Here is a 939168-nt window from a genome sequence, read left to right as displayed (position 1 = left end):
TGTAGTTCCATATCTGTCTCTCTCGATAACAAGAGCTTTATGGTAACTCTTAAAAATTAGATGGTGTAAGAGCTTTAGATTTTTTCTTCTTTAGAATTATCTTTATTATTCTAGATCCCTTGCAGATCTATAAACAGCTTAGAATCAGCTTGTCAATTTCTACAACAAAGTCTGCTGGGAATTTGGTTGGGATTGCGCTGAACCTATAGATGCATTTGGGGAGAATTGTCATTTTAACAACATTGAGGCTTTCAAACCATGAATATGGTATATGTTCCCATTTATTTAGATAGTTTTAAATTTCTCTCATCAACTTCTTGTAGTTTTCAGTGTACAGATATTGCACATGTTTTATTAAATTTATGTCTAAGTATTTGCATTTTCTGATGTTACTATAAATGGTACTTACATTTTTACTTTCCATTCATTATTAGTATGTAGAAATGCAACCTTTTTTTTTTGTATATTATTTTGTATTCTAGGATGTTGCTAAATTCATTAGTTTTATAGCGTTTTGGGATTATGTAAAGTTTTCTATGAACATAATCATGTTTTCTACAAATAAAGACAGTTTCTCTTTGTTTCCAGTCAGTATTCTTTTTTGTTCATAATTACTATACTTGTACTGGCCAGGAATTTCGGTACAATGTTAAATTGAAGTGGTGAGAGCACATCTCTGCCTTGTTGTTGATGTTAGGGAGAACCTTTCATCATGAAGTATGATGTTAGCTGTAGGATGTTCATAGATGCCTTTTATTGGGTTGAGGAAGTTCCCTTTTATTTCTTGTTTGCTAAGAGATTTTAATCATGCATGTATATTGAATTTCATTGATTCTTTTTTGCATGTATTGAAATAATCATCTGTTCTTTCTCGTATTTTGTTAGCATGATCAATCAGTTTGATTTTCAAATGTTAAACCAATTTTGCATTTTTTTGGGGTAAACCCTACTTTATCATATTGTCATTTTAATGTATTTCTATGTTCTTGAATTAGACTTACTGATATTTTCTTAAAGATTTTCACAACTATATTTATGAGGTTTATTGTTCTGTAGTTTTCTTGTATTATATTTCTCTGGTTTTTGTGTTAAGATTTTGCCAGCCTCATAAGCTGAATTCTCTATTTCCTGAAATACTTTGTGTAGAATTGATATTATTTCTTCCTTAAATATTTAATATAATTTGCCAGTAAAGCTATCTAAAATTATACTTTTTCTTGTGTGAAGGTTTTTTTTATAACAATTTTTTATTATGTTATGTTAGTCACCATACAGTATGTGTGAAGGTTTTTAAATAGATATAAGGCTATTCAGTTTTTCTGTTTTATCTTGTGTCACTTTTTATAATTTGTGTCTTTGAAAAATTCATGTATTTCATATAAGTTGTTGAATTAATTGACATAAAATTGTTCAAAACATTCTTATCCTACCCCAAAAATTGATAAGATCTGAACAAATGTTTTCTATTTCATTCTGGATATTGGTAATTTGAATATTTTCTCTTTTTTTCTTATTTTATTTTATTTTATTTCATTTTATTTTATTTATTTGTCAGAGAGAGAGAGAGAGAGACAGGCAGAAGGAGGCATAGGCTCCCCGCTGAGCAAGGAGCCCGATGCAGGACTCAATCCCAGGACCTTGGGATCATGACCTGAGCCGAAGGCAGACGCTTAACCGACTGAGCCACCCAGGTGCCCCTCTCCTTTTTTTCTTTATGAGAGTCTAGCTAGGAGTTTATCAACAAAATTTTATTGATATTTCTCAAGAACCAGCTCTTTATTTCTTTAATTATTCTCTAAAATCAGTTTTTTATTCCATTGACTTCTGGTCTAATACTTAGTATTTTCTTCCACTTATTTTGGGTTTAATTTTCTCTTGTTTTTATAGCTTCTTAGAGTAATTGATTTTAGCCCTTTCTTTTTTTTTTTTTTAATAGCCTTTAAGGCTACACATTTTCTTCTAAACTCTGCTTTAAATGCATCCCACTCATTTTAATATGTTGTGATTTCATTATTATTCAGTTTAATTAGTTTCTACCTTCTTTTATGACTATTTCTTTTACTCATGGGGTGTTTAGAATCATGTTTTTAAATTTGCAAACATTTAGGTACTTTTCTAGATAGATTTTGTTACTGATTTTTAACTTAATTCTGTAGTCATCAAAGAACATGTTCTGTATACTTTATTTCACTATACTATTTTATCTTATTTTACTTTAATTCTTATATAGTTAATACACAGTGTTATATTAATTTCAGGTGTACAACATAGTGATTCAACAATTCCATACATCACCCAGTGCTCATCATGACAAGTGCACTCCTTAATCCCCGTGATCTATTTCACCATTCCCTCACTGTCCTGAGTACTTCGAATCATTTCAAATTTATGGACCAGAATACAGGTTATCTTATTTCTTGTTCTATGTGCACTTGAAAAAAGATATGTATTTTTTGCTTCTGTTGGGTGGAGTGTTGTATAAATGTCAGTTAGGTAAAGTTGTTGCTAGTCTAAATTTTTGCTGATTTTCTTGTTTTATTGATTACTGAGAGTGGAGTGTCAAATCTGCAAATGCGATTGTGGCTTTGTCTATCCTCTCACTGTTAGTTTTCACTGTGTGTACTTTGAAGCTTTAAATAGTACATAAATATTTAAGATTATGTCTTCTTGATAACTTGACCTTTTTTATTATGAATTATCTCTATTTCTGGTAATACTGCTTGTCTAGAAGTCTACCTTGTGTAACATTAATATAGTCACTCCAACGTTATTATTTGTAGTGTCTTCATATATCTTTTCATATCCTTTTACTTTTTTTTTTTTAAGATTTATTTATTTACTTTAGAGAGAGAGAGCACAAACAGGAGGGGCAGAGCAAGAGGGAGAGAGAATCTCAAGCAGACTCCACTCTGAGCATGGAGCCTGATGCAGGGCTTGATATCACGACACTGAGATTATGACCTGAGCAGAAACCAAGAGTCAGATGCTCAACTGACTGCGCCACCCAGGTGCCCCCATATCCTTTTACTTTTAAGGTATTGGTATCCTTATATTAAAATATGCTCATTGTAGATAGAATATAGTGGAATATTGCTTTTTTCCCCCCAAGTTCAGTGTGGCAATGTTGTCTTTTTAATTGGAGGTATTAGACCCATTACATTTAATGCAATTATCAATATTGTTTAGGTCTACCATCTTACTATTTTTTTGTATTTGTCCCATCTATTTATTGTTTCTTTTTTCCTGTTTGCTTTGTATTGAGTTTTCTTTTCAGTTTTCTTGAGGTATAATTGACAAATAAAATTGTAAGATATTTAAAGTATATGTGATGATTTGACATGTATACATTGTGAAAGGATTCCTCCCATTGAGTTAATCAAGAAATCCATCACCTCATATATTTACCTTTTGTGTGTGTGTGTGTGTGTGTGGAGGGGATGACAACATTTAAGTTCTAGTCTTAGTAAATTTCAATTATACAATGCAGGGTTGTCAATTACAATCACCATGTTATACATTAGATTCTTAGACCTTATTACCTTATAACTGAAAGTTTGTATCCTTTTGCCCACTTCTCCCTTTGCTTGTTGTTATATTGTTTTCTGGTTTGTATTAGACTGCAGATATTCTTACCTTTGTTCCCCTGAATGTAATTTGTCTTTTGCTTTATAAAATTTGTCTTTATAATTGATTTTTAGGATTTGATTATGATATGCTTTGGTGTGGTTTTCTTTGTGTTTATCCTGCTTGGGGGTTATTGAGATTCTTGGATCTATAGGTTATAGTTTTCATAAAATTGGGAAAAATTTGGCCGTGATTTCTCAGATTTTTTTTTTTTTGTGCACACTCTTTCTGAGATTATTATTATTTTTACGTTAGACAGTTTGGTAGGATTGAGTTGGCATTTTGTTATTCATGTTGGATTGTTTCTTTTGCAATGTCTTAAAGTTTTCCTAATATTTCCTTGGGCAGTGCATACTCTGTGGTTAAACCACATTTCTTATTTTAGATATTATGTTTTTCAGCTTTAGAAGTTTTATTTGGTTGTTTTTATATCTTTCCTCTCTCTCTTTATGTTCATGCTTCCTTTACATCCATGAACATATTTATCATAGTTGTTTTGAAATTCTACTAATGTCTGCTATCATATCATCTCTGTAATTTATGATTATTTCTATTGACTAAATTTTCTCCTGGTCTTGGTCACATTTTCCTGCATCTTTGCATGTCTGGTAACTTTTTATTAGATGCTAGGTAATATGAGTGTTATGCCATTGAGTGTCTAGAGTTTGTTGTATTCCTTTAAAAAGTGGGCAAGTTTATTTTGGTAGATAAATTGCTTAAGAATTACCTTAAAGGGTTATCCAAACAATTTTTTAAAAAAGATTTTATTTATTTCTTTTTGTGTGAGAGAGAGAGAAAGAGAGAGAACACACACGAGCTGGGGGGAGGGGCCAAGGGAGAGGCAGGCTCCTGCTGAGCAGTCAGCCCAATGTGGGACATGATCTCAGGACCCTGGGATCATGACCTGAGCCAAAGCCAGATGCTTAACCAACTGAGTCACCCAGGTACCCCCAAATGATTTTTTATTCTGGCTTATTTTTAGACTTAAAGGAAAGTTGCAAGAATAGTTCAAAGAATTCATTGATATCATTCACCCAGATTATCTAATTTTTATCATTTTATTATATTTGCTTTGTTCACTTATCTATTTATGTTTTTTTCTAAACCATTTAAGAGTAAATTGTAGAAATGATATGTCTTTATTTCTAAATATGTCAGAGTGTATTTCCTAAAAATGAGGAAATCTGTTACATAACTCCAATAAAAATCAACCTCAAAAAATGAACACTGATATAACACTGTTTAAATCCATAGAATTTATTGAGATTTTTACAAGTTGTCCCATTTATGTTCTTTATAGCAAATGAAAATTCAATATCGTATCTCTTTAAATTCCTTTAATCTAGAAGAGATCTTTAGTCTTTCTTTGTATTTCATGGCACTGAAGTTTATTTTTCAAACTTAATTTGATTTCGTTTAATGTTTTCTTTTTTTTTTTTAAGATTTATTTATTTATTTGAGTTGGGGGAGGAGCAGAGGGAGAGGAAGAGAGAAACTCAAGCAGACTCTGCACTGAGTGTGGAGCCCAAAGCAGGGCTCTATCTCACTGCCCTGAGATCATGACCTGAGCTGAAATCAAGAGTTGGATGCCCAACCGACTATGCTACCCAGGTGCCCCATGTTTCACATTTTCTTATGGCTACATTTAGGTCATATACTCTTGGCCAGAATATCACAGAAGTGATGCTGAGTTCTTTTCAATGCATCATATCAGGAGGCAGATGACTGGTCTCCTTACTGACCATGTTACGTTTGACAGTTTACTTGAGAAGGTATCACCGTGTTTCTCTACTATAAATTTACTCTTCAACTCTTGTGACTAATAAATATCTAGTAGGTAAATAATCTGAGACTATGTTAATATTCTCCTCCTCCTTAAACTGTACCTAGTAGTTTTAGCACCATTGATGAATCTTTCCTTAATCAACCACAATTATAATATTTTGTCAAATGGTGATATTCTATCATTCCTTTTCTACTTATTAGCTGGCTTTTGACTGGGAAGAAGAATGATTCCTTCCTTCTTTCCTCCCTTCTCCCCTTTCCTCCCTCCTTTCTCCCTCCCTCCCCCTCCCTCCCTCCCTTTCTTCCCTTATATTTTCTAAGCTACTTGTATAAACAATATGATTGCAATAAATATGAGAATTTTTAAGATGAACAAAAGCTTTCAGAATGTGAGCCCTTTGGCAAATCAACTATTTCCATTAAGATTTCTCATTTAATGATATGATGACAATTGAAAGAATATTCAGTCAACAGTATGTTTTGAGCTTCTATTGTATATAACTTATTGTGCTAAGTGCTTTAGGAAATGTAAAGGTGTCCTTGTAAATTTTAGAATTTTTGAGTTTTCTCTTCACTTCCAAATTCTTTTATATCCTTTTCCCCAGAACTGTTCTCTACTTTATTCTATCAAGCAAGAGACCATGTGTCTACTTTTTCTCTAAGGCTGATTCCTCCATTTGTGCCCACAACCCTGTTCCCTTTTATGTCTTACAGAATCTTGTAAGCAGACAAGATGGCATAGTGGTTAAAAGCACACAGATTCTGAGACCAGACTAACTTTTTAATTTGAATCCATATTCTTCCAAGTATAGCTTTTTGATCTCAGGCAGGTTAAGTAAGTCCCCAGTCTTTGGACTCTCATTTGCAACATGGGGATAATAACCCATCTCAGAATTACTATGAGGATTACAGGAGATCACATGTGATATTTGCACAGTGCCTGGCACATAGTAAGTGCTCAATAAATGTCAACTTTAATTATTATGATCTAAAAGTCATCTCCTTGCCCTAATAATAGCCTGGAAAGTTTTAAAATATTGTTCTATGTGGTCAGGTGAATGGCTAATAATCGTGAAAACTGCTTAACTGCTGTCTGAATGGATATGGTCAAGAATCCTCCCTGGATTGTGAAGTCTTCTATTGTGCCCTTTAAATAGGTATTAGAAGATTGAATGGTTATTAAAGTATATTGTGCCAATTCTGTCTCTTTCACATAAGTGATTAGTCTTTCTTACACTTAATCTGAGACAGAATGCCAGGAACTCTTTCCTCCAGTTCCATAATAACACCGTTCTTTTCTATTTAAACAAAGACAATGTCTTTTCCTCCTTCCCATTGTGATGATGCATGGGAACTTATTGAATGTAACAATAATTGTAATAGCTGCCATCCCAAAGGCTTTTAAGAACCCTAATGCTGAGGCCACACCCTGACTCTTTGGGAGAGTAACCCATATTCTTAAACCTGGTTGCACATGGGAATCACTTGGGGAACTTACAAAAATACTGATATCTGGGTCCTTCCCCAGAGACTGATTCCACTGGCCCAGGGATACTGTGGACATTCAGATTTTTTAAAGCTCCAAGGTGGTTCTGATGCACAGCCAGACTTGACAACGGCTGCTTTACGTACGGCATTTCCTCCTGGAGAGAAGCCCGTCTTCAGACCCAGGTAGCAACCTCCTGGATCATGGCACTTGATTTCAGAGGCAAGACTTGAACTGCTAAGTTTGACTAATCCTATCACGTCCCACATCATGACACGGAGGTTTTCCTCAGTCTCTAATGAAAACACAGCTCCTGGCCATTCCATTCTCATTCTGCTCAAACTGACCCAATCCCCTATCCCTTCTCTCCTTCATCGTGCCCTCTAAACTCTGACCTGTGATCTGCAAACGTCCTGCATCCTCAACATTTTATTCTGAATGGAAGTTCTCTTCTTGCCCTTGTCCTGACACGCCCCTGCTTCCCTGGCAGCCCTCTTAGGGGGAAATCTTGTTCTTAAATCTCTCAGAAGTCATGTTCTTCAGGTTACGGATTTGGAGTAGGTATTATCTTTGCTCTCCATTTCTACTTTAATTCCTATTTTTTTTTCTCCTTCAAAATATCAGTGCATTTGAAGTTAGGCCATCATACTATATCACCTACCAACCCTCAAAATTTAATTCCCTACCTGCCCACCTTCTGGGCACTCTTTTTGTGCCCCAAAGGCCTTAGCTTGAGACTCATTGTGTGGTTTTTAATGCCTACTCCTCCCATTGATTCTGGTGACTTCGGCAGCCATGTGCATGACTGACACAATGCCTTGGGACCTCAGTTCCTTGAGTTCCTCACTTGCAGCAACTTTTCTTCCCTTCCACCTCAGGTCACTGTCCAATTATTTCACCAGTCTTGAAATCTTGATTTCAAATATTCTGTCCTCTGACAGCAGCTTCCTATTCTTCCTGATAATATGTTCGAGAATAACCGATGCAATAGTTTCCCAACATCATTGACCCCTTTCAAACTTAGACTCCACTGCTTTGTCATTATTCATCTCTTTTCTTCCTTTCCCTCCATATGTGGCTTAGATTTTATTGCCCACAGTTACCATTGCTTCCTTGCAAATATTTTCAGCTCCCTTGGCCCTCTCTGTTGCAATGGCCTGGCAAGGCTCCTAGTGCATGTGTGCACCCATTGCCTTCTTTTTACTATTCTTCCTCGCCTTATCTTCTTACTTTCAACTCATGGATTGCTTCATACTTATATGAGACTACAGAAGCCATAATCTTTCCACCAACAAATCTGGATATCTACTTGGACTTTTGCTTGTCTTCAATTCTCTCCTGTTAAGAGGTGAGAAGTGACTCCACTCCAACCAAGGCCAACCTCTCTTTTTGTGTTCTGGATCCCATCTTCTTGCTTCCTCAAGGACGTGCTGTTTCAGGAAGTTTTATTACCTCTCTCCTGCATCATTGGTCTGTCCTACTCTATAGGATCATTCTCAATAACATAGGTATTTACCCACATGGCCCATTAAAAACCAATAAACAATTCTACTTGACTTTACATCTCCCTTTAGTTGTATCCCAATTTCTCCTCTTTCTTTTCCAGAACATCTTCTAGAACCCATTATCTATCCTTGGTTCCAGTCACTCTTCAACCCTTCAATGCTTAAATCCAATCTAGTTTCAGTCTCCAGCCACACCTCTGGAGACACTCAAGTCAGCAAACCTTTCCCATCCTAATCTTAAACAGTCCCCTCAGCAACATTTGACCCAACCGACTACTTCCTCCTCCTTAAACACAATTCCACAGATGTTCTCCAATATGAAATTGTCTGATATTTTTCTCATGATTAGATGGGAATTATGGTTTTTGAAGAAGAGGACCATAGAGGTGCAGTGCCCTTCTAACCCCCTCATACCAGCTGGTGCATGAGAGCCACATGGCATCACAGACAAAGTTCACCTTTATTATTTGGTTAAGGTAGTGTTTGCCAGGCTTCTCCACTTTAAAATTACCAAATTTTAAATTTAGTAAAATTAATTTAAAAAAATTAAAATTTTCCCTTTCCACACAGTGATCTTTGGAAGAGAGTCACTAATTCTTATGCAACCTCAACCCGTGAAGGGATGGTAATAAATAAGTTCCACCAAGAAAAATACATTTATCCCAGTTTTCGGATGAGGAAATTGAGGCATAGGGAGGTTAAATGAATGTCCTAAGGCCACACATGAATGGATGATGAATGATGTAGGCTAATTATCTAAATAACTTAGAGCTACCCGACTTGCATTTATTCAGACAGGCTTGTGTGAAGGATTAGTTTGGTTGAAATGGCTTAAAAAAACCCCCACAAACCTTCAGGTAATTGCAAACAAATGTGCTCAGCAAGACACTTAATCATTTCCGCAGGCCGGTGTGTACACCAAAAATAACAAGGGATACCAAACAACATTAGCCATTGTCATCTAAACCTCCATATGCCTACTTCAGAGAAGAGAACATTTGAGAGAAGTGATTGCAACTTGTGTGGTTTGGAGCTGGCTGGCATATGTGTTTCATTTGGCCTGCATGGTATTTAAAACTATTTTTTCTCTCAGTTGTCAACTTTCGAAAATTGGGAAAACTGGGAAATTTCACATACAAATACAGCTTTCACACTTTGCTCGGAAATTTGAAAGATTTGGCAGCATTGGCTCTTCCTTTACGTATGACAAGGGTCATGTGGTGCCCAGTCACTGCCAGTCCTCTTGGATGATTCTCTCTCTGGTTCTACAGGGTCCCATGTAGCCACCTCTTGTGACTTTTGGCTTTTGCAGCTGTCTGAGTCCAACACCCCTGCTAAGAGAGACCAAATCACGGTCTGTAGTTGATTGAGGGGTTACCGAGATAGAAGGGGAGTTGACGTCTTCTGTGGAGCTCCTGAGAAGGGAAGCGGAGTCAACCACCCCGGCTTGGCCGACAGTCTCCAGTGAATGTAAAGCAGAATGGTCTGCAGGTGTCTGTGATCTGGCAATGTAGCAGGTGGCCCCAAATATGCTGACTGCCTTTTCACCTGAAGTGTTTAAGCAAAGGCAAGAAGATCATGACTCAGCAGAGACAGGATCTGCACACTGGAGAAAGGCTGGAGCAGGCCCACTGGAAGAAGCACAACTCAGATACAATGCAGCCCTGTTTTCCTGAAGAATTAAATGAAAAGGTTGATGGAATGGCAATTCTACTCATAAAGAAGTATTATACCTTATAACTAATTATCCAGGGAAGACCACATTAAAGCTCCCAGTTATTAAAAAAAATATGGAGCACCTGGCTGGCTCAGTCCGCAGAGCATGTGACTCTTGATCTCAGGGTACAAAGCTTGCTTTAAAACATACGGGAAGCAAAGGCTACAGCGATCGGCCTCACGTATATAAGCTACAGGAGACGGTGAGCAGGACAGAGATGTAGGGAGAGAATTGGGCAGTGGCACAAGGTAAAGGGACCGGCAGCAGATTGTGTCTTGTTGTAGATGGAAAAAGAAGGTTGAGGACGTGATGGAGTGATGCAGTTAAAGGAGCAGCGTGCTTCTCACCGGGCAAGCTGTATGCTGGATTTTATCTTCTGACTGAGCAGCTTTGGCTTCCTTGAAATAAAAGGAAAGCCAGATGTAGTATAAATAATTTGCACAACCGCATCTAAACACAGCCTGCCAAAGATCGTGTTTCAGTCTTTTTTTGTTGTATGGTCTTCTGCAGACTGATGGCAGAGCGGGTTTTGGTTTAGGTGGTTAAAAGGGGTGCTCCCTATCTGGTTTGTTACCATTAGAGATTGTTCCAGCTTTACCCTGAGTTGCAGTCACCCATGTTTACGTGGCTTGTTCTAAGGCTGTTTATGTTTACAGATGTGAAGATTTGCCTGAGGAAGCATTTTGCTTCTGTGACTCTTTTCATCTATAAAGAAATCACTCAGAAATTAATCTGGGGCGTGGTGTTACCGAGTCAAGACAAGCGGAGCGCGCCTATCCATCAGGTGGGCTTATTACCCTAACGGTGATACAGACATTAATCTCCTTGGCGTCAGTGGCGTTTGAGACGAGAAAGAAATGCTTGCGGCAGCTAATTATACCTCCCTGTATTAATTACCATGTTAAGTGACAGTTTTGTTCACACCTTGTTGTTTGGCTAAGGAAAAAGGAAAAGAACAATTCTGCGTCGTTCTCTGAAGATTTAGAACAGGAATCTTGGCCCTTGTTCTTAACAGAATTCAGGTCGAAATAAGGGAAGGAGAGAACTATTCCACTTGTGTTTGGTGGCTTAATAGAAAAAAAAATTAATGACTTTCATCTTGTTTTGACTCAGACGCCTACCTGAGATATGATTTGAAATGAGTTTCCTATTCCTGACTCCCCTTATTGAGGACCCAGGGATTTATCAATACCTCACAACAACAAGGAACATTGCTCAGTGCAATTTGACACAGATGCTGCTTCCTGCTCCGTGGAGCCAACCACATGTCTTCTTAACTTCTATAGATTTAAGCAGGATTTATACTTCATGAACCCAAGTGTGTATCCAAATCCTCTTGTTATTATAAAGAATGACAACAAAAAAGTCATCCTCTGAATAAGCCAGTCTTGTTTTCTATAAACCTCTAAAGAAAGATTTGTACTTTCGCCAGTCCTAGCTTTAGAAGAAATAAACCCAGTTTGGCCAGCACCCCTCCTGGAAAGCAGCATCTGAGAACAGCCCCTGGGGCCCCGTAACTTTGCAGGCACTAATAGCAAGGACTCTGCAAAGGAGCTAAAGTGAATTTGTCACTGGCTTTTCTTTTTTTAAAGTAGGAAGCAACTTATGTTTATGTTTGTCTTTCTGGAACATTGGCGTGTCGTGCTGTTATCTAGTCAGAGACATTTTTATTATTTCTTTATGGGATTTATGACCAGTAGGGTTATTTCCCTGCTGACGTTTAGCATTGCATTTTAGAATTATGCCCACCTGACACTTCAGGAAATTTCCTTTGAAGAGGTTGTATTTAAGCCAGAAATGGCCAAGCTCGTCCAGAACCCACTTTTCAGCCGCTACTATCTATGCAGTGGAAGAAGGAGTCTTTAAGTTAAATTGATTTTACTCGTTCGGAGTTAACTCTACCATCTATTTTCCTTTTTCATTTGAGTTATTCTCAGCTGGCATCCTTGCCTGCATATTGATATGTAGCCACTGCAGAAAATGTGGCACCTGAGCATTGCACGAGTGTCTCATACGCGTGACGCCCACGGTGCGGACGCTGTGTGCGGGGATAGTTGGGGTTGCTGGGAAGGTCACGTAGGCGTCATGGAAAGAAGAGCACAGGACAGAGTTGAGAGAGACTTGGATTAAATTCTGGTTCTTCCAGTGACTAGTATTCATTGATTTCCCACCTTCCAAACCCTGGAGGGTGGTTGTAAGGGACTTCTTGAAATATACGTATAAATCATAGGAGATGAATAGTAAATATTAGTTTATTTCCGACTGATAGTTGTTTCCCTTGGGAATTATATCAGATTCAGAGTCCGCGTGAATATTACATATGTAGCTTGGTGTTCAATCACTCAGTGGTTTCACATCTGAGAAGCACCAACATACTCTAAAAATTGTATTTCTTATTTGATCAGCAATCCTACTTCTTCCAAGATGGGTCTGGGAATAAAAGTTTAAACTTTTATTAAAGTTTGACTGGCACGTATGTATGTTTCTATACCTGGGTGACAAAGCACTCCATGAAAAGTACTATACTGTACCAAGACACTTTGATCCTATTCAAAACATTAAGATCTAAGTTTAAGCTATTTCAAAGGTCTGATAATTTCCACTTTCATTCCCAACACAGAAATGACTCTTTATGGAGCCCCCAACCCCAGCGGGAACATTTCTGCTGCTGTTCGCAGGAAGGGAGCACCCTTTCATGCTTAGTGTGGACAATCGCTGATTGCATCAAAAGGCTACCCCCTCGTGTAGATGATAGAAAACACAGTGTCTTTTACTTAGCTGCTAATGAGTAATGGCTCCATGACCAGCAGCACATGTGGCTGGCCTCTGCAGGGCTATTGTGAGAAGGCAAACACTTTTTATCCTCCATGGTCTTGGGTGCTGCCTCAGGCTTTGCCAAGAAGAGGCCGGGTATTGGGCCATCATCTTGTGAGCAGTCTGAGGCCCAGGAAAGGCTTGAGCAATAAGCATGGCTGAGTACCATCATTATGGAGAGACATAGCTACTGTGTGCTCTGGCTGGTCACACTGTTCTCTCTCTCTCTTTTTTTTTTTTAAATTTTAATAATGTATCTTATTTAACCCAGTCTATCAAAATATTATCATTTCAGCATGTAATGCATATAGTTAATGAGATATTTTATATTTTTAATACTAATCTTTGAAATCCACTGTTTATTTTACACTTACAGCATATCTTATTTTATTTTTAATAATATTTTTTATTATATTATGTTAGTCACCATACAGTACATCCCTAGTTTTTGATGTAAAGTTCCATGATGCATTACTTGCGTATAACACCCAGTGCTCCATGCAATACGTGCCCTCCTTAATACCCATCACCGGCCTATCCCATTCCCCCGCCCCCCTCCCCTCTGAAGCCCTCAGTTTGTTTCCCAGAGTCCATAGTCTCTCTCACACTGTGCTCTCTTTTGTAGCAAAGTTGACTTGGGAAACTAGTCTAAGCCTCAAAGGGGTGCTTGGTGCGTGTAGAATCAGAGGAATGAGACTGAGAGGTTTTTAGCATTACTTTTTCCTTTTTAAAATTATGTAAGCAATAAATTTTCATCACAGAAAGATTGGAAAACATGATATACAACAAAGAAAAAAAAAGCCACACACACCACTTAGAGATAACCGATGTTAACATTCTGTTGTGTAGTTTTCTACACTTTTTTGTGCACCCTTATCGAGTTTTGCACACTCTAGGGCTTGAGGATACTTCATCCTTTTGGAGACTTAGGCCCTGGAAATAGCAATTGTTTTTTTAGATTTTATTTTGAGCAGGGGCAAGAAGGAAAAGATCTCGGTCCTGTAAAACCAACTCTTTTGCCAGATAAATGGATGGATGGGCTGGAGAAAGGAGGGAGGAATAGAGTAATGGAATATTTGGAATGAAGACACCTTAAATTAACTGGTCAAGGTTGGGTAGCTTTCTTAGGGTGGGCAGGATTTTGTCCGCCAGCATCCTGCCCTTGGGGGAGCCTCCTTTCTCTCTACTTGATGTGATCTGGTTAATTGTCAAATATGTTGTTACGCCCTCTGTCTAGATCACCTGGCCACAGGGGGAGCGTGTGACCCAATCTGAGAAATCATATTCTTGCCAACCTCATGGATGCAGTGTTCAGGGGTGGGCAGGTGATCCAAACAGGGCTAACCAGAGTTTCGTTGTGTTTTCCTGGAATTGATTTGTGAACATTAGGCGAAAAAGTCTCTTTATAGTGAAGTGGCTCACTGGGGAAAATGGGCAACAAGGGCTGCCTGATGCCTTCTTGCCACCACGTGGCAGAGAGCTTGTCCAAGAGCTGGGAGCAACAGTGCAGAGATAGACAGGGAAAGATCATAGATAGACAGATAATAGATGGACAGATGATTGGTAGATAGATGAGAGAGAGAGAGAGAGAATAATGAGAACTTTCGGTCATTAGTGAGTTGACGTTCTTTGAGCCCTTAGATCCAGCCAGCCTTAAAATTCTGTTATGGAAGCTAGCTAAATTTTCACTTCTACTTAAGCTAGTTTTAGTTGGTTTTGGTTAAATATAACTAAGAGTCAAGACTATCATATTTCTCCAGCTCCTTGGGGACAGGGGCCTTATTTCTAAGCACACTGCCTGGCACACACCTGCCCAACTCGCTATCTCTTCTCTTTTGTCTTCAAGGTATAGTTTTTCCTCCCTCGAAGACTTCAGCTTCCAGCTCTGCTTTCATGGTGGTGATGGGCCAGTCTCTTCTGGGGAAAAGAGGAGCCCAAAGCATCCTTTTGGCAATCAGCATAAGGTGGGACCTGTGACTTCTCTGACAGCTGATGGGGTCAGATGGGGAGGGCAGGCCCAGTTTTGATTAATAGGCCTGTAAAATGGAATTCTGGGACTGACCTCCACTCAACTCAAGCAACACAAAGATAATTGACCTTTGGAAACTGCCTTTGTCAGTCTTTTTATTATTTTTATAGGAAAGTCCCGCAAACCAATTACATCTCACAATGGGCCTTTTATGGTGCTATTAGTTTAATGCAGCTTTCAGAGAAATTAGTCCTCAGGGAGCCTGAAATTCTAGAAAAAAAAAAAAAAGCCCTCCATAGACTTATTTGACTTTTGGATTAGCAGGAAAGATGGATTGGTAGCATGATATCCCCTATAGTAACTTTTGACATTTGAGCCACCTGACCGAGGTACCAAATTCCCATTTTGGGCCCCTGGCGACTGCCCCAAGCAAAAGGAAAAAATAAATTTAAAAGAGGACAAGCTGGCTCTTTAAAGAATTCAGTCTACAAATCAAAAAGGGTTTATTCCCCCTCAGTCTAAGGTTAAGGAAGCCCAAAGTGAGAAAATTGAAATAGAGCTTCTGCTCAAAGGTTTGCGTTTTTCCAAATGTGTGAGACAGATGCCTGTCTCAGATCCTCACATGTTGGCTCTGCCCCTCTGGCCCTGGCCACAGTGATTTGCAGAGTGACAGTCCTAGGGCCACTGTCACAGAGTCAGGCTGTGGGTCTGGGCGGACAGAGAGGAGGTGCCATCTCGGCAAACGCACTTTGCCCTGGCCCAGGGATCAAGTGCATGGGGGGACGGAGGCCCTGAAGCGTGGCGGGGGGGTGGTGGTATAGAGAGAGCTAGATGGTGGCAAGGGGACCAAGGACTTGCAACGGGTCCTTTCATTGCTCAGAGTCTGATCTGCACGTTGGCTGCCCAGCTCATCCCTAGGATGGGGGTGGGGGTGGGAGTGGGGGGCAGGTCCACAAGGGCCAGAGGGCGTTCCCATCAGCCCAGCCCTCACCCTTGAAACCCCAGCCCTGCCTGTCTCTGTGTTGTGTGGTCATTAGCCAGGCTGCCCTCAGGAGCTCACGGTCCTTCTGTCCCCTATAGCTTGAGGACTTTCGCTGTGTTCTTATTCTCTTTCCCTCCCAGTTCCTGCTTGTTCTGGCTCTGGTCTTGTCATATGCTCCCTGCGGACCCAACCAGGGCTTTTCTCTGCGAGCGTCTGCAGCCATCTGCCTGTGGGCTTCCTCTGGCTGTCGGAGGATCTTGCTTAGCCTGAGCAGGTGGGGCAGGCTGAAACGCAGGGGTCATGTCACGTGGGAGCGGCCCTCCACTGTTCATGTGAGGGTGTTGGTGGACTAAGACCCAGCTCCCTAGCCTCTGAGGTGGGACCATTTTGAGGTATGTTCCACATCTCCTGGAATTCCCCGGTGCAACCAAGCCCCAATTGCCCAAATGGTAAACTTCTTTTTTTTTTTTTAAAGATTTATTATTATTATTTTTTTTATTTATTCGACAGAGATAGAGACAGCCAGCGAGAGAGGGAACACAAGCAGGGGGAGTGGGAGAGGAAGAAGCAGGCTCACAGCGGAGGAGCCTGATGTGGGGCTTGATCCCAGAACTCTGGGATCACGCCCTGAGCCGAAGGCAGATGCTTAACCGCTCTGCCACCCAGGCGCCCCCCAAATGGTAAACTTCTTATGAAGCCCCTGTGTTTGCTTCCTTCCTCTCCTTGCCTCAGCCCTCACTCCCCTCCTGCTGCTCCTCAGAGTCAGCTCCCAAATAACACTCCAATTCAGCCTTGTCTCCGAGCCTAGCACCGGGGCTCACCCCCTAAGCCAGACCTCATACCTCGTTTCCTATCTGCTCTGACTCCCGCCCTCTGCCTCCAAGATCTGAGGTGACTTGTCCCATACTGTCCTGGGCCCTTCTTCCCCTCCTTACCTTGAACTCATAAGACTTCTCAGATCATATCTGTCTCCCCCCACACCATGACCTGGCTCGACTGCCAGGAAGCTCCCTCGTTCACGCGGCCAGTATTTCTGCTGGGTTTGACCCAATCCTTGAGTGGAAAGAATGGAATCTCTAAGGGAGAAAAGAATAGAGAGAAAGAAGGAAATCCTGAAAGGACCACACCCTCAGTATGAAATGTAGGGCTGTGTCTCTAGAGAAGAACGGGGTGGCTGGAGAGCTGTGTTCACCACCCACGGGCCGCGCCCGTCTCTGGTCCTAACACTGGAAATGGCAGATGGGTTGGCTTTATTAGAAATGGGGCTGTGCCCTCTCTTTCCTTTCTCATAACTGCTCCCTTTGGAAGCAGAAGCGTCCTGCTCGCCGGGCAGCAAGCTCGGGCTGCACCCACTGCTTGGGTGTCGGTGGGCAAGTTATTTAATGTCACCATCGCTCAGTGTCTTCATCTGAAAAATGAGACTTATCATGTACATCTCATAGGGTAGTTGCAGGGAAACTAAGAAAACGTGATGAAGGGCTTAGCCGAATGCCTGGCACGTAGTAAGAGCTCCGTAAGTGCTAGCTGTCCTTATTAACCTGGTGGGTACTGCCTGGTTCTGTTCATTATCTTTTGATATTTTGTCTCCGTGCAGGCAGGAGGCATGCGGGAGCATCTTTCTTCCTCTAGGTGTCTATAGGTTGTGTATGTAGTAAATATGTACAAAGATGCATGTGTTGGGACCAGGTAGGGTCACATCCTAACTGTCCGATCCTTGCTTTTTCCTCCTGACCTTGTAGGCATGCCGCAGCTTTATCTACTGCAGAAAGTTCCAGTTGCATAGAAGACACGTTGGCGCTAGTGGATTGGTAGAGTCCCGGCCTCTGCCATGAGGCCACCCGGGGGTTAGGGAGCGTGGAGAAGCAGTTCTAGCTGTGACCAGGGGCTCAGTCCCATCCCTGTGCTCCTCAGGATGCAGCCCGGTTAGGATGAAACGCTTCTGTCCGCAGCCTCTCTCTATTGTGCGTAAAACCTACAGTCAGTGCGGGGGGTCTCCCAGGGAAAGGCCAGTGGGTAGTGCAGCAGGGGGGGTATTTCACCCTCGGAGGTGCAAAAGTAAGCTGAAGAAGTCACTTAAATAGTGGTGTTATCTGCTGCTTCCTTGTCAGTGTTCCGGACAGATAAAGATAAAACAGCCGAGGTAATTGTGGAGATGGAGTGTCGCTGGCAAATGAGCTAAGCACAAAGACCATTTCCAGAGACAGATGGAATGGAGGCTCTGGTAATTTTTCTTGAATCATGTTTAAAGTGGCACAATCCGAAAACCAATTCGGCAGGAGGGCCACTCCGGGGGTCCCGGGCCACCTGAACTTTGAAAATATTAAAGTCCAGTGAGGTTGACCAGTAACAAAGAAAGCACACTTTGCCCAAGTAGCCTGGAATAGGGGTGGGTTGAGGAGGGGAACTTGATGGTCACTCCCTGGAGAATTCCACCCCCACAGTGCTGGGGGCCAAGTGCCGACGTGTGATCACTGGTGGATCTGGCGACACGGCCATCTGGGCTTGGCTTGGCTCCAGGGCCAGGAGAAACGATTGCACAGATAGGGGTGGGCTCAGCTGAGTACCCTGGGAGATTTCCTCCCTCCGAATTTGGTTTGTTTGGGGGCATGGGGGCAATGGATTCGAGGAACCGGGCTCTGTGGATCGAATGTGCCGGCAGCGTCCTTGGGCCCAATGCCAGTACTGCAGTGGGGAGGAAGCAGGTAGGGGACTTCCCTCGACTCACTCTCAACCTGCTAATGAAGGAAGTAATGGGCTCTGAAGGTAAAATGACAACTTCTTTTTTTTTTTTTTTAAAGATTTTATTTATTTATTCGACAGAGATAGAGACAGCCAGCGAGAGAGGGAACACAAGCAGGGGGAGTGGGAGAGGAAGAAGCAGGCTCATAGCAGAAGAGCCTGACGTGGGGCTCGATCCCAGGTCGCCGGGATCACGCCCTGAGCCGAAGGCAGACGCTTAACCGCTGTGCCACCCAGGCGCCCCTAAAATGACAACTTCTTATGGAGCACTTTGCAGCCGTTGAAAACCATGTCGTAGAAAACTGTCTAATGACTCGGGGGGAATGTTCGTGATATATTACTAGGGGAGAAAAGTAGACTACGAAACAGCATGCAGGTATCCTCTAGGTGTTTGCTTTAAAAATTACAGTTACGCACCCATATGCAAAGAAAAATGACTGAAGAGACAGCTAAGATAATACGTTATTTACAGATTTTTTTTGGCTTTGAATCTTTCTACATTTTCCACTTTTTCTGCAATGGGCGTGTATTTCTCCTGGAATGAGCCAAAGAGATACTAAAATTATACCTTATGTTCCTATTGTATTTATAGTTTTCAAAGTTTTCTACATACAGACTTTCATTTGGCCCTCCTAACAGTTCTGTGAATTAGGTAGAACAATTGTTCCTGTTTCACAGATGAGGAAACTGAGGCTCAGAGCAAATGGAGGGCTTGAATACCGCAGTGCCCAGCATGTGTGTCCCTGAGCCGGGGCTAGAACCCAGATCTCGTGTATTTGGGCTGTCAAGTTCTTTGCACCATGTCTTAGGGGTTTTGAGACAGGACCGTCAACATCATCTGCTACCCCATGTCACACCCCCAGGAATGCTCACCCCGAGCCCCTGCCGCAGACCAGCTCCTTTGTTACGTATGCGCTCTCAGATCTGAGTTCATTTTTCTCTGTGTCGTCCGATACAGTAGCTGCTAGCCACCTATGGTTATTTAAATTTGGATTTAAGGTAACAAAAATTAAATAAAACGACACATTTGGTTTTTCAGTTATATTAGTGACATCTTCAGTGCACACTAGCCATCTGTGGCCATGCTGCCTTTGCAGATATCCGTCACCGCAGGAAGGGCTGGCAGGCGATTTTGGTTGTTTATCTCCCTTCATGATTACACATTGGTTTATCCAGTTATTTTTGGATTCATGTCTGTTCCCTGCACTAAACTGAAGTCCACCAGGGCAAGGATCACCACTGATTTGCTTCCTTCCATATCCCCAATGCCTAGACCAGTCTTTTTTCAAAGATTTTATGTATTTATTTGACAAGGAGAGAGAGAGAGCGCGTGCGCGAGCACAAGCAGGGGGAGCAGCGGGCAGAGGGAGAGGGAGAAGCAGACTCCCCGCTGAGCAGGAAGCCTTTTACGGGACTTGATCCCAGGACCCCAGGATCATGAGCTGAGTTGAAGGCAGACGCGTAACTGACTGAGCCACCTAGGCGCCCCTGAAGATCAGTCTGACACATACAGGGCGCTTATTAAATGTGTGTTGAATGCTCTCTGCGGCTTTAGGATGAAGTCTGCCTGCCTCAGTGTGGCTTCTCAGGTGCTGTGCCAAAGGGTCTGCTCCCCCTCACCAGGCTCCCTCCAAACATTCACCTCCTTGTCTCCAGCCATCTGGTTGCCTAGGTCTCTTTCTGTTCCTTAGATGTCCCATTCCGCCTTGTCACCGAGACTTCACAACACTCTTCCCTCTGCCTGCAGTCCCCTCCACCCCCCGCCACTTCTCCTGGATGACTCTTTTTTATCCTTTGGTTCTAAGGATTAAAGCTTGAAGGTCCCTGCCTCCGGGAAGCCTTCCCTGTCTCCCTGAGTCTGGGTCACATGCTCCTCCTGTGTGCACTCAGAGCACTCTGAACTTCCCCACCCCCCCACTTCACACGCTGTAGTGTAATGGTCTCTTAAGGTCTTTCTCTCCAGTCAGATTGTAAGCCCCGTGGGACAGAGGCTATGCCTCTTTTACTCCATCATGTCCCCTTGTGCCTAGATCAGTGCCTGGCACAAAGTAATCGTCTGGCCAACAAATGCTCATTAGGAACCCACTATGTGCCAGGACCATGTTGGGCGCTGGCAGAGAGTAGTGGACAAAAGAGACATAGTTCTGACCTTGAGAGGCTCCCCCAGTCTTTAGAGCCCTGCAAATGTGTGTTGAATGACTACAAGACTGAGGCTGTGTCTCATGGGACTGGCCTAAGGCTCCAGCTGTAGAGACAGCACGGCAGGCCGGGGCTGTTTGGTGGGTATTGGTCACAGGGGAGGTTCTGGCTGTGGGCACTCATTTTCCCAGGTGAGATTTCAGGTGAGGTATGGGTTTGAGAAGACTCTTCAAAACCGACTTCTCCGTGCCGCTGTCTCTCTCTCTCTCTCTCTCTCTCTCTCTGGCGGTCCTATTTTGTTTCAAATCGATGTGAAAGTACTCTTATTACCCCACCCGCTAGCCTATTAAAACCGCCTGGGCTTGGTTGCTTTTTCAAAGCATCTCAGGTCTTTTCTCTTGCTTGGTGAAATGAAAACAAAATTATTCTAGTGGAACATTTTATGTGAGATGCAATCTAAGAAAACAGCTTACAGAACTGAGGGCTCATTGGGAAGCAGCCCGGCATGGAGGGGCGGGAGGGGTGAGGGTGCAGACAGCACTTTCTCCAGGAGCAGGGAGGGCGGAGCCAAGGGTGTAACTGTCTCTAGGCGCTGGGGTGGCACCCAAGCAAGTCACCACACAAATTGATGACCCTTTTTAGTGTTTTTATCCCCCTGGGATTGAATTCTTATTTTAGTCCAGAATTATGCAGCCCTTCAGCCAGGAGCCTCTGTCCCTCTCCCCCTCCTTATATCTTCCCATTCTCTTGCTTCTAATGTTTTTTTTCCCCTCTACTTCGAGTTTTTACTGTGCGCCTAGCCCCAGCCAGAGCCTCCACTTCCTCTGACACCCACCCACCATGCGTCTTTGGTGGTAAATGAACCGCCCCAGCAGGAGATGAAGATTTCTAGCTCCTCTCCTCCTTCCTGCTGAGGCTCCGTGGCTGGGAGTTTTCAGCTCAGCCTGTTTCTTTAAGTTTTTGTTTAAATTCCGGTTAGTAACACACAGCATAGTACGAGTTTCAGGTGAACTACAACTTAGCACCTCCATACAACACGGGGTGCACGTCAGAGCAAGCGCACCCTTTAATCCCCACCCGCCCGTGCCCGCACCTCCCCTCGGCTCACCATCAGTCTGTTCTCTGTGCTTGAGAGTCTGTGTCTTGGTTTGCCTCCGTCTCTCTTTTTTCCCCTTTTGCTCCTTTGTTTTGTTTCTTAGATTCCGCATATGAGTGAAATCATACGGTATTTGTCGTTCCCTGACTGACTTATCTCATTTAGCAGAAATGTCATCGCACACGGCGAGATTGCACTCTTAGTGATGGCTGAGTAATATTTCACTGGGTATGTATGCCTCTTCCTTATCCACTCCTCGGCTGGTGGACACTCGGGCTGCTCCCATAGCTGGCTATTACAGATAATGGTGCTGCACACACGGGGTGCGTGTATCCCGTTGAATTAGTATTTTTGTATTCTTTGGGTAAATACCCAGTGGTACAATTGCTGATCATAGGGTAGTTCCGTTTTTAACTTTTTGAGGAACCTCCGGACTGTTTTCCAGAGCAGCTGCCCGAGTCCGCCCTGTCCCTGTTGCTCAGCCTCTTTCTGATGGGATGAGCTCTGACTATGAGCCAGGTGATCAGGGTCATCGTGCGGCTCTACCCAGCTGACAGTCAGTGACTCTGCATTAGGACAAGGCAGCATCAACGCGAATCTCTGAGTCCCACTCCTCCAGGTGCCCAAGTTGCGGGAGGAGAGACTGAAGTCCAGAGAGGTGAGAGGGGAGGATGAATTCACATGCAGCTCAGGTGCCAGACTCCCCATCCAGTGCTCTCTTCCTACTGGGAAAGTCTGGAGGGTGAAACACTGTCCTTTTTCTTGTGGCGCCATGCTAGGGACTCTGGAATCCCATCTGTTTGTCTTCTTCCAGAACATAATAAGGCTGAGGGAGGGTTAAGTACGTGGCTCTGGACCTGATGTGACAGATGCCCTGGGGCCAGGCTAGCGATGGGAAGCAACAGGGAGTGGTGAGGACTGTGGTAGACTGGAAACTGCCTGCCTCAATTAAAAGAGGAAGGAGAGCCCAGTGTGGCCTGATGTCTAACTTCTCAAGAGGCACCAGAATTCTGGACTTTTTAAAATAGACAATCTGATTGGCTGCATTAAAATGGGAAACCCAGAGTCGGTCAGACAAAAATTCTCCTGTGACCTGAGTTCAGGCTGCTCTTATGTGGACTGAGTGTAGCCCGAGCTCTAGGCACAGTGACGGACCTGGGGGATCTGACAGGGACCGGGGGGTAGAGGCAAAGGCTGCCAAGTGTTGAGATAACATCGATGAACATTGGCCCACTGCCCGGCACTTCCTTTCCTGCCGCTTTCCTTGAACAACTTCCTCAGACAGGGAAAGAAATTGTAGCAGAAGAACGCTGTGGAGTTTGTGTTTTAAGAGTAGATGGTTAAGGTTAATGCGGGTGGAACTTTCTATCCTATGCAGACAGTGAGGAGTTGCGGGGGGCGGGGCGGATCTTGTTGTAGGAACCGACAGAATTCCCAAGTCTAGCTGAATTAAAAAAAAAAAAAAAGCTGCCAGTGAGCGCTTACGATGTACCAGGCATTACATGTTAGGTAATTTATTTAAGCCTCACGATGACCCTGTGGGGTGATTTAGCTCTCTTTTTTTTTAAATGGGTGAAGAAATTGAAGCTCAAAGAGTGTAAGTAACTTGCTCAAGGACACACGTAAGTGGCGTTCTCTAGCACTATGCTTTCCCTTCCAGAGTTCTCCCCGCCCCCACAAGGCCCAGGCACGTGTGCCCGTAAGCACCCCCACTCTAGATATAGACACAATTTGGAAAGTCATCCTGAGGCTCCTATTAAAAAGTGACTTTCATATCTTGCAGTTTTTCATTAGTGAAAACTGTCTTTGGATGAGCTTACCTTTCCCACGAACTGCGGTTTATTGGCTTAGCAAAGGTATCAGCGAGGGTTCGGTTGTGGTTTATTTCCCAGCTCCGGGAGAAGTGCTCAGCCCGGGAAACAACCCAGCCCGTCCTTGTGGCAGCCAGCAAGCTGGCAGCAGGCGAGGAGCGAGCACTGAGCGAAAGTCGGCTCCTTGTCCTTTCTTCCCGTTCCCTTTGGGACTCAGCCAGGCTTTCTTCTCTCACTCCTGGCCCTTCCCTCCACAATAGAATAGGACCAGCCTGCTGCCCCCCAGCTCTCTGTCCCTTGTTCAGCCTCGGCCACGGCGTCAGGTGCATGGTGGGAACTCGGCACCCACCTGCCTGGGAGTTTGAGTATGGTCAGTGTATGATCTGAAGCTCAGATTCATTCCTGTGAATGACGTGCATTTTATTTTTTTAAGCAAAATCAATGTATCTTAGAGATCCTATACTTGCTAGGAATAGAAGTCCCTGGAGTTAGCTTAAGGAAGGGCTATGGGCCTGCTGGAATCCAAGTAAAATCTGGGGCCGCAGGAGAGGTGGGAACCAGGCTATTCCCAGGCCAGCAGGGGCAGCAGAATGCCCTGACCTCGCATTAGCGCTTCACCATTAGTGTGACTCAGCTAAGCTCCACTTCTGACCTGCTCCCGTCTGTGGCTCAATCTCAAAGTTTCCATTTCAAATTCCCAGAAGTGACAGGCCAAAGGCCATCACATGGGCAAGATGGCCATCAGTGATGGAATCAGCTGTGGACAGGGCATCTCCAAAATGTTTTGTGCCTCCATCATTTTACTGCAATATTATTATTGCAGCGAAGATGAGATCAGAATGCCCAGAAGGGGTGATGTCATCCTTTTCAATACTCATCCTCAAATGCCTCTGCTGTAAATTTTTAAAATTAAAAAAACATTTAATTAAAAAAATTACAATATGCACTTGCTGGTGTTAAAGCCAAGTGATCCTTCCTCCATGGGGAAAAGAAAGGGTGGAAATCAGAGGGCAGGAAGTCAGGGCTCTAACCCATCAAGAACAGGTGGCATTTGGGTTTAGATGTCAACTCAGACCCTGGGCTGTCCTAATTTTTGATGAAAACAATGTAGAATGAGGGACATTTTTGCAGCCAATCCCCAGAACTGGAACAGTAATGCCCCATACTGAAGTAGTCAAGAACATCCGGGACAGTGACTGGCACATAAGAGATGTTCAGTAAATGGTAACCGTGATCACCAGCTCCCAAAGGCAGAGCTCAGCAACGACATGGGACTGAGTTATTAACGGAGTAACTCATAACCCACCGTGGCCCACAGAGAGCAGTGACTTGTGTGGAATGGACTTGGTGAAGAAGAGAGAGAGTCTGGATCGGCAGAAAGAAAGCTGGAAAGGAACGACCATGGTAGTTTTACAAAAACACTAGTGAGTATAATTGATATGCTAAGAAAGAAGAGAAAATGGAATCGTATTAAATGCTCATTTAACACCATAAGAGACCAAAAAAAAAAAAAGAGTGGAAAACAAAAACAGGAACAAAGAACAAGGGCAACAAACAGGAAACAGGAACAAATGCAATATTTATCCACCCAGATCAATAATTACCTTGGACATCCATGGTCTAAAAGAACCAATGAAAAGACAGAGATTGTCACAGTGAATGAAAAAATAACACCTGAATACATGTTGTCTACAAGAAACTCACTGTAACAAAAAAGACACATATTGATTAAAAATGGATAGAGGAAAATATACCAGGCTAACACTAATCAAAAGAAAGTAGGAGTAGCTACGTTATCTCAGAGCATATTTCAAACTAAAGATGGTTATCAGGGCTTATGATGGGTAATGATGATTGTGAGTTTGAAAATCCTCAATGTGTCTCCAAATGCAGAGCTTCAAAAGAGCCCTCTCAAAAAGTCCAAAAGAGCCATTTTACAAAAATCTGAAATCACAGAGAGCATCCTCGGGAGGCTGTCGGGCCAACTTGACTGTCTCTTGGGGCGAGAGGACAGGTGGGTGTGGGGACCGACCAGGCTGGACAGGTTTCCAAAAGAAGACTCAGGAGTGTTTCACGCCAGGAGGATCAGATCCCTCCAGGCACCTGCCTGCTCTCCTAGGAGCTTGGAGAGGACAGATACCTTCAGGAAGACATGCTGCTGGGAACCCCAGCTCCCTGGTGGAGAAGGGCCGCGCTGGCAGGAGTTAGCGGCTGAGCCCAAGTTCTGCTTTATTCCCAGAGGGAGCCAAGGGAGCCAAAGGTGGGCTCGATGGGGACAAGGGCCAAGTTTAGCTCTTCTGGCCCAGAGGTTTCTGTAGCACAGAGCAGGGGTTGGGGGAGAGGTCCTCCCACTCCTGATTGGCCCCTGTACCTGAATGAGTGTTGCCTTTTTGACCAGCACAGGGAAGGACAAGCATACCTCCTTTGGAGACAGACCGAGCTACACTCCAATTTCAGCTCCACCTCGAATTATCTGCATGACCTTGTGCATCTTCCCCTCTGTGTCTCAGTTTCCCTCATCTGTAAAATGGAAATAGTAACATAAGGTTGGGGTGCTGGTAAGTGCGCAACAAACATCAGCCATTATTATTAACCAGTAAACCTGGTCAGAGCAGAAACCACTTCTCTTTCCTCAGCTGATCTCTCGAGGGCAGCTTGGCTCATATGGGCTCTCTGGCCCGATGGGCTGAATGACATCCATCTGTTTGTCTTCAGACCTCAAATACGTTCACCCGTCTCTGTTCGCTGGTGAGCTCACCCACCAGGCTTCTAGTGTCACGGTGAGGGACGCAGATTCTAGAGCTGGAATGCCTGGGGTGTTTTTTTTCCCCTTAAGATTTTTATATTTTATTTTATTAATTAATTTGAGAGCTAGAGGGAGCCCAAGAGAGTGGTAGAGGGAGAGGGAGAAGCAGACTCCCCGCTGAGCAGGGGAAGGGGGGGGCCCCACCACAGGCGGGGCTCGATCCTAGGACCCTGAGATCATGGCCTGAGCTTAACCGACTGAGCCACCCCGGTGCCCCTGGAATGCCTGGGTCTTAATCCCAGTTCTGCTACTCAGTAGCTGTATGACCTGAGGCATATAATTTAATCTCTTTGTGCATTTGTTCTTCAGCAGTTAAAGTGACCTCCTCACTTTTTAGCTTTCTTGCCAGGAGTGAACGAACTCCTACACGTAAGGAGCTGAGAAAGTCTCGCGGTGCCTTGGGATCCTGCTCCTCCCCTCCGAGGGACGGCGTGGGGCGGGGGCTGCGGGGTCTGCTGGGAAGTAAGGGCCTGCCTCAGGAGCCCGCTTCCGTTCAGACCTGCCTGCACTCAGTCCGGGGGCCCGCTACAGCCCCGCGTCCTCGTCCTTGGAGAGGCGGCTGGCTCTTGGGGCTCAGATGGAGCCTGGAGGGTGGAGAGGGTACGGACTGCCCTTCAGCGGCCCCGCGGGTGTTTGCTCAGCCTTCCAGTTGCCCATCCAGAAGCCCATCCAGATTCCCATCCAGGTGTGAGGGGAGCACAGTTGGCTAATTAAGCTGAAAGCAGCGTGGAGGTGCCAGGCAGGAAGTGGAGACATCTGTTCTCTGATCGTCCACGGGCTCCTTTGCTGCTGCTTCGTAAGAATGGGCCCCCTCCTCCCAGCCCAGCTGAAGGCGGTGGGAGGCACAGAGGGAGGGCGGTCAGGGGGAGCTGTGATGGGGGGTTTTCTCCGCCTTCTGTGCGTGCTTTCCGGGCCTGGCCTGTTCACGCAACATCTACCTTTGCTGGAGTTGGTTTCCGTTTCCGTCTGAAGATAGCCTGCCCAGCTGAGCTTCTTTTAACTCCGTGGACTCAATTCTGTATCCCTTCTCTTCTCCTGGCTCCATTTATTTATTTTTATCATGTAATGAGAGCTCCGTCTACTGCCCCATCCAGTGAGGAATTCAGGGCCGCAGTCTGGATTATTAAGGGTGAGAAGCCCTACAAAATTTGAACAAAACCCCTCATGGGCCTGGGTGCCTGAGGCCAGCGTGGTTCCTTCGGATGCAAGCACCTCTCAGCTCTTCTTAGGGACAACAGGTCCCCAAACCAAAGGGAGTGCGAAGTCATCTCTTTCTTTGGTCTGTTGTGAAGTCAGAGACTGGACACACACATTCATCAACGTTTAGTATGTCCCCAGTCCCCAACGTTTAGTACTTCCCCAGGACGGAAAGGGGGTGAGAGGAAAGGTAACTGAGGTTGCTTAGGAAGTACTACTCAGTGAGCGGTCAGTTCTGGATCTTCCCGTGTGTATCATTGTTCATGATAAAATATTGATGGAGTGGTTCTATGTGCCAGACGTTGTTTTAAGTACCTTTCTCTGCAATTCCCAGGACAACTGAGTTCAGAGTCATATCCTGAACCCAGGTCGCTGATCCAAGCCCACATCATTATCACATGCTACACTGTGTTTTCTATTTTATGTGTTTTATGTATTTTTAAATTTTTTGGATTTTAATCCCATTCGTTGTCCTTGCCCTCATAGTTAAGGCTGTTACCACCATCTTCGTTTACAGGCTAGGACACTCCGGAAGGCCCGGGATGGTGAACTAAATCAGTAGCCGGTGAAGAATACAGTTACGGGGCTCCTGGAGCAATTACTCAGGTAATATCAATACTCATTGGAGAGTGTGAGTTTGCCTCAGTTTCAGCTACTCATTGAAAGTGACATTGTGACTGTTGGGTTCGCTGTTCTGTCCCCAGTGCCGAGAGCTGTTGGCCTGCTAACTGCCTGTTGAGTGTGTGGATTCCACAGCAACCTATGTTCCAGTCGTCCCCATGACTATGCCTTGTGGGCAGGGCTGTGCGGGCAGGAAGGCTCTGGTCCTCCAGGGACGCCGGCCCCAGCACCCCGGCAAGGTCCTCCTCACGGGGCAGCCTGCACACCGGCCTTTTGCTGCCTGTGGCGTATCGTTCAGTCTGGAAGACTAGCGAAGGAATAAGTGAAATAAAGATATGCTGACAAAATAAAAACTCACCCCAGTTTTATGAATTTTAACCTTCAGAAATACTTGGAAACCACTGTAATTTAATGTTTCCACCAAGGTCCAGAAAGTGTGCCAGTATATCAAATTGAAATCAGGTTTTCACAACTGGTGGGCTTCTGTGATGTCTGCAGTCACAACACATCAAAAGAAAGGTGTATTACACGAAATGAAGAAGAAACATTTTGTTCTCGGAATCACCCACGGTCCACCACCCCCCACCTGTAAGGGAAGGGCAATCGTTGCTTGTTTTAGGGTTTCCCACGGCTCTGTCAGTGGTTGGTTGGACATCGGGGGACGGGCTCGCTCTGGTTGTGTCCAGGTCTTTTTCCAGATAGCCGTCTCTCCCTACCTGCCAGGGTATTCTCTCTGCTCTTGGCGAAGCTGGGAAATCGTTGACGAGCCTCAGTGCTCTCCTTGTGGTCTGAATAGGGTTTTGGGTTCTCCCAGCTCTTCTCAAATCAGGTGGTGGAATCAGACACACTTAGCTTACGTTTCTAGCTCAGTCATGAGCTGGGTGAGCTTGGGCAAGTCATTAAGCCATTATTACTATTACTTAAATTTGAGAAGATCATGAATAACCCTTAGAATTGCTAGATAAAGACAAAGAATAAAGATATATTCTACTCTTCCACTGATGACCCCCAACTCCAGACGACACTGAGCGTGTGCCCTGTGGTGTGGTGTCTGGGAGCGCAGCTCTAATCCTATAGCCTTCTGCTCTGTTTTAAACGTTCCCGGGGTGCCTGGATGGCTTTGTCGATTAAGCATCTGACTCTTGATCTCAGCTCAGGTCTTGATCTCAGGGTCATGAGTGTGAGCCCTCCACTGGGTTCCACAGTGGGCATGGAGCCTATTAAAAAAAAAAAAAGAATCGAAAACATTCCTGCGGAGTTTGCGTTGTATTCCATAATATGCCCATGCTTGTTTTGATAGAAAATGGTGCTCTCTGCTCCCACATCATCAGATAGAGAATCAACATTCCATGGTTAATAGCATGTGTGTGCATCCTGCAGCCCTCTAGGACCTTTGGCATCATCTGCCTGCAACCACTCCTCCTCCATTTCAAAGGCACCGATGTCTGAGAAAGCATGACCACAGTGCCTGGTGCTTGGTAAGACCTCTTTATTTTTCAATTTGTTTTTAAATCATATAATTCAAGTTTTTAAGCTGTGCTTTAAAATTGAAGTATAGTTGACCCACGTGTTGCATTAGTTTCAGGTGTACAGCATAGTGATTGGACAATTCTGTATGTTATAGAATGCTGCACTCACCACAGGGTAGTTCCCATCTGTCACCATACACCGTTATTCCAGTACCATTGACTCTATTCCCCATGCTGTACCTTTCATCCCCCTGACTTTATTCATTCCTAACTGGAAGCCTGCACCTCCCACTTCCCTTCACTCCTTTTCCCCCTTCCCACCACTCCCTCCCCTTTGGCAACCACCAGTGTGTTCTCCGTATTTATGGGTCTGTTTCTGGGTAAGACCTCTTTAATGTTGCTTGAAAATAATCTCTGGAATAAAGGCTGAAGGGTAGTAGGTAAGGGACTCCTTGGAGAACACCTCTTTGGCCTTCCCTCACCCCCAGACCTGCTGCCCCTCTGTTTTGATGTGGTTCCACCCCCACCCCTGGGGGCCAGGCGCTTGCTGCTTCTTGAATTTGTCAGCATTTCCCCCATGGATCTCAGACTGACTAATTAGCCTACCCTGCCTGATTGCCGAAGCCACGGGGCCTTTCCAGGCCAGCACTTTTCCACATGGCATCTGCTGAGAAAAAGCAGGGCTGAGCCTTTAACCCTGTCTTGTCTACAATGTGTGGGTATGCATGAGCTCGCTCGCAGGTGGTTGTGGGTGATACCCCCGTGGCTTGAGGGAGAGGGGCTGTGGCTTCTGCTCCTAGAGCCAGTAGATATTTCCCTGCATGGTCAGAGATGGTCAGAACACTTGGAAAGACTTAAGGCAAAGATTCTCATCAATGTTGAGGATGATTTAGGGGGAGAGAGGCATTGGGTAACTGAAACTACTACCCTCATTTTGATGCACATTTTATTAATATTTTTTTTGCCATCTAACTTGGCCTTTTAGTTTGAAAGAAATCAGGATCAGTCAAAAAAAGGTCAGGCTGAGGATCGGATAGTTCTCTCTTCCTCTCTCTTGGATTTACTATATGTTAAAAGTGGGTCATGTCACCAGTGATCTCTTATGCTTTCTTGGCTCACATACCCTCTTGCTAATGCAGGACCCCAATCCTGACCAGTGCCCCTCAGGTGTTCCCGGGTGTACCCAGGAAGTTTCCCATGAAGCAAGTCTGGTCAGCTGCTGCAGGTTTCCGCTCGGCACCTGCCTCTGGGCCAACTGTGTATGTCTACCTCGGCTGGACATGGCCATGGCCACAGGGCACTCTGCCTTCTCCCCACCTCCACCACCTTCCGCCACAAAGCAGCACAGTCTCCCTCCATGAACACCTGCCCGTCCACGGAGGCATCAGTAATGCCCCAGAACTTTTGAGGTGCTAAAGCATGGCAGTCTGTGGCACGGTTGGAGGGAATAGCTGTCTTTACTTTGTGCTTCCCGAAGCAGCCCTGCCTGCAGCTGCTGCCTTAAAGAGCAGTCAGGCGTAGGTCTCTTTCATTTTTTCTTGAGGGTCCTCTCTCCCTGGGGGATCGGGACAGTGTGAGGTTAGAATCTGCATAATGGGTTCAGACTGTTTAGGGTTTGAAGCCTGGTTCTCCCACTCAGTAGCTGTCTGTGTTGGACAAAGTTCTTTACTTCTTTAAGCTTTAACACCTTTATTTGTGAAATAGGACTAAAACAGTGGTATCTGATTCAGGATTGTTTAGGGGCTAAATGAGCTGATGCACACGAAACTGCATGGATGCCATGACGCTCCGTAATGCTAGCTGATACCGGCTAATAGGGCCCAAGTGATACAGCTCAGGGGCTGGGCAAGGACAGGGCCAAGCGGCAGATTCTGCACTATCAGCAGGGTCATGCCTCCCCTCTCACCTTGAGGACTTGACATTGGGTCAAGCTTTTCCTTATCTCCCTCTTCCCTCAGGAAGTTCACTGCTGGAAACTCCTCAGTCCTCCTAATGACCAATTTGTCAGATATTCCGAAGCATGCGTGAGTCCCACAGGTGATACAGCATAGGCTCAACATGGGACCGCGTTCTCCATTCATCTGATTGTATCTTTTTATCTACACATCTAAGCAAATGGGTATTTATATATTGCCATTTGCTGTATTTGTGTGTGTGTGTGTGTGTGTGTGTGTGTAGACACTTGCTGCACACACACACAGACACACACACATATTTGATTACAGCTACTCAGTTCTTTGATGTTGTGGTTTAAAAATCTCCCCTGTGAGCAGACTTGCTTAGTAGGCTCCGTGAGAAGATGCCAGTGGAGGTGGAAGGAACTTGCCATGGTTCCCCATGCTCAAGAAGACTTATCTGAATGGGGCATCAGAGGATGTGGACTTGCCTCCTGGAAGGCCTAGTCTGATAACAAAGGCATGATATTGCATCTTGGAAGAGAGAGGTTTTCCAGAAAAATCTGCGAGAGCCACTGTGAATACACTGATGTTCTCTGAAAGCAGGAGTCTCCAGCAGACCCACTTGGCTCTGACTTTCCTGGCAATGAGTACATATTCTGTTTTCTTGCATCCCCCACCTCCTCTCGCATATGACAGAATTTTCTACCATCTTAATGTGCTGTGATACTATGGAAGGAAGTCTGCTCAGGTTAATAATGAACCCAGATGGGATTGAACTTGGCTTGGGGTGTGGGATTTGTTTTCTCCTGGGGTTACTTGTGTTTCACAGTCTTTGGCAGGACTCGGGTATGGGAAGTAAACACTCGCTTGAATCTCTTCCTACACTTTCTGCTCAACCCTTGCCTCAAGTCCAGATGCATTCTACCTGCCGGGGCTGACAGTCTGGGTGAGGTTAGATCTGAGTCAGGACTGGTCCGCAGAAGCGAGCGTGTCTTCTGAAACACATTTCCAGGCCCCTTTCCGCACGTGGTTGGTGAAGTATGGGTGCTCGATACTCCCCTACAGGCATCCTGGATTTGATGGGCTCTGGCATATACCCAGTTCCTTTGACACTACATGCACTGCTCTTCCTTCTCTCCCACTCGAGGAAGCACGTGGGTAGGTGTTATGAAGGATCCTTGGGAAAATCCTATAAAGGATTTGAGATCCCTGGCAATGGCCATGTGATGGATTTTTCCCTTTCTAAAGGGTACAGCATATACTAATAAATTATGGCCACTGTTCTTAAGGTAGCCCGAGGCCCCTGCATCCTCTCAGTTACACGCATACCTGCTGTGAGGGAGAAGGTAGAACTTCTACACACCCTGTGCTTGGGGCCTCATGTTTAGGCGAATTTTTACACAAGTTCACACGTGAGCATGCACACACATCTTCAAAGAATTAAAGGAAAGTGGTCCCTTTGTATTTTTTAAATAAAGCAGAATGTTGTAATGTAAATTCACCACGGGGTTGAATTTTATCTGGGGGCCCATAATCTTTCTCCAGGATCCCCATTCGGCAGGAGTTGAGCAAATGACTGTTGTATGAATCAGACTGTGATCAGACACCAGGGATGGTTCCCGTTCCGCATGTAAAGGCAGTCAGAATCAAATTTGAAAAACTGCTGGCCTGATGTGTATGGGTTCCTCTCAGCAGAAAACAGCCATGTTCTTGGACCCCCACCTCACCCCACTGCAGGGCACCCCTGCCTTCTCCCGCCCGGGATCTCTCCCTCCTTTTCTCCACTTGTGCTGGTGTCTGCATGGTCTGGTTCTTTCGTCCTATTATCCAGCACCGTCGCCTCATTGTTCAGTTAGGTTCTGAGCCCAGGCAGCTGCGGCCTCAGTTTCAGCTCCACCAATCCCTATATGCCACATGGCCTGGCTGTTTAAATTCTCTGAACTTCAGTTTCCTAATCTGTAAAACTGGAATAATAATGCCTTCTTCATGGGCTAAGGACAAAATGGTAATATACACCACTTAGCACAGAGCCTAGCATCTGACATGGGTTTAGCAAATGCTGGTTAATATTAGTGTTACTATTAATATTTAGCATTCATTCATTCATCTGACATTATCCTCTGCGTCTGTACCTCCCTGTTGGCTGACACAGAGTAGGAACACAGCATGTGTTAGCTGAAAGAATCAAGTCAAAGGGATTGAATTCCTTCTTAGGTCATGGGTCACGGCAGGAGTCAGTGCTGTCCCTACTCAAAGGCAGGACCCAGGAGAACTTGGAGAGACCAAGGAGCTGGGACTTGGGGAGCAGGCGTCAGCTAGGGATGGCTGCCTGGAATCTGGGCTCATCTGGGTCCCTGACTCCATTCTGAGTCTCGCCTTGACTACTGCTCCGATCATGGAGGACCCCTCATGTCCATGGATGGCATGGAGATGGTCAGGGTCACCTCTGCAGACCTCTGTGCCTGCCAGGAGTGCTGTCATACAATCCTGAGCATAGCTATGGAAGACAGAGACTGTGGCCATTTAAATGCCCTGAACGTTCCAACCTCTTGCCTTATTTTTGTGGAAAACCACGGATGGATGCAGGAGATGACCCACTCTCTGCTCCTCTCTTGGGACCTGACCCACAGAACCTACTCCAGCTTTGATCTCCATCTCCAGAATAGCCTTCCCTTGGCAGCTCAATACCTCTACTTTCAGCCCTCCCCTTTCCTTCTTTCTTTGCTAATGATTTTTGTAGTTAATGAGGATCCCCCCCTTCGCCGTTCTCCACTTACTGACTTTGCCATCAACTCTAGTAACCATCCAGCTATTTATAGACCACTGGGCTTCTCAGCTCTTCCACCCCAAATTCTTCCATGACCCCTTTATTTTTTCACAACTGTAGCAAACAAGGTATGTCTTGGCGAAGGTGGTTATTTCTCTAATAAGGAATCTCAGTATGTGAAGAGACACTGCTGTCGAATAATTAACAACTTTGTTGGGACCCTTGGCTTAAGACCGAGTGTTGGGCAGCTCAGTTAATGCTCATCTGGAGGCATCTAATATTCTATGGAGTTTTCTCTTGATTAAAATGGAACCTAATAATAACGATGCCTGCAAGGAATAGTCCCCTCCCTGTCAATCATATCGTCACAGAACTCTGCATCTCCATCAGTTGATTAAGTCCTTCTCGAACATTTGTTGAACTCCGTGTTGTGCTGTTCGCTCCAGGGAAGTGGCTGAGGGAGCTTTAGAAGAATAGATACCCGAGCCTCACTCCAGGATCTCTGGGCATCCGAAGCTGTCCACCAGACTCTCCTGTGTAGCCAAGCTTGAGAACCAGGTGCCGGGGCGGGGGTGAGGGGTGGGGGGAACAGGTGCTCCTCAGCGTCTGGAAGCTCAGTAGTGTGTTCAGTAGCTGCCATGTGCCTGAATAGGGCTGAGCACTCTCGCAGCCATGGTAGCTCACCTTCTCAGTTCTGTACCTTAACTGCTTAAGTTTCTTAAATTCTAAGCATAGATGCTGATTCCAAGACTCAGGATCAAAGTTATACAGCCTGCAGGTGCAGGGCGCATCTCCAACCCCGAAGCTCTCTGGCTACAAAACCCACCCTTTTGCACCCTGTCAAGTGATTTATGCCAGGAAAAGACTCAAGGCCATGTATAATTGAGTGCCAGCTCCTTGATTTGGTTGGTCCAGTAGGCATTTAGGAGGGAGAGGGCAAGAGGCGTGGTGTTTGGAGAACTCAACCGTTATTCTGCTGAGGAGGTGAGATTAAAGTGGGACCTGGCAGATCCCCTCGATGAGCTTGGAAAGCGTAAGTAGACAACGCTTCCTCCATTCCTGGGCAAAATGAGAGTAAACAGGTGTGTGTTGGGGGAAGGAGGTGGATGCCATTGACGATTTACTTGCCAGGCTGGGGCCTCCTGGAATTTGTGATCCTCTAGGGGGTCATTGGCATCTTCCGCTCTGCGAGTTTAGAACTTCAGCTTTTTCAATTGGCTTGGCATTGAGGTTCTGAGGAACAGATCTGCTGTGGCCAAATAGGACTCTGCTCCCACGGGAATGGGGCACGTAGCGGAGTGTGGAGTGCTGGTGTGGAAATTTACAACAGAAGCCCTCCCAGCCATATGCACCTGCGGGAAACATGGCCTCCTTGTGGGGGGTGCGGTGAAGGGTGGTTCTTGAGAAAGCCCCCACCGTACATCAGAATACTGTCTGAGAGCCTGGAAAAGAAGCGAAGGGTGTTGGATATTTACCAGGAATATTGCTTCTTATTTATCCTGAAGATCTTTTTGCCTTATTCAGAAGTATGTGTTATTACAATCAGACCACCCACACAATTAGGCAGAGATAACCGCAGAACATTCTCTTTTGTCTTTCTGTGCTCCATCCAATACTTTTTGACAACTTTATGAAGGTAATTTGTAACTAATCAGATACAACTTATCTCACCGATTGCACGTTTATCTTCTTGATTTTTAAAATTGTGGTCAAGTATATATAACAGGAAATGTACCATTTTCACCATCTTCACGGGTACAGATCTGTGGCGTGAAGTACATTCCCATTGTTCTGCATTCATCACCCGCCCCCATCTCCAGAACTTCTTCATCTTCCCAAACTTCCCGGTCTGTCCTCACGAAACACTAACTGCCCACTTGCCCTTTCCCTGGCCCTTGCGTCCTTAAGGACACTCGAGTCTCCCCAAGAAGGAACTCATCAAGTGCGTAGTAGTCTGACCTGGGATTGTGCGTAACCTGAGTCATAGAGCAGGTCTGGAGGGAGGTCTGGGGGCCTGAGCCTGCTGTGGTTGTGAGACACGGATACACGGATACACGGTTCATGGATCGTAGAGCTGGAGGAAGAGGTTCTTTCGAGGCTGGTACACTAACACCCCCCCCCAGCCCCCAAAGCCCACCTCCACCTCAAATTCCTCCCTGGCTAATGGATTCAGGAGATGCGTGATGCCTCTTCCTTTTCTCCAGACACTCTCCAGCTTCTTTCTGGACATATGAGGAACACCAGTTTCTGAGCCTTCGGAATATTTATATATGTGTGTATGTATATGTGTATATATATATAAATATGAATATTTATATATATATATAATATGTATATATATATATATGTGCTTCCTTTACAGTCACTCTGTTGCAAGGCTGCTTTTTTGACAGCCCCTTGAGGGCTGTAGTAGGGACAGTTTAAAATGATTTATATATTTCCATTGGCTAAAAATTGGGACAATTCCAGAAAAATCTGAGCTCCGTGTGTGTGTGTGTGTGTGTGTGTGTGTGTGTAGATGTTCGTATTTATGTTTCTCCTATGTTAAGTGAATGGTTCTCAAGGTGTGGTCCCTGGGCCAGCAGCATCAGTATCACCTGGGAACTTGTTAGAAGTGGAAATTTCGGGGGTTCATTCTTGACCTACTGAAACTCTGGGATGAACCCTAGAAATCTGTGATTTAGCAAGTCCTCCACATGATTCTGATTGCAACAAGGTGTGAGAACCACTACGTGACATACATTACCTAATGTAGCTTTCACAAAAGTGCTGAGAGAATCCCCATAAAGAGAAGACAAGGGAACTTAGAAAAATTCAAGATAAGGGGGTGGACCAGGTCTCCCCCCAAATCCCATTGTCAAGGATTTAGGGATTCTGAAGATCCTGGCAGGTGGCACTCTGGTGCTTTCCCCTTGCTTTCCTGGCAGCCAGTTGCTGCTTAGATAGCCTCAGGCCCTCGCCAACATAGGGAGGGAAAGACAGAGAGACCAGGAGAGAATGCAAATGGGAGTAAGGGGCTTGGGGTCAGGGGGCCATTTGTGCAAAAAGCAGTCAGGAAGCCTCTTTCCGCCCCAGTTCCCTTTGTCCTGTGTGTAGCCAGCTTGCCTACCTCGGAGGGGCCCCCTGGCTTCCTCTGGCATCGGCAGCTGGCTGGGCTCTGCAGGAGGTGGCCGCTGAGGTCTGCTGGGGAAATGTCATTACTCAGGGTGGGCAATCTTGGAGCACGGAGCACTGGAAGGGAGCGCAGGAGGCCAGCTTGTGGCTCTGGGACTGTGCAGAGATGGGCGCCAGGGCCATGTGGTCCTGGCTGCTGCGTCCTGTGACCCCCGGGGAGCTGTAGCTCTCACTGCTCACTAGCCAGCTGTTTCTGGTGCCTCTGAACGAGCATAAAATTCCTAACTATTTTTCTTTAGCCTTTAAAGTTGGCTCTAATGAGTGTGAAGTTCGTTAATGGAAAATCAACATGTCTTTCTGACTCTCGCTCTGACAGCCTCAGAGGCTCCTGGGCATTGGATTCTTAGCTTGTATTTTGCCGCTGGTCCGACCTGAGGTTCAGATGAGCCGTGGTGAATTCGTTCAACCAACACTGGGGAGCTCTTGCTCTGTGCCAGGCCAGGCGCAGGTGGTGGGGATGCAGCATTGAGCAAACAGCCGCTCCCCGGAGCTTACCTTCTAGACGAGGCAGTCAGAGACTTTTGTTTCTTTGTAGTAATAGTACGAAGAAGGTGAAACAGTGTGATACAGTGTCAGGGATCAGTTGGTGCATAAGACACCGTCCTGAAGCTCAGGGGTTTCAGATACCGCACCTGGGGCGGCTCCGTCGGTTAAGCGTCTGCCTTCGGCTCAGGTCATGATCCTGGGGTCCTGGGTTTGAGCCCCTGCATCAGGCTCCCCGCTGAGCTTCTCCCTCTGCCCCCCTCCCCTCGTGCTTTCTCTCTCTCTCTCTTTCTCTCTCAAATAAATAAAATCTTTAAAAAAAAAAAACCACACCTATTCAATTTGCTTACAATTCTACGATCAGGCTTGGAGTCAGCAGGATGGGTTCTTTTCAAATCTTGCTGATGGTCACCTGTGTGGGCTGCATGGCTGGCGGGTTCGCAGAGTCTCTCTCTCTCTTTCCGTGTGGTCTTGGGGCCTCTCACTCTCCCTGGGGCGCCTGCACTTACTCTGTCCAGGAGGGGAGCTGGACTTCCTAAATCAGGGCCCCAGGCTTCCAAAAGCACAGAAGGGGAAGCTGCCAGAGCTTCCTAAGGCACAGCGTCACCTCTCCCATGGTCTGTGGTTAAAGCGGGTCTCAGGAGCAGCCTAGAACCAAGGGGGTAAGACTTTGTGAGGCGTGAGGACCTGGAGGCATGACGGATCGGGGATCACCATTTAAGGGCCATCCCAGATACGCCAGAGGAGGCTAGACTGACGAGGTGTTAGGTGGGCTGGTCGGGGAGGGGGGCCTCTCGGAAGAAATGACATCTGAGCTGAGGCCTGCCTGACCGTGTGGAGCCAGGCAGGTGCAGATCTGGGGTGAGCATTCTGTTCAGGACAGTGTGGCTTTCTCTACCATTAGGCCCTCCGTGCCCTCTGCTTCCCAGGCGGGTGCTGGATACAGTCTGCTGTGACAGGGGTGGCAGAGTTAGGAAGCTGGAGAAGACAGGGGCCTCCAGCGCAGGGGCCGGTCAGCAGTCAGCAGGGACGGACCAGGTGAACGGCTTGGGGACATTTTCCCAGACTGCTTTGGGGGCAGCTGTGGACAGATGCTGCATCCCTGGCCCTTTGCCCAAGGAACGAATGGAATATGGGCTCCAAGTCTGAAGAAGCTCTTTGTACGCTCTTGGTGGCATCACTGCTGCCAGTAGCGGTTAGTTTGCTTCTTGGGAGGGGACAACCGTGTGGAGGTTTCGGGAGTTGTCAAGTGTCAAGTGTCTTGTCAAGTATCTGAAAACAGCCCTTAGGATTTTTTTTTTTTTTTTTTAACAATACACATAGAATCAAGAAGGATTGCAGCAGTCCTTTCTCAGAATGTGGTCCGCAGACCCACTGCCCCAGAGTCACTCGTGAGTTTGCTCCAATGCAGATCTCAGTCCCATTTCCAGAGGGACTGATGGGACTCTGTGAGAGATGGGCCCCAAGAATGGACATTTTATAGGTGTTTCCCAATGAGTCATGTGTTCATAAAAGCTCAGGGAGCACTGCCTTAAAACCTTCTATGGCCCCAGATGCAGTTACGACTGAATTGCTTGGAAATGAAGGTCCAGCCCATATGTCACCTCCTCCAAGAAGCCATCCAGATTCCCTTGGAATGAACCCTTTCATATGTATCCTGGGGTACTTAAAATACATTGTTAAGATGATCTGGTCGAGGCCCGTGGGTGGCTCAGTTGGTTGGGCATCTGCCTTTGGCTCAGGCTGTGATCTCAGGATCCTGGGATCCAACCCTGCGTGGGACTCGCTGCTCAGCAGGGAGCCTCTTTCTCCCTCTCCCTCTGCCCCTCCCCCCTGCTTGTGTGCACGCTCTCTCTCTGTCAAATAAATAAAATCTTTTAAAAAAAGATGATCTTGTTACACATTCTTTGTTCTTGGCAAACTGAGAGCTCCCGATGGTGGGAACAAGTTTTATGTGGGTTTCTGTCCGTAGTGCTTGGCACAGTGCCTGACACACGGTAGATAGGGTAAGTGCTCATAGTGAATGAATAAATGAACGGAGGGAACCCTAAGGAACACCTAGTCCAATCCTCTCTTCTTACAAGTACCTACGAGGTGAGGCGACTGGCTCCCAGCCGCAGGGCTGAAGTGCAGAGCCGGGACTGGTGCTTAGGCTCCCAGGCTTCTCATCCAGTGCTCGTTTCTCCCACCCAGGCCAACTTCTTCCTTAAAGGGGCAGACAGATCAGTTCCACTCAGAAATTAACCCTGACCGTTTCCCCACCTTTCCCCCAATCTCGCTGTATGTCTGATCCAGATTCTTCTTTGCTCTCCCCACTCAGGCCCGACCTGGGGACAGGGGCAGGACTATTGATAGAAGAGCTCTGAGGAGCCCCCTCAGGCCTGGGCCCCAACTCCAGCAAGACATAGATTTACTTTGCTCCCCTCCAGTTTCCTTCAGTTCACAGCCTGCAAACCCCATTTGGGGTGCACCCATCTGGGCCTCCTCCAGATGAATGCAAATGACTGCTCAGAGCACCTCCCCCTTCATTGTGGGCAGCAAAGGGCTCAGGGTGGGATTTGCATATTGCTAATTACTGTTGATTCCAACTCTAGAGAAAATCATTGATCCATTTATAACTTACAGTAATTTGGAAAGCAATTACCTTCTGGCATCTCCTTTCTTGCTAAAAATGTGTCATTATTTTTTTCTATGCTGTTTTCAAAGAAAAATGATCTGGGCATTATCCATGAAGGACCACCCTCTCTGTGTGCCTGAAAGAGGTACATACATGCAATCTTGAAGGCCTAGAACTGCAACCAGAGTATCTAAATCTTATCCAGTGCCCATGCGCAAGGTGCGTGTGCAATCAGGCTTTGGCGGAATTGGAAACATCTTTGTGTGGCATATGTAATTAATACAGACGCTGAATCTGGGACCTTTCTCCTCTCGTGTATGTATTGGGGTGATGGTGGGTACAGCCTCTGGAAGCAGGCTGTCCAACTTGGAATCCGGGATCTCTCCTTTACTACCTTTGAGACTTCAGACAGATATGCCTTTTTGTGCCTGGTGTTTCTTATGTGTGAAATAAAAAGGCTAGCAATACCTCCATCCCCAGATTTGATATAAAGATCAAATGAGACGATGTGGGTAGGGTGTGCTTAGCAAATGATAAATGTTAATGTTAGCGATTACCTTTCCTTGGTTCTAGGAGTTGTTTGTTGTGATACGTCAACTTCTTCCAAACTCCTGTTAATGTTGATATTTTGACCTCTTCCTATACATCATGGCATATAGAATGGTAAATCCTTTCCAGAAGGTTTTCAATCGACTTTGCCCAGATCCATCAGGGGAATCGCTACAGATGGGAGCTATAGTCTTACAAAATACATTTCTTAAATAATAAAACTGGAAAGTCCAAATGACTCCTTGATCCACGGGCTGCAGAATGGATGCTGTGTTGGCAGGCGTGAAATCAACATTAATTTTGTGGTGTATCTTCATCAGAACTCTTGGGTGACCAGGCGCATTGTCAATGAGCAGTAACACTTTGAAATAAATCTTTTCTGAGCAGTAATTCTCAGCAGTGGACTTAAACTATTCAGTAAACCGTGTGGTAAGTAGATGTGCTGTCATCCAGGCTTTGTTGTTCCGTTTCTAGTGCACGGGCAGAATAGATCGAGCGTAATTGTTAAGGGCCCTAGGATTTTCAGAATGGTCAGTGAGCATTGGCTTCAGCTTAAAGCTTCCAGTTGCTTTAGTCCCTAACAAGAGAGTCAGCCTGTCCTTTGGAGCTTTGAAACCAGGCACTGACTTCTCCTCTCCGGCTATGAAAGTCCTGTATGGCATCTTCTCTAATAGAAGGCTGTTTGGTCTCCATGGAAAATCTGCTGTTGAGTGTAGCCCCCTTCGAGAATGATCTTAGCTGGATCTTCTGGATGCCTTCCTGCGGCATCTCCAGCAGCACCTGCTCCTTCACCATGCACGTTTATGTTGTGGCGAGGCCTTCTCTCCTCAAGCCTCACGAGCCCACCTCTGCTGGCTTCAAGCTCTTCTTCTCCAGCTTCCTCACCTCTCTTGGCCTTCACAGAATTGAAGAGAGTCAGGGCCTTGCTCTGCATGAGGCTTTGGTTTAAGGGAATGTTGTGGCTGGTTTGATCATCTATCCAGACCAGCCAAACTGTCTCCATATCAGCAATAAGACTGTTCTGCTTTCTTATCATTTGTGTGTTCACTGGGGTGGCACTTGTCATTTCCTTCAAGACCTTTTCTTTTCTGTGCACAACTCGGCCAACTGTTTGGTCCAAGAGGCCTTGCTTCCAGCCCGTCTCAGCTTTTGACAGGCCTTCCCCGCTGAGCCTAATCATTTCTAGCTTTTTGATTTAAAGTGAGAGACCTGTGGGGCGCCTGGGTGGCACAGTGGTTAAGCGTCTGCCTTCGGCTCAGGGCGTAATCCCGGCGTTATGGGATCGAGCCCCACATCGGGCTCCTCCGCTATGAGCCTGCTTCTTCCTCTCCTGCTCCCCCTGCTTGTGTTCCCTCTCTCGCTGGCTGTCTCTATCTCTGTCAAATAAATAAATAAAATCTTAAAAAAAAAAAAATAAAGTGAGAGACCTGTGACTCTTCGTTTCACGTGAACACTTAGAGGCCGTCGTAGGGTTATTAACCGACCTAATTTCAATACTGTTGTATCTCAGGGCTTAGGGAGGCCTGAGGAGAGGGAGAGACGGGAGTGGCTGGAGTCAGAATGCATACTTTATTGATTAAGGAAGTTCTCCATCTTACATGGGCGCGGTTCGTGGTACCCAGAATGATTACAACAGTAACATCAGAGATCACGGATCACAGATCACCATGGCCAATATAATAATAATGACAGGTTTGAAGTATTTCTAGAGGTGATACAGAGACACGAAGTGAACAAATGCTTTTGGAAAAAGAGCGCTGAAAGACTTGCTCGATGCATGGTGGCCACAAACCTTCACTTGCTAAAAAATGCGACGTCTGCGAAGCACGCTCAGGTGAAATGCAGTAAGACGAGGCACGCTGGCAGCGCACCGAGCGTTCTCTGCCAGCCGCAGTCTCCGATGGCCCCTGGGCGGCATCCTCTGTGGATAAGGGGGGACTGCTGGAGGTTCTGAATGAACCGGAAATAGAGCTGTTTCTTGCTAGCGAGAAGCTGCGGCAAGAGAAGGTACAAGGCAAAGAAGTGTCTCCGTTTCTCCAGGCTTAGCGCCGTGCTCAGTTGTCTTTAATTTTCTTGTCAGGGCAGACAGTTTAAATATCCTGTCTCGTTCGCCCAGCATGCCTGGCCTGCTAACTTGTGCTGTAGTTAGATACGTTTTAGCGGGTGCGCTTTTGTTTCTTTTCTTTTCTTAAAAGAACCAAGTAAAGAGTAAACATGTTATATCTTCTTTTTTCCATTTAAGTAAATATCTCTCTTTCCTTTCTAAAAAGCTCCTCACTCCGTGGGTTTGCATCCTGGCATTTATCCTATCAGCTCTCAATTCATGCATCTGCGGAAGAGGCTTTGGAAAATCATCTCTGCCTCTTCCTCCCAGCCCGAAGCCTCCGCTGGCACAACTAAAAGCCCTTTCTGCATAAAAATGCCATCTTCTTTTGGTCACACATGTAGCTGGAGAATGTTTGGTGGTTAAAGTGCAATTGGTTAATTTGTATCATGCGGTTCCATTTCTTTCTCTGTTGACAAAGGCACTTTAATCCACCGATAGCCCTGTCCCAAACGCGGGAATGTTCTATGTCTACGCTAACACAGCAGCCTCGAGCCACAGGTGAGCACTTGAAATACGGCTTGTGCAATGGAAGGGTTACATAACGGAGTTATGTTTTGTCATGATAACCCTTCCATGATAAATAAATAAACTTTATTTAATTTTAATTAGCTTGAATTAAAATGAGAAAAAGCCACGTGTGGCTACTGGTCACCACTGTGGACAGTGCAGGTCTGTGAGCAAGATCACTCCTGATTAGAAGGGAATGGTCCCCAAACGCTGCACCTGATAAGGGTTTGTGTGTTTCCGCCGGGGGCGGGCTGAGAACAGGGGGGTCATTGGCATCTCCCCAGACCTCCCTGAACTGCTTCAGACCCTTTCTTCCACCAAAGGTACCCCTCTGTTCTCTGCTCAGTGGTTTTAACACATCTGGCCATTGGGTACCCAAACATATCTGAAAGCGTGTGGTAGGTCCCCTGAGCAATAGATGGGGAGCTCTAGAGCTGGCCGTTCAGATCCCTGCGATCACAGGATGTTTGAGCACCTTCCTTAGTCTTCTGCAGCACAAGCCCGTTGATGAGTTGTGTGGAAAGTAATAGACCAAAGGGGTCTTTGCCTTTGCCTTCCAGGCTCAACACTCTTCCATAACCAGGGAGCTGGTATCATGAGGCAGAGCCCAACCGGGAAAGTAGACAGCACTGTGAATTTTCACAATGTTGGGCATCTAATACAACGTGATGGAGGAGTTTCAAGCCAAAAAGGATAGTGAGGCAACTCAGAGCTTAGCTACAGCAGAAAGTAGCTGTTCCCTCTAGGCTGGAGGGTCAGAGGGAAGACGTGGTCTTACCAGAGCCCAGGGGTGGGGACAGGTCTGTCATCTGGTGGAAACTGGAGCCGTGGGGCAGGTGTTTCCGATGGGAGAAGGAGCCGGTTAGGAGAAGCGTCTGTTGCCATAGACACTTCCTGGGAGACAGAGAGATTCTGACTTCTCCCTTTTTCCCACCCTCCAGTCTCCTACTAATGCTTCCCATTGGGTCAACGCAGCCAGAAGCCAGCTGATAGAGGAACCCAGGAAGGGCTCCTCCAAGGTCTCCTGTTATAGAGAACGGAGCCGGGGAGGGACGAGGACTGGTCTGGAGTCTCTGTGTGTGTGTTTAAAATAATGCGAGCCTCTGTTTCCCCAGCACCCAGTTACAGAGGGCAAGAACCACACATGTCTGTGTTTCCCTTGCTCCTTTCCCCACTGTTCCCTTCCCTAGTGCCACCCATCTCATCTCAATGCCCGGGTCAGAGCACAGCTGGAGCGAGTGTCAGTGGTGTTGCTGGGGTATGGACGTCTTAGAAAGGATGCTGTGGAGTGAAGTTCACTCATGCATGGTATTAATGGTTTGAACGGAGTTATGTTTTTGTCATGAACTATTATTTGTTAATTTCAATTAAATTGAAAAACTGTTGCCACAACTTAAGGAGCACAACAGACATTTTAACCATTTTACAGCTCAGGGCCATTAAGTACATTTGCACTGTTGTGCAGCTCATCTCCAGAGCTCTTTTCATCTTGCAAAACTCTGCTCCCTGTTCCCAGCCCCTGACCACCTCTGTTCTTGTCCGTTGCCATGAGTCTGACTGTTCTAGATAGCTCTGAACTGAATGATTTTTGAAGTGACTGCCATCCTGGAGATTCTGTGATTTAATCTTAAAAAAATCTGTAGTAGAATGTCCTCCCGATTTAAAACAAAACAAAGAAGACCATCTGGGTAGGATTGCTGTGGCTGGCCTATTTCCCTTCCAGCACGGAAGGACAGAAGTTCGGGAAAGCCTGTGCTGGGGGCTGGGTCACTGCCGAGATCCTGGCCCTAGAGGAGAGATGGCAGGACGGGGCTTTGAGGAATTTAGCTGGGAGTATTTGGAGTGAAAAGTCAGAGGCAAGGCTGTCTCTCCAGGCGCTCGTCTCTCGGGTCCACGGCAGGGCTCTGATGCAGGCGGGCCAGCCCCTCGGGGGCCCCATCGTGTCTGAAGAGCCCGGTACTGTTTGGGTTGGAAAGGGCCTCAGAGGTCCGCTGATGCAGTCCTATCATTGCACAGGCAGGAAACTGAGTGGACCCAGCCACCCGATGGCAGAGGCAGGACCAGAACCAAGCATGTAGCAGCAGAAGGAAGACAGGCCATCTGCCTTGGAGGACAGGCTGCTGTTATGGAAGTCTGGGCAACATCTCTCTGTTAGTCTGGATGGACACTTTCAGTTACCCTTGTTAATTTTGATCTATTTATTGGGAATTTGCAGTCATGTGGACATGGAACCCATAGACCTCGTTGAAAAACAGGTTGAAATAAGTAGCACAGGTTGGTAGGTAGTTGGCCCACTTACCATCTCTTCCCGCCTCCATAGCTTTCTGAGGTCCTGAGGTATTTTAAACAATCATCAGGCGTTTATTAAGTGCCTGTTACATGCTTGGCCCTATGTTGAGAATCTATCCATGAAGTAAGAGGAAGGGAAGACTTGGCTCTTGTCTTGAAGGAACTTGAACTTCCTGGGGCACCAAATGGCAGTGAGACAGTATGTGAACATGTTCTGCCCTGGGGGCATATATGTTATTGTTCAGGGCGGGTGGGGTTGGGGGCCCAGATCCTTCCATTCACTTTTAAAAAAATAATCTGATTTTACAACAGTTTCAGATTAACAAAAAACTGCAGAGATAGTAGGAAGAGTCCCTGTAGACCCCACACAATTTTTCTGTTGGTACATCTCGCATTAGTGGTGGGTGTGTCCTGAGCAATGAACCAGTGTTGACTCCCAGCCTTTGTTCAGATTTCCTTATTTTTTGCCTAATGTCCTTGTTCTGATCCAGGATCCCATTCAGGATACCTCATCCCATTTAGTCATTGTGTCTCCTTAGCTCCTCTTGGTTGTGACAATTTTTCAGACTTTTGTTGTTTTTGATAACTTTGACAGTTTTAAGGAGTACCCTTCAGGTGTTTCGTAAAATGCCCTTTGGGGGAGAAACTAGGGAAAGATGCCCTCTCTGATGGGCTGGGGTTGAGATAGGAATGGAGGAAAGAGACAGGTTTGCCTTCCCCACAGAGTAGTCAGGAGGTTGTGAAGGCCGGAGCGGGGTGCACTCTGAGGAATCAGGGAAGGCTTACTGGGGGATGGGCTGTGGGTTGGGCAGCATTAAGGCGGTGGAAGGAAGCTCTGAAAGGACCATATGCCAGCATTTCCTCAAAGACAGAGCCTGTTCTCCTACGTGATCTTGGAACCATGTCCTTGGGCATGTGATGGCATTGGGCTCCTCACACTGAACTTGGCAGAAGTGTCCGTGTCTCCAGGGTGGGCAGGAGAGGAGGTCGCTGGCTGGGGCTCAATGCAGGCTGCACTGGGCCTGGCATGACCTGTTGGGGGTTCAGAGGGAGCTCAGGGGGACAGGCTGCCCGGTGTCTGCCAAGCAATGGTATTAGTTAGGAGGCCGATAGCCCTGGCAGAAATGTTTGGGACATGACAATGATTTGTTTTTATATTATTTAATTACATGACGTAAGCAAGTGAGAAAATGAACCAACCTTCCCCTTGACACTTAGGGTGCAGCTTGGGAGGAATAACTGAGCCTGTGGAGAAGGAAAGGAGGTAAAGATTCAGGGTAAACTTGAAGGGACCAAGAGGCCCGAGAGATCTCCCCAGAGAAAGGTCATTCTGTCTGTGCGTCCATGTGTCCATGCATCCAGCCATCATTCCAGCCGTCCTTCCAGCCATCCACCTATCACCTCCTGTAAGTGTCGGCAATGGCAGGCCGCATCCTCAGTACACACTGAGCCAGCCCTCCCATGGCCCATCCAGTGGATTGACTTTTCTGACCCACAGGCCCCTCCCGCTTAAACACCTCTTGCTGGAGTTCCCACCCGGTGCCGGTCCTGTACCAGATCCCAGAGGGAATCAACAGCAAGCATAAAGGCAGCTCCGCCTTCCAGACACTGTCCCCGTAATGAAGGCGGCAGCACATCCCCTCTGAAAGGAAGATGGAAACGTCTGACGGCGTGACAGAGGCTTGTGGACAGCAAGCAGCAGCAGCAGAGCACAGGAAGTGCAGGGGCAGACAGCTCAGATCTCCGAGCAGAAGTGAGCCGTGAAGGATGCACGGGGTGGAATGAGGGCGATATAAGAAGGGAGAGAAATAACGTCCTGCTGCGGCTGTTAGTACCAGCATTTTACAGATGAGGAAGCCGGGGTGAGAGGCGAACAACATGTCTCATGCCACAGGGGCAGGTTTGGGGCCCAGACACTCAGACTGCAGTTCTGTCCGACACTCTGGCTCTCTGGCCACGGGCGGCAGGGAGGGCCTTGCCACCACGCCCCCCAGCACTTCCCTCCCTCTCCGTGCCCATCGGAGGGCCCTACGGCCACGCACCAGGTGCTGGGTAAGAGTTTGTTCCACTGTGGACTAAGTTGCCATCTGAGTTGTTTGAGATCCAGCCGATCTCTAATATCCATTTCCTAACACCCACGCTTTTGCAGCAAAGAGGAAATGGGGTGGGGTGGGAATATTGGGGAGAGCATTCTTTCTTTTTTTTTTTTCTGATGTAAAGTTCGATGATTCATTAGTTGCGTATAACACCCAGTGCACCATGCAATACGTGTCCTCCTTACTACCCATCACCGGTCTATCCCATTCCTCCACCCCCCTCCCCTCTGAGGCCCTCAGTTTGTTTCTCATAGTCCATAGTCTCTCATGTTTCATTCCCCCTTCTGATTACCCCCCTTTCTTTATCCCTTTCTTCCCCTACCGATCTTCCTAGTTCTTATGTTCCATAGATGAGAGAAATCATATGATAATTGTCTTTCTCTGCTTGACTTATTTCACTTAGCATTATCTCCTCCAGTGCCGTCCATGTTGCAGCAAATGTTGGGAACTCATTCTTTCTGATAGCTGAGTAATATTCCATTGTATATATGGACCACAACTTCTTAATCCAGTCATCTGTTGAAGGGCATCTCGGCTCCTTCCACGATTTAGCTATTGTGGACATTGCTGCTATGAACACTGGGGTGCATATGGCCCTTCTCCTCACTACATCTGTATCTTTGGGGTAAATACCCAGTAGTGCAATGGCTGGATCATAGGGTAGCTCAATTTTTAACTTTTTAAGGGACCTCCACACTGTTTTCCAGAGTGGCTGTACCAACTTACATTCCCACCAACAATGTAGGAGGGATCCCCTTTCTCCACATCCTCTCCAACAATTGTTGTTTCTTGCCTTGTCAATTTTTGCCATTCTAACTGGCGTATGGTGGTATCTTAGTGTGGTTTTGATTTGAATTTCCCTGATGGCTAATGATTTTGAACATTTTTTCATGTGTCTGTTAGCCATTTGTATGTCTTCATTGGAAACGTGTCTGTTCATATCTTCTGCCCATTTTATGATTTGTTTATTTGTTTCTCGTGTATTGAGTTTGAGAAGTTCTTTGTAGATCTTGGATACCAGTCTTTTATCTGTAGCATCATTTGCAAATATATTCTCCCATTCTGTGGGCTGCCTCTTAGTTTGTTTTGACTGTTTCCTTGGCTGTGCAGAAGCTTTTTATCTTGATGAAGTCCCACGAGTTCATTTTATCTTTTGTTTCTCTTGCCTTTGGAGATGTGTCATGAAAAAGGTTGCTTTGGCCGATGTCGTAGAGGTTGCTGCCTATGTTCTCCTCTAGAATTTTGATGGATTCCTGTCTCACATCGAGGTCTTTCATCCATTTGGAGTTTATTTTTGTGTATGGTGTGAGAGAGTGGTCAAGTTTCATTCTTTTGCATGTAGCTGTCCAATTTTCCCAGCACCATTTATTGAAGAGACTGTCTTTTTTCCACCGGATGTTTTTTCCTGCTTTATCAAAGATTAGTTGCCCAAAGAGCCGAGGGTCCATTTCTGGGTTCTCTATTCTGTTCCATTGGTCTATGTGTCTGTTTTTGTGCCAGTACCATGCTGTCTTTGTGATCACAGCTTTGTAGTACAGCCCAAAATCCGGCATTGTGATGCCCCCAGGTTTGTTTTTCCTTTTCAACAATTCCTTGGCGATTCGGGGCCTTTTCTGGTTCCATACAAATTTAAGGACTATTTGTTCCAGTTCTTTGAAAAATGTCCTTGGTATTTTGATCGGGATAGCATTGAAAGTGTAGATTGCTCTGGGTAGCATGGACATTTAACTATGTTAATTCTTCCGGTCCATGAACATGGAATATTTTTCCATCTTTCTGTGTCTTCTTCAATGTCTTTCAAGAGTGATTTATAGTTTCTAGAATATAGATCCTTTACGTCTCTGGTTAAGTTAATTCCAAGGTAACGTATGGTTTTTGGTGCTATTGTAAATGGGATGGATTCCCTAATTTCTCTTTCTTCAGTCTCATTATTCGTGTATAGAAATGCAACTGATTTCTGAGCATTGATTTTGTATCCCGCCACATTACTGAATTGCTCTATAACTTCTAATAGTTTGGGTGTGGATTCTTTTGGGTTTTCCATATAGAGTATCATGTCATCTGTGAAGAGAGACATTTTGACTTCTTTGCCGATTTGGATACCTTTTATCCCTCTTTGTTGTCTGATTGCTGTTGCAAGGACTTCTAGTACTATGTTGAATAATAGTGGCAAGAGTGGGCATCCTTGTCGTGTTCCTGATCTTAAGGGAAAGGCTTCCAGCTTTTCCCCATTGAGAATGATATTTGCTGTAGGCTTTTCATAGATGGTTTTTATGAGATTGAGGAATGTACCCTCTATTCCTACACTCTGAAGGGTTTTAATCAGGAAAGGATGCTGTATTTTGTCAAATGCTTTTTCTGCATCCATTGAGAGAATCATATGATTTTTGAATTTTTCTTTCTGGATAAAATCTAAGACACTGATAGATTTGCGAATGTTGAACCACCCTTGCATCCCAGGGATGAATCCCACTTGGTCATGATGGATAATCCTTTTAATGTACTGTTGGATTCTATTAGCCAGGATCTTGTTGAGGATTTTGGCGTCCATATTCATTAGGGAAATCAGTCTGTAATTCTCCTTTTTGATGGGGTCTTTGCCTGGTTTGGGGATCAGGGTAATATTGGCCTCATAGAATGAGTTTGGTAGCTTTCCTTCTGTTTCTATTTTTTGAAATAGCTTTAGGAGAATAGGTATTATTTCTTCTTTGATTGTTTGGTAGAATTCCCCAGGAAAACCATCCGGGCCTGGAGTTTTTTTTTTTTTTGAAAGTTGTTTATCACCGACTCAATCTCTTCATAATTAATTGGCCTGTTTAAAAAATCAATTTCTTCCTGTTTCAGTCTTGGTAGTTTATAGGTTTCCAGGAAGGCCTCCATCTCTTCCAGATTGCTTAATTTATTGGCATAAAGCTGTTGATAAAAGTTTCTAATAATCCTTCCAATTTCATTGGTGTTGGTTGTGACCTCTCCTTTTTCATTCATAATTTTATTAATTTGGGTCCTTTCTCTATTCTTTTGGATAAGCCTTGCCAGTGGTCTGTCAATTTTATTAATTCTCTCAAAGAACCAGCTTCTAGTTCTGTTGATCTGCTTTACTGTACTCCTGGTTTCTAATTCATTGATTTCTGCTCTAATCTTGGTCAACTGCTTCCTTGTGCATGAGATCATTATTTCTGTTGCACTCCGAGAGAAAACAGCATCCTTTAAGTACATGACTGTCATCCTGTCCACAGCTGAGTCCCCTGGGGAACCTGAGAGAGCTCCTCTAGGATGTCTGCCATAACCCACGTGCCCTGGTTTCATAGGTAGGTAAACTGAGTCTTCTAGAAGTTATTTTACTGGCCAGTCCAGATTTTCTCTCCTTCTAGCCCCTCCTGGCCCAGTCCCTGCCCACTGGGGTGTAAGTGGCCCTGCCAAGTGATGCTTCTCTGGGGCCAGGGGCCCCCGGAGACCACTCTGAGCCTTCTCTGGCCTCTGTGGCAAGCCCAGTCTGACCCCAGAGGGAGAGAGTGTCTCTGCTACATGCGTGACTTAAAATAATGGCAGTTGTCTTAGCGAGAAGAGACAAATAAATCACTAGGAAGGGTTTTTCACAGGTCAGGTTTGGGACTCAGATACATTAATATGGAAAATTGCTTTTCCTTCTGAGTGGGGGCTGGGAGTGGGTGGGGCACGAGGGCTCGGGCTTCCTGGTCCGAGGGGCGGGACATGTGCTCGTGCCCGCAGCCACTCTGGGGGCCCTGAAGTCCCTCCTACACTCAACACGGAGACCCCACCACTCCTCCTGGCCCACTGGAGGGGGAGTGCCCTCACTGGCATCTCAGAGTGCCCACCCTGCGGGACTTGCCCTCCTCCCTCTGCCTTTGCTTGGGCCGGTCCCCTCTGCTGTGGCCAGGCTGTCCTGCAGCTCACCCCTCCCATGTGTCCAGCCGGGAGCCCTCAGGGATATCTCTTTCTGTGAGCGTCTACACCTCCTGCACCAACCCTCACTAGTGGACACTCATAGGGGCTGCTTAGCGGGTTTGGTAGCTGCCCTGTCCTCCCACTTGTTTGCGTTTCCTCGAGGAGAGGGAAGGTATCCTAGGGGCTGCGGGCATGGGCTCTGGGTTTAGACGGACCTGCCTTGTGCTTCTGTGAGAGTCTTTGGCCCTTGAGGAGGGATTCAGTGCACACAGAGCACGGGCTTTGTATTCTGAATTGGGACAGCTCGGAGTTTAAATTTTGGTTCTGCCACTTTGCACTTTGGGAACGCGGAGAGGGTACTTAACCTCTCTGAGACTCCTTTTCCTTCCGTATAATGGGAATAACTCTAGTAATTATCGAATCAGGTAGTTGTGAGGGGCACTTACTACCACGTCGGGCCCCGAGTATGAAGCCCGGGGGGAAAAGGCAGACCTCTGATTCCCCAGGCCCCGCTCCGACTGATTCGCACAACCAACTAACACACCCACACGCTCCCTGGGAAAAGGAATCTCCCCTCGTGAATGAAAGTCTCCTTCTTCCAGGGCTACGTCTGGGGGAAGGGTCTCTGTGTGGGTGTGGGATGGGGCTGCTGGGCCTCACGCTCACACAGCTGCCCTTTGCCCTCCAAATTCTCCTTCCTGGTTTCTGTGAAGTGGAGGCCCTTGGATTTTCAAGTTATACTTTACTAAGTTTTCAGGTGTGTCCATAAGACCACGGGGAATGGAAGTGTGATAAGAAAGAGCAAAAGGTTTGGGGTCCGAGGCCCATAGCACTTTCTGTGCAGGCCACAGACCTTTTCCTCGTGGGCTCATGTTTGGAAACTGCGTAGAGAGGCTGAGGGTCAGGCCCCAATGATCCCAGTGTCAAAGCTGGGCTCGGCCACAGGGGAGCTGTACGAGGTCGGGCAGGGTGCCGCGTGTGATAGTGTGTGCTTCCGAGGATTGCTCTGGGACTGTGGCAAGGTGGGGCAGGGACAGTGCTTGCTTAACATGGTGCTTGCCCCAGGGAGCGCAGGTGGTAAGGAACGCATCCATTGTTGGTAACAAACGCAATCTCGTTACTCCCTTCACTGTGGCTCCCTGCACTGGGACCCCGTCAGTTAGCTCCCACTTTACCGCTCCGAGAAGCTCCACCCAAAGACGTCTGAGTCTCCAGGAGCTTGGAGTGCAGAAGTCCAGGCCGACTGCTCTGTCACGGACAGCGGTGGAGCCCTCCCTCAGGCCCCTGAAGGTGCTCTCAGGCTGAGCCCCCCATCTGTGGGGTCTTTCAGAGGGAGGGGACGGGGAGTGGAAGAAGGCGAAGAAAGATGGGTGCAAAATCATTCTATTAGAATGCCAACAGCTTCGTCTGCCACCTTGTTAAGAAATGTATTAGTTTCTGAGCTTTCGGAAAGGAAGGAGACTCAAAGGTTGTGGCCACAGGGATGACAGGGCCCATTTGTCAGGCATCGCACGTTAACCCCACTTCTTAGAAACTCCATGTCTATCCCCACAGCTCCATGCGGTGTGCTCTTGTCATCCTGTGTGTCAGGGTCGGGGACTGAAGCACAGAGAGGTTGAGCACCTTGCCGGATTCACACCACTAGCCAGCCGGAGAGTCAGGATTTGGACCCAGGCACCCTGCTTTGCTTTCAGGATTCTTACCGATGCCCTCGTCTTTGAGGAAGGGAAATCATAGTTCAGAGAGGCAAAGACACCTTCCCAGGGACACAGAGCTGCCTCAGGACCCTGGTTGCCCGTTTCTAGCTTGGCCTGGTTCTGTTTCAGAGTCAGCATGGTCCCCTGGAGTCCACCAGCCCCCAGGGAGGTGGAGCGGGGTCCTGGCGGGTGGTGCTGGGCTGTTCAGGCAAGGCCTATGGGGAGGAGCCGACCCTGGCAGCAGGGGCTGCTGCAGCTGCAGATGGAGGGGCTGAGATGAGGGGCCAGCACCGAGCCCGGGCTTCCTGCCAGAGCCGCTGACACCGAGTTGCATTTTGTCGTCTGCTCCCTTCTCCTGATTTAATACAACCTTAAATAATAACAGGCAAGGGGTCGGGGGGATGAGGAAGAAAGAGCCCAGCCAAGAGTCTGCGTAACAATCTCATCAAGCCTGGTGTTTTCCCTTTGCTGTTTGAGAAGCAATTTCTCCTCCTATGTAAACATTTTATTTTTTATTTTTTATGATGATTCCGGGCTGAGCGGCGCCAGGAGCCGCTGCTCGGTGCTTTCCTCCGGTTCCCTCTGGTCCTCAGATGCAGGCAGAATGGGGCCTGTAACCATGGCAATTCTCTAATGTTCTCTTTCCATAAACCATAGACAGAGGGGGAGTCTCCATTATGGCTTCTTCAAGGAGAAAACAAAGCTTTCCCCGACTGGGGCAGGGCAGGGTGGCAGGGAGGGGTGGAGGGGAGATGATGAGAGGCTTAAAATTTTTTTTTTCTTGTCATAGAGATGAATTGCCTCAAAATTAGCTCAGTCCAAACCATGGTTTCAGTAATTAAACAAGACACAGCCCGGGCCAGGCATAAAACTTGTGCTCCTTAAATATTGGTTGAAGGCACGAAGGGAGGGAGGGAGGGTTGGGGGAGCAAGGATTTGGGGAACAGTGAGGAACGGTGTTGGGAAGTGCTGCCGACCTGTCTAACGGACTTCTTGCAAGAGGTAGATGATGTATGGATCGTCCTACCTGAAGGCTGGGGGGATGTCTCGCTTCCTTGCCTCCCTAGTGCTGGGCACATGGTCTCTGGATGGTCAGCATCAATACGTATTTGTTGAAGAAATGAAGGGAAAGAGTGGATCAAGTTTTTAACTTCTTGGGGGTGGTCCTAATTGTACTGAGGATGTAAATATAATGAGAGATATGAATTCTTGCTGTAAAATCCTACTCCTTGAAAACATACATCTCATACGTCATCTCAGGGTGCTTACAGACTCACTCCTGGCCATCCCCAGACTCCACAGGGAGAATTCCTGGCCACATCAACCTCTAGGTGCCCTTCAGAATTTCTTAGGTTGGATCATCAGTGAGTGGTTTACTGGGCTGCCTTGGTTTCCCCAGTGTAACTGAGATTAGGTGGATCCGAAGAGGCAATTTTACTCTTTATTTTTGTTAAAGATCTTATTTATTTGAGAGAGAGAGAGACAGAGCATGCACACGGACAAGAGAGAGCGAGCACTGGTGGGGAGAGAGGCAGAGAGAGAGAGGAAGAAGCAGGCTCCCCACTAAGCAGGGAGCCGGACACAGGGTTGCATCCCAGGACCCCGGGATCATGACCTGAGCCGAAGGCAGATGCTTAACCAACTGAGCCACCCAGGTGTCCTGCTCTTAATTTCTAAGTTCTGGGAAGATGAACAGGGTTCACCTAAATACTTTGGAGCCCAGGGGCCTCAAGAGAAATTCCACTCCAGACACCTGCACGCAGAGAGAGAATTCCTCTTCCAGGAAAAGTCTCAAGAGTGTGGACCTTGACCAGAAGTCCGTTGGCATTTCTCTTGTCCTCAGGGCTGCCACATTCATCGTCTCCCTGTGTGGTTGGGTGCCACAAACTGGTGGTTTCGATTTCTCACAATCACAAGCCACGCACCTGTTCCCCTCTGTGCTGAGGGGAGAACTGCCGAATCTGAAGGCTGGGAACTGACTCTTGTTCATCTTGGTGTCCTCAGGGCTTCACAGCGTGGGGGTCCTGCTTAGGGGACCTCGTGAATCTTCCAGAGCATTACCATGCTGGCAGTCTAGTACCCTCTGTGTCTTCGTTATCCAGTATTATGAAAGTGGTTTACAATACAAAAGGATATAACCTTAGGCATCATTGCTGATCTTGAATTTCTTGCCCTTGGCTTGAGAGCTCAGGGTTCTTTCCTGTTTTACTCATCAAAAGCATTCTTGTACCTAAAGTGTTCCCTCCCCCGCAAAGCATTCCTTGACTTTCACAAGCAGAATGTGTTACTTCCTTCCCTGTTCCCCAGCTCTTCTCTTAGCATTCAAATGTCACCTTTTTATGGACTCACTTGTTTCCTTTATTGTAAATTCCTGGAGGGTGGAGACTGGATCCAATTCAACTTGGTGTCCCACAGTGCTTTGCATGTAGCAGAAACTCAGCAAATGGGGGACCTGGTGAATAGCAGGAAAGCAGATGGTTCCTTATGACGAGGGATGGGCTTCCCCCCTCTCTAGATCCGTGCCCTGGGCTGTGTCACTTTGCCATTCCTTTCACAAAGGTGGATTGCCTGCCCCTGCCCTTGGATGTGAGGTCTGGCCATGGGACGTGCTTTGCCAGCGGGCTTTGAGCAGACGCGATGCGAGCAGAGGCTTGGGATGCGCTGCGGCAGTTGCGTTGCCCTCTCGTGTTTGACCAGCACCTGCCTTGCGCAGGGCCCCGCGATGAGGATGGGAAACTCGCGGAGCAGAGCTGCCCGCCAGCCTGCCAACCTGTGAGTGAAAGACCCGTGTTGTTGTTGCCACTGGGGTTTGCAGGGGGTTTGTTACGCAGCAACAGTTTTTTAAGACAATTGCTAACCTAAAATACGGGCTGAGAAACAGAGAAGGCCTTGATGTGTGAGTTGTTTTTAAGGGATGGCATGGACTTTTTAGAAAAAAAAAAAAAAAAAAGGAACATTGAGTAGTGACTTGAAGAACCCGGTGGTCGTTGCCCCGGTGAAAGACTCGAAGGGACGTGGAGGAGGGGTAAGATTTCCCCCAAACATCTTCCTTTCTAAGCCGGGCCTGTTGCTGTTAAAACCTGAATGATGACAGCTTTTGTGGGTGAAAAAAAAGAAACTGGGCTTCTTTGAAAAGTGGCGCATTTCCCCCATAGTTACAAAAGGTGTTGTTTACCGTTGCTGACTTCTGTGAGTGACTCTGCAGCCTGAAGTGATGTCCACGTGTGTGCACGAGGGTGTGTGGATTGCAGACAGAGTCTGACTTCGATGCCTTTTAGAAAATTGGACTGCTCCATCATTCTGTCATGGGGTTCCCTGGCTGGCTTGTTGCATTACCAGCGGCATAAGGGATGGGACACGAGAGGTGAGGGAGCCTCATCTGGTTTCCGCCCTCGCCTGTGGCTTGATGGTTGTCACACGAGGAGTGGTCTTCAAAATCTGGAGGTGCCGGAGCATAGCGGTGGGCAAACTTCTCATCCACTTCTGATCCACAGCAGGTCTCCAAGGAACTGGAGCCCAGTGATGGAGAAAGGGTTGGGGGCCAAAAGTCACCCTGCAGAGCTTTGTGGTGACCGACAGCTGGAACAGTAGTTCTCACTTAATAAACCTTGACTGACCATTTACTAGGTGGCAAGCACAGCTAGGCACCAAAGCAACCCCTTGCTCCCTGCTTTCTTGGAGATTATGATCCGGAGGGAAGGTAGACATTGATAAATATTCATACAAATAGATGTGAATTTGTAAATGTGACAGGTGCTACACATGGGAGCTACTTGGGCTATGACAGCTAATAATAGAAGTATTTGACTTTCGAACATCAGAGATGGGAGATGACTTCTGAAGCAGCTTAAAAATCTTTGTCTTCTCAGGGTCCTAGCTACTCCATATGAAGCCATTGTGCAAATTAGGAAAGGACTTCCCAGCTCTCAGAAGCCCTTGGCCTTGTGGTGCACGACCCGTAGGGTTGTGCACAGTGGTCCTGCTGCTCAGTCCCATCCTCCGTTTGTCCTCGATCCACAGCCATGCTCCCACAGCTCTGAGATGCGGGTCTGGACCTGCCTCCCTACCTCGCGTGGCCAGGGCATACCGAGCCCCATGTGTTAGGCACCTGGGGCGGGGTTCTGCTCCAAGTGCAGGGGCTAAAAGATAACATTGTAAGAGCATGACCTTCTCTGGTACAGAACTTGAAGATTTTCCATTATTTTCCATAATAGATCTGGCGTTTTGATGGGTGGAAAACATACTTTATGTAGTCTGATCTGGGCTCTTGCTCATTTCTCTTCTTCCTACCCTGTCCATATTGATGCTGGGAAATACGGGGGCTTCTCTCAGGATCGGGGTACAGGAGTTTTCAGACCGTCCTGGTCTCCCCAGTGATGTCACTAGCCCACCTGATCATAGCTCATCTTGCTGGCACGCGATGGTGGGTGGGGCAGAGGCTGGTAGATTTCCCGGCTTCTGGAGTCAGTAGAGATCCTGACTTGGCTTCCCCTTAGCTCTTCCTACCAGGGCATCCCGTGTCTCTGCCATGCCCTCCATCTGCCCCATCCCAGCTGGTCTATATCTAGCCTTTGCAGCCTTTCGCCTCTGCCTCAGTGGACCCCACAGAGAGCCAAACAATTCTTGACTTGAAGTCAGTGCTGCATGCAAACGGAGAGGCTTGGGAGGGCCGCACCCAGCTGGTTCCCTCGCTCAGAGAGAGTGAGCCTGCGTTCTGCAGGGTTCCTGGCACAGCGCTCTCTTACCCGCATCCCCCACACAAACGCACTCTGTCCGCTGCATTGCTTTCAAAGTCCTAACATGGTGTGTGTCCAACTTGCCATGGCCTCGTAACCTGCTTCTAATCTCCTCCCTCCTAATCCAGCCTTCCACACGGCTGTCGCTTTCTTTATCATAAAACAAAGCTCTGGTTAGAAACATCTGCTCAGGGGCGCCTGGGTGGCACAGCGGTTGAGCATCTGCCTTCGGCTCAGGGCGTGATCCCGGCATTGTGGGATCGAGCCCCACATCAGGCTCCTCCACTATGAGCCTGCTTCTTCCTCTCCCACTCCCCCTGCTTGTGTTCCCTCTCTCGCTGGCTGTCTCTATCTCTTTCAAATAAATAAATAAAAAATATTTAAAAAAAAAAAAAGAAACATCTGCTCAGAAACCTTCAGCAACTCTTCACTGCTCCTAATTAAGCCCAAACTTTTCAACACGGTGGCTAACAAGGTCTTCGCTCCTGGCACCAACTCACCTCACTGACTTCGCCTCTCATTTCACTGCCCCTGTGTTCTTGGTGTCGGACCCCGGAACTCCTGGTATTCCCCAAACACACCAGCAGCTTTCATACCGCTGTGCCTCTGCTCTCCCTGTGTCTCTCACAGCTTCCCTTTCTCTGTGCTGGCTGGAGAGTTACTCCTTTCCTTGCACGGCCCGATCCAAATGCCGTCTTCACTAGGAAGCCTTCCTTAAATCCCCTGATGGGAATTAGCATGTTGCTACTGTGTGACAGCCGATGTCTCTGCATTTCTTTTCCTGGCTGTTTTTCTTTCTAGGTTTCTTGATTCCTCGAGCTCTAGGAAAGGCTCTTGGCCATCTTTGTTAATGTGCTCGGTGATTGGCAGGGTCTCTCTACGGTGGGTCCTCCAGGAACAGTGATCGCTGTCAGATCAGTAGGCCACAGAAGATGTTGTCCTTGCCTTGATTGTCCGGATGAGGAAACATCGCAGGAACATGAAATGTTGTGAATGCAGTGCTAACAAATGAGTCAGCGATGGTGGAATGTCAAAGGGTGTAGTCGCTATGGAAAACAGTCTGGCAATTCCTCAAAAAATTAAACAGAATTATCATACAGCCCAGCGATCCCACTTCTGGGCACATACCCAAAAGAATTGAAAGCAGAGGCTTGAACTATGTTCTATACCCTTGTTCATAGCACCATCATTCCCCATAGCCAAAGGGTGAAAGCGACCGAGGTGTCCATCTATGGATGAATGCAAAGACAAAGTGTGGTTTATACGTACAGTGAAATATAGTCAGTCTTGAAAATAAAGGAAATTCTGATATGCACTGCAAGCTACATGCATTGAAGACTTTATGCTAAGTGAAATAAGCCAGTCCCAAAAGGATAAATATTCTATGATTCCACTTATATGAGGTACCTGGAGTTGTCCAACTACTAGAAACAGAAAGTAGGCTGGTGGTTGCCAGGGTCTGGAGGGAGGAGATGTGGGGGAGGGGCTGGAGGGAGAAGTGGGGGAGGGGCTGGAGGGAGTGTTAGTGTTTAATGGGGGCAGAATTTCATTTTGAGATGATGAAAAATTTCTGAAGCTGGGTAGCACTGGAGATGGTTACATAACAATGTAAATATACCTAGTGCCCCTGAACTGTACGCATAAAAATGGTTAAATTGATAAATTTTATATTATGCATATTTCACCACAATAAAAAAAGGAAACAGCAACAACAAAAAGAATCAGCAAGTACAAATACTAGCCTGTATACTAGCCTATATATGTACTGGCTGCAGGTTCACTAGTCTTTGGTTGCGAGTGCCAAGGTGGGTTTCAAAGGCAAAGGGGGGGTGTTTTAGCAGAAATGTTATGAACTATTTGGAACCTGCCTAAGAAAGAAGTGGGTGAGGGGTCTTCTGGAGTCATGGCTGCCTTGGTGGGAGGTTCCATATCTGAGTCCCAGAGGTTGACTACTAAGGACCACTCAGGTCAAGTCTTCTCTCTTCCAGGTGCGTCCGGCCAATGGGAGAGATGAGCAGGTGGTAGGCAGGCAAGAGAAAAATGAGGTCAGGGACCCTCCCCCCGCCTGTCTGGCAGTGGCTCTGGTCCTCTACTGCCAGCATACCCAAGTACTGGGCAGTGAATGGGAAGAAGAGAAGGAAAAGAAGGCTTCCTGGAAGTTTCCCACCACTCTTCTGCTGCACTTCCTGTGGTCAGAACCCAGCTGCGTAAGGAGTCTTTACTCCTGGAGATAGTATGGGAATAAATGTCAGGCTTCTATTTCTAGGGAAGAAGGAGGAATGGATACAAGTTGTCCACTGGCTGGCTTTGCCACGAGGTTGTTAAAGCACCTTCGGGACTGGGGTGGACAGAGTCAACTGTGTCTTCTTTCTTCTCCCAGTATCAGATGTCTAGGCTTTGGTCTTCTTTGGCTGACTTGGCCCCTTCCCTGGGCTGAGTATAGAGCAGGGGATCATGTGCCCAGTCTCACAGGGAGATGGTAAAAAACCAGAATGGAACCAAGCACAGACATCTTAGATCAGGAAGCTAAAAGTGCTATTTCAAACTTGCTCCTCCCACCTGTCCTCTTCGTTATGATGGGATATAGGTTGCTATAGTGATGGGAAGATGAGGGAGGGGATTGTGGGTGCTGAAGCTGCTTTCACCTACACATAAAACTTTGTAAAAGTTTCCTCCAAGGAGCTGGACTTGGCATAAGGCAAAGCCTGCCTCTAGATTCCAGAGGGCTTGAAAAGATTTCCCAGGTTTCTGTCCACCAAAACAGGGCTTGCAAGAGGCCAGTACTGTTAACTGGGGAGTCCGGCAACATTCCAGGAGGGGGAATGATTCTGTGCAAATCCTAAAGCACTGGGATGAGCTGAGAAAGCTCTCCTGCTTTGGCCTTGGGAGTGGGGGCACGAAGAGGGGTGGTCAGGAACGCAATCCAGGAAATGGCCCTGTCTTCTCAGTGCAAATGGACAGCGGTGGCGTGGAGCCCAGCTCTGGCATTTCCGGGGATTGGAGCCTTGCTCTACCACTTTTTCGTTGTATGACCTTGGAATAATTTCATTTCTTGAGCCTCTGCTTCCCTACTTGTACAATGTGGATAATACCAGCTCCTGAGAGAATCGCATTAGGGAAAGCATACAGCATGCTTAGCCCCGTGTCAGGCACATGGTGTGGGTTCTACTGGTGGTTATCTTAACTGGCATTTCCAGGTGACGAGATCCTGGGTACTTCAGTGTGTAGAGAGTTACAGTCTTTTTTTTTTTTTTTGAAATTAAGAAGTGCTTCAGGAGCGAGGAAAGGGTGGGAGTGGAGGAGGGGTGCTGTGGCACACAGGTAAGGAGCCCCAGCTTCTTTGCTCCTGAATTATTCATAGAAACAGGCTTTGAATATTGAAATTGGAGGCCATTTTTCATTATCATTATTACCCAGAGAAATGACTCCGTAGCTAAATTTTGAGGCTGGGAAGTACACTTGATTCCGTTTAGATTGCTTCCTTAAAAACTGCTTAGGGATAGCCCCAAACCAGCACCTCATTTTGGGACGTGTGAATGCAAGGGCATAATCCCACCTTGTCAATTACTTCCCAAAATGAAATCAGGAAGGGGGGGATTGAGGGGAATGGGGGGGAGGGAGAAGGGCTGTGGGGCTGTAGAAGGACCTTGGGCCTGATGGATGTGGGGCCAGCCTGGACAGAGAAGAAGTTTTCTGTGTCTGTGCCGGGAGGGGCTCTGAGGAGCCTATCTGGCCATATGTCCCCATCCCCACTCCCGTGTTCTGTCCCCATCGAGGCATAGAGTATTGAAAAATTCCTCCGCTCCACCACCGGGTCACCTGGGGCAAGCCCTGTTCCTGTCTCCATGCCTCAGTTTCTCTTTCTGAGAAATCAGGCTGAGAATATGTCTTTTGGAATTGGGGTGCCGCCCACTGATGTGTTTTGAACCCGGCTGAGCTTTAATTCTTTTTTTTAAAGATTTTATTTATTTACTTGACAGAGAAAGAGACAGCCAGCGAGAGAGGGAACACAAGCAGGGGGAGTGGGAGAGGAAGAAGCAGGCTCCTAGCAGAGGAGCCTGATGTGGGGCTCGATCCCAGAACGCTGGGATCACGCCCTGAGCTTAACGACTGAGCCACCCAGGCACCCCTGAGCTTTAATTCTGGGACCCTTTCAGTGAAGAGAACCCCGGCACAGAGAACAATTGGATCAGATTTGACAAAGCAAGCAGGGGCCCGCCCTCACCCCACTCCCAGAGAGAGCCCTACCCTGGCGATCCTTTTCTCTGCCAATTCTCTCCGTTCCACTCTGTGTGAGGACTTCCTTTCTGGGTTCTCCAGCCCTCCCCTCCCCACTCCCGTCCCCACCCAGGAAGAAGGGGAAGAAGCTGTGGTGTACTGAGTTGCACAGGTGTGGGCCACTGGTCATTCCCAGAGGCCTGCAGAAGGCAATGCCTTAACCCAGCAAAATAGACACTGGGGGGCCTCTCAGCACTTGACGGTCCTTTCCAGAGCCCCTGCTCTAGAAAACCACGCAGGGGCTACATCTTCACGATAAAGCAAGGCCTTTGGGGTCTGTGGATTGTGCGTGTCTGGATGCTCTTTGCTCCGGGCAAAGGTTGTGGTATTTTCCCTTCCCTCTGTCAGGCAACCGAGCAGTCACATGTCACACCGGGGCAGACCCGAGCTTGAATCCCAGCTCTGCTGCTTCTGAGATGTCACAGAGTCCCCATGGGGGAGCATTTTGTCCATTCATGAAACCAGGGTCGCAGGAGAGACTTCTTCCTGGATGCTCCGTCTTGCCAAAGGAATCCTTTCCTCTGCCACTCTCTCGGACCAGCCTAGCCTCTTTGTGGCCAGCTGTGCATAGCCCGAGACGATGCTTGGCAAGTGTAAGGGCTCTAATTAAACTTCTTGTAACTCATGGCAGAGGGGACAGGTCGTCCTCTAATACGTATTTTTTCTGTCTTCTATAGAACATCTGATTTTCCTCTGGGCATGTGGCCAACCACATAAAGATCGTATTTCCCAGTCTTCTTTGTCGATAGGTGTGACCACGTGACAAAGTTCTGGTCAATAAGGTATAAGTGCTATTTGTTAGTGTAGGAACACCTTCGTTAAGGCAGTGGGCACACACTCATTGTCCCTTCTTTTTTCTTTCTCTTTCTTGCTGCCTGGAAGACATAGATGTGATGGCTGGAGCTTTAGCTGCCACATTGGACCATGAGAATGAGGACAACACTCTAGGGATGATAGAGCAGTGAGATGGCAGGAGCTTTAGTGTGTGAGGGTTTTATGGAGCAGAACCACCTTACCAGCCTTAGATTACTTACCTTTAAACTTTCATGTAAGGGAGAAGTAAGCTCTTATTTAAGCCATCTCATAGCTGAACCTAGTGAAAACCAATCCATTAAGAAACTCAACACATTCTGACCCCTAGCTACATATTTTAATCACCTGGAGGTCAGTTAAAAAAAAAAACAAACAAACCATCCCAGACCAAAAGACCTAGAACTTCTGGAGGCTAGTAGAGTCTGGGCAGAAGTACATTTTTAAAGCTCCCCAGGCAATTCTGATGGGTAGCCAAGGAAGAAAAATCACTGCTCTCCATCAAGCAATGCATTTGTTTCAAATCTCTGTTCCCAGCCCCCCAGAGGGAGGGGAGGGGCACAGAGGGGGGTGAGGAGCTACCCACTCTGTGCTGGTATTCAGAGGGGTTTGGGATGGCAGTTCTTAATATTTCTGTGCACCACTGAGAAGCTCTGTGAAAAGCATTCTGTGGTCAAATAGGCCCAGTAACACATTAGCATATTAAAGACTCTGAGAAGTACTAAAGCAAAGAAACAGGATTAACTTTGTTAAATTCACTGTTTTCCAAACCTATGTCCCAAAGTACACACCCCTTTTTTCTTTTCTTTCTTGCAAAGTCCATATTAAAATCCTACAGAAGGATTTTCATATGTTGGTTTGGGCAAAGGCCAGAGATTCAGCAAAGCAAAGATTTGCTTTGGGGGTACTTCTGTGATTTTCAGAGCTGGGATTTTCCTAAGACTCCTCCATTGGAATCTCTGGTTGTAGATTTGAAAAAGTAGGTCTGGGTTCTAGGAAGTGTGGAGAGAAAAGGAAAGAACCTTCTGCCTCAGGGATAGGGCAGGAGAAGCTGTCTTAGAGGGTTTCCAGGTGTCCAAGGCCTGCTCTCGCATCGCAAGTGGGGGCTTAGGGCAGGGTGTCCAAAGCTGCGTGGGAAGGGGATATCTATAGGTGGGTTGAGGGAGCCCATAAATCCTGTGGAATGATGACACATTTGCTTGTGGGCTTACCTTCTAATGGAGAGTAGAACCCTCCAGAGGGTCTAACACTCAAAAATTTAAGACCGCTGGCTCAGAGAAAGCCAAGCTTCAAAGAAATTCAGAAAGCTAAGCTGATGACATTCAGCACAAATTACCAGCATGCTGCTCGGAGGCCGCACCGCGGCAGGTGAGTTAGTCCGCGGAGCAGACTGGCCCCTGGCCTTGCTTTTGGCTGGGCTACTATAGGAGTATCACTTTGGATTGAGTCCCCCGTGCAGTGGTAGGGGGACAAACTCTGGGCTTCCCAAGGGGTGGTCAGGCCAGGATGGTGGGGGATTGAAGAGCAGGTCAGGAACCGGGGAAACTTTGTCCAGAAGACGGGCTCGGTCATTCCCATCCTTATCTGGAACCGTGCTCTCTCTCACTCTGGATTTGCTTTAATTCCCAGAAAAGAATTCCTCCAACAAATCTCATCTGTGCTTGCTCAATCACAGAACTCAAAGAGGTTTCCAGAAATAAAGTTGGAGCCGGTGGTGCCCCATGTGCCCCTAATGGCCAGGTGTGCTTATAAGATGGGGGTTTTTGAGGCTTGGTTCCGGCTTGAGGAAGGGGCTATGTAGGTGAGGGAAAAAAAGGGAAATGGAAAGTCAGGACAAGGGCAGATGTCTCTCAACTGGGCCAGTTTTATGAATGGGTGTGTCTGTGGAGAGGGTTCCATACTCGGGAAGTTGGGCTTTGAGGTGTTTCTGCAGGACCCTGCCCGCCTTCCCTCCGCTTGCATGGTAAGGCACAGACCCTCTGCCTGACTAGCAAACCCCCACAGCGTCTGGTGGCTGAGTCCCCTCCCGTCTCATCGCGCTCCTCCTGTCCCTGGCGTCCTCTGATTCCGCCACAGTGGTCTTCCTTCTGGTCCTGTAAGACACCTTTCTTCCTCCTGCCTCAGGGCCATGGCACAGGCTGCAATATTCTCTTCTGTCCCTTTTACCGGACGACTCCTACTCATTCTGTTGCTCTCAGCCCAGGGCGCCTCCTTCCAGAAGCCTTTCTCAGGCTCCTGCTTTGCTCAGTTCTGGTGGGAAGCATCATTTGAATGGTCTTTTACATGAGGGACAACCCTTGGGGTACAATCCCAGAGGAAGTGCTCCAAAGAAGGGCCTCTGAGCTGTGTACCGCTCCTTGCTTGCCCTTCCCAGAGAAGCCAGTTGCTCTCATGGCTTCTGTCATAGTTATAATTTTACAGCTCTTTGAGTTAATCGTTAAGGTCCATCTTCTCTGCTAGATTCAAGCACCATGAGGCCAGGACGATGCCTGTCTTGCCTTGGCACCTAGCCCAGTGCCTGGTGCAGAGGGAGTGTTGACTGACTCAATGAGCGAAATAACGGAATGATGAGAAGAACCAGTTGCAGTGCTCCATGCAGCGTGTATCCAGAAAAGTAGCCTTGGCCGGCCTCCCCAGAGGCTTATTTCTGCCCTCCTTCTATGAGTAAGACATCCGATGTGCCTAGACTGTGTATCTATGTGAGGGGATGTGGGGGGAGGCGTGTGTGAATGTGTGTAAAGAAGGGCCAATAGGAAAAGGAGTTACAATATTAATTAATCCAAGCAGAAAAGCCAGGCCTATGCAATTTGTTCTTTTTTTTTTTTTTTTTGCTTGTTCATTCGTTTATCAACTAATAAGTGCATACCGCGTGCCAGAAAATACACTGTGCAGTGAGAGGGATTCTAGTAGGAGCAAGACAGTGTCCCATCCTGAAGGAACTCACAGCACAGTAAGAGAAATAGAATATTTACAGTAATGACTACCCTAGCAGCCATAACACACCTGCTGGTTTTTAAACAGTCACTGTATGCCACATGCTGCCATTCGTGCTTTAAGATATTGGCCCATTTTTCTCCACAACCCTCTGAGGTAGGAATACCATTCCTATGGATTAGGAAATCCAGGCACAGAGAGGTTAAGTCATTTTCTCAGGACCATACAGCATACTTTACATTCTAAACTCCATGCCGTGCTGTTGCCATACAAAGTAGAACAGGGGGAGTGTCCACGAATGCCCAAACAGTGCCGCAGGGCTTCAGGGGAAGGGCTCCCAGGTGAGCTTGGGAACCTGGGAAGGCTTTGTGGAAGAATGATGTTTGAGCTTACAAGCTAGGGAGAATCTCGGGAGCTGGCTGTTCTCAGTGGGGTGCGGTTGCCAGGTGAGCGGCCTGATGGAGGAGTCCGGGAGAGCAAAGGCAGAGGGATGAGGAAGGGCAGGGGGTGTCTGGGGAAACAGGGCAGTTCAGTGTGGCTGGAAGTGAGGGTATGTGGAGAGGAGGGCAGAGGAGGCTGAAAAGGAGGGTCCAGCCTGGGTAGGATCTCAGGCGCCACTGAAGGCCTCATCGCGGGCTATGAGTAGGGGACAGATAGGAAGACCGTGAGGACCGTGAGGACCTGGTGTGCCCTGTGCTTGTGGTTCCTCTGGTGTGAGGGATACGGAGGCAGCTCTCACTCAGCCAGGTGAGTGCGGGCTCTGTGAGTCCCAGGTAAAGTTGCTCACTGGGGGAGGGGCCACACTGACTCCAGTGATGCTCCTGTTACCCCCAGGAAACCCTTGACAAGGTTCTCCGCTGCTCAGGGGCCCCACCTGGATGGCCGGCAAAGGTCACTCATAAACTGAGCTGTTCCCTGAGCCTCCTGGACCAATCGCTGGCGGAGCGGGCAAATCCCGATAAGGATCCTTGAGTATCCATGGATTTACCCCTGCCCAGGATTTACCCCTGCCAAGTGATTTCCTTGCTTATTTTGACCAAGATTTTCCAGCATGCCTCAGTTAGAGCTGTGGGTGGCGGGCGGGGGGAAAGAGGAGATGGTGAACATAACCCACTGTGCAAGTGACGGCAGGAGAGGTCTAGGGAAGGAGGCTCGGTGGGGGCTGCCGAGAGCAGCTGAGAGAACATATGAATTCTGTCGTTGTAAGTGAAGATTAAACAGTGGAGAGAATGGGGCTTTGCTGGCAGCCACTGGATTAACAGCTTGTAGATTTCAATAGTTGAAAGCTGAGTTTATCACGCAGGCCGTGAAACCTGGCTCTTTAAGATGAGCTATGCCGTTGTCGCTGGAAGTGGTTGAAAGTCAGAGGGAGGGCGATTTGCAGCCTGAAGAGGCTGCCCCTCAGAGAGGAATCATGGCTCCTGCAGCAGCAGCCAGGGAGGAGAGATCCTGCCGATTTCCTAACACCGTGAATTTGAGTTGCTACGCCCCAAGAAAAGGAGATGCTATTTTCAGGATAGTGACTGAGAGGAACTGGTTGAAGCAGTAACAGCAATGCCCCACGGCCAACAGGGTAAAGCTCTAAATCCTTGGCCCAGAAGCCTCAGCCTTCCCCCCAGCTCCCCAGGGGCCTCCTGAGCCCATTTACAGTCCCGCTTCCTGGGGGCCCCTCACAGGCCTGGCCTCGAAGGACCTACCCTCCCCACCCGCGGTGTAGTGTTTCTGCCTAAAGGGCTTGTCCTTGTTTTCACCTGTCTAAACTCTTCCCACTCACCAACACACACTCCTCTCGTGAAATATTTCTGACGCCCTACTTCTCCCCAGGTGGGAAGGCATCTCTGCTCCTGCAGGAGCATCTCCCTTGTGCCATAACATGTGGAGACTTGGGACAAGACTCCTACTGGGTTGTAAGCTCCGGGAGGCAGACGGTGCATCTGGGCTTCTCCATGTGTCCTGTAGCATGTAGACCAGTTGGCCAAGTACCTTGCCCGTGGCTGCCACATCACACGCTATCTGTTCATTCTTGGCTTTCCCATCACATTCTTTGACCCACAGTAGCCAAGTCACTGATTCCCAACGTACGGTGAACTTTCACATCTCTGGGCCACTCATTCATTCATGCATTTGACATACATTTTTGGAGTGCCTCCTGTATGCCAGACTCTTCCACTTCCAAGACTCAGGGGTGAGCCCATGACCCAGACCTGGCCAATTGGAACATTCCATTCTAGCCAAAGAGGTTGGTTACATACAGTTGGGCTGGTGACACAAGCCACACCCTTGAAACTCAAATCTAACACTGCTGAGGACACTGTTGGGGAAGGAGCTTGTGTGTTCCTCTGGAGTTATTTAATTACAGGTATCAGCCTGGCTCTTCTGGGGGCCACCCATGGGTAGTGAGAATCAAGTCCCACCAAGGAAAGCAGATCTGAAAGGCAGAGAGCTGGAGCCTCCTGGTGACATCCAGTAACTGCCTAGATCCAGCTATGCCTGAAACACCCCTAGACTTCTCAGTTCTATGAGCCAATCAGTCCTGCCTCAGCCGGTTTAACCTGGACTTCTACAACAGATGGCCAGTGTTCTCATTCAGATAAATGTTAACATGTTGGCCTTCATGGAAGTAAAAACCAGTCCTTTATTCTCCTGGGTGTTCTAAACCTGGGTCTAGAACATCCTTTGCTTTCTTGCTGCCACGAGAGCAGTGGGTACAGGTGGAGGGGTTGTTTCCTTGTGTGTCACCATCCTTCAGGCCTCACTTGGTTGGAGCCTCCTGCTTTGTCTAGGCGCCCTCTCACATCTCTTGGAGAGCATGGGATTAGTAGCACACACAGGATGCAAGATGGGCTCTGGACAGTAGAAGGAAGCTGATTCAGAGGCCATTGCTCATTCTGATCAATAATTGGGTGTTAGTATCCCATAGGATTTGAATGGGAACAGTTTCGGGTTACTTTTGTATTGGGTGTATATTTTTGTCATTACTGCGATTGTTTTTACCCTGGGTTTTACTTGAGTTGCCATCCCTCTTCTGCCTCTTGAGATCCTGAGGTCCCATCATTGCCCCAGGGACTGAGAATGTTCCTGCACATTTAACGAAGTCTGCAACGGGTGTATTTTTAGTTGGCTTGTTTGCATCTGTTCTCTCCCTGTTCCCGGCCTGATTGACACCCGCTGGGTGAGAGGCACAGGAGCAGAACTTTGCTCTGGGAGAGATTTGGCTACAGTGGCTGGCTTCACAGCACCCCTGTTTCTAGCTTGTGAGGGGGCATGGAGATTTCGATCTCTTTTAGCTCGCCTACATTCTTTTGTTCAAATGGACTGACAGGAGGTAAACTGGGCTTATTTACCACCTGTCCATGACTAGTGCATCAGAGAAATGAGAGGCTTCACTGTCAGAAACCCCCCTAGGTTCAGGACAGTCTGCTGGAGAGAGGAGTTTTCAAGGCATATGTGTCTCTGGCATGGAGAAGCTTCTCACAGCAGAGACCGGGTTTGCAGACAGCCCTTGCTCTGTGTTGGAGCACCCCACAGCCCTTTGCTAGCGACAGAGAGCCGGAAAGCTGCTCAGGGTCCAGGCAGGAAGCAGACGGCCCATCCATGATGGGCGGATGGAAGAGAATATAGTGAAAGGACAGTTCATAAGGGCACAGGTTTAAAGGAACCAGCAAGGGGTGTAAAGCGCCTTGGGATGAAGAACAGCAGGAAATTGTTCCCGTCATTGTCCCCCACCCAATATGAGGCACAAACCACACCCTGGGAAAGTGACAGCTGCCGAAGGACCTGGGGTTTTCAGTAGAGCAATACAACTGTTGTCCATCTGGGGCTGGGCTGCTCTGTCCTCTTGCCCTCTGGTCTCCTGTTGGCTGAGCCCAACCCAGTGGGTGAGGGAGTCTTATTGATGCAGTCCGTGGATGCCAGCCTCTGGGGCACTGACCAAACTGAGGGGGTGGGGAGTGCACCGGCAAAGAAAAGCAGCCAGCTCTCAAGGGCTAGCTTCCGTTTCACACAGGGCTCTCTGGATGCAAGAACCAGATCCGCTCATGGTCACCCTGGGGGAGGAGTGCATGATGGGATGGAACCTCCAAGGCAGGAGTGCAGGGGGCTGTGGAGTTTTTGAGAAGATCTCTTCTTAAGCTCCCTAGGGTGACTGTGTGTGGATGCCGCACGAGGTGGCGGGAGGCGCACATGATCTGCCTGGCCCCTCTGTACCCCGGCCTTGGCCTTTGGCCTCATGGAAAAGAGGCAGTGCTGGGAGGGTTAGTGCAAAGTGTGACGTGGCTGGACTTCGCACTATTTGTACTGCTTACGGACTCCCCGTCAGAGTAGAAAGTAATGGATGCTCGTTTCAACACACCAAACAGCACAGAGCCCTGCAAAGGGAACGGCTGACTCCTTCCTCCGTCCCCCAAACCGAGAAAACAAACATTAATGGTTTGGTGTCTATCCTCTTCTCTGCACTCAAATACATTTAAATGTTTACAAAATACCCAGGCAAGTATTTTTCTCCAAACGTGGGATCACACAATGTGCATAACCCTACAATCAATGTTTTCCCATTAAAACTGAAATGGATATCTTTCCAGATAAGTCGATAAATATAGCCCCCACTCACCTTTTTAAATTGCTTCCGAATATTTCATAATACCCATATATAAAGATTTTGCTAGAAAATTGCACTTCTCTTTCAATTAGCCAACATAGAGTTCTTGGTGACCGAATGGGTCAAATCGCCATAAATACGACTGGGTTTTGGTCTTTGTGTACTTCTGGTCTAGTCAGGGCTGTAAGAGTGGGTGTGGGACAGAACTCATAGATCAAGGGAGCCTGTGCATGGCACACACTGGCCCAGGCTCTTGATGCTTGAGGGGAAGATGTGTGTGCTAAGAAGTCCTGGAAGGCCCCATGCAGGGGGAGGAGGTGGTGGTTTGGGCTGGACCTTGGAAGGAGGGAGAGTCACCATTGCTATTTTAAGCACGTGCAACAGCACTGATTAGCCACCAACAACGCATTAGGAGGCGGAGGGTCTGCTGGGTCTGTGCTGAGTGAGACAGCAAGCATTTGTTAGTGACATTGTTTGGATGCAAAGAGAGAAGAGCTAATGTCATTCCAAGTTCTTGAAATCGGTGGGTTTTTTCCAAGTAGGTTAATTACCCCCCTTGCCCATCACCCTTTCACACTCTCCATTCGCGTAACAAACTCTATTTTCATTGAAAGCTCATATGTCAACTCGACTCTCGTCTGTGTCCAAATGATCACAAATTTGAAATCAGGCATGTTTCTGTTAATGAGGTTTGACATGATGCCCATTAGCCAGTGAATACCCCTGGCCCCACTGGGCTGGGGCTCATCCCAAGGGCATCACAGCACAAGCTACCATCAGCTCCCCGCAGAGCAAAAATAGCCCTTGCTCTCTGGGTGGTGTGGGAGAGCGGAGACCACGATCCCTCCTGGTCACACAGTGGGTACACCTGCCTTTGGCCTGGCCTCCCTCCTGCTGTCCCCTTGCCTTGGCCTCCACCCCTCTGCTGCCCCCTCTCCAGCATCTCAGAATGCATTCCCTCTGCTTCTAGGCAGCCAGCCATTTTCTCGGGCTGCCTGTTTGTACCCTCTTCCCGGTAGAGAGACAAGAGACAAGACACTCTCTTGTCTACACTTCCTCTTATGTTTCTAACCAGCTCACCAAAACCCCACCTCTTAGAGTCCTTATCGAGGGCAGCAACAATCTGATCCAGGCCCGATGTATTTCTCAAGGTCTACGCCCTGGGGACACACACTTTCTCCTCATGCCCCCGCCCCCAGCTCTGAACTCCTGGAACACTCCAGAATTTCTCACCTCCTTACCTCTCTGTTGCTGTAACTCTTGACTCTTCCAAGGTTTGTGGGCATAAAAATTCACCACCCATCTCCAGTGCAAAGTTACACTTTATGACTCTTTATTCAGAAGCCTGAGGAATCATTACAAGCTCTGATGAGGAATGAAAGAGACATGGAACTTGATGCAATCCCTTTAAATGGGAAAAACTCCCAGTTATGAACCATGTGGGGGAGGCAGATTCTTGCCTTAAAGAGGTGGTGCCAGGAATTGCTTTTCCTCTCACGGCGTTCTCCGAGCTGCTGAAATATCTCCCTTCATTATTGGGAGCCTATATAAAAGCCGGTAAACTTTTATTGCAGGCATATTATAGCTTTACTTCAAAACACTGCCTCCCCCCCCACTTGGCAGCACTGAAGGATGGATCTCATAGGCAATTTGCAGCTGCCATCCAGGCCCCCTTTGAGCAAGAAAGGTGGTGGGAAGTCTCTCTGGGAGCCCCTCAGACAGACTCAACTGCTCCAGGCTCACTCACCCCAGACTGCCCACTTGGCCTCGCCTTGCCTCATCCAGGGCCCTGCATGAAGGTCGTGGGGCCACTTGCACAGAAGGAAGAAAGAGCGTCATCAGGATGGGAGAGTCACTCCTAATAGTTCCCAATTTGGGTGGCTGCAAGCAGAAGATTCTAGAGAGAGTTGGAGACTGGCCAGAGTGACCCCAGTTGAAATGGAGATTGTTGGGAACAGAGGAGCTGCTCTCTTTGCTCGACTCTCACAGGAACAAGCCCCCAGCCCCACTAAGTACTTCAGGCCTTAGAATATGATGGCAGCTGGGGAGCTGGGTGGGGAGCCCTGGCTCTGACATTCAACTCTTCTCTATTTTCATCTTGATTTCCCCACTCATTGGCTTCATGTCCACAGGCAAGGACTTCATTTCTCTGCTTCTTGGATCTCTCCTGTTTTAGGAGGGAGAGGTGAGGAGTAAGCGAGTAACGTAGGTGGGTCTCCCAGTGCTGGTCCGAGCGTGAAGTGGGTGCCTGATTGATGTGGGCCCGGGGCCTTCTCCTCCTGGACTCAAGCTGCTTCTGGGGCGGTCATAGATTCCCCTCGCATTCAGTCCTTAGTGGTCTGCTCTTATTCATGACTGTAGGAAATACTTCTAACGGTAGACCCTCTAGGTCTCTTGCAAGGCCAACTCTAAGACACCATGTGTCCATCGTCCTCTTTTCCATATAGATTTTGGAACCATTAAAAAAAGTTTCTTTTTTTTGGTCTTCTCTTGATCTTTTCTACATTCTCCATTTGTTGGCTTGGACTACCTGAGCTCTCCCAAATGGATATCTGGCATAAAGGCCAAAGTCGAGGTTCGGGATAATGAAACGATGGTTCATACTTTTTAAACATCCCTTATATACAACCAAACGAGGTCATGTGTTGGGTATATAATAGTGAAGCATTGCCCAGTCCTGCCTAAAATGATTTGCAACTGACCCTTTAGATCAGGGGTCGGTAAACAACAGCCTATGGGACAAATCCACTCCACCATCTGTTTTTGTAAATAAAATGTTATTGGAATACAGCCATGATCATTTGTTTACAGACTATGGATGTTTTTGCGTTGCAACGACAGCACTGAGCCCACGAATCCTAAAATATTTACTTGAGGACACATTTTGCCGACCCCTACTCTAGATCATCCGCTGGTGTGTTTCGAGGCTCCTGCCTCAGCTCCAAGGGCACACTGAGGAATTCACTCCACGCAATCCGCTAGGCAAGCTCTCCAGCTGAGCCAGTCATTTACTGGGAAAACTTTGCTTACGTGCAGTACATATATGTGGCCTGGGTGTCACATGACCTATATGTTCACTGTGCGTTTTAGGCAATTTGGACCTATCCTGACAAATTCTTTAAATCTCAAGATTCATTTCCAGGGCAAGGCCTATCCTGGAAGACCCTACCTGCTGAAGGAAGACCCGGAACGCAGTTAGCTCAGCTGCAGGTGTCCTTGATGCTGCTCTCAAGCACTGAGAGTCCAGCACCTTAACAAGTAGCATCTTATGTTTTTTAGACAGTTAATGGTCTTCAAAGGACTCTAAAATGTGTTTTCGCTCAATTCTGCTATCGTTCCTGGGAGATACACAAAACAGAGTATTGTGTATGCGAATGGTAGGACCTGGAAGAGTTCAGACTCTTTCTACACCATGCCTTAGCTATATTTTCACAATTACTGCTTGATTTTCAGCCTCTCACTAAGCCTCCTTCTGCCTTGCCTGCCGATCTTGACACATAGGCTTTGCTGGAATGACAAGATCTCTGGCTTTTATTTTGGTATTCATCTTGCCCAGACCTACTCTTGACTCCTTGAACTCCTAAAGTCCCAGGCCAGGCCCCTCCACAACCTCTCCCCGTCTGCCCTCTCCTCAAGAATTTGCCTTCTTGTGCTTCCTGCTCAAGTTCCTGCCATTCGCTCAGTATCAGACAACTTGCCCCCTTGTAATACATTCTCTGGACACAAATTGAAGCCTTCAGGCAGTTGGTAAGTGTTCATCTTGTTTCATAATGGGTAGTCCTGAGGTTAAGGATATTTACTTCTAAAGAGCAATGATGTGGTCCTTAAAATCCCATGAAACTCCAGCTCCTGACTTCCTGAAAGCCCACTTCAGGGACTTGGCGCTAAGGTAGGTATGTCACTTTTTGCTTCTTTCACCCTCTGACCAAAGCCACGGATTCATTCCCAGGACCCTAGGGAATGACTGATTCGTGGCATGTGCCATTCTGCCGCATGCAAGGACCCCGATGTGGTCCAGGGCAGCACATGATGATACCACTTCGTGTAATAGAAGCAACTGCATCCTAGTGGCGGGGTTATAATGACTTCATGGAGTACCGCTGAATAGTCATTCAGCGATTTGATCGATTGGGGTTGGCATGGAGAAAAGACAGGAAAACCAATAATCAGATCCAGTAACGAGAGTTTTCCTTGAGTTAGAGAAGTCAGAGCGTCATTAGTGGTCACACACCCCAAGCTCCTCAATGTAACCATGAGAGAGCTGAGACTCAGAGTGTGGAGTAGCTGGTCCGGGGTCTTCCTGGGAAGTAGTGGCGAGACAGACATTAGAACTAGGGTCTTCCGATTTATCCTGCACCAGTAGGTCCCTCAGGGTTCGGAGGCAGTCAGGAGACCCTTCAGGAGAAAAGGGGATGATGGGACTCATTTTATCTTTGTGATTTATTTTGAGGAAAATATTTTGCTCCCTAAAAAGATATGAAAGTCACTGCAGCAAAACATGCTGACTCTTGGTTTGGCAAATTAGAAACCCTTAAAGGAAAACTGAAAAGTCATTATACAATTGACTTCCGTTTATTGAATGTCTGTTGTGTACCAGGTACTTGACACTCAGTGGCTCATTGAAGCTTAATAACATTCCCGTGAGGTAAATATTATGATCTTATTTTAAGTGGGGAGACTGAGTACTGTACAATTTAAGACCCTTGTCTAAGATACACAGCAAGTAAGGCGGAGGAATTTTATTTCAGACTGAGGTCTCTCTGATTTTGAGCTATATTCTTCCTCATCACCCCCAGCTTTCGTGTCATCTGGTCTCTTCCACAGCCGGCTCCCTGGGGAGATTCCAGTCTTCCTCTGCATCTCATGTCCCTCTAAGCTGACGAAGATCCTCCTTTTGTTTCTTTGGTAGCATTTAAAAACTGGACTGCAGCAGTTCCTTCTGGCTCGCTCTCTCAACCCTACCCTCTCCATCCTCATCTCCCCACCTCCCCCAGTACAAGACTCTCCTGTTCTGTAGAAAAGAAAATGAGCAGCACATAGAAGTGACACATTCATCAAGAATGTTGCTGGTGCTAATAGAGGATATGAATGAGACACTATTTTGAGATAAGAATCAATTGTTTGTCTTCCAACATCCCTGATTCTTTCCCCTGAACAGTCTTGCATTTTTGTAGTGTGGAGAGGGAATGAGTTGTAAGCTTGGGGAGACGGAGGGGTTTCTGGCTGCTAGTTGTAGATAGGCTGGTGGCCTAGAGAGCTGTCTCCTCCCCTAGATGCCATCTCTTCTCTGAAGGTAGTTATGACTGCATTGAGGGTCTTCCCTGAGAAATGCTAGCCGTGTGCTGGCCGGAGGGTTCAGATGGTACTGGTATTGGAATAGAGGCTCTTCAACCAGGAACATCTCCAAATGGCAAATAAGCCTTTGCTTCTGGGGAGAGGATGTAGCCGTGAGAACATGCCCATTGTCAGAGGAGGGGACAAAGGCTGCAGGAACCATACTGGTAACGGTATCCAGACAGATGGGGAACGTGCACGTAACCAAGGCGTCATGGCTCCAGAGGCTCAGCATAAAGTCAGGAAGGGGGAAAAGAACCCTCAGTGTATGCTTACCTATTCTTCCAGTTCCTATTGTCAGCCACCACCAGAAATGACCCGTGTGAGGTCACACAGTAGAGGAATTCTCAGCAGGAGCGAGTAAAAAAGAATTGGGGTCTGGTCCTAACTCAGCTGCAGGCTCACTGTGATGTAGGGCAAGAGAGGTCCTGTTACTGAGACTCGGTGGCTTTTTACTTTGTAAAACAAGAGAGTTGGGTCAGCTGGTCCTTTCCTGCTCACGCCTTTCCACCACAAAGGTGACATCCATACCACTCGGGCCAGAGCTGCGTCTGCTGCCCTCTGGTGTATTTGCCATGTCTGCTGTGGTTGTCTTGGCTGTGTATAGCACGTGTGTGTGCAGTCATGGGACACGAGGGCAGGGAGATGGGGGCAGAATTCTAGGAAGCCAAGTGAGCAGGGAGAGATAGGAAATAAAATTTTGCCTCTTCTTTCTGGACTCCTGAACCACCCTTGAGTGGGGCCTGAGATACTGCTTAGAGGGAGCTCCCATTGTCCCAGCCATCTCCGGATCACTGTCTCTCCCCCAAAGCATTCCTCCCCTACACATGTGGTCTGCCCTAGAGAAAGCAGGGCTAACGCTGTTAAGCCTTCCTGCTGTTAGTACCATGTTCCCCTGCACACGAAGGGAGCATGTTTTCCTCGGATAGAGGTGAGAAAATGGTGGAGATTTTGGCTTGAAGAGTTCCGGGGAAGGTCAGCTCGTGGAGCTCACTATGCCAATGGGGATTTCACCCTTAGTGGCAGAGGTGGTACCTGCAGTCTATAACTGTAGGAGGACTACTTGTCGGTGGGATGACCGAGACAGAGATGCTCCTTTATGTTGTTACCCAAAGGTGAACTCTAAGTTCAGGAATAGGGAACCAACCAAATGGTACATCTGCCTTGAAATTCCTTCTGGAGCCTCCTTGTCCTCTGGTATTTCAGGACGAGGGTCGTCCCCAAGTTGGACATTTAGGTTTCTCCCCTCATTTATTTTAAAAACACCTACCTGCCTGATCTTGGACTGTGCCAGAAATTCCAGTGCTAATGCTTAGTCCCTTTTTGTTGAGGCATTGCTATCTTTAGGTTCCTTTTTTAAGAGCAGATATTCTGTGCCTTTAAAAGAATATAGACATCTATAAGTCTGTAACACCTCTGTATAAGTTACATTATCAAATAGTCTCCTTCCAGTTTACTGGGAATATACCCAAAGAGAATGGTGGATGTAAAGAGTAAAATGTCAGAGGGCACTGTTTTCTTTGAAGCATGAGACGCTGCCTTACGGCAGGCCTGGGTGAGGTACATGGGAGGATCTGGGCGACCAGGGGCCGCATGCATAGAGTGGGCATAGAATGAGATGCGTATAGCTGGGCGGGCTCTGGAAGGTAAGGTGGGCAGGAGCCAAAAGCAGATACTAATCGCTAACATCTCTTGAACATGTAGTGTGTTCTAGGAACTCACATATGCATTAGCTCATTTACCCCTGGAGCGCTCTTGTGAAATAGGTGTTATTATCACGGGCTTCCTTTTATTGATGAGGTTCCCGAGGCATAGAGAAGTTAAATAATCTGCTCAAGGTCACAACTAAAATGTACCAGAGCCAGGATCTGAAAACAGTACCACCCCAGTGCCCATACTCTCTCTCTCTCTGTCTCTCGCTCTCTTTTTTTTTTTTTTTGGCAAAGTTCACAAATGTAAGGCTGTGAAATGTACAGAAAATATGTATGACTCTTAAGATTCTATTTGAGGTTTTCTCATCATACAGCAATGATGATTCTTTACACTGCACGTCTCTTTACTCTCTACAAAGTACTTCCACATATATTCATCTTGTGGGATGGGCTGGAGGTGGGGAGGGTCTGCAGACTGGCTAGTCAGGGCCTTTGAGTGCTGCTGTATAAGAGGGAACATCTTGACTAGGGGAGAACTGACTGTCTGGAGTGACTGTTACCTCTGTCCTATAAAATTTTAGGCAGGGCTTCCACACCTTCTCTTCAAGCCTTATTCTCTGCTACTCTTCCTGGGATTCATTGGGGCCACAGAGCATGGGGTTCTCTTCAGAATAAAGGGACCCCAACTGGTTAGCAGCCAATAAGACTTGGGTGAATTTTGGGGTAATAGATTAAGTTTTCTTTTTCTGAAGTCATGGCCTGATAATTATGGGCACAAACCTAAATTTCATTGGGTCAGTTTGGGGTGGTGGTGATGAAGAGGGGCAGAAAGGACCTGGACTCTGTGGTTTTACAGGTCTGGCTTTAGTCCTTCCTTGTTCATTCAGTCACTCATTTATTCATTCAAAAATGTTTTGAGTGGTCATTCTGGCCTGGTCCTGTGTTGATTTGTGAAGGAGACAGTGCAGGGAGAGGAAACCATCCCTGGCATCGAGGCATTCCCAAGCCCATTGGGGAGAGAAGACTCCCACTAGAGGAGTTTAGCACCTAACCCAAAGGCCTCCTTCTCTCCGAAGCTTCTGGGCTCTTGCATTTACATGGCTCTCCCTCCTTTCTGGGACCAAACAACATTTCTGTTCTCTTACGCTCCTTGACATTGTTCTTTTCTTGAGTTTTCCTTGTGTTTCGCATCTGGACCATGGCAGACCCTGCTGTGATTTCCATCTTCTGTTCCATCTTCTCTCCAGTGGGACTTTTCAAAACTCATTGTCAAGGGGAGTCACCTGGGGAACTTGTTAAACTATATATTTGGATCTAGTAAGTCTTGTGTGGAGCCTGAGAGCCTCCATTTCTAACAAGTTCCCAGCTTCTACAGTATTAGACACGGACCGAACCTTTCAAGCCAACTTGTTGATTTACTGAACTGGCTAATGGCCGTGTCACTTCTTTTCTCTGGCTCTCTTTTTCCCATAAGCCAGATGAGGAAATTTTTTGAAGCTTGACAAATGCCCAGTTTCAGTACCACCATTTCTCTCTCCTGTTTCTTGGCTGGCAGTGATCACGGAAGATGGTATTTTTCCCCCACACGTCCTGTTGAGAATTTTCTCTATATAGTGTCCTAGAGAATGACTTCTGGTCCAACAAAGTTGGCTTGAGGATGAATCCCATTCACAACCCTGGATGAGATGTGCCTTAAGGTCTTTTCTAATGGAATGATTTGGGGTGTGTGGGGAAGCTGTCCTGGGGACCACACACAGATGCCTCAGGACCTGGTGCCCACGCTGAGAGATGAAGGCATTGCTGCCTCTGGAGTCTCTCATCCTACAAAAGCCCCCCAGCGCAGGTCTGGGAAGTGAGAGGAGGGGCAGGAAGACAGAGAACAGGTGCTGGAAGGGTATGATTAAGTTGGTGGTTCTCAACCATGACTGCACATTAGAATCACTAGAAAGCTTGAACCAATAGCGATGCCTGGAGCGACTCCTAGATACTCCATTTAATCGGTCTGGGATGTGACCTGGGCAGCAACATGGAAAAGTCTCCCAGATGAATCTAATGTGCAGTCAGAGCTGAGAACCGCTGATGAAGCCCACGTGGTGGAGCTCAGCAAGTGGCAAGAGCTTGAGGAGCTGAGTTCAACCTTCCATCGTGGCCTCGAGAGAAGGAGAGCCCTGACCTCCTTCCCCCAACTGGCCATTTTCAGGGCTGCGCTAAGATAAGCTCTTGGAAGTAGCTTTGGTTCAAGGGCTTTTCTGGTTAGAACGGACCCCATCTCAGAGGCCAAGTCAAAGGTAAAGGATTGGAGGAAAAAGCAGCAACTCCTAGTTTTTGTTTTTTTGTTTTTTTGCTTCAAATGCATCCATCCTCCAGAAAACAAGGTAAGGGAATCCCTTCTGAGATGATTCTCTCTTGGCGGGATGTCGTTATTATTGGCCCTGTTGATCTAGATTGGCCTTTCTTGTTGCTGTGTGTTGTGAGGGGACCTCTTCTTCCTGGCTGGGGCTTGGCACTGGGAGGGAGTTTTATTCCCATCCCCCTCACCTCCAGGCTGCCCTTCTCCTCTCATTTTCCTCCGTGATATGCATGTCCATCTCCTCCCCCCGCAGTCCTGCAGAGCTCAGCTATTTGTTCAAGTGCAAGGACTGGATTAGACTGACTCCGACTAAGGTGTAGGGGACTGAGCTCTGCCCATACCCCAGCCCTTGAATTTGAAAAGAGGATGCTTGCTGTCCTAGAATACCTTTAGTTTCTAGAATTCTAGGCAATAGATGAAGAAAGCTGAAGCACTTTCCCCATCACCATGGGGGAGATTGGCTGGGCTTTTTAGAGGGGAAGGGATAGTGTCCCATGCTCTTCCCTGTCTCCTCTAATGGTGAGAACAAGGCATTGTTTGGAATGAGCCAGACACCTGAAGAAGAGCAGTGCCTCTTCCGTCTTAAAAAAAAAAAAAAAAAAAAAGACAAAAGGGGGTCTGCTTTAGGCCATTTCAGCATTGTTCTAATTATAGTGTCCATTTGTAACCAAGACTTTGGCCTTCCAAGAAGGCTTGATTACGACATTCATAATTCATTGGCAGTCAGTCTATTACCGATTCAATGATTTCTCCAGCCAGGGAGAGAATTTTGATCCTTTAAAAACTGATTTTTCACATTAGAATAGCAAAAGCAATTAGATTTTATTTTTAGCTTGGTTAAGCAAGAGCTGTAATGAAGCTGAAAGAAGGTTTATTCCCTTCTTTCTTTCTTCTGTTATTTCCCCTGAGCTACTTTGGGAGAATTCAACCCAGAAGTTTGCCCCCTGCTGCTGCAGGGTCTTTGCGGGATGCCTCTGGCTGCTTTAGAAAACCTGCAGATGACGAGTTTGTGAAGGTGGGGGGTGGCTTCTAGACTTTGGTATGTAGCCCTGTATTTCCTGAGGCCTAGACCCCACCTCCCCTCGTTGTGAAGGTGGGGGGTGGAAATGTGTGTAGGGGTGCGCTTGGCAGCCTTAGTCCCTAAACCCCACGTCTTATCTGGAGTTGGTGGCATGAACAGCTGAGAATAATAGTACTTGGCATTCAGGGCCCTTGTTCCAACAGGATGAGCTCAACTTACCACTCCCGGCTTGACTCCCCTGGCTCCCCTGCACTGGCAAAAATGGTTTACACGTGGACTGCAAGTAGGACCACACACATTTCTAACTCCGTTCCTTGACCCCTGCCCTTGCCCTTCCTTATACCCTGGAGATTCCTTTCCTCTGAATTCGGGGGGGGGGGGGCCAGCTCTACCTGTCAGTGTAAATTCCTAGCCGGGGGTGGTCAGATGCTGCCGAGGACCACTAGGCGATCTGGCCAGACTTTTTACCCACTCAGCCACCTACAGGGCCCAGGGAGGTGGCTTAAAAGAGGAAAGCTGATGGTAGTGAGAAGTGTGGTGACCTGCAAAGGCCAGACTCGGTCTAAAGGACACAAACCACTCTTCAGTCTTATGGAAGACTATTTTCAGGTTGAGCTTCTGCTCTGGTGTTATCAGATTTTCTATTTTTTAAGAGCAGCTGAAAATCCAGATTTTAAAATGTAAGATCTCCTTATTTTAAAATGCTCAACGAATTCAATTTTCTTTAAAACCCTGTGTGGGCCCCAAACCCACATCTGGGAGCCACCATTTTTGTTTCCTCAGCTTTGAGAGCACACCCCACAGATCCCAGGTCAGAACCTCTGTGTTTAAAGCATCTTTGAGCTCCTGCTGCCTCTGGTAATCCTGATAGATGGGGTGGAAGAGCCAGCCCTACACGCACCAGGTTCAGAGCCATAGGGGCTCCACAGTCACACAGGGACCTGAGGGCAGAGCCAGCATTAACTGATGGCCTTCAGGGCAGAATCCCCTCTGCTGGTACCACACAAACCCGTGCTGATGTCGTCTGATGTGTGGTGTCAATTTTTGTAACATCTTTACTGTTTCCCAATTTTAATGAAAAATGAGGAAAACACTTCCCTGGAATGGATTAGATAAAAAAAGAAGACTTTGCTCCTGGGAAAGGCACTATTGAAATTTAGCACTGAAGAGGCACTACAGAGTCCCTACTGTGGGCCAGAGACTGGGGAAGCCACAGGGCAGAGTGAGCCACCCAGACCTGGTTCCTGCTGCTGGTAGGCAGGCTTCCAGGCACAGGACTCGGCCACACTCCTCACTGCATGTCTCCCAGCCCTTAGCCCATAATAGGGACTTAGCAAATTGAACTAAAGACAGGGCAACCCAAGTCAGACACAAAATGGAGGAGAGGCAAAACAAAGCTTCAAACTAAACTAGTCAAACTGTTTCATCTCGATTCGGGGATTTTATTTCTCATGAATCTGATCTTGTATGTCATGGCATTATTTTCTCTTGGTGAGAAGTAGTCTCTTGTGAAGGACTAGTACCTCGAACTGATATGGAATAATACACCATTATTCAAAGTGATATTGCCTGAAAAACCTGAGATGGGGCTGGGGGAGGGGGGCAGTAATGGCAGACAACAGGCAAAAATCCATGGTTAGTAACATTGCTTCTGAATCCTCCCCTCCTTTTCCCTCTTCTTAACTTATCCTGACCCCAGCCCCTAAGCTATTCCCAGGAAAAATGGAGCATTGCTGTGTGTCTCCCTCCTGTAGGCCCTGAAAAATGGCCTGCCATTCTCAGGGAGAGAGTATACAAATTGGACTCCAGTGGAAGCCAGCTCGAAGTGTTGGATGAGCCTCTGACAGAGGACATGAATCTTGGCCCCAGGTGCCGGTGAAGGATGGCGGTGCTGACAAGTGTACCTCAAACACCTCCTTTCGGGGGGAGCCGTCACTCAGCCCTCTGAACTCTCGCAGCTCATGCTAATGAGGACCCAGCTCCTGTACCATCCCGGCCTGAAAGCTGGGGTGGGGAGGGGGCCCGGCCTCTTGGCAGACCTAGAAAGGGCAGCCCTTGTGGAACTGTGAAGGAGACAGCACCTCGCTCTACCGCTCCTACTTTCTAGGTGGTCTCTCCACCTGTAGGGGCCTTTTTCATCTCTGCCTCTGCTTCACCTTCTCATTTGTCCTTCCTCGGTGTGGACTCCCCTCTCAAATGACTAAGCGAATGCTATTAAGGATTGTGTGTGTTATTCAGTCCTGTTGGTGGCTTTGCTGTTCACACGGAGATCCCAGGCACAGGACAAATACTTAACCTTAGGAACAAATGGCTGATTGTCGCATTTCAGGGAGGTGCTAGGATGCTCTTGAGAGCCCTGGTGAAAACAGGGGCTCCCTTTTTACCAACAGGTGGCCCTGTCAGCTGCGGGGCAACTGAACCCCCACGGTGACTGTGGTGACGACACGGTGACGGCAGACGAACATCTGTGACGTGCTTGCCACATGCCAGGTGCTATTAAGAGCTTCACATCCACGAGCGCACTCACTCCTTCTGTCAGCTCCACGGTGGGCACTATAATTATTCAGAAACAAAGAAACCAGGGCTCGGAGAGTTTAAAAAAACTCGCCCATGTAGCTAAGAAGCCTTACTGGGAGATTCTCCAGAAATCCTGCCTTTCCATAATAAAAATGTGGAGGCTTAGTCTGCTCAAATGCCACTTCCTTTGTGAGGCGTTCCCCAAATCCCACGCGATCCCCGGTGATGTGGAGTTTAAGAGCGAGGGACTTAAGACTTGAGTTTGCATCCCGTCTTTGACATGTAGAAGCTGTGTGATCTAAGGCAAATGACTTAACTTCTCTGCTTCCTACCGGATCCAGTGGGATCAAGCGGACCAGCTGGTTGTGAGGGGTAGATGGGAGGGTGCAGGCAGAGCCGGGGCGCAGTGCCACACCTGCCTCTGTTACAGGGCACGCGCCAGGCGGCCTCCCTCCCCCACACCCCCAAATGTTTCATGCATGCGTTTGTCTTCCTCGTAAGACTGAGTATCTGGGGGCAAATTCCATGTGTTACTCAGCTTTGGAAAATATTTCCCGTGGATCTTCGGAGAGAGCGCATCGAGTCGGTGACTAGAATTGGGATAATAAGAGCCACTAACACTAATGCCTACCTCACGCTGCGCTCGGCTCGGTGCTTCCGGCCACCCCGCTAAGTAGGTACCATCGTGCTGCTTCTGCAAGTGAGGGGATTGTGGTGTGGGCCGGTTAAGTCATTTACTTAGGATCCCACTGCTGGCAGGGGAAGAAGTCCGGGTGGACTCAGGGCGTCGGGACCCCGAGTCTCTGCTCTTAGTCCCCCTGCCGGCGGGCGAGCCACTTCCCGCACATCACGCAGCTCATTTAGCAGCTGGCGCCGAGCGCTGGGGACTGCCAGCCCTGCGCTCCTGGCTGGAGGTGTGCCCTGTCATATGACGCTGTGATTAATTGGGAGAGAAGCTGTAGGAGGTTGACATTTCCCAGCCTCATCTGTGTTTCCTGCCCACACACCGGGCCCTGAATGTCAAAGCCCCCCACGCTACTATGCTGGAGGGGAGGAGGGAAGCCCACTCACTATTATTAAGCAATTAAAAATACGGGCTAAGCAGATGTGGGACAGCCACGCTTCCCTGGTATGTTGGGCAACAAGGTAGCTGGCTGTATGTCACTCAGGCAGAGAGACGCTGAAGGGACTGAATGAAAAATGGCTCCTCTCAGCATTCAGGGCAGGTGGCTCCGAGCATCTCACTCATCACCTTGCCAGCTCAGCGACCCGAACAGCCTGGACACGATGAGGAGTGGGGGCTAAAGGGTGTACTCAGTGGCCTCTGAAATCCATGGTTATATCATTATATGCACAAAAGTGAGGTAGAGTCTAAAATCTTTCTCTGGATCCTTGGGTCTGTTCCCAAAATGAATGTGCTCCTCATTCCACTTCCCTACAATTGTCCAGAACCTCAGAAGTCAAGTTCATGTCAGGTTGGACCCAAATCATTCCTATTTTTCATTTCCACCTATAAAGATGAGTCCAGGATTTAATCTATTACAGGAAGAAATAGGGACAGGAGCTGTTGGTGCTATGGTCTGAATGCTTCAGAATTCATAAATGGAAATCCTGACTCCAAGGTGATAGTATTAGGAGGTAGGGGTCTTTGTGAACTGATTAGGTCATGAGTGCAGAGCCTCATGAATGGGATTAGTACCCTTGTAAGAAATGCCTGCGAGGGGCGCCTGGGTGGCTCAGTCGTTAAGCATCTGCCTTCTGCTCAGGGTGTGATCCCAGAGTCCTGGGATCGAGCCCCACATCAGGCTCCTCCGCTGGGAGCCTGCTTCTTCCTCTCCCACTCCCCCTGCCTGTGTTCCCTCTCTCGCTGGTTGTCTCTCTCTCTGTCAAATAAATAAATAAAATATTTAAAAAAGAAATGCCTGCAAAAGCTCCCACCAGGAGCAACCACTTTTAAAAATCTTTTATTTTGAATTAATTTTACACTTGCGGAAATAGTTGCAAAGTAGTCCAGTTTCCCCGTACCCTTCTCTGAACATCCCCTCATGTTAACAACGTCCATAGCCATAGAGCAATTATCAAGATGAGGAAATTAACCTTGGTCCAGTCTATTAACTAAACTACAGGCTCTGGATGGTCTTCTACTTCTGTCCCTTGTCTATCCCAGGACCTTTTACAGCATCCCACATGGCATTTAGTTGCTATTTCTCTTTCATCTTCTGCAGCCTCTAACAATTCCTTAGAATGTCCTTGCCTTTTATGACCTTGACCCTTTCAAAGAGTATAGCACTGAGGGCACAGCTTCACTTCCATGGAAAAACACCACTTCTATGGTATTTTTGCCCAAAATATATAACCTCAGTCCAATCAAGAGAAAACATCAGACAAACCCAAGTTGAGGGGCGTTTAACAAAATAGCTGGTCAACTGATACTTTTTTGAAATAAACCTGAGCCTCTGCTTTTATACTCTGTTGATCTCGAAATAGGTTTGGGGACATTGCTCACTGGGGTAGAAAAATAGGACACTCGGTTGGAGTTTTAACATGCAACCTTGTGAGGGAGCAGTGGATCTTCTCGTGGGTGATGGAGATCATCCCGGAGAAGTGGTTGGAGCCATGGATTCTGGTCTCAGCTCTCCCCTGACAGTCAGATGCCTCCCAGATGTCTTTATATGAAATGGTGATAAAGTACAGCCTTAGAATCCAATGAGGTCACGTGGAGGGGCTTTTTGATTCTCAAGGGACAATGCGAGCTTGAGCTTTCTCAGCCAGCCAACTTCCCCACCTTCCTTGTTAGCTGTAATGTTTGAGGGAAACCAGGGAGGAGAGAAGAGGAAATGTTCCAGATGTCTATATCCCCCAACTTTTTCTAGAGGACTGTAACCTTTGTAAGAGGAGATGTAGCATTTCTTTCGACGAATATTTTTGATCATCCACTGTGTGCCAGGCAGGTATGCTAGGTGCTGGGTGTATGGCCCTGAACAAAGCAGACCGAAATCTCTGCCCCGTGCAGGTAACATGCTAGTGGGGGAGGCAGACAGTAAGCCCAATGAATAAGTAAATATTAGATGGTGATGAAAATCCGTCTTTGAATTGGTGAAAGTTGAAATACTTTTGGATAAAATCCACGCTGGGAGGCTAACAAATGGGAATGGTTATAAAATAACAGATAGCTTCTATTAGGGGTGGGAGAATGGGTGTTGCCAAATGTCTCACCCACTTAAGCTTTCTCACTTCAAGTTTCAAATCAAACTCTTACTTTGTGTAATTAGACAATCCACGTAGCAGTGGAAGTGTCAGTCCTCTGACCTGGGAAAATGCCTCCTGCTCATTCCCTCTTAGCCCCCAGCATCTCGGAAGAGAAGATGAAGGAATAAAAAGCACCAGGAGGAATTCATCCTTGGAATACTAATACCGGCATAATCACTGAGAGACGGATTGCACGCTTCATTCGGGGATATTCGAATGAGCATGAAGAAAACGGTGGAAAGATACATCCCAGACTGTCAATCCTGTTAATATCAGAAACCTGGTGTTTTTGAAGAGTGCAGCGTGGCAGTGCTGGGGGGTGAGGTGGGCAGGTGGCAGGAATACTCAGTATCCTTCTCTGTTTGGCTTGTAGTAACAAGTGAGTACTGCTTTTATAGTTGAAAAGAGAAAATCTAACGGAGCATTTTAACAGACAAATAAACAGGGTGAATGAAAGGTTAGAAAGATCTTATGAGACTTCTGAGTCTCTGAGTTTATAGCTTTTCTTCAAATTATTCCTTCATCCAAGCAGACACTGTTCATGTGTGCCTGCCGGTGCTAGAGGTCGCGGGGATGAGGGCCTGTAAAGATGAATGCACTCGATTTCTACTTTCGGTAGCTTTGTTTTTTAATACACTGTTTTTTTATTGGTTTACCTGATTTATTTCCTCTTTAATTGAGGTGAAATTCACATCACATAAAATTAGCATTTTAAAGTGAGTAATTCAGCGACATTAAGGACATTTACAATAGCGTGCAACCACCACCTCCAAAACATTTCCGTCATCCCCCAAAGAAGGCAGTTACCTCCCATTTTCTTCTCCCCTTTGGCAGAAGCCCCTGGCAGCCACCAATCGACTTTCTGTTTCTGTGGATTTATCACCTCTTCTGACTATTTCACATAAATGAAATTTATACAATATTATCTTCTGTGTCTGGCTTCTTTCATTTAGTGTATTTTCAAGGTTCTTCCTGGTTGTAGCATGTGTCAGGACTCCATTCCTTTATTTGGAATTCCTAATTTTCCAATATATATATATTCATTCATTTAATCCACTCATCTGTGGAAGAACATTTGGGGTTCCACCTTTTGGATATTGTGCTGCTATGAACATGTATGTCCATATATTTGTTTCAGTACCTGTTTTCAATTATTTTGGGTATGTACCTAGGATGGAATTGCTGGTAAATACTGTAGCTATATTTAGTGGTTTGAGGAACCACAGCAGCTGGATATTTTACATTTCTGTCAGCAATGTATGAAGGTTCCAGTTTCTCCACATCTTCACCAGCACTTGTAATTTTTTTAAATAGTCATCCTAAGTGGATATGAAGTAGTATCTCTTTGTGGTTTTTATTTGTATTTCTCTAAAGACTAAGGACGTTGCTCACCCTTTCATATGCTTCTTGGCCATTTGTACATCTTTAGAGAAATGTCTGTTCATGTCCTTTGCCCATTTTTATTTATTTTTTATTTTGGAAGATTTTGTTTATTTGAGATAGAGAGTGAGAGAGGCAGGCAAAAGGAGAAGCAGGCTCCCTGGGGAGCCCAACGCGGGGCTCAATCCCAGGACCCTGGGATCACAACATGAGCCAAAGGCAGACACTTAACCGACTGAGCCACCCATGTGCCCCATCTGCCTGTTTTTAAATCGGGTTGTTCATCTTTCTTTTATGGAGCTCAACAGTTCTTTTTCTTTTCTGGCCACCACACTGCTATCAGATACATGATGTGCAAATATTTTTTCCCCACCATTCAGCTTGTCTTTATACTATCTTGACGATGTTCTTTGAAGTAAAAAGATCTTTAATTTTGATGAAGTCTGATCTATTTTTTCTTTGGTTGATTGTGCTCTTGTCATCATTAAGAATCCATTTCTCAATCCAAGGTCATGAAGATTTGCTTCTAAGTTTTCTTCTAAGAGTTTTATGCTTCCGGCTAAGTTTATTTTTCTTCATTCTTGTTTTCCCCTGTTTCTTTAGACTGAATAATTTCAATGGACTTATCTTTAAGATCACTAATTTTTCCTTTTTCCTGCTAAAATATGCTGTTGAAACCCTCCAGTAAGTTTTTCATTTGCTAGATTTTTTAGCTCCAGAATTTGCTTGGTTCTTTTTTATAACTCCTGTCTCTTTATGGATATTCTCTACTTATTCATACATTATTCTCCTGGTTTCCTTTAGCTCTTTGAACGTATTTAAAACCATTTATTTAAAGTCTTTGTCTAGTAAGTCCAATGTCTATGCTTCCTCAGGGACAGTGTCTGTTAATGTTGTGTGTGTATGTGTGTGTGTGAATGGAACATGCTTCTTTCTTTTTTTTTCCTAAATTTTTGTTGAAAAATGGACACTGAGCATTATAATGTGGTAACTCTGTACATCATGTTCATCTTCAGACTTTATTTTTATTGCTTGCTGTAGACTTTAGCTATTTGCTTAGAAATTTTTCTTTCTTTCTTTTTTTTTTTTTTAAAGATTTTATTTATTTATTTGACAGAGATAGAGATAGCCAGCGAGAGAGGGAACACAAGCAGGGGGAGTGGGAGAGGAAGAAGCAGGCTCCCAGTGTAGGAGCCTGATGTGGGGCTCAATCGCAGAACGCCAGGATCACGCCCTGAGCTGAAGGCGGACACTTAACGACTGAGCCACCCAGGCGCCCCTGCTTAGAAATTTTTCTAAACTATTTTTACATTCTTTTAATGTATGGTCTCTGGAGTTTCTATTCCTTTTGAGTTCAGCTAGTGTTTTGACAAAGTTTTTCCTGGATTCTAGGAGCCAAAGGAGAGGGAGTGGAAGGAGGGAGAGAGGGGTGGGAGGGAGAGAGAGAGAGGAAAAAGGAAAAAGCCCTTAAAGGATCACATATTAAAAATGTGCCCCAGTCTGTGGAGATTTGCTATGTACAGGAGTAGTCCTTCAATGCTCAATTAGACCATTAAAAAATTTGCCTTAGCCCTCATTTCCTACCTGCACTGAGCTTGAGGTCAGCCACAGGTGAAAGTGTAAGGTCTTCTCAGGTCTCTTCTGGGCGTGCATTTACCCTGAGCATTTATACGCATGGCTTTCTTAAATCTCCAGTAGACAAGGGGACTTTTGAATGCCCCAGTTTCTCAAAGAGACTTCCTCCCTGCTTTAGTTCCCTGGCTTTAGCTACATTGTCGCATGCCTCAGCTATAACCTTTTGCCTTAGGTGGCTTCAGGTTTTTTCCTTTGCTTCACAGTAGCTCTAAGGAATGCCCACTGCCTTTTCCGCCCCGAGTGGGTTCCGTGTTAGGCCAGCCAGGGACACGCGGCTTGCAGCAGCTGCTGTGTTTGAACAGACAGACACGGCTGCATGTGAACAAACCCTGCTCCCCTCCCTCGGAACCAGGGACCCCTGTGGGTAACACAGGCTAATGTCTTCAAGACCACTGTCAAGTTGGAAAGGGGCTGGGTCAAAGGGTAACTAAAAAGTCACAAAGCTTTCTTGTCATTTTAAAGTTGCCTTTTTATTGCTTCAGAATTCACTTGATTGCTATAAACTTTGGCTGGTTTTCCAAAGTTTTGATAAAGTTGATTCTGACAGCCTTTCCTTGGTGTGTGTGTGTGTGTGTGTGTGTGTGTGTGTGTGTGTTTATTTATTTATTTATTTATTTATTTATTTATTTATTTATTTATTTATTATTTCTGTGGAAAGATGGGCTCTTAGAACTACTGATTCCACCATTCTGCTTTTTCTTTTTTTTTTAAAGATTTTATTTATTTATTCGACAGAGATAGAGACAGCCAGCGAGAGAGGGAACACAAGCAGGGGGAGTGGGAGAGGAAGAAGCAGGCTCCTAGCGGAGGAGCCTGATATGGGGCTCGATCCCCGAATGCCGGCCGGGTTCACGCCCTGAGCTGAAGGCAGACGTTTAACCGCTGTGCCACCCAGGCGCCCCCACCATTCTGCTTCTTAATAAACAAATTCATAGTATACAGCTGGATGAAGTTTTGAATTTTCACAAGACATACACATCTCTATATTCACCCTCTAGATCTTTTTGTGTTTTAAAACATATTTATATCTCCTCCTATTTCAAAAATTGCTTACGGTAACTTATAAAGATGCACATAGTGTCAATGATGGAAAAAATAATCTTAAGTGAGGAAAGTGGAGGCAGGAGAAGTAATGAAAGAAGAAGGAAAACAAAACCAGGAGTAAAACATTACCCCCAAGTACATGGAATCATGTCTCACACACTTAAGAGAGGCAGGATAGAAATCGGTCCCTGAGTTCCTAGCTGGGGACGCAAAAAGTAAAACGCATCACGTGTAGATTTTGCAGTGTCCGAGGATAGAAGCGAACTAGTGGTTCAGTAGACATGCAGCTGTATCAGGTCCTGAGGCTGGAAGAAATTTCTCCTGGAGTTACTATTAAGAAGACCTTGATGGAATTAGTCAGATGTGTGACCTTTAATATCTCCAGTAGTAAATAAACCCCACAGCCCAGATCCCAGGCCTTCCTATATATGCACAGCACGGAATGCCAACAACACAGTGACCCATTGAAGAGTCATGACAGCAAGCCTATAAGGGGCCCAAATGCTGCTGATTGGATGGGTGGCGGAGAGAGCTATGGAAATAAGGGGGAGTCGTGAATTAACTGCCCTAAGCCTCAGTTTCCCTAGTTGTAAAATGAGAATAATAATAGTTTCCAAGTATATACCAGAAAAAGAGAAATTATGTATGTCTCTGGTGTGTAGTATGAGCTTGCTAGATCTAGTGACAATTATTGTAATTTTAAAGACTTGTTTAGAGACTACTGATGACCTTTAGTCCCTTGGTTGAGTCACTCCATTTCTTTTCACCTGTTCCTCTATTTCTAAGCCCTGGACCATGCCACCGAGGCTTTCAAATGGTTAAACTGTACTCAGAGCATTTGATACTATGGACCTAAGGGGTGGTGAGGGTGTGCAAGTCAGGATGTGCAAGTCAGGATGTTCCTAGTTCTGGAGCTCCTGGTCCTGCCGTGGATCAGTCCCAGGACTCAGTGGAGGCAATTGTCACTCTTACTGGGGGAGGAGGAGGAAGTGACTATGTCTGCCCCGCTCCCCCCTATATCCCAAGACCAGCTGCTTGAGGTATGCATCCCTCCTTGTATACAAATCGGGCTCAGAGAGGAACAGAATGACCATGTCTCCTTGCCATGGATAATAAGAATACAATTCCTTATGTCAGCAGCACAGCCCATGGTCGCTCTCAGGTTGGGATAAATGCACATGGCATTTGTCCTTTTCCTTGGATGATGACCACAGCCCAGATGGGTGTGACTTCCACGGCTCTGGTGTGGAACTGCCTGAAGGGCAGCAAGGCGCCCTCTGACCTCTGGTAGGATGAGCATCCATCTACAATTACAGCCAGGCCTCTGCTAGTGTCTCAGGAAGAAGCACCTCTTTATAGCTGGTCACGAGCCTTTAATATATGACCCTTAAATCATTTAAAACTGGGCCAGTCCGAGCAGCAGTGAATATGCCAGTGCAGCCGGGAGCAGTCTCGGGCGGGCCCAGTGGAGTGGCCGGGATGATCTGATAGATTTGCTTCATCTCCAAAAGTCTATCACCCTGCCTCTCTCCTCCTTATTAAACCAAGCTCCCCACTCACAGGAAATAAAACTGCTACCTGATGTTTATATATCTTCAGAGAGTAGTGTAATTCAGAAACCAGGGAGAATGGTTTAAAACTCTTTATTGAAAAGAAGACTGTTTCTTGCATGAAGTAATCTTATTGGAAAAGTTACCTTATTTCTTCTACTGCACTTGGAAAATCTAGACCATCTGTAAAGCAAAGGGCAAAACAGAAATTGATTTTTGTTGGCATGAGGTTGGTTTTTATACTTTGATTAGTGGCTTGAAGCTGATGAGTCATGTGATGGCTCTGGTATTTGGGGGGAGGGTATTCAGACTGAGATCATAATAGCTATTTCTAACCTTGACTTGGGGCAGAATATTGCGGGAAGTCTTATGTCACCCCAGGTCTCCAGCTATTTGAAACCTTATGATATCTTTGTGATTGGTCTTTTGCTTCAAGCAGACCCTTCCTTTCCCTCGCTGTGACATTCCTAGACTTTAAAGTTCTGAATGGATTTACATCTATGGGTAAATTTTACACTCATTGTTCTAGCCTCCATGTTCCTCTGAGATCTGACCCAATCTGACTACTTCTAGACTGAGCTCCCCCTGCCTCCATCGTGTGAGCCCTCTGCCAGCCCCAGTCCCTCTCGCTGCTCGGCACACATCTGCATACATCCAGACCACTCCAGCATTCATGCTTCCCTGTGCTCTGCTCCCCCTGTTAGAGTGTTTACTCCTTTCCTGGGTGTCTGTCCAAAGGTACTCTCAGAAGTCACGACCCCCATCTTGCCCACCAGTGGACCTTCTCAGTTCTCCATGAGCTCTCTATCCTCTCAGCTTGATGTATTTACTCGGCTTGCCATCCACTCAGCGTGGATCTTGAACCTAGAAACCTCTCATGCTGATGGCATCTGCATGGATCTTAAGAAAATTCAACTCTACCTGTTGGAGAGGGAGAAGGAAGAAGAAAGAGGGAGAGAGAGATGTCATCTATTCCCCCCAAATTTCATATGTTGAAGTCCTAACCTCCAGTAATGCAGAATGTGACTCTATTTGGAGTGTTAAAAAGAAAACCACAGGCCCAAAACGGTGTCAGTTAGGTCAAGGCCCCTTAGTCAGCAAACCACGACTTGATACCTAACCTAATTGCAGTTTCAACCCCCATGAATGTAACCTTCAACCAGACAACATGGGATTTCCTGGTCAACACTAGGAAATTCATCGATGGACCCTTTCCGCTCCCTTTCCGGGGGGGGCAACCTTGCCTAAACAATAAATGTCGCACTAATGAATTCTTTTCTTGCTTTCTTTTTAACACCCTCTCTCTGTCTTTAAAAACCTTTCTTTTGTTTAGGACAGCAGATCTCCCCTCTACTTGCTAGGAAGGATGCTGCCAGATTCATGAATTGTTTCATAAAGTCAATTAGATCTTCACATTTACTTGGTTAAATTTTGCTTTTTAACAGGAGATGGGGACCTTAAAGAGGTGATTAAGTTAAAATGAGGCCGTCAAGGTGGGCTGTAATCCAGTCTGACTGGGGTCTTTGTAGGGAGAGGACATTAAGATCCATAAAGGGACACACACACACACACACATACACACAGACACACACACACACACACACACACACACAGGAAAGACCATGTGAGGACGCAGCCAGAAGACAGCATCTGTAAGCCAAGGACAGAGGCCTCAGGCTTCTGCCCACACCGTGATTTTGGACTACCCGCTTCCAGAACTTTGAGAAAGTAGATTCCTGTGAAGTCCCCCGATCTGCGGCATTTTGTTAGAGCGGCCTGAGCAGCCTCCGACGCTCGCTGGGAGCGTGTCCTGGAGGGAGTGTGAGGTCCGAGGAGTGGCTGCAGGCTCGGTTCCTCAGGCTCCCGGGAACGTGAGCGTCTCCTTATGCTGGATGTGCAGTATTTGAAGATTGTCTATGTCTGTCTGTCTATTTTCTACCATCTCTCTCTCTCTCTTTAGCCATATCTTATCACATTCCCCCCAATCATATGTAACTACGTAATCTGAGGCTCCACGAGAGAGCTTCCCAAACTGGCTTGGACCCGGGAAACATCACCTCACCAAGGCGGGGCACGCCGGCTGGAGTGGCTCCAGTGGGAACCTACAAGCTTAAAGGAGCAGGGAGGTGGTATTGGCTGTGTCCTGACCTGTTTCCCTGGGGGTGGTGCCATGCACGGGGCACTGGCGGGGGAGCGCAAAGACCCAGTTCTTGGCACATTCCATGCAACACGCTGTTCTGTGATCCACCAGACACCACTTATCGAAAGCTTTGTGTGTGTAGGTCTCCGTAATTCTCTGCCTTTCCAGTCCGTCTTCCACCAGAGAACAGAGTTCATATAAGAAATCTGAGACTCCTCCTAGCAACACCTTCTGTGACCTTCTGTTCACATTTTAGGGAGTGAAAAAAGCCCCATCAAGACAGTGATGTTTCAGATCATGAGCTCGTAATGAAGGAGAGTCCTGAACAAAAATTCTGTGCAAGAGGAGGGTCTGTCCTAGATTTCCTTCGCTCTCGTCTCACAGGCTAGGTCTTGAATGGAGGATTGCTTATTTGGTATTTGGGAATTTTATTACAAATATTTGCTGAATGTTTTTTTCTGTGGCAAGCACATTTTGAGGACAGGGTGGGGAGTGAGGATGAGGAGGCAGGGGGAACTCAGGCTTTTAAAAGACATAGACTAGTTTCCTGCAGATGCCAGGGGATGAGCCCTCTGAAAACTAAAATTAGCGGTTCTAACTCATTTTCCATGGAAGGGCCAAGGGTGGGTCGCTCCAAAATGTGCCACTTTAGCATATTGATTCTTTTAAATGAAAGTCACTTCTAATTATTTTAATAGAAGTTACAGTCTGTGCAAGAGGGGCACTCAAACCCTCCTCTGTCCCCCCGAAGGCAGGAAATAAATCTCTCCTGTGAACGGTCCCCTCCCTGTAGCAGGAGATAAAGACCTCCCTGTCACCAGTGATGGGAAATTCAGGGCCCAGGATGCTGTATAATCACTCGTTACTTTTTACTAATTCACTACCACAGCCCAAATTCTGTTTAAAATTTCTTACTAATTGAAGCTCCCAAAGTTAAGCTTTCTTCGTCAATTCCTCCAAGATTTATTGCCTCTTTATCTAGAAAATATAAAAACCGCCTGCCTCGGTCACTTGTTCAGGTGTTATTGGGCCTCCTTGTGCGCTTAATAACTTCGGGTGTTCTTCTGTTCATCTGCACGTGTAAATTTAATTCTTAGTCTAGCTAGAAGACCTTCAAGAGTAGAGGAAAAGTTTTTCTTTCCGCATATCCACTATGGGCAAAGTGCCTCTTAGAAGACCGCTGCCCTGTGCAGGACGCCCCGGGGGGGCAAGCTCGGAGTACCCGCTTGGAGCCAGCTGATGCCGTCTGGATGAATGCCAGTCTGCCTTCTGCCCTTTGAGCCCGCACCTCCCCAGTCAGCGCTGCCTGCAGAGAGCCCTAAAATGCGGCCCTCTCCCCCGTGTTTCCCTCCAGACACAAAGGGCCCTTCTGGCGATGCTCCCGTCCATCACGACAGTTGGTTGGTACCCTGTGTCCGGGCTGGGACTTCTGATCTCAGCTTGGAGCTTGTTGATGGGCTGATGACTGCTGTTCTCGCTGAGAGCCGGCAGGACATGGTCAAATCACTGTTTGAATGTGGCAAAGTGAAGAACCGCGCTTGTATTTACTCCGTGCTTTCAAAGGCGGCCGTCTAATGTGTAAGACCATGGAGACATTAGATGAACAAACAGTTTGGTGGAGAGTAGAAGAAGTGGACACAGCCATGATTGGCTCCTTCATAGACAAACTTTACTTTATATGGCTCAGGTGCAAGAGCTTAAAAGAACTCCAACGCGTAGGTAAGATCTGGGAAGTCTCAATTATGCTGCAGATGTGGGGAGCAGTGCCTTATGCTAATGACAGTTTTTGTCAGAAGATGGTCTCCTTTTTGTCACCAGCTTGTCCCTTCAATTAGTTGAAGCCTGAGGCCATAAATTAAAAGCCAGAAAATACAATGCAGCAGATTGAATTTAGGTTCATGTGCCGGGTTTGAAATATATGAGTGGCTGCTAGAGACCAAATTTAAAATGAACGGTGGGTTCCTAATGCCGAATCCACTTGACTGTCTGGTTATTTGCATTGGAAACTCAGTCTCCACTCAACACCATAAAAGGGAGAGCTCCCTCCCCACCACCTTCACCATGACCATGGCTTGCTCTCCAGGCTTCCTTGAGGGGGCAGGACCACCCTAGAGTCCGCTGATGCCATTACACCTGTGGAAACCTGCTCCTGGATTGCTGTCCCTGACCAACCTGGAGGAGGCAGATCTCTCTTGGGGTCCCCCTCCCCCTCTGCCATCAACAAGAGAGGTGCCCAAGAAGGAGTGAAGGCTGGAGCGCTTTACCAGCCCTGGGCTTAAGATCCTTTCTTCCTGGCCTGGGTCTCAGGGTGTGTGGAAGGCAACATTACAGCCTGCTTTTGCCTCATGCATAATTGGTGAATCTCTGCTTTCTGGGGAAAGGCCGGCTCATTCACAGTGGTTGTTAACCCTGGATGTGTGTTAGAACAAGCTGGGAGCTTTGGAAAAACACTGATCCCCAGGCCCTGACTCCTAGAGATTTTAATTTAATTGGTCTGGGATGGGGTCTGGGTATCGGATATGGGGTGTGTGTATGCACACTCTTCTCAGCTTATTCTAATGTTCAGCCAGAGTTAAGAACTGCTGGTTTGGAAGAAAAAGTGATCCATTTTCACTGTTCGAATTAGGCAGATTTTTAAAAAAAATCAGTCCAAGACAATGTGATAGGCAGACAATGCAGAATTAGCTATGCAGAGAGAGGGAATTAGAGACTCTAGGCATTCATGACAAAATTAACCATGTACCCTTTACACTGTACTCAAAATAGGAGATATGAGAAGGCTCTGAAAAGGCTCCTCGGGGCTCGGATAGGACTAGAAAGTAAGCGGCTTCAAAGCTAGACCTATCCATGTTGCAGATACTTCTTCAATCAAGTTATTCCATTCCTGCATTCCTGCATGCATGCATGTGTGTGCTGCCTCCTTGTTAGGCACTATTTGGTGTCAAACACTTTAATAGGCTCCAGGCTGCAAAGATGAATATCTTTAAGATGGGAACTCTGAAAGGGTTGGAAACACAACAGACTAGGGTTAGTTTCCTTAATCATAGATACTGGGCTTTTCACCTGGGCTCCCGTTCCTTTGCAAACGCCGGAACCCAACATTCTGCCCTTGGGTCTTCCTGGGGGAGATCCCACCACCACCCTCCCCCCTTGCTGCTTCACCGCTTGGGAAATCTTCCCACTGGCATTTTCTGCAGGACATTTTTGTATGATGATGAGTGGCATATGGGCACTTCTTTGTCAGACACACATTATCTTAAGTACATCCTCATTCCCATTCTGCCTGATTCCTTTGGTGATTAGAGAAAGTATCACAGGAATGAATAGGCGAGCGAGCGGGCGCAGGAGGAGTGGTTTAGAATTGATCAAGGTTGAGTACTGGAGTATATAGGTATGCATAATATCTGTATCTATGGCTTTTTAAGTAACGAAAAAGTACAGATGATCTCATGGTAACTTCACAACACACTTAGTAGAATGTTGGGCAGGAATTACACCTATTTTAACAAACAGGAATCTGAGATGCAGAGAAATTGACTGGCAAACACCTTCTTCTGGATTCCTCTCCTTGTGGGTGGTGGACGCACATCTTTAGGCTTTACGCATATCTGGAAGTACTTCCCTTTCCAGCTTCAGGCTCCCCTTTGCAAAGTTCCCAGCCCAGCCTTCTCCACCTCCAGACCTGCGCGAGGAGCCGCATTCCAAGGGGCACTCCTCAGCCGGCTGACTAGACATGACCACAAGGGGGCACCAAAGAGTTTCTATTACTTCTGCGTGCCTGCCTTTCCAGAGTTTTCTGCTGTGTAGGGACTAGGGAATAGTGCGAACTGAGAAGAAGGGATGATGTTGGAAGGTAAAGCCTAAGCCCCAGCTAGAAAACAGGCTAGACAGCTGAGGTGATGCCTCTGGTCTTTACTGTGGTTGGAGAGATAGGGAATGCTCCCGGGTAGGGTGAGGTTCCAGTGTTCTCAGGACCAGGGAGATGGCCCTATGGATGTTTTAATTTCCCTTTCAGAAGCAAAGGAAGATAAGGTCAGTGCAGCAGGTGTTTGTTCAGTCGGTCATTCCCTGAGTGTGGGTGGGACATGAAGTCTGAAAGGTAGGCTGTGGATTAGTAGGACCACGTGGGTCATGGAAGGGAGTCTGGATTTTATTCCAAGTGCCAAGGGGTCTGTGGAGACTTCCAAGCAGGGGGGTGCTTTACCTCCGGCTGCTCTGTGAGGAACAGACGGCAGAGAGCACAGCATGGACACCTGGGAGGCAGCAGGGCGGCACTGGTGAAGATGGAGAAAAGCAGGGACCCAGGATAGCTGTTGGAGTTAGGACTGCTAGGATTTCTTGGCGGGTGGCCACCAGAGGTGTGAGAGAGAAAGGTCTGGGCCCTGGGTGGGTGGTGGTGAGATTTATGGAGGAGAAGGGCTTTGGGAGGGCCAGGAGGGGAGGGACCAAAGTTCTCTTTGGTCATGGCGAGTGAGTAATGCTACCACATTCCCACATAGACATGCCCAGGGGGCAGTTGGATTTATAGGTCAGAGCTCCGGTGAGAGGTGCTTGATTAACGGGATAATTGGCACATTCAAGGGGAGGAGCTAAATGCTTGGATGCCAGGTGGGATCTTCACCAGGTAAGAGAAAGCAGGAGGTAGACGCCTGGCCCCTGGGATTCCAGAGATGGCTGCCATGTTTCCTGGTTGGAGGGTTCAGGGTGGTGGAGGTGCAGGGGTCTGGGTTGGGGTGTCCATAAAGGCAGGACAGGCCTGGTCAGAGGGACTCATTCAGTGTTAAATCTCGTTAAGGGCTGACAATAGGGAGACTGAGTCAGGGGTTTTACTGAGAGGAAAGAGCTGGCTGGAAGGAGAAGTGTAGACTTACAGAGAAGCCACCCAGGGAAGGAAAGTACAGAGAGTGGGATGTAGGGAAAGCCTCCCGGGCCCTTTCTGTGTGCACACTCCCTTCTCTGTCTGCTTCAGAAACTGGCTGTCTGGGGCAGAATAATGTAACGTGTGAGCACTTGTTGGGGAACGAGGAAGCCAAGCCTTGGACAGCCACCCAGCCAACTTCTGAAGGATGAGGGAGCCTCTTTGCTGGCGGGAGTTGTGATGATGGAGCTGACTGGGAAGCCCAGGGAGGTGCTGAGAGCACAGACCTGCGAACGCTCCAGAAGAACAGGACGCGACAGCATCTGAGGCCTGAAAGCTGGAAGCCAGAGTTATTTCAGGGCCTTGAGCTTTGCAGAGTGGCTTCAGAAAACCCTGGCCCAGGACTGGTCTGTTCAGAGAAAAACTGTGACAAGAACATGGGCAGGTCAGGGCATCTTTAAACCAAGCTCCACTAAAACCTCTCCAATCAGCACGGAGGACACGTCCACTGGCTGCACTGAGCTCATCCTCTGTGTCTGTGGCCTTGTCCTCCGTGGATTCCCTGCTGCTCTCCACTTCTGGGGAAGGCTGCTGCCCTCTGAGCACTTGGCTGGCTTGGTCAGCCCCGTTGGTGGCGCTGGTCCCAGGGGGCCTGACGGCAGCAAGGGCAGTTACCGTCTGCCTATCTTAGCCCTTCTCCTGGGGTGGCCGTGGGGATTCTCACTGGTGTTTTTCCTTTGCCTTACGTTATTGCTGAGAGGCTGCTGGAAAACCCACAGCCGGGACCTGTACTTGGTTTATCTGGAGAACGCTCAGTAGGATGGAAGCAAGGAACAGAGCCGTTGGGAGATGGGAAGCAGAGGCCAGGCGAAGAGGGACTGGAGGAGGCGGTCCCGAACAGAGAGCAGAGCCACCGGCAGCTTCTGAAGAGATGGACAAGCTGGTGTGTCCTCTGTGGGCACGTGGGAGGGCTGTCCCCTCCCTCCTCTCAGGGTCCCATCGAGGCAAGCTGGGTTGCGCCCCCCCCCCCCCCCCCGCCGGGACAGAGATGGAGAAGGAAAGCAAGCACCTGATAGATGCCCTGGGGACCCTAACTAGCTATCCTGCAGCCCCTCCAGACGTCTTCCTCTCTCCAGATAACAGAGCGCACACAGCACAGCGAGAGGCGTTTTTCAGGAGAATGCCATCTCCCTTACAGCCAGCTAGGGCCCATTGTGTACCCAGAGAGGAAGCATGAGAGAGAAATATTTGGGGGAATAAGTGTGTGGGAGAGATGTGCTGTCGGCGAGTGAATGTTAGGTGGAATGGATCTTGTTGTCTTGGTAGCTTTCCCTGAGCTCAGTAACGAGATCGCTCTGGGGTCTGGGCTCCTTGGCGGCCTGCCCCTCCCTGTGCCATTCATATTCATTGAGTTCCTTGCGACAGTGTCACCTGGGGAAGGAAAGGGGAGCACAGAGCAGGGGCGGGTGGTGCCGATTTCCTCCAGGGAGGGGAGCAGGCACCCCTGTCTTCAGGGCTCACAATCAGCTGTCCCCACCTTGGGACACAGAGCAGAGGGGTGAAGTGGGTTAGGCGGGCTTCTTTACTGAAGGAATGGAGAGGAGGAGTCAGGTGTGTGTTTGGCCCAGACCCTAGCTCTCAGGCATTCGGGAGGTTCCAGCCCATGTGTGAATCCTTGTCAACCAGCCTTTTAGAACCTTGGTAACTTTCCTGTCTTGGTTATTTATTTGTATTGAAGTATGAATTCCCATACTGTAAAATTCCCTCACCGGCCACGTCCGATGGGTTTTAGTAAATGTGTGGGTTGTACCACCATCACCACGATCCCATTTTAGGACGATGTTTGTTTTTATTATCCTGTTTCTCTGAGAATGATTAGCCTGGATGCTTATGGGAGGGGATGCCAACAAGAGCCGTAGTTCTTACTGTGTAGGTCCAGGGAGCCAGGGGCCATGATAACATCGTCGTGTGAGTTATCACATTTGCTTTTCACAGGAGTCCAGGGAGATGGGCAACCCTCTTATTCCCATTTTGCAGATGGAGAAACAAAGCTAACAGAGGTCGAGTCACTTGGACCAGGTCTCACTGCCACAAGGTGGCTGAGCTGGGATTTGAGTGCATACCTCTCTGCGTGCCGAGCCGGCAGCGTGCTCCCACCAGTATCGTGTGGGGCATCTGGAGGCTCTGATCTGGCTATACATCAGACTACAGTCGAATGACTTCATTTTTTAATTTTTATTTTTTAAGATTTCATTTATTTATTTGAGAGAGAGAGAGAGGCACAAGGTGGGGACAGAGGCAAAGGGAGAAGCAGACTTGCTGCTGAGCAAGGAGCCTGATGTGGGACTCGATCTCAGGACCCTGGGATCATGACCCAAGCCGAAGGCAGACGCTTAACCGACTGAACCACCCAGGTGCCCCAGTCAGATGGCTTTAAATGCGACAGATCCTGACAGCATGCTGCAGCCCTCTAATTTTGTGACTCATAACCAATTTGAGTTTATGGAAAATGGAAAATGAACCCCTACCCCTGATTGATTCTGATTCTCACCCAGTCCTGGGTTCACCGTCCTTTTGGCTTTGACTGCACCTGGGAAAATAACCACTGACGGCGGGTCTCCTGCTCTGGCCCTCAGACAGCAGGAGGCAGCCTACGCCGGGGGCCTTCCCGTGTGCCGCAGGGTAAAGGCACTTGCACACGCGGCCGTTCCACAAACAGCCTGCCGGCCTCTAAAGTAATGGTGTTTGCTGAAGCCCTGCATCTCTCCCTTTCAAAATCAATCTTCTGATTGTAGGCCTGAAAACCAGACGCACTGTCTTCTAACGGCATGCCAGGGGTTAGAACCGATTGCTCCACACCACGTAACATGTGAAATATGATCTTTCTGTCGGGGCATATCTGAAAAGAAAGAAAGAAGCACCCAACAACAACCCTCTGTTGAATTTTGAAATGTAAATGTTTGCTAATGCTTTGCTGAAGACAGCTTCACTTGGGCTGAGAGCTATGTGTAAAGAAACATTAAAATGCATCATTTGCTCAGGGCTAAAAGTCATCAGCTTGTGATATTAATGCCCTTTAAAAAATAATTTGTCGGCATGAAATCAGAGCATGCCTCGCGCAAAGGATTGGCTCTTGTCAATTTTCTCATGGATCTCCTCAGTTAGAATTGCATTTAGATCTTGCCAAAAATGAGAGTTTTTCTTCCCCCAGTCTCTCTCCCCCTCCCCCTCCCTCTCCCTCTCCCTCTCTTTCTCTCTCTCTGCTAGAAGAGAGGTAAGGGGGTTAACTTTGACTTCATGGAGTGTGAAGGGCCCCAGCCCCACAGGCTAGAACCATGTTGGTCAGCTAGAAGGTCATGGGTTGTTATGTTGGCTGCTTCTCCATCCTCGACCTATGGGTTTCAATTGGGGCTCGTCTGGGCAAATGCTGGGAAAAACAAAGGCTTAGGGACACCTCGGAGAGAGCGCCCACAACAGGTCACCTAGAATTATTAAGGCCACTATAGCCTCCAGTGACCAACACCTTCCTCAAACTGGCTTATGCAACAAAGAGGGAAATCTTGCCGGGTATGGGAGTGTGGTTCGCAGAGCCCAGGGCTGGGAAGGGCTGGGGCTTTTGTCCATCTGTGCTCCTGACACCCCCTCTCCTGGGCGTGCAGGGTGGGGCCGTGTGAGGAGTGTGGTTGGAGGAGAGCTGAAGAGGTTGACCAGGGAGCTCTGGTCTTCCCTTCCTGCCTCATCTGGAGCAACCCCGCTTTCTCTGGCAACTTGTGGTGGAAGATTCCATTTGGAATAATGATTCCATTGTGAAGGAAGAAATTGGAAATGACTGGACTACATAATTCCTTGGCTTCCACACACGTTCTGCTGCCAGGAGATTCCTGTCTGTGATTTATCACCTAAGGCATCTAGGCTTTCCTTTTTAATTTCTTCGTTTGAAAAAGTTTCAAGCATTTTAAATAGATTCTTTAAAATATATGTGTGCATACATGCCTTTTATTCATTTAGTCATTCACACGTTTATTGAGTGCTCGTAGGGGTTCTAGGATCTGGGGACAGAGCAGTGAACACAGGAGAAGGCACAGGGGAGGTGGGGACAGGTGGGGAGGTGGGCACATGCGTGTCTGCTCTTGGTGCAGCTGGGGGGCCGCTGCCCGTCCTGCTCCTCCCCACCTGTGCGGGGGGCTGCCGTTCTGGGTGTTCTTATGTTCCCAGCTCCTGGTGAGGTCTAGGGCGCGTGTGTCTCACGGCTGCCGCCTCGGAGTCCAGGGAGCGCAGAGGATGGCTTGGGCTCCTCGAGGAGGCGGCATTATCTCACACCCAAGAGTCCGGAGTGGGAAGTGATGGGCAGCCAGAACTCCTGACCAGTTCCAGAGTGTTTCAGAGAAATTCCTGGGGCCTGAGGTGCCCTCTTGCAACCTCCCTTGAGGAGTTCCAGGAGTGCAGAGAAGGGCAGTCATGTGTTAGTACTTCGGGCTCCATGTCCTGGGCACTTTTGTTTCTAAGCCGTGGAGGCTAGGGATCTTTTGTGGCTGGTTGCTGGGCAAGGGGCACGGAACACAGAAAGGGGAGAGGAGAGCCTACGACACTTCTGGGGCTGCCTCCTTTCCCAGGTACAGGGCAGGGAACGAACCTAACAGCATAGTACAGTGATTAAGAGCTCAGTTTCTGGAAACAGACCAGGGTCCCAACTGGGACCTGTGCTCTGCTTCCCTGGATATGGCTACTTCTGTAAAGGAGCCAGGTGGCCGTGTCAGGGAGACCCGAGAGAGAGAAGCAGAAGGAAACAGGCAGGGAGAGCAGAGCTAGCTGGACCGGGGCTGCTCCACTTAACAAGACAGGCATGTCCCACACAACCATCTCTGAGATCTCCTCTCTCGTCTGGTTTCCCACCCGCATCCCCAACTCGGAGCAACAGGCAGGCCCAGTGAGGGGTGGGGAGAAGTTGGATGAGGCTGGAGATGAAATGAGTGGAAGACTCTCTCCCTTTGCTGCCACCTGCCACAGCTCCCAGGCCACTGCAGAGCTCCTTCCCGTGGTCTGTGAGCCCGGGATGACCTGCTGGTTAGAGCTGGGGACTATGCTGGCTGGAGGTACCCGGGAATGTGCCAGCCCAAGCGTCAGAGACCCATCCCGCTTTCCCTCTGGGAAAAGGCAATGAGATGCCAGAGAAGAAAATCCTGGAGGAGGGGGTGGGACCCTGGGACAGCAGCTCTCTGTGAGAGCCAGCGAGGCTGTGAGCTTCTGGAGGGCGGGCCCCATAGATGGCTTGTTTCCCTGGCACTGGGTAGAGGGCCTTGCGGGACCAATGACGTTTGGGTGGAGGGACAAATGGCCAAAGCTTGCGGGGATTGCGGTCAGGCTCCCGGTGCCTGCTTCCCTGCTCACCTGCCGTGCGCGCCTGCTGAGCCCCGGTTCTCCCGCCTGCAGAGAGCTGTCTGCTAACCCACGTCCCAGGAAGACATCCTGCTGAGTGTGCTGCCTTTCTCGAGAGTTTTAAAAGGAAGCAACGAGAGGGCAGTGCTTTATCCAGACTGGTAATTCTCAGATGCGATCTCCTCTACCTGTTTCCTCAAGATTTTAATTGGCGTTCTGTAAAACTTTTTATTAAATCCCTTGTCAAGTGAATTTGCCAAACCTTGAACATTTGAGCTCCATCTTGAAGATTTAAAATGTACATCAACATATCCGGGCTCTGAACAGTCTTGTGGTTTAAAACAACCTGTTTGATTTTCTTAAAAGCAATAATTAGTCTTTCTGACGGATGGCTTACAAACAATAGAATTCACTCGTTTTACGGGTGCAGTTCAACGAGTTTTGACAAACATATACACTTAGGTAACTAACTCCACAATCAAGATACAGGACATTTCCCACTGCCCGGAAAGTTCACTCATGACCCTTCGTGGCCATTCTCCCCCAACCCCCGAGCCTTGGCAACAGCGATCCGTTTTCCATAGTTCGAGTTTTGCCTTTTCTAGAGGTTCCCATAAATGGAATCCTACAGCAAGTAGTCCTCTGTGTCTCTGGTTTCTTCCCCTTTGCACAGTGTTTCCTGAGGTTCAGTCATGCTGTGTGTCTTAGCAGTTGGTTCCTTTTCACTGCCAAGTAGTAGCCCCTTGTCTGCAGCACCCCCAGGTGCTGCCCCAGCCACCAGCCAATGGAAACTGCTCGGCTCTTTGTGCATTAGTGCTTCCGGGGACATAGACTGTCATTTCTCGTGGGTAAACAGCTGCGTGTGAACTCGTGTCATTGTATTTGATCAAGGGACATTTAAATTGAACATCTGTGAATAAATGTCTGAAGAACTGTTTCAGAAACACAGCTCACCTCGCTCGAAGGCTGGGCCTGTCAGCGCCACCGAGGTGGCCCCCCTCACGTCCGCAGGCAGAGCCCAGGTCCCTAGCCCCAGGTCCCTAGCGGACATTCAGGAGGGAGAATGGGTGACCCTCGTGAATCAGCGTTAGAAGGGCAGCAGCTTCTCTCCCGTGGTAGTAAACTCAGCCCCTGGCTGGGCTCTCTGCTGTCTCTGCTGTCTCCTGGGTGGGGAGACTGCGACTCCGGTCTGGGGGCCAGGCCCTGTGTCGCTTCTCCCTGGTTCTAAGAGGGACAAGGAGCCGCAGTCGTTGCCACCATGAATACCATCACCCTCGCCGGCAGATGGTGGAGGAGAGGCTAAGTGAGAACTCCCGGAGCATATAAAACGAAAGCCAGCCAGAGGGACCCGCAAGGTAAATGATATCATTACCAGGCGCGTAAAGGCAACAGCATCTGTCCCCTGCCATGGCGGGAACGGAGCTGGGGTGCTGGGGAGCGGGCTGCTCAGCACATGCTCCTACCCATCTCACCTGAACAGAAGAGCAGTTTGGGAGGGCCGGGTGGTCTGGATTTTAACTGTTTAACGAGCAGCCTGACTTCATTTTGTTTGTTGTCAGGCGCTCTTGACAGACTCTCGTGATTTTCCCATTCTGTTGATCAGTTCAAGTTGGAAATGGCACGTTGCTCATCCCACTTTGCGTGGGGTGTCATATGTCGTAGGGGATAGGCTTGCCTGGGTGGCCAGCCTCTCTGATGTGGGGGCCGAGACACGGGGCCGAGGCACAGGGCACGTGCAGTCAGAACCAAGAATTTAGAAACTCCTTTTCTTCTCTTTAGCTCCTCTCAGCTCTCAGGCCCCACTGCTATCTGGAAATATTCCCTAGGTATTCTGTGGTTTTATAGAGAGAGCACAAGATTCTGGAATCCGACAGACCCGGTTTCCAATCCGGCTCTGTTACGGACCAGCTAACCAGCTAAGGCCAGGCCTTCATCTCGTCTGTCAAATGAAGGAGTGTACCCCTTCAGTGGTGTTAAGAGGAGAGTATGAGACACAGTGTCTTTTGCGCATAGACCCCCAAGCCTGGTGTGTATCAGATGTATAATACTTAGGCGTTCATGACCCCAAACTCCTGGACCCACCCTACACGTCCCCCAGCCACGGTGCGTGCCTGCCCACGATGGGGAGGAGGAAGGTGGGAGTGTGTCCTGGGGGGGAAGGCACAGTGTTGAGACACTCGTCTACCAGAACTGCTCACTCAGCGTCCTAGAACCCTAAAATCCCAGGCCTGGGGGTTTCCTGAAAGGTCTTTCATCCAGCTGCCCTCCCCATGCTGGAGAAGGCTTCCCAAAGCCTATGCTGAGTGGCCATACAACTTTTCCGGAACGTCAGTGGCTGATTACATGGTCTCTGTCACTTCTGAGCCACAACCTTAGGGCTAGTTCCTTACCCTCTCCCTGCCTCAGTTTCCTCATCTGTAAAGTGGGACAGTGATAGTACCAACCAAGTGGGTTTGCTGCTAGGACGAGGTGATAGATGTAAAGTGCTTAAAGCAGTCCTTGGCAAGAGAATCCCCTCAATGAATGCCAACTTCAGAGATTTCCATGGGGTGCCTATCTGGTTCGGTTGGAAGAACCTGCAACTTGATCTCAGGGTAGTGAGTTCAAGCCCCACGTGGGGCGTAGAGATTACTTAAAAATAAAAAACCAAAAGCTTTCCTTGTTGCGCATAACTTCTCTGTGATGAGGAACTTGCTATGGCGAGTTATGCCCCGTATCCTTCCTGACACCTCAGGCAGCTTTGTGTCCAGGAAAGGGGGCTCTCCCTGTATGCATGAAATTTCCACTTGGGAGTCTATTTACTATCTTTCTCAGGTTTCCTTCTTTCCTTCCTTCCTTCCTTTCTTTTTTTTCAGAGAGCTCTCATTTCTTCTCTGCGTCTTTCCCCCTGTTACCCTTAACCCTTTCACTCAAGAAAATATCATTAGGTTGAACCATATGAAATTGCCAGTTTGTGTATCAAAAGCTGCTGAATGCCAGCGATCTCATATGGTTCAACCTAACAGCGGGTTACTCAAGCAGCACTATCTTTGGGCCCCCAGAACCACAATCATCACTGCCATGTTGAACACCTGCTGCTGGGGCCTGTCCCAGGTCTGGTGGAGGGGGGTGCCCAGGAGTCTGTATTTCTAATAAGGTCTCCACTGACGCAGTGGAAAGAATACTGGCCTTGGAAACAGGATACAGATTGGGGAGCATCCTATGTCTGGCTGGCCATGCAACCTTGGGCAAGGCACTTTCTGTCTCTAGGCCTCTGCTCTCTAACCTCCATGATGGGATTTTCCAGAAGGTGATCTCTCAGATCACTTCCAACCCTGAACTCTTATGATTTACGAAATATTTGTTAGGTGCCCACTAGGAGCTGAAGGTTACAAAAAATAAAGCCCACGCCTGCAAGGAGATTACTCTAGTGAGGGAGATCCAACCCAGGGCAGTGGGGCCGAGCAATATCATATGGAGGATAATGCAGTATAGCCGCTGAAGTGCTTTCACTGAGGAACGAAGGGTTGACCGCAGCTGTAAATGATGGCTGCAAGTTCAGAGGAGGGTGAAGACATGGCGGACGGGGTAGGCTTCCTACTGGCAAGGGGGACTTTGAGGAGGGTCTTGGGGTGAGAGAAGGAAGATGTACCTTGCCTTTATTTCTCTTTGGTGTTCCCAGCACACTGGCTCCTAACATTTCAGCAGCCTTAAGGTACTTCCTTCGTCCACTTGCTCATTCATTCACCCGTCTATCCATTCATTATATCCATCAACAGATATTGGGTGCTGACATAGAGTAAACAAGATAAAATTAGTCTCTGTCCTTATGGAGCTTCACAATGTACTGGAAAGATCAGATAAGCAATGAACACACAAATCAATCAAAATATGAGATGTAGTGTTTTGCAGAGAATTAAAACAGGATGACCCATTAGTGACCACATGGTGTCTTGGATCGGGACAGGGGTCAGGAAAGGCCTCTCCGAGGACATGACATGTAAGTGGAGATCTGAAAGTCAACAAGGAACCAACCAGGACTAGACCCGCACAGAGGACTCTAGGCAGAGGGAGCTGTTGGTGCAAAGGATGTGAGGTGGGAATTAACAGGAACAGAAGAAAGGCACAGCGGGAGGAGTGAGGTGAGAGATGGGAGGGTGGTACACAATATATCTGGTGCAGTAGGCAGGGGTCAGAATGTAAAGGGTTTTGTAAACCAGGATAAGGATTTCATGCTTTATTCTAAGTGCAACAGAGGACCATTGAATGGCTTTAAGCAGAGGAGCCTAATTTGACTTATGCTTCTGAGAGATCTCTCTGGCTTCAGAATGAAGAATGGTTCTGAGGAGGCAGAGTGGAAACAGGAAGCCTGGTGAGGTTATTGTCACGGTCCAGAGGGGCAGCGGCGATGGTGTAGACTGGAGGAGTAGTTGACAAACAGTACACGGATATTTAAATACCCAGGGTGGAGGTGGTGGGGTAGAGAGACACAAGGAGGTAGGGCACGTTCTCAATAGTTAAAGCAATGTTTCTCAGACATCTTTTTCCTGCCCTTGTGGGGGAATGTTGTACACTGGCATCAGAAACAGTGCACCTGGGGCACCTGGCTGGCTCAGCCAGGAGAGAGTGCAACTCTTGATCTCAAGGTTGTGAGCTCAAGCCCCACGTTGGCATGGAGCCTACTTAAAAAGAACAAAACCAAAACCCAAAGAACAATGTGTCAATTCGGCAGTGATTGTCAGCTGGGATTCCCCTAGAGCTGGTAAGAGCACAGCGTTGGGGGAGGCCATGGGGGGCACGCCCTACTCCAGTATCCCACCAACTGCCACATGGTTTTATGTCTGACTACTACACAAATCCCAACTGGGAGTGAGGGCCTAGGGTAGCTGCCCAAGTGATAGGAAACATTTATAAATACAGCCCAGTGTGACCTCCTGAAAGCTTGTTCCTTGCCGTGTTGACCGCCTGAGGACATTTTGATTCCTTGTGGATAAATAAAGTCATGTTAACATTAATTTTTGTCAAAAAATGATTTTCGAGAGCAAACTCTAGTAAGTACATTTAATTTCTTGATCATCTTCTGCTATGTGATGAACCTAAAAATTTCTAATCATTTTGGTTTTCATTTCCATTTTTATTAGGAGAAATTCTATTCCATATCTACTGTACAATGAATATTTGGTTTGTCACTCAGGGTTTTTATTTTTCACTTTTTTGGACCGTTAAAGCTTTTGCCATGATGACTGATTTTACTTTTTACAGGTCCAGTTTTCTCGGGCTCGATTTTGCAAATCTAAATTGTGTCGAGGAGATAAGATTCTTTAGTTACATTCTCATTATAATGAATTTATTATGTACAGTTTTAGCTACTGTCAGTTCTATTTTCTATTCTGTATTTTCTACCAGCAGTATTCATTATAAACTGAGAGAAGCAGCGGCGCCTGGGTGGCTCAGTCAGTTGAGCGTCTGACCCTTGATTTCGACTCAGGTCATGATCTCAGGGTCCTGAGATGGAGCGCCGTGTCAGGATGTGGGCTCAGCAGGGAGTCTGCTTGGGATTCTCTCTCCTTCTCCCTCTTGCCCCTCCCCACCCACTCTGCCCTGCTCATATGCTCCCTCTTAAAGATAAATAAATGAATAAAAATAAAAAACTGAGAAAAGCTGATGGTTGTATTTATAGTCTAGCTGATTCGCGAGGGTAATATGAGCTATCATCTCAGGTATATCAGAATTGTTCTCGAACAGGGCAGCCCAGGCTGGTGCTGAGTGCTCAGGCTCTGGAGTCAGGGTGGCTGGTTTCAAGTCCTGGTTTTACCGCCTTCAAGCTGTGTGGTGTTGGCCCCAGTTTCTTCACCTAAAATTGGGTGTCCACCTTCCGGTGGACTGAGTGCACACTGAGCACTTGTTACTCTGCAGCAATAAACGGACCTGATTCATTACTCTGATGAAGGCAGCAGCCGCCCCCCCCTCCGTGAAGAAAGCCAGAGTGGGTGGAGTTTATGTCCATTACTCCATGTCCCTACTGCACTGTCTTCATCCATTTTACTATCTGCTTCTATCTCCCCAGAAGCCTCTTGGGTTCTCATCCCCACCGACTAAAGTTTCTCAAAATGAGATCCATAACCTGCAACAGAGTCTGTTTGGAAAGTTGTTAAAATGCAGATTTCTGCTGAACTCGAATCTTTGAGGTCCGCCCCCTGAGTCCTTTTTAATACGCTCCCAGTGATGCACCCTAGATATGAGAGACTTAGGTCCTTGGCCCCAGAAGTCCTTCAAGGGTAGATAGCGATCTGCCCCGCCCGCCAGGCCAGGTGTCCAACAGCAAGGTAACCCTGAACTGCCCTCTGCCCAAGGTTTTGAGCAATACCTTCTAATTAATGAGCGCCCCAGAAGGGCCAGGAGAACTCGACCACCTTCTGTGATTCCTAGGGTCTGAAAGCCACCATCTGTGTCAGACTAATAGGCTTGCCCCCATTCATAATTTTAATTGAAGCTGAGTAGAAGCAAGTCTGTCATTTTTAGCTGTCCAAGGTTAACGCCAGCAAAATGGCATCATGACCAAGGAGTGCTCTGGTTTCACGTCAACAGGTCACAGACAATGCAGAACACATCAGCGTAACCACATCCAGTGTGAATGTGTCTGCGGTGCACGCTCTCGACTTTGTCTTCATACCCCGTCAAAACTGACAGCGCCCACCACAGATGAGCCACCGAGGAAAACGCAGATTTGTTGGGTCAAGTCTGCAGGCAGGGAGAGAAAACGCTTAACATGATGCTGTACTCTCCTTTGTCTCCGTGTAAGGCTGACGAGGCTAACCCATCATTGCCCACTTCCCATGAGCCTGCGGGACAGACGGAGCTGACAGGCTACCTGGAATCAGGTGGTTTAAACGTCTTCTGCAGCCATTGGTCGATAGCTCTGCCTGCAGAGCTCCCCTTGCTCCTCTCCGCACTGGGCTCACAACCAAAGAGTGAACATCCAGATTGGGGGAGTGCCTGGAAGGGCCCAGAAGCCTTAGGGTTAGGGTCAGGTTGGGCTGGGAGAGCTAGCTCCAGCTCTGCAGCGGAGGTCTGTGCTGATTGGTGGGTTGTTAAATCTTTTGAATATCACCCTGGGGAACAGCTTAAAAATTTTTTCTCAGTACAATGCTCCAGGCAGTCATTACCAATTGATAACTGTTGGTAGTTTAGATGAAACTTATTTACCATCTGTGGATTAAGGTCTTGCCTCCCCCAAGGGTATTTGGTTTTAAACAGTGTGCTCTGGAAGTTAAAGAAAAGGCTCCCAGGACTGGACCTCTAAGGCTGTAACTTCTGGTACTGGACTTGGAAGGAAGTCGGGGAGGGGCGCGGGTTTCCAAATCTCATGCCCTGACTGGCTCTGACCCTTGAACACAAGACAGGGTAACGGGGGCAGACAACAGAAAATCCCCCCAAGCCCTCAGCACCGTGTAGGCTTCCAGCAGAGCAGAAGCAGCTCGTCAAGGTCTGCATTCAGTCTCAGCATCCTCCAGGTTAGAAGATGGAGTTGTCAGTGGTTTCTCTGCCACACATTTTCTTTTTTGCTGCCTATAGAAGGCAAAAGTCACTTAGCATCTAAACAGCATGACTTGTGCCCTAGGTAGAAATAATTTTGCCATATTCATATGCTTTTCCTTTGTCATAAGTAGCAACATGCCCCTGATTTTAAAACGATTATGGTCATGCTATCCCCAGCGACAACCTGGGCAAACATGGAATTGCTGTGAAGTAGGGCTTCTGGGGAACCGGAGCAGAGAGGGAGCGGCAAGGGAGCATCTTGGAATAAAGGTCTAGATGTGGGTGGATGGTCCAACGGGAGAACATGGCCGCCCTCCACAAGGGCTGGTGACACTGTGGCATGCTGGAATAATTTCTCTCTTCAGGATTCCTTTGTTTGCGTCTAGACTTGGCTTTTCTGACTTTCAGAGTTGCCATAACCCTCATTTCACCAGGGAGAGGACTGAGGTCCAGAAGAGTTAACTAACTTTTCCGAGATCACACAGCTAGCTCAAGACCGAGGCAAAGGTAATGGAATCCTAACTGCAGCTTCTATTCACTTTAGACAACACGTCAATGTCATTTATTCATTTCTGGCGAACCCAGGGTGATCCTTAGGAACACGAATTACCATATAACATTGCAGTGCAGGGCTGGCTGAGGTGTGTGGGTCCTTTCGCCCCTAAGCTCGGTCGGCTCATTGAATGTTATTTTGTTGTTTGCTCCTGGCGCCCCTTAGGTCTGTCTTTGTCATCGTCAATCTCTTAGTGTGCCTGCTTGAAACAAATCTTCTAAAATCTATTTCCCCACACACTGTTGACTACGAAAGTACATTAGTAATTTAATTTTGCATAATGATTCTCCCAGCATGGCTGGTGGAAATCTCAGCAATGCAGTCTTGTCTCCTCTCTCTTTCTCCTCTCCATTTCCTGGGCCCTCTGCACCCTCTTGGGCAATGCATGGTTCCAGGAGCAGGAAAGAGCAGGATCCATATCCTGAACAAACAGTGTGACTGTAGGCAAGTTTCTCAGCCTCTCTGAGCCTGGGTTATCCTTCGGGTCTCTCAGGCAGAATGTGAGGCCTAAATGCCCACATCGAGTTGTCTTTTAACCAAATCTAGTTTCATCCCTGCACTTAGAGGCACATTCCACCTTCACCATAGATTATGGCTGGTTAAGGGCATGTCCGTGCTCTTCGGTAGGATTCAGAGTCCTTGAGGTTGGTGACTGCGTTTGCTGAGTCTGGGTCCCCCTGCCGAGCACAGACTTGCTGCAGGCTCTCCGTTCACGCCTGCAGAGGGAGACTGTTTAAAGTCACTGAGTGCTGTTGAGGCAGCTTGCAATGGCTGTGTTGTCACCTGCAGGCTCAGGGACACAGGCCTTTTCCTCTTCTCCGTGCCCTAGAAGAGGCAGTTGCTGAAGCCCGGACATCCACGGGGGTGGAACATCTCTGTAAGTCACGACCCCTCTTTGGAACGTGGCCCCATGGCGGAGAGTCCTTCTCCCAAAACAGAATCAGATTCCGGGAGCCAGCTTCGAAGCCCATGTGTGATGAGCCGGCCCGCTCCTTCCCCGTGGGCACAGAGTCCCCTCGGAAGCCGTGATTTTGAGTGGCTCTGAGTGTTTCTCTCGAGCAGTCTCCTGACGCCCTCACGGCTGGGTTTGGTTGTCCCATCAACCACTCTCCACACGCCTGGCCATGTGGAGGCAGAGCGGCTGGTGGGAAAAGAGGAGGTGAGAGGAGCCTTGAGAATGGAGACGAGAGAGTGAACCAGGGAGGAGAAAGGGACGGGAGCCGGCTCCCTGCACCTGCTTCCTCATGAAGCTGCTATTCCTGCCAACAAATCTCCCTTTTTAACTTGGGTCATTTCCGTGGGTCACTTGGGTTTTGATCCCCCTCAACAAATAACCCCCAACTAATTTCTTCTTTAAATAAGCCATGGGGGTCACATGGTAGGTGTCTTGAGGGCATTTCTATTCTTCTTCTTTTTTTTTATTTAAGAGAGAGAGTCAGGGGGAGCTGAGGGAGAGAGAGAGAGAGAGAGAATCCCAAGCAGGTTCCACACCCACACCCAGCTCAGAGATGATCCCAGGACCCTGAGATGATCTGAGCCAAAGTCAATGGTCAGAAACCTAACCTCAACTGACTGAGCCACCCAGGTGCCCTGGGGCGTGTCTATTCTTATCTTTCCCCCAATGCACAATATAAGGCTGGGCAAGCAAGAGATGCCGGCGGCATAGTAGTTGTTGGTTTAATGAATGATGAGCCTGGGTAGCACGAGGCTGGGCACAGGGAGTGTGTTTGCCCCTGGATGTGTCAACAGTTGTCCAAACATTTCAGGCAGAAAGGGATCACCTCTGTTCCCCCATAGAGTGTGTGTGTGTGTGTGTGTGTGTGTGTGTGTGTGTGTATCCATGGGTCTGGTCCTCTAAACCTGTCATAAACCCCGTTTATGGAGTGTTCTGCAGTGTTTTTGAACACTTGAATGCAATATTCTTAGATTGCCTGGTTCATTTAGTAATTAGAATATGTCACTCTCACAGGTTACTTGAACCTTTACTTCCGTGGTTTTCAGCCCTGTCTAGCCTCCTCCAGACCACTGCTAGTGAGCCATTTCGATAAAGTTGTAAATGCATTTGCTGTATTTTTCTACCTAAGTTATTTGCAGCAGGTTTTATGAAGCTTGTAAATATGAACTGATTTTCTTTTACATATGTGAGTCAGCCTTATTTTGGTCTTAAGTGGACTTTATGAACCTGCGCGGATTAGAATAAACACTGAAGCCAGCAATCAGTTCTATATTTAGCTCTTAAACAGCTAGGATTTTCGTGTGTGTGTGTGTGTGTGTGTGTGTGTGTGCTGAATATTAAGAAAAAAGATTATGTGTGAGTACTGACTGCTGCTGTGTGTGAGGCCAGTTGACTTGGAGATGGGTCTAGCAGAATTCCTGGTCAGCTGGGGCCAGAGTCGGTAGCTGAGAAGACTCTTTCTCTCCCAAAGGCCACTGTTTGCTTACCTGCAAAGTGGGGAAGAAGAATACTCCCCCATTATTAGGTTGTATCTGCAAGGGGGGTAGCCCATATTGGGCTGGTTGTGCAAAGGAAGCAGGGGATGCAAAAGGACCCACCACAGGGCTAGTGTCTAGTTGGTACTCAGTAAATACTTACTACTTCCAGAATCTCAGCCTTGAGTGAACTTTAACATTCCAAAGGACAAATGTATGTGTCTTCTGCTGTGTCCCTGACAGTTCCTAAGAAGCTCGGGGCCAAATAAATAAGAGTATAATACAGATTTATTACATTGGATGCAAGTGTCTGCCTGGGTCTTTATTTTATCAGAGTCCTGCCAGAGAAAAGTTTCCACTCAAACAATGTTGTCTTGGATCATGGTGAGTAATAGGGCAGCAAGGTGGGGGAAGAGCAGAGGGGTGCTCAGGGTCTTTCAAGCTTGATTGCTTGGGTTTATGTCTCAGCTCAGGCCATTTAAGAGCTGTGTGACTTTGGATGTGTTATTTAGCCTCTCTGTGCTTCAATCTCTTCACCCGTTAGAAGGGCACAATACTACTAACATTCTAGTGATCATATATATATATATACACATATACATAATATACACATATACATACACATATACACATATACATAATACGAATGCACATTAAGTACTGAGCGTGCCTGGCCCACAGTGTTTGTCAGCATTATCACTACCTTTGTTATTGTCACTAGTAGTTAGAAGAATGGATTGTGGTGGCAGAAAGATTGGGGTTTGAGTCTTGGCTCTGACACTTACCAGCTCTGTGACCTTGGATAATTGTTCAACCTTCCCAAGCCTCTGTGTCCTCCTCTCTTATTTCGGGGTATCTTTTATCTCCCGGGGTTATTACTACCATCAAATAAGACAAAACGTGTAAAGCACTTAACATCGTGCCTGTTGTCGAGAAAGCACAACCAGTGTTTTCTATTTTATTATGTGGAGAACTCCCCAATTTAACACCATTCATTCAGCAAATATTAGTAAAGCCTGTGCTAAGTGTGGGCTCGGGCATGGAATAAAGTTTTTCCCTTCTTTAATGAGGAAGCTCGCACATCTCTTCTGTTTCAGAGGAATATTTACTTCCTTGACCCTAGTCAGAACACTGTAATCTTGGATAAAAGAACTCTGGAGGAAAAACTTCCCCCCAAGGGAAGACTTGGCTCTGGCAGTTGGGGTTCTCATGAGGAGATCCCAGCTACAAAGCGGTTGCACCCTTGGGACCTGGGATGGGAACTGATGACGGAAGTAGATGTGGGCATTAGTGGGGCGGCCGCTCAGCCCAGTCTCTGCCTACCTTCCCGATGTTGTTGTTAACTGCGCCCCGTTCCACCTGCACACTGTCCTGAGCTAGATAGCACATGAGTATTTCTCCATTCCTGATCTAATTAAGAAATACATCTCCTTCCAGCTCAAAGGAGTGTGGTTGGAAGTACCACTTGGCCACCTCTGGCATTCGGGAAGGATCGAAAAGGCGAGTCTAGTGTTAGGGAGGCCACAGGAGCAGAGAACCATGGACAAGACCTCTCCTTTCCTCTCCTGGAAAAGTGATGGATGTTTATTTTTTCCTCTCTTTTTCCAAGACAGTACACATGGTAGGAACTTCGTCGTCCTCCTAGACTGTGCAGGGGAGTGGCTACTTGCCGGAGAGAGACAAGGCAGAGAGGGAGGCCAAATTAAAATGACAACTGCACAGCAACACTCAAGTGAAAGGAACTGGCAGCGGGCCTGGAGGAAGACCCTTCTGGCCTTAATTTGAATCCTGTTGTTTCTCGGTTGTTCCTTGTTGTCACTGGGGGAGGGGGACAGTGTGCAGCTGGGCCTGTGTTCTCACCCCTGTGTCCTTGCTGTTACTGGGACCGCCCAGACGGAGGACAGGTACCACGGGGAGGAGGCGTTGGCTGAATATTTTGGAGCAGTGTTCACCAAGACTCTTATTAAAAAATAATTAAGTATAAATAGCAAAGTAGAGCTGTCCCAGGGTTTCTACAATGCTGATGTGTTACTTTTAGTAGCAGGAAAAAATATATTTGTAAAGAATAATAAGACTAATAGTAAAGTTCACAGAGTGATTATTGCATGTCAGGCTTTTTTTCCCCAAGTGTGTCACATGTACTTTGATGTGGGCAACAAAGGCAGAAGAAAAATTATTAAATTTCCTTACTATCTACAGCCCATTGACAAGTCCTTGAAACAGGCAGAGTGACATTCCCCTAGGAACTCAACTGCTTTGATATTGATTCTTTGCAGAGGGCAAAAGGGCAATCTTAGCCCAACCCCCAGGACCCTGGAAGTCTACTTTAATATATAAAAATTCCTTTGGAAACTTCCTTTATCACTGCACCCCCCCCCCCAGATACATATTGACCATCATCCTCCAAGCATATGACCCACTGATACACGTCTGAAGGGTCTCATAACTAAGGGTTTACTAAACAATAATAAATGACTTTTCCCAACAATAGCTAGGCCCTCCTCCGGGTCCTGGAAACCTTGTTTCCAAAATACCTGGGAGGCTTATGCTATCTCTAACCCCCTCCTAACTTGAAAGTATATAATGGGCCACTCCTCATGGCCCAGTGCAGCTTTTTCTGCCTACCGGTCCTGTCTCTGTGCTTTACTAAAACCTCTTTTTGCACCGAAGTTGACTCACGAATTCCTTCTCGGCCATTGCGTCAAACCCTAACATCTTTTCCTACATCATACTTATTTGCTTAATCCTCACAGCCTCTGAGGTGGAGAGATTCTCATTATCCCCCGTTTCCAGATGGGGCAACTGAGGCTCAGAAATGTTAAGTAACTTGCCCAAGGTCAAATGGCCAACCAGTGGCAGAAATTCTACCTAGGCAGTCAGGCTCCAGAGTCTGAGCTCTTAACCCAACTCAGTATCACCTTCCAAGCGGAAAGTCAGCCTGGGATTAGGGAACTAAGGCACAGAAAGGTTAGGTAACTTGCTGAAGTCACACAGCTAGGAAGTGAGAGCAGGACTCAAACTCAGTCGGCTTCATCTAGCTCTAGAGACTGTACCCTCAGCAGTTACTCTGCTTTTCCTCTTTCCGAGTTGGGCTCCTTAAAAGGATTGTCACGAAGCTCAAGGTAGACGAGGTAGGCGGCTGTGTGTAGACAACTGTAAAGCACCACATGAGCCATTCGTCTACTAGGTCTGGGGGCTAGAGCGCAACTGGAGAAACTCACCTTGTGTTCAAGGAGCCTCAGGGAGAGGCTGCAGAAAAGAGACCCCCACATTTGCAGTGAGGAGGCTGAGCGGTACAGGTGTGAGGGGATCTTAAGACCAGATGGGGTGGAAGAGCGGAGCCTTTCTCTTCTGGTGCTAAGTGTGAAGGCCAACAGTCTGGCCCTTGTTACCTGGGACCCTGGCGCAGAGAGCCCCATGCTAATATAGCATCCTTACCAGTGACAACAAAAATGTCCTTTTAGCCAAAGACTTTCTATCTCCTTCCTCCCACCCCACTTTTCCTTTCTCCAAGCTGCTTCCGAGCATTTCCCGAGGGAGGTTATTGGCTCTTTTCAGACACCTCTGCAGCCAGGCCCTAATTTGCATCACCACGTGGAAATCTGTACCTGGAGCTGTGCCCCGCCCCCCAGCCGGAAGATACCTACAGAGCTGCACTTACCAGCGACTGGAAGTGGCACAGAGACTGCAGCTCCTTCCCTCCAGTCGTGTCCCCCCCAACACCACCCCCTCCATCCTGGCATCTGCTGAAGGCCAAGTTGTCTTCCACGGGGGCACATGCTCTTGTCTTTCTCCTCAAGTCCACTTATGGCACATTTCCTTGCATCTGCTCCGAATTGACTTAAATGTGAATCCACGGAACACAACCGCGCACCACCCCCCCCCCCCCCCAGAACTGTAACTTTGTTAAATTTTGCTCCGTCACAACAGTTGTCTTCTTCTTCTTCTTTTCTGCTTGCGGATGTCCTGTCAACAACAGAGACTAAATGACAGTGTTTGGAAAGATAGCAACATGAATCACATGGAAGTGATTTGTTTTTAATCCACCACGCTGCAGGCTGGCCCCTAGTTATTTGTGAATATGTATCAAGCCCGAACTTTGAAATTTTGATAATTGGTTTCTTACAGTTCCATTATTTCTCCTTTTCCTCTGTGTCTGATGCGTGTGGAAAGTTTCCCAAGTATGCATCCAGTAAATGAAACCTATATATAAAGATAGGCACGGTGACATAAAGTAAAATACAGCCTTAGTTACTCACGTATTTAGTGACTATTTATGGCATCTTCCTTGTGTCAGGTACTGTATGTGGAGCTGGGGACAGTCATGAACAAGGTCAGTGTCTGTCCTCACGAACTTACTGGCTAGCGGAACACAAGTCAATGAAAGAGCAAATAGACATTTTACACATTGCGATGAATTCTCAGAGTGAGACAAGTATGGGTATTGTGAAAGAAAACCATGGAAGGAAAAATTCAGGAAGGGAATGCTTTCTGATCACCCAACCCAAAGACCTCATTTAGCCGATGAGAAAAGACAGGGATGAGTCATTTCCCCCCATCCTATACAAACGACTTCTGGTAGACCCGCGGCTAAAGCAAGCTGCTGTCTCTCGGAAGAGAGACCGTTAGATGTGTGGTGAAGCGCTCCATCTTCTTGCGATGAGTTTTCTAGAAGGATTTATCTCAAGGACATGTGAGTATATATAGTTAACACATTTCTGGGGAAATGCTAGAAAGCATTCTGGTATTCCTCTTTTTCGCATTGCTAAGGGCAGGAAGCTGTGGAAGAGGGAGTTCTTCCCTCTCCTTCCAGACTAACTAAGTCGTCTTAGGGTAAAGTTCACTTCCATGCATTGAGCAGAAGAGGCCCCTAAACTCTGGACCCAAGATCTGTTAGATCCAAAATCCAGGTGGCTCATGCTGAGAAGGAATTGGAAGGAAAAGCAGGGCCTGTGAGAAAAGGGGTAGAGAGGTGGAGAAAAGAGAAATGAAGGTGGTACCAAGAGAAGAAGAGAAACCAGGACAACAAGCTACTGACAAAGTAGGGGCAGGAGCCCCATTACTTGGCTCGGTGTGTGTACCAGCCCAAGGGACGATAATCCCAGTTCACTAGTAAACACCACCCCCATTTTGCTTGTGCCCGCTATCTCTGCCTGTGGTCCCCTTTCCACATGGGAATACTTTTTTTTTTTTTTTAGATTTATTTATTTGATAGAAGGAGTGAGCACAGGTGGGGGGAGGGGCAGAGGGAGAGGGAAAAGCAGGCTCCCCCCCCTCCCCCAGCAGGGACCCGGACATGGGGCTCGACCCCAGGACCCTGAGATCACAGTCTGAACCAAAATCAAGAGTAGGTTCGCTTACCCCACTGGCGCCCCTCCAGTGGAACCTACTTTGGTTATCTTTGTGGTCAGGTCTTCCTGACGGGTGCGAGTTACCTAGCAGCTTATTACAGAGCTGGAGGTGTCACCCCTGCGCTTGTCTCTGGGGCCACACACACCTCCATCCTACACTGTGTCAGCAGAGCACTTACCATGAAGGGCAAGGTAACTTCTCTTGCTCAAAAATCCTGAATCTTTCCCTATTGCATGTTATACTAAGATCAAGCTAGACATCACAAGCATTCTGATTTTCTACTGCTTTGTAACAAACCATCCCCAAACACAGTAACTTCAAATAACTATTGTTACCTTTCATGATTCTGGGATTGATGGGCTCAGCGGGGCGATTCCTGCTTGTCATCCCTCATATGGTTGCAGCCAGAAGTTGTCCACAGGCTTCTTCACTCGAATGTCTGGGGCCTGGGCTGGGATGGCTGGATCAGCTGGGGTCTGTTTAGACATCTCTCCCTCTACATGGCCTCTCCACGTGCTAGCTTGGGCTTCCTCATGCCTGGTGGTCATAGTGTAGGCATACTTCTCACAAGGCTACTGGCTTCGCCGGAATACAGGAAGAGGAAGTTGCCAATCCCTTAGGGTCTAGGCCTGGAAACTGGCATAGTGTCACTCTCATTTTCTGTTGATCAAAGCAGTCACAGAGACCATCTCCATTTAAAGGGAGGGGACATTGATTCCCATCTCTCAATGGCACAAGTATGGAAGAATTCATGGCCATCTTTAATCTGCCACAAATCTGCTCCTTCCATATGGGAACACTTCATATTTATAATGAAAGCAAACATATCTCCATTCACTTTTTTCTTTATAGGCCATACTTGCAAGGTTCTTCAACCTTCAGATCACTTACACCCTTTCCAAACCCCCTATGAGTCCAAATTGTCAAAGTGCCCCTTTAAGACATGATGTCCAGGACTTGATTCATGATCCCAGATATGGCTGTCCCCGTACAGAGCGCAGGGAACTGATCAATATCTCTCTTCTGGGAAATGTAATTCTATGTGTGCAGCTTAAGTCTGCATTCCTTTTTGTTTTTTATCAGCCATGTTACATCGTTGATCCATATTGAACAAAAATGACATTTTTATTATAAAAAGTAATTGCAGCAAATGTATAAAATATGAAACAACACAAAGAAGAAAATAAGCTCACCTGTATTTTCACCACTGAGAGTTAACTGCTGCTACCTTTTGAGTCCTTTTTCTATTAGTGTGTGTGTGTGTGTGTGTGTGTGTGTGTGTGTGTCTTTTCGGTAAACTGGCTTTTATCCACTGAAGAAAACGGCGTGAGGATCTTCCCCACGTCAGGGAATTCCTTCTACGTGGTCACCTGCAGTGGCGACGACATACTGTACTTTGTGCATCACCATCATTTTTTTAATGAAATGCAGCTCAGCCAGGTCTTCTCCATTCTGTATTTGAGTAATTCTGTTTTGTTTTTTTTTAAACTTAAGTGTAGGACTACCTTTTTCACTTAAAGTTATCTTTTTGCTTTTAGGGTAAATTACTGTAGCCTGTTATGATCTTTTAAGTCCTGATTTCATCAACCAGTCTCTCCCCGGTTTATATGATTTTAAAATCAATAATATGAAAATCACTGATATATCATTTTAAATAGGATAGATCCTCATAGCATTCCCTTGGAGGCCAGTCTCTACATTTCATTACTCCATTGATCACTCTTTGGCTTTGATAATTAATCATTTCATCTGTACTATCAGATGGCTTGTTTCCTCATTTGAAAATGAGAATTTTCAAAAACAGAAAAAAAACAAACACCTGCCAACCACTTTACCATTTGGATTATGTCTGCTATGGTCCTGTTCATGCCCATATTATCATTTTATTAAAGAAAGGAGTTTGGAGTGGTTTGGTGTAACTTGTTCATAGAACCCATGCTGTTGTTCTAGAAGAAAAGAAATTCATCAATTACTAATATCTAATTCAATTCGCTTACACTTCATGAATGTATGGGTTGGACCTAAAGGTCTCATCTTGAGATATCTCTCCATTTGGAGATTAAAAATAATTTCTTTTTCAGATTAAGTTTTTTTGTTACTATTGTTTCTCTCTGTCATATGCAGTTGCTGGTGGGAAACAATGGGACTAATTAGTTCCTTCAAAAAATATTTAATTGAAAAATGAACACATTTTTCTGTGTTCAAAAACCAACTATTTAATTTTCCAAGGATTAAATACAACTCATTAGACTGTAAATAATAAAATCCATTTTTAAAAATCCAGATTACTTCGCAGTTCCCCACAGTCCTTCAGAGAGTACCCCCAGTGGCTCAGCATTCTCATCTTTAAGTCCTGGAAGCACACTTCACCATATCTCAGTTGGGAAAAGCGATTTGGACTCATCAAAGCAGTGATGAGCTTTCTTCTTTCTTCTCATTTATCTCAGATTTCTGAACCCTGAAAAAACATTTGTTCTACCCTCTCCGTATGAAGATTAGTTTTCCTGAAATAATGGAGGCAGAAGAGAAGTGGACCAGTTGTGCTTTCTATCTGCTGTTCTCATTGCATCAGCTGCTTCAGGTAATGGCTCCATTTCTTTCCTTTGTAAACTACCCGAGCGCTTGCTCATCTGAAGTGCCTCCGTAGTGCCTAACGCAACGCTTTACTGTTGTAGGTGTATTAATCAGAACTCTCGGTTGCCAGGGATAGAAATCAAAGTCAAATGTCCTTAAACCAAAAAACATAAAATGTATATAGACGATCCAACAGCAGGCAAACTTCAGATACAGCTGGATAAAAGGATCCAAATCATGCCGTCAGGACCTGGATTCTCGCTCTCATCTCTCCTCAGTGCGTTTGTCTCCGATTTCACTCTGAGAATGAAATTTCCCTCGGTGTGGGGAGCTCAAGGTCTGCATCTTCACGCCCTGAACTGTGAGAAAAAGGACATTCCCTTCTTGGTTGCTCAAGCCAAAGTCTCAGGGTTATCTCTGTTTAACCTGATTGGCTTGGATTCGGTCATGTGTCTACTCTGGAACCAATCAGTCACCACGGCCGTGAACACGTGGTGCTCCAATTGGACTTACCTGAGTCACGTGATTACCCACAGTGCTGGGGGTGTAATCAGCTCTATTGAAGGGGCAGTTGGGAGAGTGCGGCACTTGTACTTCCGCCAGAGGAAAGTCAGAGTTTCATTATCAGGAGAATTAAGGATGGATGTTGGATAAACAGAAAAACACATAATCATGACAAGTTTTGAATATTTTAATTAATTAGTCCATTTTTTCCCACCAGCGGTTGACAAAGGGAAACAACAATAATAAAAAACTTAGTCTGAAAAAATTTATTTTTAATCTCCAAAATGAGAGAGACCTCAGGATGAAGACCTTTAGGTCCAACCTGTACCTTCATGCCAGGTAAGGGATTGGAATTGGGTTTTAATATTTGACCAATTTCTTTTCCTCCAGAACATGTGAGTTATTTTTCGTCTTGTGAATTTCCTGGAAGCAAATACAACACTTCTATCATCTATCCTTTAAACAAAAGGAGATTTCTCACTTTCAACTAAAATAACATTTGTTACAATAGTATTAGAAAAGATAGGCTCCTAGATTGTGGTGGCCTTGGCAGAGTGGGGATCTTAAGGATGAAGTCCCGCTAATGCATTGTAGTCCTTCTATCAGTGGTTTGATTCTGCCCTCCTAAAGTGCAACCAAGAATAGGAGTCCAGAGGCTGGTGCTCTGATGATGATATGGCCTATTTGAAACAGTATCCAGTCAGAAAAACAGAGCACATGCTAGGTAGCCCAGTAGAAGGAATTTAACATGAGGAATTGATTACAAAGGCATTGGGAAAACTCGAGAGCCAGATGGGACCACAAGGCAACCCAGATATTAACTAAGCAGGAAGCCTCTAGGAGCTCTAAGGTGCAGGGAATAGAGGGAGGAGATGGAGTGATCAGACTCAGGATGCTGGGGCCATCTAGCAGGACTTACAGCACGAGGGGCTGCCCAGCAGGAACTGAATATATGAAAAAGACTGCCCGATGTGAGTTGGAACCAGAGAGGGGATGCCAATCAAAGCAGAAAGAAGGGGAGAAACACCTTAATTTCTCCTCTCTTTTGCCCTCCGATCTCCCAACACGATCTCTCACTGGCTAAACCAGAAGGCAGCTAGCAAGGCGGTCAGGGAAGTGTAGCTTTCAGGGCAAAGGAAAGGAATGTATCTGAGACCAAAGCAGCAATGAGTGACACACTGCTTGTAGCAAGATGTGAAGACTGGGGCTGTTTTCGCGTGACAAATTAACAGCTTTCTTACTAGTCCTTTTCTTTGTTGCAGTTAAGAGGATTTGAAAGCTTTCTGCTTTGAGGAAAAGGAAACTCATATTTGCTGATTCTGATCATGGGTCTACTAGACTACCAGGGACCAGGGACCAAAGAAAGGCGGGGAGGGAGGAGCAGCAGGAGTTTGCAGAGGAGGGAATGAAAAGAAAAAGGGCTGATTCGTGGCGTGACGTATCTTGGAGAAGCAGTGGGGAGTGTCGGGATTTCCCTCCAAACTGGAGAGGTAGGGAGAGAAAGAGAGTATTGTCAGTGGTTCCTTAATCCTTTGAGTCCTTCCCAGCCCTTCTTCCTGGAGAGTGAAGAGCTGGGGGATGTATCTGTCCTGTTGGGACCACAGAGTGCCTTACAAAAGGCCCCTGAGCCCCAAGCGTGGAATGAGATCAACAGAAGACAACCAAGAGGGGAATCTTGGGAGGGGTTGAAGTCATTCTCTGTAAACTCCAGGGCAGATCATAGTAGCTGACCCTTCTATTACTCTGTTGAGGATCCTACTGTATTTGCCTCTCACCAGGGCTCCCCTATGGGGGAGCTGCTTCACGGTATCCCCAGACCTTGCTCTCTTTTCTACTCACCGTGTGTGGGCGTTGCCACCTGATGGGTAAGCCCAAGAAAATAAAGCTCAAAGCTGCAGCTCTGAGTACTTGGTTTAGGTACAGAGTTTGAACAGTGTGCATTAGGTAGTAAGTTCAGATAACGAGAACTGAATTTTCTGAATGTGGCTTCAGAGCTTTGGATAGTGAGGGTTTGGACGAGACAGTGAATCCTGTATTTCAATATTTTAACAGCTGGCACAATCAAACTACTGTGTTCTAATTGAATATCAGCGCTGGCCATAACCCTCCCTCCTCCAGGAAGCCTTGGGAGGTGATGGCCACCCACAGGCATTTTACCAGGTCTGTGGGTGCTCTGGAAAGGCAGTTGTGATGGGAATCCATATTGAGATTTCAACTCGTGCTTTATGTTGTCGTTATAAGCTACAACATTGGTTCAAAAGCTTGTCCAAGAATATAGAACACAGACAAACCTCTGAACTCCTTTGCCTCAGGAACTTCTGTGTTGCCAGGCTACAGCAGACTTTCCCTTTGCTTTTAAAAGCCCAGGCTTTGTGAAAGGGGAACGCCAGGCCAGTTGTGCCTCACGGAGGCACAGCCCAGGGCCAACGTCGGTGAAGAGATGTGTCTGGTAGAGTCTGAACAGGATTAGTCAGTACAGAGTTTTAAGTTTGATGGTTGTTAAAATTTTTAAATGGAGAGATTCTACATCTAAACCCAGAGTTCAGGCATTTTCCAGAAAATTGAGTGCTTAGTCAATATTAGCTCCACATTTGCAGTGCCGGCAACGGGTGCATCCCCTTCAGAAGGTGTGCGTGTCTGGTTCGCCACAGTCCCTACCACTCCTTCTTGTCTTCCTGACCCAGGCTTGTGTTCTTTGCCATCTTGTCATCTTCCGTCTGCTAGTTACCATTAATTTGCACTACCTGTTGGGCTTCCTAGGTAGTTGAGTCTCTGACTCCTGGGCTAGATCAGGGCTTTTGGAGGGGAGAGGCAGAGGCAGCTGGAGGGGGAAGCAGAGTTGAGATTCTCTGAGCCTTGGAGAAGACTGGCTCCTGTGGGTCTTGTGAAGGGAAGAGGCCAACTCCCCATGTTAGGACTGCTGTGAGGTAGCTTGGGAAGGCCTGGGAAACCGGAGACTGCGCCCTTGGTTATCGTGTTGGAAGAGCTCTGGGCTCAGGCTTGGATCTGTCACCTCAGGTGACCAGACTAGCTTAGACCAGGATCACCCAGTGGTAATTGTGAGGACTGAAGATGAGGGGATTTTCATCTGAAAATTTAAGATGTACCAGAACCCTGGAACTTCTGAACAGCACTTAAAGGAAGGCCCCCAGGATTATAGAACTGAATACCCTCTGGTGATATGGGAGAGAGTTCAGAACAGAGTATTGATTAAGAGAGGAGACATAGACTGTTATATATTAGCCTTGGGGATGTCTGGCTGTGTCTTCATGTCTCCCTGTATCGAGAGCTGGGATGAATCCCATTCTTCTACCTGCAGGGCTGGATTTATGTGGTTTGCTTATGCACTGTCACCAAGGAGCACTTTCTCTTTGTTTTGTCATTGTGTGAAGTTGCATGCCTGAAATGATCTGGTGATGATTTTTCAAAAAGCCCCAAGCACAGAGCTCAGTAATTTTTTTCTTAACAGCAGATGTTCTAATAGTCTGTCTCCTTTGCACGGAGAAATATAAAGAAAATTATGGAGCCACCACATATATCCGAGCATCGGCTGATGTTCCTATGGGATTTTGTGGTAACTTCCTAAGTGACTTCCCATATTTTACTTTTCCAGTACATTCCATACACTAGTCTCAGAGTTCTTTTCCCAACTCCTAAGACTAACTCGTTCATACTCAGTCTTTTACAGTCCATCTCTGGATCCCTACACCTTCATATAAAGCCCAGTGTCTTTAATAGGCTTTCTAGACCCCTTCTGCATCACCAGCTTCATCTCTCCACCATCATGTGCTCCACTCAACTTCCCGAATACTCCATTCCCTGCTTCTCTCGAGGCTTCAGCTCAACCTGCTCCTTCAGCCTGAGGTGTCCTTTTCTTCACCTCTTCTGGTTGAACTCCTGTCAAACTCCTATTCTACCTTCAAAACCCACCTTGAATGCTACCTTTCTCAAAGACATTTCTGTTATTCCCAGTAGGCATCAGAATGCTTTGGGTCTCTATCCTAGCCCCTTCCCTAAATTACTGTGTGTGTATCCCCTATCCCCTGCTCCCCCATCCCATATCCAGAACTCTTTAAGAGTAGCAGAGTAACAGCCCTCAAGAGAATTTGGACAAAAGGCAAATGAGAAGAATCTTCTGATAATTAAATTACAAAATCAACCTAATGGGCCAGCAAAGTCATATATAAAGACTACTTACATGGTGAGAATGATTCCTGGTTCAGAGCATAACTTGATTGAAGCTGTTTTTAAAATAGCGTCAATAAAACTATAATCTGGGGCTGGTGGGAGGCATGTGTGCATGGGAGAATCTGTCTTATTATATCTTCCTCTGGATGGTTAGCATCATGAATTAGCATATTTGTTAAGGTTCTGAAAAGTCCTGTACTAATGAACCCTTTTTTTCACTTTATTGGATATAGTATTTCTTGGATTTATGTGACTTATATTTTTCATACAACATTATGGAACAATTTTTCATAGAATGCTAATACTATCTGTTGGACTAAAGAAAGGATATATCACTCAGAAGGAGAACTGGTCTATATTGAAGCTGGAAAAAAGAAAAACAGAAGGACCAATGGTGTCAGTGTCCATCCAAGGGCATTTGAAGGAGATGGTGTCTTGGCCTAAAGTCTGGGCTGTTGATTCCTGCAGCTGGTGGGTTCTTTCCAGGGAGATAACACCATGTATCCCCTAGACCTGATCCTGTAGGATCATTTGAGTTGGACAACAAATTTCCCTTATTCTCACTTTATGCTCGCCAGACAATCTGATTATTTAGCTTCCAAAGTAAATGTCTTACATGAAAGAAATAGTCTAGCCTGAGGGCAGAGCATTTAACCCCCTTGCAGTTCTGTTATGGTAGTAAATTGGCATTCTGGGCTGTACATCAGTCCCTTGTGACCTTGGTTAGTGACAGTCCATCCCTGAGATGGTGATTCACTCTCTCTGGAATAAAACAAAATCACATTTCAGAACCTGCAAGGCTGTGGATGATATCCTAGTGCTGTAGTGAAGGACAATGTCAATACCTAACATTTACGAGGCACCATTTCAGTTATCTGTTGCTGTGTAACAAATAACCACTTAGTGGCTTAAATAAAAAACAATCATTTCGATCCCCCCGCCCCCACTATTTCTGTGGATCAGGAATTTGGGAAGATTTAGCTGAGCAGTTCTGGCTCGGGTTGTGGTCAATGGCTACAGCAGCTGGGGGTCGACTGGCATCTCTCTGTCTTCATGTAGACTCAGGACTTCCCTGTTTGTTCTCTCCATGTGAGCTGTTTGGAGCTTCCTCACAATACGGCATCCTCAAGGCTCCAAGAGCAAGATTCTCCGTGAACCAGGTGGAAGTGCTATCAATTTCTCTGATCTTGCCTCAGAAATCACGTCAGTTCCACTTATCTGCTGTTTGTCACAGGAGAGTTACAGGCCCAGTTTCAGAGTGAAGGGAACTAAAATCCCCCTTGGGAAGTTCAGTTGGGAAAGTCTAGATGGGAAAATGGCATGGTTTTAAAGAGCATGTGGAATGGGAGGTAATATTGTGCTCTCCTTTGGAAAAGGAAAGGTTTCCTTTGATGCAAGGATTTACTATATTCAATTGCTTTGCTAAATCAATCTCTCTCTCTCTCTCTCTCTCTCTCTCACACACACACCCATTATACCCACCCCTCATTTATTCCTCACAACAAATCCACGAGATAATTCTTATCATTCCCCATTTTTACACAGGTTAAGTACTTGTCCAGGGCCCTGTAGTTGGTCAGTCATAGGGCTGGGCGTTGAAACCAGTGTGCGTTCTTAAACAGTATGCTCCACCACCTCCTGGTGAGCCAAGGTAAATGGCACCTGAGGAAGTTCCTTGCAGTCTGTCGGCCAGCCTTCCTAGTGACTCCCACCTGACTGTGCGCGCTAAGTGTGGTGGGAGGATATTTCAAGGTGTTGAGCAGAATGCCCTCCTCCTTAAACCACCACACTCCTTTACTTGTGCCTGTTCCTCACCACCTCTGGTCCAAATAACTACATACAAGTCCCCCCTTCATGGAACCAGGCCACATTATTAAGTTTCTGAGTTTTTGTTGATGGAATAAAAATGTCCCAGTACTACTGACAATGTTGGTGCTCTGCGCAGGTCCCCCCATTAGTGTTCCTGAGCTTCTAACAGTCAGCACCTGTGACTTCTTTTCAGAGGCCTGCCCTTGGCCACCGGGAGCTTCCTCTGCCCAACCATATGAGGAAAGAGAAGAGAACTTATGTTCCCCCAAGTTGGTCCTTGGCCAGTGCCTAAAGTATTGGGATCGTGAGGGCCAAACCGTCTGTTCCTTGGTTGGGACAAACCTGAGGGGTAACTCACGCTCCAGAGCACCCCGAGGGGTCAGGGTGAAGGTGTCCTCCATGGGACTTCCATGAAATTGCACCCTTGGCTTCTTCCCCCTTTTCTCTTGTTTTCCCCACTTCCCTGGAAACGCCACCTTTGAAAAACACGCCGTCTGCTTCTGGGGAACCTGGCACCTCAAATGGGAAAGGAGAAGGGGAAGGAGCTAGAGGAACTCCTTCAGGACAAGCCCGGTCCTTTGCCAGATCAGAGAGTTACAGGGAAGTTAGGCCAGCCTGGCCTGTCTCTTGTCCTTCAGAGTAGACCCCCGCTCCCCCTTAGCCAAATGACAGAAGCTGTGCAGTCTGACAGCCACAAGCATAATGCTCTGGACCAGGACGCCCCCTCCCCCACCTTCTAACCTGCCTTCTTATGCCCCTTTCAATGGGACAAGCCTCCTAGAATGAAGTTTAAAGGGGTGGTGGTCGCTTAAGGAAGGCCCCCCCCCTTTCCATTATATCTGACCAGGGTGATGCTGGATGGAAGTGACGTGCCACTGAGCTGGGGGGGGTTGGAACCCACATGGAACTAGGAGTTAGACTTCTTGAACCTAGCTCAGCCCCCAGGTAGCTCTGTGATCTGTTTTTTCATGTGCAGTGTAGTTTCTGAGATCCCTCCAGCTCTAAATGTCTGTGCTTTCAAATGACATGTTTGGTGCCTCCTGAGAGCTTATGATCTTGTTAGGGAAACACGACACAATTAGAGGACTGTATATGACAGACTATAGTACAAAGCTGAAATCAGTCCAATTAAGAGGAAAAAGGAATGGTGCAGAAAACAAGTAAGGGCTGATTAGGATGAGTGGATCTCTGTGGGACAGTCTTCAGCAAAGGATTCAAGGAAGAATTTGAGAGGGGCCTTGGAAGTTGACTATTGCTTGGATGAAGGAAGGGAAAAGCCACCCTAGTCTTATTACCTGTGTGCACAATGAGGGAGAGGCAAGGGAATGGAATCCTGGTTATCATTTAATTGCTGTTCCAGCTCTAAGTGAATAGAACACACACACAGCTCCAGTTATAATATGCTAGTTATTTACAGGGCTGTATTTCTATTCTCCCTGGCTTAACACACATCACTGGAAATCTGACATTCAGAATTGGCTTTTCCAACCCCCTAAATTTTAATTAAAGTAATTATGTTACTAACAGAAGCTGTAATTTATCTTCTCCCTGTGTTTACAAAGAGGAAAAAAAGGCAACTTTGGCCAAGCACATTTTCCCTGCATCCTATTGCTGGTTTGGTGGTGGGGAAGGGAGGATGTCTTTGTTTTGGGGGGGTCCAGAGACCATATCGCTCACTGGTCTCTTCTCTCTGAGACGCAGAGGGCCCTGTTACAGCTGTCTGGAATGACTGGGCTGGTAGTCTCAAAGTGGGCTGCGCTGTGTCATTCAGAAGCAGCATCTGAGCTAACGGGCAAGTCCATGTTCTAGCAAAGTCCTTTTGGCACCAGGCACGCTGTGTGTGTGCATGTGCATTTCTGGCATCGGTGGGAATAAGGAACTCAGTGATTTAGATGAGAACTTTCCATGCAATTAACTTTTTGCATCTTAAAGCAGGTGCTGAAGGGAACCATTGGGCCAGTCTGCTTTGTAAATACCCATCCCCAGATGCAGGGCAATTCAATGGAAATAATTATACTGGGTCAATTAAGCAGAACTCAGACCTCCTCCTGTTAGTCTGTCTGAATTTTTTTATTTCCATGAGTCAGGTTTGCTCAGGATTTAAAAGCCTTTACCTCTGGGAGAGGGAGCCTCTAGGGAAACATCACTGATTTGTGCGGTGGTGGTTGCTGGAGAAGGTGGCTGTGCTTCCCAGGCAAGAGCACTTGGGCTGAGCCTCAGGCAGGGCTGGGCTGGAGTGCTGGCTCCAGCACTTAGCAGCCCTCTAAACTTAGATAAGTTACTTAACTCTCTAAGCCTCAGTTTTCTCATTTTAGTCGTGGGGATGGGAAGACAGCTTCTATCCTCATTCTTTCTTGAGGATGAATTGAGAAAATGCTGGTAAAGCTTTGAAAAAAAGGTCCTGGGATATAATCAATGCTCCATAAGCAGCAGCTATTGTTATTATTGTTCTCAACAGAAAAACTGGGTATTATTATAACTGGGCCACCTATGATGACCCAATGGAAACATTGAGAAAGGCTGACATGTGAAGAGCTAATTATGCTCAACTCCAAACATGCAGAATTTAAGGACACCAATAGGTGAGGTTATGAAATGAAACAATTAGGGGGTGATGTAAGGGCTGGACACAAGAAGGAACACCAGAATTCAATGAATTCTGAAGACCCTTGGCTGCAGAGACGCTCAGTCCATTTGTAGATTACCGATGGCATGCCACAAAGGCTGGGAGGGAGGCTGGGAAACTAAGCATTGGGGACCATTGTCAGGTTGAAAATGAATCAGAAATGAAATGACATCACCTCTAAAACGATAAGGGAAATCAATAAAAAAATGCACTCTGACAAAAATTTAGTTTTTCACACAATAATAGTATTTATTGAGAACTTACAGTTTGACAGAGGCATTTATGTGGGTTCCTTATTTAATCCTTACCATAACCTATAAGGTTGGTTCTATGATCATCTCAGTTTTACAGACACATAACCCTTCAGAGACGTGCTTACTACAGAAAATGAAAGGTCACTTACTTCTTAAAGAGGTTCCTTTAGAGCCTGCGAGAGTGTAAACCCACTAGAAGCTTATGCGTGGGAGGGGCTCACGTAAACTCTGGAGAATGTGGATTTAGTTGTATTCATACAATCATTAAACAACCATTTATATAGCTTCTACTACAAGGTGCTAGGAACTGAGTTTGGTGTTGAAGATACAATGATGAACAAAAAAGTAGGTGTGATCAGCTTCTGAGAAGATGGAACAGATGTACTTTTCCTCATACCTCCTGCAGCTACGAAGAACAAAACCCCTAAACATTGTATGTGAAACAAACATAAGACCGAATGATGGGAAGAAGATGGCAGATCAGTTAGAGACCTTGGGACCCAAGGAATAACATGTGAATTCTCTGTTTTTGTTTCTGGTTCTTGGTTTCATTCATTCATTCATTCATTCATTCATTCATTCATTCATTCATTCATTTTGCCTCAAGTATTCCAGGCTTGGAGATGAAGAAGCCATCAACTTGGAAATGCCCATGCACACAGATAATACAAATCCCGCTCTCCCTAGCCAAAGGACTAGAAAAGCGGCAGATTGGCAAGACAAAGAACTTTTAGACTATAACAGCTTTACTCCAGCCAAATACCACAGAAGCAACTCTGGCCTCACTTCTACCCATACCTGCAAAGGCTGAATGGGGACCGTAGACTCCTACCTTCTTGCAGATGTAACAAGGTGCTCCAACCCCTGCAGGTGTAGTGTCAGAAAAGGCCATGGAGGAAGCCAAGACTTTCATGTGCTCTAAGTGGTAATGGGGCTCCCCCTTTCCCTGCCCGTGATGTCAGTGGAAGCCACTTCTACCACCACACAGCAGTAATGACGCATCCCTACTGCTCCCTGCTAGAGTGGTATCAGGAGAGGCCTACTGGAGAGTCAGGATTTTTACCTCTGCCCATGGTAATGAAGCCAGCCCCTCCCCCATGCTTTTGTATCAGTGGAGACCACATGGGAAGCAGTAATGAGACAAACTCTAAGCTTTCCAGCTAGAGTGGTATCAGTGAAGGTTTGGGGGGAACAGGAAGCTCCCACCCTTGCCCAGCACCACCCCTCAGGTACCAATGGAGGCCAAGTAGGGAATATGAACTTATACCTCTACCTGGCAGCACCAAGTTACCACCCCCACCTTTTCCCCCACCAGGGCTCTGTCAGAAGACAGCTAAAACAGGTTCAGATGAGATCCAGAGTCCTAAAACATAATACTCCCAATATCCAGGTTTCAGTAAAAAACCACCTGTCATACCAAGAACCAGGAAATTTCATACTGAATATAAAAAGACAATAGATGCCAGCATAGAGATGACAGATAAATTAGAATTATCTGATAAAAATCTTAGAGCAGTTATTGTAAAAATACTTCAACAAGCACTTAAAAACAAGCTGGAAACAAACGGAAATATAGAAAGTTTCAGCAAGGAATTAAAAGATATAAAGAAGAACCGAATGGACATTTTAGAACTGAAAAACATAGTAACTAAAAATAAAAATCTCAAAGGACCAATTCAACAGCAGAATAGAGGGAACAGAAAAAAGTAATTTAACTTGAAGATGGAAAAGTAGAAATCATCCAATCTGAACAACAGAAAATAGACTGAAAAAATAAAAAAGAACAAAGTCTCTGGGGTTTGTGGGACTGTAACAAAGGACCTAACATTCACATCCTGGGACTTAAAGAAGGACAGGAGAAAAAAGATTGGGAAAGAAAAGTGCTAAAAGAGATAATGGCTGAAAACTTCTCAAATTTGTCAAAAGACATGCCTACATATTCAAGAAGCTGAGTGAACCTCAAACAAACAAAACAAAGAAATCCACAGCAAGACACATTACAATCAAACTTCTGAACACTAGACAAAAAGAAGAATCTTGAAAGCAGCAAGAGAGAAGTGACACATTACCTACAGGGGAAGATAATTCACATGACAATGTATTTCTCATCAGAAACCATAGAGGTCAGAAAGAAGTGACACAACATTTTTCAAGTGCTGAAAATAAAGGAATACCAACTCAGAATCCCATAGCCGGTGAAAATATCCTTCAAGAATGAAGGGGAAATGAAGACATTCTCAGGTGAAGAAAAACTAACAGGATTTGTCACCAGCAGACCTACCGTAAATGAATGACTACAGGAAGTATCCTAAAAAAGGAAGAAAGGAAATGATAAAAGAAGGAACTTTGAAACTTCAGGATGGAAGAAAGAATGTGGTAAGCCAAAATATTGGTAAATAAAATAGATTTTCCTTTTCCTTTTGAGTTTTCTAAAAATTTTTTATGGTTGAAGCCAAAATTATAACACTGTCTCATATGGTTCTAAATGTATGTATAGGAAATTTAAGGCAATTATAAATAAAAATTATAAAGAAAAATAAGGTATTTATACTTCACTCAAACTGGTAAAAGGAAAAACCGACAGGCTATGATAAATTGTGTATGTTTAATGCAATACCTAGAGTGAGCACTAAAAATTTGTACAGAGATATATTCAAAAATGTTATGGATGAAATAAAATAAGACTGGAATTTAAACGATGTTCAAGTAACTGACAGGAAGGCAGGAAAAACCAAACAGATAAATTAAAAACAGAGAAAACAAACAGAAAACAAAAAATAAAATGGCAGAGTTAAGCACTAATGTATCACTAATCACATTAACTGTAAATGGTCTAAATATACAAAATAGAAGACAGATAAGCAGAGTGAATTAACAAACATGACCCACATATATGCTATCTACAAGAAGTGTACTTCAAATATAACTATGAAAGCATGGAAAAGATATATCAGGAAGACATTAATTAAAAGAAAGCAGGACTAGCTATATTAATGACAGATAAAGTAGACTTCAGGACAAAAAAATTACCAGAGACAGAGACATTCTATAAGGACAAAAGGGTCAGTCTAACAAGAAGATAGAGCAATCTTAAATGTGTAAGTATCAAACGATAAAGCTGCAAAATGTGTGGAGCACAAACTGACAGAACTCAAGGGAGAAGAAATAGACTAATGCACAATTACAGTTAGAGAATTCAACACCTTTTCAATTGTCCAATTGATAAAGCTAGATAGAAAATCAGCAAGGACATAGAAAAACTCAACAACGCTGTCAACCAGCATGATCTAGTCCATATTTATAAAGCACTCCACAGTAGAATATACTTTGTTTTCAAGTACGTACAGAACATAACTAAGATAGAGCATATCCTGGGCTATAAAACAAACCTCAGTATTTTCATATTTTAATAAAATTATTTACTATTTTAATATTCAAAAATTGAAATAATGTAGAAGGTGTCTTCCTACCACAATGGAATCACAATGGAAATCAATAATCGAAAGATAGGAGGAAAATCTCCATAAAACATGAAAATAAAAGAATATACTCCTACATAATCCAGGGATCAAAGAAGTCTCAAGAGAAATGAAAAAAAATGAACTTAACGAAAATAAAAACAACATATCAAGCTTTGTGGGATACAGGTAAAGTAATGCTGAGAGGGCCATTTGTAGCGCTAAGTGCATATATTGGAGAAGTAGAAAAGCCTCAAGTCAATAATTTGACCTCCCATTGCAAGAACCTTGGAGAAGATAAAGTAAAAAGAAAGAAGTTAGTAGTCAGGAGTGGCGGATATCACTACTTATTCTGCAGACATCAAAGGATAATAAAAGAATACTACTAATAATTCTAGACACACAAATTTGTCAACTCAAACAAAACAGAGCAAGTTTTTGAGAAACACCAACTACCACAACTTATTCAGTATGAAATAGATCGTTTGAATAGCTCTGTAACTATTGAGGAAATTGAATTCATAATTTTAAAAACTCCCCCGAATAAATTTCCAAGCCCAGATGATTTTACTGGAGAATTCTATCAAGCTTAAAGAAGAATTAAAAGCAATTCTACATACTGTCTTCCAAATAATAGAAGAGGAGGGAACACTTCCTAATTCATTTTATGAAGTTAATATTATCCTGATACCAAAACCAGATAGATAATACAAAAAAGCACCACAGTCCAACATCATTCATAATTATAGACACAAAATTCTGTAACAAAATATGAGCAAATAAAATCCAGCAACATATAAAATAAATTTTATACCATGGCCAAGTGGGGTTTATTGCAGGGATGCAAGATTGGTTTAATGTAAGAACATCAATCCATATTAATAGGCTAAAGAAGAAAAATTAACTGATCATATCAATTGATGCAGAAAAAGCATTTGAAATTTAATACCTATTTATGATAAAAACAATAATAGGAATGAGGGAAACTTTCTGGTTAAAGAGTACTATAAAAAACAAATAGGGAACATTGTACTTAATGGTGAAATACTGAATGCTCTTTCCCCAAGGATGGACAGTCTTATTGTTTTTCTTCAACATAGTTGAATTCAACTGGAAGTTCCAGCTAGTGCAGTAAGGCAAGAAAAACAAACAAAAGGCATGTGGACTGAAAAGGAAGAAATAAAACTGTCTCTGTTTGCATATGACATAATTGTTTACATAGAAAATGCCAAGAAATTTACAAAAATAATCCTAGAATAAGTGAGTTCACAGAATACAAGATAAACATACAAACATCAATTGTATTTCTATGTGCCAGTAATTAATTCATAATACCAAAATTTTAAATATAATACTATTTATAATCACTTAAAAAATGCAATGTGGGAATCTAACAAAGCATGTATGGGAATTATGTGCTAAAAACTATAAAATACTGATAAAAGAAATCAAAGAAGGTATAAATAATCAAAGAGACATACTGTGTTCATGGATTGGAAGACTCAATATTGTAAAAAAGTTAGTTCTCCCCAAATTAATGTGTGGGTTAATATAATTTCTATCAAAATCCTAGGGAGATTTTTTTTTTTTTAAGAGAGAGAGAGTGGGGGTGGGGGCAGAGGGAGAGGGAGAGAGAGAATCTTAAGCAGGCTTCATGTTCAGCATGAATTTCAATCTGTGGCTCCATCACGTGACCCTGAGATCATGACCTGAGCCGAAATCAAGAGTTGGACGCTTAACTGAGCCGCCAAGGCAGCCCCCCAGCAAGATTTTTTAAACATAGATAAGATTTTTCTAAAATTTATACCAAAAGACTAAAGCTTTTTATCAAAAGTATTAAAATAGCTAAAACAATTTTGAAAAAAGGAATAAAGTAGAAGAAATCAATCAACCTGATTTCAAGACTTAATATATAGCAGAAATAATGAAGTCGGTATGGTACTGGCACATTTGATGGATCAATGGAACAGAACAGAGACCTCAGACACAGACCAATAATATGCCCAACTTATTTTTGATGAAGGTACAGAAGCAATTCATTGGAGGAAAGTTAGCTTTTCAACAAATGGTGCTGGAGCAACTGGACATCTATAACCATAAAGGTGAACCTCAACTTGTTTCATACTTTATACAAAAATGAAATCAAAATGGATCATCAGCTAAAATGTAAAATGTAAACCATAAAACTTATAGAAAAAACCATAGGAAGAAATCTTCAAGACCCAGGGCTAGGCAAAAAGTGTTACTGACACCAAAAACATGATTCATAAAACAATTGATAAACTGGACTTCATCACAATTTAAAAATTCTGCTCTGTGAAAGATCCTGTTAAGAGGATTAAAAGACATACTATAGACCGAGAGAAAATATTTTTTTTTTTTTTTAAAGATTTTATTTATTTATTTGACAGAGATACAGACAGCCAGCGAGAGAGGGAACACAAGCAGGGGGAGTGGAAGAGGAAGAAGCAGGCTCCCAGCGGAGGAGCCCGATGTGGGACTCGATCCCAGAACGCCGGGATCACGCCCTGAGCCGAAGGCAGACGCTTAACCGCCGTGCCACCCAGGCGCCCCGAGAGAAAATATTTTTAAACCACATGTTTAACAAGCACCAGTATCTAGAATATGAAAAGAACACTCAAAACTCAACAGAAAAACAAATCAACCCAAGTAGAAAATGAGTCTAAGACATGAAAAGATAGTTTACCTATGTGGACGTATGGTTGGCAAATAGTACATAAAAAGATGTTCAGTTTCTGGGCATTCATACTCCTCATCTTGGGGACCTGGGCTGTGGGGTTTTGTGTACTATCCAACAGAAAGGGTTGACAATGCTGCTAGGATGAAGCTAGTGAGATTTTTGATGAAATTGAGTCACAGAACTGTAACCGTTGAATTAAAGAGTGGAACTCAGATCCATGCTGTAATCAGGTGTAGACGTCAGCATGAGCACGCATCTCAAAGCTGTGAAAGTGACCTTGAAGAACAGAGAACCGGGACAACTGGAAACAGAGTATTCGAAGAAGTAACATTCAATATTTTATTCTGCCAGACAGCTTACCTCTGGATGCACTACTCGTGGATATTGAACCGAAGGTGAATTCTAAGAAAAGGGAAGCTGTTGCAGGAAGAGGCCGAGGCCGAGGAAGAAGAGCACGTCCTAGGCGATCATGTCTCTCAAGATTACTTTTTCAGAGTGATATGTACTTTTTGTACAGGTTTGGTTTGTGCCAGTTTTTAATAAACAAAAATGTAGGAAAAAATAGAAAAAGATGTTCCACACCCTTCACCTTAGGGAAGTGCGAATTAAAGCCACAACGAGATTTTATTATGTATCAACCAGATCGACTGAAATAAAAAGTAGTGATAACACTAAATGCTGGAGGGGATTCAGAGAAACTGGATCACTCACACATTGCTGGCAGGAATGTGAAACAGTACAGCCACTCCGGAAGACAGTGTAGCAGTTTGTTAAAACACTAAATACATGCCTACCATGGAACCAAGCAATGGTGCTCCTAGGCATTTATCCCAGAAAGATGAAGCCTTATATTCACAGAAAAACCTGGATGTGAATGTTTGTGACAGTTTGATTCATTATAGTCCCAAAATGGAAACAACTCACATGTCCTTCAATGGATTAAACGAACTTTGATACCTCCATTCTATGGAATATTATGCAACAATAAGAAAGAATAATTACTGATACAAGTAACAACCTGGATAAATCTCCAGAGAAGCAGGCTGAGTGAGAAAAGCCAATCCCAAAAGGTTATATGCTATATGATTCCAGGGAGAACATTCTTGAAATGACAGTTACAGTGCTGGAGAACAGATTAGTGGTTGCTAGGGTTTAAGGGGAGGTTGGAGACAGAGCGAAAGTGGGTGTGGCTATAATATAGCAACATGAGGATCCTTGAGTGATGGACTTGTCCTGTAGCTTGGCTGTTTTCAGAGTCAAGATACTGTTGATATTGTAATTTTGTAAGATGTTACCATTGGGGGGAACTGGGTAAAGGGTACATGGAATGTCTTTGTGTTATTTCTTATAACTGCATGTGAATCTACAATTACTTCAAAATTAAAAGTTTAATTAAAAAATAGGTATGACCCCTTTGCTGATGGGGTTTATAGTACTCTGGAAGAGAGAGTCATTAATTAAATCTCTATGTAAATACATAACAATTCAACTGTAATAATGCTTTAAAAAAGAGGTGTCTAGTCCCAGGAGAACATGTGATAGGTAGGATGGGTGACCACATAATTTAGTACTCAAACTGGGACACTTTTGGGAGTGAAAGGAGGTGCTATTATTAATGAGGCTGGGAAAGTAAGCCTACGTTGGGGCTCATAGTCACCCTAATAATAGGTGGGGGGGGGGCTGAGGTCAGGGAAGGCTCCCTGAGGGAGGTGAAACTAGACCTACGATCTGAAGGAAGATTGAGAGTGAATTAGGCAGGTGGGGAGGAGAAAGGCAACACAGGCAAAGACCCCACAGCAGGAGAGCCTGCACCTGTGGGAGCAGGGGCACCCAGGGTGCTCCCAGGAGTACTGGCAAATAATCCCTGCCGGGTTTTCGGCAGGAGAGGCCTCATCTGGACTCTGGTTCTTGTGACCTGAGCAGCACCCCCCATTCCTTCTGCCTTTCTGATGCTGAACTTGGGTGTAAACCACGTTTGTTTTCAGGCTATATTTAGTTCCCTGCTTTGCTCTCTGCTGCGCTTGAACAATTTTCCAAGAACTGCCAGCTCTCTTAGGTCCCCTGTGATGCTCCTGATTCTGAGTGTGGATGGGTGAAAAGAGTCATGGCCCAAGCTCAGGGGTGGGAGGGCTGCAGGGCATCCATGATACATCATCTCCTTCTCCTTTGACTGCAGCTACATGGCCTCAGGCCGTTCTTGAGGGTGTCCATCCTTTTCCCCAGTGGGTGCTTCTTCTGAGCTTCAGTACGCTCTTTACTTGGCTCTCTTGCTCCTCTGGAAGCTAATCCCTGCCCTCTCTTTCTCTACCCAGGCTCCTCATTCTTGCTTCTCTTGTATCCAAACTTGCACTCAGGAGATACCACCATCCATGGGTTGCTCTCCTACTGCTCAAGCTGCCCCTTCCCAGGCTCATCTGTGTGTCCTCCTGGCTCACCCTCTTACCAACGTCAAGGGTCTCAGTCAGATGCTTTCATTTCCCATGCTGTCTTAAGAGACCTCCTTTTCTCTAGAAATGTAGCATTGCTTTTAGAGTCACTGGGGAGAAAAGTAAAATAAGAACTGTTTCCTCCAACCTTCTTTCTCATTGCACCCACCTCATTGGATTGATGCCCTTCTCTTCTTTTGGAGACATGGGTAGGGGGCAAGGGTTGACAAAGTTGTTGATGACTTTCAGCAGCTTAATGCGTGTGTTCTTCCCTGGAGGTTGTTATGTTTCCATTGTTGACGTTACTTCTTCAGCCTGAACTTGTTACTTGAACACAGGCCTGGAATTCATGGACCACAATTTTCTCTTCCTTACTAGGGGTGTCATTCAAAGATAAGGATGTCACCAACCAAATCATCACCCTCTTCTTAATTGCTAGGCATGTTGCAGGAACCATGTGCCCCATCAGTAACAGCTACCAGCACCAGTTCTCATTGTGTGTCCTTGTGTGGGGACAGCAGAAAGAACCCTGGCTTTAGAGCCAAAGAAACCTGAATATAAATATTGCCTAGGTTATGTTGTATGACCTAGAGCAGGAAGATAATCTAAACCACTGTGTAAGAACTTAGCTCTGACGTCAGACAGATCTGGATTCAAACCCCTAGTTCTGTCACTCACAAGCTGTGCAACCCAATCTCTCTGCATCAAGGTTTCCTCATCTGTTAAATGGGGACAAAGTACTGACCTCCACAGGACCGTTAAGAAGAGTAAGACCATTTATAGCCAAATTTACCTAGCATTTTATCTGTGCCACACTTTGTTCGACTGTGCATTAAATTAATCTTTACTATGACTCTGTACTGTAAGTATTTTCACCATCCCCATATACATATGAGGAATGGAAGCACAGAGATGTTAAGTAATTTGTCCAAGGTCACACAGCTGGAGTTGGGATGCTTGGCATGGGAACACAGGTAATTTAGTTCCACAGTTTGGACTCTTAAAATCAACATTACTACACATCTGGTCTAGAGTTAGTGCTCAGGGTATGTTAACACTCATCATTAACATCAGTGTGATGGCCTTTATCATCACAGCTCCACCTGCATGCATTTCTGTTTCTCAGTCTATGGACTGGACCCAAGGAACACTACTTTGGCAGAATTAAGTAAAGCAATGGCATAGAAGCCACAGAGGGGGACTTAAAGTCTTATTAAATGTCAGTGTTGATGTTGTTCTTTCCTGCTCCTCCCTTCTTTCCTCTTTCTTTTCTGCTTTTCCTAGTCATAAAGTCTTTGGTGCCTTTATGGCCAAGCTTCTTTTTTTGTTTTTTCAATTTTTAATTAAAAAAAAATTTTTTTTTTTTAACAATGGCCAAGCTTCTTAATGTTACTTCCTATACTGGGGCATCTGGGTGGCTCAGTCAGTTAAGTATCTGACTTTGGCTCTGGTCATGATCTCAGGGTCCTGGGATCCAGCCCCTCATCCAGTCCCTTGTGGAGCTTCATGCTCAGTGGGGAGTCTGCTTGTCCCTCTCCCTCTGCCCCTCTCCCCGCTTGTGTGCTCTTTCTCTGTCTTAATAAATAAATAAATAAATAAATAAATAAATAAATAAATAAATAAATAAATAAAATCTTAAAAAAAATGTTACTACCTATACCTATGACCACTGGGCATATGGTCACCTGTGGTAGGGAAGAGCACCAATCAAATCGTAGAGCATTTGCTTCTTTAGAAAGTGCACACGTGCTAAAAAGAACAGATGACTAAAAGCTGCAAGCAGAAGTGTTATTATTTACACTCATCTGTGTCACCTATGTTTGCACATTTATCGCGGGCCAGTGCTGTGCCCGTGACTGGGCAGTTGCGGAGATTATAGTGTGGAGCAAAACGGACACTTCCTGCCTTCATGGACACTCAGTGGTAGGAAGTCCTGATCCCAGTGGTCTTCTGACTGCTTTCATCTGCATTTCAGGGTTTGTTTTATAATCATTTCCCTCTGTAGAAATTCGGAGACTTACAATGTGAACTGCTGTTTTGATGTTAATCAATTAATTAATTTCCTATTTAGTTCCAAAAAGGATGTGAAGTGGCTTATCAACACTGCACAGATATAGTAAGACCGAAGAGTATCAAACAATAAAAGCAAACAGTATTTAGTAAAAGGGGAACAGAGGATAAAGATCTTGTTCTGAAGACAGTTAGAGCAAGTGAACCTGGGACTCAGCTTGACTGTAGAGACAAGAGGAAGACAAAGTGAGAAGACAAAGCCACTTTAAGAAAGTCTTTAGAAAAGGATGTCAGTTTCACAGGAGACATCCACTTTTTCCTGGCTCTAGCTTTTATGAGGAATTTGTCTTTAGATCCTAATATAAGGAGTGCTGAACATGTTATAAAATATGAGAAACAGGCATAATTGGAATGCTTCTCTGTATGTGATGGCCCTGGGTGCTGATGGCAAGATCTATTACAATATTAAAGGTTTTGGAGGGGGGGGGAGAGAGAAAATGAATATGAATGAGAATGTATTTATGATGTCAGGAAGAAGAACAGTTTCCCAAAGTGTTATTTCACTGTGATGGTTAAAAAAAACAAACAATCCTGAAAGAAGTCATATTAGGGTGGCAGTAGTGTAATCTCATGGGTAACTTACAGGATACTGTTTGCTTTCTCCAGTTGTTTGTAACAGGGACAGGAGCCTGGAGGGAAAATGTATTCTCAGTAGGGCCTTCTTTGCTCTCCCCATCGGACCTGGGTGAGAGGGTTAATCCGGCTCCCAACATGCCTTTCCTAGCCGAAGTAGGCATTATACCGGCAAGGGAAATGACAGTCCGTTCTAAGCCTAGCCTCTCTTTTAAATTCCAAATAAATATTGGACGGCTCCCATCTTACAGCAATAAAATTTGGTGATGGTGATGAAAGTGATGGTGGTGACAATAATGGATTCAGTGTCAGGTACCATGGGATAGTGGGGGTGGACTTCACGGAAGAGCTGGCATTTAGAGCAGACCATGACGGAAACTGTGCCAGACGGCAGAGTACAGACTTAAGGAATATGGTAAGAAAGTTCATGGAGGTAAAGCAGTGTGCGGAGCCTTCCTGCCATTCTGAGAAGCTTGGACTTTATGGACAATGGTTGGTCATGAAGAATTTTAAGGAAGGCGATCCATGACATAATCTTCCTAAAGATTTTTTTTTTTTAAAGGCATCTTTGGGGACACCTGGGTAGCTCATTTGGTTAAGTGTCTGCCTTCGGCTCAGGTTATGATCCCAGGGTCCTGGGATCCAGTTCCGCATCAGGCTCCTTGCTTAGTGGGGACCCTGCTTTCCCCTCTGCCTGCTGCTCCCCTGCTTGTGCTTTCTCTCTCTGACAAACAAATAAAATCTTAAAAAAAAAGGCATCTATGGAACTGTGCTGTCTAAAGCAGTAGTCACTAGTCACATGTGGTTATTGAGCTTTTGAAATGTAGCTAGTAGTTGAAATGTTAAGTAAGTATAAAATATACATCGGATTTGGAAGACCTAGTATAAAATACGTAAAAATGCTTCAATAATTTTTATGTTGATTATGAGTTGGAATGAAAATATTTTGGATATATTCAACTCAAGAAAGTATATTATTAAAATTAATTTCATTAATTTTTAATTTTTAATGAAGCTACTAGAAAATTTAAAATTAACTATGTGGCTGACTTGATTCTTTTATTGGACTGTGCTGGTGTGGAGGCTGGCTTGAGGAAAGAAGAACTGAAGACCAGGAGAAGACAGGAAGTCATAGTAAAACCCTAAGACAAGGGGGGATGAGGGTCAGATCTAAGGCAGTGACTCTGGGAATAAACAGGAGACAACAGGTAAAAAGGCTTTTAAAATAGGACTTGGCAATGAGTATTCTGGATATGGGGATTAGAAGGAGGGAGGAGACAAGGTTGCATGTTAAGTGTCTCGTCAGGGTGATGGAGAAGAGGAGGAGGATGGTTTTTAGAACTTGATGCCTATGGGTTTCAGTGTGGACCTGCAGATGTAGGAAGCAGTGGGAAATTCAGATGAAAAGCTCCAGAGAGAGAAGAGAGTAGATTCAGGAGTCAACAGGCAGGAGGTGACAGGTGAAGCACAGAAATGGGTGAGATCTTTGAGCTCACTCAGAGGGAGAGAATGAAGCACAGAGAACTGGGGTCATGCTGGAGGTTAGGGCTCGGAATGTAAGACTTGGCCGGAGAAGGGGGGTTGGCTGAGCTTGACGGGGGCTGGTCAGGGAGGACCTAAGAAATCCTGGTACCACATAGACCAAAGGAGATCTTTCCAGATTACAAAAGCAAGAAGTGGAGGCTGTTGGCCACGCTGTCTCAAGGAAGCCACCAGGTGGTGTTTGTTGGGAGTAAGGCTTTGATGAGTCACCTGAAGGCAAATGTTAGCTTGCCAAATGTCCAGCAGGGAGTGGTAGGTGAGGAAGGGGAGACTACTGGTGGAGGAGAGAACTCTTTGAAGAGGTTTGCACACTAGCAAAGGCTGGTGGGGACTGGGAGCCTGCGGAGGGAGAGGCAGCACAGGGCTGAGGACAAGAATTGTTAGGCAAAGGGTGAAGGAGGGAGAACGTGAAGGTAAGAGGGGCGATAATCGATAGAGCAAGGCTAAGAGGATGACTTGGAGGCAGATGTGTGAGAATAGGACATTTGTTATTCTTTCATCCATTTTTTCCAAATAAATAATAGCCACATCTCCAAAAGCCCACCTGGAGGATCCGACCTTTCCGCAGGCTCGGTCTAGGTCCAGGTTAGGTCCAGGTCAGATGGGAGAGGGAGCAGGGTGTTGCCAGCATTACTCTTGCAGACAACTGTTCCCCATGGGATTGGACAGCACACCTTCGCTGTGGGCCTGCGGCTTGGGAGGCGTCCCGCTCCCGGGCTCTGTGAATGTCCGCTCCGGAAGGCCTGCCTGAAAGCCCAGACCACTTCTACTCTGACACCTAGCACCTCTGCCCAGAGCCCACGCAGAAGAGAGGCCTCGCGTCGCTCCCAAATCCCGAGCTCGAGCTCGGGCTGTAGCTCCCGGCCTTCCCCGGCAGGGGCGCTGGGAACCCGCGGATGACCGGCTCTCGTCCAGCGCCCGATCCCGCGCCCACCTCAGCCTACGGTGCCGCAACTTTTCTTGGGGCGTTCCGCCGCCCGCGGTCCTTGGAAAGCTCGACTCCAAGATCCGCCTCACTCTGGGCTGGCTCCGGCTGGGCTCTCTGGCGCAGCCTCCTCGGTTCCCAATTTCCGAGTTCAGCACCGGCTGGAAAAACATGTTCGCCAGGGTGGGGGCTCCCGGGACCCGCTGGTTGCCGCCCTCCGTGGCCGGCGCCGAGTCCCAGGCCTCCTCGGCCTCCTCCATCCCTCCTGGCCCTCCCCTGGCGCTCTTTCGCCTCTTGTTTTCTCTGGCCTTCCCCCTTCGCACCATTATCTCGCCTTTCCTCCTCCACCTCATTTCTCCTCTCTTCTCCCTTTCCCCTTTCTCTCTTCCCCTCCGTTCCCCTCTCTTACCTTCGCCCCGCCTTTCTCCTCTCCCTTCTCCCCCAGTTTCCCTCCCTCTGGCTATGCTTTAACCATCACCCACAAAGGAACTCTTCCGCTAAGAGGAGGGGAAGGGCCTTCAGGCCGTCACGCTCTCCAAGCCCCCTCTCTCCATCCTACTTCTTTCTTAACAACCCCTCCTCCAGCTCCGCGCATCTCGCCTTTCCGGCCACTAGATATCACGGAGCTTCTCGGAGGCGGCGGGCGGCACTACGTGCCGGGGCCTCTAAACCACATCTCCTCCTCGTCCTCGAGTTTAGCTTCCCTCTCTCCGAAGTCTCTTTTCCTACAGGGCTCCAAGGGTCCTAGCCCAGATTGCATCCCACGCGCCCAGGCTGCGCTCTGCAGCGGGGTACGGGGGGCCTGATAAACCCTCGCTGCTCCGCGCCGGGGGCCCTCTCATTGGCAGTCGACGCTTTGAAGGAACAACTGAGCCCGCTCAGAAACGTATCTGGAAGAGTGAGGGCGCGACCTCAATCCCAGGCTAGAAGACAGGGGCTGGACTCCGCTCCCCCCCCCATCACTGTCTTCCTAAGCCCTGAACAGGGGTCCCAGGAAGGAGAGCGGTGGATCGGGGGAGAGCCGGCAAACCCCTGACCCTGCCGCCGGCGCCTCCCTTTTCTCTTCCCTCGCCCTCCAGGGCGTTTAAGGAATAACCAGGTTCCATCCGCGGGCGATGGGGGAGCATGTGTGAACGGGGCGCCAGGAGGAGGGGGCTATCCAGGGCGGCCTGCCTTGCTCTCAATATTGCCTGAGGACTCGCAGGCTCAGGAAATGCAAACACAGCCCGTGCGTGATCCGAGCGCGCCCACGGCCCGAGCGGACCCCTCCCCGCCCCACACCCCATGGCTCACACTAGCACGCACACATACGCGTGCAAACGCGCACGCACGGAGCCGCGCGCCCCGCACACCGAACCAGCCCCGGGCTCCACCAGGTGCCCCCAGCCCGCGGCGCCCGCCCACCCGCCAGCCCCTGGCGCACCTCTCACTTCACCCTCTCCCGCCTGCGCGCACGCACGCGCACGCACGCAGTCCCCGTGCGGGGGCGCAGGCCTTGAGGGGCGGGGGGCGGTGGGAGGGGCGGGCCCTGGAGCCGCGAGCGGAGTCCCGGGTCCATCCCGCGCTCTGCTTCCGCGCGCTGCCTCCTCACGCGAAGGCTCTGGTCTTCCCTTCGGCTTCCGAACCCGAACAGTTGGCGCTGAAAACACTTTACTCCTCCTCCTCCTCCTCCTCCCTCGAGACCCCCCTACCTTCCCCGCGCGCCATCTCCCGTTCCCCACAACAGGCCCGAAGAGTAACCCCCCAAACGCAGCCAGAAGCGGCTCTCAACTCTTCGGCGGGAGCAGGTTGGAGGCTGGATTTCGGAGAGACTCCGGATTGGGGTCCGTCGCTAGCCCCTCCTCCTGGATCCGGCTTGATTTTCATGTTTTAAAAGAGGATTTTCTCATTACCTTTGAACACTCCTTTTAACAAAATTTCTGGAGGAGCTCGGTGAGGAAGATTTGGGGGGGATCTTATTTTAAGGGGGAAAAAGCACCGAGGGGCATTTATTAATTTTTCTTGGGTTTTGGAATCACCCTTTGGACGAGAGAGCGAGAGATCGAGAGCGAGGAGGGAAGAGTGGAGAGGACCCGCGAGGCGCGCCAGCCCGAGCCGCCTCCTTCCCGGCCGCCCCCTCCCCACTCCCCCCGACACACACTCGCTCGCTGGCTCGCCGGCGCGCGCACACCCCCCGCGCCGGACCCGCACCTCGGCGGGCGCCACACTCTCGGCAGCCCGAGCCGCGGCAGCCGCAGCGGGATGGAGGCAGCGCGCACCGAGCGCCCCGCAGGCTGGCCCGGGGCGCCTCTCGCCCGGACTGGGCTCCTGCTCCTGTCGACGTGGGTTCTGGCCGGCGCCGAGATCACTTGGGGCGCGACGGGCGGTCCTGGGCGCCCTGCGGCCCCGGCTTCGCGGCCGCCGGCGCTGCTTCCTCTCTTTCCGCGGGCAGTGGTAAGCCAGTGGCCGGAGCAGCTGGCGGCGGCGCGGAGAGGCGCCGCACTGGGGCGCCGGCCCGGACCAGAGCCGCTGCCCCAGCCAGGAGGCGGCAGCGGCAGCGGCAGCGTTGGAAAGAAGCAGGGAGAAGCCGGGGGACCGTCGCCGGAAGGCGCGCGGTGGGAACAAGGCACCCCGGCTCAGGGCAAGCCTGGCGGCGCGAGGAGGAGTCGCCGGGCGCAGCCCCCTAGTGCCCTGGAACGCGGGGACGCCCGGGCCACTGCCTTGGCCGATGGTTCCAAAGGAAGCCGCCCTCTGGCCAAGGGTCTTCGGGAGGAGAAGGCGCCGCGGGCCGGGGGAGCGGCGGCCGAAGAGCTCCGGCTGCCTAGCACCTCGTTCGCGCTGACCGGGGACTCAGCCCACAATCAAGCCATGGTGCACTGGTCGGGACACAACAGCAGCGTGAGTACCCGCCCGGCGGCGAATCTGTCTCCTGACAGCGGGGCAGAATGGTGGGCGGGAACGGAGGACAGATAGTTGCTCGAGGGTCGAGGCAGAGGCTGGGGCGCCCTGACTTGTAGAGAGAACAGGTTTATCCGGCTTCCCCCACGCCCCCAACAGGTTAGCGGAGTTTGTTGTAAGATGGTGTGTGCGTTTGTTTGCTGGAGACCCTCGGTTTGGGGCTGCCGGGAAGGGAGGGGGGAAGAAGTGTCTTAAAGACGAACAGGGAAGGGATCTGCGGTCCCTTTCCCTGGTACTCGGCTTGGAGAGTCCGTTTTCCCGTCGGGCGCTTGAATTCGTGGGTGAGGACGCGGCCTGAATTGGCGAACTGACGGATTCCTGCGACTGCCGAGCCTCCCCCTTGCTCCCCTCCAATCACGCGAAAGGGAACCCGGGAGCTGGAGGCCACTCGGACTCCCAGACTCCTGCCGGCCTTAGGGTCGCTGCTCTTTGCTCCAGGCGCACTTTCTCCCAGCCCCGGCGGGAGGTTGCGCCTTGTCCGCCCGAGCCCCGGCCTTCAGGTCACAATGAGCACCCCTTCAAAACCCAGGCAGCTGCCTGGAAAGCTATAGGAGAGGCAGTTAAAAAAAAAAAGTTTAAAGCGTGAAGTGAAATTCAGCACCCATTTCGCACCCCTCACCGTTACGCACGCACAAGCACACCTAAGTCTCTGAGCAAAAAAACTCTCCTCGCCGGCTGCGTCCCGCATCACAAAGGGTTCCCAGAGTGGAGTTGGGTCCCTGTGCTTTCTGCGTACCTTTCCACCCTCTTTCTCTCCGCGGCCAGGTTCCCCTGAGAGCAGCTACCGACAGGTGGCGCCCTTGAGTCCACTCCAGCGGCCGCGGCGCTGGTGGCCCGGCGTCGGGCTCGGAGCACAGGCGGCCCGGGCAGCTACCGCAGCCGGCAGAGCGTCCTCGCAGAGGCTCCCCCACCCCGCCGCCTGCCGGGACCCAGCGCCTTGTGGCCACGCCAAGAAACGCCTGGGAACGCGATCTCCGGCGGAGGTGGGGGGGGGCCTCCCGCGATCTACCCCACTCCCCTCCCGTCCGCGGCCCCCCACTTTCAGCCAGTCTTGCAAAAATCCTTTCCGCTTCGCTGGCTCTCCGGATCAAATCAGAACCCGGCGCTGGGCAGAGTCGGGAGGATGATGGATGTCTGTACAGGCAGCTTTGGGGAAGTCATTTGATCGGAAAGCACCGCCCCTCCCCTTTGTGTTTCTCTTTATGACTGGCATTAAAGATTTCCCTCGAAAATTCTGGCCTTTTTTAAAAGGGGCTCGGGGGTGTCTCAGAGGCGAGGAGTGAATAACAGGAAAGCCAGGAGTCCGCAGAGTGTAGCACATGGGAGCTGCCGAGTACAGATTTCGTGTTTTTTAATGATACACAGCACAGAGCGGGCAGCCCAGCCCGGGTACAGATGCTGGGCTGGAAGGATTTGTGCGGTCTGGCTCCGCAGCGGCGCGGTGGCTGGCTTCATCTGGCTCCAGTGAAGACTCCATCGCTTCGGAGTGCCCAACTCTGGGCATGGGGGTGTGGGTATGGTGTGCCTTGGCGGGGATGGGCGATTGAAGACTTTCAAGTCCCCAGAGGAAAGAGGGAGAGAGGGAGAGGTAATTCTCTGACAGCAGGGGGTGTGAATCAACTTCGTTTTAGTTTGATAATGAGGAAGTGTGTGTGTGTGTGTGTGTGTGTGTGTGTGTGTGTGGTTTTGTTCACATTCATACTGGGTGAGGAGGATGAAGAGGATGTGTGGAAGTGAATGTATCCCTAGGAGGAGGAGGTGCTGTCCTCACATATCTATGACTTTATTACTGTCACATTTGGACAATATAAATTCACTCTGACTAAAGAGTTTCCTTATGTCTGTGCTTTTATTTTAAGGATCATTTTTTGTGTGTTGACTTATCGATGGGACTTTAGAGAGGATGCTTTTTGCAAACAGTAACATGTGCATGGCCTTCTCTGCCCAGGTTCAATGCAGATGTGCAGCAGAGGAAGTGAGGGGGCAAGTCTAGTCCCAGGCCCCCTGGGGAAATGGTTTGTATTTGAAAGAGAGGCAGAAGTGCCTGGGGAGTGGACCAGTTGGCCTTGGAGCCCTTAGTGACAGCAGTGAGATTTGGGCAATCCAGGAACAGCCCTCGGGATGCTTCTTGGTTGTGTTCTTGGCCAGTCTTAACTGTGGCAACTCACGTGGGTGCAGGGACCCTCTCCTGTTGTCCTGTCCTTTCTTTCTGGTGGAAAAGAACTGCCTCTTGAGCACCTGGGCTGGATCTGCCTCTTCTGACCACACTGTGCAGGCAGTATCAGCTGGAAAGTCTTCATTGGGTATCAGATCTGTGCAGCTCTGAGGGAAGAGGGGGAAACATGTTCACGTGGCCCTATCTTTGAGAGACTTTAAGGAAACACCCCTATGAGAGGAACGGGGAAACCAGTGTCTGCAACATGACTAGGTTGGTTTTGTTCCCCATCCCCCTTCCCTGAAGACAGCAAAAGAAGATGCTGTAAATAAAAGCCAGGGTGAAGAGTGATGGGGATGATGAACTTTCTGGAAGCTTCCGTCATCATTGGTTTCAAAGTGGGGGGAGATGTTCTAGCATCAGGCTCTTTTGGCATGAAAAGAGAGTTCCATCTTCTCTTCTGACTTCCAAAGTACTAAACACATCCTTTTCTGGGAAGGCCACTAGTTTAATTTTGATCACATTGGGGTTTCCTGGCCTCCTTCCAGGTGCCGTTGGTGGACCTCATTATTTGACGTGAATTCCCTTTGGAAGGGAGGGTTTTCAGTCAGCCCATATAACTGAAATGAAAGTCCACTCCGACAATTTGCAGTCAGGCACTCAGAGCTGGACATGCTCGGCTCCATTTGTCCAACTGTGCCCCGGGGGCATCAGAGGGAAATTCTTGTGCAAGGCTGGGGTCATGGATTCACTTTGGTTCAAAGACTGTGGTCAGATAGCTTGGGGGGGAAAGGAGAAAGTGCCCGGAAGGCTTAAACCGGAAGCTGTCAAGAAAGGACTGGAGACTGGGTCCCTCTCTGACTGCTAGTTACTACGCTGCCAGGTGTTCTGGGGGAGAGGTGCGTGCACTTGGGCTCAGAGCCTTTACTCCTCTACTCAGGAGGGGCATTTGCCACCCTTTCTCTCTGGCAGTCTCCAGCTGGGCACCTGGTGATTAATGGGCAAGAGAGTGTTTCACAAACACCCCAAGGGAGCTCCATCCCCAGCGCTTGCAGGGAAACAGAAAAACACATCATTCTGCCCTTCTCCTTCAAATAAAGGAAGATGCCTTCTGCTTGCTCAGTGAATTGGCAAAGCAAATGGTTCTGGAGACGGGAAAGTTGTAAAAGTGATGGTCCTCTTCTCCATGCCCCCTCCTCCTTGGAGTAACCCTGGCTGGGGATCCCCCTTCCTGGTGCTGAGTTGAGAATGCTGCATTCTCCCTTGGATGACCCCCATCCCTTTCCAGCAGCTCACTGGCAGGGGAGAGCGATTTGCAGGCTGCTACCCCTGCAGTGTGTGTCTGGTTGGAGTGACTTGCCAGATAGTTTTCAATTAATGTGCCCAACAATGCACCTTGGTGAAGAGAAGCAGGGAATGCTGATAATTCCGGGTCCCCTCCAGATCACCCTTCCCTAGCACGCGAGGACACGCAGATGCTCCCAGGCGGGATTTCATACCTTTAACTAATTCAGCTGGACCGTGTTCTAAAATATTTACTCCTAATGTGCAAAATAGTGACAGCTTTGATCAGATTAATTGTATTTCACTCACTGGAGCAGCTAATTGTGGCTCTCAAACAGATTTTTCAAATAGCTTTTGGCTGGATTGTCTCGCCTTCATCCTCCCTGCTCACAATCCTCGTGTCACAATATCTTAATGCATTTTGCCTTCTCAGAGGCTTAATAAAGAAGCCTGCCACCGAAACTGTTCTTCAGGGGTTTGCCAAAAAGAATCTGTTTTTAATTAATATTACAAGGGGAGCCTCTCCTTTGAGATGGAGCTGGGAAATGCAGTGGGACAGAACGGGCACTAATTGCTCCTGGTCACTGTCGGCCTGGGGTTGGGGGTGGAGTGGGGAGAGGAGGGGGCTGGACACGAGGCTATTTGTCTCTATTTGTCTGCTCTGCGTTTCTTCTGATGGCTGGGTTATAGGGTGTGATTTGCTTCTCAGATCCTGCAGTGATTTCCAAGGTGAGCAGAATTTGCAAACTCCTTAATTGGGAGGCCTGATTTAATGATTGCAGAAATGCAGTGGTTGGAACTTGCTTCGTAGTTGGCAAAGAAGGAGTGCTGGGAAGTGGCTTCCCCAGTTGTGTTGGATTTAAGGAAAGGGGGGATTGTGGCTCCAGAGGCAAGAAGGCTCAGGGGGCGCAAGGGAGAACTGCTTTTTCATTGGGCTGTGGAAATCGTGTTATTGGCACTGGGGAATTTTGGAACTGGATGATAGGCGAGACCTGAATCATCTGGGAAGGAGCAGAGAGGTGTGACAAAGCCAGACCAGCTGAGATAGGAAGATGTGCCAGGGGTTTCTCCAAGGGTAGGTACACCTGAGGCCTGGTGGCTTGACTCACCTGTTGATTTCCTGCTTTCTTTGGCCTCTTGGCGGGCTTGAGATACTTCCCTTACAGAGGGAAAATGTCAAAGGATGATTTTTCAGCAAGTTTGGGAGAAAAGGGGTCTTATGGAGTTGGAGGTGGAAAATAGGGGCTTTGAGCATCAGCCAGCCACCCTCGGTGGGCGGAACCAGCATGGGGGGAGGGGATGGCTGGAGGCTGGCTAGCCATGCTCACCCCCTGGTGTGGGGAGTGATGGAGAGAAGGGTCTGCATGGTGCTCTGGTTTCACTGGCAGTGAGTGAAGATGAGAGAGCTCTAGCTCATATGCAGGGAGGGACTCAGCCATGTTCCACGAAGTGCGTGAAGAGTGACAGCCTCAAGTCTTCTTGAGAAGAAGCTATGAAGGAATTAGAAGTCCTTGTCCCTTGGAATGCCAGTGATTTCTTTCTTGGGTTCTTCATCGTTTGACAGTTACTATGACCAGGCATGGTTCAGCAAGGTATCTACCTTCTGGCTCGAGTGCCTTCACCTTCTTGGATTCAAATCCAAAGTCCTTTAGCCTGGCGTTCAGGGCCCTTCACTGCATATGTCCTGGGTCTACTTCTCTACCTGTCTGTTTGACTCTTCCCTGATGGGTTCCTTCCCTCTAACCAAGGGAGCTGCTTCATTGTCCCAAGCCCCATTGCTTCTGAGCCTTTGCACCTGAGGTCTTCTCCACTTAGATTACCCTTCTTCCTTCATTGAGACGCACCTGTTCTTCACAGCTCTGCTCAAGATTCAAATGCAGTGTCTCTCTAGAACTTTCCTTAAGCGCATTTGTTTCTCTTTTTCCTGATTGTAGAATTTAAAGACTGCATCACACATGTGATCATGATTTAGTTCAGTATATGTTCATTTTAACTTTGTATTATTTCATAAGTGTTTTCAAGGGGAAGCATGAGGGGCGATGGATGAAATACTTACGACCTCCCCCACCCCACAGTGTGAGGTTTGGTCTTCTCCTTGTGGCATGTGGCACAGAGCTTGTCCCATGGCTCAGTACATACTCACTGACCTGACCTCGGGGAGCTGGGCAGTGCCTTAGCTGCGTGGGGAGGACAGCCTAACACTGGCTCTTAATAGCTTTGAGTTTATATAGCTGGTTGATTACTTCATATATGAATTTTAGCATAAGGTTTGGAGGCATCTCTACACCACTTAGTAAGAATATAGAAATAGGCACTAGGCAATAAACCTGGCTTCTTCCTCTTGGACTTCAGAGAGCAGACGGACTTCCAGAAGGTACTCAGCCATTTGCTGAGTGTTTCCTACACGTGCAGGAGTGTTCTGGGCACTGTGGGGTCGGTAGGGATGTGAGGAGGGAGAGACAAACAAGGATAAGACACCACTTGCCTCAAGGTCCTTCCAATATGCTTTGGATATGAGACCGCTATCTGTAGAGTTAAATAACACATGACACCAAGATAGAAGCCAGGGGTGATGTGTGGTTAATTGTCAAGCAGTCATTTCAGGCTATGAGCTCAGAGGAGAGAGGGTCCCTGGGGGAGATACTATGGCATTGAGACTCACAGAATGTCAAGGTTGAACGTGCACCGGGGTAATTGTCTTCGACAACTCACTCCACGTAGAGAGGAGGGGTTTGAGACTCAGACAGAAACATGGCATCCTATGGTCTGGACTCTGTACTGTTCCTTTTCTTTGTGTAGCCACCCCTTACTGGGAGTCTGGGTTTTCTTCTTTCTCCTCGGGTTTACAGACCATTTTTCTTCCAAGAGGACTTATGCGTTTTCACTCAGGGGAGGTAGGATGCTGCCCATTTGGTAGGTAGGATAGACTGAGGCCTAGGACAAATATACATGAGGCTAACCAAAGAGGCTTAGGATTAGGTTCACCGCTAGTTCCCTGGCCATGGCCTACATCCACCCTGCCCACCCGCTGAGGTGTCTACACACATAAATACCAAGCTCCTCCATGTTGGACAAGCTGTATCTTACTAACTGTTGTTAGGGGGGGCCTCTTGTGAGTCACCTCCTTATTCGAGTTGGTGAGTGAATCGAGCCTGGTTGCATCACCAGGCATATTTTGCTCATTTATTTTGATCAGTGTAGTTGGGGTTTAATTATTTATGGAAATGCTTTTCTTTAGAGTACACTAATAAATGCGCTGTAGTAAATTCGGAAAAAGTAATGGAGTCTAAGAACTTCGGGATTGCACAAATAGCTTTCTGCTATTAACTCCTTCCATCCCTGCTGGGTTGAGGTGAGAGGGACCTGGAGCACAGTGGGGCTAGCCACACAGGACTGTTGGCCAGTAAAACTACCCGCTGCTATGCGGGGGCCTGTTACCTGGCACCCACTGGATGAGAACCTAGTTTAGGGGGAAAACTGGAAATAGAGCTAGATAGGGTAATCAAGGATCCTGCTCGGTTGTGGATCGTGGGGTTACTTGGTCTGGGTGTGAATTCTTACTTGTGGAGTATATTCATCATGAATGAAATCTTCTTCAGAACTTATTGGGAGCAATCGTATAGTAAATAGGAGCTTGGGTTCTGGAACCAGATGACTGGGTTCAAATCCTGCCTCTGTCTCTTAATAGCTGTGTAACATTGGGCAAGTTGTTATTCTTTCTTTGCTGTTTGTTGATCAATAAAAAGAGTGGTAATAATAGTACCTCTCACACTGGGCTGTTGGAAGGATTCAGTGAGATCGTGTACATGGCAAAGTGCTTAAGAGAAGTGCCGGACTGGTAAGCCCTCCGGGTACTCTAGTTTGCTTTAGTTGTTATTTTTGTATTAGAAAGGGCTTTCCCTTCATTTTCAGATAGAAACATTGAAGCAGAGGAAGGAAGTTCGTGCTCCAGGTTTTCCAGTGAGCTGATGGCAAAGCCTTGGCCAGAACCCTCAGGGTGATGCTCGCTTCAGGCACCTCCCGTCCTCAGTCCTCGGCCAGATGAGTCTCTGTGATGTCCCTCATATGTGCTGTGTGGAGATAGACAGTGGAAGAGAGAGAGAAGCGAATGACTGGGGCCTTTGAAATTCATATTCAGAATTTGTAATAGAAATGGTTAGAATTGCATAGTTAGAACAAGAGTAATGATCATACTAACGAACAGCTTATATGGTGGACATTTTTGGGGGATTTCACTGAACGGTTAAGGAAGGTACCCAGGAAGGTGAAGAGTAGCTTATCTCGATTTGGGCGTCTATAATTAGACCTCACAGCTAATGTCGGAAGACTTCTTGAAGGAGGTGAGTGAGATGTGTAGCTTCAGGAAAGTAGGAGAACAGTGGGCTGCTGGGGCTGGGTGGCAAATAGACTCATCTACATGGAAGCCATAGGATGGAGCTTGATGTTCCAGCTTTACTCGCCCTCTTGATCTCCCAGATCTCTCTGCTTCGTGCCTGGTGTAAAATGGGAATATCCATGACTAGGACTATCTGCAGAATATCTGCAGCCTCTTTCCCAGAAATATCACACTCACCAAACCCACTAGTTATTTTGTAGTGATCACTACTCATCAGGATACAGGCCTGTATTCCCTTTTTGCCTGTACCCTATTGTACCAAGACTGGAACCCGAGATCCCTACACAGACACTAGAGGGAGTGTTACCCTGGGAAAGAAGTGAAAATAAATAGGATGAAATAATAAAAAAAAAATGCTGCACAAGGAATTGTTCCAAAGGAGAGAAGAAGAGAAACAGTGTCCTGCAGGTGCATGGTGGGAGGGGTGGTTTGGTGACCCAAAGATGCATATTGATTGACAACAGGGTAGTTCAGTCCCTGGGGGGTCGATCATTCAGCCTCTTCCTGCAGAAAAAAGGAAATGGGTGTTTTGTTCAAATCTGTCCTTTCTGCAGTCCATTCGACCCACTAATGGCCCAATTAAGACTCTAGAAGTAAATTTGGCAGGAGTGATGCTCAGGCTTGGTTCCCCTGTCTCTTGTGCATTTTCTCCCTTTCTGCCCCTTCACTTCCTGCGTGCGCATGGCCATCAGTCAATAGAAGCCTACTGAGTTGAATGGATAAGTACTTTCTTAAATACTTAAAGCTGCCTGAGTAAAGAATGAGTGTCCTGAAGGTAGAGGAGGACCTCTTCTTGCTGCCCCCCAGGCCTAGGCTCTGCACCCCTGGCCCTCTCCGTTCTCTCTCACCGGTGCTCAGGTCCCACATCCTGGATTTAGTACTTCCCCAGTCTTTTTGGTGTCTATGATGAGGTGGACAGTTTCTCTTCCAGATGGTTAGAGTCAGGTTAAAGATTACACTGCTGCATCAGAAATGAACTTTTTCTTTTTCAAATCTGTTCTCAGTGGGAGATGGAGAACAATTACTGAGTTGAACATTTTTTTCAGGGCTAGAAAAGTAGCTCAAGCTGCCATATCTGAATGTGATTACATGTAGCGGAGGAACTTGTTACAATAAGAGTTTTGAGACCATAAAACTGGAGATGCAGAGAAATTTGTTTTCCAGGGTGGTGGTAGGTAGAGGAAGCTATTTTTAGAGGCAAAAGAGTTGCTCATATCACTGTGTTATTGTCAGTGTTACTCATCCTTGAAAGCAAACTTTTGACTGGAAGATTTCTCAAAATGCTGAAATGTCTTTTGGGTTATGAGAAGGTCCCCAAGCAACAGTGACTTTGAACAGATCTCTGAGCCTCAGTTTCACTGGCTGTAAAATTGGGATAATGGTGAACTATTGGATTGTTGGTAAGCCTAGAGACGATGCGTGTAAAGGGTCTAGCATCATAGGCCGTTTTGTTGGTAAGGAGTGTTCTCATTATTTGTCTGGGCAGGAAATGGGGTAGACTGACAGTCTATCCTTTTCATAGCGGATCTCTTGGTCCTCTGCCCTATTCCCTTGGCACTTGGTGTTTCTCCGCATGCTGGCCTGACTTCTGTCCACCAGCACCAGGGGCTGTTTGCCCATTGGAACTCACTTGATCACACAAGGCGCAGGCTGGAAGTGTCAGTGCAAGAATCAAGTTCTTTTTTTTTTTTTTTTTTTAAAGATTTTATTTATTTATTTGACAGAGATAGAGACAGCCAGCGAGAGAGGGAACACAAGCAGGGGGAGTGGGAGAGGAAGAAGCAGGCTCATAGCGGAGGAGCCTGATGTGGGGCTCGATCCCATAACGCTGGGATCACGCCCTGAGCCGAAGGCAGACGCTTAACCGCTGTGCCACCCAGGCGCCCCAAGAATCAAGTTCTTGATTCCCATCAAGGACTAGGGAGCAGCCACTTACCAATGGCCAGTGGAAGTTGGTGGATAAGTACCCCAGCTCCCTTACCCTTTAGGGTGGAGTAAATCAGAGACTTGTTTTCCACACTCTCTCCCAGAGTCATTGGGATTAAGCCCCACTTGCCTACTGTGGTAACTTGTTTGCTTTATCAGCTCCCTTCCCATCCCTCCCTCATGTCCCCACTCCCCTGACAGTATTTCTTGAGATCACCTCCCAGATAATCTTCTTGAATTCAAGTCTTTGTTTCAGGGTATGTTTCTGGAGGAACGGAAACTAAGATACCTTGGTTATTTCCAAGTGTGTTAGTCTGGGCTTTCTAGAGAAAGAGAAGCAATAGGTGTGTGTGTGTGTGTGTGTGTGTGTGTGTGTGTGTGTGTATACATGTACATATATATACATATATGTATATGTAGGACATGGAGCAGTAGGATATGAGATTTATATATATATATATATAGTGTATATATGTAAAGGAAGTTACTATAAGGATTTAGGAGACAGTATAATAGGGGCTAAGAAGTCCTAAATCTGTGGTTGGGAAGCCGGAGTTGATGTTGCAGTTCCAGTCTGAGTCTGAGTCGGAGGGCAGGAGACCAGTGTCCCAACTTGAAGATGGTCAAGCAGAGAGAAAGAATTATTTCTCACTCAGCCTTTTTGTTCTCATCAGTCCCTCATGGCTTGGACGAGGGCACTCCCATTGGGAGGGCAATGTGTTTTACTCAGTATACTGATTCAAATATTAATCTCATCCAGAAACACCCTCACAGATACACCCAGAGTCATGTTTGGCCAAATCTCTGGGTACCCCACTGCTCAGTCAAATTGACACATACAATGAACCATCACGCCAAGCCAGGAATTTTGCTCGGACTCTTTTAAAAGCCTGCTCAGGGCTCTCCTGTAGTAAGGATTGGATGTGGGGAAGGAGATGAAGTCACTGACCCTACTTCTGAGACGGTCTTCCTTTTGAGTTGGCCCCTACCAGAAGAAAGGAGCCTGCTCCGGGCTTATACTGAGTGGCAGGAATGTGGTGCTGGGGCTTTGAGGAGGGGATGACACCTCCAAATTAGTGTTCCCTGCCATGTGACAAGGCTGAGGAGCCTCGCCTCACTCCAGGGTCTGTGCGGGGTCTTCATAATACACAGAGGCTCCCTCTAACTGTTGACAGATGATCTCCTGCCTGGGAATGGGTGCAATTCCTCTTTTTCTTAGACATTGTCAGGATTTGCGCAGGGAGCAGCTGAGCTTGTGTTGGTATGTTCCTTTCTAAGATCTCATCAGCGAGGGGCATCATAGTATTTTAGAAAGAATATTGGCTTGGGAGCTGACACCCCTAGATTGGGGTTTCTGATGTACACTAACTGTCTTCAGCAGGTCACCATTTCTTAGGTGTAAGAGAATGAAGACTCTTCAGTATATGTCTATAAATAAAAGTTTTTTTTAATGGGTGCATCAGTAAAGAAAGGGTCTAGAATGATGATAAAAATACCAGAAAATGCTTCTTTCAAGCACGCATAAATTTGGTCTTACTCAAGCAGATGTGCATTCATTCATTCATTCCTTTGCATAGTGTGATGCTAAATCAAGTCCCTGAATTTTCTGGGATTCAGTTTCTTTATCTATAAAATGGAAGCGTTGCATAAATTGATGCAGGCCCGTCTCAGCACAACCTAGATGTGATATTAGGTCAATCATTTCTTTATGTGTGAAATGGGGACAATCCTATTTGCTCCCTTTATGTCACCGTTAAATAATGACATAATGCACCTGGAAGCATTTTAAAAAGAACTCTTCTCAAAGCAATATGAATGGGGGTGATATGAATCCAAGGTGTTAGTTCACCTTACCTCTCCTTTATTAAGCAGCTAGAGGTCCTTCCACAACAGATTTGAGACCATGTCCAGCCACCACCCTGTTTTACCTTCTCCCAGCAGAAGTGAAACGCTTCCATTAGCACACATACCATGGTGTTAAAAACCTCAGGCTTTCTTATTCTAGGCACGATGTACAATTTATTTCAAGTCACATCTGATATAATAAAATTCTCAGATGGGAGTGTAATAATTTGGATGTTTAAAAAAACATTTGTTCCAGGACTTGACCTGCATTGATTGCTCAGCCTTATTCCTTTCAGATAATATGAAGTATTTGGGGAGCATCTGCTGTAATGGCTACTGATGCAGACCGGACACCCAAAAAGCATATAGTCTTGTGTGTGGGAAACACATATTGGGAACATATTAGAGAACAGAGAACAGCGTGAGATACTTAGGAAGTGCATCAGATATCATCTGGGCCACGGTGAAGGAAGGCCAATACGATGTGGAGAATAGCATGCTTGTTTGATTATCTACAACAGAATCCGGTAACCTGGTTGACAATCCTCACAACTAAATCTGTGTGACGTGATGAGAAGTGTCCGAGCTTTGAGATCAGGTAGTTTGTTTTGTGCTCTGACAGTTGCTCAGGATTCTGCCACATGAGTTTGGGCTGTAGCTTTCTCATACAGCTTTTTGTTTTTGTCTTGAGTTTCTAATTGTTTTATCTTCCTCCTAGACAGAAGAAACGTCTGTTTCTTTTCCATTGTACTAAGATATTCCAGCTTCTTAGTTGTGTTATTAGAGGTTCTAATTTGTGCTGATTTCTTTCTCAGTCTGCCTTCCTGTTGTCATCTTACTCCTTCTATTTGTTCTACTCCTGGGTTAGTGCTTCTGTTCCTTGGGCTCCGTTCCTCTTCTTTGGGGGCTGATTTTCACTTTCCTGAGGTTTATCCTCAAGTATTCTTTTGTAGAGAGGGCACAGGAATGTCCTGGCTTATTCCTGTGTCCTGATATAAGTATTAATAGATTGCTTTTAATTCTCAAAAGATCCTGGCTGATAAATTATATGGCCACCCAGTGCTTGAGCCATAGTTTTTTTTTTTTGCCTCATTCTTGACATGTCAAATATTTACTTGGCTCTCACATTGGCTTGATGGTTTATCTGGACATAGAAATCTAGGGTCAAAAAAATTTCTCTTGGGGGGCGCCTGGGTGGCATAGCAGTTAAGCATCTGCCTTCGGCTCAGGGCATGATCCCGGCGATCCGGGATTGAGCCCCACATCAGGCTCTTCCGCTATGAGACTGCTTCTTCCTCTCCCACTCCCCCTGCTTGTGTTCCCTCTCTCGCTGGCTGTCTCTATCTCTGTTGAATAAATAAATAAAATCTTTAAAAAAAAATTTCTCTTGGATCTTTGAAGAACTTAGATTACTGCTGGTTTTGCATCATCTGCTAATTTTGTATTATATGTGTCCCTCTCCTGCTCAGGACGGATGAGGGTAGGGAAAGGAGGTGTCTAGTGTGGGCCACCTGTGGCTTTGTTCAGGTTAGGGATGCACAACCCTTTAAGGAGACCTGATGCATTACAATCAGATTTATATAGAATCAGCAACATGTGTGGGGGATGAAACACTATGGAGCAATTTGCCATAGACACTTACTGTCTGAATACCTTTAATATAAAACTTAGCCCAAAAAAGAGTAGTTTTAGTCACTTTACATTTTAAAAATGTAAGACAGCTTTTAAAAAGTTCATCAATATTCAACAGGTATTTGTGGAGTACCTGCTGTGTGCCAGGTGCTGCTGGGCTCTGAGTATATTATGGTGATCAGTGCTCTGAAGGAGAGGTTCATGACATTATCAAAGATTACACTGGGCACATTTCACTTGGAGAGGGCAGAGAGGCAAAAGCAGATGAGCTGAGATCTCAAAAATGCACTGGGTTAATTAGGTGAAGAGGAGAGGGCAGAATGTTCTGGGCACAGAGATTCTGGAACATGAGGGAAGAAGGTATATGAAAGGGACAGAGAGAAGGACATTGTGGCTGGAGCAGAGGGTTTGTGGGCTGGAGGCTGGTGAGAGATGAAGCTAGGTAGGCAGGCATCGGTAGGGCCTTTTGGGTCCAGGGGAAGGAGTTTATTCTGTAGCCTAAGAGCAAAGGGGTAAGCCATTGGGAGGATTGAAAGTAGGAGGGTCATATCATTAAGTTTGCATTAAATAAAACGCCTCTGATCATTCTGTGGGTTAGATGGGAAAAGGAGGCCAGACTGTCGCTGCAGCTAGAGAGGGTGATGGCTAGTGTGGTAGCCATGGAGGTGGGCAAGGAGAAGCCAAAGGAAGAAGTACTTAGCAGGTGTAGTTGATTGTATTGTTGGCTTCTCTATATAATTCTTCACTCCTCCATATAACCCCCTTTGCATTGGGCCCTGGGAGTGCCCTTTCTCTGGGGTTGGGCCTTCCTTCCCTTCTTCCTAACTTTGGGTTTGGCCTTGTGTCTCACTTTGGTCAGTGGAAGAAGTGCCAGTTCTAAGCTTAGTTAGCAAGAGACATCATGTGTCCACCCACTGTCTTGTGCCTCTGCAGTAGCCATGAGGAAACATGCCCAGGCTAGTTTGCTGGTCCTGAAGGAGAATGACACAAGTCATATATAGCCACTCCCAGACAAGCCTAGCCTACATTAGCCCAGTCCAGAGCAGCAGAACTGCCCAGCTGGGCCTAGCTGTGTCAGCCAACCTCCAGCTGCCCTATATAGTTACGAGCATACGTGATTTTTATGAGAATAAGTGGTTGAGATTTGAGTGGTTTGTTCCACAGCATTTGTGCAGCCAAAGTTAACTGATACAGCCGGTAAAATCAACAGAACTTGCTAGATTGGGTAGAGCAAATCTGTGGGAACATAACTAGAGTATAAAGTAAGGTTCACCTATATTTCAAGGTCATTAGCCTCATATGTGCTCGGGGCTATACTTAGGTGTGTCTTTGGTGGTTTCCCGCCCCTTACCTCTCTTTATAATTCATGGCTTTTCCCAGAGCTGAATGAGGTAGGTCAGAATTCATGGTCCAAAAGAATTAATCTTCCCCCCTTTTCCCTTCTCTCTCTTTCCAGCAGCCTACTCGGATTCCAGCAGAGCGTTGGAGCCCAGCGATTCTTAGGTCCCTCAACGGGGGCCTTCAAGCCCTAACACTCGGTGTATTCTTGTTCCTTGAAGTCAGTTTCTGCTCTAACTGTGAAGATGGGATTTCACTTCAAGTGGGGCAAGATGAAGGGCCGGGGATTTTTCTTGGTCTTGACTGATTATTTAAAATATATTAGTTCTGATAAAAGATTTAGCTTTTAAACAACACATTTAATATAGGGAATTGTGTTTTATTTATTAATTGCAGTTGCAGAGAGATTGGTAGGAGTTGCACTAACGTGCACTGTTGTGATTTTGCGAAGTATAGTAATTACTGTAATATTTTGTTGAATTATTAATATCTACTATGCCTGCAGGAACATAAGCTTCTGCAGTCAAATTCATTTCACGATTGCCTTTCCCCCCTCTGGTTCTGTTTTGTGTTTTCTTCTCTTTCTTGTACACTTATGAATTTTTTAAGAAATGGAGTTGGAGGGGCAGGGTTGGTTATATGGTGTGAAACACCATTGTCACCCCGTAACTAATGTAGGCAGGCAGAGGAGAAAGCCTGTGGTTTCCTGTTGGTCTCTGGCCCCAGCCAAGCCTGTCGGCAGTACCAGACTGAGGGATGCTGAAAGGGCCATGTCTGGGAAGAAAGGACTCATCAATGTGCCTTTTCAGGAGCTGAGATGCAGAGAGGAGATAGCAGGGAGGCCAGTGTGTGTGTGCACACGTGTTATGTGTGCACGTCTCCACGCAGGGCTGCTCTTTCTTGTAGGTGGAGTTGGCAGGTGTTTGGGTGTAAGTGTGGAAATAGCGCTAGCTTCCTTTATTAATTGTTTTAGCAACTACTGCTAAGTGTCTGTTATGTTCTCCAGTAAGATCACTGTGGATGATGATGGTAATGATGATGATGATGGTGATAGCTTAGGTGTGTGGATGGGCTCATGGTGCGGTAGGACTCCAGATCCAAGCACAAGGCACATGTAGGAGTATCCCTTTGGTTGTGATTATACTGAAGTTGGAAGACCAGCCTTCACGTCACCATCTCCCAGCTTTACAAAATGGCCCAAGTCAGTCAATAACCCAGACTCAAGTTTCCTTATCTGTTTCATAGTGCAGGAAGCAAGATGCAATCATATTGGAAAGGGTGTTATAGACTACACATTTCCAGACATATTTAAGGGAATGCCTTTGTTATTAAATCATAGGAGAAGTGGCCTGTATTTGTGGTGTGATTTCTGAGGGGCAGCAGGAAGTGTTCCCTGCTCGATATCTGTTTTTATTTTGCTAGAAACTTCACAATGCAGGAATCATTCTTTCGGGTTAACGTTAGCCTCTGCAAGATCCTCTTAAAATACCAATATTCGAGAGACAATATTTAAGAGCTGGAAAGAACAAATAATGACCTAACCGCATCCTTTTCCAGATATGGAAAGTGTGACCAAGCGAGGTTGTGGAGTGATCAGATTCACCAAGATGGCGGAAGCTCCCATCCCCATGTCCATCTCCCTGATCCCTCATCCAGTGCTCTTCCTACAACACCCTGATGCTCTTCCATTTTCCATGAAGTTCTCAATACAGTCTAGGGCTTTTTCTCCCAGAAGGGAGCCTTGGGCAGAACGAACACATTCAGTGACTTTGGGGAGACACAGGGGAAGGGATGTTCTAGGTGGTATAGTCATGCTTGGGTCAGGTGGGCCTCACTCCACCTCTGACTGGCTCTGTCACATTGGGCAGGTCACTTCTCTGCAACCTGCTTCTCTCCTTTATAAAACTGGGATTATAATCCCTATTTTATACAGCTTTTGTGAGGGATTAGTGAACTTGGAAGACTTGGCATGGTTCCTGCCCTGTGGTGGAGGATACTGGAAGGTGATCGTAGGTGGTAAGAGGCCCTGAAGATTAGTGTGGTCTACCTCATAGTCGGTCTCTTCCTGAGAGCCTTGTTGCCCACTGTGAGGGTGTGTGTGAAGATGAAAGGGAAGTTGTACTTTCCAACACTGCCACTGCCCTTCCCCGGGGTGGGGGAGAAGGAGAGGCCCGTGAGGTGTCCGGGGGAGGAAAGCCTGTCATGGCCAGAGGGATGAGCCGAGACTTACCAACCGCCCTCCTTTTCTCCTCATCTCAGACAGTACAGATCCAGCCCCACTGGGGATGGCAAGAGGTGAGGCTGAGCAGCTCCAAAGATCAGCAGGTGACTCTGAAGAAGAGACAAAAGGCCTTGCATCCACAGTCTGCATGGTTCTGGGTCATATGGGGCTCTTCTCCTTGACTTAACTTACTAATGTGGTTTCCTGAAAATGGTTTCAATTTTTTTTTTTTTTAAACTGAGAGTTTATCTTGCTTCTAACAAGTCCATCCTGAATCCCTCGTGAGATGGGTAGGACCTGTTGTTTCTTGGTGAATTTATGGCAAGTGAAACAGGGCCACCCGTGCGTTAGAACTTGGGCAGAGGATGGAATTTCTAGAGAGACAGAAGGACATCTGAAACACCCCAGAGACTGTGTCTGCTCTGAGGTCCTGGGGCTGGTCTGGCATTTGCATCAAGTGAAATAAGAAAAGAAAGGGACCAGGGAAGTGTGTTCCGTTTCCCTTCTTGGCTCTTTTCCTCCCCTCTGTCCAGCACCATCCACTGTCTTCCTTCTCCCTGCACCGGGAAACGGTTCTAACATCAGTCCTGCACTGTCTCAGTTCCCTTTCCTGAGGCCTTTGTGTTTTATTAGACTTTTTTTCCAGCTTTACTGAGGTATAATCGAAGAATAAAAATTGCATATATTTAAGGTATACAATGTGATATTTTGACATATGTATACATTGTGAAATGATCAGCAAAATCAAGCTAATGTATCCTCACCTTGTATAGTTACCTTTTCTTTTTTCTGGTGAGAACATTTAAGACCTATTCTCTTAGCAAATTCCGAGTATGTAATATAGTATTAATTACAGTCCTGGAGCTGTACTTTAGCTATCCAGAATTTATTCATCCTGCATCATTGAAACTTTGTACTCTTTGACCAAGCCCTCCCGATTTCTCCTACCTTCTAGCCCCTGGCAGCCCCCTTTCTACTCTCTGCTCCTATGAGTTTGACGTTTTGAGATTCTGCGTGTGAGATCACACAGTCCTTGTCCTTCTGCGCCTGCCTTATTTACCTAGCGTCACGTTCTCCAGGCTCACCCACATTCTCACCAATGACAGCGTTTCCTTCCTTTTTAAGGCCGAACAATATTTCATTGTGTGTGTACACACACACACACACACACACACACATACACCACATTTCCTTTATCCAGTCATCCATTGATGGACACTTAGGTTGACTCTATATCATAGATATTGTGGATAATACTGCGATGAGCATAGGAGTGCAGATCTCTCTTTGAGATACTGATTTCATTTCCTTTGGTATACCCAGGAGGCATTTTAGGGATAGGGACTCTTAAAAATCTTAGCCTGTACTATTTGTCTACCTTTTCCACCTTCAGGGCTGGCCTCAGGGAGAGGGAGGCTGGTGCCATTTCTGGCCAGAGATGCTTGTTTCCTTTCTGACTCCCCTGAACCTCAGAGCACCACTAGGAGCTGAGAGGGAGGGCTGTGACCAAGGGCTGGCTTTCATCTCTCTGTCAGTTACTTGCTGCCTTTTTTTTTTTTTTTTAAGATTTTATTTATTTATTTGAGAGAGAGAGGAGAGAGCCTGAGCGGGGGGCGGCGAGGGAGAGGGAGAAGCAGACTCCCCACTGATTAGGGAGCCCGAAGCAGGGCTGGATCCCAGGACCCTGAGATGATGATCTGAGCCAAAGGCAGACACTTAACCAACTGAGCCACCCAGGTGCCCCCTGGTCACATGCTTCTAAAACTGTGTTTTCTTTGGCTACGGAGGCAGGGAATTGAGATCTCTACTGTCTCCCCCGCCCCTCCTCCAATCTTATTTATTTATTTAAAAATATCTATGTAACATAACAATTGTCGTTTGAACCGTTTTGAAGCGGCGTTGATGATACTCCCATGGCTGAGTACCCGTCACCACGATCCGCTTCCCAAGCTCTCTCACTGCCCAGCAGAGACTCTGTAAATATGGATCAGTGACTTCTCATTGCTCTGAAATTCTCTTCGTCATTATCTGAGCAGGTGTGGGGGCTTCTAGCTCTTTCCTGGATTCTGCCTTCTCCTACCCCATCCCTAATCTCTCCCCCTCTTCTCCTTTTCTCTACCACAGGGGCCCGTGTTGTTGGGGATGAGGACAAGGCTTGTAGTACTCAGGGCTGAGAGGTGGGCAAGATTTCCATCTCCTCCCCTTCATGTTCCATGTTCTTTATTTATGTGATGATTTTCACCCAGAGATCTGTGCCGCCTTCTGCCTTCCGCTTGTTCTTGGCATGGGGCATTATGCCACATCACTGACAGGCTGGCCGCTATGTCCAGGGTAGTCTTGTACTTGGGACTTTGTCTCAGCGGAGCCTTTTTTATGGGAGACTTGTTTCTCTAGAGCTGAGATCGGAAACAACCACACTCCATAGTTGAGCTGTTATCGCCTGTATTCGTTACTATCTTTGTCATTATAAGTAGTGAATGATGATGATGAGCACTGTGTTGTAGTTTGGGCACTTTTATGTGTTTACGAGTAACGTATATCGTCCTGCAACAGTTCAGAACCCATTGTGAGCAAATTCCGAATTGTGCTTCTGTGCTGTGGCTGATGCTGAGCAGAGAACAATGCGGCTTTGGTCTGGTCTTCTGGGAACTTGAAACCTAAGATACGTGTATGTAAGTAGAGGCAGATGGAAACATTAAATCCACACTGACACCCAAAGTGAAGCCTTTGGGGAGGCAACCTAACATTTACCGAGGACCTCCTAGGCGTCAGGGGTCTGTCTTGGGTCCTTTGTATGCGCCGTCGCCTTTCCCTGTGCCGGTGAACAACCAGCTGGGGCTGCTGTTACACGGGTCCCTTACAGATGAGGAAACCGTGATGAAGACAGGTTGCCTGGATTGCCAGGGTCACACAGCTGATATGCTACAGAGTAGGTAGTGAAATAGAAGAACAGGTCCCTGAGTCTGCTATATTGTTGACATAGAAACCAGGGGGTTGCAGAGTTTGGGTGTGGGGATGGGCTGAGAGAACCAGAGCGAATAGTCGGGTAGAGAGGAGGGCATGAACTTTTATTTCATTCTAGAATGACACAACTTTGTAAAAACCACAGACAACACGTAGTGTACTCTTCCTGTGCCAGACGTTGAACCGTGAGCTCCGCATTCAGCATCTCACTTAATCCTCGCCTTTCCGAGCGGCTACGATTATGAGCCTCCTTGTAAGGATGAGGAAATAAAGGCACAGAGGGGTTACATTCCTGGCCCAGGTCACACAGCTGCTGAGTGACCGAGCCACAAGTCCCGCGTGGGCCCGGCTGACTTGAGAGCTCCTTACAGGCGGGGCCAGAGAGCCTCCTCTAGACCCTTCTCTGCCTGCTCCCAGAAAGGAGGGCGAGGCTTTAGGACTGTGGGGTTCAACTACGGATCCCACCAGGGCTAAGATGCATCTCCAACTCCTGAACCTTTCCCCACTTAGACCATCTTATTCTTCTCTAAGGTGAGCATTTTTTCTTAAGTTCTGGTGTTTCTAGGTCAGGAGCAGGAGGAATAAAGACTCAGAGGTAAGAAGTAACAGGGTGTGTGTGGGAACCAGGAGAGAAAGGGATGAGGTGAAGTTAGATCATGGAGGCATTGCACATCCTGCCGGCTTTTTCGGCTTCATTTTTGTTGGCAATAGGCAACCCTTAGTCACTATGAGCAAGGGCGAGATGCAATTAGCAGAGGCATCAATCCTTCTCATTCCATCTCAAAACCCATCCTCCCTCCTTGGTGGGAGGGAAAACAAAGGCTCAGAGAGGCGTGGCAGCTTGCCTGGAGGCTCCCAGGAAATTGTTTCAGGCAGTGAAACCACAAGCCCACAGTGCTTTCTCTCCTTCCTGGAGACCCGGCTCTGGCAGCTGCTGGTTGGTCCCCTTTCCTCCGCTTGCTCAGCCTCCTCCCTTCCCACCAGCTGTGCCCCTGGCCTGCTCCCTCCTCTCCACCATGAGCTCTGCACAGTGGCGCCCGGCCCTCAGCCCTCTCCATCATTAGAGCAACCAGTGGGGTTCTGCTGTAATTAAAGGAAGCCAACAGGAGGAAGCAAAGCAGAGCAAGGAAAAAAAACAATCACCAACAAAACATCTTATTTCCCACGCAAACTCCCCACAACTAGCGTCTATTGGCTTTCGTGGGAACCTGCTTGCTTTAAATACAGCAAAGGGAAACCCCACAGGATGATGTGGGAAAGCAGGTTGTTAAGATACCTTCAGGCTGCCAGACTGGGGATTTACTCCTTTTTTTCTGCCCTCCCTACCCTGCAGGGCAAAACCGATCAAAGGTTGGTATTGCAAGAGACCTCGAAGGTCCATTAGTGCAACTTCACTCCCAGGGCGACCTTCCCTCCAACCCCTGCCTCTCCCAGGACAGCATCTCTGACACATTGTTACCTGGCTCCCACTCTCCCCGGGTTCCCCAAATTTGCTGGACCAAAGCTCAGGTAGGGAGAGGAAGACACTTTAGCTAGCAAAAAAACTGGCCACCCACGCCTGTTGTCATTTACGGCCTGACTCCAGAAATGTCTAATTAATTCATTTATCCAATTAGCCCCTTGCTCTCTGAAATGCTTTTTCTTGGTTGCTGAGCAACCAGGATAGACTTTGAACACATGCATGCTGCTGGTGAATGAACCACTGGTTCCTTCTTCACCCTGGCAACCCCCTGCCCCTCTGTTACTTTTCTGATGCACAGTAATGAAGACCATCTCCACCAGTCTCCAGCCTTCTCACCTTCCTCAGGCCTCTGGATGTGTTTGCTGCCCGACTTAACACATTTCTGAAGGTAATTTTTATACCAGGCATTTGTCACAGACAAGGAGAATGACAGAATATACAGGTACACAGAGATGCATTTGCAAAATAATGGAATTAGCCTGGCTCAGGCAGGACCCAGGAAAAGCTCAGCTTGTGCCTGGGGACTGGGGGGGGGGGGGGGGGGCGGGGACCCTGGACAATGTGAGGCTCGGAGGTGTTCAGGAAGAGGAGGGGCTGCCTGTCTTTGGGGGACCAGGCATAAACAAGGCTAGCTTGACTAGGCAGCCATTCAGTTTGTGTTGCAGGCTACCTTTCATGGGGTATTGTCATCCCTTCCCAGTCGGGAATGCATGGTGAGCAGTAAACAGGAGGGGGGTCCGTTAAAGGAGGCCAAAAGGGACAATCTCAACCTAGGAAGACAGTGACGTGCCTTGGGGAATCATCCTGAAAGTAGAACATGCTTCTGTTTCAGGCTGTGAAAATGCCACGTACGGCCCCAGTGAGTTAGAATGTCAGAGCTGGACTTGGGGCCCAAACGTTCACCCTTCCCTGTTTCTATAGATGAGAACATTGAAGCTTCGAAGGAGAAACTTTTTGCTCAGAGCTAGCGTTTGGGTCTCCTGAGTCCCAGACCTTCTCAGTTGACTGCATGGCTTCTTGTCCATCTTATTAAGGGACCCTTGTCCATAATATTACTCACTGGAGTCACTGAAACTTACTTTTCAATATCCACTTTTATTTTGGAAGTGCTGAAGATTTGCAGGGCGCAAGGATCTTGGCATGTGTCCCACCATGCACTTTGACCTGTGTCTACAGCAGATGCTGGGCACGTGATCCAGCCCAGTATTCAATATGAAGAGGACTGGTCCTCGCCCTCAGAGAGCCCCTACCGTAGTGGAGGGGATGGACAGGAGAGGGAGGAGGGACTTCTTAGAAGGAAGCATTTAGAGAGGAGGATCTGGGCCATTTGATCTGATGCAGATCCTACGGTTGAAGGGGCTGGGGGGGGGGAGGATGGGGGTGGGGCTGTTCTCCACCAAGAGGGAGCATGGGCCAAGGTCAGGAGGTGTGAGAGATTGTGACATGTGTAGGGGCTGGAGAGTGGCTTAGGAATGAAGCCTCTGGGCCGTTTGACTTTTCTGGGATACACAGTAGATGGCTTGGTGCTGCCCATAACAGCATCCGGAAAACATCACCTCCTGCTTGCCAGAATAGGGAGAAAGCACAGCTTTCTTATCTTTATGCATGGGTGGGGATGGAAAAGCATATGTCAGGTTTTCTGGATGGAAATGACTTCCCCTCAAAGTTAGTTCATAAATAATGATGAAGGCCATAAAAGTACACGCACGCTGCACACGTATTCAGCTACCGCTGTGGACCCAACTCGCCAGGAGCAGCTGCCTAGAGAAAGAAAGAACTATGCATTGTCTCAAGTGCTGGCTCCCAGAGCCTCCTGCAGGACCAAGGGAAACTTTTTATTGAGAAGGACCCGTTCCTTGGCACTCACAATTGTGGCAATCACTCAGTCTGCAAGTTCAAGAGATAGCGAAGGAACCGGCTGTGGACGATGGTCGCCTCGATCAGGTTCCTCCCGTTCAACCAGTGCTTCTGTGCTTCCAAGCATTGCTCCTCAGGGTGAAGTTCTCCTTCCTTCAGCCATCCAACCAAATTCCCCTGGTGTCAGGCACTCCTTTTCTCCCCCCGCCCCAAGGCTGGGCTTGTTTTTAGAGAACCTAAAGATGGCAGACAGCATTATGGGATATTCTTTTATATAAAATCTCCCCTGGGAATTTTCTTAACAAGGTGGGTTGAATTCCTCTAGGAATTAAGCTGGGGGTGACTGCTATTTTTCTGGGAAGACTTGTTATCATAAAAGGCATGCTGGGCTGAAAATCACATTGGTTTGTCTTTGGAGCAATCAGACACACATGGCAATCTAAGGCTTTGGTAGGAAAGAGTCTGTGGCTTTTTACTCAATAAATATTTGATTCACTGGGGCTTTGCTGGATGAAGCCACCGTCTGCTTGGATCTTCCTAGACCAGAAGGTGGAGTCTCCGGTAGTCACTGCCTCTTGTTCGTTCCTTTGATTTTCTTTGGTGAAAAATGACTCTTGTCCTGGTGAGGTCTGTGGAATCCGTTCTTTTCCAGATGGGGCTGCTAGTGTGTGGAAGGGATTGGAACTTTCTCTCCCTCTGGTCACCCCTCGCCATCCCTTGGGTGATTCGGTTGCCCATTTTCTGGGACGTGTCCACAGGGTTTGTCTCCCGCCCCCCCTTATATAAGGAGGCGGTGTGCATCTGTGCCAGATTTCATTCAACCGTGTAACAATCACCCCTTTATGACATCACTGCTCATCACCATGGAAACATCCCTCGAGTCACAGAGACTGGATTGTGGCATCATAGCATCAGGCAGGAGGAGGGGGAGAGGAGAGAAGAGGATTGAGACTGCCCAGTGGGATGAAATTCCAATAAAATACCGTGCGATGGCAGGAATGTAGGCCTTTCCTGTTTGGATTCTTGAATGGAGAGTCTGACCATGGCTTGCCAGAGTAAACCTCTTCTAACAGAAGGAGGAGGAGCTGTTAGGGAATCTGGCCCCTGGACTCTTCGTTCTTGCTTAGGGAAAATTAAATAAATTTAATGAGAGCTATCCTAGATTTTATATGTATTTCTCATTTGATCCTCATAAAATATTCATGAACACTTGGACCGGAGAGGTTAAATAACTTGTCTAAGGTCACACAGCTAGAAAAGGCAGAGCCGAAAGTTGGAGGTAGAAGCTGTAGTCTGTGCTCTCACATGGCTTGCAGTTTTTTGCGTCTGTGCACGTAGACAATTATTAAGTAAATAAAATATAGTTAAAACCGTGTGGTAGATGTGGAGAGACTAGACATGGTGCTTCCATGAGGAGGTATTGGAGAGTGAGTGGGAAGGAACTCTTGTATATTGTTAAATTTGGAGCATGGCTCTGCATCTAGTAGGTGTGCCTTGAAACACACAAGGCACTGTGCTGTCTGAGGCTCTGACCTGCCTGAGCTTGTCTGCTGGGCCCTGTGGCTATTACCCTTCTCCCTGGCTGCTTTCCTCTGCCTGGACCCTGCTTCTCCATTTGTCTCCTCCCTTTACCTGAAATATGCCTGCCAGCCCTCTTCCCTTGATCCTGTGTTCCCCTACCAATTCCCCCACCTTCCCTTTCTCTAGACTGTAAACTAGAGAGAGAAGATATTCTCATCTGATATAAAAGATCCTTGGTTTACCCAAGGATCAACCTAGAAGATCTGTTGCAAAAATGAATGAGCAGTGGCTCTTTTTATAGGAAAAAAAATATGGCTAGGTTTTACAGGGTTAAAAAATATTCTTAGAGACTTATCTAATTTTGGTACTAAATGAACGGGTAAGTAACAAATGAGCATTAAAAGGGAACTCCCTCCCCCCAGGGAAGGGGTCAGTCATGTTTATTTCAAGATTTATTTACTTGAGAGAGAGAGAGAGAGAGAGAGAGAGCAAGCACACAAGAGCAGAGGGAGAGAAAGAATCCTCAAGCAGACTACCCACTGAGCTCGGAGCCCACCACGGGGATCGATCCAGGACCCTGAGATCATGACGTGAGCCGAAACCAAAAGCCCAACCAACTGATCCAGCCAGGCACCCCCAGTCCTGTTTAGTTCAATAGAGTGTTTGCTGTTGTTTGCATGGTTCAGGCCGATTGTGATTTCATATTGTGTTCAAGTGGTCCAGCAACATTTTCTGTTAGTAAAATTGCTGCTAGTCTGTAAGATGGTGGCAGGTAACTTAGTGTTCTCCAGGTTTCTATGAGCCGTAGGTGCTTTGCCATGGGCCACCTCTGGGCCCCCCTATCCTTGTGCCCCACTTGGGCAGTAGATGCGTTTAAGGAGGTCCACTGCTCTCCATTTGTGCTACCTTGCTGGGCTTTTTGGAGTATTTGCTGCTTGAGTTCAAGTCCTCATCATTGCTTTCCTAGGACTTAGGGTAGACCGGTCTGTGTTTGGTTTCCGAAGTCCAGGCTACCCATCTCAGCTGAGCATCTTACTGATTGAAGCTCTGCTGTTATACGTTATTGCAACAGGTGTGTGTGCGTGCGTAGCTGTGTGTGCGTGCGTGCGTGTGTGCGCGCACATGCACGCACACATGTACAGTTTTTAATTAGTAAACCATATTAAATGCACTCACAATCTACATTTGTTCTTTCTAGGACCTAGAGTATCTCAGTCTGACTGATCAGGGGGCCCTTTATCGATTCTATCAGAACCATTTATGACTGGTGCGTAACAGAATTAGTAAGTGGCTTATTTTTTTAAGTGATGCATGAAGATTCATATCATGAATTAGTTAAAACCCCACGCTTGGGAGTGAGATAGACATGGTTTTGGATCTTGGTTGGACTTCTTACTTGCTAAGTGATCTTGGGCAATTCACTAAGATTCTCTTGGTGCAAATGTCTTCATTTACAAAATGGGTATGAATCTTAGTACCTACCTCATGGAGTTGATGTTCTGATTCCGTGAGACACACCTGTAAACTTGCTGCATTTTTGTCTTGTCTAAGTTAACTATAATTAAGTGGGTTAAGTGTACTATCTGTGTTTTCTCCAATAATCTGTGAACACTTTTGAACTCAGTGCACAACTTTGACTATAATCTAGATCACATCTAGATTTTTCAAATTTTGATGTAGAAGGATCAGAATAATTGGCTTTTTTTTTTTTCATCATTAACAGGCTCCATAGGTGAAAGGGGCCCAGAAAGTATAACTCCTGGTATGGAACTGATTTCTGAGAACTGAGTCATATATTGGAGATGGTTTCCCAAGTGTGACCCTGACCTTAGGGCTGTAAGAGCAAATTAAACAGGTGTAGTCCTCTGCCTCCAAGAGGAAATGGTTCTCTTCACATGGTGCTGCTAGAGGGGAAATTCAGCCAAATTTGTGTATGGATCGACACGCACACCCTGACCACGTGAGAGAGGTTACTCTGGCCTTCAGGAATTCTTTTCATCTTTCCATATCCTCAGATATAGAAGTGGAGAAGGTAGGGGCTACTAGATCCTTTCCCCCCCCATACCTTTATTGATGTGTAACGTACATGTACTGAGTGCACAGATTTTAACCATACATCTCAATCTTTCTACATATGATTACACTGATGTTACCCCACTAGGTAAATGAGATCAAGCTATAGAACTTTACATTTATAGCACCCCAGAAATCTCCTTCATTACCCCTTCACATCGATAAGCCTTTCTCCCTAGAAGTAATCAATATTTTGATTTCTATCAAATTTTGCCTGCTTTTGAAATTCACGTAAATGGAATAACATAGTGTTATAGGCAGCTTCGGAGATGGCTTCCAGCAATCTCTGCCTCCTCATATTCATGCCCTTGTGTAATATCCTCCCCTTGGGTGTGGACTGGCCTGTGAAACCTGCTTCTAATGAATAAGGTATGGCAAACGTGATGGGATATCACTTCCAAGATTAGGTTACCAAAGACTCTGACGTGAATGCTGCTTGTGTGCTCTCCTTCTCTGGCTCTCATTCTGATGAACCTAGCTGCCATGCTTGGAGCTGCCTTCTGGGTAACAGCTGGTGAACTGAGGCCCTTGGCCCAACAGCCCTATGGGTGATCCTGGAAGCAAATCTCCGCCTGGCTAAGCCTTGAGATCACCAGAGTCTGGCTGACACCTTGATCAGAGCCTTGTGAGCAGCCCTGAGCTGGAGGATTCTGCTAAGTTGCACCAGGATTCCTGACCCACAGAAATGGTTGAGACAAGAAATGTCTCTTGTTTTAAGCCACTAAGTATTGGTGTAATTCATTAGTAATAGATAACTAATATGTATACTATGTTCTGTTTCATGTCTGGCCTTTTTCACTGAACTTTGTGTCAGTGAGGTCTAGCCTTCTTGATATATATAGCTTCAATTTGTTCTTTCCTATTTCTGTAAAATATTACAGTGTAGGAATATACCCCAATTTTTTATCCATTCTTTAATTGATGAACATCTGGGTTGCTTCAATTTTTTGGCTAGATGAACACTGTGTGTGTGTGTGTGTGTGTGTGTGTGTGTGTGTGCACTACTTTATCTTGATATATATATCCAAGAGTAGAATAACTAGATCATAGAATAGACTTTAGTAAATACTACCAACTTTTCAAAATGGTTACACTGATTATACTCCCTCTAGCAATGCATGATATTTCCAACTTTGCTACTTCCTTGCCAAGGTCTGATATTTGCAATGTTCTATTTGAAATTTTTATTTTAGCCATTCTGGTGGATGTGTAGTGGTATATCCCATGTGGTTTTTAATTTGATGACTATGGATGTTGACCATTTTCCATATGCTTAATGGTCATTTGGATATCCTCTTTATTGAAACACCTGTTCAAATATTTTGCCCATTTTATATTAAATTGTTTTTTAAAAATGGATTTGTAGGAGTTCTTTATAGTCTGGATTTAAGTTCTTTGTCTGATATATTTATTATAGATACCTTCTTCTGGTCTGTGGCTTGCTTTATTATTCTATTAATGGTATATTTTTATAAAGGGGTGCTCTTAATTTTAATGAAGTTAAATTTGTTAGTTTTTTCTTATGAGGTTATAAAATCTTTACTTCTTCCTGTGTCAGGAAGATATTTTCCTTTGTTTTCTTCCAGACATGCTTTGTTTTAATTTTTATATTTAGGCCAGTGACCCACCTTAATTTCTTTTTTTATATGCTGAGTGTCTGATTTGAAGAAGGGGGTCAAATTTATTTCCTTTTTTCATATGTAACTCCTAATGACCCAATGTCATTCATTGAAAGGGTATCGTTGTTGCAAATTAGGCATCTTTACTTGTGTATGTCAGTTTTTGAGTTCTTTATTTGGTTCCATTGCCCCCCACCCTCTTTTTTTCTTTTTTGCTATTGTAACACCAGTGTTACCTGTCTTAATACTATAGTTTTATAATCCATTTTATTATTTGGTAATTTAAGCTCATTAACTTTTTGTGTTTCCTTCATGACTGTCTTGGCTCTTGGCCCTTTACATTATATATGTAAATTCCATATTCGTTTTAGAATCAACTTGCCAATTTCCATAAAAAAAGCCTGGTAGGATTTTTTGGCTAGGATTACATTATACCAATTGGTCAATTTGGGGAAAATTGACACTATTTGGTTTTTCTTAATTTCTTTCAGCAGTGTTCCACAGATTTTAGTGGAAAGGTCTTGGAAATTTTTCAATAGGTTTATTCCAAAGAATTTCAAGTTTTTTTATGCCATTTTAAGTATAATTAAAAAAATTATTTTCTAATTGTTTGTTACTTGTATTATATTAGGTTCTTTTAAATTTTCTTTGCATACCATCATGTCATCTGTGAATAATAGAATGGTCTTTTCTTTGTACCTTTTATTTCATTTTCTTGCCTTATTACACAGCTTATAGCCTTCCTCCAGTGTGGAGTGGAAGCAGTGATGGCAGACATCTTTCTCTTGTTCCTGAGTTCAGTGGAAAACATTGAATATTTCACAGTGAATCATCATGTTTGCTGTAGCTGGTTATAGATACCTTTATCAGGTTAGGGATAAAAGCCTCTATTTCAAGTCTACATTTGATGATGATCTCTGACTATTCGAGAAAAGTAAAAGCTAATCTATAGGAGGGAATAATAATGATAACATGAATAAGAATCAGAGAGGCAAGAGAGAAAAGAAGGAGATGACATATGCTGACAAGAAGAGTAAAAGAATTTCCTAGATGCCTCCTGTGTTTCAGGCACCGCGAGAGCTAAGGTGAGCTGTGATCGATAGGTCCCCTGGCCAATGAGGGCTGAGGTTGGGTGAGAACTCAGGTCTTCTGGGAACCAGGGAGTATTCTTTCTGCTGCACCCAGAGTGAAAGTAAACCAAAGGAAGACCTGTAAGCAAGAGAGCAGCTATTGCAAGGTCCTACTATGGGTTTAGGACATTGGTCTTCCTTGCATCTCCCCATCTCTGTTTCTTCCTGTCTCTTTCTCAATCTGTGTCTCTGTCTCAGTCATGATATTAATCGTGGACTCCAGCTCAATCTCATGCTCTCTACAGTGAGGAATGGTGGTATGTGTCTTCTTTCCCCTTCCATCCAGATCATATGAGGCTCCTCTGCTCTGGGCTACCTCTTATTTTAATTCAGCTTTTACATCATGCCAGTTGACCTGTCACTCAGATCACGGTGGCTGGAGCATGAGATTAATGTGCGTGGTTGGTGGCTCCTTGGTGTCTCGGTGTCCATGCTTTGCAAGTATGGCCATCCAACATTTGCTGGTACACATGGAATAAGAGGGATGAGCAAGCTCAGCCTGGAGTGAAGGCTGCACCCACCATTCCACACCCCAGGCAAGCCCAGCCTTTCGTGGTGACAAGCCAAGATTATCTGTGGTGGCTAAGACCTCTGTCTTAGACCCGACCTAGCTGTGTTTGCAAGCCAGGCTGCTGCTGTGCTACCGGAGCTTTCTGTAGCTGGCCCAGTTCTCCTGTCGGTTTTGCTTTCTCTTTTGCAAAGTCTATCCTGAGGCTATTGTTTGGTTTTCTAGTCCTGACTGAATTAGGATGGTTCCATTTAAGGTGAAAACAATATAAAACCACCACAAAAATGCACCAAAGAAGAAACAGAATAAAGAAGTGTTTTTTACTCTTTGAAAGACGAATGCAAATGTGTTCTTGCAGTGGTTTAATATATTCGAAATGCTCCCTTAACATTAGCCAATCTATCATAGCTGCTTGGGAATCTGGTGCATTTATTTATTATGTTGCAGAAAAGTTTGTTGAGGAAGAGGCTGAGGGTTGGGCTGAGAAGGTGCCTGCCTGAAGGCTCCTGAGTCATCATTTTCATTGCTGAAACATTAAATACCTGATGGTCCCCAGGACTGACTATTGGAGGGGAGGTTCAGGGGGCAAAGTATGGTGGGAATGAGGCCATTATCTGACATTATCCTGTTGTTCTATGCAGGCAGTAACCTTTATCCCATCCCAGGGCTACAGCCAATATCCTCTGAGTACGACCTTCTGGAGAAAGTGTGGATAATGCAGAGCTATTCGTTTCCCATTCCTGGAGTCAAAGAATTCAGTGTGTGTGTGTGTGAGTGTGTGAGTGTGAGTGCGTGCGCACATGTGCGTGTGTGTGCGCGTGCACGCATGTGCATGCTTAGTGAAGAGGACCATTGAAATTGCTTCCAGATCTGAGATTTTTCTAACTTTTTCTCTTAAGTGCAACGTTTTGAAGTAGGAGGGATGGTGCGTGACCAGTCATTTGTTTATAGCAGTAGGCAGTCCTACTTCCTAGGAACCTTCTAGTAGTGATATAATTGATGTCAGTTGTAGACAAACGTGCATGGTCTTAGAACAGAAAAATGTGAGTTTGTCAAAATTAAATTTCTTACCTGGGCATTGATAGACCCCTGGAGTGTACTTTTAGAACAAACAAGGATGGGCTTCAACATTTCACACCTTCCTACTTTCTGCCCTCAGGGTGTTGAGTTCGGGATGGTGATGTGTGACAATGGCACGAGGCTTTAGGAGTAGTGAACCCTATTGAAACGAGGTGACTCTGTCATGTGGGGTTGCCTGGTTGGGTGGACTAGACCTAGTCCGCTCCAGGGACTTCCAGAAGCAGAGTCCAGACCTATAGAGGCTGCTGTTGAGTGAGTTCATACGTGTAAAGCTCTTGGCTGTATCTGGCACAGAGTAAGCCCTCCATCAATATTAGTGAACATGAATGTTATTGCTAAAAGGGAGGTGATGCTTAACAGCTATCTGGACCTGGTAAAAGGCAGGGAGAGTCAGGGTTTGGGGGCAAGACTGCCATTTATGATGAAGGCTCAAGTCTGGAGGCTTAAGACAAATCAGAGCATCATTCACTGAGAGATCAGGACAGGGAAGGATGTGGAAACCCTACTGTAAAATAAACTATTAAAAAGTTAGGCTCGGGGCGCCTGGGTGGCACAGCGATTAAGCATCTGCCTTCGGCTCAGGGCGTGATCCCCGCATTGTGGGATCGAGCCCCACATTAGGCTCCTCCGCTAGGAGCCTGCTTCTTCTCCCACTCCCCCTGCTTGTGTTCCCTCTCTCGCTGGCTGTCTCTATCTCTGTCGAATAAATAAATAAAATCTTAAAAAAAAAAAAAGTTAGGCTCATTTAGCCTGGAGAAGAGAAGACCTAGGGGTTCGGAGCTCTTAATATTTGAAGGGCTTCTGGGCAGGAGGAGGAGAATTGTTCTTTATAGCCTTATGGATAAAAGTTAGGCAAGAGATGAGGCATCGCAAGGAAGCTGTTTCCGTTGCCCTGTAAAGAGGAACTTTGCCCTGAGGAGAAGTGGTTAGCAGAGTCTCGGGAGCTTTTCAGATAGCTGTCCTGGGGTGTGTGGAGGACATTGGAATCTACCTTCAAATTTCCTTCCAAAGTAGAAATTAAATGGGATGAGAACTGGCTTCTCTTACTTGTGGAGAAGTGAAAGCTGTTGGGCTGGCTCATTTGAGCCAATCAGGGTTGGTGAGAACCTCGTCCATCTTGAAGGAGAAATGAGGGGACCCACCATTTACTGAGCACTTCCTGGGCATCAGGAGCATTGCCATGGGCTTTCTTTACATGACTTGCCTGTCTGGGAACAGAGGTGAGCAGTGCAGAAGGAAGCACGTAGGTAGAATACGTTGGCCAAGGCTCACATTTTCCTTTCCTAATCATCCCCTGGAACCCCGGGCCGTTAACTCGATTCTTTCTTTATGCTAAGTCCACTTTTTTCTCATCTAAATAAATGATTTGCAGGTAGAATAGACCTGCTTCTAACCCTTCTGGAACTTTCTTCAGAGGCTTGGATGGCCCTCTAAGCATGGATTTTTGCCTTGTCAGCCAAGACTTTCTTTTTCCTGCAGAGTCCTTGCCCAGGGCTCTCGATCGCAGTGTCCCATTTCTCCCCCTTTCCCTTGGTGGAGAGTTCCAGAAAGCCTTCTGTTGACCTTCTTTTAATTGCTAATAATTATTCAATTTTATATAGCCCAGAGTGATAAATATTCATGAATAGCACAGTGCATCAGGATCCAACACTTTAAGCTATTGTGTTTTTTTAATTAAACTGAAACATGGAATTAAATGCAATAAAAGGAGAAAAAGAGAGAGCATATGTATGGATCTATTTCAGTCCTGCTGTGGGACTGTGTGGGCGGCAGCTAGGAGGCTTTGACCTGGATGTTGTGATGTTCTGTCTTAGAGTTTCTAGAGGAGACACCTAAAATATCTGGACGTGGTCAAGTCCATTCCTTCATTCACACATTGTTTCATTAATTCACTCAGCACATATTTACTGCTATGAGCCCTCACAGCGGTGCTCAGTGGGATGCCGACAGACTAGAACAGGGACCTCAAGGAGTTCATGGTCTAGTCCTGGAAGAGAGAGGCCCACAAGCCAACCACACTGGAGCTTCTTGGTAAGTGTAAAGGGGAAGCATGAACTAGAACATTCCCAGAGGAGCAGAGGGCAGCTGCCTGGGGTGGTTGATGAAGCAGCATAGAGGTGGTTGATCCCCATCAGGGCTTATTAGTTGGTCCTGCGTTCAGTGCTTCTCTTCTCAGCCTCCTGAGTCTCATCTCCGGCCGTGTCCCAGAAGAGGGCGGCCCACCTGCCTTTCTCTAGAGAAGCTCTGCAGGGTACGGACTTGGAAGTTGGACTGCATGAGTTCTCATCGTTGCTCTGGCACTTCCAGTGGGTGAATATGACCCTGGGTGGGTCATTTCCCCTCCCAGAGCCTCAGTTGTCTTGTTTGTAACATGGGGATTATCATAGAACCTACCTCACAGGGCTGTTGTAAGGGCTACACTGGTTGATGCATGTGAGGTGCCCAGAATGGTGCTTGGCGCACAGAATGCTGAGCTCACCACATGCCAACTACTACTGCTCGTTGCTCTGAGGCCTTGGTCCATGAATTTCTGGGGCTTCTCTCCTGCCGTAGGGCTTTGAGATTCTCTAGAGGTCCCTTGGAAGGTTCGACTCCTTGAGGAAGCAGGAAAACCACAGTTGAGCCATTGTTGAGAGTTCTGAAAGGCTCCTGAGAGCCCACCTTGGGAGCCAGCGCCAGGAAGGCAAAGGCAGGGCCTTCACAAATACCTTCCAGAATGCCCCTCAGAGACGCAGCAGGAGCCCCGGTGGGCACCTTGGGGATCAGAGAGCAGGGGGGAGTGCAGGGGGAAAGTAGCACACCTTCCTGTGGAACCTTCTCTCTCTGGGGAGGAAGACATGCTCACGAGTGGGAGTAACACATGCTGCACTCCGTGGGTCGTGTTTTCCTGCTTTAAAATGGGAAATGTGAGTTATTTATTTGTAGCACACGCATGGAGAGATGCTCATGAACCAGCCTGGGGATTTTCTCCAAGTAAACAAACCCACTTTCTGGAGAGGCGGTTTCTTTTTACAGCCGGATAGTTAAAGGAGCCCAGGAAAGCTCACCATCACCAGAGAGTTTCCAGCACCTTGGTGCCCCTTCCTTTGCTCTGGGAGGCCCATCCCTGCCATCCTCGCCTGCCCCTGACTGCATGGGCAGCCCTCCCACTGAATACCACCCAGCTTGCCTTTTTGCCTCAATTCATCCTGTGGCTGTTTAAAATCAGGTGGGGTTGCCAGGTCAAAGAGGTTGTAGGCATGAGGAAAAGGCCCTGGGGTCTCTGTCTGATGGGATGACCTGTTAGAGTTGATTTTGTTTCAGAGCCTTGGTTTACACACTAGCTCTGTGTGTTTTTTTAACAAATCACCAGCCTTCTCTGAGCCTTATTTCTTCATCCATCACAATGAGATTGATCACAGTCAAAGCCAGAGCTCTTACTAGAACCTTCCAGGCTGCATGATTATGATTGGGCCTCGTCAGTACCCTCACCTTACCTTTTTCTTGTTCCCCTGGTTCACTCGGTCTGGCTGTATTGGCCTCTCTGTTCCTCAAGAGACCCTCAGTGCTCCTGCCTCAGGACCTTTGCACTGACTCTTCTCTCTGTCCTTGGCTAGCTGCATGGTTCATTCTCTCGTGTCCTTCTGGTTTTTACTGAAAACTACTTTCTCTGTGAGGCCTGCCCTTGCCCCCCAATTTAAAATTGTGTATCTCTCCTCACATTCACCTTTGTTCCCTGCTTTAGTTTTCCTCAGTAACCATCTTGCATATTACACATTTCACTGATTATCTGTCCCTCCCATGGGAATGCAAGCTCCATGAAGACAGAGAATTTGTCTCTTTTGTTTCCAGCTCCCATGTACTATAGCCTGCAGGGGGCGTGGGTAATGACAGAGATGGGGAAACTCAACAAAGCAAGGTGGTAGAAACACTTTGTGATTGCAAGCTTTCTGGCTCTTTTTTATCTCCTGAGCTGTGGAAAGAAATGGCCTCTCCAGAAAGCAGTTTGTTTACTTGGAAAACACAATCTTCGTGCTGATTCAATTCCTGATTCTATTCGGTGCCTAATAGATATTTGCTGAATGAGTGACTATGAGGCCAAGTCTGGGGCCGCGTGGCCTGGATTCCTCCACTTACCGGCTCTGTGAACTTGGGCCAGTTCCTTAGGCTCACTGACTTTGGTTTCCTTTCTTGTGAAAAAGGGGATAATGATGTAACTACCTTGAGGGGTTGTTGGGAGTGGTCCATGCAAGTCTGAAGAATACCTGGTTATCTGTGCTTAGCAGGTCAGCTATTACTTTTTAAAGTACTTCCAGCTCTCCCATTCCAGTTCCAGGCAGAGGGATGCCTTCTTTCGGGTTAAGGATCTTGGTTCAGGCCTCAGGAATGGACTCCTGTAGGCACTGATATGGTGAGCGCACCCTGCCTCTCATGCCGCCTGAGAAGAGAGAGGGTTGGGCATATAGCTAATGCTGGGCATATAGCAGATCGGGCGAAACTTCATCCAATGCTTTTATGTTGCTGAAGTCTTCGGAGAATGGACGTCCAGGCAGAAGAGAAGAACTCTAAAGTGACACCTGGTTAAGAAACTCGGATGCCCTAAGTTCAGTACCTGGGGCGAGGTTGGGATGGAGGAACCAGGTTCTGGGTCCTGGAGCAAAGCTGGGAGCCGCTCTTGAGAGTGGATGCGGGCAGCCTCTGGTCTTCTGCTTTCTTCTCCAGGAGCTTGGCCAGTCTTCCTGCAGGATCTTACCTATTCAGATCCTCCCTGGCATCACCGCCAGTCTGGGGGTCACTGGCTTTTAGCCCGTGTTCTAGGGGCTCTGCTTACCCATGACATCTAAGCGTGCTTTGGCTCACGTCCTTACAGAGCTCAGAGGAAGACCCTGAATGTGCCGGTTCTAGAGATAGTTACGCTCTCCCTGTCCACCATATTCCTCGCAAGGGACCATTCAATCAAGGTGACCTTGGAGCTGGGTCTTGATGGGTCCAGAAAGCTGAGGAAGACTTGGAAAAAGAAAGCCTTTTTTCTTTGGGGACAGTGATCAAACAGGAAGCTTGAGCATGGGCTTGTGCCTTGGCCCCTTAGTCTTAGAGAAGTATTTCTTAGGGCCAGAATGCCCAAGAGTCTCAGAGCCCTTGATTCAGAAATAGCAGATGCTTGGAAGGGAGCCCTAACTCTCTGACCCTTGCTGGTGCTCTTGCTTGCTTGTTTATGGAGAGGTGGAAGAAGGGGCCTCCCAAGACCTACCTGGTATGTCAGGGAAATGTCCAGGGTGATTTTGTTGTCAGCATGAAGCCCTGAGGGAGGGATGACTGAAAATGGGAGAGAAAGGGCTTTTTACTCTTTCTCCTTGGTGCTATTGTGATGGCTCATTATATTGTTGCTGTGGGTAACTTTTGGTGCCAGCTGGTGTCTATCACCTGACTCTTATCCCAACCAAACAGCAACTTGGAGAGGGATGGGGCAGCCAGTTATATAGGTCTGGTAATTCTGGGGCGGCTCCGCATCACCAGTGGCTTGCAAGACCTGGAATGGGCCTGCCTTAGTCCGCTTGGGTGGCCCGATGGACACCTTAGTCTGGCCCTTAGATGCCGGCGTGGTCTGCCGTGTGGCAGCGTGCCACGGTCCTCCCTCCCTAGACTTCTGTGCTGGCCAGCCATGCTCCACACCGACCACCCGTGGGACCCGTGGACAGTTTTTAACTCACTTGATAGCATATCTGTAGAATGGGGATGACAGGAATACCTATCTTATGAGGGTTTTGTGGGGACACGCACAGTGCCAGGCATTTCTTTAGAAAGTGCTCAGGAAACGTTGGTGTGGATTATGAGTTTGAGAGAAGGGCAGGATACGTAATGGCTGTGGAGGAGGCCCAGATGGTGTCTGCGAGTCACAGAGAAAGGGCGCCACCCCTCACGTCCAAGCATGAGCTCGCTGCCCATCCCTGGTATCACCTCTTAGACCGAGTCTGCTGCTTCCCGGCCCCTTTTAGTGGGCAGAGGCTGCTAGGGCCGGCCACCATTGTCCTTCTAGAGTGAGATCACAGGGCCACGGGCCTCACTCGGCCCTCCCTGCCCAGCCAGGAGCAGGGGGCAGCGGCAGCGAGGGTCACCTGTACACCGTACCCCACACATCCAGACCCATGTGACATCTTCCCTCTGTTTGATCCTCAGCTCCAAAGCCTGAAGCCCAGCATGGCTTCCTGCAGTTTATTGGAATTCCTTACCCTGCTGACTCCAGCCCTGGCCCACCTTCCACACCTCTGAGACCTTACAAAAACTTGCTTTGCCTAGAAATAAGGCATGACTCCATGCAATATTTTTTAATAGGGTGCACCTTGACATTTTGGGCAGAGAAAACATTCTTTCTGGTGCTGACCGTCCTGTGCATTGAAGGACTTAACATCCCCCCTCCCCGCACCCCCCCCAGCTGTCACGGGCATCCCCCCCCCCCCCCAACATGTGTCCTCGGACGCTGGCACCTAGCCCACTGAGACCCACTAGCATGGAGGTGGGATAGGTGTTTGCTGCTCCTCTTGTGGGTTTCTTTGCTGATTTTCCTTCCTCTTTGGCGTTGGCTTACCCCCTCCTGACCCTTTGTCTGCTCCTCATTGCCTGGTGGCAGTGATGTCCTGCAGCTCTGGGGTGGGAGGGAGGCAGCGCCAGGGAGAAGCCCAGCTTGGGCAGCTCAGTGAATGCAAACGGAATGGAAGTAGGCAAGCGCAGGGGGGCCACAGCATGGGGCATCCCTGGAGGGGCGTCTGGGTCTGATTTCTCTTGCAGACCGCACTTGTCAGCTTCCCTGTGGCAAGAGGAGGTCAGGGAGGAGGGCACTGGGTTTCTGGAAGTGAAGCTCTGACAGGGGTCTGGCTTTCCCAGAGGCCACAGGGGCTCTGTAGGGGTGCTCTCCAGGTCTCAGTTCTGGGGGGTGGTAGACAGTGGGGCACAGGCGCCTGGAGCAGTGGTGACCAGCTTGGGGCTGGGGGTGGGGTTGCAGGAACTGCCAACTGCTACAGACTCAGGCTGTAGAGACGTCCGCCTTACACACCCCTACAGCCAGCCTCCTGGGCAAATAAACTGACAAAAAGCTGATCATCGTGAGCTCTATAATACCCACACTTAGTAGATTGCTGAGATGAAAAGCTGGGGTCCCCATGGGGCTGGCTCTGTCCTGGTGTAATAAGCCTGGAAGGTTCAGGAGCCTTGGGAAGGAACCAGATGAATTCAGAATGACACACAGTTTTTTCTTCTGGCCTGTTTTCCTGCCTTGCTTTCTCCCTTGCTACCCTTTCCTAGCTATGCTGTTCCCATCCCTTCTTCCTTTCTCCTTGCATTTAAAAACTTTCACTGTACCTGATGGAGAAGACCCAGGCTCCTATGTAGTCAGTGGTCTTTCTCAGATCCACAAACCCATCCCTCTCAGGCTCTGCATTCATCCATCCATCCACCCACCCACCCTTCTGTCCACCTGTCTGTCCGTCCGTCCATCCATCCATCAGTCCATCCCAGCCCTGCTTAAAATCATCCCTCCACCAAGTGGCCTCTCTTTCCCAACTGGACAATAAGCTCCGTTAATCAGAGCACACAACTCACGCTTCTTTTTTTTCCCAAGATTTTATTTATTTGAGAGGGAGAGCGCATGAGCAGGGAGAGGGGAAGGGAGCGGGGCAGAGGCAGAGGGAGAAGCAGGCTCCCTGCCAAGCAAGGAGCCCAACCGACCGGGGGCTCAGTCCCAGGACCCTGAGATCATGACCTGAGCCGAAGTCATGCGCCTAACTGACTGAGCCACCCAGGTGCCCCCATGACTCACACTTAAAAAAAAATCACCCAACCTGACAGGCCTGGGGAATGAAGTGCTGTTTGAGACACTTGGGTGCTCCCTGGCTGTCTTGCCTCTTCGGTTGCCTCCAGGTAAGGAGTGGCTGAGTGAGTAGAAAAGCCCTTTCCTGAAACCAACTGTCACCAGTGACTGAGCTTTTTTTTGATGGTGCACACCTTTATTCTCTAATGTGAGACAACCCCAAGATCAAATGTCTGGGAGAAGTCACAGTAAACAGAAATTCACATTAAGGTGTAAATGACTGATGGGAAGTTCTCCTTGGAGTGTGCGTGGGGAGCAGGCGCTCAGAGAGAGAGAAAGAGCGTGGAGCGTGGGTGGGAGGGACCTATGCAGGGGTGAGGCAGGGGTGGAGAAGCCCTTCAGGATTCTTCTGGGACAGTGGTTTCAAACTGAGAGGTAGTAATTTCGGCAGATCAGTGCTTAGGCTCCGGATGTTTCCGGATCCACTGTGTGTCTGCGGAGGGAGGTGGGGAGCTCAAGGCTGGAAGTCATAGGCTTTGGAGCCTGATTTTCCTGGTTCCAATCTTAGTTCCCACTTCCTAGCTGGGTGCTTTCACACAAGTTCAAGGCTGAGGTTCTTCATCTGTACGATGGGGATAATACTGAGCTCATAGGGTCGTCATGAGGATTTGGTGAAATAAGGCGTGTTCTTACTTCACTTTGCACAGCGCCTGGCACATAGCATCTCACAACATGAGTCCCCACCATCATCATCATCCTCTGTAGCTTTGGGAGAGGCACTTGGAGCAAAAGGAAGAGGAACTCACATCCCTGAACCATCAGTCATAGATAGCATTGCTAGGTTTAGCAAGTAAAAGCACAAATAGATTTATTTGTTATTTATCTGAAATTCCAATTCCACTGAATGTCCCATATTTTATCGGGGAACCCTAACCAATCAAGCCTCTCAGAAGCTGGGTCTGGATCTCCTCCCCCATCTTGGTCCCAACTAGGATTAGCCACAGAAGTGGTCCGGGAGGAAGTGGGGGGCAGCGCTGTGAGGGGCTGCCGGGCAGAGGCTGTGTGTGTGGGGGGAGGGGCGGGGGAGACTCAGCCGTGACGCAGCGCTGCGTGCTCGGTGGATGCGGAGGGCGTTGTGAATCAGAGCGCGTAGACTCCAGCGCCTGCCAGCAGGCCGTGGGCAGAGGGAGTAGCAGCGTGCATGGAGGTGCTCCAAGCGGATCCCAGAGGCAGCAGCACGGCGGTGGGGACTGCTCCTGTTTTCTTCTTAGAAGAAGCAGCTAGCGGAGCTCTGAGTTTTCCCACCCCAGTGGGTGTGTAGCGCACCTCACTCTACTTTTCTCCTGTTCCTGCTCTTTTTCTTCTTCTCTGTCCTCTTTTCTTCCCCCTTCGCCCTCCCCCTTCCCCCCCTTCCCTCCCATAGCAGCCTTTTTGAGAGAGCTGGTGTGGGTGGGATTCTGACGCATTCTTGGTTACCTGCTGTTCCACACCCACAGGCTTCTGCCCCTCCACGTGCTGACTCCCGGAACCTCCCTTGGCAGCACGGCCTGAGCCCCCAGCAACAAGGGAACACCCAAGGGCAGGTTCTGTGTGATCTGGGTAGGGGGATGAGCCCCGGCCCCACCACACCAGGTGGGCAGGCATGGCCCGGATGCGAGGATGTGACATGCAGAGCTGCCATCATTTTTCGTGTAACTGGGGGTGTCCTTTTATTGGGTTAACATTCTGTTCCATCTGTTTAGGGGGCTCAAAACTCCGGCCCCCATTCTTTTTGCCTTGGCATGAAAGACCTTTCATGACTTGCCCACTTTATCTCTTTCTTGTTGTTTCTCCCATCACTCCTCTCATCTGAATTTCCAAGTAAATGGAAGTGCTTTTAGTTTTAAGAAAGCTCTGTGCCCCTCATACTTTGAGGCCTTTATCACTCCGTGTTTTTTTCCTGTCTCGGCGAGATCTCATCCTTCAAAATTCAACCCAGGTACCTCTTCCTCTGAGAAGCCCTCCTGACCAGCCTCTGTCCGACTTCACCTTCAGGGCTGTTTCTTTGGTCTGCTTTGTCCGTAGTGCCAGTGAAGCCCTTGTTACCTTGTGAAATTGTGATTGTTTTCATATCCGTCTCTTATCCACATTGAAAGTTCTTTGAATCATGTCTTTTAATTATTCCCGCCTCAGGGCCTTTGCGTGTGCTATTGGATCTTCATGGAACACCCTCATTCTGTCACTGTTCATGCAGCAGTCCATATCAACCCTCAGGTCTCAGCTTAAATGTCACCTTGTCAGACAGGTCTGCCCTGACTCACCTTACCTCTAGATAATTATTTTGTCAGTCTTCACTACTAGAGGATAGCACCTAGGAGGGCAAGGCCCTGTTAGCTGGTTCACCAGTGTGTCCCCATGTCTTAACCCAGCGCCATTTACTGATGGGCTGGAGAGTGAGAGGCATGTGGAGCCGAAGCACTGAAGGCCAGGAGAAAAGGAATTCCAGGTCAGGATTCTCTAGATGTGGTTAATGGAGAGGGGACATGGGGGCTGATTCCTCTGCCACCGCCCATTCCATCTTGTGTGTCATTACTTTAGTTTGGAGCAGCTACGTCCAGTGGGTGCCATTATCGTTGCTTTCCCTTTGCACATTTTAAGTTTAATATATATGTCTTTGAAATTCTTCTGTTTGGTTACTATTCACCAACAGAAGGGTTCTTTTTCTGAAAATATGAGGATGTTTAATGAGGAGCGCTACAGTGCCTCAGTCAGCCCTGGGTTTTGGCCCACCGAGGGGCTGGGTCCTCTGTCCTTGCCTGCAGGTGGGAGACTCCCTTATAAATATATCTGGCCCTGGGTGGCAGCATTCACAAAGGCCCGTTCTTGGTGGTGAAGCCGATCTCTGGACCCTGGAAATCCTCCAGGCAAGGGGATGGGGAGTGGATCTGGGGATCCAGAAGTCCAGTTCCTGGAGCCCCTGCTAAGAGTGAAGCCTGGCCACCTGGGAAGGGATCTGAGAGATTCTCGGCTCAGAGCCCCACGCTATGTGCAGGAGGAAACCAGAACTCAAGGAGAAGAAATGCTTTGCCCAGAGTCACAGAGCTGAGGCAGGACTGGAACCCAGGTTTTATGTCACCTCATCTGGGGCTCCTCACCCTCTTCTAGCTGGACCCTCCTATGACACGGGTTAATTCAGAGGTGTGCATTTCTGTGCAGCAGGGAGCTTTACATTTATTTTCATTGTATAAACATATATTTTCCTTCTTTTGCGTTCCTCCTCTCCCTTCCGTTCAGCAGTGTGAACACACTGAGCAGATGAAGGCACAGTCTTGGGTTCGAGGGTAGTGGGCGGGCAACAGGTGTTTCCCTGTGACCCCTGATCCAAACAGGCTCTGCTGAACCCTGGCTGTGCCTCTTGGGACCAGACAGACTGTGGTGAGGGCTCCCCTCTCTTAGCCACGATCTGATGGTTTCTTGATGGAAGAGAGCACCTACGTGTGTTCAGAGTACTTCGTTTTTCAGATACAGATTATAAAAGCCTGTTTCTATGCAGCTAACCTTCCGAAGGGTCTGCTGGAAAACTCTTCTGCAGACTGCTTTGGTTCAGGTGTGTGGTTGCAGCTGGCTCTGACCACTGCATCCTTCTAGGCCACTGTCCAGGGGATGGGCTTGGCCAGCAGCCCACAGGCAGCTTGCTGGCAGTGTCGTTGCCCTCCTGACATGCGGTAAGGGATGGGGAAGGGAGGATTCCATGGTAACGAGGCTGGAGAGCCCTAGCGCCATGGTGTCATGGCAACCAAAGAGAGGAATTCCATCCACATAGTGACAGAGGGACCCTGGGACCTCTCCCACTCGGCTGGCCCACTGCATTAGCAACCAGGCTGCGGCCTCCTATGATGGGAGCTGGGTGGGAGGAGGGTGAGAACCACTCGGGTGGGAAGGTTGGAAGAAGTTGTTTTGTGTGTGGGCTTAGAAAACTAAAAAAGAAAATATTAAGAGAAACAAATAAAGAAGGCTCTGCTGGATAAGTACCAGTAAAACAGAGAGAAATCAGGCCTGTATTTACAGGACATATTCTGGAAAGTGTGTCCTGATTCATCTCCTCACTCAGGCCATTTTGTTTTTCTATTTCATGCCTGGTCTGAGCATCTGACCCTGGTCTTGGAGACAACACTCATTTCCGGTTTTCCTCTCTCTCGTGACGTTGTTTTCCTCTGTTGCTTTTGCTTACTCAGGATGTGGCGTAGGTGCTGCAGTAACCCTCGTTGGCTGTTGTGTCCCTCACCGCGTGGCTTGTGGTGTTTCCATGTGTATCTGTTTTGGCTAATTGCATGGATTGTGGTACTTGACCCCCGACACCGGACAAGTGTCTGCATTCTTACTGGGCAGTGTGGACACAGGCAGATAATTGCGGGTTGATCAGGATCTGATTTGGGGTCTGGTGATTGGGTGCAGCCTCCGGTGCTGGAGTCTTCTAGCAGCCTGGCAGTCTTTTTGAGCTGGGACCAGCTCAGTATGGATCCAAGGAAGGATTTGAGCCTTCATTCTCCTTCCTCATCAGTTGCAGAAGGGTAGGGACATTGGAGGATATGGGAAGCCTTGGAAAGAAAAAACAGAGGGAAGCATGGACTACAGCAGGGAGGTCTGTTCCTGTAGCAGTAGAGAAAGGACATGGGGTCTGTGACCTCTAGCTGTAGTCTGGATTACACGTGCCTTGGTGGTCAAGATGCAAAGTGTCTTTGAGGCCTTTGGCTGTGATGGGTCGAATTTTCTGTGTAGACACAATAAACTCCCGTTAAGGTTAGGCCATGGCTTAGACTTCTCTATCCCCCATGCCACCTGCACAGGGATGGGCCCCCGTATTTGGATACCTCATATTTGTTGAATGAGCTCTTGTTCTTGTCCTTGTCAAACTTATACTCTACCTGAGAAAATGGAACATCTCTCTATGAATTACCAAATCCAGGGACATTAATAGGCTACCCGTTTTCAAGTGTAAAATAAGGATTTGCTGACCACTGAGTGAATGTTTAGAACATATGGGGGCAAGGGTTAGAGATCTAGAGATTGGAGAAGTTCAAAAAAAGAGCGTGATCACCAAGGCTGGTGATTTAGGCTGTGAAGGAAAACATGCCTGTATCCCAGGGGGCCTCAAACTTTAGTTGAATCAGAATCATCCGGAAATCTGTTTGAATAAGCAGCTTCCAGGGCCCTGCTCCAAAGACTGTGGTTCAGGAGTCCTGGGCATCTGCATTTTTAACGAGGTACTTCGGTGACTCTGTTGGAGGTCAGCTGGGGACCACACACTTAGAAACCCTGGTCTAGTTCAAAGGCAATCCTTGTACAGCAAAGCCTCTTTGAGCCACATGAGTTTTGAGGCTTACTCTTCTTAGGGGATTTGCAAATAGGTTTAACAACAGTAAGATAACTGCAGGTCTGGCAGATCTGGGAACCTTGCCTTCTCCAGAGAAAGCATCGATTCAGTCTTTATCTTTAACTGGTGAAGTGAGGAGGCAAAGGCAGGGGGCTGAGCTCCAGTGTATGGGTTGGGAAGTGGTGCAGCCCTCGCTGGGTGTGTGAGCTTCACACACAGGCAGCGAGGGTGAGCGCCTGTCGTTTCATGGGCCGCACCGTGGGAGCTGTGAAATGCAGGAGAGGATAGAGAGTTTCGGGGGAGGACTTGCTGTTTTAGGGGGTATCTCTAAATAGGAAAGCAAAGCCATTTATAAGTCAACCTACTTCACAGAAGGTTCAGAAGAACCCAGTCCATCTACCACACTTTCATTCATTCTGACTTTTCCCGCGGCAGTTGGTTATTGGGAGGGTGCCGATGATTATGTTAACAACCCTGACAGTGATACGCAAGAGCTAACATTTGCTAAGCGCTTTCTGTACATGCACAGTGCTAAGCACTTAATAGTCATCATCCCATTCAGTCTTCACATTGACCCTGTGAGGTCTGTGCATCTTCAGTTTCCACTTAACGGTGGAGGAAACTGAGGCTGCCAGAATAACTTGCCTCACGATTCACAGCTCGCGATGGATGGAGCTGAGGTTTGATGCTTGTCCCTCAGTTGGAAGCCATATGCAAGGACAGTCATTTTTTTTTAAAAAGATTTATTTATTTTTTTGAGAGATAGAGTGTGTGCGCGCATGCACACAGTGCGGGGGGGGGGGAGGGGCAGAGCGAGAGAATCCCCAAGCTGAGCATGGAGCCCGCCATGGGGCTTGATCTTGCGATCCATGAGTTCATGACCTGAGCCGAAACCAAGAATCAGACACTCAACCGACTGAGCCACCCCAGGCACCCCTCTTCTCTCTTCTCCCATTACCTCCTTTTCTCATGTGTCAAAACGTGCATTCTCCGCTCATCCAGTTTATCCCGTATAGCTTCTAGTCTTGGTGGTTTATTATGGAACATGGAGACTGGAAATGGAATAGAATAAATAGGTTTTTTTAAGCGTGCGTTTGGAACAAAACCTTTCAGTAAGACTCACGGTGCAGGTGGGACGAGCACGGATTCTGTGGGAGCTGCTGCGGAGCTGGTGATTACAGAGCAACAGGGCCTTGATTATCTGTGTGGCTGTGAGCAAAACCCCTCTTCTGTGCTTGCGACAGGCATGCACGGCTTGATAGATTCAAGACATTTTCCCTCCTGTCCTCTCGGTGGGCAGATGGGTATGCTTATCAGGATGTGTCCAAATACAGATACAGAACCCCAAACTACCCTTCCCTGGGGTAGGTGCCCCAAGGGGGTACTTGGTTTGGGGAGGCAGCAGGGCATTAGGGAAGGAGTTTTGGAAGTAGATGGTTTAAATCCTGCCTTTCTCTTTGCCTTGGGCTACTTAATTTCTCTTGGTTGCTGTGAACACGGTTATTATAAGTGAATGCAGTGGCTGCTGTGATGTGTCGCCAAGATTCCCCCCTTCTGGATCAGCCTCTGTTTCCCTGTGTTCCCCCACTTCTGCCATTAGTGTGGGCAGCTGAGTCCTCCCCAGGAATCACCCTCAGCCTAAGAGAGCTGCCTAGCCCAAGGGCACACCTGTTCCTGCGGGCAGCCTGCGTCCATGTCAAAGGTATAATGGCCTGGCATCTTGACCCGAGGCTGGATGACTCCAGACTCCTGTGGATAGACTGGGGCCTCTGTTGGGGCTGCATCATCCCTCCGCCTTCGCAAAGAGGGAGACTTCATGTCCTTCTGCCCAGTCCTCAGACTTCACTTCTCCCTGGGCTTTTGTCTTGAGACTCTCCCCTGAAAAAACCCTCCTGTATGCAGACCTCTGTTTCAGAGCTCCAAGTACCCAACCTAAGACCCTTCTGTTTTGTGATAATTAAATGAGATCGTTGATCTAAGTGCCTAGTGTGGTGCTTGAAAAGCAGTAGGTCCTCTGTAAATGTACCTTTTTGTTATTAGCTTTAACATTTCATAAAATTTATAGCTATACAATTTCAAGCCACTTTTCTGTATTTTGGAAAGAATATTGAATATGCAGTTGTGATCAGGGCTTAATAAATTTCAGAGAAAGTAGGAATTCTTTGGAGCCATGAAGGAAGACTTCCTATTGATTCATGTCAAACTTCATTATAAGAAGTGGTTTGGGACATTTGGATCAGGTCTGTGTAATGGAATTTTATCATTTTTAAAAAAAATTTTACTAGAAGTCTTATGCTCTCTAAAGGATCTTCCCAAAGATATTTTCACTTTTAGGAAGAGCTTAACCAAACTCAATCTTTTAGTGGGGAATTAATGAGGAAAAGAAGTGCTACAAATCCCATAGGGGAAGAGGGAGTGTGTTATCATCCACATCTGCTCTTTCAGTCTTCCTGTGTGTGTCTGTGTCTGTGTCCTTAAGAGGGTATATGTGGTTCCTTATTTGCTGGAGCATTAGGGAACTTAGCTGATGGTCATCAGTGGGAGTGGTTATTAGGATACTCCATTGAGGGAAGAGTGTCTAGTATATTGCTTTGAAATAACCTTTTGCAGATGATTATAACAGAAGTAGAAAGGGACTGGAAAGGAGTGGAAAGAAATTCATGCATTACTGAAATGTGTAACATAAACAGTGAAAGGCCTTTTTCCATCCTTGTCTCTCTACACAAATTCTATTCCCTAGAAGTAACCACTGTCATAAATTTAGCACGTCTCCCTTGAATTTTCTCTATATGTGCATGATCATATTCATATATATTTATAATGATACAGGTGCATACGTCTATATATATATATGTATATATATATGCATATATGTATTTTTTGATGAGGTGCCATCATAGATTCTCCTGTGTAACATACTTTTCCGCTTCCTCTAATTGGGTGTCTTTCCAGATCTGTATATATAAACCTCCGCCATTCTTTCTGATGTTTGTGCACAATACTCCATGGAATGATTGCACTAACATTTATTTAAGACTACCATTGGTAGGTATTGAGGTTCGTATTGAGGTTCTTTCCATATTTTCAATATAGTGAACCAAGCTGCAGTGAATATCCTTGCTCATACATCCATTCTACCATTTAAATAAATGACCTTCAGCTCTCATAGGGTTGGATGCACAACAGTGGCTGAATCAATAATTGTTGAATTGATTTCCAGGCTTGGTGCAGCTTGAGGAGAGATTAAAAGGCCGAGCTCTCTTTAGTGCACAACCAGGCACTGATTTTTGGGGAGACATTGACTATCTGATATAGATTTGGACAAGAAAGAGTGTGGTGCACCGAAGGCTTCCTTGGTGAAAATTTGTTTTGATCTGATTGTCCAGCCCCTGGTCCTGCCAGCCCTTCGTTTTTATGTCACAGAGAACCTTTCCTGTACGGTGGGCTTTGCCTGTATGCTGATGTCAGGATAACTGGTGTTTCCTTCCTTTGCAGTTATAGGGTATGGGCTTTGATCCGAGCACATATGTTGATGATCACAGGGCTGTCACCCAAGCCAGTTAAAACGTTCACAGGTGTTTTAGGTTTTACATGAAGTGAGGGCTGTTCAAAGGGAACAGGTGCGTCGTGCGGGTGTTGAGCCTCCAACATGTAAATACACTTCGAAAATGATCCCCTATGAATAGTTAATTTTAAAATGCATCCAGAACACACTCTGTGACATAATAGTTGATCTATAGCCCCATTAATGCTTCTAAGTGAAGGGTCTAAGTTTAATGAAGCCATTCAGTATATTCATGGTCCTGTCTAATTCTATCACCCAGGAGCCCACGCAAGCCCAGTGCACCTGATGCTGCCTGGCCCTTTCTGCTTTAGCAAAGGGCGACTTTTTAAGGGGCTTTTCTACTGTATTACTGCAAGTTCAGCAAAGGAGGTTTTCATGAGGGCCGCTAACTGGAGCATCTCCCCAGGAAATCATGGACCGTGCACATCCAGTAAGCAGCGCCGTCATTTTGTCAAAGCATTCCCTCATTTCCTTCACACAACACTCTTGTGGAGCAGGGCGCACGTTAGCAGCCCCATTTTACAGGTGTGAAACCTGCGGGTCAGAGTTCACTGGCTCATGCAAGGTCCCACGGGATCAGTGATAGGGCCAGGACCTAAGACCAGGTTTCCTGTTTGGAAGTCCTTGGACTCCTTCTGCAAACACCAGCCCATTATCTAAGTTGTGTACACAGACTGTATACACAGATACGCATCACTCTGAGCACAAAATGGATTCAATGTGTTTGCTTTCCTCGGTGAGCATTTTTAGGGTTTTCATTTACTTTTGCTACTCAGCAGGCCTTTTAGTGCCAGTCTCATGGTTCACTGTACTGCTGACCTTCAGCCCAGCTGCCTACGCACACGTGTATCAGCTCTTGCAAATTAAATAATAAAGCCATTTAGGAGGAAAGACGTGTGATGTCATTATAAGGAAACTTAATTAGACCCCTCACGGAACAAATGGCTATTGAATGCCCACCCTGAGTAATTCTGGCCTTGACACAGAGAAGGAAACCAAGCTGTGAAAACAATGGTCCCTACCCCCAGGAGCTTGCAATCCAGGTGAGGAGAAGAGAAGACAATTAAATGACGCAGGGAAGCGTGTAACCAGTTGTCCATCATAAGCCATGGGATTCCTCCGGTCCCTGGGATTTTTGAGGAAGTGGGGTCCCTGCGGGGTGGGGGAGTCCGGGAAGCAGCATGGGTCCCTATAGTCTCACCACAGAAGGGTCTTAGAGGCTGAGTCGCACTTAGATGAAGGGAATGGGAAAAGGAAGGACATTCTAGGATGCTGTGAGCTCCCAGAGTTTGAGGGTCAGTGAGGAAATGTCAGATCCTAGTAAGCAGAGCTGATGCATCTTGGATCACGTCCGTTAGCCCCCAGGGCAGCTCACACAGGTGCCTGAATCACTGACTCCCAGGACTTCTTTGCACAGAAAAGGCCCGGGGTGTATGTGTAACAGAATCAATATTTTGGCCTACCAAAATATCTTGCAGACTGAATACTTTGGGCTTTAGCTTTGGTGTCCCTGATGACTGGGTCATCACCCCTACGTCCTCACCTGATCACTATCATCCCTGGATGTGGGGGCAGAGCTCTCGAAGGGGGCTCATGCTGGTGTAGGGAAGACTTGTCCTCAGGCTGCCTCCTCAAGAATATAAAACCAATCCTGCATAGAGATCACTGTTCTACCGAGTGTATGCCCAGGAGCAAACAGGTCCAAACTCTGAGAAAAGAGAGTTAGCTTTAGGCTAAGAAGTCTAGTCTTGTTTCAAAGAGGTGGTGGGAATTGGCCCTCGAAGAAGGACTGGGATTGGGGTGGGTGGGAAGACCTTTCGGGGCCAGAAGAGCCACCTGCATAAACACGGGGGCAGCAGTGTGATGGTCTGTTTGGGAAAGGGTGGGTCTGTTTTTCTGGAGGGTGGGGTACTTGTGGGATATGAGGAGAAGGAGAAGGCCACTCTCGTGTGGGAATCTTTAATATCAGCTTAAAAGATTTAAGAATTTGGTACACAGCATTTAAAGTTATAATCAGGAAAAATAGATACAGAGATAATCAGGAAATTCTTGATTGTCAGAACATAACAGGAGCTAATAGATTTTTAAAAGTACGCAAGATTTTAGAAGATGGATGATTTACAGTTACTCATTAGGATAATTGCATCTGGGTGCAGTGTGAGCTTTCCTCTAGAAATAATATATTCCAAGATTCTTAGAAATTATTTTCTCACCCAGCACTAAATAAAAATGTAATAAATAACCATTCAAGAGGCTGTTGACATATTGCAAACATAACATGCCATGGAACAGAGCGACGTCAAAGCACCGCCTAAGGCTGTACCTCAAATGTCTGAGTGTGTGGGCAGGCGTCGAGCTGGGATTTCAGGGCTGGGATGGTTTGCCCTGAGCCATCCGCCTTCTGTCCCTTGATCACTTCGTGAAGGTAAATGAGATGTGCATTCAGTGTACTGGTCAGGAAGCTTTGGGTGGCAAGTGACGGAAACTCAGCTCAACGTGTTTAACCAAATGTACAAAATTAACTGAAGCTCCACTGAGAAGTCTGGGGTGGATGTAGCTTCAGTTGTGGTGGGACCCAGAGGCTCAGTTGGGTGAGTCTGCCTTTTTTCTGTCTCTACTTCTAACTCTGCTTTCCTCATTGTCAGCCTTCATTTTCCAGCAGGCACTCTTTGTGTGGTAGGTAAGGTGGCAGTTCACAGCTTGCGTTGACAAAAAGAGAGGCAGTCTCTCTCCTTGCTGTCCTCCTCATCCTCCTTGCCCTTTCTTTATTTTTGTTTCTGAAAAAGTTGTTCCTGCTTGATTCATGGGTCCACCGTACCACTGGACCAATCACTGGTCAGCTCGAGGAGACGGCTCTCTCTGATTGGCAGCCTCATCAGAATAAAATGGGGTGGGGAGAAGCAGTTTCCCCAAGTTAGGTATATGGACCATACCAGAGAGAGAGAGAGAGATTGAGAAAGAGAGGGAGTTTGAGAAAGAAAGAAAGAAAGAGAGAGGAGAGAGAAGCTCAGATAGAGGTAATACCAGCTGATGCTTGATGTCATGGGGTGGGGCCCTATGGTCCTATGGCCTTAGGTGTTCTCTGCTCCATACTGTTAACCCCATACCTGGGGACTTTGCCTTAGGTCTGAATTGCAACAAAGGAAGTGGCTATCAGAATTAGGGACCTAGGGGCACCTGGGTGGCTCAGTTGTTACGCCTCTGCCTTTGGCTCAGGTCATGATCCCGGAGTCCTGGGATTGAGCCCCGCATTGGGCTCCCTGCTCGGTGGGAAACCTGCTTCTCCCTCTCCCTCTCCCCCTGCTTGTGTTCCCTCTCTCACTGCCTCTCTCTCTGTCAAATAAATAAATAAAATCTTAAAAAAAAAAAAAAGAATCAGGGACCTCTCACAACCAACTGCAACGCAAGCTCTTTGTCTGGAGAAGGTGACTTAACTCTTTGAATTTCCACCCCAAATGCCAGAAAAAGCTATTCATACTGATCGAAAGCAATACTTGCTTAGAGGATGAAGATGTTGAAGTTCTTCTCTTAGAAGTTACCAGGATGTAATCCATAGAGAGTTTTCCATTGTGCATTGCCATACTTGGAATAAGGCTCTTGGAGGAGATGAGTTAATAGGTCATTTGCTTTTGACTCCCAGGCTTTTGTGCTACTGTGTCATGTTCCTATTTACTGAGCTCCACCTCCCTGGAGAACAGTCTGAGCTTAGAGAATGTACATATAATGTTTAGCCTTTCTCTGTGAGGGCCTCTTAAAAAGCTCACAGCAAACAGTTTTGTGCCTGCTTTCCACATCACTGTTGGGAGGAGGGAGATAAGGGGTAGAAGATGGATAAGATTTTCTCCTTTTGGTAGGTTAGGAAAGTAAGACATAGGGTGGGCTAAGAGATTTGCAAGGGAGTATCAGTGGCAAAGCCTAAAGATGGAAAATGGCACTCCTCATTTGAAATCCGTTTTCCTAACAATCGGTCGTCGTCTTTTCTGATTTCAATATGCTGTTTCCTTTCAAAAGAATAGCACCTTGAGCATTCACTCTCACTGGAGAGCCCATTCAGATCCATTGGTAAGCCCAAAGGGTAATAGCCAAGAAATCATTTAATGAGATCTAGACCATTTTACAAGGCATGCTGAGTTTCCATTTATTTGTAGCACTGCATTCAATGTGCCCTTCTCTGATTTTTCTCTTAAAATAAAGTAAAAAGTTTGTTTTCTGTAGCTTTTCCAATGAGTGCTAATCCTCAATGGAGTGGTAATGAAGGGAGTGGATGTCTAGTTCAAAAGTTCAGGCAAGAGTAGATATTATTGACAAGAGGTTTCTAAGCAGGTATCAAGTGCTGAAGTAATTGGTTTGTGATTTTTTTTTTTTTTTTTTTTTTTAGTATTGGGTGGAAAATGATCTTTCCCAGCTCATTGAACATGGTAGTAGTACATTTGTAGTATTGTGTTTCCTTTCTGCAGCAGCACCTGCTGCTGCTGCTGCTGGGGGGTGTTGCTAAGTGAGTGTAGTACCCAGGAGTTGGCAGACTGTTTCTGAAAAGGGGCAGACAGTCAATATTTTTGGGTTTGTGGGCCACAGGGTGAACTACCTGTCTTTGCTGTTGTCGTGTAAAGCTGCCGTGCGCAATATGTACAGGAATGGGGGAGCCTATGCTCTAGTAAAACTTTATTTACAAGAACAGACGGAGGGCCATATTTGGTCCACGGATAGTAGCTTGCAGATCGCTGGTGTGCACTGTCTGCTGGAGTCTATGTGGACTCCTCTGCCTGAGCGCACCTGAAGGACATGGTGTTCTCCCAGCGTTTCTGCACCCTCCATCCCACTCCCTTTCCGTTTCTTGTGCAAGTATGTTATAGGATTCGTTTTAAATGGTGTTTCATAAAACCCCTTTTCTAGTCTCTGCATTTCCATCTTAAGAGCTGTGGACCTTGGACTGGATTCAGGGGCCTGATCTTAGCTCTGTAGAAGCAGAGAACAGTCTTCCGGTTCTAATGCTGGTGTTCAGGTACATGGTCTAGTAAAATGGCTCTAGACAAACGTTGATGAGTCCTAGGCTGTGTGACCCTGAGCAAACTACCTAACCTTCATGAGTCTGTTGTGAACTGCAAGAATATCCACCTTGCTAACCCCATGGGGCTGTTGTAGGGATTACTCATTCATTCTGTTTCTCTTTACTGAGCACCTACTTTCTGCTATCGCTTTTGCTAGGCATTGGGGATATATTGGTGAACAGAACACTTATCAAGGTTAACTTCAGGTGATCAAATTCATTAATGTTAGAGGAGACAAGACTTAAAATTGATTGATTATACAAGAGTTTAAAATTTCCTGATCCTTTTAAACAAAAATCATCCCAAAGACCAAAGGAGATTTTGGGCTCCTTGTTTAGAAGCTGAACTCTAAAGAAAGCCAGTGGGAGGGTGGTTGAGATAAAATGATAAGTGTTGGGGGTGAGGGCAGGGAGAAAATGAAAGCAAAATGTGTTAGAGTGGCCTGATGGAGCTGCTTCCTACCAAAGTTCCCTTCTGAAAGAAATCAAAGAGATTTTCAACTCCATCTGGGCTCTCAACCTAAGGAGATTACCATTAAAGTCAGCTAGTCGAGGGTAAAAATAAGAGTGTAGGAGGATTCATTCTGAAACGTTGTCAGCAACCAGCTGGAAAAGATAGCAGTTGCTGTGATTACTAGGAAATTTCTTGGAGGGTGTAGAGGTGTTTATCAGGTAATCTAATCTATCACCCATTTCAGTGGCATTTGGGTAGTTGGGTAAGCATTTCAGTTTAGAAGGAAATAGCACCCAACAGGAGAGAAAATGACACGGTTATTTCCAACTCTGGGTCATCTTGGGCCGTGTGGATTTCTTGTCAATCAGAACTGATAGCCTGTTCCAGTTCACTTCTGTGATATTTTCTGAGAAATAACTCTGGGCCCTGCGTGGGTTTGGAAACCGAGGGTGGGGTGGAGGTGGGGGTGGGTATCTAAGCACAAGCAGACCCCAATTCCAGCTCTCTGAGGATCAGCTTTCTGGAGAGCGTATGTGAAGAGGCTTTGTAAGGTGTGATGGAACACTTCCCTAGAGCAGCAAGGAAGTAGACCTCATGAGCGCAGATCCCAGGACGGCGCCTGGCAAAACCAAAAGTGTGCAAATCATTGTGGAAAGAATGCCGGCGTATGTTTGGTCTTCCAGTCATGCCAGCTCATTTGGAGATTCACAGACGCACCATGTGCCTGTATAGATTTGGCTCTGTGTGTCTGGGCTTTGCCAGGCCAGCTCTTCTTCTTCTTCAACACTCTGCCCCGCGTTTTTTCTCCCTAAAGGTTTTTTCTCTTCCCGTTTCCCGCCTCCTCCACCACAAGTCTGGTTCAGATGCTGCACCTTACCCCCTGCTTCCATTCTCCCATTCCACATGCCTCCGGTACTTCCCTGAGTCTCATGGGACTGCAGTTGTTTGTATTCTACAATGGAGACCGGGTGCTGGGAATTAAAAAACGTGTGTGAAATTTTGGGGAATCATAACATATACACATAGCCTGAACATATTATTTTGGTGTGAAACTGAGATACGTATATTTATTTACCCATTTTTTAAAATACAGGCAAGCGTAGGTCTTGCACATTGGTCTGCTGATTAGCATTCTAGGTCTTCATTTTTGTTTAAATCACGCCTATAACACATCATCTCTAATTTCCTATGCCTGATTTTTTTATTTTATTTTTTAAAATTTTTTTATGGAGTAAGAAGACAGTGGGAAAACAATTCAAAGGTTCTGGAGTCTTCCCACACCCAGTTTTTTGTTTTTTTTTGTTTTTGTTTTTTTTTTTGATGGGCAGCAAAGCGAAGTTTATTGAGTGATAGTGCAAAGCTCCCAAGAGGGAAGGGACTGGAGAGGGTGGCCACCAGGGTTTCTAAGTCTAGCGGTTTTTATGGGCTTGTCGGCAGGCTGTTTTAACCTGATTAACCCTCCAGGAGCCAGTCGCCCAATCAGGTTTTTGTCATGTGGGAAAGGGTGGAGGGCTCCTTCCAGGGAGGTGTAAAATCCTTTTAGGGTGGTTTCCTCTTAGGACCCGCGGGCCCCTTTTCCCTGCCTGCCTTTCTTCCAACTATCCTACGTTAATACTTCTAAGAAGATGACATTTGTGCAGAGACATGAATGAGACAGAGTTAGTCATGAGAAGATTAGGGGAAGAGCATTTCAGGCAGAGGGAATTGGACATGCAAAGGCTGTGAGGCAGGACTATGCTTGGCGTATTGAGGAGCACGAAGGAGGCAAATTTGTCTGAGAAGCGAGCAAGGAGGGAGCCCTAAAGTATGAGGTAGACTCATGGGAGGGGTCCGGAGGCTGTGGCAAGTAGGATACCTCTTATTTTGAGTGTAATGGTGAGCCAGTAGAGGGTTTTTAGCTGGGGAAGAAAGTGGTATGACATTACTTAAAATCACGTTGGGTGTTTTATAGAGAATAGACTGTAGGAGGGCAGAGCTAGAAGCAGGGAGACTAGTTAAGGAGGCTGTTGAGAGATGATGATAATTCGGACTAGTGCATAAAAACAGTATTACCAGTTTTTCTAGAAACATTGAAACAGAATCAGCTTTTTTCCTTCTGTTTTTGGTAAGTCTTAAATGAAGTTTGGGGCTAGAAATAGTTTGTAAAGTGAGTGCAGTGACATGGTTTTGAATATTTAAGTAAGTGGCGATCTATGTGAAGGGCTGCCTGGGCTGCTCCAACACCAGGTCCAAGGAGGACGCAGGGGAGGGGGGTTTGCCTTTTCATTGTCTGTAGCTCCCTTCCTGTAGTGCTGGGGCTTGTAAAACAGGTGAAGCCACACCCAGTATTTTATACTTTTCCTGTTCACAGCTGATTCAACCACATTTTTAAATGACTTACATTTTATCAAGTCTTTGCAAAACATCCAAATAAGCTTTTATAGGAACATGGATTTTTTTTGTATTCATTTTCTGTTGATTTACACACTGTTTAATAATCTAGTTATAATAATAAGTATGACAGCTATACATAGTTTTGAGAATAAACGCAATTAGCTCCCGTGAACACATGATGCAGCTGGTGGGAGAAGTAACGCCTGGGTACACGAGAAAGGTGTAACATGTAAATCAGGTGGCAGGACTGGAATGAGGTGGGCATCAGAAACAACGAGAGCATCAGTTAATCAGCAGGGCGGGTAAGCAAAGTTCGGTTTAGGGAGCATGTTCTTGATTGAGCTGGTATGGCGCCTGTTCAAGTAGGTGTTCAATAATTTGTTAAATGAATGCGTGAATGATCCGGTAAGTGAAGGAGAGAACTTTTGGGGATAAACTTTTATAGGGCCGATGGTATTTGAACTCATAATTGGACATCTCTATCTATAAGAATGCTGAATCCATATCAAAAGGCTAGAACTTTCCCCACCGTCTTTGAAATGAAGAGGTGAACAGAAATCTATCTCCAATGAACAGGGCGCAGATTTGTGGGTGAGCCTACCAGCTGGCTCCCCAAACCCCTGCCCCACCTTCCAACACAGCTGCCATCTTGCTGATGACTGAAGTGTCTCCTTTGCTCCCTGGATACTCCTTCTGCTATTACTTCTTATTCCAGCCCCTTCTACTTTGGCTCTGAAACCTGTGAAATGTTCAGGGACCAGAGTTTCTAGAGAGATATACCACTGAAGGAAGGCTTTGTATTAAAATTCTGTGTTGTAAACCCTTTTAATGAATCTGGTTTCACTGCAGCATATGGAACATCAGCTGTTGAGGGAGGTTTCATACACATCAGGGTCCTATTTCTGATAGAGCCCCACTTCCTGTGGATAATTTTACCTTACCTGTAAGGAGACACTGACGAGAAGCTAATGTATATGTGTGATACACACACATACCCACCACATATATATGCATTATGGACACACACACACACACACACACACACACATCTATGTAAAATGATTTTTCCCTTAAACATGAAACATATAAGTATGGGTACACGGAAGATTGCTATGGAGATAGGGTTCACCTCTTGCAAACCAGGGATCATGGAGAGACACAGACTAAAGATTTTAGAGTGTATGTGTGTGTGTGTGTAGTGGTTAACGGAAGCAACATCTGTCTGAGCCACTGTCTAGAGATAACGACACTCCAGGGCTTATCCACAAAATGGGAGTAGTATGAAGTTAGATCCAAGAAGCAGAAAAATGTGGTGATGTGGTGGCTAAGAGCATATATGCTAGCTTCAGATAGTTCTGGGTTCAAGTTCTAGCTCTGCTACTTGCTATGTGGCTGGGTCACTTTAGCTTATTGCTTTGTGTTTTTGTCTATCAAAAGGAGAGTGATGGCACCATCTTCACAGAGCTGGTGGGATGATTAGATTTTTTTATATGGGAAGTAATTCACACAGTGTCTGCTCCACGGTAAAACACTTAAAATTGTGATATTCTTGTAAATATTAGTTGTATCTGGAGACAGCACAATTAGGTCCTGCTATCAGGGCACTTTTTTGGGCTGCTTGGGATCAGGAGACCTTCACTGAACTAGACTCTGATTAACACTGTGTGGTACGAAGGGTAGCGCTGGGTATTTTGGAGGTGGGGGATCAAAGAATGCATGATATAGATTTGCAAAATAATAGGAGAGGGGGCTCATATCCATACAGAAGGACAGAACTGCATTCAAAGAAAATGTATAAATGAGTATCTCTGATGAGCTCCCATCCCATGAAGGGGTCAAGATATCGTGGGCATTTTGTTTCCTCTGCTTTTAATCTCCGATATTAACACTCAGGGACTGAGAGCTGGCAAGGACGCATCTGCTTCATGTCTATTTCAGAAACCAGAATAGAATGCCTGTTGCTTCCCCTCCCCCTCCCCAGTCCAATCCAAGCCTGTTCTTCTTTATCTCTTATATTGGGAAAGATTCGCCTATGACAGTCTTGAGACCTAATGTCAGATACACTCGGGATGCAGTTCTTTTATTACTGAGAAGGTTGGGACTTTACACGTGAGAGAGGTTGAGATGAATGAGTTTCCATTGTATTTATAGAAACTCAGTGCAATATCTCCCAAGGTATAAATAGAACAATGGAGTGTTGACAAAGGCGCTGGTTTTCTGTAACTGTGAAAAACCTGCAATTATTCCTGGAACTATACTCATTGTTTATCTGCATCTGAATTTTAATAAACAGGGCTCTTGCTGCTTATTCATGAATTTTCAAATGGAAATATATCTCCCATTATTATCCCCTTCTTGTGAGTCAGGCCCCATCTTGCAAATTTGCAGCTGAGTAAATATACGGAACATTAGCAGCAATTAGATAATTGGTGCCCTGGATGAACCCACCCGCAGCTGTGAATGAATACGGACTGCACCAGTGTCACCTGGTGCAGCTTCCCGATGGCGCTGCATGCCACCACAGGCTTGCAATTAAGTATAGAAGTTTACCAGCCCGTGTCCTGGCCATCCTTCCTCCTAAGAGACCCAAGTAGCAAAGTGAGGGAGGTTCCTTGTTGTCCATGTGAATCCTTGTACATTGAAAGAGTAGACGCTAGAGAATTTAGTTTAAAAAAAAAAAAAAGTAGGTCCATTTTTCTTTGCTTGACTGTTTGGTAAATTGCTTATGGTAACTTATTTGGTGCATACAGACAGCAAAAATTCATGCTTGTACTCTGGGTTGGGGAGAAAGGAGGTTGGGTTATAACTCTTGTTTTTCTGGAAATCTCCCCAAACTTGCTGGCTTTGGGTTGTTCCCCCCCCCCCCCCATCATTGTTTGGACTCTGGCAATGATTTGAGTTCCCTTTCCACTGTCATATTTTCATCTTTCTTCCCTTGGGATTCTATTGCTCCCATGTTGAGTAGGATGCCTTTTCCAGATCATTCTTTACTCCTGTCCCTCGGGCAATCACATTTGAGGTAGCTAAACTGTTTTTTTTTTTTTTTTTTAAATTGCTAGTGACTCCAGTCATGTTACAAAGGGGAGAGTGGCAAGAGGGCTTCTCCATCCCATCATATCACTATGATGGAGGCTCATTATGTCACAGTGGAGTTCACCCCTTTGTCCTCCTCTGTCCCCCTCTTGTCTTGCCTTGTCCCTTCACTCTTGCATTTGGTTTGAGAGCAATTCCCTATAGACCCCCAGTCTCTCGTTCTCATTCTCATTCTGCAGGCTAGCAGCCCTACCCAGCCCCTCGCTTTCCCAAGTCACTGCTTTCATTTTGTATTGCATATACCTTCTGCGTGTTTGGAAGGATGTGGCTGCAGTGGGATTTGGATGTAGCAGGGTAGTGGGGAGATTTGGGCTGGGTGTTTGGGTCTATGAATGAATCACATGGAATTCATTCATCTCCGGGGGATCATTTCAGGCCATCTCACTCTGTCCCTGCTTAGAACAGGAATACCATATGGGTCTGGAACAGAAGGGCTGTGAGGAAAACTCCAGGAGAGGCAGCAATCCTGGTGGGATTTGTTGCCAGTCCTACTCTGTGTTTTAATATGTACCATCCCCCTTTATAAACTTGGGGTACATTATCTTTTATGCTCCTTATTGCCATTGTTTTCTTAACATGGCTAATATCTGATGTCATTCATATAATAATGAAAGTATATTTCCCATATGGAGCACCCACTCTGCCTTATGTATAATTATACATTATTTCAACAGTCTGTGAGATTAATTTTATTATCCTTATTTTATAGATGAGGAACTCAAAGTTCAGGGAAGTTAGTAAATATCTCAAGGTCACACAGCTAGTAAGTGGCAGGGATGGAGTCCAAACCCAGGCTTGTCTAATTTCAAAGCCACTGTTCTTAAGCACTGTGCTAGATAGCAGGACTCTAGTCATTGGGGGCTACAGTTGACGTCTGAATTTGCCTCTGCTTGAGAGTGAGATGTTAACTGTATAGCCTACATTTTAGTTCCTTAAATCATTTGTCCATTTTGGAAGACATTAAAAACACAGGCAGCAAGGCTGGGTGATGTGTGTGTGTGTGTGTGTGTGTTTTCATACCTTTGCTGAATTTTCCCTTCCAGCTAGAAACTAGTTTTCCCAATACTCTCCTCTTGGTTCTCACTGCTGCCAACACATCAGTTGTATCAACCACCTGAAACTGAGCTGGAGGGGTAGAATTTATTTGCAGACATTTTAATTTCCCTGGTGATAAGCAAATTAATTTTGTTGCGACTCTTTACTGTTCTAATTGAATGATGGAATGTCTCTGAATGTGTTTTCTAAGATAAAAGGCAGTCAAAGTCTTACCATCCACCAGAAAGAACAGGATTTGGACCCAGGTTTGCAGTTTCCCTTTGCCCTACAGCCCAGTCCAGCCCATCCTCCCAGGGTTGAGAAAAGTCATTTGGCAGAAGGGTGTCAACTCTGTAATCTAGCCAGACGGCTGTTGGTCACCTCTGCCGGGGAAGACCTTTACTTTGTTCGTTCATTTATCAGCTATTTCTTGAGTGCCAACTAATATATGTAAGAGGCACTGTTCGAGGCCCAGTAGTGAACAGAAAAGGCAAATCTCTGCTGGTTTTTGGAAGCAGATGATAAACTAATGAATAAACGTCACATAAAATCCTATGAAGAAAAAGCAAAGCAGGATAACAGATACATAATGTTGAGGGAGCTCTTCCAGAGGGCATCTCCCAGAAGGCGGTAATTGAGGAAAGCCGGAATGAAGGGAGGAACAGCATTGCAGCCAGAGGGAACAGCAAATCCATGAGGTGTATGCTCACCATGAGACCAGCTGACCCCACCACCACTCTGTGCAGAGCAATGAATTGACCCGAACTGGATCTTCTGTAGCAGCCCTTGCCTGTGGCTCCTCGTGGCTTCCTCCAGACCAGCTCCTTCAGAGAAGGCTTGTAACATCTGTGTCTCTCACTCATTAAGAAATCTGTTGGAGAAGTAAGCAGCACCCCCACCAAAAGGCAGTGGGGGAAGCATCAGGCCAAGGTGATGGTAGCACGGGTTCATGCTTTCTGCCTTTCTTGGCTAAGAAACACAACTTATGAGTAGATGGAACATAGCAGTGATGGGAGATTAGATGAAAATCACCAGGATCATTCACTGGACGTGTTTGTCCATTTTCTATTATGTGCAAGAGGCAATGGGATGGGGTGGGGCTGCTTTGGTTTTCAAGCTCCTTCAGCAATAATTTCCTACTATTATTATTTGTTTTTTTAAACAAATATTTGCTCTCATTCTTGGGCATTTACAATATGGTAGATACTTTTTAAAAAACACTTTACAGGGATTAATTAATTTAATCCTCACAATAAGTCTAAGAAATAGGTTCTTTTATTGTCCACGTTTTAGGATTGAGAAAACAGAAGCACAGAGAAGTTGGTCATTTGCCCAGAGTTGCACATTAGCTAAGTATCTCATCCAGGTTTCAAACCTGGGAACCTGGGTAGTCCGAGTGGACATCTCTACTTACCATGGGCTGGACACCGTGGTCAGAGCTATAAGCTAAGTTCTCCTATCATCCTTATATAAGAAAACTGAGGCTCAGAGAGGTCAAGCATCTTACTCAAGGTTACGTAGTTGGGTAGTTGTGCAGAGGCGAGACTCTAGCTGTGCCCCCTCCCCAGCCCAGCATTTCTTCAGGAATTAGGATCCAGGTGAGGAATTTTCCAGCCTCTGGGCATGATGGTGGAGTTGTACTGGAAGGATTTTTGGAAGCCTTATGGGCTACTGAGTTCTTTTCAGTCTGGGCCTCGAGGTTTGGCTCTGGGATACCTTGAGGATAGTTCAGAGATGGGGATGTTTGAGCTACGGTGGTACCCTGTGAGTTCTGTCACCAGCAGAGACGCGAAGGGAGGCAGGAGGTGGCCAGCCACCCCTGGCTTTCCTGCTTTCCCATGCTTCCTGTGATGTGCCTGTAGTGCAGTTCAAACAGCCAAGTCCCCATTCATTGTTAGGTTTTCATTCTCCCTGAAATGCATCTCCAGCACCTGGAAGACCCTCCACTTTTCCTTCTCTTGTGATTCTTCCAGTAGTAACAATAATAAAATGAGAGTAACAAATACATTTCAGTAGTACTTCCCACTTAACAAAGAGGAAGAAGCGGACGTTCAGAGAGGGTCTCGTCCTGCCAGAAGCCACACAGCGAGTAAATGGGCCAGAACCCGATCCTCGTTGCTTGACTCTTCCCCCCCGCCCCTGCCATGCCGGCTCTCCGGATCATTTCCTAATTAGTCTATTTAATGGTTCTCTGTCAGGCTGGCTCCAGTTGCCCTTGCAGAGACAGGCTTGAATGAAATCAAACGATTTTGCTGTTGAATGAAAACATTCACACGATGCTGTTTTCTAGGCCATCCTCACATATGGTTCTCTTGGCTCAGGGAGCCACTCCAGGTTTGGGGAGGGCTGCAGAGGCTGAGAAGGATGGGATGTCCTTGTTACAGGTGAGCCCGTTAGCGATTGCAGAGCCCAACAGCCATCTCCCTGCAGGGTGGGTGGGTCCGGGGAGGAGGAGACGGGGAGGCTTCCGTGGTGTGGTGCCCCTCTCTCTAAGAAGATGCCCACGGCGGCAGGATGGCTGTTGCCCTTTCTGTCCCAACCCTGTGACCCTCTTTCTCAGTGTTCTTGGCCCCTGAATAACCTAAAAGATCACAGAGGCCTGAACTGGGTCATTCACCACCACTCACACTGTGTGGGGGTGAGATGGCGGTTAGTAAAGCAGCAAAGGCTCCTGCCACCCATTCTAGCAGGTGAGAGTCAAGAAAATAGATCACACAGCACAGTAGCAGGTGCTCAGTGCTGTGGCCAGCACACAGAGCATAGAGGTGCTGTAGGTCGGCATCAGGGGCGCTGATCTGTCACCTTGTGTCATCTTAGCCGCCTCCCCACACAGCGAGGTCATCGTCCCAATTGCAAGTGGGGTGATGGGAACAAGGAATGAGCCCCAGCCCCCCTCAGCCGGCCCTAAACCTCAGGAGGAACGTCCACTTTCACTGTTTGTCCTTTTCCATGGGATTCTCTCTTTTCTCCTTAGCTTATGACACCCTATTAGCAGGTGTTTTTTTTGGGTAGAGACGCTTCATCAAAGTGTGGAAATTTCCCTATTTCCAGTTTGCTGAGATTTTTTTTATTGTGAATGGGTGTTGGGTTTTCTGCACCAGTTGATATTATCATACAGTTTGTCTTCTTAAGTCCACTATTTTTATTTTTTCTCTTTCAAGTAGGCTCCTTGCTGGGTGGGGCTGGAACTCATGACCCTGAGATTGAGACCTGAGCTGAGGATCAAGAGTGGGAGGCTTAACCAACAGAGCCACCCAGGCGCCCCTCTTCTTAAGTCTGTTAATGTGATGACTTTAAGTTGATTGGTTTTCAAATGTTGAACCAGCCTTGCATACCTGAGATAATCTCATTTGTTTGTGTTGTAGAATTCTTTTTATACATTGTTGGGCTTGATTTGCTAATATCGGTTGAGGATTTTTACATCTGTGTTCATGAGAGATATTTGTCTGTATTTTTCTTGTAATTTTTTTTTCCTTCCTGGTTTTGGCATTAGGGTAATTTTGGCCCCATTGAATGAGTTAGGAAGTGCACTCTCTCCTTCTGTTTTCTGAAAGAGGTTGCCAAGAATTGGTATACTTTCTATCTTAAATAATTGGTAGGATTCTCAGGTGAAACGATCTGGACCTTGTGATTTTTTTTGAAGATCGTTAATTATTGATTCTGTTTCTTTAATAGATACAAGGCTCTTTAGGTTATCTCTTTATCCTTGTGTGAATTTTGGTAGCTTGTGACTTTCAAGGAACTGGTCCATTTTATCTAAGTATCAAATTTATGGATATTTATTTATTATATTTTTTATAAAGATTTTACTTGTTTATTTTAGAGGAGTGAGCAGGGGAGGAGCAGAGGGAGAGAGACAAGCAGACTCTGCCCTGAGTGCAGAGCCCCTCTCCGGGCTGGCTCCCACGACCTTGAGATCATGACCTGAGCTGAAATCAACAGTTGGACACTTAAACAGCTGAGCCACCCAGGCAGCCCAATTATTTATTATCTTTTTAATATCAGTGGGATCACTAGTGATGACTACTCTTTCATTTCCGATATGGGTATTTTGTGTCTTTTTTTTTTTCTTGGCTGTCCTCCCTAGAAGTTTGTCAATGGTACAGATCTTTTCCAAGAACCAGCATTAGGTTTAGTTAATTTTTCTCTATTATTTTCCTGGCTTCAAGTTCTTTGACTACTGTTCTTCTTTTTCTTTTTTTTTTTTTATTACATATTTTATTTATTTATTCGACAGAGATAGAGACAGGCAGCGAGAGAGGGAACACAAGCAGGGGGAGTGGGAGAGGAAGAAGCAGGCTCATAGCAGAGGAGCCTGATGTGGGGCTCGATCCCAGAACGCCGGGATCACGCCCTGAGCTGAAGGCAGACGCTTAACCACTGTGCCACCCAGGCGCCCCTGTTCTTATTTTTCTTATTTCCTCACTTCTGGTTGGAATTGCCCTTCTTCCTCTAGTTTCCTAAGGTGGAAGCTTAGGTTATTGATTTCAGATCTTTCTTGTTTTTTAACATATGTATTTAACGTGCTGTAAATGTTATAAACTTACCTCTGAGCACTGATTTTGCTATAGCCGATGAATTTTGATCACCTGTATTTTAATTTAGTTCAAAATATTTAAAAATTTCTCTTGAAACTTCATTTTTATCCAGTGTTATTTAGAATAGAAATGTGGGGAATTCCAAATATTGGGGTAGAATTGGGGTATTTCACCACTATATGTTATTGATGTCTCGGCTGATTCCACTGTGGTCTAAGAACACACTTTGTATGATTTCTTTTCTTTTAAACTTGATAAGGTGTGTTTGTTTGCTCAGAATGTGGTCCCTCTTTGGTGAAAATTCCGTGCTTTCCTGGGAAGGCTGGGCATTGTGCTGTTGGATAGAGTATGATGTCAATTTTAGACTTAGGCTAAAACTCCAGGGTTCCTCACCTTTTCCTCCTAGCCCAGAAAACGGTACTTTTCCAGGAGGGAAGCTTTGGGATAGCTGAGAGTTACACTTAGGCAAGTGGCCAGGTCATAGACAGCATCAGGAGGGCCAGAGGCTAGAGGACAGTAGGGCAGGGAGTCATAGGCTAAGTCAACTAGGGGTCGGGGCAGGAGGGACCAGTATAATTAAGCTTGTCCTGTGTTCTTACATCTGTGCTTGGTACTTTACATACATTATTTTGCACCTACACTGGTGCTTTCTAAAGGGGGGTATATCCAGGGAGTGGACAAGGTATTCTTTTGAGTGGTTGGAACAAAATAGTAGATCTTCTGTTTTTAATTTTGAACATTTTCATTTTTCTATTTTGGGGTGTATTATTAAATGTATGTCACACATTAGTGCAGAGCTACAAAGTAGATAAAGTCTGCTGCTCACCACCGCCAGAGCTAAAACCCTGCTCTGAGCCATCATGATCTCGCTTTAGGATCATGGCCATAGCCCCAGGTCTCAAATCCAGTTTCCTTGTTTCTGCCCTTCTCCCCGTGTGTTCACACCAGGTGATCCTGTTCCACAGAGATAAGTACCCCTTCCTCCCCACACCTCTGAGCGCCGCCTGATCTAGTTCTTGTCTCATTTCAAGCAACTCCAAAGTCCTTACCACTTACCTTCTCTCCTGCCTCTCATCTCACTCACAGCCACCCAAGTACAAGGCCCCTTGCTGCTCTGGCCTCATGGTTTTGCCACACTGTGTGCTCAGCCTGGGTGCTCTTCCCCAAGCCCGCTTCAGGTCCTTTAAATTTCCACCCACTGCATTTCCTATTCTTCCTCCCTGCTTCATTTTTTCTTCACAAAATTTATAACTGTCAGACTCACAATTTACTTTTTCATATGTTTCCTGATAATCTTCTTCCAACTAGAATTCAAAATGCACAAGGTCAGGATTTTGGTCAGTTTGGGTAATGCTCTGTCTTCCACATTCAACACAAACATGGAAGGTTCTCAGGAAATACCTGTTGAATGCATGAAAGAATGAATATTTCAGGGGGTGTTATATTTTGTTGACTGTTGGGGTAGAGAGTAGAAACCTATATCCTCAGAGAAGGGAGGCTGAGCCATGCCACTAGAAAGAAGCAGAGCCGAGTGTCAAATCCAGGAGTTTCTGATACCAAAGCCCGCACTTCCCCAAGTTGCTTTTCAGGAAGAGAGTGGGGGGTTGCAGAGAGAAGGGGAGTGGGGAATGGAGGAAGGGAAAGAGGTAAGGAGGGAGGGGAGAGAGAATGAGAATTAAACAAAGAAGAGAAATGATCAGAACCAAGGAGAGCAAACATTAGCCGTGTCAAGTCAGTTCTTTTGGGGCAAGAAATCATGTTCATTCCTCCACGCCCTTGACATCTGGCCTCTGGAATCTTTTTGGAGTGGGAATGTGGTTCTTTTATTTTACCTGAATCCTCTGAAATTGAGTCTCAGGTCAGTGGAGCCAGATCCTCTGGTTCCTCTCTGCCCCCCCACCATGGTAGACCATTGTCATCCTTATTTGGAGGGCTGTCCTTAGTGAGTTAGATGCCAATTGACAGTGCAGTTCTGCCTGACTAGGGAAGGGAGAAAGCACTCGAAGGGCTTCTCTGTCATTGGAAGAGGAGCCATCCTCCCGCTCCCCTTTCCCACCAAAAAGGAAGTATGTTCTGCCCTTAAAAATGGCAGCACACAGTACAACGAAAGGAAATAGAGGTCTGTTTCCATCTGTTCTCTAGTCCCTTTCTCTTACCCAGAGCATCATTTCTTCCCTTCCAGCCTGTCACCGACACTGCTTTGTTGCCTGCGGTCTGTGATCTGGTCCTTTCCACTGAGTGAAAAGGACCAGGTGTCTTTCTCTCTCTTCCTCCCTTTTGGTTGCTGCCTTTGCTTATGAGCTTCTTCTCTTTGATGATCACGTATAAAACCCAGGGACAGTGACAATTAGGAGGCCCTTGAGGGCACCACCTGCATATTATGCTTGTGAGATGGTCACATTATCAACTGGAAGCAATTTCAGTGGGAAAAGAGGAGGCCAGGGCTGGGCAGCGTGATGAGGTGTAAGGCACACGGTGCCTTGGGACGGTGAATTTTGTTACTATAGAAAAAAAAGTTCAGGATGTGACTCTAAAGTACAATTAGAGTCTCCCAAATCTGGTCGTGCCCTGATGCTGTCCCGGTGATTTCTACTCTGGGAAAGAAATATGGAGGCCAGCAAGGGAGGGGCTCTCCAGCCGCGGGCTGCTGCTCTGAGGAATCTGGTGTGTTGAGTGTGGCAGTTTTATCAAGACCGTAACACAGAACACTCTGATTGTTCCTGAGAAGTGAGTCAACATGATGGACAAACTAGGCCAGCGGCGCTGGGAGAAGTCCAGGAAAGTGGGACAAGCGTCAGGAATATGGCATTATGGAACATCTGTTTACCTGCTATGAAGAATGTTGGAAAAGCAGGACATTCTGGTTTTATTCCATAAAAATAAAGAAGAAAACTTTCTAGACAAATGCTGCCCCATAGAAATTTAATGTGAGCCACACATATAATTTAAGATTTTCTTTCTTTCTTTCTTTCTTTCTTTCTTTCTTTCTTTCTTTCTTTCTTTCTTTCTTTCTTTCAGGAGGCTCCACATCCAGCATGGGGTTCGAACTCATGACCCTGAGATCAGGAGTCACGTGCACTATCATCTGAGCCAGCCAGGTGCCCCATATAATTAAAAATTTTCTAATAGCCAGGTTAAAAAAAAAAAGTAAAAAAGAGGTGAAATTGCTTTTAGTAATATATTTTATTTTACCTACTATCTCCAAAAAGTGTAATTTCAACAGGTAATCAATCTAAAATATTAATAATGTTTTATTATTTTTCCACGTGAAGTCTTGGAAATCAGGTATGTATTATACACCTGCAGTCCATCTCCGTTCCAACAAGCCTCATTTCCAGTGCTCAGTTGTTACACCTGGCTGATGGCTACTGTATTAGTCCACGCGGATCTAGAAAATCCTTTTTCTTTCTCTAACATCTCTGTTCTTTTATTTCTTCATCATCATAAACATTCCCTGTCTTGCTTGCCCTTTGGTACAAGAGTGTCTACTGCATATGTGCTCACGAGTGGGTTGGGTTAATTCAGGTCTTTAGGTTTCATGAGCGTAATTGAACGTAAGGATGGAATGTAAGGAGGATGAACTGTCTCCCTTCACGTCTGTATTTCTTGGCTCAGGCCCTAAGGGAATGGGGAGTTTGTGGAGAATGGATGGTGGAAGCAGTGCAGAGAGAGACATGATTGTGGGTCACTGTCTGATCTTAGGCTAAACCATGTCACCTCTCCATTTCTCTGTTTCCTTCCCCATTAGATGGGGATGGTGGGTCATGTATACCTGCCTGCAGGACTGTGGAGAGGATAAAGGAACACCAGATTAGAGGATACTTGAAAAGGTACAAACATCACATGCTCATAAGACAGAGTTATTATTATTATTATTATTATTATTATTATTATTATTATTATTATTATTATTATTTTAAGGTGATTGAAATTAGCCGGGTCCTCTCTGTCTTTGCATGAAGGTAACCTTGTTGGCAGCAAGAAACCGTGGGAATTATGCTCATGTTGATCTGGAGCGGTTTCTTTGTGCATGTGTTGGGGTGAAGGAAATAAATAGGAGTGGGTTTTAGGATTGAGGCACGCGTGCCTCCCTCTCCTTCCGCTTGTATGTAAGACCACGTCAGGAAGCTAATCAGCCAGCTGAGCTTTCTGCTCGGGGAGCTCTCTAAAGTAAACAAGTTGGGCAATTTAAGCCACCAGAGGCAAATTTACCTTAATGTTCAGCGGCTCTGAATTCCAGGGACCCCCTGCATCGGGTTACCATCCCGTGCTTAAGAGAGCTGTGCACATCTGGTCGCAGGAGATGCTGTGCACATCTGGTCGCAGCCTCTCGGAAGCTCTGGAGCCTGGCGTTTCTTCATCGCTGTGAAGGCACTCACTTGCAGGAGGTGTTTTACTTTGTTAGACAGCCTGTTTTTGCTTGGAGTTAACACTGTGCTTATTCATTTGAGCTCTTGCTTTAGGCAAACAAAATGGCAGCTGAGGTGGCGGGTGGAGCCCAGAGCCAGGGTGTAAACCTGAGGAGCCTCTCCCCCCTCATCTGTTTTGTAAATGGCATTAGTGCCATCCTGCCACGCTGCCTCCCCAGAGGGAGTCTCTCGGGTACCTTTCTGGGATCTCAGCTTTATTCCTCGTCTCCTCCTCTAGTTTGCCAGGTAGACTGCTTCCAGGTTATTCTTCCGAAGTTGCTCTTCCTCTAAAATCTTCAATAGCACTCCATGGTCAGGTTAAATCCATTCCCTGGGGCTACACTTCAGAACCATTTGCGGTTTGGGTCCTAGTTATGCTTTTCAAGGTGGACTGCCTTCCTTCCAGGGAACAAGCCTTGCCTGATCCTATCTTAATGCCTTCACATTTGCTCAGTCAGAGTGAACCTCCCAAAGAGGGTGACCAGTAGTCTCCGTTGACCCGGGACTTGGGGATTCCTGGGGTTTGGGACTTTCGGTGCTCAAGCGGGTACAGTCACGGGTGAACCAGGACCAGTGGGTCACCCCCTTCCCACACTGTCTCTACCTATTGAAATTGCACCCACTTCCAGTGTGCTAATCAGTTCCTTGCTGGGCCTCTGAGCTTGGGCACTCGTTGTCTGCACATTCACATGAAACAGGCTGTTTCTGTTGTCTCTTGTCATAGGTGTTTGTGCTCCCCGATTGTCTCCCCATCTATGTGTAAGTAATTTGAGGACAACATCACGTCTCATTCTTTGCATCCTTTGGAGTGCCTGGCACAGGCTCTTTCACGTGGTAGGTGTTTAGATCTTATTTGATGCAGGAATGAGAGAATGAATTCTATCCTTGAAGTGAAAGGATGTATCATAAATACATTGATTTTTAGTTTTATCAATTACAAAATACATATTCATTGTGTTTTTACAGAAAACACGGAATAGAAAAGCACACGTATATTGCTTGAAAGCCCACTATCCAGAAATAACTACTGTTAATATCTTTCTATCTCTCTAATATCTTCTCTCCCTCCTTTTCATCCATTTATCGAATCACCATCTATCTGTTTATATATCTTTTAAAAAAATACTTGTATCTTATGGTACATATTACTTAGGATTGTTTCAGAAATTTTGCTCTTGGTCTTTTTATCATTCCTGATTATTTCTTAAGGATAGGTTCCTAGAGGTAGAATTTCTAGGTCAGAGCCTTCTGAGTGATTTTAAAATTTAGGCAGGGTGCAGCTTGTTGTTTGCAGGTTACCCCTGATAGAGGAAACGACCTCTAGAGGTTAAACCTTGCTTAGATCTCAACGTTGGTCACACCCTTGCCCTTCTGTGCTCTTCGAAGACCTGAGCGGTGGAGGTTCGAGGAGATGGAGTTCTGTGGCAGGGCTGAGAGAACCCAGGCAAGGCTGAAAATGAACCGTGTTCTCAGTAGTCTGGATTCTGGGAGTCTGAGTGTGCCCAAGACCATAATAGGAGGGTGGTGGAAGCCAGGAAAGGGTTTGGGAATTGGGTTAGGGCAGTGCACTTGGTCAGATTAGGTCAAATCAGGTCAGAGACCCTTGACTTTGGGGATGTAGTACAGTGAACCAGAGGACCTGGCTACTGCAGTGAGTCTTGCCTCAGGCAGGAAGCCTTTTTCACCCGTCCTGCTGGAAATAAAGGACTAATTTCTGTGATGGGGCTCTCCCGGGGCTTGCAGGCTCAAATAGCATCTCAGTATAAGCCCTGGAAAATACTATCTGGCTGATCTTTCCCAGCCTCAGCTTGTGCAAGCTTAGCAAGTGACAGTGGGAGTCCAGGCTCCCCGGGAAGCTAGTCCGGTAGGTCATAAGCCTGGGGTAGATCAGCGCTAACAAGTGTGGATGACCAGCTCTGGTGATCCAGTTAGTAGAGAACTCCCTCTGCCTTGAATGGGCTCAAGCCTCTTGATCTCAACAATTACATCCCAGGTTAGATGTCAGACTTTGGTGTGATATCATATTGCTGGTGATACTTAAGGAAAACGTTGCAGAGTGGGCATGTTTTAGAAGGTTGGAGACAGGCAGTTATTCTTGCTTTCAAAGTGGTCTGTATGAGCTAGTTTATAGATTCATGAGCTGGTTTAAAATCCTCAGCAAGATTCTATGATAGAGTATTCAAAAGATGGTTTGTGTAACCTTGGAAAAGCAAATAGTAATCGCTAGGAATCATTGTGTGCTGAACAAGAAGCAAGTCTTGTTCAGCAAACCTCATTCCCTTCTTTGCAGTAGGGGTGTGTATCCTAATTTGAGCAAGGTATTGGAAAAGCCTCTCAGATAACCTTGGGCTCAAGGCAGAGGTCTTTGGGCTGGGTCCGTTATTCATGGAATATACTCCGAGTAGTTTTTAACGAAGCATTCTTCAGCCAGAGACAGGTTTCTAGAGCTACAAGGTTCTACTCTTGATTTTGCATTGTTAACATTTCCTTTAATCAATGACAGAGAAAGAAATATGTAGGTGACACGAAGATGGGAGAGATAATGGATATGTTGGATAAAAAGATTCAGATCCAAAATGATTAGTTCAGGCTTGAAAAAACGAACTTAATTTATCAAAATGATGGTTAATAGGGTCATATGTTAGGTCTTATCCTTGCATTAAAAAAGTAAAACAACTGCCCAAGTACAGGATGGAGAGGCTTGGCAGACTCATATGTCAGAAGATATGAAGTGTCAAGTTCAGTATGTGTCAGCTTACGTGAGTGCAAGTGCCGAACCTGCGGTGAGGCTGGAGAAAGTCCTGCTCCCTTGGCCCTGCTTCTGCTACACTGGAATGAGGTGACTTGTTTGGGCACAGCACTTTGAGAGGGATGCAACAGAAGGCAGATGGTGTGCCAGAGAGAAAACATGGCAACCTCCACATCTGCCAGTGACAGGCCGTGTGTCCCTCAAGGCAGGTGCGCAAACTCTTTGAGCCTCAGTTTCCTTGTCCATCAAATGGAGCAATTAATAGTTACCTTATTAAGTTGTGTGAGGATTATATAATTAGTGAACATCCCTTAGAACAGGCCTTTGTTCAGACTTGGTGCTCAGCAAATCCTGGATTTATTTTTGCTGTCCCTGCTAACAGAGTGAACACGATTCTAGGAAGAGTTGAAAGTCGTGTCAAGTGAAGATACGTAGTCTGGAGAAGAGTCGACTTGGAGGCATGCGAGACGGATGTGTATTATCTGCCAGACATCGTTCACTCAGGAGTGTTTCGTTTGGATTATTTCATTTGCCTTTCTGGTAGGCCTGTGAAGTACGTACTGTTCTGTTGGCATTTTATAGATCAGGAAAGTGAAGATCAGGCAAGATGTGTTTAAACCAAGGCTCTGTAGCTAGTTATGGACCGAACTGGTCCCTTTGCCTCCCTGTCTAAACTACTGTGTCACGTCTCTTGCATTCTAGAATACTGAAAACGGGCAAAGGATTAAGGGAATGTATTTCGGGGTGAATGGAGAGATCCATCTAGATTGGGCACCATGGAAGAGCAGCTACAGTCTCCCCCCACCCCCCTGACCCCCAGCCTCCCCCACCTGCCTCTCACTTTTCCACCATGTTTTCCTCAGTTGGGTCCTTCAGGCATTTTGTTGGATGATCAGCAATATCCCTCCTGGAGTGAAAAACATAGGGAGTCCAGGCTTGCCATTCTACCTGCGGATGACCCGGGGCCGTGACTGGGAGGGCAGGGACTCATGGGATTTGACCGTGGGTGAATGAATTCCCAAGACAGCCAAAAGCTGTCCTTATCTGGTCTCACCCCCTACCCTGGCTCCTGCTGAGCCGACTGCCTGGTGAGGAGGCCTGGAGGGGCCTTTGAGAAACACCATCACCCTGCATACATTCACGTCTGCGACAGATAGCTACTTCTCTGGGAGAAAGCGCGACAAATGATCCATGGGAATATCGTGGTGACCTTTTCAGAGGGTTTTCTTGGGTCCCAGCCAGAGGCAGAGATGCAAATTGATGTGGCTTCTTCGTCTGCATCTTCATTTACTGAGTCATGTTCCTTCTGTGACAAAGAGTCAGGCTTGGGGACTAACTGTAAATCATCTCCCTCCCAGGAGTCACTGCTCAGGATTCTTCCAGAAAGGGCTGACTGATTCCTGACTCTTCTTCCACTCTGATTGTGGGAGCCTCAGTTTCCCTGTCACCTTGACTCCAAATGCCAGGCTGTAGGACTTGGCTCCCATTCTTTCTCTCACTGTGATGAGTCCCTTATGCCCCATGTATTTTTCCAAGTTTTTCTCTACAGTCTGCCCCCTCCATGGTTTGGCCCAGGTTATTAAGCCCATGTAGATTGACTGGACTGAGTAACTGAAGGGCAGGGACCCTGATCCCTATACCTAGAGTGTGCCTGGCCCTCTGAAGATGCTCAGGAGACCCACTGATAGAATGAGAAGGAAGGAAGGGAGGAACACAGGTGGGCACCATTTGGCCCTTCAGGATTCTCTGGTTGTTTCACGTGGGTGATCAATTAACACTGTCTTCAAGCTACGGTCTCAGAAGTCAGAGGCCTGCGTTCAAATCTCAGCCTTTCCACTAACTTGGGCACCTTAGTTCAATTCTCTAAGCCTCACTTTCTGTAATACAGGGAGATATCTCATAGGTTTTTTTGGGAGGTTGAAATGAGATTATGGACACAGTCTTTTTTTTTTTTTTTTAAAGATTTTATTTATTTATTTGAGAGAGAGAGGGAGAGAGAGAGAGCATGAGCAGGGGGAGCAGCGGGGGGGGGGGGAGAAGTGGACTCCCCACTGAGCAAGTAGCTCAAAGTGGGGCTGGATCCCAGGACCCTGGATCATGACCTGAGCTGAAGGCAGACACTTAACCGACTGAGCCACCCAGGTGCCCCTGGACGTAATATTCTTAGTCACAGCAAGTGCTCAAAAAATCGTTGCTGGCTCCAGTGCACGTGTCAGGAGGGCAGGACTCCACCTTATGTTACTACTATTGATTTGGTGTTTAATTGGCCCTCAATAAATCCATCTTGAGTGCGTATTGGATAAGGACCCCAACATACAAAGAAAACAAGAAAGGACTCAGCAAAGGAATCTGACACATTTATAATAAAACATGGTATCGTTTTACTTTCATAGAATTGTGCTAGCTCAGAGGCTTAATAGCAGACATTATGGGAACAAAGAGAGGAACAGAGAACCATGAGGTCAGGGCCATTGTTACGTCAGTGTTTTCTGTTGGCTCCGGACACAATGTTCCTGAACTGTGGTGCTCGTACTTGAGAGGCGAGCCTCTCCAGCACGACACTGCTTTTAGAGATTATGATGGATCCTGGCGAGAGAGGAACACTCAGAGCCAGGCTCTGCTGCAGGAAGTTAAAAATGCCAAATGCCTTTGCCGTTCGGTCCCCCAAGGGGGCGGGTGGGGGTGTCGGTATGAAATTATTAGAGGGATGAACTCCGATCTCAGTCTCCTTAGCTTGGAGCCACCTCTGCGTCTGCCCACGGCTGCCAGCCCTGTTCCGATGCCTTGGTCTTGGGCTCACGTGCACATTGTGGAGCAGAGATGTCTCACCACTTCCCTGGAAAGAAACAGCCATGCTAACAAGCAGGATTGGCAAGAGGGTGGGATGGGGTCATAGCAGTGCTTTGTCATCTAGAGGGGCTGTTTAGCTGGGGGAGCTTGGTGTAGGGGTTCTGGTGCAGCTGGGAATACCCAGAATGATGGTGGGCATAAGGGTAGGAGTGACCAGACCCCATGCAGGCAGGGGCTGCTGGAGAAGGAGGGCCTCCTCCAGGCCCTGTTCCTAGCCCTGGTACCTGAAAGTTAAGGGTCTGAGCAGCAAACATTGGAGGAGGGAGCTCCAGAGCCAGAGTGGGGCAAGTCAGGCTACAGTCAGCCTGCAGTAAACAGGCTGATTAATCAGGGATGGATCCAATTTCCCTACAAGAACGGCTGTGGATTGTCATGGGTGTCTACAAAAGAATAATGACAACCCTTGAACTCGCAGAATGCTTTATGCTTCTGAAAGTGCTCTGGAGTTCATGAGCTTCTCTGATGCTCCCAGGAGCCCTAAGAGGTGGGGAAGGGAGGGCTGGCACCACTCTCCCCTGGGCAGAGATGAAGAGGGGCCAAAGGACCTGTACAAGGCTGCCACCTAAACCCAAATGTGGTGGACCTGATGCCTACCCTAATTGCTGTTCGTTCCTTCTTTCATTTATTCACCAACTCTGTGGGTGCATTTTTTGTGTCAGGCGTTGAGTTCGGTTTAAGATATAAGGAGATCTGGAGACTTGCCTTCAGATAATCCCAATAGTTTATGTGTTTAAACAAAGCAGCTTTGCAGTGTTTCCCCTTCAGTTTCTCTTGGGAAGCACCAGGTTTGGTACTTTGCTGCAGTGTCCAAAGGTTTCCCTTTTTAAAAATTTCCTCAATCCCTATTTTTGTGGTGGGGGAGGAAGATGGGAACCCCCGTGTTGAGCTGGCTTGCAAACCTAACCCTGCTGACATGGGGCTGCTCTTTGTTCAACAACTGAGGTCGTCATAGTCCCCAGAAATGTCTTTAGATGCATGTCTGTCCCCAGACAAATGATAAGCTTCTTAAGGGTCCTGGTGTCCTGTTTATCTTGCCAGTCTGCCCTCATTCTCTCACCACAATAGGAAGCACTCAGCAATAATAATTGGATTGAGTTGGTGGAGTTATTACTATTTTTAAGTTGTCTGTGTGCCTAATTGCATGTTTGTGTGTTGTGAGTATGTATATGTTAGGTTGCTTTAATCTAAAATGTGAGAAAATTGTCTGCTTTTGTGATTTGTTTTCAGGGATGCAAGAAAAATCTCTTCCCTAGAAATAAGCCCTATTTCCCACTCTAGTGTGCAATGCTAATTTTTATCATGAGAAACGTACTTCTTTATTAGAAGGATAAACATCTATAGTCCTGTACGCTTTAGTATGAATTAGTCAGTGACTTTTTCTTTTAGTTGTAGGAGAAATGATAGTAGTGAGAGGTAGCCTGGAGCTCCTGGAGATGAAGAGGAGACAAACGCAGGTATGGGCAGAGAAGGTAGCCAGAGCCCCGGCACCAGACTCAAACTGCTGCTTTTGTAATCTAGCTGAGAGCTCCCCTTGGCCCGATCTTCCCAAGTAGATTGAAAGGGCTTCAGGGGCAGAGTTTGCACTTCTCCCTAAGAAGCATTTACTAAGCAGTCAGATCATAGACGCCGCTGTGCCTGTGCACAGGACGGCAGGAAAGCTGGGTTGCCGCATAATGGATCACACGGGTGTGATGGCCTTAGCCACTGTCACCGTAGGAAGGAATCGTGGGGGGTCCACTTGTGGGCAGAGAGGCGTACCTCTGATATCCTCCTCTGTAGCCTGTGCTGGTAATGCTCAGGACCACTTGACAGGAGAGACTTTTCTGCAGGCTTTTGATGGAGCTGGCCAGACCTGGGTTTGACCCCACCTCGGGCACATCATACCTTTGTGACCTTGACTGAATGATTTAACCTCTCTGATCACTAGAGATAAAAACAACGCTGACCTTGTGTATGCGATGGGAATATAAATGACGTGACATGTATGTATGCAGGGCTGGTTACTGACTTAGTGTTAATAGGCCTGGCAAGTGAGGTCTCTTTTCCTTAAAAAAAAAATTCTTTTTTATAGTTTATAAAAGAATGTACACTTTTAGGTGTTCAGTTTAGAAATTCTTTTCCTGGAAGGGGTGGAGTACACATCCAAGAGTCAGTGAAGAACATCAAGAAGGAGAAGGGCTCCCGGAGGGTGCTGTTCCCCCGCAGCTCATCTTTCAAGTGGTTCTCCTGCCTGGTGAATGTCTGCGGGCAGGGGGCCGGGCTGCTCCTCCTCGGGAGCCGTGCCGCTGCATTGTTCCTGGCACTTACGCCAGCCATTCGGGCTCTCCAAAAATTGGCTTAGGAAATAGTTTGAAAGTTATTACTTGGGATTCAGGAAACTCCAGGTGGCTTTTGAGAGCTGTCCCCAAATGCAGCCAGAGATGCACCCTCAGCTGTTCACTTTCAGGACTTTCATTATTTTTCATGTTTGTTTCTGGCTGGAGCCAGAGCTGGGGTATTCATGAGCTCTCACCGTCTGTTTTTCACCAATCCCTTTGTTTCTTTGGGAGAAAGAAGCTTGCTCCCCAATCCCCTGTGCCCCATAGTAGGGTTCAAGGAAACTGGCCGTTGTAATTGTAAATTACCTATGAAAAAGACAAAGCCCTTGGCTCCCTTCCTGGCTGAAGCTTCAAGATCAGCGGTGATAGCAGAAATTAATGAAAGCTGCCGCTGAGCCGCTGGCCCGTTGGAGGCTTCAGAGATGAAAAGGCCGCCGTGGAAGGTGGCTTTGGGGATGAGCATTCTGATAAGGATTTCTGTTTGGGATACGGTTATTACACATGCCATGGGCTCCAGCCAGGCCTCAGCTTTCTTGGAACTAGTTCCGATTTGCTCTCTAATAACCAGTTTTCTTTTCTTTCAAAATGTGACCTTTCCCCCCCCTCTCATCTGACCACCACCTCCCCCAGAAACAAATGCAGCCCTCCAAACACAAGACGGTAGTCACTCAAGGTGAAGCCAGCGTCTGCATCTCTCTTTTCTTCTTCTTTTTCTTCCTTTTGATTCCAGAATGAGTCTTGGTGGAACTCCGTCCCTTTCATCTTGGCACATCCCCTTCGGGCCAGTGTTAAACAGCTGTCATACCTGGGCTGCCCAGGAACCCACTTATGAAACAGACCATGCAGGCTTCTTAATTGTCCTCCTGCGACTCGACTAAATTTGTCATCCTAATTTTTGAACGCTTTAGTTCCGGGTATCATCACTGAACGCAGCCCATCATTTGTCCTCAGCCAGACCCTCTTGTGAGTTGATTGGATGGAGTGCAGAAGCCTAGTGGTTGGGGTCTGACTTCAAACAAGGACAGGTTGGAAAGGAATAGGCCATGGAAAGGGTGTGAGCTTGTTAAAAACAAAGTGATTTTTTGTTCATGAGCAAGGGATACTTTGTTCTCACTGTTCTATTATCTTCCCCAGAGATATAAACACTTGAGTGGAAGGGAGCCTCTGGGGGAACATGTGTGCCCCGAATCATGGTGTGTCATGCACACATACATGTGTGTTTTGTTGCATGGCAGGGCTGTGTTTTAGAGAGCACAGTGACGTTTCGTTATTTTGTCAATTTAGAAATCTATTTTAGGGGCGCCTGGGTGGCTCAGTTGGTTAAGCATCTAACTCTTAATTTCGGCTCAGTTCCCATCTCAGGGTTGTGAGATTGAGCCCCGTGTCAGGCTCTGCAGCTGGACATGGAGCCTGCTTAAGGTTCTCTCTCCCCCCCCTGCCTTTCCCCCCTTCCTCTTGTTTAAAAAAAAAATACATATATATATATAAATAAAATGTATATATATACATTTTATTTATTTTTTTAAATTTTTTATTATGTTAGTCACCATACAATACATCATTAGTTTTTGATGTAGTGTTCCATGATTCATTGTTTGCGTATAACACCCAGTGCTCCATGCAATATGTGCCCTCCTTAATACCCATCACTGGCCTTTCCCAATCCCCCACCCCCCTTCCCTCTGAAGCCCTCAGTTTGTTTCCCAGAGTCCATAGTCTTTCATGGTTCATTCCCCCTTCTGTTTACCCCCTCTTCATTCTTCCCTTCCTTCTCCTACCGATCTCCGTGCTATTTCTTATGTTCCATAAATGAGTGAAACCATATGATAATTGTCTTTCTCTGCTTGACTTATTTCACTTAGCATAATCTCCTCCAGTCCCGTCCATGCTGCTGCAAATGTGGAATCGTTCTTTCTAATGGCTGAGTAACATTCCATTGTATATATGGACCACATCTTCTTAATCCAGTCATCTGTTGAAGGGCATCTCGGCTCCTTCCACAATTTAGCTCTTGTGGACAATGCTGCTATGAACATTTTAAATTGACATTGATGAATTTAACAGTTATGGTTTTGGATATTATTGTTGGCATTCCCAAAGAGCTATGTGTAGTGTGGGTCCTGACAGTTTTGTTTTTGTTTTTTGTAATGTGAATGCCTCACTTAAGTTTGGATCACGGGGTATCCATTTAAAGAGGCATCTGCTTCGAAGATCACTATCTCGAATAAGCACGTTGCCAGTCATGGGCCACCTCCCCCCACTGAGGGGGCTTTGTTTTAGAGATAGTGGTTGATTTCTATAACTGACCATTTTGGGCCACTTGCTTTTCTCTTCCTGCTCTTAATGTTTTAAATTTACCAAGAAAGGGTGAGCCCCCAACAACCTAGGCTCCCACCTCCAACCCCAATGAAAGCAGCACGCCTGGTCAGTGTGCGTGTGCTCTCTCTCTCTCTCTCTCTCTCTCTCCCTGCGATCTCACTCCATGGCCCCAGGTGTGTTGTATCATCTCCAGGAAAAAATTTTTTTGCTTTTTCCAAGTTTCCTGATGGTTGTTGCTGAAGGTCATCTTGCAGTCTTAAGAACCAGAAGGGCTGGCCCAACCACAGCATTCCTAATTGATAGGCTGAGACCTGCACACAACACTGTGGCATTATAGTCATTTTTAATGACTTTGATAGTTGTGCATATTATTCGATGAAGCAGTTGTTATATTCTCTGGAGAATGAGCCCTTCCGAAGTCTGTTTCCCTTGCACCCTTTGCAAGTGAACCTATTCTTTTCTTTTCAAAATGTTTCTGCGTCTGAGTCCTCCTTTGACTTTTTCAATTGGAAACTTGATTCAATTATTTGTCATCTTTCCTGCTTGGTGTTCAGACTTTTAATGTGATGACTTTTTCTTTGTTCACAACTCACCCACTCGTCATGACATTTTACACCGATCCAACCCAGGCAATTGCCTGAGACAGGTTCTCGATGCATTTAGAAGCAGCAATTCACAGATGTAGCCTCTTATAAACACGTGGTAATATTAGAAGAACTTGGGAATATTTGAACTAGGGGTTTTCTCCCGCTTGCTCTTCCTTTCTGGACGGAGGTAACATATCTCCTTGAGGGGCCTCTGGCCAAATTGCAATATTTGCTTCCCAGTGACAGATTTTCATGGGTTTCATCTCTCTCTCTCTCTCTCTCTCTCTCTCTCTCTCTCTCGGGATCCCAAGGCAGAAGCGTAGATGTAAAGACTCTGAGGCAGACACATTTGTGATTGCACGTAAATGGAAACTATCAGAGGCATTGAAAAATGAAATGGCTTTTAGGTCGTAGTCCAGGAAAACGCTCACTTTGTGTGAATTTTGATTCATGAGGACAACAGCGTACAGTTCAGAATGGACAGCAACTTGAAGTCTTCCCCCGGAGACTCACAACCCAGCACCCACGGTCTGAAGATACACAGGGAGTTCCCCGACGGCACGTGGATGCCCTGCAAACGCCCACAGCCTAGTCAGCGGACTCTCCCCGCTTCTGCCTCGCAGTAGTGGCGGCCGCAAGTAAAGCCAGCGGAACCCAAGCCACGTGCTGCCCACCCCTGCTGGGTGTCTTGGGGTTGCCTGGTGGAGGTGGACTCCGCCGGGCATTCCCAAATCTGACCCGCTGAAAGTTATTAGCTACTGGCCATGACTGGATCCAGGCTTATATTCGCGGAGAAGTTGAGCATCCAGCCGCGCATGCTCAGTGCAGGCATAATCTTAGTTACCGGCTGCGGCGGCCGTGTTGACCCGGATTGTCTGTATCTGAGAGATGTCAGAACACGGGGGACAACTGAAAAGACCATCTTGGTTCTCTGTCCGAATGCCTGAGACAGGTGAAGCAGAGGCTGTGTTTGCAGAACAGCCAGCAGGCGTCTTCAGAATTGTTCAGGTAAATGGATGCAGTCTCTTTTGAGTTTCGCTGCCATGGCCCCAGGGAAGGTCAGCATCCCAGGGTGAATTCTCAGGCTTGGGCTTATTATTGGCTCCACTCTGATGAGGCTGACCAAATTGCCCAGTGCCAGGTTTGCCCGAATTTTTCTTCTTCTAGGAGGACTGAAAGCACTCCAGGCAGATGAAAAGCCTTTTTTATCAGTGTCCATTACCAAAAAAAGGCAAGGCACCTTGGACATACACGGTGTCTATACTTCATAGAGAAGGGCTCTCAGAGTTGTCTCCGAAACAGGGGCAGGTCAGTGCTTTCTGGAGTCACAGCCATAGGTGCTCTTCAATGAGGTCCTCTCCTCAGGCTTCAATGCTGAAGGCTCCCAGTGCATCTGGAGGGATCTGGAGTCATGGCTGCCCATTTATTGGGACAGGTGAGATCACACCTTCCTCCCCCACTCTGCCACACCTATTTCTCTCCTTTGATTGCATTTCCACTAAAAGCCAATCAGAATAAAACATGGAGTTCGGGCACCTCTGTAGGACTCCAGGATTCCTGGATGGTAATGTAGGTTTTGTGTTTATTCAGCTATCAAACAGCGTTCCACTTGGTACCTCCTTTGTGTAGGAAGTATGTGAGGAGATGCAGTGTGTATAATGGTGAAGAGGAAAAACTTGGGCCACAAAATGGCAGTTAGTATTACTTTTGACATGATGGAAAATATTTCCTTTCACTTGTATATAGAATTTCTTTGTTGGCATGATTAAAAAATATAAAAATGTACATATTTAAAATTTTGCAATATAGTCTAACAAAGACACACTGAGTAGTATTTTCATTATATAAAACTGAAATAATCAACATTAATTCTAGCAGATTCCTTAAAAAATATCTGCCTGTACCAAATAGTCCTTCTATTTTTCAAATCTGTGAGACCTTCTTTCCTCACTCATATATCACTGAATCAAATACTTGATTCATAAGTTTGTGTCCCTTGATATAATGAAGGCTTCGTAAGAGCAGGTAATTCCCTAGATCAGACAGTGATCAAAATACATTGAATACCAACCCTCTGCTTTGTCTCACCTCCTTGTTCTGCCTCGATGCCACCTGCCTTGATGCCACCTGGGAAGCCTTAGCTGATCTCCTAGATTAAGGGTCCCCTTGTTTATGTTCTCAGAGCCTTAACCTGATTTTCTACAGCCTGCTCCTCTTGTTACCTGCTTAGCGTTTCTCTCCCAGGTAACTTTCATAATGATATGGACCCCCGTTTCCTTGTCAGGAGTGGATGCCTGCATCAGGGTCACATGGGTGCATTGTTCCCTGGAAAATCAGTGGATCAATGTGCATCACACAGAGCGTTTATAAAGGAAGGATACCTGCTGGTTTTTAGTTCATTGTTTCTGTGTGGGAAAGTGGTTTGTATGGAGAAATCACATAAAAAGGGTGAGGTTCTTTGATTTGAGGCTAAACTTTCTTCCAGGATCTTGCCAACTGCTTGGCCTCATTAAATCAGGAAAAAGTTTACCTTTCCATCCACGTGATAATATTAGCTTCTCATCTTGACAGTCTTGGTTTCAAAAAATAAAGCCTTTCCTTTGTTTAATTATTAGAAGGCAGTGCCAATATTCACCATCCAGCCATCATAGTAGTGCACTTGCCCTCTAGGGTCCTGGTGGCCATATTCATCTTGTTATGTATCCAGACTTTTGATTTTTATTTATTTTTTAACTAAGCATCCACCATATGCTAATACCATGTTGGGGATGCAAAAATCTTTGTTCAAATGGTCTCCCTAAGTCTCATGGTCCAGTGTTAGGCTTTACGGAAGCTCCTGGGAGGTTAAGTTTAATGCTGGAATGGTGTAGTGGAGGGCGAAGTGGGAGGGGTGCTGTGACAGGCATTCACCCTGTGCTAGAGGTCCTTGACTGGATGGATCATCGTGGCATTGAGGGGTGTTAGGAGTTGGGTGCCCCAGAACTGTGCCCAGTTATAGAAATTTTCTCTAGTAGTCAGTGTTCCGGAGAGTGGGCTGTCAGGACAGCCTGTGGACTGAGTTCTTTCTCCTGGGGAGCAGATGCGTTTGTTCTGAGCCGTCCGCATGCCCTCCTAAGCCCCTCTGTGTGCATGAGTATGACTGTGTGAGATAGACGGCCCGGGCCAGAAAACACAGGCCATCTGCCTGGTCTGTACTGATGTGGACGTGGAATCTTGAAAGAGAGGTTCAGAACAAGAAAATGAAAAGCGCCCTTTTCAGGCATACATGGAAAAGCCAGGGCTCCAAGAAAAGGATTTCAGAGTGAGTTTCCCTAAACCTTCGATCATTAATAATGACACTGCTGCTGCTAATTATGCTAATAATATCCGCCGTAAGCTCCCATAATGATGCTTTCAACTTCACCCAGTAGTTCATCACCTCTGCTGCCCCTCACAGTGCCATGACATGGACCCTCTCATCTTCATATTGTAAATGGAGAAACCGACACTTAAAAGCATCATGGGCCTGTGCATGGGGTCTGGCTGTCACTCCAGAGCTCTCCGTGGCCCCACCATCACTCTGCCCTTTATACGCCATCCTCTGAAACCGTTGTTTCAACAAAACAGAACAAAACAAAAAACTGAAAATGAAGAGACCATCAGAGGTGTCTTTGCCCTCCCTCCTCTCCTCCCTGCTGGGACCCCTTGACACACTGGGCCTTCTTGGGTGATATTTATGCAGTATTTCCTGTTGGATGAGAGTCCTAGCTTGTAATAGTTAATTTTTCTATTGCAGTAATGATGATGATGATTAATTATGGTGATGCGGTTTTTTTTATTAAGACACAAAACATGTGCCGAGAATAGTGCAGCATTTGCTTTTTCTTCTGTAATCCTCTCACAAGTCCTGTGAGGAGCACATTGTTATCTCTGCTGTTCCAGATGGAGGAACTGAAGTTTAGAGAAGTGGAGTGACTTGCCTAAAACAGGATAGCTAATGAGGAGCAGAGCCAGCATTTGAGACCAGGTCTGTCTGATTCCAAAGCCCATGCTGGCTTCCAAACCTGATTTTCTCCCTCATGAATATTTTCTAATGCTGGGTTTGCAGAATCTGGACTCCACCTGCAGCTCCAGGATGCATCATGATCTCCGCAAAGTGAAGGACAAGCAGAATCTTCTCCCTGCTCTTTCTCTCTTGCCTTTTGCCTCTCTGCAGGGTGCTGGTGTGGTGTCGCGTGCCTGGGACCCATTTTAAGGCTGTGCTGCCCAAGACGTGAGTGGCGTATTAAAACTGGAGACTCATTGTTCACTTCACGGGCGTTAATCAATGGCAAATTAGAATGGAATTGATATATGCATATGACATGCACATTAATTCCAAATGTGTTTATCGTAATTAATGCTATTACAATGAATACCAAAGGAATCAGGGAATGATTAGCTACACTTAGTATTTGTTACGGTTTGTTTAAAAAAGTTAAACATAAAATTAGTTGAGGTTTGAGGAGTGATGTTTCATTTTCACGGTGAACATGGCTGCGAGCCTTGGGTTTTTGTGAGATGGGAGGTTTCAGGGGGGCTCCCCATGCAAGATTTTACAGAAAACTGAGTTAATGAGTTTATCATCCTCAATTAATGCTGTGGTTTTCCTTTCGAATCATTTGTATCTCACAGCTGCTCCCTGTTGTTGTACCTATATTTAAAAAAACTACCAACACAGAAAGATGCAAATGGAGGAGATAGAAAAGTAGCCTATAAAACATTGAAAAGGATCAGTGTATACTTTTAAAAGACATAGGCTGTGTTGGCTGGGTGGGCTATTCGTATTTGCTGACGTCTATGATGTTCTCGCACCTTCCTTTGTGTGATTCCCCATCTCATCCTCAGAATGACTCTGAGGCAGATATTAAAATGAGAAGACTAAGCCTCAGAGAAGTTGACTTTCTCCAGGTTACATGACTGCTGGGTGGGGAAGCAGGGATTTGACGTCAAGTCTGCGTGAGTTCAAATTGTGGCTTGTTTCACTGAGAGTGGCGTACTTCCTCCCAAGTGGCAGGCTTCCTCCGTCTGTACCCCTCGTCTGGTGGGTCACCTCCCCAATGGGTAGATCTGGTTGTAAAGAAGACAGGAGGAAAGGGAATGGTTGGTTCAGGAGGAAAGAGAATGGTCGGCTCAGGAGGAAAGAGAATGGTTGGTTTAGGACAAACCCAACTCTGTCAATGGACCAGCTGCTCAGTGTTTGTCCTACCACCGGTGACTTTTATTTTCAAAGGATGGGTTTTTGAAGAAGAAATAGGTCCTATGGAGGAATCTGTTTAACAAACATTTGTTGAGCACCTACATATGCTGGGAATTCTTCCCAGCCCTAGTGAGACAGTTGGACAGCACGGTCACACACACAAATAGCTTATGTTATAGGGGAGTAAACAGACACACAGATACTTCCAAAGTGCGGTGACAAGTCTGCGATAGGTACATGAGGTTCCTGGAGAATCAGCGAGGAGTGCTATCACCTAACCTGTAGATTGTAGGGAGACAAGAAATACTTCCCATATGTGGTGTGTAGGTTGAGCCTTGAAGATGATCAAATGCCTTCTTGGTCTAAACTACTGTGCTACCCTCTGTATGGATCCTGTAAGCCTGGGGATTCATGGTCTGCAAGAAGGGCACTGCTGGGACTGTTCTCAGTGCCTAGCACAGTGCCTGACAGTAGGAGGCTTCAGGAAGTGTCTGTTGAATGGATAAGTGCACATAGAAATTGCAGAATAATTCCCCCAAGACGGTTTCCTCTCTTCACCTTTTCACTTCTGCACTGAATATACCAGCGTCTGGAGGAACACAGCTTACCCTACATTGTTAGGAGTCATGGGTTTGAAGCCTGGATCTGCTGCCTGTGAGCCATGAGACCTTGGGGAAGTAGCGCACCCCTTGTCTCTGAGTTTCCTCATCTTTAAATGGGACTGATAATAGCTCCACATCACACGTTTATTGTGAAGCTTAAATGAGCTAATGCCTGAAAAAGCCCGGAGAGCAGTAGCCAGCACACAGCACGCCAGCATCGGCTCTTCCCTTTGCCATGACGTCGTGATTCCTCTTCTCAGACAAACCTCTCTTTTGGCAAATTCTGGCTCTTTTCTGATATCCTGTGGTCTGATTCCAAAGTCTGTAATCTGATGGAGTTTGATGATACTTTTGAGGACATGATTCCATGATTTCTTTTTTAGATAACTTAGTGAGTCCCGTTGAGTCTGATTTTACACATAGTCAACCATGAGATCTTGTTTTGGTTGTTTGTATCAGCCAGAGTGTGTGCAGCCATGGGGAGGGCCGGGCTGTTGAAACCAGTGGTCTCTCTCCTCTTTTTTCTCAATGTATTAGTTCAGGTGTTTTTGTTTTTTTAATATTTATTTCTTTGAAAGACAGAGAGTGCATGAGCTCACAGGAGGGAAGGGCAGAGGGAGAGGGAGACAAAGTCTTAAGCAGATTCCTGCGGAACTCAGAGCCCAGCGTGGGGTTGGATCTCAAGACCCTGAATTCAAGATCTGAACCAAAAGCAAGAGTCGGACACTTAATGCTACCCAGGTGCCCCCCCCCCCACGCTTTTGGAGTTAAAGGCAACAGAAACCAGCTGGAATTCACTTAAGCAAGAAAAGGAAATTTGTTGGAAAGATACTGTAGTACTGTAGGCATTTTGGGGAATAACCAGGCCTCAGAAAAGGGTGGGGCCCAGGGAAATTCCACAGCCTCAGGGGCAGGAGTCTGCAGACCTTTCTTATGGATCTCTACCAATAGTGTAACTAGATTCTTAATAGATCCGCAGGAGAAAGAATCCAGTTTTCCGAGCTATGGCCAGGTGTCCCCCATTAAACCATCTGCTGTTGCCGGGGCGGGGTGGGGGGGCTAGGATCGTGAAGCAAACACAGGAGTGTGTGGAGGCCACCACTTACGTGGGCCAGGCGGTTCCCAGGGAAAGGTAGACAGTGTATTTACTGCAGCTAATTTCTGTGTAGCCTGGAGAATGATGAATTTACTTCTTGTTTTCCAATTCTGGGAAGATCACTGCTCAGTCAGGTGTGGTTACTGAGCACCTACCATGTATCTCACTCAGCAAGGAGTGGTGTAAGTGTGAGTGTGTGCACATGTGTGTGCACGCCCATGCGCCTGGTGGTCACAAAGAAGCCTACTTAGGGGACCTTGTCTCTAAGGAGGTTACAGCACAAGGCCAGAACCAGGCTGAGATGGTTTTATCAATTTGGACATGATTGTGACCAGTTGTTTTCCTGGTTCCTTTTTTCCTAAGCTATTTATAACTACCCCATATTTTGTGCTCCTTACAAATTGGGGCATTTTTGGCCCAGGGGGTCTGTATTAAGGGTGGATTTCAAATGAGAGCATACAAAATACCATAGAGTTTAGTGAGTGCTTCTTGTATGTCAATAACTGTACAAATTCATTATTTCTCTTTTCTTACAGAATTCGGTCAGCCCCCTAAGCAGCAGGCACTAGGAGTATGCATGTCTCACAAGTGAGGAGGATGAGGCCTCCCAGTAGGTAGCCTTCTCAAGGTGATGTACCTAGTGTGAGCTGAAAGAAGGGACTTGAACAAGTTTCAGCTTTGTAAAACACAGAGCCAGCACTCCTCACTACTATACTCTGCTAGCTTTTACTTTTTGTAGGATTTAGTCAGTTGTTTTGTTTGCTTTTCACATGTTTGATATTTTCCATTGTTTTCCCTTACATTTCCACATGAAAGATTTCCCTTTTTTTGAAAACCATAATCTCGTTGGTGTTTCTTGAGCCTAATTATAGGTCCCTTGCAAAATAATGGAATTGAATATTGTGCTTTGAAAATCAACACATGAAAAAATTATTAAATTTATTTTGCCTTAGTCAGCATCAGATATAATTTTATTTTGTCTTAATCTGCATCAGACACAGTTTTTAAGCAGTCTGTTTGAAAATATGTTCAAAGGCAAGGTGCGTATAGTATAAACTAGTAGGTGGCATTGACCTAAAAGAAAACTTTGGAAGGGAAAAACTTAGAATATTTTGTGTTAAAAAAAAAAAAAAAAAGAAACCCAGGGACAAGAATGAGATTTTTGTAAATATTTGGAACACGGATATTGGGGAAGGTCCTTTATTTATATATTTATTTGAGATTTACTTATTTGAGATTTATTTGTTTGAGATTTATTTATTTATTTATTCATTTGAAAGAGAGCACGCATGTGCAAGAGCACAAGCTGGGGGGAAGGGCAGAGGGTGAGGGAGAAGCAGACTCCCCTCTGAGCAGGGAGCCTGACACAGGGTTTGATCCCAGGACCCTGAGATCATGACCTGAGTCACAGGTAGAGGCTTAACCAACTGAGCCACCCAGGCGGCCCCCCTGGGGAAAGGTCCTTTAGAATGATGGATTATAGGGAGGAAGCAGAGCACTTTAGTTCCCACTTTAATTTTGTCTTCTGTGTCAAGGAAAATGATCTCTGGACTGAATGAACAATGTGAAATGAATACGTGTAGATGAACATGGATACAAGAGGAAAGCCACAAAGGTGTGCGAAGAGACTTACAGAAGGGGCATCTGGGTGGCTCAGTTGATTGAGTGTCTGACTCTTGATTTTGGCTCAGGTCATGATCTCAGGGTCCTGAGATCAAGCCCTGCGTTGGTTTCTGCACTGGGTGTGGAGCCTGCTTGGGATTCCCCCTCTCCCCCGCCGTCTCCCTCATATTTTTTCTTTCAAAAAAAAAAGAGACTTACAGAATAGCATATTGCTCTAAATAAATTCAAATCCTCTATCATGGAGGAGATTTATGCCAAGGCTCTGGAAGATATGACACAGGGGATCACTGTTAAAGACTGAGGAATCTCAAGAATGAGGTAGACAGATGTCAGATGATGGGTGTCATAACCCTGAAGCAGTCCGTGGGCTTAATGAGGAGGTGGTGATGATCACTGGGATGCTGTGAGGATTTGATGCGAGCAATTCATGTTAGCATAAATCTTTCCTTCTTTGTAAGGGTCACTGATCTATTAAGTGAGAAAAAAAATAACACAAGCAAAAAAATCTCGGCAACATATCTGAACAACGTCCTTGTGAAATCTTTGTGATCAATATGGATATGTATTTGTATGTAAGGGAAACTGGATGGATGAGTAACTGGTCATAAATCATTCTCAAAGGATCCTGACCTATGTTTTGAAAGTTAATCTGGAGATAGTCTCCTAGTAGCCTGCTGTAAGGGGCTGTCCTTGGCTCTACCCTCCTCTCTACCTAAGAGATATTGGCATTGTTTCCCTCGGTTTGGGGAAGATATTTCCCAATTCATCCAGTGTGCAAATAATACAAAGACAGGAGGGACAGTGAATACTAAGACAGAAACAGGATATAAAATGATATTTATAGACCAGAGATCTGGGCCAAGTCTAACAGAACAAAATGTAGCAGGGATAAATGTAAAGTTCTACAAATCCCAAAATTAAACTGCACAAAATCGGATGAGCTCCCTCCTGTTTCAGAGAATTAGTATCATGAGTGAAATATTATTAAATGGCTGGGGAAACAGTAAGCTCAAGGATCCCTATGAGTCAACTCTGATATAATAAGCCAAAAAAGATCACAAAACCATAACCTATGTTGATACATGCATGGTGTAGAATGAGAGTGGGGATGACTTCTTTGTGCTCTGCTCTTTTGAGTTTAGACTACTGTGTTTGTAATGTTTTAGCGTGCACTAGTTTTTCTGTTTGGGTAAATACTTGGTAGGATATGGACACATTGGAAGACATGTAGGAGAGAGAGAATCTGATGATGAGAAGACTTCAAGCCATGTCCTGCGTGGGATGCTTGAAGAAACAGGGACTTACTAATATGAAAAGAGAAAGGGAAGGCAGAGAAGAGACATGATAACAACCTGTAGACACAGGAAGGGGCGTCAAGTACAAGAAATATTAGGACTGCTTAATATAGTCTCAAATTGCAGAACCGGTGCTCATCTATGGCAGCTGCAGGGAGACAGAGTGGGGTTCAAAATAAGGAATAAATTCCTAATAGGAATGCCTGGTCATGAGATGAGTTTTCTTAAGAAGAGGTATTTAAGTTTCTATTATGGGAGGTTAATGCTCAGTTGGAACACCAAGTAGGGGGAATCTCAACAGATATTCCTGTAGATTGCTGGTGTACCTGCAATGGGGGGACTAAGCTTTTGAGTGACCTGGGTTCTCACTGTTCTGCAAGAGGTAAGCTAGCCTGCAGTCAGGGAGACTAGTTAGGAGGACCTTGCTACTGTCAAGGTGAAATGAAGCTTGGCAGCTGTTTGGATGTAAAGGTTAAGTAGATGCGGAAGAGTCTAGGATATATCCATTTTTCCAAACCCCTTATAAAGCACAGTGAGTGAATCCAATGTGGCTGTAGCTTGCTGTATGATCTGGGCCAACTCATTAAATGGGTGAGGTCTTTAGCTTCCTCACCTGTGAAATGAGAGGCTAGAATCAGGATCCCTTTCATTCATGACATTCTGGGATGAAAACAAGCTATAAGGATCACATTTTCGGAAAAGTGCATTAATGGCTGAGAGGCTGCCCACTTATTTAATATGATAGGAGGAAGGAAGTGAAGGTGGCTCCTACCCAGATATATTTTCTCATATTTTCCTGCAGTGACTTTATATAGTGACTAGAATTTCACTATTTAGGTTTTATTCAATTGAATTAAGACCTCGTCTTCTCTCTTAAAAGCTGAAGAAATGCTAATGGAAGGACCACATGTTAAACCATAGTTAATGGTTTAATTCTAGCAGGAATTAGGTTTTTGGTTCATTTTCTCTAAAAGCTCCAGCTAAACACAGGCTCTTAAGGAACTTTTGGTGTTAAGGAAAGGAAGGACCATGGTGGAGCAGAGGACAGGGCACAGATTGCAGAGTTGAGTGATAGACGTAGAGTGGTGGGGAATCACCATTGGGGGTAAAAGTGGAAGGACTTCAAGGGCACACCTAAATCATTTGAGTTTTGCTGTGGGTTTGCCGGCTCTCTGGCTGGGTCACAGATTCATTTAGCTCCTTCCATTTTCTTGAGAATAAGCTCTCAAGGTTAGGTGTGTTCCATTGTGATGGCTGTTCTGTCTGCTCAGTCACTGAAATATCACCTCCTCTCACCAGCGCTTGAGTCTGTGACATGAAATTAATTACTCTCATCTGAATATTTCCTGCTAAAAAATCAAAGTTTACCAGGGACACCTGGATGGCTCAGTTGGTTAAATGTCCAACTTCAGCTCAGGTCATGGTCTCACGGTCCTGGGATTGAGCCCCATGTCAGGTTCCCTGCTCAGTGGGGAGTCTGCTTCTCCCTCTCCCTCTGCCTCTCCCCTTGCTCATGCTCTCTCTTTCTCAAATAAATTAAAAAAATCTTAAAATCAACGGTCAAAGAATGGTCTGAGGCAGTATATAATACAGAAGTTACTGTTGGGTTTCAGATGATTACTCTGGACTTAAAATAGAAAGTTTAAATATTTTCCATGTATTTTGAATGCCTGTAGATAGATGTTTGTTTTTGTCTCTTTAGCAACCTTGGAAAGAGTTTGCTGGTGGAATTCAGTGAGAGTTTTAAGAAAAAATAAAAAATCTTCATGGAAACAGGGACTTTGGCTTCAAAAATAATTTATTAAACTCTTTCTAACAATTAACTACTCAAGTAGGAGTATGTCTACTCTATTGACTGACCTTCTTTTAATTAAATGCTGTACCTGGCTAGGTATCTTTTAAGAATCTGGCATTGACTTTAGACAACCATGGGGAATCTGTCCAAATAAGATTTGCGTGGGTCTCCCCCACAGAAAAAGGTCTAGGGCATCTTCTAATATTTTAAATTAAGAGTGAGGAATCCATTTGATGGATGGAACCGGGGCCACCTTCACTGTTTGAGAAAGGTTAAATGATATTTACTAGCAAATTTTCGTGCCAAGAAATATAAAAGGAAAAGTGATCTACATCCATGTAGAATGATGGGCCAGGTCATGTCAGGAGGACTTGTGTGCTGACGTCTTGCCTCGGCTTCCATTAAGGCTGGCTTCTGAAGGATGCTCGGATTATAAGATGGGTGTAAAAACAAGAACAGAAAGAACGCAAGTTTTTGTTGATAGCAACACTTAACTTTAACCCAAAGCCCATTTCCTAATACTATACGAATGATTAACTTTGGTAATAGAAGTATAAGAAGGATCCTAATGTGTGACTTTGTTGATAGTTTACCCTCTGTTCCCTGTAAATGTGATTTTAAAAGATACTTTCATTATTCTAGGGTAGTGTTTTCAAAGGACTTCCTCGTCCATGATCTTATCTTCTAATATGACATTGTCCTTGGGCTTTATATGGTGGCACCATATTATGACTGAGGCAGCATTATCATGATATTCTTTAGGGATCAGTGACCTAAAAGTTCAAGGCCGACTTAGAACTAGGGAATTCTGTGCCACCATTATGGTGACCATATTTTCAGAAGCCCCAGGTATACTTTTTCCTAATTATTTATGTATGTGCAATGACTAAATCATATTTACATCCTGAAACAGAGGCTTAATTTGATAGATATGATAGACCTGATATGATTTAGTGAAATGTGGACTGGGCCAGGCCGTCTGGGAGATAGGACTTCAATTTGTGGGCAGTTTTGTTTACTAAACTTCTACCACGTGCCAGGCCCCACGCTACTTATTTTGGGTTATGTGCTTAAATTCCTACAATAGCTTTTTGCAAAAGCTATTCTTACCCAAAGGTGAGGTGACTTGCCCCAGTTTGCTGTAAATAATGGTGCTGGGATTTCCACCAAGGCCTTCCTCAGTGAAGAGCACATGTGGTTATTTTTATTTTTTTGTACAGAAACCATCTTTATTTTTTTAAATTTATTTTTAAAATTCAAATTTGGTTGATATGACATAGTGCTTCTATCAGTCTGTCATATGGGCTGGCTACCTCCGAATCATCTGGGGCCCATGTTAAAAATCAGACCATCAGATCAGACCCCCCCCCCCCCCAGGACCTGCTAAGTCATAATCTCTCCAGCTGTTGTGGGCCAGCTCTGCAGGTGATTTGGATGGTTCTTCTGCCTTTGACCGTAACCTTGTAGAGGGCGAGACTTTTTCTGTGCTCTTACTCCTACCAGCAGATCTTAGAGACAAAGTCCAAAACAGTGGGGAAAAACCCGTTATCCACTGGCGTTTCTGGTTTTAGGTGCTGTAATGGGAGATGTCAAGAGAGACACTGAAATATAAGCTTCCCTGGGCTTGGTGGTTGAGCACAATGTTAGGGCTCATGGCCTTGCTTGCGGTGCTATGACGTGGAAATTTACTCAGGAAATGATTCCCATCCAGCCCGTTTGTAGCTTGGGATATTCATAGAGGAATGAAAACCGATTATAGAAGTCAGTCCCTGCTGGGGCCCCACCAGGCTGGGCCCTGACCTCCATGCCCATGCATCGGCATCTCGTTTATTAGCACCAATAAAGAGTTATTCCACTCATTAGTGGATGGCAGTTTGAACCGCAGAATTATACCCCATTCCTGCCAGCTCGCTTTACTCATTTTCTCCTTTTCCCCAAGCACTAAAAAAGTCCAGATGGAGTCAGGGTGGGTTGGAGGGGGGATGCCAGAGAAAAAATTAAATTAGAAAAGGTGCTATTGAAGTAACCTAGCTAATCTTAGCAGAGATCTGTGGCTAATGCATTGCAGGTGAACTCATTCTGTTTCACTGAAAATAGTATCATGTGTCTGTGTGTGTTAGTGTATAATGGGGAAGAGAAGAGACACCCAGAGGACAGATTTATCTGGAATTGTTGAACAACAACTGAAACCTGACTACTGATAGGGCACATTCATTCATTCACTCATTCATGCAGTCCTTCTGCAAGGAGCTATATTCACCACCTGCTGTGCTCCTGAGACTTGTCCATGTGTGAATTTTCTAGGTAAGAGAACTCGGGACCCACCATTAAGGAATTTAACAATTTAGACCAATAACAAGAATGCATGAAAGTTAAGTAAGGGCATAAGAATTTGACGAGAAATATCATAAGAGACCAAGTGAATGTTGCAGAAAGCAAGTGATAAAGTAGTTAAGGAAGAGCCTGGGTTAAAGGAATAATCATAAATGATTTAGAATTAAACTTGAAACTTGAGTTGCAAAGATGAGTGAGATTTACATGGAGATGAAGACATTTTTGGGCAGGGAGAGTGTGTGTGGAGGTGTGTTTGGGGCTTTGGCAAATAGTCAAGCCAGTCATGGTGTGTTCATGGGGAACATGTTGGTGAGTCAAGAGAGAGAGGTGGAGTTTCCTTTAATGATCGAGAATGATACTACTATGCCTTTTCTCTGTCATCACACTTGTCACACAGAGTCATCGTGTTCTGTGATCCTATCTTTCTGTCCCATTAGATTGAAACTCCTCAAGAGCAAGGACTATCTTTTTTTAACCCTCAAGTGCCATCCCTTACACAAATCCGGCAAATAATGTGCACCCAGTTAGTGTGTGGGGACTGAACTGTGATATATCTGGATAAGGGTGAAGGACCAGTCCCTTCACCTGCTACGTGCAGGACACCAGCCAGAGTCGTGTGCTCGTCTATAAAATTATTAGGTTATTATGTGGCTCCTCATCAGTGTAGTTAGAGGAAGCCAAAGTTATTCTGAGCTCCACAGTACTATTATTGGATTAGGTAATTAATAAACCACAGAGGAAAGTGTCCAATAATGGACAGATATTTATTAAGGATCTACTTCTGTCTGGTCCTGTGTTAACTACTATGGAGGTATATAGAAGATTAACATATGGAGAAATAGAGAAGCTCTGTCTTTTGGAAACATACAGCCTATTGGACAGATGAGAGTCCGTTACATGAAACCGAAATTAGCCAAAGAATGTCTGGATAAGCCAAGTTACCTGCCTGGGCCTTGGTGTATTTTTATCTATAACATTGGACTGGATGATCTCTAGTGCAGCAGGGGTAGATAACTGTGCAGGGCAGGTCATGCTCACTCAGCACCTTCTTCATAAACAGCCTTTCTTGGTAGGGTAAGGGTGGGGTCAGGTGGAGCTTGGAAGGTACCAGGTGGGGTTTGAGTGGCAGAGGAGAAATCATCCAGAAGTGGAAGAAGCCAGAGTGACGGGTCTGAGGCTGGAGTGAGCACGCAGACTGGAGGCTGCCTGTGGAATTAGAGTGGACCTCACAGGGCATCGACCCTCTGGCACCGGGCAGGGTGATGTTTTCATGCAAATCCCTTAGGAGGTTAAGTACCTCCCTTCACCAGGGGCTGGCAGCTCATTGGCTGGGATCCTGAGTGTTCATGCTTGGTGCTGGCGCATGGGGAAATCTTCCCGATTTTCAGATGAGTGATTCTGGGACTGAGTGCTAAGGACGTGACGTCTTAACAGTTCTGCCTGCTTTTAGGACCCCCCTGGGGTAGTCGCTTGGCTTTTCCTGAGACTGGAAGGTCTGTAGCCACGTTCAAGATCAACCATTATCTTCAGACACCTCACCCACTCCAGCACTGAACAGCTGCGGTTGTCCAAGTTAAAGGTTGTTTTTTTTTTTGTTTGTTTGTTTTTTGGCCCAGTTACAGCTCACAAAAGTTTGTGCCTGCTTTGTCCAGGTGGGTCTGCCAGAGGCCCCCTGACCCAAATGGTCTGTCCCCACATCATGTGGCAGCACAGCCCAATTACAAGTGACCAGGGCAACAGCCCACTTAATTTTATGCAGTTAACACCTAACCCTTGGTTTCCTTGGCAAAGCAAAGGCATTGGCCTTTTGGCCTCTTCTGGTCTGGTCAGCAATTACCCAGTTATTAAAACTAAATAATTGCCATTAGCGCCTGTCCTCAGTGCATCCCAGGTCTCACTGCAAGCTCATTTCCATCTCATTTGCAAAGCTCTCAGAGGCAGAGCTAGGAAGGCTCGTCCTTCAGACGCCAGGCAGGTGCAGCAGCAGAGCAGGCTCCCGGGCACCCCTTCCTCAGGCTGTCTTTTGCTCTTAGAGATGGCGCCCCGAGTTTTGTGCTCTCCTTCACGCTTCTGCTCCAGGTCCCCCACCTGTGTGTCTGTTCCTGTTTGTCCGGTGGGCTGGGGTTCTGTTGTCGGGGGAGTAGGTTTTCCTCTTGCCTTTTCTCAGCTGGGTAGTGCCCCGTGGTGGTGGTTTGAAATTCAGTTTGGGGGCGTGAACTTTCTCGCCCCATTGCTTTCTCTTTCCCTTTCTTTCTTTTGAGTTCTCCTTTCTGAAGAGATTTCTCTTCTTAAACTCTGGCATTACAGGGAGGCGTTCTCGTTTTCTCCGGGAGACGGCTCCGCGAGCAGGTGTGTGCTTGATTCCTGCACTTGCGGCTTTCTCCCCCCGCCGCCCCCCGCTGCCGTCGCGCTGGTCGCCGTCGTCTGAAGTACAAAGGGAAAGTCGGGATTGCAGGTTGTCCTTCTCTTGATTGTATTCTTGGCTGTAGCTTCTCAGCCCTTTGCGGGAAGAACTCCCATCAGGCTGGGATGTGGAAACAGGAGAATTCGCAGCCCCCCAAATAAATGCTTCTCAGTGCAGGTTGCTGGGGAACCCTCACACCGAAGAATGGATTTAGGCCGAACCCCAGCAACTGCTAGGTTCTGGCAGGGGAGAAAAGGTCTGAGATCTGTGTTGGAGGCAGAGAAAATTCTGACAGGGCCTGTGTACATATGTATTCGGGAGTCTAATTAGGCCCTCAGTGTGTTTGCACTATGTTGCAGTGGCTACAGTATTATTCGATTTTAACTACTTCCAGAGGGCAATGATCTTTAACCCAGATTTATTCCTGGTCTTTTTTTTTTTTTTCTTTTTAGGAATGTTAACTAGAATGAGGGTTGCTGCATTTTATCCTCTGGTCATGGGCTCATTCATTTATTCCTTCCTTTCTTCAGCTGTCTGATGATGACTACTGGATATGAGCCGTGCCACAGCTGGGAACTGATGGTGTAGATCATGATGATGGGAATGGTCCATAGGTGCCATGGTCCAGGCTCTCATTTTGCAGACAAGAAGCTTAATCTCTCATTTCCCCATCTGTCTAGTCTCTCTTTAAGGCCCAGGCTCCAGGATATCCTGTTTTCCAAATGTCCTGTGCCTCATCACTTTACAATGACAGCAAGGACTTTATGGGATTTGTGAGCTGATCATGTGATCTAGCTGGCACTCCTGGTCATGTGGCCCTCCAGGTTTACAAGTAGAGCTCCCATCCCTCTTGTGGTTCTTCTTCCAGGTTGCTTCTTACACCCAGGGCAGGAGGGAGGGGGTGTGCTGTTCTTTTTGTAGTTCCCCCTTAGTGGCCTGACAAGGCCAGTCTGCCTCCACGGGTTTCCCAGGATGACCCCTCACATGTCTTCGCCCTGCTGAGGCAGCCAGCCCCTGCTAGGGAAACTGATTTTAGCTTATTTTTATTTTTTTTTAAATTTATTTATTTTTAAATAATCTCTACACCTGATGTGGGGCTTGAACTCATAGCCCCGAGATCAAGAGTCGCATGCTCCTCCGACTGACCCAGCCAGGCGCCCCAGGGGAAACTGATTTTAAATCTGAGGCTCTGTTATGGATTGAGTTGTGTCCCCCTCAAATTCATATGTTGAAGTCCTAATGCCCAGGACCTCAGAATGTGGCCTTATTTGGAAATACGGTCATTGCAGTTATGATTGGTTGAGTTCATATTGGAGTCGAGTGGGCCCCTAAAACAATGTGACTAGGGTCCCTATTCAGGAGAAATTTACACGCACACACAGAGGACACCATGTGAAGATAAAGTCAGAGATCAGGGTGATGCGTCTACCAGCCAAGGGACACCAAAGATTGCCAGCAAACACCAGACACTATGGGAGAGGCATGGAGCCTTCTCTCTCTCAGAGCCCTCAGAAGGAGCCAACCTGTCCACACCTTGATCTTGGATTCCAACCCCCAGAACTCTGATACAGACATTTTCTGTTGTTGAAGCCACCCAGTTTACGGTACTTGGTTACAGGAGCTGTAGAAACTAACACAGGCTCCACACACAGTGAGAGTGCTCTCCCAGATTTGTGGAGGGGAAGATCATTGCCTGGGGAGGGTGAGGACAATGGAGGGGCTTCTGTCGTCTTACTGCCATCCCTACAGTGCAGGGATTCTTGGCCAATAAATCATTGGGCCGAGATTTTGTGTAGTGGTTATTCTCATAGATGTTTTTGGTCCGTTACATGTGACCTTTTTTCCAGGATACGATTGGACTTTCCTCGCCCATGTGAGAGCCAGCTCAGAGCTCACTTTCTTGAGATCTTTCTCTGTTCCCAGGCTGGGGTGCATGTTCTCTGCCCTCCCTCCCTGTAACTTGTCTTGTATTCTAACCATTTGTGCTGCTTTGCCAGTTCAGTGGGTGTTCCGCAGAGGACCTGGTGCTGTCCTGGGGAGTGGGGGCTGCTGGCTGACACGGAGGAGGCCCTGTGCTCAGGGAATTGATCAGCAGTGGGGCAAGTAGACGATAAGTATGTGAGTGGATCTGAGTAATGTCAGATCATGGCGAGTTGTATAAAGAAAATAAATCGAAGTAATGCAATAGAAGGGAGTGGGAGGCTTGGACATAGGGAAGTTAGGGAGGCTTCTCAGAGCGGGGATAGCTGAGTTGAGACCTGAAAGAGCAGAAGGAGCCAGCCAAGCAAAGATCTGCAGGGAATGTCCTGGGGTGGGGAGAGTGCCAAGTGCACAGAACCAGAGGGGGCAGTGGGCCCAGCACACTCTTGCCCGAGTGGTTGGAGAATGGCAGCTCAGCAGGAGATGGGGGATGGGGTTGAAGCGATGAGCAGGATCGGGGTTGTGTGAGCTGTGCCTCCTGCCAGAGCAAGCTGATTGTGTAAGGACCTCATAACCTTTGTCACTGCAGCACCTAGCACATGGTCAGTGTTACATTATGTACACATGTATGTGTGTGTTTACAAATAGCCATAAACACCTGTGTGGACACATGCTAGTTAAAAATCACTAAATGCCAGACGTCACTGGACATTTATTAAGGATTCCTTGTCACGCAAACTCTGCTGTCCAGGGTGTATCAAGAGACAATAAGTAAATAAATACGGTTTAGAGATGCGAAGGCAAGATGTTGAGAGTTTTAATGCGCTCAAGGTCACACGGTTTCTTTAGCCAGCACTGCCTTCGGCCTTTGTTCAGAGCCTATTAATTCTCTTTCTACGTACTGTTATAATGATGTTGGTTGTTAAAGTTTCCTGAGTCCTAGCACATTTAGAGCAACAGATTAGAAATTGGGAAGCAAGTAGGGTGGGGAATGGACACTGGAGGCAAGCAGCATGATGTGGTCATGACGTGATGGCGGGCAGACTGGCTGCGAGAAAATGGATAGGTGTAAAAGGAGAAAGCAGAACCGCAAATCCAGAATGCTCATTCGTGAGAGGCTATTAATTCAGGGCAAGCAGGCCTAAGCATCGCAATAAGCTGAGACACCCTGTATTCCAGCGTGGTAAAAGTGCAGGCTGTTCACAGTGAGGGTTCTGAAATACTACAAAAAAGGTTACATTTTGCTCCATGTATTTTGTCTAAGAAAATAGGGAAGTGAGGACCATTCTAGAATAATTTCCATTTGAAATGGTTCAAATTAAAAAACAAATCTGGTGCTTAAGGGTAAGCTTCGTTTATCTGGAAAACATATGTCTATGGAATTCTATCTGCTTGAAGGGTGCCAAATAAATGAAAATGCGATTGTTTAGCCTTCTGATCTTCAAAAACCTTCGTACAAGTGGTAGATGATTTTCTGTGACCTCCCAATCAGAGGAAGGAATTATTATTTCTGGTTTTTTCCTCCCGAAGAGCCAGGTAGAAAATGATGAGGAAACAATGACATTATTATAGTGGCACTTTAATGGGTGTTCAGGGAGCTAAAAAGTCAGCAGAGGCACTGCATGAAATATTCATGGGTATTTTTCCTTTTCTCGCCTCTTCCCTCCCCAAACACAGGAGTGGAAAGCTTCCAGGGCGAGAGTTCTGAGTCCAGGAAAGCCTGCGGAAGTGGCTCCTGCAGGCCTGTCTTTGACCTCTCGGGGGAGGGAGGGAGAGACAAAGCTCTTCCTCTCTGAAGTCAACTTTCTTTTTCTCATTCTGACATCTTGGTTCTCCAATAAACTGAGCTGCACCTGTTTGTTACAGAGGCTCCAGGATCCTGAATGGATATTGACAGTTCCAGCTCCCCTTGGGAATGAGCACAGGATTTTGAAGATGCAGATTTTTCCCCTAAAGGCTTCTGGGAGGAGGTGCATGGGATCAAATAGACTGGTATCATCAATGGGAGAATATGGAGGGTGCTTCTCAATAACTGCCTGCAAGCTGTTGACTGATACAAAGTCAGGAGGTCCCCAGGACCTCTGTGGCCTGCTTTTGTCCTAACGATCCTTGCAGAAAGTGTGGCCAATCTATGGTCCTATATTGCCGGTGTGCACTTTTCTGTGGAAACCCATTCTATGAAATTCTAAACCTCTGAAGTCAGATTTTCAGAAAAACACTTTTCTACAACAAGAATCCTCACTCTGCCCAGAGGCATCTTGCCCTGTCCCACCTTCAAACATACACTTCTCTTTTCCTCCCCAGGCAGATGGCCTTCTTTCCACACAGATCCTATTCATCTTTTATGGTCTACCCTTCGCCTCACCACCTCCATGAAGTTCTCCATGACCACTCCAGCCCAATGGCATTTCTTCTTCTTCTCATCTTTCTGGTATTTGTTGCCTGACTGTTCATTTGGTACCTGTCACACCTATCTTCTCTTCAGTGGTGTGCTGGTAGATGTTTAAGAACTGGCTCTCTAGAAGAGGGGGGAGAGCCCTGATTTGTAGCACTTGCCAATTTCTGCAGTGTAAATACCCCTGCAAAGGTCAGTTTCAAGCCAATGACGTGATGTGACTCAATTCAGAGCTGGGAAGAGGTGTGCCTGTTTGGCTTTCTCCAGCTGGTACCAGCTGCTTCTGGCGCCCAGTGCTCTGGGAGCCCCCCCCCCCATATCTTTCTTACCTTCCCAGCTAAATTCTAAGGCTCAAGGGTGCACAACTCTGACTTTGCATTAGAAACACCTGGGGAATCTATGAAACATTCCAGTGCCCAGGCTCCACCCCCAGAGATTCTGATTTGCCTGGTTCTTAGAAGGAACCAGGCATCAGTAGATTTAAAAGCTTCCCAGGTGATTCAGATGTATAACTGAGGTGAGAACCACTGCTCCAGATACAGGGAGGATACTTTAGGTCAGTTCTTCTCAAGTGTGATCCTTGGACACATCATCCTGGGACTTGTTAGAAATGCTAAATTTTGGTTCATACTCCAGACCTACTGGATGAGAGACTTGGGGAAGGAGGGTTGGACCTGAAATCTGTAGTTTCGTAAACCTTCCAGGTGATTCTGGTGTATGCTAAATATGAAAGCTACTATCTTATGTCTCCTGAATCCTTATTAGAACTAAAAACAGTTATAGGCACACAGCTGTGCCCAATCAACACTTGTTGATTAAAATCTGTCAAGGAGAGTACATTTTCATGAAGCAAGCTTTTTTTTCTCCTCTCTTTGTGATTTAGTGCAGAGTACCTTAAAATAGAGATTTCTTCTTGCACACTGAATCATGTGGTTCACAAATATTCAAGGATCTAAAATTTAATGTTCATTCAGCTCTGCAGAAACAAACTTCTTACATAAAACTAAATACAATGGCATTCATCCGTTCATTCACCAAATGTGTGTTGATGGTGGGAACAAAGTACAGTGAAATTCATTCATTCATTTATTCAATCATTCATCAAATATGTGTTGGCTGGGAGCCTCATGCCAGGCACGAACAATTTGTTATCAGTTCATCTTCACCTGTGGTGGCCGGCCAGCATGAGGGCAGCACAAGCATGGATTTTGTGCTTGATCTGTTACTTACAAGCTGGGTGATCTCATGGCAGACACTTACTTAACTTCCCTAGACCTTTAATTTTTTTCATAGTTATTAGTATTCACATAGGATTTTCTGCCTTAACTGACATAGGATATCTGTCAAAAACTTATAATAAGCATCATAAATGATGTCGAAAAAAGAGACACTTTCTCATTATAATCAGAACAAGAACCAGGGTACTTTTTACTATTTTTACTTCTCAACAGGTAGTAGAGCAGTGTTTCTCAAACTTTAACACGCATGCGAATAACCTGGGGATCCTGTTACAATGCAGATTCAGGGCAGTCTGAGGTGGGGCCTGAGAGTCTGCATTTTCAGCCAGCTTCTGGTGATGCCAGGGCTGCTGTGTCATGGACCATACACTGAGCAGCAAGGCTCTGAGGTCCTGGCTGATGCAACAATAGGAAAAAGAAATGAGGGGGATGAGAATTACAAAGGAAATTATTTACAAAGGTGATTGCCTACTTTAAAAATTGACAAACCACTAAAACTAATAAGGGATTTATGCTTTACACATTACAAGGCACCTGCCTGCCTGGTGAGGTGGTTGTGAGAGTCAAGTGATGGTAATTTGTAAATCATAAGGTGTTCTAGAAGTTTCAGCTAAGAAAGTAATGAATTATTAGTGTCTGAAAGCATAGTTAATTGTACAGCATTGCCTAGTCCATTGATTTTTTTTTCCAAAATCTTAACTAAGATTCACCCAGCAAGCTCTAAGAATATATAGTATCACTTGTTTCCTATGTCCCAATCATTTCCTTAAGTAGATTTCCCCATCCTTTGAAGACTGGGGGCTTCTTAATCTCCTTTTGACAGCATGGTGAAGAGAAAGGATGGCAAATAGATTTTATCTAGTAGTCACCTCTGGTTGATTGGCAGGGCTTCCTGGAGTGTGAAGGCTGGGACTGCTTCCAGACCTGAAGGCATGAGTGCTATGATCGATTATTGATGTCTGCCTTTGACAGAAGACAGGAGAAGTGATGGGCTGGTCGTTAAAACCGGACTGACTTAGGTTGGGGTGTCTACCAAGAATCAGACACTGCCAGAAACTCCTCTCATTAAGCTCTAGGACCTCCTTCTTGGTCCATCTCAGCCCCCCAGCTTTACCTTTCTTCTGGTCCCATGGAACCTCATTTTTTCCTCTACCTCACACATACATACACACACACATGCACACGTACCCTCTGTTCCCTGTGATTTCTCTCTCCACGGATCTGAACAGAGTGGAGGGATGTCTCCCCAGCTCCACTCTTCTTCATAACCCCCATTCCCTTTTGGGCTCAATTCCTGATCTTTCTGTGGAAACAGACAAATACCAACATGAAGAATTTAGGAGGTTTATGGACCCTTCCAAAGCTTTATAGTCAGGGAGCTGGTCTCTAGTTTCTAACCAGGTCAGAGGAGTTTCTGAAGCTCTGTTTCCTTATCTGTAAAATTAGAGATAATGATTTTGACATCCCAGAGTTGCTGAGAGATTAAGTGATGTATAATGTATGTGAAAATACTCACACCAGTGTCTGGTCTACAGTAGGCAAGCAGTCAGGGTTGGTTCCCTCTTCCAGCTGGTCCTCTGCACATGGTGTGCAGTGTTTCAACAATGTGACATCGGGTGGGCGTTGTGACCTGACTTAGTGTAGAAGCTAGATGACCTTCATATATGCTGTTGGATGGGAAGAAAGAAGAACAATTATTTTATTTAACAAAAAGTTCCAAGGCTCTTGCTCTGTTTCAGGTATAATTTGGAGTGCATTATAAATATTAACTTATTTAATCTTTATAGTAACATTGTGAGTCAGGTACTGTTTCACAGATGAGACCACGCCCCTGGGAAGTTAAGTACTCCTTTTGTCCAAGGTCACCCAGCTAGTCAGTGTCAAAGCTGGGGTTCTCACCCAGGAAGTCTGGCTGCAGAGTCTGCACGTTCAACCACTGCACGTGCTACCTCATCCAGCTCAGGGTTGGGGACAGCTTGGTGCCTACACACACCAGCTTGCCTTTTGGAGTCAGAGATGGTGGAGATTTGTTTTGTTTCCTGGAGAATTCCTTCTCTTCTAGAGTATCTGGAAGCAGCTCTTCTCTTTGACTCTGGTATGATCCTGCTGCTTTCAGGAGAAATGACCCAGGAGAAAGTCAGCATGGGAGAGAGGGGAGTGAAACAAAGTCTGGGACAGACCCACTGAAGCTATAAAATCAGGCTAGAGAGAACCTAGAGAGTAAGGCTGTGGTCTGACTTCGGCGATATCCATGAGAAGAGTGGAGAAGGTGGGTCACAGAGAGCTGGTGGAACAGAAGCCTTCACCAGATCTGGTTGATATTTGTTTCCTTGTCCCAGTGCTGGAGCCGCACCCTGACTCCCATGCGTTCAGTGAGGGGAGCACTGTGGGACGTGAGTCAAGTGGCATTCTCCTAGTACATTATAGGGCTTGTTTGCTTCTCTGTGTCCAGTGTGGGCTCTGTGGGAGGAGCAGGAGTTGTGTTTGCATCTTAAGCACAGACACAGTGCTGGGCATGCAGTGGGTAGATGAAGTGTGGATACATGACTTATTAAAGGAAGGCCCCTTCATACTGCTGATGGCTGGAGGAGGCTGGCTTCCAACCTGGTGCCAAGTTGGGCCTTCACCTTGGTTTTCTCTTGCTGCTGGTATAGGGACCATGACAAAGACAGGATTTGGGGAAGTCATAAGTGGAAGGAGAGCAAATGCTACCCCCTGGGCTCAAGGAGATGTGGGGCCATAATACATGAAGGGTATAACTCTGCATTATAACTTGAATGATACCTCCTTCCCATCCCCTCCCCTCCCCAGATGTCCATATTGGCCTTCTGTGACATGTTCTTCCATCATTCTCTCCACCATGACTGCCTGTGGGGATTAATTTAACATAAATATTACCTGTACTCCATTGTGGTGGGTGATACTCATTATTGCTTAGGTGACAGATGTCAGATTTCTAGTTTTTCTGGGTTTAGAGGAAGGATAGAAAAGTAGTCATTCTTTGGGTTCACATTCCTCCTTTTTAGTTTAGTTTAGTTTTGTTTTGTGGATAGCTTCACGTCCAGTCCTCCTCACCACCCATAAAATGTGGTTCTGATTCTCAAGGTCTTATTTTCCCAGCTCAAGTATAAGCCTTCCAAGAGCTGGTTCTGTGACTTGTTCTGATACAACCCATGATTTCCATAGAGAAGATGATCAGTATTGGTACAGCTACTCTGTGCTGGAGCAGCTGAGAAAAAGACCTCCCCAAGAAAGTAGGCAAGGTCTGCTTTCTGAATCACTGATTAAATGAAAAGCTCTAAGGAGCCCTGGGCTCTCTGGCCTATATGCTAAAAGAAATTTCACCTTAAGATATAGGTGCAACCCTAGCTCCCAGGCCTGTAGAAACAACACCTTTTTGTAATGCTGATTCCAAAGGACTGGATTGTGGCAACCTCTGAGGTTCTACTCTGAAAGCTAAGGGTCACTGCTTTCTTTACAACGGAGGCCCTCCCCTCTTTCCTTTGATTCTTGGGGATTTACAAGTCTTTTAGAGCCTGGCGTAATATCAAAGATGGGCAGTAGGTGTGGCTCATTAAATTGTTTTACTGCAGGTGAAGCTCAAGGTGGTCTCCGGCCGGACAGATGCAGGGAAGGAGAACCCAGGGCTTTCACTAGATAAAGCAGAGTTAACACTTGAGTCAAATATTTTCTGAAAAGAAACCTCTACGTACATTCTCGTGACCTGGGTCGTTTAAAACTGTTGGAGCAGAGCTTTTCAAGGTGTGCCTGACTTGTTACCGGGATGGTTGTCTGAGCTCCAAAGACGACTCAGAGTCATAGGGGAGGCGCCGGGAATCCGCAGTTTTGTAAGCTCTCAGCTGACTCTCGTGTGCACGGAAGTTTGAGAATCTTTTGGCGAAAGCACTCTCCCTCCTTCAGGGGGAGATAAGTAGGCACATCGATTGGCGTTTAGTAGCGAGGAGGTGGTGAACAGGCATCTTTTTGAGAAATCTGAGAACTTGTTAGATTAAAAAAACACCGGAACCCTACTTTTTCTATCTGTAAATTGCGTTCTTTAATGCAACGAATAGTTGATGAGAGGTTGTGCTCAAGATGGGGCCACGGGAAGTGGGTGGAGGAGAGGGAACTCTTGATACGCAGGAAAGAAAAAAAGCCGTCATTTTGCTAATCTGAGTTTTTGTTTTCCTCGACAGTGTGGTATCCATGGCCACCACACAGAGCGCCTATAATAAGCCACTGAGGCCCTTGAAGGCGATGGTGAAGTTTCGCTCTCCGTGGTGCTTATTAGTCATTCAGTGCTTGTTGAGATTCTCCTGTTGGAGAATTTGCTCTTCCGGGGCTTCACAAGTCACCCTTTGCTCCCTCCAGCCCAATTTTCTATGCAAGAAGCATCTGCTTCTCTGCCTAATTGGAGGCCTTCCTCCTCCTGAGTGACACTGGAGTGACCTGACGTTGGAGGCACACTGCGAGTGCACATTGCACGTGGACACGTGTGTAAAGGCCTGGACGTGGAAAGGAGGTACCGGGGCAAGGGCGGCAGGCGGAGTCCTCCTCCCTACGCAGGTGGCATCCGAATGGCTGGAGGGACTAGCTCCACCTTGGAGCATCCTCTCTGCAGAGACTGACGTCGGGCTTCACTCTGGTCTCTCTCCACTGCCATGTCTCCTCACCCGGCCCTCCGTCTCCCAAACCTCCCACCTTCCTTGTGCTCGTGAAAGTCAGGAGAGAGGGTCAAAGAACCACCAGTTTACTTACACGTAAAGAAGTGGATGTGTGTGTGAGGCTCCTCACAACTCCCCTGGGGGAACGCAGAGAGGGAGAAATGCACCCCCAGGGAGCTTCTAAACTGCTGTGCATTGGGCCTCTGTTAGCTTATAGCCAGAGGGAAAGCCAGGGTGAAGCCAATTCACAGAGGTTGGGTCTGGAGGCCACCCCAGGCACTGTGCCCACAGGGGTGCTGCTGGCTGTTTCCATTTCTGGGAGCAGTTTTATTTATTTATTTATTTATTTTTTTTAGCATTTCTTTTATTATTTTATTTACTTATTTGAGAGAGAGAGAGTACAAGTAGGGGGGAGGGGCAAAGGGAGAAGCAGACTCCCCGCTGAGGGGGAAGCCAGACGCAGGGCTCGATCCTGGGACTCTGGGATCATAACCTGAGCCAAAGGCAGACGCCCAACCTACAGAGCCACTCAGGCACCCCTCAGTAGCATTTCTATAACACAAACAACAAAATTTCTGAAAAATAAAAAGTAGACTGATTCCATTTATAATAGCATGAACACAATAAAATACTTAGGAATAAATTTAACTGAAGAAGTGAAAGACCTCTATGCTGAAAACTATAAGAAAATGATAAAAGAAATAACAGACACAAAAAATAGAAAGGTATCCTGCATTCATGGATTAGAAGAAGTAATATTGTTAAAATGTCACTACTACCAAAAGCCATCTATAGATTCAATGCAATCCTTTTTTTTTTTTCTGTGTTGTGCTTTTTTTTTTTAATTTTTTTTATTTATTAATAATGATTTTTTATTATATTATGTTAGTCACCATACAGTACATCCCCGGTTTTCGATGTAAGGCTCGATGATTCATTAGTTGTGTATAACATCTGGGAGCAGTTTTAGAACCTAAGTACCTGGTCAGGTATTTGGCATGGCGCAGTGGACATTCCCACCCCTTGGGGGTGAGATCACCTGCTGTCCTAGCTCTGGAGAATGTGCCCAGGTGGGTGAGATGCTTGCTAGGAGCTGGGGGCCCAGGTGCAAGATTCAGTGTCAGGTGGAAGAGACTGGCAGGCGTTACCAGACTACTTAGAGGGGGTGGAAGGGGTCTTCAAGATGTCTTGTTAGAGCTAATGGAGGCCCACCAGGAATTGGCACCTGGCTTCTGGGTGATCTAGGACGTCTGGTCAGAGCCAGAGGGGCATTTTGCTGCCAATTTCTAAGGCAGGGCTGTCGGGGGTGAGCACTGACTTGGAGTCTGACGTCTACTTCTGTCTGCATGTGTGACCTTGAATACGACTTGCCGTTCTGTGTGTCTTAGCTCCTTAGCTGTAAAACAAAGGATTTGGCTTGGCAAGCCCTAAATCCTGACTTGATCTTATAAGTTATGACTTTTGGTCAGATGACTCTTCTTTTGGGGGCCATTTAGGGTAATGATGCTGGTGATATCATATCACCAATGGGTAATAGCTGTTACAACAGTGTTAGCTGCCCAGTATTGAAACAGGCTGCCTTGAGAGGTGATGAGCTCCTTGTTAAAGGAGTATTCAAGCAACATCAAAGAATGCTTTTGAGCGGTTCCAAGAAAACTTCATCAGAATCATTTGGTCATTTAAAAAATTAGATTCCTGGACCCCAACCCCAGAAACTCCAATTTGGCAAGCTTGAGATGGAACATGGGAATTTGCCTGAAAAGCGAGTCTGGAACAGTTTGCTGCAATAGAGAGGTCAAAGCAGTTTGAGAAACCCCAAACTACACTGTAGCCTTTGTTGGAAGTTCACAAGGGGCAGGAGCCAGATAAAGGTTCTGAGAAATCTGATAGAGAAGGAATCTATTTGATTTTGATGAACTCAGCGTTTCCAGAGTTGAGTGTGGGTCCTCATTGTGTATAAGAGGAGCAGGGACTCCTATGATGAGGCTTCGGTACAGTTCCATGGGACTCTGTGGGGTGCTGCTTCTGTGGGGTTTACTGTTTCACGGGAAGATCTGTGACAGCACTGTCCGGTAGAAATACAACATGAACTCCATAGGAAATTTAAAATTTTCTAGTAACCATATTTTAAAAAGTAAAAACCAAACAAAAAACAAAAAACCCATGAAATATTTTTCATGATTTATTTTATTTAACCTGGTATATTCAGAATATTGTTATTTCTTTTTTAAAATTTTATTCAAAGATGTTATTTTTTATTTGAGAGAAAGAGAGAATGTGCATGAGCAGGGGTAAGGGGCAGAAGGAGAGGGAGAAGCGGACTCCCTGCTCAACAGGGAGCCTGATGCTGGGCTTGGTCCCAGGACACTGGGACCATGACCTGAGCTGAAGGCAGACACTTCATGGACTGAGCCATCCAGGTGCCTCCAAAATATTGTTATTTCAATACATAAAATTATTAATGCTGTATTTTGTATCCTTTTTCCTACTAAGCCTTTCACATCTGGTGCAGTTTGTACTTGTAGCCCATCCGACTTGGGACTGGCCATGAGCCAAGTGCTTAGTAGCCACAGTGCTTGGATAGGCATCGTACTGGACAGAGCAGAGCTCTGAGATCTTTGCTATTCACCGTGTGGTCCAAAGGTCAGCATCACCTGGGAGCTTGATGGAAATGCAGATTCTCAGGCCCCACCCCTCATCTCCTGAACTGGAATTTGCATTTAACACTACTTGGGATTCTGTGCACCTCCAAGTGTGAGAAGGTGGGTTAGATGACCTGCCTTCCTATTCTAGGATTTCCTGTTCCTCAGATTCTGAGTGGATGCAGTTAACTGATAGGTACCCCTCACATGGGAAATGGGAGCCCCTGTGTGCAAAAGTAGGTGGGTTTGATTCATGGAATGGCTGCTTGACCCCCAACCCTGTAAAAGGCCCCTGGGGCTCTCTGGACAGAGGATGGACACATTACATAATACTGAATTGTTGTACTTTCAGTCCCAGTTGTGGTAGGAGTGTCTTACAGAGAGACCTAACCTCAGAGAAGACTTCCCTAGAGAAGCAATGTTTAGGATGAGAAATGAAGGAATAGATATCTAGGCAGTGGAACAGCATTCGTGTGAGCCCTGAGGCTTCCAGAGGAGGTCAGGAGACTGGAGAAGTTGCTGGCAGGGGGTCAGATCCCTCAGGGTGACTGAGGCCTGGCCCTTCATCCCAGCATGGCATTCTTTCTCAGGGCATCGTCGGGCTGTGAGCTCCTGGCAGGCAGGCAGGCAGGCAGTGCCCTGAGAAACCTGTGTCTCCCCAGCAGCGGTGGGCTGATGCCTAGTGACTTTGAGGACTGATTGATACATTTTCAGGAATTTTTTGAACTGGGTAATGCACGCGAGTTGTTTGAAATTGGCCGTGATGACAATATTTACACTATGGAAATCGGTGAATGCTATAAATCAGGGCTCTTTTATTTTTTCTTTCAGCGAGCTGGTGTTTACACATTTTCCAGCGCATCCCTGCCAGCTGATAACAGTGCTGGTCGGCAGAGCCCGAGCCAGAGGTGGGGAGCAGGAACTCAGAACGGGGAGCTAGGCACTAGCCGTGTACTGCTGGTCAAGGTCTTTCGCCCCTCGGAGCTTCGGGTTCCTTATTTTTCACGTGGGGATATTGAGACAGATTTGAGAAATCAGTGAGAAGAGCTGCTCAAACTGTAAGCCTCAGCTCAGGTCCACACAAACCAGATTTCCTCCATCCCTCAATGCTCTGAGCGTCCTCAAGAACTGGGATTACCAGTTCTCTGCTCCTTTTGAATTGTTTTTTGATTATAGTTTTAAGTTTGACCTTATAAAAGATGATATTCTATGTCATGTTTAATTCTGCAAGCTAGTTCCCATCCGTTTTGGGAGAAGGTGGGATGTGCCTCCCGGTAAAGCAGGAACTCCACGAATAATTGTTCGGTGCCCTTACATTCTCCATTCCCCCTGCCAGCCCCTCTGCTACCCCTCTTGCCACCCCTGTGTTCACAGCTTTCAGTGGGAGATCCGGCTTTACTTTGGACTGAATGGACTGTCCCAGCCCTTCCTGTGACAGCAGGAGGGAGGCTCCCCTCGTCCTCCTCCGAGGCTCTCTGGAGTTTATGACTCGATTTTTTGAGGCTGCGTTGTTAAACCCCATGCCTCAAAGGCTGAGCAGTCTCCCCATCTCTTTCTGAGCCTGTGCTGATTTCACCATTTCCCCAGGAAAAGGGAAGACAGTGTTGTCCCTTGCAGGGTGTCTGCCGTGTATTGATTATTTAAGGATAATATTTCTGGCAGTGGAGCAAACGAGGCGGGAAATGGCTTTTGCGGGTGATTAAATGCTGAGATGATGTGGCAGCTTCCGTCTGTGGCCATGAGTCCCAATTACCTGACAAGAAAGAGAGATTTGGCCAGCAGTCCTCCTGCGAGCCTGGGTTCAGGGCTGTGGGCAGTGAGAAATAATAGCCAGGGCATTCTGTGCTGGCATCCTGGAACGTAGAGGGAGCAAGGAGGGACCATCATGGATTCTGGTCCCGTCATGGCTGCAACTTGATGGGTGACCTTGAACAAGTCGTTGCCCATCTGTGCCCGAGTTGCCCTCTCTCTGCATCATGGACGGGAACTCCATGATCTCCAGCATCCCTCTCAGCACGGAGATCGTATGATTTTACGAACTTCACCAGCCAGCAGAGACATTCCTATTTAGCCTTGTTTTATGTTCTAATTCCCAAGGACATATTTCTAGTGGACTGTACTCCAGAGACTCTAATTATTTCTTGTTAGCTGAGAATAATTTTAACAAGCAGCAATAAGCTATGAGGATCCTGGTCTGGGTGTGCATTCAATTTTAGAGTGTTCTGGGTATTCAGTTTAACTCAACCAACATTTATTGAGTGTCCACTCTGGAGATGAAGTATGGTGCCTTGGAAGCAACGTAGGATTTAGGACTGAACGCCTGGGTCTTGATCTGTGATTTGCTCTTTGTTTAACGGTGGCCTTGAGCAGACACTTAAACTCTCTGAGTCTCAGTTTCTCCATCTGTAAAATGGGGATAGCTAGAGCCCCTTCGTCACTGAGGAATAAATGAGAGAATGTGTTGGAAGCACCTAGCACAAGGCTTGAGGCATGAATATGCTTGATAAAGGTTTCCCCTTTCCCTGTTAGGTGCAAGGTCTTGATTTGGTGTCAGAGATACAAAGATGCATGTAAGTCAGGGGATTCTGCAAGATTCCCCACTGAACTTCAGGCAGACGGACACCCAGTCCATGTGAGGCCCACATCAGCACTTGATGTGGGAGTGTACTGATCGGGGGCTCAGAGATGTCCAGCTTATAGAGTTGTGACCTAGCAAGCCAGTGGTCAGCGTGCACCTGACAACAATGATGAAATGCAGCCCCAGTGCAGAGGGACCAGTTCTGTAAAGACGGAATGACAGACTGCAGTGCTGCCTTGGCCTTGGGCATGGCATTTAGACTGCCTCCCTCCCGGCGCCACTGTCTTCCGGACAGAAGGGCACTGGCATTTATGTTTCCAGTGCCGGACTAGTACCATGGGAGCAGGATGGGCTTCTGCTGATTCAAAGACGCAGCCCTGAAGCCAAGAATTCTCACTTCGTTTGGAGACAAGGTGTGCTCCCTTGAATAGCAAGAAGCTGGAGGCAGAGCTGAGCCGTTGCTTCTGACCCTGGCAAGTGCGTGATAATGTAACACTTCCCCTCCTGCCCTTCTCTTCTTTTCTTTCATTAAATAAGCAGGTATTGAACACTTGTTGGTGTCAAGTGCTAAGGGTCCTAGAGTGAGCGAACCTAGTACTTGCCTCTGGAAGAGGCTGACTGGGAGACAGATATATAAACAAGTATGCTCAGCAAAGTATTATAGGTGCTGAGGACGTTGGGAATAGAGTTGGTGGCCAGGTGGGGGGGTAGAAGGCAAGAATCTACCTGGATGTGAGGGGCATGTGGTCGTACCAAGTCATGTAGAGAGGGGGTTCGTGGGAGTCCGTAGTGGTCAGGGGAGGTTTTCTGCGGGGAGTAAGCTCTGCACAGTTTTCTCAGGTCTCCTGCAGGCCACGGAGTCCTCCTCACACTCCGTGGACTTCTCTGGCACTCCCCAGGATGGGGGAATTCTTAGGTCTGTTTTGAGTTCTTTCCGCTAGGCCAACTTGAATGTTGCCAAGATGTTGCAAGGGTAGTTAAAGTTGGCATGAAGCCCGCATCTGAAACTCAATTGCATTTGCCTTTTGAAAATGGGACAAGACATTTATGCTTAATATTTGGGTATTTTTGTTGTTGGCTTTTTAAAACATTTCCTTTTTCAGGTCATACTCTGCTAGTGAAATAAGATTAATTTGAAATGGAATTAAGTGCCTGTTCTGTGTAGGACACCCTTGCCAAATAATTACATCAAATATAGTTTGCACGGACGGTTGTCTCTTTTATCTTTTCATAAAGGGCAGTCTGGAATTCAAACGTGTACCATGCCTGCCTCTGAACTGGCCTGTTCTTGGGTCTTTACCTAAGATCACTGTATCAGCTCATGCTTCTCCGAGAACCTGGGTCAGGCAAAATTGTAATAATCTTATATCTCAGGACTCAGAGAACTTTTCTGTACTGTCTTCACTGAAGGTATCAGCTTTAATCAAAATGAAAGTACCTGGGCTTATGCAGCAGTGGGGGGGAAAAAGAAAAAAAAAAGCCTCACAAAGCCTTGATTAGTTCCTCTGTGTTATATGGCACCAGTGAGAGACAAAGAAAAACCTACAAGGAGGGAGAGATGGAGGTGTTCATAGAGCGAGAGAGAGAAATGGGGGTGTTGGGGAGCAGAGACTTTTGGCTCACTGTACACGCCCAGGCCACAGTGGAGCTGTGGGCTTGCAGATGTCTGCGGCCCTGCCCTCCTCCTGGGAGCCCCCGGGGCTGGGAGGGGGCTCCTGGCATCTAGTGGGTGGAGGCCATGGAGGCCGTCACATAGCCCGCGATGACGGGAGAGCCCCGCACATGAAGAGTTATCTGGCCCCCAATGCCGATAGTGCTGCTGTTGAGAAACTGTCTGATTTTGTGTGTGGCTGTGGGTGTGTGTGTTTGAAAGGGATGAGAGTTGACTGTGACCGTTGAGAGGATACTGTTATTATTTCGGGGGTGGATTAGGCTCTTGTTTCATAAACTTGCCCAAGCATTCGAATGAACATGTTTAGCTTGTTAAAAAAACACACAGTTGACGCTTGAACAGCATAGGTTTGAACTGTGTGGGTCCACTTATATGTGGATTTTTTTTTCGGTAAATGCAGTACAGTGCTGCAGGCACATTTTCTTTCCCTTATGATTTCCTTCATAACATTTTCTTTTCTCTAGCTCACTCTATTATAAGAATAGAGTATACAATACATGTAGCGTTCAAGGTATGGGTTAATTGACTATATTATCGATAAGGCTTCTGATTAACAGTAGGCTATTCGTAGTTTTGGGGGGAATCAAAAGTTAAATGCAGAGTTTTGAAGGCACAGGGTTTGGCATCCCCGTATTGTTCAAGGGTGAGCCGTCTTTCCCGGCCCCGCTCCCTGTATATGAAATCAGAATCGGCAGCGGGGGTGGGGAGGAACCTGTTTGCTACTCTGCCACAGAGCCTACCACGATTTGGTAACATAATGGATTAGGTAACAGTGCTGGTTGAACATTTGTTTTTTGCCCCTTCAGATCAATCTGGATCTTAACCTCAGCTTTGCCCTTTGTCAATTTGTGTGACCTTAGACAAGCCACATACTCCCTGAGCCTGTTTTCTTATCCTCGAAAGAAGGACGACCACATCCATCTCCTGGCTGGCAGTGAGCATACAGGGAGATAATGTGCATCGGAGCTCCTGGTCAACAGCAGGTGTTTACACCTGTCACATGAGTTCTGTGTTTGGTAATCAGGACGCCCACCAGTCATCGACCACTTACATGCCAGGCACCCCGTCAAGTGCTTTTACCGTATCTTTTCCACTTAGCTTCACAGCAACCTTGTTTTATAGCTGGGGCACATTTTAGGTACTCTGACTGTGGTGGGCTGGCTCCTGGCCTCCAGGGTGTCCATGTCCTGGTCTCTGGAACATGTATGTGTTACCCTACCTGGCAAAAGGGACTTGGCAGAGCTGCTTTAGTGAAAGGTTTTGAGATGGGGAGATGATCCTGGATTATCTGGGTGGGCTGGACATCATCACAGGGGTCCTTATAACAGGGAGGAAGTAGGAGACAGGACAGTGGAGGCCAGAGGTTGGAGTGATTTGAGGAAGGGGTCGCTGGCTGCCGACCTCCAGAAGGTTAAACAGGCAAGGACTCGGATTCTCTCCTGGACCTTCCAGAAGGAGCAAGCTCGGCTGACACCTTGACTTTCGCTCAGTAAGACCTATTTCGGACCTCTGAGTTTCAGAACTGTAAGAAAAGTAGATTGGTGGTGGGGCACCTGGATGACTCAGTTAAGCGTCTGACTCTTGGTTTTGGCTCAGGTCGTGATCTCAGGGTTGTGAGATCGAGCCCTGCTTTGGGCCCCTTGCTGGGCATGGGGCCTGCTTGAGATTTTGTTTCTCCCTCTGACCATCCCCCCTCCAAAAAAAAAGAAAAAAAAAGAAATTTTTGTTGTTTTTAAGCCACCAAGTTGTGGTCATTTGTTAGAGCAGCCGTCGGACACTAGTCCACTTTCCGTGGTCTCATATCCAGAAATTCTCCGTGAAAGAAGGTGGGTCAGATGTCTGTTGTCTAAGCAGAGAGAGGAGATGAACACAGCTGGAAAAGCTGGGAGAATTTGCGTCAAGGAGCAAACGAAAACATCTGAGAGAAGAAGAGAGTAAGGACCCTTCTAGGTGGTACTGTCAATCCAGAGCACCCCTGAGGGCGTGGGGAGGCTGCCGGCCCCTGCGTGTCCAGCTGCTGTCTCGTAAAGGCATTTTGCGATCTTGGAAATGACTTCTCTCGAGCATAGTGATCAGCTGACCCCTGAGATGTTGATCCTTCCATCTGGTCTTGTGCCTTTTCCTTTGCCGTGTGGCACAGTGACCCCTGCTGCTGGTTGTCATCTTCCAGAGCAGCTTTTGCCTCCCGGGTGTCTCTGATTAGAGAGGATGGCAGGGGAGGCCCCTTTGCAACCCCGTCTTTCCCACGCACCAAGCCTCACCCTGCACTACCCTGTGCCAGTTGACGAGGGCGGTGTAAGTGCTGACTAACACGCTTATTAGAAGTAGGAATTATTTAAGGAGATGTGCACATCATTAACCTGTCATTCATCAGAGGGAGGCTCGGCGGGCGTATTAACCTTAAGCACATTGCTATTTTGCTTGTGGGAAGGAGGAGGGAGGCTGGTGGTGGGATGGGGGTGAGGGGAGTTACAAAGAACTGGCTGCGTTGTGGAGGATGGGGAAGAGTTGCCCTGAGTACAGAGGCAAAGGGGAGAAAAAGCTGAGCGTAATTTGATAACGGGAGTATTTTTGGCTGGAGGCATGAATTGCAAATGGAAGAGAAGCAGCACATCACGGGACTAGAGGCATCTGTGAGCACACAAACCAATAAGATCACTATAATAATAATAATAGTAATAATAATAATAATAATAATAATAAGTGTCCCCTCATGCTGTGACTTGTGGAGGTCACCCTGAGTTGACAAGGCGATGACGAAGAGGTGGAGAGGCAAGCTATTAATAACCTTGGGCACGACCCTTAGCTTTCTCACCCCTTACCCCGAACCCGTGCGTGCTTGGCTTTGCCTAAACTTGAATGACATACGAGCCTGTGCCATGTAGTGTCAGGCTCTTGTTTCCAGATGGACCAGGTAGTTTGATGAAATGGGCAGGTCTGGTTCTTTTCCCTGTTTGGATCTGGAGGGGCTTCTGATCCAAAAGCCAATTTTCCTTTTGTGGGGTAATGGGGTGTGGACGTGGCTGTCTGGGTGGGATGGGAGATGAGGACTCTCGGCCGGAATGTGCCAAATGGAGGCTCTCAGACCAGTTCCCTTCCAGGAGCCAGGCCTGTGGCCAGCCAGGTGGCATCCACCAGGAGTTCCCTGTGTCTTTTGTCAATCACACGTTTGCTGAGTGCTGTCGGATGATCCTCATCTTATAGGGGACATAGAAGTGTTAGATACGATCTCTCCTCCGGAGATCACTGTCTTCTTAGGGAGAGAATAGCAACATAAGGGCAGGAGCTATAGAATATTATGATTAGTACTGTTGCCAGCACTACTCAACAAAGTATCATCCTCTAGTATCAGGGAGCAATGTAATTGTTTTGAGAGATGGTATGTGGCTTTATTAGCTGTACATACTAGTACTGGTAGTAATAAACGGAGAGCACTGTTGTACCAACATGAATGTGTTCTCCACAGAAAATGAGTGTCACTGGAGATTACAGGTAGTAGGAAACTCTGTAGGCAGGTGCAGCCATAGTACTGACATCTGACATCTGCGGAAGGTTCCAGAGCTCGTGCTCACGTTTATGTGTCATGGGATCTTCACAACAGTCAACTGTAAGTCAGCTGAAGCCCAGAGATGTTAAGTAGCTTGCTTATATCACACAGCTGCTAAGTAGAAGAGCTGGGGTTCAAACCCCTTTGATGCCGGGGGAAGGGACTCATCCCCTCCACCTCAGCTGCCCACCCCACAGAATGTTACATATTCGTATGTGGTACGTGTGTCCCAGTGCTTGACATTCCAGAGGTCTTTGCCAGGAGCCATCTCTGAGGGTCATAGAGAGGGAGTGCATGACGTGGGGTTGGCTGTATTCTGGGCCTTTCAGAGGACATGGCTTTGAGTCACCTGCTAGCTTAGGTTAGGAGAAAGCACACACACACACACATGCACACACGCACACACACATGCACACACGCACACGCGCGTGCACACACACACACACCATGAAAAAAAGAAGACCCAACACACAGAATGAACAAAGATATAGTCCTAAAAAGCCGTAACCACTAAGAACATTTGGCTGTGTCACTGTTGCTCGCTAATCGCCCAGTATCAGGATTCCTTTTCTATCTTCCAGAAAGGCAACAGCAGATGACGAGTGGAATTTACCCAGTGCCCCCATTTCCTTCTGCTGACCATCAGGCCCCATCTGGGCATTTGTAGTTGTGCTGGTCTTTGGTCTCAGAGTAGATCTTTCTGCTCCTCTTCCCTGGATCTCCCGGGTCTGCCTCCTGCCCCTGCCAACATTTGCACAGTGGGGCTCTTCCTTCAGATAAACGAGACACACTGCTGGTATCATTTCTGCAGGTAGACAGGATGCTTGTGTGTCTTGGCCAGCGTGTGTGCCCATGTACACACCCACAAGCACGCCTGGGCCAGCTCAGTAATCTGGAGCAGGGGCTGCCATCTTGTTCATGGATCATTTGCATTACGAGTTCCAAGGCAGCTTTATTATTTTAAGCCTCCCTGATGATATTTCCTGTGACTGACAGTCACTGTCATGTTTCTGCCTGATACTCCCTGAGCCTGGAGTTGTTAACTTGGCTTAGGGGTGTGTTACCTGGTGGTGCACAGTTGCTCACTCATGCTGCACCCACTATTCATTTCAGCTGGCCTGCTTCCATCAGGAGGAGAGGGCAGTGGCTTGGGGGCCAGGGAGAACAGGCAGGGCCTCCCCTTCGTCTGGGGCTGTGTTGCTTCTCAAGAGTGGGCTTCTCTAAGCATCCTGTGGCTACAGTGAGGCAGGACGGGGCAGTGCTAGGGAGCCTTTGAGAAGAGACTGCACAGATGTCTAGCTCCTTACAGCAGTGTGGCCACCAGACCTTACAAGTAGCCGCCAGCCCGTTCTGGCATACCTGCAGAAAGGAGATCGCTCCATTCCAAGGCAGCTCATTCTATTGTAGGGTTAGTGCTCTCTTTCTTATGCTTAGTCATAAACACGTGGTGAGGTGAGAAGAGCGCTGGGCTAAGAGTCAGGCATGGGCCAAGGTTCTTCTGACTTTTACTGAGAAGACTTGGGGTCCCAGGCAAGTCACATAATCTGTCTGGGCCTCACTTTCCTCAGCCTGTGAAATGTGGGGACTGGGTTCCCAATGTTTACTCTGAGAAGCTTGGGCTTTCTAGAAGGTTCTTCAAGGGAGGTTGAGGTGGGGGTTAAGGGTTGGGTGGGACTCTAGCCAATACTAAATGAGAATATTTACAATTTTGTGTTTTATGTATTGGGCTTTGAGTAAATGACGTTTGTAGATAAATACGTTTAAAAAAGAATAGGGCTGGCTCAGTCGGTTAAGTGTTTGACTGTTGGTCTTGGCTCTGGTCTTGTTCTCAGGGTCGTGAGTTCAGGCCCTGCAACGGGCTGCATGCTGGGCATGGAGCCTACTTAAAAAATATAAAGAATAGGGTTAGATAACTCAAGGTCCTTTTCAGTGTTAATGTTTTATGATCTTTGAAATATGTGGAAATCACAAGGAAGTCTGTTTAGTAGAATAGTAGTATTTTAAATCTATTTTACACAGCACAAATCTAACCCCTCTTACAAGACAGCCTTCCTACTGTCTCCAACCTTTCTGAAGTCTGTACGTGCAGGCTTTGAATGTGAATATTACCTCAGAAGCAGCGCTGGCCAGACTGGTGAAGTAGGAGAGGTTTGTTTTGGTGTCCTCGTCCCTTATTTCTTTCCTCTGTTACTCTTTCCCACCCAGGTGCCTCTGCGGTTTCCCATTCCCCATAGACCATCAGACCCCGTCTGTTGTCACCGTGGGGACATTTTCTGATAACCATACCCTGGTTACCAAGTGTTAGCTGATGGTGATTTAAAGTTTTAATACTTTCCAAAATATTTGGGAGCTTTTGAAGACTGAAGTCTAAATCTGTTCTCAAAAAATTAATCTCTGCTGATGAAGTCTGTGTTTGTGAGATAAACTGTGTGGTGGGAAGTTGTGTGTCCATAGGCTGCTCCTGGCTCCTCCACCCCTTCCTTCCGGGAGTGTTTGCCGCAGAGGTACATTTCCAGTTCTGCCTTACAGAAGTGTTTCCAGAAGTAAATCCCTTGGAATACTAATCCTAAATGCTCTGAGGTAAAGGGACTGTGCAACCAAGCGCCTTTGGGGAAATGCTGGGTATTATGTTTTCCCTTCAGAGAGTCATGGTACACCCTGATCTGTTTCAGACTCCAAGAAATCCACCAGCAAAGGGTCCTGTTTATCTTTGTTCAATATGGCGTTTCCCAAACTATTGACAGTATCCTACTTTCCTCTAAGTAACACCGTCTAACATCCCTCAGTATTGGTGTTCCCTGAGACACAGCTGGCAGATTCTAGAGCATCCGTTCTCAGGGCAGTTTTGTTCTCTAGGGGACCCTTGACAAAGTCTGGAGACATTTTTGGTTGTCACAGCTTGGTGTGGGACAGGGAGTGCTCCTGGCATCTGGTGAATAAAGGCTGCGTTATTGATAAAGGGTGCTGCCACATATCCTAAATGCACAGGACAGCCATCCACAGCAAAGAGTTATCGGGCCCCACGCCTGGGTGACTCAGGCTGTTAAGCATCTGACTTCAGCTCAGGTCACGATCCCAGGGTTCTGGGATTGAGCCCCACGTTGGGCTCTCTGCTTGGCAGGGAGTCTGCTTCTCCCTCTCCCTCTGCCCCTTCCCCCTGCTCATGCTTGGCCCCTTACTCTGGCTCTCTCTTAAATAAATAAAATCTTTTTTTAAAAAAAGTATTATCTGGCCCTGAATGTCAGTAATGCTGAGGGAGAGAAATTCTGTTCTGGAGACAGGCAAGGACAGGGTCTGGGGTCATGTAAATATGAGGCAAGGCCCTGCAAAATCAGGTACTCAAGCCAGGCCATTTATGATGAGGAATATTTTCTGGACAAAGCTGAAGGAGATGCAGGTAGCTGATATTCCCTGAACAAAAATCCAGAGCTCAGTGTTCCTGTAGGCTCAGAGGCAGCGCCCAGCTTCCCTGCATCCCCCTATGTGGGTTGGGATGAAAGGCCCCTTCTCACAGCAGAGCATCTGGGATCAGGGCTGACAAGGTGCATCACCTTGTTCTTTTCCTCCCTTCCCAGAATCAAGCAGTTTAATACCATTATAGGATGAGCCTGTTTCCCCAGCTTGCAGATTGTGCTTTATTTATTTCTTTAATCTTGCTCCAAGCCTCTTTTCTTTTTCTTCGACAGGGCTTGGCTGCTCCTTCTGGAGATGTTGACTTGGTGGAAAAAAATGTGCTTGCTGTCAAGCACAAGAGTGTTCCGGGGACTGGGATTCTTTAAATCCTGGTGATTTATCTGTTCCCATAAAACAGAGCAATGATGCTTGTTAGTCAGCAGAACTCACACCTGCAGTGCCCCCCCCCCCCAGGCCTGCTCAGCTTCAGGGAGGGCAGAGGAGACCATTCTAGGTCTCAGGTTTTCTGATTCTTTAAGTCTGTGAATGTAGAGCTTTTGGGGAGCCATGGATCTCTTTCAGAATCTGATGGAAGTAAAGGATCTTCTTACAGAAAAGTGCACACAGATGCATGTGCACAGTTTTGCATGTGATTTGACGTGGTGCGTGGACTGCTGTGTTCGGGAACACAGAACCTGACATGCCTAATTTACGGGACACTTCTTGGAGACTGTGGCTGTTCTGTGGCTCTGTGTTGAGCATTATCATTGGGGAGGACAAGGAAAGGAGCCACCTCAGTTCTCGACCCCAAAGAGTTCTTGGGGAAATCAAAATTGCCACAGCGAGTTAGTGACTCCTTGTATTTTAGCTCATTTGTTCATTCATTCAGCACATATTTTTTAGTTCCTATATGTCAGGTACAGTATTAACTACTGGGAAGTCAAAGATCGAAAAATAATCTTCTTTCTCTCAATAATGAAAGATATAGTAATTAAAAGACAAAAAATAAAGAAAATTGAAACTTGAAGAAAGAAGCTGGGGGGAGTGGCTTCAGGCTCAGAAGGAGGATGTGAGCTGGGTCAGAGCAAGCCATATGAGACCAGTGCTTCCATTCAGTGGGCACTGGCTCTCCTGGTCTAAGATCCGCCTGCTGGGATTGAAGAATTGTGCAGCATCAGGCAGGGTCTGCCTTGGTGCCTGGCACTTGGTCCTGGACTCAAGCTTGGCCTGAAAAGCACTAAGAAGTCAACCAGAACTTTCCAGTGCTCCAAGAGACCACTGCCTACTTCCCCTTTTCAGTACCCTCTGCAGAGCTGGGGCCACTTTTGTAACTTTCCATAGCTGTTATAGGCAAGAACAGAGGACACAGGGTCTCCACCTTGGGGTTTTAGGACTTGTCTCACCAGTTAGGGTCCACAGCCCCCACAGCCCCTACTGAGCATAGCAATGAGCATGGTAGGGGATAAGGCTGACTTTTTTCATCTCGGTCCTTATTGGTGGGTCTCATTGATGTGGGAGTCTCCATAGAGAAAGAACTTTGCAGAATGATGAACACCTCTGCAATGAATCCTGTTAATGCCATGGTTACCTCTGTTTGGTCTGCATTGTTTGGGCTCCATAATGAATTGTAATGAATCCAGTAAAACAACTAGACTCCTCATTTCTGGCTAGGACACATACTTTGGGCAGCCTGGGAAGAGGACAAGCTGGTCTGTTTGTTTGAGCTGGTGAGTGCTTTGAATTCAGCTATGATCCAGCCTAACCAGCTGATGCTCCTGGACAGGATGGGCAGGTGGGATTTCTTTTCCTGAAACGATTTCTGCTTAGCCCCAGGTTGTGATGTTCTCACCTGAAGAGGGGCAATGAAGTTCATAGCAGTTGGATTCAAAAGAAGAAATCACTTTTCCATAATTGGTACCTTTCCATTCTCCTTTTAGAAATGCCTAACACCACTCTCCAGCTCTGAATCCCCAGAAAACTGCAGTGCAGGAAAGGAAAAAGACCACCCAGAAATTACAGTTGTAAGCAGGTAATGAGAACCAACTACAAGCAGGCAGCATTCCGTTGTGAGAATGGGGTTGCAATTACAGATTTATACGGCACCGTTCTCTGCTTTCAATATAGCCTGTTGACATCTCAAACTGAGAAGCCCATCGCTGTGGCTTGGGCACCCTCCTCCCGGCTCCTATGTCAAGAGAGATTTATTATTCTTACAGACTCCGCTCATTGTACCACCCTCCAGGTGGGCCCATGGAGGGAGGATTTTATTTTATTTCATTTTGCTGAGAACCACGGCTCTGCAGAGGTGTTTGCTCTGTCTCTCAGGTAGGCTCCTGAATCTAGGTGAAGAAGGTGGGGAAATGGAATCAGGCAGTGGTTGCATTGAAAGAAAATGAAAATGGAGCCAAAGGACCACTTATTGCCACATTGTGGGAGCAGAAGACTGGGACAATAACCGTAATATCTATCAGTTGGGGACTGGTTAAGTTAATTATGGTCCATCCACACACTAGAATACTACGCAGCTGTTAAAAGGAGTGAGGAAGATTTTATTGCCACTGATGAGGACGGATCCATGGTATCATGTGAAATGAGAAGAATGAAGTGCAGTGCAGTGTAGCTAGTGTGCTTCTTCCAGTTGTTTAAAAGTGTGAGCTATGGATAGGTCCTTAGTGTCTAAAGGGTGATCTCTGGAAGGACTTGCAAGCAATCTGTCATATTATTTGCTACTGGGGAAGGACTTGATTAAGGGACAGGGGAGGCAGGAAAGTTTTTTGTAGAAGACCTTTAGTGCTTCTAGATTATTTTTTTCTATGTACTTGTATTACATTCTCAAAAATCACCTAAGGCTAAAAAATGAATTTGAAATCTAATAATGCCTAGCAAGGTTTGCTTTTGGAAGGATGAGCAAATTGTGGTTTGAACGTGACTAACCGAAGCTACCCAGAAATGAAAAGTTGTCTCCAGGAACTCCCGTTATTGTGTGGGATTTATCACTGCTAATGATAAGTAAGAACTAGAACCTGTCAGGTGAGGTACGATTTTACCTTCATTTATGGGGATGAATTGAGTACATTATGGTCCACATAAATTGCATTTATACCACACCGATTTGTTATGTGCCATCTATTAGAAGCTCTGACTTCCCTCCTAATGACATCGTTGTTTCCACCACCCGGGCTCCCTGCCTTTTCTGCCAATGTTTTGGTATTCTTCAGCAAGGTTGGCGTGGAGGGTCTGTTTCTCAGGGCTCTCAGAGTTTCCTGTGAATCTCAGGGGTCAAAGAGGTAACGTAAGTGTTTGAAACTGCCAAGTAAGGGAGGCAGTGAAAGTGGTAAGGCTTTTGGCAACCAGAATGGCATGGAAAAAATAAATTAAATTCAGCTTGAAAATAATCTGCAGGTCATACCTTGTTCAAGGTTTGGGGGGTTCTACCCTGTCCTGAACCTTTCTCTCATATCCCATTTTCCTCCTCCAGTAATGCCTTGGCCTGCACATTTGGTAGTCAGAAAGTATACTTGTGGGCACTGACATGGAGAGTCTGTGGGGGAAAGTTGGCTAGGTAGCCGGGAGGTAGCCCGACTCTTCACATCTCCATGCATTCTGCTTCAAGTTATTGAAAAATGAATCTTCTCTTTTCTCTTGGACATCAGATTCCTGGAGGGCGAGGATATGTTCATTTTACTCGGGGCAGAGGCTAATCTTACCTTGGGCTTTTCTTCGAAAACCCAGGTCATGCAGGGTGTTAGTGGGATATAGTGTTGCAACTGGGAAGCTCTCTTCCCAGGGCATATCTCTCTGCCAGGAAATGTAGAAACTAGAACAGATTTGCTGAGAAAATTAAGTAAATGAATAGAATCATTCTTAGCACAGTGTGAATTCAGAACAAGAACTTGATAGCATTAAGAAGAAAATGGTTGCCCTTTGAAAGTGTAGCTGTATGTGGAGGTGAACACGTGGTCGGTCCTGCTCTGAGCCCTCTGCTGCTACCCCCATAAAGAGAATATATGGTTGTGTGACTTGTGGAGTGATGTTTCCTCTGTCTGGCTTTCTCTGTCTAGTAGGGGTCTTGGCGATCCCAGTTCCGAACTTTGTTGGATAATTCAGGACATTCTCCCTCATCCTGTCTCTTCTTAATGGGTTGGCATGACTCAGGGATTCTGTGCCAAGGCTGCTGTAACTCTCCTCAGTAACTCACCCATGCAGGAGTTTCTTCCCCAGAACAGGAGAGCGAGAGCCCATCCAGGTTCCATATAACACTGCTTCTGTCCTCACAGAAGCACCCCTGTGCAGACTATATTCGAAAGCCATCCACAGTATTAAATAACACAATGCAGCAGACAGCAGTTCCTATAAATTACTGAAAATGGTGCTGAAAAGACAATGTAGGGTGCATAAATTCAAGTATTTAGCCAGAAGCCCATTAACTTAGGGCTGACAAAAAGAAAGGAAGAACATTAACCACTTCTGGTAGGAGTTTGCAGTGGCTGGGGAAGTAGGTGAAGGAGGAACAAAAGATAAGCTATATTGGAAAGAAGGCCAGAGAAAAGGAAAAGAAAAAAGGACAGAATTTCTTTTTAAGACAGCAGGAGAGAAAAATCTCTGGTCTTGAGTTGGAATCCCCAGGTAGACTGATTGCCATTGAAAGGTCCCTTTGTTCCCACTGTTTGGACAGCCCTTCCCTGTCTCTGAGTTTAATAGTTTTCCCATCTAGTGGCTCATGTGCCACCTCCTCCCTGAAGCTCTCCCGGATGTTCCAGATGAAAACAATTTTCCCTCTTAGGATTTAACTGTGTTTCATTGCTGATCTCTCTCTTAGTGCTGACTTTTTATTCGATGGTTATTTGTGTCCAGTTTTTTTTTCTACAAATATATTAAGTACTCTGAAGGCAAAGATTATAACTTGGTGATTGACATTTTAACAACTATTTTACTGATTGCTTACTATATACTACTCCCAGTGCTAGAGGGGGATACTTAGATGAGCAAAATGTCATCTTAGTACTAGTGGCATTTACCTTTAGCAGAATCAATATGGTTCTTTGCATAATGCATGTGGGATCTCTACTGAATGAACCAAATTCAACCCTCTCTTCCCTGTTTTAAGGATGAGGAAATTGAAGTCCTGAAGGCTGCTTGATCTTCACAAGATGACACTTCCGGTTTGCATAAAGATGGAGACTCCCGCAACTCTGTTCTTGATCTGTTTTGTAGTCTACAAATGGCATCATTCTCCTGGGCAGTTGTGTGATAGATGAAGGCAGGACTGGGAGAGTCTGGAGCTAGCCCTAGCCCCCCACAGCTGGGAATAAAATGCTGAGATCTAAAGAAAGAATATGCATGAGCTATTCAAAGCAAGGTCAGTGGAGTAGTGGGTGTGTCTCAGAAAGGTTGAGACAGGGCTTTCTGAAGTAAGGGGGAGGCTGTGGTGGAGTGGAGGGCTGCAGGCAGACCCTGGGCTCAATGACACAGACACCTTCCTTTAAATGGGCACTTTGCAGGTGTTTGTAGAGTACTAGAGGCAATATGGACTCAGAGCCCTACGAACAAGCATGTATCTATTCAAACTTGGGATAAAATAACCCATTGTCAAACTTGGAAAACAGCCTTCCCTTTTCCTGGTTGCTATGCAGATGAGTTGGAGCTGGAAGATAACTCCAGAAGCCATCTGATTTAGCCCCCTGCCTTTATGCCCGTTAGGATATTGCCTCCATTAACAGATGATTTAAGAGAGGCTCAGTGGAGTTTAAGAGTCTCAAACCACCCAGGAGAGATGCCTAGCCCAGTGGCAGTCCAGAGGTGATCAATGGTATGTGGAGTGGCCATTTTGTGAACGTTTTTTATTTTTGAAATTTGTTTGTTTGTTTATTTATTGTTATGTTATGTTAGTCACCATATAGTACTTCATTAGTTTTTGATGTAGTGTTCCTTGATTCATTGTTTGCGTTTAACACCTGGTACTCCTTGCAGTACGTGCCCTCTTTAATACCCATCACCAGGCTAACCCATCCCCCTATCCTCCTCCCCTCTGAAACCCTCAGTTTGTTTCCTGGAGTTCATAGTCTCTCATGGTTCATTGCCCCCTTTGATCCCCCCCCTTCATTTTTCCCTTCCTTCTCCTAATGTCCTCCATGGTATTCCTTATGTTCCACATATAAATGAAACCATATGATTGTCTTTCTCTGCTTGACTTATTTCACTTAGCATAATCCCCTCCAGTTCCATCTGTTCAGATGCAAATGGTGGGTATTCATCCTTTCTGATGGCTGAGTAATATTCCATTGTATATACGGACCACATCTTCTTTATCCATTCCTCTGTTGAAAGGCATCTCGGCTCCTTCCACAGTTTGGCTATTGTGGACATTGCTGTTATGAACATTGGGGTACATATGGCCCTTCTTTTCACTACATCTGTATCTTTGGGGTAAATACCCAGTAGTGTGATTGCTGGGTCATAGGGTAGCTCTATTTTTAACTTTTTGAGAAACCTCTATACTGTTTTCCGAAGTGGCTGTACCAACTTGCATTTCCACCAACAGTGTAAGAGGGCTCCCCTTTCTTGTTTCCTGACTTGTTAGTTTTTGCCATTCTAACTGGTGTAAGGTGGTATGTCTCAGTGTGGTTTTGATTTGAATTTCCCTGATGGCTAATGATGTTGAACATTTTTTCATGTGTCTGTTAGCCATTCATATGTCTTCTATGGACAAGTGTCTGTTCATGTCTTCTGCCCATTTTTTGACTTGATTATTTGGGTGTTGAGTTTGAGAAGTTCTTTATAGATCTTGGATACAAGCCCTTTATTTGAAGTGTTATTTGCAAATATCTTCTCCCATTCTGTGAGTTGCCTCTTTATTTTGTTGACAGTTTCCTTTGCTGTGCAGAAGGTTTTTATCTTGATGAAGTCCCAAAAGTTCATTTTTGCTTTTGTTTCCCTTGCCTTTGGAGATGTGAACCTTCTTTTTGAGTTGGATTTGGGTGGATAAGGCACTTCATTCTTTTGACATCCATGCTCCTCAAGGATGGACTCTAAGCTACCCCTTTGGCCCTCAACTTGAAACATGGGAATCTTCGAGTCTAAGATTTTGCATTCTGGCCACTGTGCTTTGGTGACACAGGAAGACTTGGAGAGACATTCATGCTACTCTGATGTGGTCAGGAGCTGGGGCAGCTGCAGACACACAGGGTCTCATGCCAGGTGTCTCCCTTAGCTCTTCTCTCATCATTTGTACGCAGAGAAGCTCTTCTGTTGATGCATAATGGATCATCTAGAGTTTCTGTAACTCTGGGAAAGTTAGAGTTCTCCAAATTGGTAATGGTTAGGTGGCTGTGTTCAGAGCAGATATTCATATTTTCTGGACCTCTTTCCATAACAAAGCCAGAGATTATAATCTTCTACAGAGTTGTCATATTTCTGCTTTGGAATCAAATCAGAAAGAAGGGAGGGGAATAGATGAGAGGCATAAGCGTGTAGAGAAAGCTGGACCAGTGTCTGCATTCCCTGCAAAGAGAAGCTCATGTTTTGGTAATAATTCTGGTCTTAATTCAAGACACAGGGCCCAAGAAAGTCAGAGTAACCCTGAAACATCATAGGCCTATCATGTTAGAGGTATGTGGGCAAGAGGGCATGGCGGGAAGTAGGTGGAGAACGCATGATGGCGCTTCCACACTGACCCTGCTGGCCACTGCCAGATTGTAAGGTGTGGCCTTAATGCCACTTCGGGTCTCATCTTCCTGTGGCACGTGGTTGTTTTCTCTTTTCCACTGCATCCCGTTCTGCTTTGCTTCACTAGTTAAGCATGTTAACGGCTTTATAAGACCATTTGGTCCTCGAAGGCAGTGAGTGTTTTATTCCCTGTGGGTTGCTCATAGCATTTGTGCCATTCCTGGCGATGAGAGGAAATGCAGTGAACATTTGTCCTGATGGTCTTGGCAATAGTTCCTGTTTTAGAAAGTGAACTCTAAGAGTTCTTGGTATCAGGGTGGCTACAGTTCTCCTTCACAGTTATTATTTCCTTCAAAAAAGGATTATTTAGAAGCAGCCTCCTTCATGAAACTTCTAATGACTGTGACTTACATGGCCTACCTTTAAAAATTCCTACATTTTGTAGGTTGTGTGTTATTCTTTGTTTGTTTCTTATTCTTCTACCCTCAGGTAGACTGTGGGTTCCTTGGGTCTTTCACAACAGCTCTGTCCCTGCTTTGAATCTGAGTGATTTTTGGGTGATTGATTTCCCAAGTTTCTCTGTTGATGAGTTTTCCCACATCAGTATCATGGCTGGGCAAAGAAGGAGAGGAGACTTGGAATTTGTGCTGAAATATATATACATACAATATATGTACATATGTAGAAATGCATATGTATATATGGGTATATACACAGTGTGTATATATAATTCTAAATAAATGTATGTGCTCATCTTTAATATGTATATATAATTTTATGTAAATTATGTGTGTATGCAATATGTATATAATTATATATAAATGTATATGTGTATATGTGTAATAGACATGTATTTTTTCTCTTTTTAATCCTCACAACAAACCTGGGATAAGCATCATTATCTCCATTTTTGATAAAAGACAAGATTTTTATCACTGTAGAAGTGAGTCATTTTAAATGCCAGATAACATAACCCCGTCTCCTATAGATGCATTTTTTTTTTTTTTTTTTACCTAAAGTGGATGAATAGGAAGTTGAACTTTATATACAATAAACACAGACTCTACAATTAGGGTAATTGAAATAATGAGTCCACACTCTTGTTCTTGTCCAAGGTCACACAGCCAGAAATCTGTGAACCTATAATTCAACTTCAGGTCTGATTCAAATGCTTCTATTCCTTCCTGATTGAAAGGTAAACAGTCATGGAGGGCTGTGTTGATGAACTTGGATTCTGCACCACGGGTGACCATTAAAAGCTTGGTGGGGAGCGAAGTGTGAGATTTGACTAGATGCTTTAATAGGATCATAGTGCTAGGAGGTTGGGGGATGGGTGGGAGGCTCTGAGGGGGAAGAGCCATGAGTGCAAGTCCGTGGCATCACCATTTTCCAGGTGAAAGGTGAGAAACATCTGAACTGACATCATGGGAACTGAGGATGCAGTAATACATTATCATTGCAAAGATAGGGTTCTTAGAACTTAGCCATGAGTTTGGGGAATGGTTAGGTTAGTAATAATGGCCATCAGATTTCTCTTATGGGTGCTGGGAAGGCAGTGATGACCACTAATTGAGACAGGAATACAGGCAGGAACAGGGATTTGATTTAGCAGGAGAGAGATGGGAGGAGAATGTGTATGATTTTGATATATTGTGGTTGAAGTACTGGTGGTTCAAAAGGTTGGATTTTTCTAGGAGACAGTTGGATTTATAGGACTAAAGAGCAGGAAGGAGGTCTGGATGGAAAAGGGAAGGTTTGGATCCACTGGCACTTAGGTGGTAATGAAACTGTCAGAGTGGATTAAATTTCCCAGAAATGGAATGTGGAGAGAGAGGGGAGCTGACAGTGGACTCTGGCAATGGCCAAAATTTAAGGGGTGGAGTGAAGCAGGGCAGCAGTAGCAAAGCTGGAGAAGATGCTGGCAGAGTGTTAGGAGGGTCATGACTGGACTTTTCACCTCCGTTTCTAGGCCAGGGTTAAGTAATATGCAGCTGCCACTGTTCTTGGCAGCTACCTCTGAAGAGTTCTAAGATCTCCCTGTCTGGATCATTCATCCCTGAATTTCTGGAACAGTTGTGATTCTCAATAGTTTGTTTTGCTGTCAGACTTCATGCCCATATTTTCATCAGGTGTTGTGTCTGGGATATTGGTTTTGAAAATGTCATACATGTATTGCTCATCAGCTCTTTGGAGTATGGGGTATTCCCCTGTGCACCTGTTTTCCTTCAAAGGTTGATGGTTGGGATGTTTTTTATCATGAGGCCAAAGTGGTGAAGAGCCAAATGGCTGCTGTTGTTGGGAAAGACAAACAGTGATAAAGGGGGCTCTGGGGCTCAGAACAGATGCTATGGTCTGGGGTGGGAGAGGCTTGAGAGTTCCAAGGTGAAGTAGCTACAGGAATCTAGGGGAAATGGACCAAAAGAATCTCTATCAGAATTTAAACAAAAGATCAGGGAGAGATATAAAGGTAGATTGCGTGTGTGTGTTTTGTGTGAGTGAGTGAGTGTGTGTGTGTGTGTGTGTGTGTGTGTTTATGTGCAAGAGAGAGAGAGAGGGAGAGAGAGAAAATTGATATTATTATCTAGCATATAGTTGATGAGGAGGGATTTAGAAAGTTACTTCAATAGACAACACCTACCTACATCCCTTCTTATAGATTTTGCTGCCAGGACAAGAAGTTTTCTATGGGATTCAGGAGGGACTATACTGACATTGAACTCCTTGCCTAAGTAGCCTGTCCCTGTGGATGTCATAGCCTAACACCCGCATAGGGCTTGGAGAGGATGAGGATCCTGTTTCTCTCTGCCCTAAGGAGGGTCCTTCATGGACTAGATGGGGGTTACAGAAACGGTGAAGACAAACCACAATGGGGCCAATCACTGAGAACAGTATTCTCAGTCTTATCAGACCCGCTTCCCCCTTTTTATAACAAATATTTTGAAACACTCACTTTATAGTACTGAAATGAAATTCAGAGATAATGTAACCTGCCTACACACATAATTAAAATCAACATAATGCCCTGACTCTAATATAAAGGAGAAATAAACGGGGAGTAATTTATAACTAAATAGCATGTATTTCAATAAACGTTCGGGTATGACTACACTGGAGATGTAATGAAGTCATCATCTGCTTGCTCCTATACCTAGAATCACAGAGAGGCAGCTACAAAAGCAGACTGATACAGGTATGTGGTATTGGCAATACAAACACTTGAATGGTGTTGCCATTTACTACGTGATTTTTTAAAAATGGCAAACATTTTTTTGTAAAATCCTTTATAAAACAAAAGGCAGTCTTCTTATAACCTACATGGTACTTATGTGCTTAGAAATTTCAGTCTATTAATACTGTGAAAAATACTTTCTGCTTGTATGTAAAATGAATTTAGTTTCTAGGCTTGGTTAATGACAATTGGTTCTTCCCTATAAGAATGTCTGATGGCTGTTTCAAGCTGTGTGAGTGTGAGATGATTTTTCCATGGCATAACCCAATGTAGAATGATCAGCATTCCTGCCTCTGCCCGCTAAAGCTAGTATTGATTGCCTTGTTCTCCCCAATTTTCAAAGTGCTAAGGGCCGGTAGATGCCCTGCTGATACCTATATGAGGTGTCCAATAAAGCATTATATATATATATGTATGTATGTATATAAAAAGAGTTGGTGGTAGCTAGAAAAGACCAGTTCTACTGGGAATTGAAAAGTTCCAGTTATCTTCTGTAATCAATCCTTGGGAACCACAGGAGCTGTACCTAGTGCTGCTTGTACAGAAGTCTAAACAGCACCAGGGACAGCTCCTGTGGTCCCAAGGATTGATTCCAGAAGCTAACTGGAGCTTTTCAATTCCTGCAGCTTAGACCAATTCCAAGTCTTACCTGCCACCATAACACTTCTTTGATCCTGGCTTCCTGATTCAAGGCTCTAGTTACCAGCTTTAGCTTTCTCCATAATATGAGTTATGTGCCTAATGGCCAGGCCATCAGTCAGGCCTCCTTGCCCTACTTTGGACTGAGAACCCTCCTGAGTGGTGGTATGGCTTTGGCTGAACCTTTTTGGTTGGATCCAAAGTAGGAAAGGATCACAAACTAAGATATTTCCTAGTAACGTTCTTGGGGAGGGATTCCATGAGTTGTCTACCTTATAGCTGGGTGGAGTATTGTTGTTTTTTCACATTTGGATTTAGCAGGGTCTGAGATTCACATAGTTTGTTCTGTATCTGTGAAAAGCCTGTCAGTGCCATACCGTCTGTAGCCAGAGCTCTTAGTAGTATTTTCTGAAGTGTGAGACTTGTGGGAGTTCATCTAGTGCATGGATGTGGCTGTGAGTAGCATTGGCTGATTTGGTGAGATACTTAATTCTTTTCAAGTTGCTTTTGATCCGTTTAGAACATCAAGGAGAGAATCTCAGTTTGGGGCTAGTGTGTCTTAACACCTTTCTAACACCTGATAGTCTCCTATTTTAACAAAAAATGGTGGTTTCAGTCTCAGAGCCCACAGCAGGGGACAGTATTGGCTAGATTTTAATGGCCTTGTTTTCCTTGCTTTGCAATTATTTTCATGATTCCTCTGCATTTATGGCAGGTGATATAGATTTTCCATTTTGGTAGTAATACCAAGTTTTCTTTTGAAATCAATTAATTTTAGTAAGAAGAGCCAATTTAAAGAAATATGTGCATTTAGTACAACTGTCACACAAATGTAGCTTGCAAAGTAGGTAGGGAAGGAAAGATTGAAGTTTAGGAAACACCGACATTTCGTATCATTCAAGGAGCAGGTGCTGGGTGTAATATAAGTCCTAGGACAGAGGCAGGCCACACTTTGAGGGTATTGGCTGGTTGTCAGGTCATTAAATTATTGGTTTCTTGCACAGACCCACTCCAGACTATTTACTATTCTTGTTGCTGTCTTTGTCCCTGGATAGGAAAGCAGCATGTTAATGCCTCATATAATTGGTGATGGATGGCCCCAGCCTGTCAGTCTCTGACACTTTGAGTGTTCAGTAATTTCATTATCTCCCCATTTCTCTACTCTTTGCAGCCTAGCACTTGTGACAAGGTGGCATTCATCCCTAATGACATGGGCTGTGTTGGGATTCCCAAGAATCATTTTGTCTTTAGGAGGGGTGAAATTCTTTGAAAGAGGCATCCCCCCTTCTTAATTCCTCAGTTTAGAACAAAGCAAGAAGCTGGGCCAGGAATATTTGCTGCTGTAAAAATAGAAAGAAAAATAATAGCATAAGTAAGAAGGCTGTACAGTGAAACTTTTAGTGACCAGTGACACTGCTTGAGTTAAATGTCTTCTAACTCAAAATGGAATCAAAGTTTTTTTTCCTTCTAAATGCATATTTTAAAGCAAACATGGATGTGGGTTGGATGTCCACTGAATAAATAAGATCAAAGGAGCCACATTTGACATGGGCTTGATGGAGCCATACTGTTTGTTAAGCCAACCTTGGCCAACTTTGTGGCGGTGAAAAAGGTAGCAAAACCTTGAATCTGAATCAAGGCTGATTTTTTTTTAATTGAGAGACAGTCCACAAGTGTGCTGGGTACTTACAATGTTGGCTGTAATTGTTTGTCTAACTCCTATGGGCCACATACATTTATTTCACCTAACCTTTACAGCAAACTGTAGCTTCAGAGAGGTAAGACTTCATACTGGTTAAATCAATTGCCCAAAGTCACATAGCAGGCAAGGTAGGACTAGGATTTGAATTTCACATTTCTCATTAATGTCTCTACAATCAAAATCCATGCTTTGGGAACTTAGCTGCTTTTTTCTTAGAAGAATTTTTCTAGCCTGGGTGGAAATATTTCTTCCCACTGCTTTTTGTTTTGTTTTGTTTTGTTTTGTTTTGTTTTAATTGCAAAACTTTCCCAAAGATAAGAATCACCCTGGGAGATTGAAAAACAAAAACAAAACCAAAACCCAACACCTTGGATGTTTGAATAAAAGAAGAAGCAAAAACACACATATGGGTTTCTGGGCCCCAAACCAGATCTAACTGAATCAGTGATTCTGAGGGAGGGACCTGATTTCTAACAAGTCCAGCAGGTGTTTACAGTTATCAGGAAAGTTTGGGAAACAGTACATAATCTCATAGGATAACCCCAGGGGTGATATTTGAAATATTTAATAACCTTGCAGAGACTGGGCTTGATCAGTCAGGAAGGACCCTGGCTGTTGCTAGAGCAGAGTTCTAGAGGTCCTCTCAGGGCCAAGCCTTAGTTCCTTGGGTACAGGATGTGAGAAATGCTTGAAGGTCTAAGCAGTGGGTTTGGGGCTACTTGGATGGTGGTGGGATGTAGGGAGGGCTTGCAGCAATAGCACTTTCTTAATGGGCCTAGGACTATGTCAATATTTGAGCTGGCAGGGCTGTACTAGTGAGTACCAGCTGAATATCAGCCTTGGTAACCCTCACATGAGAAACTGCAAGCTGGGGTAGAGGCTTCTTTTTCTTAAGGTTCCTACTTCTCAACCTCAAGCCATCTGCAGGAGAATCACAGGAAGACTCTTTTTAAAAATGCAACTTTGGTACTACGACAAACCTATCACAATGGCGAAAATCCAAAACACCAGCAGCACCAGATACTGGAGAAGGTGTGGAGCAACAGGAACTCTCGCTCACTGCTGGTGGGAATGCAAAATGGTACCTCCACTTTGAAAGATAGTTTGGCAGTTTCTTAGAAAACTAAACATACTCTCACCATCCAATTTAGCAAAATTTGGTATTTAACCAAATGAGTTGAAAACATATGTCCACACAAAAACCTGCATATGGATGTTTATAGCAGCTTTGTTCATAATTGCCACAACTTGGAAGCACCCAAAATGTCCTTCGGTAGGTGAATGGAAAAATAAACGGTGGTACATCCATACAATGGAATAGTACTTGGTGTTAAAAAGAAACAAGCCCCAAGCTGTGAAAATACATGCAGGAACCTAAAAGGCATATTATTAAGTAAAAGAACCGAATCTGAAAGGCTACATACTTATGATTTCAACTCTATGACATTTGTGGAAAAGACAAAACCATAGAGACAGTAAAGAGATGAGTGTTTGCCAGGGGTGAGCAGGGAGGGATAGGTAGAGCACAAGGGATGTTTAGGGCAGTGCAAAGATGCTGTATGATGCTGTCATGGTGTGTACGTATCATTATGCAACTTTCAGAACCCACTGACTGTATGACACCAAGAGTGAACGTAAACCATGGACTTTTGGTTTAGACCGAGTCAGTCGCTGAAAGAACCTGTGTGTATAAATTTCCTTCCTCATTCCTGATTACTCTGATGGTGAGGCTAACCCCCATCTTAAGCTACTAGTTTCAAAAAAGCACCTCTGCTATGAAGCATTCCCTGATTCAGCTAGCCAGGACTGACTCCTCCTACTCCTAAATTTGTAGAAATTGGTGACTGTGTCATTGCTCATTTTCAATTTGTGTATTTTCACTTCTTTTGGTAGAGGGAGACAGCTTTAACGTAGTGGCAAGGGGTATAGCCAGACAGCCTTGGGTTCAAGGTGCATTTTCACCACTTATTGTTGGTGTCATCTGGGGAAGTCACTTCATCTGTCCATACCCATGCTTCCTCATCTGTAAACATGGGGAAATTAAGAACACCTGTCTCATTTGGAGCTTAGGGCTAGTAGGTTAAGGCACCATAGGTTTTATTATTTGTTTTCCATTTTCCCTCCTCCTGGAGGGAAATAGTGTGGGGGAATGGACAGGATCTGCAGCCAGACAGATCTTTGATTCTGACCTCGGAAAAATTCTTTAACCTTTTCAAACCATAATTTCCTCATTTGTAAAATGGGAATAAAAATGCCTACCTCTGGTATATATGTATATATAAAAGATTTATGTATTTATTTATTTGTGTGTGTGTGTGTGTGTGAGAGAGAGAGAGAGAGAGAGAGAGAGAGAGAATGAACATGGGCAGGAGGGGCAGAGGGAGAGGGAGAGGGAGAGAGAATCCCAAGTAGACTTCTCACTGAGCATGGAACCTGACAGAGGGCTCGGTCTCAAGACCCTGAGATCATGACCTGAACTGAAACCAAGAATTGAACTCTTAACCAACTGTGCCACCCAGGCCCCCCTCTGGGCATATTTTCGAGGGTGAAAAATATACCAGTAAAAGGCCCAGCTCTCTGATTGGCTCAGTCTGTGCTAATATCTCTTTTGTGCCTGTCACTCATGCTGCCATAAAAACAATGAGTATGTGAATGAATTAATTATGTATTGCAGTGCAGTGCAAATGGAATCTTTGAGGGTAGATACGAATCTGCTGAGATGATAATTTTTATATCTGAAGACTTTCATCTGGGCATGTATGTTTTGAAGCAGAGCCTGAAAGGAGGAACTAACACACTGAAACATACGTTTAGTTCTAACACCAGAATTGTACATGAATTTACAGATATGTAAAAGCTTACAGTGCCATTGTAGTATATGGCAAGGGCAGGCTTCAGATCCTGTTAAAAAAATTTGGAAGTTTCACTTCTGAAGGTCTTAAGTTTAAACATGGATAAGAATAGAACGTACAATGATTTTGAAAGATCCTGGCTTCTTTGATGCTAAAATGGGATTTGTATTCTCTGAGATTTTCCCATTGCCAGCTCACTAAGCAATTGCTCACATTCTCTCTTTTCACTTTATTATATTTTAAGACATTTTAAATATTTTGGTGAGTCATTCTTCTTGGTAATTAGATGTAGTGATTAGAATAGCTTTTATATTCCAAGGCATTAAGTTTCTTTTATACACCTCAACATCATCATTTTCAGTAATGATCTAGTATTTAACAGTGGTTTCACGAAGATTCTGGATCTCTGAAGCCAAGAAAGGGTGAACCTGTCAGGTGATGGGAACGGAGGACCAAAAATCTCCTGATTCTGGCTATATTTAACAACTGAATCATCTAAGATGAGGGAATAGAAGAGAATAGAAACTGAGTAGAACTTATAACCGAGTTAGGACTTATGGGGTTTATGCAACGGTTGTTTTTCAACATCTTGTAATAGTTCTTGGGATTGAGATACCACTTTCAGCCTGAGCTGATAGATCTCTTTAGGATTTAAAGAATGAGATACTAGACTGACGTTTCCCCCAGAAAGCAGTGGGCTCATTCCGGGAGAGGCCTGGTGGCAGCAGTGCTGAAAAGTGAAGAATGTGCAGCACTGTGACATCCCAGCTCCACATCTGAAGCCCAGATGTAGCAAAGGTGAAGAGAGGGAAGGAACTCTGTGCTGCCATAGTCTAGTCCCCAGGTCCAGTTGGGACCTACGGACCATCTACAGAATGGCTTTCCCTAAAAAATGAAGCATAAACAGAATCTGTTACCATTCAAAGCTATGAACAACTTCTGGTCTTCGAAGAGGTCATCATTCTGGTGTTGGGGCCAAGTCATGGGCTCAGAGAAGATCTCAGAGGTGTGGTAGGAGGCACCAAATTGAGGGTTTCCCCCCCTACTTTTTCTCCTTCCCTCTTACACACTCGATTAGTTGCATCATAGTGGATCTGTAACCATGTCACTCGGAGTGCTGAGGCTTGAACAGGATGGGGATTTGTTTCTCTCCCATGTCCAGGTGTAGGTGGGTAGTCTAGGGAGGGAAGGGGACTCTGCTCCACAGGCTCAGTCAGAGGCCCAGTCTCCTTCCATCTTGTTGCTCTGCTTGCTTCTGAGTTTGTCCTTTCCCCATGGTTGAAGCTAGCCATTGTCATGTCAATGCCAGTAGTGAGTGAGAAAGGGAGCAGTCAATTTCGCTCTAAGCAAGCGACTCAGAAACAGCACGCACCGCTTTCACTCACATTCCACTGGCAAAACCCAAGTGTTACAGTCACTTCTAGCTGCAAGGGAGGCTGGGAAATGAAATCTCTAACTGGATGGAGACTAAAAGGTGGTGGGAGGGGTTTCAGCTCTAGAAGGGAGAAAGAGAAGCGAGAGTTGGTCGTCTTTGTCACAGATCCCATCCCTTAAGTCAGTGGCCCCTCTGACTCTACTGTCAGATCCCAAAGGCATCCTCACATTCCTCCGTGAGGCTGCCTTTGGGGGATGGAGGGGCTGTGGGGCTGAGCATTCAAGCTGCAAACCTTTCCTCACCTAGCTCACCTTGATTTTACTTTGTTTTATGCATTGGATTTCCACATCGATTTCCTTTAAAGAAAGAATGGGCTAAAATATTTTTATAAACCACTGCTGTAAGCACTTTCTGGTAATCCTCCATACTACCCATCACTGGCACTTTTTTTCCTTCCACCTTATCACCTCTCTCCTTTTCTGGGTATCTCTGGGTTGCTGTTTATAAGGAATGCATTTGATGCTCCTGCGTGGGTTCCCCAGGCTCATTTACTCACTCAGGCTCTTACTGCAGGTGAGTGACCCCATTATTGCTTCTGAATTCTCATGAAAGGCAGTATTTTGTTCCTGATCATTTTCTCCTTTAGCTCTTCTTTGGAGGGCCCTCCTCCAGGGCTCAAGGTCTCCCTCCTTGACTAGATTTACTGCTGTCACAGAGTTTCTTCATCTTCAACTAAAGCCGGTTTCAAACCCCAGGGAAAGAGCCATCTGTCCTTGCTTACCACACAGCGCTGGGACCCAGATCAAACCTGAGGAATTGTTTTTGGAAGTCAGCCCCCCCGTTGATGGGTGTACACCTCCCATTTGCCTCCAGCGATGTAATTACCTTGTTGGGATAAAGCATTCTGTTATCTTAGTAATAATACCTTGACATGGGTTAGTGCTCTACGGTTTTCATAGCTTTTTCACATGGAGCATCTCATTTGATGCTAACAAGGACTTGGAAGCAGGGATTTTCCTCATTCCTATTTTAACATTGAGGAGACAGTTGATAGAGGTTAAGGGACTTGGCCCAAGGCAACACAGCTACTAAATGACAGAATCAGGATTTGGACTCAGTTCTTCTAGGCTCTCCCTTCATGTGCATAAATTCTTGTTTATATGGACTGTAGAGAGGATGAAATAGGTTGTTGAAAGTTTCTTTCATGGTTCTTGCTTCATGGGAGGGACACAAAGTGAATATTCATTTCCTTCCTTCCTTATCATACCTGGTACTTTTATAAAGGTGCCCTCATTTACAGTATTCGTATACTCTGATAGCCCTGGAAATAGGCAGGGTGGGCATGGTTATGTCCATTGTACAGATACAGAGGCTAAAACAGACCAAGTGGCTCTACCACTGTCACATAATCGGCAGCAAAATCCACCAACTGAGGCTTAGTGTAGTCCCTTTCCATGAGCTTAGCTGCATCGGGGAAGTGGGATCCTAATGCACTTATTTTATTTTTTAAAATATTTATTTATTTTAGGGGGGAGGGGCAGAGGGATAGAAAGAGAGGAGGGGGAGAGAGAGAATCCTTAAGCAGACTCCCCACTGAGTGCAGAGCCCGACACAAGGCTCAGGCCCAGGTCCCTGAGATCATGACCTGAGCCGAAACCAAGAGACCAATGCTCAACCTACTGAGCCACCCAGGTGTCCCTAATGCACTTATTTTAAAAATTGATATTTGATATTTAGAAGTTACCAAAGCTCCTGGTAGAGGTAGGACAAGATTTGGAAAATTGATACCAGTCGGGAAGCCAGAATAGATGCCACATCATATGAATTGGGCAAACCGATTTGATTTCTACCAGAAATACTAGAGGCGGCCTGGCTGCTGGGTGTGAGCTTCCTGGGTGCCTTATGAAAAGATCAACTCCAGACACTCTGAAGTTTCATTAATTCATTCAAACAAGGAGGTTTAAATAAGTAGATAAATAGAGGAAGACAAACCATGAGTTATCACCCTTAGCTGATTCTTAGGTGCTGCATGGGAGTAATTTGGTTTTCTTACACAGCCCACCCAAACCTAATGAGCACCTGATCTCTTTAAGTCATCAGGGGGATACAAACCATGGTCCCTGTGCTTCAGTTTTGTACTCTTGAATAGAAGAAGACTAGAGCTAGGATTATAAACAGAATATTTATGACTAAGTCCAAGTCATTCCACCATTCTGGGTTGTCTCCTCTGATTTTCTGTGTGCCCAGAGGCTGAGTCTAAGCATAGAGAGGTTGGGAGCTTAGTTACAGGTGACATAGGAGTATGGATAGTGCCCTCAAATAACAGCAGCACAACACTTGATTGTGACAATGAGGAAGCTCTAGAACATTCTTCAGTTGGGGTGAAACTGGAATAATTATGCTGGTGGCGTTATAAATCAGAACAATTGTTTTAGAAAGCAGTATGACAGGTTGTACCCAAAGCTATAGCATTGATCATGGCTTTTGATTCAGTAATACCACACCTTAGAATTTATCCTAAGAACTTGCCCTAAATTGAAAAGAGGCTATCTCCATGGCAAAAAAAAAAAAAAAAAAAAAAAAATCACATTTAAAACAAAAAGGAAACATAGTAAAGTATATTCCCGGATAACAATAATGATCATTATGAAGTCTTTATGGAAAAATGACAATACATTTATGATAGATTAGGTGAAAACAAAAAGGTAGCTCAAAATGGCACATGTCCTAGATCACAAGTCTGTACAAAGGTCTACATTTCATCCGACCAGAAAGGAATCCTAGGGGCGCCTGGGTGGCGCAGTCGTTAAGCGTCTGCCTTCAGCTCAGGGCGTGATCCTGGCGTTCTGGGATCGGGCCCCACATCGGGCTCCTCCACTGGGAGCCTGCTTCTTCCTCTCCCACTCCCCCTGCTTGTGTTCCCTCTCTCGCCGGCTGTCTCTCTCTGTCAAATAAATAAATAAAATCTTAAAAAAAAAAAAAAGAAAGGAATCCTAAAGCTAGGAGAGGTAATGTGATGATGGATGACATTTTTTTCTTCCCAAAATTGTCTTTGGTGTTCTGTGGTTTTCATAATGAAAACATATGGAAGAGAACTAAGGGATGTTCACCAGAGTAAGGTTTGCCCTGAGCTGTTGAGACCTTTCCATTTTAGTTGATGACAAAGTCTGGAGAACTCCCTGGATCCCTGGGGCTCTGGGGGCAGAGCCCGTTTCCATAGAGCTTGTAACCCAACCCTTTTCTTCCAGCATTCTGAATGCTGCTGGGAAAACATCCCGGGATGTGCACCCCCAGGGAGCATTTACAGACACTTCTGGACTGTTGCTCTTTTTAAGAAACTTTTAAATTTTTAATTGAAGTATAGCTGACATACAGTCTGAACTATTGATCTTAGGAAGCTATCTCGTCCTAAAATCTCTTTACTAAGTTCCCTGTACTGTGTGTGCGTGTGTGTGTGTGTGCGCACGTGCGTGTGTTTTGGGGGGGTTCTGTTTTGTTTTTGGAGGCTTCAACCTACCACTGCTTGTTTTGCAGTCTTCGTTGAGGAATAATGTAGAACAAATTAGTTTTTGGGGTTTCTCGATCCGTGGAAAGGCTTTAGGGGATCCATGAACACCCTGATATTGAGTGGAAAATTGTACGTTAAGTGTGTGTTCCCGTGGAGAGAGGACCCATCATTTCATCATTTTCCATAAGAACTCTTTGAGCCTCTGAATTAAGGAGAGCTGAACTGAAGGCTCAGGGCAAGGAAAAGTAAAGAGAGAACTAGACCTGAAGGAGGCCACATGAGCGGCCTTCTAGAAGTTTAAGAATCGCCTGTTCGGAGCATCTCCCATTGGTGGTGGCAGGGAACAGCATCTCTCCACTGAGCGCCTACTCCATCTCTCTGATCCTTTTTTTTTTTTTTTTTTAAACTTGAGCTTGATTTTTATAGCTGAACTTTGTGAATGTGAGGGTGACAGCCCAGAAGTTAAAATCATTCTGTGGCTTCCAACACTTGCTGTTCTCCCAGCTTGTGACAGATGGATTTATCGCTATTATTCCATAGAATATGATGCATGATGAGGTCGTCCTCACACCAGAAAAAAAGCCTTCATAATTTACCTTCAACTCTGGCTTTGAGTGAATGCTGGAAGGCCTGACTCTGCCATGGTGTGAAACAGATTCCTGGGAAGGGGTACTGCTCAGTTGTCTGACCTTTACAGCATATTTAAATACATATTATGGTGTTCACGGTGGTAAATAATATAGCTAAGGTTATGCACAGAGGAGAGCTGACGGAAACATTTGCAGTAAAGCTGTGGGCTGCCCTGGCGGGGAGACAGGCACTTGGCTTTGAACTAGAATTTGGAATCTGGGTGGGGGAGTGACAGCAAATATTTTCCACATGGGTGCCAGTTACTTTGGCACTGAAAGAACTAAGACTCCCAAAGCTTCTAGATGAAGTTGGTTCCATTGATTCAGGGTATGTTCTGCTTCTACGAGGTGGTGGAGGACATAAGGATGGAACTTCATTTATTTTGCCATTCGCCAAGCATTGATTTAGCACGTACTGTGTGCTAGGCACTATTTTATGTGCCCGGGATATAAGGACATGGCTTCTGCCTCCAACTAGCTAACAGTAAACAGAGATGGGTAGAAATAAGAAAGTTATGATAATGTGAGAATCAGTGGAAGCACGTATGGAGCACGAGGAAACGTGAAAGAGGGACTGATTAGAGGAGTGCTTAGCTCTGTATGGAGGGCTCAGGGAGAGCTGAAAGTACGAAGGTAAAAATATGACTTGGGTTTTGAAGGATGGATAGGAGTTCACCTGTAATGCGTGGCTGGGAAGGATATTCCAAATAAAGGGAAAAGCATGTGTAAAGGCCTGGAGGCAAAAGAGAGAATGGAGCATTGGGTGAAGGTGGTTTGCATTGCCGCCAGGTTACGTGAGATGGTAGGGACTGTTGGCACGTGAGAAGACTGGGTTCCGTCATAAATGGGCCTGGTGTGCTATGTGATTAAGGAAAACAAGCTAACATTTCCTGAATGCTTACTTTATAGCAGGTCTTCTTCTGAGCACTGCAGATGCATTATGTCATTATGAAGCAGGTGCTAGTATTATCTCTGTTGTACAAAGAAACAGAAGCTCAGAGAAGTAAAGTAATTTGTAAGAGGTCACACAGGAGAAATGAATTGATGGTAACTTAGAGAAGAATTAGTGATAAAGACTGATAAGTAAATGGATTGGCGAATATTTAGGTGGAAAAATCAACAGAACTTGATACATTGGATATAGAAACACGTGGGAAAAGATGAGGGGGGATTTGAAGATGATTTCTAGAATTTTGTCACAAGCAATGGGAAGGATAATCATGTCATTCCCAGAATACTGGAGGTTTCAGGAGGGAGCACTAGAGTTCCATTTTAAGTGTGCTGAGTTTTAGATACCTTTAAAATATATAAATAGAGATTTAAAAGCTGAAATAAAGGTCTGTGTGTCACACATCTCCCATGACTCAGCATCTTAAACAAACACGTAATTGGCTTAGGACTGTGTGAGTCAGCAGTTTGGGCTGGGCCCAGCTGGTCTGTTGCTCTGGTCTTGGCTGGGCTGCCTCACACATCTGTTCTCCTGCCCCCGTCCTGGGCGGTGGTCAGCTGGGTGTCTCCCAAACCAGCAGGCTAACCCAGGCCTGTGCTCCTGGTGGCGAGGCAGGCAGGGCTGTTAAAGAGCATGTTGAAATGCGGTATCTCTGGGGGCCCAAGCCCAGAACCGGGGCACCATTGCTTCTGCCATATTAGTTGGGGTCAAAACAAGTCAAAACCAACCCAGATTCAAATGATGGGGTCACAGTTTCTGGCTCTCCATGACAGAAGCTGAGAGTCACAACTGGGAATGTGCGTGGGGGCCGGGACATGTGACAGGTGGGTCACACTACAGGCAGCCAGCCACATGTGTCCTCCAGGAAAGCAGGACCCCTCTGTACTTTTAGAGCACATCTCCCCTCTTCCACCTTCCAGCTCTTACTCACGTCTCACCCACCCTCCTTTAACAGGCATTTTGTGGTTGTCTGTTGTGTGGGCTGGCCACGCTGCGAGCTGCTGGGGATGCGGAAGGGAATGAGGCATGGTCTCAGCGCTTGAGGTTAAGGGCAGACACGTACCTATTCGTGGTTGAGGATGAGCCCCTCCTGTCCCAGACCCTGCCCAGTGTGCTTTATCTGATGTTCCCCTGATGTCACCGCGGTGGCAGTCCTGGCCCCTGGGCACAGGGGTCCACTTCCTGTGGGTGTGCAGGAAATGTGTCACCCACCAGTGGGATGGGTTATTTCTGAACATGCTTCAGACAGAAAGCACACTCTCATGTAAGCAGAGCCATATGCCACATCTTGAATGTTAAAATTTAGCCACCACTGAATCATCTAGAGATGAAATAAAGGTTATGAGACTTTTAAGGCAGAAAGAAAGGCCTTTCAAGTCTATTTTTATAACATTTCTGATTGTAAAAGACATAGGAGTATCTATTGTAAGAAATCAGAAAATATAAAAACACGTAATGAAAATAAAATCCACGATCATGCACTGATGATTATGCGAACATACATGAACATGTATTTTGTAACATTAGGTTAATACTTTAGATAAAAAAAATTTTTAACATTGTCTTTATACAGAATATACACATAGGCATATTCATTTAAAAATATTTGCTAGTATATATCGTGTTTTATAAATTGCATTTTACACTTGACATGGCACAATTATACATTCTATTCAATACTTTAAAATGAGAATGTGAGCATACGATTTTACCTTGTTGTCCGGAAGTACCAGAATGGATCTTTCCTTGCTTGTTGGTGTCTGTGTTGTTTCTGGTAGTTTGCTGTTGGGAACAGTGCTGTTGTGTCCTTCCTGGTACCTAAACCATTGTGGGCATCTGATTGTTTAGTCCAGATTTTGTCCTAGAAATGGACGTACTGGGGCAGAGGCTACAAGCACTTCTTAAAGAGTTCAGGTGGGTATTGAGGAATGGCTGCATAGAAAGGTGGTGGAGCCCTTACAGTCTCAGCCTCCGGAGTTGCTGTGATCCAAGAACTCTCTGCGTGGACGTTGTGGAAACTTTCCTACAAGTATTTGTTTCTTGTTTCCTTCCTTCAGTTTTTGTTCTCTTATTTGGTAAACATTTATATAGAGAGAAAGTAGGTAGAGAGAACTAAAAATATCAAAGATGGGTCATTATACAACTTGATGCATTTGTCAAAACTCAAAGAACTGTGCACCAAAATAAGTAAATTTTGCTATATGTGAATTTAAAAAAATAAATTTTAAAAAATGGCTGAGACATGTCTGTCGCTCCAAGGAACTTAAAATGCAGTGAAAGACATAAGACATGCACACAACAATTCCAACACAAGACAACATAATAAAATCCCATATAGGAAGGGAAAATATTGGCACATTTCGTGTGCTAGGGACTGGGCCAGGTGTTTGGCACGTTCCTTTATTCGCTCCTTTCCTGGGACTACATAGATGGAAAGCCAGAGCACCTGCTCTCAGAGTCCCCAGCTTCCTGGGGTCAGACCTGCCCACAGTCACCGCTGCGACAGGTGGTTACTGTGGCAGGTGCACACGCATGAGCAAGGGGTCCGCCTGGGGCAGCAGAGGCTGGCTTCTGAGAAGAGGGGGAGTTCGATACGAGACACAAAGGAAGAATAGTGCTTTGCCTCATTTCTTGCTCACAGTTGTTTGAAAGGCAGGGGTCTCTTACTTGGTTTACAGAAGAACAAACTGAGGCTTATTGCAGAGTGAAGTGACTTGCCCAAAGTTACTGAGCTTACAGTGGTAGAGCCATAAATTCCACCTAGATCCATCTTCTCTGTCCTCGTCACTGGGTCCCTGGGGAGGGACTGGGGTTGAGGATGAGCCTTGTGAAACAGGGAAGAAAGAGAGCTGGAGGGGACTCTGAAGCCGGGAGTCCATGGAGAGCAGAAGTTCATTTAGGGCAGTAGTGCGGGGAGGTGATGGGGGAGCCAGACTTCAGAGGGCCTTGCATTCTAGATGGAGGGCTACAGGCCTTAGCTGGTCGGTAGGGAAGCGATTGATACTTTGAGAACAAGAGAGTTGCCTGCCTGAGAGGTGTGCGTCAGAAAAGATGAATCTGATAGTAGCAGCCTCAAGGGTTAGATGAGGGGGAGGGGAGACTTCTGTCTCTCTCGGAGAATCATCCCGCAGATCTGTGCTAGGCTGGGGAAGGTGGGGCATCCTAGCCCAAGCTCAGTCCCCACCTCTTCCAGGATTTTGTTTGCTCTAGAAATTCTTTTATTTAATCAAAACAGTAGGAAAAAAGTGTGACCTAGATTTTGTTGTGTTATCTCAGTTAAAATAGCAACTAAACAAAACCTCTTCCACTCAAATATGATTTCCTTTCTGTTTTCCATCTCCACTCCTGGTTCATGATTCCAAAAATAAGAAGTTTTGTTTTCTTAAATAATAACAATACACAATGTTGAAATACTCCAAGGAGTCATGAATGTGGTGCCCGGAGCGCTTAAGGATGGGAGAGACTGGGGCCTGAGTGTCCCGGCCCCCAGCAGAAGCCATTCAGGCAAGAACCAGATTCTTCCTGTCAGGTGGTCTTGGTGCAGCTGGGGCCGGTGGCTGCCCTGTGGCAGGGCTGGGGGATGACATAGCAGGGTGACGCTGTGCTGCTCCCCAGGAATCTCAGCTGGGGAAGGGCACCATGCAGAGCGTCCCAAAGGACAGCCAGAGTAGTTGGCTTTGGGAGGAAATGTGGGCCAGTTTCACCTCCATTTCCCTGTTGATGAGGGTGTTCTAGGTGGGAATCTGAATTTTAAGTCTTTTTTTTGAAGCAACAGAAGGAAGCACCCACCTCTTTCTTTTCTATAGTGCCGTGGTCTGCCTCCACCTCTAACTCCAGGACACCGGCAGCTTGGTCTTGAGCTCCAAAATTACCCTTAGGGGAGTTTGGTTTTCATGTTCTACAAGGCCCCTGCCCACTTCACCCCCTTCCGCGTTTCAACCCGCTTTGATCTGCCACCCTCCAGCCTCGCTGACGTTCCTTTGGTTCCATAAATGTGCCAAGGTCTTTTCAGCCTGAGGGCCTCCAGCACTACTGTTCCTTGTGAGGGCTGTGATTTTCTTTCTGCTCTTTAAGCTGCCAGCTACTTCTCCTGATCCGTTTACTATTTAGAAAGGGCAGTTCTGATCTCTGGATGTGACAGATACCACCTTTACTATTTTTTTTTAATTCAGAAAACGTCATTGTAATTTGTAATTATACATTCATTTCTTTGGTTTACGAGTCTCATCTTTGCTATAGGGGTAATACTTCCTGAGAACGGGGACATCTTATTTATGCCTCTCTCTATATAGTGTATGCATATATAGTAATATACATACCTGGCTCAGTGGCTGAACATAAAAGTAACAATATAAAGAGAGTGCCTTTGATGGGTGTCAGCATGATTTGTTGAATGATTGAACCCGAGATATTCCATTTCTGTGGCCGCATCAGCTCATTTCCAGTGTGACTGGGTGTGAGCGTAGTACACATCCTCAGAGCAGAGAGGCTTTCTTTTCTTCAAGGTCGGGCACATTGGCTTGTCCTTCCTGTACCCCTTGGCCTCTCTTTGTGGGTGGGTGGCACTGATGGCCCAAATGAGAATATTCCATTGAAGACCCTCTGGGCTGGCAAAGAATTATGTTAAAGGGATATAATCCATCTCTGCCATGAAACAAAATTTGGAACAACATTTTCATGGGTTTATTGAAAAAAAAAAGAGAGGCTGTTTTCCTTCTATTGTTGTCGTCAACATTTTAGATATTCTAAAACCTGTTTCTTCAAGCAGGAAAAAAAATTCTTTCATTGATAACGTATATCTGGGTGAGTCAAATCTTTTGGGGGGGGGAGGTGTCTATGAGTAGTTCAGGAAAACGCATGATTTTTTTTCACCCTATTCCAGAGTAACTTTGCCATTTACCAAGTAGAAATCGGTCGGTGTTCCCTCTCAGTCACATAACATTCTGCTAGAATCGCTCTTGTCTGAGTAGCTTCCAAGTTGCTCATCACTCTGTGCAGTGGGAGTGGTGGTGTTCTGAGTCTCTAGGCATGTTGAGGACGTGAAACCAGCTTTCCTTTTATGTCAGAGACGGTGTTCAGATGCTTTCTGCTGTCTCTCCCGACCTGCAGTGATAGGTGTCACTGGCCCTTTCTGTTTCTTACCTCCCATCTTCCTGCCCACCTTTCCTATTCCAAGGACACACACCACCCTAAGTAATTGAGTGAGACCCTCCTCAAACCTGGCTTTTATGGTGACCCAGCCTCAGCTGTCCCTCACTCAAATCCTGTGTGTGAGATCTTCTCGCTCTTCCCAATCATCATGCCTCTGCCTTTGTAGATATTGTTTCCTTTGCCTGGAACGCGGCTCCCTTCCTGTCCCTCCACCAACCACTGTCTCCTTATGGCCTCCCCTTATTCATTCTCTTAGGACTAACTCAGGTATCAGTCCTCCTCCTGGAAGCCTGCCGAGAGAGCCTTCTCTCTACTGACAGCACTTCATGCTGACGGCCATCAAAAGCACTCTCTTTATATTGTTACTGTATGCTCCTCTATCTAATGCACTAAATGTGAAATACTCTGGGGGCAGCACAGAACCAGGTTTAATTTATCTTGGTATCACTGGCACACATAGTAGATCCGACGTATCAGTTAGTGAGTATGGAGAATCACTTATTTGCTCCAAGACCTTTGCCAAAATAAAACACAGCAAGTTAATTATTCTTATCTAGCTCCTATTTTTAGTCTTTCAGCATTGTTACATCTTGTAAATATAGTTGATAATTATTCTTCCTTTTCTCTTTATCTTCATCATTAAATCCTAATTGAGACCCAGTCTGGGAATGATAAGTTCAAAGATGCTCTCTGTGGATACACATGGAAGAAATGGGAAGATGCAGTCCCTATTTTCAAAAAGCTTGCAGTCTCAAGGAAGAGGCAGTATTAGCAGAACAAGTATTAGCAGAAGAAGGATGTGCACGATGATTGCTGATATGTCACGTAAACCACAGTGATTAATAATGGTCAACCACAGTCGTGAAGAACAACATGGAAGTCAGCCATTGGGGATCCTGTAACATAACATTCTTGGATACATTTAAATATAAATAAGTAAAGATTTGAAATTGATATACAAAGTAGATTCATCATGATCGTTCGTTTAAAAATATTATTCTGTCTTGATTGTCATTTATGACCATTTATAATGGGGTATGTATTTGCATTGCCACAATTACATATTAAACAGACATACTTTTTAAAAAGGTAGGCCTTAGGCTAAGTCAATACCTAAAACAAAAACAGTTTTTCATTATGTATATAACTTCATAGAATATAATCTCATTAATACCAAACAGGTTGCTCAGTGGATATACATATTTATATGTAGCTATAATAAGCATCAGCGTACTCTTTGCTCTAATTTGTGACTTAAGTATGTTTCTACATTTTCCCCCTGTATTAATATAGGCATGTAGCTTCAGTGTTCAATTTGTAGAAACAATGTGGAATCCATCATAGAATATGCTATTAATTGCTTGAATATGTCTGTGCTGTTGGGTATTTAGGTTGTTTAATTGTTTTTTCCCCCCCTGTGAGGGATGGCAGTGTTAGGAACATTTCCATACAAATAGCTTTTTTCTTTTCTACTTTTGAATGATTTCTTTGGAATATAAAAGTATATTACCCAAAGTGGAATTAGCAGAGGAATGGGCATAAATAGCTTTGTCATTCTGCTAGAATATTCCCTGGTAGGCCTGGGCCAGCATACAGTAGAGAGGATACTTGTTTCTTTAGACTTCATAACTTCAGAATTAATTTTCACTAATTCAAATCATATCCTGGCATTTCAGAAAGGAGTTAATTTGCTTTTCTATATTCTGTTGAAGCTGGGCCGCCGGAGAGTCGTCCTGCCTTGGTTCCCTCTATGTTTCTTTCTGGATAAACTACCTGTCTTTTGCTTTCGGATATCCTTGCTCCGGTGCCTACAAGCGCAGCATTGGGTCTTAGACCCAGGTGGATATCCTTTCCAGTAGAAGGAAGAATAGAACTGAGTTGCATCACTTTGCTAATTGTTTTCCTTTTATTTGCCTTTCCCTCCCAGCTAATTTCCACATTACACTAATGACACTTGTCCCAGGTTCTGTGTGCAGGACGCTTACGAGCTTAGTGGATTCTTAGCTGTGCCCATGGGGCCAGGAAAGGATTGACTTCTGCTCAGTCACCTTCCAGACCCACCAGAGGCTTTTATAAATCACGTTGTGTTGAGGAAAGAGCGAGGCTTTGAGGTCCAGCTGGACTTGAATCCCAGCTCTGCACTGTGTGACTCATGGAATCTCTAGCCCGAGCTTCCCCCGCTGGATGCTGGGGAAAGCAGACCCTGGTTTGGGGGGTTGTTTGGACCATCAGATTGGTACTATGTAGAGTGGTCTCTCTAATTTCCAGCCCCTGCCACTTACCTCTCAACTTTCTCTCCTCTATCTTTTAAGAGAAGTGGAACATTCCAGAGTTAGTTCTAATACCAGCTAATGTTACCCAATTTCTTTCTATGTGCCAGCCACTGAGTTCTTGATTGACAGTTTTCTTGTTTGTTCCTTACTGAGGGCCTGTGAGGTCGGGGTGCCTGTGGACAGAGGTAGAGAGAGGGGCTCTTGGGGAAGCACACAAGAAGTGGTGTTGGAATGTGAATCCAGGGCTGTTTGCTTTCAGGATTTGGGCTTTAACTACTAGACATTTAGTCTCTAGGGTATTTCTCTGTTAAATAGTATATACACTAGGATATACCCCAGGAGCTCAGGGGTGCTTTGCTCTTTTCTTGTTTTAAAGGGTTGCTTTGCTCTTGCATGCATCCAGCCAACAAAGGCTTTTTGAGAATGCCCATGTGCGAGGGGCCCTGCCATCCTCAGCATCCAGTGGGGGCTCTCCTGTGCAGGCCTTGCTGTGAAGATGAGCAGCACAAGAATGTCCTGTCAGTGGTAGCTGTAGGCCCCAGTGTCTGTATCGTGCCATGCTGGGCAGCTGGGTGTCCCATCTGGGGCGGGATGTGTTCGTGCTGTACCTAGTGCTGCTCAGGGCTGGGGTCATCAGAGGCTACTGGAGAATTTCAGTGATGCTCATAAGTAAAAAGGAAGCTGGGCTTCTGCTGACCCACAGATCTCATGGCACAAGGCCCTTAAAGTATGGGTTCATTCTTGTTCTGGGTCAGCTGGGAACAAACATTTGGCAGTCATTAGCAGATGCTCTGTGGCTACCGTTACCTTAGCCCTACTCCCGTGTGTCCTGTGCCTCCTGCCACCTTCCTGCAGACAGTACTCCTGGAGGGGTTGCTTGTGGAGTTCTTGATCAGCTTGAGTCACTGGAGTTGTGGGAATAAACCTAGCTTTCCAAGAGGCGGTTGGCCTCCTCGGGAGGTTCCCACAGGTGATTCTGGTCTGCTTGGGAACGGAGGTCTTGAACAGCTGGCAGCCCAAATGCAGTTTGGGAGGGAAGCCCACCTCTGGGCACAGATCTCAGTGCATGAAGGGGATGAAACAGAACCTGCATTTTAAAAATAAGTTTCTTAAATGTGTCTGATTCCTGTGATCCACGAACCACACATAGGTTCTTACCTGTTGCATGTGTATGTTGTATATATGTATACAAACACACACACACACACACACACACACACACACACTATACAACTGTATCTCCACCTCATTTTCTCTCTCTGACCCTCCCCCCACCATACCCTCCTGCCCTCAGCCTCCCCCTCGCTTACCTATCTCAGTAGGTGCTTCATCCTCCCCTCATATGTCCACAATACCTGAGAAGCCCTTGGCACATTTTAGATAGTGGGTACATGCTGGTTGCTTGAATGATCCCTTTCCTGTAATTTTGGGCTTAACTCTGTGAAGTAGAACCATACCCCATACCGAGAACCTGGACCCTTTCTGTGTCCTGGGTGGTGGGAGACGGGTGTGTGTGTGTTCCTTCCCTTTCCCCAGATCACCTGAGACCCACATGGAACCTACTCTTTTGAGTCAAAGTTCCAATTTTAGAAGAAAAACTAGAGTCTGCCATAGGATCCCTGCCAGGAGGTGGCCTGGAGGCCTGGAGTGTGACTCAAAATGTGGAGGTGGAGCTTGGATGTGAGGAGAACAGAAGGAGACTGTAGAAGGATTGCCATTGTCCTTGCTCCCAGGGAGCTGACTTCGTTCATGCGGCCATCATGCCCGACCTACACTTTCTCGTGTCTTCCTTAACCACTGAGCTAAGAAGAAACAGTTGGCTTGAGGTTGAGTCTGTGGTTCCATCTTGAAGGTTTTGTTCAGTTATTTTGAACTTAGCCTTGACAGAGGCTTAGCCAGCATAGAATTTAGTATACACCATGCTGCCATGGTGCTGAAATTGCTGAATTCATCGGCACCCTTAATCAGGAGGGAGGTGGGATATGAAACATTGAGAGGGAACAGCCACATTGTTTTTCAGTTAGAATATATCAAGTACTGTCATTTATGTGTCATGGGAACTTTGCTTAGTTACATAATCTTCCCAAGACTCTGGTTGATCCCTAAAAGAAAAGGGAATAATGGTCGTGACATTTCACAGGACTGCTCTGAGGGTGAAATGACGTAGTGGAGGTAGATGTTGACATGTAGTCCTACTACTATTACTTTTATTAATTGAAATTTATCCACTGGCTACCATTTATCCTATAAATATTTACTTATTAACAGATACTTAGAAGCATCTAGTATGTATAAGGTCGGGTGGTGTTTGTTTATTTACTTCTTTGTAAGAAAGATCAAGAGGTTCAAAACTTGCTCTCAAGCATTTCACGATGTCCTAAGAAGATACAAAATATTAACATCCCAATTCAGTAAGAAGTTGCTGTAACACTAGGATGCATTGAGAAGGAGGGACAGTCTGTCCGGAGAAGTCAGGGAGGGCCTTGTGGAGGAGCTGACTTTGACCCGAGGCCTAAAGGGTGGCTGGAGTAGTTCAGGTGTAACAGTTAAGAACATGGATGAACTGAGACAGAAGGAATTTACTGGCTGATTAGACATAAAAGACTAGAGGTTAGTAGCTTCAGGTCAGGCTTGATACCGCAGCTCAAATGCCATCATCAAGGACTTACGTTCCTGTAGTATTTCTACTCTGGCTTATGCAGTGTTGGCTGCATCCTCAGATTCTACATTGTGTTACCTCAGCAACTTCGGGCTCTCCTTTCAAGAGAGCAAAATGGTCATAGTCTCCTAGAACTCACACCTTCAGTCCATATTACTTAGAAGACATGGGTCTCTTCTGATATTTCCTGAGGAAGGAAGGGGATGCTTCTATTTCCCAGAAGCCCCAGCAAGACTCATATTGGTTGTCATTGGTTCCATTTTGGTAACATGTCTTTCCCTGAACCCATCACTGTCCCATAGGGCTTGGGTGGATGATTGGCTTAAGATAAATAGAGCCAGCTCCTCAAGCTGAGAATAGGGTCAGTGCCATGGTCCATGCCACCTGAACCATACAGCTCATCATGGGGAGAAACTGGTTCCCCAAAGGGACATTGTTCCCAGAAGGAGAGGGCATGAATTCCAGGCATGGAGAAGCTAGCTCTTCACTACACAAGTAATGGGGATTTAAAGTCTGCTTTTTCGATGAGAAAATAGGGAACTGTATTTCAAGATCAACTCTTAGTTGAGAATCTAGGAATCAGTGCTATTCAGCAGAACTTTGTGCAATAATAGAAGTGTTCTGTGATCTGCTGTGTCTAGTATATTGGTCACCAGCCACATGTGACTGCCAGGTGTTTGGAATATGACTAGTGCGACTGAGGAACTGAGTTATTAATTTTTTTTTACTTAATTTTATTTATGGACTTAATTTTGATTATTTAAATTTAAATGGGCATGTGTAGCTAAAGGTTATGGTATAGGAGAGCACAACTCTAGAGTCTAGAGAGGCTTCTGCAAGATCATTCAGCCAGGAGACAAGACGGAGGCAGAGAGAGAGAGACAGGGAATATGAGAATGAATAAATTAAGCCTGAATGGTCTGGTTATGCACCATTGTGAGGAGAATTGAAAAAAAGCCACTCAAATCATGTTCTCTGTTCTTTGGTTCAGATGAGTAACCCAGAAAATAGAACCCAAGGGGAAGGGCTGGTGACAGGAAATAAGGATAGAGACATAGAGACCTAGGTCAGGGCCACGTGGACAAGGCACTCGTGCCTTGCCAGTCACTGTAGATTCTACCCTGGAGGCAGTAGGGAGTCAGGGAGGAGTTTGAGAATGGTGTATCGTATTTGGGTGTTAGGAAGGCAGCCTGGCACTTTGCAGAACAGAGGCTTGTGGACTAGGGGCAGGGAGACCGGAAGGAGGCAGTAGCAGTAGTGCTGATGAGAGAAGATGAGGGTTTGAACTTGGGGAGGTGGGGTGGGCCTGCATAGAAGGGCGGGAGATGAACATCAGGGGTGGAAGAGTAGGGGGTGGGTTGCATGTGGTGCGGGTAGGAATATAGCAGGATTCCTGGGTGTTTGGCTTGGACAGCTGAGGGATGATCACGCTGTCTTTGAGATGTGGCAGTCCTCAGGGAGGGCGTAGGTCTGAGGGGTTCCTTGATGAATACTCTGCAGGGCATGTGGTATTTAGTACACCCATGGGAAGATGCCCGCAAGGTTCTAATGCATTCTGTCAAGGAGTATACATTCCACCTGTGGAGGTTAGGGCTTCATGAATCAAATCATTCGAAAAATAATTCCACATGCCTAATGACTGTCTTCCTTAAATGCTGCATGTGTTTTTTTGAATGGTGTTCTAGGTACATTTCTGCATAACAATCCTCTCTGAAACTTAGTGATGCAAAAGAAGAGCATTTTATTATGTTCTTGGATTCTGTGTGGGTCAAGGAGTTTGATAGGGCTTGAGGTATGCAATGTCTGGAGCCTCAGCTGAATGAGTCAAAGCCAAGACTGGTTGGCTGGGGCTGTAGTCATCGGAGGCTGTCTTCCCACATGTCCAGTGACTTGGCCGAGTCCTCGGCTGGGCTGTGAGCTGCAACACTGTGGTCCCTGCATGTGGTCTGTCCTGTTGTGGGCTGGGTTGTGCTTCCTCATGTGTGGCATTTGGACCTGAGAGTGACAATCCTAAGGGCACTTAGTACCACTTCCCCCTATATGCTATTGGTCAGGGCAGTAACAAAGATCTGTCCACTGTCAAAGTCAGGGACAGGAATTTCACTCAATGGAAGGAGTGTCAAGGTCAAGTTGTAAGATAAGCATGTGAGATGGGAGATAGTGAGGAATAACTTGGCCACAGCTGGAGAGATGCCTGTGTACTGGGGTAATGGATGATTCTGCCAAGGGTGGCAGGCTTGAGCTGATACTGGAAGAGTAGGTGGGGGGATTCTGGCAGGCAGAGAGAAACAGGAAGTGGAGAACACATGGCAGAAGGGAGGTTTTATGTTCCTTTTGGGGTCTTCTAGACCAGTCTCCTTAATGCCAAAGGCCACTAAACAGGCTAAAGGTGGGGATCCTGTTACTGCCACATCTCTGTGGGACACCAAGAGATACAGCAGTTTCAAAGCCAATGGCTTCTTTCTACGTGATGGCACAGCACATTCAACATCAGGTTTAAAGTTCCCTGTGCCCACCCAGGTTGATCAGCCTTGGCAAAATGCAAAGCCATTTCTTTTTCTCCACTGTTTTCTGTTCTATTTGGAGTGGGAGGAGCCTCTACACCACGGGATTGCAAGTGTCACCCGAGTCTTTGAGTTAGTGCAGTTAAGTACCCTTGTTAGTGCAGAAATCACATTAAATATTTGTTTATCTGTTCCCTGCCCCCAACATTAGATTGAGAATCTCTGGAGAGAAGAAACTCCATTCTAGCTTCTGGAGCAGAGCCAAGTACATAGCAGGTGCTCAATACAAGCAGGTTATTCGTTCAAGGTTAAATGGAAACAGTGCTGAACACCTGGGCATTTTTATGCCACCCCAGTCTGTCATGAGGTCCAAACTTTTTCTGCTCCTCACTTTTTATTTCATCTCTTTGTCTCAGAATCTGACCAGCTCCTCTGTGCTCCTTATTCCTCTAGAACAGGAATCTGATCTGTCCCCAATTTCTGTTTCTATATCTGACAGTCCCTGTCTGAAAACTGAGGCTTCGGTTCCCATACACACTTTCCTGCTTTATGGAGGGAGATTGTTGAGACCAGAGTCAGTATACAAGAAGGGCTGCCGGCTCCCTTTCCCCTTTTCCTTGGCCAGTCTCCCTGGCTGGACTCTTTTGCTGTAGCTAAGATATGTGAGGAACTTATTTTTTACAGAGATATTTTGCAAAAGATAAATTTCTCAGGACTGTGGCCATGGATTCTTAGCAAAAGGAAGGACAAGGAGATATGATCAAACGTGTGCTGGTGAATCAATACAAATAAATTATGTGTTCTTTGTTATTATGTCCTAGGCTACACGAGAGAGAGCTCTTAAATCATCCACCATCAGCTGCTGGAGGTTCTGCTCCTTTCCACAGAGTTATATGGAGACAAAGTCTAGGCTTGTGTTATTTTAGGCAATCCAGATAACTTTCCAGTGGGGATATTGGTTTGGCTGCTAGGGGAATGCTGGTGGCTGCAAAAGACCGAGGGGAGCAGTTCTTCTCTAGGTTATGGTGTGGTCCTGATTACACACTAAATATTCTCTACCTCTAGTGTCTGGGATTTGTGACCACTCTCTTGCTTGAATGGATGGCCCTTTTACTAGGATATATGGTAGAGACCCCTGGACACTGACTAAGTGCTTGTCCAAGAGCTTAAACAGATTAAAATCTATTCCCCTTCCCCACTCTCTACCACATGAATGGGGCAGTTCTTCATCTGTTATGTCTTGAGATGTGGCTGCCATGGCGCAGTTCTCAGCCATTCTGGGTCAAGCTCTAGAACAAAACCAACTCAGGAAGAACATGGAAATCTGGGCAACCCACAAGTGAGATCCAGGCATATGGTTTGTGAATGTGCTCAAGAGGTGACCAGATACATGGGTTAGGCCAGAAAATGTTAACCTCAGGAGGCAAATTCTTAGAAGTTCAGGGAGTTAGTCAGGCAATCACAAACATGCCCATCTATCTCTTAGGTAGATGGACAAGAGCAAGAGTGGGCAAAGGGAGAACTTTGGCCATAAGCATGTATCCGAAGAGAGGGAGGATACACAGATACAGGGAATTAGACTGGAAACTCATCCAACCAACCTGGGGGATGAAATGAGTGTTAGGTTATGGAAGCATGCAAGATGGTCCTCTTGTAAGTGTTGGAGCTGGATTCAAGTGCACACCTTCAAATCGCAATGAAGCACACCAGCTTCTGGGAGACCTCTGAGGCATCTTTGACTCCATTCTTTTCTGTTGTGTCCCGTTTGCAATTCTTAGCAACAATTTTCAGAGGGTTTTTTTTCCCCCTCCTTCTTTTCTTCTCATTGTCATTGTCTCAGTTCAGATCTTTTATCTCTTAGGTTTGGACTATTGCAGCATCCTTTTCACTGGCCTCCCTGTTTTTCCTCTTCACTGATCCACCCTTCATATTCTGGGACAATTTTGTTTCCAGAACACGGGTGCCAACAAATCATTCAGCTGCTCAAGCACTAAGACATCTCTGTGCTATTTGCTGAGTAGAGTAGAAACTCCTTAACCTGGCATGGTAAGCAGGATAGTGACCTCCCCAGATGTTCATCTACTAATGCCTGGAGCCTTTGACTATGTTAGGTTACCTGATGCAGGGGAATACCCAATGTAATCAGAAGGATCCTTAAACAGGGAAGAAGAAGGCAGAAAGAGTAAGAGACTGATAGAACGTGAGAAAGAGTGACGAGCCATTTCTGGCTTTGAAGATGGAAAGGAGCCACAAGCAAGGAATGGGTACAGCCTCTGGAAGCTGGGAGAGGCAAGGAAATGGTCCTCTTCTAGAACCTCAAGAAGGGATGAGAAACACAGCCCTAACTGGCACCTTGATTTTTGCCACTGAAACCCATTTTGGACTTCTCATCCCCAAAACCGTAAGATAATACAATTGTATTATTTTAAATCCCTACATTGTGGTAATCTGTTACAGAAACAATAGGAATTTACATTCCTTGCATTTAAAACCATCATTATCAGACTCCAGTCTGGGTCTTCATCTCTGTGCGCCTGAAGCAGACCATCTTCTGGTCCTGAAATGTGACCAATAATTCCACTCTCCTTGTGTTTTCTTGTGATGCTTCCTGAGCCCCCCCGCAAATTTTTTTTTTTTGCTTTCTTCACCTACTAAAATAAGCCAGCTCAAATATCACCTCTTGTAAAAATTTTCATGGAGGGTAATCCTCTAGTTCATCCCAGTTTGGAAATCACTTATTACTATTGTATGTCAACCTTGCAGGGTTACTGCGAGACTCACCTGAAATGTTAGGTAGTATGTATCTAGCCTGGTGTAAGTCAGACCATTTCCAATTTTCACCAAAGGTAGTCGTGTAAATATTAATCTCTCTTCTTGCATTGAAAGTGCCTTAGGTCAGGAACCTTGTGTTTCTTGTCTTTCCACCTTTCACAATATTTAGCACAGTGCAGAGCCCATGAAAGAGTAATTTATAGGGTTGGATAGGAGACAAGTTGTGATAAATGGCAGATCACGAATTGGGTGATAGACCATTTGCTCCACCATCACGTACAGGGGATGGGGTTGGGGGAGGGGTTGAGGAGGGGGTTCTAGACACTGTCCCAGATGCTGAAGCTATAGTAACAAATAAGACAGCTGTTGCATTTGCCCTGAGGCATCTTACAATCTAGTTGAATCCCTGCTCTTGGTTTCATTTGAAGCACCTCAGGCTGGTAGCTACTTCTAATCTGGGATTTGCTGATTCCAGAAAATCCACTGGGGTCAGCAGCTAAAATGGTGTGGCTGAGAGCTCTTTCAATTCCTGAGACCAAGAGGGGATGATGCCCCTGACAGGAGTGGCAGAAGGAGGGGGTGTGTGTGTGTGCGCCTGCAGGCGGGACTGGCAGAGACAGACCCTGAAATGAAAATAGACAAGTGGGTAGGATCACACACCAGGCAAAATGGACTTGATGGACCTGTGATCTTTCCATTGCTGAGGCTGTCAATGCATGTCCACATAAAGCAAGCACCAGCACTCAGGGAATGCTCTGGGCTTTCATCTCTACATCAGTGAGAGGCCTGGCGAGGTTGCTCTTTATTTTGTAAGCTTCAAGTTGTCATCACTAAAGAAGTGACATGCTCCCTCTCGGGACATGGCATTTTTCTACTCTGGTGGCAAATGACCTGGTTTGCTCAGAGACAAACTGGGATGGAAGGGACCTGATGCATGCTGAGGGCTTTCTGTGCACCTGACAGAAGATACCTTTCATCTAATCCTCAAAACAATCCAGTGAAAGAAGTGATATTGGCTTTGTTTTCCAGATGAGGACACTGGGCTCCATAGGCTCAGCCTCTTGTCTCAGGTCACACAGAGTAAGTGGCAGAGCCTGGATTCCACACCAAGACTGGTGTAGAGCTTTTGCTCCTTTCCCAAGGAAACAGATTTCTTACCTTTTCCTTTATGTCGATTATCTCCGAAAGCTTCACTTGGAGCCAGCATTTCATCTTTTATCTGCTCACATCTGTTCCTGCCCTTGGCCTCCTCCTCAGGGGGCGCTGGTGGTGGTTGGATGGAGGGGGGTGATGGGCACATAGGAAGGTCTGAACTCAAACTCCTAGTTAATGGCAGACCTTGAGCTAATGAACTCTAGTTCTGGTGAGCTGTTGTCATGGAATATAGACAGTGGCAGGGAATTCTGGGGTCATTTGGCCCCACCCCTGTTACTGGGCTGCATGCTACCTAAATCATTTCCAGGAGATGGCTCTCTCTCTCATTTTCACAGTCCCTTAGGGAATGAGAGTGAATGGATTTTTAATTAATTTTTAATGGCTCGTTATACAAAACCAGAACAACCCCCTACTATTCAACAGCCATTTTTCACAAGCTCCTTGTTTCAACAACACTCTATTTCCATTTCCTTGATCTGTCACTTACCTTATTCAGCAACCAAATTCTGCAAAGTACTTTCTTAACAATAGCCCTGTTTTAAATAGGGATGACTAATGCTTGTTACTTTTTGAATCTCTTACCCCTTACTTGGATCATGCAGGAATAAACAAACCAGTGTTGGGTGTTGACCTAGACAGTTTCCTCATTTGGACAATGTGGATAATGGTATCTACATTTCACTGTGGTTATTTCCATTATCTATATAATGCACATAGAGCACCAAGCACAGTGCTAGGCACTTAGTAGGTGCTCAATATATATTCGTGTCCCATCGCTGCTTTTTCTGTATTCTGTTCTTGTCTAAGCTACTGTACTTGATCAAGTCATGCTTTTGTCATTAGATCTAGTATTTTCATTAACCTATATCCCTTCAGGTATAGGTATATACCTTTGTCTTTTCTAGAAGTCCCTATGGAATAACAGCTCTTGAAAACTTAATACAGTCATATTTAGAAGATTGTTTTCACTATCTTCCCTTCTTGCCCTTGCCTTCCTCCTTTCTCTTACTCTCTTGTGTATATTCATGAATTTCTCTCCTAAACCACCTCGAATTCTCCCTTCTGGAGAGACTTGCAGGCTAGGGTTATCTAAGGAAAAGGGACTAAGAAAAGTTTACAAAATACTCCAGAAAGAAGAGGGTGGGATATTTCCATTTTCCTCCCATCTCCTAAGATCTTCATTTATACCTCTTTTCCTCTCTGAGGACCTTGATTACCCCAGTCCAGACCCATCTTCTCCTCCTTTGAACACCTGTGGCAACAGTTTCAATGCATTGGAAGTGTTGTATCTCTGTTGCTTATAAGCACCACATCAAGAAACAGCATAATGATACTCTTACAACATAATAAGAAGAAAAGCAAGGTCCCTGTCCTGAAGGAGCACATAGCCTCATGGTGAATATACACATGCAAATAGAAAATTACAATATAATCTGGCGAGTAGCATCATTGGAAGTATGTGCAACAAGTTAGGGGAACATGGACCAAGGAGGACTCATCCTGTCTTAGAGGACAATTGAGAGACATCAGAGTGTTGATGACATTTGAGCTGGGCATTGAGGAACCAGAAGGAGATCAGGGAAGAGTGGGGGAAGGACTTTCAAGGAGAGAAGAGAGCTTGTGCCAAAGCTTGGGAGCAGGGAACAGGGAAGAAGATGGGTATTCCGGTGTGACTGGAATTTAGATGTCATTTGGGAAAGTGACTCTAGAAGAAGGTTAACATGTCAAGAGGGGCCAGGTTGCAAAAGACCTTCTGTGCCGTGCTGAGGAACTTGGATTTGATTTTAAAGGCAGTGCAAAGTCAGTGGAGATTATTTGGCAATTGGTCATAGGACTGGGTCTCCGCTTTAGAAGGGTCACTCTGGGGTAAGGGTGGAAGAGGGGCGAAGATCAGAAATTAAGTCAAGTAGTGATTTTGGAGGCCTCTGCAGCCATCCATCAGCTAAATGCACTGGTCCATTCTTCATCTATGAACTGTCAGTGGCACTTCACACAGCGGATCCCTCCTTCCCCCTTGAAATGCTTTCTTTACTTGGCTCACTCTCCTGGGTTTCTTTCACCTCGCAGACCATTCTGTGTCAGTGAGGGTCTCTGAGTCCAGTATTTCTAAGGGAAGACATTGAAGGCAAAAGTTGCTTACAAGGCTGGAGGAGTTTGGAAGAGAAAGGCAGAGTGGCTTAAAGATTGGTGACTGCAGAAACCTTTACAGGTCCCTGCAAGGAGGAGAAGAAACAGGACAGGAGGTCAGGGTCTCCCCTCACCCCATGGGCTCTTGCTGTGTGTGCTGAGCTGCACCTACAGGGGCCGCGGGAGTCTGTGCTTCCTCTCTCTGCGACCCAGCACAATTGCTATGGCTCTCGCCAGCTCCCTTGCTGCCCTTGTGTTGTGACTGCAAAACAGAAGTGGGAAGAGAGTAGCTTTTCCCTTTTCTGCTGGTCCCTACTAGTACACTGCCTCCCCCATTGGGTCAAACTGGAAGCCACATGACAGGAGAGTCTTAGAAATACAATTCTCTGTTACCCACAATACATAGGAAAGAGAATGGGGAGTATACAGCACAATTCTCCCTCTTTGGCTACTTTGAGCATCCATTTCTCTCCCCTATTCTTTTTTTTTTTTTTTAAAGATTATTTAAGAGGGAGAGAGAGAGTAAGAGTGAAGGAGAGTGCACTAGTGGGGGGAGGGGCAGAGGGAGAAGCAGGCTCCCCACTGAATTGGAAGGCTGACTCAGGGCTCTCTAGATTCCAAGGACTGTGGGATCATGACCTGAGCCAAGGGCAGACGCTTAACTGACTGAATCACCCAGGCGTCTCTCTATCCCCTATTATTAAATAACCCCTCTTTTCCTTCTTTTCAGCGGTAGCATGAGACACTCAAAATAGATGGATCTTGGTTTCTTCTTCCAGTTCAGTGGGTCAGGTGCTTTGTCTTCTTTTTGACAATTGAATCCTCCTTAGGAACCAAGAGTTCTCTCTCAACAGAGCCAGAAGTTGTGGGGACGTGAAGAAGATACTGTGTCATGGCTTACTGGGGACCATCATGAGAGACCCACTACCATGTTTGCGCCTTGATTCTCACACTGTTGTATTTTGACCATGTAGTGGTCAAATGCACATCATGGAAGAGAGCGCCACAACGTCACAGTGTTGGCTCCCAGCTAGGGTTTTCACTGAATCTTTGAAAGTCCATTCAACCATTGTACCTAGCTAGCTGCTTCTGGGTGATGAAGTTTGTGGTAAGACCAGTGAATTCCTTGGACATGGGGAATGCAAACTTCATTTGCTGTGAAATGAGTTCCTTTGTTGGAAGTAATGGTGTGTGGGATACCATGACAGTGAATAAGGCGTTCTGAAATGGAAAGATTTTGATTCTAGCATAAGCACTGTAGGTAGGGAAAGCAATCACAGAGAAGAAATTGCGCCATGTGTGTGATGAGAGGGGTGCATTGTAATCAACCTCCAGGTGCCATAGTGAGGCTCAGCCTTGGTTTCTGGATGTTGGCAGGTGGGGAACATAGCTGTTGCAATAACCACATCATCTTGGTGAGAGGAAGTCCATGTCAAGCCCAGGCAAAGCCTTCATCTTTGCCACAATGGGGGCTACAGAGGAGCCCACAGAGCAAACACTGGGGTATTTGGGGGAAGGGGCTTACTGGTCTCAACTGAAGGCCATCTTATTCACTTGATTACTGAAAGTCTTCCCTATAGTAAATATCATTTGATGAGCATTCATGCAGGACACAAATACTCACTGTGCCAATTTTGAGAGGTCCAAATACATGCTGGTTTTCCCTTTCTCACTCCCCTGACCTCTGGATGCTGGAACACCCCAGCTTTCAATCCTCATATCTTTACTCCATTCACACTCCATCTCCTGGCGATCTAATCTTGTGTCTTTAAATACCAACTAATTACAGACAATTCCCAAATGGATATTCCTGTCCTAGATTCTCTTCCCTCAACTCCAGACTTATTTATTCAGCTGACTATTGGACTTCTCCCTTTGAATTCTCTTAGGCATCTCAAACTTCATGTTCAAAGCTAAACTTCTAATCTTTCGTCCAGACTTTCTTCTTCTATAGACTTCATCTCATAAAACGGCAACTCCGTGCTTCCAGTTGCTTAGTTCTGAGCTCTGAGGGTCATCCTCAACTCTTCTCTTTCATTCATACCCCGTAGCCAGTTTGTCAGCTCTTCTGCCTGCCACTGCCTTCGGTATTTGTAAACATCCTGCCCCTCATGTCCCTTTTCCTGCGCACGGCTGTTGCTCTGCTCTAACACACACCCTGTTTCACCTGGATGATTACAACAGGATCCTAATTCACTTTGGTCCCCTTCCTGCCTTTCTCGACGCAGCAACCAGAGTGATCCCATTAAAAGTAAAGTCCTCTATCAAAATCCTACAGCAGCCCCGCATCTCACTCAGTGAGAACTGGAGTCCTTATAATGGTTCACAAGTTCCAGCAAGATCTACGTCTCCCAGTATCTCCCTGGCCTCATCTCCTGCTCCTCTCTGCTCCAGCCTCATTGGTCTCCTTGCTCTTTCTTGATTATGCCAGGGATACTCCTGCCTAGGGATCTTTGCATTCGCTGCTCCCCTGCCTGCAATGTTGATTACGCACATAGCCACACGACTTAACCTCTTGCTTCATGCAAGCTTTTGCAGGAGAGTCAGTTTTTCATAGAGGATGTTCCTGGGTTCCTTCATCTTCTCATTTTCTTTAAACACCCCCCCCACAGTAGCACTCACCATCATCTGACTCTGTCATTTACCGACTTTTTGTTTATTTCCCCTGCCAGAATGTCAACTTTATGAGGGCAAAGAAACTGGCTTATTTTCTTCAGCGCTGAATCTACACTACCCGGCAAACGGAAAGCATTCTGTATGTATTTGGCTAGGGAATGAGTACAACAGTTACGAGGACCTGAAGTTGGGTGATACAGTTGCCCAAAACGTATTTCAGAAGACTCAGTGTTTGTCCTCCTATGTGTGGGGTGAGAGAGGAACCAAGGGTCATGCTGAGGTTCTATCTTGAGCCACAGAGTGGGTGAAAGGCCCTTATCAAAAGCAGGGAAGGGGATAACAGCTTTGTGGAGTTCCATACCTTGTATATGACAGAGTTGCTATATTTTGTACTGTTTTCTTGTCGTCTTAACGAGACTGTAAACTCAGAGCAGGCAGGGAGCACTCTTGATGTCATTCCGAATTTGGCACACATCCAGCACAGCTCAGGCTACCCAGTTGGTGCCAGACATCCGGGTATTGGAGATCAGTCAGACTTGGGACTGCGAGTACTCAATTTCTGTTCCCTGATTGGGGGGGTGGAATGCTCCCAGAGGTGTGAGGAGGACCCTGGGACTGAGACTCTGCTGGAACTGAAAAGTACACCCTTGTAGGCAGTCCCGGAGGGGTACATTTTAGCATCCCTGTTATGTTACCATAGTCAACTACTTCTGGTAAAGAAAGCCACTGTCTTTATTCCAGTTGGCTGGAAACAAAGAACTTGTTGGGCTTTCAGGTAGGGGCAGGAGTGAAGTGGTAGGTTGTGAGGGGGATGTGCAGAGAACCCCATGGATTTAAATGCACCGAGATTTCAGGAAGGTTTAATGAACTAAAGTAATTTTCCTTCAGAGTAAAATTTTACAGGCATTAAAGGTCCTCCCTTCACTGAATGTGCTCACGGGTGAGAGCGTCCTAATGATTTATGAATTTGCAGGTTATGCATTATCCTTTCAGAGGACGGGAATCCCCCCGGGCTGCCTGCCTGCCTTCTGAAGCTGAGTCGCGGGGGTGGTGGTGGTGGTGGTTGCAGCGGGCAGGTGAATACGCAGGCTCTGATCTGTGACCTGTATTGCAGTTGGGGTCTAGAATGGATGAGTCGTTTTAGGAGGAGCTTAGCAACTCTAGAATTCCCCTTTCCCCCCCACCAAATAAAAATCACTTGGAACCCTTCTCTCCTGAAGAATAATTATCATGCTCATAACTCATATTGTCATAGTACAGCTTATAAAGCAGGTCAGCTTTCCTTACTTGATTGGAATCAACAATCCCATGAGGTTGGCAGGGGCAAGTGTATCATTATCCGCGTTTAAGGACATTGGAGCAGATTCTGAAAACATAAAGAAGTTGCTCAGTCTTACGCAGTGGCATGTGGTGAGACTGCGTTTTGATGCAGCCCTCAGATTGCATGTGTTATGTTATTTCCAGGCTGCCCTGCAAGCGCCATCCAGAAGGGCGATGGCTGGACCCACGGGGTAGGTGAATCTAGACATAGGGACATTTGGAACGGTTCTGAGGTGGAATAGGGACTGACACTTCTTTGTCTGCAGTTCTGAGTGTGGTTACCTCCTCCCTCATAGGAAGTGGGTGGGAAGAGTATAGAAAGCTCCCTTATCCCCACATATCACTTTCCCCAGCCCTGCCAGAGACTTGAATTCCTGAGATCAAATAGATAATCCTGGAAGCAGCAGGTTGAGGATGACTCTGCTTTTCACGAGGACAGTAGCCACTTCTCTTCTGATCACTTTATCACCAAGAATCTTATGCTGTGCTTGGCATAAGTCAGGAATAGATGAATGGCAGAGAAAATGGAAATGGGAAATAAAGACATTAGTTGCTGCCTGCGTGGGTCTAAAGAGCAGGCAGTTAGCCAAGGGCTGGCCTGAGCACCTGGGGGCAGCAGAAGACACTAGATGCCTGGGGACAAGAGAAGTGGAGGTGGGTGGTCACCGAAGACAGCACCAGATGATTTTGTAAGAGGCTAGCCATGTCCTTTATTGTCCCATTATATAAGTCCCTTATTATAATATAGTCCCTTAATATATGTATTACTATATAATGTATATGTTATATATATAGTAAGTCTTGTATTTTAATTAGCCCCCTTATATATATTATTTAGTAGAGATATTATGTATATATTATATATACACACATAGTAAGTCTCTTGGTATAATATTGTGCCCCCCTTGTTATCACTGTCCTCACTCTTATACAACTTTTTATCTGCCCATAGTTGACCACAGGTTGGGCTTCCTCTGTCCTTTCTGCATGAGCCCATTGTCCTTTGTGCCTTCTTTCCTGACCTGGCATGGCCCACGTGTCCAGGTGGCTCACGTACACATGACATTGCATTCAACACATGATTGCTCCTGCCTGTAATGGCCCCCGCTGCTCTACTTCCATGCTACTCCTTGTAACTGGAAAGGCACCCCCCTTCCTTTTCCCCCATCTATCTCTGTTCAATTAAAAACTGAAAGAAAGAAAGTGAACGAGCTCCATTTTAGTATATCCAAATTCTTACCATACTTTAAGTTCCAGCTCATGTAATCTTTCCTTCATGGAGACTTTTCTGGTCACATTCTAGGGACTTAATTGCTTCTTCTTTTCAGCTCTTATAGCACATTATCTGTACCTCTCAAATACATTTATCATCTCATCTCTTCTTTTATTGTCCTGCATCCATAATTCATTCAGTGGCCCCTGTGTAGTGCCTGCCAAGTGTCAGGTGATGTGGCGTGCATTGGGGATGCAGAGTTGAGTGAGACCTGATTTCTAACGTCAGCGAGGCCACAATCTAACACACAAGTCAGACATACAGAAAAGTCACATTGACCCTATGTGATGGAAGCTGTGAGAGATGAATAACCGGAGTGTAATTCCAGACAAGAGGTCAGATGCCAGTTTAAGGGTGCGTGTGTGCGTGTGTGTGTACTCATTCTATATACATAGACCTTTCTAACTGTATTTATATATACACACACATACATGTCTAGGGACTTCTCTCCACACTCTCTCTCTCTCTGTGTCTGTAGGTAAATAGCTTATATTAAGAGAGGTGCTATTTACTCATGAATTAATCCAATTTATTTTCATTTCTCCTGCTGTCTAAGAGCCCCCAGGATTGTAGCCGGTTAGGTCAAAAATGAGCTTATTTGACAAACCTGGGTCTCCCAGCAATTTGTCTAGTTCTTTTCTCATTCCATATCTCTGCTTCTTATTACCTTCTCCAAGAACAAAGAAAACAAAAGTTACCTTCACCCTTGGGCCTTGAGCTCTGGATCTCTCCCAGAGTCCCAGAGTTTAGCAGGTGCCTTTCTAATTCACTGAGGTGGAGCCCAGTAAATATTTGTGAAATTCATGAGTAAATGTTCAACTCCTTGAGGTCAAGGATGTGCTTTTCTCCTCTCTGTATGACTGCTCATTGCCCGCCCACACAACCAACTCACATCAACATTTGCAGAATGGGAGAGTGTTGCATTAGAGCAGAGCAGGCGTGCTGTGTCAGATAGCCATGGGTGGGGATGCTGGCTCCGGCTCTTGCTCATTGTATGCCTTGGGGGGCAACTTGCTTAGCTCTTGGGACTCAGGTTTCTCATCTGTAAAACGGGAATGTTATATTACACTTGCTCAGTTTCAAAAGTTTGCTGTGAGGCTGGAGAAGCACCCAGCGCCGTGTTTATTACATGGCAGGGGTTCAATTAATGTTTGCTCACTGCTTTTCCTTTGTTGATTTTGACTGTCCACCCTCCTCTGGGGGCATCTGCTGGGGAGGAGTCAAGTCAGGCTTTGCTGTAGGTCTCAGACTAGCCTTCCTGTGCCACCTCCCATCCAGTGGTGAGTCCCGAGGCCCACTCATGTCTTCCCCTTCTGATCTGTGTACTTGCCCAGGCGTCTGAGGCTTAGTGGGTTTACTGCATCTGCTTTCAGTTTTCTTCCCTGCTAATTCCCTCCTCTCTGGAGGCCTTTGGATGGCTGTGAGTGGTGAGAGAAGCCAGGGATGGGCAGGCTTTGTTTCACTCTTGGTTTTGTTTGCTTGGCACAGAATATCTTAAGGCTAAAGGTTACATTATCATATCTTCATAGCTCTATTATTGTCCTTCTGTGCTGGCTCCTGGGGAAAGGAAGCTTCCAGCCCCAAATTCTCAGTGTTTGGACCTTTCCTCTGGGGAATGCTGGGGTGCGTTTGCTGAGACATCTTCCTCCTACATCTCTTGCTGCGTGCTTTCTTTGTAAGGTTTCACTCCATTTAGAGGGGGGGATGCTTCTCTAGATGAGGATCTCGAACATGGTGGAAGGTTGGGGTCACCACAGCACACAGTTGGGAGAGGAATCACGGTGGGATGGAGTCTTTCTCTACTGTGGTTTTCCAGTTACCACAGGAAGATTTCTGGACCCTACCCAGGACCCACCAAGTCAAACCTCCTAGGAGTGGGACCAGAGAATCTGAATCTGCAAGGTTTCCCAGTGATGGTTAAGCTCCAGCTGTACTCATGGAGTGGAAGAACGGTGCTCTGGGTACTTGGTCAAGGTCACATGTTATCGAGACTTTAACTTGAGTCCCGTCCTTTCTCTGAGCATCAGTTCCTTCATCTATACAATGAGGGAGAGAGACTAGATTAATACCATCCCCGTCTGAAGACTATGATTTATTGCTAAAACACCATTATTCTTCATTGGCTCAAAAATGATTATTTTTAGGAAACTTTGACATGTTGAGCTTACCTGTTAGGGAGACAGAAGTACAAAACACAAATCCTGCCTCAATCTAGTCGAGAAGGCAAATCCTGTGACATCTAGAAGGGATCAGGATAGTGTTTGACTAAGTGCCAAGTTATGTAATGCCGTTTTAAGTGCAGTAGGACTTCAGAGGAGAGAGAACTCTGATGGCTGGTCCGGTCCTGGGAGGCTGCCTGGAGAAGGTGGGCTTCAGGTTGTTTCTTGAACAACGGGCAGGCACGTGCAGGTGGTAACAAAAGGCTGAGGCATAGATGATACAATGTAGCAGGAAAGAAACCAGGCAGGGATGTGAGAACAGGTTTGGTTTATTTGCAGCACCTTGAGAAACTTGGATTGTTAAAGCAGAAGACAGCATCTTGAGAACTATGGAAAAGTGGTTGGAGGAGTGTGTGTGTGTGTGTGTGTGTGTGTGTGCATGTGCACGTGTGTATGTGTAGTGCCTTACATAACAAGCTAAGGAGTCTGGAGTTCATCCTTAGGCAGAGTGAATCAGCAACAATTTCTAACCAAAAAAGTGCACAAATCAAGAGGCATAATTGGAACTATCTACCATGAAGGCAGAAATAATAGTCCTAGAGGTATGGAAGGGTGTGTCTGTCTGGATTCCTCAAGAAGCAGACACCAACATGAGATTAGATGTACAAGAGACATTAAGGACGGAGAAGATGGAGGGAAGGAAGAAGAGGGTCTAAACTTTGAGTAAGGAGACTGATAGGATGAGAACAGCTCTTGGTTCTTTCCAGGGCTTTCCAGACCCAGTTGTTTGTTAGAAGCTCTATTGGTTAAGTGGAACTCTTACCCCCTACACCTCTTTCTTCTCTTTATGTGGACTTTATACTTTTTGGCAATTGTTTGATGTCCCTGAAGGCTTGATATTGGGAGAAAATGAAATGGCCTGATTTGCTCCTGCAGAGCTCTGAATGGGTGTTCTGACCTATTTCTAGAAGAGCACAGTTTGGAGTTTGTCCAGAATTTGGGTTGGCCAGAACATAGCCAACCCATGTTTTTACATAGTGACTGTGATCATGGCTTTGTAGATGAAAGAAGGTAAAATGAAGGGGAGACGAAGTCTGCTGTGTGTGTGTGTCTCTCTCTCTCTGTGTGTGTGTGTGTGAGTGAATCCAGCAAACAGGAATTATTGGTGCATTCCTAGGCATTTGGTTGGAGAGGATGGGGATATTAAGTCCTTTGCTTTTGTTAGCCCTTGACTTTTACAAATGGGGAAACTCTCTATGAGTGGGAGAGGCAAGGACCCCTGAGAGACTGTGGGGAGCAATTCTCTGCAGTGAATGCACACTCCTTGCTGTTGGGCTGTGTTCATAGGACAGGTAGTGGGTAGATTCTCCTGTTCTGCAAATAGCCATGTCATTGATGTTTTTCTTGGCTTGGCTGTTTCTTGCCCACCTACCACTCTCCATCAAAGAATGCACTCTGAGAAGAGCCCTCCAGTCATGGCCCTGCAGAGAAGTTGAACATCCCAAACCAACTTTGCCATGGACTCTTTCTGACCTATAATGGGTCACTTCCTTGCCTCTAATTTTTTCTTAGCTTACATAAAAGGAATGGAAATGGTGCTGACCGACCCCATGGGGTGCTGGATGAGAATAAATCTCCAAGTGAGTGTTCTATTGTCAGTGAAATGCCATAAAAATGTTCAATATAATGGCTGATTATTTTTCTGTAATCTTAAATAGATACCTAGAATGGGAAAGTTCCATCTTGGTAGCAGAAATTCATTATCTTGGAAAGAGTTTAATGGCTGCTGTGCAAATGAACTGGAGGAAGTTAAATTGTGGAATGGGAAGGAGCTGAGAAAAGTGAAATGAGTTGTGCATTAAATTTAGATAAACACAATTATGTGTAACTGGATTATCACGTGTGCAGGCAGGCGCTGTATATTAGGCACCTGCGTTTTGATTAAAATCGATTCAGGTGCACACGCTTGAAATCCTTGTAGATTCGAAGTTGTGTCTGAGCCACTGCCCAGGCACACAAAGGGCAGGCAGGGAAACGTCTGGTATCCCAGTCCCTGGCTGGAGAAGTTTAAAGGACATAGGACCAGTCTGACCAGCCCAAGACCGTTTCAGGAAACTGCTAATGCTGCTACAGGAAGTCCCACTCTCTTTCATGTACAGCTTCCTTATGGCTTTTTTCCTTTCAACTGAGTCAGGAAAGTGGTCCTGGAGTCCAGTGGAGTCCAATGACCTGCTTACTCCATGATAAGGACAGATGCCTAATGGTAGATGTCAGATGACATCAGAGGATGTTGGGGACTGGGCCTGCCTGCCATTTAAGTCTCTGTGGCTGCTGCGGCCTTAGTGAGGGAAACACAAAATCTCTTTGAACCTGTCTGTAGATGCATCGAGTTAGGCCCAGTTCCTTCTTACCCTTTTAGGTCCAAGTCTGTAAGTCAGAGTCATCTTCAGATCAAAAGCGAGCCCAGCCTCTGATCCCTGGGTGGCTGGAGGAGTGATCAGAGCCAGCCGGCCGGTACCTTGCCTTGAAGGAGGACAGATGTAGAGAAACAACTGTCGATACCCAGTTAATTCCTGTTGGCATGTTTTATTTCAAATGCAAAGCATCGCCAGGATTAAAATAAATGCTACCAGTTACGGGGATGCATTAAATTAATAATTGTTTTCCCTTGCTTGATCCTATAATACCCCTCCACTCAACGGATAAGTACTAAGCCCTCCTCTGGGTGATTTGAGATGCACTGTATATTGTTACACAAACTAAAGTAAGCTTCCTTTTTTCTCCCCTTTTGTTCCTCTCCTCTGCCCTCCTCCCCTGTCCCCACTGCAGGTGATCCTTATCCTGACGAAGCTGTATGACTTCAATCTGGGGAGCGTGACTGAGAGCTCACTGTGGAGGTGAGTGGATTAGAGGTTCTTAACAAGCTACTCTGGCCCGGCTTATGTGAAGAATGCCAGCCACACGGTTGGGAAGCACGTTTTGGAAGAGACAGAAAACAGTCCTCCTCATGGAAGGCCTCTTTAATGCCCGGGGTGGAATGGATGGCCCCACCCGTGAATTCCCCTAGCACTCTGCTTATCTCTTTGGGGGCCTGTCACACCTTCTGCTTGGCTCCGTTGTTGCTTTTGAGTTCCTGGTTCCTGCCAAGTCTCATTCGCTTGAGGAACACACTTCTGGTTAGAGAGATCAGATAAGCCTGCCCAGAGCAAGGAGAGCCTGCTGGAGGGGGGATTCTTGCCTTGGGTGTGAGTCTTAGCCAAAGGACCATTTCTAGTCCTTTGCATCTGTGAGATACTGTGGTTCTTACCTGTATTTGTGAGAATAGACACATGTGGGGATCAGGTCCACACAGGGACCTTCGTGGGCTCCTTAATATATGCATTTTATATATATATATATATATATATATATATATATATATATATATATATATATATAATTATTAATATATATTGGTAAATTTAATGTACATATTTAGTAAATATTTACTATTTAACAAGTTTATATATTTAATAAACGTTTACTATATATAATTTCATATATATTAAAATGTATATTGGTAATACATGTATTTTAACATAGAGAGAAATGTATATTTTACGACAGCATTGGTATAAAGATAAATGTATCAATATAGTATATGAAAACTTTTTTCAGCCTGAAAGTTCATCAAAATCTTGCCATTTGCAATGATGTGGATGGAACTAGAGGGTATTATGCTAAGTGAAATACGTCAGTCAGAGAAAGATAAATACCTATGATTTCATTCATGTGTGGAATTTAAGAAACAAAACAGATGAATATAGGGGAAGGGAAGGAAAAATAAAATGAGATAAAGACAGAGAGGGAGGCAAACCATAAGAGTCTCTTAACTCTAGGAAACAAACTGAGGGTTGCTGGAGGGAAGGGGGTGGAGGGATGGGGTAACTGGGTAATGGGCAGTAGTAAGGAGGGCACGTGATGTAATGAGCACTGGGTATTGTGTGCAACTGATGAATCACTAAATTCTACCCCTGAAACTAATCATACGCTATGTGTTAACTAAATTGAATTTAAATTAAAAAAATAATTTTTGGATCCCTAAAAGTACTGTAAGCCCTAAGCCCTGTGCCCATTGTGCCTACTGGATAAGTCTGCTCTGGTGGGATGCTGGTCACGGGGGACAGGAGAAGGAGGACGTGGGTGATTCGGTCAGAGAGAGCTTGAATGAAGCCATGACCCGAGGAGTTGCTCTGGATGGGGAGCACGGGCAGACTCGCCCTTCTGTACGCCGCACACATACCTGTGCACGCATGCACACACACACACACACACACACACACACACACACACACACACATTCATTGCCAGCAGTCACACAGGGCAACAGCAAATTGCATCAGTCCCCATGAGTCGACACTTCACACTCTGGGAAGGCTGTGTGTCCCTCCGGTTTGCTTCGTCATTGGTAAACCCTGGGGAGGACACTGTCCCCAAAGGCCATTCACCTGGCAGTGTCATCATCCCCAGAGCTCTCTCCTGAGGGTTTGGAGCCAGACACGGCTGGGGTGTGAGTATCTGTGTGCCTTGCTGCTTCTTCATCTGACCTGTTTGTTTGCAGAGGACTAACCAGAGTCTGCCCCAGGGAGGGGGAGCAGTGAGAGCATCTATTAAATATTTAGGGGTTAATTGCTCATATCGACTCAGGCCTGCCTCCATTTGCACAAGATGTCCAAAACCTAATTTTGCTGCTCAGTGAAAATTGGCAGAGATATAAGTAACTGGGGCTCGTCTAATAGATGAGAGCATGCCTATTTCCACTCACACGGGACTCCCAGGGAATTAGAGCCTCAGAAACCTTCCCCTTAGGTCTAATCGCAGTGATACCGTGCTGATACCTTAAGCCTGACTCCCATGCTGTCTTCTGGGGACAAATAATGAAACAAGCCAGAAAATCCTGTCCTTACAGTGGGTGAGAGGTCTACCTGGCAGCCCGTGTTTGGCTAGTTCTAGGGGTGGGCCAGGTGAAGCCAGGGAGCCAAGGCCAGGTGCTTGCAGCTCGGGGCCCATATGTGATGAAGTGTGTGGCCCTTGGTCATAAAACTCAGTGTATTCCCTGGTGTGTAGCAGAGACTGTAGACTGCCGAGTAGCCCCAAGGGCATCCTGATGTCTACTTGCCATGATTCAGTCCCACCTTGCCCACCTAAAGAGCTCTGTAACTGCAGGATCCTTACTTTATCAGCTTCCCGGGGCTGATGTAGCAAAGTACCCCGGACTGGGGGGCCCTAAAGCAGCAGAAATGTGCTCTCTCTCAGGTTTGGGAACTAGAAGTCTGAGATCAAGGTGTCTTTAGGGCCACACTCTGTTAGGAGGCTCTCGGGAGCACCCTTGCCTCTTCCAGACTTGGGGGCTGTTGACATTCCCTGTGGCTGCGGTACTCCCTCCCTGCCTCTGAGCCCCCACGGCCCCTCCTCTGCCCCTGTGCCTTCTCCTCTCCTGTCCCTTTTGAGGACACTTACCATCGCAGTTAGGCCCATGGCATGGTTTCATCTTGAGATCCTTAATTACACCTGCAGGGACCTTTCTTTCACACAAGGTCCCTTACAGGTTCTGGGGATGAGGATGTTGAACGAATTCTTGCGGGTGGTCGCCATTCAACCCATTTCTCTTGCCCTGAATGTAAGTTGGAGATAGTACAGAAGCTACCTTTGCTCCAACCATGTAGTCCTTGCTGTTCCTGAAACACACCACCTTCTCGCTGCCACAGCCCTTACCCTTGGCTCTTCCCGCTCTTCTCTGCAGGGCCGGGCAGCGCCTAACTTCTTCCCCTCTCTGTTTGCCTAATCAGGGAGGCCTTTCTTGAGGACTTCACATTGCATTACTTAGCTTGCATTTTCCTCCTTGGTACTTACCGCCATCTGGCATGCTAAATATCTTACTTATGGATTGATTTATTGTCTGCCTACACCCACTAACATCTAAGCTTGTGGAGGGAGAATTTTTGTCCGTTTTAATTCAGGGCTGTACTCTCAGTGCCTAGAACAATATCTGGCACACAGGAGATCCTTAATGGTTGCTCAGTGAATGAATTAATGGATGGATTGCAAGGATTAAATGAAATAATAAATGTATAAACCCTTAAGACGGTGACTCACATGTAGAAAGTGTTCACTTAATTTTAATGACTAATGATTACTGTAACCCTCAGTGTTTATATAGTGTTCATTACATTATTGACTTTGTTTATAAGGATCCACTGATGTCAGGGTCCATGTGGTGGAAATTACAGGGCACCAACGGAATGTATTCTGTGTTATGGATGAGTTAGCAGAGATCTTCAGGGGATTAGGGAGGAGAGAAGAGTGATTTAGATTGTTGTTCATTATGCTGATTGGAGGGAGTTAAAATATCAATTTCTAGCGGCACAAGGATGTTCTTTTGTAGATAAGGTTCTCTGACCTGGGTGTTGGACTGATGAGTGGGATAGGATTTGGCAAATGAGAAGTGGAAAAATGTCTCTAGCAGAGGGAAATGGCCAGGTAAGGCTGGGCTGCTGGAGAGAAGAGAGCCAAGCAGGAGGCAGAGAGAGCAGCTGGTCTTGGACCAGGGAGGAAGGGTTTGGGGTCTCATCATGTTCACAGAAGGGGCCAAACAAAAGAGGGTAACACAGAGTGTGGTTTATAGGTAATTGACCCATACAATGCGATTTGGGATTTGGAAAGCTGGTGGATGATGTAGGCTTTCCCTCTGGATAGATGTTACATACGAATGTATTTTTGTGCTGTGTTTCCAGGGGTCCATAGGTCTGATAAAACCCAGCTTGGCAAGCCCTGGGTAGAGCTGGAGTGAGAAAAGGGGCTGCTTCTAAACTTCAGGGGAATTTTCCAGTGTGCTGTGGCCTCACAGAGTTTCTTCAAACCTTTCACTGTCTTCCCCACTCATCCCCTAAAGATCTGTGTCTCCCATCCTCTTTTCTGTCCTGATAATGATGATGTATTTTGCAGTTAGAGCCTAGAGCACTGTGATCTCCCTTACTAATACAGTGTGCGGAGAAAGGAAACGAAATTAAACACACACCCTTTCAGTTTCATGATTTGGCCCAACATGCTTAACCAAGTCGAAATTGAATTTGGGGATTCTTCTTCAATTTTCTGTACAGCAGAGGAGCCTGGAGCAGCAACTGTCATGACAAGATGACATTCCCTGCCAGGTTACAGTGTGATATAATTATTTGCCTCACTGGATTAATAATTCAGAGGCCATCTACTTCTAAATAGACAAAAGACTGTTTAAAAGCATTCAGTGTGTGTGTGTGGGGGGGGGCAGTATCTTGTGCCCTCGTGACATTCTTTCTGAAACTCCTTGGTACTGTTATACTGAAGGGGCTCCAATTTTTTTCTCTGCCACAAGGATGGCTGTGTAAGCTGGTTATTAGCACAACCATCTGTTGGTATCCCTTAGTCAAAGGGCATTTTCCATATAGGAGTCAAGCTTATAGACTAATGAGGTTGGGGACTGACATTTTTTAAAAGACACAGGGCTTCACTTTCAGGGCATTTTCAGTCCACAACGTGTCAAGTCTGGAGGCTGCCCATCAGTGAGGAGGGATGCTGGCACCCCTCTGTTAGATTTTATAGAAGCCTGACCCAAGGAGGAGAGATGAGTTAAAGGCAGGGGGCCCAGCGTCAGTGGATCAGTTTCGTCCTCACCGAAGTAATTACGAATGGAAGCTCTGGGACTAAGTTCAAGTCCGCACTCCTCCACTTAGCCACTGAGGGACCTCAAACAAGTTTCTTTACCTCTCTGTGCCTCCGTGTCCTTACTGTACAATGAGGACTATATTGGCTCCCACCTCACAGCGTGGGGATGGTATTTTGCATGAAATAAAATGCTCAGGCTGCCTAGAAAAGTGCCTGGCGCCCAGTGCCTACCAGTGGAAAGCACTCAGAGAGGGTTGGTCATCATCATGTCACCTGGTAGCTGAGCTGCTTCTCTCAGCCATCTCCTCTACCTGACAACAGCGGGAGACACATTGTGCTCTTAGAAAAGCAACCAGCCTGGGGTACATGGGTGGCTGAGTGATTGAGCGGACGACTCTTGATTTCAGCTCAAGTCAGATCTCAGGGGCATGAGATCGAGCCCTGCACTCGGCTCCCTCTCCCTTTGCTCTCCGCCCCTCTCCCTTTGCTCTCCGCCCCCCTCCCCCTGCCCGGTTCTCAGTCTCTCTCAAATATATAAAATCTTTAAATAAAAAAAGGAAAAGGAAAGCAACCAGGCTGCTCGGCCATTTCTCCTGGGGCCCACAGAGCTGATGGAGGGGTTCCTGGTTAAGGTGTTTCTAGAGGTTACCACTTCCTGCACACATCCTCCCAGGCAGCTCCCCTGCCCCTCCTCCCTGAGAGGGGTGCCCCTCCTCCGCTCACCACTAGCACCACTTACACTGTGTTGTGATTTTTTTCCAGCCTGGGACCCTCTCAAGAGCAGGGCCCCTGTGCCTTTCTTGTTCCTAGATCTACAATGCCTAGCCCTTGGTCTGCACTACAGAAGGGCTTGCAGATTGGAACTGAAGCACAGTAGCCCCTGTTCAATTGCAGCCTCAGCCTGTCGCTTTCCTTGTATTGAGTTGTCTCATCCTCCTGCCACTGGGGAATCCCGTGACTTTTCATCTGGTCCTCAAGCTGTTGACTGGACCATTTATTCCCTCCCCTGATTGTTCTGTCAGTGACCTTTCTGGGGGACGCTGGTGTTCCTTTTTAATAGAAAATGGAGACCTTTGGATTTATTAATTTTTTGTTTGCCAAGAAAACCCTGATAATAATTGCTAAGACTTCCCAGAAGTTATTAGTTTACAAATTTTAATGACACTCATGATTTATTTATGTGTTTCCCTCCCTCTACAGCTGCTCACCCCAATTCCTTAGTGGAATTCCTGCTGAATCTGAGCGAATTAATAGAAACAAAACTGCAGATTGGAATGACATTTTTTTCGTTAGGCTGTTAATTAAAAACTTTCCGTCCTATTCGCTAGGCTCTTCATATGTGAAGTCCCGAAGGCTGGGCTGATGATACAGGCTGTGAAATCCTCTCTCTAGAACTGGGGCCTCCTTCTATTTGCTTTCGGTAGTAATAAATCTAGTGAAAGCTCCTGAATGGGTCACAGAGCATTCAATTGAACAGATATTAATTGAGCATCAATTATATAAGCAGCCCTGTGCTCATTGCTGGGGGATGCAGGATAATTGTGTCATGCTTGTTATCCTCAAGGAATGTTTCGTTTGGTTGAGAGGTAAGATTAATGTACTAGGAAACAACATTGGGCATATGCAAGAATAATATGTATATGCAAACTACAGTGCACTCTGCAAGGAGTGGCCTTGCTCTAGAAATACTTCTATATTTTTATTATTATCACCCACCTCATTCTATAAAGGATGCAAAACAATTCTAGGAAGGAATTAGAGAAGTGATCAATAGGGCACCTATTTTTTTGTTTTGCTGTTTAAAATAAAATATCTTATTTCTCTGTTATGGTGGAAAACTCCTGAGAGGAAAGACTATTTCATATACTCGTGGTTCCCATGGTTCTCAGAAACACCTGATAACAGGTGGGACTGAATATGGGTAGTGGTTACAGCAGTGGGTCCTGGATTCAGATTGTCCGGATGTGAATCCGAGCTCTAATGCTTATTAGCTGCACCACTTTGAGCAATGTTTTAATTTTCTAAGCCTCACTTACTCACCAATATAATGGGATGACAATAAGGGAGCTTTGTGGGAAGTTAGTGAGATGGAATATGGAATGCAAAATGCCTGCAGTCAAGTTATTACTTAATAGAATCATTATTGTTTGTTCACAGGTCCACATCCTCTTAGCCCAGCAGCTTCTACCAGGTTCTACATGAATGTGGCTGGTATCTTTAGGAGGGCGGGGTACAGAACACATCTAGAATCCTAAGGGCATAATGCCTGGACATGATACACTTCTTTTTTTTTTAATGAATGTTTTATTTATTTGAGAGAGAGAGAGAGGAGAGAGGGGCAGAGGGAGAAGCAGGCTCCTCGCTGAGCAGGGAGCCCAATGCTGGGCTCAACACCAGGACCCTGGGATCATGACCTGAATCAAAGGCAGATGCTTAACCACCTGAGCCACCCAGGCATCCCTGGACAATGATATACTTCTACTGAGAGAATACTCTGGAGTCTTCTCCTTTGGATACTCATCTGTGCTTGGCAAAAGGGGAAGGTTAATACCTTTCTTGGTTTTTCTACACCAGGTGCTGATAATGATTGATTCTCGGGTGCAGGATACAAAGCACAATCTGATTTAAGTTACCTTAACATAGTGTTGAGTTAGCTCATCCATTACTGGTGATTTTCTTTTTAATGGAACCATAATGGAATCTAAGCCCATTGAAAAGTTTTGTTACCTCCCAAGTAATCAACAGAGGTGGGATCATGTGTATGTCTCAAACTTGGCACATCCTCAGAATTACTTGTGGAATGTGTTATAAATCTAGATTCCTGGGCCCTCTCCGAGATTCCAGTTTAGTAAGGCTGGGGATTACTCAGGATGTATAATTTTCAGTGCACCTTAGTGGCTTCTTACCATCGGATAGGACCAGGGACCAGTGAGCTCAGAGGAAGCCTGGCTCTGGGCGCATCTCACTTACCAGTAAATTGGATTACTCTTGCCATCCTTCTGTTTGCTCATAAATAGAGGTGTGAGATTAAATGATCTCTCAAGTCTCTTTTAACTCTCAAGTCCACAGATCCTTCCAACCTGGGAAAGCAAACAAGAAGATGCCACCACTTTGGGATTTATGATGTGCAGCAGGTAACAGCCTCAGTCCTGAGCACAGCCACCTTCTGTCAAAAATCGGGTAGTGTCAACAACACAGACACAGCTCTGCTAACGTGCTGCTCACTGATGGGTAGTGTCCAGTTGGCAGGTGTTTGCTGGAACACCTCTCCAAACTAAATTTTAAATTCATTTAAATTCATTAAACAAAAGGAGCATCATTGAATCTATGAAAGTCTTTGTTTCAAAAAACAGAATAAGAAAGGGGTTTGTCCTAAATACTGAGCCCTCAAACATCTTCCTTTGTTAGAGAATAGAGAAATGAGAACACTGGAGAAGGGGGTCTGGATTACAGATTTATTGTTTTCCTATTTATTATGGGAAAGAGGGGTCATTTTTATGGCCTAGTCTTTTTTTCTTCCATGAGGCAGGACCCAGACATGTATAAATCTTGATTTTTGTCCAGCAGCTGAGAGAATGTAACACTTTTGTATGGATCGTGTCTGTTGATTGTGATTTTATGTTGTTTTCGCCTTCATCCAAATGCAGTGCCACTTTATCGCAATCATAAATAACTTCACCATTTGGAGAAGGGGTGTGAAATTCTTCCCATCCCTTTCCCCAGCCTGAGCTCCCTCTCATTTTCTCAGCAGTAGATTCATTAGCCTTCTAATGAAGTTAATAAGTAAACAGGATCAGACAGTACCTTCTAAAATAATATTTATAAATGGATGCATTTCCCTACTCTCTAAGGTAAGCCTTAATTTATTTCCCTGCCAGATGTCCACGTGTGTAAAACTATGATAGGTGGGCCCTTGGAATTTGGTTTGAGGCCAAAAAAAAAAAAAAAAAGGACAATTTTCAATTCACATGGAGCCTATTTCCAAGTTTATAGGAGAGTGGATTTTTACATACCCCATTCCTGCTTTTATATACATACATATATATATACATATATGTATGTATATATGTATGTATGTATAAAATGCCTATAAAAATAAGCTAGTCAAGCTTCATAGTTACTTTCTCATCATTTGGTAGTCAATTACTTTGTTGGACATACGCTAAAATGTCTTTAGGAGGCTTTTGGCCACTTCCCCACAAAGCCCACTGCCCTAGATATTATTTGGGAAGCAATAAACTGGTAAAAAGACCTCTTCTTTTCTCACGCATGTCTGTGAGGGTTCTTTTCAGGAATTGCTGAGTTTACAAAGGAAGCATTTCACATCTTGCTGTTGCTTCTAAATGCTTTGTGCCCAAGTTAAAGCTGAAGTCATGTCTTAAAATGCAATACATAGAGTTTATCTTTTAAAAGCCCCCCCTTTCAGTGGTACTTATCTCTTAAACTGGTATAATATGTGTAGCCACTGCTCACGTGAGTGCCTGGCACGTCTCATATTTTGGGGAGGAATGTGAGGCCTGTGCGTTGAGCATTCCATTTTATGAATGGATGAACCAGGGTCCCGAATGGGTTGGTGCTCAGTGATTTCAGATCCGGGACCCAAATCTAGGTTTCTCCATTCTCAGCAGCCCCCTGCTCTTGCTGTTACATTAGTAGTCACTCTTTCCTGGCCATTCTAGCTCAGCCACCGTTCATATTTCATAAGAGATCTACAGCCAAGCCACTGCACTGGGGACTAGGAATGGGTTTCTTGGATATTTTCTAAGTGATTTTCAATTCTGGTGGATCATGAGAACCACCTGGGAAATATAAGAAAAGCCTGTTTCCTGGGCCTTCTTCCAAACCTATTGAGCCTGTTTCTGGGGTCAAGATCTAGTTGCTTATAGTTTGAAGGTACTCCGCACTTGATTCTGATGTAACTGCCAACCTGAGAGATGTCATGTCCACCTTTGCTTCTGAAAGGTGTATGATAACTTCTTTTGGGGAGTTTGCCCTCAGCATAGCACCTTTCCCTGTTAGCTGTTGTCTTTATGGCTGGTTCAGAATGACAGGCACAGCCATTCATGCAAAAATCTATAGTTGCACCCTCGTCTTTATAAATGACAACCATAAAGGTTAATAATTGGAATGAGCTCTGGCACCTACTAATTAGTTCGCATTCTGTCAGCATCAAGCTTGTTTAATTGGCAATTAACATTGATTTTAGAGAGTGGCACCACAAGAGAATGGTTACAAGGTGCTGCTATCCATGGAGTTGTGCTTGAGATGAACCCTATGAGGGTGAGTTGGCAGCTGGAAATCCAGGTTCCCTGGGGGATTGGAAGGCACAACAAATGGGAAGTGGTTTCCAGGTGACTTTGGAAGGCTTTCTATTCATAATTTTTGGTTGCAAGCCACAGAATTAATCACTAATTTAGGCAAGATGTAGGATTTGTTGGAAGGATACTGGGATCACTCAGCATTTGGAGGAAGAGATAACAATAAGACTCCAGGTAGGAGAAAACCCTAGGCATCCCTAGGGACCGTGGTATGTCATGGCTCTATTCTCTACATCTCCAGCGACCACAGCAGCTGGATGTCATGGCTGTACTCTCTAGTGAGCTACCATCATATGACAACAGCCTTCCCTGTGATTTAAAGTCCTGAGAGAGACTTGAAAGGACTACTTGAGTCAAGTAGTTGAAACTTTAACTATGTTTGGGGGTGAAAATTTCCTGGCCTAGGCTATCTTTCTTGTTCATTCTTATGCATAGGGAGACTGGGACCACCAGAAAAAAAAGCTAGGGAAGGGTTTTGGGAATACGAGACCAATAGCCTTCAAGAGTATCACATGTTTTCTGATGAATTCTAATGTAAAGAAGACTTAAAATACACAAAATTTTAAAGAGCATTCCTTTACTTTTATTACTGATTTGAAAGACTCATTTATAATGTGTAGAAGCTTTATGTATAAAGATATCACTTGTAGCAACCTTGCCAAGGATTTTATCCCATTTTGGTAGAGATGAATCTGAGGTTTTTATAATCAGCAGGTAATGGAGATGAAGTTTGACCTCATGTCTCTAAAACTAAAGTCCATGCCGGTCTCAATTGGCCATACTGCCTCCCCAAACAGTTGTAAACTTAGGTTGTAGTTAGTGAGCACTTTCTCAGTTTTGGATACTGCATTTCCATGTTTGTTCTCCGGAACTTTAGACAATGTACTATAGTCCCAATGGTCTTCATAAATGGTGGCATTAGGATTGATTCGATATGTTGTCTAAAAATCTTAATTTTTGGAATTCCCCCTTCCCACCATCTCACCCAGAGATCCAGATAAAATGCTCTTAATCATCTGCAAATTCTCACTTGTTCCTTTTATGAAGGATGGTTTTTGATTATAGGATATTTTTTGGGATGAGTGCACGATTTGCAGTCACACACATTTTTAACTGAAATTTTTACTGAGATAATTGAAGATTCACATACACCTTGAACAATAATACAGAGAGAGCTTGCATACTCTACACCCAGGCTCCCTAATGGCAATATTTTGTCAGACTATCATATAATATCACAAGAGTTTATTGACATTGTTACAATCCACCAATCTTCTACAGATTCCTTCAGTTTCAGTTGTTCTCATTTGTGTGTTCGTGTGTGTTTGTGTGTGTGTGGGGGGTGTAGGTTTGTCTATCCACCACCGCAGTGAAGATACTGCATACTTCTATCACAAGAATCTCTTGTGTTCCCCTTTTATAATCACAGCCACCTCCCTTTCCCCAGACCCTTAGTTACTGAACTTCAGCAACCCCTAATCTGTTCTCCATTTATAAAATGTTTCATTTCAAAAATGCTGAAGAAATTGAATCATACAGTATGTAACATTCCAGGGTTACCATTTTCACTTAGTGTAATTCCCTGGAGTCCAACCAGATTGCTGTGTGTTAATAGTTTGTTTCTATTTATTGCTGAGTAGTATTCCATGTATGTATGTACCTTACATGGTTTAGCCTTTTACCTGTTGAAGGACATTTGGGTTGTTCCCGTTTTAGGTTATTGCAAATAGTGCTGTTATGAACATGTGAGTACAGGTCTTGGTGCAAACATGTTTTCATCCCTCTGGGATAAATGCATAAGAGTGTCATTTCTGGGTCATACTGTAGATGTGTGTTTAGTTTTAGAAGAAACTGACAAACTTTTTCAGAGTGGCTGTACCATTTTTTATTCCTACCAGCAGTATATGAGTGATCTAATTTTTTTTATAGCCTTGCCAGCAAGGATGTTTTCACTATTTTAAATTTGAGCTACGATAGGAGGGAGGCAATAGTATCTCATTGCGGTTTGAAGTTGCATCCGTGGTAGGCAATGATGTTGAACATCTTTTTATGTGCTTACTTGGCATCTGTGTATTGTCTTTGGTGAATATCTGTTCATGTCTTTTGCCCATTTAAAAAAAAAAGGCTTTGCAGATATTATTGAAATACAAGAAGCTGTACATATTTAATATATACAACATGGTGAGTTTGGAAATAAGTGAAACTGTCACCACAGTCTCTGCCATAAATATCCATCACCTCTAAGTTTCCCCCTGTCCTCTTTATTCATTATTATTATTTTTTTTGTGATAAGAACTCAACATAAGATCTGCATCTTAGCACATATTTAAGTCTGCAATACAGTATTGTTAACTATAGCTTTATGCTGTACAATGGTTCTCTAGGACACAATTATCTTGTATAACTTAGAACTTTGTACCACTTGATTAATACCTCCCCATTTCCTCTCCCCCCAAACCCTGACAACCACCATTCCATTCCCTGTTTCTATGAGTTTGACTATTTTAGATTCCTTGTTTAAGTGGTATCATGTATTTGTCCTTCTGTGTCTGGCTTATTTCACTTAGCATAATGCCCTCCAGTGTCATTTATGTTGTTGCAAATGGCAGAATTTCCTTCTTTTTTAAGACTTAATAATATTCCATTGTATGTACTTACCACATTTTCTGTATTCGTTCATCCAACCTTTATGTTGGTTCCATATCTTGGCTGTTGTGAATAATGAAGCAGTAGACATGGGAGTGCCGATATCTCTTTCAGATTCTGATTTAAATTCCTGTGGATGTGTACCCAGAAGTGGTATTGTTGGATCATATGGTAGTAAAACGACCATACTGTTTCCATAGTGGCTGTACCAGTTTTCATTCCCACCAACAGTACACAGGGGTTCCTTTTCCACTGCATATTCACCAGCATTTATTATCCCTTGTTTTTTTTCTTAATCTACATCCTAATAGATGTGAAGTGATATCTCACTGTGGTTGTGATTTGCATTTCCCTGCTAATTAGTGATGTTAATTAAGCACCTTTTCACATACCTCTTGGCCATTTTGCATATTTTCTTGTATGTTTTATCTATGTGTCTATTCAGTTTTTTGCCCATATTTTAATTGGGCTTTTTTTTTTTTGGCTATTGGGTTGTAGGGGTTCTTTATATATTTTGAATATTAACCCTTTATCATGATGTTACATGATTTACAAGTATTTTCTCTCATTCCGTAGGTTGCCTTTTCATTTTGTTGATGGTTACCTTTGCTCTGCAGAAGCTTTTGAGTTTGATGTAATCCCACCTGCCTATTTTTGCTCTTGTTGCCTGTGTTTTTGGTACCATATGCAGTAAATCATTGCCAAAGCCAATGTCAAGAAACTTGTTGCCTATTTTTTTTTTCTTCCAGCAGTTTTATGGTGTTAAGTCTTACGTTTAAGTCTTCAAGCCATTTTGAGTTGGTTTTTGTGTATGGTGTAAGATAAGGGTCTAGTTTCATTCTTTGGCATGTAGATATCAAGTTTCTTCTACACTATTTATTAAAAAAAACTATTCTTCATCCTGTATTTTTGGCATCTTTGTTTGAAGATTAGTTGACCATATATGAGTGGATCTATTTCTGGTCTCTACATGTCTGTTTTTATGACAGTACCATACTGTTTTGGATACTGTAGCTTTGTAACGTATTTTGAAATTAGGAAGTGCGATGCTCCTAACTTTTTTCTTTTTGCTTACAGTTGATTTGTCTTCTTGGGGTCTTTTGTGGTTTCACATGAATCTTAGGATTATTTTTTCAATTTCTGTGTAAAATTCCATTGGGACTTTGATGGGAATTACATTGAATCTGTAGATCACTTCGAGTAGTATTAGATTTTGACAGTGTTAACTTTTCCAATCTCGACATGGCTGTCTTTCCATTTATTGGTATTTTCTTTCATTTCTTTCATCTATGTTCTGTAATTTTCAGTGTATAGGTCTTTTACCTCTTTGGTCAAGTTTATTCCTAAATGTTTTATACTTTTTGATGTTATTGTGAGATTGTTCTGTCAATTTCCTTTGTGGATAGTTCATTGCTAGTGTGTGGATGAAAAGTGAGGGCATTAGGCTAAGTGGAATAAGACAGAAAAAGAGTAAAGAGAAATACTGTAGGAACCTTCTTATATATGGAATTTAAAAACAAATGAAGCCAAACTCAGACAGAGAACAGATTAGTGGTTGCCAGAAGTAGGGAGTGGGAGGGGGTGGGAAAATAGGTGAAGGTGTTCAAAAGGTACAATCTTGCAGTTATAAAATTAATAAGAACTGGGGATATATTATACAGCATGGTGATCTTAAAAGTTGTCATCACAAGAAAAATAGTTGGTAACTATGTGTAGTGATAATGGACGTTCACTAGACTCATTGTGGTGATTATTTCACAGTATGTACAATGTCAAATCATTATGTTGCACACCAGGAATGTGTTATAAGTCCATTAGATCTCAATAAAGAAGAGAGAAATGCAACTGATTTTTGTATATTGACTTTATATCCTTCAACTTTACTGAATTTGTTCATTAGTTGCAATAGTTTTTTTCCTGAGACTTTAGGGTTTTCTTATTATAACATTATAATAGCATGTCATCTGCAAACAGGTAATTTTGATTTGATTTTGGGATTTGAATGCCTTTTATTACTTTTTCCCCCCCTAATTGTTCTGGTTGGGATTTCCAGTGCCATGCTGAATAGTAATGGTGAGAGTGCTTTTTCATCGAGTGCAGTATTAGCTATGGACTTTTCATACATGGCCTTTATTGTGTTGAGCTAAATTCCTTCTATGCCTAATTTGTTGAGAATTTTGTGTGTGTGTGTGTGTGTGTGTGTGTGTGTGTGTGTGTGTGAAAGGATGCTGAATTGTAACAAATGCTTTCTCAGCATTTATTGAGATGATCATGCAATTTTTATCTTTTATTCTGTTTCTGTGGTCTGTCACACTGATTGATTTGCATATGTTGAACCATCCTTGCATCCTACGGGTAAGTCCCACTTGGTTATGATATGGGATCCTTTTAATGTGTTGTGAATTAGGTTTTTGTTCATATCTTGTTGGAGATTTTTGTGTTTATATTCATCAGAGATATTAGCCTGTGGGTTTTTTTTTCTTTCTGTTGTTCTATCTGTGCCTGGGTTTGGTATCAGAGTGACACTGGCCTCATAAAATGAGTTTGGAAGAGTTTCTTCCTCTTCTCTTTTTTGAAAAAGTTCAGGAAGGATTGGTATTGATTCATCTTAAATGTTTGGTAGAGTTCACCTATGAAATCATTGTTTCTGGGCTTCTTTATTTGTTGGGAGCTTTTTGAACATTGATTCAATCTCTCTATTTGTTATTGGTCTGTTCAAGTTTTCTATTTTTAGGGGGTTCAGACTTGGTAAGTCATATGTTTTATGGAATTTATCCATTCTTTCTGGTTTTTCCAATTTGTTGGCATGTAATTGTTCATAATTGTCTTTATAATCTTCTTTATTTCTGTGATATCAATTGTAATGTTTCCTCTTCCATTTTATATTTTATTTATTTGAGCCTTCTCTATTTCTTAGTCTAACTGAAGATATTTTTATTCTTTTATGTCTTCAAAAAAACCTAACTCTTAGTTTTGTTAATTATTCAATTATTTTTCTATATTTCATTGATTTCTACTCTACACTTTATTATTTTCTTGCTTCTGCTAGCTTTGGGCTTAGTTTCTTCTTCTTTTTCTAGTTCCTTGAGGTGTAATATTAGCTTGTTTGAAATCTTTTTTTTTTTAATGTAGGCACTTATTGCTATAAGCTTCTCTCTCAGGGCTGCATTTGCTTTATTCCATAAGTTTTGGTATGTTCTGTTTTTGCTTTTCTCAAGATATTTTTCTTTTTCTCTCTTTTTCTTTTTAGAGAGAGAATGCATGTGGGAGCAGTGGGGGGGGGGCATGAAGAGGGAGAGAGAGAATCCCAAGCAGGCTCCACACTGGTGGATTGATACTAGGCTCAAACTCACCACCTTGAAATCATGACCTGAGCCCAAATCAAGAATCGGATTCTTAACTGACTGAGCTACCCAGGTGTCCCATCTCAAGATATTTTCTATTCTCCCCCCTCCTTTTTTGGGTACTGATTAAGAGTGTGTATTTAATTTCCATATATTTGTGAATTTTTAGTTTTCCTTTTGTTATTGATTGCTAATTTTGTTCCATTGTGGTCAGAAAGAATAATTGGAATGATCTTAATCTTCTTAAACTTATTCAGACTTGTTCTGTGACCTAGCCTGTGATTTGTTCTGGAGAATGTTCTGTGTGCTGCTGTTGGGTGGAATGTTCTCTATATATCTGTTAGGTTTATTTGGTCTGTAGTATTGATCAGGTCTGTTTCCTTATTGATTTTCTGTCTGGATGATCTATCAACTATTGAAAGTGGGAGATTGAAGATTCTTGCTGTTATTGTATTGTTGTCTATTTATTCCTTCAGATCTGTCAATGTTAGCTTTATATATTTAGGTGCTCTAATGTTGGGTGCATATATATATATATATATATATATATATATATATATATATATATTTTCTGCATCTCTCTTTTGAATTAACCCATTTAAAATTATGTAGTGGCATTCTTTTCTTGTGACAGTTTGGGCTGGTGTAAACATAGTCACCCTGATGCTCTGTTTTGGTTACCATTTGCATGCAATATCATTTTTCATCCTCCACATTCTACCTGGGTGTGTTCTTAAACATAAAGTCAGTCTCTCCCAGACAGCATATAGTTAGAACTTTAAAAAAAAATACATTCAGCTACTCTTTCTCTTTAGATCAGTGAGTTTAAACCATTAAATTTAAAGTAATCATTGATAAGTAGGGACTTAGTATTGCCATTTTGTTAATGTTTCCTGTTTTGTAGTTCTTTCTGTTCTCTTGCTGTCTTCCTTTGTTATTTGATGATTATTTGTAATGAAGAATATTTTGATTCTTTTATTTTATTTTTGTATTTACTAAAGGTTTTTTTTTCATTGTGGTTCCTTTGAGGCTTGCATAAAACTTTTTATAGTTGTTAATAGCCTATTTTAAGGTGATAACAACTTCAATTGCATACAAAAACTCAACACTTATTATTCTCTCCCCCAACGCCTTTGTCAGTGATGTCAGAATTTAGTTTTTAAAAAATTTTAAATATTTATGTATGTAATTATGTTTGTATGTGTTCATTTATTTAAAGGGGGGTGTGCACAATGGGGGCGGGGAGGAGTAAAGGGTGAGGGAGAAAGAGAATCTTAAGCAGGCTGCCTGCTCATCGCCAAACCTGACTCGGGGCTCCATCTCAGGACTCTGAGATCATGACCTGAGCAAGAGTTGGATGCTTAATTGACTGAGCCACCCAGGTGCCCCAGAATTTACTTTTTTTACATATTACATATCTATTAGCAAAATGCTATGGTTATAATTATTCTTAATACTTAATACTTTGGTTTTTTAACCCTTATACTAGGGTTAAAAGTGATTCATACACCACCATTACAGCGTTAAATTATTCTTTATATATTTATTTTGCCAGTGAGATTTATATTTTCAGATTTATGACATCTTTTGTATGTTGAGTCTTTTAATACATGAACGTGGTACACCTCTTCATTTATTTAATTCTCTAGTGGTTTTCATCAGCATTTTAAAATTTTTACCTGTATATGCTTTGTTTAAGTGTGTACTTAAGTGTTTCATTTTCTTTGGAGTGATTACAAAAGGTATTGTGTTTTTAATTTCAGTTTCCTCATGTGTATTGTTAGTGAATAGAAACAGAAATGCATTTGTGTTTTGTCTGTTGATCTTGTATCCTGTGACCTTGTCCAGCTCATTTAGTATTTGCTTTTGAATGCTTTTTGTGGACTCAGTGCTCTCTGCTTGGTGCCTTTTCTACATCATGGAGTAAATACATCATGGGACAGAGTGAAGTTCCCCAGTGAGGGCTCCGAGTCCAGGAAATTTGGCTCTTCTATGACCATGCATTAGGTCTGTTCATTTAATGGGACTTACTCTGTGCAATTTCTGTGCTAAGCACTGTGGACCATGCAAAGATGTAGAGGATTTTCCCTTTTAGGAATCTCCAGTTGAGACAGACAGGGCAAGATAGAGATAGAGAATACAAACCTTTCATATTATTATTTATTGTTAGAAGTAAGTAGAATAGAAGTTTAAAGCAGAGGCTTGAGAAAGGAAGGTATTCTTTCTAGCTTTGGGAGATCAGAGGAAGCTTAATGTAAAGAGCAGTATATGAGGTGGTCCTTGGAGGAGAGAAGGACTTTGATGGGTAATGTGAGGGGATGGGCATGCTAGGTAAAGAAATAGATAAAATCCCGGGGGAGAAAATGACCAGGACCGGTTTGGAGAGTGTTCAGGAGACCGGGGAGTTGAAGTGTTGATGCAGGGCAGGGAACGCAGCTGAGGAGGAGGCTGGACAGGAAGTGAATGTCACATTGGGGAAGACTTCGGTGCCTGATGGAGCAGTTTGGAACCTTTCCTGTGGCATAAAGAAGGAAGAGCACAGGTTTATGAATAGCAACTGTACATCGTAGCTGTGCTTTAGAAAGGGTGATCTAGTGTGGGAAAAGTTGTAGCCTGGAGGATCAGTTTCGATATGGTTAGGACATTTGGATTGTTTTTTTTCCTCTTTGCTTTTTTATTTATGCATCTATCTTTGTATTTGATTATGTGTTTATTTATCTTCTGACCCTGTAGACCCTCCGGTGATCTGATGAATCTGTTTAATGGGTCAGGAATGAGGAAGGCAGGAGGTTTGTGAGCTCCAGGCCCCCTTGCTTGAGGGAAACCAGAAACTTCCTCCGCACCCCCCCCCCGCCCCCCGCCCCTGAATCTCTGACTGGCTTTCAGATGTAGAAATGTGGGTTCTATACCATTGAGGTTAAAGTGTGGTGATTGGCTTACGAGTTGGACCTGGTGAGGGGCCCTCATGGACAATGTCTTGCTTCACTGGTTTTCTGCACTCAGACTAAGGTCAGACTTTAGTATTCTGAAAGCGTGGGGCAGAGGATAAAGAAGGTGGCCTAACTTCGTAAGGTTATTCTCTTTCATTCCTCAACATGTGCTCGCTGTGGGGAGAGGGGAAGTGGGGGCATAACAAGGATGCCTGTGAAGAATTTGGAATTGCACTTAATTCTGATATACCTTGATACTTTGATACCTTATGGTGTCATTCTCTTTAAACTTATCTACCTGAATTCCCTAAGATTTGAGAATTGAGATGTTATACAAGATTGCTTCTGGCCAACATGGAAGAAACAGTGAGTTTCCTAAGCTTCTACTTTTCTTCTTCTTTATGCATATTTAAATTTTTAGGCAATAATTTCACAATAAAAATAATTTTCCAAAACTTGAAAAATGAAGAGTACTCTAAAGAAATAGTCACCATCTATAATCCTGTTCAAAAATGTTGTTTCAGGGCACCTGGGTGGCTTAGTCGTTAAGCGTCTGCCTTCGGCTCAGGGCGTGATCCCAGCGGTCTGGGATCGAGCCCCACGTCAGGCTTCTCCGCTGGGAGCCTGCTTCTTCCTCTCCCACTCCCCCTGCTTGTGTTCCCTCTCTCGCTGGCTGTCTCTCTGTCACATAAATAAATAAAATCTTTAAAAAAAACCAAAAACGTTGTTTCAGGATATGTATACCTATCCCTGTTTTACCTGTTTTCACATAATTGAGATCCTCTTGTATCAACGATTTTGTTTCTTATTTTCATATAAAATTTGAGTAAGCATTTTTCTATGTTACTCAGTGTTTTACAAACATAATTTTAATGTTTGCATAATAGTGTATTATATTGCTGTTCTGTAATTTACTCAACTATATTCATCTATTTTTGGAGATTCAGATTGTTTTACAGTTTTCCACTATTTTAAAAATGTTGTAATGAATAGCTAGATACATCAATCTTTGTTTTCGCCTGCATTTTATATTATTTCCTTAGGATAGACTTCTGGAGGAAAAATTTTGAGACTTTAGTATACATTGTCAAATTGGTCACGAGAAAGTTGCTTTTCTGAAATTCTTATGCTGGGAAAAAAAACCAGTCACAACAACTCTGAAATTAAATGAGAGAACTTAACACACGTGTTTGCAGGCTTTAGGGTAATTAGTAGGCTTAAAATCATTGTGAAATTATTAGAATAAGACTTGGGTAATGAGATCCTTGAAAATGATGTATCCCTAGAGTCCAAGAAGAACATGCATGTCTCCTGCTGACTGAACATCTCCAGTCCATTCTGCATCGATAAAATGGAAACAGCAATAACCACATCAATACTAACAGCTGCTCACACTTACTGAGCACTAATCATGTGCCAGGCACTGGCTGGAGTGCTTCCATGTGTTTAATGTAGACATATAATAAGCCCGTGCCATCCCCATTTTACAGCTGGGGAGCCTGAGAGCCAGGGAGTTGAGATGACTTTGCCCCAGGTCATGCTGTTGGTAGGTGGTGGAGCAGGGATGTTGGTCCAGGCCCTCAGATCCTAGAGCCTGTGCACTATATCCTACTGTAGATAGTCATTCATTTAGACCTGACCGAGATTGGAAGTTGTTTTGGGGGTTCCCAACAGTCTGGACTTACAGCCCACTGAGTGTAAGTCTCACGTGAAGGAAGGAGAGCAGAAGAAAATACCTCAAGGCCCTGTCTGTGCAATTGTCAGAGCAGAAGCCTGGGAGGGTCTAGTCTTTAACTACTATGAGGGTTTGGAATAGTGTTCAACCTCTTCTCTCTCTTTTTTTAAATAAGATTTTATTTATTTATTTGAGAGTGAGAGAGCACAAGCGGTGGGGGGGGGTAGGGGAGAAGGAGAGGGAGAAGCAGGCTCCCCACTGAGCAGGGAGCCTGACACGGGCTTGAACCCAGGACCCTGAGATCATGACTGGAGCCAAAGGCAGATACTTAACCAACATCCAGGTGCCTCTCAGCTTCTTCTCTTAATAACCCCTAAAGGACGTGTTGAACAGAGCTTACCTGTTCATGCCTGTCTTACCTGTTACCTGTACCCGCTTACCTGTACACTCCTGAGAGTCACTGTGTAGATAGGTTCAAAGCACAGACGCTGGCACGTACTGCCTGGGTTCGAATCCCAGCTTGGCTCCTTCCCAGCTGTGAGCTTCAGGCACTTCTCTGGGCCCCCCCTTTTTAATCTCTAAAGGAGTGACAACAGTCCCCACCTCACTGGGCAGCTGAGAGGACCCCAAGTTAATACTGGTAAAGTGTTTGGAGCAGTGCTCGCTCCCAGTAAGCATGTGCTTTGTACTGGCTTCTATTCCTGTTGCGACTGCTCTGCCTTTTGTCCTCACCCCTCAAGGCTCCAATGAGGGCTCATGCCGCCCAGGGCTTATTCCCATATTTCCCAGACACGATCAACGCAGGCTTATGGAGCGTGCCCACCTGCTCAAAGCCACAGGTATGGCGGGGAAGCAGACAGACACGCTGCCTGAGCCTTCGCTGCTTCCCTCCAAAGTGGAGGCAGAGATCAAGTAGTCTCGACAGGGCTTGAAGGAAAGCACAGTCTCCACAAGACAGGGAGGCAACAGGAACTTACCCAGTGGAAGGATCAGGGAGGGCTTTCCTGGGCATATTAGTTTCCCATGGCTACTATAACAAAGTGACGTGAACTGAATGGCTTAAACCACAAAAATGTAGTAACTCACAGCTCTGGATCCTGGAAGTCCGAGATCAAGGTGTCAGCAGGGGTGGTCCTTTTTGCTGCGAGGAAGGATCTGTCCCATGCCTCTCTCCTAGCTTCTGGTGGTTTACTGGCAATCCTTGGCATCCTTGGCTTGTAGAAGCATCATGCCACCTCTGCCTTCATGTTCCCGGGGTGTTCTCCCTGTACGCATGTCTGTGTCCAAATTCCCCCTTTCTATAAGGCCATCAGTCATACTGGATTAGGGGCCCACTCTCTTCCAGTACGACTTCATCTTAACTAATTATATCAGCAAAACCTTGTTTCTAAAACAGTGGGTGTTTTGCTGGGGGTGAAATATGAGGCAGAATTAATCAAGAGCCAAGGGGTTAGGGAAGAGAAAGGGGGATACATTCCAGTCAGGTCTGTGCAAAGATCCTGTGGTGGAGGGGAGAGGAGTTTGCCTTTTTAAGGAGCTAGAGTAAGCCAGCGGGTGTGGGGCGAGTGTTCTCTAAGATGTGCGGTGGGGGCAGGGGACATGCCCTGTGGTATCTTGTTAACCATTTTAAATAGTTTGGGTTTTACTTGGGGCACAATGGGAGATAATTAAAAGGCTTTAAGCAGGGGTGTTTCATCCTGTAATGAATGTTTTAAAGATTTATTCTTATTGAACCTTAATTAAATTTTTATTACTGATTCTGTGTTAGCATGAATAGAACTTTTTTTTTTTTTCTTATTTATTATCTACTTGTAGCTCCTCGGTGCATTTTCTTTCCACACATTTTGTATGGTTATCTACTGGTGACTTGTTTTCCTTATCATTTTGTACATATTTTTTTAATATAATACATAAACTGAAAACATGGAATCTGATGCCAATATTCCCCCATTCTATTTTTTCCCGTTATCATAGTTTTATTTTTTTCATAAAGCAGGAGTTTCACATTTTGTAAATAATCAAGTCTGCTAATCTTTATTTAAAATCGCATTCCTTCTTTCTTTCATTTGTTAAGATTGAAGAGCTCTCACCTTCTTCATGTATTCTTACACAGCGGCAAACCCGTCCCTTCGGTGGGAAGTGTCTGCTAAAAATTGTCGAATAAGCTGTGACATTCATTTGAGGAAACATCTGCTTGTTTTGTGCTCAATTATCTCATCAACTCCTCCCCCGAACCTTATGAAGTAGGTAAGATTGTACTTTTCCTTTTGGCAGAGGGGGAAACTGAGTTTTTAATACAATGAGTAACCCGCTGAAGTTCTCATATGGGAGGATTTGGGCTGTTCACCTCCGATAAGCAGACTCATGACTTCTTTATCCCCAAGGAACTTCTCAGCTGGGAGGTCTGAGTTATTTCTTGGGTGGCCTCCATCCGACCCTCTGGACCTCAGTACCTACTAAGCAGACAGAAACGAGAATGTTCCCACTGGAGCAAATGCTGCGTTCCCATCTAGGCTGCGCCTCACTTTCCAACACGCCTGCCTTGCCTTACGCCATTTCCCGTTCTGGAATTCCCTCTTCTCCCCTCCTATTCACTCTTGGGATTTAGGTTCTGATTTCTCCCGGAGACTTTCCTGAGCACCCTGTTGCTTCTTTCTTTTGAGTCCCTTAGACTCTGTTCTCCCGCCCACTCAGCTGCTGCTTGGCCTTACCGTGTCTGGCTTCTCGAGATCACTCACAGCCCCTGGCTGTGTGCTCTAGACGTCACATGTGCTCCATAAATGTCTTTTGGGTAGAGGAAGAGCATGATCCACCTGAGCGTCTTGGGCCTTCATATTGGGAGTGCGTGGAAAGCCTGCCCGGGTCTAGCAGCCTTGGGTCCTGCGGAACCCCAAGTGCCGGGCAGCCTCCTCTGGACACTTGGTCCTTGGTGCCCCCTTTGCTCCTGTCACCAGCCTTGCAGTGGCAATGTTTCCTGCTCTGTGGCTTGTCCTCTGTCACACTTAGATGGTGTAGGATGGGATAAATGGATATTTTGGAGTGACAGCGTGTGTTGGAAGGCAGCCAGCTGATAGCTGAGAATAGCACGCACAGAATGCCACAGTTATCGAAATTCACGAGCTGTTGTGAGGCATTTGCCAGATTGCTTCTCAGGGTTGACCAAAGGAACATTGCCAAGAGATTGGGGGACAAGTGGGGCCAATATGTGCTTGGGGGTGGTTATAATTGTTAGCACATCCTGAATGGCTACTGTGTGCCAGGAATAGGTCGTTTCTGATATTATCTCTAATCGAAACACCCTGCTGGCAAGATGTTTCGGTAAGTGCTGGGTATCGAACCAGCGGTGCAGGATGGCATGTGTGTGGGGCTATTGCATGGCCTTCTGGCTTTGCTGTCTTGCCCAGAGATGTCAGGAACTGTTACATGTTTATAAAAGCCTTAAGATTAGGAGGAAAAAGAAAAAAACAAACAAACAAAAGAACTTCGAGAGATTTTCCTCTGCTAGGAACCCATAGGACTGGGGGATTGCTTACTGTCATTGCAGCCACAGCCCCAGAGCCAGAGTTTGGCCTCCTTGGGATCACCGGATGAATGCAGTCCCAGAGGCACCATCCAGCCTGGGACATCTTAGGACACCTCACTGACCTCTTCATACACACTGGCCCCAAAACCACACTCAGTTCTTTTAGGGTTCCGTTCACTTCTGTCACCAGTGCACCCCTGGAGTGGTACCCAGTATTAGGCTTCAGGAGGTTTGTCTATAAGGGTGTCCCTGGGTGATTCCATCTTCCTTTCATGGCCCTTCGGTGTGTTGTGATGGGTGGCATCTGCCAGTGAGCGCTGGACCAGAACGTACCCCACATGTTTGCGTCAGCGACATCATTAGACCTGCCACTGTGCTCCTTGTTGTCCACTATGAAAGCGTCAGTGATAAGGCGGGTGCACCAAGTTCATAGAGGCTGGTATGAGCAAATCGTGGGGTGATGACGCATGCCGCCCCAAGTCACCAAAGGCACGCTGGTGTTCTTTCAGTCTCTTTAGAACAAACCATACTTTTTCCTGCCTGGGGACTTCACATCTGTCTGGAATATTCTCCTTCTCTCCCTACCGCCCCCTTTCCAAAAGCCTGCCCCCAATCTTATTTTTCACAAGCCTCACTCTTTTTAATTTTATTCTCTTCTTTTAGAAATTTCTTCAGTGTGAGCATTTCTTCCCCAGAGAGGCGTGGTCTAGCTGTGCTGTCTACCCGAGGTTTCTGCACTGGTCCAACTCTGTCTCTCACAGCACAAGATGTTCTACCTCTTGCAGTCATTTCATTTTATGACTTTTGTGGGGGTGTTTCCTTATTTCACTACTGTTCCTACCTTCCCTGCTGGACAGATTCCTTGAGCTCAGGGTTGTGTTTGTTTCAGACAGCCGATTCTCATGGTCTCCTGTGACCTTTTCTCACCACCAGGCACTGCTGCGCACGTGATAGGAGCCATGTGATGGAAGGAAAGAAGGGGGGAGGAGGACAGGGAAGTAGGCAGGAATCCACAGACAGAAGCCAGAGCAGACAGGTAGATGTGTGATTTCCAGTTCCCTGGGTGGCAGTTCTTGAATGAACCCCTTGGACATCCCTTCCTTTATACGTTCTCTCGCTTAGATTGCTGATATTTAGTGCTAAAAGAGACACATTTCATCAAGTCTTCCCTACAGACTGGTAGGGTTGAGGACAGTGAGACTCACAGAAGGCAAAAGACTTGCTCTGTATCACTTAGTTAAGACAAGAGGTTGGACCAGTGGTAAAACCCACACGCTTCAGACAGGAAGGCAGGCACCCTGAAAGATCTTGGGAGCCTCATCTTTCAGGATTTGTGACTAAACCTTTTGCCTTTTAGAGGAACAATAGGAATCGTGGGGAACTTAAGACATGAAGCCAATCAAATGCTGGGCTTTTACCTAGGAGCAGTTGCTGAGTCTGAAAAGCCTTTCTCTGAGAGGGACCTTGAAAGAGCAGGGCTTTTTTCTGTTCCCTACAGGGAACCTACAAGCTGCTCACAATGCACCCGACAATGAGTCAGGCTCTGCCTCAGAACAGTCCTGGGGGTGGAAGGCTTGTGCATCTTTGGCCTTCTTTGCATGGCAGGGCTTCCTGTGTGGTGGCTGCCTGCAGGGCGTCTGTCCTCAGCCACGGGTCTCCCCAGGAGGGAGATGTGTAAGGGATCAGACAAGAGTCTTCTGTTCGCTTCTCACACTCATCCGCTTGTTGCTGACACCTTCCTTCCATGTACTGTCCCTGAAATTTGAAAAGGGAGGGAGCAAGGAAATAGAGAGCCTAGGTTCAGCCATAAACAGGGAGTTTGGATAAAGGTCTCAGAGGGAAAAGGGAGCCAGTGGGGTGGTTCCTTTGAGGACGTGTGCTGAAGCATGGCTTACTACTCACAGTCAGGGACTCGAGGCGTCGGGGTCTGAACAAGAAGAAACAGATTCAGGCAAGGGAAACGGGTTTATATAACAGAAGTTAAGGACTTGCGGTGCGAAAGGAGCAGGGTGGTTCTGTAAATATGTAAAAAGACATGTATTTCTGAAAAGCACATTGTCTAATTATGTTGACTGCTCTTCAAGGATAGATTTGTTGGGTGTGCTGGTCTAGGAATTCTTGAGAATAGCCAAGGTTGGGAGCAATGCGTGGTGATCGTCAGTCATCGTTAGCTTTATAGCCCGAGTCCCTGGAGTGAAGTCCGTCCAGCCGCTTTGTTAGGTCACGTGAGAAGTAATTCTGGTGCTGGCAGAAACCGGAGTTTGAACGCCAACTGCCTCAGTTATTCGCTGTGAAATCCTGGACAGGCTGTAGAACGTCTTCAGTCTTCACATCGATGTCTTCATCTGGAAACTGGGGACAGTGTTGACTTCCGAGGGTTCCTGTGAGCAGTAACTGAAATAATCTTCAAATGCCTGTTGTAAGAGGGATTCGTTTATTAATTTCCATTTTCTCTCTCAATGATTTAGAGAAGGTGGTCCTCATGCTTGTGGAGTTCATATTTTCCGAACTGCTCTTTACCAGATCAGGGTCTTTTTTGGCCCCAAATTTCTTTCGGAGTTTCTCACTCTTGAACACGTACCTGTGACACTGGTTCTCTCGGTGTACTTTAATGTAAGTAGGAAGATGAGGGCTTGGGAGGATTCTGTTGACTTGTCCAGGGTCACTGGGTGTCGTTCTGCTAGGAGGTTTTCACACCCTTGTTTTATTCCCATTCAACACACCATCTCCTGGGAGCCGGGTGTGTGCTGACACGGTGGGAGGCAGTGGGGACTGCGGGCGGGGTTGGGGGGAGATAGATCACATTCCTGCTCTCATGCGGCTGACAGAATATAATAGTCTGTCAGTGAATAACCAGGTAAGCAGGTGATAACCGCTATGGAGAGTGCTGCAGGGGTGTGCGATGGGCGCTAGGTGGAGCTGGGAAGGGAGAGGTGAGGGGCGCCTTTATTAGCATGGCCAGGGGAGACTGCACCTGGGAGCAGGGACTGGGAGAGGCCAGGGCGGGGGTGGTCCGTGGGGTGCCTGGGGTGCAGAGTGTAAGGAGGTGCTCCCTCTGAAGATCCCACAAGGGCCTCCTTAAAATTTGGGCCCTAGACACCCTGCTTGGCTGTCTCATGCTAGTCCCAGCTCTGCCCAGGAGGTGATAACTGAGCTGGGACCTAGAAGATGAGGAGGAGCCAGGCCTTCAAAGGGCTGTGTGGTCATCAGTTAAACAAGAGAGTGAAGATTGCCTTTGCTGGGCCCATTTCAACGTGGTGTGAAGATAATCCACGTAAATCCTAATTGCCAAAATTGACCCATCAATGTTAAAGACCCTTTTTAAGTGGATCATTTTCTTCCTTTTACACAGCCATCAAATGCAGCACTAATGAGGGGTGGTATTCATCTTGTTTTACAATCCTGAGCTCCTCTGTATGCATTAGCATGCAGGAATCTGGCTGCGTGTGGTTCTTACAAACACGCACCCCATCCTTCCTCATATTTCCATGTACGGCTGTTTTTAATTGTTGAGGAGCCTTGTGGCTCAGGCCAGGTGGCCCCATCCCTTTCCTCCTCAGCTCTGACTTCGCAGTGCTTTAGGGTTGGTTCTCTGACTGAGGGAGAGTGTCCTAGCTGCCTTCCTGGGGGGAGGTGTCTCTATCAATAACATGCACAACTAGAGATCATGAATTAAAAGCACTTCCATGATATTAACCCATCATTGAGAAATGCCACATTGCAGAGTTCCAGAACTGTGAGTGAAGTTCTAACTCCTGAGCCATGTATGATGCGTGACTCTTTCTGACATGGTCTGAAGGAGCATGTTTCAGACATAGCCTCGCACTATTGCAAAGCTGGGCACGGGATTACCTCCCTGTCCAGCGAACTTTCCCCTGCCCCTGCTTTCCTGATGGCATCTCTCTGATGGAACCCTCCAGGCACAACCACCAGCCATGTCTTCTCAAACCCAAAGCAGGACACCCCCTGTGCCCTGGGTAAATGTGTTGGATTGAGGGTTGGAACTCAGCACTCAGTTGGCATACCAGGAAGCAGCGTCACTGCACACGTGGTGTGGTGCTCACTGCCTGTGTCCTCTTGCTGGCTCCGTCATTCTTAGCTGCACGTCAGTGTCCTCATCTGCAGAATGGGCATGACCATGGTGGCACATACTACCTAGAGCTGTGTGAAGAAAAGGAGTCATTACATAGAGAGCTCTTGAAACAGTGCCAGTATATTGTAAGAGCTCTAGAAATGCTCTGTATTATTATTATTATTATTATTATTATTTTATCACAGAGTTGATGTGTATTCTGAGTTTCAACAGCTCTTAAAGGATGGTGCGTTTTACACTATTTTTATCTTGCAGATGAACCATATAAACAAAAAGGACATAAATTTACTAATTTATTAAAGGACATCAATATTAAGTTAATATTTATCATTTCTATCCTTGGCCCTACATTCTGGAGCTGTCCTTGGCCAATCTAAATCTTGGGAAAGAGAAACATGGAGACCCCTTTGGTAAGAGGCGGTGAGTGGGGCTCATGCCTTCATTCATTCGTGCATGCGTGCATTGATTCAGTGCCAGGCTCCTGGCCAGCCCCTCCATGAAAGTGACACATCATTATTATAGGTAATCGATGTTTTCGTTAAACACTGTTGTAACACTTCGAAGAAAAGTAGCATCAGTGCCTGGCCCAACAGTGTGAGAAACGTTTTGAGGGAGACTTTGGACAGGGGTCTGGGGACAGGGTGAGGGTTCAGGTTGCCTTGGGCCTGGGGACAACAGAGGGCATAGGGAGCTAGCCAGGAGGGCAGACCCCAGGGTGGCCAGGGTGTGAAGGGAATGAGAAACAAGTTCACCCTGGAAAGGGAGAGGTCGGCCATGGTGAAGGCAGCATTTTGCCATTTTGAGAGTGACCCCACTGGGCCTGTGCTCAGCTTGGTTTGGATGGGACGGGCCTGTCCCACACTCCCCTCTTCTCTGACCGTTGCTCCTCTCCCTTCCCCTGGACATCTGTCTTGGAAGGAATCTTGCAGTGAGTCCAACTCAGAGGCATCCATCTGCCTCTTTTGTCCATGAGTCTCCTGAATGTGCTGTAGAGCGAGCGGAAGGCCAAAGGCTCTAAGGCTGCGGGCTCTCAAGGAGCCTAGAAACCAACACAAAGCACAGGAGTGAGCAGAAACCACAGCGGGCGGAACAGCTCTGCCTGCTCACGTGAGACCCTGCATGTTTGGATGTGAAGATATGACAGGTCTGAGAAGAAACAAGCCTGTAGTCTTCACATACATCGAGAGATCACTGCATGCCATGCACCATTCAAAAATGAGACATTGCTTAACTTTTTAAATTCTCACAGGAATCTGAGGAGATGGATACGATCATGATCCCCATTTTGCAGATGAAGAAATAGAGGCAGAGGGAAAGCTTCACAGAGAACTCCATTGTGGATTTGGTCTTGAAGGATGGCTAGGGTTTAATTATGCAAAGAGAAAGGAGGGAGCTTTCCAGGAGGGGAGGTGGGGAGGCATGCAGTCTTATCTACAGGGTCCCTGTGGCTAATGGGTGCAAACCAACTTTTTAAGAGTCAGGATTCAGCAGTGGTCCAGTGTCGTGTTTAGAGTTCTCCTTCAGAATGTGGAGCTCCCGCCCTCTGCCCCATGGTGAGCACTAGCTCTGGGCCTTTGGCAATCCAGGTGGACCTTCAAATGCAAATTTCCAGAAAGATAAATGAGAATTGGCAGCTGTATTTAATTATGCAGCCTTCTGCAACGTGTCTACAACAGACGTTTTTCTTACAGAGAGTAATTATTCTTAGCATGCCCATCTGAGTGAGGTTATGCTTTGGTAATTGGTTTTGAATCCTTGATCCATTTTTATTTGAGCTGCCTTGCTGGAATCCTTTGTCTCAATGTTTGTGAGGTGAGGCCAAAGCGCTCCTGCCTCTGAGACACAGCTTAATGGTGGTCTTGTTTCTGCCCTTCCTGGAAACCTGCAGAGGAAGGCCGGGAGTCCCCCCGGGCGATGGGCAGACCCTCTCTGTGGGATACGCTTGCTTAGTACTCTCAAACCCTGCTGAGAGGTCTTCATTTTGCTCCTTTGCCTTCTAGTTGTGATTACAGTCTTAACTGATTGGAACAGTTGTGCTTTAGGCAAGGAGGTGACTTCTGCGCTGTCCCACATTCTCAGGCTGCTCTTCTCTCTGTGACCCATCGATTCACAGATTACCCGACACTCGTCTACTCAGCTGAATAAAGCACACAAACTTTACACCCTAGTCAACCAAATCCTACTCCGATCCTCTCTACCCATGTCTGTAATATAAATATAATACTAACTGCCACGTGAAACTTAGAAGATGCCATGAGCAATGCATGTGATCAAAGTTGGCAAAGTGCTTTTAAATTACATGTTAAATTATAAATGGCGGCTATTGTTACTGGACTGAATTCTAGCAGCGACTCCTGCATGACCTTTGGCAAGTTGGGTTTCCTTCCTGGATTTTCATTGCATTGTCAGGAAGATGAGGGGGTGGTGACTGATGATACTCCTGGGTAAGTATTTTTGAGAATCTGTTTGCATGCAGGGCCTTTGCTCTGGGGAAGCAAATAGAGGTTCCACTCTCAGACTGCGCGGGCATCGACATTACCTGGCCACAATAGAACACAATCCTGCTAAAACACCAGCTTTGGGGGGCTCACCCTTCTGGGACTCTGGTCCAGTAATGAGGGATAGGGGTATGGGATCCTCTTTTTCTTTTTTTGCAAGCATCTCAAGGGATTCTGATGCGGTTATAGTCTACCAGCCATCCCTGGGGAATTCCTGCAGCACAGGAAGGAAAGCCAAGGGAGAGTGAAGCAGAAGGCTCCTTGCGCCGACCCTCCTTTTGGGGTGTTTGGGTTTCCAATGAGCTTCCTCTCTTGAGTTCCAGGTCCTCATGTGTGTGTCTCATGTGCTTGCCCAAATGTGCACAGGCACGCCCACGGCACACACCATTACAAACAATATGGGTTGAAAAGTTTGTTTTCTGAAAAGCACAATATGCTGGAGTCTTGGCAGAAGGAAAATTATGTTATGTGCTGAAAGCATTATTTGCCATGCGTGAAAGCTTATGGCTAGAAGGGCTGATATTCCATTTGCAAAATGTGATTTATAATCATGTGCACACTCGCTCACACACACACACACACACACACACGGACACAAATACTTGAGTATGCTCCCACACAACAAATGTGTTAAGAAAAGAGCAAAGAAAGATCCAAAGAATCCTTGCCCTCTCTGCAGCAGTGGGCAGGGGACGCCAGTGTGTCAGTCATTCTCACAAGAAGAGCTTTTGCTTCTTGTTTTCAAAACTAGCAGAAAATAGAAACAGAGCGAAGGCTTCTGAGACAGAAATGCAGTCCGGGGTATGGAATGCTGGATGTCCTTGTCCCGGACCCACTTTCCCTCAGTGGGATGAGACCCCTGGTTCTTTGCTTTTCCTTCATCGCTGGCCAGATTCCTTCTTACCAGGAATCCATTCATTCCTAAATGGGGTGGACAGCCAGTACCCACTCCAGAGTGCTCCCCACTGCAGTGAGCAGGCTTTTGAGCAGTGGGGCCTAGTTCTGAGCATAGAGCAGTCAGTCAGCAGCCCCATTTGGCTTTCACCTGACTGTCTTCAGAAGCACTGTCCCACCTATTCAGCAGGAAAGTGTGCGTGCAAGGTAATTCCTCCTCTTTTGTAGCAGAAACAATTGCCTTTGGCGGGTAGAGCCCCATGTTCTCTTTTGGATGCAGAAGTCACACAATCAGCGTTTGCAGATGTACAATCTCTCATTTTTATTATAATTGTGGCATATCTTTAATTTGCGTGGCCTAATGCACTTAATCCATAATTATAAAATATGCCACTAGCCCTTGGCCTCATTCTGCTCTCCCACCACAGAGGCAGCTTGGTGTTTTTATTAATTTAACTTTATACAGGCTAACAGATTGCCATAAAGGAAAACAGAATTTCTCAACCAGTTCAGCTAATAGCTGTGCTTCAGCAAAGGGCCCTGTGGTATGTGTTGAACTATAACTACCTCTCTCCAGCTCCACTTGCCGTTTTTAATTGAATTTCTATCCCATGGATATCATGTTGGAACTATTCATCTGTTCCACTAAGTCTTCTGATATTAAACAAGTTCTTCCAGGTTATTATTGTAATACAAATACTGTTAGACAGTTGATTTGCATTAAAAATTCACTGCCGTGGCGAGGCTAGCACAGTGAGGGGTGTTTATCCTGAACATGGCCAAGCAGAGAAATCACATTAATAGGGGTGAGAATGTAGCCTGCTTATCTTGTTTGCTTCCTTCATAGCCCCGTTCTTTGTTTGACTGAGAGGATTTGGTCATGCTGACAAATTTTGATAAATGACAAAATACCAGGCATTTTCAGATAGTGCTTGGTTTGGTTTTAGGTATCTGCCATTCAGATCTGGCATGAAGAGGCACATACATTCAGCTGGGTTTCTCTCTTACTTTCTTTTTCCTTCGCTATCTTGTCGCTAGCTCACGTTGCCGCTCTGGTTGACGTTAGGAATATCTGCCACCAAGAGCTATTCTAACTGTTAGGAGAAACATTTTAAAAGGCCTTATTGTCCCCTGAATTGTGTGTGCTGTTCCCTTTCTAGCGTTTTCCACTTACACTTTCTGATTTTTGTAGACTGACAAGTTCACCAGATTTTCAGAACATTTAAACTATGGGGGCTTTATGAAAACTTCCAAGGTGAATTTTCTTAATAAATGAAAAGAAACCTTATATGTAATCGGGATGGGTGAAGTTAGGAATGGCTTTACTGTGTTTTCCAGCTCTGTGAAGGTGTCGTCATGGAGGGCGACTACCATCCTGCCTGCCCTTGTTCCTTCAGAGTGTAGTGCCTGACCTCAGGAATACCTCACCATGTTCCTAACCACGTCCCTAGCTTACATCTGTCTTCATCATTGTGTCCTCTAACACCTACTGCGATGACTTTCTCCATCTGTGTTAGAAGACACCTTCAATACTCTGGCCTCATTGTCTTCAGCTCTCTTCTTCCACCAACTACTAGCACCAGTCTTGGTCCTCCTCTCACTTCCACTGCCTGACCTATGATAACTTGAACCTTGAAATTCCCCTATGTAATCACATTCTCTTATTTCTTCAATTTTCTCACACTCTTATGTCTGCTGAATTTGTTTTTGAGTCTATTATGTCTCCCATTTTCTCAACTGCTCCTTACCTTCATGTTCTGAAGTCACATGTCTTCTCTTCCTTAAAAGACTATCTTCTTCACAGGCAGGGGTCAAGCCTTCTATAGACAGTGCTTTGTTTGGAAGAGATAGATGCTCAGTGAATGTTTGCCAAGTGGTAGATCTTTTCAAGTCAAGAGTGGTTGACCGATCAATAGGAAAATTACTCTCTGACCTTGATTTTGGGATAGGCATTGGATCAAGGATGCCATCTTGACACAATACCATTATTTGAACTTTTGTTTCACAAAAGTGATTTACACGAACCATCACTTCTGACTTCAAGTTCTTGCTCTCACCAAGTAGTTGTATGACCTTGGGCAAGTTACTTCTCTTAACTTCAACTTTTTCATCTGCAAAATGGAACCTAATGATAGGGTCCACCTTATAAAGTCACTGTGATAATTACATTAATTAATGTTTGTAAAATGGTTTGCATAGTTCCTGGAATTTAGTGAACTCTTAAGAAAATGATACTGATTATTACTAGGAATCCTTGACCTGCCAGAGTTTCAAGCCTGTGTTTGCTTAAGAGGAACCTCTGAAATTTCAGGTTCAGCTCTGAAGTGTTGGAGAAATTTGAGTCTATAAATTGTGGCTGAGACCCAGTTGCTCTAATGAAATTCCTAGTTAGTTATTGCCGCTGGCCTGCCCATGTCCATGAGAAAATAGATGGTCTCACAGGCTCAATGGTGCATATTAGAAATGTTTCTAAATTGTAACACCTGCACGCCTGTCTGAGTGAATAACTGCTAGGCTGATGGTCAATGCAGAGCTCTGCAATGGACATAATTATTAGTGTTTTTGCATCTCTAGACACTGTAACACTGATGGGAAAGCCTCAGAATGGCTAAATAGACTTACATGGCAAAAAGAAGGTGGTTCTTTTTCACATAATACTACAAACAGAAGCCCACAGGGTCCTAAAGTTTATTTGGGAGTTTTGAACCATGTCTTTTCTCGCTAGTTAGTATTACTCCGGATGTCAAGGTTAGATGCCAATAAGTAGCAAATAGTATTTCTCACCTTGGCCTGGTTGTTAGACCTGATCCTTCTTGAGAAAAACAGCAAAGCCTGCTGACCAGGGGGGACTGTGACTTCAGCAATAAGTCACTAAGGGCAATAAAGTTTCCTGAAAGGGATTGTGTTCTGAGGATTGTAATCATCTCCTTTTGTAGCCAGTCTGTCTTGGATAACTGTGTCATCCAATGTAATTACTTGCTTTGATTTTTCTGGCTGTTGGAGGGTGGGGCTTGTTTTTAATACCTTTACCCTTTATCTTTGGGTTTCTGTCCTTTTAGCTGTTAACAAATCAGGTTCCAGAATATTTTATACTTATGCAACCTCCAAATTAATCTGTAGAAGCATAGAAATTGTAGATCAATTAAAGGTCTGTTTCCATTGGCGAGATACCAGGGACCCTAAAAGAACTTCTGGTCCTTGTAGGAAATGATCATACCTCAGTGTGATCTAAAAGAGAGCCTGAGTTGGAGCTGAGGAATCTTGGATAGAGCTTTCATGGCTCCTACACTTGTTGACTGTAGAGTGGAAGGGATGTCTCACGCATGTGCAGTGCGGTGGCTCCATGCTGATGCACCACGTGGCCCCTCACCTGGGCCGGCTCCACCTGTTTCCATCGTCACACCTGCTGTTTCTCTGTGACTTCTAGCCCTGCTTCATCTGGTCTGCCCACTGCCACCCGACACGCTCTCGAGTCCCCCACACTGCTGTTTCCCCTGAGATGTCTCTTTCCCCATTCTTCCCTTTGCCTTTTCTACTTTACATCTTTCAAAGTCCAGCCCCAGCAATTTCAGTCCATACTGATCTGTGTGGCATTGAGCGATTCTATTTACCCCTCAGAACCCATTTCCTCATCTATAAAATGGATACAGCTGTATCATATGTCTGATGAGGATTAAACAAATCAGTGGTTAGTGTGCAGGTTTTTGACCCATAAAAGATGTCCAAGAAATGTAATTTCCCACAGGGATTAATTTAGTGTACCATCGTTTATCCCTTCAAGCTTGTGTGTGGGGACATGGACCAGGCACTGGGGATAAACAGGGTAGAGATTGGCCACACTCTTAAGGGGCTTAGAATCTAAAAAAAGAAAGATGTCCATTAATAATTTCCAAGGCAGAGCCTTGTAAAGGAATGCCACAGGAGAGACAGAAAATAGGCTAAGAGAGGAGAGGAAGGCTAGCTTTAAAGGGTGATGAGAGGGAGGGTCCCGGGGAAGGAATCAGATACCACAGAGGATGTCCTTGCTGTGTCATGATCTGTAATTTTCCAAAGTTCCGAAACATATACAGATTGTATTTTTAATATTTTGACTTTGAAAATCTGTAATCTCTGTGTTATAAAATTTGTTTTCTTAAGAGGTCTTTTGGATAATGACATTTCTATTTTGAACAATTTTTATTTATTTATACATGCCTTACTATTTTCCAGAAAGGATTTCAGGTGGCCTGATAGTATCTTGACTGTCATCCCAGTGCCTATGTTAACTCCAGCTTTTAGGAAATAAGCACAGAGTTTTTTCGACTGCATTTGTTTATGAAATTCTTTGATCTTTATTGAGCATTAGTTTGGAGACAAGGGTATAACCATGGAGATCTTCATGGAGAACTCTGTGTGTCCACTTACTCTACAAAGATGTTGTGCCTGTACTCTGTCTGGGAACAGTGCTGTGCCCTTGGGGGTCCACATGTGGACAAGACACGCATGGTCTTTGCCCTTGGCAAGCTGACATGCTAGTGGGAGAGGCAGCTAAGAAGCAGATTAGTTAATAAGCAGTATAATTATAGTTGGTAGTAAATCCTATGAAGGAAATAAACAGGTGCCATGATAGGGAAAGGGGGGTGGTAGGGCAGGGCTGTGGAATACTCCATTAGATGAGCATTTTGGGCAAAGGACTTGATTTGTCATGGAAAGTACTTGATGTTCAAGAAGATTTACTCAAAACCTTCAAAGGCTATGACCTCTCATCTCCTGTGTTTCTTGTCTTCAACTATAAACGTGTGCATGTGTGCTTGTGCACATGTATGTACGTGTCTATGTTAGATAAAGATGTTCACAAGAGAAAAGAATGAACTCCTCAGTTCAGACAATGGTTAAGTAATTTGTCTTATAGGATAAAATAGTATATTACCATTCAAGTGATGTTACAAAGGTTTTAAAATGACATGAAATACTTGTGTGAAGAAGCTAGTAAAATTATGTAGGTTGGAATGTAAGTACATAGAATTATACCATTATCAGTCATGCTTCAGTCTCTGGGGAATATATTCTCTTTACTCCAAATATGGAGGGTTTTCATAAAGGGATTAGAGAGAATTGCATAATCTGCTGGAAGGGCTAGGAACAGAAGTAGGGGATGCCCCACTGACTGCAGCCTGCAGCATCCTAACGGATCTCTTTTAAGGGCTCAGCCTAAAGCTATGACAAATCTCCAGGAACGTCTGGAAAGCGCCAGCCTATTCCATCAGTTTCCATCGGTAGAATCGGTGGTTTTCAAGGACGGCTTTATGTTACAAGAGACTTTTCTGAACACATTTTTCCTGAGACTTCTGCCACATGCGAGGACTCAATTTTGGAGAGTTTTAGGACAGACAGACTATGATGGGTAGTCATCATATCCATCATGTTAATTTCCTGTTGTTGCTGTAACAAATTACCCCCAATTTAGTGGCTTAACACAAGTTTATTATTTTACAGTTCTGTGTGAGAGAAGTTAGACACAGGTCTCATGGGTCTAAAATCAAGGTGACAGCAGGCTGGGTTCTTTTCTGGAGGCTCTGGGGGAATCTGTTGCCTTGCCTTTTCCAGCTGCTAAGGTGCTTGTATTCCTTGGTTCATGATTCCCTTCAATTTCAAAGGCAGCAGTGGCGGCCAAGTCTTTCTCATGTTGTATCTCGGGATCTACCGTGGCTGGGAAAAGTTCTATACTTTCAAAGACTCATCTGATTGGATTAGGCCCACCTGGTAGTCCAGGAGAATCTCCCTATCCCAGTATCTGTGGTGACCTGCATCTACAAAGTCCCTTTTGTGGGTGACGTATTCCAAGATCTCAGGAATTAGGGTGTGGACATCTTTGGGGATCATTATTCTTTGTTGTCATGTACCTGAAAACGATGGTGGAGCTAAGCCATGACTAGCCCACTGTCTAACACATGCATTTGTCTAACTTGCAAAAGGCACCTCTTCTAGTTTCACATGGCACTTTGATGAGAAGATGGCGCCTATGCGTGAATTTGAGAATTTACCCCTTCTACTGAACAGATGTGGCCCTGAGCCAGGGCTCCCAGCCTGTCCGGCAGAGCACTGATTGGGTTTCAGACCAGTTTTTCCCTTGACAGGATGTCCTTAACCTGTACAACAATATACGGAGGCCCTGGGCAAGGTCAAGGAGTAGAAACATCTAGAGGAAGGTTGTTGAAGTCTATTGAATTTCACCTGCCACTTCTTCCTCAGGATGGTGGAGGTGGTGGTTGTCAATGTGGCTGACACCTTGGGGCAGGTGAGGATTCCACAGCTCAAATTCTTCTCCCCAGGGCTCAAGACATCTTGGATTCACATCCTCATAGTTTCATCTGTACTTTTAAATAGTTATAAATCACCTCCTCAGCCAGGCTGTAAGTTCCTGCGGGACAGCAAAGCTACCTTGTCTTCTCCTTATGTTCCTTATAGCCTAACCTGATATTAGATGCTTAATGACACGTGTGGCCTAAATGAGCCAGTGACTGAAATAATATGTGATGGGGGTTGTAAAAGATCTTCGAGGCTTACCAACACATGCTGCCATGCTCTTCTTCCTATAGTCATACAGAGAAAAAGTATCAGACATCAAAGTTTATCTTCCTTCCCTGAGCACTTCTTTCTTCCATGGGACGTCCCTCACTCCCTCCCCTGTGGCTGCTGCTGGCTCTCTGCCTTGCCTTTCCTCTGTCCAAATCTGCTGGCTGGTATTGATGCTCAGGTATGAGTTTATGACTGCGATCTGCCTTTCAGTGATACATGCCTTCGATGCCTAATTACAGAATGAAAGTCTTTAATTTGTGTGAAGATCATTGTCAGCGCAGGTGGGAGAAACATCTTGAGGTCCAGGGCTTCCTTGATGCCTCAAACATCCTATCATGTAGGTTTGTCACCTCCTTCACTATTGCCTTTAGCAGCCAACCTCCAGCCCCCGCCCATGGGGAGGAGGCATTCTTGCAGAACATTCGAGCATATTCTCTAACCGCAGATTAGAAATCCTGCTTTCCCCCAGCTGGACCTCCCTGACTTGCTCTGTAACTTTATAAATGCAGATAAGCAGGGAGTTGGCCTGTATCAATGGGGTCATTACTGAAAAGATCGCCATCACAGACAATTCATTCTGCAGTGGGAATGTCATGATGCGAGCCACAATTGGATTTCAAAACCACACGTGTGTCGCTCTACATGCAGGGGAGAAAGAGATTAATATTTCAAAATTCCCAAGATGGTTCTCTGAATCTGACTTGTTAAAATATATAATTTCTGTAGTCCAAAAGATAATGCCTTGAAGTTGAAACCATGATTATTTATTTGCTCCAATTTCAACATTACTTATGCAGCAAAGTATGAAAAAAGAGTTATACTCTTTGATAACATCACTAAACCCACGTTTAATGCAGGTTTAAAAGGACAGCTGCTAGTTTACTGGTTCTCCTGATCATTACAAACACATGGAGTGTTAGCAGCTGTGCAATAGTTATGTGCAGAGTACAAAAGAGATACAAACATGGGTGAGCGCATATAGATTGTAGTTTAATCTCCCGGAATATTTCTACTGATCAATTACTGCAGCATAGTGGTGTGCAATCGTCCCCTTTAAACCAGAATGCCCTGCCTCTTTGTGAACTTCAGCTCTGTGCCTTGCTGGGGGAAAGAAACGGGAAAGAAATGTGTTAGAAATGCATAGAGCCATACTTTGTAATCAGAATATTAACATTTTGATTGAATTGATGGAGCATTTAAATGGAAATATTCAATTGCAAAGACCAAACTTGGGAGGGAACCTACAACATGCAGACAGAGTTTGAGCCTTTCTTCTTGATTAAAGTGAATTCTTTTAATAGAGAAAAGAGTAACAATCTTAAGAACTTCATATTAAGAATAGAAGGGCGGGCAGTGTTCATTTTTCAATCGCTTCTATTTAAATATAGATAAGTACACACATTGGCAGCTCTAAAGGCAAAGTCTTTGATTTACTGACGTTTGAAGAACTGTATAGTAGTTTTATCAAGAACCAAGCAGAGTGAGCAGAAAGACCCTGGAATGTGGTGTGTTACCAGATTTGGATGCTCGCGCTGCCTCCGTTGCAAAGGGGCTGCTGTAGTGTTGGCCAAAGCACCTCGCTGTCTGAGCTCAGTTTTTCTCCCTGGCAAAATGGGAGCAACAATACTAGCCCTAAGGAATTCGCATGTTTTTCATGGGACCGAATGGGATAAAAGCTGTTAGCATCCTCAGCAGTCAGCAGCCATCTCTGTTCCCAGATGGGAAAAAGTCAATCCCCAAATGGGATCTGAAGCCAGAGGTACTGAGCTGCTCAGTGGATGCACAGTGCAATTTAGAAGGGAGATTCCCCTTTGAAATCATAGGTTCTCCTTTGAAGGGTTTTAACAGATCACATGCAGTGATCAGTACACCAGTCATTTTAGAGTAGGGGAGAAATATCTGAAATTTCCTTTGCAACAAATTGTGGTTAGAGATCCACCTGATTAACTTTCTACCTACTTTATTCTCAACCCACCTGTGAAATGCCCAGATTTATTATAAAGGTGGTTCCCTAGTTACTTTTTTTTTTTTTTTTTGGCTTCAATGCATGATCAAAAGTAGGACTATTTCCTGGGTCAAAAGAAACCTCCTGGCTTTAGACACTTTTAGAACAGAACCTGTTGTTTGGAAAAAAAGAGAAAAAATGACAGAGCATCAGCTTATGAAGCAAGTATCCTCTGAATATCTAAGGTTTTGAAAGGAAATCTTGGTAAATATGGTCTCCTTGTTTGTGATGAGGAAGGAACATGATCTCCTAGAACTATAGAATTCTACAGAATCATTTTACAAATAGAGCAACTGAGGCCCAAAGAAAGAAAGCATGTTCTATTTCAGGAAGGAGCATCCAGACGGACACTTCCTTATGCATAACATGCCCTGTGATTTGTATATTTCCTTGGACATCTTTCCAACTTGGTGCTGCCTTGTTCCATGTTATCACTGCCTATTCCAATCTCCCCAGCCACGGCCCTCTCCCAGCTGCAGCTTGGGATGAGAGAATCTTTGCAAATATCACAAGAGCTAGTGAACATTTGGGCTAGAAGAAAGAATGCTGATTCACTATTTCATTGTCACCCAGTGTTTCTCCTCTTGACCCTCTCTTCCACTTCAGAGAGAATGCTGCTGATTTCCACTGAAGTATAGAAAAGTGTCCTGGTCCTCAGGAGACCAACATCACTGAATTACATGGAGGAAGAGCACACATTTTAAGGTTACAAGTGGCTGTACCATCTGCTTGATTAGTTCTCAGTAGACAGCATAGGGGCTTTATTTTTCTATTCCAGAGCAGAACAGTGGGTGTGGCGAACTTTCCTGGACCTCACTCAATCTGGTTGCCACAAGGTCTGGGGAGCCCAGGAGTCTCCACTTCGGGGTGAGTAGGTTTGACAGCAGAGGCGGGGAGGGCATCTACGGGAAGGAACTACCTAATTAATCACAAGCTATCAGAGCCCATTGGCAAAAAGAGTCTCCGAGGTCTTAACGACACCCCTCAGTAATGTTAAAAACCAGCTTGGTATGACTTCATTTTCTTAGAGACACATGATTGATCTGGCTATTGGTGAATGGAGACACTGCGGCTTCTTTCCGTAGATGGTGTCATTAGATGAGAAGATTAAGTGCCTTTGCGCAGAGGCTATGAGGAGACTGTGAGTGATTCACTGGCAATGAAGGGAAGATAAAGAAAATTCTGAAATATGTATTTTTAAAGGCAGAACCTTAGACTTTACCTCATTTATTAGCATCATGAAAAGCTTGGTGGAGAGTCTGAGCTAAGAAAAATGGCTTTTTGGGTCAGGTCTTTCAGGGATGTTGTACAGAAAAGCCAACTGGGGCTAGTCTCTCTGGGGAATGTCTTATTTCTTATTGGTGATCCTACTGAGCATTTCAGGGCTCTGAAAAGAGGTGGGGGTCTTTTTACTTGGAGCCTCTTAGGTATTACGGGGCCAGATTGAGGCAACTCAGCTTGTTTTATTCCAAGGAGGCAGGGAGGTGGGTTTGTTAGAGTGGCCCCTGAGGCTGATATTCTGCCTTTGCCAAGAGTTCCTGGACTTCCTATAGACGGCATGGCACCTTTTCTTCCGGTAACCTTCAGTCCCTTCTGTGTGTGAACTGTGGGGACCAGCCTCTCTCTTCTTTTGGAGATTCTGCTGTCCAGTTGTGAATAATGGCTGACACTACTGACCTATGAAATGCATAGCGCCAGGCCCTCGCTGTTCACTGCCGGATTGTATAAAACGCACAGAAAAATACATGAAGAGTACTTAGAACACATTCTGGCTCAAGCAAATACTCAATAAATGTTAGTTATTATTATGATTAAAATGTGTATGAATTGGAAGTCAAGGATTACAGAGTCAAATATACAGAGAAGAGCAAAAGGGTAAAGCAGGACAAGTACTAGAGGGGGCTTTGGGCCTGTGATCTATAAAAGCATTTGTATCCCCTCTGAAGTCATTCAAGTTCAAATTTTTAAGTACTTATTCAGGAGGACGTAGCTCATAAGCTTCCAGTTTGCAATGCTATGGATGATATAGGTCTTCAGAGGAGAGATAATTTAGTGCATGTATGCTGTGATCACTCCATTCATTCATTCATTCCTCAAACACGGAGGGATTACTACCTACTGGGTTACATTGGAGGAGATACAAAGATAAATAAGACCTAAAAAGTGGTATAAAGCAATCCAACATCTAGGACCTGTGACATAAAAATCAGTATGTTCTATGAGAGACCTTGAAATAGAATACTGTAAAGTCCGGAGAGAAGCTAGGGCAGTGCACTTTGGACACCAGGTTAAGGAAGCAGTCAGCAGACTTTGGGGAGCTGTCAAAGGTTTTGAGCTGGCCACATGAGGATTAGATATGAAAGCTGGGAAGGATAATCAGGTGATACTCTATGGGATGTATGTGGTGGGGTCTTAGAAAAGAGGGACAAGTTTCCACTGGGTATAGACAGAAGGTGACCTTTTCACTAAGTGATATGACTACAAAATCCATCACACTTCATAGAACATCCTGGTGTAAGGAAAAGTAGACATTTCCAAAATCAAGTATTGAACTTCCATAAGTAGTAATTGGGGTGAAAAAAAATAGTGCCCATCTGAAAAACTCTCCAGAATCTGGTCCCATGCACCTTTCTAGCTTTTCTTTTTTCCCTGTTCCTCCAGGCATGCTTGCTACCAATCATAGTAGACCCAGACTGGCTTCTTTGCCCAGAGTATCCCTTGTGTTTCTTGCTTATAGACTGTTTTCTTACACCATGCCTTCTGCTTCACTGAAGTTGGTAGGAGGTCGGGAAATTGTGGGTGGACTAGTAATACATTTCTAAGTCAGTAGTTTTGACAAAGAGTTCCTGAGAATCCCCTAAGTGCCAGGCACCATGCCAGCAGCTGGAATGCAGCGACCAGGCTGATCTCTGCTCCAAAGCCAGGCTGAGGCAAAGGAGACTGATGTGTGGCTCACCCACGCAGGAAACATCGTCTCCATGTCCCCTTACCGATGCTCAGAGCTACAGCCAAGTGGGCTGCAGTCTCCCACGTCAGTGGCGTCTATTCACTGCACATTCTGGAATCACGCATTTTGGCCTTTATCAGGGTCATGTTAACAAAGATCTCAAGGAAGCAGATTTCAGTTTGTGCTGCCAGGGACACTTAGTAGCTTTCTGAGGGCATACACACTTGAGTTTCAAGTGGACAAGAAGCACTTTAACGATGTTCAAAACATTCCTTTCTATTCCACAGACTTCTGTGTAGTTGGCTTTTGTGGCAACAGAGTCTTCAGTACTCAGCAGGATTTTTAAAGTATATTTTTATGTACTTTAGTTTTGTTAGGATTAGAAAAGTGTTAATGGCCACCATTTTTAAAAATGTTTGCAGGGTGTTAAGGCTCAGGAGAAAAAGGTTCTCCTTCAAATATAAAATTCATAACCAAGAAATGATCGTTTCTGTTTCTTTTTACTTCTCTTCCATTCCCAAGCTTACCCTACATACACGAGGTGTATGATGTAAAGCAGATGGTGCATAAAACTAGCCGGAACGTATGTAGGGGGAATAGCCCATCATCTTGGAAAGTTTGAGGTACACCTTAGTGTTCTCTGAATGTTTTAGGATTTCTACTTTCATTCTTAGTAGTTCTAAGAATTTCTCTTGGCTCATATGATCTGAAGCCAAACAGCAAGGCAGCAATGTCAAGGGAATGGTTAGAAAAGAGAGAGCAGGCGCACCTGGCTGGCTCAGTCAGTTAAGTGTCTGACTCTTGATTTTGGCTCAGGTCATGATTCAGGGTCATGAGATTCAGCCCCGCATTGGGCTCCATGCTCTGTCTCCCTCTGCACCCACTGCCGCATGCTCGCTCTCTCTCTCTCAAATAAATAAAAAAATCTTTAAAAAAGAAAAGAGAGCAAAAAAAGAAAACATAGTTATATCTATTCTCTGTGACAGGTTATTTGGTAATGTTCAAAGTAAAGCAAGAACCTCAGAGCCCGAGAAGACATCATAGGTATTCCTCCCATTTAACAGATTGAAAAACTGAGGGTCTGTAACTATCAAGTGATGGTCTCACAGATACCCCAGCTAGATAACAGTTGTGTGAGGACTAGAGTTTGTGTCTCTTGGCTCCCTATTCCGTGCTCTTTAAATGCATCTTTAATAGTTTTTTTTCCAGTGAAAGTAACCTGGTCCATAGTTTTATACAATGGAGTTGGGGTAGAGGCTTTTATTTGGGGGCATTCCTGTATGGAGGCAGCAAAATCTATCTGGATCCCTTCCTCATCAGCAGCTCTAACATTCTTAGTCAAGTGCTGCTTCTCTCTTTTCAATATTCCTGGAAATTGAATTTGAATACCTTTGTTAAAATAATTGGTGAATTCTTTCCATTTACTTTGTGGCCTTAATTTATATATATTTCCATTTGTTTAGAATAGGCACATACATAGAATATGCCCCGAGGCCATATAAGTAATAAATTACCTGTATTTATATGTGTCTAATGTACATTATATATATAATAATATATACGATATACAAAAATATTATGTGTGTGTGTGTGTGTGTGTGTGTGTGTACATGTATTTTTTCCCTGAACATAAATTTGGAATTATAGTCCTTTAGGTTAGAACCCAGGATAGTCACTAGGTGTTGATTGGAAATGGCATGTGATTTAGAACCTATTTGCCATTCTGCTATTTGTTTAAGTTAATATGTAAAATTTGTAACATAGTTGAGAAAATTTTTTCCCTAGATTTCCTGAATAAAATGTTTACTTTTATCTATAGTGGCAGTGTTCAGGCTTGCTTAGAGAGTTTCTTTCTTTCTTTTTTTTTTTTCCTTTTCACAGTTTACCCACCACCTCCTTCATCCAATTTTTGGAGTAATCTGACTGGAACACAGGCAGGTTATCCACTCTCCTGTCTGTGAGCTCAGTGGCAGTGTTGTTTGACGGTTTCCCAAAAGGGATATTTGGGTGGGAGGATCTGGGTAACCCTAGTGATTCAAATTTCTTCGTTTAGCAAGTAATTTAACGAATACCTCACTAAGCATAGTAAGGAAAATATTTATTCTAGAGTGTCTGTTTTATAGGAATTTATGATTTCATTGGGGAGATAAAGGACTCACATAAGCAGTAATTATAGGAGAATTTAAAGCCTTATTTGAGCAAATGGCATAGACCCTTCGCTGTTTATAATAATGCCAAGGGACTTCAGAATAGAAAACATTCATGGTGAGCTGGTTGGGAAAGGCTCCCTAGGTAGGAGCAGCTTGGGTGAGGGCCGAAAAGATAGGTAGGAAAGAGCTGGGCAGAGAGGCATCATGGAAAACATTCTAGAAGGATGCACGGCAGAAGCAAGGGAGCCGTGTGGGAGACTTGGGCTCATTCAGTTCTGCTGGTGTGGAGAGGGAGTGCAGAGGAAATAACCAGACTTACAGTCACGAACACGGAGGGTGGGAAGATGGAGATTTCAGAGGGCTTTCAAATTTCCAGTGATGAGTTAACATGTGCCTGTGTGCTTGCTACGTAGAATGCCACTCCTGGACAAGAGTCTACTTATAGGAAGGGGTAGAACTGCCACTCAGGGTCAGGTTGTTGGGTGCGTACCTGAGGAATTTCCCTCTGCCCCAAGATCTCCAGGTGGTGATATTGATGGTATGTGGCTCCTATCCAGAATTTTATTGGATCCCATGTGAACTGGATTGTTTTCAAATAGTACCGCTTTTGAGAATTGTGCTTACCTCCTCTGCGTCTTTGTTACTTTCTTGTTTTCCTCATGAGTCTGTGGCTGTTTTAAGTTCTGCTGCATCTCTCAGGATTTGCCATGGCCAGATCTGCACGCTGTCCAAGCACACATGCCTGCACATTTCATGCCAGGCGGGCCTCCTCTCTTATCTCCCGTACCTTCCCAGCAGCAAGGGGGTGGAAAACCCCTTGACACAGCAGGAGACCAATGAGAGTGCTTCTAAGTCTGAGTTTATGGTCTGCTTTTTTGAAGGTGGCTGGGAAGCTGTGCTTTCCCCCAGGACCTCTTTTCCTCTTGCTTGCGGCATTGAGACATCATAGATTTCTTTTAGTGAGCATTGTAAAACCGTTCCCCTTCCTTTCACTTTTTAGAGTCTCATACAATTGTAACAGTTAACCTCTTTTAAACGATTTTACTCTTGACTTTTATCCCCCTGCTACTGAGAATAAAACTGAAAATTAAACGTTGAAATCAAATCCATAAATCCCTAGCTACCATCAGAGCAAAGTGATCAGCCGAGTGGTTGGGCCAAAAGCCTCATGGGCGGCTTGAGCCCAAGGATTCCACTTGTTTGTGTCTCCCTGCAGAGCATCAGAACTTGTGGTGGTCAGCGAAAATGCAAGAGGGCCCCGTGGAAGAAGCCCTTGTTTTCTATGTTTTCCAAACACGTGCTCTACACTTACCCATGCCAAGTGAGGATATTGTCCATTCTTGTTTCTTCACTCTTACATACCCCTCCACCATTCAATGTGTACTCTGTGTCGAGTCAGCACGAATAAACACAATGATAAAACCTTGTAAATGGCAAGAAATTTGGAGATTACCTTTATCCAAGCCCAGAGGTTATATTTAAAATACTAAGGAGTTGATAGCAATCGGTTGGTGTGGAGAGAGGTCGTAAGGTTGGAATACGGTAAGGAGACGCCATGGTGTACAGATGTTACCCTTTTAGTTTCTGAATTGGGGAGGATCCGGGGGGAGACACAGAGATGTCTGGGAGATGTTTGGGGGCCTGGGGCATCAGCAATTTACCAAATTCCATTATTTTAACATTATTATGGTTGCATAACAGCCCTGCCTGTGCCTTATTATAATTCATATATTTTGCAATTCTATTAGCAGATGTAAACATTAGGAGTGTTCTGTCTGCTGGAAAGATTGAGTACTCTATCATTATGAAATGGTCTTCTTAATCCATGGTAATATACTTTGCTCTGAAACTCACATTTCCTGATGTTAGTGTAGCTGCTCCAGATTTCTCTTGATTGGTACATCTTTTCCCATCATTTGCTTTTAATCTATTTGTGTCTTTATATTTAAAGCATATTTCTTGTAGACATCATAGTTGGGTCTTGCTTTTTTATCCAATCTGACGGTCTCTGCCTTTTGGAATGTTTAGACCATTTCTTTTTTTTTTTCTTAATTTAAATTCAATTAGCTAACTTAGCGTACATCATTCATTTCAGACGTAGTGTTCAATAATTTATCAGTTTTATGTAACACCCAGTGCTCCTCACCATTTACTTTTAATGTGATTATTGATATGTTTGGATTTAAGTCAATCATCTTAGTCTTTGTCTTCTATTTGTCTCATTTTCCCCTTGTTCCATTTTTCCTTTTTCTTCCTCCTCTGGATTGAGTATTTTTTGTTATTTCATTGTACCTTCTTCTTCTTTTCTTTTCTTTTCTTTTTTTTTTTGGCTTATTGGACTTAACTCTTCAATTGTGTTATTTTAGCGATTGCTTTTGGGTTTATAATTCATGTCTTGAAATGTTCGCGGTCTAGACTCAAGTGACATTTTACCATCTCACGTATGGTATAAGAACCTTATGACAGTATGCTTCTGTTTCTCCCTTTCTAGCCCTTGGACCACGTGGGCACGTATTTTACCTCTACAGATGTTATAAATCTCACAACATATTGTTATTAGTTTTGCTTTAACAAGGAGATTTTTTAAAAAGACTTTATGTATTTGAGATAGAGACAGAGAGCATGAATGTGGAGAGGGGCAGTGGGAGTGGAAGAGTGACAAGCAGATTCCCTGCTGAGCAAGGAGCCCGAAACACAGGACTTGATCCCAGGACCCTGAGATCATGACCTGAGCCAAAGGCAGCCGCTTAACCGACTGAGCCACCAAGGCATCACTCAACAAGGAGATTTTTTTTTTTAAAGATTTTATTTATTTATTTGACAGACATAGAGACAGCCAACGAGAGAGGGAACACAAGCAGGGGGAGTGGGAGAGGAAGAAGCAGGCTCCTAGCGGAGGAGCCTGATGTGGGGCTCGATCCCATCACGCCGGGACCACGCCCTGAGCCGAAGGCAGACGCTTAACCGCTGTGCCAGCCAGGCGCCCCAACAAGGGGATTTTGTAAATGAGATTTAAATCAGAGGAAAGACTTACATTTATCCACATAACTGCCATTTCTTTGATCTTCATTCCTTTGTGCAGATCCAGATTTCTATCATTTTGTTTTGTTTTTTGTTTGTTTCTTTTTCTTTCAGTGCTTTAAAAATATTGCTTCACTTTCTTGTCTGCTGTCATATATATCTTTGCTCCAGTCTTTGTGATATATCTTTTTGTCTCTGTATTTTTATGTCTTTACTACCGGTATTAGGCAATTTGATTTCGATGTTCTTTGATGTTGTTTTATTCATGATTCTTGTGCTTGGGAATTTTTGTGCTTTTTGGATGTTGGTTTATAGTTTCCATTAAATTTTGAAAAATTTCAGCCATTATTTCTTCAAATATATTTGCCTCTCCCTCCCCCCCGCCCCCCACTTCCTTTGGGGACTCTAATTACATGTGATGTTGTCCTGCAGCACACTGATGTTCTATTTATGTCTTTTCCAGTTTTTTAAAAATTTCATTTGTACAGTTGCTATTGTTATGGTTTCAATTTCACTTGCCTTCTGCAGTGTCAGATTTGCCATAAATCTCATTTAGCCGAGACATAGTAGTTTTCATCTCTGGAAGTTTAATTTGTGTCTGATTTTTATATCTTTCAAATATATAATTAACACGTACACTTTTTTCCTGGCTTCTGGAACACATGGAATAAAGTTATAATAACTGTTTTAATGTCCTTTTCACTAATTCTATCATTTGCGTCGTTTCTGAGAGGGCGTTGATGTCTCAACAGCGGCAGTGTTGGCATCGTGGTTTGGCAAAGTTTTGGTTATGGGGGATTGTCTGTGCCCTGTAGGATGTTTTGCGGAATCCTTGTTCTCCACCCACTAGATGCCAGGAGCATTTCAGTTGTGACAATTAGAAATTTCTCCAAACGTTGACTAATGTTCCCAGGTTGGAGGGGGTGAGGACTCACCCCTAGCTGAGAACTAGTAGTTTAGATTGATTGATTTTTTTTTTTTCTTCTCATTACGGGTTGCGTTTTTCTGGTTTTGTCATGCCAAATAATGTTTTATTTGCTGCCAGCTATTACGATTCTTATCTTACTGGGTGCTGGATGTTTTTGAATTCCTATAAATATTGTTGAGCTCTCTTCTGGGACACACTGAAGTCACTTGGAAATGGTTGAATTCTTCCAGGTGTTGATGTTAAGCTTTATGAGGTGGCATCAGATGGCAGTTTGTTTAAGGCTGATTTTGCCCCGCTACTGAGGCAGAACTTTTCTGAGGTCTTCTCCCTGATACTCCATGAAGGTCACCACTCTGGCTGGTGGGAACACTGATGTGACCTTTTGGGATTGTTCCCTAATCCTTTCAGGTGGTTCTTTCTCCAACCCTGGGGGTTTCTTCACATGCACGAATGGAATAATACTCAGCTGAAGACTTGAGGGGGATCCTGTGAGGTGTGTCTGCTTACGTACCGGCTCTTCTCCAGCACCGTTTCTTGCAAACTCGAGCCACCTTTGCCTGCCCACCCTCCCCATGGCTTCAGCTCAGCTCAGGGAGATCACTGGGCTTTACCTCAGTTTCTTTCCCTGCGTGTGGCCTGGAAACTCTATCTCTGCCGTGGTCTGGGACAACTGAAAAGCTTACCTCGTTTGCTTCTTGTCTGTCAGACATCACTGGTGTTCATTGGCTGATGTCCACTGACTTGAAAATAATTGTTTTTATATATTTTATTTACATATTTTTTAGTTGTCTCACGTGGGAGGGTAGATGCAGTCCTGGTTACTCTATCATGTCTAGAATCAGAAGTGCCTGTACCTTATTTTGTACGTGATGGAACCGAGGTCAAAAGAGGTGAGTGTTTACCCGAGGTTTCCTCAGCCAGTTTCGAGGCAGAACTGGCCTTGGTCCCCAGATCTCTTTCTTCCATGTTTGTACTCTTTTAGTCATGTCACACCCTGCAGTTGCTGACTCCAAAGGCAATGACTTGGCTTCTGGATCTTCAGTGACAAGATTTTAAATCACAAACAGAGTGAGGCTTCTGGAATCTCCCTGCCTCTTCCTTGCTCCTTATTTGTTAAATGCGTTTTTCTGTAGACAGGGTTGTGACCTCTGGGAAGAAGATGTAGACTGTGTGTCGGCATGAATATTTTGTGAAGATTCTTGTTTTAAATTTTACAACCTTATATTGTTTGATGTTGTAAAAATATGTACTGGGTTGTTGATGTGTCCCTTTAAAAAATTCTGGTTTGATGGTTAAGATGTCCATTCAGGGTTCCATCCATCTCTAGTTTGGAGGAAACCTGGATTTTAAGTGTAGAAAAAACTTTGTGTGTGTGTGTGTAGAAAAAACATAGTAATGATGGACTAGCTCAGCACTGTGTTGAGGGAACTGAATCAGGGTCGTTGGGATTAAGTGTTATTTTGGCTGAGGGGAGGTGCAAAATGACACGTCTTACACACAAACTTTAACCAAATCAAGATCAATAAAAATATCTCCAACATGACTGACCATTCTTTTTTTTTTAATATTTTATTTTTAAGTAATCTCTACACCCAACCTGGGGCTCAGACTTACAACCCCGAGATCCAAAGTCACATTCTCTACCAACGGAGCCAGCCAGGTGCCTTCATGACTGACCATTCCGTTCTGTGTATGTTCGTTCTCTCTGTAAGCTTCTACAGGCAAAAGCAGAGGCCATCGTTGAAAGATCTCTCTCCCCGCTTGAGACCTAGGACACAATCAGTCTGTGTGAGTTCCTCCCTCCCGCTTTGTGTCGTTGGTGTGAAACGTGAGGCTGGGCCACGTAGCGTGTACTTACCATGTGTCTTTCTCTCCCTAGTTTGCTGTCGTTCTTAAACTGGGCAACCTCCTTCCTGCTTCAGGGCCCTGACACCTGCCTTTCCCGCTGCAGGGCTCAGGCACCCCACATGCATCTGCTCTTTAGATCCAGCCTCACTGGCATCTCCTCTTAGAAGACACTTGTCCCCACTAGCCTCTGCCGTAGTTCCTTTTTATTTCCTTTGGCGTGCTCCTCAATTAATTTTGAATTTGCTTATTAACACGCTACTTCACGATGTATCCCACCCCCCCAATCGTGAACTTCACGTGAGCTGCAGTTTTGTTTGCTTTACCACTGATGGAGTGGCTGATTTGCGTCAAGAACAACGGGAAGGCGTTTGGCTCACAGTTTGTGTTTGTGAAAGAGGATCACGATGGAGAGCTGATGGAGATATTCGTCAGGTACTTGGGGAGTTGAATCTCCAAGAGCGGTGAGTCAGTCCCCTGGGCATCACCAAGTACAAAGCATAACCTCATTCGGAGTATAAAGCCACTGAGGACAGTGACCTCTTCCGTCCAGTCCCTACGCTGTCTGCCTTGTCAGCTTTGGCATTCAGAACAAGGGAGGGCACAGTTCACCCTAGTTTGATGTCACTCGAAGTGTGATTTCCTGGCTTTCAAACTCTATCAGTGGTAGGTATTGGTTCTTTTCAATGCGTTTTGTCCCTCCTGTCCTCTTTCATGCCTTGTCTGACTTTTGGTTGCCTGGTCTCCTGGTATGGGTTCTTTAACTGGTGCTTCTGTGGGGTCTGTTTCAATGAATTAGGGCTTATCGCTGTCCAGGTACCCAAGACGCCTTACCATCCCTGCTGTGTATGTGGAAAGGCAGCCAGCAGTCTAAACGGCAGGATGAACAGCGGCTCCTTGCTTTTCCAATTATTTCCTGCTCAGGCAAGCCCTGTCACACTCAGTAGTCTGGTCAGCCTGCTGCTCTTCTGAGACTCTCCTTCACCCATCCTGATAAGGACCTCAGGTTTTCTCCTGTGGCAAATTTATGCCTCTCTCCAGCACCTGTTCCTGCTACCTTTCTGCAGGACTCCGAGCCAACAAATTCATTTCTGTTTAGCTACTCCTTGTCCATAAATTACTTTTCCCTGCCTTACCCGGGCCCTTCTGTTTTATTCACAGCCATTTCGGGGTCATCCTCTTAATTATTCTGGCTGCTCACCGACTGGACTTCCTCCCTGTTATTTGTCATGAACTCCAGTGTAGTCTCCTTTCTTCTCTCCACCTTCTGCGTTCTTATCATTGTTTTACACACTTGTAACTGTCAAATCAGTTCAGTTTTATAAGCCTACAGGTTGTCTCAATGGCAGTGTTCCTCCCAAATAGCCATAGAGGGAAAGGAAAAAAAAAAAAAAAAAGCATATAGCTCTTCTCAGCCACCAACCATTTCAGCCTCAAGCAATTACTGAGATTGGACTGTGTGCAGCCCCCTGGGTGGGGGGTGAGCTGTGGCACAGGTGAGTGTAGAGTAGGGAATACAGAATTCCATTTTACAATAAATATGGAACCATGCTGGTTCTTGAGCTGGAAAGTGACTTTGTGCTCACAGCTGAGCTGTAGGAGGGTGGATTAGACACCACTTTGGTCCCTGGACTGAGGAAGAGGATGTCTGGAGGTGGACAGCAAGCTCGGGGAGCATTCCAGCAGTCCAGGCAGCCCATGATGTGGAACTTGTGTTATTCAGAAGGAAAGAAGGAAGAACCAATGCGAGAGGTGTTTCTGAGGCACAGTTGATGGGACCTGGTCCCGGTTAGAGGTGAGGGAGAGGAGAACATTCACGATGATTGTAATGCTTCGGACCTGGGCGAGTCAGCAGGTTTGGGCCCATTGCAGAAGTGGGGAGTGGAAGAGGACAAGGAGGTGGGGTTGGGGAGGAGAAATGGGTGCAGGAGTGCTGCGGTGGAGGAAGTGCCCGGCTCAGTTTTAACATCCTGGGATTGCAATGGCAGTGGTTCATTGCACAGCATTTGGAATGTGGGATTGGAGCCCACGGGAGGGACTGGTGCAGAGTAAATTTTGGGAGTCATCCAAAGAGAAGTGGGAGGTGAACCAGAGGAGCAGCCGTATGCGTATGAAGAGGCAGCTAATAGTGCAGGCGGCAGGTGTGGAACCCCAGTGTGGTATGGACGGGTCCTGTGGGCCGTGGACACTCAGGTGGATGGACCAGGGTGGCCAGGCGCTGTCAGCAAGGGCTTTCCCATAGAGCTGGGCTTTCCTCTGTCCTCACCTATTATGTCATTTATATTTATTTTTTTCTCCCTATTATGTCATTTATATTTATTTTTTTCTCCCTTTTCCGTGCTTTCCCACATCTGGATGCTATTTTCATAGGTATTAACAGTCTTCAACCTCAGTGTTTTCCTTTCTTTCCCTTGTCATTGAGTCTGAAAGTGGAAGGTAGAGCATAAAGGAAAACCATCAGGTGCAAACCTGTATCTTTTCCTTAAAGGCAGTGAGTGATTGCCTTTCTTTGCAGAGTGTGCTGGGCAGCAGGAATGGAATCAGAAATCCTGCTTATTTCCCACCAAGAAAGAAAGGAATTGAACAAAAGTGCTGTAGAAGCCAGGGTGTGCTTTGCCTTCCTGAGAACTCTCAGGCGCTGCACGTCCGCTTTCCTGGGCCAGAGAACTGGTTGCCCCAGTGCCTCTGCGCCCTCGCTCTCCTTTCCAGTCTGTCTCTGTGTCTGTGTCTCAGTCTGTGTTAGAATGGAGAAATGCATCCCCTTCCTCAGCCAGTCTCATCGGCTGTCCTCAGTCCCACTGCACCGAGTTGTGGCTTTGCCAGCAAGCCAAGGCTCCCTCTGCTCTCTGCGTGCATGCCTCCATGCCCGTGCACGCTTACACATGTGTTGGAGGTAGACTTTGGGATGCTCTCTTGGCCTGCTAGCTTTGCCAAGGCCATTGAATTAAGCAGGCGATTTCCTCTCACTTTGTCTCTCTGTAAATTTCCCAACCATATGGTATGAGGAGAGTTCTTGGATTATAAATAAACAACACTGCTCATAAATCTCGGGGTTTTTGTTTTTCCCTTCAATGGGAATAAATAGAAACCATAGATTTGTAACTTCAGAAAAATGTGTTGAAGAAGAAGATAATGTCTTTCTCTCTCTCTATGTATATAAATATTCCCTCCACCCCATTTCTTACGGAGTTTCTTTTTACCGAGAGTCATCTTTTTGGCTGGATTCCATTTATATTTTATTGCTGCCATTTTCCAACCTGGAGGTAAACTGTTGCTTTAGGCAACGTGAATATGGCCACACAGACCTGGCCAGATTGCACCGACCAGATGGGTTTGGTGCATCTTTTTCCCTGCTGGAAATGTCAGTTTCCTTCTTTACGGGACACATACTTCCTCACTGGTTTTGTGGCAAAAAGAAAAACGGAAGTGGTGGGAGTTTCCCATTTTCTTCTGGAAGAAGCCCAGCTTGGGCATCTTGCATGTCTGTCCATTGGGTAAGCTGCAGCTTGGCCACTCTGAAGTTGCAGATCCTTTTAAGGCATGAAGAACCACAACATTTGGCAGCCCTTTTGTTTGCTTTCCTACTACTAAAGCTACAGTGAATCAGATGGGCATGCCAATCACCAAGGACAAATGCCAGGATAGCGTCCTGGGACTAGGGTGGTTCGGGCAAGGGACAGCTCAAAGAAGACATGGTTCAGAGTGTGAGTGCAGATCTTGGTCTAGGAGGAGATCTGAGTGTCGGTGCTGCTAGGTCAACCAAAGGTAATGGGAGCTTCTGGTTGGAAGGGGGCAGGTAGGCAGCGGACACAGTTGGGGGTCAGCAGACTGTGACCCCTAGGCCAGATCCACACTGGCTCCTGTTTTTGTAGAGCCTGTGTGCTAAACACAGCTTTCACATTTTTAAATGGTTGAAAAACTAAAAAATAATACTACATTGTGACACGTTAAAAATAAGAGGAATTCGCATTTTAGTGTCTGTGCACCACGTGTTGTTGGCACTTAACCGTGCCCAGTTGTTCATGTGCTGCCCTAGACTGCTGTGGTGCTACCGTGATGGAGTTGAACAGCTGCTCCCCAAAGTCTACAATACTTGCTCTCTGGCCCTGAGCAGAAAAAGTCTACCGTCCCCTGGCCTCGGGCTCTAGGAATTACAATCAGAATGGTGGAGAGCACCTTTAGGGGAGGCAGTGGCTTTAGAACTGGGCTCTGAATTCTAGGCTGCGGGGCGTGCCCCATTGGGTGCTGCCCATACACCATGTTGATTAGAGGCAGGTCAGCTCATTTTCCATGCAAACCCGAGACAAAGCCCCATCCTCTGAGGATGTCAAAGCGATGATACTTCCAGCTTTGTTGGGCTTTGGGAGACTGGGGTTAATCTTTCAGAGTTTTCTAAGAGGTAGAGAGGTCTATGAGTCCACCATATTTCACTTCAAACTTGGTCCTTGTTTTATTTGAATTGTTTGATATCATACCAAACAATTTCAAATAACATAATTCACGTAAAGGCATCGACTATTCAATACCTTGCCCAGGATTTTGGCTTTTCCAACAGTGATCTCAGTCAATGCATTTTGCTTAACCCAAAGAAGTGAGTATCTACACATGGAATTAGAAGCACTGGACAGGCTGTTGGGGGACATTTTTGAGATGGGGTGACTTCATATATCATAACATATCCAGCCATTAAGATCAGTTCTACTAAAATCTGTAAGATTCTTCAAAAGGCAAGATAGTTGAAGTTATTCATTTACTTTTCTTTAAGGGAAATATATTTTTCACTCTGGGAAGCTGTATTAAATTCCAAGATTTTAATTTCTTTGGTATTGTTCCCCTACAACTGACTTAATGGCTTCTCTCACCCATTATTCTTTGGTCTGGTAAACTATGGTATGATAGGGTCAGGGATGGAAGCTAGGGAGAAAACAATTTCATCTTTCTCTTGTGAGTGAAGAGCATAGCCTTCCTTGCAGGTGAAGCCATTGTTGGGTGGTCCTGGGAATGCAGTGCTTTGAGCAAGTCCTGCTCTGGTCCCCATGCATTGGAATAGGTTGCCCAGGGTAGTCCCACTCGTGCCTGCCAACCAGCCTTTAACACACACCCAGATAGCTGCAGCCCATACTGACTTCTCGTACTTAGTCCGGCTGGCTCATTCTAGTGGAGGCGGAAAGTAGAGGGCTAAATCTCCTTGGTTGCACATCTCCTCCTTAGCACCATCGAGAAGCTGGTTTAGAATTGGGTTGCAGTGGCCCGTATTGAAGGCATCTGCCTGTCTCTTTGGGTCAGAGAAGGGTTCTATTGAGAGCTAGTATGACATCTAGAGAAGAACTTGAGTTCCGAAGTAAAGCAAAACTGGTTTCAAATACCCACTTTGCTACTTACCAGATAGTGAATTTGAGCAAGTCACTTGGCCTCTCTGAGCCCAGTTTCTTCCTTTTCTTTTCTTTTCTCTTTTCTTTTCTTTTATTCTTTTCTTTTCTTTTCTTTTCTTTTCTTTTCTTTTCTTTTCTTTTCTTCTCTTTCTTCTTTTTAATGAACATTTTTCATTGTGGTAAAATATACATAATACAGAATTTATCAATTTAACCATTTAAGGTTATAAATCATTGGCATTAAGTACGTCCACCATGTTGTGCAATAATCACCACTATCGATTTCTAAAACTATGTAGATTTCAAGCAGAGGCTTTTAACCTCTACTTGGGTGATTAATTTGTTCCACACTTTTACCATTTTTTAAATTTTTTATTTTGTGGTGGGAATTCTTAAGTTGTACTCTTTTACCGAATTTCAGTTACACAGCACAGTATTATCAACTATAGTCACCATAATATAGATTAGATCTTCAAATTTTATTCACCTTCAAACTGAATGTTTGTATCCTATTACCAGCTTCTCCCTATTTTTCCCTACCCTACAGCCCCTGGTAACCACTCTTCCATTCTCTGTTTCTATGAGTTTGGCATTAAATTTTTGTTTCTTTGTTTCTACATGTGAGTGATACTGGGCAGTGTTTTTCTCTGACTGACTTATATCACTTAGCATAATGCCTTCCAGTTTCATCCTTGTTGTCAGAAATGGCAGGATTTCCTTCTTTTTTAAAACTGAATAATATCCCCTTGTATATAGAGACCACATTTTCTTTATCTGTTCATTGGGCATTTGGATTGTTTCCGTATCTTGGCTGTGTGAATAACGCTACAATGAATACCCCTTTGGGATTCTTTTTTTTTTTTTTAAAGATTTTTATTTATTTATTTGACAGAGATAGAGACAGCCAGCGAGACAGGGAACACAAGCAGGGGGAGTGGGAGAGGAAGAAGCAGGCTCATAGCGGAAGAGCCTGATATGGGGCTGGATCCCATAACGCCGGGATCACACCCTGAGCCGAAGGCAGGCGCTTAACCGCTGTGCCACCCAGGCGCCCCACCCCTTTGGGATTCTGATTTCAGTTCCTTGAGGTGTATACCCGAAAGTGAAATTGCTGGATCCTATGGTAGTTCTATTTTTAATTTTTTAAGGAACCTCCATACTGTTTTCCATACTGGCTGCACCAGTCTCATGCTCACCAGTGGCACCGAAGGGTTTCTGTTTCTCCACGTCCCCCCAGTATTTGTTATCTCTTGTCATCTTGATAATAGACATCCTCTCAGGTGTGAGCTGATATCGCACTGTGGTTCTGATTTGCATTTGGTAACTGATGGTGTTCAGCACCTTTTCATGTACATGTTGGCCGTTCGTGTGTCTTCTTTGGAAAAATGCTTATTCAGGTCCTTTGCTTAATTTTGATTGGGATATTTATTTATTTATTGACTTATGTGCTACTGAGTTGTAGGAGTTCCCTGTATATATTTGATGTTAACCCCTTATCATTTGCATATATTTTTTCCCTTTCATAAATTTCTTTTTCATTTTGTTGTTGCTTTCCTTTGCTCTGCAGACATTTTTCAGCTTGATGTAGTCCTACTTGTTTATTTTTTGCTTTTTTTGACTTCACTTTTGGTATAAAATTAAAAGCATCATTGCCAAGACTATGTCAAGGAGCACACCCCTTATATTTTCTTTTAGGAATTTTATGGATTCAGGTCTTAAATTCAATTCTTTAATCTATTTGCATATGATTTGTGTGTGTGTTGTAAGATAGGGATCCACTTTCATTCTCTAGTTTCTTCATTGGGAATATTGGGATAAGAATAAAAATTCCTGGGCTGGTAAGAAGTGCCCGACACTTGCCTGGTTTGTTTTCCTTTAATGGGGGGTTCTGAGCACCTAGAACAGTGTCAGCCAAGTCATAGGTGCTGCATAAATATTTGGCAAAAGAAGAGATAACCAACAAGTTATACTCCTGCTCCTTTGGTGAGTAGAATGTGTTTCAGGGTGTTTTAAGTGAGCTCAGAATCTCCTTAGGAGCAGGAAGTCATGAATTAGTCAGTCTTCTATATAAAAAGATGAAATGCTGATTTCAAAATTCTGAAACTTCACCGTCATGTTCCCGTGGCAGGGATGAAATAGATAGGTATTCACTACACCTATTTTATCTTTGTCCAGGACAAACAACTAGACTACATTCTTTCATGTAAATGTACCACAGGACTGAATTCTGGCTGGAGAAAGAGGCTAGAAGTGATTGATGCCCCTTCCATACCTGGTAAAAACACTTCTTACATCATTCCCCATGCTCACTCATTTCTCCTTCCACCAGTTCAGTTGAGAATTCCTAAGATCTGTAAGATCGCACAACCTTGATCTCAAAGGAGCCTGGGTCTCTGAATCATTGCCCCGAGTCAGAGCCCTCTCTGGCCCCTTACCTCCCTACTGGTCCATATTGCACTATGATGTGAGTGAGAAATACACGAACATAGTGTTAAGGCACTGAAATGTAACTAAGTGTCGATGGTGTTTGCTACGACAGCTAGCTACCTCAATGCCCACGATCTCTGAAATGCATATCCACTCCTTTTCCTCCTACATTACCTTTGTTCTCTAGCCAGAATGTCTATTTACTATTCCCAAGATATGCTGTGTTTTTCCAGCGTCTAGCATTGTGCCCTTCATACCATTAGCACTCAATAGTAACATCTGTTGATTGATTTCTGGGTCAAAGAATGAAACAGCAGCGTTCTATAAACTAAAAGCATGTTTTAGGTTAGATCTGATGTTTCAGAGGAAATATGCATTTGGGTGTGATTCTCCACTGTGGGATTTTGTATACAGCTCTTAAACATGGTTCAGCTTGCTTGGAACATTAAAACTAACATTAAAGTTACACAGCCCTTTCAGGGAGATTCCTGCCATGTAAAAGGAAAATATAGCCATAGAGAATCCCAGAAGCGTTAGAGTACCCTTGCAGATAGGCTCCAGCCAGGAAAGAGGCTCTTAGACCAGATTATATGAACTAACAGTGAATGGTAGGGGCCCCAAAAAATAGAGCATCCATGCCAAGTTTTTCCATCCATATTCAAATGTTTAAAATAGAAACAGCCTATCTCTTCCACCGTTTTAGAAAGCCTCACCTAACTTTGCATTTCCACCTCTGATGCATTGCATGGCCAGTGTTGAAAACCCAGAAAGTGACAACTACTTAGCTTTTTGCTGTTTACACAAAGCAGATCAAGAAATAGAGGGGAAGTGAATTACACTCCTGGACAGAGGTTGCACAAGGGCAGAGAACTGGAGTTGCCCAGAGTTGTTCTCTTTTCATCCATGAGCTACATTGGACATCTTGCCATTTTCTTCATGCTAAAATTGATGATAATAATAGAAGACATTTGTTGAGTGTTATGTGTCAAGCCTTAGGTTGACATTCCCTTTACCCCATCCATCAGCTGCTGTGGGAGAAGTGGTCACCATCTGCAGGGCAAAAGCTTAACTTAGATCAGGCTTTACCTGGAACCACCTCCTTGCTGGTCTGCTACTCCTTGCCTGTCTTACCTTCTTCTCTTCAGATAGCTTTTGCCTAAAAACACTCCTTCAATACTTTCTGAGCTTCCAAATCCTAGATGCAGGCTCTGATTTTAAGGAACTCAGCCCAGAAATGTTTTTCTTCTTTCTCAAAGCCCATTCATAATCTGTGCCAGAGGTGTTAGCTCCACTCTTATTTCTGCCAATGACAACACGATTCTCTTAGGCTCTCAGGTGGCTTGGAATCTTTGTCACCACCACCAGCCCCTTCTCCTTCATCTCTGCCCCCTGTCCAGGAAACAGATTCTGTTTCTTCTCTGTGTCCCTATTTCATTTTTTACAACCTACTGCCATCAGACCAGTGAGACAGATTGCTAATAAGTATTTCTACCTCCAGGAGGACATGCTTCACTGATCCATCATATACCTCACCAAAAGATTAGTCTTCCCAAACAGGCTCCTATCACGTCCCTGCCTTATTCAAAAGCCTTTGGGGCCCCTATTGCTTGTAGATAAAGTTCAAGCTCTTCAGCAGATATTCAAGACCCTTCACAGGGTCTTATTCTCCTAATCTAAACTTACACCCCTTTATGCCTATATAAGAACATTTCTTTCCGGCCTGCCCCATTTCCCAATGATCTTCTGAAAATAATGTGCACGTTTCAGGTTCGAAGCTCTTGGACGTGCTCTTTATTTTGCATTGGCTTTCCACACTTCACCTTTTCCTCAAGGCTCCCTTCTCCCATGAAGTCTTTCTTCCTTTCCTCTGAGATCCTTTAGCACTAATGAATGTCTCTGTCTTCAACACTGTGGTCCTCATCATTGTGTTAATAATGGCCACCTTTTCTTAAGAACCTGTAATACCGACATTGTGATAAGTGCTTTGTGTGCATTTCCTCATTGAGCTCTCAAACAACCCTGCGTAGTAGTTGCCTTGGATAATTCTGCCTCTTTTATAGGTGAGAAAACTGAAGTGCACAGAGGTTAAGTGACCTGCTGACGATCACCTGGTCCGTCAGGGGTGTGGAGCCGGCCTTGAAACCACCATGCCTCTGACTCCGAAACTTGGCCATTTAACCATACTGCTATCCAATTGCATCTGTTCTAACTGCTTCCTACCCATTTATCTCTTATGACTTATTAAAACAGAGGGGCGCCTGAGTGGCTCAGTTGTTTGAGTGTCTGACTCTTGGTTTTGGCTCAGGTCATGATCACCCAGGTATAGGATCAAGTCCTGCATTGGGCTCTGTCCTCAGCCCAGAGTCACCTTCAGGTTCTCCTTCCTGCTCATGTTTTCTCTCTGTCTTTCTCTTTCTCTCTCTCTCTCTCTCTCTCTCTCGATCTCTTTCAAATAAATAAATAAAATCTTTAAAAAAATAAAATGGAGTTGAAGTACCAGGGAGTGGACACTAGGGACTTAGGGCCCTTGTCCTCACAGAGTTTTATCTAATTGCATTTTTGACCCTTTTCCTAATCACCACCCCCCTTCCCCAAGCTTCTCCTTCTCCTCTAATCTCTCCAGAAGAGTAGTTGATCAGAATTTCACTTATGTGCTGCATCATTTTACCTGTCATTTTCTCGTGGTTCAGGTGTTGGGCTTTATTCCTTGGCCTTCAGGACTCACTCATGTCCTGATTTCTAGTTATTTAATGAGAGTTGGTTTTGCCACCCCAAGACCCTACGAGTCTTTCAGACTGCTGTCCTGTAGGTGCCTAGATTAGGGGATCCATAGGCTGGTAGACCTTTGGTAAGCTGAACACTTACTTCAGGCACACGCTCTAACTCAGGCAGATTTTGCAGGACCTCAGTGGCACATTTGCATCCTTAGAGCATAGATCTGCATTTTGGAAGCAACCAGAAGCCATTTGGATCTTGATCAGATGCACAGAAGGTTGGAGATGGCAGGGGCTTTTGAGATCAATGATTCCAACCCTCTCATTTTACAAAAGAGAAGAGTAATCAAACTGTGAAGTGTTGTTTTGGGTTGAAACAAGGAGTGTCTGTAACAACAAGATTCTGGAAACCTGATAGACCAGAACTTACAGTGTTGGCTGAGTGCTGAAGTTTGAGTCACTGGAGACACTCAGTAGCATCATGTTGCTGCCAGTCCTGGTGTTTGTTAATGTGTTGAGAGACACTCTGTTCCTAATCAGGGCGCTGGCTCCTCTCCACATCTTGACTTGCCCAGTTGAGTAGTACCCTTCCCCCTATGGGAGCAACCCATCTCAGCAAAGATGCTGAATTCCAGGGACTTGGAGTGGACATGGGCCTGACGAATGTCTCTGCATGTTGAGGGGGGTGGGCTCTGGTGGCTTGGTCCAGAGCCAAGAGCCCTGCAGGCTGCCACAGGAATTGGCAGTGAAGGTCTTTTTGTAAAAACCACTGTCCTCTCTTTCCAGCCATACTTTTGGCCTGGGCTTCTGCAGCTTCTGTGTTCCAGAGATCCCAGATCCAGGTGTCTGGGATAAAATGTTTTTCTGTTCAATAAATTGCTCAGACTATAGGAAGTTTCTGCTTTCATTTCATGAAGTCATTCTTGTTTTTGCGAGGGGAAATGGGGAATGGTGGAAAGATGGCCTTGGGAAGGAACAGAAGGATGTCGGGGGACTCAGCGGGTTCTTGCACTGTGCTTTATGCAGATTTCTCACTTTAAACAGAGGGTCCCCAACAACTCTGCCTGGTGGCAGTTGTTATACCAGTATTAGAGATGGGGAAACTGAGGCCCAGAGAGATAAGGCAAGGTGTGCAGTGTCAGAGTAAGTGGGGAGAGCAAGGCCTCCAGCCTAATTTTGACTCCAAACACTCTCCTCTTTAATACCCATAATGCCTCCTAGTTCGCAGTGCCTTTGGAGATCCCCTGAAAGGCTGAGTCAGTGCACCCCCCACCATGGATACCTTGTGAAGCGTTAGCTCTCTTATCACTGCTTGAATAACTAGCCACACACCAGGGTAGAGCCCAGGGGACTTGGGATCAGTTGACCTTGATTCCTGTTCCTACACCGTTGTTTACTGAGCCACTGCACCTCTCTGAGTCTCTATTTCTTCATTTTATGAAAAAGATAAAAAACCTATGTCAAAGGAACTTCATGAGAATTGAATGAAATATTTCAAGAGAAAGTGTTTTGCATAAGGCCCTGTGCACAGTTTACCTAAATGCCACAGTGATTTAGGGTGGCACTCTTCTGAGAGGTCAATTATGAAGCCCAAGTGTGTGCCAGAGGCTTGATTTGTGACCTCAAGAAGCTTCTAGTTTGGATGGGGACAAGTTACTATGAAAATCAGAGGGTATAGGCCAGGCGGTGCTGTAGATACCTAAAAGCAGAAGAGCCTCAGAGAAGGACAAGATCCCAGGACAGGGGGGGAAGGAAGGCTTTCTGCAGGAGGCTGGAGCTGAACTTTCAAGGGTCTAGAGAAGAACAATGTGTGAAGAGGAGATTTGCAAGAAGTCCATAACTTTAGTTTAAAAAAAAACCAAAAATAAAACATCTTTTTGTGTGTTGTGGTCCTCTTGGGATTGGGCCGTCGTCCTTTGGCACAGGGCTGTGGCTCTCCACGGGTGGCCATGGAGTTCCTGGGGGATGTCCGTGACCTTCCAGGGGATAAATGACATCAAACTCTTTTCTAATAATAAAATGTGTTTTGCCCTTAATTTAGTCTCATTTTCTCACTGGTGTGCTGTGGGGTTTCCTAGAATCTATGTGATACAAGTGATTCCATAACAGATTAAATGCAGACATACATAGGAAAATCCAGTTGTCTTCCATGAAGCCAAGTATTGAAGAGTTTTGCAAAAAAAGTGTGCAATGCCACTTTTTCTCACTAAATTGTCTTTGTTCTGGAAACTGTAGTTGTTTTCCATAAAAGTGTGGTATTTCTGATTTATTGTTCTTACTTTAAAATGAGTGAATAAGTGTAAAGTTTTATCCAATGTCGTTTCTAATATAGTACATACAGATGTAATGTGTGAATTCAATCTCTTCAGGTCCAGTCCTCCATAATGTTTAAAAGTCTGAAGGAATCCTGAGTCATAAACATTGGAGAGCCATCGTTAAAGGCATGGTATTCCAGTGTGAAAAGGCAGTCAAGGTCTCATACTTTCACAGTGTTTTGGTATCAAGATGTATGTCCTCTGGTATCTTAGAACACATATGTCTGGAAGATTTAGAATCGTAATGCCCAATGTTGTCAACTATGCAGTGAAACTTGTCTTCCCGTCTATTATCGGTGGAGGTGCAGATTGACTGGAATGTTTCTGTAGGGCAGTTTATAACAAGACCCTTAATGATCACTTGTCCCCTTTGAACTAATAATTGCACTTACATAAATCTATTCTAAGGAAACAAATAAAGATTCACATGAGGATTTATGTACAAGGATGCACACTAAAGTTCTAGCATGTAAAAATTTGGCCCGAAACCGACCAACTGGCCAAGAAGAGAGTTAACATAAATTGTGATACATTGTTATATTGAAGTGTTATGAGGCTTTTAAAATGATTTTTGAAGAATATTTAACAACATGGGGGAATGCTTAAAATATTATGTTAAATGAAAAAGGAGGACACCAAACAATATACAAAGAATGACCCCCGAGTTTTAGAAACGTATACGTGCACATAAATTAGAGAAAAAAGCACACCAGATGTTCACTGAGGTTTTCTCTATATGGTGTAGCTACAATTGATGTCTATGTTGTGCATTACTCTTTTCTATATTTCATGTTCTACCATAAATTTTCAGTACTTTTATCTTTTAAGAAGAGCAGAGAGTGTGGCATAGGAACCAATCTCCTGAGTCAGCCCGTGCCGCCTGGGCTTTAGGTGACAGCTAGCTCAGATTCAGGAGGGGGCATTTTGCAAGGGGCCACAGTGATGGTTTAAGGAAGACTCTGTGACTTGAGGATAAACCCAACTTCTAGCTGAGTTGCCTTTTCTTACTTAGACTTTCAAAAGGAAAGCTTTAAAAAAAAACAAATAAACTGGGGCTGCTTTCCATGCCCTATAGTGCTCTGGTCTCTTGTTTTGAGCATTTGGCATGTGGAATGTCAGTCCCAACTGGGCAAATATTGAAATAATGTTGGGCAGCTGACACAATGGAGGGAGCGTGGCTATCAGTGTATAATTCTTGTAAAGGAAGGGGTGTCTGGGCCCATGAGGAAATGTGGTGATTAAGATATAATAGCCTTAAATAGAAGAGCTGGGATTCACTCCTTGGTATCTGAGAATTTCCTCTTCTTTCCTGTGTTGGGAGATATCTGGTGTTGGAAGACTTTCGTCGTCTTTTTCCCCTGAATGACCGGCAGGATAACTGGTAGAGCCAGCCCTGCGTGAGGGAACATCTGCTTTGTTCTTAGTCTCTGACAGCAGAACATTTTCACAGTCAAAATGGAATGTTTGAATGTGACTATTTCAGTTCCTGGAACATATTTGCTCAGTTTGAGTATCTACCCTGCATGGCGTTATTCAGCACGCTTTAGGGGTTAAAAGAGACATCCAAGGGAGTTCCTTGACCTCAGAGAACTTATTCTGTCTGGAGAATGAAGCCTGATGCAGAAAAAGTTAAATAATGACATGAAACAACAGCAGAAGAGAGGAGATGTCTGTCCCCAGAGAGCAGGTGCGGTGCTCCCTGAGAGCGACACAGAGAAGGGGTGCTAGGAAACCAGAGACGGGAGAGATGAGAGGCTTCTTGGAGGAGGATACAGCAAAGGGACAGGCTCTCTTCTTTACAGGGCTGACTGCTCCTGGGAGGAACAGACTCCCGTTAATTGACAGTAACTAATGACTGCACTGAGTGCTCACCACATACAAGGGCATTGTGTTTATCCCTGAGAAGAAAACGATTTACAAATGAAGGGGACCCAGAATTGAACTTGTCTAGGGTCGTGGGGTGGTCCAGAGGCTCGCCATCAGCTCACATTTCTCCATTAGGCAGCTACACATTTTATCCTGGTGGTTTCTGGAAGTGCACGAACAGACATAATTGCTCACATGTCATAGGGACCCAACCGGCTGCATGTAATTTTAAAGGGAAGTGGTAAATATCTACTCCCCAGACAGGGATGCCTTGCTAAAACTGCCCAGCACCTTCTAGTTCATGCCTCATTATTTTTTTCCCCAAGAAAACTTAGTAGAAAAAAAAAAAGTTGATTCTGTTTTCCCTAGACTTTAATTTGCAAGCATTGGCCACCTGCTGGAGGCTATCTCTGATGATGTGTAGCAACCCCTCCATCTTCTCTCATGCCTTTTGGTAGCTTACTGCGGATTTGATGGGAATGGGATGGCATTTGCCGTCCGCTGGTGACTGTGTAACTACAACTCGGCGGCTGTTTGCTCAGAACTGGACAGGACAGTTTCTCCTCCAGCGATTATTGTTCTACCATGGGGTCTCCCAACAGCTGACGGTGAAGTGAGCTCTGTGATATTAGGGCTATTGAAGCTTCACAGTAATCCTATGAAGGCAGTATTTATATTCTAATGGAGTGGATAGGAAACACGAGACTTATGTAATTAGCCTGAGGTTCCGCAGGCTGGATTTGAAACCAAATCTGCTTGACTCTGAAATGAATCCTCTTATGATTATGTTGGGCTGTCTTTTTGAATGCAAATGATTATCTATAATAGGGTTCCTCTACAGATGTGTCAATTTACTATCTACATTGTAACCACTCAGTAACAAATCACTTTATTGCAGTTATTTTTACCTATAGGAGTGATACATGGATACCTTTTTATTTTAAAACTTTGCAACATTACAAAAAGACTCCTGTTCCTGTATCCAAGGACACCACCCCAGTCTTTTACCCAGAGTTAACTTCTATTACTAGTTATTTGTGTTTTGCTCTAGAATGTTTAAAATATACTGTGTACACACTTAGAAACTTAATGGAAATATATTTTATTTCGTCTGGCTGTACCATTTGTGTATTTAATATATGATTGTTCAGTAACCCTTTGCATGTAGTCATATGTTAGGGACTTTTCTAGGGCAGTAATTTTCAGATCTACCATATTCCTTAATGTCGTTATACAGTGTGTGTCTGTGTATATGTGTGTGTGTGTGTGTGTTGTAAAACACACTGTGTCTTATTGAGTCTTTCTCCTAATGATTGCCATTTCATTATGATCACATGAACAAAGGTGCAGTGAATTATGGGATGTCACACCTTTGTGGGGGTCTTCTCATGCTTTTTTTTTTTTCTCTGGAGGACTTCTTTCCTGTCCTTACCTGTATGACACAAACAGGCCTCTTGGCTGTGATAGGATTGAGATTGTCCTTTTGAATCCTCACAATAACAACCCAACAACCTTAGTGTCTGAACTGAGGTTCTTCAGTGAGGACCAAAGTGCTCCCACAATGAGAAAGACCAAGGATCTGAATGTTGGGCCAACCCCACACTCCCAGCCTTCCCTCCTAGATCTGTGCTGGGATGGAGCTGCTGTTGGATGTCCATTTTATCTGATATAAGCCATGGATCCTGCATGATCTGGTCTTCAGGGTCAGCTGACCCCCAGTTTTCTGTATTTGAAACCCAGTGGTGGCTCCCCTTGAAATAGCCGGGGCAGGAGGACATAGAGATGGGTTAATTATCCGTGTCATTGTGCATCTCTGTGAGACCAGGTAATGCAGCCGAGGAGCCAGATGACACAGAGAGGTCACCCAGAGCTTTGTGCGCTTCTGCCTTGGCATTGGCCTGCCTGTGGTTTTTTCTAAATGGAGGATGGGACCAATACCCGCTTGGAGAGTGAAGCTATTTAAATCACTTGCTCTTGGCTTGAGGTCTGAAATTAGTTATATGGCTAGTTACTTGCGGTCAAGCTGGGCTCCTGCCATTGCAAAGATCCAAATTAATATGGCTTGGAGCACATGGGCCTTAAGATGAGAAGTGGAACAGGCCAGAGGGGAGCATCACTGGTTTTCCCATTTCAATCATAAAGACTCTCTGGGCAGCCATTGGTCTGGAGCTGTGCTGTGGAAACTCCTGACCTTGACCCTAGAATGCTCTGTGGTTCACCACACACCAGAGCCCCTAATTGCCTGTGGCTTTTGATTGTTGACTATCCTCAGTGTAGTTCACTGGAACATACTCAGGGGGAGTGGCTGGTGGGTGCTTCCCCAAGGCATGCCACTTTGAAGCTTGGTTCTGTCTTCTGATTTTCCAGGCAGCTGGGCCATCTTGTACTTTCATGGTAGCAAATTGAAACAGTGGCCAGAGATTCTTTAATGATTTATTGGACATTCACATGCCTTACCCCCCGTTAGTGTAAGGAGTGTAAATCAAGGAAAAGAAAATGAGGTGACTGCCGTTGAGAAAATACAATCTGGGACATTCATACAAATGACAGTCATAGCATTTATGGCACAAGGGCTTTTATCAGATCCTAGACTAGGTATCTCACTCCTCTTCATTGACACAACAGCCACTGTATTGTCTGAGCTGAGCATTGGCGGAGCAGAACATGGCTAGTTCTTCCAGCTCTGTGTCTAGTTGGCTTTGCCCCCGTCCCGTCTCCCTTGTTTTGTCTTCTTAGAACTGTGCTCTGCACTGTCAGAGATTCAAGAGAATGTCATTTGTTATTTCTCTTTTAAGGAGCTTTTAGCAATGGCTGAAAAGAAAATTTGCCCATTTGGAGAATAAATAGGGACTCCAAGGGGCCGTTGATAACAAATGAAGAGGAGGGCGTGGGCTGAAATTGTAGGAAAAGTCCCCACCATGTAATCAGTACAAAGAGAGCTGAGAGTCAGAAAAGGGGGAAGTCTGGACTGTTGCCAGCCATCCCTCACTGGGAGAGTGGGAAATGGAAGGTAGGCGGGGTAGATAGTGAGGGCTTGAATGCGGGGCTCAGGCAGGCATTTGACCTGATGTGGCAACCAGGCTGGGAAGGGTGAGTTAGGGCATCTGCAGCCCTGGCAGGAAGCTTGGGAAGTTGTCTCAGAGACAGAAACAGGGTGGGAGTCAGGCTGGTGGTGGGGATGGTATGGGCTGATGCTTTGATCAGCTGGAGCAGGGGCCGCCAAATTACACACTGCCTGTTTTTGTAAATTCAGTTGTATCAGGACCCAGCCACACCCATGCATGGACATACCATGTTTGGCTCTTTTGGAGCTAAAGGGCAGAGTTGAGTGGTTGTGACAGAGATCAGGGAAACCTAAAATATGTACTCTCTGGTCCTTTTCCAGAAAAAAAGTTTGCTAACCTGAGCTGGAATGACACAGTGTCCGAAAGGGGAAGCAGAGCCCAGTGACTGGCACGTGGCAGGTGCCACAATCGATAATAGGTGTATGTGAAGAAATGAACAAAACAAAATAAACTTGCTAATAGGAAAAGGAACAATGAAGCCTGTGATTGCTGAATTTGGATGACCTCACAGAGAAAGGAGTCCATGGAGGAGATGAGAGACTGAGAAGAGAATCCAGGAGTGAAAGACTTGTGGTGTCCCTGCAACTTTGCTTTGCAGAATCCTGGGCAAGGGTTGCAGAGGGAAGGAGGAGGGAGCTGAGGAACTGGGTGGTGAACGAGGGAAGGCAGCTGGCTGGGTAGGGGAAGCAGTGTGCCCACTGGATCCCAAACATCTGGAGGGCCGGTGAGAACTGGCAGAGTGCCTTCCAGAGTCCTCTCACCTCTGGCAGGAACATGGCATTGGAACGGGAGGTGTTGAGTTACGGCTCATCTCTACTGGGAAGCTGACTTGGCTGCGTTGGCAGAAAGTTTTTCTTTTCTGTTCTTTTACTTTTAAAATAGCAGCCCATATGCTTGTTGCCACCAGCCTTTCCCCCAGAAGCTCACTAGAAGAGTGGGAGCTTGCTGGGTGGATAAAAGTATACCGTATTCTCAACTCAACTCTGGAAGCTGTCATGGAGAGAGTGGCCTAGGCGAACAACCAGGGTTACAGCAGATGAGGCTGGGATGTTCTCCTGGAACGTGCCAGCCCACATAGAGCTCTTCTGGAGGACTATCAGGATAGGACAAGAGTGCCTGCATAGTTGTGGGGTTCAGGCCGAGAGTCAGGTCCAGACATAAACCCGATTACATCTCAGAAGTTGAAGATGCAGGGCATCCAGCCTGCCAGTCAGCATTGGGTACCTGGGGAGTAGGTGAGTGGTTGGCAGCTGGGAGGCCCAGCTAGATAACAAGCAGGAGGGAGACATAGAATGGGTGACCCACTATGGTACCGATGGGAAAACCAGGGTTAGCATTAGTGGGGCCAGGATTCAGGGCCCAGATGCTAACTGAGTTCAGATGCTTTGCAATTCAGGACTCTGGAATCAGAGATAGCTGGGATGAGACTGGTCAGAAGCTATGGACATAGGCCCTGGGAATAAAGGACTTAGTTGTTGGAGCTGGAGAGTAAGGGAGTGTCTGCGTCCTTCCTGGAGAAAATTTTGTCAACAACCAGCAAAATAGAAGTTACGCATAGAGTATGTAGCAGTAATTACACATCAGGGTCTCTCCTCTGAAACTTTTCTTCATAAATATGTGAGAAGCCATGGACAAGAATATTCATTGAAACACTGCTTACTATCACAAATTTTAAAGGAAAAAAACCCAAAATATTTATTAGCAGTTGAAAGGATAGACAGTGGTTTATTCATAAGCTGTCATGCTCTACAGCAGTTAAAGATGGATGAATTTGGGGCACCTGGGTGGCTCAGTTGGTTAAGTATCTGACTCTTGATTTTGGCTCAGGTCAAGGTCTTGGGGTCATGAGATCAAACCCCATTTTGGGAGCTTGGGATTCTCTCTCTCCCTTTCCCTCTGCCCTTTGGGATTCTCTCTCCCTCTTTTCCCCTGCCCCTTCCCCTGCTCACAAGCTCTCTCTCTCTCAAATAAACAAATAATTTTTTTTAAGGAAGAATTATGGCTAGGTGTGTCAACATGGATAAATCCCAGAATTTGAATGTTGGGCAAAATAAGCAAGCTGCAGGACATACGTCCTGTATAAAAGGCTTACGTAAATGTGAAAAACTCTGAAAGATTGTATGTTGCTTATGAACATTAATACCTGTTAAATCTAGTAGTGGGCATATGATTGGCATCTCATATTTTTCTGTGTGCTGGAAATAATTCATTAAAAAGACAGGAAGAAAGAGCAGGAGAATGTAGTGGAATAGCCTGCTGGACTTGGGTAACCTGAGCCAGGGCACAGAAGCCAAAAGGCTGTGGCCTTGCGCCTCTCACCTGTTGCCTTCCAGGTTCGCTGTGTGTTCGGAGGGATTCAGAATGGTAACCAGCATCGTGCCAGGTTCATAACAGGTGTGGGATGCATATGTGTGATGCTTCCGGTTTTCTGGACATTTCAGTGTTGGGAGCCTAGTGTTGAGATTTGAGAGGCTCGCTTTGAAATAGGAGAAAGGAGCCTGTTTCCTCCAAGTGACCCCAGTGGAGAGGTCTGGAGTGACAAGGTGGAGGATGGTCTGCTTTCTTGTCAAAGTGAGTTCCGTGGGTGCAGCTGTCTCTGGCAATGGGGCTGAGGCCTCTTGCAAGCTGCCTCTCACCCTAGGCAAAGGGGGTCCCCCAAGCTCTGTGGTCAATGTGGTGTGCAGCGTCCATGCTGGAAAGGACGGACTCCAGGGCACCTTTCATCCCACAGGTGTCCAGGCCTCTTGAGGTGTCCTCAGTGAGTGAGACCTTTTTGATCAGCCTGAATGAGCAGAGGAAGCTAACACGTGGAGAAGCCTTTGAAGGGAAGTCCCCACTCTGGGAGAAGCAGCCACTCTTGGAGAAAAGCAGAGTTTCTGCGAATCTTTAGTGCAGTCTACGGAAAGAGAGACCATGTGTGGTGCTATAAGCACACTACCTTTGATGAGGCTTATTTGGATTCTGGAAGGAAGTTTGTTGTGACATCAGTCATGCAGGGAGCCCTGAGAATTTAGCTCTTTATAAAAGTAAGATGTTTGCTATGTATGGAGTGAGGAAAATCCGCTGGTTGGAAAACAGCTTAGCTCCATGTTGCTGGCATAGGATATTTAAGATCCAGACGGGGCCTTATGATTTGGGGAGTTAAACCTCTTGTTTTGACGATAGAATAGGGCTTGACAGACGCTCTTATTGGCCAAACTCTAGTCAGGACCCTTGGGGCTCTTTGTGAAGTAGGCTCTGCCCTTGGGTGTGTCCTCAAAAGCCCAGTTTTACTAAGAATCCTGCTAAGTCAGTTTAGCCAGAATCCCCTCCCCTCAATATCTGACTGGTCTCCTCACCCCTACCATGTCTCATCACCCTGGCCTGCCTTCAGTAAGAATCCCATCAGGTCAGTTTATAAAGGAATTACTCTACCCTCTAGTAATATTCCATCCACTCCCCCCCACCCTTCTCTTTGGCTATAAATTCCTTGCTTTTCATTGTATTCAGAGTTGAGCTCAGTCTCTCTCATTGGAAAACCCCATTGCAGTGGTCTCTATACGTATTGCCTTTGTCCTGAATGAAGTCTGCCTTACCATTTTAACAGGTGTTGGGGTGATTTTTTTCTTTAACAGGTGTAGGGAATTGGCTTGTCTAGGGTAGCACTTTGCATATGTTTCAGAGTCACTTCTAGAGTCTGGATTTCCAGACTCCAGGTTCAATGTTCTTTCTTCACACCATGCTATCTTTATACCTTCAAGAGTACAGAACCAAGAAGTGATTCATCCTATAAAATGTTTTATTTGGACCATTAAAAGTATGCAACTTACTGCCTTTAGAGATTAGGCTTTCTCCTTCCCTGCCCTGGAGAGGATTGGAGCCTGGGGTGATTGGTCACTTAACCTCAATGCTAGTGTGAGTGAACCACAGATCCTTCCCTGGCACCAGATGCTGCTAGACTTTTCCACATGTGCCAGCATCCAACAAGATGAGATGTGTTTTCTAGGTGTGACTATGTGTTGAATGGCCACCAGACATTAGCAGTAAGCCAAAAACTCGATCAACCAAGAACATGAATGACCATTCATTCATTCTTATGAAGATAAAGCAAAATGGAATAATATACAAACCAGTACATTGAGCACTTACTTTGCATCAGACAGGGTGCAAGGCATTGGGGTTGTTACAAGAAATGGCTCTTGCCCTTAGGGAGCTATAGTCAAGGAAGAAATCCTAGAATAAAAATAGTATGACTGAAACGATAGGATGAATGCTAACATAGAAATGTATACAAGGTGATATGGGAATACAAAGGAAATTGTGATTAATTTCCCAGTGGGGAAGCTGGCAGGAGGGTGGTATTGGTGGTGTCAGAGGTTGGAGAGAAATGTCCCGAGCAAGGAAATAGCACAGGGATAGTTCACACAAAGGGAATGATACTTATAGAAATGGAGGGCAGTGAAAACACAGGACATTCAGGAAAGTTTGGTGAAGCTGGAGGGAAAGGGGCAGGGAGCAGGTGGCTGGAAATGAGTCTAGTACTGAAGACTAAAGCCATATTTGACAAGACTAAGCTTGGAAGCTACAACCTCATTATGTGCAGGCAGTGGGTAATTACTACGAGGGATGAGGTGGAGAGACCCGAAGGTTGAAATATAGCCTGTTGACAGCATGGGGGATGGCGGGAGGTGGAGAAGGCTGGAGGAAAAGCCTCCTGTTGCAGGACTATTGCAAAAAATAATGATGCATGAGCCACAGCATTGACGTGAAGATGGAAGGACTAGGGGTCCAAGTTATTTAGGAGATAGAATCATTAAGACTTGGAGACCGAGCTGGGTTTGAGAGATAAAGGCAACAAGAAATATTGGGAGTGATTCCCTGTGCTTAAAGGTAGACAGGAGACAGAAGATAAGAAGTCGCTTTGGGGGGGGGGTTGGTTCTAAAAGTTACCACAGTCACTGACCATGTGGAGCCAGTAGCCTAGGGAGGGATTTGAAATACTGCTATTTGTTTATTCAGTAAACATGCCGAGTGTGTATGATGTGTACAGCCTGGTTCTGTACATTTTGGGGAAGGGAGAAGTGAATGTCCTTTTTCTTTTTACATTTATATTTTTTTGACATTTCATTATACCTACATCCTATCAGGAGGTTTCCCATGTGTCTTATTTTTGCATCCTTACAAATGCCTTGTGAGATCAAATTTCCCTGATTGTTTTAGTTAAGAAGCCTGAGGCTCTAGCAGGTTAAGTGACTTGCATGTGGTCATGCAACCAGAGAGCTGCGGATCTAGCAAGGAACTTGAGATTTTGGGGGGCGCCTGGGGGGCTCTGTCGGTTAAGTGGCTGCCTTCGGCTCAGGTCATGATCCCAGGGTCCTGGGATCGAGCCCCAGGTCGGGCTACCTGCTCCTCGGAGAGCCTGCTTCTCCTCTCCCTCTGCTGCTCCCCCTGCTTGTGCAATCTCTCTCTGCTAAATAAATAATTAGAATTAAAAAAAAAGAAATTGAGATCTTGCAACACCCAAAGTTCATGTTCTTTCATCTCACCATAGTGTTCTCTGAGAACGCTGTCCTTTGGGAGCTGACGTTGTGCTAAGGGGACCAGAACTTAAAGAAACTCATCACGACGATATCACAGAGCCAAAAGGAGGCACGCGCAGTGTGCTTTGGGCATGCAGTGGGCTGGGGAAACTTATTCCAGGGCAGAGAGGGGGTGAGGGTGACTGGGAAGAGGGTTAGTGAGGCCTTCACAGAGGTGAGGATGGGCATCTCAGCTGGGAGTGGGGACATGAGATTTGCTCCATTAGATGGGGTGGGGATAATTCTTAAAGGTCATCACACACTACAAGCCTTGGCTGCTAGGCTTGTAAAACAGCTGTGGGCCAGGGCAGGAGCAGATTTTGGAGAGGAAGTGGGTGAAGAATCCGGGAAAAGGCAGCAGCAGGCCGTTAGTTCCTAGGGGAGCACCCAGGCAGAGCCATGCACTGGGATCTGAGGCAGAATGCAGGCACCGCCATGCGGTCAGGTGACCACAGGGAAACTAAACTGAGCTCAGACTTTCTAAAGCCTGGGTGGGAGAAGTTTCGTGACCTAGCCAAAGAAGGCAATGGGGGAAAGACAAGGTGCAGAGCTGATGCTATCGGTGGTTTGAAAAGGGAGGGGGCTACGTGTGGACTGGGGTTGCGGAGTGAGGCAGAAAGCATGGTGGCGAGGCTGGCTCCTGGGATCCCCCTCTTAGACACCCGCTCTCCTTCCTCCACCATGGAAAGGCGGACCTTTTAAGCTCTTGCATATAGGGCTTCCTTCCACCCAGGTTGGCTGGACTCTGGTGACCTCAGGAGCCAGTCTGGCCTCTCACACAGCTCCTGGCCGGAAATTGTGTCCCTCCGCAGCACCACATGGAGGACCCTGGGCTGAACTCAGAGCGGGGGAGGTGGACAGGCAGTCTCCAGCAGCAACTTTCACAGACAGCTTCACAAAGGGCAGAAAAGTAGGTCTCTGAGAAAGGCCGGGAGCAAAGGGGGGTGAGCTTAGGTAGTAAGCAGATGCACTAGTCCAATTGCTCTTCTAAAATTAGTGGGGCCTTTTATCTCTGAATCACTTCTGTGATTTGGGAACAAAGGTGCAAGTTGAAGGAGAGCTTGGCTCCCCTCTGAACACAATCCCCATTTGGTAAAATGATCTCTCCCTTCCTTTCTCTCTTACCTGCAGGTCAACGGATTATGGCACAACCTATGAGAAGCTGAATGACAAAGTGGGCTTGAAGACTGTCCTCAGTTACCTCTACGTCAATCCCACCAACAAAAGGAAGGTAAGACTAGGGCTCAGGGGTCCTGAGCACTCCCCATGCGGTAGTGAGTCTTCCTGGGGCCGGGCAGGAAGAAGAAAACCAGTAGGCATGGACTCCGTTAGAGAGGGCCTGCTTTCTAGGCCAGGGGCATCACAGAGCTTGCTTGTAGTTCTACCAACTGCTTTGACACGAGTAGTCACGATAATAATAACAAATTTCAACAACAACAGTAAAATGATGTAACTAGTGCCAGGGATGCCTTATCCCATTTACCCTCACAGTGAATCTGTGGGCTAGAAGTTACTGTTGTCCCCATTATACAGATGAAGAAATTGAAGATCAGAGAGATTAAGTAATTTTCTAGCCCGAAGGCAGACAGTGGTAAGTAAAAGATCTGTGATTTAAGAGTGGCTCTGCTTGTCTCTGGCGTGGAGTTCTTCCAGCCTCCCTCTTGCTGCTCTGTGTTCAGAGAGCTCCTTGTAAACAGGGAGTCTGTTTCTGCCAAGGGAAGGATAGGTAGGTCCTGGATTCACCTGCTTGACCTTGAACTCCTGCTGGGGAAGGGAGAGCAGACCGGCTCTGCTGGCTCCTCTGTTCTCTGACTTTCCAACTGACTTAATAGCCAGGATGTGCAGGAAATCATAGAAGACCAGACCATGGTCATGGAGGCCCACTGGTTGGAGGGGCCTGGGAGTCCATGCAATGATGGACCGTTTTAGAAAATAAATATTGTATAATATGTTGGCTCTGGGGTGGGTGATCTTTCTGCAGCCAGGAAGGCACTGCTGTTTAGAAACTTAGGCAGGCCTAGCCCTTAGAAATACACCAGGAATCTAAAAGGCCATTTCAGTGTTTCTCAAAGTCTGACAATGGTACTCCCTAGCTTTCGTCTTGCGATCTGATTTGCATTCCCCTGTAGGTTTCCAGCCCTTTCTTTTGTGAGAATAAGTGCAGAGGTGAGCTTCAGCCCAATGTGCAGATGTCCCTGACGTCTGAGTCCAACCTGGTGGAGGCCAAGCTGGGATGATGATGATTTATGCCGCTCGAAGAACAGCTTTGACTCAGTCCCATAGCAGGAGCGCTCACAGCCCCCTCTCTTCTCACTCCCTTCTCTGACACCCCTAATCCCCAGCAAAGGGAGGAAATAGAATGTGTGACTCCTGGTTCAGCGTTGATGATGGTGCCCCGTGATCTAGCTAGGAGGCCCCAGACCTGAGACTATGCCCACCGGTCAAGTGCCAAAACCCAGGTGATCATCAGGATGGCTGTTTGCACACCTGTTACTGGCTTTGGTGGAGTAGTTTCTCTTTTCTTTGTCCCAAAGTGCTGTCACCTCCATAGTTCTCAGTTTTGTCATGTGACTTGTTGAACGTCAGAGCTGGAAGGGATCATCGATTTTATCTATATGAGCAATTATTATTAGTTTCTGAACTTCAGTGCTTTTGCAAAAGTGAGTAACGCTCTAGGTCTCTTCTTTGGAAACATGCTCCTGCCCACAAAACTGGAAAATAGTTTTTAGCAGTTTGTGAACAGCTGGGATCCCACCCATGGACCTGGGATGTCCATGGAGTCTCAGTTAAGAATCCTTTATCTGTACCAATAACCTCATTTTACAGATGAGAAAACAGAAGCCAAAAAAAGCCCACAGAGCCAGGTGAGAGGTCAGGACTCTTGATTCTCAGTCCAGATATCTTTGCTCCAGACCGTCCTTTGCACCTTTTCCTCCTGTACAATCACAGCCTGGTAGTTTACGATGTACAGTCTAGTCCTGTATTGGAAGCTTGAGGCAGTTGCTTCTTGACCCAGAGGAAAGCTAGGTGCCACGTCCATGATGGGCCCATGATAAACCTGGACTGAATGCAATCAGCAATGGTCTGTCTCAATCCTTCCTCTGCCGTGCCCCCTTCGTTAAGAAGGAAGCTGAGGTCCACAGAGGATAGACGTCCACCCATGTCACTCAGCTGGTTGGTGGCAGTGTTGCCAGTTGATCTCCTGACTCCCAGAATAAAGCTTTTTCCATCCTACACAAGTGACTTGGGGTTGGATGGAATCACATCTTGGGGTGTCCGCACTGTGGAAGAAGCAGGTTTTTGACATGCGGCAGATGTCAGTCAGTGCTGATCTTTGACCTATGACCACACAGAGTTAATCGTATTTTCTTGTAGTTGATAGGTCAGCCATCTTTCTCCCAAGTGAGATGTAAAGGGTCACACCTGTTGGCATCCATTTTGGTGGTAATCTATCCTGTCTGTTTCCTGCTGGGCTTCTACTCATAATGATGTCTCATTTGATCTTTTGCTGTTTTTCTCTACCCCTGACTTCTTTATCTCTCCTTGGTACAACCTAGAGGCGATTAGAAGTGCGGGAGGGTTGTCTGGGTAGCTCATTCAGTTAGGCGTCTGACTCTTGGTTTCAGATCCTGATCTCAGGGATCATGAGATCAAGCCTGGCGTCAGGCTCTGCACTCAGTACAGAGTTTGCTTGTCCCTCTCTCTCTGCCTCTCTCCCCACTTTCTATCTCTTTCTAAAATAAATAAATGAAATCTTAAAAAAAGTGCAGAAACAAAGGGTTGGTTAACACAGATACTGAGGGTCAGAAAGAACAGAAAGCTGGGATTTAGAGACCACTGGTGCAGAAATTCTGTCTCCGTTTCTCCTGCCTAGAGGTGATATCCACACCATGGGCTCTCTAGAGCAGTTTTTCATGGGAATTAATTCCCACTTAACCAAAGTTCAGCCTATTTTGTCTGTCTTCTCTGAGAAATGCCATCAAAGTACAGTTAACTCCCACTTAAGAGTCACTGCTACCCAGAAAGTTAAAAGCATAGATATTTTCCTCACTCAGCTTGGGGAAAGACAAATGGCAGGCTATTGCTGTGGTTTTATTTATTTTCTTTATTAGCAGTAGAAATTAATTCATAAAGAGACTGTGTGATCCTGAAGTGCTTTCTGAATCATCCAAGGGAAGATGAAACTAGATTCTCTTTCATTTTATGGTAAATGTTTTTGATTGTCTTCTGAGGCTCTGGATGCTGAAAATTCACAAATACTCTACATAGTGACTTTTCTTTTAACCAGAATATTCAGTTTACTAGAACTACCCTTATCCAGCCACTTACGCAAAAGGACAGATACAAATGAATATACTCTGATTTGCTTCTTTATTGCTTAGTGCTCTGGGTCATTATGACCTTGTAATTCAACTTTTTCGTTTCTTTGTTAACTATGTCTTAAAGTTTAAACCTGTGGTCTCTGGATTCTCATCTCCGCTCACATTATTCAAGATCTTTTGATCCTCCAGCACCCAAATTATCTGTAGCTGCCGTGTTCATCGACAGCCAGTGAAAAATCCAGCAGGTTTTCAGTTAATCTTGTGGAAACACTTGCTTTTTACTTAATGAGTTATTTATTTAACAGATGGCCACTACTTTCCTTGGAGGCTGTGAGGACATCAGAGATCTGTGGCCCCTGGCAAACAGTAGATTGTGCTTGTATTTACATAGTAGTTGGTTTTCTAATGCTTTTTTGACAACATAAAAGCTTCAAATACAGATAGCCAATAAACCATTACATTGAAAGTAGAAGTGTTAGCATGTGTATATCCTTCTACCAGTAATAGTCTTAGCATTAATTGAGCACCTACTATGCTCAGCTGTCTTTTAGGAGCTTAATCTATATAACCTCCAATCCTCCCAGCCACTTCAGAAGGCAGGTAAGATAAGAAAATGGCTCTGTGTTGATTACCTCAAGGCTGTATTACTTGTAAATGGGGAGTCTGCAACAACTTTCCAGTTGGTGAGGGGAATGAATGACAAATTCATCAGGATACATCCTTCCAGATCAGGGAAGTTGAGATTTGCACTAGCTGTATTTACTGGTCTTTCCTATGTGAGAGTATTGTGTGAAATACTGTGAGCTACTCCAGTTGAAGGTGTTCTAGACTCTCCTATGATGTCGTGACATCAGCATTATTTTAATGACCGTGACCTGCCCTGATTGTATTTGATGTGAATTCTGCATCCCTCCCTGTTTGCCTTTCTCCAGCCATTGGCCAAATAGCTCACTTCCCCAGGTGATGTCTGAGCCTGGCACTTTGGACATGAAGAGAGTGTGTTCGTTCTAGAAGCAGGTGTGTGTGAGGTTTGTGTCCCCGAGGAGGGGCTCTGCTGGGGGGGTGGGGCTCTGAGTTCCCTCTCACAGCTTCTTCTGCTCACAGGAGACAAATGTCTCTGGGTTCCTAGAACTGTCAGCCGGTGCTTGCCCTCTGGTCCATGCAGAATGGCACACGCCAAGGTCAAGCTTGCATTGAACAGATCTGTGCTTCGTACAATACAAACATGCTGATGTCTTTGTGCCCCAACAAGAGAGGGGTTTGGATCCTACGGGAGCCTATTTGAGAACAAATCTTTAGGTGGATAAGGAGATGCAGGCATGCTATGGCCTGATTGCGCTGGCTCAAAAGTGGCTGCCACCTGCAGATTTGGAAAGAGTCCTTTGGAAATGACAGAGAGCATAGGAAGGTCTGACTGCCAGGGAATGTGGCTAAATTGCTGCAGAGTAGAGGTGGGTGTGCCTCTTGGGGGGGGGGGCTGTGGGTGGGGAGGCTGTATGGTCTGATACCAGAATAGGGTAACGACTTCTTATTGAGCTCCTCACAAGTCCCAAGCCCTGCGCTGAGTTCAATTCTATCCCCTTTTCTAAGTTTCAGTCCTAATCCCCTGAGCCTGGTACTTTTATTCCCATCTGACAGGTGAGGAAACTGAGGCTCAGACAGCCGAGCCCCTTGCTTTTTGTCAAGTAGCTAGCAAGAGCGGCCCAGGATCCCCACTCACCTCTGTCTGACCACACAGGCCACGCTGTCTGCTCTGATCCATAGGTTGGCCGCCCTGGCACAGGTAGAAGGACCAGGTGGGTGCAGTCAGCACCCTAATAGTGTCTGCTGCTTGGGGTTTTCTGCCCATCAGTGTTAGAGAATTCGCTGTTTCTTGGAAGAGGAGGGGAGTGTTAGATCTTCCCTTCCTAATTGATTTACCATTGAGGAGGATAATTACTTCCAGGCTCCCCTGCCTGGGAACCCCCAGTCGGATTTCTCTGACAAGAAGCCACCTCTGTCAGGCTGTTAGCGAGGCATTGTGAATGTGGTTGGAGCTTGGTTATTCCCATAGCGTTCTCCTAATGCGGCAGCATCACCCTGAGCCCCGTGACACACGGGGACACCTCGAAACAAAACAAAACACAGGATGTGAAGCTACTGGTGTCCTGTGTTCCCTGACTGTGTCTCCTGCGACTGTTGGGGGATCAGGGAAGTCCTTGGGGTGGTACACTTTCAGTTCACCGGTATTAAAGTGTCTTACACGGAAGCAGAGCAGTAGCAATCATAAGTGGAGAATGCGGAGAGATAATGTCAGGCTGTTTAGCAATCTGTTAAGTGACTAGCTCTGAGATAAGTCTTTTGGAAGGGAGTTTTCTGCTTTTAGAGATGTGCAGTCTGCTTGGGCAGGGACTGCCGGTGAGGGATGTCGGCTTGGCGGGAACTGCGGTGGCCACTTGGGAAAGGGGCTTCTACTCATGCGCCCCAGGTGACTGTGGGCCTGTGGGAATGAGGGCCCGGTGCAGCTTGACATCACTGTCATCATTTCCTGATTTTCTCTGCATATTTTCATATGAAAATTTGTATTCTGAAATGTTTTAGATGGGCTAGGACGCGGAGCTTGGAGTGTGGGGCCTGGCGGGCTGTCCCAAATCCATGTCCGTTCCTTGCACCCAGCCGGCCTCCTGTGCCATATTCTGGGTACTAAGTTGTTCTCCAGCCTTGAAGTTGATATTTGCAATGTGGCCTTTAGGGGTCACAGGATAAGGATAAGACTTGGTGCTCTTACTGAGGGCCCACGGGGATGCCTTTTTGGCCTGTGTGAGGCATCAACTAAGCGGAGTGTGGCTCACAAAGACTTCCCTTTGACTCTAACGAGTCACATAGTAGGTCCTGCAGTGCAAAGGGACCTGGGGGGTCACTGAAGGGAAAGACCTTTAGAGTAGGAATAGAAGGCAGACCTCTGCTTTCTGGTCCTGGCTCTGCCACTGGGTAACTGTGTGTTCTTAAATAAGCCAGACCCCACTCAGAGCCTCCATTTCCCTATCTGTATAATGGCAAGGTTAGCTCCTACCGTTTTTGAGGCTCCTTCCTGTTCAGGTTGCCCAGATGACCACCATTTGGACAGTGCCTCTCAGAGGGCTACATTGTAATATGTGACGATGCTTGGACTTTGGGCTCCATGCACAGCCAGTTGGGTAGTCGTTGGAAGGTGTGATCCCCATAGCTCTTGGTTTTAAGGACACCTGTTGGCCAGCTAAGCTCTTCCATCCAGGCTAGAAGCTTCTTTTCTGAAGTTACAGTTCCTTGGTCAGAAGGCGGATGCTTTCCTCTAACCTACTGGCTCTGCTGGTTTAACCGAGAGCAGCGTCCTCCTCAGGGGCACAGCCGCGGGCTGGCTTCCATCAGCACGAGGTGACGCAGGTTCACAGGAGCGTCCCTGTCCTTGTCCAGGCATGCACAGCCCTGCTCTTGCAAGAGAGGGAGCTGGAGGTGCTGTCGGAATATGCTCTGGCAGCCCAGGCGTGAGGACACGATCGTGACAGCGGGCAGTGCCCCGGCTCGGCTGCGTCCCACTTCCTCCTCCGTGGCTACCCGCTCGCTGCCCCCTCAGCCAGGCTTTCTCCCTTCACAAAATGTGCATAATAAGCCGTGTGTCAGAGAGCAAGTAAGACAAATCCCTCCTCGTGCTAATGTTCATTTCTGTTTCCAAAGGTGACAAGTGTCTGCCATATTAATGACAGTGGTGTTGATAATACAGTAACAATGATAAGCAGATGGCATTTTTTGAGCATTAACTATGTGCCCCAAATTATTCTAAATGTTTTCCGGGAATTGACTCATTTAATACTTCACCAGCAACCCTGGGATGTTGGTACTATCATGATTCCATTTACAAATGGTCAGAGTCTGGCATGAAGAGGTCAGTGACCTGCTCGGGTTCGGTTGGTGATGGTCACTTAGTCTAATGTGCTCACTTTTACTCATGTTTAATTTTAGACTCACTGCAAGTTGGATCTAAAAGGGCCCTCTGGGACCCTGTGGGCTCTCATTTAGCAGAAGAGGCCACTTGGGGACTTGTCCCAGGTCCTGGAGTCATTTGCGGCAGAGCCAGGATTGGAACTGGGTCTACTGTCTCCTAATCCGGTGCTCTCCACAGGTCCGCAGGCTGTCGGCTGCTGGAGCGCTCAGATCTGATAGAGAACCAAGGCTGTGAATGAATGCAAGTAGGGAACAGATGGGAACACGCACTGTCCCCCCACCCCGCCGCCGTCTCACTGAACGTGTGTCGTAGCTGTAGGGTCATACTAACACCCGTAGCTTCTTGGTTCTCTGGTCTCTGTGGGAATCCCATTTCAGATGAACCTGGCTGAGAAACCAAGGGCCTGAAATCCAAACTGCCCTTTGCACACTGGAAAGGACGATTGAGAACGATTGAGTAGCGCGCTCACGGCGAAATGGCTATCCAGGAAACAAGGGGCTTGTGCCCTTGGGGAAGAGATGTTGGGGAAGGAACTAGGGTTTCTGGTCTAGGCCTTTCTCTTATTTGTGAAGATTGGGAAAATCATTTAAATTCTCTAAACCTCTGTTACTCCATTTGTAAAATGGGCATAAAATGGGCATTTTTTACATATGTCTCCTTTGGGAGCAAAATGAGAAACATAATATTGACTTGGAGGAAATAAGCTACAGAAAGGGAAGAGAGGATTGTATCTTCTGAGATGGAGCTGACATTATGATCACAGACTGGAATCAGCTTCCCCGCGTACACGGGCTCCTTGGCTGTGCCCCCCTGCTGACCGGAGGGGCTGCCAAGCCTCCCCTGCTGGGCTGCCTGCTTCTCGGCTTCCTGGGGGAGAGGCTGCAGCCCTCAAACCCTGGGTTTTCAGGGGCCTCACATCCTGCCCCGTCCAGGAGGCACACTGCCACCTTTCCCCCTGCAATCTTCTTCCCTGTCTCTAAAAACCAAGCTTGCTGACAGCCTGAGGGAGATGGATTATTCTGCTGGTGGAGAGAAATGGTAGCATTCTTGTTAATTCACAACCACCTTGTTTTTCTTGCCTCATAAATTAACAGTTACCAAGAGGCTAGAGCAGTGTTTATGGGAAAATGTGTGAAACGAAGGAGTGAAAAAAGGAAAAAGAACACGTCTTGGACCAAACCTTCTTCCTTTAATGATTCCATGTTCAAACCTTGCCTCTTAGTATACCCAGAAAGTGGTCCAGAGAGTAATCCCCCGAGAATGAAAGCATCAAACTTCGTTGAGGGCTGAGGAATTTAATAAAGGAGAATTAAGACATCAGAAGAGGGTGGGCACTGGTTTATAGGTGTCCACCTGCCTTTGCAAGTGTGACTGGTGATGGAGTGGATGTGAAGTGTGGTTCAACTCAAACTAATCACTTAAAGGAAAGAGAATCTAAAGTAATTCTTGGAAATTCACTCTTTAGTCACAAAGTCCCTTTCTCAGCAAATATATGTATGTGGTTCCCCATATAAATTACTGCAGTGTGCTCCAGCCAATAATTTATTTAAAGGCTCATTAAAATGATTACTAGTTTTTTCTTTTGCATTTTATTTGAAAATGGGAAGAATATAAACCTATAGCCTGGCTTCTCTCCAAAGTGCCCTTTGGGGTTTGCATTGAGTATATCATATTTTTTTTAATAAAGATATGATTTGCAGTAAGATTGTTCAGGCATTTAAGAGGAATAATAAAAATTAGCCACTTATTGCACTTTTTAGTGGCTTGTGTTTGCCTAACCTGTTTTTTAAAATTTGATTTTTATTGGATTTGGGATGTGTGTGTGTGTGTGTGTATGTGTGTGTGTGTGTACTTGTGCATCTGTGTGTTCAGAAAATATCAACAAAGAACATTACGGAACCTTCAGAGTTAAGAAATAAGAAAAAAAAAAAACCCTCTTCCTATTCTGGGGAAACTCTGGTTTGGCATGAACTAAGGATCAAAGGAAAGCCTGTGCTCCTGGGTGGTCATGTGAGATGCTCGTTCTGTTTTTCTGCCTGGCTTATCCCAGGGACCCTGGCTGACCACCATAGTTACTCAGTGAAGCCTCTGGGGAAGGATTCTGTGCAGGGGGAGATGCCAGGCAAGGGTACAGGTGAAGGCTGAGGCAGTGATAGGAGTGGAAAGTCCTAGGACTCAACCCAAAGGAGAGGGCATTGAATTGGCACATGAAGGAGTCGGGTTGGGTATGAGAAAATAACACGATGGGCTGACAAGCGCTTCCACACCAGGCCCAGATGACCTGTGGAGATGGTGGGAATTTTACATGTTAAAGGCTGTTAAAAAATCACAAGGTATCCTGGTCAGAAGGACTTAATAAAGCACCAGGCTTCGAGGAATATGTCATCCTGTGGCATAATCAGAACGAGTGAAGAGTAGAGGCAAAAATCGGGCTGACTTGGAAAGAAAGCTTGCAATTTAGAGCAGAAAGGAAGAACAAGGACGATCCGTTAGGGGAGGCAGGCTGTTGAGGTTTTCACAGACGTACCGAGTTTAGCAGTTGCAAGTCAAGAGAGGGAGTGGGATTAAATATTGTAGGTCCCCCCAGATCTCAGGGATGGAGGTAGGACTGAGGGCGGGGGCATGGGGAGCCCCAGCAGGTGTTTGAGCAGGGGGCCGACAGCATGAGAGCTGTCCGTGTACAGGAGGGCCGATGAGAGCCCACGGGCAGATGAGGTGCCCGTGTTAAGCCTTGAACACCAGCTCTCCATCCTTGCCCTGCCCTCCCCAGACCTCTGGGTGTATTTTCTGAGCATCACAGGCAAGAGCAATTTTAACAAAGAGCTTGGGATGGCAGGGGGATGTGTTCTTCCTAATGTTCCGACGCACAGTTATATAGCAAATGGATCTCGCTGCCCCTGAGGTAGAGATATCTGTAACGAAAACAACCACCACCACCAGTGAAAGAAATCACTCTATTTTTTTCTTCCTTGGTGAGCTCAACCAAGCAGAGAGATTGCTACTGGCGTGCATGACTCGCCCCCAGCCCGGCCCCCCATTACTGGCCCAAGGTCAGAACGACAGACGTCCGTACTCGGCGCACACTCTGTTGGTGAGCGTGTCTGGGTAATGAGGGGCAAGCATCCTGGGATCCTCGGGTCTGCCAAATGGCTCGGGGGCTGCTCTGCAGCAGGGAAGTCCCTGTCCCTGAACACTGGGGGTCTGAGCCGGTAGTGCAGAGCCAGCCGCTGACCTCAGTGACAAATGGAGACCAAGCTTGGTGCTGGCAGCTCCATGTGGAGGGCCCCCCGGGAGCAGACGCAGACAGTCAGCTCTGCCATTCCACAGCATGAGTCTAACGCTGAGAAATGGCTCGGGCTGTCTTATAATGACCAAATAGAGGAAAGAAATGAGCCAGAGAGGGAGCAGCCATGAGAAATGTGCCTGAGTATCTCCTTGCTTCCAGAGAAAGGAGGATGTGTTCAGTTTAGAGACTTGCCACCTGGTCCTGATTCCTCCCTAGTGCCCAGCAAGGCAGTGTGATTGTGGAGGGAAGAGCTTCACAGCACAGCCTGGCTCTGACCAGCTGGGTGACCTTGCACATGTCATTTCACTTCTCTGCACCTTTGTTTTCTCATCTGTAAATGGGGCTCCCAATAGGATTTAAAAAACAATTTTAAGAATTAAATAACTTCTGCGTGCCGTGCACAGAGTAGGTGCTCAACAGTGTGCTTTTCTTTCCCCCGGTTAAATGAACCTCTTTGCCTTTGTCCCCTGCTCCGTGATGCTTCTCACTCCCCAAGGATCCCATGTCCATCTAGCTGACTTCGCTCTCCCGTGGGAAGGCATTCGTTTCCCTCAAACTAGCATGAGGCAATGTCCTTTCAACTTCTGTTTTTTTTTAAATTTTTTTAATTTTTAATTTTTGTAAATATTTTTTTATTATATTATGTTAGTCACCATACAGTACATCCCGGTTTCTGATGTAAGGCTCGATGATTCATTACTTGGGTATAACACCCAGTGCACCATGCAATACGTGCCCTCCTTACTACCCATCACCGGTCTATCCCATTCCTCCACCCTCCTCCCCTCTGAAGCCCTCAGTTTGTTTCTCAGAGTCCGTAGTCTCTCATGCTTCATTCCCCCTTCTGATTACCCCCCCTTTCTTTATCCCTTTCTTCTCCTACTGATCTTCCTAGTTCTTATGTTCCATAGATGAGAGAAACCATATAATTGTCTTTCTCTGCTTGACTTATTTCACTTAGCATTATCTCCTCCAGTGCTGTCCATGTTGCAGCAAATGTTGAGAAATCATTCTTTTTGATAGCTGAATAATATTCCATTGTATATATGGACCACAACTTCTTAATCCAGTCATCTGTTGAAGGGCATCTCTGCTCCTTCCACGATTTAGCTATTGTGGACAGAGCTGCTATGAACATTGGGGTGCATATGGCCCTTCTCTTGACTACGTCTGTATGTTTGGGGTAAATACCCAGTAGTGCAATGGCTGGATCATAGGGTAGCTCAATTTTTAACTTTTTAAGGGACCTCCACACTGTTTTCCAGAGTGGCTGTACCAACTTGCATTCCCACCAACAATGTAGGAGGGATCCCCTTTCTCCACATCCTCTCCAACAATTGTTGTTTCTTGCCTTGTCAATTTTTGCCGTTCTAACTGGCGTACGGTGGTATCTTAGTGTGGTTTTGATTTGAATTTCCCTTGATGGCTAATGATTTTGAACATTTTTTCTTGTTTCTTTAGCCATTTGTATGTCTTCATTGGAAAAGTGTCTGTTCATATCTTCTGCCCATTTTATGATTTGTTTGTTTCTCGTGTATTGAGTTTGAGAAGTTCTTTGTAGATCTTGGATACCAGTCTTTTATCTGTAGTATCATTTGCAAATATATTCTCCCATTCCGTGGGCTGCCTCTTAGTTTTTTTGACTGTTTTCTTGGCTGTGCAGAAGCTTTTTATCTTGATGAAGTCCCACAAGTTCATTTTATCTTTTGTTTCTCTTGCCTTTGGAGATGTGTCATGAAAAAGGTTGCTGTGTAACTTCTGAAATGAAAAATTGCCCCCTCTGCATCCCTCCCGATTTCTTTCTCCAGCCACCTGCCTGGCGTGTCTTTTCACTGATGCATTGATTGCCTCTACCTCACTTAATGAAGTATAAATTAAAAGTGATGGTTGTCAGCCCTGGGCAGTGTGCGCAAAGCAAGTTTGCACCCATTATCACCCAAGCCCCATTAAGTAGTTGGAGCTGGTAGAGCAGGGATTCAGATGCAGGGCTGCCTGCCTTCAGAGCCCCAGATAGTTCCTCAAGTGTTGTACCCCCACGGAACAGCACCGCTGTCTATGCAGACACACATCTGGGTGCATCGCTTCCTCTTGGCGGTATGCAGATGATCCTTCTTGACAATTGCGGATCTCCTTGCTGTGCGGGGCCAGGCCCAGGAAGCAATCAGGCACTTCAGGCCTAGATCCCACAGTGGGTGACATTGTGTTTAAGTGGGACTCTCCCTTGGGGCTGAGCTGGGAGACGAGTCAGTGGCCAGCCCCTCGGAGACTGCAGTTACGGCAGCAGCGCCAGGTGCCGAGGACACCCCATGGATGCTCAGCCCGCTGCTCGACGGAAGGAATGGGTCGTGGTCTGACTCGGGCATTAGAAAGACAAAAAATGCTTACGTTTATTGTGCACTTACTGTGTGCCATGCCTACGGTTTTACACGAACATTTTTCTCACACACACAAGTATATAAGATAACACAGTTACTCTCTGTTTTGGGAGGAGGGCATGGGGAGAGGGTGAGAATGCTTCACGGGAGAGGGAGAGAGAGAGGAAGTGATAAGCGTGCAGGGAGAGAGAGGGGGAGAGAGGATGAGCACGCTGAGGCAAAAACACTAAGTTCTCCTAGGTGGACAGCGGTCAAGCCAGGTTTCGAACCCGCATTGTCCAACTTTGAAACACAAGGTCTTAAGACAGTGTTTTATTGGCCTTTCTAGGCTTAGATGGGCACCATGACCTTCTAGAACCTCTCTTTGCTGTTTACAAAGGAGTGTCGCTATGCAGAGGGATACGTTTCCCTCTAGTTCAACAATGCCATGGTCCCGTGCTAAGAAGTTCTAAAGAATGTTCTCTGCTGAGGGGAGAAGTCAGAGGAGTGTAGGGTTGCCAAGTTTTCTTAAACATAAGACAAATGATAGGGTGGGGTGGATGGGGGCAGTAAATAGCCTGTGGAAAATGCCTTAGCATTCAATAATTCACAAGAGCAAGCAGCAGGACCAAACTCCGGCATTCCCATTTGGAAGCCCCCACAGGGCGGGGGCTGGCCCAGTTCCTGAGGGTCTCTTTCCACTTGGGCAAGGAGCCATTTTGTTCAGATCCTGACTCTACCTCTTAGCAGCTGGCGGCTTGCACACGTTACTAAATACTCCAAGCTTTCGTTTCCTTGTTGTAACCAGAAGAATATTCGTACCCACCTCAGAAGCTGATACAAGTATTAAATGAGAAATGCTTGCAAATGCTTTGCCAGCAACTGACCCCTCGTCCTCAGTTAGTAAAGACGATTTAGTATTACTCTTATCATTGCCCTAATTTCAAGACAACTGGCTCCCATGGGGTAGTTTCGTGTCTGCACATTTATGAATGGACACCCAGCCTAGCTGAGCACCATTGGCCTCTTTCTCTCGGACATTAGGTGTGCTGTTTGGAGATGCAGCTGGTCAGGAACTCAAAGGTTGTCTGGTTCAAGCCTCTCATTAAACCGCTAAAGAAACCAAGTCCCAGTTAGGGGAGCCACTTATTCAAGGTTATACAGGCACTTAATTGCAGAACCGTGGCTTTTGAAATCAGATTTCTGGCTTCAAGCCCAGTGTTCTTCCTATGAAGTTGCACAGGAAGACACGACATCACGCAGGCAGACCAGGAAAGACACATAGTTATGGAGGATGCTGATAACTAGGAGCTTTGAGATGCTCTTTGTCCTTGTCCAGTAAACCTGGAGTTTCCAGGGCACTGGGATTAGAAGAGGCCAGGTCAGTCTTTTGGACCAGTGGGGAGCCATGTGGTCATGGAGAAGGGCCCCAGGACTACGGCAGACCCAAAGCAGCCAAAGGCAGCAAAATGAAAGAAGTACAGTCAAGATTGAACAACAGAGAAAAGGTTGACATTGGAGAAGGTCTGCTAAAGTCCAAAGGGTGAGAAAAGGCCCCAGAGGGAAGCAACAGTCAGAAGGGATGAGAGCAGGAAGACAGGCCATGGAGTACAAGAGCTTGGGTGCAGGGACCTGGACTGAGACTGTAAGGTTATTGGCAGCCCATTTTTGTAGGGTGTCTTTCGCTTGTCAGGGGGATGGTCACAGGAGAGGCACTTGACTGATTAAAGCAGTCGGCCTGGGCCAGACAAGAAGGACAGTCACATGAAAAGAGTAGCAGAGAGATAGGATGCAATTATCCAAAGTGGTCCTTGGCCTGAACCTCTAATCTTCAGTCATCCCGGGGGAGGCAGTGACAGCGGAAGTCTGCATGGGAGATCTCCTGACTCGGCTCTGGACCTTCGCAGAGGGAGTGAGCTGATGTCAGAGCAGCATCTTGCACACAGGTTAGCCCTGCAGAGGCGGCTTGGAATAATAAACTGCTGGTTTCCTGGTCTCAGCTGCCCCACCTTGATCCCGAGTCGCAGAGCATCAGCATTCGATAGCTCAGAGCAGACCAGCCTCGCAGACGCAAGGTTGTAAAAAGTTATTTCTCGGAGAAGATTCCCTCCGCATTAATGACCGTGTGACGTGGCTGTCTGGAGGAGCTGTCTTGCCTCGGCTGGACCCCAAGCCAAGTGTAAATGGTTTCAAGGACTCCATGTCACCCTCTTCTCTTGAGCAGCTATAAAAATCATTTCTCTTTGGTCTCACAGATGCTTGCTTATGAACTTCCTCCTGCTGAGTTTTCCCCTGCAGTCTTAGGGCAGGTACTTGGGGCCCGACCGTCAAGCCCTGGAGGTAAGGCAGAAGGAGGTGGGGAGGAAGCAGACCGTTACCACAGTCATGCTCTCAAAAAGTGATACAGTCAGAACTTTTCGTTTATTGTTAGGCATCACCACTTTGATATTGCCAGGCCTTACTCAGAAACTTTCAAGAGCTCCCTGGTGTCTATGGGAGAAAATCTGCATACTTGTGTTACAGCAAGTGGTGCTGAGCTTAACTGTCCACTCTTCTCTGTGGCCCTCTCAGCTGTGCCAGTTCTGTGACCTCGGACAAATTTTAAAAGCTCCAGACCTCAGACGAATATCCCTAAAATGGAAATCATCACACCTGCCTGTATCAGTTAGGATACTTGGGCTCGAGGAGCCACAGAAAGCCTCGCCTTGCCCTGCTAGAGCATGGGGGATTTAGTGCTTCCTGTGATGATGTTTAAAGGTAGGGTACTTTCCAGGTCGTTAATTCACCGATGCTGTGACATTGTCAAGGGCCAGCTTCTTTTACTCTTTCTACTCTGCTGTCTAGAGTGTTGGTCTTTGTCCTCAGGCTGCTTTCCTCATCCTCATTTCTAGCATTACATCCAGACATGAAAATCCAGAAGAATAGGAGACAACACATTTCCCAAATGAGACACTCCCAGCACCGCATCCCTGGAGCGGTCCTGTTGCCAGGACTGGGTAGACCAGGGCAGCCAGCATGCAGCTGGCCACCTCCAAGCACATATCCACATGCAGGGGGCACTTCAACAGAATTTGTCAGGAGGGAAGAAGGAGAGGCAAACAACAACGCCTGTCACACTGCCTTAGGGGGGCCTTCGGAGAATCAAATGGGAAAATCCATATAAATCATATAGACGTTAACACCTTTCCTGCTCACCATCCTGCCCATCTGTATGTCCTGGTTCTCGATGATACGTGTCTACTCCACCTACTGAAATCTTACTCCTCTTTCAAAGTTCAGCTTGTACCTTCCTTCCTCTGTGAGGTTTTCCCTGATATCCCAATATCTCACTTTCTTTTTTTCCCATAATGAACTTTTGCCCCCCATTCCTGATACTCTGTGGGCGGTCTGTGGATGGTCTGCATCAGATGACCTGAGGAACCTTGAAAAATATTGAAACCCACCCCATTTCCTCCTAGAGATTCTGATTCTAAAGGTTTGGGGAATATTGTTTAAACAAAAAAGTCTCCAGGCATTCTTGATGGAAAGCTAGGTTTGGAAATAATTTCTAGAACTTAACATCAGGGCTTCATCACCTGCTGTGAAGAGGTAGGTAAGTTATCAAGTCTTGTCCCTGGCTGGAGAGCGGGAACCCTATCTCATATATTTTTGGGTTTTGCTTAACCCACAGCCTGGGCGCAGGTGTGCTAGGAGTAGTTTTTAAAGTGTGTTTTCATGAAGTGTTTTGAGTGAGAGGAGTTTTTTAAAAAATTTCCAGATTTCTTCTAGATGTGTGGGTTAGTGTACTCCTTTCATCTCTACCTCTGGTATTCTAAGACTCATAACCAAAAGAGGCTTGCTGGTGTGTTCCTCTGCCCCCTCCTGCCAAGGGATAGAAGGATCTGCTGGCCAGTTCCAGTCTCCCCACTCAAGGCTCCTCTCCTCCTCTCAGAATTATAACCAATTGAGAAGGTCTGACTGTGGTTTCCTTTATAATAGAAGAGGCGGAAGAAGTAAAAATTGCCTTCACATTATCTCTGAAAACAGCCAACGCTGGGAAGGGGCTCTTTGCACTGCTTCCTTGTCACCAGTAATGATCTCTGCAGCAAGTGACGGCATTTCCAGTTGGAGTTCCAGGGAGCTGATGGGGATCCTGAGCAGCAGAGCCGTCGTCTGCTCTGTGAACGTCCTCCCTGTGACTGCGGTGCACGCTGGCTTGCTTTGGGCACTGAGGGGGACTATGAAGGAAGAGCAGATACCAGCCCATAGCACACTCACTGTGTGCTGGGGTCGGGACTGTCTTTATAGGCGTGCTATGATCAATGCTAACACAGCCCTTTGACCCTTGTGAGTTAGGCGCTGTCATTACCCCTGCTTGGCAGCTGTGGGAATGGAGGCTGAGAAAGGTTGAGAAATCTGCCCCTCTAAGAAGTTGATGACCTAAGTTTTAAACTCAGGTTTGATTGACTCCAAATTCCATACTCTGACCCACTCGCTGTCCTGAGTTCTAGAAAATACACATTGCTGTTTTCAAAGGGTCTGGAGTGACTGCCATTGATTCTGAACTCTGGCTGCCCTTCAGACTTCCTGAGGGGCTATAAAGCCACCCACGCCCAGGCATCGCCTCAGGGACTGTTAATAGATCTAGGGTCGGGTGAGGCCCTGGATTATATATGTAAGGTTTCCTAGATCATTCCAGTGTGTTTCTAGCATCAAGAACTTCTGGTTTAATTGGAGTGAAGGATATTCAATCCATTGACTCTTTTGGAGTGTGTCTTATGCCCTGGGCCTTTGCTTTCATGGAGGAATGCCCAAGAAGGTGAGAAGGGCTGTGGGGCCCAGAGGAAGGAGACGCGGATTCTGCCCAGCAGGGCCAGGAAGGCTCTGAGTGAAGCTAGTATTTAAGCTGAGTAAACACAGTAGTAGGGCTTTACTGAGGATTGGCGGTGGGGGTGGGTGGGAGGGCTGTCTGGGCAGAGGAGGCAGCATGTACAGTGACGGAGATGTGTGCGGGAGGGAAATGTGTTCAGGGGTGCCCAGGAACGTGGGTGAGGAAGGGCGAAAGCATATGGGAGGAGGTGGCAGAGGGGAAAGAGCAGTGGTAGGGGCTGCATGATTAAGGGTCTCCTGTATTGGGCTAGAGACAGGTTTGTTTTTTTTCCTTGATGGAATAGGGAGTCATTGGATCTGATCGGTGTCTTAGAAAGATCACTGGGGGCACAGTGATTTAAGAGGATGGTGAGACTAACAGCAGAGAGTCTAGTATGACATCGCCTTACAAAAGCAAAAAAAAGATTAGAAGCCACCTGAATGCCTAACCATGAGAGATTTATTAGTAAATTAAAAACATTAGTATGATGGAATACTATGTAGAGATTAAAATTATTTTTGGTGCTATGGAAAGCTATTTGTTATTATATAAATTTTAAAAATGTGATAGAATGATATGTTAGAAATAGAACAGACAGAAAGAAAGAAAGAAAGAAAGAAAGAAAGAAAGAAAGAAAGAAAGAAAAAAAAAAAGATAAAGCTGCCCTGATGTTCTAGGAAGGGCCGACATGGGCATGGACTCTTGCAGCGGTGGAAGGATGCCATGGGAGTTGGCCATGAGAAGAGCTAGAGAGGTAAGTTCAGCCCAACCTAGTGCTTGCTTGGATGTGGGGGTACCAGAGAGGATTGGAGGGTAGGTCTCGGGATTTCAGTTGAGTGGCTGGGTAAATGCGTGGGGGTTGGGGCATTCATAAGCCATGCATGGACTACAGAGCAAGAGGCTTTGGACCATAGGTAGTTTGGTTGGGATACATTGATACTCTGAGACACCCAGGTAAGAAAGCTTTTAGGCAGTTGTACTGATGGGTCCAGATCCTAGGAGACCGGCTTATGCTTAAGAGCACACATAAGTCTTGGCAAACAAAAATAAATTCAACAATACAGTCTGTTTGTGATTCTTGTTGTTGAACCTAGGATTGAGGGCTTAGCAGCCGAGCTAGCCATCAATTCAGCAAACATTTATTGAAAACTTACTCTGTGCTCAGCACAATGCCAGGCACTGGGATCACCAAGATGAATGGGACTTGGTCTCCGTCCAAGAAACATATTATAATAGAGAGATGTAGTAAGTGCGTTGGTAACACAGAAGGACGGGCGATTAATTCTACCACGAGTAGTTAGAGGAAGAGACGGAGCAGAGGTCACATTTGACTAGGCCTGAAAATATGAGTTTGAGTTTGCCAAGTGAATCAGTGTTTTATGCATTGCCACCGCAGTTGAATTTCACTTTAGAAATTAAGCATATTTGAGAAAAAGTGGGTATTAATTTGAATGCCAGGAAACGGAAAATTAAATCCATTAGAAGAGGCCACTGTAAAATTCAAGAAGTTCCTTTCTAAGAGGACGGCACACACTGACTATGTTTTGCAAACCCTTTTAAGTTCTCTCTCAGGTTGGCTGCCTGTCACTTGCACTCAACCACGAGGCAAAGTGACATTGAATATCTGATATGTTTTCCTCCAGTCCGTACTAGCCAAGTCAAGCTTGGGTCTTGGAAGGACAACCCTTCCCCAAGCTCTAGGCAGATGCCCATTCCCCATGGCTGCTTAAATAGGAACTGGTGAACCAGTTCTTGCTCACTTCAAGGGGCCTTACTGAAGGTCACACAGCAAAGTGGTGGCAGAATCCCACTGTCGTACGCACCTTGCCCCGCCATTGGGTACTTCCAAATGATACTTCCCCACATGTTGGCTGCTCTCCTTTGGCAGTGCTTGTGTGTACTCTTACCTTTAATTACAAGGCACAGCAGCGAGTAGTGGTTTGCATTCAGGTGCCAGTGGGGATGGAAGCCAGCCAAGTGGTAGACGCTTGACCCGGTGAAGGATGACTGATTGGCAGAGTTTGGACTCTGGTCTTTCCCTTTCATTTTGCTGCAGTTTAATGTGTTTCTGTACTTCCAGGGCTCTCTGTGCATCGGGAGCCCATTCAGCCTCAGCCTGCCTCGTTCTCTACTGTTATTCGTGACTTCAGTTTTTGACTGGGAAATAAATATAGTGCAGAGACCCAAACCTTCTCAAGCTGATTTGGCTCTCAGTTAGTTGGCAGGTAAATTTATAACCTGAGACTAGTCTGTGCTTTGACATCTTCCAATTGAATGGCCTTTATTGGTCAAGGAGGAATGTTTTTTGGGGAGAAACGTTATGTGAGATAATTTGCTTCTATGCATTCCCTACCCTGCTCAAAATCCGCCAGCGATTGCCCAGTGTCCTCAGAATTCAGGCCAGACTCCACAGCAGGAGACTAAAGCCCCCCTATAACCTACACCAGATATTTTCTCCTGCCTCATCTCCCTTGTTCTCTTGCATCTTTATAGGATTCAGACACGCCATGTTCCCTTTCAGCTCCCCAAGCAGCGTATGTGCTTATGCTCACGGTGTCTTCTTGGAATGATCCCTCCCATTCTCTTCCTACTACCTGACTTCTAACCATCTTTGGGGCCCCATGCAGTGGTCACGTCCTTGAAGAGGCTTTTACTGATATACTCACCCAGTGTTTCCTCCCACCTTGCATATTATCTTTTAACCTTTCTGTCTATAGAAATATGGCTCGCTCTCTTGGGACAGGCACTGAGTTTTTCCCATTCTTGCACCCTTTGTTGTGCCTGGTGCACCGTCTTGCAGGCTTTCAGAGTGCAGTATCCTTGTTGCTTTTTTGGAGGGAAACCATGGTGCAGGTGTTCAAGTTCGTTCCAGGGTAGCTGGATCTTAGCCACCTGTCGATGGTTCTCAGTCTGTCCCTGGGCAAGGCCTGTGGAGGGCTAACGAACGAAGAGGACCTTTGCTTCAGGTTTTATCTCAGCTTCCCAAATCTGCTTTCCTGGTCCAGATGGCACCTGAGTTTGGCTGTTCTATCCTGGACTCACCTTCCGTGTTCAGCATTCTGCTGGCCTCTCCTGTCATTGCAACAGGACTAATGGCTTCCAGCTGTAATAGCTTATAGTCTTCCTCCAGCATCCCCTGCCAGAATCCAGAGCCTACCACCTTCTGCTGGGGGGAGAGAGCTGAGTGAGGGGACGTTTATGGTGGAATTGATTGCTCCCTCCTTGGTGCTTTTACAGCATTCTGTTTATCTTCTGTCTAGCATGTATCTCCCTGCAGCTCAGCCATTTATGTTTCATCTCCCCTGCTAAACATTGGATGCCCTAGGCTAGAAACATGCATTATCTGTTCAGGCTTCCTGATACCTAACACAGTGCTTGGCACTGGGTTGACTTTCATTTCAACTAAGCTGAAATCAAGAAGCAATTATTAACTGACAATGGCCCAGAAAGTGCCCAATCAAAGCAGTGAACCATCTGAACTCCATACTATGTTCCTGCCACTACTCTTCCTAAAATCCTTAAGAGTATCCCCTTGGCCTTGATACTCCTGCATACTGGAGTTTTATGGGGCTATTTTCTGTCCTCTGGGTAGAAGTATCATGGGGGAAGAGGGACATCAAGCCAGGCCAAACTGTCTTCGAGGCTCTGTGAAGTGCCTGCCCTCACCTACTCAAAAAACTAATTTCCTTGTGGGGTTTCATCCTTATCCTATTCTAGAATGTCCAAAGAGATGTGGACATGGGTTTCTTTTGCTCCACAATACTCAGAGGGTAGAAGGTAACCCACATTTTAAAAAATGTTATTTGTTTGTTGTTGCTGAAAAATGAAAAAAGATATGGGTGATCAAGCCCTTTATCACTGGACTTACTGACCCAATACATCGCAGTTATTCTTTCTGGCTGTCTCTCTCGAGTCATGCAAAAATGCTGGATTTTAGATAATCCAGGGAAGAATGAGAACATCTTTGACCTCATATGGTGATGCTCTTCACTACGCTTGGCCCTGGACAACTATCTGGTCCATGCAGAAGTAGCTGACTTTGAAGCCATCTCCACTCCCTCTGTGCTGAGCTGGGCTGCATATACATTCTCTAGGGTTCTTAAGGTCACCAACTTTGTACACAGTTTACATGGGCACTCATAGCCACCATCGTTTGAATTTCTGCCACTCTAAATGATGCTTATCAGAATCAGAGAACCTCAAGCCTTCTTACTGCTGTTGAATAAGACTCTAAGGACTTGGACTCTCCTCTTTTCAGCGGGAGCATCAAAATTTAGACAATCTGGCTAACTTCCCTGGACTGGTCTAGATTTTGGAGAAGAAAACAAAGATGACTTTAGGGTTGGCTTCTAAGTACAAGCTTCTTTCTCTTCTTTCTCTGGCTCTGAAACAAGGTAGCAAAAAGTTATAACATTCCCACTAGGAGAGAAGAGAGTCTAGTCCTTGCAAACAAAGACTTAGCTGCCTGTCTGGCAGGGCTTAGGTGGGGAATTGGGACCTTACTTTTGTTTCTGGCTGATTAGTCTGAAGCATTGAGAAAGAAGACATAATTTTATGTCCTACTAGTTTATTCTGCTATGTTAAATTCTCAATAAATCACCCTGCTATAGGGACAGGGGTTGTCTTTTTTTTTTTAATGATAAAAACATTTTGCATTCATCAGAGAGGCAATGTGGATAAAAAGATGAGAATGAAGGAGATCTGTCTAAAAGATGGAAGACTGTGGCAGGAGAATCATGGGTGGGACCTGCTAAGTGGGGCATGTTGTAGCATTTCCCAAGGACTGCTACGAGGCTAACACTGTAGCTTCTAGAGAAACTGTTGAAATATTTTGGAATACTGAACATTTGAAGAGATCAGTATCTATTAGAGAAACTGAATTTGTATTTAAAAATCTTCCTACCAAGAAGTCTCCAGGCCCAGATGGCCTTACCAGTGAATTCTTCCAAATGTTAGAGAGAAAAAATAACACGTCTTAGAGAATTCTTCAGAGAATTTAAAGAAAGGGGGGAAACTTTCCAAATCATTACGGGGACAGCATAACCTTGATACCAAAGCCCGAGAATGACATTAAAAGAAATAAAAATTACTTATTAATTCCTGTCATGAACATAGAAGTAGAAATCCTTAACAGAACATTAACTAATTCAAGCCAGCAAAATATAAAAAGGATAATACATCACAACTAAATTGGATTTATTTCAGGAAGGTTATTGCAAGGTTACTTTAATATTAAAAAACAGAAGTAATTTAACACAATTATATAATAAAAGAGAAAATCATGTGATAATCTTACCTGAAGCAGAACAAGTATTTGATAACACTCAGCATCCATTGTGATAATAATTCTTAGCCAATCAGAAAGGAAGAGAACTTCCTTACTATGATAAAATATATTTTTGAAAAAAACCTACAGCAGACGCCACACTTAACGGTGAAATTTTGAATGTTTTTCTCTAAGATTGGGAACTGGATAAAGATGGCTACTCTCTTCTCTTTTATTCAGCATTATAATGAAGGTTCTAGGCAGTGCAAAATGCATGAAAGAAATAAAATGTGTAAGGATTGGAGAGAAAGAAATGATAACATAATTATGTGGAAAATTCAAGAGAGTCTGCAAACCACTAGAATTAGTAAGTGATTATAACAAGGTCACTGGATACAACGTCAGTTTATAAAAAAATATGTCTCTGTGGTTGTAATGAGAAAATATAAAATTAAAAAGATGAAATTGTTCTGTTCATAATAGCATCAAATAATGTGATACATAGGTAATATAACAATATAATAACTAGTGTAATAAACAATGAGCAAGGCCTCCGTAGAGAAGACTACAAAACACTGCTGAGAGAAATTAAAGAAGGCCTAAATAAATTGGAGAGAAAACATTGCTTATGGATAGAAACAATATTGTAAACATGTTAATTTGCTCCCACACTAAGTCAAAACAATCCCAATAAAAATTTCAGCAGATATTTTCTGTGGAATTTGACAAGCTGATTCTAAAATTTATAGAAAAATGTGAAGGGCCAAGAGTGTATAAGACAATCTTGGAAAAAAAAAAAAAGAATTACACCACCAGATATCCAGATGTATTTCAAGCTGCAGTAATTAAGACAGCACGGTATTAGCACAAAGATAGAAAAATAGAGCAGTGGACTAAAGCCCAGAGTAGGTGTGTGTTTACACACACATACACACACACACACACACAGCATATATACGCTTGCTTGATTTAGAACAAAAGTAACATTGAAATGTGGTGATAAAAAGGTGATCTTTTAAAAAATATAACTTGATCTACTGAATATCCTTCCATATTTTTTAAAAAGATTCTTAACTCTTGTTTCACTCTCTACACAAAACCATTCCCGATGTATTACAGATAAAAATGTGAGAGTGAAAACCATAAAGCTTCCCAAAAAGAACATCAGAGGTCGTCTTCATGGCTTCTGGATTGGCAAAGATTTCTTACATAGGCCACAAAAAGTTTTGACCATAAAGAGAATATTGCTAAATTGAACTTTAATGGAATGAATAACTTCTATTCAAAAAAAGCATTATAAGAGAGTAAAAAAGACAAGCTACTTGATAAGAGAAGGTATTTGTAATACATATATATGACAAAGGACTCACCTAAAATATATAAAGAACTCCTAAAGTCATTAAAAAAACACTGACAACTTAATAGAAAAATGGGCAAAAGATTTGAACTGACTTTTCACCAAAGAAGATATCTAAATGTTCCATGAACACATGAAAACGTACTGGTCAGTCATTGGGAAATGCAAAATGAAACCACTCTGAGATGCCTTTATATAACCAATATATTAGCTAAAATGAAAAAGACAATACTGAGTGTTGGCTAGGACGTGGAGCAACTGGAACACCCATACACTGCTGAAAGGGATGTGAACTCTTATAACCACTTTGAAAAACTGGCAATATCTACAAAACCTGAGCATACACATGACCTATGACCCACCCGTTCTACTCTGAGGTATGTGCCGTCCAGAAATGCATGCATATGTGCACTGCACGACATGCAGAAGAATGTTCATAGCAATAAAAGCCACAATCTGGAACCAACCTAAATGTCAATCAGTAGTAAAATGGATAAATAAATTATAGATTATTCAAAGAATGGAATACCACACATTAAAGAGAAAGGATGAATCACTGCAAGTGACAAGATGGATTAATCTCATAGAATGTGGAGCTATACAGGCAAGACAAAAAAGTAATCCTCCGTATGGCTCTGTTGATATCGTACTTTAGAATAGTTATAACTAGTCAATGTTGGTAGAAGGAGGAATAGTGGTTACTTTGGGGAGAAAAGGGACACAAGGTAGGTTTCTGAGGTGCTGCTCCTGTCCTTTTTCTTTATGTTGAAAGAGAATGCACAGGCACACTCACCTGTAAAAATTCATGAGGCTGTGCCTTTATGATTTGTGAACTTTATGTATTTTGACTTTAATGCATTGTTCACATTATTTTGTAAGGATAAGAAAGTGCCTTGATTTAAGAGGGGGCCATGACTGCTCTATTCAGCAGCACACACTTGTTTCAAAAAAATAACCACACATATGTACACGCACCAAAAACAAACAAAAATTGTTTGCTCTATGCCGTGCTCTGTCTTCAGACCAATATGTCCTCAGTCATGTTGGGGAGGTGGGGGGTGACATAGTTGACCCTTGAGTACTATGGGAATGGATTTTGACTTAGGGAGGTCTTTGATCAAGCAGGACTTCCTGGGTTCCTCCCTACCACACCTACTTCATATTAGAATGTAGTTAGCTGTGGTGATAGCTCTCTTCCTAGAGCAGGTCCCCTGTCTAAATTCTCTCAAGCATTTGTGGGGGTGGGTCAAAGTTTCTTCCTGAGTCTTTTGGATCTAGATTGTTTTCAGCTCAGCATAATCTGCATGCTAAAGTAGCCTGTCATGGGGTGCCTGCCCTTGGCCTCTACACTTTTCTTATCTCTAAAATGGGAATAATATTAATGCTTACCCTATAGGGTGTTATTAAGTATCAAACACGATAATACATGAAAGTGCTTTGCACAGTGACAGGCATGTAGAGTATCTCATAAATGACAGATCTGGTGGTTGTGGCACAGCCGTGAGTACTGGCTAAGGAGGGGCTGTGGATGATGCCTGTAGGGTACTGAGAGTAGAGTTGCAAATACAGAACTTTCTTCTTGCGGTGCTCGGTTGCCTGTCTCTTCCTTTGGGGCCCCATTTTCACAGTCTCTCCTGAGCTCCAGCCACATTGCTGCCTGCCTGGCTCACGCTGCCCCCCTCTCTCTCCCAGTGCTGTGTGTGGTTATCGTGGAGGTACTTGTATACACTTCATCAGCAGAAACCAAAATTGTTTGATAAGTGCTTTGTTGTCGTCAGACCATTGCAGGGGCTTGGATGTGGAGACAGGCCACTCAAATCTCTGTAAATGCTACGACCCATCTTTTGCTTTGACATGAAGTTGCCTACAGGTTGGTAGCCTTGCTGACTTGCAGATTCCATGGTTTCAAAAGAAACCAGAAGCCCCATTCCCACTGGTAGAAAGTGTTCCCACATTCAGGGATTGCTCAACCCTGTGCTTCTTACCTGCTCCCCACCCTCCCTCGTGGGTACCAACTTAACTGAGACATTCTCCTTCCTCTTCTCCTTCTGCATGGAAACCAATTTTTAAGTCCTACTAAAAAAACAAAACAACAACAACAAAACAACAAAAAAAACAGGAGCCCTCACTCCCTCTGAGCTCCCAGTCTGCTCCTTGGGGTGGGCTTATCGGAAGGCACATGTACCAGCAGTGGGGACAGCAGGGGATGAGTCTGTGTTAAAGCTAAACTTACCTCTGAGAGTGGCGAGTTGGGTTGTTTGCAATCCCAGGCATGGCAGCTCCTGTCCCAGAAACAGCAGCCATGTGTCCTATAAAAGTTAACACTGCCTCCTGTTCTACTCTACTACCCCCATCCTCATTGCCCGATCACTTTTCCTATTTCTCCTTTTAGGAGGGAAAATGTGATTGACCAAGGAAGGACTCTGTTGGAAAGAGGTGCATTTTGAAAAAAGAAGGTTCTATGCAAGGACCAGCAGTAAGATCCATGCCTGCTGTAATTCATGCAGATTGGGGAACAACTTCCTCTTCTCCATGGATACTAGAAAGGAGGGCTGATACCATTAGAAATCCCATACTCCATTTGGGACAGAGGAAAGCTCAGAAAATGCTGGGATTTAGAGAGAAGAGGCTCATTCTCTTTCCTCTTGAGGGACGCTCAATGTGTTTAAAAGCACAAAGGTTCTGCCAACACACAGGTGCCGTCCCTTTGTGGATGGTGAGGATGACCTCTGGGGCAGGAATACCCCAGCCCCATGGACTCAGAGAAAGGCAGTGCTTCCCAGGGTCCACCTCCTAACCCAACACTGGCTTGTGTGGCTTTTACTGACCTTGGACATAAGCATTCAAAAAACAAAATTGCCTTTGTCAGGACACCAGAGCTATTTTTGTCATTGTAAAAATGAATGAGGATGTTTAAGGACTCTTTATAGCAGATTCCCAGCAGGGCTAAGAATGGTCTTGGCACTGAGGAACAGACAACACATATACAACCCAACTATATTGTCCACCTCTCTGACTGATTCAGGATACTGATCCCCCTGCCTGGCCCTGTCTTGAGTGCCCCTGGGTTTTGCCTTCCCCCAGAGGGTTGGTAGCTATATGCCACCATGACAACAGTGTTCTGCTGTGCCTGATAGAGGTTGCAGAGAATGGTGGTCTACAAACCACAGAAATGAGGGCTTTACCAAATTAGTGAGTTATTATCAATAAATTCTGATGTGTGGGTGCTTCCTGCCAGAATGGAGAAACCAACAATAGGAAGCTGGGAAACCAGCCTCACATGTAACATAGACGTCCAGTTGGGTGTGAAAAACTGAAAGACTGGGTGGGTATGGGGGTGATGATAGAGAAACGGGCAGTGGGGAGGTAGGTGGAATGGAATGAGGAACTTCTCATGAGAGAAGTGGTCTAGCTGGGAACTGAGTTTGCACATGGAGCAATGCATTTCACAGCATCTTCAGGGTGCCAGGCCCTGGGGACACAGTAACTAAAACCCAGATATAGCCCTGCCCTCATGTTCTTGACTTTCCAGTTTGAAGTCTATTAGTATTTCCCTTTTCTTTGACCCTGACATGCCTTATGCACTCAAGGGAAGAGTCTGAAATGAAAGAAAGCTCTTCAAGAGGAAGAAAGCACAGGAAGTGAATGAGTGAAGATGGGATGTTCCTCTTCTTAGGGGTTATCGAACTGGACAGACAACTGTAAACCCAGCATGCCTTCCATTATCCCAGTGTTAATGGGTCACAGTGGTGTCTCTGGGGACAGCATTTCGTTACTGGCCACTATTCTCCCAGCCCCATGGGCTACCACCCTCATTCCTTCCTGTCACGCATTAAATATTACTTACTTTGTCAAGGAATGTGAAATCATGCTAATAGTAGCCCAAGCTAATTCAAGCTAATTTGTTGCAGAAAAGACCACCATCCAGGATATAAAGGAAAAAATTGCTTTATTAGTCACTATTTGGGATTCCATAGCCCTCCAGGTCGTCTCTATGTATGAATAACCAAGCTTTGATAGTCAAAGCCCCGTTTGTTTTTTCTCCCATGTTTACAGAAATCAGTAGATCCCTTCAGCACACATAATCTTCGCCTCACTCTAGAAGCAGAAAATTGAGAGTTGGCTTTATTTAAAATTGCTATGTTCACTTTGTCTTTAAATTGCTATGTTCTCCACAGATACTATGTTTGTGTTTGGGCATCAGTGGGGAGACCTGGGTGGTGAAAGGAGCTTTTTGCTTATATGCCATAGGGGAAGCAAAATAGTTCTGAATGTAGCCGAAGCCTGGCAAGTTAGGCTTTTAGTTTGAATTGGCAGTTCAGGAGAATGATAGACATGCTGAATTATTTCTCTCAGTAAGAGTGAAACGCTTTAAGGCTTTCTCTTATGGGTTCAGCGTGTGGAGTATTAAGAAGTTAAATGTGACTTCCATCTTTTACTTCTTAAGAAATTCGATGCTGTCTCTTGGAACCTCTTTGCAGCGTTTCATAAATATATTCTGTTTTCCTTCACATAGGTAGGTAATAAAGAGGTCTTAGGGCAGAGATCTCTGGGTTGGTCCAGATTTTGGATCTTCGTTCATTGTGGTTTGTGGAATAGAGCTAAGTGCGTGTGTAAATTTGTACTGCCTTTAAGAAAACCCACTCCATAAACATTTGAATTGTAAAATCCGTAGGCTTTGAGTTCCTGCGCGTATGGAGTAGGGCAGGTGGAGAGAACAGTGAATTTATTGGTCAGTTCCTTGGTGTATTTCACTGTTCATTTGCAGATCATTAGCTACTTGGCGGAGAACTGAGAGGAGAGAAACTTTAAATTGCACATTGAATATCAATTTGAAGTGAAACGGTAATGAGTCAGTGGAGAAATAAGATTCGATTTACACAAGTTCAATTTCTTCAGTTTTTGTTTAAGCTGCACGTGTCCACAGTACAGGTGTCAGGTGAGTCATGGGAAGCATCCATCTAAGATTCAGAGGTGAAGCCAGGATCAGGAGAAGGCTGAGCAAAAATAAAGGGTAGCAGCCGGCAACGTAGGACTCCTCTGAGCATGCTCACCTTTACACCTCTGTTCTCCTCTTTGCCACACCCTTCTGCTTATTTCCTGTGAACCCGCTACCCCATCAAGGTCTTTTTCAAAATGTCAATCCCTTGGAATGAAGCCATGTGTAATCACTACCCACAACCACTGAGATACTACCAATGGCCTGTTTTGATCAAAAAAAAGAAAAGAAAAGAAATGGCTAATTTTAGTGTAGTATGCAATAGCGAGTTTTAGGGTTAGAAATATTGGATTTAGTTCCTGTGATATTACCTACTAGATCTTGGGTTATGTTTCTCTACCTCGCTGGACCTTTCTCTGAACCACTGGTTAAAAGAAAGAGTTCTAATGCATTGGGGTCCTGGTGAGGGTTAAATGAAGTGCTGCGTGTAAACAGTTCTTAGCATACAGCTTGGCACTTAGCAAGAGCTAGGAATATTAGCTATTATGATTGTAATTATGATTTTTAAGGCTATTTTTATAGATCTGGTTTAGTTACAAACATGTTTCATAAATTGGTTTTGGAGAAAACCTGCTGGAAATTTCCATTTGAATAGAAGGGCTAATCCAAGTGGCTTGGGGAAAAGCAACATTTTCTTCTGGCTCAGACTGGGGAAATGCTGTCTTAGAAGAAAAGGGGAGTGGGAGGGAGGTAGATGTCTGCACCACAGAACTCCAGAATCCACGTCTCCAGAGCAAGGACCACGGAGTTCGAATGTTCTTTCAAGCTTTCCAGGTGATCTTATGCACACTAAAGGTGAAACCTATTCTCACAGGGGTCTTGTAACTAAAAAGCCAAGTCCTAAATATAAATGATTTCAGCGAAGTGGTGTTATAAGAGGACCATCTCAAGTTGAGTACTTTTTTTTTTTTTTAAGAAAGACTGCTTTTTGACCTTTTCTAGAGGAATGATCATTCCTATTACAGAGTGCTTCAGATATCTCTAGTGGGCACTGGCAATATATTTACATTTTCTGGTCATCTTTACTATTTACAAGTAGTTTCTTTCTTCGTCTTCCGTAATGCTGCTTATAAGTTCCCTATGAAGTATCTAGCGCGTAACAGCCCCTTCAGCGCATGCTACTCAGTACTGAATCTCCCCTTCCTTTTAAGGTTGTTTCTTGAGGGCAGAAGCCATCTTGCTCAGTTCCCAGTTTCAGATGTACCTTCCTCACTGCCTTGCACATGTAAGTCTCAGTTAAATAAGTACTGAGCAGTCAGGTTTACCTACCAGTCCATGTACCAAGGGTGGAGGTCAGAGATGGGCAGATCAAAGCAGACACAACACACAGAGTCATGATTATCTTGAATCCTGGACAGGCATTCTTATAATTCAGCCATTCTTCATTTTGACTAATCTTGACAATAGCAAGGATGCTCATTATTGTCCATTTTTGAGGTCCTAACAAGTTGTGATACTTTATATACATTATCTCTTTTTTAAAGATTTATTTGAGAGAGAGAGAGAGAGCACGCACACTTGATCAGAGGGAGGGGGCGAAGGAAAGGGAGAGAAGCAGACTCCCTACTGAGTGTGGCGCCCCACGCGGGGCTTGATCCCACAACCCTGAGATCACAACCTGAGCCAAAACCAAGAGTCAGATGCCTAACCAACTGAGCCACCCAGGTGCCCCCTTTACATACATTATCTTATTTAACCTGCACTTCAACCAACCAACCAACCAGTAGATTTTATTATCTCCATTTACACCAGGTTCAGAGAGCTGAGCAGGTTAGCCCCACCATGAGATCTGAATCCAGTTCTGCCTGGTGGCATGTCTGGTGTCCATCTACTACACCTGTATTTCTCAAATGTGGTTCCTGAACCAGGAGCTCCTGCATCACTTGAGAACTCATTAAAAATGTAAATTTTCAGACCCACCCCAGATTGCTTGACCCAGACCCTATAGGGTGGGGCCCGAAATCTGTGGTTAAGTAAGCCCTTCTGGTGGTGGTTTTGAAGCACATGAAGGTTTGGGAACCACAGCAGGACACCAGCTGTGTCTCACAGTCCTTACCACTCTAAAGCCTTGTTCCTCGAAGTGTGGTCTGCAGACGACCGCATGGGCTTACACAGGAGCTTGTTACAAATGCAGAATCTCACACCTCTCAGCACACCTATAGAATCAGAATCTGTACTTCCGTGAAATTTTTGGCGATTGATGGCATATTGGAGTTTGAGACACACTGCTCGAAACTGTATCTTTTCTCCCCTTAGTCTTAAATTAGCCCTTTCTGGTCTAGATGTCTAGGATCCTTGGGGTTTGCATTCACTCATGGTACAGAACCAAATGCTGAGGGGCCTTCCTCCATGGGACTGAGTACAGAGCTGTGCGTGTTCTTTTCTGATCAGATTCAAGTTGCCTTCTGCACGTGCTTGCCTCCCTAGCCCAAATGCATGCACACACTGACACCGAATACTTTTATTTGCTTCCCTTTGATATCACCTTAAGCTAGGCACAAGAGCCAGGGAGTAGCTGGAGTGATGTTAACATGTTGTAAACTAGCAGGAATGGCAACGCTTGCCTATTAATGAGGAAAGAGAATGGCTAATTCCTGCTCATTTCTATTCTGGAAACTAAATGTAGAATCTGAAAGCAGCAGCTCATTGCTCCACAGTTGATGCTAATTACTTTCCAACCATGGTATGAGTAAATAGGTGATGTTTAGAAAGCCTAAAATGTAGGCTCTTTAGGGGGAAAGACACACACCTCCTGGGGGCTTAGTGTGTAGTTATGGAAGTTACAAAAGGAATATTTGGGTATCCCACCTCTGACAGTAGTGGGGGGTTCAAGGTGATTCAAAGAAGGATATTAACAAATGGTGCCCTGATTCCCTTGTCGTAAGTAGCTCTGTTCCTGTGGCACACGGAACCCATCATTCTCTCCTGCAGTCCTTGATTTCCTTTTGAGTCCAAGGAAACTGACCCATCATGGTGAAGGCTACATCTACATTTCACAGTCCATTTTACTTGTATGAGTCCTTCAGACTTGCACGGCCACATCCTGGATGGAGGACTATCAGGCACTAGCAGTTTATTTCCATTCTGCAAGGAACGGGAGATGAATTGTTTTCTTGCAGCAAACACCTTACAGCCATGATGCTCACACTCGTGTATTTGTTAGAACAATCTCGGTGCTTGTTAGAGGCAGCAATTCCTTCTCCCTGTGGCAGAAAGTCCAAGTGAAGGTGTCTGAGGTAGGAAGACACAGTGGTTAGCAAGTTTTCAGGTGATTCTGTTGGTCTTTTCCGGGGTGCCACTACTGGCTAGCAATGATATCAATGATAACCGTGGGATTTTAAGAAGATGGCTGAATTTCTCCTGTGCCATAGTGAAATCGTTGGGTTGGATGAGCTTGCTCTGTAATAGTTTTCTCAGAGTTAGTTAACTATTATTTCACTCAGACATATCTGTTAACATTGCAACGTACCAGATATTGTGCTGAGTGCTGGGGATAAAGTGATAAATCAGATATAGTCCGTGTTCTCGGAATTGTCACAGTCTGCTAAGGACACAGACATACACAGCAGTGAGTGGCACCAAGCACGGTAGCTGGATAGTAGCGAAAGGACATTGGACCCAAGAAGATCCGGAGTAAGGAATAGTGACATAGAATGAATTTGTTCTAGTAGCTTTCTATATTGGGTTCTCTAGGAATGTTTGTCACAAGGGGAGACCAAGAATCATGGGGAACTAACTCTTGGTCATATGGGAAGAGCAAGGTTGCCCTTAAAAATTTCCAGTCTGATAGAAAAGACAGGTCCAGATATTTAACTAACTGATTCTCCTCCAATTGATAAGGGGTTTGGTCACTAAGAAGCAAAAACAGACCAAAAAACAAAACAAAACAAAACAAAAGAAAACAAACAAACAAAAAAAACCCGCAAAACAAACAAACAAAAAAATGACTCTTAAGAAAACTCATGTTGCCAAGAGGGAATCTCAAAAGGGACTCTGGGAATTTGTGTCACTTCCAAAAAATATGGTGGTCTTATTATTAAAAGCTTAGAGGAGATGTGGTTCACTTCATTGCCTGGAGTTTTGAAGGCTATGTGTCCCAGTTTTCATTATCCAATAATAAATATCATAGTGAAAGTCACCTTTAACACTTAAATATTGCTTGGATTTTATGAGATTGAATTGAATGGACTACCATGGTATTAAAAAGCCGTATGGGTGAGGTACTTTTATCACACATGCTTCATAAAGCTGTATATAAAGCAAGCGCCTGTATACCATCCTTTAAAATGAGAGCATTCAAGCATGGCATTTAGGCACGAGGGGCCTCTGCTTGTGGATTAAACCTGTTGGTAATGCCAATTTTTAAGAAATAAGAAGAGGAGGCTTGAGGCAATTAGAATAGGATTTGTTGCTGGGAAGGGTAATCCACCTGGAACCGTGGCTTACATCAGCAGGACATGTGGATTGCAGCCGAGCTGGAACGTGGGCATCGTGGGAGGCAAGCAGATCTGTAAGGAGACTCACTAGCCCGTAGCTGACTGTGAGGTTCGTGCAGCTGCTCTGGCTGTCCTGTTGCTGGTGGTCTGTGGCACCTGTTTAGACCAACTGTATTATTAACATTTTCCGTTCAGCAGAGGGATTTACAGCAGCGTCACTGTACAAGGGAGGAGGGAATTTGGTGCTTACTAGTCTCTTTGGCTTGATGTTGTCATCCTAGTTTTTCTGTGCAAGAAAGCGAGAAGCAGAAGCTGACCAGTTCTGGCCACAACTCTCTTATTTTTTTTTTATTGAGGTATAATTCACATAATGTAAAATTAGTCCTTTTAAGGGAACAATGCAGTGGCATTTAGTCCGTGAACAGCATTGTACAACCACCACCTCTGTCTAGTTCCAGAACATTTTTATCACCCTAAAGAGAAAGCCCTGAACCAGTAAGCAGTCACCTCTCCCAGCCCCTGGCAACCACCAATCTGCTTTCTGTCTCTATGGATTTACCTGTTCTGGGCATTTCGTATAGATGCAGTCATAGAATATGTGACCTTTGTGACTGGCTTCTTCCTCTTAGCATGTTTTCCAAGTCCATCCATATTATAGCACGTATCCATGCTTCGTTTTTATGGCTAAATAATGTCCCATGTGTATGTCCTATAATTCGTTGATCCATTCATCTGTTGACAAATGTTTGGGCTGTTTTTACATGTTTTGGCCACATTTTATGAATCCTGCTACTGTGAACATGAATGTACATGTATTTGTTTGAGTATCTGTTTCCAGTTCATTCGAATGCATATGTAGGGGTGGAATTTGAGTATTTTGTTTGTATAAAATATTCCTTGCCTCCACCCGGCCACCAGGGCTCTCCCCTGGGAGGATGGTACACCTCTCTTCAATGGGAGTAGGCTCGTCCATACGACTTGCATGGGCCAGTGAGAGCAGAGGTGACTAGCGCCTGTTGTGAAGAGAAATCTTGTGAGCCATTTTGAGGCTCTGCCAGACTCCTTTTCCTCATTTGAGAGTTCTGTAGGTGCGGCAAGGGCTGCTCCTTCAGGCAGGTCATGAATGCAGGCCTCATGCGGTAGAGCAGTGGGTCTTCTGAGCTCCCTCTTTAAGATACTAAGTTGCACTGTGGGGGCGGGGGGACTTAGTGGATGAGGGAAACTCAGCCACTTTTTCTGCCATGAAAAAGCTTACAGTTTTACTGTAATTTAAGCAACTAGTTGTAAGCTCTGCAAAGCACTACCGAGTGAAGAGGGAGGAATCCACAGAGCTTTCTTACAGGACTTTTGGTATGGCCTTAAACAACAGATCGAGTTTAGGTGTACAGAGTGCAAAGAAGAACATTCCAGGAAGAGGGATGGCCTTAGCAGTGGCTTCAAGGTGGGGCAGCAGAATGCCTCAGGAGCAGTGAACTGGGCGATCCTTTTCAAGAGTTAGGCATTCTGGGGACATGCGGTTGGAAAGTTCTTTTATTTATTTTTTTAAATTATGTTAGTTACCATGCAGTACGTCATTAGTTTTTGATGCAGTGTTCTATAATTCATTGTTTGCGTGTAACACCCAGTGCTCCATGCAGTACATACCCTCCTTAATACCCATCTTCAGGCTAACCCATCCCCTCACCCCCATCCCCTCTAAAACCTTCAGTTTGTTTCCCAGAGTCCATAGTCTCTTGTGGTTCATTCCCCCTCTGATTTCCCCCCCTTCATTTTTCCCTTCCTTCTCCTAATGTCCTCCATGCTATTCCTTATGTTCTACAAATAAGTGAAACCATATGATAATTGTCTTTCTCTGCTTGACTTACTTCACTTAGCATAGTCTCCTCCAGTTCCATCCATGTCGATGCAAATATTGAGTAATCATCCTTTCTGATGGCTGAGTAATATTCCATTGTATATATGGACCACATCTTCTTTATCCATTCCTCTGTTGAAGAGCATCTCGGCTCCTTCCACAGTTTGGCTATTGTGGACAATGCTACTATGAACATTGGGGTGCATATGGCCCTTCTTTTCACTACATCTGTATCCTTGGGGTAAATACCCAGTAGAGTGATTGCTGGGTCATAGGGTAGCTCTATTTTTAACTTTTTGAGGGACCTCCACACTGTTTTCCAAAGTGGCTGTGCCAACTTGCGTTCCCACCAGCAGTGTCAGAGGGTTCCCCTTTCTCCACATCCTCTCCAACATTTGTTCTTTCTTGCCTTGTCAATTTTTGCCATTCTAACTTGTGTAAGGTGGTATCTCAGTGTGGTTTTGATTTGAATTTCCCTGATGGCTAATGATGTTGAACATTTTTTCATGTGTCTGTTAGCCATTCATATGTCTTCTTTGGAATTGTGTCTGTTTATACATTTGCCCATTTTTTGACTTGATTATTTGTTTTTTGGGTATTGAGTTTGAGAAGTTCTTTATAGATCTTGGATACCAGCCCTTTATCTGAATTGTCATTTGCAAATATCTTCTCCCATTCTGTGGGTTGCCTCTTAGTTTTTTTGACTCTTTCCTTTGCTGTGCAGAAGCTTTTTATCTTGGAAAGTTCTGTTGGAACTGGTAAGTGAAGCACTCTGACCTCCAGGCTCAAGGAACAGTTCTCTGTAATCTGCCATTGCAGATACCAAGCATGGCTGTCCCTCTGCTCCTTCCTTGTGCTTAGAAGGTTGGACACCTATTTCTACCACAGTGGTGATCAATCTTTACATTTTTGGTTTTTGCTTCACACATCTCAACTGTGCAACCCGAGTGACCCATCTCCTTCCACAAGTGGATTGTCTGTTTTTGCCCCCATCTCACATGGGGACTTCTGTTCTCAAATGTCTCAGGGAGCAGGTGGGGAAGAAAGGCCCTGACATTTGCTAAATGCCAGTATATGTCAGGAGGTTTCCAAACATTACTGCTCTCTCTCATCTTCTCTAAACCCACCACCGTGTTGAGGGTGGGCATAATTCCATTTTTTTGTCCCCCAGAGAAAAACTAAAGGTTTGCCTAATAAACGAGCTAATAAATTGAGATGGGCTATGCCTCTTACTCGCTCTTGTGTCCCCCATGCCTGTCCCAGAATCTGGCACATAAGGTCTTCATAAGTGAATGTGATGAACGATTGGCGTCATGGCTGACTGACAAAATAAAAAAAACAAAAACAAGGTCTGTTTGATTCCAAATCTAAAGGGGATGAGATTTTGTAAGATGTTTGTTCCGGGACTCTTTTTACCTCATAAATACGAAAATACACTCCGGAGCTGTGGTGAATGTGGTCAGGGGCTAAGATGACACAGCTCTGGCTGAAGGAAGGAGGGAGGGACTCTGCGGGTTCCTGGATAGAGCTGGCTTAGCTAAGAGTGTGTTCCCATTTATCTCTTGTCCTCCTTCTCTGGACAGACTGCTGGGTGCAGGAAAATCCCTTGGCTGATCCTTTTCAAGTACATCGTCAAGGACATTTTCTGGCCCTTTGCTGTGGGATGAGAGCTTTTTGAAAACCCTAGCTAGAAAAGGAGGGAAAAGTGAAGAAAGCAAGGTGAATGTAATTTCCTCTTTAATATAGACTGTCATTTAATCTAATATTATAGAAAATGATTAGATCTTAAAAACCTATAAATTACATTTGACAACTCTCTGGTGTGCCTCTGCTTTCCCTCTTGGCAATTACACCGTGCAACAGTGGGCTGAGGAGGAGCAGAGCTCCTGAATGCAGTTTGTTTATTGGCTCTTAATGAGAAGCAATTAATCTAAATCACCATAGGGGTGGATCCTTTGCCGAGCTTTGGAATCGGAAGTGGCAGTTGGACCTTTTGACAAATGTGCTGCTCTATCCTTAACCACAACAAAAGTTGGTGAGGGGAGGAGTGGTGTTTGTTTTCTTCCTTTGAGCGCTGAGGGAAAAAAACACACCGGCACACTCACACACAGAGCAGGCACAGAGGGAAGAAGAAGAAGGCCACCGCGGGCACCTCCATCTCTTCCCGCCATCTCTCCTCTCCTGCCTCTGCCCACCCTCCCCACTGAGGCAGCTGGGGCTCCTCGTTATGTCGCTCCCTGTGAGGCCCTCTGCTCCGTTTATTACTGTGATTGTGGCTTTCTCTTTCCTGCCGGCCTGGGGACCACCTGGCACAGGATGAGGGGTCATTAGAGAGAGTACCTGCCCGGAGAAATTGCTACCTCTCTGTCCCCTCCCATCCTGCTTCACGTGGGGAAAGAGAGGAAGCATCGCCAAACAACCAACAGGAACCCTTAAAAACCCTACAGGAAACAAATGAGCACACAGACCGCCACAGGCTCTTTTGTTTGGGGATAAAGGGGTCAGATTTGCAGCTGAAAGGACGAAAACAGAAGGGAGAGGATGGTGAAGGAGAACCTTTCCAGTAAAGGCTTCAGTTTGACTGTTTTCTGCCTTTGTTCGCCTGCACTTCTTGTCATTCCCTTGCTCATTTTTACTGTGCTTCCTGCACAGGGCCCTGTGGCAAGAAGGATTCAACTCGGGAGGTAAAGTTCTGAGTTGGAGCCCAGTTTTCCCACTTGGTAACTAGCCCTGACCTCTAGCAAGTCGCTCAGTGCCTGCTGTGCTGGTTTCTTACCTATAGAATGGGGTGCCAGGGGCAGGATCCTGGCCTCCCAAAGATGTCCTCACCCCAGAATCTGAGAATGTGTTAGGTCACATGGCAAAGGGGGGATTCAAGTCCAGATGGAATTACGGCCGATGAATTAGATTTTAAATTAGATCTTAAAAACCTATAAATGGCTGACGTTGAGTCAGCCAACGTTAAAATAAGGAGAGTACTCTGGATTCTCCAGATGGACAAGTGTACTCACAGGAGTCTTTCCAGTTGGGAGAGAAGGAGGGAGCAGTCAGAGGGAAGCCAGAGGAGAAAGACTGGCCTGGCCATTGCTGGCTTTGAAGATGGAAAGGGGCCAGGAGCCAAGGAATGTGGGCAGCCAGCCTCTAGAGGCTGGAACAGGCATGAAAATAGATTCTCCCCCAGAGCTTTCAGAAAAAAGCTCAGCTTTGCTAACACCCTGGTTTCAGCCCAGCAGGACCCATTTGGGGCTTTTGACATCTAAATTGTAAGATACAAAATTATACTGTTTTAAGCCACTAAGTTTGTGGTCATCTGTCCCCAGCACTGGGAAATGAATATAGTAGGCAATAGTACCTGGCCTGACTTCCCCAGGGAGGAGAGAGAGAGAGGATCAAGGAGAGAATATCTGTGGAAGGACTTGGCAAATGTTAAAATGCAATGCAATCCAGAGCCTGTGATATTGCTTAGTCTGTTCTGAAGGTGAAGGGATGCAGAGCAGGTGTCTTGAGCTGGGGGCGGTGCTTCAAGGGTCTCCCAGCTCCTTGCATGGTCTGGCTCCATTTTGTTTTCTCTTTCTGGTAGCTGAATGTCTCCCCCCTGGGAGAGTGGGATTGGTGCCCCCTTTCCCTTTCCTTGGGCCGATTCCCATACTGGAGAAGGACTGTAAAATGCCATCAGTTATTATAGCCTGGCTCTTACGTGGGTCATTGGCCCAAAAGCTCCCTTGGAAAGTTGCCTTGTTCATTGTTGATCACATCTAGCATTTAGCTGTGTGTGAGCCCCTTCCTGCCCCTTTGAAGTGTGGGCAGTACATGAGGAATGGGGAGTTGAGTTCTAACGTTGTTCACATGATCAGTGTTCTTACTGGGCAAGGTGGTACTCCCTGCCTGCAGTGACCTTGACATTAGTTCCAGTGATGCTCTGGACTGAACAGTCTCTTCCAACCCGACCAGGACATAGGATATTACCTATAACCCATTTAGAGGTCATCTTCCCTCTCCTAACTAAAATAATCTTTGCCAAATACCTAATGTTAGGTCTCTGAAAATTGCCTAGGTCAGGGGCTTCTCATGTGAAGAATAAGATCCAAAGGGAAAAATAGGATTAGCAGGGGAATTTACAAAAGCCCTTGTTCCCCCCCCTTTTCTTTTAATGTTCACTGAATTAAATAGTAAAGATAGCACACTAAATACATACTATGTCAGTGACAATCTGCAATTCTTAAATTAGTCATAATGGGTACTGTGCAATTAATTTCCATTTACCATCCTTTGTACCCTGGAATCTTCTCAGGATGTCCTTCCCACGCAGACTTAACAAGATGCTTATAAATTAGGGTTTGTTTTGTGGCAGATAGTATGAAGACTTGTGAGCATTATTTTCTCTATCTCTTCATATAGCCTTTGCCTTTGTGAGTTTAGGATTTGAAGCAGTGACTCTTCACTCTGGGGTTCCACCTTGTTCCCAGGCAAGCACAGTAGCAACTTGGAGGCTTAAGACAGCAAACACCTTGGATGATCTTGATGCACCTGATTTGATATTTATCAAAACCTCTCCCAAAGCACGTGGTTATTATCTGTGCCCATGACAACGTTGTGCCAGATCCCGTGTCTGCTCCCCATCTAAGCTGTGTCTCACATACTCTGTCTGATGGTGGGAGTCCACGGCCGGGTTTGCGTCTTTCTTTAGTGCTTCTAATGTGGCAAAAGATGAAAAGAGCAAATCAAAACCCCTGCATCGAACCAAAACAAGACATTAAAAAGAATTCAACAGAAGTCATGAAAATTACTTCTAACCCAAGTCCTATAGACTTCAGTTTTGCTATTTTTTTTTTAATTGTGAAGTTTTTTCCTTCTCTCTAAAATATTGGAAATAAACACCTTGCTGAAAAATTATATGGCTATTGATGTGTTAAATTTGTCTGTATTTCCACAAAAGAGGTACTGGAGTGGAGAGGAGCCCTGAGTGGCGATCCTGGAGTTGGGGCTAGTCATGCCTGGGCCGCCCGCAGTGCTCCGGTGAAGATTCTGCCCACTACCTTTATTCAGATGGAGTGAGCTTCTCTGGCTAGGGCACCAGTAAGCCACAGATACAATGCATTGAAGAGTTGGCCGAGCAAACTCAGAGACCCTTGAGTGACCTTCCCCAAGCCACGCATCAGATGTTTATTGAGCATGTGCTTTACTGAGCCCAGCAAAGAAAACCGGAGTGTGAAATGAGTGAAGCTCTCTGCTTTGAGGAATGGAACACCTCGGTAGTCAAGTGAGATGAAGACAAGGGAAACAAAATGTAACTAATGTTTTTAAATATAGACAAACACTTAGAAATTTTCAGACATTTTATTTTTTTAAAGATTTATTTATTTAGAGAGAGAAAGAGAGAGCGCGAGCACCAGCAGGAGGGGCAGAGGGAGGAGGAGAGAGACTCTCAAGCAGACTCCACGCTGAGCCTGGAGACTGACGCGGGGATCTAGCTCATGACCTTGAGATCACAACTTGAGCTGAAACCAAGTGTTGGACACTTAACCAACGGCACCACCCAGGTGTCCCGTAATTTTCAGATATTTTAAACCTAAAACCATAGTTCCGTGTGATAACAAATTTGCCAGTGGAGTTCATAGAAAGCAGACGTTGCTCTGTTGGTGTATCCAGGAGGCTTCATGGAAGGGAAGGAATTAAAGTGGGCCTTGAAGGAAAGAATGGGCAGGGAGGATGCTGGGCTTTCCAGGCTTGAGAGTAGCATTAGCAAAGACAGGAATGTGAGGGTAAGGCATAGTGATTTGAAGAAAATTTGGGGGGGGGGGAATGTTTCGTAGAACACATGGTTGTGTGGTCGTGGCTGAGGCTGAGAGCAATATGGAAACCCAGTTGTGCAGTGACCGAGGAGCCAAGCTTGGTTTTCATGACATGTAAGGGGTACTGGAGTTTCTTCCAGAGAAGAAACAGCATGTTCAGAGCTGGGTTGGGGGCAGGGGGGATCCATCACGCAGTGCAAGGTGGGCTGCATGGTTTAAAGCATGGGACTAGGTAGGCAGCAGAGATTCCTGCTCCAGAGAGTAGGTCAGGAACACCAGTCCTGGGCTGGGAGGTACTTTCGTTGCTATCTCCATTGACATCCCCCCACTATCCTCCCTTCCCCCCACACTTTTCCTGTGCTCAGAGCAGTGCCTACAATGCGCACAGATACTTATCCAGCTCCCCAGTTTTTCTAAGAGCGGGCAGTGGGTTGCATAATCCTGTTGAAGATTCTTGAAAGGGCTAATGGGAAAGAGTGTGTGTGTGTGAAGAGAGAGAAGGAAAAAATTCTTATGAAGATAATATCAGCTCATTGCAGAATATTTGGGAAAAATAGGAAAGTATAAAGAAAAAAATGAAAATTACTTATGATCTTGCCACACAATTGTAACTGCCAACATGTAGTGAATTTTCTGTCGAGTTGTTTATCTATGCATAAATTTAGGCATGAGATATAAACAACATTTAACAAAATTGAGATTATGCCTTATGTGTTTTCAGCCTGCTTTTATACACACTGCTTAAGCATTTTATTATTTTTCACATGTCATAAAACTATTTGAATTCATGCTGAATGGCTGCATAATATTCCGTTGAATGAGTTTGGCCTACTTTATTTAATCATTCTATCAGATATTTGTGTTGTTTCCAGTTTTTTATTATTCTAAATAACCCTGAGATGATCGTATAGGTGCATTAGCCTTTTATTGGGTCCCTGATGGTTTCCTTGGACAGATTCCTAGAAGAGAAATGACAGGATCAAAGGTATGAATATTTATAAGAGTCTTGTTCCATATTGCCACTTTGCTTTCCGGAACAGTCATGCCAACTTCTAGTTGCTTCCACACCAATTGTCCATCTACTTCACTGCACTGCCTTTGCCATGGTCACCAGTGTCCTCCAAGTTGCTGGATTCAGTGGTCAGTTCTCGGCACTCTTCCCACTTAATGTCGGCCGCGTTTGCCACAGTTGAATACTCTCTTCCCTGGGAGCCTCTCTTTCCTTGGGTTCAGGGTTTCGAGGACACTATACTCTTTGGGGTTTTCCTTCCCTTCTCACACTCCTTTTCTGGTGTCCCCTTATCTCTTTGACCTTCCAACAGGGCACAAGAGCTCAGTTTTCTATTTGCTGTCTTGTTGAGCTGCAGATTCACATCTTTAGATGCTATTCAAACACGGATACCTCCTCTGTTCATATCTGCAGGCCAGCCCACTCTCTGAAAATATGCCTTGTCCACCCATTGGCTACCTAATGGCCCCTTTTGGACGTGTTAGGCATCTTACACCTAGTCTTTCCACAGCCATGTTTCTTCTTTCCCAAGCCCCAGCCTGCCCTTCTACGGGCTTTCCTATCTCATAAATTTTGCTTCCCAGTTGTTCAGGCCAAAACCCTATCAGACAATTTGAGTTATTTCCAACTTTTCATTATGATAAGCAACATCGAGATGAACATACAGGTAGACAACTTTGTAATGGGCTTCCTCACTTTCTCTTACACCCACCATCTCATCTATAAGCAGATCTTTTTGATTTTTCCTTAAAAATATAGCCAGAGGGGAGAATGAATAACTCAGTTGGTTAAGCATCTGCCTTTGGCTTAGGTCATGATCCCGGGGTCCTGGGATTGAGCCCCACATCAGGCTCCCTGCTCAGTGGGGAGCCTGCTTCTCCCTCTTCCTCTGCCCCTCCCCTCCCGCCTCATGCTCTCTCTCTGGCCCTTCTCTCTCTCTCTCTCAAATCTATCAATCAATCAGTCTTTAAAAATAAATAACCAGAGACGTAGACAGAGCACATCTCAGTACCTCAGCACTCACCTTAGCCCAGGCCAACAGCTTCTCCCTCTGGATCATTACAGTGGCCTCCACCTGGACGCTGACACTGTCCTTGCTGTCCCCCGCTCCTGTGAAGCTCTATGCAGTCAGCGCAGTAGCCCGAGTCAAAGGGTCAAGAAACAAACCATGGCCTGTCAGTGCCTTGCTCAAAGCCCGCCAGTGCTTTCTACATCACTTGGGATAAAGATAGGATGTTTCTGTCACCTACAGACCCCATCTCCAACCCTCTACATCCTTCCTTCTGTTCTAGCTCGCTGGACTCCTACAGCCTTTTTCAAATGTCACCTTCTCCCTGAGCCTTTCCTGACTGGTAAAACTGCAGACCTTCTTCAGCACTTCCCATCTCCATGCCTGCTTTATTTTGCTCTGAAGGATTTATCACCATCTGAAAAGCTACATATTTTACTTATTTGTTAGCTTATTGCTTATTCTTCCCCCACTAGCGTGTGTGCTCTCTGAGGGCAGGGTTTCTTGTTTGGTTTGATTATTGTTCTTATTCCAGTCCTTATAATAGAGCCTGGCATAAAGACAGTAAATAATGGTTGAGTAAATAGTGTTTATGTGTTTGTTTGATTACTTTTACATTTTCCTTGGAATGTTGTTTTATGTCATTTTGTGCCTAACTGTATATTTTTATTTTCGTGGGTTTTTTTTAAAGGTTTTATTTATTTATTTGAGAGAGAGAGCACGCCAGTGCGAGCAGGGAGGGGCGGAGGGAGAGGGAGAAAGAAGCAGAAGCAGACTTGGCACTGAGCGTGGAGCCCCACGTGGGGCTCGATTGCATGACCTTGAGATCATGACCTGAGCTGAAACCAAGAGTCGTACGCTTAACTGCCTGTGCCATCCAGGCGCCCCTATTTTTGTGTTTTTAAAAAAATTGTGGTAAAATGCGCATAACATAAAATTGACCATCATAAACCTTCCCATTGTTGGGCAACCAGGTTCCAGACTCCCCTTATTTTGCAAACTAAAAGTCTCTACCCATTAACAACTCCTCATTCTTCATTCCCTAGCCCACCACCATTTTACTCAGTCTCTATGAACTTAACTACTCTAGGTACCACATGTAAGTGCAATCATATAGGATTTGTCTATTTGTGACTGGCTTGATTCACTTAGCATAATGTCCTTGCATTTCATACATGTGGTAGCGTGTGTCAGAGTCGCCTTCCTTCTTAAGACTGAATAATAGCTCATTGTGTGTATATGCTGCATCTTGTTTATTCCTCCATCAGTGGACACTTGGATGGCTTCCACCTTTTGGGTATTGTGAATAATGCTTTTATGAACATGGGCGTACAGACATCTCTTTGAGACCTGCTTTCAGTTCTTTGGGGTATATATCCAGAAGTGGAAATGCTGGTTTGCATGAAGTTCCATTTTTAATTTTTTGAGAACCACTATACCGTTTTCCATGGAAGTTGTACCATGTTACATTCCCACTAGAAATGCACAAGGCTTCAGTTTCTCTACATTCTCACCAACACTTGCTAATTTCAGGTTTTAGTTTTTGTCGTTTTTGATCATCGCTGTCCCAGTGGATGTGAGGTGTGGTGTCTCATTTGTGGTTTTTATTTGCATTTCCCTAATGACTACCGATGATGAACATGTTTTCATGTGCTTTTTGGCCAATTTTTATGTGTCTTTTTTGGAAAATGTCTATTCACGTTCTTTGCCCAGTTGTTTGTTTTATGTTGTTGAGTTGTTGTTTCTATGCTTTTCCCCCCAACCGGCCTCAATGATTGTTGCTTTATTGGTGATGCTTGTGTTAAGTTCTGGAGGACAAGGAGAAACATACCTAATACAATGGGTTGAGGTAGAAAGACGGGGAGTCTCATCTTGGCGAAGTGAGTGGCATGTATAAATGGTGGTAGGTGAAAGAGACATGTGTAAAAGCATAAATATGCATTAATGTATATCTGTAAAACGTGTATGTAGTTTACATATTTTTCTCAAAAGAGGATTTATATGCACCCTGCCCCCCAATTGTGGCGATTAAAATGTGTCTATACATTGCTAAATGTCCCCTGTGGGGAACCACTGCTATAAGATGTGTTGGATAGATGGGTGGATGGATGGATAGATAGATGCATAGATGGATAGACAGACAGATAGGTGGGGTGGTGGTGAATGCTGGTATATTGTTATATCGTGATTAAAAGCCTTATCTATAACAGGCTCTATTTATGTGTAAGTCAATATTCAACAACCTATCAATTATATCAGTTGGTTTGGGGGTCAGTTTAAAGAGCGTCTCTCTTATATTCTTTGTGAGCTTGTATTGATATTATTGTTATTTCTTATTGAGCACTGTGCTAAGCATCTCCCATTAAGACTGAATTATACAGTAAATTATGGTATTTCTCCTTTTCTATTCAGAGGGAGTTTACTTGTATTCTGAGACCATTTTCAAAGCACTGAACTTCAGTTTGTTCTTTGCATGTCTGAGCTCTCTGTCAGAGTGAGAGACTGAGAAACCTTTAGCTTTCACCCATTTTATAAATGGCAGACAGAACAGAGAGGATACAATTGACTAAAATAACATATTCTTCAATGGTATTATTTAAGACATGCCAAGCAACAGGAAAGGGTGTGTTGTGGAAAGATTTGTGGGGAGGATGTTGACCTCTTCAAAACTAATTTTGACTGGTTTAGATACAAATAAACTTAACAGGCTTTTGAAAGCATAAGTTGGCTAAGCACAGCCCCTGCCTGATTCCTGAATTCCATGTGTGTCCTTCGCAATTTGCAAAACTGCATTAAAATTAGGGCTGCTGTTATTCAACTTCCCGAGGAATTTCCTGCAGAAAAACATTACACACTTAAAAAAAAGAAAAGAAAAGAAAAGAAAAGAAAAGAAAAGAAAGAAAGAAAGAAAGAAAGAAAGAAAGAAAGAAAGAAAGAAAGAAAAAAAAAGATATTCCAAATGTTGATAAACTGTAAAGCTTGTCCATTTCCAACCTGAGATGCAGACAATTCATGTACAGTAAACGGCCAAATCCGTAGAGACTGGTTGTATGAGTTTCTCACCCCTAGCTCAGTGATGTGTTTAATTCCTTCAAGGGCTGGAATCTTCCTTCGAAGAGAGGAGAGTGGTCATTCAAAGCCACAAATGAATTTAGCAAATTCACAATTACCTACTGATGGGTATTCATGGTGGCAAGGTTGATATATGCTAATAAAGTGCATGTTTCTTAAAATATTACCAGCTATGTAAAATGTAGTGTTTTTTTTTTTTTTCTCTTTTACCCTTTCATGGTTTTTCTAACTGGGGTAAAAACCAAAAACAAAAAACATCTGATAGGAGATATGCCCTCTCATCAAACTCTTCAAATGGTACAATAATACAGTCTCGTTAATTCTGAGCACGATTTTGTACAGTAGCTCTCTAGAACTTTATCATCTTGCACCTCTGAAACTCTGCTCACTGAAGAGCAACTCCCCTTCCCCCCACCACCAGTCCCTTTCATCTTTATCCACAAAGCTCAGGAATGATGGGAGCTAAGAGGGAGGCTTATAATCCCCAAATTGCTTCAATTTGTCTCCAGCCCTCTTCTCACTTCAGTTGTGCTCTTACCCTCCGTGATTTAAAGATAAAGGTTAATGTTTATTTAGCAGTTATGCGCCTGTGCTAAGCTCTTTGAATCATTATCTCATTTAATCCTCTCAACAGCATTGTGAGTTGGATACAATTTTCTTCTTCTTCTTCTTCTTTTTTTTTTTTTTTAAATAGATGAGGTAACAGACTTGGAAAAATTGAGTAATATCCTCACGTTTACACACAAAGTAGCAGACTGAGGATTTGAACTCAAGCCACCTGCCCTCCAGAGCCTATAGCATTAATAACTCTCCTAAACCATATTTGAAATACCCTTTTCCCCTTCCAGTACCCACATACACCCCCACTGCATATCTTATGTCAGGAAAAGCTGGATAAAGAATTAAAACAAAAGCAAAATAAAACACAAGTCTCCAGTGGAAACTCTTCCCCGTTCATATTGTCCAAATCGCACAAATGCAGAACGCAGAGACATCTAAAGTGTCACCAAAGGTTTTGTACCTATATATCTGTAATTAAAAATTAAGGGGCAAGGGTTGTACATTTCTTTGTTTCAGTAGAAACAGGCTATCATAACTTCATAAGAGTCGTGTGCCTAGTTCATAACTTCAGTCCACATGTTTAATTTGGGTACAATTTTTTAAAAAATTAAATATTTTAAGGAAAGGTGTGTGCCTTTCATGTTGGCAAATTCCTCACCACTCCTTGTCTTGTTATTTTTCCCTCATTCACTTATTTTACCTGCTTTGCCCTCTTAGGCATTTGCATTTGAAATCCCTGCTTAAGAGTAAAAATTGGGGTGGATATGGATGATTTTCTTTACGTATGTCATATATTAATGCACAATACCCATGCATTACCTTGAGACAACTTCTGGCGAAGCATTTGCTCTCATATTTATCTTAATATTATGGTCCCTTCTTCTTCTTCTTCTCCTTCTTCTTCTTCTTCTTCTTCTTCTTCTTCTTCTTCTTCTTCTTCTTCTTCTTCTTCTTCTTCTTCTTCTTTTTAACTTTTGTTCTAACAGTTTATTTCCTGTTTGGCTTCCTACTAGTTTAATTCTTCATGGCCTCTAGGCAAGAAGTGGCTATGAATGAGAGGAGGAAAGGGGCTTTCTTGAAGCGACTTTTTAAATTTTAATTTTAATTTTTTTGGTGGATTTCTTAGAAACGCTTAGGAAAAGGATGAAGCTTTGCTTCTCTGACTCCTACCTATCCCTTGGTAAAGATAGTAAAGAGCTGTGATTTCAAGGTGCAGGAAGTGTTAGTGTTAGAGACAGGTAGTGGCCTTTGGGCCACTCAGAGGAGGTGGTAGGCAAGTTGCTTTCCTCCTCTGGGCCGCTGTTTCCTTATCTATAAAACACAACTGATGATACTTCACTTAATTTGTGTGAGGTTTTGATAAAGTATCTGGTGGCGTGCCCAGCACAGATTCAGAATCCAGAACATACAGGTTTCTGTTTCCCTTCATTTCATTCTTCGCAGAAACTGGGATTGAATACAGACACTGCCAGTGGTATCAAAGTATATAAAAGGATTTCTGATGAGAATGTCAGAGAAAGGTTGCAATAAAAATGTGCTCTTGCCAACAAAACCTCTCTAAAACCACCACGCAGTGTCAAGATGCCTTATGTATGCATTCATTAATGTGTGTGTGTGCTCCTATACACAGCATTGGTGTACGTGTGAATGCGTGTCTGTGTGTGGCACACATACATGCAGCCTTTGTGTGTGGATACATGATCTGTGTGTGCAAGTGTGTGTGTGTGTGTGTGTGTGTGTGCGTGTGCCCGCACACTGGGGAAGAGAATACGTTGTACTAGATACTTGATGGTACCCTTATTCAGTATATAGTATATAAAATAAAGTCCGTTTATGATGTTGGTCTTATCTTCTAATTAAAATCATAGGCATGAAGCTTCTTTATACCTGCATAAAATAAGCAGTTTAATTTCTCTGCACCCGGGAAAAAATGATTTCATTGCCTGTTATGTAGCCCATCAGCACATGGTGGGAAGCAAATCAGGGTGGTGATGAAAGCTTCATTCTTCCTCAGCCTTTTTTGTCCTCTCAGACTTTGTGAGAAGTGTAGATGCACCCTCCGAGGTGTTCTCAAGGGCAGTGGGGGTGCTTTTATCTGCTACCCCTACCCCTTCACAGTGTCAAGGGAGGTGAAGCTATTCTGTCAATGAAAAATCCATCTCAGAGCATTTCCCCTACATTATTCACATACGAATGAAAAAAAATTATATTGCATCCATCCCTAAAAATTTGCTGATAACTAGTAATAACTTATTTCAATGAAGCCAAAGCAAATATTTGAGAAAAAGAAAGTAAGCTTGTCTTGGAAGCTATAAAGGAATAAAAGAGGAAAAGGACTATGAATCTTTGCAGTTAAAGGGGTTGAATCTGTTTTAAAGCTTACTTTATAATAGTAATATATACCATGGGTAACATTTTTAAAATCCAGCTATTTAATAATTTTATTTTATAAGGTATGGGAATGGTTTTTGGCTCTATCTTGTACTTTGGGCCCTGTGGTTCGATCATGTGTAGAAATAGCCCTAACGACTGGTTGCAGTGTAGCCAGAAGTAGGAGAAACTCTAAGAGGAAATAAACTCGTTTGCTTGTTCAGTCACTCAGCAAACATGAGGAACTCAAAGAAGCTGAGTCTTGCTGAATAGTAAAGGTCAAAAAGGGTTGTGGTACTGATGAAGTCAGAGACAAAAGTGGGGGGCAGAGTTTGCTAGGCTGTTTTAAGGATTTTAGAATACAGGAAGATCAATGATAAGCCATTGGATGGTTTTATGTAGGGGGATGTTGGAATCAGATTTGTCTTACAGGATAGTAGTTCTGGCCACCATGTGACAAAGTGGATTGAGGGCCAAGAGGTAACAGCACTGAGATTGGCTAGGGGTATTTCACAGTAATCCAATGTAGAGATTATAACGTTTTGGACTATGGTAGTTATAATGGCAGGAAGAGAATGGATCTGATTTTAGAGCTAATGAATAGGTAAAATACACGGGGTTCAAAGACTAATTAATTTTCAGAGGTGAGTGGGAAAGGAGAGTCAAGGATGAATCTCAGGTTTTTGGCTTTCTATTGAATCATTGGTAGAAACATGAACTGAGCCAGGCAGGACACGGTGGGAGAGGGATAGGACTGAGATCAGATACATTGTGGGGCATGGTTAGTTTGAGGTGTTTGTGGACATCCAAATACAAGAATCTGCCAGGAAGCTGGGTCTGAGATTCAGATTGAATTTTTGAGTTTTCCCTAGAAAGATGGTAATTGAAAAAAATAAAAAAAAAAAAAAAGCTTGGAAGAAGTCACTGAGAAACAGTGCATTGAATAAAAGAAAAGAGGGTCTGGTCTACACTGAAGGTTTAGCAATAGTCTTATTATAAGGAGAGCAGAGAAGGTTGAGTATTCAAAACAGACCTAAAGGAAGGCAAGAGGAGCATGATGTTATGGAAGCCCCCAGAAGAGAATGCTGCAAGAAGGATGCAATTGCCATGGGTATTGAAGACTGTCAGTAGTTCAACTGTGGGGAAGGTCCAAGTGTCTAAGTGTCTGTTGGATTAAATACTGGAAAGTAGGCACACCTTTAGTGAGACCAACGTCATCGAGGTACTATAAGTAAAAGCCAATCTGTACTGATGGGAGGGGGGTTTTATGTTAAGTACTGAAAGGTCAATGATAATTAATAGCGATCCCTTGTAAGACTGTATGTTATGCCAAGTGCTCAAAGCCATTTTCAGATATCATGATACTCAATTATTGTTGTGGGAACTGAGGCCTCTAGAGTTAAGTAGGTTTCCAAGGTGATTCATGAGGAACAGAGAAGCATTGAATTTGAATCTGCTCCCTCGGATGCCAAAACCATTCTACTACACCATTCTGTCCATTTGGCTTGGGGATGATGCACTTTCTTGAGCAGCGGTCTTTGCCCCAGGGGCCTTTGGGGATATGGGCTTTGGAAAGTATGTAGAACAAAGGGATCCTTGAAACCACTTAAGTCAGTTAAATCACTCAAACAATTCTTTCAGAGAGAACAAAACAAACAGTGGGATAAGAAGGCAGTGGGATAAGAGGGGGATCCTTTTCAAGACTAAATTGAAGTAAGAACAATGGTCTGATGAAGAGTGCCCTGGACAATTGAGGGAGGGGGAGAGGGGAAGGGCTGTGTGATGGTCTCAAGGTCAGGGGACAGAGGACCATAAGAATATGTTCCCATTACTTAAAAGACGGACATCAACAGTGAAAGTGCCATAAGATGGACATCACAAATCGAAGCCTCATTTGTATGCAGACCTAACCACACATAATATTCCAGCTCCATTCAGCAACGAAGGACTAAATCAGGGGGAAATGCCAATATTTCATGTAAAGACCCACATGCCCCTTTCTGTGCTGTGATATACAAGTGCAGATGCCTTCATATTTATGCTTGAATTTCCTGTATTTGCTCTCTCACGCTAACTCAATCTGTATTTTCTCCCCTCTCCTTTCTGTAGATCATGCTTCTTAGTGATCCTGAAATGGAGAGCAGCATATTAATCAGCTCGGATGAGGGGGCCACCTATCAGAAATACCGGCTCACTTTCTACATCCAGAGTCTGCTCTTCCATCCCAAGCAGGAGGACTGGGTGCTGGCCTACAGTCTGGATCAAAAGGTGAAGAAACACTGTTTTTATTCACATCTTGTCACCCCGGTACCACCTGGTGAAAAGCACTTGTTTACTGAGTCCAAATTTTGGAGGGGATTCGGTGATGTTTCATCATTCCAACTGGGTTCATTTTGTCTGCAGCAATGAACTTTCCTCTCTGCTCCTTAGTATCAAAATATGCAGTCAGGCGTATGTCACTTATTGGCAGTGCTGTTTATCATTTCATAGGCTTAAGATGGTTTCCTCTATAATTTTACTCTTTTGACCTTTAAAACAACCCTACAAAGCAAGCAGGAAATGCGTATTCATAGTAATTTTATAGTGATTGTAGTAAAGGAAGGTGCGGAAGGGCTAAGGTGTTTGTTCAAGCCAGTAGTTGGAAGAGCCAAAGCTGGAATGAATGTTGTCAGATTCCAAGTCTAGGGAATATTCCAGCATGCCATGCTGCATTGATTTGGTAAAATTTGAATATATCATTGTTTGTAGTTTAGCAAAGGAGGGGAAATCTCAAACATGTCCATTTTGTTGTTTTCTAAAAGTACCTTCAAGATATAATAACCCAATAAGTCCTCCTCTTTGAGCTCAAGATCCATTTATCCAGCTGTGTACTTGACGTTGTCTATCGTATGCTTCAGAAACCTCTGGTTCAGTGTATTCCAAAAATGGACTTCTGCTCTCCCTCCAACATAGCTGGTTCTCTTCCAGTGTTCCCTAATTGTATCCATTTGGTTGCAAAAGTCAGAGACCTAGGAGGTATCCTTAATACTGCCTTGTTCCTAAGCTAGCATCTCTAAACTATCATTCTCTCTCCATCTCTTAATTCCATGGGCTTCTGTTACCACCACCACTCAAACATAGGATATATGTGTCACTCGAGTGATGACCAGAGCCTCTCCCAGTGTGTTTATACTATCACCTGAACGATCCATTTCCCAAATGTAGATCTTAGGATTTCCACCCTTTCTCCTTGCTCACAGAAGAAAGACCACAGTCCTCTGTAGCATCCGCTAGGACCTCCTTAGCTGGTCCCTCCTCCGATTTGACTCCCCGTTACCACTCTCCCTTGAGTGGCCTTCTTTCAGTTCTTCATCCCAGCTGTCTCCCTGGCTCCATTTCCTGGGCCTGGAATCTTTTTCCCTGAAGTCAACTTCATCGCTGTCAGATCCCAGATCTAGTATCACTTCCCCAGGACGTCCTCCCTACACTTCCTGACAAATCCCTGACAAAGTTCAGTGCTCCACGGTGTAGTGCTGTCCACCTCCCCTTCAGAGGGCCTGTCACGGGTGAGATTTACATCGACTTATGTGGTCTTTGAATTACCTGTGTTCCTCGCTGGACTGCAAGCTCCAGGAGGGCAGGAGCAGGTCTGGTTTTGCTCACCGATGTAGCACCAGTGGTAGCACAGTGCCTGGTACTTAATAGGTTCTCAGTAAATATTTGTGAGGTGAACAGGTTCGTGGAGGAAAACATAAATGCTATGGTAATGAGCTTGCTGGAGCTGACCAACTTCTAATAAAGAAAAGGGACTTCAGATTATTCTCCTTTGTATTTCCTTAGTATAGAACCTTAGTACAGTGCTTGATGCCAAACTATTATGTAATCATGTTGTGGAATCAATCAGTGAAAGAAAATAGATAATTATAAGCACTGCCTTGTGTAGAGATACCCATAGACGAACCTTAATTGAAATAGCTTCGCTTCTTCTCTTCTCTCTTAAAACCTGAGACAGTTGCTCCTCAGTATATATTAGAATATGTGATTGTAAATGTGAGTATGTGTGTGTGTGTGTGAGAGAGAGAGAGAGAGAGAGAGAGAGAGACAGACAGGAAGAGAGAGAGATGTCAGCACCTTTAAACAATAATTTCAGCATAACCTTTATATCTCTCATTAATGGAGCCTCATGGTGGGTGCCAGGTGCTTAATGCAATCCCCTAAGGACAGCCACATGACATTTGCAAAGCAAAAGCCATTGCAGATACATTTCTTTCATGGCATCAAGTGGATATTGTATGAAAGACTTAGCCAAATGTCAGGTAGTCTGTGAGTTTAGATGCTTCGTATTGCTATGAATTTTGAAGCTGTATTGAAAAAAAATTAAATTTTTTGGCTATTGTTAAAGGCTGGATGGTAATTTATTTAGATGACACTCAGAAATCCTAAACTGTGTTTTTATTTATATAGAGACAAGCTAGATTAGACATCTCACACCAAGAGGTTGATGAAGCAGATGCAGCACGCCTTGGGTGTATCTAGAAGGAGGATCCTTTTCCCCCATCTCCATAGCACTGAGAACATCTGGGGCTTTGCTCATGATGTAGTCTTGTGGATATCACGCATTCCAAATACTTTCAGGCTTGGTGGCTGCCTTTTTTACAGAGTAAAAATATTTGGAAATGTGGCAGTGGGTGATGATGGATTTTCCTAATCACACTGCACATTTCTGGATGTATTATTTCTTAGATACTCTTTCTTGTTGACATCTTTTGCATAAAGTGGCTGAATGTTCTTTAGGCCCATAAAGTTTCTAACTGGTACCCTGCCATTCTTTTAAATAAATGGTGTGAGGAGGCAGACAATGCCCCTGGCAACATTTGCAGAGCTGCGTAACATACCTAGCCTCCATCTTCCAGGGGTTAGAAGAGTTTGTCTTTGTTTTGGAATAATTAATTGGTTTAGAGTCAAGGAGAGGGATGCTATGCAGCAGCAGATGGAGAGTTGAGATTGATATACAAATGTCTTATTTCAGACTGGAACCTTCTCTGATGTGCATGCATCGAGGCAGCTGGTTTCTTCTAGAGAAAATGAAAAGCATTAGTAGGAAGGTAACTGCAGCATCGAAGGGAGATGTTTGTGGTGAGGAGTGAATCGATGTTTCCATTATTGTGCCTTTGATGAAATGCACTAGCAATTTCTTTAGAATCGGTAAGGCTATCTCGTTAGGTTGTATATATTACAAAAGACCTAATTGAATGATATTTTAAAGGGACAATATCCAATTGCTTTACCTTCCAAATTGCTACCTCAGAGCTGCAGGAGACTTGCCAAGCGATCTCACTGGGTAAAGGCACTGCTGGAGAATTAAGGAAATACCTTCTGGATAGGACACAATTGTAGCTAGAAATTGAGACATGCACTTAACGTTGTGTTAGCTGAGACGCTGAATGGCAGGTTGTGAGTCAACTAGGAACCGTGGCTACCTTGTACTGGTCAAGGCCAGGTTGTGGAAGATCACCCAAGCCTCCCAACTTCCAAACCTGCAAAGGGGTGGAGAGGTAGAGACAAATGCACTTTGCACTTGACCCTTTGGAGGGCCATGGCTCTCCAGTTTTGTTGTGTCACAGTATAGCAAAGTTATTCTGTTTCCTGTTCAAGTCGACCTGGGCTTTTGACTAAGTCCTTCCATTCTGGCCATCCTAGAAACTTCCCAATTCCTGCTAATTCCTGTGCCAGCTCCTCTCTGTCCTACAGATTCTCCTGGCACTTTGCATTTTAATATAAAAGAACTCAGTACTGACTAAAGACGAGAGATTCTTTCTTGGGTATACGAATCTCCGGAAACGCTTTATAAGAATCTTTGCGAAACAGCCAGCAAAAGTAATAGGTTATGGTTGATCAAATTTGGAATAATAAAAGAAAAGCTACTCCTCTCCTCTCCTCTCTGAATCAAAGCCCTAGAATGTCTTTGGAGGGCTGTGTATTTACGAGTTATTAAAGAAGTAGGATTCTCTTTTGCTTCCATCAGGCTATGGCCTCACTGGTGACTGAAACTACACTGTGATGTTTTGGATTCGCTGGAGGGCTCAATAATATTATTCAAACTGAGTTTAAAAAAAAAAAAGACTTTGAGATAGGTTTTGAGGACTTTACAGTCCTCTAAATGGATGGGTGCTGTTCTCATTGCTGTAGAAAGCTAGATTTTTAAACAACCCTCATTTTGACAAGAGACTTGGTGTAGTTTTGTTTTGTTTTGTTTTTAAGGGGGCACACGCTCATGTATTCACAGATGCATACGTCCTGGCACAGGGGTCTTCTGCGGGAGACAGTTGAAAACAGCTATTTTTCTGCAGGAGAAGTGGAGTTACAAAACTCTCTGTTATCATTTATCTTCTTGGCAAAATGAAACTTTAACAGATACAGCTGGCTTTGGAGATCAGAGATGAGGAACTCCACGGGATTTCAGACTCTGTTGTTTCTCACACACTTCTGGGCTAGACTGGTCTAGAATTAATATTTTCAACATAAAAACCACTTTCTGAAACACTAGCACACATAATGAAGGGTTGCTCTTCTAGTAGTTGGCGCAGTGGGCCACTTTGTGTGTTTTTTTGTTGGTTTGTTTTTTTGTTTTTGATCACCTGCTACCAGCCAAGTTCAATAGTAGCTGACAGACTGACAAGCTGGTTAAGGAGCTGATGCAGGGTCGGGCATGGTCACTGGCCAAACAGAGTCCACAGAGGAGGAGGTGATGGGCTTCCATGCAGGCTTTGCTGGTTGGACCCTATCCGGGGCTGCCGCATCCTGCAGGAACAGGCAAATTAGAGTATCTGGAGTGTGGAGGGCCTGAAAATTCAAAAAGAAGTTTAAACCTGTACTCCGGGAATGCTGGATACAAATTATGCTGTTCCTTTCATTTGTATTCTCCTGTAAACCCTCAGATTAGAAATGTAATTGTATTCAGAGCTCCAGGATTAGCAGGTGATGACAACGTTCCTCAGTAGCCATTGGCAGAAACAGGCTTTATATCTCCCCACCTGGTGGGGATAAAGCTGCTGGGGATTAACTAGGGATGACTGTGGTTTTGAAGCGTATCCTCCATGGAATGAGAGTACTACTGAAGGGCACCTTCTATTTAAAGAAAAACATTGCAATTTCATTAGGTCCCTTCCATGCCTGTAAAACCATTTGTGTATCATTTAAGAGAAAGAAAATCCAGAGCCCCACTCACCAATGGCAAGCTGACTGCTCTTCAAGAGAGCTCCCTCATGAGTACAGTGGGGATGTGCTATCTCCATCACCATAGAAACACCGGTTTCCATGAGGCCGCTTGCATGGACTTCTGCTTGTCCCTTCCTTGACTAGCCTCTCTAGACTTAGGAACCAGTCTACCTGACCCGACCATACCTTCTATCCTGCCTCATTTTCTGCCTATTTAACCACTCACCCTGGTATAACAGGACCTGGCCTTTTAAAGTCAGGGTCAGTCTTTAAACCTTTTAAGGAACGGTGTAGCATAAAAATAGGAAAGTTCACATCTCATGAGCTCGATGAATTTTCGTAAACTGAATTCACCTATGAAACTAGTACCCTGATTAAAGGAGCACATGACTGGCTTCCCAGAATTCCCTTGTGCACTGTGCAATCACTATCCTCCACCCCCCGGGGGGGGGCTGCTATCAGTCAGGGGTTATTTTTTTTAAAGATTTATTTATTTACTTTAGAGAGAGAGTGAGAGAGAATGAGCAGGGGGAGGGACAGAGGAAGAGGGAGAGAGAATCCTCAAGCAGACTCCCCACCGAACGGAGAGCATGACCTGAGCCGAAATCAAGAGTCAGACGCTTAGCCAACTGAGCAACCCAGGTGCCCCTGCGTATGTCTCCTGATACACATTGCCGAGGTGTCTTCTAGGAAGGCAGACTCATTTGGATGACCATCGAAACTATGTCAGAATATGGATTTCACCTCAATTTTGCTGAAACTGGATATTCTCCTTATGGCACAGAAAGGAACACATTTTTGAAAATGAAACGTGTGAAATTAATTCAATTTTATTTATTTAGTTACTTAGTTATTTTTTTTTAGCTTTGACATTGAGAAATATACTTTTATTTGGAATTACATTGCTTTAAAAATCAGTGTCTCATAGTATAAAATAAATAATGTAAATAATGCCTTATTAAAAATTATGCTAACAATTTAAATATTTGCAGAAGCATATAAATTTTTTAAAAAAGGATTACCATTGTCTTTGGCTGGGTTATAAATTATTTTATCCCATTAAAAAGTATAGAGTTTTTAGTTTAAGGTGGCCATTTGAACAGATACCTTGGGCTGTGTTTTCTCCTGAAACTCACTAAAACAACAGTAAAGGTATTTTTTTTTTTTTTAAGTCATAAGCCTATAGGGACCAGAAAAGGAGAGGAAATGGCAACATAGTTTTGAAGGTTAGAGAGTAGGTAGATTAGTGGTAATTACTTTAGCAGACCTAAGAAAGCTGAGTCCTAACTCATCAATGGAGAAAGCAAAGAAGTAACCAGTTTTCATCCCAGAATCCCAAAGAGACACAGGACTTAATGGTACCTGGCAGGAGAAAGAAACAAATGGAAAAACAATTTGGAAGTACTAGAGATTATGCAAGGAGAAAATTAAAAAAAAAAAAAAAGGGCACATAAAGAGCCCTGTCCGAAGAATCTGACCAGTTCAAGAGAAAAGACCTCTTAAGGTTACTCCTGTGGGGAGTCCCCAATGACGGATCCCTGCCCTAGTCACCTTACTGTGAAGACCAGAGTCCTGGGGCTCACCCATAAACAAATAGATTCCAAACAGCTTTTCAGTGTCATACTATTAAATAGAAGCAGATAGAGAAGGATAGTCAGATATTTGAGGAAAGTATCTCATTTAACAGACAAAAAAATAAACACAAGGAGAAAAAATTGGGAGGGAGCAGAGCTTATGCAGGGAGAAGAACAATGCGGAAGAATCATGAAATTAATTTTCAAGGGGCTTTTTGAAAGTTTCCTTACAAATGCTCTGGATGAATCGGGCTTACTCAACATCATTGAATTATTGACTTTGGTTCACTAATTCTCTAAAGTTGATATTTTTTAACTTCTCCTTCTCTGTCATTTCCCTCACCTGCTGTCTTCTAACTTTTCTTCCAAGGAATTCATCTTTGTCTATTCCTTCACCAGTTTAGCCAGAAATCAGCTACATGACATTACAATGACCCTGCCTGGCGCAAAATTGAGGCAAAACCCGTATTCTGACATAATATTGATAGCCATGCAAATGAGTTTGCCTTCCTCGAGGATATCTTGGCAGTTTGTATCAGGAGACATACACAGGGGCGTCTGGGTGGCTCAGTCAGTTAAGAGTCCGACTCTTGATTTTGGCTCAGGTCATGATCTCAGAGTTGTGGGATCGAGCCCTGCATCAGGCTCCTCCTTCAGCCGGGAGTCTGCTGGAGATTCTCTCTCCTTCTCTTTCTGCCCCTCCCTCCACCTGGCACGTGCGTGTATATGCACGCTCTCTCTCTCTCTCTAATAAATAAATAAATCTTAAAAAAAGGAGCCATGCATATCATAACTTTGATCCAGTGATTCAGTTACTCCAGTTCTGAGACTGTACCAAGAGAATAATACCAAATACCACAAAGTTTTAGGTATGATGATGTTTATCACAGTCATTCATAATGGGAAAAACTGCATGGAAACTTCCTGAATGCCTAACATTAAGAGAGTTTAAATCATGGTCCATACATGCCAGTATATCATGCGGCCATCCAAATGGTGGTTATGATGAACATGTAACAACATGAATATACATTAGCTCCTATTTGATACAGATATATCTCATATTATATGCATAATATATATACGCATGTATATTTATACATTCATGCATAAGACATGTTAAGTAAAGTAGTGCTATTTGAATACAGATACGCAAAAAATAAAACAAGACAATGGGAGGAAGAAAGGAAGCAAAGAGGGAGGGAGGGAGAAAAACTTTAGAAGGAATGGAATTTGGAATATTCCCAAATATTTCCTGGGTTCTCTTCAGACGATGAAATTATGTTTATGGGTTTTTTTTTCCATACCATTTGTTTTCTAAGTTTTCTATTATTTCATCAGATTACTTTTATAATTGAAAAAATTCTAAAAAGTAATCCACTTTAAATAATTTGTGTTCTGTCCTCGTTATAAGATAGTGCTCTTACAAAAACATTTTAGGTGTGAATAGGGTCACTTGAGGTAAAATTGTCTCAAATCATTATTGAAATTCCTTTTCAAGAGGCAGTGTGGTGTGGAGGGAAATTTCCCTGAACTCGGATTGCATTGTGTCTAAGATTTCTCTTTTCTTAAGCTTTGCTCTTCACTCTGGTCCCTTTTAAACTGAAACTCCAGAAATTGTTTTTTCTCCTAACAAAAAGTGCACTCTTGTTGGCTACAACCTCAATCTATATTATGTACAACTCAGCGATAGATACAGGTTTTATTATTTAGAAGCACCCACTATAGACAGATGTTAAGGAAGTGATTTATTCTGGTAGTTTTTTCAGATGAATTTTGTGACTATACCCCAACATTGAATTAGTATTTGGTTATTTGATTTGATAGCTGTAATGGAAACAAATACTCTGGAGCCATAGGGTGGAGACATATGCAGTGAATTAAGGTCTGTGCTGAGTAACTCTTACACACCCGTGTTATGTTATTCAGTGCGGGACATATAGGTGCTTCTCAGAAATGGAGGTATATGTCTTTAAATATCTCCTATGCATGGGCAGTGACAGGTGCTTTTATGTACATTATTATGTTGAATTCTCGTAGGAGTCTGCAAGGTGGATAGTATTATTTCCAGGTGACAGGTGAGCCTATGACTCTTGAGAGCTGTGTTCACTTGCTCAAGGGCACATAGCCAGGGAGGGGCCTGGCCTGCTCTTTCTCCTAGGCTTTCTGAGATCCCCCACTACAGCTCACCAGCACACCTCACTCTCCCTAGTGGGTGGACAGCCTTCCCACCCATCTGGGCAGAAATGCGTATGGGCCACTTCACACTGGATCCTAGCCCCAGAAAATGCTATAATAATGAGACAACAAAATCAGCCATGCCAAGACTCGACCTTCGGATGAATCCAGTGGCTTTTCTGTCACATCCCTCAGCTAATGGGCACTTTCCAGGATGGGACCTTGAGGCCGGAAGCCATCAAACTGCTTACTGATGTTAGGCCATAGGACTAATTAATTCTGCCTCCAGCAGAGAAAGAAACAACAAGGCGGTTGTGTTTCCTTTTCAGGTTTTGTCCATTTTTGCTCTCTTTGCCCATTAATTTGTTCCAACGTGTGGGTTAATATGTAGATTAAACCAAAGAGTTTGCCATTTAAATAGGTAATACTATGATTTGAAGTTTTTTAAGGAAGTTTATGGAGACAACATCTTTAATATGGTAATGAAGATAGAAGTTGAAATCATTTAACTTCATTTACAAATCATGAATATGTATTATGCTTTAAATGAAAAGAAGGGCTAAAACAGATATAGTGTTTGTTCAATTTACTAAAGAGAAGACAATTTGTCAAGATTTTTTTCCCCCAAAACTCAAGCAATATGCAAATGTAGGAAAATCAGACCCCCATGTTAATTCCATGGCATGATGAATATTTTTATAATCCTAATTAGTACCAGTCATTTAGTCTAGCAATTTCCCCCAATCTAGCCAATTTGAAATTAAAATAGATGCCTTGATTACAAAACTCATTAGCACAGAAGCACCCTTCTCACTAACCAGTTCGTTTAAAATGCACAAACTGAATGAAGTGTGGAACACTTGTGTTGTCAATTGGCATAAGTGAAGTGAGTCTTAATTGGAAGCATTGTGAAGTATTTGTATTGCTGCATGTTTCATTGCAGTATAATATATCATTCATTAAATGTAACAAAAGCAACTTTTAAATGGTTTAATTAAGCAGAGTTGGTGCACTTGGTAATTTTTATAAAGTCGAATGTCACAATTGTTTGCATTTGAAGTCCTGATGGGTATTAATGTCAGGAAGACGGAGTCTGACTCTGCATTCATCACTCCGATTATGTGAAGGATGGCAGATTTAATGTGAGAGGAGAAAATTAAATTCTAGAACATTGACTTCTTACTTAAAAGTACCCACATGCATATTGTCCTCCTGCACGTGGCCGTGGAAACTCCCGAAGTGCCTGATTTCTGGCTGGGGGTGGAGAAGAAGGGCTGAGGACGAGGAGTGAAATGGAAGGCGCAAATAACAGTTGGAGATTTTTCTTTTTGTCATTTCTTTTTTAATTTTCTTTTTTAATCAAGGGAGGAAGTAGTAGGTGGAGAGAAACTCTATCCAATATATTTTCATCTACTCAAAAGAGCAATAGAGATGTGTGGCAGTGCAGATTGATGTTCTGTCTAAGCCAAATGTGGTGGGAGTGGGAGAGGAGGGGGAAACTGGCTCCAGACCAGGGAAATACTGGAAACGGGGACTCCGCAGAAGTCCTGAGCTGGAGCCAGATAGCAAGAAGTTCGAGGCTGCTTTTCGTGTAGAAGTTTATAGAATGAGTGGCCATAATGGCGGTTCTGGATGCATCAGGTGTAAGACAAGCACAGAAGCCACTGCTCTGTTGATATTTACTCTCTGTGTGTTCCAGATGTCAGCGGTTACCTCATGTTTATGGAGTATTTCAACCCCGCATCAATGAGATGTAAAACTCAGCCATGGCATTGGTCTAATCGAATTTTAACAGACACTGTTGATGTCCTGCCTATGCGCATTTGGTATTTCCACTGTAGTGTGTTCTCACTGACATCTGATTGCTAGGATTTGCATTTCTTTGCTGGAAGCCTATCTCCAGACCCTCTAGAGGCTACCGCACTTCTCTGCACATTACACAATAGAAGTGCCGGGGAACCAACATGTGGGAGCAACCCTCAGCCAGTGACCAACAGAATTTGGTGTACAGATCTTCTTGTTCCCTCACTTCTCCTGTGGGACAACTCTGAGCCAAGTGCTACACACTTTTTTCCCCAGAGTTTCCCATTGCAGGTAAGCTTTAGCTGTCCACAGAGTTAGCTGGCTTTATAATATACCATGTATTGACTGCCTTCCATTGCCTGGGTAATTTCTCTATTCCCATACTGTCTCCCAAATAAACTACTTAATTCTTGGGTCATTGACTGCTCCTGGGGGGAACTAGAACCAAGTATGCCAGGCATTTTGGGATCAGGTGGTGGTAGCTGAAGAATTGTGGTGTCAAGGATCATAGCACATTGGTTCCCACTCGGGAAATTTCCTTTAACATTTCTGCGTACCTAGTCTCTCCGCTGTCATGCCACCCTCTGGGGAGGAACACCAGAAGCTGAATGATGCCCCCTCCCCCAATGATGTCCACTTCTGAATCCCCAGAACCTGTGATTACGTTTCCCTACAGGGCAGGAGGGACTGGGCAGATGTGATTAAGTTAAAGATCTTGGGATGGAGAGAGAATCCTGATGACCCATGTGAGCCCAGTGCAATCACAAGGGTTCTTATAAGAGGGGGGCAGAAAAGGAAGAGTCAAAGAAATAACAACAGCAGAAACAGAAGTTGGAGTGATGGTGCCATGAGGGCAGGGAATGCAGGCGGTCTCTAGAAGCTGGAAAAGAAAAGGAAATGGGCTCTCCCCTGGAGCCTCCAAAAGCAATGGCAGTCACGTGGTTACCTTGATTTTAACCTGATACTGATTTCAGATTTCTGACTTCCAGATAATATTTTAATGTATATTCTATAAATTCTGTTTATATTTATAAGTTAAATTTATATTCTATAAATTATAAAAAACAATAAATTTGTATTGTCTAGGTTTGTGGCAATTTGTTATAGCAGTGATAGGAAACTGATACCCTCACTGACCTTTCCCGCAGCCTTAGTAGGTCTTCTGTCCCACAGCAGAGAAAATCCTCAGCTTGTCTTCACCTTCTTCTTGGATGCCCAAGCATCCACAGACCCAGACTCGGCTAGCCAGGCTATACTTTTAACTCCTCTTTACACTGATCCATGAAGTCCTGAAGTAAGAAGAGGTCCTCTTAAGAGGAATTCTGGTGGAAAAAAAAAAAAAAAGTTCTCTGTCTTGTCACATATTGTATTATTTTGCTAGGCCTGCCCTAATGAGTATCATAGACTAGGTGGATTAAATAATAGAAATGTAAGGTCTCACTGTTCTGGAAGCTAGAAGCCTGAGACCAAGGTGTCAGCAGGACTGGTTTCTTCTGAGGTCTCTCTCGTTGGCTTATAGATGGCCATCTGCTCCCTGCATCTTCACATGGTCTTCCCTCTGTGTGTATCTATGTCCTAACCTCCTTTTCTTAAAACGAGGCCAGTCATAGTGCATTAGGGCACACCCTAATAACCTCATTTTAACTTAATTAACTCTTTAAATGACCTGTCTCCAAATACAGTTACATCCTAAGGTACTGGAGGTGAGGTCTTCAACATATGAATTTGGAGGGAATACAGTCCACCCATAACATAGACACATGTCAAGGTTGGTGAGTAATCAATGTCTTATTGAGGTTTAGGTCTCTACTGTCCTGTGTGAGGGGAGAGTAGGAGTCCTAATTTGTAGCCTGAGATGTTCCTAAGACATGTGGAATGGAACCAACCACCAGGAAAGATTTGCAATGGGGGTGGGGGGTAATGAAGTGAGGATGGGACTTAACCCAAGATGGAAATCAGAGCCACATGAAAGATTTTGAGACTAGTCAGGAAGGTTGCAAATGATCTTTGGGCTTGACTCTGGATAAAGTTAGGAAATCAGAGAGGGCACAGCAGAAAGGATGTTGCCCAGGGCAAGGAGACCATTGGGAAGAACGTTGAGGGAACAGAGTCTGAAAGAAGCCTGAGATGGAAACTTATCCTTTAGACTCATGGCTATGTGCTTGTATAATCTAGATTTGTTTAGTTTGGTTTTATTTTGGTATTTTATTTTTATTCTTTCTTTGCACTTGAAAATGTCAGTAGATCTCAGATGTGCCAGAAGTTATGGAAAGAGGTTTGGTTGACCTTAATGTGTTACAGATCTTCCTCCTCCTCCTCCTCCTTCCTCTCCTCCTCCACCTCCTCCTCCTCCTTTCTCTTCTTCTTTTTTGAGCATAGTTGACACACAATGTTACATTAGTTTCAGGTGTACAACTTAGTGATTTGACAAGTTTATACATTATGCCATGTTCACCACAAGTGTAGCCACCATCTGTCCCATTACATCGCTATCACAGTATCATTGACTGTATTCCTTATGCGGTGCATTTATTTCTGTGACTTACTCATTTTATAACTGGAGACCTGTATCTCCGTCTCCCCTTCACCCAGTTTACCCAACCCTCTATCCCTCCTCCCCTCTGGCGACCATCAGTTGTTCTTAAAATTTATTGTCGACTTCCCTGTAGTTTGGAGGATAAATTTAGCTTAGCACATAGGCCATCATACTTTGGATCCTGTCTAATTTCCTACCCCTCTTTCTATGTACTTCCTTAGCTCCTGCCACAGGGAATGCACCTCCTGTTTCACACCAGAATACCTTGGCACATCCGCTTCCCTCTGGGAGACCTTCTCCCCTTCTTCATCTAGCTAGTCCTAAAACTCGGTGTAAATATCACTTTCTAGAGAAGGCTTTCCCTGGTCAAGATTGTCTGTGGAAACATAACTAAACTACATTTTTGAGAAAAATCTGGAAAGAAGCTATTCATTTCAGCATATGGAAAGCTTTTTATTTTATGGTTTTATATTTTGTAAGTACATAAGGAATGGAAGGACTAATGTTTTTCTCAGTGTTTACAGCCTGCAATGATCTTAAATTGCCCCTGGACAAGAGATAAATAAGACTTGGATTAACGTAATAATTGTGGGGTTGAAAAGAAAGGGGCAAATGATAGAGTGATTTGAAAATAGAAGCCGACTTTGTGACTGCATAAAGTCACAGGGAGGAAGAGTGCCTGATGATTCTGACCATGACAAGAGCCAAAAGGACACCATCGATCTGATAGTCTGATTGCCTGAAAGAATATCTAAGGCCGAGGGCTGTGCCCACAGCATGTTTCATTCCTGACAAAGGAGGTGCCTGTTTCTCAAAAGCACAGAGTAGTAGAGGGGAGGCCCTGGTAGGCATGGCTGCCAAGGTGTACCATGGAGGTAATAATGACCTTCCTTTGTGGTCGCTTTTCCCTGTTAGCTACTTTTCTGACATTTTGCCCCATTGCCTCCCTCAGCTGCTCAGAGTGCCGGAGGCAGCAGCTAGCAGGAGCTGTCTAAGTTATTGAAACAAGGCTCTTTAAAATGGAGACTTTTTCATTTAAAGTGCTTGGTAGAGATACCAGAGGTTGTAATCTAGAAGCTTTGTAATAGGCAGCTGGGAATGAGTGAGGGAAAAAAGATATATTAACTTTCCTTTCTTCAAATACTGCTGTACTAATATTGAGCTTGAATGTTTTCATAATTAAGATGTGGGAAGGCGGCAGAGGAATCCACTCTCCCGCGTCTGTCAGGCCTGGATGGTCTCAGAAACCGTCTAGCCCAGAGGCCCAACCCCCGAAGGGAGCTTTCGAGTTTCACGAGTAGATCATTACTTGTGATACAGTCTGTCCACCCTTAGGTTCATACAATCTCTTTCCCTTTTTTGACGTTGACATGCCAGTTTAATCGTCAGGTAAAAAGCTGATATTATTCGTGTGATCTCCATGGGTGGTGTCGCACCATCCGTCGTTAAAAATCACTGAAATTATGTCACAGTGTTGGTCTTTTTACCTTCCCAGTAACTTACTAACAGAGACCAGAGTTTAGCAAACCCCAACATTCATGTTTTAAAATACTGAAAAAAACTTCTTCTCAAGTGAAAAAATGATAAGATAAAGGGGAAAATGAAAAGCGTAGAGAGCAAAAACCATTTCTCTGCTTTAAGCATATGCCATTGAAAGTATCAACAGCCTGCTCTTTATCACACAGATACCAGGTCAAGGATATTACATTCAAATATTTACTGAGAACCAACTAGGTGTCAGGACCTAGGGATTTAGTAATGAAGGGTGCTGACGCTAGTTCTGTGGTCATGGGAAGGAGAAACATTGATCAGGTAAGTAATTGATGGCAGTTCTGACAAGTGCTACTAAATGGAAATATTGATTGTTACAAGACCATATGTTGGGGGGAAGGTCCGACCTAGTCTCAGAAATGTTTGACATTATTGCTGCTCTCAGAGTTAAGATACTCTTTTGAAGTTAAACATTTTTAAGTGCTCATAAACATTATTTAAAGTAAAGCTAAGGCCAGTGTAAGAGTTATCTTCAGATTTCTTTCTTTCTTTTTCCTTTTTTAAGAGAGAGAGAGAGCAATGGGGAGGGACAGAGGGAGAGGGAGAGAAGAATCTTCAGCAGCCTCTGGAGCCCAGCATGAGGCTCGGTCTCACAACCCTGAGATCCTGACCTGAGCTGAAATCAAGAGCCAGCTGCTTAACCCACTGAGCCATCCAGGTGCCCCTAGTTGCTTTCAGATTTCTGTAAAGACTTTATCGAGGTATAATTGATATTCAATAACTGCAGAGTTAAGGTGTACGCATTGGACAAATGTTGATGTGAATGTACTCACACAGCCATAACTGCAGTCAAGAAAAGGAGCATATCCATCACCCACCCCCACTCCAGAGTTTCCTTGTGCTCCTTCATAATTCCTTCCTCCCACCCTTCTTTATTACCTCACTGCCACCATTGTCACAGTTGGGGATTTACTCGCTGTCACTATAGAGTTAGTTTGCATTCTGTGGAGTTTTTGTAAAAGAAATCATACAGTGTAAACTCAGTTTTTTGCATGGCTTTCTTCTCATCATAATTATTTTGAGATTCATCTGTGTTGCTGTGTGTATGAGTATTTATTTATTTGATGGGTAGCATTCCGTTTTATGGATATACCAAAATTGGTTTATTTTTTCACCCATAAATGGACATTTAGCTTGAATCTAGGTTTTGGCTATTACACATAGGCTGCTGTGACCATTGCTGTGCAAGTGTTTCTATGGCTATATGCTCCTATTTCTGTTGGACAAATGCCGAGTGGTGAAATGATTGAGTCATACGGTAGATGTAGCTTCCAGTTTTTATGAAGATGGCAAACTCTATTTCAAAGTGGTTGTACCATTTTACACTTCCATGAGGAATACATGAGATGTGCAGGTGCTGCTTATCCTTATTAATACTCACTATGGTCTGTCTTTTCAATTTAGCCTCGATTCTAATAAGCCTGCAGTTGTATCTCATTGTGATTTTAATTTTCTTTCTCCTAGTAACTTAGCTGTTGTGAACATCTTTTCATGTGCTCGATTCTGATCTATATTTTCTTTGGTGAAATCTCTGGGCAAATATTTTGCCCACTGAAAAATCGTTTTTATATTATTGAGTATTGAAAGCTCTTCTATACTCTGGATAAAAAGTCCTTTATCATATATGTGGTTTACAGGTGTTTTCTCCCATACCATAGTGTGTCTTTTAATTCTCTTAACAGAGTCTTTCAGTGAAGAGAAGTTCGTAATTTTGAAGAAGTGTAATTTGTCAATTATTTATTTTTGGATTGTGCTTTTGGTGTCATATTTAAGAAATCTTTGCCTGAGTCAAGGTCACAAGGATTTTTTTTCTACTGCTCATTTCTAGATGTTTTATAGCTTTATGTTTTATATTCAGAACTGTGATCTATTTTGAGTTAAATTTATATATGGTATGAGGTATGAGACAAAATTTATTATTATTGTGTATCTCCATTGAGTTGGCTTTGCACTTTTGTCAGAAATCAGTTGTCCATATACATACAGGTCTTTTCCTGGACTCTGTTCTTTTCCATTCATCTAATTTTCTATCCTGAAACCAATACTACATTGTCGTGATTATCGTAGTTTTCTAGAAGTCTTGAAGTCCAGGAGTATAAGTCTTCCCAGTTGTTTGTTATGAAAGTTCTCTTCATCATTTCAGGTATTTTGCATTTACATATGAATTTGAGAATCAACTTGTCAATTTCTACCCTCCAGTAAAGCCTTTTGGAATTTTTATTGAGATTACAGTAAGTCGATAGATCTATCAAAGGACAATGGACATTTTACAAACATTGAGTCTTCTAATTTATTAGAATAATAAATTTATTTTTTATTTATTTTATATTTTATTTATTTATATTTTATCTCCATTTATTTAGGTTTCCTTTAATTTAACTCAGTGATATTTTATAGTTTTTAGTTTCTAGATCTTGTACCTCTTTTGCCAGACCTATCCCTAAACATTACAATAAATGTGATTTGAAAAAAAATGGTATTCAAAATTCAATACTTAATCTTTGTTGGTACTTTATAGAACAAGTAGAAAGAAAAATCAGTAAGCATGTAGAATTGAACAACACAATCAACTAACTTGACCTAATCGATTTTGATAGAACACTTCACCCAAAAAAAGCAGAACACACATTCTTCTTAAGTGCGTATGGAGCACTTACCAAAATCGGCCATTCACAAAGGACTACACTTACTGTAACTCTTCACTCATAAAATGGAACTATTTTGACTAGTTTCAGAGAAGTATGAAAATTACCTAATGTGTGAAGAAGTATTTTGAAGCCATTAGAGAGACTTTGAGAATCAAGAATTAATAGTAGGAAAAAAAAAATCCTTACTACTAAAGTGTGACTTTAAAATGTCAAGTAAGTACAAACCTCCGCCCTCACATCCCATTGTATACTTTAGTTCAGTGGGGAGAGATTGAGACAATGCAGTGGGAGATGAAAAAAAATGGCTTTTGGGGGGATGGTTCCTGGAAAAGGTGTCAGATTAGCACATGGAGAAGATATTCTCCACAGTGCAAACAGCGGCCTGAGTAAATTTACGGACGTGGGGAAAGGGAAGTGTAGCTAAGATTCACGAGTACTTTAATTTGGCTGGGGCACAAAGTGCATGATGGGGAGTAATAGGAAGTGTGGTCAGAAAGTGAGTCTGTGGTCAGCCTGGTGGGGTGGATTTGGTATTAACCCAGGGAGTTTGTGCTTTATTGTGTACAGATGGGAGACTATTTCTTTTCTTTTTAACACAGTCCATGTAGAGGGTGGAAACTATTTAAAAATAACAAAGGCTATTTGAATAAGTCATTTCTTGACCATGAACTAACCATTAAAAAACCAAAGAGAACTTCAATTTTGTCTTTAATCAATTTCATGTGAACCTCCAATTTGTTTCAGAATTTCAGATGTGAAGAAGGTTTTTCTCTGACTCTGTTTCTCTGGTATGAGACTTGAACTTTCCATCAATGGTCTTATCCCAATGAAGAAATCCATTCTAGACTGGGTGATAACCTGACTCTAACACCCCTCTATTGTCATCAGAAACAGCCCTTTGTGAATGCTTCTAGTCCTTGAAAGGAGAAGGCACATCTGGGCTTGAAGAAGAGAGGATATAGATCTGTGTTTTCTGTTTTCTGGGGACTCTCCCTTGGAGTTTGTTCTATAGCAATTAAAGTCTGGGACACAGTTTAGCATTTAATCATTTCCCATTCTTCAATGTTTGTTGTACATCTTAGCTCTGTAACAAGACCCCGATTTCCTCATGCCAGAGCCTATCTTTCCATTCTGCAAACCTTTACTGAGGACTTGAAGGGTTTAAATAATTGTATGCAGTGCTTGCGTGGCTACAATGATGATCAGACTCACCTTCCCTGAAGTAGCTCAGTCTTGAACTGTTCACCGCATCCAGTGCCATTGGAATCTTAGGAAATTTCTGAAGTCACCAGCGGGGAAGGGTCTTTGAAGGATGAGGAATATTTGGGGAGGGAGAGATCTGAGTTTGAGAGGATGAGGGGGATTTCACCAAAGAAAGGAACTTGCTAAGGGTACTTATGTACAAGGATACCCAAAGCATGCTTGGCGACAGGTCGGTTATGAAGAAAGAGACTCAGTTAAGAAGAATCAATACTTTAGAGGACACCTGATAGTTAATATGCCCCTGAAAATGGGCCTCCACGAGAGAAATACAACTAGGCTCTGGAAAGAGAATTGGACTCAAAAATCCTGGATTTCATCCTATGCTTCTCTTTTTCCAGATGTGTTATCTCGAGTGGATGACTTAGCCTCTCTGAGCCCGCTTCATTTTCTGTAGAATGAGAATAACGATGGCGAGCTCACAGGTGTATTGTGGGAGCCCTATGAGAGATGGTGTTATGGATACGGTAAGTCCCTCCTCAATGTGACATCTCTGCTTGGCAGAAACCAGTTCTGCCTGCTGCCGGGCCCCACAGCTGAGTAGATGATACCACTTTTCATATGATTTGGTGTCTGAACTGGCTGAGCTAACTTCGATTTTCTTCTCCTCAGGGCAGTTATTTGCTTCTTTTTAAATCTCTTTTTTTGTTACTTTGAATTTTAACTTCTCTAAGACTTAAGGGGGTATATTCTCTTGGGTGAAGTTATCTGCCAAGATTCTTTAGAACTTCAGTCTCCTTAATGCCTAGTTGTCCAGACTCAGAACTCGAAAGGCCAGAGGTCTCAGGCAAAAGGAGGCTGACTGGGTAATAGTTGGCTAATAGGACCGTATATCATTGAGGACAATTTCCCAGCAGAAATCGTCAGGCATTGATTAATATGGAGTGTGGACGTCTGTGACTGGGCTGTCTTTGCCCATTAAGTCACAAGCTGGGCTTCTGACTCCATTTGCAATTCATCAGGGTCCATGTTCTCTAATTACAGAGTTGAAGACAGCAGTGCTAGGATTATCCAGCTCTTTCTCTTTATCATGGAAACATACACAGAGGAGGAAATTCATGACAACGTGCGAACTATGACATTTTTAGCATTTCAATTGTGCCAGCATCTCTTGGTGGTGTTGCTTTGGATGGCTTATGTGTGTGTACATGAACTCACACTCTGCTACAAAATGAAATGGGGAGAGAATAAAACCCATACTTATTGTTTCTTTAATTAAACTCATTGGTTTTTATTAATACTTCTAGGTATGGAGTTCATTGTGCATAATCTCATTGGTAAATGTTTTTGTAGTTGTTTTGCTTCTCTTAACCTCTCTGCTTTTTATTTATTTATTTATTTATTAATTTATTTATTTTTAAAGATTTTATTTATTTGTTTGACAGAGAGAGACGCCAGTGAGAGAGGGAACACAAGCGGGGGGAGTGGGAGAGGGAGAAGCAGGCTCCCAGTGGAGGAGCCTGACGTGGGGCTTGATCCCAGAACTCCGGGATCACGCCCTGAGCCGAAGGCAGCCGCTTAACAACTGAGCCACCCAAGCGCCCCTGCTTTTTATTTTTTTAACTCATCTTATAGAATTTTGAGCTAGACAGGTCTTTAGTCCAACTCCTCAATCCTCCATATTTCAGCTCTGGCCAGCAGCCACACAGCTTCTGTTTACATACCTCCAATTTCAGGGAGCTCAGTCCCTCAGTGCAGCCAGTTCTGGTTTTGGGGAGTTCTGATTACTAGCTAAGGCCTTACATGTAAAATAAAAATTTTCTTGGGGTGCCTGAGTGGCCAAGTTGGTTGAGCGTTCGACTCTTAGTTTTAGCTCAAGTCGTGATCTTGGGGTCGTGGGATCAGGTCCCACATCTGACTCCATGCTCAGCACAGACTCTACTTAGGTTTCTCTCTCCTTCTCCCTCTGCCCCTCACCACGGTGTTCTCTCTCTCTCTCTCGAATAAATAAATCTTTTAAAAAATGAAAATTTTCTCTCTTTTCGTTTCCACTGGAAGTAGTTTCTCTTACGTTCTACCTTGTTCAGACACTCTGTTCTTTGAAACGCACAAGTCCCCCCTGTCTCCTTAAGAAAGCCCTTCAAAGAGGTGACAGAGGACTCAGGACTTGTTGTCTTACTCCTCTGTCTCCAGAACTATTGTCTCTTGTTCCACCTGGTAACATCTGGACATGCTGAACTGTGGCCCTGTTGGTGTAAGGCTGGAGGGTTCTTGCTCCAGTGGCCCAACTGTTGGCTTTTTAAGCACACACAGAAAGTTTGGACAAATGCCTTTTGTACCTAAAATTGGCTTCACGTCATGGATCCAGCCCATTCAAGTCCACTGGTGAAGCTGAGCATTCCTATGTGGTTCCCAGTTCTTTCCCACTATGCTCCATCTCTCATCCTTTTTTTTTTTTTTTTTTTTTTTAATTTTTTAACCACATGGCCACCCTCCTGTGGTAGGCAGAAGAATTCCCTTTCCCTTGGACAACCTCCCTGCCTTTTGTTTGGTTCCCGGTCCTCCATTATTGCTTCTGATTTTTTAAATCTTTTTTTTTTTTTTTTGCATTAGTGAACATATCAATATGGTGGTGTATAAAGTGCAGTCTTCCTAAAACTCAGTTCTCATCATGCCCTCCCCTACTGAATGAATGAATCAATGAATTAATAAATGAATGAATCAATGAATCAATCAATGAATCAATCAATGAATTAAATATAGCAAAGCGAAAAATAAATGTCTAAAACCAAGAAGAGACAAGGACAGAGTCTTGGAACCAGTATTTAGGGTATAGAAGAAAAGGGAATGGGAAATAGGAGCTAGTGAATACCAAATATATATTAAGCATTGTGCTAAGGTGCTAAGTATTTTACTTAGGCTAGTTTTACTATTCCAGCCTCTTTCTGATTCATTCATTAATTCCATTCATTTCAAACCTCATAGTGGTTTATGTGTGTATGTGGTAGTGTGTGTCTTTTAAGGTTAGTTCATCTTGCCTAGTCTGCTTTGTTACAAGAAGCCCTGGGTTATAAAATATCCTCCATAGGTGGTTTTCTTTTGTTTCTGCTTGAGCTCTAGGAGTATCAGTGGACTAGACAAATTTATGTATATTCTGCATTATGATTTCTGCATTATGCAGATCATATGCATTCAAACTTCAGATTCAGAGCTCTAGCTAGCCTTGGGTTTTGTTTCTTCTCGAGTGACTCTTCCCATCTCCCCCACCCTAATTCAAGGCTGTGATCAGAAGGCAGTTTGTTTCTGCTTCCCTAGAGAGCGGCTGACAGATTTCAAGTCTCCATGTCATGTATCTGATAACGCTTCAAACTTTATATATGCACTGTTTCCAGCTATTTACCTTGTAGGGCATAAAGACAAGAATCATTTCCTTGTGTAGATATTAGAACCCTCCCCTTGGTTCCCAGAGCCCGTATTGGCTTCACAAAACACCATGGATCACGATTGAGTAAAATCCTATTTACCACTTTGGTTTTGAGTTCTCTGTTTGATTTTGACATGCAGGAATTTACTTTCAAACTTAGAAATTATTTCAGATTTTGAATTTTTCTTTATTTACTATGTCAAAATGTTTGTTAAGAGATGAGGTCCCATTCAGTTGTGGCCCCTCTCTCTCCTGAATAATCTTCAAGCTAACCCTATGAGGTAGGTATCATTACCTTGATTTCATGGATGGTACTGAAGTTCAGGATGGTTAGGTGAGTTTTCAGAGGTTACAGAGCCAGTAAGTGGCAGAACAGAGATGTACAGCAGCCAGCAAAGGAGACAAAGGAAGCATGTTGGTAGAAGCAGGAAGAAAACTAGGAAAGAGCAGTGCCATGGAATTTAGGGAAGGAGAGTGGTTCAAGATTAGAGAAGAATCAAATGCTATTAGAGGGGTAAGGACTAAGAAAATCATTGGGGTTAGCAATTTTCTAAAGAGACAGATTGTGTTTAAGTGACTCTTTGAAGCAGACCTGGAGGGCAATCCTGTAGTTCTGTCCTCTTCCTTCAACACCACTAGCAAATAGGCACTTGCTTTTTGATGGTGATGGTGATTATCCAGAATTTTCCTTGGAATTGTCTTCCCATTTGAAAAATTTATGCAAAAATGTGGAATCAGGTCCAGCTTTATGCTCACCCTTTGAATACATGTTTTCTTTGGGAATTGCCTATAGAACCCCTTCAGGGGAAAATCACTGAAAGGAAGGATCAGTTAGGACAGGCCAATTAGAGGAAGTGGATGAGGTCATTGTAGCCTTGTAGGGGGAGACAGAACATTCTTTCAGGAACATAGACAACACACTGGGCACTACACAAAGCTCTTCATACTCAATATCTCAACCCTTTGGAAAAGGGCATGGTTAGTCCCATTTTATTTATTAATTTATTAATTTATTTTTGGTGCAAAATGGTGGTTTTATTAAAGCATGGGAACAGGATCTGTGGGCAGAAAGAGCTGCTGCACTGGGGTTGTGAGGGATGGCTGATTATATACTTGGGAGTTGGGGGTAGGTAAAAAGGGAGGTTTTCAAAAAAACTTTCAGCTACTAAAAAGGACCTACAAGATATTGGGAGCCCTTGCCATTGTCAAGTTAAGGTTGTTTTTCCCTCTAGTAAGGCATTAATATGGTGATGGGGAGCTTCCTGGAGGAATGTCACACATATCCCCCCCAGGGGTGAAGTGGTAGGGGGTTGCAGGGTGCTTTCTCCTTAGGTAGCCTTCTGCTCCCTCATCGTTTCCCCCCTTGAACAATTTTGACTCTGAAGTCTTTAAGGTTGTTGGAAGTGGAAGGTCTTATCTTCTCTAACTTCTTCCTGCTGAACAGGGGTATAGAGATGTCTTTACCTATGGGTCAATTTTGGTCAGTTGGGGAACATATAGGGGAGTTACAAAAGGTGGGGGCAGCTGACTCCAATGTGGACAACATAGTGAACCTCCGTGAGTAGAAAGGATCATCTGTCCGCTGGAAGGTGAGGCAGGGAAGGAGTCTTGGCACTGGGCAGGGCGACCCTGGAAATGACAACAAAATAAAGTTAATATTATAATGAGAAAGAGAAGTCTGAATAAAAGACCTTTGATAGCTGACCTTTGATAATTTTCCTCCAGTCCAGGAATTTAGAGCAATCACTAAAGGAAAGAGAGATCACTTAAAGTGCCAATTTGAGTGTTCACATTAGTTCCACTTTAAAGATGAGGCAGCTTAGGTTTTAGAATATTGATGTGGACCAAGGTATAAGAGCCAGAAATGACAGAGTTGGGAATCAGAGGCTGGTTAGACTCCGTGGTGAGGCATCCTTAATGCTTCAGGTACCAGCGTGGGATCTGTTTCGAGTGGTTCTTGAAGTTTCCAGGGGCACATTGGGGGACTGTGACTGCCAGACTCAAAGTGAGAGATCAACACGTTCCAAATCGTCTTCTAGACACTAAGATGTTTGCCCAGGGAGAACTCAGGTCACAGGTGATTCAGGACCTTTATGGGCTCTGAGTTTGGCTCACTGGTCTCTTCTTAAGAGTAGACAGGAGCCAGAAGGCTACAGGCTGTGGAGGCTACAGGCTGTGTGTGCCTCATGATAGAGGAGGGGAGATCGGGAGATACAGCTGCTTCACATGGAGCCATTTCTCAACCAAGCTGAGGTGAGAGTTTCATTCATCTATTTATTCATTCATCCTACAGGCATTTATGGATTCATCTGAGGTGAATAACCATTCATTGAGGACAGACTTGTGAAGGCAATAAAATCAGAAAAATGGGAATGAGGGTATGTCCTGCAGAGTGACACAGGAGTGCCTACCATATGTCAGGCACTGAGTTAGGGGTATAAGGACAGCAAAATGAATAAGGTAGTAAAGAGATGAGCTGTCTAATATAGTAACTGCTAGCCATAAATAAGATAAAATTCATTCCAAATAAAAGTTACATTCCTTTTTTTTTTAAAGATTTATTTATTTTAGAGAGAGCATGTGCATGAGTGGGGGGGGGAGGGGAAGAGGGAGAGAATCTCAAGCAGACTCCCTGCAGAGTGTGGGGCTCAATCTCAAGACCCTGAGATCATGACCTGAGCTGTAGTCAAGTGTCAGATACTCAACCTACTGAGCCACCCAGATGCCCCAAACAATTCCATTTCTTGTTGCACTAACCACATTTCAAGTGCTCAGTAGCCGCAGATGTCTACTGTATTGGTTAGAACAGCTCTAGACCATGTTCATCATTACAGAAGCTTCTATTGGACAGCATCAATGAGAGCAAGCCTTGGTTCTGGAATCGGAAGACCCAGGTTGGAACCTGGCTCTGTCCCTTTGCAGCTGTGTATTTGTGTGAGTTCTTGAGTAGGTTTAAAAACTGTCTGCCTGCCTTTCTGCCCTTATCTGCAAAACAGAGAACATAGTACAACAGCAGACTAGGGACTTCTTATAGAGCGCTCCCTGTGTTCTAGGCATCATTATAACTGCATTATGTGTATTAATTAATGTGATCTTTACAACCACCCCCATGGGATAAATGCTGTTGTGAGCTTCATTTCATAGATGCAGAGATAGGAACAGAAAACTCATGCAGCTCGTTAATGGTGGAGCTGAATAGGAACCCAGACAGTCAGGATCCAGAATCAATGCTCTCTGTCTTCATCACAGTTCCGTAATGATGGCATCAATCTCACAGCGATGTTGGGAGAATTAAATCATTTACTCCATTAAGATCTTAGTATCTTTCTGGCATGGAGCGAGAGCTCAGGAAATGTTAGCTGCTATTATGCTGGCCTTCAAGGAAGTTAGAGAAATTCTTATTTTCTTCAAGAATCCAGGAGGGGTGGACACCGTGTTCTCCCTGTTTGTAGAAAATAACAAAATGTGGCAGAAAAAGGACTGTCGTGGGAAACGGACCCAGAGCCCTTGTCTGTCCTGCCTTGGATGTGTCCCCTTCTCTCTTTAGCTTCCTCATCTATAAAATGTAGGGGCCGAGCCAGAATGACCCTGGACTCTGCTTCCTTTTCCAAATTCTTCGATTCCATGATAAATGGGGCCTAATTTGCATGGCACATTGCAAGTCATGTATAAATATTAGCTTATGCAACTGGTTAATCACTTAATGTCAGATAAATGTGCAGAGCAAGGTGTTTAGTGTGTTTACATACACTGTACAAACCACTTTGTCATTAATTGTGCTCACCCAGCATCCTCACGCGGGTGCAGGGAGGCAGGGAGCTTGGCCTGGGCGCCTGGCCCCCTACCCTGCCCTTCTGACTGGCCTCTGATTTATGCCGGGGGCTCCTGCCTGCGCACTTGGAAGCTGGGGTTTTGAAAATATGTATGCAAACAGCGCAGCCCTCAGAATTGGAAGCACAGGCAATGTTATCTCTGTCTTCAGACAGGCTGAGCTCCTCATGGGGACTTCATTTTTCATCCCGTCAGGGAAAAGATGGGAATTACCATCAGTGTACACGTGGATGTCAGACCTCTCCGCTCCCCCCCCGCCCCCGCTGCCCCACCCCGAACCTTCCTGAAGTTTTACCGCAGGTGATCCAGGACAGTTTCAGGGCAGTTATGGGAAATTTCTCAGGTGTGATAAAGATTCTCTGGGTTTTTGTTCCATTGATTTTTATGGGACAGTGGATGGCTGTAAAGTTGGAGCAGGCATGATGCTGCAGGCTGCCTGATGGCCCGGACTGTGTGCAGGATGCCAGGAGGGGTCCGGGCTGAGCAGGACGGTGCCGAGAAGGGATGCACTTTGACCTTGTATCCAGAGAAGATTGGTGCTCCTGAGAATTTTGGTGAGCACTGAGTGAAGGGACTCTTTTTCAGAGGGACAGACAGGGTTAAGGGAAGCGACACAGCACGGCCCCGCGCCCAGACTGGCAGCAGCAGGAGGCAGCGGTAGGGAGCTGTGAGGACCTGACACCTGAAGGACCCAGGCGGGAAACTGCTCTGTGAATTCCTGGAGTCATCCAGGTGGCTGAGTGGAGGCGGGGGCATCCAGCAGCTGAAATCGCAGCCAAGGGGAGCCCATGGCAGACATGTGGGGCCCCTGCAGGCAGGCAGGGAGTGGGGAGGTGGAAAGGCAGGGGGTGACCTCTCTCTCTTCTCACCTGCCAAGTTCCTCCTTTTGCCTGAACCCACTGGGGAGGCCAGGAAGCCAGGTGGGCTGATGCAGCCCATGCGGATGAGCCCTGCAGGGGTGAAGGACCAGCCAGAGAGGCGCGACAGGAGCTATGGATTGAGGACGAGTGGAAGATAATTGTCACAGACAGATGCGGGCAGCTGTGTGGTGTGAGTGGGAGGTGATGGTGTCAGCGGGGAGAGCGTGGGGAAAGGAAGGGGAGTATCTCCAGCTTATGGAGTCTCCTTCTTCCACCGTTTGTAGTCAGCCGCCCTTTAAACAACCCAGCATCCAATATTGACTGAGCTGTTAACAGCGAGGGTGGAGAGGGAGTCTGCTTAACTCAGACCTGGCTTTTCTTTTGACCACTCACTCAACGTTCTCGGCTTCAGTTTTTGTATCTTAAAGCAGATAAATTGTACAAACATCGCCATATGGTTCTTCAATTACGATTAGGTAATGAACGCAGGACACGCAGCCCAGGGCCGGGTGCGCCCTGGGTGAACGGAAATCCAGAGGACCCAGGCGTGCAGGTAGCGAGCGGCTTGCTGAAGGCAGGTATTCAGAGCATGTACATGTGAACAGATGCAGTGATGCGAATTGCCATGTGTCACGTAGCAGTGTGTGCAGAGATTCGTACTCAAAGTGTTTAGGAGGCAAAGACCAATGTGATATGACAGAGGGGGTAGTTCTATATTAGGGGAAGGGGAAGTCCTTTCTGAAAAATTAGTACGAAGGCTGAGATTTGGAAGATGAATAGAAGCCATCCAGCAAAGCCAGTGAAATGTGTTGAGGAGGGGGAAGAGGAAGAGAGGGAGGAGGGGGAGAAGGAGAAGAAGGAGGAGGGGGAGGAAGATGGGGAGGAAGGGGGAGGGGAATTAGGAGGAAGAGGGAAAACTGTTCTCCTTTGTGTCTCTCCCTCACTGGGTCTTCCTTCTCAGAAGGCTCTCAGGGTTCTGCCTCGTATTCCTGTCATTTCCTAATATTGAAGAGCCCATGGGCACTATTCTTGGACCCCTTCCATCTCTGCCCTCGCTCATTTATTCCTGTTATTATTATCATTATCTCATCCAGGCTTGTGGTTTTAAATGCCATTTATTTGCCCTAATTATTATCCCACACCTCTCCTCTGTACCCCACACTTTTTTATCTCCCACTGCCTACTTGACTTCTCAACATGAATGTCTCCTAAATATGCCAAATATTCCATTCTAAAATCAAACACCTGGTTTCTGTTCATTCTCCTTTGCAAATTTACTCCTCTTGCAGATTCGTTCTTCTGGTTTTTCAGGAAAAATACTTTGGAGCGTTGGCTCGTCTCTCTATTTCACACTCTACTGTCAGTCCCTAAGCAGATCATTTTGGCTCTATTTTTAAAACACATCTAGAATCCCACTACTCCTCATTCCCTCCCCCACTGCTCCGGTGGGTCCTGCTGCCGTCTCCCCTCCCTCCCATGGGTTGGGGTTACAGCTCTTTCTCCCCTGCCTACCTACTGTCGATTCTCCATAAAGCAGCCCAAATGAGCTATCAAAATGTGAGGATTATGTCATTCCTGTTTTCAAAACCACCAGTATTTCCCATCTCACTCAGAGTAAAACCTACACTCTTTTCTGTGGCTCATGAGATCATCCATCATCTCCCCTGTGTACCTGCCTCCATGCTGCTTGGACCCCGCCTCCCACTGCTGTCCTGTGTACTCACTGTGTGTCCCAGCCGCTCTGGCTGCAGTCAGCAAACACAGCCCTGTCCCAGTCCCCTTCTCTAGCATGCTGCTCACTGGGATGCAGGCTATTCGCTTGCCTTGGGTTCTCACTGCCTTCAAGTTTCGGCGCAAACACCATCTTCTTAGCAATGCGTTCCCCAACCACCTGATGTAAAGTTCAAGTTCTTTCTGACCCATTCCTGGCACCACTTATCCTGCTTTGTTTTTCTTCATGACGAGTTGCCACCAGTCAGCATGTTAATTCTTGGATACATGTCTGTCTCTCCCACTAAAATTATAGTTCCAGAAAGGCAGGGATTTGGGTTGTCAGTCCTGGGATGGGACTTCAGTACCTCGAACAAGGCTTGGCACAGGACAAGTGCCTTAGACTTACCTGTGACCAACTGTGTGAGTGAGCCTGAGAAAGTCCTATATAAGGTCCTCACTATAGTGAGGAACCATCCTTGGCAGCTTGTTCCCCAAGAAAGGAAGGGAAGTTACTCCAGTGTAGAACTGAGGGTTCCCATTCATCCTGAAGTCCTAACTCAGGGCTGGGCTTTTAAACCAGTTTGTCAATTAATAATTATTAATAATCAACTTTCTGTGCAGCCCTTTGTTGGGTGCTATGAGAGATACCAAAAATATGTGATATAATTTCTGTTCTCAAGGATCTTTATAGTCTAATTGAGGTGAAACACACACACACACACACACACACACACACACACACACACACACACACAGCAGTAATGAACAATACTAGGTGATGCCAGTAAATATTAATAGCTATGTTCCAGGCACTGTATCAAAATCTTACATTCAGAATGTCATTTGATTTTTATAACACTATGAGAAAAGTACTGCTGTTATCCCTACCCCTGCCACTCCAGCCCCCTAAGAAAGAAACCAACAAACTGGTGAGCGAATGGATGTCTAGAAGGCATGAGTAACTTTTTCAAGGTGAGTGTTGGAGTATAATTTGTGAGGAAGGGAAGTGAGTGAAGCAGCAGAATCTGGATTCAAAACCACCTGCCTGACTGTCAGTGGCATACTTGCAAACATGGTTTCTGAACAAAAAACAATCATGGCGTAAGATCAGTTCTGAACAAAAGCAATCGTTGGGATGATTTCTCATTGGTTGTCTATTTATAGGAGTGCCACCAGACAGGTGCTTTGTGAAGGACATGAAATGATGAGCAACCCAAGACGATGATCTTGCCCGAAGAGCTCAGAAGATAGGACATACATTCGAACTCAGGATAGCAACTAGAAATCTATAAGTATGGAGATCTTCCAGGGAAGAAGTCCCTCTGTGATGAGGTGATTGGCTGTTACAGAGAAGGAGAAATTTTAGGTTGGCCTAGAAAATAGAAAAAAGAAACCGTGTAGCTAGAGAGGGATGGGGAAGAAAAAATAGAGAAGTCAATGGCAAAGCATGATTCTGGTTGCGTAGTATCATTTCTGTTTAGCAAATTCTTCTCTCAGCTGAAGTATCTGGGAAGCCATTCTGATCTCAACCAGGCTGTCCTAGGTCCCTTCCAATTGTTGCAGACACATGTCCATCTTAACATCTACCACTTCATGTTATAACCACTACTTTTTGCTCTGTGAGCAACAGTGGAGAAGACACCTTGTCTTTTCTTGGTGACTCCCAAGTACCCAGCACGTGCTAAATACCCAGTAACCAGCTCGTGGATGAAGGTCCACATGTCACTGATGTCTAGTAGAAAGTCTCCATAAAAGGATCTTCTTCCTGTCAATAGCCCTTGATCAAGGAAATATATTCAGACCTGGCTGAATGTGAAGGCTGTCACACCATTCTTGTCGCATGTAGCTCTCTGATGTGGCTTTAAGCCATGATTTGATGTGTGAGCTGTAGTTTTTGTTGCATCTGTGTTATCAGAAGAGGTGGTGAGATACTTCATAGCCAGGATATTTTCAGAGGGTGCTGCCCATCCTATTGAATGTTACTGACAGAACGATGTTGGGTGGTTTCGAGAAGGTAGTGTTGAAGCAAGTTTTGACTGCATATTTTTTTCTTCTTCTTCCCCTTCCTCCTTTAATTCTATGAGGGACTACGAACAGAGACACATATTGTTCATATTCTCACATTTGGCACATATTTATTGAGCACCTTCTATATTCCAGATACTGTGTTAAATGCTTCCCTGTGCTTTGTAACTCATGATAACCTGGTAAGCTTCGTTATTATTATTGTTATTTTTAATTTGGATACTGAAGAATTAAATACATGGCATGGAGAAGTAAGTAAATTGCCACTATACCAAGAGTGAGGCCAGAGCCTAAATGAGAAAGTAATTCTATTAGGAGAATATGAAAAGGAAGCACAGTTTTAATTATGGAAAGACAAATTCAAGAAGGAGAGAAACATACTATACATGTGTGTTGAGTCCTTCTATGCTTCTAGCAGTAAACAATAAATGCCAAGGTACATCCAAAGAGGTGACATTTAGGGTCTCTGTCCTCAAGAGGCTTACAATCCAGGTGGAGAGAAAAAGTTTAGCAGGAGGTACCATTTTAACCAGAAAGAAGAACCAAAGGATGTACCTTATTCCCTGTGAAACAGCAGTGAGATGACATATCGGCATGGAAATGTGTAGATGAAGGTTTGCAAGGCCTGACAGAGATCATGGGGAAATGAAAACAATGATCTATGAGAGTTATTGATTAATGAATGATTTTTTGAGTCTGATACTTTTATGACGACATTTTTTTTTCTCTTGGTAAGTTTGAGAGAAAAACCAGAAATGATACTATAGGAAAGGGTGAGCTTTTCTTCATGGTATAACATGGCTCTGGCCAGGAAGAAAATTAATCAGCCTTCCAGGTGATCAGGAAATGAAACCCCCTTTCCTCCGGTTTCCCATTTCTCAATTGATGGAAGCATATATAAAAGACTCTTGGAATTTAAAAATTGAAGGGATGTTGAAATATCAGCTCTGTTTACACATGAAGAGACTGGAACCCAGAGAGTGTTCCCTAAGTCAGTCGTAACTCTTGGCAGAAGCAGAATAGTCCTGCATGTCAGCTCCATGCTGGTGGAAAGAGCACCAGACTCAGAGTCAGCGGTGTGGATCTAATGCATTTCTGTGGGTTTCTGTGCAACTCTGGGCCTCACTTATCCTCTGAGTCTCAGTTCTTAAGTCGCAATGGGAGGTTATGATACTGACTTCACAAGCTCTTCAAGAGGAGTCCACGAAGAAACATAAGGGTGTTTTGTAAACCATAAAGTATCATATGAATGGCCGAGATTGTTAATTCCACTTCCCTGCACCACCTTTTGAAGATTATAGAAACCATCCAGCACCCACTGTTTCTCTGCCTGGGGTTCAGTGTTTCTTTCTGGAAGTGAAGGATACAATCTGAGATAGACAACAAGACAGAACCAAGCAAGGTATTTGGAAAAAGAAATTGGTTTTTCAGACCAGACCTATTCAGATTGATAGAGGGCATCTCATCATATTCGGCCATTAACCAAAATCACCTTGAAGATTATCTACTTCTTAGAAGCTCAGAAGATCAGGGAACTACCACTTTAAGTTCCACTCCAGCTAATATGTGAGTTTCCACCGCATTGCCCCAGCTACTCTTGCATTCAATAAACATGAGAGATTGCCCTGTAATAGCAACCAATGCACCCAGACACACACTTTAATTAAAGGAATACATCACACAATAAAGTGCATTTAAATGAAAAATCTTTCTGTTGGAAGTACACTTTCTATTTTTTGTTTCTGTGGTACTTTTCTGATGTTTAAACACTTCTAAGAGAACAGGAAGGGCAGGCTAGGGTCAAAGGGAGATTCTCCATGGAGATGTTGGGGGTTTCGGCTGCCTTTGCCCAAATAGTGTGAGGTCAACCTTATGTGGTGACAGATGGTGCCAACAGCGTCTGTTGTGGCCACACAGTTAACAGGATGGGCGAGCAAATGGAGCTGGTGCGTGTATGGGATCCTGTTAGAGGATTTCTTCATTTCAGGAGGAGGAGTCATGGCTGGAGAAAGAGGGAGGGTGAGTGAGAAAAAATGACAGAGTTGACATCGCACGTTGTAGATGTCTGGCCTGACTACAAAGTCTGAATGCTCATGTTGCTTGGATAGGAGACTGAGCAAAAGAGCCATCTGCCTCTCCCTATGCCCATTATGGCCTTTTTCCTTATCAACTTTATTAAAAAATAATTTATGTGTAATAAACCACATTTATTTAAATTATATAGTTCAAGAGTTTTGGCAGTTGTAAGCTCTTTCAGAACGACCACCAAGATCCAGAACATATCCATCGCCTCCACCAGAGACTTCTCATGCTCTTTTGCAGACTATCCTTCCCTCCACCTCCGGCCCCAGGCCAACACTACTCTGCTTTTTATCACTATTGATTAGTTTGCACTTTATACAAATGGAATCGTACAGTATGCACTTTTTGTGTGTGTCTGGCTTCTTTCACTAAAGCGCAAGGACTCTCACATTCCTCCTTGTGGTTGTGCTTATCTGTAGTTTATTCCTTTCTATTGATTATGGTGTTTTAAGGTTAACACAGTTCTTACTTTTATTACGTGGATGTATTTGCTGGTTCCGTACCTGGGAAATTCTCTATGGATATCTGAGCTGAGGGCATTTGTCACCACATTTTAGGAGTCAGGGGACTGCTCTAGTGACCAACAGGGGTGATCATCATTTTCTAGTCTGGGTTGCACAGTGTAAGATTGAGGCCGGCATCCCCTCCTTCCCTCCCTCCCTTCCAATTTCCCTTCCTTTTTCCTTCAATATTTATTGCACACTGACTATGTCCCAAGCACTGCTCGAGGCACCTGGATATACCAGGAAACAAATCAAACAAAAACACAGACAGCTAGAATCTCTCCCATTATGAAGTTTGCTGTATCTGTCAAATTAAAAATAAAATTATAACATTTATCATTATAATTGGTTTTATGTAGTGGGCCAACTGTTGCTATAGCTGATCTAACAATAGCATATATTGTTAGTTGGTCATAAGTGCTACAAGGAAAATAACACAAGGAAGGGAGTAGGGAGAGCCAAGATGGGAAAATAGCAGCTTAGGATGGCCAGGGAAGGATTCATCTAGACTGCTATCTGAGCGAACCAAAGATCCAGAGCCAGTGCTGTGGGTCCTCAGTGTAACATGAATATTCAGAACATGAGCTCTTGAAGGTGGACAGGCTTTTTAATAGCACATAAGGGATGAAACCTCCTGACACCCATTCTTGGGTTTCCCAAAGGCTTTTGCCTCCACAGAGTTAGGTATTCTTCCCACCTCATTTAAGTTCTCTATGGTATTTAGTTCTGGTGGCTAAAGTGTGAAAAGGATGTGGAGAGAGGCGCCTGGGTGGCACAGTTGGTTAAGTGTCTGACTGTTGATTTCAGCTCAGGTCATGATCTCAGGGTTGTGAGATCGAGCCCCACATCGGGCTCTGCATTTAGCGTGGAGTCTGCTTGTCCCTCTCGCTCTGCTCCTGTCCCTACTCATGCTCTCTCTCTCTCTCTCTCAAAATAAATAAATAAGTAAAATCTTAATAACGGATATGGAGAAACTGGAACAGGCTGAGAAAACATATAAGTTCAATGTGAAACCATACTTGGGAGGCAATCAGATGGACTTTTAGACATTGGATAGTTTGGGGAGAGCTTGTCAGTATTTTCTGGTGAATGTCCTTGCAACTTAAAATTAAGTATTGAATGACTGACAGTACTGAAGGCTGTAATGAGGAGTGTGAAATTCTGTAGAGGTGGGGCTGGGTAAACAGATTTGATACATTCATAAGTCTAGATGGGAAGGAGGTAAGGAGGCCCCTTCCCATTAAGATAGTAACCTGAAAACTTCTAGCCATTCCCCATAATAGCCCTAAAAGACATTTCAGTCTTCATTGACACCCGTGCCCTCTGGTCTTTGAGCATTTTAGTGCCAGCAGTTCTAGCCTCTTTTCTTCCCTTCATACACACATCTACAAGGGTGATTTTCAAGGTCTGCCAGTCAAGTGTAATTACATTAACTGGTGGGGATTTTATTCTTCTAAGAGTAAAAGACTGGACTATACACCTAGTAGACACTACAAAAATGCTATATTATCATGAGTTGTCAACTTCAGAGCACCTGGAGAGCTATGGCAGCATATGGTTAAAATCTTGGAGTTTGGAGTCATACAGGCCTGAGGTTGGGTTGTACCTTTACCCGTCGTCACACCACTAGTAAATAACACTCTGTGAAGAGATTTTAAAGCACGTATTTCATAATGTGAAGATTTAAAGAGATAAACTGAACCCAGCTATGTATGCACAAGGGAATATATTAGAATATATTAAGATTGAGTTTGGTTTATTTCTAGAATGCAGATCACTTAATGTTAGAAAAATCTAAAATGTAATTCGCTGTATTAAAGGCTTACGGAGAAAAACAACAGTAACATCTCAATTGACTCATAAAAAAGCTTGAGTAGCATTCAATACCCATTAGTGATTTACAAAATGAAACTAAGAAAACAAATAAATGAAAAAAAAAAAAACCTTAACAAGTGAAAGAGGAGTGCTTCTTTAACCTGATAAAGATTATTAATAAAAATACAACAAACACTATGTTTAACTATAAAATATTAGAAGCATTTCTTTTAAAATCAGGAGTAGACAGGGATACCTACCGCAGCGTCAAGTCAGCATTGTGCGTGAAGTCTTAATCATCATGATAAGAAAAAGAAAATCATTCTCTGTAGATAGAGACTATGATTCTCCACATATAAGATTCAAAAGAAACTATAAATTATTAAACTTAATAAAGCCTGGCAAAATCAAATGGATTTTTATTCCCCAGCAATAATAAAACAAATATAAATAAATAAATAAATAAAGTTAAAATATAGAATATTTTCTACCATCCAAAAGCAATAACATTGGCAAGTGATGGAGAAAACTTTAAAACTTTTAAAAAGACATAAAAAGAAATCAAACTAAGTGGAGAAAAATACCATGCATATTTACTGGAAGCCTCAAAAGCATAAAAATGTCATCAGTTGCTGTGTTTCAGTACAATGCAATCAAATAGCAACAGGTGTTCTTAGGAACATAACCAACCAGACTTTCTAATGCATAAAAGATAGCTAAGGTCTAAGAATAAGGCAGACTGATCTGAATGGGATAAAGTGTGTGTTGCTAGGCTGGGTTGGAGAACTTACCAGATGTCAAAAGTTGTAGTTAAATTTGTGCATGTGCGTGCACACACACACACACAGAGGCATAGGCAGATTGGCAATTGATACAGAATAGAGAGCTCAGAACGGATCCAGACAAAACATGTATGGGGAACTTGATAATAACAAAGTTGGCATATGAGAATAGTAGATATAAGATGGACTCTAATTATTATGTTGAGACAATTATTTATACTTAGGGGCAAAATATATTTTAAGATACATAAAAGTAAAATTCCAGATCTATTTTAAGACTTAAATGTAAAGAAAAATATTACCTTTTTGTTAAAAGATTTTATTTATTTATTTGAGAGAGAGAGTGGTGGGGGGGGATGAGGGGCAGAAGGACAGGGAGAAGCAGGCTCCCCACTGAGCAGGGAGCCCTGCACGGGGCTCCATTCCAGGACCCTGGGATCATGACCTGAGCTGATGGCATACACTTAACTGACTGAGCCACCCAGGCACTCCAAAAAATATTAACTTTCAAGAAGAAAATTTTGGAAACTATCTTTCATACCCTATGAGAGGGAAGGGTTTCTTAATTAAGACACAAAAAATGCTAACCAAAAATTGAATACATTCAAGTTATATTAATTAAAGTTCATAATAATGGAGAATAGTTGTTCATTAAAAGATACCATAGGGGTGCCTGGTTGGCTCAGTTGGTTGATTGTCTGACTCTTGCTTTTGGCTCAGGTCATGATCTCAGGATCGTGGGATCAATCCCCTTGCTGTGCTCCTTGCTCAGCACAGAGTCTGCTCAAGATTCTCTCTCACTCCCTCTACTTCTGCCCCTCCCCCTGCTCTCTCTCTCACAAAATAAATAAAATCTTTTAAAAAAAGATACCATAAATGGTGTGTGCAAATATAAGCCATAGACTTGGAGAAGATATTTGCAATACACATCTCTATCAAAGGATAAGGATCTGTTTTGTATAAAGAAATATAACAAACTTATAAAGAAAATACAGTCAAATTAGCAAAATAATTGCCAAAATAAATGAAAAGACATACAATTTAAGAGAAAACATGAAATAATGGCAACCAAATATGAGAAAAATACTTAGCCTCATTAGTAATCAGTGCAATGCAAATTAGAATGACAATAAGGTACCATTTAATACCTGTCAGAATGACAACACTAAGACGCTATAATTTCTTTTTTTTAATAATATTTTTTATTATATTAGTCACCATACAGTATATCCCTGGTTTTTGATGCAAAGTTCCATGATTCATTAGTTGTGTGTAACACCCAGTGCACCACGCAATACGTGCCCTCTTTACTACCCATCACCAGCCTATCCCATTCCCTCACCCCCCTCCCCTCTGAAGCCTGAAGTTTGTTTCCCAGAGTCTATAATCTCTCATGCTTCATTTCCCCTTCTGATTACCCCCCTTTCTTTATTCCTTTCTTCTCCTACCGATTTTCCTACTTCTTATGTTCCATAAATGAGTGAAACCATACGATAATTGTCTTTCTCTGCTTGACTTATTTCACTTAGCATTATCTCCTCCAGTGCCGTCCATGTTGCAGCAAATGTTGAGAAATCGTTCTTTCTGATAGCTGAGTAATATTCCATTGTATATATGGACCATATTTTCTTAATCCAGTCATCTGTTGAAGGGCATCTCGGCTCCTTCAACAATTTGGCTATTGTGGACAATGCTGCTATGAACATTGGGGTGCATATGGCCCTTCTCTTCACTACGTCTGTATGTTTGGGGTAAATACCCAGTAGTGCAATGGCTGGGTCATAGGGTAGCTCAATTTTTAACTTTTTAAGGGACTTCCACACTGTTTTCCAGAGTGGCTGTACCAACTTGCATTCCCACCAACAATGTAGGAGGGATCCCCTTTCTCCACATCCTCTCCAGCAATTGTTTCTTGCCTTGTCCATTTTTGCCATTCTAACTGGCATAAGGTGGTATCTCAGTGTGGTTTTGATTTGAATTTCCCTGATGGCTAATGATTTTGAACATTTTTTCATGTGTCTGTTGGCCATTTGTATGTCTTCATTGGAAAAGTGTTCATATCTTCTGCCCATTTTATGATTTGTTAATTTGTTTCTTGTGTATTGAGTTTAAGAAGTTCTTTGTAGATCTTGGATACCAGTCTTTTTATCTGTAGTGTCATTTGCAAATATCTTCTCCCATTCCATGGGCTGCCTCTTAGTTTTTTTAGACTGTTTCCTTGGCTGTGCAGAAGCTTTTTATCTTGATGAAGTCCCACAAGTTCATTTTATCTTTTGTTTCTCTTGACTTTGGAGATGTGTCATGACAAAAGTTGCTGGGGCCAATGTCATAGAGGTTGCTGCCTATGCTCTCCTCTAGGATTTTGATGGATTTCTGTCTCACATCGAGGTCTTTCATCCATTTGGAGTTTATCTTTGTGTATGGTGTGAGAGAGTGGTCAAGTTTCATTCTTTTGCATGTAGCTGTCCAATTTTCCCAGCACCATTTATTGAAGAAACTGTCTTTTTTCCACTGGATGTTTTTTCCTGTTTTGTCAAAGATTAGTTGCCCGTAGAGCTGAGGGTCCATTTCTGGGTTCTCTATTCTGTTCCATTGGTGTATGTGTCTGTTTTTGTGCCAGTACCATGCTGTCTTTGTGATCACAGTTTTGTAGTATAGCTTGAAATCTGGCAAAGTGATGCCCCCAGCTTTGTTTTTCCTTTTCAAAAGGTATCCAAATCAGCAAAGAAGAAGTCAAACTGTCTCTCTTCGCAGATGACATGATACTCTATATGGAGAACCCAAAAGAATCCACCCCAAACTACTAGAAGTTATAGAGCAATTCAGTAATGTGGCCGGATACAAAATCAATGGTCAGAAATCAGTTGCATTTCTATACACAAACAATGAGACTGAAGAAAGAGAAATTAGGGAATCCATTCCATTTACAATAGCACCAAAAATCATACGTTATCTTGGAATTAACTTAACCAGAGCTGTAAAGGATCTATATTCTAGAAACTATAAATCACTCTTGAAAGACATTGAAGAAGACACAAAAAGATGGAAAAATATTCCATGCTCATGGATCAGAAGAATTAACATAGTTAAAATGTCCATGCTACCCAGAGCAATGTACACTTTCAGTGCACTCCCAATCAAAATACCAATGACATTTTTCAAAGAACTGGAACAAACAGCCCTTAAGTCTGTGTGGAACCAGAAAAGGCCCTGAATTGCCAAAGAATTGTTGAAAAGACACTATAATTTCAGGTACAAGGGAGGTTGAGGTTTAATGGGAATCTTAGTACATCCTGGACAGCAGTTCAAATTTGAACAATCACTTTGGAAAACAATTCGGCAGTACCTTTCACTCCAAATAAGTACAAATCCTACCATTGAAAAGTCAACTCCTGAGTATAAATCCTGGGGAAACCCTTGCCAGGAGACATATACATGAATACTCATACATAATTTCTTATTACATCAAAAAAGCTGGAAGTAAATAGGTGAACAGATGAATAAATTGTGTTATATTGACACCGTGGAATATTACTCAGCCACGAAAATTAATGAATGAAAATTGTGTCGAACATGGATGGACCTTGGAAAAATAATTCTGGGTGGAAAAAAATCCCATCCAAGTAGGACTTTATACCAAATGCCATTTTTATAGTTTCCTAAAACAACATATACAATATTATTCATCTTGAACACTGCCTCGGGGGAAAGATGTGTTTAAGCTGATTTGACTCTTGGAATCAGGAGAGTCGTGTTTTCATTTGGAGGACAGCATTTTTAACGACGACTTTGATGCAGTACCAGGGACTCCATTATGTCTCATTTAAAGATTAAGTTTTGCTTGTTCTCCCATGCTGGTAATATTTTTTTTTCTGCCACTTCTGGGTAATTATCAAGGTTGTTTGTTGTTGAAATGAGGGGGTTTTTTCTTGAGGGAGCCATCTGCTTCTTCTGCAGATCTCTACATGACATGGTTGTACTGTTAGGGAATGTGTAGCTGGGGGCGGGTTGGGGGAGTCCGACACAGAGGTGGTCCTGGTGACCGTGGTAGAAAGGCCTTGTCTTCGATGGGCAGTCCTGCTCAACTGATGCATAGGACCCCAAGAGGTAATCAAAGAATGGGAAGGTAGTTTTCTACTTCTAACTGGTGTTGAGCAAATAAAGAATCTTCTCTGCAGATTCAGGGATGAGTAAAGAGATCAGTTAACCAGAAAGTCCAGTTGGGTCAGCCAGGCAGTGAGAGGCTGCTAGGGTGTGTAGTGTAATGGTTAAGGCATGGACTTTTAGGTTATACAGTGCAGTCTAGAAAATAAAATGGGGGAAGTAGTCATAGGCTTTATGGCTTTTATTATTATTATTACACTTGCTTTTGAGAACAGTACTACAGAGATAGTAAATATGAGAAGTTCTAGCACATAGAATGTTGCTCACTAAGTGCACAGTTAGAGAAAGAAAACAGTCCTCTTAATTTCATTTGTTTCACAAGGATGGATCCTTCCCTGTTTGGCTCTACTCTTCATCCCCTTCAACTTGGTTCACTTGTTTGTTGCGTGTGGCATGCAGCTGTTTCCTACATGAAATCATGAGGTCCCTGACTAGCAGGAGCTGCACTGAGGTCATATATATAAATCATATATCACATAAATATATTTTTTATATTCCCCGCAGTGTCCAGTAAAAACTTCATTAGTCAAAGCACAATGAAGCAGCCTCCAAGAACTGGCCTCTGGCACGGAGTGTTCACTGGCTTCTGTAGCCTGTACAACACGTGCTTCTCTCTGGACTCAGTTTCTAAATGATGCAGGGTTACACCTGTTAGGTGCTGTGTATGGTAGGAATCTTTTGGATGGAAGCGACAAAAATCCTATCTCAAGGTGGCATGAAGTGAACGGGAGTTTTGGGGGTAAAATAGCTGTGGCATTGAAGGGAAGACCTGGCTTCAAGCGTGTTTGGGTCTGAGAGCTCCGACCTTGCGTGAGCGCAGTTGTTTCTTTTTCGGTATCTTTCAGCTCTATTTTTGTTCAGACATTGCCTTTGTTCTCGGGAAACTTCCCCCTCAGAGTGGCAAGGCGGCTGCTGGTAACTCTAGGCTTCTGTGCTAGTGTGTGGATGACCTTGGTGGAAAGAGGGATCATTTAGTAGAAAGTCATGGGGTTGGTTCTGATTGCCTTTGATTGCGCCCCCTGCCCACCTTTCCAACTCATTACCAAGGCCACTGCAGTTGGTGGGGACCTGGATCGTACACTGACCCTGATATCCGGGATTAAAGTGGGGGAAGTTCCACACAAGTCTCATGAACTGGTTCGAGGAGGAGTGGACCCAGGCAAGTTTGACGTTACTGGGAAACATCAAAATGTAGGAAGTAGGAAACAGAGATGTTCAACAAAGAGGTTCTTATGTTGTCTTATGCAGAAACACAGGTTTGACATTTTTTCATCTGCATTTTAAGGTTATTACGTGTGAGGCTATATTTTCATTTGTTTCTCTCCTAACTTTTAAAGCAGAATATACAGTAATGATTTGAGACAGACTCAACATGATCAGATTAAATTGTTTCTGTCAGAAGAGTCTAGAAGAAGCCATAGCGCCTCATCCAGATTCTCCCTTGATTAATTAGAGTAACTTACTCTAAAGTCAGTTTCTCTCTTTCTTTCTCTCAAACTTATGTTCATGGGGGCACGAAAGAAATATTGAAACTCTTCCACCTCATCTGTCAAACCCCAACCTGATTTTTTTTTTCTCGTCTTCCCTCATTCTCCCAAAGACCCATCTATTCTTCCTGCCACTTAAGCTTTACCTTCTCCTCTCCCTTCTGACCCGTGTTGAAATCGTTGTACCTTGGTGGACTGTCACTGACTTCACATCTTTCCATTCCCACAGTTACCAACTCAGTTTTTGTGTTTATTTTGCAACACTTGTATTGGCTTCCTAAACATGCTTTAGATGTCCTTCCAAGTCTCTTCCTTCTCTAAGCATCCTGTGCCAGGTTAACATTCCTAAGAATGACATGTTTGAACATTCTCCAGATGTCATCCGTGTCCTTATTTTACAGATGATATGACTGAGGAGAGATTGAGATAACTGCTGGCTGTCGTGCAGCCAGTCTGTGGAATTCCACCTGATGTAGCATGTCATCCCCACGTGGAAGAATAACCCGTGGGTCTCTATTGCTCGTGCTTAGAGTTAGCATTTGGGCCTTCCCTTCTAGAAGGAATTTCTACTCTACCATTTCTACTTCTCCTCTTTTCATGCTTCATGTTCTACACATGTTTGAGGCATGTTCATTTCTATAAACATTTATCATTCTGGTTCTTTCTCCTGCTTCTCTTACCTCTCCAACCCACATGCTAACATACTTCCTTGATCAAGGCACTTTTCCGTGAAGCTTTCTGTAGTCATCCGCAAAAAGTGATCACACTTCCTCTGAGGCTTGACATTTCTTTCTTCCTTTCACCTAATGCTAAGTGTAGCTATTTATCCAGTATGTACTATGTGCCACACCCTGTGTTCAGCACTTACCCTGCCTTGCTCATGATGTGCACTCCCTTTTGGCATCTAAGAACCACGAACGGCTGGAATGAATTCATCTTGTCATCTTTATTATTCTTCAAGCATCCAGAACTGTGCCCTGCACACAGAAAACCATCAATATGGCATTTGTGGAATGGGTGAAAAATTGAATAAAGAAGGAATGTACTTCTTTCTGAATTAAAGATCAACTTGATACAGGGGCCCACTCTTCCTGAATAAAGTGGCAGCTGATTTTTTTGTTCTATGTCAGAAGGATACTGGTTACCATAGAAATGCATTCCTTTCTCTTTCCTTCTCTTCCCTGAATTTTGCAGAAACACCAGCAACTAACACTTGAATTTTGAGGTCTTAGAGCTCTTATCCTTTATGACTCCACTTAACTCAGCTGACTGAACCAGAGCCCAAGTTTGCCCTCTGAAAATTCTTGCGTCTGGTAACATGCTCTTCTTGCTGCATCAGGATCCTTCCTGGCTCTGTCACTGGCATCCATGGGGCTGCCCATACTTACCTGTTATTGGATATCTTTATGGAAAGAGAATCTTTTAAGGCAAGGGCCTCATAAATATTGACCATATAAGATAGTTTCTTCCAAAGTTGTCAAATGTTCAGTGGTTCTCTATTGCTGTCAGGGTGAACTACAAGCTTGTAAACTTGAAATTCTGCCTTTTCGCGGTTTGTATCGTAGATGCATCAGCCTCTGATTCTCTGTACAAATCCTATACCCCAGGTTTATCTCAGATGCACATTAGTGAGGGGCAGGTTATATATAAGAATGATTTTAGACTAATACATTGGTGTGGACATGCCCTGACTAAAGAAAGCAAGAGCAACTTTCCTTAAAAAAAAAAAAAAAAAAAAAGGCCAGTAACAAAAGCTGGATTCAAATCACAAAGTTGAGACCCTGCACCAAACCCCCTCCAAAACACAAACACACACACACACACACAAACCAGTCACCTGATCTTCACCATCACCCTCATCCTCCTTATGCAGTTCTGTCACTGTGCCATTGTTTATGAACGAATTTTGCACTTCCTGAAGGGCTGTGAGCTCCCATATCACCCAGTCAGAAAGGATTTCCTTGTCTGAGCTCCCATGACACCTGTGATCTGTACCTCCCCCAGCTCCAGCTCTCGATGTCTAACATTGTATTAGTCACTGCAAGCATCACCCTTCTCCAGATCATATGCTGCTAATGTGTGGGGTACATATCCGAGATAGCCTCACCCCCAAAGTGCATTGCACAAAGCTTTGCCATTACTGCATTATCAGATAGCGCCCACTGGCTGGTACTTGATCCATCAGTATGTATATACACTAAAATGGAATTAACCAATTAGTTGAATGAATATCTCTTCCGTGCTATTTTACAGAGTTCAAACACTCTTTTTTCTCCTACCTGAACTCTGACATATTCTCATTTTAATAGTGAATAATTCTAATAGTAATTATAATAGTCTTCCCTGAGATGGGATAATTTGGGTTGGCTCACTTGACATATTTATAAATATCCACCGGAGAGTATAAAGTGAATCTTTGTGGTTTTGCCCTTACAAGTACTAGGAAATACCAAGTTTTTGTTTGACTGTTTTTTTCATCATGTCTCCGATCTGCTTCAGAGATTACAGTAAAGAGAGGAGAAACTTGGGGGGCTCCTGGGTAGCGCAGTCCTTAAGTGTCTGCCTTTGGCTCAGGGTGTGATCCCGGCGTTCGGGGATCGAGCCCCACATCGGGCTCCTCTGCTGGGAGCCGCTTCTTCCTCTCCCACTCACTGCTGTGTTCCCTCTCTCGCTGGCTCTCTGTCAAATAAATAAATAAAATCTTTAAAAAAAAAAAAAAAGAGAGAGAGGAGAAACTTGGGAGATGTTTTACACGTGACTAGTTTCAGACCTGGGTTTAAAAGTTACTAGTTCTAGCAAATAAACAATCAAAACCAAAATGCAATTCTTCCACAAAAAGACCTGAAAGAAACTTAAAAAGCATGTTGCTAAGTGAAAGAGGCCAATTTGTAAAAGCTACATTTTATATGTTTCCAACTATATGGCATTCTGGAAAAGGCAAAACTATGGTGATAGTAAAAAGGTCAGTGGTTTCCAGGAGCTGTAGGAAAAGGAAGGATGGGTAGGTGGGGCACAGAGGATGTTTTTAGGGTAGTGAAACTATTGACTGTCGTACCACAATGGTGGATACTTGTCATTATATGTCATATAAATGTCGTACATTTGTCATTTGTCAAAACCCATAGAATGTACACAAAGAGTGAACCCAAATGTAAACTATGGACTTGAGTTAATAATAATGTATCAGCATTGGCTTATGAATTGTAACAAGCGTACCACACTAATGCAAGACCTTAATACAAGGGGGAGGTGACGGATATGTGGCAACTCTCTGTCTGTACTTTCCACTCATTTTTCTGTAAACCGCAAACTGTTCTCCCCAAAATAAAGTGTATTAATTAAAAATTTTTTTCATTTAAATAATTTAGACAATAAAATCATCCCCAGTTGTCAAGGGATGACTTCTTCCACATTTTACCCAGAAAACCACCTTGGACATTTTGGGAAGTTGGTGAAAGGCCATGGCCAGTGGGACTAAGGTTAAGTGGATTGAAAGTACACTGGGCAAGCCAGAAATGACGGTTTATTCTTCTTCACACTTTTACCAAACAAGGAGCTTTCAAAACAATAATTTCTAGGGTGCCATCAAGATTATTGGAATGAAGCATGAGAGACTATAGACTCTGAAAAACAAACTGAGGGTTTCAGAGGGGAGGGAGGTGGGAGAATGGGATAGGCTGGTGATGGGTAGTAAGGAGGGCACGTATTGCATGGTGCACTGGGTGTTATATGCAACTAATGAATCATCGAACTTTACATCAAAAACCAGGGATGTACTGTATGGTGAATAACATAATATAATAAAAATATTATTATGATAAAAAAGATTATTAAGTCTATAATAAAGAGACTTTAGAAGAGATAGGGTTAAAAAAAAAAAGATTGGAATGCCTGTGGAACATAGTCCAAATATGACCTGGTTTTTAACCTGCTTCCCCTTCTACCAGCCAACGACACGCGTGAGGTTACCCCAGGCTCACTCCTGATCAGAGTGCTGGTGTGAGTTATTCCCACAAACTCCCCTGCTTACTGAAACACTATTTTAGAGTTCCCACCAGTCTCAAATCAACAGAATAAAAGTGAAACCAAGTCCAGTAGATAAATGGGTCTGTTTGTTTTCATTTCAGTTACTGGTTTCATGTTTTTACTATGAATAAACAAGGGCTGGAAATGGAAGCACATATGCAGATTTAATGTTTCATCTCCCAATTCCTGTCTGCTGGCTGCTCCTGAAATTGCTTGGCCCATAGTAGTGGCTGCCTCTCAGCTCCCAGCCTTAGAAGAAAGGGAGCAGAAAGTGCCCAGTGTTGGTTGGAGAGGAAAGTTGCAGTGGGGAGGCTACTTTTCGGAGTTAGGAAAACAGCTCCCGGCCCTTGCCTTCTTTGGCACTGATGGATTAAGTCATTGTTTTGGGCACAGCAGCTTTTTTTGTGCCTGGGGCTGCCGGCAGAAAGCTGTTTGAGTCAGAGGCTGTGTACCGTGCCATATTGGCAATTCTGTATTTTCAGCATTTTGTCAATGCAAGGAGTAAGAGAAATTGTAATTGAGACTGCCTTTCTATAAATCATGCCACAGAGAGTGAGCACGTCCAAGTGATGAGTCCAACAGGAACTTTTGTCCCTTGCCCGGGGACAGTGGTGGGGGGGTTGGAAAATCAGTCTGAGGAACCTCTGTAGTTGCTGAGCAATGCAGGGAGGAAGAGGTGGAAAATAAAGTCTACATTTCCTGGCAGATTATGAGCTGTGCACGGGGATAGGCGGGGGGGAGACAAATAGCAAGAAATTATCAACTCCTTGAATTCAGTTGAAAGTGGAAAGACCAGATCACATGAGGAGCAATTCCAGTGCACCTACGTGGACAGACAAGGAGTCAGGAGCCTCCTTGGAGGAGTCTCCTCCATTTTGAGGAGAAGCCAGCCTCTCCTTTCTCAGCCTAATTACTTTCATCTTTGTAACTTGACTCTGGCATGGCAACACTGTCAGAACAATACTGTTCTTTGTACAATAACGTGAAAATACAAGTGGAAAGCAAAATGGCAGAAGGGGCGTGTATATCTGTATGTAACTCACACTCCATAGGTGATATGCCATAGTACAACGAAGCCTGGGGAGGGAGCACATCCGATAGACCCTGCGTGATTGTGTCCATCGTCTTCTTGGTCTTTCTCAAAGGGCTGAGCATCCTTCTCTGTTCTTGTAACTATTAACGGAGCCAGGAGTGCCTTGGACTGTTGTCTTTCGCTGTTCTTGGAGTGTGAAATGCCAACATGGGAGGGTTGTAGGGCCACTTTATGATCAGATGAAGATACAAGCCCATCTATTGGGTTACTGGTTTCAAAGGGATGCTAGCATTGATCCCATGGACCCTCCCAGCCCTGGATTGCAAAATTTTCATGAAACAGGGATGCAGTAGGGGCAGGGGAAAAGGAGAGGACATCAGATCTTGGCCCAACCCATGTCTTTGTTCTTATATGCGTGAAGGAATGTGAATTTTGCATTATTTACCTGGGGAGGGGGGAACTTCAGTAACCCCAATACTCATATTTTTCCCCCCAAACTGCCACTGGACTGGAGTTTCCACTCCAGGCATTTGACTAGAGAAGAGGCAACCAAGGAGTGATCTACATGTCTGTGTGTGCACAAGGTGCCTCCTTAAGAATTTAACAGGTGTTTTCCGGACCCGGAGCTTTCAGACAGAATGTGCAACAAAACAGGGCCTGTGTGCCTGGTAAGTAACAGCCCTTGTAGGGTCAGGAACTTCTGCTTGGTGACAGCAGTGCTTTCCCAGTTCTCATAGTTTCTTTGTTTATTTCCCTTTTGGATTTCTAGAGTAAGTTCTTTTTGAAAATGCTGGTCTTTAACAGCTGTTCTGAGGGGTTTAGGGAAAGGATTGTTGTCCTATTTTTCAGTTTCGTCTCTCTCAGTGCTGGGATCAGAGAGAAAGGCAGAAGCAAACTCAGAGGAAAAAGTATCCTGTCTTCAACAGGGATGTTCCTTAGGAGAGCTATGTCTCCCTGGCTCAGGCCTTGGAGGAATTCGTGTTCTGTGTGAGGCAGTTCCCTTGCTTCAAGGCTTTTCGCTTAGTTGGCAGCTCTCCCCAGGAATTACTCTTGGTTTACACGTTAAAAGCAACAACCACATCTAGAGATGCATCCAGCAGGTTGAAGGAAGGACTATGGAGACACTGGTCCCCATCGCCTTTGGCTGCCTTCTGAGCGAGGAGACACTTGTGTGGCACTTACTCTTGCCGCGGCTCTCGGCCTGCCTGGCTGGGTTTCTCATAAACTTTTCCCGGGGTGATCGTCCGCTGAGCCACCTGCGCTGAAAACTTCTAGCCGTCTGTTTCTGTGACCAGCGAAATCACCCTGCCTCAGGTCTTCCTCTGGGGCAATTGGAGTTTCTGCACATTAGGATTTGGGGATCTCTGTCCAGTGCTCTTTCTGCGCAGCATTGGGCACTGCCTGGCATTCTCTGGCTTCAAAACCTGCACTGAGTTTTGTTCGTGTATTTTTTGTTTTATTTTTTGTTTTACTTAGGTATTTATTTTTTAATAATCACCTATTGATTTGTCTCCCCCACTAAACGTCAGGCTCCCCCTAGGCGGCCGTGTTTGGTTTCTGTCTAATCCTGAGCCCTTAGCAGAACATGCGCAATAGGTAGTTGTAAATATTTGGTGAGTCCTTATTACTTGTCTATAATTTTCTCCTTTGTCCCCCCCACACAACCTGAGGAATCCGTTCATGCACGCAACTCCTGACACCAGCACAGACTCATTTGCCTCTCAGGTTTGAACTGTGGTAAATGCCACCGCTTCCCATGTGCTCTGGTTCTCGGAATCGTCTCCCTGTCTCTCTCAAACCCGCCTTCAGTAGGCGGCAGATAGGCCTTCAGACTATATCCCGAATATGGTCAGTTGCCTCATCTTCCTCTACAGCTCAGTGCACCGAGGCCACCTCTCGGTTTCTGTGACTCCTCTTGTACTCTCCACCTGCAGAGTGAAGCCATGGCCAGACCTGCCTGGCGTCCCCTCCGCCTCCCCAGCTCCACCGCTCACGCTGTTCCCAGCCGCCTCTCCTCCCTGGAGCACCGCAGCCATCCCTTTAGTGTCCCTGCCGGCAGTCGCCTCCCCACTCCCTGCTCTCCCCCAGCAGCCGGTGAGCTTGAAAACTTAGATGGTAGCCGCCTTCCCCTCACGCACCTCTGGTCATTTCCGGCCTGCACAGAAGGACCGCAGGTCCTAGCTAAGGCAGACCAGCCGTGGGACATGATGCTGCCCCTGGGTTTCTCTCTCACTTCCTCTCCCCCTGCTTCTCCCTCATGGACACGCTACTTCTGCTGTCTTAGGTCCCCCTTCGTCCGATGTTCACCTCACCGCTCTGTCCCTTCATTCAGCTTTCTGCTCAAATGTTTGCCCTTCAGAGAAGTCCTCTCCGACCACCTTCACAAAATGGCCCTACTTGCCACGCTTCCGTTTTCTCCTTAGCTTTATCTCTGCATGACGTTATACAGCAGATCCTCATGATGGGCCCATTCTGTATCTGTGAGTATACTTACCCGCTAAAATGTATCATAATCCCCAAATCGACACTCAAGGTTATTTTCATGGTCATCTGTGGACGTGAGCAGAGCGGCAGAAAAGGCGAGTCGTCCCAGGTACATGTTCTCAGCTGAGGTTGAGGAAACACTCTACCCCCGTCTAGCTCTTATGCTATAAGCAGTTGTCCTTTCTGTAGTCTTTTTTGTGCCATGGTTTTGGTAATTTTTGTGCTCTCCTGGGGCAGTTCCACTATTTAAAATGGCCTGCAAGTGTAGTGCTGAGTGGCTATGATGTGCGTTCCTGTAATGGGGTGGCCGTGAGCTCAATGTTAGTGGATTAACAGTACACATTCAATAACGTGTCTTTAAACAGAGACACACCTAAGACAAGGCTGTATATTGGTTGTTTGATGAAAATGTGACCAGACCTTCCCCTAGGAGCAATGGTTTAGTATTTGCTACATCAGTGTTTGTGGTGACTATTTTTTTATAGCTATGAAAGTTAGTTTTTATTGAGTATTTACTATGTGCCAGATATTTTACTAAGCACTTATATTCTCTAATTTAATCCTCAAAACAATTCTATGAGTTAAGTGTTATTATTATTTTAATATTTTATTTAAATTCAATTAAGAACATAACCACTATGGATAATCAGAAGTGTGTATATACACAAACACACACACACACATATATGTGTATATATATTTAATTTATAAATAATAATATATATTGTTAGCATATATATTATTATATTATACGTATATATATATACTTATTTATACTTATTTTTTTATATATAAATATCTGTCCCCCACTTCCGTGTAAACTGCATGAAGTCAGGGACTGGCAAACTGTGTTTTCCAGCATCTTGTTCTCTCCTGTATATTTAGCATCTAGAACCACATGTGGTTTATGGAAGGTGCTCACTAAATTACTGAGTTCATTAAATGGATGCAAAAAAATTAGTGGAATATAGTCAGGAATGTCTCAAGAAAAACATCCGACAAAATAGTAGTTTCATTGTGCCAGACATTCTCATTTTATTAGGCACCATGCTATCTCTGATCTTGCCGTAGCCCTACAAGGTAGGCATCTTAGAACCCCCTCCCCCCAACCCCTGAAGAGGTCTGCTCAAGCTCCCACTACAGCGTGGCTCAGAAGCTCTGTCTCCATGTTGTGAATCTTGACTTGTACTGTTACTGAGCACATGGGCCAGAGAATCAGACAGCTTGGTCTGAATATAACCTCCACACTAGCTCTGTTTTCAGGCAAGTGTCTTAGTTTTGTCCAAATCTTTGTTTTCTGCTTTTTAACATGAAGATAACCAGAATTTTTCTACTGGGTAGTTGTAGGGATTAGGTAGGATGATGCAAACCACTTAACCAAGAGCCTGATACATGCTAAGTGCCTGTTAAAATTATTATAGACTTTGAACTCCTGATGTTGGAAAAATAGGTCAAAGGGATGTGAAACCAAGCCAGGAGGCGCTTAAGATAAAGCTCCTGTCAGGACCCCCTAACCAGTATTAAAGATCAGTACCTAAGAGCCAGGTTGGCAAACTTTCTGTAAAGGACTGAATAGTAAATACTTTAGGTTTTGCTGGCCATATGATCTCTGTTGCAACAACCCAACTCTAAATAAATGAGTGTTCCAATCAACCTCTCTTTACAAAAACAGGTGGATCACAGTTTGCCAACCTCTGCTTTAGGCCAATAGTACCTAACCTTGTCTGCACATTAGAATCACCTGGGGAGCTTTAAACAGACCTATGCCCAGGTGGTATATTCCCAGAGATTCTGATATTATTTTTCTGGGGCACAGGCATTAGTATTGCTTAAAACTCCTGGGTGACTCTATTGCAGAGATTAGAATCCCTGATTTGGATCATTAAAGCCATGAACAGAAGATCCTCAAAGCAGTCGCTGTCTTCCAGCCCCTACCCTGTCACCCTCCTCACTCTGTTTTAGAACCCAGGGATCAGCACTGTTTGAGAGCTCTAGGCAAGGGTTGGCCAGGCTGTGGTAAGTCTTTTTTGCTTAGTGCATAGACCGTATCCCTTTCGTATCTAGAGGGAAGTCTAATTATCTGTGTAATAAATGCATTGTACTTTTAGGGAACACAGTCCAGCTGTTACTGTGCATTTTAGCTGAAGCTATGCTTTTTGCTATTTAATTGTATTCCAGCATTGGCAGTTGAACAGAATGGTATTTGAGAGACAACACTCTGCCATTTCCTTTGTCAAGGCCATGACTTCTGTAATGGAGCTAGGAGTGGGTTCCCAGGAGTCAAGAGATATCTGACTTAAGGTCAAGTCACTCTTCTCTAATAGGCCCCAGAGAAAGCTTATGGTATTTCGGTCTCTAAGGAGCTCTGAATTTTTAGCTGGACATGGCCTACCTGTGATGGGGTAGAGCTTGGCTGAAGATGGGGATGAGCTTAGTTATAAATGTCTAAGCTTCCCTGAGAATTATCTGGAGCAGTGTTTCTCAGTGTGTGGCTCCTTAGCATGTACAGTCATCTGTTCCTTGTTAAAATGCAGATTTTAGGCTCTGCTCTTGACCTCCTGATTCTAGAATTTCTGGAGAGGTGCTTGGATCATGCATTTTTAAATAAGATATCTGGATAACTTTGAAATTTGAGAGCCACCATTCTGGAGAAAGCCCTTCTTCATACTTATATAAGAAGGCTGAGCTTGGAGAATTTAAGTCTTCCTAAAAACAGCCCAGTGAGGTCATTGATAGAGCTAAGACTCTAAGTACCAGCTAGCTAATGTTGTGTAACCAACTCTCCCTAACTTGCAGGCTTGAAAACAGTAAACATTCATTATTGATCATAACTCTGTGGGTTAGTGGATGGTTTTTACTGTCTCAGCTAGATTCATTCAAGTGTCTGTGGTCATCTGTGGTTGAGTAGGCAGCTGTGCTGATGTCAGTTCACTCTCTCTTATGTTTAGAGGTCTGCTGGCTATGTGGTGATTTGAGATGGCCTCCACTAGGACACCTAGATTCTCTTCTCTGTCATCTTTCAACCCCCATCAGGCTAGTGTCATGTGGGCAGTGACAGCACTCTGAAGGATTGGAAATATTCATGGCTTCTTAGAGACCACACTCAAAACATGGACACTGTCACTGCCACGGCATTCTGATGCCATGACAAGTAACAAGGACAGCCTTGATTAAAAGGGTGAAGAAATAAATTCTAACTCTTGAGGGGAAGGGCTGAGAATTCTTTTATAAAGGTGGTAGATATAGGGAGACTGAATGAATCCACCAAAGCCTGCCACACAGAGTCCTGGGCCTTTCTCATCACATTTAAATGCCTTTAGAAGAAAGTTTATCTGCCAGCTTGTACAAATGTTTAGAGAGCATGAGTAGTAATATTCTGTTGGGTTCTATTTCTAGGATTACTGTTCTTGGATGAAGAATCAAAAATCATATATCTTAAGGGGCATAAGAAGTCGTTGGTTTAAACCCCATCTGGCGCTTGAATTTCCTGATAGTATCACCTTAATCAAAGTGCACATCCATCTTCTACTCAAACACACCCCGTGAGGCCCTGGAGAACTTGCTGCCCTGTGAGGGAGCTTTTCCACCCTCAAAGAGTTCTTTCCATTAGAATATTATTTCTTACATCAAGCCAATATTTACTTCCATTTAGATTTGACCTTTTGGTCCTACTTCTGCCCTCTGAAGCAGCACAGAAGAAAGTTCCATCACCCTTCCATGGAAGAATGTTTTTCCACATTTGAATCCATTATGAAACCTCTTTGCTCATTGGTCAGTTTTCTGTGCCAACAATCCCAAGTTTCTACAACTTCTCCTAGGACATAGTTTTAGCTCCATCACACTTCAGGATGTTCCCTTGTAAACACTCATTTCTCAATGACAGCCAGGTATTTTAGAATGAATACTGGTTTGGACACCTGCATGGCTCAGTTGGTTAAGAATCCAACTCTTGGTTTTGGTTCAGGTCGTGATCTCAGAGTCATGAGATTGAAACCCATGTCAGGCTCTGCCCTCAGCAGGGAGTCTGCTTGAGATCTCTCTCCTTCTCCTCGCTGACCCTCCCTCTTCTTGATAAATACATAAATAAAGCCTTGAAAAAAAAGAATGAATAGTGGTTTTGGAATCAGATGTTCTAGAATATGCTTTGAGATCTTGATCAAATTTATAAAACCCATGAGGCCTCCATGTTCTCCTCCTAGAGGGGTAGACAAAAATAACCATCTAACCATTTATTTTGTGTCATTTAAACTAGAAAGCATATACAAAAATGCCTGTTGGGGCAAATCCTCTATAAATGTTAGTTTCTTTCTCTCCCCATTTATTCTTCGGAAGGAATAATCTCTGAAGTACACACTGTTTTTTTCCTTTACTATCTTGAGTTTGAATGAACTTTAAAATTTTCTGGCTATATATTAATACTAAAATCATGTGCATGTTGAATGTCTACCTGGAGATATGTTTTAAATGGTGTTTCATATGTTAGGGAAAGTGAAGTCTTCATTTCTTTCAAAATGAAAGCAGGTATCATTTTGATACTTAGAGAAGGTAATTTAAATTAAATGAATGACCTAAAACTAAGAGATTTAAGTTCTTCACGCCTCTTTTGGATTCAGGCTTTTAGGAAGGAAAAACAAATCTGAACTTGGAAAGGAGTTAAGGACAAATTGGATGCAGTGAAAAGGCCAGAAAAGTAGGTGATCAAGTGGATTTAATAATAAGATGTGGTGTGAAACCAAAATCAGTAAGGAGAGACAAAACACAGGTAAGGGTGGAGGGAAGTGAGTCAGAACAAAAAAGTCAGCTCACAGAGGAATACCAACATTTGTGTTCAAAGGGCACTGCTTAATATGAGATGTTTCTGAATCATAATGTATAAAAATGAATAGAATCTGATTGCAAAGGAAAATGGTCAAGAGAATAGGCTTGTGGAGACAAAAGAATGGATTTTGGTAAATACTATGTAAATTGTTTATAAGATTGTTTTATATGACTGTTGGCTCAGAAAATGCTCTTCAGTATAAAAGAGGATAAAGTGAATTGTGAGAATGACTTGTAAATAAAAATGCTGGATAGATTCAGGGTACAGTGTCATTCATGCACGGCATACCCAAATGAGCCATTGTTCCTTTAAGGTAATATTAACTTGTTTTTCTTTTAAATTCATGCAGTTAATTAAAAAAAAAAAGATAGCACATGCAGTAAAAAGAGCATTGAGATGGGAGTCAGGAATTTGGGTTTGAATCCCAGCTCCACAGCCGAGGAGGTGTGGGAACCACAGGCAGGACACAGAGGTTCTCTGAGATGTCGCTTCCCCATGTGTAAAAACAACTGTCCAGATGATTCAGTCTCAGCTATAGAAGTTTACTATTCTCTGATTCTGTGTTGTCGAGCAGCCCAGGGACAGTTTCTTTGAAAGGGGGTCAGATCAAGATTTCAGAGGGGGTTCCTGTCATCCAGGAGCCTCTAATCAATTATCAGTTTGAAGAGATCACCTGAAGTTTTGATGCATTAGCGAATGCGTGAAAAGATCACTGTTTGATGGAATTAAATACAAAACAATTGTAGAACTTAAAAAGAGAAACCTGTTATTAGAATCTGATTGGGCACTGGGTGTTAAATATGAGAAAAGAGATACTGTTTGTAGTGCATTCTTCCCTTCTCCCCAGCATCTTATAATAATGAGTTGTATGAATTTGCTTTTAAAAGTAGTTTTTCAGTTTTCCTGTTGTAATTTTGCCTCTTTGGGCCAAGTATGGCCACAGATAGCATCATGGAAGGGAGATAGTTTGAATTAATATGGAAAGAAGAGTAGACTACACAGATTTGGGAAGGGAAGCGAGGCCTTTTGGGTGGAAAGAACAGAGCTTTAAAAAGACTTGGAAAAGAATATTTATGTATTCATTCAGTGAATATTTATGTGAGCAACTATCTATGTGAATATTCTTTGGCATGGTGTTAAACACTTGAAATTATTAAGGTAGCAATCCCCACTACCTACAAAGGGAGACAGACATCAATCATATAGTTACACGACTATGTAATTCCATATATTTTTTACTATTTAAAAAAATATTTTATTTATTATTTATTTGAGTTGGGGGAGGACAAACAATGATGGAAAGGGACAAGCAGACTCTGCATTGAGCCCAGAGCCTGACATGGAGGTTCAGTCTCATGACCCTGAGATCATGACCTGAGCCAAAACCAGGAGTTGGATGCCCAACCAACTGAGTGGGCCAGGCGCCCCTGTAATTTCATATTTTGATGAATGTTATGAAATAAGAGACTAGAGGGCCATGGGGGCAGAAGGTACATGGTCAGGAGGTAACCAAAGAGGGCTTCCTTTAGGAACTGTTATTTCCGCTGATACCTGACATGTGAATAGCAGTTCAGTACGTGAATGGAAAGAGGGAGAAATGCAGAGTGGCAGGAGAGCATTTTAGGTAGAGGGGATAGCATGTGCAAAATCCTTGAGACTGGAGAGCCCACGACATGTTTGAGAAGCCAAATGAAAACCAGTGTGGCTGGAACTTGGAAAATAAGGGGGAGAAGAGAATCCTGGAGAAATAGGCAGGGGGCATATGAGCATAGTGTCACCTCTTTGACAGAGTGTAGACATCAGTCCCATTATGAGCCAGTTTCTACATGCCCAGTGGGAGGGGGGAAGCACTCTATACTGAGGGGTGGGGGGCACTGGGAGAGTGGGGGTGAGCATGATCTGTGCTTTGTGTTCTCAAGTGGACATTTAAGTTGCTAGCACCTCCATCAGAGACTAGGATACTGACTTGGGAAATATAGAAGGCTTTTGTTATTCAAATGTACACATGGCCTCTGACATTGGAGTCCTAGTTAGGAGGGTAAGTCCGAGGAGTCATACATATTTACCAGACTTTCTTGGTATCCCTTCTCCCTCTTCTTCAAATTTGTCTCAAAAATGCACCCCTGGGGGCAGTGGTGAAAGGGAGTAAGTATGATAGATATAGAGTGTCTTTCTAGAGGGTCCACTCACCTGAAGATTTGTGAAAAAATTAATCTTGTATTCTAAGCACGTATATATAGTAGCATAGACTACAAAACATCCATGGAAGTTCAAGGTAAGAGTTAAGAGATATGAAGATCTTTATCCTTCTATCAGACTGCTTAAGGCCAAACCCTCAGATTCCTGGTGAGAGCTGTATTCTCTTTGGCTGTGGGAGATGTTTGGATGAACAACTTTGAGAAGCATGGAGTCTTAATTTGTATTTGATGCTGTTTATAGGATATCCTGTGCCTTTCTCACCAACTTCCTACAGTAGCGTATTTTATGAACTCGCTTTTAGAAGTAGTTCTTCATGTTCAGTGTTTTAATCTTGCCTCTTTTAGGTTTTGAGGGAGGGTGTTTCCAAATCCGAGGAATGAGTGTGTATCTGCCTCTACTTCCCTGCTCTTACAGGCTTCACTCCTGCTGCTCATCCTGAAGCCTTCGTTTTACCCACAGCCCACACTCTCATGCAGTTATTTCCTCCTCTTCTTCTTACACCCTTTAGATGACCTTATTTGGCTCCTTTTCCTTCTCTGTTCTTTCTCCTTTTTGATGTGGCACTTAGACCAATGTGCGCTGATCCAGGGCCAAGCAAATGATACTCTTGGAGGATGAGATAATGTTTCTGTTTTATTTCCAACATCTTTCCTAATGACCAGAATTCTTCACCTTTGTTAGTTGCAGTGGTTGGGGGGAACTTATCCTTCAGGCCAGTTCCTACTCATTCATGATGACTCAGCCCATGGCACAGTGCCCGACCCAGCAGCACTGACCACTCCTGTACACTCCCCCAGCCATTGCCCACCTCTGTGGGCATCGGCCTCGTTAAGTTGTGTAGCACTTATCTGTTGACATGTCTGTCTTCCCACCGAAGTTCTGAGTTTCTGGAGATGAGGGAACCTGGTGTTATTCATCTTTGGATCACTAAACCTGGCACTGAGCCTAGCACATGCTAGGTGCTTAAGGAATACTAAATAAGTTGAGTAATGATGTGAGTTAATAGACTACGGGGAGTATTTACAATTCTTCACTTGGGGACATCCAATGTCAGAGAATAGAGACACATAGCATAAGGGGATGTGTCTTATGTTCCAGATGCTTAGAAATGGAATGGGGGAGACTTCAAGGGAGGGTTGCTAGATAAAATACAGGACACACGAATAAAACACAGATAACTTTGAATTTCAGGTAAATAACAATGTTTTTAAAAACACAAGCAGATCCCTACTGTTACATGGGATCTGTAACCTGTTACCTACTTACACAAAAAATTATTTATTTTTCATCTGAAATCAAATTACCTGGACATTCTGTATTTTATTTACTCAATCTGGTAACCCTACTTCAAGGTCAAATAGTCACATTCTCTCCTTCAGGCATTTGTATGTTTACTATGCTAAAATTCAGGTTACAAATGGGTGGCCCTCAGGCAATCCGTGGCCAGCTAAATCAATACATCTCATTTGCCCTGCAATACATTTTTAATATTTTTGCCAAAACTGAAAAATACAGAGATTTCTCATAAATATCTGAAATTCCAATCCCCTTGAAAAATTACAAAGCCTGACCACACTAGATTAGCTCTCTTTGTCCAGCTAAGGAACAGCTAAGCCCGTTTTTAGATGGAGCATGAGCTTTCTGGATTCCCTGTTTCTCCCCAGTGTTGTGGGAAAATGTCATCTGCCAGACAGTTTATCACACTTGCACCTGTTTTCCTTAGAGTTGAGAGGAAAGCCATATATTGAGCTTGTGTCTCTATCAAAAGCAGGAAAACAAAAGATAGCCCTCACGTGGCAAGCGTTTCAATAAAAGTGGGGAAAATCATCTTCTTGAGTAAGAAAAGAAAGTTTCTTCATGTGTGAAGTGCTAGCAAAATGATCGTGTGTCTAAAGAATACTATCAGTGGTACCGCGTTTCTTACACCTCCCTCACACATTCATGCTACAGACTTGAGGGCATTTGAGTTCCTGATCTCCACTGGAAAGTAAGATCCCTGAGGGCAGAGCCTTTTGTCTGGTTCATTGATGTATCCTAAACCCGTAGAACAGTGCTTGGTTGTTAATAGACATTTGATCAATATTTGTTAAACAAAGGAGTGACTGATGTAAGCCATTTGAGAGAAAGAAGACCTCTATGGTTAGAAATCTTGGAGAAGAGAAGAAAAATGTTGCCTTCTACAAAAGAATGGCAATACTAGGTGGATGCCTATTTTAAAAATAAATATATTTATGCCTTATATCTGTCAAGGGCAAGGGAAAAAAGCTGCTAAGGACAGCTCTGTACCCAGAGAGAGGGACATTGAATGGGGTTGTCCCCACCAGTTCTCATGGGAAAGGCTTTTTGGAGAATATCTGAGGAAGGAACCAGAAGCACATGTTGGAAAGGACTCTTTGCTACTGTGTGACCCTGGTTTCTCTCCTACCTTCCATAAATACTACCGCAACACAGGGGATTCTCCCTGTAGTCCTACGTAGCCCAGCCAGCTCTACCACATCCTCTGTGGCTACCAAGGAAATAAGTGCGGAAACCTTATTTTTAACAGAAACCAGCCTCATTTTATTTGAAAGACAAAGACCATCATGACCACAATTCAGCAGAATGCTACCAAAATTCCATAGGCTTTGAGGAAAAAAAAAAATCAGGACAGCTGTACATTAAGTTTGAATTTGCTACAGGGGAGAGCTTTTATATAAATGTGTTCCAAGCCATTCTTCCCTCTTTATGGACAATATGCTGGCTCTAGGGAATCTGGCTGGATCACCAAAAACTCCCATAAAATGCATAGTTTGTTGCCTCTTCTGAGTATGTCTGGTTACTGCCATATGGTCATTATTAATTCATATTTATTCTTAGAAAATACTATCCTTAGGGGTGTGGTGAAAATGTATAGGAGAGAAAAATATAGGCAAATGAGATTTTGGCTTTTAATCACAGATTCAACAATCTGGTCATACACCAGACTTCTGGTCTTACAACTAAATGCCTAGGAATAGAGATAAAAACAATACAAAAACAAAAAACAAAAGTAGAGAACTGTATTACTCTTGGTGGTAGGTGTAAGATGTCTGTATATTTGACCCTTGAAAAATACAAGAGTTAGAGGCACTGACCCCCTGTGCAGTTGAAAATCCATGTATATTTTTTGACTCCTTAAAAACTTAACTGCTAACAGACTATTGTAGACTGGAAATCTTACTGATAACATAAACAGTCAGTGAACACATATTTTCTATGTGACATGTATTAGATGCTGTATTCTTACAATAAAGCAATCTAGAGAAAAGAAAATGTTACTAAGAAAACCATAAGGAAGAGAAAAGACATTGACAGCACTAGGCTGCGTTTATCGAAAAAAAAAATCTGTGTGTATGTGAATGCGCTCAGTCCAAACCCATGTTGTTCAAGGGTCAATTATATTAGTCTCACGTGAGCTGCTGTCACAGAGTAGCCCGAATTAGGTGACTTGGAGCAATAGAAATTCATTGTCCTACAATTCCGGAGGCTGGAGATCCAAAATCAAGGTGTTGGCATGGCCATGTTCCCTCTGAAATTTAAAGGGGAGCCCTTCTTTGTGTCTTCTTTGCTTCTGGTGATTTGTCATTAGTCTTGGACATCCCTTGGCTTGTGGACACCTCACTTTAATCCCCTGTCTTCGCGTGGCCTTCTCTCTGTGTGTCTTCATATTGTCTTCCCTCTGCTCCTGTGTGTCCAAATTTATCCTTATGAGGATATCAGTCATATTGGATTAGGGCCCACCCTGACCTCATTTTAACTTGTTTACATCTGCAAAGACCTTATTTACAAATAAGGTCACATTCTGAGATGCTAGAGGCTAGGACTTCAACATATCTTTTTGGGGGGACCCAGTTCAAGCAATAACGTCCTAATTAAATCATATCATTCTTTGGACTTAAGCTTTCCAGCTACAACTTGTTGTTCCTCTGGTGGAATATTACATTGATTAGATTGCCTCTAGTTCTTCAGCTATCAGATGCTTTTCCCTGGCAGGCTGATGTAATTAGGGAACTAATAACTGGATCAATAAGGAAAAGAGCGTGTTCTTTCATATTTTCCATCTGTTCCAATGATTCATTTAGGGCTTTCTGTGTGTGTGTGTGTTGCCACTGAATACGTGGTTGTTAAGAGATATGAGACCATGACACATAGGGGAAGAAGGGAGGGGAGAGCATCTGGTTTGTTCTCTGGTAAAGGTCCAGGAATGTCATCCTTACAGGGAGGGGGCATCATGAGGCAGGATGGGGAGGAGAACAGTCTCATATATGTAACTTTGTATAAATAAGAAATGCTTTTTTTCTTTTATTTTGTTAGTCATCGTACAGTACTTTATTAGTTTTTGATGTAGTGTTTCATGCTTCGTTGTTTGCATATAACACCCAGTGCTCCATGTAATACGTGCCCTTCTTAATACCCATCACCGGGCTAACCCATCCCCCCACCCCTCCCCTCTGAAACCCTCAGTTTGTTTCCCGGAGTCCATAGTCTCTCATGGTTCGTCTCCCCCTCTGATTTCCCCCCCTTCATTTTTCCCTTCCTTCTCCTAATGTCCTCTGTGCTATTCCTTATGTTCCACATATGAGTGAAACCATATGATAATTGTCTTTCTCTGCTTGATTTATTTCACTTAGCATAATCCCCTCCAGTTCCATCCATGTTTTTTTAAAGATTTTATTTATTTATTTGAGAGAGAGCAAGTGAGAGAGTGAGGGGGAGAGGTAGCAGCCGGCTCTGTGCCTAGCACAGAGCTTGATGTGGGGCTCGAACCCATGACCCTAGGATCATGACCTGGGCTGAAATCAAGAGTCGGAGGATTAAAACCAACTGAACCACCCAAGCACCCCTAAACAAGAAATGTTTCTGAAGATGTTTAATGTTTGGAAAATCTATTTTAGTGTTGTATGAAGCACATTGGGTTGAAGCCATGCAGGACTATTTAAACAGCATGCGAGCTAATACGTTGCTTGTCCTAGGAAGGATTCACCGTTATCCATGATGATCTCTGTGTAATACCATTTTGTGGAAAATCCCATATTGCTTTGTCTGATTCCAGGTCCCTCTTGGAAAAAATTGGAATTTTAATTTTTGGACTTTTAAATTTTTAAAGGTAAATATAACGTATACATTATAATTAGAAATTACTATTATAAAAATATAAGTAGAATAAAACATTGGCTTATATTACTATTGAAATATATCCATTGTAAAGAAATTTGAAAATGATAGAAAGATTAAAAAGTATGTGTTACCCATGGTCCCACAATTCAGAAATAACCACTGCTAATATTTTGCATATTTCCTTCTGATGTGTTTCAAGTTTTTGCAATACTTTAAATAAATTAGTGTCAATGTATACATGTTTTGCAATATATTTTAAAATAAATAATATATCATAAGCATTTTCATATCATTAAATGATCTTGTAACACTTACTATTGAATGGTTGCCTAAATAAAGAATTTAGGCATTCTCTTTGAATGTTAGAGCTTTTTAAATTACTAAAGTAATGCATGTTCCTAATAATTTTAAAGACCCTGATAACCAAGAGAAAAAATACCAATGGCTTCCAATTTTACCCTTGTGGAGATAACTAGTAATAATATTATGACATACGTTGCCTAGCAGTGTAATTGTCTGAATTTCTGTCTTCCACTGTTCATGGCATTTTTAACCTTTGTAATTCCAGCACTTAGTTCAGTGCTTAAAGCATAGTGGTTTCTTGATACACTTTTAGTCAATGAATGAAGGAAGGAAGAAATGGATGAACACGTACGTGAATGGAGAGACTGCAAAGATCCAGCTTGTGGTAGAATAAAATTCATTTCAGACTCAGCAACTTACTGTGGATGGAGAGACAAGGTATCTAACCAAAGGCTCTTAATGAATAGGAGCCTGCTTTTTCTGTTCATCTAATCAGCCTCTAGGCAGAGAATTCAATTTAATTTTTCTCCCATCAGTCAAACGGAAGAGCTGAAAAAGCAAAACGAGAGACAAGGGAGCAGGAGGTGGAACAGGCTTGGATGAGGAGATCAGCAGCTGATCTCTTGTTCTTTCTCTGTTAGGAAGAGCTTGAGATGAGAGGAGCCATGCTTCTCCCAAGGGTGAGTCCTAGCAGGAGCTGTGGTGGGGGCATTCTGCCACTACTGGATCCTCCATGATGGAGGGACTAATAATTTCTCTGGAGGATTGAGACTCCAGCAGTGTCAGTGTGACCCCCATGGTTCTTCCCTGGCTTGTCTCTAGAGTTTGCAGCAGAGAAAGACACAATCATGTTGGGTTTTATTTGACAGGATTTGGGGCTCTGCTTCTATGATCGGGATCTGGGCTGACAGAGAGTCTGATATCTTTGGGTTATAGAAGGCTCCAACCCAAGTCTCTTCTGTATTTAATTGGGAAGCGTGTCTTAAGTCTGAGCATCTGTCTCTCAGACACCTGCCATGGGAAGGAGAGTGACCCATTTCTTAAAACTCTGCATGGAAATCTCAGTCCTTGCAAAAAAAAAAAAAATTATATATATATATTCTTTCCAATGCAATGGTTTGGTCCTTACCAACTCTCTCCTTCCTCCCAACACTGTCCCCAATATAAATATACATACAGATAAATATAGGATCAGCCACAAGTAGTTGGATGTATAGAAAATGAGACAGACAGGAAAATGGACAGACAGCCTCCACCTCCTTTTAGCCAGTGACAGTCATCACATCTCTCCTTCCTCTTAAAAGCTTCCCCCATTAGCCAAGTTCAAGACTTCAACCATATTGACACTTTTGTTCTTATTGTTTTCTTCACCCTATAAAATCTCTATGCACCTTCTCTCCTGTCCATACTACCTATCTCCAGAGGCCTAGCTCCAGCTATGTTGTTCTAGGAAGGTTCATTGTTCCATTTACATTCCTGTTAATCTTGCCTGTTTCTCAACTTCTAGAGCTCTAGTCTTTGGCCTGTTTTCCACTTTGGTGTGGTGTATGTATATTTGAGAGTCATCTGTGTACAAATTGAGAGATGGGAAATATTAACAGGGGTGAAAATGGAACAATGAGGCTTCCTGGAACAATATATCTAGACCTTTAGAGATAGCTGGTGTGGACAGGGCAGAAGGCAGGTAGAGATTTTGTATGTATAGTTGAGGTTCAGGAAGGGTTGTCATTTCTGCTTTCTGAAGAATTGGATGTCGTTCTGTGTGTTCTATAATTTTAATGGCATAGAGCTAGTTGTTTTCTTCACTACATTGGTGAATAAAGAAAGGGACAAAGGGTGATGGGGGATAGTTTTGCCTATTTTTCTCATATGCAGAGTTGAATACACATAGTAGTTAGTGCTTACTGATGGCATGGGAACCCAGTTTGGGTAAATACTGGGAGAGTTGGTAGAGCTGGTGAAGTATAGTATAAACTGTGATCAGCTAAATCAGGATTGACATCTTGGTTTTCATACAGTTGTTACAGTCACTTTGTAGAACCAAGAACCAGTATTTTCATTCATAAAATGGGAATGCTAATATATCTCCTTAACTACCTTGTAGGACATTTTGAGTTTCAATATATATATATATATATATATATATATATATATATATATATATATATATATATATATATATATATATATAATGTGATAATATATCACAACACACACATGCACATATTTCCTTGCTATTTACTGAACAAAAAGAGATGTTTTTATGTAGTTCATGGAATCAATGTCCAATGAATATTTGAATTAAATTGAAATGGGCTAAAACTTCTTTAAGTCCCCTAAGGCTTATTTGAGATTACCAGAAGCTCATTAAAAAATTATTTCTGTATGAGTTGCAAGATTATGGACTCAACATTACAGATGGCAGCATTACCTGGGTGTGGTATGCCAGATAGCACATCCTTATAGGGGAACAGTATTTGGGGATGTAATAATGGGAAGATACTTCATCCGACCTCATTTCTATAAACTTGAGGCCCATCTATTTCTGCCTTTCCCAATTTCCCCAACTGTGAAAGTGTGGAGAACAAAAACATAATAGAATTCTCATTATAAACTAGGCACCATGATTCCATAGAAGAAGACAGGAGCCAGGCATCAGCAAACTTAAATCCTGGTTCTTTTGACCAAAACTTCCCCAAGACGGAGTTTCATTAACTGTGAAATAGGAGGTTTGTGTGCTTACCTGTATATGTATTCTATAACCACTGATACACAAAGGTGATTTGGGCATGATTCCTGCCCCTCTTATGACTCATAGCCTAACGGCAGGAGGGGCATGCCAACCAGTATTGCCTTGATGTGAACAGCTTCTTAGAGGCAGACAGTGAAAATAACGATGGTACCTGGAGGGAGTGGTTGACTCTACATGGTAGATTAGAAAATGCTTGAGAGGAAGGATTCAAGTTAGTCATAATTGCCTTGCCTTCCTTTCAGTGTCATATGTGAAAGAGCAATGTGGTCCATCTATTATTATTATTATTAATTATTAATTATTATTATTATTATGTCAGAGCTATTATACTTCCAGGCATACAATTAAAAATAAACTCCATACTCTTGGCTAGTTTGTTATAGGAATGTTGGCCTTTCCCTTATGTGTTAAAAAGTGGTCAGACTCTACATCCATAAAGTAAGTTAATGTGGAATCTGACTTTATAAGCCATGCCAGGGGTTCTTCTTTATTTTTCTAAAGTTATGAAGCTCTTCTAGAATTTTTTCTCATTGCATGAGTTATCCATTTTTATGTGCCTATTTTAATTATTGATTTATTCAACAGAATTTAGTGAACACTTTATATGTGTTGAAGGAGTCTAATCACAACTAAATAATGAGACAGATCTGAAAGACATAACCACATATTACCTCATGATAAGTGCTCAGTGGAAACCAAAGATGAGTGCAGTGAATTGAGAAGGGAGAAAGATGAGTGGCTTGAAGTGGTTGGAAAAGGGTGCATGGAGGGAGCCACCCACACTTGTGTAATGTTTACTTAGGCGTAAGCATGGCCTTATCTCTGTGAAGACATGGGAGTCTAAAGAAGCGTGGTATCCTTATTGGCAGTGGAGAGTCCATTTCATTTAGATTCTGTGTCGGAGCAGTGAGAGATAAAACTTGAACAGCACAGTATTTTGTACAGATACCAGCTGATGAATATTTTTACATGTGGTTTATTTCCCTGAGAACACAGAGTCTACCTCTTCTTTACCTTCATATACACCAGAGTGCCTTACACGTAGGAGCTAGTCAATAAATAAATTTTAAATAAATTTTGCTGAGTTGTTTTGGGTGGAGCTAAAGATACCATGGAATTTGAAGAAAAATAAGAATTTTATGAAAGACTTTACCCCTGAAGGAGAGAATGATGGATGGTATCAGAAAGGATTTACTGCACTCAGCTCAAAAAACATGAGTCTTTTGGATGTATGTTGAGCACCTACTTGGTGCTAGAAGTCACCGTGATAAGCACAGCATGGTCGTGTTCATAGGTTTTTATCTAGATAAAATGGATGCCGACTTGGGTGCATTAGGCACTCTCGTGTGCTGGAATGTCCTTATCGAGGGCGATGCCATGTGTATTGATGTTGACCCGTGCCCTTGATGCTTATGCTTTCCTCACTTCATTGTTTTGCAGCTCTACAGCTCCATGGACTTCGGAAGACGGTGGCAACTCATGCATGAACGCATCACACCCAACAGGTTTTACTGGTAAGCCCCATCCACAGACCCGTTACCCTCTTGGATAAAGAATTATCAGAGCATAGCACTCAGAATAATACTGGACACCTTCAGCACTTGAAGACAACATGTGTTCTAGCCCTTTGCTACTTGGTGTGGTTCACGGACCAGCGGCATCAGCATCACCTGGGAACTTGTTAGAAATGCAGAGTCTCAGGCGAGACTTCCTGAGTAGGAGTCAGTGTGTACCATGGTCCCTAGTGACTCAGTGTGTACATTAAAGTTTGAGAAGCACTGGGCTAAGGTGCTCCATGAGAAGGTCATGACCAGGGGCTGTTGGCTGGCTGCTAATCTCCCTTTGTTTGGGAAAATTATATATTTTGTGTACTCATTCTAAAAGCAGTATTTCCTAAAATGTACTCTGAAGAACACTAGTTCCACAAAATACTTCTCCTTTCTTAAGCATTTCTATGGTCAAGCAATCTTAAGTAATGATTATTTAAGTCTGCCTCACTGAAGATGCCGGGTTCATGTTAGGGTAATTAAGACCCTGGAGAAACCCAGAGACCGAAGCAGCCTTCCAAACTTATTTCACTAAAGAATCCTTTTCCCATGTCACACATGATAAATCCTTCAGAACAGCTTCTGTGAAGCACATTCTGAAAAGCCTTTTTTAAGAGTGAGTGTATGTTCCAAATGGAAAATTAACCCTCCCCCTATCAGAAAGTGTTTTTATTAATTGGTGTTCCTTTATATGTGAGTGCTATTTTTACCTTGGTGGTAACAAAGCTAAACGTGGTTTGGTATAAGTTTATATTTTGTTCTTCCCTGCTGCAATGTGAAAACACTTCTTGTATCTTGCTTTCATTTCAGCAGAGGTATGGCCAAAGGAATAGAGATTAGGAAACATGCACCCAGGTGTTTAATATGCTTAATTATATACTCAATTAAAACAAAACCAAAATTAATCTTTGAAAGTAGTCCCTATTTCCTATCTCTTTTTAAGCACCTTAGTTCAATGCCCTTAAAAAGTCATGAGATGGCCATTTTTGTCTTATATAAGGTGCGGGTGGTGTGTGCGTGTGTGTGTAGTGGGGGATGGTGGTGAGTACTTTGTATAGATAGATGATAGATAGATAGATAGATAGATAGATAGATAGATAGATAGATAGATAGAAAGATAGGTAGGTAGGTAGATTTAAGACAGACAGATAGATAGATAGGTAGATAATCATACCAACATCTTTGAAAGCAATGGCCCCACCCAGGCCCCTCTGTACGCACAAAACTATGAGCAGAATTCAGAAAGATAACTGCAGAAGCATCCCATGAGTACGCAGTGTGTACCAACCTACTGATTTCACACAGTGAGTGGGGGGTAGTGCTCTTGGCTCAACACCTGGATTATCCCCACTAATTTTGCCCTTTTCAGACCAAATATTATTTGGTCTGTACTGTTATTACACTTATTATTGTGTCTGAACTATTAGGAACTATTAGGTTTAGAATTATTAGGATTTTTTAATAGACCAAGGCAGAAAAGCACGTATTTATTCTCTGATATTCCAGCTATCTCACTACAGCCCTTTGCTCAGCCAAGAGAGACCAGTTTCTTGGTGTGCCATCACTCACAGGTCCCTCAAAGAGAGAGAGAGAGAAGAAAAAAAACCCTCTGCTATTTCTGGAACAAACTCTTGAGATGGCAAGGCTGTTGGCTGACTAGGAAGTCAAGTTGATGGAAAAGGAAAGTACAATAGACTGGATAAGCCTTGTCATCGTTTCTGAGGGAAATTAAATTAAGTGGACGATGGGCAGCATTTTCCTATGTTTTGCAAAGAGCAAGAAGAGAAGGTTCCAGCAGCGGTCTGCCCTCCCCCTTCCTTTGTGTAGCAGAAAGAATAAATCCCCAGGTCCTGATAATTGTGTTTCATCTGTCCTTCACTCTGTGATTCTTTCATATATGCCCCCATGGGGAAATATAAAAGTTAGTGCCCGTGCTGGCTAGCCAAGTGGTAGCTGGCAATTCCATCTTCGTAATTATCACTTCTTCGTTTCTGATGTATAATTGCCATGATTATTCTTCTAGGTGTCATAGGAGTTGCAGTGAAAGAGCTCACTTTACATAGACATTTTTTTCCCCAATGACAAAATCCGTGTCTGTCTAAAGCTCTTAACCATTTGTGTTGAACAGACGTGGCCTGTATGGGTTAGGACTAGAAACATTCACTCGGAACCTCCTTGAGGAAAAACAAAGTGTGCATCTGTCTGGTGTAGAGCCCTGCTCTGGCCGATACAAGGACTCTTCAAGCCGTGGTTCCCTCATCTGTATAATGGGAACAAGATTCTTCTTGTCAATTTCGTAAGGTTCTGTAAAGGACCAGATATGATCAATTGGACATTTGGCAATTTCATCTCTTCAATTGCATATCAGATTTATCATTTCTACATTATAAGTCATTAAGAATTATGCTTATTAGCATTTCCAAAGACCATGACACCTAAGTGAGTCGTCATTTTTCTGGGACACAAATTTGTATCCCATGCCTGATGATGAGATTTGTATACCTGTGGACATCTGATAACAATTGAGTAGATCTGATTTATTATGAAAGATCCACTTCTCAGCCTAACCCCTACTGCCCTCTACTCTTTATTGAGACATAATTCTTGTGCAGTGGTACAGCCAAAACAAAACAATAGCAAAAAGCCCTAAAACTACTTCTCTGGGAGAGATGGTGCAGTTAAGTGTTGGGGAGGGTGGGGACACACAGGAGGGAGTGTAGTCGTGCTAAAAACAAGACGTTGAGATGAAGGATGACGTTAATACTTTTATCTTGTATGTAGACAAAGAGTGAATGTGCAATTCACAAGTAATATCGCCCAGATATTGCTATCTATAATTTGGAGATTTGCAGTTGTCTAGGGATAGATCCTTCGTGAATGTAAAGTTTCTTCTCCATGCTACCTTCAGTTGATGGAAAATAGCACCTGGGGGGGGGGGGATTTGTAGGAAAAACACTGTGATCCAGAAGGAATTCTTGCCAAGGGTGCTGGAGGGAGAACTGACCACACGTGCCTCATCTTTGCTGTAATGGCTATGAACATGTATTGGGAAGAGTAAGGGGCTGTCATTGTTATCCATTTCCTCCTAGTGCCCCACAGTGCCTTTGAGTTAGGCAGGGCATGGGCATAATGTTCATTAGCAATAACAAAAGCTTCCTCTGGAGGTAAAATTTTCTTTGTGAATTCCAGATGCTCTAACCCCATCAGGAGAGGTCACCTAGGAATCTTACATTATGGAGTGATTCAGCTGTCCAATGCATGCCCAGAGAATAGTATTGACTGACATGAAAACTCCTTCTTTATATGTGACCCTTTCACTCATTTGATACCTGGTTAACAGGCAGATCACCAGGCCTGTCTTATGTTCCCATTTATCACCCCAGCTGCTTTAGCAATTATAATTTGTATGCAGAACACAAAAACGGGATGTGTGTCTTAACATAATGCCTTTCTTGTCTGCTTGGGCAAAGCTATCATGGGGGAAAAAGTATGTGTTTTCTTTTGTTTTGTTTTGTTTTGTTTTGTTTTTTTAATATCCTACTGAGCTGCAAATGAATAGTATTTCCACTCTTCCATTGGGAGATATTTAACAGGCAGGCGCATTCTGCGGTGGGAAGATTGTTTTCTTTGCACATCTAATGTGGATACTTGTGGTTCACAGCTTTGCCTTTATGGTCCCTCACCCTCCCTAGGTGTTCAACTTCTTCTGGTGTGACTTGGCTGGCCGCTACATGCCTCTGGTCTGATGGCATTTGCTTGTATAGAATCTTGAAAGAGAGAAAGCATGTCTCCAATATCTCTTCCTTATTAACTTCCCCCTCATTATTCTGTCTCCTGAAAGATTGGGGTCTTTTTTGTTCCCATTTCTTGCTGTCACTGCAGGAGAATGTTCTGATAAAGTAATACACCCTAGGGTATAGGGGACTGTAAACTCTTAATCCTTTTCTGGGATGTTTGGGTTGCAACAATGACTGATCTTGAGTATAAGAAACCCTATAAGAGGTCGATAGATGTAGTGTTGGGTTTATTTATTTATTTATTTTATTGTTTTTTAATTTAAATTCAGTTAGCCAACGTATAGTACAACATTAGTTTTTGATGTAGTGTTCATTGATTCATTAGTTGCATGTAACATCCAGTGCTCATCACATCACACGCCCTCCTTAATGCCCATCACCCAGTTACCCCATCCCCCCCACCTCCCCTTCTGCAACCCTCAGTTTGTTTCCCAGAGTCAAGAGTCTCTCATGGTTTGTCTCCCTCTATGATTTCTTCCCATTCAGTTTTCCCTCCCTTCCCCTATGATCCTCTGCGCTATTTCTTACATTCCACATGTGAGTGAAACCATATGATAATTGTCTTTCTCTGCTTGACTTATTTCAGTTGGCAAACTGAACCTTGAGTTCCACCCATGTCATTGTAAATGGTGGGTATTCATCCTTTCTGTTGGCTGAATAATATTCCATTATGAACCACATCTTCTTTATCCATTCATCTGTCGAAAGGCATCTTGGCTCCTTCCACAGTTTGGCTATTGTGGACATTGCTGCTATGAACATTGGGGTACAGGTACCCCTTCTTTTCAATACATCTGTATCTTTGGGGACAATACCCAGTAGTGCAATTACTGAGTCATAGGGTAACTCTATTTTTAACTTCATGAGGAACCTCCATACTGCTTTCCAGAGTGGCTGTACCAGCTTACGTTCACACCAACACTGTAAGAGGGTTCCCCTTTCTCCACATGTAATACTGGTTTTAGATCAGCCCACTTTACAGGGGCAGGAAGACGGTCTCTTGAGGACTGCTCTTTTGAGCTGTTATGATGCCTGGTTGCAGGCTGAATTAGTGGCTGGTGTATAGGACAGTCAGGGTGGGCTCCACGTCTCTGTTGTACTTTGATTAAGGTCAGTGTACTCAATGTAGATTTCTGGTGATGGTTTGTGCCAGCACCTTCTCTCTCCTGGTTTTCAGAAAGGCCATAAGAGAGGGTAGGAAAAAAGGAAAAGTAGATAGGAGGTCCTAGGATAATGTCTTTTAAAGGAGAAAGGCATGGAAAAAGACAGCAGACTAAAAGTCTTCTCATTACAATCTTGCATTTTCAAGCTCTATTCTTCTTGTTTTCCCCAGTTTCTTTTTGTCTGCATATGTTCATTTATTCATAGCGTACACACATTACATGTGAATTTCTACAATCTACTTTTCCTCCTCTTAATGTTCTATTATACCAATTTTTATGTTATAAAATCTTTATAACCATCGTTTTTAATTGTCTATGCAATACTTCATTATATAAAGATATATATTTTATTACTGTGTTTTCTTTTTATTGGACATTGGAAATTTTCACATTTTTTATTACCATAAATAATAGTTTCATTAATATTTTGTGCATATATCTTTAATATCTAGGATTGTTTTCTTGCACCAGTGTTTAGGTAGCCCAAGTAAGAACTTTGATTGTGTTTTTTCCCAGTCTCAGCAGAGTGTTACATTTAAGTGATTATGACCCAAATTCAATACAGAAACATTTCAGAACAATACTGCTTTTTACTGAACATTTTCTTAAATGGGTTGCAAAGAAGCATTATATCACACAGCACACAGTGAGTCTTTCTAAAACTCCTTTGCCTGTATTTGTCTCCAGAAGTCCTGATCATCCGGGTTACCTTCTCATCTTTCCTCCTCTTTCTATGGGCTCTCAGTCACAGAGGCTTACTGTAAAAGCAGTGCCCTTCCAGAGCTCTCCTTCCCCTCTTCACCTACACATTCCTCCCCAGGTATCACAGGCTTTTCTTATGTATGGTGACCTACCCTCTGTCCTTTACTTCTCCACCCATCACCTCACCCCACCCGTCCAGCAAATGAATGTAATATTTGTTAGGCACACATCCCTCAGAACATGGAGCAGGGGGAACTGGTAATTGTTAGGGTTTAATATTTTTGGTTTGATTACCACCAGAAGGGAAATAATTATATCAAAATACATATATTTTGAATATCTTTAAAACCTGTCATTAAAAATATTATCAAAGTTGGGGCACCTGGGTGACTCAGTCAGTTCAGCATCTGACTCTTGATTTTGTCTCAGGTCATGATCTCAGGGTCGTGAGATCAAACCCTGCATTGGGCTCCGCCCTGGTTGTGGAACCCACCTAAGAGTCTTTCTCAACCTCCCCCTCTGCCCCACCTCCTGTTCGTGCTTGCTCTCTCCCCCTCTCTCAAAAAAAAAAAATCAAAGTTGTGTGGTAACATACATTCCCACCCATAACATATGCAAAAAATAAGTCTATTTATAGTTAATATTTCCTCCTTGTGGCAAGCAGCTTCCAAAATGGCCCCCAGTGGTCTTTGTCATCTGGGATCATGCCATTATGTAATCTCCTGCCTTTGAGTTTGGGCTGAATTTAGTGACTTGGGTCTAGTGAATAGAATGTGGCAGAGGTGATGAGGTGTCACTTCAGAGATTTGGATTCAGAAAGACAGTGGTTTTCATCTTAGGTGTGCTCTCTTACTCGCTTAGCCAAAGCAAGCTGCCATGCTGTGAACTGCACTGTGGAGAGGCCCATGTGGCAAGTATCTGGGGGAGGTCTCCAGCCAGTAGTCAGTGAGGAACAGAGAGTCTCAGTCCAACCACTCAGTTCCAACAAGGAACAGCCGAACCCTGCCAACAACTGCATGAGCGTGCTTGGAAGCAGTTCCTTCTCCACTTCTCCTTCAGCTGAGACTTCCAACACATTGATTGAAGCCTTGTGAGGGGCCTTGAGGCACAGGCAGCCACTTGAGTCTCGTCCTGATTCCTGACCCATAGATACAGGAAGATAATAAATATTTGCTGCTTGTAGCTGCTGTGTTTTATGGTGATCTGTCACACAGCAAGTGTGCACAGGCCCTTTTGGAGAAGTGTTAATTTCAGTTACGGCAAAAACTCCCCCGTGTCTGAGTCCTAGACCTACCCATCTCAGTGCAGGAGCAGCTATGGGTGTAGAAGACAACGGGCAGACACGCAGGAGGTAACAATGGGGAGTGATTACCTTGAGATAACACGGTTGGTGTGAACCCTCTCGTACCTTTACCTCAATTTTGAACTCTGTAGATATCACCTATTCTGGAACTGTATCCTATGTTTTGCTTCAAAAATGGGCTCCTTTCATCCAGGAACTCATTTACATCGAAACTATGATTCCTGAAGTACTACATGGCAGGTCATCTTTAGGCTATTAATACATTATCCACGACAGAGACAGAGTTAGGGAACAGGCAGAATGGCTTGAGATTGCTTCCTGGAAAATCAAGGTCTTTTCAAACAAAGTTGACATTATGGGCTGAATCTTTGAAGCCGCCTCTAAATGTGCATCTACAATTTTGCAAACACAGTCATTTGCAATCTCAAGTAATGGGATTTAGGCATCGACCTGATATAAGAGATCAGATTTAGAGGCCCTTTGCAAACCAGGGTATGCCACAAATAATATTTAATTCAGCTCTCCCTTACATTTTTAAATGGTGCAGCAATTTAAAAATGCATTACATTCAAAATAATACATGCAAGGTCAGGAGGGGAGATGTGAAAACTCAGCTTGCAAGCAGAAATCAGTTTCTACTTTGCTGCTGGGGGCTGCCCATGCTGTATGTCTGGTTGCATCTTGGCCTTGGAAGAGCTATGTTAATGCTAAGAGCAAATGCAATGCTCAAAAGCTATCCATGGTAGTCAGCCAGGGCACTGAGGAAGACCAAATGCTCACCACTTTGAATGAAATCAAGATGTGTTGGACTCATGTGATAATTACGCTTAGCACATACGTGTTCTATGAGCAACAGAAGTTAAGGGCACATATGGAGCTATATACTTAATGACTTCTCTATTATGAGGAGAAGACATCATTATTTGACCAGCCCTTGGGATATCTGAAAATACTTGCATGTGTTAAACAGAATTCAAAAATAGCCACATTACTCACCTAATCCAGTGTAAGAAAAATTACTTGAAGTGGGGTAGACTGTACATATGAATAGCCATGAATTGTTCTGCAGCCTCATGAATAGGGAATATGAGAACTGGTGGGTCAAGAAGAGGCCTAGGGAGAAAAGGAAGAGAAGAATGGTGAGCTGAGCAGCCCAAGGAGAAAACACCAAATTGAAGGCTTGGAGGCTGTTTAAAATGCAGGTTGGATGCAGGGTTGCGGACGGGAGGAGTCACCCTTTTCTCACTGAGGAAATGGAAGAATGTTCTGTTCCAGCTTGGGCTAGGGGTGCGTATTAGTCTGCTGGGGCTGTCATAATGAAATACTATAGGCTCGGCAGTATATACAACAGAAATTTATTTTCTCACATTCCTGGAGGCCGGAAGTCTGAGATCAGGATGTAGATACTCAGTTTCTGAAGAGAGCTCTCTCCTCGCACGTGGATGGTCACCTTCCTGCTGTGCCCTCACATGGTGGAGAGGGAGAGCAAACTCTGGTGGCGCTTCTTGTAAGGACACTAATCCTTAGGGGTTAGAGCTTCAACGTCTGAATTTGGGTGGGGGGGGTGGCACTATACAGATCAGCCCATAGCAGGGTGTCAAGCCGGGAAGAGCTTGGAAAGGAATGCAGACTTTCTAGAGAACCTCTTACCAACAAGTGTTCCAGAGCAGAAAGGGCTGGACATGTGGGGAAAGATGGAAAGGCAATGCCAGAACTACACAAATAATTTTAAAAAGAAACAAACATATTTTACTTTTTTTTCTGATTATAGATACAAAAGAAGCTCATTGTAGATATTTAAGGAAAGGCAGGAAAATAAAACGAAAATAATTACCTATAATTTCATTGCCCAGAGAACACCACTTAAAAAAATCAAGTACTTCTTCATAGACTTTTTTACCTATTATAATTTTGAACATAAATATTTAAGTTTTCATCATAAGTGAGATCATGCTGTTTATAAGATTTTGTAACTTTTAAAAATGTACTTCAGGGGCTCCTGGGTGGCACAGCGGTTAAGCGTCTGTCTTCGGCTCAGGGCATGATCCCGGCGTTATGGGATCGAGCCCCACATCAGGCTCCTCCGCTATAAGCCTGCTTCTTCCTCTCCCACTCCCCCTGCTTGTGTTCCCTCTCTCGCTGGCTGTCTCTATCTCTGTCGAATAAATAAATAAAATCTTTAAAAATAAAAAAAATAAAAAAAATGTACCTCAACATTTTCCTGTACCATCCTCTACACTTTCCAAACATAACTTAAAACTTGTATTACTTGCATTGTATTCTAATTGGTGGGTATATAATTTAATCATTCATTCATCGTTTAACATTTTTAATAATAATTTTTTATTATGTTATGTTAGTCACCATACAGTATATCCTTACTTTTTGATGTAGTGTTCCATGATTCATTATTTGCGTATAACACCCAGTGCACCATGCAATACATGCCCTCCTTAACACCCATCACCGGCCTATCCCAATCCCCCATCCTCTTCCCCTCTGAAGCCCTCAGTTTGTTTCCCAGAGTCCATAGTCTCTCGTGGTTCATTCCCCCTTCTGTTTACCCCCCCTTTACTCTTCCCTTCCTTCTTCTACCGATCTTCCTGCTATTTCTTATGTTCTATAAATGAGTGAAACCATATGATAATTGTCTTTCTCTGCTTGACTTATTTCACTTAGCATAATCTCCTCCAGTCCCGTCCATGTTGCTGCAAATGTTGGGTAATCATTCTTTCTGATGGCTGAGTAATATTGCATTGTATATACGGACCACATCTTCTTCATCCATTTGTCTGTTGAAGGGCATCTCGGCTCCTTCCACAGTTTGGCTATTGTGAACAATGCTACTATGAACATTGGGGTGCATTTGGCCCTACTTTTCACTACATCTGTATCTTTGGGGTAAATACAGTAGTGTGATTGCTGGGTCATAGGGTAGCTCTATTTTTAACTTTTTAAGGGACCTCCACACTGTTTTTCAAAGTGGCTGTACCAACTTGCATTCCCACCAACAGTGTAAGAGAGATCCCCTTTCTCCACATCCTCTCCAACATTTGTTGTTTCTTGTCTTGTCAATTTTTGCCAACTGGCATAAGGTGGTATCTCAATGTGGTTTTTTTAAATAATATTTTTTTATTCTATTATGTCACCATACAATACATCCCTAGTTTTTGATGTCAAGTTCCATGATTCATTAGTTGCGTATAACACCCAGTGCACCATGCAATACATGCCCTCCTTAATACCCATGACCAGCCTATCCCATTCTCCCACCCCTCTCCCCTCTGAAGCCCTCAGTTTGTTTCCCAGAGTCCATAGTTTCTCATGGTTCAATCCCTCTTCTGTTTACCCCCCCTTTTCTTTTCTTTTTTTTTTTTTTTTAAAAAATTTTTTTTTAAGATTTTATTTATTTATTTGACAGAGAGAGACAACCAGCGAGAGAGGGAACACAAGCAGGGGGAGTGGGAGAGGAAGAAGCAGGCTCCTAGCGGAGAAGCCTGATGTGGGGCTCAATCCCAGAACACCAGGATCACACCCTGAGCTGAAGACAGACCCTTAATGACTGCGCCACCCAGGAGCCCCCCCTTTCTTCTTCCCTTTCTTCTCCTACCAATTTTCCTACTTCTTATGTTCCATAAATGAGTGAAACCATATGATAATTGTCTTTCTCTGCTTGACTTATTTCGCTTAGCATTATCTCCTCCAGTCCTGTCCATGTTGCAGCAAATGTTGAGAAATTGTTCTTTTTGATGGCTGAGTAATATTCCATTGTATATATGGACCACATCTTCTTAATCCAGTCATCAATGTGGTTTTGATTTGAATTTCCCTGATGGCTAATGATTTTGAACATTTTTCATGTGTCCGTTAGCCATTTGTATGTCTTCATTGGACAAGTGTCTGTTCATATCTTCTGCCCATTCTTTGATTTGATTGTTTCTTGTGTATTGAGTTTGAGAAGTTCTTTGTAGATCTTCGATACCAGTTTTTTATCTGTAGTGTCATTTGCAAGTATCTTCTCCCATTCCTTGGGCTCCCTCTTAGTTTTTTTGACTGTTTCCTTGGCTGTGCAAAAGCTTTTTATCTTGATGAAGTCTCACAAGTTCATTTTTTCTTTTGTTTCTCTTGCCTTTGGAGATGTATCATGAAAAAAATTACCGTGGCCGATGTCAAAGAGGTTACAGCCTATGTTCTCCTCTACGATTTTGATGGATTCCTGTCTCACATCGAGGTCTTTCATCCATTTGGAGTTTATCTTTGTGTATGGTGTGGGAGAGTGGTCAAGTTTCATTCTTTTGCATATAGCTGTCCAATTTTCCCAGCACCATTTATTGAAGAGACTTTTTTCCACTGGATGTTTTTTCCTGTTTTGTCAAAGATTAGTTGCTCATAGAGCCGAGGGTCCATTTCTGGGTTCTTTATTCTGTTCCGTTGGTCTATGTGTCTGTTTTTGTGCCAGTACCATGCTGTCTTTGTGATCACAGCTTTGTAGTATAGCTTGAAATCTGGCAATGTGATGCCCGCAGCTTTGTTTTTCCTTTTCAACAATTCCTTGGTGATTGGGGGCCTTTTCTGGTTCCACACAAATTTAAGGGCTGTTTGTTCCAGCTCTTTGAAAAATGTCATTGGTATTTTGATCAGGGTGGCATTGAAAGTGTAGATTGCTCTGGGTAGTATAGACATTTTAACTATATTTATTCTTCTGATTCATGAGCATGGAATATTTTTCCATCTTTTTGTGTCTTCTTCAATGTCTTTCAAGAGCGACTTATAGTTTCTAGAATATAGATACTTTACATCTCTGGTTAAGTTAATTCCGAGATAACATATAATTTTTGGTGCTATTGTAAATGGAATCGATTCCCTAATTTCTCTTTCTTCAGTCATCATTTAACATTGATCTTGCTTCTAAACTTTTCCTATTAAAAAAGGCATTGGAATGTTATTTTGAAAACCTTTAAGTAATTATTTGTCCAATGTCTGATTATTAGAATTTTTAAGGATAGAGTACCAAAACAAAATATATATAATATTGTCATGCCAAATTATTCCCCAGAAAGTTTATACCAGTTTCCACTCCAACTAGTAAAATACCACTTCACTACACCTCATAAAATTTTAATTTAAAAAGTAATCTAATTCAATATGCAAAAATGGATTTTCCTTGTTTTAATTTGCATTTCTTATCAGACCGGTGAGTTTAGACATGTTTTCAAGTATTTATTAACCATTGTATTTCTTTTATGTGGCCATCTGTTTTTTCTTCTTTATTATGAGTTCTTTATATGGTCTCTCATTTTGTTTCAATATTGTACTCAGTTTGTTCTTTGGGTTTTAATTGCCTTACTATTTTTAACATACTTTTTAGTTAAACAAATTGATCACATCTTTTTATTTTTCCCATTATAATGTCTTCATGTTCAGGTAGTATCCTCAACCTGTGATCATGTGAACATTATCTGAAATTTTCTTATTTGTAATGCAGCTTTATTAAATAATTATGCATAATGTATTTTTATACATTAGATATACATCGTATATAATATATTCTATGTACAAAGTACATATACTATATACTGTGTATATATTATCTATATTAGGTAATATATAGCATAAAAATACTGAACATTCTCTGATACTATGCTTCAGAAATTTCATATTAATAGTTGTCCATATCATCTTGTGACCATATTATAATCAGTTAAATAAATTAATCATTACATTCATACTTATGGATATTTTTAGAATTTATAGGGTTTCTTTTTTTTTTTAAGTAAAATAAAATCCAAAGAACATATTCCCACTTCGTTCTGTGCCCTGAACTGATTCCTCTGATAATTTCCTGCAAGGGAGGCTCTAGTCATGTTGGTGGCATTAGTCAGCTTTTATTCTATGGGATTGGTTGGTCCTCTGTGCCCTGAGCTGGACCTTACTGTGTTTAATTATTGTTTAGAAGACAGCATAGTGCCTAGCTGGGCAAGTCTCCTCTCCTGAAAGACCTAACAAAATAAAACAAAAATGGAACCCTGACTTCTTTTTCAAAATATTCTTGACTTATCTTACTCATTTATCTATTCAAATGAATTTGGAATCACTTTGTTATGTTCCAAAATCTCCCACTACCCCCCCCCCACCAAAGCAGCTAATTAGAGTATTGAGTAGAATTGAGGCAAAGCTATGAATTCATTTGGAGAGAACTGCATTTTTTTTCAGTATCCAGTTTTCATTTTTGGCCACATGGTTTGTCTCTTCTTTTACTCCACTTTTGTGTGTTCTTCAGGAGAGCTGTATCATTTTCTTCATATGAGTCCTACACATTTCTAGTTAATGTTTTTCCTAAGACTTTCCACTTCCGGTGCTGTTCTGCACACAGCATCTCTGCAGGTTGGCGTGATTGACCTGGGAACCATGATGTGGAGCTGTAATTTGCCTGCGTGCATATAGAGTTGGTGCCATTACATACTTTACACTGTAAAGAAAATATGTCTTTGAAACTTGAAGTGATTAGGAGAGTACAATGGGACTGGAGATTGATTCTTTTGGGGGTTTTGAGATCTACATTGCAGGAGAGCACTGCCCTTCTTAGCCGTGTGACAATTGTACTTGATCTCTGACCCATTAGTCAGAAAGGGTACCAGCTGGTCGACCCTACCATTGCCTCCTGGCTGAATGCCCGTCTTCTCAGCCGGGCACTTAATGAGTACTGTATAAATATTAGCTATAAAATTAATAATAAAACAACTTACAAGATAAGCAGATAATTGGAAGAAATGACCATCCTCATTAATTAGCTGGCATATAGCACTTAGCATCTCTTTGAAACTAAACAAGGTTGGGTGTGTCTGAGTATCTTTTGTGCGCCCCCCCCCCCATATTCAAATCCCATTGCCTAATAGTTGGTGTTTGCATTTCTGATCTGTTTTTCTGGCTCTCAGCATATGTCTATTATTATATGTGCTAGAACTATTCTTAGAGAAAATTATTTCTGGCTTGATGTTAATAAAAGTAAATAAAATGTATAAGACCATAAATTAAAGACTGCTGTATCAGATGATGTGTGCTTTAACAGATGTGATGCAGATGTTGAGGCAAGTCCGTGCAGATTGCCCAGGGCCCATGGCCAAAACGGGAAACACCAGAAGAATGTTAGATCGAGTGCTATCCCTCAGAGGCTGCGGGGCCCAGTTTAGCCTGGTATGCTCAGCAGAGGCTTCTTGGAGGAGTTGGGATTGAAGAATCTTGAAGAGTGGGTTTAACTGGTGAGGAAGAAAGGGAGGCAGCTTTTCCTGGGAAGGGAGAATCATTGGAACAAAGCGGAGGCCATGATTGGAGGTCATGTGTGGAGGACAGTTACTGGATCTGCTGGAGCAGGGTTTCTCAGCCTTGGCTTGTGGGTATTTGGTCTGGAGGATTGTCCTGTGCATTGTCAGGGGTTTAGCAGGATCCCTGATCTCTGCTCCATAAATGCTCACATCACCCCTCCCCAGGTTGTGACCACCAGAAATGTCTCCAGCTATTCTGATATTGCCAAATGTTCTCTGAGAAGCAGAACCGTCTTCCCGGGCTGGGCCCTGCCAGGGAGAAGCTCTGTGGGAGAACAATAGAGTTTGCACTGAGAGGCAGTGAGTAATAAAACTGGTGTAGATTGGATTTGGATTGTGTAGGGCCTCACATACCGGGGAAGTGATTTAGACTTGTCACTCTGGCTAATGGAGGGCATTCATCTTTTGTGTAGGTGAATGGCATGTATGCATGTTTTATGAAGATTTATTAACATATGGTACTTTTTTTGAGATGCTTAAGTGCATTTCTGTGCAACTCACTGTCAGTAGATAAGCTATTGGTTTTTCTCAGGGCAGATGCAGATCTCAAGTATCCTGATCCTGAGTTCCATTCTCCAATGAGAAATTATGGAACTGTAGACTTTAAAAAATATGTGTATCTAATATATATATATATATATTTTTAAAAAGATCACACTTTTATGTACATTTTAGTTGATACAGTGGCATTAAAATTTTTATTAAACTAAGGATTTAATCATTTTAACATGAAATTTTTTATTCTTGTCATCTTATGATTTTTGTACCCATGAAAGCAATTTCTCACAAAATTATAGTTCTAATATGTGCCCCTTTCAGATTTTTCTCTTTTTTTACTTATACCTAGCCTGAACAGTTTTCTGTATGTATGCATAATTTCATAAAGATCTTTTTAATGGTGGCAAACTGTTCCACTGAATTGATATACTCTCATTTGAACTAAAGAATTATGGAAAAGTTAGAGTGAAGGACCCTGTCATGTTATGAGGTTTGCTGATTTCTCTGACAGTGCTCTTGAAAGCTCTATGGGGATTCCCCTGATTTGCCCCAGAGACTGCATGATTCACAGAAAAGCCTGTAAGGGGCTTAGTGATCAGGTCCTTGGCCCTCCCTTTTTTGCTACTCAGCTTCTTATTAGTTTTATATACGAGGTTTCTGCATACAATGTCCTTTGAAGATAGAAGACCCTTTATCAAAGAAACAAAAATGTTTACAAAATCATTGATCTAGACTGATCTTTTCATTTTACACAAGCTGCATACGGACGGAAGTCTTCTGGGTATCTTTCCTCAGTGCTTATAACATCCTGACGAGTCCAGCTTCATAGTATAGACAGTGTCTCAATGGTGGCAAACTACATAAACTGTTGTATGAGTGAGGACACGACCTGGTGACCCTCTTCTGTATCAATGGGCTCACCATGTTTTGAAGAGATAATTGCCCACACTTACAAAAACATGGTTTTTTTAAATTTATTTTTTTAAAGATTTTATTTATTTGAGAGAGAGCACAAGCAGGAGGAGCAACAGGCAGAGGCTGAGGGAGAAGCAGACTCCCCACTGAGCAGGGAGCCTGACATGGGGCTCGATCCCAGGACCCTGGGATCATGACCTGAGCTGAAGGCAGATGCTTAACCAACTGAGCCACCCAGGTGCTCTAAACACAGTTTTGACAAATGAACTGCTAATTCACGGAGCTAGATGGATAGAGGATGGAAGCCTGTGGGGACTGGATTGGAAGAAATGGGCCCTATCATCTCTGGTGGCAAATGGCACTGAGGATCATTCATTCAGTCACAACCTAACTTGTTTTGTTCTCAAGGGGATGCCTGAAACAGGTAACTCTTTTAGGCAGTTAGACTTTCTTTTTTTCAATTGTCAGCATAATGCCTTTCAAAGACAGCAGTTTTGTGCCTGTGTGCATGTTTGTGCATTTCTGAATCTAGCTACTGGCATATTCTACCACGTTGACCCCCTTTGCTTGCAACGAGGGACAAAATCCTGAATCAAGAATCTATGCTGTTTCTCCTCCAATCCCCCCACTCAGGATATGTTATCCTGCCTCAGGCATCTCACTCACGTTTGCTCTTTGAGAAGACAGCCTGGATGATGGATTAGGGGCAGGCCCTCCCCCTTCTCATCTCCCCCCTGGCCAGCCCTGTCCTGTTCAGGCGCTCTCCAACCTTTTCTTCCAGCAGTATTGAAGGGAAGCTGTCAAGTAATTTGGGCAGGACTGTGCACAGTGGAGGCAGAGAGAGTGCCCCCAGGGGAATCCCTGCTTTGCCCACTCAGCATTTTGAATGGATGCAAGGAGACTGAAGTGTTGAAAAGGTGAGACCCTGGAACCAGGCTGATCTATAAAAGGCACCAAAGTATGCAAGGATTGCTAGGGAGCCAGGCCAAAAGCATTGTGAGGTTAAAATGGGTTGGCCATGCCCTCGTCCACATGACTCTGGGAACAAGATGTCCAAGATCCTGCTTCATACATTTTTTAGGATTATTGCCCCCTGTTTAACAAGTGTCATTAAAGGAAGCAAAAGTGAAATAGAACAAATGGAGTTTGGTTTTATGACTATTTTCTACTTTCATGGAAGGGGGAATTCGGAACATGGATTACATAATTGGGGGAGCCATGCCTCCTTTCCTTCCTTCCCTCCCTCCCTTCCTCCCTTCCTTCTTCCCTTCCTTCCTTCCTTCCTTCCTTCCTTCCTTCCTTCCTTCTGTTCTTCCATCCTTCCTTCTCTCCCTATCTCCCTATCTCCCTCCTTCCCTTCTTCCTTCCTTCTTTCCTTTCTGTGAGATTTGTTAGGATTTTTCCAGAGCAGAGAGAAACTCAGTAAATTGGGTAGAGAAAATCTGTGACTTGTGATGTATAGTAGGAAGAGAGTTTTGAGTACGAGTTAGGGCTTCTGGATACAAATTCTGCTTCTGCCCCCGGAATGGTGCCAGCCCTTGGGGGCGCTCAGAGATTTCTCAGGCCCTCTGTGTCTTCAGCTGTAGAATTCAAAGGGCTGACCAGTAGGTCTTGGAGCCTTTTCCCAGTGCTTTCCCGCTAGGAGTCCATGATTCTCTTGCAGGCTGTGGGTTGGTCTCCAGCAGTAGGTGGTGGCATAAGAGGAAATCCTGTCCATTCCTTTGACCATCAGGGAGAATTTTGTTTCTCAATTGATGGTCAAGGGAAAACCTGCAGTGAATTGATCTGAGGTGCTTATTAAAAATGCAAATGCTTGGGTCTCACGTCAAAACTCTAGATCTTAATCTTTAGACATGGACTTCAGGAATCTCCACATTACTGCTGTCTCCTGGCAACTCCTTTGCACCTTAGGTTTTCAAAACCAGAGAAAGTCTTTAGGAAATGGTTTTGAAAACCAGGGAGGCAAATTAATGGACTACCAGGTGTTGTGTTTTGAGTCGTACACACTGGGTCCCCCTTACCAAAAAACTTCCCCTTTCTCTGCAGCACTTGCCAGCCCCAGTTAGAGAGTAGCTGCCGCCAGTGGAGACACGGCCACCTCCGGGCATCTTTGGAAATGCACGTGCTCCGTGCTAAATGAGATAGTACATTTCGGTGCACTTTGAAAGCTGTAAGACATTATTGAAATGCTTTGTAACGGCAAAATGCTGTCTAGATGGGAGTCATTATAAAAATAATGCCTCTAGTTTTTATAAACACTATGGCATGTATGACGTTATTGATTTTTCTCTATGTCCATTTAGATGTACTTACTGAGCAATTCTGTTCAAGAGATGGTTTTGAGCACCTGCTCTGTGAACTGTGTATCCATCTAAAGGGAAATACAGGACAGTTGATGTGAGTTGTTCCAATGCTGAGCCCTCTGAGGTAATGGAATTATACATCCAAACCTGCTACCATGTAATTTTGTGGTGCCTTTTGATGATACACGGCAGACACTTCTCACCCCCTTGACTGTGGGCTCATCCATGCGACTTGCTTTCTCCAAGTTCAGTAAATGTGACATAAGTGGAAGCTTTTAAAGTCCCTGGCCCATTGGGTATGCCTCTCTCACCTGGGCCGTGGCATGGTCACTGTGGCTCCCCTGCCCTGAGTCCATAATGAACACACGATGAGTGCCTAAGCCCACAGCTCTGAGAGGAGCCAAGCTCTGCTGGATTCATAGCATGGAGCAGAGCCTCCCATGGAGCCCAAACTAGATAAACCAATCCTCAGCTGGCCCCTAGACGTATGAACAAAATAAAGAACTATAGTTGTGAGCCACTGAATTTGGGGATGGCTTATTATGCAGCAAACGCTAACTGATACAGTAGGACAAAGGAAAGTTGAGACAAAGTGACAAATATCTGATACAAAGGACAATGGTGACGTGGCAGAGGGAGGTACAGCTTGTGATAGAGGGCCCGGGAAGGTAGCATCAGTTAAGTCTTCACGGAGGAGGTGGCCTTTGGGAGGAACCCAGAAAGATAGGTTCCATTCCAATAGGCAAAGTTTGTGTATGGGCTCCTGGGCCTTCTGGTGTGATGTGATGGCAGAAATTTCAGGCAGAGGAAGGAGCAGGGGGAGAGCTTCACAAGTGGGGGAGCATGGGATATGTTTAGAAAATTGTTAATAGTTGAGATTGTCAGGAAGTTCACATTCTGTGCTTGTGGGAGAAGAGATGCTGGTGAGGCTGGGAGAGAAGGTTAAATAAGTGATCTCGGAGCGGCCCTACATGCCAGGTGGGAGATTTTGCAGGTCATACTGTACATCTCGAAGGGTTCTGCTCAGGGCCAGGGCATGCTCAGGACTGGCCTTTAGGAAGGTCGTTCTTGCAAGTCACTGGAGACCACGTGGCCTGTTAAAAGACTATTACTTGGAGCGAGCAAGCACTGGAAAGAAGAGACAGAACTCTAGGAAATTCTGGAAAATGGTGCTTTGTGATTAAAAGAGGAAATGAAAGGAAAGATAAATAAATGAGGAAAAAAACGTCCTGAAGAATAGAAAATCAGTCCAAATCCTTCTTCAGTCCTAGAATATTGTTTCATGGTTTCTTAATATCTAAAAACTCAAATCGTATCGGAAGTAAATGGACAAGTTACAACGACCACAGATTCATAGACATCAGAAATAAATCTTTTAATGGCTATTCAAATTTGGTATGACGTTTACACACGCTCTGGATTTAGGTATGATTTCGCCCAATGTACAAAGGCACCGAAATGTTCTCTGAGTGGTTTTGTTTGTTTGTTTCTGTGTGTTGTGGTTGTTGTTATTGTTTTTTAATTTTTTGCTTTCTGTTTTTGGCATGGGTGGCTGTTGTAGATAGTGTTCACTCGGTCAGTAGACTTCACAACAGAGGTTTGTGGTGTGTAGGAGGTTTACTGGGAGCTCCGACGTACAACATTCCCTTTGAGGGATGAGGGAACGTGGCGGGCAGGGAAGAGGTGGGGCTGCCATGCAGTTGCCACCACTGATCCCAGGGGGCTACATAGCTGGGATAGCCCTTCAGACACATCCAGTCTTGTGCCAAGGGGTTGGGCCTTCATACCTCCACATTGACCGGCCATAAGATGAGGGCTGCCCCTCAGGAAGGGGTGTGACCTTGGTGAGGTGGCTGTCATCATCTGTGGAAAATTCCAGAGAGCCGCTGAGCTGGGAGTCATCAGCCACACGTAGGTTTCCAACACTGGGCAGGGAATGCCTAGGACCGAGCAGGCTGTGGACCGCACGCCACTGTGCCCATTTCAGCAGCGAGAGCATGGTGTACTCCTTCTCCTCCTTGTTCCTGAGAGGGAAATGAGTTTTGGTAACAATAGCAATAAATAACAGTGCAATAACAAAAAACAAGGTAAGGTAATAATAAATATGTATGTAAACAATGACTATAACAACTTACCATTTAACATTGTGCTAAGTTCCTGGCAGCCGTTAGCGCAACTCTTTTTAGCAAGCACGTAGGCAGCACAACGTAGCGGCCCGATGTTGGGTGGGCCACAGGCCACTTAGGTTGGACTCATACTTGTACTGCTTATTAGCTGTGTGGTCTTGGGCCCAGAGCCTCAGTTTCTTCATAAAGCAACGTGATTAACACCAATGGGATTAACGCCAATAGTCTGCTCCATAGGGTTGTAATAAGTGTTCATGTGAACTAGAAAATCTCGGGGCTGGTCTTTCCTAGCTCAGAGCTGGTACAGTCAAGTTTGGTTTTTGGTGTTTGTGGGAGGGTAAGCTGGAGCAGCGTGCTGTAACAGGGACCCCGCTCAGCGAGGGGGAATCAGGTACTTTGGGGGTAGGAGACTCAGGGCTAAAAGTGCAGTGAAGGGCAGAAGTGTGATAGGCAAGACGGTGCAGAAGACTCTTAAGCTCGGACTGTTGGCATGCCTCTCCCTGGTGAGGGTGACCCTGTTATACGAACAGCAAAACCTAGGGAGTCAACACCCGCTACCGAACACCCACCCTTGGCAGTTCGTCCAGGGAAGCTCCAGGCTCTCTGACATTGCTCTGTGCCGTCGGACTGTGTCTATTTCCGTGGTTCCATTCAGCCCCACCACAGCGCCAGACTCTGTTGGACACTCTTTGATGGAGGTGATGGTCTTTTAGGATCAGAAGTCTACCCCAATTGTAAAAAGACCCTTGTCACTCCAGGTATGATAGCCGCACTGAGAAGCGGGTGAGACCAGAGAGAAACGGCAGGGGGGGGAGGTGACCACAGAGAAACTTACCATTGTATGTCATTAATCACTAATTGCTGAATGATTTTATTATATGGCAGCCATAAAATATCACTTGAGGTTTTACAGCCAGTTCTAGCTTTAAGAAAACAATTCCTTATGTCAAAATGACTATTAAATTAAGTGATTCCATATTAAACATCCTATGGACTCCGGATGATTTATGGGGCTGTGTAATGAATAGGAACCTTTTCCTTCCGGCTGCTCAGAGGAAATCAGCAGCCATTTCTGGAATAGCCATTGACCTTGGGAGCCCCGGAGAGACAGGCTGGTTTCTAAGAGACACCTGGATGATTAGAGAGGCAGGAGTCTAGAGAAAGCCAGCCTAGCACCCTCATTTCATGGATAAGGAAACTGAGGCCAGGAGGTAAAGTAACTCACCCAGAGTCACTGCGTAGACACTGGCACCACACTGTATCTATTGTGCTGCTGTTCCCCGTCATTTCGTAGTTTTCCTATTATTCCCAGCTGTCCTTATTGTCCCCATTGTATTTTTACTTATTTTCTTTTTTTTTACCGTCCCCATTTTATAAACAGCAAACTGAATCTTGGAAACCTCTCTTGTGTGTAACCACTGCCGAGGTAGGGCGCCATGCCTTTCAGTGACACTATTTGTATTTGTTGCCCTGAATTTGCTTTTACATGTTCTAGGTGGGGTAGACCCGGAAAATGACCTCAAACAAAATTGTTTTGGCCTAGCAGCATGTTTCCACTGCAGCACTCAGTTTCACACTCGGAGCACTGTGGGGTCACTGAGTACGTAGCGGCCACAGTCCCTTCCTTCAAAGAGCTTATAATCCAGCTGGGAGGCCAGACAGCGAGTGTCAGACGCCCTAATGTTCACCTGTGTGCCACAGGTCATTTGTGCCCCGGGAGACCGAAGCGGAGTGTATGTCCCCCAGGTGACGGCACTGGAGCTCAGTTCTGGCAAGGTGAGACCTAGCAAAGCCCAAAGAAGGCGAGAGGAACGTTTCAGGCAGAACAGCAGCAGGGGCCCGAGGTTCAGAGGCAGAAGTCACTGTGATGTCTGGAGGTACTGAGAAGTCTGGGCCTTCTGAAGCACGCCAGCTAAGCCTTGACCAGACGGGATACGGTCTGATTGTGAAGGGCTTACGGTCCCGGCGGAGGAGTTGAAACTCCCGGAGCTCATGTTGTCTCAATGTTTATTTTTGCTGACATCTCTCATGACCTGCCCACGGTACTTATCTCTCCACTACTAGATTAGAAACCTTTTCTAGGCAGCAGTCCTGCGAGGTGGTCTCTGTATACATTGCCTCCCCTGGTGTTCAGTACGGGAATAGTTACAGAGAGGCAAGAAGGAGGAAAGGATGGAAGTAGAGGGAGACAGGACGGAGGACAGGGCAGGGAGCAGGGAGGGAAGCACTGTCCTGCCTGCTGTATTGATGAAGGGCCACAGAAGTGGCTAGACTTGAGCCACCCTGGGGAAAACGTAGCAAGTCAGCCAGTAGCTTGAAGAGCCAGGCTCAGCTCCGTGACTTTGCTGGGGTCTTCCTCACTGTGGCAGCTCTGGGCTGGCTGCTAGCTTCCACAGTGCCTGCAGATGGCCCCAGAGTGCTACCCCACAGTACTTCACTCACTAATTCGTTCTTTCAACAAACACGTGTTGAACATCTACTAGGAGCCAGGCACTGTACTAGGCACCAGGATATAATGGTAGACCAGCCCATGTGGTCTCTGCTCCCTGGGTACAGTCCAGTAGGGAAAACAGACGGTAACCAAATAATCAGAGAATAAAAGATGGGATCACTTAACTGTGCTAAAAGCAATATAGGACAATTTAAGTTTGCCATATGTCAAACTGACAGACTGCATAATCTGGGAGTCTGAAAGGCCTGCCACAGTGTGTGTGTGTGTGTGTGTGTGTGTGTGTGTGTGTGTGTGTGTGTGTGACCTAACCTAGTCAGAAACACAAATAATCTCAACAAAATCAAAATATGTAGAGTGCAGGTAGGAAGTCTTCCTGCTGGGTCCTTCTGTCTTAATCTATACATGAGGGACTGATGAGGTTCAGTAGTTGTGGCTGGCATCAGTAGTCCTGGTACTAACCTAATTCTCCAGCTAAGACACTGCGTGTTTGTGGTTAATTGCCTCGTCATTCACATCAGCTTCTCACCTGAAGAATGAAGAGTTGGTACCAGCATCGTTGCTACTCAAAGTGTGGTCCAGGAACCAGTGCTGATCCGTAAACTGTCACTGACCTGTGATGAGATAAGTACAGATAAGTACGTCCACTGAGAGTTTTTTAGAAACTTGTATAGCAGTTTGACATTCTGTGATATTTTTATTGCATTTAAAAAAATATCAGTTTGCAGTAGTTTGGGAAAATATATTCCTCCCAAGTAGTTGAACACTAGCCATAGAAGATAACCTCTGAAAACTCTTCCAGCAGCAAGAGCCTTTGTGTCTAATTGGGTGTGATGGAAACTTCTAGATCGACAGTATAAAACACCCAAGGTGAGATCTAGAGCCTGGAGTTAAGTGATTATGAATGACAAGATGTTATTCTGGAAAGAACTCTTTTTCAGCCTGGGTCTCTGAGACATTAGGCAGGTCAACTCTGGCACACTGATAGCACCCAGAAGTCATGATCTCATCAGAGTCAAATATTGGTCATTCTAAGAAGACAGCCACGTGTCCTTTTCTGAAAAACACCTGATCTCCAGGTCAAAGATGAACACACCAGACCTAGCTCAGAGCATCTCCATAAAAGAGGTCAAAGACAAAAGAAAGAAAAATCGGACAAACTCAAGTGACCACATATATATTTACTTCTTGTTTGTTCTCCTTAATCCAATCCACTCCCATCAAATTGCTCAAAAGCTACTTTGATTTATAAATGGAACTTAGGAAGTGAGTAGTGTGCAATATAAGCAATTTAAACTTTGAAAAGTAGCTCCCATGAAGCAGAGTAAAGGTACTTAAAGGATTTCTATTTCCCAAGACCCTAGAATACAATGAATTAGAGTGTCTCTGTTTAACTGCTGTCATGGATGGTCCCCTGGGTAAATATTGTGCTTTATAAAAAGCTAGTACTCAAAAGGGTTTTTTTTGAAAATTAACATTCATTCATGGGCTCATCCTGGGGAACCACCCACAGCTGACATTTTGTGATTGTGTTGCACAAAAGACCTGTGTTAATACTGAGAAGCAGCCCTTCTCCCCCATCCTGTCCCAGCTGAAATCTTTCCCTAACAACAATTCCTTGACTTCCCCTTCTTCAGTGTTCAAGTCAGGAGGATCTATTCTGGACTTGATCTTGCTAGGAAACAGAGCACTGCAGGAGGTGGGGGTGGCAGGAGAAGAAGGGTCTGGGTTTACAGGTTGGGAGAGCCGGAGATAAATTAAGGACAGATTTGGGCTACCACCTCACTGGCCACAAAAGGCTGCTGCTTTTTCCTTGCCAGTAGCAGAGCCTGTATGGGACTGGGGATTTGCCACATTGAATTTGGATCATTACATCCAAAGACCGAATTGAATTTGTCATCATTCTCTGCCATTTATTTTATGGGCACCTACCGCATGTCACTCTGTGTTTGAAGAAAGAGGATCATAATATATTGCCCTATACCAGCCATGACCTGCTTCCTTCCACTCTCTTATTTGATGAGCCAAATGGTCCTTGCTCTTGCCACAGTGTTTTTCTCTAATTGGCTCACCTCCTGTCCTTAGGTGGGTTTGTTCCAATCTTTACTGGACCCTCACCACTCACCTTTGCCCCTTCTCTTCCCTGTCCTTTCCTCTTAGCGATCACTGAGCCTTCTGTCTCACCAAAACAAGAGGCTACAGCATTTAAACACACCCTACTTTCTTTTGACCCTCCCTCTGAGTTCTCTCTGCTTGACCCTATTTCTCTGCTGTGTTGGAAGGCTAGCTGTCCTGTCCTAGCCAACTTAAATTCCCAGTTATACTTTTGTCCTGTCTCTTCCCCTCCTTAGGGGCTTTGCTTCGTCAGTTACCCTTTCTGTCCAGTAAATTCAAACTCTTTATTCCTTTCCACCTACACACATCACTAGTTCTCTTCCATCCTGAAAACGAAAGGAAAAAAGGGAAGAAAACCGTCTAGTCTTCCACCCAAATGACTTTGCTGTTTGTCTCCTTTTTTTTTCCATTGCCAAATTTAATGAAATCATTATAACGAATATGCTTCCTTCCCTTCAAACCACCTTTAAACCCCCTCCGTCTGGTCTCTGCACCACCGCTCCCTGGACTGTGATCATTGGGGACCTCCTCCTGCCAAATCCTGTACTTTCTCTTCATTCCTCATTCTGCCTGACTTCAGCAGATGTTCTCATTGTTGTCTGCTTCCTTCCAGAGTTATCCTTCCTTGACCACTGTGATTTTCTTGTTTTCCTTTCTGTCTTCCTGACCATTCCTCTGCTGCATCCTTCACTGGCTCCTCCTGATTTGGGGACCCTGTAAATGTCAGTGTTTCCAGGATGCTCACATCATTGTTGGTTTTGAAAAGGTCCAATTTCCCAGAGAAGTGTACCCCCTACTAGTCATCACTACTGTTCGATCCTGTAAAGACCACCAAACCCTTCCCCCACTCTACTCTCTCTAGAATTTCAGACTTACACTTCCCATGCCCCGCTTGACATCTCCACCCTAGTATTGTTCAGCCACTGCTGGACAGCTCTACTGTGGTATTTCTCAGATACCTCAAAGCCCAAACTATCCACAACAGAACATATTGCATTCCCCAAAGGCACAAAAATCTCCTTCCCCCAATGTGCTGAAATTATTCCTCCTGATCTCATAGAAGATCTCAGTGACAATATCACCCTCCATCTCCTTGTCTAACTTAGAAACCCCGAATCACCATGGACTGCCTTCATGCAGTCTCACAGCCATCCCACCCACTTGATCCCCATGCCATTTTCTGACATCTGCAAGACCTTTGCCCTTTTTTTCCCTCCCTGCTGGCATTTTCTTACACCCGGTGCTCATCATTTTTGCTTGGACCAGCGTCTTCTCTGCCATCAGCTTTTCTACCACTTAAGTCAGTCCATTGTATTGCCTTGTAAGTTGTCTAAAATGCAGACAAAATGATGTTATCTTCTGGTTAAAATCTGCTGTTGAAGTCAAGAGAGAACTACAAAAGAATTGTAAATAAAAGTGTAATGACACACTGGTGAGTCATGATTACATGTGAAGTGTGTCACAAAAATTTTGTGGCCAATAATAAATAACTGATGTCGATGAGCTCTCTCCTCCGATTTTTTTTTGGGGGGGGGGAATTTGAGGCAATTCAAGGTTGTCAATAAAATTATGTCATTCTTACATACTTGCATTCCTAAATGAACAGAAATCACTTGAAAGACAGCTATTGTGTCCCTGGCTTCTTCTCTCTCTCTTACTGACTGTAGTAAGCTGCCTTTCCGCACAGGCCATAAAGAGATGCAGTGAATGTCCATCATTGCTAATCAGGGTTTCACTAAAGATGATTTGAGATTTTCTCAAAATCGTGGTATGCTCACCTGATTGTGTCTTTTTTTTTTTTTTTAAGATTTTATTTTTGCGAGAGAGAAAGAGAGCATGCATGAGCAGGGGTAGGGGCAGGGGCAGGGGCAGAAGCAGGCTCCCCACTGAGCAGGGAACCCAATGGGGGACTCGATCCCAGGACTCCGTGATCATGACCTGAGCCGAGTCAGATGCTTAACTGAGCCACCCAGGTGCCCATCACCTGATTGTGTCTTATGTGAATGGAATCCACCACAGATTTTTCAGGGAATCAAGATTGAGAAGAACTACCCTAGACATTAAATTCCAAACCCTTTAGCATGCCATAGAGTGCCTTCTCACACCCAACACTTTCCAGAACTGTTTCCAAATTAGTGCTCCTCACCTCCCACCTACCCTCTGCACCCATCACTGTTCTGCATACGTGTTCTGATGTTGTTTCCCTGAAGGTCTGTGGTCATGCCTCCCCTTTGCCAGGACCATGGAGACAGGGCAGGAAGCGCCAGGAAAACTAGTTAATATCTTCTAAAATTTTGCTCTGGAGTTACTTTATTTTTGAAATGACCTGAACCCCCTCTCACACTGTGTTGCTGAAAGGATGTTTCCTGCAACAGACGTCTTGACTCTTGCATTAGAGGCTCTAGTATTTTGGGCCCATTTTCTAAGCCTCAGTTTCTTCATCAGCCTAATGCCGATAATAATGCTGTGTACCTCAGGGAGTTGCTATGGAGAGTCTAGGTAATGAACCATGTCTGGGGGCTTCTTCTGTGGCCCTTCCATGCATTTGGGTTTGTTAATATCTGCAGCTCATTCAGACAGTACATGGTAATGCCACGCTCAGCTGGGGTCAACCTCACTTTGCATTTCTCCAAAGCATCTACACTATGGAGTAAATTAATTTTCAGCAAGTTAGATGTTGTCCCAAGGTAATTCTCTGTGATACTTTCCAGCAGGGAGGCTTTGAAATGCCATTCCTTGTATAATTAATACGTTGCAGTGTGCTGCACCCATCGGCAGATGGATTTCTCCTTGCACACTTGGGCTTGACAGAGGTCAGCCATCATCTCTCTCCGTGTGTCCTCTTGTGCCCCCGGCAAGCTGGCCTCTTCCTTTCCCTTCTTTTCCTAGCCCTCCCCATCCCAGCCCGCCTCCTAGTCTAGCCAGATCCTTAGCTCACTGGCTGAACATAATTATGATATCAGGCTGGAGTTTTGAGGCTTGGAAAGACTCCACTGTCTGTTTAGATTTCAGTTCTGACTGGAGTCACTGAGCCATCACATTGTCAAACGTTCTGCTTACTCCTTCCAAACAGTGGAGGACATAGGAGTCCAGCTCTTCCCAACCTTCTCTCTGCCCCTCACACTCAGTCCTGGGTTCCGTTTCATTTAAACATTTCTCAAAAATGGGGTTAGGTTGAATAGTGTGAACATTTATCGGTGTCGTCAGCATCTTTGGTTTGCATGCCCTCATGAGACCTATTTCACAGAGAAGGGAACTGACATTGACGGAGGTTACAATAGCAACCCAGGTTCACACAGCTCGTAAGTGACAGAGCTGGGACCCAAGCTAGGCTTACTCCAAAGCTGAGATCTATGCACAATGCTGTACCACCTCCCTGTGTCAAATGAGTATCTCCTTCAAGGCTGTTTTCAGGTTCACTGCCAAGGAGATTGCTGGATTAAATAGACCAAATCAGAAATACCCACATCATTAGAGAAAGGGAGAGATCCCAGGTCCTTTGTCAAAGAGTCACTTCCCAGCCTGTGATCAAGGTACTGCACATCATCTCTTTCAGTGGAACCACCATCCCCAGCCCTTTTGTGAACCCTCTATGGGAGGGAGGCAGCTCATATTTTCTCCACAAGCCATGAGACCCTCCCTTGATAGTTAAGCAGGATGATCTCAGCAAAGCTGACAAGATGTTTCCATGTTTGTTAAACAAGAACCATTTGTTTAGCTCAGGAGCATCTGTTGAATAAACAAGATATCTGATGTGCCATTTGCTCGTTGGAAATTAACAAACCCTTTAAAAATGGCAATTTGTCAGGAGTTATATGAGGCAGAATTCATTCTCAGCAAGTGAACAAATTGAAACTTCCTTCCCAGGCTTTCTAGAATCCCCCAGAGCCAGTTGTGCAGAAAAAGTTCAGTTTAATTCTGCCATCATTAAGGAAAATATGCCGGCAATGATGGGGGAAGAGAAGCAAGTGTCCTGTTAGGGAAATTGAAGGGTCCTGGAGGATGGATCCTCTGGAACAATTGGTACGAGCTATTCCCCTCCTGGGTTGTTTCCTTTCGGAGAATGTAGGTCTCTGGAATCCGAGGCAGCTATTGCTGCTTCCATGCTGTTTCCAGGCATCCTTTGGCAACACTGTCATCAGCCAGCATTGTTCCCGTATGTGGCTTCCTGTGGGGAGGGATTGGAGGAGGGAGGGTTTAACTTACTACAGAAATAAAGGAGATAGGGAAAATAATAAAAGGAATAAAAAGGCTGTCACTTCTCTCTGGGGACGCAGCAGCCACTAGAGAGCTCGCGAAAATGAAGTCTGATTACAGTCCAGTTTTTCCTGTGGAACAGGAGCTTCCTCGTGCTGGTCCATTTTTACTTACTCTCCAGATGAGCACAGGACACTGACCCCAGGTGGCCCCGGCGTAATGGACAGCGAGCGACCGCTAGCATTTTTTAAGTGCGGTGGCCGTGCTAAGCACCTAACTGGGGTTATTTAGTTGTGGGCCCACAAAGCTCTGTTGGGGCTCCCATCTACAGATGAGGAAACCAAGGTTTGTAAAGACCAGAAATAGGATTTCAATCCGGGCACTTTGAGAGCTCAGTGACTAGATCATGATGTCGCATTGCGTAAGAGAGCCTTTGAAGGTGCAAGGTCCCTGGGATCTTTGGGGTGAAGACTGAGAGCAGCAGGCTCTGGACTCATGAGCCCCATCCTAGGCAGAAGCCCAGGTGTATGAAGTAGGATCTTTCCGAGGTTCCTAGGAAGTGCAGGCTGGCTTGGGGCTGATCTGCTCATCTTGCTGGGTTGCAGTTCAAATTCTTTATATAGAGGAGGACTTGGGATGGGAGGGTGATTGAGCGAGGCAAGTTCTCAGGCTTTATATAAGTGGGTCCCTGGGGGCTCTCCTTAGAAACTAAGGAATTAGCTGACGCTGGGCCCACAGCAACTTTGCTGCCTCATCTCCTCACATTAGCCTGCTTAGCAATTGATCTTATAAACTTTCTGAATCAGAGGAATTAAAGATGAAAAAGGGGCCATTAAGTGATCTTGCCCCCGCCCCAGGCTTGGCAGAATGACTCCCAAGAGAGGATTCCAGAGTGTCTGGTTCAGTTGAATTTTAATTGTCCTGGAGGGTCTGACTTCTTGATCCCCTGGGCAGCCCTTCTCCCGGTGCAAGGACGCAGGTGTGAGCAGGATCTCAGAGGATGAGGCTGTCATCTCGGACTCCGATTTCCAGGGCCTGAGAATATTCACATGATGCCTCTGAAATGTGCAGGGGCCCCAGGGAGAAGTCTTTTGGGGGACAGATTAAAGAGCTCTACCCGTAGATAATTGCTGCTGATTTCACCTGCTTCTCCTCTTAGCCAGGAGATGTGGCCACAGCAGTGTCAATGCAGGTATAATGTGGGGATGGGGGTTCGTGACAGTAATGGGGGTCAAAGACAGATCATCCATTAGGAAGACCAGACACACTCATGGCTGGCTGGTGTGGAGTATTCCAAAGCCTGTACTAGAAGTTTCTTTCTATTATCGAGTTTAATTCTTATGACAACACTTTGAGGTCAGGATTGTTATTATTCTCCCTTCAGAGGTGAGGATTCTGAGGCTCAGAGAAGCCAAGTGCATGTCAAGGTCCAATAGCTGGTGGGCAGTGGGGCTGGGTTTGAAACCAGGTCTCTCTGAGCATGAAGGGTATGTTTTACCCGAGTTCCCTCTGTCACCACCTCATAGTAAAATGTACTGAACAAGGTTGGAGTGAGACGGAGGCGGGAAGAGACCAGTGCTGACTTTGAGCAGAGGATGGCTGATCCTCAGATTAGCCGGCGTAGTTCTCAAAACCCGTGGCGTGAACTCTCGTGCAGGTCCCGGGTATGGAGATCTTGGGGTGTTAGCATACGTGTGGGCACCTAGACTGTGAGCCCTTCGTGGTACAGACAGGGGGCATTTCACTCATGTATCCCCTGCGTAGAGAGTGATGCTGGGCAGGAGGGGTTCAATGTCTGCCACCAGCCTAGTAAGTAGAACTGGTTATTGTTGGTTTGTTGTGCTGCCCTCCCAGGAAGACCTTATTTGTTACTGAAGGAGATCTTTATGTTCATTCACTTGCTTTCCTTTGGCTGCTGTTGGCTGAGGGCCTGGGCATATCCACGGACCGCTGGTGGCTGATCTTAGAGGCCAGAATATTAACCAGGAAGGGTAGGCCTAAGTGGGGAACTGTCTTAGGTCCTGGGGCAGGAGAGGGGTGCATGAGGGTGAGAAGCACGAAGCTACTGGCTGGAGAAATCAGACAACTGCAAGAGTGGTTGAGTCAGGGATGGAGGGGTCATCAGAGAATGATCTGCATCACAATTCGTCCCCAATTTCTCCTAAAGGATTTGTTTAAAGGAATGGGAAACTATAATTTTATGTTCTTCCCCTCAATGCCTGGTGTTTTCTGGATATAATTTCATCTGTGTGGTGTTGCTGTCCGGGAAGCCACGAAGGAAAGGGAAACTCTGTGGAGGTTAAGTTATGGAGTCATTTGAATCCTCTCTCTTCTCCTTTGCTACCTGAGTCATCTTGGACAAGATACCGAAATGGCCAGGACCTCTGTTTCTGCCTTTACAATCTCTGGGCAATGCCTGCTTCATATCCTTCTCAGGATTAAATGATGTAAAGGAATAAGGTCCCTGGTGCAGAGTAGCTGATTAACACACGTTGTCATGTTCTCCCCTTCCTCCCTGTCTCCACTCAAGAAAGGTGGCCTCCATGCTGATCACAGGATGTGCTCCAGAGCTGGGTCCGTCTGACCTGGGGTTAAATCCCAGGACTGCTGCTTACTAGCTGTGTGACTTAGACGAGCCACTTGGCAGCGCCGCGCCTGTAGTCCCCTGTTAGTAAAATGCAGATAAATATTGCACCTCCCTTGGAGGAGGTTTTTATTTTGTTTGTTTTCTGTTTGTTTTTTTTCAAGGTTTTTTTTTTTTTTTTTTTTTTTGACAGAGAGAGAGAGAGCCCAAGTGTGGGGGGGGGGGGCAGTGGGAGAGGGAGAAGCTGGCTCCCCGCTGAGCAGGGAGCTCAATGATGTGGGTCTCAATCCCAGGACCCCGAGATCATGACCCGAAGGCAGATGCTTAACTGGCAGAGCCACCCAGGGGCCCCCTCCCTTGTAGGAGTTCTGACCATTTGTTCAACTAATAGGACTGAGCACCAGTTTTGTGCTAGAAAGTAAAATTACCATCATGGGCAGGCAAGGCCCCCTTCCTTTAAGAAGCTTACAAACCAGAAGGGAGGCAGACATTATTCAAATAATCACACAGACTATTTTAAGTATTAAGTAAGGTCACGCACACAAAGCAAACATAACAGGAACCAGCCCAGCATAAGACAGCACAGTGCGTAAATACTGGCTGTCCTCACACCATCATTGAGGGTGCTGTGTGCTTACCGTCCTCTCCTCGGGGTCTGCACGAGATGACAACCTGTCCCCTCGCACGCTTGCCTGTTGCCCTCCAGACCCATTTGTATGCAGGATCTCATAAAGCAGATACCCTTTTCCTAACTGCTTTCAACCCCAGTTGGGCCTGGGACCCCGTGAGTAAGGCCTTCCCCTGTAGACTATGGGTGGGCATGTCTACGCTGGTCTGATATCCCAGAACGTGTGCCCCGAACAGTCCTGAGGCAAAGACTAGGCAATTTTGTTTTTATTCTCTTCAGAGCTAAGATACAATTAAAAATGTTACCACAATAATTGGCAACATCCATTAACTTGATGAGAATCGCCCGAGGCGGCCCACGTTTCCCCTCTTCTACACATTGTTAGCCTATAAATACACCTGGTTCTTTTCTCTTCTCCAGAACTTCCACAGAACATCCTCCCAAGCCGTCTCCTTAATGCCCTTTGCCTTTTTAATGAACTCTCTGGAATCCTCCCGCGCTGCCAGTCGGCACCACGTAGTCTTGCATCCGACGCTGTGTGGTCTCGTGGCCTACGGAGAGGCGCGGGGAGCCCGCCACGCGGGGGTCTCTGGGCGCACAGTCCGCGCCGCCGGCTGGGAGCCCCGGCTCTGGCTGGTGATTTGCAGTGACCTCCGCATTCTGAGGTTGCTCATCTGTGGACTGGGAACAATGGCGTCTACGTCTCGAGATTAAGGCGTTAAAATGAGGTGACGGTGTGAAAGTGCTCTGCAGACCGTCCAGAGTGGGGAGCCTCCTGCTCGCCAACGTCCGGAGGCTCTGGAAGCTGCAGGCCCTGCTCAGCCTTTATGTCCCCGCGGAGGTGCGGGTGCAGGCTGTCTGGCAGCACGAGGCTGTTCACAGAAGCCCTCACCGGCTGGCGGTGGGCCCTGCCAGGGGTGAGCAGCACCTTGGGGATGTCCCCAGCAGATTGCTCTGCTCTGCAGGGCACTCACCTGATGAGAGAAGTTCTCCCTTGGGGGCGCCCGGGTGGCTCAGTCAGTGAAGCATCCACCTCTCGATTTCCGCTCAGGTCATGATCTCAGGTTTGTGAGATCGAGTCCTGCATTGGGCTCTGCACTGAGCATCAGGCCTACTTAAGATTCTCTCTCTCCCTCTGCCTCTGCCCCTCCCCCACCTGCTCACTCTCTCCCTCTCCCTAGCCCTCTTCCTCTCTAAAAAAGAAAAAGAAAAGTTCTCCCTCAGACCAGGGGTCAGGGAGGGGTGGAACAAGAGGGAACCTGACAGTCAGGAGTAGAACAGCTATCCGTGCAAAGAAGGAGCTCATATGCCCGAGTCCTCCTCAGGTATGGAGTTAACCCAACGTGAGAGACCACAGACCGAGAGGATCCCTGGGTGCCCCACAGCCCTGGTAACCTTTTCAATTTGCAGAGCAAGAAACTGCCCGGGGAGTCAAGTGATGTATCGGGTCAGTGAATAGACTAGGACCAGAATCCAGGTCTTTGTCCTTGATTCAGTTCAGTGGTCTTTCTGATACCTTCCAATGCAAATTTTTATTAGACACATTCTACATAGTCAGTAGGTGTCGAAACGAGTGTACCAGGTCTTTGTCCTTGATTCAGTTCAGTGGTCTTTCTGATACCTTCCAATGCAAATTTTTATTAGACACATTCTACATAGTCAGTAGGTGTCGAAACGAGTGTATGTGTGCATCTGTGTTGTGCACGTGTGTGCACATGTGTGTGTCCATCCCTGGATGCTTTGTAAGATGCCTGGAACCTATGTGCATGTTCACTACATGTGTGCAGCTGTCATTTTAGTTCACCCTCATCAAGACCAGATGAGGAAGTTTTGATGGTTTTGGAGAATAGGACATTTAGAGAAGTTAACTAACTTGCCCAAGGTCGCACAGGTAATAGGTGTAGAACCAGAATTAGGATCTAGAACCTATGATTCCACAGCTCCTGTCTTCACCACTGGACTATTGAGGAGATAAGTTCTTGTTCCCAGAACACATTATCAGTTAAAAGTAATGCTCAGTTTGGTCAGTGGAACCCCAGTATGCACTAACTGGGTCATCCCAAACTCCAGCTTGGGAAATGTGGGGCATTGAGCATTTTGTTCATTTCTAATTGGTTTTGTGTAACTGATCTCTAAACCTTCACAACTCTATTTCTCTGAAGTTATGTCCTGCCCCACCTTACCAATCCCTCCACTGCCTCTGGCCCCTGGCCAGCCTCATCTTATCTTCAGTCTCCATGCTGAACACACAGGAAGCTCTTGAGAAATACTTGTTTTGGGAGCCCCAGGGGCACGCCGTGGACCAATGGGATCTATTTGTACCTAGTCTATTTGTGCCTCTCTCTTCTACTCACTTTTAAAAACCTACCCCTTTGTGGACCCCCACATTTCTCTGCTAACATTTCATATAAATTCTGTCTGCCTCTTATGACACATCAGCCTGGGCTTCCAGAGAGCTGGAACTTCATCTTATTTATCTTGGCATCTTCCCCCCATCATGCTTTGGTACTGGACTTGTAGTTGGTGCTCACTATTTGTGTGTGAACAGTAGAACAAATAACTTAGTTTGGTGCTCTGCCCAGAAGGGACCCTGTCCTGTGACCCTGGGGATGAGAGGGAAGTGTTTGTTCCTTCTTAATCCAAATTCCTGCCGACTAAAAGGCCCCCTTCCACTCTTCTCACATGGCAGAGTTTGAGTGGTTTAGGATAGTTTGGTGTGCACTGCTTTCATGCTCAGTTTGCATTTCTTGTTCTTTGGCTTGCCTCCCACCTGAGTGGCCATGGGTATTGACTCAGGCCCTTGGCGAAGGACAGAGTGAGAGAATCTCCACAAACACCACTATTTGGGGATAACATTTGCTCCAACTTGTCATATTTTAAGCACAACCCAAAAACTGAAAAAAAAAAAAAAAGAGAGAGAAAGCAAAATTTTAAAAAGTCTAGACTTTTCTAAATAAACCAGTATACAAAGGTTACATTTGTATGAATTCATTTCTGAGGAAATAGAATGAATGTACCTTCAGAAACAGGAATTTCAGTGATGTAGTAAAATGAAGGGAATGTTATAGATTTTAGTTTGTAGGAACCGATCCATAGTTCCTGGGGTGGTGGCTTTTCATGGCCTTCAAATTCTTTCTTATTCTGTCTCCAGAGTCATCTCTTGTGACCTCTGCCCAACATTCCACTCCTACAGCATGTCCATTTGCCCCACTGTGCCTGGCATCATGTCACCCCTTTCTTCTCCCTGACTTCCAATTCCGCACATTCTTCAAGCCTACCCCTTATCTCCCCATCTCTATGAAACCCTCATGATCTACCATGTCTTTCTAAAGGTTCCTTTATATATCACCCCTTTAATACCTAGTAAAGGAATAGTATACTCTCAGGAGATAGGTAGTGGGGTCTGATAGGCAGTTCCAAAATCAAATGTCTAGGATAAAGGACTTGACCCATTCTCTCGGAACGCTCTGCAAATGTTGCAATGCACTTGGACTGTTTCATAGGATTAATAGGTCTTCTATGAGCAATACTTCTTTTTTAGGCTGTGTCATGTAACACCATCTTGTTTGGAAATATATAGCTGTTCGCTAGAGCTGTGCCAGGCTGTAGCCACACATATGTAGCAAACACATGGGCCAAGTGGTGGGCTGTCTGGCAACTCCCTGAATGCTCGCATATAGTAGGTATTCACTAAGTACTTGCCGAGGGATTATTGGTCATATTCCTAGTTGTTTCAGTTATATTTAGATAAAGCCTCATGAATTGTCACTGCGTTAGCAGAATCATGCCCCACTGACCAAAGCTCAGCTTCAAATTACTACTGCAGATGCGTAGCATGGTGTTGGCTATGCTTCACCGAGACCCTCCAGTTAAGTTCAGCCTCTTGGTATGCCTTTGCCTTGTCCTGAAACTATTTCATGTGACTGCTATATTTGGTTCCAAACATTTATAGAACTTATAAAAATATGTAGAATTATACAATATTGGTTTTTTTCCTTCCTTTTTAAAAACTGTTTCTCTAGTAGGCATTGTTATCCTTATGATCCATTATAACGCTGTATCTTTTTATGTGTCTCAAATTTACATGGAAAATGCTCAGTCTACCACATGAGATGCTCTCTGATATTTTCTATCCCATTTCATTCTATTTGATAAAAAATTGGGGTTGTGGTCCACCAAATACGTTTTATGACCCACTAATGGGTAATAGCCCATAGGCTGAAAAACACTGATCTAGTAGTCAGGGGTCCTTTCTGCTAGGAGGACCAGGAAGCTGAAGGGACAGTAGTGAATCCAAGCATTGTGACAAGGCCCAGTGTAGGCTGAACAACTTTTATCAGGTGTATTGGTAATGACTCTAGGGTTGCAGGAAACAGTAACTAACTTGAGCTAGCTTGATGAGAGAGAGAGACAGACTGGCAGAGAGAGAAAGAGAGAGAATGACAATAAATGAATTATTAGGATCCAAGAAAATAAGTACATTCAGATCTTAGAAGGGACTCTATTCCAGATCCCACAGAATGCTCTTTTTCTGTCTCTTATCTCTGGTCCTCTCTTCTTTCTGGCAGAGCAGCTAGAAGTGTCCAAGACAGATTGCTCCAAGTCTCAGGTACAGTTTCTCAAACCAATCCCAAAGTTTGGGAAACCGATATGTTTAACCCAGCTTGAATTGGGGGGTATATCCCTTGTCGAATCAGCTGTAGACAAGGGATAGGGCCGTATAGTACAGGCATAGGCATGGGGGTCTGCACCTAGAAATCTGTGAATATTGGGGGAAGTGGGGATTATCGGTGATTTGGGAGGAAGGCTCCCAAAGTGCTCACAAGAGGGGCCGTGTTCAGTTGAGCTAGCTGAGATCCCTCTTTTTGCTGCCCTAGCATTTTCACACGATGATCACATTTGTCAAGCAAATCACAGATGACTGTGTTTGACAGATCTGATATTGCTTTGAGGATAAAGGTTAAAAATAGTAGCATAATAATATAAAATGAACACTTTACTCACTTAATTGCCTAGAGATTAATTAAATGAATGAAATCTGCTTCACCATATTATGGAGCTATTTTCAACATTTATCCTATATACACTGATGTGATTCTTGTTCTGATTTGTATGTTTATTCATCTACTCAGATGACACTTAGAAAGTAAAGAGCAGGGGCGCCTTGGTGGCTCAGTTGGTTAAGCATCTGCCCTTAGCTCAGGTCATGATGCCAGGTCCTGGGATAGAGCCCCGCATCGGGCTCCCTGCTTAGCGGGGGGCCTGCTTCTCCCTCTCCCTCTGCCTGCTGCTCCCCCTGCTTGTGCTTTCTCTCTCTCTCTGTCAAATGATTAAATAAAATCTTACAAAAAAAAAGAAAATAAAGTAAAGAGGAAGGCTCAATGCTAGGTACTGGTGGAAAACATGATTTAATCAGCTCTAGAGCCTGACTTTCAGGATAGCACAATCAAGAAAGAGAAAAAATTCAGGCCCACAAATAACTGAAGATGCAGTAAGACAGACCATGTTTGAGTCCAGACTGCATCTCTTTCTCACCCTGTACCAATGGCTAGGTGACTTGACATCTCAAAATCTCTATTTCTTCCTCAATGGGGTGGGGGATGGGGATATCTATATCTCTATATCTGTATCTATATCCAGTCTCAAAAGTTTGTTTAAGGATTAAGTGAGATAACATTATAAATTGGCAGTACAATTCTTGGTCCATTAGGCACTCAATAAATATTAATTGTACTTAAGATAAGGGGAGCACTCTCTCTCTTCAAAATGTTTTACATGCATTTAATTCATTTGGTCCTCATAAAAGTAACGAGAAGGGCGTTATTATTATCTCCCCATTGTGCAGATGAGACAATTGAGGCACAGAAAGGTGAAGTAAATGGCCTAGGATCCACAGTATGTGGCAGAGCTGAGACTTCACCTCAGAGTCTGATTCCAAATTCCTGCTGTGACACATCAGCGGGAGCGGCTGATTAAGGTCGGTTCGTGGAGGCTGTGTTTCGAGCTCTAATGAGTGATTCTCAGCTCTGACTGCACATTTTTATCACCTGGGAACATCTAAAAGCTATTGATTCCTGAACTAGACTCCAGGCTAGTGGTTCTCAGAGTGTGATCTCTGACCATATTATGATATCATCTCTGTATTTCCCAAGAATCCAGATTCTTGGGCCCCACTCCAGACAAGTTTGATGGCTCCAGACCAATTAAAGCAGGATTCCTGGGGTAGGGCTTGTGCACTGGGATGGGTAGGGCCTGTGTAGAAGGGATGATACTGTTCTGCCAGGGTCAGGAGCTTTCATGGAAAGTAGGTATTGAGCTGGGCCTTTCACAGGTAATACACAGAGTGGAATGGAAGGAGCATTCCAGTGGAGGGGCGGCCTGAGCAAAGACATTAGGGGAAGAACGTGATATGAATTGGAGAAATCTGTTGAGATAAGATTGTTTTTGTAAATGTAAAAGTATAGCTGATCAGTTCATAAAAGCATTTCTACTTTGGCCTTACCACTGTTTTACCCTTGCTACCCTCCTCATGCATCCCCAATGTCCAAGTTTCTTCTTTCTGGTGGAGACTTTGCTCTGGGATTCACATCCGCGAAGAGAGAAACATGCACAGAAGTCTAGCCCCGCTGCTTCCCCCTGGCAGCCGATGTGTTAGGAGAGGCTGGGCTGAATGAAGTGCCAAATTGGAGTCTAAGGCCACAGGATGCAAACTTGCTGTGTCTTTGGGTGGTTGGGGAGACTCAGTTTTCCATGAAGGGGTTGGATGAGATCAGAGTGTTTCTAAGGTGGCTGCATTCAGCTCTAAGGCACTGTTGGGTCTGGGTGAACCGCGAAAGGTTCCTAGTAAGTCCCTGTTTGACCTACTTATATGTTAGGACTTGGAGGCTGCCTTTGAGCAGATGGCGTAGGTGCCAAAAATACATTTGAAAGCTACTTGACCTTTGTCAGGTGTTTCCATCAGTACCACCTGTGAGTATATGGTCCTGGGTGCTGATGAGGGTTCCTTCCCTGGAGGTGTGCCTCTGGCTTGGCTCCTTATTTCCTTTGTTCCCCGTGTCCTTGGTCCAGGCTTCGAACTCAGAAGACCATCAGTTTTGGAGAATAACCATGACCCTTCCTCTCAGGTTTCACATGATCCTTGTGTGCTGATGTTGGACTTGTTAATTGTTAGAAAGTTAAATATCCTCAGGAGGAAACCACCTCACACATTATTCATGCCTCTGTAGATTTTTCCCCTTTTTAACATCCGTTGAGCAATCCACATGGTAATCATTATCTGGGACACAGGCAGGAAAGTGAGCTCTCTTTTGGCCTGAAGAGAGGTTTGTCTTTGAGACCGAAACGTGATCTCTAGGCTTACAGAGGGCCTTATGAAGCTTGTCTGACTGAAGGAAAGTGCTGTAATCGTTCATTCATCAAATACGTACTGGTGGTCTACCATGTGCCAAGCACTGTGATGGAAAATGTCAAGGGCAGATCTAGCAGAAGCCCGTGAGGTCAAGGCTCGTGTCCCACAGACAGAACGAGGTGAGTGCAGTTCAGCGTGATGGTTTCTACCCTGGACAGGAGAACAGGCTGTTAAAGGGACCCCAGGTTTGTGATGTATAATCCGTCCGAAGAGGGGGAAAGGCGCTTATACCGAACCTCCCTAGTAGGGCCTTTTCAGATCCAGTGCCTGGAACATGCTGTATTCTTCAGAGCTGCACAAATGTAGAGCTGAGGTCTGAGGGCAGGCAGGAAAGCAGATTAGACTATCCCCCCCTTCCAGTGAAAAATAATAATAGCTAAACTGTGAAGAAAGATTTCTGTGTCAGGCACTGTTCTAAGTGTTTACTACTTAGCTCATTTAATCTCATAACTGTGTGAAGTCAGTGTTACAATCGTCCCATTTCACAGATGTACAAACTAAAAGTCATTATTGGCACATATATGCAACATGTGGTGGGGAGTTTGCAGAAAAGGCCCTGATTATCATTACTTTCCTCTAGAGGAAGAATGGGAAGATCCACTGGAAAAGATTAGTTTTTCCCCAAATATGGGTGTTAAGTTTCAGGAAAACCTTGTGATAGGAGAATTAATCACTGAGGAATTTTTACATATTTATAGGGGTTTTCATAGATTCTTATCTGTTCTTGATACTGATTTGTTCATTTAAATTTCGTTTTATAGTCACTTCATTAAAACCAGGAATACACATCACCAAATAAAGGCACTACTGATGACTTGTTTTATTTGGTATTAGTAGTAATCCACACTTAGTTTCTCTTTACTGTCTGATAATTTTAGACACTTACTGATAGTTTCCCTCCGTGTAACTTCAGTGGGATGCTTGCAAGTTTATTTTTACTTTGTTGCAGGCATTAAGCACAGGGAGCTTGATGTGTGCCCTGGTTGATTTTGCATTGGATACAGCTTCTGGCCTTCCAGCCCACCCTGGCCTCACGTGGGTCCTGGAAATGTGAAGGATCTTGTATGGCTGCGATGGAAGAGGTGTCAGGGGTGATGATTAACCTTCTTGACCCACCCGAGCAGGCATGCCTCTCATCCCCTCCCCTATACTCATGGCAATTTCATGGTACCTCTTATATATGTCTTGGCTCATTCCATTCTCATAGACCTAAAGGAGACCTCGCATTTTCTTTTCTTCAACTGTATTTATCCTTCTCAGGCTTCTGCAAAGATCTCAACTTATTACTTCTCTATTATTGGCCCAACCTCCTTGTTCTGTTCCCAACATTTCCTTCTTAATGATTATCACCAATAGGTGGGACTCCCGGTTCATGTCATCTTGAATCAAAATTTTCTGAGACACTGTATTGAAAATGTACACAGGGTACATGTATATTTCCTACAACGCTCCAATAAAGGACTTCATATGGGAGGAGAGGAGGCAATGGGGCAAGATGGTTCTCGTCCTTGATTCTGAGAGAGACAGCTGCATGCAAACCTCTCACCAGCCAGGAGAGGCAGCTTACTCCAGAGGTTAAGCTCCTGGCTTAAAGCCACCTGCCTCGTTGAGCCCAGGTTATGCTGCTTACTAAACTGTGTGCCTTTTGGCAAGTTGCTTAATCTCTCAAAGCCTAATTGCACCCTTTTAATATGGAAAATATGGAGAAAGAATGGTTCTGGACTCTTAGGATTGATATGAGGATTCAAGATCAGCATTTGCATTTAAAACAAGGCCTGACACACAGTACTAGGTCTGTCAATTGTTATTATCATGTGACTTTGAGCACCTTAATCTCTCTTATTATCCCCATTTTACCAAGGATGAGAATTCAATGAATGGTACCTTCCTTAAAGAGTCATTTTGAGGATTTATTAAGATAATGCATTTAAAAACGGAACAGGATGCCTGACATATGAATGGTCTCAATTCCCATTAGCATTTATCCTTATTACCATATGCTCTCTCCCCTAAATTCTCACAGGTTTATCCCTTACGATTTCTGCCTACTGTCAGAAAAATCACAAAATATCTTCATCTAGTGTTTCTTTGCTTGCTTTAGTTGTGTGCACTTTTCTAACATTAGGTTCTTAACAACCCTTTTTTGGGGCTTGAAGGTTAGGGACCTGATGATTGTCGGAGAGTTTCCTGATAAGGGGGTGTGGCCCTGAACAGCAATAGTTCATGGGCAGCTCAGCCGTGTTAGGACTAATGGAGGAAGAGAAATCTGTATGTGCTCATTTTTTTTTAAAGATTTTATTTATTTATTCGACAGAGATAGAGACAGCCAGCGAGAGAGGGAACACAAGCAGGGGGAGTGGGAGAGGAAGAAGCAGGCTCATAGCGGAAGAGCCTGATGTGGGGCTCGATCCCAGATCGCTGGGATCACGCCCTGAGCCGAAGGCAGACGCTTAACCGCTGTGCCACCCAGGCACCCCTGTGTGTGCTCATTTTTGCTGCCTTGTTAGCAGGTGAGAAAGAGAGTCTGGGCGTCAATTAAGTGTGTCCATGTAAGGCACTAGTTCTCAACTGGGGGCAGTTTTGACCCCAGGGGATAGTAGGCAATGTCTAGAGACAGTTCTGGTCATCAGGCCTGCAGGGATGCTACAGCATCTAGTAAAGACCAGGGATTCTGCTAAATATCTTGCCATGTATAGGAAGGCCCCCATAGCAAAGAATTATCCAGGCCCAAATGGCAACAGTGTCAGTGTTGAGAATCCCGAGGCTAATGCCAGCCATACGGCTGAAAATAGGCAGTGGCCTTCCTCTTTGTGCTGGAAAAAGGCAGGAGTATTCTTACCCACAACACCCAAGTCCCTCTGCTCCACCTCTGGTCCACTGAGCCACTTAATCTCCTCTCCTGTGGACCCCGAGACAGAATAACTCTGAAGTACAAATGTCTTATCCCTATCATTGAATCTGAAGGTAAACCTAATCTTGAGTTGTGTGTGGTAGTAAATATTAGAGAAAGATAATTAGGGTCTCTGTCCTTAAGAAACTCCCTGTCTGATAGGTTGTATATTAACAAGAATCATTTTCTTTGTAATTCGTAGCTTAAGCAAATACAGAAACATACTCACACAGGTATGCTATGGGCTTACATGGATAAATGGGCTGTAATATTGGAATGGGACTAAGGAACAAATTTTATTAGCCAGGGCTCTCCAGAGAAACAGACCAGTAGAATATGGAAGAGACAATAGTATATGCAAACAGACCAATAGGAGGGTGGGGGAGGAGACTGGGAGAGAGAGAAATTTGTTAGAAGAAATTGGCTCATGTGATCACGGAGGCTGAGAAGGCCCAGAGTTTGCTATCTGCAAGTGGAGATTCACGGTTAGTGGTGTAGTGCCAGTATAAGTCCAAAGGCCCAAGAATTAGGAGCATCAATGCTATAAATTCCTATCTGAGTGTAGGAGAAGACCAACTTCCCAGCTAGAAAATATTAGGTCGAGTTAGTGAATTCTCCTTTACTTCTTCTTTTGTGCCATTCAGGCCTCTAGTAGATTGAAGGAGGCCCACCCCCATTGGAAGGGCAATCTGTTTTACTTGGTCTACTGATTCAGATGTTCATTTTTCCAGAAACTTCCTAGAAGACACATCCATAGTAATGTTTAACCAAATATCTGGGCACCTCATGGCCCAGTCAAGTTGACACACAGAATTAACCATCACACAAATGGATTCAGATTGAAGTACCTTCCGATGACTCTAGCTGCCAGCCTTCTCTCTCTCAGTGCATTTCTCTGTGTGAATCCCCCACCTCCACACTTTATGTTTCGATGTCACAGTTTGCATCTATTTCCATATATCCATTAACAAATTAATTATACTTAGTTTAATATTTTTGTCTTTTACCATTCATACTGGACTTACCAGTGACTTATCTACCACCATTACGTTAGAGTATTCTGAATTTAACTATATATTTATCTTTACCAGTGAGTTTTATACTTTTTTTCTTTTAAAGGTTTTATTTATTTATTTATTTATTCGACAGAGATAGACACAGCCAGCAAGAGAGGGAACACCAGCAGGGGGAGTGGGAGAGGAAGAAGCAGGCTCCCAGCGGAGCAGGGTGCCCAATGCGGGGTTCGATCCCAGGACCCCGGGATCACGCCGTGGGCCGAAGGCAGACGCCTACAACTGAGCCACCCAGGCGCCCCGAGTGTTATACTTTTTAAAATATTTTTCTGTTACTAATTAATATCCTTTTTTTCCATTTCGAAGAACTTCCTTAGCATTTCTTGTAAGACTAATCTATGACCTCGTTTAGCTTTTGTTTGTCTAGAAAAATCTTTATCTCTCCATCAGTTCTGAAGCATGGTTTTGCTGGGTAGAGTATTCTTGGTTGATTAGCAGGGATTTTGTTTGTTTGTTTAGTACTTGCATATATCATCCACACCCTTCTGGCCTGTTAAGTTGCTGCTGATAATCTTACTGCGATTCTGTTGTATGTAACAAGTGGTTTTTCTCTTGCTGTTTTTAAGATTTTCTACTTGTGTTTAACTTTTGATAATTTAATCATAATGTGTCTTATGTGGTTCTCTTTGGACTCATCTTTTTTGGAACTCTCTAGCGTTGCTGGGTCTGTTACCTTCCCCAAGTTAGGGAAGTTTTCAGCCATTATTTCTTCAAATAAGTTTTCTGTCCCTTTCTCTCTTCTTCTGGAATCCCTACGATGAGAACGTTAGTCCATTTGATGTTTTTCCATAAATCCCTTAAATTATTTTCACTCTTTTTTATTCTTTATTCTTTTTCACTCCTCTGGAGGAATTCCACTTCCATCTTAGAGTTCACTGATTCTTTTTCCCACTTGATCTAGTCTGTTATTGAAGCCCTCTACTGAATTTTTCAGTTCAGTTATTGTACTCTTCAGATCCAAGATTTCTGTTTGGTACTTTTTAATATTTCTATCTCTGTTGAAATTCTCGTTCTCATGCATTGTTCTTCTGACCTCAGTTAAGCATCTTTATGACCATTATTTTGAACTCTGTATCAGGTAGATTATTACCTCCATTTCTTTAAGATCAGTTCCTAGAGATTTATCTTGTTGTTTTGTTTGGAACATATTTTTTTGTGTTGTTTTGTTTGCTTGTTTGTTTTCCATATTCCTGGACTCTTTGTGTTGGTTTCTGAGAATTAAACAGCCATCTCTTCTAGTCTTGACAGAGTGATCTCTGTAGGAGAAGAACCTTGTAGACCAGCCTGACTGAGCTCTTAGCTGTCTCTCAACTCTGTGATTGGTGATTGTCATGGCATCCTTCTTTGTTCCTAGTGGCTTTTAGTAGTTATGAATGTCCCAAGACCTGTCAGTGAGGATTGCAGTCAGCATCTAGATACAGGCTAATGAGAAGCTGCATCCTCAGGTACAAGCTGGGAAAGTATGTAGTTAAACTTTCAGGGAGAAACTTTTTCCCCCGCTCCCTCAGTGTTGAGCTCAGGTGGGTAGCTGTGGGGGAGGGTGGTGCTCTTGTGCCCATTAATAACTGTTTCTTTGCTTGCTGAAGTCTTGCTAGTGCCTCATTGCAATGTCAATGCAAGGCCCATTGACTACTAATGCCAGGTGACCCAGGGGCCCATCCCTCAAGTGATAGCTGCAAGACCTGGGGTGCCAGATATGTGCATGACTTCTTCCATTCAGGGAGATACTGGTGACTTGATTTTATTATTGGAGCAGGCTGGTGAAAGAAGTGTCTGTCAGTTTCCCCAGTTCACGAGGAGGATTACAGATAGCCCCCAGATATCTGCTAAATTAGAAGCCAGGTCCTCAGGTGGTAGCTTTTAATGTATGCAGATAAACCCCTTTCAGGGAAAGACTGGGAGATGGGTGTTCTTAGCCTGCTGCCTCTGCACTGAACCTTGGGGAAGAAGATGAGTAAGAACTGCTTCTTTGTTTGCTACAGTCCTCTGGGACTCATGAGTGAAGCCCTGTTAGCTATCAGAGCCCGGTGATCTGGGAACACATCCCCTGGGCAGCAGCCCTAAAAGCTGAGGTGTGGTCATGTGCATGACTCCTTCCAGAGAGCTACAGGCAACTTGGAGTGGGCTTCAGAGAGAAGATGGGAAAGGTGTCAGTGGGCTTCCTCTATTTCTGGGGAGGATCACAGGTAGCTCCTTGAAGCCTGCTAAATTAGAAGCCTAGCCCTTAGGCAGCAGCTTTTAAAGTATGCGGATAAACCACTTTCAGGGAAAGATGGGGAGAAGGTGCACTGAGCCCTAGGGCAAGCACTGTAGAGATTGCCCGTGCGCCCGTGAAGAACTGCTTCTTTGTTTGCTATCCTCTAGTGGACACAAGCCCCATTGGCTTTCAGAGCTAGGTTTTTTGGGGTCCTTTCCTGTGGTGCAAGCCTTAAAAGTTGTGGTGCTAGATGTGGAGACCAAACTCTTTGCTCCTGGGTAAGAAGCTGGGAGTTGGAAGTTCCGTCCTGGTTGTGCGGCACTATGCTGGACCAGGCGGGGGCAGGGCGGGGTTCATGGTGAGAGTGGGTCTCAGCCTTTTCTACCCATTTTGATGTGGGATGCCATTTGCCCCCCTGCTTCCTGTTTGCTATGCCTTTCTCCCCTCAGCCTAGGTGTCAGGTACTGAACTCTGCTCTAATATAGTAATGGCCTCAGGGCCAGTGAGAAGTGTAGAGATTTGTGGTGTGGAATATTGGGTTTTGAGTTCTTAGCTCTGTTTTTCATAGGTTTTTCTATGTTCTTGCTGTCTGGATATCAGCTGTTGATTCTCACTGTTTTAAATTCTACTTTTTCTTTCTGACTTGCCACTTCTTACCTACTGAAGACTGGAAAACCAGAAAGCCCATCTTAGAATGATATTTAAAATAAGAGTAAATAGACTGTGAGTAAGAGCTTGCTAAGAGAGTGGATTATGTGATCTTTCTAGTGCATGAATGTTTTAATGTCTGTGTTGCCTCTTTTAGCTCATTTTTTGGGTCATCCTCCAGCCTGGATATCTCACATGGGGGATGGCTGAGTGGGCTTTATGTGTGCAAGGTTGAAGACCCACAAGAATTAGTTTGTAAGGATTCTCAGCCTGTCTTCTTTTGGCTATTGGCCATAGACCTTTAAGCTTTCCCATCCTGATCCCTAGGAGAATTTTGTTCTTGTCAGACCAGATTTTAAATGTTTGTCACCAGGCATTCATTGTTTCTGGGGCAGGAGGAAGGAAAGGCACACAGCGTCAAACTTGGGAGGGCAACTGTGCCCTGAAGCAAACAGCCAGAGTGGAAGCAAAACCACCCTCCCGAGAGGACAGGACAGGGTGGGGGATAGCACAGTCCCACTCCCAGTGGAGGACAGAGGGGGACAAAGTGCTGGAAGGAATCAGGTGTGGCAAGACATGGGAGGGCCCGGGGGGTGGGAGTTGTGGGAAGGAAGATGGTGGGGAAGAGAGAACGTCTTAGGTGCCAGGTGGTGGAGCAGAGGCAAGGACACAGGTTTGGACCTATATTACTATGAACACTGTCCTGTCCTCTTTCATGGCTTGTTTGTTTTGTTTTGTTTTGTTTTGTTTTTGAGAGTCACCAACTCCCCAATACCATTCCAGGACTCCTGAGTTGTGACCATTACAGGTGACAGCTGTATCTGCCAGGCTCACCAGTGGCCACACTCTGTGGGTCCCCTCTGGAGAAAGTGGCTTTCTGAGTACTAGTCATCCCTGAATGCTTTCCCACTTTTGCCATCTACCGTGCATGTGGTCACTGAGCTTCTGTGTCTCTTTCCTTCCCCAGGTCGGTGGCCGGATTGGATAAGGAGGCAGACCTGGTGCACATGGAGGTGCGGACCGCCGACGGATGTGAGTGCTGAGGCCGTGGTGAGGCCAGGGGAGATCTGCCAGCAGGTCCCTCTCCTCCCCCAATTTGCATTTTAATGGCTTGAGAAGATGAAAAGCCCTGAGCTCCATTACTGCCAGACCATCTTATTTCCCAGAGTAGGGGGAGAGGCCTCTGGTCCCCAGGGAGACATTTCATTGAAATAAACCCTCAGGAATAAATTTTTCTGGGGATGTGAGTTAATGTGATGAATTTTGAGGCTCCTGTTAGTAATTTCCTGGCATCTTCAGTGTAATTCGGATAGGGGTGTCCATAGCTCATCACGGTGCTTTGCATTCACAGAGTGAATTACAGGGACTGCCAGCTTTAAAAATGAACCCTTCATACAGTCAAGCTTACCAAAAAAAGTCACTGGGCAGTTTTTTCCAAACTGTTTATTCATTCATTCCACAAATATGTAAGGATGGACTACTATGTGCCCGGCATTGTTCTAGGGCCTGGAGATACAGTAGCGAGCAAACCTATATTGTCGCTACATAGAAGCAGTAAAATCCCAGGATCTTGAACACGTGACCCCTCTGTACATTGTGCACCTGCGTACATCTTTCACTGAAATTGACCAATAACATATCATTTTGCACTGCTTTAAGCATTTTGCTCTTCCCAGAGTTGATCATATTATTATAAGGCTCTTTCCTACCCAGGAGAAATCAGCCTAAAATCAACTTAAAAATATATGTGACATGTGAAAATATATGATCTATATGAAATAGATAAAAATATAATTAGCATAGGTGAACAATAGAGCCACATACTCTATGGAAATAGTAGTGATGGAGGAATGCAGCAGAACAGGCACCTGCTTGGGAGTTGGGGTCTTGGGTTCTGCCACCCACTAGTCATGCGGCCTGGGGAAGCTCCCTCTAATCTCTGTGCTAAATCCCTCCATAGTCAGAGAATACTCGTCCTTGCCCTGCTCACCTCAGAGAGTTATAGGCTGACCAAGTGGACAAGGATGTTATAGAAATTATAAAACATACAAACGTAAGGAGGAGTGGTTTTGACCTGGCTGTGTGTGTTGGGGTATCATTCAGAATACGTTAAGTAAAACTAGATGAGAAACAAACTGAGGGCTTCAGAGGGGCGGGGGTGGGGGAATGGGATAGACTGGTGATGGGTAGTAAGGAGGGCACGTATTGCATGGTGTACTGGGTGTTATACGCAACTAATGAATCATCGAGCTTTACATCGGAAACCGGGGATGTACTGTATGGTGACTAACATAATATAATAAAAAAAAAATTTAAAAAAAAAAAAGATGGGCTTTGTCCATGAGAAATCTGCTGTTTTTGAGATCAAACACAGGTACCTGCCAGAAACATGCATTTTGGGGAATATTTCATTTGCTTTGTTTTTATTTAAAAAGACTTTGAAGATAGCCACATTTGTTACTATATGTCTGACATTCTGCAGAGTACTTGATTTTCGTCTTTCTTTTTCTACGTGTGTGTGTGTGTGTGTGTGTGTGTGTATGTGTATGTGTGTGTTTTAATTGGTTTTATTTGGCCCTTGAATAAATGTTAAGTTCGTGAAGCAGGCAAGGATGAGGGATGGTCCACACTCTCAAAAAAAAAAAAAAAAAAAAAAAAAGTTTTTTTTTTTTTTTTTTTAACAGAAGAGCTATTTAAGATTTAAGAAAATAGGGGTACCTGGATGGGTCAGTTGATTAAGTGTCTGACTCTTGGTTTTGGTTCAGGCCTTGATCTCAGGGTCATGAGATTAAGCCCTTCATCGGGCTCTACATTCAGCACAGAGTCTGCTTGAGATTCTCTCTCTTCTTCTCCCTCTGCCCCTTCCACACATGCTCACTCTCTCTCTCTCAAATAAATAAATCTTTAAAAAATGAAAGACTTAGGAAAATAATACCATGTATCCAAATTCACTGATCATAAGGGTTGTAAAGCTTGGATCCAAAATTATATTATCTGACTCTAGCTGCTGAGAAAGTGACTGGGGCGGGGGGGGAGTGAGATGTAGGGGTATGAAGGAGCAAGCCTGGGCAGCAGTAGGAGAGCAGAGAGTAGCTCTCAGATGATCCATAAGCCAGTTGTTGGTAAGATTCCTGCCTTGGCATTGCTTCCCAGGTCAACTTTTTTATGCCTTATATGTGATCTATGCTGGCTATAGTATTTTAGAGTTGGTAAAACTTTATGGGATTGTCTGACCTCCTACCTAGTGTAGGAATCCCTTCCCTGAAAACTTCTAACAGTGTGTCCTCAGGTTCCCTGATTTCAGGCTTAATTAGACACATCCTTTCTACTGCCGGACAGCTCCCATGTGTTGTTTTATTAAGCTAATTTCTTACATTAAGTTTAAACGTATTTTCTGAAAGTTTAAGACTTCTGATCCAAATTTGGATAAAGCCTGTGGTGCAGGACGGCTGCAAAATTTTATGAGATTGAAAATGTAAAACACATAGTATAGTTTCTGGCCTATTGTCAAGAATCAAAGAAAGTAGACAGAACTATCGCAGGGATAAATGTCATGTACCACACTTAAGTTGAAGTATAGTATAGATTAGTTATGTTCCATTTTCTAGGTTTTTAAAAATCAGTTTTTCAATAGTTAATCTTCTCTCAACTTAGTGAATTGGCTCTAACCCATGTTTATGTAGAAGATGCCTATAACAAGACTGCATTAACCTGGAGGTACTGTATTTTCCATATCCTAATGAAATGCATGACGCCTTTCTTTTGTGCTGTGTGGTGGGAGCTTTCTTACTTATAAACTCACACATCACACACGTCTTTAATCATTACAAAAAGGCATGGCATGTATTTTATTTCTTTTTTTTTTCTGGTGTGGTAGTCTAAACTAATATTTGTCCAAATTCATGCAGCTAGCTAGTGACAGAATAAAAACTAAAGCACACAACTCTTAATACACTAGAAATAGAAGGGAACCTCGAACAAAAGATGTCTACGAAAGACCTACAATTAACATCATATTTAATGATGAGATACTGAATGCTCTCCATGTAAGAGGAGGAAGAAAGAAGGGATGTTTACTTAGTCTTACCACACACATGCCAAAAGTCCTAGCCTGTGCAATAAAGGAAGAAAAATGAAATGCAAATGTACTTCATACAGATTGCAGAGGAAAAATTAAAACTATTATTATCTTCATTGACATAATTGTCTATGTAGAATACCCCAAGAAATCTACAAAAATAAAAAACTCCTAGAACTAATAAGTAGGTTGAGCAAAGTTATAGGAGACAACAAATTCAGTGGAGAAAACATGTAGTTTTTGACAAAGGGTATTGAAAAAAATTGGGCAGCCATATGGGGGAAAAAAGTCAACTTCAACTTGTGATTCACAACTTACATATATTTAATTCAAAATGGTATTTCTAAATGTAAAATATGAAATTGTAAAACATATAGGAAAAAACATAGAAGAAAATCTCCTCAACCGTGGGTTGGCATCAAGAGCAAAATTGACAAAATAAAGAATTGGTAAATGGGCTTTATCAAAATTTAAAAACAAAAACAAAAACATTTGCTCTGCTGAAGACACAATGAAGACACTAGGAGAAAATATTTTGAGATTACATATTTAACAAGGGACTTGTGGTCAGAACATATAAGGGACTTTCAAAACATAGCAATAACAACCTGATTTTTAAAAAATAGGCAAAAGTTTGAACAGACCACTTACCAAAGAAGATCTAAGAATGACAGATAAGCACATGAAATGATGCTCAACATCATTAGACATTAGGGAAGTGCAAATTCAAACCATAATGAGATGTCATTACATACCAATTGGAAATGCTAAAATAACAAAACTGGTAATACCAAATGCTGGCAAGGATGGAAAGCTGTTGGAACTCTCATGTATTCCTGGTGGGGATACAAAGTAGTACAGTCACTCTGGAAAAACATTTTGGCAATTTCTATAAAGTTACACACACCTTATGATTCAGCATCCTCACTCCTGCATTTTTACCCTGGAGAAATGTTATAATCACACAAAAACCTGTATACAAATGTCTGTAGCAGTGGTAATAATCACCCAAAACTGGAAACAACCTAAATAAACATCCTTAAATGTCCTTGAATGGATGGATGGATAAGCAAGCTGTAAAAGAACATAGATGAATTTCAGAGGCATTATACTGAGCGAAATATGCCAGTCTCCAAAGGTTACATACTATAGGATTCCATTTATATGATCATATGGAAAAGGCAAAACTATAGCGATGGAGAAATAGATCAGTGGTTTCCAGGGTAGTGGGAAGTATTTCCCAAGAAAGCAGCATGAGGGAATTTTTCAGAGTGGTATAAATATTTGGCAACCTGACTGTGGTGGTCACATAAATCCATATATCTGTTAAAACTTTAGAACTGTATGGCCTCCAAAATTACTGTGTATAAATTGAAAGAAGTTTATATTAAAAAATAATACTAAAATAAATATTTAAGGAAAAAGGAAGGGCACCTGGCTGGCTTAGTTGGAAGAGCATGCCACCCTTGATCTCAGGGTCATGAGTTCGAGCCCCACATTGGATATCGAGGTTACTTAAATAAATATTTAAAAATAATACTAAAATAACCTATAGTGAGGAAAAATTGGAACACACACAGTTCTTGGCTTCTAGTTCTATGAAACTTCCTACCTTTTCTGATTAATGAATTAATTAGTTTCTTGATCCACTAATTTCTCCTTTTATTCAACCAGTGTTTATTTAGAATCTGCATATTCTGGTCACTGAGGGGACATAGAAGTGAATGTGATATTATCTTCACCTCAGAGTGTTTGTAGACTAGCTGTGGAAACATAAGGATTTGAGTAATTCTAGCACAAGCTGACAGGAACATTCATAGAGTTGGATTTATGTTGAGTTACAAATGGGAGTATGGCTAATGGTCTAAGAAAGTTGGAGGCAACTTCTCAGAAAGACAAAGTTTTTGTTTGATCTGGCACTTCAGGGATTAGTAGGAATTTATCAGAACATTCTGGATAGAGAGGAGAGCCTCACATGGCCCAGAGCTCACCCCTGAGGAGTGGTGTGTGCAAGGCTGTGGATTATGGTGCGTGGCTGTCAGAGATGGAGGGAGAAAAAGCCAGTAAAGGTATGCTGGGGACATCCTATGAAGGAATGGGTGGGTAGCTTCCTGAGTCATGATCCACATTAAGACACCAAGCATCAAAGGCCATTTTTACCTTTATAATGAAAAAGCTTTCATGTTACCATTGTAATTTCCTAGCTGTGACCTTGGATATACTAGACAGTCCCCCCTGGTTTTTTCAAGTTCCTTTCTCTCTGCCTCTTCTTTTTGTATGTTTAATGTTCAAGCCATAGCCACTGACACATGAAAAGCAGGCACCCATTTCAGCTTATTCAGACTGCAGCTCTGAGACATTTCTCCTGACACTGCTATGCCCACATCTCTGGAGTACGAGGTGGCTTTGCTATGTTTTGTTAGTCCCCCATCCTGCCTAACTTGGCTCCTAACTCTGAAATGATGCTGGGAGATAGAGAAGGGGGCTGGCTTGTGTCTGACCAACTTGACCGGGTTAGGGGAAAAGAACAGAGAATCTGCAATGAGACCAGGTGGCATCCTCACCCTGCTTCTCAGGGATGGTACATTGGTCAGAGAGGCTTCTTAATCTCTCCCAGCTCTGTGTCCAGGTCCTTTCTTGTCCTGTGACACTGTGCTTGCTGAGATAGCCTGTGCTTTCTACCTGCCAAGAGAGGCAGGTGGGCTTGGGCAGAGTGCTGGAATGAGCACAGTCTCCATGCCCTGGCAAAGGATTGGACGGTCCTGGACCATGGGTGGGGGTTGGGGGGAGGCACCAGAAACAGGGTCATCCCTCCAGCTTTGTCTCCATGGGAGCCATGTTTGCAATGTATGTTTATCCTTTGAAGAGCAGGGAGAAATGGTCTTTCAGATATTTGTAGGCAAGCAGGCTGGGAGAATGGAAACCTAGATCTTAATTTCAGTTTTTCCACTGAGAGGTTATGTTTCCAGGAAGCAACTAAAATTCTTGAGGTTCCTGTTCCTTCATTGTAAAATTAAACATAATTAATAATTTATTCACTTTTTTTTCTAATTCGTTTATAGGATTTTTACTGGCCATCTACTGGGTGCTAGTCATGAAATGGATTTCTGGAGATATAAAGAGGAAATAAGGCATGGTCTCTGTCCCCAAGTCTGTACTCTAACAGGGAATAAGCAGATGGATGTCCCAGCAGTTCCTGGATAGCTGATAGCCTTGTAATAGTTACACACAGGACATACTAGGAGCTCACAGGAGAGGTTACTTCTTTATATTCGGTATATTTGAAGTCAGATGAAACTTAGATTTTTCTAGCCCTTTTGTTTTGTGATTCATATGTTTAAAAGGAAAATGATTCTCTGAAAATCTTAAATCAAAAGAACTAGTAGATGTTAGATAATTGCTATTTTTCCTTTCTCTGACTTTCCTTTGTTATTCTCCTTTTTTTTTTTTTTCCAATGTTGGAGAGCCTGTTCCTTAATCAGCCCCTTTCAGACCATTTACCTTGTATTCTGGATTTGCCAATTGCTATTTAGCAAATTACCCTCAAAGGTGCCTTGAGCAGTAAAATTCCATTCTCTGTTTCCTCCTGCAGTACAGTTCCTGTGGTCATGTCTCTCAGCTTCTAACATTCATGATCCTCTTTTGGTTTAGATGGTCTGCTCTGGGGAGTCTGTATATTGCTAAGCATGCTCCGGACATGATTCCAGGTGGCCCTGGCCCATTGAGAAACACTGTTTGGGGAATCCCTGAACTCAGTTGGTGCTGGGATTACAGCACAGCACAGTTCCATCCTCATAAGCATGAAGAAAGAGCCTTGATGTTGGAGTCTGGAATGACCCTGTTGTGGAAAATGCATGGGTTCACAGGGCTGGAAGTGAGAACATACAAGTAGGGCAAACATGTCTTTCTTTTCCCTTTTGTATCTCAAGACAAAATCACAATAAATCATAACTCATAAGTGCTTTCCAGGTCAAGATAACTTTCATGTGTCTAAAACCATGTTACTTGTTGGGGTGAGAGGGAGTGATTCAGAAGTAGTAGTAGAAATGGTTTGAAACCTGTAAGAATGTTCAGAGAATAGAAACAAGATAATGCTATGAAACAACAATTAAATGTTACTCTGTGTAGTTCCCAGAGCAAGACAGGGATATGGGCATTCATACGCGTAGCAATGTAGAAATGTGTGTTTCCTGTTTATTCATCATCTCACATTCAGTCCACTGAAATGGAGCACTTCCCCATGTGTAGAAGACAGTGGTTCTCAAGCCTAGGATTAATTATAATCACCTGGAGAACTTAAACACACACGTGCGCGCACACACACACACACACACACACACACACAGGGAAGGTCCTGGGCATTGGCCCTTTATAAAATTGTCCTGGTGATTCTAAAATACAAGTAGGACTGAAACCCCTGCACTACATCTAAGCTTCCCCAAATGTAACATGCATATATGAACTGTCTGGAGAGCTCATTAAAACACACATTCCATATTCTGACAAGCTCCCAGGTGATGCTGCTGGTCTATGGACCCTACTCTGCTCAGCACTGCCCCGTGCTAAGCTGTGGGGGACATACCGATGAATAGGACGCAACTGGGACTGAGAAGCACACAGGCGAGGGGAGAGGCAGATAGATACACAGATTGCTATTGTGATTTAATGTGCTGAAAGCTACCGATTGTCTGACTTAAGTCTCCTGAAGAAAGTGCTAAGGGAACCAAAAAGAAGGGTACCCCAACTGCTCACAGAAGAGGCTGTGGTTAAGCTTCATCTTGGGAGATGAGTTGGATTTTCCCAGGAGGATTGTAGAAAGGGGGACGGGGACCTGTGCTGTCCAGTGTGGCAGCCACATCATCACATGGGGTTGCTGAGCACTGGAAACGTGCTGTCCAGATTGAGATGTGGTGTGTGTGTGCGAAACACACCAGGTTTCAAAGATGTACTATGAATTCAAGGATGGGAAATAACCCATTAATAATTTTTATATTGATTATATGATGAAATCATAATATTTTGGCTATTTGGGGTTAAATAAACTGTTACAATTAATTTCACCTTTCTATTGACTTTGTAGTAAAGGTTATTTGTGACTCATGTTGCATGTGCGTTGGACAGCCCTGCTCTAGACTGGAGGGACTGCAGGTGCAACAGGACAGAGGAAGGCTGTCCTGTACCGTGTGTGACATTGACCATCCTCTCTCTCAGCCTGGCTCCCACATGCCAGAGAAAACCCAATGTAAACTGGTCCTTATTCTTGTTTTGATGTAGGAATCTCCACTCCAGCCCAGTCCTGGCCCTTTTTTGGGGGAGTCAGACTTCCAGATTAAGCTGAAACCATTGAATTCTCTCTTGCCCTGGCAGGGCTTAACAAGCCAACGCCAGCCAGTTTGGTTAACAGCAATGTGAAATGAAACCTGGTTCTGCCATGCAATTCGGGATTCAAATGACCTTTTCTCCCATTGTCTTCTGGAAATCCTTTTTCTCAGAATGTCCCATACATACACACACCCTGCGTCCTCCATCCAAAAGACAATTGGGTGTCACTAGAAAGAGCATCCCCTTCGTGCCGTAAGAGTTGAGCTGGAGAATTAACTGGTCATTTAGAAGCTATTTGACCTTGGAACTTTTTTTTTTTTAATGTTTTTTTATTGTATTATGTTAGTCACCATACAGTACATCCCTGGTTTCTGATGTAAAGTTCCATGATTCATTAGTTGCGCATAACACCCAGTGCATCATGCAATATGTGCCCTCCTTACTACACATCACCAGTCTATCCCATTCCCTCACCCACCCTCCCCTATGAAGCCCTCTTAAGCTTTCTGTGATCCTTTGTCTTCCAGTGCTTTGTATATTTGAAAAAAAATCCTAACAAATACAAGTATTTTTATTAGACATTAGGTTTTTTTTCATCAATGGGCTAACAAAGGTGTTATTGTAAAGTAAAATTTACAGTGAGGCAGAACTCAGTTCAGTGAACAGAAGAGCAAAAATTAAGAGTGCCCCAAGGGGTGCCTGGGTGGCTCAGTTGGTTAAGTGTCCAACTCTTGATTTAGGCTCAGGTCATGATCTCAGGGTTGTGAGATCAAGCCCCATGTCAGGTCTGCCCTTAGTGTGGAGTCAGCTAGAGATTCTGTCTACCTCTGGCCCTCCCCCTGCTTGTGCTCTATAAATAAATAATTAATTAATAAGTAAGTAAAATCTTAAAAAAAAAAAATGAGTACCCCAGAATGACAAGGGCTACTGTGTGAAGTAATGAGTTTCTCTTCATTAGAAATTCTCAAGCATGAATCATTTGGACATATCATAGGGACACTATAATAAGTGAACCTGGATATAGGGAGAAAGTTTTTGACATCTAGGCACCCTGGAAATTTCTAGAATCAAAACTTGTAACACATATGCCACTCTTTCTTGTCCTGGTGCCGTCATCACTTGTCATTAATCAATCACTGCACTTTCTCGCTGAGCCAAGATAAAACCTGGTATTTCTTAACAGACTCCAGGGAGTCGTAAGTAATCAAATGGGCTTGGCACACAAGGCAAAACTATTAACTCTGCAGCCTAAATTTCAGGTTCTAGACACACAGAATATTGGCTCTTAAAGAGCCTTGGATTATTGACTAGTTCAGTAATTTTAAACTATGTGACTCTAAGCTCTAGCAGTGTTCTAAGAACTCAGAGGCCAAGATGGGGATGAGGTGTGGGGTTAAGTCAGTGGGATTGCAGAACTCTTGACTTCTATTCAACTAGAGCTGGTACACTAAAATATACTTCCTATATGGAGAATATAGGACTGTCTTTGATAAAAGGGCTCAGGGTTGTTTTTTTTTTTTTTTAAGTTGAAATAAAAAACGTTACGTTGCTTTCAAAAATGCACTAAAATGTGTAACAACCTCCTCAAGGTCACACAGATAACCAAGGATGACGACTGAAGCAGAACACAGATTCCGGTCTAATTCTCAGACTGATTTTTCTTTCTTTCTTTCTTTCTTTCTTTCTTTCTTTCTTTCTTTCTTTCTTTCTTGCTTTCTTGCTTTCTTGCTTTCTTGCTTTCTTGCTTTCTTGCTTTCTTGCTTTCTTGCTTTCTTGCTTTCTTCTTTCTTTCTTTTTTAAATTATTTGTGTGTGAGAGAGAGAAATAGAGGGAGCAAGCAAGCACAAGCAGGGAGCAGCAGTCAGAGGAAGAAGCATGCTCCCTGCTGAGCAAGGAGCCCAATGCAAGACTCGATCCCAGGACTCTGGGACCATGACTTGAGACAAAGGCAGATGCTTAACTGGCTGAGCCACTCAGGTGCCTCAGACTCATTTTTCTTCCATGGTTCAAATAATGTTTGGGATCATTGGTTCTGGTATCAGTATGCCTGTGTATCAATCCCAGCTCTGTCATTTCCTAGAAGCTGTGGAACTCAGGCAAATCACTTAATTGTTGTGCCTCACTTTTCTCATCTATGGGGATGATAATAATTCTTACTCCTTATTGGATTGTTGCCAGGATTAAATCAGTTAATACATGTAGCTCCTGTAACACTGGAAGACAGAGTGAGCATTCAAAAATGTTACTTCTTGTTTTCTTCATCATCATCATTGCTGTCCTCATTGTCAGCATCATTGTCATCATTTTCATCATCACAGTTAGTGTCACTGTCATCATCATCATCATCTGTCATCATTATTGTCACTGTCATCATTATCATCATGGTTGTCATCACTGTCATCATCATCTAGTCATCATCATTGTCATCCTCATTATCATCACCATTGGCATCACCTCTGTCATCATTGTCATCATCATTGTCATATCTGTCATATCATTGTCATCATCACTATCATCGTCACTTTCATCATTATCGTCATCATTGTCATCACTGTCATCATCATCATTGTCATCATCACCATCATCATTGTAATCGTCACTGTCATCCTCATCGTCATCTGGTCATCGTTATCATCGTCATCATCACTGTGATCATCAATTGGTCATCATTGTCATCATCACTGTCATCAACACCATCATCATCTGTTCATCATCATTGTCCCTGTCATCACCATCTAGTCATCATATTCAGTCAGCGTCAGTTTATTTGGCAATTGGAGTGGAAAGAGTCCTGAATGCAGTATCAGAAATCCTAAGATATTCAGGATCACTGTGATTTGTAAATATCTATAACTGCCAGAGTCCCTCTGTGCCTTAAGAAAGCAGGAGATGCTAGAATTATCCTTTGTGCAATTGGAAGTTTCACAAAAACTCTAGATCCATAAGCACAAATAGGCAGGAATGGACTACATTTTTCAATTCATTGATTTTGGTTTTGGTATCTACCATGTCTCGAGAGCAGTACAGGTATTTGCAGCAGTGTAGACGTCCTGCACACCGATTAGCCCCACTCCTCAATCAAGGAAAAGGAGGCTTATGGAAGCTAAATAACTTTTCAAAGTTTCCTGGAATCTGTTTGTTTGTACTTATTTGCATCAGAGAGTTAATGTTATTATTCAAAAGAAATAGCTCCTGGGTATTTCTCTAAGAGAAGACCTGAGGAGCTGATTTGCTTTTTGTTCACAATTTTAATGCACATTTTCAAATTTTGACAACATGTATATTACCCAAAGGGATGGAAGTTGAGTGAATCGTGGAAAGTTTCTTTCTCTGAGGTGGCAAGAGGCAAGATGGCTAGCGTAGCTTGAATATTTAGTAATCTCAAAGGCAAACCATTACCATAAGTCACAATACTTTTCAACATAACAAAAAAGTTTAGGTTTTTAATATAATTCACTTCAATTAACTAGAATTTACTGCGGCTTTATAAAGTTAGCTTAGGAGACAAACAAAGATGACTAAGACTTTATTCCTGCTTCTAAGGAGGTGACCCTTTTGGAAAAGTTTGACAGAGAGAGAAATGCTAGATAATAGTTGGATGAGAAGCTTGCCTTGCTGGATGGGTGAAGTTAGAGGCTGCCTCCTTTGGCCTTATAGAACTCCTGGCAAAAATGTAGCTCCTTCGGAAGAAAAGAAGGCTAAGGATGCCACATTATCTCCTTCATTCTCTCTGTGCATATTCCCCAGTTCTCAGATCTTCCTCTGTCCAATGGAGACCCCAAGACAATGTTCACTTTTGAATATCCCATTTCCCTCACTGGTCTGGGATTCTTCTGAGAATGCTCTTCACTTCCCGGAACTTCCTGGAACTTCATAGAGAACTGACACCTGCAGCTTCACTGTACACCCTGACGCAATACAAAAAGGAATAAATCAGTCAGTCTAAGACCACCCGTTCTTGCTATCTGAGACCTTTTGGCCCAACCAATATCTGCTATGTGGGAAGACATGAAGACTGGATGCATTAGGGAGATGTTTGCACCTTCCCTAAAGGGTCTTCCAGTGCTCAAACTAGTTCCAACAGGGCCAGATATTTCTAACGTTACTGAGTAGATCCCTCTATTCACATGCAGGGAACAAAGCCTTTGACTTTTAACTTTTCTAAGTGGAGCAGTGACTACACCAGCTCTTCGAAATACACTGGGAAGACATTTGACATTTAGAAATACATTAATCATCAGGGTAATGATTGACTCTCAACCACTGGGGAAATCACTCTCTAATTTTCTTACAGAGATATCCAAATCAGTTCTTCATTCAATCTGGTCTTTCTAGTTTTTCATTTGAGAACATTTCAGAGGAAACGATAGAAAATATAAGTGCAAGAATACGGATTAATCAAAGTTAATCCATTAACATGTGACTATATTGTGTCTTCCATGAGCTTTGCCTACCTAAAAGACCTTGTGAAGTTTCTATTCTCTTTCCAGGAATTCCCTTCTCAGTACTATACTTCTCCACCTTGGCTAAACAGAAAGACTGCCTCCTGCTTTAAATCCTTCTTGGTTATTCGAGCTCAGACATGTTTTTGTTTTTGTCTTTTTCTTGTCTTCTGCACACCCAAAGCACTTCAAGAAATTAAGTAGTGATGTAACTTTGGAATATGACTTCACTAGTAGGACCTGTAATATGGGCTTTTGATTCTCCACAGTCAAACAGGACATTACCTGTTATTATTTGAAGGTATGAGAGATGCTGAGTGTTAAATTTCCTTCTCTTTTCATAACAACAAAGGGATAACATTTATTAATCTTTAAAATATATCCAACAATGTGCTGAGCATTTTTCATACGTGATCTTTAATCCCAATGACAGTCCTTAGAGGCAAATGCTGACTTGCGGGCATCTCACAGATGAAGAGCCATGCTACTTAGTTAAGGGTGCTCAGGTTCAGAACCTGAACTCAGCCCATTCAGCATCAGAGGTCTCCCTCTCAAACACAACACTGCACTCAAGAGATCTGGCCCTCTGCCATTTTATCAGGCATCTGGTATTATTAAAAGCAAACAAAAAGGCCACATGTATTAGAAGCCTAGTTTGGGATTCAAGTTCAATGACAAATATCTTTCAGTTTCATCTTTGAATCTCCATAACTGTATCTGGCCTCATTTCAGGATAATGTCCAAAGCCCAATTTTGAGAACTTTCAAAACGTGAGGCTCTTGTTGTCCCCTGCTCACCTTTGACACCCAGAGTCCCTTGTCACCCTCAGTCACTTCCTTCTGGTGACCAGTCCTGCCTGATAATTTACTCTCCCCATTCCCTGCATTCTGGGTTCTCACCAGGCAGTGGGTGCCATAGCACTTACTATCATGTCTCTCTGTTTTGAAAAATAAGAGCATTGAGACTTCTAATGTATGAGTCCAGCTGAAGACTGCAAGTCCCCTGAATTTTAAGTGGATTTGAAAAATTTATTTTAGAGCTGCCTTCCTGTTAAATTGGACCTTTCGTTCCATGCTGGGCAATAGCAAGCAGGGGGAGAGCCAAGAAGTAGGATGAGTTTGGCACAATAGCTCACCTGCCGTGGGCCAAGGTTTAGGTAGGTTTTGATTTTGTTTGGGGTGGCCTTGAATACACTTGGTTCTTTTTTTTTTTTTTTCCAAAGTGTCCAAATGTGAGAGTGAATAGTAAATAGACAGGGGAAAATTAGCCTATGTGGGGGGACAAGCAGATGTCCTCCTGTGTGTACCTTTGATTCGCAGTGTAAGGAGCTTTCTGAGACACTGGCTGGCAAGAAGGAAGCAGGTTGTCATGTCAACACTAGTGGTTTCTTTGTATGTATTTAGCACAGCTTTTTGCTGGGTTTTAGTGCCTTATTCTAGGAGAAAATTACTAAGGCTTTGTGGGTCCAAGAGTATTCCTGGTGGGTAAGCCATGAGCTGCCCAGCACAGCCTGGGCTCCTTGCCTTCCGTTACCCTCTCAGCCAGAAGTGGAAAGCCAGGCCACTCCTGACTTTCTCTGTGAACAGAGACAAAGAGGAAGGCTCAGGCAGGGTGCACTTACAGAATGGCGAACAAGTTGGTCTTGCTAACGGGTCAGGGAAGAGGGAGAAAAGGGTCTGTCTCTTCTCTGGAGAGACAGGTAGGACCCAATTACAGAATAGAGGTGGGGAATGAGTGGCTCCTGGGGCTTGTTTTGATGTAGGCTTTTTTTGTTTGGCTTTATGGTGTTCAGTCTGCACCCTGTTTTGAATTTAAAATAGCTGTCCATTTTTTTTAAGTTTACTCTTTTTTATTTATTTTATTTTTTTATTATAATAGTATTTTTTATTATATTATGTTAGTCACCATACAGTACATGCCTGGTTTTTGATGTAAAGTTCGATGATTCATTAGTTGCGTATAACACCCAGTGCACCATGCAATATGTGCCTTCCTTACTACCCACCACCAGCCTATCCCATTCCCCCACCCCCCTCCCCTCTGAAGCCCTCAGTTTGTTTCTCAGAGCTGTCCATTTTTTTAAAGATGTTATTTATTTATTTTAGAGAGACACAGAGAGAGAAAGCGCACATGAACTGGGGATGTACTGTATGGTGACTAACATAATATAATAAAAAATCATTATTAAAAAAAAAAAAACAAAAAAAAAACAAAAAAAAAACAAAAAAAAAAAAAAAAGAAAGAGCACATGACCCAGGAGGGAGCAGAGGGAGAGGGAGAAGCCGACTGCACGGAGCTCGATGTGGGGCTTGACCCAAAACCCTGAGATCATGACCTGAGCCTAAATCAAAAGTCAGACACTTAACCAACTGAGCCACCCAGGTGCCCCTTGCTCTCCATTTTTTTTTTTAAATCAGGCAACTTCACATTTAAAAAATAAGGACAGTTAGATTTGTAAAACACAGACCTTCTTATTCCTGCGTGTCAATGATGAATGGACATAGAGGAGTCACGTGTTGGCCATTTTACTGCAGTCCCCAGTGCTCCTCAGTGTCCCTGACATCAAGGCCATGCTCCAGCTGCCATTTGTCATATCCATCCAGCTCATTTTACCCCTACACGTGAATTGTCTGGCTCCTTAGGCATTTGATTTTATTAGGCTTCTTGTAAAAAGCCTTCCATCCTATAGGAAGACATTTGGGTTGGGCTTTGTCCCAGGGCCCTCAGAATGGATTGGAAGCCAGGAGAGATAAGCTCAGGTTTAGGTTTTAGAGAGGGCTTCCGCTCCTTGCCTCGGGCCTGTCCAGTGTCCAGTCCGTCACGCACGTACAGGCTAGTCATGAGAGAGATGCCACAGGCCACACGGCTGAGAAGGCCTCGTCCCAGGCAAGCGGCAGGGCTTGTGGAGAGAAGGGGACAGCCTCTGGAAGCACTTCAGGGGCAGAATGTCCGGGCTAGGAACCACCTGGATTATATGGCACGTGGAGGGAAGAAAAGTGAAGAGGCTTATGCTCGTGGGCAGACGATACAACCACTGACGGAGAGAAGGAAGTGGATGTTTGACACATTCCGAGTAAGAAAACCAACAAAAATAGACTGTGTTCAGCTCTGGATGCTCAGGAAGTCGGAATATAGCACATAATGAGTTCATTGCTTACGCAAATATGTTTCTTTGTTAAATTAGCATCATGTGTATAAGTAAACGTGTGTAATAGCTGAGCCCCTCCAAGTCAGCAGGCGCTCCTGTCCCGCTCACTGCTGTACTCCTAGGACCCGAGCAACCCCAGTACCTTGTGTGTGCGCGAGAAAGACACAGTGAAGCCTCCGGTAAACTAGTTAATTTAAGATACACCAGGATAATTTAAAGTAATGGTGGTTTAAACTCAACTGTTACAAATTTTTGCTTAGTTAAGCCTTTTGCCTTTCCCTCTGCTGCCCGCGAGCTGCCTCCCCTGTAGCCCGTGACGTCTTCGCACACCTGGGCGTACATTCCAAGGAACAATGGCATGCGATGCATATAGTAAAGAATGTGGTTTTTAGGTGATAACAAAGACTTCTGTGCTTTTAATACTAAAATGATTCCTGGGGCACCTGGGTGGCACAGCGGTTAAGCGTCTGCCTTCGGCTCAGGGCGTGATCCCGGCGTTATGGGATCGAGCCCCACATCAGGCTGCTCCACTGTGAGCCTGCTTCTTCCTCTCCCACTCCCCCTGCTTGTGTTCCCTCTCTCGCTGGCTGTCTCTCTCTCTGTTGAATAAATAAATAAAATCTTTAAAAAAAAATACTAAAATGATTCCTAACTTTTCATTTTGGCCACTTACTATTTTTAAATACTGTTCAATTAATACCATTTTAAAAGCCAATGTACTACACACAGGTTTCTTCACAGAGACTTACCTGTATTTTTTCCTTAAGGAGCAAATAACTGAGTAGATTGTCTTTCATGGATGATCCTGTGGTCAGAATCAGAATGCATCTTATACTCAAAGATTTTTCCCATTCAGCTACAGCTTCGGCCATCATGTTCCTGGGTTGGTTGAGGGGCTGTTCACCTGCTGAGATCTTCAGAAGATTTGACAAGTAATCATACAAGTTTTAAGATTTTATACAAGTAATAGGTGAATAGATTCTTATCGTAAAAATAATAAAGGTGTATGTAATATAAAAAAGGTCCCACTTCAACATTACCTCCTCAAGCCCATTCTTTTCCTCCACAAGTCATCATAGTTAATTTTTAATGGGTTCCTTTAAAACTTTTTTCTATGCACAGGAGCACCTGGATGGCTCACTTGGTTAAGCATCTGACTCTTGATTTCAGCTTAGATCATGATCTTGGAGTTGTGGGATTGAGCCCCAAGTTGGGCCCCGTGCTCAGTGTGGAGTCTGCTTGAGATTCTCTCCCTCTCCCTCTGCCCTTCCCCCTGCTCTCTCTCAAATAAATACATAAAATCTTTAAAAAAAACCTTTTTTCTATGCACTATGGCACAAACCTATACAGGACAAAGTTTTTGGGACTTGAATTGTATCATGCTATCATATTGGCAAGGACTTTGTCAAAGGTTATTTGAAAAGGAACAAGGACCTTAGAGAAATCAGCATGTGAATGTATCGCTATCCACTTAATTCTTTTAATTGCAGCTAGCCCTCTGTAATATGTGCACATTGGTTTATTGAAATGTTCAGGGACATTTAGCCTGTTTCTGATATTTCACTGCCGTGAACAATGCCACAATGAGCATCTTTGCCCTTGACTCTTTGGGAAAATATATGAGTATTTGTCTACAAGACATCACTTGCATTGGAAATGCTGGTGTAAGATATGTGCATTTAAAATTCTGATAGATATTTCCAATTTGTTCTTCTAAAAAGCTACACCAGTTTACTCTTTTGCCAGTAGGATGTAAGATTAACTCTTTCCCTGCTCTCTTGCCACATCTAGATACTGCCATTTTTAAATTATTACAACTTTTGTGAACGTGAGTGGAATCTTGTTGTTTTAAACCGCATCATTGATTTCCCATGAGCCTTGGGTGCTGATGAGAGAGCTTTGTCACCATTTCCCCGTGTCTAAATGTCACTCTCCCATTTCAGATGCTCACTACCTCACCTGCAGGATCCAGGAATGTGCTGAGACCACTCGCAGTGGGCCTTTTGCCCGCTCCATTGACATCAGTTCCCTGGTTGTTCAGGATGAATATATCTTCATTCAGGTGAGTCCAGAAAATGCAGTCAGTGGTAGAGAGGGGCTGCTCAGGTGATGTCAGGAAAATGAGGGCAGCTTTCCTGCAGTTGTGAAGATGTGGAGCTGGCGTGCGGTCCCTCCTTTGCTGCTCTGGTGACCCGTTCTCTGGGGGATCCAAGACTTTTGGTGAAAGGTGAAGGTGTTATGGGTCAGTATCATGTACAGGGCTCTTTTTGTGGCCCACTGAATCCTCACTTGGGTTCCTGTTTTATTATAGCAAAAAGGGCTGGAAATGACTTGGACTTGGTCCAGGGTTTGGAGGTTACTTAGAGCCACCTCTCCCGTGGGATCTGACTTTAAGTAGTTTATCAACGCTCCTTTCCATTTCTGGCCAAAGTGACCTGTCTAACTTGGGAATGAGAATCCCCAAGAAATGAAGCATCTCTAAGATCTTTCTTTCTAGAACAATCTAGAACTCACTGAATTTTGCCCTCCCTTTCCAGTGCTGACTACTCCCTGATATGTTCCAAGTCCAAAATCCTACTCTCCCAAAAACTCTGACTCACAGAGAAAGCTAGGTGTGATTCACATTCATAGACAGGCAAAGGCAGCTTTGTGTTAGGCGTTGAGTTTCGCTGCAAGGAGATGCAAAGAAGAGCAAAAATGAGAAAAAACAAAAGGTGATGCTCCACTGAGTGAGTGTGTGTGTGTGTGTGTGTGTGTGTGTGTGTGAGATTGAACTTGATCTTTGACAACAGCCTTGATTTCCCCCATTCTGCCTTTCCACCCTTCTGCTGTCTGTTCCTTTGCATACTGTTTCCTGTAGGAACCTTAACCTTTGGAATCTCCTGGAGTTTGCTCAGACCTAAGCACCTGATTGACTTTCTCTGCCCCACTCCTGGTCTCTTAGTCCAGCTCAGCTCCACTGCCCCTGAGCTGGGGATGCCTCTCTTCCTCTGAACCCGTGCAGCTCTTCGTGTCTGCTGGTCCTCTATCACATGGGCTATTAGGAATTGTTACTTAAATTTTGGTGAATTTGTCTTCTTTCTAAATTTATTTTATACCCTCTGAGGATAGGGACAATATTTTATACCCACATTTTACTCCTCATCCTTGGCCGTAACAAGAAGTCATTACAAATCCAGGGTGCTCAGTGACTGCTTGTTGTACTGATAGGTTGTAGATGAAGGAGAGACTTCTTTTTAAAAATTAGTTGTGTAGACGTTGGAGGGCTTGTAAAATACAGGAAAAGTAGCCAGCCACTCAAAAACCGGCTTGAAAAAGGGAGGGAAAGAGAGGTCTTTGTTGCTCAAGAAAACTCCTGTTTCTTAGTTTGAGTAAAAGCCAGAATCTCAGATTTTTTTCCCCCCTAAATTTTGGCAGGTCATTGGCACTATCATTTCCTTAATCACGAGTATGTATTGAACATATACAATGCAAAATAAACAGTATTGGGCATAACTCTTGGTTTTCTCTAGGTTTAGTCCTTGGCCTGCTTCCCTCTGCACCTAGTACTCACTGTCTGGGCGAGCCTATGGTCTTAAGTATCATCTCCATGTCCTGATGACTCTCAATTCAGGGAGTTGTGACCTTTTCCCTGTACTCTAGATCTTAATGTCTAATAGTCATCCTGGTATCTAAACTTGGATGTTGCACAGCTAAAATAAAATCAACATGCCCTCCTTGAGCCTGACGCACTGGTGGCACTACCCTCTACCAGGTCACTCAAGGTAGAAAACTAGAAGTCTGTCTGTGTTGCCAAATTCAGCGAATCCAGGCTCCTGCTCTTATCACCCTTAGTTATTTCTCAAATGTTTCCTTTCATTCGATTTCCATTGCCATGGTCCCAGTTTGAGGCTTTATTATTTCTTTATCTCTATTTAATTTTTTCAAAGTAGAAGCACAGAGATGATTTATGAATTTACCAATCTGATTGCCCTTTCCTTAATGCTAATACTCCCTATAATGATGAACATGGCAGAATTGTTTCTGGGAAACATGACTTAGAATTTAAAATGTTCGGCTTTTTTAAAATTCATTTTTCCTTTTATTGCATAAAGTTTTCTGTAACTCTGCCGGCAGATGTCCAGGTTTTTTTTCTAACTAATCTAAAATATTTTTTATTATTATTAGACTGGAAGCTGGTAGAAGTTTTTTCTTTCATAAGCATCAATTTTTATTTTGTTTGAAAGAGATACGAGTTCCCATTAGTCAATAAAGTTTTATTGATTGTCTGCTACATTTCAGACCCTTGTTCTAGGAGCTGGGGTTAAGACAGTGAACATAATAAAGCTCCTGCCCAAGTGATGTTTATATTCTAGTGGGAGACAGGGAAAAACATGTGTATAGATATAGATATAGATATAGATATAGATATAGATATAGATATAGATACAGATTAGATATAGATACAGATATAGATATAGATATAGATACAGATTAGATATAGATATAGATATAGATATAGATACAGATACAGATATAGATACAGATTAGATATAGATATAGATACAGATACAGATACAGATACAGATATAGATATAGATATAGATATAGATATAGATATAGATACAGATTAGATATAGATACAGATATAGATATGAAAGCCTGTAAAGAGTAGTGGTTGAGATCCTGTAGTTTGAATTCCGATGGCCAACAATTATTCTGACCTCTGTAGGCTACACTTTACCTGGGTGACCTTGAGCTGTGCTTCCTTCATTTGATTCATCTGTAAAAAGAGGGTAATTACAGTACTCACTTCATGGGTTGCTGGGCAGATTCTATTTGTTAATTACATCTATAAAGTGCCAAAACAATGCTATGTACGTGTTGCTCTCTTTCTATCTATCTTGTGCTATCATCTATTTATCTATTTACAAAATATATCAGGTAATGATAATGTTCTGGCTGAAAATTCATAAGGAATGTGAATGTTAGGTATCTAGGTAGGTATTGTTGTTTTATTTAGGATGACCTGAAAATGCCTTATTAGGGGAGTGGTGACCCAGGAGTGGGTGGCAGAAGTCAGCAGTCAGAGGGGGATGTAGAGCCAGGTTGTGTTGGGCCCTGTACTTTCTTGAGCCCCACAGGGGATGCGGGGTGAACAGGTAGAGATTTGAGACTGGCTTTAGGAGCAGCGGTGGTGGGGAGGCCAGGGCTGAGGATATAAGTTGGAAGGATGTCAGCATATTGATGTTATTTTTGAATCGCAAAATTGAAGTCACCAAGGGAGTAAGTACAGACAGAAAAGAGAAACAATACAAACACACTAGGGCACAGGGGACTCTAGTATTAAGGAGATGAGAAGGAAGGAGTAAATGAGACCTTGTCACAGAGTTTAGAGATAGCTACAGGAAGACCTAGGGTACTAGGTCTCACAGGGCCTCAAAGGCTGTTTTAAGATTTTTTTTTTTTTGTAAACCAGGAGAGAGATGGGAAGCATGGAATAACAATGCCCCAAATAATGCAAAAGGCCTATACTCTTGAGAAAAAACATGAAATTTCATCAACCACCAAATAAACACAGATAAAATGCTATTATTTACAACTATCGATTGGCTAAGTTTAAAATAAAGTAAAAGCATGTCAGTGGGTTACACAGGAACACCTGCGCATACGACAGGTACAGATGTGTGTCATTCGGGTAACAGCAGCTAATGAGTCCTTTCCTTGTCATAGGTGAAATTTGCCTTTTGCATTGATATCTTAGTTCTGACAGTGTATGCTTAGTATTTAGTTAAAATTGCTTCTTTTTTTAAAAAAAAAAAAAAACTCATTGTATGATGTTTTCCTTGCTTTCCTAACGCTGTGTTTCTTTGATAATTTTGAATATTTGTTCTAGCTACTTAACTTTATGAATATAACAGTGAATCTTCTATTTTTGGATAGTATCTATTGATTTCCACTTGTGAGCAATGATACAATTAATGGATTTCCATGCATTTCTCTTTCCTCCTCTCTCTCTTAAATTCTTTCCCCAGTTTTGGATAGTCATATTATCTCTTTGTTTGCTTTTCTATTTTAAAATACAATTCTTTTAGATTTAAATATTTCATGAAGCATGGCTGGACAAAGGTAAAAACAAATAGCCTGTGTTTATGACCTGTATCCAACTCCAGTTTTGTTAATTAAATCATTAAGAGCATTTGCATTCTTCTGTGAGCCATCATTCCTGCATTTATTTTGATTTTAGTTGTACAGGTAAATCTAGACCCTTTACTACAGTTTTTCTATTTGTTTCTTGATTGTCTGCAGTTTGTCCTTTAGTAAAGTTTCCAAGAAAGGTGAGTTCTTGAATGTTGAAAATATGTTTGTCTCTCCCTTTAGGCTATAAAATGTGTGTGTCGTTTGCTTTCTATAAGAACTTTGCTCTATTAACTTATTGAATCTTATACTGTGTCAGGCCAGTCTGACATTTTCCCTTTTAGGTCTCCTATTTTTTTTTTTTTTTTTTTTTTTGCCCTTGATACCTAAAACTCCTTTAAAAAAATATATTTGAATACTATTTATTTTGTTAGTATATGTTTTGCAGTTGGCCATACTGTGCCAATTCCTTTTCCTGAAGTGTAAGTCTCATTTACTTGGTTCAGTTTCCCCTTCCTTTTTAATTTCTCAAAAGTTTCTGATTTATATTTGAAATATGTATTGTATTTCAGTTTCATTATTTTGGTTCTCATCCTCCAGGACACTTAGGATGTATACAAGAGACAGGAAAAGCAAAGGAAAGTCATCATTTTTCCCCCTTCTAATCAGTTTTAACTCCCCAAGCAAAGTGATATTAAAGTCTTACCCACATTGTCCATGAGCGAGTAGTTAGCAGTGTTCAGGCTCCTTTTTGCATTTTTTGCTGTTATTGTTGAACTTCTTCCTGAACTTTGCCAGCTTATATTTTATGACTTTTTGTTGTCTCAATATATCTACCCTTGGCTCTTGTATTTCTACTTTGAATTCTTCTCATACAGAGGTGATCTCCTCATCATACAGATTATTCTTACTCATAGCAGTATGGTCATAATTTTCATTTGCTTCATGGAAACAGTTTATTCTGTGTCTCCTATTTATTTTTTTCTGTCCCTTTCCCTCTCTTGTTTTGTTATATTATTTTATAATTCCTGTGTTGTTTTCTTTTATCTTTTAACCATTATTTATTTTTTTCATGACATGAGCTCTTCCTGGACAAACTATTTGAGGAGGTTCCTCTTGGTGATAGACTAGAGCTCTGTTTTAGCTTAACAAGAATCTTCCTTCTCAGTGAGGTTCCCTATAACTCAAGACAGTTTGTCTGTGAATGGGTTCTTCACATAAAGTAAAACTGCCTCGCTGCTTCTTTATCCAGCCACACCTCTCCAGCTTCTTGTCACCACTCAGTTCCCAGAATAAAGCCACTGCCAATTCCTCGGCCACAGTCCCTTGGTTCCAAATAATAGATTGTTAGTTTTGCTCCTTGGGAAATGTCATCTTTAGAGAATGCTATTTCTCTGGCTTGATCCAAGCTTTGTAGCTGTAGGCATTTTTGCCCTTGTGCCTGTCTGTACCCTGTTCGTTCTTCACTGAATTTGGCTTCCTTTCCATATATATTGTGTTTCACGGTTATATTTTCATTGAGTATACAGTTTGTACTTTTATTTCTTATTTTTCTTGTTGCTCCAGGGTGATTTATTAGAGGAAAAAGGAAGCACCATTATTACTTGGCTATTTAAAACCATTTATAAACCTTTATCATGTATTTTCTGAAATGTCGCAGTAGCTTGCTAACTGATTTTCTTGTTCCTAGACCTGCAATCCCCATCCCCAAGCCATTCGCAGCACTACTTCCGAAGTAATTTATTTAAGACAATAGTGTTCCTGCCTTCAGCACGTGCTCATCACCTATAGGTTAAAATCTAATTTCCTTAACATTGCCTACAAGGTCCTCCATGATCTGGATCCTGCATACTCCATCAGCCTCATGGGAATTCCTTAGCCACTATGGCTCCCTGCGTACCTTCCTTGTTATATTTCACCCTTCCATAAACAATAAATCTGTTCAGGGTCCATACACACACCATGTCATTTGTTGCCTAACATGCCTTTCTTGCATGAAAAACCTGCTTGGAATGTCCCTTTACTAGACAAACTCATACTTAGGTTCAACTTAGGCATTGTTGTCTGTAGAAAGTCTTCCCTGACATCCTCAAACGGGGTTGCACAAAGCTTCTTTGCTGACTACTTACCCATGTGTATTATGTCTCCCCAGCCAGGTCTGTAAACTTTAAGAGGAACAGGACTATGTCTTATCCATCATTGTTTCTCATGCACTTAGCATAATGACTGGTACTCAATAAATGTTTGTTGAACTGAACTGAACTGAACTGAACTGAGAAGATAAGACACCGTCTTTATTCACAGGGAATGCAGTTAGTTATCTTTTTAAAGCAAGGGAATCTTGTTTCTCCAACTAACAATATAAGACAACTTAGGGTAATTGGCAATTGTTCGCTGCATAAGAAATGACCATATGTAGAATGTCTCTGCATTTTTATAAAACTTCTGTCCAACAATTATCCATTATGTTATTCAGCATCCTTTTTATATTCATTCATTTAAATATATTAAAATACAATCAGCCCAGTGGGAAACACAGACAGCTAAACAATTATAATGTAGCGTGATGAGAGCTGTATTAGTGCAAAGCACATGTTGCTCCTGGAGTAAGCAGGAAGAGCTTCGGGTGGAGGGTTAGTACGAGCTTCCCTGCAGGGTAGACTAGGAGTACCAGTTAGGTTGGTGAAGGAGAAAGAGCATTCCAGGCAGAAGGGAGGCAGGCATAAAGTTAAGAAAGTGAGAGAACATAATACACCAGGACTTATATCCAAGGACAGGTATCGTTGTGGGAGGGAATGAAGTGGCAGGAAAATCAAGTAGAAGTTTGTCCTGGTGAGGTGAACCTTTTCTATTTCCTTTCATTTAATCTGGGTAATTTCGTGTTTCCCTCTTTCCAGTGCGAAGAAGCTCAGAACTAATTTTGTGTCGCTTGTAGCAGCTTCCCCACGTTAAGCTGCGTGGTATTATTCTTCCTTTCTCCTCCTGGCCATTTGTGATCACACGGCTGCTTTCTTTTACGTATTTATGTTTTGTTGTTGATAATTGCTTTTCTTTTTAATTATTGGAAGCCATCTCAGAGAAATTTCTGAAATCAGTGTGAGTTTTTAATCTTTGTTGGAGGGTCCGAGTTTTGAAAGTTGAAATGGGGATCAGGAAAGGCCTTATGGGGAAGGTCAGATTTGTACTGCAATGATTAATGTCTATCTCAGAAGCAAGGAAAAGGCAGGGATCCCTCATTCTGTTCATTGAAATAAAGCTGCCTCAGAAGGCTTTTGTGAGGGCAGAAAATCCTCAGACCAATAGTAGCTTCTCCTCCAGGGTTTAAACCCACAGATTTCTATCTGCGCAAGGGAGGCATCAGGGCATCAGGATAACTGGTATCTACCTCCCTTGCCAGCAGTTTACTAAAGGACAATCTCAAGAGCAGAAGCTGTAATGTGTCGAGGCTCAGGTCCGGTCCACCCCTCACGGGCGACATCTCCTGGGAGCACCGCTAAGACACTGAGGACTGTGTTTTCTGAAGGACGCTCGCTGTCGCTCCAGAGTTTGGTTTTTAAGGGGGATCCTTGTAGAGCCACATTATTTTCTTGTTTACAGTCTGAGCGGCTGCATAATAGCTAGGTGGGCATAAAGGGCTCTGGTGGCTTTGGTTTTTCATAATTTTAAGGGATTTATCTGCTTGAATTTTCTAGTTTTGTAGAGTATTGATATCCCTTATTTTGTTTTAGTGCCATCAGAGACCTACAACTGAGGAAAAATCTTACAAAAAAGGATGCCAGTCAATCCTGTCACCTGTTCCGGCCCTTTTTTTTTTTTTTTTTTTTTTTTTTTTTGCCAAATGTGTTTTTTGGCAGTTTTTACATTGAGTGTTAGGGAACTTGTCTCAGGAGTTATCGAAAAATGGAAGAAGGTCTCTGGCCCTCTTAACCCCTCCTTAAATAGAGTCACTCAACTTTTGTTTGCTCTGTATGTCAGGGTTCTTAATACCTTTTTCATTTGACAAAAGCAATCTGCTGCTAAGACATGTTTGAGAACCACTTTTTGTAGCACCGTTGGCTCCATAGGTCAAAGGTCAGATGTTTTTGTCTGTGGACAACTGAGCCACTAGGGATTCAAGTGACACACAGTCCCATTTCCTTTCTCTGCAGATGAATAAATACTATGTATGTGTGTAAGGCATACTTATTTCCCCATGAGTGAGTCCTATGCAAATGTATATGTATTCAGGAGTAAAGCTTAAATAACCAAAAACCCAGGTAACCTCTTCATAATAAACTTCCCATGACATTAATTTTGCATAAAAAAAATTCACCCTTAAAAAATTTTGCCCTTCTAAAGGAAAGCTCCTCATGCCCAGTTATTTCTTTTTTCTAAACATGGTTAGTTTTGATTCTGTATCTTATGTGTGGTTGAAGGGTCCATGCGGTACTCACATGGCTCCTACAGTTTAGGAGAGACCCAGAGTTTCTGCCTCACCTTTTATTGTTCTGTTGACAAAGAGGTAAAGGTAGTCATCTTGATGGTTTTGCTTGAGGGGACCTAGTGTTTGATCTCCTGCTTTCAGCTCAGCTGAAGATGTACAGAACACTGTGAAATTTGTTAATCTGTCAATGCCTTTTCTGTGCAGGGGGCCCCAGGGCCTGGGGTTTCATAGTGAAATCAAAAGGAGCTAATCCTTCCCAGAAGAGCCCTTGTTTTAATGGGAAAGTGTCTGCCTGAAATGTCTCCGTTCCACATGGATAAAAGAGAAATCGGCTTTCCTCTGTAGGGGCAGGGGGATAGAGATAAGTTGGTTTCTGTGTTCTGAGCCAAGAAGGTTGGAAATCCTGCCTTTTCTCCTTATGGAGTAGCTTTTCTAGTGATTATCCTGGAGAGTAGGTGGTTCAGCAGTCATAGCAGTAAAATCCCTTCAGCGATAGGATTCATACCCTGGCTATTAGGGAGTGTGATGAAGAAATAAGAACAGAGCCCTAATAAGCCATCTTAATAGAATTGTGTGTCTTCACTGAACTACACGGAGCCTGGCCTCATCCCCTCTTCATGGCACAGGAAGTGGCCTTCAGTGTAATAAAGATTCATTCACTCATTGAACAGAGTTTCCTTGTGAGTGCAATTGCATTAAAAGAAAAAACAGGTCTGATACAGATATCTAAAACATAAGGAAAAACCCAACAGATCCATAATTAAGATAGAAACAAAATAGTCCAGAGGCGTGGAGAAAGCAGAAAATTCAAAGGGAAGGCCATCCCAATTCTGCCAAATCCTTCTCAACATCCACAACTAGACCAGTATCAGTGTGTAGGTCCCCACTTTCAACTGCTAGTCACGTTGGGTAGATGTAGTCCAAAGAGAAGGCCCCTCTGTAGCAAGGAATCCGGTGGGCGGAGCGATGGCGTGCAGAAGAGGAGTCCTAGGATAACTCCAGTACTACAATGAAGCCAGTCAGTAATTGGGATACAAGTTGCTGTTGTTCAGAGTTGAAAGGTGTTCCAGAAGTATTAACAATTAATACGTACTAGTCGCTAGTTAACAGATATTTCTCGAGGTCCTAGAAGTATGCTAGGAGCCACGGAGCATGGCAGGGCTAGAAGACATTGTCTCTGCTCTCACGCAGTTTAGGATTCAAGCAGCTGGTGGTCTGATGTGGGGCAGAGGACCCTGAAGTTACTCACTTGGGGTTATAGTCAGGGTTCTACCACCTACCAGCTGGGAACCACGGGGCAGCTCACTTGGACTTTGAGAACGCTCATTTCCTCATCTCTGTAGAATGGAAGGATGCCTCTTGCCCTGCCTGAATTGAAAGGTTTTGGTTTTTTTTTTTTTTTTTTTTTTTTTAAGATTTTATTTTATTTATTTGACAGAGAGAGAGAGAGACAGCCAGCGAGAGAGACAACACAAGCAGGGGGAGTGGGGGAGGAAGAAACAGGCTCCCAGCGGAGCAGGGAGCCCGATGTGGGGCTCGATGTGGGGCTCGATGTGGGACTCGATCCCAGGACCCTGGGATCACGCCCTGAGCTGAAGGCAGTCACCCAGGCACCCCTGAATTGAAAGGTTTTTGTGAGGATCAAGGGAGATAACAATGGCTTTGAAAGGCTCTGAACGCTGCAGAGCCCTATCGGATGCAAGAATCAGGAGATTAATCCACATGCAAAAATCCTCCTTCCTTTTGTGTATGCACATTCTCTTTTAAGAGTTTTTATAAGCCAGTCATAGAAAAGATTTCTAAATCTTTTCTCCAAATTCATTTTGTAATCATTCATGGATTCAGCTCATGTATCAACATATGTGCATGATAAAATCTTCCCACATACCTTCCATCGCGCTAGTTATCGAAGAAGCCAACTTCTCATGATACACATGTAACTGTAGATATTCGGGGGTTTAATTCTCTTTCAAGACTCTCGAGGACCTTCTTGTAGCATGTTGGTCCCCAGTTCCCCTGGGGTTTGACAGTTTAAGTTCCTGCTTTAGGCACCAATGTGGGAGGTGGCAAAGCCTCTATGGCATGGCTACTGTATCCCTAATAGTTATCTTTCTGACAGAAAAAAAACCCTGAGGCAGAAATTAATAGAGTGTAATTATTCAAAGAAAAACTATTTGGCAATATTTTAAATGATGTTAATTTGGCCTTAATGGGAGAGATTTGAATGTTAAATAAATAGCAATTTCATCATTAGGGACACATTTACAACACAGGAGTTTAAAGGAAAATGAAAGAGTTTCAGAGACAGTCTTCAAAAGAAATTCAATAAAGACATCTTCAGGTGAATATTCTTGAAGCACTTTCAGAATCTTAAGTGAGGTGTTTTCAACAGCCAGCACTAATGGAAGTTCTTTAAATAGCACGTTGCTGGGATGTGTCTCTGATACAGGCCATGATTTTAGTGGCTGGATGTAAAAGTTGCTGCTAGTATTTGAAATACGTCCATGAATAAACACAAACGGGCAAACTGGCTGGGAAGTCACGATGTTTAGTGGATCTTGTGTTGAAGAGGCCCCACCTCAGGCCCTTCTGGCTCATGTTTCTCAGCAGCGAGCTGTGCGCAGAGCTGACCTAGCTTCACCTTGCCTCTGCTGCACTGTGAGCCTCCTGCTTCTTGGTCTGGGCTGATTCCTCCCCAAATGGGTTGCTCGTGAGAGACTCTTTAGCCATCCTGGTGGAAATACAAACCTTGAAACACAAAGGTGTCAAGATCCCCTGGGCCAGTTAGACGACAGGAGTTGGGAGCCAGTGCGTAAGTACTCCTCTCTTCCTGTCGGGAGCACAAGACTGTGTCGCATTCTCTGTGGGTCTTCATAGGGTCCCCAGCAGGATTGAGCCCCAAGTCCTCATGGTAATAACCAGTTCAGTAACGCTCCCTGGGATGGCTTTTCCTCCCTCCTTGTTCCCTGATTTCTAATTCCACCACTTCTATTCTTTAAGATCACATCTCAAACACAAACAAACAAATAAACCAAGCAGTCTCCCACTGAAAACAAAGCAAAACAAAACAAAACTACCTGCATAACAGCCCTTGTCTCAGGCTCTACATTTCCAGGCAGAAGGAACCCAACTCAAAGAAACTAAAAGACTCTCAAATTTGTTGAGCCCCTACTATGTATCCAGTATTGTGAATAGATTGAACTAACCAAGAAAAGTAGAAAGAATCATCTTCATGCCCATATAAAATTTCTTAATCCAAACACCCGATCTCATCCCTTCTAACTTCTCAGGGACCTGGCTTTACTTATTATCCTTCTTCCCCTGTATCTTTACCATATTCATTCCTATTTCAGACTTCCCATCAGTATTGAAATATTTTAAAATATCTACTCTCTTTAAATTAAAAAAAAAAAAGAAAACAAAACTTTCTTTGAGCCCCATGTACCTATCTATAAATGTCCCATCTTACGTTCACAACCAGATTTCTTAAAAGCTGTCTATATTCATTATCCTGTTTTCTCATTTCCTTCTCTTTAACTGACTTGAGACTTCTGCCTTGTCCATTCTGTTGAAATTACTTTTGCCAAGTGCGTCAACGATGTCTTTGAATACTATCCAGACAACACATCTCGATCCTTCACTTAGTTGACCTGTCTGCAGCCCTGGGGTCTCTTGCCTGCAGTGCTTCCCTGAGCACATTTGCTCCCTTCACAATGCATGCTTCAGCTTCTCCTTCTCCCTGTCCGACGTCTGCTTCTTCCTCCTCTCCTACACAGGGGCCTCTTCCTCTGCCCACCCTTTAAATATGAACGGTTTTCAGCTTTTCGTAGGCTCCCTGTCTCTGCTCACTTCCCATGCCTTCTCTGAACAATCCTACCTCATTGATTCTTCCAGCATGGCCTCAATTACCATCAGATGCTGGTGATTCCCCAGTGTCTCCTGCTGAGACAGAGGGGCTTCAGGAGGGGCTCTTTATGTACAGAATGCCCGTCAATCCTTGAGGTTTGCGATCTCTTCACTCCATTCAGGGCTTTCCTGTGCCTGTTCCCTAATGAATGATGAAAACCTGTTTTTCCCCAAGAGATCTGATGAAGCTGCATGAAAGTTACAATACTTGTTATTTGCTAGGCCAGCATAGCAAGGAATCTTTTCCCTTAATCTCAGAGAATCGTTCTGTCATTTGCCCTATATTATAACACAAGTATTTGCTTTTCTAGTAGCACATGAATGGGATGTGTCTGGCTCCAGGGTGTCAGATTGTTTTCATTTTGTGTATCACCTTTGGGTAATTAGGAATAGCTGCATAGAAGGCTGTGTTGTTGTGGTTCAGTAGGAGAGACTGCTGCTGTTAATTAGGAGTGTCTCCATGGGCATGAGAAGGAAGAGTAGTGGCATGGATGCCGTGTGCAGTATATGTTACGGCAAGGGTGGCGCTCGTTGTGTTTAATTATCCGGGAGCCTTGTATGATTAGATGCAGCCTATGCATTCTGGTCTGGAAGGCAGATATGTTGTCCGGGGGACCACGAGTGTTTCTGTAATTCAGCCCAAAGGAGTGAGCTCAGCCGCACTCAGTCTCATCCACTATTTAAAAATCTGCACTTTCCTGTCTTCAAAGCAGGGATGGGTCAGAATGCTCTTTCCACGTAACCTCACCACCAGTTTTTACCCACCCATCAGCAAATTGAAAGAACGGTTGTCACGGTTGATTTGTAGTGTCTCACGTTTATTTTCTGCTAAATGGATGACTGCTAAGTGTGCATTTTATTTTAATTCTACTTTAATCTTCACAGGATCTGGGTGTGATGGATAGCATTCTCTTTGGTGTTTAATGGAGAATTTCAGAGAGGTTTAGAGAATCTCCCTTTGTCCTAGAGCTCAATGAATGGCAGGGTCAGGATATGACATCAGAGCTGCCGTGGTTCATAAGAGATGATGAAAGAGGACAGTGATCTATTTCTCATTTTGTTTTCTCAATCTGAAGATCTTCACGTTAATCCCGAATAGCTGGTTTTCCCCAAAACTTTTCTGGATGCTGTGAAAGTGAAAAAGAGGCAGCTGTTGTCCCCGTCTTGGTGGATACCAGAGGCAGGGAAGCCTTACTCCCTCCTTGTTCAGTGGACTGTTTGTCAGGATCTGTTTCAATTTTGTTTCAGATCGGAAACTTTCTGCACCATTAACCAAAGAAGGGCTTAATGGGATTCAGTACAATGTAATCATGCCCGCACCTCTGAGAGTTGTCCCTCAGATGCACCTACAGGATTACTCAAACACCCATCTCTAGGGTGCGGGGGCAGGGGGCGGTGAGTGGCAACATGGTCAATCACCGCTCCCATCCCCAGCTCCACTTTCTTCAGCCTTCTTCCCCACTTACCTTGTACCTCTTGCCATGAATTATCCAGTTTCTCACGTGCTTCTGGCCACAGCTTCTCTTGCGTCCCATTCCTGGGTGCATGAATTCCTGAATTATGACCCAGCTGGGTCTCCCCATTGTCCTTCCCTTCCAAGTCCCAGTAAATTCCCCACTCCCTCTCGTCTAAGCACAGGAGGATGCTTTCCTGAGGCCTTCCCCTATCAAAGATAATTGTATTGTAAAAACGACAGTGCTGATAGTAAAGGCAGTTAGGCTGTGGACTGAGAAGACTATTAAGTCCACTCCTCTTCGCATTACCATTCTAACTAGGATACAGATCTATTCATTTCAGAGTTTCAGCTTTTACAGATTTTAATCGCTCTGCCTTTAACTCTATCGCTAGTTAATGGGGTAAACAAATGCTTTGGATTTCTGCAAGCAACTTTTAAGAATCTGATTCTGAAAGCCCTCATGATTAGTCAGAAATAAGGTCTTTTTGGAGTTTAATAGTGGCAGGGCCGTGGCTGATCAATCAGCTTAATTTGATTGAGCACCTACTATGTGCTCTGGGCTGTGATAAGTTCTGTCTGAGACAGAAGGATTGATCATTTGTTCATTCATCCATTCAACAAACATTTGTTGAGCACTTCACATGTCCCTGTTATTCTAAATGAAGGGAATATTATGGTAAACAGACCGACAATGTTGTTGTCCTCATTTTGTTTCACACTAGGTGAGGGGGTGGGACTCTGTGGCCTGACACTTGCCCTGAGCGATGTTCAAAAGCTCTTGAGAAAGTGCTAGACTTTTTCTCAGAGTAAGGGAGACCCATGAGGCATGATATGATCAGGGATGCCTTTCTGGAAAAGGCAAAGCTCAAGCTAGGTCTCCAAGTGGAGAATTGACTTGAGGAGTCTACATTTAGGACCAACCAGTGCTCTAAGAAAGAGACCCTTTTGTGGCAGGAGACAGTGTGCCACAGGATTCGATGGGCAGGTTGGTGGAGGGAGAGGGGATGGGCAGTACAGCATTCCTGGGTTTAAGTCTGGTCTCACCATTAATTCACTCAGTGACCCTGGGCCCTCACCTTTGCAAAACAGACACAGGTGGTTGGATCTAGTTTAGGGAGCATGAGGGACTGTAGGAGCTCTCTCGCCCACTCAGCTTCTTCGCCATCCATTGTGGACACCTCCAAGGCATCACCGTAGGATTCCAGAACTCCATGGAATCCAGCGTGGAAGGCAGTGGGGTATATGACTCCAGAGTTCCCTTCTCATGCTACCGTTCCACAAGTCTGCTCAGTCTCCTGGATGCTGCATTTACTTAAACATGGATGGGCAGGGGACTGTTATTCAGAAGTATTTCCCAACTTATTTCTCCAGTGCCAGAAGCAAAACAAAAGATATTTAGGATGTAGCTAATCCTTAAGAGAGTTGCTGAACCGTTCTTTCCTCCTTTCCTTTCATGTACATATACTGAGGGCACGAGGTGGGGATAGTGCAATAGATCAAAAATTAAAAAACAAAAAGTAAAGGTTCCTGCCATAGGAGGTTTTGTCGTCTAGTGAGAGAGATCATACATGTGCAGAACAATGAAGAAGAAAAATAATCACATGCTGTGATCCATCAATGAAGAAATAAACATAATTGCAAGAGCTGATCATAGCAAGGAAGGGACTTCATTAATTCATTTATTCTGGCAGTCCCTTAACAAGGATTTCCGGAGTTACTACTATCCACAAAGCACGGGACCCCACTTCGGAGATTTGGTAGTGAACGAGAAAAACCCCAGCCGCCTTCTCATGGGAGTTCACGATTCATATGGATTCTCATCTCTAATAGTTATTAGGAGGCAACAATAAAATACTGTGAGCATCAACTAAGAGAAAACTACGTGCGTGCGTGCCTGTGTGTTTGTGTGTGCACGTACCTGTGTACGTGTAAAATAGCTCCAATTTTGCATTCGAGATTGGGACACATGAGGTGATTTCATGACAGGGAGATCCCGTGCACTCTTCCCTCCCCCTTTCTAAACTGGGAGTCAGAAGGTCTGAACAGAAATCAATCGCGGCAATTTATTTTTAACTTCTTTCTCCTTAGCCAGGATTGATTTTTGTCTTTGTGATCAATGCCACAGAGAATAGCTCCATGGCCTGAGCAGCTGTTCCAGCACTTGGTCTGGTCGGCCTCACATCTATCGAACAGAACATTAGAAGCCGATTATGGAAGTAATAGAATGAAGATGTTTGAAGGATGGGCCTGATTACCCCTGCCTTCCTGTGAGGAATGCCTGCAGGCAGGGGCTACGTGTGCTCCAGCCCAGGAGAGCTGCAGGGCTGGGGAGACAGCGGGACACCGCCTGTCCCCAGGGGGTGGAAGCGAGAGAGAGAGAGAGAGAGAGAGAGAGAGAGAGAGAGAGAGAGCGGGAGGAAGGAAGGAAGGCTAGGGAGGCAGTGGAGATTCACTTCCCCTTTGCCAGCCTGACTCCCTCCCTCCTTTCCTTCTTAGCTCTCTCTTTTTCTTCCTCCAACTATTTCATCTTTACTACACCAACTGCTATTAGATTTGGGTCTGCAAGTGAAACATCTGTTGCAAAACAGAAAAAAAAAGAGAAAAAAGAAACTGATTGGCTCTTTCGCTCTCCGTTCTTCTTGGGCTTTAGAGTTTTCTGATTCTTAATCTCCATTCTCTCCTTCCTTGTTTTCTCTAATCTAGTGTGTATGTGATGGGACTGAACATAGCCACATCCCCTCTCCCTCTTACCCTGTAACCTCTAGAGGCCAGGCAAGATTGCCTCCACCTCCTCCCCTGAGAAATGCTTTCGGGAGGGGCGCACACCTCGTTGTAATGCGCAGTGGTGATTCCAGCGACGCGATTTGAACCGAGAGTCTGCCAAACCCAAGGCCTTCTGGACGATTCTCGGGGATGAATGCCTGCGGTTTAATGCCTGCGGTTTTACACCTGCCCTGGGTGGCGATGGCTTCCAGATTGCAGGAGGGAGACATAATCAAAGTGCTCTTAATATGATTGTGTTTATTATTTCGTTCTGCTATGTAATTGCTTCTTAGGTATTCTGTGTGTGCATGGGAGGGAAGGCATGGAGGTGGTGGCTTCCTTCCTTCCTCCGAAAAGTCTGATAGGAGTCCTTGTGAAGTTGATTGAACAGAACCCTTCCGTGTAAGAAACACTGTAATTCTCAGCATTTTCTTATTTAAGATTTGTCCTCTGCGTTCTTCTGTGACTTTTTTACCTCCTGGCTAATTTTCTTATTGAATGATCTGTAGTTCTTACAGAGTCAATGACATACCATAGTAATAGCTAACACGTACTGAGTGGCTGGTGTGAGCTAGGCATAGTATTAATGCATTTTGTTGTTATGACATCCTATAAGGGAAGTCTTACTCTTACCTCCATTTCACAGAAGAGGCACAGAGAGGTAAAGTCCTTTTCCTACGATCACACAGCCAGCAAAGAGTGAAGCAGAGATTTTGACCTAGGCTGTCTGATACCAGTACACTTGTTCTGCTTTTTAAATGAGAGTCACAACCTAAATATTCTTATATGTTGAGCCAATTGGGTCAAGACATGTTTAAGGGGCAGTAGGTAGGAGCAGAAAGCTTTAACACAAAGTAGCAGCCCAAAACATGTTTGTGGAGTCATTGAATGACTACGGAAGAAACGGGCAGCAGACAATCTTAGGATATAAGAGTTGAAGAAGACCCTCATGCTGAGGAAACCAGGACCTGGGATGTGAAGGAGTGAGGAGCAGAGGGGTGTGACATTTTTGAGTCCCTACTTTGTGTCTGGCTTGTGTTGGATTGATAGGTTGTGAGTGTTCCCACCTGTTTTAGGATGAAATCGAGGTCTGGAAGCAGTTCAGTGCTTTTCCCAAAGACCCATAATAGCCAGTAGGGGTGAGGGAAAGATGGAATCCATGTCTAGGCTTCTGACGCAAGGTTCTTTATGATTTCACCACAAAGAACTAAATAAATAACCAAAAAGGCTCAGAAAGATAAATTGCTGGTAACCCAGCTGTAACTCTTGGGCATTTTCTTGAAGCAGCTCTACCTTCTTGATATGAACACCTCTGCAAAGAGACACAAATAAATAAATAAAATCTTAATAAGATTATTGAGCACTGTGGTGTAAACTTTTTATTGGAAGTGTCAAGCAAAAACGAAGCACGGTGTTTATGTCAGATACTGCACTGCAAAAACACCTAATAAAACCTACACACACCCATTGTTTCCTCTGAAGCGTCGCTTCGGGAACCAGCAACCAGTGACCCACCCTCTTGGATCTCGCTTCCTGCAGTCTCTCCAGATTTGCTGTGAGCTTTTTCTTCTTTCAAGATCCATCCCCACCTTATCTCTCCATTCCTCACTTGTTTATGTGGTACACTTTAGTCATATTCTCGTTACTCCTTTGTTCCCTCTTCAAACCCATCATCCCATTCAGCAAACAGAGAGTCCTTTATTGTTGAGAACCCATTCTTCTCCAAAGGCAGTGGGAGTGTCAATAACATTATATATATATATATATATATATATATATATATATATATATATATATATATATATATATACACACACACACACACACATATATTATAATATCTATAATATAATACATATTACATATGTGTGTATATTACACACACATGCACATATATACGTATATACTCTATATTACAGGGTGTCTCTGTGTGTGTGTTGTGTGTTATGGTAATTCTAGAAGGATCATGAAAATAAGCATTGTAAAGTACTATGGTTCTGTGGGGGTATTTCTCCAGCACCTGGCCTTTACCCTGCTCAGGGTAGCACAGCATTATCACTGGTATTATGTTGTCATTTGTACATCTTATTAGGCTTGCTTTTACAAAGAAATGGTAAACTCTATAAGGTCCCATGGTACCTGATGCAGCCTGGGCACAAGAATACTGAATAAGTTTTTGCTCATTGGTTGATAAATGCAACATACAGTTGCAGCATTGGGGCCAGTATCCATCATGAAACGTCTAAACGTGAGCAGTGTTCAAGGAATGATGGGAATGTGGCCGGACCCTTAATTAATACGTGGATTCAGTGGTAGGTGGAGAGGAACATCTTGTAATCTGTTTCCCACAGGAAAGCACACTCTCTTATCGCCATGTTGTGGTGTTGCCAAACACTCAGAGGAGTATTTGATGTAAAATCACGACCCACTTGTGAAAACCCATGCAATTATCTCCACTTTGTCTTCTTCTGATCTTGACTTAGCAGACACAGACTGAAGCAGCCTGGCAACATGAAAAGAGCCTGGGGTTTCAAGGCAAAAGTTCTGTCGTTGGCTTTGAGCTTCACCTTTTAGTAACGAGGTGACCTAAAGTCAGGCCCCTTAATTCTAAAATGGGGATGTAATTAGACCTCCCTCACAGGGTTGTGCCCTGACCAAATGAGATTCAGTCCAATAATAAAAACTAACAGCAGAAAAGAGAGCCCTCTACAAATATTAGTTGTTATGACGTGGGTGCCAGGTACTAAGAGAAGGTAAAATGGGAATGTAGCACATTATCTACCATAGAAAATAGTACAAGAGACCTAAAAGGTACCAGCTTCCCATAATTTAGAACAGCAGCTGGTAAGTGCAACGAGAAGGCCGCAAAGAGCCCTAAAAATCAGAGGAAGAAAAGATGAATTCCCCCCGGGAAATTGGGGTGGGGAGGCTTCCTTAGGGAGGGAGTTTGTGATGCCAGTCACTGTGATTTCATTGATGCCGGAGGCTTCTCGTGATCTGGGTCATGGTAAATCCCTCCAGGTAATTGGTCCTAAATTAGCCATTCTTTGGAAAGGCTCGCAGGAGACACTTCAGGCTTGTTCCACGTGGTGCAGTGTAGGGGATGTGGTCAGGATTTTGAGAGCCAAGCTCAAGTCCAGACTCTGCCACTTTGGAGCTTCACGAGCCTGTGCGGTCAGTGGACTTACCAGTAGAGTGGGACTGCAAAGTCTCTCCTCCGGGTGGTCATCGTGCACAAGAGCAGACAGCGTGTACAGAGTGTGAGGACAGAGCTTGACTCTTCAGCGGTGCTTCTGCTGATGGAGGACAGGAAAGGCCTGACATGGAGAGCGCACTGGGGAGGCTCCGAGCAGCAGTTGGCATTTCACAAATATTCATGGCTCCTGGGGAAGTGGTAGTGTTTCCTGAGAAACAGCTTGACAGATGGTTTAAATCTGTCCACTGCTATCCCAAAATTCACTCATGAGGCACGCAAATCCCATGTTGGCGAAGTTTTGCTGTCGTATCTAGCAGCCCACACGTATTTCCAAGGCCGTCTGGAAACCCCATGTCCCAAAGAAGCATCCCTGATTCTCTAGAAAATTAATAACTTTGTTTGCCTTGCCCTTTTAGGTTATGTAAAATATCTTGAACATATCGATAAAATTAATCATTCTAAGTGGCTCTGTACGCCTGTCGTTCATCTTGTGTGGCTGAATACACTTCTGTTCTTTATCTCTGCCCATCCATTTCCTGCTTCTCTTGTGACATTCCTTATTGCCCACTGGTCTGTGGATAGCTATAGCCTCACTGGCAAATTTCAGTGCCCCCCCCCAGTCAACGGGGCGGGCCTATCTGGACCATCAGCTTGATTTCTGTCTTAGTCTATTCATACTGCTATAGCAGGTAGACGATAAAACAGAGTCTTATGTACAGATAACAGAATCTTTCCCACAGTTCTGGATGCTGGGAAGTCCAAGATCAAGGTAGCGGTGGATTTGGTGGCTGAAGAGAGCTCATTTCCTGGTTCATAGACACATGGTAGAAGGGGCAGTGGAACTCCCTGGAGCCTCTTTTATAAAGGCACTAATCCCATTCATGGGAGCCCCACCCTCATGACCTAATCACCTCCCAAATGTCCCACCTCCAAATATCATCACATTGGGGATTAGGTTTCAACATCGGAATTTGTGGGGAACACAAACTTTCCGTCTACAGCAATTTTCCAGTGAAAATACTTCTAATATCTTTGGGTTTTTAGGTACACACTACAGGTCAATTATAACATTCTAATCATTACATTGTAGAACACTTTACAGTTCTGTGAAAGCATTTTATTATCTCATTTACTGCTCTGTAAGAGAGGGTAATTATTTGCTCCCTTTTTATAGAACAATAGCCCTGAAACTCCAAGAGATTAGTTACCATGCCAAAATGGCATATCTGAGAACTGGTTAAGCTGAAACTAGAAACACAGACATGACATATACCAGGACCTCACACCCTTCTTCCTTCCTCTCCTTTCCCACTATTTTGTATTTATTTTCTGAAATTCTGGCATACTAGAGAAAAGACAGAGGCTGGTGTCTGGCTTGGGAATATTTCAGTTAATGAATTGACCTCATAACATCCACCTGTAGAAAGGAAAAAGGCTACGTGAGGTCTCCAGTCGATGAGAAAACTTATGTAAGTGTACGAAGACTACAGAGCTAGACTCCTTATGGTACCTGCCCCGGCCTCCCATGTGCCATCTTTCCTGCAGCCACATGAAGCTCGCAGTCCACCAGGAACAGGGCCATTTCTGAGAGGGGAAGGGGGGGATGTTTTGGCAACAAGTTTTAACATGTCACTTTAGGGTTCCATGGCTAGTCTCTTTCTTTCTTTCTTTCTTTCTTTCTTTCTTTCTTTCTTTCTTTCTTTCTTTCTTTCTTTCAGGCAGCTCTGGTACCCTGATCTAGAACACTCAAAGTAGATTGTTTAAGTTTTGGCTTTTTAGCTCTTATTCATTGGGAGTACCAAGGTGCTCCCAAGTTTTGTGCTCCAAGATGACAATTCAAGTCCTTATTTGTTCTTTTTTATTTCTCCACTTACCTTTGCCTTTTTATCTATGAGCCCCCCAAAACAACAACAACAACAACAAAAAGAACACAAAACACAAACAAAAAAACAACTAAGAGAGGGAAGGCAGGGGGCTTCCATCCTGAAGCGTCAAATGCACATTCCAAGAACTTCTTCCCCTCCCTCTAAGTCATGAAAGCCAGAACAGAAAGATAAGCCTTACACCCAGTAATGGTTCAATCTCTGGCACGAAACACAATGGCTTCCTGGTCTCCATAGGTGTCTTCTCCATGAAATCATCCTGCCTGAAGGCCCCAAGAAGAATTTCAGTCCTCTATCCCTGGTCACTTCTGACCAGGTAGCCCATGTGGCTACGACAGCACTTCCTGAAGCCTCCAGTTGGCATATGTAAACCGGCACCATGGTCTACCCCCCAGTCGGCCCCAAGATGTTATAGGGGTACAGGCAACTGTCCTCTAGCTCAGCAGGGGCAATTTCTATGCACTGAGAACTTAGTGTGTGCCAGCTTCAGGGCTAATGCTCTTTACATGCTGTACTGTGTTTACTCCTCATGGCAACATGTTGATGGTTAGTATTGATGTCTTCACTTTCTAGAAGAAGAAATTAGGAAGGTTAAAGTAATTACCTGTCCAAGGTCACCAAACCAGCAAGTGGCAGGAGCAGGATTTAAACATAGGTCTGGGATCCCAACCAATGTCCTATAATGCTAAAAAATCAGACGGAGGGTCCTCTTTGAAAAAATGTAATTGGAAACTTACCAAGTCTGGACCTTTATTTTATTTGAAAAAACAGACTCAGAGTCAGGCAGACTGATTCCTCTTCTAGTACCATGGATGGTCTAGTCATAAGTCTTTCCCCCGTGCTACTCTAAGTCACCCCCTTTTCTCTCCTTTCCTATGATTCCCAGTGGGCAGTGAATGTTCCAAGAAGTCTTGGCAAGGGTGGGTGAAGGTGGCAGTTCTTTCTCAGTATGTTTTGGCCAACCTCAGGATTCACCTTCCCTCCAGCACCTCCCTTACACACACACACACACACACACACACACACACACACACACACGCACAAGTTGAGAGAACAATATTGACTTCAGTGTCGACTATCTTGTTCCAAATCTATTCTTGGTGAGGTTATTTTGGGGTTGTTATGTTAGGGTTCCAGTAAAAGATTTTATTGTGTTAGGACCCCAGTAAAAGATTTTATGTGCAAATCTGTTTCAAAGGAGGTTCAGCCTCAGCACAGTCTATACGTGGTAGGTAATAGACCCACTCTTCCTAGAAACAAGCGGATAAAACTGCATATTACATTAATATCACACAGCCTCCGGGACATAAAATGAGCAAACACCAGTTTGACAAACACTAAATTCAACATCAAACAGTCTAGCAGAGGAGATGGCTTGCTGGTAAGATGTCATGTTGTTTCAAATGCCATACCAGAAGTTTTGATTCAGACCTCTAGTGTGGTGCCTCAGCAAAAACACTTTTGGAAAATGAGCTTAAGTTGGCAGGGGCAATGTCAGCTGCCATGGAGAAGCCGCCAGGACCATCCCAACACTTAGAGCAACTGCCTGATGAGACCTGTGGCTGTGTATTGACTTTGTGGTCCAGCAGTCAAATCCTGCTCCTTTGTTCTTGAAAGAGAAATGTGATCTTTGAAGGAATTATGTAAGTGGAGAGGAAGAGAAAGGCCTAACAATGTCAAGATTTATTTTAAATAATCTGAATACAATTAATGAGCAAAGAAATTGGAAAAGTTAATTGTGCATCCTAACAACTGTGCTGTTCCCTTTTGTTTCTTGAAGGAGGAGGGAATGCTGCAGGGGCTGCGTGGGAGTCACTAATGGAGGCCTGTACAGGTGGCCACTTCCCTCGCTTAGGCAGATTATTCACATCATACTGGGCCCAGCAAGGTCCTCTAGCTGAAAAACCTTCTAAATGTCGTTTCCCACATTTCTTGTGCCAGCCAGAATTCTTTCCACTCTGGTCGCTTTTATTCACAAATTCTAGTAGCAGCTCTGTTCACTCCCGTGCAACAGTAGAGCATTGATTTCTCAGGGCTGAGAAACTGATATGATCCCTCACATGAAAAGATCTGCCTTGTTGGTAGGTATCTTACCTGCGAAATGGGAAGTTGAGTGACATGGGATCTATTCGCCTCCACAGAGGTTGGGAAACCTGACCTAGCCTGAGGGACCAGCATCAGCTTTGCAGTCAGATAAACTTGGCTTCAAATTCCAGCTTCACCATTTACTTGCTGTGTGTCTTTGAGTATGTTGTGTAACTTTCCTATGCCTCAATTTCTCATCTGAACATAAAATAGAAGGCTAGTATGTACAGAGGAACAGGGCTTGGCATATACTATATACTCAGAGAATGTTATATCATTAATATTTATACCTTGTAGGGTACTACTAATATTACTACAGTAATAATGTAATACTAATCATTACTGTTGTGGATATTAAATAATATCATGAATGTGAAGCACTCAACATAGTAGACACCCGAAAATGTTAATTTTTCCTTCTCTTTTCAGATTACCTCTGCCCACTTACGAGTTCTAGAGCTATTACAAGTTTTCCTCTATCTATGGCAGAAACAGGCTCAACATGACTCCAGGCACTTTGGTTCCTTTTTTTTTTTTTTTTTTGGCAGATTTCTCTCTCTCCTCCAGGGCAAGCCATCTTCCTGAATCAAGGAGAAATGAAAAAATAAAAGATATGTCAGGTTAGACTTGGTTATGGCAAGAATGGGAACAAGTCAGAAGAGACAGATGTGTTTAATGGTCAGTGCATTTGTCCAAAGGAATCATTTTCATTGGCCAGGAGCCCAATTAAACCTGTAAAATGGAAATCCAGAAAATCAGATTAACGAGCCAGTCATTAGTGAGGAAAAGACCCAGCTAATTCAGTGTTTAGCATGACGGATGGGCCCAGAGCAAATAATTGGATGACATTCATCATATGTAAAATAAAAGGTGTCACTGAAAGGGAAAGTGGTAATAATCTCTGGGATTTACAATGCCAGCAGATTTGCTTGTGAGGAAGGGAAAAGTTCATCAAAATAGATTAATAGTCACTAAACTTTATTCTTTCCTTGTGTGGTTGCCAGAGAGCCACGCAAATAGTTAGTGGAGAGGCAGCAAATGCATCAGCGTGGTATCCTCCCAACACTGTGAGGATCCGGCTCCTAAGGAGGGGTGCTAGAGATAAGTTCCTGTGACCATCTAGGAACTGGGTGGGAATGGAGAGTTCTTCTGTGCTTCCATGGTTTAGTCACTAAACAATGGAGGAAATCAAACTCAAAGTGTCTCTGGTTGAGTGGATTAATCCCCACAATTCATTATTCGGTTAGTCAGTGAGTATCGAGCCCCTGCTCTGTACCTGACATTTTGGGGATGTGCTTATTCCTAGCTAAGGCCTTGGACACAGGTGAGAGTCAGAGGTTGGCTGTAACAATGAAAGTCTGTGTGATGTCGAGCAAGTTAGTTGACTACTCTCAGCCTCAATTTCCTGACCTGTAGAAGTACTATATATTATATCATATATAATTAGAATCAAATGAAGTATGGTATATAAACTGCTTATTGTCCCATTTTCTGTGTAATAAGCTTTCATTGCATGGTAGTTATTAGTAATCTTGTTCTTATTACCTCACATCCTCTCTTCTATGAAGACATTTTTAAGATACGCCATCAATGTCATAACAGATTTTCTGGGAATATGAAGAAAGATAAACATATATACACATGCCAATTATGGGCATTTTTATATGTTTTTAAAAAAATCTTGGAGTCAAGAAAATGTATTGTTGTTATAGTGAGATGAGTAAGGTGAATGGAGAACAGGGAGGAGGAGAACAGGTCTAGAGCCAAACTTTGCTAGGTTCAAATTTATCTTATCTTGGGCAAGACAGTAAGTACCTTATAGTCTCTGAAGGATTGTCATGAGGATTAAACTAGATAATTTATATAATGGCTACATGCAGTTCTAGAGCATGGTAGATGAACTCAGTAAATGACCGTGGTGTCATGATTTTTATTATTATGTGTTCACCAGTCACTGGCCATGAGCCCAGCATGGCCTAGGAATCAGGGAGGTTGAAACCTTATAAGAAGACATGGAGGGAAGATTGTAGGAATATGTGTACCACAAGAGTAAATGTTGAAATGGCTGTAGGAATAGAGAGAACAAAGTTTAAGAGTTGAGAGGAGAGAGAAATTGTAATGAATGGGTGGCATCCAGAACCCTTCCGTGAACCCATGGGTGTTACAGTGAGGTTAAACCATCAATTAGATGGTCGCAGGTACAAAGGATACAGCCAGGACGAAGCAGAACTGCAGGAGCCAGCTTGGTATCACTAGGAGATACTCTCATAGGTACTGGAAGAATCTCTGGCCTCCTGGAGCTTCATCAGCCCCTTAGTAGTTTGGATCATCCTATCGTGTATCTGAAGAGTAATCCTCAGCTTTGATTACTCAAGCACAAAGTCTTTCAGGTCGTTTGTGTGAGCTTGTAGAAGAGAGGGTCTGTGCTCGTGCAGGGCTGTATCAGGCATGGCTGGGCTGAGTGCCCAAGTTGGTGGGGTCCATCACCCTGTCGAGGAGACCACTCTGTTCTCCTTTGGCTCTTGGTGATTTGGAAACCCCAAGGGACACAGTTCTGTTTTATGGTACTGATCAGATGCTTGGTGGTGCTATCACTTTGTTCCCTGTGGAGCCAACTGGGTCTTCTCAGGAGAAGCTTCTTTTAATTGCTGTGCTCTGGCCAGCATTCAGTGACAGGACTAGCCTTCTCTGATGCTGCTTTACTTCCCCAGGGCAAGCTTGGTGACATTCAGGGTGTCCTGTAGAGAGCTGTTTTTTAAGCATATGATAAACGACCAGAGCATATACTTTGGGGTTTAAAAACTTTATCACTGGGTATGAGATCTCCTTTGGGGGTGATGAAAATCATTTAGAATTACGTAGAGGTTGTGTAACATTGCAAATGTGTTAAATGCCACTGAATTGTACATTTTCAGATGGTTAATTTTATGTAATAGGAATTTCACCTCAATTAAAAAAAGACTTAATCATCATCATCAACACAAAATCAGGAAAGTAGCTATATCTCAGAGGGAGGCCGGGTCAGGGCAGGTGTATAGGGCATGGGGACACAGAAGTATATGTCAGTTGTCGTTAAAGTTCTAGTTCTGAGCTGCTTGGGGTGGGGTCCCTGGACCAGCAGCATCAGCATCATCTGGAAACTCATTAGACAAGACAATTCTTGGACCTCATCCCAGATTGATCACTCAAAGACTCTATAGGTGGGGCCCAGAAGTCTGAGTTTTTTTTTTTTTTAATTTTTTATTATGTTATGTTAGTCACACTACAGTACATCATTAGTTTTTGATGTAGTGTTCCATGATTCACTGTTGAGTTTTAAGCAGCTTTCCAAGTGATTCTGATGCAGTTTAAGTTTAAAAACAACTGTTCCAGTTCTTGGGTTGACAGGCGTACATGTGTTGGTTTTATAATTTATAATTAAAACACTACTTCAAAAAGATGATACACACTGCTATGTTTATTGCAGCATTACTGACAATAGCGAAATTATGGAAGCAGCCCAAGTGTCCATCGATACTTGAGTAGATAAAGAAGATGTGGCATATATATACAATGGAACATTACTCAGCCATAAAAAATAATGAGATCTAACCATTTGCAACAACATGGATGGATCTAGAGAGTATTATGCTCAGTGAAATAAGTCAGAGAAAAACAAATACATATGATTTCATCCATATGTGGAATTTAAGAAACAAACAAATAAAGAAGAAAAGACAAACCATAAAACAGACTCTTTACTATAAAGAACAAACATATGGTTGCCAGAGGGGAGCAGAGTGGGGGGAATGGTGAAATAGGTGATGGGGATTAAGAGGATACTTATCCTGATGAGCACTGAGAATATACAGAATTGTTGTATCACTATATTGTGTACCTAAAATTAACATAACACTTTATGTTAATCAGACTGGACTTAAAAAAAAAATAAGAAATAGGGGCAAGGGAGGAAAGAAAGAAGGGAGGGAGGGAGAAAGGAAGAAAGAAAATTAAACAAACAAATAGGATCGAACAGGGACTAGTGGTGACTGTGTATTTAGCACCAAAGATTATATTTTAATCTGATTCTATGCAGTTGAAATTTATTTTAAAAAGAAAAAAGCTTCTTAGCAACTCATTGATCTGAATATGCCCCACCTCTAAGCCAGTGCAGAACAATATAGATTCAGAACAGATATGTTATCAAAAAACAAAAACCAAGGGCACCTGGGTGGCTCAGTTGGTTAAGTGGTTACCTTTGGCTCAGGTCATGATCCCAGGGTCCTGGGATTGAGCTCAGTGTGGGGCTCCCTGCTCAGTGGGGAGTCTGCTTCTCCCTCTTCCTCTGCCCCTCCCCCCTTGTGTGCTCTCTCTCTCTCTCAAATCAATAAATAAAATCTTAAGAAAAACCAGAAAAAAACAAAAGTCCTGGAATACAAGACATGAATGGCTCTAATTAGGAAATAGAGATGAGGAGATAGAGCTGAACACTAGGGACCAAACCCATCTCTCCTCTTGATTCATAGCTTACGTCTTTGCACCAAGTTTTTCCCAAGGTTCTGCCTTCACGCGGACTCTAACATTTGCTCTGCCTGGCAGTCTGTGTGCTTCCAATCTGTGCAGAGCTGGGCGAGCCATGGGAGATGCCATCTCTTGGAGTGAGGAGCAATGGGTGGCTTTCAATAGAGATGTGACACCTCGCCTGCTCCCTGCAGCCGCTGTGGATGGGCGCCAGGTTTGGACTGGAGTGGGAGGACTGGCCCGTCTCCAGCAAGTGCTTGGTGAGAACAGAGCGGGGGCCTCCAGTAATTGCCTCCTTGGCACAGCAGCCGGGTTGCTATTGTCATCCTGCTATTTTCTCTGAACAGCCTATGGTGTCCTCTCTTGTGAATATTAATGTCCGCCTGAGTTAGGACGATTGGGCTGAGAGCAGCCATCTGCAGAGCTGTGCCATGTTGGCAGGACTTTTCAACAAGCCCAGACCAGAGGACCATTTCTTGGAGTGGTTTCCAGGTTCCTATAAGAATCCATCCTTCCCAAGTGAGATTACAGAGCTTGACTCCCCCAGCCGTCAGATGGCAGAGCTGGGACTCAGACCCAGGATTTCTCACTTTCCTATCCAGAGCTCTTCCTCTGACCTTTGAGCCCTTTAAATAACTTGCCCATGGAAAGGACCAAAAAATACCCGCTCAATGCATGGATTTGTAAATATGAAGGAAAAAAAAACTGTGCTCAGATCAGAAATGAAATTAATTTCAAAGTAACAAGAGCTTTTGAGCAATAGTAGTTATTAGCTAGTTCAGGGACAAAAATTCATTTCACAATCATGTCATGATTGCAAAGGATTAGAAACTTCTTTTATGCAGAATAAATCGATCATGGGTACATCCCACATCAGTAGCTTCCATTTGCAGTTGAAACTGTTTACTAGGTGTGTATGTTTGCAGAGCACAGTGACCAAATATAGAGTCCCTGCTCTTACCAAAAGTGCCAGCCATTGGGAAAGACTGTTGTCATTGCTCATTTGTTGTCTTAAGTGTCCCGGCATGGGAGCAACTTGATGCTATGGGCCTGGAGGCCTAACACCAGCAAGGGATACTCTCTGAAAGGTTATCACAAACCTATTGTGGCTGTTGATGGGGAAGCTAATACTTTCCAACTTGGCCGTGATCCCTGGCACCATCTGACTTCTTTGTGTTTCCGTTATGATCCAGGTGACAACTGGTGGAAGAGCCAGCTACTACGTGTCCTATCGGAGAGAGGCCTTTGCCCAGATAAAGCTGCCCAAGTACTCCCTGCCCAAGGTGCGTACAACCTACCGTCCTGGGTCCTGCCAGACAAAGCAGCAGGGAGAGGCTGCCAGGTTGTACCATGGGGAGGTTTGACTTCTGCCTGGGAGATAGCTGGCATTGAGCCTGACTTGCCACTGTGGGGTTCTGGCCTCTGCTGATGGCCCTGAACCTGGGTTCTCTATTCTCCTCTCAGCAGGGTATGCAGGCAAGAGCTTTGACCCCTTATGTCTCATATATCCTGTATAGCCTGGGGTCATTTCCCAGTGAAAGGGGAGCTAGCACTCAGTCTCTTCTGGGAGTCCCTCCCTCTTGCAAGGCCCTTACTGCCAAACAGAGGGAGAGGCCCAGAAGGGCCCAGGCTGGAGCCCAGACGCTGTATGTACACGTGCATAAAGGTGCACAGGTGAGTCTCGTGGAGTTCATGCTTCTTTCTACATTTTAATGCCAAATGTTAATGCAGTGCCTGTGTTTCTGCTCCCTTCTGCCACTATGAGTAATTAAAAAGGAATAATTTACTATAATGTTAATATCAAATGATGGCATTTTAACTCCTCTATTGGAAAATCATAAAACTTACTGTGGACTCCATCCCTTGTGAACAATGGCTTCTTGGAGGAGATGGATCTTAGAACCTCAGTCTGAACATGGACAGGATACAATTGCATCACCTAATGAGGCTGCAAAAAAGCCAAGTCTCTGGTTGGACACATATCAAATGTAATGTTGTGAAGATCTGTGTCTGTAAGCTGGTGCTGGGAATCATCATGAAAGGCTCAATGAGTACAGAGCGGGGGGGTTATGGGACAAGAAGGTGGGTAATTGTCTACCCCTGGTTGTTTTATTCATTCATTCATTCATGCATATATGCATGCATGAATTCATTCATTAATTTTGATCCTTCTTTTAGTCGTCCATTGAACTGTTCTTTCTCCCATTTAAGCTTTTACTCTGTGCCAGGCAGTAAATTAAGCTCTATGGAGAGGATAGAAAAGAAGCCACAAATCAGTCCCTGCCTTCCTGGAGCTTATATTCTGGTAGAGAAGAGAGACACTGAACAAGTGATTGTGGGTGTAGGAAGTGTTACAGGTGTAGAAGTTCAAGGACCATTGTGACATAATAGGTGGAGCTTTCCTAGAGGGATACCGAGGACAAGTTTCCTAAAGAAAGTAAGGTTTAAGATGATACAAGAGGGTTAAGGAGTTAACACTGCAAACAAGGATTAGGAAACCAACAGAAAAGTCACACACAGACCCTATTTTAAGAAAATATGGTTCATTCAACAAACGGAAACACCATCTCAAGAGACTGAGTTGCAGAGAGAGAGGTGGAGAGGCTGAAGGGATGAGCAGGGACTGTATGAAGTAGCCTCGGGCCATGGGATCAATTTCTCATTTTCTCTACCCTCTCCGTGAGGCTGGTATGGAACCATTACATGGCACGTGGTTGCGGGATGTACCCATCAGATATTCTAAACCCATGCAGGAAAGCACTATCCCTGCTTGGAGAGGATGAGGAAGGGGAAGTTCATAATCATGCTCTTTCTGAAGGAGACACCTTGCAGTAACTTGATGATTTCCATGTATTGGTTCAGGAGAAGTATTTCCGGACCTTTCCAAACCATATCCCCCATGTAAGGCCTGTTCTGTCTCTGCATTGTGTGCATATTTGATGTATTTTTAACCTTCTGAGGAAAACAAACAGTTTGCTCCCCTGGGCAGTGTGGCTGCAGGTGGGGACAAATGAAGCCTGGGATTGATCACAACCCTGGAACACTCCATTAACGATCAGCAACCCCATGGCAATTTATCGCGGTGGAGTACCATCCGCGCGGCCCCTTTTATAGAACTCCATCCAGTGCAGCTTCATTAATATGAGGGCTGCTGTGAAAATAGCTGGATGGTTATCGATCCCCTTTATTAGCCAGCGTTGGCTCAGATTTTCCTAGCCTAGGCCGAGGAGGTGAGGACAGAGGGGGTTGGAAGTGTTTAAAAACGGAAATGGCTTTTAAGCAAGTTGTTGCTGTTCCAGGAGCGGCGGCTACTGTCGGGCGTCTTGCTTAAAAACAAAAACAAGGAGAAGCTCCCTGTCATCGCAGCCCTCACACCTCTCCTCCCAGCCTGTCTGTTCAGAACACCCTCCCCTGGGGCGCTCCGTGGCTTGGAGTGTTTTTCAGAGAATGAAATGAACACCATTAATAACGAGTGGCATTATTAGGGGCGGCAACCATGTGCTGAGTCCTCCATATCCAGGCCCCAGGCCTGGGGGGTGGGGGGAGGGCATGGAAGGCACGCACCAGCAGGGGGCAAGGAGGCAGATGACGGGGAGCCCTGGTAGCCTGGCCTAAAGGCTATGGAGCTTCTGAGCAAGAAGCCCTGAGCTTTCTTTCCAGCTCTGCCATTTGCTTATCCAGGAGCCCAGGTCTTCTTATCTGTGAAGCGGGCCTCATAATACCATTGAACTTTCCTGAGCGCAGTGCTTCTGGAGAACAGCGGGGTTTAAGAAATACCCCCACTCTTTTGTGTTGCTGGAAGTAGCTCACTGCAAAAAACCACTCTTCCCATGCACCTCGCTAAGACGCAGGTGCCTGCCTATTTACCTTTGACAGACCAAATTCCCATTCTTTATCTATAAATGGTTAACTGAACTCTTTGTCCCCAGTGACCAATCTGGACAAAGTGCTAGCTAATTTGACTTGAGGAGACTTAGTCTGGCTTTTCACCGACCCCATCCCTCACCCCTCACCCCTGAACTCTGACCCACTCTTGAGCAGATGAGCGCATAGGGCGCTTAAGCAGGCGCTGGAACTTAGAGCAGCCCCTGTTAACAGCCCTTCGGAAAATCACCTGACTGTAAGGAGGACGGTTTCCTGTTCAATGGCCCCTTCTCCCACCACCTGCTTTCCCTGCTCCCCAAACCCAGTTCTCTCTAGCCTTGTTTTACTTTCCCTACATAAAAACAGTTCTTTTTTGCCTTCACTAAGAGGGGCTTGCAGGTAATGACAGCTAGAGTCTTCTCTCTGTTGCAGTGCTGTTGCAAATAAAGGCTCTCTCTCCCTAAGTCTGGGTTTGCTTTTAGTTGAAGGTAGAATATGTTTCAGCCCATTTCGAATAATAAAAAGGAGAAGAGGGAAATATGCTTGAGAAAATTTATTATAACGATAATGACAGTGATATTAACCTTTTCCTTAATTTCCTTGGGACAATTTTCCTTAATTTTTACATTTCCCCAAATACTGATTTATCCTTCTTTGCTGTGTCACAACCACACTTCTTAAAATGTTATCTGTAATTCTAATTTCTTTTGTCGCTTCCTATCCACACTTCAACCTCCTGCCAGCTGCCTTCTGCTCTCCCACACCCCTGTCTCCACTATTCCCCCCAAAATCCTCTAGCCATTGTTACTAGGGACCACCTCCATGCCAAATCCAGTAGATATTTCTACAACTTTATCTTAGTGTTTTTTGGTTTTGTTTGTTTTTTTATTTTTTATCTTTCTGGAGCATTTGACACTTTTGGAAAAGAACCCATACCTGATACTCTTCCCTGTGGAGTATTTTATTCTGATTCACTTTTCTGGATCTCCTTCTCCTACCACCCTTAAATGTTGATGATCCTAAGTTCTCGTGGCATTCTGCGTGGTTCCTAAGTGACCTCATACCTTCTCTTCATATTGGTGACGTCCATATCTGCAGCCCCATTGAACCCTGGGCTGCTTTTTTGAAGTCCCTCCCCGGAAAGATCCCATTTTAAAACTCTAGAACTGAGTTCAGCATCTCTACCTTATATTATGTCCGTAAAATTCCATCCTTCTCCTGTGTTTACTTACTTCATCTATTCATTCATACAAAAACTTTTATTGGATAGCTACCGTGTGCTATCGATACTTAGTAAGTGTTAGAAATGAAGTGATGCAGGAGAAAGACACGGTGTCTGCCCTCTGGGAGCTTATGGGCTAATGAGAGAGGCTCACATAGAATAAATAATTATACACGTAGTTAATTATGAGTAGTTAATTATGATTGTATGAGTACGCTAATAAGCAGAAAGTTTTGTAAGTCAGATATCGGACATACGAAAGATATGCCCTTTTTTTTAACCTCCTGTGGGTTCTGCCTCCCTGATATCTCACCGATCCATTTCATAGGGTTCTTGTAGAAAACCTGCTTCCTTAGTTCAGGCCCTCACGTGTCACTACTGGGGTAGTTGCAGCCACCTTGTAAACCTTCCCCCTGCCCCTCTGAAATCTACCTTTCACACTGTGATCATTCAGTGAAGCTGGTCTTCCCCAGCCAAATCTCTGCATCGGTCAGTTTTAATTCTCCCCTTTTCCTTCTTAAAATCTTATGCTAGTTTTATATTTCCTTCTGGGTAAAACTTAGGTGTGTCATGCAGAGCACCTTATTGTGTCCTCTATCTGTCCTCACCTCCCTCAGGGAAAAACTGCTTTCAAGCCACTCAGGTTCCACACATTTCCATGGATGCCCCCCCGCCCGGCCCCCTGACCTATAAGCCTTTGTATTCCTATCAGTACTTGTATTGGGGACCCTAGTCACGTTCCCAGAAGGCCAAGAGCACATGATATCCCCACCACCACTGGGCATCTGCTTAGGTCAGGTTCTCCATCTTGGTCTTCTCTGGTTTTCTATTATAACGTCTGGCATATGGCAGATGCTGAGTAACATATGTGTTTTTATAATGAATGAAGTTACATTCGGCCCAGATTACACGAAAATGTTTCAATCATGGGGAAGTTGTTTTTTTTGTTTTTGTTTTTGTTTTTTTAAGACTGTATTTACTTATTTGACAGGGAGAGAGTGTGCACACAAGCAGGGGTAATGGCGGAGGGAGAGGGAGAAGGAGGCCCCCTGCCCAGCAGGGACCCCAGTGCGGGGCTCCATCCAAGGATCCTGGGATCATGACCTGAGCCTAAGACAGACGCTTAAATGACTGAGCTACACAGTGCCCCTATCATGGGGAAGTACTTTGATCATTGTTTACCTACAAAGTCTCATGTTTAGGTTTGCAAAAGGCAACTATGATTCTTCCAAATTAATGGGAGGGTATAGGGGGAGTGTTATTAGTGATTGTTCTCCAAATAAAAACATGCATGTGGTTATGTCTAATGTCCAAATTCCAGTTTAGTAAAATTCCAATCAGAATTTACTTACTGCTCCCCCCCCCACTTTGGTCTCTCTCTTCATCACCAGTCAAATCTCGCCCTGCGTGTTCTCAGGAGTAGCAAGAATGTCTTTGTTTTTTTTTCAGGAGGAGGTGACACATGCTTTGGGGTTAGATTGAAATTGCAGGATTCAAGAAATATGCTTTATTATCTTTCAGAATCCCTATTAGATCAATATTACTGAAAATGCTTTTATCTGTTCTTGAAGACTTAATATTCTGGTTATTACTGGTTGATTCCTATTCAACTATCAGATCTATTTGGAGAGAGGACACATAGTTCAGAGCATTTTCAAAGAGTCATGACCCAGACTGAATGCACCTGACTTGTCTGGAAGGCTGGTTCAGATGGTACGATTTCAGCCTTCACACTGACTCAGAACCTCAGACAATGGGACATAGGAGTGTGTGTGTGCTGAGTTATACTCCCACTGATCACAGAGTTTAGGTTCTTGATTCAGGTAGTCTTGGGTTTTAATATTAATAATATCATTTATTAGCTAAGTGACTTAGGGATATTAAGAATGTTTCAAGCCGACTTGGCAGAGTCCTGGCTGCCAGAGAGCACCCTACCCCCCCGAAGCCTGAGTACCTGTGCGAACAGGTGACATACCCCACACTCACAGCAAAGCTGGCTGCCTTTCATCTGGACCATGCCCCAGTACTTTAAGTTGTTTTTTCCCACTTCTTTTACATTAGTTTAGTCTAAAATAACTCAGCTCATTCATTTTTATAACCAAAACATCTGGGAAAAGCCCGGCATTTCTATTGCATTTTTAACAGGGTAAGTGAATTTAATCTGTATTTCCTGCAGCTGCTATTTCCCCTCCTACTGGGTTCTCCGGCTTTCATTCCACCCCAACACAACACAATTTCATCACAGGGTTTTTAAGAGGAAGCCTTATTTCCATTTTCAAGCAGCTCAGCGGGATCCTGTAATTCTATAAGGTGTGTAAGCAAAAATGAGCTAGTGAGGTCTTAGTCAAGGCGACCTAGGGAGTTCAAGGCCAGACGCTGAGATCTGACAGATTCTCCAAGAAAAAGATCCAGAACGCTTCTCACTTTCCCACCTCCTTGTAATCCAGATCGAATGAGCTTGCTCCTTTTGAAAAACATCTTGGAGAAGCACTCCACAGTTGTGACATTGTTCCCTCCTTTTATAGCCGAATCATTTCCGGGAAAGGTTGGTCAAACAAGGTAGAAGCTAGACCCAGCCTGGTGATTTACTCACTGCCAGCCCCAGTTGCCCGGGCCCCTACTGTGAGTGCTTGCCACCACGGTGACCAGGGTCCTCTCCTGCCTTCTCAGGAAGCCATGATTTTTGGCATATCTACCTGTGTAGTTATACATTTTTTAGGTTTTTTTTAAATGTTTTTTTATTATATTATGTTAGTCACCATACAGTACATCCCTACATCCCTGGTTTTTGATGTAAAGTTCGATGATTCATTAGTTGCGTATAACACCCAGTGCACCGGCTTCCATTATGTCCAGTGTTTATCTGTGTCAACATTTCCTCCTGACAGCGCAAATTCCGCAGGGAAGGACTTGAATTTGCAATGATCTTTGTACAGCGCCTAGCCACGTATGAAAACTGGCTTTTTAGAATCTGTTTTGAATTGTGAACCGATCAGATTTGATCTTAGAAATGTTCTAGTCCAGGTATATAAACTAAAGTGACTTTAGGGCCCAGGAAGTTAACATGCATATGTAAGAGGCAGGTCATAGGAGCGTTCGGGTACCTAAGGCTGAGGCTTCCTGAGGGCAGACTTCACCTGAAGACGACACCGCCAGGTGTTCGGTAGAGGCTGTGGTCAAACCAAACATTTGTGATTCATAGTCATCCCGTGGGTCGTAGGGTTGCAACTTCTGTTGTGGAGGCTACGTATCCAAATGGTTAGAAGTCACAATTAGGTTAGAGCCCTGCAACAGGGGCTCAACACTTGGTTCTGCCACTTACTGGCTATGTAATATGAAGCAAGTTGGCAAACCTCTGCATACCTTATTATGGGAATAATACTACTTCTGTTGTAGAATTATTTGGATTTTTAACTGAAATAATACTTTTAGATGACTTAGCATAGTGCTCAGATGTTAGCTATTTTTATCGATAGCCCATCCTCTTCAGTATTTTGGTGAGAAAATTGAAGCTCAGGGACATAGACACTTTCACACCATTTAGCTAACTTTTAGCAGAGTTTCTACTAGGACACAGAACACTAAAGCCCAGGTTGAGTATCCTTCCTGCTATTATCAGTGATTTTCAAATATTATTTTACTAGCAGCAGAACCTCCCTCACCTCTTCCTCCCCAGATATCATGCAGAACTCCAGGATAAAACAGATTCAAGTGGTACCGCTCTGGTTGAAACAGAGTTGGAAGCCCAGAGGGCCCCCCCCCCCGCTGACTCTGCCTCCCTGCCACCCTTCTCCCAATCCCCACGACTCTGAAGATCCCCAACAGAAGTTTCACAACCACTACACTAAAAAGTTTGAAAACATAAATGAAGATCTAAAGAAGGGATAAGCCCTGTCTTCTTTGCATGTGTGAGTTTCCTCTTGCAAGGCTGTATGTCTCCGTTAGCGCTAACACTAACTTTCAGATATAAAAATAAAAAATGAAAGTGGATGAATCCCTTGAAGCCATGGAAAATGATACCCACCAAAGCCCCTTCCACCCATTTTACTGTCACTTAGCAAGGAACAGAAATCATGAAGCTCTTAATTTATAGCCTTGGTCCGACACAGAATTGTTTAACATTGCCTATAACTCAGGCTTTTTCTCCACCATTCATAAGTCATGGTAATTACTCTGGGTCCCCATGGGCAGAGAGATATGGAGATCTGCTGCCTTATAGGTGTTCCGTCTTCTTCCAGGACATGCACATTATCAGTACCGATGAGAACCAAGTGTTTGCAGCCGTCCAAGAATGGAACCAGAACGACACGTACAACCTCTACATCTCAGACACGCGGGGCATCTACTTCACCCTGGCCATGGAGAACATTAAGAGTAGCCGAGGCCTGATGGGAAACATTATTATTGAATTGTATGAGGTATGTAGCCAAGATGATTCTGCACCTGGGTCTGCCTCTCTTTTGCAGAAGTTTTAATGGAATAAACACAAGCATTGCAGTCAGCCAGTCCTGGGTTCAGATGGCAGCTGTACCCTTTATCAACTGTGTGACTTCGGGCAAGGGACTTAGCTTCCCTGTGCCTCAGTCTCCTTACCTGTAAAATGGGAATCAAATATTTGCCTAATAAGATGGTTGTGGGAATGAGAGAGAATGTATATGAATCATTTGGTGTGGTGGTTGACTCAGCAAAGTTGAACAGAGGGTAGCTGAAGTGGATGCTCTTTTGTGAATGAGCACGATTATGAGCCAGACGTCCAGGTATTTGACCTACATGAGCTCACATAAGTCCCTTTTTCAACTCAACGGACTCTGAGTGGAGGTACCTACCTATTTGTATATCTTAAAATATTTGGAAAATTACATCTTATGAACACATTTTACGGGAAAAGAAAAGTGACTATCAATGCTGGGATGAGGGTTTCCCTAAAATGCCACCAGATGCCAACATCGGTGCATGGTGAAGAACTAACCTTGACTTATGCTGAGCTGTTGCTTAATAAGAGCACCTTACTAGGTTTCCAGTTCTATTGAGGTTTTGTTTATTGATATGATCACCAGTTAAGAAATAAATTATCTAGGAAACCAAGTGACTCCATGGAAGAACGAGAGGAAAACGAGTTGTTTCAGTGATCCTAGGCCTGTGGTACTTTTTATGTCTCTCGTGGCAGTGTCTGAGCTTTAGATCTAAATGTTACCAAGCTGATTATCAGTCTTTTTGCCCTGGGGAGGAAGAAGTGGAAGACATTCCATATTTTAAGACTTGCATGAGTCAAGAACTAGATGGATGGTGTACATTGTAAGACCGTGAGCTGGCCAATCTAATTGCACAGAATAGATGCTCGTCAAGTACAGGAATGAGTGCCAGATAGGTGGTTGGAGTTCGGATTCTAGAAGGCATTTAATACCAAGAAAATAAACTGTATCCGGACACAAGCTAGACCATGACCATATTGAAGGCTTTGGAGGGTGATGCTGTTTTGCACCTGGAGATGCATTCTGTGATTTGGAGATAAAGCTGAATTTAATTGGTCTCTAGGGGTCATTAGTTTTTAACCTCCTTCACTGGAGATTCTCATAGAAACTGAGATTGTGTACCATATGGCTGGTTAGCAAAGAGACTATAATTTTTCTGGACTCTGAATGCCCTTGAGTAATGCAGCTGGGAAAACTAGTAAGCTTTCACATTCAATTCCACTAAATTAATACACTTTCATAGAGTATATTTTGTTTGATGAGATGAAGCTGGTGCACGTGACTCACAATCTCCTGGAAAGATACGTGACCCTATTAGGGTAGTTAGTGATCACAGACTAACTTGTCTTAAAGCTGTGATTTTCCATGTTGTAGACTCACTACAGAGGAAGGTTCATTCTAACCTGAGGAATTTGGGGGGAGGAGGGTACTTGGAGATGAATTGGCTTAAAGAATGAATTACTAGAACTTGGGAGAAAGGCATGTCTGGCAGAATCCCAGCATAAGATGAGAACCAGAGTCTGATGAGTAGATGCCCATTTTCTTAGAATGTTGAGTGACTTTGGGGAACAGTGGGGATAAATATTGCACAGATGCTAGTAAAGAGCTGGATTGAAGAGTTGGGCATTTATTTGATGGGCTAATATTTCTCTCTGTTTTTCCCCTACATCTACATACCCAGAAAATGATATTTGGATGTATGATGCAGTCTCCTATGCCAAGTTAATGTGTAACTTTATAGTATGACATGATAGGATATTACACCTGTTTAACCTTGTCTGAAATGTCAGAGAGATGCCTTCAGGTCATGCAGATGTGAGTTGGCTTGGGATGAGCACAGCCACTTAAATCTACTTACTAATATATCACTCCATCTTGCATGTGGCCCTCTCAAGCTTCTTCTTGACCATGGGAAGGGGACAAAGAACATGAGAACTTACTTGAGAATTCATCTTGCAGGTCTTGGCACTAAAAGACCTTGGAAACCATTGAGTGGGAATCCACCCCCCCACCCCACCCCCACCACTGAACTCCCTAAAACTGAATAAAGCAGAGACATTGTCTGTTTCCTCGTCTGTTGGAGCAGCCTCCTGCTGTAGAGAGTCCCTTCTCATTCTTCCTTTAATCCCTGCTTCCAAGTACAATAGTGTCATGGCTGTAATTACATAATCAGGTGAGAAAATAATTCTTGAAGGCCAAATAATAATTTCTCTTTTAAGGTGTCAGAGCCCGTTCCATCAAGACAAGTCTGATGATGATAATGAATATAATCTATTATGTGTGTTCACCATTATTCTGTGATACTCTTTTCACATAAAGCTTTGTTGTGGTTTCTTCACATCACTAACTCCAAACTACATTTCTTCTTAGTTGCTTTCCACTGATAAATCAAGAAACAAATATTCTTTCCAACACCCTCAATTATATTATGGAAACATGCTCCGAGCTGCTGGTCAGATGCATTTTCTTCAATATTTTCCTGGATATTAAGCATCCAACTCGTACCTCATTATAATAATAACAACAGCATACCAGGTACTGCCTAAGACCGGTGTTGAATAAATACATAATGTCAGCTACAGATGCACTTCTAAATGTTCTACCACCCCCATTGTTCAAGTAAAAGAAACAGGTGAAATTAATTATAATAATATATTTTATTTAACCAAAATATCTAAAATGTTATCATTTTAGTATGTGCTCTATTTGAAAAATTACTAATGAGATATTTTATGTTTTTCCATACTAAATCTCCAAAATTCTGGGTGTATTTCACACTTCCCATATATCTCAATTCATGTGCTAAATTTTCATCAGAGATACTTCATCAGTATTTACATTTCATAAAATTTACAGTAGAAAAAGTAGATTCACATACCCAAGTTATTCCAAACATACTTAAAAGTTTGCCAATAACAGAATTGGGTATCAGTTTTTAAACTGAAGTTCAAATTGGTTAAAATGAAATACAGATAAACTTCAGTTCCTTAGTCACACTGGCCACATTTCAAGTGCTCAGTAGCCATACATGGCTAGTGGCCATAGTATTGGTTTACATAACCCAAAATGATTTATATATTTTTTTATTTATCTATTTCCATATCTCTTAATGGTCGGTATCATTCCCCCTGGTGCCTATGAGAGTACAGAGGTGCAGAGAATTCAGTACCTCGGCTCAGATCACTCAGAGAGTAAAATCGTAGAGCTATGTTTGAACCGGTCAATGTATATTTGAATAAAATGCCCAGGCTCTTCCCACTATGCATTTTTTTCACATTTATTTTTTTAATGTAGGTATAATTTATGTATAGTAAAATTTACCCTTTCTGGTATGCAGTTCTATGAGTTTTGACTTGGGTATACAGTTGTGTAACTACCACCATAATCAAGATAGAGAACTATCACCCCCAAATATTTCCTCCGATGGCTTTTTTGTAGTCAGCCATTCTCCTACCCCAAATCATTGGCAGACCAGTCTGATTTCTTTCTCTGTCCTGTTTTGCCCTTCCCGGATTTTCATGGGATTGGAATCATACAGTAGGTAGTCTTTTGAGCTTGGCTTCTTTAAAATCATGCACTTGAGGTTCCCGCATGTTGTTGAATATCAGTAGACATTCCTTTTTTTATTGCTGAGTAGTATTCCATTGTGTGGATGTACCCGAGTTGGTTTATTCAATCAGCAGCTGAAGGACATTACAGTTGTTTCCAGTTCTGTGTGATAATGAATAAGACTTCTATAAACTCTCACGTGAACATACGTTTTTCTTTCTCATGGGTAAATACCTAAGAGTAGGATTGCTGGGTTGAATGTGATAGAATATGTTTATAAAAAGCCACCAAGCTGTTTCTAAAGTGGTGTCCTCATTTTTCATCCCCACCAGAGATGTTTGAGAGTTCTGGTTACTTCACATCCTCACCAACACTCGGTATTAGCAGGTGTGTGTGTGTGTGTGTGTGTGTGTGTGTGTGTGTGTGTAGCCCTTGTGAGAGGAGCCTAATGGTACCTTGTTGTGGGTTTAATCAGAATTTCCTAATGACTATGTGGACCTCACTAGGATGAATAAAATGAGACTTTCTGAGTCATCCTTAGTGTTCTGGTTTCTTTGCCCATCTTATTGACGTTCCCTTGCTCTCCCTGTCCCTTGTGCCTACTACTCCCCACCCTTGCTCTATCATGAACTTAAGTGACTCATCTTTGGCCAGATGGACAGCTGCTTCTAGACTCCACAGGGGCATCTTTCCCAGACTCACCTTCATCGTTCCCTCACCACCAGTCCCACTCTAGGGACAGCCCAAGGCAGACTGCGGTAATTGCTTTTCTCAGCGGAACCCTGGTTTCCTTGTCCTACGGGCCCAGGGAGGTGAGCAACAGATGCCCATGCCACCTGGACTCAGTGTTCTGCCAAGAGGCTGCTGTCAGTTTCCCTTCATACCTCAAATTGATTCCCAGGAGGAAAGTGGGCCATGCAGGCCTGTAGTTTTACTACCCTCTTCTGTGGGCATCATCCCAAGCTGGTGCCCTTCTCTTTGAACTCTGGGTCCAGCAGCTGCAAGCCATGCTTCGATTTCAAACAACAGTAGGAGGAAACGTGGTCAGAGTTTATCAGATGCCATGTACCTCCGTGGGTGGAAGAGTTAAAATGGGTGTCTCATTCTCTAATTCCTTTCTATCGTATGTAGTCAGGACCAGTAGTGTTTCATGTCACCTTTGCATCAGAGACATACATATGCCTCCATGTGTCCACATGCATGTGCATGTGAACGTGAGCACCAGGCTGCAGCATAAGTGCGTTTCATAGTGGGATTGCAGTCAAAACGTTTGAAAGCTGTTGGCCTAGGGCACACAGAAGCAAAGCGCCCTCTAAACTTATAGCCTATTTATACACGATATGGAGCCATGAGCAATTCAGTAATAATGTAAGGGTTTTGAGCAATCCAAATACAAATCAGAAGTGTTCTGGTTCTTTCGGACTGAAGGGAGATTGGTGTGGCTCACATGCAGCTGCAGGGAGAAAGGCCTTCAGAGCTGCAAATGGCTTCCCTGGAAATCTCTCCTTCCTGTATCTTTTCAGACCTCATTCTCCAGAATTTGCTCTCAGAATATGTGGGGAATGCAAAAAATGCCCATCTGAGTGGTGTGGCGCTCAGTGAGAAAATACGGTAGTGCCCATTCCATTTGCCAAAGACACTCATTCAGAAGAATACAAGAGGCAGCTGAATGGCTAGTAATTCATGCCGTGATGCATCCAGCCAGGAGGCAATGGATTGGGGTGACAGGAGCCCCACAGGAGCAGGCTCAGAAGTCTAAGTCCGACTTGTATATTTTCTCCAGGCAGGTAGACACCAAGGCCCTGGATACGTCTTGGAGGGGGCCAGCTGGCTCAGGGGAGAGTGTTCTCTAGAATTATTATCTGGTGGTCCAACAGAAAAGATACCAGCCCCATGGCTAAAGAAAATACCAGAAGGCCTCCATCAGACAGTCCTAAAGAAACACAGATTCCATTCTCTGTGAGGAATAATTGGTAGTCAGATCTAAGAGAAACATTTTTGCAGTTGGTTTTAAAGGCCGAGGTGATGGGAGAGCCTCAGAGCCCCTAGATGAGCATAGAAGATGCCAGTCTTCCTGAAATGGCACTGACTTGAAGCAGCTAGGGCAGGGAGGGTTTGTCTGGGGAAGGACAGAACTCTGACACCAGTGCCCCTCCCCCCACCTTGGCTCCTGTCCGTACCCACCCTCTGTTCAAGTTAGGAATTTAATCAATTCCTTTGTTGGCCATTTGTCAAATTCCCCTGGTGGTGTCCTTCCCAGATAAATTCTGTTCTCCTCTTGACATTCTTTGTCCATTTTTTTGTTTGTTTTTATCTGGGTTGGCATTCTTTTTCAAGGGCAGTCAGGTTACTTAAAAAAAAAAAAAAAGAGCAAAAACAAAACATACTTCTTATTTCACCAACTAAATCATGTCATTAAAAAATAAATAAAAGCTCACATGTCGGCGAAATTTTTTCCCACTGGTATTCTCTCAGTTAACCGTGATCCTCAAAGAATGGGGAATAAATACACTTAAAATTCTGAGATATTTCCAGAAAACCTATCATTCAACCTCATGTTTATATACATTTAAATGATTTGACTTGTCTTTTGGCTTTGGAACATGCTGGGATTATACAGGAAGTTAAGGATTCTTTGACATAGAGGGTTCTCATTCAGAATATCTGTTGTTATTGCCCAATGGTGCAGACATGGAAGGAATAAAAGTTTGAGTTGAATCTGTACTTACTCTAGAACCTTTCTGAATCATAAATTTCTTTTACTTCTCTAGCTTCTTATTTTGTGGTGTTCATCTTCTCCCTTCTAAATATCAAGGGCATGCAAATTCTAATAGATCAGGAACTCTGGCAAGAGTGCTCCACATTATCTTGTGTATCCATGGTTAGCCAGCTGCGGGAAAAGAGGAAGGGCAGGGTTGAGTCTGTCTATTTCAAAGTGACCATTGGCTGAGACCCAGAGATGACATGGAAGTTATGCTGGATCACACAGAGAGCCAGTGGCACAGCCAAAGATGGATGCCATGTCACCAAGCCGGGTCATCTGCCTGAAAATATCTGCCTCGCTACTAATTGGGATGCCTAAACTTCCAGCATTAAGGATTATACCTTTATGCTTTCAAAATCTGCCTATAAGCTCCTCCTGAGCCAAAGTACATGTTCCCCAGAAGAGGTGACTCCTTCAGTTGTTACCAACCACTGCCACCTCAGAGGGAATGTTAACAGTTAATTAGGATAAGAGCCTATGAGAAGAATGCAGAAACATGTACGGTGGGAAAAACAGATGGGTAAAAGGGCAGTGGGACCTCTGGGTTAAGGGCAGGCAGTAAAGGGTGCAGAGATGAACTTAAACTTCTCTCAGAGACCACATGGTATATGGCATTTCTCACCATGTTCCTCCTCTTCTCTTCTGTTGTACCCCCAACACCCTGTGGAAAGTGCTAGGGCTTCTCCAAGATTATCAGCATTTGGCCCAACATGGTTCTCCATCTCTTGCCCTTTTTCCTAGGTAGCAGGTATCAAAGGGATATTCTTGGCAAACAAGAAGGTGGATGACCAGGTGAAGACGCATATCACTTACAACAAGGGCAGAGACTGGCGCCTCCTTCAAGCCCCAGATGTGGACCTGCGTGGAAGTCCGGTACACTGCCTGCTGGTCAGTCACCCAGTCTCGCATAAGTCCACAGGGCAAGCTGGTCATCTGGGGATGTCCCATCAGGGGCTTTCTTCCAGCAAGGGGTCTTACGACCGTGGCTAGTGCTGGGCAGAGATTTCCCATAACTCCCAGGGCGATGATCTCCAGACTCAGACTGCCATACCACTTGGATGGAAAGTTCAGTTGAAATTCACAGGCTTGTACTGAGAATATAGTATGTGCTCCGACTCCTAGTAAGATAGAGACATGTTTAAGAGACGGTGCCTGTGTTCCGGGGTCCCGGACAGAGCTCAGGAGTAGAAACATGCCTGCTAACTGATACTGGTATGATACAGTTTGTTTGATAGATGTCAAAGTAAGCAAACGTTGCCTTACAAGCCCAGGAGAGGTCAGGCTGGTGGGTCCACATGGGACAATGGTTAATCTATCAGCATTCCCAGGGTGTCAGGTGTATGGAATACTGGGCACTATGGAGGGCATGATGTATAAGAAGTTTTCTCTGCCCTCAGTGGCAACTCTAGGTGGGAAGAGAAGACAGATTGTTAACAGTGAAATTCATGACCCTAAGTGAGAAACTCTTCCAAAGCCCCACAAATGGTTATGTTTGTTCTTAGCAAAAAGTTGCCTTTTGCCGTTGTTAAAAAGGTTTATTACCAACTTACCACTTTGTAGACATTATGCTAAAAACTGGTGATATGGGGCAGATAGGGCCCTTTCCTTTTTTGTAGATTTCAATATAACACCCTGTTTTCTGCTGCGGTGCCAGGAAGATCAGAGACAAATGGGCACCCACCACTAGGAGCTTGTCATAGTGTGAATTTTCTTTTTTTCCTAGGCCTTATGCATGGCTTTATCTTATTTTCTTAACCTAATTTTTTCCTTTCCCCAATTTCATCATTCTCTTATTTTTATTTATTATATAGGCTACCTCTCTTTAAATCCCTCACCCTTTTTAAGAACCCCTAAATAAGGGTAAATGAGTAAATACATTTCGGTTAGTTTTAGACAGTGACTTCAAACATTTTAGGTAAAATTCAAGTAACATTATAAACAGGAATCAAATAATAAAGAAGAAACAGAAACAATATGGTTGAAGAAGAGGGTAGAGGGCCTGGAGACTGCTTCACTTAGCTTCCCCTCTGCCTCCCTCCCGGTGGCTGCCTACAGCTCTAAAAAGCAGGAGGATGTGATGGTCAAGATCGGAAACAGAAGGTCAGGATTGTTCTGTGGGAAGGAATGGTCAGGGAGGCTTCATAAGGCTTACCGTGGACTGGACCTTGATGGATGGGACAGGGATGAGGAAGCGAGGGGAGGCCTACAGTTGTGATGGGGGCAGCTTCTGACGTGAGCATACGGGCTGCCTCAGGCAGAAATGTCTCCTGCCCAAATCTTAGTGTGCAGCTCTTTCTGGAAGCCTTATTTCTGGTGGGGCAGAGGGGTGTGTGTCAGAAGTTTGCTGGAATGAAGCTGTTTTCTTCTCCATTTTAGCCCTTCTGCTCCTTACACCTGCACTTGCAGATCTCTGAAAATCCATATTCTTCTGGAAGAATCTCTAGCAAGGAGACAGCCCCAGGACTCGTGGTGGCTACAGGTGAGAAAGACATTTCGTGTGCTTCTTCCTCCCTTGACAGCTTCTGGAATATGTTTATCATCTCTTTGGACTCATTTGAGTGTTTGGGTGAAAGTGATGGGAGAAAAAGTGATTTTCTCTCCCCAGAAAATAGTCAGGGTCATGGAACCCCAGAGTCAGTCTTTTGACCCAGGAAAAGAGCTCCAGACACTTGTACCTTCTAGGTTACTTGCATCCCACACCGTCACGGAGCTGTCCCCTGTGCTTAACAAGAGGCCAGAGTTCCTCTCAAAGTAAACCGATCAGAAAGCTTGTTTGTCATAGGGAATTCTCACTCTAAGACACCTTTGATATATGAACTTGCCAGCTCACCAAATATAAGTTGGGGTAGCTTTCTCTTTACACAGAGGATTCTTTGCAAAGGCTTTCACCCCAGAGCTGTTTTTAATCAGGAGGTCTCTGGTGCATGCAAAGGTTTGTTTACACATGATTAACCACTTGGCCGAGAGCCTGGGGGAAAGGGCAGAAAAACCTAAGGTTGCATTGTTGAAACCACTGTCCACTGAACATCAATCAGAAATAAAGATAAAGCAGCTCTGAAATGAAAATGAAAGTCTCTGGGGAATGTGCTCTGATTAGCATGCATTTGATTTACATGTACCTTTCAGGAATACATTGATGGCATAAAGCAGGGCAGGCTTCTAATCTCTGAGGTTAGAGCTCTGGTGTTAGGCTTTTCTTTAATGAAAGCAGATAAATTCACAGTGACTTCCTGAGATGGTACATTCTGCCTTGTCTTGTCAACCTGAAGCTCTGGCTCCTGGAGTCACTGCTCTCCTAGACAGGACTTCCTTCTCCATGCCCCCAGTTGCAGGAACTTTGAAACACCATCAGTGACTGACCACGTGAATCAGAATGCCTCGAGCATTCCAGGCCATTTCTGTCTACCCCGTAAGGATTGAATCGCTATATTGAACACCACTGGCTTCAGGATAGACTTTAGCTGAGGCTAGCAAGAAATGAGGGTTGGCTCTGTTGCTGTTCTGGCTTGGAGACCTATCCCCATACTCCCTAATCCTTGTGGGTTGGACCTCCCAACTCAGGGACTGCAACACTGTTTGTCTCTCCTCAAGGCCTACTGGACACGCTGGCTGGAGTAGAAGCAACATGGAAAACAGCAATCGGAAAAAAAAAAAAGAAAAGAAAAAAAAAAGAAAAGAAAGCAGTAATCAATAATGAAAGTTAGTATTATTTAATATGCCAATTATGTAGCCAGGCATTGTCCTATGGCACTTAACCACTCTGAACTTCAGTGTTTTCATTGGCAAGCGGGGTTGACAGTATTGACGTAACAGAATTGAAGGATTAAATGGAGAAATGGATTTAAGGTGCTCGGACAGTTCCTGGGACATATTGAATATAGCTCAATACATGTTAGCTCTTATCATCAGTAATATTATAGGCATTTAACCCTGATCTTCTTGTATCAGAAGACTATGATTTTTGCATCTCCTTCAACAGAATCCGTAAATCATATGCATACCCTAGGCCTACGCTGACTGAATGAATATACTCAGGAACCCCGGTGTCCTGCTTTAGGAGCGGAGCTCTGACACTAGCCTTGTAAATTTGGCTTGTTCTTCAACCACTGGGCTTCGTTTTCCTCATTTATAAAACAGGTTTCGTTTTTTCCTACCTTGTGGGAGTTTGTAAAAATTAGAGATAGAAGAGTGTGTCCACAAGATCCAGCAGAGTGCTCAGAGAGTAGTGAGGTGGGACTAGCTGTAGATATTACCTGAGACCATCATGTGCCCCTAAATTAGTTGAATGTTAAGTCTTTATAAATTAACAAACATGAACAACACATTAAAGATTTGTTTTTGAAGGTTTTTTGTCAATAGATGCTTGACCCTTGAACAATGTGGGGGTTAAGGGTGCCAATTCCCCTGTAGTCTAAAATCCACATATAACAATTGAGTCCCCAAAACTTAACTACTAATAACCTATTATTGACAGAAGCCCTACCAATAATATAGTCAATTAACACGTATTTTGTATGTTGTATGTATTGTATACTGTATTCTTACAATAAAGAAGACTAGTGGAAAGAAAATGTTATTAAGAAAATCATGAGGAAGAGAAAATACATTTACAGTGCTGTACTGTATTTACAGAAAAAAAATCACAAGTGGACCCACAAAGTTCAAATTCATGTTGTTCAAGGGTCAACTATATATCAGAATTTACTAATGCCTTTTACTCTCCCCTCTGTAACTCATAACTTTGTATGGCTCCTTGCCTTACAAATGTCCCTGGGACGCTGGGAGGGATGTAACACAGCTGAAGAGATCCTGAAGGAAAGCCAGGCCTAGATCCCTGGCACATGCCTCCTCATGCCCAGCTTCTGACCCTGCTTGCCAGCTCTCCCTGGGAGCTTGTTCGCTATCGGGAAAACAATTACGAAGTCAGCCAAGGATGTCTTCGGTGGCCTGCATGGAGCCTGTCTCTCCAGGGCCCTTTCCCACAGCCAGTCATTTCGCCTGCCTCTGGGTGTCTGTGACCCTGGGCTCTCTCCCCTCCACTCCCACTGCTCTCCGCCTCTTCCCCTTCACTCTGAGGTGTGGTCTCAGGAGAGCTGCGCGGCGGCAAGGATTCATCTCCAATTCTTGTTGAGGACGTCTCAGAAGGCAGATGGAATTCCAGTCTGGAGAGTTTGACGATTGCTTTTAGGCAACAGGTACACCAGGGTTCTAATTATTCTCACCACTGTGCTTTCAAGGTAGGCGTCAAGACCTCCCATCGTCACAGTGCCTCACAGCGCGCGGAGCATTCTCTGTGCGTCGACTGCGCGGCAGCTCTACGATGCGGAAAAGGCGATGCCTCTTCGCCTCAGTGTACGGATGAGGAAGAGGAAGAGATGTCAGGCCCACACCACACTCACTGTGGCTCCAGTTCTCTTCTGTCCAACCAGACCTCGTGCTGAGCCCCTTCACGGGCCGGCGGCACGCGACCCCCGGCTCCTCCCAGGCTTCCTGTGAGCAAGCTCCACGGAGGCACGTGCCTCCCTGCGGCGCATTGGGCACTGTCTGCTTCCTCCTTGCCGAGCCGTTAATCCCCTGAATGGGCATCTGGGCTGGTGAGAGAAGCATCTCTTACTCCAGAGGACTCCAGAATCCACTCCCTCTCTTTATGCCTTTTTTTTTTTTTTTTTTTTGTACTGGTGTTTAAGTAAGGAGCAGAGAAAGGTAACCCTGAGAAGAAATGTGAGTTTTTAAAAGTTGTTAAAAACTGCCAAAAAAGGCAGTGGAACCTCCAAGATTTAGCAGCTAAGCCATTGGTGAGAGAATCTCTGTGTTCCTCTGGGAGCCTCTCCTTCCTCTCTCCCATTGCACCACTTCAGCGGGGAACAGCTACATCCTCCAGCCCAATAGATACCACTTCAGGGAGCCTCCCGGTCTCACTTCAGCCAGTGAGGCATGTTCTTCAAGTCTTCCTTCTCTGACACCTGGACCCAAATTCTTCCCATCAGAGATTCCCCATGGGGCCACTTAGGGACTGCCTGTGTTCTAAGACCCAGCTATCCTGGATGCATCTTTTCTGTCCCTTCCTCTGGGAATGAACTTTCTGGTTCCTGTGGTCAGCAGCATTTCATCCAGAGGTCCTTTCAATTTACAGAAGATATTTCCAAAAACAGACGTCACTGTGAGCCTTGGATTCTCATCACCACAAAACCTCCAAAATCAGTCTGGTGGAACTTTGGAAGAGGGGCTTAGGAAGTTGACAGAACCAGCTCCTACAGAGAGTACAAGGTGATGAGATAGACCCTAAGAAGCCATGACAGGGACAGCAGATTCCAGCTCAAGGGTGACTCTGCTCTTGCCTCCGTCTCTCGCTCTCTACCACTGTGGTAGACATTACTGATTGGTCACCATGCTCTGTTCTTTTGAAATCAAATCTGGCTTTGGAATCCCTCTTAGCAGGCAGCCATCACTGAACGATTTGAGTTGACATTCTCTGCCCCATCACTCTTTTCTTTCTTCTTCTGTGTCTTCCGAAAACTGTATCTGGAGAGTTGAATTCCAGATTCCAGAGAGATCTCCACAGAGCTGCTCACTGTGCCTTTCCCTGCTCCTCTCGTACCTACTGCCTGAGCTGTGAGCCCCGGGTTTATTTTTGGAAGCCTGAGTGTCAAAACAAGTTGGCTAGCTGTGTGCGCCCTGGTGCTGATGGGAGCTTGACAAGCTGTAGCCTGGCTTTAATTTCTCATTTTGAAGCATTAAATGTCAGGAGCTCAATTAACATTTTCATTATTGCATTTTTATTGTGCTCTTATTTAGGCTACAGATGTGTGGGAGCTAACATTACCTTCCTGCTATTTTTAAAGAAAAAAATATCAGCCAAAATGATAAATTCTTACGTCTTTAGGGTACTTTCCTGGTTCTTGATACCTCCCCAAATGCACATCAACATCGGAACATGATTTAATCATTTGTTGACTCATTCATCCATTCCACAATTATTTATTGAGCAATAAACTACTACATTTGGGGCACTGTTCTGGGCTCTGAGGTGGGGGGTGCCCATTGGGGAACCTTGGGCAATGTAGGTAGACCAGAAAATCTTGATCACTGCCTTTTTTAATGAGCATAACCACAAGGTGATGATGTGCAAGGGGAGGAAAAAGAATGGGGAAGAAAGAATGAAGGGGTGATAGGATGGAGGGTTAAGAGTGGCACAAACCAGATGCCTTCTTCTCCTGCCATGCTTGATGGCCATGATCTGCTGAGTATGGTCATTTTATTCTGGGCATGCTGTAAACTCGGTTACATAGTCGATAATATTGGGTCATTCAACTGCCTGGTACTCAAGAGACAACTGGACATGTTTAAGTTGGATACACACTCAAATGTATACATACAGACACACACAAACACACACACACACACACACACACACACACACACACACAAGCACACTCTGGTTTTCCTTAGGCTACAATTATACATGAGGAGGAAGGTGCCCTTAGACCTAGCTTCTCCATGCATGTCTACTGTTCCACTCTTGGCTACCTTCAGGGAGCACCTATCACAATCAATTTTAAGAGACTATTGATAACAGCATGAATAGTTCAAGAGATCCAAGTTCATTAGTAGTGAGTCTTTGAGTCTTAAAAGATGCATTCCTATTGTATTATTTACTTTGGTTCCCATATTGTTTTTTTTTCTTCTTGCTGGGTTTTTGATATGACACCAAGAAAACACTACACACATCAACTTTATTTTTATTTATTTGTAAAGGAATTTTTAAAAATTAATTAATCATTGTTTTTAATAATCTCTACACCCAACAGGGGGCTCAAACTCCTGACCCAAAGATTAAGAGTCGTATGCTCTTCCTACTGAGCCAGCCAGGTGTGCTCCACATCAGCTTTAAGCATAACTTGGAAAACCTTTACTTTCTGCTGCCTTCCCCACCCCAGTCCCAAATCTGAAAGCAATTACAAATGATCTGCTTATGTTTCAGGCAACATTGGCCCGGAGCTCTCATACACTGATATTGGTGTGTTCATCTCTTCTGATGGAGGCAACACATGGAGACAGGTAACTGGGAGAATTGGGGACAGGGAAGAGGCATTTAGGGCAAGTCCTGCCAACATCTCTTTTTCCTATAGATTCTCAGGCTCAGTATAATTATGATTGCAAAAAAACATGGAAGCAGCTGTTCAGTTTGGTCCATTTTTGCTGACAGATGGGCAGTGGAGTAAAATGGAAGCATTGGGTAAGGAATAGGAAGAATGGGAACTTTCCCATTTTTTCCATTCTTTCATTCAGCAGTTAAGTATGGAACAGCCACCAGATGCTAAGTACTGTGCTGGTTTCTGGGGATCTAACTGATGAAATGGTTCCTGTCATTAATGTGTCATGGGATCTGGGCAGATCCTTTACTTTGCTGGATCTGTTTCTTTATCTGCAAGATGAACGGCTTAGAATACTAAAAACGCAAAGCTTGTGGAAGTCTCTGGTGGGTTAAATATTATGTAGGCCCAGGCTTAAGTAAGTATGAAGCAGCTTAATAGATACCTGAGTACATTAAAAATTAATTTGATTTTACAAACATTTGTAGCACACTGTCCAATAGAACTTTCCGCAAGGATGTAAATGTTCTGTGTCTGTGCCATCCCACGTGGCTATTGAACACTTGAAATGTGGCTAGTGTGACAGAGGAACTGAATTTTTTATCTTATTTTAATCAATTTAAATTTAAATAGTCTCATGTGGCCACTGTCTTGAACAATACAGATTCATACAATGTCAGCTAGGTGTCAAGTACAAATCTGAGGAGGCAGTTGAATATTCTGGAGTCCCGTTCCTCAAGGAGTTCAAAATTAAGTAGAAGAAACAGCTTCATGAATGACTATAGTTTAGAGTGATTTTTTTTTTAAGAGAGAGAGTGCCCATGAGCAGTGGGGAGGGGCAGAGGGAGAGGGAGAGAATCTTAAGAACTGTAAAAGAATCCTACTCAGGGCTTGATCTCACGACCCTGAGATCATGACCTGAGATGGAATCAAGAGTCAGATGCTTACCTGACTGAGCCATCCAGGTGCCCCTGATTGTATTATTTTAGTGGCATTTTTAGCCTGCAGAGAAAAGGGAGGAATTCATTCTACTTGGGGAAACTGGGAAAGATTTCACAACAAGAGTTGACATTTTACTAAGTCTTAAAGGTGAGAAGGTTTTCACCTGAGGAAGATGAAGGAGGAACACTGAACGTCTTGATGCAGAAGCAGCCGCCATCAGCTATCTAGTAGGACAAGTTCCAACTTTGGATCCCTTAGTGAAGCTGTCATCACCATAACCAGCATCATCATCACCACCCCATTGCCACCACTGTCACCACTACCACTATCAAAAGAAAAATTTGCCAAGGACCCACCAGACGCAACCAGCTATTTTAAGTACTGTAAGGCATACAACAAAGAATAAGTTAAAATTCCTACCCACGAGGTCATAATTAGGTAGATGGGGAGCAGACACATAATAAAGAACTTATCTTCAGAATATGAGATAATCTCTTTTAAGTGTCAAATGAGGATGGAAACTGGAACATCAACTCTTCTGGTACAGAAACTCCCAACAACAAACCATTGTCCCTCCAACTCAAGAAATAACTCACTGGCTGGGTGGCCACTGCAACATTCCTTCCTTGTGTTGTCACTACTTTGGTTTCTTTTTTCTTTTTCCAAATAACTAAGGATTCCAGTTTCCACTCCAGTGTTGGACAGGACAACTGTTAGCAATGGCCAGAGTGATAGGAAAGTGAAAATATAATGGTGTCTCTCTCTTCCCCATGCTGAGAATCTTGTACTCCTCATCCTCAGGCTTCAATCCAGCATCTCCATTATGTGATTTATCACAGAGCCCACCTTTGAGCTCTGAAGAGAAAACACTGGCATCGTAGGCCCAGAGTCCATAGACCCTGAGGTCCTTTTTGCATTAAGACTACCATTAGTACAGACATTTTATTTCCTTAAAAGGCAAATGTAAGAAAGGAAACCAATTGAGAGGTTAGACCTGAGAATCCTTTTACTTTTTCTCTATGGTGTTCCCTGGGGGCATATGTACAGGAGACCCCATTCATCCTATTCCTTCCCTTTTAAATATGTAAATAAATAAAAAAAATTATGCCTCTTTACCTTTTCTACTATGGTTCACTTAATCTACCAGCCCAACCTCTCCATCTAGGCTGTTAAGAACCACCAGTAATGGTTAAGAACTAGAGGAAATGTCCAATTCTGCTTTCCTCTAGAAGATCTAAAGTAGGAGGTTGGTTTTCTGCTGGAGAGATGATTTTTTCCTATTTCAGGTTGGAGATATGATAGTTACATATAATGGAAGCATTGATACATGTGGGATTACATCCAAAGTTCTCATAGCTCAGAGCCTGGCATCATAGTAGGTGGTTAGGAAATGCCTATGGATAGATGGATGGATCAATGAATGTGTGAATGAATGAGTGGATGGATGAATAAGTAATGGACAAAGGGATGAATCAAAGAATAAATAACTCTTAGGTCCTTGGAAGCACTGTGTTCCAATGTACATTCAGAGTGAAGGTCTGCAAGGGTCAAACTTAGGCCCTCATCCAGCTTGAATTGAAACCTAGGAGGTGGCTCAGTCTAAGAACGCAGTCATCATGTATACCATTACGCCTAGAGAAATTGGCATTACATTCTGAGACAGTTTATGAACAATGCTGTAAGACACAGATCAGACCATTTGTAAATTAGCAAAAGTCTGCATAGATGAGAAAGAATGGAGCTGAGTGGTAAGTTACTCAGATGCAAAGACGGGGAAGAATTTTTGAAGTCATATTTTCTTTTGGGTTACCTAGCTGAGCATTTTCTTGTCTCAACTCTTGTAGCTCACTGGTTCACAGTACTAGTGGAGGGAGCCCTGGAAATGCCATTTGAGTGGCCTTGGGAGAATTATTTGTTCTCTCCAGAGCCCATGTCCTCATCTATTAAGTGGGGATGGTAGTATTTGCCAAACTACCTGATAGGAATGTTGGAAGGCTCAGAACCTAGATGAAACAATGTTTGTGAAAGACTTTGTAAACTGTCAAGCACTATGCAAATGTAAGGTGTTGCTATGATTGTTGTTGTTGTTGTTGTTCCAGATCTTTGATGAAGAGTACAATGTCTGGTTCCTAGACTGGGGTGGCGCCCTCGTGGCCATGAAACACACACCTCTGCCAGTCAGACATTTGTGGTAAGGACAGATCCCTACCCTATTAATGAGCAATTTTTTTAGTGGAAAGTGTTGGGACAAGTTTTTCTGCATGACATTGTACCCATTTACCCATTTCCTCTTCCATTTATTCATCCATCCATTTAATATACATCCCATCATCCAACTCTTAGGTAGCAGTGGTAGGCCAGATAATTTAGATGGGGAAGTATGATGATTAGAGCAGGATGGTAGGAATGGGGGATCAGATAAGCAGAACAGACCAGGAATGACCTGTGAGTTCAAATAGCCAAGATTAAGAATCCAAAACACAGGAAATGGAAATTGCTGCAAGAATATTGGGTTCATGTAGCAGACATGAAATTCAGTTCTAGATAAGCTGAGTTTGATATGTCTGTGAATATCTAAACAGAGATGATGAGTTTTCAGACATATTCATCTGAAGGTCAGGACAGAGGTCTGGGCTGACACTCTAGATTTGGAGTCATTAGCCATTAGATGGTAGGTAAAGCCATGGCAGTGGGCTCAATGCCTCAGAAGAGTGGGCCAGAGGAACCAGAGACTCCTATGGAACATTGTTGAATACCAACACACAGAGCAGAAAATAAATTTGGAACAGACCAAGAAGAAGTAGACAAAATGATAAAACACAGGAGAAATATTTTCATGGATGCTGAAGAAAGGGGTGATCAATAGCACCAAATTCTATAATCAGACCAAATTAGTTATGGAATGAAAAAACAATCTAGGATTAAGGAATATAGAGGAGTAAAGGAGGTCATTGGTGATCTGTGTTAGAGTAGTTTCAAAAGAGAAGTGGGATTGAAAAGTAAATTAGAATAGATTTATGAATGATGAATGAATGAATGAATGAATGAATGAATGAATGAATGATAAGCAATGGAGTGAAGTGAAGACAGTGTAGATAACTCTCAATAAAGTCGATTATGGAATGAGGTTGAATGTGTATATGCAAGACCCTCCGGTGAGCACAAAGATCTGTGAGAATATATTTTGATGATGATGATGATGATGATGATGATGATGATGTTGGAGATGATGATTCTGTTGTTTGTTTTGGCTTTTGGCAGGGGATAAATAAGTATCATGTGTGTTTATATGCTGAAGGGGAAGAATTTCAGGCTTCAGATGCAGCAAAGTGAATATTTGAGAGTGAATATTTGGCAGTAGAAGGTATGCTATCTAGAGTGCAGTTGTTGGGATGAGCCATGAGCTGGAGGCTGGACTCTGGCTTAATTTCCAGATCCGTGATTTCGGGAGACTAACTCTTTTAATGTCAGAGTTTTACTGGGAAGCATCAGATTGTAATCAGGAAAAGACATAGGACTTCCAGGTGCCAAATTCAAGTTTCAGTTACCTTGGCAAGGACTTATAAAGGTTTCTCTCAGTTTTTTAGTTAAACTGTATCACCTTGCCATTTTTGTTGGTCAGAAATGGTCAAATACCATCAGTTTCTTAGAGCTTGAGCTAACATAAAGTCCAGTGGTTTTATCTACTGCTCTGTCTTCATACAGAGAAATTATGAGATTAAATTTTGAAAAGATGCATGGAGCCATTCGTAAGGAAAAGTACTCTACGAACTCAAGCATGAGCATGTACAAGTTCCCATTGTAATTCTTTATCATCCTTTTATTACTGATTATATACGTTTTGGGTGGAACCAGAAGAGTAGAATTACTCAATGCTAATGATAGTCAGGAGGTTTTGAGGAATTATATTCCAGGCATCGTTCTAAATCCTTTACATGAATTATCTAAGTTAGTTCTTTAAACAACCCTATGTATGTGGGTACTCTTTTTATCACATGTTTATAATGGCATTGAAATGCAGACATATTAAATTCTTTGCTCAAGGCTACACAGCTAGTACCTGGCAGCACGAAGTTGGGTCTCTGTTATGGATGCTCTTCTGTTTTAACTGAATTTTCCAGATACTTTAATGAGTACACAGAGGCTTATCACATGGCCCCAGCTCTCTAGGCGATCATAGTCAAGATTAGGAGTTTAGACAGTCCACATATCACCGGAAATCCAAGCAAAGCCTCCTAAAGCATGCTGGCTGTGTGTATTGCTGGGATCTTAGCACAGGATAGAGTTCTGCCTAGTGTGTAAGGGGGTCTTCATGTAGCTGCTGACATGAGAGTTAATTCTTAAAAAAGGATGCCATGAGTCAGAAGACTAATGAAAGGCAAGCCAAGGGAAGAGAAACTGTGACCAAAGCCTGAGATTCAGGAAAAGTAGGGAATGTTCAGAAAATATATTTGATTGGAATAAAAAATGGGAGTAAGTTAGGGTGGGTAGGATGCAGAAGAACTTAAATGCCAGGTTGAGCCTCTAGGTAATTCCTTCTACTGCAAAGATCTGCCTCCTTGTGGAAGAAGAGCTTCTCTATTGAAGACTGAATAATGCTTACACTCTCAGAAAGGATTACTTGACTATTAAAACAAGTTCAGTTCTTTATTTGTTTTTTAACCAAGAAAGGCAACATTTTTTAGTCCCTATCATGGTGTTCTAAGAACTTCCAATGATGTCTCAATAAGAAAATGGGTAAATGTCCTGCAGACAGGTATAGCTGAGCAGATTTCTTCGACTTACGTCTTGAGCGAAGGGGGTGGCAACTCCATCTCACACTTGATCATCACCCTCTTGCTCTTTCTCCTTCATTATTGTAGGAACCTAATACTTAGTGGTTGATTTCTAGAGCCTTTTACACAAAAGTTTCCTTATTCTAAGGAAAAGAGGAATTTGGTGATGTTATTTCCTTTTGGGGATAGGAGAAGCGAGTACATCTGGTGTGGAACGAGGGACTAGAGAGTTTTGGTTTTGGTTCATCTTCCATCCTTATACCTGACCATTCAGACTGTTTTGTAATAGTTTCTCACCCAAGACCCAATCACTTCCAAAAGGAGCATTTGTCTGGGGATTTCTGGAGGGAAACCATCCAAGCTGGTAAAATAGTTTAATATTCTCTCAGGGATATGTAAGTAGGATAAAATCGTGCCTCTCAAAGTCATCAGTACAAAGTTTGAATTTTCCTTTGCTCCATGAAATATCTCTTTTGTTGGTAGAAAATGTTTGCAAATCTCAGAAAAAAATAGGTGCATTCCCATTCGGCTTCGTCTTATAATATTATATTATCACCCTCCTTGTGTTTGCGTACTCCAACTTACAAAGTATTAACATGATTTTCACACTAAGCTTTTGAGATAGAATTTTCTCCATTTACAGGATGTTGACACTGCCATTTGTCATAAATGCTACAAATGTTTCCTTGAACACCACCCATGATTTCTGCTTACTTGCCTACCTGTGAACACCATTCTCTGAAATAATTTCTGCAATGGTTAAATGCCAGCTCTTGAGGACATGTGTTAGAACACAACGAGAAATGACCCATTCCAGAATTCTCCTTCACACTTCTCTTTCAAAGACTAAGTGAGTGTTTTGGAAGGACTTGGCCATCCCATTATCACCAGTGTTTCCTTATGAGATTCTTGTCTGATTTTTGTCTCGTGCATATGAATTGCAAGCTTGTGAAACTCAAGCAGTTTCTTCATCACCAGTAGCTTCTAATTAAGTCACAACCTTCAAGGTAAACAAATAGCTCATTTTAAGTGAAAGAAGAGTTATCAGTTCATTGCTTTTTCTGTGTAGGCCTCAAAATGACATTATTTTATACACAGATGTACATATATTTGCATAGAAAAAAACCCCCACACCGGCCTACCCACTCTTACAAAGGGTATAGTGGTTCTCAAATTTAAATAATAGCTACGTTGTCTTTCAGAGAAAAGAGGAGTCATAATTGAAAAGCTGGGGAAACGTCAGCTAGACTAATAAGGCATGCTGTTTCCCATAAATTGAAATGATAGGTAGCTAGATATGCATGAAGACAAAACAGCATACAAATGAACCCATCTATTTGTGACCGTGTACATTTGGATGCATAGAGATTAGAACCTAAGTGCTGTTTCAGGTAAGCCCTCCACCCAGTATAATCTTTAGACCATGGATGCATTAGGGTGAAATGAATAATGGAGCCCTATGGAATGCAGTGCTCTAATGAAAACTCACAATAGACAGAGCTACTAATTGGCAGGTAGACGGGGGTCCTACTGTGCTTAGCCCTGACAAGCTGCAGCATCTCCTTTCAATAGGGTGTTCTTGGAAACAGGAAATGAAACATCACCTGGCCTTTTGTGTTCCTTTGTTTTTCTATAAATGATCGTGAGCACTGGAGTCTCATCCAGAGGCACATTTCCATGCAAACAATAGTCCTAACCAATATATGCCTCTGAAAAGTGCTATCGTGAAGAACTTATGGGTCGCTAAACTGCCACCATCTCATGTGTTTGTGATCAAATAAGATGGAGCAATGCACCTGACCAAAGGGAGGTCACTGATTCTCAGTGACCATTATAGCTCTGTTTCTGTGCTAGAGACTTCTGGGGAGGACTGGGTTCTTCTTGGAAGAGTCTGTTCCTGCTGGTGGATCTCATCTCAATATCATAAAATCATAGATGCTGGAATAAGGAAGGGTCTTAGAGAATATGTAGTTTGGTTTCACACCTAGTGTAGCAGATACCTCTAGGACACCCCAGAGGATCACCCTACTTCCCCACAATGCCACAGCGCTGAACAACTCTTATATACCCAAGACAGAGAGTTCCCATCTTGTATAATGGTTTTAGCTGTTAAAAGATTCTTTCTATGCTGAGTGATAGTGAATCTACTTGTAATTAATGTCCATCAGTATCTGTTCTGCTGCCCAGAGCTATGCTGAATAAGTCTGATCCAGGATTGCACATGATTTTTAGAATCACAGAGCTGGAAAGGACCTCAAGAGATCTCTTTGTCTAACCTTTCTAAGTTCTGGAAAATGTTCAGATATGCAACTCAAGACAGATTTTATGGCATTTATGCATTCATTCCTCACACATTCATTGAGCATATACTATCTATCCAGCATTAGTTTAAGGGCTGGGTTGTAAAAGTGAACAAGAAAAAAATACTTGGTAGTTTAAATTCTTGTTAAAAAATATTTGACTGCTTTCTTTAGAACAGTTATGAGAATGGAAATATTTTCTCCTTTATTTTATCTGTATTTATTTATTTTTTTAAAGATTTTATTTATTTATTTGACAGAGAGAGACAGCCAGCAAGAAAAGGAACACAAGCAGGGGGAGTGGGAGAGGAAGAAGCAGGCTCCCAGCAGAGAAGCCTGATGCGGGGCTCGATCCCAGAATGCCGGGATCACGCCCCGAGCCAAAGGCAGACGCTTAACGACTGAGCCACCCAGGCGCCCTTATTTTATCTGTATTTTTAATTAATATTTTTATGTATCCAATGATTGATTTCTTTCACAGACATTTCCCCTTTTCAGTAGTCAAAAAATAGGTATGTTTTTATTTAACTACAACTTTCTTACTAAAAAAATTAAAAGGCAATGGTAATTAATTCAGCTCTATTCTTCTTTTCCCTAAGCTATCTTCAATTCATATAACCTGTTTCTAGAACAACCTGTTTTTTTATCTTTAATCACATTGATTGTCAGTTTCTCTACAATGATTTTAAGTAAACATAGTATTTAGGATTTAGTGGAAGGATAATTTCTTCTATTATGCATGTTATCTGTGAACACATACTAGACTCACAGTGGCTTGATTACCTCTCACAATAGTGTCATTTCTAGAAAATACTTATGATTGGCAGTGACCCCAGTTGTTTTCTGCTTGAGCTTATCATTAGTTACTCTTTTCCTTTCTCTGTCTGTGGGGCTTTTTTTTTTTTTTTTCTAAATAAACATTCTGCTTTAAGTTGGTCCTACCTTTTAAGCGACTTCCAAATCTATATTCCCAACTTTGATTACTGCCTGGAAATTTGGATCCATCCATCTAAAGGTCTCCTTGACAGTGTGTCACAACATGGAATTTGTGAAAAATCATCTAAACCTTGAAGTGGACCAAATAAAAACAAGCAAAAAGCTTTACTTCTCCTGTTCTTCCCATTTTCCCATCTCAACTTCTTGACCGCAAAAATATATGTTGTCCATGATTTCTTTCTTTTGCTCAAGCAACCTGTATACATTCTATCACCAAATCCTATTGACTTCACCTCTAAAAATATCCTTTCCATCTCTTTCTTTTTAAACTACCATAACCTTTATTCAGGCCCCTTTTCTTACCTGGTCTCTCACAACTGTTACTCTTTCCCCCAGCTCATCTCCTTGTATCCACTTTGAGTCTTGACAATCCATTCACCATAAAGAAATGAAAATCATGTTTTAAAGTTTAAATTTAATCATATCTCTCTCATTTCAGCTGGAAACAAGGTCTTTCATAGTCTGCCCAGCCTTATTTTCTGACTCCATTTCCTTCTAATCTACCTTCCCACTAATCTACAACCACTGACCATCTTTCTGTCCTTCCCACACATCAGCTTCCTTTCACACTAGATCTTCCCTCTGGAATGGCTCTCACCTGGGTCTTTGCATAGTTTGTTCCTTATTCACATTCAGATCTCAGTTTAAATGTCACCTCTTAAAAGAGGACTTTCTTAAATTTTCAATACAAAGTACCTATTGCAGTCACTCTGTCACATCACTCTGTTTTAATTGTCTTCATGACATGTATTTATAACTCATATTTTTTACAATTTATATTTTTTATAAATATTTTTTAAAGATTTTATTTATTTATTTGTCAGAGAGAAAGAGACCACAAAGCAGGGGAGTGGCAGGCAGAGAGAGAAGCAGACTCCCAGCTGAGCAGGGAGCCTGATGTAGGACTTGATCCCAGCACCCTGGGATCATGACCTGAGCCGAAGGCAGACACTTAACTGACTGAGCCACCCAGGTGTCCTACAACTCATATTTTTGAATTCATTTGTCTGAATTTTGTTTGTCTCCTCAAGTTAGAATGTAAGTTCTACTTAAGCTAGGCCCTTCCCTTTCCTGTTTACCGCTAGATCCTTTGAACACAGGCCACTGCCAGACTAGGCATATAGGAGGCATCGATAAATATTTGACAAAGGAAATTTATTTTATTTTTATTTTGTAGTCCTGTCTTGCCACTATTTGGAGGTCCGTTGGAACTTTATATCTGTCTGAGTAGTGGCAATCCTACCAATTTCACTTTCATCTGTGAACCTAATAAATTATTCCCAATTCCTTTGTCTTGGCCATTAAGGAGCTTTTGAACAGAGTGGGGGAAAGAAGGTACATCCCCTGGGGATACCATTCACTATAGTTACTTCAGAGCATTAAAGAAAACTCCTAGCAATCAAAAAAGACTAGCTCTCACAAAAGACAGACCGTCCAGCACCAAATTTCTGATACCTAAGAGATTAACTCTTCTCAGGTCGTATTTTCTGGAGTTTGTTTAGAGAGTTTTGTTTTGTTTTGTTTTTAAAAATTACCTCAGCTCACAATATTCAAGTGTTAGAAATTACTGATCTCATAAAGTCTCCTGCATGGCACAATCCTGAGCTTCCAAGTGGTACGTTGACCATAAATGAAAACCACAGGATCCATTCCTCGCCCTGGCTCTGTAGGGCTGTCCCTTTGCTTATGCTTCTAAGCATGGATTATAAATGGCTTCCTTGGACTTCAGTTATTGTATGTGCTAGCTTTCCCACCTGGATTTTGGCATTTTTTAGTTTTTCTTCTTATCTCATTCTTCCATCTAACCCATGCTGCTTCTCCTTCCATATGAAATCAGTTCATACAACAGGGCACTTATCTTCCACTTTTTCTTTCCAACTTGGGCTTGGCTTTTCCTTGGCACCTCCATCTCAGAGCTAGAAGGCCGTAATGGTCCCTCCTTGTCTAATCTGTGGTATTTTGTCTTCACGTTGTACAAAGTAACAATGACTACCTTCGCCTTGTTCTCAATGGTAGTGGCATGAAGGCTCCTCCTTCCCCAGGATGCTGGTAGCACCCACTGCTGTTTACTCTGCTAGTGTTAATAATGACCTTCAGTGGTCAGGAAATTCTGAGAAGAAAGGACAGAGGCCTTCAACTCACTTTGGCTTCTTCCTATCAATACAATAATCAGTTTATCCTAACTCGCCCAAACAGAAAACTAAACAAATGATTTTTTATCTCCTAGACTTCTCTCTAGTTAACTAGTTAGTGGCCACAGCTTAATCAAAAACAACTACGATTATTTTAGGAACCAAACAGGTCCATGGCAAGAAAGGTGAAGTCCATTCCCAATCATGCTTTTGTTTTCCCTTTTGAAATAAGAAACCCATTTTCAAGAAAAGCAGTTCAGATCTGCCCAACATTCTCTGGGTCAGCTTGATGTTTACGTAACCTTCAGCCTATTAAAAAAAGTCTGAAATGACCAAGTTCTTAAAAGTCAAGACAGTATCATTAACTGTCATCATCACATTGTACATTAGATCCCCAGAATTCATTCCTCTTCCATAACTGAAACTTTGAACCCTTCCATAACCGAAATCATTTCTCCCTCCTGCCCCCACCCTGCCACCCCTGTTTGAGCAAGACCAGCTAGATTGTGGCGCTCTTTTCCCAATGTATACATATATCGAAATATCAAGTTGTACACTGTAAATGCATACAATTTTTACATGTCAAAAATAACTCACTAAAATTGTTTCAGAAAAGTTAAGACAGACACTGATAATTTGTGAACTCATAAAAATTTAATGTCAGACTTGTCTGATTTTCTTTTTTTGTGAATATAGACTTAGGTATACCACAATTTAAAAAAAAATGTTAAGGAAGTATAAGACAGAGAGAAAGAGAAAGACCAGAGAGGGTGAGAGAGACAAAGAAGTAATTATGTAGAGAGTAGGATGACTAGTAATGGGCAGAAAGACTCCGCATCCAGTTCATGGATGCCAGCATAAAGCATGCTTGAAAAAAATGGATGGATTGGAAGAGTGTGGTAAATTGTTCTTTATTTCTTTCATTAATTTATTCATTTAACATTTATATAGTGCCAACTAGGTGCCCATTTTTCTGCTAGGTACTAGGAATGCAAAAATTAATAGTATATTCTTCGACCTCAAAAAAATTCACAGTTCAGTGGAAAAATCAGACATATATTTATTTAAGTAAATAAACACACACACACACACACATATATATATTTATAATGTCAGGTAAGAGATATTATAATATTATAATAAAGATGTGTGTGTGGTGTTAAGGAGTCATTCAGCGAACCAGACATACATGATCAGTGAACGCCCAAGATTATATTTTTGAATTGGTGGATTTAAAGTCCATTAAGAAGTCATCACTCAGCATTATAAGAGGAGAACCCTACAGAGTTCCTATAGTTGAACTCAGAAGATCCTGAGTTATGGAGTCAGGAAAGAATTAAGAATTAATTTAGCCATGAAGGGTCATAGGGAATGAAGCAAATAAAGCTGCCTTGGGGAAGAAGGAGGGCCAGGTACTTGATAATATCAAGAAAGGGAAAAAGCAAGCACTCAAAATTACCCCAGTCTCCTCCACTAGTAACCTTCCCTTTAAAGAGTTTCAGGTGCTATAACCACAAAGGGCCGGACCTTTTCCAACCATTGGATGAAAGATGGCACAGTTTTGCCCAGTTCATCTTAGACACTCAGCACTCATCTCTAAAAGCTCCAGAAAGTGGCACTGGGGAGGGAAAATGATCCTAACATTCATTCTGAACAAATAGGAAATGGCTTGTTTTTAAAAGTTTGAACTGAAAGACACACACCTCCCCTCCCATAGGGTACACCCTGCACTACTCAATTTATCTGTGTCAGAAACTCCAAGGACTGAATTGATTGTGCTGTAAATTGAACCTCGGGTTGCATTCTGAGTACTTGAAATGTGACACTCCATCCACTAAACCCTCCTGCTTGGGTTGGGTTTTTTTGTTGTTGTTGTTTGATTCTAATATGTTGAAATATTTCTGCAGCTCTGGTGCTGTCTCTGCCTGGGCCAGGAAATGCAGTTTTGATCAAATCTCATAATAATATGGGGAGATGTTGAAGATGAATGTCTATTGATAATTCAAACTGCCAGAAAGTGAGATACAGAGAATTTAATAACCTGAAAAATGGTTGCAAAGGAGTGTGGTTTGATTTTCAGCTGTCTCTCCCCTGTACTTGTTTCTAACCCAGGGTGAGTTTTGACGAGGGCCACTCCTGGGACAAGTATGGCTTCACTTCGGTTCCTCTCTTTGTTGACGGGGCTCTGGTGGAGGCAGGAGTGGAGACCCAAATCATGACGTGAGTACTTACTTTGCTGTGGCCTGTAGGAGCCTGAGACCTGGGTTCTTTCTCCACTGAGGCCATGGGTTTTTCCGGGGAACCCCAAAGCATTCCAATCTGGTCCCTGGTTTCCTCATCTGTAAAGTGGAAATATGTGTTCTTGTCCCCACCAGTTCAGAAAGCTACTGATAGCATCTGAGAAGCTAGGGTCCTAAGTGACCAGTTGCTTCTAACAGTATTTAAGATACTCTAACAAATTTCCATTTATCCAAAATCCAACAAACAGAAAGCTTCAGTCTTTAGACATGTCTTCTTCCTTTCCACAATGGTCCAGTAAGGGGCGAGGCACAGGGACAAAGACAGCAAATAAAACAGGCAACATACTGAAATAAAAGAATATTTTAAGGGAAACTCCTGGAGTCTATGCCACACACACACACACACACACGCACACACACACACACCACACAGAGTTGTCATTCTACTTCAGATTAATTTGCTGTGAACATTTTTCTCTGTTCCTTTAAACTGAGAATAGATCATCTTAAAGTTGTAAAAATCCCCAAAGTAGTTTCTGAATAGTAAAGAAAATTTTAATAAGTTGGTACTATTTTTTAAAAGTCTATCTAATTCTAATTCCTAAAAAGCTGATCACCTATGTGTGTTTGTGTGCTCATGGATTTGTAGGGGGATGTGGGAGGATGGTCACGGTAACCCTCCACCAGCCAATACCACCCTTGCCTCCCACACTTTGAAGTGACTAGAACATTGTACACCTTCATCTTCGCTGAACAGAATGAAGTGGGTCTGCTGCACAAGATTAAGGAAATCTTTTGTGTTGTGGATTTGGCATAGAGGGGCTCACAGAATGTTTCTGTGCTGGCTTGGGGGAAGAGCATGGTCTTCTTCCCCTAGGGAACACTGCTGTTCTTTGAAAAATTGAGTTCATGAATGTCTTTATAGTTTGAATCAGTCTTTTCCAGGATGAGACTTACAGGCTTTGAAGAGGAGGCAAATACAGGGCAAATGGCTAGTTCTGTGCTTTACCTTTTCCCGAGAGTTTCAGTTAAAAAAATCTGTTACGACTGCAGATGTGCAGTTTTGTCCACATGTCATAATCTGGCCCCCAACTTGACTACTTTGCCATGACCCACCTCTCTACATCCATTCTCACTTCCAAAGTGTTGACTGGCCAGTCCTCTGGACTTTCCGAGTGACACAAAATACTCAGCTGTGATGAAAACTGGTGCACACATTGGGGAAAACAGACAAAACAAATGGAAAAAAGTTTCATCCCAGGTTTAGGCATCCCAGGTGTAGGATTCTGTACAATCCATGGCTTACCTGTCTGGTAGCTAGCCATGCTGGATCTTCATTTCTTCATTTCTAAGATTGAATCGCTCCTTCTGCTTCTTTTTAAAATGTTGAAATCCTAAAAATCTTCTTTTTACCAAATTTAGCAGAAGCCCTGCAAGGATCTCATGTCTACAGGACTTGTCTAGAGAAAAAGTCCAGGGTTCCCAGTGTCCTCATTATTAAAAAGAGGTTTATAATAGAAAACCTGAGTGGTTCCAGAAGAATGCCTTTAAAACATTTAGGACAAGTGCAAGAAAGAGTGATTTTAAATTCTCTTCTTTAATTCTCTCTGAATTTCCTAAATTGCCAGGGAAATATTTTCTCCTAACTCTAAGGGTGGTGAACTTGTCTTTTAAAGACTGAACACTCCTTTTTGAGCATCTGCTATGTTTTAGGTGCTGGGTTGGGTCTCAGAGCTCTGTGATTGAAAATGGAAAGATAGGATATCAAGCCCTCGGAAGAGCTGCTCTGATCCTCCCAAGGGGTATATTGCGTTAGTAACTGATGTTTGTAGATGTGAACCTGTGTTATGGCAAGGTTTCTCTGGGCAGTTCTGTTATAAAATGTGAGCAAGGATTTCCCGTAGAGTCTGTTGCTCAGGATATAAGGTTACAATTTGAGTTTTGTCCATAATTTCTTCCCATTTTCTTAAAGTACACCCTCTACAGGATTGTCTCACCAACCAAATTTCTAATTAAAGTTCCTAAACAGACTTCTATTGTTAATCACTTTATTATGACTTAGCAATATTATATGCAAGTGTAGCTGCACAAGTATAGACAGTATTTAAGATACAGCGTATTATTATTGATGCTTAGAGTCTAAAGCTTCATCATTTGGTTGATACATAGCAATACTGTGTGTGTAGCCTAAGTTCTGGATATTTAAAGCAAGTATTATAGTATAAATATTATTTCTAAAATACAAAAGATTTGGTAAATACATAGATATACATGGATTGCAAATACGCATATGCAAGTGATGTGTGTATGGATGTCCACACACATCTACATGTGTGTGTGTACAGAGATACATAGGTAACAGAGATGCAGTGAGAGAGAAATCCCAAGGGTTTAGGGTCCTGGCAAGACCTTTATAAAGTTATACTGTAAAAAAAAAATAATAATAATAATACAAGTTAAAGAAATTGTTGGTACCTATGTGGTAGAGACTGTTCTAGATGGACAAATCAGAAATTCCTGTATTTGTAAAGTTTGTGCATTAAATAAATGTTACATACAGATGACTCTCTCATTTTACCCAGAATACTCTGCCAGGAGATTAAGATGTTTTCTTACAAATTCTGGGAAGTATATGAAATACTGGGAATACCACCATCTTTGTTCATGAGAATCTCTAACATGAGCTAACTTTTGCAAATTATTTCCTATCCTCAGTCACCGGCTATAAAAAGAAAACCTTCCTCTTTTCTAGGACTTCCTCTGATATGGCCATCAAGGAGTTAAAGTACTGAATTCTGAATTCCGTAAGGCAAAGGTACACACGTTCAGGAAGGTTGTATAGTTTGTCTGAATTGATTAAACCAGACGTGGCTTCCCATCACAGTCAAACCTTACATGGTCCTAGAGTCTCGGGCAGTGAAGATATATATGGTCCTAACGTCAGGTGTTCCCAGCTTTTGCACGAAAGACACATGCTGGCCCCTCTTTTTAGCTTTCTCCTCATCCGGTAATGTGATTTATCCTGCATCTTCTTGTATGGGGCCTCTTTGAACTCACTGCCTGCTTCTCTTGGGCATTACTTTGAACAATATCCCATGTACACCAACCTCTGCATGACCAGGCATTCCCTAGCAAGTCTAAGGCTACAGTTTATTTTCTGTGTTCATCTAATCTTAAATGGTAATAATTTTTTTCTCAGCTTCAGATGGAGTTTAGCTGGTCACATGGATATGAGGGAGATTGACCTCAGGGCCAAACCATTTACTGAAAAGACGAGATAGCACTCCTATTTTCCTTTCCTCCACACTAAGACTCCGCAAGAGCAGGCAAAGCTTCTGCCCCCTTCTACCTTCTTTATCAAAATACGTTAAATGCTAGTAAGTAGAAAAGGAACAAGAGTAGAGCATAATTGTCTTACATGGGATTTGGGACAGACAGTTATTTGTCCTTTCATGAAAGTAAGATGAGTTTGGAAACAGTTGTCCAACCAAGTATAAGCAATTCAGGCTGCCTGTTTTTAACTTTTTATTAAATTCAGAGTTTCTCTGAATGATTGTTTTAGTATGAAAACGATCCAGATGTTGTCAGGGTTCTTCAGAAAGCCACAAGTGTGAGCCCTGAAAAGATTGCCAAGAGGCAATTTCTGTCTCTGCCTTAGATTTGAAAACAACTTTAAAACCAGGTGACCCAGTAGAGCTAACCAGTGATTTTCCCTCGTGGGATGACAATGACATGGGTTGAAGTAGGAGTTCAAAAAACTTGATTTATCCCCTAAGCACTGTGAGGGCAAGGGGCCCATTTGGGGATAAGCGTGCTTACTCTTGCCATTTAACCAAAAACTCACTCATCGTATAGGCTGTTTGGCTGCTGTATTTTTCTCCTCATGGTTAACCCTGATTGCAGCTCAGCTGTGGTCAGGGAGGAAGAAAAGCTAGCTCATTCTCACTAAGGTTTTATTGGCTTATCTTGTTACCTTCTTTTGGAGGATTTAAATATTTATCAGTTTAGGATATTTAATTTTATATGTCAGCTTGATATGGCTGCAGGGTACCCAGCTATTTGGTCAAACATTGTTCTGCATGTTTCTGTGAGGGTGTTTTGGGATAATACTAACATTGAAATTGGTAGACCTTGTAAAGCAGAGTTCCCTCCCTAATGTGGGTGGGACTTATCCCATCAGTTAAAAGTATGAATAGAACAAAAAGGTTGACCTTTCCATGAGCAAAAGAGAATTCACCCCTCCTGGCTGCCTTTGAACTGGGATATGGCTTTTTCTGGCATTTAACTCCAACTAAAAAATCCTCTCTTCTTGGGTTTGAAGCCTAGAACTACTCTGTCAGCTCTCCTGGGTTTCTTAGCTTTCTGACTTACCCTACAGATCTTGGGACTTGTCATCCTCCATAACTGTGTAAGCCAATTGCTTATAGTAAATTCTTTTTTCTCTCTGTCTATATATATTTATGTACACACACACACACACACACACACACACACACACACAGTTGACCTTTGAACAACACAGGTTTGAACTGCACAGGTCCACTTATACATGGATTTTTTTTTCAATAAATACAGTACAGTACTATAAATGTATTTTCTCTTTCTTACGATTTTTTTCTCTAGTTGACTTTATTATAAGAATACAGTATATAGTACATATAACATACACGATATGTATTAATTGATGTTATGTTAATGGTAAGACTTCTAGTCAACAGTAGACTACTAATAGTTAAGTTTTGGGGGAGTCAAAAGTAATATACAGATTTTTAACTGTGCAGAAGTTTAATGCCCTTAACCCCTGCATTATTCAAGGCTCAACTCTATATACATATCTTATTGGTTCTGTTTCTCTGGAGAGCTCTGAATAATACATAGTTCATTATTAAAAATTGTGTAATAAGCTTCTAATATGTTTCAGACTCTTTTAGAGGGAATTAAAGAGATAAATACAATTCTTTTCACCTTCAAGGAACACTGGCCAGTGTGTTGGGGGAGGGAGATACACCAATCATCAAAGAACCCTAGTTGTGTAACCGGGATATGCGTAAAAGAAAATAAAGACTTCATGCACACAAAAAAGTGTCAGTTGAATAGGTCTTGAAATTTCAATAGCAGTTTACCAGTGGAAAGCCAATTAATAGGTAATAGAATATAAGCTCAAAGCAAGCACAAATTTAAACCCTTTTCTTGAGTACTGTGACCTCAGTACTCCTCCTGAAAGGGAAATTGTCACATTGTAGTAAGTCAGTAATTATTTGTTGAAAAAAATTACTGATTTCAAGACAAAGGACACAAACAAAACAAAGAGCCGTGGAAGAGCGCATGGCTGGGTGTCAAGGGATTGATACTGTGAGGGTTCTTAGGTTGTGTTTAGGAATTTGACCTTATCCAAAGTGATGTTCTTGAAATGGAGAATGGTAATGCCACTCTTCTCAAAACCCATGGAAAGCTGTCCATTGCCTTTAGGATAAAGTCCAAACTCATTGAACGGCTTACAAACATCTACACTGACCACATGACTGGGACCTCATTTCTGGCCCACCGATTCTGACCACGTTTCTCTGATCCATTGGTGCCTTCTTGCTTCAAGGTTTTTGTGTATCTGCCTGGAAGGTGCTTGCACTCCACACTTGAACAACCAAACTTCTAGGCATCTTTCCGGTCACAGCTTAAGGATCAGCTCTTCTAGCACACCTTCTTTAACTCATCAGATCACGTGGGGGATCCCCTTGCCATATGCTGTCTTAACCCTAAGTAGTTTTCCCTTGCAATGTGTTAAACAATAAATATTAATGAAAATGACATTTTTTTTTTTTGGTAACTTCCTCCTCCACCTTCATCTGCCCTTAAGACAGACAGACATGCCTGTGTATGTGTGTAAACACATAAATGGCTTTTAAGTTCTATGAGGGAGGATCTTTGTGTATCTTGTTCTTTGGGTACCATATGTTTATCAGTTTTGTGCTTGCACTAAGGATTTAATGGCATTTATGTACTGAATGATTAAATGAATAAGTGGATGAATTAACAAGTGCATTTTAGGGTCCCTCAATAATCTTTCTTTTTAAAGATTTTATTTACTTGCAAAAGAGAGAGAGAAAGAGGAGAGAGAGAGAACGAGTGGGAAGAGGGGCAAAAGGAGAAGCAGACTCCCTGCAGAGCAGGGAGTCCTACTCAGAACTGGATCCCAGGACCCTGGAATCATGACCTGAGCCAAAGGCAGACACTTAACCAACTGAACCACCCAGGTGCCCGGTCCCCAATAATCTTACCACCGTTGTGATTGCAGTGACTTCCCCGGACTCTGAAGTGCTTTGATCAGAATCCAGTTGTTGCAAGTTATGGGGACATAGGGATTGGGTTGAAGTCAGAGCCTTCTGTGTGCAGACACCTTCTGAGGCGTCTATGGAGGATGATGATGCAAGGGGTGGAATGATGCATGGGCACAATGGGGCAGCTAGAGAATGGGGACCCTCCTGGGAGTGATCCCTGACTTCCTCCACCTTTCACAAGAGTCCACCAGCTTCCACTTCTCCTGGAGGCCAGTGCTTGGGCAGCATGGTACCTTCCAACACTAGCTCGATGGGAATTTGTATGAGAGAGACAGTCCCCAGCTTGCAGGCATGAGATTTGCTCACTTTCATTGATCTTTTTTCCACTGTCTTTTCAAATGTTATTATTTCAACATCTCCTTAGCAGGAACCATCTAGTCTAGCCTAATTCATTGTGAAATGTGACCATTCTTATTACTTAAGGCTGAGAACAGGGCCAGATGATTGACAAGCCAGAGGGACTATTGCCATCTCAGGCAGCAGCTCTCTAGCTGAGATCCTGTGCTGCTGGCACACTTGGGCCTCTTCAGTGTATTTGCCCCCAAATTAGCCCTTTAAGGAAAGCTCTTTTTGGTGTGCCTCAGATGTGGAATCAGGTGTAAAAACACTGCTTTCCTGCATCCTCAAAACTACATTTGAAATTCTTTCTTGATATGAGGTATTTGAACCAATTGGCTGTGATTTAGCTGATCTTTTACAGGAGCCAGGGAGAACCTGGCAGCCTCTCCGGGGAAAAAACAATGAAACCAAGAGGCAAGTCCTGCATCCCTGGAAGAAAGTGGACACTTCTTGCCGGGAGTAAGAAGTATCTTCTTACCAACCTGTGTCTGTCCAACACCCTCTTTTGCTCCAGGTATCTGAGCACTTTCCCAAATTCTATTCATAGATTTCCCCCAACAGCCCCACCAGGTACATCAGGTGGTTATCACTGGGCAGATGTGGACATTGAGGCTCAGAGAAATTCAGTGCTTAGCTCACATGTTCAGGAAGAGGTAAACTGAGAGCAAAGAATGTGAATTTTAAACATCAGGCTCAGAGCTGAAATTGGAGGGAAGGTACTGGTGTTCACCAAGGTTCATTCAGTAAAGGAGCATGCTGTGTGGGGGCAAGAGTGGCGGGATGCTAGTTATTCACTAAGTATTGAGGGGTGGCCACTGTGCTCCAGACACCAAGGCACAGCAGACCCACTCAAACACAGCCTGTTTGAAAAGATATGACGAACATGTGCTAGACCTGGAGAACAATGAAATTGGAAGGTATGGGACAAATTGTAGTTGCCATTGGATATCAAAGAAGGGATTAAAAGATACAATAGCTAGAAAAGTCTTTGTGGCTCTGAAGAGAAGGGGAGAGGGAGCATTATGAGCAAACATGGAATAGTAGACCGTGCCTGGGCTGCAGAGGGGAGAGTGAGTGGTAGGAAGGCTAGAGATGCTTACAGCAAATTGTCTAGGGCCAGTTGCCTTGCTGACTCCCTGGATAAATCCAGTTCTAATTGGCATAAATCTCTGATCCATTGTTCCACCAGCAGAACTAATAGCCATAGTGAAGGGGAGAGATAACATTTTGCCTAGAAAATTATGCAAACCCTGAAGATGCAGAGGTTAAAAAAATGAAGACCTTCTTTCCACTTAAGAGACTGTGACCACATGCTTAGCAGGGAACGTGCCCTCAAATCTAGCCTTCGCGCCACACAGAGACCCAACCTGGAGCATAAATGCATTGTTTAGCCTCCAGTAACTGCATCCGATAAAGTCGTTGGAAATGAACCAGCGCTGCTTCCATTGATCTGTTTTTCAATTCTCTGTTGTTTGCTGGGAGAGCCCGATTTTACTTTGCCCAAAGTAAGTCATTCGAGTAATCGGTAAATCCAGCGGAACTCTGAAGTCATTGCCTCTCAGGCCCGCTGCTGGGTTCACATCCTTCACGTTGTCAGCCGACTTCCATCATCCCAGAAGCACCATCCTGTTTGCGCCAAGGAACACACAAGCAGCATGTGTGCCTGCGTAGGGGCTGCTGCATGTCACTGGGACGTGTGGGAGGCTGGCAACAGCCTGGAAGGAAAAGACTTATTTTGACCAACAAACTGCTGTGTGGGATGGAGCGGTGGCCAAGAGCTTGGGTGTTGGAGCTCCACACTTTGGGGAGAGCGCTCAGGGTACCACTTACCATCCATGTGATCTTAGAAGCCTCACCTGCTCTCCCTCTGAGCTTGGCTTTCCTGACACGGATATGGGAATTAAGTGAAATAATCTCCAAAGGAGGAAGTTAGAGATGTTTGTAGTCTCTGTCGTCTCATGAGCAAGAAATGGGTCACTTTCAGGTAAGAACTTTGGTCCCCTAGACAGGGGTTGACGAAGATTTTTCCTAAAGATTTTTGACTTTGCTGGCCACAGGGCCTTTGATTGCACCTACTTGACTCCCGATCTAGGGTGAAAAGAGCCATAGCCACTCACAATATACAAATCAATGGTCATCAGTGTGTTCCAATAAAACTTTACCAATGGACACTGAAATTTGAATTACATGCAATTTTTACATGTCACAAAATACCATTCTTCATTTGCTTTTCTTTCCCCAACAATTTAAAATGTAAAAACCATTGTTAGCTTCTAGGCCTTCCAGAATGGAGAGCAGGCCAGATTTTTCCCACAGGTTGTAATTTGTGGACCCTGAATGAGAAGGCACATGAAGCTTAATGTATGGTAACTTACTACAAATATAATTTGAATTTTTGACCCAGTTTCTACAAACTTCCCCCACGCACCACCTACATCTCCAGTTGCACTCCTCTATGAAAGATTGAACAGGCAGATCATTTGGAATGCCGTAGAAGTTTTCTCATTTCTTATCCTAGCCACACAGGCAGGATACCTCTTTTAGGAAGCCCTCCTCAATTCCTTCAGCTCTTTCTCATTCCCTTTCACTGAATTTCTTTCTTAAGCTGCAGGATTTGGCTCACAGGTGTATTTAGTTTTGTCTGCACTTTTTTTTTAATGGAGCCCAAATTTGCCAAGTTGGAAACATCTGGCAGCATTGAACCCAAATGCCCGTAGTCTGACACCTTTCTAGAGCTGCATGGCAGCTGCCTGCTTTGGGCTGGGCATGCTCTTTCATGCCCCGCCTCTCACCTGATGCACGTGAGTCTGCTCCCGTGCTTCAGCTCAATCATGGTCCATTTAAGCTGCCCTCCTGGCTCCTGTAAGATTTTCAATTTGTGATTTCCACAATAGATTCTACAGCCACAATTTCATACCTATATTGTTTCTTGCAGTTCTCTTTGAGAGTTTCAAACCGCGGTAAAAAAGTACAAAGAATAATCTCATAAGCACCCGTGTACCAACCACCTGGAATTAATAAATATTAACACGCTATGACTTTGGCTTCAGATTTTTTTTAAATGACTATACGGGGAATCCCAGGAGATTCGGCCTTCTCATTATTGCCCCGTTTCAGATCCTTTTCCCTTATTCCCTACACAGATCAGTGACTGCCGTGAATTTGATGCATATCCTTCTAGGGTGCGTATTGATACATTTAGGACGTATTTAATTATCCACAGAAATATATGTAGTGTTGCTTTATGTGTTTTTAAAGTGTATAATTTATCTAAGTGCTATCATTCTCCTACATGGGTCTGTCACTCAATATTATCTATCTTGGGGCATATCTATCTGGTCCAGACGCTTTCAATGCTATATGGCATTCTGTCATGATAGGAATACACAGTGTATTTCTACATTCTTTTATCAATAGATATTTAGGTTGTTTCTAGTTTTGTACTATTTTCAGCAGTACTGTTCTATCTCTGCACATGCCTCCAAGTGCCTACATAGAATTCTTGGAGCTCCATACCTACAAGTGGGATGACTGGGTCATGGCGAATTGCCATTGTCTTTATTTTTGCACTGTTTTCTGAGTGTTGCACATATTGGTCATCTCTGCAGTGGGGTTGTGAGGTCTTTTTCTCAGTCTGTGAGATGCATAGGGTTTCCACCTGTCTTATTGGTCATTTGGAGGCTTGCGGATGATTCGTGCGCAGCAGATGCATGGCAAGTGAATAATACCATTGGACTGCACTGCAAACATTTAAGGGCAAGGGCTGAATTTTATGCTTTTTAGGATTCCTTTTATCCTCTGCTTGAGGACTTGACACAAAGTAAGAGACTGAGAAATGTGATGTCATGGGAAAAACCAGGTGGCACTCCTCCTTTCTCCCAGCTCTTTTGATTTCCATATATTTCCTCCTGCCTTGAATGTCCAGCTTCTCCCCTTGTTTCCATCTCTTAGATTCCTCTTCTTCCCCCCAACTCCTGATTCATCATTCACAGGTTCACAGACCAGTTTGTAACCCACTGTTATGGACTTTAAACTTCAAACCCATGGAAGGAGCCTATTAAGTTTTGAGAAAGGAATTGAAGTTGTTTGGACATAGAATGATTCTTTAAATTCATTGTAAAAACCCAGCTTTCTTCCCTTTGTCTTGTTGGTTCCAGTGACTTTTGGTTTCTTTCTTACTTTCCCCTCCACTCTCTGCCTCTTCCAGAACTCATTTTCAAACCTTCTAATCCCTGCCTCGTCCACCATCTCACAGATCGGGGCATCATGCTGCGGGGATGGGCTCTGCTTGCAGGATCCCTTGCTTCTGATCCCCTGTCTATTTCTATTAAGGTCTGATTCCTGTCTCACTTTCACTCAGTACAATCCCGCCGTAGCTGCTGACCTCCTTTAGCGCTAAGCCCATCTACACCCTAATGGGAAAACAATCAGGTGGCATGGACACACACCAGTAGCCAAGGATGCAGCCTGAATTTCTGGAGACCGACAACTGTGGGCTGCTGATGGCTGGCCTTCCCAGAACACAGCTCTTTCTGCTTTGATTTTAAATCGGTCCTCAGCAGCTGGCCCATGGAAGCAGAGAGGAAGGCTCATGGAACAGGAGGCAAGAGGAGGCATGGGGAGCCTTGGCCTTCTAGAGAGAACTAGACATTTAGAAAAGGACTCAGGGATCCATATGTATCAAGCCCCTATTACAAGAACATTTATTAGTTCTTTATTCAACAGGATGCCTCCTGTTGTTTGGACATAGAATGTCCACTACAAGATAGACACTGTTCTAAGAGTTCCAAGAACTGGGCTAAGGCAAGACAGTCAAGGACTGTGCCGGTGGGAAGTTTGTGTTCTAAAGCCTCTTCTGCACCCTATGGAAGAAAGATCAGTTTTGTGTGAAGTTTACTTAAGGTCTAGAGTTCGTGGAATCTGTTCTATAATCTAATTATGAGCTTTTAATGGTGGTGATGGTGGTTCGGGAGGTGCACATGGTGAGGGGGAGGGGAAAGAGAGGGAGAAAGAGAGAGAGAGAGCTTGCCATAAACCTCAGGGAACCTTTAACTTCCAACAGTTTCAACCCTGGCTGTGGTTTCTGATTATTGCTTATATCCTAGTCTGAGAAAGAACAGCACTGAATGAATAGAAGGGACCTTCACAGAATATTAAGAGTGGTTACCTCCAGTGGGGCTTTTATTTTCTCATCTATACATTTTTATAGTTTTCTAATTTTTTATAATGAGAAAATGGAAATCATTTATAAAAATGTACATGAGAAAAAAAGTATCTCCCAGATAATGAAAGACAGGAGCTACACTTAAGTATATTTGGGTGATTGTATGGGTCACACTTACTGTACCTTCGAGGCTATCACCTAAAGGAAGGGAGAGTCTTAACTACCCACTGTCACTTCTCAGTGCTAACTAATGCTCTGAGTGAATTAATACAAAATCATTTCAAATAAACAGGCTACTGGAAAACAATCAAAGACCAGAATGGAAAATAGGCAAATCCCACTCATAAAATAAAAATTCAGGAAATTGCTAGATAGTGTCTTCTGATGAAGCAATACTCTAAATAATTTCTTCAAGGTCATCTGGTTAATTTATGATGCATTTGTAAGTTATTGTGTATTTTAAAAATTAATGAAAGATTTAATTATAGCAGGGTTGCCTGTGACCTTTTGTGAAATGACTTCATCATAAATCTGCAGGCATTTCAGAACTGTTTTCCAGGTTTCTAATAATTTACTCTCAAATTAATGACATCCACCCAGTGAAAGGAGTCAAGGCTGAGTAAAAGGACTGAGTTGGGATTTGCGGTTTCCTAGCAATGGCTAATTCTGAGTCCTGGACGGAGGTGGCAGAGAAGATGGTGTGTGACTCACCGGAATCCACAGCAGGTTTAACTGTTTACTTAGAGGAATGAGAAATAAATCCAGTGTGTCAATAGGGGAAATTGCAGGTAGCCAGATGAGGTCATTGCAGAAGATTTGATTTGGGGCACATTTATCTACATGTCAATGTGGAGGTAGTACCTGGACTGGTGGGAGAATTCTTCTTCCCTGGGACCCACGGGGGTTCTCCCCCATTTATAAATTGAAGGTTTATGCTTGCCCTCTAGCTTGCCAGCCCCCTGTGAAGCTCATCTTAGACTCCATCACCCTAGAATCTCTGACCTTCACCTATCTTAGTGAAAACAACTAAGCTGTCTTTGGAGAAAAGGAAGCTCACTTCCCCAGAAACCAGGGACATCATTATCTATGTCATTCTGATGATTCATTTGATTCAATAAAGTGTACAAAGGAAAGTGCTACATCTTAAAAAATCCAAGAAAATCCTTTCTCTTAAAAGAAGCTGGAGCACACATCTGTAGTTCCAGATTGGCAGGTTAGAGTTTGGAAAATCCAGAGCATCCTTTAGACATGGAAGCCTGAAGGAAAAGCCAGCAAAATGCAGAAGGTGAGTCTTGGCTAAAGACTTCCTTTAATGCTATAGTCCCAGATATGACCTCTAGTCTTCTCTGTGTTCCACCAAGTAATGACTCATAGCACTACCATTCTACATGGCGCACCATGACTCAGCCTGCATGCTGCAAAGGTTTCCCATGAAAAGCAGTCAGTGTGGGAAGAAGAGTTGGGTTTCAGGATACTTGGATCTTAGTTCTTTGTGTTCTTGAGCAGGCTACTGCTTTGTTTCCCCCAGCCTATGTGTGAAGGGGGTGGGTCAAATGTTCATCCCTAAGGACCCTTGGATGACTAAGACTTTATAATTCTGTTTGTCCTTTTCCATGCCCCCATGGACTCCCAGCTAGAGATGGAACCAATAAAGGTGGTCGTAGTTCAGGTTCAACTACATAATTGCCCACTTAGTAGATGCTTTAGACCTTGAGATGAATTGGGTCATAATTGAAGCTCTCTGGATACATCTTCTCTACAGATTTCTCTTTTCTTCCTTCCTCCAACTGTGCTTTCAGTTTTATATATTTCATGGGGTTTCTGCCTTTTGTGCAAGTAGCCTATAATGAGCTGGTGCTAAGAAGATCTCTGTGCCCATACCTCAGTGCCAAACTGTGCAGTCAAATGATTGTTAATGAATCATGAAACACTTACAGAGGGGTATGGGCCTTGCTAAAAGTAGAGTGCTGAAACTGTGTTATATTAGCAGCAACTGCCTAAGTTGGACTGGCTCCAACAACTACTTGCTCTTTAATTCTTTCTGGATGAATTATTTAACTTCTTTGAGCCTTAGTTTCCCTTTCAATTAAATGGGAGTAATAAATGAGGTATCCATACAAAGTAGCTAATAGATTATAAGTGTTCAAAAATGATCACTATTATTAGTATTTCTAATTATTATTGTTATTTGATTGACTTTTACTAGGGTACCTACTGTTTACAGTCTTGTAATAGAGATCATGGGGATATAAAAGCATACAGCATACAGTCTGCCCACAAAGCTCTTAGGCATCCAACAAAGGACATAAAGTAAATTATCATAATTAGATACTATTATATAAAAATATTAATAGTTGTTTAAAATTATTTACTTCTTAATTTATACAAAACACTATATATATGCAATACATTCAAACCTCAGAACTCTGTTAGATACTGTTATTATCCTCATTTTGCACATGAGGAAACTGAAGTCTAATTAATACATGTAAGGAACTTTCTATAGGTCTGAGATTGGCACTCACACCTTGCCTTGTATGATGCCAATACCTTTGTGTTTGACTACTTCATTCTACTGGCTCTCAGACCATAAATATATGACAAGCACTTATGATGTGGAAGGTACAGCGTATGTAAGTTGCAAACTTTCAAGAGCTTAAAATCTAGCAAAGAGGATAAGACGCTTATGTATATAGTATATGCACTTTGATTCCTATTGGAAGTACTAAGAGTAATATGCAAAATACAGAAAAAAATGCTACCAGAATTCAGAAGAAAGAGATATTTATTTTTTCTTCCTAAGGAAAGGAATGCAGAAAGAGGGAGGATCGGGGAGAGCATAATAGAAAAGTTAGCATTCGAGGGGCGCCTGGGTGGCTCAGTTGGTTAAGCGTCTGCCTTAGGCTCAGGTCATGATCTCAGGGTTCTGAGATTGAGTCCCACATAGGGCTCCTTGCTCAGCGGGGAGCCCGTTTCTCCCTCGGCCTGCTGCTCTCCCTGCTTTACTCTCTCAGTCTCTGACAAGTAAATAAATGAAATCTTTAATAAAAAAAAAAAGTTAGCATGAGTTAAAACTAAAGAGAATAATCCATGAAGAAGATAGAATAATCTCAAAACCTGTATAGTGTTATGATTACATAATGCATAAAACATACAAAAACTCAAGGAGAAATGGAAGATTTGTAATATCATAGGGGAATATTTTAATAAATTTCACATGGAAACCAATAGGCCAAGCAGTCAAAAAGTTGGTATGATTTTGATGAATAATACTATTAGCAAGCTTTATTTAAAAGACCTGTATGTGACCCTCCACTCAACAAATAGAGAATATGTATTTTTTAAGCAAACATTTAATTTTTTTTAATTGATCATACACTGGGCCACATGGAAATTCTGGACTAATTAGAAAGAGCTGATATAATTGAGATCATGTTCTCTTTAAATGTTATAATTAGATAAAAATTTTAAAATAGAATGATGATAAAGAAAATAAAGGAAAAAAACCTCATATATTTGGAAACAAAACCCTGGTTTATTTAAGAGTAGTTTTGTTTTTTAAAGAGGAAATAAAAATGGCCACTCTGAAATATTTAGATTTGAAAAGCTCTTCCTCCCCTTCTTTCACCCTAACCCATTATTTCCCATCACCCTGCCCATTATTTGACTTGAGACTTGGAGAATGAGTAGGAATTGGACAAGATAAGATGCTGGAACAGCATTCCGAGCAGAGGAAAAGCAGGCATTAGGAAATCATGCTGCTTTTGTTGGAACAAATGGAATTCTGTTTGAGCAGAAGTAGCATTGGAGAGTAGCGGGAGATAATACTACAAAGGTAGATGGAGGTACTGCAGGGTGGCTTTTGAATCAAATGCAGAGGTCCTAGCATGATATTCATGACTAGATCTTATGAGAGTTCAAGGACAATAGTGGGTGCCTTGGGAGTTTTCTACATAGAGGTTGAAGTTGCAGAAATGAACAGGATTGCCAAGGTCAAGTGTAAGAACTGAGAAAAAGAAGGCTTAAATTATAACAGTCAGAGATGGGAGGAGGGAGAGGTGGGGGAGAAGTACACTTAAAGAAGTAAGAGGAAGGCAAAGAGAATATAGTGTCACTGAAGCAGAGGGCTAGAGACACTGAGGAAAATCCTCTGCCTCTGTAGGAGAAGGTCACCATCTGCTCACACAGGAAGTCAAAAGTTGAGAAGAATGAGAGATCACTTAGACTTGCAATATCTGAGGAGTGCTTCTAAGAGGTGGTGACATTTACAATGGGTTGGGTTAGGCAGAGAACGAAGGAGTGAAGAGCATGGCAAAAACAAGGTGTTGAATTAGGTTTCTAGCCTGATGACTGAGAACTCAGTTTAGTCAGCCACAGGGAGAGGAAAGTCAGGAAGGAACTGACATGGTCAGATTTGACCTTATTCTCTTAAGTTTTTCTTCAGGCAGATAGAAGTGGGGGAGTTGGTGATTAGAAGAGCTGAGGATGCGGGTACAGGAGTCCCTCAAGAAAATAAGAGAAAGAGGGGGTGGTTCTGGGGCAGATCAAGGGTGACACAGTATCATCCTAGGTGAGTTCGATCAAATGTTCCCTCAAAAATTAGTCTTCAGTAAAGTCCTAATCTGACTCCGCAAGCACCATTTATTCTTTCTTTTGCAAAGTGACTTTCTTGTAACAAATCCTTGTCCTTTTCCTCTCTGAAGGACTGTGATCAACCACTCTCTCTTAGAAACTTCTCTTGGCTTTTACAACTATGTATGAAGGTTGATATAATTGGAGGTGGGGAAAAAGAACTATGCAGAGGAGAATCGGGTGACCCAGAATTGCTTTCCTATAAAGAGAAAAACAACTTTACAGAGGCTGCTCCTCTAATTACATTTAGTGTGGCATTGTTTCCACCTAAATTATAGCAATTATATACCAAGATCCCCTTTGAAATCATTTAATTAATGAGTAGCTAACCCCTGGTGTGTATGGAATTCTAATGAAGTTTTTTATTTTTGTGAACTACTTCCCTCCCTCAGATTAATCACTCCCCTCCCCAAAAGGCTCACTCAAGTCTGGATTGTGGATTAGATAAGGTGTGTTAGTTAGGGTCCCAGAAAATCATAGTTGTTTGTGGAAATTCGATCACAGTCCAGGATAACAAAGACAGAGAAGCCACTGCCATTACTCTCTTGAGATTGTTTTTTTGTCTTTCTAGATCCCAAAGGACATGCAGCTCAACCATGTTCTTTGGCCCATAAAATAAGGGCAGGTAAAGCTATTACCCCAATTTTGGAAGAAGTGAATGACTTTGATAGATTAATTCTATCCATTAATCAACCCAGAACTATTTAATGAGCATCTGTTATATGGAAGAAGTGCCAGTGGAGACAAAGATGAATGACTCTAATAGATAAATCCTTTGTGTATGGGGTCACCAGGAGATAGATGGCTTGTACACCTCGAGGTAGACATAGGGAGTGAAAGAAAATAAACTCTTGAAAATTATCTCGAAAGGGCTACATTCCACCTAGACTGTTTCTGCATCCCATCCTTGGAGTATATGTGTCACTGATCAAAGTCATCTTCCATTAGGAAGCTGAAGGCTTGAGAGATGAAGTGACTTGCTCAAGGTCACCTAGCTAATTTAGTGGCAGACCAGGATTAGGGAAAGATGTCTTCATTTCTTTGCTTCATACTCTTGCCACCATGCCCAGACCATGTGTATGGTAGAAGTCAAGTAATAGCACAAGAGCATAGGAGGACACTGTCTGACCAGAGTTATATTTGTAGTGTAGACTACTGGCACCAAAGGAGTTTAAAGAAAGAAATAGAGGGTCTCTTAGGTTTATACAGCCCAAGAAGTTGAATCTTAAGTGGAGCCAAAAACTCTCATGAAAAAATCCAGGTGGCAAGGTAAAAAGAAAAAGAAACACAGAAGTAATAAATTTTAATTGATTTTTCCTGAAAATCCATATAGTGAGAAATGGCTTAGAGAATTCATTAATTTTGTTGTGTGGTTGGGAGGAACTTCTTCAAGGGAACTAAAAGGAAGGCTACCTGTTTCTAGACAATCATTTGTATTTATGTAGGAAGTATCTACTTTCTCCAAGGCTGTGTATCAAATATCACACACACACACACACACACACACACACACACACACACACACACACACACACATGGCAAAGCCCTGCATTTGAGGTTAGTATATACCTTGAAAAAGGGATATTGAGCCAGACCTGTAAAAATGGCCTTGGGTATGAGTCTGTGGGGGTTCCAGCAATATTATGGTGATGGTAATGAACATTTGTTGTCCATTGGAATTTTCAAGATTTCCCATACATTATCTCACATGATAGGGGTTTGTTATGTTGGTGAAAATACACATAAAGTTAAGAAGGGGGACTAGGAATGCATTTCCATAGAACAAGCTTAAACTAGTTTATCTTGGTAATTGCAAGGAAGTGAAACTATGGATGGTAGTGGATTTGGGCGTGCTAGAAATTAACTTTTTTTTTTGCCAAAGACTTGAGAATGAAACCACAGTCTAAAATTTCTTGTTCCTCAATAATTAATTACCTATTCTTTGTCAAGCATCTACCGAAAGGCCATATGGCATACAAAGAAGTACAAGGAGCATTCCCAGCCTTAAGGAGCTTTCTAATTGGTTGACACAAATTTGACCAAAGATAGGAGAATTAAGTTCTAGGTAAGTGGTCTAGAAGTGTGTTTCTTAAAGGATGGTCCTGGGACCAGCATCAGTATCACCTAGGGAGTTTTCAGAAATTCAAATAATCAGGCACTCAAAACATACAAGTCTGGGTATGAGACAATCTATATTTAATAAGCCCTATAGGTGATTCTGATGCAGACAGTGGAGAAGCTCTGGAAGAGGCATAATAGGACCATTTGAGCTTCTGAGGAAAGAGCTCATGTTGCTGGAACAGTCACAGAAAACTTTCTGCAAGAAGTAGCACCTGATTTGGGAATCACAATATCTTTTTAGAGATAATCCATGTCTTTGGTTCCTCCACCCTACCTTTCTCGGGTTTCGTATTAAATTGGCATGTAAACCATGTTGTTCCCCAAAAATGTACCACAAGTGGGAGGAGTATGCTGTGCCTACTTTATTGGTTATGAGCTTTGTAACTTTAGAGAAACATCTCCAATGGATGAGAAACTTTTATTTGGGAAATTTTTTTATTAATTAGAAATGGTCTGGGCTTTCTCTATCCCTAATCCACCTCGTGGATGCTTATCACCCCAAAGTGACGGACATGGCCTCTCATGATGGTCACGCTGGTTTCTCTGCTGGGTTCTCACTTTCACAAATCTTATTGTGAATGTTAACATCTGTTCTAAGAGTAGTTATGAAAAGGGATGAGAAATGCTTGAATTTAAATTAGTCCTTATTTTATCTCCTGCTAAGTTTGCTGCATTTCTGTCATTTCCTTGGCTTCCATGGGCTCTAATCAGAAGAGCTGTGAATGAATGCAGTATTGTACGGAATTAGGGAAGTCAGATACACGCAAAAGAGAGACCGTGTATCAGTTTCTTATGCCCCACAGGAGGGGGCCAATGATGAGCATTTTTCTTCCCAGAATTGATAATCTATGGGGAAATGGGGAGTACATTAATGTCTGAAAGTTGCCAAGGGGTTTTAGTTGGGCTCCCCTGATCTTAGTTGGGGTCCAGTGAGAAAATGAGCAAAGCTCATAATCCTAACACTAGATGTTTAAATGGCATATTAAAGTGATCACATGGGAGAGCAAACTTGCACACTCCTTAGTAAAAATATTAGCATATCAATTTACAATTTGGGCAAAGACCTGGGAAACACCATGTAAGGACATCTGGGATAGAAGCCAAAGAAATCTAGATGAAACGATGTGCCTGGAAAAATTGCAGGAGAGGAGAGTCTAGGTTAGTCCACAAGTCCTAACTGGGCCCCTATTTTTGTGTTCAGTTCTGAATTGAGCAGTCTGAGCCCAGAAACAGAGAACCCAGAGAACTGGGAAGACCAATATGACGGACATCCTTAGAATGTCTGGGTCAGTGAGGCTGGGCCCCTGGAGGATGCTTGCCTCCTGCTCAGCAGCCCTGGGAAGTGGGTAAGCCTGAGTTTAGGGTTCTGTGTTTACTCGGTCTTGAGCATTCTTTTCCTCTGTGGGCAAGTTTGTCCATCTGAAAGCTCTCTCACACTTTGTAAACGTTCACACTTTTCCATTTTGTTAGTTTTTTTTATACTCAAGAGATCTCCTGAGTTCCCACTTGTTAGTCTCCCCTCCCCTGCCCCTTCCCACGTCATCTCCCAGTTAACCGGCCAGTGTTTTCACACCACTTCTTGACCAAAGAGATGAAAAGTGGTCTTGAGTCATATCACCATCTGTATGAATTTCCTGTGACTGCTACTGACAAATCCCACAAATTAGCTGGCTAAACAACTAGAAATTAATTTTCTAAAAGTTCTGGAAGCCAGAGTCCAAGATCAAAGTGGCAGCAGAGCAGCATTGCCTCTAGTGGGAAGGGAAGAGGTTCTTCTCTGCATAGTCCATCTTCTCGAGGCTCCTGGTGTTCACTGGCTTGTGGCCATGGAACTCCAGTCTTCGCTTCTTCTTCACATGGCCTCCTTCTCTCTGCGTGTCTCCCTTCTTTATATCTCTTATAAAGATGCTTGTCCTTAGGGCCCACCTTGATAATCCAGGATGATTTCTTTTTTTTTTTAATAATAATTTTTTATTATGTTATGTTAGTCGCCATACAGTACATCCCTAGTTTTTGATGTAAAGTTCCATGATTCATTACTTGCGTATAACACCCAGTGCACCATGCAATATGTGCCCTCCTTAATACCCATCACTGGCCTATCCCAATGCCCCACTCTTCTCCCCTCTAAAGCCCTCAGTTTGTTTCCCAGAGTCCATAGTCTCTCATGGTTCATTCCCCCTTCTGTTTATCCCCCCTTCCTTCTTCCCTTTCTTCTCCTACTGATCTTCCTACTTCTTATGTTCCATAAATGAGTGAAACCATATGATAATTGTCTTTCTCTGTTTGACTTATTTCGCTTAGCATTATCTCCACCAGTCCCTTCCATGTTGCTGCAAATGTTGGGTAATCGTTCTTTCTGATGGCTGAGTAATTTCCATTGTATATATGGACTACATCTTCTTAATCCAGTCATCTGTTGAAGGGCATCTCGGCTCCTTCAACACTTTGGCTATTGTGGACCGTGCTGCTATGAACATTGGGGTGCATATGGCCCTTCTCTTCACTACATCTGTACCTTTGGGGTAAATACCCAGTAGTGCAATGACTGGGTCATAGGGTAGCTCAATTTTTAACTTTTTAAGGGACCTCTACACTGTTTTCCAAAGTGGCTGTACCAACTTAAATTCTCACCAACAATGTAAGAGGGATCTCCTTTCTCCACATCCTCTCCAACATTTGTTGTTTCCTGCCTTGTCAATTTTTGCCATTCTAACTGGCATAAGGTGGTATCTCAATGTGGTTTTGATTTGAATTTCCCTGATGGTTAATGATTTTGAACATTTTTTCATGTGTCTGTTAGCCATTTGTATGTCTTCATTGGAAAAGTGTCTGTTCATATCTTCTGCCTATCTTTTGATTTGATTATTTGTTTCACATGTATTGAGTTTGAGAAGTTCTTTGTAGATCTTGGATACTAATCTTTTATCTGTAGTGTCATTTGCAAATATATTCTCCCATTCCGTGGGCTGCCTCTTAGTTTTTTTGACTGTTTCCTTGGCTGTGCAGAAGCTTTTTATCTTAATGAAGTCCCACAAGTTCATTTTATCTTTTGTTTCTCTTGCCTTTGGAGATGTGTCATGAAAAAAGTTGCTGTGGCCGATGTCAAAGAGGTTGCTGCCTATGTTCTCCTCTAGGATTTTGATGGATTCCTGTCTCACATCGAGGTCTTTTCATTCTTTTACATGTAGCTGTCCAATTTTCCCAGCACCATTTATTGAAGAGACTGTCTTTTTTCCACTGGATGTTTTTTCCTTCTTTGTCAAAGATTAGTTGCCCAAAGAGCCGAGGGTCCACTTCTGGGTTCTCTATTCTGTTCCATTGGTCTATGTGTCTGTTTTTGTGCCAGTACCATGCTGTCTTTGTGATCACAGCTTTGTAATATAGCTTGAAATCCGGCAACGTGATGCCCCCAGCTTTGTTTTTCCTTTTCAACAATTCCTTGGCGATTCGGGGCCTTTTCTGGTTCCACAGAAATTTAAGGGCTGTTTGTTGCAGTTCTTTGAAAAATGTCATTGGTATTTTGATTGGGATGGCATTGAAAGTGTAGATTGCTCTGGGTAGCGTAGACATTTTAACTATATTTATTCTTCCGATCCATGAGCATGGAATATTTTTCCATCTTTTTCTGTCTTCTTCAGTGTCTTTCAAGAGTGATTTGTAGTTTCTGGAATATAGATTCATCTCAAGATCTTTAACTTATGTCTTCAAAGGTCCAGATAAGGTCACATTCACAGGTTACAGGGAATAGAACATGCTCATGTCCCTTGGGGGAGCCACTATTCAATCTAGTACATCATCTTATTACTCCCTTTTTCAGTGGTCCTTAAGCTTAGGGAACTGTGAACTCCTTTAAAAATCTGATAAAATAGATGTAATTTCTCCATAATAGATATACATGGGCCAATGAATGCATATTTTTATTTTATTTAAAATTTCAGGGGATCGAATGGTGACATCCAAAACTAAGTACAATTTTTCCTCGTGATCTAGTTAATGTAAAATCGACCTGGATATTGCCTCTTTCATTCTAGGTAATATAAAAAATGCAGTAATTAATGCATTCTAAGATCATCTTAAATATTTTTGGTTTCTCTGAGGTATTTACTTATATTAATCACATTGTGTATGAAAAGTCTTAAGCTGCCATGTTATTATTTTTATTATTACTACTACTATTATTATTTAACCTGAGTTGCATCAAGCATTATTTCCTTTATTCAATATTTATGTAATTGCCAGGGGGAGGACTTGACATCTCTCTCTGTGATGCCACATGTTATTAGATTCATTCTCTCCCTTCAGTCTGTCAAGACCTTTTTGGGTCCTGATTCTGCCATCAAGTATATTGACTGTTTCTTCCAGCTTGTGTCATCAGGAAATGTGATTTCCAATGATGACCATTATTTTCATGTCTTCAAGTCATTAATAAAAATGATGAACAGGAAAGAGCAGACAGCAGAACCTTGTAGCTGACTACTGACGCCCTCCCTCCTGGTTGATTTTAATGCTTTAATTAGGTACTGTTCAGTCACATAATTTTACTGGCACCTGGCTCATATTTTTTCATCTTTTCTTCAAGACTATTATGGCAAACCCTGTCAGATGCCTTGCTGATATCCAGGTAAATCATGTGCTTCATATTTCCTTCTTCTGTCTGCCTAGTAATCCTTTCATAGAAAGGAATGTGACTAATCGGACATGATGTATTTTGTGATCCATGAAATTTAACTGTAAACTATTTAGAGTAGGTGGAAGTGTTTGGTTTGGCATCACTAAAATAATTCTACTCAGAGTACTCCAATCAGGGAAGAATGAGTAGAGGAGGTGGCATTTGAATGTGGAAGGATTTAGATGGGCTGGATATAGATGGGAGAAGACGTTCTTCCAAGTCTCCTTCCATTGTTTTTTGTTTGTTTGTTTGTTTCTTCTGACGATGTTTCAATATAACTTTCTCCTCAAACAAGCAAAATTTTAAGATATAACTGCTTTGTTAGAGATTTAGAAGGGCCTGACTCCTGACTTCTCCGTGAGATGAATTGAGACTAAAAGATAGAAGTACCTCAGTGGTGACCTGGTACAGATGTATTGGATTTGGAGATCACTGAATACACCGTGAATGAAGGAGAACCAAGAGAAGCTGGGGGCGGGGGGTGCTTACATTTACTCTGCTTCACATGGTTTTGTCCACACAACCCAGGATATTCTAGCCCCATGGCTTCTGCTACTCAGTGCTGAGCTAAGATTCTTATAAAGACCATATGTTTTTGGTTTTGTTCTTTTAGTATAGTTGGCACACAGTCTGCATTAGTTTCAGGTGTACAACATAGTGACTCAGCATCTCCATACGGTATGCTACGCTCCCAAGTGTAGCTACCATCTATCACCATACAGCGCGATTATGTTATCATTGATTGTATTCCCTATGCTGTGCGTTTTATCCCCATGACTTATCCACCTCAAAGTCCGTTTAATCTTCTTTTAGACAACACTCTAAAAAGCCAAATTTAACTTTTAAACTGATAAAACATTAAAAGGCATTTCCTAAGGTGTAATATAAGTTGTGCAATCTACAAAACGATCCCATTTCTTTGTCCATTTCATGGTTTCAATCTGCTCTCACACCTCCCAAAGTGTCCAAGCTCATCCTTCAGACAGCAGAAGGGACTGTCCCTTGAGGAGAGTTAGTCTCTTAGGTGTCACTGTAGGAACATCTGGCTGTGGGGAGAGGAGAATCCAGGGCTGGAAACATGATTAAGTTTTGCTCACATGGAAGCCATCCAATGCCTTGAAAGGCTTCTGTTGGTTTAGGTTCCCAGAGTGATTGGTCTCCCCTTTACAGCACTATGATAGATGTCTTGTGTCATAATTACAAGACATGCCATCCGAGTGGAGTATGGATGATCAGTCTTTTTTTCTATTTTTCTAGAAATGATTGATCATTCATATTTACAGGGCCATCAACTTCTGGGCTTTGAAAAGGTCAGTATTGATTATCTAAATCACACAGATGGTATGCTTCTTTACTATACATAAATATGAGTTCCTTTTATGAGGCTACTGTGATTTTTCAGGGAAGGGGGAAGGAAGATGTTATCCATGTGAATTAAGCAATGGGGGTTTCAACTAAAACACACTTAGATTTAGTCAGAAGTTTGGAACTGGCAGCCATACTTTAGATAAGCTAATCCACCCTCCTCTAACGTACACACATACAATTTACTTTACAGATGAGAAAACTGAGTCCCTGTCAGTAGACATCAGTAGATAAAATACTGTGCTTACATTAAGGTGAAACAGGAAGGCTACATGTCAAACTATGCACAACAGTTCTATCTGGGTGGAAGATTTTGAACCATTTGGTGAATTTTTTCCTTCATATCTTTCTGTATTTTCAATTCTTCCTATAAATCACATCTATTACTTTTGCAATTGAAAAAAAGGCTACTTTTAAACCCACTGTGAATACCATGTCAATTGGCTAGAGTTATATAAATGGCGGACTTTGTCCTTGGTGACCTTCAAAGACCTCATTTTGGAAGAACCTGTTGAGTCTAGGCTGCAATTCAGTCCTTTCTCCTTCTGGTCTTTGTACATTAGTTACTGACTTGGGGGCTTTCTCTGCTTGTCTCTCCCATGCCTCCCCTAAATACTTAAAGAGTTTTTGGCCACTTCAGCCTCCGTTCTGAATGGCAGTTGGTAAAAGTGGACTACAAATCTATCTTCAGCCGGCGCTGCACCAAGGAGGACTATCAGACCTGGCACCTGCTCAACCAGGTACCCCAGAGGGTAGGGGTACACTGTCTTCTAGGGGGAGGAGCTTCTACAAGCCCTGTTTGGTCATCTCTGGGCCTTCCTGTTTAGAGGTGGAAGGTAGAAAGCCATTAAAAAAAATAGTAGATTTAGGGGGAAGGGTTGGAGTCCACACATCCAGGTCCAGCATGGACAGATGGTATTTCATGACCCTTTTGCACCCTGGGATCCCCATCTACCCAGTGAGGTCACTGAGTAGCCTAGGGGTGAGGTGACAATGATAAGCTGGGGTTTTAGCTCTATCTATGGAGAAATAAGCCCAGACAGCCTGGAGACCTTCTAATGGTTTCATTATCTCCCCACCTTCCAGTGGGGAGGGTGAAACCATTTGTCAGGCCAGGCTGCAGTAAGAGCCCCAAAAGCACTGGAAATAGGACCATAGAGAAAGGGTGAGGGATGAGGGTGAATGGCTCTAGAAATGGCAGATATTTGTTGCTATGCAGCATAAACAGACTTCTGCATTCTCAGAACCATTGGGTTCATGTAATTTGTGGCAGCTTCTCCTCTTTTTGCCCTTGCTTGGGAATAAGGACTTGGGCATGGTTGTTTATCAGAGAGAGGGAATTTTTTGGGGCCAGCTTTGGTTTTATTCTGAAGATGGTGTGAAAACTATGCCAGAAGTGGGTTCTTTTCCACTAGAATTTATGCTGAGGTCATTTGGGCAATTTGGAGATCTGTGAAGATGACTTGGAATCTTTGCATTCTCTCTGAAGGTGGAAAAGAAACAAGATAAAGAAGACATCATTGGCTAGGGTGGGTGAAGGGTAGTGATGGGACAGCCCTATGATGTTCCTCTTGTAATAAAAGATTGGCCCTTTTGCCCTTGAGACTCCTGAATGGTTACTGGGAAAGAGATTGCTACGCAGAGTGACCAAAACAGAATGAAAAGGCTAACGTTTCTTATAGAGAAGCTGGCTTATTTCATCTCCTTTGTGTTTTTCTGCCTCTCTCACTATGGACTTTCTTTCTAAGGGGGAGCCCTGTGTCATGGGAGAAAGGAAAATATTCAAGAAACGCAAGCCAGGAGCTCAGTGTGCCCTGGGCCAAGACTCCTCAGGGACAGTGGTCTCAGAACCCTGTGTCTGTGCCGACTGGGACTTTGAATGGTGAGTCCCTTGGTATCTCGTTGTCAATTTCAGCCAGACATCTACCTGTTGGGGGCTGGGGATGAAGATGCAGGTAAGGGAGGACGTCATGCCCCACAGGTGAGGTGTGTTCGCTGGCCTGTGGGCCTGATGGTTCCAGTCCCTGGGCCAGATGGGAAGTCTGCACCCCTGGTAGGAGGACGGGAGGAGACATTTTCACAAGGAAGCTCACTGTTCTATCAGAGCAGTGTGTCCAAGGAAACTTCTTCTCATTTTCAGTTAGCAGCTCTGGGAAAGTACCAGAGAGGTTGGGTGGGACACTGACAGAGCTTGGAGAGCTGCCACCATGAAGAGCTACCTCCAGACCCATCAGCTCAAACCATGGTTTTCAATGGGAACTCTCTCTCTCTTCATCATTTTTTTCTTCCTCTAACGACAACCACGAAGAACAACTTTAAATTTCATGACCAATGATTCACAAATTTCCAAATATTTACCTCCAGCTCTGACCTCACTGACCTCTAGGATGGAGACATTTGTGCCCATGTACATACTCAGCTGCCATCTTCCCTGGAATTGCTAGTAGGCATTTCCGACTCAGTGAGGCCAAGGGGGAGCTCTTCCTGAACCTTTGCTATGGGGAGCAGTTTTTCAGCTCTTCTTCGGACCAGTTTTTCCAACTCAATAAAACACATGGTTGCTTAAGTCAAAATCCCAGGAGAGCTTGATTTTTCCCTTACCCTCAGGTCCAGGCCATCTGCAAGTCCTTGCAAGTCTTTACCTCCAGAACTTACTTACTTACTTATTTACTTACTTATTTATATATGAGAGAGAGGGAGAGAGAGAAAGTGTGAGCAGGGGGAAGGGGTAGAAGGGAGATGGAAAACAAGAGAGAATCTCCAGGAGGCTCCCTGCTGAGCATGGAGCCCAAAACGGGGCTTGATCCCACAATCTGAAGATCATGACCTGACCCAAAACCAACAGTCAGACACTTAACTGACTGAGCCACCCAGGTGCCCCTCCAGAACACATTCTAACCCAAAGCACCTTTGCCCGTGTCTACTGCAACCTGAACACTCCAAAAGCCTATGGTATCTCTATTTCTACCCTCATTGCCCTAAAACCTCTCCTCCTCACAGCAATCAAAATTAGACTGTAAAAACCCAAATCCGATATTATCACTCCTACACTTAAAACGCTCCAGTGGCTTTGTCTCTCCCCTAAAATATCGTGCCATCTTCCTTCTTTGGCTTGCTCCACTCTAGATGATTTGGCCTGGTACCATTGTGCCTTAATTTCTTACTATTCTCACCTCATTCACCATTTTACAGCCACATTACCATCTTCTTTCTGTATCTTAATTAATCCAGGCTCATTCCTAGCAGAGACAACAGCAAATGTAAAGATTTCTTCCAAATCTCAGCATGGCTGGCACCTCTGGATAACTCACAACTCAGCAAAAATATCAGCTTCTCAGAAATGCTTTCTGAGACCACCTGATCTCACCTATACCCTGTCACTCTGACACCTCACCCGAATTCATGGTCTTAGTATTAGTCACCATATGGCGTGATCATGTTTTCTGATTGCTTTATTACCACCTGCCTTTCCCCAACAGAATGCAAGTGCCACGAGGGTGGGAACTCTAGACTTGCTTCAGTGCCTTGCCCGGAGTAAATTAAATAGTTGCACCATGTTCCTGAATGTTGTTCCTTTTAGGAGAGTCAACAAATTTCCCAAGTCTGAGCATGGGTGATCCCATTGTTGATCCCACTCTGATCCCAGCTGGGTGAATTCCTCCTCTACATGACAGTCTAAAGTTGAAGTTCAATCTAGATATTTCCATAACCCATTACAGGTTAAAAGACAAAGCTATGGGCTCGGACATCAGCCTATAAACACGGCAGGGCAGTGACAGAGTTGCATTTGGGCTTTTCTGGTGTTGAATAACAGAAGTGAATCCAAATAAGTGCAGAACAGCTGCACCTGCCCAGCAACCTCATCAACCTATTTCTGAAACTTGCTTTGTGCTGGAAGCCATCTTTGGTTCCCCACTTTCTACCAGAACTATAACTGGTAACTGCAAGCCAGCTGGAGGACTATGGCTGCTCCCTAGCTACTCTTCATCCCTGAACTCATGCCCTGGAAAGCTTGACTTCAGTGAGAGTCATTCAAATGGGATATGTTAAATGGAATTTAATTTGAATGTCAGCGTCCTATCTGTAACACTTCTGACCCATTGGAGACAGGATATTTTCACACTTGGAAAGACTAATTTTCAATTATTAACCACAATCCAACAAAATTGTCATAGCAATATATACAGTAGGCCCCTGAGAATTGTGCTGTGTGGCATATGGATGTCAGCTTGAATATTCAGAATGTGAGTTTCAGTCTTCCTGTGCCCACCTGCAGACTGACTCCACGGAGGCACACTGTCTTTGCATGCCCTGCTACGTTTTCTCCCGTGTTTCGGAGCTGTAACAGACCCTCACCCGCTGTCGGGAAACCACACAATGGAGAAAGAAGAATTGTAACATAGATATTTTTCTTTCAGTAATTCCATTAACATTTACATTACATTCATCCCAGCTCTGATAGTCATAGTTTTTGACCTTGGGAAATTTTCTTAATCTCTATGATTTCACCTTCTTGGCTGTAAGATACAAATATAGATCATGCATGTCGTTGGTTGCTGGGGAGGAATAAATGAATTAATCTACGTCATTCATGTAATAAGCCGTTCATCCTAGTGGTGTGTGCATCCATATGGTAGCTGTTGTTGCTGCTGCTGTTAGTCTTGTACCCGAGTGAAGTGGTCCCTGTGGTATTTTTAGCAAGTAAACCAGAGCTTATACATCCGAATGAGTCCTCTCTACAAAGTCATACCTTTGGGTGTAATCCGTTCACTTATTATTGGTGGCATTGCTTAAAATATTTCTGAGCCCTTCTTTGGGAACTGCTATCAGAATGCATCTGTGAGGAGTGCCTGGGTGGCTCAGTCAGTTAAGCATCTGCCTTTGGCTCAGGTCATGATCCTGGGGTCCTGGGATCAAGTCTTACATCAGGCTCCTTGCTCAGTAGGGAGTCTGCTTCTCCCTCTTCCTCTGTGTCTCCCCTTGCTTGTGCTCTCTCTCACTCTCTCTCTGTCAAATAAATAAAATCTTTTTAAAAAATGCATCTGTGAGTAAAGCAGGGAAAAATAAAAAGCCTTTGCAAGGTGTTCTTTGGTTCTCACACTTGCTTTGGTAGAGGTACCACCTGGACCCAACACTCAAATATCGCCATTGTTAATATGACATTTTAATGAGAAGAAAGTGAACACCTGGAATGTAAGTTACTTGGCTAAGATCACATAACTGAGAGAAATCTGGAGTTCAAATGCAAGTCTAGCTAAATCCTATGTTCTCTCCTATATATCATGCCATTTCTTAAGAAATCAAACAAGTCTTTGTTATTAGATTCACCTTATTAGATTCACCTGTTTCAGAAGAAATAGTTCCCCAAGTTTAGTTATTCTAAAATTAAAATTCATCCTCAAATAACCTAGGTTAACTGCTGTTGATATGGATTAATCTGGAATGTTCCATTAACTTTAACACAATTCCAGATGAAATTGTTTTGACCATTGGTACTGGAATTGTAATAGGTATATGGTGTTCAAGACTTTATAGAATTTTTTTTGGGGGGGGTGGTATTTGAAATATCATGTGGTGGTCTTTCTACTACCAGTTGTAGCTCAAGAATATAGAAGACAGTATGGAGGTTCCTCAAAAAATTAAAAATAGAATTACCATATGATCCAGTAATTTCACTACTGGATATTTACCTAAAGAAAATAGATAGAAACACTAATTTGAAAATATATATTCACTCCTATGTTTATTGCAGCATTATTCACAATAGCTAAGATACAGAAGCAGCCCAAATATGGCCATCAATAGCTGAATGGATAGAGAAGATAGGGAAGTTAGCTAACTAGCTAGAGGATGGATAGATAGATAGATAGATAGATAGATAGATAGATAGATAGATGTCTATATCTATATATATAATGGAATATTACTCAGCCATAAAAAAGAATAAAATCTTGCCATTTGCAACAACATGGATGAACTTAGATGGTATAATGCTAAGTGAAATAAGTCAGTCAGAAAAAGACAGATACCGTATGATTTCACTCATATGTGGAATTTAGGAAACAAAACAAATGAACAAACAAAAAGACAAAAAAGAAAATGAGAGAAAAAGGAAAAGACAACCAGACTCTTAAAAATAGAGAAAAAAGTGGTGATTGCAGAAGATTGGGGGGGATGGGTGAAATAGGTGATGGGGATTAAGAGTACACTTATCTTGATGAACACTGAGAAGTGTATAGAATTGTACACTTAAAACTACACCTGAAAGTAATAGAACACTGTGTTAATTTTACTTGAATAAAAATAATAAAAAAAAAACCACTTGAGTCGAAGGTAGGATAAACAAATATATAAGACTTGAGGCTGGTTTAGTGGTCAGAATCTGAGAACAAGAGCAAAAAATAACCTCACAACCTAAAAAGTATTTTTGCACCGCTTTTGAGTATGGAAGAGACAGTTTCATTTCTGAAATTTCTGTTGTCTTTTTATAGACAATAGAACTGAGTATTTGAAATTGTTTTGTTTTTAAATGAACTTCAATAAGCATAGGTATTGATTTCAAAATATAGTTTTTCCATCAAATATAGTTTGTCTCCAGTGTTCTTACTAGAAATCAGTGCTTGGGAACAATTTCATAGCCCTTCTCAATGGTCCTTCCACTAGCAAGTGTTATTAGATAAAGAATCTGAAAATCCCAGCTCAGTTAGTGTAAGTAATTATGATGCATCTTCTACCTAGTTGTTTGCCTAAGCCAAATAAGGTCATGTTTGTTTGATTGGTTCAGGCAACTTTTAAGTGTCAGACACAGCAGGGAGAGGGAGTAACCTAGTTTAATCAGATTGGTGGAGGGGGGAGCCAGGGGCTGAGGAGGATGAAGTGTCTTGATTTTGGTGGAAAAGTTAAGGAGTATAGCCTGGATCCAGAAATGGAGGGTATTTTCACCCTGTATCTTTCCTTTGTTTGATGAGGGAAGGTTTTATAGATTCTCAGAAGCGTTTATTTGTAGAATAATAGTCACCCTTCCATCCAGAGTGCATGTCAGTAATAAGCATGAATTTTGCATAAATAGTGATGTTTCTACTCAGTAGCTTCATGCTTATTCTAGAGAGCCACTTCTATTGCCGCACTGGTGAAGGGCCAGGAATAAATCCTCCCCGAGAATTAAGTTTGTCAAGGACTAGCAGGTAGTCAGAAAAAGGAGCACAAGGGTCCTGCTCTGAAGTCGTATGAGGCTCCTAGAAAGGAGTTGCCCTCTGAGAGACGCAAATACCTTTGTTCGGTGAGAACCAGGTTGAACCAGAACTTATGCTTAGTCATCCTTTTATCTTATTCATCCAACCACTCCCTCAGCAGTAACTTCTGCTGAGTACCTACTATGCACCAAGTCCTTTAGATGGATTATATTACTTAATCTTCTCAACCAGCTTCTGGAAGGAGAGTCTGTAATTATAGGCATTTTATAGATGAAGACATGGAGACACAGAGAGGTTAAGTAATTCCTTCACAATTAATATTCTGACCCCTAGTCCTAAGTCTTGGTGTGTTTTAGTGTTTCCTTCCATGGGCAGTATGGTTCCAGATCCCCACAGTGAGTTTATCATGTGATAATGCAGAAGATAGAGGAAAGAGATAGGGGCATGCTATAGTACGTAAGTGCAGGTGTGTCTGAAATCCATCCAACAGTAAGTATTCTGCATAGAGAGCACAATTATGTATGGTTTTTTTCTGTAGACTAGCATTGTAGAAAAGGCAAAGCAAATAATATTGTAGCTAAAGGCTAAATTCTATAATCCAGACCTATGCTGTCTAATGTAGTAGTCACTAGTCACATGTGGTTATTTGCATTAAAATTAAATAAAATGAAACATTCAGTTCTTCAGCTGCACTAGCTGTATTCAGGTGTTTAGTAGTCACACATGACTAGTGGCTACCATAGTGGATAGCATAGATGTAGAACAGAAGGTTTCATTCAGACAGCACTGTTCCTACCTGTAAGTGCCAGAAATGGTCAGAGCAAAGAGTGTTGAAGACTGGAGTAATGACGGAAGGCTTTCTGTAGGAGGTGGTGATGGAGCTGTGTAGACTTGCTGTTGAGTACAAGGAATAGGGGCAGCACTTCAGAAAAAGCAGATGTATGAGACTGTTGATGAGTAGAGGGATGAGTTGAGGGGTGAGTTGCTGATGAGTGGAGGGATGGGGGCAGATGGCTAGCATGGGGTTTGATAAGGAGATGTATTTGAGGGATGCTTGTTGGGTTATTCAGTTTCTGAAATAGTTCAGATGTAGTCATCTTTCTCTATGCCTATATTTAGACTTATGCCCTAGTGAAATGCTGATGGTGTTAATTATTATTCCATTGTTTGTGTTGATGTTTTTGTTATGGTTGCTCCATTTTGTTGAGTGTTCACTCTGTGCCTGCCAAAAACTTCTATCTGCCCAATCCCAACCAGCAGGCGATCCTGTCTCCTAAAATGGGATGGAGACACCTGTGGAGGACTGTTCCTGGAATCTCAGCTGCCAAATGGAAGAACAGAGGAGCTGGGGGGGTCAGTGAAGCAGTGAAAGGGCCGTGCATGGTCTGAGAGTAGAACAGCCCTGGCACCTGGGCCAGCAGAGACCATGACTTCTGGGTGGGCTCCAACAGTCTCAGAATGTCATTCTTGGAGACTAGGGGGTTCTCCCTTATGACGATTAAGTGGGTCCTCCATGAGATTGTACTAACGCTGATTCGAGGGTCAGGAGTCTCCATTATAACCTCCACGTGCCATTGTTAGCTGTGTACAATCTTGAACACATCACTTCTCCTCTTTTGCTTCTCCCTTCCCACCTACCAACTAAGAGGATTGGACCAAAGGAATACAAGCATCCCTTCCAGTTCTGATGTGCAGAAACTTTGTGATTTCTCAAGTTTGTCTATTCCTTCTTTAGATGGTCTAAGGCTTCTCCCTGAATGGGATTTGGAGGGCATACATCTCCTGGAAATGGACAAGTTTCCCCTACACTTTTAGAAGTTCTAAACCATTTTATAGTCAAGAAAGATGCAGAGGTGACTTATTTCTGGAAGGAAACTACTTGTGTGTTTGCAGAAGCTGTGGCAGCATACTTCCCTGAGGCAAATCAGACTTTCTGGCACATTCTCTCCAAATGTCACAATTCAACAGAAAAACACCTTTCCCCCAGGAAGTTGGAGCAGCAGCTGGAACTGCTTGTTTGTTGAAATCATGCAAACTCCAGAGCTGGGGGGTAGGTTGGGCAGTATGAGATTTTAATATACATTTAGCAGAAGTTAATGAAGAAGTCCACAGCTTAGGGGCAGCCAGTGATGTTTCCGTTAATGTTATTAAATATTAATGAGGTGCCTTTTCTCTTTGGGGCAAAACGGCATGCCTCATGCACCTTTTTTAATTACTGCATCGCTAACAGGTAGCAGAGCTGAACAGAACTGCTAAAGATGGTTACATTTAGGAAAGAGCATTAAGACATTTCTCTCCTTCCAAAGCTGTTTAGGGAGGTACCCTACCTTCAAAGATTACTAATATTTCTTAGGGTTAGCAGAACATTCAATAGATTTAGCTCATACAGCAATTGGGGAATTTTCTAGAAGCAGGGCAGACACACCACAGCCCAAATGTGTCTACAGATAAATCAGATATTCAGTGCTGTGCTGGTAAATATTTAACTACCGGCTCTCTTGAAACAAATAAATAAATAAGCCCTCATTAGTAACATTGGCTGATTGCTATAAATATCCCCAAATGTGGCCGATTTTGAGTTACCAACATAATATCAGTGAATACAGAATTGAGAAGAGATGTGCAGTAGCACAACAATATACAGTATTTCTACCACACAGGCACATAAATGTAAATAACCTCAGGAGCAGAGATAAAATAATAATACATAATGCTTTATCTATATTATTATAATAAAGCAGCAAAATCATGAGGAATCTGTGTTTGAGTGTTTGTTACCTTTCAAATATAATCTATTTAATGAAAATTTGATGTAACTTACATTTTGATAATGACTATGTTTAACAGCCGTTAATGAGCTTGCAAAATTCCTGAAATTTTAAATTAGTTCTCATGAGTGGTTACAGGCTGTCACAACACCAAGTCCGCAGTGAACTTGCAGGCTTGTGAGATCTCCAAGCATTGATCAGGAGGCATGGCAAAAGATTTGCTTGACAGACATGTCCCTTTCTCCTTTTCTTCCAGTTTTGTAAGCACATGGCCGTATCAAGGCTGGTCTTGAGTTCCACCTTTCTAGCTCAGGCATCCATCGAGCACTTGGGATACTGTCTGTGGTCCACACTGGAAGGTCAACTCTGAGCTCACATCTCCCTGCGGAGATAGACCCAATACAATGGGATAATCAGTGTGATTACTTTTGAATATAATTGGAATATTCATTCACCCAGTAAATATTCAGCACCTCCAACATCCTAAGTACTGCTCTGAATTCTTATATTGGTGAACAAAACCAACAGAGGTCTCTGTAGTTTCAATGTTTCCAACATGTTGTGGTCACAAAGATTTTGTCTGGGGAATCAGGGAAGGCTTCATATGACCTAGGTATTGAAGAAGGATACTTAGCAAACTCCCAAACCCAGACAAGGTAGAGTGCTTCAAGCCCAGGGAATAACACATGCAGAGACAAAGAGGGTTGAAAAGTAGGTCTGGACTGTTCAGGTGGGGGTTTGGTGTAGAGGAAGATGGTGAGGTGGTAGGGTGCGGTGATGCTGGGAGGACATTTTGTATCATCTCATCAATCAGTTGGTGCTTCCTAACTACCAGTTCAGTGTTCTGCTTCATGCTCTATGTCCTTTGGTTGGATTTGAGGCATATTGTATCGCCTTCCCAAAGACTCAAAGTTCTTGAGGGCAAGGATTGTTGCATTTCTTTCCCAGGACGGTGCACATATTGAGTAATAAACATGGAATTGAACTTGTATTCCTGTCTCCCTTCCATTCCTGCCCTAATCACACACATAGACCAAAATTTGCCTCCATTTTCATTGGGCTTTAATTAAATCTTGGCTCAAAGAACATGGGAGCAGAAAAAGAAAGAAGGAGTAGGTCTGGAGAGAGTGACTTTCCTTGCTGTTTTATGTTTCATTAACACTCAATGGATCAATATTCAAATGTCCAGATTGTTCTGCCAGTGTGTGGGTTTTAGGAAACCCTGGGATGCTTAACTTAGAAGTGTGAATTCCCCTGCCAAGTGAAGCCACCCTCCCTGACCTCTGGTTGGTTTCGAGAACAATAATACTTTATTGCTCTTTTTCTACCCTGACATTTATGCATCTGGGAGCCTTATGAAACTCCAAGAACTAAGGAAACACCATTCGCATTTTAGATGGGGCCCCTCCTCTCTACACTGGTCTGTTACTTTTTCATTTTGAAATGGGAGGAAAGGAGAAGGGGATCATACCCGACTTTCTTTATTTTCTTATAGCTAGGCTTTCATGAAGACGTGGAAAAGAACCACAGTTTTGTGTTGTTGGCTGTAGGGAAACAGGGGACCTGTGTTATATGTATTTGGGACAATTTGAATGGCTGTTTATATTTTGTGAATGCAAATGTGTATATTTGTTTGAGAAAGAATTTGTAGGAAAAATTAAAATAAAATCTATGAAATTAATTTTGGAATAACACCTCTGGAATCTCACCCAGAAATGAATCTTAACCTTTAAAATCATCTTCTTGGTTGTCACCTATTTCTGTCAGTAATTCCGCTGTGGTCCAGAGGATGCTTTTAAGCTTCTAGTATCCCCGACCCCCACCTCCAGCCAGTGCACCTGCTACGGGATGTACATACCTACCTTTTTTTAACCTGGAATCTTCATTTGATAATGCATTGTTTCTTCTGTATACTGGATTTCCAGTGATTTGGGATTATTTCTAAATCTAAAACTCTATTCTTAAAGTATGAATATTTGCTCTGGCTGGGAATATTTGAAAGAATGCATTGCAGCTTTTTGGAAGGCTGTAGGGATGGATTTGTGTTTGTGTGTGTGGGGGGGTGTTTTCTCATTTGTGCCTCTATACCAGTGTGCAATATTCATTTTCTGGGCAGCGACTATGGCTATGAGAGACATGGAGAGAGCCAGTGCGTCCCAGCTTTCTGGTACAACCCAGCATCGCCATCAAAGGACTGCAGCCTCGGTCAAAGCTACCTTAACAGCACTGGGTAAGTAAAACACCTGAAGAAACTCCACTCACTGTTCTTCTGTTTCCCTAGGTTGGGATCAAAGGGAGCATTTCTGTTGAAGCAAGCTAGAGCATAGAGAGTTTGTTTACAAGTGGCTTCTGAGGAAAGCTGAGGAGTTCTTTAGCTTTTTTGGAAGTATCTGAAGAGATTTCTGATTACTAGATTTCAGTACCTTTTTCCATTTGCCTCTGACAGACCATAGCTATTGTTTTGGTCAGGCCTTCTCTTCTGGAAAGAAATGTCACCTTATTTTGGGGGCCCTGAGGGAAATAAATCAATACAAGTGGTATGCACATATTACAGTGCCCTCCAGGGACAGATGGACCGAAGCTCTCCTAGACTGATGCTGGAAACTGAAACCGAAAATTCCAAAGTCCCATTCTAGGGCTTCCTGGAATAAGAAGGTCAAGCCACACTTTCTTTAATTGTCAGATGATTTGTGTGTTTCTCTCTCCGCTCACATACAATTACTCAGATGCTTGAAAAAATATTGCCTTAAAGACTTATCGTCTTCCCCTCTCCTTTACCACCTCGATGGCCCAGAAGAGATTTGGAAAATAGATTGGTGGTCTGAGACAGCACTTTTCAAATTGTATTTTGCTGTGAATCACCTGGTGATCTTGTTCAAATGCACCTTCTGATCTGGTAGATCTGAGGTGGGACTGAGGTTCTTCATTTCTGAGAAGCTCCCAGGCAATGTTGTCATTGCTGGTCCCAGGACTACTCTGAGTAGCAGAGGACGAAGGTGTTTTGGACTCCCATCTCAACTCTTCCAATGGATCTCCTGCCATTTCATACCAGTTACTCACCATCTCAGTACTTTTACCTTCTCTGGTCATAAAATACTGGTACGTACTATCTACCCAAGTGATATCTACAGAGGGGGAAAAAAAGTGATGGAAGAGATGTGCCGAGTGGTGTGAGCTACTGAAAAACACAAATTTTTAGCTCAATATTTGGTTCTAGGGGGCTGTTGCTGGAGCTGGACTGGGGCTTAAGCACTTTTGATGTTATTTTATTGTGGGCGTCTGATTCAGGGATTGAAGCCATTCACACTACAGATCCAGCAGCATGAACTTAAAGAGATATGGTATCGGAGAACATAGTGCTATGAAGTTTGAGGAAGAGAAATATGATGGGGACAAGTGATCAGCTAGGCTGCCAAATTCCAAACCAGAGCATACCTTGGACAGAATTGGAAGAGAATTGCATTACAACATCTCCTATGATCATGTGACATGTATAGACACACCCAATTTTAAGCAACTTAGATAAAACAGAACACCAAATGGCCAACCAAATAAATTAGGGAGATGAAAAGGAAAGACAGTTTGTATTTTTTCAAAAGATTTACTACAAATGTCTACACGTATCTCTAGGTTGCTTAAATGTTGGCTTACATTACAAGTTGTCAACCAGGTGGCCAGTTGAGATTGAAGAGGAAGAGTAGAGGATATCCAGTTCGCATTAGAACATGGTATCCACCAAAATATCTGCCATAAGTAAAAATTAAATATCTTGTAAATGACTAAAAGTCAGCAAAAAGGTATAAGGTGATTACAGAAGCTTGATTATGTAGACTAGTGCAGACCAAAAGAACTTTAACATGAGCCACATATGTAATTTAAAATTTTCTAGTAGCTACATTTAAAAAATTAAAGGCAAATTTAATTTTAATAATATATTTTATATAGCCTAATATGTCCAAAATAGTGTCATTTCAACATGCAAGACTAACCACATTTTAAATGCTCAATAGCCACAGGTAGAGAGTGGTTAGCATATTGGACAGTACACCTCTCGATCCATCAGGAGCTCAGCTGGCAATTAAAAATAATGTGTATCTACAAGGGGATATATTGTAATTCTGTCTGAGGCAGTAACTGCACACAACATTTGCTTAACATCCTCCTGAGATCCTTGGATGGAGATGTAGGGCTGGTAGTTCAGCAGTGTTTGGGGCGTGGGAAGTGGAGAAAGGACCAGGGAAAATATCAGGTACAGTGGAAGATAAATATCATTCATAAAGGATTTTGTTTCATCTGCTTTCAATTGAAGGGCCATCAGAAGAAGGCAACATGGATGGTTGGGTTAATTACTCCTGGCATACAGGGTAAAAGAAGATGTGATATAATGATGGTGGTGGTGCATTTATACTATGTGGGTTTAGCAGAAGGCTGATCATATGCAGCCTTATAGAGAGTGGAAATAATGTCTACCCTACAGCTCAGGGCTGTGGACAAGCTGTTGGCTCGGCTTCCCGTGCTTAGATCAGTGGTCAAGTGACATGACGTGGCATCACTACGCACAAAGTCGCCCTTAACCTAAAAGGCCACAGTGCTTTGTGGGGAGGTTTCCCATGCTGATATCTTCTCTAAGCTAATTTTCCCTCAGCAGGATAGAATAGGAGCTTCAAACGTGTGCTTGTGATCTGGCATTTGTGTTGAGTGGGAAGTGAAATATTAGGAAGGAGAGAAAATGTGCTATAAAATAGCCCAGTGTCTCCAGAGCCAGGACTAGTAGGTATGAAAGGATGGATTGATGTCCTGAGGGTAGAGGGAAGGCAGGAAGAGGCTTCTTGAAGAATCAGAGTAAGGAGTCTGATCTTCTAGCTGCTTGTTACAGAGGGAACTGGAGACGGCCTTAGGGAAATACGAACAAGTCCCTCTCTCACAGAAGGGGGCTTGTTTCCTTGCTCCACTAGTCCAGTGGTTCTGCCTCCTTCCGTCTTGCATGTGAGTCAGACATTGATTTTTCTTGGCTGGTTTAGACACTGATCTGATCCGTGGCTCACCAGGTAGGATCAATAATAATGTTTAAAGAGCTGCTCTTCCTCAGATGGGGGGATAGCAGCTCCTCAGCATTTGTTTGGCTTCTTAAATGGCTGTCTTCTTTGAGACTCGGTTTTTAGGAGCAGCTGTGTGAAACATCTCTCACTCTGGCTTTCTCGCGCTCTTTTTCTAACTCAAGCATGCGCACACATGCGCGCGCACACACACACACACACACACACACACACACACACACACACACTCACCCCACACCACCGACAACTGTCAATACTCCTCAGGTACCGGAGGATTGTGTCCAACAACTGCACGGACGGGCTGAGGGAGAAGTACACGGCCAAGGCCCAGATGTGTCCCGGAAAAGCCCCTCGAGGCCTCCACGTGGTGACAACCGACGGACGCCTAGTGGCAGAGCAGGGGCATAATGCAACCTTCATCATCCTCATGGAGGAGGTAGGTGTTGTCTCGGGTCTCTGAGGTCATAACTCACTGTTCCCAGAGAGGGAAGAGAGAGATCATGTATCCCCAAAGGTCCCAGTCCCAGAGTCAATGGTGAGAAAGTACAGGGGGTAAAAGAAGGCTTGGATATTTAGCGACCCTCTTCCCTTCATCCCACACCACAGACCCAGGCTGCAGGGGGCCCGCTTGTCTCTGGGCAGATGCAGATCTGGATATATTCTTTGAGGTCTCCCTTTAGAGTCTGCTCTGTTGAAGGAATGTTTATCACCAGAAGACCATATACTGTAAACGCTTCCAGAAGAAGGGAATTCATATTTTTTTCTGTTGTTCCCAGGAGCCTCTTTTGCTTCATTCTAACCCTTAAACACCCCCTGATTAAAAAAGCCTACAAGGCTTTCAGAGGGTCTTGAAAGTATGAGTGTGAGTGTGGGGGAAGATTATTGCCATCTTTTAAACTTATTTGTATAAAGAATGTCACATTAGTTTCTTTCCATCAGCTAGTTGCTCCATTATTTCACTTTTTTGTATCTTTTGCAATCGGGGCAGTAAAATCAGCCTGCATTCATTCATTCCAGGATGGAAATAGCTCTGTCATATGCTTCTTGCTCCCTATATGAGCTATTTCATTTCTTTCCCAAACGAGGGAGCTTTTCAGGCACTCCTTGCTGAGGTGGTGGGGCAAGAAAGCTTGCCTGATTTACAGAGCCCTCTAAATTTGTATGCAAATTGCTCTGTGCTCTTCAGATCTTGGAAGGAGACCAAAGCAGGCCAGGAGGTTTTTTTTCCCAAATGTGAATACTTCAGAATCCTTTAAAGTCTGGCCCATACTGAACAGGACGGTGAAGGTTCCTTATCCTGGGTTGACAGATTCTTCAGCCGTCACCCACACTGGGTGCTTGAATTAAAGGACTTTAAGATTCAGAGGAGGTCATTATCACATTTCCACTAGGGAGTTTCCAGGACCAGCATTATAAAAACCTTCTCTTGAATGGATGTGAAGAGCCACGATCTTATCCATTTGAATTGCCTCCAGTTCATTTCCACTTCAATTTATATTCATAAACTCAAGGGTAGTCAACATTGTGCGGGGGGCAAGGGAGCACGTATCAATATTTCACTCACATCTGGGTTGCCACGGGGGAAGAGGCAGAACATGAAACTGTGATCAGTGCGCGTTCTCTGGACAGAAGGATTGGCTCATAATTCCAAAATGATGTAGATCCCTTTTTTATTCTATCAGCCATCTTTGTAAATAGAGCCGATTCTTCTTTTTCACCTAAGATCCTTGTTTCGTGGTCAGGTTCAATTGCATGTATCCAGGTCGTTGACCCAGTATAGTGGGAGGAAGAACAAGGAAGGGTGGGGTTCAACATCAGCTCTTAAGAAGCTGAGCATCAGCTTGGGATGGTAAGATGACATCACACCTGAACCGATGCTGTCACACCACCAGACAGCACCCAGGGGGCTCTTGGCCTTCCAACAGGCAGAGATATCTGTGAGCTGGGATGGTTGAAAAAGGCTTCGGGGAAGTGGGGCTTAGGCAGGTTTAGGGCAATCTAAGGTCAACCAAGCATAGATGTAATTTTGACTGGTAGGCAGGATTCATGTCTAGACTGGCAGTAGTCATCCTACCTCACAGAGTTATTTTAAAAGTGTTGTATAGAGTATGTGTTAAGTGATTAGCATAATACTTAGAACATAATAATAAGTCTCAAAACATAGGAACAATTATAATTATAGCAGTGTGGTTGAGAGCATCAATGTTGAAACCAGACTGTCTGGGTTCAAAACTTGTCTCTTTCACTACTGGCTGTGAGACTTAGGTCTACTTAATTAATTTCTTTTTGTCCCCATTTGTAAAATGGGGAAAGTAATGCTTTCTGCATTATAAAGTTGTAAGGAGATTAATTACTTGGAACCGAAAGAAACTTTATAAATGTTAGCTGTTATTACTATTGCTATTGTTATGATTTTGACACAGGAGAGGAATAATTCAATGAAATGTGTGAGGGAGCCAGGGAATGCCTTGGCCTTCCCACTCCAGAGCTCCTAGGGGCTTTATGCTATCCCCTAGCACTCGTTCAACCAGCTCAGGCTGCCTCAAGCTTGGACATGCGGGGAGAACAGGTCCATAGTGCCTGCCCATAGTGCCCAGTGGATATCAGATAGGAGTCTGATGTTGTGTGGAGGGTGCTTCATCCCCCTGGTAGAGGCTCTGGGTCCCCAAGAGGGTGATGCTGAGGGCACAGGACCAAGCATCCAATAGGAGTCAGTTCCGGACCATGTAAATGAGCCCTGGCTGACTGCTGTTCTGCCCCTCCCTCCGCCATTCAGGGTGATCTCCAAAGGACAAACATCCAACTTGACTTTGGGGATGGAATCGCGGTATCCTACGCTAACTTCAGCCCCATTGAGGATGGCATCAAGCACGTGTACAAGAGCGCAGGGATCTTCCAGGTGACGGCCTATGCGGAGAACAGCCTGGGCTCGGACACAGCTGTCCTCTTCCTGCATGTGGTTTGTAAGTAGCCTGAACCATCTCCTTTCTCATGCTCCTTCTAGCTGACAACTCCCACTGTCCACAGAGTTCTGAGATGCAGAGCTGAGACTAGATTTGGTATGACTACTACCCCAAATAATGACCCAAATTGAAAGACTAAGATGTGTGCTCATCCATGTTTCAGTTTTCTGATACTGAAGTAGATTATTTTGAAAGTTGGGATAACATTCCCAACTGGCCCCTTCTTTTCAGTTCCACTATATTCTGATGGACGTGTACACGTGCAGATATGCATTCAGGTCAAAGTCCCTTCCCTTTGCTTTGGAGAATCCTAAGGATCAGGAAGAAGAAACTCATCTGGTTCACAGCCACAAGTTCACTTTCAAGCTGCTGTGAGTGAAGGCAGCTCAAATCAAAGTAAGTTTCTAATCTCTGTTGGAAGAGGCAAAGAAGGATTGAAGAGACACGTTTAGATTTTTTTAAATATAGTCCTGAACTCACAAAAGTACTTAATTCTTACATACAAGGTTACTGCATGCTCATTCCTATTAGGAACAATTCTAAAGACTCTCCAATTTTTTTGTCCTAGAATGTATTTCATTGCTCTTGACTGTTGCTCGGCAAGAACCCAACAGCAGCTGAAGTTCCAAAGTACTTTGTCCGGGATACGTGTTGTGTATCTGCTATCCCGGGACTTAATTCATGTAAATTCAAACTTAAATAGTATGATTTTAGAATGTTGGGTCAAGACATATGGTTATGGGTCTGGTATGGATTTCCTAGGCCTTTGTCAGTGACATTCATGGACCTAAGGGATTCTGTAGTTATATACCCCATGAAGTTTTGGGGGCAATATGCTACTTACGGGGAAATGTTTATTTAAAAGAGTCTAAGTGAGTACAAGGAGTACCTCCAATTCAGTGATGACAAACTCTACTATATAAACAACCCACATTTAAAAGGTTTCTGGAAAACTGTAAGCCACTTAGTCTTCTAGCATTTTGATCCTAATAGTAGCACAAGGGCCAACAGTGAGAGGGGAAGTGCACGGGAGGATACCCACATTATAGATCAGTTCTATCCCTAAAGATGCCAGGCTACATGGCCATGGGATAAATCATTTCTTCTGTGGGTCCTCTGAACTCCAATTTTAAAATGGTTTAATTCTAACTGGTACTTTGCCTCACAGGGCTCTTAATAACAGCAAATAGGACATATTAATAAAACATCCAATTATTTACTAATTTATTCAACACATATCTGTTGAGTTCTTAATATATATAATATATATATTGTGGCTTCCCCATATACAAGGCATTCTGCAAGGACCTGGGGAAGCCACAATACAGATATGGCTTGGGCCTGGCAGATTTCACATTCTGGTGGGGGAGGGAAGGTGCTGCTAGAAATGGGCCACACTCTACCAGCTCCACTCATTCTGTGCCAGAAGCACCAGGTCAAACACCCAGGCAGGTGCTGTGCAAGGTATTCATAAGCCAGGGTTTGGAGGAAAGGAACCTCTGTTTGAAATCTGATCATAACCCTTTGTTAAACATCTAATATTGGTCAACTTTTGTACTCATTGCAAACTTCTGATTCCTCATCTTGAATACTTAGGTTATAGGGAAGCTATGAGAATCAGAATGGATTATGTGTATGGTTCAGGGTCTCCAAGATCACCCCCTCATGTTTGTTGATTCACTAAAAGGGCTCATATGACTCAACATATAATCATATTCAGACTGTGATTTATTACGGGGGAAATAGCAAGATCAGCAAAGGGAAAAGGGCCATGGGGCAAAGTCTGGAGGAAATCAGTTGTGACTTCCAAAGAGTCCACCCCCTTTGGTATCACACAAGACATGTGTAATTCGTCCAGCAGGGAATTCTAGCAACATATGAGAAGGCTATTTACCAGAGAAACTCCTTAGAAACTCAGTACCCATGTTTTGTTTTGTTTTTTAATTATTTTTTTATTTAAATTCATTAGCCAAGTTATAGTACATTATGAGTTTTTGATATAATGTTCAGTGATTCATCAGTTGAGTATAACACCTAGGGCTCATTACCACATATGCCCTCTTTAATGCCCATCACCCAGTTACCCCATCCCCCCACCCACCTCCCCTTCCACAATCCTCAGTTTGTGTCCCAGAGTTAAGAGTCTCATTTGGTTTGTCTCCCTCTCTGATTTCTTTCCACTCAGTTTTTCCTCCCTTCCCCTATGGTCCTCTGCACTATTCCTTATATTCCACATATGAGTGAAACCATATGATAACTGTGTTTCACTGATTGACTTATTTCACTTAGCATAATACCCTCCAGTTCAATCATGTCAATGTAAATGATAGATATTCATCCTTTCTGATGGCTGAGTAATATTCCATTGTATATAAGAACCACAGCTTCTTTATCCATTCATCTGTTGAAAGACATCTTGGCTCCTTCCACAGTTTGGCTGTTGTGGACATTGCTGGTGTGAACATTGGGGTGCATGTGTCTCTTCTTTTCACTACATTTGTATCTTTGGGGTAAATACCTAGTAGTGCAATTGCTGGGTCATAGGGTACCCATGGTTTTTACTGGGGACCGGTCAAGTGGACATCATCTGCCTAGCATATGCCAGAATTCCAGACATCCTAAGGAAAATACATATTCAGAATAAAACATGTTGTTGGCATAAAAAGTCTAGGCATAGAGAACCACTCTTATCAGTTAGTGTTGATTGGAAACACTCTCAGAGCCAAGTTTCCAGGAGCTAGCAAGGGTTAATCTTGCACGCGAGACTTTCTAAGGATGGCAATTTCAGGTCTATGTTAACATTTTCCTGCACAGTATACAAAATGCCACTTAACCACCCTGCTTGGCACATGATGAATATGCCTTGTTACAGTAATTACTAAATACCACCTACTAACTTTCTGCCTGACACTTCTGCTGCATTTAAAAACGAAGACAAAGAGAAAAAACTTACTTTCCTCTACCCCAACCACTTTCCCCACCCATATTCCTAACTCCACCAATAGTGGACCTGCCTGAAAAGTGCAAAGACCAGTGTATCTTAGTAGCAAAAAATACAACAGCAAGGAACCGATTTGTCCTGTGGGTTATGTGCATGAAGGAGGAAGTGTTCTTGAAACTTTGATCATGCTCATAATTCCCTCCAAATCAATCATGGCTGCATTTACCAGACAGGTATTATAGTGGAGACTGCTCTTGGCCTCACCTTGGGCCATTAGCTAACCAAGTAGTTGTTAGCTGCCCATAATAACCAATCTCTCACAGATTATTAGATTTTTATCAAAAAGAGCACTATTTGACAGGATTTTAGGAGTTTCCTTTATTCCCTCCTGAATCCCCTCATCTCTCTTCTCCCTGGGCTATGGTATGTCCGTACCTAGGTTGAAGCTGGAACCTCTGGCTCAGATTCTTTGCCCTAAAAAGCTGTTACATGTTGTTGTTCCTTGAGATTCTGTTTAGCCAAACATGCTTGTCTTAAAGCTGGAATAAATGTGATTATGTTGGATGGCGTGCCAATTCATGGAAGCCATATCCCTTTGTTTGGCATGAATTTAGGGAGGAGAACTTCTTTTATCTTTTTGGGTGTAGGTATCCAACAATATGTGGCTGGGCCAAGGCCCCTGAGTGACAGAAAGCTGAGAAGAATTTCCAGGCCATTAGCAGTATCACTTAACTGTGGGAAGGCCCGAGGTTCTGAAGAGCTGGCAGGGGAATGAGCTTCATGCATTTTGAGGGAGAAATAACAGGAGCATTGACTTTAAGGGTGAAGGGCCCTTTTCCCAGCAGGGGAGGAAAGAGCTCAGCATCTGGGCACTGAGAAAGACTCTGAGGTGTTCTCGTAAGACACCGAGTTCTCACCTCCCTGCTAGGGCATGACTGGCCAGGGACTCCTTCCCACTGCCTCATTCTCTTCCCCGTGGATCAGTAAAACACGAACAACAAAGAAAGAGAAATCAGATAAAGTCCTACAAATGAGTGAATAAAGTCACAGAAGTGCCAGTGTTTTCTCATACTCTGTTTTTTTTTTTAATTTCTCCAACAATCAAATCATACAAAAATCATGGAGCAGACTTTCTTATTGAAAATGACTAGCCCTTCAGCCAAATGTGTTTCTGAAGCAACAAGGTTGCAATGATTTGCTAAAGGAAATTATTTGCTGGGAGAAACCTTGAGGGTCCTCTGTCTGTGGTCAGGTCAGAGAGCTGTAGGTAGCAGGAGGTAGATACACAGATTCTCCAACATTTGTTGCTTGTTCTGGCAAGTACCGTGTGCATGGGGGCAAGCTGACCAGGCAGCTCTCCTCACTTAAACATCAGTCTTTGTTCCAGCACCTTCTCCCCCAACATAAATTTACCTACAACACACTGAGACTCAGACAAACTCCCACTGTGTTAGAGGGACTTCTACCCAATGATACACAGAGACAGTGATGGTGGTGATGGTGGTGGTAGAAATAGTGCCAACCCATAACTAATGCTATGGTGCTTTTAACAACCACACATCCCATTCATTTGTTCTTATTCCTACAAGGAAGGCAGGGGACGAGGTAATAGTCCGTGTAGGGTCAAGGCTCTGGAAGATAGAGGAAAAGACCATACAGCTAAATTTAAACCAGAGCAGAAGTGAGAAGAAGCCATCTGTTGTCTTCCTTTTAAACTGAGCTGTCCCCAAAATGACCCACGATGTAAATAGTGAAGGCTGAGTGGTCAGAAAAATGTCCCACCTGTGAGAAGAACTCAGGGCCCCCAGGCTAAGGAGACATGCGGACTGTGGTCTTGACCTTTAGCCACGTTTTTTGCACATCAGCACTATCATAGTGGAAACAGGGAAACTATGCACTAGCAGAGTGTGAATGGCTAATTAGAATACTTTAATTGGATTTGGTTAAGTAGGAGGGATAAAAGGAAGGGAAATGAGGAAGAAGGAAGGAAAAGAGAGAAAAAGGAAAGGAGGGGTGGAAGGAGTAGGGAGGAGGAGAAAACCCCCCAGAGGTGAAAAATAGCATCCCCATCCCGGAGTGTGACTCTGACATGTTAGTATTTCCCATCAGCATTTTCTTTCCTCTTCTCATTTTATTTTGGAAATGAATTAAATTACAGTCCCCATTTGTTATGGGTAGGGTGTGTTCATGTATGTTCTCTTGCTGCTTATATCAGTTTTCTGGGGAAACGAAGAGAAATTTGGTCACCTTTTTTGCAAGCAGCTTTTTTATTCTTTGGGAACGTGGCATTTGTTTCTCCTTTGATTTAGGGAGATACACGTTTTCCTTTTTGTAAAACAGCCTTGCCAGCTTCTGAATGATACCCACTGAGTATTGCAGATGACAGGCACAATGGAGGATTATTGAAGAGGATGGAACCAATTAACAATCAAGGATAATGGAAGAGCCCTCCATATGATCCACTGACCCCACATCACAATACAGGCTAATTGTCAGAAATGAAAGAGACTGCTGTTTATCTTCCTATTTATTGGCTAAGTGTCTAGTCAACTAGCTTTGTCCTTGGATTGGAGGTTCATAAGCATTCACGGTTGGGCACATCAGATGTAAATGAATTTCAGATGTCACTCAAAAAGTCTGAAGCCTGATTTGAGTTCCTGTTATACAAGGTGCTTTGTTTCAAGCACACACACACACACACACACACACACACACACACACATACATCTCAACATTTGTGCGTTTGTGATCCTTGTTTTATTATAGTTTATGGTAATAAGGGTTAAGATTAAGAACTTGGGAGTACGATAAAATTTGTTTATTCCAGCAATAGAAACACTGACATTGTTTCCTGTGTCCCCAGGTCCCGTGGAACATGTTCATCTCCGAGTGCCATTTGTCGCCATAAGAAATAAGGAGGTCAACATCAGTGCAGTCGTGTGGCCCAGTCAGCTGGGGACCCTTACCTATTTCTGGTGGTTCGGCAATAGCACGAAGGTTTGGCCTTTTCTGATCCGTGTCTGAGTAGATCTGTACTGAATTCTCCTGTGTTCCAGCTGCCAGGTTGATGTTAGGGGCACTGGGGATGGAAGCAATAGAGAGTACTTAATGAAGTTACGAATCCACGTAATTGAATGCCACATACGTCTCTATACCAGGCTCATTGTTATAATAGGGAAAGTTCAAACAATCCTAAGGAAGAAAGAGTACTTGAGAAGCTCTACAAACTTACTTTGTATTCGATATTTTAAAAACTTCATTTGCCCTATTTTTTTTGTTAATCCTGGGCTTTGCACTCACGAGATATATAACGTTAAGGGAGTCACTTAGCATCTCTGAGATCCAGTGACTCCATCTGGAAATATGAATTCTATCTCTAAATGCAGGGCTGTGAAAATCAATTGGGGTAATGCATGTAAAGAACCCTTCTCCAAGACCTACTAGGTGATCTACGATGGCCAAGGTTCGTTTTAGGAATGGTGGGGATGCTGACAAGTCTCTAAGAAGGGAACTCAGAGGGCCAGACTCTGAGCATGGCACATCCTCCCTACTCCCAGCTGCTGGTGATGGTGACACCTGTGTCAACAATGACCACACTTAGACAAGAGGAGCTGGGAGCAGTTAAGCTGAGGGTCCCTAAATGTAAGGGCTTAACGTTTTTCTCTATTCCTGATTTTGCCTTTACATTTTGCTTGGCCATTCTTGATGTGATTGGCACTGCTCATCTCAGAGAGACCTTTCATTTTTTTTTTAAAGATTTTATTTATTTATTTATTTATTTATTTATTTATTTATTTGAGAGAGAGAGAGAGTGTGTGAGGGAGGAAGAGCAGAGGGAGAGGGTCAAGCAGACTTGGCGCTGAATGTGGAGCCCAACATGGGGCTTGATCCCACAACCCTGAGATCATGACCTGAGCCAAAATCGAGAGTCAGATGCTTAACCAACTGAGACACCCCAAGCACCCTGAGATCCTTCACTTTTGAAAAAATAGTTTAAGAAAGATACCATATCAGACTTGGAAATGCTGGACATCTCAAGAAAGGGGAAATAATAAGTTTTGGTGTAGTAATTCCTTTGAAAAAAGAATGAACAATGATGGTTTTGGTTGTTTCAAGATGACCAAAAAGAACTTCAGCCCCTGCATGATAAGAGTGCGAGAAGATTCACCCCTGCTCTTTCTTAAGGAGGCAGCATGATATGGTGATGAAAACATGGACCTTGGAGTCACAGAGGCACTGCTGGCCGTGTGAGCTTGAGGAAGTCATTTGACTTAAAATTCAGTTTGCTCAACACAAACTAGAGAGAATAATGCGTATATCATCTTGACTGTTGTGAAGGCTAAGTGAGATGCTGTATAACTCCCTGGCACACACTAGGTATTCACTACATGGATGCTTTGAATTTTGATATAAAAACTGGGAGTTAGGATGGGTTGATAAAAGAACTACACTTATGGACCCAAAGGACCCTTTTCTGTTTGCATTGTTCATGCTGTGTACTTTCAAGTCAGTGTCTTAGTAGAGGTTACAATGCTTTTGCATTTTTGGACTTACTGTTCACCAGGACAAGAGATACAGAGGTGGGTTCTTAAGATCCCCATTTGGTACATTAGAGAAGTAAAGCTCCGTGTGTGAGATGAGCATCCCAAGGTCAAACATCTGGTTAATTGTGGAGCCAGGTCTCCTAACTCCCAGCCATGCTCCACCCCCAGCCCCAGGATGCTTTAGCTGCATCACTCTATTTGTCCTCTAGAGGTTACAGACCCTAAAATCCTGCTTCGATCACCAGCAGGCATACATGGTGAACCAAAAAAGAGAAAATCATTTAGGAGGAGAAAATTAGAAACAGAGAATTTTAAGTTCATTTCTGTGCTGAGAACTTTTGGCTGTCCACCCAGGGAATTCTGTTCTGTTAGTGTTCATTTACTTGGTCATCTTTACTTAGGCTGCTGTGCACGAGGAGGGCAGTTCTTGGCCATTGTCAACACAGTGATTTACTCAGAACCCCCAAGGAGCCAGAGCACAGCATTTCTCTACAGTGCCATTTTCCCCTATCAGTGTTTTTTTTTTTCCTTTGAGTATTCTAAGACGTGAATTTTAGGCCCTTCCTAGATTAGTATCTAATAAATTTTGATAAATAAACACAGAAGTGGATAAAGTGACTGCAGCGTCAAGTTTCTATTTCTTTAATGGTTATCTGTGTTCACTTGAACAAATCACCTGAACTAAATCTCAGTGGTTTTTCTTTCTGTAGAGTAAGGATACTCATATCTAATCCATGAACATTGCTGAGTTATTATTTGGAATATCTATCTAGCTAATCTATAACATATTAAGAGAGAGGAAATTTTACATTACAGAAGGGCATTACAGTTGGTTTGTTTCGGTTTGTTTTGGTTTGATGATGACCTGATGTATTCCTTCAGTTAGGAATTTCCATCTATAAGCTTGAGCATGAAGTGCTCACAAATACCCAGCCACTGTGTTGCAGTCTAGACGCAAGATTCCTTTTTGCAATATGCCTTTAATCAAATTATGCAATTTCCCTGAACCTCAGTTTGGGTCATTATAACGTCAGAATAATAATAGCAGTAAAGATTAGTAACTAGTAGTAAACAAGTAGTAATCAGTAATAGTAAATATTAGTAACTTCGATGGGCTTAGACTCTAAGCGCTTGAAAATATTAGTGTTGTGCTCAGCGCTTACGTCAACGGCATCTACAGCTCGATGGTGTAGCTGACTTGGTTCCACGGATTTCTCTCCCACCTCTAATAATAATTATTTGTTCCAGTTGAAAGAGGTATATTTTCAGTGCTATTTGCCAGCACCGTACCAGAAACACATCGAGGTGACCTCATTGCCCAATAATTGATCCAGTGAGTACCATATTTGACTGGCAAATTAATGAGTGTCTTTGAGTGTTCTGGTGAGCACTCTGATTTTGGAGCTATTTTAGTTCCCTTTGAGTAGCAAACTGGTCTGTAAAAGGAGCTAATTTTGAGCATTTATTCCTACTTCTGCTTTGTAGGAGGCTCTTCGTACACATTATTTAATTTAATCATTAGGACATTACTGATGGAGAAATTATCCCATTTTTCAGAGAAAACACTTAGGCTAATAACCTTGGAAAGTAATGTTTTGTGTGTGTGTGTGTGTGTGTGTGTGTGTGTGTGTGTGTGTTGTGACTAAGAGAATTGGGCAGGTTCACCCAGATGGTTGAATTAAATCAAGTTCTCAAGAAGAATTAATTCACCCCTGCCTTTATATCTAGCCCTTCACTTGGTGTTCTCTGGAATAGAGGAGCACATACAACATGGTCCCTACCTTCAAGAAGATTATAGTCCAAATGAGAAGGCATGACGGACACAAATGCAATGATGGTGAGCAAGTGTGATATATAAGTAAACAGAAGAGAGCAAGCATTCCTAAAATCCAATAATAGTCTCGTATACCCACAAACCTATCAAGGGAGATGTGAAATTGCATCAGTAGCTCTGTGGATCTTTTTCAAGAGCCAGTATTTTATGCTAGATGTTGTGAGGAATACAATTCAGTGTAAATTCCATTTGTTTCCCTTTAAGAAATAATCTATTTGAGAATATGAAGTTATAGGTACTCTAAGGTATGGTGGTAGGAATGTGGTGTTACTGGCCCAGTCAAGCGGCCTAGGTGGTGATGGATAGACACATTGCTGATCATGGAGTAAGTCATGGATGAAGCTGGTCTTAACCTGGCATTGAAAAAACAGTAGAGTTGAGGTAGGGGAGGGGAAATAGATTTATATGGAAAGGTAAGACATGGTTGTCTTCTGTGTAGATGGATTCAGACAAAACAGAGGATTCATTTGGGCAGAAATTTAGAGAAAAAACTGAAAGGTAGGGCAGATATATAACAGGTGGTTTTGAATGGCATAAATGATGATTTTTGTTTGAAGTCCATATTTATGATAGGATGACAGAAGATAGAACCAGATTCATGGGCAGTGATACTTTAGACAGTGAGATACTTTCGAGGAGCTTTTGGATATGTCTGAGAGAGAGAGAGAGAGAGAATGAGTGTGAAGTTTTGAGGGGATTTTTTCCCCCTCACTATGAATTTTCACATTAATCCCATAGCCATAACATGTCTAGAGATACCCTTTTGCTTTACTTCCTTCTGGTCTTTGTACATATATCAGGTTGTTTTACATAGTTCTGATCGTAGTATAGCCACCATTACGTATCCTGCCTTTTCCACTTCATATGGTAAATGCTTTTTTACATGTAACTGTATAATCTGCTGAAAGCTTTAAGTAAGGCAAGCATAGTGATTGCATAGTCTGTCCAATTTGGAAATGGCAGCTTTTATCAAGGTATACATTTAAATTGTGGAGATTTTATAATGTTCAATATTAACTTGACTTACAGCATCTGGGAAACTGGTGTAGGCTGTATCCAAAGATTTCCCTGAAGCTCCTTGTTCCATTAGTCAAGTGGAAATCTCATAACTAAATAGTGACTTGGAGCTTTGTCGATATCTTTCTGGGCTCAGTGGATAATATGTGACCTGTCACACACAAGGGATTCTCTGTGGGCAGGGATGTAACCCACAGCCTAGGCAGGGAATGAGGTATTATTCCAAGGGGTCTCACCATGGGCTGGCCCTGCAGCTTGGACAAAGCACAGAGACAGAGATGTCAATCAGCCGCCTGTTGGATTTGTAGAGCTCTGAAAGGCCAATTTGCTTGGATTAACAGAGGTCTGGCTTAATAAATGTGTCTGCTTGCCTAATAGATTTAGTAAATGAACCTTACAATACTTGATTTAATTTAGCATTACGCACTAGACATTGGTGGCCAACAAAGAATTCAGGAATCCTGTTGAGTGTTCCAGCTTTGCAAGGAAGGTGAAATCAGCTATGATGCCATATCAGTTGATGAAAAACAAAAGCAATTTGGAAAACAAAATTAGCTCCTATCTCTTTCCTAGCATGGAAGCCTGTGGTCTGCCACCTGGGGACCAAGTGTTCCCATTCAGCACAATGTGCTGTGAATCAGAGTCCTGACTGGCTGATAGGATGGCACACTCCCTCCCACCACAGATGGCATCCCCTTTGTCCTGCCGCCCTGCACCCTTGGGTCTCCTAGGGAAGCAGCCAGATGGAGAGAAGAGCAAATCTGCAGGGACAAGAAGAATTCCACTCTTCTCAAAAGAGATGCCTTTAGGAGCACCTGGGTAGCTCAGCTGGTTAAGTGTCCAACTCTTGATTTCAGTTCAGGTCAGGATTTCAGAGTTGTGAGATCAAGCCCCACATCAGGCTCCATGCTCAGTGGGGAGTTTGCTTGAGATTCTCTTTCCACCTCTCCCTCTGCCCCTCCCCACCCCGCTCTCTCTCTCTCTCTCAAATAAATAAATGAATCTTTTTTTAAAAAGTGATGCCTTTGCCTGGCAGAGTACCAACTACCCAAGTCTAAGGCTACAAGAGTGCGCAAAGAAAGGGAGGGGCACATGGACTGCTGAGAGCTGAAGAAGATGACATGGAAGTAGTGAAGGTTTCATGAAGAGATAACTGTCAAGGGAGAAAAATGCCTACTGGTGAGAGGTAGGAAGACGACAGCTAAGGGCAGGGAACCAAAATGGAGGACAATGGAATATAGCCATTGTCAGAGAAAGTCATTCATGGAATTAGGAAAAATAAAATCACATTGATTATTTCTTTCATGTTTTCTATCTCAACATTGTATTATGGAAAACTTCAAATATACACTAAAGTTGAAATAATTTTACAGTTAACATGTCTATACCCACCATCTGTAGTCTACCATTAACACTATTTTTTTTATCACATGGTCTGTTTATCTATTTGTTCTTCTCTCCATCCATCAGTTAATCTTAATTTTTTGACTCATTTCAAATTTTAGACACCAATATACTTTGTCCTAAATGCTTCAGCTTGCAAATCAGTAACTAGAATTTAGTATTTGCTTATCCTTTTTCTCCATGGTAGTACCGACGACGAAATGCACAAATCTGTGTACTTTCTGAGTTTTGACAAAGGCATTCACATGTAACCCAAACTCCTGTCAAAATATATATACCAAAATATATATTACCATCACTCCAGAAAGTTCTCTCATGCCCTTTCTCAGTCAATACTTACGCCCAATCCCCAAAACCAACCACTCCTTTTTTTTCTGTCATAGATTAGATTTGCCTGTTCTAGAACTTCATATATATAATTATACTATATGAATTATTTTATGTAAGGCTTCTTTCACTTCTTATAGTTTTGGGATTTATCCATACTGTTGTATATATCATTTTTTCTGCTTTTTTGTTCATTGTATGGATATACTATGGTTTGTTTATTCATTTTCCTGCTGATGAATTATTGGGCTGTTTCCAGGCTGGGGCTGTCATGAATAAGCTTCCATGAACATTTTTGTTTGTTTGTGGACATATATTTTCTTTTCTCTTAACTAAATTCTCAAGACTGCAATTGCTAAGTCATAAAATATAAAATGGTAGATCTTCTTTGGAAAAATTATTGCAATTTCTTGTAAAACTAAACTTTTTCCTAAGTGGTTGTATCATTTTACATCGCACCAGAAAATGTATGAGAGTTCCAGTTGCTCTGCATCCTTAATCATATTTTATATTATCATTTTTAAAGAAAATTAAGCTCTTCTGTTGGGTATACAGTGGTATCTCATTTTCATTCCAAAGAACATGACTATCAGGTAATGAAGCAATTGAAGGTTTCCTAATAGACAAGATTGAATGGGTTGACCAGTAGGGACTAGATCGTTTGGCTTAAGCTGTTCATCAAGCCTGTATGTTCTGACTGCTGAATAAGAGCTCACAGCTCTTCCAACGCAGACCCTTCATTTAACAGATAAAGAACTGAGGCTCAAAATGGGGACTAACTTTGCCCAAGTAATTTATTACAATAGCAACTGAATAAAGCCAGAGTTTCAAGTCTTTGTTCTTATTATACTGGAAATGGCAAGTCTGTGGCACACGTTACCCCATTGCCATGGCCAACATTGGTATGCTGAACCCAACTTGACTTTGGCTTCCTTCTTGACACAGGACACTGAACACCCACTATCAGCCCATAGGAGTTGATGTACATCACAGAACCTATTGCAACTCATTCGTTGCTTAATTCAGAAGGCCATACCCTTGTGTGTACTGTCTGAGCCTTAAAAATACTTGAACTCTGGGGTCTGCCTTAGTTAAAGGAAAGAGTGTTTCTTTTTCTCTTTTTTTCAAATTTTTATTTAAATTGTAGTTAGTTAACATATAATGTAATATTGGTTTTAGGAGCAGAACTTACTGATTCATCCCTTACATATAACACCGAGTGCTCAACACAAGCGACCTCCTTTCTATACTCACTTCTTTCTTTCATGTAGCAAACAAAGAAGAAAGCATGTCACATGCTTAGGGCAATAGCTCTCATCTTGCCCAACTCCAGCTATCAGCCTGGTCATAAAAACGAAGCTACAGAATTTTATTTTATTTTATTTTATTTTATTTTATTTTATTTTATTTTATTTTATTTTATTTTTAAAAGTTTTTATTTAAATTCATTAGTTAACATACAGTGTAATATTAGTGTCAGGTGTACAATACAGTGATTCAACACTTCCATGTATCACCCGGTGCTCATCACAGCAAGTGCCCTCCTCCTCCCCATCACCCATTTAACCCATGCCCCCCACCTACTCCCTGCTGGTAACCATCAACTGGTTCTCTGTAGTTAAGAGTCCGTGTCTTAGTTTGCCTCTTTCTCTCTATTTTCCCCCCTTTTCTCATTTGCTTTGTTTTCTTAAATTCCACATATGAATGAAATCATATGGTATTTGTCTCTCTCTGACTGACTTATTTCAATTGGCATAATACTTGTGGTGCAGCAGTAGCCTGTCTGACTCCAGAATTTTAAAGCAGAAGAAATCAAATTATGTTTCAGAGGCCCAGTTGGAAATTCTGAGCTAGACAGCAATTCTAGTCTTGCAGCGGGGACACTGTCTGAAAGCCACATCTTTGAGCCTCTGCAGGGCTCTGGCACACACATCTAGGCCATGTGCAGTCAGGAGTGCCTGAGTGTGCTGTGTACGTGCTGGCCCACACCTACCCCCTTCAAGAGCTGCCCTGCGCCTCCCCGACTGGCTACCTTCTTGGTCCCCATCCCGTGGCTGTCCTGACATGCAAAGAGGAGAGGGAGTCTGCTCATCTGTACCTGTGACATCTCTGTAAGAGCTGCCTGAGAGCAGCTTGCTACTGTTAGGTCGTACTTGCAGACAACAGGAGCTTGGAAGGGCCCAGGCCTTAAGACAACCACTAAATAATGACTCTTCAACCTCAGGATCTGCATTCTTCTCTCCAAGAAGCACCTGCTTTTATCAAGATCCTAATTCTCAGGAAAGTACTATATTCTGTTTTTCTCTATCCTTGGGAAGTCCTTATATGTTATGATCAGGATAATAAAGCAGAAAAAGAAAAAAGAATTAAAATAGTCACAGATATGTATGTTTATATATTTTCCAACCTACTTAAAATGTTAGAAATGCTTTGCAATGGAAAACACACATGTAATAAAACAAAATGCCAGTGATTGGACCATGCATCCAACTTACATATATATTCGACTACGTGAAAGTAATGTGCCAAGGATGGGTGATACAGAAGTAAATAAAATGTGACCGCCTCTCTGAAAGGTCTTATACACCAGTGGAATACAGGAGGAAGGGCAAGTGACACAGAATATTGGAGGAGAAGAGAAATAAGTGATCTATTCCTGAGCCAGCTGGAATAGGTTACGAATGTTGCTTCTACTTTGCCCCAGGAGAAGGAACAGAGTGACATGCAAAATCCAGAGTGTTCATTCTTATCTTCATCTTTCAGGATTACATTTTACAGCATATTTCAAGGATAGTAATACTCTTCCTGGATACTGGATATAATCACAGTTGTTGGAACCTATGAAAAGTCATTTTCTTTTTTCTGGTTTCAAGTTAGGATCCCTTGGGGACACGCAAATACCATGCAAATTTGTGACAGTCTGAGATTTGTAAGAAAGGAAGACACTATGATATCCCACAGAGGACTAAATGGGTATTTCTTCTTCTGTCTTTTAGCCCCTCATCACCTTGGACAGCAGCATCTCCTTCACATTCTTGGCCGAGGGCACCAACACTATCACTGTCCAGGTGGCTGCTGGGAATGCCCTTATCCAGGACACAAAAGACATTGCTGTGCATGGTAAGCCCTGAAAATTGTTCTGTGATGCCCCCTCCTGCCCAACCAATCCCCTTGGCCCACCCTCATGGCAACTCCTGACTACTTTGGAAATTCCCCAGGCCAGGGGAAAATTATGTAGGTCAACAAGAGTTTTCCAAACATACTTTCTACCTTGCTCCTGAATAGACTGAGGGCTGCAAGAGAAGCTGCCACAGATGGGCAAAGACAAGCATTTATTACCAGCATCACATCCTGATGGGATTCTCATTAGATAAACACATATCATAAGTTGAGGATACTAAGCTAGAAAGACTATCATAGAAGCACCTAGATTGATGTCCTGCTGAGGTATCTATAGACATCATGCGTGCAGCACTGACCCTTTGTGACCATGGGGACCAGTGATTTCCAAAGAGCAGTCTTGGTTCCTTGACCTTGCAGAACTCATAGCCGAGTTACTGAGATGAAGTACACATAAGTGATTGTTAGAAAATTCTAACACCCTTGGCTGCAAAGACTCAAGAATAAGGCTAAGAATATGAGGGCAGAACTAGAAAGAAGAGTAGATAATAAGGTCACCATCCTGTTCTCAATCCTGTAAAACCATTCCTAATTATTAAATAAGTTTTGCTCCCAACACCATCCCACACAACCTCCCCCAGACCCCTAAAGACTGCCGCTATACCTGGGGCTTTCTAAAAGTTGTACCAACCGTATGTGATCCTCTGACTTAGAACATATTTCTTCAGCCTCACTTCAGGTGAGTGCCTTTTCCTACATCTCTGCAAATTTGATACTCTGGTTCTCTCCTCAGGCACCTGGAGGACTTTTTTTAAGCAACCATTTTTACTGAAGTGTAAATTTAATGCAGAAGAGTGCACACATCACAAGTGTTTAGTTTCATGACTTAGCACAAACAGACCTGTATACCCACCAACTGGGTCAAGAAACTGAACATTACCCACACCCTACACACAGGATTTCGATCTAATCCCGTGAGCCAGTTTCTAGGAGGAAGGTCGGAGGAACCAAGGGGAGGACAAATGACAAGACCCCATTCCAACCAAGCCCAGCTTGTTCATGCCTCATCATTGGCTCTGCATGATACCACCAGCAGTAACAAATACCTCCTCCTTCTGCGGTTTCATACTTATCTTTCATTTCAAATAATATTCTTTTGCCAGAAGAAGGGCTTAAGATGCTAGGAACTTCTACATGGTAGGAGCATAAATCCCCTTCCAGTCACCAAGTCCCACCTTCTTTCAGAAGCCAAGAAACACGCCAATAGGAAGGAATTTTAGCTGAGGCCACATGGAAGAATGGACCCTTTCCCTAAAGCACAGTGATTATGGCATCTGCTAGTCTTCCACCCCTCTCTCAGCCGCACTCACACACCCTCTGTCCTTGCAGAATATTTCCAGTCTCAACTCTTGTCATTCTCTCCAAACCTGGATTACCACAACCCTGACATTCCTGAGTGGAGGCAAGATATTGGCAATGTCATCAAGAGAGCTCTGGTTAAAGTAAGTTGGCTTTATCTTTGCTTACATGTTAGTGTCTAAGGAAGGGAACCAAATGGTCTGGTCCAAGAATATATTTTCGTGGGTTAAAACCACCATTCTACAGTTACATAACGATTATCTCTCTGTCAAAAGAGAGGTAAGAATGATGAGGGTTAAGGAAGGATGGAGGGAAGGAGGGTACAGGAGAGACAGAGAGACAGAAAGGAACCAGTGTTTAAGGATGGGAATTGGTCCTGTCTTTCTACCGAATTTTTCTAAGACAAGAGCTGGACCCCTTTAACTAACTAATGGAGGGAGCACTCATTTAGTCTATACAAATCTCATTCACTAGGCTTGTTCTTTGCCCACCAAAGGGGTTTCTTAACTGGTATTCAGACTCACAAGACCACTATTGGCTATACGTGGCAATCCGAAGTCTACAGGCCAGAAAACAGAACGTGCCATGAGGGTAGTAGAGCTCTGGAGTTAACCCAAGGTCAGATTGGCCTTAGGAAGCTTTGAAAGGGATTTGTTAACCCTTTGCTCAGAACGAGGCACTAGAACATAATGACAAATGCAACATGGGTTTTCAAATGTTGAAGTAAGACTAACATGTGACTAGTTCTATGGCAGAGGCATGGCCAGCATTTCAAAAACACATGGAGAAAAGTAGGATTCACTCTATCCAGGGAAATGCAGGCTTAGCACGTTTTTCATGATTCGATAAATACTTGTGAGCTATTAGGTGGTCTTTGCAGGGAATACTTGAGCTCGTTTTTAAAGGATACATAACAGTTAACAGAAAGAGGATGGTGTCTTTTAGGTAGAATGAACAGTATGTGCAAAGCCATAGACTATTGAAAGAGCACAGCGTTTGGGGGAAATGGCAGGGTTTAGTGGAGCCAGTCTGCAAGTTGTAAGGCCAGTGTCTCGACTTGAGCTAGGATGGTTAGGGCAGCTCATGAAGCATCAGAGGAGCTCACAGGGGTCCGACAGACACCCAGTAGGCACTGGGAATTGGGAAAATGTTATCTTCTTTAAGCAGAAAATGCTGACAATAGATTTATCTTCAAGCACCTATTCTGGTAACAGTACAGAGGATGAGTTGCTGAGGTGGGACGTGAATAGGGTGGGGGAGAAATTTCACAAAAGATGACCAGTGAAAAGACTACTGCCGTTCTCCGGACCAGAGGTAACAAGAGCTTAAAGAGGAAAGATTCAAAGGTTACTTGGGAAGTTGAACAGTAGAATTGGTGACTAATAGTATGTAGTGGGAATGAGAGGAAGAGACGCTTTCTGATTCCAGAGCAGGGAGGAGATGGCCTTGCCCTTAGTCGGACCATGTCAGAGAAACATGCTCAAGGAGCAGTAATGGTGTGATTGATGGATGGATGGATGGATGGATTGATTTGAGAGAGAGAGCCAGAGAGTGAAAGCAAGCAAGTTGGGGGCAGGGGGGAGCAGAGGGAGAGGGACAAGCAGACTCCCTGCTGAGTACAGAGCCTGATGTGGGGCTCGATCTCATGACCCTGAGATCATGTGACCTGAGCTGAAATCCAAAATCGGACATTTAACTGACTAAGCCACCCAGCGGCCCTGATGAGGTGATTTTTTGTGGGAGTTTGGAGCACATGAGGAACAGTTGGGTGAAGATAACCAGGGGAATCGAAACTATGGCTCTGAAGGTCAAGTGGATGCTCCCTGACTAGAGGCAGAGACGTGGGAGCTGAGACTGTGGAGGTGGTTAGACCCGCCAGGAGGGTGGGGGGCAGGGCACACGTGAACGTTGACACTCCCCAAGGCAGAGAAGGGATCCAGAGAAAGACCTGGAGAAGGAGCTGACAGAAACGTAAAAGAAGAAGAAGGACCAGAAACGTAAAAGAAGAAGAGAATGATGCGAGAGAGCGTTCCTGTGGGGAGTTGTCTACCAGAAGATGTTCATCTGAAATCTTTTTACAAAAAGATTATTCATAGAAAGGGATGGAAATGTGACTGCTCTTGTATGCCTGTGACTATGAAACATCCAGAATTGTACATATTTTGTATGATTGTGTTTATTAAAAACATACTAGCTTTTTAATAAAAGACTTGGTAATTATAATAATAATTCTAATAAATAATAATAATCAGCCATGTCGGTTGATACCTGGGCCTTAAATCTCACGAGGACCTGTCCCCAAGTATCCCTTTGGATGGGATTAAGTGGATGTAGACACACAGCTCCAGAGTCCCCCCGAGGTTGCTAACTGACTGACCCCCCCTGAGACCACTATTCCCTGGGACGAAGTGTCAGCCCAGCAATGGCACTCACAGGCCTTCGCTCCATTGGGTGATTCCCTGTGCTTTGCCCTTCGGAATGGTCTCCGGAGACTTGCTTCCCCTGGCTGGTTAGGATGAGGCCTCCTTGCCCCATAGACTTGGGCACCAAGACTTCTAGCTACTTGGGATCACGTCTCCCATCAGGAAACCAAGGCATCTGGCAAAGCCAGTTCCAAGGGATCCTCTGTGTTTGGTGGACTCTTCAGGCTTCTGAATGCCACTTGTCAGTTCCCTGCAAGTTGGTGCTCTCACTTTTATCATGTCCCTGAGAATGAACTCCAATCTCTGAGCCTAGTCTCAAATAAGAATCAGAACTGAGCTGATGGGAAACAACCCCTCCACTTCTATTCAATCCAGGAACTGTTTATTGAGTCTCTACTCTGTGCAAGCATCTTCAGAACAGTGAGCTGGCCACAAAGACCCCCAGAAATGTTTTGGGTAAACATTCATAAGAACCTATCAGAGAAAAGATTGTATCAGCCAGATTTATTCATGTCACAGTCAAGATGATCTAAGTCCCCGAAATGTGGTAGACATGGTGTCTGGAAATGCTTAGCGTGAGAGGCTAACTTAGAGGAGGTCACTGGAGGTGGAGATAGTCAGGGGAGACTTCTTGGAGGAGGCAGATATTTCTGCCAAATCAGAACCTACCCTATTTGAATTGGCAGAAGAAGAGGAGGGGTTCTGGATAAATACCTTCAGGAGACACATAGGGAAGAATCACCACACTCTTTATTGGGGGCAGGGGGGTGACTCAGAGTTTTGTTTATTTTAGGATTTACCTCCAGAGAGAAGCTTCCTTTAAGTCTTTATCAAAAAGCAATATAGTTCTTTTACTAAATACCCCGGAATAGAAAAAAATTCACTCACAATCTCAGCATCTTAACACAACTTTTAGTGCTTTATTTTGGTTCTTTACTCTTGCACATTTTTATTTTTATAGGGTTGTAACCAAAGAAATGTAAGGAAATAGATCAGAATGCAGCTATCATAAGTGTTTTTCCATGTTGGCTGACTGTACTAATTATCATCGTAATGGTAAAATAACATTATATCGGGTGATTATACCATTATTTACTTAAGTTTTTGCATATCTGAGTTTTTCCCCATTTATTTGCTATTGTAAATAATGTTTTTCTTCCTGTATGTGGCTTTTTCTATATTTTGGAACATTTCCTTAGGACAAACACTCCAAGTTACAGTTACTGAATGAAGGCTCTGAATATTTTTATGGCCTTAAAGTAAGTCTTTTGAAAAGCAAATCGGCAATGTGCATTGATTTTCAGTGCTGCCAGCAGCAAATGAGAGAGCCTCTTAACCAAAGTCTCACCAATATTAGCAATTTTAACTTAATACAAAAATCCTGCATTCGTAAGTGAAAATAGCACTGCTTGTCTTGTTCTTTTTTTAAATTTGCATTTCCCCACATTTGCTTATAACCTCGTATTCCTTGTTTGCAGCTGGCACGTTCATGTTTTTGCCAGAAGCTCTAGTCCTCTCCATGCAGAAAAAATGGAAAATATGGGAGGAGTTTAGCCAGTGTTCCCAGCAAACAATATTTTGAAAATCACTGTAGTATTTTAGTTGCAGTGAAAATGTATGTAAGAGCCAGAGGAGGGGGTGAGACTAATCATAGCACTTCCAAGGGGAAACAGAAAGGAAGTCTGGATATATACCCGGCCCTGTGCCTCACAAGTTGTGTAAGGCGGCACACACATGAGCCTTATACCCGCGTGTGTTCTGCTTCTTGTCACGGACTCAGGGAGGCTGGCTCGTCCATGGCTTTACTCTGTGGTCTCCACAGGTAACTGGTGTCCCAGAAGACCAGATCCTAGTGGCCGTGTTCCCTGGCCTCCCCACTTCAGCAGAGCTCTTCATCCTTCCCCCCAAGAACTTGACGGAGAGGAGGAAAGGCAACGAAGAGGACCTGGAACAAGTAAGTGAAAGAGCGCTTGGTCGGGGTACTTGCCCGCACCTCCCGTCTAAGGGAACACAACCGCACCTCCAGCCGCAATATGGGGGGAGCGTCCTCCCATTGGCCTGGCAGCCTGTCCGTCTGTCCAGCACCCGGGGCTGTGAGGAACAACAGGCTTGCCCGGAAGATGACCACACAGCCTGGAGCATTTGGCACATGAGAAGGGAAGGCGGCCCAGCAGCCCTTGTTCCAGCAGTTGGCATTCCTGGAACTTCCTCAGCTCTCCTGCTCAGTGACCTGCCCCCTGGGGGGTGGGGCAGACACAGGAGAAGGAGGGAGGGATTTGAGTGTCCTTGTCTATTTCTGGGAAAACAGGCTTCTTGTCCTTAAAGATCCCGGTCCATCTAAGGTTCTGCTTCAGGAGAAAATGAGCTGCTTCATTGTGGAGAGAGATGGATTGCTTCATGGTGTTTTGACTAAGGAAATAGCATGTCCAAAGGGACTGTGGTTTACTGTCCTCATTGAAGGGGCGTGTGTATTGTGATGGGCACGCGATCCCTGAAGTAAAGGAGCTGGTTCTCCCTCTCTCAGTCCCTGCTCCTACAGGCTCTCATGGGCTTGTGCTGTGCCGCTCGCTTCCCTGCCTTCCCATGATGCTAAGTGAGTTTGAGACTTCTAAATGTTGGCACGAAGCCCACATCTGCTCCCACACGAGGCAGTCGTTGTGCAGACATCTGTGTCCCTCCGCTTCACCTGGCTGCTACCTCGTCCCCACGGCCGGCGACTGTTCTCCTTGGGCAGGACAGACACAGGCACAGTCCGTGTAGCCGGATAATGAAGCAGATCCTCGCCGTGCAGGGCTGCATATCCAAGCTGGCCAGAAATAAATTCACCCTCTCAGTGCATACATCACTTTTACAAGACCTCTTTATTCTGAAATAGCAAGTGGCATGTGTGAACTATACTTGGAAGCTACAATATCCATCCGTTTAGATAAATAGGTAATTACGGTGATGAATAGCAGCTGTGATATTAAGGCGCGTACAGCCAGATAAGAGTTAGGGACCACAGCCCAAGTCGGCCTCGCTTTCATGTGGGAATTACAGAGTGATTAAATCGATGTTATGTGTTCCGAGACTTGCTGGGGAAAAGTAAAGGGGAAAATTATCCCATAAAAAGAAGGCAGCGTCTGCTTTGATGTCTGCCTCCCATTGTCTCCGAAAGAGAAAAAGCAGAGGAGTGGGCTGGGGAGGAACATCCCGGCTTTAATCCTGGCAGGGGCTGCTCTACCCTGTGTGTGTTACTTCATTAGATTAAAGAACTAATGATGGGTTGACGTCCTTTCATTGGAAACCACAATAGGTTGTGCTACGGTGAGTTATAAAGGCATGGATGAAAAAGCACTGAACCAGAGATTGAGCGAAGCATCGATGTCTGTTATCAACTGTAATTCGCTCAGGGACTTTGGACAATCCGCTCTCTGTCTCACTCTGCTCGCCAGTATAAGCGAATAACACCAACTACTTCCTTGGCCTCACAGGGCTCCAAGGGCTGTGCGAACCAGATTGATGAGAATGTCCCAATATCCTGTCTGCCGATTGAACCTGGTCACTGTTTGCCTCTTGACCCTGGTTTCTTGCTCCATGAAGGACTATCTCATGTCATGTCTTCCTGTGCACTTCTATCTCTCTCTCTCTCTCTCTCTTTTTTTTTTCCAGATTGTAGAGATGCTGTTTAATGCTCTAAACCAAAACTTGGTGCAGTTTGAGCTGAAGCCAGGGGTTCAAGTCATTGTGTATGTCACACAGCTGACATTAGGTGAGTTCCTGCTGGGATCCAGGGGGAAATGAGGATGGTGATCTGTTATCCTGGGGAGAAAAGGGAGGAGATCATTAGCAGACGCTTCTCCGCAAATGTCTGAAAATAACTTTGTGGGCAGGACCCTTGTATGTAGTGATGGTTATGAAAGATTAATCACGTCTTTCTTGGGGCTTCCTGTTGAGGTGCCAAGAAGACTTCATTAGAAGCTATGGCTTTGCTACTGAATCCCTGGATGACCTTGGGGGGAAATCTGCAATTTCCTTGGGCTTTGACTTAATTGTTTTTTGTTTGTTTGTTTGTTTCTTTTTTTTTTTTTATTTGCAACAGTCAGGATTATAGTGGGTAGTCCTCAGGGTCTCTTACTTTCTTCAGTTCTCCAATTCCATGAATCTTGGTTGTGGGGCCACATGAGATAACTTTAAAACTCCTTTTGATTTACAACAGGTAAATCTGAATGAGTACAGAGATCAGCTCTAGTGATTGATTTGTAAAGGCATTTGAAAGGGTATGTCCCATGGGGCACACACTACTGGCTCTCCAGGAGAGCCTCTTTGCTAAATATCTCTTATTAATATAAGACTTTTCAGATGTGGAGGTTCTAAATGTGCCCACCCAGCAGTGTTTTAGCAGAACTGTGGAAAGGAAAAGAATGAAGCATTGCATGAATTTTTAATCCAGAGTTCCCAATGGGCCACCCATAATTATGTTGACAGGCACTCGGGCCTTCTAAGAGAAAGAGCATTCAAGCCCCTCTTCTACTCCCCTTAGCTAAATACACATTACTCAGTTTATACCAAGAACAGTAAGTTTCTCCGGGTGGAGCAGAGGAGTTTACGCGTCTTGATAAGCTGATAAGTTGTGACTGAGGATACTGTTTTCATCATTGAAACCAAGCTTCCCGTGCCTGGATCGCACACAGAGCAGGGCAGTTGGAGACTGGGTATAAGGATGGGACATGAGCTGACCTCCTTTCTCTGGTGGGAACTCCCTCCATCTAGCAGCTTCCAAGTGAGCGGTCTGCTTTTTCCCCCTAGCGCCGTTGGTGGACTCCAGTGCTGGGCACAGCAGCTCAGCCATGCTTATGCTCCTGTCAGTGGTGTTTGTCGGTCTGGCTGTGTTTCTGATCTACAAGTTCAAAAGGTATGTGCTACTATCACTCCGTTTTCAGAGTGAGGCTAGATTCTTGGGAGCTGATTCTTTCTATAGCCAACATTCCTAGACTCGTCCCAAATATATGAAATTAATTCTTTTGAAGCTCTGTTTGGCATTGGGGGAAAGCAGGAATGGTTGAGGGTCAAGGAATAAATGGGTTTAAGAATCTGAACTCTATCCAGTTTATGGGTGTATTGAGTTAGGAAAATAAGGGATAGCCTATGAAATCAATTTATTCTCTTCAAGAGAAGTGGAAAGAATTTTTAAACCTCACCTAAATTTCTAAAGTAAGGTCTTGGATATTCAGGAGATCTTTTCTACAGCTTACCACCCATTTAGGGTGGTTAAGTAGACAAAATGCAGCTGAAATCTGGTGCACACATAGGCACACACATGTACATGTGCACGTGCGTGTGCGCGTGCACACACACACACACACACACAGTTTTCTTATCTTTTGTTGCAGCTACCTGGTCTCTCCGTGTAAATTTGCATGCTAAAGATATTCAACCTTTATCCCTCTCCCTCTTCTTCCTCTTTTTCCTGTTTCTAAAGGGCAATTGATCAGGAAAGACCAAACTTCACATGTATTCGGAAATTATGTTTGAAGGCCACAGGAGGGGTGACACGACAGGATACTTATTAAAACATGAAATTGAAATCAATAATTCTGTAGCATTATTTGAATAATGTAATACTTCTACCAAGAGATGTCCTGATTCAGAGTATGGACTCTGCAATAAGACAGACCCAATTTTAACTTAGCATTTGTAGCTTTGGGCAATTGAATCTGCCTCCCTAAGCCTTAGTCTCTTTATCTGTAAAATGGAGAAAACACTACTTAATAGGCTTGCTGTGCAGTTTAAATATAATAACATCTATACCTGGTACGTACTAAATAGTCAACAAGGCTAAGCTGTTATAGATAACAGAGAACGTGACCTCCGAAGGTGCCTTCTGTGTCACAACACAGCCCATGGTGGGTTCTCAAAAAAATGGTATCAGTGGCACGGAAATGTGCTTCACAGAAAGACTGGTTAAAGTAAAAATATCATTGATTATTCTGAAAGCAAAACTTGGTCCTGGGAGTCTTTCTAGACACTGAAGGTAATGCTTTTAGATTGTGAAAGCCATCAGTTGTAGAGGTGATTCGCTCCACCCTCTCCCTCGGACCTCATTAGCGGCCCTCTCGTGGATGCCTCAGGCTTCAGAACGTGGGATTTCCTCAATATACATCTCAGCATTACCGAACTAGCAGGAAGCCTCCAACACCCTTCATATCAGGACAGAGTGAGGTTTACCTTCCTACTCAATTAATAGACCAGTGTGTGAGTTCATACCCCCTTGGATCAAGACATGTGAACCCATGTGCCCACGTTGCCTTTGAAGATGGGAACAAACCTTCGTACCATAAGTAGAGAACAAAGATTCCATATAGAAACAGTCCAGTGAAGGCAACACCCATTTGTGGGTGTACTTCAGTTATGTGCAAAGCACACCTTTATCCATCCAAAGATTTGATTGTGGAGAAGCCTGGTGGTTGCTGGAGCTTGAAGAGCAGCTAAACCAAATTTGTCACCTTCTGGCTTCTAAAACCTCATGGTTGGGGAGGACAAGAGCCAGTAGAAGTCCTGCAGAAAGGTATTTGTGTCAGGCATCTGCAAACTAAGGCAAGACATCCTGTGACTTAGGAAATGTTCTGTTCTCTTACAAATGCTGCTAAACTCCCTAGACAGTCAAGCTATTCATGTAGGCATCTCTAAACGTGTACATTGGAATTCTTGAATCTCTGCCAGCTAATGACATCTCTGAATTATTCTACCTCTGTAGTTTCCCAGTATCAGCCAACTCTTTCTGTGTCCCTGACAGTGAATCGTGTAGCTAAGGCCACGGGGAACAGACACCACTCAAACCGGATGAACAGGAGAATTAGCTAAGTACACTTACCAATCATCAGTTACCTTTTCTTGTCTAGCTACCTTTTCTGGAAGTTTTCTTCCCAATGCTCAAGCCCTTTGGTTGAGGTCCTGTTGGATCTTCTTTAATTTCTTTGGTCTTTTTTCCCTCCCCATCACCTAGAACTCTTGTGATGGCTTTATGGAGGGTGCTGGGCTTGCTAATGAGTAGAGGTCAGGTTCTTATCTGCACTTCCCAGAGGCTCCTTTGCTGCCTTAATCACTGTCCAATAGAACTGTCTGCGATGACGAGATGCTCCGTAAGCTGTACTGTCCAATGCAGTAACCGCTAGTGTGACTGAGGAACTGAATTTTAAATTGTATTTCACTTTAATTAATTCAAATTTCAATTTCTGCCCCTGGCTAGCAAACATTCAGTACATCTAGAGAAAGGGCAGTTCTGTTTCTGTTTCTAGATCGCTGGCCACACGGAGTTTTCAGACCCAACGCTTTCTCGGTGTAATCATCAGCATTAACTCATTAAACCACTTATTCATCCAGCAAACATTTACGGTGTGTCCACTATGTGCCAGGCACTGAAAACAGTCTCAATGCCCCAAGTGGTCACTTAAGAGAGGAAGGAGAAGAGAGCCACCATGAACCCCAAGCTTTCCTTAAGTAAATATCACCCTGTTTCTCATATTTGATCTTATTCTGGGACAGTTATTTTCTGAAGTTTAGACAAAGTAATTAGAAATCACTATGACATGGCTTTCCTTATCTGAAAATTCTGCCTAACAAGACTTTCTTTCTATACTGTAGATCTGTTTTTCTCTGGTTATCCAAGAAAACTTTTGAGCTTTTATATGTTTTTCTAGCTTTTTTTTTTTTCCCTTAGCAAGTCTTTAATCACAGTCTGAAGCCTACTTGCTTCAGAGAAATTTAGGGAGACCTAAATTGCCTCCCACGGGCTCCTAACACTTAGAGCTGGAGCAAACAAAAACTGAAGTTTTCATGGGCGATTCGGTTGATCATCTTCCCTCTCTATTAAGACCTACATGAATGTGTAGGCCAAGAGAGGCCCCTGAATCTCTTTATTTCCCACCTTTCTTACCTGCAAAAATAGGGCTTAGTCTGATACTCTCTCATAGTCCTTCAGGTGCATATATTAAGATATGTAAAGCAATTTGATAAGTTTTTAAAATGTGCACATGATGACATAAAATTTTCTCCCTCCCACCCATCTATGAAAAATGTTGAAGAAATCTGCCTGTTGTTTAGATATTGAAATAAAGTGAACAGTCTTTGTAAGGGCAGATTTATCCACATCCTCCCAGGTATTGCTAGGAAAGCAGCAAGGGGGAGGCAGTGAACTCTGGCTAGAGCTCTGAAGTACACAGACTTGTGGGATCAGGAAGAGCTCGACCGCCTCCAGCACCTAATAAATATTACAGCTGATCCCACCATTCATGAGTAATATGTGTTTTCATGATTAGAAGAAATGTTAAGTCATTAGGCGGCATTTCTATTTAGATAAGAGGAAAGTAAGGGCCAGCATGAATTTTTAATTGTACATATTTCGAGAGCCTGCGGTCTGCTGCCTCAAATAGAATCTATTCACTTAAGGTCCTTGTAAATTATGTTAAGCTGGTTTAGACCAGTAGGAGTCACAAGGACACCTCTCTTAATGTATGAAAACCAACCATCAAAGAAACAAAAACAACATAAAGGAGTGGTAGGAACTACCCATGTTTCATACCTATTTTGGAATCTCTCCTAATGAATTAGCTATAAGCTAACCTCATTAAATGACCCCATACTCTACCTTGTTGGGGCTGGAGTAGGGAAGAGAGTATAGAAGCTTGAAAACACCACTGCTTGGTCATAGGGCAACAGAGTGATTCTCCTTTAGGAAATGTGCAGAATGTTCTGGATTGGGATGGGTGTCAGATACCTTAAGTTTTAATAATATCATTACCAGTGATCAGCTTCAGGATGTCTGGATGTTAATCCAATTTCCCCATCATTTAATGGGGTAAGAGAGGTCTCTTCTAGAGATAATATCCCAAGGTAAAATCATGGTCTTTTTGTTTGAGGATCAAATATATGAAAGTAGAAAGAGCACAGTTTTGAGGTTATCTATTCATTCACTCAACAAATACTGAATAGCAACCGTGTACCAAGCACTGTGCTAAGTTGCACGTACAGCAGAGAAGACAGAGAATATAGACCCGGCACACATGGGAGACAACATCAGCAGACTTGCCTCTTACATTGCCCTAAACCCAGCACCCTATTCATTTCTTTCATAAACACTGTCCCATAATTCTATGTTTTTCACAGGAGAGGTGGGGTGGTCTGGAGAGGCCTCTCAGAGCCAAGTTCTGAAGGACAAAAAGGATACCATCATGAGAAGAGTAGAAGGAGGAGTGTTATAGAGGGAACAGCTGGTTCCAAGTCCCCAAGGTGGGGACAAGTTTAATGTACTAGGTTCTTGCAACTCAAAGTTTGGGGCTCAGACCAGCAGCCTCAGCATCACCTGGGAGCTTGGCAGAAATGTGCTGCTTCCCCCCATCCTGTCCAGACCTATCCAGTCACAAATGCACGCTAGCAAGAACCTGGGTGAGAAATAAGCACATTAAAGTCTGAGAAGCACTTGGTGAAAGGAGTTCACAGCGGGCTATAGGCCTGGAACCCAGTGGGCCAGGGAATATGGAGAGGGGTCAGAAGATGAATCCTCCAAGAAAATTCCAATCTCAACTGGCTGCTCCTCCAACCTTAAGTCTTTCTGCCTTGTTTCCAGACCTACAACCTTTTGTGTCTTTGAAGGAGATTATTTAGCTTCTTTTAATCCGTGCCTTAATCCTCTCCACAACCCTACAAGGAAGCTATTATTACTCCCACATAGCAGATGAGGAAACTGACTATCCAAGTAGTTAAGATCTTTGGCCCACAGGTGGTGTTCTGAAGATAGTAGCAATGGCTAGAAGCCTTTTCTTTCTTGGCTCTTCATAAAGGAAACCAATGTGAATTGATTACGTTGATACAACTTTAGAAAAAGATGTCTTTTCACTGTGACACAACCTTATGTGTGTGAAAGTCCAGCTCCTTGTAAAACTTGATAACGGACAAGTCTTTTAAGGGTTTTAGCGCATACCTGCTCAGCAGCATTGCCCTTCTGTTGACACCTGTTCGGTTTACTCCAGAAGAAGGTGCCATCTCCAGGGAGTTTTGTGGTTTACATCTCCCCTGGGCATCTGGTCTCTGGCCTTGTGTTTCTTGGCCTCATGGCTACAGTGGGTGACCAGCCCCTTTTCCAGATATTGGCCTGTCCTACAAATAGCTTCTTCCTTCCCCTTGTGACCCAGAACCTCCCAGTGGCTCAAGTTTGGTGTACCCTGTGATCATAATTTGATTTTTGTAGGAAAATCCCCTGGATTAACTTCTATGCTCAAGTCCAACACGACAAGGAGCAGGAGATGATTGGGTCAGTGAGCCAAAGTGAAAACGCCCCCAAAATCACACTCAGTGACTTCACCGAGCCCGAGGAACTGCTGGACAAAGAGCTGGACACCCGGGTCATAGGTATGTGTGCTGGTATCACCAAGCTCCTGTGTCCTCTGTCCTCCGAACTCGAGGGCAGTCAGCTCACGTGACCTGTCCTTCAGCTCCTGCCAGACTGGAGGGGGTGGGAAACAGCTAGCTACAGAGACATAATTGTGTTTTTAAATTTGTCTGCCACCTCTGGCCACATGAAAGTGGCAGATTTTTTTTTTTTCCCCCTTAAAAGTAGACCAAGATCAAAAGTGCTGGAGTCGGAGTGGGGGAGGGATAAGGCCAACTCTCCATTACTGTTGAGATTTTTTTTTTCTATGAAGCAAAAGCAGCAGATGTCCTAATTAATAAGCACATAAAAGTGGGCTCTAGCATATTCCTCATCTGTGAAGTGGGAATAATAGTACCTACCTTCTAAAATTGTGGTGATAACGAAATGAGAGTATGTCATTAGCACAGAGCCTGCCACAGAGTCCGTGTTCACTTACACAGCTCTTACGGTCGTCGTCAGTGGTGTGTAAGATGGCAAGGCGTTGCTCCCCACTCGTGTGCTGGTGTGAGAGGTGGACACTTGAAACATAGGTGACAGAAGAAGCCAATGAGCTGGTAGGATAGGCTAGCCAGGTGTTCCATTATTTAAATACCTACTAACCACCTGCTCAAGGTGGCTTGGTATGTAACAGTAAATAAAACAGACGAAGATTCGTGCCCTTGTGAAATTGACATCCTCTTTCTGTCTGTCTGTCTTCTCTCTCCCGCAGGCGGCATTGCCACCATTGCAAACAGCGAAAGCACAAAGGAGATCCCCAACTGCACTAGCGTTTAATACCAACCAGCCACGTGCTCAACCATCTTTCTGACTTTATTTTTGATGATTACTATGACTATTATTATGGAAAAATGAAAATGTCTTTTTTACCTTTTGTTTACCAAGGGCCCCTTCATAAATAGCAGGCAGATGCTTAGCTTTGGGAGGCAAAAGGCATTCTTAGCTGATTAAAATGAGACAAAAAGAATAAATGGCTGTATTTGTGCTAAGGGCAAAGGACGCATCTTCCCATGGCCTTCTTGCTTTATTCTGCCACTGACTGTGTGAGGACTGTCTTTTTCCTAGTGGTCTTTTTTCTTCTTTTTTTAAATTATTTTTTATTTTTTTAAGTTGGGTTGGCTTCTCATTAACCTCTCCTGTGCCCCTCCCCCCCAACACCACCCACACTCTCCCCCCAACACACACACCTGAAACACACACCATTTCCCAGTTAGATCTGCAGGAGGTGGGTTGGTGGGGAGTGAAAGTAGCTGCAGAAAGCGTGCACACCTTAATGAATGAGGCCCTGCCTCGTGCATGTCAATAGTGAGGCTACAGACGGCTTACTGTATATAATTACAATGTAAATAGCTTTTTATTTCCTAAGAAATAATTTAATGTTTAGTAAAAAAGAAAACAGAAAAAAGAAAGACGCGTGTGGTGGCTTATGCACTCACCCTCAGAGCTGACCAACCCCCAGGCCTGCGAGATGTGTTGGGTTCTGGATGCTTTCCGGTTGTCTGTCACACTTAACTCTTGCATCGCTGTGCCCATGCCATAGCTGCTTTCTACTTGTGTATATAAAGGGGGGCGGGGGGAGGGCTTCTCTGGGACAAGTCGTCAAGGAAGGACTAGAGTGACATCCTAGAACATGGGGGGCTTTCTGTGCCATCGGTGACCTGGGAGAAGTGGCGAGATAAAGCCCACTGGAGACTTCGAAGTGAGACGCAGGTGGGGAAACAAGGCTTCCCCCCTCCAAAAGGAAAGCATGCAGGGTATTTGTCAGCCTGAGAAGATGGGTTTTCTCTAAAGAAGCTTGGCCACAGATCTGAAAGAGACAGTGATTCTGCTTTCTGGTTGGATTCCATGGAAAGGGGTAATCTTTCTGGAGAATTCTTGGGCTATTTTGAGCTCAGAAAAGTCCCCTGGGCACCAGGTGAGGCCTGGTGAGTTCATCTTGGCACAGGAGGAGTCACAGCGGTTGGGAGGAATGTGGCATTAGTGGCATCACGAGTCTGTATAAGCCCTTGCAGGCCAAATAGGGGGCTAGCCTTTCATGATATTAGTCAAAGATGATTTTAGCAAAGCTGTGCTATTTGCTTGTCAGGTGTACACAACTTCCTTAAAGTCAAATGTCTGCCTTCAGTTCCCTTAAGATAGTTCTTGCCTCTGGGGCGAGCAGCTTTCAAAGCCAGCGTTCTCGTCCCCAGCGCCCCGGCCCCTCCACCCATTCGCACACACCACTTCTGTTCCGTAGGGTCACTCTAAGCCATGCCGTAGCATTGTTTTCTCTTCAGGCTCAGCCTGAGAACACTTGTTTTACACAATGATATCCTGTATATATATGGGAGGAAAGGCCGGATTTTTGTACCTGTGAATCTTTGTGAGATATCGTTCGCCTTCTTCTCTGTGAGACCCTGAGAGAATGCGACTCAGAACAGTCTGACTGGCTACAGCATAGATCCGGATAAGGAGTGCTTCTCAAGATCCTGCTTTTTTGTTTCAAGGGTTAAATGGGGCAGACAATTGCAATACTTGTACTAAATACTGGAATACAAATGCATGAGTCATGTCTATATACACAGTATATGTACATATACTGTTCTTGATTTTATTGTTCCATTTGAATATTTCTACTGTAAAAAAAAAAGACAGTGGTTTTGAAATTGTTGAAAATAAATGTATTTTTGTACATCAAAGCTATATACCCGGCTGAGATTTTTCTCTTTGGGCTGTTTTCTTCATGTATGGCTATCAGTCAGGTGTCGCCGCAATAATGCTACATGGCCAAAACCAAACCAAAACAAATAGCCTGTAACCGAGATACTCATGTTTTACTCATGAATCTCCAGGTTGGTTATGGTTTGGCTGAACTCCATTGAAACTGACCAGGCTCTCCTGAGCTAGTCGGGGTGCTGGCTTCAGCTGGGGTCCAGGCTTGCTTCCTGAGTTGTCATCTTCTGGGACCAGAAGCCAACCAGGGCATGGTTTTTCAGGGTGGATTACAGAATTCCAAGTGAGGCCAACAGAATACTCTATGCCTGTAAGGCCTTGGCTCAAAACGGTCGTTCTTTTACCATCATCTCCATTCTGTTGACTAAAGGAAACCACATGGCCATGTCCAGCATCAGTGGGCCAGGGAAACAGGCTCTGCATCCTGGTGTAAGACACCACTAAGTTACATGACAACAGGTTGATATAGGATTCTGGTCCAGAGGAGGGCACGATGTGTTGGGAACAGTAGTAACAATAGTTCAATCTACACTACTTACTCATTTTCTGTGGTCCTGTGGGGACCTTTCATTAGAAGGCCCATTTTCAAGTATCCCACCCTAATATTTGTGGCCAGGACTTCTGAGTGGAAGGCTTGGTAACCACACGGCTTTAGAGCGGCATCAGATCCCACTGAGTGGAGACAGAACTGCAGCGCAGGCCTTGAAGACCTTAGCAGAGAAAATGAAAAGAGGAGAGGGAACCAAGAAGACGTACATTCTTTTTTTTTCCCTACAATTATTATTATTATTAATCTTTGTAATGCTGTTTGATGCATCCAACCAGCAACAGATCTTCTCTTGCCCACTGCTGAGTAAGGAATTTGGAAGAATGAGTGAGAGGCTCTTCTCCACATTGGGTAATAAGGGGATATGAAGTAAATACTTAGCATAAGGGCTGTAAGTTAGATGTTTTAATCTCTTTAGTGTTCAGACTATGTAATAAATTACCATAGATCCCAGAAACCCAAGAAGCCAGAGAGCTTTGGTCAATAATTTGCTCCTATATTTTGGATGCGAGCTGACCATTCCAGAATCATATTTTCTGAACTCAAATGATTAAGATGTAGGATGAAACAAGGTTTTCTTTAGTTTTCTTTTGATTTGTGAATGTATTTAAAAATGATGTATTATTCTTGGTGTAATAGTTCTTGGGTTATACTCACCTTCTTAAACAATTTTTACTATATAAGTTAACTTCCTCAAATATTGAGGATGTCATTTATGGTACCTCTAAAATAAACAGGTTTTTGGGTTTTTTGTGGGTTTTTTTTTTTTTTTTTTTTGGTCTAACTAGTGGTTCGTAACATAAAATGCCTGCATATCTTGAAGGGGTTTATAATGAGCTTCCCCAATAATGTACCATGTCTAAATTTCTGATCCCACGTCAAAAGTGATTTTTCCAAATGCAGTAGTTTCTGCTTTCCCATGGGATCTGAGTTCTTCCCTTGTTCTTTTGCGTCGGGGTTGATAAACTCGGTTGATAAAATTGCTCCGCCGGATTATAAAGGACAGAAGTGAAATAGGAAGTAAAACAGCGGTAGTCAGCTGGTTTCGCCGGGCTGGGGAGAGAGCCCGCGCATTCACCGCCGGCGCAGGGCCGCCAGGTTCCTCAGCAGACAGGCAAAGGCAGGTGGCGGAGAGCGTCATTGGCTTTGTAGTTATTTCTCTGCGGGGTTTCTCATCGGAATTAGCTTCTTCCAGGAGATTCTAAACCCGACAAGCAAGCCCCCAGAAGTACTCAGGGTGGAGCCCAGCTCTCAGCACCTGAAGCAGAGCTACTGAGGATTCTCCTGCGAAGTCAGAGAGTAACTGTTCTCTCCGCCACTGACATTGCTCAGGGAGAGTTCGCGGGGAAAAGGCACCTCCCCTGGCTCCTGTTACCATGATACAAGGCACCTTCATCTGCAGAAGTGAGACCACTTCCAAACTGGCTCATTTCCTCCTGGGCAACAGTTGCAGCTCTGAGAGAGTCACCCGATTGAGTTATCTGGAACAAAAACACACTGCGAGTCAAGGTGGCGATGGATTGTGCCTTGGAGAGAATATTAAGCTGGGAATTAGGAGATCTCTGACTTTCAGCAAGTCACTCTGGACCACAATTTCTTATTTGCAAGAGGCAAACACTTTATGGCCTGCCTCACTGGCTACTTTTGATGTACAGAGGTGCGAAGAGCACATTGCCAATTCCAAAACTGATAGATGACTGGGCTGGGCACCCTTCGGAGACGTCTCATCTTCTGTAGACGGGGAAACTGGGAGGCAGAGAGCAACGTGACTTCCCTAACGTTAGACAGCAAATGAGTGTGGAGGTGAAGACAGGACCCGCGTCTTCTTGATGTTAGGGCAGTATTCTTCCCACCACACACCCTCCTGACAAAGGCAAAGCTGAACGACACGTTACTGAATGTCAGTGGAAAGCCTGATGGTCATGCCAGGGTGGCTCCTGTATTTCCAGTGTCCAGAACGGTTTAGAACTAACTTCCCAAGCGTCCTCATCATCCAGTGGCTCACAGCCCTCCACATGTCATTGCCCTGCTGACCCACTTGTTTGGCAGCCCGTGGCTTGATGCCCTTGCTTCCCTCACTGGGCTGAAATAAGGCCGTCAACAGACAGCTGCCAGGCCCCAGCTTCACATGCTATGCTGCTTGCCTTTTAAAGCACTTGGCCTCGTTCAGAGGGAAGAAGGCCAGAGAGCAAACATAAGCAATGGGAATGCCTCATCCTGACACACACACCAGATCCTGCCAAATTCTCTTGTCTACTCCAACGGTACTGCCAAAGGGGACCAGATGTAGCCCAACAATGACCTCCCGGGTACTACTGCGTCTTGATGTCCCTTAAACTTGGTTTAATTACCATTAACTTTACGGTAGCAGAGTGCCCTTCAAAATGCTCTTTGCTTCTGTGTTCTCAGGCCGTATATCATGATGAGATGTAGGTTCCTTTGGAGCAGAATCAACGGCACATTGTACACAAAAACGGGAGGAGAGCCTTAGCTAGAGCTCAGTTTATTCAGAGACTAGAAGTCTCAATAAAACTCCATTACTTTTTCATTGTCCGAGGCCCAGAGAGTTATAATGACATAACCAGGGGCCAATTTCCCTGTCTATAAATTGACAATAATGACATCTATCTACCTCACAGGGTTGGAACCCAGATGAAATGAAATAATTTGGGTAAAAAACACCCAAAATAACTAATGGCTTGACAGATAATGAATTGAACCTGAGAAGCCCAAGTTCTTTTGTGCTGATCCCCTTTCTCTGTCCTCCCTGGCCTCAAGTTGTAAAAATTATCTGACCAGTCTCTTACCTACTCTCACCTAGGGCTCTACTTTCAGGGAAAGAATCAGAATTACCTGGGAAGACATACCATCCTCCTCAACTCCCCCTCAGAAGGAAGAGAACTTTGGTTAAAATCAGCTATTTATACCTTAATCCCAGAGGTCACAGCTCCTTTTATTGCTTTTTTTCTTTTTTAATATATATAACTGATCTAATTTTCCTTGTGAGATAGTTAGGGATCATGGGAGCAAAACCCCAAGTGGAAAACATTATGCACTTGGGGCACTTTCTATTTGCTGTTATTGTCAAAAATTTCTCCTGCCAAGCAGAGTCCGGATGCGGCCCCAAACACAAGCCGGACTTAAAACAGAGGACCCTGATTCCAAAACCACCAATGAGCGGCCTGAGTTGCCTGCCAATATCGACCAGTCAGGACGAGGCCCTTCCAGCCAATCAGGATGAGGCATTTTTTTTTCTTCCCCTTATTAGCATATTGGACTAGAGTGGGAACTTAGGTGGGGACTTTCTGTATATAAGCAGGGCCTCCGCTGTTCTTGGGGAGGTCAGTCTAAGGACTTTCTGTGGGTTTTTTTTTTTTTTTTTTAATTATAAGGTGGGGGGCTGCTGTAGCTCCAGTGTACCTTTGACTTTTGGGTCTGGCCTAGTTGCTATCATGGTGGGCCCAAAAACCTGACTCTGGTAACAGACATATAGCAAGGACAAGAAATGGGTACTTCTAATCAGGGCTGCCGAGAATACCTCATAAAATTAAAGACTACAGGCTCTCGGGTTCTGAAATATGCTCAGTCTTCCCAAATGCGGCAATGCTCTGGAGATAGCCATGGTATTGGGACCAAAACAGTTTGCCCTTGCTCGTTTATGGGGTTTTCTTGTGGGGGCGGAGGGGGCTCCAGAATTTATAACATAACTTGCTTCTTGTTTATTCTCCCTTTTCATACAAAGCTTTTGTGAGGGTGTGTGCAGTGCCAGGTTCTGGGGTCCCTCAAAGCTTCTCTTAGGGTCCCTGACTTGAGTTCCTTTATTGTCACACATTGAAAAAGAATCAAATGAAACAATTATTTGTAAAAATATACATTTTTATGTATCTGAAGGTACCAAGGACATGTTTCTTGCCTTCAACTCTGGTCACAGCTCAAGGAGAGTTCTTTCAGAGAGGGAGCACAAGATGCAGATTCTTTTCAAAATGTCAACCAAAGACAGAGGAAAATAGATCATGACAGGCACACATGCCATCTGTCATTACAGCTCAGTATCTGGGGAACAGCACTGTTTGCAGCTATTAGAAACGAACCAGATAAAGTGGGGCCTTCAGTGATTTGCTCCTGAGAAAGTATGTGGTCTGCTCCCAGAAGAATAGAGACTTCTTGAGCTGAAATATCTGTGCCCAAAATATCCCATGGGCTGAAAGCTGCTAGGCTCTAAGGATTTCTCCCCAGTAAGGTCCTACTTCTCCTCCCTAGAGCCTCTCCCAGAAGCGCTTTCTTATGATGCAGAGTCTTTTGTTGCTTTCTCTCTTGAAGACGGTGACTGCTGTCACTACTCCAGGAACTGGCTGCAATTAAGAGTATGTCCAAACATGGTGGATGGAAAGAGAAAGGCCACACAAGAAGCAACAGAGAACAGAATTGTTTTTCTTGTCACTAATCTATCTTCCTTGGTTTCTGGGTAGAATCACCTGGGAAGCATTTAATTGTCTCCATAAACACACACCTGGTCCTCAGAGCGCCAGAATGGTTTCCAGGCACTGACCTTCCAAAATCTTACGGTTCAATTAGAGAATTGCTGGGTTTCTTCCATTGGCAGATGGGATATTTTGTGGGAGGGGCACAGAGGGAGGAAGATGAGAGAGATGAGTCTAGAGAAATAAAGTTTTAAAGCTTTACTTGACACATTCTCATTTCAACCTGTCAATTTCAGATTCTCCTCTGTGAGGGGAAAATACAGATGCTCCCCAGATTTCTAATCTATTTATAATGGTAACAAGACAACTCTAGGCAGTGTGTGCTCATCATGAGCTAATCATCCTCTGCTATGCCTTGTGCCTCCTAATTAGTGGCATGTTGGTTGCCTACTGATCAAGTTGGAGCCTCATCCAGGCAGTAGGGAGGGAAGGTAGGGGGAGAAAGAATTCTGAGCCCAGTGGAGCTCAGATCTTGGCAGACTTTCTAACAACAGGTGGGCTTCACACCTTGCCTTGCAATGCATCCCTTTTAAAGAGGCAGCCACCACTACCATGGGTGCTAACAGGAACATGGCAGGCTTCCAAACGGGTCTCTAAGAGCTCCCCGTAGCAAGATGCTGTCCTTCCAAAACGTCTTGGCTTAATGATACAGACCCAGCAAGTGACATCAAGTAGAAGAAAAATAAATAATTAAATGCGCATCTGTAGATGATAATGGGGCAAGAGCCCTTTTGTTCATTCATTCATTTAAAAAGTATTTATTGAGCTCTATAGTTAATAGTCTCTTATGGTTGTGGAGGGGATGTGGGCAGAGGTATAGGCTAAATGGGTGATGGGTATTAAGGAGGGCACTTGTGATGAGCATTGGGTGTTGTATGTAAGTGATGGATCGCTGAATTCTACTCCTAAAACCAACATTACACTATATGTTAAAGGAAGTAGAATTTAAAAACTTAAAAGAAAAAAAAGTTTTTATTGAAAACTTGCTTTCCAATAGACTCTGCTCTGGATACTGAGGATAATGATCAAAACGCACTTAATATAAGGTAACCATATAATTTTTTATCCAAACTGGGTCACGTATAGGGGTGAATGGAGCACTATTCATAATTACTCTGGGAAACCAAGCATGATGCAGGACTTTCTCAGCAAACGAGGATGCATGGTCACCCGAACTTCAAATTCAGAGGGGACATAAACTCAGATGTGTCAATGTTCCATTCATCCTTGAATTGTTTTTTTTTTTTCCCTTTTAATCCCTGACTCAGGGATAGAAATCTAATTCTCTGGGCCCAAAAACTGTTTATGGAGAGCCCCTATCAGCTTTGCAGTCTTTGGAGGGCCTCTCACTGGGGTGGTGAACCCCTACGCAGAGGTCAGTGAACAAAGCCTTAAATGGTTTTTAAAAAGTTATCTAAGGAGGGGCGCCTGGGTGGCTCAGTTGTTAAGCATCTGCCTTTGGCTCAGGGTGTGATCCCAGAGTTCTGGGATCGGGCCCCACATCGAGCCCCACATCGGGCTTCTCTGCTGGGAGCCTGCTTCTTCCTCTCCCACTCCCCCTGCTTGTGTTCCCTCTCTCACTGGCTGTCTCTCTCTCTGTCAAATAAATAAAATCTTTAAAAAAAAAGTTATCTAAGGAGTGCCTGGGTGAGTCAATCAGGTGGGCAACTGTTGGTTTCAGCTCAGGTGATGAGCTCAGGGTCCTGGGATCAAGCGTTGTGTTGAGCCCTATGCTCAACTGGGAAGTCTGCTTGGGATTCTCTTTTCCTGTCCTCCTGCCCCTTCCCCCACTCATGCACATTCTCTTTCTCAAATTTAAATATTTAAAAAAAAATTAAAATATTTTTATTACATTGTATCAATTAGGTTTCTTGGTTGCAGAAAACAGTCACTGCTCCTGGCTAATTCAAGCAAAAAAAATTTATGGGAAGGTTATCAGAAGCCCATGGAACCAACTGAAGTTTGAAGAACATAACTTGGAACGAGGCAGGAGCTAGGACAGCTTTGGAGGGATAGGGATCAAGAAACACAGACAGTATCCTACCAGGGGTTCCTGGCAGATAGTATCTTACAGGGGGTTTCCTCTGGAATGGAGGAACTACAATGATCTCTTCTATCCTCATGTTACTGAAAATTCAAAGTTCCTGATAAATTTCCCAGTTGGTAAAGTTTAGGTCACACGCTCATTGCATGACCCATGGACTGAAGTGTGTCACCCTGAGATTCATATGTCGAAGCCCTAACTTCTAGCACCTCAGAATGTGACCATATTGGGAAGTAGGGCCTTAAGGAAGTAAGTTAAAATGAGGCTCTTAGGGTGGATATAAGCTCAATCCGATTGATACCCTTACACGAAGAGGAAATTAGGACACAGAGAGTTTGCAGGGAGCTGACCGGTGAAGACACAGGGGCTGGGCAGCCAACTGTCAGGCAAGGAGAGGGGCCTTAGGAGAAAGCAGCACAGCTGACCCCTGATCTCTGACTTTGAGCCTCCACAGTTGCAGTAAAATACATGTCAGCTGTGTAAGCCACCTCACCTGGGAAACTTGTTTTGACGGCCTTAGAAACCGAAAGGTGACGGAAACTATCTGGGGAAATAAACCTGTAGGTATTGCTCTGGCTTTTCAAGGGGGATTGCGAGGCATTTGATTTACTCTCCACGGCGACTCCCTACACTAGGAGACAAGCCCTCCCTCCTCCGCCACCGGTGAAAATAAGAGGATGGTCATGAAGGCGAATGGATGGTGGACAGAGGATAAACATTCCGGTCATTTTAAAAGTCACTCTTCTTTCCACGTTTATTGAGCACAACCCAAGGAGCGAAGTGCGGGGAGCTGCGGTGCTGGAATCTCAGGGAAGAATCTGTGCCCACGTCCTGCCCTGGTGGAACTTACAATTTAGGGAGCAGTCTTGTAAGTATTTATTCGATTTTCTGTAACGCTTGGGGGAAGCGGGAGACAAAGTACTTGGATCGTTTGGAGAAAAGTAACAGAGAGGTCGAGAGGGATAATCACCACCCCCCAGAGGAAAGGTGGTGGTGAGGTGAAGGATGAATTCGCAAGCAGAATGACACTTAGCAAATGTTGGGGTTTACACTTTCTTTACCACCTGGAATCTTCCTTTCCCTTCTCTCCGGCACAGTGATGGAACTCAGAATGTGGAGGAAATGGCAGAACTGGGGGATGAATAGGAATGCAGGGACGGTGAAAAATGGACTTGGAAGACAAGTATAAAACAAATTTAAAAATTAGAGATTTGGGGGGTGCTTGGGTGGCTCAGTTGGTTAAGCGTTCGACTGTTGATTTCTGCTCAGGTCATGGTCTTAGGGGTCCTGGAATCCAGCCCTGCACTGGGCTCTGTGCTCAGTGGGGAGTCCACTGGAGATTCTCTCTCCTCCTCCCTCTGCCCCTCCCCCCCACTCGAATGATCTCTCTTTCTCTAAAATAAATATTTAAAATTTTTTTTAAAAAAAATCAGATTTGGATTTACAAAAATGTAGACCTTCTCATCTGCACACCACGGTTTGTATTTTCCATATTATTCCAAATTTTTATGATGAGCCTGTGTTCATTTCATAATTAAAAAAAAAAAAAAAAGAAAGAAGAAAAGTCCCATGAAATGTCTGTAATGGTTTTCTGGATGTAGCAGGTTTCTGGATATTTCAAGTTCTCTTAAACAAACTTTTGAAAAATGTAATAAGATTGTTCTGCAATACCAATCATTGAGCAGTTAAAATTGAACATTCATAGGTCAAAGATGGACAATAACTTCAAAAGAGACTTGTGGTAGCATAATACCTGCTTGAGAATGGTTTATTGGTCTTTATAAATGGAAAAAGAAACTGTAATTACTTAGGTCCTTCACAATGAGTATTAAAGATACAGGAAATCATTACTCAAGATTCTTGGCAAAGGAAATGGCTCTTACATTGCTCTCTGCTACTCTTTTATTTCTTTCACAAAAGTAGAGAAACTTCTCTGCTTAGCAATTTCACTGGCAATGTCCCATCCATAAGTAATTTGCTGTTGTTAACAAATGTTGGAACAAAACAGCACCAATTAAGGTTCCGAGTGGTTATCAAACATGGCGAGAGACTGTGCATGAACTGTGGGATGAAGCCCTTGGCTTGGGGAAGGCAGGGCCTGCTGCTGAAAACCATTTTAAACAGAGGGGAACATAGGCCCAGTTTCTCGCCTGAGCTCTAGCACCCACCTGATGCTTTGATACAGGGGGCTAGCTAGAGGCTCGGAGCTGGAATTCTGGAAGCCGTGGGCCTGGGTGAGATCACCAGGGAAAGACAGGGAATGGAAAGTGAGCGGGTTCAAATGGGCCCCCCCGGCTTCGGAAAAGAGTCTGTTCTCCAAACGATTTTCCATTTACAGTATATACTTTTTATGAGTGGTTATCAGTGTATCATGCAAATGTCCTTCCTTCGAATGGAGTCTCTTCCACTCAGCTCTACGAACTGAGGGCTCGTACCCCATCCCCCACTGGTGGCGGCAGGCTCACGATGTCGTCCCGAGGATCTTGCCTTTGAAGAGCTATGGATCCAGGTTCAGTGCCAGCTTCTGCCTTTGTTAGCTCCGTGGTCTTGGGTGAGTCTCTTATCTCCCTAAGCCTCATTTTCTCTTTTGTTCTTATGAAGAAACTGATATAGAAAATATCTAGAGCAACATAGATTCATCATAAAGGAGCATTTCCTCCGCCCCTACCCTGCCTCTGTGCTCCCCTGGGACACCTGTGTGGCAGAGCAAAGAGACACCTTAGCAGGACAGAAGCAGGGGCAGTTTCGGGCTCCCCAAAGCATGCACCGTGCCCCCCTGGGCCACATGTGCCCTGCTCTAACCCACCTGACAAACCCAGTGCTGCCTCTGCTCCCTTCTCTAGGAAACAATGAAATACATTTAGAAAAGACGACCCCTAAACCATCCCCACCATCCCATGAATGTTTACACCTGTTCTTTTGTCAAGTCTCAGAAAAGAGGCTCGATACCAATAATTTCGTAGGGGGACAAGGGGGGCTGGAAGGGTGCAGGAGACAAGTAGCCAGCCCCGGACGTGGCTGCTGGGCTGCTGGGGATGAATGCCGCATTGCTAAACGCGGCCACGCTCGCCAGCTGAACGGCTCCTTTTCTTTATAACAAATCTGAGACCAAGGAGGTCCTTCTGAGAGCCTATCATTAACTTTGTTATTATGGTTATTATCAACAATGTGCCAATTTTCCTGCATCTTTTAGGATCTTTCAATTACTACATGCTGAGTTTTTCCTCCCCTTCTTTTTCCTGGTCTTTCCACCCCACACCTCCCTACCCCAAGTGCTCAGATTTCCTCTCTCTCCTCCTCCCAGTCGTTTTCCCTACACAAGAATGGCAGGGACGGGGTGGAAGCTCAGCAGGGTTTGGAATCTCACTGAGGGAAAAGAAATATTTGTATATTATTCAACGTCCTCCAAGTTATTCATCAGAAGTTTCATTTTTCACCCAAGTCTTTTCCTTATCTTAAAGCCGCCGACATGAATATATATCATGAAGTTAAAAAGATCGAATTACGCTTCGCTGCTGCTGCTGAGATTCATGGGGGCTCAAAGCCCAGCGAGTCCCTGGTCGTACCAAGTGGCAGCATTTTACGTGTGTTTTGTTTTGTTTTTTTTCTTTCTCGGTGAACACACGCTAACAGGGTTTGTCTCTTCATTGTGATACAGGAATGATTGAAAATATACTCTCTATCGCTTGATAAAAGACCTTTGCCAACAAGGAGAACAGCTTTGTCATTTGGACATATTTCCCAGGAGCCCTGCGATGTGCTTACGCCTGGTTTAATGGGATATTTTCAAGCAGCGATGCTGGCTGATGGGCCAGAGGCAGAAGCTTCCGTGGGGGGTCACCGGCCCCGGGGGAATATGCAAACCCCCATGTTTCAATGCAGATGAGAATGAGGGTTGATGGGCTTGCTCCCTGGAAGCTGAGGTGCCCGGCCGGGGGCTGTCTGGCGGTTCATCCGTCCACATGTTACTAAGAGCGGTCCCGAAGCACAGCACCTCACAGGCTGTCCTCTCCTAGAGCTGCTAGAACAGACTGCCACAGAGCCGGTGGCTGAGAATCCATTCCCCACCTCTCTCCTAGATTCCGGGGGCTACTGCTCAGCCTTGGCGTTCCTTGGCTTGTAGTGGTGTCACTCTGACCCCTGCTCCCCTCTTCATATGGCTCCTCTGTGTGCTCTCCCCTTCTTTCTTATACGGAGACGTATCATCGTGTTTAGGCTACACCCAGTTCATCCGAGATGATTTCATCTGAAGACTTTTAATTTTATCTGCAAAGATCCCTTTTCCAAGGAAGAAACTTGTCATACTTCAGGTTCTGGGTGGATATATCTTTTCAAGGGTCATCATTTCAACTCCTACCATAAGCCCATTCCTAAAAACAAAACGCACCCACGCACACACACACACACACACACACACAAAGATCTAAGCAAAATAATGGAAGTTGGGATCATCATCTAGTGGTTCTCAGCATCCAAAGCCAAGTCCCGTGATCCATTTCTTCCTTCCCCATCAAAGTTTACCAGGCCAGTGTCCCAGACCTTTGGCTCTCCAAAGTGATCCGGGCTATCTGCTATGACTTCGTTTCTCTGGTCTGCATTTTATAAGCTATTATTAGACACCATAATTTGTACAAGTCCTTCAATCCCACAAGCCTAGTGGTCTATTATTAACAAGACAGTTCACTAATACCTGCATCCCCACTTCTCTTTGAAGGAAGAGTGAGAGTGAACCCATTGCTCAGATTCTAGGACACGGGTCAGGCCTCCTTGGCTAGTTGTTGGGGTCACTGTAACACTATGATGTAGCCAGCCCACAGCAAAAACAGTTTTCTTTTTATGCACTCTTGCAGCTTTCCATATTTCCCATAGACTGCTCCACTCTCTCCTGGTTGTCCCTGGAGCTTGCAGCAGGGCGGAGGGGGGTGGGGAGGCCTCCTCAGTGTTTAGCCCGGGCCACAGGGATCATTCAGATTTCTCAACACCTTCTGCATGGGGGTTTGTGGCCCGGACCTTAGGAACAAGGTGCTGTGCAATTTCTTTTCCTTTGTCTTTTTCCTTGAGATTCTGGGGAACCTCTTGGGTGGGACCGTTTGAGGTAAGAGTGGGGCATTTGAATACTTTGACCTCATCTAAGCCATGTTAATTCTATGAAATCCTATCATGACTTCATAGAAACTGCATGTGAAGTTTAAAGGGCTTTCTTCTGCTTGATCTGATCATGGAAAGCAATTTCATACAACTCTCCACAGTCTGGGGCCAATTACTCAATAGGAGTGAACCCTCAGAAACTACAACTGAATGTACAAGCTGGGGAAAGGTGTGGGATGGTCATGGAGAGACTGTGAGATGAGTGAGAGTAAAGATGGGCTTCCGAGATTGAGGACGCTCTTTCCAACATACACCCACGGCCCAACATGGCTTGGGCAAATCCAGCCCCTCTCCAGAAGGACTCACACACTCTACTCCAGATGAATCCTGGCTCATTCTAGTCTCTGGATTTGCTTGAGCCTGGGAAGCTCTCGTCCCTTCGTCGTCTAAACCCTGACCAGCACAGAGGAGGCTCAGCGCGGATGTAACCCCTCAACAAGGCTTCCCGATGAAGCCAGCTCAGCTCTGCTCCGCCGTCCCGCTCCCTACGGCATTTGCTTCCTCCACGTCCGGGATGCTTGCTGTCACCATTTGACTTTTCTCACCTTTAACCATGAGCGGTAAGAGACATAGGCAGCAGAAAGGGCGCAGACCTTGAAGGCCGATGTCTTAGATTCTAGTTCCAACTCTCCTATTACCGGGCTTCTTTAGGCTAGGCATTCCGTCCACCTGCACACATTTCCTCCTCTATGAAATAGGAGACGGTCCTGAAGAGAAATTGTGCTTGGCCTGCCGATCTTATCAGGGCATTGTATGTATCAAATGAGCTACCCCGTCCTGCGATGGATTTAATATTCGGGCTCCGAGCTACCGCCTCCACGAGCTGAGCTGGAAGGCGATTTCCCAGCTTCTCCCTCCCCCGGCACGTGTCCTTCTTTGCCTGCGGCAGAGCACCGGGAGCGGCGTCCGTGAGGGTTGGCTGCTCAGGGCTCGGAGCTGCTCCTGCCCCAGAGGGATCCTCGTCTCTCCTGGAAGTACCCCCCCCCCAATCCTATGCATTGACGGGGCCTGTCTATGGTATCGTTTTTGCTCCTGAGCCCCCTGGGGTCAAGTCCAAACTCAACTCAACCTGAGACTACATCCTTGCTTGATTTTTTTCTCTCTCATCATCCTTCTGCCTTAAAGATAAATAAAAGGCCCTATTAACAAATCACCTGCCCCGAATCTCCGTCTCAGGCTCTCCTTCTTGGAAACCCAACCTAAGACACTATCCTATGGTGGTCAGATCACAGAATGAGACACCCCCATTCCTGTGATTCAAAGTGCCTGCACAGACATGAGCTCTGTAAGACACACTTTCTTCAGCATAATATCTCAGGAGCAGGAGAAGCAAGTCCTCCGACCCCCAGCCCCCCAAACACCGAGAGCGGAGTGCAGCAGACCCCCCTCCAGCAGTGAGCCAGCGCAGAGGCCAGCGGGGTACACAGCCCAGTGGAGTCCTCCTGCCCCAAGACTTGACTACAGGGGCCTATCCCAGCAGTGGGCCTTAGAGGGCAGCCCTCCCTCCACCAGGAATTCTCTTCTGTGGCTGCTGAGCCCCCACACTCAAGAATGATTATCATCTAGACAAGCTGAGCTTTCTTGAATGTGATTGTTTAGTGGGAACATCTGGTGTGAATGGCTTCTGTGTTGTTTTTTTTTCTCTTCTCTCCAAGTGACTACTTGGAAAGACTGCCCTGCTTCCCTCCCAAGGACCGGAGAACTGCTTCATTATTTCACTCTGTGCTTTCGTCACTGCACAAACTGTTTTCACATTGCACTTGCCTGGCGGGAAGGGACACAAGCCACAACTTGGGAGATTTTCTTGCTAATTAAAAGTTTCCAACAACTCTGTTTGCCAGAGAAAACACTGCCATACTACCTTGTGCAATTATTGCTAATTAAGACCAGCTCACCATTCCCAACAATTGCTGAAGTCCTGTGTATTTCTATTTTTTTGCTTCAGGAACTCTGAATACATTCACACAACTATCCACTCACATACTGTCTTTTTTTTATTGGAGAATAGTTGACACACAATGTTATATGAGCTTCAGGTGTACGGCATAGTGACGCCCTTCCATACATTCTGTGCACTAGACTACGCACCATGGTAAGTGCAGTGACCGTCTGTCACTATCACCGTTGACTACGTTTCCTGTGCTGTTCATATGTTACCTTTGGCTTAATTACATCCAGGTTTTTCTAGGTCATTCTTTGCGACGGTCCTTCCTGTAGGCCATAGATACTCTGAGGGTGATAGGTGAATATGTAACTTAGACTGTGATCATCTTGCTATTGCCAGTGGTGTGGGTTAGTTTGGGTGAGAAGTCTGGATGACATTTTCTGCACAGTGTGATGATGGGCTGCAGGAACAAAACGGGGTCTTCTCTGCCTTGTGACTTTGGCAAGTGATTTACCATCACTAAGCTTTTGTTTCATTTCATCTCAAAGTGCAAATAATAATACTATGTATACTTCACGGTACTATTTGAGGATTATAGAGGCTAATTAATTATTGCATCCCACTTAGCTCCCATTTGTCAAATGCTAATCTGGGTGCTGCTGGCCTGTGCCTTATTTTTGTGTCTTGGGCTTGGGCTCTCAACGAAGAAAAATGTGTTTGCATTTTATAGGAATTAGCCAAGCCAAATCGATATATTCCTCTTGGTTACCGTGTTCAGATGATGGTTTTATACCAGAGAAAAACTAACTGGCCTGTCAAGTGGACTAAATGGTCTATAGTGTCTGAGATGATGAACCAATGGTTGTAAACACAGAGAAGCTGCAGGTACCTGCGACTGGCTTTTGGAGTCTGAGCTGTCCTCAATTTGCTGATAGAAAATCAGATAGTCCTTCAATTACTGCAGTCTCGTTCTACCCTTTCGTTGTGACTTCAGCTGCTGTTTCAAATTTTCCTTTTCTACTTTTTCCAAAGAATTCTTAGCACAGAGGATTTTCTTTTCTTTTTCCCATTTTTGAGAACTATTTGAGGCCAGTGAAGTTAGGGCCTAATGCTCTATATGATAGAGTAAGTTCTTTTTTTTTTTATTATTCAAGTATAGGTAACATACAGTGTCATGTTAGTTTCAGGTTTATAAGATAGTGATTCCGGAATTCTATTCATGACTCAGTGCTCGTGATAAGTGTACTCTTAATTTCCTTCACCTGTTTCACCCATCCTCCCACCCACCTCCTCTTTGGTAACCATCAGTTCTGTGTATTTAAGAGTCTTTTTTTTTTTTGCCTCTTTTTTCTTTATTCGTTTGTTTTGTCTCTTAAATTCCACATGTGAGTGACACGTGAAAAGATGCTCAACATCAGTAACCATCAGGGAAATGCAGATCGAAACCATTAGGTACCACCTCACACCTGTCGGAAGGGCGAAAATCAAAACCACGAGAAATAACCAGTGTTGATGAGGGTGTGGAGCGAAAGGAACCCCATGCACTGGGAACGCAAGCTGGTGCAGCCACCATGGAAAACAGTATGGAGATTCCTCAAAAAATATATAAATTAAAAATAGAGGAAGTTCTTAATAAATGTTTATGGAAGGCATCCAGAAGCAGTCACGAACTATAGTATCTTGGATAAAACTCGTGTCTCTGCTGTTCAGGGCTCTGGTCATGAACTGAGGTCTTGGGTAAATGATCTCTGGATCAGACTTTGTTCTTGGTTTCTGACTTTCCAGGTCTACGCTCCAGTTCCTATGAGGCTCGGAGCTCGCCTCGCCCTCTCTGTCTCTCAGGCAGCGCCATGGCCCCTCACCTCGGATTTCCTCGGCCTGCCGGCACCTACTGCCCTGTGTTTATTTTCCCTTCCAGCGCACGTTCCTGCAGCGGGAAGGGTTCAAGCTAAGACTCCTAGAGGGAAGTTTCAGAGAGAGAGGGAATCTAATTCCTCCAGCCTGTCTTTTTGAGCCAGCAAGTCCCTGTCTCTGTCCAGATTTGAAATGACCGTGAGTTGAGTAGTTGTCCATCCCCAACCCCATCAGCTGAGACCCGGATGTGGGATATCCTGGCACAGAGCTTGACTGTGCCTCTCAGTGCACCTGCAGATAAGGCCGCTTCTCTGAGATGTGGATGGGGTGGCGGTTACTAAACAGGCAATGGAAGTCTTCCACTCTTTTCTTCTTCCTCCTTTCCCACAAGCCTCCTGCATCTTTTATGAGTTAAAAATGAGCAGAGAAAATACTCCCTCTTGGAGCATATGTTCATGGGTAAGAGAAAGGTACTCCCTAAGCATGAAATTTAGATTACCTTCTGAGCAGAAAGCTAGGAAAAATCCAACATGCGGGAAATGAGATTAGCCATCTGTAGAAAAACCTAACCTAAATGATAAGCAGTTGAACTTCCAGGTTCGGTGATTTGGGCGTCATCAATCTCAGGAGAGCACGGTTGCTTAGCAGAGCTAAAGCCGTTGCCTTCTTCATCCTCTGTGTGAAGAAGGAAGGTGCAAACAGGAAGGTATTTCCTGTATCAGGAAAAGAAAATGGATCCAAGGGGTGAGATTTGGAAAATAATACTTGGTTCTCCTTTTTCCAGAAGGGAGGGCCTCCCCACTGTCAGACATGCGCTCTCCGGTTCTGTCTCCTCATTATCTCCACTCTGCTCCCCACCTACGTTCACTTTCTGCACCTGACTTCATTCTCCATTCCCCCTTGAAAATGTCCAAGTTTTTCACCAATTCACCTCAACGCAGTTACTAAAACTCTTGGACGCTTGCTTAACTTCAGACAAGAGTTTAAAAAGATTAACAAAGGAAAGTAGAATGCTTCCTTCTGGAAATGTCCTAGTACACTGTCCCTTGTGAAGCTCCTTCCTGATACTTCAAACCTAATGAATCTCCTGTGAGGCTATTTGTTTTCTTTGCTCTACCTCTACCATTGTTGGTTGTGTTTTAAGCTCTTTTCTCCATCTTCTGCTTTTATCACTCTTTCCTAGGCTATTGTATCTACCCCAAGGCTTTTACTACCATATGTAATATTGTATTAATCCCTAAGCTTAATTACAGGCTCTAGAATCCAAGGAAGTTAAAGTCTTTCTCCCGGTCTGCATACCCAGTCCTCTGCTTCTCTGTCCAGTGATGTGCCAGTGGATCTTTAACAACTGGCTCTCACGGAGAGAGGAAAGAAGAGCTCTGATTTGAAGTTTGCCAATTTCCATGGCATAAATACACTGACCGTGGCATCAACCAGCTCACAAAATAACTGAAAATTGAGCAGTTGGCTCTCCAGAGCTGGCATGAACCAACTCCACCACACCATTGCCTCTGCTGGAAATATCCTCTTAATTAAGCCATAGACACTTCAAATTCTACAGAGTCAAAGCTGAACATCCCCTGGCTTGCATGACTGTTTCCCCCTCAACTAGAAATTTAAATCATCAGGACTGATGATGTAACCACCATGAAAGTGGAGACATTTCTCATATGTACTATCTTATCCTAAGCATCTAGAGCTCTGCTGGCCCCTGGTGCACAGTAAATATTTGTGGAATGAATGAGATGCTGTGCCCAACGTTCCCATCTGTCTTCTGGGCCTCCTTAGCCCTTTAAATAATGAATTAGAACTTTTGTGTATCAATCAGATTCCTGTGCAGCTGGTAAATTAGTTTTTGATGATGGAAAAAAATGAGTTCTGAACCTAAAGACTGAGAACCCAAAACTATAGGAATCCAGCAAGGACCTGTGAAGTCAGATGCCATCTTACTCTTCTAATGCCCTACAAATGTGCCGGGGATAATAGTGTGAACATGTTTGCTGAACGTCTATAAACAAGAAAGCACCACCACATAGAAATCACTTAAACCAAGCTGAGTCATCTACTAAGCTGCCTGATAGAGGAAAAGGTGCGTAGGTTTGAGATATTTCTAAAGTTGTGTTCAAATCACAGATTGGACAATTAGTAGGCTGGCGGCTTGGGCGAACTCCTTAACCTTTGTTTTGCTGACTGTAAACGCTTATGATGATATCTAACTTGCATTGTAAGGAAGGTTAAATGACTTGTCCTAATCAAGATGCAATAAAACGCTTTTCCTGGAGAATAAGGATTGGGGGGGGTGTCTTGAGGCTAACAGGAATGATGGCATGTGAAGGCCCTCATCTGAGGTGCTCACTGATCTTGCTGCCCGTGACAGAGAAGAGATGACATCCTTTCTTGCTTCCCAAACGGGCACTGACTCTGCTAGTGGAGAAGGGGTCAAAGCCTCCGCAGCTGGCTGCTGTCTGTGCCAGGGCCGAAGCACGTTGCGGCAGGGATGGAGGTCAGTCTGTCCTGCTCTGCTGTGGGTGCTTCTACCAAGAGGAGCCAGATTCTCCCCTGCACAGACAATTCCTAGATTTCTGCCCAGCAACCAGCTATGCTTCCTGAGAGCCCTGAGCTTGGAAACCAGCCCTGCAAGGCAGAAACACTGGATAGATAGGCCTTCAAGTGGGTTCTTGAATAAAAAATTCAAAAGATGTGATTAGAACAATTTTCTTTCTTTCACAGATGTGATAAAGTTATCCTGAAGCTCTGGAGCTGGCTAGAAAATTTCTCCTAGGTTTTCCTTTGTCTTTTAAACCAAAGGAGTCCCTGAAATTTGTCTATAGTTAATCCTATTGCCCACCACTAACAAACTCAAATGCAATGCTAGATAACAATGGATATAAAGTCTTCTAGAATCCTAAGAACTGAGCCCGGTACCTGAAAAATCCCCCTGACTTTGCCGGGCCCGGTGCTGGCAAACTGATTATAACTCAGTGGCTTGTAATAAGGTGGGTTAAGGGAGTTGACCATAGCAATATGGTTCTTCAGGAGGCTAATTTCTCTCCAATCACCAATAGAGACAAAGAAGGAAAATTCCTCCTTTCCCCATCCACCTCTCATAGGTACCCTGACTTGGATCGTTCTGGGACAGAATCCTAATTACCTGACTGTCCCTCTGACTTTTACGATGGTCATGACATCTGAGAATTCAAACCATTGGACTGCAGCCAGGCGCCCCTGGCTGGAAGATGTGCTTTGTGGGCCATGTCATTGTTAAAACAGCTTTATAGAGACATAATCAAAGTACGGTAACTGCAAATTTTAAAGTGTACCATTTGACAAGTTTTGATGTATGTACACACCCATGAAACCATATTCACAATTAAGATAATAAATTTTTCCATAACCCTGAGAGTTTCCTCATGCCGGTTTGTCAACCATCTCTCCCTCCACCCCCATGCTCAGGCAACCACTGACCTGCTTCTCTCACTGTGGATTCATTTGCATTTTATAGAATTTTATACACTATGATCTTCTGTGCTATGTTTCATCTGGCTTTTTTCACTGAGCATCATGCCTTTGAGACTAAACCATTTTGCTGTATGTGTCCATAGTCCATTCCTTTTATTTTATTTTAAAGATTTTATTTAGTTATTTGAGAGAGAAAGTATGAGTGGGGGAAGGGTAGAGGGACAAGCAGACTCCCTGCTGAGTGGGGAGCCTGTTGGGAGGTCAGTCCCAGGACTCTGAGATCATGACCTGAGCTGAAGTCCGATGCTTAACCGACTGAGCCACCCAGGCCCCCAGTAGTCCATTCCTTTTATTTGCTTCACAGTATTCTACCATATAGATACACCATAATTTCCAAATTGAAATCCATGCAACTCTCAATGGCTATTCAGGTATTTCCCCCAGTTTTGACTATCACAAATAAATCTGCCATGAATATTTGCATACAAGTCTTCGCATAGGCGGAGGTTTTCAATTGTCTGAGGTAAAGATCTAAACATGGAATAGAGATCACATGGTAGTTGTCTGTTCACGTTTTTAAGAAACTGCCAAGCAATTTTCCAAAGTGTACTTCTTTGCTTTCCCACCAATAATGTGTAAGTATTCCACTCGCACCATGATCTCCAACTACTGGTACGGCAAATCTTCTAAATCGTAACCATGCTCACTGGTGTTCAAAAATAGCTCGATGTGTGTGTAACTTGAATCGTAATGACTCATGAGGTTGAATATGATTTTACTGTCTTATTGGGCATTCACGTAGCTTCTGTGGTGAGCTGTCTCTTCCAATCTTTTGTCTAAGTTTAAAATTGGGTTGTTGGGTTTTTTATGCAATTGTAGGAGTTCTTTATATATTCTTGATACAAGTCCTTTGTTTAATATATGTGTTGCAAATACCTTCTCCCAGTCTATGACTTGCCTTTTTATTTTCTTAATGGTGTCTGTGTTAGTTTTCTATTGCTCTGTGAGAAATTACCTACACAGAGTGGCTGAAAACAACATCTGTTTATTATTTCACTGCTCTGTAGGGCATAAGTCTGGTGCTGTGTGGCTGGATTCTCTGCACGGGGTCTCACGAGGCCAAAACTAAGGTGTTGGTGGGGCTGTGTTCCTTTCCAGAGGCTCAGGGGAAGAACGTACTTCCAAACACATTAAGGTTGCTGTCAGAATTCAGTTCCTTGTAGTTGAGGGACCGAGGTCCCTGTTTCTGGACATGTGGCTCCCTCCAGCCGGCAACATGAAATCATTCTCATGCTTCAAATTTCTTCAACTTTCCCTACTGCCTTTCTCTTCAGCATTGAAGGGCTCATGTGATTACAAAGGGGTCTACTCAGAAATCCAGGACAATCTACTTACTTTAAGGTTAGCTGGTAATCTAATACTAATCTAATTTAGCAATGACAAAGTCCCTTTTTCCTATAAAGTAAGATATTCACAGTCATCCTGGGGATTTGGACATGGAATCTTTTTTGGGGTGTGTGTGGGGGGGTCATAATTCTGTCTACCACAGTGTAGAGCAAAGAATATTATTTCTGATGAAGTTCAATCTATCAAAATGTTTTTTGTTTGTTCTTTTGTGTTCTTAGAAATCTTTGCCTACTTCAGGTTTCAAAGATTTTTCTCCTATATTTTCTTCTAAAAGCTTTATCGATTTAGGTTTTATGTCTATAATTCATTTCAAGTTAATTTTTGCATATGGTATGAGACGACAGTCAGTTCCACCACCCCCCCCCGTTATGTCATGGATGTGCAGTTGATCTGGCACTATTTGCTGAAAATCCTTCCCTTTCTCCATTGAATTGAATTGGATCATTTGCCTATGTATCGAGTTGTGATCATTCTTTATGTATATTGGATACAGATGTGTTTTTCAAATATTTTTCTCCTAGTCTACAGCTTATCTTTTAATTTTCTTCACATTGTCTTTCCAAGAGCTTCAATTTTAATTTTGATGAAGTATAATATATACATTTTTTTCTCGTATGGTTTCCGCTCTTTGTGTCTTATCCAAGAAATATTTGTCTAATGCAAGGTGACAAAGATTTTCTCCTGTGTCATTGTGAAAAGTCTTACGGATTTAGGTTTTCTTTTTCGGCCTACAATTTACTTTGAGTTACATTTTATATTCGTGTGAGCTATAGACTCAGTTTTTCCTTTCTTTTTTAAAATATGGGTATCAAATTATTCTAGCATCATTTGTTGAAAAACTTACCATTTTTTGATTGAACCATCTTAGCCCTTTTGTCAAAAATCGATATGTGGGGGTCTGTTTCTGGACTCTGTTGTGTTCTTTTAATCTATGTCTTGATTACTGTATCCTTAAAACAATTTTGAAAAGAGATAATGTGAGACTTCCAACTTTATTCTTCGTTATAAAAACTGTTTGGATTATTTTAGTTCCTTTGTTTTTCCACATCAATTTTAGCACGTTTACACAATTGGAGGGACAGAGAACCTGTTTATGAATTATGGAAGAATTGACACCTTAACGCTCTTAAGCTTTCAATCCATTCATGCAGTAGGTTTTCGTTATCAAAGTATTCTCTGATTTGTCTCAACAGTGTTGTGTAGTTTGCAGAATAAAAATATTGTACGTATTTGGCATATTGAAATACCTAAGTATTTCATGGTTTTTTGTGTGTTTTACAAGTGGTATGGATTTTAATTTCAATTCCCAATTATTCCTTGCCAGTGTAAATGCAAACGTAACTTTTGTGTAGATTATTTGGAGGCTTCTGTGACTATAGCTCCCCTGCTATAAGATACCCCACACTGCAAATTCCAACCGTCTTAGCTCCCCAAATTCTGATCACTGTTCCCTCAACTCAGAAGGACCGCCACAGCCTGCACAGATGCCAGCTGTCTGTACCATGGTCAGGAAATTTTCCCCAAGGAGAATGCTACACCATTGTGGGCCGTACCTTCTTACTCTCTCTTCTCTCAGGGGTCACAGTCTTGTGCTGTTTGTGGTCCAATGATGAAGAATATTGTCCCATATATTTTGTCCAGTCTTATAAGTGTGGCCAGGGAACTAGCTTATACTAATTACACCATCATAGCTGCAAGTGGATGGTCCTCCCATAGTTTATTCATCCAGGTATCTGTTGAATCAATAAATATGTATATTGTTTTCTATCTTATCTTTATCTAAAATACTACAATGAGGGTGTTAGAAGCATGTCACGCTGCACATATGTGAGTTTATCTGTAAGGTAAAGACATAAGAGTGTCGTTGCCGGGAAAAAGCACTTTAAATTTTTCACCAAATCTTGACAAATTGCTGAACCCATTTTTAACCATTCCACAGTCATCATATGTGGGCCCCATTTCATAACTCAGCACAGCAGAGGATTGTGGATCTCTGCTCAATGGCACGAACAGACAGTTCATGGAAAAGGAAATACAAATGCTCTCCAACATCTGAAAAGAAGATCTATCTCATAGTTATTCATTCACGTACTCTAAAGATACTATTTCTCACTTAGATCAGTGATGTCATATGAAACTTTCTTATTAAAGTGAGAGTCTACATGTGGATGTAAAAAAAAAAAAAGGCAAAAAAAACCCAAAAAACAAAAAAACAAAGTGTGGGCAGATTGGGGAATGGCAGTGCCATTTTTCCCTGCCACCTGCTGCTGACAGTTACTTGAGAAGAGCACTAACTACAGCCAAAAGTTCCCTAAAGCCTCTACAGGTCGCTGTCAAACCTTGGCTACCCACTCGGTACCATACCATTGTCCCCTACTGCATTCCAAGAACTGACTTCTGTCACCAGCATTGCCAAGCACAAATGATGAATTGCCTAAGCCGCTTCCACCAACACAAAATGTGCAGAGCGAAAACAGAACCAAGTCCCAGGCCAAATTCTCAGCACACTTTTTAATTACCCCATTAAATCTTGTGCAGGGCTGTGGTGAACTCACTCTGTTCCTGGCAGCCAGCTGCTAGGAGGAGGAAAACCTGTTGGGGATTTAGAAATTGAATCTCATTTTGGATAAGGGAGTTTGGATTCCTTCCACCTACTGGTTTTCAAGTTCCCCTTTTGCCTTTAGACATGTTAAACTTGGAAGAACACAGTTAAGTTTAAAATTGTCATTTGCAATGTAGACAGTCTTTAAGTTATATCCTAAATATAGATATGCATTGCCGATCTCTCTTTAGATTAGAGAGTCCAGAAATATTTTTAGAAAGCATATAGATTTTCTTTCTCATGCCCTTAGTAAAAGAGCTCTTGTCTCATCAAAACTCAAGAACCACTAGGAAACAAACTGAGGGGGGAGGGGGATGGGGGACTGGGATAGGCCGGTGATGGGTATTAAGGAGGGCACATATTGCATGGTGCACTGGGTGTTATATGCAAACTATGAATCATGGAACATTACATCAAAAACTAGGGATGTACTGTATGGTGACTAACATATCATTATATATATATATATGTGTGTGTGTGTGTATATATATATATATATACACACATGTATATATATATATGTATATATATATATAAACAAACATATCATTATATATATGTGTGTGTATGTATATATATATAAACAAACATATCATTATATATATGTGTGTGTATATATATATATATGTATATATATATGTATGTGTGTGTGTGTGTGTGTGTGTGTATATATATATATATATATATATAAACAAGCCTCAAGAACCAAGACTAGAAACTCTAGACTTGGGAGCTTGATGAGTAAATATACACAGGCTCTAGAATCTTCATGCCTGCTGGAATTTGAATTCCACATCCATCCCCAGTAGATAGATAAACCCAGGTAAATATTTAACCTTATCTGCCCCCAGTTTCCCTGTGTATAAACTGCACATAATATATATCTTACATGATTGTGTTTAAATCATTTGATTCATGTTGAATATTAATAATACCTTGTTTATTGGAGACTATTATCATTTGTGTGATTATTTTTTGTGCTTTGATAACTACGAGTGGAGGCACCTTGGAGAATTGCTCTGAGGATAGAGGGAGAATGGCTGCTTGCAGATTAATTAGTAAATTAACCAAACATTTTGAATGGCAACTATATTTTCAGCACTTTGCTAAACTATAATTCTGAGCTTTATGTATTTGGTGGCCCATTTAAAATTCAGTGGGTAATGTATGTGAAGGTCTAATGAAAAGAGAAAAGTATCTGAAAAAATGTCAGTTACTATTTTTATTATTAATAGTTAACAACTCAAGAAATGCACTTTTAAAACCATCAACAAACAAGCCAAGATGAGGTATATAATAGTCAGACTGCTATAATTCTACTTTACTTGGACTTTTGTAATAGACTCATAATTACTTTTGGAAGGAATTAAAAGGGCAAAGCTTAATTTATATCATTGACATGGTCTTACTCCAATCCATCCTGCTGCCCAGGCTGGCAGATTAATCCTCTAAGAGTTCATTTCTGATCTTGTCAACCCACATTAAACACCTTCAAAAACTTAGCGATGACCATATGACTAAGTTCAAACTTCTTAGCACATTTTTCATGTGTTTGTCCTGCTGCGTTCTTACCTACCATGCTTACCCACCTGCTGCGTTCTTACCTACCATGCTTACCCACCCTTTCCTCGTGTTAAACCAACCTACTCATTATCGTCTGGATAAGGCTCAGTTCAAGTGCCATAAACCTTATTTCAGATGAAGCTATTTTGTTTTCATCTGAAGTCTCATAGCACCTTGCCTGTACATTTTCTATGCTACATGTGACATTTGAAATATAAATGTCACCATACATTTCCCTGAATAACTGTGTTTACATACACAGACAGACACATGGAAGTGCATGTATATAAAACAATTATCCAAAGACATCATAGCCTAATGGCCAAGAGCTTTGTTTCTGGAGTTTGACAGTTCTGGGCTTAATTTCTGTCTCTGCCACTTACCAGTAATATGACCCTGGACCGCAGAGCTGTACGTTCATCTAAGCATCACCTATGAAACTCTCGGAGACTGTCGTGAGGTTTCCATAAGACAGTGTATGTGATGTCCTTCTACCATAGTGCGTGCTGTATCATGATTCTTCAGGACTCTCCTCTGAAATGCTGTTAGCTCTTTAAAACAAGATCCACACGTGATTGGTCTTATATTAGTAGGGTAGATAACCTAGAAATATACACAGGGAAGGTGCTTAGAACATTTTGATGAATGAAAGAATGCATGTAATTGATTTCTGATAATGACTGCATCTGACTGTAAAATTCTTTGAGTTCAGGGGAAAGAGTGAAATGTGGACTCAAAGAGTGGGAGGCATCTTCCTAGAGCAGTTGGGAAAACGGAGTTGAGTCTTCAAGACTGAGAAGGATCTGAGGAATTAGAGAAAAGGGCAAGAGTAAGGCATTTTCCTTAAGGAAGAGAAAACCCAGAGGACTGGAATGGTCTTTGGCTGCATGTTGGCCAAGTGGAACAAATCGTACATCATTCAGCCATGGAGGACTCCCCTACTCCGTGCCCAGAGGAAAATATAAGCTTGGCACACAAGCAGCAGTTCCAACTAAGAACTTGCTCAATGACTCTGTGGATCTAGCTTGAGAACTGCTTTACCCTCTTGCAAAAACATCTCCATTATAGTGAAGTCAGGAATCTTGAACCTCATCAAGGGTTTTTCGGTTGTGAGTGCAATCAATGGCGAGAAGGAATATGGAGGGAAGTTGATAAAGTCCTGGACTGAGTGGTTCTACGCTCATTACCTGGAGACTTTTCAGCAAAACAACTACTTCTCTCTATTTCAAGTTCCTCAGCAACAAAATGGAAGGAATCCTATCTGAGCTACCTACATTGCGAGTCTTTGAGAATTCTAGATGTAAATGCACTCGGTATAATTAAAACTATTTGCAGTTTTATTTGAAATGATAGTTCAGCGTGGGGAGGGCAGTACTGTATCCTTTAGAGAGCAGAAACAGGAATTATTGTGGTTAGCACCTTTTATTAGGTGCCAGTGCTGAGAAATATCCGCTCTTGCTACATTTCCAAAGGTATTTTAGGCCAATGTTACAGCTAAGAGGTTGGTACCTAATCTGTCCTTCTATGGTTGTTGAATTGTCAAGATGTCCTTGTGGAAAACTCAGATCTCTGTGTTGAAACTACCATGGATAAGAACACTGTCAATGTGGTCAGTATGGTAGATTCAAGATGGCCATAATTCTTTGACATTCCTCTCATTAAGAGGTCAACCTATTTTCTGTCCTCTTGAATCTGGGCTGGAGTGTGGCTACTTTGACCCCCAAAATTGAATTAAAGCGACACGGTACCTATTCTGGGCCCACGCTTTGAGAGAACTGTCAGCCTCTGTCTCAGTCTCTTGAAGTTCTTTGCCTCCACGTAATAGCTTGACTATGCTGGAGGGCCCAGTGAAGAGGCTCAGGAACTAAATGGGGAGGGACTCAGAGGAGCCCAGGCTTTCATCTGACTCTGACAGGGCACTGGGCTTGTAAATAAAGCAATCCGGGGCCTCCCGAGCAGTCCAGCTACCAGCCGGGAACTAACAAGGGAGCCTGGTCAGTGTCCTGTGGTGCAAAAGAATTCCCCAGTTGAGCTGTTCCCAAACTCCTGATCAACAAAATCATGGGACATAATAAAATGATGTTTTTTTTTTTAAGCCATTAAGTATGGAGATAGTTTGTTAAATACAGCATATTCCCATGAACAAGGTGCATGCATAGAAAGTCATGTGTCAAATTGGGGAAAGTATGGGAAAAGTTTGATATCTTTGTAGTATCTGCAGTTAGTAACGTGGGACCATCAAGGCCAAGTTTATTAATGCAGTTCTAAGTGAGATGTTTGCTTCTTTATTTTTTAATTTTTTTAAAAGAGTTTATTTTTCAGAGAGAGAGAGCACAAGCCGGGGGAGCAGCAGGCAAAGGGAGAGGGAGAGGCAGACTCCTTGCTCAGCAGGGAGCCCAATGGACTCGATCCCAGAACCCTGAAATCATGACCCGAGCCGAAGTCAGATGCTTACTGACTGAAGCCACCCAGGCACCCCGAGATGTTTGCTTCTTTAGAACTGAAGATCATTTAAAGTGATAAAATGAGGAAATATGTTGTATAATTCTAAATTCAGCCAGTGCCAGTTTCTGATGATTTTCTGATTAAATTTAAGCAGGAGGTATTGTAGTGCAAGCAACAGATCATCCCCAGATTCCACCTGGAGATGGAGGCAGGTGCAGGACTCTTTAAAAATGCTTAATAATGAATGTCTGCCATCTTTACCATCATCCCTTGCATCTTGGAAGCTGTGCACATCTTAATTAATTAAGCCTCAGAATGCCTCTGTGATGGCGAAAAGAAATAACACAGAATCATTTTACCCACTACTGAAACGTAGTCACCTCTTGGGTTGAACACAACAGCTGTTTAGCAGCTGTAAGGGAATCCTGACTATCATTCTGGCAGCCACGCTAAGGAGGATAACATATCTGATTGAAATTGCAGGGGAAATTTGAGCGGACAGGATGCAATTACCTGAATGGGAGCCCAGCCAGCTCACCGGGGCTAAGTGGCGAGCGACTGGAGCTGGAGAGCGTGCCTGCTGCATATTTCACAGATTACTGGGGACATTCGGCCCCCTGTGTGGACAATAATCGGAGGCTGTGTAAGTCTGTGGTCCCGAACCCATGTTACATCTCCCCTAAACACAGTTTCTAGGACGAAGTGGCCATTCGGTTAAATCTATCTGGGAAAGGAAGGCTCATATAAACCCCAAACATGAACATGGCCAGGAAACGATGAAGCAACTGGACATTCAGCCTTCAGCTACTCATCCTAAGGACGCCTGGGTGGCTCAGTCAGTTAAGCGTCTGCCTGGAATTCAGCTCAGGTCATGATGCCAGGGTCCTGGGATCCAGTCCTGGATCGGGCTCCCTGCTCAGTGGGGAGCCTGCTTCTCCCTCTGCCTGCTGCTCCCCCTGCTTGTGCTTCTCTCTCTGACAAATAAGTAAATAAAATCTTTAAAAAATAAAAAAGCTACTCATCCTAGCACAGTTCCAGGCACACATTTTCTAGCCTCTGAAAAACAGTAAAGAAAAGGTCCCGAGTAGGAGTGGGAGACTCACGTACTCCAGACTGATACAGTGTAACTACTTTAGTAAGCCAGAAGCACACGCGATAAGTAATATTTGAGTTTAAATTCAAGAGCCACTGAGGCTCACAGTTTCCTTTAAAAATTCAAAGAAAGACTGAAGGTATGAGAACTAAATCTGACTCTACCAGAAACTTCCTGGGTGGTACTGGGCACACGTGAAAGCAGGGTGTCTAGCTCCTCATTTGAAAAGCAAGAATTTTAGGTGATATGCACTCTGATAACCTGTTCGCCCTAAAATGCCCTAAGTCTGTGAATCCAAACAGCAATTGCTGGCTTTACTCTTGAGTGAAGCAAGTCCTTTTCTAAGAGCGTGTTTACATGAGGTCACTAAACAGTATTAGTGAAATAAAATTAATTTTCCTAAAGGAAATACACGATTTTATTTTTTTAAAGATTTTATTTATTTGAGAGACAGAGAGAGAACACAAGCAGTGGGAAGGGCAGAGGGAGAAGCAGACCCCCCACTGAGGAAGGAGCCCGATGCAGGACTCGATCCCAGGAACTTGGGGTCATGACATGAGCCAAAGGCAGATGCTTAAATGACTGAGCCACCCAGGTGCCCTGAAGTATACTATTTTAAAAACAAATGTCAAACAAGCCAATTGCAGGATCCCTATGCCAACATCAGAGTAGTTGGTTAGAGAATTCTGTATTCGATTTTCCTGTGTAACTTGTTTAATTCTCCATAATGCAAATCCCCCTTCTAAGTGCTTAGGAAAAGTGTAGATGGCAAAACAGACAAGGGGCAGAAATTAAAAGATCCTCCTACTTAGTAAAGGTAAATCATATGCACAAAAATTTGGGATTAAAAAAAATCTTGAAACTTCTCACTAATCTGTCTTCCTACAAAAAATATGCAATATCAAAAATGCTACATGACAGGTATTCAGTTTTCTCACATAAAGTCTGGAAGCACGCTAGCACTTTTCTTCTCAAAGGACACAAATCTTTAGTACTGGCATCACATGGAAAATTCAGAATCCCAGGTCCCACCTTCGACCAAAAGAGTCAGAATCTGGATCCTAGCATGATCCCCCAGGTTATTTTTTTTTTAATTTAAATTCAATTAGCCAACATATAGTACATCATTAGTACATCATTAGTTTTTGATCTAATGTTCAATGATTCATTAGTTGCATATAACACCCCGTGCTCACCACATCACGTGCCAGGTTATTTTTTAATCACATTCAAGTTTGAGAGGCTCTAGGCTAGCATGTTAAATTTTTGAGGAGTCCTGCACCCGTATAAATTATTTGACCTTGTTTAACTTAGTATCTTCAAATATCATCAAAGACCCAGACCTAAATATACAATGGCATTTGATTATCACCAACCAGAGTCACTTGAGATTTCCAATAATTTTGTACACTTTACTGCTTCCAAGAAAATATTGAAATAATTTATTTATCTTTGACTCTTCAGGGTCTTATATATAAGGGAGAATTTAAACTACAAGCACTAGCTTTGAAAACCAAGGACTCAATAATTCAAAGACCCTTTTTGCTCTGCTTTCAGTTTGTCAGCCCAGCAAGGATTTCCCTTTCGCTACAGAATTTACATGTTTTTGATACATCACCCCCTATGCAGGCCTGTTGTGAGTTGTAATTTTACATAAACTTATTCCAGTTAGCTTAATAATATCCATTTATAGCTCAGTTTATAACACATTCTCTACTTGAGAGTAATAAAACTGCATTTTGTTAACAAAACGACTGTAATTTAGTTCTGTTAGTGAGTCATATTAGTCTCATTATTCAAAATTAGTGAGGCTTTACCACGTATGTCGTGGCTGCAGACGTCAGCCGAACACTGTGAATAACACCAGCCCTGGATCTGGAGTTCGGGTGTGTTGGTGAATAACACCAGCCCTGGATCTGGAGTTCGGGTGTGTTGGTGAATAACACCAGCCCTGGATCTGGAGTTCGGGTGTGTTTGGAGCTTGCACAGTTCAGGGCTGGGCTAAGCGCGTCTCATCAAGCACAGTGGCCTGAGCTCTCCCTGCGTCTCAGGCTTGAGAGTGTGAAGTGAGTCGGACCACAACTCTGTTGGGCCTTTGCACCAACTTTTACTTAAGAAAGGGGTCTAATTCAATTATTGTTTTATTATATTGCACTCATTAAAGATTGATTGAAGAGTAGCATAGATTAGGCAAAAATTACTGCATTTCATGCATCATTTTAAAAGTAATTATTTACTTCCAAATTAATATTAGATGAAAGACCTTAAATACCCTGCCACTGAGGACTTTTGGAAAACCACAATGGTGACTCTCTCCAGGGTGCAGCGGCATGAAAGAAAATAATTAAGATCAGAGTAATGTTTAATAAGCACTCATGGAATGAACCACATAGTTTCACTCAGAGGACATTATATTCCATGTGTTCTACAATGTACTTAAAAATACAGATTTCAATGAAGTCTAAATAGGCTCATTTTTAAAAATAAAATTTAATTCATTCTCTCAAAAAAAAAGAAAGAAAGAAAGAAAGAGGTCTGCACCTGACGAGTTTGAAGCACACTCCTTCTCCTTCAGTGTCTTGGGCCCCATGAATGTGTCTTGGTGAGGAGAGACAGTGACTAAGGCCACATGGGCTGTCACAGCCCAGAGACCTTCAGAGTTACGACAAGGCTCAGCGTTAGCCCCGCCGCCCCAGGCCACCCTGTGCTTCCTGCCCCGTCAGCCAATAGCAGCCCTGAGGGGCCTTTGGCTCACTTTTTCCTTGTCATGCCCCCTGAGCATCAGGGAATACTAGATGTCCAGCTTGACCTGGTTACTTACTACTTCCTCCTGGGACATTTCTGGGGTTAATCTAATCGTGCCTCATATCCCCGTTCTCTTTGGTCCTCACAAAAGATAAACTATCCATTGCCAGGATCCATCCTCATACTACTCTCTGTAGATACTCTTATTTCTCCCAGAAAATAGCCTTCTATTGTTGTCTTTTAATTTATCATCTATTAGCTGTGAATTACCCTATACCATCCCCCTTTCTGTAAACTTCCTCTTCACCTTCTTGCCCTAATAGAAATCTGGGTGTCCCCTCGTAAATTGCAATAATAGTCTCTTCTGGAGAAAGCTGCATGGGAGGCAATGCTTTTACCCAAGAACCTCAGAGCACGAAGACATCTTCTGTCTTCCTTCAAAACCACTGCTTCTGCGAAATTCCTGCCACCAGACCTTGCCCTACATCCTGCTTCAATTACCTTATTCCCTCATCCCTTCATACGCTTCTCTGTGGCTGGCTCATTGTCTTTTTTTCCATCATGACTCTTGAGACCATTCTTACTGATTTCAGTGGATTTCCTCTTGGTTCCCTGCCTAACTTAGTTCCCTTTTTCCACTCTTGCCCTCCAGAGAACCTCTTAAAATAAGCCATATGATGCGACGGCCGCGGTAAAAATCCTCCAATGACATTTCGTTGCATTTAGAATAAAAGGAAATTCTACAACATGGCAGTGAAAAGGTTTGTAGACTGATAAATCCCTACCCAGTCTGGCTTCTGCCCAACTCTCGTTCTTACTTTCCATTCTATCCATGATCCACACAGCCTCATTGGCCTTCTTTCTGTTTCTCTGATATGTCCAACTCATTTCTGCCTTTAAGACCTGAAAAATGATGTCCTCAGGTTTTCAAGGCCTGGTCCCTCTTGTCAATATTGCAGTTGACATGTCACCTCCTCAGTGACCCCCTGTCCCACGCCTGGTCTGCAAGGGCAACACAATCACTTTCTGTCCCATCATCTGATTTTAAATTTTTGCATAGTTAATATTACTTTTTATTTGTGACGTTATCTGTCTGTCTTTTCTCATTAGGTCCTCAGCTTCGTGTCATGTCTTTGTCTCGTGCACCTCTAATCCTCACCGCCCACAGGAGGGGCCAACACGTGGTAGTAATTGCCCAACTACTACCAAATGATTTGGAGGAAAAAAAAACACGCATAAATTAAATTCTTCTATGGCAATATTGCAACAAAGCCAAGCTGTGCCCATGCTTGGCCTGTTTTCTCTCAGAACCATTCAATCTATTGAACATTTTCTCTTGGTGGTTATACAGGTACTTTCTGCTTTGGATCGTTAACTTTCAAGACTTGAACTTATTCCAACCCCTGGGGCAGAACGACACTGTATCCTTCCTTCTTCCCTTGAGCCTAGGAATGGCAATGGCTTTCCCTTGCGGCTAAAATCTGGATTTCCTTACTGATCTACATGCGTTTTTTTTTTTGTTTTTTGTTTTTCCATCCACTTCTATTAAATTAAAATACAGTTCTAAATACAGATAGTGACTTTTGTTTTCTTAGAAGGACCCGATCTGATACACCAAGATAATAAAAATGTATAAACTTTATGTTTCCAAACGTGTCTTTCATTTTAGGTTACTGACAGAAATGTCCTATTATCGAATCACTGTAGGTAAAACTTTACCTTAGAGCAGACGTAAGTGTCGTGAATTGTTGTGAACTTACAGGTTGTTATAGATACAGAGGTGATTTAACCCTGATCTGTATTTTCAGCAAACCCTGTAATGGTCAAATTGTGGAAGAAGGGAGGAAGGCCAGAGCATCAAGGCAAGGAGAAATTATATTACACGAAAAGATAAATAGATGATTGATAGATAGATGATGATAGATAGATAGATAGATAGATAGATAGAGGAAGAGACAGAGAGAGAGAGACAGGGAAAGGGAAAGGATTTCCTCAGAGGAAAAATTAGTATAGCAATTTTCAAGGTGTGGCCACAGACCTGCCACAGACCTGCAGGCCACAGACCTCTGAGGTCCACAAGGTCAAAACTATTTTCACAACTTTACTAAGACATTATTTGCTTTTTTTCCACTCTGTTGATATTTGCACTCATGGTACAAAAAGCAACAGTGGATAAAACTCTGACCACCATCACACAAATCCAGGCCGTGGCACCAGACTGCTCGTGGAATAATGATGCATTTCACTGCTATGCACCTAGAGGGGAAAAAAAAGGGAGGAGGGGGCATTCATTTAAAAATGTCCTGATAAAGTAGAAAAAATAATAACATTTATTAAATCTCAGACCTTGAGTACATGACTTCTCGATATTAGGTATGCATAAAGCCTGTCTGCCGCCAGATGAAGGGCTGTGATTGCTTACAGGAAAAACACATGTACGGTTGTTTGAGTTGCAAACTGAATTAGCCACTTGTTTCATAGAACACTATTTTTACTTGAAAGAATGACTGGCAGCAAAAAAAGATTATTCAGCTTAAGTATTTTTCAAAAATAAATGTTGTAAGTATATCACTTCATGGAAAGCAACCCATAATATGTGTTACCAATGAAAAATTTAAGAATATTGAAATTTGGAAAACTTGTTTAAGCCACTATGACCCTGACAGATTAACAAAATTTGAAGACTTTCCTGATGAGATCAAGGGTGGTTTTAATGTATGTGACTTGTTTGCTATTTTATAATGAAATGTTTCAATATTTGGAATGTCTGCATAACCCAGTGAACCAATATTTTTTTTTATTCAAAGCCATAAAATGCAAGATAGACTAATCAATTATAATAAAGCCATAAAATTTCATTGATACGGCTTCAGATTCCACATTGTAACTAATCTATAATAAACTACCACTTTTCTGATTTGGGTATAGTATCAAAGAAGAGTATCCACAATTATTCAAAAGGCTATTTATTCAAAGACTTCTCCATGGGGTGCCTAGGTGGCTCAGTCAGTAAGTGTCCAACTCTTGATTTTGGCTCAGGTTATGATCTCAGGGGGGTGAGATTGACCCCCGAGTCTGGCTCCATACTGGCTGTGGAGCCTGCTTAAGATTCTCTCTTTCCCCCACCCTCTGCCCTCCCTGCCCCTGCTCATTCACAAGCTCGCTCTCTAAAAAAAAAAAAAAAAAAAAAAAAAAGACTTCTCCATTTTGTAAATGATTGTCTATAGGAGGCCATGTTTTCTTCTTTATCTTTCAATCAAACATTATATTGCAACAGAAAGAATACAGAAGCAGATACAAGAATCCAGCTGTCTTCTGTTTAACCAAACACCAAACTTTGAAGTGATTCGTAAACTGTAAAGTGATATCACTCTTCTTACTACATTCTGTTTTGTTTTATAAAAATATAGTTATTTTCATTAAAAAGTATTGTGTGTATTAATACATAATGGGATTATTGTAATTTTATAGGAATTAATGCATTCATATTTAAAGATCCTCAGTTGTAATTTGTAATATGCTGACCAATGGCAGGTATAACCAGCATTAAAACGAAAGGCTCTTTGGATCCTCAATAATTTTTGAGAGTGTAAAGGGGTCCTTAGATTTAAAAGTTGGTGAACCACTTTTCTATATTAAATCTTCTATAAAAAGATAGGAGACAACCACATTCAATGTGTGAAACTGAATTAGAACTTAAAGATATCCAGCTGCAAAAACTTGTTTTTGTGGAAATTAAGAAAACTGAAACGATGATATTAGGGAATCCCCTTTGCTTTGTTTAGGTACAATCACTCCACTGTGTAGAAGAGTGTCCCTTTTGAGGAGATGCGTGGTAAGTACATAAGGGCTAACTAGCCTGATGAATGTGACTTATTTTAAGATAAGTGAATAAAATATATAAGCGGCAGGGGTACATGGGTGTTTACTATAGTTATATTCTTCAACTTACCTGTATTTTTGGAACATTTCTTAGTCATTTTTTAAATTATGAAAAGTAAAAGCATTATGTTTATCATGTGGCTTTTAAGTCTATATAAAGTTATAATACTGGGATATGAAATATACATTTAATTTATAATAAAATGATACAGGCATGTCCCACGCCTCCCATGAAATATAACAGGAAATGTAAGAAGGGGAAAAAGAACCATCATTAAGTATCCTGGAAATGTCAGCTGCCACCCAGTCTGTGTTGCAACCTTTGGCTCAGGTCCTAAAGGGTTGTCAGTGGTGTGGACTCTCAGAGATGGGGGTGGCTCCTGTATTTTCAAACAGCCAGAGGTCCTAAGAGGTGGGAAAAGTGTTCCTGAGAGGTAGGGTGTCTTCTGTCATCGAAGGAGTCCATGAGTAGGTGTGATCATTTGGACCAATGCTTCTCACATATTAGTGACCCTCAGACTTACCTAAGTTCACCTTAAAATGCAGATTCTGATTCAGGAGGTCCGACATGAGGCTTGAGATTCTGAATTTCTAACAAGTCCCCAGGTAATGCTGGTGGTGTTGGTCCGTGGAACACACTAAGGGCTCTCAAGTAGCTAGGAGACATTGAACTAAGTAAAGCAGGGTTTCCCAGCTTTGTTTGGTTATAAGAACCACTTGGTATCCTTATTAACCTAACACTCTAATATCTTCCTCTGGACATTGTGACTTAGGTGGAAGTCTAGAAGCTGTGTGTTTTAATGAGGAAGTGTTTATGATCAGGCAAATTTGGGAAACACTAACTAGATGAGCTTCCAAAACTTTCCATGATGCTATTTTTCTGTATTTCCCATAAAACTAGCTATTGATTTTTCCTGATTTTTTTTTTTTTTTTTTTTTTTAGTTTTTGCTTTATTCTTTTGCTTTTGTTTCATCTCAGAGATAGTAAGATTCCTACCAGAAGGTATAACACTCTTTTATTATTTGGAACCAAGAATCAACACTCAATATGTGAGCCTGTCACGATCATTCATTTAGTGGTTAAGTGGTTTTGCAAACAGATAAAATTTGATTTTCACAGCAACTCTTCGACGTTTATATTATTTTCCTCATCACGTGAATCAGAGACCAGAAGCTGACAGAAGTCAATGACTTGCTCAAGGTCACACAGATGGAAGAGGCTGTGGGATCAGTACTGGATTCTCATCTCAGTCTGAAGCCCGGTCACTCACCAATCCATCACCCTGGTCAGGATCAGGGTTGATGCCCAGTGCTAGAAGACGTGGGGAGAGCAGAAGCAAAAGTAAAGTCCTGGTCAGGAGATGGGAACCCGAGACGAACGAAGACAGAAAGTTGGGAAGAGAAGAGCTGATGATGTGACCCGGGTCAGGTCAGACTCGCTCACTCCATCCACAGCCATCTCAGTCTGGAGGAAAGCAACTCATGGTGTAGTGAGGATCCTGACAACAGGCTCTTCAGACCGGCGGTAAAATGTATTCCCAGAACCATTCTGCAGCCAGAACCAGCTGTCGGGTGCAGAGCCACGTGGTGGGGTGGGTGGGGATGTTGGGATGGAAAATTAGGCCTTGCACATGATGAATAATGACTTTTGCCGATTTTCTTTTCTGCTCCTCAGTGATCATTGATACAAATTCCATGGAGCTCATGTATTCATTTATTTAATAGACATGCATGGAGCACCTCCCACGTGCCAGGCATTGTGCTGGTAGCAGGAGTTCTAAACCCGAACGGAAGCGACAGCAGATGCCGTGGCCACAAGGTGAAGAGCACGTTTTTAAGCAAGTAATCACAACCGCGAAGGTGTAACTACAAGGCATTGTCAGAGTCCCTAAGGAAGGGAATCCAGTTCTCTGAGAGTCCTGTAACTGTGGAAACGGACTTAATCCGTAGTAGTAATATGTAGTGAGAAAGTAGTAATAGATAAGATACACGTACGTGGGGTGTGGCTATGCGTCCCACATTCTACTAAATGCCAGACACGAGTCATCTCATGGTGTCCTCAAAACAGCCATATGAAAAAGTTACCTCCAGTCATAGGTGTGAAACCAGAGGTTCACGAAGTTAATCCCTAATCCCAGAATGTGTTCCCATGGACCACCAAGGCTTCCTGCCGGTGACTCTTTCATCTTGTCCTGGTAGCGACAAATCCCGCAATCAGGGTTTAACGCAGAAGAGACGGTTCCCTACCAGCTGGGGTTCTCTGCCAGGGTTCCTGAGGGCCGGTTAACTCCCAGGCTAAAGGTACAAAAAATAAGGAGCCAAAGCATGCCTGACTTGAGAATGCGTGCAGCAGTTGTTCGAGTAAATGTATTTGGGGGCCAGTAAGATTGGACCAGGGTGTAGAGAGGAGCTGACAAAGGCCATGGGTAATGGTCTCTAAATCATTATAGGGTAAGACTCTAGATTTAAATGCAAATTAAAAATGTTTACCACCTTGATAGTAATCCATAATAGAAGCACTACCATTGAGCCAAATTATCCCCCCATAACTTGTAGGGCCTGCTTTACCTTTGTTCTTTCTGTACCATCATGAGAAGACTAAAAGTAGAGTCTGTTTAATATCTTCCTTATAGTCTTTTTTTTAAGATTTTATTTATTTATTCAACAGAGATAGAGACAGCCAGCGAGAGAGGGAACACAAGCAGGGGGAGTGGGAGAGGGAGAAGCAGGCTCATAGCGGAAGAGCCTGATGTGGGGCTCGATCCCAGATTTCCGGGATCACGCCCTGAACTGAAGGCAGACGCTTAACCACTGTGCCACCCAGGCGCCCCAATATCTTCTTTATAGTCTTAATATCCTTAATATCTTCCTAATAGTATCTTCCTCATTCTTTAGCAAGTCCCCATTCATGCAGTGCATGTAATAGTAACTTTTCATTTATATAGGATTTTGAGATTTTTTTCAATGGGTTTATTTGGGTCAAGTCTCATCCCCCAAATCTGTGCGTACACTGCATGTGTTGTAACTCTCCGTTGCTAAGGCCTAAAGCAGTGAATGAAAGTTCTCAAATTCACACAGTAAATTAGTGGTTCAGCTGGGATTGCCACACAGACTTTCTGATTTTTTATTCTTTGTACTTCCAATAAAAAAAATTGCCATAATTTACTTTAAATTAATGAGACTGTTTTATTATCCAGACTAGTTTATACTGTAGACTTCCTTGAAAATGCAATAATTGCACATAAAATTTTAGGCGCTAGAATGTGAACGGAATATATAACACAATAGTATGTGGTTACACAGATGTGAATATATGGGAGAGCAGGTTGTGTTCACCGACGTAAAGGAACTGGTGTGCACTGATATTGATAGACAAGAACAGCTTATTTTCCTGCCATATTTTTTTAAAGAGGGGGGAGGGGCCAAGGGAGAAGGAGAGAGAGAATCTTAAGCAAGTTCCATGCCCAGTGTGGAGCCCGGTGTGGGGCTCGATCTCATGACCCTGAGATAGTGACCTGGGCCAAAATACAGAGTCAGACGCTTAACTGACTGAGCCACCAGGCACCCCCTGCCATATTCTATCAGTAGTATAAAAGAGTATCACATAGAATATTATTTTAAACTTAAAGATCATGGCCCATGTGCTTCTATGTCATAATGGTGCCATGTTTAAAAGAACATAGTTCGTGTAACAAAATTAATCATAAATTAATTCAATTTTCTAATTTACATTTCTAGAATATTGTGAAGGTGAACCATAGTTTCTTTCATGTCTCTGAAAACTCCCCATTTCACTCTCTCTTCTGCTGAATCACTCTCCAAAAAACCAACACTCCTGGTTTTCACCTGATTTTCTAACCACAAAAAAATCCCAGTAACTGATCTGGCATGACGGAGTTCTCCTTTAGATGGTACAATTCAAAAATAAAACAAAATAAATAAAATAAAATAAAGGCTAAGAAGTCATTCTACCTAACTGAGGAAAGGGGAAAGGCTTGGATCAGCACAGACTGTATTTGATTTTTCCCCACATCATAAGGAGCTTCACCAAGCTTGTGTTGGGTTTACGATGTTCATGGTACGTAGCTCTACCAGAAGCATCCTGACGATGCAGATGTGGGACAGGGCTCTGGATGGGACTGGATGAGAGCAGGCTGGCCAAGGAAACCTACTTAAATTTAAGTTCAGAAACATCTAGAAATAGTGACTCTGAAGACCCTTTTCAAAATGTCATACCGTTGGAGGCACTTTTTGCTTTCCTTTATTCTTTATTCATTAATTCACCAGGAATTAATATGTTGTATACTAACGTCCTTACAAGATACCACGAGGAACATCTTGAGCAATTATGTCCAGTCCTTGATGTCACTGGCCCCAGTCAGTAGTGGGTCTGAGATCCTCTGTATTTCCCACCCAGTCTTCTGGTGGCCACTACACCAGTCTTCGCTCAGCAGATAAATTGGTGCTTTGAGCAGTCTCTTGAAGGAGCTCAGTGCTTTATGAATTAAAAGTAGTAATAGCATCCGCTCCCCTGTTTTGCTTTTTAGCTATCTCTTAATTTTTGTTTCTGTCCTTGTGACCACTTTTTGATTTATTGGCACACACTCATCAGAATTCCCAGAGGTAAACGCTGATGATTGCTGAGAAATACAACCATTTAAATTCTAAAATGATGCAGTTAAGCACCAGGTAAGACCCAAGGCACAGGGCTCTGGTCTGGTCTGAGCTCTGTAAATCATCCAGGGTGACCACGCGTCCTGATTTGCCCTGGCTGGACTGGGCGGGATGGGGTGGGATGCATGGGTGGAGCTGTTGCAGGATGAGGGACTTTCTGTCATAAAACAGGACAATCCCAGGCAAACTGTGATGCTTGGTCATCATATAATTGGCTGCAGTTATCTTGAAAGATCTTTGGCTAAAGCTGCCCCCTGCACAGCATTCATGTTCTTGGAAAGGGGAGGCAGCTTTAAAAAATGTCCTGGCTCTGCCTCCTGCTCTGGGATGTCACTGTGAACCAGAAGAGATCTGTTTTTTTAAATGGCTGGGTCTGAATTAGGGAGTCCCTGCACTTTGCTTTTCGGTCCTTTATGATATACCATGTAGATTCTTATTTACACAGAGAAACCCATGAGAGAGAAAAATGCATGTCCCCTAGTGTACCAATTATTTCAAGAAATCATAGTCCACTCTGGGGAATGCAGACCATTAGAGGGAACGTGCTGGAAGTCCCAGGGAGATATGAGCTGTGCAGATCATAGAGCACATTTTGTTCATCTTTTTGGACTTGAGATTGGGTCTGTGCCCTCCTTTAAGGTAGACAAGTTACAGATATAGGTCTCTAGCAACTAGATGGGAGCAAGTGTCAGTCTTTCTATATAACTTGGGGCAATTCAGGTAATCCTGGCAACAGCTCTCAGCTATTTTCCCCATTTGATGGATGTGTGCTTGTTTTCACAACCACTTTCCATTATTCCCCATCCTGCTGGGATACTTGGAAGGGCAACCAATGTGAATGGTATTCCTTTTTTTTTTTTTCTGGCTTCTGTTTCAGTTCCACCAACAGGGAATAGGAGAGGACTGTAGGAAAGGGTGAGAGCGAAGTTGGGGTAGGTACTTCCCATCCAGCTCCTTCATGCCTTTGGATGGCTACACATCTCAAATGAAGGCTGCATCTTCTTCCAGGCAGCCCTTTCCACACGGCTCTCCCTCGTCCCCCCAGTTCCAACATTCTCCCTCCGTCAGCCTCTGCAGCCTTAGGGAGGCAGCAGCTGCTGGTACTACTCCTTGCTGGGGAAAACAAGTCTTTCCGGTGGTTTCCAGGAGCCCGCCCACACCTGTGTACGAAATCACTGTACTAAACTCCCATTAAGTCCCCAGTCTTTTTCTAAGCAAGACTCTGACTAATATAATGGAGAGCCTGAGACTCAGAGTGGGGAAGGGCATGCTTGCCACACACGACTGCCAACGGGTTAAAACAGGTTCCGGATCACAAGGATGGATTTCAGAGCCCAGGTTCATAACCACTATGTGACGTTGCCCTATAAAATCAGTTACTGTGCACTCGATTCGGAATTCAGTTTAACTTGTCTCCTATAGACTAAAGCCTGCTTTGACAGATTTTATTAAAAGTAATTTTGACATTCTGGGAAATGTATTAGACCTCATGCATATATAGAAATCTTGCACCAATGAGCAATTCACGCAGATAATGGCAAGTGTTGGGCTTTGAATCAGATAAACTTGGACTCCAACCCCAGACACACTTTCTAGAGGCGAGACCGTGGGGAGGTTATTTCATGCGATTAAACTTTTCTGTATCACAAGGCATACAGAGATTAAATTCCGTTCCTAATGAAAATAGCGTGATGTTAATAGAACATCCAGTTTAAAGCCTTGGTCAGAGGAGGACCCAGCAGATGTTCATTTCTCCTATCTTCTTCTAAACTTTTATTTGTCAGTTTCTTGGAAGCTACTGTGCTGTGACTGTGTCCCATGTGTGTTTTCAGGACCACTCTCAAATTTGGGTCTCTGCATTTCCCATTTGAACATAAAGACTGAGACACACATATACCATTCCTGTAGTAGTTACTCGAAAGCTGCCTGCTGAATAAGTAAGTAAGTAAGTAAATAAATAAATAAATAAATAAGTGAATTTTTTGGTGAAGTACTGACCAGGATCTAGATTTCAAAAGTTTCCTCATTGAGATTCCAAAAGAGGTTATTTTTTTAAACAAAAGTCACGGATATATACACCTCAACTCATTGCTGGGCCCCCTTTGTTCTCTACTATTATCAGAGCTGGAGGGAGAAACAAAGTATTACATTCTTCATTTACAAAATAGCCATGCGAAATACAAATGTATTCACCTGCTAATAGATATTTCTAGGAACCACTATGTCAGAGCCAAACTGAGAGGAGGGATTGATACCAACAAAAGAGATATATGTAGGGGTTTTGAGTTATGTCATCTGGGGGGGCTCCCTTTCTCTCTCAATCCTCTCGCCCTGGAAAGGCAAGTTTGCCATGTGGAATGTTACAATTTCATGGTGTGACTTTCTCATCTCAGGTTAGCTGGTGATGCTGCCACTAAGCCCTTCAACAAAGCCCTGGCTTTTCCCCAACTATTGTCATAAATGGGGATTACACATCTTGTTTTCCTCTTAAATTAATTCAAGTACCAGAGGCTGCTCACTCCAGATTTATTTTATTTTTAAGTCTCCCAAATTTGGGTTGTTATAAAGCCAAACTGAATTAATGAATACCTCAGATTCAAAAGAAAAGAAAAGAAAAGAAAAAAAAGGAAAAGAAAGAAAAGAAAAAAAAGAAAAGAAAAGAAAAGAAAAAAGAAAGAACCTTGGGTGAGTCAATGCATTGCTCTTCTTTCTGTGATGAAACTGGGATTTATGAACAATAAAAGCATAAGAAAAATATCTCCCAGTTTCCTTGCGGTGTGGTAGCATGTGAGCTGAATTACTCTCTGAGTATCAGTTTCCCTCTTTATAAAACACAGGACTTGCATCTGATGGTCTGGAACATTGTCCTCAACTCCCATTTGCAGAGAGTGATTCCTTGAGATGCTGCCCTGTAGGCATTGTTAGGAAACCATAAAATAAGCTCCATACAGGCCCCCTGCCAACTGGCTCCAAAGATTAAAAGAGCCTCAGCAGTAAGTTTCTTTGAAAACGTTACACATTTAAAATAACCACTGGGGGAGGAGAGTTACATGGCTCTGTGATCAGAGACTGGAGGAGAGAAACCCCACCCCCTGCAGACTGAAACTGCTCTCTGCAAGAGAAAACCAGTGCTCCTTACCAGCACTGTGATCCCCCCTCTCACAGCACTCATAGCACTCCTGGAGACCAGGCCAGGATATTTAAAGAACCCTCTCCTTGTTCTCTTTGGGCTCCTTCTCTTCTCCCACCTCCAAGCATCTCACTCTTGAGTTTCTAATGACAGAGTTAATGTTGTTGCAAGCTGGTGGCATCTGACATCCACAGGCTCCTCTGAGGATGTATTTCCAAATCCTTTACGACCTTAGGGAGTGGTGTGTAATTGTTCCTATAAAGCAAGGCGCTGCGGTAACCTTGGGAATTCGAAATCACTACAGGAAATTGAAGAGTAAATTCCTCTTAATAAAGCAGTACACAGCAAGATGCCGAGAAGCAAGAAATGAGCTCACGCGCCACTTGGGGCTTAGAGGAGAAGAGCGATCTCTTTGGCCAGAAGCCATTGGGGTAGGCTTGGGACAATTTTTCCACTAACAGGCTCCTGCCCCATTCCAGAAGTGGCCTTATTACTTCCTGGATGAAGAACTTGAAGAGCAAAATGGTTCCTCCGCCTAAGTAGCAGAGGCAGCAAGCTGGAGGTTGGGGGGTAGAATGTAAGATCCGAGGAGCAGAATCTGTGCCAGGGTTTGGTCTTTGATGTTGAGGACCCGGATCACATCCTGTCGGCCTCAGTGTCTCTGGAACTAAGCCCAACATTAGGATGCATGGTGGTTTTTCTTTCCCCATCACCTAGGGAGAAAGATGATGTCTATTGTGCTAAATGTGTGAAGTCGATAAGAGAGAAACTATGTTAAGCTTGGGCAGGGAGACACCACATTAATACAAATCACAATATTGTTCTGATAGCCCTGCTGGCGGAAGCACTTTGTACGCGCGCTCTTAGCCCTTAATGATTTTTTTTTCATTAAAAACTGAGTGCAGACAACCTGTCTAGGCAAAAGAAGGTGAAAACACCTCTCAAGAGGAGTGATATTGCCCCAAAAGGGCATGGATATGAGGTTGTCTGGGAGGCATTTGTCTAAGGATATTGATAGGTCATGGCTAAAGACCCCACCCCAGGGAAGGGTAATATTAGCTGGAGTTGGTTACAACCATTGCTTTCCAGAAATTGCCACACTCCCGATGATTCTAGTGACTTGTGATTCCCCATGTTATCGCTCCCCACCCAGACCACTTGTATCTCAGGCCCAGTCCTTACTAGCATCTGCCAGTTTCTCCCCTTGAGCAAATACATCTCTTTTCTTGGCCTCAGTGTCTCTTGCCCTTCCACCCTAACCTCCTGATATGCTGCTGTTCTATGTTATTAGAGCAACGAGAGGTTAGCTGTTAGCATGGGCCCTGGAGTCTGAGCCAGATATGGCTGAGTCTCAGCCATGTACACACAAGTTACTGAATTTCCCCTTGCCTCGGTCTTCTCGTCCTTAAGATGGAGAAAGGATTGCTACGAATATGAAATGAGACCAGGTATGGGAAGCGGGTAACACAGTAAAATAACAGCAACACATTTTTACGTATAATTATTTTTATCATTGAGTACTTTTTTTTTGAGAGAGAGAGAGAGAGAGACAGAGAACACACGAGTGGGGAGGAGGGGCAGAGGGAGAGAGAGAATCTTAACCAGACTCCTTACACAGCACGGAGCTGATGTGGGGCTTGATCTCACAACCCTAAGATCATGACCTGAACCGAACAAAGATTCTGATGCTTAACGAACTGAGCCACCCAGACGCCCCAAGTCACAGAGGATCTGTTTGTACTGACTTCTGATTTGCTTTTTGAAGCTTTCCCTAAAATCTTCCACATACTCTGTTCTCCCTCTATCTTGATTTATTTGGCAAGCCCTTAACTCAGGCTAGTTACTAAAACTCTCTAGGCTTCTGTTTTTTCACACGAAAAATGGAGACAAGAACAATTATTCTCTCGTAGTTTCCTCTTCTTGTGCCCAGTGGTCTCATCAGCACCCCCCCATCCCCACCATGATGTCATGCCACCTCTGCAGGAGAATCTAAGTGCCAAGGACAGCTTGTCAAGTATCCTGAGTCTCATGTGCCCGAAAGGCAACAACATAGTTTTATTTATTCATTTAAGTTTTGACTGCTTTTCATATGAAATTATTTCCCAGCATTTACCATCCTGCTTCTTTCCTCCAGATGACTTGATTGTTCTCTATATAACCTCACTAGAAGGTGTCGAACCCTGTGGAATACAGCAATTCCCCTTTCCAAATGGTCAGCTCAGATAAAGCAACGCTGTCTCCTCTTTCCTTTGTTTTTTTCACAATTTCCCCAAATTTTACACATCTCAGAGTGAAGCACCGATCTCATTAAGGGTTCTACGTGTCACCTTACACTGTTGCCGCATCTTGGGTGTCCCACCCAGAAACATTCCTCTGTCAAAATGTGAAGTGTCATCTCCGCAGTTCTATGTACCGTTGAGACTCTGAACTCAAAAGGCAAGACTTCACGTTCATTCACGTCACATTTCACATTAAGAGATGCAGACCTTGGTGGCAATTTTTGTGAGTACTGATTTTGTCAACCAACCTATTCGCTCCTCCTGTCAGCATTTTTGGTCCACACATGGGATGAACTCTCCCCTTTCATATGTTTTCCTAGGTCCACTGACAAACTGTTTCGGACAGGGCCAAGCACAGAGCCCCAGGCAGATGCTATTACCAACCTTCCTCCTTTTTGCCATCCATCAAAAAATCTCCTTTGGGTCTGTGGGTTCAACCAATTAGCAGTCTACCTAATTGTCCTTACATTGCTCTTACCACTCTCTCTGCATCCTGGGCCCTGTTATGACATAAGACAACGAGCTCTCAGCACACCATGTCTACTGTAATTCCGGAGGCAGTAAGCAATCAACAGTTGTTAAGAGTCAGATAGACCTGTTTTCAATTCTGCAACCATTGCTCCCTGTCTGTATGATGCTTGTGGTTCCTTAAGCCCTCTGTCCCAAACTCGCGGATGAAGAAACTCGAGTGGATTGAGAGTAGCTATTTCACAGGACGAATATAGTTTCTGTGCAGGTATAATATGATAAAGCATATCAAGTACTTATAAGAAACTAGTTGTACATAATAAGGAATCAATAAATGTTAACTCTTTTTACAACTATAAACATCACAACTTCACTAAAAGGAAAAATGACATTAACCTGATTAGAGATTTGCTGACTTCTACCACACACCTGAGACTTTACTCCAACATTCGCGTTCCTTCCCTTCATAGCCCTGATCTCTAGCTGTAGTCCAACATGGATTGTTGTGACTATTTAATTAAAAATATCTTTTTGGGGGTGCCTGGGTGGCTCAGTCAGTTAAGCATCTGACTCTTGATTTTGGCTCAGGTCACGATCTCAGGGTCCTGAGATCAAGACCCTCATGCTTCCTGCTCAGCGGGGAGTCTCCTTCTCCTTCTCCTTCTCCTTCTGCACCTCCCCCAACTCACGCATGTGCTCTCTCTCTCTCCCTCTCTCTCTCGAATAAATACACAAATCTTTATTTTTTTAAATATTGTGTTTATTTACTTGAGAAAGAGAGAGCATAAACAAGGGAAAGTGGCAGAGGGAGAGGGAGAAGCAGGCTCCACACTGAGCAAGGAGCCAGATGCGGGGCTCCATCCCAGGAGCCTGGGATCATGACCCGAGACAAAGGCAGACACTTAACGGACTGAACCACCCAGGCGCCCAATACATAAATCTTTAAAAAAATAAAGTATCTCCCTCACAGAATCAGAAGCTCCATGAGGACACAATTCATGGCCACTGGGGCTCAGTTCTGCATCTTCAAATACCTTGAACAGGTCCGGGCTGGTGCTCAATGAGTATCTGTTAGGCAAACGATTTCCATGCAATTTGCAGTAATGATCACCAAGGAATAGAAAAGAATCAGCAAGTCTCTATTAGCCACCTATGAGTGCGGATTTCCCCACCGCACCAAGCTCCCTGCCCCGGGGCTCTGCACAGAGCAGCTGGTTCTGCGTGAAGAATAATTCAGGGAATATAGTTGATGCCTCTTCTGAAGAGCCTAGCATCAGGAAGCTCATTCCATCTCAGTTTGGCTTTTCCTCCAGACCAAGATGAATGTGGATGTTCAAGAAGACCAGAGGAAGATACTGGAGAGATCAGAGTCTGAACCTGACACTGGATACAGTCAGGGGTGCAGTGCCAGGGGACCTGGGGACAGCAGGTGCACAAGTCAGAGCGTGAAGTCCTAGCAGGAGGCAGAAAGCTGAGGTGAACGGAGACAGCAGGGAGAGAAGGGCCGAAGATGCAAACAGCTGCGGCTCTGTGGTTCACAAGCACATGGCGGGAGCGGCCGCCCAGCTGATGGGGCCTCTGGCATCTGAGGGACCAGCCTCGGGACTGACAGGAAAGTCAAATCCAGACCCCACAACTCTGTCCTTCTGTATGACCTTGAGCAAGTCACTTGGCCTCTATCGACTTCTGTCTTCTAATCCACACACTGAGGACAATAATGAAAACCTTACAGAGTTGTTATAATAATGAAAATCTATTACTTAATGAACTCATCCAACCAAATGATGATGGCGAGTTCATGCATAGAGTGCTTATTCTTGGTTATTAGCAATAAAGTGGGGGTGAGTCCATGTAATAGATTCTGACGTCCCCGGGATGAAACAACACACCAAGCCAGCGGTGGAGAGAGGCATCCATTGAAAACCTAATCTACAGCTAGCCCGTAGGAGAAATCTGGAGAAGCAGAATTGTGGGAAGTCAATGCCAAAAACCATTTTAATGATCATCTAATATTTCCTCAAATTAGCTGGTCATAAAAATCATGAGGCTAAAATCATAACTACTAGACTGCCACTGAAGACCAGCTAAGGCATCATCCCCGGGAATGGGGCCTAGACATTGCTATTAATGAAGTACCAGGTGATTTTAATGAAACTGGTAAATACCGCATAGTTAGTTCAACCTGTGCCAATTATTTGACCCTCTTTAAGCTCTCATGACTCCAAACAGTGGCATCAATATCACCTGGGAGCGTGTGAGGAATTGCAGAACCTCAGATCCCCCTCCAGACGTCCCGCACAGGACTCCGCCACTTAATAAGACTCCAGGTGATTCTTATGTGTGTGAAACTTCGAGAAGCGCTGGTTTAAAATATCTTCACCTACACTTGGACAGTCGGTGGCTGGTAACTCTCTCCCCCAGGAAACTTTTTCTACCTCTTGGCGCTTCTGACTATTAAAAATGCCGGAGCCACAACTCTCCCCCTGGAGTCAACACCACGGAGAGTAGTTTGGAACCTGAGCCCTTGATTACAACCCAGACCCCTGTGGACTGCCGATGCCAGGGCATCTCAGAAAGGTAGGCAGTCATTTTCTTCTACAGTATTAATCCTTGAAATCAAAAGGTGTTTTATGTTTTCCTTCTTTTGGGGTTTAAACAAATGTGCTAAAAATAGATGATGTAAGTTCACCATCTTTTTATTTTTTTTAAGATTTTATTTATTTATTTGACAGAGAGAGTGCATGAGTAGGCAGAGAAGCAGGCAGAGCGAGGGAGAAACAGACTCTCTGCTGAGCAGAGACCAACGTGGGTCTCAATCCCAGGACCCCAGGATTATGAACTGAACCAAAGGCAGACGCTGAGCCACCCAGGCGTTCCCATAAGTTCACCATCGTAACTGTCTCGAAGTGTTTGGTTCAGTATTGTTTTTTTTTTTTTAAAGATTTTATTTATTTATTCAACAGAGAGACAGCCAGCGAGAGAGGGAACACAAGCAGGGGGAGTGGGAGAGGAAGAAGCAGGCTCATAGCAGAAGAGCCTGATGTGGGGCTCGATCCCATCACGCCAGGATCACGCCCTGAGCCGAAGGCAGACGCTTAACCGCTGTGCCACCCAGGCGCCCCTGGTTCAGTATTGTTAACTGGATTCACATTGTTGTACAGATCTTTTGACCATTTTCATCTTGCTGGGCACCTGGGTGGCTCAGTCACTAAACGTCTGCCTTCAGCTCAGGCCATGATTCCAGGGTCTTGGGATCAAGCCCCCGTGTTGGGGGGAGGGGGGGGTTCCCTCTCAGCGGGGAGCCTGCTTCTCCCTCTGCCACTCCCCCTGATTGTGTTCCCTCTCTCTGTCAAATAAATAAATGAAATCTTTAAAAAAATTGTTTCATCTTGGAAAACTGAAACTCTACCACTGAAGAGCAACCCCCCAGCCCCCTCTCCCCCCAAGCCTTCGTTGTCTTTGAAGCAATCAGCTGCCTTGTTGTGAGAGGTCTTTGAGAAGGTCACCTGACAATGAACTACAGGTGGCTTCCAGAGGAACATGGCCCAGCTGTCACCTTGACCGCAGCCTTGTGAGACTGTATGTCGCGTACTGTGTGTCACCGAGAACCACGAAGTTTGTGTTAATTTGGTGTGTGGCCACAGAAGTCAAAGATATCTCTGGAGTGATACTTAGAAACTGTACAAATGTTCTATTCCGCATCAACTTTTCATCTAACAATTTTATTATTATCTTGTTCCCTTTATATGGTTGTTGAAAGACTTATTCCACATTCTTAATTGCCAATTTTCAGAGTATGAAATTGGTATAATAGTCACCCCCAATGGTGGTAAAGGATTTTTTTTCCTTTTATTATTATTATGGACTCATGGGGTTTTATTTACTAAATATATTGCATATAATTGCAGTCATTCTTTTCATTCCACATAGTTTTTGAAACCTATCATTTAGTTAACGTAGGTAATATATTCATTTTAAGAAACAGGAATTGTCCGCTTAAGTTGTAAATAAACTCACAGGTCTTGTGCTCGTTCCCCTCCTAGAAAAGATGATGTATGTTTTCTGTTATTCAGCAACCCCAACATTTCGGGCTCCGTTTGACCTTGCAGACTTCCTCCAAATGCAGGCAGACTTTTAGTAGATTCAGATATGAATCTGGCTATTTTGTATTCATTAATGTAATTCCTAGTGTTAGGTTTTGAGAGATTTGTGAATAATTACAGTCAGATCATCTGGAGGGGATCTGTGGGCCAGTTCTTTAAACAAGTGTTTCTTAGAGCAAAAACACTTCTGCCTAGTTTCATAAAGCATTACTTCACTTTATTTTTATTTTTTTTTACAATTTATCAGGTTTTATTTATTTTTTTAATAATATTCATTTTGTTATATTAGTCACCATACAGTACATCCCTGGTTTTTGATGTAAAGTTCCATGATTCATTACTTGCATATAACACCCAGTGCACCATGCAATACGTGCCCTCCTTACTACCCATCACCGGCCTATCCCATTCCCCCACCCTCCTCCCCTCTGAAGCCCTCAGTTTGTTTCCCAGAGTCCACAGTCTCTCATGGTTCATTCCCCCTTCTGTTTACCCCCCCCTTCATTCTTCCCTTCCTTCTCCTACCGATCTTCCTATTTCTTATATTCCATAAATGAGTGAAACCATATGATAATTATCTTTCTCTGCTTGACTTATTTCACTTAGCATAATCTCCTCCAGTCCCGTCCATGTTGCTGCAAATGTTGTGTAATCGTTCTTTCTGATGGCTGAGTAATATGACTTCACTTTAGAACACGGAATAAGAGGTTGAGAGTTGGTTCCTGTAGCACTAAACTTTCTGTGTTTTCTTCTCTTAGGGTAGCCTCATTCTGAGCCTTAGCTCTGCTCTGTGTGTGAGTGTGGGTACATATTTTCTGGAGCGTCTTCCTTGGGATCCTTGAAATATTGCTCTCCTAAAATGCCCTCTCCTCTGCTCTTTTATGAAACTCATGAATCACTGGTCCTTGTGAGTTCTGCTCAAGTAGCTTCTCCAGGTTGGAAAAAGGGAGAAAGTCTGGATTTCCCTGGGAGTATAAAACCCAACATTTGCAAGTAGAATAGAAAGCATCATGAATCATTAATGGTCAAAACGCAGTAGGCAATTTTGCACCAAACACAGTTACTTCGTGTCTTGGGAAGCAAGCCTATCCTATTGTTAAACTAAGAAAATGTCAGTGACAGTAAAAACTAAACACTCTGAGCTCAGAAGAGAGAAATCTGTTCCAAAGGGATCTAAGAAGGAATTATAGAAGAGAGAAAAATTATATACCATCATTGCAAAATGTAAAGTCATTGAGAGGATGAAAGGGAAGATTCCTGTGAAGTTCAACGATTTGTATTTTTTTTTTCTTAAGTGAAAGGAGGCTTGGAGACCCACATCACTCAGTAATGCCTCCACCGTTGACTAACGTATCTGGAAAAGAACAGAAATGGGAGAAATCATAGAAATAGTCCTGGGCTGCAACCTGGGGAGTCTGAGTTCTAGCCTTTGCTTTCAATCTGTAGTTTTGCGTCCTTCTCTGTATAGGACACCATTATCTCTTCTTCTACTCTTCGTTTCCATAAGCCCACATGGGAATAGGACACCGTTATCTCTTCTTCTACTCTTCGTTTCCATAAGCCCACATGGGAATAGGACACCGTTATCTCTTCTTCTACTCTTCGTTTCCATAAGCCCACATGGGAATAGGACACCGTTATCTCTTCTTCTACTCTTCGTTTCCATAAGCCCACATGGGAATTATCTTGCCACCTCTCTCAAAATGGTAAAGCCCACTTAGAATTTACTGTAGAATAAATGGATTATTAGAACTTAGAAGATGTCAAAAAAAATTAGAAGATGTCTCATAAATCCACGAGCCAAATACCTGGCCCCTATTGCTATTAAACAAGAAATGGATGAAGCAGGCCAGGTTTATTTTGTAATGATTACTTAAATTCGATTACGTTTTCGCCTACCTATACATATGGAAGAGTGTTCTACATTTCCACAAAGACATATGCTGTCTCCAACTTTTCTTGAAACATATGGTCACTCCGTCCTTTTTTTGTTTTGTTTTGTTTCCTTGAATAAAATCCCGGGAAAAGAGCCCAAACACCTTCCTCTATATTAAATGACCGCTGGTGTGCAAATCTCAGTGCCCACGAGACAAGGGAGGCACGAGACTATGATAAACGTGGAACATAGGAGAGCTAAAGGAAACAGCCTCTTCTCAACTCAGCAAATTGTTGCACAGGATTAGATATCTTTTGAATTTTTAAAATAAAACTAAAAATCCAAAGACTTCTATAACAATGCCAGATTTTCAATGTTGACAATTCCAATTTTTAAAGACATTGAATAGGCCAATACTGTACAAAGTGGATCCTATCCAAAGACAGCGAACTAGCAGCCTGATTTAGTTTGTCATTTTCTCAGGTTAGAAGCTGAGATGTCCTAAAGCCTGTTAACTCTAAAACCTAGAGCAGGACTTTCTTCTCTGAGCTCCGCGCAGGGAACCATACAGATATAAATGCCCCCTTCAAAGGAAACCATGTCAAATGTGTCCCCCATGGACTCTAAATCTTGCTGTGTGATTTGTTCTTCCATTTCTTTGTTCTGAGAGAGAATCTGCTCGATCATGGAGCAAAGCTTTTATTCAGTTTTTAAACTTTAATGTTGGTTAAAAAATAATAATGCGTCTTTAAGGCACATATTATAATGGTCTCATAAATCCACCAGGACAGATTCGCAAGTCAATGGAAGTGGATAGCAAAACTAAAATGTGCACACTTTCTCCCTGGTCCTCTCTCCCAAGTCCTTCTTTCCCTTTTGCTTTAGTTCAGGATTCCTCATTTTTCCAGGTAGAAGCAATCTTAGATGTTCATAAAGAGGCTTCCATTCATCTCATATTCTCCCCAGTCTATAGATTTTTCACAATCAAACATGTTAGGTAAGGGCTCTCAGATCTAGTCCATGGGCAAGATGGACAATCATCAGCTGAGTTTCCCTTGACCTTTTCATCTGGCCCCAAGGACACTCATCTCAGCCTTACTGCCTCTTCCCAACTTATTGAATTGTAGATAAGTCATGGTTTACTTCCACTCAGATCTTGGCTTAAATTAAAAATTGTAAAAATATATAAAAACACACGTAATATAGTTATGTACTATATATATATATATATATATATATATATATTAATGTATGTTACATATTTTCATATCTATGAAAATATGCAATATATGTTTATATTTTTCCTGGTTTTCTTTTATATAGACTATGCCAGTATGTCTTTTCAGCATGCTCAGTTTTTATTAAGCAATCAAATATTTCTCAAGTATGAGCATATCATTACTGTGATCACAGAGTAGATGCAAGAAAGAGATATTCCTTCCTGGCTTATTGACTCTTCAGACATGGTGCTGTGCACATTAGAATCTTGCTGGAAGGTAACATAATTATGAAATAGAAGAGAATGTAAATGCACAAAGCAACTTTTGAGGTAACTAACACAACTTATATAAACTAGCTCCTGATTCTATTGACTTGTATTATTTTTTTTTTAGTTTCTATTTCATTTATTTCTCCTCTAATCTTTATTACTGCCTTCTTTCTACTGGTTTCCAGTTTTGTTCTTCTTTTTCCAAGTCCTTTCTGTATAAGGTTAGATTGTTTATTTGAGATTTTTCTTGCTTCTTGAGGTAAGCGTGTATTGCTGTAAACTTCCCTCTTAGAATAGCTTTTGCTTCATCCCCAAAGATTTTGGACCATTGTGTTTTCATTTTCATTTGTCTCTATGTATTTTTTTATTTCCTTTTCGATTTCTGATTTCTTGGCTGGCCCGTTCATTGTTTAGTAGCATGTTGTTTGACCCCCATGTACTTGTGCTCTTCCCGGAGTTTCTCTTGTGGTTGATTTCTGTTTCATAGCATTGTGGTCAGAAAAGATACATGGAATGACTTCAACCTTTTGACTATGTTGAGACTGGTTTTGTGGCCTAATATGTGATCTATGCTGGAGAATGTTCTCTCTGCACTTAAAACAATGTGTGTTCTGCTGTTTTAGGATGGAATGCTCTGAATGTATCTGTTAAATCCATCTGGTCCAATGTGTCATTCAAAGCCACTGTTTGCTTGTTGATTTTCTGTGTGGATGATCTATTGATGTAAGTGGGGTGTTACAGTTCACTACTCTTATTGTATTATTAGTGATTAGTTTCTTCATGTTTGTCATTAACTGCTCATGTTGGATGCATAAATATTACAGTTGTTATATCTTCTCATTGGCTTGTCACCTGAATGATTATATGGTGTCCTTATATGTCTGTTGTTACAGTCTTTGTTTTAAACTCTATTCTGTTTGACATAAATATTTCTACCTTTTCTTTTCACACCCACTTGCATGACAAATGCTTCTCCATCCCTACACTTTCAATCTGCATGTGTCTTTATGTATGAAATGAGTCTCTTGTAGGCAGCATATATATGGGTCTTTTTTTTTTTTTAATCCGATCTGTCACTCTATGTCTTTTGATTGGAGCATTTAGTTCACCTACATTCAAAGTAATTATTGACAGGTATATATTTATTGACATTTGTTAGTTGTTTTATGATTGTTTTTATAATTCTTCTCTGTTCCTTTCTTCCCTTGTCTCTTCTCTCATGTAAGTTGGCTTTCTTCAGTGATATACTTGGATTCCTTTCTCTTTATTTTTTTGCATATCTACCACTGTTTTTTTTATTTGTGGTTACCATTCAGTTTGCATATAACATCTTTTTTAAATGATTTTTTATTATGTTATGTTAGTCACCATACAGTATATCCCCAGTTTTTGATGCAATGTTCCATGATTCATTAGTTGCGTATAACACCCAGTGCACCATGCAATACGTGCCCTCCTTAGTACCCATCACCGGTCTATCCCATTCCCCCACCCAACTCCCCTCTGAAGCCCTCAGTTTGTTTCCCAGAGTCCATAGTCTCTCATGCTTCACTCCCCCTTCTGTTTACCCCCCCTTCAGTCTTCACATCTTCTGTATGTAGCAGGCTATCTTCACTTGATGGTCATTTAAGTTTGAATCCATTCTTTATTCCTCTCCTCCCCACATTTTAGGTATATGGTGTTGTATTTTACATCCTTTTATTTTGTGAGTCCCTTGACTGATTTTAATGTGGCTTCTTCTCTACATTTTGCTGTGGAGTTTATTCTGCCCATCTTCGGAACATTTTCTGGATTATTTACACCTCTGTGAGTGTCATCTACTTGTATCTGTGGGACGAGGTGAGCCTAGGGTCCTCTTACTCTGCCATCTTCCCCGGAAGTCTCTACATTTTATTTTTTAGACCATAAAGACTATAGACTGTGTTTGTAGGGGTTCATAACTGGATTGGATAAGTCTTCAGGATCTCAGCCTTTGAAAGAAAAAGAAGACACGAGTTTGGCAAACATAGGTGAAAATAAAGTGGGAAAGAAAAGGACAACGATCTAACGCTCATGTAGTGATCTTTAGCTTACAGAAAAACTCTCCCTCAATCCTCACTCTAACCCTGAGGTTTGCAAATAATTATTCTAATAATTATAGAGCAGAACACCACTGCTCAAGGATGTCAAGCAAATCCTACTTTATCTGAGCTGTCTTTGTATGGGGTGGAGTTGGGCACAGAGAGAAGACCAGCATGCGCTAAACAGGTGTCTAGCCCTCTGTGCAATTATGTGCTTTGTTGCTTCTTCTGGTGTGAGGGTAGGATGACCATACTCAAGGGTCTCTTGGCTGAAAGTTGGGGAGATGCAAGCAGTATACAAAGTGGCAAAGAAGGATTTTTTTTTTTTTGAGTGAGTGAAAGAGTGGGAGCACAAGCAGGGGGTTGGGGGCAGAGGGGAGAGGGAGAGAGACCCCAGGCAGGCTCCACACAATATCAGGGCCCTGAGATCATGATCTGACCCGAAATCACGAGCCACCCAGGCACCACAAGAAGGATATATTTTTTTATCCTGTAATGCATATCTGTTTGTAAACCAATAACTAATCAAACGGTATCTAAAATGGAAAACATAGAAACCTGTGATTTCAGTTATTTGGCACAAGGTGTTATGTGCAGAGAGCAAGTTTTATAGTCATAAAAAGATAAGAAAATGTAGGAGGAAACACAGGTTACCTGCTGAAGGAGAAACACAGTTACCCTACTTCAGACACAGATATATTCTCCACAGCACACAATCTGAGGTGTCAATGCAGGTCTGCCCAACAAAACTTTTCAACATGGTGTAAGCCTGTCCATTCCATAGGCTTGGATCTCTCTTCATGCCAGGCTGGCCACTGAATGTTTGCATTTGCTGGGACCCCAAATAGTCACTCACTCACTTACCTGTTTGCTTGTTTGTTCGTTTTTTTTAAATAAGGAACAAACATTGTTGCACGTGACAGAATGAGGGTGGGTCCTTCCTGGCAGTGTGGTCTGGGCTCTGAGAATCCACGTGGACTTTGTAGAAGCCTCTTCTTGGACGTATGGACTCCCGTATGCTTCAACCAGCCATCCATTGGCTAAACTGAAACACACAAGAATATGGAAAGTGTCTGGTTATGTCTGAAGAGTTCAGGGCATACGGTGAATAAGTATTTAGTGAGAGTGAGCTTAATCCAAAAGTAACAGGAAACAGAAGAGAAAACAAAAATTAAGCGATGACAACAAAACCCCCCAAACACAAGCAGGAATGAGTGAGGAAATAAGGGGTGATCTATGTTTTCTTCAAAATTGGATACAGAAACTAAGAGCCCAGGAGTTTGAATTAATGGTTACTGCTCTCAAAATGAAACAAACGCACCCCACAAAAACCTGTGTGTGCGTGAGTGTGTGTGTGTGTGTGTGTGTGTAACTGTGATTGAGAGTTGTTGTTGTTGTTTGTTTTTGAAACATGGCTAGCCCATAAAGATTCATAGGTGTTGATTGGGGGGGGGGGGATACGTGGTAAAGTTTAGGAATAATACCCACGGATCCCAATCCCAACAGCTGGCTATCTGGCTGAGAAAGGGAGTGGACAGAGAATGGTATGGAAAGCCAAGAGGAAAAACTCCATCTTACAGGCAAGCATAAGATTCTCTGACATGGTGGAGAGTCTCAATTAGAAACGTTTTTTCTTGGGGCCCCTGGATGGCTCAGTGGGTTAAGTGTCCACCTTCAGCTCAGGTCACAATCCGAGGGTCCTGGGTTTGAGTCCTGCATCAGGCTTCCTCTCAGCGAGGAGTCTGCTTCTCCCTTTGCCCCTCATCCTACACCCTCACCCCCGCCCCACACTCTCTCTCTCTCATACACAAAAAAGTAAATAAAATCTTTAAAAGAAAGTTCTGTGTTAAAAAAAAAAAAACTTTTTTCTTTGAAGGCGTTTTTCTATAACTCTATACACATTTGAAACTGACAAATTAATGAACTCTAGGAAATAAAGTTGAGTGAAATTTTTAAAAAGCATTATATATAAGGGTCTCATTGGACATAATGATAGACTGACAATTAAACATCTCTCCAAATTAATCTCCTCCCATAGGCTTGTGATACTTGGTACTTATGCCATGAAACTTGTCATAATGTACAGTATATTATAGACAAAAAGGACATTTGCCTTTGTTGAGAGACCGTGATACGCCATGCACTTTCTTACATTGTCTATCTCATTCTTTTTCTCTCTCTGTTTTAGTGATTTGTGTCTTTAAAGTTACTCAAAAACAAGATATCTGGGATATTCAAATCATTATTTCTATTTTACAGAGAAAATAATTGAGGTGTGAGAGGTTAAATAATTTCTTAATTAGTAAGTTTCAGTGCCAAGATTTGAACTCAGATTTGTCCATTCCCTTTTCTCTGCTTGGTTCGGCACTCGCAACATCCACAGACAGGCAGCTTGCATCTTTCTTGGCTTAAATGACCTGCTGTGCCTAGATGCTCAATAAAATCTTATTAAACTGACTCCAGTGGACACATAACAACTAGGTGTGTCATTTTGCAAGCTGAAGACCCAAATAACAAACTTGAGAAGCTTCATTCAGATTGCACTGCAGCAAATAAACTTCAGACCAGAATCAGCTCAATCTATGGACAATCCTTGAAGATTCACTGGAGAAGTAATTATTCAGAGCTTCTCGATCTGTATATCAAGAATGGACTTGCTTTACAGATAGGTAGAATAGGCATTATCTGGTTCTTAGTCATTTTGATGAGTTCTGGAATGTGTGTCTGTCTCAAATTCTCTTCATATATGACCCAAACACCAATGGCATGCCTAACGTGCCCTCCTATTAGAATTAATGCCTTGTGTAAAATTATAGTCAGCTAAAGACCTCAATTGATCATCTGTAGTAGAGATAAATAAAACATAAACCTCGTTTTATAGTAACACACGCATGCATGCACACACACATGCACACATAAAATACTGTTTTAACCTAAAGAAATCCAGGGATTAAGGGAATTCTACATGCAGAGGTGAGGGGAGTGAAAAAAATTAGACTCCAAAGAGGGTCTCGCCAACCTCATCGTGCGGCTCCAGGCTGGTTCTGAACGAGAAGCACATTTTCCGTGTCTGAATGATGTAACTCAGTAGAATCTTAATCAATGTGACTTTGGTAGAAATGGTGTTCTTTGCCTTCTATTTAATACTCTCAGAGTGCCAGACATGGCATCTCTCCAGGGCTGGAAGACCTGTTGGGATCTTGAGTCATTTTGGACAGAGGGTCCACTGGGAAATAAAGCTTTGGTGGTTAGTAAAGACATTCTGCTTAGCTATTGGTGTCCTAGCAGAGGTCATAAGGAAAGAAAAATTGTGGAAGCTATTGGAGAGAAAAAAAGGAAGAGACAAGGTGGCCCCTGAGTTTGATAACTCGACAGTCTAATTATAGGGAGGCTGTGTTGAAAGAGAGAGAGAGTTAGTGAATGAATGAATGAATGAATGAATGAGTGAGTGAATGAATTAGAGGACTGAAACACTGGGACACCGTCTTAAAGTTACATAGTTCTTCATTGGACCTTCATAAGAACTTCAAGAGAAAAATACTGTTACGGCAGAAAACTAGATCCAGAGGAGTTAAGTTACCCCAGGACAAAGAGCTAGAAAGTGGTTCAGTCCCCCTTCTGTTTACTCCCCCTTTCTTCTTCCCTTTCTCTCCTACCGAACCATGAGAGACTATGGACTCTGGGAAACAAACTGAGGGCTTCGGGGGGGTGGGGATAGGATAGGCCAGTGATGGGTATTAAGGAGGGCACATATTGCATAGTGCACTCAGTGTTATACGCGAGTAATGAATCATGGAACTTTAAGTCAAAAACTAGGGATGTACTGTATGGTGACTAACATAATATAATACAAAAATATTATTAGAAAAAAAAAAGAGCTAGAAAGTGACAGCCTGACTCACTCCCCATATCATGTTTTCAGGTGGGGTATGCTTTCTGCTGCATAGCAATACAGACTATAGAACATTCTATAATTTCGGTGCTACATTGTGTCACATGGAATATAGAAAGGACTGGAACAGTCAAGGTTGGCTTCCTGGGAAAAGTGAGGTTTGACGTGACCTGGACAGGAATTGCGGAGGGGGGAGGGTGAAGAGTGGGCCTGCCCGAGTTTGAGCTTTCACTTTTCAGCCATGTGAACTTGGCAAGTTAATTAACTTCTCCGTACCTCGGGTTTCTCATCTGTAAAGTGTGGATGACTGTTGTGAGAATAAATGGGTTAACATTTGTAAAGTGTCCAGCATAGTCCCTGGCCACTGCACCTGCTCGGTAAATGACAGCATCGTTGTGAAAGTCTAAGGGGGAGTGGGCTCCAGGCAGGAGGGAAGTGTTTGTTTACCCACCCTGGTCATTTAGTATTTATTGAGTCTCCATGAAGGCTAGACAGGCACTGCCCAGGATACTTGAAATAAATGACCTAATCAAGGCTCTGCTGGCAAATCACAGAACAGTGCAGAGATACGGCTGTCACCACCTGAACCCACCGATCAACCTTCGCATCACCAAAAGTGAGACAGACGTGGCGTGGCTCCTTGTGCTGTAGCCGGCCCTACACGGCGCCGTCTGTGAGGGGTTCTTGCCAAAATGGCTTAACCTGGGTCTGAGGAAGCCTTTAGGAAGAATTAATAGCCTGCAGGCCATGGAGGAAACCCAGGGGATAGAGGGGCAAGAGAATGACACGACGAGGAAATAATTAAGCAAATTTAGAAGGTGCAACTTTCTCCAAGACGATCCGGTTTATTCAAAATATAAGAAGTGTTTAAATAAAGAAAAAGGAAAGGAAAAGTGGTTCTGTTTTAGGTTGGAAGTGAGTGAAAGAGACTAAAGAGACAGCTACCAAATATAACAGTGGACCTTCACTTTACACGCCGATTGAAGAAACCACCAGTAAAAAGGCATTTTGTGGACGATCATGGATAATCCTAGGTATTAGATGCTGTTTAAAAAAAATTCAGCCTTTGATCTTAAGTTTGAAAATGGCCTTGTTGTTGTGTAATAAAATAATTCTTTTGGGAAAAAAAAGGATCCTTGAATAAACTTTTATTTCTTACTTAAGAGAATAAATTGATAAAGTAAAATTGACTGATGCAAGATTTGAGAAGCAGATGGAACTATTTAAAATTGAGCTCCCCCTCTCCTTTCCTCAAGACCCCAAAGAGTACCTGGGCTTTTATGGGAGCTAGCATCTTATCTGTGCCCTCATTTGGTTTGAGAATCGTAAATGCTTTACCTGCAGAGAGGAGCTTATCTCCATGTAGGAGCAGAGAAAGATGAAGAAAATGAGAGAAAGACCAGAAGGTGTCAGGATAAATGAGAAGAGGGAGAGGCGAGGTGAGGGAGCAAAAGAATAAAATCAAGAAAAATAACGTGGATGGGAGGAACGAGGGGGGTGGGTAAAGGGTCAAAGGGATGAGAAACAGGGGTTGAAATAAAAGTGAGGGCAGAGAATCTGAGAGCTCCAGAATATAAACTCCCAACACTTACTATTTGCCAAGCAAAGAGAAGCAGAACTGACCAAGGAGGGAGATAAATATGAACAAGGTCAAGAACAAGATCACGGACAAGGAGAAGGCTCTGTTCTATGTGCTTTATTCAACACAACAATGCCATGATGTGTATATTATTCTTACAGCCTGGAAACTGAGGCACAGGACATTAAACAACTCTCCTGAGGTCATACAGCTAATAAGTGGAAGTCCAGGATTCAAACCCAGGTGGTCTTGCTCCAGAAACTTCACTCCAAATCAATAAACTCTCTCTGCCAAAGGATCTCATAACAGACAACAAAATGCAGTGTGATTTCAGTGATGCACATTTAAATTTGCTTTTCCACCCAGACGGCTCACTGTCCCCCTCATGAGTAGTCACTGTCTGCCATCCCTCCTTATCGAGGACAAGGTAGGGCGTGGGTGTGCAGTGCGTCATCACGGATAAACCAAGTTCCTTGTGTTCATAAGTCTGGCTGGAACCACAGCCAGTACAAGTGCAGAACCATGGAAAGTTAGAGCTCAGATGGGCTCAGATAATATCTAACTTCCCTTTTTAACAAATGAGGAAACTAAGGCCCAAAAGGGTAGAGCGACTTACTCAAGCGTACATGTCAAGTAAATGATACAAATTTGATGAGAGTCCATGCTTTCTCACTTGGAGTTCAAAGATCCCCACAGAATCAGGTAGCCGAGCTACACCCTAACCTTCACTGTTAAAGCAAACACCCCTAAGATCCACGAATTCCACTTCTGTACATGAATTCCAAAAATTGAAAGTATGGTCTCAAAGAGATATAGGTAGGCCCATATAGCAGCATTATTTATAATACCAGAATGTGGAAGCAATGCAAGTTTCCACTGTGGGATGAATGCATAAACGAGACGGGGTGTCCACATGCAATGAGATATTATTCTGCCTTCCTAAGGCAGGAGATTCTGACACGTGCCACAACATAGATGACCCTGGAGGACACTGCCAGATCAAAGAAGTCAGTCACAAAAGGACAACTAGCATATGGTCCACTTATGTGACTAGTCACATAGTCAAGTTCATAGGAGCGAGAGGTGAGACTGGTGGTTGCCAGGGACTTGGAGGGTTATTGTTCAGTGGATAGAGTTTAAGTTTCGCAAGACAAGAAGAGTTTAGTGGGTGGATGGTTGTGATGGCAGCACAATACCACGAAAGTACTTACTGCCACTGAACTCCGCGTTTAAAAGAAGTCAAGATGGTAAATTTTGTGTTCTATGTATTTTGTCACAATGGAAAAAAAAAAAAAAGCCAGCCTATGACCAACAACAACAAAAGATTAAGGCACTTTTAAAAAAATGACATGTTTCAGGACTCAAACCAGAGTCAACCACAAGGATCCCAGCTTTTTCCTTGTTGCATTCCATTGCTTTACAGAAACAAACGTGCTGTGGTGAAAGAACTGTGGACAATATTCAGCACCCTCATGCTACGTCTGCCTTCGGTCAGCCCCCACAGGAAAGGTGTAATGTTCCCTTTTTAACACATGTCTACAGGCTTTTGTAGGAATCGTTCCCTCTAACTGGAGGTCACTCCCTTTTCCTCCAAAGTGTGCATTAAGGGGACACACACACGCACACACACACACGATACCACCTTGCCTGCTTTCCCAACTCCCATGTGTCCCTCCAAACCCTGCTTAGAACCTTCCAAATCTTTTCTGGGAAGCCAGAAACCTTCACGGTTACTTGCCCCAGATCGAGACAATCTCCACCTGTGCCTCCATTAATAATGTTTTTACTTTTAACTTATTTCTTGATGTTTGCATCAAGAATTACACTGTGAGCACTTCCAGAGTAGGTGCTGCCTTTCGTCTATCGCTGACCTTTGGAATGTGATACCTGATGTAAAACCAAATGAACTGAGTGAATAAACAAAAGAAGAAATAATACCGAGGCCGGGCATTGTGTGTCTCTTTGGCGTCTGGCACTCACACGCCTTAAAAGGCTCTTGTCTTTCGAATCAACCCATCAGTGTCAGTTGGAATTGTCTGTGACATCTAATAAACCCAACATCCTGCCCTGTGCTCGCACAGTGCTGCCTTCAAATATGTAAAAATGTCATGAAAGACAGCTTACCCTTCTGGAAGATGATGATTAAGTGAATAATTAAAAATTGATGCAATTTTCTTTGATGCAACAGTATTTTGCTGTTTCTCTTCCTGCAGCATATAAATGGAGAAGAATATAGAAAATAGATTGGTTCCCAGTTGTTGGTACCCTCTGCCCTCCTTCCCAACTCTGGAGGGAGCAGAGACCTTGATTTTCTTCTGTCCACTTTTGAAAAGAACCATACAGTTACTGGTCTGCCGCATCTCTGCTTGAATACAGCCTTTATTCCATACATGTCATGGGATAGGAGGGTTCTAGACATGACTAGTGCCATTTGCAAGCCACATGGATGGTCAAGCTTCATAATGGGCAAGGTATAAAAAGCACAGGTTTCCTGTCTATGTCATCCTAATATTTTGCCGCGTCTGTATTTTCATTTTGAAATTGGTAAATCAAATGTTAGGAATCCCGATCATACAGAGATGTAGTAAAGGAAGAATTATCATCATAGACTTTGTGGTTGTTGTTAACCCATACTCGTACTGTTCCCCATGTTTTCTACTTCAATTCCAGGTTATTACCCACTAGATTCTTCTGAAGAAAAAAATATTTATTTTTTACTCTTGGAATGTTAGGTAATAGACACGCAGAGGTGTGGGAAACAAGGAATGAGACCAAAGAAATTATTGTAAAGAAGAAAATAATATTGAAATCAATTAGAGAGGTTTGTCCTCATCCATAGGATTCTGCCAGTGAGCGGTTCATTTATTGTCATGGCTTCTCTTCTCTTCTTTCTCTTCTCTTCTCTTCTCTTCTCTTCTCTTCTCTTCTCTTCTCTTCTCTTCTCTTCTCTTCTCCTCTTCTCTTCTCTTCTCTTCTCTTCTCTTCTCTTCTCTCCTCTCCTCTCCTCTCCTCTCCTCTCCTCTCCTCTCCTCTTCTCTCTCTTCTCTCTCTGTGTTTTAGATACAGCGAAGTCATTGACTACCGACTAGCTCATTGCAGGCTGTTCGTATAAGACACTAGACGAAGTACGTAATGCGGTGGGCAAATACAGAAGGCAGGTCTGAAGAGGAACATCTAACTCCAAATCTTGTGACATTTTCTAAGACCCCCAGAAATGCAGATCATCCTTTCGAGCCTCACTTTTCTCTTCTCTCAACTGTTTAACACCTGCCTTGCTCACCTTATGAGCTGGGGTGAAATTTCTGGACTCAGGGAACGCAGACGCCGAGGGAGCCATGACCGGATGGCCGTGGCGGAGGCAGGGGCGCCCCTTGTAAGGTGGGCCTCAGGGCGTGCTGCCCAGGAAGGCGGCAGGGGAGCTGGGCTTCCCGAGGTGGGTCAGGTTTAACGGAAAAAGAGGAAGAGATGAGCGGTAGCGGAGCTTAATGCAGGGGCTGGGAGAATCACCTAGAAGACCATCCTTAGAATGGCATAGAAAATAGGCAATCTATGAGCATATCTGAGAAAGAGTTTTTAAAAAATGAATAGAATGATCCTGCATCTATTTTCATGTCAGCTTTCCTTCTGTTAAAAAGAAAAGAAGTCACCGTAGCTAAAATGAAAGGGAATCAGGCAGTCCTGTTATTAGTTCAACATATAAGGGGAAAGAATAAATGCAATTAAATTGTCAATAGAACTCTCTTTACATTTGGCCTTTCAATACATCCCCCCCAGTGCTGCCTCTCTCTGCCGCATTGATTGGGTATTGTTAACCTTTATCTATCTCTTGTTTACGTTTCTCTATTAGGGCCAAACATCAATAGGAAGCTTTTAGAAAGGACAGAGGCAGCCAGCAAGGAGACGTGGAGAAAAGGTCAGAAATCTCGGAGATGAGGAGTGGTATTCTCAGCCAGGCCTAGAGAAGCACGCAGAGAGAGCGGGTCAAGGCTCAGTGGCTGGCATCCGTGGTGCCTGCCGTTGGGGAAGAAGGAACACGGCTAGCAATTCTCAGGGCCTCCTCTGTGAGGGCAGCTGTGGGCAGCAAACCCCCAGCCTGAAGGAGAGGGGGAACAGGGCAGCTTCCCGGGGGATGGGTGGGTGTGAAGGCAGCCGAAGGGCTGGGTGGGGAGTCAGGACAGGGAGGAGGGACAAGTCAGTGGGGCCCACCACCACTGGGCCCTTTCCCTCTGACCCCCTTCTCCCTCTCCCTGCTCCGTTCCCCAAGGCTGGAGGACAAGCTTTTATTTCAGATGGGAGGGAACTGAGGCCATGGGGGTGTAAGTGACTTGTACAGGTCTCACGGTGCCAAAGCTGTGCCTGGATTTCTCAGTTTTGAAACCCTAAGTCTGCATTGGAGAAACACAGGAAACTGCTTCCCTTCTGCAAAAGATGGCAAATGCAGTGCATCCCCAGAAGCCATAACGATTTGGCAGAATTTCTCTTCTTTTGTGTATTACAAAGACAAAATGTATAGTTGCGATACTAAATTATAATATAATCTAGTAACATTTATCATATTAATATGCTCCTTCCCTTCCTCTTCCCGTTCTCGCTAGCTTAGCGCTCACTGTACCATAGTCCTGTTACACCAAGCCCAGCCCTGGCCAGTGGTGACGAGCTTGTTACTCCCTCCTGCCCCGCCTCCAGGTCCCAGGTCTTGAACACTAATATTAATATACTCCAGGACTACTATTGATAGGCTACTACTGAGATTTTGGTGAACCTTGGACGCAGTCCCGAGTCTGGCTCGCTCCAGACTCCGTATCCTAAATGATTGTGCCAAAGAGCCTCCAGGTATGGGCAGTGGCACTTGGCGCTGCTTTCTGGACAGGATGCTGTGAGCATCCGAAGCAAAAAGTAACATAAATCACGGCAGGAGATGGGAACTGTGATGGCGCTAGCCGACCATCCTCCTCACCACTGAGAACGGAAGGGTGGAAATGGGCTTCAGGGCAACGGGAAGCCTGTGGACACCGTGGGTGGATTTGCTGCTGGATTGCTGCCTGGCTAGAAATACTAACAAAGATTGTGACAATTTCTTAAAGGCAGCTGGGAAGTTTCTTAGAAACCACAGGGTGCATCCCCTCCCCATATTTAGGATGGGGAATCCAAGGCCCAGAGCCATCCCCTGGAGTGCCCGAGATCACCCGCTACTTGCCGGCCGGAAGGATGTGTTCCGATGAGACTGCTCAGGACTCGTGCTGCTCTCCTACATTGGCTGCAAAAAGGGGAGAGAGGGTATTTCGTGTGAAATCATACCCCAAGACAAACAAATAGCCAAAGAAACAAAGAAAATACAAAAACATAAAGAGCCCACCAGAGTATGAGTTGGTATAACTGAGTTCTTGTGCTGGGTCCTCTAGAAAATTCGGTGTGATTAACCACTATGGGCCTCATTTTCATTGTCTGTGTAATGGAAGCGATGACTCTGCCCTGCTTACCACATTTATTTGTTGTAATCAAATGTAATTTTAAAAAAGGATTTTAAAAACAGTGTATACAATCTTTAAAGGCATGAACATGGGGCTGCTCTGTCCTTAATAGATGGGTGACTGTGGGCAAATGACTCTAGTGGCCATGAAAGTAAACCTCCCTTTCCCTTACTCAACATCCTTGGGAGTGGGAACGTCCCTCCGTTACATGGATTTTGCTGAGATGTTTACAGAACAGGACAGTGTCCTTGTGTCCTAAGCTTCATGTAGGGTGGGCTGCACATGACCAGACTCGTCTCTCAAGGGGCTAATCCCGGAGGGCAAAGGTGGCCTCTTTAGCTATACACAGGTGCAAGAAATTCCCATTTCCCACCCTTTCAGGAAAGTCTAGATGACAATGATCCCACCTCTATATCCCATAAGTTAGCTTCTAATTATCAGTCCACGTGGTCTGATTTGGGGTCTGGCTACACTCATGTTTGTAGTGATGGTGCTGCCTGAGGTCTAGCCCTGGTCAGAGGAAGACCAGCTATTCAGTTGCAGGAAAAAACAACCAGGAAGATCTCTCCTTCCAGCTGTCACCTTACATGGAAAAAAATCCAAATACATTTCAGAAGTGTATATTTCAAGTTGTTGGGAGTATACTACAGCTTGGTGACAGGCTTCTTTTTGACCAAGGAGGGAATAAAGCAGATTCATGGGTGTTCTGGTTCATAACTAACGTTACACTTAAATGTCTTAGGATAGGTGGATGGGTGGTGGCTGTAACTGGTGGATACTATAGAAAGATCCAGCTTGCAAATGCTGAGTCCTGAAAAGCCACTTTATATACTCATCCTTTGGTTAAGGCACTGTCACTGATTAAAATGCAAATACCACTAAATGGGAAAATATATTAAACTGTGTTGGTCATTAGCAATTTAGTGCTAGTGTGGCTGTGAGATTGCTTTTCTTTTCCTTACCTGGACAGCCAGTTGCCATTAGCTTTCTATTAGGAATAAGACACATATAGAGTCTGATGAATGTAGGGAAGAGAAAAAAAAGATACTAGAAATTGAGCCTTATCTGAGAAGCACTGTCAGGAGCATACTAAAAAAGTATCCTGGGGGGTGATAGTAAGAGGAAGGGCATTACCGTTTTTTTTTCAGATTATATTAAGCGCCCAAAACCTTACTGGTCCTTCCATCTGTCCATCCGTCCATCCATCCCCCCCATCCATGCAATATGTATTTTTGAATACTTGTTAATTACTATGTTGGCCCCTGAGGGTCCAATCTAGAAAGAGCCAATTTCCTTGCTGCTATAGGTTGAAGGGTTATGTCCTCCTGAATTCATATGTTGAAGCCTTCCTTAATCCCCAAAGTGATGGTATTTGGAAGTGGGGCCATTGGGAGGCAATTACAGTTAGTTTAGGTCATGAGGATGGAGCCCTCACAATGGGATCAACACTTTTACAGGGAGATGAAGGGACCAGGGCTTTTCCTTTCTGCCACGTGAGGATATGATGACAAGATGGTCATCGCAAACCACGAAGGGGGCTCTCACCAGACACCTGAGCCACTGCTGTCACGATCTTGGATTTCTCAGCTTCTAGAACGATGAGAGATGAATAGTGTTTAAGCCACCCAGTCCGTGGTATTTTTGTTATAGAACCCAAACTGACTAATATACCTGCCCCCAAGAGCTTAGTCTCATGGTTGTGCTCGCAAGTATACAGACAACTCTGATCTAAATCAGAAAGAGCTTTCATTGGGGCCGAGGGATCCAAGAAAGTACAGGGGATGGGTGCCTTGCCCTGGAGCTGCGGGGATGTCAGAGAGAGTCATAATGTAGTATTTCATTTAATCTTCACACTAGTTCTGCTTGGTAAAATTTTAACCTGTTTTGGAGATGAAGAAACTGAGGCCCAGAGACCGTAGCATCCATAATTATAATAGCAAAACAGAGAGCCACCACTCATTAATCACTGTGCCCAACACACATGTCAATGAAATGCCTGAAGTAACAAAGTCAATAAGGTAGAAAGTGTAGATTTCAATTAACTGTGGACCCGATGCTAAATGAATACATATTTGATCCCCTCGTTCTCTACTTGGACAAGGGGAGTGAAAGGGAACAGATATGTTTGTGGCTCGTGGGGGTGCTAAGAGTGGGGAGGCTGAAGCAGAGAGTAGAGGAGTCTTTACCGCTCTTCAACCCCAACGATGGTCATAATGAAAACTGTGTATAAAGGGGACTTATCATCGGACAGCTTCTGTGTAGTGCCTTTTAGACAAAGAGCACAGCAAGACACATTTTCAAAATGTCACAGATTCCCCAACCACCCTTTCCCTGGCAAGAGCTTTGCTATTTTCCTTCCTTCGCAAAGCCAGCAGCCTGATTGGGGCTGGTTCCCCTGCTCCAGCTCGTCAGCTAACGAGGCCATGGGAACTGCCCTTTTAAAGTCCTTGAGACAAGGATCAAAAGGAGATATAATGTCTATCTTTACACAGAAGACCCTCATTCAATAAAGGGTTCGTGTTCACCTGCCCCAAGACCACTCTGGACTAGGTACAGGGGGCTCTATATTCAAGCGGTTTTGCTGAGATTTTCCCAGCCTTCTTAGGAATGGAATTTCTCTCTAGGCCATCAGGAATCAAGTCTCAGGAGGACAAAGAACGCGGGATTGCTGTAAGAGGATTTGTGAGTCTTAAGAAAACCTGACCTCCCTCCTCTGGGGGCTCAGAGGAGGCCCCATCTTGGTAAATAGCCCCGCCCTGATTGCCGTGGAGGAAGTGGGATCATTAAGTCAGTCCCCGCCGACAGAAGCTGTTGATTGCAATACTGGTCTTTACGTGACTTACTGGCTCGTTCTGATTGTGTGCTGGCTCCCCAAAGCCAGCAGTTGGCTAAGGGTACAATTTCATAAATCACAAATAAGTAAACACAAGAGTTTCCTCCGGGAGGCTGAACAGACAGAGTTCAAGCTTCAGTGCCCCTCACCGGAGGCGGTACAGCGGCTGCAGGTCTGTAGTGCTCCGGCCCGCCCTCGTCATCACAGGCAACAACAATGCTGGAGGCCGGAATGTTGGAGAAGTTCAGGTCTTATTCCCACCCCACCCCCGCCTGACTTCTGCTCCATCATCCTGTATTGCTCAGCATGGAAAAGATTGCCAAGAGTCAAGAAATGAGACTGTGAGGCTTGCCTGGGCGCTCCTTGAGCCTGACAAACCCACCCTGGACCCATCTCATCATTATTTTAAATCACGGGAGACAGGGCTGAGGACTGTGAAAGCAATTAAAGGTCAGGGTTGAGGCGTCTTCATGGAATTACTGGAAGCAGCCTCTTGCTACTCCTGACTGCCTGACACACTTAGGCGAAATGTCACTCTCAGCCTGGCACTTCCATCAAAAGTAACATAACAGGCAACATCAAGTACAATACAGAAGCCTTCAATAAGGGATCAGTGTACAAGGTCATGAGGCAAATAGCAGAAAACACATCACTCTCTTTGATTTTCCTGTAGCATTCTTCTCTCTTAACTCCCAAAGCTAGCATACAATTAACAGAGAAGCAAAGATGGCGGTTGGGGGAAGATCATGGGAAGGTAACAAGCAGCAACAAAGTCCTTTTGTGAAGTTGTTTAGAGGTAGGGCTGCATCTGCATGAGATGAGACAAAGGATTTAGAAAGTGACCATTTGGTAAAACAGAAAGGAATTGACTGTGGGGAAGGTAAACCATGAATGAAAGCCACTTGCTTCCCGTTTCTCCTGATCTAACAAAAATATTTTGCCCGGGGGGTTAATACCGGATTCCTCGCCTAATACAGAATTAGAAAACAAGAAGCTTCAGGGGCTAAGTCAATGTTTGCAAAAATCACAAATGCAAACACAATCAGAGTCATAATGCATTAAATATATATAGCCCTTTTATTTTGAGGAGCTATGTAAAGTCACACAAGGTATCTCCTTAATCCTTACTTCTCTCTGTGTGAGATGAGGAGATCAGCAGAAATGGGGCAAAAAATTGAAGATCAAGCCAGTGGAAGTGTCTGAGGAATCAATACGGTTCCTACCTGCATAGCTACAATTGGATACGCACCAGAGAGGTGACCATTCTGAGCTTCCCACCTTGCCCAACAGAGGGAAGTCCTGTATTCATGCCTCAAAAGAAGTACATTTGCAGACAACTTTGTCCTGTCCTATCATATTTTCATCAAATTGTAGCAAACAGAATAGAAATATTGCTTTATAAACTATAAAATTCTAGCATTTCATGACTAGGTTATTAAACATATGCAGCGTTTCTACTGTAACCCAGGAAAATATCATACACAAGGACCCTTGCATAATGGGAAAATGACAAATTCACATTTACCTTTTAAAGCTTGGGTCTTTCCTTCCACCACCCCCTAAAAGTATTTTTTTAAACAACAGTTTAAAGAATTTGAACTGGTATGCTCTGAGAGTTAAGATAAAAGGAAATGTGATTATGTGACCCCAGGAAAAGAAAGAGCAAGAGAAACTTTATAATGTAGATCTTATGTGGAAAAAGATCTTAAAGAATGAACAGTGATCAGCAATCCTTTATCCTCACAGAGCAAGGAATAAGGGACAAGAGGAAAGATTTTTCAGCAGCTGTGTAGGGGATTAAATGGCAAAAAGCTTTGCTGCTATGATTATTGATATTAAGATCGCCCATCTCCATCCATCATGCCTGTCGCCTCCTGGGGTCCAAACCGTGGTCATCTCTCCCCTGGGTTCAATTAACTTGCTAAAGGACCACTAGGTTTGCACTCTTTTCTTTCTTTGATTTATTCTCTAAACAGAAGCTGGAGTTGTTTTTTGAGACTCAAATCTGATCATTTCATTTCTTTCTTATAAAACACTTCAAACATTCTGTCGTGTTCAGTATTGGAACCAAAATGTTGGGTTTTAAATGGCCTGTGAAGTCTGACCTATGTCAACATCCTCTTCCTCCAGACATGGCCCTCTGCTTCCTCCCTGTTCTCAGTGCTATAGTCACACCAAGATTCTTCCAGTTCCTCAAGTATGTCACCTGCTTTCCCTTTCCAAGTCCGTTGTATGTACTGTTCCTTCTTCATATCTACATTGCAGCTAACCCATTACTAGTCATCCTTCATATCCCAGATAGATTTGACATTCTGTCTTTATCTCACCTAGGATTTGTAATTATTTGTTCAATTCAATGGAAGCTCCTTGAGGACATATTTGCCTTATTTGCCCTGTGTTGCTTTATAACCTGGTTGGTGCCCCGTGTCCAGTAATTACTTAGTGAATCAACAGATGATTCTAGTAGGTGCTCAATAAATATTTGCGGAATAGAATAGAGCCTGGGGAGAGAAGCAGAGAATCACACACACACACACACACACACACATGCACACGCACACAGAAATCAGGTTGGTTGGGTATCCTCTCACTATGTTCCAGCCTGATTCCCAGTCATTTATTTCTATCCCAAATTTTATGGGTGGGATTCAAATTAGACCAGTTAATGTACATGATTAATAATCAGCAAATAAATATATAGTAAATCTGATTAACTTCATATTGACTGGTTCGAGTTTTATGATGATCTCAACCTTTTCACCATTTGTAAAAAGACAGTTTCCCTGGAAGGTTTCATTAATTGGGCTCTTTAATATACTGCTGGTGGGAGTAGAGATTGGGGCCACCTTCTTGGAAAGTAGGTTGGGGTATCAGTAGCCTTAAAGAAAGGGACCTGAGAGCCCTCTTTTGAGGAAGCTTTCTGAAGTAAATATTATAACTAGAAGTTCAGATGAAGACAAAGATTTACACGTTACATGTTCAATGCAACCATTCTTACAATGAGTGTAACTTTGAAGCTACTGAAATGTCAGACAATAGTAGGTTGTTTGAGGAAATTCTGACACATCTACCCTGTGACTGTCAATAAAATGATGTGTTTAAATGATTTCTAAAGATGGGGAAAGCTTATGATACAAATAATGGGTGTAAAAAAGAAGAAAGCAGCACTATACATCAGAAAGACCTTGACATTGCAAAGATTATACAATCGTAGAAAATAATCAGAAGGAAACAGGCTGATGCATTTTTATCACTGTGTGGAGAGTTTATGGGCGGTTTTGACTTCTTCCTTCTAGATTTTCTGGTCTCACTTGTCAACACAACACCAGACATGCTAACCTAAAAACAAAAACAAAAAAAAAAAGGGAAAACACAAACACCTAAAGTGTAGATCCTTTTAAATAAATAAAAAAATATAAAAATGATAATTTTGGGGAAACAAAGGAAGGGGGAATGTGGGACATTTAACTTCCTGCTTAAAAACTTCCAGTGTGTTTATTTACTGAGCAATGCCTGTTGGAGAATGTTTACGCTCGCTCTGCCGTGCATGCTGTCTACACTGATATCCCCTGTAATGTTAGCGAACTACGTCAGGCGGAGTCTATCTCTGATCCTTCCCATGATCTATGCCCGGCTATTGACTCATTTCAATAGGGAGGCACTTCTGTGGAAAATACATGTAGTATTTACTTTCTAACCTGAAATAATACCTTAACGCCAAATAATCCAATGCTGGATTCCCAAGGGCGTCGAGCAGGGCTTGCATGGTGAGGAGGCACAGATTTACCAGAGAGGGGAGCCCCGTCTAGCGCTTCTCAAAGTCAACAGTTGTGTCCACGTGCCGTATTTAGCCGCCATCACGATCAAGGTGGGCACTTTCATGTCTGCTATCTCTTCACAGTGGTGCATGGTAAGTGCTATTAACCCATTTTACAGCTGAGTTAAAAAGAGTTACGTGACTTTATTATAGTCACAGGATAGAAAGGGGTAGAATGAAGTTCCAACTGATGTCTTTGAATTGTCAATACTGCTCAGTTATCAAGCTGAGAAGCATCTACTCTTCCCACACTTAAACCATAGTTTTACCTTCAAGAACTAAAAGTACAAGGATATTTGCTTTGAGCCCATAGGCAGCGGTGGTCTCTGATTCACAATGCCAAAGATTAGGGTGTTGGTGATAACAGATACTGACTGTCTGGCACCATCAGAGGATCATGACGGTGTTAATTCATCTCATCCTGACCACATTCCGCCCAATACCCAGTAAATGCTCAAAACATGGGTATTGAACAAGATGTCGAAGTGTGTAATATTATTATCCTTCCTTTACAAGATGACGAAACTGAGGCACAGTTTAAGTAACTTTGTCAACAACATGCAGCAAATAAGTGATGAATTTGTGCCTGATAGTCAAGCCGTCTGGTTCAAGAGCCCCCCCCACTCATGAAACATGGTGGCCAAAAGCCATTCAACAGAGGTTACCAGATGGGCATATGTGAGTGTCATTTGGAGAGCTTGTTAGTACTGTAGATTTGTGGGACCTGACTGAATGAATCTAGAGAGGAGCGTGGTAATCTGCATGCTAACACGCACCTTCAAGTACTTGGGAAGCAGCCAGTCTGTAGGACTAATATTCAAACCCAAGAATGCCGGCTTGGGACTTAGACATGTGTGGGAGCCCTGGCCACTGGCTGTGTGATGGGACAAGCTGCAGAAACTTTCTAACTTCAGATCTCTCATCCCTTATAGAAGTATGAGGATTCGGCACACCTGGGTGGCTCAGTCGTTAAGCGTCTGCCTTTGGCTCAGGGTATGATCCCCGGGTTCTGGGATCCAGCCCCACATCAGGCTCCCTGCTCAGCGGGAAGCCTGCTTCTCCCTCTCCCACTCCCCCTGCTTGTGTTGCCTCTCTCGCTTCCTCTCTGTCAAATAAATAAATAAAATCTTAAAAAAAAAAGTATGAGGATTTGATGAAAAAAAAATTGCTTTACTACAATGCCTTGGAGGTAGGAGTTACTCCATAAGTGAATTATCATAAAAGCGACTTTTATTGTTGCTTATTAAAATTATTTTATTGCTAACTGATATAAATAAATGAGTAGTCAATGCAAATTAATATGATTAGCCATAACATCGTTAATTTATTACATTAATTTATCATTATTGCCGTTATGACTATTGGTTTTTTTAAAATATAATGGAAGCCGGCTATGTCTCCTACTCATCCGTGGAATAGGATTCCTGTAACAATGACCTGCCCGGCTGAGCTCCCAGAAAGCTCGGGCTACAGCAGAGGGGACGGAGGACGCTGCCGCTTGCTTACTCACAGCCCATGGAGCAGGCAGCCACCACAGCCTCAGCATTATCAATATGGATTTTGAAATCACCCACGGCTAATAGCCCAAATTAATAGCCTCGGGGTGACTCCAGAGCAATTGAGAAAGAAAATCTATAACTTCACTAAGGACGCCAGCGGCTGTTCAGGAAGAGAGGTCTACATTAATTAACAGCTGTGAACACTGTAAAACCTGGTACATTCAGGAAAGAGGGAGAGACGGTTGAAATGAACCAAACACAAGAATCCCACCAGCCTGTCCAGGTTAGGAAGCAGAGGGAGCCACCCCTGGAGAGGTTGGGCTGGAGCTGCCCTGCTGCCAAGGAGCCTTTTCCCCAGGGGGTCAGAGGCTTTCTCCTACCAGCCCTGCCTCCCATTGCCCACAGCAGCCCCGAGGACAAAGGCTGGCCTTTTGCATCAGCTACAAACTGTAGGAACGTTTAGGTTTGGGTTGTGCATAAAACTGTGTGGTCCTTTTCTTCTGCCACAAAATCATTCAGTTCCGATGCCCTCCTTTCTTGAGGTCCCTTCTGGGTACTTGGCAAGGCGGGAGACTAAATGAGGAGATTCTGCCAGTAAAGCGGGCTGAGGATGTTAAAACAATGATCATTATCCGTCAGCAGCTTCTCTCAGGTGCTTCGCATTTAGGGGACTGATGCCTAAGAATACCTCCAATCTCAGGCGAAAAAAGGACCCACACTTAGGATAAACTGTGGTGTCCAGAGCCTACCGTCAGCAAGGCAGCGGTACTAAAGGAGGGTGGTGTCTTGGATCTGAGTTCCATTTTGTCATTTGCCTCTTGAATTAATTTAGGTAAGCCCTTAACCTTCCTGCATTTCCCATGTGTGAAATGAGATGAATACTACCTACCTTGCAGAGATATTGTAAGATTCCTTAAACTAATATATATATCATATACATTATGCATATACTATCCTAAATATATATAATGTATATAGCATGGTATTCACATTTTAATGATTTTTTTTTCCGAGTATATTTCTCCCTGTGTGATTTTTTTTCAGTGGTATAGCTTTAAATACCATCAATATGCTAAATACTACAAATTTTTATTTCTAGCCAGGACATCCCTCCCAACCGCAGACTATATATAAACTTGTCTACTCAACATCTCCTTTTTGATATCTAATAGGCACCTCAAGCTTAACACGTCCGACACTGAGCTCTCACAATCCATTCCCCATCACCGCTGATGGCTCAGGCCAAAAATCCTGCAATCATCTTTTTCCTCCTACTCCTCGCAGCCAGTCCTCATGGCAAATCCTGTTGGCTCTGTCTTCAGATAGACCCTGAACATACTTCCTTTTCAACTCTTCCATCACCATCCTCATGGATCATCATTTCTCATGGGGCTAATCACCATCACCTCTAAACTGGGTACCCTGCTTCTGCCTTCACCCCTCCTAGCCTGGGTCAATGTCTCCCCAGCACAGTGGCCAGGGTAAGTCTGTTCAGATCACGTGACCGTTGATTGTGTTCAAAACCTTCAGGTGGTTTCCCATCTCAAAGTTCAAGTCCTTGCTTTGGCCGACAAAGCTTTACGTGATATCCCTGCCTCGTTACCATCACCTGCCTGGCCTCATTCCCCCCCTGCACCTGTTCACTCTGCTCCAGCCACACGGGCCTCCTTGCTTGCACATGATAAGCAAGCGTTTGCCTCAGGGCTTTTGCCGTTTGCTGGAATGCTTTCTGGAATTTTCTTCCCTCTGGTAAGTAGGTAGCTTAGCCCTTTACCACTTTCAGGTTTCTGCCCAAATAGAACAGAGAGATAAGCTTTCCGTGATCCCCTATGAAAATAGCACTTTGCTTGCTGCCCTGCATTCCTTTTTGTGTTTGCCTGCTTTCTTTTCTCCATGGCATTGGTCACCATTAGACATGTTATATATTTAAGTATCATGTCACTTCCCAACTTGAAAATCAGATCCAGGAGAGCATTGGATTCTCTGCTCTGTTCCTTGCTGTAATCCCCAACACCCAGAACAAAGGCAATAAATACATATTTTTAAAAATCAATGAATGCATGAATGAATAATTATGAAAAGTTGAGTCGGTGTAGTCATGGAGCCTTTTTGGAACTTATTACCGGTCCGTGAGCCTTGTTCTACATCCTTTGTACTTGTTTTGTATGTTTGCTTGCTCTGTTTATTCTTGCTTGTTTACATGGAGGTGGGGTCGATACAAGGGCATAGAAGTTAGAGGCTCCTCATCAGTGTACTCACCTCAACATGGCCCTTGAAAGGAGAGCTACATCACACTCACCCAGCAATTTCCGGGCCAGGGCAGTGCCTCGAGAGTCCTGGAGAGCCCAGCTGTCCCACTCATCAGGGGACTTGCTCTGGACCCAGAGGACTCTGGGAGGTACCACTCACTGGCCGGTTTACAGATGCCCTCCTTCCTCCCAAGGTGAACTAGCAAAGAGGGGCTCCACCTCACACCCCTGCAAGCTGTGGACACAGACAAAGTGGGTTCTTAACTCCTGTTAGCAGAAATGCTCTCAGGTAAAGCCAAGGTCAATGGCTATGCAGGGCTTTGGGATGTTATCATTTACAAAGCAAAGAGTTTTGCATTAAGAAACAGACAGGGTTCTAGTATTGATTGTCCAATTATTACCCCCTAAGACCTTTAGGAAAATTTCTAGGCTCTCTGGCTTTGCTCTTCCCAACTGGTTAAAAGGGCAGGTTGGACTGATTGGAACTGGTGCCCAGGCTGGTAATGAGCTGTGGCCTGGAATTTACCTAGATTTGTGTTAAATCTTATTTCTTCAAATGAAGCTGTGTCATCTCGGGCAAGTTACTTAACTCTCAAGGACTTAATCTTTTATCCAAATGGAGGGAACAACAGATTTTAAGGTTAGTTATAGGGTAAATAGAGATAATGCATGTGATGAGCTTAGATTTACGTCAGCCATATAAAAAGTGTTCAATATGTTTATTATTAATGTGATCGTCCCCATCAAAAAGATCCCCAAGGTCCTCGCCATGTGAATTGGCTTACAGAATTTTCCTATGAGACATAATTTAGATTTAGAACTCCATCTAGCTATCCATAATCTATCTGATCTGTCTATAGGTCAGAATTTCATAAACAGTCATTACACTGAGTTCTAAATCTAAACTATATCTGTTACCTGAATCAGGGTGAGAAGATTGTCCTTGACAGGTCACCCACCAAACACATGTGGTGCTGCCAGCCCCAGGCAGTGAGCAGGGACAGCTGCCACCATGTGCCTGAGCTCCACCCTCCGTGCTCAAGGAGGGGCAGCCCCTGCTGGGGACAAAGGATGATGGTGGGATGCAGGTCTTTTCAGGCCAGCACCATTTGGTCACTGCCCCAGGCGGGGAGAGTGTCAGTGGTCATGGGGCCAAGATAGAGTGGGGGAGGGCTGGTGGGTCCCATGGTACTGGGAGCCAGCAGCTGAGGCAGAGAGGTTGGGGGTGGCAGGAATGTGTGTGAGCTGAGGCTCCCAGCCCCTGCGCATGCTCCATTGTCCCACTGAACTCTGCTTACAAAATATAGTCAATAACCAAATTACTAAGAATTTCAAGACAGACACTGCAGAGCCTTGAGCCCCCAGTGCAGCGCCCTTTTTAGGATCAGGCACTTTTTGACGGAAACTTTTTGACATGGCACTTTTGGCTGTGAAAGCAGCCCTGAATCTCTGCCCCACGGAGTGGAGGCAAAGGTTAAGACAGTTACTCTACATAGACTGCGTTGTCTGTCACATAGCAGGCTCTCGATGCCAATGAGGTTATCTTCAAATTGTCCCAAACCTGCTCTTGTACCAGTGCCCTGTTGTCAAAAGAGGGCACTTTTTTAAATTGCAAATTCGATCATGTTATTCATCTGCTCAAAATGTTTAAGTTGCTTCTCTTTGTTCTGAAAATAAAGTTCAAACTTCACGTGGTCGGTGAGTCCCTGGCACAATCTTCCTAAGACCCACCTGACCCCCTCACCCCACGGCCCTTTTCTCCTCCATCACTGTCCTCCAAGCTCACTGCTCTTCGCTTTCATCAGGCTTCCTCCCACCTTGCGTCCCTGGCCAGGTGTAGGGAAGGGAGGAGTTCCAGGCAGAGGGAAGAGTCCATGTGAAGCCTTACTCATTTGTAGACTTGAGAATTCACTTCCTCAGGGGGGGTTCCTTTGAGTTTTTGGACCAGCCAAAACAGTCCCCATCCTGTGATGTGCTTTCATAATATCCTGTATTTGTTTGTTTTCAGCTTCCTAAACAAATTAATTTTCTTCAAAAGGACCCAACAAGGGCTCAGGCTTAAACAAAAACCCACACCAAAACAGAAAATGAAACATTCTTTCCTTGGCCAGAACTAAACAGGGGAAAGCATGAACCCAGTTCCCCCAACCACAAATCATGCAAGGAAGTTTCCCACATTTGGTAAATTGCAGGTCAGCACATCCAGAGTCCAGGGGATAAGACTTGCCCTGGAAAAACCACCTTCGTAATCATGCTATCTTCCTTGCCAGGCAATTATATCCTGTGTTTTTTTTTTTTTTTAAATAGAACTTCTAAAAATTCTAAATATAATCTGCTATTTAAAGACTATTGATTTAATGTGTCTCTAATTAAACTGTAAGCATCATGCAGGCAGGCCCCATTTCTCTCTTGTTTATAGCTACATTCTGATGCCTAGTTGAGTGCCAGACACATGGTAGATACTCAATGACTATTTATTAAATTACTTATATACAGTGCCTAACCAGGATGAATAAGCTGATGTCCAATCACTTAAGATTATTATCTGGTAAAGAATGCCCTTTAATACAGGCAAATCCTGGTTAGGTGTTAGGACGAGACTAGTTTCAAGTTTCTCTCAATTCTTGCTCTCCTGGACCTCCTGGTCTCACCTCTTTGGGTTTGAAACATTTTGTTCAGCATTTCCCAGGATCCTTACCCCTGTTCCTTGTATTATCACTGCTCAGCAGAAGGTATGTATATATCCTTCTTCCCCATCATTTGTCCAGTCGTTGAACCTTCTCGTTTATTCAGGTGGTAGTGTGTTCACATAATCATTTTCTAGAATTTTCCTATAAACTGTCTGCTATTATACAAAGCTGAAAGTTGGATCAGATAAGCATCTGATTTTTTATTTCAGCTCAGGTCATGATCTCTGCATTGTGAGATCGAGCCCCATGTCAGGCTCCATGCTGGGTGTGGAGCCTGCTTGGGATTCTCTCTTTCCCTCTGCCTCTGCCCTTCCTCTCTGCTTGGGCTCTCTTTCTCTTTCTAAAAATAAATAAGTAAATAAAGAGATAAATAAAAAATAAAGGTGGAAGGAAAGAGTCCAGTGATGCAGCTTGCAAAATAAGCTTTGCAGAAGAAAATGGTCTTTTAAATAAAAAAAAAAAAAAAACATCCTGGCGTATTTAAATAACCTTGCCACATAAGCAGTGCTGAGCTTCCTGTGAGTTTCAGCTCCCTGTGCTACACAGTCTGGTAATCGCAAAACGGGTGTGGAAAGCAGAGCCCAGTGTACAGAGCCACTGAGTTTCAGGAGCATTTTGAGACGGTCGCTAATATATTTGTCATTGTCTACAGCCTAATAAGATTGTGCTCCCTTTTCTCCTTTCATTTTATCATTGTCCGTCATAAAGGGATACATTAATTTAATCCATAAGTACAGATATGATGGTTTTATCCCGTGGCTATGAATGGCGCTTTAAAATAAAGAATCCAAATGATAAACCAGTGTAGTAATTTACCATAATTACAGCAATGAAATATTACTTTGAGTTAGTCATGGCAGTAATACACACACAGCTCAGGAACTTCTGGCAAAATCCGCTAAGTAGAAGAGAACAAAGAGAGGAAGAAACGAGATGTGAGGTCGTGCAAGGTTTCTAGCCACTAATCCAGACAGTTGGGAAAACAAATGCAAGCTGGAGGGTTCAGGGAAAGATCTGCCCTGGGAGGAGATGCCCTTGTTTTCTCTGGAAAGCCCGCCAAGTTTAGTAGGAGACTTGCCACAGTTTAATTAAAGTCTGCAGCTGGTGTGAAAGCAAAGGAGAAAAAGAAATTAGGGCAGCAGAAAAACTAATGAAAGTCTAGAATCTCATTTGAAACTTTTCTCTCAATTATGAAAGAAATACGACTTGTCACGTGTGCCCCCATTCACGGTGACAAAGGCCTCAGGGAAGGAATGTTCTGGACTATGAAGAGAACAGACCTGTAGTCAGGTCTCTTTGGACTTGACTGCCACTGCCTTTTTCAGTGAAAACTCATCAAAATCTTGTTTGTTTTTTGAAAACCAGATTGGTAAAAGAGGGCAGCACAAATTAAGTAGCTTCAGGGTTATCTACGGGAAAGTCCACGGAAACTTCGAACCCACCGTTGCAATCTGAGTGGGATTCACAGTCAGCCTGCATGGCTGTATTCATCAGGGTCTCCAAGGAAACCAAACCAAGAGGATAGTCCCTATTGTGGGGACTGGCAAGTCCAAAATCCATGGAGAAAGCCACACAGGCTGGAAACTCAAGCAGGGTTTCTATGTTGCAGTCTTGAACTTGAATTCCTTTTGCCGTCAGGAAAACTCAATCCTTCTTCTTAGGACCTTGAACTGACTGGTTGAGGCCCACCCACATTCTGGAACGTAACCTTCTTTACTGAAAGTCTACTGATTTAGATGTGAAATATATCTAAAAAATACCTAGACAGCAACATCTAGTCTGATGTTTGATGAAGCAAATGGGCACCATGGCCTTGCCAAAGTGATGCATGAAATTAACTGTCGAACCAACTAATATTAAAAATAATACAGTAGTTAATATTTATATAGCACTTCCTTTTTGTCACGTAAAATGAGCTCATTTAATTCTCACAGCAACCATATGATACAGATAATGTTATTGTCCTCAATTTATGAATGAGAAAACTGAGATATAGGAAAGGTAAATAACTTCCTGGTTTCACAGAGAGTAGAGACCAAGCTAGGATTTGAACCCATATAGACTAACTCCAGAATTTGAGTTCTTAAGCACCAAAATCTGATGAATCTGGGCATGTTAATTCATTTCCCTGAGCTTTTATTCTTTTATGGGAAAACATACGTAATAGCAAATAATGTGTGGTTTGAGGAAACAATTAAATCAGAATATACATATAAAGATCCTAGTATTCTACCTAATAGATAGTAGGTGCTCAATAAAATTAAGTTTTCTTCCCCTGACCTTAAAATTGCTTAACTTTTAATATTTTTTAAAGACTTATCTATCTATCTATCTATCTATCTATCTATCTATCTATCTATCATCTATCTATCTATCTATCATCTATTTATGGGGGGGGGCACCGAGGGAGAGGCTTAAGCAGACTCTGTGCTGAGCGCAGAGCCTGACACTGCGCTTGATCTCACACCCCTGAGATTGTGACCTGAGCAGAAACCAAGAGTCACATACTTATCCGACTGCACCACCCAGGCACCCCAGAATTGCTTAATTTTTTATCATCATGTCTAAATTTAGAGATCCCTTCACTCTAGAAAGATTCACTAAAGCACTGAGGTCTTAGTGTTATGAAATAGGATTATTTTTATAATTATCTGCTTGATAATAATTTCATATGATAATCTCTAAGCTCCATGTAGGCTAGAATTTGTGTTATTCCCTGCTGCTCTTCAGCAGTAAACGCAATCCTTGGTATATAGTAAGGTCTTCAGTGCATGAAATAAATCAGTAAATAGATTAAGAAATGATTGCCTTTCGTCGTCCATTGACAGGTAAGAAACTGAAACGGAATGATTAAAGGACTTGCTCAGGAATATGCAATTTTTAGATGATGTATCCAGGTCTTCAGAATCCCATTGTTTTGTTTATTGGTTTCCTTCCACAAAAGCAATGTTAGATGTAAGCAGAAGAATATGCAACCTTAAGGTTCGTCATTCCCCTGCCCAGTTGGTGTTGGAAAAGCTTTAAATAAAATTCAAGTGTTGAGTGATATTGACCTCCATGACTGGGTGCCGTAGATGGGTCCTGACCAGAATCTGAGAGTTGTTGACCCCAAGAGCCTTCATCTGATCAGGCAGATGAATAGCTTTGGAGCTCAATAATTAAAGGGTCAGTGATTCATGCAAAGCATTTCCACGTTTAGACATGCATTACTTGCACTTCAAAAAGAAAAGGAAAAAACTCCACACCTTTATCCAACTTTCACTTCTCCTGCCCTCTCCCTTTTCTGGAAACTGATGAGAAGTACCTTTATAATTTAAATCTAATGACATAAAGTGCAAAGCTATTACCTACTTTTATTGAACTGTCTTCTCTTTTATGGACTAATTGAAGGAATGACACGTCGCTACAGAAATGTGTGGGTGCACCCCGTCTGGCTCTGCCTCCTCCTGCCTGAGATTTGCTGTCTTTGCTGTGGGAGACTGATCTTGGACTTGAAGACACAACACATGGGACCTGGCTTGGCCGCTCACATGCCAGGTAAGCTCAAATGAATACCTGAACCTCTCTGCCTTACTTTCCTCACAAATAAAACATGGGTAATAATTTCTACTCTGACTATGGAGAAGTGAGATTTCAATGGGGTGATTTATATAAGATCTATTTGAACACGACAATAAATAAAACATATAAACAAAAAACCAAGAAAATGTACAAACTATTATTGTTATTATTACTATTACGGATTTTTTGAAAGAAAAATACATTCTACTTGGTGATGAGTTTCCTTCACACTATAAATTCAAAGTCTAGATTTCAAATACAAGTAAGCAGATAAACAACTCACAGTCCTCTAGGCATTACCATCTTCTGGTCATTCTGGCTTCTCTCTGAAAACCAAAGTTCTGGTCAGTCACCCTTTACCTCCTGATCTCCTATAGATCCTTGGTTCCCATTATTTTTACACTCCTTCCCATTTCCACGGCCATCACCTCAATTTAAAACTTCATTGTTTTCTAAGAGGTCTTTCTGTTTCCTGTCTCTCCTAGATTGACTTTCATAATGGTTTTCCACTGCTTAGAGAAGATTCCAAGTCCCTTAGATCTCTACAACTTGGAACTATCAAGATATTACTCTTTATACTTCCATTTCCATAAAGAAACCCTCTGCTCTGAAACTGTGATTGTCTTACTATTTCCTCAAAGCTTCAATGTGGTTTAATAGAGTACTTCACAAATTCCTTCCTTTCACACCCTATAAACCATCACACCGGGGGTTTATTCATTTTATGGAAACTCCACAGTCATTTCTCTCCCTTTCCTGAAAACTTCTGAGACCACATTGTCCTTAGACCAATATCCTTGAGATTGATTTTTAAGGTCCTTCAAAATGAACTTAGCTTATGCACTCCACCCCTATATTTCTTCCCTAAACAGGCTGTTCATATCAAACTTGAATACCTCCTTGCTTCCTGATACTGCTCCCCAGTCATTCTTTTCCTGGCTCAATTTCTCTTCCTACCCCTTCTCTGTTTATCTAAAGCCCAGCAGTCTTTATGGAAACAGTTCATGTAAAATCTCTCCCAAAGTTTTCTTTGTTGCTGCATATTTCCTCTCATTGACCTCTAAGAATACGGAGGAAGTAGTATGGCATAGGAGAGGCAATAAGGCATTCTAGAAATAGAATTTCATTTGGAGTCACACAGGCCTGGGTTTGCAATCCCGGTTTGGCATTTAATATCGGTAAGTCCTTGGGAAAATGACATAACTCCTTGAGCTTCCTTTACCTTATCTGTAAAATAGGAATATTAATTATAACTTTACATAGATTGTAGTGATTGAATGAGGCAATTTATATAAAACATCTGCCACATAATAGTCCTTCAATAAGTGGTAGCTACTATCATTATGAGTACTGCCTCTATTGCTCATTTGGCATCTACCATATGCCACCTTGTGTTATTATTGAACTACTTTATGGGTTTATATCTGTCTCCTATAAAAGTGGCTTTCATGCACGTGCTGTGTATTACACTTATTTTGAACATCCCAGGCTGGTAAGCACAATGATGCTGTCTTGCCATTTATTAACAATCTAAGAAGCTCATTCCTTGAAAAATTCATTTCAGTAGTATGCCTTGTTACTTTAAGTATATACAGTTAACTATATATTGCCAATACTAATAAAGCGTTACTAAGTAGAAATCCTTCTGGATTCATCTGGCATGTTCTTTGAGAATCACTTTACAGTTCTATCTTGTTGCTTTGTGCCATTATTGGAAACTTAGGAAGAGACTCAGAGCATCTCTTGGGGTGATAACAGATGATTGGGTCTCCTCACCTCAACCATAGTGAAACACAGTATTTCATGATTTACATATCTAATGAACATATTGGATGACTCATAATCCCTCTGAAGGTTGAGAGTCTCTGACATAGGGTAGGCTGAGCAGCTTGGAGCCATATGTTTTTACCTCTCTGAAACTCGATTTATTTTTTAAATACAAATGATCGTAGTTCTACATAGAACTTGTAAACAACAACAACAACAACAACAACAACACCTCTTAGCTCATCCTTTAGTACACAGTAGTTACTTAAAAGCCATAGCCATAATTATCCTTGTCAGATCAATAGCTGTAGGCATTATTATTCTTGATAGATTATTTGAAATGTAGCGTCTCAGGCTCTATGACTTAACAACTGAAACCAGATCTGTCTATTGACAAAGATGCCAAGATTATTGGAAGGCGCAGTGAAGTTTGGAAAGAACTGCTCCAGATCATTTCTGAATCTTTAGGTCTAGGAAGGGACCAAGGACATTGCATTTCTGACAAGCTTGCAGACAGCAGTTATGCTGTCAACCCACAGTCAGCACCACAAGTAGCCAGTTTGGATCACTGGCCCCAAAGTTGGCTACCCGTTGGAATCGACATGGCAAGGGGTTTCAGAAGATATGGATGACTTGTTTCCAATCTCAGATATTTCACTGGAATGGGCTGCAGCCTCAGCATCAGAACCTCTAAAATTAAATAGTTTATTCTAATACACGGAAAAGTTTGAGAACCACTACTGTGGATTAATTTGGTTGTTTTGTTTCATATATAAATCAAAAGTAGAATTCTAATCAAGACATTACATCAATCATGATTTTAAAAACTTCATCATTGAGATTTTACTAGAGGTATTTTGACAGATTAAAGTGTAAATACACACACACACACACACACACATACATACACACACAGACAGAACTGCAGATCAATTTAAATCCTTTTAACCTCTGACATGGTCTTGCATAAAAATAACAAAACACAGTTGAAAGCCTGTGAAATATAGAGTTCCAAGACAGAGTGAAGGCAAAGGCTGACGCTAAAATCATGTGGAAGAAAGCACCATTGAACTCTTGAAACATTAAGGAATCTGTGTACCATGCTTCTGCATTGCCAGATTTTCACTTGTCAATACATCAGAATTAAGGTTGAGCCAGATAAACTGTTAGCAATGTCAAATGTGACTGTTGCAGTATGTTCTAAATCATGGGTGCCAGGGGTGGATCTTGCTGACTTTTGCATCTTCCTCCCCAAATCTCAAAAGAGTGATAGAGGATGCATTCCTCTCCAAGGGTAAACAAGAAATCTATTTAGAAACAAGTGATACTTGGATGGGTGGGCTTGTGTGAAAATATTCTACCTACCGGTAAGACCTGTGAAAAATCTCATTGAGAATTTCATCATTAAAAAACGATTGTAGGATGTCATCAGGGTGGAAGTTTTTCCCAGGCTTAGGCAAAAGCACTGTTTTTTCAATATAAACTAAGTGATACAACATTGCTCTAAAAAATTCGGTGGTTGACAATACTCCAGATATGCCCTTCACGTGAAAGAAATCCTGAACTTAAAATCACTCTCAAGATTGTGTTTATTCACATTAATTAAAAATATACCAGAAGGAAAATCTGAATATGCCTAGTACACTTTGTAAAAATGGAATTGATACTCAGGTCTGCAGGAAAAAAAAAAAAATACAAAGTAAGTTGTAGCCCATTCATTCAAAAACATGTTTGAAAGCCTACTATGTGCTAGACATTTTTAAAAGACCTTAAAATAACATTCTCTTCTACAATTTAATCTTAAATTCCTTCATGCAAAATAATTTCATTGGGGGAAAAGGGTGATATGAGTAATGAGCATTTGTTGAGAACTGAAAAGGGTCGAGCACTATGTTTGACCCTTTACATATAACCTCGTCTCTTCAATGTTCATGGCAACCCAGTGTGGGTGGAACTGGAATTAGCCACAATTTAGGATGTGGCATCTGAGACTCAGGGAGGTGATGTAACTAGAGAAACAGTAAGCAGTGGGGCCAGCGTTTGAAATCTGATCACCTGAATCCAAACCCCACTTTTTAGTCACGAGGGAGGAAGTGAGTGTACCTGAACTGTGTTGGGCATGTCATGGGGGCTGAAGAACTCATCTAAGGAGCACTATGCCTATTTTAAGAGAAAAGTGATTCTTGGGGCGCCTGGGTGGCACAGCGGTTAAGCATCTGCCTTCGGCTCAGGGCGTGATCCCAGCGTTATGGGATCGAGCCCCACGTCAGGCTCCTCCGCTATGAGCCTGCTTCTTCCTCTCCCACTCCCCCTGCTTGTGTTCCCTCTCTCGCTGGCTGTCTCTATCTCTGTCAAATAAATAAATAAAATCTTAAAAAAAAAAAAAAAAGAAAAGAAAAGTGATTCTTGTTCACATGAAGAATTGTCTTTACTCGGTCCAGGAAGCTTCCATGGACAAAAGAACTCCACCGTATCAATGCCCTGCAGCCAAAGTTCCTCTTAAACGTGCTGGTAGTTGAATGAGTCTTGTTATTACTTATTGCAACACGGGAGACAATGTACCAGGGGAAGGGAAAGTCTCAGTAAGTTGGTGCTACAAAGAATCTATTAAAGGATCTGGACTTTGGTTGGGGGACTTTTTTATTTTTTTAAGTTGAAGGAAGTAAAGATTTACTCTGAATGGGATGCTTGTAGGAAGTAGAGACAATCCCATGATCTGGTATCTCAATTTAATTTTTGAGGGAAGGAAGCGAGGGCTGAGATAAAGCTGAAGTTGATACAGAAGCAGCTGTCACTCACACAGGCTGGGAGGGGGACTTTGGCATTTGGTGGGCTGCACCTTGACCTTGTCTTGTCTGTGCTTATGGGAGGTAATGAAGTGGCCCTGTTTTGTCTCACTTTAGCTTGGTGTCATGGTGACTTTGTCTGGTGTTGGTGATTTGCATGACTGTTGATGTCCAGGAAAATAAGAGCCTTGCTGTGAGCAACAGGCCAGCTTCTAAAAACACTGAGGCATAGCTGTGTCAGACCAGTTCCTGGATGTCAGGGGCAGGTGGGGTTTTTTTTGTTTTTGTTTTAATAGTCTATTGAGAAAGATAAGACCCCCAGGTCTATTTCAGATCTTTGGGGAAAAGATCTGGAAGTAGAGCACATTGTGTGTCTAATTGTGTGCCTGAGGGAGAATGTAAATCATCAGAGAGAGAGAGAGTGTGTGTGTGTGTGTAACCCACTTGTGTGTATAACTGACACAGAGAGCAAGGGAGAGCTAGCTAGCTAGCTAGCTAGCTAGATTGATGGATCTTAATCATGTTAATCTCTAAAGATGAGGACAGAGGACCTATTGTTTCAAGAAAGATTGAGAGTTCTGAGCTCCCGTGGCTCAGGAATGCTTCTTAGGTCAAATGGACAAGACTAAACCTTAAAGTGGGAAGGAATTTTTGGAAAACTAATAACAGATTTATCACTCGAATTATTTTTTCATGAGTTTGATTCTTCAAACAGCCCTGCTTTCATCCTCACAGCAAGGGACTGATTTATTCCTTTCTCTCACCAACCATCCATCAATCAGTCAACAAGTTCTGCAGAATTGACCTCTATTATAACTGTTAAGGATTTAATTACAAAACAATTCAAACACACAATAATGTACAGGAATAGTGTGACCAACACAAAGGTCTCTCTTTTTTTTTTTTTCAGTCTCCCATGTAAATGTCTTAACCTTCAGGACATCAAGATGTCTACCATTTCCCCCTTTTAAAAAAAGTGTTTTTCCCCCGAGAAATTATTTATAAAAGCAGAACATGCAAATTAAGAATCAATCAGTACAATAAAACTTCCACAAAACACTTTCTTTGCCTACCCCCACTCCACTTTATCCCTGAATACCTTGGTCCTCAGAGTCAGTTACTAACAATAATATATGTATATATACATACATCTCCATCAATTTGGCTTGACTTCCATATTTCTAAGTAATATGATACTATTAGCAATTTTTGGTTTGTACTGTGGAACATCACTTCTTCACTTTATAGTGTGAGAAATGAGGATTTAGCCCCTAGCTCTGTCTCAGCCCTCTCCCACACCTTCCCTCCCCTCTTCTTGTCCCTCCATTTACACAATGTAATTGTAATCCACTTTTCCTTAAATACATATTTACTTATTACATTACATGACTACAAAAGTATCATTCAAGAGTAGGGTACTATGACTACCTTTTTCTTTCTGGAACCACTTTTTATATTGGAGTTAATGATTGCCTTTATATAAAAATGTGCTTAATTTTCAATATATAATCATTTTCCCCAAATTCTGCAAAAGAAGTGGAGAATCCTTTAGAGTACCTTCTTCCATAGCAACGGAGCTAATATTTATATATATTTTTCTTTTGAAACCATCCTCCGCCCTGGGCCCTCCTTCCTCCACTTCTACTCTAGACTGGTTGCCTTCTAAACTGCGTATCTAGCCTCTCAAGACTTTTTTTTTTTTGTCACTCTTGTGGTCGATCTGATGTTTCCTGGATGAAGTGGTCTATTTTGTCATTCTTGGTCTATTCCCTCATCTTGGAGAGGCACAGCTTCAAGTGGTTTTCTGAGAATGATACACAAGGAGGAATCTTGAGGCCTTGAATTTCTGAAAATGGAATTTGCTATTTTCACACTTGATTGATGATTTTGCCAGGTATGGTGCCAGAATCAGAAATAAATTTTCCTTTAGAATTTTGAGGGAGGTGGTTGGGAGGATGGCATAATTGGGTGATGGGCATTAAGGAGGGCACAGGATGTGATGAGGACTGGGTGTTATAGGCAACTAATTAATCACTGAACACTACATCAAAAACTAATGATATACTGTGTGTTGGTTAACTGAATTTAAATTTTAAAAAAGAAAGCATTGTTTCATTTTCATTTGGCTTCAAGTAGTACTACAGAAAAATCCTATATCGTTTTAATACCTATTATTTTGTGTGTAACCTTGTTTATTTTTTTTTCTATGATAATTTAGGAACTTATTTCTATCCCTGGTGTTCTACAATTTATATGGCAGACCAGGCACTAACTAGCTGATTAGAAGTTCTGTAATAGGAATAGAAATTGTTGAGTGATTTGATTAGTCCTGACAGTTGCACTGGGGGGATCCCAATGGCTGTATCTTTGACTTTTTCTCTTACCTGTTCTTTTTTTGGAAAGATGGAACAACAGGGTTTGTCTGCAGCCAAGTCCAGGTCCAGAGTTTAGGGTGGGTAGTAATTATTGGGGGAGTCAGTGCCAGCATTCTTGGGGCTGGGGAAAGTTTAAAAACAGTTATGGGAGGTGGCTAGGGTAACTTCAACTCAACTGTGTTGTTTTTATCACATCATTGCTCTCCCATTATGTCCTGTGTCTAGGGTCCCATAGAACAGAACGACACTGGTTTACCTGTGTTAGAGAATAAACCTCACATTGGGGTGGAGAGAGCATAGCTGCCTGGCTGGGTGGAATTGGTAATAGGCCAGGGTTCTGACTTTTCTATCAACATCTCCCCCTTTATTTTCCCTCTAGTGCTTCGCTGTTTCCTCCAGTGGTATTGGTGCCCAGAGTTCTGGACTTTTAATTGGCTTACATTACTGGTTTCCTCCTGTGCAAGCATTCAGGTTTCTTAGCAAAATCTCATCCCTTCTGTTTCCTGTATTCCAAAATCATCTTGAAATCTCCTCTCTTAGTCTGTTCCTTGTATATCTTTATAGCTTATTTTTATTAATTTTCTTATATTTTAATGGGGTTTCATGAAGGTACAAAGATTAATTCATAGATGACATTGACAGTTGGAAATCTTTAAACTTTTCTTCTAAATTGTCAGATGTTATGTAATTAGCCAGCCGCATGTGCATTGTTCTTACAGGAGATGTTAATATATCCCATGCAACAGGATGCAGTTTTAAGGCGGTAGAAAGAATGCTCTAGCCACTTCCAATAAGATTAATCTGATCTCAGTACATACAATTTCCCTATTAATAAACTGATTTGTTTCGCTTTCTAAGCTTTCTAATAGTAGTCTAGTAACTTCCTCAAATCCTTTGTGAAACATGTAGTGGGATATATATAAATGAATAAATAAATGAAAAGTAAATGAATGCCTGTTGTTTACTAACATAGTACAGCAACAAGAAAAAAAGTCTCCTATCCAATACAGTTGGTCTTTGGACATCTGTTTGAACAATAAAATGTTTTGACTTCAAGAGCTTTGTGGAGGCTCTATCACCACGATGTCAGGTTAGCTTCGAAAGCCGACCGGTGTGAAGGATCCACTGATGTTTTTCACATTTAGTACAGTGGAATTAACATACAATTATTTACAAGTGTGAGGTGGGATTTCAGACTTCTGGGTATTGCCACGTTTTGACAGTGGTATGCAGAAAAAGGAGGAACAGCATGAAAAAAAACCCCATCCCCTCAGCGGGCATCCGTCTTGCTCTAATATGCTGCAGTACCTCTAGACTTCTCCAGAATTGATGGCCCTCTTTATACAAGGGGATTCTGAAAGCTGTCTCATTAATGCACTGAACGGATAGTGGTGTTTAGCCAATGCCATTTCCAGGTCTCCCTTATCAATGTGGAATGATCCATCATGGAAGTCCACTTCCCTCCGAGGCATTTCTCAGTGCAGAATGTTTCTTCTAAAAACCAAAGCTGACCTTCCACATCCCTTTACCATCACTCTTTCTCTCTCTCACGGAGGAGGTGTGCCTCCCCCCCCCTCCCTCTCTCTGAATGAACGCCCACTGGGCTCATCTTGAGAGCGTGTGATGTGTTTGACAATCACTGATGCATTGCAGGGCGTCACTCCTGGGGTAAGCAATGTAAGACAGGAGCTTTCCTGACAGATTAGAAGGCGCTTTGTAGCCGGGGAAAATCAAATCAAATGCTTGTCATAGGGAATTCCAAGCTATGTGGGAAAGCAGAAAGGGCATGGGAGAGAAGGAAGAGCTGGGAGAAGGTGAGAATGCAGTCTAATAAATTCAGTGCAAGCACCTGAAAACAGCGTCAGTTGATGAAACAGTAGAAACACTGCTCGAAGGCTCCTGAAGGATGAGCTCTGCTTCATGGCAAAGCACTGATTCTTTAACAAGAAGGCTACCCAAATATAGAAAGTGCAGAAAAGGAAAATGGTTAACAAAGCCGTGACATCCACAATCAAAGGAAATTTATGTAGCCATTAAAAAGGCTGGCTCTGAAAAAATTGTCATAGTAGGAACAATGCTTATTGAGTCATGATGAGGGAGAGGGATGTAAACTCATAATGATGACAGCTAGGCGGGACTTATGCCTAGAGAAATGGATGAATCTCTACCAGTAAGTGAAATGAAGCGTAGTGACAATGGAATGGGAAGAAACCAGGGAGGGAGGAAAACCATGAGAGACTCTTGACTCTGGGAAACCAGCTGAGGGTTGTGGAGAGGGAGGTGCGTAGGGTGATGGGGCAACTGGGCATTAAGGAGGGCACGTGATGTGATGAGCACTGGGAATTATATGCAACTTATGAATCATTGAACACTACAGAAAAAAAAAACTAATGGTGTACTGTATGTTGGCTAATTGAATTTAAGTTAAAAAATGGAAAAAAATCTAGTAAAGTGGTAAAACTTTGCATATATTTCCTTTTTTACAATTTTCTATTATTTTCCATTTTCTTTAAAGTACAAGCCACCCCCCAAAAGGAAATCCCCAGAGCAAAACAACATAAAACAAATCAACAACAACAACAAAAATACACAAAAACCAAAACCACGGCTATTTTTCAGAAGGAAGAAGTCTAAGCAAGCTCCGGGCCCTAGAGGAAAAGATTCAAACTACAGAAGCACGAGGCAGTACAACGAAGTGTATTAGCCATGCTGGGCCTTCGGTCTAAAGGAAATGGAACCAAAGAAAAAGCTAGGATTAAAGAGAAAGGCAAAGACACGGTAGAGGTTTATAGAAATAAAGTCAGAAAACTTAATGGAGGGGGGTGCAGCTGAGTGGCTCCGTCAGTTAAGTGTCCGACTCTTGGTTTTGGCTCAGGTTGGGCTCTGCACTCAGCATGGAGTCTGCCTCAGATTTTCTCTCCCTCTCCCTCTGCCCTTCCCACTCATGCTCTCTCTCTCTCTCTCTCTCAAGTAAATAATCTTCAAAAAAGAAAAAAGCTAATGGAGTGTGACACATTTTGTAAGAAGTATTTTAAAAATCAAGGAGAAAAACCTCTTTGAATGTCATGAATATATAATCAGTTTAAAAGATCATTTTTCCTTAATTTTTATTTGTTTGTAAAAGGTCCTATGTGCTCCAGAAACATGCAAGAACCATGAAACACACTGAGAAGGGTCTAGGAACCAATTTGGACCAGGAAGACGTAGGGGTAATATATTTATTTCTTAAGTTAGAATTAATTAAACTATGATACATGAACCTGTTAGTAGTATGCACACATAAAAATGATAAATATCAAAATTATAGGAGCATGAAAAATGCCTACAAAAGATGTAAATAAAAAAATGCCACACAACTTTATGTAAACACTGATTACAACGAGGTGAAATTTTATGTGTGCATAGAGAGATGTAAATAGTTATGCTAAGGGGTAGGAATCCTTATAAATATTTTTCTGTGCAACTGTTAAATATTTAACACAGTTTTAGTTTGTATAAAAGATTACTGATACAGGCCAGATGCATGCAAACACTATGGTTCAAATTAATTGCAAACTAGACTAGCAAGGAATCCAAAGATAGGATTCTGGGGCGTTTGGGATAAATTTGAAGGCTGGGGTAGGGAGCAGAGGCCTCCCATGGGAGCATTCAGCAAACCACGGAGAGATCCACTTGGTGAGGAAAGGTGGAGAAAGGGGAGAGAACTTGGATAGAGCAAGCAGCTTCAAAACACTGGGCTAGGTCTACACACCTGGCAGATATCATCTGGTTGAATTCATTGGCCATAGCTAGCTTCCCCGTGCCTGTGTCAAACATTTCCGAAGGTTCTTTCGGTGCCTCTGGGTGCTGTCCTCTCAACTTGAGAAACACTAATCTCACATTCATTTAAATGCCAATAGCTGCCCATGGCCCTTAGAATGAAAAACACGCTTCATACCATGAGCCTGAAGTCCCCGTATCATGTGGTCCTGTTGACCTTTCTGACTCATCTGATGCCCCTGCTCCCCCTGGTTCATGCTCATTCCAGGTTTTCTTCTGCTTCAGACTGTTGCTTTTGCGGATTTGATTTCACCTGGCTCTTTGTGGCTATGGCCTCAGCTCTCTGTTCAAGTGTCATCTCTTCAAAGAGGTTTTGTTAGTAGCCTCCCTAAAGTGTGCCTTCACCCACATCCATCCACCCCGATGTGATGTCCCCAGGGCACCACTGTGCTTACTCCCTTTACAAACTCATAAACAGTATTAGTTATGTGCTTGTTCATGTATTGAAATTCAGCTTCTTTTTTAAAAAATTTTTATTTTGTTTTATTAGTCACCATGCAGTACATCCCCAGTTTTTGATGCAATGTTCCATGATTCATTATTTGCGTATAACACCCAGTGCACCATGCAATACGTGCCCTCCTTACTACCCATCACCTATTTCATGAGACCACATGCTATAAGGGTAGGGATGTTATCTGAGGTCAACCATTTTATCTGCAGTTCCTGGCATAGTCTTTAGCATATAGTAGGTGTTCAATAAATGCTTTGGAATTACTGACTTCCTGACTGATATATTAAGTGAATGAAACATCCTGTCCCTTCTGTTCCATCTTATCAAATATTTGTTAAAGACTATTATGCCTGGAGATACCACAAGCGTTCTGAAACCATTGGAACCATACTTCTTTTATTTGTGCGTTATTTCTACTGGCTTTGGATAGCTGAAGGTCAGTTTAAGACAGGATGACAGGTCTAGGTCACACAGATATATATTCAAAGTTTATGCTAGCTATGTGATTTTAAGTCAGTTGCTAAAACATTATCTGGTCTCATTCGCCAGAACATAATGGCTTAACAGTAAATACGAGGCATTATAATAAATATTATTATTACATGATCACTATTATTCTTGGTATTACAGCTTCCATTTAAAAATGATCTCAGGTGGTGGATGACATAATCAGCCTATGCTGGATTACTTTTATTTCTATAACTACTTGGTGTGGATTACAGTCAAATTTTACTGTAACAACAGTATCAAGTCCACTATATAACTATTGAACTTTAAGCTCTATTTAAGAGGGTTTTATTATGTGAATATCCAGAGAGCCTCTTAATAACTTCTCCCAGAGCACAGTTCCCAGCAACAATATTGTGAGACAGTAGGACATGGGAAACACAGACAAATAAGTCAGACAACCCAATCTGGAATAATCTTGGGCGCATCTCAGTAAACAAGAAATCCCACAAACTGTTGGATAGTACAGCATCAGATTTAATTGGCAAGTAGGTTCTAACTGCTGCCTAGCCCATTTCCAGACAGGAAAGGTCAAATACGATTGAGTGCGAAAGGGGGAACGTGGAAGTCAGACTGAGGCCTGATCATTTCAGTTACCCTTGCAAGAACACACTATCACGTCATATATGAATTTTTGTAATACCACTTATTAATGTATGGCAGGATATGACTGTACTAATAAGAAAGATTCACCTTTACCTCTCCCAAGGGTATATTGCAGGTGAAGCAAAATCCAAGATCCTACCTTAAACCGTGGCCTTCTAAGAGAACCATCTAAATCACTGGTGACTGAGAACCGTGTTGGTGTAGACGTTTATGGTCTTTAGTCTGATCTTCTTAAGGAGTGCTCACTTTTACGGCTTTGGCATGGGCATTTGGAGCTGATTGCAACTGGTTTCCGTGAAGGTAGCATGGCAACCAGGACAGGCTAGAAGATGCCGTGATAACAAACAGTCCCCAAACCATAGCGATTTTACCGGAGAAGGTTGAGTTCTAGTCACGTGACACGTCCACAGAGAGGCAGCAGGGCACGGTGCTGCGGCTGTGTCTCTGTCGTCACTTTGAAGGGCAGGCTGACAGGGCGGCTGTCGTGGAAAACAGAAGAGAGAGAATGTGGTGAATTGTGTGCTGGCTCTTACCTTTCTCATTTCAGTTTCCTTCTGTTTCATTGGCTAAGGCAAGAAGGGACACAGTCAAGCCAGGCTGCAGGGAAGGAAAATCTTCCTGCAGAACCGAGAAACCAGGTGATGGTAAATGGGAATACAGTCTACCAGGGAATTGAGTGGAAGTTTACATTCCTGACTGCTGGGCTTGATTTGTGAAGCTACCTGCATACACACACACATACATACATGCACACACACATGCATACACATGCACGCATGCACACACACACCTGTCCAGACACACGTGTCTACATGCACACACATGTGCACACACATTCATACATACATGCCTACATTGTATGGTGTGCATGTGTGTGTACATGTATGTGTGTATGAATCCAAGTCTGGAAATAATTCACCCACGTTCCCATGGCTTAGAAGACCGTTTTGGTGGCGTATTTATTTTCTTCTTTTTGTATATTTGTGTATTTTTAAGTTTTCTACAATGAAACAAAATGTTATTTGGGCTTTTATTTAAGATCTTTTTACTTACTTTAGAGAGAGAGAGAGAGAGAGAGAGGAGGGGGAGGGGCAGAGGGAGAGGGGGAGACAGTCTCAAGCAAAGCTGAGCTCAGAGTCCGACAAAGGAGCTCAATCTAATGACCCTGAGATCACGACCCTGAGATCACGGCCTGAACCAAAACCAAGAGTCGGTTGCCTAACTGACTGAGCCACCCAGGCACCCCTTATTTTGTTGTTTTAAAACAACTGGGGGGTACCTGGGGGCTCAGTCGGTTACGTGGCTGCTTTCAGCTCAGGTCATGATCCCAGAGTCCCAGCCTCGAGTCCTGCATTGGGCTCCCTGCTCAGCGGGGAGTCTCCTTCTCCCTCTGCCCTTCACCCCACTTGTGCTCTATCTCTCTCTCTTTCTCTCAAATAAATAAGTAAAATCTTAAAAAAAAAAAAAAAAAAACCAACTGGTTAAATGTTTGAAGTCTAAGCCTGATCGGATTATCCCGGTAAGTGAAAACAGATGGGCCATGTGGAGGTCATCAGCATCACTACTACCCAGGTGAATAGACTCAGCGCCTCACGTGGTCAGCCATGTTTGAAATGGAGCCCTTCCCCACACAGGGCAATCAGTACTTATATGAGCTTGGTTTGAAGCAGGTCTCTTAACATAGTTTAAGCAAGTGCTCTGGGGAACTGCCACTGATGTTTGCTCGAGTTTCAGTGCTCTTGTAACACACAAGAGCAACCAAACAAGTGTAACGAGGAGGAGTAGATAGGACAACGGCAAAGTGCTCTCTGGAGAAAGATATGGAGAGTGGCCACCACGTTACTCACTCTTATTGCAATCTTTAGACCGCAGTCTCAAGGTCCTTCCTGAACCGTAAGTGGAATGAACTTTAGAAATGCAATTTACATTAACTACCTTTTACTTAGCTATCAATGACAAACTGGGCTCTGGACAAATTTTCTCCCGTGTGATACACTGTATGTTAATTGACTGACTGGGTGAAAGCTCTCTGGTAAAGAAAGTATGTTTATGACTGAAACTCATTCCTGACTCATTTTCATAATGATATTTTATGGTGATGCAGCTGGAGAGGAAAGGTCTGTGGCACTTAGAAGACGTATAGGAAGTGCTAGAGAAGCGGTATGTTTCTGTCTTGTCACCTTGTATTTGTATAGCGTATGCGTAGTATAACGATAAAAAAGTGAATTAAAGCTGATGAGAAACAAAATGAGGTAAAATGAGGCAAAGGGAAAATAAGAGTAAAAATGTCATGTGGTGTCAATATAAGGTTGGTTCACCACACACATGCCTCGAAGTTCTGTGCATCGGCTAAGCCACACTTGGGGCTATCGGTATTTGGGCACCAGTGGGAAAAGGGAAACACACCCTTTTCATAACATATAGTGAACAAAATATTAAAAAAAAAACCCAAGTGTATAGGAATCAAAACATTTCTGGTAGAGAAAACACTAAGAATAGTCCCTCATGGATTTTCTTAGACATGGTGATCATACAGTGGTTACTAGTGTGAGCTGAGTGGTCAAGCTGCTTGGGTTTGAATCCAAGCTCTGAAACGGACTCTCTGTGCCCTCTTGGGCAAGCCTGCACGAGCTCTTTGGGGCTCTTTTCCTCATCATTAATTGGGAATAACAGTGATCACTTCATAGGATCCTTCTGAGGCTTATCTTAGCTGTCCATGAAAGAATTCACATTCTGCCTGTTCATAAAAATAGCTCAAATTTACTGACTTTCTATCCCTGATGTAGGAAAAAATTTTCCCAATAATTTCCCCGCTAATTGAAATAACATACTTCAAAATGCGTAGATAGAATTTGATAGAAAACTGCAAGAAGGATTTCAGTGCCGTAGCTGCAGTGCTACTGGGGAGCAGGAGGAGGGAGCACACTTCCCCAGGGGCTGGGGAAGAAGGTTTTGGGGTGTAAATGGGGAGTACATTTGTGAGTAGCTGGCACGGCGTTTCTCTTGGATGTGTTACAGTGGATTTTGCACAAAAGCAGTTTCTTCACCAGAGAAGTTTGGAAAATTCTAGTTTAATAAGTGGAAGGATTTTTCTTGACTCCTTGAATTCTCAGAACTCTTTGTACCTTGTTGTGTATTCTGAATTTCCAGAGGGGGATATAATATGCAGCATTTGCCAAACTTGGTCGACTAAAGAATTCTTTCTTAACTGGACAGGACATCTTGTGGAATTTATGTCCCAAAAGACACACTTAGGGAATGCTGATTGAGGGAGGTGACAGAATTGCACTTCCTCGAGGCAATTGGTCATAAATATTGTTTCTATCAACTAAGTTTTTTGAGTTTGAATTTAGAGTTTGAGTGCAGCTATGGTCTGACTCAAGTGAAACGTGTCATTTCTCAGCCTGCTTGGAAGAAGAGATAGACATGCTCCTGTAAATATTGAAAGGATTGCGGAAGACATGCACTGACTAATTTATATCCTCTTAAACCAACAAATTGGTTTTGGTCAGATATGTAAGTCACTTTGCTCCCCTGGGTGTTGGTTCTCTGGAATTTTGGTGGAGTCTTACAAAGCTTGGAGGTCCCATTTTTGCTTCTGATTATTCCATACTGCTGATGTGTATCTATGTAAGTTTATACTATCAATACATGCATATCCACGCTAATTGTAAAAAGTCCCAAATTCCTAAATATGCAAAGGAAAAAGTTAGAAAGGAAAAATTCCTTCTCATTGGGCCTGTAATTTCTCAGCCCATTTCTTTAACTGAAAATATAAATACGTAGTTTAAAAAAAAAAAACAGCACCATATGGTATATATATTTTTTACACCTGGTTTCTGTATCTTAAAAAATCCTGTGGATCTCTCTTTCTCTCTTTCTTTGTTTGGATCATAGACAAGAAGAGGACCAGTGTAACTATAAAGCATGATTCATAAAGAGAGATATGAATTGGAAAGAATTCTGGGTTGAGGATTTGGGGGCTCTTACAGGAAGTGGGGACCACCATAGTTCTTATGCTGGCAAAAAGCATGAGACAGCAGATGTTTGGGCCAGTTGTGGCAGCGGGGGGCACGATGAACTTTTGCTATGTGGCAAGTTCATTTATTTATGCGTTGAGGGTCATGATCCAAAGCAAACACAGATGTAAATGATAAAATGGTGCCCACCAAAGTCACACTTAAGTTTTTGTTTCTCATTTGTGAGTGTGCTTACGATTTTCTGAAACAGTGTATGATTACAAGCTTCTGTATTCTCTGGAAATTTGTTAGCATGTCAGACTTTACATAGGAGAGTGGAGGCCGGGAGTGTTCTGGAAGCATCTTACTTCTTCCTGGTCCAACGAGTCCCCTGAGACGCACAGGATGTTTACAGACACCTTCTGAGTTCATGCTCTGGGGCCAGTAATAAGCTTAAATTTCGCCTGGTAATTTCACCTGCTCCAAACATCAGGAGGTTTTGTCCTCCCCGATGCTGTGTATGGCCAATCACATTTTCTGCCTTCCCGGCATCTCTCTGTAACTCCGCGCCTGTCAGCCCTGATGAGCGTTAACGAAGGCAATGACTTGTGTGCCGCTTGTCATGTGGGAAGAGGCGCACGATACTCTCCGGTTACTGCTAACCGGGGAGACGGACGACTTCTGTGCATGCCCGCTAATTGGTGTCGAATCACATCACCTGCATTGCAGAGACAGGCACAAATCAGACAGGCAAAGGGTCAGCCCCACCTCGGCCCCACCAGGGCCCAGCTGGCCCTTCAAAGCTGCCGTAGTTATGTATTTAGGACCCCCCCCACCACCACTCCCGTCCCCCACTGCCTGTCCCACTCTAGAACCAAAACAAATGTTGCTTTAAATTGCCTTAATCTTCAGGTCAAACAAATTTCAGGGACTCAGCTAACTAAACCTGTATGATTACTGCAGATGACAAAACGCCTCCCTCCCTTCCTCCTTCCCTCCCTCCCTCCAGGAGTCAACTCTAGGAGGAACTGTGCTGAATGGGGAGCTGATGAGGAAGGTTAATTATGACAAGGGAGCAGCTTTGCTCACGCTGAGTCCTTTTCCAGTGGTATTTGGTTGTTGCTGTTTGGTACCTTGATCCTCAGGCACTCGAGCCACTCGTGTCTTAAACTTACCAGGAAAGGGGGTAAACAATTCACTTTGAGAATTGTAGAGCCTTGTGAAATTTCCACTTAGAACACTTAGGAAAATGTGATTTCTTATTGAAAAGAAATGAAAAAAATAGAGCCGGTGGCCTCCAAGAGACAAGCTGCACTCAAATCTGCAGAGCACAATCCTAGGAGCCTCCGCCCCTTTCTCTCCCTGTTCTAGGCTCCTTCCCATTCCACATGGTAGCATTTGAAAATACTCTTCACCATCTCCACCCTGTTGAAAGTCCCCTCTGTTATCCTCTCCCACAGCATTCTGTTCCTTTACTTTATAGCATGTGTCCCAATCTTATTTGTGTTCATCAATTTTCTAATTGTTTATATGTTTCCTCCACTAGAATTCAAGCTCCCTAAGGAGGCAGGGATTTTTACCTGTAGTTGTCACCCCTGCTTTATCATGCCACCCCCATGGTAGGTGCTTGACTAATTTAAGAGGAAGAAAGGAGGAAAGGAAGGAAGGACAAGAGTGATGAAAGGAGGAAGGGAGAGAGAGAAAAGTTGAAAGACAATGAGAAGGGAGGAAGTAGGAAGTAAGAGAAATTAACTTGATCACCAATAGGATATATATAGAAATTTGTTGAATATATATGTATGCCACCTCTTCTTTATCCGTTCATCAGTCGATGGATGTTTGGGCTGTTTCCATAACTTGGCTATTGTAGACAATGCTGCTATAAAGATCGGGCGCATGTATACCTTTGAATTAGCATTTTTGTATTGTTTGGGTAAATTTCTAGTAGTACAATTGCTGGGTCACAGGGTAGCTCTATTTTTAACTTTTTGAGGAACTGCCATACTGTTTTCCAGAGGGGCTGCCCCAGTTTACATTCCCACCAACAGTGCATGAGGGTTTCCCTTTCTCCACATCCTTGCCCACCCCCATTGTTTTTGTACTATTGCTTTTAGCCATTCTGACAGATGTGAGGTGACATCTCATTGTGGGTTTGATTTGCATTTCCCTGATGATGCGTGATGTTGAGCATCTTTTCATGTGTCTGTTGGCCATCTGTGTGTCTTCTTTGGAAAAATGTCTATTCATGTCTTCTGCTCATTTCTTAATTGGATTATTAATTTGGGGGGTTTTGAGTTTTATAAGTTCTTCATATATTTTTGATACTTACCCTTTTTCAGATAATATCATTTACTCAGCCATAAAAAAGATAATTTGGCAAATAAAAAAAGAATGAAATCTTGCCATTTGCAATGACATGGATAACGCTAGAGAGTATTATGCCGAGCTCAGTAAGTCAGTCAGAGAAAGACAAATACCATATAATTTTACTCATATGTGGAATTTAAGAAACAAAACAAGTGACCTTGCAGGGTGCGGGGGGGAGAGACAAACAAAGAAACAGACTCTTAACTATAGAGTCAAACTGATGGTTACCAGAGGGGAGGTGGGTGGGGGCAGGGGTTAAATGGGTGATGGGGATTAAAGAGGGCACTTGTGATGAGTGCTGGGTGATGTATGGAAGTGTTGAATCACTATATTGTACACCTGAAACTAATGCCACATGGTATGTTAACTAAGTGGGATGGAAATAACAACCTGTAAAATGAATATATAGATAGAAATCCACAAGAGGAGATTTATTGTGAGAATTGGCTTGCACTATTATGTATTATAGAGACTGAGAAGTTCCACAATTTGCCCTACATGAGCTGGGGGACCAGAAAAGCCTGTAATGTAATTCAGTCCACGTCCAAAGGCCTGAGAACCAGGAGAGTTGATGGTGTTGTCCCAGTCCCAGTCTGAAGGTCCAAGAACCAGGAGCACCAATGTCCAAGGACAGGAGAAAACAAGATTCTCCATCTTAAGCAAAAAGAGCAAATTTGCCTTCCTTTCCCTTTTTATTTTATTCAATCCTTCAGTAGATTAGATGACGCCCATCCTGCTTTGATGAGGGCAATCTTCTTTACTCCGTCCACTGATTCACATGCTCATCTCTTTCGGAAACACCCTCACATACACAGAAATCACGACACATCAAATTGGCCATCGTACCTGGTGTGAACAAAATCTCAGGACCCCCTCTACGTCAGCTACGGGCAGACCTCTCTGCGGTCGTTGGCCTGAATGCTCTGTCTTAATCCGGTTTGGGATTATGGGATTAATGGCAGCTATTCACGCTGTTAAGTGCGTGAGTGGAAAATTTCCGACCTTCCTTCTTGTCGTCCGTGCATTTGTCATTCCTTATATGTAACAGGAAGAAAAGTCAGCCCCGGGACTGAGGGTTGGAGCATTCGGCATGGGGGGTGGGGGTCTCGGCAGGCGCTCGTGTGTGTACTGGGGACATGGGGAGAGGCAAGGGAAAAGCAGGCCCCTCTTTCCAAGCAGCAGATTCTGACTTTTGTTCGAAGTTCACTGCCGACACCCCTCTTGCCGCACGGCCCCTGTGTCAGGTTGGCTGCCAGTTTTAAACACCAGCTTAATTAATTGAGTCAGATTTACAAGAAGAAAAATGAAAGAGAACTAAGCCAAGTGCTTAACTTTAATTCAAAACGAATTACCTGATTTCTTTTAAGGAAAAGCTCCTTAAGCTTCACAGAAGCATTGGCAACTCTTTTCAAAGCTACATCTTAATATGTGGTTATTTCCATGTGACTTTTAGAAGCTGCTGTTCCTCCAGTAAGAGCCTGAAAAGTTTGCATGAGGGCTTTTTGTTTCGTATTGTTTTGTAACTGCTGTGGAGATGGGAATTAAGTGCTTCTGGGAAATACTAAAACCCCTGCTCTGACAAAATATGACTTTAAGGATGACGCAGTGTATTATGGTTTCTGTGTTTGAGATGCTAGAAAGCATCGGGATGAGAACCCATCAGGTGATCCAAAGGGCTGGTCTGAAAGGTACTGACGGGGTTACTCTGAAATACTCTGGGGGTGCTATGCTGTGTGTGGTGCGCGAGACTCACTTGAGGAACTTATTAAAATGTAGATCCCAGGGCCCCAACCTGGGGATTTAGTCTAGTATGTAAGGAATAAAGCTCAGGAATTTTTATTTTTGGATACCTCTGGTCACTGTGATATGATGTAGTTTAGAAACACTGCTTTGGGGGATTGGAAAAAAACAAAACGATATGACATAATCTCCATTGTTTATAAATCTAATAAGGAATCACTGCAATTGCCTTTTAGTCTCCAATTCATCAAGTGTTCAATCAGTCAGATCTGTCCTTCTCCTACTTAAGACCCTACAAGGCTCCCTGAATCTTTCAAGATCCCTTTCAAATGTCTTTGCTCAACATTCAAGACTCCTCATGATCCAGAACAATACCGTGGAGAAAGAACTTGTTAAAAATGTTGATTACTGGGTTCACACTATCAGAGTTCCTGGACCCCACCAGGAATTGATCCCTTAGTAAGTTCCCAGTGTGATTTTGAAGGGTATCAACATTTGAGACCTTCCATTTGAGATTTTCTCCCATCTGTTTCCCACCACTGATTGCATTCTCCACAGCAACCACACGAACCTCCTTAAAATTCCTTCAGTATGCCAGGTTTTTCCAAGTGTTCTGGGATGTCCCACCATATCTCCCAACCAGGTAACACTTTGTGTCTCTGTCAAACTTAGCTGGGGCCCCTTATCTTCCTTGTCCCCAGGCCTGAAAGCCCTGCATCTGTTCTGTGCTCCCCTAGCATTCTCTTCGTATCTCCAGCTAGAACTTAACTTACTGAATAGACATTGTCAATTTACGTAAAATTCCAGGAGACCTGAGAGCGTATGTCATTTAACATACTCTGCATCACCAGTGATCAACACAGGGCTTGCACGCATATACAAATACGTCACCTAAGGGTTGCTGAATGAATGAGTAGAACAATAATGCAGAACAGCTAAGAAATAGGTGGACACAGAAAGTTGTAGTTTTATCCATACGACTTATCTTTTTATAGGGCGGAGTTAATCTGAGGTTCTTGCCTGGAGGCGGTGCATATGGAGCCTGGCCCTGACCAGGGCACATGGTAGGGAGAAAAGGACCAGACGACATAATCAGTGGGCGAAAGGTTGAGGAGCCTCACGTGTGGGTACCCCAAGAAGAGCTAAGTATGAATAGAATAGAGGTCAGAATGAGGGTCAGAGAGTCAAAGGTCTGGAGGGAGATTTTACCTAGATGTAGGGGCTAATGATGCTGATTTGCCTTACCATTCTTAGTTTTAGCTCTGAGAATGTCACCTGAAGATTACCCTTATCTGTGCAGCCTTCGCACATGTGGTACTTCATGTGAACTGTATGATTCTCTGCCCCTAAGGACAGGAATCAGTGACAATGATCTATCATCCTATAATTTTTCCTTTTTCTCTTATTCACCTTGAGGTAACTCAGCTCCATGATTTACAGCCTGCTTTTTCTATAGGATGTCAGTAAGCTGTCACACAAGGAGGATTTCAGTTTGTTTATTCTGTAAAGAAAGCAAATTTCCTGATATAGAAAAACAAGAGGGAGATTGAGAGAGAAGAATGGGAGAGGCAGAAATAAAAACAATGAGAAAAAGAAAAGTTTGACAGACTCTTGGCATATTTATTTCAAGCATGTTTATTTCTTAAAATTGAATTAGAGGTGGATGTCTCCTATTCACTTTTCCTTCAGAAGCCTGAAGCTTTGGAAGCTTTGAGTTGGAAAGAAGAGTTTTCAAAGAGAGAAAGGAGGAATGTATGTTAGAGAGGGTCAAGTGAATTAACAAGTAAGTCCACAATTTAAAGGTAGATGGCTTCACATTTTCTAATTGCTTGTGTAAAAGTCAAAAGCTTTATATGATCTAAAGGGAAGCCAGATTTTTCTAATTGCTTTTGTAGCCAACTCATGCCCTTCTGCATCTTTGGGTAGAAGGTCACTTACGCTGTCAGAGCTCTTCTGCCAGACCCTGGAGCTCCTGCATATCGTTGCTTCTTTCTTGTCGACAAGAACCCTCTGCCAGGCACTCTCAATCCAAGATCTCCCTCAGACCCAGGATTCAATCCACTTACTCATCACACCATTTCAGGGGGCATTTTGGGGTCTTACCATGGTCTTCAGGTTAAATTAGGTCTAGTGAAGTTGAGATTTTTGTTGGTCAGAAACATGGAATTCCATCATTTTAGAAGACAAACAAAATATGAGATAACTAATTTCAAGCAAATGATCCTTGAACTTCTGCAATGTTGGAAGAACAGCTGGCTTATAGGATAGATGTCTAGTAAATCATTGGTTAACATTATTCCTTTTCCAGCCTTCCAGATCTTTATTCTGTCATCCCTCTGTCCATCTAGGTCAAAACCTGGAAATCAGTTTGAACATTCTTCCAGTCTATCCAATTTGTCCCTCAGTTTTGTCCCGCTGAGCTCCTCCACACTCTTCAGGTCAGGTCCCTTCCCTACTGCTGCTCTTCTTCCCTGTGCGACTTCACTGAGCTCAGTGCAGCTGCCCTCAGATGGTTCTCCCTGCCCTCCTTCCCCTACCACTGGGTTCATTCTTCCTACTGTTCTTAGACTTACATTTACTAATATATGCATATAATTTTGTTACAGATTTTATGGTTTCCCTCTCTTTCCTCCTGTTCCTTCCTCTTCATCTCCAGGACTTGTAACAGATCCTAGGCCGTGGCAGGCAATCTAGCCTGCAATATTTTCTTCATGCTGTTATGGTTAGTTGCAACATGCCATCATCAGTTTTTACTTCCCCAACCCCTAAGCATTCTGCAAGATTTAGCTCTTCCAGGAATCCTTCAGGTAACACCTCCTCTGATTTGCCTACATCTGTGCTCCAAGAGCACCCTGAGCATAAGGATATTCAGTAATTATCACACAAGCTATAACTGTGTTTTGTTGTGTTTGGTTTGGTCTGTTTCCTTCACCAGCTACAAGTTCCTTATAGACCTGTCTTTCACCTCCACATGCCCAGTGACTAAGGTAATGACTAGTTCATTTGCAGAGCATTGCCCAGAATCCTTTCAAGAATCATAGGCATCATTGTATGTGATTCTGGTATGTCTGAGTTGGACCTATTAAATCTAGTGTTGGGCATAAAGCCAGGCCAGGTTACTCAGAAGCCTCCCCCAAACTGTTTTGAGAGAGTTTTGGGAAAGCTGTTCTCTTCTTCTAGAGTCCAAAGCTCTGAGAACACCTGAGCTGAACATCTTAGGTTTATTTCTCTTCTCTGAATGGAGGAAACTGTCTTTCCTAAGACACCGAGGCCAATGCCCCAGAGCAAGCAGAGCCTGCAGTCACACAGAGAAACGGAACTGAGAGAGAGAGGGAAAGGGTTATTCTGTCCTCTCCCCACACCCTGGATGCAGCAATAGATGAGACTATTCCATACCCCGAATTTCAGTTATGTGAACAAATACACAACTAGAAATACTGTCACTTGAAAACCAAAGAAACGAGGTGATCAATCGATGCTCGTTGAATGGAGAAGTGGAAAAAAAAAAAAAAAGTCTTTCACATGATGAATGAAGGGGAATAAGTTAAGGATGAGGGAATCAGAAGGTATACAGCAGTGAGCCAAGAGAATATTTACCCTAGAATGGCTTCTGTTTTTTGTTTTTTTTTAAGATTTTATTTATTTGAGAGAGAAAGAGAATATGTGAGAGAGAGAGAGAGAGAGGGAGAGAGAGAGAGCAGGAGCAGGGGGAGGGCAGAGGGAGAAGCAGTTTCCCCGCTGAGCGGGGAGATCCATGCAGGGACTCGATCCCAGGACTCTGGGATCCTGTCCTGAGCCGAAGGCACATGCTTAACCAACTGAGTCACCCAGGCGCCCCAACTTACCCTAGAATAGCTTCTAATACAGGCAGAAGGATGGTGAATACGCAGAAGGAAAAAACATGTCTAAGTTAGAGGAGTATGGACTGAAGACACTGTTGAAGAGACCCAGAGAAATCTGAGTGGCATGAAATTTTAGGCATAACTACACTGTTTATCGACTGACAGGTCGATTTCTCTGAAAGGAGGAAAATCAGCCTTTAACATCATAAGATGCATTTTGTTAATTTATCTTATAGTTCCATTGCTAACTGAGGGTTAAATTTTCAGCATCTCTGTAGAATTGTGTCATGACAGATATATATCCAGAGTTGTACTTTCGGTCAAAGAACAAAATGATGAAACCCACCAGCAATGGGTTGAGAATGCAGTGAGTCTGAGCAGGTCCCATTTGTCATGGTGAGTGAAATGTTGTAAACAGACATTGCACACAGAAGCTAACTTCAGCTTCTGACCCTCTGTGACTGCAAACAGCCAAAGGAAGTCCAAGCCAGAATGAAAGGGGACAGCAGCCGACATGCGAACTGTGTCCCCTGTCTGCCCTTCACATGGCAATTCTGGGAATTCATATCCATTTCCTGACTCTGTCAGCTTATACTCTGCACACACACAGGAGAGGAAAACCCCTGTCCCCTCTTAAGAAGGGTGATAATAAATAATAAAAATGAGCTGGTTCTGGGCAGGTACCTAGTCTGTGTGTGGAAGTCAGTTTCTGTCTTAAGACTAGAAGGGTATGAAACATGCTTACATATCACACAGGGGTACACACACTTACCATGATTCATTCAGTTATAAAAATGGCAGAAATAAATATCTTCCCTACTAAGAACTAAGCAAGTAAGGAGGGAGAAACGGGGGGAGGGGAGGGGCAAAACAAGCAGATAGTTTCAGAGGAAAATATCCAATTATTTCACTTTTTTTAAAGTAAAGATTTTCATTTACTTATTTGAGAGAGAGAGAGAGAGAGTGCACAAGCTGGCAGAGGGAGAGAGAGAAAGAGACTCTGCTGAGCAGGGAGCCAGACAGGATGCTGGGATCATGACCTGTACCAAAGGCAGACGCTTAACGCACTGAGCCACCCAGGCGCCCCTCTTTCACTTTTTGAGATCATAAAATGTTAACCACTTATCATCAATTTCAAACATATAGTAAGGAATATAAACATTTATTTAAAAAGAAAATAATAAATTTTTTTTCTAACATGATCAACCGAGGAAGAAGACAGAGAACAGGGTTGAGTTGAGAAAGAAGGTAGCGGTGGAACAAAGTTAACAGTCTTGAAGTTCGTCAAAATTTGAAGGGACAGAGGTCAGATACTACTCAATATCTGATATTGGTTTAATGTTGCCCATCTCCTTGTGGGGGGAAAGCAAGCAAAGAGCAACAACTACTACTTCAACTAACAAAGTAAAAATGAAGGGAATTTTAGCATACAAAAAGAACAGAATGTCATCAAAATTTATTTTAAACGTGTTTTAACTTCCCTGAATTTAAAATGTCCATAAATGTTTAATTATTTTTTCATATTTCCAAAGGAGTAAACTAAAGTACTTTCCCATTCTGTAAAGTTTTCTTTTTTCTTTTTTTTTTTTAAAGATTTTATTTATTTATTCGACAGCGATAGAGACAGCCAGCGAGAGAGGGAACACAAGCAGGGGGAGTGGGAGAGGAAGAAGCAGGCTCATAGTGGAGGAGCCTGATGTGGGGCTCGATCCCAGAACGCCAGGATCATGCCCTGAGCCGAAGGCAGACGCTTAACTGCTGTGCCACCCAGGCGCCCCTGTAAAGTTTTCTAAATGTGCACAGCTGTGGAGATAAAGTTCTCATTCTGTAGGGTGGCTATCTCATCTTTTAGAATTTTTAGGATCTTAGTGCTAAAGACTTGTTTCATTGTAATAAGCATCCGTGGGCATAAATGGTTTCGTGCAGTTGGTCATTGTCCAAATGATAGAATTACAATGTTGATAATTGTATTGCACAATGGTGGTGGTGTGCTGTGATGTTAGAAGTTCCCTACCATTGTCCAACGAGCATCAACTCAGATCCTCACAAATTCTTTCTGTAATGAGGTACAAACCATATTGGTTTGCAGCTAAAAACAAAACAAAACTTTTTATTTTGCATAACTTTGCCACCCTTCTTTAGGGAGATCAGATTTGGAAATTTACTCCTAAGCTTAGAGGGAAAACTCTTGGGTATTTTACTTTAAGAGATCTCAGTGCCTGGGAAGCCCATCTGTCTTGGCAATGGCTTCCCTTTAGTAAAGCTTCACTTCTCCTAGGAAGTGGTTGTGCCTCATGAGACATTAGACAAAGTCTTTTAAAGAATATAATGGTATGAATACCATTCCTCATACATTGGCCCCACCTATCTACCAGCAAAGTAAACCAAAGTCTAAACCCCACCCATCTGACTTTATAATCCATTACTTCCCCATGTGAAGATTTGTTTCCATTCACCGTCTCATTAACATATTTAAGTCCCATCCAACCTTGCTATGGTTTCCTGCCTTAGAACATCCTTTCATCTCTCTGCCTATCTAATTCCTATACCTATAATTTAATCCTCCATTAACGACTTTCCAAACTGCCTAAGTCAATGGTGACTGTTAACTTCCATCATGGAAATGCTTAGCACATAATTATCTTTTTTATAGTAATGTGTTTAAGTGTCCCTGAATTTATCATTAGAAACTCAAGAGCAGGGGCCAAGCCATGGATATCTTCCATGTTTCCCAAAGAGTTATGTGTTAGGCAAATACTAAAACACTCAGGCTTTGTGTGTTTAGTATACTTGTGTGGGATGTGTGTGTGGGGGGGGAGTATAAACTCTCTCTGCAACCTTAAATATTTTAAGTCATTGACAGCTCTGAGTGACAGCTAGACACATCACAGAGAACACTTGCCAGATGTAAGAGCTGAATTACATTACTTTGTTGGATTAGGTACAAGGCACAGGATAATCATTAGAAATCACTGCAATGTGTAATTTCTGTAGGTGCATACACATAAGTATACGTTGCCTAGCCCTGCAGGTAGTTTGTATCCTGCCTTTGTTCCATTGGTATGTGTACTTTGCTCTCTAGGAAGCCTGGAGGACAAAATGTTACCACTAATTTGCTAACATTATTGTGATTTATGTTGCAATACAGAGAGTGAGAACAACCCTCAGAGCATTAAACAATTTCATCATTTATACAATAGATGTTCTAATAACAAGAGGTGCTCAAGTTTAAATGGCCAGAGCCATAACCTGAAGTCAATGCCTTACCAATGGCATATCTCTGTTATGGAGAGAGGCTCTCCTTCACCACATAAATGGCCACTTACCAAGTCCAAAACTTCTCAATTTACTATCAGTTCAACCCAATGGGGGCTGAATAGCTGGGTTACCCTTCAAAAGTCCCTATTTGTCATCTTAAAATGTTGTTGCCTGTATGAATAATCACAATAAATATGCCTTAATAATTAATTTGCATCCATTTAACATAAAATCATGCCATTAAACCTAAATTAAATGTCTAGCCCAGGACCTTAAGGGAGCTTATTACCAACCCCCCATGCAAAATCCCCTTTCAATTAGAACTCTTTGCAGCAGTAATTGTAATAATAATTGTACCAACTCACTTACATTTCTCTCTTATCATCCCGAACGTGTCTCTCATCTTGGCACTTTAGGAAATCTTTGTTTTGGCAGGATATTAGTGAAGCGTGTTGTAGTTAACACTAATTAATTCATGTTGGTCTCTTCACAATCTAATGAAACAAAATTAAACCTGTACTTTGTTCATTTGGTTCACATTTTCCAAATGAGACACCTAATGGAGACTTTGTGAAGGGCATGTCAATTCTACATAGCTAGTCTCTTTGTGATTTCTTTTAGCTTTCCAAAGGGAGAACCCTGAATGTGTCAATAATAATGAGAATGATTATATAACAAAAAAAGGAATGAGTTGCCACAGAGTGGCTGAAGTTTTTCAAAACGGATTTTTAGCTATGAATTTACAAACCGTCAACAGTTTCTCCTTAAAACTGACATTTAAGAATGAAATTAAAGAGCTAAAACTGTCCAAGTCTTCCTTGTTTATATAACATAGGAAGGCTTAGATCTGCACTTCCAAAATAGTTTTGGAAATTCAATTATTCAGGCAATTAAACTTTTAAAAATATTTTTGGCTTTTTTTAATGAGAATGTACAAAATGAATACAATTAATACCGTTTTTGGACATCATGGAGGTGAGATTTTCCATTCACTTTTTCATTTGCTTGATTTTTCATTTTTATTTGGTTAATGAACTTAGTTAGAAATAGCAGTAGTAAAGTTGGTTATAATTTCGGATATTTACACATTAGATCCTGCAAAATATAGTCAAAGGACAATTTAAAGAAGATTTATTTATTTTTTGCTTGTTTATTCTCAGCAAGCATAATCATATATATACTTTGGAACTACTCTGTGATATTGGTCAAGTCACTTTCTGGCTATTTTTTTTCCCCTTAAGTGAGCATGATGGTCCATATAATCTTTCAAAACTAAAAATTCAAAAGAATGTGATTCAAAATGCAGCCAAACTATAAGCAGCCAAAAACTTATTCAGAGGAAAATTCATAGTCCTATAATTTTAGTACTTGATTCTAATAAAAGTAGTAATAGTTAATATGTCACTTACTATATGCTATGCACTATGTACATGTTTTACAGACAGGATCTCCTTTAGAAAAGGAGACCATAGCTGCCTTCTTGGCTAAACCAGAAGCCCGAGCACTATGCCAAGATAGTGATATAAGAAGAAAGAAAGGTGAAAATGTACTGACATCTGAGATGATGGGAAAATACACAAACCCAACCAAATCTTGCACATTTTGAGGCCTTGTTCCTGGAAAAGTACAAAAATACATATAAGACAATCTCTGCCATCAAAAGGCTTTTTCTGTCTCTCTCTCTTCCACTGTCTTTCTCTTTTCTCACTCTCTCTCTCTCCCTCCTTTTCTCCCTCTCTCTCTCAATCATACACACACACACACACACACACACACACACACACACACACACACACACAGCATGCAATGTGTCCAGTATGTTTTACCAAATTCTCAGATGGCATTTTCAAAGGCACAGAATTCCTTTTTCATCACTCATGCTATATATGTCATATATGTTAAGAAAGAGTCCCAAATCTCTGGAGAAGGAAGCCTGGGGTGGCTGGGCTTTCTAAGCAGAAACGCTCCCTTTGAGGTTGGTCTAATTCAGTATTTACACTGCACACTCTAGAAGGCCTTTCTTTTCATTTAAAGACAGAAAGGGTTTGGAGATTCCAGTCTCAGTTGCTTTATCAACTAGTTGCTGTCAATTTCCAGAAGGAAGATAGTAGCTTGTTTCCATGATTTAGCATCTCTTCACTGAATGCCGTGGGTGTCCAGCACTATGCTGAACACTTTGATAGATGGGTGAGACAGGCCAGGGCTCTCCTATCCATTCAAAGAAATCACAGTCCAGGCATGGAAACCAGATTTCAACAAAATGAAAACAACAGTAGGATGAAGCAATGGAAAAAAAAGTAATCGAATGCTAAATTTTAATTATTTAGATTATTTTTGTAGTATGAGTTCAGAGAAAGAAGATGCTAAGGATTATAGCAATCAAGAAAAGCTTCCAGAAGGATTTTGCCAAAGGCAGCCCTGCTCACTCCTGTTCCTATATGGTACATTGCCATTGCAACCAATTAGATATTTTTAAGTTGATTAATGTAAATATCTATTTATATAAGGTACTGTGCACACCTGATGTGATTACCATCATTGCAGAATCAGTATTGCCTATTCCCATAAAGCAGACAGCAATATAACTGACTATACAGTATACCAGGCCATCAAGTAGGAGCTTGTAGAAACATGGAGTCTAGGCCCGATGATGCTCCTTGACCCACAAAGGACCACAAATATGGTCAGCAGGGGTTCCACTTCCCTGGTAGAGAACTAGCTTCTCAGCCACTGCTCCATCTCCATGTATTTGCTGGACCAGAAAAAATGAGAAAGACCAGGCTGGCTGCACCTCGTAGAGTGAACTCAGTCTTCCCCAAGGTCTCTGGTAGCCTGATTTTCTCAGCAGATGCTGGAACAGGAGTCTGGGAAACCCACTGCACAGAGAAACTGAGTGCTAGTGGCACTAACTTTACCTACTCATGGGACCTATTTTAAGCATGAAGAGAGGAAGTGACATGGGCAATCCTGCTATCTTCACATAGATACAGTTATTCCAGGGAACCAAAGCAAAAGGGTGTAGTGGGTTGCAGAGCTGACCAAATCATCCAGGACTTGAATTCCTAGCTGCCAACTGGTTTTCTTCTTCACTGTGTTGTTTTGTTTTTTGTTTTTGTTTTTTCTTATAATAATTTTTTATTATGTTATGTTAGTCACCATACAGTATTCATTAGTTTTTGATGTAGTGTTCCATGATTCATTACTTGCATATAACACCCAGTGCTCCATGCAATACAGGCCCTCCTTAATACCCATCACTGGCCTATCCCAGTCCCTGACCCCCCTCCCCTCTGAAGCCCTCAGTTTGTTTCCCAGAGTCCATAGTCTCTCGTGGTTCATTCCCCCTTCTATTTACCCCCCTTTCATTCTTCCCTTCCTTCTCCTACCGATCTTCCTGCTATTTCTTATGTTCCACAAATGAGTGAAACCATATGATAATTGTCTTTCTCTGTTTGACTTCACTGTGTTGTTAATCAAACTAGATGGACAGCTCATTGCCTGAGAGCTTATTAGAAATATAAGAAATACAGAAACTTAGATCCTACCCAACTTGTACTGAAAAAGAATCTACGTTTAACAAGTTCTCAAGGCATTTGTACGCATGCTAAGGTTTCAGAAGCCCTGCAGTAGTGAACTTCTAAACCAGGCCTTCATAAGCTTCGTATCTAGTGGGGAATACAAACAAGAAAATGAGCTATGAGAATGGTCATAATAGCGGCCAACATTTGTTGAGCAATGATTAATTATCAGAGACTTCTCAAGTGTTAATGTGTGTTCATGATGTTAACTCATCTAGTCCTCATGTGAACTAGCACTGTAGTACTACTAACCTCATTGTACCGGTGAAGAAACTGAGACACAGCAATTGTATTTGAGCCAAAGTTGCAGTTAATACATGATAATGTGATTTGAACTGAAGATCAGGGTGACCCCCTTAAAATACTACATTCTATTGATCATTTCTAAAAGTAGGCAGTCTGGCTTCTATAAGAGAACATGGAAGGAATGAATGATTCATAACTCAAGCTTTCCAGAAATGTGATGAGTAAACTGAGTACAAGAATGAGGAGGAATTAGCGAAGGCAGTGGTGTCCTTTCAACAGGAGCCAAGCCTTCCTTTTGCTCTACCAACTCAGCTTGACTAGTGCCCTGGTATGCCTGTTAGCTACACAGATATCATCTCTTTGGCAACTTCGTTTTTATCCTCTATGCTTGCCCTACACTTTTAAAGAGGACCACCCTTCTCTGGATCTGTCCCTCTCTTCTTCTGTCTGTCTCCTCACAGATACTTGCTTCCCTCATTAGGACAATGATTTAAATTTCTTAAACATGTTTGGTCTATTATCGGTAAGCTTTCAGTTTTATCCCTGTCATATCTTAGCTGTTGAATAAAATAACACTTTCGACGTAAATGGTTAACCAATGAGGTACGTCTCTAAACAATGATCTATGAAATGTATGTGCCCTCCTCTCAGATTAACATGCTTTCCTTCTGAAATCTGCCTCTTTTTTGGAGTAATCAATAGCTTGTTAAAAGGCAATAAACACTTTCTATGTTAGCAATCCCTGAAGGAGGGGCTGGAAGTGAGGGAGCTGCAAAAGAGCTGTTTGCAGGGGTCAAGGTATGGGTCAGGCTGCCTCAGAGCCCTCTCCTTTACACTCTGGCCTTCCCTTTGACAAGTCTACTTGGTTCAGTCTCTTCTGGTTACAGCAGTTGAACTTGCTCTTGCCTTAGAAATGAGTGATTTCTGTAGGCATGTGAGAATGGCCCTTGAGATGTTTTAGTTAATATGGAAGAACCTCATCTCTCACAGTTTACTTTATCTCCCTAGATCAGACAAATTCTAGCACCTGTTCCCCCAAACCCTGTATTTCTCTTTCGACATGTTAAACTGGGTGTCAGTTTCTTTAGAACTCAGGAATAGAACTATGACGAACAATGCCATGCCAGGCACCTAATAAATGCTGGAATTATACTCCCCTCCCAGAGTCCAAAACCATAAAGTCAACCTTTCCTTACCGGTGCCATTCTCTAAAAGAACAGACTGTCTCCAACTGATTTCTTTTTGGATTTGGACTTTAATATATTAATATATTTCACTGTCATTATGGTTGTTACTTCATATTCTGAATAAACTTCATTTTCCCAGAACATAGACCTATATCCAGGCTGCAGATCCTAATAGGAATAGGGCAACTAACCTATTAATAAAGAGTGATAAATCACATCATATCAGTGCAGAACAAATAAATGTAAGACAGTTGATTATCAAATTATAAATACACATAATAATAGACCTGTAACTCACAACACATTCCAGATTTTTGGAAGTTGAAAATAAACATAAAGTCACAAAAGAACCAAGAGAAAATATAGATCAGTGTTTATCTGATTTCTGGTGGGGAAAGTCTTTGCAGTAATACATAAGGGGAGGTGCTAGAAGGTGGAGTCCAAGAATAAGAGGTTTAGCCTCGGACACACCTTGTTCAGAAAACCAGATCTTCCTCTTACTCCCTGTACAGTTAGATTGTTTAATCTTTCTAACCCTGAGTTTCTGCATTACTAATATTTATTGCATGTAGTTTTTAAGAGTAAAAGAGATAGGGACGCCTGGGTGGCTCAGTGAGTTAAGTGTCTCCCTTTGTCTTAGGTCATGATCCCAGGGTCCTGGGATGGAGTCCTGCATTGGTCTCTTTGCTCAGCAGAGATCCTCCTCCCCCTCTTCCTCTGCGCCTCCCCCTGCTGTGTGTGTGCACACGCGTGTGCGCACGCTCTTTCTCTCTGACAAATAAAATCTTTAAAAAAAAAAAAGAAAAGAATAGGGGCGCCTGGGTGGCTCAGTCATTAAGCGTCTGCCTTCAGTTCAGGGTGTGATCCCGGTGTTCTGAGATCGAGCCCCGCATCAGGCTCCTCCGCTGGGAACCTGCTTCTTCCTCTCCCACTCCCCCTGCTTACGTTCCCTCTCTCGCTGGCTGTCTCTCTCTCCATCAAATAAATAAAATCTTCAAAAAAAAAAAAAGAATAAAAGAGATAAAGCATATTATAAACTGATACAATGTCTCACATATAGTAAATGTTAAATATTTCTATCTTCATCACAGTTTGTAAAATGATGACAAGTTAGTATATCTAAAATTGCTATGAATAAAATTGAAAAGCAAATGCCAAGGGAAAAATCACTGTCTGCATGATAGGCAAACAGTTAATATCTTTAACCTGCAATATCTCTTACAAACATGCAAGAAAAATATTCTCTGATTAAAGATGAGCATAGAACATCACAGACAATTCATAAACAAATCACAAACCAAAACCTGCATAGGATAGCCTATACTTAAACTTAACTCTAGTCAGCCTTACAGGTAATTAGACAAATACAAATGCTAAAACAACATTTTACCCATAAATTTGAAAAAAAAAAGTCCTATTTGGGGTATGAGGAAGGAAGCAATCCTAAAATGGGTGGGAAGGACTACCAGGATTATTCTTTTCCAGAGCAATTTGCCAAGATATGACAATATTCTTAGAAGTGTTAATACCCTTTAACCCTGCAATACTCCATCTAGAAATTAATCATAAATTCAAGAGAATCAAGAGATATGTCCAAATGCTTTTAGATGTTTATGTAAGCATTATTCTCAATTATGAAAATGACGGGACAACCTAAATGTTCAATAGTAGATTAACAGTCAATAAGTCATATTATATCTTACATTGAGTCAGTAAGTTATATCTATATGATGTAATTTTGTAAATAATAAAGAAATATTAATAATTATACTTCTAAAAAGTCATGAAACAATACCTAAAACCTATTACACAAAGGTAGATGACATACATTGCAATACTGCCATTTTATTTATTTTATTAATAAAATACACAAGTATGTTTGTAATGAGGTAGTATAATTACACATCACCTTTCAGTATATATGTGTTATATATATTTTTTCCTTTTATGGTTTATAATCTTTATACTTTCCAAATTTTACACAATAAATACTCATTTTACTCAAAGTATGATTTAAAATGATAGCATTAACATTTTGTTGCAGAGAAGCTTCATGCAGATAAGAAAGAACTGATTGTGAATAATCTTACAGTAAGTTAACCTTTATCTCAAATGAAATTTAGTGATATTGACCATGTCTTACATCAATATTTTGTTTGAGGCATTGTTCTGGCATAGGTCATAGGTTATTGAGGAAGGATGATTGGTTGTGAAATTTCTAGTTCTTGGAGACCGACAACGTGTTCTCCATTTAATGGGGACCTTTTATTCAAGGAAGGATTTGAAAGTCACTAATATTAGAGTTGGAAGGTGTCAGAAATCAGCTTTCTCATGATCAGTTTTTCATCAGAAATTCATTTTTAGGACCGCTCATTCTGTGGAAATTGTCCCCACACCTAGCACGATGGCGCATGAAAGTCACTCAGTAAATACTTAGGAGTAATTGCATAGAATCCCTTCCTTTAATGATATCTGTCTATAGAGTATTATTAAGCTTTTCCCTGAATCTGCTATTCCTAAATGTTGAACATAGATCTGTCCCTTCTTTTGTTTCTTTCTTGATCTTCTATGGTACTTCCTCAAAATATCGTACTTAGATTTGAATCACCACTAGTTCATTCTTTTTGGTCAAAATTATGAAGGAAGTGGCAGTTGATAAATTTATTTATCAGATAATCCATTTACCAAATGCCCCTCATTGGGTGCTGGCACTTTGTAAATGGATAAGAGATGAGGCTTGTATTAAGCCTGAAAAACAGGTAAAAATAAATATTTATTAATCGTGAGCATGTAGGTGGTAATTGAGTCTAAATTTTGTACAGAGAAGACAGATGTCCAAAGAAACACAACCTTAGAAAAAAAATAAAAGCTCAGAAATAGGTATATTCTCTTGTACTTGTTTATTCTCAATCATAGAGGTAAGAATTAGAAGGAATATATCACCTTTTCAAGTTTGTACTTTAAAGAAGCAATGTAGCTTTGTGACTCCTGGTTTTTATCTTGTTTTGTTTTCTTATGTTTTAAAATATTTGTGTTTTTTCCCCACTACTAAAATGTAGGCCCCTCAAGGATAGAGTCTTATGATTTATTATAACTTCTACAATTTTCAATATAGTAGCATACCTGGAGTAGAAACTCAGCAAATAGTTGATGGCTGATTAAGTAAATTAATTCCATATTATATGTCAAGATTCATAGAAAATCTAGAACACTATTCCTAACTAAATTTGTATTTACCTATATTTTATGCCTTTTGGGGCATTGTGGGTGAACAGATCTTTCTTTATATGTTTTTTATTTTTTTTTTATTTTTTATTTTTAAAGATTTTATTTATTTATTTGACAGAGAGAGAGACAGCCAGCGAGAGAGGGAACACAAGCAGGGGGAGTGGGAGAGGAAGACGCAGGCTCCTAGTGGAGGAGCCTGACGTGGGGCTCGATCCCGTGACGCCGGGATCACGCCCTAAGCCGAAGGCAGACGCTTAACCGCTGTGCCACCCAGGCACCCCATCCTTATATGTTTTTTAACCAGATTTTAATCTATACAAATGTTTGCCAATCCCTCTGCCTCCAAAAGCAGTGATACTGTGGGAGGAGCTGAACATTATTACTGGAGGTAAATAAAGGATCTGGAAGGATCTTTTGTGGTTGATGAAGCTGAACAGGTTATAACTTTCATCCATAATAGTGGGTAGGAAATCCAAAAATGAGAATATCATTATTATAATAGTCCAAATATTCAATTAACAAGAAACAGGAAAGATAGATTCAAGGATTTTAAGTGAAGCAGAGAACTTAAAACAATAAATGGATTTTTAACAAATAAGCAAGTTAAAAGCTAGAAAATATGTCTTACCTTAGACTAACACCCTTTTATACATTTACCAAAAAAAGCCTTCAGGTGTATTTTGGAGCACCATACCCTAAATCATTTTGTTTTACCCATAGTCAAGTCAGTAGCATTGATTAGTGTCCTTTGGTCTCCTCAAATGTAGTGAAATTGTTTTAGTGTTTTTACTTTTATATAAAGAAAGTAGCACTTGCAGCCACTAAGTACTCTGAAAATAAGGGGTAAATACCTTTTCAAATGAAGTGGGTTTGAACTAACCTGCTCAAAGGAGCTGTGCTATTTAGAAATGTTTCATCTCTTTTTTCAATTTTATTATTAAAATTTTCTACTTAGATATCTTTTTAAAACTCCTTCAAATATTTTCAAAATACTAAATTTCTAGCTCCCAATGTCCTTAGAGAGATACTATTATATTTATTTTATATCAGCAAACCTGAAGCTGCTGGCTATACAAAGAGAATAAACCTCACAACACTTCAGAGTGGAAAGAGAAGAAATAGAGCCTGAAGTCTTCACCCCGCTGCAGGATTGGACACCACATTATTTAGACTTACTCAAAGATAACAAGGAAACTCCAAAGTTTTAAGCTTAAACTAGGTATGAGAGGATGTTTGGGTGGAAAGACTCATCCTCAAACTAACTGTTTAATCTTCCAATTCAACCAATACTTACTGAATACTCTGCTTATTTCCACCATGCTAACTTCTTATTTGGTGTAGAAACAGAGGGTAGATGAAAAGTACAGCTCATCCCTACTCCATCCATGTCAACAAGTAATAAAAAAAAAATACTAAACTTTTCACAAAAGGTGTTGGGAAAACTGGGATAACCCCATGCAGAAAAATCAAATTGGATCCCTATCTCAACACACAGAAATTAACTCAAAATGTATTAAAGTCTTAGGCAGAAGACCTGATGCCATAAAATTTCTAGAAGAAAACACAGAGTAGAAGCTCCCTGTCATTGGTCTTGGCAATGGTTTTTTGGATATGGACCAAAAGCACAAGCAACAGAAGCAAAGATGAACAAGTGGGATGACATCAAACTAAAAAGCTTCTGAACAGCAAAAGAAACGATAAAATAAAAAGGCAACCTACAGAATGGAAGACAACCTTTGCAAACCATATATTCGGTAAGGGATTTGATATCTCAAATATATAAAGAACTCATACAATGCATAACAAATAAACAGTCATTTAAAAAATGAGCAGAGGAATTGAATATTTTCCAAAAGAAGACATAATAACTTCTAAATGACTAACAGATGCATGGAAAGGTGCTTAACATCACTAATCATCAGTAAAATGTTGATAAAAACAAAAAAACCTCGCAATGAGATATCACACCTGTTAGAATGGCTACCTTCAAGAAGACAAGAGCTAATTATTGGTGACAATGGAGAAAAGGGAACTCTTAGCCATTGTTGGTGGGGATATAGATTGGTTCAGTTACTATGGAAAACAGTATGGATGTTCTACATCAAATTAAAAATTCAACTACAGTAAGATCCAGTAATCCCGCTTCTGGGTGTATACCCAAAGGAAGTGGAAACAGGATATCAAAAAGATACCTGCACTCTCATGCTTACTGCAACATTATTCACAATAGCTAAGATATACAGAAACAACCTGAGTGCATGTCAACAAATACATGGATAAGAATATGGTGTGTGTGTGTGTGTGTGTGTGTGTGTGTGTACACACATATATAATGAAATTTTATTCAGCCATTAGAAAAAAGGAAATCTTGCCATTTGTGACAACATGAATGAACCTTGAGGGCATTATACTAGGTGATATAAGGCAGACAGAGAGAAAAATACTGTGTAATATCACTTATGTAAAATTAGAAAAGCTGAACTCCTTGAAGCAGAGAATAGAATGGTGGTTACCAGAGGCTGGGAAATGGAGGAATTTGGGAGATGTTTCAGGGTGCAAATTTACAAGTGGTAGACAAATAACTTGGGCAGATCTAATACACAGCAAAGTGATTACAGTCAATAATAACTGTATTATAAACTTCAGAGTTATTAAAAGACTATATGTTAATTCTTCTCACCGCAAAAAAGCAATGGTAAGTACGTGACATAATAGAAGTGTTAGCTAACACCATGGTGGTAATCATATTGCAATATATAAATGTATCAGATCAAAATGTTTACACCCTAAACTTACAAAATGTTATGTCAATTGTATCTTAATGAAAAAATGCAAAAATAAGTTTTAAAAAAAAATAAAGTATCACACACACGAATGTGCCAATCTGTTGGAACAGATAAAATGTTTCACGTATATTTTATAATATGACCAAATGTATTTAAATAATCAAAGAGCAGACTAGCTCCTCTCTGAGGAAAGTGTATTACAAAGAATACTATAGAAAGTGTGCCCTAAAAAGGATTGCTGGCCATTAAATGATGTTGTGTGTTCACTGGCGCCTTTAGTAGGAAAACCACTAAATGGTTAGATTAAAGGGGGCAAGATGGAGGCATCATTTTCCTCCCAAATAATAAATAAGCACTTCCCTCTTTATGGTGCTGTTTTTATATTAACCGAATTTTACAATTAAGTCTCTCTCTCTGACTCATTTCCCTCCCCAGCCAGAGTTTATTTAATTCATCTCTGAACTCAGTAAAGACTCACTGCCAACTGTGAGTTAGGTCAGCATCTCTCAAGTGTGCTCTGAGGATCCTGGGGTCCCTCAAATCTTTTGGAGAATCTATAAGGTCTTCTCATCCTCAGTTACTTACCTGTGTGAAGCTATAATTTCTTCATATACTTCAGCCAAAACAGCATAAATCACAATAGATTGAATGCAGAAACAGATATTATGGGAATCCAGCTGTCTTCTATTAAGCAGGGCACAAAAGAAATTGGCAAAAATGTAAAGCAATGCTACTCTTCTGCCTCCTATTTTTTTTTTTTGAAAATAGTTATTTTTCAATAAAAGTGGGTTAGGAGGAAATTTTTTTTTCAAAAAATGATAAGACCAAGTATGCATTGCAGAATCAGCTATACATTTATAAAGAATTTTATGGCACTATCTTCTCTTCAATTGATACCTCTGGGTGAGAATATCTTTTAGTCTAGAAATTTTGAAGCCCCAAATTGGGCAATAAATACAATGAGTATAAAGGTGGCTTAAAGTCTATTCTAGAGAAAAGCTTTCCTGGAATATCATCAATACTAGCAAAACATAGAGCCCAGGGCAGTTGCCTAGCCTTACTCTGAACCAATTTGGGAAAATAATTCCTGACATGATACCATAATTCTTGTGCTTACAAGGAAAGTCTTCAGAGATAATGGAAGAGCTGTGAGGCAAGCAGAAATTTTGGGTCGCTGGATTATTTTATCTAAGAAGGCCAGGAATAGCTGTAAGCCTCTGAGAATAAAAATTTCATAGAGTTTTGTTGTTGTCATCTGAAATCAGTAGGACTGGAAGATATCTCAAAAGAAGGCATTTTTCCTGATCCATATGTTGGAGACCTACTCAGGGCACCAAGGGGTGGTTGGTGGCCAAAACATTTATGCCTGCCTCTACTAGTGCTATCTACAGGGTGTTCATTGGCTCAGACACTTAGAAGAATCGGGAAGCTCAATTATATAGAGTATCTAAAAATAAATGCCACCTATCCCTGAGTTTGTATTTTATGGACCCTGACTTTTTTCTCCGATTATCCTCCTCTGCATAAAAGAACCTATGTACCTGCCCAAAAGTTTTTTTTTTTTTGACTTCTCATTTGACAAGTGGTATTCAATCATTTCACAGATTTTCACTTGCCTTCCTTGTTAGAGTGCTGTTGTCAGCGTTCATGCTTACAATGAACTTCTCTGACTTTCTGGTAATCATAAATACTAAGAAGGTGAAATAGTCTCCAACCTGCTATATCCATTTTTCCATTTGTTGAAGGTCTTGAGGTGACCACAGCCTCTCCCTCTGTTCCAAATAAGAGAAAGCCTTTATCTTCAACCTGATGCTCATCTTCTTGATACCATTACCTGCAATCCCTCTATCTGAAACAATTTCTCACAAGCTACTTATCTTTTAGATCTCAGCTCAGGCATCATTTTCTCTAGGGACCACTTTTTGATTCTCTCTAGAATAAGTGACATATTCCTTACTCTTCCATATGATGTACCTATTATAGCACTTATCACATTTTACTATTACTGATAATTTATTTCTCTTATATCTTTAAGCTCCTGAGGTTTGACTATGTATAGATAGACACCAACCCTTGAGTGTCTACTGTCTAGTTCTTAACCCTTACCTTAGTAAATACTCAGCAAATGCTTATTCAAAAAACGGATTCATGATCAGATGAATGGATGAATACTAGTTGACCCAAGCTACTTTCACTCAGCAGACAGTATGGACAAAAGTAGAAAGCAGTATCTTGGTAAACAGAAGGGGGCATGAACCATGAGAGACTATGGACTCTGGGAAACAAACTGGGGGCTTGAGGGGGGAGGGGAATGGGATAGGCTGCTGATGGGTATTAAGGAGGGCACGTATTGCATGGTGCGCTGGGTGTTATACGCAAGTAATGAATCATGGAACTTTACATCAAAAACTAGGGATGTACTGTATGGTAACTAACATAATAAAATAAAAAATATTTTTATTAAGTAAAATAATTAAAATAAATAAATAAAATCATGTGAATTAGCATGAAAGACAAAAAAAAAAAAAGTAGTATCTTGGTTTGTGACCCAAACTTTACAATGTATATTAATGAGCTTTCTTTTCTAAAAAAATTTTAAGGGGCGCTTGGGTGGCTCAGTCCTTAAGCGTCTGCCTTCAGCTCAGGGCGTGATCCCGGTGTTCTGGGATCGAGCCCCACATCAGGCTCCTCCGCTGGGAGCTTGCTTCTTCCTCTCCCACTCCCCCGATTGTGTTCCCTCTCTCACTGACTGTCTCTCTCTCTGTCAAATAAATAAAATCTTAAAAAAAAATAAAATTTTTTAAAGATTGTATTTATTTATTTGAGAGAGAGAGAGAGAGTACGAGAGGGGAAGGGGTGGAGGGAGAAGCAGACTCCCTGCTGAGCAGGGAGCTGGATGCTGGGCTTGATCCCAGGACCCTGAGATCATGACCCGAGCCAAAGGCAGACACTTAACTGACTGAGCCATCCAGGCACCCCATTAATGAGCTTTCTCAACTCTATGACCTGGATGCTGGGAACTTCTAAATATTTGGCCTTCCTTGTCTTGGATATTTATCTGGGACTCAACTTTCTGATCTATCAGATCATGTTAGTGGAAATCTTACTCCTGGATTTTCCTGATCAGCCTGTCCTATTGCCTCATATATCTTAATGGGATGATACATGCATTTTTTTAAATCAGAATTATTTTCAAAATATAAGCTGTGTTTTTTTCTGCTTTCACAATCAAAACATCTGCGGCATTCACTTTTTCCTGTAGTGTTTGTTTACCATATGTTCATCAATCATCTATCATGTACTGATCAAAATATTAAGAATATTTGGTCCTGACCCTAATGAGATGTATGTAATGTTCAAGATAAATCAAACATGGACAATATTATGCTTATTAGTTGTTTTTAGGGAGTTCTTGTTTCTAAAGTTGTCTATAATGCCATTCTGAAGCTACCTGATTTAACATGTACCAAGCTAAACAGAAAAGGCAAATCCTCCATTTCCATGTAGCTCAGAAATTAGTAAATGATTTTAAAGCAATGTGTAGATTTTAAAGTGTGTAGAAGTGTATACCATAGAGTGTAGAAGTCTATATCATAAAATAATAACCTAAATGAAACCAGAGATGTGATCGATATTATTTAAGTGATCCCAGAGATTATATGCTATTTTATGCCTTGCTTTTTGTAATATCTGGGACATTTTTAACTTTTTTGTACAGTTTTGGGTGAAGGATTTTTCTTTCCATGTATAAGCTTTGACTCAATTTAACCACCTCTCTTCAACCCCTTTCCTCTGTCACTCACATATTCCACAAAAGTTTGCTGGGAGCAAACATTTATTAGACACTGAAATCATAAATGTGTTAATCCATAAATATTATGTTCCAGGCACTGTGGTAAACCCTGGGAATATAGCAATGAACAAACACAATCTATGTTTTTAATGGAACTGATGGAAAAACCCTAAGTAGTGATCCTTATATTTGAGACATTTAGTTTGACTGGGAAAATAATCTGTAAGAAAATCAGTAGAATAGGTACAGCAGTTGGGATTTGAACAAAGTGCAGTGAGAGTGTGAAATCAAGTTTAGCTATCTTTGGGAGCATACGGAATGAGAAATGGCTGTGGATGAGGTTCTAAGACAAAAAGTTTGGAAATCAGGGCTAGCAAACTTACTGACTGGTGAATTGCCTAGAGATATTGGTGAACTCTTTGTTAGTGCAAACAAGAGCCCTTTGGGACTCTCCCAACTTCTGTTCCCGGTGTCTTCTTTCATACTTCACTTCCCAAACCACACAAATGATTTCAAACTATAGTGATTGATACTTCATTAAGAAAAAAAAAAATGTTGTATTTAATCAGAATATGCCATGGAAACCATGATGAGCTTTTGGTTTGTATTGACTACTTTCAATAATTCCCATTTTGCACATAGAAAATGGAGTACTAAGGAAGTGATGTTACATGTACAGGGTCATGTAAGTAGCAGGTATTGAATCCAGGATGTGAACATAGGAAATTTATTTTTAAAGCTTGTGCCAGCATGCTTTTCCTTCATTAGACTAATCATTCTTACTGTTGGTGTTTTAAATTCTGGACTTTCATTTTCATCTGGAATATACATCACAAGTAATTTATAACTCAGAGTAAATGCTGAAGTTTTACAATCATTTATTTTTATCAGAGTAGACTTAATAGCATTTATTTAATGGCACTTGCATTCTGATAAACTTTCCTAAATAACCTTTAGAAGTGGAATTCCATTAAATGCTATGGGGATATACGGTATGTGTGAATATCTTTGGATCTGGGTACCTCATTAAAAATAAGATTATGGTTTTATATATATGTTTATATATATATAATTTTATTCCAGTATAATTAATTATATATATATAATTTTAATTACAATAAAATTAACATGCAGTGTTAGATTAGTTTTAGGCATACGGTATATTGATTCCACAATTCTATCCATCACTCAGTTTTCATCATGATAAATGTTCTCTTAGTCCTCTTTACCTGTTTCACCCATCACCCCACCCACCACTCCTCTTAACCATCAATTCTCTATATTTGAGAATATGTTTTTTGTTTTGTTTTGATTTTTTGTTTTTCATTTGTTTTTCTTCATAAATTCCACATATATGAGAAATCGTATGGCATTTGTATTTCTCTTATTTCACTTAGCATTATATCCTCTAGATCCACCCATCTTGTTGCAAATGGCAGGATTTTATTTTATTCTTTTTATGGCTGAATAGAATTCCATTGTGCGCGCGTGTGCGCGCACACACACACACACACACACACACATATATACTACATCTTCTTTATCCATTCATTTATTACTTTTTAAAGATTTATTTATTTATTTATTTATTTAGACAGCATGTGAGCTGGAGGAGGGGCAAAAGGAGAGGGAGAGCAAGAATCTTAAGCAGACTCCACATTGAGCATAGTGTTGGATGCGGGGCTTGATCTCATGACCCTGAGATCATGACCTGAGCCAAAACCAAGAGTCCACTGCTTAACCAACTGAGCCACCCAGGTGTCCCTATCCATTCATTTATTGATGGACACTTTAGCTGCTTCCATAATGTGGCTATTGTCAATAATGCTGTGATAAATATAGGGGTGTTTTTACCTTTTTGAATTAGTATTTTTATAACCTTTGGCTAAATACCAAGTAGTGGAATTATTGGGTCATATGCTAACTATAATTCTCTGAGGAACCTCCATAGTGTTTTCCACAGTGGCTGCTCCAGTTAGCATCCTCACCAACAGTGCATGAGAGTTCCTTTTTCTCCACATCCTGGCCGACACTTGTTGTTTCTTGTGTTTTTTATCTTAGCCATTCTGACTGCGTGAGGTGTGAGGTGACATCTCATTGTAGTTGTGATTTGCATTTCCCTGATGAGGAGTGCTGTTGAACATCTTTTCATGTTTCTCTTAGCCATCTGCCTGTCTTCTTTGGAGACATGTTGGTTCATGTCTTCTGCCCATTTTTGATTGGATTATTCATTGTTTGGGTTTTGAGTTTGTAAGTTCTTTATACATTTTGGATACTAGCCCATTATTGGATATGTCATTTGCAAAAGCTTCTCCCATTTTGTAGGTTGCCTTTTAGTTTTGTTGACTGTTTACTTCACTGTACAGAGCTTTTTATTTTGATGTAGTTTCAATAGTTTTACTTTTGTTTCTCTTGCCTAAGGAGATGTATCTAGAAAAATGTTGCTACATCTGATGTGAGATAAATTAGTGCCTGTGCTCTCTTCTAGGATTTTTATGGTTTTCGGTCCCACATTTTGGTCTTTAATCCATTTTGAATTTATTTTTGTGTCTGGTGTGGAAAGGTGATTCAGTTTCATTCTTTTACATGTAGCTGTCTAGTTTTCCCAACACCATTTGTTGAGGATACTGTCTTTTTTTCTCCATTGGATATTGGTTTCTTTGTTGAAAATTAATTGACATTGGGGTGCCTGGGTGGCTCAGTCAGTTAACCATCTGCCTTCAGCTCAGGTCATGATCCCAAGGTCCTGGGATCGAGCCCCATGTCAGGCTCCCTGCTCAACAGGGAGTCTGCTTCTCCTTCTCCCTCTGCCATTCCCCCTGCTTGTGCTCTCTCGCTCTCTCTCTCTCTTTCTGTCAAATAAATAAACAAAATATTTAAAAAAAGAAAATTAATTGACCTTGTAACCATGGGTTCATTTCTGGGTTCTCTACTCTGTTTCATTGATCTATGTGTCTATGTTTGTGCCAATACCATACTGTTTTGATTACTATCATTTTGCAGTATATCTTGAAATCTGGGATTATGATGCCCCCAGGTTTGTTCTTATTCAAGTTTTCTTTGGCAACCTCTGGTTGCTTTTTGGTTCCATACAAATTTTAGCATATGTTGAAATGATCATATGGCTTTTATCCTTTCTCTTATTGATGTGACATATCATATTAATTGTTTTGTGAATATTGAACCACTGTTGCATACCAGGAAAACATCCCTCTTAATCATGGCAAATGATTTTCTTAATGTATTGTTGGATTTTGTTTGCTAATATTTTGTTGTGGTGTCTTTATCTAGTTTTGGTTATCAGGCTAGTTCTGGCCTCATAAAATGAATTTGGAAGTTTCCCTTCCTCTTCTATTTTTTTGGAATAGTTTGAGAAGGATAGGTATTAAATCTTTAAATGTTTGGTAGATTTCACTTGTGAAGCCATCTGGTCCTAGACTTCTGTTTGTTGGGATTTTTTTGATTACTGATTCAATTTCATTGCTGGTAATCTGTTCAAATCCTTTTTTTCATGACTCAGTTTTGGGAGTTTATATGTTTCTAGGAATTTATCCCTTTCTCCTAAATTGTCCAATTTGTTGGCATATAATTTTTTTTAGTCTCTTACAATCATGTGTATTTCTGTGGTATTGGCTGTTATTTCTCCTATTTTATTTCTGATTTTTTTGAGTCCTCTCTATCTCTCTTTGATGAATCTGACTAGGAGTTTACCAATTTTATGATCTTTTCAAAAAGCCATCTGGTTTTATTGATCTTTTCTATTGGTTTTTTCTTGTTTCTATTTTATTTATTTCTGCTCTAAACTTTATTATTTCTTTCCTTCTACTTGTTTTGAGTTTTGTTTGTTCTTTTTTTAGCTCCTTTAGGTATGAGGTTAGGTTATTTATGTAAGATTGATTTCTTTCTTTCTTTCTTCTTTTTTTTTTTTTTCCTTTTTGAGTTAGGTTGGTAGTGCTATAATCTCCTTTTAGAACACTTTTGCTGCATCCTGAAGATTTTGCACCAGTGTGTTTTCATTTTCATTTGTCTCCATGTATCTCCTTTTTGGTTTCTTGTTTGACCCATTCATTGTTCAGTAATATGTTATTTAACCTCCATCTATTTGTGTTTTTTCCAGATTTTTTCTTGTGCTTGATTTCTAATTTCATAATGTTGTGATCAGAGAAGATGTATAGTAAAATTTCAACTTTTTTTGAATTTGTTAAAACTTATTTTGTGGCCTAATACATAATCTATTCTGGAGAATGTTGAATTTGCACTTGAAAAGAATGTGTATTCCAATATTTTAGGAAGGAATATTCAGAGTATATCTGTTAGATCCATCTGGTCCAATCTATAATTCAAAGCCACTGTTCCCTTGTTGATTTTCTGTTTGGATGATTGATGTAAGTGGGGTGTTAAAGTCCCCTACTATTATTGTATTACTAGTGATTACTTTCTCTATGTTTGTTATCAACTGCTTTATCTATTTGGGTGCTCCCATCTTGGGCACATAAATATTCACAATTGTTATATCTTTTTGTCAGATTGTTCCCTTTATGATTGTATAGTGTCCTTCTATGTCTCTTGTTAGTCTTTTTAAAGTCTATTTTGTCCAAAACAATTATTGCTACCCTAGATTTCTTTTCACTTCCATGTGCATGATAAATACATTTGCATCCCTTCACTTTCAATCTACATATGTCTTTATGTCTGAAATGAGTCTCTTGTATGTAGCATATAGATGTGTCTTGCTTTTTTTTTTACAGCTTTCTCCACTTTATTTATTTTTAAATTTTTTATTATGTTAGTCACCATACAGTATATCCTTAGTTTTTGATGTAGTGTTCCATGATTCATTGTTTGCGTATAACACCCAGTGCTCCATGCAATATGTGCCCTCCTTAATACTCATCACTGGCCTGTCCCAATCCCCCACCCCCCTCCCCTCTGAAGCCCTCAGTTTGTTTCCCAGAGTCCATAGTCTCTCGTGGTTCATTCCCCCTTCTGTTTACCCCCCCCTTCTTCTTCCCTTCCTTCTCCTACCGATCTTCCTGCTATTTCTTACGTTCCATAAATGAGCAAAACCATATGATAATTGTCTTTCTCTGCTTGGTTTATTTCACTTAGCATAATCTCCTCCAGTTTCGTCCATGTTGCTGCAAATGTTGGGTAATCATCCTTTCTGATGGCTGAGTAATCTTCCATTGTATATATGGACCATATCTTCTTAATCCATTTGTCTGTTGAAGGGCATCTTGGCTTCTTCCACAGTTGGGCTATTGTGGACAATGCTGCTGTGAACATTGGGGTGCATATGGCCCTTCTCTTCACTACATCTATATCTTTGGGGTAAATACCCAGTAGTGCAATTGCTTGGTCATAGGGTAGCTCTATTTTCAACTTTTTGAGGGACCTCCATACTGTTTTCCAAAGTGTCTGTACCAAATTGCATTCCCACCAACAGTGTAAGATGGTTCCCCTTTCTCCACATCCTCTCCAACATTTGTTATTTCTTGTCTTGTCGATTTTTGCCATTCTAACTGTTGTAAGGTGGTATCTCAAGGTGGTTTTGATTTGAATTTCCCTGATGGCTAATGAGTTTGAACATTTTTTCATGTGTCTGTTAGCCATTTGTATGTCTTCTTTGGAAAAGTGTCTGTTCATATCTTCTTTTTTGTTTCTTGTGTATTGAGTTTGAGAAGTTCTTTATAGATCTTGGATACCAGTCTTTTATCTGTAGTGTCATTTGCAAATATCTTATCCCATTCTGTGGGCTGCCTCTTAGTTTTTTTGACTGTTTCCTTTGCTCTGTAGGAGATTTTTATCTTGATGAAGTCCCAAAAGTTCATTTTTTCTTTTGTTTCTCTTGCCTTTGGAGATGTGTCATGAAAGAAGTTGCTGTATCTTGCTTTTTAATCTATTTTGTCATCCTACGTATTTTTATTATAGATTTTAGTCCATTTATAGTCAAAGTAATTATTGATAGGTATGCATTTATTGCCCTTTGTTACTTGGTTGATGGTTATTTTTATAGTTCTTCTCTGTTCCTTTCTTCTCTTGCTCTCTCCTCTCATAGTTTGCTGGTTTTCTTTAGTGACATACTTGGATTCCTTTCTCTATTTTTTGTATATCTATTACTGGTTTTTGATTTGAGGTTATCATTAGGTCTATACATAATAGCCTATGCATATAGCAGTCTGTGTTAAGTTGATGGCCACTTAAGTTTGAACCCATTCTAAAAGCATTCAATTTTTATGCCTCTCCCCATCACATTTTAGGTATATGGTGTCATACCTTACATCCTTTTATTTTATGAATCCCTTGTCTGATTTTTTGTAAGTATATTTAGTTTTCTTGCTTTTGTGCTTCCTATTTTTCTTACTCCTGCTTATGGTCTTTCCTTTCCACTCAAACAGTCCTTTTTAACATTTCTTGTAAGACTGGTTTAGTGGTGATAAATTCAGGGAAATATCAGGGAAACTCTATCTCTCTTTCTATTCTGAATGATAACTTTGCTGGATAGAATATTCTTGGTGCACGTTTTTTTTTTTTTAATTTTTTTAATTTTTTTTTTTTTTTTTTTTTTTGTGGGGTTTTGTTTGTTTGGTTGTTGGTTGGTTGGTTAGTTTTTTTCCCCCCAGCACTTTGAAGGTATCATGCCATTCTCTTCTGGCCTGAAAAATTTCTGCTGAGAAATCAGCCAACAGCCTTGGAGGGTTTCCCTTGTATGTAAATGTTTTATTTTCTTTTGCTGCTTTTAAAATTCTCTCTTTATCACTACTTTTCCCCCCCCATTTTAATTACTATGTGTCTTGGTGTGGACCTTCATGGCTTGGTTTTGTTGGGAGCTCTCTTTGCCTCCTAGATCTGGATTTCTGTTTCCTTCCCCAGATTCAGGAGGTTTTCAGCTATTCTTCAAATAAATTTTCTGCCCCATTTTCTCTCTCTTCATCTTCTGGAATCTATATAATGTGAGTGTTATTAAGCTGGATGGTGTCACTGAGTTCCCTTAATCTATTTTCATTCTTTATTATTTGTTTTTCTCTCTCCTGTTCAGCTTGATTGCTTTCCATTGTTCTGTTCTCCAGGTCACTAATCTGTTCTGCTTCCTTGAGTCTACTATTTATTCCCTCTCATGTATTTTTAATTTCAGTTGTTGAGTTCTTCATCTCTGATTGGTTCTTTATGTTTTCTATCTCTTTGTTGAGGGTTTCATCGAGGTCCTACATTATTTTTTTGAAGCCCATTGAATATCATTATTATCATTACTTTACATTCTCTATCAGGCATATTACTTATCTCCATTTCATTTAGCTCTTTAGCTATGATTTTGTCCTGTTCTTTCCCTTGGGACATATTCCTCTGTCTCCTCATTGTAAAACTCTCTATGTCTGTTTCTGTGTCTTAGGGAAGTCAGTTACATCTCCTGCTCTTGAAGGTATGTCTTCTATGTGTGTTGGGTACACCCTACTGTTATGGCTGAGCCATGTTTACCGTCAGTCCAGTTGTCTGCAATGACTCTCTTTGCCTGTTGTGGGCAGGGTTTTGTCCCTGTGGTGTTAGTGGACCAGTCTGGGGCCACCTTTTGCTTGAGGTGAGTCAAACCAGTGTTTGTCCGAGATGCAGTAGCTCCAAACTGCAGGGTGATCTCCCTGAATTGTCCCGAGAAGCTTTCAGATCAGGTGTCTGCTCCCAGCCCCCTGCTGGGGCTGCAGTTAGATATGTGTGTCTGTGTGTGTATGTGGGGGGGGTTATCTTGCACTCTCCCTGGGGCAGCAGTCACTTTGAAGTGGTTCTGGCCTCTTTCAGCACTACTTACACACTGCCAGGCTTGTGGTGCCACTTTGGATGAACTCCTATGAAGGCTATGTTAGCGGGGGCAGATTCACAGGAGAATGCGGGGTTGGGGCATGCTCTGCCAGCAAGGTCCACAGCAGGGAGCTGCAGGAGGAGATCTGTAGTTGCCTGGGAAAACTTCTGCCCAGGCCTGGATGGAGAGGGTGGATTTGTAGAAATGTGTAGCAGTGGGGCTGTGCTGTTAGCAAGGTGGGGAGTGTTTGTACTGCCTGCTAGTTTCAGGAGGTATCTGTATATCTAGACCAGGGGGTAGGGGAGGGAAATGGTACCTGACAGCTCCTTCGTTCTTGGAAAAGTCTCCCAAAGATATCTGCTCCTCCAGCACACACTCTGAGATTAGTAAATAAATCTTCTTCCTGTATACCCCAGGTGTTTTTCAAACTGCTGCTTCTATGCTGTATCCCAGTGGGATTCTTTTGTTGTGCTGTCCCTTTAAGGGACAGTTTTCTCACCCTCCTGGCTCTCCCAGAGCTGAGCTTGCTGATTTTTAAAGTTCCAGGTGTTAAGCTCCACTGATTGTAAGAACTTGCAAAATTAGACCCCTTTGGTTTTCAAAGCCAAATATAATGGGGTTTTATTTTCCCCTTATGGGTCTTCTATGCCTGGAATGACTGGTGTGCCTTGTGTGGGGTCTGCTCCTCTCTCTTCTTTATGCCCCTGGTGTCCCTCCTTCCCATAAACAGTCTCACAGTTCAGTTTGGTGCCCGGCCATGTCTCCACCCTTCCTACCCTCTTTCATGTGGCCTCTTCTCTACATGTAGCTGTGGAGATTCTGTTCAGCCATTCTTTAGATCATCTAGGATGTTATCTAGGTGTATCTATGGGACAAGATGAGCCTAGAATCCTCCTACTTTGCCATCTTCCCTGCAAAAGTACAACTAAGTTCTAATTGCACTAAGCTACTGGGAACCCATAGAACTTATTGGTTTTAAACGTGAAATTTTGTAGGAATGTACATTGGAAAGTACTGTGGACAATTTTAATGAGATTGAGTTTGTAAACTACATGACAAAGCAAATATAGTTGATTAATAATTACACATTGTGTAGCTAGATGATGATTGTATGTAGATAGATTATAGATAATCAACCATGTCTCTTCTAATATGCATCTTTTTTATTAAAATTTTACTGTGCTGATCCAGTAACAAAGTACAATGAAGACAATCAAATATGTGAAAATGGAAAACAGAAATGTACATTGTATTGTTTCAGATAAAGACCAGTGATGTATATATGTGTATACGTTGGTATAAAAACATGCATTATATAAGCTTTAGCATTGCATAGCTTTAGCACTGGGTGGACCTTTAAGTAGTCAAAGCCAGACACTCTCTTCACCTGTCTGGAAACCAATGTCATGAGAGGGCTACATGCTTTGCTAGAGATCACACTATTCCTGTCCTCTGCTGCTTTACCTGGTATACCAATACTATTCTAATACTACTACTTCTCTATAGCATATTTTGAGCATATTTTAGATGCCAAGCACTGTGAAAAAGCACTTTATATATGTCATATCAATTTTTCCTGTCACTTTATAATGTAATGGTCTTATAGAGGAGGAAATAGAGGTAGAGAGAGGTTACATCATCAATCTATGTGGGGATTGGTACGCAGATGAAGGGAAATCCCAATACCCTTTTTACCAAGCTGTTAGCCCTCTATCATTAGAGGAAGAAAGGAAAACATGATGCACTTACAAAGTATTTTACAATGGGCACTGGTACCACAGTACAGCACTGGTACTATTTCTACTCTCTTCTCTGACTTCAGATGTGAGTAATAAGTTGCCATTCAATCCTTGTAAAACTCCAAAACACATGATGGACATAGCGACCTTGCCCATTGCCAGATGTTTTTGGGTCCTCAAAAATGTCACCTCTCTTTCCCTATGTCCCTTATGACCAGTCTACAAATGTAAATATCTTTCTATTTCAATACTTGGTACCTAGTTCAAATCTTTATTGAATGTTTTCTTGAGCCAAAACTTGTATGTGGCCATAGGAATAAATGAGAGATTGTAAACAAAAACGAATAAACTTGTTTACGGTTTCAGCATTTCTGTCAATACATTAGGAGGCATAAAACCTTATAAAAGTGCCTGACAATCTAAGCAAAATATGCCAAAAATCCATACACTATGGATACAAAGTTTCGGTTATGCAAGATGAGTAATTCTAGAGATCTCTTGTACAGCACGTGTAGTTAAAATTACTGTGTCGTGTACCTAACACAGTTTTAAAGAGAAAACATCATGTTGTATTCTTAAACAAAACAACAAAAACAAACAGAGAAACAAAACCCAAGGTAGCACAAGAAAACTTTTAGTGGTGGATATGTCTATTACCTTGATTGTAAAGATAGTTTCACATGTTTGTGTATGTCCAAACTCATCAAATCATGTATATTTAAGATGTGCCATTTTTTGTGTGTATCAGTCATATGTCAATAAAGCTGCTTTTAAGAAAGACATTTTCTAATTTCATCTGAGTTGTCAAACTTATTTGCATAATGCTGTTCTTAATATTACTTTATTTTCCTTTAAATAGCTGTAAAATGGGTAGTGATGTATCTTTTATTCCTGGTTTTTACTAACTCATGTTTTCTATTTTTTGTTGACCAAATTAGCTACAGAATATCAATTTTACTCATCTTCTTACAAAAACAACTTGGCTTTTTAATTTTATCTGGTATTGTCTCTCATATCATTGATTTCTGCTCTAAAATGTATTTCCTTTAATTTATTCATTTGAGGTTTAAATTGTTGTTCTTTGTTCCCCCAACTTAAGAAGTTTAGATCACTCAATGTAGCTCTTTCCTATTTTCTCATATAATCATCACAACTCTCATTTTCCTCTAAGAACTATTACAAATGCATCTGATAAATTTCGATATGTTGTGTTGTCATCATTCAGTACAAAACACTTTCTCATTCTCTTTTTTTATTTCTTCTTTCATTCATGGACCTTGTATGAGTGTGTTGCTTTGTTCCAGTTTTGGAGATATTCTAGAGATCTTTTTGTTCTTGGGTTTTAATTTAATTTCACTGTAGTCAATATTCAGTATTACAGTTCAATCCATTGAAAAATTTTAAGACTTGTTTTATGGCTCTTTATTGCTCTTTATAAGTGAATATTTCATGTCCATGTAAAAAGAATGTTTATTTTTCAAGAGTTAGGTGTAGTAATCTATGAATGCCAAATAGTTCATTTTAGTTGATGGGGTTGTTCAAAACTTCAATATTCTCACTGAGTTATTATTCTATCAATTATAGAGGAAAAGATATTACAGCTCTATTTACAATATAGATTTTCTTATTCTGTTGGTTTGGCAACTTGTACCTTTTGTATTTAGAGCTCTATTAGATGTATACACACTTTGATTGGTTATGCCTTCTTGATCAGTTGACACTTCTGTCTTTCTGAAATGTCCCATTTTATCTCTGGTAATACTTTTTCTTGAAGAATATCCAAATTCTTATGCTTAGTACTTTCATGGTTTATGTTTTACTTTTATTTACTTTCAACTTCTATCATATTTTATGTATATTTGCTTTTTTATGCAGTTTAAGAATCTTTGCCTTTATAGTTGGTCTTTTCTTCCAGTCTTATAATCTCTGCCTTTCACATAAAATATTTAGTCTCTTTGCATTTAACATAATTATTGATATGATTGTGTTCAGGTTTACCATTTTGTTACTCATTTTCTATTTGTCCTATTTGTGTTTTGTGTATCTTCTCTGTTAATTTTTGGCTGTGTGTGCTTTTTGAATTCCAGTTTATCTCGTGTAATAACATTTTGACTCTACAGTTTGGTTAATTCTTTGTGGTTCCTTTGGAGTATATATATATATATATTTTTTTTTCTTTTCTCAGCCTGTCTTTAGATAATATGCAAACGATATTACAATACTGCAACAGTGCTCCTATACCTCCTGCTCTTGTTTTCATATATTTAAATTCCATATGTTATCAGCTCCCTAATAGATTCTTATTGTTTTTAACTTTTACATTCAACATTCAGTAGCCTTCACAAGGTCTTAGAGGTTGAGCATTGTGAGTCTAAAAATAATCTCTTTTATTTATTAGTCCAACTCTCAACTTCTTGCACTATCATAGACTGATAATGTTAGTCTTATAAATCATTGAATTTGAATGAGGTTTGGTTACATTTTTTATTGGACCAATTTTATCCCGGGATTAAGTGCTTTAAATGTGTTTCAGACTTCTTCTAGAAGGGCCTTGGGACAAAAACTCTTAATTTTCTAGATCTTAAGACTGTGAGATTTCAAGTTTGATAGACTTCAAAACTGTGAAACTGCTAGATTTTTAGATGTCTAGACCTTAAGGTCTTTAGGACACTTGATTTTGAGACCATGAGTTTGCAAAGCTTGGAGATTGTGAGACCATAAGACTATGATTCCTGGAAACTTTAATAGTGTAATACTGTGGAATGTGGGACTACAGAACCATGAGATTCTAAGGTTATGCGAGTGCAAATCCACATGGCAGCAAGATTTTGAGATTATGAGAATTTGAAACTCTGACTGGAAAATTAAAAGATCTACTTCTACTTTTCAGCCTTGCCTCCACATCTGCATACCCCTGAAAAGTTTCCTTGTAGAGAATTACTTGACAGAATCATTTTTGCATTTGATTCAAATTCTACAGGCTAATGCACATACATGTTTATTAAAAGTTCAGTTGGAGGGGGCCTGGGTGGCTTAGTTGGTTAAGCATATGACTCTTAATTTTGGCTCAGGTCATGATCTCAGGGTTGTGGGATGGAGCCCCACATTGGGGCTGCTGGAGATTCTTTCTCTCCTCACCATTTCCCCTCCCCCAACTTGTGCTAAATAAATAAGTAAGCAAGTAAATAAATAAGTAAATAACATCTTTAAAAAAAATGTTCCATTGGTTATAGACTTACCTGCCCTTATCCTCTCCCAACATTAGCAACTGACCCTAAGCATGAAAATCTTTTTTGTGTTACTTACCTAGTATCACTGGGGACTCAACAACAAGCTCCAAATAAGCCACATTAACCTAGTTTTCCAGCCCTACTTAGTGGTGCTGCTTACTACCAGAAACTAAGACCAGATGTCAGAAGACCCAAGCACCAAATAAGCCCTCCTGACCCAGTTTTTGACCCACTTGATCCAGTTCCGACGCTGTGCCAACCCTCCAGATGAGCTCAAGATTGTTACATCTAATTGTTGTAATGAAAAAACAAAACAAAACAAAACAAAACACACACCTACCAGCCCATGACATATCTGACTGTGCTCCTTTAAGGGAAGAAAAGAGGTGGTACCCTACTTCGAAGAAACCTCCTCCACATTCCCTGAAAAACCCTGACATCAGCTTGCTTACCAGCCGCTTAATTACCCTAACTCCATAAAACCCTGACCATGAGACCTAATGGAGAGCCGGTGACTTTACAGCGTGAGCTCCCCTTCTCCATTCTCTAGCCACTGGATAAATGACCTGCTTGGCATCAGATACTGTTTTGTTATTTGGCTATTTGGTGAATAGTATTGAGTGGGGAAAGAACCTACCACTTGGGTAATACTAAGAAGGGTTTGTCACTCTGGAGTTCAGTTTTCTAGATGATTTTTTGCCCTCAGGTCTCAATGGCTTTAAATAAAAATGTGATTTTTTTCCCTGTTATTTTTTGACAGTTTGATGGAATTGAAGGTCTTTTATATCCTTCTATTTGCTAATCACAAGTTGAACTTTCATTGAGTTCTTAATTTCAGTTATTATGCTTTTTAGTTTCCATTTGCTTTGGTATTTATGTATTAATGTATGTATGTATGTATGTATGTATGTATGTATGTATTTATGTGACAGAGAGACAGCCAGCGAGAGAGGGACCGCAGCAGAGGAGTGGAAGAGGAAGAAGCAGGCTCATAGCGGAGGAGCCCGATGTGGGACTCGATCCCGGAATGCCGGGATCACACCCTGAGCTGAAGGCAGATGCCTAACGACTGCGCTACCCAGGCGCCCCAAGTTTGCTTTGGTTTTATAGTTGCCAGTTCTTGGCCAGAGTTCTCTCCATCTTGTCATTTCACTTCTTGAGCATATTATTAATCACATTATTTGAAAATAATTGTTTGACAACTGCAATATCTGGATCCCCTCTGATTCTATTGTATAGTCTGCTTTTCACTCTCTCTTGGTCAATCATGCTCTTTTACGTTCTTTCTATGACAATTACAGAGCTATTTCTTCTCAGCCTCAAACCCACCGTTGTATACTCCACTCTGAGGATGGGAAGCTGTCAAAAACATTTCTGATTTGCCTGCTGACTTCCATGAGGCTTTGCCCATAAAGGCACTAGAGGGAGATTGGAAGGTTGGAGGGAGAAGAAGGGACTTTCTCTTCCAAGTTTGCTTCCTGTCTGCTCCCTGTTTCTGTCAGTATCATCTTCCCAACGATTCTTCACCCCAGAGCAGGTGTTTGTTTAAGTAGCAGCAATGGAATCCAGTTTCCAGTTCTTCAGACAAGCAAAGAACCAGCCTTAAAATGACTGCTCAGGGAGTCCAGCACCAGCCAGGCAGGATTGCCACCGGAGAAGTCTGGGTCTCAGCCCCACAAGAATCCTCCTGCAAGATATGAGAAACCACTGGCCAAGCATCAATCCCTTCTTAATATCCTGATTTTTATCTCTAAGAGACCTCTCTTCCAAGCTTCACTGAAATATTTCCACCTGCTTTCTCTTGTTCTTCCAGTTGTAAGTAAGGTATCTGCTTCTGCATTTGCTACCTTGTGATATTTTAGTGTCCTACCTTTTGCCTTTCAGTTCTTCAATTTCCACTGAAAAACTCTTTCTAGGAAATCACTTCCATTGACATACATCGTATGGTTTCTGCTTCTTGGCCGGACTCTCACTGATACTCTTTGTTGCCTTCTCACTGGATGCTAGACCTTTTGCATTGCACAATTTAGAGACAAAAGTCTAAGGAGGACTTTTGCTAGGGGAGGTCTTTTAATCAGGATTTGAGGTGATTCAAAGCTAACCTTCAGTCCTTGTAGGAGCCAGCTGGTATCTAGTTCACACCTAGGTTTACAGCACAGTTTTTTAAGCGCCCAGGTAGTCTCATTTGTGAGCAAGAACCCCTCCTTTGGATGGCTTTTTACATCCCATCTATGTGACTGCCAATCGTTGCAGCTCCTATTGTACGCTCAGACTTTTAGCTTCTCAGTTGCTGTTTTCAAACCAAAGGGAGAAACGGTACCAAATGTTGGGCTCACTATTTTGGGTTTCCCTGCTTTCCGGAATGCTGGCCCTAAAAATTCTCACATTCTTGGTAGACCTCTGACTTCGAAAAGCTAAAACAAATTTTTGCTGTTGTTGTTCAAATAATTTAGTTTTTGTGATGCCTGGGTGGCTCAGTTGGTTAAGCATCTGCCTGCAGCTCAGGTCCTGATCCCAGAGTCCTGGGATCTAGTCCCACATTGGACTCCTCGCTCAGCGGGGAGCCTGCTTCTCCCTCTGCCCCCTGCCCCCTGCCACTCCCAACTCCTGTGTGTGCACACGCACGCACTCATTCTCTCTCTGACAAATAAATAAAATCTTTAAAGCAAGCAAACAAACAAACAAATAATTTAGTTTTTTTCCATGAGGAGTTCAAACTAAAACTAGCTGACATCCCTCTCCCCTTTTTAATGCCAAAGGGAAAATATATAAGCCCTTGTAGTTTCTTTCAATTGCCCCCTGCCCCTCGGTAATAACTGTTTTCTAACAATGCTATAAGGTAAAATTTAAAGATTCCTCTGCAAGACCTCTCATGAGTCCCTGATCTTACATTTTAAATTATTTAAATAAATATAAATATAAAAGTAAAAAAATTCCATCTCAATAACAAATATTTGAGCTGGATTGCTGGAATGTAGGTTAAGAGTTCATGATGTTTCTATTCTTGGATCAAAGGAGATATCAGGCTGTGATACGAGTGGCATAAGTCTCCTTTATTTTTTGTTTCTAAATTTCCTATAATAAATTTGTATTTGCAGTGATTTATAATCATCACCATAACTTCAATTATAAATTCAAAAGTGATTTTGAGATTAAGAAGTCTGTGTATACATATCCGTGATAATCAGAAAAGAGTTTTTAAAAAAAGAGTAAGAGAGGTACAAAGTGGAATGGTGGTTGCTTAGGATTAGGGTGTGGGAAAGGGGGAGTTACTGTTCACTGGGTATAAAATTTTAGTCATGTGAGATAAAGTTCTAGAGAGCTGCTGTACAATGCTGTGCTTACAGGTAACCAATTTTTAAGTGTATGGTGCACTATTGTTAAGAGGGTAGATCTCATATGTTTTCTTACCATAATAATAAAAAATTTTAAATTTATATATATATATATAAGAAATATAAAACATTTTCCAGAGGGATTTCTTTTTTGGTGTTATTATAAAAGTGTTCTTTTCCATAGTCATTTGAGAATTTTTTTTTCTCTAAATGTTAAGCCATAAACTTAAAAGAAAAAGAGAGTGTAAGGCCATGGAGCTCTCTTCATGCTGTCAAATTACCATCTATTTTGCCAGTTCAATTTGCAATAGCTTCATTGATAGTTATGATATCCCCTCTGTATCCATCCACACATCTACAGCCATCTCCATCCCAGTTTCTTCTCTCTGATCACAGGGAATATGCATGTAAGTAGATTCATTAAGTAGATTCAGTCTTCTGCATGTCCCCTTGACAGAGTTGAGGCAAGCCAGTTATAAAGGTGATTTTGTTGGCAAAGGAGAGAGCCCATATTTCACTGGGGTGAGAGCGTAGAACAGTGTGGCCATCCTAGAGAGCATCATGGTAGTACTTAGTCAAATTAAGTGTGCAGACCCCTATGACACAGCAATCCAAGTCTTCTGCAGGTTCATAAGGAGACATGGACCCGAATATTCAGAGCTGGAGGAAACCCATTATTTAAAGACAGGACCATCATAGTGTGGAGTATTGTATTGCAAGTGGAAGCAAAAATCACATACACAATCATGCATACATAATAAAAATGGATTATCTTAAAGACAGTGCTAAGAATAAAAAACTGATAATAGAATCCTGTAATATTATATATTAAACATTTTAAATACATATAAAAGGAAAAATACAAAAATTGTATAAATAGAATATTTCAAAAATAATTAAAATTAAAAGCTTAAAAATACCTCCCAAATGCCTATGATCTATACGAATACGTAGAGATTCACAGATATATTTAGAATCTGTTAACAGAGTGGCCTGTGGCTGGGAGAAGAATGTTACTTAATATGGAGACACATGTGAAGAATAAATAAGTAAACAAGTAAACAATGGAGAAACCAATAATGATGGTGTCCTGAATTAAGGACTACAAATAACTTTCCATCTGTGCTCTTTTAAAAGAAAAAGAAAAAAACTCTTTTAAAGGAACAAACAAAAAATACTAAGAGAATTTTGGCTATATCCCAATTCCCATTAGGCTTAAGTCTAGCTATACTTTCTTTTCACGATTTTCTTAATGCCTTTCATATTTGGTTCTGGAGTTTTGTTCTTTTAATTGAAATATGTTCCTACTGTTTTGAGTATGTTACATGAAGATAATGTGACTTAACCTTAAAGTATAGTTTAGTTTTCTTAAGTGCCTAGTTCCTCTCAATCATTAGAAGCAATAGCTTCTCTTTCAAATTGCCCTTGGATATGATTTTACAACAATTTTTCCAGCAGCAGTACAAGTCACTGTGCACAACGTCCAGCAGAATTTAATTATACTTATTCAGAAGGAAGTTGGGTGGTAATTTTCTTTGGCCTTTTATTTTCAGGACAGAGCTGACACAGAGCAAATACCAGTTGAGGCCAGACCCCCTTCTTCAGTATTTATTAAGCAGTAGCCAAACCAGCCCTGCTATCTCCATTATCACTGCAAGTGTCGGGACCACAGCCCATAGTTGTTTTGTCGAGGTTGTTTATCGTTCACATGTGCACAGCCAAGAGGCTAATGAGGACTGCAATCCAGCCTGCACCCCGCTAGCCCAGCTGTGCGCACACGGGCTCCTCCTTCCCGGAGGGGAAATGCCTTGCTCTGATTCAGGAGCCGGGGCCATACGGACTAGCAGCGTCTCCATTAGCGTCTCGCTTCACCCCATCCCTTTGTGCCCTAGTTCCTTCTCCCATCTTTTTCATCCGTACCTGTCCCTGAACGAAAAAGGGGAGAGAGAATCTACAGTACTATTGTTCGCCATAGAGGGTGGGGATATTTCTATTTATCAAAGCCAAGTGAGAGGGGCTCCAAACCCCACAGAGAAGCGGAGCTTGGAGCACCCACCCCAAGGGCGCACTGGCCTCCCGCCCCTCCTGCCGTCGCCGTTCAGGGGCAGAGTCTGCAGGCTCTGCGAAGGAGCAGGAATGCGGGTCAGGTTCCTGCGGGAGGCTGATCCTTGTTCCCTAGAGTTGGGAAAAGTTCTCAAACAGAGAAGGAACTGCTTCTCACCTGGAGATACTTGAAGGCAGAATTGCTTGAATCGGCAAGAGGTGGAATCATTTGGTAACGTGCTTAGAAAGAAGGGGATAGGGACTCACACCCAACCTAATTCTCATGGCAAAGAGTTAAATTACGGATGACCTTCAATCGATCAGGTCTCAGTCCTAAAGCAGAGGTAGAGCAAAACCTACCAAATTCAAGCCAACCCCACAGGTGCTGCACGACGATGCAAGAGGATTTGTTCTCCGAAGGGAAACCTAAGTGATGTGACTTCTGAGAGAGAGGGGACCGGGTGTGTGGAAATCTCAGGGCTATAAGGTGATAGAGCTCTTACTCTGAGTCCTCAGCAAGGGAGGGGCCAAGTAAAACTCAGTTTCCACCTCATGAAAACCACTGCTGTGTTTGCAGAAAATCACCATATGGGTGGATATAGCATCAGCAACAAATGGAATTAGCCTGACTCAGAGTAAGACCATAGGTACCTTCCTGCCACTGACACTCTCCCTTCTTTCCTACTGCCTCTACAGACAGGGGCTTGACACAGGTGTGAGGAGAGAGGGAGAGAAGAGCTATTCCAGAACCAGAGAACCAGACCATGTAGCTCCGTGCCCCTCCAAGGTGTTGGAAGGTGAGGGTCTAAGATACGAACCACACATCCCACTTGCTTCCCACATGCCCCGCAGTGGGGCTGTTGCGGGGAAGGAGGAGTTGGTATTTGAATCCTATGTGAGACTGGAGTCTTAAATCCATCTGGGCTGAGCGCATTTTCTAATGACCTAAAGCGATTGTACGGCCACAGAATCTACCTAATATATTGTTAAGGGATCAAAAAGAGTGGTCTGACAGAATATGTTTGAACACAGGAATGGAAAAAGGATAATTAAACCATTCTATTTTTACATTTAAAGTTCACAATGTTCAATTAAATGAGAACTATCTAGTTATCAGGTAAACCTAAAAATACTTCCCCTTGAGCCTTAAGAAAAGAGACACAGGAAAACAGAGGTGCTGTAAATTTAAAGGCACTGTGTTACATTAGAGGGCTTTTCTGGCCTTTAAAAGCTTTCCCATCCATTGTTTCCCTTGAGAAGGCACTTCATAGGATTGATATGAGGGGAACATGGGCCACTTTTCAATTCTGCTGCTGCTTGTTTATCCAGCAAGAATTTGTCATCACTCTTTGTGCAGACCCTGGCGGGAGGTCCCATGTCTGTTGAAGTGAGGAGGAAAAGATTCAGTACAGCACATGCAGGTCCTCCGAGAGAGAGATTGGAATGCAAAGATTAAAAACTAAACCAAAAGCCAACACTCAATCAATGACAGATGAACCAGTTCCAAATGGCATGAATGGATCATGCCACTCTTGTATGAAAGCCTGTCAGTAACATCCCAAAGCTTCTAGAATAAATGCAAGTTATGCGTGCTTTGCCCGTGGTGTAATGATCTTTCATGATCAGACCCTTCCATCTGATCCTTTCATTAGGCTACCATCCTCTCCTTCTGCTATGCTCCTTCTCCAGTAGCCCTATGGAAATTCTTAGGAAATATTAGGGTTTTTTTTTTTCTGCTTTAAAGCTTTGGTCTTGATGTTCATTGAATCACAAATACTCTTTCCTGGCCTCCCCAGATGGAAAACTTATCTTGACTTTTGGGTAGAGTGACCAGCTCACCTTGGTTTGCCTGGGACTACCATGACATTAGCACTCAAAGTGTCATTCCCAAGAAACCCCTTGGTCCTGGGTAAACCTGGATGTCTTGTCACCCTACCTTCTAGTTTCTCGGATTTAATATATCCTCTATCCTCTGAAGAGAAACATTCCCTCAGCACCTTATTTAAAATATTCTCTGAACAAATAGATGTAAATTTGATTTCATCATAATGAAAAAAATTATCTCCAAGAAAAACACACTACAATAAAAGCAGAAGGACAAATGGCCTGCTGGGGAAAAAATGTGCACCTGTTGTCACGGACAAAAGTTAATATTTAAAGACCTTCTAAAAAGAAGAAAAAGCTCAACAACACCATAGCATGACAGGTTATAGAACTGAATAGAATTTATAGGAAAAAAGTATAAATGACTCTTAATCATAGGAAGCCGTGTTCACCCTCACTTGCATAAGGGAAATGCAAATTAAAACTTCAGTGCCATGCAATTTCTTGCCTTTTGACCAGAATTCCAAAGGTTTTTTTAGCATGCTGTTTTCGAGGCTGTGGGGAAACAGGGACTCTCATACTTTGCTGCTGAGAATACAAAGTGATAAAATACCTATGGTCAGAAATTTGGTGACATCTAGCAAAATAGCATCTCTGTTTTGTCTTTGACTTGCTGATCCCCCTTTTAGGAATCTACTGCAAACATTACCTGGACAGAAATACAAATCATATTTATCAGAGGATTATTAGATGCAAAGTTGGAGGTGATGAGTTCATTGTTAATCCAAAAATTTTTGAAACTAAACATCAGATATCATTCCTGAAGCAGTTTCAGTTAAAACAGCAGCTATGGTTAGGTTTGGCTACCAAATGTAACCGTGAAAACAAAAGTCCTGGAAGAAAATAAGAAAGTGGGAGCCTACTAATAAGTAATCTTCCTCCTGCCAGCAGATGGAAACAGGAAGACCACAGTCAATCTGAAAGCACAAAGAGTTTTTGAATTTCCCCCCAGCCAAGCAAGTGGGTCTAATGTATGATAAAGTGGGGAATACAGGTATCTAGCCCAAGTCTTCTTGCATTTCTCCCTAATACATGCAGAACCAAATACAGTGTTCAAGCTACATGAACCCATTTTGAGAGCAGGGAGGTTACTGGAAAATTAAAACCGGAAGGGACCTTAGAGATGATGAAGTGGTTTATAACTAACTTTAGAAAACCACTAATTTGATCAAAGAAGAAAATGAGGCCCAGAGAAGTCAAATCATTTTTATAAGATCAAACAGCTGGGGTTGTAGCCAGATGGCTTTGGATAAGTTCAATAGTCAGTGAGCACTGTAACTACGAACACAACCTAATATTAGGGGAAAGCTGTGAGGCACAAAAATGGAGCAAAAGAAGGAGGAAGTGGGTGTAGGTAAAACATGGATGATCACTGATGATGTATCACTGGCCTCATAGATTTATTTGAAACTACTTCTTGCCTAAATTCCCATTCTCTATCTCATTTCAAATCTTGAGTTTATAGGAGAACTAATGCACAATTTATAGCCCTCTTAATCCCCAGCTCTAGCCTACGTCTTCCATGGTCTAGATACACGTAAATTAGCCTCCAGGCTCTGCTCATTTCTGTCCAGTGAGTGGTACATTTGGAAGCAAAGTAGACATTCATTCATTCCCTTTGCAGCTCATGTTTCCACCCACGTGCATTTTCTAATATCACTCAGATTTTCCTTTGGGGAATGCTCTCCCTACATCATTGTGTAACATCTATGTGGTTTGAACTTGGGTGCAATTGACTCTACGCTGCTCCAGAACCGGGCTCTGAGTGTTCTGTAATCAGCATTGACTCAACTCTCTGCCATGGGAATAGGTAAAGAAATGGACATAAACACTGGTTGAACCCCATCAGTACATGCTATTGCTTGAGTCACAGAGCTTGGGTCTGGCAAGGGCAATTAAATTACATTGGCCCATTAGAACTAAGTCCGTGCTTATGTTTGTAACCGGGTCTCCTTCCCCCTCCCTGCCACTATCCTTCTCCCTGAGAAGCTGCTGAGAGTTATGCTGTGACAGTGTGAGCGGATCTTAAGACAGCAAAGGGGGGAGGGCACTGCAGAAAATGAGTGAAGAGGGAAAAGAAAATCAGGTGACATTTCTGAACTACTAGATCAAACCCATTGTCATATCTACCTACCTACATTTGAAATTATTATTTACATAAATCAGTAAATTCTGTTAATGTTGAAGTCAATTTGAGTTCAATATTCAGTTATGTGAAACTAAAGGCATTGAAATTGATGGTGGAGGTATTGTGATTCAGGGGCAAGATTTGGATGAAATAAGCAAACCCAGATTCTACTCCAGCAGAACTGACTGTATGACCTCAGGGTAATCGTTGCCTTTCTAGACTACATTTTCCTTTGCTGTACATTTGCAATGAAATATTGTCCTTGACTGATATTACATGGTGTTATGAGACCACATGAAATAATGGTGTGGAGTGAGAAAACTAAAAACCCTGTACGATTGAACTGTAGGTGATATTATCACCATCAGAAGATCTTGCAACCACCGACATGATTATAGTACATTGCCCCTTTTTCCTGCATTGCAGGAGACAGGAATAATTTATCAAGATTTGCACTTCTGCAAAGCACTTGATGAAAACAAGAGTGGAAGTTTCTAAAGCAAAGCGGATTTCATTAGGCAGTTTAATAAGAGTATTTATAGCCAAATTGTTTCCCAATTGACTTTGCAATCCTCATTTGTGATTCATAATTCTTGGTGAATAATTGCAATTATCATCTGCTTAATGAGACAATGATTTCCTCTCTCCCCCATCTTTATTTTCCTTTTAGTAAAACCTTGTATTCAATGCTGTGTATGTCACAGAAAGGTGGTCCATTAGAAGGTGATTTCCTGCCAAATACCCAGAAAGCCAGGCCTGGGGGCAGAAGAAAAGTTCCAAATGTGAAGAAGGACAATGCATATAAACTAATCTGTAAATCATCATCCTTCTTCAGAAAAATGCACAAATTCTTTATGATTGAAGTAGGTATAAGTGGTTTTGTATGTATGCACGCAGTGAATTCAGTGTTTGAGCCCCCCAACCCACCAGCTTATGTTTAAACCCTAATCCCAATGTGATGGTATTTGAGGGTGGGGCCTTTAGGAGGTAATTGGGTCCTGAGGGTGCAGCCCTCATGAATGGGAGTAGTGCTGTCCGAAGAGGGCAGGAAGCTAGAAAGCTGTTTCTGCCATGTGAGGATTCAATAAGAAGTCAGCAGTTTGCAACCCTGAAGAAGTTATATATACAATATGTCCATTTATTTAACTTTGATTCCTTTGATCAATCTTCTTTTGGTTTTGTTTTCACCATACAAGTACATATTTTGTTAGATCTATACCCAACTATTTCTTTCGAGTGATTGTAATTGATAACAGGTTTTAATTTTCAGTCCTTCCATGTTCATTTGTAGTACATAGGAACAAACAATTTTTATATATTGACATCACATCCTGTAACCTTATTAATTCTAGGAATTTTATTTTTGTAGATTTCTAGGAAATCTACACCCCTTCCATATTACAGTAGACTGCTGTGTGGCCCTCCTGACCTATGACTTGGTTGGTCTGAAAGAATCCAGTGTCTGATGGGCAGTTCTGGCCATGGGTCACGTGGTGTCTCATGTTAGATCATTGATCGAACAACGTCTGAGGGAGCCTCACCGCACACCTCATGCTTTTCCAACACTGTGTAGTTTTCTGCTGCAGATGGACCTGCTCCCAAACCATACACATCTATGTTGTGATTCTTCTTTTTGGACTTTTCATAAACTCCAATGGCATCTTTGCCCCCAACACATCAAGGTCTGGGTAATACGGCCCACGTGGCAGGATTGCCTGTATCACAACCTGGGCCAGTGTGTGGAGCCATTTATTATTATTATTATTATTATTATTATTATTATTATTATTATTATTTTCAGCCTCATTCTCACTGAAAAGTTAACATGTCATCTAGTCAATGAATGAGAAGGATGTTTCCAAGTGTGGCATATGCTATCTCAAAACCCAAGGAAGCCTATCATTTTTTTTTTTTTAGCCAATGGGAGTTATAACATACATTTTGTCTCTTACTGTGAAGGGAATGTTCACATGTTCTAGGTCAGTAGATTCCTAAAACCTTCACCGATGTCAGCCTCTAGAGCATGCGTATTTGACCACAGCTTCCGATTTACCACTTCTTGCTCCTCTCGTCTTACGGGAGTCTTGCTCCTGACATGGTGTAGCAGTGCACAGTTCCGCAGAATTTGCAGATGACCCAAGTATCTTTGACAATATTATGACAAAGGTTGGGAGTGTTAACATCATCCTATTAACATCATAAATGCGTGATGCCCACCTAGGGTAAGCTGCTTCTGGTTCTCCTTTCTGATAGCAATGGGAAGTAGGCATCCACCAGGTCAGTGGCCACATTCCACATGCGAGGGGCTCTATGACCAGCCTGCCATTGGAGTGAATACTTGGTTAATTCTGTAGTAACATTCTGTCCCGTAGTATGATCCGTATCATACTTTAGGAGCCAGAATGGGGAATTAAATGAAGACTTGACAGGAAGTATCTCCCTTCACTCTTTATGTCTTTAGGAGGAGACACTATATGTGTCATTTCACTTAGAACGCATATTGTTTTTTATTATCTTTAGGGGGAAGGAATTTCAGAAGTATCTATTTAATCGAGCCCAATACAATAGTGCTTATCCTAGCTCTAGGAACCGATATTAGGATTCTGACAACTACAAGTGTGTCCATTCTAAGTACATATTAAGAGACCAAGAAAATGTACACCAAGTTCATCTGTGGACCCAGTGGATCCATTGTGAACCAGACCTAGGTCAGAACTTCACTTATTACCTGTATCCCATACGCTCCCTACTCTAACAGGGGATCATGAGTGTCAATGTCAATGCTGACCATGTGTCTAACAATCCGTGTGTCTAATACTCATACTCCCAATTGCCTGCTTTTATTGATCTTTCCCCAGCATTAAGTGGTTGCTTCATGTACCTGCTCTGATCTGTATTCACCCGAAGACTCGGAAGTCAGGCCTCTACCTGTCTTCAGAGTGCTCTCTCTGTCTCCTCTCTGGTACTCTTCCTTATAAACTTAACTGTAGAGGCCTCCTTGAAAACCCAGCGTCCATACTGAACTCCAAGACGCCAGTAATCACTTGGGTTCCCCTTCCCAGGACCTCAGCCTAGAAACACTCCCCACGTGTAAGTTGAGGGACAATTGTAGTTCTCACCTCATCTGCTGTTCCTCTCCTGGGAGTCTGTCCTGCACTGCCTATTTTCTAATGCTTAAAAAAAAATTATCTGTTTCTAGTTTGTTTTGTTTTTTTTTAATTTGGCTAAGGCAATTGGGTAAATTCAGTCCCACTTTATCTTGGCCAGAAACCAAGATTACATTTTATTGTTTTATTTTAAATACTTTAAATGTTTTTTTAAGTATTTTATGGGTGTCTAGTTATTTTATAGCTCTTGTGTTATTATGAATAAGAACTCCTTTTTTTTTTTTTCCCACTAGGCTCCTTGATTTGTTATTACTGGCATATAAAAAGACTATTAATTTTCATGTGTTACCCTTCTATTTGGATAACTTACCAAATTAAAGTCTTTCATTATTCAAAGAACTTTCAAATGATTCTCTTAGATTTTTCTAGGGTGATAGTTAATATCACTTGTAGAAAACAAGTATTGTTACTTAATTTCCAAAAATCTTATCTCACATTTCCTTTTGTTTTTATTTTACTGAAAATACTGTTATTTTTGAATAATAGTAGTTTGAAGCAATTAAAATATTGTATTTAATTTAAATTCAGTGATTCTAATATTTCACCATTGAGATTTGCTCTAGATTTAAGGAAGTTATTAAGTTATATTAAGTTAATGGAGTTTTTTTATTCCTAGTTTACTAAGAATAGGTGAATTTCATCAAAAGGCTTTAAAAATTGCTTGAATTGTCTTATGTTCCTTCTTTTAAAATCATTAATACTGTGAATTATATTAATAGATTTCCAAATAGTGAGCTATATTTATCTCCTGGTAAAAATCCTTATTGATCATAATATGCCATTCATCTTTTAAAGTATAGTTGGACTCAATTTTATTATTAGTTACCTAGCATATGTGCATATTTATAAATTATTTTGTTTCCAATCATATTTTTCAAACTGAGATCCAAGGACCCAAGTATTCTGTAGATTTATTTCCATGGTAAAATACTTCCATATTGTGCCTTATACACAAATAATGAATCATGGAACACTACATCAAAAACTAAGGATATATGGTATGGTGACTAACATAACATAATAAAAAATTATTATAAAAAATAAATAAAAAGTAAAATGCTGATGGCTTCTTAGATGTATATTAAAAAAATTTATACACATCTAAGCATAATCTTGAAACTATGGGTCACCACCCTACAACTGAGAACTTACATGTCTAATATCCCACTTTGCCTTTGTGCTTAAGATGGATTTCTCACCAAGGATAGATTTAAAAAAAAGACAAAAAAACAAGATTTGGAGGTTTAGTTCAGTGGTAGGGCATTTGACTACAAAAAATAACAAGGTACACAGACGACAAGAGATAGAAAAAGAGTGAGATGATTAGGTCATTCTTAAATAACATATTAATATGGGCAGATGAAACCCAGAAGAATTTAACTGTGGTAGTTAATAATTTATTAAAGTTACTTGTGTGTGCACTGCGGGGATCAGAAGTCCTGGGTACTTCATATGTATTTCTGGACCTCGCCCTAGATTAAATGAATTGAAATCTATAAATTTGGTGTATGGACATCAATATATATATTTTTAATCTTTACAAATAATTGTAGTATGCAGCCAGAAATGAAAAGAACAGATGCAAATTTTGCCCCAATAATATATTAATTTGTAAAAATAAATGAAATTATAAATAAGTAATGAAGGTTTTGTCTACTCCTATTCCAGCAATGAAAGGTAAAATAGCTATTTAATGCCTGCTTTAATATTTTCACAATGCTAATTTATTTCCAAGTGAACTAGGCATATCTACAGGTATATTATATGGCACCTGATTAAAATTAAAATTCATGTTTAAAGAGTGCAAGATTGCTCATTAGTGGTTTTTGGAAAATTATGAGTTCTGATGATCTGTAACTAGTAAATCAAACCCTGAAATTAGTAATTCTTAAAAAATATATTTATGTGAACAGGCATACTCATTATCAGTTTTATTCAACTTAAAAACAGAAAAAAATAGACCTTTCTTCTTTCAAATACGATCCCACTTAATGTAATGGTTGACATTGACTGGCTAAGAATATATTACTTTTATAATCTTTTTTTAAGTATGCATTTAATTTGTGTGCATTCATTTTGGAGTTTTAGGTAAAACAGCAATAACTAATATGGACTTTTACTTTTTGTTTGTACATATATAAGTAACATATAAAATATGTAAATCAAAATAAGTCTGTAAGACTTATTTTTCTTGAAAGAAATTCATGTTACTAAAACCTGAGAAACTTTCTGCCATGCATCCTACGTGTGTGTGTGTGTGTGTGTGTGTGTGTGTGTGTGAATGTGCAAACACTATCTTTAATTTTGTTTCCAAGCATAGTTTGTTTTTGACTGAGATACTTTTTGTATTTTACTTAGTTCTTTTAATTTAAATAATATAACAATTAGGTCATCATTGGTGGTGTGTTGCAGGTCTCTGGTAACCCAAACTGGGTCTAGCTCCTTCTGGGGGAGTGTGCTCAATCTATGACCATCTCTATCTTTAAACTTACCCACTTAGATTTCTAACTTCTTTGTGACTAGATCCCCTAGATTTCCCAGCTAAGCCTTATAAAATATCATTCTGTATTTACTTATAGTTGTCCAAGTAGCTTATGTGTCAGTAGTCATGTCGTTTTTATATTCCTAATGTTATTGTGTTGTGTTCCCTTTCCCTTTTTCTCAACCATTGTTTTGGAGGATTGATCAAATCTACTGGCTTTAGTTTGAAATACATAATCCATGTCACTAGTTTCTTTTTTTTTTTTTTTAAGATGTTTTATTTATTTATTTGACAGAGAGAGAGAGAGAGAGCACAGGCAGAGGGAGTTGCAGGCAGAAGGAGAGGGAGAAGCAGGCTTCCCACAGAGCAGGGAGCCTGACACAGGGCTCCATCCCAGGACCCTGGGGTCATGACCTGAGCCAAAGCTACTTGCTTAACCAACTGAGCCACCCAGGCACCCCACTAATTTCTCTCTCTCTCTCTCTCTCTTTTTTTTTTTAGATTTTATTTCTTTATTTTAGAGAGGGCAAGAGAGAGATAGCAGGAGCTGGAAGGGCAGAGGGAGAGGGGGAGAGAATCTCAAGCAGACTCTGCACTGAGTGGGGAGCCCCATGTGGGGTCTGATCCCAGGACCCTGAGATCATAACCTGAGCCAAAATCAAGAGTCGGGTTCTTAACTGTGCCACCCAGGCACCCACCCCATGTCACTAATTTCTACTTCAATTTTTAAAATCTTTTTGTCTTTTAGCAAACATTTTGGGTGTATTTTCTCTTCTTCTATGCATCTAATCAACTAACATTAAATAGTATTTATATTCTCTTAGTCTAAATATCTGTGTTTCAAGAAGAGAGAAAGGATGGAGGGGAGAGAAACAGATGGAGACAGGGCATTATTACTGATCAGGAAAGGGTGGTTCAGGGATGTGAAGGGAGAGCCCATAGGAACATAAAGCAATATAAAAATGAAAGTGTTTGAAAAAATAATGCATTAATTTATTTATTAGTTCAAGAGAGTCTGCTTAAATATCCACTAAACCCTTTGATGGAGGGTTGTATCAAAATGCTTTTAGACCGAAGTCTATGATAATAAATTTACATAGTAGGAACTATTGATATGTATTTGTCAAAAATATATCAAATTAGAAGAGTAGAATGATAGAGTTTTGGAAGACAGAAATAGGAAGTCAATTTGAAAAAAAAATTCACTGTGATTTTCATAATTATAAAAACATTTTGGTGATATATATATATATATATATATATATATATATATATATACATATTTAAAAGAAATACAAGGGTGCAATATAATTTGAATACCAAAATATCCATCTGTGTTTTTCTTCAACAAATTAATTATTGTAAAGTGATTTACAGATCCTATGTGCCACATGAATACTAAATGATTAAACTCAAACATGGAAGCAGAAATATTGGTATTTAACGGAATTATAACAGAATATTTATATATGGTTGGAGAAGAAAAAATTAAAGTGGCAAATGATAATTAGTGGAAATTTTCTAAATATTCCTTTGATCTGGACACAATAGGAAATTTGGGTGATATATATATATATATATAATTCACATATATAATTCATATATATATATAAATTTTTTAAAATCTTTTTTGTTTGTTGGTTTCAAATATCCTGGGAACTTAGGTAATATTTTTGTGCCTCAAATGGTCCCACAAGAGGAACTTAAAAATACATGTATGTGATTATTACTGACTAGGCAAAAACTGAGCCAGCTGATAATTATCTTCACAATTACTTGCACCTGCAAGTAATTCTACTCTAACCGCTAAACTAGCCTTGTTAATTGGACTCTTAATCACAGAGGAAGGGGAGTTCAGACTACCAGAAGGGTCATCTCTGTTTCTAATTGTTTCCCTACAGAGAGTAACCCGCAACATTTTGTAGAAGTCCCTAACTTTAGTTAGAGCAAATTGACCAGATTGTGTCCCTCCGTGTTAGGAAAGCCAGCTTCTAAAACTATACCTTGCATAAAACAGGCACTTGATGTGTAGTTAGTGAGGGACCTGGTTATTGATGCAGGCAGTGGGAGAGGTCCATCAGTTGGACAGCCACTGAAAGGGCAGTAGCGAACACAATACCAAAAGTTTTACTCTCTACGTGTATGTTACAGTTAGAGTTTGCTTAGAAAATTGCTTGAAATTTGACTTTAGAATTGTTTTGCATAAGAGTAAGCCAAAGATTCTGAGATCCTGTTTTCAGTGGTTCCCTAAACTCTTTGTGCTTAAACTTTATGTTATTAAAAATCATAGTAGCTTAGAGCTTCATGGACCCTTCCGTATGAATGCTCTTCTTACAGTTGAGGAAATTGTGACGCAGAATTGAATTGCCCGAGGTCACCTAGGTGCCAGACCTAACTATGCTGTTGTTTCTGCTGCACCAAAAACACACTTTGGGGGGGTGCCTGGGTGACTCAGTCACCTAAGTGTCCAGCTCTTGATTTCAGCTCAGGGCATAATCTCAGGGTCCTGAGATGGAGCCCCCCATTGGGCTCTGAGCTGGGCATGGAGCCTGCTTAAGATTCTCTCTTCCCCTCTCCCTCTGCCCCTCCCTCCCACTCACATGATCTCTTTCTCTCTCTCTCTCTCTCAAATAAATAAATAAATAAATACTTAAAAAAAAAATATCCACACACTTTCGATTGGAGTTTTCATGTAGAGGCAGAATTGTAATGGCTTTATCCCAGCCTGAAGTGTTCGTGTTTTTAACACAGTAAAAGCATTAGACACTCAAAACATAAAATGACCTCAAAATTGTCCATTTAACCCTTCCTCTCCTTATTTCCCTGATGAGGAAACTAAAGGCCAGTGAAGAGGAGTGGCTTCCCCAAACATATACAATAATTTATGTACATAATGATACTGTCATTATTGACAAGTGAAATAATGATCCATGTACACTCTAAGTTAGGGGCGTGTTAATACATTTTCACTACTTCTCCATCGGTCATCTATATTTAAAAGTTTTTATTTTTCTGTTAGGTAGAGATTTAATTATTCAGGTCACTCTACCCTAAGAGACATGCAATAAAAGATAGATTGCTGACCTATATGTTGCAGAAATAACAGAACTCATAAAAATTGTTTATCACAAAGGGTCTGAAGCTCAATGTTGCCAGTGATGTGACCTTAAACAGCTGAATTTCTCAGTTTTTATCGAAAACATTAAACACTATTAATTTCAGACACATGCCTTCCTTTGTAGATATCAACTTGTTTTTCCTGAAAACTTCCAAGTAATAATAGAATTAATTCACTGTGCAAGCCGGTCTGTTTTTGCCAGCTCCCCAGGAATCACTCTCTCCGTCGTCAATATCCATATTTTTTTCTATACAGTATCTTCCTTTGTGACCTTAAACATGTTAATCCTGTTGATGATACAGCATTTCTTAACAGCACGCCACTATTGTCTTCCAGATTTTTCTATGTTGCTAATGCCTAATCAGCAGACTCCAGCCGGTGCATTACCAGGAGGGCAGTGGGAGGTTTTCAGACAATAACTAGTGGTTAGAAAGATAACAACCATGTATTCCTTCTTCAAATGATCCCTAAATGGTTTTTTGACCAAAGTGTCAAGGAGTGTAGTCAGGCCATCGGGAATTACGACCAAGTTTGTACAAGCCCAAGCAATGACAACCGCCACTTTGTGACCTTCCATTACCTACTGAACTGTAAGACCTCACACTGATTTCAGAGATGTCCGTATTTGAACTATGAACGAATGACCGTTTCTGAATTGATGAAACACACTTCATTACCTCCGACATCAAGCCATCCACCTTCTATTCCTTAGTGAATAGAAAAACAAACATAACAAAAACAAAGCACTCTCCTTTTCACTTCTCTGGCCCACAGCCCTGGTTGTCACTGCGTCCCTCACGTTTCCCCTGACTTATTTTCTGAATTTGGGGATAATCTCTTTGTGTTATACTCAGGTGGCCCTGCATTAGCTTTGTCATTTGAATCCAATTTTATGAACAACATCAAAGGTTTTACTCCAAATTTTCGGTCCTTTCAGGGTCAGTGCAGTTTCTAAGGAAACCCCCTATAATGTTAACAGGGTAGTTTAAAATACGCTCATCTGCAGTTCGCCAGAGTCGAGGTTGTAAGCAATTCTAGTGAAATTGGCATGATTTTTTAACTTGTATGCTCACCAGGCAATATCCTTCCCTGTACTCCCCCATGAAAAAAAAATTGCAGAAAGCTTCTCCAAATCTGAATTTAAGTCTTTGCTATAATCTAAATGCATTGTCACTTTGCCCTTAACATGGCCCTTCTAGAACTCTGACTCCTTTTGGTGAGCTGTTGACTGGCCCATAGCAGTGAGCTGGGATGGACCAGGCTGAGGGATAAGAGGATAGAAGGTATTGGCCGGCCGTGTGCCGTGGGCACATACCACACGTACACAGCACATGAGACATTGGCACGCAGAAGATGTGTGGCCTCTTCTAACCATATATATATATGCCAAAAAGTCTTTCTCCTCTCTGACTTTCTGGATCATTCATTTGAGAACTTTTCTGGCTTTCTGCAAATTCTGTTTTACTCTTTTCATTTATAAAACATGGGGGAAGGGAGTAGATAACACCAACCTGTGTAAATAGGAGGTACTTCCTAAGTATTTTCTTCATTGAATCATTGAATGATGTACTGATACACTATTACATCACTCCTCAATCAATGGAAAATGATTATTGAATCTCCATCAGTTCAAATGTTTTTGGTTTGGTTTGGTTTGGTTTTTCAGGAAATATGCCCCAAGCACAACACTCGACTTACACGCATTTAGAATGAAAAATACATGACCATGGGAGGAGGATCCTGGAACATGAAAAGGCACATGCTTTGTGAGGTTAAATGATAAATTCCATTCATCCTCAGGGACATTTTTGTTCTTTGTCCCATTGAACTCCTTACATCTTTGGCAAACTGGCCACATTTCCTCTGTGTCTGGTTACCGCACCATTTTAAAGGTCTTTACAACTTGTATTCCCAACTTGGGGCTTGATCGTTCCAAAAGTACTGCACAGCTCTCTGACCACTGTTCTTCCACAACACCCCTCCTTACATTCTAGGGATACGTGTGTGTCTATGTTCCCTACTTTGACTCTCTACATTCTTATACAATATACATAGGTAGGTTCTTTTTTTTTTTTTGCTTAAAGTAATCTCTACACCCAGTGTGGGGTTCAGACTCATGATGCCTGAGATCAAGAGTCACATGCTCTACCCACTGAGCCAACCAAGTGCCCCTGCAATCCACTAGCAAAAAGCAACTTGCTGTAGAAAAGTATTAGAAGACACTTCCTGCTGTCTAGTAACTTAAAAATACAGTTGGATAAGTATAAAATGCATCATGCAACCAAACAGAATAAGCAAATTTATGCCACGTCATAATTCCTGAATTGGCACCCCTGAGCTCTATATAGCACCAAGAGATGTGTTCTATTAAAAAAGTTACACAATCAAATGCATTTGGGAAATACTGCATTATGGTATTTCACGCTGTCAGATTCCCAGTGTACATTAGTATATTAAAAGACCTGAGAAACACTGTCTTATATTCACCAGTTTAACTTGGTGGGTGCCAGTGTTGCCGAAGACCATCTGACTCTAGGGTCTTTTTCAATGTGTTATAGCTGATAATACTCCAGAAAGTGACTAGTCATCCAAGAGAGCTTTTCAGAAATACTGTGTGGAATAAATCTCTTGTATTTTTTCCAGTGTTATAAAACCTAGGGTGCTTCTTTGCTAAAATATGCAGGCTGCCCCCCTTCTTTCAGTCCAATGCCTTCCCTGTTCTTGTTACAGGCTATCTTTCCAGGTTCGCCTGTGACTCCACCCTCTGCGTCTGTGCCTCAGTGGGCTGCTTGTCCCTGCATATCTGCACCTTGGCCATCTTATCCTGTGACCCAAGAGGCTGATCTCAACTGAGCTTCCAGCTGGGTTTGGCCAATGGGAGGTAGCAGGAGAAATATCAGAGGGTAAGAGGCCTGGAGGCTGGCCTCATTATTTCCTGGGCACTCTCTCCCTCTTGCTCCCTCTTGCTCCCTCTGCCCCCTCTTGCCCCTTCTTGCCACTTCTTGCCCCCTCTTCTCATATTGGCATTGGGTCCATTCTTCTACAAAAAGCCAAAACTCCTGCCAGATGGCCTTCTCCTACAGCTGTCAATTTCTCCAGGTTTTGTAACTGCCTCCTCCCCTTGCCTCTTCATGTCTGAACTGCTTCTTGCCATTGATAGACATGGCATGTTGCACTAGCCTTTGCTGAATTTCACTAGCCCTTCTTAGTGCCTTGCAAAAGTTCTCATTAGACTCTCTGTAATCAGCCACATGTGAATGGTTAGGGCCATGCCTGTATCCTCTGGAACTGTGAACTCATCATCCCAGCAACATACACAAACTTTCCTTTCCTCATGCTGGTCTCTGAAGTTGCAATGCCATTTTATCTATTTTCTAACTATAGACATCCTCTGAATCACTCAAGGCCCACTTTTGATTGCTGCTTTATTCTTTCACTTTTTCCTGCTTTTGAAAATCAAAACTCCTTGTCCCAGGTTCCACCTGATATTAGGCAGATTGTCCCCATGCTCTGTCCCACTGGCCTATGTCCTCCATGGCATTTAGCACAATATTTTTTACTCAGCAAGTTCTCTGTATGGGTTTGTTGAATTAAATTGAAAGTGACACATTACATATAGCTGATAAAAGGAAATAAAAGATTAGGTCTAACTCCTGTTTAACAACTTTCTCCACTCCCAGCTGTGTGTTTACTTTTTTAGTAAAGTGTTTGACGACAACAAAAGTAAAAAACCAGTCTGTCATATAAGCATTTTAGGAAAAGCAAATGTGTCACTCCCCTCAATAACATTATTGTAGCAAGATTATTTTATGTCAGCCAGTGATGGGGCTCAGAAACTAGCAATGTCGCACTTTATCAAGAGAGCATACCTTAGAGAATTAGTCCTCTGTCATTCCGTAGTCATCCTATTCAGTCCAGGTGATGATGTCAGGTATATTCTGCTCCTTTCTTCTCCATCTAGGGTGTGGGTCATGACATAGGACGAGCCAACCAGATTACTCAATCACGTGGTCACCGCGATGCTTCAGGAATGGTCATGTGACTCAAACGGGACTATGACAATCCTAGCTAAGACATTGCAGCCATACTGAGAGAAACACTCTCTTGCTCTAGGATTTGTAAACCGTAAGACTGATATTCTTTATTTTAGCCAGGATAGGATAAGGTTATGTTACAGTAACAAGATCCCCAAAATCACTAGAAGAGCACATCAAAAATTTTATTCTGCATTCATCTCTCGCACAAAGTCTACTGTCATTTCAAGCAATTCCCCACGTGGTGACTCATGTATCCAATCTGCTTAATCATCCCAGGAAAGAGCTGTGCCATCTGGGTACACGGCCTCTTTTGTCAGTGTTGCAGGTAAGACAGTGTTGGGGACATTTGAGCATGAGCTTCTCACTTTGTCAGCCTGGAAATGACACGTCACCTCTTCTTGCTGCACCCTGTCAGGAACTGATGACACAAACTGCCTCACTGCTGGAAAAAATGTAGATGAGGATGACCACCTCTGACTTTGCGTAGGCATCAAATACCCATGTGAAAACAGCGTAACCAGGAAGCTAAGCATCGGCTAGCGAAATCAAGAGTTGTAGATCACATTTTCTGATAAAATCAATTGAAGCCAGGACACAGCTAAGCTGAAGCCTGGACACACTCTGGCTCCCCCAGGCTACCCAAAAGGCAGAAGCTTGTGTATTTGTGTGCGCGTGAGCGAGTCCTATGCAAATTAAGCATAAGAAATAGACATGCACCCTCTGGCCGAATGAGTCATTAAAAATGTAGAAAGAAAAAAAAATGACTGAGAAACTCAATTTTAAAAATTGTCATGGAATTTGTGGTACTTTTGTATACAAGTGATTTTTTGCTCTCCGCTATGTGGGTGAATAAGCAAGGTAGGCAGAAAAAAAAGTAGACCTTTATAGTTAATTAGAAACTAGGAAAGCAAAGCCAGACTTACCTTTTATTTAAACTTACGAATGTTCTCGAGAAACAACTTGTGGTGGCTTGTTGAGATAAATGATAAGCCATCAAAAAGAATTATTTCGACAAGCTGCTCTCTAGCTTCAAAACCACCTTATAGAGTGGTTGAGTCTATATAGGGTAAGTTGTAAAAGGAGTTCCTAGTCTGTAAACTCTAATAATAACAACAGTTGGCCTTTACTGAGTGCCTGCTGTGTTCTAGGTACTGTGCAAAATGCTTTACCTAAATTGTTATCAGTTAACATTCACAATAACCCAATGAGTTTGATATTATTATTGTATTACACAAATCAGAATATGGAGGCATAAAGAGGTTATGTAATTTGCAGAAGACTGATGAGAAGTTATGACATTGCTGATATAAATTAAGAATTTGTACATAACACTAAATTATACTAAAGTATATTTTACAAGTCTGTATGTTAATTATGTATTAAAAATGTCATCTGGGGGCACCTGGGAGGCTCAGTCAGTTAAGCATCTGATTTCAGGTCAGGTCATGATCTTGGGGTCCTGGGATCAAGCCCGTGTCAGGCTCCATGCTCAGCAAGGAATCTACTTCTCCCTCTCCCTCTGCCCCTCCCCCTATTCATGCATTCACTCTCTCAAAAATTTTTTTTTATAAAAGTGCCAGCTTTTTTTTTTTTTTTAAAGTGCCATCTGATAAAGTAACTTTTAAAAAATCATGTTTGGATTTTTAAATGAAGAGTTCTAATATTTGAGATAAGAAAGCAATGTGTGGAAAGTGCTAATTTCTTTCCTTACAGTGAGCAAAATACACAAACAGAAAGTGAGTAGTACAGCCTGCTGACGTGGGCAAACGTAAATAAAATATGATAAAGCCTCAGGAGTATTAATCTTGGCATGAGGTTAAGCGCAGGTCTTTTGTATTAGGGAGTCTGAACTTGAATTCTAGTCCACCCACTCAATTAACTGCAGGGCCTTTGACAAATGAGTTACCATTTTTAAACCTTAGTCTTCTTACCTGTAAAATAGAAATGATAGCGCTAATACTCTCTACCCTTTGGTCTTATGATAGTGATTAAATAAGACAATCCCCATGAGAAGGCCTAGGAGCCTGCTGCCCATGCTGCGGGAGCTTACAACCTGGACACCAATCTCGTCATCTTCGTCGTCATCATTGTCATCATCCGAATTGTCACTATTTGTCGTAACCTTTTTCAGATTAAACACACCAAAACAACTAACATTGGTCAGTGATCATCTTCGTGATGATCTGTTTTAATTTCTGGAGGATGGCTATATTCTAATTCATTTTGTTGTCGGCTTTCTGTGAGGTGGATTTCTTTTTCTCCCCGATTTTGTAATTAAGGACTGAGAAAACAGTGATTCAAAGTTAAGACACTTAGGCTAATAGGATATAATTGCAATTTAACAGGTAGGAAGTTAGTGTTTTTTGCGGCATAAGCACAGGATAATTGGAGCATTTCGTTTAGAGTTCGGACAGTGCTGTTGTGTTGAGTAAATCATCAAAGAATACAAATACTGTGAGGGGGGAAGGCTCGTGCCACTTTCTGTAAACAAAAACTTGTTTAGTGTTGTTTACAGGCATGCTTGAAATTTCAACTTTTTTCAACTGCAAATCTACTTATTTGAAGTAAAGGAGCCAATAGGCAATTAAGCACAAGCAGGAAAAAAAAAATCAAAACATGGCAGTGATAAAGTAAACCAAGAAATAGTGAATTTCCAGGCATAAAACTCACTTAGATACCAACAAATTATTTCTTTGGAGGTGTTCCATGCTGGCAGGCTGTTACAGCATCCTTCTCTTCTTCCTGTTTGTGAGGTTGGCTACGTTCCTTCTGACCTTGCTTTTCTTCCTCCCTCTTTCCTTCCTTTACTGAGTAGGAACCAGTCACAATGTGGAGGACATGTAGATGAATACGAATGATAAGGCTCCTTTTTGCCTGTTGGCCATGAATCATTGCATAGGGAAGGACACAAAAAGTATATTGGCGATTACAATATAGATGAACATGCTCGTGAGGCAAGTCAATGAGCACATAGGAGAGTTACCAGATTCCAACGTGGGTGTATGGGGAAGACTTTTTGGAGGAAGCCACTTTTCCACCCAAGCTCAGAGGGTGAGTAGATATGTTGTGTGTGAAGGTAAGGAAAAGGAGATTTTAAAAGAAGAGCGAATAGCATGTATGGGAAAGGTTACCCTAGCATGCTGGGACCTGGACATCAGCCATTATGGCTGGAGCATGGGGTTTGAAAGAGATAAAGGTTAGAGAGGTAAGGAAAGTACTCACAGGTTTTACATGGTGCTCTGACAGGATCACACTTACCTTCTAGAATGATCATCTTAGCTGTATTGCAGACAATGTATATAAAGGATGTGGAACAAGTTTGGCAATGGGGGGACCCATGAAGAGGCTATTGCATTAATTCAAGTAAGTGGTATGTTGGCTTGCACTGGGGTCATGGAAGTAGGGAGAAGTAATATATATGGATTCAAGAAATGATAAGACTGAAAACTCAACAGAACTTAATGATTTCTCATGGGGAGATTCATTTTTGTTGAACAAGAATAAGAATTCAGGCATGCTGCCCAGATTGCTGGCTGGAGAAAATGCGTGGAGCTACGGACCCCTGGAGGAGGCATGCATTCGTGAAGAAAAAAGTGGAACTTTGAAGAAATCTACCTAGGATTGGAAGGAGGAGCTCACAAGAGAAATTGAGAAGGAACAGCCAAAGAGGCAGGAGGTAAAGCGGAAGAACTTACTGTCGCAGCATACGGGGAAGAGGGTTTTTAAGAAAAGAGGATTATATGGGGGTGTGCATATTGGGAGCAGAAGTTTTAAGACTGTTTGTTGAGGAGTAAACAGGATAGGAGGGAGCAGAGAGAGTGAGTACAAACATCTCCTTTCTCTGTAATTCTACGTGGCATGTAACAAATAAGAAGTGTCTACAACAGGCTTCTAGTCAGAGCAGAGTAGCTGTCCTCCCCAACAAAACTCAAGTACAGAGAGACACCAGGAGAAGCTAAAAACTCTGGGTCAGAAAGATTAATGGGGATTATTTAAACCTAGGATCAAAGTTCTTACTCTTAATAATCAATACCCATGTACCCAGTGAGTAAGGAAGGGAAGAGGGAGAACAAGTCCCAGGACCGAGAAGCACAGTTGTGAATTTCCATGAAAATAGTCTTTGTAGCCAAATGGCTGGCCACTCTGTTGGCACATTGGCATCTTTTTCCCAGTGGCAAAATAATGCCACCTGGCTTGCTGCTGTAGGAGCTCAGCAGCTGGGCTGGCTGAAACGGCTAGAATGGTTAAGGAGAACTGAGGATAAATACTCCAGAGAAGTTTATTCTTATTTCAAAAAGCACACAATTTACTGATAACAACAACAACAATAGTAATGTTCGTATTCCTACTGTATTTTTAAATGATAATATTTATTACGTGCATTACTAGAGCCAAACTCAGTGCTAAGGCTGTTATTTGCATTAGTACTTAATGCTTACAGCTATCCAATGAAGTCACTACTATTATTAGCCTAATTTCACAGATGGAAAGATAGGAAACTGAGTTTTGTTGCTGTTGGTGAGCTTATCTGAGCCCATAGGATGTGTGGTAAAATGAGGACTTGAATCCAGCCCATGCTACCTCTTCACTTTGACGCGGGGATGGGAAGAACTTGATTATTATAATAAAAACACTATGCAACAACTCAAATTTATCTGAGTATTATGCTAAGTGCTCTTATAGCCATCATTTCATTTAATCCTCACAGAAACTGCATGAGGTAGGCACTATTGTATACCCATTTTATAAAACTGGACTCAGTGAGGTCAGAGCACTTGTCTACCATTAGAGAGCTAACACTGCAGAGCTAGGATTTTGTCCAAGTTGTCTGACCTTAGATTCTGTGCATTAAACCATTTCCCTGTTGCTTATTAGCCTGCGATACATGAGCCAAGGATGCGTACGTTGTAAATTGGACAGAGACAGAGTGTAGCCCTAATACAAAGCGATTCGGGCCTCCCTTTTGCTCTCTCTGGAAGGTGACATACAGTGGGTGCATGGATTACCTGCTAAGGAGAAATAAAACGTAGCTAAAACTAATCTGAGAATCTACACTGGGCCATGCATAATGCTATCGTTTTTAAGGAATAGAGAGAAGAGTCAGGGAATTTCTGTGGAAAGTGGGGAAACGATACTTCCAGAAGCAAATTCAGAAGAACTTCTCCAGGTGAAGGATATCATGGAATCATCCTAGCACCCAGCCAAGAGGCTGCCCTACAATGTCTGGCTCAGGGCTTTCTCCTACGAAGTAGCTATCTGTATTGGCAATTTGGGCCTAAGGCCTAAGACTTCCTTTCAAGGTGATTTTCCTTCACTGAGTTTTGAAGAAGGGCACCGTTCCCTTGGTCCTGGACAAGGAAGTTTTTGATCATAAAAAGCACATCTGCATAGTCCTCACTGCTAGTGAAAGAGAAAGGGAAGATAAAATTCCTCTAAAATCCCTACCACTTGCTGGGAGCTACTAGAGCCAAGGATATGAAATGCTTTTTATCTAAAAGCTGAAGCCAGGAGGGAGAAAGCTGAAAAAAAAAATCATTACCAAAAATTTACACTAAATAATAAATGTGGAGGGGATTCTGTAAGGAATGCATGTTAGAAATTTCATTGGCTTTGTTCTGTGGACATAGCCTATAGATATTTCAAGGTTTTTCCCTCTGCAAAATAATAAGAGTGGCTTCCTATACCCATTTCTGCTATATTTCCCACTTCCACACCTTTCCCAAGAGGCAAATAAGAGACATCCAACATGAGCTTAGGCTGACAGGTTTTCCTTGAACTTCACATAAATACACACACACACACACACACATGCACACACACCAGGTAAAAGTGGAAAAAATAAAAGCACAAATAATTTTAAGGACATTTCTAACACACTTTCTTCTCACTGTTTTCTATAATTCAAATAAGATTTGCTAAGCACATTATTCTCATCAGGCACTCACTGGGTGCTATGGGTGATAAAATGATGAATAAGAGGAATTTATAAATAAACTTAAGGAATTTATAATTTATTGAGGCAGACTGTGGGGTATGCAATTTACCATAGTATAAAGCAGACTCTTCTAGTTGTTATCACAATAAAGACACAAACAAAATGCTTAAGAGGGCATAGAGGAGGAAGAAATAAAATTTTAGTGGATTAGTTGGTTGTTAAGAGTTTGACCTACTGTCTCTAACCACTCACTAATTCTATAACTTTGAACACGTCCTTAACTGTTCTAAACTTCGGTTTTCTCATTTGTAAATTGACGATAATAAGAAAAACACTTTTATTCAAGATGGTATGAAGAGCAAGCGGCCAATTAATTTTAGGTGTTACTCTTATAAAGGAGGATTGGAGAAGGCTTTTCAGGGCTGGTGATATTTTAGTTGACCTTTGAAAAAGAGAAGAGTTTTTGATAGGGGGACAGTTGTGTGAACGATTTCCAAGCTGATACAATGTGATCAGAGCACCAGTTGTGTTCAGCTGTATGTAAAGCTGAAATATCGTATACTCTCTCATTTCCTCCTGCCCTTCCAGGCATTTCTCACTATTAGGATCACTCCTTTGGATATGTGTGAAGAAACTACTTCTAGTGACCAGAATCAAACCTGACATCCAGTGTCTAAAAAGTGTGAGAGTCTTGCTTTTCAATTTATTACTAGCCATTCACTCAATCTTTTTATCAATTTAGCCAACTAGAGTCTTAGGAAAGAGAGTGGGAGGCCAAATGGAAGCTTCAGGACAGATAAGCTTGGTTGGAGTTCAATAGGTAAAAAAGGACAGAGATGGGGACAGTGCTCAGAGGCCACTACCAACCTGGTAGACCTGGTAAATGGGCCAATGGCAAATGGCCTACTTATAAATTCACCTAAAGGCAAGTTCTGGTCCTGTTCATCAGCCTTGTCTAGATGGAGATAGAGAGCAAGGAGAGTGGCTTGAGGGAGTCCGTGGTGAAGGCCACATCATTGCTGCTTCACACCCAGGGCTCATCCATTGCAGCCACAATCATAAAGAACTCTCATTGACCTCCAGTTGAATTTCTTTCAATCTGATGTTGGAAATCACCCCCAAATTGACTAATACACACCTTTTCATCTCATTGTCTACTATTTATAACAAGAACTTATGAATCCAGTCATGATTATCTCATAGTGCATCTTGGCTTACCTTACTCCTCAACTTGGAAGGCAGGCTCCCTTTCCTCATCTGTTGACAAACTAAATCATACTTTCTCCTAATGCTTAGATTTGCTCAGACTCTTTCCCTTGTGACCCCATATCTCCTACATCTGAACTCAATGTCCATGTCCCTTATCAAGTTTGAGAATACACTGTCTCATGGAGGAAATTATTTGTTTACCTTGGCAGCTCTGTTCCATTTCTCAAGCTAGATAGAATCTGAGTCCCTTGAGGAGAGAAAGAGACAGAGATCTGTTTTCCTCCTTGTAACACCTAGCCTAGATCCCTAGATATGTTCCTTTAGGACTTGTCAATTAATTATAGATAGGAGCAAAAACATCAGCACAATCAACAAAATCCCTCGTTCTCTTGAAGTCCTGTACCCTCCTCTCATTTTCTCTAACATTTAAAAGATTTTCATACCAAGTTATGTGTCTTCTTTTATTTATAACCCCTTCCTTCTTCTTCAGTACAATGCAGCTCCTTCTGACCGAAAATAGAAAATGAGGGAAAATTAATAAGAAAATACCAATATAAATGTATGCCTAGGTCCTGCCTGTCTTCCACATGTAGAAAGTGGTCCATGTATGAAAGTCCTGCATTGTCGTACACAAGCTTTCTCAACTAGCATAGATCACATATGCTCTAACACACATTTCTCCATTTGTGAAGGGAGAAAACGAAGCCCAGAGATGCTAATGAATTACCCAGTCACACAGAGCTGAGCCTAGAACCCAGAACTCTTGCACGGTTCAACCCACTGTGCCTTTAGTAAGAAGCAACAAAGTTGGGCATGATGGCAATGTCACAATTGGCAGAATGATTCACCTGTTCTGCAAAAATGTAGCTGTCCTTTCAGCAAAGTGAGCAGGAAATTTAAAACATACTCTTACACCAGATTCTCAAAGCGAGTTCTCTATGATCCCAATGTATGAGCCGCCGGTGTCCACGTACAGCCCATTCATTCTTTCCTAAATGGCCTTACACACATTGATTGCCAATTAAGGCTTTTTTCCGCCAACAGAGTACTCAAGACCTAAAATTAGCCCCTCACTTCTTATGACTTTGGGGCACCCAGCCAATGTGATATTTATGGCTGTTATAGACCAGTGAACTAAAGACAGCCACGACAGAGAAATGAGTCAAAACTGCTTTTTGTCCCAGAGACACCAAAATGAAATACATGTTCTTGAAATAGATGAGAAGTTTTTTACCCAATTCTTACTTCTACACATTCAAAGGTGATTAGGAAAGACCAAAAAAAAAAAATGAGAATAATAATCTTGAGTATACACTATGTGGCAGAACTTCCATGTCTGATCCTATAATTCTCAAACATAGTACCTGGCATATATTTGACACTGATCATTTATCAGGTACTTACCACAACAAAAGATGAAGGTGTGTGTGTTGTTAGTTCCAGTTTTATGATAAAAGCAACAGAAAGTTCAGTGGTTGAGTAATTGGTATAAATTATTTGTGGAGGGACTAAGCCCAGACCCATTTCTGTCTCCAAATGTCCTCTTTTCCCTCTCCTATCTATTGCAGATACTGACAGATTGTCATTCTAGTCTATGAGTTCCCATAAAACTTTGTCAAATCCTATATTAGAAAACTTATTGCATTCTATTTTAATATTCTCTTTACATAACTGCTGCTTCCCTCAAGAGTGTTGGAGCTCTAAGTCCTGACTACATCATTTATGCGATTTAAAAGGTTGGCCAAATTATTGGACAGCTCTGTACACCACTCTTCTCTCTATAAAACAGAAATATAATAGTTTCCCCATCAAACATTTTTGTGAATGATTAAATGAGATGAATACAGAGCTTGCTATTCAGTAAGTGCTCAACTACTTATTATTATCATCCAAGAGCCTAAGAGGACCAGCAAATAATGGCAAATCAAATATGTCACTGTTGGCAGAGACCATGTCATCTTGACACTAGCGTAGTACCCAGGAAAGAATAAGTGTGTAAATATATATTGGTTCAATGAAGGAGAGAACAAATTTTTTAAAGTACAGCCCTATAGTTCCCAACCCATTCACCATGGACCCTGAGGACCAGCAGATCTAGTGTAAGAGATCCGTAAAACAATGTCTGCTAACAAAAGAAGTAAGTCTCACACATAGACGTACTATTTTTTTAACTGTATATAGATACTGTTGTGCTTTCTAAAGCATAAAATTGTTCAAGTTTTTACTTAAATCTTAATAGTTCCTTGCCATTTATTTTCCCATTTGATGGCTAAAACAATTATGACTATGCCATGGGGGCTGTCCATGAAGTTCCTGATTATTAAAGGAGAAGGGGTGCATGCATAACAAGTTGAAAAATACTCTCTTAGGGCATCGACAGTTGGTGGCCAGTAATAGCTATGGTTCCTTTAGATTGTAACCATGCAGGATGTGTCTATACAGAATTGGTGTTTTTTTCTCATAACACAGGGTTTTGTTCATTTAAACAAGGCCAGAATAGAGAGAGCTGTCTCCATTTCCTATTACACTTGTCTTTATTTGCTGCCTCTATGTTTACATATTAACGAAAGAGTATAAATGTGAGTTTGGAAAATACCCCAAAATCTAAGAAATAAACTCTGCCCCACATCCACGAGCATGAACCCCTTGCAGCTGTGTTACTGCCTTACATGGCCCCTTTTCTTTGGCTACTGCTGATTGGCCACAAGAGTCAGGGGACACCTTATCCCAGTGTTGGCCAACAAATCCTCTCTTCCAGAGAATGTGAAGGTCTAGAGAATTTAATGGAGTTCTTGTCTGGAATTGAGGCAACGGGAACCCAATGGTTCCACATTGAATCAATGAAAGTGAGGTTGCAGAGATGGTAAGATGAATGACATGAAACAGACGAAGAAGATCATGTAAGGGAATCTATGAATTGATAAGAGAAGCTCTCCAAGTTCCTAAAGCTTCCTGGTCCTTTGTGCACCCTAGATTAACGTCTTTCATCAAGAGGACTTGACCGGCAGTTGACCCAGGAGTTGGACCAGGGCAAATGGAGGCTACTCACCCCTCCCGTGTCCTTGGAATACATTCCACCGGCCAGTCCCACAGACCCTTGCCCTTACAATGCTTAAATGCAAATATGGGAAACATAAAATAAGCAACATAAATAATTAAAGTACACAGTATGATAGTGATAAGTGCTAAGAGAAGAGTAAAGTATGGTAGGAAGTGCCATGGCCGGAGGTTCAAGTATGGTTAGCTGGCTAGTCGAAATCTCAGTGACAAGATGAAATTTCAGTCACGTGAAGGGAATGGACTTCAAGTAATGAGAAAGGGCCTTCCAGGCAGAGGGGACAGCTAGCACAAGTGCAGGAGCCTACCTGCGAGCACCAACGGCCGTAAGTGAGGAGGAAGGTTGGTAGGTGGTGAGATCAGAGACATGAAGGTCACAATAAGCTCTCCTATTCTGTCTTACTCTGATAGTGTTAGGAAGCCATTGGATCATTTTGAGCAAAGGAAGACACGAACTGTTGAAGTTTTAACAGGGTCACTTTAAGGGGCAATCATTTTGTTTCTTTGATTAGGAAAACATGAGCTGGTCTTTTCCACTTATAATACACCAAAAATTTTTAACTAAAACTTTGTCTAAGTGGTTTTTGAACCTAAAACCAAATCATTGCTAAAGAGAGTTTGCCTCCATGTTTTAAACAGTGCCTTTCGTTTTTTTTAATTGGCATGTTGCAGGGTTGTTTGTCTTGTGTCTCTGCTGGTACTCAGCAGCACAAGCTTTTGGTCCTGGGATTTGAAAGAGATTGAGGAGCAAATGAGTTAACCTTTAATAACAGTGGGAAATATTTGCAATGGCCTCTAGACTCTGCTGGCTCATGGCTCTCTCCACTGAGGCTTCTCCCAGTAACTTGGCAGGAAAATGATTTTGTAGGAAGGGAATACGTTTAAACATCTGCAAACCTTCCAACAGATGAAACCTCCGAACACGTAGCCATGAGGCTACGTGTTATAGAACGCCAGGTAAATCACAAGACAAAAATGGATCTTGATAGAAAAAAGATCACAATTTATCTCTGGAAATCATATCTTCCATGATGTATTAAAGCCAAAATTCCAGTCAAATTTGAATATATCTGAGAAGTAACAATTCATTTTAGGTTGAATAAGTTTTTTAACTGAGTAAATCTTACATATTATAAATTTGGGATATTGAGGAGGAATTAACTGCAAACATAAAACATTCTATCTTTTCTTTTTAACAAATTCCTTTGAAGCACCAATGCATGAACACAAATAATGTATCCACATAACTCTGGTACAACTCATTGGCTCTGAGATTAGAAGGCTAAAATAATCTCCCCATAAAAAGATAGGATAGCTTATTTGTAATTATCGCTAATAATGACTAAAGTGTGACATGCATGTTAAATTGGAATGGTTTAGGGCTCATCTGATGATTTTGCTTTATAGACAGAAAACTAAGTGAATATTGCAGGAAGGCAGCTGGGGAGGAGAAGGGTTGTGACTCCAGGTGCTTTATTATTTTATCCAATTTGATGCCTGCTCCTTTTCTTCTCACCTAGGGCCCTCCAATATGACGTGTGCAATTTTAAAGAAAACTAGAGGGTAAAATGAATCAAACGAGGCTTTTGCTCCCAGGACCCCAATCCTTGCCAACTGAGAGTCACAAAGGGAATTTAGCCTCATTGAAGGGCAGTGGGTCAGACCACAGAATCCACAGAGCTGCTCTTAAGGCTCACTGTTCTTGCTGGGTATCATTACCATAGAAGCCAACGGTCAAATGACTGTGCAGCTTATCTGTTGCCAGAGAAAGGCAGCAAATTGTGTTGCTGGAATGTAGAAATCTTGAAGCATCAAAATGGAGTCCTTGCTATTGTCCAAGGCAAGTCTCTTTGCCCTTCTGTATCGTCCTCACCTTTCACTTTGTTTACTCTTTTCTTCCCGTGAGTTTTACTACCACACACTCTGAGCCAGTGCACGGGTTATTTATAATGTATACCATTTCTTTAACCCTGTGCTCAGGCAGTGACCTGGCTCTAGAGCACAATTTCTTGACCTTGGCATTACTGATATTTGGGGCAGCATAATTATTTGTTGTCAGGGCTGTTCTGCACATGAAGGACATTAAGCAGCACCCCTGGCTTGTACCCACTAGATGCCAGTAGCATCCCCCAGCTGTGATAACCAAACACGTCCCCAGATTGCCAAAAGTCCCCAGACTGGGGCGAAACCACCCCAGGTGGAGAGCACTTCTCTGGAGGTGGAAGCTGGTGGACTGATCGGTGCCCTCTGCGAGACAGCTTATGACAGTTTGCTTAAAAGCTTTTCTTCAGCAATAGAAGAGGAAAAATTTAAAAATGTGCGCAATATCCCAGACTGAGAGAAACTGCATTCATCAGGGTAGAAAGTTGAAATTGACTTCAGGGCTGCACCTGCTTGGGAAGCACTTAGTTTAAAAGTTAGGAACTGCTGTGCAAAACTCTCAGTCCTTAGTAGGGGAGCAGGGGGCATTGACCTAAACGTGTAAAGTCCGGTCGGTCCGTTCTGTTGACTCACTGGGTGACTTGCGACAGTACCTGAGACCTCTCTATATCAGTTGCGAATGCCACGGAGTGATGCGAGGCAATATCCATAAAAGGTTTAAGTGCTGGGAATGGGAGTCCTATATCAAAATAAGGCGTCACGGGTGCATTTATGACTAGCCACTTGCCCAGCACTTCCACCTGCCGTAGTAGAATAAAATGAATTCCAAGGTGAATGATGTAGGGAAGAAACATCTGTCCAATCTTACTACTAACAAAAACATTAGTCATACCCCAGGCCCACCCCTGTACACTTTGCATGTATTAACTCATTGTATCCTTATATCAGCACCAGTGACATTTACTACTTCAAAGTAGTATTTGAAATAGTCGTAGAAAATTACTATTTTCCCCCATTTTACTGACAGGGAAACTGAGACACAGAAATATTAAATAATTGTACCGATGTCTCACAGATATCAAGCTGTAGAGTCAGGATACACACTGGTCAGTTTGGCTGTTAATCACTGTAATATAATTGTTAAATCAGCAAACATGTATTACGTGTCTTATGCCTGCCAGGTGGTCAGCTAACTGCTAGACAGTCAAAGAGGAATAAGTCATGTTTTCTGCTACCAAGCAGGTCACAATCTGGTGGAATCAGTTATATAAATAAATCATTCCTACACTAGATGAGCCTGATGCTTCTAGAGTAGCCCCCGCCGCAAACTCAATAGCGGAACAAAGAAGAGATGATGGGCTCAGCCCTGAGGACAGCAAGGAGACTTCATGGAAGAGATGGCGGGAGAGCAAGCTCTGGAGGATAAACAAGAATTCACCAGGAAGACCTACTAAGTGAAAGTCCCTCGGGAGGACAGAACAGCATGAGCCAAGAATCACGGGGGAGCCTTAAGCGCCCATTGTAACCTAGCCCATTCTTCCAAACTCAACTTATCTAGTGTCTCCTTCATAGGAGGTCTTTTAGGATATTCTCATGCTGCTTCTTGTTCCAGGTCTTGACTTTATCACCCATTACTTTCTGCCCGTTAGCTGAGTGTACTTCCTTCTCCCCGAGGAGACTAATCTTGAAGCTCCCTAAGGGAAGTGAGTCTGGCTGTGTTCGTTGCTGTGCAGTGACTCATGTTAGATGATGCTAGGTGTATGCCGAGTTAAAGGACAAGGTGAATAAAACATACCTGGAGGTAAGACAATGTAAACATCCTATCAAACAATCCATTGAATGTATCCTATTAAAAAAAATCCTCTAACGTAAGTCAGGATGCATTTGGAGTATATATTTTGATGCCTGGGACCAATAATCCACTGCAAGGTAACAACAACAACATCAAAGAAGGTAAACCCTATATCAGATAAGCTTCTAATTTTGGTAGGTCTGGATCTTGCCTCTGCCTAGCACGATGAGTGCTTTTAAAACTTGAGTGTGTTGGTCTGTCGCAGGAATTGGTTAAAATGCAGGTCTCTGCAGATTCTAATGCAGAGTTCTGGAATGGGGTACAGCAATACCTTTATCCTGAATGATCCTCTGGAACAGGTTTGTAAAAATTGGTTGAGCTGTAAAAGTAGGCAAAAGGTTTAGACTCAGGAGGAGAAAGAGCGATCACCTAACAAAATGAATTTAAGGGCACTCTGCTGGCCTGCTGAACCAGATAATAATTAATAATAATAATAATAACAATAATCCCCTCATTGTCTTGTTATGAATCCCTAAAATTCCAATGAGAGCCCGTTCTTAGGCTCCACCCTACAAGTTGGGAGAAACTCTGACATGAGGCCCAGACACTGAAAGTTTTAAAAAGCTCCCAAGAGGATGCTAATGAGGAGTCTGGGCTGAGAACTACTGTGGTGGCCCTAGAAGTGACAAAATGTAAATATCTCAGGATGATCAACACCTTAGCAAGCCAATTTCTAGTCATTGTTATCACTTGAGGGTAAATGAGTTCATTTGCTCCTTCCTAAGTAACCGCCAGCGAGGTGAAGCTCGTTCCCCTAGGGTCGCAAAATGCAGAAAAAGGACATTTAAGTGGGAGATTCAGGGTGAACAACCTGAAATGCGCAGAGGAGCACTGGTAATTGTGAGGACACCCTGAGGAACAGAAATGTACATATCTAGGTAAGGGGTGTTTCAAAGGGAAAGTAAGGGAAGAGGGGTGAGATTGCTGAGTCCACCAGGGCTGCTGGGTCCCTGGCTGACCTGGGGCCCTCAGCCTCCTTCTTGAGCAAAGTCAGTGAATGTGAGATGTGCTGAAGGCTAAAGATGTCGGAAGCAGGTCATGGGGAAATCGGGGAAAGAGAATCATCTGCACCCCCAGCTTTCCCAGCTTGGGGCCAGAAAACTTCTTCTCTGACGATTTTCAGGGCTTCATAAATGGGGTGAATGGGAGCAAAGCCGCTGATTTCACACTGGCTGAGAGGAGGTGGTGTGGAAGGAAGGGTATGAGCTCTGCTCGAGTTGAGGAAGGCGTGTTTGAAGGAAGAGGCTCTGCGGGGGTAATTACAGCTGGGGCTGGAACTACAAAACTGGCTTGGTCTTAACTGCTATTTGTGGCTAATCACTTCCAAATAACAAATGAATAGCACAGTAAATGTTAGCAGGATAATTTTCTATTAATCAAGAATAATGAGTGAGTAGACTAATTCCCTCTCCAAACATCCCTAATTTTAATGCTGTTGCATGTTGCTGTTTCAGATTGATTACATGGTGATTTAGAGGGAGTGAGACGGTAGGGAGACTCAAAATAAAAGGCAGGATATTATTATTTCCTGCTACATTCATGCAGAATATCAAATTCCCCCACGTGAATTCTTATAGAAGATGAACATTGCCTTTCCAAAGTGATCTTAATCCAGAGAGAGAATATCCGAACTCTGTGTGTGTGTGTGTGTGTGTGTGTGTGTGTGTGTGTGTGTGTTTCAGGAACAGAGACGAAGAGAAAGATACACAGAGGTGTCCTGATTGCAAACTAAAGCCACAAAACCTAAATGCATATAATCTGGAATAAGTATGAGTGTTTCCCCACTTCATTCCCTCTAGGAGACTTTGGTCAATTTGCTTAAATCCACTGACATGTCATTTATACACTCAAAGTAAAGTTTGTGCGGGTTTTGGTTATCTCACATTACATTACCCTGACCTCAACAGTCTACACCTTGATCCATCCCAACACTAGACTTTCCAAGAAACTAGATGTAGTCCCAGCCCTTCCAGGACGGCATAATCTAATAGGGAAATCAGCCACATATGAAACAAAAGCAATTAGGGGGTGAGATCATCTTAATCAACATACAATAGAGGGGGAGGAAATGTCTTTGTTCCAGTAGTACAATAAGGGTGTCCAGGGTATGTGTGGGGCGGGGGGTTATAGTTTGAGGACATGCTGTGATGGACATCTTGTTGGCCCCTCCAGATTCACTCTCCACCCTTCTTCATCTATCACTCTAATCCAAGAGGCTGATCTGTTTGAATTACATTAATAAGTTCTTTTGCCTTCCAGCTTCTTGTGGCTTTTGTCCAATGAGGAGCTCTAGCAGGAGACCAGAGGGGAGTGTAAATTGGGCATGCATCCCCTTTCCCCTTTTGAGACTATGGTTGGTAGCTTTCCTCTGGCAGAGAACACCAGCTTTTCATATGGATTCCCTTCCTACTCTCTCTCCTTTGGGCTTTCAGTATCACTTCCTCCCTTCTCCTCTTTTGCCTGGAAGTGACAGAGGTGGGGCAGGGTGTTACTATCCCCTGTGATTTCCCTAAACCCTACCCATGCATTTGTGAATAGTCTCTTTAGGAAATTCTCCTTGAATTATTCTAAGGTAGGAGTGTCATCTGTTACCTTTTGAGTTACTAGCTAAGACAGTAGACTGAGAGAAGGGAGGGTAGACAGATCAGTCAGTAAGAATAACTGAGAAGATAAGTTTAATTCATAGCAAGTTTACTTAATAGAGGGCACTAGCTCATTCCCATATAGGAAGTTAATAATGGTTGGGGTGCCGGGTAGCTCAGTCGGTTAAGCGTCTGCTTTCAGCTCAGGTCACAATCCCAGGGTCCTGGGATCAAGCCCCGCATCAGGCTCCTTGCTCAGCAGGTAGCCTGCTTCTCCCTCTGCCTGCCATTCTCCCTGATTCTGCTCTGTGTCAAGTTACTAAATAAAATCTTTTAAAAAAAAGACCCAAACATTTATTAAAAGAAAAACAAAAAACAAAAACGAAAGTTAATGGTTAACTGGAAGGCGAACAAGTAAGATGTAAAAATCATCCAGTATGAGGTCTTAAAGATGTTTCAGATGCACAGCTTCGCTTGATATGGACCAGCCTCCACTCTTTTCCAAAGCAAGATGAGCAGACATGAGAGATCCCTTCCCAGACTTTTTGGTTTGAAATGAGATGAGGACAGCAAAGAGGGTTGAAAGAGACTTGAAAACCCCGTAAAAAGCCAGATCCCTGTTTAAACATCGACCTCCTTGAGCCACAATTGTGGTGCATGAGCTCACCTCTGTCTGCAAACCCGAGGAGTTTAAGAACCAAGCTGAAGTTTCCATGCATGCAAGTCAGCCTGTGGCTTTCCTTTCTGCAATGTGTGCTTTGGAATGAAAACAAAGAGAATGTTCCAAGGTTCTGATGATTTACTTATTTGTTCATTTATTTATTCATGTTTTTACACATTCACTTATGTATTAAGGAACCAAATGTAAATGCAGTTGCATTACAGCAATGATGTCCGTTCCCTCAAAGATCAGGAGGGTGATGAGGAGGTGTTTAGGGGAAGACGAGTCCACTGTTGTCCTTCAATAGTTCTAACCAATTTGTCTAGCTTGATGGACAGATGCAGGGTGTTAACTCCCTGTCATATTTTCCAATAGAAAAAGAGAAACCCGGACAAGCTGACAAACGAACAAGGAAAGCTCTTGTGGATGGCTAAGCACTAGGAGAATACGTGAGACTCATCTCATGCCTGGAAACCAGCAGGGCCAGGTTCAGCACTTCTATCATCCTCTGAGTTCACTTGTACAAGAAATTTTTTGATGCAAATTCCTCACATGGAAAGTGTTATTGTTGTGATATGTACTGTATTTTTTTTCCAAAGAATTTTGAGGTCTCTGAGCCCGGTCACAGTGTGAACCTTCGTTCAAGTCTGACAGATCCACATTAGAATCCCGGCTTCCAAATGCCTTACCTGCATGTCCTCAAGCAAGTTCCTTTCCTTCTCTGAAATCGACTTTCCTTCCCTGAAGAAAATGGGATGAGGAAACAACCTTTGATGTAAGTGCAAAGGACCCAATGCAGCCATGTTTATAAAGCACTTGGCGAGACACCAGTAGCAGAGGGTAGGGACAACTACTCTTGTAAAGAGGGATGCAGATCCGACTGGCTGACTACAAGAATGGTAGCAAGAAGAGCGATGAACACAGAAACAAACATATTCAAAGATATTAAACTAAAGTGGAAGTCCAACATCCACCTACAGGGGGAGCTTCTCGTCAATGCTCTGCTCCTACAGGCTCCCGGCACCTATTTCTAGTGGTTGAGACTGTTTATCCATTCAGTCACCAATTGAATTTTTCAGCAGCTTGAGGTGTGAAAGTGTTGTCTGAGGTTGTAGAGAAAGAATGGTTGCATGAGCAGTGTTTTAGAATCAATCATAAATGGAGATGAATATCAGGTAGGCTTTTGACCAGCGGAGTGGCCCCCACAAGCCCAACACCATCTCTGGTCTGTTCTTCTTCTCGAGTGTAAAATGGCAACTTGTAAAGATAAAAGAATGAGAAAAAATATGAAAATTTTAGGTACAGCTGTTCATACATAAAGGGTAGTTAATATTTTTAGTTTGTTCCCTTCTTTCCTTCCTTCCGTTGAGGCAAAATCAGCCTTCTTGTGTTTCAGCCATTTATCCTCCATCCAGCTCTGGAATCGATACAGATTAAGTTGAGTTGCTCTTTCATGATCAGACAGCTATTCTCTTCTCTTTTATTTTCTCTTGTTAATGGTAGATAACTTCTGAGTTCTATTCCATTTCTATGGAACATGATTGAGATGGCGCTAAGAGAAAGCGATGCCGCAGTGTTTGTGTATGATTAAGGAATAGAAATTGACTTTATGTAATATTCAGCTACCAAGGTTGGGGGGGCAAAGGACCTTCCACAGAGTGCACTTTTAGCAACACATCTTTGTGACCTGCATTCCCCGACCAGCAGACATCCCATTAAGATGGAAGAGAATAAATTTCTCATTCTTACAATAAATCTTTCTTCTGTAACTAAAGCTCTTTGGAACCCAGACTATAAGAGACAACACACTGTATTATTATTATCCGCCTCACAAACAGTGCAGGCTAATTTTAGTGACACATTTTGTCTGTTTTCATCCTTCATTTGTATACTTGGCCTTGCAAATAGAGTAGTTTGAATAAACATTATAGCCATATTTATGGGTATTCTTGCTAAGTGCTTCTCTTGGAGATGCATTATCAGGCATTCAACATAAACCACAGAGATAGAGTCATTCGTCCTTGTTAGGCACGCAAGTAGAGGGAAGTTGTTTTCACCAACCATCCTGGGCCTGCAAGCGTCTTTATCTAAATCTAAGGCAACACAGAGAGAAGAATCCTCAACTGATTAAGTAGGAAGTTGAGGGAGAAAAAAAGGAAAAGATTGCACAAACCTGCATGCTGGCTCTTAATAGCAAGATTAAGAAGAAAGGCTGGACTTGCCAAGAAGCTAATATTTACTGGGGGCCTCCAATATGCCACAATCTGTGATGAGGTAATGTGCACGTGCTCTATCCTGTAATGGAGAGCTCTGTAATGTGATATTCAGTTGAGGAAGAGCTATTCTGGCCCCTGTTTTATAGCTGAGTAAGTGGAGGTGCAGAGGTGAGGGAATTTGTCTGAGGACAGGGAATTCATGGCAGACTTGGACCTTATTCCACGTTTGCATACCGCGAAGCCCATCTCAGCACACTAACTACCTTTGCAGGGCCAGGAGGGCAGAAGAGCAACGCTGGGTATAAGGGAAGATGTTCTCTGTATCTTACGAAGACATGATCAAAGGACTATTGAAAGTCAAAAGAGACCTAGGCTGGGGGCTTTGAGAAAAATTTATCCAAAAAAGAGTTAAGGGGAAAAAAAATCCCCTGCTAACTCCCTGGGAGTTGATACGAAGTAGAAACCGCCTAGGTGTGTCCCTGGAAGCAGGACAAAGACAGCGAATGGGAGTAGAAAGGACATGTTAGGCGAGCGTGGAGAGAAGTAAGGCAGGATGGAGGATGAGAGTAGGAAGGGAGGAGGATACTGGGGATGAGAGGGAAGAAGTCTCTTTAGTTACTTTTCTTTTCTTGTGCTTGTATGTGTCATATGTTGTTTACACTTGTTCTAGAACTGTATAAATGATGATTTTCATCTTTGCAAAACAAAGTGTTCCCAATGTCTCTCATCATGGAATGTATTTTTAAGATCAACTGCAATATATGAAGGAAAGAAGGACGGGAGGGAGGGTAAGATCCCGTAGAACCCTGCAAGGGTGTTCGTGATATCGTTGATAAGGGCTGAGATATCTTGTGAAGGCAAGCACACACCGCACATACGTGCACCAGTCCTCCTGCAATGACTAAGCCAGACTTCGCCGAATACCTATGAGAAGTACAACCATAGATCTCTGTTTCTTCTCTCCTGCGACATTGGGGCCATTTGTTACGAGTTGCGTACTGTTCATGTCCACAGTCAGCACCTAATCATGCCTGAAAAGAAAGAAAAAATCTAACCCTGTCTGATCATAATAGAGTGTCGGTAAAATGGAATGTAACTCCAACATTCAAAGAAAAGTAGTAAATCTGTGCAAACTCCTGGCAAAACCATCTTCTGGTTGTTACTTGCCCCCTAACAAGTACACTTTGATTTCTGTAATGATGCTAATTCTAATGTATTTCATTTCTTAATTCCCTCTGTGACTAGTCATCCTGGGAAATAATCACCAGGCAAGTAGCTCAGTATTAGGTTTCTCACTAGGACGCTAACACACTTTGTGAACTATGATTGTCTAATGCTTCCGCCTCCACGTAACCCGCTTCGCCAGTTCAGCTCTCCTTACGGGCTTGCGAGCCTGTTGGTTGGGGTTGTGTTGTCACCGTGTCCCCGCTCTGCAGCACTATTTCAGTTGGAGGGCTGGTTTGAGACCTGCGCTGCCTCATTAGTAATTTTTCTATTCAGAGGTATTCTACAGCAACTGCCATTTAAAATCACAATGACTTCCCCCCCTTTTTTCATGTTCACAATCCATTATACTTGCTGTAAATTGGCAAGGATAAGGGTCAACTGATGTTTTTCAGACACTGGTGATTTCCCCTCGTTCTTAACTCATTTGAATCACTGTGATTCATCACACAGCTGCAGAAAGAGTTTCATACACGTTGTGGATGTGTGTGTGTGCATGTGTGCGCATACTGTTGGCAGATCAAATGTCTATTTCTGTCATGGCTCGGGAAGATCCCCTTTCTATGCATTTGCACAGTGACATAGTACCAAAGTTTCTTCAATCGTCATTCTGGGCTAAAACTAAACCAAGAGTTGATTAATCCACCATGTGTTAGCTAATTTACTGTACAAACTTGAGCAGTTATTTTTCTGGATTATTGGAAACACGTGAGTCAGGATAAGTAATACCAGCTGCTTCATTAACAAATAAACCCTGAAAATTCTCGGCCTAACCAAGTAGAAGTTCTTTTACTTCTTGCTCTCATAAATCCCTCTCTGCGTATCTTCAAACGGGCAGTTTTTCTTGGCACTTTGAAGCAGTGCCTCTGGGATCTGGGCTCCTTTCATGTACTCTAGAAATTCTGGGCTTCCCTAAAGTCCTTGGAGTTCTTCACTGGATCCCCTCTATCTGTCTAGACAAAGTGGAAGAGGGGGAAGGAGATGAGAAGGGAGAAAAGGAGAAGAGAGAAATTTTGTAAAAGATCCGAAAGAGATTTTTGGAGGCCATCATTAGAAGTACCAGATAATATTTTACTGATACTCCTTAACCCATACCTGGGTTACATTGTCTCACTACCTGTAAGGCGACGTACAAAGGTACTTTAGCCCAAGAGGAGATTACAGGTGCGGAGAGATTAGAGCAGTGTCTCAGCTCTGCTCTTCCCATTCTTAGTAGCACCCCAACGCTCCATGAAGGCCCTGCAGCATTTCTGGGTGATGAGTGACTTTCTTCATATCATAGATGTGGCTCTTCCTGGTTTAAAACCTATGTCTTTAAAACACAAGCTGTTTCCTTCCTGTTCACATACCTAGTATATGATGGTAGAATAGGGACAAGCTAACCACAGTGATACTGTCATTTAGAAAATTAAAAAAGGAAAGCACAGAGAATTCACTGGTTTGTGTTGCCATCTTCTCTTTGTCTTCACGTGGTCTTTCTTCCATATGAGTCTGTGTCCGAGTGTTTTCTTCCTGTAAGGATACTGGCTATATTGGATTAGGGTCCATCCTCATGACCTTCCTTTAACTTGATTACTTCTGTATCAAATAAGGGCACATTCTGAGTTAACTGCCAGTAGGACTTCAACTGATGAATTCAACCCATAACACTGTGTAAGACTTTTTTTTTTTTTTTACTGTGTATTATGTAGCCTCTTTATTCAGCATATTTATTTGATACCTGTTTATCTGTTCATCCATTGATAGGTATTTAGGTCATTTCCATTTTTATGAACATTTGTTATAAGCCATTATATGGCCACATGCCTCCTTTTCTCTTAGATAAATACCTAGGGGCAGAATGGCTGGATCAAATGGTAGGTATAGGTTTAACATTTCTAAGAAATTCCAAAGTGACTTCTAAGGTAGTTATCCCATCTTACATTACCCACGGCAGTATATGAGAGTTCCAGGCCCTGCATACCCTCCTCAGCATTAGTATGGCCAGTCTTTTTATTTTTTTTATTTTATTTTTTTAAGATTTTTATTTCTTTATTTGACAGAGACAGCCAGCGAGAGAGGGAACACAAGCAGGGGGAGTGGGAGAGGAAGAAGCAGGCTCCCAGCAGAGGAGCCTGATGCGGGGATCAATCCCAGGACTCTGGGATCACGCCCTGAGCCGAAGGCAGATGCTTAACGACTGAGCCACCCAGGCGCCCCTGGCCAGTCTTTTTAAATTTAGCCATTCTACTAGGTGTTTATCTCATTGTGGTTTTTAGTCGCCAGCAAATGGTCTTTTGATCACAATTAGTCCTATATGCCAACATCCTCACTCACATTCTTCTCTAGACTTACTTTCAGGTCTCTTCTATTTTTTTTCCTTTCCCTCATTTTCCTTTATTTGTCCTTTGTTTATTATTGTCCCTATCTCTCTCAAGAAAATGGTGGCTGCCAGACTTGAGCGAGAAGCCACACTCCTAATTTAATAGTTTTCCTTAGACATTTTGCTCATCTGAGTTTTCGCCGACCACTGACACTTAAATCTTTTAACATCCCATGTCTTGCTGTTTGTGTCTAAAGCAGGTGGCTTGTCTAGAAACACAGCACTTGCTTTCTGACTCTGTCTATTACATTTCATTTCTACTCCCACACCAGCCGGATTTTCCCCGTGTTCATCTCTTTCTTACGAAGCCTTATCAAAGCAGCTCGGAGCACCCAACACACGCTGGCTGCTGGCTTGGTGGGTGTGTGCTTACCTTCTACGCTATGACAGGAGAGAGTTACACCGAAGATTTTGCATTGAAGGACATGAGTCCCCATCCTTTGAGCCTCTCGCCCAAAAGATAAGGCAAAAACTACATAGTTCAGGTTTTCTATTATAGCAGCACTCTTTTTGCAATTACCAGTTGCTGTATTGGTTAAGTAATTTAGCTGCTGCAGAAACAGCCATGAAATCTTAGTAGCTTAACATTATTTATTTCTCGTAAAAGCTCATCAGTTACTATAACCCCCACCAGCTTTCCTGAGGGGCCTTCCTCCACAGAGGCCACATGGTCTTCACTTAGTGGTTCTCACAGGCCTCAGATTCCTCCCCTGGACCTTCTCCGTCCAGTCAACCAATGAGGGAAAAAAGTGAGAGCATGTGGGCAAAGGAGCCCATGACAGACCGGAAGAGCAAGCTCCGAACATGGCATGTGTTCCTCCTGCCCACGTCTTCTTGACCATAACAGTCCCATGGCCCCACCTAACCTCAAGGGGGCTGGAAAATAGATTTCTCTTGAAAGGAGCGATTTGGAAAACACATACTTCTAGGACACAGGAGAATTAAGTAAAATAACATGCGTAGAACCCTTGGCATGGTGCCTGATGCCCAGAGGAGGCATTGAGAAAATGCTGGTTACCAATACAGAAAGAATCTTACCTACTGATTGGTCTCAATAAACTCCTGAAGACTCTCTATTACATATCTGCATGGCTTAATCAAATATATCATTAGAAATAAGATGACATTTTCACTTATTGAAATTCGGACAGCTCATAAATCCTAAAATTCAGGATCCGCCGTGAGGAGCAAGGAAGTGAGGTGCACTCATTTGTGTATGCAGACAGACTTGCACGCATTTGCCCGCATGTACACGTGCTCTAAGAGACCAGCGAAGAAATGACTCTAATTTCCTTTTACTGCGCTCTGGTGAAACTTCCCAGACATCTCTTTAGTTAACTGTGTTCTGCTGCTTTCCATTTAGGCTTTAGAGAGGTAGCTGTGATGTCCATGAGATGGCCCTTTATTGTCCTCAGAACGAGGGACGTTTACTGTACAGAGGTGAAAGCACACTCTCTTTCTCTCCTATTCTGGAGCCTTAGTGAGAAGTATAGGCTCTAACTGTGAACATCTCCCTCTGCCTAGAGTCTGGGGGCACACTCTCTTGGCACCTGCTCCATCCACAGTAACCTGTGTTCCTGGGGCTTCTCGTGTGGTAAGCACGTGCATGAGAACGAGCAGCTTATCTTTGGGGCACCTTCTGGGGCACCTGGGTGGCTCAGCGGAGTAAGCAGCTGCCCTTTGGCTCAGGTCATGCCTGGGATCAAGCCCTGCATCAGGCTGCCTGCTTAGAGGGAGCCTGCTTCTCCCTCTCCCTCTGCCCTTCCCACCCCTCCCCCCAGCTTGTGCTCTCTTTCTCTCTGGCACTCTCTCTCTCTCAAATAAGTAAATACAATCTTTAAAAAAAAATGTCTTCTGATTTTTACAGGATTAGGTAGAGGAAAGAGTGCCAGCCAAAAGCAATAATAATGCTAGCGAAAGCAATGGTGGAGGAGAAATTTCTAGCGAATGTCAATCATGAGGAAAAATGTCAGAAAAAGATCTTAATGTCCCCTTATAGGAGAAGCCTCAGATGCAATTGGCATTTGAAACAGTTGAAAAAGGGCAGATTCTTCTATAATAATGTTCCATTCAAATCAGATCCACTATGGGCACACAGGGTCACCCAAAAGGTTCAATTGAGTTCTCTACTGACTTCCAAACTAAAGATTTTAGGTTAAGTAAACTTCGACCATGCAGCAATTTGTTCTAAATCCCAGAGAAACATAGATGCCAATGTCCATTGTTTGTACTGCAATCTTTCTCCTCATGTAATTGTAAGAACATATTTCTTCTGCTTTCTTAGAAGCAATTCTTTTGACTCTAGTTCTTTCGTTTCCTTCTGATTCATTTCAACTTCTTCAAAACAAGTATTATTAATCTAAGGGCTATTTTCATAATTTTAGTAGTTAAAACTATGTTTGGCATAAAGGTAGTACCTTGAGGAAGCACAAAGGGGCCATCAAATGTTCAGAAACATGGTTATACACTGAAAATGGCAATAATTAGGGAGTTTTCCCCCCATTTAATTGACTATCATGAATGCCACTTGAGAGTGATAAAACTCAGGACATCAGAAAAGGGTCAGACTGAAGGAAGACAAAGGGTCATAATCAGGACCAGAAGGTCATTTTTTTTTATTATGAAACTTTTTTTTTATATTTTATTTATTTATTTGACAGAGAGTGAGAGACAGACAGAGCAGAAGCAGGGGGAGGGGGAGAGGGAGAAGCAGGCTTCCCAGTGAGCAAGGAGCCTGACGTGGGCCTTGATCCAAGCCAGGCCCCTGGGATCATGACCGGAGCCCAAAGCAGGCGCTTAACCAACGGAGCCACCCAGGTGCCCCCAGAAGGTCATTTCTCTTTAAGTCAAAACACCAATCTGTTCAAAGTCAAAAGAACTAAATCAGAGAAAAGGGCAGAAAATAATCTAAATGAGAACATTTTAAATGACATTCAGACGTGAATCAGGGTTGAGGCAAGCTTCATTTTAAGTCTTTAAGAATCAGGTTGGTGGGGATAGATGTGTCTCAAGGTCATCACATCAGGGATTGAAAAAAAAAATCTATACAACTTCCACCTAGGTCATGGGAAGCAGAATGGGTTATGGAAATTTACCTTAAAAAAAAAAAAACCCTTATTAATCATGTTTAATGCATTGATTTCAGACTACTACAAAAGTGGCCCTCTCTTTATTTAAAGTAGGGATTCTCAAGCATGGTGCTTCTGACATTTTGGGTCAGATAATTCATTGTTGGTGGGGCTTATCCTGTGTGTCATGGAACTGCCTTTTTTGTTGTTGTTGTTGTTATGATCTGTCACACCTCTCCAATTGGAGCAACCAGAATCACTTCAGGCATTCCCAAATTCCCCTCGGGAGCAAAATTGTCCCTGGTCGATTTAAAGAATTTTATCCCCCAACATGGGGATGGCTGGATAATTCCTTCCATTTTTTTTCCTCAGTGCTTCCATGAATTCTCTTTTGGTCAAACAAGATTTCTTGATTCAGTTTGCTACCATACCCACTGTGCATGTATCCACTATCTTCCCTTCCATATTCTAATGCCCTTTCATGCCTCCCCCCATTTTCTTTTTTAAAATTCTCCTACATTCTCTCTCACAACCTTTCTAGGTTGCCATTTTAGACCGTAACCTCCTTGTGGCTATATCCTTCCTTATAGGCTTCTGTGTTGTTACAATTTACGAGCCTTAGTGGACTTCTCTTCCCCAAATTGATATTCTGTGTAACTAAAGCTTCCAGTCATATCGAGTCCAACACAGAAATTCTCAGACATCTTCTTAGAAATACAGGTCATCTGAGACAAACCAGTTCCCGGTCACGGATTTCTCTTGTGACCGAACGAAAAGTAGGTGAGCGGTCTGCCGAGGAGTGGAGGACCGTGGCCCCCGCTCCATCCTGAAATGCTACTTTTACATTTTACCTGATCTGTGTGCATTTTGTCCTTGAACCCCTAAGTCTCAACTTTTCTTTACATAGTCTTGAATGAACCTATATTCAGGACCCTACTTGGTAAGGTCTTCTAAGTACTATAGTATCTGTTCACTTGGGATTTTTGTATTTCTTTTAAACTCATGCCAGTATTTTCATTAGCATTGTTATTTATTCTTATTGTTCTCTGGTTACAAAGTTACAAAGGTTGTGAGTGAAGCACCTGACCCCAAATTTTCCCATAAGCCCTGCCAGAGTTTGTGCAGAATGCGAGGAATTCCTTTTGGAAATGTACGGATCACGTTGTAACAGAAACAACTGAACCTAGGAAAGACCTAAAAAGTGATTTCATCCAACTCCCTTTTCCCACCCATTTTGTAAATAAGAAAACCGAGACCCATAGATGATGACAAGGATGTAACTTGTTTCCTGCTTCATTCTGTAACCATGGTGCTCACAGCGCATTTGGTACTCACGGTATATTCCCTTAGCTTAGATTTGCTGCTGTAAGGTTTTTTTTTTTTTTTTTTTTAATCTCAGGTTACTACCTTGTAAAAGAGTTCTGATACATTAGTGGTTTTTATTGAAAGCCACCTCCAATCTGTTTTGGAAATAGGCAAGGTATAAATAGTAAATAAATAATGAACCAAGGAGCAGGGAAGTTTTTATAGCTTGTTGGCAACAGACCTGGGACTGGATCTTAATTTCCAGCTCCCAGCCCAGCCGTCTCTCCATCACATTCTGTCTCCCCTATGCATTTGTGGGTGTCCTACTTTATATCATTGTGGCCTGGAAGACTCAAGAAGTAATCACCATGGTATTCCCAGCTTTTCTCCCAAATGCTTACACTTAAATGCCTCGCTGGGTCTGTTAAAATAGAGATGCCTGTGTTGCCATCTTCTCTGAGCACAGCATCAGCTCACTGATACAAGAGTCAGTTCAGCTTTTTTATTTATTTTTTTGGCCAGAAGTCTAAGTTATACCCAGTGATTCACGACTTTTTCAATTCTGGTTAGAGAAACCTATTGTTTATTCTTGGAAAGTTCACATAAGAGTGAAACTATTAACATGGGTTTCCTTAGCACCAAACTCTAACTGCCCAAGAAAAGGAAGCTTACAGATTAGTCCCCAGTTTCTCCTACCAACTCTCTCCCCACTCATTTTCATTCTTTTATGTCCTCTGGAACAGCATTCAACAGACAAAATGAAGAAGGTGTCAGAAATGACATTTTTTAAAAAGTCTGAAACAACAGGAAAGGTCCAAGAAAACAAATTCAGTGAGGGAACAATATTACAGCTAGTCCTGAACCAAGTTAAATATAGGGGAAAATAGGAGGACAGGGATTAAACGAATGAATGTAGACCAAAGTTTGCATACCTGCTATCTTCAGGCAGAACGTGAACTGTAGTTGGGTTTTGTTTGGTAGGCATGCCCATGAAGACTTAATAAACTTGGACGTCTTGCCAACATAATATAAACAGAAGATTTCATATACTCATCTAAATTTCTGGCTCTTCCTAAAAAATCTGAAAAATTGTACACAAAAGTCTGGCTTTTAGCATGGCAATCATTGGCTGCGAGTGAGCCATGGAGGGCACTTTCTTGGAAAAAACAAAAGAAAAAAAACCCAAAACAACAAAAACAGGAACAACAACACCGACGACAACAACAACAACAAAAGACCCCCATATGATCCCATTTTTTTTTCCAATCCCCAATGCTGATTGCCATCCCAGTAAAGGTACCTGTCTGGTTCCCATAGGTACCTACATGCCCGTACCATGTCGTGGAGACTTCTTAGTTTTATTAAGGGCATGCTTTCCTCAGTGCCTTACTTTGATTTCCCCTGCACAATATGTCATCTGTTAACCTGTACTTATACCCAGAAGCCCAACTTGCAGAGATTAAGCCCAAAGTTTCAAGATTTACTCTAGATTATAAAGGCTTTCACAACTCTTACCTGCTACCTCCATACATCTTGTTACGTTCCTTTGACAAATTTCTTCTTGGCCCTGAACTGAAATGCACAGCACAGCGTGGCACAGGCAGGACCATACATTTTTACTCAAGTGATGGGCTTCATTCGAACCTGTCCCAACATCACCATCATCAGATTCAATTCCCCATCATGGCTTTCATTTCTTGGTACAGGGGCAAATCTGAGACTTGTCTAACAAAGTTACCACTAAAATGGGGGGGGGGACTATAGAGAATAATTTTACTAAGGCATGGAAGATAAACTGCTTTTGGGGGGAGAAATGGTTTAAAAAAATCCTCTTGACAATTTATGGTTAGCTTCCAAACTGAGTGTGCAGTATTAATTACAGGACTATCCTTACAGACATTTGCAACTTTATTTCTTCAAAGCACTTTCTCTGATTAACTTTGACTCCCAAAACTCTCTACTCTGCTGCCATCACCACCTTTGCTTTTGGTCACGAAGGTAGTTTATTACTTCAGTTTATATATATAAGTTTATATATATCTTTCTGCTCTCCATCCTGAGTCTTCTTAGGACCTGCAAATTATACTTTGCTGACTGTGGTTGAATTCATTGATCTGTTGCAGTGTTGGCAATTAGCGCCTTTTTCTTGGCAATTGTATTTTTGTTTAACATATTATTAGGAAAATTTGAAAAATAGAGATTAATGTAATGGACCCTCATGTGTTTGTTATCCAGCTTTACCAGCTAACAACGTGTAGCTAATCTTAATTTGTCTGTCTTAGATAAGATACGTAATTTTATTATAGTTCTAAGAGACAGTGGTTCCTAATAATGCAATACCATTATCTAATTGCTAACATGGACTTAATTTTAATTATTACTATTTTCACTAGAAAATATTTCAACTAAGAACCACAATGTTCAAATTTCACCATTTATCTTAGCAGAGCATTTTTTAAATAAAAATGAGCACTTTAATTTTCTGTTTGAATCAAGCAGCTTTTTGATCTTTGAATTGTGGTAGAAACACTTAACGTGAGATCTACCTTCTTAAATGTTTAAGTGCATGATACGATATTGTTAACTGTAAAAATTACATTGTAGTGAGGATACCTAAACCTTGCTTATCTTGTAGACCTGAAACTTTATAGCTGTCAAACAGCAACTCATTGTTTCCTCCTCTCCTGACTCTTTAGCAACCACCATTCTGTTCTGTCTCTGAGTTTGACTGTGTTAGGTATCTCCTGTAAGTGCAATCAGGCTGTATTTGTTCTTCTGTGACTGGCTTGTCTCACTTAGCACGCGCCCATTTCACAAAGCATGAACCTCGTTTCATTCATAGTGTCACATACAACAGAATTTCTTTCATTCATTCTTTCTCTCTCTCTCTCTTTCCCTTTCTTTCTTTCTTTCAGTCTGAACAGTATTCCATGTGGGTATATGTGACATTGGCTTTATTTACTCATCCAATGATGGGTACTTGGGTTGTTTCTGTACCTTGGCCGTTGGGAATAATGCTGCAGTAAACTAGAAGAGAACACATTTCTATAAGACCCCACTTTCAATCCTTTTGGACATATACCCCAAAATGAGATTACTGGATTCTATGGTTTTCTATTTTTAGTATCTTTAAGAAGCCCGGTAATGTTTTCTGAAGAGGCTACACAATGCACGTTATATTCCCACCAGGAGCTCACAGGGGTTTCGGTTTCTCCACATCCTTGCCAACACTTGTTATCTTTTGGTTTTTGATAATGTCTTCGTATTATAGCTGATTTACTTAAGTGAGGATTTAAACATTGTATTTATTTGCTTTGCTCTGTAACAACCCCTCCACACTTTACTTTTCTTTTTTGCTTGCAAATTTTATGTAGAAAGACTTGAATTCTTTGGAATTGCCTCTGTCCTGGGTGTGGCTGATTACCTTCCTGGGGTGTTATAAAATGAATGAACTCCTAGGCTTTCTACAGTGCTTCCCACCTGGAAAATTCTCTGGAGGTAGAGAAGATCAGCCCCAGACAGCTCAAGCTCCCTGGGCCGTTCTGGTGGATGAAGGGAATCCGCATTTTAGCACATTTTTAAAAAGTGTTTGTGGCACGCCACTTGGGAAGCTATGCTCAGCAGGACTGGACTAGAGAGACAAGAGGAGATGGGAACCTGTGTTAGTTCTGTGATTCTCAAACTGTGTCCCTGACAGGTCTTTTGCTGTGATGCTCCAGGGGTTCCCATGGTAAAGCTGGCCTCCGCCGGCTCACTTCCATAAAACAGCTTCCCTATTATTTATTTTGTATGTTGGGCATCAATATATAAATGCCTGATTTTCTCTGGGGAAAAAAAAAAAAAGATTAAGAGATATATTTGAGGGGCGCCTGGGTGGCTCAGTCCTTAAGCGGCTGCCTTTGGCTCATGTCATGATCTCAGCGTCCTGGGATGGAGCCCTGCCTTGGGCTCCCTGCTCAGCTGGAAGTCTGCTTCTCCCGCTCCCCCGTCCCTCCCCCTGTGCGTGCTCTCTCTCTCTCTCTCTCTCAAATAAATAAATAAAACATTTAAAAAATAATATATATGAGAGAAATATATTTGAAAAGCCACCAGCCTTATAGAAAACACTTAGGTCTGGATAGTAGAGATTTGACTGCCTTCTTATTTGCCCTAAAGAATTGGGGAAGTTCAGTAAGTCATTTACCCCATGGGGTTTCAGTTTCTCCATCTGTTCCACTCAGATATCCGTATCTGCCCTGATTATCTTACAGGGTTGTTATGAGAACCCAGAAACGGGACAGTTTGAAAGTATTTTGCACAACACAAATGCAAGATTTTTCCCTTTTTTTCTTCTTTAAGTCATAAACATGACTAACAACACAGAGGCTTTAAGGGGATCAAGAATCACTTAGATATCCCTGGAGAGAGAAAGCACTATCAGTGGCAAAGCTGACATTAGACATTAAAAAAGTAATAATGGAAAACAACTTACTTCGCAAGTTTGATGCATTGTAGTGGTTGAATACACACTGTTGAGGAATCTTGGGTGTTACACTGAAAAATTATCTCCAGGGATCTAAGGACAAGATAGGACTTTCTCAGTAGGATAATGCGGCAGGCTCTGCTTCTAGCTGGGATGGGGACATCAGTGAAGAGCTCTGGATTCCTGACTCTGACAGTGTTTAAGAGTTGATTCCTGCAATCGCTCTTACATGCCAGGCCCTGGAGGAGAGATACTTGGAGCTCCTCCCCCCCGCCCCAGACCATTAGGCATCTGATAATTCCAATACTGTATCATATAACAGTTTCGTGGGTTCCCTGAATTTTTCCACTCAATATCATCCCGTTTAGATTGAGCACAAAGCCGTACCTCAGAGTCATGCCACAAGTCAGAAGTTCTCAAGGCATTCCAGAATTCATTAAAATGACCTAATCAACTTACTTTGCACAGTGTAGCCCATGAGTGGTCTGTTTTGAGTAGAATGGAAAGACCATTACTTCCATGTGCATTCTCACCTGTAAAACAGAAGTAATAATAATATTATATTCTTATAAAATAGGTAACACTTACCACCATCTACCTCACTGAGAAGACTTGATGAGATCAGATAATTGCTTTCAACTGTAAAGGGCCATACAATGTTATCTGCTAGAGTTATTCCCAGGTCACAGTGCCCTGCCTTTCAAAGGTGCAGAAGTACAATATAAGAGTGTGTGTTGTCCCTTTGAGTGGTGATTACTCATAAAATACCTTTTTTTTTTTTTTTTTTTGAATACGAGAGTATGTGATTGCATCTCCACGATCTCATTCAGAGAAAAGAAGTTGGCAGAAGAAGTTGGCAGGTCAGGATGAGTAGGGGACGAAGATGGAAGGTACACAATACAGGAACGACTGGAGATGCACTTTACAATTTATAGGAAAAAGAGCACTAGGAATGCCTTTTGCTTTTTTTTAAAATCAAGGAACACCCCAAAGCAGACCTTTGTTTTTCTTCTGTCTGGCACTCTTTCTCTCTGGGGAATTTCTTCAGCCCCATTCCAGTCGTGTGGCTCCCAATTACAATTCTCAAAGCTGCTGGTGCTTCTGGGAACCAGACCTGGTGCACCATAGGCCATACCCCATACCCAGGCCATGGCAATGGCTACTGGGGGGCCAGGGATGTGGTTCAGGTTAGCGAGGGGTCTTTTCGCCAAGAGATTTTGTTTGGGGCTTAAGGAAAAGCAACATGTTTTTAGGATTATGTTTCTAGGAGTATATGAATAAAAGAGTAGCAGAAATCATATTCCCCATAAGTAGTCGAAATTGAAATAAACACATGGAAAGAAGAGGGCTGAAGATCAGCCCTGAATTTTCTATATCCATTGCACCAGAAACCAGATCTTCCTTTTTGTATCCTGGTTACAAAAAATAATAAATTAACTCGTGTCCCCTTTCAAGTTGAGCCTCTCTCTTACAACTGAAAGAGTCTTGAATGATCAACCTCTTACAGAGGTTATCTGCACTGAAAGCCAATACATTCTTTTATAATTCTTACACATTGATACTTTAAAATATCTTGTGTATACATATTTATTTTAAACTCCAAACATGAGATATGAATTAGGGAGGATGGGAAGAGTGAGGGCACTTGACAAGAAGGCATACAACTAAAAACGACAGTTACTACGAATTACGCATTTTCTTTCAGGTATACCTAGTAAGATTTTTATTCTAGCCTCTACCCAGAAAATAGTCCTTATGCTTAAAATGTCTATGTTAATCATATAAGAGATGCTCAATAATCTGATTCAGAGGCTTTGTTTCCTAAGAGGATCTTATTATATTTTGAAATTAATAAATATAAGTATGATATGATTCTTCCTTTCAAAAACAGCTAATGTCTTTATCTCAAATTACTTTTCAGATATGGTCTCAGAGATCTTATCTGCAGGCCTTATAATTAATTCCCATGAATTTAAACAGGAAAGGATTTGTCAGATGGCATTAAATAGTTTATAATAGTTTCCAGGAGGATTAGGGGATTATGCTTGGATGATACACAGAGAGGGAGAGTAACCAGAAGAATTGGGTTCTTGGAAAGTCCCACTGGGCTCCAGGCTGCTTCTTGGAACCTACAATGCTCTAGACCAGATGACGAGAACCTTCGTCACCGTGGCCACAAGAAACAATCACTATTCCCTTCCTCTTGGCACTGTCTCTTCCATGTGCCTGTTGACACCTGTTTCTTGCTTCCTCCTTCAGAATCTCAGGCCCCTTGACCCCTGCGGCAGAATGCGACCTGCAGCTGGCGGCTTATGTGCAAGGGAGTCTCTGAAACAACGCTTAGGGTTTTCCAGCTTTCCCGGCGAGGAAGCCCGCCGGAGAAGGGTTAGAACAGGCGCATCTAGTCTGCGGCGTCCTCTACTCATTGTGTCTGATTTTTGTCTCAGATCAACTTGGTAAGACAGCTCTTTTGATTCCTATTTTAGAGATGAGAAGATTCGGGCTCCATCAGGTGGGACTGGAATGAGAAAGTCCTTTAATCCTAGACCCGTGTTTCTTCCGCTTTACCCTGCTGCCTTGTCCTGATCATTTCTGGTGCCTAAGTGCATGTTCTATTAACACTTCTAGTCACACTACCATTTCAACATGCCCAGGATAGTTGTCAAAATTGTCACCTTGAAAAAGGCATTTGTCATCTACATTAACCACTGTTCAGAGATTAACATTTTGAGAATGGAATCAACAACTGGGTTAGATGCATCTCAGTTCCGTGAATTTGGGATTTTCTTAAGTGACATGTTCTGGGACTGTATGCCACACACCAAAAAATCTTCATGGTTGTCCCTTGACATTTTCAACAGGCCTAATGTCAAAATAGCTAATCTCAGCCACGATCTTGTTCAAGACTGCATGGTGACTAACATAATATAATAAAAAATCATTATAAAAAAAAAAAGACTGCAGTGATGATATACATACAGTTAATGGCCCTACAAAATGTCTTGTAAATGTATACTATGATTTCGTGCTGGAAAAAGAGCCAGTTTTTTGCTTTTCTAAGAAGGGAGAAGTGAGCAATAAAAAGAAAAAGATGACTTACATTATTGAAAACCAGTTTCTCATGCATTTACTCATTTAAACATCTCCGCTACAGATGAAGTTATCAGTGCATGATCACAGAACTCTCAAAGACATGGGGAAAATTACTGGAGGAATTGGTATACGGGAATATGTCACCTGGGTTCATCCTTTGCGCCAATTCCCTTGGGTTTAAGAACGTCCCATGTGAAATGGGGGAAAGAAATAGCAAAACAAACAATCTTACAATTGGTGAGCTAGAGTCAATATATCCAAAGCCAAAGTTTACCTAGTCTTATAAATAAAGTTAGAAGCACTTGTGATCTTCATTTGAATTTTTTATTCTTAAAAATAAAAGATCACTAAAATTTAAATGGAAGAGCTGTGTGGATAACTCAAGCGTAGCCTGAATCTATTAAAATACTATCTGTTGGTAGGAATCAGAAGGACGAGGGCACCATTATTGTTTCAGAAATCTGTCCATTTCTATTCTAAATGTCAGGACACCAGCCATGACTTTGCTAAAAGATAACTTTTTATCAGGAAAAGAGTGAACTCAGGGCTCTGAGTAGTATAAAATGTTCACACCAGACATATAAACAAGATCGAATGGGGGGAAGGAAGAAAGGGATTGTACACAAGCTCAGCTGATTTAGTGATAGCTGTTTAATTGTCCCGAGTGCCAATAATTGTAAACCATGATTTATAGGGAGTAATACAGGTTTACATTTCAAGGTTCATCTTCATGTCCTCTGCCTGTTGGCTGTAAATTCAACAGCTAACCATTCTTCACATCAGAGAACTCATGTAAGCCAGTTTACTGTGGAGCCAATATCAAGTTCTTTCAGTAATTCTAGTTACACTTCATTGTCGGGGTGGGGCCGGGAGGGCTCTATGCCTCCGAGTTTGTATATTACATTGAAAGCAAGATACAGAGCAAATCTAGTGCACAAACATGCATAGTAAGCTGGCACACAATACCTTGTACTATAGATTGGGGAATTCCTACCCTCTGTCCTAAGGCCCTCTGACAAGAACCTTGCAGAGAAAGCTTTTCCTAACGTGGATACAATGAACGCTGACGGCAGCAGCCTCAGCTAGCATTGTAATGGAGTCAAGCGGCAGGGCCATAGAGGAGGCAGGGGGATGTGAAGCCAAGAAGGCTCCAGAACTCAAGCGTTGCCCTCTGTCACTGAGCTGCAAGTTTTGCTGGCTTCCTAAACTTCTTAAAGGTTGGTAAAGCCCATGCAGTCTCTCTAACAGAATCTGATTCCTAACACCACTAGGCTAATTTTAAAAACTCTCTGGAGTGGATCTTGACAAAGATTTATGAAGTGCCAAACAACCACGCCTGGATGTGTCAGTTCCCGCTTGCGGTAGTTCATCTGCTAAACACCCCCGGCGCATCCTGGCGCACACGTCTCTGATGAGAGTGCAGGGTTCATTTAACTGACCCTAGGGTACAGATTAGTGTGGAACTATGTGAAAATGCATGTTTCGCTCTTTATACACATTTGTTCTTAAAGTAAATTTCCATACAGACAATATAGCACAGACCTACATCCTTTGTGCCGTTTTGGGAACTGTTCCTCCATGTCCAAACTACTTTCATTGTTTCTTTGTAGGGCGAGTGGGATGGAGATTCACCATCACCACTAGGCATCATTGCCTTTGCCCTGGAATCCACAGAAAGCACTCTCTTGGACACCTCCACCGACCATCTTGTGAGGTCACTCAACTCTTTCATCTTAGATGCTTAAATCTAGTTTTCCCTGGTAGAGAAAGGCCTGGTGTCATGTCTCTGCAGCTCTTTACTCATCTACTACAGGGACACACACCTTGGATACCTTGGAAGTATGCTCAATGGATATTTGTTGAATAAATGAATAAATGATGACAGGAAGAAACCACTAAGGAAAGCTCCAATATGTCTTAGCATTGCTTCTATTTGGGGGAGCTGTTGTAGTCCTTTTAACTTTGTGGTGCACACTTCTAGGGCGGAAGACTCGTGTGCTATTTGATTCTGGAGGCAATATACTTTGAGACATCCATTTTGACAGCTAAAGGCAGGTGTCTTAATGCTCTGCAGGTGTATTCTACAGCAAACACCACCATGAGAGGGCTGATGGAGGCAGTGCTATGTAAGTGCATTACATATCTTGTGCTCTAGGTGTCCGCCAACCCCCATCCCAACAAATGCAAGCACACACACACACACACACACACACACACACACATCCCTTATAAAGCCCTACCATTTACTTTGCTGCTTGGCATTTACACAGTAGCAGATGTGCTGTAAATAGACACACAGCAACAGGGCTGGCATACGGATGGACCCAGAGGTGAGACATCTGGTAAGACAGATGCCACGTGGCAGGAGGACACAGACTGCCCAGAAAGCGCGCATCTCCCAAGATCAGCGCCAAGGACCTGAGCAGGGTCTGCCTCGGCACCATGCCTGGCAAACAGATGGGCATAGATTTGAGCCAATAAGAGTATATGGAGGAAGTGGTCAGATTGCTCCTGAGATGGAGGGGCCTGTGCCAGAAAAGTTGAAGCAGACCTTTTCTTTTAAAAGTCAGCTCCTCACCGTCACCGGGGCGCCACACATCCATCAAGCACCGTCAAGCAGTCTTTGCCCGAGTTTCATTGTGGCAGAGCGAGCTTTCAATAAATGCCTTCCCTTGTTCATGGAGATGACAAGAGGATTAATTAATGTTAGCAAAGCTCCTGCAAGATCAATGGATGAAAGAAAACTCACAAAGTGCATTATTAATAATGGAATGAGGTCACACTCCATAAAAGCCCTGTAAAAAGTCCCATTTCCAGTGTAGAGCAGTCATTTTGCATCAGAGCCCCACTTTTTATTGAAATATTTAACAATCATAATGCAATGTAATTTGTGTCCTTAACTAGGGAAAAGAGTGTATATAGGAGAAATGTTGGGGGAAAAGCATTTAATCCACTCATCTTTTTACTTCTTTTGTGTGGTTTAGAAACAGAGTCATTTTTCCCATCAGAAGATAAGCTTACTTACCCGTGGCTCTAATACTTTTCATTCTTCGCGTTCATTCAATTAACGACTATAATACAAAGAACAACAGCTAACTGTAGGGAACACTTGAATCTTGAGATATGTAAAAATAAGGTGTTAGATACATTGGTGTAGAATAACGTCCTTGAATAAATACAATTCTCTTATTCTCAGGTACATTTTGGCACCAGAATGAGGCTATCGAAGTATTTCCAAAGTGGAAGTCTCTAGGGGGCCTGTATTCGACAGGAATAATCACAAGATAAACAGCAATGTACCTAGACAATGGGAACTTGAAATTAGCATAATTTCTTCCACAGAAAAATCTCTTTACTTCCATTTTTAACCTTCTGAATCTCCACCTTCTATCAGGACTCCTTGATTTTCATCCTTCGTTGTGAGCCAAACCAGATCGTCATAGCCGAAAAATCTTCTCTTGCGCCATACATCTATTACTAGGTCCTTTACCGTATTTGCAGTTTTTAATCATGACATTTCACTTTGTCATTTGCACAGAAGGCACACTTTGTTTCACCAAAGTGATCATAAGCTCGTAGAAGGCAGAGTCACTGTTTCGTACCCTACAGTCTCAATTACATTAAGTGAATGCAGTACGTCCTTCAATAAATAGCTGTTGATTGACACTTTTAAAAAGCGGTGATATTGATAAGTGACATATATAAAGCATTCTCAGGCATTGTACTGACTGCTTTTTGTGCACTGCTTTTACCAGTCATCACAGCACTCTATGAGGTGGGGACCACTGCCATCTCAATTTTCCGATAAGGACAATGAATCTCAGACAAGTTCACTAAGTTGCCTACAAAATGTACAGCCAGGAAGGTGCAGGTCCTTGGCTTGGATCCAATACTGGCTGGTTCCAATGATCCACTATGTTATATCGCCTCTAAATTTCTTCCAAGCCCACCCTCTGACAACACATCATTTAACGCACACTTGGAAAACCTGTGTATTCTCAACACCCTACAGATAAATTCTAATTCCTTAAATTAAGGGAGAAAATACACATAGATGAGGATACACTGTAGTATTTGGTCAGTGACTATAATAGGCTGGACACAGCAGGTCTAAAAGAGAGGAAAGCTTGCTCTTTGAATCCGGTTTCATTCATGCATTAAAACCACCCATGATGAAGTCTGTCCCCAAGTCCTTTCAGTTGCCTCTGCTCTCAACCGGCAATGCTGTGGGGACTAATTAGATATTTCCCACAGAGTGTAGAGTAATAATATAATTGATGATAGGCCATCTAGGAGCTCTTCTGCTATTATGAGATCATTTGAATACAACCATCTCGATGGTCCAAAAGCAGTAAATATCTTGCAGCCAAATGGCTTTGACATTCAGGTTCCAGGCATTCTAATGCATGGGATAATTCAATGCACTCTAATAGCTTGAACTGGAGACTCGCTTTCTTGATTGACTCTTTATTAATGGTGAATTGCTTAGTTAGTTAACAGGATAACTGCTGGAGAATGGGAAGTAAAATCATAATGGCATATGTTTGCAGAAAATGACTTCTGTACAGTAAAGATTTATAACCTTATGCATGCATTCATTCATTCCATAAACATTTATTCAGCACCATCACTGTACGAGGCATCATTTTAGGTGCTGCAGATACTGAGATGAGCAATACAAATTTCCTGAGCTCTGGAGTTTACATTCCAGTAAGCAAGACACAAAATGTATGTATTAACTACGTTGCCATCCAGCTTCAGATGGTGATAATTGCTATAATAAAGAGCACGGTAAAAGGATAGAGAGGAGGAAGGAGGTGATAGATGGTCAGGAAATGATTACATGGAAGTGACATGAGCAGATATCTGAGTATTGTGGGGGAACAAACAATGAAAATCTGGAAGAGGACCCTTCTGGGCAAAGGGAGACCAAGCATAACGATCCTGAAGTGGGAGCAAGATTGGTCTGTTTGAGGAATACCAAACAGCCAAACTGGCTACTGTCAAATGAGAGAGGAGGAAGTTCTAGAAAATGAGTTTGGAAAGGTAAGCAAGGGCCGACCACATAGAGCCTCTGAGGTCATCTTGGAATGTCAATGCGAAGCCATTGGGAGATGTTGAGTGGTCTGGTCAGGTTTACATTGGAAAGATTGCATTGATGGCTACGTAGATAATACCTTATAGGAAGGATGTGATAGAGAAAGAAAGGAGACCAATTAAGAGCTATTTTAGGATATAACAAGTTTTTGGACAATGGTTTAGAGATGGAGAAGGTAGGAGTGTTCAGGTCCAGGATATATTCTTGAAGCTGCAGCTGTCAGGATTGGGGGTAAAATGGATTGTGGTGCTTGAGAATAAGAGAGGAATCTTATATTTAAGGGTTAAAAAGAGACTTCAAAAAAATACTAAAATACCAAAACAGGTTTTACAAACTGTTTTCTTCTCAGCCCCATTTCCACAATTTAATGGACTATTCCCAGTCAGAATTCCTCAGAATAGAACAAAAATCCCTTACTCTTTAAAGCTCAAAAATGAGTGTTGTGTAAAAGTCCTTGGGTCTAGCAATCTGGCCTTGGCTCGGCTGTTAATTTTTCCTGGTGACCCAGAACAGGCTGCTCTATCTCTCTGGACCTCAGTTGCCTTTTGTTCGAGAAGTGAGTGGGAAGCAAGAATTGGAAAATATTTAAGGTTCCTTCCAGCTACATTCTTTAAGCAAATGCTTAGTTTCCATAAGCTGTAAGATTTAATTTTTAACGTAACTAAGCCATCTTTGATCAGATGTATTTTCTCATACTGAAAATAATCATTGATGATGTAGTTTTCTCCCTAAAATTAGAATAGTTTCTGGAGGTTGAGTGGGTTTGGTAAGTACAATCTGAAGAAGATTGGCAGATGACACATGTCAGAGCAGGTCTTTGACCCGTGCCAAATGTACCTTAACCCAAAATCCTTGCAGTGAGAATATTTCCCTCATAACTTCATTCAGTGTAAGTACTAACTCTATGGGACTACTTTCCCTCCACTCTCCTCTTTCCTCCACAAGAAATGTATTGTTTAGGGGGGTGCCTGGGGGGCGCAGTCGTTAAGCGTCTGCCTTCGGCTCAGGGCGTGATCCCGGCGTTCTGGGATCGAGTCCCACATCAGGCTCCTCCGCTGGGAGCCTGCTTCTTCCTCTCCCACTCCCCTTGCTTGTGTTCCCTCTCTCGCTGGCTGTTTCTCTGTCAAATAAATAAATAAAATCTTAAAAAAAAAAAAAGAAATGTATTGTTTGATTAGAAAGGCACTATGACACTAGAAATAATAGCCAAACTATTTTGCTTCCAACTAGTATCATTATGGACAAGGCTTTACCATATAATTGAGAACACTTTCTGAATGAAAAATAGGGCAGCAAGAATAAGAACAAATATCTCCATGAAAGAATTGGAATCTCTTGGGGCACCTGGGTGGCTCATTCGATCAGGCATCTGCCTTCGGCTCGGGTCATGATCCCTATCCTGGGGTCCTGGGATGGAGCCCACCTTGGGCTCCCTGCTCAGTGGGGAGCCTGCTTCTCCCTCTCCTCCCCACTTGTGCTCTCTGTCATGATCTCTGTCTCTCTCTCTTTCTCTTTCAATAAATAAATAAAATCTTTAAAAAATTAAAAAAATAATTAGAACTTCTTAAAAATGTGAATGCTTTTAATGTAAAATAGAGTCATGTGAAGGGAGAGATATTAGCCTGGATACCTGGATTCCTCAGAAAATAAAGGCTGAGCCCAAGGCTTATATACCACTATTTTATTAAGAAACAAAATCAGAGAGAAGCAGATGTGTGCAAAAGGAGAGGGAACAGGACAGGAGGGAAAGCCAATACAAGGGTACTTTACTGAATGGGCCCCAGTGCAAATGACTGTTTGATACTGCAGAGATATCTGTTGAAAAGCTGCATGAACTGCTTCTCAAACAGTTTGGGGATTTGCCCAACAGTGCCCATATCTTTTTGGTCAAAATTTATTCCATGAGGTGATAACTTTCTCACATTCCTGATTTGCACAAACAGGAGAACCAAGTGATGTCTTGCAGTGCCCTGTTCCTCCATGTCTGTGGCGAAGTGCTGGGTAGGGGGACAGGTGCCACAGCAATGAGGGGAGATGCTGTCAGGTTGCCTCCGCTTGCAGAGGGATAGAACCTTACAGAGTTGGTCTCTACAGCAGTGCTTGGCAGCAGTGAGTGTCTGATGTTACATAAAACGTCTGATTCAAAGTGTCCCTCCATCCCCACTAACCTTAGAGATGCAAGTGGAGGGGGGGTGCCTCATTAGCAAAATACATAAGAGTGACTTAGAGGCATCAGCCCACAGTGAAAGTGATGTGAGTTAACTATGTCACATGTCTGCCAAACAAACACAAAACAAAACACAAACAATTCCACCTCTGGCAGTATTAACAAGAGCAGAGTATCTAGAAAGAGGAAGAGGCTGATATTGTTCTACTCTGTACTGGTCAGATTGCCCGTAAGTCGGAATCAGATCACAGAAGAGTGGTCATGGCAGCTGGGCAAACTATAAATTATGTGAGATAAAGAGTCACAGATAAAGGAATTGGAAGATTTTTATTTGTGGAATAAAAAGGAAATAAATTATGCTATTTATTTTATATCCTAATGCTTGAAGGAGTTCAAATGGAAGATAGCTAAGACTCATTCTGTGAGGTACAGCCCCCAGAAATAAAAACAAGTGGTGACAGTCATTGGAGAGACAAGTTTTAGCAGTAAAAGCTGCTTAGTGAAAGGAATTGCATGAGCGCATTGGAGTGAGGTTGAATAATACCAGACGTATTAGTGTGCCTTGGGAGGACGTAGAGAGAGCCAAGGATTTTTGAGTCAGAGAATCTGTGTTTGAAGATAGAGGCTAACATTTTGAACTGGATGATAGTTGATACGTCACCTGATGTCTCTGAGCCTAGTTTCCTCACTGGAATACTGGAAACACTCTCAGGGTTTATACAAGAATCATAAGATATAAAGAGGGGAATAGGAAGAGGCTGTTTGAAGGGTACCAGTGTATAGATGCAAGAGGAGTAAGTCCTGCAGCTCCCATGTACAGCATGGTGGCCGTACTTAACACTTCGTATACTTGAAACTCACTAACTTGAAATGTATTAAGAGGTTAGACCATAAGCATGCTCGTTAAAAAACAAATAATAGGTAACTGTGTGAGGTGACGAATATATTGCTTGACTTAATTTTAGGAATCCTTTCCCAATATATACACGAAACAAATCACCCCATGAATACCTTACATATATTTCTTCTTTATTAATTATTCTCCAATAAAGTCCAAAGGAAAATCAGAAAGTTTCCCAGTAAAATTTAAAAAATAGAAGATATAATGTGTGGCTCCATAAGAACCTCTAAGAAGTGGAGAAAGAATTTCTTGAGTTAGAAGGGCGAGCGTTAGCATCCCGCACAGGGCTGATATTCCCAGGTCCGGCAGCAGAGAAGAGCCTGTGTTCTCCGGAGCCAACACTCATCCAGTGGCAAGGGATGCTCTATTTTAAAATGGGGCTCATTTGAATGGAAAGAAAGAAGCTCAAATTGTAATGAGCCTCCAAGGCATTTTGCAAAACTCTCATTAGAAAACAACACAGCCAACAGGCTGTATGGGTACCAAATCTAAGAACAATTAACATGAATGAGATGCTAAGCATTCAAAGTCTGTACCATTTGCTTAAAAGCATAAATTCAACTGGTCAGATGCCAAATTAAATGTAAGGGGGACTAAGGAAATATTACCATAGCAAAAAATGTTATTAGAAATTAAGCAAATGAATAAACATTCCCCCCTCTGGTGAATATTTGTAGCAATTATTGAAAAATTTTGCAAGCATGTGGCATTTTAACAAACCTTACCATTATATGATATGCAATTGTATGCGAGGAAACTCTGGGGTGTTTTGCTCTGAGAATTGGATGGTACTCTGGCCTGGCTCCTCATGGGAGGCAAGTAAATAATGTAAAACATCAGTTTGGCTCTCAGATGGTGCTAATGAATGAACAGCACAGACCGCCAGCTCTTCTCAGTTGGGACGGGTGACTCCATGTGCAGCAAGTTCCTAGATACAAATGAGAGATTAGGCTGTCCAGAACTTCCATGAGATGCACATGCTGTGTAGGAGACATTGTTTCAACTGGCCCTTGAGAGAAAAATCAGTATTTTTTTAAATTTCATTAAAACCAGCTTGGCATCCCAAAACTTTGCAAATGCAGTTGAATCTCCTCCTTTTTTTTTGACACCATCTAACAACTAACTCATCTATTTATCCACCTATCCACTCACCTATCCACTCACCATCCACCTATCCACTCACCATCCATCCATCATCCATCATCCATCCATCCATCCATCCATCCATCCATCCATCCATCCATCCGGTTACTGCTCATTTAAAAGCATGGTCTCTGGAGTTACGCTTCCTGGCTTCTGAATCGTAAGCTTCAACTTGGTAACAGCACAAACTTGGGCAAGTGATTCAACCTTCCTAAGCTTTAGTTTCCGTGTATAAAATGGGGATAAAAATAGTACTGAGCTCGAGAGATTCCTCATAGTGAATTAGGGAATTAAAGAGTTTAGAACTTGTAGCGCTCAGTCAGGAACAGAGTTAAGCACTTAGTGTTAAAAAATAATAGTTGTTATTTCATTCAAAGTTGAATTATGTACCAGCTGACCAGCTCCCTTCCTTAATTACTTTTCACAGGATAGGTATGAGAGGAAACCACCCACTTTTAAATAGCTCTTACCTCCAGAAAGCAGGATAGTTCTACAAAGATCCTGTAGGTGCCCCCAACCTACCAACTCCTTAAGCTGAGGTGCTTTTTACGAGGAAGACATGGGGGCTTGTATTCGGAATTGTTCCCAGAATTCAAGATAGCCTGCCTGGGACAGAACAGTCAGGACCAACCAGGACAGGATGGACGTAAACTGCTTTGGCACTTTTCATTCCTAATGAACATCAGTTTGAAGGCAGTACATGGCCCTTTGTGCACAGACTACCCTGAAAATAACCCTGCTGTTTCCTAAGGGACCTGAATAACGAGATAGTGTCCCTGGGCCACCAGCCTTCCCTCATGAGACATGTTTACAAAACACAGCTCATAGTTTGAATTCATTTTTATTTTCTTCACTCTAAAAAGCCCTTACCCCACCTCCATCTCTCTCTCTCTCTCTCTCTCACACACACACACACACACATACACACACACACACGCTTACACTATAGCTGTCTCTTCTCTGAAAGATACTATGCTGAGTGAACTGGACTTAGTATCATATTAATTTAATTAATAAAAATGAAATATTCATTTGAAGTAATCAGGGAGATAATTAAGGATGTAGGAACTTGAATTTAAAAGTGAGTTTTAGGGGGAATCAAGTTGTTTTTACCCACTAGTGTAGGCAAAGGCAGCATTATGTTCCGGAGGGAAGATTCTTGAGTGCAGCTTCCATAAAGAGATTAAGAGTGATTTGTTATAAGCCCATCAAGTCCACGTACATGAATGCTGCTAAAACACTTGAAAAATATATTTGCATAAAAAGCTTCAATTTGTCCCCAAGATCTTATAGAGACTGTTCTTTATTTTTAAAACATTTTTGAAGGATTAGGGCACAGATAAAACCTCTGCTAGAGTTTTGGAAAAACATAGTAAAGGACTCACTCAAACTGAGACGTTTCTTGCCATTCTCCTACCGAAATAAAAAAATAAAAATACATAGATAAAATTTGGAAATAGGACCATAAATAAAGAATAAAGAAAGTCATTCACCAAATCCCAGTCTAATGTTTTATGTTAAGAAATACATTTTTGAATGCACAACTCACCTAAACCTGAAAAACCTTCCCAAATAGGGAAGGGGGGGCGGAGGAGAGAGAGGGACACAAGAGAAGCAGGGGAGGGGGGGAGAGAAAAGAGGAATAAAAGCAACCTCTGAATGATTCTGCTTCATAACCTCTGCATCTTGGAGTTAGGCATGAATAAGAAAGTGAGATCATTTATGTTCATTCATTTAAGAGATATGTATTTAGTGTTTATTATAGTCTCAGCACTCTTGTAAGTGTGGGGAATAAAACAGTGATGAGAAAGGCAACGTCCCTCTCTCACAGAATTACATTTTAGTTGGGGAGAGCAAGTAATGTACAAACAAATTAACAATCTCATTTCCGACAGCGACAGATGCTCTGAAGGAATAAAGCCAGTGATGTGTCCGCCAGTGTTGGCCTAAGAGATGCTGTCATAGGACTGACATTCGAATGAGAACTAACTGACAAACAGGGGCTAGATCTGGAGGGAGAAGGAACAACAGGTGCAAAGGGCCAAGGCAGGAATAAACAGGGGCCCAGTGTGGCTGGAGCTCCATGGTTAAGTGGAAGGAAGGTGGCTGAGGTGAGTGTGGGGAGGCGAGCAGAGACTGGGTCACTCAGAGCTTTAGGAGAGGTTGAATTGTACTTAACTGAGATGGAAAATAATTATAGGTTGTTAAGTCTCCCATTTTCTCATTCACCTTACTTTCAATTGTTCATGTGACATTTATTTTTTAATGATTATATATTAGGCCAAATGTGGGCCTCGCTAATTTCCCATAACATAAATAAAATAAAGTCACTTTCTTTTCTCACAATGACATAAAAATAGCATTTAGTAAAAACAAAAGGAAAAAAATCTATTACCTGGAGATTAAAAAAAAAAGAAAGAAAAATCTTTTACGAAACCATTGGTTCATGAGAGAGTCAAAGCTATAATTTCAGACAATTTAAAGAATGATGAAAGTTAAAATACACTTTCATTTTTAGCTATGAGCCAGACTTCGTACCCGGAACTATTCTACTATAAACAACTAAAATGCCCGCATCAGATTTGTGGCAGAGATTGGCTAGATGTTCACCACTGTGTTTCCTTTTTCTGAGAACACAACTAAACCAGATTTCCCAAAACCTCTTGCCTCTATCTAGATGAGATGATCTGTGTAGTCCTTGCCTGAGGAATGTTAATAAAGGCATCACACCCAGCCCAAGGCAATTAGGCCTAGGTGTACCTTCTCCACAGGACAGATAACCATCTGTTATCTAACGTGTATCAGGACGATGATAAAGGCACATGTTGAGAACGGCAAAGCCATGGCATAGAAGAATCTAGGACCAGTAGAATCCGAAAGTGATGTTCTTAGACCTCAGGATCTCTGAATGATTGAGAGAAGCAGAGTCCACTTACCTACCGATCTGCATTAGACTAAGGTATAAGAGAGACCTAAACCTTGGTTGTATTTAGCTTCGGAGGATGTGGGGCTGCATATATCAGTACCCACTATTACTTATGCTGTATTAACAGAAATTGAGATCTCTAAGTAGATCTCGTTGGCTTAACGGTAGTTCCACGAACAGGGAGGAAACATATCAGAGGCTATAAAGGTTGGGTCCATGTACTACAGTAGCAGAACATTTGGTACAATTGAGGCTGTGACACTCGGGAAGCATATGCTTATGGAACTGAAAGCTCCAATGGAAGAAAGAATTGGAGTTAACTGAATCTTTAGTGTCTGTTGGCAACTTGCTTTTTTCTTTTCTTTTTCTTTTTTTTTTTTTTTTTGGCAAAGTATTCTAAGATAGAAATTAACTCAGGAAACAAGTGGCTTATTTGCAAGGAAAAATACAAGAGAATGCAGAAAGTGCAGAAATTTGGTACTTTTACGTTTCGGAATCAAAAAACAACAACAAAAAAAGAGCCCTACTGTTTATAGACAGTAGGTCAGCAAATAATATTGAGAGAAACTTGGTACAACAAACACTTACTAAGACCCAGTCTTGCAGCAAATGTCAGATTAATGGTATGGCCTGAGAGTGTCTGCTACTCAGTCTCACTATGAGTACCCACCCCTAAACTCACCGAAGAGATGAGGAAGTAAGGAAAGACAGCTTATCTGGGAATTTAAGAAAGAACTTGGGATTTTGTTGTTGGCACAAGAACTTGGATTGAAATAGACCAGAAGTCATCTAAATGCTGGAGGGATTTAATTGCCAAAAATAAATAAATAAATAAAAACCACCCCAACCATCTCAGACTAAAAAAAATATTTAATCAAGAATTAAAACAACCTGTAGACCACCACATTTTCATGAGCAAGGACAGACTCTATAAAGCTATAAAGTCTCGAAGGTAGACGTGCTCTCCTAAATTCATGTCAGTGTCATCATGATAAACGAGGAATCAGGAAACAGGGATCTGATGATGAAGCCATGAAGAAAAGATTGGCCAAGGCACCCCTCCCACAGAAGAGAACCGGAGCCACAAGGAGGAAACTCTCCCATTTCCAGGCCTTCACAATATCTTCCCAGCAGGATTGTAGAATTACTAGACACGTGATTGTTTTGTGCCTCATATTCTTACCCTTTCCCCAAAGAGAAGCATTTTCTGTGGTTATGTCTACTACCTGCCACACTGCATCTTCAGTGCAGGGGAATCAGCTGACTTATCTTTTTAGTTTGTCGGTCACCAGAAAATGAAAAGCCATGTATGGACTTGATGGTATTGACCGTAGGTCTCTGGGAGGTCTTGAAGCTGGAGGTGGATGCGGTGACAGGATGGGGCATTCGTAGGTGTGATAGAATGTGGATGGCCATAAGTTCTTTGCTACTCCTGGCTTCAAAAGGCAGAATTTAATCCCTTCCCTCCTGAATTCAGGCTGACATTAGTGAGGTTCTTGACCAACGGAATCTAGAAGTGATGTTCTTAGACGTCTGAGAACAGGCCGTAAGAAGTCTTACAGATTCTACTGAGATCTCATGGAGCACTTGTCTTTAGAGCCCTGAGCCACCTTATAAGTCCAACTACCTTGAGACCCCCATGCTATCGAGAATCCCAAGGCTCCTGCAGAGACCACATGGAGAGGCTCTGAGAAGACATGAAAATGGAAAGAGATCAGGCCAAACCCAGACTCGTGGACTTTATGGCAACGCATCAGGCACGTGAATGAAGTTCCCTATCTTAGCCATCAGATGACCGCAGTGATCACAGGGGAAGCCATTAGGAGCATAAAGTTGCCTGTGAACCCTTTCTGAATTTCTGACTCACAAAATCGTGGGATATTAAAAAAAAAAAAAAAAAGAAAAACATAATCATTACTGATTTAAAATCAGTAATAAAAAATAGTAGTAAAACCCCTAAAGTTTTGAAAATTAAAAGAAGATATTCTTAAATAAGTAATGAGCCAATAAAAAATAGTAATATAAATTAGATAATTCAGAACTGAACAATAACAAGAATTTTCTACCTAAAAAAATATTATGAGATAAAACTAAAGCACTTCTTAGAAATTTGTAGACTTAAACACTTCAATCTGTATTTTGGAAAAGAAGATTTAAATTAATAAGCCAAACACTAAATTTACAAAGTTGGAATAAAAACAAAATGAATTGAAAGAAAGTAAAAGAAAATAAGTAATAATAAGTTAATAACCTCAAAAATAGCCTTGCAACAGGGAAGATCAAAAAAAGAAAAATGTTTGTCAAATTTTCAGTTTGTCTCTCAAAGGACTGATCTCTTGCAAGTTTGAATGATCATAAAAAAACCCAAACAATCGGACATAAGGACAGTATTAAAAATGACAAAGCAGTCATATCTAAAGATAATTGAATGAAGTAAAATGTAAGGTGATTTTTTAAAAACAATATTATTCCAGTAAATTTGAAAGACTAGAAAATCAGGTTACTAGAAAAGTATATCTTAACGAACTTACCAAAGCTGATTCAAGGTGCAGTCAAGAGCAAAAGCACCTTGCAGATAGAAGTGGAAACTGGGGGGTGTCTGGTTGGCTCAGTTGTTTAAGCATCTGCCTTTGTCTCAGGTCATGATCCCAGGGTCCTGGGATTAAGTCCTGCATCAGGCTCCCTGTTCAGCGGGGAGTCTCCTTCTCTGTCTGCTGCTCTCCGTGCTTGTGTGCTCTCTCTCTCTCTGACAAATACGTAAACAAAATCTTTTTTTAAAAGTGTAAATTAGAATACTTCAGAAAGCAATGTTTTTAGAATGACATTATCTAGAAGGGTTGGCATGACTACACCTCCTGCTTTCCTTGGGATAGTTCTAATTTCTTTTTTTTAAATATTTATTTATTTGAGAGAGAGAGAGAGAAAGAGAGAGAGCATGAGCGGGGAAGAGGGCCAGAGAGAGAGGATGAAGCAGGCTCCCCGCTGAGCAGGGAGCCCCAAACTGACCCTGGGATCATGACCTGAGCCAAAGGCAGACACTTAATGGACTGAGCACCCAGGTGCCCCGGGGATAATTCCAATTTCTAACTGTTGTTCAAGCCTAACGACGGTCAGTGTTCTCGACGCCAGGTGATTCCAGCGTCCATGTTTGGATACATATGCTACCGCACAGCAGTCCTGCTCTGGGCATTTACCTAGGAAATAATTTTGTAGCGGTAAAAAGGAAACGTGTTGGGATATTAATAGAAACATCATATGTAGGAGAAAAAAGAAGCAAAACACTGCAAGCAATCAAACTGCCCATCTGAAGGGTCTTCTATGGAATATGACGGAATACCACAGAGAGGAGGGGTGGTCTACACCTCTGTGAATCAATACAGGTGGATTTAAGGAAAATGCTAGGGCAGGGGAGTGGGGAGAGGAGACTGGTGAGAGTACAGCAATATGATTTTAGTCACAGAATGCTGCTTAGGGATCCACCAACATGTGGTTGAGAAAGACTGTTATGGAGCATAACAAGGAGACAACAGATCCCAAACTCAGGATAGCCGTTATCCCTAGGGCATTGGGATAGAGAGGGCTGGAGTCGGGGACGAAGAAGCCTTCAAAGGCATCAATTAATTTTTTTATTTGTAAAACTGTATTGTTATCCTTTATATTTTACATGTGAAATTTACTTCTAGAAATTGGCTCTCATTACAGTAAGAAAAAGAAGTAGTAATAACAGTTACTAACATTTATTGAGTACTTACTCTGAGCCAGGAATTATTCTCAGGGCTTTACAGCTTACAGCAACTGAGAACTTTCATTCCCAGCACAGCTCTGGGGAGGGGTTGCTGTGATTACCTCTTTATAGAAATAAAAAACTGATCCAGGCACAGAGGTGTCACTTAAAATACAGAGCAAAACTGCTCATAAATGGCAGTGCGGGGGGGGGGGGGGGTGTTAACCACTACGCCTTCCTGCTTTGCACAGCCTGGCTCTAATTCTACAGTTTTCCTACAATACCTATAGATAAGGTTTATATGCAAAACAAAACAAATAGTATAGAACAATCATCAGCCTAGCTTCTGCTGAAATTCTTACAAAGCTTGAATTAATTGAGGGTGAATTAAAGATGTTTTAATGTATTGACTGCAAGAACTTTGGAGCACATTAACAACTCACAGTGCAATGCTATTTACATTGAGCTTTCAATTTTAGAAACACGTTGCCATAAGCCTTCATAAATGCCTAGTAAAGTAGGTTTATACCATTATTTGCATTTTATGGATAAAGAAAAAGGTCATGTGACTATCTGTAGTTCATACAGAAAGGAGTCATCATCACGGATACGGACATTTTATCTACCTCTTCGTCATACTTATTCACATAATACGCGTCACACTGGTCCGGAATAGTTTTTTATCTTGGTGATGAGTCTAAGGTATGATCTATGGAAAATGCTCTCCCTGAAGATTTCACTCTTCTTCAGGGGCCTGGATATAAATCGTTGGTGCTCGGGGAAGGCTTTAAAGAAAATTAAAATATTAGAGCGTGCCCGGTGGCTAGGAGGAAATAGGGTCTCAAGGCAAATTCGTTTTTATTTGAAGAGACAATTCTATCTACATTTATTCTTCCCCATAAGCTGAACTTGGTTTCGGATATGGTTCAGCGGGGCTACCTCTTGACAAAATGTGAAGTCGGTCGAGTTCATCTTCTGTGTTCTCCTCTCTTCCTTTGGATTTACTTTCTTGCCCTCAATTCCACATTATTCAAGTACCTGGATCCTTCCTGCCTTATCCTTTCCTTAATTAGAAAACAGACCTCCAGGCTGGTAACTGGTGAACCCGGTGTTTTGGAAAACAGGCTAGTTTGGAAATTTGGAAATCGTAAAACAAATTTTGGTCCTAATTCTTCTACTAGCTCACCTACAGACCTGACATTCCATCTGTCTCTCTGGGCCTTAGTTTCCCCTCTGTTCTGAAGGTGCATGAACTAGCTGTCCAACAGAAGGGATGTCTTCTACATCGAACATTTATGTCCATCCAGCTCTAATGTGCGAGGAGAAAGTTGTCTAAACTCCTTTCAGTAGTATGTACAGTTACAAAGAAATGACTTTAAAATCTTACTGGTTTATTTCAATTTTTTTAAAGATTTTATTTATTTATTTGACAGAGAGAGACAGCCAGCGAGAGAGGGAACACAAGCAGGGGGAGTGGGAGAGGAAGAAGCAGGCTTCCAGTGGAGGAGCCTGATGTGGGGCTCGATCCCAGAACGTCAGGATCACGCCCTGAGCCGAAGGCAGACGCCCAACGACTGTGCCACCCAGGTGCCCCTTATTGGTTTATTTAATTCTCTATTATCTTTTTTAAATGACTAACACTCCAAATTTTCTTGACTTTGCCATCTTCTCCTTCAATGGATTCTCTATGCTATTGCCCAGAAGAGCTTTCTAACTAGTGGTTCTTCCACCCTGCGTCCTTCATGGATTTCTCCACCTTATCAACTTGTTTAACATGTAATGACATTACACGGGGGACAAGTGAGGCCACATGGACCTAGGAAATATAGTTAAGTAAACTGACCATGACCAAGTCAGCAAATGACACAACTTGTCTGTAGTACCAAGAACTTCCTAGTCATGTTTAATATATTCATTTTTATTTTTAAGCCACATCTAAAGGATATTTCTTATTAATTTTTAAGGTACCAACTCCTTCCAAATGCCTCTAGTTCTTCCCTGTAGTGGCTTGAACAGAACCACACAACGTTCATTCCTCAGTTAGAACATGTTGGCTTTGTTTTGTTCTTCACATTATAACAATAATACAAGTAGAAAGCACCTTGACTGAAACAGCAAGCAGGTGAGCCCCGGATTGGATAGGTCCTCTGCCCTACTTGCTCTAGCTGCTTAAGTGCTGAGTGCTGAGCTCATTTCATTCTTAAGGTGATAAGGATACAAACCCTTTGCAGTTTTCCCTTCCTTGTCTTCTTTTCAACAAGGTCTTTCTGATATAATACATTCCTCTAAATGTATTTATAGTATCTAAACCTGACATATTTCTCTCCACCAACCTTGGATTTTTCTTCTTCACAATACAACCCAGTTTGAACACACAAAGTCACTCATCATCTTTTTATGGCTCCTTAGTGACCTCAGAACCAAAACCCAGACCTCATAAGCTGGCATTTAAAGACCTTTACAATCTGTTTCTAATTTAGCTTTCAGCCTCATCTTACCCTCTCTCCTCCCTGTCTTACCTTCTGTCATCTATTCCCTAAATTCTATTGAATAATCAGAACGAGTGACCATTTATTACTCTCTTAAGGGATAATCATATAGCATAGTATTGATCTTCCAGAATTTCTTTAGTGATGATTAAATAATTTAACCATGTAAGGGCCTAAAAGTTATTAGAACACTTATTAATGATTTATCAATAAATATTAGCTATTATTTGCTCTTATCAAGGTTCATATTTATCTTTCTCCTCATGCAGTTTCCATAAGGTGGAATTTCTTTCCCTATTCTCTCTACTTGTTGAAATTTTACTTATTCTTCAAAGGTCAACTCAAATGCTACGAATCTGTGAAATCTTCTGTGATAATCATGATCAGAATTAATTACTCCCTTCTGCGCATTGTCAAAAAGCTTTAGTTATGCTACAGTTCTGGCTCACATTAGAGTTATTTATTTCTGTCTCCACAATTAGATTGTAAGGTTAATGAGGGCAGGGACCGAGGACCATTCGTTACTCATCTTCATGATCCCCAGAGTGCCTATGACTGATTATTCAGCCAAGAAATCCTTATTAAAGCGAACTTGGAAATTGAAGACGAAAATTCTTAGGGCACTAAGGAGATAAATTATAATGATGAAACAATGGGCATTTACAGAATATTTTGGAGCAGTGGTTCCCATCTCCTGCTGCCTCAATCTGCACGATGACCTATCCAAGGTCAGCCAAGTGAGTCACTCTTTCAGAATAGCTACACTATGCTAAAGAGGGTGGGGCAAGAAAGGGATTTATTAAGTAACTACATCTCTATATTTATACTTTTTATATGTGAACATATTTTTTAGCTGAGCATTGACTTTGAAATATAGTGCCATTGCTAGGGATTATGGAAATAGTACAATGAGTTGCATTTATAAGCAAGGAAATTACTATATCAAAGGGAGGACAGACAGGTACAAATCTATTACAATAGAAGGCAAAGGGTGAGGGTTTTAATAATTATAATAATGGTAATAACTGTTGATGTTTATTGAGTGATTACAAGTAATTGTTCTTAGGACTTTACATAAATTAATCCATAAACCTTCACCTCACACTCTGAATTGGTAGTGAGTGTTGTTATCTGTATTTACAGATGAAAATGTAGAAGATTTCTTTCATGGGGGGTAAGAAAAACTCCCCACTCAAGTATGGGCTGCTTTGCATAGTGACTTCGTTCCAAAGAGTATAGTATGGAAAGGGGGGAAAAGTGTGTTCTTTATAGTTGTAGAAACCAAATGCTATTTCAATCAGATGATCAAGGTTAACATCAATAATGATGTCATGTTGATAGTAGGTATCCTCAGTACCCTGCCCCTCCTGGAAGATTCTGTAATCTTCTTCCTAACGCTCATAACCCAGGTCTGATTATGAGAAAAACATCAGAGAAATTCCAACAGAGGACCATCTTATAATACACCTGACTAGTACACTTCAAAACTGTCAAAGTCATCAAAGGGAGGGTGGAAAGTCACAGTCCAGAACTTAAGGAGGCTGGACAACTAAATGTAATGTGGTATCCTGGATGGAATCCTAGGATAAAAGAGGACATTAGGAACATTATTATATTAGGACATAGGAAATCTGAATAAATGATGGACCTTTGTTGTAAAAATATATCAATATTGGTCCATTAATTTAGTTCATAAATGTACTTTTTTGTGGGTTTAATTGTGTCCCACAATAAGATAGATCGAAATCCTAACCCCAGATATCTGTGACTGTGACCTTATTTGGTAATAGAGTCTTTGCACATGTACTCAAATTAAAAAGAAGTCATACTGAATAAAGGTGGGCCCTAAATCCAATGTCTGGCGTCCTTATAAGAAGGCCATGGGAGACATAGGTACACACACACAGGGAAGATGCCAGATGAAGACGGAAGCAGAAATTGGAATAATGTATCTACAAGCCAAGGCAGGCTATGGATTGCCAGCAGCCAACAGAAGTTGTGAAGAGGCAAGGAAATTTCTTCTCTAGAGCCTCAGAGGGAGCATGAACCGCCGATGCCTTAATTTCAGACTTCAACCCTCCAAAACTGTTAAGACAATAAATATCTGTTGTTTTAAGCCACATGATTTGTGGTGATATGTTACAGCAGCCCCAGGAAACTAATGCGGTACCGTATAAGACGCGAGTAATTACAACTGTGTGTTCGGAGGAGGAGGGTAAGGTGAGGACTCTCTGGAAGAGCTGCTCGATTTTACTGTCCATGGAAAACATGAAGTCTAGGAATTCAAAAACAGCAAACAAAAAGCCAAAATGAGATATCACATGACACCAACAAAGATGGCTATAATAAAAAAATAAATAATAACAAGCATTGGCAAGGATGTGGAGAAATTAGAATTCTCATCTACTGCAGATGAGAATTGATGTGATTGTTTTGGAAAACAGTCTGGCAGTTCCCCAGGAGTCAAAACATAAGGTTACCATAGGACCCAGCATTTCCACTCCTAGGTAGAGACCCAAGAAAACTGAACACATATGTCTACACAAAAACTTGCAGATAAATATTCATAGCAGCATTATTCATAACAGCCAGAAAGTGGAAATAACCCAAATGTCCAAACTGATGAATGGATAAACAAATGTAATATGCTCATACAATGGAATATTATTTGGCAATAAAACGGCATGATGTACGGATAATATGATAACATAAATGGACCTTGAAAATAAATGAATGAAGCCAGTTACAAAGGACTACATATTGTATGATTTCATTTATGTGAAATTTCCAGAGATAGTATATCGGTGGGTGCAGGGGCAGGGGGGAGGGGCAGGAGGAAACAAGAAGTGGATGCTAATGGGTACAGGATTTTTTGGCGGGGGGCAGGGGGCATGACAAAAATGTTCTGAAATTGACTGTGGTCTTGGTTGTATAGCTCTGTCAAGATATTAAAAACCATTGAATTGTACACTTCAAATGTGTAAATTATATACTATGTGACTTGTGTCTTAATAAAGTTGTCATTAAAAAATGCATCACATGGGGCACCTAGCTGGCTCAGTCAGTAGAACATGCAACTCTTAATCTCGGGGTCATGAGTTCGAGCCCCATGTTGGGCATAGAACTTACTTAAAAAAAAAAAAAAAAAAAAAAACAACAACAACAAAAACAGATCACTGAAAGAGCATTGAACTTGTCCAAGGTTTCATGGCTATTGGATGACAGAGACAGGATTAGAACCAGAGCAGTGTGACGCCGAGCGTCTTCACTCTTAGCTACTCTACATGCATCTTTCGTAGAGGTTTCAACAGGATAGTCTAACAGTACCAAGGGAGAGGCAAGGCTACAAGAAGAAGACAAAAACCATCAAAACAGTGATTTTCCTCGTGTTCCCTGGCTCAGAGTTGCTCCTGGAACTAGATAAGGGCAGACTCAGGGGGAAATGTCATTAAAACCCTGATTACACTCACAGCCTCCTACAGGGAAAGAGGCCTTCTTTTTTTTTTTTTTTTTTTTTTTTTTTTTTTTGCCTTTTGCCTTTTGCAATTCCGAGAAGGGTTATATTTAGGGGAGCAAAAGAAAACGTATTCCAAGCAATATGGTAAACACATTCCTGGTACCCACTTGAGTTATTTAGATGCATGACAAAGCGTCATTTAAAACCAACTTAAAATTAACTCTAATGAGGCAATATCGCCTTCCATTTCACAGCCTGTCACACATTTGCTTTTCCTTCCTGATAGGTGCTGCATGTCTGCCAAGTAAAATCAAGATTTTTTTTTCCCTCCAATAGCTGAAGAGTTTATGCATAGATGAAGGTATTTTCAGGGTGTGTTTTATTGAACCATGATTTTTTTTTTTTCAAATAATAGGGGTTAGACCCCACTGACCAGGCTGTAGTCTTGAAGTAGTCTCCCTTAGGCCTGAATACGAGATGAGGGTTCAAGCTTGTACACTCCTCTGATCCATAATGACAAACTAACTGTCCTGCTACTGAGCCTGGGGCAAACCCCAAAGGCAAGCGAATCCAGAGGCAGACAGAATCTTCAGCTCGTTTTTAGTGGAATGAGTGGTTGCAGAGGACGAGTCCTGAGGGGTTGAGACAGGCAGTAGCCACCATCCAGGGCCCCACCGCTCACGCGAAGGAGTTGGAACATTATCCAAGAGTCCATGGGAAGCCTCTAAAGGGTATCAGTGCAGGGAAAAGTTTGGTATTTGAAAATTATTTCTGACTGTGTTATGGAATGCAGATAAGAGGCGGTGAGGGAAGAGACAGTGTAAGCTAAATAGGCCATCAAACCTCAGCATGCACCTATTACCACCTTATCTGTTGAACAGTTGTACAGGCTGTGGATTACAAAGACTTGAGTTCAGGGGCGCCTGGGTGGCACAGCGGTTGAGCGTCTGCCTTCGGCTCAGGGCGTGATCCCGGCGTTATGGGATCGAGCCCCACATCAGGCTCCTCCGCTATGAGCCTGCTTCTTCCTCTCCCACTCCCCCTGCTTGTGTTCCCTCTCTCGCTGGCTGTCTCTATCTCTGTCAAATAAATAAATAAAAAATCTTAAAAAAAAAAAAAAACAAAGACTTGAGTTCAAATCTTGACTCTGACAAGCGACATGAGTTTGCGTAACTTTTATTTTTAATCACCAAGGCTCAATGTCCTTACCTATAAAGTAAGGACAAAATGATACCCCATTCCCAGGGCTTGACTGAAAGTAAAATAAGATAAGGGATATATAAATGTGTTTATTCCTTATTACTATATGTTTTAGTAAATGAGATGATTAGGCAATGTTGGGTGTTACTGTTGGTTCCTAAAGAGTTAGGTGCTTAATGATGGGGATTCCAAAGGTTTGTGAGTCCAGGAAATTGAGTTCATCGTGGTGGGCTTCAGGATATCACTGAAGAATTTGTCAGGTGCTAACGATATTACAGAACTGTAGCTCTTTATGTGGACATAATAATGAACTGGAAACTCTAGAACACTCAAAAATCTCGGAAATTGCTAGAACAGCAGGAAATTACACTGAGAGGTGTGAGTCCATTCACTCATCAGTCAGTTGTGCCTTGGTATCTTATTTGGTCTTCAAGGTGACAAACTTTCATGAGCTCCTACTTGGCAGTGGACACCAGTGACAGTTGATGAGTGAGCAGAGAATGTCCGACGAAGCATAACTCATAGCTATAGAGAGAGAGCGGGATGCTGCTCAGTGGGGGTAGCCTGAGCAAAGAGATATAAGCGATTATGAGACATAGTCAAGAAAAGCGAATAGGGGTGCCGGGCTAGTAGAGACACACAGGTCTGGAAAAATAAACTATGTTTGACCCAAATGCCAATTCGGACGTCATTGTATGTGTAAGGAATGCATCAAGAAGTATTAGAAAAATTGGATTTCTAATGGAAGAACTATTTTAATGTAGATTTGTCTGTCAGAAATATGCAGGATTGGAAGGTACACCAGGTGAAACCAGGGAGCTGGGCAGCTCTTCCAGTATTTCAGGAGTGATGCCACGGGCACCTGAACTATTGCAACAGGAAGAGAAAGGTCAAGTACGTGAAACTGAATATAAAGAAAATACTGAATTCATTACAAGAGGAAAAGAGATAGCAGGATGAGAGGAACTCTACCTAGTATTAGCAGTGATAAAAATTGCTGTGCATATAAAGACATGCAAATATATGAAATTGAATACATTCTTTCATTGTGTTCTAAGAGAAAAATGTACATACACAAAACAAAACGCAATGACGTAGACACAGTTTGTCCTCGGGAATGAGGAAGGCTCACAGAGGCCCCTTGTTTTGTCCAGGTCATACCACAGAGTGGCAGAGTTGGAACTTGAACTTGCATCAGTTCCTTTTTATATCGCAGCACAGGTCTTTGTATACAAGTGCGCTCACATCAGGTCACGGTTAACATAACACCCCAGAGTGGGTGTCATTTTGTGCCACTGAATTTACCTTGGCAACCAGGACGTGCCCTCTGAGAATGCTTTATTCCTTTTGCTGAACACATCATAATGGTCCAAAATGTCACATTGGGATATTAAAAGGTTCCATTTGCAGAGCTCTTGAAGATATTGATTTACTATGCTGTGGACACTCAGAAATGAGAAACAGAGAGCATGTTTGCTATCCCTGTGTGTTGAAACCTGGAGCTCACTTTAGGAGAATGAGCTGCTGTATCCTCTTCCTCAAGACTCCTTGTTTCTTGGGATTTATGAGGATCTGATGAAATAAGCTTTTTGAAGGTACATATCTTTATCTGCTTCATTCAGTGATACCTCTCAGGGGCTAGGATGG

General features: G+C 43.4%; 1 protein-coding gene and 1 non-coding gene across 6 annotated transcripts; one reads left to right on the top strand and one right to left on the bottom strand.

Moving 5' to 3' along the window:
• Positions 1-26924: 26924 nt before the first annotated feature.
• On the top strand, positions 26925-719392 carry SORCS3 (sortilin related VPS10 domain containing receptor 3). 5 transcript variants are annotated; one of them, XM_087862727.1, is made up of 30 exons: positions 26925-27073; positions 28188-28276; positions 29592-29769; positions 123612-123745; positions 321038-321105; positions 396712-396811; positions 448188-448346; positions 513644-513717; positions 561036-561100; positions 579002-579120; positions 608581-608670; positions 616712-616891; positions 624000-624146; positions 625635-625737; positions 631240-631316; positions 634393-634484; positions 644609-644716; positions 669987-670104; positions 671113-671246; positions 681442-681555; positions 684647-684818; positions 687159-687345; positions 693150-693283; positions 702409-702532; positions 703922-704034; positions 708137-708268; positions 709966-710065; positions 711103-711208; positions 716540-716700; positions 717432-719392. In XM_087862727.1, exons 4-30 carry the CDS (start codon positions 123653-123655, stop codon positions 717494-717496), a joined length of 3135 nt encoding a protein of 1044 aa, XP_087718853.1. In that variant the 5' UTR covers positions 26925-27073; positions 28188-28276; positions 29592-29769; positions 123612-123652; the 3' UTR covers positions 717497-719392. The 5 variants fall into 5 exon arrangements, with proteins under 5 accessions (XP_087718853.1, XP_087718851.1, XP_087718852.1 ...); XM_087862725.1 differs by having other exon boundaries at positions 26925-27158; XM_087862726.1 differs by having other exon boundaries at positions 26925-27269; positions 29672-29769.
• A 78731-nt stretch (positions 719393-798123) lies between these two features.
• LOC123796062 (U1 spliceosomal RNA) lies at positions 798124-798283 on the bottom strand. The gene has a single exon (XR_006780662.2). It is a non-coding gene; the product is annotated as a U1 spliceosomal RNA (small nuclear RNA).
• Between the last annotated feature and the right edge of the window lie 140885 nt (positions 798284-939168).

Source organism: Ursus americanus, chromosome 6, assembly GCF_024610735.1.
Source record: "Ursus americanus isolate L20-20 chromosome 6, mUrsAme1.1.p, whole genome shotgun sequence".
In the NCBI taxonomy this organism is placed as follows: Eukaryota; Metazoa; Chordata; class Mammalia; order Carnivora; family Ursidae; genus Ursus; species Ursus americanus.
This window is presented reverse-complemented; position numbering and strand designations above follow the sequence as displayed.

Coding starts and splice junctions, on each gene's coding strand:
- SORCS3 (XM_045803061.2), top strand. CDS start 149,056: ATGGAGGCAGCGCGCACCGAGCGCCCCGCAGGCTGGCCCGGGGCGCCT. Junction 321,106..396,711: donor ACTGAGAGCTCACTGTGGAG/GTGAGTGGATTA, acceptor TCTTACCTGCAG/GTCAACGGATTATGGCACAA. Junction 561,101..579,001: donor GGTGCGGACCGCCGACGGAT/GTGAGTGCTGAG, acceptor CTCCCATTTCAG/ATGCTCACTACCTCACCTGC.